Source organism: Pleurodeles waltl, chromosome 1_2 (assembly GCF_031143425.1).
Source record: "Pleurodeles waltl isolate 20211129_DDA chromosome 1_2, aPleWal1.hap1.20221129, whole genome shotgun sequence".
Taxonomy (NCBI): Eukaryota; Metazoa; Chordata; class Amphibia; order Caudata; family Salamandridae; genus Pleurodeles; species Pleurodeles waltl.
This window is the reverse complement of record NC_090437.1, coordinates 839,797,116-840,950,548: the sequence shown is the minus strand read 5'-3', so window position 1 is coordinate 840,950,548 and position 1,153,433 is coordinate 839,797,116. Positions and strand designations below refer to the sequence as shown.

The 1,153,433-nt window shown below is 45.0% G+C and overlaps 1 protein-coding gene across 2 annotated transcripts; it reads left to right on the top strand.

Annotated features, from left to right (window-relative positions):
• The first annotated feature begins 399,539 nt into the window (after positions 1-399,539).
• Positions 399,540-904,397, top strand: GPM6A (glycoprotein M6A). Of its 2 annotated transcripts, none has more exons than XM_069244597.1 (8): positions 399,540-399,709; positions 400,238-400,963; positions 651,921-652,113; positions 708,669-708,825; positions 822,400-822,553; positions 874,487-874,563; positions 894,549-894,614; positions 902,097-904,397. In XM_069244597.1, the coding sequence occupies exons 2-8, from the start codon at positions 400,927-400,929 to the stop codon at positions 902,247-902,249; spliced, it is 837 nt and encodes a 278-aa protein (XP_069100698.1). In that variant the 5' UTR covers positions 399,540-399,709; positions 400,238-400,926; the 3' UTR covers positions 902,250-904,397. The 2 variants fall into 2 exon arrangements, with proteins under 2 accessions (XP_069100698.1, XP_069100708.1); XM_069244607.1 differs by having other exon boundaries at positions 399,540-400,022.
• The last annotated feature ends 249,036 nt before the right edge of the window (positions 904,398-1,153,433 follow it).

Here is a 1,153,433-nt window from a genome sequence, read left to right as displayed (position 1 = left end):
GATGGCAACAGCTATATTTCCAGCTACCATGAGTCGTAATCGGTATTTGCTTCTTCTTAGGATGCTGCATTTTGTTGACAATGCATTAGCCTTGCCACGAGATCACCCAGATTCTGACCGTCTTTTTAAGATTAGGCCTGTCCTTGATCATTTTGTAGATCGGTTTTCGGAGGTCTATGTTCCAGGCAAAGAGATAAGTGTGGACGAGTCTTTGGTCCTCTTCAAGGGTCGTTTGGTTTTTAGGCAGTACATTCCTAGCAAAAGGGCACGATATGGAATTAAATTGTATATGCTGTCTGAAAGTAGGACTGGATATGTGTATAGTTTCCGTGTGTACACTGGTAGGGATTCCAATATTGACCCCCCTGGTTGTCCTCCCACTTTTGGAGTTACTGAGAAAATAGTGTGGGATCTTGGTAGACGACTGTTCAACAAAGGTCACCATTTGTATGTAGATAACTTCTACACTGGTGTGCAGTTGTTCAAGGAATTGTTTAGAGTGGACACAGTTGCTTGTGGCACAATCCGTTCTAACCGGAAAGGCTATCCAAGGGAGCTTGTCTGTAAAAAACTTGAGAGGGGACAGTGCTGTGCCTTGCGGAACGAGGAGCTGCTAGCTTTGAAATTTTCAGACAAGAGGGATGTCTACATGCTAAGTACCATCCATGATGAGAGTACTTCCCCTGTGACTGTTTGGGGCCAAGTTGCTGAAGTGCGCAAACCTGTGTGCATTTTAGATTATAATAAGCACATGGGAGGTGTAGATAGAGTTGACCAGAGGTTGGAACCTTATACTGCTATTCGTAAGTCTTATGTTTGGTATAAGAAGTTAGCACTTCACCTCTTCCACTTAGCAACCTTCAATGCTTTTATTGTGTTTAGGGATAGGTCTCCAGACTCAAAGATGACATTTGTGAAATTTCAGGCGTCAGTGATAGAGAGCCTTATTGTGGTGGAACAGGCCAGAGTTCCTAGAGAAGCAGTGGTGGAGGATGTGGCTAGATTGAAAGATCGCCACTTTGCTGAGCACATTCCTCCCACACCCAAAAAAGACTTTCCAGCTAAGAAATGTAGAGTGTGTTTTCGAAGAGGTATCCGGAGGGAGACTCGAATGTACTGCCCAGATTGTCCTTCAAAGCCTGGGCTGTGTGTCGGTGCTTGTTTTAAGAATTACCACACCCAGAAGAATTTCTGGGAACAACCATGAGTGTAAACTCATGTCTGTTTTGTATTTTCATGTGTTTAGTTTCATGGTTAGCATTTCTGTCATGTTGTTAGTTAGAGCTTTTGTGTTTGTTGTTTTGTAATTCTTTCTACTTAGTTAGGGGTTCCTCTGTTAAAAAAAAAAAAAATATGATGCCATTGTGTGTGGAGTGGGGCTTGGCTGAGACTGTACATATTGACTTGATGTTGGCTACTGCAACACACTGCAAGCCAAACACCAGTCCACACACTCCCATCAGCTGGTGTGATTGTTGTATCAGGCATGTGGGCGTATGTAAGTGATGGGCCCTTGAGTGGCGCTGTCTGTCGATGTGAGTGTTGTAATGTGCTGGGCCCGTGGCTGGCGGTGTGAATGGCCTTGTGTGTGTCATGTATGAAAGTTGTGTGAATGGACTGTAAAGCGGTTGGTGCCTTGTCGCGGCTTTACAGCTCACGAGCTGTGAGTCATTGGTTCAGTTTTTTGCCTTTCAGTTACTAACAGTGCTTTTCATTTTTGTGAAAGCTCTTGTTAGTAAAATTTGATCCACTGAACCATCACTCACCCTCGTGCCAAATCCAACCAGTATGTGTGGTAAAAATGACCAAACCTGCTCCGCTGTAATCAGGCGTCGCAGCACACCTATGACACGCTAGGTGCCTCAGGTGGGACCCCGATGATGAAGCATGCCACCAACTTGGTTGGTGGGTGAGGGGTCTTTTTCACATAACCTAAGTGTGTTTCTTTTCAAAATTTTAGTGTTTGGCACATCACGGACGTATGTGGGCACATCAAAACGATATATTACAAAACTACCTGTGTTTGGGGGGGGAGAGGGCACCTATGTTTTTGGTCCTGTGTGCGGCCTTCATCTAGGGAAACCTACCAAACCCAGACATTGTTTAAAACTAGACACCCCAAGGAGTCTAGGGAGGAGTGGCTTGCGTGGATCCCCCAACATTTTCTTACCCAGACTCCTCTGTAAACCTCAAAATGTGCTTAAAAAAAGCATATTTTCCTGACTTTTCTTCGTACGATCACCACTCCAGCACAAAATTCCTACTCCCCAGTGTTCCCCTCAGTCTCCCAAATAAAATGACACCTCACGTATGTGGGTCCCCAAAGCAGAGTCAGTCTAAAGATGTATAAAAGAATATGTCCTTATAAACTCGCAGTACTATCCCCTGTATCTCTACAAGTTTTGGGCCTTATTCTGTTGGAGGCACCTGGCCCACCCACACAACTGAGGTATCATTTTTATCGGGAGACTTGGGGGAACGCTGGGTGGAAGGAAATTTGTGGCTCCACTCAGATTCCAGAACTTTCTGTCACCGAAATGTGTGAAAAATGCGTTTTTTTAGCCAATATTTAAGGTTTGGAAAGGATTCTGGGTAACAGAACCTGGTCAGAGCCCCTCAAGTCACCCCATCTTGGATTCCCCTAGGTCTCTAGTTTTCAGAAAGGCACAGGTTTGGTAGGTTTCCCTAGGTGCTGGCTGAGCTACAGGCCAAAAACTACAGGTAGGCACTGTTTTCAATGAAAAAATGTGATGTGTCCACGCTGCGCTTTGGGGCGTTTCCTGTCGCGGGCGCTAGGCCTACCCACACAAGTGAGGTATCATTTTTATCGGGAGACGTGGGGGAACGCTGGGTGGAAGGAAATTTGTGGCCCCTCTCAGATTCCAGAACTTTCTGCCACAGAAATGTGAGGAACATGTGTTTTTTTAGCCAAATTTTGAGCTTTGCAAAGGATTCTGGGTAACAGAACCTGGTCCGAGCCCCGCCAGTCACCCCTCCTTGGATTCCCCTAGGTCTCTAGTTTTCAGAAATGCACAGGTTTGGTAGGTTTCCCTAGGTGGCGGCTGAGCTACAGGCCAAAATCTACAGGTAGGCACTTCGCTAAAAACAGGTCTGTTTTCTTCCAAAATTTTGGTGGTGTCCACGTTGCGCTTTGGGGCGTTTCCTGTCGCGGGCGCTAGGCCTACCCACGCAAGTGAGGTATCATTTTTATCGGGAGACTTGGGGGAACGCTGGGTGGAAGGAAATTTGTGGCTCCTCCCAGATTCCAGAACTTTCTGCCACAGAAATGTGAGGAACATGTGTTTTTTTAGCCAATTTTTGAGCTTTGCAAAGGATTCTGGGTAACAGAACCTGGTCCGAGCCCCGCCAGTCACCCCTCCTTGGATTCCCCTAGGTCTCTAGTTTTCAGAAATGCACAGGTTTGGTAGGTTTCCCTAGGTGGCGGCTGAGCTACAGGCCAAAATCTACAGGTAGGCACTTTGCTAAAAACAGGTCTGTTTTCTGTGATGTGTCCACGTTGCGCTTTGGGGCGTTTCCTGTCGCGGGCGCTAGGCCTACCCACACAAGTGAGGTATCATTTTTATCGGGAGACGTGGGGGAACGCTGGGTGGAAGGAAATTTGTGGCTCCTCTCAGATTCCAGAACTTTCTGCCACAGAAATGTGTGGAACATGTGTTTTTTTAGACAATTTTTGAGCTTTGCAAAGGATTCTGGGTAACAGAACCTGGTCCGAGCCCCGCCAGTCACCCCTCCTTGGATTCCCCTAGGTCTCTAGTTTTCAGAAATGCACAGGTTTGGTAGGTTTCCCTAGGTGGCGGCTGAGCTACAGGCCAAAATCTACAGGTAGGCACTTCGCTAAAAACAGGTCTGTTTTCTTCCAAAATTTTGGTGGTGTCCACGTTGCGCTTTGGGGCGTTTCCTGTCGCGGGCGCTAGGCCTACCCACGCAAGTGAGGTATCATTTTTATCGGGAGACTTGGGGGAACGCTGGGTGGAAGGAAATTTGTGGCTCCTCCCAGATTCCAGAACTTTCTGCCACAGAAATGTGAGGAACATGTGTTTTTTTAGCCAATTTTTGAGCTTTGCAAAGGATTCTGGGTAACAGAACCTGGTCCGAGCCCCGCCAGTCACCCCTCCTTGGATTCCCCTAGGTCTCTAGTTTTCAGAAATGCACAGGTTTGGTAGGTTTCCCTAGGTGGCGGCTGAGCTACAGGCCAAAATCTACAGGTAGGCACTTTGCTAAAAACAGGTCTGTTTTCTGTGATGTGTCCACGTTGCGCTTTGGGGCGTTTCCTGTCGCGGGCGCTAGGCCTACCCACACAAGTGAGGTATCATTTTTATCGGGAGACGTGGGGGAACGCTGGGTGGAAGGAAATTTGTGGCTCCTCTCAGATTCCAGAACTTTCTGCCACAGAAATGTGAGGAACATGTGTTTTTTTAGACAATTTTTGAGCTTTGCAAAGGATTCTGGGTAACAGAACCTGGTCCGAGCCCCGCCAGTCACCCCTCCTTGGATTCCCCTAGGTCTCTAGTTTTCAGAAATGCACAGGTTTGGTAGGTTTCCCTAGGTGGCGGCTGAGCTACAGGCCAAAATCTACAGGTAGGCACTTCGCTAAAAACAGGTCTGTTTTCTTCCAAAATTTTGGTGGTGTCCACGTTGCGCTTTGGGGCGTTTCCTGTCGCGGGCGCTAGGCCTACCCACGCAAGTGAGGTATCATTTTTATCGGGAGACTTGGGGGAACGCTGGGTGGAAGGAAATTTGTGGCTCCTCCCAGATTCCAGAACTTTCTGCCACAGAAATGTGAGGAACATGTGTTTTTTTAGCCAATTTTTGAGCTTTGCAAAGGATTCTGGGTAACAGAACCTGGTCCGAGCCCCGCCAGTCACCCCTCCTTGGATTCCCCTAGGTCTCTAGTTTTCAGAAATGCACAGGTTTGGTAGGTTTCCCTAGGTGGCGGCTGAGCTACAGGCCAAAATCTACAGGTAGGCACTTTGCTAAAAACAGGTCTGTTTTCTGTGATGTGTCCACGTTGCGCTTTGGGGCGTTTCCTGTCGCGGGCGCTAGGCCTACCCACACAAGTGAGGTATCATTTTTATCGGGAGACGTGGGGGAACGCTGGGTGGAAGGAAATTTGTGGCTCCTCTCAGATTCCAGAACTTTCTGCCACAGAAATGTGAGGAACATGTGTTTTTTTAGCCAATTTTTGAGCTTTGCAAAGGATTCTGGGTAACAGAACCTGGTCCGAGCCCCGCCAGTCACCCCTCCTTGGATTCCCCTAGGTCTCTAGTTTTCAGAAATGCACAGGTTTGGTAGGTTTCCCTAGGTGGCGGCTGAGCTACAGGCCAAAATCTACAGGTAGGCACTTCGCTAAAAACAGGTCTGTTTTCTTCCAAAATTTTGGTGGTGTCCACGTTGCGCTTTGGGGCGTTTCCTGTCGCGGGCGCTAGGCCTACCCACGCAAGTGAGGTATCATTTTTATCGGGAGACTTGGGGGAACGCTGGGTGGAAGGAAATTTGTGGCTCCTCCCAGATTCCAGAACTTTCTGCCACAGAAATGTGAGGAACATGTGTTTTTTTAGCCAATTTTTGAGCTTTGCAAAGGATTCTGGGTAACAGAACCTGGTCCGAGCCCCGCCAGTCACCCCTCCTTGGATTCCCCTAGGTCTCTAGTTTTCAGAAATGCACAGGTTTGGTAGGTTTCCCTAGGTGGCGGCTGAGCTAGAGGCCAAAATCTACAGGTAGGCACTTTGCTAAAAACAGGTCTGTTTTCTGTGATGTGTCCACGTTGCGCTTTGGGGCGTTTCCTGTCGCGGGCGCTAGGCCTACCCACACAAGTGAGGTATCATTTTTATCGGGAGACGTGGGGGAACGCTGGGTGGAAGGAAATTTGTGGCTCCTCTCAGATTCCAGAACTTTCTGCCACAGAAATGTGAGGAACATGTGTTTTTTTAGCCAATTTTTGAACTTTGCTAAGGATTCTGGGTAACAGAACCTGGTCCGAGCCCCGCCAGTCACCCCTCCTTGGATTCCCCTAGGTCTCTAGTTTTCAGAAATGTACAGGTTTGGTAGGTTTCCCTAGGTGCCGGCTGAGCTAGAGGCCAAAATCTACAGGTAGTCACTTCGCAAAAAACACCTCTGTTTTCTTCCAAAATTTTGGTGGTGTCCACGTTGCGCTTTGGGGCGTTTCCTGTCGCGGGCGCTAGGCCTACCCACGCAAGTGAGGTATCATTTTTATCGGGAGACTTGGGGGAACGCTGGGTGGAAGGAAATTTGTGGCTCCTCTCAGATTCCAGAACTTTCTGTCACTCAAATGTGAGGAAAATGTGTTTTTTTAGCCAAAATATGAGGTTTGCAAAGGATTCTGGGTAACAGAACCTGGTCCGAGCCCCGCCAGTCACCCCTCCTTGGATTCCCCTAGGTCTCTAGTTTTCAGAAATGCACAGGTTTGGTAGGTTTCCCTAGGTGGCGGCTGAGCTAGAGGCCAAAATCTACAGGTAGGCACTTTGCTAAAAACAGGTCTGTTTTCTGTGATGTGTCCACGTTGCGCTTTGGGGCGTTTCCTGTTGCGGGCGCTAGGCCTACCCACACAAGTGAGGTATCATTTTTATCGGGAGACGTGGGGGAACGCTGGGTGGAAGGAAATTTGTGGCTCCTCTCAGATTCCAGAACTTTCTGCCACAGAAATGTGAGGAACATGTGTTTTTTTAGCCAATTTTTGAGCTTTGCAAAGGATTCTGGGTAACAGAACCTGGTCCGAGCCACACAAATCACCCCATCTTGGATTCCCCTAGGTCTCTAGTTTTCAGAAATGCACAGGTTTGGTAGGTTTCCCTAGGTGGCGGCTGAGCTAGAGGCCACAATCTACAGGTAGGCACTTTGCTAAAAACAGGTCTGTTTTCTGTGATGTGTCCACGTTGCGCTTTGGGGCGTTTCCTGTCGCGGGCGCTAGGCCTACCCACACAAGTGAGGTATCATTTTTATCGGGAGACGTGGGGGAACGCTGGGTGGAAGGACATTTGTGGCTCCTCTCAGATTCCAGCACTTTCTGCCACAGAAATGTGAGGAACATGTGTTTTTTTAGCCAATTTTTGAGCTTTGCAAAGGATTCTGGGTAACAGAACCTGGTCCGAGCCACACAAATCACCCCATCTTGGATTCCCCTAGGTCTCTAGTTTTCAGAAATGCACAGGTTTGGTAGGTTTCCCTAGGTGGCGGCTGAGCTAGAGGCCAAAATCTACAGGTAGGCACTTTGCTAAAAACAGGTCTGTTTTCTGTGATGTGTCCACATTGCGCTTTGGGGTGTTTCCTGTCGCGGGCGCTAGGCCTACCCACACAAGTGAGGTATCATTTTTATCGGGAGACGTGGGGGAACGCTGGGTGGAAGGAAATTTGTGGCTCCTCTCAGATTCCAGAACTTTCTGCCACAGAAATGTGAGGAACATGTGTTTTTTTAGCCAAATTTTGAGGTTTGCAAAGGATTCTGGGTAACAGAACCTGGTCCGAGCCACACAAATCACCCCATCTTGGATTCCCCTAGGTCTCTAGTTTTCAGAAATGCACAGGTTTGGTAGGTTTCCCTAGGTGGCGGCTGAGCTAGAGGCCAAAATCTACAGGTAGGCACTTTGCTAAAAACAGGTCTGTTTTCTGTGATGTGTCCACGTTGCGCTTTGGTGCGTTTCCTGTCGCGGGCGCTAGGCCTACCCACACAAGTGAGGTATCATTTTTATCGGGAGACTTGGGGGAACATAGAATAGCAAAACAAGTGTTATTGCCCCTTGTCTTTCTCTACATTTTTCCCTTCCAAATGTAAGACAGTGTGTAAAAAAGACGTCTATTTGAGAAATGCCCTGTAATTCACATGCTAGTATGGGCAGCCCGGAATTCAGAGATGTGCAAATAACCACTGCTTCTCAACACCTTATCTTGTGCCCATTTTGGAAATACAAAGGTTTTCTTGATAGCTATTTTTTACTCTTTATATTTCAGCAAATGAATTGCTGTATACCCGGCATAGAATGAAAACCCACTGCAGGGTGCAGGTCATTTATTGGCTCTGGGTACCTAGAGTTCTTGATGAACCTACAAGCCCTATATATCCCCGCAACCAGAAGAGTCCAGCAGACGTAACGGTATATTGCTTTCGAAAATATGACATTGCAGGAAAAAGTTACAGAGTAAAACTTAGAGAAAAATTGATGTTTTTTTCACCTCAATTTCAATATTTTTCTTTTTCAGTTGCTATTTTCTGTAGGAAACCCTTGTAGGATCTACACAAATTACCCCTTGCTGAATTCAGAATTTTGTCTACTTTTCAGAAATGTTGCGGTTTATGGGATCCAGCGTTGGTTTCATGCCCATTTCTGTCACTGACTGGAAGGAGGCTGAAAGCACAAAAAATCGTAAAAATGGGGTATGTCCCAGTAAAATGCCAAAATTGGGTTGAAAAATTGGGTTTTCTGATTCAAGTCTGCCTGTTCCTGAAAGCTGGGAAGCTGGTGATTTTATCACCGCAAACCCTTTGTTGATGCCCTTTTCAGGGAAAAAACCACAAGCCTTCTTCTGCAGCCCATTTTTCCAAATTTTTTTAAAAAAATGAAATTTTCACTGTTTTTTGGCTAATTTCTTGGCCTCCTTCTGGGGAACCCACAAAGTCTGGGTACCTCTAGAATCCCTAGGATGTTGGAAAAAAAGGACGCAAATTTGGCATGGGTAGCTTATGTGAACAAAAAGTTATGAGGGCCTAAGCGCGAACTGCTCCAAATAGCCAAAAAGGCTCGGCACAGGAGGGGGAAAAGGCCTGGCAGCGAAGGGGTTAAGATAGTAATAATGATTAGGATGGGGGTAGGTACGAACATCTGGGGAAAAGAATAGCTAATAGTTTATAATTTACATTGTGATGTTATAATGTGGTGTGGAGTGGCAGTGTAGAATGTCCTAATATTTCGCTTTGTTATGCGGTAGTATGTTGTATTATGTCCTCGTGTTCTATTTTTTTTTTTTTTCCCCAGTTTCTTATTGTAGAATAAGGTAAAGTCAAGTAGTGGGAGCTTTGATATGTTTCAGGTTATATCGTATTGTGTGTCCCTGTATTGGAATTAATTTATCTTTACGTTGTCTAGTCCCATCCCTTGGGGTGATAATGGGGGCTAAACGGGTCTAATGTCGGCGCTGGTCGAGTGTGGTGTGTATTAGGAAAGTTTCACATACTTTGTTGTTTACTACCATGAGATACTTTGTAGTGTGTGGAATGTAAGGTAAGTTCCATGATAGTTAATTAGTGTTTATTTTTTGTTATCTGTTTAATGCCCCTGTTACCTTGTTACCTTGTTATAGGGTTATAGGGTCGGGACCGGGCCCTTATTCAACATACAGTGAGTTGGTGGGGTCTGATCCCTGTTCTAGTAATGGTCATCTGTTGTGTACTGAGGGCAAATAACGATTTACTGGTAGTTTCCATTACAGGGCCTCGGCTCTAGTCATAAAGAGCATATATTTTTCATGTATCTGGTTTTAACATTGATACTAGCAGTCTTAGACAATTACAATAGTAATACACATATGATCTGGAAAGGTACTCATCCTTCCGCGGAGTCTATAGTTGTTATTTTCGACTCTCTGGCGATAGTCCCATAAGTCGTCTTGTCGCGTTACCTTCTCAAGAAGACCCAGTTGTAGGCTTTAAACGGGAGCGGGATTTGTCTCTTTCCGATAATTGGGTGTGGGTTACTACTGCGTGTAAAATCTGACCCCTGTCATCATATGATCTAGTTAGTCTCTCCATGTCTCTACCTCTATGACTGGCTCCGGTGTCGTGTAGAGCCGTCTTCACCTGTTCTATTCCCAAGTGGGGGGTTTCGGCCCTATCACTGCCTCCTGCAATGTCATGCTCACTGTCTGTGTTGTAAGAGTCCATAGGCTGGGATTGGAAAGAGTCAAGGAAGAGTCTCAATTCGTCGGGGTTATAAAAGTCCTTGGATACTCCATTTTTTGTAACCCACATTCTTGCAGGGTCAAAGAGACCGTATTTCATCTCTAGTTTGCGAAGCCGGGGTCGTAGGGCTAGGAAAGCCTTTCTACGTTCGTTGGTTTCCTTGGAGTAATCGGCGGTTATTCGGATCTCGTGCTGGTCTATTCGGAAAGGGCCGTGGTTGAGTGCTACTTGGAGTATTTGTCGGGTTTGATTATGCCGCAGCAAGCATGCGATGATTGGGCGGGGCCTTGAGGAGTTGTCAGAGCGTTTTGGGCCTATCCTGTGTGCCCGTTGGAATTCTAGCGGCGGGTCAAAGTCCAATGGAATCATTTTTGGAAGAGTGGAGGTCAGAAAAGTCTGCATATCCGAGCCTTCTTCGTTTTCCGGGATCCCAAGTATGCGGATATTGTCTCTCCGGCTCCTGTCCTCCATGTCCGTTAGTTTGCTCCTGAGGTAGATGAAGTCTTGTTCTCGCACCTGAGACGTGTTAATCTGCGTCTCTAGTGATCCCATGCGTTGTTCTAGCCCTGTCACTCTAGATTGAAAGCCGGCAATGTCAGATCGCATGGATTTGGTTTCTAGTGTCAATGAAGTTATAGAGGCGTCCATCCCCTCTATGCGGCGGCTGACGGTGGTGATCTCTTGTAGTATCCTGTCCATAGTCGTGGATTGATCTTTATCAGGCATCGTGGTGAACTCGTTTAAAGGTGGCGATGTTTGAGGGTTTATCTTCGTGGGGGTTAGGCGTTTGTGTTGTAGCGCTTCTGAGAATAATAGTTGTCGTGCAGGCTTGCTGACAGGTTTATGGTTCGGTTTGTTGCCGGGCATCGCCTCAATTGTCTACAGAGTCTGACCACGTGGGGCCCGAGATTCCCTCCGTAGATTCCGATAAGGATATAGATGTTCGGTGGCTTACACTGGTGTCAGTCCACTCCCTTCTCCTGTATCTCTATTCTCTTGGCTCTCCTCAACCCCGGTGCCCCCCCAGTCGCTCACCCCTCTCGTCCCCTCGCCTCCACGTGCCTCCCGTCGTGCCCCTCTGCCCTCCTCAGTATTAGTTGTCTGGAGGGGGGGGGAGAAAGTTTATTATCTCAGCGGGAGGGTTTTTGTTGTCCCTCTGTGATGGAAAAGAGGAGAGAAGTCGTGCCTCTGCCTCCGGCGATGCCGTTCTTATTTTGAAGAGATTCGATCCTACCTCTCTTTGGGTTTCTCTCCCGGCTGTCGAAGGGGCCGCACCCCTTTGCTGTGTCTTCCCGTCTCCCTGTGGGGGGGGGGGGAAGGTCCACGGGTGTTTGTTGGCGTTGTAGGGAGATGGATGCGGGTCGTCACGACTCCCGCAGTCCCTGCGGCCTGTTCAGCTTGCTCCTTGCTGCTACGGGCATGCCGTCCGCGGTCTTCCGAAGACGCGACTCCGCCCCCTTTTTCCAGGCCTTATCGGCCTGGGGCGAGTCGCGAGTTTCCTGCCTTGCGTCCCGCTCCTACGGGGTCCCCGGACATGGTTCCGTGTCGCCGCTGTTGTAGGGGTGGAGGGGCACCGAACCCGGTGTGTTGTCCGGCTGTCTTCTCGCCCCCGTCGCCCCTCCGGGACCGCCTCGGCGCGGAGCTCTCGCTCTAAGCGGCCATCTTGTTTCGTGGCCCGGCCACGCCCCCCATTCTCAATGAATTTCGAAAACCTACATGCATGGAAGGAAGTCTTCCCCTACTCAAGATTTCACAAACAAATTGGCAACTCACTACACAACCAAGGCAGACACATTGGACTCCTATTTAAAACAAAAGAAAAACATCAGCACCAACCCCTTTCCTAAAATACCCTCTAAGAATAAACCAACCCAACCTCTACAGTCCTTCAAACAAATATCCCAGGGTGAATTTATGGATTTGGTTAAAGTAAGAAGACCTTCTGACCCCTGCCCACCACAAATCTTCAAGAACATTCTTCTATCTACTTCTGCTGCCACACCTGTAAGAAGAATCATAAACAACTCTTTAACTTCAGGAACTTTTCCTGTAGACCTGAAAAAAGCGTCCATATGACTGTTATTAAAGAAAACAAACCTAGACCCGCAAGACCCCAACAACTACAGACCAATCACAAATGGACCTTTCCTGGGCAAATTGATAGAAAGAGCAGCATTCGCCCAGATGTCACATTTCATTGAAGACAATTCTATACTTTCAGACTTCCAAACTGGATTCCGCCCAGGAAGAAGCACTGAATCGGCACTCATAGCAATCTGGGATGATCTTAAAAACACAGTCGACCGAAATGGAGTTGCTGCACTACTTCTCTTGGACCTCTCAGCTATCTTTGATACGGTTGACCATGACACCCTAATTCAAAGACTCCACGAAGCCGGCATACAAGGGATTGCTCTCGACTGGATTACTTCCTATCTCCAAAAAAGATCTAATATCATCCACTTGCCCCCCTTCTCGTCCGAACCCTACCTCACAAAAGCAGGGGTCCCCCAAGGATCAATCATATCACCTTTGCTTTTCGACATCTACATGATATCTTTACCAGAACTGATCAATGATTTCCATCTCACATGCTACAACTATGCAGATGACACACAAATACTACTTAAATTAGAATGCCCCAAAAACATTGAAAACTCACAAATCTTCAGTTGCCTCAGAGCCGTTGATCAGTGGATGACCTGGAGTCATCTCAAACTAAATACCTCCAAAACAGAAATACTCATATGTGTTGACTGGAAAAATTATGACCCTCTCGCCATCTGGTCTGACGATCTCGGACCACCTCCTCAATTATCCAAGAAAGTTAAAAACCTAGGAATCACCATGGATTCCAAGATAACTATGAATGCCCAAGTGGACAAATTAGCATGAACAAGCTTCATCGCCTTGAAAACTTTACAACGCATCTTCCCCCACCTCAGATTTCCACACAAGGTACAAGCTACTATCTCGCTTGTACTATCCAAACTGGATTATGCTAATGGCCTCTACCATGGATCATCTCTATCTATTATGAAAAAACTACAACGTATCCAGAATTCCGCAGCCAGGCTCTTATTACATGTAAAGCCGCAAGCCCACATCTCCCCTGCCTTGAGAGCACTACACTGGTTACCCATTGCCAGAAGATGCACTTTCAAGCTGCTTTGTATCACCCACAAAGCTATGCATGGAACAGGACCGCTTTTTATCAGAAACAAAATAACCAAATACATCCAACAAAGAAACCTCCGCTCAAGATTGGCACCCCGCCTTAGAACACCACCATACAAGAAAAAGACTATAGGTGGTACATCCTTCTCCGTTCAAGCAGCCAAACTATGGAATTCATTACCCGCAACTATAAGAGCCACAGATAACTTTCTTGTCTTCAGAAAACTACTCAAGAGTTGGCTCTTTGCTTCATAACCACCATATTCAAACAACTATGGACTGCATATGCCAATGTTGATAAAACATTTTTTCAGATTATGTGTATATTTCTAGTTATATAAAGTTCTTTAGAAAATATGTATCGCTACTATGTCATAACAATAAAATACACACACACTCTTTAAACCTGTTTGACTAAGTATATTTTACCCATGGTTCTAATTATGTATTGTATGTGCATATGTGTGTGTATTCATGAGTGTTTGTATGTGTATGTGTGTATGTATATATATATGTATGTATGTGTGTATATATGTTGTTTCTGTGCTTGGTATGTTCGTAGGTCATTGCATGGCTCCTGGGTGGGTTGTTATACTAGATATCTCTGAATTCCTGCTCTCATCTTTTCACACTTATCTACCCATCATCATATGTCATGTCTCTATCAAACTATCCTCCTTTCTCACTCTGACTCTTCCCAAATCCTTTCTACTACTTTCATCTCCTAAATAACTCTGCCTAAGCTCTTCCCTCCGCTTCCACATCTAACTCACCAAACCTTACTCTACTACCGTGACCTCCCACATAACCCTACTAAATTCTCCTGCATTTATCTCACCCTGCTACTATGCTCTCCCTAACCCTTCCACATACTCTTCCCTTCTCCATCCCCCTTTACTCATCCCAAGCCTTTCGGTTGAGTAAATTAAGGATATACTACCAATTAGCACTTCTGGATTTCTTTCCTCCTCCACACCTCCATTACTCCAGTCAATCTAACTAACAAACTCTCCTATCCGCGGCTCAAATTAACTCATAATAATACTAAAACTGTACTCATTATTTCCCGATACTAATCCATCACTAATTCTTGTTGGGTTCCAGAGTAGCGTGCTACTCACCGTAAAGCGCTTCAACGCCTCGTCAAGGGTAGTAAGCGCTATATAAATACTATTACAATTACAATTATTAGTCTTCTTTAATGACACAGAAATTAACTGAACAGAAATGTAAAGCTTGTATGCTGCGTTTATACATCCGGAAACAGCTTTCGATAACATACTGTAGACATAGGAAGACTACTACAAAGACCTCTATAATAGGAAATCCCAATGCTCCTAATACATGCCACTATGTCATTGTATATGAACACAAGGGTAAGGGTACATTTAACCCCAGCGGGAATAGTATCAGAGTAGCAGCACAGAATTTTTTTAATGACAAGGGTCCTAGACAGAACTGAATGTTTTCACCTATATGTACCAAACATGAGAGACGTGTCAAAAACAGTAATCAGATACATACCAAAAATTAAATCAGCAAGGCGAAGATCTATTACAGTATGCAGATTATACCTTCCTTTTAGATGAGATCCTTAAAAGCTTACAAAATGCTTTGACTTTGCCGAACAAATACTGCCTTGAAAATAGCCTTAGAATCAGTAATGATAAAGCAAAAATAGTAATCTTTGTTAATAAGTTCAAGTGGAAGGGTCACTGGTCGTTAGAGAACATACCCCTAGGATGAGTAAAACGTTACATATATCTAGGAATATGGTTTGAAGAATGAGGAGGTTTACCAACGCAGCTAAATATGCTAAAATCTAAGACCTTTGCTTCAAGAAGTATACTCTCACAGTTGTTTCATCAACTTCATGGTCCTTCAGTTCTACCAATGCTTCGAGTAACAGAGAGCAAGTTCCTCCCAACAATCATACATAGTATAATAGTATTTCATGGAAAACTATCAGGGTGATTCAATGTCTATCAAAGCCAGGTTTCTTTTCCATCTCCCAGACTGTGCATCACGAGCACAAGTACATTTGGAATTCAATCTTTGCAGTCAGGTCTGTACTCCCTAGGCGGTTTAACTGGCTTACTGTAGAAAACTGAGTAGCCTTGACTGAGGTGGATTTTGTAGAAAGACCATTTAAAAGGGAAAAATCAGAGAAGCAAATATATTCGTTTAGCTCTACACAATTTATAATTTCAAGAAAAGTGGGAGAAAATCTGGTCAGTTCCATAAATTGAACAACCATCTATGAAATATGAAAGAATCCTTTTCTTTCATAAGGACTGTAGGAAAGTGCACAGTTACCCCCACTTTTTGTCTGATGTCAGTATGCTTGGACTGTAGTTCAGTGGGACCCCAGTGACAATGCTCTCTTCCCTATATTTAGTTGGATGGCCTTCACTCCCATAATAGGCATGCTCATGCACCCATGTAAGTCCCTAATATACAGTATGGTACCTAGGTACCCACGGCATTGGTACACCAGGGGTCTTCTAAGGGCTACAGCTTGAATTATGCCACCTATAGGAGCCCATGCAAACTGTGACTGCAGGCCGTCCATTGGAGCCTGCATGAAGGGTGCATGCACCCTTTCATTGCCAAACCAAACAACTGCACTTAGACCCTATAAGTCACCCCTCTGGTGGGCCCTTAAGCCCAAGGGCCGGGTGCATGTCTCTAAATGTGAGGGTACCCATGCAAGAGCAGGGTACCCATAGATACCCCTGGCCAACATGAGTGGTCCAACTACATAATGGCTACTCTGAACCTAGGCATGTTTGGTATCAAACACATTGGAATCATGGAACTACACTGATTCCAGTGTTAGTTGCATGATACCATGTACTCCCTAGGGGATCCCCCAGTTCTGCCTGTTCAGCCTTACAGGGTCCAGCTGCAGCCTGTGCTGCTGCTGACTACAGACACTGTTCTGCCCTCCTGCTGATGAGCCAGGCTCAGGCCAGAGGAGCAGAGAAAGGATTTCCTACAAGGGAGAGGTGCGACCAACTCTGTCTGTGAATTCGGTGTCTAGGAGGTGGGTTGGCCTCTGAGCACCACCAGACTGCTTTGAAGGGCCTATTCGGTGCCCTCCTTGCATAATCTGGTTTGCACCAGTTCAGGGACCCCTGGTTCTCGCTCGGGCATGAAACTACACAAAGGAAAGAGGAGTGACCTCCCCCCTGTCCTGCTCCTTCCTTAGGGAGGTGCCTACAGCTCTCCCAGGTGGCCACTTGATTCTGCCATCTTGAAAATAAGATGGGCAGAGGCCCCTGGGAGCATCTGGTTAGTTAGGCCAGGCAGGTGATGCCTCTGACCCTCTCTGATAGTTAGGTCACTGCAGAGAGTGGCCAACCCACTTTTAGAGTGATTTAAGGGCTCCCTCGCCATTGGGTCCTCAGATTCGTCAAGTACAAGTACCTCTCTGCAAGACATCGTCTGCCCCTGGCCTCTGGAACTGTTGCTGGTCTTCACCTGGAACCGAACACATCTGCTTCTGGTGGGAAGGCTCCCACTGCAACATTGTTTCCCTGGATCCTGCAAGAATTCTGCAACATCCAAGGCTGTGCATCCCCCAGGCTCACAAGGACTCCTGCTTGCACCAGAAAGCAAGAAGACATCTCCCTTGGAGTGAAGGAGGCACCCTAAGGCATTGTCTTTTGGTTGGTGGGGTCTGCTGTCTCTGGGCACCCAAAGATTCTGCTTCACAGGTGGTGAGTCTGTGGCCTCCTCTGGGTCCTTCTTGTTTTCTATCCAAGTTGGGAGACTAGGTCCCTGCTCCTGCCACTGGATTGGCACCCCTGTGCATCACAACTGTTGCATTTGCCAAAGCTTGTTGGCTTTTTCTCCAGGAGATCTTCTTCCTCCATGAAGCCGCTGCCCTCAGCACCCTGCAAACTGAAGATCAGCTCCTGTCCTGCAACTCCTGCAACGTAGAACTTCTGATTTGCTGGGCAGGTAAGGCCTCCTTGTGACTACCTTTATCTGGCACCTATGGGTCACTCGTGGGGGCTCCATTGACTTCTGCTGGCCTTTCTGTGTGCTGAGGACCAGCTCTGACTCCACCTCTTCGGAAGAGTCCCATGGATCTTGCTGGTCCCCACAACTTTGAAAACTTCTCCTCTGCTCCTATTTGCACTTACTAATACTTGTTGGTGGCTTGGCTGGTCATCGACCCTTCTGCAATCCGGCGACCATTGAGGGGCAGCTCGTAGGTGACTCCTGGGATCTTCATTTACTCTTGGACCCCACCGCTAGACTTCTTCCATTGACTTGCAGGAACTTCATTTACAGGAGGCTGGGCACGATCACCTCCAAAACCTGGGCACCTCCTTGTATGCTGGACTCTATCCCCTTCTTTTGCAGGTCCTCCACATCTGCAATCCATCACTGAGTTCCACCGGCCTGGTCCACGGGTCGTGACAGCAGCTGGATAATCCGAGCATCCACAGTCTTCAGAGAGAGTCCCTTCTCCCCTCTGCATCCAGGTCCCTGGTGTAGGTACTCCTGTCTTCTGAGTATACTGGGGTAGGGGCACTCTCCATCCATCCTCTTCCCTGCTGGTTTCCTCAGGGACCACTGGGAAGGGTCTTGAATTCCACAAACTCCAACCACTGCTTTTGTGTTAGACTATAGGGGAAATGGGTGAGTAACTTACTTACTCCTGGTTCCTGGGGTCACCTACTGTACTTACCGCTAGTGTTTCTAACTGGCCCCAGCCACTAGCTAACCCCCACACTTACCTTGTTTAGAGTTCCACCTTCACATTCCATTTTTTAGTATATGGTTTGGCCCTCCCCTTATATATTTCCATGCTTATATATTTCCATGCTATTTTTGCTGGTTATTTTATGTGTATAATTGAATATATTATCTCCAAAGGAGATATACCAAGTTCAGTTTAGTAATAGTGCTGTAATTAAGTATCCTTTATTTTTGCAACATTTGTGTGGTTCTTTCTGGTGACTAAGTTATTGTCTGAATTCTGTGGTACTGCAAGGGTTTTACATTGTTCCAGGATAAGCTTTAACTGCTCGTCTCAGCTACCCTAGAGAGCTTCTCGTAACTGGACACCTATTCACTATCACTAAGGCTTGCCTGGACTCAGTGTAGGGTACCACACCACAGGTGTACACCATAAACTGAACAAGCCTCCTGCAAGGCCACAGAAAAAATGACTGAAAAAAATTACATTCTCTTGGATGGTGAGCAATACATGTAAGTTCATTATAAGTCAACCATACGTTAATCATCCTTTGTCCTCTAAGCCAATAATGTATGGTAGTTAGATACAGATTTTTCCTGATTCCTTTGAAAAGGCCATCAACATGGCAGTTTAAATGGTTACATGAACACTAGCTATGTAACCAACAAGAATCATTGGTTCATATCGTTTGTTTATGTAAAGCACTGAAAGCCGAAAGACGACTCATTAAAAACTGCTATGAACCGCTTATCTGACATGCGTCTTTCATTGACAGGTACATTTTAAAATTTTAAGTTGATATGTGAAATTGACTCTGCTATATGTAGTGAGCCACCCCGACCGCCAGAAAAAGTTACAATGTTAATTCTTTTTATGTACTGTTTTAAGCACTTTAGTCTTTGATTTTCCTACCGATTTTTTTTTTTTTTTACTAATTTACTATAAAAGTTAACTAACCTATGAATTCTAATGTGGCGGCAGTGATCAGCGCTGTGCCTAATACTCTGTAAGAACCATTGCACTTGCTGGTTTCAGTAAGTGGCAGAAGCCATTTGTGGCAATAAAACACTTCACAATTGTCAATCAAAACCCAGATCTGAAAGAGTCTTTTGATCTTCAGATGTTTGTGCTTCGAAAGAGCAATGCACTTCCTCTCCTCTGCATCCGTCGACATTTGCATTATTAAATTGTTTACAAAGGTTGACATTTTCTATGGTTACATTCAGGCAGATTTGTGTGAAAAAAGGAAATACACACAGGCAACAAGTACACAACCTACTCCAGCATAGCATAGATAGCAAAGATAGAAGCACCACAGAAGCAGGGCATACTTGTGTTTTTGCCAGTGTATCTGCACAGCTTGCTCATAGTTATGTTCTCTGTGCATACATCCCTGCCTGTACTATAAGCAACCGTGCCTCCTTCGTTAAAGCAAAGGGGTGTCAGCCCACTGCTCTCGCAGCAGTGAAAACATGAAAAATAAAATGATAATAAAACAACTTATTATCATTTTATTTTTCCTGCTGAGTCGCGTCAAGGGTAGGGCTGGGACGGGCCATCCTGATGACAGCAGCTGCAGCAGGGGTAGAAGTGGTGGGCACTGCTGCAAGTGCGCATGACTGTTTGGGCAGCCAACTTAGCCAAATGACGGCCAAATCGACATGCACACTTGGATCTCTCCACCGAGCTGTGGTGCAATACTGGATGGAGACAAAGCACAAGCTCCCAGGGCCTGCCTGATATCAAATCAGACTGCTCAGGCCAATCACAGTGCTGCTCTCATGCTGGGTAATACCATTACCAGCATAACAGCAGCATGTGGTTTGGTGGTGGGGACTGGGAGCCTTGCTCTGGACTACTGGGATTCTAGAGAAGAGGTTCAGAAGAGCACCGAGGTGGCAGCCGACAGGCAAGTGGTTATTTATTCTTGTAATTTGTATAACTAGCTCACTGTTGTCAAATGTTAGATTTTATTAACGTTTAATAAAGTCTTCCAATGTTAGTCTATGGAGCCAGCATCACTACTCTGCACCCTACCATTGAAGCACCTAGGGCAGACCTATGGAATAAAAAGGTAGGTTTACACTCTGGTAGTACTTTGGATTCCAAAGTCAAATTCATTTTAAAACCAGCCTGCAGAGCAGGGCTGCATTTAAAATGACAGCAGGCACCAAAGCAGTGCACACTTAAGTTCATTAAATCCACTGGGACCATTAAACCTACGTGCCCTACCATATACTTGGGATTTGCAGATGGGCTGTCTGAACCAATTGTAATTGTACCAATTACAGTATACCTTTTAATGGGCGCACTGGCCCTGGGCCTGCTTAGAGGGGCCAAGGGCCGTTAAGAGTCAGTAACCACCAGTATCGGTCAGAAAATGGAGGTGGCCAGGGTTAAAAGGATACATTTCCCACAGTATTTAATACAAAAACCTAAAACTGGACTTAGGACCCAAACCTACACTTAGACAATTACCAGAACCTATGGTTTCTAAAGTGAAGCATCAACACCAATGGCAATTAAGGAATCATTTTTAAATGTCATCAAATATTCCTTTGCAAATATAGGTTGTCACCTTAATACCATATGCACCTGATATAGTGTTCAGCTTCTTTGTTATATGAGTACCACTCTTGTATATGAAGGCATTCCTCAATTTTCATGCTTAAGCAAGTGTGCACACACAAAAATAAATTAGCTTACTATAGCACACCAAGCGGCTTATATACACTCATAATTTAGCTTGTGTTTGACCCCTTTGTCACTAAAAGGCCCTTGCTGGCATGTTAGACATTAGTTTGAGTTTACTGTTGCTCACAGTCATAGATTGCCTTTGTTAGAAATTGTTTTTTTGGTTGGCAGTCAGGTTACCCCCTGTTCAACCTAGGACCCTCAGACTAGTCAGGGTGAGTCACACACATTCCAAATTATCCTGTGCCCACCCTCTGGTAGCTTGGCACTGAGCAGCCAGGCTTAACTTAGAAGGCAATGTGTAAAGTATTTGTGCAATAAATCATGCAATAACACAGTAGAACACTACAAAAATACACCACACAGTGTTAAGAAAAATATATAATATTTATCTAATAAGCTGCAGGTCAAAACGATCAAGATGCAATAAGTATACTTTGAAATATCACTGTAAAAATTATATAGTGGATCTTTAGTCTCTTAAAAAGCAACAAGTGTCTCTTGCAAGCACAAAGTGTCTGGTTTGCCTCAAATTCTCTGCAAGGGACCGCAGAGGAGAAGATGTGTGGAAAACGGGGAGGTGTGTGTCGATTTCTCTGGCCGCACACAGACGATGCGTTGTTTATTTTCCACGCAGGGAAGACTTTGCAGTGATTTCCGGTGCGCAGACCTAAATCCTCTTCGGGTTGCGTGGTTTTGGACACCCCGGGGACGATGCGTTGAAATCCAGCACTTGCAGGATGAAGTCACAGGGGCTGCGTTGATCCGGTGGGTGATGCGTGGAAATTTCTACCGCACGGCAGCTGCTGCGTCGATTCCTCTCAGGAAGTCGGGCTGTGTCATTCCGGCTCGGCTTTGCGTCAATCCAGTTGGCTGTGCGTTGAATTTCTGGCCACAACGTTGGTGCTGCGTCGATCTTCTCCTTGCGGAGTCGGGCTGCGTCGTTCCGGTTCGGCATGCAGTGATTTTCTCACTGTGATGCAGGCTATGTGTCGTTTCTTGCAGGCTGCGTTTCAATTTTTTCCACACTAGGAGTTCTTTTGCAGAAAAGAAGTCTTTTTGGTCCTGAGACTTCAGGGAACAGGAGGCAAGCTCTATCCAAGCACTTGGAGAGCACTTCTCAGCACAGCCAGAGAACAGCAAGGCAGGGCAATAGCAAAGCACCAGTCCCTCTCAGAAAGCAGTCCAGGTGAGTCCTTTGGGAAGCCAGGCAGTTCTTTTTGGCAGGTTCTGGTTCAGGGTTTCTTCTCCAGGGAGTGTCTGAGTTGGTAGGGCCAGAGACCCTGCTTGAATACCCAAATGTGCCTTTGAAGAGGGGGAGACTTCAAAGAGTGGCTTAGAAGTGCACAAGGTCTCCTTTCAGTTCCATCCTGTCTGCCAGGGTCCCAGTAGGGGGTGTGGCAGTCCTTTGTGTGAGGGCAGGCTACTGTCCTTTGACATGTAAGTGTCAGGCCCTCCACCCTCCCAGCCCAGGAAGACCATTCAAAATGCAAATGGATGCAAGTGTGACTGAGCATCCTGTGTTTGGGGTTTGTCTGACTGAATGCACAAGGGAGCTATCAACTGAACCTAGCCAGAAGTGGATTGTAAGGCACAGAAGGATTTAAGTGCAGAGAAATGCTCACTTTCTAAAAGTAGCATTTCTAAAATAGTAATATTAAATCCAGCTTCACCAGTCAGCAGGATTTTGTATCACCATTCTGGCCATACTAAATATGACATTGTTACTCCTTTCAGGTCAGACACTACCTCTCAAACAGTATATGAGGGTAACCCTAATGTTAGCCTATGAAAGGAGCAGGCCTCACAGCAGTGCAAAATGAATTTAGGAGTTTTACACTACCAGGACATGTAAACTACACAGGTACATGTCCTCCCTTTTGTCTACACAGCACCCTGCCCTATCGGTTACCTAGGGCCTACCTTAGGGGTGACTTTTATGTAAAAAAAGGGGACTTTTAGGCCTGGCAAGTACTTTTAAATGCCAAGTCGAATTGGCAGTGAAACTGCATACCCAGGCCTTGCAAGGGCAGGCCTGAGACATGGTTAAGGGGCTACTTAAGTGGGTGGCACAAGCAGTGCTGCAGGCTCTCTAGTAGCATTCAAACTACAGGCCCTGGGCACATATGGTGCACTTTACTAGAGACTTATAAGTAATTTAATTAGCCTCTTGGGTATGATCCAATGTCCTCATGTTTTAAGGGAGAGAGCATATGCACTTTAGCACTGGTTAGCAGTGGTAAAGTGCGCAGAGTCCTAAATCCAGCAAAAACTGTGTAAAAAAGCAGAGGGAGGCAGGCAAAAAGATAGGGGTGACCTCCTTAAGACTGTCAGGTCTAACAGGCTCCATCACCCAAACTTTGTCACCAGGTGAGAATTCAACCAGAGTGGCCTTCCGGTCATACCACTCCTTCATCACCTCTTGACTGGCCTCAAGGGTGCTCTTGGCCTGCTTCCAGAAGTGCTCTGTTTGGTTGCGGAGGGCCAGCATGTAACTGACCACATCCTGTGGAGGTTTCTTGGGAGCTTTCTCCCATCCCTCCTTCACTATGCTTAGTGGTCCCCTGACAGGGTGACCCTAGAGAAGTTCAAAGGGGCTGAACCCCACCCCTTTCTGGGGCACCTCCCTATAAGCAAAGAGAAGGCATGGCAAGCGGACGTTCCACTTACACCGCATGGCCTCAGGTAGGCCTGTGGTCATGCCTTTTAGGGTCTTGTTGAATCTCTCAACAAGCCCATTGGATTGAGGATGGTAAGTGGTGGTAAACCGGTGGGTTACCCCACACTCATCCCACATGGACTTCATGTACGCTGACATGAAGTTTGTGCCTCTATCAGACACAACCTTCTTTGGGAACCCCACACGGGTAAATATTCCCATCAGAGCTCTTGTCACCACCGGTGCAGTCACTGTCCTTAGAGGGATTGCCTCTGGATAGCGGGTGGCATGGTCCACCAAAATCAGGATAAACCTGTTGCCTAAAACAGTTTTGGGGTCCAAGGGACCAAAGACGTCGATGCCCACCCTTCCAAAGGGGGTGCCAACGACGGGGAGTGGGATCGGGGGGGCCTTAAGCCTTTTCCTTGTCTTCCCACTAGCCTGGCAGGTGGGGCAGGTCCTACAGAAGCTATCTGAGGCTACCCACATCCTAGATCAATGGAAGTGAGTGAAAAGCCTGGCAAACGACTTGTCTTGACCCAAATGTACTGCCATGGGGATGTCGCGAGCCAGGCCATTTAGGAAGGTCCGGTAACACTGGGGGACCACCAGCACACGTGCTGTCCGAGCGGCCGGTACCTTAGGCTCACTGTATAGGAGATCATTCTCTCAATATATGTGGTGATCGCCAGAGGCGTCACCTGCTGCTTGGGCTGAGGCCTGTTGCCTCAGACCCTCAAGAGAGGGGCACTGCTTCTGCGCTCTGCAGAATTCCTGTGTGGTTGGCCCACCCTCTACTTGCCAGCCAGCAAGCTCAGGCAGGTTACCCAGGTTGGTAATATCCTCCCCAGTTGGCTCAGGGGCCTCCTCCTCTGGGACCCCGTCCACCACTGTGGAAATATCTGGGTCTGGTTTCCTACGCCCCTTGCCCTTCCTCTGTGCAGCTGTCTGGGCCTTTGTTACAGGCTCCAGATGCCCTTGAATTCCTTCCCAGGCAGCCATGGACCTTGTGGTCATGCAGACCCACTCAGGTAAACCTAACATCTCCAGGTGGGATTTGAGCTCTACCTCCTTCTAGGCAGTATGCTCAAGATCATTGCCTAACAGACAATCTACAGGCATGGCAGGACTCACAGCTACCTTTAGAGTACCAGAGACCCCCCCACTCAAACAGAAGCAGAGCCACCAATGGGTGACTCCCGTGATTGTCAGCGACTATGACCTGGTGAAATGTATTAAGGATGATCTGCTCTGCTGACACCAGCTGACTCTTGACAGTAGTCATACTGGCTCCTGTGTCACGCAGAACCTTCACCCTTTGCCCATCAGTGGTGACCCACTGCCTATATTTGGAAGCATTAGCAGGCATGTGGGCTTTTGGCACCATTTCTTTATCTCCCAGGGAGACTAGTGACACCTCTATCTGCTCCCCAAAGCTAACTGGGACTGTCTTCTCCCCAAGTGCTACACTAGCCAACCTGGGTGTCTGCCCTCCAGTGGGGGGGCTGTGCCCTCTTGGGACACTGGGAGTCGCCCTTAGAGTGTCCATGCTTGAAGCACTCTAAGCATTTGGGGATACATTTTCCTTGCTTTTTATCAAAGTATCCTGGATTTTTCTCAAATGCAGGTTGGGACTGGGTACCAACACCACCCTGGGAATTGTTTTAGGGACCTTTGGAGAGCTCCTTATGTTTAAGCCCCCCCCCCCTTTCTTCTGTTGGGAACCCTGACCACCTTTGTGGGTGCCCCCCCAAGTACCTTTTTAGAAACTCTGGTGCTAACCCAGAGGTCCGCCTCCTCAGCAAGCTTCCTAGGATCAGTCAGCTTAATGTCTACTAAGTGCTGGCGCAACTCTGTAAAACAAATACTGAGGATATGCTCTCTCAGAATCAAATCATATAATCCTGTGTAATCATTTACATTGCTGCCCCGCACCTATCCATTCAATGCCTTATTGGAGAAATCAAAACAGTCTACCCAGATTTGTGTGGAGAGTTTGGTGCTGTCCCTGAACCTCTGACGGTATTTCTCAGGAGTCAGCCCACACTTGGCCAGTAAAGCAGCTTTCAAGGGTGCATATACATTTTTATCTGTTGGATCTAGTGTAAGAAGTGTGTTCCTCCCCACTACTGGTACATAAAACCACAAGGCCACCTCCCATTGCTCCTCAGAGACCCCAGGAGCCCTTAGTGAAACTTCATAGGCAGCCAACCAATTATCAATGTCATCTCCCAGCACATAACTTAACACTACACTTTTGGGTATACAAACCTTCTTTTGCCCAACAGGTCCTGCATGTATGCTGCCACCATCACTGCTGGACTCAGACTCAGACTGCCTCACCTTGATTTCCAGCTCTTTGAGACTCAGTTCATGAGCCAACAAAGGTTTCTTTTCAGCCAAGGCTGTCTCAGCAGCAGCCTCAGCTCTTCTTTCCTCTGCCACTCTTTGAGCTTTCCTTTCCTCTGCCTCCATGTTTAACTTTGCCATTTGCAATTGAAATTCTCTCTCCTCCCTCCTTTCCTCTGGGGTCAAGCCATGGCTAGAGACACTGCTCCCTGGTTTCACATGGTGCACAATCACAGTGGTAACATCCCCACTACTGGCAAAAAGTCCTCTGAGGGGCCATCCTCTGGACCCTCCTCTTCAACATTCTCATCGGAATGGGCTTCTGCCCAGGCCCTCAGCGCCATTTGGAATTCCTCCTTTTTGGGGCACCCTGGGTAGGTACTCCCATATCCTTGCAGAACCCATTCAGCTGTTTAACAGTATATGTCTCCAGAATGGATAGGTCAAAATCTTCATCTCCTGCTTGAGACCCAGCCAGAGACATGTTGAGTGAGGATTTAGTTGAAAATGTTAGGTAGAAAACGAAATTGCAGAAAAAAGATACAAAATCAAGTTGACCTTCAACTGTGGGTAGGCAATGAACACTTAGCTTTTGTATGTCACTGCACAAATCCAAGTCCTATCCTCACTGCTAATCACCAATGTTGGAAATGGGGTATTTGGTTGGCAGTCAGGTTACCCCCTGTCCAAGCAAGGACCCTCACTCCAGTTAGGGTAAGTCACACACAATCCAAATTATCCTGTACCCACCCTCTGTTAGCTTGGCATTGAGCAGAGCAGTCAGGCTTAACTTAGAAGGCAATGTGTAAAGTAAAAATACACCACACAGTGTTTAGAAAAATATAATATTAATCTGAAAAGATGCAGGTCAAAACGATCATGATGCAATAAGTATACCTTGTAATATCACTGTAAAAATTATATAAAGGGGGTCATTAAAACACTGGTGGTAAAAGCCGCTTACTGCTGTGCAGAAGACCGCCAACACACCGCCGCGGCCGCGGAATACCACCACTGCCATTATTACCCACAGCTCGGAATCCGCCAAAATCTAGACACCCACACAAGTCCGCTACACCAAAGGTCAGTGATAAACTGGCGATAACAAAACCGACACTGTCACGCCGACAGGAATACCCCCACACTATCACGACCCACGAATCCACGCGGCGGTCTTTCAACCGCGGTATTCCATTGGCGGTACACACCGCCGCGCTCAAAATACACATTCACTTACAAAACACAACCACATTGGACAATTCGAAATACACACACCTGATACACATACACACACCACTCCCACACACTCAATACAATATAAAACACACACCCACATCACCCACAAACCCTTACGACAACAATTGCGACAGAAGGCCATAGAGAGACACCACCAGAAAGAACAATAGCATCCACAGGCACTCAACACCATCACTCACACAACATCCACGCACCGCACACAACACACCTCTAAATATCACCCCACACATCACAACACACACCACCCCACAAATCACCCACACCACCCCATGGCACCGCAAAGACACCCCAGGTTTTCTGAGGAGGAGCTCAGGGTCATGGTGGAGGAAATCATCCAGGTAGAGCCACAGCTATTCGGATCACAGGTGCAGCACACCACTATAGCTAGGAAGATGGAGCTATGGCGAAGAATCATGTACAGGGTCAACGCAGTGGGACAGCACCCAAGAACTAGGGATGACATCCGGAAGAGGTGGAGCGACCTACGGGGGAAGGTGCATTCCATGGTCTCAAGACACCAGATTGCAGTTCAGAGGACTGGCGGCGGACCCCCACCTCCTCCCCCAGAACTCACTACCTGGGAGGAGCAGGTCTTGGCTATACTGCATCCTGAGGGCCTCGCAGGAGCAGCTGGAGGAATGGACTCTGGTAAGTCAAACCTTTAACTACTTCATCCCCCCCCTATCTGCATGCTATCACATACCCCCACCCTGGCCCTCACCCCCATCACTCCAACTCCTCACATATGTCCCAATATCACAAACCACACATCCCAAACCCAAGCCCTGCATGTAACACCAAAGCATGGACACCCACCACCAAAGCATGTCACTGCACATACCCATACACCCCCTAAACCCTTATCACACAAGGTCCCACACAAGAAGGCAAGCACTGGGCTAAAGGGTCACCCACCCATTGCACACCATGGCACACACAGATGCAATAATCATGCTTTTACACCCCTGCAGGACTCCTACCTAACGTCACTGGACAGGAGGGGCCAGACATGTCCACTCCACCCACAGAAGAGGCCCACAGTGATGACAGCAGCTCTGTCCAACTAGATCTAGATGACCAGCTCGGCCCATCTGGGACCTCGGGACAGTCGGTTCCCCTCACACTGGCACAAGCTACAACAGAGCCTCCCCCCTCTGGAAACACCAGCACAGCACCCACCCAGCGGGCCCATACCTCTGTCTCCAGGACACGTCAAGCAGCAGTGAGTCCACCACTACAGGGAACCCAGGCTAACCCACCACCCCAACAACACCAGGGACCTGGGGGCAGTGGCACTGGGCACACGGTTCAGGGGACAGAGGCCCAGGGAAACAGGGGAACTGAGAGGGCTGCTGTGCGACAGGGGGAGGACAGGCCCAGGGAACCCACTCTCCACGAGGCCCTCTCCAACGTCATGGGAGCCTACCACCATTCCCAGGAGACGATGGCAACGGTACTGGCCAAGTTTCAGGAGACCCAGCGGCTGCAGGAGGAACAGTATTTGGGGTTCAGGGAGGAACTCAAATCCATCAATTCCACCCTGGGCAGCATTGTAGGGGTGCTGAAGGAACTCGTCAACACCAGGAGGGACACTGTGGCACAACAAGGGGCCCCTGACACTAGCCTGGACGATGAACTGCCCACCACGTCCGCCGGCGCTAGTGGACAGGAGGCACAGCCACAGGACCACGACACCAGCACCCCACCCCCTGCAGATGGAGAACCACCCCGCAAGCGGTCCCTGAGATCTAGGACAAAGACAGAGAACAATGCCAAGACCCCCGCCAAGAAATTAGACCACCCTGATTGTCATCCTTTTGTCCCACTTTGTCACCCTGTCCACCCATCAACTGCCCCAGCTCCACTTCCGATGCCCCTTTGGACAATGCACCTGTGAGACTAATAGACTGGACTCTGCCATGGACATTCCTCAACCATCACCCCTGGCCATTTTACAACCCCCTCCACTATTTTGCACTTAAATAAACACCCTTAAATCACAAAACAATCTGGAGTCAGTTTGTGCTTTCGAAAATGTGTATTAGCAATAACTGTGGCAAAATGCTATATCCAATGTAATGTCAACATACCTATGTCACACAGCTCTAGTCCATGCGGAAACGAAGCAGAGGTCACACAGTGGGACCCACATCTGTGAAATCGAAAGGTAAAGTGACAACTCAGTGTCCATGCACTGGGTAAAAATGACAGACAGATGAGAGGTAGAAGAATTAAATCAGATGTAGCAGGCAGTGTTGTCTTCTTACCTGTGTCTCACTGGAAGTATTGCTGGATCACCGTGTTCCTGTTGTCTATGTCCTCTTCTTCTGCTTCCTCGTCTTCACTGTCCACAGGCTCCACAGCTGCCACAACACCCCCATCTGGACCATCCTCCTGCAGAAAAGGCATCTGTCGTTGCAAAGCCAAGTTGTGAAGCACACAGCAGGCCACGATGATCTGGAACACCTTCTTTGGTGAGTAGAATAGGGAACCACCTGTCGTAGGGAGGCACCGGAACCTGGCCTTCAGGAGGCCGAAGGTCCTCTCTATAATCCTCCTAGTCCACCCATGGGCCTCATTGTAGCATTCCTCTGCCCTTGTCCAGGGATTCCTCACTGGGGTCAGTAGCCATGACAGGTTGGGGTAACCAGAGTCACCTGCAAATGTCGAGGGACAACTGTTAGACACACACTAACTCTTAGGGACATCCGCAGACCCAGACACCTAGTCACACTGTATTGGGTCCATGTCCTCACCTAATAGCCACACACAGTGCCTCTGGAGTTGCCCCATCACATGAGGGATGCTGCTATTCCGCAGAATGTAAGCGTCCTGCACTGAGCCAGGAAATTTGGCATTCACATGGGAGATGTACTGGTCTGCCAAACACACCATCTGCACATTCATAGAATGGTAACTCTTTCGGTTTCGGTACACCTGTTCACTCCTGCGGGGGGGGTACCAAGGCCACATGTGTCCCATCATTGGCACCTATGATGTTGGGGATATGTCCCAGGGCATAGAAGTCACCTTTCACTGTAGGCAAATCCTCCACCTGAGGGAAAATGATGTAGCTGCGCATGTGTTTCAGCAGGGCAGACAACACTCTGGACAACACGTTGGAGAACATAGGCTGGGACATCCCTGATGCTATGGCCACTGTCGTCTGAAAAGACCCACTTGCCAGGAAATGGAGTACTGACAGCACATGCACTAGAGGGGGGATTCCTGTGGGATGGTGGATAGCTGACATCAGGTCTGGCTCCAACTGGACACACAGTTCCAGGACTGTGGTACAATCAAGTCTGTAGGTGATAATTACATTTCGCTCCTCCATCGCCGACAGGTCCACCAGCGGTCTGTACACCGGAGGATGCCGCCATCTCCTCACCTGCCCCAGCGGACGTGCTCTATGGAGGAGAACAGCAAGCATAGAGTCAACCAACACTGAGGTACGTAAACAGAACTTAATCGGAAAATGTTTTAAAATCGACATATGGCTGTATTAGTGTTTAAGCATGGCCTAGATATGTGTGACGCAGTCAAAAAATATGCCATGTGGGCCCCTGAAATGGCGGCTGCCTGACCTGTAATGTGGGACAAGGGGATGTGAGGTAATTGCACTGGCGTTGTACACCGTCGCGGTAGGCGGTCGAAGACCGCGGCGCAATTCTGCATTGGTTAACATTGGACCCTATGGGTCCCAGGAGCCAATGACGATGTACGTCAGCGGTGACGGTACCCACCGCTGCGGACCTGACCGCCATTTTCTGTCTGTTCAATCACTTGATACCTGATCTTCGACAGGAGAGGACCTACACTGCAAGTGCTGCTGTGACCTCAGTCTGGAAGAGACAATGGCTCGTGTGTCTGGGGAAAGGGCCCCTGCCTTCAGCACGGAGGAGTTGGAGAAACTAGTGGATGGGGTCCTCCCTCAGTACACGCTACTCTACTGTCCTCCAGACAAACAGGTGAGTACACTGTGAGCATGCTGTATGGGCAATTCCTGTTTGGAGTGGTGTGGATGAAAGATGGGGGGGGAGAATGAGGCGTGCATGAAACGACGGTGAATGCATGTGTGTCATGGCAAGGGTAGGGATGCGGGCCAATGACTGTGACGGTGCGGACGGTTATATCTTCTCCTTTTCCCCTGTACTATTCCTGTAGGTCAGCGCACACCAGAATAAGGATATTTGGCGTGCCATCGCCAAGGAAGTCCGGACCCTGGGGGTCTACCACAGACGGAGCACCGACTCACGGAAAAGATGGGAGGACATTCGCAGCTGGAGCAAGAAGACGGCAGAGGCCCAGCTGGGGATGGCCTCCCAACGTGAGAGGGGTGCCCGTCGCACCATGACCCCCCTGATGTTCCGGATCCTGGCGGTGGCGTACCCGGAGTTGGATGGGAGCTTGAGGGCATCACAGCAGCCACAAAGGGGTGAGTACACTCTCATTCAGCTGATTCAGCGCGCATTGTAGGTGTCTGGGTGGGGGAGGTGGGCTGTGGGTTCCCCTAGGCCAGGGCGAGTTTAGTAGGCAAAGTCCCTTTTTAAGGCAGGCCCTGTGGCACCCCACCCCACCTGTGTACAGAGCCAACTACACCTAGTCAGGCTCCTGTGACTTCCATGTGTGCAGCAATCGGGCATAGCCTTGTAACCCATGTCCCTGTGATTGATTACGGAACTCCAAGTGCACAGCGTAGTGCAGGGGGCTTCTGTGTCTGTAGTGTCTGCCAACGGTAGTGGTATTGCATGCACTCAACATGTCTTTCTTCTGTCTCCCCCCCCTTTTTGTGGTCTCCCTGTGCTTGTGTGCAAAAGCATCCTCAGGCGGAGGAGCAGTGGCACCGGAGCAGGAGGGAGCTGCATCCCACATGGCCCTGGAGGGCGACACAACGGAGTCAGAATTCATCATTGGGACGTAGGGCGAGGGGAGCTCCACGGCGGGGACAGGAGCTGAGACCAGCGAGACGGACTTCTCCTCTGATGGGAGCTCGCTTGCGGTGGCGGGCCCCTCTGTGCCCCCCGCATCTACAGGTACAGCCGCCACCCCCCCTACCAGCACCGCCCTCCCAGCAGACCCTCAGTGTTTGCCCTGTGGCCTCTCACACAGGAGGGTAGGCATCTCCTTCGCCCTAGGCACCTCAGCCCTTGCCCCAGTCAGCCCTGCTGCCCTCAGTGAAGAGGCCATTGACCTCCTCAGGTCCCTCACTGTTGGGCAGTCTACCATTTTGAATGCCCATCAGCAAGCTTTTCAGACTCTGGCCTCAGCACTGATGGCAGCCATTGTCCCTGTCTCTAGCCTCCCCCCTCCAACTTCCTCCACCCATACCCAAACCCCTGTACCTCAGCCTATCCCAAACACACCATCAGACCAGCATGCACACACGTCAACACACAAGGGAAGCTCAGGCAAACATAAGCACCACACATCCCACAGGCACTCATGCAAGCATCATACACATGCAGACATACCAACAGCCACTGCCTCCACTGTGTCCCCCTCCTCCTCGTCTCCCTCCTCCTTCCCAGTCTCGTCTCCACTCACACCTGCATGCACTACATTGTCATCCACTACCTTCATCACCAGCACACCCACCTCTACACCCCGCTCACGTGCAGTCACCACCCCCACTGCCATTCACACATCCCCTGTGTCCTCTCCCAGTGTGTCTGTGAGCCCACCTCCCAAGGTACACAAGCGCAGCCACACACCCACCCAACTGCCATCCACCTCACGACAGCCTCCAGCGCATGCACCTTCACCCAAAGTCACCAAACGTACACCTCCTACAACCACTACCTCTTCCTCCACTCCCAAACCCCCTCCATCTACCCGTCCCATTGTGTCCAAAAAACATTTCCTGTCCAACCTTGACCTCTTCCCCTCACCTCCCCCACCCCTTCAGTCTCCTAGGGCCCACTTCTCCAGGTCCCAACCCAGCGCCTCAGCCACAACATCAGCGGGGACAGTGGTGCCAGTAGTAACCGGCTTCTGGAGTGCGCCAGGCAGCAGGACAGCCAGTGTGCCAAGGAGCCAGAGCATGGACAGTCCCCCACCTCAAAAGCACAAAAGATTGGCCAGTGCCCAGCGGGAGAGAGGAAAAAAATCTACCACCAAAGCCTCTCCCAGAGGTACAGTTGGGAGTGTGGAGACAGCTGTGCCACCATCCAAGGTGGGAAAGGGGCACAGTAAAACAGGCAAGTCTGGGAAAACCTGTACTGCGGACAAGATCGCCACAAGCACCGCTGCCAAGGACACCGCCGCCACAAGCACCGCTGCCAAGGACACCGCAGCCAAGGACACCGCTGCCGCAAGCTCTGCTGAACAGGACACCGCTGCCACCAGCACCACTGAACAGAACACAGCCGCCACAAGCACCACTGCCAAGGACACCGCCGCCACAAGCACTGCTGAGCAGGACACCAACACCGCTGAACAGGACACCGCCACAACAAGCACCACAGGCCAGTGAGCGCCAAAGATTCTGACGCTACTGAGGCTGCCACGAGCAGGATGAAGCACTCTGGGCACAAAGCCCCCTCCAGAATCAGTAGAGAAAGGCATCCACTACCTCAGTCCTTGGCAGGATGAAGCACTCTGGGCACAAAGCCCCCTCCAGAACCAGTGGAGATAGGCATCCACTACCTCAGTCCTTGGCAGGATGAGCACTCTGGGCACAAAGCCCCCTCCAGGACCAGTGGGGAAAGGCATCCACTACCTCAGTCCTTGGCAGAGATGAAGCACTCTGGGCACCAAGCCCCCTCCAGAACCAGTGGAGAAAAGCATCCACTTGAGAGACTGTGGCTTTGCACTCCCCAGGATGCAGCAATGGACAAACCACCCACTTGAGAGACTTGAGAGACTGTGGCTTTGCACTCCTCAGGATGCAGCAGTGGGAAAACCACCCACTTGAGAGACTTGAGAGACTGTGGCTTTGCACTCCCCAGGATGCAGCAGTGGGCAAACCACCCACTTGAGAGACTTGAGAGACTGTGGCTTTGCACTCCCCAGGATACATCAATGGGCATGGAGCCCCCTCGTGGATCTGGCGTCGTGCACTCATTCGGCTGAGGTGCCCCCCCTTCCCTTCCCCCTGAGGTATCTGTTGTATTTCTATCTGATGCCCCAGCAGTGTTCTCTCCGTTTGGATCGGGTATTGAGTGTGGGCCTCGCCCATGCATTTTGGGCCCAGTGGTCCACGGACTATGATAGTGGAATACCTTGGACTTGTATTCTTGGTGTATATGTTTGTTTCTTGTGTAAATATATGTATATGAATGTATGTATTTTTGATTACTGTTTTTGAATAGATTACAAATGTTCAACTCATTTCCTTTTGTCCTTGCATTCTTCCAGGGGTAGTTTGGGGTTTGTTAATGTAATGTATCTACATGTACTTGTGTGTGTGTTGTAGTGGGTGAGGGTGGGAGTGTTGCGTGTTGCATGTGTGTGTCACTCTTTTTTTCCTCCCCCCTCCCCTGTGTCGTAGGTGCAGTACTCACCGTGGTCTTCGCCGCCGTGTTTGTTATTCCTGGTAGAGAAGCAGGAAGCTAAAGGCTGGCAGTATCTGGAGTTCTGGTTCCATGGCGTCCTGGTTCCTCGTGGGGTGTGTAGAGGTGAGCGTTTTCCCTTCCAAGTCCTGTTTCCGCTGTGTTTTTGTTCGCGGTGAATCCGCCCCGGAAAAGGTGGCGGATTGGACTGTTGTAATACAGTGGGTGGAACCTTGTCTTCTGCCTGTCTGTTGGCGGTTACCGCTGCAGTGTTTGTTTGTACCGCCGTGGCGGTCGGAGTGTTAAAGTGGCTGTCTATGTTGGCGGTTTCCGCCACAGTCGTGATTCAATTTTTTTTACCGCCAGCCTGTTGGCGGTTTTACCACCGCCTTAACACCGACCGCCAGGGTTGTAATGACCACCAAAGTGTCTTTAGTCTCTTAAAAAGCAACAAGTGTCTCTTGCAAGCACAAACTACCTGGTTTGCGTTCAAATTCTCCACAAGGGACCGCAGAGGAGGAGATGTGTGGAAAACGGGGAGGTGTGCGTCAATTTCTCCGGTTGCACACAGAAGATGCGTTGTTTATTTTCCACACAGGGAAGACTTTGCGTCGATTTCCCATGCGCATACTTGGTTCCTCTTCGGGTTGTGTGGTTTTCAGACGCCTCGGGGACGATACCTTGAAATCCGGGGCTTGCAGGACGAAGTCGATCCGGTGGGTAATGCGTGGAAATTTCTACCGCACAGCAAGCATTGTGTTGATTCTTCTCAGGAAGTCGGGCTGCGTCGTTCCGGCTCATCTTTGCATCGATCCAGTGGGCCATGCAGTGAATTTCTGACCGCAATGCTGGCGCTGCGTCGATCTTCTCCTTGCGAAGTCGGGCTACGTCGTTCCGGTTCGGCGTGCAGTGATTTTCTCATCTCAATGCAGGCTGTGTGTCATTTCTTGCAGGCTGTCCGTCGATTTTCGCCGCACTAGGTGTTCTTTTGCAGGAATTAAGTATTTTTGGTCCTGAGACTTCAGGGAACAGGAGGCAAGCTCTATCCAAGCCCTTGGAGAGCACTTCTCAGCACAGCCAGAGAGCAGCAAAGCAGCAGGGAAACAGCAATGCAGCAGTCCTTCTCAGGAAGCAGTCCAGGTGAGTCCTTTGGACAGCCAGGCAGTTCTTCTTGGCAGGTTGCAGGTTCTGGTTCAGGGTTTCTTCTCCACGAAGTGTATGAGTTGGTAGGGTCAGAGACCCTGCTTAAATGCCCAAATGTGCCTTTGAAGTGGGGGAGACTTCAAAGAGTGGCTTAGAAGTGCACAAGGTCTCCTTTCAGTTCCATCCTGACTTCCAAGGTCCCAGTAGGGTGTGTGGCAGTCCTTTGTGTGAGGGCAGGCTACTGTCCTTTGGCATGTAAGTGTCAGGCCCTCCACCCTTCCAGCCCAGGAAGACCTATTCAATATGCAGATGTATGCAAGTGTGGCTGAGCATCCTGTGTTTGGGGTTTGTCTGAGTGAATGCACAAGGGAGCTGTCAACTAAACCTAGCCAGACATGGACTGTAAGGCACAGAAGGATTTAAGTGCAGAGAAATGCTCACCTTCTAAAACTGGCATTTCTAAAATAGTAACATTAAATCCAACTTCACCAGTCAGCACGATTTTGTATTACCATTCTGGCCATACTAAATATGACCTTGTTACTCCTTTCATATCAGAAGCTACCACTAAAACGATATATGAGGGTAGCAAGGAGCAGGCCTCACAGCAGTGTAAAACAAATTTAGGAGTTTTACACTACCAGCACATGTAAACTACACCGGTAAGTGTCCTGCCTTTTGTCTACACAGCACCCTGCCCCATGGTTTACCTAGGGCCTACCTTAGGGGTGACTTATATGTAGAAAAAGGACGGGGTTAGGCTTGGCAAGACCTTTAAATGCCAAGTCGAATTGACAGTGAAACTGCACACAAAGGCCTTGCAATGGCAGGCCTGAGACATGGTTAAGGGGCTACTTCAGTGGGTGGCACAATCAGTGCTGTAGGCCCACGAGTAGCATTTAATCTACAGGCCCTGGGCACATATAGTGCACTTTGCTAGGGACTTATAAGTAAATTAAATAAGCCAATTGGATATGATCCAATGTCACCATGTTTAAGGGAGAGAGCAAATGCACTTTAGCACTGGTTAGCAGTGGTAAAGTGCGCAGAGTCCTAAAACCAGCAAAAACAATGTCCAAAAAGTGGAGGGAAGCAGTTAAAAAGTTAGGGGTGATCACCCTAAGGCTGTCAGGTCTAACAGCCTTCCATTAATGTTTTGATAACAACTGCCCCTGACATTATTTGAAAATGGCTACAATTCTTCTTTTCCACTTAAGGCTATAAGGGCCTTACAGATCTCTTGATGTATGGTATAGACCTAAGACTTAGGGGAAGGCCATTAATGTGGAAAAATATGTTTTTATTTTTGGTATAGCCCAAAGAAAAGGTCTATACTTCTATTGGAATATTCCATGCACTAAGGGTGGAATGTTCTAAATTAAACAGGAAGAAACAAATTTACAAACATTGGTATGTAGGAGCAGAAGATAAATTCCAGACTTTATTGCCCTCTTGCCACTCACTGGAGCTTTCAACATGTTCATGTTGTAATATAACATTATGGTCCATTGTTGTGAGCAATACCAATGTGTTAAAGGCCCTCTTCCCAAGTTAGAGAATGTGGCCTCAATAATAAGGTGTAGGAGGGGTTCATAATGACTGGTGTGATCCGAGGCAGAATGACTATCATGCAATTAATGCAGCCCATGCAGTAGAATGATGTAAATTAAATGGAGAAACAGGACTGACAAGCACTAAAATGCTGAAGCAGACTGAATAATTGGTGAGAGTTTTAGATGAGGTTCCATATTGAAGGCATGGATGGTGAATGCAAGCTGTTATTGCTCTGTGTTAGACCAGGCTTCTTTGGTGTAGTTTTCTCTCTAACATCTTGCCTTCAGACCTCCTGTTTTGGTAACTTCCATTTTGCTGGCCTTAGGACTCTGTGCACTTTACCACTGTTAACCAGTGCTAACGTGTTTGTGCTCTCTCGTAAAAAAAAGGTAAAATTGGCTTATACTCATCTGGCTCATTTATTTTCCTTCTAAGTCCCTTGTAAAGTGGCACTACCTGTGCCCCGGGCCTTTAAATTGAATGCTACTGGTTTGCCTGCAGCACTGATTGTGTCACCCACTTAAGTAGCACTTTAAACATGCATGAACTTCAATTCACTAAAAGGTGAGGGGTAGCCGAAGTGACATCACACAGCATTTCACTTTTACTTTTACTTATACACACATGCTTACACATACACATTCACATACACTGTCTCACATAAACACACTCTCACCTGCAAGCATGCACACAACATATATTTAAAAGTATTTTTTACTTACCTCAGCTGCCAGGGAGGGTCATTTTTCAACTAACTGTACTCCATTCTTTGTTACACTAATCATGAATAATATCATAGTATTCACGATTTGTGTAATATAAAAAATTTACGAAAACACAAGGAATCCCCAACTCATGTCTCCTGTGGTCCTGGCACTGATGTTGCCACATCTAAGCCCAGGGGTCACAAAGGCAGTGCCAGGGTCTGCAAAGGGTGAGCTAGAGGGTGAAGCTGCAACCTCTGGTGATCCCTAAATGACTTCCATGTATACATGTGTTAGGCCTGCCATTGCCGCGTGTGCGTGCAGTTTTAAATGACCATATTGACCTAAAAAAATAAACCTTTTTGTCAGGCCCAAACCTTCCATTTTTATCCATATAAGTCACCCCTAGGTCAAACCCTGGACAGGCCAGAGGGCAGGGTGCAGTGTATTTAAAAAATTGGACATGTACTTTTAATTTTTACATATCCTGGTAATGAAAAACTATTACATTTGTTTTCCACTACTTCAAGGCCTACCTCTCCCATAGGGTAACACTAGACTATCCTTATTACAGTTTATAAGTGTAATTTCCAAATGGGAGAAGGTCAGTAGTTCATGTTTGGTGTCTTTGGAACTGTAATGCTAAATCCTAACTAATGGTGAAGTTGGATTTCAAATTACAATTTTAAAATGCCACTTTTGTTTGTTCCAACTTGGCTGTTTGGTGTCTGCATCCTGTCTCTGGGTCACATGACTAGGTGTAGTTGATGTTTGGGCTTTGTGTATTCCTCCTAGACACCCACATACAATAGGGTACTAAGGTGTGTGTCGATGGGCCATCACTGGCAGGATGGCAGGGAGAGATGGTAAACCCCACTCACACTTGAATGGGCTTTGTCCTGCTTCCACAAAAAGGGCTGCATACCCCCTGTAGTTAGGATAGAGCCAGGGCCAGGAAGGCAGGGCACCTGAGAACGTCAAAGGAATGCCTCTAGATTCTTCCCCCCACTTCAAAGAATCAACAGGTTATAACTACTGAACATCAGACACCAACACTTCAGTACACTTCTGTACCTATTGATACTCTGCCAGGAAGAAGGACTGTTGCGCTGCTGAAAGGACTGCCACTCTGCTGGACTGCTGCTCTGAAGGACTCCTCCCCTGCTGTGCTGATGTGCTGCCTGCTACCCTCTCGCCTGGGTGAGAAGGGCTGGACCTGCATCCCTTGAACCCAGAACCCAGAGTGACTCCAAGGGCTAGTTCAGTGGCCTCTTGATCTGAAGCTTCAGGGACAAAACCGGCTTCCAACAACCTTGCAGCTGGACTCTCCCATCAGTGAGTCTACCATGCAAAGAGGTGGCACCTCAGTCCTGTACCCTCGTAAGTGAGCTCTGCCAGCCTCTGTAGATTCAGTGGAACTGATGCATCTCCCATGTGGCGCAGCACAATGGAGCAGAACCAACACATCTCCACTGCTTTATGGATTGAACCTTTTGCTCTAGCACAGTCAGCCTCAATTTGTGACTTTGCCAGAGTCTGGTGCTTTGTGCTTTTTGGCGCTATTTTCACTAAAATTGCATACCTCGAGTTCTACTAATTGGATTTTTGTTATTTTTATCTTGTTTTATTTATTCTAGGAAGTTCTATTTTTCTAACTTTGTGTGGGATCCTTTTAATGTGGTGTTTTCACTTTATTACTATGTGTAGCATTTCATGAATACATCACACATTGCCTCTATGTTAAACCTGACTACTCTGTGCCAAGCTACTAGAGGGTCAAGCACAGGTTAATCTGGGGTTGGCTTGTGCCTCACCCTGACATGGTTATGGTTGCTTCTTGACCAGGGCTCACACCCCAGTCATCCAACTATCCTATTCATTAAACTTTGCACGTAAGGGCAATATGATGATGAATACCCCACTATTTTGTAGCAGTGAATTCAGCTTGCCATAAGTGATGGACAAACTATTCCTTTCTATCAGCACAGCAGAAGCACTGTGTTCGAAATACGCTCTCGCTGCTATTTTGTGCCAGAGCCTATCCTTCTTTGTTAAAATCGAAATGTAAGCCCCAATGCAACAGAACATTAGAAAAAATAAACAAACAAGTCAGTGTTTTTCTTCTGTTCAGCAAAATGTGGGTTCCCAACATCTCGAACATGGTGCTAATTATTTTTAACAGAACAATCCGCAAAATGCTTCTACGAGTTGTAGACATTTTGGACCAGCCCGAGTCATTCAAGCTGAGCTTTGCTCAGCTATGAAATGAGAGAAGCAGTCTTGACAATGTTTTAGTGAGGAAAATGTAAAAAAAAATGAGATTGTTTTGACGACAACATATTTCTGTTAAAAACTTGACCACACGTTTCATATAGAAACTGTTTTTTCCGATATAAGTTGGAAAAATAGCATGCCTCTACAGGTGATTTCGGAGGGACGTTGATGACATTATCTAAATTCGTCATGGTCTGGCAGAGTTTTAGAAGCATTACTTCTCTGGAGCAGCAAATTTGTGTTGAGGCATCATGGGGGCTTTCAGGACAGGATGACTGAATCTTGCACTTTCACTCTAGTCCACTCGGGACATCAGTGTTTGCTCTAGAGTCGTTTTAGCCTTGAATCTGCCTTTTGCAATCTCTTTTTGATAGGTTTCTTTTTAGCCTTAATGAAATTTATGGTGTTCAGCACAACCATTCACATAATCACTTTACAGTAAAGCTTAACCCCTGTAGTCTATAACATGTTGCCTCAGAAATAGAAACAACAAAAGCATGTCATTAAATGAAAATGAGGTCACTTGCTGTTCGAAACAACCCGTCTTTCTCACACCAGTACGCTCACGATCACCGTGACACTGAAACCCGTGTTTTAGCGGCCGTGATGCGTGCCTTCCTAAATTTTAATCTGCTCAAACCCGCCTGTTTTATTGCTATAATTAAATTATTCAGCTGCAACATCAAATGCAACCCAGCGAAAGAACAGACCAAAAATAATGGCACTTCAATGGATGATAATTTTATATACTGAGTCGACCTGCCCATCTTGAAACATAAAGGGTAATTTAGGGGAAATGGGCATAAACCATAAAACACCTTGTGCAGCTGCACTTGTAGTGTCTGCATGTCTGACTTACAGTACGTGCTGTCGGTGGTGGCATTTTGTTAACACTGATCGTAACTCTTGGGAGGGGGGGGGCACAGATTGACTCGGGCGGAAAGTTTGACAGACTGTTCCCGGCATTGATGTAGAACACGGAGCTTCCAGTCGGTCACGTCACTGACTGCATTATATATTTCTACAGAAAAGCACTGTCACTACGTTGACTGTAGTCTGTGGTAGATTGTCCTGCTAGGCAGCAGAGATGAGAATCTTGGTTTGACCTAGTGATCATACAGTGCTTGTTTCACAAAGGGTGCTCTGTACCTAAAGCAAACATATGTGCAAAAAATTATTCAGCAAGGCAGAAATTTCCAGATCCTCATTCACAGAAGCAGATCAGTGGATATTTATGCCCAAGGATCTGAAATACTCCTACTAACTATCTGACAGTTTAGTAAAGTTCTAATGAACTTATTGTGGATAAATGTGTTCCCTGGAGAAAAAGGAAGCGTCTATGTAGATTTCTAGATGCAGGCTTATGCCTGCGATGCATAGTGTTACAGGTCCGTGTGGTCTACAGTACCATGGAATATATCGGATAGTTATCACTATGTTACATGGAGAATGTTTTAAAAAGCAAACGAATAAACTGTAGATCTTTCTGCAAGCAATGACTACTGTGAAGCAAACACCAAATTATGCAAGAACAATTGGAAAGAGCAATCATCCCCAATAAGCCGAACTCCCAAAAAGCAACAATAACAATGTATTATTGTTTCATCATATAGCCATAACATATTAAAAATTTAGAAGCTAAAAGCATAACCAAATTTCGCTATATGCTAATAATATCAGAATATGTAGTTAACAGTAAGACACTCATGTAAGAAATTGGGGTTATAGGTTGTGGGTGGGGTGGTGGGGGTAGAAACCACACTCATGCAACAATCTCAATCCTTCTCAGGGTAAACCACAAAAGTTTCCATATTAGCCTGTGGTTACCCCATTGGTGCCTTGGCAAAAAATAGTCAAGCTTAACATAGAGGGAATGTGTAAATTATTTATGCTGCACACAACAAGTAATAAAGTGAAAACACAATACAAGAAAAATCCCAAACTAATTTAGAAAAATAGAGTACATTTTAGAAATAAAATGATAAAAGAGCACAAAAATCCAATCAGTTCAACTGGAGCTATGCAATTTTAAGGCTTTTAGGTGCCAGGTTTTTAGTGAAAATGGCACCTAGAAGCACAAAGCACCACTTGCAGTCACCTGGTCGCGGAGACCGGGTGAAAGTCACAAGTTCAGGCTCACTGCAAAGGAGCACAGGTTGGATACAGGGACCAGGTTAGTCCTGCTAAAAAGTTACCTTCTGAGTGTGGTGCGAAAAGTTCCATTTGCTTGGGAGGAGGCTATGAGGAGGAGGCTGAGGGTGGTGGATGGTAGCGGATGGTTATCGCTCTGGAGTGAAGAGCCGATCAGGCATTGTAGATTGACATCACTGTAGCATGAAAGCCTATCACACATCTCAGACAGTCATTGCTGTAGCTTCGAGTTGGTGGTTTTTGTTGCTGCAGTACAAAATGCAGGTCTCGTTTTGCTGGTCATCGCTGGTGGTCGCTGTCAACATGAAGAGCAGGTCTCATCAGAGCTTCATATTGGAGGTTGTCGTGGGTGGTATAGTCTAGGCACAAACAGGTCAGTTTGCTATTGCAAGGAGACCAAACTTCAGGATTTTCTCCCTTTTGTCTGGTGAAGTACACTCTAATGCCAGTCAACGGTCCAGGACCTATGGAGTCACTTCTTGGGGATTAAGGACTCTCTCCAGCAGTGGACAGCAGAGCTCAGGCAGGCTCAGTTGCAGCAGGTCAGCAGGGCAGTTGCAGAGAGGTCTCTGCAGTTTGTTTTGTCTCTGTAGCCTGTAGAAGAGGTCAGCCAACTGACCCTTGAAATCACTCTGTGTAGGCCGGGCTGAAGGTAAACAGGTACAGTCTCCCTTCTCAGACAGCAAGGCAGTCCTCAAGCAGCATAGCAGCCCTTCTTCTGTAACTTACACAAGAGTGTTCTGATGAATGCCTTTTGAGGATCCATATTTATACATCTTACAATCCTTTGTGTGGGGGGCTTTCTGTCCTACCTCCACATCTGGTTCCGAAAAGTTTTCCCCCTTCCCCAGTCATACTCCAAACTTTTTAGGGGTGTCAAAAAGCAGTTAGGCCGGGTGTCAGGTTACCTTTGTGTGCAGGAGGCAAATACCTTTGAAATGTAAGTAAAGCTGTATACAGCTCTCCCCAGTCCACACATAGGTCCTCTTTGTGTTACTGTCAGAAAGCAATACTCAAACCCCAACAGTAGAGCCATTCACAGTCATGTGACCCAGGAAACTTACACTTATGGTTAGGACAAGAATACGCCAACGCTTTAAAAGTGGCACTTACACAATTCTAACTTAAAATTTGACTTTATCATTAAAGAGGGCTTTACAATTCATTTAAGTGTAAACAGTATATTTCTACCTACCCCAAATCCAAACTTAGAGCTTATTAAATGTAATAATGTAACTCAGTTTTTAAATGACTTCTGGTGTTTTTTCCTGCTAAGACATGTAAAACTTAGATATACAGATACTTACTTTTTAAATACATTGCACCCTGCCCTATGAGCCTTTAGGGCCTACCTTAAAGGTGACATGTGAGTATTAAAAAGGAAGATTTAGACATGACAAAAAGTTTTCATTTTGCCAGAATGGAATGTCAGCTTAAAATTGCACAACAGGCTGCAGTAGCAGGCTTGAGACATGTTTTAAAAGGCTACTTTAGTGGATGGCACATTGAGGGCTGATGACCCACTAATAGCATTTAATTTACAAGCCCTTGGTACATAGAATACAATTTACTAGGGAATTAGAAGTAAAGTAAATGTACCCATTAGGTGTTGGCCAATTTCACAATGTGTGAAGGGGAGAGAACAAGTATGTTAACACTGGTTAGCAGCAGTAAGGTGCACAGAGTCCTAAAGCCAACAAAACAAATTCAGCAAAACTGGTGAGGTGAAGGCAAAAGGTTAGGGAGAATGCCCTACCAAGAATGTCAAGTCCAACAATCTATAATACTATAATTCCAATATCCAATTCCTAATCCCGTAAAAAGTACCTAAATGGATTAAGGATGTATGCAAATAAAAGACTACAATTCTAGAAGGAGAATTTATCAAATTCCATAAGCTAAGCAGCATGGAACAGCCTGGCAAGGAGGTACTAATGTTTTACAAAAACACAATATGCTTACTCACCCTTGCTCTTCCCTTAGTTAAACCACATATAAAGGTGCATCTAATGCCAATAAGTAATACAGGAACTGAGAAAAAACTTCAACTGTTTTATAGCACAACTATTAACTGTCCTATAGCACAAAAATTACTAAGGCTTCATGATACGATCATATTCCTTTATTGTTAAAAATGGGGCAAAGCAAATTCCATCTTCGGCCAGATGATTTTGTGCCAAAAAACAAAAAGTACAGTATTGTATCTTTGCCCCCTAGTGTGCACATACAGTGATGGGATACATGAACTACCCATTTCGAGGGATAAACTCTAGTGGGACAAATTGCTAATCTAAACTTAATATATCTGGTAAGCTTCATTTCTTGTTGGAGTAAACCAAAAATGGGGTTTGGCTATAAGAGTAGTGCTAAAAGTAATTGACAGCCAGAGGGGTCATATTATGACTGGCAATGGTGAATTTCAAATACAAGTAAGCCTCCTTGACAGCTGCAATGCTCTCTGCATTGATTTGACTGGGATCCTTCCACAACTGGTTCAGGGCTAAAGCATGAAGCACTTTACTTACATGCTCCCACCAGCTCTCACCTTTCTACCGATCACTGCTAACACTTCCATGGCAGATTGTAGATACACAGTTGCCAAGCTACTTCTGTGGTGGTGTACCCAATATAAAATGGGTCTGAGGGGTGCATTATCTGACATGGGCTATATACCCAGCCTTGCATACAGAGGAGCTAATGGTGTACCAGGCCATAGTTTTAGCAAGGTCTGCAAGAAGTTATTTTCGACTATTTGGAGATCACTAATTCTGTGGTAATGATGGTGCAGGGAAACCCTGTAATCTTGATACCCCAAAGCCTACCTCAATCAGAATGCCAACAATTGTATGGATTGGAGACAGTGTTAATCCTTAACTTCATGAGACAATGGTCCTCACTATGACTTTGGCAGTCTTTTCAGAAGACCACCGTGGTGGCGGCTGCCACAAGACCGCCATGTTGGTGGTTAACTATCCATCGTTTTAAGCGTCACACAGTGAAGACTGCAAAAATACAGCCAAAAATCTGAGATTGCCAGGACACTGGAGGGTGGGAAAGAGGCGGTTCCACCACCAGCACTTCCACCCTGACAACTTTCTACCCGCCACTTTACGAGCCACAAATCACCAAATTGGTCCTTCTATGGCGAAAAACCTTTGGCAGAGGGAATCGCCACGTTCAAACACTCACCTCAGACAGAACACCACACCACATTGGACAGTTTGAATACCCGACACCTGACATACATTCACACACCAGACACACCTACTCACTGCACTATATAACACACCCCCACAAAACCCACAAGCCTTTGCAGCAAAAACGACATTCACTGACACCGAGGAGCCAAAACCGGATTAGCACTTGTACACCATAGGCACATATACACTACACACTCAGCACACACCACACAACTACACAAACAACACAATACACACATCACAACTACACACAAACACCACAACCAGCCATCACACACAAGCAAACACCTCCACCACACCAAGCACACTACAGTGCACCCTTACACACACAACACCCACCCCCATCTACAACACAACCACCACCATATCCCGTCAAAAGCACCCACACTTCACAGACGATGAGTTGAGGGTCATGGTCGATGAAATTGTCAAGGTAGAACCACAACTGTTTGGAGCACAAGTCCAGCAAACCTACATTGCCAGGAAGATGGAGTTATGGCAGAGAATTGCCAACAGGGTCAACTCAGTAGACAACAATCCATGCACAAGGGAGGACATTAGGCAGAGGTGGAACTACCTATGGGGGAAGGTGCGTTTCATGACATCGAGACACCAAACTGCCATGCAGAAGACTCCTCCCCCAGAGTTCACATCGTGGGAGGAGAAGGTCTTGGACATACTGCATCCAGAGGGCCTGACTGAAATACCTGGAGGACTGGACTCTGGTAAATAACTTCCACTTCCATGGCGCAATTTACTCCTGTCCAGCATGCTTCCTCACCTCCCAAACACTCCTCAATTCACTCTGTCTCCCACTACACCTCCCACCTAATCACCTACTTTCCCTCTCCTGCATGCCACACCACCACCCAACCCCAATGCCCTCATACTCCCAGGCAAGTGCACGGATAGCAGTGCCAATAACAATCACTATGACTCCCACAATGCAGTAGCCCATCTACAGCAAAACCTGCTATGTCCATTTCACAACACAACTCTTGCATGTATGACAATTGCACTAGCTACACTAACTGGATGCTTAGACTGAGGACCACTACATGGCAATGACAGCAATGCAATTGCACAACACAATGGCAAACAAGGCCAAACACTGCACCAAACCAAATGGCTACTTATCCAGATCTACAACCCTGAAAAGGGCTGAGCATGGGCTAAAAATTAAGAAGGCAAACCCCATGCACCAAATGTACACATAGGGCAAGTTACCATGCATACACACATAGCCTCCTCCCACTTGGATCCCATGCTACAATGTGCAGCCATTCCCACTCACATCTGGCAAACCTGATTTTCCACGAGCAAACAGGGAACACCTGCCATGTGAACCATCACACAGGACCTGATCCCTCCCAGCCACCAAAAGTTACCTACCCAGATTGTCACCAATCCTCAATGAAGCATTGTACACATGTCACAATCCACTATCCACAAACAATGTATGCAGTGCTGCATCTGTCATTACCATTGCTGGGAATCATGTCAAGACACTGTATGCATCAAACAAAGAGACTACCAATCACACCTCCACCATGTAACTCTCTCTCACTCCATCAACAGGTGCCCCTGTCACTGCCACCATGGAGAGGATACCAAAGACAGTTAGCCCTCCTCAGGATGAAGGCCCCAGTGAGGACAATGCCTTTGGATGTCTGGACATTAATGACGTAACTGGTCCATCTGGGACACCTGGTCAGTCCACCACTCCCTGCCTCACCCTGCCCACATCAACCCCCCCGAGGCATCAACAGCACAGCCAACCGTTCATCCCCAAGCCTGTGTCCCAAGGACAGTTCAATCAATAGTGTGCCCGACAGTACAGGGACCTGAGACAACCTCTCACACCCAAGACAATGAAGGTCCTGGTGACTCTGGGAGTGGGCACACTGTGGCAGGGGCACAGGCACAGGGGAAGGGAGCATGGGAGGGAACCTGTGGGCCAGAGGATGGGGCCTCCAAGGGAGTCATCTGACCAGGAAACCATCTCCCAAGTCCTGGGAGCATACCAACAATCCCAGGACAGGATGGGCCACATTATCACCATGTTGGGGGAAAACCAAAAGGCTGCAGAGGGAACACCACCAGGAGGTCATACAGCAGTGGCAGGCCCACGATGCCACCATGGCTTGCATTGCAGGGGTGCTCAGGGATCTCAACACCACCCTGCATGCTTCCTCCACCCACCAGCAGGCCCCTTACACTAGCCACAGAACAACTGAGCAATCCACATCTGCCGCAGATAGTGGAATGGAGGCCCTGCCAGGGGAACCACAGTCCTCTGGCACCCCTCTCTCTGATGAACTGGTGATGAACCCCCTGCAAACAGGGACGTCAATCAAGACATCCGGCTGGAGCAGATGCCAAGACAAAACCCACTGCCAGGAAGTGAAACTCTTCTGATTACTCTCCCTTGTGTGCCGCTGAGACACACTGTTGACCGTTCAATGACATTACTCCATTTTCCCATGGCCCTTGGACACTTGACCTGTGCTACCTACAGCTGTGCCACCTACTCTGATGATTACAAATACCATGACTCCACTCATCATCTGTTTGTCACTGTATGTACCATATATTTTATTTTCACATTTCTCCTGTATGCCCAGTAAACACTATTGATCACAGCAACTGCATATTTGTCTTTAATTGAACATGTACAATTGTTTTGACAGCAAAATGTGATATGGGTATGCCCCCCTAAACCAACAGGCAGTGTAATGGGCAGCAAAAGGAGACATCCTCTGCAGGAGACACAATACAACAGATATGTCCCAGGGCAGATGTAAGGAAGTCACTAGTCCAGGCACACACTACAGTGAAATCACTCATCCAACCTTTAAAAGAGACCATGACACGGAGTTACATCAGAATAGAAGGCATGGTGCCACACAAAGCACATAATCAGTACACAGTTGGCCAGTTCATTGTAGATAGCTACCAAAGCAGGGCAGAACAGATGATCTTTCTACATCCCCAGTCACAGGAAAAACATGACAATACACTGTAACTGCCATCTGTCATGTGCAAAACTCCATTCTGTATACAGTTACCAACGGCTAATGAGCATGAATGCCTCAAGCCTAGGTAGCAGGGGCATTGATTTACAGAACACAGTCAGTGGGTGGAAAAACATGAGGAATGGAGAATGCAGGACACATAGCTCAACACAGGTTTGTCCAAAGGAGATGCAAAACTATCAACCTGCAGTGAGTACACATGTTAGATAAGATATATGCCAACTCAGCACCTTACATATGAGCACTAACCTCCAACAACACACACACAGGGATAGGAACACATTACAACACCAATGATAAAACTAATCTGGAGGATCATTGTCAGCAATCAATGTGGATACATATCACTTGCAAATACACAGTCAACATACATGTATGTCACTGGAAGTACTGATTGATGAGCTCAGTCCCAGAGTCAGCTGCACCATCTTCATCTGCCTCCTCATCGCTATCCATGTCTGCATCACCAGCCACTGGCCCAGTTGCCTCCTCATCATCTGCTAGCAATGGTATCTGACATCTCAGGGCAAGATTGTGGAGCATGCATCAGGCAACTAAGACCTGGCACACCGTTTGGGGAGTGTAGAGGAGGGCACCGCCAGAGACTTCCAGGCACCTGAACCTGGCTTTCAATTGGCCAAATGTCCTTTCAATGACATGCTTCGTTCTTCTGTGGGCCTCATTGAAACGGAGTTCCCTTTCCGTGACAGGGTAACTTACTGGTGTCAACAGCCAGGGAAGGTTAGGATAGACAGAGTCACCTGTGCGCATAAAGGTAGGACCTGTTACAAGACAGGTACAGTCACAGGGAAGAATGTGATGACAGGTGCCATAACAGAGACACATCCTAATGCATTCATACCAATGAGCCAAGCCCTTTCTCTGGGTAGCCATGCTGTCATGTGTGGGGCAATGCTGTTCCTCGGATTGTAGGATTCATGCACAGATCCCGGAAACTTGGCTGTCACCTGTGCGATGTACTGGTCTGCCAAACATACCACCTTGGCATTGATCAAGTGGTATTTTTTCCTCTTCCTGTACACCTGTTCATTGGCACTGGGAGGGACCAAGGCTGTATGGGTGCCATCTATCACATGAGGGATGTGTCCCACATCATAGAAGTCTGCCTTTACATAGGCCAAAACTCCACCTTGGGGGAACCTGATGTAGCTGTCCAGATGTTTCAATAAAGCACACAGTATATCCTTCGACTCAAGACTGAATATGAGCTGTGACATCCCTGCTGTATTCTAAAAGGATCCAATGGGAAAAAGGTGTAGCACTGACAGGACTTGTACCATGGGAGGGATGGCATAGGGATTGCATATGGCAGGTAAGAGATCAGGCTCCAACTGGTCACATAGATCCATGATGGTCTGACGACTCAGACGATAGGTCTGTATGATGTGCCTGTCCTCTAGGGTTGCAAGGTCAACTAGTGGTCGGTAAACAGGTGCATGTCTCAATCTCCTCATTGCAGGGTTTCTAGGATAGAGAGGAGAAAATGTACTGAGTGATGAGTACTTCACACATGTAAGCAGTACATGTCATCATTGCACACACTGAACACTGTAGACATGCGTTGTACTACTGACACATACCATTACGGATAAGCTGAAGTGTCACAGTGACATGCATGTCACATGTATTGGCTAAACTATGATGGCACAACACAGGCTTGCTTCGCACTTTGCACATAAATGTGTATGACACACTTATTTAGGGACTGCAAGGCTTGTTATGTGCACAAAATGGCATCCACCTGGCAGGACAGTTGGAAGTGACCTAAGTCTGTTGGCGTATGTCGTCATGGTGGTAGGCGGTCGCAACCGTTGTGAAACTTCCCTTTTGTTAACATTGCTGCCTATGGGGGATTGGGCCCAATGGCGATCACTGATGACAGTGACGGTCCTGTACGCAGCAGCCGTGACCGACATTTTCTGCAGCCTTGCTCACTTGACTCCTGACACTCTTGCAAGCAAGACCTCCACGAGCTGAGCTGCTGTGTCCTGTCTCTGGGAGCCATAATGCCACATCCTGCAGGTGATAGGGCCCCAGCCTTCACCCCAGAAGAGCTGGTGAAGCTCGAGGACGGGGTCCTACCCTTGTATTTACAGCTGTGTGGGACCAGAGGAACAGGTGAGCCCAATGCCATTGTCATGTCTGATAGGGTTGTGTGATGGTGTAAGCGGTAGGTGTACTGGGGAAGGAGTATATGCATGCAGGAGGCATGGAGTAGAGGTGTGTGAGCCGAGAGGGAGAGTATGTGTGTGTACTTGGTGAATCAGATGTGTATTGTCCACTGCTGTTGGTATGTTGTGTACCTGACTTTCTCCTTCAGAAAAAAAGAATCTGGCGTGCCATCACCAAGCAAGTGCGGACCCTGGGGGTCCATAGCTGGTTGAGTACTTACTTCAGAAAGCAGTGGGAGGACCTGAGAATCTGGGCCCAGAAGACCACGGAGGTCCCAACTAGAGATGTCTTCCCGATGAAGGAGGGGTGCCCATCGGTCCCTGATCCCCCTATTGGCCCGTATGTTGACCCTATCCCAACATGGATGGGCATTTGAGGGCAGCACAGCAGCCACAAGGGGCTGGGTACAGACTGGATCCTGGCACTTGGTTGGGCTTAAAAGAGATATTGTGCCTCACTGCAGGCAAAGTGACATTGTTGTAATGAAATCCTGTGTATCTTATCTATTGGAAATGGGTATTATGCACCCTGGCTGAGTGTAGATAGTAGATGTGTTGGCATGCTTTACTGTAAGTGGCTGGACATCTCTCATTAAAATACCTCATCCTTGTCTGGAATGTGGAGATGCTCATATGACACTGACAATTGTCTGAAACCATCCTGCCTCTGCAAGGGATGTCTGTATTAGTATCACCCTAAGCGCTGAGTATCACCAGCTCCATCCATCTGCATTAGTGGCTCTGAGGTGTCAGACCACTCCCATCTGTGGTTGCAGACATTATGCATTCCTAGGTGCAATCCTTGTGGGGAAGTCACCATCATACCAATGGAATGGCACTAGAGGTGGTAGGTGCCTTGACAGGTTTCGTATATGTCAGCATGGTATGTATATGCGATGGATGACAATGACCTAACAATGTATGCGCTACATTGCAGAGTTACTTCCTACATCATGCCCTAATGGTAAGTTGGGGGCACATCTGATGGGCTGGGACTTTTCTGCTTGCCTTGGTTAGTTGCAGTGGCAGATTAGGAGAGGCTGGCCTATTGCATGTCACATGGCATGTAGATGTGATTCAAATATTGCAGTTAGTCTTCCCTGGCTGGCTCATGTAGTAGACGAGACGTGTAAGTGGTGTACAGGCAGTGGTGTTGGTCCATTTGTGCGTAATGCATCCTGACATTTACCCTCTGAGATGTGTGTTATCTGACCTCTGTGACAGGTATTGTCATTTCTGGAATGGTGTTTGAGTGTGGAGTTGTCATGTTGCGCAGTCTGACAGGTGTGACTGCATGTGTGGTTGCATTGTAAGAGGACCATGATGTAATATGTGTGTTCCTGAAGTAGATCTGGTGTGACACTGCACTCAGTGATTGAGTATGGATGTGTCAGATGTGCTATATGGGACTTATTAGATGCACTTAGAAGCATGATCGTCTGTGATATATATGTGTGTGGTGTCTGCAGATCTGGCTGTATGATAGGGTGAAACTATTCTAATGACTATACCACAGACTCTCATTTTACACATCAGATGTCAACTGTTTGGGTGTCTGACTTGTAATGGTTAAATCAGTGTTGATTTCCATATTGGCATCACTGTACAGAGTGTTTGGTCTGGTATGTAATGTGACAGGCAGGTGCAGTGTGGTCTGTGAGTGGAGTTGTATTCAATGTTAATGCTATGTTACAGAAGGCATGGTCTGACCATTTGTTGTTACAGTAGTGGCTAAAAGTGTTTTTTTCAGTTAGCTGGACATCCAATGGCTGATAGGGACATGGAGAGGTATGATGTGTATTCAGGCAGACTGTTGATAGTGCATCCAGGGCATGCTGTGCAAGCAGAAATGGCTTTAGTAGTCATCATGTGGATGACTCCAGTTGTGCTGTCCTCCTTAGGTATTGCTGTAGGAGTGAGGGTTGCAAAAAAAGTTGTGGGTAGTAGGGACATGTGACATGATGTGAATAATGTGTAGCGGCACGGGCGATGGCCTAGCCAGGATAAGTATTGTCACGGAAGTGCTTGTTAATCAGTGTGTATGAGAGCTATATGTTAACCCATTTTCCACCTATCTCTCTCCCTGTCTCATCCTCCCTCTCTCTCTATTTGTGTGCATCAGCATCGTCAGGTAAAGGAGAAAGGGCACAGATGAGTGGGGAAGCAGCAGCCCACGTGACCCAGGAAGCTGGAACCAGTGAGGCCAAGGAACCCAGTGGGATGGAGGGTGAGAGGAGTGCCACGGGGGAGAACAGATCTACCACCTCTTCTTCAGAATCCTCCTCCAGTGGACACTCCCTGGTGGCGGACCGATTTGGGACCACCCAGGCACCAACACTGTCCGCCAGCCCCTTGCTAGCATCGCCCTCCCTGTAGTTCCCCACCCAGTTGTCTCTGCCCGCTCACCCAGGAGAATGGGCATCTCCTTCAGTGCAGGTACCTCTGCCCCTGCCCCAGTCAGCCCTGCTGCCCTCAGTAAGGAGGCTATTGACCTCCTGGGGTCCATCTCTGTGGGTCAGTCTACCATTGTGAATGCCATCCAGGGACTGGCAGCTCAAGTCCAACAGAGCAATGTGTTCCTGGAAGGCATTCACAGTGCCCTGGCTGGCCTCCAGAGATCCTTTCAAACTCTGGCTTCCTCACTGACAGCAGCCAGTGTCTCTTTGTCTACTGTCCCCCCTCTACCGATCTCTCCCCAATCCCAAACCCCTCTTCCCAAACACATTCATAGCACACATTCACACAGACATGCATCCACCTCAACAGACAGGGTTACCAATGACAAGCACAAGCAACACAAGACCCACCACCGGCATGCACACAACACCCACCTGCAGACACAACATCCACTACCTACATTGGCTCCCCCACCACCCCCTCATTCACAGACACTACACCTGACACACTTGCAGCCACCACACCATCATTCGCGGATCCAGCCACAACACCGGTCTTACTCATAGTCACCACAATATCAGACCCTCAGACAACTACCCCAGTCACCACATCTGCACTCACCACAACCACCGACACCCCCACATGTAGCACATGTACCATACCTGTCACCTCAACAGACAGTCACCCGTCCAGCATGGTATCTCCCTGCACTCCCTCCCCCCTTTCTCCTAAAACACCTAAACGCCCTCACTCACCTACCCAACAGACACCCACCAACCACAAGCATTTCACACATGCACTTGCACCCAAAACATCAAAAACAACACATCTTACTACCACTCCCTCTCCCTCCACTCCCTTACCCTTTTGCCATGACCACCCCATGTGTCAAAAAAAGTTTCCTCTCTGAGTTTTCCTTGTTCCCTACTCCTCTCCCACCCTGTGATACCCCAAGCATTCTTCCTCCCTCCCCAAGTCCTGCCCTTCCACCTCAAAGTCCTCTCCTACCCTCTTGCTAGTGCCCATGCCCCTCCCCCTGACTAGAAGTCTACCACTCCCAAGCCCAGCCCCAAGGTCCCCCCTCCCAAACCCAGGCCCAATAACCCCCCTCACACCCCAAGCCCTAACCCCCTCTCCACTCCCCAATCCCTGAGTAGCTTGCCTGCCCCCTTGATGCCCCTAACATGCGGAGGTCACTTTGCAGTCAGGAGTTAAGTTGGGGCTGTATTAGGTGCCATTTGTGCCTTTGGCACTTCGGAATGGCCATTGGCCATTTATTTGTACATAATTCTATATGATATTTTATTATTTATTAGTACATCTGTACCAACATGTTGTTGGATTTGTTGTTTACATACTAGTCCTGCCTTTCTTTCTACATGGCAGTTTGGTGTTTATGTACTTGGTTTGTGTGTGTGTGACGTGTGTGTTGGTTGTGCCAGCTGTTGTGCCTGGGCTACATGTGTGGGTGTGGCCCTGCCATTTGTCCCGCTGTCATTGCTGTGTAATGTGTGTAGGCTATGATTGTGTTGTTACATTCATGTATGTAGCTGAATTGTTTGTGCAGAAATGTGTAATGGTGGTGTTGTGTACCCTTATGTGGTTGTTTTGTGTGTGTCCATGTGTGTGGTGATGGCTATGTCATATGCGTTGTGTGTGGTGTTAGCGTGTTGTGACGTCTGCTTCACTGTATGCCAGTGTGAATGTGTTACTTGGTTGTCTGGTGTTGTTACGTGTTGTTGTCAGTATGTGTAGTCATGTGGAGGTGTGCAATGACATTGCTTGGCTTAGCGTGTGTGTAGTTGTGGTTGTGTTTTCGTTGTGTGTATCAATGCTGTTGTGGATGGTTGTGTGAGACAGTGGCAGTGCTGTGTGTGCAGGTTGGTGTGTTTATGGCACGTGTGTGTTGGCATTGGTGTGTGCAGTATGGGTATGAGTATGTGTGGTATGGGTGTGCGTGTGTGTAGTATGGGTGTGCATGTGCATATGGTTGTGTGGTTATGTGTGTGTGTCACCATCACCTGCCGTCCCGGATGTGTATGTTGTGTGTGTGTAGTTTGGGTTTACCCTCCAGTGTGAGGTAGGTGTGTGTACTCACGGTTGTTGTCTTTATCGCCGTCGCTGGTTCCGGAGTCGTTGTACGAGCAGGAGCAGTAGGAGGACTTCCAGTTCAGGTTCCATGGCTGCTCCAGTCAGGTATGTGTTCCTGAAGGTGAATTTCTCCTTTTATAGAGTTGGTTTCCTCTAGGGTTTTGTGGTAGTGCGACCACAGTGGAAACTTTGGCCGTGTGCAGCCTCCTGATATGTCCAGTAGAAACAGGTTCCCCTCCGGCCTGAAGGTGCCTACTGCCGTCCATGGTGGCGTGTCCACACTGGTGGTACTGGCGGTTGTTTGGCTGTGTTCTGTTGGGATGACCGCCATGCTCTTAATTTGGCAGTCTTCACCGCCGGGCCATTGGCGATATGACTGCTGCCACCAACATGGCGGTCCTGGGACCGCCAAACTCGTAATGACCCCCAATATGTTCCTGCATCAAGGCGCCTCCAAAATATCAGTAAAAAAAGTCAGTTAAGCAAAGGGGCCCACTCACTAACTGAGTTCCAGATCATCAGAATAGTTGAAAAGTTTTATTACAAAATTAATACAATACAGAGTCAATGCCCTGAAGGCTCTCAATGAATAGGGCTATACAAAGAAATGCAAAATTAAAAAATAGTCGAAGTCCCAAGTGGACAGTAAAATTGGGGGAGAAACAGACAGCATCCTGAGTAGAACAGGAAAGTATCAGGCTCAACCCCATAATTGAGGGATTTTCTACATTATTTTTACATATGAAGTGAACAGAACTGCAGAATCACCATGGTGTGAGCAAACATATTATTTCATCAGCAGATTGGAGCACAGTCTTATAAAATGTCGTAATGCCTTAGCTCTTAAGCACTATCCCACTACATAAATAATTACTCTACCCACTCTAAGCTAATATCATTCAGAGATGCTTGAATAAATTAGTTAAATAAAAACAGTGTTATATGAATTAATCGAGCAGAGTGATCTAGCAGAAAGACCGCAAAGAAATAGTTTCAGTTTTGGGACTCTGCCAGGGAAAGTTCATAGAATACAGCATGAACAAGTACAATGAAAGTAAACAAATAATATTTGACTTGCCTACATGCTGCAGAAACATCAGGCAGTGAGGTGTGCAGGGAGAAAACATGAGTTATGTTACTATATCAATGGTAATGTGTAAATCAATGGTGTAAAAATACATTTTGTGCATTGTTATGATGCACAAAAATATTTACTCACAAAAATACTGAACAGGAGCCCTACATCTCAGCATCAGAGAGTGCTGTTGAAACTGCATTCTGCCTGTAAACGTTCAGAATGGGAGTTAGGTGTTGACTGCCGACTCTTTTAGGAAATCCAAGTACAACATTGCAGAATGCTCTAAACTTAACTGCAGTTTTTTCTAAATGGGACGGCCTGCTAACTCAACAATGGAAATATATTCCAAGATAGTTATACTGGTTCACCTTTTCTAGCAGATCCCCATTTATTTTAAAACATCTTTACCGGTAGGCCTGTTTTAAGGACCATTACCTTAGATTTCTTCAATTTGATGGACAAGCATTTTTCTCTTCAAGGCCTGAGACATTTATTCATCTTGCATGCATGGAATTTTCAATCAAAGACAACAGCACTGTATTGTCCACTTATTGCACATAGGAACCTTCATACTGAGCAAATTTAGGGTATTAAGGCTGGGTTCTTCCATACAGGAGGTAACATAATTTATAAATAAGCTAAATACGAGTGGGGGACCCTGCGTTACTCCTGTAGCAATAAATAAATGGGGAGCTACATTCTCCTTCGGGGCCAAATTGGGATCTCATCATATAACAAGAGTGAAGACTTTCAATTGCTGATTGTAGGGGCAGGTCAACGCACTGCCACCGGAGACTGTCCCTGAGCTTGGATCTACATAGAGATCAAAATCTGCATGTCTGCAACATATTTGATGTATATTTGATGCAAGCGAAATACTTTCCCTATAGTGCCAATCCACTTTCTGAAACCTGCAGGCAATTAGAAACTTCTGCACGTTGACCCAACAATGAAGGTGATTTAGGACTACCTGCCCAAATATTTTCCAAGTACTTGTATACTCAAGTATTTTGCCTAACCCCTCTAAGAGGGAGATGGGCCTGTAAAGTACATTTGTTGTGCAGAGGGATCTATATATGATATTGCCAAGACTATGAGAAACATTTTGTCTGGAGTGCCGCATTATAAACCTTTTATAAACCTTGCCTAGAATACTCTTCCAAATTCTGCATCTGCAAAAAAAAAGGTTGATGTGGACCATGAACTCACAAAGAAAATAAATGGTAATATATGGAAGCCATGCTTAACTGGTAAAAGAATATGTGCTGGAACCAAAGATTTTCTCAGAAGCCCACCAGCAGCCCTGCCCACCTCCTCCCCCACAACTAACAACATGGGAGGAGCAAGTCTTGGTGATCATGCATCCTGAGGGCCTCGCAGGAGTAGCAGGAGGACTGGACTCTGGTAAGTCAAAGCTTTACTACTATATCCCCCACCCTACCTGCCTGCCATCACAAACCCCTACCCTCTCACTCATCACCCCAGCACCGCACAGATACCCCACTATCACAACCCACACATCCCAATACCAAGTCCTGCATGTGACAACAATGCATGGATACCCATCACAGACCTGCATGGACACCCATCACCACAGCATGCCCAGTAGAGAGACTCACCCACCCCACGCAATCACCACTCATACAGAGCCAAGGCGATAATGCTAGCACAGTAATAGAGGGAAACACACCTATTGCACAAGATGGCACACACAGATACAATAACAATGCATTTACACCCCAACAGGACGCCTACACAACTTCTCCGGACAGGAAGTGCTAGCCATATCCAGTCCACCCACAGAAGAGGCCCACAGTGATGACAGCAGCTCTGCACACCTGGATCAAGATGACTAGCCCAGCCCATCAGGGACCTCTGGACAGTGGGTTCCCCTGCCACAGTCCCAACCCACCACTGAACCTTCCCCCTCAGGAAACACCAGCACAGCACCCACCCAGCAGGCCCATGCCACTGTCCCCAGGACACGTCAATCAGCAGTGTGTCCACCACTACAGGGACCCCAGGCAAACCCACTAACACAGGACAATCAGGGACCTGGGGTCAGTGACAGTGGGCACACGGTTCAGGGGACAGAGGCACAGGACAACAGGGAAGCTGGGAGGACTGCTGTGCGACAGGGGGAGGACAGGCCCAGGGAACCCACTCACCACGAGGCACTCTCCAACATCATGGGAGCATACCACCATTCCCAGGAGACCATGGGCATGGTACTGGCCAAGTTTCAGGAGACCCCCCGGCTGCAGGAGGAACAGTACCTGGGGATCATGGAGGACTTGAAGTCCATTAACACCACCCTGGTCACCATTGCAGGAGTGCTGGCAGACATGGCCAACACCATGAGGGAGAAAGTGGCATACCCCTGGGACCCTGACACCAGCCCGAACGATGAACAGCTTTCCACGTCCGCGGCGCTAGTGGACAGGAGGTCCCAGTCCACAGGAACAACAGGCCACCAGCACCCCACCCCCTGCAGAAGGAGAACCACCCCGCAAGCAGTCCCTGCGATTCAGGCACAAGACAGAGAACATTGCCAAGACCCCTGCCAGGAAATAGGACTCTCCTGATTGTCACCCTTGTGTCCCACTGTGTCACCCTGTCCACCTTGAACTGACATTGCTTCACTTCCTATGCCCCATTGGACAATGCACCTGTGATACAAACAGACTGGACTCTACCATGCATATTCCTCCACCATCACCCCAGCCCATTGCACATCCCCCTCTACTTATTAGCACTTAAATAAACACCCTTGAATCACAAAACAATCTGGAGTCAGTCTGTACTTTCACAAATGTATTATTACAACCTCTTAGACAAATATCAATGTAAATATTCATTTGCACATCCCAAAGTATGGCAGTTGTTGGGCAGCAGTAAACATAGCAGAAGGCAGAATGTGGTACCCATATCTGTGAAAAGGAAAGCCAAAGTGAACTGTCAGTGTCCATACACAGAGGTAAAAAGGCAGACTTATACAATGTCCTACAGTAGTCAGATATGAGATGTGCAGTGCCAGTCTCTTACCTGTGTCTCACTGGAAGTACTGCATGATGATGTTGCTTTAGTTGTCAATATCTTCTTCCTCTGCCTCCTCTTCCTCACTGTCCACAGGCTCAACAGCTACCACAAGACCAACATCTGGCCCATCCTCCTGCAGAAAAGGCACCTGGCGTTGCAAAGCCAGGTTGTGCAACATACAGCAAGCCACGATTATCTGGCTCACCTTCTTGGGTGAGTAGTATAGGGAGCCACCTGTTAGATGGAGGCACCGGAATCTGGCCTTCAGGAAGCCGAAAGTGCGCTCAATAATCCTCCTAGTTGGCCCATGTGCGTCATTGTAGCGTTCCTCTGCCCTTGTCCTGGCATTCCTCACTGGGGTCAGTAGCCATGAGAGGTTGGGGTAACTAGAGTCACCTGTAAATGTCAAGGGATATCTGTTAGACATACACCAACCCTTAGGGACTAAACCATACCCAGACACCTATTCATACTGTGTGGGGACCTTGGGCTCACCTATTAGCCACACACGATGCCGCTGGAGTTGGCCCATCACATAAGGGATGCTGCTATTCCTCAAAATGTAAGCGTCATGAACAGAGCCAGGATACTTGGCATTCACATGGGAAATGTACTGGTCTGCCAAACACAACATCTGCAAATTCATTGAATGGTAGCTTTTACGATTTCTGTACACCTGTTCATTCCTGCGGGGAGGGACAAATGCCACATGTGTACCACCAGTGGCACCAATGATGTTAGGGATATGTCCCAGGGCATAGAAGTCACCTTTCACTGTGGGCAAATCCTCCACCTGGGGGAAAACGATGTAGCTGCGCATGTGTTTCAGCAGGGCAGATAACACTCCAGACAACACGTTAGAGAACATTGGCTGAGACATCCCTGATGCCATGGCCACTGTTGTTTGAAAGGAACCAATGGCCAGGAAATGGAGCACTGACAGGACCTGCACTAGAGGGGGGATACCTGTGGGATGGCGGATAGCTGACATCAGGTCTGGCTCCAATTGGGCACACAGTTCTTGGATTGTGGCACGATCAAGTCTGTAGGACATAATGATGTGTCTGTCTTCCATTGTTGACAGGTCCACCACAGGTCTGTATACCGGAGGATGACACCATCTCATCATCTGCCCCAGTGGATGTGCCCTATGGAGGAGAATGGTGAGCAGAGGGTCATGCACCACATAGTTTGCATGAGGGTTTTGCACTAATGCGATTAAATCGGTGTGTGGCGTTGTCTGTCTGTATTTGTGCCCAAATGTGCTGTGACGCAGTTAGGTGCCCTGCCATGTGCCACCCTGAAATGGCGGCTGCCTGACCTGCAAGGAGGGACAAGGGGAAATGAGGTAACTGCGCTGGCATTGTGCTGCGTCGTGATAGGTGGTCAAAGACCGCCGCGCAATTCAGCATTGGTTATCATTGGACCTTATGGGTTCCAGGAGCCAATGACGATGTACGCCAGCGGTGACGGTAGGCACTGCCGCGGACATGACCGCCATTTTCTAGCTGTTCACACACTTGATACCTGACCTTCAACAGGAGAGGACCAATACTGCAAGTGCTGCTGTGACCTTAGTCTGGAAGCGACACTGGCTCGAGTGTCTGGGGAAAGGGCCCCTGCCTTCAGTGTGGAGGAGTTGGAGAGACTAGTGGATGGGGTCCTCTACCAGTACACACTACTCTACGGTCCTCCAGACAAACAGGTGAGTAAACTCTGAGCATGATGTGTGGGACATGAATGTATGGAATGGAGTGGCTGGTAGATACATGTTGGGGGGGGCCTGAGGACTGCATGTGAGGATGGTGAGTGTATGTGTGTCAGGGCACGGGTGGGAACTGGTAGGCAATGAGTATGATGAACCGGACTGGGGAGTAAGTTCCTTTCTTACTTTACCCTTCCTCTAGGTCAGCGCCCACCAGAAGAAGGGTATTTGGCGTGCCATCGCCAAGGAAGTACGGACCCTGGGGGTCTATCATAGATGGAGCACCCACTGCCGCAAGAGATGGGAGGACCTGCGCCGCTGGAGAAAGAAGACGGCGGAAGCCCAGCTGGGGATGGCCTCCCAACGTGGAAGGGGTGCATGTCGCACCATGACCCCCGATGTTCCGGATCCTGGCGGTGCCCTATCTGGAGTTGGATGGGCACTTGAGGGTTTCACAGCAGCCACGAGGGGGTGGGTACAGTCTCATCCAGCTGACTGTGTGCTTTATGAGGTGTCTGGTGGGGGATGTGGGCTGTGGGTTCCCCTAGGCCAGGGCGAACTTGGTAGGGTAGGTCCCTTGATAGGCAGGTTCTGTGGCACTCCAACCCCAATAGTGGTAGTGGCCATCTACAACCAGTCAGGCTCATGTGGGTTCCAGGTGTGCAGCAAATGGGTTCAGGCATAGTCCCCCATGGGCAGGTGATTTCCGTACGAACAGTTAGTGCATAGCCTAGTGCATAGGGCTGCTCCCTGTGTGTTGTGTCCGCCAACGGTAGTGGTGTTGCTGGAACTGACAATGTGTCTCCTCTGTCTTTCCCCCCCCTTTTTGTTTTGTCACCCTGTCCTTGTGTGCATTAGCATCATCTGGTGGAGGAGCAGTGGCACAGGAGCAGGAGGGAGCTGCAACCCACATGGCCCAGGAGGGTGAACGTACGGAGTCTGAAGGCACCAGTGGGACAGAGGGCGAGGAGAGCTCCACAACGGGGACAGGAGGGGACACCAGCGACAGCGACTCCTCCTCTGATGGGAGCTCCCTTGCAGTGGCAGGCACCTCTGTGCCCACCGCAACAACAGGTACAGCCGCCACCCCCTACCAGCACCGCCCTCCCAGCAGCCCCTCAGCGTGTTTCCTGTGCCCACTCACCCAGGAGGGTGGGCATCTCCTTCGCCTCAGGCCCTGCCCCAGTCAGTCCTGCTGCCCTCAGTGAGGAGGCTATTGACCTCCTGAGATCCCTCACTGTTGGGCAGTCAACCATTTTGAATGCCACCCAGGGTGTCGAGAGGGCATTCATTCTGGCGTGGCGGCCCAACAGAGAGCATTTCAGGCTCTGGCCTCTGCACTGATAGCAGCCATTGTCCCTGTGTCTAGCCTCCCCCCTCCAACTTCCTCTACCCAGTCCCAATCCCCTCAACTCCAGCCTATCCCAAACACACAGACCAGCATTTACCCAAATCAACACACAAAAGTGGCTCAGGCAAACAGAAGCACCACACATCTCACAGCCACTCACACATGCACCATACCCATGCAGACACACCAACATCCATTGCCTCCACTGTGTCCCCCTCCTCCACGTCCTACACCACCCTCCCAGTCATGTCTCCACTCACACCTGCATGCACTACATCCTCAGCCACTACCTCCATCACCAGCATGCCCATCACTACACACTGCTCACGTGCAATCACCACCACCACTACCATTCACATATCCCCTGTGTCCTCTCCCAGTGTGTCAGTGAGCCCTCCTGCCAAAGTACACAAACGCCGGCACAAACCCACTCAACAGCCATCCACCTCACAACAGCCTCCAACCCATGCACCTTCACCCAAACTCAGCAGACGTACACCTCCTACAACCACTACCTCTTCCTCCACTCCCAAACCCCCTCCATATTCCCGTCCCAGTGTGTCTAAAAAACTTTTCCTGGCTTTCATTGACCTCTTCCCTAAACCTCCCACCCCGTGCTTCCCCTAGGGCCAGGTTGTCTAGACCCCAGACCAGCACCTCAGCCACCAAATCGTCGTCCACTGTGGTCCCTATAAGTCCGGGAGGATCGAAGGGGGCACCCATCAGGGCTGTCAGTGTGCCACCACTGAATCCAAGGACCACCCAATTCTGCCACCTGCCAAGGTAAAGAAGGGGCCAGCATGCAGAAGAGAAGAGCCGCACCACCCACCCAGCAGGGCCTCATCCAGAAACAAAGAGGACAGTGCCAAGGTCCCAGCAGTGATTTCCAAGGTGGGGAAGGGACACAAGAGCAAAGCAAAGTCTCCTCAGGGCATGGAGCCTCCGGGTGAGGGACTGGTGACCCCCCATTTCTCAAGACAGCCCAGCAACCTATACCGCGGTGAGCACCGCCGCAACGACCGCCACCTGCAACGCCACCTGCACTGCCATCTGCACCGCCACCTGCACGGCAGCTGCCACTACTACAGTCAACAGCATCATCCCCAGTGGGCAGCCTTCCGAGGCTGCAGGAGACGGCCTGGTGTCTGCCTCAACTACTACAGACACCTGCACCACGGGCCGCACTGGCAACATCTCCGCCACAGCCACCGCCGCAGCCACTGCCACCTGTCCCGTGACGTGCCCAGGCAGTGCCACTACAGCGGACATCAGCACCATCCCCTGTGGCCAGCAGTCCGAGGCTGCAGGAGACGTCCTGGACCCTGCACACACAACATGAGGCACCACCACCAGCACTGGCACTACCAGCAGTTTGCAGCCTAAGTTGTCGCAAGGTGGAGTGTGTCTCTTCCTCCATGGAGTATCATGCTACCTGTTACCGTAAAATCTCATGGCTCCGACACCCAGGTGAGGGAATGGGAACTGCCACACCCCAGGTGCAGCATCACTGCCCACCAAGCCCCCTCCAGAACCAGTGGAGAAAGGCATCCACTAACCCAGTCCTTTGCAGGATGAAGCACTCTGGGCACCAAGCCCCCTCCAGAACCAGTGGAGAAAGGAATCCACTAACCCAGTCCATAGCAGGATGAAGCACTCTGGGCATCAAGCCCCCTCCAGAACCAGTGGAGAAAAGCATCCACTTGAGAGACTGTGGCTTTGCACTCCCCAGGACCAAGCAGTGGGCAAAGCACCCACTTGAGAGACTTGAGAGACTGTGGCTTTGCACTCCACAGGAGCAAGCAGTAGGCAACCCACCCACTTGAGAGACTTGAGAGACTGTGGCTTTGCACTCCCCAGGAGCAAGCAGTGGGCAACCCACCCAGTTGAGAGACTTGAGAGACTGTGGCTTTGCACTCCCCTCGAGGAGCAGTGGCGTCGTCCCATCATCCAGCTGAGGTGCCCCCCGTCCCCTTCCCCCTGAGGTGCCTGTGTGTTTTCGACCTGATGCCCCTGCAGTGTTCTCTCCGTTTTGAGGCAGGTGTCAGGTGTGGGCTTCGCCCATGCTTTTTGGGACCAATGGTCCACGGACATTTAATGGGACAGTGTACGGACTTCTGTACTTGCTGTTAATATTTGTATATACTGATGATTATAAGTTATCTTGGCCTATCTGATTGTTCGATTATTACACTCGTTGAACTCATTTCATTTTGGTCCTTGTGTTCTTCCAGGGGGTGACGGGGTGTATTTGTGATGTGATTGGATATCTGTGTGTGTGTTGTTGTGGGTGGGGGTGCAGGTGTTGCGTGTGTGTGTCACTCTCCTTTCCCTCTTCCCCTCCCCGGTGTGCTAGGTGCAGTACTCACCATGGTCGTCACCGCCGTCTTTGATGTTCCTGGTAGATGAGGAGGTAGACGGGCATCGGCAGGACCTGTAACTCGGGCTCCATGGCGTCCTGGTTGTTCGTAAAGTGTTGAAAGGTGAGTGGTTTCCCTTCTGTGTTCTGTTTCCGCCGTGCTGTTGAAGGCGTTGGTACCGCCCCGGAAAAGCTGGCGTATTGGTGCCTTGTAATAGTGTGGGTGGTACATTGTTTTCCGCCTGTCTGTTGGCGGTTACCGCCGCAGTGTTTGTTTCTACCCCCGTGGTGGTCGGAGTGTTAAATTGGCTGTCTGTGTTGGCGGTTTCCGCCATGGTCGTAATTAAATTTTTCTTTCCGCCGGCCTGTTGGCGGTATTACCGTCGCTTTATCACTGACCGCCAGGGTTGTAATGAGGGCTAAAGTGTCTTAAGTCTTTTAAAAGCAAAACAAAGTCTCTTTCAAGCACAAAGTACCTGGTTCACATGACTGTAAGGCACAGAAAGATTTAAGTGCAGAGAAACGCTCACTTTCTAAAAGTGGCATTTCTAAAATAGTAATATTAAATCCAACTTCACCAGTCAGCAGGATTTTGTATTACCATTCTGGCCATACTAAATATGACCTTCCTACTCCTTTCAGATCACCAGCTACCACTCAAACAATGTATGAGGGCAGCCTCAATGTTAGCCTATGAAGGGAGCAGGCCTCACAGCAGTGTAAAAACTAATTTAGGAGTTTTACACTACCAGGACATGTACACTACATAGGTACATGTCCTGCCTTTTGCCTACACATCACCCTGCCCTAGGGGTTAACCTGGGCACACCTTATGGGTGACTTATATGTAGAAAAAGGGGAGTTTTAGGGTTGGCAAGTACTTTTAAATACCAAGTCGAACGGGCAGTGAAACTGCACACACAGGCCTGACAATGGCAAGCCTGAGATAAGGACACGGTTAAGGGGCTACTGAGGTGGGTGGCACAATCAGTGCTGCAGGCCCACCAGTAGCATTTAGCATTTACAGGCCCTGGGCACGTATGGTGCACTTTACTAGAGACTTATAAGTAATTTAATTAAGCCTATTGGGTATGATCCAATGGCCTCATGTTTTAAGGGAGAGAGCATATGCACTTTAGCACTGGTTAGCAGTTGTAAAGTGCACAGAGTCCTAAAACCAGCAAAAACAGTATCTCAAAAGTGGAGGGAGGCAGGCTAAAAGTTAGGGGTGACCACCCTAAGGCTGTCAGGTCTAACAGCTATGATCAGATTTGGTAGATCTTTGTTTACAAGAAGGAGCTGGGCAATACCGCACTGGAAAAGGTTTTACAAAACTGCATTATGTTCCTTAACCTGGACTGAAAAGCTCCACCATTTTCTTGCAGTTAACTCCTAAACAGTGCCAAATACGTAATCCAGAGCTGGACTGCATACACACTGCAATTTTTTATTCACCATAGCATTTGTACAAACAAATATTGGCAAAGCCTTGCTTTAAAAAAAAAAAACAATGGCATAAATATCTTTATGACCTTCAAAAGCTGAAATCAGCAGTTAAGGTGGCTTACTAGAGGTTCCTCAAGTGAGATGCAGGTGCTTTATGTAATAGGCTGTAGTACTTCATTCAGGCTGTTACTAGAGATAACATAGGCATAACTTGCCTTTGTTGCAAAACCACAATCTCAGGGAAGGCATAAGATAAGACTATCCCAGAGGGTGCAGGATGTTTAGCTATGGCTAGATAGGTATGTTAGGCTATATATGGTAGGCAGGTTAAGCATGGTAAGTAAGGTATGGTATTATAGGTGTAAATCCATGGTAACCATGGCAGGAAGGTCAAGTATATTAGGTATAATAGCTAGGTGTATTGTAGCTATGTAAGTATGGTAGGTATGTTGCGTATTTTGGGTAAGTATGGTAGGAAGGTATTTAGGTTAGATATGGTAGCTAGGGTAGGTACAACAGGTTAGATATGGTAGATAGGTATGTTTGGACGGTGTGGTAGGTTACTTATGGTAAGTAAAATAGGTTAAGTGGGGTAGATAGGTATGGTAAGTAACTACAGTAGGAAGGGTATGTATGGTAGTTATGGTAGATAGGGATAATAGATGAGTAGATATGATCAGCAAAAAGGTATGTAAGTGTAAGTATGGTAGGTATGTATGATAGGTTGTGTGTGTTAGGTATAGTATGTAAGTTAGGAATGATAGGTTAAGTATGGTATAGTTTGTATGTAGGCACTTTATGGTAAGTAATACAAACTCCTATCAATGCACATGCTACACACATGCCCAAACTCATGACCCTTCCTGCACAGAAACAATCCTGCTCAAAATGCAGCCACCTTTGCGCCATAGTTCAAGGGGTCCTGCGTTGGAGGCAGGCAGCACATTGTGGGCCAGCACAGGGAAAAGAAAGGAATGCGCTGCTATGTCAAGTTCACCGGCACGCTCTCTTTTGTTTCTCCCATTCTCACACACCCCTTTTGTGTCAGCTCGCTCACAGGGACGCTGGTATGATGATTTGCTTCATTATGTTCATGGTCTTATTTTGCACTACCACATTGTCTGGTGAGTTAGGAAAATGTTTGTTTTTATTCTTGCACAGCTCCATTTTATGTGCTGTGGGCCCGTGGCATTGGGCTGGAGGGTCACTGTCTCTCTCTCCCTCTTATAGCATAGCATCAGTTTTGGCAGTGCAAGTGTGGGCTTGCATTATCAAGAAGTCGCCCTGAACACATATGTAATATATGGAGGACAACGCAGTGGCGGTCTGAACAAAACTAGGACCTTCACTTCGTGGGTTTATTTTATTTCATGATTGCAGTGTTATTGGCCTTTTTACTGCTTGCTGCTGCCGTTGTCGTTTGAATCTGTCAATATGTGCAAGTCCCGTCTGACGGGGTAGCTGCATTTGTTCATCTGTAATCTAACAGGGACAGTAAACTGAGGTAGACACCGAGAGCAAACATGTCTCAGCTCAGGACACCAAAGTTAACATTTGAAATAGGTAAATAAAATAAAAACGGAACTGCACTCTCCCACGTCACATAGAGGTACATAGCGCAGAAGCTGCAAGTGTTAATGTAGGCCTTATTTACAAAGGTAAATATACACATGTATATTTATTTAAATGCTTATTATGTGCATATTTACTGAATCGCCACTGTATAACTTCAGTGTTTGACAGTCACCATTCCCAGTAGGTGTATTACTAGGTGTAGGTTTTCTACTCCTTTAAATCTGGGGGAGAACCTCCTAATGCAAGATTTATGGCAGTAAAACTGCTATTATTAACTTTGCACAGGTAAGCTGATGTCTCCACCACCATGGTGGAGATCTCCCCTTGAGAGCGTCAAGGAAAAATGATTACACTTTATTACTCTTTTAAACAAAATCTAAAACCATTTTAATGTATAATAATATAAATGTAATAAAAATTAAGACATTTATTAGAATCCTAATACCAATAAAATAAATTGATATATATACAATCTCTCACCATGTAGGATCCTGTCTTCACCGATCACATCAACCTCGTGGATCGGTGCCGGGCTAGCGGCACAGGACCCACTCATGTAAACACTACCCTTCAACAGCAAGAATCAATGTTGATATCAGCACTGCAGGGCATTGCTTTCACCTTCATTTAGTGAAAATAATTGCGAAGGTGAAAGCAATGTCTGGAATGTGGCGTTTTCCTAAGACAATGTCAATTCTTGCTGTCAAAGGGAGGGGGGAGGATGTGTGTGTGCGTGTGTGTGTGTGTGTATGGATGTGTGTGTGTGTGTGTATGCTCCAAACAGTCTTCTGCCACAAAACCAAGCCACCACCACGGGAGTGGCACAAGTAGCCAATTACAGCCCCCAGTATATATGAATTGTATAATACGTCTTTGTCAGAAAAAGACGATACACATGCACTCAAGGAATATCCAGTGTCAATTTATTGAACAAATTCCAACCCCTGCAATGTGTTTTGACACTAAGGCCCTCATTATGACATTGACGGTCTTTTCCGAAGAATGCCGTGGTGACGACCTCCAACAGACTGCCACAGATATCCACCCATCAGATTATGACACACAAACACAAAACTGACAGAAACCAGCCACAACAACAATTCTGCCAGACCCAACAGATGCGAAAAACTGTCGGAACCACCACCCTCCCCGCTACACCAGCAATACACCACCCTCCAAATTATGGACCACGAATCACCACAGCGGACATTCAACGGTGGTCATCCATTAGCGGTGCACACCGCCGCGGTAGAATTGGGCACCCAACACTAGCAGAAGCCAATATTGGACAGATTGAAAAACCCACAACTGACAGATATACACACACCATACACACCCACCAACAGCACTATAAAACACACACCCCCACAATCCTTTGCAAACATGAAAAACTAACTACACCTTGCCAGCAAAAAGACAATACAAGAACTGCACACACAAACCACAGCCACTTATTCACCTTTTTCATCACACACCACACACCATACCTCAACACCTATCACACTCTGCACAACACACACACTACACCCACCACACAATAGGCATGTCCCCACAGAAGAATCTCCGTTTCACAGATGAGGAGTTGCAGGTGATGGTGGAGGAAATCGTCAGGGTAGAGCCACAGCTGTTTGGTGCACAAGTCCAGCAGATATCCTTTGCCAGGAAAATGGAGCTATGGCGGAGGATCGTAGACAGGGTGAACTCCATGGATATGTATCCACGCACAAGGGACAACAATCGAAAGAGGTGGAACGACGTATGGGGGAAGATATGTGAAGTGGCCTCCAGGTACCAAGTTGCCATAATGAAGACTGACGGTGGACCCCACCTCCCCCCCACAGTTGACAGAATGGGAGGAGAAAATCCTGGGAATCCTGCATCCTGAGGGCCTCACTGGAGTCACTGGAGGGCTGGATACTGGTAAGTCACCATTACTACCCTACCACCACCAATACCTGCGTGGCATGTTCCCCCCCACCCTGCATCCCTTCACCCCACTCTATCCCATACAGTGAAACACCCACTAACCACCCTCAATTGTGTACCCCTGCATGCCCTGTTCACTGTAAGCACACCCCTCCCAGTACTGCATGCACACACAACAGTAATGCATGGGCAGCATGTAGTACTACCAATCTCACAATCCACCAGCATACACTAACCAAACCTGGGAGAACAACACCCAACCCATAGGGAAAGCCAGAAATACTGCATATGTGACAGACAATGACAGTAACAAATCTTTCACATGTCCACAGATACCCCAGCCAATGTCAGCGGCGAGTATGTGCCACGGCAACCCAGTCCTAAACCAGAAGATGCCCTCAGTGATGACAGCAACTCTGGATGTCCTAATCTGGATGATCTCCCTGGCCCATCTGGGGCCACTGGTCAGTCGGCTTCTGGATCCCACACCCAGTCCACCACAGGGCCCCCATCCAACTCCAACGTCCCCAAACCTCTATCCCCAGGACACGTCAATCACTTGTGTGCCCACCTCTACAGGGACCCGAGTCGACACCACGCAGGCAAGAGGGAGTGGGCACACCATTCAGGAGTCACAGACACAGGGGGCCAGGCCCAGTGGGAGGTTAGCTGTACACCAGGGGGAGGCCCAACCCAGGGAACTGACTGCCCAGGAGGCACTCACACATGTCCAGGGGGCCTACCAACAATCCCAGGACAGTATGGGCCAGGTGATTACCTTCTTGCAGGAGAACCAGGAGGTCATGCAGCAGTTGCAGGGCTTAAATGCCAACATGGCCACCCTTGCAGGGGTGCTGTGTGAAATGGCAAACACGATGCGTGAGTACACAGCACACCATTGGGCCCCTTCCACTAGCCAGTCTACTCACCAGCCAACATCTGCTGCAGCTAGTTGACAGGAGGACATGCCACATCACTCACAGCCCACCAGCATCTCTCCTCCTGCAGAAGGTGAACCACCCTGCAAACGTTCCCTGTGACCCACACAGACACCAATCAATCAATCAGGGGATTTGTAAAGCACACTACTCACCCATGAGGGTCTCAAGGTGCTGAGGAGGGGAGGGGAGGGAGAAGGAGGGGGTAGAGGTGCTGCTACTGCTCGAACAGCCAGGTCTTGAGAAGAGACTTTTGCCAAGACCCAAACCACTGCCAAGAAATGACTCCCTCCTGAATGTCTCCCTTGTGTGCCACTGAGACACGTTTTTCACTTTGGACTGCCATTGCTCCTTTTCCTGTGGCCCCATGGATACTGGACCTGTCCCATCACCTGTGGGATGCTGCTATTCCTCAATACATAGGCATCATGCACAGAGCCAGGAAACTTGGCAGTGACGTGGGAGATGTATTGATCAGCAAGGCACACAATCTGTACATTTATAGAGTGGTAACACTTCCTATTCCTGTAGTCCTGCTCATTTGTCCTGGGAGGGACCAAAGCAATGTGGGTCCTATTAATGTCCCTAATCACAAGTGGTATGTGTCCCATGGCATAGAATCTAGCCTTCACAATGGGCAAAATCGTCGCTCCCGGAGAATGAGATGTAGCTGCTCATGTGTTTTACCAAGGCAGACAAAACTCTTCCAAGCACATTCATAAACATTGGCTGTGACATTCCTGCAGCCAAGCCCACAGTCACCTGGAAGGAACCACTTGCCAGGAAGTGGAGCACTGGCAGTACCTAACTGCAGGGGATATTGCTGTAGTGCTACGGATAGCAGGAATCAGATCTGTCTCCAATTGTTGACACAGCTCAGTAATTGTTGCCCTGTCCAGACGATAGGTCATAATGATGTGGCGTTCCTTCAGTGTAGCCAAGTCCACTAGGGGTCTGTACACGGGTGCTTACCTCCTCCTCCACAGTGGTAGGTATCTAAGTAAACCAAACATGAGATGTGTATGACTACAGGAAGAATGGACACACAATATCACAGTACACAGAGCATGTGTGTATGTAGCAGACTGGAATTGTCTTGGTGTGTACCATCGGTACCTATAACGCCATTAAATCGTGCGCCATGAGTACCAGCATTAGGAATTGACAACCGCCAGTCCTGTATGCAGGGACAGGTGGAAGTGATCTCACGCCGCCGGCATTTGGTGTCATGGCAGAAGGCGGTCTGCACCGCCGTGCAACTCATCGTTGGTTAACATGGAGGTCAATGGAGCACACAAACCAATGCTGATCAACGCTGGCGGTGACAGTGTTCATCGCCACGGACGTGACCGTCCTTTTCTCTGTCCCTCTTAACTTGATTCCTGACGCTCTATGAATCAACGAATTGCATGTACTGCTGAGTCCTGTGTCTGGAACCCACGATAGCCCGTGCTACAGGGGAAAGGGCCCCAGCCTTCACATCGGAGGAGCTGGAGAAGCTTGTGGATGGGGTCCTTCCCTTGTATGGGCAGTTGTATGGACCTCCAGACCAACAGGTGAGTTCCTAAGAGGTATGTTGGATGCGTCATGGCTGTATGAAGATGTATGTGTGTGCTGGCAGTGTGTCATTTGGAGAGTGTATTTTTGCTGTATGCAATGTGTACGCAGAGGTACGGGTCATCTGTGGGCGTGATGTTGGATGTTTGCAGTATGTAAGCCATTTCTGCTACAGAATGGAGTGTTAAGTTCAAGTTGTCCATTCGTCTGTGTTCCCTATGCAGGTCAGCGCCCATCAGAAGAAAAGGTTGTGGTGTGCCATCGCCATGCAGACCCTGGCCCTAGCCGGCGGAGCACCCACTGCAGGAAATGGTGGGAGGACCTGAGACGCTGGGCCCAGAAGACCGTGGAGGCCCAGCTGGGGTCGGCATCCCAATGACAGAGGGGTGCCTGTCAGACCCTGACCCCCCTAATGGCCAACATATTGGCAGTGGCCGATCCTGAGTTGGATGGGTGCTTGAGGGCAGCACAGCAGCCACAAGGGGGTGAGAACACACTGTGTGGTATTTTTTCTTGTTGCCTGCCATGGTGTTTGGGTGCAAGGTTCTAGTCAGTGGATGCCCCAATATGCCGGATTAGCTAATTGTGTGGAGTCCTGTTTAGAAATGTAGTGTGGTATGTATATTTGGTAATGGCAAGTAGCTGGCATACCATGGTAGACATGGCTTAGTGAGTCCCAGTAGGTGTGCAGATGGTAGTGTTTGGGTTCATTTCTGCTTTTTTTCCCAGGTAATGGTTTGGCATTGTGGTTCATACTGCACAGTGTTGGTCCCGGTGAGTGATTGTTATGTGTATGCCATATGTGCTGTTGTTGCTGTAAATGACCTTGTGCCCCCTTTCTTTCTCCCCCACCCTCTTTCCTTTTCTCACCCTGCCCTTGTGTGCATTACCATCATCTGCGAAGGAGCAGGGGCACTGGTGAGTGGGGGAGCTGCAGCCCACGGGACCCAGGAGGCATAGTCCACCGATGCCGAGGGGAACAGTGGGTTGGAGGGCGCGGGGAGCACTATGAGGGAGACAGGCGCTACTACATCTGACTCAGATTCCTCATTCGATGGAAGCTCCCTGGTGGTGGCGGACCCCTCTGGGACCACCCCAGCTACAACATCTTCTGCCACCCCCGTACCATTAACGTCCTACCAGTAGCCCCCCAGTTGCCTGTGCCCGCTCACCTGGGAGGGTGGGCGTCTACTTCACCCCAGGCACTTCAGGCTCTGCCCCAGTTAGCCCTGCTGCCCTCACGGAGGATGCTATTGACCTCCTGAGATCCATCTGTGTAGCGCAGTCAACCATAATAAATGCCATCCACTGGCTGTCATCCCAGATGCAGCAATGCAATGCCTACCTGGAGGGCATTCAAGATGGCTTGACTGCCCTACAGAGATTGTTTCAGGCCCTGGCCTCCTCTTTGATGGCAGCCAGTGTCCCAGGTTCTTCTGTTCCCCATCCAACTACCTGTTCCCAGTCCCAAAGCCCTCTCCCCCACCCATCCATGCACACATTCAGACCAGCATGCACCCATGACAACAGACAGGACTCGCACAGCCAAGCACAGGCACCACACTCCACAAGCACACACACAGCCAACACAGAGAAGCACATACAACAACAGCCGCTGCCTTCACTGTCTCCCCCTCCTCCTCCTCCCTCACAGTCACATCAATACTCATACCTGCAAGCACTGCATCTTTAGTCCCAGATCCTGCCACCTGTACAGCCTTGCCCACATTTAACACAACATTAGACATGCAGACTTGCACCCCATACACCTCATGCGCAGTCACCACCACCACCATCACAACCTCATGCAGCACACCCGCCTCACTTGCAGACACCACCACATCATACATACACACGTCCTGTTTGTCCTCTTCCACCTTGTCTGCCCCCCTCCAAAGACACATAAATGTTCCCACTCTGACATTCAACAACCATCACCTCACACATGCACACTGTACATGCACCTGCAACCCAATCCAGCACATCTACTCCTCATACAACCACTCCCTCTACCTCCACTCCCAAACCTCCTCCCACAACCCACCCCATTAGACCTAAGAAATGTTTCCTTTCCAGCCTTGGCCTCTTCCCTCCATCTATATATATATATATATATATATATATATATATATATATATATATATATATATATATATATTTTGAGGTCGCTGTTCCCACCGAATTACAGTGCTTGAACCAAAGGCATGTGTCATGGCTTTCTTTGCTCCTGGGTTATGTTGTTGATAAATTGCTCTGCAGATAGTTCCCGGGGTGTGGTCTATGTGTTTGGTGTGTGTTGTGCGTGTGGTTGTGTCACTCTCCCCTCCCTGCCTTGTGTGCTAGGCAGATGTACTCACCGTCGTCGTTGATGTTGCTGCTCCTGGACTGCCATCATGTGGTACAGCATCGGGAAGACTTCCAGTTCTGGTTCCATGGCGGCCTCAGACTCCTCTGTGCCCCAGGAGGTGGGTGTCTGCTCTATATGATACGTTTCCACAAGGCTTTTGGTGGCGGTGGTCCCGCCCCAGAAATCCTGGCGGTCTGCTACGTCATAATATGGTGGGCGGGGTGTGGTGTTCTGCCAGCCTGAAGATATTAATCACCATGGTCAGTCGACGGACCGCACTGTATGTGGCCTGCATGTGCTCTTTGTCATCCAAGCCTCCCTGCTTGTTGTTTGATCGTGTGGCTCGAGGGCATTTAGGGCCTGATTAAGACCTTGGCGGATGGGATACTCTGTCGCAAACGTGACGGATATCCCATCCACCATTTTACAAGTTCCATAAAATAAAATGGAACTTGTAATACAGTGGGCAGGGTATCCGTCACATTTGTGACGGAACATCCCATTCGCCAAGGTCATAATCAGGCCCTCAGTGTGCTTTTGTCATAGGCCTGCATGTGTTGTTTGTTCTCCAATAGTGCCTTGTTTGCAGGGGTGGCTTTAGCACTGGTGGTGCCCTGTGCGACAGACATTTTTGGCACTCTCCTCCACCTCATGACCACCTCCTCGGATTCACTCACTATCACCTGGCAAATGTGCCCCTCATCTCTCCATAGCCCCCCCCTTTCACATGTATTCATTTGTTTTGAAGCACTGGTAATTGCTTGCTTTACTAATTCCCTCAGGAACCACATAAAATATAGGGCCAGATGTAGGAAAATGCCAATTTGCGACTTGCAAATTGCAAGTCCCTGCGACTCGCAATTTGCAACTCGCAAATTGGTATGCAGAACGGTGTCTCAGACACCGTCTGCGAGTCGCTATGGGGTCGCAATGACCCACCTCATTAATATTAATGAGGTGGGTCGCAAATTGCGGCCCCATAGCGAGTCTAGGCACTCGCAAACATGGAGGCCTGCTGTCGTCAGCAGACCTCCATGTTCGTGATTGCTTTATCAATAAAGCATTTTTTTTTTTAAGTGTAGCCCATTTTCCTTAAAGGAAAACGAGCTGCACTTAAAAAAAAAAACGAAACCTTTAGTTTCAGTATTTTTTCAGCGCAGGTAGTGGTCCTTTGGACCACTACCTGCCCTGAAAAAATGGTTTTGGGTCCATTCGCAAAGGGGAAGGGGTCCCATGGGGACCCCTTACAATTTGCGAGTGGGTTATCATCCACTTGAAGTGGATGGTAACTGCGATACCATTTGTGACCGCATATGCGGTCGCAAATGGTATTGCATGCCACTCCGAATCGCAAATAGGAAGGGAACACCCCTTCCTATTTGCGATTCTGAAATGCATATTGCGAGTCGGTCCCGACTCGCAATATGCATTTCTGCATCGGGAAATGCGATTAGCGAGTCGCAAACTGCCAGGCCCGATGGTGTTCCAACTGACCTATATAAAGCCAACACCGACTTATGGGGCCCTCTATTGACGCAGGTACTGAGGGCCATTTGCACACAAGGTCCACAATCAACATGACGCCATTCTATCATCATACCCATATACAAAAAGGGGGATCGCCTTAACCCAGCCTGTTATAGGCCAATTTCTCTCCTCGATACATCAGCCAAACTAGCGGGAGAATAATCCTAAATAGACTCCAAATATGGTCGGAAGAAAATAACATTCTATCCCCAGTGCAGTATGGCTTCCGCACAGGACTAGGTACAGTGGAACAGGCTCTAAACTTATCCTAGTGGGGAAGTATACGAAGACCAGAGAGGGTAATTTGCACCTGGCCTTTATAGATTTGTCCTTAGCATTTGACTGTGTTTTGCATGAAAAGTTATGGGCTATTCTAATAAGCATGGGGGTCGAACAAACGATAGTCCATTTCATAAGAGATCTGTATACTGGGTGCAGAGCAAGTGTAAGGTACGGGATGAGAGGGGAATGCACCAAGTCTTTTGGCATATACAGAGGGGTGCGTCAAGGCTGCGTTCTCGCACCATTTCTATTTTCATTATACATAAACAATGTAGAAAGTGAATTGACAAGCAATTGTAAAGACCTTCCACAAATAGGCAATCGCCCCGTCCCTGCACTCCTTTACGCAGATGATGCAGTACTCATGGCCAGGACACCGCTAGCCCTCCAGAAACTCCTAACCACTTGTATAAATTACATGACAGCCCTGGGCCTCACAGTCAACCGTTCGAAAACGTTCATAATGAACTGTGGCAGGAAACTGAGCAAGTCCTATAAAATCACTATTCACAAGGACAAGGTGAAGATAGCTCCCACCTTCTCATATTTGGGCATAATGTTCGATAAACAGGCCACCTGGGCACACTGCGTGAAAACAAAAAAAGACCAGATTATTAAAACAACGGCGGCCTTGAGGATTTTTTCCAAAAAACTAGGGGGGATCTCCCCGTCAAACATGGTAAAAATCTACAAGGCCAAATGTATCCCGGCGGCTACTTATGGTGCATGTATCTGGGGGTATACGAACTGCCATGCGATTCAGTTGGTGGAAAATGACTTCCTGAGATACCTGCTAATGGCACCAAATAGCACGTCATCATATGTTAGCCATTCGGAACTAGGGGTCCACTTTGTAACTGATCTAATTAAGATACAGCCTCTATTATTATGGCATAAAGTGTGGACCTCTGAGCATACCGGATTAAACCAGGCCATACTATCCGACTGCATGAATCTAACACACTCGCTTAGAGTTTCCTGGCTAAGATATATTATGACCTTTTTTAAAAATATGGGCTGCGAAGCATATTACCAAAACCCACAATCACTGGAAAAAATAACCAGGAGAGATTTGAGGGCTCTGACTTTGAAGCACTTGGATGAACAGAGATGGGAAGTGGAATCAAAAAAATCTACAGTAATGTCTAACCAACTAATTCTGTCGACGGATGCAGTCCAGCCTTACTTAGTAAGCGTGGCAAATCCCCGACATCGATTTGTCCTTACAAGATTCCGCTTAAATATCTTCCATCGGCTAGTAACCTTTCCGATTATGTGCGACTGGAGTACAGTTTTAAGAGTATGTCCATGTGATGCAAAAGCTCCCCAATCTACAATGCATGTGGTCCTCTTTTGTAAATTTTATGATATTCCAAGAAAACTTATTTTATTGCCTTTTTTAAGATCGACTAATTTGCGTCAGTGCTGCGACGCGTATTTTACGTTACAGATTTTATCCTCTATTGAAATGTGTGGAATTTTAGCAAACTTTTTATGTATAGTACTCTCTGTAAGGAAGTCTATGGGCGTACTGAACTAATTTTATTTGAAAAATTTGGAATTTCCGGTAAACTCCTCACTCTCCAGAAAATACTGTAATTGAACTCGATTTTGCACTGATGTAAATTTATCAAGTTTTATATACCTGTCCTTGAATGAATTAACGATGTGTTTTATTATCTTCCCTATTTATTTATAATTTTTCTTATACATATTTATCAATGTATTATTACTTGATACTTCTATGGCCTGTTGAAAGCCGAATAAAGTCTGTTTGATGACGATGAGTCGCAAACTGCAATTTTTGCCGTTTGCGACTCGCTAATCGTTTTCTGCATCTGGCCCATAGTTCTGTTCTTTGCAGCAGGCATATTAACCCTCTATGCTACTATATGGTGAGGCAAGGATATTGCTAGACTCCCTTCTCTCCCCCTAACAGGAACATTAATCACAAGAGTTATCTTGACATTTTAATTGTTTCCCGAAGGCTGGATGCACAAGGAACTTTTCTGCAGGTGATTTTAATTTGCAAGTTTTGTAAGACATTGCTAAACACAGCGCCCTCAGCATCTGAGACCCACTATGAAAGACAGGGAAAAAGAAAAGTTCTTGAAAGTCTTACAATTATGGAAGTGGATGAGCAGGTCAAGCAAGTTTTTGTCAAGAAGAAGAAAGTGTCAGTTTTGTAAGACATTGCTAATCTTAGCGCTCCCCTAAGGTCAATGCCCCACAATCCAGGTCAGCACCCGGTGTGGTCACACCGCTCGCACCACCCTAAAGCTGGCCCTGCTTGCTTACTTGCTATTGTTGTTGTTTGACCGTGTAGCCAGCAGCCATTCTGTGCAGGCAGTCAGCGTGCTTTTGCCATGTGGTTGCATGTGTTGTTTGATGTCCAATGCCTCCTTGCTTGGTGTTGTTTTTGTTTGACCATGTGGCTGGTGGCCATTTTGTGTAAGCAGTCAGTATGTTTTTGCCATAGGCCTGCATGTGTTGTTTTATGTCAGTTTAATTATTATGCTTGAGGATCATTGTAGTATTTGTGTGAACAATGTTTCCTGTCATAGGTGCACACCACCAATCATTTTTCCCCTGGGCCCGCTTGCCTACCCCACATGTCTCCCCTTAGATGCACCTAAAGCAAACAGTTGTATCTGTATGCTGTAATCCTGATTAAAAATGAAATATCATGTTTAGGGCTCCCTGTTTTCCTTTAATTCTGATTTTTACCAATAAATACAGATATAAAGCATTGCCTGTCCTGTCTGTACTCATTTTCAAAAGGGGAAAAATAAAGATAATTTGGCTTCTTTTGAGTGACTCACCACGCTGAGATTAATGGCTTTGAGGCCAATAGCTATACATATTGGCAACATGGGGAGTTACAAAGGTCAGTGAGATTTGCTTGAATTACTGCGTATCTCAACATATATTTGTGCTATTACACAATTTTTTTATGTGGGTTTATTATGTTATTATTTTTGTCTGCTAAAACCTGATAGGCATCAAAGCATAAGTGCACATTTATCCATTAAATAAATGCAGATATATACAAGTTATCACCTCAACTGTTAAAAATCACAAAATAAATATGGATAAATACCAATAAGGTGGCCAAAACGTGAACATGGATAAATACAGAAGAAAACGTTCAAAAAACGAAATACCTTAAAACCGTGAGCCCTAATTATGTTATCGAGTTGTGGTTTGACTTTGAAATGCATACACTAATCACACCAAATTATATTGTCTGTACTATGAATAATTAAAGCTGCAAAAATGCCAAATTCCTTCGTTGTTTGTTTTTAGGTGCACAAGAGAGCTCACCTACACTGTTCTGCCAGGCAGAAGTCAGGCACAAAGTGGTGTGACCACATCATGTGAGTCTTTCTGTCTCTTCCGCTTGTGCAGCTGAGTGCCACTGCCAACTGACAGAGCTTGAAGATGGTCCCAAAGAAAGCTGCTGCCAAGAAAGTGGGCAGCGACAAGGAGAAGAAGAAGCAGATTTCCACTACGACATGCTGCCCAAAACCTTTCTCAAGAAATGAGTGCCTGCCACAGTCACCTCCAGCCAGTAAGCTGGGAGCACCATTCCTGCACCAATGACACTACCCCAACCTAAGCCAAAAGCCATGTCTCTCAGTGAGGCAGCTACTGCAACCATGGCGAAGAGCAGTGATTCTGAATTGGAGTTCTCAGCTGCAAACTAGTTCCCAATTATCACAGGGAAGTGAACAAAGTAGATAACAGAAGCCAGCAATAGTAGAACTTCCTGAAATAGGAGCAGGACAGGAGTTTGAGCTTCCTGCAGAGCAAGAAGTAACTCTCCTTGAACTATTCTTGATTTCTAGCAAGTAAAAGGAAGGGTACTCCAACATCTTCTCCAAGCCCCCCTTCTGATGATGTGGACATGGATTTGACCCTGGCTGAGTCTGAGACCCACCACGAAAGACAAGGGAAAAGAAAAATTCCTGAAAGTCTTCCAATTAAGGAAGTGGATGAGCAGGTCAAGCAAGTTGTTGTCAAGAAAGATGGTTCAGAGGGCACCGACATTACCATGCCTATTCAACCTGCTATGAGGGACATGGCACTGGTACCACCATCACCACCACTGCTAGCCTCCATATTTGTATGGGCCCCGCTAGGACCAGCATCCACCACTACCTCAGTCGAAGTATGCATTGCAGAGAGGCAAACGTCAACACACCCACCTACCTTCAGTTCTTCGGGCATTGGCAGTGGCACCAGTGGTCCACTAAAAGTTCTCCTCCCCAGTTTGGGACTTATTTAAGATTAGCTAGCAGGAGGATAACATTGCAATGTGCTCCATTTGCTATACGAATGTTTGGGGAGTTAAGCCTGGTTCACACTATGGTACTGGAGGCCAAATGAGTCATATCAAAAAACATCATGAATGTGGTGGCAAGAGCACCTCAAAAAAGCTAGTGGTGGTGATGAGAGATGGTAATCCGCTCTTCTCATGGTGGGGGTAGAAGTTGATGAGCAAGAAGAGGATGAAGCTTTATGCAAAGCAGCCCTGTCCCCAGCAGTGTGCCATTATCACCCTCCTCAGGCACCTTGAAATGGAACAAAAGTTATATGGTGACACAAAACCATACAGTGACTGTCCTAAGACGCACATTGAATCTACCACCTCCTAGTTCTTACGTCAGTGGCACCAGAAAAGAAGAAAATCCAAGCTATTATTATGGCCATTTTTATGCAGCAGGGGCCCTCTGAACACAGCCACCCAGTGGCACATTTATACAATGGGAAGCTGGCTAAATTGTTAGTGCTGGACCTTCTTCATTTTACTTTTGTGGAAGGAGTGTGAGTTTTTAGAATTTGTGGAGACCATCTGCCAAAAATGGAAGGTTTCCCAGTCGGACCTATTTTGCCAGAGTTGCTGTTCCAGCACTCCATCATAATGTGCTACAATTCTTTGGAAAATCTTTGTGCAAAGCGCAGTTCACACTATCCACCTGACGACAGACATGTGGGCCCATTGCCAAGTAACTGATTACATGTGTATCAATGCACACTGGATCTCCTTTTCTGGGGTAAGGCAACAGCTATCTACAGGTCTCAGTGTTGAAGACACTTTTAAGGGCATTCAGGGGCATGTAACAGTACCTATGTTTACCATGGAGAAATTCCATACAGCTGCAAACATCTTGGAAGACTTTAACAGCAAGGTGTTTGAATAGCTGTGACCAAGAAGTCTTACATTTAGATTTGTTGCAGTAGACAATTGCTGTAATATAGTTAAGGCCAGGGCAGGTGGTATTTTTTTCAGTGTCATGTGTTTCGCACATTGCATCAACCAGATTGTGCAGGACTTTCTAAAAAAAGAAGACATATTTAGCAAAATACTGACCCTCTGCTGAAGAACCTGCCCTCATTTCAGCCACTATTTTAAAGCCTGGAAGCAGTTGAGGATCATTCAGTGTGCTAGTAGAGTATCAATTAAAGCCCTCATGCCAACATGTTGGAAATCAATGTATTACATGTTTCAATGTCTGTTTGAGCAGAACAGACTGATCAATGACTATGTAATGCAAATAGGAGAGGATGCAATTGAGGAAAGCATGACCATGGATGTAGACAAACGGGGCCTAGTCAAATGCCTGACATAGATGCTACTTCATTTTAAGCTTTTGCCATGGGACCTCAGCAAGGATAACTGTATGATGAGCTAAGTTATCCCGTTGTTGCATCTGCTACAGGACCAGTTGAAAAAGTTGTCGCAAAGATTCTCTGGTGTGAACTGCAACAGAGATGCGCATTAGATTTCCTTGCATGGTACACTCCTTGCTGTACTTTTTTGTAGTTCTTCAGAGACTAGTCAGTTTAGCTACCCGATACAAATCTGCACAAAATGCTCAAATTATTTTAACCTTCATGTTTATGAAGAGCAGTGCAATACAGGTCTTTCTCTCAAACTCATTTGGGTGTCGAGTCAGACTGATTCATTAGTTGGAGTCAGGAATTAGAGTAGAACCACCCCAATAGCCAGAAGAAGGAAGTTATCTAATTCAAAGGGATACCTAACAAACTCTAGAAGGCCAACTCAACCCTGTGGATTGGAGAGAGGTGCGTTTATTTGGGAAATGCTAGGTAGTGTGCTGGCGCAAATAAATGCCGAACGCCTCTGTTGTGTGGTTGTGGTTGGGGACTGTAAATATATACAGACATGTGATGATGTCACATCATCAGCATCACATGATGGATGCACTTGGGTAAATATTATGACAGTTGTGAGATTGGTCAGTTAGGTACATGCATCTACTTGTCTGTGTTTGATTGTAAACTTGCTCTTACTTCTCGCTCTTAATCATGATGACAGATTGATTGCAGCAGCCTATATCCTTGCTCTGCTTTTTGGTCCACTCTTCTTGAAGCTTACCTTCTGCTCTTCTCCTTGTCTTTACAATATTGTTACTGTTTTAAAATTCACAGGCCTTCTAACATTTGAAAGCTCCACAACATTCCTGCTTACCTTAGCGACTGATTTAGCCAGGCAACCAAGATTGACATACCCAGAACAATGCAGATGCACCGCCCAATTAGGCATTTATAGTATCATTTTACTTTTGAAAATCATAAATTAACTTTGGGAATTGGGGTTGAATCGCTCCTCCATGATTTGTATTTTTTTAAACTTAGATGATAGAACATTCACATGTATAATACTGGAGCTGAAGGACTGTTTGCAATACATTTAAAAGAACTGTAATTTCTTCATTTACTTCCACAACAGATTTGATGAAGATGTGCTGCTCATCGCTCTGATGAACATTGTTGCTGATGTGTTGTGTTTGTTTTTGTCACACCTTTCCCCAACTCCCCTTTCCCATTCATTCATCAAACCCCTAACCCTCTTTCCGCAGGCTGTGTGATTTATTGAGGTGTGACTTAATTTACAACAAAAATGAATAACATACATGGTGGGCCAGATGAGGTGAAAGTGACACTAACACACTGCAGAATCTTTTAGTACCTGTGCAATAGCCCACAATAGCCCCAGTTACCCACACATGCATAAAAGAGATCCATAATTTAGATATATTTACCATCATTCATCTATATCATCCTTCTGGTCTTGTGTTATGTAAACTGTTAAAACTGTGGTCTCTAGTTGGCAGTCAGTTTACACCCCGTCCAAGTACGAACCCACACTCTAATCAGGCTAAGGGAGTCACACACCTACGATAACCCCTGCTCACCCCCTTGGTAGCTTGGCACAAGCAGTCAGGCTTATCTCAGAGGCAATGTGTAAAGTATTTGCACAGACACATACATTAACATAGTGAAAACACCACAAAGGGACTCCACACCAGTTTAGAAACATAGCCAAAATGTATCTAACTTAAATAAGACTAAAACAACAAAACTCCAACATACACAAGTAAAGATATCACGTTTTAAAGTTAAAAAAACAGTCTTAATCTATAAGAAACAATGGATGCATTGTTTTAGCACAAAGTGCCTGGTATGCGTCAAGATCAAATCGCAGGGGCGAGGGTGCATCAGAAAAGCAAGCGATTCGTCAATTCCTTACTTGCAAGTGAGGCCGTGCGTCGATTCTTTCCCTGCTGGGTAAGCAATGTGTTGATTCTTTCCTCGCAAGGAAGGGGTGCATTGATTTCCAGACAGGCAACCTCGGGACTGTGGGGTGATGTTGAAGTTTTGGTGCCTAGGGACGATATGTGGAAAATTCGGATGCTTGGTTATGATGAAGCCACTATGAGCTGGCGATCTGTCTTCTTCTGCTGCCAGGAGGCACGTGCTGGGTGAATTTTACAGCCATGAGGTGGGTGCTGCACTGATTTTACAGCCTCGGTGTGGGTGCTGCGTTGTTTTTTTTTTGCTGCTCGGCTCCGGTGCATGGATTTTCATTCAGGCTTTACCAGCTTCTCCTTCCAAGGGCCCAGGCACTGGAGTGGCACCACTTGGCAAATCAGGAGGCTCTCAGCAACAGAGCCCAGGTGCTGGCAGATGAAGCCTTTGATGTCTTAACAGGACGCAAGCTCATTCCAACCCCTTGGAGAAGCCTCACAAGCAGGGTACACAGCAAAGTCCAGTCTTTGTCCTCTCCAAGGCAGAAGCAGCAACTACAGGCCAAACCAGCAAAGCACACACAGCAAAGGGGCATTACTCCTCCTGACATTTCCTCATCTCTTCTTCTTGGTAGAGGTTCCTCTGGATCCAGAAGTGTTCTAAAATTGTGGGGTCAGCAGTCCAATACTTTAACTCATTTCTGCCTTTGAGGTTGGCAAACTTCAAAGAAAAGTATTTTTAGTGCACAAGATCCTGCCTCTTCCTTGCCCTGCCCCAGCCACACTGTAGGGGGTTGGAGACTGCATTCTGTGAGGTCAGGCATAGTCCTTTGAAGTGCAGGTGTCAGCTCCTCCCTCCCACTCTAGCCAAGGAAGACCCATCAGGATATGCAGGATACACCTCAGCTCCCTTTGTGTTATTGTCTAGAGTAAATTCACAAACAGCCCAACTGTCAGTCTGACCCAGATGTGGATTCAGTAGCCAAGCAGATGCACAGAATGATTAAGCAAGAAAATGCCCTCTTTCTAAAGGTGGCATTTTCAAACTCACAATCTAAAAACCAGCTTTACCAAAATATGTATTTTTAAATTGTGAGTTCAGAGAACCCAAAACATCATATCTCGATCTGCTCCTCCTGGAAAATTACACTTAAAAGGTATTTAAAGGCAATCCCCACGCTAACCTATGGGAGAGATAGTCCTTGCAATAGTGAAACATGAATTTGGTGTATTTCACTACCATGACATGTAACTCACACTAGTACATGTCCTACCTTTTAAATGCACTGCAGCCTGCCATGGGATTACCTAGGGCCTACCTCTGGAGTGCCTCACATGTACTAAAAGGAGAGGTTTGGGCCTGGCAGGTGGGTGCACTTGCCAGGTTGACATAGCAGTTTAAACTGCACACATAGACACTTCAATGGCACATCTGAGACATGTTTACAGGGCTACTTATGTAGGTGGCACGATCAGTGCTTCAGACCCACTGGTAGCATTTGATTTACAGGCCCTGGGCACCTCTAATGCACTTTACTAAGGACTTACTAGTAAATCAAATATGCCAATCAGGGATAACTAATAATAATCACAATTTAGATAGAAAGTACTTGCACTTTGGCACGGGTCAGTAGTGGTAAAGTGCCCCGAGTACCAAAACCAGCAAAAACAAAATCCAGCACACAGTCAAAATATAGGAAGCAGAGGCACAAAGACAAAGGAATCCATGCCGAGGATGGCAGGTCTAACATAATTGCTTAACATTGTTTGCTCTAGTCCTGAGTCTACTTCTCCTGGCTTGAGGATTTTTTAATTTAAATTAAATGCTTGCTCTCCATTGCTCAAACAAGGTACTGTTGCTAGTTTTTGTTATAATATCAGGTCTTTGGGGGTCATTCTGACTCCCGCCGGCGGCGGTAACCGCACGCCTGGCAGGAGCCGCCGAATGACCGCACCGCGGTCAAATGACCGCGGCGGTCATTCTGAGTTTCCCGCTGGGCTGGCGGGAGACCGCCAGAAGGCCGCCCGCCCAGCGGGAAACCCCCTTCCACGAGGATGCCGGCTCCGAATGGAGCCGGCGGAGTGGAAAGTGTGCGACGGGTGCAGTTGCACCCATCACGATTTTCAGTGTCTGCTATGCAGACACTGAAAATCTTTGTGGGGCCCTGTTAGGGGGCCCCTGCAGTGCCCATGCCATTGGCATGGGCACTGCAGGGGCCCCCAGGGGCCCCACGACACCCGTTCCTGCCAGCAAGGTTCTGGCGGTCAAAACCGCCAGAACCAGGCTGGCGGGAAGGGGGTCGGAATCCCCATGGCGGTGCTGCCTGCAGCGCCGCCATGGAGGATTCCTCAGGCCAGGGGAAAACCGGCGGGAAACCGCCGGTTTCCCTTTTCTGACCGCGGCTTTACCGCCGCGGTCAGAATTGGCTTGGATGCACCGCCAGCCTGTTGGCGGTGCATCCGCGGTCCCCGGCCCTGGCGGTCTATGACCGCCAGGGTCGGAATGACCCCCTTTGTGTCAAGGTGGTAGTCTAGTCTCCGTCTTTGTAAAGTTATGATATAAAAAAATAACCCACTAACTCTGTGTTTTCTTTCATTCTAATGGCCGGTGATGGATAATCCTTCTGATTAATCATACAGTTGGAATTCACCTAGGTGGGAGTAGGATCTCACTTCTGATGTCTTCCCTGTTAGCGTGCTAACCTGCTACTACTACAACCATCATGAAGAAGACACACTGGGAAACCCTCCAGTGAGGTTTTGGAAGATTGAGAGGGGTATCAGCTGTTGCTTCATATATTCAGGTAGGAGAATTATGGTGTGATGTGAATTAGATTAACTAGTAACTAATTTCTACTGAAGATTAAGGTGTTGTATATCAAGGTGGTGGTAGGCAACACCCCCTCTAGTGGTCAATATAGTTACAGAGGGTACTAGGACAGGGGCATAATTAACTGGCATAAACTTTGAAAAGTGAATTAAAAAAATAGGCTGCTCTGAAAGAATAGTTTCCCTTTTATTTTTGTTAAAGATACTAACCCATACTTTCCACCCAAAACAGGCCCACCCATCTCCCCAAATAATCCCGTCCTCAACCAATGCTCATGTCTTAATAATATAAATAAAACACACCTTCTCCACCCACAACAGTCCTATACCTCTCCCCAAACAAATGACCCTACTCCCAAGCAATATCCAAAATGTCCAAAAATCCAATGATCTGTTCCCTTTCCAGTTCCCATCCTCTCCACCCACAACAAATCTCACCCACCAAAAAAAAAAAAAAAAAAAAGGCCTCAGAGGTCTTCGTGTAGGTGGGCTTAAAGGCTTGCCACCCCCTAGTGAAGCAGCAACAGCTGTCACAGCATGCAGCGTTGGAAGCGGTCTGGGTAGGAGGAGTGCTGCAGTGGAGTAATGGGAGGATCCCAGCTACCAGTAGCATTGGGAATGTTGTGGCTGGGCTGGGGGTACTGACGACTGGCTGGAGGTACTGGGGCCCAGGGCAGTGGCACAGGCCTTTCCCTCCTCCCTCATAGCCAGCAGCCTGAGATATCTGCCCCTGATTGCCTCCATCTGTTTCCACCACAGCTGGGCTATTATCTCCTGCTAAGATGGTGGTGGTGATAGACCAGCAGAAGTAGCTTTATCAAGAAAGAATAAAAAAGAAAAAGCACAAATTGTAAATAATGCTCAGCACAAACACTTGGTTATATTGTGACACAGTAGCAGTACATTGCTGGTTCCATTGAAATTCTTGATGTGATTGGTTGCAGGGCCAATATTTACCCCACAGATGCCTCACATAAAAGCACTGACTAATTGCAAGGAATTGAGCCAAAATACCACCAGAAGCAAACAAAGGGGGTCATTCCAAGCTTGGCGGTCATAGACCGCCAGGGCCAGGGACCGCGGATGCACCGCCAACAAGCTGGCGGTGCATCCAGGCCAATTCTGACCGCGGCGGTAAAGCCGCGGTCAGAAAAGGGAAACCGGCGGTTTCCCGCCGGTTTTCCCCTGGCCTGAAGAATCCTCCATGGCGGCGCTGCCTGTGACCGCCAGAACCTGGCTGGCGGGAACGGGTGTCGTGGGGCCCCTGGGGGCCCCTGCAGTGCCCATGCCAATGGCATGGGCACTGCAGGGGCCCCCTAACAGGGCCCCATAAGGATTTTCAGTGTCTGCATAGCAGACACTGAAAATCGCGACGGGTGCAACTGCACCCGTCGCACCCTTTCCACTCCGCCAGCTCCATTCGGAGCCGGCATCCCCGTGGAAGGGGGTTTCCCGCTGGGCGGGCGGGCGGCCTTCTGGCTGTCGCCCGCCAGCCCAGCGGGAAACTCAGAATGACCGCCGCGGTCTTTTGACTGCGGTACGGTCTTCTGGCGGTTCCCGCTTGCCAGGCGGCTCCCGCCGCCCGCCAAGATTAGAATGACCCCCAAAGTGTTTTTTTTTTTAAAGAATTTCCTAGAAAAAAAACGACATAGTAAAAAAACAGCACAGACACTTTGGCCCTCATTCCAACCCTGGCGGTCGGTGTTAAAGCGGCGGTCAAACCACCAACAGGCTGGCGGTAAAAAAAATGCAATTCTGACCCTGGCGGAAACCGCCAACAGAGACCGCCACTTTAACACACCGACCGCCACGGCGGGACAAACAAACAGCGCGGCGGTCACCGCCAACAGACAGGCGGGAGACAATGTACCGCCCACCCTATCACAACCCACAAATCCGCAACCTTTTCCGGAGCGGTAGCCCCGCCGATAAAAACACGGCAGAAACAGACATTTCAAACGGAAAACGCTCACCTCCATACACCCCACGAGGAATCTGGACAGCATGGAACCCGAACTACACATCCTACCAGCCATTGTCTTCCTGCTCCTCTACCAGGAGCACGAACGCCGGCGCAGAAGACAACGTTGAGTACTGCACCTACGACACAGGGGAGGGGGGAGGCAAAAAATTACGGGGACACACATATGCGACACACCCACCCTCACCCTCAACCACTACAACACACACATCAATGCATAGCTACACATCACAGTTACACCCCCAAACCCCCCGGAAGAATGCAAAGGCAAAAGGAAATGATTATAAATATAGAATTATATTGTAAGACTGAGTATAAAATATATCACACATCTGTAACTTTATATACATAAATTGTCCTGTCCGATATGTCCATCAGCCATTGTTCGTGGGACACTGGGCCAAAACACATGGGCAAAGCCCACACAGGATACCTGCCTCCAACGGAGAGAACACTGCAGGGGCATCAGATAGGAAAACTACTGGCACCTCAGGGGGAAGGGTAGGGAGGGCACCTCAGCCAGATGAGTCCACAACGCCAGATCCACGAGGGGCCTCCATGGCCACTGTGCCATCCTGGGGAATGCAAAGCCACAGTCTCACAAGTCTCTACAGTGGGTGGTTTGCCCACTGTTCAATCCTGGGGAGTGCAAAGCCACAGTCTCTCAAGTCTCTACAGTGGGTGGTTTGCCCACTGTTCCATCCTGGGGAGTGCAAAGCCACAGTCTCTCAAGTGGATAACAGTCTCCACTGGTACTGGAGGGGGACTAGTGCCCAGAGTGCTTCGTGCAGCCCTGCCCGACACAGATGCGGGCCTGCCCCTTCCGCCAATGGGCCAGCGGTGCTTGAGATGAAGGGCCCAGTTCAGCAGTGCTTGAGACGGCGGTGCCCAGCGGAGCGGTGCTTGAGATGAAGGGCCCAGTTCAGCGGTGCTTGTGATGAAGGGCCCAGTTCAGCGGTGCTTGAGACGGCGGTGCCCAGCGGAGCGGTGCTTGAGATGAAGGGCCCAGCGGAGCGGTGCTTGAGATGAAGGGCCCAGTTCAGCGGTGCTTGAGACGGCGGTGCCCAGCGGAGCGGTGCTTGAGATGAAGGGCCCAGCGGAGCGGTGCTTGAGATGAAGGGCCCAGTTCAGCGGTGCTTGAGACGGCGGTGCCCAGCGGAGCGGTGCTTGAGATAAAGGGCCCAGCGGAGCGGTGCTTGAGATGAAGGGCCCAGTTCAGCGGTGTTTGTCCTGTTCAGCGGTGCTTGCCCTGGCGGTCCTTGCCCTGTTCAGCGGTGCTTGCCTTGGCGGTCCTTGCCCTGTTCAGCGGTGCTTGCCCTGTTCAGCGGTGCTTGCCTTGGCAGTCCTTGCCATGTTCAGCGGTCCTTGCCCTGTTCAGCGGTGCTTGCCCTGTTCAGCGGTGCTTGCCTTGGCGGTCCTTGCCATGTTCAGCGGTGCTTGAGTTGGCGCTCCTTCATTGCCCAGCTGGGCTGTGGCTGGCGGTCCTTCATTGCCCAGCTGGGCTGTGGCTGGCGGGGCCCTCCTGGGCAGCTGGGCTGTGGCTGGCGGGGTCCTCCTGGGCAGCTGGGCTGTGGCTGGCGGGGCCCTCCTGGGCAGCTGTGCTGTGGCTGGCGGGGCCCTCCTGGGCAGCTGTGCTGTGGCTGGCGGGGCCCTCCTGGGCTGCAGTACCGGGCCTGTGTGTGTCCTCCTGCACACCTGGGATGGGGCTGGTGGGGCCCTCCTGGCCAGCTTACCTGCTGCCGGACTTGTCGGGCGTGCTGCCCTTCCCACCCTTCCCTGCACGCTTGTGGCCCTTTCCCACCTTTGGTGGTGTGCCTGGTGGCACCTGACTTCCTGACGGAGCCAATGTAGGGAGTTTTGTACCTGGGGTCTTTGGTCGCTCGCGCCGGGCACTGGCAATCTTTGGATGCTTTTCCGGTGGTGGGCTGGCCGTGCCTTGGCTCCTAGCTGAACTGGATGCCCTTGAGGGTGGGGGACTTCACAGTCCATGGACAACAGTCTTCAATGGTCCCGGTTTTGTGGTGGCTGAGGTGCTGATTGGAGTCTTATGAGATGGACGGGGTGGGGGAGTTGTAGGAAAGAGGTTAAGTTTGGAAAGGAAAATCAATTTGGAAAGAGAGGGACGGGTAGGTGTAGTGGGTATGGGAGTGGAGGAAGAGGATGTGGTTGTAGGAGTGTGAAGTCTGGTGTCTTTGGGTGCAGGAGCTTGGGCTGGAGGCTGTCGTGAGGTGGATGATTGTTGGGTGGGTGGCTGCCTGCGTTTGTGTAGTTTGGAGGAGGGGGTGACAGACACACTTGGAGAGGACACAGGGGACGTGTAAATGGTAGTGGGGGTGGTGACTGCACGAGTGCGGAGTGTTCTGGTGGGTGTGCTGGTGATGGACGTAGTGGCTGAAGATGTTGTGCATGCAAGTGTGAGTGGAGACGTCACAGGGAGGGAGGAGGGAGACGAGGAGGGGGACACAGTGGAGGCAGTGGCTGTTGGTATGTCTGCATGTGGATGTTGCTTGTGTGAATGCTTGTGTGATGTGTGGTGCTTATGACTGGATGAGCTTCCCTTGGGTGTTGAGGTGTGTGCAGGCTGGTCTGTAGGTGTGTCTGGGATAGGCAGAGGTACAGGGGATTGGGTCTGGGTGGAGGAAGTTGGAGGGGGGAGGCTAGAGACAGGGACAATTGCTGCCGTCAGTGCTGAGGCCAGAGCGTTGAACGATCGCTGATGGGCAGCCTGACCAGAATGAATGCCCTACAGGTATGCATTACTCTGGTGCACCTCTCTTTGTACACCCTGGATGGCATTCAAAAGGGTAGACTGCCCAACAATGATGGTCCTTAGGAGGTCAATGACCTCCTCACTGAGGGCAGCAGGGGCGACAGGGGCAGGGCCTGAGGTGCCTGTGGCGAAGGAGATGCCCACCTTCCTGGGTGAGCGGGCACGGGGCAAACGCTGAGGGGCTGCTGGGAGGGCGGTGCTGGTGCGCTGGGTGGCGGCTGTACCTGTTGTTGCGGGGGGCACGGATGTTGCCGCCACCACAAGGGAGCTCCCTTCAGAGGACGAGTCGCTGTCACTGACATCAGCACGAGTCCCCGCTGTGGAACTCCCCTCCCTCTCCGTCTCACTGGTGAAATCCGATTCTGTTGCATGGCCCGCCATGTGAGATGCAGCTCCCTCGTGCTCCGATGCCACTTCTCCTCCGCCTGATGATGCTAATGCACACATGAACAGGAAGACCACAAAAAAGGGGGGGAGGAGAAATAAAGACATGTTGAGTGCATGGATTACCGCTACCGTTGGCGGACAAGACAGACACAGTAGCCCCCTGCACTATGCCGCGCACTTGGGGTCCACTACGCAATCCGTGGGACATGGCCTACAAGCCTATGGACGACAACTGCACACATAGATGACACAGGGCCATGGATACCTGTACTTGGCACCCTACAGAGGTGGGGGGCGGGGGCACAGGGCCATGCCTTACGGAGGGGCCTAGCCTACAGAAATCGCCCTGGCCTTGGGATACCCACAGCCCTCTTCCCCCACCCAGACACCTCCACTGCGCGCAAAGTCAGCAGAATGTATTTGTACTCACCCCCTTGTGTCTGCTGTGATGTCCTCATGCGCCCATCCAAATCGGGGTAGGCCACCGACATCAGGGGGGTCAATTGATGACTGGCACCCCTCCTACGTTGGGAGGCCATCCCCAGCAGAGCCTCCGCCGTCTTCCTGCTCCCGCGTCGGATGTCCTCCCACCTCTTCCGGCAGTGGGTGCCCCGTCTGTTGTGGACCCCCAGGGTCCGGACGTCCTTGGCAATGGCACCCCAAATCGCGACTTTCTGGTGGGCGCTGACCTATGTGACATGTACAGGGAGAGAAAAATTGTCATCACCTTCTGCATGCTCGATGTGAGTGGCCCCCCATCCCCACCCTTGCCATGTGGCACATGCTCTCATCTGTCGTTTGATGCATGCCTCAATCGCTCCCCTCCCCACCATCTTTCATCCACCCCACTCAACCCAGGCATTGCCCACTAAGCATGGTCCCAGTGTACTTACCTGTTGGTCTGGAGGACCGTAGAGTAGCGCATACTGGGGGAGGACCCCATCCACAAGTTTCTCCAACTCCTCCGCAGTGAAGGCAGGGGCCCTTTCCCCAGTTGCATGAGCCATTGTCTCTTCCAGACCGAGGTCACAGCAGCACTTGCAGTGTAGGTCCTCTCCTGTCGAAGATCAGGTATCGAGTGATTAAGCAGATAGAAAATGGCGGTCACGCCCGCGGCGGTGCGTACCGCGGCGGTGCGTACCGCGACCGCCGGCGCACATCGTCATTGGCTCCTGAAACCCATAGTGATCAATGTTAACCAATGCGGCTTAGCGCCGCGGTCTTCGACCGCCTACCGCCGCGGTGTGCCACGCCAGCGCATTGACCTCACATCCCACTGTCGCACTTCACAGGTCAGGCAGCCGCCATTTCAAGGGCCCACATGGCCTAATTACCAACTGCGTCACACATACCTAGGCCATGCACCAACACTCATACAAGCCATTCAATGCATTGGGAATCGTGCTATGTGCAAGCTGTTGTTACGTACCTGTGGGTTGCTTGACTCTGTGCTCGCTGTTGTCCTTCATAGGCACCGTCCGCTGGGACATGCGAGGAGATGGAGGAATCTTCCCGTGTACAGACCGCTGGTGGACCTGTCGACAATGGAGGAACGACATGTCATACTGACATACAGGCTTGACCGAGCCACTATACAGGAACTGTGTGCCCAGCTGGAGCCAGACCTGATGTCACCCATCCGCCAACCCACAGGGATCCCCCCTCTAGTGCAGGTGCTGTCAGTACTCCATTTCTTAGCAAGTGGGTCATTTCAAACAACAGTGGCCATATCATCAGGGATGTCCCAGCCTAGGTTTTCCAAGGTGTTGTCCAGAGTGTTGTCTGCCCTGCTGAAACACATGCGGAGCTACATTGTTTTCCCTGAGGTGGGGGATTTGCCTACAGTGAAGGGTGATTTCTATGCCCTTGGACATATCCCCAACATCATAGGTGCCATTGATGGGACCCATGTGGCTTTAGTACCCCCCAGCAGGAGTGAACAAGTGTACAGAAACAGAAAGAGTTATCATTCGATGAATGTACAGATGGTGTGTTTGGCTGACCAGTACATCTCCCATGTTAATGCCAAGTTCCCTGGGTCAGTGCATGACGCCTACATCATGCAGAATAGCAGCATCTCTTACGTGATGGGTCAACTCCAGAGGCACCGTGTGTGGCTAATAGGTGACTCTGGTTACCCTAACCTGTCCTGGCTACTGACCCCAGTGAGGAATCCCAGGACAAGGGCAGAGGAACGGTACAATGAGGCCCATGGGCGGACTAGGAGGGTGATCGAGCGAACCTTTGGCCTCCTGAAGGCCAGGTTCAGGTGCCTCCATATGACAGGTGGATCCCTAATATACTCACCAAAGAAGGTGTGCCAGATCATCGTGGCCTGCTGTATGCTTCACAACCTGGCTTTGCGCCGCCAGGTGCCTTTTCTTCAGGAGGATGGTCCAGATGGTGGTGTAGTAGCAGCTGTGGAGCCTGTGGAGAGTGAAGAGGAGGAAGCCGAAGAGGACGACATAGAGAACAGGAACACAGTAATACAGCAGTATTTTCAGTGACACACAGGTAAGAGTACACACCGGCATATTACATTTACTTAAAGACTCCTACCTCTCTACTGTCTGACTTTTTCCCCCAGTGTATGGTAACTGTGTTGTGACTTTCCCTTCCGTTTTCAGAGCTGTGGGCCTCACTGCGTGACATATGCTTTGTTTCCCCATGGACTACAGCTGTTTGACAGCGGTTTGTTAGCATCACAATGTGAAGGAACATTTTGGCACGGTCATGTCTAATACATTTGTTCTAAATCACAGCCAGACTCCAGATTGTTTTGTGCAATAAGTGTTTTTATTCAAGTGCTCTAAATTGGATGGGTGGTTGCAAATCGGTGAGGGGTGATGGTGGAGGATTGTCCATGGCAGAGACCAGACTATCAGTTTCACAGGTGCATTGTCCAAATGCCTGTGGAAAGTGGAGCAGGGGCAGTTTAAGGTTGGACAGGGTGACAATGTGGGACAGTGGGTTGACAATCAGGGCGGTATCCTTTGCTGGCGGGGGTCTTTACATCTTACTCTGTCTTCTTCCTGGATCTCAGGGCCCGCTTGCGGGGTGGTTCTCCTTCTGCAGGGGGTGGGGTTCTGGTAGCCTGTTGGTCTTGTGTTGGGGCCTCCTGTCCTCTAGCGCCGGCGGAGGTGGTAGGCAGTTCTTGGTGCATGCTAGTGGCAGGGGCCCTTTGAGGTGCCACAGTGTTCCGCAATGTCGTGACTACCTCATTCAGGTCCACTACGATGGTACCCATGGCGGAACTGATGTTATTAGTTCCTCCCTGAACCCCATATACTGTTGCTCCTGCAGAAGCTGGATCTCCTGAAACCTAGCCAGGACCGTCGCCATCGTCTCCTGGGAGCGGTGGTATGCTCCCATGATGGAGGAGAGGGCCTCGTGGAGAGTGGGTTCCCTGGGCCTGTCCCCCCCCTGTGGCACAGCAGCCCTCCCAGTTCCCCTGTTTCCCTGGGGCTCTGTCCCCTGGACCGTGTGCCCACTACCACTGCCCCCAGGTCCCTGTTGTTGTTGGGGTGTTGGGTTAGCCTGGGTTCCCTGTAGTGGTGGACACACCGCTGATTGACGTGTCCTGGGGACAGAGGTATGGGCCCGCTGGGTGGGTGCTGTGCTGGTGTTCCCAGAGAGGGGAAGGTCTACTGTGGCCTGTGGCTGTGTGAGGGGAACCGACTGTCCCGAGGTCCCCGATTGACCGGGCTGGTCATCTAGATCCAGGGAGACAGAGCTGCTGTCCTCACTGTGGGCCTCTTCTGGGGGTGGAGGGGACATTTGTGGACCCTCCTGCGCGGTGATGTGGCGTTCGGGTCCTGCAGGGGTATAAAAGCATGGTTATTGCGTCTGTGTGTGTCATAGCTTGCAATGGGTGGGTGCCCGTGTACCCCAGTGCTGGCATTCCTTTGTGGGGGCTGTTGTGACGGTGGTTGGGGGGGGGTTTGTATGTGTATGTGCAGTGGGCATGCTTAGGTGATGGGTGTCCATGCTTTGTGGACGCATGCAGGGCTAAGTGTTGGGATGGGTGGGTTGTGATGGTGAGACAGTTGTAAGGAGTAGGATGTGATGGGGGTGAGGGTGAGGGTGGGGGTATGAGTTGGCATGCAGGTGGGGTGGGGGGAAGAAGTAGTTAAGATTTGCCTTACCAGAGTCCATTCCTCCGCCTACTCCTGCGAGGCCCTCAGGATGCAGGATGTTCAAGACTTGCTCCTCCCATGTTGTAAATTCTGGGGGAGGAGGTGGGGGTCCGCCGCCAGTCTTCTGCACCGCGATGTTGTGCCTGGATACCATGGACGCACCTTCCCCCGTAGGTCGTTCCACCTCTTCCTGATGTCGTCCCGATTTCTTGGGTGCTGTCCCACAGCGTTGACCCTGTCGACTATTCTTTGCCATAGCTCCATCTTCCTGGCAATGTTGGTGTGCTGCACCTGTGCCCCGAACAACTGTGGCTCTACTCGTACAATTTCCTCCACCATGACCCTGAGTTAATCATCAGAGACACCTGGGGTGTCTTTGCGGTGCCATGGGGTGGTGTGGGTGATGTGTGGGGTGGATTGTGTGGTGCTAAGTGTGGTGATGTGTATTGTTGTGTTGTGTCAAGTGTGTGCAAATATTGCTGGGTGACAGTGAATTGGGCGTCTGGGTGCCTGGATGTCTTTTCTCGGTGCGCGTTCACGAATCTCTAGGAGCGGAGGTTTGTTGGTGATGTGGGTGTTTGTTTTATATTGTAATGGGTGTGTGGGAGTGGTGTGTGTATGTGTCTCAGGTGTGTGTATTTTGAATTGTCCAATGTGGTTGTGTTTTGTAAATGTGTGTGTATTTTGAGCGCGGCGGTGTGTACCGCCAATGGAATACCGCGGTTGAAAGACCGCCGCGTGGATTCGTGTGTCGTGATAGTGTGGGCGTATTTCTGTTGGCGTGACGGTGGAGGTTTGGTCATCGCCAGTTTCCCGCTGCCCTTTGGTGTGGCGGACTTTTGTGGATGTCTGTATTTTGGCGGTTTGCCTGTTGTGGGTCACAATGACCGTGGCGGTTTACCGCGGCCGCGGCGGTGTTATGGCGGTCTTCTGAATGGCGGTAAGCGCCTTTTACCGTCGAGGTTGGAATGACCCCCTTTGTGCTTTGTGTATAAAAAGAAAAATGAATTACCTCTCATTAATGAGTAAGGCAATATGCACTTTTCAGGACAAGTATTCTTGTTGTGCTAAAATAATGGAGGCATGCTAGCATGTCAGGTACTTTGCTACTCTCTGCAGTCTGCAGCTGGGGCAGCTTTAATAGACAATTTATTATCTTACTCTAATTTTAATGGCCCTGCTCTTCTACAACTGCCTTTCAATTCTACCAAAGTCCAAAGAGGCAGATTAATAATAATAATAGTTCATCACATATAAAACACGGATATCCTGTCTGCTTTAAGCAGACTGTGCTAAAATTGATGCAATGCAGTACAGGGAAAAGAATGTGATATAGATTGTATTTGACACATATGTCACAGAGTATCCCTTCTGCCAAACTCGAAAGCAGGCACTTAGTCCCACTTTACTCCCTGACCTCACCCTCTACCAAAAATTATTTTCAATAAATACCTTTGCTTGGCAGTAAGGAAACTTGCTCTACTAACAGGGTAAGTTAGTGGTATTAGGGTAGGTAGAACAGTGGTAGGGTGTCACTGATCATCATGTGCTATTGCTAAGCTTTCACAGTCACTGTAGTTCATGAATGATGAAAGGGAAGATTTGAACAGAGGTAAATCTGTTATGGAAGCCATGAAAAAAAAAAAAAAAAAAAAATATATATATATATATATATATATATATATATATATATATATATATATATATGTATATATATATATATATATATATATGTATATATATACATTAAAATGTATATTAAAATTGCTTGACCACAAAAATGTGGCACATGCCAAGAATAGATTATTTACGTTTTTTTGGTAGGCGGTTACAGAACTTAGGAAAGAATAAAGGAGTGTATTAGGAAGTGACTGAGTGGGCATTGGGGCATGCACCTTGTTTTCGGTTTGTAATGCAGTGAATGCTACAATTTCTGAAGAAGACACACTTTGCAGAGCCAACATTGTAGTGCTGAATTGAACCATGCTACAGTTAGGTCACAGGTGGTGAAATGCCATGGGCAGGGAGGTAGGGAATGATGATGGGTGGGAAAAGTGCCTTGCTTACCAAATACAGTGAGTATACTTAATTTGTCAATAGGTAAGCAATATGACTTACTACCAACCATCCCTGCCACTGCCTCCTATCAAAACTATCACTCTGGGTGGTTTGTTGGTTGACAACATTGGAAAAGTCAGATAGCCAAGCCAACCAAAAATGGTTTGTTATGGAGGAGTTGAACTATGATGACTCAATGGTTGAAATGCAATGAAGGGGTGGAATAATGGCAATGAAGGGCATATAGGGCCTGATTACAACTTTGGAGGAGGTGTTAATCCGTCCCAAAAGTGACGGTAAAGTGACGGATATACCACCAGCCGTATTACGAGTCCATTATATCCTATGGAACTCGTAATACGGCTGGTGGTATATCCGTCACATTTGGGATGGATTAACACCTCCTCTAAAGTTGTAATCAGGCCCATAGTCTTGTTTAGCAAATGCAATGGGACCTCATACTTTCCTGCCACACTGCACTGTCATGGAAACTGTTGGTACTGTATAAATTAATGATAACAGAATATTGAGGGGCACTATGATCATGGTGACTCTCTCATTTTACCTGCTAGAGCATGGGCAAGAAAAGGAAAGCCTTCCCAACTTCTCAACAAACATGCATGATGAATATTAGCTCACTTATGCCTGCAATCCTCTCAGTAAAGTACAGAAAATCAGTTTTCCTAGTCTTACAGTTCCAGTACACAAAATATGTAAGGAGAGTGGGGAAGTTTACTAACAAATGAGAAGAAAGCTACAGACTAGTCAAGAGAGGAGGAAGTCAGCTACAGGAACATGAAATATATAAAAAGGATAATGCAGGGATAACAAGAATTTAACAAACATTAGGTAGAAGAGGAGTTTTAAAAAAAGGAGACGATATAAAAAAATAAACAAGGCAAAATCATTCTAATAGTGGGGAGAGGGAAACATTAGGAAACTATTAATAACAGGGCTTACTGAGGCCAGCAGAGCCATTGGCCACAGAAATGGTGGTGGTGGTGGTAGTTTCATCTGCCATGGCACTGGTGGTGGCAGCCCCTTCACCTCCTTCACTGTCTTAGAAGCCCTCTTGCCAATAGGTGCTGATCTAAGAAATAAAGAAGATAAAAAAACAGAGATTAGTTACAGAGTTAATCTTCCAAAAATATTTTAGCAGAAAATGCACTAGCATTGTACTTTTCTAAATAAGATCGCTCATAGTTGTTGCATTGGGTTGATTTATTCCTAATTTCCTAGGGCTAACCTGCATTTGCAACTGCTAATGCATTCCAACAAATGATCATTGCTTCTCTGAACCCCCATTGATGGGCTAACTTAGTCTCCCTTTTTAATGCCTAGATGCATACTGCACATCACTGGTAGATGTGGACTGTATGAGCTACATAAATAAAGGCACAGTGAACGCTAACTCACTGATATTACTACTACTACTATCTGAGTGACAGAACAGAGGAGTCTGCTGATAATCAGCCCAAGCGAGTGCCGATGCGTATGGTTAGGTAGTGCTGAGCACGTGGCTAGGTCAAACTGGATCACATAATATTCATATTCATAACATAAACTTAACTTACCCCTGAGTGTGAGCAGCATGCTATGTGAAAATTTTTTGCATTGTAGAACACAAAAAATAAAAAATTACTCACTGAGCCCGGCAACCTCGACATCAAGGAGGTCGAGCTGGTCTGGTTCTGGATTGAGTATGTTGGACCAGGAGTGCATCAGCTGCTGTAGGGTGCGCTGGAACCAGTGCTAAATTGCATGCATTTATGCTTTCCCCCAACGCACCCGACGCTCCTGCAAGGCGTACCCGCTCCTAGGCTTGGCCACCTGCTGCCAGCATGGAGGGAGGTGGTTCGTTACATAAAAAGTAAGTATGCCTACCTCCACCTCAGACAAAATGGGGTGGGCTATACCCCTTTACAGAGCCAGCAACTGCAAAGTGTGCTGTTAACAGCCACACTTGTTCCACTGCTTCCTGTCTGGTGCTGCATCTCAGACATGGTGCTGGTTAGGAAAGGAAAAGAAAAGGTAGGAAGGAAGTAAGAGAAGAGAGAGAAGCAGAAAGGAAGAACTAAGGAAGCGGAAAGGGAAAATGAAAAAAGTACAAAAAGTCATGGAAAATAAAAAAAGACAAAAATGTAAAATACACAAACACAAAGACACGCTGATTAAAAAAAAGGTAAATGAGAGGTGGATGAGTGAGTTAGGGGAAGGATGATTAAGTTATTAGAGAGGTACAAAAAATAAGGCCCAGCATCATGCAGAGAAAAGAAAGCAGGTAAAACAAAATTACCTCACCTATGCGAACGGCTTTGTGCTGTTTGCGCTGACTTTTCAGTGTAGCAAGCACTAGTGTCCTGAAGAAGTAACAAAAATGGGTGGATGAGCATTCTTCCATCCGTTTGTGGAGCTTTGCAGAGAATTGCAGAGTTTTTTTTTAATTCTGTGGAATTCCAAAGAGCAAAACTCTGATTTTCACTCAGGCCTACTTTAGGCACACGTATAACCTAAACTGCTGAATGGATTTACACCACATTTGGCAGTAAGCTAGATCTAGGTTCAGAAAGAGTGTTTTTGTGTAAATCCATTCAGTGATATTTGAGCAATTAATGCTCAGAAACCTTGTATATTCAGGGACATGAAGGCTCCGCAGACCCCGACAGATCTCAAACTGAGAACTGATTGTGTGCTACCTCCTTGACCAGGAAGTGGTGGCAGCCATCTTATGACTCTGAACTGAGTCCTCAGTCCAAGAATAAAAACATAAAAATAGACACCAGGGGGGAAGCGCAGGAATACCCATTCCACCTAAGCCTGGTGGTGGCATCCCAAAGCGATCCTCCCTGGGACCAAAACCTTTTTTCAAAATGGTGCCTCAAATTTGCAAAGGATCCGCGAATCCACAACAAAATTTAAAAAACAACCAAGAGTGGTCTTGCATGGTTGTTTTGTTTAAGCACACAGGGTGTATAGCTTAGTCTATTTGAAAATATGTTTTTGATTGGATGTACTGTACCAATGAAACATTGAAGTTATTTTTTTAATGTGAAAAGCCTTTTTTTTACCTTTTTTTCAGCAGGAAGGGAGTTCCCCAGAGACTGCAACTTCCTATTGCTGTCCAGCAGGTTCTTCCAGTGCTTTTTACTTGGATTACAAGGAGGAAGGATCACTCTCTTTGTCTGCTGCATATGTACCATTGGATTTAAGGACTTTGGCCCATATTTATACTTGTTGACGCAAAACTGCCCAAATGCAGTTTTGCGTCAAAAAGTATAGCGCCAGCTTGTGTCATTCCAAAGTGCCAGCCGGATGCCAAATTTATGGGCCAGGGGCTTTTGCACCACAAAATGACACAAGGCTGGTTAGAGGCAAAAACAAAATGCCTTTAACTAGCCTAGCGTCATTTCCAGATGCAAAATCGTCCATACTACATGACTCCTGCCTTATAAAACACAGGAGTCATGCCCACCACCCCAATGGGCAACACAGGGGACAAGGGTGCCCTGGCCATGGCCATTGCACCTAGTGCCATGTAGGGGGACCCATTTCAGGGCCCCCAATAGCACTTTAAACATTTTTTTACAATATTTACCTATACTTACCCTACTTACCTGGGTTGGGGTCCCCCCATCCTCTGGTGTGGGTGGGGTGTTCCTGGGGCTTGGGGTGGGCATCTGAGGGCTCTTTCCATAGTGTTTGACCATGGAAATGGCGCCACAGGTCCCCTAACACCTGCCCTGACCCAGGCATTAAATAATGGCGCTAAGCAGGCTTAGCGCTATTATTTAGGCCTGTCTCCCTCCCGTGTACCAATTTGGCCTGAAAGGAGAAATAAGGCGCTATGGGCTTTGAGTCATTTTTGGGAAGGGAACACCTACCTTGCATCTCATTGACGCAAGGTGGTGTCACGCATCCCAAAAATTACTTTAACTCCAATATTTTGACACTAGATGGGTCTAGCGTCAAAATATAAATATGGAGTTAAGTTTGTGCTGAATTAGCGTAAAATATATGATGCTAATTAAGAGCAAAGAAAGTATAAATATGCCTCTCTGTTTTGTGACAAGTAAGTTCAGAAGCTGTTATATAAGGGTGTTGTTTATTTGATAGGGCATGCACCAGTATGTCTTTGTACCTTTACTTGATTTTTAAATTTCATTGTGGTGGGTTGCCTGGAGTTTCAGTAGGAGCCTAGTTATTTTTTGCATTTCATTTTTCACCTTTTCTAAAGGAAAATGTTGCATAGTTCAATACATTTTTTCCATGTTTGTTACATTTGAAATATTCATTTATTTTACTGTGTACCCTAATCTGCCAATTGGGCATCCAGCCAGTAGGCCCAGTACTAGTCATCAGTGCATAAAAGAACTGTATCTGTGGTGTATGTTGTTTTCATTAAAATATTGTTTAGTGTGGGAATGCCTTTGGATTAACCCCTTGCGGGCCACGGATGTAATGGTTACGCCAGTGGCTGCACCTCTCAGGCGCCACGGACGTAACCATTACGTCTGATTATTGGCCATCGGGAGAAGCACTAGCGCTCCCCCCGAGGGTCGCCCCCCCAACTCCCCAGGTCAGGGCTTGAAGGGGAATCGCTTCCCCTTCCACTCCTGATCCCCCCAGTGACATCTGATGACATCAGCATGTGAGGTCACCTCCCATCGATGCAGAAGAGAAATGTAAAAGCATTTCTCTTCCGCTCGGGAGGAAGGGGCCGGAAGAGGCATGAAAGGAAAGGCCTTTCCTTTCCTTCATGTCTCTGCAAGCATTTCTTCTGCCCGATCGCAATGCGATCGGGCAGCAGAAATGCCCACTAGACACCAGGGATTTTTATTTGGGTGAAATAGACATGAGGGGAGCGGCCTCCTGGGCAAGGGCTGCTCCCCAGGGGGGAAAATAATTTTTAGGCCATTTCTGCCCCCCTGGAGGCAGATCGGCCTAACATAATATAATTAGGCCGATCTGCCTCCGGGGGGGGGGGGTCAGAAACCTCTAGGCCCCAGGGATACATATATGTTTTTATTTACTTTGTTTTTATGTATGGCGAGCGACCCCTTAGGCAAGGGTCACCCCCAGGGGGGCATAAAACCCCTAGACACTAGGGATCATTTTTTTCTTTTTTTGTTTTCATTTATGTGTGGGGAGCGACCCCTTAGGCGAGGGTCAAGGGGGGGGGCAATCTGGTTTTTAGGCCATTTCTGCCCCCCCGGGGGGCTGAAACCAATAGACACCAGGGATTTATTTTCTTTATTACACTTACGCATAAGGGGACCAGCCTCTTGGGCAAGGGCGGTCCCCAGAGGGGTGTCAACACCAGGACAGTGCGCGCTCTACGGGCATCTAGAATGCAAAAACCCAAAACTCGCAAGATAATGTAATTTATGCATTGTGATGATATGTTATTGTTTAACCTTTTGCATTGCAGAATTCCATCCAAAAGATTCATTTTTAAGGTGCTTATAAATACTGTACATTTGCAATGTATTGCTGCAGACATTCAGAGTGTGTTAGGGTGTGGTCCCTTTCCAGGGCCTTCTAGAGACTTTCCCTGCAACATGCCTGGGCGTGGTTCTAGGCTGGGCCAAGACTCTATAAAAGAGAGTCAGTCCAACTTCCAGTGCTCACTATTCAGAGGTCCCGGTGCAGAGCAGCAGCTTCTTCCTGAGCTCCTGTCCCGGCGGCCTATTTTCGATTTTCCAGTCTTCTGCACTCATCTCTCATTGGTGATCACTGTTTCCAGGCGGTAAAATGGTGTTTGGACATTTCCCAACACCGTAATTGAGAATTTTCATATTCTTGATTTTAATTCTTAAAAGAATAGCAGATTACTTGTGCGCTGCCATTTTTTGACATTTGTATGGTGGTTTGCAAATAGGGAGGACGCGCAATTTATTCCATAAAGATTTGACTTTGTTATTACATTGTTGTTCATTGCGCGCTGATATTTCTGGACATTTACATGATGTTTTACGAGTTGGCAAGACGTGCAACTCGTTTCATGAGCATTTAACTGTGTTGTTCATTGCGCGCTACCTTTTCTTGACATTTACATGGTGGCATTCGAATCGGCGAAACGCGCGATTCACTTCTCGTGTGTAATTCATGCTGTTCATTGTGCGCTACCATTTTCTGGCATTTACATGGTAGCATTCGAATCGGCAACATGCGCGATTCTTTCCTTGAGTGTTTTTTCATGTAATTCATTGTGCGCTACCATTTCTTAGCATTTGCATGGTGGCATTTGAATCGACAAGACGCGCAATTATTTCCCTGAGTGCTTTTCATGTTGTTCATTGTGCGCTACCATTTCTTGGCATTTGTATGGTGGCATTTGAATCGGCAAGACGCACAATTCTTTCCTCGTGTATAAATAATGTAAATTACTGTGCGCTACTATTCTAAGACATTTTCTTGGTAGCATTTCAAGTTGACACGTTGCGTGATTTATTCCTTGAATCTACGTTGTGTGATTTCATGGTGCACAATCCTTTATGGTGTTTAATACTCATATAAAAATCTGCAATGTGCGCAATTCACTTCCCAATGTTTTTTCTGAGATGAACACAACAATACCAGAGTTCTAGATGTAATGCTGTGTGTTCCTGATATGTATTCTTAAAAGGAGATTCATATGGTTGTTTAGAAATTGCTCACAGTGTTTCCTGATTCTCATGCTAAAGAAAGTACTCGAATCTGAAAGTCCTATTTAACTTTTCCTGTTTCCTCCTCAGGTATTCGGTCAACTAAATCCTAGTCAGTTTTAGGACTATTCTAGGGTTGTTCATGTTTTTCGGAAAAGCTTAGAGTTGTAGCATGGTACTGAATTCATGAGATGTAATTTTGATGTTGTGTTTTAACCTTTTGCTTCCTACAGGTCTCCTTCCCAGCTGTTCCCGTCCTAATCCCCTTTTCCCCACTTGGACTCTCTTAGACTCTGTGATAAATCTAATCAGAGGATTGGAGCTGTCTTGTGGTGGAAGTGTTGGGAACGTGCACAGACCCCGAGGATCTGACAAGGGGGCAATATATTTTTAGGCCTTTTCTGCCATTAGACACCAGGGATTGGTGTGTTTGTATGTGTGTGTTTTGTTTGGGGAGGCTGCCCCTTGGACAAGGGTCGCTCCCCATGGGGGCACATTACTGTTGGCCATATCTGCCCCACTGGGGGGCAGATCGGCCTATTTTTGGAAGACCCGTCTGCCCGCAAGGAGGGCAGAAAGCCCACCAGAGACCAGGGAAGAATTTTTGTCAAAAAAGGAGCGTGGGGGTATGGACATACCCCCACCCCAAATAAATGGAGCCAAAGTTGTTCTACCCACCAGTGGGAAGATGGGGAAATTACCCTCTATCCACAATAGAAAGTCTACTAGATGGCATGGAATTTAAAAAAAACACAAAATAGTGGGGTGGTGGCAACCAACCAGTATGGCCTGGTTATGCCCCCCCCCCAACTGAAGAAGGTAACAGTCTTTCAGCTCTCCCCCCGCACATAAAACATCTTATCCCATGGCAAGCAAGAGGACATTTGATTATTTTGGGTTTTGGTTTTACATTTGGGCCACAAGAGCTTGGTAACTCTCAAAATCGTCCCACTTGGAATAGTGAGGGCTGCACTTCTTTTACTTTGGGACGCTGCCATATAGGAAATTCCACAAGACCCAGACACATCTGAAAACTAAACATCTGGTTGATTCCAGGGTGGTGTGCTTCAGATGCACCCCGCACCATTTTCTTACCCACAATGCCCTGCAAACCTCCAACCTTGCTGAAAATCACACAGTTTTCCCACATTTTTGTGATGGAACCTTCTGGAATCTGCAGGAATCCATAAAATTCCTACCACCCAACATTGTCTCATCTATACCGATAAAAATTATGCTGCACTTGTCAACCTAAATTTTTTTTTTTTCAAACTGCCCTTTTGGACAGGCTTTGGTTCCCCCTCAATTTAGACATGTTTTTGGTGCTTCCCTGTCAAAGGCACTTGGCCCACCTACACAATTGAGGTATCATTTTTACCGGGAGACCGAGGGGTACATTGGGTGGTACGAACTTTGTCCCGGTGCGGTGATCCCACACAGAAATGTGGGAAAAAAGTGATTTTTTTAGCTAAATTTGAGGTTTTGAGGATTCTGGGTAAGAAAACATTGGGGGATCCATGCAAGTCACACCTCCCTGGACTCCTTCGGGTGTCTAGTTTTCAGAAATGTCTGGGTTTGGTAGGTTTCCGTAGATGGCTGCTGAGCCCAGGACCAAAAACGCAGGTGGCCCCCCCCCCCAAAAAAACAGGTAGTTTTGTATTTGATAATATTGATGTGTCCAGATAGTGTTTTGGGGCATTTCCTTTCGCGAGCACTAGGCCTAACCACACAAGTGAGGTACCATTTTTATTGGGAGACTTGGGGGAATGCTGGGTGGAAGGAAATTTGTGGCTCCTTTCAGATTCCAGAACTTTCTATCACCCAAATGAGAAGAAAAAGTGTTTCTTTGGCCAAATTTTGAGGTTTGCAAAGGATTCTGGGTAACAGAACCTGGTCAGAGCCCCACAAGTCACCCTATTTTGGATTCCCCTAGGTGTCTAGTTTTCAGAAATGCACAGGTTTGCTAAGTTTCCCCAGGTGCCGGCTGAGCTAGAGGCCACAATCCACAGCTAGGTACTTTGCAAAAAACAGCTCTGTTTTCTTTTGGAAAATGTGATGTGTCCACGTTGTGTTTTGGGGCATTTCCTGTCGCGGGTGCTAGGCACCCCCACACAAGTGAGGTACCATTTTTATCAGGAGACTTGGGGGATCGCTGGGTGGAAGGAAATTTGTGGCTCCTCTCAGATTCCAGAACTTTCTGTCACCGAAATGAGAGGAAAAAGTGTTTTTTTGGCCATATTATTAGGTTTCCAAAGGATTCTGGATAACAGAACCTAGTCAGAGCCCCACAAGTCACCCCATCTTGGATTCCCCTAGGTGTCTTGTTTCCAAAAATGTGCATGTTTGGTAGGTTTCTCTAGGTGCTGGCTCAGCTAGAGGCCAAAATCTACAGCTAGGCACTTTGCAATTAACATGTCAGATTTCAATGTAAAAATGTGATGTGTCCATGTTGTGTTTCCTGTCGCGAGCTTTAGGCCTACCCACGCAAGTGAGGTACCATTGTTATGGGGAGACTTGGGGGAACACAGAATAGCAAAACAAGTGTTATTGCCCCTTGTCTTTCTCTTCATTTTTTCCTTCCAAAAGTAAGACAGTGTGTAAAAAAGACGTCTATTTGAGAAATGCCCTGTAATTCACATGCTAGTATGGGCACCCTGAAATTCAGAGATGTGCAAATAACCACTGCTTCTCAACACCTTATCTTGTGCCCATTTTGGAAATCCAAAGGTTTTCTTGATACTTATTTTTCACTTTTTATATTTTAGCAAATTAATTGCTGTATACCCGGTATAGAATGAAAACCCATTGCAAGGTGCAGCTCATTTATTGACTCTGGGGCCCATGTTTATACTTTTTGGTGCAAAACTGCGCTAAAGCAGTTTTGTGCCAAAAAAATTAGCGCCGGCTAACGCCATTGTGAAGCACCATGCGGGCGCCGTATTTATTGAATGGCGTTAGCTGGCGTTAGCCGACCGGCGCTGCCAGGTGTGCGTGAAAAAAAAAGACGTACACCAGCCAGCGCCGGCGTAGGAAAAAATGGCGTTTGGGCGTCCCAAAATGGGGCAAGTCAGGCTGAGGCAAAAAAATCGTCTTAACCCGATTTGCGCCATTTTTTTTGGGCGCCCAGACGCCATTAACATGACTCCTGCCTTAGCAAAGACAGGAGTCATGCCCCCTTGCCCAATGGCCATGCCCAGTTGACTTCTGTCCCCTGGGCATGGTCATAGGGCATAGTGGCATGTAGGGGGGCACAAATCAGGCCCCCCTATGCCACAAAAAAAAAAAAATACTTACCACAACTTACCTTTTCTTCCCTGGGATGGGTCCCTCCATCCTTGGGTGTCCTCCTGGGGTGGGCAAGGGCGGCAGGGGGTGTCCCTGGGGGCAGGGGAGGGCACCTCTGGGCTCATTCTGAGCCCACAGGTCCCTTAACGCCTGCCCTGACCCAGGCGTTAAAAAGAGGCGCAAATGCGGGGTTTTTTGCCCCGCCCACTCCTGGGCGTGATTTTTGCCCAGGAGTATAAATACCACGCACATGCCTGGGAGTCATTTTTTAAGACGGGAACGCCTACCTTGCATCTCATTAACGCAAGGAAGGTGTTCACGCAAAAAAATGACGCTAACTCCATGAACTTTGGCGCTAGACGCGTCTAACGCCAAAGTATAAATATGGAGTTAGTTTTGCGTCGAATTTGCGTCGAAAAAAACGACGCAAATTCGGCGCAAACGGAGTATAAATATGCCCCTGGGTACCTAGGGTTCTTGATGACCCTACAAACCCTATTATCCCCACAACCAGAAGAGTCTAGCAGACGTAACGGTGGATTGCTTTCAAAAGTCTGACATCGCAGGAAAAAGTTACAGAGTAAAATGTGGAGAAAAATGGCTGGATTTTTCACCTCAATGTCAATATTTTCTTTTATTTCAGCTGTTATTTACTGTAGGAAACACTTGTAGGATTTACACAAATTACCCCTTTCTGAATTCAAAATGTTGTCTACTTTTCAGAAATGTTTAGCTTTCTGGGATCCAGCATTGGTTTCATACCCATTTCTGTCACTAAGTGGAAGGAGGCTGAAAGCACAATATATAGTAAAAATGGGGTATGTCCCAGTAAAAGGCCAAAATTGTGTTGAAAAATGGGTTTTTCTGATTCAAGTCTGCCTGTTCCTGAAAGCTAGGACGATGGAGATTTTAGCCCTGCAAACCCTTTGTTGATGCCATTTTCAGGGAAAAACCCACAAGCCTTCTTCTGCAGCCCTTCTTTCCCATTGTATTTTGGCCCATTTCCTGGTCTCCTTCAGGGGACCCCACAAAGTCTGGGTACCTCTAAAATCCACAGGATGTTAGGAAAAAAGGACGCAAATTTGGCGTGGGTAGCTTATGTGGACAAAAAGTTATGAGGGCCTAAGCGTGGACTGCCCCAAATAGCCAAAAAAAGGCTTGGCACCTGAGGGGGGGAAAGGCCTGGCAGTGAAGGGGTTCAATTAAAAATGTGGTCTATTGTTTGTATTTCATGTTTTTTGTGCACAAAAAGTGTACGTGGGGAAATATTTGATGCCACAGTAGGATGTTTTGTAAAATGTTTATAGCTCAGTTTATTTTCGTGTTTGGCATTGCTGAATTAATGGTATTGTTTTCGTAAGTGTTTCCATGTCTCCTTTGCTTGACCTGTGTGTGTGTGTTTGCCATGGGCCACCATTTGTCTTTGTTCTCCATGCCATGTGGCCAGAGGCCAATTTTTGTAGTCGCTGCCCATAGTCCTGAATGTGTTCTTTGTTTTCTATCCCTCCTTGCTTCTTGCTTGATCATGTGGCTGGTGGCCATTTTGAGTAGCCAGCCAGTGTACGTTTGCCAAAGGCTTGCATGTGTTCTTTGTTCTCCATGTCTCCTTGCTCACGCTTGTTGGTTTGACCATGTGGCCAGAGGCCATTTTGTGCATCCAGTCAGTGTCCTTTTGCCATAGGGTGGCATGTGTTCTTTGTTCTTCAGCAACACAAAAGGATGATGGACGGTGTGCTGAAAAATGCAAACACTCACCCCCAGTCACAGATCAGTGTTTAATCCATCATTCTTTTGCTCACCTGGCCACCCACATTTGGACCCAGCCATATGCAAATCAGTCTTGACCCTGTTCCTCATGGGAACAGTCCAACCCGAACTGCCAGGTCCTCCCTAGGTGGAAACAAGCATCCTGGGACCGGTTTCAAGGTATCACCCTTCATCACTGGCACAGTGAGCAAGGGACCCATGTCTTTGCATACCCTTCCCACTTAGGGCAACTTTAGCAACACAAAAGGATGAAGGACGGAGTGCTGAACAATACAAAAACTCACCCCCAGTCACAGATCTGGGTTTAATCCATCGTTCTTTTGCTCACCATGCCACCCAAGTTTGGACCCATATGCAAATCATTCTTGACCCTGTTCATCATGGGAACAGTCCAGCCCAAACTGCCAGGCAAGGACCTCCCTGGTTGGAAACAAGCATCCTGGGACCAGTTTCAAGGTATCACCCTTCATCACTGGCACAGTGAGCACGGGACTCACGTCTGGGCAAACTCTTCCCACTTAGGGCAACTTTAGCAACACAAAAGGATGATGGACGGAGTGCTAAACAATGGAAACAGTAACACCCAGTCACAGATCTGGGTTTAATCCATTGTTCTTTTGATCACCATGCCTCCCCAGTTTGGACCCAGCCATATGCAAATCAGTCTTGACCCTGTTCCTCATGGGAACAGTAATACAAAAATTGGTACACTGTTCCAAGCACACAGAAGATTCACACAGGCGAACCAAATCATTCAGGAGCAAGAACCCTCATGCATCACAATGGATGCCTGGCATCATCATTGGGAAAGCTCCTCGTCAGGCTGGTACTGCAATGCCTGGCGGGCTCCCCTGAAGGGGTGCTCTTAACCACTTTGCTCAAATAGTAGCTTTGAAAAATCGAATAATTGTCAATGGGATAGCCAATTTTAGGTACCCGAGCAAATGTTGGAGAGAATGGAACGTTAAAATTGGTTTACCGTCAACAGAGATAATTCATGGTTTTAATCAGTAATAAATGTGATGGCAACCAAGATTAAAAACAAAAATAAGGAGTAACGTGATTAATTATGCTCACCTACTCTCACTTAAAAAAGAGAGGATAACACCACTTGTGGTACCTCACTAATACAAGTCTACATGTTTCGCGTCTAGATGGTCCAGCCGGATCCAGCGACGCTTCATCAGGACAAAAACCTTCTCCAAAATTTCTAATCAAACAATATGTAGAAAGAACAAAGTCACTTACTTAGTCCTATTTACTAAGAAACTAAAATTTTCAGTTTCTTCAAAAGTAGGCTAATACACCTACCCACGCGCGCCAGTGGGTAGGTGTATTAGCCTACTTTTGAAGAAACGGAAAATTTTAGTTTCTTGTTCTGGCGAGTGATCCTTTTGAGCTCTATCCTGACCTTGGGGGTGGGTGACCTTTTTGAGTTACTAAATAGGACTAAGTAAGTGAATTTGTTCTTTCACATATTGTTTGATTAGAAATTTTGGAGAAGGTTTTTGTCCTGATGAAGCGTTGCTGGATCCGGCTGGACCATCTAGACGCGAAACATGTAGACTTGTATTAGTGAGGTACCACAAGTGGTGTTATCCTCTCTTTTTTAAGTGAGAGTAGGTGAGCATAATTAATCACGTTACTCCTTATTTTTGTTTTTAATCTTGGTTGCCATCACCTTTATTACTGATTAAAACCATGAATTATCTCTGTTGACGGTAAACCAATTTTAACGTTCCATTCTCTCCAACATTTGCTCGGGTACCTAAAATTGGGTATCCCATTGACAATTATTCGATTTTTCAAAGCTACTATTTGAGCAAAGTGGTTAAGAGCACCCCTTCAGGGGAGCCCGCCAGGCATTGCAGTACCAGCCTGACGAGGAGCTTTCCCAATGATGATGCCAGGCATCCATTGTGATGCATGAGGGTTCTTGCTCCTGAATGATTTGGTTCGCCTGTGTGAATCTTCCGTGTGCTTGGAACAGTGTACCAATTTTTGTATTATGGTTCTATTGGGAGGCTGTACACTGGACCAGTAATCTCCCGGTCCCTCTTCCCTTATTTTTCTTTCTCATGGGAACAGTCCAGCCGGAACTGCCAGGCCAGGTCCGCCCTGGACCAGGAATAAGCATCCTGGGACCGGTTTTAGGGTATCACCCTTCATCGATGGGTTTAATCCATCGCTCTTTGTTCCCCATGCCTCCTTTCTTGCTGTTGTTGGATGGACCATGTGGGAGGATATCATTTTGTGTAGCGAGCCATGTGCTTTGCCATGGTTTTGCATGTGTTCTGTGCTCTCCATACCTCCTTGCTTGCTGTTTTAGTTTGACCATGTGGCCGGTGGCCATTTTGTGTAGCCAGCCAGTGTGTTTTGCCATAGACTTGCATGTGTTGTTTGTTCTCATTACCTTCTTGCTCACTATTGTTGTTTGACCATACGGCAAGTGGCCATTTTGTGCAGCCAGTTAGTGTGCTTTTGCCATAGGCTTACATGTGTTTTTTGTCCTCCATGTCCCATTTCTTGCTGTTGTTGGTTGACCATGTGACCGGCGGCCATTTTTGTGCAGTCACCCTTTATTTATTCTAGTTTTCAAAGCCATTTTCAGGGGACATTTATAGGAGAGGGCCATTGCTTTTTGCTTTTTGCTTTTGTTCATTTTTTTTTTACTTTTTCCTGATATCATTTTAATATGCCCGAAGATCATTGTTATGTTATGTTAGGATTTTATAAAGCACTTGGTTACTCCATTTGGAGAATCCCCGTGCTAGAGATTCTCATACCCTGAAAGCTTGAGACTGCCACACTAGTCTATGCTTCCCTGAAAAAGCCATGTCTTTAACTTTTTGCAGAAGGCAAGTTCAGAGCCTTCCTGTCTTAAATCAAGTGGCAGCGTATTCCACAGTTTACAGGCCATGATCCTCAAAGAGCAACCTCCCAAGCATGCCTTTTTAACTCTAGGGACTATCGTTTTCCGCATCAGAGCGTCTGAGACTTATGCTAGGGCGATAGGCCTTAACCAGAGAGTTTAAGTAGCAACAACTCTTTCCCTTCAAGGTTTTGGGGCAAAAGTATAAGGTTTTGAAAGCAACACTCTTCCTCATCTGTAGCCGATGAAGCTTAGTAAGAGCTTGGCCCATAGAAAAAAGTCTGGGGATATTCACTAATAGATGTGCAGAGGCATTCAGCACCCTTTGAAGTTTCCTTAGTCAGCCTTTAGTGGTGCCTAAATAGAGTCCAAAAGTCCAGCCTTAAAGTAATCAAGCCCTGGACTACAGTGTTTCTGGCACCTTCTGAGAAGAGACCTAAGATCCTCTGTAGCATTTTTAGGATGCCAAAGCAAATACCGGTAAGGCAGGTAATTTGATTGTCAAAGGTAAAATTCATGTCAAACCATATGTTGAGATTCTTGACTGTCTGTTTAGGAATCTGAACCAGTCCCAATACATCAAGCCACCATGCTTTCGACCAGACAGAGGGCTGTTTCCCTGACACCAGCACCTTGTTTTCTCAGCATTTCGTTTGAGGCAGTTACGATCCATCCACCCAGTCCGACAGAGTGGCTGAAAAACCCTCGTCCTGAGTGAGGGTAATAATCAGTTGAGTGTCATTGTGTATGACACGATTTCAAAGCCAAACCACTCAACCACCTCAGCTAGGGGGTGCATATAGAGATTGAAGAGCACAGGACTCAAAGGTGAGCCCTGTGGTAGTCCTTGCTGCAGCTGAAAGACCTTGGAGAAAAAGGGTTGTTGTACTAACTGCAAGGTACAGTTCTGAAGGAAGGAGGTCAGCCATCTCAAAGACCGACACTGTAAGACCGAAACTATAAGACCAAGCCGTTTCAGCAGAAGGCTGTGGGATAAGGTGTCGAACGCTGCACTTAGGTCCAGCATTATCAACGCTGCAGTGTTGCCTTTGTCAGCAGGCTAAAGGTAGCACCCATTCCACACTATACAGAGGACAGAATCCAGATTGGGTCTCATGCTAAAGGTCACTGCCCTCAATATAGTTAATCAGCTGCTGATTTATATATTTTTCTGCTACTTTAGCAAAGAGTGGAAGCAGAGAGATAGGTCTAAAATTTTCTGGATTAGCAGGATCAAGTGTGGGTTTGTTCAAAAGAAGAATGTCAGTGGCATGTTTCCATTTCAGGGGAATCTCGCTTTTTGTAAAGGACAGGTTAGACAAGTCACTGAGTCTGTGAAGAACAGCCTCTCTGCCCCGCTCCAGAATCCTGGGTGAGGCAGGATGAGTCCATGCACCAGATTTGACTTTGGGTACCACAGTCCTCTAAAATCTGTCAGAGACAGCACCTTAATCCTGGTGAAGCCCTTTCCTGAATCAGAGGGGGTGAACCAAGATTCAAAACAGCTAACTTCTCTGAAATCCTGGGGGAAGGAAGCATAGATCTTAGCCACTTTATCAGGGAAGAACTGGGCAATCCAGTTATAGTTACCAACGGAAGGGACACTGTGAGTTGAGGTGCGCTCCAACGACAATAGAGATTTTACAATATGGTTGTGGGCCTTCTCAATTGTCTGTGCATAGAACTGACTCCGTGAGATTCTGATCCATTTGTGATAATCCTTCAGAGCCTTAAGGCACATAACTCTATCTATGGCACTATAATTCCTGCACCACTGATGCCAGCAGCTCTCCATTAAACCATTCCACTGAGGGTTTGGAGTGGACGGCCGAGTGAGTAGTCAATGGTAAGAGACAGTCCAATGCCAGTTTTTAAGTTGAACATTCTCTGTATTAAAATAGTCATTGAGAATGGATCAGGAGACCCTTCGTGTTTTATACTGTTGACCTCTAGGTAGAGTAGGTGGAGGAGGGGACATCCTAATTGAAAAAAGAAGGACAAAATGGTCTGACCATACCACAGGTAGAGGGAAGCAGCTTTCCTACAGGGGGATCAGATCCAGATCCAGAGTGTGTCCAAGCCCATGTGTCAGGACATGTACCAGCTGGGCAAAATAGAGAGCTTCTAGGTCATCCATGAGTGAGGCAGCCATGTGGCATGTGGTATCCTCCAAATGCAGATTGAGGTCACCCAAGATTATAAATTTAGAATAGCGAAGAGCAATGGAGGATACAATTAGGCATGGGTGGAGTTCATAGAGTCCAACTCTGCGGAATTCCATGGAGTTGAAAAAACACTCTTTGGAATTCCACAGAGGTGGAGTTCCATGACCTGCAAAGTCCTGAATGCACTCGATCTTGGAAGCGCTAAGCAGGGTTGGGCCTGGTCAGTCAGGAGAGGGCCTTGGCAGTGAAAGCTGCTGTTTCAGACCTCTTGTGCACCGGCCTGTACCAGGGCAGGCTGGTGCACAAAGGGCCTGAAACAGCAGATTCCTTTTGCTGCCTATGGGCCTTGCATGATTCAGGCCAGGGCCCCAGGCAGCAATAGCTTCCGTTAAGTCCTTGTTTGTCCACATCTGGCTAATAGTTTGTGAGGAACTGAAATATTTTAGTCTTATGCTCAGGAGGGAGCGGCAATTTAGAGCAAAATATTTAGCCACATGGGAGGCATGAAGATCCTCAGCTCCCTTAGGTGGGCCAGTAATGGGTTTTGTCAGACTGAAACCGCACTTACCACAAACTGTCTCTCCCTTGGAGATGTCCATCAAGTGTAGACAGTCTCTCCTCTTAGTAGGGGCAAGAGACATGATCTCCTTTGCTGGAAGGAGTTTAGGTCTGATTTAGAACAAACAAGGGTCCTGGCCCCTGGCGGCATCCAGACATAGACAGGAGCTGACAGGCTTCCCTTAGGTGTACCCAATGACCTACCATTGGTGCACCCGCTGCCTGAGCCCACTGCATGCACCTGTTGCACGCATCCACTATGTTTCTCCGCAGCTATCATGTTTAACTAGCCTGCCTGTAAGGGGGCATGGCTAAGGTGAAGTAGACGCTGAGATCAAGGAGGGCCATCAGATAACCAACTGGAGCCCAGCTGATCCTCTCCTACCTGGCATGCTACCCTCCCAGATGAAGCTGTTGGATAGGAACGGTGATAGTTAAAATAAAAAAAGACAAAGTAATCATGAGAAAGCAAACCCATAAACCAAACAAATTATAAAACCGGTGGTGCTTGACCTAAAATGAGCACCAACGGGGACAGTAGCCAGGCAATCCAGCACTAAGGGCCAGATGTAGAAAGCTGTTTGCATGGTGCAAACTGCGTAAATCGCAGTTTGCGCCATGCAAAAAGCCTTTTGCGATGCACATTCACAATTTGCAAGTCGGTACCGACTCGCAAATTGTGAATGCAACTCGCAAATAGGAAGGGGTGTTCCCTTCCTATTTGCGACTCGCATCGCAATGCAGAATTGCTTTGTGACCGTGAATGCGGTCGCAAAGCAATTCGCAGTTACCACCAGTGTCAAACTGGTGGTAACCCATTCGCAAAAGGAAAGGGGTCCCCAGGGGACCCCTTCCCTTTTGTGAATGTTGCCAAAAAGGGGTTTTCAGAGCAGGCAGTGGTCCAGTGGACCACTGCCTACTCTGAAAAACCGAAACCAAACGGTTTCGTGATTTTTTTTTATTTTGCAACTCGTTTTCCTTTAAGGAAAACAGGCTGCAAAAAAAAATAAAAAACTGCTTTATTTAAAAAGCAGTCACAGACATGGAGGTCTGCTGACTTCAGCAGGCCACCATCCCTGTGAGTGCAGGGACTCGCTATGGGGTCGCAAAATGCGACCCACCTCATTAATATTAATGAGGTGGGTCTTTGCGACCCCATAGCGAGTCGCAGACGGTGTCTGAGACACCGTTCTGCATCAGGATTTGCGATTCTGAAATTGCGAGCCGCACCGATTCGCAATTTCAGAAACGCAAATTCTGACATTGCTACATCTGGCCCTTAGTGCGCTACAAGGAAATTAAAAATTAAAAATTACAAATATAATTGTAGAATATTTATATTATGAATATGTTTGTGATAAACAGTGGTTTTATATCACATGCATTTTTTTTATTTTTTACCTACACCTCCTTGCCTTACAATGGGTTTCTCATGCTTCCATAGTACAAACATCAACAATTGATTTTTTTTTATTGTGATGTTTTATTTTAATTTTAATTTACATTTTTTATTGTATTTTTATTGTATTTTTTTATTTATTTCATTTCTTTTTAAAATTGTTTGTTTTAGCATTTTGCCTCTATCCATTCATTCCCTAACTGTCATAGGTGCCCTCCTGCACAACAGCATTATTTTTTTTAGGTATTATTCCATTTCCCCCTGGCCTGCCCTTGGCGCGCACCAGCCTTCATTTTGTAAGGATTATTCCATTTCCCCATGCATCTCCCTGATGGCAACTGGTGTCTCCATTGAAATAGATGCACAAAAAGCAAAGAGTTACATCTGTAAATTGGTATCCTTATTGAAAGTGAAATGTTCTGTTCTGGTGGTGCTGTTTTAATTTAAAATGGTTGGATATATTGTTGTTAATTATTTAGGATAATACCATAGGAATCAACCATACTTAAATATATTGTCTGTATCTGTACTAATTCAAATTGCAACAATGCCATGTTTCACTAAATGTTTTTCTTGCTTATTTGCTTTTAGGTGCACAAGAGAAGTGGCATCACCCATACTACTGCTTGACATAAGACCTTTATAAAGACGTGTGACTACACAACAAATGACGTCCGTGCTCCAATCACTTCTGCTTGTGCAGCTCAGTGCTACTGCCAACTGACAGCTTTAACAAGGCTTCAAAGAGAGCTGCTCCCACTAAAGTGGCCAGTGAGAAGAAACAGCTTTCCACCACTGGCGTGCCGACCACAACCTTTTTCCGTATAGTTATGCCTGCTGCATCAGCATCCAAGGAAGAAGCTGGGAGCAGTGCTCCTGCATCAATGGCACCACCCCAGCCTAAGCCCAAGCCCATGTCTGTCAGCGAGACAGCCACTGTAATCATGATGACTCCGATGAGCAGTGACGCTGATTTTGATTTTTTCCTTTTGCAAAGTAGTACCCGATAATTTCTGGAAATAGAGCACAGTGGACAGCAGCCTCAGAGAGCAATAGCAGATCTTCGAGAAGTTGTAGCATATCAGGAGATTGAGCTTACCTCTGAGCAAGAACCTCCTTTTTTAGAATTATTGGCTCCCAGGATACTCAACCATCTTCTCCAAGCACAAGATGATCTGACCATGAATTGGACCACAGCACAGTCCGAGACATGCCAGGAGAGGCAATGGAAAAGAAAAGTTCCTGAAAGCCTTATAAGAATTATAGAAGAGGATGAGGAGGATGATGGGCCAATTATTGCTATAGAAACTGGCGCAGAGGAGACTGACATTTCCCCTCCTGTTCAACCTGCTCTGAGGGATGTAGCACAGGTAGCACTGCCAGCTACCATATTTGTAAGGCCCCTGCTGAGACCTGCATCAACTCCTAACTCAGAAGTATGCACTGCAATTGACAATACAGAGGCAATCAATGACACCCACCTACCTCCAGTTCTTCTTCAGGCATTGGCACTGGCACAAAAAGAAAGTTCTCCTCCCCAGATAAGTAGACAGACTTCCATGTAGGTAAACAGGTAGATAGACAAGTACATTGACTGGTAGATTAATAGACAAACAGCTAGATAGACAGGAAGACAGGTAGTTAGGTTGACAAAGAAACAGATAGGGTTGCAAAGGTGGGTAGATAGATAGGACAGTAAATTGGAATATACAACAAAGCTTCATTTTGTCTTATAATAGTTAAATGTCTATATACGTATGCCATACAAGAACACTGAATCAAACTAATAAGCCCTAAAAGCAGGATATACACACTACGTTGTTTTACAAGTAAGTATAATTGTAATCCCTAATTAAAAGACGTACTAGCATGACACACAGGAGAGCAGTTATAAATGCACTTCTTTGTGTGCATACTAAATAGAGAATAACTATAAAGAAGAGCATTACGTTGACACAATCTGGTATGCTGTGAAATAGGAGCAGTCAGATAAGCAAGGAACAATCTAAAAGGAATTTACAACAGCAGGAGATGGGATCTGATAACACAGGCATGTGCTCCATGCTCACATCAAAAGCCTCCTGCTGTCACATCAAGCTCTAAACACAAAGGCAACACTAGCAGAATAAGAAAGTACAAACAAGAACACTAGGGCTTAAGGGAACTGCCTTGTGTGCAGATGTGCTCCCTATGAAAGAGCAAACTGAAGCGATCAAAGTGGAGTTACCTAGTGAGTAAAGAGGACTGACCCACTGCCCAGTTCTGTGTGGTGCAGTGGGTGTAAGCAAAATGTAAGTGATGCAACAAGGGCCTAAGGAATGAAGAGAGCTACTTGAGAGATTATCTAAATAGGTATAAAATATATGTAATTGTAGTAAAATCAAAAGGTCTTGGCTAACACCATACCTAAAATTGTGATCATGCAAAAAAGAGGCATTTTTACAACAATATATTCTCCAAGCCTGGTCTGACAAACATTAAATAAAAGGCAGAGATTTTGTGTGTACTGTATGTCTGTGTGAGATTAAGATCACATTTCCAAACTCCAAAACCAAAAACCTTTGAAATAGGTTAAACAATTTAAATGTTTGAAGGCTAGATTCCTTTTCTAATTTCATCCCCAGGCAGAAGAGTTAGATGGGTAAAGAACATAAACCCTAAGGGTACTAAGTTACTCTTTTACTGTATTGCAACAACATTTAGGGAAAGGTCATAGATTGTGGGGGATAATGTAGTATTTAGTGTTACTGTAAACATTAAGGAAAAGGCAAAACTTATGGGATGGCTCTTGGAAATATGCCCTCCCTGCAGGTTCACCCACAATTTTTCGTCTTTATGTTGAGCCCTTTTTGACTGCAGGACTCTTTACACTTTAACAGGAAGAACACTTACCATTAGTTAGCAGACATAAACATGTTTGAATATGCATACCTCTAATTGTCACATTTAGTTTACTTGTAAGTTCCTAGTAAATGGTACCATATGTATCGAGGGTCTGTATACTAAATGCTACTATTGGGCTGCAGCACTTATTGTGCCATCCACTAAATTAGCACTGTAAAATAAGTCTCAGACCTGCCACTGCAATCTGGCTGTGCAATTTTATACTGCCATTTTGACCTGGCAAATATAATCCTTTTACCACCCCTAAACCTCCCATTTTAATACTAATAGGTCACCTCTAAAGTAGGCCTTGAAACTCCAGGGGGAGGGGGTATGGTATTTAAATGGTAGTACATGCATGTTCAATGTTTTAAATGTTCTGGCAGTGAAAAACTTCCAAAGTCATTTTTCACTGTAGCAACGCTGGCTCTCCCATTGGTTAAAACTGGTTTACACTATAGACTTTAATAAATACTAGATAGTCTTTAGACACGCTAGAAAAATGGTTCAAGGACTCATTGTAATAAAAATTTAAAATCCAACTTAATGGTCCAGTCATATTTTATAGTACAGTTTTGGAAAGAATACTTTTAGAAAATGGTCACTTTCCTACCTCAAACCAAAAGGCATTCCTGCCAGTGTCCTGCTGCACCTAACCCCTGATGGCTCAGATGTGGTAAGAAGTATATTGCTGTTAGAAAGTAGGCAAAGGAGTCTTTGTGTGGGGAAGGGGAATCTGCCCTTGACGGACGGCAGTCCCTGCTTCTTGCTGAGCTTCAAAAGATGCCTAGCTTGTCAGTGTCAGATCAAGCCCACACCTAGGCCTGCCTCCCATGTATCTCTCTAGTTAGGATGGCGGCAAACACATTAGAGTAGAAGAATTGACCAGAATGGTTCAGGGAATGGACAAATGCTCGACCTCTACCCACAGACTGGCATTGGGCATAAAAGTGGACCGCATACAACTCTCCTCTGACCACTATTACAACTGTTAAAAACTGTTAAACAAATCAGAAGAAAGACTGCCCTGCTTTCTGAAACCTGTAGGAAGACAGGACATGATTGCCTTGAACCCAAGACCCCAGAAGTGACTCCAAGACAACAAGGATCAGTCACCTGACCTCTTGCTGAGCTACAGGGACACAACAAGATTCAGGAGGCCTGTGTCTCTACAGCTGCCCTGCTGACCAGTTCCAACTGGACCTGCCTTGGACCCTGCCACTGGCCTCTGATAGAATGAGTCTTAATCTCTAAGTTTTGCCCCCCAGGTACTGTACCCAAGGTTGGTGTTAGAGTGTACTCCTCTTGCCCCCCCAACCTGCAAGATGTGGGACTTTGAAACTTTTGCCAACTCTTTGCATGGAGACCCGTTGGAGACAAGGATCACCATCAAAGCCACAGATGTTGATATTGAATTACCAGTCTGCCTCAGCTTTTAAAAGCATTCTAAGTCCAAACATAGAGGGCTTCATCGGGACCAAAGCCAACCAGCATCTAATCAAATCAAAGACTTCCAGGGCATGGACTTCACCCGCTTGGAGCTTTCTCACCTTTCGCAATGACTGCACCGGAGCCCCGCTCTTCAGCAACCCATTATCTTTGAGCCCTGCTTCAGATAGAGCTCATAGCGTGTCCCTCTGACGACTTATTGACAACAACCTTTCCTCTCTAAATGTTTCTAAGTCAGAAGTTAAATTTTTTGCCTGGATTATTCTGGCCCATGTACCTGACCTGTGCTCCATCATCATTGGCATTAACTTTTAAATTTGACTCGGTCTACTGCAACCAGATAAACGCAATTGATGCTTTGAACTTTTTGACTCTATTGTTAGTTATAACTAAAAAAAAATCATATATCCTGTTCTAATTATTAGATTTTCTTCATATTACTTGTTAAAATTTGCTCCTATTTTTAAACTGGTTTGGGACTTTTCTTGTATTGTGTTTTCACTTTATTACTGTTTGTTTGTTGCATAAATGCTTTAGTCAATGCCTCTAAATTAATCCTGACTACTTTGCACCAAGCTACCAGCGGGTTAAGCACTAGTTTATTTAGTGACTTTAGTGGTTGACCCTGAAAGGATTTTGATTATTATTTGAGGTGGGTTTCGACCACATCAACTAATCCTCCAATCCCTTACACTTTGGTTTTCTTCATCTCATTTTCTTCCTCTGTGTGATAATTTCATTATTAGGTTCTAGCTTCTTATCCAACCACATTGGTTTGACCTTAAGTTTCTTTTTGTTAAATGTATTGCAATTGTGTATAGTTTTTGGTTAGTTGTTGCACATATACCCTATCCAATTTTCTTGAGAAAAGCTATCAATAGTGAGCCTGGGATTCCTTATTTCCTTATTGAAACCACCTTCCCTTCTTTGCCTCACACTGTTTGGGCCCTGTGGGACCTCAGTCAAAGTTTGTGTTATTATGATGGTCTTTCCCCAGAAAGTAACAATTTTATTCTCATACATATCCCTCGTCAATGGGACATTCAATGCAACCCAACCAAAATAATTGAAACAGGCAATACAGATATCATTCAGAGACCTAAGGCTGATTCCCAAATCCAATCAAACTACACACTCATCTGAAATCTATCAAGTGAAATCCATAAGACAAAACTAGCAAGACAGATCTAGTACTAGGGTGTATCGAGGAAAGCTCAAAACAAATAACCACACCTACGACGGGGCTTTGAGGAGTGTCTTCATGAGGAACCCTCTATAAAAGAAAGTTCCTGGCTGAACTATTTAAGACAGAATATTTTATTTGTGCCATATGAGGGCAAAAGGGGATATCATTTGTGGAATCTCCGAAGGAATGCTCTGAGTATACCATTTTATTTAACATGTATATTTGTCACATTTGTCATCTATCTGCGATGTTGATGGTCCCCACCTTTAGGGTTAATATTATACAGATTGCCACCTGTAAGATCAATGGCAGAAGAACAGATTGCATAGATCACAAATATCAATGCATATCTAAGATTGTTCTTCATCTCAATGGCACTAAAACAAAATGCTCATGGGAATGATTGTCAGTGATGTAAGTCAGCTGCAATCACATGGTCCCATTCCTTGGATCCAATACTGTGAATCAAAGTGAGAAATCAGGGTATTATCTACAATGATTATCTCTCCTTCCTGCCATACAACATTTGCATGGTCAGGGAGCCAACAATCATCTATCATCCTGAACAAATGTACCCTGGGTGTTTAATGTAATTATTGGACCGCAGCATCTTTTGTGACATCCACTATAGTGGCAGTGCAAACATGGCTTCAGGCCTACCACCATAGCCTGACTTTAACAGTGCAAAACAGGCACTGCATCCTGTGAAAATAAACCGATTTGACAGGCAAACCCCCCCTTTTACATATTAGTAAGTCACAACTATATGAGCCTGTAGCCTGACTGTAACAGTGCAAAACAGGCACTGCGCACTGTCAAAATAAACTGTTTTGACAGGTAAAAACCTCCCTTTTAAATATTAGTAAGTCACACCTATATGAGCCTTAAAGTCCACAGCGTAGGGTGCATGATATTTTAAATTGGGACAAGTAGAAAAAGAGAAAGTAAATATTATCATGTCTCTACAGTGGCAAGAGCCTAAAAGCTATTTTCACTGTGGCAGGCCTAGCTGTCATTTGTAGAAAACCTGAGTACAGATTAACGCACTAATACTGAATTGCGGTATGGGACCAGCTGATAAAATACTTAAACTATTTTAATATTTATTAAAAGTCCAATTCAATAGTGAAGTCAGATTTTTAACAAATAATTAAAAAGGTACCTTTTAGAAACTAACCCTTTACTTTCATGAATTGTCAGCATGTTGATTAAAAGATGCATCTGGTCAGCCTAGAACAAGTGAGAAAAGGATTGAATTGCCTCCCAGAAGCAAACATTAAGCTGCCCTGAATGGGTGGAGATGACTCCTGAACTCCACAGAATAAGAAGGGTAGGGGCTGTGGGCTACCTCTTGATTGCACAGTGTTGAGTCCTGCTTGACATATCTGTTAAGTAACTGCTAAGACTGGTGGTGCACTTCAAAGGGAGAGGAAAAGGCGGCAAGACAATTCTTGTGTATGCATTGTCTGGTTGCTAAAGTGCCCTTCATTTGTCTTACCAGATTTCTATCTGTGGGTTTGTTGTGGTTACAGTGCCTATCTCAAACTGAATTTAATTATAGATGTGGGACACTAGGATAATCATAGGTCTCTCCCCACCACACACCCCCAGCTCTCCAAGACCAAGTTTAGTTTGGAGGAAGACATTTGCCATCTTCATTATGCCCTGACACACAGCCTTTTGGGAAAACAGGAACTAGTGAAAAAGTGAGTAGGGATGGCCCTGGGAACTTTTGCTCCATTAGTTAGGGATGAGCCATGAGTCGCCCTCACTAGCTCATGTCAGGCATGCATGTGGTACCTCAGGCACCAACTTGAGAATACTTACTTGACTTTCTGAAGAGTAGAAGAGGACAGGAATTGCTGTCTGTGACCTGAGAGGACCCCTGAAGTACTGAGCCTGCTCCCTCTTGCACCCAAGTGAAAGAAGTAGACTCCAAGTATCAATTGGCTAAGCTTCTGTGTGACTACACTGAGACAACAATCTGAACAGTATTACTCCTGGAAGTACCCAACTCACCTGTGGCAACTGGACCTGGACTAAACCTGGCTGTTGGACTCTGCTTGGCACTCTGTGAGTCTCTAAGTGCCTACCCTGGTGTTCTGAGGGGCTCTAGAAGACCAGGATGTACTTGTTAGGTGTAACTCACCCTTGTGCTGTTATGGTCAGCCTCAGATTGCGGGTATGTCCCGGTCTACTGCAACCATTGACTGTCACCGGCTCTTTGTGATTTTCGGTGCTATTTCTACCTAAAATGTAAAATCCATGCCCCTGGTTCCCTAATTGGAATTTTGATATTTTGGTGTAATTGTGTTTAATGCATTTTACTTCATGTTTCTAATTAGTTTGTGAGGTTTATATTTTGCATTTTGACCTTATCACCAAATGCATTACACATTACTCTAAGTTAAGCCTGTCAGCTCAAAGCTCAGGTTAATTTAGTGGTTTTAAAGCTTTATCCTGACAAGTGTTGTCATTTTACTTTGAAGTGGGTAGTCACCATCCTCAAATAGTTATCCAATTTCTTACAATTCAAATGACATGCCAGCTGAGTTTGATGATCTTCAGCAAGATTCACAAAACTCAGGGCATTGTCCATTTACTTCTGCAGCTTTTTCTATCTACCTACAACCAATGTGAGGGGAAGATAGTAATTACAAAAATAGGTACAGAAAGGAAAGTTAATCTAGCATTCAAAGATGATGACTACTCAAAATGGATATTGAATATGATTAATCCAAAGATACTTCCTGAACAGCCCTAGAGATCCTAGCAAAAACCCTTGGAGGAGTGTGTCATGGAACATTACACAAGTTATAAAGGTCCTAGTTTTGTTGGTGAAATCTAATGACACAATGATATTTGCTGTACAAGAAATGTGGTTAACCATGTACAGCAAAATATTGGAGCAAAAAAACATAAGCAATGGCTGGTCAAGTGGAGGGATGATGACTTAACCTATGGCACCCCAATTACATAAAGAACAAGATACATTTGTGATCTTAGAGATATCTTTTGCAAAGGATAATAAACCTAAAAAAGAAAATGGTAGTTCCACACTTTAGTCATAATATACATTTACATTCTCCTGGCCAAACAGTACAATAATTACTTAAATGAACTAAACTGAATTTTCGAAGCCATTGAAGAAACATACACAATGATCCACATACTGATAACAGGGGATTTTAATGCTAAAATTACCATACCGTGAGAGGATGACAACAATTATGTGAATGAAGAAGAGCTGATGAGGATACCACAGCAAATAATAGAAAACAGGAAGGAAAACAGAAGAATTGCCCTGAGAAATTTTTAACATTATTTTATAATTCCCATGGCCTTAAATGGAAAATATCTAAAATATCAGCCCTCCTCTTATATGTATATCAATGGAAGCACCAGGTCCATAATAGATTGCTCAATTGTATTGCCTGAACTGATACAAAAGATTAAGGATTTTAGGATACATGATGACCTGGAACCCCAGTTGGTATCTTTAGAATTAACACTGCAAATGCATGAAACATGGGGTATAGGTGAAAAAAGTAAAGTCTGGATCAAGAATAAGATAATATGGACTAACTGTGATAAAATCATCTGTGAAGACAACATACAACAGCTTATTAATAGTCTGTGGGAAACAAATTCAACAAATTTCAATCATATGTCATCTTTATAGGAAATTTGGAAGAATTATCGCTGAAAATAAATAACTATTTTAATTCAAAGCCAATTAAGTATAACTCAATTGATCTGTGAGGAATACTGAAGAAAACTTTCAGTAAACAAATCTGTAGTGCATTCAGACTAAATAATAGAAATAGGAAAAATGTAACATGTGTATGCCAAAAACAACTGGTAAGAAATAAGGAAATTAGAGTATGAACAAAAAGAAAATGTATGGTTAAAACTCATTGTATCCATAAAAGACAGAGATAATAAAAAAAAGTCAAAACTAGTTGGGGGAAATGTAGGAAACAGAATATTCAATTAAGCAAACATATATGTTGAACAAATATCAATATGAGTTGTAATGTGGATTTAAGACTACCAACCCATGTATAATAGAGGGCAGTAAAGGATGTGATTATCGGACTCCAGGACCAGTTAATGGAATCCAAGCCCTAATGGGGGTTAAAATAGAACAATATATGATTAAGGATATTCTGCGGTCATAGGCCCAAAGCAATGGCTTCAGACATCCCAAAATTAGTTCTAGAATTATGGTCAGAATAACTTAATTCCCTTTATCCCCTTCATCCCCTTCATCAATCATACTGCAAGGTAAAATTCCAGATACCTGAAAAGACAATGGCCCTAATTCTGAGTCTGACGGGCGGCGGAGGCCGCCCGCCAGACTTCCCCCCTCCGAAATACCGCTCCGCGGTCGAAAGACCGCGGAGGGTATTCCGAGTTTTCCCCTGGGCTGGCGGGCGGTCTTCGCAAGACCGCCCGCCAGCCCAGGGGAAAACTCCCTTCCCACGATGACGCCGGCTCGTAATAGAGCCGGCGGAGTGGGAAGGTGCGACGGGTGCAGTTGCACCCGTCGCGTATTTCAGTGTCTGCTTTGCAGACACTGAAATACTTTTAGGGGCCCTCTTACGGGGGCCCCTGCCGTGCCCATGCCATAGGCATGGGCACGGCAGGGGCCCCCAGGGGCCCCGCGACTCCCCCTCCCGCCATCCGGTTCCCGGCGGGAGAACCGGCAGGAACTGGATGGCGGGAGGGGGAGTCGGAATCCTCCATGGCTGCGGAGCGCGCTCCGCAGCCATGGAGGATTCCTACGAGCGGCGGAAAGTCAGCGGGAGACCGCTGGCTTTCCGCGTCTGACCGCGGCTAAACCGCCGCGGTCAGAATGCTCGTAGGAGCACCGCCAGCCTGTTGGCGGTGCTCCCGTGGTCGGTGGCCCTGGCGGCCACCGACCGCCAGGGTCGGAATGACCCGCAATATCTGAATCCTACTGTACTGGAAAGGGGACAGCGAAAATTTAGGTAATTATGGAATGGCTGCCTTAATGGACATTGCTGGGACAATATTTAGAAAACATTTAATGAATTATTTGGAGGAATGGGTTGAAATGAAGGGCATTTTACTGTTCAATCAACTAGAATTTAGACTCCATCATTCCACATTGGATGGATTTGCAGCACTTCAACTACTTGCAAAGAAATATAAAAGGCCCAAAAGAGGTTGACTATATGTAGCAATCATAGTTTCAACTACTGCATTCAATTAAATGTACAGAAATCGATTATGGAAGAAAATCGGTGTGTGGGGAATCCACGAGGTAGGTTTTTAAATTCATATTACAATTGCATTTGGGAGCATGTAAACAGATACAATTTGGCTCACATGGCACATGTATATCTTGAATGAATACCCCAAATGATCTGCAGCAAGGCTGTTTACTGGCACCGTTATTGTTTTCTATTTATATAGCCAGTGCTCTTCAAACAAATCTTCAATCAAACAAATTCAAACAAAAAGAGTCTTCCCCCCTAAAATGGGAATGACTCACATCCAAGGCATCTTTTACATGGATAATACTGTACTCCTAGATAGGATTTCAAAAGGTTTACAAAGATCACTGGATGCTCTTTCTGTACATTGTCAAGAGGATTTTAAAACACATTTATCAAAATCAAGCATCCTAATGTTTGAAAGAAATAGAACTATGTGTAAGTTTAAATAGAGACTGGACCAGCATACTTTGAAGAAGGTAGATACCTTCATATATGTGGGCACCATCTTCTCATTTGACTTTAATTTTAAACAACACTTAGAGACTTTGGCATTCCCATGCCATTACAATTGCTGTTGCATTAGGCAAATTAGATGCCAAATTAACCCACAAATCTATTTTATGTGTGCAAGAAAACTTATGTAACAAACATTTATTGTAGTGAACTCATCAGTGAAAAAGATGTTAAACTCTAATCTGTTTAAGCAACAATCTAGAAGAAGCGGGTGGCCCTTCCACTCTGACCTCAAACCCATGCACTAAGATGAGACCTGGATCTGGTGAACATAATTTTTAAAAGATATAAAATTTATTAAACTAATTGCAGTGTAGTTGAAAGGCTGTTGTTGGTCCTTTTAGATATCTGACGTGTAATCATCAGGAAACAACACTAGATTTAAACTGTAACAAACAGAAATAAAAAATACAGCTAAAATTAAATGTCTTAGATTGAAACAGATAAAACTTGAATAATCTGTGTCAAGAAAATTATGGACTGAATCTTTGAATGAATCTTTAAAGCAGATTACCAAGTCTGTGTTGTACAACTATGATTTAACACAATATACAAACTACTTTAGATATCACCATGTGGCAAGCCTGAAAGGAAATTGTGCCCTTCATAGAGATCTGTGAAATTAGCATTCAAAGGAAACAAAAATGGGGATGCTAAACATGAGAATGGGCCAAATAACACAACACGTAAAATGGAGTCTTAAACAAAGTGCTATTCCTCCACTGACGCTGTGGACATTTTGTAAACAAAACATGTTATCTTTCAGCATCTTATATTTTTTGCTCTACTTTGTACAGCAAAAGACAGAAACATCTGATACTGGTCATGAGAAAACTGAACGTTCACCATCTATTACCCATGGTAGACTACATACTCAATTATGATACATTACTTTATGTACCAACTTGGAGTATTATGGTAATATTTTTAGGAAATTAAATAAAACCTTTATAATATTAAAAATGAAGTTTCAGTATAGATCAATTTGAACTATTTATCTTGTATATAAAGCTTATTGTTGACAGTTGTCTTATGATGGTAACAGAAGACTTTGTATATAAATAATTATAATTATAGTAGTACTGTATATTGTATGTTTGTTTACAATTAATGGCATGAATCAAATATCTATTACATTTGAAAACCTAAACCTACAACCAACTTATAATGGATTCCCAAACAACCCTCAGAGTACTTCTTGACATTTTCACCAGTCTTACATAATCACCATTATGGCATATATTAATGCATAATTTCACCAATGTAGATTAGGACATTTACCTTACTTTTTGTTATTACCCTATGAAATACCTTTTACCCCATGAAGAAAGCTCTTTTCCCCAGTCTTACATAATCACCATTATGGCATATATTAATGCATAATTTCACCAATGTAGATTAGGACATTTACCTTACTTTTTGTTATTACCCTATGAAATACCTTTTACCCCATGAAGAAAGCTCTTTGTGTACTCTCCTATTATTCCCGAACAAACTAAAGACACATATCATCAAGAAGTACTACTTCTGACCCACTAGTCTACCGTTGATCCCCCCCCCATGAATGTGTCTCCCCTAGGGCCATGCTCTCTGTTCAGTTCTCTCAGTCTGGGTTCATATTCTATAAATACCAACAGACACATACATTCATACATACATACATGCATGCATACATCCTGAGGTGCAAATTTTCAAGCCCCTTGCACTGCCATTGCATCACTTAATGTAACACACCAGCAGCGTGGAGTGCAGACCCATGTGTACGAGGCCATGCAAAGTCACTTTGTACGGCTTTTCATGGTCTCATAGATATGGCGTAAGGCATCACAGTGCAATTCTCTGCATTTCCTTACACTGCGCCTGGAAGGCATTCCATGGGCATTGAGGTGGGTGTTCCCACTGTCAGAAGGCTACCCTGCTGCTTCAGGAGGATTTGACTGTGAAGTTGAGTTTTTAAAACTGTGCTTCAAGGCAGTAGTCGAATGGATGAATGAAAGCTGCCTGAAGCCTAATTCTGATAAAAACCAAAATTCTCTTATTTGGAATGAAGACTTCTCTGGATCCTATCAATTAGTGGTTGATAGAACTGGGTGCCACTGGTAAGACAATTGTTCATGCATTTGTGACAGGAAAACCTAACTATGCTAACAGTTTGTATTTAGACCTCCCTGCCTACCTAATACTGCATCTTCAAACCGTGCAGAACTCTGCCGCACTCTTAATTCTAAAGATGCTCCAGCGAGCTTCTGTGTCCAAACATCTTCACCTGATCCACTGGCTCCCAGTCACCAAAAGAATCCTGTTTTTGCTTTCAGTGCCTCCATGCAAAAGGGCCCTATCTACCTTTGGAAGAGGTTCACGCCACATTGTCAAGTCAGATCCTTGAGATTTAATAATCTCAAGCTTTTTCAGCTACCTTGAAAACACAAAACTAGAAGAAGCGGTAGATCAACTCGTTCTACAAGATAAGCGATACAGCAGCATAAAGTCCGAGGTGACAAAAGTGGATAATAGATACAAGGAATTGTGCCATCATTAACCTGCCATTATCATCTAAGAAGGAAGGGAAAGATCCACTGAAAACATATATATGGTTAAGTAACAAATTAGGCCACAATACTGTAAAGATGAATGATCTGCAGATTGTAAAACACCATCAAGCCAGTTTGGACAGCGATACCAGTTGCATCCTAGTTGCCACAGGAACCGCAAGTTTAATTGACAATATGTGTAGGACTGTGCTGCTAGCAAATTCTGTCTCAGTTACCAGAATTGTCCTTGAACTGAATCCAAGGCAGGGAAAACTTCAACTTATACTTGCAAGATGTTGCCTATAACAAAATTGTCCTCTCTGAGAGGCAAGACAGGATATACCTAAACACTAGCATGAAAGATTACACACTCAAGAAGAATGAGACAAACAATATATTGAAACTATGTACAAACACCACGTTCAGTAAGTTAGGGGTGATGGGGAAGTAGCCACGTAGGCAGCCATAAAATGGCAGATGGCACAGCTCAGGAGAAAATTCCTCTGGCACCATTCTTCGGGCTCAATAAAACTTACCAAGTCAACCTGACTCATCTCAAGCCACATTATTCGGGACCCTAAACTTAGTGGATGGGCACCAGACAACTCAATCATCTCTCGGAATGTGACAGGAATTTCCAACAAATGGTGATAGTGAATTTACAAACATGGGCCTCATCACCATGGATCCTCCCAGCTATATTATTCACACAAAATGCACAAAAGTGTTGAAGAAAAAAAGAAATAGTGGTGAACTGCAGTTATCATGTTATCAGTTGTTGACATCCAGCTCTCAGATAATTCAACCCTAAGAATAATAAACATCTTTGTGCAACAGAAAAATATGGCCGGCTTCCCACAACATTTCAATTGTATTAAGAAGCTCTAAATCTGCTCTGCTAGTCTAAAATGTATGCTGCTGTCATTTCAATTGCAAAATGGAAGAATGAGATTATGGGGGAATGATGATGAATCATCATTAGAAGTTAAAGCAGCATGCTGTATTCGGTCAGTTAGACCTGCATTGCCGAAGAAAGATGCCAAAGGCAAACACCTGGCCCATCTCTGTTCAAGCAAAGGCCTCATTTCGACCCATAATTCCTACAACAAAAAAAAGACTGTAACATGCCCACGTATCATGCCCGCAGAGCACAATATGTAATTTACTACATCTTGATTAAGATCACTGATTGAAACAGGCTTGAAAACCTGAAGGTTCAGTGGAAACTAGAATGTGTTCATAATCTACTTTTGGATCTAAATAAACAACCTAACTTTAGAATCCAGACAAATCCAAAAGTCTCAACATCTATGATCTTGGGTGCCAAATCAGAAAAAATGGAATCAAAATCTAGAGTCCAACAGAGAAAAGTGGAAAACAGATCTATGAACAGCCAATCTGCAAGAACCAATGCTGAAGGGCTGAGTTGACATAGCCACACTACCACTCTAGGATCCACTAGTGAAATCACTAACCTCAATTGTCTCGAGAACGTGTACATTTAAGGAATCAGGGGCAAATAAATATCTGCAAAGAAGGGTGGATTGATGAAGAATGTAAAGAAATAAAATCAGAACCACAAATTACTCTGGTGAATCCTCCAAAGAGGTAATAAGAGCTACAAGATCAAGTTAAAAATCCCTGATAGGAAGAATGTCAACTCATCAAATAGAAGGTGGCAGCAGTTAGAAAAAGCCACCTTGTAAAGGATACATATGATCACAGAGGAAGACTGGGTGTCCAAAGATGTCCCCACACCAGATATATTGCCCTTTATCAATAACGAGGGAATCTTGACCCGAGTATTAAACAGCACTCTGATAGCGATTTTTTTTAAAGATAAAGTGAAGGAAGCCATACAAGAACTCCTTAAAGTAAAGGTCCTGGAACCCAACATGATACTTCCAGATGTAGACTGGTAGACTGAAATACTTGCAACAGTTCTTATAGTGATCGCAGTGACAAATAGCTGCCCAGATTCCTGGCTAAATAGTATTATCGTGCCACTATACAAGAAGAGACACAACAACAACCCCAATTACATACAGACCAATAAATCTAATTAATAGAGATTGTAAAATCTTTTCAAAACTGATTCTGAAGGTCCTGGATGAGTGGGTCACTAATGAAAACATAATTTCATCTACTCTATGGAGTTTTATATGCCCATGTATGTGTCATTTTTTGATATTTCGTCAGCATTTGATATGATTTCCAGAAATCGTCTTTGGATAGATTGAGCATTATGATCCTCGATCCCGGACTTTTTTAATTAATTCAAGTATTGTACACTAGAACATCTTTCCATGTTAGACACAATCAAAAAGGGCACATCAGTAAAAACCTATAGCAGCAAAGGTGTTAAACAAGTTTCCTCTTGGTCCCACTCTTGTTTACTTTCTACACAAATGATCTGTATCAAGAAGTCCAAAAAGCCACTGATGACATCCTAACAATAAATGGTTTCAAGATCCTGGCTCTCCTCTATGCTGATTATTCCATCCTGATAGCAAACAAATCCCGGAGCTTTACAAGTACAACTTACAGCTATGGAAAACTATTTTAAATGAACCAACCTCACGATTGATACAGGAAAAGGCAATATTATGACTTTCAGGACCAAGGGCATCAAGATTCCTCATAAATCAAGCAAGATTGGAAGAAGTTGCATCATGTAAGTGCTTAGGGGTAGCAATAGATAGAACCTTAAAATGGAAAACCCACATACAAACCACTATAGGAAAATCCAAATGTGCTGCAAATGCCATCTTGAGAATGGTACAAAAGCACAGTTGCTGGTTTTCCAATTTTATTGATAAAGGCTTCAAGGAAATCTTTGGAAGTCAAATCTTGAATGGAGCAGAGCTGTGGTGTATGGGCAAGTTCACACATTGTGTAGGCACCTATGATAGTTTTGAAACCATTGCTCAAATAGCCATCAAGCTTTCCTAAGTTGGCCCTGGAATCGGACATTGGTTAGTACTCTATTGAGACCTGGTGCCAGAAGACCCCTATTAGGTATAGGCTAAAAAGATTGAGTGCTCAAAGTACATATCTAGGCAATCAAGCATAGAAAAGAACACTTTTCTTTGTAAACGTCAATCTGTTAGTGGTGTTGTCGAAAGATAAAGTGAAGGAAGCCACACAAGAAATCCATAAAGGAGTGGTGAGGGACCCAATATGATACCTCCAGAGTTGTCTCTCGTCGATGTGGACTGGTCAGCTGATATACTTGCAATAGCTTTTAAGGTGTTCATGGTGACAAATAGCTGCCCAGATTTCTAAATAAACAGCATTATTTTGCCACCATGCAAGAAAGGACAGAAAGACGACCCAAAGTCCTACAGACCAATAACTCGAGTTGATATAGATTGACAAATCTTTTTCAATCAGAACCCTAAGGCACTCAATGAGTGGGTCACTAATGAAAACATCTTCTGACTGATATAAGGAGGTTTCAGAGAATGTCTATCGACGATGGATCAGATTTTGACTTTTTTGTACCTAACTCATAAGTTCAGCATAGCAATAAAAATGCTCAGGAATGTGGCCTTTCTAGATTTGTAATCAGCATTTTTCTGTTTTCAAGAAATCCCCCATAGGAAACACTGAGCAGTATGGACATTTAACTGGGCTTCTTTCATTAGTTCAGCTGCTTTACACTGGAACTTCTTCTTAGGTGAGACTCAATCAAAAAGGGAACACTAGAAAAAAATATATATACCAGCGGAGTGGTTAAGCAAAGTTGCCCCTTGGCCCCAGTCTTGTTCTCTCTCTACAGTAACAAACTGTATCAAGAAGTCCCAATAGCCACTAATGACATCCCAGCAATAATTGGCTTCAGGTTTAAGATCCCATTCATCCTCAATGTTGATGATTCCATCCTGATAGCAAAGTCCAAACAAAGTTTTACAAGCCCAACTTATAGCTATGAAAATCCATTGTAAATCAAACAACTTAATAATTAATACAAGGAAAACACGATAATGACTTCCAAGACCAAGTGCAACATGAAGTACCCATTCTTCATAAATCAATCAAGACTGGAAGACATTGAATCATTTAAGCATTTAAGGGTGAAAATGGATAAAACATTAAAATGGAAAACCATGTACAAGCAACTATAGGAAAATCCAAAGTTTCTGCAAATGCCATCTTGAGAATGATTCTCAAACACAGCCCTTCTTTTTCCAATTTTATTGATAAAGACTTAAAGGCAAACGTTGGAAGTCACATCTTGAATGGAGCAGAGCTGTGGGGGATTGACAAGTTCACACATTGCACAGGCTCCTATGGGAGGACACTTTGGAAATCATTCCTAAAATTATCATCAAACTTTCCTAATTTGGCCACAGAATTAGACATTGGCTATTCCTCTTTTGGGAACAGTTGACAGATGCCACCTTTTAAGTGCAGGCTAAAAACACTGGGATCGCAAGGTACGAATCTAGTTGATCAAGCATGGAAGAAACAGTTTTCTATATACTAAACCATACAATCACAGCACTCAATATTTTTCAACGATGAAAATTAACGTCTCCAGAGTTATTTTGCGAGGGCCATGATAAGCCCACTGATCATGTCTCACGCCATTTACAGATCTACTGCATATTTTCGGAGACGTTAATCGTTTATTTTTGTTGATGAAAGATACAGAATAATCTGTTGGACTCACCTTTGGAATACCCTGATCTCACACATAAATTGGCATGTAGTGGAGCTAAATTATGGACATGACCATATGACTAATTGGTCTTTTGAAGATTTGCTGCCTTAATAAAGTCACTTTGTGACGAAACACGTGTTGGTTGTCGAGTGTGAACAACTGAAATGAAGAATTGTATTGAAATATGAATTAGACTATTTTGCAATAAAAGAAGATTTTGAAACACAAGACGGATTGGTCTGAGACTCACATGACCTCATGATTCTCTACTGTTCAATTAAACTGAGTGCTATGGTTGTGTGGTTTAGACTTATCATGCATTAGCGAACACATATTTCTGCCTGAGGGTAGCAGGGTAGTCAAACACATAGCACCATTGGTAGACGTACTGAAACAAGTCTGATCTACCAGACACTGTTGGACACTTATAGAAGGTGCATTCATTTTAGCATTGCTACCCTCTATTGAAAGGAGTTTTCTATATACTTAAAATCTTTCTATACAACTCAACAGGAAAGGGAAGCCATGCGATTGAGCTTCTCTGTCTTCGAATATGAATTTGCTGACCCAAAAGAGGACAATTACCATGTTAATAAGCAATTCCTATGCGTAAAGCTCAATCAGAAAGTAGTCACCTTAGGACACTTACACCCTAAGTGCCAAGCGAGCTTGCTTGATCCATTGCAGAAACACCAACAATATCTTATTTTGATAGCAAACAAAAGAGAAGGAAGACTCTTTGCATTGGCAAAAGGTGGCTGTTTGCTACTAAATGTCACTAAAAACAGAAGAAACCCTGTGGTTTCACACAAATATCCATGCAGTGAAAGGGAAGACATGGAACATATTATGCTATTTTGCAACTTTTTCAACAAGATCAAGTATAATTCAATAGCCCGGATCTTACGCAAAGAACAGCTTGAAAATCCAGCAGAGCAAATATTCATCCTGTTGTGATCTTTCAGGCCATACAACAAAAGCTACTGGTATATATTTGAGGAAAATCTGGGACATCACACGTTTTTAAATCAGATGCAATCTTTTAATATACCATTTTTAATGCATCTTATTCGAAAGTTGTGATTTTTGGGTAATTGTAAAATGTTAACTTGTTATTTCTTTTTATTAATGTTCGTGTGAAAGGCAGCTATGTTTTTACATTGTGAGACAAGAACACTTTAATAAGCACAAATTCAAATTCTTCGCACAACAGTGACAAACATCTGAGACGCCTGGCTTTGTCTTCATGCAACAGTGACCATCATCTGTGAAGCTCAGCCTGCTCCTCGCGATATTCTCCAATGTGAACTCAACTCTTTGTGTCAGACTTTGAATGTAACTCTTCCACTGGACTAGTCTGGTACCCTTTACCCGGTACATGCGCCATCTCAGTAGGCCTGAACCTGTGGCGTTTGCATGGTCTAGTGAGCCCAGATGACTGTGAGTGCCACTTTGTGCTTTCAGGCACTATTTTCAATTAAACCTTTAAAATTGAAAAGCTCTGGTTCTGCAGATTAGATTTTTCTAGTTTTGGTATCATTTTATTTATTAAAATGTACTCTACTTTTCTAATTTGCCACATTTCTCACACCATTTCTTACACCCTTTGCAAGGGCACAATTTCATCATTCCTGGTTCAACTCATGAACTTTTGGAACAGGGACAGTTCCTTTTCATTACTCCAGAATGCATGAGCAAACTAAACAGGTATTCATTCATTGGTGCTTATGGGGTAATTGTTGGTTATTATCTTTAGTATTTTTGAGTATAGCCGGTAAACTTAATACTATATATGACATTTTGGGGCATATTTGCATGACCCTTGTGCCTCCTTGCGCTACATTAATGCTAATGTGGTGTTAAGGAGGCATTTTTGTTGTGCCATATTTACAAAGTGGTGCAATGCAAGCATTGCACAAATTTGGAACCCCTTTGCGCACAGAGGTGGCTGCTGCAAATATCAATGGGGTGGAGGGGGAATGACGGGGGCAGGGAAAACAATAAAAAAAAAAAAAACATGTACCTTTCCCGCCGTTCCCACTGCTGCAGACTCCTGCTGCCTCGCTCTTCGCTCCTCTTCTTGTGGTGTCCCAGCATTCACTGTTACACCAGCACAGGCTCCCCAGCAATCCTGGTACTGCTTTCATGCTAAACCTAGCATGAAAGCCGCACCATGATTGGTCTGGGTGGCTCGGACTGCCTCTCAGGCACAGCCTGGGCCCGTGTAATATCTCCAGCCTGGCTGTTCAACACAGCTGAGCTGGAGAAACCTAAGTTTGCATGTGTGTTTGGCCAGCCTGAGACGGCCGGCCAAACACACATGCTCCCTTAGGTGCCCTTTCTCCTCCTCGCCCCTCCCACCTCCCATGACCCGGCCCCAACCCTCCCTGCACTGCTGGCTGAGCCAGCAAATGAAAAATAAAACAATAGTAAGTTATTGGTTCATTTTTTCATCTCCTGGCTCTTGGCCAGTGGGGCGCTGCTCCTCCACCATTGCGGAGGAGCTGCCCCTGCTTGCGCCACATTATACCTGTGCCAGGGCGTTGCCCCACTAGGAGGCCTAGAAAAATGACAAAGTGAAATTTACAGTCAAACTTTAGGCTTTTTTTAAGTACATTAATGTATTTTGTGAGTGTATCTATGGTACAATAATTGTACATTGTATCCTGTGTGCACAGGTTATTTTAAAAAGGAATGTTTTTTATTGTAACATCACAGGAAACAGTTCACAATTTGCAAACTGTTTCTAAAAAATGTGTGAGCATTGTACAGTATCATACAGCAATATTTCAGTTGAGGTTGTGTATTTCCTCAAGTCTTGTAATTCTCGTATTGAGACACGTTGCCAGCAATATATTTCTGAGGTGTAATTATTTCTGTGGTAAAATGAACCCCCATTTTGTTACTTTCTAAATTAAATATGGTAAATTATACCAGTTTGATTCAATCATGAAATCTACACGATCTCACGCCGCCATTTTTAGTGTTATTTTTAAAGCCTGCCTCAGGCAGACGTTAAAGTGACGCTCCCATTGTATTCAATGGGCCTCCCTTGACTTTGGTGGATTAGCGCCATAATTTTGGCGCTAATTCACCAAAGCACCCCAATAGCATCAAAATGTTTGACACTATTAGCCTAATGTGCGCCATGGTGCACCGTATTGTAAATGGTATCGTTGGGGGGGGTGCAATGGGGCGCCACTTTCTTCTAAATATGCACCTCTGTGTTGTTTTGATATCAGAGCCAATCTTTTACATTTATCTCAAAATCAATGTTACCTCGGATTTCTGTGGAAAGCACATATGTTATCCTATGTTGCAATCTCACCAATATTCTTTTAAAGCACTAAAATGTTACACGATTTTTAACTGTACTCCTCTTAAACCATATAGCCGGCGAGTTAGTTTTCTCTCTTAAAAGAGAAATTAATGCAGAATTCACAGCGCAGTCTCTGTTCTGTGAAAGGTGTTTGCAAATATTAAGGGTGTTTTTTTCCAGAACCGGCAGAGGTGTACCGTCCTTTAAATGCTCTGTCTCGGTTGCCATGGAAACTGAGATTCACACTTATCGTAGTGGATGTGCTGCGCGTTGCTGTTTTTAGGCGTCCTTTCTCTGTAAATTGGCTTTGAACAGATGCTTGTGTGGCTCACGTCGTGCATCAAACCTGCCTCGCCGAGACCTTCATTTTAGACATATTTCTGTAATCATCTCACACAAACTGCCGACAGTACTAAAGCAGAAGAAAGCAAGTCAACATCTCACAATTTGATATGAACAAATCCTTTGTAGTTTTATCTGATATGTGAAAAGAAAGGATTGAACATTAGCAGTGGTAAACAAAACCATCAGGCTTATGCTACGTGTCAGCTCTTTGCTAATGATGCTCGTTCACAGCCAATGCACTAAATGAGGCTTGCTTTGTACTGTGAAAAGAAATTGAAGCAAACTACTGGTCTGAACGCGCAGCAGAACGGTGCACACCACTGACCGATGCGTGACTGCCAACATGCTGCTGCATTTAAGGCTATAATGGTTCTGTGCACTATGAACCCCTATGGTGGCACTGTGAGGTGCACGTTGCCATGTGGTCAAGTTTCGCTCAGCGTAGTGAGCATGGGAGGTACAGAGAAATATGGGGTGCTCATATCTGACCATTCAATATTCAGGGACTGATTTATAAATTTTGCCGCAAAACTGCGGAAACGCAGTTTTGCAGCATACAGTATAGCTCCAGCTTGTGCCATTCCACAGCACCAGCCAGGCGCATTATAAAGGAATGGCGCAAGCCGGCGCTAAACTTGGGCTAGCGTCTTAAAAGAAGATGCTAGCCGGGTGGGGGTGGCGGTAGGGAAGGAGGGAGTTGTGCATCAAAAAATGTCTCTAGCCTCGTTAGAGGCAACAAAAAAAAATGCCTCAAACCAGACTAGCACCATTTCCTGGCACAAAACCATCAAAAACATGATTAAGGAGAACAGTTTCTAAGGAAAGACAGGAGTCATGCCCACCACCCCAGTAGCCAACACAGGGGACAAATATCCCCTGCCCATGGCCATTACACCCTGTGCCATGCAGGGGGGCCCAAGTTAGGGCCCCTGATGGCAAAAAAGAAAAAAAACATACCCAGAGTTACCTGGGATGGGGACCCCCATCCTCTGGTGTCCCTCTGGTGGGGGTGGGGGTGTTCCTGGGGTTTGGGGAGGGCACCTGTAGACTCATTCCATGGTGTTTAACCATGGAAATGGGTCCACAGGTCCCCTAACGCCTGGTCTGACCCAAGTGTTAAATAATGGTTCTAAGCAAGCTTTGCACCATTATTTGGCCCCTCCTCCCACCCGTGCATCATTTTAGCACAGGGGCTAAATATGGGGCTAAGGGGAATGACCCATTTTTTAGATGGGAACGCCTACCTTGCATCTCATTGGCGCAAGGTAGGGGAACGCAAAAATGGTGCAAACTCCTGTATTTTGACGTTAGATGTGTCTAACGTCAAAATATAATTATAGACTTAGGTGTGCGTTGAATTTGTGTAAAAAAAAATTACGCAAATGCGACGCAAACAGAGTATAAATTTGCCCCTCAGTTTCTTAAATGCAGAAAATCAGATTATTTCCTCTATGGTCTGCTTGTAGCAATTCTCAATCAGAGTCACGTAACTGGAATTAAGTCGTCACGGTAACTTTAGAGCTCATCCTAAACCTTAGCTGATAGTTATAAATATAATTCAGGAACGAAAATGTGTTTTATTTTCTATTTATGCACATTTATTGATGGGGAAATGTAGACATTCGAAGTGTATATTTGCTTTAGATTTACAACCAGACAAACACAGTGAGGAAATGGTATTTAAAATCACTTGGCATGGAAAAAGAGTACTCAATATTTGTAATCAGGCTTGGGCAAACTTTTAAATACGTTGCCAGAATTTGTTTATTTAACACAATGCAATATTCACATTTCACAAGTTTGTTTAATTTTCAGCCCTGGGGGATGTATGTATACATATACTGCATTTCTATTGCGCAAACCCATCCCAAAGGCAGCAGAGTGAAGGAGGTAGGTTCCTACAGAAAATGTCTCAAAGGAAAGACATTGCCTTGTCAAACCAGTGTACTGTGGGCATTTTGCCTGACTGATGATCCAAAAGCTAAGACAAGAAAAATAGCAAAGGCGGTGGATAATTCCGGAAGTAGTCTTCGAGCTCCTGATCAGTAGAGCACTAGCATGTATAAATGGCAAATTTGCTTAACTCCAAAGGACACATTGTTTAAGCACAGCCTTATTTCAGCTCCAGAAACCTGAATTTTATATATGATCATCATGCCTTCGTGCTAAAAACTAAACTAAACAGATTTGTGGTAAAAAATAAACTAAACAGAAGCCTTCTCTTTCATTGCCTGGCACCATTCGAAGTGGTGTTCACAATATTATGTATTCGAAACCATAATCGCTTTTATTTTGAGTCCTCTTGCTATGAATACATTTTTTTTAAGTGAATGAATGTGTATTCTTGATTCCCACTGGCACAAGCAGCCGAACGTGTTCATCCACAGCACTTCAAAGTCATTTCTTCATTCAGACAGTTACGATGGGCTCTGAAGCAAATCGAGATTGGGCATGGAATCTGTGTACTACAGCACCAGCAAGTGATCATCAGCTTGTGCATAGAACAGACAATGTAGTTCCTTGTCGAATGGTAACACTCCATGCACTGTCGCTGTAGCTTTGCACTAGAAAATTGTGTCAATGGTCCCATGACACTTATTTCAATCTAGCTAACATCATTACATTTGTGCTAGTATGAGTTAACCATTGTCTCTCTGTATGTCATCTGCTTAACATTCAAATGTAATCTGGTTCGTGTCAATAAGTAGGTAGACAAATATCTACAAAACCTCCCTTTTTGTAAAAGTACTTCTATGTCTCCATTACAGTGTTACAAACATGAGGTATCATAGTGCAGACTGCATTGTACACATAGTGATGCGACTATTTACTTATCAAGTTTAAAAAAAACTGGTGTATCTAAATTTGTTTCCTAGTTACATAATAACCCCTTTGCTGCCAGGCTTTTTCCCCCTCAGGTACCATGCCTTTTTTGGCTATTTATGGTAGTTCGCACTTAGGCTCTCAAAACTTTTTGTCCACATAAACTACCCACACCAAATTTGCATCCTTTTTTTCCAACATCCCAGGGATTCCCGAGGTACCCAAAGGTAGTGGGTTCCTCTAGAGAAGACCAAGAAATTAGCCAAAATACAGCAAAAGGGTTTTCCCTGAAAATGTCATCAACAAACGGTTTGCAGTGCTAAAATCACCATCTTCCCAGCTTTCAGGAACAAGCAGACTTGAATCAGAAAACCACATTTTTCACACAATTTTGACAATTTCCTGGCACATACCCCATTTTTACTATATTTTATGCTTTTAGCCTCCTTCCAGTTAGTGACAGAAATGGGTATGAAACCAGCATTGGATCCTGGACAGCAAACATTTCTGAAAAGTAGACAAAATTGTGAATTTAGAAAGGGGTCATTTATGTAAATGTGACAGAGTTTTCCTACAGAAAATAACAGCTGAAATACAAAAATATTGAAATTGAGGTGAAAAAAAAAACAGTCATTTTTCTCTATGTTTTACTCTGTAACTTTTTCCTGCCATGTCAGATTTTTAACCGATTGGGTGCCCCGGACGAGCTGGTCTCGCCCTCGGCACCGGGGGACGAGACCAGCTCGTCCTGCTATGGGCCCCCGGTGGCGAACACCCCCCTCCCCTGGGCAGAAATGTAAGGGGAATCGCTTCCCCTTCCACCCCCACCCCCACCCCCACTGACCCCCCCTGTGGCGTCTGATGATGTCAGGGTGCGTATGTGCACTGACCTCATCAGAGGCCTTCCCACCGGCAAAAGCATTTCTCCTCCGATCACATGGAGGGGCAGAGAGGCATGAAAGGAGAGGAAAGGCCTTTCCTCTCCTTTCATGTCTCTCAGAGCATTTCTACTGCCCAATCGCGATGCGTCTTAACATTGCTGTTGTGTCTTTGTCCCCCCACCTCTAAGCAATCACACAGGGACTGGAAATCCTTTAGCATTGCTTGTGTTTGAAAAACTGCATATGCACAGGTCCTAATTGACATATTGTCTGCTGCCTACACTCACATCTAGGTGCTTACCACCTTCTTAGGTTGAGCACGCAAGTGCTTTGACCTGTTGTAAGTACTGAGGGCTTTTAACCACGTCCATGTCACGCCCATCACTTTCATTCGTTCCTGGGCTTGCCTTTCAAAAATCACTTGATGTCATTTGTAAATGCATTACATTTGTCCTGCCTTGAGGCTGTTTTTGTCATGCCTTGCAAACTGCCCCTGTTACATGGATTATTGCACGATTTCTGATATATTTCAGCATGGCAAACTATTTATGTTTCTTTTGTCTTTCCCTTTCCTGCTGTATGGCAGCCATGACACTCATATCGCTCACAGGCACAGCAGCATGAACTCGATTCGGCGGTATTGGAGCTCTGGTCACATTGTTCACAGTCACCTAATTAGAGTCTTGTGGCTCTCTCCTTAAAATATTTGAAATTGTTAAATGCTTTAGGTAAAACAGAAATCTTCACAGTGAAAGCGGCACTCCCAGCACAGTGGGAGAACCGGTACTACAATGTTCACTGCACTCGCGAAACTCGCCCCATATTGCGTTGCAGGGCATTACTTTTACAAAACATTTTTGCTCATAACTCAGCCGGTGGTAGTCCTAGGACAATGGGGCCACCACCTAAATGTTCAGCATGACACACTTTTTCTGTGTACGTCGTCTCTGGGTCCCCACACTCGGTTAGTGGAGACCCCAAAATAATAACCCCTGTCACTATACAGAGTATTTTTAAGCACTGTCATGGCTGGAACCTTTGTTTTATATCTGGAAATAGCTTGTGTTTTAAGGGCCTTGTTTGTAATATTATTGATGTAGGCCTCCTACTCCTGAAAACGTGTAATGCAATATACTGTCTACGGGCTAAATATATGGTTATGCTGCACTATTTATTGCCATTTTTTTTTTGTGGGGCTATGCTTTCTAGGGGCTAATTATATAGTTATATGACCATGTTTCTTACAAATGCTATTTTCATTGTGGTGTCCTCCAGGGGCTGCTCTAAGCATTACAGTAGGTTCTATCCCTTTCTCTCAGTTACAAAAAGTCTCATACAGGTAAAGACAACAGAGGCAAAATATAGTTCAATAAAGATTTTTTGAAGTAACTGCATCTTAGATAAAAAGGCATGTATTGCAATAATTAAGATGATAAAACACAATAAAAGCAAGCAGGTGACTAACAGAGTAAAAGACGAGAACAATCCTACCATACTGTAGGGTACATCATCTCTCATACCTGGAGGAAAAAGCAAGAAGCCTGTAGTCGAGAGAGACACAGTCCCTCTGTGGATCAGGAGTACAGCCATCTAAGCAAGTAGCTGCAGTGAAGCAACGAAGCAATGAGCATACTGTTGTGGTCATCTAGCTGGAATCTCCATCTAACGTGTCTAGGACAAAGGGGTGTTTTTACAATAAAACACCTGACAATCAATGAACTATTCCCCACGTATGCATATGTGTTTTCTGTGAATGGAGACACAGCATACCATGTTTGTCGGCAACCCTATCAGACTGTAGCCTTGGAGAAAGCACAAAGTGAAATAAATGTCCTACCAAGAACGTAATGCTTTCCTAGGTGAAAGTACAATGAGATAAAGAATATAAAACAGCACCGCAAATGTTGCTCTTGCTAAAAAAATAAAGCAATGGTGAATAAAATGTAACTGGATTAAAGTGCATGGCGGCAGACCTAGCTAGCTAAAACAACGTGTCTAAAACATGGCTTAAATAGCTATACAACACCCTCCTCTTGCTGGTCAAAGGAGGTTTAAAAGCTCAAGGTAAAAGAAACCTAATACACTCTTAAGCTAACAAAAAAACATATATGTCAATAGTGGCAAGTGAAGAGACACAAAGGCAAGAAAAGTACAATTTGAACAAGTGATAAAAAAAAATCCAAATTCAATAGTCAGTGTCACTTTGGAAATCGCCAATCACATCCAGGACAATTGAAGCCAAGAGACCTTCTACTTTGGCAGGTGGTAAAAGATCCAGTTGGAGTTAAGAGTAGTGGAATCCACAAAGGACAACTCATAAACGGCTTCGCGTAGCAAACGCATCCTTCACACACATGTCTGATAATGAGCCCTCACGGAGAACATCAACAGGTCAGCGTCCAATTAAAGTAATCGCTGCATAGAAAGACAGACGTTCAGTGCACATTCAAAGAGGCATTGAAATACTGGCTGCACAAAATACAAAACCGGTCGGAATGACAAAGACCAGTCACACTCCAGTTGTTCCAGGAGTGGTGCTCCAAAATACTGCATCATGCATTCATGACACAGTAGTGCTGGCGACAGCACTTTCAGTACTCCTTGCTGTGACAGGACAACCATCGCACAGAAAAAGTAGCAATAGCAAATGCCACCTATTATTATAGCCAAAGTAATTGGAAAATCCCCTGAAAACACTTGAAAATATTGAATGTATGGCTGATGGTATTAAACCGAATATAAAGGAGAAGATGTGAACAAAACCAGAACCAACAGCCTTAAAAAAGTGGGCGATTCCAGTAGTACTGGATGTATTAAATATTCGTCCCACGAGTTCACCAAAGTGTCTTGGAAAGTTTGTAGTTGAAAGGGACTGAATCTCTGCTGATGACATTGCAACCTGAGGCACACAGGCCACGCATGCAGATGTAAGCACCACATGTTTTTGATACAATAAAGCCCTTAGTCTGCTCAACTTGTCAAAATTCACATCAGAAGTAGCAATATGAGGCCAAATGTCTCCCTGAAACTGCATAGGGGGAAAAGGACATTCCCGCAGCATGTAACAATTTGGGAGACCGAAACGACATAAGCTATTCTGGCTCACATTCCACAAAAGCTCTCACTGTTAAGGAGCACATAGCTGCCATTCGAGAGCACCTGGAACGCAGGTCTAATCAAGGGGACTGGGACTCCCTTCAGAGAACAAGCCAAATTTGCCACGGAGGCATCACATACTCTTTACAAACCATCGGCTCACAGAAATCTCACATTCACTACTGCTAAGAAACTCCTCTTTCATGCCATTGAAACATATGTAGGAGAAAGGAAGCTCCCACACCTCGTGTATGTACTATCTCCCAGCCTTTTATATCTACCCACTGGAATGTGTTTCAAATAGGATGTAATTTGAAGTGTTGAAATAGGCAGATATATAACCCCCTGTATTAGCCATTCAGCAGATGGTATTTCAGCCACAGTAAAAGACAACTTTTCAAACTTTTCAATATTCACCATGACATATGTTGCTTCTTTCTTAGCCATTATCTGTTGTTGTCATGTTAAATTAAATGTGGAAAAAATCTCCCTTGTGCTGACGTGTTGCCAAGGAATGTGACCTGCTTTCAATGTTTGTAGTGTCCAACCTAACTGCATAATGGATCTTAGCTGACTTTGTCCATGTTGCAAAAATGATACATCACTCTGTACTAAATCTATTGCACAGGTTACAATGTTATTCAAGGTGTATATTCGGTGGGACAAGGTGTTAGTCCCATTATCTACAATGGCTAATGCTTTCTGTAAGTTTTCCTGATCTATTTACCTTAACCAGGCAGCCGCTTCTCTTTGGGAAAGCTTCCATATTTCAATATATACAGCATACAAGAAGTGTTTTCTGTGTTGTCTTCTGGGGCCTAATAAGAAAACCTGTAAATCTGTGTTATTGGACAGGAGACTTAGATGTTCTTTGACAGTTTGACAGCATCCAGGGAGGAACCCTTCAACCATTGCTGGCATAGTTTACCTACACTATATGTTGTCACCATATCTGAGTGTTCTGAGGACACATACTGAGGGTCCGGCCTATTCATTTTAAAACATCGAGGAGTTAACAAAATGTGTATGTCACCCATTGGTGACAATAACCACCCACCAGGATGTGAAAATTATGTGTTAAATGTACCATTCTGGACCCATTCATTGAGCTGATCTTCAGACACATTTATGTACTTTTGCCATTTATAAAAGTTTGCAGGGGTGGGAATACTGGGCGCATTCAGTTCCCTAATGTTCGCTAAGCCTAAGCAGCTTGTTTGTTTTACCTTAGAAATATAATTTGAACAAGAATCATACATGCTCTAAATAAAACTTCTGTTCCTCTTATTTGCCAATTTTTTGTTCCCCACACACCTTTTAAGTCAATTGACTTCAACTAGTACTCATAGCCTTCTATAGACAATCGGGAAACAAAGGAATCAGAATAAATAAATTTTGTATCTGTCAATAAGACATGTTGACTTTGCATTTCTCAGCATTGTTAACATTATGCCCAGAAAAATTTGCACATTTTTCAGTATACGTCTTGGAACTGCCTTCTGGTGGAATCGGACAGTGTTCCCATTGTATATATTTGAAAACAGTCTTTGGGGTACTTGCTCTGTGAATTAAATAATGTCCATAGTAATTATAACAGAACATATCACAATCATTTCCTTTTAACTGGTACGTGTCTTCATTTTCAAATACTGTATAATACTATAGATCAGACAACATAGCATCAACAGTTTTCACATCCCAATCATCAGAAACCACTCCGGGTGTGATTACATCGGTCATCAAGAATTTGAATACATATGATACTTGAATGACCTCAGTAGGCCCATATATGTCAATTAATACTTTATCCCAAACAATCCCATCAGGAATTGGTATGGCTATAATGTTCACTAGGGACAAGTCCCTGCAAATTTTGTGTGATGAGAAATGTTGTTTTAGGACCTCATTCACCAGTTCAACTGCAGAGCGTTCAGGAAGAAAATGACCATTCATCTGGAGAAAGAAAACAGAAAACAATAACAAACCCAATCTGTAGGAAGTTGGCTCTGTATGTGCTATTTCAAAGTAAGGAATAGCATGCACAGAGTCCAAGGGTTCCCCTTAGAGGTAAAATAGTGGTAAAAATAGATAATACTAATGTTCTATTTTGTGGTAGTGTGGTCGAGCAGTAGGCTTATCCAAGGAGTAGTGTTAAGCATTTGTTGTACATACACTTAGACAATAAATGAGGTACACACACTCAGAGACAAATCCAGCCAATAGGTTTTTATATAGAAAAATATCTTTTCTTAGTTTATTTTAAGAACCACAGGTTCAAATTCTACATGTAATATCTCATTCGAAAGGTATTGCAGGTAAGTACTTTAGGAACTTCAAATCATCAAAATTGCATGTATACTTTTCAAGTTATTCACAAATAGCTGTTTTAAAAGTGGACACAGTGCAATTTTCACAGTTCCTAGGGGAGGTAAGTATTTGTTAGGTTAACCAGGTAAGTAAGACACTTACAGGGCTTAGTTCTTGGTCCAAGGTAGCCCACCGTTGGGGGTTCAGAGCAACCCCAAAGTCACCACACCAGCAGCTCAGGGCCGGTCAGGTGCAGAGTTCAAAGTGGTGCCCAAAACACATAGGCTAGAATGGAGAGAAGGGGGTGCCCCGGTTCCGGTCTGCTTGCAGGTAAGTACCCGCGTCTTCGGAGGGCAGACCAGGGGGGTTTTGTAGGGCACCGGGGGGGACACAAGCCCACACAGAAATTTCACCCTCAGCGGCGCGGGGGCGGCCGGGTGCAGTGTAGAAACAAGCGTCGGGTTCGCAATGTTAGTCTATGAGAGATCTCGGGATCTCTTCAGCGCTGCAGGCAAGCAAGGGGGGGGTTCCTCGGGGAAACCTCCACTTGGGCAAGGGAGAGGGACTCCTGGGGGTCACTCCTCCAGTGAAAGTCCGGTCCTTCAGGTCCTGGGGGCTGCGGGTGCAGGGTCTCTCCCAGGTGTCGGGACTTTGGATTCAAAGAGTCGCGGTCAGGGGAAGCCTCGGGATTCCCTCTGCAGGCGGCGCTGTGGGGGCTCAGGGGGGACAGGTTTTTGTACTCACAGTCTTAGAGTAGTCCTGGGGTCCCTCCTGAGGTGTTGGATCGCCACCAGCCGAGTCGGGGTCGCCGGGTGCAGTGTTGCAAGTCTCACGCTTCTTGCGGGGAGCTTGCAGGGTTCTTTAAAGCTGCTGGAAACAAAGTTGCAGCTTTTCTTGGAGCAGGTCCGCTGTCCTCGGGAGTTTCTTGTCTTTTCGAAGCAGGGGCAGTCCTCAGAGGATGTCGAGGTCGCTGGTCCCTTTGGAAGGCGTCGCTGGAGCAGGATCTTTGGAAGGCAGGAGACAGGCCGGTGAGTTTCTGGAGCCAAGGCAGTTGTCGTCTTCTGGTCTTCCTCTGCAGGGGTTTTTCAGCTAGGCAGTCCTTCTTCTTGTAGTTGCAGGAATCTAATTTTCTAGGGTTCAGGGTAGCCCTTAAATACTAAATTTAAGGGCGTGTTTAGGTCTGGGGGGTTAGTAGCCAAAGGCTACTAGCCCTGAGGGTGGGTACACCCTCTTTGTGCCTCCTCCCAAGGGGAGGGGGTCACAATCCTAACCCTATTGGGGGAATCCTCCATCTGCAAGATGGAGGATTTCTAAAAGTCAGAGTCACCTCAGCTCAGGACACCTTAGGGGCTGTCCTGACTGGCCAGTGACTCCTCCTTGTTTTTCTCATTATCTTCTCCGGCCTTGCCGCCAAAAGTGGGGCCTGGCCGGAGGGGGCGGGCAACTCCACTAGCTGGAGTGTCCTGCTGGGTTGGCACAAAGGAGGTGAGCCTTTGAGGCTCACCGCCAGGTGTGACAATTCCTGCCTGGGGGAGGTGTTAGCATCTCCACCCAGTGCAGGCTTTGTTACTGGCCTCAGAGTGACAAAGGCACTCTCCCCATGGGGCCAGCAACATGTCTCGGTTTGTGGCAGGCTGCTAAAACTAGTCAGCCTACACAGATAGTCGGTTAAGTTTCAGGGGGCACCTCTAAGGTGCCCTCTGGGGTGTATTTTATAATAAAATGTACACTGGCATCAGTGTGCATTTATTGTGCTGAGAAGTTTGATACCAAACTTCCCAGTTTTCAGTGTAGCCATTATGGTGCTGTGGAGTTCGTGTTTGACAGACTCCCAGACCATATACTCTTATGGCTACCCTGCACTTACAATGTCTAAGGTTTTGTTTAGACACTGTAGGGGTACCATGCTCATGCACTGGTACCCTCACCTATGGTATAGTGCACCCTGCCTTAGGGCTGTAAGGCCTGCTAGAGGGGTGGCTTACCTATACTGCATAGGCAGTGAGAGGCTGGCATGGCACCCTGAGGGGAGTGCCATGTCGACTTACTCGTTTTGTCCTCACTAGCACACACAAGCTGGCAAGCAGTGTGTCTGTGCTGAGTGAGAGGTCTCCAGGGTGGCATAAGACATGCTGCAGCCCTCAGAGACCTTCCTTGGCATCAGGGCCCTTGGTACTAGAAGTACCAGTTACAAGGGACTTATCTGGATGCCAGGGTCTGCCAATTGTGGATACAAAAGTACAGGTTAGGGAAAGAACACTGGTGCTGGGGCCTGGTTAGCAGGCCTCAGCACACTTTCAATTGTAAACATAGCATCAGCAAAGGCAAAAAGTCAGGGGGCAACCATGCCAAGGAGGCATTTCCTTACACAACCCCCCCCCAAACGAAAGAGGATGAGACTAACCTTTCCCAAGAGAGTCTTCATTTTCTAAGTGGAAGAACCTGGAAAGGCCATCTGCATTGGCATGGGCAGTCCCAGGTCTGTGTTCCACTATAAAGTCCATTCCCTGTAGGGAGATGGACCACCTCAACAGTTTAGGATTTTCACCTTTCATTTGCATCAGCCATTTGAGAGGTCTGTGGTCAGTTTGAACTAGGAAGTGAGTCCCAAAGAGGTATGGTCTCAGCTTCTTCAGGGACCAAACCACAGCAAAGGCCTCCCTCTCAATGGCACTCCAACGCTGCTCCCTGGAGAGTAACCTCCTGCTAATGAAAGCAACAGGCTGGTCAAGGCCATCATCATTTGTTTGGGACAAAACTGCCCCTATCCCATGTTCAGAGGCATCAGTCTGCACAATGAACTGCTTAGAATAATCTGGAGCTTTTAGAACTGGTGCTGAGCACATTGCTTGTTTCAGGGTGTCAAAGGCCTGTTGGCATTCCACAGTCCAGTTCACTTTCTTGGGCATTTTCTTGGAGGTGAGTTCAGTGAGGGCTGTCACAATGGATCCATATCCCTTCACAAACCTCCTGTAATACCCAGTCAAGCCAAGGAATGCCCTGACTTGAGTCTGGGTTTTTGGAGCTACCCAGTCCAGAATAGTCTGGATCTTGGGTTGGAGTGGCTGAACTTGGCCTCCACCTACAAGGTGGCCCAAGTAAACCACAGTTCCCTGCCCTATCTGGCATTTGGATGCCTTGATAGAGAGGCCTGCAGATTGCAGAGCCTTCAAAACCTTCTTCAGGTGGACCAGGTGATCCTGCCAGGTGGAGCTAAAGACAGCAATATCATCAAGATAAGCTGTGCTAAAGGACTCCAAGCCAGCAAGGACTTGATTCACCAACCTTTGGAAGGTGGCAGGGGCATTCTTTAAACCAAAGGGCATAACAGTAAACTGATAATGCCCATCAGGTGTGGAGAATGCTGTTTTCTCTTTTGCTCCAGGTGCCATTTTTATTTGCCAGTACCCTGCTGTCAAGTCAAAGGTACTTAAGAATTTGGCAGCACCTAATTTATCTATGAGCTCATCAGCTCTTGGAATTGGATGAGCATCTGTCTTGGTGACAGAATTGAGCCCTCTGTAGTCCACACAAAACCTCATCTCTTTCTTTCCATCTTTGGTGTGAGGTTTGGTGACTAAGACCACTGGGCTAGCCCAGGGGCTGTCAGAGCGCTCAATTACTCCCAATTCCAGCATCTTGTGGACTTCCACCTTGATGCTTTCCTTAACATGGTCAGACTGTCTAAAGATTTTGTTTTTGACAGGCATGCTGTCTCCTGTGTCCACATCATGGGTACACAGGTGTGTCTGACCAGGGGTTAAGGAGAAGAGTTCAGGAAACTGTTGTAGGACTCTCCTACAATCAGCTTGCTGTTGGCCAGAGAGGGTGTCTGAGTAGATCACTCCATCTACTGTGCCATCTTTTGGGTCTGATGACAGAAGATCAGGGAGAGGTTCACTCTCTGCCTCCTGATCTTCATATGTTACCATCAACAGATTCACATCAGCCCTGTCATGGAAGAGCTTAAGGCGGTTCACATGGATCACCCTCTTGGGGCTCCTGCTTGTGCCCAGGTCCACCAGGTAGGTGACCTGACTCTTCCTTTCTAGCACTGGGTAAGGGCCACTCCATTTGTCCTGGAGTGCCCTGGGAGCCACAGGCTCCAGAACCCAGACTTTCTGCCCTGGTTGGAACTCCACCAGTGCAGCCTTTTGGTCATACCAAAACTTCTGGAGCTGTTGGCTGGCCTCAAGGTTTTTGGTTGCCTTTTCCATGTACTCTGCCATTCTAGAGCGAAGGCCAAGTACATAGTCCACTATGTCCTGTTTAGGCTCATGGAGAGGTCTCTCCCAGCCTTCTTTAACAAGGGCAAGTGGTCCCCTTACAGGATGACCAAACAGAAGTTCAAAGGGTGAGAATCCTACTCCCTTCTGTGGCACCTCTCTGTAAGCGAAAAGCAGACATGGCAAGAGGACATCCCATCTCCTTTTGAGTTTTTCTGGGAGCCCCATGATCATGCCTTTTAATGTCTTGTTGAATCTCTCAACCAAGCCATTAGTTTGTGGATGGTATGGTGTAGTGAATTTATAAGTCACTCCACACTCATTCCACATGTGCTTTAGGTATGCTGACATGAAGTTGGTACCTCTGTCAGACACCACCTCCTTAGGGAAACCCACTCTGGTAAAGATACCAATGAGGGCCTTGGCTACTGCAGGGGCAGTAGTCGACCTAAGGGGAATAGCTTCAGGATACCTGGTAGCATGATCCACTACTACCAGGATATACATATTTCCTGAGGCTGTGGGAGGTTCTAGTGGACCAACTATGTCCACACCCACTCTTTCAAAGGGAACCCCCACCACTGGAAGTGGAATGAGGGGGGCCTTTGGATGCCCACCTGTCTTACCACTGGCTTGACAGGTGGGGCAGGAGAGGCAAAACTCCTTAACCATGTTGGACATATTGGGCCAGTAGAAGTGGTTGACTAACCTCTCCCACGTCTTGGTTTGTCCCAAATGTCCAGCAAGGGGAATGTCATGGGCCAGTGTTAGGATGAACTTCCTGAACAGCTGAGGCACTACCACTCTCCTAGTGGCACCAGGTTTGGGGTCTCTGGCCTCAGTGTACAGGAGTCCATCTTCCCAATAGACCCTATGTGTTCCATTTTTCTTGCCTTTGGACTCTTCAGCAGCTTGCTGCCTAAGGCCTTCAAGAGAGGGACAGGTTTCTTGTCCCTTACACAGCTCCTCCCTTGAGGGTCCCCCTGGGCCCAAGAGCTCAACCTGATAAGGTTCAAGCTCCAAAGGCTCAGTTCCCTCAGAGGGCAGAACTTCTTCCTGAGAAGAGAGGTTCCCTTTCTTTTGCTGTGTTGCAGTTGGTTTCCCAACTGACTTTCCTGTTCTCTTGGTAGGCTGGGCCATTTTTCCAGACTCCAGCTCTACTTTTTCACCCTGTGCCTTGCATTGTGCTCTTGTTTTCACACACACCAGTTCAGGGATACCCAGCATTGCTGCATGGGTTTTTAGTTCTACCTCAGCCCATGCTGAGGACTCCAGGTCATTTCCAAGCAGACAGTCCACTGGGATATTTGAGGAGACCACCACCTGTTTCAGGCCATTGACCCCTCCCCATTCTAAAGTAACCATTGCCATGGGATGTACTTTTCTCTGATTGTCAGCGTTGGTGACTGTGTAAGTTTTTCCAGTCAGGTATTGGCCAGGGGAAACCAGTTTCTCTGTCACCATGGTGACACTGGCACCTGTATCCCTCAGGCCCTCTATTCTAGTCCCATTAATTAAGAGTTGCTGTCTGTATTTTTGCATGTTAGGCGGCCAGACAGCTAGTGTGGCTAAATCCACCCCACCCTCAGAAACTAGAGTAGCTTCAGTATGGACCCTGATTTGCTCTGGGCACACTGTTGATCCCACTTGGAGACTAGCCATACCAGTGTTACATGGATGGGAGTTTGGAGTGGAACCTTTCTTGGGACAGGCCTTGTCTCCAATTTGGTGTCCATGCTGTTTACAGCTATGACACCAGGCCTTTTTGGGATCAAAGTTTTTACCCTTGTACCCATTGTTTTGTGAAGAGGCTCTGGGCCCACCCTCCTGAGCAGGTTTTTGGGGGCCTGTAGAAGACTCTTTACTAGTTTTAGTTTTGGTTGTCTCATCACCCTTCCCCTGGGGAGTCTTTGTGACCCCTTTCTTTTGGTCACCCCCTGTTGAAGTCTTGGACACCCTTGTCTTGACCCAATGGTCCGCCTTCTTTCCCAATTCTTGGGGAGAAATTGGTCCTAGGTCTACCAGATGCTGATGCAGTTTATCATTGAAACAATTACTCAATAGGTGTTCCTTCACAAATAAATTGTACAGCCCATCATAATTACTTACACCACTGCCTTGAATCCAACCATCTAGTGTTTTCACTGAGTAGTCAACAAAGTCAACCCAGGTCTGGCTCGAGGATTTTTGAGCCCCCCTGAACCTAATCCTGTACTCCTCAGTGGAGAATCCAAAGCCCTCAATCAGGGTACCCTTCATGAGGTCATAAGATTCTGCATCTTTTCCAGAGAGTGTGAGGAGTCTATCCCTACACTTTCCAGTGAACATTTCCCAAAGGAGAGCACCCCAGTGAGATCTGTTCACTTTTCTGGTTACACAAGCCCTCTCAAAAGCTGTGAACCATTTGGTGATGTCATCACCATCTTCATATTTAGTTACAATCCCTTTAGGGATTTTCAACATGTCAGGAGAATCTCTGACCCTATTTATGTTGCTGCCACCATTGATGGGTCCTAGGCCCATCTCTTGTCTTTCCCTTTCTATGGCTAGGAGCTGTCTCTCTAAAGCCAATCTTTTGGCCATCCTGGCTAACAGGAGGTCATCTTCACTGAGAGCATCCTCAGTGATTTCAGAAATGTGGGACCCTCCTGTGAGGGACTCACTATTTCTGACTAACACAGTTGGAGACAGGACTTGAGGGGTCCTGTTCTCCCTATTTAGGACTGGAGGAGGGACATTGGCCTCCAAGTCACTAATTTCTTCCTCTGTGAGGTCATCATCAGAGGGGTTGGCTTTTTCAAACTCTGCCAACAGCTCCTGGAGCTGAATTTTGGTAGGTCTGGAGCCAATGGTTATTTTTTTGATATTACAGAGAGACCTTAGCTCCCTCATCTTACGCTGGAGGTAAGGTGTGGTGTCGAGTTCCACCACCTGCATCTCTGTATCAGACATTATTCTGCTAAGAGTTGGAATACTTTTTTAAGAATCTAAAACTGTTTCTAGAATCTAATTCAAAACTTTTAACAAACTTTTAAACTCTAAAAAGACAATGCTAAACAGGGACTTAACACACAAGGCCCTAGCAGGACTTTTAAGAATTTAGAAAACTTTCAAATTGCAAAAATGAATTTCTAATGACAATTTTAGAATTTGTCGTGTGATCAGGTATTGGCTGAGTAGTCCAGCAAATGCAAAGTCTTGTACCCCACCGCTGATCCACCAATGTAGGAAGTTGGCTCTGTATGTGCTATTTCAAAGTAAGGAATAGCATGCACAGAGTCCAAGGGTTCCCCTTAGAGGTAAAATAGTGGTAAAAATAGATAATACTAATGCTCTATTTTGTGGTAGTGTGGTCGAGCAGTAGGCTTATCCAAGGAGTAGTGTTAAGCATTTGTTGTACATACACTTAGACAATAAATGAGGTACACACACTCAGAGACAAATCCAGCCAATAGGTTTTTATATAGAAAAATATCTTTTCTTAGTTTATTTTAAGAACCACAGGTTCAAATTCTACATGTAATATCTCATTCGAAAGGTATTGCAGGTAAGTACTTTAGGAACTTCAAATCATCAAAATTGCATGTATACTTTTCAAGTTATTCACAAATAGCTGTTTTAAAAGTGGACACAGTGCAATTTTCACAGTTCCTAGGGGAGGTAAGTATTTGTTAGGTTAACCAGGTAAGTAAGACACTTACAGGGCTTAGTTCTTGGTCCAAGGTAGCCCACCGTTGGGGGTTCAGAGCAACCCCAAAGTCACCACACCAGCAGCTCAGGGCCGATCAGGTGCAGAGTTCAAAGTGGTGCCCAAAACACATAGGCTAGAATGGAGAGAAGGGGGTGCCCCGGTTCCGGTCTGCTTGCAGGTAAGTACCCGCGTCTTCGGAGGGCAGACCAGGGGGGTTTTGTAGGGCACCGGGGGGGACACAAGCCCACACAGAAATTTCACCCTCAGCGGCGCGGGGGCGGCCGGGTGCAGTGTAGAAACAAGCGTCGGGTTCGCAATGTTAGTCTATGAGAGATCTCGGGATCTCTTCAGCGCTGCAGGCAAGCAAGGGGGGGGTTCCTCGGGGAAACCTCCACTTGGGCAAGGGAGAGGGACTCCTGGGGGTCACTCCTCCAGTGAAAGTCCGGTCCTTCAGGTCCTGGGGGCTGCGGGTGCAGGGTCTCTCCCAGGTGTCGGGACTTTGGATTCAAAGAGTCGCGGTCAGGGGAAGCCTCGGGATTCCCTCTGCAGGCGGCGCTGTGGGGGCTCAGGGGGGACAGGTTTTTGTACTCACAGTCTTAGAGTAGTCCTGGGGTCCCTCCTGAGGTGTTGGATCGCCACCAGCCGAGTCGGGGTCGCCGGGTGCAGTGTTGCAAGTCTCACGCTTCTTGCGGGGAGCTTGCAGGGTTCTTTAAAGCTGCTGGAAACAAAGTTGCAGCTTTTCTTGGAGCAGGTCCGCTGTCCTCGGGAGTTTCTTGTCTTTTCGAAGCAGGGGCAGTCCTCAGAGGATGTCGAGGTCGCTGGTCCCTTTGGAAGGCGTCGCTGGAGCAGGATCTTTGGAAGGCAGGAGACAGGCCGGTGAGTTTCTGGAGCCAAGGCAGTTGTCGTCTTCTGGTCTTCCTCTGCAGGGGTTTTTCAGCTAGGCAGTCCTTCTTCTTGTAGTTGCAGGAATCTAATTTTCTAGGGTTCAGGGTAGCCCTTAAATACTAAATTTAAGGGCGTGTTTAGGTCTGGGGGGTTAGTAGCCAATGGCTACTAGCCCTGAGGGTGGGTACACCCTCTTTGTGCCTCCTCCCAAGGGGAGGGGGTCACAATCCTAACCCTATTGGGGGAATCCTCCATCTGCAAGATGGAGGATTTCTAAAAGTCAGAGTCACCTCAGCTCAGGACACCTTAGGGGCTGTCCTGACTGGCCAGTGACTCCTCCTTGTTTTTCTCATTATCTTCTCCGGCCTTGCCGCCAAAAGTGGGGCCTGGCCGGAGGGGGCGGGCAACTCCACTAGCTGGAGTGTCCTGCTGGGTTGGCACAAAGGAGGTGAGCCTTTGAGGCTCACCGCCAGGTGTGACAATTCCTGCCTGGGGGAGGTGTTAGCATCTCCACCCAGTGCAGGCTTTGTTACTGGCCTCAGAGTGACAAAGGCACTCTCCCCATGGGGCCAGCAACATGTCTCGGTTTGTGGCAGGCTGCTAAAACTAGTCAGCCTACACAGATAGTCGGTTAAGTTTCAGGGGGCACCTCTAAGGTGCCCTCTGGGGTGTATTTTATAATAAAATGTACACTGGCATCAGTGTGCATTTATTGTGCTGAGAAGTTTGATACCAAACTTCCCAGTTTTCAGTGTAGCCATTATGGTGCTGTGGAGTTCGTGTTTGACAGACTCCCAGACCATATACTCTTATGGCTACCCTGCACTTACAATGTCTAAGGTTTTGTTTAGACACTGTAGGGGTCCCATGCTCATGCACTGGTACCCTCACCTATGGTATAGTGCACCCTGCCTTAGGGCTGTAAGGCCTGCTAGAGGGGTGGCTTACCTATACTGCATAGGCAGTGAGAGGCTGGCATGGCACCCTGAGGGGAGTGCCATGTCGACTTACTCGTTTTGTCCTCACTAGCACACACAAGCTGGCAAGCAGTGTGTCTGTGCTGAGTGAGAGGTCTCCAGGGTGGCATAAGACATGCTGCAGCCCTCAGAGACCTTCCTTGGCATCAGGGCCCTTGGTACTAGAAGTACCAGTTACAAGGGACTTATCTGGATGCCAGGGTCTGCCAATTGTGGATACAAAAGTACAGGTTAGGGAAAGAACACTGGTGCTGGGGCCTGGTTAGCAGGCCTCAGCACACTTTCAATTGTAAACATAGCATCAGCAAAGGCAAAAAGTCAGGGGGCAACCATGCCAAGGAGGCATTTCCTTACACAATCCATAGGAGGAAGGCAAGGATAGTCAATAAGAGCCATAGATAAGTCGATGGACGAATAAAATAGTTAATTTTAAGCCAATTTATCAGCTTACATGCTCTTGACAGTACTGTTGCAGTAGAGGCAGATGAGTCACTAGAAGTGTTGTTAACGTTGACAAAATAACCAGAATATGTTAGTGCAAAAACTAGGCTGTGTTTTTGTGTTTTGAAGAGTAGAACTTGCTGAAGACTCCCTTGGTGGGTCATATTAAATTATGACATCCATTTATGTAGAACCTGTAAGACATTGTTCATTATTATCATTGCTGATTATAGAAGTGGTGGTAAGTGGAACCAATGAAAGCTCATTTCCCTCCCCGAGCTCGAAGAGGTGTCAACGCTGCTGTTGAAGACTTGTAGGGGAACATCCTGGTCTGTAGTGGGAGGGATTCAGGCACTACCCAGGAGTCATCTAGGTCTGCTGTGCAGGATCGGCCAGATGGTGTAACTTGACATTGTCAATGGAGACAAAGCTATTTTCTTTAGAGCCAGGCAGCGGTGGTAGAATCACAGTTCTGGTACCGTGTATTCCCAGGACTGGTACCGGTGCACAATAAGAATGACCAAACTCCTTTTTCACAGCAATCTTTTCGCGCACTAGATCCCCAAGTTTAGAATCCAGCCAGTAGATGTTACTGGTGCATCCCTAATTCCAGAGGAGGCAGCATTGGAAGATGCATTGTCATCATGGAACTGTTGTAAGTCCTGCAAGACAGTGACACGTTATTAATGTCAAAGGGTGCATCCACCGCCTCCAAGCCAGGACCATCAAGATCTGGAACATACATTTGAGTTCCAAAGAAGCATTTGTATGATGTACGCCCCTACATGGACCTTCTAGGCAAATTGTTAAGTGCTCTCTGGACTCCATATAGTTGTGTGAGCCAACTACGACCCGTGCCTCATACTCTAGCTGTTAATGATTGCTTTAAATCTCAGTTTTGTCTCTCCACAACACTTTTTCCCGCGGGATGAAATGGAGACAAGTAATGCAATTGGACCCCTAATGAAGCCCTGGTGTCCCTGTAAGCCCTTGAGGCAAAAGCAGGGCCCCGGTCCGAGTGGAAAGCCACAACAGCATATGTACCAAAAAAGACTAGCAAATCTTTAATAATAGTTTGAGAGTCAGCTAAGTGCTGTGGCCAAACCCATAGAAATCTCGAGCATGAGTCAACAGCCACTAGGATGTATTTGTATGCACTATCTGGTGTCAAGAGACCACAATGGTCCAGGTAACCACATTATAAAGGTTTGTTGGAAGCTAGTAGGGTTGTCTGCAGTAGACATTTCAAAGTGGACCCTTTTATTTGCTGGCAGTCGTCACAACAAAGGACATACTGCTTGGTCTGTTTGTAGAAACCTGGCCACCAATAACGTGATGGTAATAAAAAAAAATTAGCCACTACACCAGCATGGGCAGAAGCAACTCCCTCATGCACTGCTTTGATCAACTCTGGTCTTAGGTCTTTATTGGGAATTACGTGGAGTCCCACACCTGGTATTTTTACTTCTGTGTCAAGGAAGCCTCCTATCCAGTAGGAATACTTAATGGGATATCCTTTAGGTAAAGGTATGTCGTCAGCCGAGGCTTGCATGGCAGCCAGTATATCATCGTCCGGTTTCGTTCTAGAACAAGTTACTGCAGCAACAGAAGCCATAGCTACTGCTGATGTGGCTGCTTCATCAGCCAATGTATTTCCAGCAACGTGGATTCCAATGCACTGGTGTCCAAGTATGTGTACAACATGGGGACATTTGGTAGCATTTCCTTCAGATTCGCTACTTTCCCCCACAGCAGGCTGTGTTTAATGGTGTTACCTTTGGAATCTCTGAACCCATTCTGGTGCCAGTAATGCAGATATTCATTGAAGGACTGGACACAATAGTACGAATCACAGACAATCAGTGTTAGCTGGTCAGGATCCGTATGTTCCAGTGCCATCACCAAAACTTTTAACTCTGCTAGCTGTGCCGTGCAGTCCCTGGGGTTTGCATATAGGTATGTTGTGGATAGAATTTACTACCCATGTAGCTGCTTACTACTGCACAAGCAGCGGAGTACTGATGCTTTGTGCCTACAGCAGGTTGTACTGAGCCATCAGTGTACATGACTCTTTGATATTGATCAATAGGAAATGTATTTGCCCGAACTGGGTATTCTAGTTCATATTGCAAAATTTCTTGAGTTTGTAACTTTGGGTCAAAAATATAGTCAACATCAGTGGCTGTGAGAGATTTTTGCCCATTGGATCCAACGTGGATGTAATGCTTTATCGATTGGAACACTGGCTTAGGGAACAGCCTTCAGGGCTGGAATTGGAGCTACAACAAAAATGCGTTTCCCCTGGGCCAGTGGTCTTTATTTAATGACAGCCATCTGAACAGCAGTGAGAATTTTTTCAGTGGGAGCAAAACGTTGTTCTGCTGTTGAGTACACATGTGACTTGTATGCAATAGGGACTGTCTCACCCTCATTGAATGTTACATAGGTGAAACCAATGGCACTAGCAATTAGTCTGATGACCAGATGTTTTTTATTGTCCCTTGTGTGTAGGTGTTGTGCTGCAAGCATGTCTTGTTGCAATGCTTTGAGGATGCATGTGTGTTAGACATTCAATAATTTACTGGAAAAGTCAGGACGTATTAAGTCATATAAGGGTTTTATACATGATGCATAATCTGGAATGTATGTTCTGCCAAAATTTAGAAAACCCAATAGGGATTGGAGTTTTTTAATGGTATTTGGAGGTTGTAACTGTGCGCATTTTTCTAAGAATTGTGGCGCTAGGCTGTTTCCTTCACTTGATAATTTGTATCCCAGAAAAAGGACGCTAAGGAAGGCTATTTTTGTTTTCTTAAAGTTGAATTTATAGCCAAATTCGGCAAATCCTACAGCAATGTGGGCTACCCGTCTTAGATGTTGCAGTAATTCATCGTCTGTAAGGTATATATCATCTACATAGGACAATGCTTCAGGGTCAATGTCGTGCAATGTTGAAGTCAAATGAGGCACAAACAGTCCTGGACTGTTCTTGTACCCCTGTGGTAATGACAGATTTTTTTCTGAGAGCCTAGTGCGCTGAAACTTGTTAGGTCTCTACTGCCAGGTGTTATATTTTGGCAGAAAAAAACATTGGAAATATCCAATGTTGTTTTGTATTTTTTGCACACTATGTTGTTCATAAGTGCCGTGCTATGAGAGTTTTGTATAGCATTTGTGCGTGTATAACTATTTAAGTGTCTGTAATCTAAGACTATTCTGTATGAATGGTCCGGTTTAGCTACAGGAAATAGAAGATTAATCATTGCTGAGACACAGGGTTCGATTACACCCTGGTACTCTAGTTGTTTGAGGATTTCCCTCATAGGTGCTTTAGCATCATGTTTTATTCGGTACTGGGGTTGAGGTTGGGGTTGATTTTTTATCAACCCCGAATCTTTATCTCACCCTATGTGGTTGCGATATACCGCAGGTCCCTGCGCCAATGCCCAATCAATGGCGTAGGACTCTGTGAGCTCATCGGGAACAAGGGGCGAGAAAGAACGCTTGATAACCTCTTCCCCATATGGGCAAGTACGTACAAATTCAGGTGGCCAATCATCTTTGGCCAGTAAAATATCATAAATGTTAACGACGCAGTTCCAAAAGATTTCTTTATTTGTGTATTCAATGTCTCCTTCTAACTGTATTGTTACTTTGTACACCCTGTCAGGCGTGAGACACGCAAGTCTGCAGTTTCAACTTGTAAGAAGTAATCAGTTGCTTTCACCTCCAGATGCTCTTGCATATTCCGGCCAACTATTATGACCTCTGCTGCACTGTCTAGCAGAGCTAGTGTCCACGTCTTGTTCTTCAATAGAGCCCTCTTCTTGAGTGGCATAACGAACTGCAACTGCTGCCACTTTTTTCTTTTTAAATTGGGGTTTTTGCTTGGAAAGTTTCTCTTCTTTTTTAACAGAAACCTCTGTTGAGCGCTGTGATTCCTGTCTCATTTTCACATTCTCAGTTCTTTGCTCTGACCGCCCACCTCTCTTGCTGCATTTTTCCAGTGAGCCCGGAAAGGAACGAGATTGGAAAGTATCAGTATACTGATATCTGTCAAGTGTTTTTATATTATCCCAATTTCTGAGATTGTATCTATTTTGTGGGGTCTCCGTATGTGGAGATTCTCCCCTTTCATTTTTAGGTGTTTGTTGTTTTTTATCCCAGCCTTTTTAGGAACCTTCAGGTGCTTACTTGGTAGTATCTTTATTAGATCTGCCTTGAAATTGTGGATTAATTGGTCTGGCCCCCAGAGCATCTCGACCAATACTAGAATAGGTCTCTGTGATAATCTTTGGTAGCTCACTTTCCTGATCCTGTACAGGATCGTTCTAGAGCCGCATGCGCATTGCTAGTGCAGCTGCTTCCCCTTTAAGGTTACTTAATATTATTGAAGACACTGTGGAAAAATTGCCCATTAATTGCATCCCCAAATTCAGGGCTGGGTCAGCCCCGTATTCATCTTGAATTTATTTTAACACATCTGGAAGATTGGCAAGGGTTGGTGTACCGTGTGCGGTAGTATAGAGCGTGGCAAATACCATGGCCCAGGTATTTCAGTTACCAACTGTGGGAACCACCCCGAATGGCAAGCACATGGTGAGAATTCTATGTTTATCTTGAGGTCCTGTATGGGGAAAAAATATTTTTGGAGCTAACCAAAACAGAATTTTATCCCGCTTGGTGAGTACCTCACCCATGAACGAATGTACAATTGCAGGCTTAGTGCCTGGTGTGACTGCATGTTGTTGCACTGGGGCAGCACGTGCTGGGTTAGTATTTAATGTTTATATAACAAACTGTACTAATAGTCTGTATATTGTCGTGAGCTCTATATATATGCAGCAAACCTCAGCTACCCCTAAGGGTGCTGCATCAGGTTGTGGTGTATATGTGGCCAATAAAGGCCTGGTTGGGCCATCATTGCTCAGAGGACCTAACCTATCATGTAATATTGCATGTGGTATGGTGCCATCAAGCCGGTTATTACGGTCTTGTTATGATAAAGGTATTTCTAAATATGCATAAGCTCTGTATTGTGCAGCTATGTTTGCAGGTGTGTAGTGGTGAAATGTATTTGTGTTCCCATCTACTGCTGGAATACTGACCCAAGAGCAAAAAAATTCTGTTCTATAGGCTGGATGAGCCTCAACAACAAATGTGACTGGACCCCCTGGGCCATTAGGCAATTTGCCAATAAACGTGCAGTGAGAGGTGGTCACATATTTACTGCAATTGCTACCCATTGTGGGTTTGCCATTTTAATGGTAGATGTATGTTCCGAGATAAGGACACCAAGTTGGGATTTGGTATTTTTAAGGTTCAAGCCTGAACAACCTACAGCTCAAGATAGGTACTACCTCTTTAGCTGAGGAGAAAATCCTCAAAACCACGGACGTCTCTGTATATAGTATCAAGGTGTCTTTATCGTTAAATGAGACAGGGATACTCAGGAGGATCCGAATATTAGTGCCTGACCAAACATTGGGTAGCATGTTGCGTAGGTTCTCAATATGCTAATGAGGCTTTTGGATTTGGGAGACAGGAGCGCATGGATTATGGGTACTAAGTATGATTCCACACCACATGACACCTGTCGGCCTAATCCGGGTTCTCCAGCTAACTAGCAACGCCTCTGGCTGAGATGATTGTGGCACATGACAAAGAAGACTCCCCAGGAGAATTGTGGTCGATCAGCTACCATCCCTTTCTCTCAGTTACAAAAAGTCGCATACAGGAAAAGACAACAGAGGCAGAATATAGTTCGTAAAGATTTATTGAAGTAACTGCATCTTAGATAAAAAGGCATGTATTGCAACAACTAGGATGATAAAACACAATAAAAGCAAGCAGGTGACTAAGAGTAAAACACAAGAACAGTACTACCATAATGTCACAAGGAGTAAGATATATATATATATATATATATATATATATATATATCTACACTATAGGGGTCATTCTGACCCTGGCTGTCGGTGTTAAAGCGGCGGCCAACCCGCCAACAGGCAGGCGGTCAAAAAAATGGAATTCTGACCCTGGCGGAAACCGCCAACACAGACCGCCACTTTAACACTCCGACCGCCACGGAAGGGACAAACAAACAGCGCGGCGGTGACCGCCAACAGACAGGCGGGAGACAATGTACCGCCCACCCTATCACAACTCACCAATCCGCCACCTTTTCCGGGGCGGGAGCCCCGCCGATAAAAACACGGCGGAAACAGACTACGAACGGGAAAACGCTCACCTCTACACACCCCACGAGGAATCTGGACAGCATGGAACCAGAACTACACATCCTACCAGCTATTGTCTACCTGCTCCTCTACCAGGAGCACGAACGCCGGCGCAGAAGACAACGGTGAGTACTGCACCTACGACACAGGAGAGGGGGGAGGAGAAAAGATTACGGGCACACACATACGCGACACACCCACCCTCACCCACAACTACCTACACATCAATGCAGGGTAACAACTCAGAGTGACACCCCACAACCCGCCCGGAAGAATGCCAAGACAAAATAAAATGATCATGAAATTCAAATATATTCTAAGGCTAAGTAAAAAATTATTTCCAACATCTATAACTATATACACATATGTAAATTGTCCTGTCCAACTTGGGTTTCAGTCATTGTGCGTGGGCCAATGGGCCTCAACACATGGGCAAAGCCCACACAGGAGACCCAAATCCATTGGAGAGAACACTGCAGGGGCATCAGATAGAAAAACTACAGGCACCTCAGGGGGAAGGGAAGGGGAGGCACCTCAGCCACATGAGTCCACGACGCCAGATCCACGAGGGGCCTCCATGGCCACTGTCCCATCCTGGGGAGTGCAAAGCCACAGTCTCACAAGTCTCTACAGTGGGTGGCTTGCCCACTGTGCCATCCTGGGGAGTGCAAAGCCACAGTCTCACAACTGGATTACAGACTCCACTGGTACTGGAGGAGGCATGGTGCCCAGAGTGCATCGTGCAGCCCTGCCCGACACAGATCCGGGCCTGCCCTTCTGCCAATGGGCCAGCAGTGCTTGAGATGAAGGGCCCAGCGGAGCGGTGCTTGATACGGCGGTGCCCAGCAGAGCGGTGCAGAGATGAAGGGCCCAGCGGAGCGGAGCAGAGATGAAGGGCCCAGCGGAGCGGTGCTTGAGACGGCGGTGCCCAGCGGAGCGGTGCTTGTCTTGAAGGGCCCTGTTCAGCGGTGCTTGTCTTGAAGGGCCCTGTTCAGCGGTGCTTGTCTTGAAGGGCCCTGTTCAGCAGTGCTTGTCATGTGTCTCCAGGGCACCATATCCGGCCAATATATGTTCACTCGCCATCCGACTTCTCGCTTGCGGGGCCCTCCTGTGCTGGAGTCCCGGGCCCGTGGGTGTCCTCCTTCACACCCGGAATGGGGCTGGTGGGGCCCTCCTGGGCAGCTCGCCTGCTGCCGGACTTGTCGGCTGTGCTGCCCTTGCCATCCTTCCGTGATTCTCTGTGGCCCTTGCCTCCCTTTGTAGATGTGCCAGGTGGCACCCCACTTCCTGACGGTGCCGGGGTAGTGCCTTTGGAGGCTGCGGTCTCTGGCATCTCGCGCCGGCCCTTGCCTTTCTTGGATTTTTTCCCAGGGGGTGGGCTGGCTGTCCCTTTACTGCTGGCCGATGTAGCTGCCCTTGAAGGTGGTGGACTCCAATATCCCTGTACTATGGTCCTTGTAGGTCCAGAGGTTGTGGTGGCTGAGGTGCTGATTGGACTCTTACGAGATGGAGGGGGTGGGTCAGGTGATGGAAAGAGGTTCATTTTGGACAGGAAAAACTTTTTAGGAGCAGTGGGAAGGGTGGGTGCAGTGGGTATGGGAGTGGAGGAAGAGGATGTGGTTGTAGGAGAGTCAAGTCTGGTGTCTTTGGGTGCAGGTGCTTGTGACGGAGGCTGTCGTGAGGTGGATGGCTGTTGGGTGGGTGGCTGCCTGCGTTTGTGTGGTTTGGAAGAGGGGGTGACAGGCACACTGGGAGAGGACACAGGGGACGTGTAAATGGCAGTGGGGGTGGTGACTGCACGTGTGCGGAGTGTTCTGGTGGGTGTGCTGGTGATGGACGTAGTGGCTGATGATGTTGTGCATGCAAGTGTGAGTGGAGACGTCACAGGGAGGGAGGAGGGAGACGAGGAGGAGGGGGACACAGAGGAGGCAGTGGCTGTTGGTATGTCTGCATGTGGCTGTTGCTTGTGTGAATGCTTCTGTGATGTGTGGTGCTTATGTCTGGATGAGCTGCCCTTGGGTGTTGAGGTGTGTGCAGGCTGGTCTGTAGGTGTGTCTGGGATAGGCAGAGGAACAGGGGAGTGGGACTGGGTGGAGGAAGTTGGAGGAGGGAGGCAGGAGACAGGGACAATGGCTGCCGTCAGTGCTGAGGCCAGAGCGTTGAACGATCGCTGATGGGCAGCCTGACCTGAATGAATGCCCTCCAGGTATGCATTGCTCCGGTGCACCTCCCTTTCTACCCCCTGGATGGCATTCAAAAGGGTAGACTGCCCAACAATGAGCGTCCTGAGGAGGTCAATGACCACCTCACTGAGGGCAGCAGGGGTAACTGGGGCAGGGCCTGAGGTGCCTGGGGCGAAGGAGATGCCCGCTTTCGTGTGCGAGCGGGCACGGGGCGAACGCTGAGGGGCTGCTTGGAGGGCGGAGCTGGTGCGCTGGGTGGCTGCTGTACCTGTTGTTGCGGTGGGCACGGATGTTGCCACCACCACAAGGGAGCTCCCTTCCGAGGACGTGTCTGTGTCGCTGATGTCTCCACGTGTCCCCGCTGTGGAGCTCCCCTCGCCCTCCGTCTCACTGGTGAACTCCGAGTCGGTTGCATGGCCCTCCAGGGCAATGTGAGATGCAGCTCCCTCGTGCTCCGATGCCACTTCTCCTCTGCCTGATGATGCTAATGCACACATGAACAGGAAGAGCAGCAAAAAAGGGGGGGGGGGAATAAAGACATGTTGAGTGCATGCATTGGCAACACAGTTGGCGGACAGGACAGACACAGAAGCCCCCTGCACTACGCCGCGCACTTAGGGTACACTACTCAATCATTGGGACTTGGCCTACAAGCCTATGGACGACAACTGCACACATAGGTGACACAGGGCCATGGATAGCTGTACTTGGCACCCTACAGAGGTGGGGGGCGGGGGCACAGGGCCATGCCTTATGGAGGGGCCTAGCCTACAGAAATCGCCCGGGCGCGCTAAGATAGCAGAATGTGCTGGTACTCACCCCCTTGTGTCTGCTGTGATGTCCTCACGCGCCCATCCAAATCTGGATAGGCCACCGCCAGGATCCGAGACATCAGGGGGGTCAATTGACGAGTGGCACCCCTCCTACGTTGGGAGGCCATCCCCAGCAGAGCCTCTGCGGTCTTCCTGCTCCCGCGGCGGATGTCCTCCCACCTCTTGCGGCAGTGGGTGTCCCGTCTGTTGTGGACCCCCAGGGCCCGGACGTCCTTGGCGATGGCACGCCAAATGTCGATTTTCTGATGGGCGCTGACCTATGTGACATGTGCAGGGGGAGAAAATAAAATAACATCACCTTCTGCATGCTCGACGTGAGTGGCCCCCCATCCCCACCCTTGCCATGTGGCACATGCTCTCATCCGTCGTTTGATGCATGCCTCAATCGCTCCCCTCCCCACCATCTTTCATCCACCCGACTCAACACAGGCATTGCCCCCAAAGCATGCTCCCAGTGTACTTACCTGTTGGTCTGGAGGACCGTAGAGTAGCGCATACTGGGAGAGGACCCCATCCACGAGTTTCTCCAATTCTTCAGAAGTGAAGGCAGGGGCCCTTTCCCCAGTCGCAGCAGCCATTGTATCTTCCAGACCGAGGTCACAGCAGCACTTGCAGTATAGGTCCTCTCCTGTGGATGATCAGGTCTCGAGTGATTAAGCTGATAGAAAATGGCGGTCACGTCAGCGGCGGTGCGTACCGCGACCGCCGGCGCACTTCGTCATTCGCTCCTGAAACCCATAGGGTTCAATGTTAACCAATGCGGCTTTGCGCCGCGGTCTTCGACCGCCTACCGCCACGGTGTGCCACGCCAGCGCATTGACCTCACATCCCATTGTCGCACTTCACAGGTCAGGCAGCCGCCATTTCAAGGGCCCACATGGCTTAATTTCTACTGCGTCACACATGCCTAGGCCTTGCATCGACACTCATACAAGCCATTTAATGCATAGAGAATCGTGTACTGTGCAAGCTGTGGGAACGTACCTGTGGGTTGATTGACTCTGTGCTCCATGTTGTCCTTCCTAGGCACCGTCCGCTGGGACTTGCGAGGAGATGGAGGGATGTTCCCGTGTACAGACCGCTGGTGGACCTGTCGACAATGGAGGAACGACATGTCATTCTGACATACATGCTTGACTGAGCCACTATACAGGAACTGTGTGCCCAGCTGGAGCCAGACCTGATGTCACCCATCCGCCAACCCACAGGGATCCCCCCTCTAGTGCAGGTGCTGTCAGTATTCCATTTTTTGGCAAGTGGGTCATTTCAGACAACAGTGGCCATTTCATCAGGGATGTCTCAGCCTATGTTTTCAAAGGTGTTGTCCAGAGTGTTGTCTGCCCTGCTCAAACACATGCGGAGATACCTCGTTTTCCCTGAGGTGGGGGATTTGGCTACAGTGAAGGGTGATTTCTATGCCCTTGGACATATTCCCAACATCATTGGTGCCATTGATGGGACACATGTGGCTTTGGTACCCCCCAGAGAAAGTGAACAGGTGTTCAGGAACAGAAAAAGTTATAATTCGATGAATGTCCAGGTGGTCTGTTTGGCTGACCAGTACATCTCCCATGTAAATGCCAAGTTCCCTGGGTCAGTGCATGACGCATACATCATGCGAAATAGCAGCATCCCTTATGTGATGGAACAACTACAGAGACACCGTGTGAGGCTAATTGGTGACTCAGGTTACCCCAACCTGTCGTGGTTACTGACCCCAGTGAGGAATCCCAGGACAAGGGCAGAGGAATGGTACAATGAGGCACATGGGCGTACTAGGAGGGTGATCGAGCGGACCTTCGGCCTCCTGAAGGCCAGGTTTAGGTGCCTGCATATGACAGGTGGATCCCTAATGTACTCACCAAAGAAGGTGTACCAGATCATCGTGGCCTGCTCTATGCTTCACATCCTGGCTTTGCGACACTAGGTGCCTTTTCTGCAGGAGGATGGTCCAGATGGTGGTGTTGTAGCAGCTGTGGAGCCTGCGGAGAGTGAAGAGGAGGTAGACGAAGAGGACGACACAGACAACAGGGACACAGTGATACAGCAGTATTTTCAATAACACACAGGTAAGAATCAACACCAGCATTTTACATTTACTTACAGTCTCCTGCCTCTCTACTGTCTGTCCTTTTCACCAAGTGTATGCTAACAGAGTTGTGACTTTCCCTTCCAATTTCAGAGATGTGGGCCCCACTGCGTGACCTCTGCTTTGTTTGCCCATGGACTACAGCTGTGTGACAGTGGTATGTTGTCATCACAATGTAACTTGTAATTTTGGCACGTTTATGTCTAATACATATTTTCAAAAATACAGGCAGACTCCAGATTATTTGTGTGCAATAAGTGTGTTTATTAAAGTGCTCAATTTTGGGACATGGTTGAAAATCGGTGATGGGTGATGGTGGAGGAATGTCCATGGCAGAGTCCAGATTTTCAGTCTCACAGGTGCATTGTCCATATGCCTGTGGAAGGTGGAGCAGGGGCAGTTTAAGGTTGGACAGGGTGACAATGTGGGACAGTGGGATGACATCAGGGGGTATCCTTTCCTGGCGGGGTTCTTGGCATCCTACTCTGTCTTCTTCCTAGATCTCAGGCCACGCTTGCGTTGTGGTTCTTCTTCTGCAGGAGGTGGGGTTCTGGTGGCCTGTTCTTGTGTCGGGGCCTCCTGTCCACTAGCGCCGGCGGAGGTGGTAGCCTGTTCCTGGTCCATGCTAGTGACAGGGGCCCTTTGTGGTGCCACATGGTCCCGCAATGTGGTGACAATCTGGTTGAGAGCCACTACGATGGTGCCCATTGCGGAACTAATGTTTCTCAGTTCTTCCCTGAACCCCATAAACTGTTCCTCCTGCAGTACCTGGATCTCCTGGAACCTGGCCAGGACCGTCGCCATCATCTCCTGGGAGTGGTGGTATGCTCCCATGATGGAGGTGAGGGCCTCGTGGAGAGTGGGTTCCCTGGGCCTGTCCCCCCCCTGTCGCACAGCAGCCCTCCCAGTTCCCCTGTTTCCCTGGGCCTCTGTCCCCTGGACCGTGTGCCCACTACCACTGCCCCCCAGGTCCCTGTTGTTGTTGGGGTGGTGGGTTAACCTGGGTGCCCTGTAGTGGTGGACACACTGCTGATTGACGTGTCCTGGAGACAGAGGCATGGGCCCACTGGGTGGGTGCTGTGCTGGTGTTCCCAGAGGGGGGTAGGTCTGCTGTGGCCTGTGGCTGTCTGAGGGGAACCGACTGTCCCGAGGTCCCCGATGGGCCGGGCTGGTCATCTGGGTCCAGGGAGACAGAGCTGCTGTCATCACTGGGGGCCTCTTCTGGGGGTGGGATGGACATTTCTGGACCCTCCTGGGCGGTGTGGTGGCGTTCGGGTCCTGCAGGGGTATAAGAGTATGGTTATTGCTTCTGTGTGTGCCATAGCGTGCAATGGGTGGGTGCCCGTGTACCCCAGTGCTGGCATTCCTTTGTGGGGGCTGTTGTGACGGCGGTTTGTGGGGGAGATGGGTATGTGCAGTGGGCATGCTTAGGGGATGGGTGTCGATGGTTTGTGGTGGCATGCAGGGTTTGGTGTTGGGATGGGTGGGTTGTGATGGTGAGACATTAGCAGGAAGGATGTGTGATGGGGGTGGGGGGAGGGTGGAGGTATGAGTTGGCATGCTGGTGGGTGGGGGGGTGAAGTAGTTGAGATGAGACTTACCAGAGTCCATTCCTCCGCCTACTCCAGCGAGGCCCTCAGGATGCAGGATGTTCAAGACTTGCTCCTCCCATGCTGTAAATTCTGGGGGAGTAGGTGGGGGTCCGCCGCCAGTCTTCTGCACCGCGATGTTGTGCCTTGATACCATGGAACGCACCTTCCCCCGTAGGTCGTTCCACCGCTTCCTGATGTCATCCCGATTTCGTGGATGCTGTCCCACAGCGTTGACCCTGTCCACTATTCTTTGCCATAGCTCCATCTTCCTGGCAATGGTGGTGTGCTGCACCTGTGTCCCGAAGAGCTGGGGCTCTACCCGAACTATTTCCTCCAACATGACCCTGAGTTCTGCGTCTGAGAACCTGGGGTGTCTTGTGGGTGCCATGGGGTGGTGTGGATGAGGTGTGGGGTGGTGTTTGCGGTGATGAGTGTGGTGAGTGTAGTGGTGTGTGGTGTTTTGTGCGTGGTTGTTGTGTGGGTGATGGTGTAGTGTGTCTCTGTGTGATGGTGTTCTCTATTCTATGCTGTCTCTCTCTGGGCTTCGTCTCTGATTTGTGGTCGTAGGGGTTTGTGGGTGATGTGGGTGTGTGTTTTATAGTTAATTGGGTGTGTGGGAGTGTTGTGTGTATGTGTCTCAGGTGTGTGTATTTCAAATTGTCCAATGTGGCTGTGTTTTGTAAGTGTGTGTGTATTTTGACCGCGGCGGTGTGTACCGCCAATGGAATACCGCGGTTGAAAGACCGCCGCGTGGATTCGTGGGTCGTAATGGAATGGGCGTATTTCTGTTGGCGTGACGGTGGAGGTTTGGTCTTCGCCAGTTTAACGCTGGCCGTTGGTGTGGCGGACTTTTGTGGATGTCAGGTTTTTGGCGGTTTGCCTCTTGAGGGTCAGAATGACCGTGGCGGTTTACCGCGACCGCGGCGGTGTTGTGGCGGCCTTCTGACCGGCGGTAAGCGCCTTTTACCGTCGAGGTCAGAATGACCCCCTATGTTTGAGCACAGTGTGATAAGCTTAATCTGCCCTTCGGGTTTCCCCCCTAGAGGTACATCATCCCTCATACCTGGAGGAAGAAGCCTGTAGTCTAGAGAGAGGGGTCCGGCAGTCTAACCAAGCAGCTGCAGTGAAGCAATCAGCATACAGTCGTGGTCATCCAGCTGTAATCTCCCTCTAACGTGTCTAGGACAAAGGGGTGTTTTTATAATAAAACAGCCGACATTCTAGGAACTAGTCCCCACAAATGAGCATGTGTTTTCTGTGAATTTTGGAGATACAGCATACAACGTTTGTCGGCAACCCTATATGATTGTAGCCTTGGAGAAAGCACAAAGTGAAATAAATGTCCTACAAAGAATGTAATGCTCTCATAGGTGAAAGTTCAATGAGATAAAGAAAATAAAACAGCACCACAAATGTCACTATTGCTAAGAAAATAAAGCAATGCTGAATAAAATGTTACTGGATTCAAGTGCAAGACAGCAGGCCTAGCTAGCTAAAACAACATGTCTAAAACATAGCTAAAATAGTTATACAACAGGACCACACTCAAAACATTCACCTCAACATGCTCTTTCTGTTTACATCATCTCTGGGTCCTCACACTATGTTAGTGGGGACTCCAAAATATTAAACCCTACCACCATTCATTATCTTTTTAAGTTTTCTTATGGCTGGAGCTTTTGTTTTACAGCTGGGAGAAGTTATGTTTTATGGTCCTTGTTTACAATATCTTTACACTGGGCCTGCTAGTCTTGAAAATGTGTAATACACTATGGGCCTGATTACAACTTTGGAGGAGGTGTAAATCCGGCCCAAAAGTGACGGATATCCCACCAGCCGTATTACGAGTTCCATAGGATATAATGGATTCGTAATACGGCTGGTGGTATATCCGTCACTTTTGGGACGGATTAACACCTTCCTCCAAAGTTGTAATCAGGCCCTATGTCCTTTAGGGCATAAATATATGGTTACACTGGATTACTTTCTCCCATTCTTTTTTCATGTGGTTATGCTCTCTAAGGGCTGGCGGTATGGTTACAATACCATTCTTCGTCTAAATGCTATTTTTATTGTGGTGTTCTCTAGCGGCTGTTCTGAGCATTGCAGTCAAATACTGTAGTATTTGTGGCACAAATATTTGTCCCATCATTCTTTGCAGGGCATTACTTTTACAAAACATTTTTGCTCATAACTCAGCCTGTGATGGTCCTAGGACAATGGGACTACCTTCAAAACACTCTGTCTACATCATCTCTGGGTGCCCACACTAGGTTAGCGGGGTCACCAAAATAATAACCCGTCCCGCCATTTAGTGTTCTTCAACTTTTGTTTTGCAGCTGGGAGAAGTTTTGTTTTAAAGGCCTTGTTTGTAATATCATTGCAGTTCACTTGCTAGCTCTAAAAACACCCTCTAGGGGCTAAGTATATGGTTAAACTGCATTACCTTCTCCTGTTTTTTCATGGGGTTATGCTCTCCAGGGGCTAACAACATGGTTACATGACATTGTTTCTTACAAATAATATTTTTGTTATGGTGTTGTCTAGGGGCTGTTTTGAGCATTACAGTCTAATGCCAAACGTTTATTTCTGATAAAGGTTGATATGATAATTTTATATGTTTTAATGATCTCTCCTTATTACAATTGTGACCATGATTCAAGCCAACTTAACATCCTTATTACACTATGAGTGTTTGAACACTCTTGATATGCTTGGGTGACCCTTCAAGTTTGTTTTCCTCTGTGGTTGTCTTATGTCTTTTGGGGGAATTGTGTTAGCCAGCAACTCTGATGGTGGGGTAGTGAAAGTGGTATTCTATTGGAATTGGCATGGCAAATTTAAATTAGAATGCTAAATGGCAACATTTAAATTTTTTGCTGCAGATAGAGGAAGAAGGTAAATGGAAGTGCTTTAGTTATATGCAGAGCCAGTGGAATTATATTTCAGGAAAAGATTAAATTATGAGACACTGTTGACACAATTTATGTGGCAAGAAAAGTCCAGTTTTGAATTTCCAATGCCAATAGCTCTAACTCAAGAATATGCGAGACCTATTGTATTGCAAATGCTTGTTCTGACATGTTGCTGCTTTTATACATCACTGTTGTCCGTTAGCATTGATTGTATGTGCCATTGTGTTACTTCTTAAATATAGTACTTTGAGAGAAAGAATAGACCCAGTCTTCTACTTTATGTAATGCATAATTTACCAAATATTTTAAAATAATACCAAAAATATTATGTGGTGTTACTGTACTTTTCTTACCTCAGACAGATAGAAGAACCTATGGTACTGCAGGCCTGTCCTATTCACTCTTGAGATTCCTACCATTGCCGACTGTGGCAATGGTAGGCCTGGCTTTAATTACCATTGCCGACTGTGGTTATGGTAGGCCTGGCTTTAATGTGCTAATGCAAATAGCATTTGTGCATGTCTTTGTCTGCACGCATTAGCACAATAACCTCAGATCTATTGAATCTGCCACTGCTTGTACTAGTTTGCTGCTGCTCAGCAAAATCATTTGCCGGACCACTTTAAATTCCTGGCTTTTTAAAAATGTATAATCTAAGTTCCACAACAGGAGTCATTACCGTACTGAAAACAGTGCCATGCTCCTAATTTCTCTAGTAGTGTTAATCAAGTGGTTGTGTATAATCTGGAAAGCATAAATGGAACAAAAATGAAAAGACTACGGCCCTCATTATGACCTTGACGGTCGGTGATAAAGTGGCAGTAATACCGCCCACAGGTTGGTGGTAATTACCACCAAATTATGACCATGGCGGTGTTATCTCCGATAGACAGCCATGTACCACACTGACCGCCAGGGCAGAAACAACAGTCACTCTGGCGGTAGCCGCCTACAGCCAGGCGGAAGACAAAGGTGGTCATTCTAACCCTGGCGGTAAAAACCGCCAGGGCGAATGACCGCGGTAGCACCGCCAACAGGCTGGCGGTGCACCGCTGGGCACTCTGACCGCGGCGGTTCAGCCGCGGCCAGAAACGGAAAGTCGGCGGTGTACCGCCGACTTTCCGCTGCCCTTGAGAATCCTCGCGCTCCGGCGCCATGGAGATTCTGACACCCCCTACCGCCATCCTGTTCCTGGCGGGTCTCCCGCCAGGAACAGGATGGCGGTAGGGGGTGCCGCGGGGCCCCCGTAAAAGGGCCCCAAAAAGAATTTCAGTGTCTGCCTAGCAGACACTGAAATTCGCAACGGGTGCTACTGCACCTGTCGCACTCCAGCAACTCCGCCGGCTCCATTCGGAGCCGGCTTCATCGTTGCTGGGTCTTTCCCGCTGTGCTGGCAGGCGGCCTTTTGGCGGTCGCCCGCCAGCACAGCGTCAAAGCCAGAATGGCCGCCACGGTCTTGTGACCGCGGTGCGGTCATTTGGCGGTAACCGCATGGCGGGCGGCGACCGCCGCCCGCCGCGGTTACAATCACCGCCAAAGTTCCACCCACCATATTATGACACCACATTCTGCCACCTTTTCCGGTGCGGTACCAACGACATCAAAAGCCTGGCAGAAACAGAGCTGAAAAAGTCAAAGGACTCACCATTGGAGACACAGGGAAGAACCACGCCGCCATGGAACCAGAACTGCAAGTTTTCCCGATGATATTCTACGTTATGCTCCACCTGGAGCACCAACGCCGGCGAAGACGATGACAGTGAGTACAGCCGCCTAGCACACAAGGGAGGGGGTAAGAGAGTGACACACACACGCACGCCATACACACAACCAGATGCATTACAAAAACAATCATTTCACAAAAATCTGAATAATGCAAGGACAACAGGAATTGAAGAAAATGATTGTAATCAGTCCAAAAATAAAATGATAATTCTGATTTGGCCATGATACAGATCTGTACATATATATAACAAAGGGACACTGCCCAGTCCTTAGCGCAAAGGGCCCACGTAGACACAGGGCACAGTCCAAGGCCCCACTCGAAACCTGCACCAATCCAGAGGGAATACTGCAGGGGCATCAGTTGTCAAATAGGCAGGCACCTCAAGGGGAGGAAGGGGTGGCACCTCAGCCGGATGAGGGAATAAGCCCACTGGTTCTGGAGGGGGCAACATGCACATTGCTTTGTCCTGGGGAGTGCAAGGCCACAGTCTCTGGAGTGGGTGTCTTCCCCATTGGTTCTAGAGGGGGCAACATGCCCTGTGCTTTGTCCTGGGAAGTGCAAGGCCACAGTCTCTCAAGTGGGTGTCTTGCCTACTAATTCTGGGGGGAGGGCAACATGCCCTGTGCTTTGTCCTGGGGAGTGCAAGGCCACAGTCTCTGGAGTGGGTGTCTTTCCCACTGGTTCTGGAGGGGGCAACATGACCTGTGCTTTGTCCTGGGAAGTGCAAGGCCACAGTCTCTCGAGTGGGTGTCTTTCCAACTGGTTTTAGAGGGGGCAGCCTGCACAGTAGCCCATGGAGCCTGGACTATATGGCATCCGCCGGCGGTGATCGCTGCACTGCGGTGGTGGTTGTGGGAGGCTCCTGCTCAGCCCCTGCGCCCTCAGATGGCTGCACTGCGGTGGTGGTTGTGGGAGGCTCCTACTCAGCCCCTGCACCCTCAGATGACTGCACTGCAGAAGTGGTTGTGGGAGGCTCCTGGTCATCCCCTGCACCCTCAGATGGCTGCACAACCACGGCTGGTGGGGGGGGCACTGGGACAGCTGCTGGTGGTGGCGGTGTTTTGCTGGCAGGTTCCGCTGGCATAGAGTGCCTCCTCTCCTCCTGTTCATGGTTTGGGGATCCCTTACCCTTCCTGGCACTGGTGGATAGGCTCTTCCCCCCTCTGCCCGCTGGTGCTGGCTCCTTCCCCTTCTTAGCAGCTGCTGCAGGCTCCTTCCCTTTCTTAGCAGCTGCTGCAGGCTCCTGCTCCTTTTTAGCAGCTGCTGTAGACTCCTTCCCCTTCTTAGCAGCTGGTGAAGGCTCCTTCCACTTCTTACCTGCTGGTGCAGGCTCCTTCTCCTTCTTACCAGCTGCTGCAGGCTTCCTTCCCTTCTTAGCAGCTGCTGCAGGCTCCTTCCCCTTTTTAGCAGCTGGTGCAGGCTCCTTCCGCTTCAGTACTGTTGTCCTGGTATCCTTTCCACCATGAGTAGATGGTGCAACCACTAGGCCTGTGGACTGTTTGGCTGAGGTGCTTGGCTGGGTCCTTTGTACCCTGCCCATACATGCAAGACGGGGGGAGGAGTAGGGAAGAGGTCAATCTAGAAAAGGAAAAGCTTTTTAGGGATGTTTGGGGTGGGAAGAGGGAGGGGTAATGGGAGTGGAGGATGAGGGAGTGGTTGTTGTAGGTGTTTGCTGGATTTGGGTGCAGGTGCTTGGGCTGTATGCTGTTGTAAGGTGGATGGCTGTTGGGTGTCTGAGTGCTTGCGTTTGTGTACTTTAGGAAGTGGGGGACAGACACAGAGGGAGAGGACACAGGGGACACTTGCATGGATGTTGTGGAGGTGTCTGCCAGTGAGGTGTGTGTTCTGCTTGGTGTGGTGATGATGCTGGTAGTGGATATTGATGTAGTGCATGCAGGTGTGAGTGTAGACGCAACTGGATGGGAGGTGAAGAAGGAGGAAGAGGGGGACAGTGGAGATAGTAGATGTTGTCTTGTCTGCAACTTAATGGTGTTTGTGTGAGTGCCTGTGGGATAAAGTGTGGTGCTTGTGTTTGCCTGGGACACTCTTGGGTGTTGTCTTGTGTGCATGCTCGTCTGCCTGTGTTCTTGGGGTGGGTTGGGGTTGAGGAGAATGGGACTGGGAAGTGGAGGTTGGAGGGGGGACGGTTGAAACAGGGACAATGGCTGCCATCAGAGAAGAGGCCAGAGACTGAATCGATTTCTGTTGGGCCAGCAATCCACTGTGAATGCCCTCCAGGAATGCATTAGATTGCTGCATCTGGGCTGCCAGCCCCTGAATTGCATTCACACTGGTTGTTTGCCCTACAGAGATGGATCTCAGGAGGTCAATAGCTTCCTCACTCAGGGCAGCAGGGCTCACTGGGGCAGGTCCTGAGGTGCCTGGGGCGAAGGAGATGTCCACCCTCCTCGGTGAGCGGGCACAGGCAACTTGCTGAGGGGCTACTAGGAGGGCAGTGCTGGTACGGGCGTGGCAGCTGTACCTGTAGCTGGGGTGGTCACAGAAGTGTCCGCCACCACCAGGGAACTCCCATCGGAGGAGGTATCTGAGTCTGATTTTCCCCTCCAGTCTCCGCCTTGGTGCTCCCCTTACCCTCCTTCTCACTGGTGCCCTTAGCGTTGGTGGACTCTGCCTCCAGGGTCCTGTGGGATGCAGCTCCCTCTGTCGCCGGTGCCTCTGCTCCTCCACCAGATGTTGCTAATGCACATAAGGATAGGATGACAAAACAAGAAAGGGGGGAGAGGGACAAAGGATACACAGGGTCAATGGCTGCACCAGCACCACTGTTGGTGCACATAGCACCCTCACACACAGAGAACAGGCCTACACACTATGCATTGCACTACCAGTGAAATGGCTAGTCCCTAAGGAATGTGGAGGGGCACACACCGCCAACTGCAGCACACCTGGGACCCATGCATCCCTGCCCAGGAGTGAGTTCTAACAAGCTAGATAAGTAGTATTTCCCATTCAGACCCTTAGCCGCCAGAGGACCCATGCTGCTATGACTGGCCTGGTCTAGGGGCACCCAAAGACACACAACCACCACCAGGATACCATCCCACCAGCCAACATATCTATTGATACCCACTGTACTCACCCCCTTGTGGCTGCTGTGATGCCCTCAAGCGCCCAACCAGCTCAGGGTAGGCCACTGCCAGTATGCCAGCCAACAGGGGGGTCAGGGTCCAACGGGCACCCCTTTCTCGTCGGGAGGCCATCCCCAGTTGGGCCTCCGCGGTCTTCCGTGCCCAGCGTCTCTGGTCCTCCCACCATTTCCGGTAGGGGGTGCTCCGCCTGCCATAGACCCCCAGGGTCTGCACCTCCTTGGCGATGGCACACCATATCCACTTCTTTTGATGGGCTCTGACCTGCAGAGGCAATACAGACGAGAGAACACCATTAAACTAATAGTCCAGCCTGTCTCACACATCGTCCACCATACACGTTTAAATCACCATTGGCACACACATTGCCCAGCCCACAACAGGTACACCACCAAGAGGACATCCACCCACCCCGTTTACACGAGGGCTTCACACATAACTCCAAGCATTCAGGCCACATGCATCGTGCCCATAGTGTACTCACCTGTTGGTCTGGAGCCCATACAGCAGTCCATACTGGGGTAGGACCCCATCCACCAGTTGCTCCAATTCCTCAGGAGTGAAGGCTGAGGCCAGTCACTCAGGCCACGGTAGGTTCCAGACACAGGTCACAGCAGCACATGCAATGTAGGTCCTCTCCTGAAGAAGGTCAGGAAACAAGTGAGGAATCAGATAGAAATTGGAGGTCACGTCCGCGACGGTGCATACCGTCACCGCCAGCGTAGATCACTATTGGCCACTGTACCCCATAGGGCCCAATATTAACCAGTGAGAAATTGCACGACAGTTCCCGACCACCTACTGCCATGGCGCACAACGTCAGCAGCATTACCTCACTTCCACCGGTCCCTCCACACAGGACAGGCGGTTGCCATTTCTGGGGAGGTGGACAGGCCTATTGATTATTGCACGTCACAGGATCAATTGGCAGATATTTAATTAATTACAATGTCCCATTACATGTTTGCACATTGTGGAGTGCTGTTGTGGCTCCAATGTTTCTGACAGCCTACTCACTCTTGTGTCCCTTAGATACCTACCGCTGCAGATGAATAGGAGATGGAGACATACCCCCGTGTACAGACCCCTTGTGGACTTGGCTACACTGGAGGACAGGCACATAATACTCACCTATAGACTGGACAGGGCCACAATCACAGAGCTCTGTGCCCAATTGGAGCCTGACCTGATATCTGCTATCCATCTCTTGTGCAATTGCTATCAGTTCTCCATTTCCTGGCAACTGGGTATTACCAAGTGACAGTGGGCTTGGCAGCAGGAATGTCACAGCCAATGTTCTCAAACGTGCTAACCAGGGTGTTGTCTACCCTGATAAAACACATGTCCAGCTACATTGCATTCCCCCAGTTTGAGGATTTGGCCACTGTGAAGGCTGGATTCTATGCAATGGGACATATCCCCAGCATAATTGGTGCGATTGACAGTACACATATTGCATTTGTATCCTCCCGCCAGAATGAACAGGTGTACAGGAATTGGAAGAGTTTCCACTCCATGAATGTGCAGATAGTGTGCTTGGCGGGTTCAGTACATCTCCTAGGTCAATGCTAAGTATCCTGGGTTGGTGCATGATGCCTTTGTCCTGAGGAATAGCAGCATCCCAAATGTGATGGCCCAACTACAGAGGCACACAGTGTGGCTGCTAGGTGAGCCTTGGTTCCCAACCAGTATACGTTGGTGTATGCCTATGCAGTTGGCCATGTAGGATGGTGTGGCTAAATGTTGTTCCCCAATATTTGCAGGTGACTCTGGTTACTTAAACCTGCTGACCCCTGTGAGGAATGCTAGGACAAGGTCAGAAGAACGTTATAATGAGGCACATGGGTGAACCAGAAGGATCATAGAAAGGACCTTTGGCTTCCTGAAGTCCAGGTTCAGGTGCCTCCATCTGACAGGTGGATCCCTGTGCTACTCACCAAAGAAGGTCTGCCAGATAGTAGTGGCATTCCTCATGTTGCACAACCTGCCGCTCAGACACCATGTACCTTTTCCGCAGGAGGAGGAGACTGGAGATGCCCCTGTAGCAGCAGTAGACCCTGAGGACAGTGAGGATGAGGAGGCAGAGGATACTTCCAATTACACATAGTTGAGACAGTGCAACTTTACATTTCTATGACCATTGTTGTATTCTGTGGGGCATGGCCATACTGGCATTACCCACTTCTTTCCCCTACCTACTGTTACCTCTGGGTATTGATTTTGCAGATGTTGGTGATATGACACATTCTCCTGGTGTGATCACAGCAGCCAGCTATAGGTCATTATTTATATGCTTATTGTATGTACAGTTTATTTGTAATGGTTGTTGCTCTTTTAATCAATATTAATTTTCAAAACATGAATTACTCGTAGTCAATTTTTATCCAAGGGTGTTTATTCTAGTGTTATATCTAGAGGGTAAAGTGCAATGGGATGGGGTGATGATGGACGAAAGTCCAGGGTATTGTTCCAGTCTGTTTGTAGCACAGATGCATTGTCACTGGGGACATAGGAAGGGGAGCTATGGCAGTTCAAGGTGGACAAGGTGACTGAGTGGGACTCAAGGGGGATAATCAGGAGAATCTAATTTCATGGCAGTGGTCTTAGCAAGTGTCTCTGGCTTCTGTCTGGTTCGCAGGGAACGTTTGCGGGGTGGTTCACCTTCTGCAGGGAGAGGGGTGCTGGTGGCCTGTTGGTCCTGTGGCGGGGCCTCCTGGCCACTAGCGGCAGCAGAAGTGGAGGGCTGTTCAGTTGACTGGCTAGTGGTATGTTGGGCATGTCTGCCAGCATCCCTGCTATGGAGATCAGAGTGTTGTTGATGGCCTGCAAGTCCTCCCTGATCCCCTGGTACTGTCCCTCCTGCAGCCGCCTGTTCTCCTGCACGGTGTCAAGGATCTGGCCCATCGTGTCCTGGGAATGTTGGTAGGCTCCCAGGATTTCAGAGAGTGCCTCTTGGAGAGTCAGTTCCCTGATCCTGTCCTCCCCCTGGCACACAGCAGTTCTTGCAGTGTCCCTGTTGGCCTGTGCCTCTGTCCCCTGAACGGTGTGCCCACCAGGTCCCTGATTGTCTTGGGTATGAAGTGTGGCCTGGGGTCCCTGTACAGGTGGACACACTGCTGATTGACGTGTCCTAGGGACAGAAGTGTGGGTACGCTGGGTGCGTGCTGTGGTGTTGGCTCCTGATTGGGGAGGCTGTGTGGTGGTCTGTGACTGTGCTCAAAATGAGCCTATCCAATGCAGTACAGGTAGCAACGAGGGCTATGATAAGCCTTATAGAAGATGAAAATCAAACTGTGCCCATCGCGTCGGTGTGTTGTATAAGTTACTTTGGATTGGCTCATTTTGAGCTATATTTCTGCTTCACATCTTCTATATGAACCTTTGGGACTCCCATTTATTTCTCTTCATCCTCATATGTCCACATAGCTAAAGTCTTGACAAACTCTTGAAGACGAAACACGTGTCAGCAGTTTTGCTGTTTTGGACTTGTATCATTTGGTCATCTAACTGGAAGCATGACCTTTTGCTTCCACCTACAATAAATATCCTGTGTTACCTGCTTACCTGGGTACATACATCTAACACTCCATCAGTGTGGGTTTATTATTCTGAGTTGTTTGATACCAAACAACCCAGTATTCAGAGAGGCCACCATGTAGCTGTGGAACTCATAATGACCAGTGTCCAGCACATATATTTTAAGTGGCTTCCCTGTACACTTACAATGTCTTAGGGTTTTGCAAAGACACTGTAGGGGCATATTTTCTCTGGACACATATACCCTCATATGCACTATAGTGCACCCTGCTTTAGGACTGTAAGGCCTGCCAGAGCAGTGACTTACCTATATTGCATGCAGCATTAGTGGACATGGCACTCTGAATTGGTGCCATTTTGAGTTTGCAACTTTTAAATACACCTTATCATGCGTTTGTAATGGCAGTCTGCATGAGGCTGGTGTGGGGCCACTCAGAGTGGCACAATTGGTGCTGCAGCTCAGGGGGGCCCTCTTCCGCTCCCATGTCCTAGGTACCAGGGGTACAATTTAAAAGAGACTTACAAGGGTGGTTGAAGTGCCAAACATAGTAAATTTTTGGGAAAAGAGATTTGGGCCTGGGAACCTGTTTAGCAGAGCACCAGGGTACTAACAGTTCGAAACCACATCATTTTCAAGGCAAAAAGCAGGGGGCTACCATGTCAGAAGAGGCCCTTTCTCACAACACTCACTCAGACACTCAAACACCACTCATGCACTCACTCGCTCACATATACATTCACTCATACAGTAAGTCAATTTCCCATAAATGCCCTAGTGCACTCACTCACCCATGCACACACTCATAGTCTTTCCATCACCCATGCACCCCTCACAAACACACTCACTCACCCATACATGTACTCATGTACACACTCACTCACCCATTAAGCAATTCATACAGTCAGTCACTCACCCATACATGAACTCATTCATTTACTTAGTCACCTATGCATGCACTTATACATTCACTAAATCACCCATACACCACTCTTGCACTCAGTCACTCACCCATACATACACTCATGCACTCACTCAATCACCCATACAGAACTTATACACTCATTCACACATAGATGCACTATTGCACTCACTCACCCACACTTGTACTCATGCACTCACTCATCCATACACACACTCAAACAATCTTTCAGTCACCCATGCACACACTCACCCATACGGCCACTTATGTACCCACCCACCCACTCACTCATACAGTCATTCATGCACCCACTCACTGACCATACATGCACTCACTTACTCACCTATAGATGCACTCATACAATCAATCAACCATTCACCACTCATGCACCTAGTCACTCACCCACACATGCACTCATGCACTCAATCACCCATACACCACTCACACACTCACTCACTGACCCATACACCGCTCATGTTCTCAGTCAAATCCCCATACATGCACTCATGCAGTGTCACTCACCCATAAAGCACTTATGCACTCACTCACTCATACATTCAGTCAGTCACACATACACCACTCATGCACTCATACACTCAGTCAGTTACCCGTACAAGAACACATGCACTCACTCAATCACCCATACACCACTAACACACTCATTAACTGACCCATACACCGCTCATGTACTCAGGCAATTATCCATTCATGCACTCATGCAGACAGTCACTCACCCATATAGTGTTCATGCACTCACTCACTCATCCATATTTTCACTCATACACTCACTCAGCCACCCATACACTATTCATGCACTCACCTACTCATGCATACATGCACTCATACACTTAGTAAATTACCCATACATGCCCTCATGCACTCACGTACCCATACACACACTCATAGTCTTTCAGTCACCAATGCACCACTTATGAACTCACTCAATCACCCATACAGCAATTAATGTACCGATGAACTCACCCATACAGCCATTCATGCACCCACTCACCCATACATGCACTCACTTACTCACCAATACATGCACTCCTAAACTCAGTCAATCACCCATACACCACTCATGCCCTCACTTACTTACCCATACATGCACTCATGCACTCAATCACCAATGCACCACTCACACTAATTTTACTGACTCATATACCTCTCAGGTAGTCAATTACCCCTATGTGCATTAATGCACTCAGTCAGTCACCCATACAACACTCGGGCACTCACTCACCCATACAGGCACTCATACAATCAATCAATTACCCATGCACTACTCATGCATTAACTCACTCACACATACATGCACTCTTACACTCAGTCAATCACTCATACATGCATTCATGCACTCATTCACTCAATCACCCATACACCACTCATACACTCACTCACACATATACGCTCTGTTGCACTCGCTCACCCATACATGCACTCATGCACTCACTCACCCATATGCTCACTCACACTCTTTCTCTCACCCATTCACCACTCAGGCACTCACTCATACATGCACTTATGTACCCACTCACCAATACAGCCATTTATGCACCCAATCACTCATCCATACATGCACTCATGCACTCACCCACACATACAATCGTTTTAGGAGGCTGGCTCCCTATATAGTGTACGAAAAAAACGTGCACTGTGCAGAAAGTCCAAGCAACCCGACATTGGTTATCAGAAGTAAAAAGCAGACCACCTAATGCTCTGTTTTTGTGGTAGCGTGGGCGAGCAGTTATGCTTACCTTAGAGCTGTGCTAAGTATTTGTTGTCTCAGAAGAATAACTCAAGACCAATTTACAAAAATACTTCAGATTTATATCAAATGTTTAAGACCAAAATCATCAATATATGGTAAGTACTTCTTTTGTTCAGATTTTTCAAAGTTCAGCAATTATAGCCTTTTTGTGAGTAATTATACAACACAGGAATGAATGGGAAAAAAAACTTAAATCACCACAGGAATGAATGGGAAAAATCTTTAAATGCATACAAAATGAGACAATGCTCTCACAATTGTCACCTTCTATTTATTTTTAGGTTGAGGTCATTGAGATGCTCTATGGGCCAGCTGGAGAAGTTTGGGTGGTTCCCAGTTCAAACGGGAGCAGGGGTTGAAAGTTTTGGAGCTGGTGCAGAACGGAGAAGGGGTCCACTTTGAAACACACTGCACTGATGGACTTAAAGGTAAGTCCAGGTGCTCCCCTTAGAGTGTATAGGTCATAAGTGACTAGGAACCCCTGTAGCACAGCTGGTTTTCGAATTCAGGGGTCAGAGGGGCCGGGAGCACTGCAGATAGGTCAGCCAAGAGTCGTGCATCAGAGAGAATTGGAGCCAGGTGCAGGTCACTTGGCAAGTGGATTGCAGGTCAGCAGGACCACTCTGGGGGGTGGTTCTTGGGTGTCCTTGAGTCCCTCAACTGGTGCTTGCTTCTTGTCGTTGGTGAGTCCGGAGTGGACTTTGCTTCTGGGTGTCGGACATTGGGGATCCAGTACCCAGGGCAATAGTGTGCCTCAGGTCCTGAAAGTCGCAGTGCCACCAAACTTGGCACACTGGTAAGTTTTTGCCTTTGGGGTTCTCTTGTGGATTTTAGTCATGCTGCTGAATCCGGTTCATTGATCAGCAGCCAGTCAGTGAACTAGACTCCACTGATTTCTTGCTTGCAGAGTGCATGAGAGTGATACCTTCACTCTAAGGGAGGTTCTTAGCAATTTGCAGAAGGCTGGAGGTGCTCTGGGGGGTTTTAGAGTCCTTCAGGTTTCCAGGTGACACCTCAGCTGCGATTGTCAAGCCCTATGAGCAGCAGGCAGGATTTGGCACCTTTTTTCTTGTTGCACATATAAACATAAGAGGGCGCCCTATAACCCTACACTGCCCAGGGTCATACAATATCATGAACATAAAAAATGAGCAGGAAGGGATAAATACAATTATTAATTTAAAGAAATCAGTGATGAATCCTGATCTCTGGGGACAATTTCTTTCCCTTATTTATTTAAATCATTTTGTTAGTAAAGGTAAGCAATGGTTATTCGATAAACATTCAATAAATATTAACACGAAAAAAGACAAAAAAGTTTGTTATTTTTATAAAAATCTTCTCTCAAGTATGGGTATGTAGTCAAAATATCGAAAATGTTTATGTCTTGTGCTAGTTTTGTTGTTTTTGGGTTTATTGTGTTAGCTTTGAACTCTGCTATGGTTTTATTTACAGAATCCAGAAGTTGTTGTGCATTTAGTATGGTGTTGTCTACAGCTATCTCTTGTTCTAGTTCGGCAATTTCTTTAAGTTCACTCTCACTAATCCTTAATGCTGTTTCGACTGAAAGGGCTAGCCAGTCTCTAGAACATTTAGGGGGTCATTCTGACCTCCGCGGGCGGCAGAAGCCGCCCGCCTGGCGGGAACCGCCAGAAGACTGTACCGCGGTCGAAAGACCGGGCGGTCATTCTGAGTTTCCCGCTGGGCTGGCGGGCGACCGCCAGAAGGCCGCCCGCCAGCCCAGCGGGAAACCCCCTTCCACGAGGATGCCGGCTCCGAATGGAGCCGGCGGAGTGGATGGGGTGCGACGGGTGCAGTTGCACCCGTCGCGATTTTCAGTGTCTGCCACGCAGACACTGAAAATCTGAATGGGGCCCTGTTAGGGGGCCCCTCGACACCCGTTCCTGCCCGCCGGTTTCCCGTTTCTGACCGCGGCTGTACCGCCGCGGTCAGAATGCCCATGGGAGCACCGCCAGCCTGTTGGCGGTGCTCCCGCGGTCGTTGGCCCTGGCGGTCCATGACCGCCAGGGTCAGAATGACCCCCTTAGTGCCTACCCCACTGAACTGTGTCAAGTATTTTGGGTCTCCTGTGAAAATAACTGGAATATTTCTCACTTGTAACCCCTGTGGGATTGTATTATTTTTAAGATGCTCCAATAACACCTGAGCGTCCCTTTTGTAAAGTAAGTCAGAGCTTATACTCTTTAATGTTTAGCCAGACGCTTAGTTCTTTGTTCCATTTTTTATTTTAACTCTTGACAGCATTTGTTTATATTATAGGCTAGGGAATTGATTTCCCCAAATTACGGCAATAAGATAGAATCATCGTAAGTGCAGACGATTCGTCTTTCCTCTTGAGACTAAAACATAACAAAGTAAGAAACAACACCAGTGACTTGTGAACGCCACATAGAGGCACGTGGTTAATAGTTGGCTTGATTTTTATGCATTATTATACACTAACACGTAATTCTTGGTTGCCCAGGTGTGCTTTAGCTAATAGACATGGCTCTTTGTACGTATCTCGACTGCCAACAGAATAAGAGGTAAATATAACTTCCTCCTTGTTAGGTTTGGCAGCATTTGTCAGTAATGCACGTTCTATGGCTACAGAAAGCATGTTGCTCACGTTAGGTTTTGCGCACAGGCTCATTTTACCTATTGGTTTTAATAGAATTGTCGATAATCCTCTTTTCCACACAGTGGTGTCAGCGACGTGTGTGACTGCATGATGGTACCCACATGCCTTTGGTGATACTGACTGACATTATGTGGAGATTCTAACTCCCTTGTTACCGCTCTTAATGATACTAGTCCATGTTTGTTGTTGATTTTTGTAGAGGCGGTGCTGCCCTTCTCGAGTCCTAATGAGGCCAATATTGGATAGGCCGAAACGCGTTGACCCAATGTATGCGAGACTGAGGGCTTACAAGTCAATGTATTAAGAAATGAGATATGCACCATACAATACCGTTTGCAATAAATAGATAGGTATTTGACAGCTGGGTGCAGCTTAGGTCCTCAGCCATTGTGTTTCAGTGGATCGCAACTTGATTTTCTTGATAGGGATCACAAGATAAAGAATGAACGAGTGGCCCAACCCTCTTTTGTGTTACCGCCATAACTCAATGAGTTGGTTTCTTGTTAATATTGTTTGTAATGTTATGTAAAAATTTTTTTATTTTTTCGTGTTTATATTTATTGAATGTTTATCAAATAACCATTGCTTACCTTTACTAACAAAATGATTTAAATAAATAAGGGAAAGAAATTGTCCCCAGAGATCAGGATTCATCACTGATTTCTTTAAATTAATAATTGTATTTATCCCTTCCTGCTAATTTTTTATGTTCATGACCTTTTTCTTGTTGCAGCAGGACTTCTGTTCTTGTGCCTCACGTCTTCTTTGTTCTGGTCTTCTTGTGCCTGTCAAGTCTGATCTGCAGGTCTTGAGATGCCCACTAAATATTGCATTTAGTGGGTGTTAGGGGGAGTAACTAGTAGTGGCCCATCGGCCACCTACCTCAGGGTGGCTACACCCAATATGTGACCACTTCCTGTGGGAAGGGGTCACATCCCTAATCCTGAATGGCTATTTTCCTACCATCCAAGATGGAGGAAAATGTAATGGAGTGGTCACCTCTCCTGCTGCACCTGAGGGGTGGTGCAGGCTTGGGGTGGCCACTCCTCCTTCTCTGGCTACGTTTTCCTACTGTTTTTCCCACTTAAAGTGGGGAAAAACTGTTGGGTGGCCATCTGCTGCTAGCAGCAGAGCCAGAGGTCAGATTTCAAAGGCAGTAAAGCCTTTTAAGCCGACCGCTGGTGCAGGGTGCCTGCCTGTGGGAGGAAGAGGTGTAACACCTCCACCCAGGAAAGTCTTTGTCTTCTGTCTGGAGGTGGCAGGCTAGTAAAAACCAGTCAACAACCATGCCAGGGCTGTTAGGTTTTGCAGGGGGCACTTCTAAGGTGCCCTCTGGGTACATTGTATAATAAATCCAACACTGGCATCACTGTGGGTTTATTATTTTGAGTTGTTTGATACCAAACAACCCAGTACTTAGAGAGTCCCTCTAGTAGCTGGGAAACTCGTAATGATCAGCGTCCAGCATATGTATTTGCTGTGGCTTTCCACTTTACTTACTATGTCTTAAGGTTTTACAAAGACACAGTAGGGGCATATTTGCTCATGAACACATATATCCTTACATGCATTATAGTGCACCTTGTCTTAGAGCTGCAAGGCCTGCCAGAGGGGAGACTTACCTAAACTGCATGCAGTGTTAGTGGACAAGGCACTCTTGGTGAGTGCCATGTTGAGTTTGTAACTTTTAGATACACCTTGTCATGCACTTGCAGTGGCAGTTGGCATGAAGCTGGTGTGGGCCCCTCAGAGTGGCACAATTGGTGCTGCAGCTCTGGGGGGCCCTCTTCAGTACCCATGCCCTAGGTACCAGGGGCACAATGTACTAGGGACTTACAAAGATGGATGAATTGCCAAACATAGTACAGTTTCAGGGAAAGAGATCTGGCCATGGGAACCTAGGGCACTTAAAGTTTTAAACCACATCATGTTCCAGGCAAAACGTGGGGGGCTAGTATGTCAAAACAGGCCCTTTCTCACTCATACACTCAGTCAATCACCCATCCATCACTCATCCACTTACTCATTAACCAGTCACACTCACTGATCATACGCCTCTCACTTACTCAGTCAATTACCCATACATGCACTAATTTTCTCAGTCACTCACCCATATAGCACTCATGCACTCAGTCACTTGCCCATATATGCCCTCATACACTCACTCAATGTGTTTTTATTTACTTTTTGTTAACTTTATGTATTTTTTGCGTTTTTGTGAAATAAAATGGAAACAAAGGAAACCAAAATTGTAATGTGAAAAAGAAGTACAGACCAAAAACTGGATGAAATTATTGAAAAAATTAACAGGTGTGTAGCCTTGCTGTATCCAAATAATATCTACACACTCACCAGCTGTGAAGGTGGTGTTACAGTCAAGGCAATAAGTATTAATTCTCCTTAGCTTCAGTGGCATTACTGGCCTATGCTTTTCCACTTCCCCTATCCCTCTCTCTCCGGCTACAGGTGGTGCAGCCCTGGAGGTGGACGACTGGTCTCCATCTCTCTATTTCTGTACCCTTCTAAAATGACCTTTATGACACATTTTCAAGTGGTAGAGCATAGAAGTTGTTCCACATGAGTATTTCTTGGCACTGCTCCTCAATAGAGTTTTATTGCACATTGTGCACTTCACCAATTTTGCCACTGTTTTTAATTCATCTGGCAGTATGATGAAAAAAGTCAATGCTATGCTTTATTTTTTAGCCAGTGGTTCGTCATCAGGAAAAGCTTCTGCTCCAGCTGGTAACTCCTGGTCCACAGCCTCAAGATGGACTTCTGCCTCTTTAATTCTCCAGGATGCCATTTTTTTTTTCAATGACAAAAAATAATCTAACACACTTTAAAGTACAGGAGAGCTCCCAGAATGATCCCATCAGCAAGTGGAATCTCCAAGAAGGAATAAACACATGGGATCTTCCTTTGAAGGTGAATGAAAAGTGCCTTCTCCAATCACCAATCACATCTCTTTGTTTCCAGGTCACATGATTATCACGAACACCAACATCATCCGGAATACCAGTGTAACGCAAAAGCGGAAATATACTTTGAATGTTTTATGATAAAATTAGTTACAGAAATATGAGATTACACATTATACTACTGATGTCAAGTACTAATTAAAAATATATTTACATATGTGTATCACACTTTTAAAAAGTAGGCTATAGTCACGATTAACTGCATCACCGCAAACTACGTTTCGTAGTGCCCGTTGTCGTGAACAACAGCGTTGCTGCGAAAATTGCCATTATATTTAAAAAATTGTTTTGCTAATATGTAATTGGAACTCTGTGCAGGCAATACCTACTTACCCCACCTGGCTGCCCCCATACTTATTAACATAACCCCATAGAGGAGAATGTCACAACAAAAACTTACATAAGGGTGTTATATGGAACATTCGTTATAACTTCAACAAAGTCAAAAAGTCCATGTCTCATTTATGGTAGTAGAGCAATGCTGCAACATCCTCTCACACACACATACACCCAATTACAAACTCACTCAGCCATTAAAACACCCACACACTCTTTCACACACCCACTAAGAGAAAGAGACTCATGCACCCACTCATAGAGCCACTCAGACACACATGCACACACCTGTACACTCATTCAGACACTCATGCACCCACTCTCAGACCTAGTCAGACACTGATGCCCCCCACAGACCCACTCAGCCCCTCACACGCCCACTCACAAAACCACTCAGACACTGACACACCCACTCACAGACCTACTTGCACACTGACACACCCACCCACAGATTGACTCATACCCTCCTGCACCCACTTACAGACCCACTCAGATTCTCACACACCTACCCACAGACCAAATCATATACTGACACACCCACTCACATAGTCACTAAGACACTGACACATCCCCTCACAGACCCACTCAGAGACTCATGCATCCCCATACACAGCAAGTCAGACTCATGCACCCACTCACAACCCACTGACAGACTCATACACTCATTCACAGACCTATTCAGAGACATATGCACCAATTCACGGACCCACAAAACATCTCACACACCTAGTAAAAGGCCCATGCACCTACTCATACAACCCATTTACCAAGCTATACAAGCACTCACACACCTATTTTGAAACCATACAAATTATAGTTACAAAATACAATTAAAATTCACTCAAAAAATCAAAAGTTACAGGGGCGTTATAGTTAGGAAAAATAATTTTTCAAAAACCTAGAAATTCACTGAAAAAAACAAAGTTTACTGGGACGTTTTAGTTAGGAAATATAATTTAAGAAACCGTTGAATTTCACTAAAAAATCCAAAGGTTACAGGGATGTTATAGTTAGGAAATAGAATTTAAAAAACTAAAAATTCACTCAAAAAAAACAAAGGTTACAGGGAAGTTATAGTTAGGTTACATTTCACTCATACAAAACCAGTGAAATTCAGCAGTTATAGTTACCTGGGCTAACTATAACTTGTGTCCCTGTAATGCACTGCTTATGACCTCACATATTACATCAGTCATGACATGGTCAGTGACATCACTGATGACATCACTCATGACATCACTGTTGGAATCATTCACACACCCACTCACACCCACACACAAGCTGAAGTACATACACTCACACACAAATACTCACATACCCATTCACACACATCCACTGACACAACCACTTACCCATACGGTACTCACTCATCTATTCAGAGACCCATACAGCTGCTCACAAACCCACTCACGGACCCATACAGCCACTCACTCACCCACTCATACACCTATGCAACCACTCACTTACAGACCCACACAGCCACTCACACACCCACACACTCAGAAATACAGTCATTGACAAAGCTACTCACTCACACATACAGCAACTGACACACCCACTCATTCACCCATGCAACCACTCTCACAGCACCTCGCCCAGCCATACAACCACTCACACACACTGACTCACACATAAAGTCACTGACACAGATACTAACTCACACATAAGGCCACTCACCTACCTACACACTCACCTATGGAGCCACTAACATACTCACTCACTCACCGATACAACTACGCACACATTCACTCGCTCTCCCTAGAAGCCACTGGTACAGCCATTCACTTATGCATACAGTCACTCAGACACCCACTCACTCACCCATACGGTCACTGACTCAGCCAGTCACTCATCAGTATAGTCACTCACACAGCCACTCACTCACCCACACAGCTACTCACATCCCTGCATATGCACCCATAGAGGCACTCACATACCCACTCACACACCCATACAGTCACTCAGACACTCACTCATAGATACAAACAGTCACACAGCCACTCACATAATATATGTTAGAAATAGTATCAATCAGCAATACCGAAAGTATAGTATTTTAACTTTTGTAGTACCTAGGTCCATATGTTTAACACCCATAAACTTTTAGAAAACACACTCGCTGGATGATGTCATCAGTGATGTCATTTGAGATGTTACTGATCATGTCATGAGTGATATAATATGTGAGATGATAAGAAGTGTATTACGGGGATGCAAGTTATAGTTAGCACAGGTAACATGATATCATCCATTGAAATGCATCTCAGTGAATAGCAGGTTTTGAGGGTCACAAAAAGTAGAACATATAAAGGGTGATAATAGATTTTAGTTACAAGATAATCATTTGTTGCTAAGGTGATTTTACCATTTGAAAAAGCCTTCTTCTGGGATTTTATGAATCATGTTTCAGAGAAAACTGTTTTCTCATGCTTTTCCCACAGAAGGTATGGAAGGTGCTCCAATAGCTAAAATGAGAGCATATTTTTTTGTAAATTCACACTATCTTTCTCAACCATTTGAGAATTAAGTCTCACATTCTCAGTAAAACATTTACTTCCAGCAGTTGATTCCCTTGTGTTCTACTGCAGTCTCCCAGAGTGTTCTAAAGAACAACTAGAGCGATAGCAGTCTTACTTCTGACAAAAGTATGACACACCTGAAACCATCTAGATTGAATCAAACTAGTACAATTCATGACATTTACTTTAGAAAGGAACAAAACTAGGTGTTTCATTTTGTCATAGAAATTATGGATAGTGTTGTATAAAGAAAAAATAGAATATGTTTTAAGTGAGTTCTCAAATATCTTTCTCTTCTATTTCATTAAAACTTTCAGAATTTATACCAAAAGTGTGGCACATCTTACCACCATTATCTTAATGGAATCAGCAAGGAGAACTGAAAGCATATTCTACTAAGGATACTACAGTAGATGAGATTAAGGCACTTCACAACATAGGAGTCTCCCAAGTTGGCCACCAGAGAAAAAAGAGCTCAAATGTAGCACAAATATCACCCAAATATAACCCAGTGAAAGAAGTGTGCAAAACACTTAGGGGGTCATTACAACATTGGCGGTAAAAGGCGCTTACCGCCGTGCAGAAGACCGCTAAAACACCGCCGTGTCCGCGGAATACCGCCACAGCTATCATGACACACATCTCGGAATCCGCTGAAATTCAGACACCCACACAAGTCCGCCACACCAAAGGTCAGTGTTAAACTGGCGAAAACAAATCCTCCACCGTCACGCCAACAGAAACACGCCCATGCTATCACGACCCACGAATCCACGCGGCGGTCTTTCAACCGCGGTATTCCATTGGCGGTACACACCGCTGCGCTCAAAATACACACACATCTCCAAAACACAGCCACATTGGACAATTCCAAATACACACACCTGATACACATACAAACACCACTCCCACACACCCAATTCAATATAAAACACACACCCACATCACCCACAAACCCCTACGACCACAAATCACGGACGAAAGCTAGAGAGACAGAGAGCACAGCAACTGAGAACCCCACCACACGGAGGAACACAACACCATCACCCATACAACATCACACGCACAAAACACCACACACCACTACACATCACCACACACATCAACACTTACACCACCCCACACATCACCCACACCACCCCATGTCACGCCAAAGACACCCCCAGTTTTCCGAGGAGGAGCTCCGGGTCATGGTGGAGGAAATCCTACGGGTAGAGCCACAGCTATTTGGCTCACAGGTGCAGCACACATCCATAGCCAGGAAGATGGAGCTATGGCGCAGAATAGTGGACAGGGTCAACGCTGTGGGACAGCATCCAAGAAATCGGGAGGACATCAGGAACAGGTGGAACGACTTACAGGGGAAGGTGCGTTCTGTGGTCTCCAGGCACAACATCGCGATACAGCGGACTGGCGGCGGACCCCCACCTCCTCCCCCACAACTAACAACATGGGAGGAGCAAGTCTTGACCATCATGCATCCAGAGGGCCTCGGAGGAGTCGGTGGAGGAATGGACACTGGTAAGTCAAATCTTAACTATCATATCCCCCACCCTACCTGCATGCTATCACACACCCCCATCCTCACTCCCTCCCCTATCACTCCAACTCCTCACTAATGTACTAATAACACAAACCACCCATCCCAACAGCAAGCCCTGCATGACAAAACTAAGCATGGTCACCCCTCACTAAAGCATGCTCACTGCACATACCCATAACAACCCCCTAACCATCATCACACAAACCCCCACACAGGAATGCTTGCACTGGGGTCCACGCACACCCACCCATTGCACACCATGACACACACTCATGCAATAATCATGCTCTTATGTCCCTGCAGGACCAAGAAGGAACATCACCACACCAGAGGGTCCAGACACCTCCACTCCACCCATAGAAGAGGCCCACAGTAACGATAGCAGCTCTGCCCTACTGGATCCTGATGACCAGCCCGGACCATCGTGGGCCTCGGGACAGTCGGTTCCCCTTGCACAGGCACAGCCCAACACTGACCTTCCACCCTCTGGTAACACCAGCACAGCACCCACCCAGCGGGCCAATACCTCCGTACCCAGGATACGTCAATCAGCGGTGTGTCCACCACTACAGGGAACCCAGGATAATCCACCACCCCAACAACAACAGGGACCTGGGGGCAGTGGTAGTGGGCACACGGTCCAGGGGACGGAGACACAGGAACACAGGGGAACTGGGGGGGGCTGCTGTGCGACAGGGGGCGGACAGGCCAAGGGAACCCACTCTCCACGAGGCCCTCTCCCCCATCATGGGAGCATACCACCACTCCCAGGAGACGATGACGACGGTCCTTGATAAGTTTCAGGATACCCAGCGCCTGCAGGAGGAACAGGACCATCAGCTCCGCCCTGGGCACCATCGTAGGGGTGCTGAAGGACATACAAAAAACCATGATGGACACCGTGGCACTCCAAGGGGCCCCTGACACTAGCCTGGACGATGAACTGCCCACCACCTCCGCCGGCGCTAGTGGACAGGACGCCCTGCCACAGGACCACCACACTAGCACCCCACCCCCTGCAGACGGGCAACCACCACGCAAGCGGTCCCTGAGATCCAGGAACAGGACAGAGCAAGATGGCAAGACCCCCGCCAGGAAATGAGACCACCCTGATTGTCCTCCCACTGTCCCACTTCGTTACCCTGTCCATACTTAAACTGCCCCAGCTCCACTTCCTATGCCCATATGGGCAGGGCACCCGTGTGACCAATGGACTGGACTCTGCCATGGACATTCCTCCACCGTCCCCCATCACCATATTACAACCCCCCTCCATTTTTGAGCACTTAAATAAACACCCTTGAACCACAAAACAATCTGGAGTCAGTCTGTGATTTGGTAAATATGTATTATCAATGACAGTGTCAAAATGCGTTTCCAATTGTAAAGCCAACATACCTATGTCACACATCACAAGTCCTTGAAGGATGCAAGCAGCAAGCAGATGACACACGTTGGTAACCACACCTGTGAAACCGTAATGGAAAGGTAGAACTCAGTGACCAAATACTGCTATTAAATGACAGACAGGATAGAGGTAGACGTGTGAAAGTGAATGTAATGGTAAAAAAGAAAATGTTCTCACCTGTGTGTCACTGGAAATATTGCTGTATGACTGACTCCCTGTTGTCGATGTCTTCTTCCTCAGCTTCCTCCTCATCACTGTCGACAGGCTCCACAGGCTCCACAGCTGCCACAACACCGTCATCTGGACCATCCTCCTGCAGAAAAGGCACCTGGCGTCGCAAAGCAAGATTGTGAAGCATTGAGCAGGCGATGATGATCTGGCACACCTTCTTCGGTGAGTAGAATAGGGAACCACCTGTCATATGGAGGCACCTGAACCTGGCCTTCAGGAGGCCGAAGGTGCGTTCGATCACCCTCCTAGTCCGCCCATGGGCCTCAATGTACCGTTCCTCTGCCCTGGTCTTGGGATTCCTCACTGGGGTCAATAGCCAGGACAGGTTGGGGTAACAAGAGTCCCCTAATAGCCACACACGGTGCCTCTGGAGTTGACCCATCATATAAGGGATGCTGCTATTCCACAGGATGTAGGCGTCATGCACTGAGCCAGGGAACATAGCATTTACCTGCAAGATGTACTGGTCTGCCAAACATACCATCTGTACATTCATGGAATGATAACTCTTCCTGTTCCTGTACACCTGTTCACTCCTGTGGGGGGGGAACCAGAGCTACATGGGTCCCATCAATAGCACCTATGATGTTGGGGATATGTCCAAGGGCATAGAAGTCACCTTTCACTGTAGACAAATCCTCCACCTCAGGGAAAACGATGTAGCTCCTTACGTGTTTCAGCAGGGCAGACAACACTCTGGACAACACGTTGGAAAACATAGGCTGGGATATCCCTGATGCCATGGCCACTGTTGTCTGAAAAGACCCACTTGCAAGGAAATGGAGCACTGACAGCACCTGCACGTCAGGGGGGATTCCAGTGGGATGGCGGATTGGTGGCATCAGGTCTGGCTCCAACTGGGTACATAGTTCCTGGATAGTGGCACGGTCAAACCTGAAGGTAATGATTAAATGTCACTCCTCCATTGTCAACAGGTCCACCAGCGGTCGGTACATCAGAGGATTCTGCCATTCTCTCAAATGTCCCAGCTGACGGTGCCTAGGAAGGACAACAGCGACCACAGAGTCAACAAAATCCCAGGGATGTACCCACAGATACACAGAACACGACACCAAACTCAAAACTCTTCCTGTATGTGTGTTGAGTGTAGGCCTAGCTATGTGTGGTGCAGTAGTAAATGAAGCCATGTGGGCCCCTGAAATGGTGGCTGCCTGACCTCTAAACTGGGACAATGGGAATGTGAGGAATCTGCGCTGGCGTTGTACACCGTCGCGGTAGGCGGTCGTAGACCGCAGCACAATGCTGCATTGGTTAACATTGGACCCTATGGGTCCCAGGAGCCAATGACGAAGTGTGCTGGCAGTGATAATACGCACCGCCACGGACGTCACCGCCGCGGACGTGACCGCCATTTTCTATCTGTTCAATCACTCGATACCTGATCTTCGACAGGAAAGGACCTACACTGAAAGTGCTGCTGTGACCTCGGGCTGGAAGAGACAATGGGTGCTGCATCTGGGGAAAGGGATGGTTGTAAGAGGGAAGGGGCAGAGTGCAGGGAACATGAAGGACTGTGAATGCATGTGCCACATGGCAAGGGTAGGGATGGGGGCCACTCACATCGACGGTGCAGTTGGTAATGACTTCTCTTCTTCCCCTGTGCATGTCATGTAGGTCAGCGCCCACCAGAAGAAGGACATTTGGCGTGCCATCGCCAAGGAAGTCCGGACCCTGGGGGTCCACCAGAGATGGGGCACCCACTGCCGGAAAAGATGGGAGGACATTCGCCGCTGGAGCAAGAAGACGGCGGAGGCTCAGCTGGGGATGGCCTCCCAACGGGGAGGGGTGCCCGTCGCACCATGACCCCCCTGATGTTCCGGATCCTGGCGGTGGCGTACCCGGAGTTGGATGGGCGCTTGAGGCCATCACAGCACACACAAAGGGGTGAGTACACTCTCCTTCTGGGGACTTGGCGCGCAGTTGAGGGGTCTGGGTGTGGGAGGAGGGCTGTGGGTGTCCCTAGGCCAGGCAGGGCATGTGCCACTCCACCCCATCTCTGTAGAGGGCCAAGTACAGGTATAGATGCCCCTGTGGCATCCATGTGTGCAGATGTCCACCATAGCCATGTAGGCCATATCCCAGGAATTGCATCTGTAGAGGCCAAGAGCACGGCGTAGTGCAGGGGGCTGCTGTGTCTGTATTGTCCGCCAACGGTAGCGGTAAGCCATGCAATCAACCTGTCTTTCTTCTGTCATCCCCCTCCCTTTTTCTGCTCTCCCTGTTCTTTTGTGCATCAGCATCATCAGGCGGAGGTACAGTGGCAACGGAGCACGAGGGAGCTGCATCCCACATGGCCATGGAGTGCCACATCACGGACTCAGAATGCACCAGTCGGACGGAGGGCGAGGGGAGCTACACGTCGGTCACCGGATCACCAACCCAACCAGCGACACAGATTCGTTCGCCGATGGGAGCTCCCTTGCGGTGGCGGCACCATCTGTGCCCCCCACTTCTACAGGTACAGCCGCCACCTCCCCTACCAGCACCGCCCTCCCAGCAGTGCCTCAGCGTTCGCCCCGTGCCCGCTTACCCAGGAGGGTGGGCATCACCTTCGCCCCAGGCACCTCAGCCCCTGCCCCTGTCACCCCTGCTGCCCTCAGTGAGGAGGCCATTGACCTCCTCAGGTCACTCACTGTTGGGCAGTCTACCATTGTGAATGCCATCCAGGGTGTAGAAAGGAAGTTGCAACACACTAATGCATTCCTGGAAGGCATTCATTCTGGTCAGGCTGCCCATCATCGAACCCTGCAATCTCTGGCCTCAGCACTGATGGCAGCCATTGTCCCTGTGTCTAGCCTCCCCCTTCCAACTTCCTCCACCCAGACCCAATCCTCTGTAGCCCAGCCTATCCCAAGCACCCCATCAGACAAGCATGCATACACCTCTACACACAAAAGTAGCTCAGGCAAACATAGGCACCACACAACCCACAGGCACTCACACAAGCATCACACACATACAGACACACCAACATCCACTGCCTCCACTGTGTCCCCCTCCTTGTCGTCTCCCTCCTCCCTCCCAGTGTCGTCTAAATCTATAATTTGGTTACCAGAAAAACCTATGGGCTTTTTTAATTGCAGCAAATGTAATATATGCCAATTGGCGTTACATAAGACCTTCTCTTTTCAGTTCAATGGCAGCAAAGTATATAAGATCCAAGATTTCATTAACTGCAATACTAAATATGTGGTTTATGTGTTGATATGTGAATGTACCAAGATCTATGTAGGAAGCACTATCCGGCCACTAAAGGAAAGAATCCAGGAACATGTACGGGCCCTGAGAAATAATGATTCATTTTCTCCAGTAGTGCGTCACATGATAAAGGAACATTCGACAACGGAGGTCCCGATGCTAAAATATATGGGCATCAGCCAGACAAAAGTACATCCGAGAGGGGGTAATCGTGAGCTAGAGCTCAGAAGAAATTAGTCAAAATGGATACTGAGATTGAAAAGTATACAACTGGGCATGAATTTAGATCATGAAATGCATTATTTTTTATGACTCCATTTGCTGCCGTAATAGGTTATAAGAACTGTTAATATTATGCACTGGTACTTAATGCCATCATCATTTCAGCTGAGTAGGAATCTGAGTCAATTAATCATATAACAAAGCATGACACACAATTGATTTGCATGCTATATGCTCGTATCCACCAACTAACATATTTGTTATTGAAAAATTCCAGGCACTAATATCACTTCACATGAAGATCATGGGTGATAAGGTGAACTTTTGTTATCCCAAGACTAAGCCTGTAAGATTATGAAATAATAACAGTCAAGTATACTTAGTTTTCCACTACAGTAAAACAGGCAGACAACCTTCTCCAAATGGTGCTCGTAATATATATGGCACAACAGTCGGTCATTCATTAAAACTCAAATTTGTCACATCAGATGCTTGGGTAACTAGACAAGGGCGCTCTTTTTTTTAAATTCTGAATGCTCAGTGTATTTCTAAATACACATCGGGTTCCAGCAACTAAATGTCGGGAACCACATATAACTTGCATTTAAAACGTGGATATGATCTCCAACTTCAAATCATATCTTGATCTCAAAGTAAATATAAAATAATGCCATCAAACAAAAGATTAAGTCCTTTCTAAGGATACAACAGAATGTGAATTGGACCATGTGGCTGTGGGTCTTCTTTTTATTGGTATTTCGAAATGAGACACATGGAATTTAAAGATGACGCACGCCGTCAATGCCATGGTGAACCACATTCCGAAATAGTTACGAGATACAAAATCACTATCGAGGGATAAGTTTAACTTTTTCTTTACCTTGGCTCATAGATTGAATTAATGAGTACATCGGAGACATTTGTCTCATAATTATGAAATACGTACTAATCAAGGTTAGGATTGTAAGGATTGAGTCTTTCTGGGGACGCTACATAGCGTCAATTCTTTCATGCAGTTTTAAGTTTTCCCAGAATCGGCATGTCTGAACGGAACAACATACAATTTAAAGATGGCGGACAGCTTTCACTCTACGGTGCACCAACATTTCGGAAGAGTCATGAGACAGGAAGTGAGTCTCGAGGGAGAAGTCCTACCTTTCTTTTCCCTCGGCTTACAGTTTTTATCTGTGTGAGCATTGGAGGCAATTGATTTTGCGGTTTCGGCACGAGAAGACGCTTTTCCCTAATGGGATTGACCACAGTAAGGTAGGATTCGACCGCATAACGGTCAAAAAGAATGCGAAACTTTTCTGCATAGATGAGTCCATGATACACTGAACGTATTGGTTAATTGGGACTTTTAGGGATATTTGGTAATAATTGGCGCTTTTTCTAGAGGTTATCTCCTTTATGTATGGGAACGCATTAATTTAATGCCACCAACATTATCAAACCCCTCTTTATTTTTTTTTTTATTTTTTTTAAATATGTTACAGAATAAACAGTGTTTGGATTTCAGAGCGACCTCTGTAAAACATATGTCATCTCTTGTCAGGTTAGAATATGACGTTTCTTTGGGGATTTCTTCACTGGAAATGAAATAAGTACAGGTTGGTCCAATTTGGAAGTGTATATTTATAATCAGACATTGCGGGTGCTTTGATAATATTATGAGACACTGCTTTGGTTACTTTGCAGATGTGTAGCACCACAGTACCCTACTGGATAAACAGATTTTGAAAAGTTCATATCAAATGCGAAGGGACGAGGTACAAAATCTTGAAATATGTTCCTAACAAAGGGGAAATAAATAAAATATGATCACAGATGGTACTAACAAATATTTTGACTATTCCAATCAAGTAGGGGTTCAAACATTCTTACACCACTTTGGTGACATATATAGCACTAACCTGCATGAAAATAATTGATATATGTCCATCATTTGCATGATAACTAAAATTAAATTCATTTCCCTCTAAGGTGAACATTAGAGATATCATTGGGTTAGATTTAATAGGCTGGTTTCCACATTTTATTTAGGCTACACAGATTGTTTTTGATGTTTGGGATGTTTTGGTGTAATGGCTCGACGTACACACGATCCATAGTTTTTAGAGTTTTGACACGCTTGTGGTGATTTTTATGAAACTTGGTTTGATAGCATGCTTTTTAGGCAATGATTGGTATTTTAATAGGACACTAAGTTGCAATAAGTACCTTTACAATTTATTTTGTCAGCCTTGAGAAAGTCCCTTTCAGGGACGAAACACGTGTCGGCTGAACTTGGTTCGGATTCTGCAGCGAATTATTTTGCATTGGACATTAAGAAACTTGATTGCTTCCAGTCAACATATGGGACAACATACACCCTTGTCACGGACTATTTGGACTTGGGTGTTCTTTGATTCTTAAATCTCTGGAGTTCAATGTTATGGACTTTACAGACGAGTTGTGTCAAATTGGTGTTATTTATCTCTTCAATTTTCTGTTGTTATTTTGATTATTAGTCTTATTTGTATAGGTGTGTTTCTGTTTGTATTAAATGTGAATTTCAAATAGTGTAGCCTATAATTTAGAATTTATTATGTATTCAAATTGTGCCATGGTTGTCTATTGAAATTTAAATAGAATCAAAGGACTCAGGGTGTTAATCATTACTGTAAGTAAATCAACGATAGTGTGCTCCATTCTTCCTTTTGATTGTCGTCTACACTCTCACCTGCATGCACTACATCTACAGGCACTAGGACTCGTAACACAACACCCAGCACCACACCTCGCTCACCTGCACTCACCACCCCCACTACCATTTACACGTCCCCTGTGTCCTCTCCCAGTGTGTCTGTGACGCCCCCTCCCAAAGTACACAAACGCGGGCACCCACACACCCAACATACATCCACCTCACGACAGCCTCCAGTACCTGCACCTGCACCCAAAAACACCTAAAGTGACACCTCCTACAACCACCTCCTCTTCCTCCACTCCCAGACCCCCTCCAGCTACCCATCCCAGTGTTCATCAGAAACTCTCCCTCTGCAACGTTGACCTCTTTGCCCCCACCCCAACCCCTCCAATTCATCAGTCCCGTAGTAGCGCCTCAGCCAAAAAGACTACAGTACCAGTGGTGCATGTTACAGGTGTGTGGAGTGTACCGGCCACCAGGGCAGGCAGTGTGACACGGAACCAAAGCACTGTCAGTCCACCCCCTGCAAAGCATCTCAAGTTGGAAAGTTGCCGACGGGACAGGGTGAAGACTCCTGGAGGCAAAACTACTCACAAGGGTCCCAGGGGGAGTGCAGAGTCAGCTGTGACTCCTCCAAAGGTGGTGAAGTGCCAGAAGAAGTCTGCACAGCCTGGTAAGAGCAGCACGGCGGAGAAGGGCGGCATCCTCCCCGGCGGCCGGGACGCCACCGCCAGCACCGTCGTCACTGGTCAGGAGACCACCGCCGGAGTCAGTGCCCCAGGAGGGCAGGAGTATCGTCACTGGTCCGGAGACCACCACCAGAGTCAGTGCCCAGGAGGGCAGCAGTATTGTCACTGGTCACGGGACCACCGCCGGAGTCAGTGCCCAGGAGGGCAAGAGTATCGTCACTGGTCAGGGGACCACCGCCGGAGTCAGTGCCCAGGAGGGCAGCAGTATCGTCACTGGTCAGGGGACCACCGCCGGAGTCAGTGCCCAGGAGGGCAGCAGTATCGTCACTGGTCAGGGGACCACCACCGGAGTCAGTGCCCAGGAGGGCAGGAGTATCGTCACTGGTCAGGGGACCACCGCCGGAGTCTGTGCCCAGGAGGGCAGCAGTATCGTCACTGGTCAGGGTACCCCGCGTGCCCAGGAGGGCAGGAGTATCGTCACTGGTCAGGGGACCACCGTCGGAGTCAGTGCCCAGGAGGGCAGGAGTATCGTCACTGGTCAGGGGACCACCGCCGGAGTCAGTGCCCAGGAGGGCAGCAGTATCGTCACTGGTCAGGGGACCACCGCGTGCCCAGGAGGGCAGGAGTATCGTCACTGGTCAGGGGACCACCGCCGGAGTCAGTGCCCAGGAGGGCCCCGGCTGCCACAGCCCCACTGGGCAATGAGGGACCGTCATGCCACACACCAATGCACAGGTCAGAGACCGCCATGGCAAAGCACCGCTGAACAAGGAAATCACCGCTGAACAGGGCAAGCACCGCTGACAAGGTCAGAGACGGCCATGGCAAAGCACCGCTGAACAGGGCAAGCACCGCTGAACAGGGCAAGCACCACTGACAAGGTCAGAGACCGCCATGGCAAAGTACCGCTGAACAGGGCAAGCATCGCTGACAAGGTCAGAGACCGCCATGGCAAAGCACCGCTGAACAGGGCAGAGCACCGCTGAAGAAGGAAAACACCGCCACATCAAGCATCGTTATCCCATGTACAGCTGGGACAGTGACGGGACAGGAACTGTCACGGGGAGCCTAGTCCAGTCTAGGCACCATTCCCCCTCCAGAACCAGTGGAGACATGCATCCACTACGTCTGTCCTTAACAGAATGCAGCACTCTGGGCACCAGTCCCCCTCCAGAACCAGTGGAGATTGTTATCCACTTTAGAGACTGTGGCTTTGCACTCCCCAGGATGGTACAGTGGCCAACCCACCCACTGTAGAGACTTGAGAGACTGTGGCTTTGCACTCCCCAGGATGGTACAGTGGACAAACCAACCACTGTAGCGACTTGAGAGACTGTGGCTTTGCACTCCCCAGGATGGTACAGTGGACAAACCAACCACTTGTGAGACTTGACAGACTGTGGCTTTGCACTCCCCAGGATGGTACAGTGGACAAATCAACCACTTGTGAGACTTGAGAGACTGTGGCTTTGCACTCCCCAGGATGGTACAGTGGACACACCAACCACTTGTGAGACTTGAGAGACTGTGGCTTTGCACTCCCCAGGATGGTACAGTGGACAAACCAACCACTGTAGAGACTTGAGAGACTGTGGCTTTGCACTCCCCAGGATGGTACAGTGACCAACCCACCCACTTGTGAGACTTGAGAGACTGTGGCTTTGCACTCCCCAGGATGGTACAGTGGACAAACCAACCACTGTAGAGACTTGAGAGACTGTGGCTTTGCACTCCCCAGGATGGTACAGTGGACAAACCAACCACTGTAGAGACTTGAGAGACTGTGGCTTTGCACTCCCCAGGATACATCAATGGGCATGGAGCCCCGTCGTGGATCTTGCGTGGTGCTGTAATTCGGCTGAGGTGCCCCCCCTTCCCTTCCCCCTGAGGTGCCTGTTGTATTTCTATCTGATGCCCCTGCAGTGTTCTCTCCGTTTGTGGACAGGTATCTAGTGTGGGTCTCACCCATGCATTTTTGGCCCAGTGTCGCCCGGACATTGATATGTGCAAATCTGCACTACTTTTCGTAATGTATATACTTTTGAATGTGTATATATATCTGAATATATTTGGTAACTGTATTTTGATACATTACAATTTTTGCACTCATTTCCTTTTGTGTTTGCATTCTTCCGGGGGGGTTGTGGGTTGTTACTGTGATGTTTGGAAATGCCTTGGTGTGTGTGTTGTAATGTGCGAGGGTGGGGGTGGGGGTGTTGCGTGTGTCCCCCTGACTTTTGCCTCCCCCTCCCCTATGTCGTAGGTGCAGTACTCACTGTTGTCTTCGCCGCCGCCGGTGCTGGTGTTCGTAGATGAGCAGGAAGACAAGGGTAGGGAGGATTTGTAATTCCGGCTCCATGGTGTCCTCCTTCCTCGTGGGATGTGTAGAGGTGAGCGTTTTCCCATTGCAAAAGCTGTTTTTGCTGTATTTTTATCCATGGTGAATCCGCCCCGGAAAAGGTGGCGGATTGGCGGGTTGTGATACTGTGGGCGGTACATTGTCTTCCGCCTGTCTGTTGGCGGTGACCGCCGCGCTGCTTGTCTGTACCGCCGTGGCGGTCGGAGTGTTAAAGCGGCTGTCTATGTTGGCGGATTCCGCCTTGGTCATAATTCCCTTTTTTTTCCGCTGGCCTGTTTGCAGTATTACCGCAGCTTTAACACCGTCCGCCAGGGTTGTAATGACCACCTTAATTTCTTAGCAGTGTTTGCAGTTTTATGTAATGCAGACTTGATCTGAAGGTATTGGAGTGCTTCACCTGTGCATCAGTTACATTACACAAGAATGCATTCCTTTTGGGCCTTATGCATGGAGAGATTAAGGGGGTGATTCCAACTCTGGCGGGCGGCCCCCATTCTGACATTCCCGCTGGGCCGGCGGGCGCTAACCAAGTTAGCGCCCGCCGGCCCAGCGGGAATGAGGACACAACACAGGAGCCGGCTCCGAATGGAGCCGGCGGTGTTGCGGCGGTGCGACGGGTGCAGTTGCCATGCAGACAGTGAAAAGCAGGCCGGGGCCCTGTTAGGGGGCCCCTGCACTGCCCATGCCAGTGTCATGGGCAGTGCAGGGGCCCCCAGGGGCCCCAGGATACCCGTTACCGCCAGCCTCTTCCTGGCGGTGAAAACCACCAGAAACAGGCTGGCAGTACAGGGGTCAGAATCCCCAGGGCAGCGCTGCCCTGGCGGATTCTCCCAGCAGAGGGGCAAAAACAGCGGATGACCGCCGGCCCGGTAATCCGACCGCGGCTTTACCGCCACGGTCGGAATGGGGATTGAAGCACCGCCAGCCTGTTGGCGGTGCTTCCGTCATTCGCGGCCCTGGCGGTCCAAGACCGCCAGGGTCAGAATGACCCCCTAAGTGATTTGCCCGGGAACACAGGATGTCGAGCTGGCACTGAAATTTGATGCAAAGTCTGTAGCTCTGGCTATTACACCACAGTCTCTGTGGTGAACAGAGATTGTGAAGTGCAACATATAATCAAGTGATCAATTGGATAAAAAAATCAGCAAGATAGCAAATAATTTAAAAGTACTTTGTCGCTGTTTGAGAACTCCGAAAATATGTTCTCATTTTAGTTTTTTAGAGTACTATCCATAATTTCTATGGGAATTAGACCCTCTCATTTTTATACTTTCTAAAGGAAATACTTTTTTAAATACATCAAGACGATATTAGGTTTGCCACACTTTTGTAATAAATATAGAATGTTAGCAATCTAGTTGTTCATTAGAATACTGTAGTGAGGCAGATGTCAGGGGCACAAACTCAGATAATTGAGGTCAAGAAGAGGGTGCAGAGGGAACAAGTTGACCACACTGGGCAAGCAGGAGGGGCAGTAGCAGCACAAGGTACCATGGAGGGCGTGGGAAGGGAGACAGGGGCAACAAACCACCCATGCAGGACAGGTAAGAGAGGCTGTGGCAATATAGCAGACCATTGAAGGAAGAGGCAGTGGCAGCACAACCATACATGTCAACAGACGTGATTCAGGCAAGAAACTCCCAATGTTTTTAAGTGCCTAAGGGGTTCCTTTTATCTGCCTCCTCTTGGAAGAGTGGCAGCAAAAGTGCATGGAGAGGGCGTGAGTTATAGTTACTTAAGGGCATGAGTTATAATTACTTGAAATAAATCCTAACTATAACAGCTGAACTTTTATGGTTTTGTGCGTGTAAAATCTGAACCTAACTATACATCTCTGCAACCTTTGTGTTTTTTTGTGAATATCTATCTATCTATCTATCTGTATATATATATATATATATATATATGTATATACTGTATATGTAAATATATCTATATATGCATACACATTTATATATATATATATATATATATATATATATATATATATATATATGACAAACTTCAAATGCTCGAAATAAACTCATGTGGCCCAAGAGGGGTGGTGCAAGGACCGGCACGAGCAAGCCGGTAATTATAAATCCAACAAAAACAAAAAATAGTAAAAATAGCATGCTCAGGATTCAGGGAAAGTGAAAAACATATTTAATCAAAGCACAACGCGTTTCAGCAGACACTGCAGCCTTGGTCACGTGATATTCACCACCAGTCCACCATTGCTAAATACTATTCATTCATAGACATAAAAATAAGACAAGCAGCAGATACCAGATAAAAGATAGAAAACCTTAAAATCACAACCTCATAAAAAATTACATCTGGGTTATAATAGTTAATAAGATCTGTACCAGTACACACAATTGTCAAATATATAAATAAATAAGTATATATAAATATATAAATATACAAATACATAATTATACAACCATGTAACCGTATAAATAGACATATAATGGGGTAAACTATCATGCAGAGGCGGAAGGTAAAGTTATACCATATAGTGGTAGTCCACCAGACTATTGTATCATAATAAAATATTATCACTCATAAGCCCAACGGTGAACTAAAACCATGCGATGTAAAGGATAATTCAAATAATAAAACCTTAACCACACTAACTGCAATAGTAGTACCCCTATATCACTTCTTATACAGTTGATATTAATGGGACATACCAACTCTATCATACGAATTCTTTTAACATTTTCTTATCTCATAATCTGCACTGACAACACCCAATAACGTACAATGTAGAGAGAGCGGTGGCAAGTGGAAATCAGCATTAATTCCATCCGACCCATTCAATCTGAAAAGACATATAAATGAATACATTTAATAAATCACCATATATCCCCCAATCTAATCAACTACTAAAAAAACATTATCATAAAAATTATACTAAGTACACAAATTGAAAAAACATCTCCTATTTTCACAATCTATTGGCATTCAAAAAAGTTATTAAGTTCTTTTATATTCTTTTGAATTCATTAATGGTAGTCACCACAAACAATCCTATCTAAGGTATTATACCCTGTTATGATTGTTTTTCAATTGTCATATAAATGGGTATTTAGTTCTTCCCCAATGTTCAATCCTTTGGGTATCTTAGTCTCCAAGTCTAAAATGTATTTTGACTCTTTTTTCCTCAATGTTAGTTCCCTATCACCCCCTCTATGGAATGGAGGGACATGTTCAGTGCCAAAGTAAGACAACTGGGTCCAATCAGAGTTATGTTTTTCTTTAAAGTGCCTTGCTACTGGATAATGATCATCAACTGAAGTTTTGGCACGCATGTGTTCCAAAATCCGTTTCTTAACACTATGTTTAGTACTCTCACCGTACCATCTTTGACAAGGGCACTCCAATATATAGATCACAAATGGAGTACTACATGTTATAAATTGATTAATTAACCTGTTTTTACCGGGTTTACATAGTGCATATTGTTTGCGCATAACACTATTACGGCATGCTTTGCAATGCCCACAGGGAAAGAAACCTTGTAAGCCATGTTGTCTAAGTTGTGACATAGTGGTAATGTCATAAGATCTTAACATATCCTGTAAGCTCCGTCCTCTTCTGTACGTAATCTGAGGTCTATTTAGTATTGAATCCCCAATAACGGGGTCACTCTTTAGAATCTTCCAATTCTTTGCAATGATATTCTTAATTTGTTTTGTATCATCACTATAAGTCATGATAAGTCTGGTGTCATCATTATCATCCATCTTTTGTTTGGGAGTATTGTCAAATAAAATATCAGTTCTTTTTATTCCCTTGATTTTATCAGTTGCTTTTTTGATAACCCAATCAGGGTATCCCCGCTGTTTAAATCTCATGATCATCTCTTTTTGCTCAATTTCAAAGGCTTCATTGGTGCTGCTAACTCTTTTAGCCCTTAGCAACTCTCCATAGGGGATGCTCCACTTTAAATTTTGTGGGTGTCCACTAGAAGCATGTAATAAACTATTACCTGCTGTGCACTTGCGGAAGAGTTCAGTATTAACCTTGTGTTCATCAATCTTTATGAGAGTATCCAAAAACTCAATTGAAGACCTACTCATTTTATATGTCAAACCTATATTCAAATCATTATTGTTTAATTTACAAACAAAATGAGAAGCTTCTTCCTCAGAGCCTTTCCAAATAATGAAAAGATCATCAATATATCTTAGCCATAAGATTGCCTGACTGGTTTCTGGATATTTTTCTTCATCTTTAAAGATATTCTCTTCCCTCCAGCCTAACAAGAGGCAGGCAAAACTCGCAGCAAAGCAAGTGGCCATCGCAGTCCCAAGGATCTGCTGGTAAAGGACCCCATTGAACAAGAAGAAATTATTCATCAAGCAATATCTTATCATATCTATTATCATTCCAGTATGTGCCAGATATTTAAGTGATCTAGCATCTAAAAAGTGTGTACAGGCTGCAATACCTTTTTCATGGTCGATAATAGTATACAGGAAATTGACATCCAAAGTTAATAACAGGAAATCATCTTCCCATACAATTCCTTCAAGCTTACCCAGAAAATCCTTAGTGTCACGGACATAAGATGGAAGATTGACAACAAATTCCGTCAGAAAGTAATCAACATATTTGGAGACATTTTTCAATACACTACCACATGAGGATACTATAGGTCTTCCTGGTGGGTTCGTCCTATTTTTGTGAATCTTGGGAAGAATATACAGCACTGGTAGTTTGGGAAAGTCTCTTTTTAGAAAACAATATTCTTCCCATAATAATAAACCCTTGTCTTTCCATTCCATGAGTAACTGCCAAATCCCCACAATACTGTTGGTATATATTTCTTTGGTGGTAACCGTATAGAAATGTGTGTTGTTAAGTTGACACATAACTTCCTCAATGTACTTTTGTTTCTCCATAAGTACTATATTGCCGCCCTTATCAGCAGGGCAGACAATTGTGTCTGTATCACTTGCCAAAGTTGTAATATTTTTTTTTTTAGCTTGTGTTAAGTTGTAATTACATTTGGATTTAAACCATGTTTTATGGACGAAATTGTGTTGAATCTTTTACCACCAAATCATAGAATGTATCGATATTATTGTGGTTCATGATAGGAAAGAATGTAGATCTCGGCTTAAAGCCAGTGGTAACAAACAAATCATAAGTAATATTTAAATCATCAAGGATTTGGTAGACATTCCTAGTTGTGGTAGAGTCTGCAACATTGTTCTCCAATTCATACAATGCAATCAAAGAGTCCACATCACTGATATTAAGCACATCATGGGAAACATCCCTATGGGAACCCCCAACCCCCACGTCGGGGGAATTCTTTTGTTTAAACCATTTTCTCAACTTAAATTTTCTAATAAATTTAAAAAAGTCAATCCTTGTCTCAGCATAGTTAAAACGTTCTGTGGGGCAGAAAGAGAGGCCTAAGCATAATGTAGATTTATCACTATCAGACAACACAAAGTTAGATAAATTCACAATAGTTTTATTCACCATATTTTCATCCATTATTTTTGTAGGTTGGAGCTTCTTGTTGTTTTTCCCACTTGCCCCATGTCGAAATTTGTTCTTGTTACAATTTCTGACTCTCTCTCGCCTCTTCTGATTCCGCCCCGTCTTCCTCTTCGGCCTGATGGCCTGCCTTTGTAATTTGAACTTTGTCCTTGTTGATTCTTGGATACTTGCCTGCCGCGTCGCAGCAGGCGATATTCGTCTAAAAAAGTTGCTGGTTTGTTAGTGACTTCTTCAATAGGTTTCTCTCTCTCAGTAGAACTGGGGATATTGGATTCCCTTGCACTTTCCACATCAGTTTCCAAAGAAGATTGTCTCTCCTCCATAGGAAGACAGACAGGGGATGATTTATATAAATGATCATATTTCCTGTTGAAAGTCAAAATTCTTCCGCTTTCATAGTCCCCTATGTCTCTATGTAATTTTTGTTGTTTTTTAGTTTTGATTTCCTCCTCATATTTCTTCAATCTAGTATTCATTGTCTCCATAAATTTTAATATCACTTCCTTTTCAGAACGTGAGTCCAAATCATCTTTTATTCTCTTGATATCCCCTAATAGGATTTTCCGGTCCTGCCACGCATATTTAATAGGTATCTGAAGCATATATCTGGAGCTCAAAGCTGAATTTTCTGCCCATTCCTTTAGCATCTCTGGATTGGGTGTCACATATGATGGTGCAATAAAAATACGTAGGCCCCTTGGAACCATTTGTTGATCAACATAATTTTGCAAAGATGTAGCGTCCCACCATTTGGATATTTCAGCTTTGCTCAATTTCTCCAATTTATGTAGCGTAACATTTAAATCATTATTACTTTCCTGACAATGTATATAAGGACTCTTCCTAATTATGTCTTTGGAAAATAATGTTTGTGCTGCCAAACGCCTCTCATTCTCTATGTCGTCATCCATTGTACAGAGTTACTGCAATGAATAAGATCAAAAATGAAAATCACAAATGCCGTGAATCCCCTAGGAAGGTTCCTAGTTCCCCTTGTCTAATTGAGCCAGAAATTACTAGTATAGCTGTATCAGAAGTCAATATAAGCTGTGAATGTATTATGTGATGCAAAAAAGGGGAAAAAAACACCGTATATTGATTCCAAAAAATAATAGGAAAACAACGAGGAGGGTCACATACCTCGAAAGTACATATGAGTCCTTCCAAGTCCGTCCGACATTAGTAGAAAGTGAAGTCACATGTGTTTGCAATCTACATTACCGATGTTGAGTAGGCGGTCAAAACAAGAAAACTGCTCCGAAAAGAAAAACGAGTCTTTGTACTGTATTACCGTTTCACACTCTTCCACATAAAGCCGTGGCTAGAGTGCAGCTCCGGAGGACATTCACCACGGGGATACCAAGTTGTCACGCCGCGGATGTCAACCGCGGCAGTAAATCGCACTGGAGCTCAGCGTCAAAGACGCAACTGCATAAGCAAAGGACCGAAGGAATCCGAACAGTAAAACACGGTGTTATCAACAATATCAGCGTTTCACTACGAAGCGCTACCCAGCCACAGGGTAAAAGGAAGGTGCAGTGGTTCAAACAAACGTGGATACAGATGCCGCGTCTGTTTACCTCGAACATACAACCAAACACCGAAGTCAGAAAAAGTGCTGGCGCTTCAAACGGAAGTCGGTGCAAATACAGCATCTATTTCTGGCGGCCGGCCACGGAGTTCTTCGTAATAAGACAAACTTCAAATGCTCGAAATAAACTCATGTGGCCCAAGAGGGGTGGTGCAAGGACCGGCACGAGCAAGCCGGTAATTATAAATCCAACAAAAACAAAAAATAGTAAAAATAGCACGCTCAGGATTCAGGGAAAGTGAAAAACAATATTCTTCCCATAATAATAAACCCTTGTCTTTCCATTCCATTAGTAACTGCCAAATCCCCACAATACTGTTGGCATATATTTCTTTGGTGGTAACCTTATAGAAATGTGTGTTGTTAAGTTGACACATAACTTCCCCAATGTACTTTTGTTTCTCCATAAGTACTTTTTATGTCTATGAATGAATAGTATTTAGCAATGGTGGATTGGTGATGAATATCACGTGACCAAGGCTGCAGTGTCAGCCGAAACGCATTGTGCTTTGATTAAATATGTTTTTCACTTTCCCTGAATCCTGAGCCTGAGCGTGCTATTTTTTGTTTTTGTTGGATATATATATATATATATATATATATATATATATATATATATATATATGTATATATATATATATAAAGTTGAGTATAATTAATGCATATGAACCTAATTATGCTCAATTCCACATTATTTTGGATGTTCATATTCCGGCCAACATTTCTTTAAATATTTTTGTCGTTAGTTTCCTGACATGCAGCCTAAAAAGAACTCTGCTGTAAAAAACTTCTCTCTGTATCAGACACGCTCTCGCACAAAAAGCTGACAAACCAAGGCCCATATTTATACTTTTTTTGCACCGCATTTGTGTCACTTTTTGATGCCAAAGTGGTGCAAACATACAAAATACAATTATATTTTGTAAGTTTGCGCCGCTTTTGCGTAAACAAATTACACAAGTGAGACGCAAAAAAAGTATAAATATGGGCCCAAGATTTTAGAGACACTGTGATGAAGTATCGTTTGTTTGATAGAAGAAGGGACGCTCATTACCTGTCCAAGTAGAATATACCATCTCCCTCCAATATTCCTAAAAGATCAACCCTCTTCCACTGTTTGTTGCTGTTCTCCTAATATTCGTGGATAAACAGATCGAGACACAAGCTACTAACATCATAGCTGAGAGAGTGATTAACAGACAACGAGGACAGGTGCTGCAAAAGAGCTAAGGAGACACCCTATTATCAGGTGAAAGAGAGTTTGAGTAAAAGAGAAAGGGGACATCCGGCTCCAAATGCCATGAGAGGTGCATGTTTATTGCTAAAAGAATAGCATGTTTGCCATGGGCATTGTGTGTCTACTACTGTAATGTAGCATAATCATGTTTTTTATAAATTACCAAACAACATATGACGTAGGAGTCTGCATGGAAAGCCAGCCTATGAGCATTTCATTAATGCGTAATTTCACATACCACTTTGGCAAGATTTGTCTGATTTGCTAATAAACTATTTTTCATTATACCATGTTATCACGTTTGGGAGTGTCAACACTCCCATTGGTGTAATATTTAGATCCTGCAAATGTGTCTACCTCCCATTGCTTAGATGCTTACAAAGTTTCAGAGAGGCCTCAAATTACAGGGAATGCCTACATACAATGAATTGGGTTAGGCTCATCTTGACATAATCAGTGCACCAGCCACTGATTTAAAGGAAGTTAACAGGGTACAAATTGTAATTTATGATGATGCAGGTAACATTGACAATATACCTATAGCAAAAGAATGTTCTAAAGAAAGAATGAGGAGGGAATAGATTGGAAGTAGCTGCTTGAACTCAGCCTTTCACTTCAAATTCTTATTTCCACCCGTGTAGGCATTGAGTTGCTTAAAAGGTGGTGAACAGAGATTGTGAAGGTATCTGGGATGTTGGGAATCACTGGTGACTGAACCTCAGTGATTCCCAGGTAGCGGATACTGGTGTTAGTTTAGGCTGAGACTTTTGGCTACAGAATGAGTCATGGGAATGCCTTGGTCATAGAAAATCCCCATATGCAAAGGGTGGCAATGATTATGCCTACTTGGGTGGAGGTGCAGGTTAGAGATGCCAAAGATGGCACTTGGAATATTGCTTGGTGCAGTAGGACTAGTGCAGCAGCTGCGTAGGTGCTCAGGACAAAAGGCACAAGGGTTTGGGGTAATACTGTATGAATCAGTGATCCATTCTGGGGTCTCCCCTACTGAATATTCCTGAATTTCATAGGCCTCATGTCTTAGTCAGTGCCCACCCTTTCTTGACCCATGCCATGCATGAAGCCATGGTCCCTGCTGTTGAATGTTACTACTTCAAGCCTATTCTCTCTTCCAATAATAATCCTATCTTTTGAGAGTTCCACTAGTCCAAAGCAATTAGGGGGGGCAGTCATCCCCACTTGTTGGCGAGTATGCACTGTACCTTTAATCCACAGTAACCGTGACACCACAGTAACTGTGATGCAAACATGCTCTGGTTCATGATCAATTTCATCACCTCCCCTCTTTCTGTCTAAAATAGTAAGCAGTGTTGCTGGGGTCAATGAATTTCACCTACTAATGGAAATGTTTTCAGCTGCAAGAATGACTTTCTCATGAGTCAGTTTGCTATTTGTCAAATGCTGTGTCCTTGTTCTTGTTAACAAGATGTCAGTTGAATGAGGTACGTTTACAATTAATTAATGCTCCATGTTAGTCCAGTCAACCTTAGGGTGGTCTACCCATCAAATTTCTGCCTACTCCACTCCTGTTTTCTTAAATTTGTTTTTGCTGTCTTTAAGACATTGTGCACTTTACCACTGCTAACCAGTGCTATGGTGCTTCAGCTGACCTATTAAAACTTGGGACAATTGCCCTACAACTGATTGGAACATTTAATGTACACATAGGTCCCTAGTAAAGTGGTTCCACCTGTACCCTGGGCCGGTAAATTAGAAATGCTACTAGAGGGTCTTCAACGCTTATTGTGCCAAAGGGTCTGCAGCACTTATTGTGTGACATACTTAAGTAGCTCTTCAAAAAAAATGCAGGCCTGCCACTGCAGCCTGGGTGCAGTTTTAAACCGCCAATTCAGCCTGGCAAAATAAACCTTTTGCCAGACCTAGACCTCCCTTGTTAATGCACGTGTCACCCTTAAGGTAGGACGTAAACAGTCCATAGGGCAGGGTGCGGTGTATTTAAAAGGTTGGAATTATTCTTTTAAGTTTTATATGTCCTGGTTGTAAAGAAAACTTCCAAATATATTGTTCTCTACTGTGAGGCCTACCTCCCCCATAGGATAACATTGAGATACCTCCTTATATTTAATAAATGATAGATTTTGCTTGGAAAGAGGTAGAAATGTCACATTACGTCTCAAAATATTTGTAAATTTAAATTCTCCTTACTAGTAAAGTCACATTTTAAGTCACAGTTCTGAAAAGGCCACTTTAGAAAGTTGGCATTTTTTTGTCCTAACCATTTGGTGCCTGTGTCCTTGGTGACATGACTATAAACAGCTCGGAGTTGGCCTTTGTGTATTCCTCCTAGACAGTGAGACAAAGACGGACTAGGTGTTGGCAGGATGTACCATCCTGCCAACACGGCATGGGGGAAGGTGTTCCCTGCCCTACTTACACTTCAAAGGAGCTGCCTCAAGACACTCACGGAGAAATTCACACCAGTCTTTTGTCACCCTAGTCATCCTGAAGCCTGGGCAGGGAGAAAGGAAATGTCAGAATCAACAGTGGGGGAAAAAACTCTAGAAGCTTCTTTCATTTCAAAGCTGGCACCAGGTACAAGAATAGGATCCAAACACCCACTCTTCCATTTACTCCTGGACCTGCAGAGGACACTCAGAAGGCCTGCCTTGTACTTTCAGAAGGACTGCCGTGCTGCTTGAGGCCTGCTTTCTGTTTCAGGGGACTGCCCTGCTGATAGAGGCCTGCCTTTAACTCTCAGAAGACAGTCCTGCTGCTTGAGGACTTCCTTGCTGTTTGAACTCAGGACTTACAGAAAGACACCAAGTGCTAATTTGCTGGCCTCATGTTCTGAGCTACAGTGACACAAAAAGCTCCAACGGATTGAACCCTGCACCTGGACCCTGCCTGATGCCTCCGACCCACCAAGTAGTACTCACCCGGTCATGAACCCTTGGAAATGGTGCTCATAATGCCCAAACAGCCAGAACCCAAAACTTAGGACTTCGAAACTTTTCAGCCAAAACGTGCCCTAAAAAACTGACAAGAGACCTCAACCCACCCATTTGGTGATCTGCCCATTTTCCGTTGCCAGTTGGCATGACTTCCCAGTAGCTCCCCCTACATTCTGCAACAACAAATCCTGTTCAGTAGCTTCACGCAAAAGGGGCATCCGGCCTTGTGGAGCCCTCATTGGCACCAGCCCAAAGCTTCATCCTGTCTGAACGTAAAATCTTCACTACAACTTCCTTCAGTGGCTCCTCGACAATGACGCCTTCAACTCCTCATACCCCGTTGACTGTGTTGCCCTGCTGAACTTTACTTCTCAGACATTTTTCATAAACATTTTCTCTAAGTCTGAAAGCAAGCTGATACAAGGCCCAATCCACCTCATGTATCCTAACTGCACTCCATTGAGGTGGGCCATAACTTTCAACTTTATGCCAGTCTCGTGTGAGTAGATGCCCATGGTTGGTGCTTTGATCTTTTAGATGATAGTTTTTAATAAAAAATAAAAAAAATCATAGCTTTGATTCTACTGATTGAATTTTTGTCATTTTGGTTCCAAATAATTTATAAAAAAATTCAATATTTTCCTGGTGTTATACTTTCACTTTATTTGTGTTTGTGTGCTGCATAAATACTTAACACAGTGCCTCTAAGTTAATCTTGACTGCTTTTGTGTCAAGCTACCAGAGGGTTAAGCACATGTTAACTTAGTGACTTTTATGGTTCACCCTGTCAAGGGTTTGCTGCTGCCTGAGAAGGGTTTTCATCCCCCTCAATCAAAAACCCAATTTCTAAAACCCCATCACTATTTCTTCACATTTTTCAAAGGTAACACAAACAGCTGCAACAGAGTTCGAACATTCAGACCTACCGCTACTGGATACAATATGGCTGACATTTTGCAATTGGACACATTAACACACCATGGGGGTCATTACAACATTGGTGGTAAAAGCCGCTTACCGCCGTGCAGAAGACCACTAACACACCGCCGCGGCTGCGGAATTCCGCCACAGCTATTATGACCCACATCTCGGAACCTGCTGAAATTCAGACACCCACACAAGTCCGCCACTCCAAAGGTCAGTGTAAAACTGGCAAAAACAAAACCTCCACCGTCACGCCAACAGAAACACGCCCATGCTATTACGACCCACGAATCCACGCGGCGGTCTTTCAACAGCGGTATTCCATTGGCGGTACACACCGCTGCGCTCAAAATACACACAAATCTCCAAAACACTGCCACATTGGACAATTCAAAATACACACACCTGATACACATACAAACAACACTCCCACACACCCAATTCAATATAAAACACACAGCCACAACACCCACAAACCCCTACGACCACAAGTCACGACCGAAGGCCAGAGAGCACAGCAACAGAGAACCCCACCACACAGAGGTACACAACACTATCACCCATATAACATTACACGCACAATACACCACACACCACTACACATTACCACACACATCAACACTGACACCACCCCACACATCACCCAAACCATCCCATGTCACGCCAAAGACACCCCCGGTTTTCCGAGGAGGAGCTCCGGGTCATGGTGGAGGAAATTCTACGTGTAGAGCCAGAGCTATTTGGCTCACAGGTGCAGCACACATCCATAGCCAGGAAGATGGAGCTATGGCGCAGAATAGTCTACAGGGTCAACGCAGTGGGACAGCACCGAAGAAATCGGGAGGACATCAGGAAGAGGTGGAACGACCTACTGGGGAAGGTGCGTTCAGTGGTCTCCAGGCACAATATTGCGGTTCAGCGGACTGGCGGCAGACCCCCACCTCCTCCCCCACAACTAACAACATGGGAGGAGCAAGTCTTGACCATCATGCATCCAGATGACCTCGGAGGAGTCGGTGGAGGAATGGACACTGGAAAGTCATATCTTAACTATCATATCCCCCACCCTACCTGCATGCCATCACACACCCCCACCCTCACCCCCTCCCCTATCACTCCAACTCCTCACAAATGTACTCAGAACACAAACCACGCATCCCAACACCAAGCCCTGCATGACAAAACTAAGCATGGTCACCCCTCACCAAAGCATGCTCACTGCACATACCCATAACAAACCCCTAACCATCATCACACAAACCCACACACAGGAATGTTTGCACTAGGGTACACAAACACCCACCCATTGCACACCATTACACACACACACATACAATAATCATGCTCTTACATCCCTGCAGGACCACTAAGGAACGTCACCACACAGGAGGGTCCAGACATCTCCACTCCACCCACAGAAGAGGCCCACAGTGACGACAGCAGCTCTGCCCTACTGGATCCTGATGACCAGCCCAGACCATCGTGGGCCTCGGGACATTCGGTTCCCCTTGCACAGGCACAGCCCAACACTGACCTTCCACCCTCTGGTAACACCAGCACAGCACCCACCCAGCGGGCCCATACCTTCGTACCCAGGACACGTCAATCAGCGGTGTGTCCACCACTACAGGGCACCCAGGATAACCCACCACCCCAACAACAACAGGGACCTAGGGGCAGTGGTAGTGGGCACACGGTCTAGGGGACGGAGACACAAGAACACAGGGGAACTGGGGGGGCTGCTGTGCGACAGGGGGCGGACAGGCCAAGGGAACCCACTCTCCACGAGGCCCTCCCCTCCATCATGGGAGCATACCACCACTCCCAGGAGACGATGGCGACGGTCCTGGCCAAGTTTCAGGAGACCCAGCGCCTGCAGGACGAACTGTATTTGGGGTTCAGGGAGGAGCTCAGGACCATCAGCTCCGCCCTGGGCACCATCGTAGGGGTGCTGAAGGACATTCAAAAAACCATGATGGACACCGTGGCACTCCAAGGGGCCCCTGACACTAGCATGGACGATGAACTGCCCACCACCTCCGCCGACGCTAGTGGACAGGACGCCCGCCACAGGACCACCACACCAGCACCCCACCTCCTGCAGACGGACAACCACCACGCAAGCGGTCCCTGAGATCCAGGAACAGGACAGAGCAAGATGGCAAGACCCCCGCCAGGAAATGAGACCACCCTGATTGTCCTCCCACTGTCCCACTTTGTTACCCTGTCCATACTTAAACTGCCCCAGCTCCACTTCCTATGCCCATATGGGCAGTGCACCTGTGTGACCAATAGACTGGACTCTGCCATGGACATTCCTCCACCTTCCCCCATCACCATTTTACAACCCCCCTCCATTTTTGAGCACTTAAATAAACACCCTTGAACCACAAAACAATCTGGAGTCAGTCTGTGAGTTGGTAAATTTGTATAATCAATGACAGTGTCAAAATGCGTTCCCAATTGTAAAGCCAACATACCTATGTCACACATCACAAGTCCTTGAAGGATGCAAGCAGATGACATACGTTGGTAACCACACCTGTGAAACCGTAATGGAAAGGTCCAACTCAGTGACCAAATACTGCTATTAAGTAACAGACAGGATAGAGGTAGAAGTGTGAAAGTGAATGTTATGTGAAAAAAAGTTTTTCTCACCTGTGTGTCACTGGAAATATTGCTGTATGACTGACTCCCTGTTGTCTATGTCTTCTTCCTCAGCTTCCTCCTCATCACTGTCCACAGGCTCCACAGCTGCCACAACACCACCATCTGGACCATCCTCCTGCAGAAAAGGCACCTTGCATCGCAAAGCAAGATTGTGAAGCATTGAGCAGGCGATGATGATCTGGCACACCTTCTTTGGTGAGTAGAATAGGGAGCCACCTGTCATATGGAGGCACCTGAACCTGGCCTTCAGGAGGCCGAAGGTGCGTTTGATCACCCTCCTAGTTCGCCCATGGGCCTCATTGTACCGCTCCTCTGCCCTGGTCCTGGGATTCCTCACTGTGGTCAATAGTCAGGAAAGGTTGGGGTAACCAGAGTCCCCTAATAGCCACACACAGTGCCTCTGGAGTTGACCCATCATATAAGGGATGCTGCTATTCCGCAGGATGTAGGCGTCATGCACAGAGCCAGGGAACATGGCATTTACCTGGGAGATGTACTGGTCTGCCAAACATACCATCTGTACATTCATCGAATGAGAAATCTTCCGGTTCCTGTACACCTGTTCACTCCTGTGGGTGGGGACCAGAGCTACATGTGTCCCATCAATAGCACCTATGATGTTGGGGATATGTCCAAGGGCATAGAAGTCATCTTTCACTGTAGCCAAATCCTCCACCTAAGGGAAAACGATGTAGCTGTGCATGTGTTTCAGCAGGGCAGACAACACTGTGGACAACACGTTGGAAAACATAGGCTGGGACATCCCTGATGCCATGGCCTCTGTTGTCTGAAAAGATCCACTTGCAAGGAAATGGAGCACTGATAGCACCTGCACGTCAGGGGGGATTCCTGTGGGATGGCGGATTGGTGACATCAGGTCTGGCTCCAACTGGGCACATAGTTCCTGGATAGTGGCACGGTCAAACCTGTAGGTGATGATTAAATGTCGCTCCTCCATTGTCAACAGGTCCACCAGCGGTCGGTACACCGGAGGATTCCGCCATCTTCTCAAATGTCCAAGCTGATGGTGCCTAGGAAGAACAGCAGCGACCACAGAGTCAACAAATTTCCAGGTATGTACCCACAGATACACAGAACACGACACCAAACACAAAACTCTTCCTGTATGTGTGTTGAGTGTAGGCCTAGCTATGTGTGACGCAGTAGTAAAAGAAGCCATGTGGGCCCCTGAAATGGCGGCTGCCTGACCTCTAAACTGGGACAATGGGAATGTGAGGTAACTGCGCTGGCGTTGTACCCCGTCGCGGTAAGCGGTCGTAGACCGCAGTGCAATGCTGCATTGGTTAACATTGGACCCTATGGGTCCCAGGAGCCAATGACGAACTGCGCCGGCGGTGATGATACGCACCGCCGCGGACGTCACCGCCGCGGACGTGACCGCCATTTTCTATCTGTTCAATCACTCAATACCTGATCTTCGACAGGAGAGGACCTATACTGCAACTGCTGCTGTGACCTCGGTCTGGAAGAGACAATGGCTGCTGAGTCTGGGGAAAGGGCCCCTGCCTTCACTGCTCAGGAGTTGGAGAAGCTAGTAGACGGGGTCCTCCCCCAGTACAGGCTACTCTGCGGTCCTCCAGACCAACAGGTAAGTACACAGGGAGCACGTTGTATGGGCTATGCCTGGGTGGAGAGGGCTGGTTGTAAGAGGGAAGTGGCAGAGTTCAGGGAACATGAAAGACTGTGAATGCATGTGCCACATGGCAAGGGTAGGGATGGGGGCCACTCACAGCGACGCTGCAGTTGGTAATGACTTCTCTTCTTCCCCTGTGCATGTCATGTAGGTCAGCGCCCACCAGAAGAAGGACATTTGGCGTGCCATCGCCAAGGAAGTCCGGACCCTGGGGGTCCACCAGAGACGGGGCACCCACTGCCGGAAAAGATGGGAGGACATTCGCCGCTGGAGCAAGAAGACGGCGGAGGCTCAGCTGGGGATGGCCTCCCAACGTGGGAGTGGTGCCCATCGCACATTGACCCCCCTGATGTTCCAGATCCTGGCGGTGGCCTACCCGGAGTTGGATGGGCGGTTGAGGGCATCACAGCAGACACAAGGGGGTGAGTACACTCTCATTCTGGGGACTTGGCGCGCCGTTGAGGGGTCTGGGTGGGGGAGGAGGGCTGTGGGTGTACCTAGGCCAGGCAGAAATACGTAGGCTAGGCCCCTCCGTAATGCAGGGCATGTGCCACTCCACCCCAGCTCAGTAGTGGGCCAAGTACAGGTGTAGATGCCCCTGTGGCATCCATGTGTGCAGATGTCCACCATAGCCATGTAGTCCATATCCCAGCAATTGCATCTGTACAGGCCAAAAGCACGGCGTAGTGCAGGGGGCTGCTGTGTCTGTATTGTCCGCCAACAGTAGCGGTAAGCCATGCACTCAACCTGTCTTTCTTCTGTCGCCCCCCACCCTTTTTCTGCTCTCCCTTTTCTTTTGTGCATCAGTATCATCAGGCGGAGGTACAGTGGCACCGGGACACGAGGGAGCTGCATCCCACATGGCCATGGAGGGCCACACCACAGACTCAGAATGCACCAGTGGGACGGAGGGCGAGGGGAGCTACATGTCGGTCACCATATCACCAACCAGCGACACGGACTCGTCCGTCGGTGGGAGCTCCCTTGTGGTGGTGGCATCATCTGTGTCCCCCACTTCTACAGGTACAGGCGCCACCTCCCCTACCAGCACTGCCCTCCCAGCAGCCCCTCAGCGTTCGCCCCGTGCCCGCTCACCCAGGAGGGTGGGCATCACCTTCGCCCCAGGCACCTCAGCCCCTGCCCCTGTCACCCCTGCTGCCCTCAGTGAGGAGGCCATTGACCTCCTTAGGTCACTCACTGTTGGGCAGTCTACCATTGTGAATGCTATCCAGGGTGTAGAAAGGGAGTTGCAACACACTAATGTATTCCTGGAAGGCATTCATTCTGGTCAGGCTGCCCATCATCGAACCCTGCAATCTCTGGCCTCAGCACTGATGGCAGCCATTGTCCCTGTCTCTAGCTTCCCCCTTCCAACTTCCTCCACCCAGACCCAATCCCCTGTACCCCAGCCTGTCCCAAGCACACCATCCTACAAGCATGAATACACCTCAACACCCAAAAGTAGCTCAGGCAAACATAGGCACCACACAACCCACAGGCACTCACACAAGCATCACCCACATGCAGACATACCAACATCCACTGCCTCCACTGTGTCCCCCTCGTCGTCATCTCCCTCCTCCCTCCCAGTATTGTCTACACTCTCACCTGCATGCACTACATCTACAGGCACTAGGACTCGCACCAGAACACCCAGCACCACACCCCGCTCACCTGCACTCACCACCCCCACTTACATGTCCCCTGTGTCCTCTCCCAGTGTGTCTGTGACGCCCCCTCCCACAGTACACAAACGAGGGCACCCACACACCCAAAATCCAACCACCTCACGACAGCCTCCAGTACCTGCACCCAAAACACCTAAAGTGACACCTCCTACAACCACCTTCTCTTCCTCCACTCCCAGACCCCCTCCAGCTACCCATCCCAGTGTTAGTCAGAAACTCTCCCTCACCAACGTTGACCTCTTTGCCCCCACCCCCACACCTCCAATTCATCAGTCCCGTAGTAGCGCCTCAGCCAAAAAGACTCCAGTACCAGTGGTGCGTGTTACAGGTGTGTAGAGTGCACCGGCCACCAGGGCAGGCAGTGTGACACGGAGCCAAGGCACTGCCAGTCCACCCCCTGTAAAGCATCTCAAGTTGGCAAGTGGCTGACGGGACCGGGTGAAGACTCCTGGAGGCAAAACTAGTCACAAGGGTCCCAGGGGGATTGCAGAGTCAGCTGTGACTCCTCCAAGTTCGGTGAAGTGCCAGAAGAAGTCTGCACAGCGTTGTGAGAGCAGCACGGCGGAGAAGGGCAGCATCCTCCCCGGCGGCCGGGACGCCACTGCCAGTACCGTCGTCACTGGTCAGGAGACCACCGCCGGAGTCAGTGCCCTGAAGGGCCCAAGTATCGTCACTGGTCCAGAGACCACCGCCAGAGTCAGTGCCCAGGAGGGCCCCGGCTGCCACAGCCCCGCTGGGCAATGAGGGACCATCTTGCCACACACCAATGCATAGGGCAGAGACCACCATGCAATGCACCGCTGAACAGGGCTGGCACTGCTGAACAGGGCAAGCACCGCTGAACAGCCCAGAGACCGCCATGGCAAAGCACCGCTGAACAGGGCAAGCACCGCTGAACAGGGCAGAGCACCGCTGCAGAAGGAAAAGATCGTCACATCAAGCATCGTTATCCCATGTACAGCTGGGGCAGTGACGGGACAGGAACTGTCACGGGGAGCCTAATCCAGTCTAGGCACCATTCCCCTCCAGAACCAGTGGAGAGATCCATCCACTACCTCTGTCCTTCACAGGATGCAGCACTCTGGGCACCAGTCCCCCTCCAGAACCAGTGGAGAGATCCATCCACTACCTCTGTCCTTCACAGGATGCAGCACTCTGGGCACCAGTCCCCCTCCAGAACCAGTGGAGGCTGTTATCCACTTGAGAGACTGTGGCTTTGTACTCCTCAGGATGGTACAGTGGGCAACCCACCCACTGTAGAGACTTGAGAGACTGTGGCTTTGCACTCCCCAGGATGGTACAGTGGGCAACCCATCCACTGTAGAGACTTGAGAGACTGTGGCTTTGCACTCCCCAGGATGGTACAGTGGGCAAGCCACCCACTGTAGAGACTTGAGAGACTGTGGCTTTGCACTCCCCAGGATGGTACAGTGGGCAACCCACCCACTGTAGAGACTTGAGAGACTGTGGCTTTGCATTCCCCAGGATGGTACAGTGGGCAACCCACCCACTGTAGAGACTTGAGAGACTGTGGCTTTGCACTCCCCAGGATACATCAATGGGCATGGAGCCCCGTCGTGGATCTGGCGTGGTGCTGTAATCCGGCTGAGGTGCCGCCCCCGTCCCTTCCCCCTGAGGTGCCTGTTGTATTTGTCTCTGATGCCCCAGCAGTGTTCTCTCCGTTTGTGGACAGGTATCTTGTGTGGGCCTCGCCCATGCATTTTTGGCCCAGTGGTGCACGGACATTGAGATGTGCATATCTGCACTACTTCTCGTAATGTATATACTTTTGAATGAGTTTATATATATCTGTATATATTTGAAACATGTATTTTGATATATTATGATGTTTGAACTGTTTTTATTTTGTCTTTGCGTTCTTCCGGGGGGGTTGTAGGTTTTTACAGTGATGTTTGGAAATGCATTGGTGTGTGTGTTGTAATGTGCGAGGGTGGGGGTGTGGGTGGGGGTGGGGGTGTTGCGTGTGTGTCCCCCTGACTTTTGCCTCCCCCCCCCCTATGTCGTAGGTGCAGTACTCACCGTTGACTTCGCCGCTGCCGGCCCTGGTGTTCGTAGATGAGTAGGAAGAGAAGGCAGGTAGGATTTGTAATTCCGGCTCCATGGTGTCCTCCTTCCTCGTGGGATTTGTTAAGGTGAGCGTTTTCCCATTGCAGAAGCTGTTTCCGCCGTGTTTTTATCCACGGTGAATCCGCCCCGGAAAAGGTGGCGGATTGGCGGGTTGTGATACTGTGGGCGGTACATTGTCTTCCGCCTGTCTGTTGGCGGTGACCGCCGCGCTGCTTGTCTGTACCGCCGTGGCGGGCGGAGTGTTGAAGTGGCTGTCTTTGTTGGCGGTTTCCGCCACGGTCATAATTCCCTTTTTTTGTCCGCCGGCCTGTTTGCGGTATTACCGCACCTTTAACACCGTCCGCCAGGGTTGTAATGACCCCCCATGTCTCTCTTTCAGGACTGATAATAAACATTCCACTCATGACAGTGCATATAAATGTTAAATTGTAGTCCGGTGTTGGACCTGGCCCATTTTGCAGGGTCATCCCCAAACTTTTTGCCTCCTATTTTTTCTGACCTCTTGTTGTTGGTTCTAGGACTCTGAGCGCTTTATTACTGATGATCAGTGCTAAAGTGCAGGTGCTCTCCCTTCTAAAGTTGGTATGATTGGTTTACATCTAATTGGCACATTTAATGTACATGGAAGTCCCTTGTACAGTGGAATCTCTATACCCAGGGCCTGTAAATTAAATGCTACTAATGGGCCTGCAGCGCTGCTTGCGCCACCCACAGAAGTAGCCCTTCAAACCTGTCTCAGGCCTACTAGCACAGGGCCTGCATGCTCAGTTTACTGCTCAGGGACCTGGCATATAAAATTACTTGCCAGGCCTGGAACTCCCCTTTTACTCCATGTACGTCACCCCCAAGGTAGGTCCTAGCTAGCCCTATGGGTAGGGTGCTATGTATGTAGAAGGCTGGATATGTGACTGGTTGTGTGGCCTGTCCTGGTAGTGACAAACAGCCTATTGATTTCGCACTGCTGTGAGTGCTACAATGCTCATAGAATTGCATTGGAATTTTTTTAAAGTCTGTTCTATGAGAGGTAGTGTGGGCATGTTTGGTATGGTTGTAATGGTAGTGAGAAATGCTGCTTTCTGGTGTAGATGGATTTTTTATTACCATTATAGAAATCCCACTTCTAGAACGTGAGCATTTCTCTATGCTTATGACTCTGGTTTTGCAGCTTGACTCCAATCCATGTCTGGGGTAGAGTGACAGCTGGTCTTTGTGCATACTTTTCAGACAGCCTGTACACAGGGAGGGTGGAGATATCACAGAGGTGTATCTATATATTGAAGTATCTTCCTGGTCGGAGAGAAGGGGAATCGTGACAAAACTGCATTTGTAAAGGCTGTGCACTGGCCTCACACAAAAGGATTGTTTACTCCCAACTGATGTCTGGAGCCTGTGCTGGGGAGAGAGGGGACACTCCTAAAACCAGTAGGAACTGGTTGGAACCAGTTCTCCCCCTCTTTGTAAAAGTTGTGCCAAGCTGAGTATAAGTACAGGAGGTTTTTTTCCCATGAAAGAGAGACATTCTAGAACTACTGAAATGGACACATAGGGGGTCATTCAAACTTCGGCGGGCGGCGGAGGCCGCCCGCCAAAGTTCCCCCGCCAGAATACCGCAGCGCGGTCAAATGACCACCGCGGTAATTCTGACTTTCCCGCTGGGCGGGCGGGCGACCGCCAAAAGGCCGCCCGCCCGCCCAGCGGGAAAGCACCAGCAACGAGGATGCCGGCAGTTGCACCCGTCGCGATTTTCAGTGTCTGCCAAGCAGACACTGAAAATCAATGTGGGGCCCTGTTAGGGGGCCCCTGCAGTGCCCAGTGGCATGGGCACTGCAAGGGCCCCCAGGGGCCCCACGACACCCGTTCCCGCCAGCCAGGTTCTGGCGGTGAAAACCGCCAGAACCAGGCTGGCGGGAAGGGGGTCGGAATCCCCATGGCAGCGCTGCTTGCAGCACCGCCGTGGAGGATTCCCTGGGGCAGCGGGAAGCCGGCGGTTTCCCGCCTGCTTCCCCTTTCTGACTGTGGCTTTACCGCCGCGGTCAGAATAGCCCCTGAAGCACCGCCAGCCTGTTGGCGGTGCTTCCTCCGTCCCCTACCCTGGCGGTCTCGGACCGCCAGGGTAGGAATGACCCCCATAATGCTGCTGGAGGGACTCAACTTGGAATGCTGCTGTTATGCTGACCTGCAGGGTCACGAGGAGGAACTACCACAGACTGCAACAGTTTGTGCTGGCCTGCTTGGGCCCTACCACTCTGTGTTACCTTTGATTGTCCCCAGGGGCTGGGTGCTAAGGCCCCTGTTCCCTGCTACACTGCACTAGACGAGTGCTGCATTCTCTGTTTCCCCAGCGTGAGGGAAGCGTTGAGGACCCCCTGCTTAAAGCGCTAGGACAGCCCATATTTCGATGAACCTGTGTTGGACCGTGGTGTGTGAGGAGCGCCTTCCTTTATTTGCTTTCAGCACGTTGGAAGCACTGGATCGGGTGTGAGATTCCCTGAGTGTAGGGAGGAAGGAGTCTGGATGTCAGTGCGTGAAGAGAGCTTGATTTAAGGTCGTAACAGTGCATGAGAAGCTCTGGATCGGGTGTGAGATTCCCCAAGCAGATGGAGGAAGGAGTCCAAAGCTCGCTTGCTCCTTGTGGTGCCCCAGGGTGAGGAGCAATGAGGAAAGTGCCCCCAGGGCACAGTCAGGCACCTGCTTTGGTGCATCACCGCGATGGCCCCAGCAGAAGATGGGCAAGAGCCAGTAGCTGCACGGCAACTTCAGTGATTCCACGATGAGGGCCCTGTTAGCCGTAGGATTGTGGTGGGCTCTCCCAGTCCCAGGAGAACCCGAGGGCCCCAGAAAGATAACGGCAGGGTTCCGAGCCAGGAGGTTCACCCCACTGGGCCCCCTTCCTACTGCTGTGGCTTGCAATCGGGAGGGAGACGTCAACAGAGGTCTCCCCTGTTACTGCTGGGCTCTCTAATATTTTGCTGAGGCTCACGAGCAGGAAGACCTATTTATAGCTCAACCCTATTACTGCTGGGCCCCCTCCTCATCGCATTTCTGTGGCATACAACCAGGCCGAGGTGGTGACCCTCGACAGAGGTCCCCGGCCCTGCAAGTACCGCACAATAACCGGAGTGCGGGAGCTCCGAGATTGGGACCCGGACGTCCCCGTTTTGACTGCATCATTGTTTGTTGTGGCGCCTATTGTCAGTGGCATATCGCACTCACCGGTCTTAGTGAGAATAGGGTAAAATTATATTTGCCTTTCTTGGTAATGCCTGACATATACCAGTGGAGAATAGTTCATGGGATGTACCTTTAAAATACTGTCTTGGCCTCTGATGATGTGTTGACTGTGCCATGTGCATTTCTAATGATATGTCTACTGCGTAATGTGCATTCCTAATGATGTGCCATGTTATGTGCATTCATGATAATGCTTTGGCAGTGATGATCATGTGTTTTACCATGATATGATTGTTTTAGCAATGTTTACCTGACTACTGCTTATGTTGCAGGATAAGCAGTAACCTATGTGTGGTCTGTGACTAATGCTGGCTTTCGCAGAGTAATAGTACTGTGTAATGTTCTGACATCTGCTTGAGTAGCAGGATATTACTGACGTGTTTTGTCTAATAATATTGTGTACAAAACAGTTTATTTTTATATAACTTGATGTTGTGTTTGCTTTGTGGTATAGTGCGTCACGTGTGTTGTATGTGTTATGTAATCGCTTTACACATTGCTTCTGGGATAGGCCTGACTGCTAATGCCAAGATATCAAGGGGGTGAGCAGGGGTTATCTTGGGTATGTAACTTCCTCATCCTGATTGGAGTGGGTGGGTTCTGCCTGGCTTAGGTGCATACCCTAGCCAACCAGAAACCCCATTTCTAACATCCAGTATTTCCATCTCTCTCAATGCTTCAATGCATTCTTTGTCAAATGGTACCGGATCTTGTATATCACCATGGATAAGTGTTACTAAAGGCTTTGAAATTACAGAAAAGTTTAGAATCCACTGACAGCTGTAGCCAACAATTTCAAGACACAGCTAAATTTATCTCTGGGTGGTTGGATGGCTCATTTTCAGAACTGCAGAAACGTGTCATTTTGAGACTTTTTTCACACCTTTGTCAATATGGTGTTGAAGATAGATTACCTCTTTCTCACATTACTGCATCTTTATTGGACAGACCTCATGTTCACTGTCAGCTACATGGCTTAACAAGGCCTTTATTAAGTTTACAGTCCTCCTTCGCTTTAGATGCCACTAACAGGTCCATGTATTGAGCTAAAACTGAATTTTAGGGCAACCTCACATTTTCTAGATCTTTCTGTAGCATTTGAGAAAACATTTAAGGTCTTTCTGAAAAACTTGTGAGATTCTACACCACATGACAACTCCATTCTGAAATTGAAATGCCAAGAGATAATGGCTCTCTTTATGCAATGAGATTGAGATGAACGCTTGGCATAAGTCAATGACTGTATACCATTCTGCATCCTATGGAATTTAGAACATAATCACTGCTGGATTTGGTACCACAAAACAACATGGGATGACAATTTTGTTTATCTTGCACAAATCTGCCATTAGGTTTATTCATTCCCATCACAGGAGAGTGTTGGAAAACAGGGCTGATTGCAGAGACCCCCTGACTTTTTGCCCCCATTTTTCACTTTTTGCTCGTGTTTTCCTGACTCTAATGGTACCCTGGGTGCAGGGCCTGTGCTCTGTATAAAATCAGTATGCAAATTAGGCTAATTATAATTGGCTAAGTCAACCTACCTATAAGTCCCTAATATATGGTAGGGCATGTAGGTTTAGGGACCCTAGCATAGGTACTGCACACATAGGTGCACTGCTGAGGTGCCCAGTGTCATTGTAAAGGCAGGCCTGCCTTGCTGGCTGCTTTTAAATTAAAGTTACATGCAAATTCGACTTTGGAATTAAAAGTAGTTCCAACGTCTTAAGCTACTTTGTTTTTAAATATGTCACCCCTAAGGTGTGCCCTATGTGCCCTTAGGGCTGGGTGCCATGTAACTATAAGCAGGCCCTGGTAGGGTAAAAGAGCCAAATTTGTTATTCCCTCATTGTAGTGAATGGCCTCTATAGGCTAGAATGGGGAGATTTTGTTTTAATTTATAAAGTCCCCTTAAGTGACAGATTCCATAAGTTTGGTATCAAATTAATGTTTATAATAAATCCCACAACTTACAATTGCTTGATTTAATATAACTTGTTCAGGTAAAGAGTTTAAATATGAAAAACAGGGGGAAGGAGACCCCTGGGGGCTGAAGCAGCTCCTGGACCTTACTTTGGCCGGGGCCCCAGCCAAGGGTCAAAAAGGGAGTAAGGGGCAAGGGCTGGAGGCCCAAAGGGAAAGAGGGTCAGTGCTGGGGTAGGGGCCCCTGGGGTAGCAGGGCTAGGCAGAGCTGAGGCATCTGGCATATGGGAGGGGGTTCAGACGGAAGAGGGCAGTGAGTGCACGGCACCCCCTTGCCACGGATTGGACATCCGTTGATATAGAGGCCAAGATACAGAAACAGTGCAAATTGGTGGCGGAGCTGTGCAGGGAGAGGGGGAGGCTGAGGTGAAGTCCAGAAAGGCTAAGAGAAAGTCAGCTGGGGTTGGTGGGGTCCAAGACGAAGGGCGTGGGGCAGAGAGGTGTCGTTGGGTGTGGATTCCACGTGAGCAGGAGGCAGAACAGGAAGCTAATGCAGCTGGTGGGCCTGGCAGTGTGACAGCGGCAACTGGCGCATACGGCCAGTTGTGGCACAGAGAATCAATGCCAGTGGCAGAGGGTCGCAGAAAGGTGGCGAAGCCAACGGGGCGCACCACGGCCTCAGGACGTTGGTCAGAAGCGATACAGGGGTCTTCGACAGCCTTCTCTATACCACTGGATCGCACGAAGCACATGTCTGGTTTGCGCCAAGGGAGTTTCAGGTTGGATGATGAATATGGTATGGCGGATGCAACTGGCGCTGATGACGGTATGGCTGTGGATAAGGACGAGGACGAAATGATTGAGCTGGATTATGAGGAGGACCTTGACAAGTGGGAAGAAGGTGAACTGCTGGAAAAAGAGGTGAGCACGGGACCAGGGAAGGGGCAGGGGCGCAGGAGCGGCGCAACACCATCTTCCGTTAATGTTTTGCAGGCTTCAACGTCTACCGCCAAAGACAAGAGGTCTCCCGCAAGGATGGAGGCCGGCATTGACCAAGGCTGGACGCCGCAAGGGCTAGTCGTGTCATTCAAGGTAAGGAAGAATGGTGGGCGCCATGGGGTGAACGGAAGGGTAAGGCTGGTGTGGCACAATACAAATCTATTGGTGTGGGGGAAGATTCCATACACATGCAGCCTGCTACAGGTGCGGTAGAGGCAGGCGGGAAGGAAAAAAAGGGGAGATGAGGCAGCGGCGCAAAACAACGATGGAGATGCAGGGGGTATTGGGGAGAAGGCAAAGGAGGGTAAGGGGGGTGGGTCATAAGAAGAGTCTCCCATGGGTCTCGCTTTGCCTTTGGGTTCACATATTTCTGACAAGACCAAGGCAAAAATATGGAAACATGAATACGTGGATGTTTTTAAACTATTGCATAGGGACATCCAGGCAAAAGAAGAGTCCAAGGAAGAAGAGTGGGAATTGGCGAGGAGGCCATGTGTTCCAATTACTATGGACAACTCGACCTTTGCCTTTTTGATCTACACCAGTATATACTGTGAGAAATATATTGACAGGGCCAGTGCCATGTTTAAATATATGGACATTATCTGGGAAAACCCCATTACACTTTGGGGGGTTTGCATGGTTAAATTACGATGAGGAGTTTCAGGCCTGAGTTAGCATAAACCCTGAGAAACCTTGGGGGGTTGTGGATTCAGAGCTGTGGATGCAATGGATGGCATCCTCACATTCTGAGGCCTCCTCCCACACAGCTAGTGGTCTCCCGGTACTCTATAAGCCGTTTCAGCAGCATCCTGCTCCAGGGGGGGCGGGTATGTCTCAGAAGATGCAGGTATCCACCTCGGGAGCATGTTGGAATTTCAACAAGGGATTTTGCTCCAGGCACCCATGTAAGTTCAAACATGAGTGTTCTAAATGTGGAGCTAAACACCCAGTTATGCAATGTTTTTCCCTCTCCAGACCGGCTGAGCAATGGAGGTCTACCAGGGGCAGGGGGGACAAGGACCTACTGGGCCAAAGGGCACCTACTTCAATTAGGTTGGAGAGGTTACTTTATTGGTTGCGGGTGTACCCGGAAACGGACACAGCGCTGAAGTTGGAATGGGGTTTCAGAGATGGTTTCCGAGTGGGATTTCAGGGGCCAAGACAAAGGAGATGGGCTGAAAATTTACAGTCCGCTAAAGCCATGCTGGAGGTGGTGGCAGTGAAACTGAGCAAGGAAGTGGCTGAAGGTAGAATCTTGGGCCCCTTTCACGAGTGGCCAATGGAGAATTTAACAATCTCACCTTTGGGGGTAGTACTGAAAAAGAACAAGGGAGATTATAGGCTGATACATCATTTGTCGTGGCCGGAAGAGGCATCGGTGAATGACTTCATCACGTAGCAGGATACCAAAGTGGTATACGCCACAGTGGATATTGCTATTTGGCTCATCCAAAGTTGTGGAAAAGGGGCAAAACTAGCCAAGTGTGACATTAAGGCAGCTTTTCGGCTGCTCCCCATTCACCTGGATGATTTTTCTATGCTGGGGATGCAGTTGGTGGGGCTATTTATGTGGAAAGGGTACTTCCCATGGGGTGTACGATTTCTTGTGCACTGTTTGAGGCTTTTAGCACCTTCTTGCAACGGGTTTTTGTTCCGGTCAGTGGGCACCGGACGGTGTCGCACTATTTAGATGATTTCCTGTTTGTAGGTTGGTAGTCGAGCTCGTGTGGCAAGGTTCTGCAGCAGTTTGAGCGTCTGGCGATGGATTTTGGGGTACCTTTGGGCCCGGAAACAATGGAGGGCCCGAGTTGCATTTTGACCTTTTTGGGCATTGAACTGGACACAGAGGAACTCATAGCATGGCTGCCGGCAGCAAAGGTGGAGGAGATTCTGCTATTTTTGAGGGGGTTCAGGGTGAAGCATAAAATCGCAATTGCGAGTGGCACAGCAGCTGCTTGGTTTTCTGAATTTTGCATGCAGAGTGGTCAGGGGCGACAGGACTTTTTGTAGGTGTATGGGTTTGACGATCTCAGGTGCATCTCTACCACATCACAGGATCAGGCTGACCATTGGTCTGCGGGAAGACATTAATGTATGGGACCTGTTTTTGACGCAGTTCAACGGTGTCTCCATGTCTTTTCGGGAAGAGGACACTGTTTGGCAGGTGCAGATTTTTCTGGACGCTGCAGGTGCACCTAGTTTTGGACTATTTTGGGATGGTCGCTGGTGCGCAGAGACATGGCCGGCACAGTGGTTGAGGCAAGGAAGGAGCATTGCATTTTTGGAAATCTTTCCTCTGCTAGTGGCATTGGCAGTGTGGGGGGATGAGCTGGTGAACAGGTCAGTGATGTTTCACGTTGACAATTTGACGGTGGTTGAATTGGTGAACAGACAGAGAGCTAAGGATCTGAGGGTGCTGTGGTTGCTCAGGAGGTTTATGTTGCGTTGCTTAACTTTAAATATTATACTTAAGGCTGTGCATATTCCTGGGGTAAACAATTCTATTGCAGATTCCCTGTCTCGTTCACAGTGGCAGCGTTTCCGGCAGTTGGCGCCCGGCACAGAGGAACACAAGACAGCGGTCCCTGCAGACATTTGGGAGTGGGGCACGTGACGGTTATGCGACTGGTGGAGAGATCACTAGCAGATTCAACCCTCAGGAGTTACCGACTGGCATGGCTGGAACTTCAGGATTTTGAAGTTTACGAGGGGAAGTTTTATAATCAGGGACAAGGAATCCTAGAGGCCAGGGTGATGTATTTTGTGGTGTTTCTGATTCGGAAAGGGCTATCGCCCGCTACGATCGGGGGAAAGTTGGCAGGAGTGTCTTTTTATTGAAAATTGTTTTTTGGATGGGATCCGGCTCGGAATGATATATTGGGCAAGATGTTGAAGGGGTGGGGGAGAATTTGTGCAGGAGTAGTTCATGTTCGTGAACCTATTACATTCGAGTTACTCTTGGAGATCCTACACGTGTTGCCACTTTGCTGTTTTAATGCAAATGAAGTGCCATTGTTTTGTTTATGTATGATATGGATGTTTTTGGTGTGTTTCATGTGTCTGAACTGTTGGGGGTGGGAAAAGTGGTTGGTTTGGAAATGAGTGAGGTTCATCGTCACAGTGAAAGGTTAGGTATCTGGTTGCTGCGCTCGAAGATAGGTCAATTGCGTAAGAGTAAGTGGATATGGTTGGAACAAGGGGGAGTGTCAGAAGCATGCCCAGTACAGGAATGGGGCAAGTTCAGGGAAGTCAGGTTGGACACAAGGGATGGTGTTTTTATTCATGAGAATGGTACGAAGGTTACATCTTTTCAGCTTTTATCTGTGATGAGGATGGGTTTGAGACGACTGGGTAGACAGGTGGGAAATTTTGGTACGCATTCTTTTAGGATTTGCACAGTGACAGAAGCTGCCAGGTTGGGGTGGGATTGGGGTAGGATCAGGCGCATTGGTCATTGGCAATCAAAGTACTGTGAGGGATATGTAAGGGCTTGGACGGTTGAGAGGACGGGTATGGAAATTTGGGGTAGAGAGTGGTTATTAAGGGGTGATGTTGTCGGAAGGGTGGGGGAAGGGGGATTTGTTTTTTTCCTGACATTTGTTTCTTTTCCAGGTTGCGTGCGTGGCCCAGAGAAACATAAGGTGATCACATGGTTGGTCGGACATTCTTTTGTTCATTGGGCAGCGAAGTTCACGGAGAGACAGGTCTATGGACAATCTTTGGGACTCCCGAGCAGCAGGCGTGAAGTGCTGGGGTGGGCAAAGAGCGGCATGAGGTGGGGAAATTTGCTTCCTTTTATCACATCGATTTTACCAACATGGGGATGTCCTGACGTGTTGGTTTTACATCTGGGAGAGAATGACCAGGTGCGTCTCTCTGGGCTGACCCTTCTGCAGCACATGCAACGAGATTTGGTACTGATGAAGCGCAACATGCATGGGACTTGCTTAGTATGGACGGAATTTGTGCCAAGAAGGAAATGGCAGGGGGTACAGAAACATGGGTCCGTTGAGAGGGCCCGGAGGAAGGTCAATAGGGCTATAAGGGTGTTCTGCTGGGCGCAGGCCATTAAGGTATTGACACATGAAGGGTTAAAAGAAGAGGAGAAGGTGCATTTCAGGGACGACGGTGTGCATCTCTCGGACATGGGGAATGCACATTACTTAATGGAATAGCGCTTCATGCTGACTAACTTGTGGGTGGAAAGATTTTGGTGTTGTGCAAGCAATGAAGAGACATGATGAGTTGCAGTGGGTTTGCTGGTGGGGCAGCAAAACGCCAACTGGGTTTGTGCTGGGTGGCAGTAGATGGGGGAGGGTGGAGAGTCAGATGCGGGCTTGTCCACCCTTCCAGGGGGGAAAAGAAGCAGGTGAAGGATGACAGACTGGAGGGAGGCCCGAGTCAGGCAGGGGGTACGAAAAAAAGGGGATGTGTGGGAATGAAAGGGGAAATTGGGTGTGCAAGGATACGTGGTGGATTGAAGTGAGGATGTACAAAGGGGAGTTACAAGTTTTAAGATAAAGTTATCATTCAAGTTATGGTTATACTGTTGTGTATCATGATAAGCAAGCCTGTCCTAATAAATGGCCTTTTACACTACAACTAAAGGTGTCAGAGTCTATGTCCCGATGTGCCTCACTTTACAGACTACTTTAAGCCGTCAAGTAAAACCACAATATCTCAAGATCTTGAATTTCAAAGAATCTGATAACCAAACTAATGAATAATCGAACAAACAAATTCACAAATATGAATAACATATGCACCCTACAGTGAATATTCCACCAGCTGAACCAAAAATGTGTATTACATATTGTTAGAAATGGGGTCTTTGGTTGACAGTCAGGTTACCCCCTGTTCAAGCAAGGACCCTCACTCTAGTTAGGATAAAAGAGAATCACCCTCAGCTAACCCCTGCTTACCCCCTTGGTAGCTTGGCAGAGCAGTAGGCTTAACCTCAGAGTGCTAGGCATAAAGTATTTGTACCAACACACACAGTAACTCAATGAAAACACTACAAAATGACACAACACCAGTTTAGAAAAATAGGAAATATTTATCTAGACAAAACAAGACCAAAACGACAAAAATCCAACATACACAAGTCAAGTTATGATTTTTTAAAGGTTTAAAATAAAAAGAGTCTTTAGGTAGTTGTAACACCACACTAGCGCTGCTAGCGTGAAAATGTACCTGGTTTGCGGCAAAAATAACCCCGCACGGGCGGTGTGCGTCGAAAGTAACCTTGCACGGCTGTGTGCGTCGAAAACAACTCGGCACGGCGGTGCGCGTTGAAAAAGCCAGCCACACGACGATCCGAAAGTCCCGCGGCGCAGGGTGCGATCTCTCAGCCTCCGTCAGCGATGCTGCGCGTCGTTTCTCCTGTTCCCGGCGTCGGTTTTTCGGTCGCGTTTCCTGCGGCGTCGTTTCTCAGCTGCGGAACCGGCGTCGCGTCGTTTTCTCAGCCGCGATCGGATTCGCGTCGATCTTTTCTCCGCACGGTGCTCGGTGCGTGTATTTTTGTCCTTAGGCTGCCAGCCTCTCCTTTCAGGGTCCCAGGAACTGGAAGGGCACCACAGAGCAGAGTAGGGGTCTCTCCAGAGACTCCAGGTGCTGGCAGGAAGAAGTCTTTGCTATCCCTGAGACTTCAACAACAGGAGGCAAGCTCTACATCAAGCCCTTGGAGATTTCTTCTTCAAGATGGAAGGCACACAAAGTCCAGTCTTTGCCCTCTTACTCTGGCAGAAGCAGCACTGCAGGAAAGCTCCACAAAGCACAGTCACAGGCAGGGCAGCACTTGTTCCTCAGCGATCAGCTCTTCTCCAGGCAGAGGTTCCCCTTGATTCCAGAAGTGTTTCTAAAGTTTGTAAGTTTGGGTGCCCTTCTTATACCCATTTTAGTCTTTGAAGTCACCTTTCTTCAAAGGGGACTCACACCTTCTTGTGAAATCCTGCCTTGCCCAGGCAAGGCCTCAGACACACACCAGGGGGCTGGAGACAGCATTGTCAGAGGCAGGCACAGTCCTTTCAGATGAGAGTGACCACTCCACCCCTCCCTCCTAGCAGAGATGGCTAATCAGGAAATGCAGATCACACCCCAGCTCCCTTTGTGTCACTGTCTGGTGTGAGGTGAAAAACAACCCAACTGTCAAACTGACCCAGACAGGGAATCCACAAACAAGGCAGAGTCACAGAATGGTTTAAGCAAGAAAATGCTCACTTTCTAAAAGTGGCATTTTCAAACGCACAATCTCAAAATCAACTTTACTAAAAGATGCATTTTTAAATTGTGAGTTCAGGGATCCCAAACTCCACATGTCCATCTACTCTCTAGGGGAATCTACACTTTAATCATATTTAAAGGTAGCTCCCATTTTATCCTATGAGAGAGAGACAGACCTTGCAACAGTGAAAACGAAATTGGCAGTATTTCACTGTCAGGACATATAAACCACATTACTATATGTCCTACCTTATCCATACACTGCACCCTGCCCTTGGGGCTACCTAGGGCCTACCTTAGGGGTGCCTTACATGTAAGAAAAGGGAAGGTTTAGGCCTGGCAAGTGGGTACACTTGCCAAGTCGAATTTACAGTGTAAGAATACACACACAGACACTGCAGTGGCAGGTCTGAGACATGATTACAGAGCTACTTATGTGGGTGGCACAACCAGTGCTGCAGGCCCACTAGTAGCATTTGATTTACAGGCCCTGGCACCTCTAGTGCACCTTACTAGGGACTTACTAGTAAATCAAATATGCCAATCATGGATAAACCACTTACATACAATTTAAACAGGAGAGCATATGCACTTTAGCACTGGTTAGCAGTGGTAAAGTGCTCAGAGTTGAAAAGCCAACAGCAACATGTCAGAAAAAAATAGGAGGCAGGAGGCGAAAAAGACTGGGGATGACCCTGCATAAGCAAAAGTCCAACACGACCCCCTACCAGCCTAAAGCCAGGGGAGAACAATCAATACCTTGATGTACTTCCCTGATTGGGGCGATAGAACAGGGACCCAGGCCCACAACAGCAGGGGCATGTTCCAGTTCTACGCCTTCCTGACTCCAGTTGGATCCCTCTGTCCATACTCTCAGGGCCCACTAAGCTAACCCATGGGGAACCCTTCTCCACATCTACAGACACCATCTGTGCAACACCTAACTTTACTTTGCTCACAGATGTATTGCAATGGGCAGATAGTACCACCAGGGCCAACACAGTGGTGTTGCCCACTCCACCCCCGGGGTGTGACTCTCGTCCTCCCCCCCCCCCAGGGGCAACTCTGTCCACCAGGACAGCAAGCCACAGTGGCCCCAGACAACTGTCAGGGATGAGAGCCCGACCTCAGGCCTCTCTAACCACTGTGACTGTGGAGAGTGGGGGGTGGTAGCCCCAGGTGCCTGGCACCCTTTGACCACTCTCTCTTCCACCAGGTCAGGGATGACAACCTGACCCTGGTCCTCCCCTCTGGGGCTCTGTACCCTCCCTGCAGAAGCGGCACCCCCAGAGTCAAAAACTGTCAGGGTGCTTGTAGAAGCAGTCCTGCACAATTCTTCCATCAGTGCAGGGATGTTAACCTGCAACTGATCCTCCAACCTGGGGTCTGTACCTTCAGGTTGGACCAGGGCCAGGGGTGAGGCTTCCCTCCCCCTGCCCTCCCTTCTGGGGCCCTGAACCACCCAACTAGGAGTGGCCCCCCCAGAAGACAACATGGTAGGGGCACTGTTAGCAGTAGCCCCTTCCTCCAGGTCAGGGGGGACACCCTTAACCTGGCCTCCCAATCCAGGGCCTGTACCCACAGACTGGATCACTGCCTGGCAAACCAGGACTTCTTGGGGGGCATACCTACCCCCTACCAGGTCAGAGGTTACCCTCTGAACCTGGTCATCCAACCCAGGGTCACCACCCTGCGGTTGAACCACTGCCTGGCACACCAGGACTTCCTTGGGAGCACACTTACCCCCCATCAGGTCAGAGTTTACCCCCTGAACCGGATCATTCAACCCAGAGTCACCACCCTGCGGTTGAACCATTGCCTGGCACACCAGGACTTCCAGGGGGGCACACTTACCCCCCTCAAGGGACATACTGTCCCGAAGGGCCACACAAGAGTCTGGCTGGCGCAGGTCTCCTGACCTCTGCCCATCTGACAGAGTCTGGATTCCCCCCAACCCAGAAATGGTCTCACCAAGGTCATTCATGGGGGGCTCTGCTCTCAGAGCTGACCCCTGACCCTCCAGGTTCTCCACTGGGGTCCGCAACCCCCTCTCAACCCTCTGTCCGGACTTCTGCACCCCCTCACTAGGAGTGGTACTGCCAGACACCAGAACTGGTGGGACGCTGGCTACAGCCGCCACCCCAAGTTCTCCTGACACTGTGGGGTCTCCCTCAACAGATGGCCCTATGGTACAGGCTAGGCTCCCTTCCTGGTGTTCCCGCAGGGAACCCTCCAGGACCTGGGACCGGATCTCGGGCACCTTGGGCCTCAACCCATCCCCATTCCCTCTCCTCTGAGACTGGACATGGGGTCCCTCACCCATCCCACTACACTGGGACCTACCTGGGACACTACAATCCTTCCCTACCTCACCTGGTTGGGAACTACCTAGACCACTCCTCTCAGGAGCACCCCCAAATGCCTCTTCAGACTCTCTGGTACTCACCCAGAAGTCTGCCTCCATTGTAAGCTCCCTGGGGTCAGAGAACTCACACTCCACCTGGTGTTGGCATAGCTCTGGAAAATAAGGACTAGACATATGCTCTCCAGCAATTACATCACTCAGCCCCTCACATGATTTAACCAAAGTACCCTTCACCCAACCATCCAGTGACTCTGCCTTGAAAAAGCACCCCACATCACCCTCCTGAGACTGGTGAGACAGTACCTGACTGTCCCCGACACTCAACCCACACTCTTCTGGGATGTCTTCACACTCCATAACCAGGACTTCTACCTGGGGGGAACCCCTCTCCCTGTCACTCTCAACTAGAGTCAGTAGAGTGTCCCTCCCACCAGTAGGAATATGACTCCCCATGCCAGTTCCCCAATCTACCTCAGAGACCCTGTGCATCACTGGAGCTACCTCATACCCCTGAACCTCCTGGCGTGTGTTAACTCCCTCCTTCAAGTAGGGCACCACCTCTCTGGGCATGTGCACTTCTTCAGCAGTACTGGATACAAGATTTTTGCTGCCACCATCTGAACTGGATTCAGCCCTCATGGCCTCCAGCTTCAGCTCTTCACAGCTCAGCTCTTGAGCTGCAATCCTTTCTTTTTCCAGGACTAAGGCTCTCTGCTCCTCAGCCCTCTCAAGCTCTGCATCTAGCTCTTCCAGACTCCGGATTCGAGCTAGGAGCCAATCATCTCTTTCTGTTCCCTCCTCAGAGCCGCTGCCCTCCTCTTCGGAGTAGTCCTCCTCCTCAGAGTCATTTGGTGGTGTTGCCTGACAACGTTTCAATTCATACTGAAACAGGGCTGACTCAAGATCCTCCCTTCTGGATTTCTTGTTCACAGCCAGTCCCCTTTCCATGCAGAATGCTTTAAGCTGCCACTTTTTATACATAAATAGGTGCCAGAAATTGACTTCCATTCTGCAAAGGCTTCACAACCAAAAACCAAAGTCCAAAAATATTAGCAATACTTCCAGGAGGACATCAGAGAACAAAAAGCAGAATCACAAGACAAGTAGTATGTGGTCACGTAGTGGTCTGAGATCAAAACAGTAGTGTACACTTAATTACTGTATGTCAAGTACAAATACAAGTCCAAATCCCGACCGCTGGTCACCAATGTTAGAAATGGGGTCTTTGGTTGACAGTCAGGTTACCCCCTGTTCAAGCAAGGACCCTCACTCTAGTTAGGATAAAAGAGAATCACCCTCAGCTAACCCCTGCTTACCCCCTTGGTAGCTTGGCAGAGCAGTAGGCTTAACCTCAGAGTGCTAGGCATAAAGTATTTGTACCAACACACACAGTAACTCAATGAAAACACTACAAAATGACACAACACCAGTTTAGAAAAATAGGAAATATTTATCTAGACAAAACAAGACCAAAACGACAAAAATCCAACATACACAAGTCAAGTTATGATTTTTTAAAGGTTTAAAATAAAAAGAGTCTTTAGGTAGTTGTAACACCACACTAGCGCTGCTAGCGTGAAAATGTACCTGGTTTGCGGCAAAAATAACCCCGCACGGGCGGTGTGCGTCGAAAGTAACCTTGCACGGCTGTGTGCGTCGAAAACAACTCGGCACGGCGGTGCGCGTTGAAAAAGCCAGCCACACGACGATCCGAAAGTCCCGCGGCGCAGGGTGCGATCTCTCAGCCTCCGTCAGCGATGCTGCGCGTCGTTTCTCCTGTTCCCGGCGTCGGTTTTTCTGTGGCGTTTCCTGCGGCGTCGTTTCTCAGCTGCGGAACCGGCGTCGCGTCGTTTTCTCAGCCGCGATCGGATTCGCGTCGATCTTTTCTCCGCACGGTGCTCGGTGCGTGTATTTTTGTCCTTAGGCTGCCAGCCTCTCCTTTCAGGGTCCCAGGAACTGGAAGGGCACCACAGAGCAGAGTAGGGGTCTCTCCAGAGACTCCAGGTGCTGGCAGGAAGAAGTCTTTGCTATCCCTGAGACTTCAACAACAGGAGGCAAGCTCTACATCAAGCCCTTGGAGATTTCTTCTTCAAGATGGAAGGCACACAAAGTCCAGTCTTTGCCCTCTTACTCTGGCAGAAGCAGCACTGCAGGAAAGCTCCACAAAGCACAGTCACAGGCAGGGCAGCACTTGTTCCTCAGCGATCAGCTCTTCTCCAGGCAGAGGTTCCCCTTGATTCCAGAAGTGTTTCTAAAGTTTGTAAGTTTGGGTGCCCTTCTTATACCCATTTTAGTCTTTGAAGTCACCTTTCTTCAAAGGGGACTCACACCTTCTTGTGAAATCCTGCCTTGCCCAGGCAAGGCCTCAGACACACACCAGGGGGCTGGAGACAGCATTGTCAGAGGCAGGCACAGTCCTTTCAGATGAGAGTGACCACTCCACCCCTCCCTCCTAGCAGAGATGGCTAATCAGGAAATGCAGATCACACCCCAGCTCCCTTTGTGTCACTGTCTGGTGTGAGGTGAAAAACAACCCAACTGTCAAACTGACCCAGACAGGGAATCCACAAACAAGGCAGAGTCACAGAATGGTTTAAGCAAGAAAATGCTCACTTTCTAAAAGTGGCATTTTCAAACGCACAATCTCAAAATCAACTTTACTAAAAGATGCATTTTTAAATTGTGAGTTCAGGGATCCCAAACTCCACATGTCCATCTACTCTCTAGGGGAATCTACACTTTAATCATATTTAAAGGTAGCTCCCATTTTATCCTATGAGAGAGAGACAGACCTTGCAACAGTGAAAACGAAATTGGCAGTATTTCACTGTCAGGACATATAAACCACATTACTATATGTCCTACCTTATCCATACACTGCACCCTGCCCTTGGGGCTACCTAGGGCCTACCTTAGGGGTGCCTTACATGTAAGAAAAGGGAAGGTTTAGGCCTGGCAAGTGGGTACACTTGCCAAGTCGAATTTACAGTGTAAGAATACACACACAGACACTGCAGTGGCAGGTCTGAGACATGATTACAGAGCTACTTATGTGGGTGGCACAACCAGTGCTGCAGGCCCACTAGTAGCATTTGATTTACAGGCCCTGGCACCTCTAGTGCACCTTACTAGGGACTTACTAGTAAATCAAATATGCCAATCATGGATAAACCACTTACATACAATTTAAACAGGAGAGCATATGCACTTTAGCACTGGTTAGCAGTGGTAAAGTGCTCAGAGTTGAAAAGCCAACAGCAACATGTCAGAAAAAAATAGGAGGCAGGAGGCGAAAAAGACTGGGGATGACCCTGCATAAGCAAAAGTCCAACACATATCCAGATATCTCACAAAGTGAACATCAGTCCATCTCACAATCTCAAATATATAAATACCTCAAAAATACGCACCATACATCAATCAGATTACACTATTAATACTTATATTCCCACCCGCTTAGGAATGCCCTGAAAGTCAGATTGTGGTGCTCTTTATACAAACCATCCTCTACTTCCAAACTTTGAGTAAGGAAAGCTGCTTTCAAATATTTTAAGACATCTCAAGATTTAAAAGCCCCAAAATGTCACCTTCTATGGTTCTGTCACTGGAAATGACTGATTAAGAAAGCACTCAAAACAACATCAGTTTAGCACAGAGTGTTGAAGTACATAACTGAGACCACTCAATAACTCAGTTTTACAACAGAAAAAAAGGTAAAAGGCCTTAGGAAAGTAATTTAAAAACCACGCGGTACAGAATAAATGCCAGGAAGGCTCAGATGCAGAGTTAGCACAGAGTAGTCAAAAATCAGAAATCGTTCTAAGCCCCAGCAAAGTTAAGAAAAAATCAGACAGCATCCCTATTAACGTCTAAGAATGCTCAAAATTCTTCTGGCTCACCCCTAAAATCAAGCAGTTATTATACACAATTCTTGCATAAAATATTGTAAAAGCACAGCTTTTTGCCAAATCAGAACAATTCGAATAATGCACATCAACAACATTAATCTTTAACACTATCCCCTTTCTAAGAATGCATCTTACTTTTCCATGTCACTGTCATCTGGAGATGTTTTGTACAAAATATTTAACATTTAACAAAATTATTCAAACGTGAGCAAAACTGAGCTGATCTACGGAAACACAGTGGAAGGGACATTTAAACATTGAAACCTATCTAGTGCACTTAGGCCCATATTTATACTTTTTGACTCAAATCAGCACCAGGGCAGATTTGCATCAAAAAGTTTACCGCCGGCTAACGCCATTCCAACGCGCCTGCCGGGCGCCTTATTTATGGAATTACTCTAATCGGGCAGCAGAGATGAAGTGAAGCCTGAGCGTTGTGCGCCAAAGAATGGTGCAAGTCAGATTAGAGTAAAAAATATTGTCTCTAACCTGACTTGCGTCATTTTTTGACACACAACCCCCATGGAAATGACTCCTGTCTTAGCAAAGACAGGAGTCATACCTCCCTGCCCAATGGCCATGCCCAGGGGACTTCTGTCCCCTGGGCATGGCCTTTGGGCACAGTGCATGTAGGGGGCCCAAGTTAGGCCCCCCTATGCCATTCAAAAAATAGATATATATGCTTACCTGCACTCACCTGCAATCACCATGGATGGGTCCCCCCATCCATGGGTGGCCTTCAGGGGTGGGCTAGGGTGGCAGGGGGTGTCCCTGGGTGCAGGGAAGGGCACCTGTGGACTGCTTCCATGGTCTCCCACCATGGAAAAAAGCCCAAAGGTCCCTTTACTCCTACCCTAACCCAGGCATTAATTTTTGACGCAAATCGGGATTTACGTCATATTCCGGCTCCGCCTCGCCATTTTTGCCCGGTTGGATAAATATGGCACACAGGTGTTTAAGTCATTTTTTGGATGGGAATGCCTACCTTGCATGTCATTAACGCAAGATGGTTTCACGCATCCAGAAAATGACGCGCATTGAGATATTTTGACGTTATCTGGGTCTAGCGTCAAAGTATAAATATGGTCTTAGTTTTGCATCGAATTTGCGTAAAAAAAATGACGCAAATCCGGCACAAACAGAGTATAAATATGGGCCTAAAAGCTTTATTGATATCACTCTGTATTCATAACTGTTAAGAAATCATTGCATCAGCTATCTTTGTTCTTGCAGAGTCTGTGGTTGAGAGAAAATGCACAGGTGAACCTTATTGCAGGGGGTGGATGCAGGAGTGGAAAACAGAGACAGTAGCAGCCTCTATTTTATTCAACATGGAGTTTTCATCAAAATGTAGCATGATGTAACTAAATTCAAAATTCAAAAACTCATTAATGCTTTTCAACTGCATGTATATTTACACATAATATGCTTATTGGAGCTAACATAAAAAGTAATATTATTTATTATTCAAAAATATAAACGTTCAAATCCTGTTACCACTTTTTGATCCTTGCAGTTAGATAAATTGTTTTTTTCTTGTTTTAATGCAGTACTTGCTTTGCATCATCTTGTTTGTCTCTCATGTGCTTGTTTATTGTTTCTATATTCTATCCTGTATTGCTGTATGCTTTATTTTACACTTGTAATTAGATATACTGTATTTGGAACTGCATCTTTTTATACTGAATGTACCTAGCACCTTGTTGTTTGATTTTATGTAGCTTTTATGGCTGATCAGAATAAAGAATAGGATGATGATGAAATGAGACCCGACCCCTAAGGAATGAATAAAAACTGATCATGGCTCTCGAGGCCTGAGTGTCAACTGTCAAACTGGTGCACAAATCAATTTCTCTAGGCAGCAACCAATCCGTAGTAAAGGTCCACAACATAATGCAAACAGAACTATGCTGTCATGGAACTATGCTGGACTTTAGATGGTTTGAGTGAAGACCAAGGCCCTAGTCTAGATGAGGACGTTCGATGTGATATGTTTGAAAGAGTCATGGGCATCGGATCCAGGTGTATAATCTCAAACTCAGGATCACACAAAAGGGGTATGGCACTGGATAAAGAAATGGGGTAAAAAGAGGGGTATTGGAAGACTGCCAAAACTAATTACTTGTCATCCAACAAGCGTAAGGAAAGAGAACTAATTACAAGTCTTTAAGACCCAAATTTACAATCAGTGAATGACTGATTCAAGTCAGGGCAATCATAACACCACACACACATTTTTGCCTGCCTCTCTAGTTCAGAGGTGTACAGATGTAAAAATTGAGGGGAGAAATTATAACGATATATGCCCATGGAAATTATAAAAAGATGCCCATTTACCAAGCTACATTATATAGGGCAAACGAGCGAACCGGGACTGGTAGTGGTGACAGCGTTAAAGTGGATTAAAAGGAAACTCAGGGATACAAATTAAGTTACCTTAATCGAAAAGGACAAATAGCACAATATATTGTATGCAATATATGTGAGGATTATTTACTGGCCAATCAATCAATCAAACATTTATAGAGTGTTGCAAATCACTTGTGAGGGTCGTAAGGTACTGAAGCTGTATGCTGCTGCATGGAGGTGTGATCATTCCAATATCTAGGTCTTTAGTTCTATTCTGAATTGCTGGAGTGATGGTGCGGTCCTGAGGTGCAGGGGGAGGTTGTTCCAAGCCTTGGTTGCCAAATGTGAGAAAGAGCATCCTCCACTGTTGGAGCAACGGCTCAGTGGAGTGCTGTGAGGGAGAGGGAAGCTGTTTGAAAGTGTCTGGTCAGTTGGTGAAAGGTCAGGCATTTGTTGATGTATGCTGGTCTTTTGCTGTGTAGGGCCTTGTAGGCATTTTTCAGCTTCTTGAATTTTGCATCTCCTCTGAATCGGGAGCCAGTGTAGTTTCTTGAGATAGAGTGTAATGTGGGTCCTTCTGGGGAGGTTGAGTATGAGTCTTGCCACTGCATTCTATATTGTCTGGAATCTCTTCGAGAGCTGGGCATGGACTTCTATGTAGAGTGTGTTTCCATAGTCCAGTCTGCTGGTGATGAGGACCTGTATGGCGGTCCTTCTGGTGTTTGCTGGGAGACACCTGAAGATTTTGCAGAGCATGCAAAGGGTGGCGGCATGCTGGTACTGGTCATGAGATGACTATTCTAGGAGGGTGCCTTTATGCCCTTAGACTCTGTTGTTCTAAGTCTTAAAACGCAAAATTGTTGAACCAGTAATAGTAGAACATTGTTGGGTTGTTCTATTGCAACTCTTGGTTTTATAGAAAATGAGATTATTTAGCAAGTTATGAAGTTATGGTCATTTTGCAATCCCCAGCAGCGAATGGTGCTTTAAGTACTATGAAAGATTGAAAAGGGACTCTATGCAACTCAATCTAGGAGGCTGAAAAAGTACATTAACATGTATAGTGGCTGAAAATGTATAAATGTCACCTGAACGCCATTTAAATTTGCCTGAGACAGCATATATATCTATCAAACTTTTGAGAAATGTGTGCTTTTGGTGTTGATAATGTGTGTTCTTGCTGTTGATAAAGTGTTTTTTCTACAATGTCTTTTATTGTAAATCAAATTTTAAATGCAAGGCACATTGAGGAGAAATTGTGAAAATTGCATTCCTAAATGTGCTTCTTTTTTGTAGTACATTGATACTATAGAGTAAGTTTAAAAAGACACCAATATGAAGAACAACAGGGTTGTGTGTTTATGTTTATTTTCATACACTAGGGAGGATTAATTAGTAGCTGTTTCCATCAAGGATGGGCCTGCAAGGGTGAGCTGGTGAGGTTGCTGATTAATGGTCTAAGAGAAGCATTGCCACTGTGAAAGCTTTTCTTTTTTCCAGAACCAAAAAAAACTATTTTTTTAGGAAAGCTAGATACCCTGCAAATGAATTCGGTGCTGTGAATTAGGTGGTAATAATTCATAGTTAGAGAAAGAAGCCTTGCCCATGTCATATATAGGCATGTGTGTGTGTGTGTGTGTGTGCACACAAATACACATGTGCATATTTATATTCATGTATCTTTTTTTGCCTTTTTGCTCAGGAGAGGTAAGCTAGAGATTATGGGCCTCATTACGACCTTGGTGGCCGGCCGTATGCTGGCGGTAACACCGCCAACAGGCTGGCAGTGTTCCTAACAGTTATTATGACCGTGGCACAATAGCCACGGCCATACCACTGACCCCTCCACTATACCGCCAGACGGATAATCCCCAGGGCAGTGGTGCAAGCACCGCTGCCCTGGGGATTATGAGTCCCCGACCGCCAGCCTGGCCATGGCAGTAAACACCACCATGGAAAGGCTGGTGGTAAGGGGAACTTGGGGTGCCCCTGGGGCCCTTGCACTGCCCATGCACTTGGCACGGGCAGTGCAGGGGCCCCGAGGCATAGCCCCATCGTGCATTTCACTGTCCGCACCCGCTGCACATCAGCATTGCCGCCAGCTCTATTACGAGCCAGCAGCAATGTTGATGTGACTTTTCCACTGGGCCAGCGGACGGTAACACTGTTACCATCTGCTAGCCCAGTGGAAAAGTCGAAATAGGGAGCCAGAAATACCGCACTGGCGGTATTCTGGCGCCCGCTGCCTCTGCGGTCTTCTGAGAAGACTGACGAGATTGTAATGAGGGCCTATGTATATTATTTTCTGGGTGAATGGTTACAATTTATATACCTATCTTATGTGTATCAAAGAATGAAGGTGAATTGAATACACAGCTAACAACTATGGCACAAGAACCCACAGAAGTGTGGGATTTTGATTTCAATACTGGGGTGGTTTTTCTGGATCAAGCAGGTTTCTTTTAAGCTTTTGCAAAGCTGGCCATTGGGATCAAAGTTCACACATAGGCCCAGATTTACAAGCAGACTGTTCCGTCAATGCGTCTCTTGGCTGCTATCCCATATCTACATGGCCACGCAAAGCCACTTTGCATGGCTTTACATGGCCTTGTAGTTATGGAGTAAGGCAATGCAGGTTGCTGCATTGCCTTACTTTGTGTCAGGAAGGCATTTCTATGGTTGTTGTCTGAGTGTTCCCTTGCAATACCCATGGATTTAGACACATTTTCCGATTTACAAGGTCTTGTAAACCTAGGAATGCATAAAAACCCTAGTTTTGGAGTGGAGTAGAAGTAACGCAATGAGGAGAAATATCTTTATTTCTCCCCATTTTTCCTCCTTCTATGTGTGCTGCATTTTGCAGCACACATAGAAAGACGAAAATTCCTCTTGAGATTGTTTTTGTGCAGGAAGTTGCCCCTTCCTGTACAAAAACAGTCATCCCTGCAATGCAGGCACCCTTGCACCATGATGCAAGGGAGTCTGCATTGGCGCAAGGCAGAACTTTGTGCTCTATCTCATAGATGTGGCACATTCCTGCCCTTTTGTTTTGACACAGTGCAGTGCAGCAAGAAGGCCTGTGTCGCTGCCCTGCGCCAAAACATTATAAATCTGGCTGATATTAAATAGAGGAGGCTGGATGCATTTTACTAACTCTTCATTTTGGAAATTCTCTGTTTTGCATGCCACTTACAAACAAGGTTGGACGTGGGTGCAAAGAGGCATGCCCACTTTTTATAGAATAAACATGAAAGGTGGGCTTTAATTCACAAACTGAAACATATTTACCAAAGGTTTTGCATGAATAGTTTTACCATCAAAAATAATAACTTGTTATGAAATTTCTTACATGAGCACATGGAATTGCAGTCATTATGCCTGCTTCACTGACTTCTGGAGAGTGTATGATGCTATGATGGAAAGGAATCATCTGTTGCATAAACGCGAGCAGTGGAACATTCCAAATTCTTTGCTCTGCGATATTAAAGAGTTAATATACAAACATGCAGGTATAAATGAAAATCTAGGAGACAGGACCTCAATATGAAACAAAATTTATCAACAGAGACCTAAAAGAAGAGTGCCTTATACATGTCTAAATCCCCAAAGGCTGCAGTGGTTGCTTCAATATGACTTATCTCACGTGAGGGACCATTTCTGGCTTCAGCTTCCTGTCTTGTCACACTGGAGGACTTTCAGCTCCAAAAAAATCAAATAAATCCGAAGGATGTGTCCCATTTGGCATACCTGAACTCCGCTCCATCACTGCAAACTGTGACTTCTGATGGTCAATTTGCATTTTATTGGTGATATTTCACTCTATAACATTACAACTTCCTGGTTCGTACTTTGGTAACAGGACTGCGTGTCTAGGGCGGCAATACTGCTGAGTATGGTAGACTGAGTGCAATCCACACCTTAGTAGCTGTTGGCCTAACTCCTGGCTAGCTCACAGTGCTTCACCCAAACCTCTGAACCCACAGGGATAAGTGGTGATTATGGCAACACGAACATGACACTCCAACTCCCCAGGCAAGCTGTGGAAACAGATCCTACAACTTTCCCTCAGTTACTCATGTCAAGGCGAGACACAAGATGCAAGCTAGGTCTTCAATACATTTATTGAAACAGTCGCAATTTGGTATAAAAAGCATGAGCTGGGATAATTTGGCAGTTGAAACTAAGCAAGGTAATCAACATTATAACCAGGGTAAAGAACATAAACAACCCCACCATGATGTATGTGGTTCTAGATGTTCTATAGATTATTGAGATCCTTACCTAACCCTGTGCAGAGAGTACAGTGGTTGAAACTCTCTGTCTGGCCTGATCTAAGGGATTACCTCCAGCCACACACCTGGATAGAATATTAGTGATTTCCCTGTTGTGTAGATGGCAATCCTCTCAAGGAGCTGGAAGATTCAGATTTGTTTATTAATAGCTCAAGTATTTGAAATTACAAAATAATAAAAACCTTTTTTAATGTTATAATTAAAAACCACTGTAGCGGAAGTGGCGTGATCAACATAAATTCTTTCAATAAAAACAGGCATAGAGATCCTTTCCAATTAAAACCTGATATTACATGAATAAAATCATTAGTTAGTGGGCAGTCAATGTGAGAGTTCTGTCCCGAGCCCTTCCCTGGTAAAATTCGGTGGCTCATCAATGCAACTGCTGCTTTCATAAACCTTGCGAAGTGGGCTGATCCTTACTTGTTCCCCCTCTCAGACAGCACGCTAAGGCTTCTTGGCAAGTCTGGACGGTTAAAATTTGCCAGAGCAGCCAAAGCTAAAACCTTCTTAATGGTGTTGATTCCTCGCAGATGCATAGTTCAAAGTTTCTTCACTCTTGACACAAAGGTGGCATTGCTTGTTCTCCTCTTCCAAGTTCCTCCCCCAATACCAGTATGCTTTCAAGGGGATTAACCCAAACTGCCAACCCATTAATTGTTGCATTATGGTTGGATTAATGTGCAGAAATACGAAAAGTGTCAGAGACCCTGGTTCATACAACATCAAAGCCTATCAGCAGTGTCCCAGCTTTTTTCTTGCTGGTGGTCTTGCTCTGCGGAGATTAACCTGGCTTGTTTAATCAACAATTTGGCTACCTCGGATGCTGGAAGCCCACTTGTCGATATTGTGTGTGCCTATAGATCCTCCAAAGCCTGGGTGAAAAACTTAATTCAGTTTGTTTCCAGGTTACTTATAAATTTCCAAATGGATCTTTTGAACATGCACTCCTTCACTTGCTTGACTTTCAAACAATAGGTTAAAAACTTGGCTCTTGTCAGGTACTGTTGTGAGGTTAGTCCAAACTCCAGCTGGATTTGAGCGTGTGAAGTGCAGTTTGGGAGGAAGAGCAAATCTTCAATAGCATTACGACTGTACTCTGTGTAGCCAATTGGCCATTTTGTTTCTGAAAGATAGCACCCTGTAAGCCACCGTGGGGAGGAATTTGCATCCTATTCCTCTCAGCAGTGGTGACAGATCGGGGTGCTTATTGATTTTTTTTGCTTTACAGAAGGCCCTTTCTAATGAGGTGGCAATACCCTGCTGGGAGGTAATGTGAGTTGCCATGTGACCCATATGGTCCAGCCAGACTCCCAAATATTTACAGAAAGTCACCACCTGAACTGCCTTTCCATCAATGAACCATGCACCATTTTTTACTAGTTTTTGTGATATTATCGTCACCTTTGTTTTGGTTATATTCACTGACAAACAGTTGACCTCACAGTAGCCTGTTAGTGCTAGTGTCTGGAGGTCGATCAGAGTTTGGTCTAACAGGACTGTGTTGTTCATATACTGAAGTGACTGCATTTTGAGGCCGGCCAGTTTAGGTGGAAATGCTATCACTGATGCCAGGTGGACAGGAGGTGTGCCAAATATAGGTTGAATAACAGAGGGGCCAATATGTAACCTTGCTTCAGGCCTTTGTTTGTTCTGATTTTGCATTGTGGTGGCCCATCCAGTACTAACCCTTATCTTTACCCAGGTATCTGAGTAGAGGGTAATAATTGCTTTTAGCAGGTTCTGAGAGATGCCCTAGCAGCTAAGTTTTGCCCAACGTTTTCCCCCTAGACACACTGTCAAATACTGTCTGAAATTGATAAACCCCACGTGGGCGGCCCTCCCTTTGGCTGACATTGCATTCTCTATCAAATCGTAATACAAACTATATTATCTTAAATCTGGCAGCCTTTTGGAAACCCTGTTTGGGATGGGGGTATCAATTTATTTCTTCTGCCCAGGCCTGAAGCTCTCGCCTTAATATACTGGCATAACATTTCCCTTCAACATCCAGTAGCACAATTAGTTGGCAGTTGCCCGGACATGCTGGAGACCCTCTTTTATGAATTGGTGCCAGGAGTGCACCCCCCATGTCTCTGGGATGCTGCCCCGAGTCAACACTCTTGAAATAGTGGCCCAATCACTGCAGCCCATCGAACAGGGGGCCACTTATACACTGAGGCAGAGATGCTGCTTGGACCCAGCGTATCTCCCGTTCGCAGTGATTTAATGACGAGCTCTACTTGGGTGGTGTTATCGGAGGAGTCAGCTTGTGAGCCGTTTGTCCGAAGTCTAGATCAGATTTCCTTTTGTAACCAACTAGTTTGTTTTTTTAATAATTCTGGCATGCTGAAGGGCTTTTTGGGGTCCACATAAAGAAGCATTATGTAGGTTTCTCATTCACCAGGAGCAATGTTGCCGTTGGTCACCTGGTAACTCGACGTGGAGCATTTGTTGACCCAAAACCTAAATTTCCTCGGGCCCCTAGATTTTGTAGATTCGTGTGCAGTGACCCACCTCTTGGCTTCTTCCTCCCTCCTTTGAATGTAGAGGGCGTTTCTCTAATCTGAGCAGATAGTGACAGTCCGAGTTTGCAGATCTTTGTTTTTCTCTTTGTCTTTGCACATCTCCCGCAATGTTTTGGTTAAATTGCGCTTCAGGGCCATTATTTGATACTTTATACCTACTGCATGACTAAAGGCAGCAAATGGCTTGCCTTTGGCTCTCCCTGCTGAGCGGCTTAAGTTGTCCCTCATGCGATCAGCCATTCAGTTCGAGGTGACTGCTGTTATAGTTGCAGTGGTAGTGTGCTGTACTATATCTAAAAAAAGGTTCACAATTTCTCCTTGCATCTCTTGGTTCACCATTAACCACTTTATTTTCTTAACCAGCTCAAGTGATTCCTGGCTGCCAATATGCCATATCTTTTTTCTACCAGCTTGTGAGGCATGGACTTCGCAGTTTAGAATGGCATGATCATGCTGAACTTTGCAAATTCCCAGAAATGCGCCACCGACACAAGGATAGAGTCCAGGGTGGCCATTCAAAAACTGGAGATGTGCGTGTATGCCGCAGGTAACACATTCATACCATATCTCGTTCATAACTGAGGCCTTAATTTGTCAGAGCATGCCTCAAGCTTGCCAACTAGGCCTTGCTTATAACTCACGACAGGGGAATGATTCCCAGTCCAGTACACAAATACATAGAGTTCTCTTTCAGCATACCTCAACCTACTTACCATCTACAGTCTTTCAGAAAAGAAATGAATTTCTTTTACAGAAGGACATCAGGTTCGTCTTAGCCTTTATATCACTGGGAAACAATGTGAGTGGCTCGTACGTTTTCGTTCTCTCACTCACTTCTACTTTCCTTGGCAATAAACTAATAAAGTGTCACAAATTAGCCTTAGAGTTCGTATAGTAGTTAATCTCCTTGTGATGCTGGTGATGGTTATGACAGTAATGAGGCCTACCAGTAAAGATGATGTGCAACTCGGACAACTTGTCTTATGTAACATCCTGCACATTGACTGCCATTAAACACTTGCATGATTTAAAGCCAATGTATGGTGTTTGCATGTGATGTACGGTGATCTACAGTGGGATGAATAGCGGTGTAAAACTATTAAATATATTAAAAAAATAGCAAGTGCTATTTTCATTGTTCTTTGTGTAAATACTGATTCGTATGACAATCTTACAATAAAGACATATCTCTTACATATAGGGGTTGTACAAAGACAAAAACCTGCCTCCAAATCATAGTTTCTCTTAAGTACTTGTGGACTGATAACATGTTATGTGCCTTTGTTTCTTCATTGCATTGGCATTCGGTGTTAAAGCGAAGGTAGCTTCCAGGCGGACGGGATTACGGTCAAACAAAACGAGGACCGACGGCCCTTCTAATTCACCTTGTGTTTATGCCCAGCTGGAAATGAAAATAAACAACCCCCCTTCCCCAACAGACACCCCGCCTACACTTACTGCTTTGAAAAGAAAGCACACAGCATGTGGGCGCAGCTGAATTATGTCCAAGGATTGGCAAATTACACTGAGACCAGTTCAGCATAATTCAGGGGGCCAGCCGGATCCCGATCCGTCAGAGTAATAGCTGCGGGATCAGGGATACCACTGGTTCTCGTCAATCCAGCACTGATTTCGTTTTCTTTGATGCCTTACTTTCATGTCTTTTTATTTCAGACATGACAAGGAGCCGCTTGACAGTCACGCCTACTCATTTTGTTAATGTATCAGAGTTTAAAACTTGCACAGTTAACACTTATAGTGGTACTTAACAGCTCACTGAAACTGCACAGGTAGTGTGAATTCCTAAGTGAATGATCAGGGTTTCGATTTCTTGACATATCCAGTTCCTCAAAAGGGCCATCCATTAAATGCCAGATACACAACTCCCGTTATGAAACAAGCTAACATTTTAGAATGGCTCTGGTTGGTGATTGTGAGACATGCACGACTGGGCAAAGAAAACTATGGGGCATATTTATGAGCCCCTAGCACCACTGGAGCGTCACTTTATGTGACACCCTGGAGGCGCTATGCCCTGCACCGTATTTACAAGGTGGCATTAAGCCACTTTTTGTGGCTTAGCGCCACCTTAAAAATAAGGCCCCTTTCACACGCAGCACTATGCCTGGAAGGGGCATACAATGGGTGTTGCTGTGGGTATGCCACAGCAAAACCTACTGCATTTTGACGCTGCCCCAGATTTACATGTTTTCGTAAACCTGAGGCAGTGACAAAATCTAACGCCACCCCATGGGTGGCATTAGAGTGGCACAATGAGGTGGAATACTTTTATTCCTCCTCGTTTTCTGCTTTTTCTATGTGTGCTGCATACTGCAGAATGCATAGAAAGAGCAAAATGCCAGAAATGATTTGTTTATGTGCAGGAAGGAACACCTTCCTGCACATAAAGAATCATTCAAAATGCATTCTGCAGCACACACGGAAGTGCCAAAGCGTCATTAGTGATTGTTTATGTGCAGGAAGGGACACCTTCCCACACATAAACGATCCAACCCCTCAATGCAGACATCCTTGCACGATTGTGCAAGGATGCCTGCTTTGGCGCTAGGCAGCTCAATTTAGCGCCAGCGCAGGGGGAAAAGCAGGGGTGCACAGTATTCTAATAAATACAGCACATCCCTGCATTTCTAAAGTGAGGCAGCGTGGCACTGCCAATTTTGGCACAGCACTGCGCTGCACCACTTTCTGTTAAATATGGGCTACATTTTTTCCTCTACACTGGATGTCTCATTGAACTGGAACCAAATGCACTGCATGGTCAAGCACTTATGTGGTGCGGTGGAATCGAAAGTAAGAAATCACAATGGTGCCCACCTCTCCATGTCTTGATTTACGATCAAGCTAAGAAAAAAATGTGTCAAATAACATGTCAGATATCCTCCCAAATTTCTAAACTATATGAGGTACAAGGACCTTCCCATAACGTATACAAACAGCTGCTAAATTATATCAGAAAGCACACAGCATGTTACAAAGCAGCTGTTTAATCTGCACTTTAAAATGCAAGCTTCCCACATTGTCAAGAAATGGCTGGTGAGATGGCACGGTTTATTGGCAGCTGCCCGTGTCGATTTGACAGTACCTGAGTCCTTGTGTGCGTTTTCAAAAGTACTAGCTAGGCAAACACTTAATTTAAAGTCTGAAACAATCAAAATGCTCTGCTTGGTGCCAGTCAAGGCAGGGCTAACACCATGACCTCCTCTGTAATACTAAAAGGATTAAGGACAGGATTCGCAATCTGGCTCATGAATATTTAGACTAGCCCACAGGCAGACTCTCCAGATGGACGCCTTACATCTTGACTCGGTCTCCAAACCACACTCCAGCCCACTCATCGTGTCCCCTCTGGTTGCACACAGCATCATTCTGTCTAGTAGCTTCCGATCCGCTTGTATTGCCACTGACAATTCATGCAGCCGCGTCAGCACTAATATATCCTACCATACGGTATAACTTGACATCAAAGATGTGGAAATGTATAGCTACATGGGTCCCAGCCCTGGGAGTAATCCTTCTTTAGGTCCTTTAGTGCTTGCAAGTCTCAGTGGAAAACCAATGGTCCTGTGTTTTTCGCCTGGAAATTCTGCTTAGTGAAGGGGGACATGTATCCGAATGAAACACCTTGCAAAACATGCATGAGTAGTACAGAAACACCAAATCCCGACTTATGCCATGATATTTGTAATACGAAGTTATTCTGCTTAACATCCCCCCCCCCCACGACCCCAGCGGTGGTAAACAGTATATGTCATTCTGGCCATCTGCTTGTATTGTTAATGCCATGGCAGTTTTTTCATGTTTATCTTTTTTCTTCCAAAAATTATATTTAAGCTAAACCAGGATGTAAGGGTTTATAATTGTGCAGTAAGGTAAAATCATATTGAATAGTCCTTGTGATCATTAGGAGACTAGTTTTCATGTGTTATGTAATTGTAATATGTAAACCGCGAGGCAGTAAAAAGTGTTTTTTATTGTCAACTTTGCTCTACGCCTGCATATATACCATTCATGTCCTGGCTGTGAACTTCAGTGAGGTCCAATTACACACATGCTATTTAGTGCAAGTGAACTAATTAATTCACATTCACATATTTATTACTACAGTGCACAGTAGACTACTGGTGACCGGGGCAGCAGGGAATCGCACTGAGGGCTTCATTACTAGTTTGGCGGTCTTCAGTTGGGCAAACTTGCGATGGAGGTCAGACTGCCCCACTCCTAGCGGTCAGACTGCCAGATTATGACCCTGACGGACCACCAGGGGACAACCGCCATCACACGGATCACGGATCCCAGTGGGGTGGCGGCAGTCAAAATTGTGGTCAGCCACAGCGGTGCCCATGGCTGTACCACCTTGCTGATCACGACTTCACTTTCTGCCAGCCTTTCCATGGTGGTTTTACCACCATGGAAAGGCTGGTAGAAAACCAGTGCTGGGGACCACAGAGGGGCCCCTGCATTGCCCCATGCTCTTATGGGAGCCGAGGCCAATAATGACAAAAAACAAATGATGGCTGGAATACAGAACCAATCAAATATTCACCCCCAGTCACAGATCTGGGTTTAACCAATCAATTATTTTGCTCACCATGCCACCCCAGTTTAAACCCATCCATATGCAAATGAGGCTTGACCCTGTTCCCTATTGGAACAGTCCAGCCCGAACTGCCGGACCAGGTCCTCCCTGGACCAGAAACAAGCATCCTGAGACCAGTTTCAGGGTATCACTCTTCATCACTCAGTTTAGCTTGAATCCAGTGGCATAGTGAGCCCCGGACCAAAGTCTGGGCATACCTGGCGCACTTATTGTGACAAAAACAAACAAAACGCAAATGATGGATGGAATGCAGAACCATTCAAACATTCACCCCCATTCACAGATCTGGGTTTAATCCATCTATTCTTCTGCTCACCATGCCACCCCAGTTTGTACCCAGCCATATGCAAATCAGTCTTGAACCTGCCCCCATGGGAACAGTCCAGCCCGAACTTCCAGACCAGATGACCAGATCCTCCCTGGACCATAAACAAGCACCCTGGGACCGGTTTCAGAGTTCCACCCTTCATCAAACAGGTTAGCTTGAATCAAGTGGCACTTACCAGGCCCAAACCTTCCCTTTTCTTACATGTAAGACACCCCTGAGGTAGGCCCTACGTAGCCCCATGGACAGGGTGCAGTGTATGTTTAAGGTAGGACATAATACTAATGTGTTTTATATGTCCTAACAGTGAAATATTGCCAAATTCGTTTTTCACTACTGCAAGGCCCATCCCTCTCATAGGTTAACATGGGGGCTGCTTTTAAATATGATTAAAGTGTAGATTCCCTTTGGGAGCGGATAGACATGTGGAGTTTGGGGTCTCTTTTAGTATAGTTGGTTTTGAGATTGTGTGTTTGAAAATGCCACTTTTAGAAAGTGGGCATTTTCTTGCTTAAACCATTCTGTGACTCTGCCTGTTTGTGGATTTCCTGTCTGGGTCAGTTTGACAGTTGGGCTGTTTGCACGTCTCGCTAGACAGTGACACAAAGGGAGCTGGGGTGTAGCCTGCATAGCCTGATGAGCCTTCTGTGCTAGGAGGGAGGGGAGGAGTGGTCACTCACACCTGAAAGGGCTGTGCCTGCCTTCACACAATGCAGTCTCTAACCCCCTGGTGTGTGTCTGAGGCCTGGCCTGGGAAAGGCATGATTTCACAAACAAGAGAGACTTTCCTTTGAAGTAAGCCTACTTCAAATGCCAAAATGGGTATAAGAAGGGCTCCCAAAACCACAGACTTTAGATCACTTCAGGACACCAAGGAACGTCTGCCTGGAGAAGATTGAGGATCTGAGGAGAAGTGCTGCTCTGTCTGTGACTGTGCTTTGTGGAACTATCCTGCAGTTGCTGCTTCTGCCTGTGCAAGGGGACAAAGACTGGACTTTGTTGTGCATTCCTTCTTTCTGAAGAAATCTCCAAGGGCTTGTCCTGAGCTGCCTCCTGTTGTTGAAGTCTCAGGGCCATCAAAGACTTCTCCTGCCAGCACCTGGACTCTCACCAGAGACTCCTGCCCTGCAAAGTGGTGCCCTATGCTGTTCCTGGGGCCTTGGAAGGTGAAGCTGGCAGACCAAGACAGAAAATCCATGCAAAGACCTACATGCAGGGAAAATATCGATGCACCTTCCGAGACGCAGCTGAAAAACAATGCGCCACTGGCTTTGCAGCAGAAATCAACGCTCCACCGGCATCGCGACTGGCAGATCGATGCACACAGCTGGAGACATGACATGCAACACCCGCTAACGGAGGCTGAAAACATCACAACCCACATTACGTGGTTTTGCTGATACCGTGCAGCAGGATTTTTGACGCAAACCTTGCTGGACATGGAAAAACGACCAAAGGCTGCCCAGACACGAGTGCTTGCCCGGATTGACGAATCGCTCTCCTGCGGAGAGGAAAAACGACACACGCTGACCCGACCGGAGGAAGAGAAATGACACACGGTCTCGCTTGCAGGTGAGAAATCGATGCATCGCTAACCTCTTTCGATGCACACTCACAAGTGCGTGTTATTTTGATGTTACCCAGGTACCTTTCAATGCTAATAGTGTTTTTACTGTTTACTAAAGGATTTAAGACTCTTTTGCTTTTAAATTTAATAACTTGACTTGTGTATGTTGGATTTTTGTCATTTTGGTCTTGTTTTGTTTAGATAAATATTTCCTATATTTCTAAACCTGTGTTGTCATTTTGTAGTGTTTTCACTGAGTTACGGTGTGGGTTGGTACAAATACTTTACACTAAGACTCTGTTCAGCCTGCCTGTTTGTGCCAAGCTACCAATGGGGTGAGCGGGGGTTAACTGAGGGTGATTCTCCTTTACCCTGAATAGAGTGAGGGTCCTTGCTTGGACAGGGGGTAACCTGGCTGCCAACCAAATAACCCATTTCTAACAGCTGGGTCCAAACTGCAGTGGCAAGGTGAGCAAAAGGATTGATGGATTAACCCTAGATCTGTGACTGGGATGAATGTTTGATTGGTTCTGCATTCCGTCCATAATTTTTGTTTGTTTGCCGAGGCCAATACTGTCACACTGTTTCCATCGGGCTGATCAGCGGTAACATTGTAATACGACGTTTTCACTGGTCAGCTCAGTGGAAACATTGTAATATGACAGGTGATGAGTCTGCGGGGTTGACAATGGCCTCATCCAGCAGCTTTGCTGGTCCAATGGTCTGACAACTAAAGTTGCAATGAGGCCCTAAGTCTTGATCCTCTGCTTGCTGCTATAAAGGCAATGTTTTTTTAAATGACAAACATCAATGCAATCCCGAAGTGACGTTACTTCAATACACAAATCTGCACTTCAGTGAACATCAATTACACACAAGTAAATGAGATGCCTGCCTTCTGCATCATTTTAGTTAATGGACTCTGATTATTTGCCTTATTATTGGCCTCTTATTTCTCTCCTTTTGACAAACAGAAAATTCAGATCTTTAGAAGCACATCATTCTAGTTATTTGTTTGTGATGATTTCCTGTTCCAAAAATGATATGAACACTGTAATTTAAGATATGACATGGCAACTGCTGCACCCTTTCCATTCAAAACTCTTCTTGTCTTTATGCAGTCAACCATAGACTGGCAATGACTGAGCTTTCAGGGGTAAAAAATGAAAATATTGCTTTGTTCAGATTATCTCGAGATTGGTTATGTTGCCTAGACCGGTTCCTTTGCAATTATGAGGCACTTAGCCATCTACTGTCAGCTTTCCTTATTCATTTGAAATTATGGCTCAGTCTTGTAAACAAATCACACAATGCAGTGCAGCAAGTAAAGTTGTTGTATGGCGTTGCATGACTGGGGAAAGAAACTGATCTGTGCCATTTTTAATAAAATGTGAAATTGTCTTCTCTCTCCCTGTGCTGGCACACGTTAAGCTGCCATGTACCAACTCAGAAACCCTTACATCATAGTGCAAGGATGTCTGCATTGTGGTAAGCATAGTTTTTGTGCCAGATGGGGGTTCCTTCCTGTTAGACCTGGCTTCCTTGATGTGGTCTCTCCTAACTTTTTACCTCTACATCCCAGGTTGTTGCTGTGTGCTGGACTCTGTTTTTGCTGTTTTTGTTACTCTGGGCACTTTACCTCTGCTGACCAGTGCTAAAGTTCAAGTGCTCCCTAAGTAAAATTGTATGTGTAATTGTCTTTTCCCTGATTTGCATATTTGATTTACTAGTAAGCCCCTAGTAAAGAACACTAGAGGTGTCTAGGGCCTGTAAATCAAATGCTACTAATGGGCCTGCAGCACTGGTTGTGCCACCCACGAGGAGCCCTGTAAACATGGCTCAGACCTGCCACTGCAGTGTCTGCATGTACAGTTTTAAACTGCCAGTTTGACTTGGCAAGTGTACCCACTTGCCAAGCCCAAACCTTCTCTTTATATACATGTAAGGCACCCCTCAGGTAGGCCTCAGGTAGCCCCCTGGGTAGGATGCAGTGTATGTTAAAGGTGTGTCATGTACTGATGTGTTTTACATGTCCTAACAGTGAAATACTGCCAAGTTCGTTTTTCACTGTTGCAAGGCCTATCTCTCTCATAGCTTAACAGGGGGGCTGCCTTTCAATATCTTTAAAGTGCAGTTTCCCTTTGAGAGCAAATATAAATCTGGAGTTGGGGGTCTCTGAACTCTCAATTTAAAATACATCTTTAAGTGAAGTTGTTTTTTAGATTAATAGTTTGACAATGCCACTTTTGGAAAGTAGGCACTTTCTTGCTTTAACCATTCTGTGACTTGGCCTGTTTGTGGATTCCCTGTCTGGGTCAGACTGACAGTTGGGCTGTTTGTAAAACTCGTCTAGACAGTGACACAAAGGGAGCTGGGGTGTAGCCTGCATCTCCTGATGAGCCATCTGGTTTAGAGTGGAAGGAGGAGTGGTCACTTACACCTGAATGGGCTGTGCCTGCCCTCACACAATGAAGCCTCCAACCCCCTGGTGTGTGTCTGAGGCATAGCCTGTGCAAGGCAGGATCCTGTAAACAACAGGGACTTTTCTTTGAAGTTGGGCTGGGTATACGTATTGGACCCAAAACCCCAGACTTTAGCTCACCTCAAGACTGCTTGAAGGATTCAAGAGGAACTTCTTCCAGGAGAAGAGCTGACGAGCTAAGGAGAAGTGCTGTCCCTGCTTGTACTGTGCTTTCTTGGCTATCCTTCAGTTGCTGCTTCTGCCTGTGAAAGGGGCAAAAGGCTTGACTTTGTTGTGCATTCCTGCTTGAGAGGTATCTCCAAGGGCTTGGACTGAGCTTGCCTCCTGTTTCTGAAACCTCAGGGACATCAAAGGCTTCAGCAACCAGTCTCTGAGTCTGTATGCTGTACACTCTAGCTTGGCAGAGGGTGCCATTCCATTTCCTGTGCCCCTGAGAGTGAATTTCTGGTGAAATCCTGTGAAACAATGTTGGACAATGCCGAGTGACTTCGTGAGGACGTTGCTGCATGGAACCCGTGACACCACCTGCACCTCAAGCCGTGGACCTCACAGAAGTGTGACAATCTCACCGACATCGCAGGCCCCGCACCTCCGATGCAGCTGATGTTCCGAGAACTGGCAAGTGCCATAGTACTGATGTTCATGACACCTGACTCTGTCGCAGTGCCTGTGACCCTGTGATGTGACCCCAACCCTGTGAGGTCACCCCGCAGCATCATGACTTCGCCAGACTTCGACTTTGCTATAGGTGCCCAGGGACTGACTCCTCGCAACCGACACCACCTCACCTCCACCGCTCCGCAGCAAGGATCTGACGCCTCTTTGTTATGCCTCCGGTCCTTTACCTTGCAGCACTGGAACCGACACCGCATCGCTCCCCGACTCTGTGCACCGTCCTGTTTTTCACACTATTGCTAAGGTACTGTACCTGGGGTCCATGTGACCATGTGAACTGCGCCAGTGGCTTTGCATTGTGGAAAACGACCGTCACAACACTGGTTAGCATCATATTGCAGCATTGGTGCTTATCTGCACTATTTTTGTATTTTTAATTGCTAAAATCATATTTTTAATTGTGTATTGTGGATGTTTATTGTCTTTGGTCTTGTTTACTTAGATACATATTTACTATTTTTCTAAACATGTGTGTTGTCCATTTTGTAATGTTTCACAAATGTTTGCTTCCGGGTTAAGCCTTTCTGCTCATGCCAACCTACCAAGGTTTTGAGCAGGGGTCAAGCAGGTGAGTTTCTCCTTTGCCCTGACTGGAGTGAGGGTCCTTGCGTGGACAGGGGACAACCTGACTGCCAACCAAAGACCCCATTTCGACACTTCCTCTACCAAAACTACCATTTAACATATTCTCCTCTTTGAATGTGTGCATTGTAGAATGCAGAACACATGCAAAGTGGGGAAAAATTAGGCATAATTAAAATATTTTTCCTTCTTACGCCTGCCTCACAGAGACAAGGATTTTAGAACAAATCCATGTCTACAATTTGTTGTAGGTAGGTATATGTGTCAAAACTCATGGAACTCACCCTTGACACAAAGTTACACAAAGCAGTTAATTGTGCAGCTTTGCATTACTTTTGATTACAATCCGATGCAAATCACAATTTGCGTTGGATTGTAAATCCCAATCTAATACTTTGCATCAGGTCTTTTTTTAAAACAGGAAACAAAAAACCAAGCAAAGTCTTTGTAAATCTCGGCCTAGGTCTTTACTCATACTTTGTTGCTACTGAGGTGTGTCCTACTCTTACAGCTATCCTCTGTGACATCATGCTTCTCCAAATCCTATGAAGAGTACTGCCAGACTTGATTCCAAGGAGGGTCAGACAGGGTGCCAATAGCAGCCCTGGCATTTTTTGTTATACCACTCTCTATACTGCAAGGTTTGAACCAGCTCAGTGAGTGGGTGATTCAACCACTGCAAGGAGTACATGGGGCTACACCAACGATTTGTCTGAAAAAAGAGAAAATTGTGTAGTTTACACCACAATAGACATATACAGAATTTCAAAAACTTGTAAAACATACTAAATGATATTACAGTGTCAACTTATAGCTAAATGCTGCTCAACTGAGAGTATGAGTGACATGTGAGAACAACACTGCTCCTAAGCCTGGAGGCACATTTTTTGTATCAGTTCTTCTGGCAGGCATAGGGTGCAGCTTTCTAATATTTCATTATTGTGATTATTTTGTGAAAGTGTTTGAAATTAATATTATTAGTATTTTATTTACATTGGCAATTATTACTGATTTTGCACCTCTAGTATACTTTGTAGTTACATTTCGCCATTTTCAACCATTATGAGGCTAAGATAGTAAATTAAACTAGGCTAATAAAACACAACGTATCCATAGCTGCCATGTGGTCCGATGCCTTGGATGACACATTCAGCCATGCTTTTTCTTTTTTTTTAGCAATGGCGCTTTGTAAGCTGGACGTTTATGCTATAAAGTGTACTGGTAACTGTAAAACACAACTACAAGTCCCAGAATGCAAAGTAAATGTGGCTACTAAGCCAGGATTGGACCAATTTGTCAGACCTAACATGGTGTGGAGTGCACTTGGCAGAGGTACCTGTGCTTGACAGCTCTTACAGTGCAGACATTGATCTTAACAGTTTTAAAATCCCCCTTCCCCATACCCACCTGTTGGATGTATCTGAAATTCAAGGTAGGAGATATAAGAGTATATAATGCACACACACACACACTCCCCTACTTGAAATATCAGTCTAATTATATTTCATGACCCATGGCATATTAATGTGTAGATTTCAATGATATGACTCCTAAGCCCAACCCACTTGGAGATGGCTGTAACTTAGGCTTCAGGCCTGAAGCATGAGCACAAACAGAGACACAAGGTCAGATTATTGAAATCAGATTCTAATATTATGCTGTAGATTAGGTCGAGCACAATATTATATTTATGTTTGTGTTCATGAGACTGATTTAAAGCTCTAGCCCATGGCCCAAGCCAATATTTCTTTACTTTCACTTTTTATAACTCCTCAAAGATTCAGCTTCTGAATGAATCTTACCCAGAACGACCTGAATGATTTGAAGTCATGCCACTGACTCATGTCTAGAGTATCAAGTGTCAAGGGTGAATAGCATGGGAAGGTCATAGAGATATACGTTCCCTCCTCAGAGTGTTCCACAACTTAAAGGCCACTCTCAGGCCTGGATTGTCTTTTCAAAGTCACCAACATGAGGGAAACACCTTGATCCAGGGCATCCCCTCAATATGCCATGAACATCTAACCAAAGAATATCTCTTCCAGCAGTGAAAGTCCGCCCAGGAAACACAAAAATCAAGCCTTTCCCATGTGTTCATGCATGTCACATTCTAGTGCAATATATTTGCTGAGTGTTGGACTTTTTGCCTTACGCAGGGTCATCCCCAGTCTTTTTGCCTCCTTCCTCCTGTTTTTTCTGACCTCTCGCTGTTGGCTCTAGGCCTCTGAGCACTTTATCACTGCTGACCAGTGCTAAAGTGCAGGTGCTCTCCCATCTAAAGTTGGTATGATTGGCTTATACCTAATTGGCATATTTAATGTACCTATAAGTCCCTTGTACAGTGGTATCTCTATACCCAGGGCCTGTAAATTAAATACTACTAGTGGGCCTGCAGCGCTGCTTGCGCCACTCACTGAAGTAGACTTTCAAACCTGTCTCAGGCCTACTAGCGCAGGGCCTGTGTGCGCGGTTTTCTGCCACAGGGACCTGGCATCTAAACTTACTTGCCAGGCCCAGAACCCCCCTTTTACTACAGGTAAGTCACCCCTAAGGTACGCCGTAGCGAGCGCTATGGGCAGGATGCCATGTATGTAGAAAGGCAGGACATGTGCCACATTGCATGGCCTGTCCTAGTAGTGACAAACAGCCTAACTTGGTTTCTCACTGCTGTGAGTGCTGCCTTCTCATAGGATTGCATTAGAAATGCCCTGCCTTATGTGTAAGGGGTATTGTCTGATTTATGAGGGGTAGCGTAGGCATGTTTGGTATGGTTGTGATGGTGAGAATAAATGCTGCTTACTGGTGTGGGTGTATTTTTTATTACTATCACAGAAATGCCACTTCTAGAAAGTGCGCATTTATCTGTACTTATGACTCTCGTGTTTTGCAGCTTGACTTCAATTCACGTCTGGGCAGAGTGAAAGTTGGGGGGCTTTGTGCATACTTTTCAGACAGCCTGTACACAGGGAGGGTGGAGGTGTCACAGAGGTGCAACTGCATACTGAATAGTCTTCCTGGGCTGAGAGAAGGGAGAGGCGGGGCACACCTACATTTGTAAAGGCTGTGTCCTGGCCTCACACAATAGGGTCGTTAACCCCCCACTGATGTTTGGAGCCTATGCTGAAAGGAGAGAGGGGGCACTCCTAGAACCAGTTGTAACTGGCTGGAACCTCCTCTCCCTACCATAGTAAAACACTGTAAGAACTGACTATAAGTACAGGGGAATTTTCCCCACAATTTGGAGACTCTTGGAATCATCTTGGAACTGGACCCAAAAGGCTGAAGGGACTCACCAGGAACCACCATGAACTGCTGCCACTTGCTGCCTTTCCCTTGTGTTGGCCTGTTGCTGGGCCCTCCACCTGAGGACCTTTCCTTAAATATTCTGCTCCCCAGAGGCAGGATGCTGTGGCCCCTGACCCCTGCGTCCATTGACTGTGTGAGGATTGCTCCTTATTTTAATTTATAGTGCCTGGAGGGCGCTTTGCTAAAATAGCGCTGTGCACCAGAGGAGCACTTCTTCTTTAATCTGTAAACACGCTCCTTCATGCCCAAAAAACACCACCACAACCCAGGGCTCCTCCAAAGGAATAAAGTGCTTTGTGAAGCGCTTTTGCTGCTGTGGGAATCACCGCTGCGACCCGGGCGCTAATCATTTTCCTCGCGTTGAGGACGTGCTGCTTCTAGTGCCCCCGGGGCACCAACAAGACCGAAGATGTGAAAACTGGAACAGGTGTGCTCCTAGCGGTGCCCCCGGGGCAGGGATTGCTCCGAGGAGCGCCCCCAGGGGACCAGAAGGCCCTTATCTGGGCCCAGAGTGAAGCCGGATATGGGCAGGAGAGGAGGAAGGCTCTCCCTGCCCTGCTGAGCCCAGAAGGGCTCTCTGTGGGATCGCGGGTGGGGCCGGAGCCTCGCCGGAGGTTCGCCCTGCACCGCTGGTCCTTGGCTTGGCCCTTGTGTGGGCCAGTGTGGGTCTTTGCCCCCCCCTTTTCGTGGAGGGCCAGTTAAGGCCGGGGGGGCCCTACAACAATCGCGGGTCCCAGAAGGGGCACGCGCCTTAAATCGGAGGGGGCGCGTGGTGCCATCTTCCCATCGCATTTCTTCTGGGTTTCGGCCCCCCTTTGGGAGGCTGGCGGAGGCCTGGGGAGACCCCAGGAGGTTGCGGGTCGCTGGAGGAGCCTGTTTTTAAACCGGAGGGGGTGTGTGGCACCCCCCTCCTTCCTCGGAGGATTTCCCTGACTCGGGGTCCCCCCTTGTGAGGGCCAGTGGAGGCCTAGGGAGGCCCCCAGTAATCTCAGTCCCCAGAGGGGCCCGTTAGGAATACAGAGGGGGTGTGTGCCACCCCCCTCTCACCCAGAATTGTCAGGAGGCCCCCGTTTTGCGCAGAGGAGCACCGGGGGCCCCATTTCTTTTCATTCAAAAGGCACTGGAGGTGCCTTCATCAAGTCAGGTACTTTTAAAAGGACCAATATAGTTATAATTGAAGTTCTTTCTAAAGACTTTGCTGATTGTTATATGTTGCCTACCTGTTTTTGATGGTGTTTCATAGGCATATGCAAATGTTCCTTTTATGGGCATGACTTGCTAATATGTTTCCCTAACTTGCCATATGTTTTCTAATGTTCCTACTATGGGCGTTTTATGATACTCTTATGACAAGCGTTCTAATGTGATAACGTGTTTCCTGACTACTGCTTATGTTGCAGAATACTGAGTAACCTGTGCGTTATGTGTGACTACTGCTAATTTGCAGAGTAACTAATGTGTAACGTTCTGACAACTGCTAAGGTAGCAGGATAGTACTGTTATGTGATGCTTGGTCTAATAATTGCCTTGTGTACAATACAGTATGTTTTCATATAATCTGGGATTGTGTTTTCTTTGTGGTGGGGATATTGCGTCACATGTGTTGTGTGTGTTGTGCAAACGCTTTACACATTACCTCTGGGTTAAGCCTGACTGCTCGTGCCAAGCTACCAAGGGGGTGAGCAGGGGTTATCTTGGACGTGTAACTCCCTTGCCCTGACTAGAGTGGGTAAGTTCTGCCTGGCTGAGGTGCATACCCTAGCCAACCAGAAACCCCATTTCTAACACTGAGGTCCTTTCTTCAGTGTACAAAGTTTGTTCTGTGTGCCATCACATAGTAACTGCATCAGGGGTTGCTCATAAGGCAACAGGCAATCAAGACGCAAGCTGCAGTCAGGTCAGATTGGCCACTCCTCGCCCCTGTTGCACTGCTTATCCCAGTACCACAAGGCCTCAAGGCTCGGCTACATGTAGCTGGGCTGCTTAATGAGTATAGGGTGATCCATCGCTCATGAGTGACCACTGCTTACCAGAGCCAATTGAGTTCCCGTATGACTGTTGAGTAATGCCAACCCACCTGCCCCACATTAAAACTATGTGAAACTATGATTACATATTATTTTCAAATGATGCAGACAAGAGATATTAAACAGGAGCATGTGCCTTTCCATCACTATCACCAGATGCACTTTACGTCTCGTTATGCAATGATGTTTTAATACACCCACACCCCGGCCTCTTCTGCAGTTTGCCTGCCTGCATGACGGCTCGGTGTGAGCAGCCCAGGCATTTCAAAAGCAGCTTCCCTTCTCTCCACCCACCCAGGATTTAAGACCGTGTGAAAGTGTAAAGTTGAGAAACATCAAATGTGTTTTTTTTTTTTTTTTTTCAGGGCACAAGTTGGGGGGTACACGTGGGTGAATGGCGTCCATCCACTATTTTCACCGGGTGAAAGCCGTCCACCTTGCCACAAAGCTGAGCCACAGTAAAATATGGTGAATTCTTCCTGGTGTAGCGGGACACTTTCAGCAGCTCCTGCACACACTTTCAACAGCACCAGCAGTTGTTTAATTGTGCTAGTTCTGAGAAGCAGGACGGCAGATGGCTTATTTTAAATTCCTGCTGGACCAGGACAAAGGACAAAATTAAGGGGTCATCAGGCTGCCTTATGTTTAGTTATCCTGGCTGGAATCTGTCTGCAGTTGAGGAATAAAACTCACACAGCTTGTGATCATTTCACAGGTACTCAAGAGAGGCATAATTTTTACTTTGTTCATGCCCCTTATATAAGAGATATGCATGCACTGTAAGAATGTCTGCCATATTGGTCTGCCCCAGTATTTACACAAATAACAATTTAAATACCACTATTTTGCTTTATTTCTTTTATAGCACTACTATTCCTAATGCAGGATGTCCAAGTGCTTTACATCATACGTAAACATTATATATTGACAATAAATGATGTGTGTAAATCAATGCACAGAATATGTTACATAATACAGTAAGGGTCACAAGGTGTGTGAGAGCTGGGATTTTCTTGATAAATGTTTATCTTTACCTAATTATACTTACAGACTAATGTGTGAATCAAACTAATAATAATATTGTGTTTATGAAAATTGTGACTAACTGAATGGCCACCATCATATGTAAGGCCTATATTTTGTCCATGCTAACTTAAGCTGATGAAATTATTTTGTCTTTACAGGAGAGTGTGTTTATTAACTAAATTAAATCTTAGAAATAAATGTGCATTTAGTGGCCTCTGCTGGACTAAAGTAGAAGCAGATGCAAGGTCACTGTGCAATGCAAGCTGTATACAATGTTTCTAGTTTGTTCTGTAGTTTGACTGACTTCATTGTTTGTAGATATGTTTCTAACTTGTATGTCTTTCCTCGAGGGAAAAGAAATGGTGTGGTAACATATTTTGTAATCATTTTTCCTGTGACTTCGTATTTCGGTGGACTGAAAACAATGGATCCACACATGAAGCTGAAGAAGAGAAAGTAAATGATACAAATGTATTAGTTTAGATTTCGTCAATGAAATAACAGCAAATAGAAGAGCTTAGAGTAAACTAATTGTATAATATTGATATCTATTAATGTTCTGATTGGTCATAACTTTCTCACCTCATAGTTTATCCAACCATTTTCATTAAACAAGATTAATTTAATGTTCAATCACCATTGTTTTGTGGGTCATTTTTCTTTGGGATTTTTGTGTATCCTGAGTCCTAGAGATTCTATGAATTTATGATTTGTTACTTTGACATTTCATGTTTTCCAGATAGTCTATTGATATTTCTGGTATTTTATTAGTTTATATCTGTTCAATACTGAACTTGTGCTTACATGGTTTCGTGTATCTTATAGTCCAAAATTCTAAACCATTACCCCTATCTTTATTCCTGTTCTTGTTCTGATGTTGGTGCCTGATGTTGCTGTCCCACTGGTGAAGTAGACGTTGCTGCTGATTACTATAGTGATTTGGCAATGTATGGGTTGTGAATTGTTATTTGTCTTTTGTTTTTCAGGTACCAGCTGCAAATGCTTATTTACTGCTGCTTATTCTTATTTTTGACAGCGCCATAGTTAGATATTTTCTAAATTGTTACTAAACTTTTACATGAAGCCCAACATGTTGCTGCTAATTAGTGGTTAGTGAGGCGTTACTTACATGCTCATGAATTGTCTTTGATATTTTTGTCTTATTAATTATCAGATGTATTCAATTTCTCTTGCTCAGATTTTGTTGCTATGGTTTTGTGTAATAACCATTGAAATATTTTGTCTTTTTGCCTTGATTAAAGTAAGATCTATTCAGCGTTCAAATCAGCCTTTGCTGTTTCTCTATATTTATCATTTGTGTTTGAGAATTATTGTTGATATAGGGAAATAAATTCTTAACTTCTTAATAAACTAGCGTGGTTATTGAGATTGAATTGATCATCATTTGTTATATGTGATGTTTATGATGCATTTCAAATGACATTTATTCAAAACAGATTTGGTTTGGTTCATCAACTTAGAGGGTTTCTCCGCGTCAACAGTTTTGATAGCAGTTTGGTTACGTGTCTTTTTGGTGGTGTCATTGCTTGCGTCATCAAATTGTGAAAATAATTGGTGTGTTTTCATTATTATTTTTTGAAAATGTTGTTCAAATCTGATAAAATGAGTTACTAAATGCCTAAAGTGACTTTCCCTGGTCCTTGGAGGTTCCCTAGGTAGATAGAACATATCTTATCCACATATTATTTAGTATGGTTCTCAGTGTTCTGTTGTTAGATTGAGTTAGTAGTATATGTGCTTGCACAGCTTTAGCTAATTTTCAGTTGACTGAGTTGTTTGTGAGTTTTCAGGGAGTTGGCGTACTCCAGAAGAAGAAAATAATGTTAAAAAAGAGATTTGGCATTCTCTGAAGTATGTGAGTAGGGAAGTCGGTGAACTTCACATGTGTGTGGTGCTTGGTGCTCGGAAAAATTGCCCACGTGGTTGTTGATAAGAAGGACCTCACAAGGTAGGTCTAAGACTCAGGAGTATATTGAAAAATGTAATGAGACACTTGGTTTGTGTTGCAATTTGTCTATTTAGTAGGCCAATCAGGTGTGGTTGGTAAGTCGAGTTTGTGAGTTAAAATTGAGTGTTTGAAACTTTTTTGACTGAGATTTGGCGAGTTCTATGTACACCAGGACTGTATCCATTGATCAGTTGAGGGTGAAATTGGCAGGTCGAATTCTGCTTGCAAATCTGGGGAACTGAGAAAAAAGAATAACTGCAAGAGTGAAAGCTGACAGTGAAATTTAGAAGGTTCCTGAAGCGATTGTGTTGCTCTGCCTGTAGTAAATAGACACATTTGTTTTTTCCTTGGTTTTGAAGAAGTGCTTGCTGTTAGAAGTTGGATCTTTGGTTGCCAGTCAGGTTACCCCCTGTCCAAGCAAGGACCCTCTCTCTAGTCAGGGTAAGTCACACACAATCCAAATTATCCTATGGCCACCCTCTCGTAGCTTGGCACTAAGCAGTCAGACTTAATTTAGAAGGAAATGTGTAAAGTATTTGTGCAATAAATCATGCAATGAGGACACAGTATGAACACCACAAAAATACACCACAAAGGTTTATAAAAATATAGAATATTTATCTGGATAAAATAAGGTCAAAACGATTTGATAAGTACACATTGAAATATCACTTTAGAAAATTATAAAAATAGTCCTAAGTTCTTAAAAACAATAAGTGTCTCTTGCAAGCACAAAGTACCTGTTTTGCATCTAAATTATCCACAAGGGGCCGCAGAGGAGGAGATGCGTAGACAGCTGGGAGGTATGCATTTGTTTCTCCGGGTGCACATAGATGATGCGTTGATATTTTCCATACAGCAAGGGCCTTGCGTCAATTTCTGGTGCGCGGACTTAGATCCTCTTCGGGTTGCTGGGTTTTCGGACACCCCGGGGATGATGTTGAGAAATCTTGGGCATGCGGAGCAAAGTCACAGGTGCAGCGTTGATCCGGTGGGCGATGGAGGGAAATTTCTGTGGTATGGCAGGCGCTGCGCCGATTCTTTTCACCGGAATTTGGGCTGCGTCGTTCTGGCTCAGCTATGCATCGGTCCAGTGGGCCGTGCGTCGAAGTTCCGGTCGCAACGCTGGCGTGACATCGATCTCCAGCCGGGCTGTGTCGTTCCGGTTTGGCGTGCAGTGGTTTTCTCACCGCGATGCAGGCTGTGCGGCGATTTTTCACTGCACAAGGAGTTCTTTGCAGAGATAAAGTCTTTTTGGCCCTGAGACTTCAGAAAACAGGAGGCAAGCTCAATCCAAGCCCTAGGAGAACACTTCTCAGCAGAGCCAGAGAGAAGCAAGGCAGCAGGGCAACAGCAAAGCAGCAGTCCTGTTCAGCAAAGCAGTCAGGTGAGTCATTTGGGCAGCCAGGCAGCTTCTCTTGGCAGGTTGCAGGTTCTGGTTCAGAGTTTCTTCCCCAGTGGTATCTTGTCTAGAAGTGTCTGAGTTGGTAGGGTCAGAGGCCCTGTTTAAATACCCAAATGTGCCTTTGAAGTTGGGGAGACTTCAAAGAGTGGCTTAGAAGTGCACAAGGTCCCCTTTCAGTTCCATCCCATCTGCCAGGGTCCCAGTATGGAGGGCAAGGCACTGTGTGAGGGCAGGGCACTATCCTTTGACATGTAAGTGTCAAACCCTCCACTCTCCCCGCCCAAGAAGACCCATTCAGTATTCAGTATGCAGATGTGTGCAGGTGTGTCAGAGGGATTTTGTATTACCCTTCTGGCCATACTAAATATGACACTGTTAGCCCTTTCAGATCATAATCTACCACTCAAACAGTTTATGAGGGTAGCCCTAATGTTAGCCTATGAAAGGAGCAGGCCCCACAGCAGTGTAAAATGAATTTAGAAGTTTTACACTACCAGGACATGTAAACTACACAGGTACATGCCCTGACTTTTGTCCACATAGCACCCTGCCCTATGGGTTACCTTGGGCCTTCCTTAGGGGTGACTTATAGGTAGAAAAAGGGGAGTTTTAGGCTTGGCAAGTACTTTTAAATGCCAAGTCGAAGTGACAGTGAAACCGCACACACAGGCCTTGCAATGGCAGGCCTGAGACATGGTTAGGGGGCTACTTATGTGGGTGGCACAATCGGTGCTGCAGGCCCACTAGTAGCATTTAATCTACAGGTCCTGGACACATGTAGTGCACTTTTATTAAGTAGGTATAAGTAAATTAAATAAGCCAATTGGGTATGAGCCAATGTTACCATGTTTTAAGGGAGAGAGCACATGCCCTTTTGCACTGGTTAGCAGTGGTAAAGTGCTCAGAGTCCTAAAACCAGCAAAAACAGTGTCAAAAGGTGGAGGGTGGCAGGCAAAACGTTGAGGGTGACCACCCTAATGCTGTCAGGTCTAACACTTGCGATTAATTTTTGCATTAAGTTTGAGTGTTTGGACTGGAGGAGGACAAGCCGTAAGACTTTGTCAGCTGCAGTATGTAAGTGTGATGTCAGTTTTGTGCCGAGATGGGATAGGTTGGTTAGTGAGAAGGGTTGTGCATGGATTGGTGGACAATTGTGAAGGGCGATTGGATAAGAAAGGTGTCGAAGAGGAGTGTAGGATTGTAGTTACTTCCTGATTATTGATTTTTGAATAGATATTGTGGAAAATGAAGTTTTTCAAAGCTTTAAAAAGTGCTCTTGGAGGAGATTAGTATTTTCCGGCAAGAGAATGAGAAATTTGTCCACAAGAAGGTACTCTGGCATATATCGTAATTGAGGAGAAAGGTACTGGAGCATGTCTTTGCTTAAAACACTGGATTTAGATCACAATAAAGGAAGGTTGTTTAGCTTTTCCTGAAAATGGTACATTTAATTTGAGAATTTTGGAAAATTTGAGGCAGAAGATGTATGGGCTGAGACCTCCACCGAGACCAGCTCAGTTTGAGGCTTTAGCGTTCTGGGAGCTTGTAGCTAGACAGCAAAAGTCTTTGAAATTTGAGAGAAAAATGAGAAGGGCAGCGGAGGCTAGATGGGACAGTGAGCAGAGACAGTGGAGACATGATACCTCACAAGGTGTTTGATTGTTTCCAGCAATGTCAAAAGACAATGAGAAATAAACAAATAAGCTTTCAAAGAAGTCTAAAAAGAGTTCTTCAACAGTTGAAGAGCAGATAACAAAATAGTCTAAAATGGTTTTGTTTAATGATGATGAATCAGATGATGATGAGTTTATTACACAGATTTTGGGAAATTGTCCACCACCATATGTGGCTCAAGAAGGTTCTATTACTAGCGATATAAATCCTACTGCACCAATACCAGCTGTAGTGTCACAAAGTTGAGTTCAGAGTGATTATAACACAACTGAGAGTTCTGTATAGGTTAATCCTAACTTGAACCAGAGTTCAGGACAGAGTTCACAGAACGCAGGACAGACTAGTCCTTTAGGGCACATATTGATGCAGAGTAGCTTTAATCAATCAAGACTATAGGCAGCTAACAGATGTTAATGTTCCTGACATTTATTCAGATGTTCCGATTGTGAAAACAACTACTAATTTAGTGTTATCTTGAGGTCAGAATCCACAGGTGCTGAGACTGATTCAGAAAGAGCCTACTCTGATATTATTACTGCAGATGCAAAATATTGGAATAATACAGTCTCAAAATGTAGAAACCAGAAGCCCAGAAGCCAGTTCAGTACCAATTACATTTGTTCCACCTATGCTTTTATATGTCCAGGGCAACAGGGGTGTAGCGAATCAAAGAGTTCAAAGTCAGAATGGAAACATGGGGTTAATGTCATCTATAGGACAGACTATAAACAAGTCAAGATCTTTAATAGATCTGACTTCTGTTAGAAATTCTGAAATAACTGGATCATGCAGTGGCCAGGAGAGGAGATTATTGACTCCCCAATGTGTGAGTCCAATGCAGCAGCAATTACTGAGTGTTCGGCCTGATAATGTTTTATCAAAGTGTCTGACTGCACAGGAAAAAACAAAACAGTTAGAATATTTGAGTGTTTCAAAAATCGCAGAGCATCAAAGTAAGGGAAATGAAGTTTTAATCAAAACAAGGTTATCAATGGAAGCAGGTGAACTTCTTGAAGGGACACTGGGAGTAAATAGACTTGAATCATATACTGAAGCCCAGTTGCGATACTTGGGTCGATTAATTGCAGAGGGAGCAGCTGAAGTACATCAGCAATTACAGGAATTAGCAGACAAAGATGAAATAGATCTTATAAAAACAAAGAACCTGCAGAGAAGTTATAGATTACATTTTGAGAGTGAAGATTTTGAACACATGAGGTCTGCAGGGATGAAAACACATGTTAGAGAGTTACTTGAAAGAGTGTAAATTTAGAGAGCATTAGTAAAATGGGAAGGCAGATGGGTCAAGAAAAGAGAAAGGCTGAGGAAAGATTTAGATACTCCTCTTGTAGATATAACGCAGACAAGAGAACCAGTGAAAAGTTTGCCAATGACAGAGAATCCAGGAGGACATGTACCTTGGAGCAGGAGTGATATTTTGTCTTTTACAAATGATTAACCCAGGCTGAGACAAAAAACAGTGGAATAGTATCAGCGGGCAGATAGGTTTGTGAAACTTGTGAAATGCCTGTGGTAGGACTTGAATACTCTTTTTGAGATTGTTGTTCCAGCAGATTTGTGAACTGAGTATAAAAGGAGTGTAGATTGGCCTACAAGTGAACCGCAAAGACATAAAAAAACAGGTGCAGCATCTGTAATGAAATATTACTATTAGTTCATTGAGTTCCTAAAGACAAGAATTTTGCAGAAAAACATTGATTGGCAACGCATAGATAGAACAGCTCAGAAAGGGAAAGAATCGATTAATGCGTACTATGAAAGGTTGTTAAAAGTGTTTGAACATTACAGTGGTACAGAAACAATTGAGCCAAAAGACATGATTCATTTTGTGTTTGGGTTTATTGAAGGATTGAGACCAGAGATTAGCCAGATGATTAAGAGTCATTTGATTTGTTGGCAAGCAAAACCGATTGATGAGGTGTTACAGTATGCAAGCTGCACAGACAGGGATTCAAGGAAATTTTCAGCAGCATATGCAGGGAAATTGTATGTTTCAGAATCAATGAAGAGGTAGAGGACGTGGTGGAATGACACTTCCGGTTGTTAATCAAAGTTAGATTTGAATTCTGTGATGATGCAAGGAGAGCAGTAGGGAAAAATAATGTAACCTTATCATGTTTGCGGGGCAATTGGACATTGGAAACAGCAGTGTCGAATGCTAAATCATGGCTGTGTTGTTCAACAGACAAATGGTATCAATACTTTTCAGAGCATGAGAGGGCCAAGAATGAGAGGTCAAATTTAAAAATTCCAGAATTATGTAAATCCGATGCAGGGTTTCCAACCCTTACAACCAATGTAGCATGTTCAAAATGAACAACCTCAGGTACAACAGGTGCAAATGCCCGAAGTACAGGAAATACAGCCACAAGTTCAGATGGTGCCTACACAACAACTTCAAATGCCTAGACAATTACAACTATGAATCAGCAACAAGTGATGCTTTCTCAGGTGGTCACAAGTCAGAAATTGAACCAGAGTGACAATACAGTGCATCAATTTCCTTTACATAATGAGAATGAAATAAACACTATATGGCTGTCAGATAGCTCAGATGAGGAGGAGTATGTTATGGCTGCATCACAAGAAGTGGATCAGAAAGATCCTTATGTTAAGGGAAAGGTGCATGGTCACAATGTTTTTTTTCTGGTTCATACTGGAGCTACACGCGTGTTGGACTTTTTTGCTTATGCAGAGTCATCCTCCATCTTTTTGCCTCCTACTTTTTCTGACCTGTTGCTGTTAGCTTTTGAACTCTGAGCACTTTACCACTGCTAACCAGTGCTAAAGTGCATATGCTCTCTTTGTAAATTGTATGGTTGATTGGTTTATCCATGATTGGCATATTTGGTTTACTAGTAAGTCCCTAGTATAGTGCACTAGAGGTGCCCAAGGCCTGTAAATCAAATTCTACTAGTGGACTGGTTGTGCCACCCACATAAGTAGATCTGTAATCATGTCTCAGACCTGCCATTGCAGTGTCTGTGTGTGCAGTTTTAACTGTAATTTCGACTTGGCAAGTGAATCCACTTGCCAGGCCTAAACCTTCCGTTTTCTTATATGTAAGACACCCCTAAGGTAGGCCCTATGTAGCCCCAAGGGCAGGGTGCAGTGTTTGGTTAAGATAGGACATACAGTAATGTGTTGTTTATGTCCTGACAGTGAAATATTGCTAAATTCCTTTTTCACTTTTGCAAGGCCTGTTCCTCTCATAGGTTAACATGGGGGCTACTGTTAAATTTAAAAGTGTAGATTCCCTTTGGGAACGGATGGACATTCGGAGTTTGGGTTCTCTGAACTCACAATTTAAAAATACATATTTTATTAAAGTTGATTTTAAGATTGTGTTTTTGAAAATGCCACTTTTAGAAAGTGAGCATGTTCTTGCTTATACCATTTCTGTGACTCTGCCTGTTTATGGATTCCCTGTCTGGGTCAGTTTGACAGTTGGGCTGGTTGCACCTCACACTAGAAAGTGACACAAAGGGAGCTGGGGTGTAGTCTGCAGTACCTGATGACCCATCTGTGCTAGGAGGGAGAGGAAGAGTGGTCACTCACAACTGAAAGGGCTGTGCCTGCCCTCACACAATGCAGTCTCCACCCCCCTGGTGAGTGTCTGGGGCCTGGCCTGGGCAAGGCAGGATTTCACATTCAAAAGAGACTTTACTTTGAAGTAGGGGTACTTCAAACGAGAAACTGGGTATAAAAAGGGCACCCAAAAACCACAGACTTTAGAACACTTCTGGAAAGAAGAGAAACCTCTGCCTGGAGAAGAGCTGAAGAGCTGAGGAAGAAGAGCTGCCCTGCCTGTACTTTGTGGAGCTATCCTGCAGTTGCTGAGTAAGAGGGCAAAGACTGGACTTTGTGTGCCTTCCATCTTGAGAAGAACTCTCCAAGGGCTTGATTTAGAGCTTGCCTCCTGTTGTTTGAAATCTCAGGGACAGCAAAGACTTCTCTCTGCCAGCAGCGGGAGTCTCTGGAGAGACTCCTACTTTGCCCTGTGGTGCCCATCCAGTTCCTGGGGCCCTGAAAAAAGAAGCTGGCAGCCTAAGTGGAGGAAATCCATGCACAGAGTGCCGTGCGGGGAAAAGATCGACGCGACTCTGATCTGCGGCTGAAGAAACAATGCACTGCCGGCTCTGTGGCTGAAAATCGATGCTCGCCAGAAACGCGACCGAAGAATTGACGCACAGAGCTGGAAAAACAACGTGCTACATCGCTGACGGAGACTTGGAGATCGAAACCCACGCTGCGTGTTTTTTTAATCATCGTGCAGCTGGATTTCTGAAACAAGTACTACTGGGCGTGTAAAAACAACGCAAGGCCTGCCCGGACCCGAGAGTGCTGACCGGATCGATGCATTGTACTCCTGCGGAGAGAAGACCCGACCTGACGAAAGGAGAAATCATGCAAGATCTCGCTCGTGAGTGAAATTGACGCACCGCAAGCCCTTTTTGACTAACACTCGCCCGTGCAGGGTATTTGTGACACACTCAAGGTATATTTTTGACCCTAACAGTGTTAGTGTGTGTTTAGAACTACTTAAAGACTCTTTTTGCTTTTTGAATTGACAACTTGACTTGTGTATTGTGGATTTTTGTCGTTTTGGTCTTGTTTGGTAAAGATTTCCTATTTTTCTAAACCTGTGTTGTGTCATTTTGTAGTGTTTTCATTAAGCTGCTCTGTGTGTTGGTACAAATAAATTACACCTAGCACTCTCAAGTTAAGCCTACTGCTCTGCCAAGCAGGGGTTAGCTGAGGGTGATTCTCTTTTACCCTGACTGGAGTTAGGGTCCTTGCTTGAACAGGGGATAACCTGACTGTCAACCAAAGACCCCATTTCTAACAACGCTCAACAGTGAGATCTGTAGAGGTTCCAGATTTACTCTTGCCAGAGAGGACAGGTCAGATTGTGGGAGTTGCTAACAAACAGTTGACAAATCCTATTACAGAAACAGTGATTGTTAAAATTTGTAATTTTAATGGTTTGCACAAGTTTGTGACTCAAGTCCAGTGTCACTCCTGTGTAGACATCTGTTGTGCAAAACAAGATGTTTAATTACTTACACAGATAAGGGAATTGAGATCCAGACAAACAGAGATGATGAAGATCTGACACTTACTGTCAACAATGAGTCTGGGGGATTTCCTTTCATTAGTTTCAATGAGCCAGAGGCTTAAGAAGTACCTTTGATTAGTTTCTTTCCAGTTTTCGAAATAAAAAATCTTCAGGTTGATTTGCAGAAGACTGTTAAGTCTAAAGTTTGGGATCTATCAGGAAAGGATATTGCGTTGATCAAAGGAGTAGAACCAGTCATGGTTGCAGTGAAGCCGAATGTGATTTTTCCTCAAACTCCATAATATCCTATGACAATTGATGCAATTGAGGGTGTAAGTCCTTTGATAGAGCATTTTGTGGAGAAAGGACATTTGAGAGAGGTGTTGAGTAGTCCATGTAATTCATCAATCATGGGTTTGAGAAAACCATGTGGGAAATTCATCTCATACGGGATCTGAGAAAAATAAATTTACATTGTGATTAAGTGTTGTCCAGTTGTGCCAAATCCAGCTGTGATTATGTTTCAGATCACATGTGATGCTGAATGTTTTACTGTGTTACACCTGTGTCAAGCATTTCTCTCCATGACTCTTCATGAGGACAGTAGATATCTCTTTTGTTTTAAATTATTGAGCAAAGTCTACTGTTGGTGTAGAATTCCAAAGGGGTTTTCAGAGTCACCATCTATTTTCAACCAGATCTTGAAAAAGAACTTAGAGTCATTGGTGATGCCTTACCAATCGACATTGGTGCAATACATTAATGATCTATTGATTGCATCAAAGACAAAAGAAGGGTATAAATATGATACAATTGCATTGTTGAATTTCCTGGGAGACAATGGTTATAAAGTGTCCCCTACTAAATTACAGTATTCTCAGAGGTGGAGTATTTGGGTCATCCGATTGGGAAAGGAACTAGGAGAATTTTGAGAGAGAGCGTTGCGACAATTTTTGCAGATGAAAGTACCAAGTACACAAAAAGATGTGAGGATGTTTTTGGGAATGGTTGGTTACTGTTGCCGAATTTCTCAGTTATTCCAAAGCCTTTACAGAGATTGATTTATAAAGATGTTTCCGATCCTATAAAAATGGATGAAACTTGTATGAAAGCGTTCACTGATCTGACGGAAAGTTTGTGTCATGCCCCAGCTTTAGGTATGCCTGATTATACTAAGAGTTTTCTGTTGTTTTGTCAAGAACGTGATGCATGTTCTTTGTCTGTCTTGACTCAGACACATGTTGGTGTCAATTGTCCAGTAGCATATTTTTCAGCTACGTTGGATCCAGTTGCAATAGCTTTACCAGGATGTTTGCGGTCCGTTGCAGCAGTAGAGCAGAACATTGCTGAAAGTGAGAATATTGTGATGGGCTACCCTCTTACTGTGATACTTCCCCATTCAATAGAAATCCTGTTGACTCATTCAAAGACACAGTATCTGACCAGTTCTAGATTGACCAGATATGAGACCGCAATCTTGGGATCTCCAAACATGACAATTAAGAGATGTACAGTGCTTAACCCAGCAACTTTACTTCCAGTTGAAAATGTTGATTCAGATAAATTGGATGATACTGAACATGATTGTTTGGAAATTTGGAATTACAAAACCCAAAGCAGATATTAGAGACGCCTGCCTGGACGACAATGATCAAATTATCTTTGTTGATGGTTCCTCCTTGAGAGATAACGTGGCCACTGAGAGAGCAGGATTTTCAGTGTGTACTATCAGTGGCATACTGGAAGCATTGGGCTTTGGGGAGTGTTTTCTGCAAAAGTAGCAGAATTGGTGGCTCTTCCTAAAGCATGCCATATTTCAAGTCAGATGAAAGAGACAATCTATATAGATAGTCAATATGGATTCAGCATTCTACATGACTTTGGTCAGATATTGTCACAGAGAGGTTTCTTAACTTCCTCCGGTTCACCAGTAAGAAATGGTGAAAACATTCATGAGTTGTTACAAGCTGTTCAAAAGCCAGAGACAATTGCTGTGGTGAAATGCAGTGCACACCAGAGATCACAAGATTACGTGTAATTGGGAAATGCATATGCAGATCAGGTTGCGAAGTTTTGGCATATCTTTCAAAGAAAATTGGGAATCGTTACTATTAAAATGATGAAGTTTATATACATTTCATTATTCAGATTATTGATACTTTGGAGGAGCTGAAGGCTCTACAAGACAATGGCCCTCATTATGACATTGGCGATAAATCCCTCTTACCACCACGCTGACTGCCGCCAACATACCGCCTCCGCAGCAGATATCCGTTCACCAAATTATGACACACACACCAATCCATCACTATTCAGCCACATACACAATTCAGCCACACCAAATGTCAGTGATAAACTGACGGTATCAAAACCCACACTGTTACGCCAACAGAACAACGCCCATCACATAATGACCCATGAATCAATACAGCAGACATTCAATGGTGGTAAACCATTGGTGGTACATACCGCTGCGCTCAAAATACACACGCACAAACAAAACAACACCACATTGGACAATTCAAACAACCAACACCTGACACCTATACACACACCACACAAACCTACCCACACCACTATAAAACACATACCCACATTACACACAACCCTTTACCCCTACAACAATTGCCACCAGAGAGAGACAGCAAAAGCACAGACATAACCAGAGCCACACATTACTCTCCCCTATACGCCACTCACGTACCCCACATCACACACCCCAACACATTACTCAACGCACACTCACCTACACGCCTCACACAACACCCATGGCACCACAAAGACACCCCCGATTCACAGAGGAGGAGCTAAGGGTCGTGGTGGACGAAATCATTTGAAGCACAGGTGCAGCATATATATCGATAGCTAGGAAGATGAAGCTATGGCCGAGAATCGTGGACAGGGTCAACATCGTGGGACAGCACCCAAGAACAAGGGATGACATCAGGAAGAGTTGGAACGACCTACAGGGGAAGGTACGTCGCATTGCAGCAAGACACCAGCTGGCTGTGCAGAGGACTGACGGTGGACCCTCACCTCCTCCCCCACAACTAACTGCATGGAAGGGGCAAGTCTTGGCAATCCTGCATCCTGAGGGCCTGGCCGGAGTAGAAGGAGGACTGGACTCTGGTAAGTCAACTCTCTACTACTACTACCCCCCTACCTGCATGCCATCCATGCCCCCACTCTCACTCCCATCACTCCACTCCATCCCACACACCCCAACATCACATCTCACTCATCCCAATGCCAAGCCCTGCATGCCATACCAATGCATGGACATCACTCACAGCCCTGCATGGACACCTATCACTAAAGCATGAACACTAGAGAGAATCAGCTAGCCTACCAACTTACACAAGTGAAAGCTGCTAGGGCAAATACAACCAAAGAGGGTAAGCCACGGATGCACAATATGTCAGACACAGAAACAATACCACATCATTTACATCCCCACAGGTACCCCAGCCAATATCACCGGAGAGGAGGTGCCAGCATTATCCAGTCCCCCAACTGAAGAAGCCCACAGTGATGACAGCAACTCTGGTCTCCTTGATCTTGATGACCAACCTGGCCCATCAGGGACCTCTAGACAGTCAGTTATCCAGGCCCAGTCACACACCACCACAGAGCCTCCCACATCTGGAAACACCACCACAGCACCCACCTAGCGTACCCACACCTTTGTCCCCAGGACACGTCAATCAGCAGTGCGTCCACCTCTACAGGGACCCCAGGGCACACCTCATACCCAAGACAATCAGGGTCAGTGGGCACAAGGTTTAGGGGACAGAGACACAGGACAAAAGGGAAACTAGGGGGACTGCTGTGCACCAGGGGAGGACAGGCCCAGGGAACCAACTCTCCAGGAGGCACTTGCAGAGATCCTGGGAGCATATTAACATTTCCAAGAAACAATGGGCCAGATCCTGGATAGTGTGCAGGAGAACAGGCAGCTGCAGGAGGGACAGCACCAGGGGATCAGGGAGGACTTGCAGGCCATCAACACCACCCTGGTCTCCAAACCAGGGGTGCTGGCAGACATGTCCAATATTATGAGGGAGGAAGTCATACAACAGCGGACCCCTGCCACTAGCGAGACATCTGAACTGCCTTCCACCTCCACTGCTGCTAGTGGACAGGAGGCCCCGCCACAGGACCAACAGGCCAAGAGCACCCCTCCCCTTGCAGAAGGAGGACCCCCCGCAAACATTCCCTGTGATCCAGATAGAAGCCAGAGACTATTGCCAAGACCCCCACCAGGAAATGAGACCGCCCCCCTTCCCCATGGTGAACACGCGGCCCCTGTTTGGAGCCAGGAGCACTGGGGACCCCTTCTGCCTGTCCACATCGCAACACTAGAGGTGCCTTGGCAGGATAAACCAGGTACTTTTTAAACAACTCATAAGGTTTCTAATGTTCCTAGGGTGGACCTTTTGATTGGCTTAGGATTACCTGTGTCTTTCTGTGCCATATACTGGCTGATGTGCCTTTTAGTGGGCAGACATGTTGTTTCGGGTTGATTACTTGCCATATGGTTTTGATAATGTTCCTGATATAGGCACTTACTATACTTTTATGACAAGTGCATTTCTTTTATTTCTGCTGTGATTCCTGACTACTGCTTATGTTGCAGAATCCTGAGTACTTACGTGTTCTAATATGACAACTGTTTATTCTTGCAGAGTATTAGTAACTTGTGTAACGTTTAGACAATTGCTAAGGTAGCAGGGTATTACTGAGATGTAATGTTGGGTCTAATTCTGTTTTGTGCAATACAGTTTATTTTTACATAGCTCCATATTGTGTTTACTTTGTGGTGCACATATTGTGTCACATGTGTTGTGTGTGTTTTGCAAACGCTTTACACATTGCCTCCGGGTTAGTCCTGACTGCTCGTGCCAAGCTACCAAGGGGGGGGGGTAAGCAGGGGTTATCTTGGATGTGTATCTCTCTTGCCCTGACCAGAGTGGGTGGGTTCTGCCTGGCTTAAGCCGCATACCCTAGCCAACCAGAAACCCCATTTCTAACAATATATATATATTCAGCTTCAAGAATCCATGTCTGGTTTAAAAAGAACAGGCAGCACAATTAGACTACAAACCAATTACATTTTATTTCATAGCATTCTCCAATGCAGGAACAACACAAGTGGCAACGCTTTTTGGTATATATATATATATATATATATATATATATATATATATATATATACACACTTAAAAACTCAAAGCTTACAGGGATGTTATAGTTAGGCTCACATTTTACGTACAAAAACCATAGAACGTACAAAGCCATAGAAATTCAATTTCACCTGTTATAGTTAGATTTATCTCAAGTACCCAACACTCGTACCCTAAATTAACTATAAATCGCGCCCCCGCCATGCACAGTTTTTTCATCAAACATTTTACTGCAAATATTATCAATAAGGTTATCAAAGATGTCATGAGTGCCATATTTTGTAGGTAATTAGCAGTGCATGGTGAGGGTGTGAGTTATAGTTACCTTAGGGCATGAGTTACGTTTACTTGCAATAACTCTACCAGGTGGATTTCTATGGTTATGTACATTTAAAATGTGAGCCTAACTATAAAGTCCCTGTAACCTTTGTTTTTTTTTATGAATTTCTATTTTTTTTAACATAAAGTAATTTTCATTACTATAAGTAAATCCAACCACTGTAACACAAGGCCTTTGGTCGTGTGCTGCAGCAGTTGGCCTCAGAGCCTGACCCACAGTCAGGCCCTGCGGCCAACCCCTATTACAACCCAAACCCATGCTGTGCACGGCCTTTGGTGGTGTGCAGGGGGGAGCCAACCCCTGTAGCCACCCAAACCCATGCTGCACAAAGCATTCAGCTCTGCACAGTAGGGATTGGCTGCAGACCCTGGCCTGCAGCCAGACACTGTGACCAAGCCTCCTAACCACCCAACCCATGCTGCGCATGGCCTTTGGCTGTGAACAGCGGAAGTTGCCCACGGCTTGTCTCTCTGGGTGTGAGAATAGGTGTGACAGAGTGTATTTGGGTGTGAGGGTGACTGTGAGAGTTCTTTCTGGGTGTGAGAGTGGTTTCGTCAGTTTCTTAGTTGGTCTTTGAGTGTGTGCGCCATTGTGTCAGACTGGGTGTGTGAGGGTTTCAATGTGTCTGTAACCGGGTGTGTGAGTCTGAGAGAGTCTGTGAGTGGGTGCATGAGGGTCTGAGTGGGTCACCTTTCAGTATGAACCTTAAACTTGAATTTTAAAAAAAATTAAAGAAGGAAAACAACCAGGTTCACACCTGGAATAGAACCCTCAACTTTCAGTTGGTTCCAGACATAACTATGACCATCAACCCACACGTGATTTGAAAGAAACATGAACGTTTCATCACTATGTAGGTTTAAAAGTCAAAACACTAGTAAATAAACAAACACACTTGCAAGCAATATTAGGATGTGAACCTTCAGCCCACCAAGTGACAGCACAAGACCTTAGTCATAAGGCCGGAAGTGACTATGTTCTGCTCTGCATCCAAACGTAAGTACATATATAACATTCATACCAAATATTTTGTTAGTTTACTCTGTGAAGTCATTGCATGGGGAGACCTTATCAATGACAATTAATCTCTTTTTCTCTTCCATCCCATTAGGTGATGGAAGAGAGACAGAGAGAGACAGGACTGCAGGGGTAGCCTCAAGGCCCTAGCGGTTTTAGCCATCTCCCCATGTCCGGAGGGAGCTGGTATTGCGACTCCAAGCAGGGAGCTGTTTCAAATAGCAGCTCCCTGCTTGCTGGAGTTATGTTTACATCTGTCTCCCCCCGCACGCATATTTGCATGCAGGGAAGACAGATGAAAACCCTGTTTTCTGGCAGCAGGAGCTTTTGACAGCTCTCACTGTCAGAAAGCGGACTTTGTTTGCTTTTGCTTGGTGAGACCTGTCAGCTCCTACCAAAGAAAAGAAAAACAGCAAAAGCAAACAGTTGTGTCCTGGGGGTGGACACCCCAGAACATAGCACAAGCTGGCCCTGGGAGGTGGCGACCCCAAGGACATTATTGGCTCCATGAGGGTGGCCGTGCGGACACCCCAATGTAATATAGCCCTGGGGAGGTGATGGTCCCTGCGGTTTGGGGTCCACAATGTACCCCATTCATTCTTTTAGTATAGCCCTTTGGAGGTGGTGTTCATTCAGTTTAAAGCCCCAGGAGGAGGCGGCCCTTTGGGCTGTGGGGGAGCGCACAGCCCCCTGCACAGATTTAAAATTAAGCCCTAGGGAGGTGGTGGTCCCTGGGGCTGCGAGGGAGAGGGGGCAACACAGCACCCCCAGGCTGCGTATGGTTAAAGCCCCAGGAAGGTGGCAGTCCTCAGGGCTGGGTGGGAACCGTGCACCCCCACATTCAGTATGATAAAAGCCCCAGAGAGGGGGTTTTCCCCGGGCTGGGGGGGGCAGGCAGCCCCCCGCACTCATTACGTTTAAAGCTCTGGGAAGGAGGCAGTCCCCGGGTCTGTGGGGGGCCCGGCAGCCCAGTCTATTAAAAATGCAATGCCCCTGGGATTTGGCCTACCCGGGGGCTTCAGGATTAACAAACGCAGCCCCCGCACAGCTTCAAAGTTAAGCTCTAGGGAGGTGGCAGTGCTAGGAGCTACGGGGTGCGCAAACCCCCACACTCATTAAGTTTAAAGCCCCGGGGAGGTGGTGGTCCCCAGGGCTGTGTGGAGGGCTGTGTGGCCGTCACACTCAAAATGTTAAAAGCCCCAGGAGTTGGCAGTCCCTGGGACTGTGGGGGAGCTGCACAGCCCTCCTGCACTCAATATGTTAAAACCCCAAGGAGTTGGAAATCCACAGGGCTGTACGGGGCCAAGTAGCCCCATGCACTCATTAACTTTAATGAGTGCATGGGGCCACTTTCATGAATATTCGTCAACCAGTGCCAAAGATATAGGCTAGTCAAAAAACACTTTTTCTGTGAAAACATGGTCCTAACTATAACTACCTAGTAGCAGCCGTGCACTGCAGAGGGTAGAATGATGTATAGTAATTAAAAGTACTTTAATTTATGTTACAAAACCATAGAAAGTCACTCAATAAAAAAAATGTTACAGGGCACTTATAGTTAGGTTCAGAATTTACTCGTACAAAACCATGGCAATTCAGCAGTTATAATTATAGTTCTTTCAAGTAATGATAACTCGCCCCTAAACGAACTGTAACGCATGCCTTTGCCATGCACAGCTAATTACTTCACATATTACATAATTGATGGCTACAACTTTCTGCTTAGTTTGTGAGCTGCCAATTGTGGCATTCCTGTTGGCACAGCAGTTGCGATTTGTTGCAAATTTGTGGCAAATTTTTTGCAACTTCAGAGATACAAATTTGCATTCCCTTTGATTTCTCTAAAACTATTGAATGAATTTACACCAAATAACAAAAAGTGTGCTTTCTGGACAAGATTCCACCTTTCTGACAGATTTGCAGCAGTTCAGGCTGTCAGCATGTTTAAAATCCTTATAGGAATTAACATGGGAAATGCACTTTTTTCACCCCCCTTTTTTAGCCCCCTTTTTTCAGCCCCCGCTTGACGGATCACCTCAAAACTTTACATGCGTAACAAGAAATTGGGGCATACTTTTTTTTTAGAATATTTCAGGAAGATTCATCAAACGTCGCCAAAGATATAGCCAAGTCAATAAATGCTTTTTCAATGGAAATTAGGCTCTAACTATAAACAAATAAAGTACCCAGTGCAGAACACATAGTCGAAACAAATTTCAAGACATTAAGTAAGTTCAGTTAACACACAAGAAAATTTTAGTCCATTGGTATAGCTGAAGTATTTATTCCACAAAAAGCAGGCATCCCCCACGTGTTTTGTCTATGAAGACTTTTTCAAGACTATGAGCAAAAGTATTAATGATGGCTGAATGCTGACAAAAGACAATGTAAGTGCCGAGTCTGCAACTATTGATGAAGCCTCTATATCTGCTTGTAAGTAAACACCAAGGCCCTCATTATAACCCTGGTGGTAAATCCTGCTTACCGCCCGTGCCGCCGGCGGAAATCCACCACGGGTATTATGACCCCCACAGAGAATACCGCCACAAAACAGACACCCACACAAGTTCACCACACCAAAGGTCAGTGATAAACTGGCGATAGCAAAACCCACACCATCATGCCAACAGGAATACACCCACAGTATCACGACCCATGAATCAATGTGGTGGTCTTTCAACCGCAGTAAACCATTGGCTGTACACACCGCTGCACTCAAAATACACACACATATACAAAACACCAGCACATTGGACAATTCAAAATACACACACCTGACACACATGCATACACCACACCCACACACCCAATCCAATATAAAACACACCCACACTACCCACAACCCCTTAAAATGAAAAAAACAAGACCAAGCACAGAGAGACAAGCAAAGAGCACAAACTCAATCAGAGGCACAGGACACCATTACTCATACACCATCCACGCACACCACAGTATACACCCCAACACACCACCCCACACATCACCTCACTCATATCACTCACACCACATCCATGGCACCCCAAAGACACCCCAGGTTTTCTGAGGAGGAGCTAAGGGTCAAGGTGGAGGAAATTATCCGGGTAGAGCCACAGCTATTCGGATCACAGGTGCAGCACAGGTCCATTGCAAGGAAGATGGAGCTATGGGGGAGAATCGTCGACAGGGTCAACGCCGTGGGACAGCATCCAAGAACAAGGGATGACATCAGGAAGAGGTGGAATGACCTACGGGGAGGTACGTTCCATGGTTCCGTGGTTTCAAGACACTAGATTGCTGTACAGAGGACTGGTGGTGGACCCCCACCTCCTCCCCCACAACTAACAACATGGGAGGAGCAAGTCTTGGCGATCATGCATCCTGAGGGCCTCGCAGGAGTGGCAGGAGGACTGGACTCTGGTAAGTCAAATCCTTACTACTTTATCCCCCCGACCTGCATGCCATCACATACCCCCACCCGTACCCTCACTCCCATCACTCCATCACCTCACATATACCCCACCATCACAACCCACACATCCCAAAACCAAGCCCTGCATGCAACAACAATGCATGGACACCCATCACAGCCCTGCATGGACACCCATCACCACAGCATGCCCAGTAGAGAGACTCACCCAGCTCACACAATCAGCAATCACACAAGCCCAAGGCGACAGGGAAAGCTCAATTATACAGGGAAACACAACCATTGCAAGAGACAGCACACACAGATACAATAACAATGCCTTTGCATCCCAACAGGACCCCTACCTAACGTCACCGGAGAGGAGGTGCCACCAACATCCAGTCCCCCCCAGAAGAGGCCCACAGTGATGACAGCAGCTCTGCACGCCTGGATCACGATGACCAACCTGACCCATCAGGAACCTCTGGACAGTCGGTTCCCCTGCCACAGTCCCAACCCACCACAGAGCCTCTCCCCTCAGAAAACACTACCACAGCACCCACCCAGCGGGCCCATACCTCTGTCCCCCGGACACGTCAATCAGCAGTGGGACCACTACTACAGAGACCCCAGGCAACTCCACTAACACAGGACGATCAGGGACCTGGGGTCAGTGGCATTGGGCACACGGTTCAGGGGACAGAGGCACAATACAACAGGGAAGCTGGAAGGACTGCTGTGCGACAGGGGCAGGACAGGCCCAGGGAACCGACCCTTCACGAAGCACTCTCCAACATCATGGGAGCATACCACCATTCCCAGGAGACCATGGGCACGGTACTGGCCAAGTTACAGGAGACCCAGCAGCTGCAGGAAGGACAATACCTGGGGATCAGGGAGGACCTCACAAAAATCTACACCATCCTGGTCACCATAGCAGGGGTGCTGGCTGACATGAGCAAGACCATGAGGGAGGCAGTGGCACAACAAAGGGCCCCTGACACTAGCCAAACTGAGGAATAGCCTTCCACCTCCACTGGTGCTAGTGGACAGGAGGCCCCGCCACAGGACCAACAGGCCACCCCACCCCCTGCAGAAGGAGAACCACCCCGCAAACAGTCCCTGCAATCCAGGCAGAAGCCAGAGAACAATGCCAAGACCCCGCCAGGAAATAGAACTCTCCTGATTGTCACCCTTGTGTCCCACTCTGTCACCCTGTCCACCTTGAACTGCCATTGCTCCCCTTCCTATGTCCCCCTGGACAATGCACAAGTGCTACAGACTGGAACAGTACCCTGGAATTCCCTCCATCATCACCCCATCCCATTGCAATTGCCCCTCAATAGCTTAGCACTTCATTAAACACCCTTGGAAAAAATAGAAGTATGGAGTATGTCAATATTTTTAAAGTATGCATTTGTTTAACCAGGTTTAAACATTGCAATTCAACTGCACAGAAAATGAGCATATATTAATGACCTGTAGCTGGCTGCAGTGATCATACCAGGAGTTATTGTGAGGCACCAACATGTGTAAAATGAATTGCCAAAGGGTACAGTAAGTTGGCATAGAAGTGGGAAATAACAGCATGCCAGTGCCACAGAAATTCTAAATAATTACAATGAAATGTGAAGTGACACTGTCTTACCTGTGAGTCATTGGAAGTATTGTCCGATGATTGCTGTTCTGTTGTCTTCATCCTTATCCTCTGCCTCCTCATCCTCAATGTCCACATGGGCCACTGCTGCTACACGGGCATCTCCAGCCTCCTCCTCCTCCAGCAAAGGCATCTGGCATTTCAGGGCAAGGTTGTGCAACATGCAGCATGCCACTATTATCTGGCAGACCTTTTTGGGTGAGTAGCACAGGGATCCACCTGTTAGATGGAGGCACCTGAATCTGGCCTTCAGGAGGCCAAAGGTCCTTTCTATAATCCTTCTGGTTCACCCATGTGACTCACTGTAACGTTCTTCTGCCCTTGTCCTGGCATTCTTCACAGGGGTCAGCAGCCAAGATAGGTTGGGGTAACCAGAGTCACCTGCAATATTGAGGGACAACATTTAGCCACACACTATCCCATATGGCCCAAACCATACCCATACACCAACATATACTGGGTGGGGACCAGGGCTCACCTATTAGCCACACCCTGTGCCTCTGTAGTTGGGCCATCACATTTGGAATGCTGCTATTCCTCAGGACAAAGGAATCAAACTCCGACCCAGGATACATAGCACTTAAGGGGGAGATGTACTGGCCCGCCAAGCACACCATCTGTACATTCATAGAGTGGAAACTCTTGCAATTTCTGAACAGCTGTTCCTTTTGATGGGGGCAGGAACAAATGCAATATGTGTTCCATCAGTCACCCCAATTATGTTGGGGATATGTCCCATTGCATAGAACTCAGCCTTCACTGTGGCCAAATCTTCCACCTGGGGAAATACAATGTAGCTGCACATGTGTTTAATCAGGGCAGACAACACTCTGGTCAGCGCGTTTGAGAACATTGGCTGTGACATTCCTGCTGCCAAGCCCACTGTCACTTGGAAAGAACCAGTTGCCAGGAAATGGAGTACAGATAGAACTTGCACAAGAAGGGGGATCCCAGTGGGGTGACGGATAGCAGATGTCAGGCCAGGCTCAAATTGGGCACACAGCTCTGTGATTGTGGCCCTGTCAAGTCTATAGGTGAGGATGATGTGCCTGTCCTCCATCGTTGCCAAGTCCAACAGGGGTCTGTACACAGGGGTATGTCTCCATCTCCTATTCATCTGCAGCGGTAGCAATCTACGGGCAAAAGAGTGAGGAGGCGGACACAAACAATAGGGCTACAACAGTACATTGCATGCTGTTAACTTGTAATGGGTAAGTGTGAATTGTCCAGTATGTCCAAATCTAAACAGTGATGCAGCAATTATCCAGGGCCTGCCCCCCCCCCCCAAAATGGCGTCTGCCTGTCCTGTGTAGAGGGACAGGTGGGACGTGAGGTAATTCCACTGACGTTTTGCGACGTTGCGGGAGGCGGTCGGGAACCGCAGTGCAACTTCTCATTGGTTATAATTGGGCATTAAGGGTTACGGTGGCCAATGGTGATGTACGCCGGTGGTGAAGGTATGCACCGCCACGGACGTGACCGCCATTTTCTATCTGCTTCCTCACTTGCTACCTGACCTTCAACAGGAGAGGACCTACACTGCATGTGCTGCTGTGACGTGTGTCTGGAACCTACCATGGCCCGTGTCACTGGGGAAAGGGCCCCTGCCTTCACTTCGGCAGAGTTGGAGAGACTGGTGGATGGGGTCCTACCCCAGTACGGACTGCTGTATGGGCCTCCAGACCAACAGGTAAGTACACTGTGGGCACGATGCATGTGGCATGAATGCATGGAGTGGTGTGTGAAGGCCTCATGTAAGGGGGTGGGTGGATGTCCTCTGGGTGGCGTATTGCTTGTGTGCAGGGCCATGTGTGCAGAAATGGTGATGTGAAGGGGTATGGTGGGCCATAAGTGTAACAGGCAGGACTGTCTGACTAATACTATTTTTCTGTGTGTATTTCCTCTGCAGGTCAGCGCCAATCAAATGAAGGGTACATGGCATGCCATCGCCAAGGATGTGTAGACCCTGGGGGTCTACGGCAGGCAGAGCACCCACTGTCACAAACGGTGGGAGGACAAGAGATGCTGGGCACGGAAGATGGTGGAGGCCCAGCTGGGGATGGCCTCCCAATGAGGAAGGGGTGCCCGTTAAACCCTGAACCCCCTGGTGGCCCACATACTGGCCGTGGCCTAGCCAGAGCTGGATGGGTCCTTGAGAGCATCACAGCAGCCACAAGAGGGTGAGTACAGTGCCCATCATTACTACTAATGCCTGGTGGGGTGGTATCCGGGTGATAAATGTGTGTCAGTGGGTGTCCCTAGGCCAGGCCTGACATTGCAGCATAGGTCCCCTGGTGGCAAGGGTTATGAAGGGATAATCCTGCTACCTAGCTCATAGGAATCCACTACTGGTCAGGGCTTCGTGGGTCCCAGGTGTGCTGGTTTTGCCGGTGTATGCCCCTCCCCATGCCTTGGTGGCTAGCAATATCACTGGTAGTGCAATGCATGGTGCATAGGCCTGTTCTCTGTGTGTGAGGGTGCTGTGTTCACCAACGGTGGTGTTGGTGCAGCCATTGACCAAGTGTATCCTTTGTCTCTTCCCCCCTTCTTGTTTAGTCACCCTGTCCTTATGTGCATTAGCATAATCTGGTGAAGGAGCAGAGGCACCAGCGACGGAGGGAGCTGCATCCTACAGGACCCAGGCAGGAGTCCACCAATGGTGAGTCCACCAGTGGGACGTAGGGTGAGGGGAGCACCATGGCGGAGACTGGAGGGGACAATTCAGACTCAGATACCTCCTCCAATGGAAGCTCCCTGGTGGTGACCACCTCAGCTACAGGTACATTCGCCACCCTCAGCACCAACCTTCCAGCAGCCCCTCATCAAGTTCCTGTGCCCGCTCACCCAGGAGGGTGGGCATCTCCTTCACACCAGGCATCTCAGGCCCTGGCCCAGTGAGCCCTGCTGCCCTGAGTGAGAAGGCTATTGACCTCCAGAGATCCATCTCTGTCAACCATTGTGAATGCCTGTCACACTGGCTTGGCGGGCCAACAGTGACCGATCCAGGCTCTGGCCTCCTCTCTGATGGCAGCCATTGTCCCTGTTTCCACCCTCCAACTTCCTCTTCCCAATCACATTCCCCTCATCCCCAACCTATCCCAAGCACACAGGCAGACGGACATGCACACAACACAACACACAAGAGTGGCACAGGCAAACACAAGCACCACACTTCATCCCACAGGCACTCACACAAACACCATTCAGATACAGACATACCAACATCCACAATTTCCACTGTATCCCCCTCATGCAACTCCCTCCCAGGTCCGTCTACACTCACATCTCCATGCACGACACCATCATCCACTACCAGCGTCAGCACCACACCTAGCAGAACACACACCTCACTGGTAGACACCTCCACAACAGCCATGCACACGTCCCCTGTGTCCTCTCCCACTGTGTCGGTCCCCCCCTCCCAAGGTACACAAACATAAGCACACAGACACCCAACAACTATCCACCTCATAGCAGCATCGAGCCCATTCACCTGCACCCAAAATCAGCAGACAGACACCTCCTACAACCACTCCCTCTTCCTCCACTCCCAAACCTTCTCCCTCTTCCCGCCCCAATGTCCCTAAAAAACTTTTCATATCCACCATTGACCTCTTCCCTACTCCTCCCCCCTGTCCTGCATGTCTGGCCAGGGTGGCAAAAACCTAGCCAAGCACCTCAGCCACCCAGTCCACGGGCCCAGTCGTCACCACACCCACTTGTGGTGGAAAAGGATCCAGGGCACATGTCCTGAGGGTGAAAGAGCCTGCACCAGACAGCCTCAAGGGAAAGGAGCCTGCCCCAGCTGCTCCCAGGAAGACAAACAAGCCTTCCCCAGCTGCTGCCAGGAAGACAAAGGAGCCTGCCCCAGCTGCTGCCAGAAAGACTGAGGAGCCAGCCCCAGCTGCTTCCAGGAAGACTAAGGAGCCTGCCCCAGCTGCCAGGAAGAGCAAGGAGCCAGCACCAGCAGGCAGGAAGGGCAAAGGGCCTGGGACAGGAACTGTGGCGGATCCACCACCAACAACCATGGTTGTGCAACCGTCCGAGGTTGCAGGGAATGGTCAGGTGCCTCGCCCCACCAGCAGCAGCAGTACCACCACCTCCAGTGGGCAGCCATCCGAGGCTGCAGGGGATGGTCAGGAGCCTCCCCCCACCAGCAGCAGCAGCACCACCACCTCCAGTGGGCAGCCGTCGAAGGCTGCAGAGGATGGCAGGAGCCTCCCCCCACCAGCAGCACCACCACCTCCAGTGGGCAGCTGTCCGAGGCTGCAGGAGATAGGCAGGAGCCTCCCCCCACCAGCAGCAGCAGCACCACCAACACCATTGAGCAGCCGTCACCGCTGGTGGACGGCATGTGATCCTGCCTCCATGGGCTGCTGTGCGGCCTGTCCCCTGCAAATCCAGTGGGTATGACACCCACCTGAGAGACTGTGACCTTGCACTCCTCGAGATCAAGAGCACAGGGCATGATGCCCCCTCCAAAACCAGTGGGTAAGACACCCACCTACCCCAGCCTCCCCATGATCAAGAGCACAGGGCAGGATGCCCCCTCCAGAACCAATGGGTAAGACACCCACCTACCCCAGCCTCCCAGGATCAAGAGCACAGGGCACGATGCCCTCTCCAGAAACAGTGGGTAAGACTCCCACCTACCCACGCCTCCCCAGGATCAAAAGCACGGGGCACGATGCCCCCTCCAGAACAAGTGGGTAAGACACCCACCTACCCCAGCCTCCCCAGGATCAAGAGCACAGGGCACGATGCCCCCTCCAGAACCAGTGGGTAAGACACCCACCTACCCCAGCCTCCCCAGGATCAAAAGCACAGGGCACGATGCCCCCTCCAGAACCAGTGGGTAAGACACCCAACTACCCCAGACTCCCCAGGACCAAGCACAGGGCATGTTGCCCCCTCCAGAGCATGTGGGCAGGTCACCAGCTTGAGAGACTGTGGCCTTGCACTCCAAAGGACCAAGCACAGGGCATGTTGCCTCCTCCAGAGCATGTGGGCATGTCACCCACTCGAGAAACAGTGGCCTTGCACTCCCCAGGACCAAGCACAGGGCATGTTGCTCCCTACAGAGCTTGTGGGCAAGTCATCCACTCGAGAGACTGTGGCCTTGCACTCCCCAGGACCAAGCACAGGACATGTTGCCTCCTCCAGAACCAGTGGTCTTGTTCCATCTGCCGGCTGAGGTGTCCCCCTGTCTCCCATCCCCCTGAGGTGCCTGCCTATTTCCCAACTGATGCCCCTGCAGTGTTCTCTCTGTGTTGAGGCTGGTGCCATGTGTGGCCTTGGAATTTGGCCTGTGGCCATGTGGACAATGTACATTGTGTACTGGGCTGTGTCCCTTTTTATGTACTTATGTATATATCTATTATCTTGCCTCACCTATTTATCCTGATGTGTGCTCTCATTACATTCACTTTTTCTAAAATGTTTTGTCCTTGCATTATTCATCCAAGGAACGGGGTAAATATGTTTTAGTACTGCAGCTGATTGTGTGTATGGTGTTGGGGGGGTATTGCGTGTGTGTGTCACTCTCGTTTTCCTACCCCCCCTCCCCTGTGTGCTAGGCGGCTGTACTCACTGTCGTCATATTCGCCGGCGTTGGTAATCAGTGTGGAGCAGCACGTAGAAGACCATGGGGAAAACATGCAGCTCAGGCTCCATGGCGGCGTGGTTGTTCCATGTGTCTCCAATGGTGAGTCCTTTCCCTTCTGAGGTCTGTTTCCGCCAGGCTTTTGATGTCATTGGTATTGCCCCAGAAAAGGTGGCAGTTTGCAGGGTCACAATATGGTTGGCGTAACATTGACTTCCGCCTGGCTTTAGGCGGCTACCGCCGTGGTGCTTGTTGTTTCTGCCCTTGCGGTCGGTGTGGCTGTCTTTCAGAGAACTATCTGCCATAGTCATAATTTGGCCACCACTTTTACACCAACCGCCAGGGTTGTAATGAGGGCCAATGTTTCTAAAGAAGAGCGCAAGTACTGGATCAAGCTTAACTGTGTCCAGAGTGAGGATGATGTCTGGGTGACAGGAGAAGGGAAGGTAGTTCTACCAAATAGTCTACTGACTCAAGTGGCTAGATACTATCATGGCCAGGCACATATAGGGAGAGATGCAATGGTTCGAAGTTTTAAGCAACACTGGTTTAATCCAAAATTTAGACAAGTTGCTGAAGAAGTTTGCCATAGATGCATCATTTGTCAACAAATGCACGTTGGCAAAGGGGCAGTGGTCAATATGGGGCATATTGGCATGGCAGGAGGACCATTTAGCAGAATGCAAATGGATTTCATTGAGATGCCTGTATGTGCTAGTTTGAAGTATGTGTTGGTGGTTGTGTTCATTTTCAGTCACTGGTTTGAGGTCTACCCTACTAGGAGAAAGTAGCTAAATTATTGCTTAGAGAGTTAATTCCACATTTCAGTTTCCCGGTCTCTTTGGAATCAGATAGAGGAAGCTACTTCAACAATGAAGTAATAAAGTTGCTATGTTCAGCTCTAAACATTGATCAGAAACTCCATTGTAGTTACCGCCCAGAAGAGTCATGACTCGTAGAACAGATGAATGGAACTCTAAATTCCAGACTGGCAAAGATGTGTGCATCTACAAACTTGAAATGGCCAGATGCTTTGCTGTTGTTTCTAATGTCAATGAGAAGTACTCCTGACAAGAAAACAGGATTGTCGCCCCATGAAATCCTCATGGATAGAGCTATGAGACTACCAGCAGTACCTGCAAATGCTCTTATACATATTACAGATTACATGGTGTTAGACTACTGCAAAGGCCTAGCTGATGTGGTTTGATTTGTTTCTCATAAGGTGGAAGCAACCACACTTCAACAGTCTCAAGGCCAAGGACACAACCTGAGGGCTGGTGATTGGGTCGTCATTCGTAAGCATGTGAGGAAGTCGTGTTTGCAGCCAAGGTGGAAAGCATCCTACCAGGTGATATTAATCACAACCACAGCTGTGAAGTGTGCAGGACTTGCAAACTGGGTGCATGCAAGCCATACTAGGAAAGTGAACAATCCAACAGAGCAAGAAGGAGAGCTGTTGAGATTACCTGCAGCTAAACGTATTCCAGGGCAACAGAGAGAAAGAGACTGGACACCGTACCTGAAAACTTTCAATTGATTTACCTTCTCCTGTATCAGATGAAGTAGAGAGTATCCTGAAAGAGGAGGAAGAATCATCCACAAATTAAGTGGTGAAAGTGCCAGTGCAAGGAGATCAAGTGAGAATACCTGTCGAGAGAATCACTGCTCAGAGGGAGGTGTCCTCTGAAGCTGTTGGTCTGACGAACCATACTGAACAGGTGACTGACCCCAATGGAAAGGGAGTTGAGACCGGTCCAAGCCAATAGGGTTTGACTCCTCCTGAGCCTGTTGTGGCAACGTCGAAGAAGAAGAGTTCAATTCTGAAAAGAGTATTAACAACAAGAGCTTTAAAAGGAGACAACTGGCCAGAGAAAAGTTCAGAAACAGGAAAGATAAATGTGGTTCCACCAATTCAGGATGAAAACAAGTTGAATGAAGGAGAAGATTTCAGTGAAGAAGAAGCTGGTAGTAGACAAAGAGTGAAAAGAAAGACAGTTGCAAATAGAAAATATTCTGGTCCTGAATGGGAGTATGTAACTACTAATGAATGGCAAGAAGAGTTTTTGAATTTTTGTTTTGACAGAGACATTCCGAGTTTATATTTTCGTACATGAAGAGAAAAAGAAAAAACTGATGCTGAATTTTTTTTAAGGTTAAATGAAAAGACTTTGATGAAGTCGTACCTAAAGAGACTTAGATAACCTGACTTGACAAGCTGCTGAACTGATTTGACAATTTGTTTTGATCTTTGCTGCATGGCCATAAATGTGTTTACTTCCACTTTATGATTCTTTACAGACCATGGGAAACTTTAGTAATCAACCCACTAGAAATAGACATTGTAAATGTTTAGGTATTGGTTTGACAATCGTTTGTGTAATAGTATGTTTGTTATTGATTGAGAGTGTGTTTGTTTTTTAGATGAATGAAGCCAACGATACAATAAAAACACTCACAACTGTTAGTCCTTCAGAGTCAACCACTACTCTTTCAGCAATAGATAGGTTTAAAATAGATGATAAATACTTACATGAAGAGAAAGAACATTCTTCTAATGTCTTCTATCGCTTATTTTGTGAATATGTTGATGTAATGTATGTGAAAGATTGTTATGTCTGTACACAGATTCCAGCCTCTGTGGAGGAGGGAATTGCTTATCATAGTTTAGCGCTTACTTACGCTATACGTTGTAGTCTTCTATTAACACGATTCTATAACCAAGAATATATTCCATATTTTTATTCAAATATGGATGTTGTGGTTTTTTTTGTACCTACTATTAAGGTTCTTAGTAAGATAGCGATAGTAAAGGATTTATTTGAACCTACATTAACATTTGGAACTGCTTTTGCACATAGTAACACCCTTACCTGTTTACTTTCACCTGTAGAGAAGAAGTTTCTAGATAACACAGAAGACAGGAGAAGAGCAATCGAAGCTAAGAAAGATAAGGGAATAGTTCACCGTAGACCTGAGATTGATCATGCTTACACTGACATCACTGAACAAGGGAAGTTAGTATTAGATGTGCAACATGTAGGAAAGCATTGTATCTATAGGCTGCAAAGTTATTTGGATAGAATATATGTGGGTACGAGTGAATGTAGACATGTGTTTTTGTTTCAGAGTAAATGGAATTTTATGCTAAATGGACAGGATACTCCAGTGCCTGGAGTATATTATATTTGTGGGAAGAATGCTTATTATCGTCTTCCTAGAGAATGGCATGGCACATGTTATTTGAGAATAGTCTTTCCGAAAATGTACCAGCTAGAAGACTTAAGTAAATTTCCTAAATTTACTGAAATTCAAATGAGACACAAGCGAGAGTCAGTTTCTGGTATTGTGGGAGACATATTAAGAGCAATAATTCCTTCAGTGGGAGTTGTTCTGAATTCAATAAAAATACAGAGGTTGTCTACAATTGTGGATAACATGATAATGGATTATTCAGAAGCTATTCTCCTCTTAGATACTGAAATGGCTGCTACAAGAGCTATGGCTCTTCAGAACAGGTTTTCATTAGACATTCTTTTAGCAAAAGAGGGTGGAGTTTGCAAATTACTTGGTCTGTGTCACTGTTGTTCATACATACCGGACAATAGTAAATTAGTTAGAAGTTTGATTAACAATTTAACAAAAGATAAAACAGAACTAAAAAAATTAACTGAAACTACTGTTTGGGAAAAGGGTAGCAAAGGAATTGCTTCAGTGGGAAATTGGATTGGCAACTTGGGAGAAGGTATTATATTAAAATTAGTCAAATGGATTTCAATTATTGTGTTTTGTCCAATTGGAATTTGGGGAATATATCAAATATTTCAAATGATTTAAAGAAGATTTGAAAAGAATCAGAGGAGGGTAGATGTTCAAATGGAAAGATTTTAATGGAGAAATTCAAACAGAAAGAAAATGTATAAAAAAAAGTGAATGAAACAAGATTCTGAATTATGAAATCGAATAAATAAATGGGTTTTGGGTTTTTGTGTGATGACATATATAGTCATCAGAGGTGGGATTGTGAGAACTGAGATTTTCTTGATAAAAGTTTAGTCTTTACGTAATCATTCTTGCAGATTAATGTGTGAATCAAACTAATAACAATATTGTGTTTGTGAGAATTGTGACTAACTGAATGGCCACCATCATATGTAAGGCCTATATTTCGTCCATGCTTACTTAAGCTGATGAAATTATTTTGTCTTTACAAGAGAGTGTGTTTCTTAACTAAAATAAATCTTAGAAATAAATGTGTATTTAGTGTCCTCTGCTGGACTAAAGTAGAAGCAGATGCAAGATCATTGAGAAATTCAAGCTGTATAAAATGTTTCTAGTGTGTTCCGTAGTTTGACTGACTTCATTGTTTGTAGATATGTTTCTAACTTGTACGTCTTTCCTCGAGGGAAAAGAAATGGTATGGTAACATATTTTGTAATCATTTTTCCTGCGACTTCATGTTCCAGTGGAGTGGAAACAATGGATCCACGGATGAAGCTGAAGAAGAGGAAGTATAGGATACAAACGTATTACTTTAGATTCTATTACTTTATTTGTCACTTTGACATTTCAGGTTTTCCAGATAGTCTGTTGACATTTCTGGTATTTTATTAGTTTATGTCTGTTCAGTACTGTACTTGTGCATAGATGGTTTAATGTATCTTACAGTCCACAATTCTAAACCATTATCCTATCCTTATTCCTGTTCTTGTTCTGATGTTGGTGCCTGATGTTGTTGTCCCACTGATGAAGTAGATGCTGTTGCTGATCACTATATTGATTTGGTAATGTATGGGTTGTGCATTATTATTTGTCTTTAGTTTTTCAGGTACCAGCTGCAAATGCTTATTTATTGCTGCTTATTCTTATTCTTGATAGCACCATAGTTAGATGTTTTCTAAATCTGTGTTACTAAAACCTTTACATGAAGCCCAACATGTTGATGCTAATTAGTGGTTAGTGAAGCGTTACTCACACGCCCATGAATTTGTCTTTGATATTTTTGTCTTATTAATTATTAGATGTATTCAATTTCTCTTGCTCAGATTTTGTTGCTATGGTTTTGTGTAATAACCATTGAGATAATTTGTCTTTTTGCATTGATTAAACTAAGATATATTCTGCGTTCAAATCAGCCTTTGTTGTTTCTCTATATGTATCATTTGTGTTTGAAAATGATTTTCATGACCTAAGTGTTGTTAATATAGGGAAATACATTCTTAACTTCTTAATAAACTGGTGTGGTTATTGAGGTTGAATTGATCATCATTTGTTATATGTGATGTTTATGATGTATTTCGAATGACATTTATTCAAAACAGATTTGGTTTGGTTCATCGACCTAGTGTGTAAAATCGACTATTCAGTCGTTAGTGACTAAACATGCAGCTAGGGTTTCCCTGCATCAACAGTTTTAGGAGTCACATGTCCTTCATAGCTCGCCGTGCTCTAATAGAAGGAATACAAGTTGTGGTTGTGAACTGCAGGTTACAAAAGCATCCCACTTACTTATCTACATAAAATAAAAACTATTATCTGCATATTACAGGATGTGCTTTGCAGGAGACACATTAACCCTCAATGTTTCTTTGGATCAAAACTGGGACTAGGCAAACTACAGATCTTTCCAGCAAATGCATTAACCTCCACAGTTATCTTACCTTTATTGTTATCCACTAAGGTTTACTGGGCACACAAAGAACTATGTAACAAGTGCATTAACCCCAGAAGATATTTTTAAAAATGCAGGCTTTGCAAACAATTAAGCAGAACTGATTTACTGCCTCATTTCTACTTTCTGCCAGTTTCTTTGTGGCAGACCTTTTAAAAAATAAATGTAAACATTGAGGCCCAGATTATGTGTCAGGGTTGGGTAACATTTTTTGTACAATCACAACGCTAAATCTCACTAGATAAATCTCTTAATACACTCAAATATAGTGTGATAGAACTACTAAACATATGTCTGATGTGTTAAAATCTGATGCCACTTCCTGTGAAGTCATGGTCTGTGAGGCCAAGTACAATTTCACGAGCTGTGATGTCATACACCATGATGTCACTTGCATACTGCCTAACTTGGTTAGTCTCCCCACTTCTTTTTTTAGGACTTGTGCCCTGGCTTTGTTTAAGAGAGAAGAGTAGGCTGGCACTGAGGTCAGAGTATTGTTGAAGAGCGATCTATGTTTTTCTTTCAGGGACCAAACTGTTCAGGAATTATCAAGAGATAGAAATCACAAAATGCGGTATTTTTGCATGAACTATGCAACTTGGTATACCTTTTAGTCATGACTTTCGACATTCAGTCAGTTGTATGTGAGTGCTCCCAGATTAAGATAAGAAGATTTTCATTTCTTCTGTATATGTTTGTATGCAATACTAGGACCGGCGCTACACACACCCTTCATGCACTCAGAATACCTCCAGCCCAGAGTGTAGTTCAACAAGAGGAAACGTTTGCCACATGGCAAGAAGAATCCCGGAAGGTTCAGAATTCCTACTCCACGCAAGAGTTAAAGCCAGGGGTATGCCTTATCCACGTGGGGAACTAAACTCATGCAGGACTCAGGCAGGATGGTAGTGTAGCTGGGATCATGCACCCGGGTTCTGCACGAGGAGAGGTCTACAGCTGCTCTTAGAGGTGGGTAGGGAAAGCACACGCCGAGATTGTAGAGGGTGAGACCACCAATCTGTTGAGTGTCTATAGTGTTTTTAAACTGTATGCGCAGCCTGAGGAAATGTGCGAATAAACCAGGCACCACGATGCGCTTTATGCAATGCCCTTCCCTACAATAATATATACTAGGCCCACGAGAAATGCTGATGCGTCTGCCCAACATTCCTGCAGAACACATGTGTGAGTTGAGAGGTTGTTGTGACTCATTCTATATCAGAAGAATAAAGATTCTGCAAAATAATTTAATGACAAGGATTTCAAAGTGCAATTTGATTATCCTGCTATTTCCGTATCTGTATTATGTTAGTGTTGACGTCTAATGTCAATGTATTGAAAGCCAAAACGGAGAATTTTCATCCTAAGCACCACTGGAAAAGAAAGGCATCCATGCACGATTCCCTATCCTGTGCAGTAAAACGGGGTCATATGAATGCTTTTTAATCCGGTATTGTCATTGTATTTTTACAGTTTATTTTAACATTTACTACATCGTCAACATCAGATAATTCTCTTCTTTACTGTTCTTGTTCATTGTTACTTGTAGAGCACACAATCTGCCATTAGTAATTGATTTATTTATCAGTCAATGTAGAGGTGATCCGGATAACTGGGAGCACATAGTTGCCCCCTTTCAAACATGATAATGAGAAAACATGGGATGGGGGCAGGAGGCTAAATATATGGGATGCAGATGATGACTTTCTTATTTACACAGGTTTGCTGGTTTTATTTCCCAGTGGTCCAGCAAATCCCTCTTTGGATGCAAATTCCCGTGTTTGCATAGGATGGCTATGGGTGAACGGAGCAGAGGAACCTCTGGACTACTATTAATTTTCAGCAAAAACAAGATGGCAGTTCTGAGTGTGAATTTCATTAACTTCCTGTGTTGAACTCTTTTGGACTGAGGTGCTATTTAGATTAGTGTCACTAATGGCTCTGGCATGCTATTTTGTTCCCTTTATCCTTGCAGCTCCCCCAGGAGTTTCTACGAGCAATATATCTACCAAATGCTAGGTGGACATAGCTACTACCTCGCATCACTAAAGGCTGCAACCAGAGGAAGCTATCTCTGGTGCTTTTCATATAGCAATGCTGTTTGAAGTGTCTTTACGATTATTTTGCCCTAATACGGAAGATATAGGTACATAATCATTATTTGGTGGAGGTCCAATTATAACGCCATGTCTCAACTCTAATATTATTTACCTATTACTTTATCTACATTTTCTGTTTAATAATAAAATACATTTTAAAAAATGTACCATACAAAAGGTACACAAGGCTAGTTGGGGGATACTTGTAAGTTATTGTAGGGAAATTCCTCTTTTTGGCATAATCGCACCCATATTTGGACTGACACTGTTATTTTTTTGACTCTCCGCTCAAGGTCCGACCCCTAAAGCATGAGGTCTGACCCCTAAAGCATGTTGAAATTAACTATACTCCTAATTAGTCCCTAGTTGAGGGTACAAAGTATACTTAGGGCCCGTAAGTTAAATGTCACTAGTAGACTGCAGCGCATATTGTGCCATCGCTGAAGTGACAATTCAAAACGTGACTACTGGCCTGCCACCAGTTACCTGGCTGTGTAGGCTTAAACTGCAAATGCAACCTCTCATAAAAACCCTTTTGACATGTCGAAATCTTCTTTTTAAATATTAATGTCACCCCTAAGTTAGACTTATGTGCCCGTAAGGCAGGATGTATGGTATTAAAGAGTAGGGCATGTTACAGTTTAAATTACATGTCAGCATAGTGAACAGGCCTCAAAAGCTATTTTCACTGCAGCAGGGTTGGCTATTCAATAGTAAAGCATTGAGAGATAATGTTAAAATTAAACCATATTATCTCTGTCTAGGACCCAGATAAAAATATACTTCTTGGACTTTCAAACTATTTATCCCAATTTCATCGTATAGATAAAGGTGGACAACTATTGCACAAAATGTACTATTAAAAAGGTACCATTATCTTACTGAAAGCCTCTAGGGGTCAATTTGCTGAAATCTGCAGCCAGCACTCAGGAGCTGAATAGCTCCTTGATTTGATATGAAGTGGCTTCCAGAGCTGTGACAAAGGGAGAGGGTTTGAATTCCCCTAACAGGACAGCCTTGTGGGCTGTGCCAAAGAACTTAGGCCCTTATTTATACTTTTTTAGCACCGCATTTGTATCATTTTTTGACGCAAAATCAGCGCAAACCTACAAAATACAATTGTATTTTCTAAGTTTGCGCCGATTTTACGCCACAAAATGACGCAAATGCGGTGCTAAAAAAGTATAAATATGGGCCTTAACTTAAAAGTATGCCTACCCTGTCACTGGCAACTGTAACTCACACCTGGTCTGGCCCCCCTCTATTGTCCTTCTAGCCAGCCAGGCACCACCCTCACTGGGAGAGGAGTTACCGCAGAACTGGGTTTGAGTGACCACACGGGAGGGCTTGCTCATTTCCCTGGCCATGCCTTTAGTTGGTAAAAGGGCACAAGGGTTCTGCACAGAGGAAGAACGGTTCTGCCATCTAGGATTTAGGTAAAGAGGGGGTCTGCGGGATTGTTTGCAGTAGGACACACAGGAACTGCTGCAAACGTGGGTGGAGTTACCCATGAGAATATTTTCCCTATTGGTCAGGAAAGAGTCAGAAGTCACCCTGATCCACAGGCTAGTGCCAGGCATAAAAGTGACACCCCTGGGCACCCTCTTCCAAACTCCTCTGGACCTGTGGAAGACAGAAGAAAGACTGGATCTGCTGTTGAGACCCGTGAGAAGAGTCCTAATGGCTGGTCCCACCTGTACCCAGGACTAAGAAGTAGACTCCAAGGGTCAGTTAGCAGACGTCCAGTTAGGCTCCAGGGGCACAAAAGCTACAAAAAGCCCACTTTCAAGAGGAAGCCTATACGACCAGTTTCAAGTGAACAGTCCCTGGATCCTGCTGGTAGCTTCTGTAGAGTGAGTCCTGACCCTTAAGAGCTGTTTCTGAGGACTTGGAACCCTTGGCTTGTGTCAGAGTGTACTCTAACCATAAAACCAGGGCCTTAAAAACGTTTTCAAATATTTTTGTCTGGAGGACTGACAGAAGACCAGGGTCAACCTGCCAAGCTGATTCACCAAGGGTGTATCGCTGGTAGGCCAGATTTTGCTGCAGCTCCGACTACATTCTGCTGTGGAACAGCAAATCCGATTGAGTGGCCCGACACAGACTGGCATCTGACAAAGTCAAACCCTCTCTGGCTCCAGCCTGCAGTCTAGCCTACTGAAGGAATCTGATTTCCACAAAAGAGATTGGGGCCAAAATGTACATAGGTTTTACATCTGTTTTGCATTACATTTGTTTAAGGGAAACCCAGAGCAAACCCTTTTTTGGGATTTGCAAATCAACGTAAATTGGTATTTGGGTGAACTGGTAAGGAAAACTAACACAAACCAGTGTAAAGCGCTGGTTTGCATTATTTTGCATCATGTGGGTGTTAGATGGGCGGTACATGGGAGTTCCCATGCAACACCCTTTGTTTGCTGATGGAAAACTCCATCCACTATCAACAATAGACAGGGCCATGAGCCAAAAAACTAATGCTGATCGAAAGCAGACTTTAAAGGAGAAATTATATCATTCCTCCTTTTTTTCCGATTTTGCATGTGTGTGCTCTGTACAGCATGCACATAAAGTAGGAAAAGTTTTAAAACTGGTCTAGTCATACTATTTTGTACTGGAAGGATACCCTTCTAGTACTAAACCTATGTTAGACTCATGACACACCACTGCACCATGACACTTGGCAGCAAAATTCTGTGTCATCACTAGGAAGATGGGAGGAGAGCGCCACATCTCTGTAGATATAGCGTTCTCCTGCTCTCTCCCTGTCAAGCAATGCAGCTTCATGTTTTGAAGTAAGCAAACTTCAAAGGGGAGTCTCTGTTGTTTACAGGATCCTGCCTTGCCCAGGCCAGACCCCAGACATACACCAGGGGGTTGGAAACTGCATTGTGTGAGGGCAGGCACAGCCCATTCAGGTGTAAGTGACCACTCCTCCCTCCACTCCAGCTCAGACGGCTCATCAGGATATGCAGGCTACACCCAGCTCCCTTTGTGTCACTGTCTAGAAGAGATTCACAAACAACACAACTGTCATTCTGACCCAGACAGGGAATTCACAAACAGGCAGAGTCACAGGATGGTTTAGACAAGAAAATGCCTACTTTCTAAAAGTGGCATTTTCAAATTAATAATCAAAAACCAAATTCACTAACTGATGTATTTTTAAATTGTGAGTTCATAGACCTAAACTCCATATTTCTATGTGCTCTCAAAGAGAAACTGCAAAGGCAGCCCCTGTGTTAACCTATGCGAGAGATAAGCCTTGCAACAGTGAAAACTGAATTTAGCAGAATTTCACTGTTAGGACATGTAACACACATCAGTACATGTCCCACCTTTAACATACACTGCACCTTGCCCATGGGCTACCTAGTGCCTACCTTAGGGGTGCCTTACATGTACAAAAAAGGGAAGGTTTAGGCCTGTCAAGTAGGTACCCTTGCCAAGTTGAATTGGCAGTTTAAAACTGCACACACAGACACTGCAGTGGCATAACTGAGCCCTGTTTACAGGGCTACTAATGTTGGTGGCACAACCAGTGCTGCAGGCCCGCTAGTAGCATTTGATTTACAGGCCCTGGGCACCTCTAGTGCACTTTAATAGGGACTTACTAATTGACCAAATATGCCAATCATGGAAGTGCCAATTACAGATATAATTTACACAGGAGCACTTGCACTTTAGCACTGGTCAGAAGTGGTAAAGTGCCCAGAGTACCGAAAACAGAGTTCAGCACACAGTCAAAACATGGGAAGCAGAGGCAAAAAAGACAGGGGAGACCACGCCAAGGATGCCAAGTCTAACAACGCCTTTGTAAATCTGGGCCTAAGTGCGAAGATAGAAATCTTCATCAAACCTAACACTGAGCAGTATCCAATCAACATCAACAGGTTCCTGGGCACAAACTCTGGATGTTTCCCACTCTGAGCTTTTCCCGCGTTTGTTGACTTCTTCACTTAGACCGCATCCTTCAGCATCCCATCATCAATGGCCCCCCTCTTTGGATGCAACCTGTTGCCTAACCCCACTGAGGACTCTACTTTCTCCCAAAATTATTAAGTCAGAAGCTAACCCTTTGACCGGGAGCAACCTAGTCTTAGTATCCAACCCACACCATATTGTGGTCAGCCTTAAAACTTGCTTTTATCCTAGTCCATTACAACCAGTTGCTTGCAGCGTGCGCTTTGCGTGTTTTGGTGCTATTTTAATGAAAAACTATGTCTAGTTCCCCTACTTGATTTTTTGACATTTTGGTATCATTTTGTTGTTCAAAATGTACTTGATTCATTTAAACTGGAGTGGGATTTTTATTGTGTTTTTTTTTTACCTATTAACTGTTGTAGTGCTTCTAAATGCTTTAAGCATTTACTTAAGTTGCTCCTGTCTGCTTCTTGCCAAAGCTGCCAGGGGTTAAACTCAATTTTACAGTTTTTTAAACCTTTACTGGACGCAACAAGAATAGTGACATTATTACCTGTAGTGGACTACCATCCACTCCTACTTATAGTGGACTACCATCCACCCCATTTAATAATCCACTTTCTCACAGTTACCTTTATGCATAATAGTATGGTCTTGTCACAGTCCTACTGTTCCTAGCCTCCTTCTACATCGGAGACTTTTGAAAATATTCATTCTTCTTAGAACAGCTTGGGTATCTAACAAGAGGTTGGAGGAAAGTGTATACATGTAACAAGTGGACGGGGCTTATGTTTCATGAATTAATGTTTAATTGATTCCAAAAATGCTCCTCAAACATATCAAAGTACATTTAAAAATACAGCAACATGGACAGGTAGGCAACCTATTTGAGCTCTTTAACCAACCCCATTTGGCTATCCTCCCATTTGAGGGTGAACCACGTTGTTCAAAGTGCTGTGGAGTGTATTGAGCAAGTGCAAAAACTGATCTGCAGATGATGCAACACATTTCGCTGTGGCCTCCTACAAGCCCTGGTGACTGCCTCCTGAGCAGTGATTCATTGAAAATTTGCAGAAGTGGCAGTGGTATCACATGTTTAACTGCCTCCAAACTGAAAAGCAGAAAGCAACCTTGAGAGCGCTGGTCACTGCTGAATACTGGAGGTTCGTCATAGGTGGGCAGAGCGAAAGGAGGTGCCACAGCCTAACCTGGATTGCAACCTGTTAGCAGTAACTGGTTAAGGCAGGGCCAGGAGCAAGCCAGGAAGACATGGTTCTCATGTGGCTGTTAAAACCGAGCTCCTAGAAACTTCTACTTCCATACCAAAAGGAGTGTATGATATGATAGTGCAGGCATAGAGGCGGTCATTCTGATCTTGGCGGTCATAGACCGCCAGGGCCGGGGACCGCGGATGCACCGCCAACAGGCTGGCGGTGCATCCAGGCCAATTCTGGCAGTAAAGCCGCGGTCAGAAAAGGGAAACCGGCGGTTTCCCGCCGGTTTTCCCCTGGCCTGAGGAATCCTCCATGGCGGCGCTGCAGGCAGTGCCGCCATGGGGATTCCGACCCCCTTCCCGCCAGCCTGGTTCTGGCGGTTTTGACCGCCAGAACCTGGCTGGCGGGAACGGGTGTCGTGGGGCCCCCCAACAGGGCCCCACAAAGATTTTCAGTGTCTGCATAGCAGACACTGAAAATCGCGACGGGTGCAACTGCACCCATCGCACCCTTTCCACTCCGCCGGCTCCATTCGGAGCCGGCATCCTCGTGGAAGGGGGTTTCCCGCTGGGCTGGCGGGCGGCCTTCTGGCGGTCGCCCGCCAGCCCAGCGGGAAACTCAGAATGACCGCCGCTGTCTTTTGACCGCGGTACGGTCTTCTGGCGGTTCCAGCTTGGCGGGCGGCTCCTGCCGCCCGCCAAGATTAGAATGACCCCCATAGTCTGTCCTCTAAATCAATGAAAGTTCAGCAGAGCATGAGCGACACCATGATGGTAGTAGACTGTATAATAGAGCAAAAGGATACAATACTTCTACAGCAAAGCATAAACCACACCATGCTGATGAGGGAGAAACACCTGCTAGTTTCTCAAGGCTTGAACTATTGTACCAGAAAGATGGTTCTGATGGGTGTTAACTAGAAATTTTGACAAAATATCAGAAGTTGTGGTCTCTTCAATGAGATTAAAAGTAGAGCACAGAAGGAAAAATCCAGGGACGAATTTAAGAAAAGTGGTGCTGCATCCATTACAGTGCCACTTTTCTTGCGCCCCCCCTGCGCGCCCCTAATGCCACCATGTGTGTGCCATATTTAAGATACGATGCACATAGCATCAACATTTTTGATGCTATTGTGGTGCTTTGTTACAATTGCTACAATTTTGACGGTAGTGTAGCAAAGTGCAAAGGAGTCCCATTGATTCACATGGGTGTGTCATTTTAACGCATGCTCTGAGCAGTGTTAAAAATGACCGAAAAAATGGCACAGTGAAATCTTTTAAATTTCACTGCCCCATTTTCTCAGGCCCCCTAATGGGGGTTACCCCTCTTGCATACCTTATGCCAGGCAAAAGCATAATGTGGCGCAAGGGGTTACAAAGTGGCGCAAGGCATGCATTGCAACACATTGTAAATATGTCAAGGGGAAAAGGCCACCTTCGCCCTGCCTTAGCATCATAAAAATGGCACTAAGGCGGCGCTAAAGTGGTGCAAGTGGCTCCTAAATCTGACCCCAGTTTTTTATAGGTCGACTCTTTTAAATTTCACTGCCCCATTTTCTTCGGGCCTTCTAGTGGGGGTTACCCCTCTTGCATACCTTATGCCTGGCAAAGGCATAATGTGGCACAAGGGGTTCAAAGTGGCACAAGGCATGCATTGTGCCACTTTGTAAATATGGCGAGGGGAAAAGGCCACCTTAGCCCTGCCTTAGCATCATAGAAATGACTCTAAGGTGGCGCTAAAGTGGTGCAAGTGGCTCCTAAATCTGCCCCCAGTTTTTTATAGGTCGACTCTGTAAGTGCAATATTGGAGGGCCTGGGTAATTGTCCAGGATGATGGATTGTGTTCTTGAACAGTGGTTCTCCCTGTTAATGCTCTGCTTCCTTTTTGTCCCTCAGTTTTTGCCAACTCAAGTTTCATCTTCCTTGAAGATGGAGTGAGAGGGTTGTCTTTTGTATTTGTAGCTATTGTTAGACCTGTCATCCTTGGAGTGGTCATCCTCCAAACTTTTTGCCTTACTTGTCCATATTTTTCTGATTTTGTTTTTGTGGGCCTTAGGACTTTGTGCACTACCACTGCTACTACTACTACTACTAACCACTGCTAAAGTGTGTGTGCTCAATCCCTAAAACATGGTAACACTGGTTTCTCCCAAATTGGCCTATTTAATTTACTTGTAAGTCTCTGGTAAAGCTGTACTACCTGTGCCCAGTGCCAGTACATTTAATGCTACTGATGGGCCTTCATTACAGATTTTGCCACGCATGCAAGAAGCTCTTTTCAAACATGTCTTAGGTCTGCCTGTGTTTGCAGTTTTTACTGCCATTTCGACCTGCCAAAAAAACATTTTGCAGGCCCAAACCTTCCTCTTTAATACATATAAGTCACCCCTAGGGTAAACCGTGGACAGACCGGAGGGCAGGGTGTAGTGTATTTTCACTATTGCAAGGCCTACCTCCCCATACGATAACACTGGAATTACCTTATTACATTTAATAAGCTGTGTGTTTCTCTGGCAAAATAAACCTTTTTCCAGGTACAAACCTGGACACAGCACTCTGGACTCACACTGTGGTGGGACTTCAGAGGTGCTGCGGCGGTGTTGGACCTGTGTGCTAGGTCATGGTTGTTGCACTCAGCGGGGACCAAGACTCCGGTGCCGGTAGCAGTGTGGGTTCAGACAGCGGCACCGGTTCCAAACTCTCTGGAAGTCAATGCACTAGTTTCTTCCTAGTTTACCAGACCTCACTCCCAAGGGCCCAGGAACTGGATTTGGCACCACTTAGCAAGTCATAACTCTCAGCAAGAGAGCCCATGTGCTGGCAGGTGAAGTATTTGATGTCCCTGAGACTTCTTAACAGGAGGCAAGCTCAGTCTAAGCCTTTGGAGAACCTTAGGCAGCAGGCTGTAGAAAGCCAAGCCTGTCCTTTCACTTCCAGGACAGAAGCAGCAAGCAGCACAACAAGGCAACAGGCAGAGTGACAGTCCCTCCAACAGCATCCAGCTCTTCTTCCTGGGAGAATTTCCTCAGTCCAGAAGGACTCTAACTATGTGGCATCAGAGGTCCAGTACTTATACCCAATTCTGTCTTTGAAGTAGGCAAACTTCAAAGAGAAGTCTGCGTAGTGCGCAAAACCCTGTCTTTCCCTGTCCTGGCCTGAGTCGCACTCCATGGGGTTGGAGACTGCTTTGGTGAGGGCAGACACAGTACTATTCAGGTGCAAGTGTCAGCTCCTCCCACCACTCTCACTAAGGAAGACCCATCAGCCGGGTGATGGGCCCTAAGGATATGCAAGGCACATCCAAGATCCCTTTGTGTGACTGTCTAGAGTGAATGCACAAACAGCCCAACTGTCACCCTGACCCAGACGTCTATTCGGCAGACAGACAGAGGCACAGAATGATTAAGCAAGAAAATGCCCACATTCTAAAAGTAACATTTACAAATGCACAGTTCAAAAAACAACTTCACCAAAAGATGTATTTTTAAATTGTAAGTTCAAAGACCCCAAACGCCAAATCTCTATCTGCTCCCAATAGGAAATTACACTTAAAAGATATTTCAAGGCACTCCTCATGTTACTCTCTGGGAGAGATAGGCCTTGCAATAGTGAAAACCTAGTTTAACAGTATTTTACTATCAGGACACATAAAGCACACCAGTACATGTCCTACCTTTTAAATACACTGCACCCTGCCCATGGGGCTCCCTTCGGCCTACTTTAGGGGTAACTTACATGTACTAAAAGTGAAGGTTTGGGCTAGCCAAGTGGGTCCACTTGTCAGTTCTAAATGGCAGTTTAAAACTGCACACACAGACACTGCAGTGGTAGGTCTGAGACATGTTTATAGGACTATTCATGTGGGTGGCACAATGAGTGCTGCAGGCCACTAGTATCATTTAATTTACAGGCCCCTGGCATACACAGTGCACTTTACTTGGGACATACTACTAAATCAAATATGCCAATCATGGATAAACCAATCACCAATACAGTTTAGACATGGAGGTCTTGCACTTTAGCGCTGGTCAGCAGTGGTGAAGTGCCAGAGTCCTAAAGCCATAAAAAATAACATTTAGCACAGGATCTAAAGGGGAGGTCAGAAACAAAAAAACAGGGGAAACCATTCCAAGAGCTGACAGGTTTAACACATGTCCCCTTCAGGTGACGTTGGGGAAAACTACCCAACCGCTTGGGAGTTCTCATCACTATGGTAGAAGAACCTGGAAAGACCATCAGCATTGGAGTATTTTGTTCCAGGGTAATGTTCAACCATACAGTCCGTTCCCTGTAGGGAGATGGACCACCTCAGCTGTTTAGAATTCTCACTCCTCATCTGCATTAACCATCTGAGGGACCTGAGATCTGTCTGAACCCGGAAGTGAGTCCCAAGCAAGTAAGGTATTGGCTTCTTCAGTGCCCAGACCACAGCAAAAGCTTCCCTTTCTCAGCAGAGGCTGCCACAAATCTCGAGGGGAGGAGCAGGCGTGACAGGGAAAATAAAATAATATATATATTTTTTTAAACGTACCTGTTACTGCCACCGCCACTAGCCACTTCGTTCCCCTTCCGATGGTGTTGGTGTCCCAGCAGTCCCTGGAAAACCACCACAGGCTCCCCATGCTTATCCTTGTGCTTCGATTATGCTACACCTAGAATGAAAGCAGAGTCAGGATTGGTCTGAACGGCTTGGTCTGCCCCTCCTATGGCCCAGCCCCACCCCTCGCTGCACATGCTTGCTGAGCAAGCAGCTGAAAAATAAAACAATAGTAAAATATAATTTTATTTTTCAGCTGCTGGCTCAGCGAATGGGGTGCTGCTCCTTCGCCATTGTGAGAGAGCCACCCCTGCCCTTTCTATTGTGCTCCACCTCTGTTCCCTGTGAAGTAACCTCATAATAATGAAGGCTTTAGGTTGGTTTCGGCCCTCTTCATTTAGCTGTGAAAGCATGGTTCCCACACCATGCTCTGAGGCATTTTTCTGCACACAAGTACCTTGGAAAAGTCAGGTGCCTTGAGCAATAGCGCGGTGCACATGGCCTCCTTCAGGGCATCAAAAGCAGTCTAGCATGCCTCTCTCCAGATCACCTGATGTGGCTGCTTCCTGGATGTTAGCTCTACCAAGGGGGCAAAAATGGTACCATAACCCTTGATGAATCTTCTGTAGTACCTGGTAAGGCCTAAAAAGGCCCTCACCTTTGTTTTGGGTGGTGCCCAAGCTAGAATGGTGTCAATCTTGGCTTGTTCCGGGTGCCACCTGGCTGCTCCCTACCTTGTGTCCCAAGTGCACCACAGACCCCTGCCCTATCTGGAACTTACTGGCCTTGATAGTGAGGCCTGCACTCTGCAGGATCCTCACCACTTCCTGGAGGTGGTGCAAGTGGTCCTCCCAGCTACAGCTGAAGACAGCAATGTTGTCTAGGTAGGCGGCACTAAAGTTCTCCAATCCAGCCTGGATCTGGTTGTCCTACCTCTGGAATGTGGCAAGGATGTTCTTCAACCCAAAGGGCATAACATGGAACTGATAATGGATCTCTGGCATTGGGACTGCAGACATCTCTGTCAAGGCAATCTGCCAGTACCCAGACATTAGATCAAACGTGCTGAGGAACTTGGCAGCTCCCAATGGTCAATGAGCTCATCAGCTTGGAGTTAGGGTGCATGTCAGTCTTGGTGATGGCATTGAGCCCATGGTAGTCAACATAGAACCTCAGATCAGGTGTGACACCGGGTGGAGCACCCTTGGTAACTAGAACCACTGGGTTGGACTGTTGTTGTGCTCAATAAGCCCTAACTCCAGCATGTTAGAGATTTCCTCTTTGATGCTGTTCCTCACTCTATCAGTCAGCCTGTAAGACTTGTGCTTAACAGGCACGCTGTTCCCAGCGTCAATGTTGTGGGTACACTATTGGGTGACTCCAGGGATGTGGGAGAACATAGAGGTGAACTTTCCCAGTAACTGGTGACTGTCCCTTTGCGTTCACATCCTCCACTAACCCATCCTGCTCTTTGGAAGACAGAAGGTCAGGAAGAGGTTCACTCTTCTTTTCCACCCCATCATCCGAGACCAAGAGCATGGTCAATTCAGACCTCTGAAATTGTGGCTTGAGGTGGTTCACCTGTATGACCCTCAATGGGTTCTGAGGGGTCTGCCTGTCCACCTCATTACTCTTGCACTCTTTCAACTCAAATGGCCCAGACCAACTGTCTTAGAGAGCACGGGGCTCTACCTGGGCCATCGCCCACACTTTCTGGCCAGATGGAAACTCAACTAGAGTGGTATTCTGGTCATACCAGTGTTTCATGTCCTCCTGGCTAGGTTCCAGATTCTCCTGGGCGAGTTCCAGGAAGCAGGCTGTCTGGTTCCTGAAGGCCAGCATGTAACTGAATACATCCTGGGGTGGCTTCTTAGGAGCTTGCTCCCAGCCCTCCTTCACCAAACTAAGAGGCCCTCTCACAGAGTACACATATAGAAGCTCAAAAGGGCTGAAGCCAATACCCTTCTGCAGTACCCCCCTGTGGGCAAACAACAGGCATGGCAATAGAACACTCCACTTAAGCCTCATGGGTTCTGCGAGACATATAGGGGGTCATTACGACCCTGGCGGCCGGCGGTAAGTTGGCGGTAACACCGCCAACAGGCTGGCGGTGTTCCGCCAGCTATTATGACCGTGGCGCAATAGCCACGGCCATACGACCGGCCGCTCCACTATACCACCAGGCTTCCGCCTGGCGGTCATAATCCTGTCCGTGGCGGTAAACACCGCCATTGAAAGGCTGGCGGAAAGGGGACTTGGGGTGCCCCTCCACTGCCCATGCACTTGGCATGGGGAGTGCAGGGGCCCCCAGGCATAGCCCCGTCGCGCATTTCACTGCCCGAATTTCGGGCAGTGAAATGCGCGACGGGTGCTACTGCACCCGCTGCACATCAGCATTGCCGCCGGCTCTATTACGAGCCGGCAACAATGTTGATGTGACTTTTCCGCTGGGCCAGCGGACTGTAACACTGTTACTGTCCGCTGGCCCAGCGGAAAAGTCATAATAGGGAGCCAGGAATACCTCCGTCAATGGCGGTATTCTGACTCCTGCAGCCTCGGCGGTCTTTTTAAAAGACCGCTGAGGTTGTAATGACCCCCATAGTCATGCCCTTCAGGGTATGGTTGAACCTTTAAACCAACCCATTACTTTGGGGTGTTAAGATGTGGTGAACTTGTAGGTAACACCACACGCCTTCCACATGGCTTTCATTTGCAACAACATGAAATTGGTACCTTGGTCAGATACCAACTCTTTGGGGAAACTCACATGGGTGAAGATCCCCATTGGCCACAGTGGGAACAGTCATTGTCCTCAGAGGGCTTGCTCACAGGTACCAGATGGCATGGTCCACCAAGGGCAGGATAAACCTATTGCCCATGGCTGTCTTGGGATCTAGAATCCCCACAATGTCAATGCCCACCTGCTCAAAAGGGCTGCTCACGACAGGAAACAGTTGAAGAAGAGCCTTTCACCTCTTCCCAGATTTTCCACTCGCCTGGCAGGTTTGACAGATCCTGCAGAACACACCTGAGGTCTTCCTCACAGGGGCCACTAAAAGTGTGTGAAAAGCCTGTCAAGAGTCTTGCCCAAAATTACCTGCCATTGGCACATCATGAGCCAGATCCAGTAGGAACGCTCTGGAACACTGGGGTACCACCAGCAGACAGGCTGTCCCAGGCTCAACAACCTGAGGCTCACTATACAGGAGATCATTCTCCCAGTAAATGATGGTAGACAGTTGTCATGCTGGTTCCTGTGTCTCTCAGAGCCTCCACCCGCCTCCCATTGATGGTCACCTACTGCCTGTTCTTCTTAGTGTTGTCAGGCATGAGGGTTCTCTGGACCACTTCACCCTCACCCAGGGAGACTAGGGTTAACTCAGCTGCATCCCCACCATTAATTGGTGCCAACTCCTCCCCAAGTGCTACACTCGCCACCCCTAGTCACTGCCCACTTGGGACACTTGGGACTCCCCCTGAAATGCCCTTCCTGATTACAGGTGAAACACTTTAGGGGTCCCTTCCCTGCAGGCTTTCGTGAAAGGAACCAACTCTTCGTTTCAACAGGGTGTTGGAAATCTTTACCCTGAGAGTTATTTTGTGGCACTTTTGAGAACTCCTTACTTTTATCCTTGTCACTCCCCTCCTTCTTCTGTTTGGGACCTTGCCCACCCTTGGCTGAGTCTCCGACATACTACTTCTTTTGGACCCTGGTGCAGAGACTGTGGTCAGTAAGTGTGCTGTCAATCAAGGTGCTGGTGCAGCTCTGGAAAACAACAACTATACAAGTGTTCCCATGCAATCAAATTGTACAGCCCCTGAAATTCTGTTACCTCGCTACCCTTCAACCAACCATCCAGTGCTCTACAAAAGGAATCAACATACTCCACCCAAGTTGGAGAATCAAACTTAGTACTCTCCCTAAACTTTACCTTGTAACTTTCTGGCATGAAACCATATCTCCTTGCTCTAAAGCCAACAAGATGTCCCTCCTCTATACTGAGAAGTTCTTCCACAGTCCTACCCCTCAATCTCGCTCAGGGACACTGTTCATTCTCAAAGCCACTTCATAACCACTAAACTACTGCTCTATATCATCCCCCACAACAAAATTCTTCACCACATCCTTGGGTACATGTACCTTTCCCTCAGAATGCACTGTACAACTGCTGCAACCATCTGAACTGGAGCTGCTCTTAAGCACAGCGCCTTCAAGCTCAGCTTGTGAGTTAAAATCATTTTCTTCTCTTCCGTTGCATTTTATTCTTTCTCTGCCTCTCTCTGAAGTCTGACTAGTTCCAACTGGAGCTCCCTAGCCTCCTGCGGTCCTCCAGTTCTTCTGGGGACAGACCTCTAGAAAGAAACACTGCTGTTTGCCGTGGAAGATGTCTTCCTCCAAGGCAGATTCTCATTCACAAAATCCACATGCAGGCTCTCCTCTCTATCCACAATAACATTCCGCTCCTCCATGTGCTCACCATTCTCCCTTGCTGCCAATCAGGTCCTCAGCACCTTTTGCAGATCCTCCATCCTAGTGAGGCCTTTAATGGGACATTTAAGCTCCTTGCAAAACGTTTTGAGGCTCAACAGACTGAGACATGATTGTAAATAAAACTCAAAAATTGCAAAGAGAGAAAAATCAAATCAGGATGTTGGGGTGTAATGGTCTGCGATATGGAAGTAGTGTACACCAATCACTGTATGCAAAGTACTCATACAAGTCCTATCCTCACTGCTGATCACCAATTTTAGAAATGGGGTCTGTAATTGACAGTGGTTTGCACCCTGTCCAAATAGGGACCCTCACTCTAGCCAGGGTAAGGGATTCACACAGGTAAGATAACCCCTGACCACCCCCTTAGTAGTTTGGCTCAAGCAGTTAGGCTTATCCCCGAGGCAATGTGTAAAGTATTTGTACACACACAGTGAAAACCCAACAAAAATACTCCGTGCCAGTTTATAAAATAGCCAATATGTATCCAAGTAAAACAAGTCCAAAATGGCAAAATACAACATACAGAAGTAAAGATACAAATTTTCAAAGATTAAATGTAGTATAGCACTTAGAAACACAATAGCTCCAACTGGGGCTATCAAAACAGCTTGTTGGAGTCGCTTCCAACAGTCCTGTACCACATGCTAGGGAGCATGGACAGCCATGGAGTTGTGTAGACCCCGGTTACAGTACCTTAGAAAACGATAAGGAAACAAAGATGTTGTACAGAGTCTGGGAGGTGAGGTGTCGCTGAAGCCGGTGCAGCATCGGTTCCTTACTGCTAAAGGGAATGTGAGGCATTGGTTCCTTACTGCTAAGCACAGGAGGAGAGGCATCGGTTCCTTAGAGTTCTGGCTCCAGCGATGCCTCACTTTCCCAACTCTGTGCAATGTCTTTGTTTCCTCATAGTTTTCCAAGATACTCTAACCGGAGCCTACATGACTCCGTGACCAGCCGCGCTCCCTCTCAGGTGCTGCCGGACTGTTGGAAGTGACTCCGGCAAGCCGTTTTGATAGCCCCAGTTGGAGCTCTTGTGTTTTCTAAGCACTATACTACATTTAATTTTTGAACATTTGGATCTTTACTTGTGTATGTTGGATTTGTGTCATTGTGGTAATTTTACTCAGACAAATGTTGGCTATTTCTCTAAACTGGTGTTAAGTACTTTTGTGGTGTTTTCACTGTGTGTGTGTGTACAAATACACATTGCCTCTAAGATGTGCCTAACTGCTTGAGCCAAGGTACCAAGGGGGTGCAGGGGTTTTCTGACCTCAGCCAATGAGGGAAGGCAGCAGTCCCAACCCTTCTGGGATCTCCGAGCCGAAGGTAAGTGTGTGTGCATGTTTTTTAGATGTATATTTTTACTGCGTGCGTGTATGTTTGAATGTTGATGAGTGTTGTGAATGGATGTGTGTGCGTGTATGAATGAATGAGTGTGAGTGTGCTGCCTGCCCCCCTCCCTCCTAAAATTACCGGCCGCCACTGAATGATATTGCTATGTCACCTCATCTCTATGAATTTTGAGGTGCCTGTGTGGATTTACTATTTACCATGCTGAATAGGTCCAAGTGGGGAGGGAGAGCAGCACAGGGAGCGACAAGAAGTTTCTCCTTTTGGGTATTTGAATGGCGACTTCTTGTGCCTCCCTGACTACATTCATATCCCACGAGAAGCTGCAGGGTGGATATACTTGAACATCAGCTGTTGAGTTGACTGGCACCCTGTAAGCTCGTCATTTGAACTCTTGTAAAGTTTTCTCTATCTTGGCTCTTCTAGCTTCGAAAGTAAGATGAGCAACTAGCAAAGCATTGTTAAACAAGGTCTGCTAATTCTTTGAAAGTCTACATAGAATAACAGGCATTGCTATTCACTAAACGACAAGCTAAAATCACTCCATATGATGTTAACAGAAACTGCACAAAGCTGTTCTTTTAACGCCTGTGGTTGCATTTGTGCTTTTAATTGTGGTATGGGAATGTTCGAATAGAAGCCTAATTTTGAGCAAGAAGGTTACATGCTACCTCCGTTTTCACGCAGTAGTGGCCTTTTGCATCCATGATTCATTACTTAATAATGCCTTCTCTCCTCCCAGCAGCAGTGTTTTGTGGTAAGCGAGATTGTTATTGACTGCAATGTTTGGGAGGCCGTTGTTAAGGAGGGCAACTGGGATGTACAGTTACTGTAAATGGTTCTTCAGATGGAGCTTTTCACGTTCTGCATGATTTTTTGGTTCCAAAGTTAATTCAATTCATAATTAAGTGGATAGTGAATTAAAACTAGAGCAAAATACATATTTTCCGGCACCTGTCAGACAAAAATAAACAACGCTAGTTCTATATGAACTGACTTCAGGTTCAAAAGATGATTTGCAAAAGGTGGTTTTAAAGGAAGGTTGATAGACTAAACCCTTAATGGTTAGGAGAGCACTCCTACGGGATGAGAGGGTACACAAAGGCCCTTAGCATCCTAACCCCCTAAAAATGTTAAAATAATAGGAGCATGCTTATCCATTACATTCTTACTATTCATCACACGTCCTGTTGACTTTTAGAGACTGTTCCCCCCCAAACAGGACATATCACTTTTGAGGCCTGTGGCTGAGATGCACTCACGCACAGGCTTTCCAGCTCACACTGTGCCACACTGTGTCACGTCAGATCAGATCAGTTTACCTTCACAGGGTATAGGTGGGAGCGTCACTGAAATCTCGTGCCAGGCTCGAGTCTGATGACAGGCTCTGGCTCAACTCTAAGTCCTCGTGCACCCTCCAGCTTAAGTTTTAGGGCGGAGCGACTGGTGCAACCGCACCTGGCGCTGACCTTTGCAGAGGCGCTGTGTTCAGAAATAACTTTTGGTTTTAAATTTAAAAACACCTCCGGTTTCCTTGCCAGCAGTTTTTCTAGTAAACAATAAAGACGTCAGCGCAGGTGATTAGGGATTCTGATGGCAGAGATGGAAATTTTTGTCAGTGGCAGCTTGGACTTATAAAGTAGCGCGGAGGGTTAATGTGCTTGATGCAAATATGTGTACCATGCAGATCAGAGAACAGTAATCCTCATTGTGGAACATTTCCTACGGAATGATTGACACACAGAAGATTTATTCCCTCTTTATAACGTGTGTGATGTGAAGTGCTCCAATACCCTAGGGTTGATAAGAGTAGAGCTATAAAACAAAATAAATGCATGTGACAGAGGGGTTGTGGAAAAATGAGTGGCACTGTTGGAAGATGGTGGTGAGGGGATCTGTCGAGCAGGAGGTCATGTGAGTGGCAGCAAAAAACGGTTGTTGAATTGGGCGTCCCTAACTCTGAAGCTGGCCCTGGAGCTCAGCTTTAATGTGAGTCTGTCTGCCATCTATAGTCTACCCTCATGCTCCAAGAACTAAAAGCAAAGCAGTAACCTTGAATGTATAACGGGCAAGAAAAATAGGTACTCTTAGTGGCTGAACTGTACAATGTTGAATGAACTAGAAAACCTGAGTTAAATCGTGTCTTCCCTGCTTCATAAAATTGTGTGACTCTTAACAAATATTTTATTTTACACAACCTTCTTTTTTAATTTTTTTGTTATTACATATGAGAACACCTTGCAATACACAAGCTTAGGATATGTTCTGTACGAAAACTTCTTGTGTTTGATTTAATATATTATAATATATTCGAAGACTGTAGGTTACTGTTGGACCTGGCTTTTTGACAGGGTCATCCCCTAACTTTTTTGCCTCCTTCCTCCTATTTTTTCTGACCTGTTGTTGTTGGCTTTTGACCACTGGGCACTTTACCACTGCTAACCAGTGCTAAAGTGCATATGCTCTCTGTATAAATTGTACTATTGATTGGTTTATCCATGACTGGCTATTTAATTTACTTGTAAGTCCCTAGTAGAGTGCACTATATGTGCCTAGGGCCTGTAGATTAAATGCTACTAGTGGGCCTGCAGCACTGGTTGTGCCACCCACTTCAGTAGCCCCTTAACCTTGTCTCAGGCCTGCCATTGCAAGGCCTGAGTGTGCGGTTTCACTGCCACTTCGACTTGGCATTTAAAAGTACTTGCCAAGCCTAGAACTCCCCTTTTTCTACATATAAGTCACCCCTAATGTGTGCCCTAGGTAACCCCTAGAGCAGGGTGCTGTGTGGGTAAAAGGCAGGACATGTACCTGTGTAGTTTATATGTCCTGATAGTGTAATACTCCTAAATTCGTTTTTACACTACTGTGAGGCCTGCTCCCTTCATAGGCTAACATTGGGGCTGCCCTCTTACATTGTTGAAGTGGCAGCTGCTGATCTGAAAGGAGCAGGAAGGTCATATTTAGTATGGCCAGAATGGTAATACAAAATCCTGCTGACTGGTGAAGTCGGATTTAATATTACTATTCTAGAAATGCCACTTTTAGAAAGTGAGCATTTCTTTGCACTTAAATCTTTCTGTGCCTTTCAATCCACGTCTGGCTAGGTTTAGTTGACAGCTCCTTGTGCATTCACTCAGACACACCCCAAACACAGGGTACTCAGCCTCACTTGCATACATCTGCATTTTGAATGGGTCTTCCTGGGCTGGGAGGGTGGAGGGCCTGCCCTCACACAAAGGACTGCCACACCCCCTACTGGGACCATGGCAGACAGGATTGAACTGAAAGGGGACCTGGTGCATTTCTTAGCCACTCTTTGAAGTCACCCCCACTTCAAAGGCACAATTTAGTATAAAACAGGGCCTCTGCCCTACCTCATCAGACACTTGCTGGAGAAGAAACCTGAACCAGAACCTGCATCCTGCCAAGAAGAACTGCCTGGCTGCCTAAAGGACTCACCTGACTGCTTTCTACAAAGGACTGCTGTCTTGCTGTTGCCCTGCTGCCTTGCTGAACTCTTGCCTTGCTGCTGAAGTGCTCTCCAAGGGCTTGGATAGAGCTTGCCTCCTGTTCCCTGAAGTCTCAGGGCCAAAAAGACTTCCCTTTTTCATTTGGACTCTTCGTGCAGCGAAAATTTTGACGCACAGCTTGCTCCGCGGCGAGAAAATCGCCGCACACCGACGCTGATCGACCGGAACTTCGACGCACGGGCTCGCAAGGACAACGCCGCCCGACTTCCAGAGGGGAAATCGACGCAACGCCTGCCATGAGACCGAAAATTCCACGCACAGCCTCCCGGAACGACGCGCAGCCGGAAAACAAGCTGAAGAATCCACGCACAGTCCCGGGACATCTGGTAATCCCGCGAACCACAGAAAGAGACTGTCCGTGCACCGGAAAACGACGCAGGACTTCCCTACGTGAAAACAAAACGACGCAAGTCCGTGTGTGCTGGGGAGAAATCGACGCACACTCCATTTTTCCACTTATCTCTTTGCGGAGATTTTCCACTGTGAACCAGGTACTTTGTGCTTGAAAGAGACTTTGTTTGCTTTTTAAAGACTTAAGACACTTTATATCACTTTTCAGTGATATCTCTACAATTTCACATTGCATCTTTATTCGTTTTTGACCTGCAATTATCCAGATAAATATTATATATTTTTCTAAACACTGTGTGGTGTATTTTTGTGGTGCTATATTGTGTTATTGTATGATTTATTGCACAAATACTTTACACATTGCCTTCTAAGTTAAGCCTGACTGCTCGTGCCAAGCTACCAGAGGGTGGGCACAGGATAATTTGGATTGTGTGTGACTTACCCTGACTAGAGTGAGGGTTCTTGCTTGGACAGAGGGTAACCTGACTGCCAACCAAAAACCCCATTTCTAACAGTCACATATTTTTGCATAAAAATTGCAAGTGACTTGCCCTTAGTTCACAGATGACATTGCTGTTGGCGCAAGGGGACTGTTTTATTCTGGACAGTGCAGTGATATATTCAGATATACTAAGGAAAAACGCTTTCGCATGTTAAAGAAATACACTTTTTTGAATTTTGAAGAAACCTTATCATATTCTTCCATGATATTTATTGTATGATCTACACACCAAATATGTTCAGAGCTCCTCTTGCATTGGCTCTTAGAGCCCAGCCAGATCCTTAGTAACCAAAACCTACTGGGCTATCACACCTGAAAACAATGATTCATAAAAGTAAAATAACTGTAGTGTGATGTGGGTAGGGGAGTTTTAGGATATGAAAAACGTATACAATACAAGCTCTGTTTGCATAAATTTAGCAAATGCATTGAATGGAGCAAGACTTTTTGTTTTGGCTATCATATTTTCATTTAGTTGTATGCAAAATGATAATGGTTAAATTGAGTGCTTTTTCATATCACGTCCACTGCTATCCCATTGCTGTTTTGCTACTGTAGGCCCACCCTCGCAGAGCAAAGTTGTGAAAGATTCATTCCAAGATACATTATTCACACCTTTTCACCCTGTCAGTCAGATTGTATGATGAGCCGAAAATCAAAATGATATCTTAATTGTATGTTCTGCCTACAGCATTCAAACCTATGCACAGATTTGAGTTATCTATTTTAGCTATATGTCGTGGAATATGGCATATTGTGTGTCTACTCAATCTGAAGTAGACAAATGAGATGCATACTCTAGCTGAGTGCCTTAGGCACTTTCTTTGCATTTCTGCCTTGTGAGCTCTGTTTCATTTAACACTCTCTGATGTTAGTCTTGTAAGACATTCTTGACCCATGTTAAACCCTTTAAATGCCCATCTCACAGTTTTATTTGCTTTCTGGGTCACTTTTCGCTTACGTCTTCATGACATTAATTCCTCAAAAAGTATCCAAGGTAAATTTGTGTCCCTTTTCCACACATTGGGGATTTTATTGATATCCTGGGTTTATTGATTCTCTAGGAGAAGACTGAGAAACAAGCCAGAATATTGGACATTTTCAGTTTTTGGGAATGTAGGAAAACTGCTATGCAATGAAGCAAATGCTTTTTTTCTAAAAATGGCATTGTAAGAAAATGTCTCTTCTTGCATGATCACCCTATTTTTTCTGCACTCATGCTGTTGTTATTTTGACTCTGTGCAAGGGAACGCTGCTAATTAGGTCGTTGCTAAATAGGTCACTGCTAAATAGGTCCCAGTGCTTGCGCTTTGGCACCTAACTGAGCCTTCCTATATTCCTAGTTGGCACATTTAACTTACTTATAAGTCCTGAGTAATGGTATACAATGTACCTGTCAGTTAAATGTCACTAGTAAACTGCAGCACATGTTGGGCCACCACTAAAATGACACTGCAAAGCATGATTGCAGACCTGCCACCATAGCTAACAACTCAGCTGTAGCCTACAAAAATATTATATTGTGTACCCCCAGGCATCATTTCATAAGGTAAAATGTAATGAATGAAAAATGGGTAGGATGGAAACCTAGGCATTTGTTCCCTAGATATTGAATTTTGGAATGGTGGTGATTTGTACAACTCTGAATTTGGGGTTAGCCATACTGTCATGAGATTCAGAGAACATTTGACAACATTTGTTCTTTCTTGTGCACTGGATTAAATTTGGAAGCCAAAGATAGGGAGAAATTCAATTGATAATAACATATATTCTATGTTGTAAATTGACCCCTTTTTGGGAGGTCACTCTTAGTTTTTTTTTTTTTATACATATGCTGGTAAGTTTGAACTCTAACGCTGGAACACTGTTGTGAGAAATTCACTCTCAGGGGCCCAGGAACCTGAATGGCACCTTCTGACAAGCTAGAGTCCACAGCACGCAGACTCAGAGACTGGTTGTTGAAGCCTTTGAGTTCCCAGAGGCTTCAAAAACAGGAAGCAAGCTCAGTCCAAGCCCTTGGAGATAATTCACAAGCAGGAATATAAAAACAAAGTACAGTCTTTGTCCCCTTTATCCAGAAGCAGCAACTGCAGGATAGGCCAACAAAGCACAGTCACAGCTAGGGGCAGGCAGGGGAAGCACTTCTCTTCAGCTCTTCAGCTCTTCTACTTGGCAGAGGTTCCTCTTGGTTCCAGAAGCAAATCTTGGAGAAATCTAAAGTCTGGGGTTGTGGGCCCACTACTTATACCCCTTTATGCCTTGTTGCCCAACTTCAAAGAAAAGTCTCCATTGTTTACAGGATCCTGCCTTGCCCAGGTCAGGCTCCAGACACACACCAGACTGCATTGTGTGAGATCAGGCACAGCCCATTCAGGTGTAAGTTAACACTACTCCCTCCACTCTAGCCCAGATGGTTAAAGCAAGAAAATGCCTACTTTCTAAAAGTGGCATTTTCAAACTAACACTCGAAAAACCAATATTACTAAAAGATGTATTTTTAAATTGTGAGTTCAGAGACCCCAAACTCCACATCTCCATCAGCTCTCAAAGAGAAACTGCACTTTAAGAATATTTCAAGACACCCCCATGTTAACCTATGAGTGAGATAGGCCTTGCAACAGTGGAAACTGAATTTAGCAGCATTTCACTGTTAGGACATGTACAACCTATCAGTACATGTCCCAACTTTAAAACACACTGCACCCTCCCCAATGGGCTACCTTAGGGGTGCCTTACTTGTATAAAAAAGGAAGGTTTGGGCTTGGCAAGTGGGTACATTTGCCAGGTCGAATTGGCAGTTTAAAACCTGCACACACAGACACTCTAGTGGCAGGTCTGAGCCATGTTTACAGGGCAACTTGTGGGTGGCACAATCAGTGCTGCAGGCCTACTAGTAGCAATTGATTTACAGGCCCTAGGCACCGCTAGTGCACTTTACTAGGGACTTACTAGTAACTCAAATATGCCAATAATGGAAAAGCCAATTACACATTTAATTTCATATAGGGTGCACTTGCACTTTAGCACTGGTCAGCAGTGGTAAAGTACCCAGTGTAACAAAAACAGCAAAAAGAGTGTCTATCACACAGCAACAACCTGGGAAGCAGAGGGAAAAAAAAGTTAGGGGAGACCATGCCAAGAATGCCAGCTCTAACAACTGTTACCCCAGTTTATGTGCACTCTCCTCTGAAAATTAGTTTAAAACCCAATATGGTATATTTAATTGTACTAATTAACCCATTATATATGGTGTAATAGCTACCTATGGCATGTAAAATGTCACAGTTAGGTTGAAGCACTATATTATGCCATTCAATTTGTGACCCCGAAACGATGACACAGACAGCCAGTGAGGCCTGGTGAGTGTCCTGCAGCTTGTAGACTCTCATGTTTGCATAAAGACCTGTAAAACAAACTCTTTTATAGACATAAAAACACTTCAAAATGCTTAATAGTAAATACCTAAGATTAACTTATTGTTGATAAGGAAGGGTGCTCAGAGTCTAAAAATGGTACATGTTTACATTATTGTCAGCATGTATCTACAGTGAATAAATCATCAAACGCTTTTTTCACTGTATTCGAATTAGCTGTCCCCATAGGAAACATAGATAAAGGAAATCACTATTTCTGCATTATCCAGTAGGAAGCAGCTATAGAAAAAACCAACTTTTTCTGGCTATTTTTGAATATTTATATATATATATATATTTATATATATATATATATATACATATATATGCAACTGCAGTTTTCTTGCAGTTGCAGCTTGCGTCGTCACAGCAAACAAACATACTTCAAATGATGCCTTTCAACTTAGCTTCTACGTAGCAATAAAAAAATCAAGTAAGTCTTGTGATTGTGTTTATGCTACAAAAGGGTCTGACTTTTGTCTAGTGGCAGTTTTGATGCCATAAAGTAGTGCAGAAGGTTTATATGCCTACTGCAAAGATCAAAGTTGTATTGTATTTAAATAGCTGAGTAGATTAATAAATAAAATACAAATGAAATGTATGTGCGGGGGGGCTATGGGTGATGAAGGGCACTTTGATGGGTGGTAGTGAGGGAATCTGAGGAGGAGGTCATGGGAGTGGGAGCACCAATAATGATTGTTGGACTGGGCGCTATAGGCTCTGAAGACTGTGACGATTGGTATGTGACAAGGTGAAGTAATAGTGCGTCTTTTTTAGAGTGTCTTGAAAGAACGTGCTGATTGAGGGAAGGAGCAAAGGTAAGGTGACCTCTACTGTTGCATGTATCACACACACACATCAGCAAATTTGAGACTGTCTACGTAGGCTAGTGTTTTAAAGCGACAGTTTAGCCAGTAGCAGAGATGGCATCTTGTTGGATAACTGCTGCTCAAGCCCTCACTTGTGTATAGAGGACAGCTCTGAGGTAGGATCAGAGACTGAGACAGCAGTTACAGAGACAGCATCTGAGGGATAGGACAATGGGGCAGACTCTGAGAGTGATTTTTCAGTCGGAGGAGTCCCATTCGATAACTCCTTTTCCATTGATTATGAGGGAGGTAATGAGGACAGTCCTGCTGTACCTTCGCAAGCACAGTCTGTGCAGCGGGACAATAGCGGGTTAGTCCAACCCAGAGAACAGGTGCATGCGACAGCAAGCACAGAGAGAGTGTTCTCTTGGGAGCTCTCCAATCTATTTCAGCCCCAAATTCCACCGCTCAAATCGTAGTGTGGAGACATCAAAATTATCTATCACAAAACAACCTGGTTTTGTAAGACAGGCAGGCACCAGCATTTTTGGTCCGGGGCTTGGCAGCCAAATAGGGAAACCTACCAAAACCAGACATTTCTGGAACCTAGACATCTGGGGGAGTCCACACAGGTTTGACTTGTGTGGATTCCTGTTAGAAATGGGGTCTTTGGTTGGCAGTCAGGTTACCCCCTGCCCAAGTAAGGACCCTCACTCTAGTCAGGGTAAGCCACACACAATCCAAATTATCCTGTGCCCACCCTCTGGTAGCTTGGCAGTGAGCAGTCAGGCTTAACTGAGAAGGCAATGTGTAAAGTATTTGTGCAATAGTTCTTACAATACCACCATATAGCACCACAAAAATACACCACACAGTATTTAGAAAAATATATAATATTTATCTGGATAAATGCAGGTCAGAACGATCAAAGATGCCATAAGTAAATGTAGAGATATCACTGAAAAGTGATATAAAGGGGGTCATTCTAATCTTGGTGGGCGGTGGGAGCCGCCCGCCAAGCGGGAACCGCCAGAAGACCGTACCGCGGTCAAAAGACAGCGGTGGTCATTCTGAGTTTCCCGCTGGGCTGGCGGGCGACCGCCAGAAGGCCGCCCGCCAGCCCAGCGGGAAACCTCCTTCCACGAGGATGCCGGCTCCGAATGGAGCCGGCGGAGTGGAAAGGGTGCGACGGGTGCAGTTGCACCCGTCGTGATTTTCAGTGTCTGCTATGCAGACACTGAAAATCTTTGTGGGGCCCTGTTAGGGGGCCCCTGCAGTGCCCATGCCATTGGCATGGGCACTGCAGGGGCCCCCAGGGGCCCCACGACACCCGTTCCCGCCAGCCAGGTTCTGGCGGTCAAAACCGCCAGAACCAGGCTGGCGGGAAGGGGGTCGGAATCCCCATTCCGCCATGGAGGATTCCTCAGGCCAGGGGAAAACTGGCGGGAAACCGCCGGTTTCCCTTTTCTGACCGCGGCTTTACCGCGGCGGTCAGAATTGGCCTGGATGCACCGCCAGCCTGTTGGCGGTGCATCCGCGGTCCCCGGCCCTGGCGGTCTCTGACCGCCAGGGTCAGAATGACCGCCAAAGTGTCTTAAGTATTTTAAAAGCAAACAAACTCTCTTTCAAACACAAAGTACCTGGTTCACGGGAAAAATCTCCGCAAAGGGCTGCAGAGGAGAAGGGTGGAAACAAAGGGGTGTGCGTCTATTTCTCGAGGCACACGCCAATGTGTCATTTAGTTTCCATGCAGGGACAGCTGTGCATCAATTTGCGGCGCTCGGTCGTGGATCCTCTTCGGGTTGCAGGGTTTTCAGGTGCCCTGGGGACGGTGCGCAGATTTCCTGTGCTGGCAGGATGAAGTCACAGGATCTGCGCTGATCTGGTGGGCTTTGGGTCGAATTTTCTACCGCACGGTAGAAGCTGCATCTATTCCTTTCAGGAAGAAGTGCTGCGTAGTTCCGGCTCGGCTATGCGTCGATCCAGTGGGCCGTGCATCGAATTTCCGGTCGCTACGCTGGTGCTGCATCGAACTTATCATTGCGAAGTTGGGCTGCGTTGTTCCAGTTTAGCATGCGGTGAAAGTTTCACCGCGGTGCAGGCTGTGCATTGAATTTCGCTGCACAAGGCGTCCTTCTTGAAGAGATGAGGTATTTTTGGTCCTGAGACTTCAGGGAACAGAAGGCAAGTTCTATCCAAGCCCTTGGAGAGCACTTCTTCACCTCAGCCAGAGAGCAGCAAGACAGCAGGGCAACAGCAAGGCAGCAGTCCTTCACAGAAAGCAGTCAGGTGAGTCCTATGGGCAGCCAGGCAGTTCTTCTTGCCAGGATGCAGGTTCTGGTTACAGGTTTCTTCCCCAGGAAGTGTGTGTGAGATAGAGTGTCTACCCCAAGAAGTGTCTTTGAAGTGGGGGAGACTTCAAATAGTGGTTTAGAAGTGCACCAGGTCCCCTTTCAGTTCAATCCTGCCTGCCAGGGTCCCAGTAGGGGGTGTGGCAGTCCTTTGTGTGAGAGCAGGCCCTCCACCCTCCCAGCCCAGGAAGACCCATTCAAAATTCAGATGTATGCAACTGAGGCTGAGCATCCTGTGTTTGGGGTGTGTCTGAGTGAATGCACATCGAGCTGTCAACTAAATCTAGCCAGACGTGGATTATAAGGCACAGAAAGATCCAAGTACAAAAAAATGCTCACTTTCTAAAAGGGACATTTCTAAAATAGTAATATTAAATTCATCTTCACCAGACAGCAGGATTTAATGTCACCATTCTGGCCATACTAAATATGACCTTCCTACTCCTTCCAGATCAGCAGCTACCACTCAAACAATGTATGAGGGCAGCCCCAATGTTAGCCTTTGAAGGGAGCAGGCCTCACAGCAGTGTAAAAAGGAATTTAGAAGTTTTATACTACCAGGACATGTAAACCACACAGGTACATGTCCTGCCTTTTGTCTACACAGCACCCTGCCCTATGGGTTACCTAGAGCATACCTTAGGGGTGTCTTATATGTAGAAAAAGGGGAGTTTTATGCTTGGCAAGTACTTTTAAATGCCAAGTCGAATTGGAAGTGAAACTGCACACACAGGCCTTGCAATGGCAGGCCTGAGACAAGGTTAAGGGGCTACTTAAGTGGGTGGCACAATCAGTGCTGCAGGCCCACGAGTAGCATTTAATCTACAGGCCCTGGGAACACATAGTGCACTCTACTAGGGACTTATAAGTAAATTAAATAGTCCAATGGGGTATGATCCAATGTTACCATGTTTAAAGGGAGAGAGCATATGCACTTTAGCACTGGTTAGCAGTGGTAAAGTGTGCAGAGTTTTACAATCAGCAAAAACAGTATCTAAAAAGTGGAAGGAGGCAGGCAAAAAGTTAGGGGTGACCACCCTAAGGCTGTCAGGTCAAACAATTCACCAAAGTTTTCTTACCCAGAATACCCTCCAAAGGTGGAATGTTGAATACAAACTCTTTTTTTCCTTGCATTTCTGTCACACTAACTACAGGAATATGCTGGAATCCACAAAATTCCTACCTCCCAATGTTTCCCCACCTATCCTGATAAAAACGCTATGCCACTTGAGTGCCTGTACCTAGTGCTTGCATCAGGAATGGATCACCCCAGGGTCACCAATTGCCCTCTTGTAAGGACCAACATTGACCGTTGTGTGATCTATTCCTTTTGCGGGCACTAGGCCTACCCAGACAAGTGAGATACCATTTTTATCGGGAGACTTGTGGGAATGCTGGTTGGAAGGAAATTTGTGGCTCCTCTCAGATTCCAGAACTTTCCATCACTAAAATGTGCCAATTTTGAGGTTTGCAAAGGATTCTGGGTAACAGAACCTGGTGAGAGCCCCACAAGTCACCCCATTCTGAATTCCCCTAGATGTCTAGTTTTCAGAAATGTATAGGTTTGCTAGGTTTCCCTAGGTGCCGGCTGAGCTAGAGGCCAAAGACCACAGCTAGGCACTTTGCAAAAAACACATCCGTTTCCATTGGAAAAATGTGATGTGTCCACATTGTGATTTCGGGTATTTTCCTTTTGCGGGCACTGGGCTTACCCGCACAAGTGAGGTACCATTTTTATCAGGAGACTTGGGGGAACCCGGTATACAATGAAAACCCATTGCAAGGTGCAGCTCCTTCATTGGCTCTGGGTACCTAGGGTTCTTGATGAACCTACAAGCCCTATATATCCCCGAAACCAGAAGAGTCCAGCAGACATAACGGTATAATACTTTTGAAAATATGACAACGCAGTAAAACGTGGAGAAAAATGGCTGTTTTTTTTCACCTCAATTTCAATATTATATTTTTTCGTCTGGTGTTTTCTGTGGGAAAACCTTGTAGGATCTGCACAAATGACCCCTTGCTGAATTCAGAATTGTGTCTACTTTTCAGAAATGTTTAGCTTACAGGGATCCAGCATTGGTTTCACACCCATTTCTGTCACTAACTGGAAAGAGACTAAAAACACAAAAAATATTATAAGTGGGATATGTCCCATTAAAATGCCAACATTGTGTTGAAAAAATTGTTTTTCTGATTCAAGTCTGCCTGTTCCTGAAAGCTGGGAAGATGGCAGTTTTAGCACTGCAAACCCTTTGTTGATGTCATTTTCAGGGGAAAAACAAATGCTTTCTTCTGCCCTTACCAATAATCCACTTTCCAACACATGTCATCCTGGTAAAGTAAACCTTTTGCGAGGCCCAAAGCTCCCTTTTTAATACATATAGGTCTCCCCTACTGTAGGTCCTATGCAGCCCCAAGGGCAGGGTGAGGTTTTTTTTAAAAGTTGGAAATGTACATTACTATATATATATATATATATATATATTTATCCACAAACGGTGAGATACTGCTCACCGAACGGCTGCACCAAGTAGATCATGGATCCAAAAAAGGCAGATGAAAGCAGTTTTCTTGAAATAAAGTTCATCCGCTTTTATTTGTCAAAAATAATTGAAATAACGCTGTCTCCACCAAATGTCTACGCGTTTCAGCTACCGCCTTCTACTGGACATTAACTGCCACATTGAACACACCTACAAATACACAATTAACCCCTCATTTATTTCAGTGACACACTGGTACAAAATCACATGGCGGCCATCTTTGAGCATATAAGATATTGCATACACGCCATCAGATAAATTGTAATAGTGCTATTAATTCACATAGCCATGGCACCAGAATTTGTATTCAAGAAATAACGTGCAATGTGTCCAAATATTTTACATATATGAATAGATATAGAAGATCATACCAATTGATATTTAATTCGAGCCACAGCAAACTGTTCCAAACTCACTTATTATTATTGAGAAAACATTTCTTATACTAACTTAAACGCCTTGGTGATGTCAAAGAATGATCTTTTCATTAACAGCTAATGTGCCTAATATTTAACATTTCAAAAGATATTGCAAAAGATCAATCAGACTGGCAATAGCAGTATATCCATGACTATTCATAAAAATACAGATTAGTCCTTAAAGACATCACTATATAGTCCCATGATTACACAGATGTATTCAATAGCATGTACGAGTAAACTGTTGTATTGTCAAAGATGTGCAAAATCAGCCAAATTCTATAAAGTGCCTGGTGCAAAAGTGCTAACCCGTCTGGACATATTAAAATCACAAAACAGTGTATAAAAGAAAGAAGAATTATATATGTACACCTAACAATCACATTTCCAGGTTCTATATATACAAGAATCCACTATTATTAGTCAATGAGATATTTGTCTCCATATGGCACACATAAATACATCATGTAAAGTCATGATTTGGAAAATACATAAATGATAAGACTCTAAGGGCCAGATGTAGCAAAAGAAAATTTTGCGAGTTGCAAATTGCGAGTCAGACCGACTCGCAATTTGCAACTCGCAAAATTGTATGCAGAAAGGTGTCTCAGACACCTTCTGCGACTCGCTATGGGGTCGCAAAGACCCACCTCATGAATATTAATGAGGTGGGTCGCATTTTGCGACCCCATAGCGAGTCCATGCATTCACAGGGATGGTGGCCTGCTGAAGACAGCAGACCTCCACGTCTGTGACTGCTTTTTTAATAAAGCAGTTTTTTTTTTTTTTTATTGCAGCCCGTTTTCCTGAAAGGAAAACGAGTTGCAATACAAAAAAATAATGAAACCATTTGGTTTAATTTTTTCAGAGTAGGCAGTGGTCCATTGGACCACTGCCTGCTCTGAAAAATTATTTTTAGCGACATTCACACAGGGGAAGGGGTCCCATGGGGACCCCTTCCCGTTTGCGAATTAGTTACCACCCACTTCAAGTGGGTGTTAACTGCGAATTGCTTTGCGACCGCTTTCTATTTGCGAGTCGGATTCACATTTTGCGAGTCGGTACCGACTCGCAAAATGTGAATCAGCATCGCGATGGCCGTTTTGCATGGCGCAAACTGCGTTTTTCGCAGTTTGCGACATGCAAACTGGTTCCTACATCTGGCCCTAAATGAGCAAAGGCTGAATTCACATCTGTGATCAATTGCATCCTAGAGAAATTAATAGATGAACATACAATTCTGCATCCAAATTATGTCCCCATGGGTTCTCTGATCCTAGCAATACTATCATCTTGGATTCCATCTGTCTCAACTCTAATGTTCTTTCACCTCCCCTCGGACTCAATTTGATAGATTTAATTCCATTTAAATATCAAAGAACTGTAATCTCCTACATGTATATCCCAAAAATGTTTGGCTAAAGGATAAGATCTATCATGATTTTTAATTGCTCTGAAATGTTGTAAGAATCTAATCTTAAGTTTGTGAATGGTGCTGCCTATGTTTTTCTTCTGGCAGCCACAATGAATAATATATACAACATACTCAGTTTCAAAGGTTATCCGATCAGTGATCTCACAGTTTTTACCATCCAACGTACTGTTATTCTGTGTATTCAATGCATATTTACATGCTTTGCATCGACCACATTTCCGAAAACCTAAGCTTTTTTGGTTAACCATGACGTACTTTCTTTTGTGGAGAAAAGGCTCCTAATTAAATGGTTTCCTAGTGAGTACGCCTTCCAATAGGTGATTTGAGGATGTTGCCCAATAGTATCTTTAATATGGGGATCTTTTTGCAAAGCATGCCAGTTTCGTTGTATAATATTTTTAAGTTCCATATGTTGATGATTAAATTAAAAAAATTATTGTGGTGGAGATCTATTTTTATTGGACTTACCCTCACTGAGTGAGTTATTAAAAAGCAGTTCTTCTCTAGTTTTGCTCATCACTCTATTCTGTGCATCAATCAATTTTTTTTTAGGGTAACCTCTATTAAAAAATCTTTGAGTCATTATATTCATTTCAGTTTTAAACCTCTTGTCATCTGAACATATCCTACGAGCCCGCAGGTATTGACTGTACGGTATACTCCATTTTAATGCATTAGGATGTCCACTGTTACCATGCAATATAGAATTGCATGCAGTTGGATGGCGGTATACAGTTGTCTCCAATTTGTCATTTTTGACTTCCAACATAACATCTAAGAATTCAATAGTGTGTCTGCTATGTACTAGTTCAAGATGAATATTTAACTTATTATTATTGAACATACTAATGTATTCCAACAGGGACTGTTCATGACCCCCCATATAAGGAAAAGGTCATCAATATATCGCACCCATAATACTACTTTGTCCATGTAAATCTTATGTGTCTCAGACCAGGCTATTTCTTTGTCCCACCATCCCATATAGAGATTGGCATATGTGGGAGCAAATTAAGCTCCCATACCTGTACCCTGTTTCTGAAGGTAATATCTGTTATCAAGGAGAAAAACATTGTGTGTGAGCCAAAACTGTAACATAGACATGAGCATATTGCTATGTTGTAGAAACTCAATAGGTCGTGTCCATAAAAAATATCTACATGCTTCTATCCCATATTCATACTTAATTGAAGTATATAGGGAAGCTACATCCATTGTTACTGTTAGACTTTTCATCCTTGGCGTGGTCTCCCTTAACTTTTCGCCTCTGTTCCCCAGGTTGTTGATTTGTGCTGGACTCTGATTTTGCTGTTTTTGTTACTCTGGGCACTTTACCACTGCTAACCAGTGCTAAAGTGCAAGTGCTCCTTTACAAAATGTGTATGTAATTGTTTTATCCATGATTGGCATATTTGATTTACTAGTAAGTCCGTAGTAAAGTGCACTAGAGGTGCCAGGGCCTGTAAATCAAATGCTACTAGTGGGCCTGCAGCACGGATTATACCACCCACATAAGTAGCTCTGTAATCATATCTCAGACCTGCCACTGCAATGTCTGTGTGTGCAGTTTTAACTGTAAATTCGACTTGGCAAGTGTACCCACGTGCCAGGCCTAAACCTTCCCTTTTCTTACATGTAAGACACCCCTAAGGTAGGCCCTAGGTAGCCCCAAGGGCAGGGTGCAGTGTATGGTTGAGGTAGGACACATAGTTATGTGATTTATATGTCCTGACAGTGAAATATTGCTAAATTTGTTTTTCACTGTTGCAAGGCCTGTCCCTCTCATAGGTTAACATGGGGGCTACCTTTAAATCTGATTAAAGTGTAGATTCCCTTTGCGAGTGGATGGACATGTGGAGTTTGGGGTCCTGAGCTCACAATTTAGAAGTACATCTTTTAGTAAAGTTGATTTTAAGTTTGTGTGTTTGAAAATGCCACTTTTAGAAAGTGAGCATTTTCTTGCTTATACCATTTCTGTGACTGTGCCTGTTTGTGGATTCCCTGTCTGGGTCAGTTTGACAGTTGGGATAGTTGCACCTCACGCTAGACAGTGACACAAAGGGAGCTGGGGAGTAGCCTGAAAATCCTGATGAGCCATCTGTGCTAGGAGGGAGGGGAGGAGTGGTCACTTACACCTCAAATGGCTGTGCCTGCCCTCACACAATGCAGTCTCTAACCCCCTGGAGAGTGTCTGGGGCCTGACCTGGGCTAGGCAGAATTTCACATTCACAAGAGACTTTGCTTTGAAGTAGGCCTACTTCAAAGGAGAAAATGGGTATATGAAGGGCACCCAAAACTACAGTCTTTAGAACACTCCTGGAAACAAGAGGAACCTCTGCCTGGAGAAAAGCTGAAGAGCTGAGGAAGAGGAGCTGCCCTGCCTGTGACTGTGCTTTGTCGAGCTATCCTGCAGTTGCTGCTTCTGCCAGAGCAAGAGGGCAAAGACTGGACTTTGTGTGCCTTCCATCTTGTAAAGAAATCTCCAAGGGCTTGATTTAGAGCTTGCCTCCTGTTGTTTGAAGTCTCAGGGACAGCAAAGACTTCTCTTTGCCAGCACCTGGAGTCTTTGGAGAGATTCCTACTCTGAAACTGGTGAAAATTCAAGGAAATCGACTTCGAACAACTTCGGACCGACGCCGCTGTGGAATCCGGTGACGCCGCCTGCAACCGACTCCGTGATCTTCGCTGGAACGCGACGACCTTCGCAGGCCCGTCATCGCTGCAGCCCCACCGAAGTCTGGGACTGCATGGAAGTCACCGCATCACGTCGTGACCGACACGCTCAAAGTGCACGGATTCAACGTTTCACACAGACGCCCTGACTTCGCGCATCGGCTCGTTTACATTTCTTTACCAAGGTACTGTACCTGGGGATCTATGCGACTCCCTGTCCGGCGCCACTGGTGTCGGATTGTTGGGAACGACTCAGTCACAACACTGTGTTAACACCTCATTGAAGCATTTTGTGTTTCTAAGCGCTATTTTTTTTAGTTAATCTTTAAAAATTCATAACTGGACTTGTGTATGTCAGATTTTTGTAGTTTTGTTCTTGTTTTGTTTAGATAAATATTTCCTATTTTTCCAAACTGATGATGTTGTATTTTGTAGTGTTTTTCATTAAGTTACTGTGTGTGTTGGCACAAATACTTTACACCTAGCACTCTGAAGTTAAGCCTACTGCTCTGCCAAGCTACCAAGAGGGTAAGCAGGGGTTAGCTAAGGGTGATTCTTTTTTACCCTGACTAGAGTGAGGGTCCTTGCTTGAACAGGGGGTAACCTGCCTGTCAACCAAAGACCCCATTTCTAACAGTTACCAATAAATAATTATCATGCTACGGAATGTTATGTATTTTAGATAGAGAATCATTAGTGTCACGTAGGTAAGAAGATAGTTCAGTGACATAGGGGCATAAGAAAAGATCTAAATACCTTGAAGTGTTTTCCAATAACGATTGGTTCATATTGACAATAAGCCTACCAGGAGGATTATGTCTATTTTTGTGTACTTTAGGGAGAAAATAAATACGCAGAATTTGTGGAGAGTCAATTTTTAAATATGAATACTCCTCATGGTCAATAAGATGTTCTGTAAGCCAACCATCTAACATCTCCCAATAGCTCTGTTGATATTGGGTTGTCGGATTAGTACATAATTCGTCATAATGATCATTGTTGGTTAATTGCCGATTGACTTCTTTAATATAGTTTTGTACATCCATAATAACGATGTTACCACCTTTGTCAGAGGGCTTGATCACAACTGTAGTGTTGGATTTAAGGGAATTTAGGTCTTTCCAATTGTTGGCAGTAAAATTTGTTGATCTGGACTTCTTAAATTGCCAGTTCATATGAAATTTATCAATATCCCCAACTACCAACTCGTGGAATATATCAATCAAATTGACGCTTGGTAGCTGGGGATTGAACTTGCTGGAGGGTTTCAAGGAGCTAATAACACCACAATTAGTTGTAAAGCCCATCTTTGTTAAAGTAACAATGTCCGTACATGTATTCTCATCCCATCTGGGATTCAGCTGTGGCTCCTTCATTGGTTAAGTCACTAATCACAACCAATTCTGATGTATCATCACTGTTAAACCCTGAAACATTAACTACATTTATTACACTGGAATGATGTTTAACCAGTGGTTTACTAGAAAAATGTTTAATCAAACTCAATTTATGAACAAATTTATATAGTTCAATGCGTGTCTTCACATAATCCCAGTGAATTGTTGGACAAAAACTTGGTCCTAAATTGAGAATACGTTCTTGATTGTGGGTCAGATTGATTTTAGAAATATTTACAATGATATTTGCCTTGTCCAAAACAGACTCAACATCTATTCCTTGTGTTTGTTGTCTCTTCCCCCACCTCGTCTGGTGCCTCCCCGACCTCGTCCTCTGCTTCTGCCTGATTGCGGCGTGACCATTTGCATGAGTTGCATTTCCCCTTGAAAATCCAATTTATTCAATGGCGCCTCATCTGCCGATGAGCTCAAATCTGAGCTCTCATCTGTGTGATTCGGCTGTATATTCAAATCTTCTCCATTGTTCATCTTCTCTTTCAATCTTAGTGTGTCATATTTCTGTGCAAAAGTATAGATCCTCCCATGTTCATATATATATATGTGCCGCTGTTTTGCTTCATGGTGACCGTAATGCTGTGGAGCTAATTACAGGACAGCGTGTATGGTTGTTGGCATTCCGTGGACTGTTCTTCTATTTATATTGGGAACTCTTGGTACTTACCATCTCCATGTGTCAGATAAAATGCGGAAGTTTGCACATTAGATTGATGGATGAGTTGCTTTCCTATGCTAATGCCACGTGATTTTCGAACTACATTATATAAAGGGGTGTGGAGGACATTGCAGTTTCCCCTATTATGAGTGTTAATAAGATATTTAACCACACTTGGATATTAACGGAACCAATATAGCAGTTATCATATTAATTCTAACACCAGTTACTTGCAGTGTGGATTGGGCTATAAGAGTTGCAAAGTATAGGAGCTTGGACTTGCCCATTTCCAGTGTTTTGTTGATTGAAGAATTAAAATCACACAGATATGGATTCCTCGTCAGAAGCCCGTAGGAAAGAAAAATCAAGTAAATTGTTTTTTACCCAGAATGATCCAGGAGATCGTCAAGGGACTTACACACCAGGATCTGCATTGAAATTACAACTCCTTTATGATAAATTAGAAAAGCTGATGAGAAGAGAACTCTCCAAATGGTGGGGGATAGTATCACTCCAGCAGTACATTGATGCTGAACGGGTCCCTAGGGGTCTATGTATTTATACGATTCCATCTTATGAGGATACGGATCCAGATTTATTAGAAGAATGGGCAGAGAATGCAAAAGTGAGCTCTCTCAATATGATGAGGATTTTGATAAAATATGCTTCTAAAGAGAGGGTCAAGATTCTTGAGGAAATTGAACAGACAACTAAGGAAATCCTGACGACGGTAACACAAGCTTATTTTGATGAGTTGAAAGCAAACCTCGATAAGAAACTTATTAAATATAAAGAGGACATCACGGCTAAAAAACAGAGAACATTTTTGAGGGATTTCAAGGATTATCAATCTGGTAGAATTTTGACCTTCTATCGAAAGTACGATTACATGTATTCTGAAGATTATAAGGATCCAGTACCTGAGGCTGCGAGTGGCGCTTCTGGAGCTAATGTACATGAGTCAGAGGAGAGTGATGTCTCAGATAGTAACCTATCGGATACCACAGATTCCTCCCATTTAAGAAGCAATATGGGGTCTGATAAAAGTACCAACAGAGCCAATTTTTTAAAACAATTTCGGCTACTCAATCAGGGGAGAACAGACCAAAAGAAAGAATCTTTTCAACCAAGAGGCAGAGGACGTGGCTCGAGAGGCAGAGGAAGAGGAACCACGCAGCAAAAACACAAAGAAGAAAAAGAAGGTTCCATGCCAAGCAGAATGACTACAAGGGCGCGAACAACCACATAAGAACTGTAGTTAATTTACCAAGTAGACCCTTGTCGGCTGATGAGAATAGTCTATTGGATTTAGGCCTATCTTTCTGTCCCATTAGGAGTCTTGATTATGTACAGACCAGAATTGATCTCTTTCAGTTTATGAGAAAGTTAAAACTAAAAAAGTGGTTTCAAACAAAAGTGACTACACAACCAGTTAGTGTTGAAACAGCTGAAACAAGTAGATTATTAATCTCTGATATTGACATGTTACATACATTAGCTATTTTGGATGACAGCACACAGGTGCATGATGATCCCATTATGAATTTGGAGGTCTTGGGCATAGAGACAGATGCCACATGCCCTAGCCCGTTTAAACCTAAGTCTATCTTCCTACCAACTATTCAGAATGATGCCATTGATGTGTTTGAGAGGGATGTGATTAGTCAACTAAAGAAGATTAGATTTGGTCCAACAGGAAGTAAATATGATAACCTGTCACCCTCACAAAGAGCAGCATTGGCCACATTAGCAAAGGATAGGAACATCGTGATACGTGAATCAGACAAAGGTGGTAATGTAGTGGTGTTAGATAAGAATCACTACCTACACGAAGGAGTTAGACACTTAAATGTGCCAGATTGCTATGTTAAAGCTAAGCAATCAGATTGGAAGAAGTCCATTGCAAAATATCATGATATGTTGACAGAATAGAGAGAGACTGGTTTAATTGAATGGGAGGAATATTATTTCATCAAGTGTAACCATCCTAGGACACCAGTTTTGTACCTATTACCAAAGCTTCATAAGGATAATCTCAATCCCCCAGGTAGACCAATTGTGTCAGCTATGGGTTCGTTACTAGAGAACACCTCTAGATACTGTATATTGAATATTTCCTACGACCATTTGTAGAGAGTTTGCCTTCCTATGTTAAGGATACCACACAGTTTCTCAAATTGATGGATGGTTTGCACTGGGAAGATGATTTCCTGTTATTAACTATGGATGTTACCAGCTTGTATACGTGTATTCAACATGAGTTGGGTCTTAAGGCTGTTAGACATTACATGAGATCCAGATCTATTTCACATTTGAGGCATACGGAGATGATTTGTGATATGATCTGGTACTGTCTTACGAACAACTTCTTTCTTTTCGATAATGAAATATATAAACAACTACAAGGGACAGCAATGGGTACTTGCTTCGCTCCTAGCTATGCAAATTTGTTCATGGGCTGGTGGGAGGAGCAAGTATCCCTTGATATTACGGATTTTGAAGACAAGGTGGTACTGTGGTGTCGGTGTTATTGACGACATCTTTGTAATCTGGAAAGGAGATGAAAAGTCAGCTATGGAATTTGTAGCGGTATTGAATACAAATGAGTATAATTTACAATTAAGTGAACAACACAGTAAAACAGTAATCCAGTTTTTGGATGTTGAAGTGAGCATTGATAATGATCGGGTATGAACTAAACTATATAGAAAGGCAACAGCGGGCAATAGCCTGCTAAATGCTAATAGCGCCCATCCTCCCAATCTTATTAGGAGTATTCCGTATGGCGAGCTGTTACGTGCCAAGAGAATTTGTAGTACTAATGAGAGTTACCAACAGGAATGTAGTGCAATTTGCAAACGTCTTGCAGAAAGAGGTTACAGTGATAAAATGATCAGGACAGCAGTGGAGAGGGTAGAGTGTAAAACTAGATTGGATCTCCTCTATCCTTCATATGAAATAAATGATAAAGAACAACAAAAAATAAGGTTTATCACTACTTTTTTCAAATCAAGCATCTAAGATGAGATATATTCTGAGAAGAAGTTGACATATCTTACACACTGATCTTCATTTGATGAATTGTGTTCAGGATCAGCCATCTATTACTTTCCGCAGAGGGAGATCCATACGTGATGATTTGAGTCACAATGTGGTGATCAGCTCAAACAGTGATATGCAGACTGGCGTGCCAATTACAGGATTCTATTGTTGTCAACACCGTAAGGCTTGTAGATACAGTGCCAATTGCTCGGATGTTATCTGGGGCAACGGACAGAATAAGTATAGGATTCTGGGCCATTACAACTGCAATACCGAATTTTGTGTGTATTGTTTGAAATGCCCATGCAATAAATTATATGTGGGAAGCACTATCCATAAGGCCAAGAAAAGAATCCTTGAGCATATAAGAGCCATCCGGAACAATGACCGTAATTATCCGGTAGCAAGGCATTTCCAAGAGGAACACCAAGGAGATGAGAAATTACTAAGGGGGTCATTACAACATTGGCAGTAAAAGCCGCTTACCGCCGTGCAGAAGACCGCTAACACACCGCTGCGGCCGCGGAATTCCACCACAGCTATTCTGACCCACAGCACGGAATCCGCCAAAATTCAGACACCCACACAAGTCCGCCACACCAAAGGTCAGTGATAAACTGGCGAAAACAAAACCTCCACCGTCACGCCAACAGAAATACGCCCACACTATCACGACACACGAATCCAAGTGGAGGTCTTTCAACCGCGGTATTCCATTGGCGGTACACACCGCTGCGCTCAAAATACACACACATTTACAAAACACAGCCACATTGGACAATTCGAAACACACACACCTGATACACATACACACACCACACCCACACACCCAATACAATATAAAACACACACCCACATCACCCACAAACCCCTACAACCAAAATCCCGAACGAAGGCCAGAGAGAGACACCACAAAATACTACCAAGCATCCACAGGCACACAATACCATCACCCACAGAACTTCCACGCACCTCACACAACACACCACTAAATATCACCCCACTCATTACCACACACACCACCCCACACATCGCCCACACCACCCCATGGCACGGCAAAGACACCCTAGGTTCTCTGAGGAGGAGCTCAGGGTCATGGTGGAGGAAATCGTCCGGGTAGAGCCACAGCTATTCGGATCACAGGTGCAGCACACCTCCATAGCTAGGAAGATGGAGCTATGGTGCAGAATAGTGGACAGGGTCAACGCAGTGGGACAGCACCCAAGAAATCGGGATGACATCAGGAAGAGGTGGAACGACCTACAGGGGAAGGTGCGTTCCATGGTCTCAAGACACCACCTTGCGGTTCAGCGGACTGGCGGCGGACCCCCACCTCCTCCCCCACAACTAACTACATGGGAGGAGCAGGCCTTGGCGATTCTGCATCCTGAGCGCCTCGCAGGAGTAGATGGAGGAATGGACTCTGGTAAGTCAAATCTTAACTATTACATCCCCCACCCTACCTGCATGCCATCACATATCCCCACCCTCACCCCATCACTCCTACTCCTCACAAATGTCCCACTATCACAACTCACCCATCCCAACACCAAGCCCTGCATGCAACAACAAAGCATGGACACCCATCACCAATGCATGCCCACTGCACATACCCATACACCCCCCTAAACCATCATCACACAAGGTCCTACACAGGAATGCAAGCACTGGGGTACACAGACACCCACCCATTGCACACCATGGCACACACAGATGTAATAAACATCCTTTTATACCCCTGCAGGACCCCTACCCAACGTCACCGGAGAGGAGGGCCCACACATGTCCACACCACCAACAGAAGAGGCCCACAGTGATGACAGCAGCTCTGTCCAACTGGATCTAGATGACCAGCCCGGCCCATCGGGGACCTCGGGACAGTCGGTTCCCCTCACACAGTCACAGGCCACTACAGACCTTCCCCCCTCTGGAAACACCAGCACAGCACCCACACAGCGTGCCCATACCTCTGTCCCCAGGACGCGTTTATCAGCAGTGTGTCCACCACTACAAGGAACCCAGGCTAACTCACCACCCCAACAATAACAGGGACCTAGGGGGAGTGGTAGTGGGCACACGGTCCAGGGGGCGGAGGCCCAGGAAAACAGGGGAACTGGGAGGGCTGCTGTGCGACAGGGGGAGGACAGGCCAAGGGAACCCACTCTCCACGATGCCCTCTCCTCCATCATGGGAGCCTACCACCACTCCCAGGAGACGATGGCAACGGTACTGGCCAAGTTTCAGGAGACCCAGCGCCTGCAGGAGGAACAGTATTTGGGCTTCAGGGAGGAACTCAGAGCCATCAATTCCACCCTGGGCACCATCGTAGGGGTGCTGAAGGAAGTACTCAACACCAGGAGGGACACTGTGGCACAACAAGGGGCCCCTGACACTAGCATGGACGATGAACTGCCCACCACCTCCGCCGGCGTTAGTGGACAGGAGGCACGGCCACAGGACCACCATACCAGCACCCCACCCCCTGCTCCGGATGAGAACCACCCCGCAAACGGTCCCTGAGATCCAGGACAAAGACAGAGAACGATGCCAAGACCCCCGCCAAGAAATGAGACCACCCTGAATGTCATCCTTCTGTCCCACTTTGTCACCCTGTCCATCCTCAAACTGCCCCAGCTCCTATTCCTAAGCACATTTGGGCAATGCACCTGTGAGACTAATAGACTGGAATCTGCCATGGACATTCCTCCACCATCACCCCTCACCATTTTACAACCCCCTCCAATATTGAGCACTTAAATAAACACCCTTGAAGCACAAAACAATCTGGAGTCAGTCTGTGATTTCGGAATAGTGTATTAGCAATTACTGTGGCAAAATCCTCTTTCAATTGTAATGTCAACATACCTATGTCACACAGCTCTAGTCCATGAGGAAACAAAGCAGATGTCACATTGTGGGACCCACATCTGTTAAATCGTAAGGGAAAGTGACAACTCAGTGACCAATACACTGGGTGAAAACGACAGACAGTAGAGAGGTAGTAATGTTAAAGTACATGTAGTAGGCAGGTTTGTATTCTTACCTGTGTCTCACTGGAAATATTGCAGGATCACCGAGTTCCTGTTGTCCATGTGCTCTTCTTCTGCTTCCTTGCCTTCACTGTCCACAGGCTCCACAGCTGCAACAACACCGCCATCTGGACCATCCTCCTTCAGAAAAGGCACCTGTTGTCGCAAAGCTAAGTTGTGAAGCATACAGCAGGCCACAATGATCTGGCACACCTTCTTTGGTGTGTAGAATAGGGATCCACCTGTCATATGGAAGCACCTGAACCTGGCCTTCAGGAGGCCGAAGGTCCCCTCTATCATCCGCCGAGTTCGCCCATGGGTCTCATTGTAGCATTCCTCTGCCCTTGTCCTGGGATTCCTCACTGGGGTCAGTAGCCATGACAGGTTGGGGTAACCAGAGTCACCTGCAAATGGCGAGGGACAACTGTTAGACACACACTAACCTGGAGGGATATCCCCAGACCCAGACAACCATTCTCACTGACTTGCTTCCAGGTGCTCACCTATTAGCCACACACGGTGCCTCTGGAGTTGACCCATCACATAAGGGATGCTGCTATTCCGCAGGATGTAGGCGTCATGCACTGAGCCAGGGAAATTGGCATTCGCATGGGAGATGTACTGGTCTGCCAAACACACCATCTGCACATTCATGGAATGATAACTCTTCCGGTTTCTGTACACCTGTTCACTCCTGCAGGGGGGGGAGTACCAAAGCCACATGGGTCCCATCAATGGCACCTATGATGTTGGGGATATTTCCCAGGGCATAGAAGTCTCCTTTCACTGTAGGCAAATCCTCCACCTGAGGGAAAACGATGTAGCTCTGCATGTGTTTCAGCAGGGCAGACAACAATCTGGACAACACGTTGAAAAAAATAGGCTGGGACATCCCTGATGCTATGGCCACTGTTGTTTGAAATGACCCACTTGCAAGGAAATGGAGTACTGACAGCATCTGCACTTGAGGGGGGATTCCAGTGGGATGGCGGATAGCTGACATCCGGTCTGGTTCCAGCTGGGCACACAGTTCCTGGATTGTGGCACGGTCAAGCCTGTAGGTGATGATCACATGTCTTTCCTCCATTGTCGACAGGTCCACCAGCGGTCTGTACACCGGAGGATGCCGCCATCTCCTCACATGTCCCAGCGGTGCCTATGAAGGACAACAGAGAGCACAGAGTCAAACAACTCAGAGGTACGTACCCACAGCTTACACAGAACACAAATCATAATCCGAAATTTGGCCTGTATGTGTGTTGAGGCTAGGCCTAGGTATGTGTGACGCAGTGAAAAATTAAGCCATGTGGGCCCCTGAAATGGCGGCTGCCTGACCTGTAAAGTGGGACAATGGGATGTGAGGTAACTGCGCTGGCGTTGTACACTGTCGCGGTAGGCTGTCGAAGACCGCAGCGCAATGCTGCATTGGTTAACATTGGACCCTATGGGTCCCAGGAGCCAATGACGATGCACGCCGGTGGTGACGGTACCCACCGCTGCGGATGTGACTGCCATTTTCTATCTGTTCAATCACTCGATACCTGATCTTCGACAGGAGAGGACCTACACTGCAAGTGCTGCTGTGACCTCGGTCTGGAAGAGACAAACGAGTTACTTACCTTCGGTAACGACTTTTCTGGTGGATACATTAGCTACCTGTGGATTCCTCACCTCATGAATACTCCCATGGCGCCAGCATTCGACGGAAATCTTCTTACTAGTCTCTGCACGTCGACGAGGACGTCACTGTCGCCCACGCGACGCCGTCTGACGTCATACAGGCAATAAGAGGTCCTCGACGACGTGCGGACGTCAGTACCAATCATTTTTTACGTGCATGAGAACAACCAGGCAATGCAATGAAAGAGCAAGGCAACATCCATTATATTGTAAAAATACACCACATTGTATGAATAACTGTAAATCTTTTTATGTACATATATATATATATAAAACTCTCTCTTTTAAAATATATACACACACCAAGTATATACATAAAGATATATACATATATACATATATACATATATATATATAAATATATTATATATACATCTATTGCACCCTCAAATACCAAGAGGAGCGCACTCAAGGATTACTTGGTAAGACCAGAAAGGCAACGGGGAGGCGGGTGGGACCGTGAGGAATCCACAGGTAGCTAATGTATCCACCAGAAAAGTCGTTACCGAAGGTAAGTAACTCGTTCTTCTGATGGATACAACTACCTGTGGATTCCTCACCTCATGAATAGAGTCCCAAAGCAGTACCACGCCCGGCGGTGGGTGCCTAAATGGTCAAACCAAGAAATCCTGCAGCACTGACCGTGCAAAATGGCCGTCCCTTCTAACCTCAGAATCCAAACAGTAATGTTTTGCAAAAGTGTGAAGGGACGACCAAGTTGCGGCCTTGCAGATGTCGACCACAGGAACACCTCTGGCCAAGGCCGAAGTGGCCGACTTAGCTCTGGTGGAATGAGCTCTAATGCCCTCAGGAGGATCCTTCTTTGCCAAAGAGTAACATATTTTAATGCAAAGAACAACCCACCTGGATAGTGTTCTCTTGTGGACTGCCTTTCCTCACCTCTTGCCCACGTATCCAATAAACAGCTGATCCTCCAGCCTGAAATCCTTTGTTCTATCGATAAAGAAGCTCAACGCTCTCTTTGGGTCCAGACGGTGCAGTCTTTCTTCCTCTTTGGAAGGATGAGGCGGAGGATAGAACGTGGACAAAGTAATTGCCTGAGCCAAATGGAAGGGTGAAACAACCTTCGGGAGGAAAGCAGCCTTGGTTCTCAACACCACCTTATCCCCATAAAAAGTTGTATAAGGGGGTTTTACTGATAAGGCCTGCAACTCACTCACTCTCCTTGCTGATGTTATAGCTATCAGGAAGACTGTTTTTAAAACCAAATACCTCAAGGGGCAAGAATGCATAGGTTCAAAAGGGGACCCCATAAGGAAAGTCAGGACTAAGGACAAATCCCATTGCGGCATAACGAATGGCTTTGGAGGATATTGATTTAGAAGACCTTTCAAGAATCTGATAACAATAGGGGATTTAAATAAAGATGGTTGGTCTGGAAGACATAAGAAGGCTGACAAGGCCGATAAATAACCTTTAATGGTAGCCACTGCACAACCTTTCTGCGCCAGAGATAGAGCAAAAGACAAAACGTCCGATAGATGAGCATGCAAAGGATCAATCTGCCTCTCTCCACACCACGCAACAAATTTAGACCACCTATTAGCGTAGATAGATTTAGTGGAGTGTCGCCTGCCCGCTAATATAACATCCACTACCTCAGGCGGGAGAGAGAAGGAACTCAGGTTGCCCCGTTCAATCTCCAGGCATGTAGGTGCAGACTCTGGAGGTTGGGGTGTAGAACCTGCCCCTGCGACTGCGAGAGGAGGTCTGCCCTGAAAGGGAGACGGAGCGGCGGGCACATTGAGAGTTGGAGAAGGTCGGAGTACCACACCCTCCTTGGCCAATCCGGAGCTATTAAGATTACTAGAGCCCGGTCTTGGCGAATCTTCCTCAATACTCGAGGAATCAAGGGTATGGGAGGAAACGCGTAAAGCAACTGGCCGCACCAGGTCATTTGAAACGCGTCCCCCAACGCTTCCTGCATCGGATACTGAAGGCTGCAGAACAACGGACAATGCGCGTTCTCTCGAGTGGCGAACAGATCTACCCGAGGAAACCCCCACCTCTGGAAGATTAAACGGACTTGATCTGGATGGAGACGCCACTCGTGGTCTGCCGAGAAGTGGCGACTGAGACTGTCCGCATGCACGTTCAAAACTCCGGCCAGATGGTTTGCTATCAAGCAAATCCGATGGTCCTTTGCCCAGGACCATAGTCGAAGAGCTTCTCTGCAGAGAAGGTACGACCCCACTCCTCCCTGCTTGTTTATGTACCACATCGTGGTAGTATTGTCCGTTAGGACCTGTACCGACTGACCACGAAGGGAAGGGAGGAAGGCCTTGAGAGCCAGACGTACAGCCCGTAATTCTAACAGATTGATGTGAAAAATCTGTTCCTCTGGAGACCAAAGACCTTTGATCTCCAGATCCCCCAGATGAGCTCCCCACCCTAGAGTGGAAGCATCCGTTATGACTGTGGCCACTGGTGGCGACTGCTGGAACGGCTTTCCTTGCGAAAGATTGTTGCTTACAATCCACCACTTCAAATCCACAGCAGCATCTCTGGAGATCTTGACAGTACCCTCTAGATCCCCTCTGTGTTGAGACCACTGCCTTTGGAGGCACCACTGAAGAGCCCTCATGTGCCAGCGAGCATGCGTGACCAACAGAATGCAGGAGGCAAAAAGACCGAGCAGACGAAGGACCTTGAGGACTGGAACTACCGCTCCATTTCGAAACATTGGAACCAAATCCTGAATATCTTGAATCCGCTGAGGCGGAGGAAAGGCCCGACCCAATGTTGTATCCAGTACTGCCCCTATGAACAGGAGGCGCTGAGAGGGCTCTAGGTGAGATTTGGGCTCGTTCACCGAAAAACCCAGGTCGAACAACAACTGGGTTGTTGACTACAGATGACGCAACACAAGCTCCGGGGACTTGGCTTTGATCAACCAGTCGTCCAAGTAAGGGAATACTGCTATCCCCTTCCTTCTGAGCTCTAACGCAACCACCGACATCACCTTCGTGAAGACTCGAGGTGCTGAAGTAAGACCAAACGGAAGGACCGCAAACTGATAGTGTTGCGATCCCACCACAAACCGGAGATACTTCCTGTGTGACTTGAGTATCGGGATATGAAAGTAAGCATCCTGCAAGTCGACAGACACCATCCAGTCTTCCATGTTCAACGCCAAAAGCACCTGTGCTAGGGTCAGCATCTTGAACTTTTCCTGCTTGAGGAACCAATTCAAGATCCTCAGGTCCAGAATTGGTCTCAAACGACCATCCTTCTTGGGAATCAGGAAATACCTTGAGTAAACTCCTTGACCCCTTTCCTGCTCCGGGACCAACTCCACCGCGCCCTTTAAAAGGAGGACTTCTACCTCCTGTTCTAGCAACAGGAGGTGTTCTTGTGAACAATACGAAGGGCGGGGCGGGATGAGGGGCGGAAACTCCCGAAAAGGAAGGGTGTAGCCTTTTCCCACAACACTGAGAACCCAATTGTCCGACGTAACAGTCTCCCATTTGGTGAGAAAATGCTGTAATCTTCCCCCTACAGGAGAGGCGTGAGTTGGAAATGGTGGAAGCCTAAGGCTGCTTCCCCTGCTGCACCCCGCCAGAGGATGAGGAAGAGGCAGAGTGCTGCTGAGAGGCTCCTCTGGTGCGGACCCTACCTCTCCCCCTAAAAGATCTATAGGGATGGGAAGAGGCAGGTTGCTGATATCTTCCCCGAAAGGAAGAGGAGGAAGAGCCACGCCCAAATCCACGAAACCTCCTGAAAAATCTGGAAGAGGCCGTGGAAGAAGGAGCTTGAAGCCCTAACGACTTAGCCGTGGCCCTGCTTTCCTTAAAACGTTCCAAGGCCGAATCAGCCTTAGCCCCAAACAGTTTGTCCCCATCAAACGGGAGATCCAACAATGTGGACTGTACATCAGCCGAAAAGCCCGAGTTACGGAGCCAGGCCTGTCTCCTTGCCACCACAGTTGTGCCCATTGCTCTGGCTACCGAGTCGGTGGTATCCAGTCCCGTCTGGATAATTTGGGTCGCAGCAGCCTGGGCATTTGAGACAAGATCCAAAAGACCCTGGGGAAGCTCTGTAAACGAAGAGGAGATGTCATCCATCAGAGCATGAATATACCTCCCCAGGATACAGGTTGCATTGGTGGCTTTTAACGCCAGACTGCAGGACGAAAAAATCTTCTTCGACTGCGCCTCTAGCTTCTTTGAATCTCTGTCCCCAGGCACCGTCGGAAAAGAACCAGGCGCTGACTTGGACGAACAGGAGGCCTGCACCACCAAGCTCTCCGGCGTAGGGTGCCTGGACAGAAAACCAGGGTCAGTTGGAGCCGCCCGATACCTCCTGGCCGCGGCTCTGTGAACTGCTGGGGAAGATGCTGGCCTCTTCCACACCTCTAAAACCGGATCCAGCAGAGCGTCATTAAAAGGTAACAGAGGCTCCGCCGCGGCTGAGGCCGGATGTAACACCTCTGTCAAAAGGTTTTGTTTCGCCTCCACCACCTGCAAAGGCAGGTCCAAAAAACTAGCTGCCTTCCGTACCACTGCATGAAAGGAAGCAGCCTCCTCAGTATATTCCCCCGGGGACGAAAGGTCCCACTCAGGGGAAGTGTCCAGCCCACTGGCCGACTCCAGTCCACGCAGCCCATCACCCGAGTCCTCTAGCTCTCCTTCCTCTAGGGCTCGTTGGTACTCCTGCTCTTCTAGTACCCGGAGAGCACGTCTCCTTGAATGCAGTCGTTGCTCAATCCGCGGAGTCGACAATGCCTCCGCCGAAGTCGGAGATCGGCGCCGATCTTCCGAAGCCACCGACGCCGCATCCGGCGCCACAGGTAACTTCGGCGCCGACTGAAGAGCAGTTGAAACGGATGGACCCACCGGAGTCACAGGCCGAAATCTCGACGTCGACGGGATGGAAATCCCTGGGGCCAATCCTTCCGAAGCCACCGGAGCGGCCACCGGCGCCGACACTGGCGCCGAGCCCACGTTCCCAAACGGGAGAAAGGGCATAAAGGGTGCCGGCCGAAGAGGCGCAGGATCACCCAAAGAAAAGGCCAAAGGCCCAGCCGGAGCACCCCCTGGAGCCATCTGTTGGAAGATGGCATACATCGCATTCAAGAATGCGGAACTATCGGCTCCAGGGGTGGGAAAAGCCGGATACTGGGGTGCCTGTCTCGGAGGCGACCCCGACGCCGGCCTCGGCGTCTGCGCCGGAGAAAACACTTGAGGCTCCAATACCTCAATCACCGACGCCTGTCCAGGTGAAGTTGGAGACGCCGGAGAAGGCAATGGCGTCGAAGGATGCGGCGTAACCGTGGGGCTGACCTCCCATGTTCTTCGGCGCCGATCCGGAGACCTGGAACGAGCCTCCCTTGAATGACGCCGAGATTCTCTACGGCGCCGGGAGTCTCGATGACGCCGATGTCTTGGAGAAGACTTCTTGTGATGCTTCTCCTTTGACTTGGCCATAAACAGCTTCGCCTCACGTTCTTCAAGAGTCTTTGGATTCAGGTGCTGACATGAATCACAAGTCGAGACGTCGTGGTCGGAGCTCAAACACCAAAGGCAATCGGAATGAGGATCCGTCACCGACATCTTGCCTCCACACTCACGACAAGGCTTAAATCCAGACTTTCTCTGCGACATTATTTCCACAGCGAAAGACTACGCAGCAAGATATACACTGTAACCACAAGAGTAACAGTTGCTCCCTCGAAGATAACCGTTTCGAATGCACGGAAAAAAGGGAACTGACGTCCGCACGTCGTCGAGGACCTCTTATTGCCTGTGTGACGTCAGACGGCGTCGCGTGGGCGACAGTGACGTCCTCGTCGACGTGCAGAGACTAGTAAGAAGATTTCCGTCGAATGCTGGCGCCATGGGAGTATTCATGAGGTGAGGAATCCACAGGTAGTTGTATCCATCAGAAAATGGCTCGTGCGTCTGGGGAAAGGGCCCCTGCCTTCACATCGGAGGAGTTGGAGAAACTCGTGGATGGGGTCCTCCCCCAGTACATGCTACTCTACGGTCCTCCAGACAAACAGGTAAATACTCTGGAAGCATGCTGTATGGGCTATGCCTGTGTGGAGTGGGGTGGATGAAAGATGGGGGGGGAGATTGAGGCGTGCATGAAACGACGGTGAGTGCATGTGCATTATGGCAAGGCTAGGGATGGGGTCCAATGACTGTGACGGTGCATTTGGTAATAACTTTTCTTCCCCCCCCTGTACAATTCATGTAGGTCAGCGCCCACCAGAAAAAAGATATTTGGCGTGCCATTGCCAAGGATGTCCGGACCCTGGGGGTCTACCACAGACGGAGCACCCACTGCCAGAAAAGATGGGAGGACATTCTCCGCTGGAGCTAGAAGACGGCGGAGGCCCAGCTGGGGATGGCCTCCCAACGTGGGAGGGGTGCCTGTCGCACCATGACCACCCTGATGTTCAGGATCCTGGCGGTGGCATGCCAGGAGTTGGATGGGGGCTTGGGGGCATCACAGCAGCCACAAGGGGGTGAGTACACTCTAATTTTGCTGATTTTGCGTGCAGTGGAGGTGTCTGGGTGGGGGAGGTGGGCTGTGGGTTTCCCTAGGCCAGGGCGAGTTTAGGAGGCAAGGTCCCCTTGTTCTGGCAGAGCCTGTGGCACCCCACCCCACCTGTGTACAGTGCCAAGTACACCTAGTCAGGCTCCTGTGTCATCCATGTGCGCAGATGTCATCCATAGCCTTGTAGGCCATGTCCCAGGGATTGAACAGTGGAGGCCAAGTGCGCGGCGTAGTGCAGGGGGCTTCTGTGTCTGTCGTGTCCGCCAACGGTAGCGGTAATGCATGCACTTAACATGTCTTTTTTCTGTCATCCCCCCCCTTTTTGTGGTCTCCCTGTTCTTGTGTGCATTAGCATCATCAGGCGGAGGAGCAGTGGCAACGGAGCAGGAGGGAGCTGCATCCCACATGGCCCTGGAGGGCGAGACAATGGACTCGGAGTCCACCAGTGGGACGGAGGGCGAGGGGAGCTCCATGGCGGGAACAGGAGCTGACACCAGTGACACTGGCTCGTCCTCTGATGGGAGCTCCCTTGTGGTGGTGGCAACATCTGTGCCCCCCGCATGAACAGTTACAGCCGCCACCCCCCTCCCAGCACCGCCCTCCCAGCAGCCCTTCAGCCTTTGCCCCGTGCCCGCTCACCCAGGAGGGTGGGCATCTCCTTCGCCCCAGGCACCTCAGCCCCTGCCCCAGTCACCCCTGCTTCCCTCAGTGAGGAGGCCATTGATCTCCTCAGGTCCCTCACTGTTGGACAGTCTACCATTTTGAATGCCATCCAGGGTGTAGAAAGGCAGTTGCAACAAACAAATACATTCCTGGAGGGCATTCATTCTGGTCAGGCGGCCCTTCAGCGAGCTTTTCAGACTCTGGCCTCAGCACTGATGGCAACCATTGTCCCTGTGTCTAGCCTTCCCCCTCCAACTTCCTCCACCCAGACCCAATACCCTCTACCTCAGCCTATCCCAAGTACACCTTCAGACCAGCATGCACACACGTCAACACACAAGGGAAGCTCAGGCAAACAGAAGCACCACACATCCCACAGGCACTCATGCAAGTATCACACACATGCAGACACACCAACATCCACTGCCTCCACTGTGTCCCCCTCCTCCTCGTCTCCCTCCTCCCTCCCAGTCTCGTCTACACTCACACCTGCATGCACTTCATCTACAGCCACTACGGCCATCACCAGCACACACACCACCACACCCCGCTCACGTGCAGGCACCACCCACACTGCCATTCACACATCCCCTGTGTCCTCTCCCAGTGTGTCTGTGACGCCACCGCCCAAGATACAGAAACGCAGTCACACACCCACCCAACAGCCATCCACCTCACGACAGCATCCAGCGCATGCACCTTCACCCAAAGTCACCAAACGAACACCTCCTACAACCACAACCTCTTCCTCCTCTCCCAAACCCCCTCCAGCTACCCGTCCCAGTGTTTCCCCCAAAAATTTCCTGTCCAACCTTGACCTCTTTCCCACGCCTCCCCCACCCCGTCCGTCTCCTAGGGCCCGACTATTCAGGTCCCAACCTAGCACCTCAGCCGCAACATCTCCGGGACCAGTGGTGCCTGTAGTCACCAGAATCTGGAGTGCACCGGCCACCAGGGCAGCCAGTGTGACACGGAGCCACAGCACGGACAGTCCCCCACCTGTGAAGCATCAAAAGTTGGCCAGTGCCCGGCGGGAGAGGGGGAAGACTCCAGCCACCAAAGCCGCTCCCAGGGGTACAGGTGGGAGTGTGGAGTCAGCTGTGACACCTTCCAAGGTGGGGAAGGGCCACAAGAAAGTCAGCAGGTCTGGGAAGAGCAGCACGGCGGAGAAGACCGCCATCATCCCCACTGCCCAGGAGCCCACCGCCATCATCCCCGATGCCCAGGAGGCCACCACCAGCACCTGCCCTGCTGCCCAAGAGGCCACCTCCAGCACCTGTCCTGCTGCCCAAGAGGCCACCGCCAGCACCTGCCCTGCTGCCCAAGAGGCCAGCACCTGCCCTGCTGCCCAAGAGGCCACCACCAGCACCAGCCCCGCTGGGTCAGAGAGGACCGCCAGCACCAGCCCCGCTGGGCCAGAGAGGACCGCCAGCACCAGCCCCGCTGGGCCAGAGAGGACCACCAGCCCCGCTGGGCCAGACAGGACCGCCAGCACCAGCCCCAGCCCCGCTGAGGCAGAGAGGACCGCCAGCACCAGCCCCACTGGGCCAGAAAGGACCACCAGCACCAGCCCCGCTGGTCCATGAAGGACCGCCAGCAGCTGAGTCACTGCAAAGGACACCGCCGCCACAAGCACCGCTGAACAGGGCACAGCCGCCACATGCACTGCTCAACAGGGCACCGCCGCCACATGCACCGCTGAACAGGGCACCGCCGCCACATGCACCGCTGAACAGGGCACCGCCACCACAAGCACCGCTGAACAGGGCACCGCCGCCCCAAGTGGCTTTGCACTCCCCAGGATTGAACAGTGGGCATGTGGCCCCCTCGTGGATTTGGCGTCGTGCATTCAACCGGCTGAGGTGCCCCCCCTTTCCCTCCCCCTGAGGTGCCTGTTTTATTGCTATCTGATGCCCCTGCAGTGTTCTCTCCGTCATGGTTGGGGATCTTGTGTGGGCCTCGCCCATACCGTGTGGGCCCAGTGTTCCATGTACTTCAATGGAGCACTACCTGGACTACTATTCTTGGTGTATATATTTGTTTATGCTGTATATATATTTTTTGCGTACTGGATTTTAATATATTACAATGGTTACACTCATTTTCTTTGGTCTTTGCATTCTTCCAGGGGGGTTGGGGGTGTAACTATAATGTATCATGATATATTAGTGTGTGTTGTAGTGGGTGAGGGTGGGGGTGGGGGTGTTGCGTGTTACATGTGTGTGTGTCTGTTTTTTCCCTCCCCTGTGTCGTAGGTGCAGTACTCACCGTGGTCTTCGCCGCCAGCGTTCGTGCTCCTGGTAGAGGAGCAAGAAGATAAGGGCTGGCAGGATCTGCAGCTCGGGTTCCATGGCGTCCTGGTTCCTCGTGGGGTGTGTAGAGGTAAGCATTTTCCCTTCGAGGTCCTGTTTCCGCCGTGTTTTTGTCTGCTGTGAATTCGCCCCGGAAAAGGTGGCGGATTGGTAGGTTGTGATACTGTGGGCGGTACTTTGTCCTCCGCCTGTCTGTTGGTGGTGACCGCCATGCTGTTTGTTTGTACCGCTGTGGCGGTCAGAGTGTTAAAGTGGCTGTCTTTGTTGGTGGTTGCCGCCACGGTCGTAATTCCAATTTTTTTACCGCCGGCCTGTTGGCGGTCTTACCGCCACTTTAACACCGTCCGCCAGGGTTGTAATGACCACCTAAGTTACTTGGTGTGTGATCAGGTTAACTCTAATATTCGGGATGGCGACAGGCAGAAAACCTTACGAATTCTGGAATCGAAGTATATTATTAGATTTATGACTCTCTCTCCTGGGGGGTTAAATTCCAGTGAGGAAATGAGTAATCATCTTGAATTGACTTTGCTGGGTAATAGCTTTTGAAGTAATATTGATGTGTTTTTGATTTATAGGATTTTGCATTGAATGATATGAATATTATTGTATTTTTGCACAGGGTTTTTGACTACATGGTGTGGGTTTTAATGGGCACATAGGATGACAGATTGTATTGTAGTGAAAACAGGCTTGGATAGATTTAGGGTATGTGGTAGGAATAAAAGGTTAGATTGTTTTAATGATATGTGACAAGTGTTTTGAACTAATACACATGAAACGAAAACATACCCACTATATCTAGCAAATATGGCGTATATGCAGATGTATAGGCATAATATTGGATTATATTTGTTTGGGTCTATCAATGATAAAGATTTGAATAGAATTACTAAGTATAAAATATGAATGTATGATGTAACGTTTCTTGATGGATTTATCAATGGTGTAGATATCTTTTATAGTTATTCTATACAGTATACACCAGTCCAATATGGCCGCTATGATTGCTCAGCAACTTGTTGTATTTGCCTTCTTTGTCTGTCATTAGTTTTGTTAGATTTGGGTATTTGTATGATAGTGTGCTCACTTCCCCCATCTGTGAACAAGGCTACGGCTGAAACGCGTTGGGAGGAAGAAACTGTGTGCTAGTAAAACTTTTTACATTCATCTGGAAGGGTCCTGACCTTTTCTTGTGGTTACAAGAATTTGTGGTGATTTATTTTATGGGTATTCCCGAATCCATGGTTGGACCGCCACTCGTTTTAGAGCCTCAGTATTTCGGGATTTGTTTTTGGATTTAATATATATATATATATATATATATATATATATATATATATATATATATATATATATATACACTATATATGTACATTACTATATTTCCTAGTAGGGAAAAAGTCCTGAAATTATTTTTCAATACTGGAAGGCCTATCTCCCTTATAGGATATAGGAGCTCTTTTATTACACCTTTCCGAATTTCCAAATGGGAAGTGATAACCAACTTAAGTTGGATTTTCTTTTTTTAAATTCTTTATTATTGAACCACAGCAATACATACGTAAACAGATTGGAATATAGGACAGCTTAAGGGACATTTTGAAATCTATCAAAGCGGCTATAACACAGTTCTCATGCATGGAAGATCGGCGCGCATGAATAACAAATGTCCACTGCTCTGAAAGGAGAATATCGTGCAGGACAGGGGGATATATGTAGGGGGGAATAGAGAGAGAGAGAGGGAAGAAAAGGGGAGGGGTGCAAGGCCAGGGAAGTATGGTAGGGTAAACAGTGTACTGTCGCGAGCTGGGGAAGATTGTGAGTTGTCGCTTAAGACATGTTATCCTGTGTTCCGTTATGGCTGGGTGAGCCAACCAGACCCAACCCGGTCGCGTTTTGTATGTCCAATAAAGCATGGAAGATGTAGTTTTCGATAGCATGTGCCAAGGGGCTATGTCTTCCTGCTGACAAGGATGGAGGAGGGGGGAGGTGGGTGTGGACTATCCATAAGGAGACTAGAAGAAGGCCTGTGGGAGGTGGGGGGGATAGATAGTGGAGAGAAAGGTGGGGGGGAAGATGAGAGGTAAAAAGAAGGAAACACCGCTGGGCGTGTAAAAACAATGCAAGGCCTGCCCGGACCCGAGAGTGCTGACTAGATCGAGGCATCGCTCTCCTGCGGAGAGAAGAAACGACGCGCCCGACAAAAGGAGAAACGAAGCATGGTCTCGCTCATGAGTGAAATCGACACATCGCAAGCCCTTTTTGACGCACATTCGCCCATGCAGGGTTATTTTTGATGCACTCAAGGTGCATTTTCAGGCTAACAGTGTTAGTGTGTGTTTAAAACTACATGAAGACTCTTTTTGCTTTTTAATTGATAACTTGACTTGTGCATTGTGGATTTTTGTCGTTTTGGTCTTGTTTTGTTTAGATAAATATTTTCTATTTTTCTAAATCTGTGTTGTGTCATTTTGTAGTGTTTTCATTAAGTTACTCTGTATGTTACTTTACACCTAGCACTCTGAAGTTAAGCCTACTGCTCGTGCCAAGCTACCAAGGGGGTAAGCAGAAGTTAGCTGAGGGTGATTCTATTTTACCCTGACTAGAGTGAGGGTCCTTGCTTGGATGGGGTAACCTGACTGCCAACCAAAGACCCCATTTCAAACACTGGTGATCAGCGGTTGGGATTGGACTTGTATTTGTACTTGACATACAGTAATTAAGTCTATACTACTGTTTTGAGTGCAGACCACTACGTGACCACATACTGCTTGTCTTGTGAGCTTTGATTTTTTTCTCTTTTGCTTGGATTTTTACCTACATCCATTTTTGTGGTAATCTTTGATTGACTTCTGAAACTTCATTTGGGAACTTGTTTTCTGCTTTTTGGAACTTTGGGCTTTTGCTGACTTTTCATCATGTCCCAATCTGGAGATGCATCAGTTGGAGCTGCTTTTGACCTGGAGAAATTGGAAAGCTATAACAAGGATCAGTTAAAGCAGTTCTGTAAAGGTTTTGACTGTCCCATTAAGAGCGTATCCAAGAAGGAGGAGCTGCAAAAGGCGCTGAAGGCCTGGGTGACAGCCAAGAGCACTGAAGGGCACACAGAAGATGAGGAGGATGAGGAGGAGGAAGGGCAGTCCATACACAATGGTATAGTGGGTTGGCCTGTAATGTCCAGGGAGAGAAGAAACAACGCCCCCCAACCCAACGAAAGGAGAAATGATGCAAGGTCTCGATTGTGAGTGAAATCGACGCATCACAAGCCCTTTTTGAAGCACACTCGCCTGTGCTGGGTTATTTTTGACGCACTCAAGGTAAATTTTTTACTCTAACAGTGTTAGTTTGTGTTTAAAACTACATGAAGACTCTTTTTGCTTTTTAATTAATAACTCGACTTGTGTATTATGGATTTTTTTCGTTTTGGTCTTGTTTTGTTTAGATAAATATTTTCTATTTTTCTAAACCTGTGTTGTTGTCAGAGTCACCAGATCCTCGGGGTCTGCGCACGTTCCCAACACGTCCACAACTGAACAGCTCCAAGACTCTGATAGATAAATCACAGAGACTAAGAGAGTTCAAGAGGGGAAGAGGGGATTAGCTGGGAAGGAGACCTGTAGAAAGAAAAAAGGTTAGAACACACAATATGAAAATTATATCTCCTGAAATCAATACTAGACTTTGATTCTAAGCATAGTCATTATGAACAATCTAAGAATTAAGTTTAAAATGACTAAGTTTCAAGATGGCCGGATACCTGTAAGGGAATCAAGATGGATTAAATGAAAACTTTCTTATTCAAGTACTTTCCTTTACATGAGAATCAGAAAAACATTCTGACTAAATTTTAAACCAGTCATATTAATCCTTTTTTGAGAATGCATACTAGGACCATACAATATTGCATCTAGAAACTCTAATCTGTGTACTCTTAAAATGTTTCAACACAAATTACGCATATTGTGTATATATATATATATATATATATATATATATATATATATATATATATATATATATATATATATATATAGTAAACACCATAAAAGGATTGTGCACCATGAATAACACAATATGGATTCAGGAAAAACAAATCACATAACTTGTCAACTCGAATATTACATGATAAATATCTTAGAATAGTGGCATACAATAAACAACATGAATTAAATTCAAGGAGAGAATCGTGCGTTTTTTCCGATTCGAGTGTCACCATGTAAAAAGCCAAGAAATGGTAGTACGCAATGAATATCAAAGTCAAATCATCATTAAACGAATTGCGCGTCTTGCCAATTCGTAAACCGCGATGTAAATGCCAAGAAATAACAGCTCACAATGAATAACAAGATCAAAGTACAATGAAACGAATCGCGCGTTTTTTGCCGATTCTTAAGCCACCATGTAAATGTCAAGAAATGGTAGCGCGCAATGAACAACAAGGTTAAAGCACCATGAAACGAATCGTGCATCTTGCCGACTCTTAAGCCACCATGCAAATGTCAAGAAATGGTAGCGCGCAATGAACAACAAGGTTAAAGCACCATGAAACGAATTGTGCGTCTTGCTGATTCTTAAGCCACCATGCAAATGTCAAGAAATGGTAGCGCGCAATGAACAACAAGGTTAAAGCACCATGAAACGAATCGTGCGTCTTGCCGATTCGCAAGCCACCATACAAATGTCAAGGAATGGTAGCGCGCAATGAATAACAAGATTAAATCAGCATGAAACGAATCGCGCGTCTTGCCGATTCGTAAGCCACCATACAAATGTCAAGAAATGGTAGCGCGCAAAGTAATCTGTTAATCATTAAAGAATGAAGCCAAGAACATGAAAGTTCTTAATAACGGCGTCGGGAGGCCAGCCCAACCACCGTCGTACCGCCCAGAACAAGGATCACCAATGAAGAATGAAGGGCAGAGGCCTGGAAGATCAAATAGGCCACCGGGACAGGAGCTCAGGAAGTAGCTGCTGCTCTGCACCGGGACCTCTGAATAGTGAGCAGTTGGAGCTGGGCTGGCTCCCTTTTATAGAGTCTTGGCACAGCCCACACCCAGGCATGCTGCAGGGAAAGTCTCTGGAAGGCCCTGGAAAGGGACCACACCCTAACACACTCTGAAAGCCTGCAGCAATACATTGCAAATTAACAGTATTTGTAAACACATTAAAAATAAGTCTTCAGGATTAAACTCTGCAATGCAAAAGGTTAAACAACAACATATCAGCACAATGAAAAAATTAAGTTGTTTTGAGAGTGCTGGGTTTTTGCATTCTAGTCGCCAATAGAGCGCGCACTGCCCTGGTGTTGATAGTTGTGTCATTTTGTAGAGTTTTCATTAAGTTACTCTGTGTGTTGGTACAAATACTTTACACCTAGCACTCTGAAGTTAAGCCTACTGCTCGTGCCAAGCTACCAAGGGGGTAAGCAGGGGTGAGCTGAGGGTGATTCTTTTTTACCCTGACTAGAGTGAGGGTCCTTGCTTGGACGGGGGTAACCTGACTGCCAACCAAAGACCCCATTTCAAACACTGGTGATCAGCGGTTGGGATTGGACTTGTATTTGTACTTGACATACAGTAATTAAGTCTATACTACTGTTTTGAGTGCAGACCACTACGTGACCACATACTGCTTTTCTTGTGATCTTTGATTTTTTTCTCTTTTGCTTGGATTTTTACCTACATCCACTTTTGTGGTAATCTTTGATTGACTTCTGAAACGTCATTTGGGAACTTGTTTTCTGCTTTTTGGAACTTTGCGCTTTTGCTGACTTTTCATCATGTCCTAATCTCGAGATGCATCAGTTGGGGCTGCTTTTGACCTGGAGAAATTGGAAAGCTATAACAAGGATCAGTTAAAGCAGTTCTGTAAAGGTTTTGACTGTCCCATTAAGAGCGTATCCAAGAAGGAGGAGCTGCAAAAGGCGCTGAGGGCCTGGGTGACAGCCAAGAGCACTGAAGGGCACACAGAAGATGAGGAGGATTAGGAGGAGGAAGGGCAGTCCATACACAGTGGTATTGTGGGTTGGCCTATTATGTCCAGGGAGAGGGCCTCCAGGGCAGGTAGCAGTGTCTCATCTAGCAGTGTCTCATCTAACCCCTGAAGAATTGCAGGACAGACAGGCAGAGAGGGAGCACCAGAGGGAGTTGGAGAAAATGCGGATGGCCATTGAAGAAAAAAAGTTGTTGTTGTCTCATGAGCTCAGCTTGAGGGAGCTGGATCAGAGGAGCCAGTCTAGTAGGGATGGTGGCAGCCACATCACAGTGCAGCCTGAGAGGAGGGTGCACATTCCTAAAGATCTTGTGAAGGATTATAAAAGGGAGGATGACATATACTTGTGGTTTAAGGGGTATGAGTCTGCTCTCCATATGAAGCTGGTCCCTGAAGCTCATTGGGGCGGGTCTTTGGAAGCACTTTGAGGTAGAGGGGAGGGATACACTGACAGCCTAGGAGATGCTCAGAATCTCACCTACTCTAGCATGAAGGATGCCCTACTCACAAGGTATGCTCTCACCCCTGAGCAATACAAGGATAAGTTTAGATCCTGCAAGAAGAAGGAATCTCAAACATGGTTGGAATGTGTTGATTCTTATTGCAGGTCACTGGATGGTTGGGCGAAGGGCAGTAAGGTAACTACGTATGAGGGGCTTTACAATCTGATTGCTTGGGAGCACTTGTATTGTTTATGTTTTCCAGAGCTGCGCCAGCACCTGATTGACAGCAAGCTGACTCATCCCAGGAAGCTTGAGCAGGAAGCGGACCGCTGGGAGAGCGCCAGGGTCCAGAAGAGTTATGCGGGAGACCACGCCAAGGGTGGGCAGGGTAAAAGGGGGGGTAAGGGTAAACAGGGGGAGTTCTCTAAAGGGCCCCAAATTGATTCCCAGGGTAAGGAGTCCCAACCCTCCACTGAAAAGAAGCCATGGTTCTTCAAAGGGAAGCCAGTGGCGGGTGGCCCCCCACGTAAGTGCTATGCATGTGACCAGGTGGGTCATGTGAGGGGGGACCCCAAGTGCCCCAAAATTACACTGACACCCACTGGTGCACCGTCTTAGGGTTTGGCCAGTGTAGCGCTTGGGGAGGAGTTGGTTCCAGAAGGAGTCAGCTGAGATGACCCTTGTCTCACTAGTGGACACAGAGATGGTCCAAAGGACCCTCATGCCTGAGAGCATTTGGAAGTACAGGCAGTGGGTGACCATGAATGGACAAAGGGCGGAGGCTCTGAGAGACACAGGAGCCAGTGTGACTACAGTGAGGAGTCAGCTGGTGTCTGAAGAGCAGATTTATCCCCGGGTACTTCAAGTAGTTGCAGTGGACAACTCAGAGCACCTGTGCAGAGTGGCACAGGTTCCCTTTGAATAGGGGGGTCTCGGGTTCCTAGAAGGTAGCTGTGAGTCCAACCATGCCTGTTGATTGTTTGCTAGCCAATGACCTGGAGGATTCCCCTTGGAAGGAGGTGGAACACAGGTCTCACTTGGAGATGTTGGGTCTGCCTGGGTGGGTATGCATATCCACCTGGTCAATGGCAGCCTGTCAGGGTAATCAAGAGCCCCTGGAGCCTGAAACAGTGGCCCAGGGGACTGAAAAGAAGAGGAAAGTCAGGGGGTGTGGGAAACCAGCCCCAGAAGTTCCCACAGTCCGGGAGGAGGTGGAGCCTGAGGGTGATGCCCCGGAGCGTACAGAGGAACAGGTGGCTGAACTGGGGGGGACCCTGAGCTGTCGCAGTGGCAGCAAGAAAGGGGGACCACCAGGGAAGCATTCTGTGCAGCACAAAAGACATGCCCTACTCTGGAGGGTTTGTGGCAGCAGGCTGCAGACCAGGCGGCCTGCAAGGAGCCAGGATCACACCTGATTTATTGGGAGGATGACCTCCTGTATAGTGAGCCTAAGGTTCCTGAGCCTGGGTCAGCCCGTGTGCTGGTGGTACCCCAGTGCTTCAGGGCCTTCCTACTGGGGTTGGCTCATGATGTGCCTTTAGCTGGACATTTGGGGCAGGACAAGACCTTTGAGAGGCTTGTCACCCACTTTTACTGGCCCCTAATGCGCAGGCACTCAGATGCACATTGCAGGTCTTGTCAGACTTGCCAAGCAAGTGGAAAGAGTGGGGGGAAATGTAAGGCTCCCCTCCAACCTTTACCTGCGGTTAGTACTCCCTTTGAGAGGGTAGGTATTAACATTGTTGGTCCTCTGGACCCAAAGAAAGTCTTGGGCAACAGGTTCATCCTGATCTTGGTGGACCATGCCACCCGGTACCCAGAAGCCATTCCTCTGAGGTCAGTCACTTCCCCTGTGGTGGGTCGTGCACTGATGGGGGTTTTTACCTGCGTGGGGTTTCCCAAGGAAGTGGTATCTGATAGGGGTACCAACTTCACATCCACGTATATGAAGTCTCTGTGGAAAGTGTGTGGGATGACCTACAAGTTCAATCAAAAATAAAGGGATGGGGAGGAATAATGGTCCAGTGTGTACCCTCCCTCTAAACTATACTATGCTGCAACAATAAGATACACTGTTCCAAAAAAGAAAGTGACAAGAGAAAGAACAGATGGAAGTCCTAATTCTAGGAGCAAGAGTCCTCACACACCCAAATGGGTGTCATGCTTCATCATCGGAGTTGCTCCTCGTCAGACCGGCGCTGCAATGTCTGATGGGCACCCCTCATAGGGGGGCTCTTTGCCGGAGATCTTTTCTCAATGACGCCAAGAAATGGAATCCATCACCGTGTTTTTCACAGAATGACACCAGTCTGTTTTAAGACTTCAATGTGATTATTTTGAGACTATGGTACCATTAAGTAACCTGTGTATATTTGATTACAGGGTGACTTTTAGGATCAGTACGTTCGAAAGACACCGAACGAATATAAGAGACTGGAGATAGTATGACTGACAGTTGCAGGTCATAGGAGTCTTTACAGTTTAAGCGATAGGAGAAGTACTATTCATAGATCCTGAAGAAGCGGCACAGGATCCGGCTGGACCATAACAGACGCAAAACATGTTGACCCTTATCCAGGGAGGTCTAGGTAGTTCCTCACCCCCCTTGTTCTAACAAGTTTTGGTTGAGAGTGATTGATCATTATATCTGCTTCACTATCCTTATCGGTTTTTAATCTTGGCCTGTACCCACTAGCGACTGATTAAAGGAGTATCCCTAGGTTGGGTCTTGAGCCAATTTGAACTCTTAGTGTGTCTCTCCTTCTCTCATTTCTCTTCCAAACTCACTCTTGGGGTCTTGGCGTCATCGAGAAAAGATCTCCGGCAAAGAGCCCCCTTACGGGGGGTGCCCATCAGACATTGCAGCGCCGGTCTGATGAGGAGCAACTCCGATGATGAAGCATGACACCCATTTGGGTGTGTGAGGACTCTTGCTCATAGAATTAGGAATTCCTTCTGTTCTTTCTCTTGTCACTTTCTTTTTTGCAACAGTGTATCTTATTGTTGCAGCTGACCTACAAGTTCACCACACCTTACCACCCCCAAAGTAATGGTCTGGTTGAGAGGTTCAACCGCACCTTGAAAGGCATGATTCAGGGCCTGTTAGAGCCCTTGAGGTGGAAGTGGGACGTCCTCTTGCCATGCCTTCTGTTCGCCTACAGGGAGGTGCCCCAAAAGGGACTTGGGTTTAGTACCTTTGAGATTTTATCTGGCCACCCTGTGAGAGGACCCTTGAGTCTGGTGAATGAGGATTTGGAGAAAGCTCCTAGTAAGCCCAGGATGTATTTAGCTACATGCTGGGTTTAAGAAACCAGACTGCACGCTTCAGGAGTCTCAGACAGGAGAACCTAGAAGCAAGCCAGGAGGATATGAAATGGTGGTACTACCAGAATGCCACTCTGGTCGAGTTTCAACCTGGACAAAAAGTGTGGGTGATGGCACCAGCAGAGCCTAGGGCGCTCCAAGATAAGTGGACTTGGCCATTTGAGGTGTTGGAGCGCAAGAGCGAAGTCACCTACCTGGTGGACTTGCAGTCTCCCAGGAACCCTTTAAGGGTCCTGGAAGTCAACCGCCTCAAACCTCACTTTGAGCGGACTGAACTGTCCATGCTCCTTGCGACAGATCATGGGGTGGAGGAAGCGAGTGAGCCTCTTCCTGACCTCCTGAATGCAGGAGAAAAAGATGGGTCAATGGAGGGATTGATCCTCTCCCCCTCACTGACTGAGAAGCAGCAGGGTGACTGTTGTCACTTGTTGGGATAGTTTGCCTCACTGTTTTCCCTGATCCCAGGAGTCACACACTTGTGCACACATGATATGGACACTGGGGACAGTACCCCATTAAACAAAAAGTTTACAGGGTGACTGAGAGGGTCAGGGCATGCATTAAGGATGAAGTATCCAAAATGCTTACCCTAGGGGTTATTGAGCACTCCAGCAGTCCTTGGGCCAGCCCAGTGTTTTTGGTCCCAAAGGCTGCTGCACCTGGTGCCACTCCAGTACTCAGGTTCTGTGTGGACTACCGGCGACTCAATGCAGTTAGCAAGACTGATGCACACCCCACCCCCCAAGCTGATGAGCTCATTGACCAGTTAGGAGCTGCCAAGAACCTCAGTACGTTTGACTTAACATCTGAGTACTGGCAGATTGCCTTAACTGAGGGGGCCAAGTAGAGGTCAGCATTCTCTACCCCAGATGGACACTTTCAATTTAAAGACATGCCATTTGGGATGAAGAATGCCCCTGCCACCTTTCAGAGGTTAGTCAACCAGGTGTTGGCTGGGCTGGATGAGTTCAGTGCCGCCTACCTGGATGATATTGCTGTGTTTAGTTCCACATGGGAGGAACACCTGCAACACCTCTGGAGAGTGTTAGAGGCCCTACAGAAGGCAAACCTCACTATTAAGGCGAGCAAGTGCCAAATAGAGCAGGGTTCTGTGGTGTACTTGGGACACCAGGTGGGGAGTGGCCAGGTGGCACCCCTGCAGCCAAAAATTGATACAATTCTGGCTTGGGAGCATCCCAAGACCCAGACTGAAGTGAGAGCCTTCCTAGCTCTCACAGGATACCACAGGAGGTTTGTCAAGGGTTATGGTACCATTGTTACCCCCTTGATTGAGTTGACTTCGAAGAAGCAACCTAGGAAAATGATCTGGACAGAGGCTTGCCAGACGCTTTGATGCCCTGAAGACTGCCATGTGCACAGCACCTGTGATGAAGGCACCTGACTACTCCAGGGAGTTTGTTGTGCAAACAGACGCCTCAGAGCATGGTATTGGAGCAGTACTCTCACAGCCTAATAAAGAGGGCCTAGATCAACCCATAGCCTTCATTACCAGGACATTACTACCCAGGGAACATAGGTGGAGTGCCATAGAACATGAAGCGTTTGCTGTGGTCTGGGCACTGAAGAAGCTAAGACCCTACTTGTTTGGGACTCACTTCCAAGTTCAGACCTACCACAGGCCCTTCAGATGGTTAATGTAGATGAGGGGTGAGAATCCAAAACTGTTGAGGTGGTCCATTTTCCTACAGGGGATAGACTTTACGGTGGAACACCATCCTAGTACAGAGCACGCCAATGCTGATGGTCTGTCCAGGTTCTTCCGCCTTAGTGATGAGAACTCCCATTAGGTTGGGTAGTTGCTCCCTACTTTCCACTGGGGGGGACACCTGTTACACTTTTCATCCTTGGTATGGTCTCTCTTAACTTTTTGCCTCTGTTTCCCAGGTTGTTGATGTGTGCTGGGCTCTGATTTTGCTGTTTTTGTTACTCTGGGCACTTTACTACTGCTAACCAGTGCTAAAGTGCAAGTGCTCTTTTACAAAATATGTATGTAAATGGTTTATCCATGATTGGCATATTCGATTTATTAGTAAGTCCCTAGTACAGTGCACTAGAGGTGCCCAGGGCCTATAGATCAAATACTACTAGTGGGCCTGCAACACTGGCCACATAAGTAGCTCTGTAATCATGTCTCAGACCTGCCACTGCAGTGTATTTGTGTACAGTTTTAACTGTAAATTCGACTTGGCAAATGTACCCACTTGCCAGGCCTAAACCTTCCCTTTTCTTACATGTAAGGCACCCCTGAGGTAGGCCCTAGGTAGCCCCAAGGGCAGGGTGCAGTGTATGGTTAAGGTAGGACATAGTAATACACAGTAATACATGTTTTATACATCCTGACAGTGAAATACTGCTAAATTAGTTTTTCACTGTTGCAAGGCCTGTCCCTCTCATAGGTTAACATGGGGGGCTACCTTTAAATCTGATTAAAGTGTAGATTCCCTTTGGGAGTGGCTGGACATGTGGAGTTTGAGGTCTCTGAGCTCACAATATAAAAATACATCTTTTAGTAAAGTTGATTTTAAGATTGTGTGTTTGAAAATGCCACTTTTAGAAAGTGAGCATTTTCTTGCTTATACCATTTCTGTGACTCTGCATGTTTGTGGATTCCCTGTCTGAGGCAGTTTGACAGTTGGGATGGTTGCACCTCACACTAGATAGTGACACAAAGGAAGCTGTGGTGTAGTCTGCATTTCCTGATGAGCCATCTGTGCTAGGAGGGAGGGGAGGAGTGGTCACTCACCCCTGAAAGGGATGTGCCTACCCTCACACAATGCAGTCTCCAACCCCCTGGTGAGTGTCTGGGGCCTGGCCTGGGCCAGGCAGGATTTCACATTCAAGAGAGACTTTGCTCTGAAGTAGGCCTACTTCAAAGGAGAAATTGGGTATAAGAGGGGCACCCAAAACCACAGACTTTAGAACGCTTCTGGAAACCAAGAGGAACCTCTGCCTGGAGAAGAGCTGAAGAGCTGAAGAAGAAGAGCTGCCCTGCCTGTGACTGTGCTTTGTGGAGCTATCCTGCAGTTGCTGCTTCTGTCAGAGTAAGAGGGCAAAGACTGGACTTTGTGTGCCTTCCATCTTGTCTCTGGAGAGACTCCTACTCTGCCAAGTGGTCCCCATCCAGTTCCTGGGACCCTGAAAGCAGAAGCTGGCAGCCTAAGAGGAGGAAATCCACGCACAGAACGCCATGTGGGGAAAAGAATGACGCAACTCCGATCTGCGGCTTAACCGCTTCTGCGCCCAGGACCAGGTGGTCTGTCCTCGTCACCGGGCGGACAAGACCACCTCTTCCGGCTTTGGGCCCCTAGGAGGCTCCCTCCGATGGCCAAGAACCCCCCTCCCCTGGGCAGAGATGGAAGGGGAATCGCTTCCCCTTCCACCCCTGCACCCCCATCACCCCCGTGGCGTCTGTAGATGCCAGCGCGCTTTCGAGCGCTGACCTCATCAGAGGCCATCCCCCCGGTGGTGGAAGCTCACCTGCAGCGCCCGATCGAAGGAGAAATGCAAAAGCATTTCTCCTCCAATCACGTGGAGGGGGCAGAGAGGCATGAAAGGAGAGGAAAGGCCTTTCCTCTCCTTTCATGTCTCTCTGAGCATTTCTGCTGCTCGGTCACGATGCAGCAGAAATGCCACTAGACACCAGGGAATTTCTTTTTTTTTCTTATTTCCAACAAGGGGAGCGGCCCCTTGGGCAAGGGCCGCTCCTCAGGGGGCAATTTATTTCTTGGCTATTTCTGCTCCCCCTGGGGGCAGAAATCCACTAGACACCAGGGAAAATTGTATTTATTGTTTTTTGGTTTTTTTATGTTTGGGGAGTGACCCCTTGGACAAGGGTCGCTCCGGGGTGGCAAATTATTATTAGGCCATTTCTGCCCCCCCTTGGGGGCAGATCCGCCTAATTTTATTAGGCCGATCTGCCCCTAGGGGGGGCAGACATCCACTAGACACCATGGATAATTTTATTTATTTACTTATTTATTTTTTTATGTTTGGGGAGCGACACCTTGGGCAAGGGTCACTCGGGGGGACAAATTATTATTAGGCCATTTCTGCCCCCTCTGTGATCTGCCCCCGGGGGGGGGGGGCAGAAACCACTAGACACCAGCAATGTTTTTTTTTTGTAATTGTGCATAAGGGGAGCGGCCCCTTGGGCAAAGGTCGCTCCCCAGGGGGGCAAATGATTTTTAGGCCATTTCTGCCTCCCATGGTGGCAGATCAGCCTAAAATTATTAGGCCGATCAGCCCCCGGGGGGGCAGAAAACCACTAGACACCAGGGATAATTCTTTTTTTGTTTATTTTTTTATGTTTGGGGAGCAACCCCTTGGGCAAGGGTCGCTCCGGGGGGAGGCAAATTATTATTAGGCCATTTCTGCCCCCTCTGGGGGCTGATTGGCCTATTTTTGTTACTTCTAGACACCATGGATTGGTGTGTGTGTATGTGTGTGTTTTGTTTTGGGGGGCAGCCCCTTGGGCAAGGGTCTCTCCCCATGGGCCTATTTTTGAAAGGGCCATCTGCCCCAAGGGGGGCAGAAAGCCCACCAGAGACCAGGGAAGATTTTCTTTTCAAAATAAGAGGTATGGCCATACCCCCACCAAAAATAAATGGGGCCAAAGTTGTTCTGCCCACCAGTGGGCAGATTGGGCAATTACCCCCAACCCACGCCCCGGGGGGACAGAAAGTCTACTAGATGCCAGGGAATAAAAACAATAAAAGAAAATAGTGGGGTGGTAGCTACCAACCAGTATGGGCCTGGTTATGCCCCCACCCAAAATGAGGGGGCTAACAGTCATTCAGCTTTCCCCCGCACACTAAAACATCTTATCCAATGGCAAGCAAGAGGACATTTGATTATTTTTGTTTTTTGTTTTACATTTGGGTCATGAGAGCTTGGTAACTCTCAAAATCGTCCCACTTGGAATGGTGAGTGCTGCCCTTTTTTTTACTTAGGGAAGATGCCATGTAGAAAAATCCACAAGACCTAGACACATCTGAAAACTAAACATCTAGTTGATTCAAGGGTGGTGTGCGTCACATGCACCCCACACCATTTCCTTACCCAAAATGCCCTGTAAACCTTCATCTTTGGTGGAAAGCACACATTTTTCCTACATTTTTGTGATGGAACCTTCCGGAATCTGCAAGAATCCACAAAATTCCTACCACCCAGCATTGTCTCATCTATACCGATAAAATTTCTGCTGCACTTGTCAGCCTAAAAATGTTGTTTTTCAAACTGTCCTTTTGGACCCACTTTGGTTCCCCCTCAATTTCGATGTGTTTTTGGCTCTTCCCTGTCACAAACACTTGGCCCACCCACACAAGTGAGGTACCATTTTTATCGGGAGACTTGGGGGAACGCTGGGTGGAAGGAAATTTGTGGCTCCTTTCAGATTCCAGAACTTTCTGTCACTGAAATATAAGGAAAAAATATTTTTTTAGCCACATTTTGAGGTTTGCAAAGGATTCTGGGTAACAAAACCTGGTGAGAGCCCAACAAGTCACCCCGTCTTGGATTCCCCTAGGTCTCTAGTTTTCAAAAATGCACAGGTTTGGTAGGTTTCCCTAGGTGGCGGCTGAGCTAGAGGCCAAAATCCACAGGTAGGCACTTTGCAAAAAACACCTCTGTTTTCATTGAGAAAATGTGATGTGTCCACTTTGTGTTTTGGGGCATTTCCTGTCGCGGGCACTAGGCCTACCCACACAAGTGAGGTGCCATTTTTATTGAGAGACTTGGGGAATGATGGGTGGAAGGAAATTTGTGCACCTCTCAGATTCCAGAACTTTTTGTCACCAAAATGTGAGGAAAAAGTGTTTTTTTAGCCACATTTTGAGGTTTGCAAAGGATTCTGGGTAACAGAACCTGGTGAGAGCCCGACAAGTCACCCCGTCTTGAATTCCCCTAGGTCTCTAGTTTTCAAAAATGCACAGGTTTAGTAGGTTTCCCTAGGTGGCGGCTGAGCTAGAGGCCAAAATCCAGAGGTAGGCACTTTGCAAAAAACACCTCTGTTTTCTTTGAGAAAATGTGATGTGTCCACTTAGTGTTTTGGGGCATTTCCTGTCGCGGGCACTAGGCCTACTCACACAAGTGAGGTACCATTTTTATCAGGAGACTTAGGGAATGCTGGGTGGAACGAAATTGGTGGCTCCTCTCAGATTCCAGAACTTTCTGTCACCAAAATGTGAGGAAAAAGTGTTTTTTTAGCCACATTTTGAGGTTTGCAAAGGATTCTGGGTAACAGAACCTGGTGAGAGCTCCACAAGTCACCCCGTCTTGGATTCCCCTAGGTCTCTAGTTTTCAAAAATGCACAGGTTTGGTAGGCTTCCCTAGGTGGTGGCTGAGCTAGAGGCCAAAATCCATGGGTGGGCACTTTGCAAAAAACACCTCTGTTTTCTTTGAGAAAATGTGATGTGTCCACTTTGTGTTTTGGGGCATTTCCTGTCGCGGGCACTAGGCCTACCCACACAAGTGAGGTACCATTTTTATCGGGAGACTTGGGTGAACGCTGGGTGGAAGGAAATTTGTGGCTCCTCTCAGATTCCAGAACTTTCTATCACCAAAATGTGAGGAAATAGTGTTTTTTTAGCCACATTTTGATGTTTGCAAAGGATTTTGGGTAACAGAACGTGGTGAGAGCCCCACAAGTCACCCCGTCTTGGATTCCCCTAGGTCTCTAGTTTTCAGAAATGCACAGGTTTGGTAGGTTTCCCTAGGTGGCGGCTGAGCTAGAGGCCAAAATCCACAGGTAGGCACTTTGCAAAAAACACCTCTGTTTTCTTTGAGAAAATGTGATGTGTCCACTTTATGTTTTAGAGCATTTCCTGTCACCGGCAGTAGGCCTACCCACACAAGTGAGGTACCATTGTTATCGGGAGACTTGGGGGAACATAGAATAACAAAACAAGTGTTATTGCCCCTTGTCTTTCTCTCCATTTTTTGTTCCTTCTAAATATAAGACAGTGTGTAAAAAAAACGTCTATTTGAGAAATGCCCTGTAATTCACATGCTAGTTTGGGCACCCCAGAATTCAGAGATGTGCAAATAACCACTGCTCCTCAACACCTTATCTTGTGCCCATTTTGGAAATACAAAGGTTTTCTTGATACCTATTTTTGACTCTTTATATTCCAGCAAATGAATTGCTGCATACCCGTTATAGAATGAAAACCCACTGCAAGGTGCAGCTCATTTAATGGCTCTGGGTATCTAGGGTTCTTGATGAACTTACAAGCCCAATATATCCCCGCAACCAGAAGAGTCCAGCAGACGTAATTGTATATTGCTTTTAAACATCTGACAATGCAGAGAAAAGTTACAGAGTAAAACGTAGAGAAAAATGGCTGTTTTTTTTTCACCTTAATTTCAATATTTTTTTATTGCAGTTGTTATTTTCTGTAGGAAACCCTTGTAGGATCTACACGAATTACCCATTGCTAAATTCAGAATTTTGTCTACTTTCCAGAAATGTTTAGGTTTCTGGGATCCAGCATTGGTTTCACACCCATTTCTGTCACTGACTGGAAGTAGGCTGAAAGCACAAAAAATCAGCAAAATGGGGTATGTCCCAGTAAAATGCCAAAATTGTGTTGAAAAATTGGGTTTTCTGATTCAAGTCTGCCTGTTCCTGAAAGGTGGGAAGGTGGTGATTTTAGCACTGCAAAGCTTTTGGTGATGCCAATTTCAGGGAAAAAAACACAAGCCTTCTTCTGCAGCCCTTTTTTCAATGAAAAAAAAAAAAGTCACTGTATTTTGGCTAATTTCTTGGTCTCCCTCAGGGGAACCCTCAAAGTCTGGGTACCTCTAGAATCCCTAGGATGTTGAAAAAAAAGGACACAAATTTGGCGTGGGTAGCTTATGTGGCCAAAAAGTTATGAGGGCCCAAGAGCGCCCTGCCCCAAATAACCAAAAAAAGGCCTGGCACCTGAGGGGGAAAAGGCCTGGCAGCAAAGGGGTTAAATATGGACGCACTGCCGGCTTCGTGGCAGAAAATAGACACTCGCCTGCAACGCGACTGAAGAATCGACGCACAAAGCTGGAGAAGCGATGCGCAGCATCGCTGTTGGAGGCTGGGGAGATCGCGGCCCGCGCTGCGTGGTTTTCGGATCATCGTGCGGATGGATTTTTGCCGCAAACACCGCTGGGCATGTAAAATCAACGCAAGGCCTGCCCGGACCCGAGAGTGCTGACCGGATCAACGCATCACTGTCCTGCGGAGAGAAGAAACAACGCCCCCCAACCCAACGAAAGGAGAAACAACGCAAGGTCTCGCTTGTGAGTGAAATCGACGCATCACAAGCCCTTTTTGAAGCACACTCGCCAGTGCTGGGTTATTTTTGACGCACTCAAGGTACATTTTCACTCTAACAGTGTTAGTTTGTGTTTAAAACTACATGAAGACTCTTTTTGCTTTTTAATTGATAACTTGACTTGTGTACTGTGGATTTTTGTCGTTTCGGTCTTGTTTTGTTTAGATAAATATTTTCTATTTTTCTAAACCTGTGTTGTGTCACTTTGTAGAGTTTTCATTAAGTTACACTGTGTGTTAGTACAAATACTTTAAACCTAGCACTCTGAAGTTAAGCCTACTGCTTGTGCCAAGCTACCAAGGGAGTAAGCAGGGGTTAGCTGAGGGTGATTCTCTTTTACCCTGACTAGAGTGAGGGTCCTTGCTTTGACAGGGGGTAACCTGACTGCCAACCAAAGACTCCATTTCTAACAGAAATCGTGCCAAGAGAGCCTTTGCTACAGGCCTCATTGAGTGCATCATGGATAGCGCTTATTGCCTGTTCACCAGCCCATTTGTAAAATTCAGCTGGGAATCCGTCTTCCCCGGGTGCTTTGTGGTAAGGGAGGTTGGAAATGGCTTGCTCCACTTCCATCCTGCTGAACTCACCGTCTAGGAGAGAGCGGCCTGCATCAGAAAGGCACGGTAGGGCCATAGTGTTAAGAAATGCTTACATATGGGTAGGGTCTGACAGTGGTTCTGGAGTATACAGGTGTTGGTAGAATGTTGCAAACTCATTTACAATGTCCTGGGTGAGTATCTCGCCGGTCGTGGATGCAATAGCTGGTATAGCTAAAGCGGCCTCCCTTTGACTGAGCTGTGCGGCCAGCAGTTGGCCGGCATTTTCCCCTTGCTCATAGTGTCGTCCCTGTAGCCGTTGTAGTGCGTAGTCGGCTTGGGGCATGAAGAGCTCATTGTGCACCATTCGGGCACGCTCCAAGGAACGGCACGTACCCGAATAAGGTTGGCTGGTATATTGCCTCGTGAGACGTCGTATTTCATCCTCTAGGGACGCCTGGCGGGCCTTCTTGGCTCTACTATACAGTGCTGCGTCTCGCAGAATTTGCCCTCTTATCGTCGCCTTTGCGTCTGCCCATATCACTCTCTTGGAAGCACAGAGCCGGTAGTGTCTTCCATGTAGGTGGACACATGATTCTGCAGAAGTATCTTACCTTGGGGAGTTCTGTATCGTGAAACTATAAAACGCCAGGGTTTGCGGCCAGGGCATAACAAGCCTAATTGTACTGACAGTTGGATCGGGGAATGGTCCAAAAGTCCACAGTCTATAATACTAATGTCATGTATTTGGGCCACAACAGTGTGTGACACCAAAAAAAGTCCAGCCGAGACTGAGTGCCATGTACAGGAGACAAGAAAGTGTATTCCTTGTCGGTTGGGTGAGTAAGTCTCCAGCAATCTACCAGACCCACGTCTACCATCATGTCAGTTAGAAGAGCTCTGTCGTGTTTGTTGCAGGCATCGAGAGGGCCCATCCTGTTAAATACTGCATCCTGTGTCAAGTTCCAGCCCCCCCCATGACATAGCGGGTTGCTCCTATTTCGGCCAGAAGACGATTGATTTGTAGAAGGAACTGTCTTTTGGAGCTGGTTGATGCGTATATAACGCCCGCGCAGACCGATTAATCTCTTTAGCTTTAATTTAGTGAACACAGCTCTCCCCTCGGGATCCTCCCACGTCTTGATTATCGATATGGGCAGCGTCTTGCGGAGCAAGATTGCGACCCCGCACTTCCGCGATGCTCCACTTCCCTCCTCTAGAGAACGAAGGTAACAGCTATAGAGTACCTTTCCCACCCGATCCATCCGCAGTTTACTGGATTCAATGCTGTTCAGATGCGTCTCCTGGATGAGAGCGATATCGACCCTTTGGGATTGAAGGTAGGACAGTATTTATTTCCGTATTACAAAGTGCGTCAGGCCGTGGACATTCCAGGAGACAATCCGAAGGGGGCAGGCCATAGGAGGTATAGGTCTGTCCATGATGATAGAGCCAAAAGAAGATACTGGGGTAAAGGTGGTGGGGGAGGTGGGTGTTGTATAGAACAGCAGGGAGGTCAAATTGGGTTGCAGAAAAGAGGGAGGGGAGTAACTTGCGTAAGATGTCGTTCTGTGGTGGAAAGAAGGTGTGGAGATAGACGGGTAGGGAGGGAGGGAGAGGGAAAGAGACTGGGAGTGGAGGAGAAGGGGTGTGGTTAGAAAAGGAAAGAAGAGAGAGATGGATAGAAGAAGCAGAGAGGGGGTGAGGAGGAGGATAGACAGGAGATGGGGCAGAACGAAAAGGGGGGGAGGGGAGGTAAAGGGATCTAGGAAGAGGAGTATGGAACCAAAACTCCAGGGGACCGGGTCTGTAGGATGCAAGTCCAGACCTATGGAGCTCCCACGCTGAGCCGGATGGGCCCCAACCATTGTCCATTGCCATGAGGGGACAGAGCAGGGCAGGCCTCTGGAGTGGGCATAATTACCAGGGGCCGTAGGAGTGTGTATCGTCTCTAAAAGGGGGTGATGGGGGGAAAGGGAGTAGGAGAGAGGAGCAAAGAGGAGAAGCGATTGCCCTATGGGTTTGAGGGTATTTTCCGGTCCTATGGAGCGGGAATATCTTGGATTCGCGGGAATGCCAAAGGCGTAGAAGGGGCAAGGGTCATAGGGAAACGGGATCGCCGAGGAACTGTCCTGGAGAGTGAAGGATGTAACAGCTGCATATTAGCAACCTTTAACATAGATATTAACATTGAGAGACAATGCATTTGGCTATCCATAAATTGTCAGCTTGTACTACTCGGTCGAGACCAGAAACAATAAACAAGACTCAGACCAAACGTGTAGTTATTCAATTACAGTATGATGCGAGAAGTCAGAAACAGTGCAAACAATTAAAAAATATAACTGCAGCATGCAGGCAGATACTCATCTGTCTGCCGGTCGGCTGGCTGGCAGGCCTCCCAGTCTCTCACAAGTCTCTGGGCCCCCAACGTATTCACATCGCGATCACAAATTAGGACAATTGCAGGTGAGGCAAGTGAGTTCAAGTTCAGGTGGGGTCCGGCATAGGCTTCAAGGAAGAACAGGAGTTATCTCTGTCTGAGCACTGTGTGTGGAGCGCCTCTTCTTGCAGGAGCTGTCCTCATGCGTCATCAGATTTTTGCAAGTCTGTCCAGGTCCCTGCCTCTGGGTCGGTGGTCAGGTGCAGAGCGGCCTGTGCCCTCCTGATCAGGTGATGGGAGCGACATATCTCGATTGTCACAGGATGTGCTCAGAGGTTGGTCTGGGTCCGCTGTGTCCATGGACAGGGATTGTAGGCTATGTACATTCGCAAGCCTTCTGGGTCATAAAAGTTCTTGGAGACTCCATTCTTGGTGGTCCACAGTCTCGCAGGTTCAAACAGGCCGTATTTTACTTCCAGTTTTCTTATTCTGGGGCGGAGTGTCAAGAACTCCTTCCGGGGTTCATTAGTTTCTCTCGAGAAGTCAGCCGTTTTGCGGATTTCGTAGCCGTTCGTTTTGAAGGGTCCGTGTGCTCGGGCTGCTGACAGGAGCTGGCGGACCTGCTTGCATCTCAAGAGACATGCAATGATCGGGCGAGGTTTGGAGGTTCCATCTTTTCTCTTAGGGCCCAGGTGATGTGCTCTCTGGAACTCCAACGGTGGTTCAAAGACTGCTTCAGTCAGTTGTGGAAGGACAGAGCGGAGGAAGGAGGGGATTTCTGTACCCTCTGCTTGTTCTGGAAAACTGAAAAGAAGGATGTTGTCCCTCCGACTTCTGTCCTCCAAGTCGATGAGTTTGCTACAGAGAAGCTCAAGTTCCTGATCTTTGTCTAATACTGTGTGTCAGTGATCCTCCACGGTCGCCATTCAATGTTCTAGTCCTGTAACACATTATGTCCAAGCGCATTGATTTGGTCCCTGATGTCAGTGAGGTTATTGCTATATCCATTCCTTCGAGTCTGCGGCTGACCGCTGTGATCTCCTGGAGTATGCAGTTCACTGTTGTTGCCTGCTCCGTGCCAACCATATCTGGAGACTGTGCAGGTGAGGGCGTCAGTTTGTTCAGTTGGAGGGCCTCCGAGAAGAGTAGCTGCTGTGCAGGTTTGCCAGAGGGTTTACCCGTCGACCTCCCGCCAGGCATCGCAGGGTTCGATGATAGGTTGGTCTCCGGGGCTATAAGTTGGAAGCCTAGCCCATGCATCCAGGTCAGATAGAGTGGGGTTGAATAGAGTAGTGTAGGAAAGTAGCCTCTTTCTAGCCTTGTTACCCCCACTTTTGGCCTGTTTGTGAGTATATGTCAGGATGTTTTCACTGTCTCACTGGGATCCTGCTAGCCAGGGCCCAGTGCTCATAGTGAAAACTCTATGTTGTAAGTATGTTTGTTATGTGTCACTGGGATCCTGCTAGCCAGGACCCCAGTGCTCATACGTTTGTGGCCTATATCTGTTCCCTGTGTGGTGCCTAACTGTCTCACTGAGGCTCTGCTAACCAGAACCTCAGTGGTTATGCTCTCTCTGCTTTCCAAATTTGTCACTAACAGGCTAGTGACTAAATTTACCAATTCACATTGGCATACTGGTACACCCATATAATTCCCTTGTATGTGGTACTGAGGTACCCAGGATATTGGGGTTCCAGGAGATCCCTATGGGCTGCAGCATTTCTTTTGCCACCCATAGGGAGCTCTGACAATTCTTACACAGGCCTGCCAGTGCAGCCTGCGTGAAATAACGTCCACGTTATTTCACAGCCATTTACCACTGCACTTAAGTAACTTATAAGTCACCTATATGTCTAACCTTCACCTGGTGAAGGTTGGGTGCAAAGTTACTTAGTGTGTGGGCACCCTGGCAATAGCCAAGGTGCCCCCACATCGTTCAGGGCAAATTCCCCGGACTTTGTGAGTGCGGGGATACCATTACACGTGTGCACTATACATAGGTCACTACCTATGTATAGCGTCAGAATGGTAACTCCAAACATGGCCATGTAACATGTCTAAGATCATGGAATTGTCACCCCAATACCATTCTGGTATTGGGGGGACAATTCCATGATCCCCCGGGTCTCTAGCACAGAACCTGGGTACTGCCAAACTGCCTTTCCGGGGTCTCCACTGCAGCTGCTGCCAGCCCCTCAGACAGGTTTCTGCCCTCCTGGGGTCCAGGCAGCCCTGGCCCAGGAAGGCAGGACAAAGGATTTCCTCTGAGAGAGGGTATTACACCCCCTCCCTTTGGAAATAGGTGTGAAGGGCTGGGGAGGAGTAGCCTCCCCCAGCCTCTGGAAATGATTTGATGGGCACAGATGGTGCCCATCTCTGCATAAGCCAGTCTACACCGGTTCAGGGATCCCCCAGCCCTGCTCTGGTGCGGAACTGGACAAAGGAAAGGGGAGTGACCACTCCCCTGACCAGAACCTCCCAGGGGAGGTGCCCAGAGCTCCTTCAGTGTGTCCCAGACCTCTGGCATCTTGGAAACAGTGGTGTTGGGGGCACACTGGACTGCTCTGAGTGGCCAGTACCAGCAGGTGACGTCAGAGGCTCCTTCTGATAGGCTCTTACCTCTCTTGGTAGCCAATCCTCCTTTCTTAGTAGCCAAACCTCCTTTTCTGGCTATTTAGGGTCTCTCCTTTGGGGAATTCTTTAGATAAGGAATGCAAGAGTTCATCAGAGTTCCTCTGCATCTCCCTTTTCACCTTCTACCAAAGGATCGACCGCTGACTGCTCAGGACGCCTGCAAAACCGCAACAAAGTAGCAAGACGACTACCAGCAACATTGTAGCACCTAATCCTGCCGGCTTTCTTGACTGTTTCCTGGTGGTGCATGCTCTGGGGATAGCCTGCCTTCACCCTGCACCAGAATCTCAGAAGAAATCTCCAGTGGATCGATGGAATCTTCCCCCTGCTAACGCAGGCACCAAAAGACTGCAACACTGGTCCTCTGGGTCCCCTCTCATCCTGACGAGCGTGGTCCCTGGAACACAGCAACTCTGTCCAAGTTGTACCGCGTGATTTGCAGCTGCTCCGGCTCCTGTGCACTCTTCCAGGATTTCCTTCATGCACAGCCAAGCCTGGGTCCCCGGCACTCCTTCCTGCAGTGCACAACCGTCCGGCGTCGTTGGGCTCCCTTTTGTGACTTCGCGTGGACTCCGGTTCACTCTTCTTCTAAGTCCCTGTTAGGGTACTTCTGCGGGTGCTGCCTGCTTCTGTGAGGGCTCCCTGAGTTGCTGGGCGCACCCTCTGTCTCTTCCTCCAAGTGGCGACATCCTGGTCCCTCCTGGGCCACAGCAGCACCCAAAAACCTCTACTGCAACCCTTGCAGCTAGCAAGGCTTGTTTGCGGTATTTCTGTGTGGGAACACCTCTGCAAGCTTCATCGCGACATGAGACATCCGTCTTCCAAAGGAGAAGTTCCTAGTCCTCTTCTTTCTTGCAGAACTCCAAGCTTCTTCCAACTGGTGGCAGCTTCCTTGCACCCTCAGCTGGCATTTCCTGGGCTCCTGCCCACTCTCGACACTGTCGCGACTATTGGACTTGGTACCCTTGTCTTACAGGTACTCAGGTCCAGAAATCCACTGTTGTTGCATTGCTGGTGTTTGTTCTTCCTGCAGAATCCCCCTATCACGACTTCTGTGCTCTCTGGGGGTAGTAGGTGCACTTTACACCTACTTTTCAGGGTCTTGGGGTGGGGTATTTTTCCAACCCTCACTGTTTTCTTACAGTCCCAGCGACCCTCTACAAGCTCACACAGGTTTGGGGTCCATTCGTGGTTCGCATTCCACTTTTGGAGTATATGGTTTGTGTTGCCCCTATACCTATGTGCTCCTATTGCAATCTATTGTAATTCCACACTGTTTGCATTACTTTTCTTGCTATTACTTACCTAATTTTGGTTTGTGTACATATATCTTGTGTATATAACTTATCCTCATACTGAGGGTACTCACTGAGATACTTTTGGCATATTGTCATAAAAATAAAGTACCTTTATTTTTAGTAACTCTGTGTATTGTGTTTTCTTATGATATTGTGCATATGATACAAGTGGTATAGTAGGAGATTTACATGTCTACTAGTTCAGCCTAAGCTGCTTTGCCATAGCTACCTTCTATCAGTCTAAGCTGCTAGAAACACGTCTTCTACACTAATAAGGGATAACTGGACCTGGCACAAGGTGTAAGTACCTCTGGTACCCACTACAAGCCAGACCAGCCTTCTACAAGCAGTAAGAGAGGAAAAGGCAGGGTCTCAACGTAAGGCCTCCTCTCCAAGAATCAGAGTATTGTCCGTACCGTCTGGCCAGCCTCCTACAAGTAGTAAGAGAGGAAGAGGCGGGGTCTCAACATAAGGCCTCCTCTCCAAGAATCAGAGTATCGTCCGTACCATCTGGCTGCTTTGGTAAAGGGCAGGGGGCCTCAGATCTCAGATTGGCGGGGCGGCACTCCCAGATGTGGTCCCGTGCAGTTAAAGACCCCTCCGGAGGTGGCAGTGGGGGGGGTGTTCCTGTGGACCTTTGTATCAAAGTCCCCCTGTTACTTCCTTTCTCCCCCGTAGTGAAGCGACAGCTTCATGGTAAGCATCTGGCGCTCCCTTTCTGGGTGTCTTCAGGCTAGTTAGTGCTCCCCCTGTTTCACAAAAGCCACCGTTGGGCTTCCAGGCATTGTCCAGGTGATCGAAGGATACTGAACAAAAGGCCCACCTCCCGGCGTCACCAACTCAGAAAGCTATTATAGCACAGAGTTCTAATGAAGCCAGGCGGGGGAAGGGAATTAGGGCAGGAAACTGCAGGGAGAAAGATCTGAAAAGAAAAGGTTAGAACAAATATACATATACTCATTCATAGCAGTATAACTCATCAATAGACTGTTGAAATAAAGGCGTCTCCGTGATATCAGATTGAGACCCTTTTATGAAGTGAGGGCGAAGCCCCTTCTTTGAATCATGGAACAAGAACAAACTACAACATCTGAACCAAGAGATGGCAAGAGCTCTGGACAATGGTCATACTCTGAATATCAATCCTGTAACAACTATGCATTCAAAACATAAACATTTGATCACAGCCTAGAAATTCTCAAAGACTGAAATATGTATCTCACATATTATGCTTTCCATAAAACAATGAAACTATAATTTGCTTATCTACGAAATGCTTTCACATTTACAATTATAGACCTGAAAGTTTAACTCATTGAACTTGAAGCGCTTTATTCGTTGGGCAGAAGCGCCTTGTTTATTGTTCATGAACCGCTTTGATTATTATACATGAAGCGCTTTGTTCATTATGCCAGAAAGCACTTTTACTTGTCTTGTCTGAAGCGCTACGCTCGTTATGCTAAAGGGCGCTTTACTTATGTGGTCTGAATCACTTTGATTGTTGTGCCAAGGGCGTTTTATTCATGTGGACTGAAGTGCTTTGATTGCCATACCAAGGGCGCTTTACTCATGTGGACTGAAGCGCTTAGATTGCCGTGCCAAGGGTGCTTTACTCATGTGGACTGAAGCGCTTTGGTTGCCGTGATAAAGGCGCATTATTCATGTGGACTGAAGCGCTTTGATTGCTGTGCCAAGGGCGCTTTACTCATGTGGACTGAAGTGCTTAGATTGCAGTGCCAAGGGCGCTTTACTCATGTGGACTGAAGCGTTTTGATTGCCGTGCCAAAGGCGCATTACTCATGTGGACTGAAGCGCTTTGATTGCTGTGCCAAGGGCGCTTTACTCATGTGGACTGAAGCGCTTAGATTGCCATGCCAAGGGCGCTTTACTCAGGTGGACTGAAGCGCTTTGATTACCGTGCCAAGGGTGCTTTACTCATGTGGACTGAAGCGCTTTGATTGCCGTGCCAAGGGCGCCTTACTCATGTGGATTGAAGCGCTTTGATTGCTGTGCCAAGGACGCTTTACGTGTGTGGCCTGAAGCGCTTTGCTCGTTGTGCTAAGGGGTGCTTTACTTCTGTACTCCGAAGTGCTTTGATCGTCGCGCCAAGGTCGATTTACTCTTAAAACTGAAAACGCTTTGCTCGTTGTGCTAAGGGGGCCCTCTACATTTAGAAGTAACAACCCCCTTCAAGATTGGACTTATCAAGACCTTACCGCTAAGAGTATGACCTACTTGTATCTGAATTCACCATGGAAACAAGGATACTCCAATTTGCTGTCAATCTGCCATGCAGGAAATCTACTCTTCTTCAGAGGAACCCCAACGAGGTCTGAATGCATCGAAGTCTTCAAAATAGTGAGCAATGTGCTTGGGTGTGGCTGGGCTTTATAGGCCTGCCACACCCCAAGATGGCTGCTGCCTCTAAAAACATGGGAATTGTAGTCCCTTCATAGAATAGCACTGATAAGTGCATCTTGTCCACCAATGTCCTGACCCTGCAGCTACATGAGCTTTAGCACATGGCAGACGACGCTGATGACCACTTTTAGAACAAGAGGGGATGAGAAGTGGTGCACATGAAGCGCCAAAAATCTACGCAGCAGAGTTTCGGGTGGGACCTGGACCGCGCACAGCCTTATTCCTGACAGGAGGTCTTGCCGCAACAATGTAGGATTCCTGGGATTTCTGGAGAGAGTAGAGGATCCCAGCACAAAATTATTCCTGGAGCAGTGGCTCGTCAGTGAGGTGCTGAATGGTAAAATACCGAAATTCTTTTCTGTGGAAAAGGTGCACAGAATACCGGGTAGACAGCCATCTCTGGGCATGCCACGCTGTCCGATAATAGCGCCTTTTCTTAATTACAGGGACCGCAACATGATGCTGCAGCACTTTCGGAACAGTGGCCTGGTAAGCCACGAAGGAGCTTCCATAGCGGCCTACCCAGACTTTACTGTGGAAATACAGCGCCAGCGCTATTCCTATCTGAAAATCAAACAACGTCTTTGTGAGCACAATTTCAATTATGCCTTGATGTTCCCTGCTAAACTCCGGGTGATTGCAGAGGACCGCACTCATATCTTTGCTACACCGGCTGACGCCTGAACGTGGATGCACGCTAAGGGCAGTGCTCAACCGTCGGAGGAAGAAAGGGACAGAGAAGAATGGTTGATCTTACTGGCTCGCAAAAGGTCCAGGAGGAAGTCGAAAGCGCAACCCACGAAAATACAAGCAGCTGCGGAGAGAGCAAGGAAGTCAGGGACACGACCATACACACTCAAAGCTCTTTTGCGCCGCTCCAGGCCGCTTTGCAAGCGCACACAGACTCAGACTCAAGCGGCTCTGATTCAGCTATTGTGGGTGTGACGAAGGGTCCGGTGGTCACACCCAGCATTGCAGATGAGTTATACTGATTGAACTGTCATTTCCTGGTCTTGTGCTGGCCTGGTAGGGGGCTTTGGCTGCTTTTGTACCATCAGGCTGGGTGTTCTTAGCTGTGGGAACACGAAGTGTGCATGTAGTAATGATATTCAACGTACCTAATGTTCGGGACCTAAAGGACTGAAGTGTTCCATAACTCTCTACGATGGTGAGATTCCTGCTCCACACAGTTTGAGGAGCCTTGTGATATTGTGATTGTTGCTGGTGGGGCACTGTTATGACTATCATTTATCCGGTAGTGGGGGCCCTAGAGCGGGCTCCATACGATAATCACCATGTCCTCTCAGATGATATCCACAAGGAAAAGGTTTTTTGCAATCATTACATGTTTTTTTCTTTTGTTATTGTTAGGGGTAACCAGAGGCGTGCCTAAACGCCATCATATTTTGGATTTGGAGTTGTTGTTGGGGGGTGGGGGGTTATATTCAATATGTTTTGCTGGGTCACAACATATGTTAGTACAATTATCAAGTAAGCACATTTTCCAAGGTTGCAGGCACGTACTCTCCATGGGGGTCGGGCATACGATAAGACAAGTGCGAATGTACTGATTGTTGCGTCATAGATACACACAAATCGCACACTATGCAGGAATATAATATTATAACATGGAATGTATGCGGAATGGCAATGCCGGGTAGGAGGCATCTAATATATAAAAATGTCTCAAGCGCTGGGGAGTGACTTGCAGGCTCTGAGGAAGCGCTGGTGTGGTCAGGTATATTATACGTCCTCTTCGGCCTATGCGAAGGGAGTGTTGGTGTGGATAGCGCACGGGGTGCCATATGTACAGCATAAACAAAGGGTAGATGTGGGAGGAAGATATATAGGGGGTCATTACGACCCTGGCGGAACAAGTCCGCCAGGGCCGTGGGACGCGGTGGCACCGCCGACAGGCCGGCGGTGCCCCGCGGGGCATTCTGACCGCGGCGGCTCAGCCGCGGTCAGAGAAGGGAAACCGGCGGTCTCCCGCCGGTTTCCCGCCGGTTTCCCGCTGCCCCAAAGGAATCCTCCAAGCCGGCGCAGCATGCTGCGCCGGCATGGGGATTCCGACTCCCCCTCCCGCCATCCAGTTCCTGGCGGTTCTCCCGCCGGGAACCGGATGGCGGGAGGGGGAGTCGCGGGGCCCCTGGGGGCCCCTGCCGTGCCCATGCCTATGGCATGGGCATGGCAGGGGCCCCCGTAAGAGGGCCCCTAAAAGTATTTCAGTGTCTGCAAAGCAGACACTGAAATACGCGACGGGTGCAACTGCACCCGTCGCACCTTCCCACTCCGCCGGCTCTATTACGAGCCGGCGTCATCGTGGGAAGGGAGTTTTCCCCTGGGCTGGCGGGCGGTCTTGTGAAGACCGCCCGCCAGCCCAGGGGAAAACTCGGAATACCCTCCGCGGTCTTACGACCGCGGAGCGGTATTTCGGAGGGGGGAAGCCTGGCGGGCGGCCTCCGCCGCCCGCCAGGCTCGGAATGAGGGCCATAGTGTTGGAGGGGCAGCTGGATGGCAAACCACTAACCATAATGGGGGTTTATGCACCCAATAGTGCGCTAGGTGAATTCTTACAGGAGCTGAATCCTGCTTTGTTGACTGACCCTGCTGTGCCTGCCATTTGGGGTGAGGACTTTAATTGTGTCCCGGACGTGTTGATAGATCGTTCATCCCTGCCGCTGAAGGGAGCAGCGAGCAGACGAAGTTCCACTCTGCTAACGACTTGGGCTAGAGATACCGAAGTACACGACATGTGGCGCATGGGACACCCAACACATAGGGAATATTCTTTTTATTCCTCGTTACATGATATACACACCAGAATAGACTTGTTCTACTTTGTGCTCTTTGATTAAAGACTCAGGTTATTTAGCTAGGACAGTGTCCGACCACTCCCCGCTGCTGTTGACTATAAAGTGGGGAAGAATGCATTCCGCAATACCCACCTGGCGTCTGAGAGATGAGGCATTGCTAGGCAATCCATTTAGAGAGGAATTAAAGGCCTGTATTAAGCATTACTAGGAGTTAAACACCGGGTCCACCGAACTGAGAGCCACAGAATGAAATACACATAAAGTCGTGGTGAGGGGACATTGCCTTTCAGCCTCATAGGGGGTGCGCCGTTCACTACGTGACAAAGTCGTCACACTAGAGAAAGATATGCGCAAATTGGAAATAGCAGTCGCGCAGCATAAAGTGACATTTGAACCCCTTCGTGCGAAACTCAAGATGTATGAGGAGGCGGCTCAACGCCTCCGTCGACATGACTATAACTACCATCTAACACGACTACATACGGAGGGTGATCGCTCGGGGAAGCTCTTGGCGTGGCTGTTGTGGGAAGAGTGGCAGCACACCCAAATTGGGGCTATACGCTTGACTGATGGGACAGTGGTTTCTTTGCAGGAAGCAATTAGTGATGCTTTTAAAGATTACCATATGGGGCTATATCAAAAACAACCAGCATGCGACCCTCAGCATCTGGAGTCCTTCCTCTGTGAGGCACCGCTCACGAAGTTATTGGTGCTACATTTGGCGGCGCTTGATGAACCCCCAAATTAGAGGAAATCGGTGTGGCCATAGCACAAATAGCTTGTAATAAAACCCCTGGCTTGGATGACCTACCGATAGAGTATTATGCCACTTATGCTCAGCACTTATCACGTCCTTTGTTGTCCACGTTTGAGGAAGCATGGACCCGAGGGTCACTCCCGACATCTCAGAGAGAGGCGTTAATTGTAGTGCTCCCTAAGCCTGGCTGCGATCCCATGGATGTGAAATCATATAGGCCGCTGTCTCTTCTTTATCTAGACTGCAAACTTTTTGGTAAAGTGTTAGCAAACAGACTCGCCCCGGTACACTCTGATCCATGAAGATCAGAATGGCTTCATACCTCAGCGGAACACGTTCTTGAAAATCAGTAGATTATTAAGCATTATCGGCAACACCCCAAAAGAAGCATATGAAAATGCCCTGGGCTGAGACTTCCTGTTTGCCACATTGCGACGCATGGGATTCGGACTGGGTTTTGTGCGGTGGGTGCAAACTCTGTATGCTGGCCCCACAGCTAGAGCAAAAATGGGAGGAATAATATCAGAAAGTTTCACTATAGGCAGAGGAACTAGGCAAGGATGCCCACTGTCCCCTTTATTGTTTGCTATTGCGATGGAACTACTGGCTGCTCGGTTGCGTGCCAGGGCTGCACAGTGGGGGATGTAACGAATGGGGAAATATCATATTATATCGTTATATGCAGATGACGCATTTGATTTATTTGGAGAAGGGATGGACCACACTGCCTGAAGTGATGTCCTTGTTGGATACATATGGTGAAATTTCAGGACTGAGGGTTAACTGGTCCAAATCCTGCTTGTTTCCCATGGTGGAACTGCCTGTGGGGGTGAAGGAGGTGCTTCCCCCAAGTAGGCCGAAGTGGTGCTTGGATACTTTTAAATACCTGGGAGTGCAAATATATCATAAGATTGATGATATGAGGGATGGTCACCTGGGACGCACACTTTGCTCTATGAAAGCCTCACTTCAATTCTGGTGTTCACTTCCTCTATCTCCCTTGGGCTGGGTGGCGGTGGCAGTGGCAAACATGCTTGTTCTACCGAGGCTCCTCTATTACTTTTCAGCGCTGCCTGTAGTTCTTCCCAAGAGTTTCTTTAGCAAACTTAATAGATTGTTGCTGGAATTCACCTGGGGTCAAGATAGGCCCCGAGCTGCATTCACTATTCTGCAGCATCCATTACGAAAAGGGGGACTAGGTGCGCCAAATTTTGAACAGTATTACGCGGCAGTACAATTGCAGTGGCCGCTATATTGGATGAACAGGCCAGAGTCAACCGAGAGGTGTTCCCATCTTCACGTGGCTCACTGACCGCACAGTGAAGCATGCAAACGACAATTATTTATTGTTGGTGGCACACACCTGCTGGCGGAGATACGTACAGGGGAGCAGACACTTACCCCCATTCTCACCCTCATCCCGCTGGGTCAAATACCTGGAGGTACACAGCTATTCAAGTGTCGCTGCATAACATCGTGGATGGAGACAGGTGTAGAGACCGTGGGTGATTGTTTTAACAAAGGCATAATGATGTCTTTCGATACTATTAGGGACCTTGCCTCAGTGGGACCAGGACAATTTAAAACGTATTACACTATGGGGGTCATTCTAACCCTGGCGGTAAAAACCGCCAGGGCGAATGACCGCGGTAGCACCGCCAACAGGCTGGCGGTGCACCGCTGGGCATTCTGACCGCGGCGGTTCAGCCACGGCCAGAAACGGAAAGTCGGCGGTCTCACGCCGACTTTCCGCTGCCCTTGAGAATCCTCCATGGCGGCGGAGCGCGCTCCGCCGCCATGGGGATTCTGACACCCCCTACCGCCATCCTGTTCCTGGCGGGTCTCCCGCCAGGAACAGGATGGCGGTAGGGGGTGCCGCGGGGCCCCTGGGGGCCCCTGCAGTGCCCCTGCCAATGGCATGGGCACTGCAGGGGCCCCCGTAAGAGGGCCCCACTATGTATTTCAGTGTCTGCTATGCTATCCATTCGGAGCCGGCGTCCTCGTGGGAAGGCTGTTTCCCACTGGGCTGGCGGGCAGCCTTTTGGCGGTCGCCCGCCAGCCCAGTGGGAAACCCAGAATGACCGCTGCGGTCTTTCGACCGCGATACGGTCTTCTGGCGGTTCCCGCTTGGCGGGCGGCTCCAGCCGCCCGCCAACATTAGAATCAGGGCCTATATGTCACCTGATTAAAAAGGCGTGGGCACAGGTGGAACAAGAACCTAAGAATTCTTCTGCCTTGCACTTGTTGCTCTCAGAGAGTGGCCTGAAAAAAGTAATTACTAATCTATATAAAGCTCTGACCAATGCGACTGAGGATGGCTTGGGGGCGGCGGGACGGAGGTGGAATTCAGTCCTTCCCAAACTCTTGACCACTGAGGAGTCGTCTGTGGCCCTTCAACAGATGCAGAGAGTGTTGCGGTCCTTGCGGTATAAGGGGCAGGTACATACAGGTTATGACACATGGGAAGTGCTGGTGACCAAACTGGAAACTAAAAATGACGAGCACCCGCCGTGATTCATTACATCGCGAGAGTAACGCTAATAAGGCTTTACTCTGCTGAGTTCCCCAGTGATAAGGAACTCGATGTCAGGGGGGGCTCAGTACTGTCACTGTGTGTACTTTATTGAAGCCGAAAATGCTATGTTGATACACTTAATCGATTGCTCGTGAGTGAGAGAGAAGTTAGGTTAGCTATGATGAACTAAATGCTTGTAACATGATGTGGTGGCGATTACAGCGTGGGGAGGCGCAATGGACTCGGTATGCCCAGGGCACTTAGTGGTGACACGTGATACGGTACTTAACCATGTAGTCAATTATTGCATGTATTGCTTATTGTTCAAGGATGAACTTGACATATTATTAAGTGTACTGCTGCTCTGTTAACCTTTGGAGTGTGTTTCGCATTGACCCAGTTTCTATATTCGCAATTAACGATATGTGTGAAAAATAATAAAACAGATTTTTTTTTTTAAATCATGTAAGATTTGATTGGCACAAATATATGCATTTTACATTTTCCAATATTACTGAGCCAACCTTAATGAGTTTTGGATGTTGAACTACCTTGCTGGGCAATGTTAGATACTCTGCTGTGCAGCTTGTAGTTCCAAGGATCACTCTGAAATCGTGGAAGGAAGGAACTAGTTCAGACTAGCAGAAGCCAAGCTCACAGGAGACGTCTTTTTCAACCTTGTTTGAAATTGGCATCTCATTAATTCACAGAAACCTTCTTATTTGTTTTCTCCGTCAGGTACCTTAACTCTCTGATAGACCAACAAACACAGTTACGAGACGTTTTCTGATTTGTCAAGCGCTTCCAATGGTGGGGCTTTCGCTCAGAGGCTCAGGAGTGTGCTACTGTTTGTTTCTTGTCCTTGCGAGGCAACCTGGCTAATAGAAGAAAAGAGGTCAAATGAAGCGCTCTCAGTTTTATGTTGTTTGTTATGAAAGAGTGCCAAACACATAGGAGTGGCAAATTCACAGTAAACATCGAAAACAGTACATATTTTTAATAACATATTGGTGAAATGCTTATTGCAATTGAATGATTTACATTTTGTTGTTTGGTGTCAACCCCTGACAAGACCAGTAAGCATGACTTGTTGGTACTGCATAAGACATTTGCTTAGGCATATATCGGGGTGTGATTTAAGTGTTCAATCCTGTGGATGCCCATACCAATAAGGGTGCCTCTGGCATGGGAACTCCCTAATCTTCATGTAAGGGATTATTATGTGACAGTGATCTTTACATGTTGCGTCCTTCTTCAATTTGCGAAGCCCTTGATATTGTCTATATATTGATATTTCCACCTGCCAGCCTGTTTATATTTGCCATTTTCTGGGTAGTATTTAGTCTAGTTTGCATTAAAGTATGTTTCCTTTTTAATAGAAAAAACACTGTGTGGACATTGATTTATTAAGTGCTGTTTTTGTGTTTCTGACTTTAGAGTATCTACCCCTCAGCATCATTCTGAGTAAGCCTCAGACTTCTCTGCCTCACTATTCTGAAAGTCAAATGCTCAAAGGGGTACTTAGTTCCTAGCTTGAGGGCCTGCAATACAGGGCCACAGGGGCCCAGATATAAAGCACCCTGGTAAATTTTGATTGGCCTTTGACCCTTTGATCCAAATTTCTCCCACTCAAGCAGAATAAGAATCTCCACTTACCAGCATGCTAAAGACTCTTTTGGTGTAACTGGTTGGTAGTCCTTCAGGTGTGAAGTTAGTGTAAGCTCTCTAACTCTACAAGTTTGCCCTGCAGGTTTGTATTTGAGAAAATAAAGCACTGTGGGAAGATTTAGATGGTGCTAAGCAAAGAAATCTGAGCACCTTGGGGTAAAAGGTATCATCTTAAGTAGGTGTTAAGATATTACACAGTCAACTTATGTCACACATTTTCTATGTTGATTGCCTGTTTGGTCTATCCTATAATGTAGGGATTGGACTACAGGATGAATGTAGATGGATGGCGCATACCTTAAACCTGAGGAGAAGTAATTGACCTAGCACACGTAATGTAGTAGATATAGACCAAAGGCTGGCAGTCACCATTATGTCTTGGAACATCGCTGGAGCAAAAGCAATTGTTACAGATGGATTTAAAGTAATGACCAGTTGTAATTATTCAATAATAGTACTCCAAGAAACATGGCTGGTAGATCCAATAGAACTAGGAGGCTACTCTCTACATCACATCAAAGCTGTAAAATCAAATAAATTGGGCAGACCAAGCGGTGGCTTAGCCACATATATCTCTATGGCACTTCATGCCACAACAGAGCAGCTAGCCTTCTCTACGACAAACCTACAGGTTATAAAAATCTATTTTAGTAATAGCCATCACGTTCTGTTGATCATCTTCAATGTCTATGCTCATCCGCAGAAGTATCGGAAAACACTTCTCTTTGAACAACTACTCCAGAAGGTAGAAGAGATAAGATGTGTCAATCCAACATGGGACATTTTAGTGTCAGGCGACTTTAACACCAACCTGATATTTACTCCAGAACCAGACGACCAACTGGCAGCTGAAAACGCTATATGGTCAGTGTTGCCGCAGTTTCCATCGGCACAGACGAGACAAGATATAAGGGGCAAACAACTGGTCGAGGCCCTAGAGCATCTGAGCATGAGAGTATTAAATGGCAGGGTGACAGAAGATCTTCCGCCAAAGCCCACCTTTACAGTGCAAAATCAGCGACCACAATAGATTACACGGTCGTCTCTCTTCCCCTGCTAGCACATGTCAGTAAATTCGAAATCAAACCGACTCTGTACAGTGAGCATTCATTTTAACACATAGAATTGGTTTGGAATGCGCCATGCTTCCTTTCAGCTATGAATGAATTGGGAACAGTAACCTCCATCAACCTAAATCGCCTGATCTGGACGGAGTCCTCACTACCACGGCTGTGCAAAAATATAAAAACTCTGCTTCAATCAATAGCATGTCAAGATCAGTCAACCGTGGACGTATGGGCTAGCTTTCTACGGTCAATACCTTCACTTGGTGCAGCCAGGCGTCATGCTCCAAATAATAATCGGAAGTCACTGAGCATGCCATCAGAAATCCTAGAATTAAGAAAAGAACTAAGGCGCAACCTTAGATCTACAAAAGATAGACATCTTACGGAAGCTTTATGCGCACAAATAAAAACCTTACGAAAAAACTAGAAGAAACAGGTATGGCAAATAAAATAAAATAAAAAAGGAGGATGAATTCTGGCTCAAATTACTTTTCAATTAAAGAAAGGCCAACTCTAGAGCATTTTGGGCGTCAGTGAACGAGATTGGCCGAAAGGTAAAGATAATAAATTGTACATTAATTCCAGAAGACAAATGGGTAGATCACTTGACTGACATCTTCTTCAAGCCACTCTCTCCAGAGGAAAACCAGCAACTAAAGGTTGCAGTAAAACCCACAGACTTTAGGCTTACAGAGGCAGAATTCAGTGCCGAGGAAATTGCCCAAGTCATCAGAAGGGGCCGTAGGGACGGGGCACCCGGCCCTAATGGCCTCCCACAAGCCATATTCAAGGCGGATCCGGATTATTGGTCAGCAACACTGTCAATATTATATACAGAAGTTGAGCGCAATGGAATCATTCCAGACAGTTGGAAAGGATCCATCATTAATCCGATATATAAAGAGGGTAGTCGAGCCAACCCAGCCAGTTACAGACTGATAGCGCTAATTGACAGTGAGGCCAAATACTTCGCCTCCTTAATTTTACCAGACCTGCATAACTGGTCCAATCTAAACAACCTAGTCCCCATGAACCAAACTGGGTTCCGGAAGGGCTGCGGCACAGTCATCAACATTCTCACGCTAGGTGATATTGCCAATCGCGCAAAGTGCTTAAAGAAAAATCTATATCTATGCTTTGTGGACTTCAAAAGTGCGTTTGATCGAGTGGACGGAGCAATGCTCTGGAGTAAACTGCGAAGCTGGGGCTTGCATGAACGTATTCTGAGGTGTATTGAATTATTGTATGACAAAACCTGGGTGCAGGTCAAGGTAGCAGACGGCTCAAAAATTTCTTGGAGATTATCAACAAATGTAGGACTGAAGCAAGGCTGCGTCCTAGCCCCCCATCTTTTTAATCTCTTTATGGCTGATCTTTCAGCTATGCTGGATGCAACCAACTCGCATTCTCCCAGGATGGGAAGTCTGTCCATATCACATCTATCATATGCGGATGATATTGTTCTGCTAAGCCACACAAAAATAGGGCTGCAACGGCTTAGTTAGTACCTTGGGCGATTTCGCAAAGACAAACAAACTAGAAGTTAATATTTCAAAAACTAAAATTATGTCCATAGGATGCCCTTTGAATTCTGCAAACAAAATAAAGTTGAGCGGTATTGCACTTGACACGACTTGCAGTTACAAATACCTTGGTTTTACTATAGACAATAAGACCAGTCTTGTACCACAAATGCAGTATATTTCACAGAAGTGCAAATCCTTGGCGGTTGCTTTCTGCACCTTAGCTAAGAGACTAAAGGTCCATCATACAAACCATTACTGTCTGTTATGTCGGCCAAGTTCCTCCCAGCCACTACATATGGAAGTGCGGCTCTACATGGGAAAGATGCTTTTCTATTGGATCGGAAAGAAATAAAAATCTATAAGCAAGTTTTCAATCTTCCTCGTTCTGCTTCTCCAGCACAGGTTAGGCTGGAATTTGGACTAACACAACAGCAGTTTGACAGGAAAGCCCATACAATAAAAACTTGGTACAAAATAAGCAAAAATACTGTCAGCCCTCTAGTCATGGCGCTATGGAACTCAGTGAATAACAATGTAACTATGGGATTCCAACATTTCATATCCTCTTCTGTGTCGAGTGTTAAAAAAGGAAAAAGGCATCCAATCATTTTTAGATGATAAAGTTACATTTGCGCAGCGCTCACACGCTTGGTCAGTAATGCATACCTATACCATTTTGGAGCCATCACATTATCTGTCCTCAACTTTCGCATCTCATATCAAGCATTGTTTCCTGGCGATTCGCTTAGGAGCTTTACCAGCCAGAGCGAACCAACCATTGTGGAAGAACGGAGGAGAAATTTCCTGCAGGCTATGTAATGACCCTAAGGAAGATATGGTCCATCTGATTTGTATTTGTCCAGTCTTAAAAGAAGCGCGCCAACAACTATTAAAACCGTTCTTTGTGAGAAATGGGACTCGCTCCTGTCGGACAGCAGTGATGTCAATGTTTGATCCTTGTGATGTACAGTCAATATGCAGATTTATCAAATTTCTGACTGTACATACCAAAGATGTGAATCAGCTCCCCGGAACACAGTCTTGATTAATGAATCTTAATTCTTTTAGAACTTAAAGTTGGTACTCTGCACTTTAGCCTATAAAAATTGATTTTACGATAGTTTTTTTATGGTAAAGGAGCTTATGGAATTTTAAGAGAATTTTATATGGCATATTATGAGCTGATTGTTATGGTTTTTATTAACTAAACAATAAAGATATTACTTGCTATCCTATAATGTAAATGGTGAGCTAAGGTACCATAAGAAAAATCTGTTTACATCTATGGACTGGACTGGACTATGCACCATAGTCAACCAGGCACTTTTTCATTCAAGGGGCAAATTTACTTCAAAGCAGCACATAAACCTATGTTGCTGTGGTGAAAGAAAGGGAACATGCAGAACAGCACCATGTCTACAAAATATGGTGTTCTTGCTCTTACCTAAGCACTAGCATAGTACAAAAACCTAAGCTTAGACAGGTTTAAAACGTTTTGAACTTTGTATTTGTGTTGTACAGTATTGCACATGTGCAAAGTTTGCAGAATCAGAGTTCCCTGGAATCAAGATACAAAAGAATAATAATTTGTACAGAATGATAACATCCCTATTTATAAGGACTTGTAGCTAAATAACTCTCCCTCGTGTGCAGGAGGTGAGAAGAAATAAGAAGAAGTGAACCACATAATTTATCTCAGCTTTGGTCATTTCTTAGCTTCACATCTTAATGTTTGTGGTCTGGCTTGACAGTGCAGCTGTCGTCTGACAATTATATGAGAATCACCAGGAGAGGGGTTTTAGCTGCGCCTACATGTTTTGATTTGGCAAAGTAGTGTGCTTCCACAAAAAAAGTGCTTGCCTTCCAAGTAGCTGTGTTTGCAAAGTATAAACAGTGCAAGTTTTGTTCATTTTTTAGCTATCTCTTACACATTGCCTTTGTCCTGATGATGACCCTTTCCCAAATTGTTATATGGGTCGACAATTTGACTCATTTTGACTGGTTTTCAAAAGAATTTAATTAAAGGAGAGCAACTCTTTCATGCTGGAGTGTGATCCATTACATTTGTATTTCTATACCAGTCATGTGTATATAATTGCACTGTACATAGAACCTACGCACAATTATCTCACTTTATCACTTTCACTGAGCCGTCTCACTTTTTGGTGCACCTTTGATTGCATGTCATTTCGATTCAAATTGGATGTTTGAGTTAAAAAGGATTATCTTTGATACAAATAAATTCATTTCAGAATGTATATTCTGCAAGTTGATTGTTAAAATTGCCATGGCAGTCTAGGCTCATACTTCCCCCAGAAGGACCATTTATGTGTTATTTGTTTCACATAGCTGTGATCATTTTGTTTATATATCCAACTGTCTGAACATGAACGTTCAGTGGTACACAAATACATTGTAATGCTATTCAAGTGTTTTAGATAACTAGAACATTTATGGAGTTTTCTATGTCAGCAGCACAGATGGGAGGAGGACAGTCTTTTAACATACATGGATTTGTAGCTCTAGTTTGCATTCCCAAGCCGGACCTATGGTCATTGCCAATTCTTGTCTTGGATATGGAAGTACCTCCGGGATCCTCAGTGTGGCTTGGACTTATTTATGAACGAAAGCGTGCTTGGTGAATGTGGTTGAGGGGGGGTGCGTTTCAGCTTTCCGAACAGTCACACTGGCATATAATGGTGAAATACATTATATGAGAAGCAAGACTTAAAGGGGGCTTAAGGGGAAGTGGAAGGAAAGAGGAATGCAGATTTTTAGGAGTACTTAAAACACAATATTTTTCTAACTAATCTGCATTTGTTGTCTTTGACACAAAGAACAGAGAGAGTTTGTATGTTTTTGTTAGTGTGGACATGTAAACATTTCAGGTGAAATCCAACAGACACTTCACATTACCCGACTAAAAGTACCTGTACCCAATTATTTACTACACAACACATTTTTAGGGGGGTATAACACCCCAAAACTTGAGCTACGCCCCTGGGGTGCAGGGATTTTGGTACTACAGGCAAAATACCAAAATACCACCTTGCATTTGAGGAATGGTGACCTGTTTACCCTTGCACAACATCATCCCTGTGGAAGTAACCATTTGGAGGGACATTCATCTTGCAACTCGCCTAATGAATGTTATTTAGGCAGGTCATTCTGCACCCTCCTCCAAATCGGTATATTGCAAACTCACCTATTAGTACTTAGGTCAGTTTGCCTAATAATATGCTGGTCGCAAAAAAGGAGTCACAATTTGCAAACACTTTTTGTGACCAGTATCCTAGTATACCTTACACATGGTGCTTAATCTCAATCGACCCTCCATGCCATGCTCTTATGCAGAATCCCAAACAAGAAGAAAATTGGAGTCTGGTAATTCCCGCAGGAGCATTGCTTAGTCACTTTACTCTGGCTTTCCAATAGGTTAGACGTATGCCTGTGGAGAGTGCAGACGGAAACTATTTTACACCTCCAGATTCTCTTCAGTCTTAATGGATCTTCTAATAGTAAAGCTGAAGACCACCTACACTGAAGTGGATACATTCAAGATAAATAAAGAGGCGACAATATGTGAGTATAGCCTCTCACTATACATGCACCAGCTTAATCTTCTATAACACTGACATATTTTTACCCTTTTGGCAGCATTCTAATAATATGCTTAAGTATGAAAAGTATGTCATGCTTCTCACATTTACAAAGAAGTCAATTACTTGCCAGGCTGCAGCGTTCCATTTGCATTCTAAGGCACTCTGATGTGCTCCCAAAAATGCGTATTATCCCGACCCATCCTTGTAACACTTCTGTCTACGGCTCTTTTCTACAAGTAACCACCAAGGGAACAATTATCACGACGGTGCTACAATATAGTAGTTTAAAAAAGGTAATGTTTTATCAAAAGAGTGGATTATTCTGCGACTGTAGTGAGATATTGTAGCCATAACTTACATATATTTCTGAGCAGTAACATATTCTTTCAGTCCATGATACAGGAAAATTATATTGCTGCTGCTGAGCACATATTATCTAATCATAAGCCCTAAGGGGGTAGCTGTGACCTCCTTTTTAATTTTCCTTCTCGTGTTTGTTCTGTTGTAGATTGGCATTTGAAAGAGGAGGATATGGAAAGACGTGGTCGATGTTGGCAAAGCTCCCTTTTGTTTATTTTTTCACTGCTTTGACATTCAAATTAAGGATGCCGAACGGCTGGAAATAAAAGCTTTCTGCAAAAAAATATCACCGATCGAGAAACAACTACCGCAGCATAAAGAACTCAGAGGCGTTTGGATTTTCCCACTGTGAGAGCAAAAGGGGGGGGGAATTGTGGGGTGGTGGGCTGCACCGCGCTAAAAGGACACCCCTCCATCTGCTCACGGTGCAGCAATATTCCAATTTAAATCCTATGGTTCAGCACAAACCTCAATTTATGATTCTGGTATTATATGCACACTAAAGCCCACAATACGAGGTGGACCTGAGAAAGGATTCTCCTCACACAAAAAAAAAAAAAAACACGGACCGTTGTATTGAATACCTTGCAGTGGGATACAGTGAGCAGCCCTGAAAGAAAAAATTGATAATGTTCATGGAGGAATAATTTGAATTAAATTGCACTTGACAGGCTGTCTCCCAGTAAACAACGGAAGTGAGGGAGTCTTAGCTGAGCTCCGAGGACTTGCCTAAGCCACTGCTGTTGGAGACTCACAGAAAAAAAACACCGTTTTACAGCGTCTAATTGAAGCTTTCCATCGGGTTTGTGCAACCGTTTCCACCGAAGGACGGTGAACATGGAGGAAAATCTGGAAGAGGGGCAGACACAAAAAGGTAAGTCATATTATGATGTTATTTTTACAAGCGCGCATCATTTTTCATTGTTAAATCACACAATGCTGCATTACCAGACGCAGTATTTATATCTGCGATAGTGCATGTTTCAATCACCTCTTCCCTTCTGCGCAGAAGTCTTGTTTTGGTAGTATCTGGCATCCTTAATGAGACTGTTTTAATATCGAAATGGTGCAGTCATTTACTATGAGCTTCTTAATCTATTAGTCTTTTGTGAACCTGCGATTATTGTATCTGTGCTCATGATTCCCAGTCTTGGACGAAAGGAGACTAGTGAGGCAAGCGAACCATTTGATGTTAAACTTGAACGTTGTTTTAAAAAGGCAGCCTTACCTGTAAGAATTCATTGGACGGGGCTTGTTGTTGTCGGGTTATAATTCACAGTTTCTTCTCTGCGCGTCAATTATTTTTATGGCTCATCTCAGCTGTCATTTTGTACAGCCCTCGATTCTCCTGTTGCGTATTGAGCGAACAGCACGCAAATTTTACTTCTGTCTTTAAAAATCAGAATAAACGTTTAACGGACACTGCTTGCAAGTAGCCGTCTGTCGGTTGCTTGTGTGGGGCTGCAGCACGTGCAGCCAGCCACCTGACCCCGACTTCGGCTGTTTATTCTAAAGTTCCAGCGCCGTCGTGATGCCATTGCCCGCCATGTAGCACGCCTGGACATTGCCATGGTGTCATGCCAATCTGCACCTTCGCCCATCAGTAACTGCGCGTATTATGGGTATCGCTGTTTTTATTGAAAAATGAACATTGTTGACACTTACACTTAACGTAGGTCTGGTATCTAGCCATATCTGTTACTATCACAGTACCTTAACTTAGGTGACGAAAAAGATAGGATTTCAAATGCAAATGCCTCACTTCTATTGATCTCTTGTCGTGCCTGTGCACAGGGCAGCCAGCCTTCGATCCGTCATTCATTTGCTGTCATTGAAAGCCGGGCTGTCTCTTCGGGGCTGACCCAGTTTCACGAGGTGCAGCCATATGATGCTGTTTATTAAGTAGACGCATGTTTCTGTTTCAGCAAACACTAGCTTTTACGAAGAATATTGACGTACTGCAGATAGTTCTTCCACACACAGCATTGGCGTTGCTACTTCTCTGTTTACAGTGTGACGGCTTAATTTAAAAGCAACATTTAATGAAGAATTGCCAAACTCATTCTTGGAGAAGTTCCCTTTGACTATTCATAAATCCGTCAAGCTGCAGCGTGTAGATTTTCGGGATGTATGAATATGAAGTTTGAGATAAATCAACACCGGAAGTTAACTAGAATGCCAACTGAAACAAGTAAACATCATCCTGCACAAACAACCAGATTCAACATGAACCTGGAATTAACTGAAATGTCTACCCTAGCCCGAAACCCTTATGTCAGCAACTGATTGCCCTTTGTAATTGGTCAACTGAAATTTCAACTTGAGACTTTTTAAGTCTCGATTACAGACGGCTTTAGCTGTCCATTGGCACACCTATTCTTTCAAATACAGAATACACCTATAGTGCGATTTGGGTCAGCCCCTTGCTCATGATTGGATAGCTTTGTTGTACATATCATATATTCACTATTTAGTGAATGGCTTTCCTTTGTATTCTTCTGTTTTTTTGCACCAAGAAGCATTCAGTCTCACAATATTCTAATTGGATGAGTAGTAACCTTCCACTGCTGACTTGAGAGGGACTCTTTCTTTTTTCTGTATTCAGCACTTCATGGTAATGCATGTGCTTCTTTGCTTTTCCTCCCTGCTTTTTACCTCTATCTCTTCTGCACATTCTTTTTAATGCTCTCCCTGATGAGCTGATCCAGCTCTCCATGTTAATTGTATTTATGACTGTTTGTTATATTTGTTACAGACGACCGAGTATGTGCAATGTATTGCTAGACTCCTTGCTTCTATTTTTGTACTAGTGCTCCTGATGCTCCCATATTCTTCCCATTCTACTCCGCTGCATGTTCTCATTGGTACATTTTTCTTTTTCTTTAAAGTGGGGGACTTGTCAGCTGCAAAGTGTAGCAAGACTGCTAGCGTCCATTTTTAATGCTGGCATGCACTTTCTTTTTTCATTTTTTAAATGTTTAACTTACAGTTCGAATCTGCCATGCTAGAGTGGTAAACAAAAGTAACAAAATGCCTGTAGTGTATCACAATGATTGCACACACATTGTTCATGCGGGCACACACATATTGTCACATTCACATCCATAGTGACACCTGTGTCACATCCCAGCCATCTTGGAATTAATTTAATTAACAAAAAACAACATGCAAGACTCTGGCCATGCATGTGCATGTATCATAATGCATGTATTCACATTTAAAAAGCAAGGAAAAAACAATGGCAGAACCTCTAGTTCAGTCTTTTAGAGCACAGACCTATTAAAAGAGAATCTAGTTTACTTAATTGCCTGTCAAAATGTTTTGATCCTTGAATGCTTGTAAAACTTTTTCACTTGCACATATGCAGGTAAAGTGGAATGTTGCGCCTTAGCAGCAGCGGCTCCTCCACTCTGAAGGAGGAGCATCGCCCCCCTGCTAGCAGGAACCGCTGCAAATCCTTTATCAATGAAAGAATAATAAACTAAGTTTATTTTCCTTTCATTGTTATAGGGGTGGGGCATTCCGGATGACAGGGAAGAGGGGAGTGCACTGTGCACTCCCTTCAGTATACATGTGTATTTGGCCAGCCATCTGGGGCCGGCCAAACACACGTGCACTGTGCTCTCCCCAGCCAGGCACTGTGTTATGTGGGCTGGAGAGAGCAGGGACAGGCTTCCAGTCTGTCTGTGAGCACCCTAGCTAGGTGGTCCCAGCCAATCCTAACGCTGCTCTCTGCAATGTAAGGATTGGCCACAGGGCAGGCTGTGAGCTTGTGCCTGCCTGCTGAGGAGACGGAGGAGCAGCAGTGCGGCGCGGTGCGGCGCAGAGATAAGTTGTTTGACATTTAGTTTTTAATGTTATTAATATTCCCCCCTACAAATTATTGCTGCATGTATGTAGCCTTAGGGCACTAGGTGGTGCTAAAATACAAGAAAAATGCAACAAAACAGAGTTGCTTTTGCAGATTTTTCCATTCCCAAGCACTATGAATAACCAAAGTTCCTGTAAGTCAGTTTCATTTAATGGAAATTAGTTTATCAATCTCACAAAGATGAAAAGCTTAGTTGACTGCACCTGGATTCATACTTGTGCCAGACGTCTCACCCCAAATTTCAGCATACAGAGCCTAACTCACTGAGCCACTTTGCTGGTTTAGAGTGAATAATGTGTTCCCAAAGGAAAATATAAATAACATTAAACATTAATAAGGGTGCTAGTGACAACCACAATTATTTAAATTGGTATAAAATATCAGACATTCTCCAAACAGATCATAGTTTATTATGTGGTTTTGTAATGTCTTTGGTGGTGCATTTTATGATGGCAATTTTGATGTAACAAGTAAGCTCACATACCATGTTAACTATTTCATAGGGCCTGCTTATGATGACGCAGAAAAAGAAGGTCCGACATATATTCATGCATACTGTGTAATCAATACATATAATATAGAGCGATGTTAGTAAAAGAAATAATGTACGGCGGAAAATGTGCCCTTGGGGTAGTTCGCCATCATTGTAAACGAGCTTTATTAATTATGGAGTATTGAAAATGTAGTAATCCGTCATAATCGCAAATATATGTCATGATTTCTTGTTTGAAAACTGTTTTGCTTAGCTTAAATTTAGTACAGGCTTTGGCCTAGTTGCTTGGTTTCAAATTCTAACTGCGTGTTTTTTTTTTCTTGAACTAATGAAACATATATTCTTGCTTGAAGTTGTATTTTTCCAGTAGAAACTGGCTGGTACACTTATCTCCAAGGTTTCGTGCTAGGCCGGTTTCATCCCCTTTGATACAAGGTCAGTCTCTGCAGGTGCGGACAATGAAGGTACAGATAGTAAAATAATTGGCAAACCATGTTACAATTTGTGTTCCAAGGCTCCAAGGACAATGTATGCATAAAAGAGCGCTAGTAGAAGACAATTTTTGATTGGGCAATTTGAAGCCAACCTATGAACCCTCCAATGGAAGACCCTGCAAAATTTGGAATGTTTCTTACTTAAACCCACCGGACAAAGAGAAGTCAGCCATTTTCCTCTATGCCAGTTTGAAGCCTGATGCCAGACTCCATTTTGGACAACTCCCTGATGCCCTTTTCTCTATCTGAGAGAAAGAGACTTTAAGAATTCTCACCCTAGAGACTTTAACTTTGATTTGCCCCCGTCTTGCCCATGCAGTAACTTTGCCCCATTCTCCTTGCCGCTGCAAGGAAGCTTGCCCTTAATTTTGCCCCTTTGAAATTTGCCCCATGCTGATCAACCGGTACCTGAAGGACGAAGACTTTTCTTGAATGCTGATTGTATTTGGTAAATATGAAAGGATAAATGTATTATGCATTGTGTTTTTCCTTTTAGGTACCAACTGCTAATTTTGATAGGGTCCTAGCTAGAAGTTTTCCAAATTTGTGTTGACTAAATTCGTTTTGCATGAAGCCCCACATGCCGATGCTAATTAGAGGTTAGTCGAGGTATTCATTCAATGTACCATGCCAAATTGGAATCTTGTTATGCTGACCGAATGTATGCAATTAGTCAAATACAGTTAGTCACATTGGTGATTTGCATTGCTATAACAGAGTGTATCATCATTCAGATTTTGCGTAGATTGCGTTTCTTCCGCCATTATGGACAGCTAGTAATGTTCATATACATATATCAATTGGTTTTGAGACATATATATATCGTGCTAGCTTTGTTAATATAGGGAAATAAATTCATTGACTTTTAATAAACTGGTGTGGTTATTCATGATTGAAAGGTCATGGTGCGCCAAAATACCAACTGTTATTGATTTCTGATGTGCTATATTGATCTATCAATTGAGTACTGATTATTGATTACAACAGTTATTGATTATTGATCTGAGTGACGCGACTATTGAGGATGAGGAGAGCCCGACTCGGTTAAAAGATTCACCGACCTCCAACGTGTCCAGGTACAGGTAATTTTATAAGGGCTGGACGCGTTATCACTTACGAGTGAGTCTGTTAATTCCGACTCATGCGTAAAGCTCTACACTAGTTGGACTTACTACTTCTTAGGTATTTAACACAACCGATAATTATCGGAAGTGTTAAATAACTCAAGCATCGTTGAATTTTGACAGGTTAAACCTTTACTGCATCAAGTGGATTTTGGTGTGTCAAACACCAAAGTCTGCATGTCATTCCCAACGAACACATATTAGGTGTTATTTATCGCAGCCAACAGATAACACACCTCGTGGTATTGTTATTTATAAGGTGCATTAAATAACGCCTAAACTCGTAATTGGGCCCTTAGATGGAACTACTTAAATGGGAGTAGGGATGAAGTAAAAGTGTCTGGAACTGGGCTTTTGATTTGGGAGGTGATGGACCCTACCTACTTCATAAATACAATATGGTATGCCAAAACGCAATTCTGAGAGAATCTGTGCTCAAAGCCTGGTAGCTAAAGCACAGGCAGCAGGCAATGCCCAGAGAAGGGCATGCTAAGTTCAATCAGTCAAATTAAATTTGAAATAAAGTACATAACATAATATAATCACCACTCCAATATAGGAAAAAAGAGAACAATTTATTTGGGGATGGTAAACTCGAACAATTTAATGAGCTAAAAACACTGGGATCCTCAGAATTGGATAAGTGGAACCATAGATGTGAATTACATTTTTTTGAAAGCAAAAAGCCCCTAAAAAATAAGGAGCAATTAAAAAAGGAATAGTTTGAGATTGACTGGGACCTAGCATGAGTTCAGGCTTACAGTGATGGAGCAAAGGTTGGCCAAACCAAGTGGGTCATCCTAGTTAACTTTTTCACCTTTTGACTAAGAGCCTGATTTAGAACTTGGCGGTCAAGTTACTCCGTTCCAGTGGCGATGGATTTCCAGGTTGCCAAAATGTAAATCCCATAGGATATAATGAGATTTATATTTTGGCGGACAGGAAATCCGTCACTGTTGTGACGGAGTAATTCACCTGCCCAAAATGTTTTAGTAGGGCAAAGTGCAAGACCTTGAAGTCAGATACATTTTTCTCTGACTGAAAAGATCGGTGCCAAAATGTCCAAGTAGGACTAAGATGGATTTTGTGTCTGTTGAGGTTGCTTTGCAGGCAGATGTATCTGCTGCCACACCTCAGTCCCAGGTTTCATCTTCAAACTTGGTCACTTTAGTAGAAGTCAAAATCAGCCCGCGTGGCAAGACTAGAAGGGGTAGCTGAACAGGGTTCCACAACGCCTAAAAGCTTTATAGTGAGGGTCCTCAGAACCTGTTTTCAGCACAACAAAAAGTTGCAAGTGAGATAGACTACATTTTCTTGCTGATTGAGGATGCAACCTCCTCTAGCAAGCCTCAGCACCATGTTCCAGTTCTTTGGACTTTGAAAAAATGATTTAATAAAATAAAATCCAGGCCTGATGCTTTTGCATGTTTAAAGTTATCAATGGTGGTGAATACCTCTACTATCACTGAAGGGGTCCCCTGCGTTCTCTGAATTCCTAAGGCAGTTTTGGTAAATTAATTAAATTCGGGTAAGCTACATAACATGATATTTTGCCTGATCTACTAAGTAGAATTTCTGACAGGACTCACTGAACTGATCTGACCTTTCATCCTGTTTATGATACAATATAATTTTTATATATGATTTAACCAAATGTCTATTGAACTTTCCTATTTCTTTTTCTACAGTTAACCAGCTAGTTTAATATTAGCAATATATAAATGGTAATTAGGAAAAATATTTTTGTTTAATGTTCCCTGCTTGTAGCCTTTCTAAACCTTCATTTGAAACTAGTGTAAGATGTTTCCACAGCTACTATTATGTGCAGTGCTATTGATATGTAGCATATCAGAAGAAGGGAGCTTCACATTGTACGTTATACTGAGTTAATTGCAGTTGCCACCTCATGACCTACACATTGGGAAAAAAAGTTTTATTTTTGAAGGTGTGTTAGAGAGGCCATTTTATGCTCTGCAGCTTTTTCCTATGGAACAATGGTGAATTATAGCCATGAACATCAACAAGTGTGTTCCTAGACCATTGCACCTCCCACATACTTGCTTCACATGAAGGATGTAGAGTGTGCACTAACAATCATATAGAGAAAACGTGTTTTATTCGATTTTAGCAGGGGAATCTATCTATCTATCTATCTATCTATCTATCTATCTATCTATCTATCTATCTATCTATCTATCAATACAGAGATATGAAGATGTAGATATAGATATTGATATACATATAGTGCAGTCCTGGCCCAGAGAAATGTAGAATTAGGTATATACCAAATATGTGGCATACATGCATGTTTACAGAGTAGCTTTGAGGAGGTTCACATAGGTAATGGAGTAAATAAAAACAGTACATATAATGGGAACAGGTGACGTTTGCCTTGGGGGTTGGTAAGCTGGAAAAATGTTTAATGACAGGCAATAGTGGATTGAAATAGCAGACTGCAGGAGCACTGGTAAAGGGTGTTCTGGATGATGCAGACTTTTCACAACATGACACTCTGCTGCAATCTGTGGAAGAATAACTGTGTTAGCTGCACAATGCACATGCAGTTAAATACCATTTTAGGAGCAAGTGCAAGTTAAAGTGCTGTGTTTTGTACAGTGGATATACTACTCTGCAGACCCCTTATTCCTCTCTAATCAGCAGTGCCAAGGTAATGGTTAAGAGCTTTCAGATCAAGTTCTGGACAACTGCTAAGGGGCCCACTGGCAAAACAGACCTGCTTCTGAACTTTTATAGTTGTTGGTTCTTAAATCTGGGATGTTTTTTTTTCTAGATATTCATTGGTTATAGTTTCCTTCTCGAAAGCTTTAAATAAGTAGATTTTAGTTGGAAGACATCTGCTCATTATCGTCTTCACTAACTCCTCTTTAACTCTGTTTTATGCTCTCTGGATCTATGTATTTCTTGTCCTAATGCCATGATGCCATACCCGCTGGCAATTATGCTTTACAAATATGTATACAAAAATAAGAGCGTTAACAAATTGGATGTTTGAACCTGTAGCCCTGAGTACAAATGAGTGATGCCTGAAAATATAAAGAGTTAGGTTTAGGAATAAAAATTAGGGAAATTGCTAAAATTGGATCAAAATATTTATTCTCAGGTTGTACAATTTGGATATTTTAAAATAAAGTGGTTGGTGTTTGTACACAGTGGTAGCCATTACTTTTGATCACTGAGAGATGTGATAAGCAGCAATGAATGAGGCAAAGATGATATGAAAATGTGTAGAGAGGAAACATCTCAGTGAATGATATAAGACCTATTTAAAACCATAGATGGTTTGCTGGATAACGTTTTACATGGGTGGAGGATTTTCGTGTATTTTAATAATGACTGTCAAATAAAATGAGAGGCACAAGGGCGACTGAATATGCATTTTCTGGATCAACATCTACATTAATCACACATGTTGCTTTTTTATTAAACACATTGATTGGCCCTGTATGTAGTGCAAATATCTATCCATCACTTTGATTCAAATCCTCATCCAAAGAAGATCTGCACTTAGATTGAAAACAGCAGTGTCAATGCTCTATGCTCTATTATCCCTGACCCAAACATATTTGAAATCATGTATTTCATGTAGATTATGTGTGCCACCATCAAGTGATTGCATCAGTGAAACTTTATTTTCCATTAAAAAAAAACCTGCTGTGGTAAAACTATTCCCATTATAACTCTTTTACATTGTCACTAATATTTATTCCCAATTGTTAAGTCAACCCTTTACTACAATACATGAGAGATATTAATGACCCTGTGATCATTACAGTTTTTAACCGACTGTAATGGCTACCTATTTTGTTAAGTGTCACTTTATCATTCTTGTTTTAAGACCTTCACCAGCAATGGTATGCTACAGAAACACAATGGAACCTATATCACCCTAATCCCTATGCTAAAAAGTGTTCACTTCACAGCTCTATCTGGATAGGAATCAAAGCAACTGTGTTTTATCCACCCACCCACACTTCCCCGAAACTTAAGGCAATTTGACTTCCCATTAACTTTCTGGACTCAAACCATTCTAGATGTGATAAAGGCTAATTAAGTTGTTAGTCATGTAGAAGTTATTTATGATGTCTTGTATCCATTGGCAATTGAGTGACTTGCTGATAATCTAAATTACCACATTTGTTTATTTCTAATGATTGCCCAACTGTCTTTAACTGTTCTGTCACAGCTTCATATCTTTTGTGAAGTGGGCTATTTCATTTTACAATAATTTACTTGACATTTTTTAATCTCTCTACTTTTTACACAAAGCGGTCTGTGTGCTAACCTTAGATTATGTGGTGCATTGTTATCTTAGGCGGATCCTGAACTGCTGCGCTGTCTCAACACCTTGTTGTATGAGCTTGTATTGTCTAACCTGCATTTGTTTAACCTAACATTTCTCTGAGTTAGAGCTTGACTTTCATAGAGAGGGAAACAACAGATTATATTTTGCCTTTTTTCTGTTTCCGAGGTGTGCTGTCTAAAATTCTGCATTAATTCTGAGAAGTATTGGGTTAAATTGATGCCCTTTAGACAGTGCAAGCCCGTAAAATCAGTTGGTCAGCTCTGCTCGAAACAAGACCAACTGTTCATGATGTGGCCCCAGGTTCTTTAAGCACACATTTTCAGATGTAAGGGAAACTATGGTTTATCTTGAGACTTGTCATTCTTTGGAGATGGAAAAATGCATGGAGTTCAAGTGTGGAGTAAAACTACATACACAATGTAATGATGGATTCTCAAACTCCACTTGCGGAAGTTATTCATTATCAATTTTCTTCAAGTGCAAAGAAATACCTGTAGCAGAGTCACAGTGAACTACACAATTTGCCCCATACTCTTTTATTACAGGAGAACTCTTTTTGTGGCTCACCAGACCTGTAAAAATTACCTGGGCATGTTTCTCCAACACTCCTCTCCAAACATTCCATGGTCCCATAATCTCGCATAAGGACAAAATTAACATGTGATAGAACAAATTAATTATTCTGGCCAGTACAGAATACTGCTTAGAGAACCACAGATTTTCCTTTTTTGCATTCATGGGAAAGTTTGCATGGATACGCATACCCATGTGTTGCAAGTTATTGCTCCAGTTTTATGCTAATCTGTATACTTGATATAAGATAATGTCTTATTGACAAATATAACAAATAAACACAACAATGGGAGTCCTAGATAGGGCATATGGGCATTTCCGAGGCTTTAATGTTTGTTATGAGAAGCACAAATTCACTTTTGGTATTATTACTTTTTCTGTGATTCTTTGTTCACAGGGGACACTTTGCTCATGATTTCACTGAAATTAGTGGATTCAAAATGTCTTTGCGTTTTACTTATGAATGAACGTGATAAATGTCGTCTGAAATCATTATGGTTGTTGAAAACATGATTACATGGTGACAGCATTCACTGCAGTAGGGTATTTGGCCATTTAAATAAAGTATTTATTATGTGTGTGATAGCTACGAGTGCCATTGTTTTGCTTTAGGATCTGTCTGGTTGAGGACTCATTCTGAGGTCCACAGAATTTATAGGAGGTAAAACTACTTGAGAAATTCTCGTACCTTATCGTTTTTACTTCGGGTAATTTTACTTCCCCACTCTGTTCATAGTTTCCTGGGTGAAATTTAAAAAAACCATACCATTTATAAAATTTATAATATTGAATTTAATGTTCAATATCAAGATAATTTATGATTAGTACCTGCTTATTCTCCAGCATTTTGATTGTATATGTTTTTAACAATGGTTTACAGACAAGCGTTGGCTAAGCCAGTAGATTATCACTCACACTTTTAAAGGCAACATCCATTGAGTTTCCAGTGCTTGTTTACAAGTTTGATATTGACATCTAATGGAATTGGCAGGCTGGTGACCTAGGTGTTTACTATTACATGGGATGGAGGTTGAGAAGGGTGCTATGTGCAATCAGACAGGCAACAAATATAGTGTGGTTGAGTTGGATTCTCTACTGGAGAAAAATAGGTAAGACATTTAAGAATTCTTGTGAGTGCTTGATAGCTGAAGAGAATATTTGGTTTCATGAGGTCTTTGCAGATTTTAACAATATATTCTTTTTTGTTTAGGTACACCTTAATTCCTATTTAGTAGGGAGCTTCTATGAGCATAAACATTTGGTTGGCAGTAGTATTTGTTTTGTGTCTTGTATGCTAAATTGCCTGCATATGTTGCAACCAATAAGATTCTATTTTGTATAACTCGTAGCTTTGTTTGTATGTTTTCAGGGTTATAAATCAATTAACCTGCTTATTTTAGATCTGCATGCATTGACTTTTACAGTTAGACAAAGGGGGAATAGGTTTTTGTAGGATGGGCCATTTCTGACTTTATAGGTACGCGGAGTTGTCACCTTTGCAAATCACAAACACTCTGCCTCAGCACACTCACACTGACAAAGGACTAGTCTAGAGTTAAATTCTTTGTGAGTGTGCTGAGGTTGAGTGTTTGTGAAATAAGCTGGGGCCAGAGCAGGGAGGAAAGAAATTCCAAACACCTCTTGGGTGGAGCCCTCAAGAATCCTTTCCTACCTAAAAGCTGGCACCAGGAATAAATATTGAACCGTCCGATCAAACTCTTCAGGACACCTCTGGACCTGTGGAAGACTCACAAAGAATGCTGTGCTGCTATGCTGTAAGAAGGACTGCTACTCCGTTGTCCTGCTGCCCGAGTAAGAAGGACTTGACCTGCATCTTGAACCCTGGACCACCAGAGTGACTCAGAGGTCTAGTTGGCTGGCCTCCTGAGCAGAGCCCCAGGGACAGAAAAGGCTTCAACCTCCTTGAAGCCAGCACCTGGGGTCTTACTCCCTAAGTGGTTCCACCCAGTCCTGTATCCTTGGAAGTGGGCGTGAAGATGTCTTTCCAGCCAGCTGCAGTTCAAGCAAAAGCAACGCAGCACCTTGCAGCCTTACATCGAAATCACGGCTGTGCGATGCATCCCTGATGCAAGACTCCCCCTAACCCCCAGATCCCCAGAACCACCGCAGTGCAATGCATCCTCATTGCAGAACCTCGCATCGGAGCCCTGACTCACCATACCAACACATCATTGACGCAGGACTGCACAATGCTCTGCAACCAGGATTTAAGGTACTTTGTTCATTGGGCTTAACTTTGTCCCCATATCTGGCCAACACTCCATCAAGGTCAGCTTGAACTTGTGACTTTGCCCCAGTCTGGTGCGACCAGGTAAACACAGTTGGCACATTGCACTTTTAAACACTATTTTTACTTACATCTTTGAAATTGCATAGCTCCTGTTCTAATAATTTGATTTTTGTCATTTTGCTGTCAAATAATGTATTAAATTTGACTCTATCTTTTCAAAATTGGCATGGGATTTTTTCACATTACTACTGTTTGAAGTGCTGAATAGATACTTTGCACATTATCTGTAAGCTAATTTGATTTTTGTCATTTTGGTGTCAATTAATGTATTAAATTTGACTCTATCTTTTCAAAATTGGCATGGGATTTATTCACATTACTACTGTTTGAAGTGCTGCATAGATACTTTGCACATTATCTCTAAGCTAAGCCTGACTGTCTTTGTACCAAGCTACCATAGGGTTCAGCACTGGTAAATTAGGGGTTATCTTGTGTTTCACCCTAACAAGAAAAGTTGCTGCTTGAGAAGTGTTCTCCCCCACCAACCAGTAACCCAATTTCCTACAACAATCATGTTAAATATATAGTTTCATTTACAAAAAATACCATTAGAAATAAAAGGTGTGTAGAAATGTACACCTAGATGTAATGGTTATTGTTAAATAAAAATTGCAAAACAATTCACAAAGAAAATGTATAAACTATAACCTGCAAAAAGCATGCAGTCACTAACTAACCTGCAATTATATATTCTGTCAAATCATGTTTTTGGCACCCGATACTTGATCAGTAAAGTTCGAAGGCTACATGGTGGCCTGTATATCCTAAAGTCACTACATGCATTCTACTGGCGGGATCATTGTAATATACGTATTGTGATCTTAGGGACTTTTAAAATTCTCTTTAGGTGTGTATTTCTCAGGAGAAATGTACACCCAAATGTAAGGATCAGTGTCTGGGAGGAATACACAAAGACCAACTGCTAGCTGCACCTAGTCATGTGACCCAGCATACAGGCTCCGGACACCAAGTGGTTAGGACAAGAAAATTCCAACTTTCTAAAGTTGGCATTTTCAGAATTGTGATGTAAAATCCTACTTTACCATATAAGAGGGTTTTAAATTACAATTCTTTAGGGACCAAACTCGATATTCCTAACTGCTTCTATTGAACGTTATCACTTATTAATTTGGTTTTGGCTTCTATTCATATTCTTAAGAATGGTAGAGCTGATGGGTTTAAACTATGGACTTTAAACTATGGACTGTCCCTGGTACATCAGGGGGCCTAGTGCCAAGACCCTCACTCTGAATGATACCAGGACTTTTTGCAGAAGGCGTTGTGATACTTGGCTGAGGCACAATTGTTGCCAGTATTCTCTTAGTGTTCCTTCTCCTCCTTAATGTCACTTATCACTTGTTAAATAAAATGAGGTAACCCAGTGTTATCCTATTGGAGAGGTAGGCCTCACTGTAGTGAAAAAGGAATTTAGGAGTTTTTCACTATCAGGACATTTAAAACTTAAAAGTACAGATCCAATTTTTTAATACACTGCACCCTGCTGTATGGGTTGTGTAGGGCCGACCCTAAGGGTGACTAATATGTATTAAAAAGACACGTTTCCATCTGGCAATAGGTTTCGTTTGCCAGGTCTAAATGCAGTTCATAACTGTACACATAGGCTGCAATGGTGGGCTTGAGATTTGTTTAAATGGCTACGTAAGTGGGTGGCACAATGAGTGCCACAGGCCTGCTAGTAGCATTTACTTTGCAGGACCTGTGTAAATTTATTAACACTTTACAAGGGTCTTACAAGTAAATTAAATGTGCAACTCGGTGTAAGCCAATTTCACCATGTTTAAAGGAGAGAGCAAAAGCATTTTAGCGCTGGTTAACAGTGGTAAATTGCGCAGAGTCCTAAAGCCAACAAAAAAACAGGTGGAATACAGCTAAATGTTTGGGGAAGACCACCCTAAGGCTGACAGTTCTTACAAATGTGTTTTCAGTTTTGAACTAACAGTTAATGCATGTGCCCTTGAAAAGCAACCGTATTTGGGAAACATCTAGTCAATAACATGGATTAATCGTGGCACCCAATTGTTCAGAATGTGCAAGTCATGGATAATCATTGCCCATAAACATAAGTTAAGGGCAATCTTAATGCCGTCCTGTTTGGTGTTTGAATTTGTTCTCCAGTTTTAGTTGCTCTGCCTAACACTAAACATAGAAAAGTAATGTGTCTATTGGTCGCTCCTAGTAAAACAATGTTCCTCAGCAGTATGTAATCCTGAGAAACATTAAAGATAGAGTCAAATCATTTATGTCAATGAAAATATTTTCCTCAAAGATCGAGTTAGACAGTAGAGGGCAGATTTAGAGCACCTAGGGCCATATGTACGAACACTTTTTCCCATAGACACAGAATGAGTAAAAAACCTTTGTTACATCTGGCCCCTAGTGTCTCCATGAGCCACATTAGCATTACTTTTTTTAAAGTTAAAAGTGGCCCTACGAGGCCAAAATTGCAGCGCCAAATTTCTTTGTAACCCTTTGTGCTACATTATGCCTGCACCAGGCATAATGTATGCAAAAGGAGCATTCACCCATTAAGGGGGCCAATAAAATGGCGCATTAGATTTATTTGCTTTATTTTTTTGGCACTTTTAATGCCTGATCAGAGCAGGCATTAAAATAAGGCTCCCATTGGTTTCAATGGGCCTCTGGGTGTTTTAAAGGATTAGCGTTAACATTTTTTACGCTAATCCTGCAAAGCGCCAAACTAGTGTCAACAATTCTGATGCTAGGTCCCTTACTACTGACATGGTGCACCATATATATAATATGGCACACGTATGATGGCATTAGGGGGTCTAAGGGACGCAAGAGATGTGGCCCGGCACTAGGTGCAGCACCACTTTTCAGAAATCTGTCTCTCGGTCTCGTACATTTTCCCAAAACACCTCAGACCATAATTCTCCAAATCATGTATAGTTATTGTCAAATGATTCTTAAATGGTGTTTTCTAATGAATTGTATATTCCTGGACAACCCAGCATTGAGAAAATATTCAGGCGATGGGACGAAACAAGAGAAAGGACTTGTTGCTGATGCTCGAATCTGACAACCAGATAGGTGAAGGCGAGAGGGGGAGAGATCACCAGAAAATCTTTCGATAATTTGAGATTATGAAGCCAGAATGATTGTTAGTGAGAGAGAGGAACAGTAATATTAGAGCTAAATTACTCCCATGTATTATATTTTCAGCACTTAGCTATTGCCTGACTCCTGAATTTATTTCCAGACTAGCAGAACTAAAGTTGTCCCAGATTTCAAAGTTTGGTATGAAAATACTTACCATAACCAAAAAATAGGAACACATCTCCTCCTTCCATGTCGAATTGGACTTGAAATAAACCAGGTCTTCAGTGCTCCTCTCTGTCCTTTTTTTGTGAAATGTGCTCTTTAGCAGCTGCCTGCAATTATCTTCAACTGACTACTCCTGATGCGTGGCAAATCAGAAAAGGTGACAGTTGCAGAGAAACGTCATTTCCTGACTGCAGGTTAAAGGCAGCGCTATTTTACATATGACTGAACGCTAGCCATTGGAATAGAGAATTACAAAAGCATTCATCTGAGCAACACGTGAAAGATGATCAGCAGGCGGCTGAATGCTTGCGATAGACAAAGTGTTTAACTTTTATGATAATGAAGTATATCAATAGGAAAAAACAGAATATGGTAATGTGAAATGAATTCAGCAGATAACAATTTAAATCAACATGTAATTTCCATACTTTAAAATGTACGTTTCATACCTGAAATACAATTTGATTTTTAAAATAAAAATGAACACCGATATTTGTTTGCCAGTTCTCTGTTGTTGGCACATCCTTGTAAAGCTGGTCTTTGCGAATACCACTGCACAATAGGTTTTGCTGTGTGTCTGCCTTGCAACCATCTCTGTAGATAGTGACACGATAGTACCCATATTTCGCAGAGATCTATGTATTATCACATATGAGTGTAAACTTGAATTGGTAGAATTTCTGTGACTCATATGTATTTTAGTTACATTACAGCCCTTTACATTTCAGAGCAAAATCAGCAGATTGAGTCAGTAGATCCCCACATGGGAGTAAGTGGTATGTTAGGAGGAGTCCAGACAGGAGAGGCATGTGACTTATAGACCCTCAAAGAATGACAATCATAGGCCCAACAATCACAGTCCCAAAAATTAGGATTACGATTACAGGGTCAGCACAATATGACATTGATTGTATTAAGGAGCTTAATCACATGTCAAAGGATGTGAGAAGAATGGTCAGAGAAAGGAAAGTGTGAGAATGAAACGGTGAGTAAATAAGCTGCTTTGGCCGGTGCGGGTGGTGGGGGGGCTAAAAAAAGTAACAGAAATTGGGGAGAGAGGATTTGGTTGGATGAAATCAATGTGTACTAAGTGACCAAAGGGCTACACTGGAGAAGATCAATCAATGCAAAGTAAATTATAGTTAGAAATAACTATTTACCAAGGTTTTATGACCCCCTTCAGAGGTAGGTAGGAGATAAATCTTCTCAAGTCCTCATTGTGGCTAATCTGTGCATAATCCTCCATTATTCTCCAAAATGCCCTGAGCTAGTTAGCACCGATCATTCTGCAGAAGTGCCATGGGCATCCATTGTGCCAACAGATGTTTGCTCAAGGTGAAGTCCAACTGCAGAACAAGGGCTTTGGCATTTTGCTGGCACAGTCTAACCTGCTGCAGCTGGATACAGCTAGTTGAATTTGATGAGGTTGGATACATAAAGTGGTTGTCCAAGTCAACGGTCTCACCTTGTAACTTAGTCTCCAACTGCTGAGGAAGCTTCTGGTCATTCCTGCAACCCCTAACGCCACAGGGCAGGCATCTGGGCACTAGGTCTCTCTTCAGTCAGGTCTACTGCATTATTAGTTCTCTTTAGTTAGCAGGGCCCTCTTGGGGTCACAAGTTGTTCTGCCTTTTGTGTCCTTGAAACAGGTAAACAGGAGGCCAACATAGCTCTTTTAAGAGCAGTTTCAGTCTCTAGGTGCCAGCAGGATCTATGTAGCCTTAATTCTTTGTGTGAGATCTTTTTCCTGCAGGAGGTAAGAGTTAGAAGTCTGGATTCTCCTTCAGTATTGCCTTCTTCTTCTTTCAGCTGGAGTTTTCCCATGTCCTGGATTGTTCTGAGGAGGTGGTAGTGGGGGTGCCAGATTTATCTTGTGTATTAGCTAATGACTGGAGAAATTATATCACCCAATCCTAATTATTTTCTCACATTTGTCCACTCCCTTTTCCAGGTCTTCTTTTTGCCTTACTGTAAAATTACCCAGTATCCCTTGTTTCAACATGGCAGGATTTATCTGCCACCAAACAGGCTGTATCTTCAGCTTCTTGGTCACTCTACAGGGTGAAAACTGATTTTATATTCTACTGGCAAGCTATTGTCCTCTGGACCACTGTTGGTAACTCTTCCAGCCAAGGTGTGTATCGCAGCTCAAGAGTTGTGGTAGGTGGCAGAACTGGCTTCCATGTTTGGAGACTGACTGTCTAGGTGGGTCCTGGGAATGAATAGGAGAATCCCTCCGTGGCATCTACCAGTCAAAAGAGGTAGTGTTAATAGCTATTCTTTGTTCTTCCAACTGTTCCTGTCCATTGACAGAGAAGTAACCCCTTCGAAAGGGTTAGAAGTTAACAGCCATTAACCTTTCCTGGCCTCAGAGGCAAGTCATTTTCTTCTGACCAGTTGATAAATCTCCATCTCAAGGATGTGTATTCCTGCTTTGGCGGTTTGATGAGTGGCAGGACTGCTTGGCTCAGGCAGCCTAATGCACATTTACACAAAGTTCCTTTTCTTCTTAAGTTATCAAAAATCTGTTTTCACCATTGTGTCAGATTTAGATACTGATGGAGCAGATATGCTAATTAAGAAATCATTAATGACATATGTGTGATTACTAATGAAGAAAATGCATAGAGAAATCAATGATAGAAAATAATGTGTGCGTTAAGAAATGTGCCCACGGGGTATGATCACCATGTGTATTAAAATAATGTAAAAGATGCAAAATAATGAAAAACATATGAGATAAATGTACTAATATGTCATAATGAACTGTATAACTTATATTTGATATTAATTCCTATTCTTAAATTAGCCGGACTAATGGTCTGGTTTCACTGGGCCTTGCTCGCTCTGGACATGGAGAATTCAAATGCTTGCAAAGGACTGGTAACCTGGGACGGAGACCTTGAACCGCTCAGAGTTCAAGCTGCTTAGCTAGAACATTCTGCAATGTACCGACAGACAGGAGATGGTGAAGACAATTTGAAACAATTATGTGTAGTGTAGGCTAAATGTACTTTCCCAGGATGTGAGCAATGGAAGCACTGACTAGAGAGCCATGTGCAACAATTTTGATACCTGAAGAGCCGGATGATGTCCTTATCGCAAGAAGAACCTATCAGCGTTTTGTGAAATGTAATAATATGATTTGGTAAATAAAAACTATAGGTTAGAGTCATATCTTCCGACCGATTGACCAATTAGCAATTAGTGGGATGGACTGGGAGACCCTAATAAAAAGTCATGACAAGGGGATAAGACTTCAGAATTTAGGCGAATATGGTAAGAGATTGATGACGTCAGGAGACGCTGTCCGAGGTGCTGATATTCGTCTCATACTCTGTGAGCCTGATCTGTAGCTGACTATTTGATGACCTGGAGACTGACTTGTTGCTGATCCATCCTGGATAGTTAGCTATGAAAATGTGACTGACAATATTTGTGCCTTTTCTTCTAGGTACCAACTGCGCTGTTTTATAGAGATTTCTCTAGGTAGAATTTTTCTAAATTAATGTTTTCTCTAAATTGTTTTCGCATGAAGACCCACATGCTAATGCTAATCTTGGTTAGGTAGGCTTTCAGGGGTGACGTTGACGGTGACAAATGACTGACAAATTAAATTGCTGAATTACATTGCTAGTGCTGATATTCATAGCTTATAGTTTTTGCATTGTCGCACATGTTTCCTTGGAGAAAATGTTTTTCTATTGATGGATTAATAAAGATTGATTAATAAAGATTGAATTATCAGATGATTAGAATTGTAATTGATAGGGAATACATCTTGTTAAACATTCTTTGTGTAGTGGTTATTCTTGATTAGTATGGTTACATTTGTGTCTTAGAGAGTGTTTTCCTTGGTTATTGCTGTTAGTTATTGATGCAATGGTCACTGCATGACTAGGACACTCCATGCGATTCAAAAGATTCATTGACCTATACGCATCCCCTTGTAAGTTTACTTACTAAGGACCCGGCGCGCTAACACTTTTTGGTAGCAGCTTGATGGTTAGTTTCCTTGGAGGACTGGTTATGTGGTGATTATTGGTTATGGTGGTAGTTTAAGTTAGGATTAGTTGTTCGTATTTTAATGAGGTTTGAATTTTGTTTTCCTGAAATGGCAATTGTAGCAAAGATGATGTCCCCTTAAGCTCAGAAATGACTTTCTCAGATCCTGCTAGTAAAGTTGGAAATGTTCTTGGCGTGTTTTGTGATAGTGCGAAAGTGGTACGTTGCGCTTGACAGGTTTAAGCAAATTGCAGGTGATTTGTGATGTATGTGAGGTAAAGTAGGGAGTCTGCGTACTCCAGTTGAGGTTAGTAGGGGTGTGCATACTCTGAAGTATGAGAGTAGGGTAGTCGTCGAACTTCACAAGTAAGCGCCACTTTGTACTAAAAAATTGGCCACTTGGTTGTTGGTGATGTACGGACCCTGCGTGGTCTAAGACTCCGGAGTATATTGACAAGTGTAGGAGACACTTGGTTATATGTTGTAATCTGACTGGTTTAGTAGGTTGATCGGGCATGATCAACAAGTCGGTGTGTGTGATAATCGAGTAAAAGAAATTTCGACTAAGATTTGGTGAGTTCTATGTGCACCAGGACAGACACATTGATCAGTTGAGAGTAACATTTGCGGGTCAAATTTTGCTTGCGAATGTGGGAGAGTGAGAAAGAGGAATAGCTACATGAGCGAAAGAGCCAATAGTGAAAATCCATAAGGTCTCTGAAACAATTGTGTACCTTCCTGTAGTAAACCAGCAGGTTTGTTTTAGTTACTATTTGATTAAGGTGCTTGCAATAATTTGCATTAGTTGTGAGAATCGAAGTAGGAGTACGAGCCGCAAGACATTGTCAGCCGCTGTGTGTGAGTGTAACGTCAGCTTGTGCCGAGCTGGGATAGGTCGGTTAGTGAAGAAAGGTTGCTAGCGGGTTGGCAGCCATCCGTAAGAGGCAATTGGTTGAGTAAGTGGGTGAAGGGAATCTTGTGAGTTAAAGTCATTTCATTATTGAATCAAAGTAAACAAAACAGGTAAAATGAAGTGTTTCAAAGCGTTTAAAAGTGCAATGAAGGGTGATACTTACATTAAAGCAACAGTAGGGGAGCCTACACCACCAGAAAATTCACCGGCTTACATTGTGATGGAGGAGCAAGGTGTAGCACTGTGTTTGTGGTTGAAGCAATGGTGCAAGCTAACAGAAAACCAAAGGTCTTTAGCGTTTCCGGAGCATGGAATGTTTAATTTGAGAATTTTGGATCAATTGCGAATGTCGTTATATGATATGAAGTCATTACCAAGACCAGCATAGTTCGAGCCTTTAGCGGTTTGGGAGCTAGTGGCCAGACAGCAACAAGAGATGAGGTTCAAAAGGAGGATGAAGCGAGTAGAGAAATCTTTAGCTGAAGCTAGATGGGATTGGGAACAAAAGAAATGGAGAGCAGTGACATTACAGGATGTCAAGTTTTTTCCTGCTATCACGGAGGAAGATGAGGCAGAGCAAGAAGATAATGCTAAAGAAGATGGAAGTGCAGGAAAGAAGAAAAATAGAAAATCTTATGTTGATGATGAGGATTCTGATGTTGAGGATCTCATTACGCAGTTGTTAAGAGATCGACCTCCACCTTTAATGACATATTCGGGGGGTCCAAGTACTAGTGCCGCTACAACAGCTCCGTCACAAGTGCAGGGAACTGAGGGAGCAGTTCAGACAGAGGGTGGACATATACCAGGGATAGTACAGAGTACACCTAATGCAGGGACAACTACTGTGGTCCAAGAACAGATGCATCCGCCTTCGGTGCAGAGAATTTATCCAGACATACCAGTTCTTGAGACAGTCTCGAATATAATGGTGCCAAGGGAGCAAGTGCTTCCGAAGCCACTGCTAATTCAGACAGATCCGACACCAATGTTATTGCCTTTAGCACAAGTTCAGGGTTTGCCAAGTTTACACCAATGACAGGAACACAGTCAGATGTCACACCAGTCATGAATCAGACAATGGGGGGTAACACTTTCACAAGGTGTGAGTGTTAGGGCAGCTCCAGATGCAATATCGCTACCCATTACTGTTGGTCCAGCGGTACCCTTATTTGCGCAAAAGAAACCAAACGCAGGAGAGCAGAACGAAATGTCACAGAGCCTTGTGAGAAGGGGAGTGAGCGATCCTGTGCAGATGATGTCATCTGCGGGACAGATTTTTAATGAATCTTGTAGCGCTTCCAGATGCAGTGAATGGCCCGAATGCGAATCAGAGTTTGAAACGTTTGACGCTGCAAGCTTTAGGCGCAGTGGTGCAACAGATACCTATGCCAAATGCGAGTAACATTTCATTACAGGGATTGTCAGCTCAGCAGTTGAGTGAATGGTTAGATTAAACACTCCTCAAAATGCATCCAAGAGCGAAGACCAGATCAATTGTGTAAGGCTGAATATAGAAGCAACAGAGTTAGTTGAGGGGACAATGGGCGTGAACAGATTAGAATCTTACCTAGAAGAAGAGCTGAGGTATTTGTGTCCAAAGATTACAAGAGAAGTGAGTAAAATACATCAGAAATTGGCAGAGCTAGCAGAAAACATGATATTGACAATGAGAAAACAAAACATTTGAAACGCAGCTACAGATTAGATTTTGAGGCAAAGGATTTTCAACATATGAGATCAGCCGGAATGAAGGCACATTTGAGAGAATTGCTGCAGAGTGCTCAGATTTGGGGAGCATTAGAGAAATGGGAAGGTAGATGGACGAAGAAAAAAGATAAATGAAACCGAGATTCAAAAGAAGGGTCTGAAGATGTGTAGAAAGATGTGTAGAAAGAAAGGGAATCAGAATGCTTCCGATGAGAGAGATACCAGGAGCGCAATTTGTTCATGTTCCATGGCGCAGGAGTGAAATATTGTCATTTACAAATGTTACCCAAAACTGAGAGAGAAACCAGTTGAGTGGTATCAACAAACAGAGAGATTTGTGAAACCTTCCAAATGTTTGTGGGAAGATTTGAACACGCTATTGGAGATAGTGGTACTAGCTGGCTTTTGGGTTGAGTTTAAGAGAGCAGTGGATTGGCTGACGAGTGAACCAGAACCACTTGTCGAGTAACAGTCGAGCAACAGGTGCACCTTCACCTGAGGTAATGAAAAATTATTATAAGGTGATTGAGTTCCTGAAGAAAAGAATTTCTCCCAAAAATAATGATTGGCAACGAATTGACAGGACAGTCCAGGAGTCTAAAGAGTCAATACATACCTACTATGAAAGATTGTTAAAGGCATTCAAGGAGTACAGTGGCAAGGAAGCAATTGAGCCGAAAGACATGTTGCATTTTGTGCTCAGGTTTGTCAAAGGTTTGAGACCAGAGGTAGGGCAGATGATTAAGAGTCATTTGATTTGTTGGCATGCAAAGCCGATTGATGAGGTGTTGCAATATGCAAAATATTGTAGTGACGAAATTGAATTAAAGCAGAAAAAGTTGAAGGAGAAAGCGATGGTGATGCAAATAAAGGCAGCTAAAACAGGAGTGCAGGGAGCTATAGTACTGCCTATGCCGCCGCAGCAGAGAGCTGTTATGTTTCAGCCTCAAGCGAGAGGTAGAGGACGTGGAGTTGACGTGATGCATGGTCCGGACCGTGGTTGTTCAGAATGACATGAAGGGGAAGAAAAAGATGTTCCTGTGTCATTTGTGCAGAATCGTGGGACACTGGAAGCGGGAGTGACTGTTGATGGCGCATGATGGTGTTGTTCAGCAAAGTGACGTCAGTACATTTCAAACTGTGAAAGTCCCAAGAATGAAAGGATTCATTCCTAATGTTCAGAATCGAGGACAGAATTTCTTACCAGTGCAGCAAATGCAGGTGCCATGTGCACAATTTACCCAATTGCAACCAGTACAGCAGCAGGTCCCCATGGTACCTGGATAGCAAATGCTGATACCTCAAGCCCTAATGGAGCAGCAACAGGTGATGCTTACTCAGCAGGTCACAGGTCAGAGACAAGATAGTAGTAATAACACAGTGCATCAGTTTCCATTTTACAGTGAGGATGAAATAAACGAAGAATGGATGAGTGACAGTTCGGATGAAGGAGCTTGTATGCTTGCCGCTTCTCTAGAAGTAGATCAGAGAGGGCCTTTTGTGAAGGGGAAAATGATGGGCTACAAGGTCTCATTCTTGGTTGATACAGGAGCTACGTGCTCTACAGTAAGGAGCATAGAGGTCCCGAATTGACCTCTTTCAGGCAGGACAGTTCAAGTTGTGGGTGTGTAGAATAGACAATTGACCAACCCAATCACAGAGACAGTGCAGGTTGAAATTGAAAATTATCAAGGATTGCATAGATTTGTGGTGTGCGATCCAAGTCCCGTATCCCTACTGGGAAGAGACTTACTGTGCGAGACAAAATGCTCCATTAATTGTTCAGACACTGGAATAGAAGTCCAAACAAATAGTGATGATGAGGAAGAACAGGTGACTGAGATGATGGTTAACAACGCCCATGGAGAATACCAGTTGATTGAGTTTTTCCCAATGTTTACTGTGAACGAATTGCATGCAGATCTGCAGGGAACTGTGAAGGAAGAGGTCTGGGATTTGACAGGGAAGGAAGTAGGTCTGATTAAGGGAGTAGCACTTTTTAAAATCACTCTGAAGCCCAATGCTGTTTTCCCGCAGCTTCCACAGTATAACATGCCACAAGATGTTTTGATGAAGGTAGCACAAATAATTGGAGACTTTTTAAAACAAGGAGTTTTGAAAGAAGTGTTGAACAGCCCATGTAATTCACCGATAATGGGTTTGAAAAAGCCAGGTGGGAAAGTGCGTGTTTTGCAGGACTTGCGAAAAGTGAATGACATGGTGGTTAAATGTTGTCCAGTAGTACCCAATCCAGAAGTGATACTGTTTCCGATTCCTTGCGATACAGAGTGGTTCACATTGGTAGATCTGTCACAAGCTTTCTTTTCTGTGCCTCTTCATGAGGATAGTCAGTTTATTTTTGGTTTCAAATTCTTAGACAGAGTCTACAGCTGATGCAGGCTTCCACAAGGGTTTACGCAGTCACCATCTCTGTTTAATCAGGTTTTGAAAAAGAACCTGGAGTCATTGGAATTGCCATACCAATCGACTCTAGTGCAATACATTGATGATTTGTTGATTGCATCCAGAACAAGGGACGAATGTAAACATGACTCGATTGCCCTGTTGAATCATTTGGGAGAATTTGGACATAAGATTTCACCTGAGAAATTGCAGTATTGCCAAAGATCAGTAAAATACCTGGGGCACCAGATTGAGAAAGGACTGAGGAGAATTTCCAGGGAGAGAATTACTATGATTCTGCAGAGAAGTCCCCCAACTTCACAGAGAGATGTCAGGATGTTTCTGGGAATGGTGGGGTACTGTAGACAGTGGATTCCAAATTTTGCTGAGATTGCTAAACCTTTGCAGCAGTTGACACATAAGGAAGTTACAGATCCCATTACCCTAGATGAAGATCAGATGAAAGCATTCACTGAATTGAGATAGAGTTTGTGCAGAGATCCAGCATTGGGTATGCCTGATTACACAAAGCCTTTCACATTGTTTTGTCATGAACGTGATGCTTGTTCTTTTTCTGTTTTGACACAGGTCCATGGAGGTGCTTATCACCCAGTAGCTTATCTTTCAGCTACCTTGGACCTGGTCGCAGCAGCTTTACCAGGTTGTCTGCACGCAGTAGCTGCAGTTGGTCAAAGTCTTTCCCAATGCGAGGGGGTGGCCATGGGATGCCCTTTGATAGTAATGGTACCACATTCTGTTGAAATGTTACTGACAAGGACAAAAACGCAATATTTGACGGGTGCAAGATAGACAAGGTATGAGACGAGCATCTTGAGTGCTCCAAACGTAACATTGAAAAGATGTACAGTGTTAAATCCAGCGACTTTGCTTCCAAGTGACACTGCTGAAATTGAAAAGGAAGAAGATATTGAACATGATTGTCTTGAGGTGACTGAGTTGTGTACAAAACCAAGGCCTGATGTTAGAGACACGTGTTTAGAAGAAAATGACCAAATTGTCTTTGTTTATGGTTTTTGTCTCAGAGATGGAACAGGCACCATGAGAGCAGGATATGTCATGTGCACAATTACAGGCACATTAGAAGCTTCATGGCTTCCAGGTGTATACTCTGCACAAGTGGCAGAACTAGTAGCTCTATGTTTCTGCAAGACTTAGAGTTACAATATATACTGATAGTCAATACGGATTTGGAATTGTTCATGATTTTGGTCAGTTGTGGTTGCAGCGAGGTTTTATGACCTCTACTGAAACTCAAGTGAGAAATGGCGACCGAATCAAAGAGTTGTTGTACGCAATACAATTACCTGAAGAAATTGCTGTTGTGAAATGTAGTGCACACCAAAAGACACAGGATTACGTTTCATTGGGAAATGGATATGCGGATCAAGTCGCAAGGTTTTGCGCATTGAACTGTAAATCTTTTAAAGACAAGTGGGAACTAATGCCTGAAGATGAAAACAATTGTGCAAGTTTTGCTTTGAAAGTAATTGATGCACTAGAAGAATTTAAAACATTGCAGGAAAATGCAGACAAGGAAGAGAAAAAGCTGTGTGTGAAGTTTAAGTGCGTTCGAAGACCAGACGAGATTTGGGTTTCTGAGGAGGGTCAGATGGTGCTGCCAAGCAGTTTGTTGACTCAGATGGCCCGTTACTATCATGGCCAAGCACATATTGGAAGAGATGCCATGGTTAGGCTGTTTAAAGTTGATTGGTTTAATCCAAAGTTCAGACAAGCAACAAAGGCAGTATGTCATCGATGTGTAATCTGTCAGCAACTAAATGTGGGGAAAGGGACAGTGGTGAATTTGAGCCACATTGGAAGAGCAGGAGGACCATTCAGCAGATTCAGATGCCTGCATGGGGTGGATTGAAGTATGTGTTGGTGATTGTGTGTGTCTTTAGTCATTGGATTGAAGCATATCCTACACAAAGGAATGACAGTCTCACAGTAGCAAAGCTGTTGCTTAGAGAGTTAATACCACAGTTCAGATTTCCAATCTCTTTAGAATCAGATAGGGGAACACACTTCAATAACGAAGTGATTAAACTCTTATGTGCAGCTTTAAATATTGAGCATTGCAGTTACCGTCCAGAAGCATCAGGACTAGTGAAGCAAATGAATGGTACATTGAAATCTAGAATTGCCTAGATGTGTGCTGCAACAAATCTGAAATGGCCATATGCATTACCTTTGGTACTGCGGTCAATTCGAAATATACCTGACAGAAAGACAAGACTGTCGCCCCATGAGATTCTCATGGGCAGAGCTATGAGGTTGCCAGCAAATCCAGCTAATGCTCTTGTCAATATTACAAATGATATGGTGTTGGACTACTGCAAAGGTCTGGCTGATATGGTTCGATCTTTCTCTCAGCAGGTGCAGGCTGTCACCCTGCCACCCATCCATGACCCAGGTCACAATCTGAGAGCTGGAGATTGGGTCATCATCAAAAAGCATGTTCGAAAGACTTGTTTAGAGCCGAGATGGAAGGGTCCATACCAGGTGGTGCTGACAACTACGACAGCTGTGAAATGTGCAGGTTTGCCAAATTGGATACATGCAAGCCATACAAAGAGAGAAGTGAGTCCGCAAGAGCATGAAGAAGTGTTGTTGAGAGCACCAACAGCAGCAAAACAGGTAGTCATACCTGAGCCAGAACCGGAACAAGTCAAACCTGAAATTGACCCAAAGCTGGTGGAAGACTGGTCAATCACCCTAGTGAGAGACGAAAGTGCAGAAATACAGGAGGGTGAGCGAGAGCCTAACTCAATATATACAACAGGAGAACTGAAGCACAAGCAGAGCAAGTGCCAGATCAAGAGGGGGAAAGAGTTCAGACGTATCAAAGCCAAAGTGGTCCGACTCCTCCTGAACCTGTTGCAGGTCCATCAAGAGAAAACACCATAGAAAAAGGAAAAGAGAAGAGTCCAATCTTGAAGAGAATACTGACAGAGGGATCAAGAAACGGAGATAATTGGCCTGAATCACAAATTGGAAAGAAGAAAGAATTGGTCATAAATGAACCAATAGAGGAAGAAAAGGATGCTACAAGAAAAGACGAATTAAGTGAAGCACACTTAGGTGGAGAACGAAGGTTGAAAAGAAAGGGAGTAGCAAGTTGAAGATACGCAGGTCCTGAGTGGACACATGGAGCAACAAGTGAATGGCAAAACGAGTTTATGTCTTTTTGTTTTCACAGAGAAGTTCCGAATCAGTACTTTGTGCAACCTTAAGGAGTCGATAGACTGAGTTGTTGAGCTAATCTGAAGATTTTTTTTTAAATAAGACACTGTTGAAATAAAACCGGCAAAGACATTGTTAACCTGATATGACATTTGAAAACCTGGATGTAACAGGCTGCTAACCTATTTTAGGCAAAGGAGAAAAGGGTTCCTATGTGAGAAACTGAACTGCGAAAAATAATTATTATTCTTTATTTTTGATTTTTCTGTTGCACTTTATCTAAGAGTTGATTCTACTTTCTGATTCTCTATAGATCATGGCTGAGGTAAATAACCACATTAGAAATATTAGATATTATAGGTATTTGAGTGTGGGAGTGGCAATTATGTGTGGAATAATGTTTATAATAATGATTGTGGGTATGTCTGTTCATGAAATGAAGGAGGCTACTATTGCTTCTGTTCCTGAAACTACTACACTAACAGCTTTAGAGAGGTTTAAGCTAGATGAAAACTATTTTCATGACTATACTAATGCACAAGGAGAGCTTTCTTCTAATGTGTTCTATTGGTTGTTGAGTGAGTATGTGGAGACAATGGATTCAAGGAATTCTCTTGTGTGTACGCAAATTCCTTCCTCTGTGGAAGAAGGGGTTACGTACCATAGCTTGCCTTTAACTTATGGTATAACATGTAGTCTGCTACTGACCAGATTCCATAATCAAGAGTATATTCAATATTTCTATTCTAACAATGACTTAGGCCCTCATTCTGACCCTGGCGGTTTCAAACCGCCAGGGTGGAGGGCAGAGGAAGCACCGCCAACAGGCTGGCGGTGCTTCCCGGGCCATTCTGACGCCGCGGTCAGAAAAGGGGAACCGGCGGTTTCCCACCGGTTTTCCCCTGGCCCAGGGAATCCTTCATGGCGGCGCTGCCTGCAGCGCCCCCATGGGGATTCCGACCCCCTTCCCGCCAGCCTGTTCCTGGCGGTTTACACCGCCAGGAAGAGGCTGGCCGGAACAGGTGTTGTGGGGCCCCTGGGGGCCCCTGCACTGCCCATGCCACTGGCATGGGCAGTGCAGGGGCCCCCTAACAGGGCCCCACAAAGATTTTCAGTGTCTGCTTTGCAGACACTGAAAATCGCGACAGGTGCCACTGCACCCGTCGCACCCCTGCAAATCCTCTTTGCAGGGGTTTCCCGCTGGGCCGGCGGGCGATCTTTTGGAGATCGCCCGCCGGCCCAGTGGGAAAGTTGTAATGACCCCCGCGGTCATTTGACCGCAGTGCGGTCTTTTGGAGGTGCCCGCCGCCCGCCGGGGGCGGAATGACCCCCTTAGTGTTTTCCTTTGTACCTATTATTAGATATTTGAGTAAAGTAGCTAAGGAGCATGATATAGTATTCTTTGAGCCAACACTAACATTTGGAACTGCTTATGCACACCACAACAACCTAACTTGCTTATTAACCCCATTAGTAACGAGCTTTATAGGGCATACTGATGACAGAAGGAAGGCACTGAAGGAGAGGTTGGAGAAAGGATTGGAGAAAAGAACTTATAAAAATGATTATGCTTACACTGCTATTAAAACACAAGGGAAATTAGCTTTAGATGCATTACATGTAGGGAAGCTTTGTATATATAAGCCAAAATCATGCACTGACGCCTTATTTGTGGGAACGAGTGAATGTAGGCATGGGTTCTTGTTTCAGAGTAAATGGACTTTTATGTTGAATGGTCAGGACCCTGTGACGCCTGGGATCTACTATATTTGTTTACTTAATGCTTATTACCGTCTTCCTAGAGGAATAGTTTAGTATCCTTTAGGGATAGTTTTCCCTAAGATTTATCAGATAGATGATCTAAAGAAAATACCTAAAGTGACTGAATTACATTATGAGCGACAGAGGAGGGAAACCTCTTCTGCAATTGTGGGGGAAATTTTTGGTGCAGTAATTCCTTCTGAATGCAATCAAGATACGAAAGTTGTCTACTATTGTGGATAACATGCTGACAAACTTTACAGGGGCAATACTCCTGTTAAATACTGAATTGGCTGCGGATAGAGCTATGACGCTTCAAAATAGGCTTGCTTTAGACATAATTTTAGCGAAAGACGGCGGAGCCTGTAAAATGATTAATGCTAGGCATTGTTCTTCCAACATTCCAGAGAATGATAAGGAGATAAGAGACTTACTTACTAACTTAACTAATTTAACAAGGATTTGAAAGAGTTGAAAGAACCAGGGGTTTGGGAGAAGGTTTGAAATTGATTTGCATCTGTGGGAAATTGTTTTAGTCAAATCTGGAATGGGGTATTGTGGAAAATTGTCCAGGGAATGTTAATTGTGATTGTTTGCATATTAGCATTATGGGGTATATGCAAATTATGGCAAAAGATAAAATTAAGAAAATCTAAGAATGATCAGAGGAGGGAAGAACCACCTAGGAGATACATTTATAGGGAAAATTCAAAGAGAAAACAAAATACATCTGAGACAGAATTGTAAAGTGTTGTTCAGAAAGGTGTGATGACATATTTAGTCATCAGAGGAGGGACTGATGGAGCAGATATGCTAATTAAGAAATCATTAATGACTTATTTGTGTGATTACTAATGAAGAAAATGCGTAGAGAAATCAATGATAGAAAATAATGTGTGTGTCAAGAAATGATCACCATGTGTATTGAAATAATGTAAAAGATGCAAGATAATGAAAAACAAATGTACTAATATGTCATAATGAAATGCATAACCTATGTTTTATATTGATTCATATTCTTAAATTAGCTGGACTAAGGGCCTGGTTTCACTGGGTCTTGCTCGCTCTGGACATGGAGAATTCGAATGCTTGCAAAGGACTGGTAACCGGGGACGGACACCTTGAACCGCTCAGAGTTCAAGCTGCTTAGCTAGAACATTCTGCAATGTACTGACGGACAGGAGATGGTGAAGACAATTTGAAACAATTATGTGTAGTGTAGGCGAAATGTACTTTCCCAGGACTTGAACAATGGAAGCACTGACTAGAGAGCCATGTGCAACAATTTTGATACCTGAAGAGCCAGATGATGTCCTCATCTCAAGAAGAACCAATCAGCATTTTGTGAAATATAATAATATGATTTGGTAAATAGAAACCTTAGGTTAGAGTCATATCTTTCGACTCAATAGGGAATAAATCTTGTTAAACATTCTTTGTGTAGTGGTTGTTCTTGATTAGTATGGTTAAATTTGTATCTTAGAGAGTGTTTTCCTTCGTTATTGATGTTAGTTATTGATGCAGTGGTCACTGCATGACAAGGACACTCCATGCCATTCAAAAGATTCATCGACCTACACGCGTCCCCTTGTAAGTTTACTTACTAAGGACCAGGCATGCTAACAATGCTATGTAGGTAATGCCTTTGAAGCCTTGTTCTCATCTTTTCTGATTCATAAGCACAAAATAAAGATTCTAGTACATGTAGGAGGGATTAAAGAGACGTCTGGCCAGGCCTACAGAACGAAATAGCTAATGGTTTTAATTTCACTGCCAAGGCACCAACCCCAATACTCAATGTGCTCTATTTTTATATGTTAGCACCCTGCCCTGTGGGCTTACAAGGCACACATTTGTGGTGACATCCCTGCCATGTGTCACTGCAGTGCATTTAAACTGCAGGTCAGCCAGAGCAGAGTGGTGCTCCAGGCGGCTATTCATTTTTGTCATGCATGTAGCTTATGTAAATACACACTCTAGTCCATACATGATATTACATTTTTCTATGCCATAAGTGCACTTGAGGGATCTTGTTGAAGAAGAAGCATTTAAATTAATTCAACCAAATAGAACGATGTCATCTAATGAGATCCTTGTTCTGTTGAATGTAATTTGAAATAAACACAATTACTTTTGAGTCTACAGAATTAAATCACATAAAAAGTCGAAAGAATAATTCTCAACAGGTAGCTGTATTTTGGGAAATTGTATCTTTTGTATAAATTATTGGATTAAACATGAAGCACAATTTCACAAATCCAGGGGTTATATAACTGTTGTTTCTAGTACATCTAGTGGGCAACTCAGGAGGGCACAGTGCATTGACTGATGCAGAAGCCTCCATGCAGCAACCAGATATGATAATAAATATAAATCACATTCCATCCCGGTCTCATTAAATGCTAGATGTGACCTACCAAAGTAATTGTTATGACCTGATAATTAAAATTTCTCTTATTTTGAATAGACTTCTAACCTGTCAAGATCACCAATAGTGATATTTTTGATCTTCAAATAAAGTATCCATTTTCTCATTTCTCTGAACAAGAAGATATACTTTTTCATCCTACTCGTAGATGGGGCATTCATGTTTTCATGCAAACATCTTCATCCTGAGGCTGACCTTGTGGATGAGCTCAATTTGAAACTGAAACGTTGATGCTTGACACAACTTTCTTTGGAAATTGTTTTCACTCATGTATTGATGTTATGTCATTAAGATGTATGTTATTATGATATGTTGAGAGTGGGCATTCAGTACATTGTCATTTGTCTCAAATATTATATTGAAATTGTATATCCCTGTATCAGAATAAACAATTTCAGTGTACTAGTAACAACAGTTATATAATCCCTTAATTTGTGAATTTGTGCTTCATATTGAATCCAATAATTTATTCTAAATACAAAATTTCCTAAGATACACCTTCCTGTTGAGATTTATTCTTGGCATTTAATTTTGTTGACTCTAAAGTAATTGTATGTATTTCAAATTACATTAAACTGAAGAATGATGTCATTAGATGACAACATTCTACTTGGTTGAATTCATTTAAATGTTTTTCTTCAACAAGATCCTTGTAGCTACCTTTACCTGTTACACTGTTAACACCCAAGCTCACAAGGGTATATCGGGTTGCCCTTTTCTATTATCAATAGCTGCACTTGAGGCACCATGACAATGGACCAATAGGGAAGCTAAAAAGTCCACACATGGAGTTCCCATGTGCACCACATATTTTATGGGGGACTCATAGGGAGTTTACTATTGTTAGGAGTGGTAAGGTGCCCAGAATCCTAAAGTCAGCAAAATTAAGATAAAGAAAAAGTTGAAACATCTGGGGGGACCATGTAGAAAAGTGGATTTGCTACAATAAGTCCTAAGTTATATTTGCCCAGAGGAACAAATGTTGGCTACTACCTATCTAAATCAGACCTGGGGCCATGCCTCACTATAATATCCATAATAGCATTGATCTGATTGCTCTCACTTGCCATTAAATTATATATTTATTTTTAAGCTATGAATGAAGGCTGAGTTGGCAATCCTGCTCATACTCCCAGGTATCAGAATGTATACCAACAACAGCACACCTTTTTGCCTTAGGTTTCCTCATACTATGATCTACAGTGTCATTATAAGTGCATTCAGATGGTTTACATTGCAAACAATGATCATTTTGATATTGATGATTGTAACAAATGAGGCTTTAGCAAATTTGGCTGCAAATGAGCAGGGTGAACTCAGTATAGAGGCATTCTACCACTAACTTTGTAAAGCGGTTGAAAACAGCAGAAGTCAAACGCCACTAGCATAAAGTTTTTGGTTGAAGGAAGATGTTCTTTCTTCATCTAGAACAGTTGCACCGTCTTCTAGGAGAATAACCTTATTAAAATACATTAGTAAATGCAATGCTCTTTACATTAATTGGAGGGTAATTGGTTTATTATTTGGAAACACTTTTTCTGCACAGATTAGTTAATGAATTGTTTCTTATGATTTCTTATAGCCTGACCTGCATGTACTATTGGAAAAATGATTGCTCCAATTCTAACCTACTCTGTAAAGCTCAGCCAGCAGTGTTTGTTTGTGGCAGATATTCAGTAGTGTTGGTAAAGATCATGTTGTATTGTAAAGTTTACATTGTATATTGTATTTATATAGCACTTTCTGCCCCTGACGAGTCATTGAACCTGTTTGTGTCAAGTAGCACACTACTGCAGAAGTTTAGAGAAGAATAGTTAATAGTTTAGAAATATGAGAGACACAAAAGGGTTGGAGCATACTCCAAAAAAAGGATGCCAAAGTAGATGGCAGACAATTGGTAAGAACTAGTCCTAGGTGTGAAGTGAATGTCCACCTAAAATATACATTATTCTTCAAGAAATGTTGCAAATATACATTTGGTAATAAGAACAGGGGCATCCAACAATTGTTCGTACTTTTGGACTCTATGAAGGCTGATAAACTCTATAGGTTACAGGCCAGGCATTTCAAAAGTCCATGAATTAGCTTCTTGTTCACGAACATGTAACTTGCATGCAATATAATATCCAATATTGTTGGAAAATAACTGTACATGAAACCAAAAAAGCTGTAGTTGTAGTCAAGGTAGTGAGCCTGCGTCTGAGGAGTTTCAAGGCAGGAGGCAGGAGTGTAGACTGTATAGGAATAAGGCCATGATAACCCTTCAAAACTGAGGAGCAACCTTGACTCTGTAACACACCATTTTGTGTATGTGCCCATTCACATGAAATAGCATCGGTACCATTATCCATAATGCTAACAAAAAAGTAATCTTCCCTACCTCCACCTCTGCATTGTGTATTGTATTGTATGGAAACATTTATATTGTGCTTATAGTGCTTATTTCCCCCTTGTGGGGTGCTAAAGTGCTTGCCTACATGGATATCATGCCGCACTGTGTAAGCCATATGGTTGGAAGTGGTTTCTTTGTCTTGAACCTATGTGGGAAGTATTTTCATATCCTGTGTGAGGGCCACTGCGGTGCAGTTATCGTCTTATGGGACGCAGCGCTTAGCAGTATGATGGGTGAACAAGTAATTTTACTTGTAATTCTTAATTGTATTTATATAGCACTTACTACCCTTGACAAGGCATTGAGGCTCTTTAGTGTGAGAGGTGCACAGTTTCTGGTTTTCAGTAAGTTGTCAGCTTTGACTGCCTCTGCAGAACCGTTTATGGTATTTTGTACCACCACGTAGCTGATTACTGCACTGTGTTGTCCATTTTGACATATTTTGTTTAAAGTGTATGGTCCTGAGCAGGCATATTTTGGAGGAAGAAATGGTAGTGAGATCTGCTGGAATGGACTTTCTTAATTTCATCCCATATTTTATTGTCATTCTGAGATGTAAATAAGAGGGTGTAGTATGGAGCTTGTTGGGATCTGCAGTGGTGGTCGAAAGTCCTAATTCTCCAATAGCGTATGGGAGATACCATCAGTTATTCCATGTTTATTCAGTTGGTAATGGGTGGTTTATTGTTGTGGACTGGGAAAGTACTGGGTGATGGACATGACCTGTAGCAATTTTACCTTATGTGACTGTAAGAATGACAGGCAGTATAAGGGAATTATTATGCATCCTTTATGAACTACAATTGACTGCTCAACTGCTAAGTGTTATGGCCAGGGACAACTTTAGAGCTGGTGGCATTCAGTGTGACAATCATCTTTGGGCATCCTTCCACCAACGACATCCTTCAAAGATTCCTCCACTACTACCCTCCAACAGTGCCTCTCATCTCTCCATAGCCCCTTTCTCACATACATTACATTTGTTTTAAATTACAGGTTGGGGTTAGCTTTACTAATATTTATATATCTCCTAATTAATGCTTTTTAGCAGCATTAGGAATAGATCATGAAAGACTGAGGGAAAACATAACATCCCAAATTATATTATGCAGTTTGCAAGAAGCTCTTTAATGCCAGTTAATGTCATTGTGCTACAATAGGATTGTAACTCATGAACTACAGGTAACAAAATGATCTCTGTGACACAAGCAGTAATCCACTGAGCTATCCACATAAAATACAATTCTGTAGTTTTTATGGTCTGAATTTTTTGCAGCAAGCATATTAACTCTCTGTGCTACTTCCTGATGTGTCAAACTGCCACTAGAGAATCCTCCATCTCTCTCCAGCAGGAACATTAATCACCAGAGTTATCTTGACATTTTAATTGATGCCTGAAAACTTCTGGACACAGAGGAACCCCACAGCAAGTGCATTAAAACCATAAGTCAGTTCTGAGCACAGCACCCCTAAAGTCAGTGCCAGGTGCAGCTTCACCTGTTTGTACCATCCTAAAGCTGGCCCTGGTTATGGCAATGATATTAGTGTGGGCCAATAAGATTAAATAGTGTATTTTTTGTGATTGCACATGTATTGATTGCAGTCGCTGCTCGCTAGGGTAGCAGGGGGCGGGGTGGCGCACGGGGAGGGTAAGGAAAGATTAATAAAATGTAAAAAATACAATTTAAAGAACTTACCACCGCCCTGGCGATCCTCATCTTCCAGCAGTAGGAAGGCACAGGCTCCCAGCCTGACCTACGGACAATACTGATGCTACTCAAAGCAGCGTTGGGATTGGCTGTGCTCCCAGGCAGACTGGGAGCTTGTGCCTGCTCTCTCCATCCTGGCAACACAGTGCCGACAGGAGAGATCCTACTCTGCTTGTGTGTTTGGCCGGCTTGAGATGGTCGGCTAAACATACATACGCAGTGAGGGGAGTGCACAGTACACTTCCCTCACTGCTCGTTTCCCCTAATGCCCCTCGCCTTTAACAATGAAAAGATAATAAACGGAATTTATTATTCTTTCATTGTTAAAGGATTTGCAGCAGTTGCTGCTGGCAGGATGGGGGGGTACGGGCGACGAGCTGCCACTCATTGATTGCACTTACTATCGCTGACAACAGCTGCACGCGCAACTTACACTGAAGGACCTTATAAATATTTTCTAGTCTGCCAGGTTTTACATTAAGACAATGTTTTGAATATTTCAAATGATGTATTATGTTCCTATATCTGACTTCTATTGTATAGGGCCGTTTTGTATTGTCCATTAAAACAAGCACTCCATGAACTGCACGTGTGGTATTCAATCAATGCAAGTGTTCTGAAATTAACGTTTTGTGTTCGACATGCAATCTCTAGCATAAATGTTTGGTCCTCCATCTTAATTGGTACCCCAATGCGTAATTTTGCTAAGAAATAGTGGGGTCTGGCCCTGCACCTGCAGCTTAAACATATAGTCGAAATTCATCGACACTAAACCAGGAGCAACCATCAGGTTGCAGACGAGAGGATGCACGTGCTAGTTCATGGAGATAATCTATACAGTGTGGGAGCGGGGGTGCAGCACTTGTCTCCATGGAAACCCGGAGTACTGCTTTTCTTGTCGAAATGAGATCACCGAAGGCTGCTTTTCGCATGCTGATGTTCGAGTAGTTTCCTAGGCTAGAATACTGCGCCACCCCAAGGCCTTGCTTTATTGCACATTGGAATACGGAGAGGGGAGCTCGAGCTCACCATCAGCTGCTCGTAACCAGAGGGCAGTGAAGCGTTACGTGTCATGTGCATTGGCAAGTGTTACCTTGACAGCGCTAGGCTCTGGACTATCTCTGGTAGGCGCCCGTTGTCTTTTTCTAACAGATAGCATTGTATGAAGCTGCTCTTCTTCGATGTACTCCCGTGGGAAGAGTGACGATCAATTAGCTGCTCCCTGACAACCTTTCAATAAAATGTCAGTGGCTGGTGAGCTTTCTATGGTTTCTTTCAGCTCGTCATTTAATTTTAGGTGGGATAAAATGTGATAATAAACACAACAACACAGGCAACTAGTTTTCAACTGGGTATGTTATGTTCTTACCACGTAGTTCGTCTGTATGATTCCCTAAATGACAGTGCTTTAAATGAAAATGCAGACGTGCAGGGCCTTACTATTTAAAGTACCTGTTTGCTCTTGTGAATAGCCGATACTTTCCCATTAGATGGAATGCAGCAGTGCTGAGGAGTGCAGGTACTCTACCCTTCAAATTAAAGAAGTGCAGGCGGTCAGTAGCAGACACGGCCTCCCCATTTAAAGCGCTTAACAGTGCACGTCAGACAGCAGCTATGAGATGGTTAACTAGCCGAGTAGATTACTCTGCAAAACCTGCACATCCTAGGTTTGAATATGAGCAATCTTGACTCAGCCTTTCACTCTTCCGATAAAGGTTGGATAAGTGTAACATCTGTGATTTGACTGCCAAGAAATAATTTTGTAGATGCCACGCTCTACATACACCTTAATATGTTTAATTCAGAATACATCTGTGTTGATAGCTACTCCTTAGGTTCACAGTGGTATACGATATTGTACACTGGAAGAGGTTATTCCATTATTCGCCGAGTTTACTGCAAAGGGGGCCTGTGGGAAATCCTACTACGGCGAGCTCGGTAACTGATCTGGAATGGACAGAGGGAGCTAATGCTCCGCCAGGGCATAGCATGGCCTATCATATTCTCTCTGAGCTTGCCTACCCCCTTCTTATGGACTGTAAATTAAAAGAGCGAGCCACTCTCTTGTCCGTTCAAACGAGATCCAAATAGAAGGTGCATTTCATTCTAAGACAGAGCCGGCTGCACGTAGAAAACAAGTAACCTAATGACTCATATTTGTATGTGAACTAAAAGCCTATCACTGAGTACAGTAAGCAAAACATAACTGCATTCCTTCCATTTTGGATTTACAGTGAATCTGTACAAACCCGGGGAAAATGAATCATGCACGGTGTTCGAATTGTAGAATTGCTGTTATGTCTTTGTTGCGAATGATTGATGGGAGAATTGGTCTGGGGCCTGCTTTTCAAGTACCTGCTCTGCTCTCATAAAGTATTAGATACATTGATCATGTTATTCGTTGGTGCTGATTTCCTATAATCTAGCTGCAGCCCCTCAAATTTCTTCTGTCTCTTTGAGTGTGAAGAGGGCAGTGTTTGAGTAGCTACTGATTGAAGTAATTGTCCTCTCTGAATGAAGTTGATTGTACCTGCTATGGCACCACTGCAGTAAATAACTCAGGGCCTGATTCACAAAGGCATTCTTGCACGTTTGTGTAACTTTACGTTTGTTTTGGATCTCCCCAAAATGCATTTTAATAGTAAGATTACAGGAGTGGAGACTCCACCGTCGGGGCTGAGCACTCAACACATAAAAAGATAGTTTCCTTGGTCACTGTCTTTAAGAAGTGCAATGAGCACCACGAGGCAGACAACTTGCTGAATTGCGAGGCAGGGAGAGCAGGAATGTGCCGAGTCTACTAAGATATGACACATTCCTGCTCTCTTATCCTTCCTGGTACCAACACAGACTCCCTTGCGTTATAGTGCAAGGGCAGCGTTCCGGCAGGATTGTTCTTGTGCAGGATGTATCACCTTCCTGCACAAAAACAATTCCCAGAGGCATTTGTCTCTTTCTAGGTGTGCTGCAAAATACATCTCACATAGAAAGAGGAAATAAAGAGGAGAAATAAACACATTTCCCCTCGTAACGCCTCTGCTGGGATGATGTAGCATTTTGGCACAATCCTCAGTTTACTGTCCTTTTTAGGGTAGAGCTTGCGTCGCATGCTGGGTATGCGTATCGCTAGCGAGACGCTTTAGGTATTAGAAAAGGGCTGGGAACCCCGTTGACGTCACGTCAGTGTCTTTCATTGGCACGTTGGCTTTCCTGTTAGAATCTGCTTACTTTGATTAGAGGAAGGCACGCATACGTCATGCCTTTTCCGGTGGTTAGCCCTCCTCGAGCGCAGCGACCAAGTACAGAAAACATGCGAGGCTCGCTGTTTCCCATCAGGTTTGTGGACTACTTTTTCTCTATTTTCGCAGCGCGATCTTGCTGGGCAGAAGTAGAGCGCTTTGCATACTATCGACCTTGTTACACAGTTAATTGCACTTTTGCCGGTTACAATAGGTCTTATTACGAGTGAACTGTAGCAGCGCGATTGCGCTGTTTTTTCCTTTTAACGCAAGAAAAATCAGTTTGGGAGTTTACAACTGGGAACAGCTGTAACTCTGACAAATGCGAGACTCTAGTGCATTGCAAATGCTTGTCAAATCTGGGATTGTACCAAAATACATGGATGGATGTGTGGGAACGCCCACACTTCGCCCATGGAACGGCTTCCCAATGCAGAGTAATGCAAAGCAGTGATTTGCGCTGCCTTGAGTTACTCTGGATTTACTAAGCCATGCGGAGCTAAGCAAGGCGGCTGTGTGTGGCTTAGTAAATCTCACTGAAGCCCTTGCATTGCCTTGCGCAACTCTGCATGATGCAAGGGCAATGCAAGAGCTTTGTAAATCTGGTTCCTCGTATTCTGAAGTGACATTTGAAAAATGAGTAATTATGTTTTAAAACAGATGCTCAGTGAACCCATATCCATTTTTGTAAAATGTATTAACTGGTGAATTAATGGGAGGGCGTGCATTATTTATTGCATTACTCCAAATTGCGATCAGTCCTAATTTATCCTTGTATTCACAATAAGCGCCTAAGGTTCAGATTATTTCATGTGAGATGGTTGCTGTGTTCCCAAGCCCCCAGCTGCTGTTTGAAACATTGTGTAAAAGAAAAATCAAAGCCTCTACAGGGCCAGCCCGTTTTGTGATTAACATCACTTAAGTAACAGCCGGAATCTCTCAACAGGAATTCAGGCTGAGAGCCAGGCAAAAACATGGCTAACTGACTCTAATTTATGATTTGATCAGACGCCTTAACTGGGGCACTCCTTGCAAGATTCTCTTAAATGTTGTGCTATAAAAAAACAGAATACAAATTAATTTCTGTTGTGGTGCAACTATGTTGCTGAAAGTCACAGAAACGGGGACGAATACATAATAATCCACGCTCTTGAACAGCAGAGCTTGGCAGAATTGTCAGAACAGTCCACTCAAGTGAAGGCTTCAATAGAATGGCCAATACATTCCAGAGATTTGACTCTGTTTCAAGATGCACTTAAGGTTTATTCATGTTGTTTGAAACCATCGAATGAATGCAGTAAGGATAAAAAGATACATAACTTATTTAATTTTCCCTTACAGTACTGAAAATACCAATACCAAGACATATAGGCGGTCATTCCGACCGTGGCGGTCGGCGGTGAAGCGGCGGTAAGACCGCCAACAGGCTGGCGGTGTTTTTTCATGAATTCTGACCATGGCGGTTACCGCCATGGCCAGCCGCTGCTTCACCGTTCCGACCGCCACGGCGGTAACGACCGCCGGGCTGGAGACCTGGGTCTCCAGCCCGGCGGTCGTCACATACCGCCGGCGGTATTCCAACCCACCTGACCTCGGCTTACCGTCATGGATTTCATGCGGTTTGGGACCGCCATGAAATCCATGGCGGTAAGCACTATCAGTGCCAGGGAATCCCTTCCCTGGCACTGATAGGGGTCTCCCCCACCCCCAACCCCCACCCCGACTCCCTCCCCTACCCCCCCACCACCCCTGCCACCCCCAAAAGGTTGCAGGACCCCCGTCCCCACCCCAATCCCTAACATATACACACACACACACACATACACGCACACATTCATGCACGCACTCATGCACATACACACACCCTCCCGCATTCATGCACGCACTCATGCACATACACACCCCCCCGCATTCATGCACGCACTCATGCACATACACACACACCCCCGCATTCATGCACGCACTCACATGCCCCCTCTACATACACACACGCACACCCCCATGCACGCACACAACTCACAACACCCCCTCACCCCCCTTCCCTAGCGGACGATCACCTTACCTGTTCCGGTGATCCTCCGGGAGGGAACGGGACCCATGGGGGCAGCTCCGCCGACACCGCCACGCCACGCCAACAGAACACCGTCACAGCGAATCACAGGTCGTGATTCGCTGGGCGGTGTTCTGTTGTCGTGGAGTGGAGTTACCTCCACTTCCCCGCCTGCTGCCAGTATGGCTGTTGGCGGCTCTTCGTCCGGAAACGGGCGGAGCGCTGCCAACGGTCATAATGGCCCGTGCGGAAGACCGCCAGCACTGGCGGTCTTCCGTATGGCAGTCCCTCGGCGGTTTATTGAAAAGACCGCCGAGGTCGGAATGACCACCATAGTACCGACATATGCATCAACATACAGCACCAAGAAGCTTTAAGGTCATTGTGATCTAAAAAAAATCAATACATAAATATCTAAAAAAAGGCTTATATACTCTTCTGACTCTTGAAAGGGGGAGTACATGGTAGTACAGCTTCATACTGCATTGACCTTGGAGCCTGTTCAACAGTAGCTTTCAACCCATGCATTGTGACTCATTATAGACAGTGTGCTGTGACCAAACAGCACACTGTTATTAATCCCATCAGCTTTCCAAGGGCAGCAGAGTTTCCGCACACCCGGGGCCTGATTCATGAAGGGCCTATACACTTGTTGCAGAAGCCCCACAGTTGTGGGGGAGCATCTGCACTTGGGCTGAAGTTTTCGCAATTCTTGTGGAGACTCCCCCCTGATTTACCACTGCTAGTCAGTACTAAAGTGCATGTGCTCTCTGCTTAAAACATGGCAACATTGGCTTATCCACACTAGCCATATTTGATATAGTTATAGGTCCCTAGTAAAGTGCACTACATGTGCAAGGGTCCTGTAAATTGAATGTGCTGCAAGCTAGTGCGCTTGCCGAACTGAATGTGCCACCCATTTAACAAGCCCTTCAAACATGTCTCAGGCCTGCCATTGTAGAGTCTGTGAGTGAAGTTTTAAACTGTCATGTCGACCGGTCAAGTTAACCCTCTTGCCAGGTGCAAACCTCCTTTTTTAAAACATATAAGTCCCCCTAAGTTAGCCCCTAGACAGTCCAAGGGCAGGGTGCAGTGTATTTAAAAAATAGGATATGTACTTTTAAGTTTTACATGTCGTAGTAGTGAAAAACTCATAAATTTGTTTTTCACTACTGCAAGGCCTACTTTTCCCATAGGAAAACATTGGAATTACCTTATTATGTTTTATAAGTGTAAATTCCAATTGGGAAGAGATGAGACACCCATGTGTGGTGTCTCTGGAATCACAATCAGTAATCACAATTTAGGGTGAAGTCGGATTTTAAACTATAATTTTGAAAATGCCACTTTTAGAAAGTTGGCATTTTCTTACTTAAGCCATTTGGTGCTTTCTGCTTGTCTTTGAATACATATTTGGAACGGGCAACAACTCTACACAGTCACACAACAAGGGAGCTTAGTTGTGACCGATGGGCCATCCACATCCTAATGGGCCATCCCGGGCAGGGTGGGAGGGAGAAGCTGACACTTACACCTGAATAGACTGTGCCCAGTCCTCACACAAAGGGCTGCATACCCCCCTGGAGTGTGCCTGGAGCCAGGCCAGGAAGGGCAGGGACTCTGTGCACCTCAAAAACTTCTCTTTGAAGTCTCTCTCACTTCAAAGGCACAACTGGGTATAAGTACTGGACCTCAGATACCACCAACCCAGTACACTTCTGGACCTATTTATACTCTGCCAGGAAGAAGGACTGCTGTGCTGCTACAAGGACTGCCACTCAGTTGGACAGCTACTCTGCTGGACACCTGCTGTGCTGACCTGCTGACCTCATTGCCTGGTAAAGAGAAGGACTGGACCTGCATCTCTCCAACCCACAACCAAAGTAACTTCAAGGGCTTGCTGGTTTGCCTCCTGTTTTCTGAGGTCAGAGGGACACAAAAGACTTTCAGCTCACTGGCAAGAGAACCTGGACTTCGCCAACTGTGAGTCTTGCCCTACCAAGTGGTGCCAATCCAGTCCAGAGCCTTTGGAAGAGGGTATAAAGTGCAGCTCCAGTCAGAATGGATGCAATGTCTCAGCGGCATGGATCCAAACCGGTGCATAGCCCCTGCTGCATGGATCTGAACCAATGAGTCGGCCCCATTTGGTGGATCAGAGTTGACACATTGCCTCTCCAGCGTGGATCGAGGTTGGTGCATCACCTTCAGAACTGCTGCATCCTGGACCAGACTCATTGCAGCTGCTATGTGGGGAAAATTGACTCATCTTCCCTACTGCATGAAAAGGATTGATGTATCACCTCCCCTGCGGGGCTCTACACTGACTCATAGCTTCAGTCTACTCTCCACAGGCTCCACGTTGACAAAGTCATGATTAAACTACTTTTGTTCAGCAGGCCTCACTGGGTCCCTGTAGCAAACCCATGCTCCATCACGGTTGGCCTGAACTTTTGACTTTGTCTAGCACGGTGCTACCAGATATCCCCGGTTAGCACTTCTTGTTTCTAAGCACCAATTCACAGTTTATTCTTTAAAAATTAATATCTTAAGTTCTTGCCATTTTGGTCTTGTTTTATTTATTGAATTCATTAAGCTATACTTTTATACCATGTATGGTATCTTTTTGTGTGGTGTTTCCACTGTTTTACTGTTTGAAGTGTTGCACAAATACTTAACACATTGCCTCTTAAGTTAAGATTGACTGCTCTGTGCCAGGCTACCATGGAGTGAGCACAGGTTAATTTAGGGTATGTTGGTGACTTACACTGACTAGGTCTGTTGTTCCTGCTTGGACAGAGTGCCTATCTCAGCCAACTAGAAAACCAGTTACTAACAATGGCAAAAGCGAATAGTTGGGCCTTGCCTTCTGGCTCCATCCCACTGGTTTACTTTGTCCCACCCTGGAGGTAAAGAGCAAAAGATCACTTCATATAAAGTTGTACTTGTGGTGTGGTCTGCTACTCCTATTGTAGGCACATATTAGCTTTAGGCAAATGTTGTTAAATATGCCTCTATTTCTTTTCGTGCAGTAGTACCAACTGCACTTTTGTTGCCGTTCAGCTACTTAAAATAAATTCCTTAAGGCATGTCAGAAAGCAGCTTAAGTGCCACACTATACCATAATTGCCATTTTGCTGAAGCCTAAATTCTTTTCAAAGTTGCCAATTGGTCAATGGGAATAAATAGTTATGTAGTTGTAAAACATACAGTTTTTGAATTATTTTTATGTGTTTTAGTTAATGTATTAACTATAAACCTGTTCAGTGTATTGTTGGTAATTAGTTGTTATTATTTTTTAAATATTGTTTGTAGTTTTAAGTGATTTAGTATTTTTTTTAATTGGTATGAGTAATAGTGTTGTAGAAGGTTGTTTGGATTGGAGCAGAATAGTGTGGAATATTAATTAAATTCACAATATTTATATTTTCATCTTATTTGTTTTCTGTTGTTTATTAATTTTATAGTTGATAATTTGCAACTCACTCACTTCAAACTCCTTACACACATATTCAAGCAACTACACAAAGTAGCCTCTACCTACCTGAACAGTCATATTTCCTTCCACCAAACACCTACATACCTGTGCTCCATAGGACTTCAACTTGCACACATCCCACACATATAGAACCAAATCAGAAGGATTGGGCTTTCTTACATCGCTCCTAAAGAATGGAACAACCTCCAACTCCACATCAGAGCCACCTCTTCTTGAATTCCTTAAGAAGCTGAAGACCTGACTTTCCAATGAACCAACCAACCATAGGCAGGGCTAGGCACACACTCCTGCTCAATGCCAGGATACCCCTTGAGGTGATAGCATGCTTTACAGATACACATAATATAACACACATACATTGAATTTCAGGTTTGGATAGAAGTTTTTCCTCAAAAAGACAACAAAGTTCCTTTTCAGATAGAGAGATTGAAACTTTTTCAAACTTCCTTATTTCTAAGCCTTGGCGGGGCCAATCTACTTGGTGTAGTCAACCTATGCTCCATTGTGTTCAACCTTAAATTGTGCCTAGGTGCCAGTCTGCTGTGACCTTTGACTACCATCACCACTTTACGAAAAGTCATATCTCTGTTTTCCCATATTATTTTTTGTTGTTATGGTGTCATTTTACTTAGTAAATGTTTTATTTTATTTTTTAAATAGAGTGAGCTATTTCTACTGTATTGTGCTTTTGACTTCGTAACTGTTTTGGTACTTCTAAATGCTTTACACATTTTCTCTAAGTTAAGCCTGTTTGCTCTATGCCAAAGCTACCACAGGTGGGCTCAGTTTTAAAATACTGAAACCTTTGATTGGACCTAACAGATAGCGATTTTATTACTCGTGGTGGACACTAATCCACCCCAACTAATAAAGCTCTTTCTCACAGCTAGTAAATAAATTTAAGGGTTGGCAGTGAACTCCACACTGCTCGCTGAGTTTGCAGAGTTTTTCCCACTCTCCACTTTGCTTAGTGCACAGAGTTCCAAAAAACTCTGCGTAGTGGAGCAGAGATTTTTTCCTCGTTTGCACTCCCCAATGTTAAGTTGGCGAGTGCGAGCGAGGAAAATCACCACCTCTAGCTAGATTTCTCAGCGCAGGCGATTGCAATTGGGTGCTACCACCTGCGTTGAGAAATCTTCTGTTCGCATTGAGGAAGTTGTCGCTCAAGTAGAAAATCTACTTGAGTGGCATAAATGAAGCAACACCCTCTTGCGCTGCGTGTGGTGCCATTCACACTGATTTATCAGCATGGGACAAACACCCACACTAAAAATCAGCACGAATGCTGTGACCTAACACACAGTGCTTCTTACGGAACTTCACGTAGTGTGGCAGAGTTTTTAGGTCACTTCACGGAATTCTGCAAAGCAGAACTCCACGAACTCTGCCCAGGCCTAAACAAATTCTTAAATTTCCCAATTTGATTGACAGGCTGTCATAATGAGGAGTCTTTTTTTACAGTCGCAAATAATATGTTGAATTGATCTTCTTGCAGTGAGGCATTTCAAATAAACATCACTGTTTATCAGACCAGGCCATGCTTTTGTGTTCACAGTACATAACATACAGTATATGATTTTAAATTGCATTAATATTAGTTTTATAGCCACCAATGTTGATCAAAAAACTTACATAAATTTCCAATAGACGTTTAACACAGACCATGCTAAATATAATGGCAACAGCTACTCGCTCATTTAATCAAAGCAGCAGTCTTGTCAAAGAGTAAGTTTCACAAGTCTATGACATGTATACTTTTAATATGTATTAATGTGTAAATGTAATGTTATGTCACAAGACAGAATGAGTTAGATCGACAATTATTTCAAATGTGTTTTATCAAGTAGTTAGACTTTTCAATTTTTCCAGTGCTGTCACACAGCCAAAATACCATGTGCCATTCAAAAGTGGCGGAGGGGTACAAAAATCTTGGATGTCAATTTTTAGCTTCCCCAAGGTACTTTGGTTTTACTGAAGGGGCCACAGGCACTTGTGCAGTCCCTTCTGTAATACAGATTGCTACTTGCTACATGATTTCAAGGGGGGATTGCTACATTTATATAGCGGCATGGTAACATTTTGACTCTGTACTCATGCCATATTATACATATGGGCTCAGAGGCAAAGGAGGAATCAGGAAGTGCACTGACTGTGCCACGTGTAGATGAAGCACAACCAGTGCACTTCCTGAGGGCACCCCTTGTCCTAAGGCCTCCCAGACATCGTTCTGCATGTGCGGCAGTCACATAATGAACCCACCTGAAGGGGTTCTCTGCTTCCTTTCAGCACAGTCCGGGATGCTGCAAGCATGGTAAAAGGTGGACTGATAGGTTCAAACATGATTGCTCCCTTTCACTAATGCACTGCCCCAAGTATGTTGTACGTTCATTGTGATAGGTCACACTGACCCAGTCTGTGTCCGGTACATCCACTTATACAAGCACTTTGGCACAGACCAGGGCAGAGCGCCCTACCAGTAATATGAACCCAGCTGGCTACTGTGGCAATAGAGCTGTAGCTGGAAGATTCAGCTCAAATATGCCCTTAACGAGCCTCTCAGTGGCGGCTGGAACATGCCAAAAGAGCTGGCCATAGACTACAATCCAGAAATTGCCACCCTTAACCAAACACCAGTTGTTTTCATTGCAATATTTTTGCATTTGATTATTTTCCCCTTGGATTTGACACCCTGCTTAAGTTGGTGCTCTGGGTGACTCTCGGGTTCAGCCTTTATGTACTGGCTGCTCCTGTACATCATGTAATGTACAGGATATTTTGCTCTGTTCAATTATGTCGTGGAAACCACTTGCTGGAAAAAACATACTTGCAGTCTCTTGTGTGCCTGACGTTTCTGCAGTAGTCACTGAAGGTACTACACATTGAAATCAGGCTCAATAAAATATCCAGGCACACGCAAATTCAAATAACAAGCACATGTGTAATGTTAGAGGTGGAAAAATGTGTGAATGTGTACTATTTTCTGTGGAAGCACCAAATGAAGTGATTGTGTAATTTAAGGTGAATATGCAAATACTTGTTCTCAAGCACAAACCAGGCCACCCACCTCTCCTATGTATACAGCGAGGGCCACTTGCCCAATATTTCAACAATCTCTCTGGCCAAAGAAAACATAAAGCCAAAAGCTATGTTTGAGCAAATGTGAACCCCGTTGGCTGACATTTGAGCTGGACCCAAACATAGCAGCATAAAATCCAGCAATTACTGTGTACAATGTCTTGGAGTAAAATTGCACTACATCTCTACTAAGGCCCTTCTATGTTTATTTAACAAAACTGGAAAGCTATGTTATGCTAAAGAGAACTTATTAAGCTCACACTCACCATAGGTCCCTTGGCACTAGATAACAGAGGGTCATGAATGAAAACAATTAGATCCTGCATGCTTGTTTAAAAAGCCATGTCTTCAGACTTTTTCTGAAGGAAAGAGTAGCAGTTGCATGTTGGGTTGTCCTTGGTAGGAGAACATAACAAGTAAGGGCTATAATGGAAAAACTCTGTCTTCCTGATATGCTCTTCCTGTATTTTGAAACAGTTAAAGAATACGGCCCATATTTAAGGGTTTTTTACGTAGGGAAGCGCAGCAAGTCATCTTGCTGCTCTGCCCTGCGTCAAAGGGAAAGAGCAGGAATGACGTGTATTTAGGCAATCCAAGGTATTCTTGTCCTTTCCCACTCTGCTGGCACTGCTTAGGCAGTCTAGTGCCAACGCAACACCATTGCACGGTGGTGTGAGGGTGTCTGCATTGTAGGCAGGATTGGTTTTGTGCAGAAGGGGCACCTTCCTACACAAAAACAATCTTTGGAGAGTTTTGATTTTTCCATGTGTTCTGCAAAATGCAGCACACACAAAGAGGAAAAAACTAAGAGAAAAAAATGTATTTGTCCTCGTTGTACCTCACCTGGGAGGCATAAGGTTTTGACACATCCCCAGGTTAACAAGCCCTTGTAAATCTGGGGATGTGTCAAAATCCTTTGGTGTTGCATGGGAACTCCCTTGTGCAGAGTAAGGCAACACAGCGATTTGCGCTGCCTTACTCCATATATATAAGGCCATTCAAAGCGGCTTTGCGTAGCCTCACAGATAGGAGTTCAAGGTTTGTGGCACCATTACATCACAAAAAGTCATACAACAGCGGATCAAGAGGCTCATAAACATGCCCTCTTCTGTATTTTGACATCAGGGTGCAGAGAGAAACATATTTGTTAATTGTGTCCGAAACAAAATTTAAGAGCTGAGCTCTTTAAACTCCTAAAAACAATGTAACAGAGTATAGATTGTATTCATTGTTTGTCTGGGAGCCAGTGCAGTTTATTTAACAAAGGGATAACTTGTATATGCCTAGGAACCCAAAAGACCAGCCTGGCTGCTTCTTTCTGTAATACATGAAGTCTTTGCAGCACAGTATTTGATAAATCGGCATATATTGTATTTGCATAATCCAGTCTAGACAGGATGGGTGCAATTACAATCAATTTACGTGCTTTAATGATCAAAAAAGGAGCAACTTTCCTCAACAATTTCAGCAGAAAAGAACGTGTGGATACCACCGAATTAACTTGGGTCTGCATTGGGAGGTTCCCTGACGAATGACGGAATGATGAATAAATATATAGCAAGCCTTTTTCTCGCTAGTGTGATCCTGTTACTAAAGAGGATTACAAAGCAGATTAACCAAACTCCCAACAACCGAAGGCTATTAAGTGTCCTCTAGCTTTTATTTATACTTTGGCAATTTGCTCCTGTTGGTATTTGCGCACTGTAGGGAGGCCAATAAGTTGGAAGGGGCAGTTAGTCAAGCATCCAGTCTTTGTCCTGGAGAACAATTTTATTTTTCCCCACTGACAGTTAATATTCTTCCCAGGCCCATAATAATGATTCTTTCCTGCGGAAAAGACCCTGCTCGTGTTAAGAGGTGCCTAAAAACATGTAAACGTGGTTATTCAGTCAAATTGATAAATTGTTTATGTGTATAATCAATTTACTATTGGTTTCTGAGAGGTATAACTAGCTATCAAAATAGCCTACAAATGTATGGAGACGGCAGTTAGAAAATAAGTAAATCAATTTTCATTAATTTCCTAAACTCTCAGTATCTTCTGATAACTTACCGCTGAGGCGACAGCAGAAAGGGTCCTTTATAAAATATGAAAATACAAAATGTGTGCACAATGTACAATAAAGAACACTGAATAGAGATTGACTAACGCTCGTCCTGTTTTTTTTTTTTAGGGAGGACGGGCATGTTTTGAACTATATTTATATCTAAAACTCGCTCAGTCTAAGTGGTGCAGATTCAAAAGGTTCAAGCGGGGCACATAGCATTTTGTATGAGTATACAAAGACAAAATGTAATCTTTCATTTCCAGATATCAGTTGATTACATTGGAAAATGTAAATCATTTGACATGTCCTTTTGTTGGTAAATTGCATTCACGTGAAACATTGTTAGGGACACGCATTTCAGGGCAAAGTATCTGTAATATTAATAACAGTTTCTCACTTTTGGAAGATTTTTGGATTAAAACTTGAATTAAATCACATGTGTGGCATCTACGTTATGTAAAGTAGAACCTGCATCATATCAAGAAATAATAAATATGGAAACTAACTTAATATGAATACAGAATAGAGCACAGTATCCCGGAACCTGGATGGATTAAAACACTAAGGGCCTGATTTACAAGAGGCCTGCGCAGCCGGTGCGTAACTTTTTTGATACATCGGTGGCACAGGCTTCAAGTCCATATCTACAAGGCGGCACAAAGCCACTTTGCGTTTCTGCAGCACACACAGAAGAAGGAAAACGCCTCCGGTGATTGTTTTTGTGCAGAACGCTGACCCTTCATGCACAAATACAATTATCCCCACAACACAGGCATCCTTGCACTATGGTGTAAGGGTGCCTGGGTTGGTGCATGGCAGCAATTTGTGCACCAGTGTAGGGGACAAGGAGAGGAAATGTACCGTATTTTGTAGATGTGGTGTATTCCTGCCCTTTTGTTTTGACGCAAGGCAGCACAGAAAAAGACTTGTGATGCTGCCCTGCACCAACACTTTCTAAATGAGACCCTAAATGTGTTGCCCAAACACTTTAGGCTAATAGAGGTAATTGATTTGACAAGTATGTACATATAAGAAATATATTAGTGTGATTCAAAAAAGTATATACTTTGCTTATGCAGGCTTCCCTTTATGAGGCAGCTAATGACAGTAATGTTCCATCGTTGAATAACCAAGCCATGTCATTGAAACTTGTTCTTAAAGTTGTTTTTAGGTCTCACCTGAGTGAGCATGCACTAGCACATACACTCTTTCTTGCAATAGATACTGTGTTCTCCAAGGGCCTCCGAGCCCACCCATTGCTTACCTTTTGTGGGCTTTATTGTCACTCTCATTTCTACCTTCTAATTTGGCTTCACTTCCTCTTCTTTCAGTTGGAGCACTGACCAAGCACTGATTGCTTAATCCCGACTAGGGTCCTTCCGCTATTGGCGCTGTGATTGAGATACTATTTTTTTTAAATGTTCTTTCTTCTTTACCTCCTCACCCCATGACTTTGTTGCTTCTTCCCCTCCCACACCCCATCTGAATTGCTTCTTCCTCTCCCACTATCGGTATTGCTTATTCCACCCCTCCACAGATATAAGGGGAAAAATGCTGTGACAGAGTCACAGCTGGTTGATTTATATCTTTTGTATTTTTTCTTTCTCAGTGACTATTCCACCCTTCCAACTGTGTGCACCACTACCCAATTGGTGAAGTCAATAGTTCCCACTCATAGGTGTGCACTTGTGCTAATTTAAATCTTGCAAACACCAGCATTGTTCTCCTTAGAAGATTAATTATCTTATTTCTTAGGAGATGTTTTGCTCAACTGTGCATGCATTGTGTTTGCCACGGGTTATACACAGTACCTTTTTTCCCAAAATATTTTTTATCATTTTGTACTTGGTTCATCATCTGCATGTACAACCATATCAAGAGTTCAGGAACATGCATTAGATTATTACTCTTGTTTATGCAATTCAACTTGTCTTCACACCTATTAGGATGAAGCAGAACAAAATATAAAGCTTGTCAAAAAAGTCAGCTAGTCTATAGCAATCACATAGCAACACAGAGGGTTAAATTGTAATCATCGATCATTACTAGCTCCTACCAGAAAAATATTACCTAAAGAGGACATTGGTAAGAAAATCATTTTTTTATATTTTATTATTAAGTTTCTGATCAATTATAAGTGTGTTACAATACGTTATGATGTATACACGATTCAGAAAACTGCTTCTACCCCAGTTTCAAAGTTCATAAATCACTTGCACATTGGATTATTCTTGTACTCCGATTATCCCAACTCCTTATCACATGATTGGAATTTAATGAAAAACGTGAGAATACTTTTACATAAAGCTGAACAGCTCAACCCAGTTCAATTTACTTCTTATAACCATACCCAAATCCGTATTAAAAGCATCCATGTGTTTAGCCAATATTATTTTCCTATTATAAAATTTATTTAAATTATTGATCCAAGAGTTCAAGAATGGTGGAACATTTAATTGCCAATGTGTAGTAGTTACTGATCTTGCTACTATCATTTCAGTAAACCATTAGTGCTTCGCTGATTTCGATCGAATTCTCACATGTCCAGAAATGCCTAACAATTTTGAGGTTGAGGATGCCTAACATTATTGAGGTTTCATCTGAGTTTATTTGAATTTCCAAATGGTTCATTATAATTAATTAATTAATTCAATTGATTTATTATTCCATGATTTGGAACTTTGAAGAGTTCCCCATGCAAAAAACGTACACACACTAATAAATTAAATGTAAATACAGTTCAATATAAAATTACACATATACAGTTAGTTTCTCTAAAATCATAAAAGAAAAGTCCTCCCCTTCCACTCTTTACTATGTATCTCATCTATGACAACGCGAGTGCTATGTTTAGAAAAACAGACTCTGAAAGAGATAATTCTTATTGATTTCCCCAAAGACCTTGTGCCAATATCCAAATTAAGATCACAGTTGAACAGTCACATTATGTCCCTAATACCAAAAGCCAGAGATCAAAAATAGGCATGCTACCCTCTAACCAATATGCATGTTTATAAAAAAAAAAAAAAAAATCAACAAATCCTTATGAAATCCCTCCTCCCAGGTAAGTCGAAGGAGTCGTCCAGCACCAACCTTACTATATTGAGTCAGCGCTGGCAAACCCAAGACTTATTTCCCAGAACTCTTTCAAACATGGACATACATAGATCATATGTATTCAATTCATTGTGTCTGGAGCACCTTGAACACTCTTCTGCAATGTTAGCATTATGTTTGTGCAAAAAAGGGGGTGTAATACACTAGACATTGAGCTGAAAGTTGTATTCTCCTAAAATTTGCTCCTCACAAGGCCACTGATTTATCCTCACATGTCTCTTTCCAAACTGCGCTATTCATTGTCAGCGATGTTTCATTCTGACATTTTTTTAATATTTGTTCCTGAAGTGAGGTTGCATTACTCTTCTAGGAACATGTAAAGTGGGCCCATAAACCAATCCCAAACTGAGGAATGTTACTGACTATAGTTCTGGGATTTTTAATATTAAGAATGGAGATATGTGAGATTGTGCTACATATTTGGGTATATGATAAATGAAACCACTTCATATTTGCATTTCTTTTATCCTTTGAAATGTTCCCAGGGTATAATTCTGCCATAAATCAGTCATTCCCAAACTTTGCCTAAGCCAATTGCTTTACTACAATTTATCTAATTTGATGAGATTTCTGTGCCCATAGTGGATAGGGATAATTCATTGTGTATATGGGTTATATTAATTAGCAAATCAATATTTTTGTAAACGTTCGAGTTTCTGATTACAAACTGCATTTCAGTTGAAGGATACAAGAAGATTTCTGCACAATTGAATAGAAGAAACACGTATCAAGTACTCCGCTTTTCGCCAGCTGGTGTGTTAATGAGGAAATCCATTATATATGTGGCCTGATAATAACCTGATAATAGTCCCCCTTTTTCCTTTTGGAGGAGCAGTTTCTTCAAACTAATTCAACATACTCAGTTTTTTTCAAACAAATTACTAACCATACCTTTAGTCTTTTAAAACTAACCTTCATACAGCATGCAGAGAAGTGCAGAAAAATAAAAGACTAGAAAAGGGAGAATACTCACTTTAATAACTGCATGCCTATTATTGATATTTGAAGATCACGCCATGTTTCTAGTAATTGTTTTTTATCTTCTGAATTAACAGGTGATAACTTATGTAGATGTTCAAAATGTTCCCAAATTCATATACGAAGATATTTGTTTCATAATTAATCACCACAAAATTAGAAACTGAGTGAGATGAGGTGTTAAACAGAAGTCTCTGTTTTTGAACTATTTACTTAATATGACCCAATTTTTGAAAGTTTGACAATGTCCTGAAACAGAGAACCTGTGGAGTGTTGCTAAGCGTCTATGTATAAAAACATATTTACCATATAAAGTTTGAACTTCCGTACCCTGTGTACTGCTGGTTTAATCATTGTGTAGCTCTTATCACAATTGCCAGAGGCTCAATATAGATTGCTGATAATAATGAAAACAAAGAGAATCCCTATCAGGTTCCTCTTGTGATGTTAAATGTCATTAACACACACCTGGACCCAGCCTGAGTGATCCTTGAGCCCTGGTGTATCATCGGTCCCGGACCTTTGGTTGTGGTGCTAAAGGTGCCAGATGGTGAAATCCTAAAACTGAGTACTTAGAACATTTTTGGCCAAAACCTGGTCTGAGAACTAGGAGCAGACTGGACCAACCTGCTTGCCTATCCACCCGGGATGCATTGCCTATTGGATTGACTTCATCCACTACATTCTTCTCCGTAGCACCAAATCCTGTTCAGCAGTCATTTGTCAAAGGGATATCCGGTCTCATGGAACTGTCTTCAACTATAGCCACCTGCCTCATCCAGCTGGAGGCAAAAGGCTATAGACTAAGTCAGAATGCAGAAATTGTTGCTGAAGCTTCAACCCAAGGCTCCCTGATGCTGATGCTCCCTCCTGAGACACTGCCTGCAGCCTTGCCCTACTGAACTTTAGCTTCTCAGAACATGTTTCTCAAAACTTCTTCTAAGTCTGAATGTAAGCACTGCCACATTCCAATCCACACTTCATCATGGTCAGACGTTCTTTTTTTACTTTTACCTGGTCTCTCATGACTAGATGTCTGCAGTTGGCTCTTTGATCTTTTAGGTGCTAGTTTTCTTGAAAAAAATTAAATATTCATAACTCCAGTTCTACTTATTGGATTCTTGTAGTTGTGGTGTCAAATAATTTCTCAACATTTACTCTAGTTTTCTAAATTAGTGCAGGATTTTTAATGTGCTGCACTTCCACTTTAATACTGTTTGTGTGCTGCATAAATACATTACACATTCCCTCTAAGTTAAGCGTGGCTGTTTCTTTGTGCCAAACTTCCTGGGGTTAAGCACAGGTTGATTTAGTGACTGTTTGTGGTTCACCCTGCAACAGATTGTGACTGTTGTGTGGCCACACTCACACCTTAGTCATCCAACAACTGAATTTCTCACAATTATCAACATAGCTGCATAAACTATAGAGATTTAGGGAGGTGTGTGGTCTATGGCAGTACGTCATTAGACACTCTTTTAAATTCTAACAAAAACATTTTTCAAGCTTCAGCTGGCTCCCATCCCATTCACCACCCAGAGTGTTCCCTCATTATGGTACATTTTGCTCCTGGACACCAAATCTGATATTCGTGTCAGGTATAGGAGAAAGGCCTTCGAATTTCAGGTTATCACAATACACCTCCTAAAAACAATCCTGCCAGGTCCATAAACCTCCCAGAAAATATAGTCTTCTTAAGCAGTGTTGTCTCTCAGATCAAGCAATCCTCTGGCTTGTGTGCATAATGCGGACCAGAAATTGGCCAAAGCGTCTGCGTCACCATATAGTATTATGATGAGGGAAGTTTGGTAAAAATCACTACACTCTACTTACATTTAAAAGAATCAATGAAATGCCTACCTTTGTGCCAATACACTTTCTCTGTTGAATATATTGTATATCAGATGTAATAGCTAGAGGTTTTAGCACACAATATTCTGATATTGGAAAATGATTTAGAAGGTTACAAAAGATTGACGGTCTGCTATGTAATTCATCCATGATATTGCAGATAGAGAATCACAGGACCTTCTGGTTTGTTCCACCTGTATGGAGGCACCGTATGTGATTTGGTTTGTGTTGCTCAGCTACATCATTAGGCTGCTGATCATCATTTAATACCTAGCACATCCTACAAGCATGCTTATGTACTGCCGCTCTTTAACCACAACTGTGTGGCTAGTGATAGCTGCAAATAAAACGAACTATGCACACCACTCCTGTCTGTATTTCTTTTACTAAAATATTGATTATTGAGAAAGTAACCAAGTTATCAAAATTAGTTAGACCCCTCTTTCAAATTGGGATTTCAACTTGTGCAGTAATCCTGCACGTTTCCCTTGCTCAATTGTGCCTGGGAAAATCTGGCAGAATTTGAGCCAATAAAACTGCAGTATTGTAAACGTTGTTGCTTAGGACATGGAGGCATGAGTTACTGGCACATTATTAACTCCATTAAACACAGCGGGGGATATAAAAAACTTCACATGCTCAAGAAGACATCTTCGAAATACGTAAGTCGAGCGAACAAAGTCTTGCCTGTGCTGGGAGAAAATGGAGAAATGGGTTTAATGGCACTCGCAGACATTTCGGTTTTACATCAGAAGCAGTGCTATTCATTCAGCTTTCATTGCCATCTAATACAATTTGCAGACGTCTGATTTACGGATAAGGCATACTGATTGGTTTGTTCCCATAAGGCAAATATACAACTTGGTTGTGACCTCCATTGGGCCTAACAGATGATTGGGTGGGCATAAACGGGCATGTGACAAACCATTGTATGGACCACATGAGGAATGAAAAGCCCTGTATTTCCTGGCCTGCTGTGCTGTTTTTTAAGTCGAGCATAATAGAGAGCAAGCCCTGCTTTTCTGACGTGTTGTTATGTATTTGGGCGTTTAGCCACGCCCACCTCACGCCCATCACTATTACTCCTTCATGGGCTCCCCCTTCAAAAATCCTTTGTTATTATTGGTAAATGCTTTATGTTTCTCCTTCCTTGTGGGTTTGGTTACCGCCTTGGCCATCGACTGTGTTACATGGATAATTGCACTTTTGCCGATAGGTTTGACTGCAAGCGAACTTCTTATTCCTTTTGTGTGTCTCCTTCACACTCATGGCATGGTGCTTTGAATTGGCTCGCTTATATGAAACTGTATTTCTCTTCATTTTTAATTTATGTGGCAAGAAAAGTCCGGTAAGATGTTTAAAACGCCAATAGCTCTAACCCGAGCAAATGCGAGAGACAGTACATTGAAAAGGCGTGTTAAACATTCAAACAGCTGGTAACAGCCCTCTAAGGAGAAATACAATTATGTTGCATTGTACATGCCCAATTACTCATAAGATACACTTTGTTCTGGTTGTTTCTAAATGGTGGTGTCAGTCCCAGTCCAACAAAAGTAGATGGGCATGTTCAACGTTTCATGCTTTGCATCCAACGGTTGTCAGGTATGGGCGGCAAATATCATCATATTTCCAAAGGAGTATCTGCACTGCACCTAGAAAGCGCCACACAACTTTCTGGATTTACTGACGTCGCTTTATTTCGCTTTCGGTTCGGGGGAAAAAAGTGAGCACAAACACCTAGTATAATTGAAACTCTAAACTGTTTTAGACAGCAAACAAGAAGAAATGCCACACTGTTGCTAGGAACCGTTTTCAATTTTGTTTTCATTTCCTTTGCTGCCGCCTGCAGAGCATCTTAGCACCAAATCGTCTTTGGAATTAAAAAAGGCGTTAATGACCAAAATGGAGTCCGATCCTAGGAAAAGAGATACATGACATAATTGTATATAACTAAGTTTCTCACTAAGATGAAAAAGGGAGTTGTTTATGAGTTCGTGGCGGACTTCATGGATAGACGAATGGAACTGCAGCTCGCAGGCGAGATGTAAAATGTACATTTACTATGGAAAGGTTTTTGCATATCTGCCTATCGGCACTGGATGATGCGAACCACTCAGAGCTCGAACCCTCCCTCACAAATAATCCTTAATACATTGCCTCGCTTACACCTCTGCCTCCACATTAAAAAGATGGCACTCACACTTCTAAAGAGCACACAAAAATAAGCATTGGTCTGAGAACTGGACTGAGAATTAACTACATGAGAACTACCAAATCTAGGCCATGCCGATGTCATAGCTGAGACAATGGAAGCAGGGTAAACTTCCTTTCATCACGTTACCTCTTTTTTACCGTGTGGCAAAGTGAATTACTATGGAAGGGTCTGTGTCACAGGACCAAGTTGTGCCTCAGACCTTATAGACACCCCTCAGGATGTTCAGTAATTACTGTAGAGTTCATGTAGAGCTGATTGTAGCTGCAAAAGCCATAGAGTTTCCTTAACATCATCCCATTGCTGAGGGGCTACATAGCTGCCACGTTTTCAGATTGCTTATGTGGGACATTTCTCTGGTTTCAATGTACTTATGAGTGACATTCAATTGACAAATACGTGACACTTAGAGACACTCTCTCACGAATAAAGCCAAGCAATGAAATCCATGGAAAGTGATAAGAGAAATTACACCCTTTTGCGAAATGAGGACTAAAAAGAACTTGAAACTGCAGGAACATCCTAACATACAGTTTGTCTTCACAAGCTTAAAACTGCCTCAATTTGCAGACATGTACCATTTTTTTAGGTGTCTAATTCGGTAATGGGGGCCACTTTTATTTTGGTGGCTGGGCCTATTTTCTGCCTCAGTCCTGGCCATTGTTTGAATCATGTATCCTGTTGGACTTTTTCCCTTTCGCAGGGTCATCCCCAGTCTTTTTGCCTCCTTCCTCCTGGTTTTTCTGACCTCTCGCTGTTGGCTCTAGGACTCTGAGCACTTTATCACTGCTGACCAGTGCTAAAGGGCAGGTGCTCTCCCATCTGAAGTTGGTATGATTGGCTTATACCTAATTGGCATATTTAATTTACCTATAAGTCCCTTGTGCAGTGGTATCTCTATACCCAGGGCCTGTAAATTAAATACTACTAGTGGGCCTGCAGCGCTGCTTGCGCCACCCACTGAAGTAGACTTTCAAACCTGTCTCAGGACTGCTAGCGCAGGGCCTGTGTGCGCAGTTTTCTGCCACAGGGACCTGGCATCTAAATTTACTTGCCAGGCCCAGAACTCCCCTTTTACTACATGTAAGTCACCCCTAAGGTACGCCCTAGCTAGCCCTATGGGCAGGGTGCCATGTATGTAGAAAGGCAGGACATGTGCCAGGTTGCGTGGCCTGTCATGGTAGTGACAAACAGCCTAACTTGGTGTCTCACTGCTGTGAGTGCTGCCTTCTCATAGGATTGCATTAGAAATGCCCTGCCTTATGTGTAAGGGGCATTGTCTGATTTATGAGGGGTAGCGTAGGCGTGTTTGGTATGGTTGTGATGGTGAGAATAAATGCTGCTTACTTTTGTGGGTGTATTTTTTATTACTATCACAGAAATGCCACTTCTAGAAAGTGCACATTTATCTGTGCTTATGACTCTGGTGTTTTGCAGCTTGACTCCAATCCACGTCTGGGCAGAGTGACAGTTGGGGCTTTGTGCATACTTTTCAGACAGCCTGAACACAGGGAGGGTGGAGGTGTCACAGAGGAGCATCTGCATACTGAATAGTCTTCCTGGGCTGAGACAAGGGAGAGGCGGGGCACACCTACATTTGTAAAGGCTGTGCCCTGGCCTCACACAATAGGGTCGTTAACCCCCCACTGATGTTTGGAGCCTGTGCTGAAAGGAGAGAGGGGGCACTCCCAGAACCAGTTGTAACTGGCTGGAACCTCCTATCCCTACCATTGCAAAACATTGTAAGGAATGAGTATAAGTATAGGGGAATTTTCCCCACAATTTGGAGACTCTTAATCATCTTTGAAGTGGACACAGAAATGCTGGAAGAACTCACCAGGAACCGCCATGGACTGCTGCTGCTGTGCTGACCTGTGACCTGCTTGGTCACTGAAGGGGACTTTTCTCTTGCTGCATGCCCCTTGTGCTGGCCTGTTGTTGAGCCCTCCACCTGTGGACCTTTTCTTTGGACTTAGTCCCCCAGGGGCAGGGTGCTGTGGCCCCTGACCCCTGCAACCACCTGTTTTCAGCGCTTTCCCTTGAATTGTGTAGCACATGAAGAGTGCTGTGCTTTGTGCCCCTGGCGCCTCATGAGGGCTATGGAGTTATTTACATAGCGCTTTGGGAGCGCTTTCCCCAAGACTAAAAATCACCACCGCAGCCGGGTCCCGTGTAATTCTGAAGCGCGTTGGATCGCGCTGCATTTTAGACTTGGGGAACTGTTGCCGAGCAGGGAGGAACCGGGGCGCCCCTCTCCGTGCCCCCTGGGCACCCACAGCATCATCTAAAACAAACATGGAACACGAGTGCTCCTGTCGTGCCACCGGGGAGAAGCGTGCTCCATGGAGCACCCCCGGGGCACTGGCAGGCACCGACTTTGGTGCCTGCCTTCCTCTCAAACAGCCAGGCGGGCCGCCGCGTGCAATTAAAGGCTGGGCAGAGGGAAGGAACCCTCATCGGAGGTTCCCTCCGGCCCCAACGAGGCCGTCCTGCTTTTTGGTGTCCGCAGGCAGGGCGGAAGCCTCGCCGGACGCCCCCTGCGCCGCTGGTCCCTGGCTTGGCCCTTGTGTGGGCCAGTACTGATCTTTTTGCCCCCCCCCCCCATTGTGGAGGGCCAGTTAAGGCCCAAGGGGGGCCCTACAATGGTCGCGGATCCCAGGAGGGGCCCGTTAGGAGTATAGAGGGGGTGCGTGCCACCCCTCCCCTCTCCCCCACAATTTCCAGGGATGCCCCCACGTTGCGCAGAGGAGCGCCAGGGGCCCCTTCTTGGTCTCTTAGGCACTGGAGGTTCCTGTTTCATTGTAACCAGGTACTGATTAAGGATCCATATATATAATCCAAAGTTCTTGCTAAAGACTTTGCGAATTAATATATATTGCCTACCTGTTTTATGATGATTTTGTGTGCACATGCAAATGTTCCCTTTATGGACATGCTTGCTAATATGTTTTTCTAACATGCCATATGTTTTCTAGTGTTCCTACTATGGGCATTTTATGATATTCTTATGACAAGTGCTTTGGTGTAATAATGTGTTTCCTGACTACTGCTTATGTTGCAGAAAACTGAGTAACCTGTGTGTTAGGGGTGACTACTGCTAGTTTGCAGACTAACTAATGTGTAACGTTCTGACAACTGCTAAGGTAGCAGGATAGTACTGATATGTGATGTTTGGTCTAATAATTGCGTTGTGTGCAATACACTACAGTATATTTTCATATAATCTGGTGTTGTGTTTCCTTTGTGTTGGGGATATTGCGTCACATGTGTTGTTTGTGTTGTGCAAACGCTTTACACATTGCCTCTGGGATAAGCCTGAATGCTCCTGCCAAGCTACCAAGGGGGTGAGCAGGGGTTATCTTGGACGTGTAACTCCCTTGCCCTGACTAGAGTGGGTAAGGTCTGCCTGGCTGAGGTGCATACCCTAGCCAACCAGAAACCCTATTTCTAACATATCCCTACAAAGCTTTCCAAGTTATGTAATAACATTCCACATGTCAAATGAAATAGAGAATGGACAATAATATACATTTTCTTCTAATTATTTCCTGTATCACAGCAGATGTGATTAAAACAATAGTTTGTGCTTCAAAATGTCTGTTGAAAAGAGTGCATTTCTCACTGATTACTTAACTTGCATTTGCCTTTCACTTTAAAACATGTGCACCTTTGTTATATGCAACAGTTACCTTTATAGTCATGTCTTTATATTGACCCTTCCCCCATCTCACACTCTAACCCTGCCTACACTGTGTTTAATGCTCTGCTCCTTGACTCACCTATTTAATCAGAGATGATTTGCAGCTGTGCTGGGGGTCACCAGGATGCAGACTGACTTGTCCTAATCTGACTGCAGGCTTAGCCACCTGCCAGGAGGCCTTCTCTTGGCAAAGAGTGATCATGTCTGGCTATTGGCAAAAACAACACATCCTGAGCCTATTGTCAAGCCTGTGATCTTGACCACCTGCAGGCTATTGCCATACAGAGCACATGGTTGCACAGCACCACCTTGCCTTGGTGCAGCACACACAAATGAGCAGGAAAAAACACAGACTTCCTGCCTTGGCCAGTTATTAGGTGTCAGGACATAGTGGAGAACAAGAAGGCACCTTAACATTATATTACAACGCACTGCGATGCTGGATCCACGTGGCCCAGGGAGGCCAGGCCAGTTTGTTTTTCACTCAGTATGAATCAGTAGCCTAGCAACTGTCACCCTGTCCTGCTCACATTGATTTTGTGGTTAGGCACTTCAGCACGCACCACAGAGCAATCTGAACGGCACTGCAGCAACTCAGTACACATATGTCAGCACGAGGCTCTCTAATATACGTAGCTGACGCATTTTAGTGCAGTGATGGGGACACCAGCACTAAAATGCGCTAATCTCACCCGATGCATGGTACTTGGCAGGGCTGGAGGCACGAAGCCCTTTAAAATTGATGAGAGCAGTCTCATTTCACACCACTGTTGAAGCAGAAGTGTGTGCAATGAACAATAAGGTTAATGTGGGGATTCATATATTGATCAATGTCTCCCACACAGACTGTGTATTTTGACACAAAATGTAATTGTGCCAGATTTATTAACTAAGTACTGCACAACTGCATTCGCATTAATTCATCTAGCTGTGATGTAATAACATTTTGTGACATGAATCCCTCTAGTTCTAATGCAGTAACATGTTGTAGCCTGAATGTGAGTAGAGCAGTGCTTCCCAAACCTTTAAGAATAACAACACAATTTTTAGAATAACAAACTTTTGTAACTTACTTAGCTTTAAAGGACATGAGGTGAGCAATATTTTTAAATGAATGTAAAGCATTGTTTGGTAGGCCACTGTCATTTACAGATAGCACATTTTCCATTGAGATGGGCATGAAATGTGCACAAACAGTTGTACTAATACAATTATATTGCCTACAAATGATAATGTGTGGAAATTGGATTTCAGAGAATATCGAACATTTGTGCATCACCAAGTAAAGTGTTTTGGTTTGCTTTGATCATAATAAAGTGAATGAAGCAAGTAATCCCGACCCTTACCAGAATGGTTCCCTGTGACTTTACATCCACTCATCTATCCATCCATGCTGCTACCTTTCTGTCCATCCATCCACCCTTTCATTATTCTCAAAATTTAAATTCCATTTATTAGTACACACTTTGATCAACAAGGTGTAGGGGCATTCATCAGGACCTATATAAATCACTCTGCTATAAAGTGCAACTGTGCAGTAGTGTTAAAAGAAATAAAATATGTGGTACAAAGGGCGGTCACCAAAGATTAAAGGAAATCCACCTCTCAGGTACCTGTAGGAAAAATAATAATCAGTCAGAACATATATGCAGTCAGCCAGATGTGTTGGCATGCCAGAAATGTACCTGAAAAATGTACAACTATTATAGTTAAATGCCCCCTACACCTTGTTGAAGGGTTTCCTTAGGGCAGGAAGATGTAGATCCGGAACACATAGCCAGGAATATAAGTATTTTTCCTGCCCACTTTACTTGTTTTTAATCCTGTCCCCATCAGATAGGAATAAAAGGTTAAAGTCTGATTAGGCATCAGTTTTAGTGTCACTTTATTCTACGTTTTCACACTCTGCTCATCTCACTCACACATTTTACTAATTTAAGGTAGGACATAAAGCATCCAAGAGCTCATCCTATTTTTGGAGTTGTGCCCACACCACAACTACTGTTGTGGTGTGAGGAGGAACCCTAAGATGAAGCATACCACCTTATGATGGGTGAGGGTTCTCATCCTTAAAAATGAACTTTACCTGTTGTGGATTTTTCAGAAGCACTGACTGTCAGCTAAACTCCTATAGTATAACATACATTTTTAGTCCCAGGTGTACTGTTGTGTGTTTATTAGAGATATATCTCAACATATGGAAAGAACATATAATATTATTACTTAGAAGGCTTAACCTGTGCTATGTAAAACCTTGCTGAAACAGCATAACCCTTCTCCCAAAATCTTTTTGAAGCAATGGAAATACCTGACTTTCTCAAGTACCCTGGAAAATCTCTTGTTTATAAAATCATTCAAGTACTTCTTATATGGACATGCACTGTATATAACTATATCCCCACATAACCTCGGGCAGGGCCTCCTGGGTACACGAAGGGTTATGAATTATTTTTTTTACTCATTACTCATAAACCAAAAAGAGGCTTAATTTTTATTGCTGGAAGGTTTACTGTGTGTTGATTGGTGAAATGGCAAAGGCATGTAATTGTTAGATGGACTGCAGGCAAATGTACTAAACACATGATATTCTAAACAGTACTTTACGCTGGACAGTTTTGACATGTTTCGCTTTTGATCTTTGTTCAAATCGTATTTACAAGTGTCCTTATTGTTTAAAGTATTTTAGTGCCACTAGAGCGTTCACCATTGTGGCTTTGCTGTTCACAAAATGGTAGACCCCTCGTCTCTCTGAATTTTTAATCAACTGTACAAAATACTAAGCCCACAAAATTGTCACTTCACAAAGTAGTCACGTTGTGGACATTCCAGTTCACCCAATAGACATATGAACCTAGGTGTCAGCGTAGAGGGTTTTGAGCTTAGCTCGTCTTTCTTTGAAGAACATTGATTTTCAGTAAATGTAAGTATGGTCCGATTTTATCATCAAAACATAGGGACAGGACACAGATACAGAAGGAGTAGTTCAGACTGGCGGTTGTAATTTAAAATAGAAGGGCTACGATGATAGCAGTCACAAACACAGAAGGAGTCCAGTTGTACAATCTGCATTCAGAGCGTTCTGGCTAGTTATAAGAAAAGCATGTTTGCACCGGTGCAAGAAAAACAAAAACTCTTTAGGTTAATTGATTTAGAGGACACAGCCAAAGGAAGCTCACTCTTTAGGGAAGTAGACACTGATGGGGTTGTGTAGTGCTGTTTTTGTTTCTCCCCTATGTACCTCAAATTGCAGTGTTGTTACAAATGAACGTGGATTAGAATGATCTTAAAGGAGCACAGCTAAGGTACCATTTTCAGGGTATTTAATTCAGACAGAGAGATGAATGCCACTCCGTAGCAAAGAGAAAGATGTACTGAACATTTATATTGGGCGGGAAGTATTATATGCATCGACTGACCACATAGCTACAGGGTATTCTTTTTCAGATGCCAGGGGCCATGATATACATTGTGTTGTTTTTTTCATTGAGTCTTTTTCCTTCCATCCCCTTCTCTTGTACAGACTCGAGCTATAATTTGTTTAACACCTTTCTGGGTGTCTAGAACCCTTTTCATTTCAATCTTCAAAATGGCCTATCTTCGGCCAAGGATTTGTTGCACAATCAAGAGAGGCACTTGCATAACCTCTGGTACATGTATGGCATCTTGAGGTGCATACAGAAAGTGCTGCAGTGCAATAGACCTCATTGGTACTAAGTGTCGAAACTGCAAAACCTTACGCTGAAATGACTCTCTCTTCAAATCCAGAATGTAGGAAATCTGTCATTTTCTGCAAGGTCACACCAGATTTGTTGTCTTTTTCAGGACCCTACTTTTTGCTAACTTTAGAACTCTCTGCACTTTACTTCTGCTAGCAAGGAGCAGAGTGCCTGTGCTCTGCCTTTAATATGTTGAAATTGGCTTAAACCGGATTGGTGCAACTGACTTTCCTGTAAGGAGATAATATATGGGCCAGAATTAGACCCATGGCACTGAAAATATAATTCCACCTCTGGACTACAGCACTTATTGTTCTATCCACAGCAGTGTCAATGAAAACGTGACTTCAGACCTACCACTGTAGCTTGACTGCTGCACGGAATGCCAAAATCACTCTGTTGATAGGTAGGAAAATCTGATTTTAAATATTACATGGTACCCCCAAGCATACCTTGTTTCTCACAAGGTAGGGGGGCATACCATTTAATATTGGAACATGTGAAATTAGAAGTGGCATGTTTCACTGGTGACAAGGCCAAAACAACTGTATCACTGGTCAGACTGTAACTAGCACATGGGAAAGTCAACATATGGATTATATACTTTACTTTATACCTTTTGGCCTGTATTAGCTAGAGACTCCAATCAAAGACATACATTTATATTTCATACAAATCCAATGTAATGGTGAAGTCGAGAGGAGAATGGTTTTCCCCATCCTGGAATTTGAGAGTGAGGGGCACTGTGGGACTGTTTGCAGTAGGGTAAACAGGACCTGCTGAAAAAGTGTGAAGAGTTGCCTCAAGGAATGTTTACCCCATTGGTTAGAAATAGCTCAGGAATCACCGCTAGCCACTACCTAATACCAGGCATAAATGTGGCATCCCAACCTTCTTTCGAACAGGTATTGAACCTGTAGAAGCTCAGATGAAGACTGGGCCTTCTATCTGCGACCTGAGAGGAACCCAGAAGGACTGAATGCTCCCTCATGTACCTGGGACAAAGATGTGGACTCCAGTGATCACTCTGCTGTCCTCCTGTGTGTGTACAGGGACACAACAAACTGCAGGAGGCCATTTCCCTGAAATGTCCAGCTGACAAATGGGAAACAGGTCCTGGGAGCCTTAGAAGCATACTTCTGTGGTTGTTTGGGCACCAGAGGAAAGTTTGGAAACTTTTTGAAAACATTTCCTGTACAGCTTCTGAGCTTCAGCAGGACCCGCTGAGAAAAGTCTCCAACTGGTAGTTCCACTGTTTTGGATGAATTTCAGCTTTGTACCACCCAAACTCTCTACACCTCCAATTAACAAATGACTAAATCCTATTTTGGTTTGGGTCCTACCACATTTTCAGCGAGAAACCTCCAAAGCTCTAGAGCTCCAGTGGCACCAACCTGTTTCAGGCATCTGGCTTTTGGTTTCACACCAGTGGGTACAATTTCAGGGGTGACCCTCACAAGGAGGATTGTGTTTTCCCATAAAGTGACAAAGTTCCATTCTGAAGCGGGGCTTTGAAACAACTTCAAACTTTTTTGGCTTCAAACTAGCACTGGGACAGATCAGGTTGGCGAATCTGACAAGGTCCTGGTCTTCTGCTTCCACCGACTATTATAGGCGCTTACTGCATTTTGGTGCCATTTTTACTAATTCTTTGTTCATTAGATTTTACTCTGTCTTTCTAATTACTTGGTTTTGTGTTTATTACTGTTTTGATACTGCATAAATACTTTACATGTTGTCCTTAGTTAAGCCTGTCTGCTATGTGCCATAGCTACCATGGGGTTGAGCTTAGGTTAATTTAGTGACTTTAAAGTTTCATCCTGACAAGGAGTGTTACTATTCCATGGAGTGTACATTTGTTCACCCCATACAGGAATTTACTTTGTTACATGGACAATTTATTAAATTTAGTAGAACATGCCAGGATCCTAACTGTGACTATCATGGCATATGTAGGGCTTCTGGCCATTTTATTTCAGCTACATTTTCAAACTAACAACATTGGCAGTCAGTAAGTCTCCCAGGAAGGCAAGAGGCGTGTGTCCCTGCTTTCGGTAGTCCCAGAGGACTTTGGTAATAAAGATTGTGGAGGTGCTACATGTAGCAGGGATGCAATCTCAAGGCAGCATCCCCTAATTTTCATGGGGGTGTGGCCCAGTACAAATACAGACACATTTAACTCTGTGCCTATTGTGCTATGCCTTATTACAGATGTGGAAATAGAGACAAAGGAGCTGCCTAGAGGTGCACTGACTGAGGTGAGCTACACTGAGATGACCCACAGTCTGTGTGACCCCCAAGGGTGCCCATGAAAACAGAGCTATGGTGATCCCATATACTCACCATAAATCCACATTCAGCTGAGTATACTCACTCTCTGCACTCTCACGTAGGGGTTATCTATCCCCCTGTCAAGTAAGGGCCGTGTTGCTGCCATCACAGTGAAAGGTAGACCATTGAGCTCAGCCAGGTTTCCGTCCGCATCGGGAACACAGCACCACTGACAAATGGCGTGCTTTCCCACTCTGCTCGAGGCACACTGATTTAAGTGTGTGCCAAGGTGCATTGTGGGATAGTGTACTGTTTTCATAATATGCCCCCAGATTTGTATTTGTGCTAGTTGTTTTTTTAAACTTTTGTCTGTTGAATGCATCCAGTGCTATACCCAAAAATTCCTGTGCTACAATTGGATTTAGTAGAAGCCATTGGCAAATGGTTCACTGGAATTTGAAAGTGACCGAGTACATTGGAACATTCAGAAAATGAACGCATTTATCACAATGTTACTGTCCTTAGTTTTGAGTGGAAGCGTGGAAATACTGCAGTAGCCATGACTCATGAGCCACTCACTGCTCTTACAGCCTTTTTGAAAAAGCACATCCTTAGGGATGACATTCCGGGGATCACAACACCTTTGTATGCTGTTGCTGTGCTGAATGTACAGGAGCACCATTTCCCACTCCTGGCTGCTATTCTGGACGTCAGAATGATATGTAAGTTGCTCCAAGGCATCACTTCCCATTAACTCCCCGCAACACTCCAGCAAGTGGCATGAAACCCCATTTCAGCTCATCTCTCCACATTCTCATTACTTTCTGGATGCTGCTCGCTGACATCTGTAGCTGCTCGTCAAGCCTAATATAAATTAATAAGATATGTTCACAGAATTTATTTTGAGCATAACATAAAGAACCTAAAAACACATTTTCCTGTCGGAGTGCGATAACAGTCGTGCAGCAATGCTTTGGAAGCTATCTGATAATGGTCCATCTTTCTCAAGTGCCTACCAAGCTGGATTTTTCATTTTTCTGCGAATTCCAGTGGATTTATGTTTGTAATTATTTTTTATGTGGGCTAAAGGTGAGCAATACGTTGCTGGAAGTCCAGGATAAAGCTCTCTTTTATCTTTTCCTTTGCAGTTAAAGGTACTTGCTGGCATGGAAGATGATGGGCCATCTACATCCATGTGACTGCTCAGAGAACAGAAGCAGTTTCAGGAGAGCCTCTGCAAAGGTTTCACTCTACCTCCGAACTGATATTCTAATAGCTATCAACAGAAAGCTTAGTCATAGAGGCTCCTTTTCAAATCACCCAGTAAACTGGAGACTCCCTTCTAATCTCCAAGGATTTCAGAAGCATCTTTAGGTTTAGACTTATACCGTATTTAAACACATTTCGAATTCGACCTGGACCTTAGCATTAAGAATGTGGCTGAACCTGTTTATCACTAATTGTACCTTCCTAAGAACATACAGCCCTAGTGCAATCAAGGTGTAACTGTGGTAGTTCTCCACTTACAGGACTTCACAAGTCCAACTGACACCTAGGAAAGCTTTATTCCACGCAACAGCATGTTACTGTAAGCACATGCTTTCCCAAACCTGTCTTCTCTGTTTCCCTTTCATCTTTTTAACCTTCCACCGTCTATCAGCTTTCTAACCCACCCCATTTAATCTATCCTAACCTATCGCCTGTCCTTCCTTTCGTACCTCATTCGCTCCCTCTAAACGTCCTTCTTTCTTACTTCTTTTCTATGTTTCTTCTCTTTTCCTTCTATTTTTTCTCTTTCTCCTCCCATAACTTGTCTCACCTTCTCCCTACTTCATTTGTTCCCACCTTCTCTCCTGCTTTGCCCCGCTCTCTCCATATTCCCTGTATTCTGTCTTTTCCCTCTGACTCCTCTAGTTTTTTTTTATCTCTGTCACTTGTTTACCCACTCTCTTCAATTTTTTACTTTCTCTCTCCCCACGAAGTCTACTTTTCCTCTTTCACATTGTTAGACCTGACAGCCTTAGGGTAGTCACCCCTAACTTTTTGCCTGCCTCCCTCCACTTTGTGGATACTGTTTTGCTGGTTTTTAGACTCTGTGCACTTTACCACTGCTAACCAGTGCTAAAGTGCATATGCTCTCTCTCTGTAAACATGGTAACTTTGGATCATACCTGATTGAACTATTTAATCTACTTATAAGTCCCCAGTAATGTGCACTCAAGGTGCCTAGGGCCTATAGATTAAATGCTACTAGTGGACCTGCAGCACGGATTGTGCCACCCACTTAAGTAGCCCCTTTTCCTTGTCTCAGGCCTACCATTGCTAGGCCTGTGTGGGCAGTTTCACTGCCACCTCGACTTGGCATTTAAAAGTACCTGCCAAGCATAGAGCTCCCCTTTTTCTACATATAAGTCACCCTTAATGTGTGCCCTGGGTATCCCCTAGAGCAGGGTGCTGTGTAGGTAAAAGGCAGGACATGTACCTGTGTAGTTATATGTCCTGGTAGTGTAAAAAACCCTCAATTCGTTTTTGCACTGCTGTGAGACCTGCTCCCTTCCTAGGCTAACATTGGGGCTGCCCTCATACACTGTTGAAGTGGCAGCTGCTGATCTGAAAGGAGCAGGGAGGTCATATTTAGTATGGCCAGAATGGTAATACAAAATCCTACTGACTGGTGAAGTCGGATTTAATATTACTATCCTAGAAATGCCACTTTTAGAAAGTGAGCATTTCTTTGCACTTAAATCCTTCTGTGCCTTACAATCCACGTCTGGCTAGGTTTAGTTGACAGCTCCCTGTGCATTCACTCAGACACACCCCAAACACAGGGTACTCAACCTCACTTGCATACATCTGCATTTTGAATGGGTCTTCCTGGGCTGGGAGGGTGGAGGGCCTACCCTCACACAAAGGACTGCCACACCCCCTACTGGGACCCTGGCAGACAGGATTGAACTGAAAGGGGACCTGGTGCACTTCTTAGCCACTCTTTGAAGTCTCCCCCACTTCAAAGGCACATTTGGGTATAAAACAGGGCCTCTGCCCTACCTCATCAGACACTTGCTGGAGAAGAAACCTGAACCAGAAACTACATCCTGCCAAGAAGAACTGCCTGGCTGCTCAAAGGACTCACCTGCCTGCTTTCTACCAAGGACTGCTGTCTTGCTGTTGCCCTGCTGCCTTGCTGAACTCTTGTCTGGCTGTGAAAGTGCTCTCCAAGGGCTTGGATAGAGCTTGCCTCCTGTTCCTTGAAGTCTCAGGACCAAAAAGACTTCTTCCTTTCACTTGGACGCTCCGTGCGCCGAAAATTTCGACGCACAGCTTGTTTCGCGGCGAGAAAAACGCCGCACACCGACGCTGATCGACGCGACGCCCTCGGGACGATCGAGACTTCGACGCACAACCTCGCAAGGACAAAGCCGCCCGACTTTCCAGGAGAAATCAACGCGACGCCTACCGTGAGTGCGAAACTTTGACGCACGGCCTCGCAAGGACAACGCCGCCCGACTTCCAAGGAGAAATCGACGCGACGCCTGCCGTGAGACCAAAATTTCGACGCACGGCCTCGCAAGGACAACGCCGCCCGACTTCCAAGGAGAAATCGACGCGACGCCTACCGTGACATCGAAACTTCGACGCGCAGCCCCGCAGAACGACGCGCAGCCGGAAAATAAGCAGGAGAATCCACGCACAGACCCGGGACATCTGGTAATCCCCGCGATCCACAAAAAGAGACTGTCTGCGCGCCGGAAAACGACGCCCGACTTCCCCGCGTGGAAAAGAACGACGCAAGTCTTGGTGTGCTGAGGAGAAATCGACGCACACCCCCTTTTTCCACGCATCTCTTCTCCTGTGGCCCTCTGAGGAGATTTTCCACCAGAAACCAGGTACCTTGTGCTTGAAAGACACTTTATTGCATTCTAAAGACTTAAGACACTTTACATCACTTCCCTGTGATATTTCTACAATTTTCCATTGCAACTTTATTCTTTTGACCTACAATTATCCTGATAAATATTATATTTTTCTTAACACTGTGTGGTGTATTTTTGTGGTGCTATACGGTGGTATTGTATGATTTATTGCACAAATACTTTACACATTGCCTTCTAAGTTAAGCCTGACTGCTCGTGCCAAGCTACCAGAGGGTGGGCACAGGATAATCTTGGATAGTGTGTGACTTACTCTGACTAGAGTGAGGGCTTTTGCTTGGACAGAGGGTAACCTGACTGTCAACCAAAAACCCCATTTCTAACATTGGTGGCAGCGGTGGGATAGGACTTGTATTTGTGCAGTGACATACAGTAGCTAAGTATCTCACTACCTACCCACAGTTGAAGGTCAACTTGGTTTTTATCTCTTTTTGAAAATCCGTTTTTCCTGACAATTTTCAAAAACTAAATCCTCACTCAACATGTCTCTGACTGGGTCTCAGACAGGGGACTTTGACCTAGTCCAGTTGGATACATACACGGTCAAACAACTAAGAGGATTCTGCAGGGCATTAAGGGTACCCACCCAAGGGGCCTCCAGAAAGGAGGACTTTCAAGTGGCGCTGAGGGCCTGGGCAGAAGCCCATTTAGAGGATGATGAGGAAGGGGAGCCAGAAAATGGCCCCTCAGAAGGATTTTCACTATCTATGGATGGTGTTACCACTGCAATTGTGCACCCTTCCAGACCAGGGAGCAGTGTCTCCATGCAAAGCCTGACCGCAGAGGAAAGGAGAGAGGAAAGGGAGTTCCAATTGCAAATGACAAAACTGAAAATTGAGGCGCAACAGGAGGAGAGGAAGGCAGAAAGAGAAGCCAAACAAGCTGAGGCTGAAAGAGCAGCCAAACAGATTGAAGCTGAAAGGACAGCCAAACAGATTCAAGTGGAAGCTGAAAGAGCGTTGGCTGAAAAGAAACTATTGTTGGCTCATGAACTGAGTCTCAAGGAGCTGGAGATCAAGGCAAGACAGTCTGAATCCAGCAATAATGGTGGCAGCATACAGACAGGACCGGCTGGAGAAAAGAAGGTTCGTATACCCAAAAATGTGGTGCCCAGTTTTGTGGTGGGAGATGACATAGATAAATGGTTAGCTGCTTATGAAGTTGCACTAAGGGCTCATGAGGTACCTGAAGGGCAATGGGGTTTAGCTATGTGGGGTTATGTGCCGCCATTGGGGAGGGACACACTTCTCACATTGGATCCACCGGATCAAAACACATACCCACTCCAGAAAGCCACTTTACTTGCCAAGTTTGGGCTGACCCCTGAGGGATACCGTCAGAGGTTCAGGGACAGCACCAAACAAACCACACAAACATGGGTAGACTTCTTTGATTTCTCTAGTAAGGCACTGAATGGATGGGTGCGGGGCAACAAAGTAGCAGATTATAAAGGTTTATATGACTTGATCCTGAGAGAGCATATGCTTAATGTTACTTATACAGATTTGCGCCAGCACCTAGTGGATAGTAAGCTGACTGATCCCAGGAAGCTTGCTGAGGAGGCGGACCTCTGGGTTAGCACCAGAGTGTCCAAAAAGGTACCTGGGGGAGACTCCCACAAAGGTGGTCAGGGTTCCCAACAGAAGAAAGAGGGGGGAGATAAACTTACAGATAAGGAACTCTCTAAAGGCCCCCAAAAGAATTCCCAGGGAGGGGGTGGCAACCCTTCCTTTTCCAAATTTGGGAAAAAGCCAGGGACATTTGACAAGTCAGGAAAATCTAGCCCCAAATGCATGGAGTGTTACCAATATGGTCACTACAAAGGCGATCCACAGTGCCCCAAGAGGGCACCGTCCACTACCGGACAGGCACCTGGGTTGACTAGTGTAGCACTCGGGGGGGAGATGGACCCAACTAGCTTTGGGGAGCAGGTAGAGATTTCCCTAGTGTCCCTGGGAGAAGGAGAAATGATGTCCAAGGTCCACATGCCTAAAAATACTTCCAAGTACCGGCAGTGGGTCCTCATTGATGGGCAGAAGGTGGAGGCTCTGCGTGACACAGGAGCCAGTATGACTACTATCAAGAGTCAGCTGGTGTCCACAGAGCAGATAATCCCTAATACATTCCACCAGGTCATAGTCGCTGACAATCGCGAGAGTCACCTACCGGTGGCTCGGGTTCCCTTTGAGTGGGGGGGGGTCTCTGGTACTCTGAAAGTAGCTGTGAGTCCTGCCATGCCTGTAGATTGTCTGTTAGGCAATGATCTAGAGCATACTGCTTGGAAAGAAGTAGAGCTCAGATCTCACCTGGAGATGTTAGGGTTACCTGAGTGGGTCTGCATGACCACCCGGTCCATGGCTGACCGAGAGGGAAGTCAAGGGCATCTGGAGCCTGGAACGATGGCCCAGAGAGCTGCCAAGAGGAGGGACGAGGGGCGCGGGAAACCGGCCCCAGAAGTTCCCACAGTGGCTGACGGGGCTCCTGAGGAGGAGACTCCCGAGCCAACTGGGGAAGACATTGCCACCCTAGGTGACTTACCTGAGCTTGCTGGCTGGCAAGTTGAGGGTGGACCCACCAGGGAGGAATTCTGCAAGGCGCAGAAAGAGTGTCCCACTCTAGAAGGGTTGAGGAAACAAGCCTTAAACCAGGCAGCAGGTGACGCCTCTGGCAATCACCACCTATATTGGGAGAATGATCTCCTCTACAGTGAGCCTAGGGTTCCGGTCTTTGGGGCAGCACGTGTGCTGGTGGTCCCCCAATGTTACCGAGCCTTCCTACTGGGTCTGGCTCACGACATTCCCCTGGCAGGACATTTGGGACAAGACAAGACCTTCAACAGGCTTGTCACCCACTTTCACTGGCCCAAAATGAGGACACACTCAGACAAATTCTGCAGGGCTTGTCCTACCTGCCAGGCTAGTGGTAAAGCAGGAAAGAGGGTTAAAACCCCCCTGATTCCACTTCCTGTCGTTGGCACCCCCTTTGAAAGGGTGGGCGTCGACATTGTTGGCCCCTTGGACCCCAAAACTGCCTTAGGCAACAGGTTTATCCTGGTTTTGGTGGACCATGCCACCCGGTACCCAGAGGCAATCCCTCTGAGGACCGTAACTGCATCGGTGGTAGCCAGAACCCTGATGGGGATATTTACCCGTGTGGGATTCCCCAAGGAGATGGTGTCTGACAGAGGCACTAACTTCATGTCCGCGTACATGAAGCATCTGTGGGATGCGTGTGGTGTAACCTACAAGTTCACCACACCCTATCACCCCCAGTCTAATGGGCTTGTGGAGAGATTCAACAAGACCCTGAAAGGCATGATTGGTGGCCTCCCTGAGGCCATGAGGCGTAAATGGGACGTCCTCTTACCATGCCTTCTCTTTGCTTACAGAGAGGTCCCCCAGAGGGGGGTAGGGTTCAGTCCCTTTGAGCTTCTCTATGGGTACCCCGTCAGGGGACCCTTAAGCATTGTCAAGGAGGGATTGGAGAACGCTCCAAAGACACCCCCTCAGGACGTGGTCAGCTACATGTTGGCCCTCCGCAATCAGATGACCCGCTTCTGGAAAGAGGCCCAAAGTAACCTGGAGGCCAGTCAAGAGGTGATGAAACAATGGTATGACCAGAAGGCCACTCTGGTAGAGTTTGAACCTGGAGACAAAGTGTGGGTAATGGAGCCAGTAGAGCCCAGAGCTCTCCAGGACCGCTGGTCTGGCCCATTTGAAATAAAGGAGCGGAAAGGGGAGGCCACTTACCTAGTGGACCTCCAAACCCCTAGGAACCCCCTAAGGGTGCTCCACGTGAACCGACTAAAAGCTCATTTTGAGAGGTCGGAGATCAACATGCTTCTGGTCACAGATGAAGGAATGGAAGAGGAGAGTGAACCTCTCCCTGACCTCCTCTCTGCCCAAGAAGGTGAAGGGTCCGTAAGCGGGGTCATTCTGTCTGACTCCCTAACTCTAAACCAGAAAGGAGACTGCTATGAGCTGTTGGAGCAGTTCTCCCCCCTCTTCTCCCTTACTCCTGGACTGACCCACCTCTGTGTTCATGATATTGACACCGGTGACAGTCTCCCTGTGAAGAACAAAATTTACAGGTTGTCAGATAAGGTGAAGGCCAGCATCAAGGAGGAGGTCTCCAAGATGTTGACGCTAGGGGTTATTGAGAAGTCCAGTAGTCCCTGGGCCAGCCCAGTGGTGTTGGTCCCTAAGGCTACTGCCCCAGGCGCGAAGCCAGAACTCCGGTTCTGCGTGGACTACCGGGGTCTCAACTCAGTCACACGGACTGATGCTCACCCCATCCCCCGAGCTGATGAGCTCGTGGACAGGCTAGGCGCTGCCAAGTTCCTGAGTACGTTTGATCTTACTTCAGGGTACTGGCAGATCGCCCTGACTGAGGGGGCTAAGGAAAGGTCCACCTTTTCCACCCCTGACGGCCATTACCAGTTCCGGGTGATGCCGTTTGGATTGAAAAATGCCCCCGCTACCTTCCAACGGTTGGTTAACGGGGTCCTGGCTGGCAAGGATGCCTTCTGTGCAGCCTACCTGGATGACATAGCTGTCTACAGTTCCAGCTGGGAGGAACACCTGCTCCACCTCAAGGAGGTGCTTCAGGCCCTGCAACAGGCAGGCCTGACCATCAAGGCTAGTAAGTGCCAGATTGGGCAGGGTTCCGTGGTGTACTTGGGACACCTAGTAGGTGGTGGCAAGGTGCAGCCACTCCAGGCCAAGATCGAAACTATCAAGGCCTGGCAACCACCTCGAACCCAGACTGAGGTGAGAGCCTTATTAGGCCTCACCGGATACTACCGCAGGTTTGTCAAGGGCTATGGTACCATTGTGTCCCCCTTGACAGAACTCACGTCCAAGAAGCAACCTAGGTTGGTGAATTGGACAGAGGCTTGTCAGAAAGCCTTTGACGCCCTGAAGGAAGTCATGTGCACGGCCCCCGTGCTCAAGGCCCCTGACTACTCCCAGGAATTTATCGTGCAGACAGACGCTTCAGAGCATGGCATAGGGGCAGTTCTAGCACAGCTAAATGAGGAGGGCAGAGATCAACCGGTAGTCTTTATTAGCAGAAGACTATTACCACGGGAACAGAGGTGGAGTGCTATTGAAAGAGAAGCTTTTGCTGTGGTCTGGGCACTGAAGAAGCTGAGACCCTACCTGTTTGGGACTCACTTCCTAGTTCAGACAGACCACAGGCCCCTCAGATGGCTCATGCAGATGAGGGGGGAGAATCCAAAACTCTTGAGGTGGTCCATTTCCCTACAGGGGATGGACTTTACGGTGGAACATCGCCCAGGGGTTGACCACGCCAATGCTGATGGTCTCTCCAGGTACTTCCGCCTTAGCGATGAGAGCTCCCAAGAGGTCGGGTAGCTCTCCCCACTTTCAGCTGGGGGGGACACATGTTAGACCTGACAGCCTTAGGGTAGTCACCCCTAACTTTTTGCCTGCCTCCCTCCACTTTGTGGATACTGTTTTGCTGGTTTTTAGACTCTGCACACTTTACCACTGCTAACCAGTGCTAAAGTGCATATGCTCTCTCTCTGTAAACATGGTAACTTTGGATCATACCTGATTGAACTATTTAATCTACTTATAAGTCCCCAGTAATGTGCACTCCAGGTGCCTAGGGCCTATAGATTAAATGCTACTAGTGGACCTGCAGCACGGATTGTGCCACCCACTTAAGTAGCCCCTTTTCCTTGTCTCAGGCCTACCATTGCTAGGCCTGTGTGGGCAGTTTCACTGCCACCTCGACTTGGCATTTAAAAGTACCTGCCAAGCATAGAGCTCCCCTTTTTCTACATATAAGTCACCCTTAATGTGTGCCCTGGGTATCCCCTAGAGCAGGGTGCTGTGTAGGTAAAAGGCAGGACATGTACCTGTGTAGTTATTTGTCCTGGTAGTGTAAAAAACCCTCAATTCGTTTTTGCACTGCTGTGAGACCTGCTCCCTTCCTAGGCTAACATTGGGGCTGCCCTCATACACTGTTGAAGTGGCAGCTGCTGATCTGAAAGGAGCAGGGAGGTCATATTTAGTATGGCCAGAATGGTAATACAAAATCCTACTGACTGGTGAAGTCGGATTTAATATTACTATCCTAGAAATGCCACTTTTAGAAAGTGAGCATTTCTTTGCACTTAAATCCTTCTGTGCCTTACAATCCACGTCTGGCTAGGTTTAGTTGACAGCTCCCTGTGCATTCACTCAGACACACCCCAAACACAGGGTACTCAACCTCACTTGCATACATCTGCATTTTGAATGGGTCTTCCTGGGCTGGGAGGGTGGAGGGCCTACCCTCACACAAAGGACTGCCACACCCCCTACTGGGACCCTGGCAGACAGGATTGAACTGAAAGGGGACCTGGTGCACTTCTTAGCCACTCTTTGAAGTCTCCCCCACTTCAAAGGCACATTTGGGTATAAAACAGGGCCTCTGCCCTACCTCATCAGACACTTGCTGGAGAAGAAACCTGAACCAGAAACTACATCCTGCCAAGAAGAACTGCCTGGCTGCTCAAAGGACTCACCTGCCTGCTTTCTACCAAGGACTGCTGTCTTGCTGTTGCCCTGCTGCCTTGCTGAACTCTTGTCTGGCTGTGAAAGTGCTCTCCAAGGGCTTGGATAGAGCTTGCCTCCTGTTCCTTGAAGTCTCAGGACCAAAAAGACTTCTTCCTTTCACTTGGACGCTCCGTGCGCCGAAAATTTCGACGCACAGCTTGTTTCGCGGCGAGAAAAACGCCGCACACCGACGCTGATCGACGCGACGCCCTCGGGACGATCGAGACTTCGACGCACAACCTCGCAAGGACAAAGCCGCCCGACTTTCCAGGAGAAATCAACGCGACGCCTACCGTGAGTGCGAAACTTTGACGCACGGCCTCGCAAGGACAACGCCGCCCGACTTCCAAGGAGAAATCGACGCGACGCCTGCCGTGAGACCAAAATTTCGACGCACGGCCTCGCAAGGACAACGCCGCCCGACTTCCAAGGAGAAATCGACGCGACGCCTACCGTGACATCGAAACTTCGACGCGCAGCCCCGCAGAACGACGCGCAGCCGGAAAATAAGCAGGAGAATCCACGCACAGACCCGGGACATCTGGTAATCCCCGCGATCCACAAAAAGAGACTGTCTGCGCGCCGGAAAACGACGCCCGACTTCCCCGCGTGGAAAAGAACGACGCAAGTCTTGGTGTGCTGAGGAGAAATCGACGCACACCCCCTTTTTCCACGCATCTCTTCTCCTGTGGCCCTCTGAGGAGATTTTCCACCAGAAACCAGGTACCTTGTGCTTGAAAGACACTTTATTGCATTCTAAAGACTTAAGACACTTTACATCACTTCCCTGTGATATTTCTACAATTTTCCATTGCAACTTTATTCTTTTGACCTACAATTATCCTGATAAATATTATATATTTTTCTAAACACTGTGTGGTGTATTTTTGTGGTGCTATACGGTGGTATTGTATGATTTATTGCACAAATACTTTACACATTGCCTTCTAAGTTAAGCCTGACTGCTCGTGCCAAGCTACCAGAGGGTGGGCACAGGATAATCTTGGATAGTGTGTGACTTACCCTGACTAGAGTGAGGGCTTTTGCTTGGACAGAGGGTAACCTGACTGCCAACCAAAAACCCCATTTCTAACACACATTTTTTACATTCCTCCTCTTCCCTCTTTCATGTTCTTCATGCTTTCTGCCATCACCTGCTACTCCCTTATCCTTTCCATGATTTTCCTCTGTCCTTTGCCTCTTCCAACATTCTTCTTCACCCTTTGTCCATCATTTCACTCTCTCTTCTTTTTCCCACTTTAACTTAACTTAGCATGGGCTGCAGTTTAGATGCTCGGCTCTCATATTAAATGCATTTTCCTGTTTTTCAGTGTGCTGACTCACAAGGGGCCATGACCCTGCAAATGTTATTTTTCTTCAAACTTGGAAGACGAATGTATCCACATTAAATCCGTTCCCAGGCACATCTTCGGCGCACTGAAGTGAATGTTATAAAATATTGAAATAAGTGTAGATTAATGTCATGTACAAGGTCACTTAGACCGGTGAACAACGAAACTGCTGACCCAAAGGACGTGCCAAAAGATGCCAAAAAATGAAGTAACGCCGGATGTGCCACCTCTGAAGACGTCAATAATGAAGACCAATCAACGATCTGTGAAATAATTTGGGGTGACAATTGGGATTACTTAATGCATTCTCTGATAGGTTAAGGATAGTGGGGTATAGCAAATGTCCAATAGAATTTTGGGGGAATGTACTTCGAAAAAGGGATAAAAACCCATGTCACAGAGAGGTCATTTAGGTGGGTTAGGGAATGCTATTGATTTTATCCAGAAACTCAGTCACTCTGGTGACTTGAGACTTTATTAAATCATCCTCATCCTTACTTTGCCCATTTACACTTTCCTCCTTATGAGGGAAGTGCCCCCTTTTGTCCTTTAGTTGAGTCCTGACCAAAGGCGATTTGACCGATGTCCTGAAGACGAAGACTGAACCTGGGCGCTGACCTAATCCTCGGACGGTAATTATGACAATGCAATTTGTAATTTGTCTGTTTGCTTTTCCTTTCCAGGTACCAACTGCTTGCTTTTGACAGAGACCTTAGCTAGATGTTTTCCAAATTAATGTACTAAATTGTTTTGCATGAAGCCCAACATGCTAATGCTAATCAGTGGTTAGGACAGGTGTTCACCTAAACTGACGCAAATAGACAAACGACCGAGACTATGCTTTGTTGAACTGACGCAATATTGACACTCTGCTATACTTGATCTATGTTCACGCCATGCTATGTTCTAATGTTTGTGATTCTTGCATTAATGAAATCTTATCAAAGTTACCATATCGTGACTATGCTGCTATGTTTCTTGGTTTTGAGACTAACACACTTAATTTTAGATTGTAATTAATAGGGAATAAAATTCATAAAATTCTACTAAACCGATGTGGTTATTCATGACTGAAAGGTCATGGTAGCATCTTGAATTGATTAATGACTTTGACTAAGGTGAGATGTATTGTTGTGATAAATATTGATGACATTATTGATATATTGATTGACATATTGATTACCTATTTCGTCCTACGGTGTCTCTCAACTGGGTCAAAAGATTAATTGGCCTAAAACGAGTCCTAATGTGTAATGAATTAACATAGAGGGACGCGTTAACAACAGTGTATAGCAGAAGGTGGCGTTGCAGCCTATGGGTGGTAGAAGAGGAGGAGGATTTAGGTGCTAGTCCTGATAGAGGGAAGACAAAATTAGTTATCCCTTGAAGAGTTGGGCAAGGGTGAAGTGATAGTGCAATGAAGTACTACTTGAATAGGTGACTCTCGAGCTCCTTATGGAAATGGAGCAAGGGCTGTGGACTGCTGGATTTGAATTAGTGTTAGACTTTTCATCCTTGGCATGGTCTCCTTTAACTTTTTGCCTCTGTTCCCCAGGTTATTGATGTGTGCTGGACTCTGATTTTACTGTTTTTGTTACTCTGGGCACTTTACCACTGCTAACCAGTGCTAAAGTGCAAGTGCTCCTTTACAAAGTGTGTATGCAATTGGCTTATCCATGATGATTTAATAGTAAGCCCCTAGTAAAGTGCACTAGAGGTGCCAGGGCCTGTAAATCAAATGCTGCTAGTGGGCCTGCAGCACTGGTTGTGCCACCGACAGAAGTAGCTCTGTAATCATGTCTCAGACCTGCCACTGCACTGCACTGCAGTGTCTGTATGTGAGGTTTTAACGGTGCACCCACTTGCCAGGCCTAAACCTTCCCTTTTCTTACATGTAGGACACCCCTAAGGCAGGCCCTAGGTAGCCCCAAGGGCAGGGTGCAGTGCATGGTTAAGGTAGGACCAAAAGTAATGTGTTTTATATGTCCTGACAGTGAAATATTGATAAATTTGTTTTTCACTGTTGCAAGGCCTGTCCCTCTCATAGGTTTATATGGGGGCTACCTTTAAATCTGATTAAAGTGTAGATTCCCTTTGGGGGCGGATGGACATGTGAAGTTTGGGGTCTCTGAGCTCACAATTTAAAAATACATCTTTTAGTAAAGTTGATTTTAAGATTGTGTGTTTGAAAATGCCACTTTTAGAAAGTGGGCATTTTCTTGCTTATACCATTTCTGTGACTCTGCCTGTTTGTGAATTCCCTGTCTGGGTCAGTTTGACAGTTGGGCTGGTTGCACCTCACAATTGACAGTGACACAAAGGAAGCTGGGGTGTAGCCTGCATATCCTGATGAGCCATCTGTGCTAGGAGGGAGGGGAGGAGTGATCACTCATACCTGAAAGGGCTGTGCATGCCCTCACACAATGCAGTCTCCAACCCCCTGGCAAGTGTCTGGGGCCTGGCCTGGGCAAAGCCGGATTTCACATTCAAAAGAGACTTTACTTTGAAGTAGGCCTACTTCAAAGGAGAAATTGGGTATAAGAAGGGCACCCAAAACCACAGACTTTAGAAACACTTCTGGAAACAAGAGGAACCTCTGTTTGGAGAAGAGCTGAAGAGCTGAGGAAGAAGAGCTGCCCTGCCTGTGACTGTGCTTTGTAGAGCTATCCTGCAGTTGCTGCTTCTGCCAAAGTAAGAGGGCCAAGACTGGACTTTGTGTGCCTTCCATCTTGAGAGGAAATCTCCAAGGGCTTGATTTAGAGCTTGCCTTCTGTTGTTTGAAGTTTCAGGGACATCAAAGACTTCTCTCTGCCAGCACCTGGAGTCTCTGGAAAGACTCCTACTCTGCCCTGTGGTGCCCATCCAGTTCCTGGGACCCTGAAAGGAGAAGCTGGCAGACTAAGAGGAGGAAATCCACGCACAGAGCGATGTGCGGGGAAAAGATCGACGCAACTCCAATCTGCGGCTGGAGAAACAATGCACTGCAGCTGAAAATCAGCACTCGCTGGAAACAAGACTGAAGAATTGACGCACTGAGCTGGAGAAACGACACGCAGCATTGCTGATGGAGGCTGGGAGATCGCAACCTGCGCTATGTGGTTTTTGGATCATCGTGCAGCTGGATTTCCGATGCAAAAACCGCTGGGCGTGTAAAAACAACGCAAGGCCTGCTGGACCTGGGAGTGCTGACCGGATCGACGCATCGCTCTCCTGCAGAGAGAAGAAACGACGCGCCCGACCCGACAAAAGGAGAAATGACGCAAGGTCTCGCTCGTGAGTGAAATCGATGCATCGCAAGCCTTTTTTTCACGCACACTCACCCGAGCTGGTTTATTTTTGACGCACCCAAAGTACAGTTTCATGTTAAAAGTGTTAGTGTGTGTTTTAAACTACATTAAGACTCTTTTTGCTTTTTAATTGATAACTTGACTTGCATATTGTGGATTTGTGTCATTTTGGTCTTGTTTTGTTTAGACAAATATTTTCTATTTTTCTAAACTGGAGTACTTTACACTTAGTACTCTGAAGTCAAGCCTACTGCTCTGCCAAGCTACCAAGGGTGTAAGCAGGGGGTAGCTGAGGGTGATTCTCTTTTACCCTTACTATAGTGATGGTCCTTGCTTCAACAGAGGGTAACCTGACTGTCAAACAAAGACCCAATTTCTAACACTGGTGAATTTAGGGTTACGTTTGTTATATAACATTCTCAAAACCGTTACACCACTTGAGGCAATTATGCACCTTTCTCAGTAAAAATGTACTGGAAACACACAGGAACAGCAGAACGTGAGCAGCTGCTGTTCATGTTGCTTTTATTTTTACACTAATTTTGTAGCCAGTAGTGTGTCCATGCATCAAAAACTGACAGTGCATTTCACACTAAAATATAGGGCAAAGTGATTTGCATTCCATGTAATTATGTGCCAATTTGCATACTTTTACCACAATTTAACTGTGAATAAGAATATTGGAAAATCAGATTAAAAATTGAATGATTGCAATAACTGTAACTTTAGAAAAGTTATGAATAGACACACAAATCATATGTTTTATTGCACAGATAAAACCTATGACCATGACCTATGATCAGGCTGCACATCCAGCACAGCACATAGAACATCAAGTTGGAAACATGAGGTGGGAAGGGTGATGACCACTCTGGATCAATAAATTGTGGACCCTTGAACTCAAGAATCTCATTGAAGACAGCGGTGTTAATGTGTTTTCTTGGCCACCGACCATTAAACTACAGCAATTCTAGTTATGATTGAACCCTTTAAGCAAGATTAACCTTTGGTTTCTTTCTCTTTAATTTCCTTGTTTTACCCTGAGTATTCTAGAATAGACTTTGTGCCATCAAGTTTCCTTAGTATGTATTTAAAGCTAAATGTATCTGAAGAATTTTCCTGTCATGGACAGCCTCCACAAATGACACAGACTTGGATGACTGAAATGTTAATGGGATAGTGTTTGGAACAGGTTATTTATCAATATAAACACTGACAAAATGGTGCATCATTTGGATTTTCTGAAAACGGAAGGATACACATTGTGAAATACACATGAAAACTTTAATTTGGAAAAACATTCATTTTCCAGATATAATAAAGTATTTATTTGTCCTTTAATTACAAAGGAATAAGAAAAATGAAATATTTACTAGGATGGGCACACGGAAGGGAAGAGGAATGAGAAATAGTGGAAGCGCACTTCTTAAACAGCCAAGTAGCTTTTTCCCACATTGTTGAAGACTTTGGGCCTGATTACAACTTTGGAGGAAGGCGTTAATCCGTCCCAAATGTGACGGATATACCACCAGCCGTATTACGAGTCCATTATATCCTATGGAACTCATAATACGGCTGGTGGTATATCCGTCACATTTGGGACGGATTAACACCTCCTCCAAAGTTGTAATCAGGCCCTCTGTCATAATACTGACATTTTGCACTGGGACCTGGAATAAACGCAGAGACATGCTTTTACTGCCCTTCTCTTAAGTATTATGTAGATGTAGAGATTTATTGACTTTTTTGCCTCCTTGTCTAGAAAAGCAAATTCAGCAAATCCATGTCACTCCCCTGTGTGTTAACTATTTTGATTACCTCGCTGGCTTACTGTTTTTTTTAAATCTTGCAAATACATACTAATTTTCTTCTTACAATCTCTCCTAATATTCTTTAAAATACACAATATTTAAGCTTCCCCCACTTTTTTATGTTAATTTTACCATTTAGACTTGTTTAACATTTTTGTGTGGAGATGGAACATACCGGATAAAGTACTTATTCATCCTCTTTCCCTAGTTATTTCAGTCACTCACTGCTCCTATAAAGACAAGAAGTATCTAGTTCAAAAGAAATTCACAGTTGTACACTTGTAGGTTTATAATATGCCCAGGAAGCTGAAAGCTACTGTATTGAAATGTTTTTGCAAGTATGCCTGGAAAATTACTTCACAAAATTCCTCTTACTGCTTATACAATGGCTTTTCAGCCTATGTTACTGTTTATAGTTTACAATCTTTAATGCAAAAAGACTTTAATCCATACAAATCCAATTTTTTTTGTCCAAAGTCAAAATAAGCATTCTTAATGAGACACTCTTATAATCGTGTAGCAAATTCACCTTTTCTGCCTTGTCACCCCAAAGTTTTCTCCTTTTCCTGGACCTTATTTTGTCTGCTATTAGGACTATGTCATAAATCCTATGACTGCTAATCTGATGCAGTGCAGTGCAGTCTGGTCCTAAAATGATAGTGGAAAACTTGTTTCCAGCAAATTGGTCTATTTAACTGTCCTGTAAGACCTATGGAAGTGCTGTAGAAAATGCACATTTGCCATGGAAATTAAATGTCATATGTAGTTTACGTGGGTATTTACTTGCGTGGCAAAAAATTAACTCTTCCATAGATACCACTGTGCTCTGGCTGGATTGAAGTTTAAATGCACTTTTGTGGCACATAGCAGTGATAAGTACCTTTGCCATATAGAAAACATCTGGGTGCTAAAAGGGAAGCTTTAGCGCTACCCTTTTGACTAGACATGAAGGCAGTTTTATTCTGTGATCTTTTACAATTGTGTGGAGTAGTATTTCTTTATTTAAAACGATATGTAAAATTGCACATAGCACTTGCATATTCAAAGTTTCTGCACCTGAAAACTACTTTGCAAGAAATACATTGTTTAGCAGTGACTGGGCCTTGTGTACTGTGCCTTTTTTGTCATTTCATATCTTGTGTATATTATAAGTAACAATACTGTGCATGCTTTTATTCTGGAACATCCCAGTACTAGCCAGAGCAGAAATGGGACTATGAAGTTATCATGGATTTAATGATGATCTTTTAGGTAGCATATGTGACTCCCGCATTACTGTTTTTTGATGAATTTGTTTGAAGCTTTTACACCTTTCATTATTGAAAAGTTACCTGTTGTGCTAAAATTCCATTCATTCTTTGATAACCTCTATGATGTTGACAGGTGAAGCCGATCATGATAGTATTCTGAATCTTAAAATATTTGCCAAGAAGGTTCTTATGTTTATGACTCCCAGAAACATAACATCATGCATTGGTTTTGGGTAAGACAAATTCCTCCCCGAGTAACACATTCATTGCTGATAATACGTTCATTGCTGACATCAGTGTGTGTCCTGTAGGTCATGTATTTGAAAAATCGATGTGCAAACTAAACCTTTCATTTTTACAACATCTGCAATTTGAGCACCATTACGTCTGCTAATTGAACCATTATTCTCAGGTTTGTGAAGGTGTTAAACATGATTTACACCTGCAAAGATGAAAATGTATGTTTCTATACATGTTTTTTTAACACACACATAATATTTGTTCTGTATTGTACCATGAATCACAGATGTGCAGTTTGTTGCGACTGTAGTTGTAATTGTTCTTCTGAGTTTACAGGACTTACCGTACTTTATTGGCGCCTTTGTGGTACATCATTCCAGGTGTCCTCATTCAAGTCCATTCTTGTGCATGCACGTTTGTATTAAATACGTGGCATGCAATGCAGTAGCCATTTGGAAAACAAACTCCACATTTTGAATGCTACAGAAGGATAAACTCTTGCTGTTTTTGTTTATACATTACTGAAGTAAAAAGTAGCAAATAATTATTTCTCCATCCATGAATGAGCACATTCTCACAAAGAGCAGCCTTATTCACAAAGCAGTACTCACCATCCTCCTTGAATTCAACCACTTATATGTTGTGCGTCCCTTCTCACCAGGCGGATCACACATTTGGATTCAAAAGGAGGTTACAACCTGCTCTCTACTTATGGCAGGTGAACCACTCCATTTTATTATAGCGCTCAGTGGCCGACAGTTAAGAACTGGGTTCTATGGAAGGACCTCTGCATAATGCATGACACATTTTATCAGAAAGAATCCTCTTATCTCACTAGGAAATTCCAAAGCTAAATTTTGACACAGGTTTTTTCTGTGGTATCATTCAATCTATCAATCACTCATTTTTTGGTAGCTGGAAGAAAAGGCTAGTGCTTTTTATATTTCAGGCTCCCCTCAGGAACCCTACATTCACTTGATTTCACAAGATTGAGGGCAAGCTCCAGCTTGAAAATGCTGGAGCAGGGATATCAGTTAAGTTATCAATTTACTAGAAGAATTTACCATTCAACAGAGAGAAAGCCCCGCATTTACTCATTGGATCTTTGAATTTGGCTAAGATTAACCTAGAGCTGCACATCACATTACATTGTCATCACATCCTCAATTCTATTTTCATGCAATAATGAGAATTTGGTATGTGCTTAAAGGGTTTTATTAATCAAATCAGTTTAGTATTTCAGCATATAAATTCATCAATATCAATCATTAGTTTTGTCAATAATCAAAATAAGACATTAATAAATCATAATAAATACATTAAGCATGAGTGGGAACAGAAAGGGTGTCAGTTAACAGCCACAAAGTGTTCCAATTAGAGAGAAAGATCAATAAGCATTAAGCTTCCGCAACTAATCAGCTTAATAACTCAATAATCAATTAAAGCATAACTTCTCATGAAGAGAGGGTTCAAGAAACTCCATAAAGTCTCTAGCATAGACCCATGGTCTAACTGGCAAAGTTGAAAGGGGTCTGAATGCACTACTGTAGTATCACACACTATTATAGCCATCAAATATTTTAATATTGCAGTTCAGTAGTTTCTTCTTCGTCAGCCAGCTAACCATCTTTCGATGCTCTCATGGGAACAGGATCAGTGCTCTTCTTCTCAACAGGAACACAATAGTCCATAGATGGCAATGTTAAGTGAAATATTTCTTATCAACTACAATGTTATTTCTCTCACGTGTTCACATAAGTCATTCCCTTTAGAAATGTTGCATCTTTGTGTGTGAACGTCTTCATTAGCTCACTAAATAACAAATCTCTATTAATTAGTTAACAGTGATCCTTGTGTAAGTAGAAACATTTGCAGAGTTAAATGAAAACATTTATGTAACTATTATCCATTAGGAAAATCATGTCCATGTAAAGGTCAGGAAATAAACATTTTGGGTTAATTGATGATTCTTTACTCAAATAAACATGTCAGGCTGTGTAACTTCACCTATAAAGGCCCAGTACAAGTAAATATGGCTGCTACTACAATTTGCATTTTAAGACATTTATTTTCATTTAAGCTTACATGTTAATTCTGCACATTATTGCATTATTGTTCTTGTTATGTAAAAACGCTTTAGTAAAAAATTATCATTAATGTTTCTCATACAGCATTAAAGGTCCCACTGAAATTAAAGCCTGCAGTACATGTATCTACTCTAATAATGCACCAACATAAGATCCTGACTATACGACTAATTGCTGGCCAGTCTCCCAGAGTAAGAAAGAATGGTGTTCAATGAATTACAAGATCATGCTAAGAAAAATAATGTTCTTCACCATATGTAAGTGAGCTTTCATCCTGGGTGTAGTATTGAGACAGTTGTGGTTGCTGCTCTAGATGAACTACAACTTCTATCAGATGAAGGTCTGCACACAGTTTCAGTACTAGTAGCTCGGTCAGTGGCGTGTAACAGGGTAGACCATTCTTGTATGGGTTCAAGATTTTCTAGCTTTCATACTCTGCAAGTAATCTTACCTTTTTTTACTTTTACATCACAGTATCTTCCATGGGGCTCCTAAGGGCTCTATTTTGCCCCCTGTACTTTTGAATATTTTTGTAGTTACACTTGTTTATCGAAGTTAATATTTCATCTATCCATTTTTTGCATGACATTGAAAGAAAGCAAATGCTGAAAATCATGAAAGATTTGAATTTGTATTCCACCAAACTCCAAAACTACCTACAAGCCATAGGAATCTTGATGAGTTATGCCCAACTGATGTTAAATGGTGTCAAAACTCAACTACTTCTACCATACATTATTATTTCACTAATGGACCACACTTACAGCCACAATCACTGGGCAACCAGCCACCTCCAGTGCATAGTGTGAAAATTCTTGGCATAGAATAAACATTAAGGATGACATCTCAATTCAGTGTTAACGTTAGCTCATGTTTCTATTATTGGCATTTATAAAAAATAATGCTGCGTCTCATTTCTTGTTTCCACCAACAGCCTGATCATAATTAATTACAAATAATTTATTGTCTTTTCAAGTTAAATGCACTGTACTATCAACCATTACCTAATGCATCTTGTCAGAGACTTCAGCTGATAAAAGACGCCACAGATGGCTTGATGCTAGGCTTATCCAGGTGAGATTATGCCTGTTTTGGCAAGCTGTGTCTGCTCCCCATAACACAATAGAATTTTGTTTAAATCAAAGTGCCTTGTGCACAAAGTCATTAACAATAAAAGACAGTCTCCCCTGCCGATTATTATGTAGCCTCGCCCCACAACCCCAAGCACACTAGGAGATGCAAAATAGATATTGCTACATGCTCCTAAAGCAAACTGAGTTTGAGTGATAATTAGGAGTTCTTTGGTCACCCCAGTAGTGCACTGGGACTACCTGTGCTCCTTCGCTAGGAATCAGATTTGTTGAACGTGAGAAAAGCTTAGCAAAGCTGGCTTTTTCCAGCTAACAGTTAATAATAGCAACGTAGACTTTTTATCAATCTTCCCCCCATGCTTTATTCAAACAAATATGTGCCAGGACCCTTGCCAGGAGATCTCTGCAGCATATACTAGCCATTGCTCCTGCCAGAACTGCCAGTGGTAACCACTCACAATCACACTGTTACAAGTGTGACGATTCAGACTATTCCAGGACTCCAAAGCTATACGAATGGCTTGGGTGGCAAGTATAAACAATGTGTAATATATAAAGAATTAATAATTGGTGCTGTTGAGCTCATCTCTAAATTTGACAGACAGACCCATCAAGTGGCAGACTGTTTTAAGTACTGGTGTTGACTTTAATGTACAGGTGGTGAGGACCAGAAACCACTAACTCAAATTAAGCACTGCTTTCGTTTCAGTAACACAAAGTTCAATGCAGCATATGCTAGTGTGTTTAAAAACAATGCAAGATACATATATACAATTCAAAAGCAGTTCAGACATTTTTTCATAATGACATAATGAATTTAGATGTTGTTTGTTTTCATTTATAGCAATCCGTAGATCCTCTGCTCCTCTGTGGCAGTCTTCTCAGATCCCACTTTTGCTTTGGATGATAATGAGACACATAATTCATAGTGAGAGGGAGCAAACCTTGCATGGTAAGGGCTTAAAGCACACGTTGAAGGGTATGTCCCAATGTATTTCTGTACCTAAATATTTACTTGCAGCATTTTTCTGGAGGACTATGAAGTTTTGGCTCTATAAAATCTTTATATTACATTAACAGTATATTTACAGTTCTATGCAGATGTTAAAGCATGAGCCTAATTTCTTCAGTAATGGTTCCAACAGTCTTCCTTCTGTGTACTCTTTAGTAGTGCTCTTGTCACTTTTCCTCTGATTAGCTAATGATATATTTTGATTTTTTTTTTCAGTTTGGTTAAGGGTTACTTTACTGATATTAACTTGAGACTTTATCCTGAGTCCTACTCCTGCATTTATAGTTCTTGAAGAAAGCTAACTGGGTCCCCTCTTTACCTGAGAATGCAAAGGTCGTACTAAGTGGACCACAAAGCTTTTTTTCTCCTCCTAGTAGTTTCCTACTATCTGGGGGTGGCACACATTACATTGAGGGTCATTCTGACCCTGGCGGCCGGTGGCCGCCAGGGCCACCGACCACGGGAGCACCGCCAACAGGCTGGCGGTGCTCCAACGAGCATTCTGACCGCGGCGGTTCAGCCGCGGTCAGAAGCGGAAAGTCAGCGGTCTCCCGCCGACTTTCCGCTGCTCGTGTGAATCCTCCATGGCTGCGGAGCGCGCTCCGCAGCCATGAGGATTCCGACCCCCCCTACCGCCATCCTGTTCATGGCGGGAAAGCCGCCATGAACAGGATGGCGGTAGGGGGGGTCGCGGGGCCCCTGGGGGCCCCGCAAAGTATTTCAGTGTCTGCCTTGCAGACACTGAAATACGCGACGGGTGCCACTGCACCCGTCGCACCTTCCCACTCCGCCGGCTCGATTACGAGCCGGCATCCTCGTGGGAAGGTCGTTTTCCCCTGGGCTGGCGGGCGGTTTTTCAGCAACCGCCCGCCAGCCCAGGGGAAAACTTGTAATACCCGCCGCGGTCTTTTGACCGCGGCGCGGTATTTCGGAGGGGGGAATTCTGGCGGGCGGCCTCCGCCGCCCGCCAACATTGGAATGACCCCCATAGTCTTGTCCCCTGTGAGTGTATTGACCAGGGTGCGCTCCAGCACCTCCAAATATCTCACCGTGTGGGCGATCAGTTTTTGGTTGGTGGAAGTAAGACAGATTACTGTTGCGTGTCTGCATGTACGGACCCCCAGTTGAACCCACAGCGGTCTCAGAAGCTTGACGCGCTCCTGTAGGGTCCTGGAGCACAGGCATAGCATGTGGGGCACCGTTTTGGGCGTTAATCCGCAGAGCCGGCAAACTATGTCTTTTGGTGTCTGCCACCATGGACTCTCATGTGTTTCTACTGGGAGCACCCACAAGCGATAGAGCAGGTACTTCCTTTTGATGCTGTAGGTTAAAGTTTCACCCAGATATGGCTGAGGAGCTAGGATCTTATAGCTGTTTAAAACTAGCCAGGCGTGGTGCCTTTTCTCAAGGTCTGTCTTGTCGTCAGTGAGGGACAGAAACGTTATTGTTTTTTTGATTAAAGCTTTGAAAAGTTTATAGTTAAGCTCCTTGACCAGCTGAACTCTAACTCATCTGACCAAAACATGAGGCTTGCAACTTTAGACCGCCCCATACCTACCAGAATAGCTCCAAGTATCTCTTGTTTGTTCAACACTCACACATAGCCCATCTCCTGTGATCTCTCTTAGTACTAAGTGAATACATATCTCTAAATATCACTCGAACCTGGTGCAATGTAAGATTGTTTGGCATATTATAACACCCTTAACAATTCTCCATTAACAATAAAAACTGACGGGGACCTTGTTTAATGATATATATCAATACATTTTAGAACTTTATATTCTTACTGTATGAATGGATTTAAGTGAAAAGTGGCATAACACTTAACACTCCCAGTGTTTCAGTGTATTTGAAAGAATACTGCTTGTCTTGCAGTCCAAAATGTGTATTTGACTCCCTTTTCAAATAATATCTGCCACTTGAACAGTTGCAATGTTTCTGCAAGTACATATTCCTCAATAAAACCAGGAGGACACTAATTGGGAGGTTTTTTTTAACGTAGAATTAACACTAAACACGGAAACATAAACTCTTTGGGTTGTTCACAACCAGAGCTGAGTGCAAATGTAAGTTTGTGCCCATTGTGTGCTTATACTTTGTGTGACAATTAATGGACTACATAATGTTTCCACCCAAATATTCTTGCACATAATCTGTTTTTGCACGAAAAGAGTCCACTTCCCCATTGTAGATGGGGGTTTGTGTGTACTTGTTACCTACCACACCTTGAGTTATCACAAATTACAGCTGCAAAAATAATGCACCTCTTTTTGTTTGACACTCGTAATAAGGGCCATAGACTGCTGTGTTTGTATGAATGATCCTCTTGTCGAGTATACCATAACTGTTTACCGTCTACGGATAGATCAGAAGGCAATCTGTAGAAATGCTTCCCGAAAGCTAACAGAGAAGCAAGCGTTACTCGCAGCATTTGGTAGAGCCACTTGACATGGTAATGGATCCCATCCAGTCTTCTGTTAATTCATTTGTAAATTTTGTCTTCTGGAGTTTAGGTGCTGAAGGCAGTTCTAGATGTCTTCAAGTAATAATGTCTTTCAATATATTTCTCAAGTGTGAAATGCTTGTGCCTTTACTGAGCTAGAAGTGAGGGAAAGTACTTACCTGCACTCTTGGAGCCAAGGACAATTTCCAGCCATTTAGGCAGCAGTGCCTGTATATTAGATAGTTGAGTTATTCTAAGACTGTACTATTGAATTGTGAAAATCATCTGTTTTATTATGTAATAAATGGGTGTAGATAAGGATCGCACAGTCGATAAATGAATGGAGATACGTCTAGACTACTGTCTTGCTCATTGTTCTTTTCTCCAGAAGCTCTCAACTGTGTGTCAAATAAACCATTTTCTACGATTGACAGGTTTGTCACTGCGTCTTTTTAACTGCTTAAGAAACCAAAACCGTAAGGAATTTGTTGGGTCTGAACTAACGTGCAAATCCCTGTTTAAATCTACCATCGATCCGAGAGGGATTTGAACGTATTACCAGATCACCACGTACAGTGCATCTGGTTTAAACCTGACCAAGAATTATGAGACTCCCCTCTCCAGTCGTGCCCGTAGGATTTCATCTCGGTAATGTGTTGCTGTTACCATTGTCCCAACGAATTTGTTGTCAGACAGATAATTGGGTCACTGCATCCAATTGCCCGGTCTAAGCTCCAAGCTCTCTTTTCTTGTTGGCATGGCAACCATTGTGGTCGATTAAACATGCGCAGACAGAGCCTGGATGTCAGTAGTTCTCAAGCACAGCCCGATAGAATATGTAGAAGTGGACTCTTCACTGCATGCCAGTCTACGCAGGAAAAATCAACAGATGCTTTCTGTGGCGATGAGATTTTTTCACATATTATTCAAGCCAAAGAGTGCAGCAGTAGCATCCTAAATCATGCTGTTTTCATGCACATTTTCTTCTACAGTATCGCCGTATAAATTTATTCGTCGTGGTTAAAGACACTCGGTTGTATTTTGCACGTGCTCGCCGCTTGTTTGCTGTATGCAGATTACAAAATACAACGGCATTGATATTTATTGAAAATTTGAAGTGATTTTGTTATATACTTTAGTGGATAGTGAATAATTTCATTAAATATGCAGACCTTCACATGCAAATTATTTTTGCATTGACGCAGCTCTAATTAGAGTGCTTTGTTATGCAGCGGTGCTGGTCCTTATGCCACAGTAAGTGGCCGCCTTTTCCTCTCAGACGGTATAATCGTTAGATAATTAGGCCCTCTGGCCTCCTAGGGATTATTGCCCTGTGGTGATTTGCAGTAGTGGAGCAGATGTCCGCTGGTCGGTACAGAGGTCAGTACTAAGGAATATTCCAGGCCACGCTACCTCTTATCAACAAGGCTCCTCGTGTATTAGGGAATATTTATTAGGGCACACGCTCGCACGCTTTTTTCATATTTCTCTAATAGCGATCTATTCTTTTTACATTATCACACAAAAACCTGAATTAGAATTCGTTCCGAATTCATAAATGTGTGAAGATTTGACTGCTTGGAATGGTAAAACATAATTTAAAAAATCTCTCTCTCACTCTCTTTCTCGATGTATATATAGGTATTTGTAATTTGTATTCCACAAACCCATGAGGGATGATTCACAAAAGGAATGACTGTATGAACAGCTGCATAAGGGTATTTTTTGGAAATGGCGCCATCTCTATTGGGTCGGTGTAAAATGTACTTTTCAGTGATACAATTTTTTTTCATTTTTATTTATACATTTTAGAAAACATAAACAGTACTAGTAGCATGGCAACATGGTAAAGCATGACATGACGCCTGGGCAAAAGGAACAGGAAATCACATTTTACAATATATCAATTATGAAAACACCAGTGCTGAGATAGAATGATTCAACATTGGTCACAAACATATAAAGAAAGTGCAACGTCTAGCAGAACAGTAACATGACACATCATAGTATATGAAAATTCAGCATTACATTTAAAACAGTAGGTTATAGCATGTAACGTTGCTGGAAGCGTGGACGAGTCTGAGCACATTTGTAACAAATAAGTTCAAAAGGGATCCCAGAAGAAGTTCTCAAGGGATCTAAGAAGTCTCGTGGACGGGCTGTTTGTGGCAACAGTTCTGCATATGTCCCCGACCATTCCTCACATAGGGACATATCCTTCAGCCACTCCTTAAATTTTAGGGCAAGTCTACTACTCCATCTCATGGCCACTCTACACTTCCTCAAAAGTAACCCAGTGGAGGTGAACTTTCGAAATGGTTTTGGAATCTCTTTGACATAATCCAACATACTACGGTGGGAGTGAGGGAGCAGGCCAGTTCCGTCATCTCAAGTAGCGCATTTGCAAGGTGAAACCAAAAAATGGGCACTGCTGGGCATGACTATGCTAGATGAAAGAAATCTGCCCCTCAATACCACACCGCTTGCAACTAGTATTAACTTCAGGATAAAATTGTGCAAAATCTCAATATGAGTCTGCATGGGAGTGGGTTGGTACGGAGGATATTCAACACCGGCCACTCTGTGGGTTCCTCTGGAACTTATCAAAAAGGCACTGAATGTCTGTTGAGAGTTTGCTGTAAATAAGCCCATTCAGCATAGTAGTGGCTACGTCACTCACATAGTCCAGATAAGTTTCAAACCTATGTGCAAGAAATACATCTCCTTGTGTTCTAATGTGTTTTTCACTTAGGGATTGTATAAACCGCAGAAGGTTGTCCAGGTTTAGGCTATGGTAATGTCTTATGGGTATGTGCGTGGGGTAGTGATGCCATTTTTAAGTCAGAAAGAAAGGCACACATGATGTATAATACACTTGCCACTTGTGTGCTACAAATGTAATTCTATGCACATATAGGTGTCAAATACAAGTGTGTGTACTAGGAGTATTATTACGCCTGGCTTAGAGACAGCTTTATGAGCCTCACCAACCTGTCGCTTTCCCAAAAATATCTTAACAAAATAATATATTTATATATGTTACACAGAGCAGCTTTTAGTCAGACTGCTTCATCCATCACAGCTGTTTCAATATCATCCACATTTTGCTTTCTCCCTCGACAGATTACTGCATAGGGCAGTGGGTGAACCGACTTCATCCACTGGTTGTCATGCTCCTGAACTGTTTTGCACTTCAGTGCCATTGGTGCTGAACAAGTGTTTTATTTTTATATGTTTTATATTTTGCCTTTTATCCCAATTACGATTATTTGTTTTGCATAATGCATTTGCTTCCAAAAATAAATCCATAAACGTGTACACTTGCCACGGCCGGGCCCATAGAATTTGTGAATTCTTATTTTCAATTGTGTGTACATTCTGAGAATGGACAACTTCTAGCCTGCCCTCAAGAACAAGTGAAGGTAGAGTGCAGACACCGAGGTCTGTTGTGTCTTGCATAATCCTATCAGTCCGGTTTACCAACAAAATTCAAGGAATGAGACAGAAGACTCTTTTATACAGACCACCCCCTCACAGATGGATAGCTGTGTACATACGTGTGACTGAATATTTGGTTTAAGGTTACAATTCACAATCAAGACAATACAATGAGTAATGTTCTCATGTTGTCCCTCTTCCAGCAACTCATCTCCTATGTTGCATCAAACTGTATTTAGGCTGAAAATGTTTTATTTGGTATAAACTATAGAGTCCGATATTTTACACAATAGAATACAGAACAGTATCACTGGTGTCAATTCATTAAACCTTCAGAATTTATATCATGTGACCTTTGACCAGATGCTCACAGGTCTGACTTCTTCGAAAGTAGTGTCACAGGAAGGGAATACATCCTCATTCAGTGAACACTGAAATAGTGTCAAAATCACACATAAGCAATTGCAATGTTCCACAATTACAGCACCCAAGAACCCTCTTGAATTGTTCCTACTTGTAGCGTCAACATTAGTTTCAATGAGTAGTATTGTAGTAAAGTCATTTAACGTGCCATGGGTGACGTAAGTACGTAAGGTTTTAAACAGTGAAAGGCAGGGGCTCAAGTTATAGATATCTACAAATGTTGAATTTCATTGGCTTTTTAGTTTAAACATTAGTGTATTAGTTTTTATCCTATTGAGACACCCAACTGTAACGTCACTCTACCATTGTGTTTTTTTTTATTGACAGAATTATGGTTTGATTTGCATATACCAAATTGGCATATTTAATTTATTTACTTGTAAGTAAGTCTCTGGTAAAGTGCACTACCTGTACCCAGGGCCTGTAAATTAAATGCGACTAGTCGTTTGGCAAAAAGAACAGATGATGGACAGAATGCTGAACAATGTCAAGTATTCACCACCCCCAGTCACAGATCTGGGCCTAAATCCATTGCATTTTTCCTGCCGTGCCATTCCAGTTTAAACCCAGCCCTATACAGATCAGTCTTGACCCTGCTACCCATGGGACTGATTTGCACATGGTTGGGTCCAAACTAGGATGGCATGGTGGGTAAAAAAAATAATCGATTGGGTTGCAGCCCAAGCAATTGCCAGAGGCTAAGATTAATTCAAGCATTTAATCCGTCACTTTGTTGTTTTTGCATTTGCCTCCCTAAGTGAGCCGGATATGCTCAGATGTGGCTCCCAGTCTCACTGTGCCGGTGATTTCAAGCTAACCTGGCTGGTGCAGGTTGATACTCTGAAACCAGTCCAAGGATGTTTTTTCCGCTCTAGTAAGGACCTAGCCTGGCAGTTTGGGCTGGGCTGTTCCCATGAGGAAAAGGGTCAAGACTGATTTGCATATGACTGGGTCTTAACTGGGTTGGCATGGCAAGCAAAAAAAGATAGATTGGAATGCAGCCCAAATTGATTCCATCCATCACCTTGTTGTTTTTGCATCTGCCACCCTAAGTGTGCCGGATATGCCTAGACGTGGGTTCTGGGCTCACTGGCCACTGGATACAAGCTAGCCTGGATGATGAGGGGTAATACCCCAAAAGCGGTCCCAGGAAGCTTGTTTCTGGTCCAACGAGGAACTTGCCTGGCAGTTTGGATCGGACTGCTCATATGGGGAGCATGGTCAAGACTGATTTGCAAATGCCTTGGTCCAAACTGGGGTGGATGGTGGACAAAAAATAGATGGATTGGGATGAGGCCAGAGCGATTCTGAGTAATTAGTTGCCCCCGGTGGCAGCAATGCTGAGTGGGGCACCCCCAAGGATGCCCACACAGTTTGGTTTTCTGGGGGTACCACTCCCCAACGGAGGGTACAGGAACCCAGATGTAGGGGCAAGATGACACCATTGTCCCATGATCAGCCTCAGGGTACAGACGCTGAGCTGAAGGGCCAGTTTCAGGATACTACCCCTGAACTGCTGGGCGTAAGGTGGAAAAAGGGTGCAAAGGGCCTGGAGCTACTGCCCCTCACTCGGAGAAACCACAGAGGTCAGAGACCTCTTTATAGCCTGGGTCCTGGCTCTTGACACTGACAGCTGTCAGTGGCCTCTGTTGGTTGCTGTCCTTGTGGGCAGAGTTTTTCCTGCACTGGGGACAGATGCCTGATCCCTAGTAAAGAGCACCATCTGCGCCCAGGGCCTGTAAATTGAATGCTACTATTGGCTTGCAGCACTGATTGTGCCACCCACTTAAGTAGTCCTTGAAACATGTTTCAGGCATGCCATTGCAGAGCCTGTATGTGCAGCATAAACTGCCATATCAACTTCACAAAATAACCTTTTTGCAAGGCCCAACCTTCCTTTTCAAAACATGTAAGTCACCCCTAAGGTAGGCCCTAGACAGCCCCAAAAACAGGGTGCAGTGTATTTAAAATGTTCAACATGTACTTTTAAGTTTTACATATTGTGGTAGTGAAAAACTCTTAAATGCATTTTTCATTACTGCAAGGCTTATCTCTCTCATAGGATAACATTAGTGATTCCTTATTACATGTAATAAGCTGTAATTCATGACTGAGAGTAGGTAGATCTGTCATGTTTAGTACCTATGGAATTGTAATGATAAATCCCTTTTTATAGTGAAGGCCGACTTATTGTTACAATTTCAAAAATTCCAATTTTAGAAAGTTGGAATTCCTACTCTTAGCCCTGTGTGCCTGCATCCTGTCTCTGATCATTTGTCTGGGGTGAGTGATAGCTGGGCTTTGTGTACTCGCTCTAGACAGGCACACACAATGAGAACTTTGGTGTGAGTTGATGGTCCCTGATGGGCCATCAAGACAGGATGGGAGGGAGGAGCGAGCCACAGCTTCACACTTACACTTGAATAGGTTTTTTCCTCTCCCCACACAAAGGGCTGCATGTCCCCCTGGAATGAATCCCAAGCCAGAGCAGGAAGGGAGGACTCTGTGCACTTCAAAAACGTCTCTGAAGTCTCCCTCACTTCAAACCTCCAGTTACTGTGGATACCAGGCAAAATGACTGCTGTACTGCTGCAAGGGCTGCCCTCTTCTGAACTTTTGCTTTGGAAGAACTGCTGCCTGGCTGTGCTGACCTGCTGCCCTCCTTGTCTCAGTGAAAAGGTCTGGACATGAATATCTCAGGCGCAGAACCCAGAGTGACTCTGAGGCCAGCTGACTGGTCTCCTTATTTGAAGTCTCAGGGACATAAAAAACTTCAAACCAACCCAAGTGGACTCTTCCAGCTGTGAGCCTGACCTGCCAAGTGGTATCACCACAGTCTTGGACCCTTGGAGGTGGATCTTCAGGTGTTGCTCCAGCAGAACCATCGCAACTCCACGTTGCTTGGACAAAACCGGTGCATTTCCACCATTGATTGGCTGTGCCCAGCGCATTGCTTTCAGAGCCAGCACTGCGACGTTTCCTTCAGCGCAAGAGTCAAGCTTTCCTGTCCATGACAGCCTCGATGATAACACTGAATTCTGCATTGCAGTCACTTCATTCGTTGGAATCAGCTCATCACCTTGACGTCGACGTGGCCAGCTCCTCCAACCAAACTCTGTCTCATCTCTGCTTCAACACATCACTACTGCTATATGGGGAGCTTTGAAGCATCTCATCCACTCTGTGGGTAAATTTGAAGCATCTCCTCATTGGTGTGGTTTGGAATGACCGCAATACTCCCATGCTAGGATTTTAAGGTACTTTGGTTCAGCGGACCCAGCTGGGTCTCTGTAGCCGTCCAGCGCTTCATCACATTTGGCCTGAAAGTTTTACTTTGTCCTGGTTCGGCATGACCAGATAGCACTAGTTGATGCTTTTTGCTTCTAAGCGCTTTTCTACAGTTTATTCTTTAAAAACTCATGACTCATTTTCTACTTGTTTTTGTTGGTTTAGTCTTGTTTTATTTGTGGTATCGTTTTGTGTGGTGTTTTCACTGTTTTACTGTTTAAAGTTTTGCACAAATACTTTATACATTGCCTCTTAAGTTAATCCTGTCTGTTCTGTGGCAAGCCGCTAGAGGGTGAACACATGCTAATTTAGGGTGTTTGCGACTTACCCAGACCAGGTTTGTGGTTCCTGCTTGATCCATGGGTATACCTCTGTCAAGCCCAATTTCTAATGAAACTATATATATATGTATATATATATATATATATATATATATATATATATATGTACCGCACAGTTCCTGTTTCCCCTGCCTTCATCCACCAAACAGGGCTGGTGCTGGCAAAACGGGTGTGGATCCCATTTATGAATCACAAAAAAATCCTTCAGCATTGTCCCACCAAAAGGGAAAGCCGCACTCAGCGTGTCTTCATCCTTGCATGAAAGATTTATTCAGCTACGGGTTTCAACCCAAAATAGATATATATATATATATATATATATATATATTCACTTAAAGAACCAAAGTCCAATAACAACTGTAGCAGTGCTGAAAGAAGCATAGCGATAGTGAAGAGTGCCCCTAGCGCCTCCTTGCGCCACATTTGGTCATTTGTTTATGCAGATGTGGCCTAATAAGTCCAGAAACGCTGCACCATATTTACAAAGTGGCACAATGCATGCATTGCACCACTTTGTAACCTTCTGCTCTACATTATGCCTGCGGCAGGGATAATGTATGCAAAGGGGTTCTTCCCCGTTTGGGGAGGCAAAAAAAAAGCACCAGGAAATCTTAGAGATTTACTTGTGCCATGTTTTCGACACTTTTAATGCCTGCACAAAGCATGCGTTAAAAGGAGGCTTCCATTGTTTTCAATCGGCCTCTTGGTGCTTTGCTGGATTAGCGTCAACATTTTTTACACTAATCCTGCAAAGCGCTGGACTAGCGTAAACAATTATAATGCTAGTACCCCTGACTACCGCCATGGTGTGCGTATTTTAAATACGGCGCACACATGGTGGCGTTAGGGGAGCTCTAAAGGACGCAAGAAAAGTGGCGCTGCATTTTGTGCAGTGCCACGTTTCATAAATCTGCCACTTGGTGTTTACTTACAAGCATATATAGAGGCTTCATCAATAGTTGCAGACTCAGCACCTACATTGTCATTTGTCAGCATTCAGCCATCATCAATGCTTTGCTCATAGTCTTGACAAAGTCTTCATAGACGAAACACGTGGGGCATGCCTGCTTTTTGTGGAATGAATACTTCAGCTATACCAATGGACTAAAATGTTCTTGTGTGTTAACTGAACGTACTTCATGTCTTGAAATTTGTTTAGACTATGTGTTCAGCACTGGGTACTTTATTAGTTTATAGTAGAGCCTAATTTCCATTGAAAAAGCGTTTATTGACTTGGCTATATCTTTAGCGTCTTTTGATGAATCTTCCTGAAATTTTCTAAAAAAAAAGTATGCCCAAATTTCTTGTTATGCATATAAAGTTTTGAGGTGATCCATCAAGCGGGGGCTGATAAAAGGGGCTAAAAAAGGGGGGTGAAAAAAGTGCATTTCCCATGTTAATTCTTATAGGGATTTTGAACATGCTGACAGCCTGAGCTGCTGGACAGAATTGCACCAAATCTCTCATAAAGGTAGAATTTGGTCCAGAAAGCACACTTTTTGTTATTTGGTGCAAATCCATTCAATAGTTTTAGAGAAATTAAAGGGAATGCAAATTTGTATCTCTAGAGTTGCAACAAATTCACCACAAATTTGCAACAAATCGCAAATGCTGTGCCAACAGGAATGCCATGATTGGCAGCTCGCAAACTAACCAGAAAGTTGTGGCCATCAATGTTGTAATATGTGAAGTAATTAGCTGTGCATGGCGAAGGCATGCGTTATAGTTCGTGTAGGGGCGAGGTTATCATTGCTTGAAAGAACTATAACTATAACTGCTGAATTGCCATGGTTTTGTACCAGTAAATTCTGAACCTAACTATAACCTCCCTTTAACCTTTGTTTTATTCAGTGAATTTCTATGTTTTTTTAAACATAAATTAAAGGAATTTTAATTACTATACATCATTCTAACCTCCACAGTGCACGGCTGCCACTAGGTAGTTATAGTTAGGACCATGTTTCCATAGAAAAAGTGTTTTTGGACTTGCCTATATCTTTGGTACTGGTTGACGAATCTTCCTGAAAGTTTCCCAAAAAACATGTGCCAAGCAATTCTTGCTGAGAACAGAAAGTTTCAGGGTTATCCGTCAAGAGGGGGCGAGAAAAATGGAGGGTAAAAAAAGTTGCATTTCCCATGTTAAATTCCATAGGACCTTTGCACACGACTACAGCCCGACCCACTGGACGGAATTACACCAGATTTGACAGAAGGCTGGTTTCGGTACACAGATTATGATTTTGGTTATTTGGGGTAAATCCATTCAGTAGTTTTTGAGATATTAAAGGGTAAATACATTTAGATATCTGAGGTAGCAAACTCTTCGCTATGACTTCGCGAATAATAAGAGCTCATGCTTGGAGCTGCAGAGCTCTGACTGGCTACAGACATTTCAAACCAGGAAGTGTAGGCAGCCATTTAGGGACTCGGCTTCCGCAAAGTCCCAGAAAAAAATGTAAAAAAAAAATAACAAAAGGGAGCCAGGGCAGGGACCCCCCAGACCTAAAAAGCATTACAAAAAAAACTTTCACCATGATTTGTGGCGGATCCGGTGATAATTAAAAAAAATAGAAAAACAAGCGCAGATTCCGGTGCTTGTTAATTCTGAAGCCTCTGGGTGGGACAAGTCCTTGAGTCCTGGAGGTATTGCAATTTTAATGCGGGGGGCCTCGTGCATCCCCAAGAACTGCCCCCTCTGGGGCTTTAAAGTTTAAAGCCCCCCTGCAGCCCTGTGGATTTCCAGCTCCTTGGGGTTTTAACATATTGAGAGCAGGAGGGCTGTGCAGCTCCCCCACAGTCCCAGGGACTGCCAACTCCTGTTTTTTTTTTTTTGAGTGTGGGGGGCACGCAGCCCTCCACACAGACCTCGGGACCACCACCTCCCCTGTGCTTTTAACTTAATGCGCACCCCCCGTAGCCCCTGGGACTGCCACCTCCCCAGGGCTTAACTTTGAAGCTGTGCGGGGGGCTGCGTTTGTTCATCCTGAAGCCCCTGGGTAGGCCAAATCCCAGGGGCATTGCCATTTTAATATAAGGGACTGCCTGGCCCCCCACAGCCCAGGGGACTGCCACCTTTCCAGGACTTTAAACGTAATGAGTGCGGGGGGCTGGCTGGCCCCCCACAGCCCCGGGGACCACCACCTCCTGGGGCTTTTATCATATTGAATGCGGGGAGTGCACGGTTCCCACCCAGCCCTGGGGACTGCCACCTCCCTAGGGCTTTAACCATACGGAGCCTGGGGGTGATGTGTTGACCACCCCCACACAGCCCCGGGGACCACCACCTCCCTAGGGCTTAATTTTAAATCTGTGCAGGGGGCCTTGCGCTCCCCCACAGCCCTGAGGGCTGCCTCCTCGTGGGGCTGTAAATTTAATGACCAGCACCTCCCAGGGCTATAATAAAAGAATGAAGGGGGTACACTGTGCACCCCGAACCCCAGGGACCACCACCTCCCCAGGGCTATATTACATTGGGGGATCCGGAAAAGCTGTTTGCTTTTGCTGTTTGCTTTTCTTTGGTAGGAGCTGACAGGTCCCACCAAGCAAAAGCAAACAAAGTCCGCTTTCTGACAGCAAGAGCTGTCAAAAGCTCCCGCTGCCAGAAAGCGGAGTTTTGATCTGTCTTCCCTGCATGAAAATATGCTTGCATGGGAAGACAGATGTACACATTGCTCCAGCAAGCAGGGAGATGCTATTTGAAACAGCTCCCTGCTTGGGGTCGCAATACTGGCTCCCTCCGGACATGGGGAGATGGCTAGGACCACTGCGGCCTTGAGGCTACTCCTGCAGTAGTCACTCTCTCTCTCTCTTCCATCCCCTAATGGGATGGAAGAGAAAAAGAGAGAGATTGTCATTGATATGGTCTCCCCATGCAATGACTTCACAGAGTAATCTAGCAAAATATTTAGTATGAATGTTATATATATAATTACGTTTGGATGCAGAGCAGAACATAGTCACTTCTGGCCTTATGATTAAGGTCTTGTGCTGTCACTTGGTGGGCTGAAGGTTCATATCCTAGTATTGCTTGCAAGTGTGTTTGTTAATTTACTAGTGTTTTGACTTTTAAACCTTCCTTGTGATGAAACGTTCATGTTTCTTTCAAATCACATGCGTGGGTTGACAGTCATAGTTATGTCTGGAACCAACTGAAAGTTGACGGTTCTATTCCAGGTGTGCCTTGGTTGTTTTCCTTCTTTAATTTCTTTTAAAATTCAAGTTTGAGGTTCATACTGAAAGGTGATTTCTCTCTTTTTAATTGACAATAACATTTTCTTTTTCAATTTTCCCAGAAATATCTCATTCTAACTATATCAATCATCAAAGTCTAAAAAAACTCCCTATCATTCTCTCTCTCTCTCTCTCTCTCTCTCTCTCTCTCTCTCTCTCTCTCTCAGTCTCTTTCTCCCATTCTTACACTCACTAAGACCCTTATACACCAACTCACAGACCTACTCAGACACTCACGCCCCCACTCACAGACCCATTCAGACCGTCTTGCACCCACTCACAGACTCTCTCAGACTCTCACACTCCCACTTACAGAACCATTGAAACCCTCACACACCAACTCTGACACACTGGCGCACCCACTCAAAGACCAACTAAGACACTGACAACCCACTCTCACACCCAGAAAGAACTCTCACAGTCACTCTCACACCCAAATACACTCTGTCACACCTATTCTCACACCCAGAGAGACAGGCCGTGGGCAACTTCCGCTGTTCACGGCCAAAGGCCACGCGCAGCATGGGGTTGGGTGGTTAGGAGGCTTGGTCACAGTGTCTGGCTCTGCAGCCAACCCCCACTGCACACCACCAAAGGCAATGCGCAGTGTGGGGTTGGGTTGTAATAGGGGTTGGCCGCAGGGCCTGACTGTGGGCCAGGCTCTGAGGCCAACTGCTGCAGCACGCGACCAAAGGCCTTGTATTACAGTGGTTGGATTAATTTATAGTAATGAAAATTACTTTATGTTTAAAAAAATAGAAATTCATTAAAAAAAACAAAGGTTACAGGGACTTTATAGTTAGGCTCACATTTTAAATGTACAAAACCATAGAAATCCACCTTTTAGAGTTATCACAAGTAAACGTAAGTCATGCCCTAAGGTAATTATAACTCACACCCTCAACATGTACTGCTAATTACCTCACAAAATATGGCACTCATGACATCTTTGATAACATTATTGATAATATTTGCAGTAAAATGTTTGATGAAAAAACTGTGCATGGCGAGGGCACAATTTATAGTTAATTTAGGGTACAAGTTATGGGTACTTGAGATAAATCTAACTATAACAGGTGAAATTGAATTTCTGTGGCTTTGTACGTTCTATGGTTTTTGTACGTAAAATGTGAGCATAACTATAACATCCCTGTAACCGTTGAGTTTTTAAGTGTGTATATATATATATATATATATATATATATGTATATATATATATATATATATATATATATATATATATATATATACCAAAACGCGTTGCCACTTGTGTTGTTCCTGCACTGGAAAATGGTATGAAATAAAATATAATCGGTTTGTAGTCTGGTTGTGCTGCCTGTTCTTTTTAAACCAGACCTGGATTCCTGAAGCTGAACCGGTGTGGTTTCAAGATGTCATTGGATGAGTATATATATATATATATATATATATATATATATATATATATATATATATATATATATATATATATATATATTGTTAGAAATTGGGTTTCTGGTTGGCTAGGGTATGCACCTTAAGCCAGGCAGAACCCACCCACTCTAGTCAGGGCAAGGGAGATACAGGTCCAAGATAACCCCTGCTCACCCCCTTGGTAGCTTGGCACGATCAGTCAGGACTAACCCGGAGGCAATGTGTAAAGCATTTGCACAACACACACAACACACGTGACACAATATGTACACCACAAAGTAAACACAACATAGAGCTATGTAAAAATAAACTGTATTGCACAAAACATAATTAGACCAAACATTACATGTCAGTAATACCCTGCTACCTTAGCAGTTGTCAGAACGTTACACAAGTTACTAATACTCTGCAAGAATAAGCAGTTGTCACATTAGGACACGTAAGTACTCAGAATTCTGCAACATAATCAGCAGTCAGGAATCACAGTAGAAATAAATAAATGCACTTGTCATAAAAGTATAGTAAATGCCTATATCAGGAACATTATCAAAACCACATGGCAAGTAATCAACCCAAAACAACATGTCAGCCCCCTAAAAGGCACATCAGCCAGTATATGGCGCAAAAAGACACAGGTAACTCTAAGCCACTCAAAAGGTCAACCCTTGGAACATTAGAAACCTTGCGAGTTGTTTAAATAGTACCTGGTTTATCCTGCCAAGGCACCTCTAGTGCCGCGATGTAGACAGGCAGAGGGGGTCCCTGGCGCTCATTGCTCCAAACAGGGGCTGTGTGTTCATCATGTGGCAGGGGGGCGGTCTGCACCCCCTCCTGTAGTTATCTCAGGGCCCCTGCAGGGGACCCACAATCTCAAGGGGTGTTGGGGGCACCTACACGGGCACCAACAACTTTGGGAGCCCCTCCCACGGGTCGCGACTGAACCTCCTGCGAGGAGGGGGCCCGAAATGCAGCGAATGGTGTTGAGGGTGTCTGCGCCCCTAGGGCAGTGGCCGGGGGAAAAAGAACTCTCTTTCCGTCCCCGTGCCCTGCAAGGCCAAAGGCAGCAACCCTTGTCCGTGATATGGCTGGAAGAAAAAGGGGGGAGAGGCTGGCATCTCTCCCAAGAAGCAGCGCTCCTCCTGGAGACAGCAGAGAACCTCTGGTGGGCCACGGCGGTTACGCTTCTTTCCAGTAGGAGCAGCGTGTACCCCGGGGGTGCCTCCTATGGTGAGCAGAGCCCCAGGGGCACAACTAGGAGCTCACCGCATCCAATCTCTGTTGTTGTGGTGCCCTAGGGGCACACAAGAGCGCTCAGCCAACGCGCTCATTGACAACCAAGCACCCAGGGCGCGGCAATAAATTGTGAGCCCGGGTTGCGGTGGTGAAGTCTCAGCAAAGCTCCTACAGAGTGCTCAGGGGCCTCACAGGCAGCGCTCTTCAGTGCGCTATGCCCGGGCTGGGGCGGTGATCCTTCCTCACCACAACACGCTCCTCTAAAGCGTCTACGCCCCCCTACAAGCGCTATAATGTGCTTTAGGGGAAAAATGCAGCACTCCTCGAGAGGGAAAGTTTACAGGGGTCAGGGTCGCAGCACCCTGCTCCTGGAGACAAGAAAGGGGGGGGAAGCACAGGGCTGGCAAGCCAAACAACAGGTCAGCACAAGGGGTGCAGGTGATGGCAGTTCCTCCTAGTGTCATAACACAAATAGAGAGTCAGGGAGATTGGAACTATACAAATTTAAAGGAATCGACCAATACTATCTCCCTACATGTAAAGCCAAAAAACACAAAAAGGTATGGGGTTCACTTATAATGAGGAGCTATACCCAAAGGAGATTTTTCTGGAGCTCCTTAACCTCACTGGGTGTATGAATGGTGAGTAAGTGCTGTGAAGTGGTGGTGGGGGGGTGTTTCCTTTACGGACTAGGTGGTCTCACACACTATATAGTGTCATGCTTCATCATTTGACCACCTAGCCCCATGCAGGTAGGACAATGTCACCTGGGCGGACTCAACCTCACCGTTAAAAGAACGGGAGGGAGTGCGTACATTTTTTATTTTCTGGAAATTGTGGGATCCAGCTAAGGTAGGGAAAGATATAAAAACACCTAGGCAGTTACCAGTGTGCAATCTACACTTTTAATAATGGTGTCTGCTGGTGTGTTAAAAGCAAGGATGGGACACCTTTGTGAGAACTAAGACTCACTGGGTCACCTATCTAAAAATGGCCGATATGTTTCTGCCCTCTACAATGAGCCAAGGAAGGTCTGGGGGCATTCTTCAGGGCCTAGGATCCCTTAAAGTCATACATTGCAGAGACAGACATCCAACACTCAGTAAGAGAGTGGGTAAAATAAAATGAGAATTGATGCGGCCTAACTGAAGCGAGAAACTACCTAGCGTAGGCCTAAGGGAACAGAAACGTAGTTAACGTTTTGTGATACACAGCACAGCACAGCAAAACACACAGGGGTGACACAGCAAGCCAAAGTCATGCAATGTATAAGAGTGTAACATGTATCTACAATGAATGTAACATCTTACCCCAAGTCTAAAGGCTACTTGCCCCAAGACTCCAGGAGGGGGAGTGTCCCCTTATAGTCACACACTAAGGGAAAGAAGTAGGCAAGGACGGCAATCAGTATATACAAAAAGATCACAATTCTATAGAGAAGTGAAGAGTGTAAGGTCAGTTGCCACACTCAATGAGAGCCATTTCAGAAAAATACCTCTGTAAGATAGCGTGATAGAAAGACCTAAATACTATAGAGCTCGTGTCAAAATTGGTGCAGTTTAATGAGTACCTACGAAAAGAGTAATGTCGGCAATATGCCAAATACGAGGTCAAAATCGGATGCAAACAGTCTAATCCAATTAACATTAAATACTTAAATGCCCAACCATATGTCCCCCGCGGCAGGGAGACGGCCGTTGGGTAAGGGAATGTAAAAAACACTCAAACAAACAAACAGCCAGTCAATATAGTGCTTATCTGTAGCGTGGAAGATGATCTCCGAGGAAGGAGAGGAGGAGATGCTCCGGCACTCACTGCATCAAAGGAGGTGCTCGCTGTGCGCTTAATCCGTCCCCTCACTGGACCGCTTGTGGTAGGTGGTCCAGTGTGGTGGCGGTTTAAGTAGTAAGAGCAATTAAGTGATAATGAGGTATGCGGAGTGCATCCTCATTCAAGCCAGCCCCGGCCGGTTTACTGTTCGGCGCTCAGCGTTCGTGTGTGGAGTACACGCGACGCGCTGGGGCGCTCGGGAGGCTGGGAAATGCAGTTCCCAGTCTCGGAAAGAATGAAAAGCCTCCTCTCGCGATCGCGAGACAGGAGGGGTGTCACAGAGGAGGAAAGCAGGGAAGGGATGGGAAACGGGGGGGGGGAGGGAAGCAGAAAAGAAGACAAGAGAGAAAGAAGGAAAGAAAAGAAAAGGAGAAGAAACAAAGAAAAGAACAGGAAGAAGAAGAAAAAGAAAAGGGAAGAAACCTGGGTAAACAGGGGGAGTGAGAGAGAAGAAAGAAGAAAAAAAGAAAAAAAATAGAAAGAAAATGGAATGAAAAGGGGGAAAAAAGGGGGAAAAAAAGGGGAAAAAAGAGGGATTCTTCGAGGGAGGGGAAGGAGTGGGGTAGAGATGAAAGAAAAGGAGGGGAAGCAGAAAGGAGCAGGGGAGAATGAGGGCAGGGGATAAGAGGGCCAAAACAGAGGGAGGGGAGGGGACACGGCTAGAGAAGGGGAGGGGATGCGGAAAAGGTGCAAAAAAGAGCAAGGGGGGAAAGGGGAAGGGGTGGCAGGAGGACAAAATGGGGTGGGTGGGGAAAGAGGGGAGGGGAAAGAAGACCAGAGTGTACCCGGACAGTGGTTGTTGGTACTTTTTTCACGGATACCCAGATCAAGATGCTACATTGCTAGTATGTGTAACAAGGGTATGGTCATTTGTTAAGTGAAGACCACGGAATGTCGTCATTTAGTCCGTTGGTGTCTGTGCGTAGTCTCCAGACCCAGCGTTGTTCGTAGTAGAGGATCTTCTGTGACATGTTGTTGTTTGTGGGTGGCAGTTGCTCTAAAATAGTCCATATCAAATCGTCTGGGGAATGATTTTTTGTGACAAAATGGCTTGTGAGTTTTGTGGCGTCACGTTTGCACCTTATAGTGCTCTTGTGTTCACAGATATGGGTGCTGACCTTCCTTGTTGTCATTCCGATATATTTGAGCTGGCAGGGGCACTTGATCATGTAGATTACATTCTTGCTGTTGCAGTTCTTAAGTGCCTTCAGCACCCATGGTGCTTTTAGACCGAGCTCCACCATGGTGGATTTCTGTGTGAACCTACACACACTACAGTTGCCACACGGATGGTGGCCGACTGGGGGAGGTAGGTGCCAGAGGGTCAGCTGTTTGTTAGGAGGTTTCATGGTAGGTCTTGTATGGACCACCATATCGCGTATATTGGTGGCTCTTTTAAAGGCGTGCAGCGGTTGCTGGAACGGGAGACCACCAGATGTTAAAATCTCCCAATCGTCTCTGATAATCCTCTGGATCTTATTAGATAGTGGGTTGAATGTGGTTACACACACTATCTGTTCCGTCTTGGGTTTGTTGGCACGGGGTTGTAACAACTGGTCTCTATTGTTGTTCCGTGCTCTTTTATATGCTCTCCTAACAAGATATGCAGGATAATCTCTTTCTTGTAGTTTGGTGGACCGATTATTAGCATGTTTATTGTAGTCCAAGAGATTTGAACAGTTCCGTCGTAGATGTAGGAACTGACCCACGGGAGGTTCTCCCTCAGGGACCTCGGGTGGTAGCTCTTGAATTGTAACAAATTGTTCCGGTCCACAGGTTTGTGGTAGACCTCTGTTGCCAGAGACCCATTGCTTTCGTGAATTAGAAGATCCAAAAACGGCAGTTGGTTCTCGCCGATCGTCATAGTGAATTTAAGAAACGGGTTTGCCTTGTTGAGCTAGGCTGAAAAGGCATGGGCCTCATCCCTGGAGCCTGTCCAGATGAGTAGAATGTCATCAATATACCGCTTCCAAAGTTTAATCCGTTCCAGGTAGGGGTTATCCTCATTGAGTACCACCTGTCTTTCAAAGTTGTCTACGTACAGACAGGCCAGACTAGGGGCGAAGGTGCTGCCCATGGATGTCCCCTGTATCTGTAGATAGAATTTGTTCTCGAATTCGAAGTGGTTCCTTGTCAATGCAAGGTGTGCTAGATCTAGTACGAATTCTGGGGGTGTCTGTGAATCACTCCTGTTTGCTTCCAGGAGATCGCATATGACCCCCAGGGTTGCTTCCTGGGGGATGTTGGTGTAAAGTGATTCAACGTCCAATGTAATCAGGAGTTCTGCATTTTTATCAAAGGGCATTGAGTCTAGGAGAACCAAGACATCAGTTGTGTCTTGCAGGTAGGTGGGGATCTGCTTCACTAGTGGTTGAAGGAAGAAGTCGCAGAACTGGGAGAATGGTTCAAGAACAGAGCCAATTCCAGACACTATGGGCCTTCCAGGAGGGGGGATCTTCCCTTTGTGTATTTTAGGAAGGATGTAAAAGTAGGGAATTTTGGGATTAGTTTGTGTCAGGAAGACTGCTTCTTGTTTGGTCAACCAGTCGTTCTCGACTCCTCTATTCACTAGTAAGGCAATTTCTTCCTGGATGTCTGGGGTAGGATCTCGGGACAGACGTTTATAATGTTGTGCATTTTCTAGTAGGCGCTGGCACTCTTCTCTGTACATTGTCAGTGGTAAAATTACCGTTGCCCCACCTTTGTCAGCTGGTTTAATAATGATAGAGGGGTCAGAAGTTAGACACTTAAATGCTGCCAGTTCGTCTGAACTCATGTTGTGGAATATGTTGCTCGTGCTCTCTGCAAGACCGCTGATTTTGAGGGACACTGATTTTTCAAAGTAAAGTACTTCGGGAGGCATTTGTGCATTTGTTGGACAGAAGGTAGATTTGAGACATAGACCTGTATTTCGCTCTGGTTCAACAAAATTTCTTTCTAAGAAAAAAGTTTTGAGGCGGATTTTGCGAAACAACTCTGCATTTCTGTTCTAGTCTTGAAAAGGTCTATTTTGGGAGTGGGGACAAAATTAAGGCCTTTGTTTAGTGCCTTAGACTCAAGATTGTCAATAGTTCTATTGCTTAAATTTATAATATTATCGCTCCCACCTATCATCTCAGAGGTTGCTACGTTTTGCTTGTCCCTGGGGTGTTCTCTCATTGTGTCTTGAGAGACTCGTCTCTTGGTCTCCAATGTACCCCTTTCCTTTTCCCTTTTCCCCTCCCTTGGCCTCTGTCTAGAAAAGGTGGAGGCTGATCAGGGAAATGCCATTGTGCTGGGTTTTGGAAAAAGGGGGGCTGATAGTTAGTTGGGGGTCCATAATGAGCAGGCCAGCCCCATTGTTGGTTGTTAAGAGGGGGATAAGGGGGCATCATAGGTGGATAATTCCATCTCCCCGATATTGGCCATGGCGTCCACGGTGCTGTCGTGTATGTACTGACGAGTCACTGTCAGTGTCTGAACTGGTATTCCTACTGGAGGAATTGTCGGACATGTTGTTGCTTTTAGCCACATATTCTGGGTTAGTGTACGGGTACACTTTCTCTTGTGAGAACCGTTTAAGGTCCTTTTGAAATTTAGAGATTTTTTGTTGGGTGAGATATTCCCTATATTCATTCATACTCTTGTTAGTTTCCTCCAGTTTTTTCTTAAAGGAGAGTATGCTTAAGCCTGTTTTGAGGTTGTTCTCACTTGTTTTTATCTGTATCAGGAGAGCCTCAGAGAGTCTGGTTGCTGTTTTAATTATCAGTATAAGCCAGTCCTGTGTGCATTTCCATGCAATCAAAGCCCAGTCTTTTCTGAATCCTAGGTTCTCTAGGAGGATACGCGGTTCGTTGGAGACGATAAGCCCATTGGGTGCCGTGTTACTACGTAAATACTCGGTTAGAACGGCCCCATGCAGAATGGTCTTCACCTGTGTCCGTTTAAGTTCTACCAGTGTATCCCAGTCCCCTAGCTGAGACAGGCTTTTAGAGAGGGCTATATCACCAAGAAGTGATGGTGCTGACAGAATTGCTGTTACTTCTTCATCATCAAAAGTGAGTGCCTCTGTCATGTTGGTGAGCATGGTCAGAGGGAACCCAGTACTGCTATGTCCTGATAAATCCCTGAAGGGGGAATACAATCCTGTCTTTCTCTATAGATTCCTAAGGTAGTGATTATGGCTCAGGGCTTTCCTGAGCAATTGGATTCGCAAGAGGACTCTCGCAGCTCAGAGCTGCTCTAACTATCATAACACAAATAGAGAGTCAGGGAGATTGGAACTAAACAAATTTAAAGGATTCGACCAATACTATCTCCCTACATGTAAAGCCAAAAAACTCATAAAGGTATGGGGTTCACTTATAATGAGGAGCTATACCCAAAGGAGATTTTACTGGAGCTCCTTAAGCTCACTGGGTGTATGAATGGTGAGTAAGTGCTGTGAAGTGGTGGTGGGGGGGTGTTTCCTTTACAGACTAGGTGGTCTCACACACTATATAGTGTCATGCTTCATCATTTGACCACCTAGCCCCACCCAGGTAGGACAATGCCACCTGGGCGGACTCAACCTCACCGTTAAAAGAACGGGAGGGAGTGCTTCCTTTTTTTTCTTCTAGAAATTGTAGGATCCAGCTAAGTTAGGGAAAGATATAAAAACACCTAGGCAGTTACCAGTGTGCAATTTACACTTTTAATAATGGTGTCTGCTGGTGTGTTAAAAGCAAGGATGGGAAACCTTTATGAGAACTACGACTCACTGGGTCACCTACCTAAAAATGGCCGACATGTTTCTGCCCTCTACAATGAGCCAAGGAAGGTCTGGGAGCATTCTTCAGGGCCTAGGATCCCTTAAAGTCATGCATTGCAGAGACAGACATCCAACACTCAGTAAGAGAGTGGGTAAAATAAAGTGAGAATTGATGCGGCCTACCTGAAGCGAGGAACTACCTAGTATAGGCCTAAGGGAACAGAAACGTAGTTAACGTTTTGTGACACACAGCACAGCACAGCAAAACACACACAGGGGTGACACAGCAAGCCAAAGTCATGCAATGTATAAGAGTGTAACATGTATCTACAATGAACGTGACATCTTACCCCAAGTCTGAAGGCTACTTGCCCCAAGACTTCATGAGGGGGAGTGTCCCCTTATAGTCACACACTAAGGGAAAGGGAAAGAAGTAGGCAAGGACAGCAATCAGTATACACAAAAAGATCACAATTCTATGGAGAAGTGAACAGCGTAAGGTCAGTTGCTACACTCAATGAGAGCCATTTCAGAAATATACCTCTGTAAGATAGCGTGATAGAAAGAGCTAAATACTATAGAGCTCCTGTCAAAATTGGTACAGTTTAATGAGTACCTACGAAAAGAGTATGGTCAGCAATATGCCAAATACGAGGTCAAAATCGGATGCAAACAGTCTAATCCAATTAACATTAAATACTTAAATGCCCAATCATACGTCCCCCGCGGCGAGGAGACGGCCGTTGAGTAAGGGAATGTTAAAAACACTCAAACAAACAAACAGCCAGTCAATATAGTGCTTATCTGTAGCGTGGAAGATGATCTCCGAGGAAGGAGAGGAGGAGATGCTCCGGCACTCACTGCATCAAAGGAGGCGCTCGCTGTGCGCCTAATCCATCCCCTCACTGGACCGCTTGTGGTAAGTGGTCCAGTGTGGTGGCGGTTTAAGTAGTAAGAGCAATTAAGTGATAATTAGGTACGCAGAGCGTGTCCTCATTCAAGCCAGCCCCGGACGGTTTACTGTTCGGCGCTCAGCGTTCGCGTGTGGAGTACTCGCGACGCGCTGGAGCGCTCGGGAGTCTCGGAAATGTAGTTCCCAGCTTCGGAAAGAATGAAAAGTCTCCTCTTGCGGTCGCGAGACAGGAGGGGTGTCACAGAGGAGGAAAGCAGGGAAGGGAGGGGGGATGGGGGGGAAGAAGGGAAGAATAAAAGAAGACAAGAGAGAAAGGAGGAAAGAAAAGAAAAGGAGAAGAAACAAAGAAAAGAACAGGAAGAAGAAGAAAAAGAAAAAGGGGAGAAACCTGGGTAAACAGGGGGAGTGAGAGAGAAGATAGAAGAAAAATAGAAAAAAGTGAAAGAAAATGGAAAGAAAAGGGGGAAAAAAGAGGGATTCTTCGAGGGAGGGGAGGGAGTGGGGAAGAGAGAAAAGATAGAGGTAAAAGAGGGGAAGCAGAAAGGAGAAGGGGAGAAGGAGGGCAGGGGATAAGAGGGCCAAAGCAGAGGGATGAGAGGGGACACGGCTAGGGAAGGGGAGGGGGGACGTGGAAAAGGTGCAAGAAAGAGCAAGGGGAGTGGGGGGGAAGGGGTGGCAGGAGGACAAAATGGGGTGGGTGGGGAAAGAGGGGAAGGGAAAGAAGACCAGAATATACCCGGACAGTGGTTGTTGGTACTTTTTTCACGGATACCCAGATCAATATGCTACATTGCTAGTATGTGTTACAAGGGCATGGCCATTTGTTAAGTGAAGACCACGGAATGTCGTCATTTAGTCCGTTGGTGTCTGTGCGTAGTCTCCAGACCCAGCGTTGTTCATAGTAGAGTAACTTCTGTGACATGTTGTTGGTTGTGGGTGACAGTTGCTCTAAAATAGTCCATATCAAATCATCTGGGGAATGATTTTTTGTGACAAAATGGCTCGTGAATTTTGTGGCGTCACGTTTGCACCTTATAGTGCTCCTGTGTTCACAGATACGGGTGCTGACCTTCCTTGTTGTCATTCCGATATATTTGAGCTGGCAGGGGCACTTGATCATGTAGATTACATTCTTGCTGTTGCAGTTCGTAAGTGCCTTTAGCACCCATGGTGTTTTTAGACCGAGCTCCACCGTGGTGGATTTCTGTGTGAACCTACACACACTACAGTTGCCAAACGGATGGTGGCCGACTGGGGGAGGTAGGTGCCAGAGGGTTAGCTGTTTGTTAGTAGGTTTCATGGTAGGTCTTGTATGGACCACCATATTGTGTATATTGGTGGCTCTTTTAAAGGCGTGCAGCGGTTGCTGGAACGGGAGACCACCAGATGTTAAAATCTCCCAATCGTCTTTGATAATCCTCTGGATCTTATTAGATAGTGGGTTGAATGTAGTTACACACACTATCTGTTCCGTCTTGGGTTTGTTTGCACGAGGTTGTAACAACTGGTCTCTATTGTTGTTCCGTGCTCTTTTATATGCTCTCCTAACAAGATATGCAGAATAATCTCTTTCTTGTAGTTTGGTGGACCGATTATTAGCATGTTTATTGTAGTCCGAGAGATTTGAACAGTTCCGTCGTAGACGTAGGAACTGAGCCACGGGGAGGTTCTCCCTCAGGGACCTCGGGTGGTAGCTCTTGAATTGTAACAAATTGTTCCGGTCCGTAGGTTTGTGGTAGACCTCTGTTGCCAGAGACCCATTGCTTTCGTGAATTAGAAGATCCATAAATGGCAGTTGGTTCTTGCCGATAGTCATAGTGAATTTAAGAAACAGGTTTGCCGTGTTGAGCCAGGCTAAAAAGGCGTGGGCCTCATCTCTGGAGCCTGTCCAGATGAGTAGAATGTCATCAATATACCGCTTCCAAAGTTTAATCCGCTCCAGGTAGGGGTTATCCTCATTGAGTACCACCTGTCTTTCAAAGTTGTCTACGTAAAGACAGGCCAGACTAGGGGCGAAGGTGCTGCCCATGGATGTCCCCTCTATCTGTAGATAGAATTTGTTCACGAATTCGAAGTAGTTCCTTGTCAATGCAAGGTGTGCTAGATCTAGTACGAATTCTGGGGGTGTCCGTGAATCACTCCTGTTTGCTTCCAGGAGATCGCATATGACCCCCAGGGTTGCTTCCTGGGGGATGTTGGTGTAAAGTGATTCAACGTCCAATGTAATCAGGAGTTCTGCATTTTTATCAAAGGGCATTGAGTCTAGGAGAACCAAGACATCAGTTGTGTCTTGCAGGTAGGTGGGGATCTGCTTCACTAGTGGTTGAAGGAAGAAGTCGGTGAACTGGGAGAGTGGATCAAGAACGGAGCCAATTCCGGACACTATGGGCCTTCCAGGAGGGGGGATCTTCCCTTTTTGTATTTTAGGAAGGATGTAAAAGTAGGGAATTTTGGGATTAGGTTGTGTCAGGAAGGCTGCTTCTTGTTTGGTGAACCAGTCGTTCTCGACTCCTCTATTCACTAGGAAGGCAATTTCTTCCTGGATGTCTGGGGTAGGATCTCGGGACAGACGTTTATAATGTTGTGCATTTTCTAGTAGGCGCTGGCACTCTTCTCTATACATTGTCAGTGGTAAAATTACTGTTGCCCCACCTTTGTCAGTTGGTTTAATAATGATAGAAGGGTCAGAAGTTAGACACTTTAATGCTGCCAGTTCGTCTGAACTCATGTTGTGGAATATGTTGCTCGTGCTCTCTGCGAGACCGCTGATTTTGACTGACACCGACTTTTCAAAGGCAAGTACTTCGGGAGGCATTTGTGCAGTTGTTGGACAGAAGGTAGATTTGGGACGTAGACCTGTGTTTCGCTCTGGTTCAACAAAATGTATTTCTAAGAAAAAAGTTTTGAGGCGGATTTTGCGAAACAACTCTGCAATTTCTGTTCTAGTCTTGAAAAGGTCTATTTTGGGAGTGGGGACAAAATTAAGGCCTTTGTTTATTGCCTTAGACTCAAGATTGTCAATAGTTCTATTGCTTACATTTATAATATTGTCGCTCCCACCTATCATCTTAGATGTTGCTATGTTTTGCTTGTCCCTGGGGTGTTCTCTTGTTGTGTCTTGAGAGACTCGTCTCTTGGTCTCCAATGTACCCCTTTTCTTTTCCCTTTTCCCCTCCCTTTGCCTCTGTCTAGAAAAGGTGGAGGCTGATCAGGGAAATGCCATTGTGCTGGGTTTTGGAAAAATGGGGGCTGATAGTTAGTTGGGGGTCCATAATGAGCAGGCCAGCACCATTGTTGTTTGTTAAGAGGGGGATAAGGGGGCATCATAGGTGGATAATTCCATCTCCCCCGATATTGGCCATGGCGTTCACGGCGCTGTTGTGTATGTACTGACGAGTCACTTTCAGTGTCTGAAGTGGTATTCCTACTGGAGGAATTGTCGGACATGTTGTTGCTTTTAGCCACATATTCTGGGTTAGTGTACGGGTACACTTTCTCTTGTGAGAACCGTTTAAGGTCCTTTTGAAATTTAGAGATTTTTTGTTGGCTGAGATAGTTCCTATTTTAATTCATACTCTTGTTAGTTTCCTCCAGTTTTTTCTTAAAGGAGAGGATGCTTAAGCCTGTTTTGAGGTTGTTCTCACTTGTTTTTATCTGTATCAGGAGAGCCTCAGAGAGTCTGGTTGCTGTTTTAATTATCAGTATAAGCCAGTCCCGTGTGCATTTCCATGCAATCAAAGCCCAGTCTTTTCTGAATCCTAGGTTCTCTAGGGGATACGCGGTTCGTTGGAGACGATAAGCCCATTGGGTGCCGTGTTACTACGTAAATACTCGGTTAGAATGGCCCCATGCAGAATGGTCTTCACCTGTGTCCGTTTAAGTTCTACCAGTGTATCCCAGTCACCTAGGTGAGACAGGCTTTTAGAGAGGGCTGTATCACCAAGAAGTGATGGTGCTGACAGAATTGCTGTTACTTCTTCATCATCAAAAGTGAGTCCCTCTGTCATGTTGGTAAGCATGGTGAGAGGGAACCCAGTACTGCTATGTCCTGATAAATCCCTGAAGGGGGGAATACAATCCTGTCTTTCCCTATAGATTCCTAAGGTAGTGACTATGGCTCAGGGCTTTCCTGAGCAATTGGATTCGCAAGAGGACTCTCGCAGCTCAGAGCTGCTCTAACTATCATAACACAAATAGAGAGTCAGGGAGATTGGAACTAAAGAAATTTAAAGTAATCGACCCATACTATCTCCCTACATGTAAAGCCAAAAAACACAAAAAGGTATGGGGTTCACTTATAATGAGGAGCTATACCCAAAGGAGATTTACCTGGAGCTCCTTAACTTCACTGGGTGTATGAATGGTGAGTAAGTGCTGTGAAGTGGTGGTGGGGGGGTGTTTCCTTTACAGACTAGGTGGTCTCACACACTATATAGTGTCATGCTTCATCATTTGACCACCTAGCCCCACCCAGGTAGGACAATGCCACCTGGGCGGACTCAACCTCACCGTTAAAAGAACGGGAGGGAGTGTGTACATTTCTTTTTCTTCTGGAAATTGTAGGATCCAGCTAAGGAAGGGAAAGATATAAAAACACCTAGGCAGTTACCAGTGTGCAATCTACACTTTTAATAATGGTGTCAGCTGGTGTGTTAAAAGCAAGGATGGGACACCTTTATGAGAACTAAGACTCACTGGGTCACCTACCTAAAAATGGCCGACATGTTTCTGCCCTCTACAATGAGCCAAGGAAGGTCTGGGAGCATTCTTCAGGGCCTACGATCCCTTAAAGTCATGCATTGCAGAGACAGACATCCAACACTCAGTAAGAGAGTGGGTAAAATAAAGTGAGAATTGATGCGGCCTACCTGAAGCGAGGAACTACCTAGTGCAGGCCTAAGGGAACAGAAACGTAGTTAACGTTTTGTGACACACAGCACAGCACAGCAAAACACACACAGGGGTGACACAGCAAGCCAAAGTCATGCAATGTATAAGAGTGTAACATGTATCTACAATGAACGTGACATCTTACCCCAAGTCTGAAGGCTACTTGCCCCAAGACTTCAGGAAGGGGAGTGTCCCCTTATAGTCACACACTAAGGGAAAGGGAAAGAAGTAGGCAAGGACAGCAATCAGTATACACAAAAAGATCACAATTCTATGGAGAAGTGAACAGCGTAAGGTCAGTTGCTACACTCAATGAGAGCCATTTCAGAAAAATACCTCTGTAAGATAGCGTGATAGGAAGAGCTAAATACTATAGAGCTCCTGTCAAAATTGGTACAGTTTAATGAGTACCTACGAAAAGAGTATGGTCGGCAATATGCCAAATACGAGGTCAAAATCGGATGCAAACAGTCTAATCCAATTAACATTAAATACTTAAATGCCCAACCATATGTCCCCCGCAGCGAGGAGACGGCCGTTGGGTAAGGGAATGTTAAAAACACTCAAACAAACAAACAGCCAGTCAATATAGTGCTTATCTGTAGCGTGGAAGATGATCTCCGAGGAAGGAGAGGAGGAGATGCTCCGGCACTCACTGCATCAAAGGAGGCGCTCTCTGTGCGCCTAATCCGTCCCCTCACTGGACCGCTTGTGGTAGGTGGTCCAGTATGGTGGCGGTTTAAGTAGTAAGAGCAATTAAGTGATAATGAGGTACGCAGAGCGTGTCCTCCTTCAAGCCAGCCCCGGACGGTTTACTGTTCGGCGCTCAGTGTTCGCGTGTGGAGTACTCGTGACGCGCTGGAGCGCTCGGGTGGCTCGGAAATGTAGTTCCCAGCCTCAGAAAGAATGAAAAGCCTCCTCTCGCGGTTGCAAGACAGGAGGGGTGTCACAGAGGAGGAAAGCAGGGAAGGGAGGGGAAACGGGGGGAAGAAGGGAAGAATAAAAGAAGACAAGAGAGAAAAAAAAGAAAAGGAGAAGAAACAAAGAAAAGAACAGGAAGAAGAAAAAGAAAAAGGGGAGAAACCTGGGGAAACAGGGGGGGTGAGAGAGAAGAAAGAAGAAGAAAATATTTTTTTTTAAAGAAAATGGAAAGAAAAGGGGGAAAAAGGGGGAAAAAAGAGGGATTCTTGGAGGGAGGGGAGGGAGTGGGGTAGAGAGAAAAGATAGAGGTAAAAGAGGGGAAGCAGAAAGGAGCAGGGGAGAAGGAGGGCAGGGGATAAGAGGGCCAAAACAGAGGGAGGGGAGGGGACACGGCTAGGGAAGGGGAGGGGGGGGACAAGGAAAAGGTGCAAGAAAGAGCAAGGGGAATGGGGGGAAGGGGAAGGGGAAGGGGTGGCAGGAGGACAAAATGGGGTGAGTGGGGAAAGAGGGGAAGGGAAAGAAGACCAGAATGTACCCGGACAGTGGTTGTTGGTACTTTTTTCCCGGATACCCAGATCAAGATGCTACATTGCTAGTATGTGTTGCAAGGGCATGGCCATTTGTTAAGTGAAGACCACGGAATGTCGTCTTTTAGTCCGTTGGTTTCTGTGCGTAGTCTCCAGACCCAGCGTTGTTCGTAGTAGAGTAACTTCTGTGACATGTTGTTGGTTGTGGGTGGCAGTTGCTCTAAAATAGTCCATATCAAATCATCTGGGGAATGATTTTTTGTGACAAAATGGCTCGTGAGTTTTGTGGCGTCACGTTTGCACCTTATAGTGCTCCTGTGTTCACAGATAAGGGTGCTGACCTTCCTTGTTGTCATTCCGATATATTTGAGCTGGCAGGGGCACTTGATCATGTAGATTACATTCTTGCTGTTGAAGTTCGTAAGTGCCTTTAGCACCCATGGTGTTTTTAGACCGAGCTCCACCGTGGTGGATTTCTGTGTGAAACTACACACACAACAGTTGCCACACGGATGGTGGCCGACTGGGGGAGGTAGGTGCCGGAGGGTTAGCTGTTTGTTAGTAGGTTTCATGGTAGGTCTTGTATGGACGACCATATTGCGTATATTGGTGGCTCTTTTAAAGGCGTGCAGCGGTTGCTGGAACGGGAGACCACCAGATGTTAAAATCTCCCAATCGTCTCTGATAATCCTCTGGATCTTATTAGATAGTGGGTTGAATGTGGTTAAACACACTATCTGTTCCGTCGTGGGTTTGTTGGCATGGGGTTGTAACAACTGGTTTCTATTGTTGTTCCGTGCTCTTTTATATGCTCTCCTATCAAGATATGCAGGATAATCTCTTTCTTGTAGTTTGGTGGACCGATTATTAGCATGTTTATTGTAGTCCGAGAGATTTGAACAGTTCCATCGTAGACGTAGGAACTGAGCCACGGGGTAGGTTCTCCCTCAGGGACCTCGGGTGGTAGCTCTTGAATTGTAACAAATTGTTCCGGTCCGTAGGTTTGTGGTAGACCTCTGTTGCCAGAGACCCATTGCTTTCATGAATTAGAAGATCCAAAAACGGCAATTGGTTCTTGCCGATAGTCATAGTGAATTTAAGAAACGGGTTTGCCATGTTGAGCCAGGCTGAAAAGGTGTGGGCCTCATCTCTGGAGCCTGTCCAGATGAGTAGAATGTCATCAATATACAGCTTCCAAAGTTTAATCCGCTCCAGGTAGGGGTTATCCTCATTGAGTACCACCTGTCTTTCAAAGTTGTCTACGTACAGACAGGCCAGACTAGGGGCGAAGGTGCTGCCCATGTATGTCCCCTGTATCTGTAGATAGAATTTGTTCTCGAATTCAAAGTAGTTCCTTGTCAATGCAAGGTGTGCTAGATCTAGTACGAATTCTGGGGGTGTCCGTGAATCACTCCTGTTTGCTTTCAGGAGATCGCATATGACCCCCAGGGTTGCTTCTTGGGGGATGTTGGTGTAAAGTGATTCAACGTCCAATGTAATCAGGAGTTCTGCATTTTTATCAAAGGGCATTGAGTATAGGAGAGCCAAGACATCAGTTGTGTCTTGCAGGTAGGTGGGGATCTGCTTCACTAGTGGTTGAAGGAAGAAGTCGCAGAACTGGGAGAGTGGTTCAAGATCAGAGCCAATTCCGGACACTATGGGCTTTCCAGGAGGGGGGATCTTCCCTTTGTGTATTTTAGGAAGGATGTAAAAGTAGGGTATTTTGGGATTAGGTTGTGTCAGGAAGGCTGCTTCTTGTTTGGTCAACTAGTCGTTCTCTACTCCTCTATTTACTAGGAAGGCGATTTCTTCCTGGATGTCTGGGGTAGGATCTCGGGACAGACGTTTATAATGTTGTGCATTTTCTAGTAGGCGCTGGCACTCTTCTCTATACATTGTCAATGGTATTATTGCCATTGCCCCACCTTTGTCAGCTGGTTTAATAATGATAGAGGGGTCAGAAGTTAGACGTTTTAATGCTGCCAGTTCGTCTGAACTCATGTTGTGGAATATGTTGCTCGTGCTCTCTGCGAGACCGCTGATTTTGCGGGACACCGATTTTTCAAAGGCAAGTACTTCGGGAGGCATTTGTCCAGTTTTTGGACAGAAGGTAGATATGGGACGTAGACCTGTGTTTCGCTCTGGTTCAACAAACTTTCTTTCTAAGAAAAAAGTTTTGAGGCGGATTTTGTGAAACAACTCTACAATTTCTGTTCTAGTCTTGAAAAGGTCTATTTTGGGAGTGGGGACAAAATTAAGGCCTTTGTTTAGTGCCTTAGACTCAAGATTGTCAATAGTTCTATTGCTTAAATTTATAATATTGTCGCTCTCACCTATCATCTCATAGGTTGCTATGTTTTGCTTGTCCCGGGGTATTCTCTTGTTTCTCAAGAGACTCGTCTCTTGGTCTCCAATGTACTCCTTTCCTTTTCCCTTTTCCCCTCCCTTGGCCTCTGTCTAAAAAAGGTGGAGGCTGATCAGGGAAAGGCCATTGTGCCGGTTTTTGGAAAAAGGGGGGCTGATAGTTGGGGGTCCATAATGAGCAGGCCAGCCCCATTGTTGGTTGTTGAGAGGGGGATAAGGAGTCATCATAGGTGGATAATTCCATCTCCCCCGATATTGGCCTCCGCGTCCACGGCGCTGTTGTGTATTTACTGACGAGTCACTGTTAGTGTCTGAATTGGTATTCCAACTGGAGGAATTGTCGGACATGTTGTTGCTTTTAGCCACATATTCTGGGTTAGTGTATGGGTACACTTTCTCTTGTGAGAACCGTTTAAGGTCCTTTTGAAATTTAGAGATTTTTTGTTGGGTGAGAAATTCCCTATATTCATTCATACTTTTGTTAGTTTCCTCCAGTTTTTTCTTAAAGGAGAGGATACTTAAGCCTGTTTTGAGGTTGTTCTCACTTGTTTTTATCTGTATCAGGAGAGCCTCAGAGAGTCTGGTTGCTGTTTTAATTATCAGTATAAGCCAGTCCCTTGTGAATTTCCATGCAATCAAAGCCCAGTCTTTTCTGAATTCTAGGTCCTCTAGGAGGATACGCGGTTCGTTGGAGACGATGAGCCCATTGGGTGCCGTGTTACTACGTAAATACTCGGTTAGAACGGCCCCATGCAGAATGGTCTTCACCTGTGTTCGTTTAAGTTCTACCAGTGTATCCCAGTCCCCTAGCTGAGACACGCTTTTAGAGAGGGCTGTATCACCAAGAAGTGATGGTGCTGACAGAATTGCTGTTACTTCTTCATCATCAAAAGTGAGTCCCTCTGTCATGTTGGTAAGCATGGTCAGAGGGAACCCAGTACTGCTATGTCCTGATAAATCCCTGAAGGGGAGAATACAATCCTGTCTTTCTCTATAGATTCCTAAGGTAGTGATTATGGCTCAGGGCTTTCCTGAGCAATTGGATTCGCAAGAGGACTCTCGCAGCTCAGAGCTGCTCTAACTATCATAACACAAATAGAGAGTCAGGGAGATTGGAACTAAAGAAATTTAAAGTAATCAACCCATACTATCTCCCTACATGTAAAGCCAAAAAACACAAAAAGGTATGGGGTTCACTTATAATGAGGAGCTATACCCAAAGGAGACTTTCCTGGAGCTCCTTAACCTCACTGGGTGTATGAATGGTGAGTAAGTGCTGTGAAGTGGTGGTGGGGGGGTGTTTCCTTTACGGACTAGGTGGTCTCACACACTATATAGTGTCATGCTTCATCATTTGACCACCTAGCCCCACCCAGGTAGGACAATGCCACCTGGGCGGACTCAACCTCACCGATAAACGAACGGGAGGGAGTGCGTAAATTTTTTATTTTCTGGAAATTGTGGGACCCTGCTAAGCTGGGGAAAGATATAAAAACACCTAGGCAATTACCAGTGTGCAATCTACACTTTTAATAATGGTGCCTGCTGGTGTGTTAAAAGCAAGGATGGGTCACCTTTGTGAGAACTAAGATTCACTGGGTCACCTATCTAAAAATGGCCGACATGTTTCTGCCCTCTACAATGAGCCAAGGAAGGTCTGGGGGCATTCTTCAGGGCCTAGGATCCCTTAAAGTCATGCATTGCAGAGATAGACATCCAACACTCAGTAAGAGAGTGGGTAAAATAAAGTGAGAATTGATGCAGCCTACCTGAAGCGAGGATCTACCTAGCGTAGTCCTAAGGTAACTGAAACGTAGTTTTGTGACACACAGCACAGCACAGTGAAACACACACAGGGGTGACACAGTAAGCCAAAGTCATGCAATGTATAAGAGTGTAACATGTATCTACAAAGAACGTAACATCTTACCCCAAGTCTAAAAGCTACTTGCCCCAAGACTCCAGGAGGAGGAGTGTCACATTATAGTCACACACTAAGGGAAAGGGAAAGAAGTAGGCAAGGACGGCAATCAGTATATACGAAAAGATCACAATTCTATAGAGAAGTGAAGAGCGTAAGGTCAGTTGCTACACTCAATGAGAGCCATTTTAGAAAAATACCTCTGTAAGATAGCGTGATAGAAAGAGCTAAATACTATAGAGCTTGTGTCAAAATTGGTGCAGTTTATTGAGTACCTATGAAAAGAGTATGGTCGGAAATATGCCAAATACCAGGTCAAAATCGGATGCTAACAGTCTAATCCAATTAACATTAAATACTTAAATGCCCAACCATGTGTCCCCCGTGGCAGGGAGACGGCCGTTGGGTAAGGGAATGTAAAAAACACTCAAACAAGCAAACAGCCAGTCAATATAGTGCCAAAGTCATGCAATGTATAAAAGTGTAACATGTATCACAGACACCAACGGACTAAATGACAACATTCCGTGGTCTTCACTTAACAAATGACCATACCCTTGTAACACATAATAGCAATGTAGCATCTTGATCTGGGTATCCGTGAAAAAAGTACCAACAACCACTGTCCAGGTACATTCTGGTCTTCTTTCCCTTCCCCTCTTTCCCCACCCACCCCATTTTGTCCTCCTCCCACCCCTTCCCCTTTTTTTCCCCCATCCCTCCTCTCCTTGCTCTTTCTTGCACCTTTTCCGCGTCCCCCCCAGTAAACCGGCCGGGGCTGGCTTGAATGAGGACGCGCTCCGTGTACCTCGTTATCACTTAATTGTTCTTACTACTTAAACCGCCACCACACTGGACCACCTACCACAAGCGGTCCAGTGAGGGGACGGATTAGACGCACAGCGAGCGCCTCCTTTGATGCAGTGAGTGCTGGAGCATCTCCTCCTCTCCTTCCTTGGAGATCATCTTCCACGCTACAGATAAGCACTATATTGACTTGCTGTTTGTTTGTTTGAGTGTTTTTTACATTCCCTTACCTAACGGCCGTCTCGCCGCCGCGGGGGACATATGGTTGGACATTTAAGTATTTAATGTTAATTGGATTAGACTGTTTGCATCCGATTTTGACCTCGTATTTGGCATATTGCGACCATACTCTTTTCGTAGGTACTCATTAAACTGCACCAATTTTGACACGAGCTCTATAGTATTTAGCTCTTCCTATCACGCTATCTTACAGAGGTATTTTTCTGAAATGGCTCTCATTGAGTGCAGCAACTGACCTTACGCTCTTCACTTCTCCACAGAATTGTGATCTTTTTGTATATACTGATTGCCGTCCTTGCCTACTTCTTTCCCTTTCCCTTAGTGTGTGACTATAAGGGGACACTCCCCCTCCTGGAGTCTTGGGGCAAGTAGCCTTTAGACTTGGGGTAAGATGTCACGTTCATTGTAGATACATGTTACACTCTTATATATTGCATGACTTTGGCTTGCTGTGTCACCCCTGTGTGTGTTTTGCTGTGCCGTGCTGTGTGTCACAAAACGTTAACGACGTTTCTGTTCCCTTAGGCCTACGCTAGGTAGTTCCTCGCTTCAGGTAGGCCTCATCAGTTCTCACTTTATTTTACCCACTCTCTTACTTAGTGTTGGATGTCTGTCTCATGACTTTAAGGGATCCTAGGCCCTGAAGAATGACCCCAGACCTTCCTTGGCTCATTGTATAGGGCAGAAACATGTCGGCCATTTTTAGATAGGTGACCCAGTGAGTCTTAGTTCTCACAAAGGTGTCCCATCCTTGCTTTTAACACACCAGCAGACACCATTTTTAAAAGTGTAGATTGCACACTGGCAACTGCCTAGGTGTTTTTATATCTTTCCCTAGCTTAGCTGGATCCCACAATTTCCAGAAAATGAAAAATTTACGCACTCCCTCCCGTTCTTTTAACGGCGAGGTTGAGTCCATCCAGGTGGCATTGTCCTACCTGGGTGGGGCTAGGTGGTCAAATGATGATGCATGACACTATATAGTGTGTGAGACCACCTAGTCCGTAAAGGAAACACCCTCCCACCACCACTTCACTGCACTTACTCACCATTCATACACCCAGTGAGGTTAAGGAGCTCCAGGAAAATCTCCTTTGGGTATAGCTCCTCATTATAAGTGAACCCCATACCTTTTTGTGTTTTTTAGTTCCTCCTAGTGACCAGGCAGGTCACAGGTCAGCACAGCAGCAGCAGTCCAAGGTGGTCCTGATGAGTCCATTCAGCAGCAGTGTCCAGTCTCAAGTAAATTTTCTGAAGTCCCAAGAATGTCTCTTCATGTCTAAATTGTCGGGAAAATTCCCCTGTACTTATTCTCAGTTTACAGTGTGTTTTACAATGAGGAGGAGAGGGGGTGGTTTCAACCAGTTACAACTGGTTCTGGGAGTGTCCCTTTCTCTCCTCCAGCACAGGCTCCAAACTTTAGTGGGGGGTAAACTACCCTATTGTGCGAAGCCAGGGCACAGCCTTTACAAATGCAGGAGTGCCCTGCCTCTCCCTTCTCTAAGCCCAGGAAGACCATCCAATAATCAGATGCACCTTTGTGACACCTCCACCCTCCCTGTGTAGAGGCTGTCTGAAAAGTATGCACAAAGCCCAACTGTCAGTCTGCCCAGATGTGGATTGAAGTCAAGCTGCAAAACACCAGAGTCATAAGCACAGAGAAATGCTCACTTTCTAGAAGTGGCATTTCTGTAATAGTAATAAAAAATACACCTACATCAGTAAGCGGCATTTCTTACCACCATTACAACCATACCAAACATGCCTACGCTACCCCTCATAAATCAGGAAATAACCCTTACACATAAGGTAGGGCATTTCTAATGCAATCCTATACAGCGGTGAGACACCAGGTTAGACTGTTATCACTACCAGGACAGGCCACACAACCTGGCACATTGCCTGCCTTCTACATACATGGCACTCTGCCCATAGGGCTAGCTAGGGCGTACCTTAGGGGTGACTTACATGTATTAAAAGGGGGGTTCTGGGTCTGGCAAGTAAATAAAAATGCCAGGTCCCTGTGGCAGAAAACTGCACACACAGGCCCTGCGCTAGCAGGCCTGAGATAGGTTTGAAAGGCTACTTCAGTGGGTGGCGCAAGGAGCGCTGCAGGCCACTAGTAGCATTTAATTTACAGGCCCTGGACATAGGGATACCACTTCACAAGGGACTTATAGGTAAATGAAAAATGCCAATTAGGTATAAGCCAAACGTACCAATTTCACAAGGGAGAGCACATGCACTTTAGCACTGATTAGCAGTGAAAAAGTGCTCAGAGGCATAATGTCAGCCAACGAGGGTCAGAAAAACAAGGAGGAAAAAGGCAAAAAGTCTGGGGAATGACCCTGTAAAAGGGCCAGGTCCAACATATACATATATATATATATATATATATATATATATATATATATATATATATATACCGAAACGCGTTGCCACTTGTGTTGTTCCTGCACTGGAGAATGCTATGAAATAAAATATAATTGGGTTGTAGTCTGGTTGTCCTGCCAGTTCTTTTTAAACCTGACCTGGATTCTTGAAGCTGAAACAGTGTGGTTTGAAGATGTTATTGGATATATATATATATATATATATATATATGGCCTGTTACAGAGGTAAATAGAGAGAGAAGAGAGAGACATCTGCATACATACATCTCCTTTCTACATATGGTTAGCAGGCCCCTGATTCTAAAATAGTGACATTTTGTTACTGTTTTAGATGCCTCAATGTCTCACTCTTCAGCTATTTGTAGCCCCTTTAAGAATGCATTATGCCTATTATGCCTCAAATTATTAAAAACCCACATCTCTGCTTACATTGTAACCCCCTGGCTCCATGCCTACATTAACATCTCAATTCTTATTTACTTCAGCCTGTTCTTCAGAAAATAAATTAAATGCAACAGCTTGCATTTCAAACAAAATAGCTCTCATGTGTGCCTCACTTTAAACTTGAATCCAAACTGTTAGTGCTCTATTTGCTCTTTAGAACTCTGTGTTAAAACTGCAGTTCATCACTGGGGAGTTAACTGACAGACTGCTTCTGGTTTTGAAAGTACATTTCAGTCTGCATGTCAGAATAATACTGAAATGAATGAGGAAGATATTTCAGAACCCATAATAAATGCATCTTTATTTTAGTTTTCTGGAGCCCTAACTACAATTTCTATGACAAAAAGAACCCCCTAATTCTGTTAATTTCCAAAGGAAATGCTTTTGTTTTTAAAACTTGGATTCCATAAAGATAGTTTCAGATGTACCTCTCTTCTGTCATAAATACTAATGGGTGTGTGGGGGGGGGGGTTATCACACCACTTTGCTTGTTTTGTGTACAAAAGGATGCTTTATTTACAACTGTAAAGCTGAGTGCCTAGCGCCTTCAGGTGAGCTGCACAATCTACCATGTCAATTGGGCTAACACCAGGTTCTAACCTTTGCAACATCTTTGAAGTTCCATGAGTCTTTCTGGTCCTTGCAGCGGAACCCACATTAATCACCTTGTGGTCCTCGCACTGAAACCGGTCCTGGCACTGGAAGCCACATTAGCCATCCTGTTGAGCCTGCCCACTTATTTGACCAGGCCTTGTCCTTGCCTCAAATTGTAGCTCCATTGTACTTTGCTTGTTCTTACTCCCCATCTTCCCCCATTCAGCTCAACAGTTTTCTGCCACCAGAAAGACCCTTCCCCGAGGTTTCATGTCTGTTCCCCCAACTCCGAATTTCTTTCAGTAGTACCCCCATCTTTCCAAAAAACCCATCAACCCTTCCTAATGTAGGTTATTGCCATGCTCAGACAATTGCACACCAACATGACTGAACAGGTGCAGTGATTCAAAGAGAAAACTCTGATGTACTATCACCTGCACCCTTCTCTACTTGCAGAAACCAGTCATCTAGGTTTTCAACACCTTCCTGGATCTGTCCATCACAGCCAGCCACTGCATCCTCATCCACACCCTTGTAGGCAACAGTGTAGTCCAACACACAACCATGGAACCCCAGCTGACTTTTAGCATTGCCAAGTGCTGCTTCTGGGACTCCAGCAATTCCAACACAGTGGATTGCACCAAGTCATTCTCCCCCAAGGGAACAACTAACACATCAGGCTAGCCCCACTTTTCTTTGTACTCCCACAAGGCTGGCACCAGTTTTCCCCAGCACATACCATCAAGGCCAAACCAATGGACCTTAGCACTATTGTCTTCTAGGCCCAGCTGGTTTTCTTTCTTCTACAATGCTTCTTTGTCTGCCTTCCAGGCCCACTTTACCAAGGAGTGCTTGTAAATCTATATATCCCATGTGTGAGACTCCGCACAAGGCAGTCCTACCAATAAAGCAAACGGCTCATTAGTTCAGGTCTTGATGAACATACTTCCAAACACAATTACTCCTCCATCTCCCCAAACCCATCAGTCCGTCCTCCCCGTGCCCAAACTGAAGCCCTCTGTTGCTGCCACTATCAGAAACAAATGAGTGCCAAAGTCCTCTACCAGCAAGTCAGAAGCCTGTAAGCATCCTCTCAACACTCTCACTAATGTGCAGGAAAATGCAGCCTTCAACCGAGGCCCTTAAGTCCAAAAGGCCTGTAACTGCAACCAAGGGCATATCCGTGCCTCACCCGAACATTGTAGGCATTCCACTGCCCACTTTCCCTTCTGGTCAGTCTCAGACCTCCTCCAATGCACTTCCAAATCCCTTGCCTGCCACACCAGGTTGGCCAGCACCATCCCCACATTGCTTTTTCCATCGACCAACACTGAAACCCTGAAGGTTCTGAAGAACATCAGACAGAATATTGCTCTGAAGAGCTGTGCATCCCAGGTGGATGTGCAAATGACTCTCACCTGTTCTACTGTAGAAATTGGGCACTTTACCCTTGGCACCTTGCATGCAGTCAGGAGCAGCCATCTAGTATTCTCTGGCCCAGCTTTCCACCACATGGGTGATACCCTTATTTGCATCTTCCCATAGAATACGATACCTGCAAGCTTGCGCTCTATGGTAATTGCAGATAACCCCTTCTCTGTTTGCCCCAAGGTGAATTCTAGCATGTCCTCATATTCGCTGTTGTTGGTGCGCTGTCTGGTGTCCAAAGCTATGAACTCCCTCAACACTGACGGTACATCCTTCTCATTGACCCTGCCAACAAATATTTCACCAGCATGTACTCTTTCACAGCCTGCGTCCCACACATTTTCCAGAATCCAAAGCCCTTCATTCACTGCATATGGGGCAAAACCACAGAAGCTCTCCCATTGTGAACTGGAAAGCACATCTGCCACTCCATTGTCCAGACCCACGATGGGCCTAGCTCGAAACAAGATGTTCATGTACAAGCATAGGAGGACCAAATCTGTCAAAATCTTCAACATTTAGGCAGTGGAATCAATTATCATGTTACCCCCTGTACCACTGCTACATTATCAGACACAAACAGCAACCTCCTGCAAAAACAATGCCAACAGAAACAAATGCAGAAAGGCAACACTATGCCCCACGTCTCTCCAAGCTTGGGGCTAGCTTTCAGCACACCAGTGCCCCAACTTCAGAGGTGTCTGAAAAAATCTCCAATTTGCACAACATTGAGTCATTTTGTAGCGACGTCGTCACTCTGTTAAACCTCCCCACCTCAAGAACTGCTTTCAGATCAACATATCTTCCAAAACTTGACTAGATAAGTAAATCTTATGATGCCTCATCAAAGGCTCCTGCTTCACAAATTCAATGCTTTTGCAAAAAGCACACCCTGGGGCCACTACTCTACATGCAAAATTCAAATAACTATAAACCTTTTGCACCAGGCACAGCTCGCAGTTCCTTCTCTGCATCGAGTCATCAATCGGCCCATTCAACACATTCAATGGGCAACCTCCACACCATCGCCAACAAGTCCAACCCAATCCTCAAAAATGTCAGCGTGGTTGCCACCCTGCCTTTTTGGCTATCTTTTGTATGCCACACCTGTCTACTACCACCACCAATGTCTTCATTAATCTGTAACACTCACAGGTACCCCTGCTCTACCCACTAACAAGAAATAATCCCAGTAATGGAGAACTGCTCTGATGCTGCCACTATGTGAACCCTCCATCTCAGACACTGCACATGCAACCAAAAATCCCATACACTTGCACTTATCCACAAAGTAGCTACCCTGAAAATATTCAGAAAAAAATTGAAATTGTCCGTGTATACTGGCAGAAGACAAAAGACAAATTTAGTATGCTCTTTGCCCATTTCCACACCAGCCCTAACTGAATTGCTGTATCTGTGCTGGCATATTGCAATGAGCACTCCACCTGGTCAATGAAGTCATTTATAGATCCCCTCTCCAGGCCATGACAGATGGTATAACAGCCAGAACTCTCTTGGAGCCTTCTTTGGCACCACCTCCAGCAGAGACACCATCAAATTCCCCAACAGCCAGAATCGACCTGCCATCATCCCCTGACTCACTTCCTTTCCCAAATTCTCCCTCACCAGGTCCTCCATTACTTTGCAGGACATCAGGTTTTCCATTTGTTGACCCGCCCAGAGACCTTCATAAAAGAACAAAATGAAAGCCCTCATGCAAAAAAGCTGCCAAATGGTCAGGATATTTCCTCAATCAGGTAGCATTGTCTTCAGTCTAACTGGATTATCCATCCTTCACTGCCACTCCTTTGCCATCCCTTTGCCCAATCCTGTGTAGGGTGGGTTGTCACATACTGTGCCCTGCAGCAGAAAGTGCCTGCCATTGGACTTACAAAGTGTCTGCTACTGCACTTAAAGCAGTCATGATGAAATTTGCAAGAGTATCTTAAACAGGTTCCTTTATTAAAATTCCAGCAGGCCCCTATGGATGGCTAGTTGGATGTCCCCCCCACCCTGCTCTGGGTGGGCCGACTCAGAAAGGGGTGGTGAGGAATTGGCAACCCTCTCACACTATGTGACATTTCCACCGGTCTCTTAGGTGTCATACACCCTAGCCAAAACTCCTGGTCAAAATCCTACCAAGATATTGCCGGTGTGTTACCCTTCATGCCCTGACCTGCTTGTCAAAACGTAACCACACAAAAACCCCAAAGCTAATGCTCACCCTCTCTGAATGACATCCATATACTTCCGTAAGGTGACATTCTGCTCTGGAGGCTTTTCACAGATGATGCTGGCGAATATAGTGATTGCCGCCATACGGGTATAAATGTTAGTGAGCACATTATGGCTATTAGCCAGCTCCCTTTCTTGCACTTTACAGCCTTCTTTGCTTTGCTTACTGTCTCTCTGTGCAGCAAGTTAAACAAATCAATATACTCACAGGCCCAAAGCTTGTCCTTGGTTGCCTGCATTAAATGACCCCCGGATGGGTCCTTAATACCCATATATGGCAGCACTATATCACTCCCAGTTGCCATTGATTTAGCCTCCACAGTGCCCTCCACCAGGTTGTGCTCTACCATGCTACTCCTCTCTGTCCCGTCTGTATCACAGATGCACCTTTTCCCCTCTACCACACCAACCGCCACAGTATGAGCTACATTTGCCTGCTCTTTTGAGCCCTGCAGCACATCACCAATGATCCCCGCACTTGTGCCCTGGTACCCAGTTTCCCCTTTTTGCTGTGCCACTAGAAACCACTCTCACAATTTCCACCATGCCATCCTATTGAACTCCCCCATTCCACAAAGACCCATGGAGTCCAGCTTTCCTGGACCTCTCTGTTCTACCTGCCTCAGCCCAGTCCTCCTGGTACTCATCTCTTAGTCCTACTCCCCAGGGAAGACCACCATCTTCTTATAGAGAGTGAGCCCACAGCAGAACCCCAGCCACACAGTGCAGAGCTTCTTCCTGTGGTGACGTCTCTATGGGGTGCATCCTCTAGTCAACTGCCCTCCCTAATGTCATTCTGAGTAGACTGCTGTAGGCCATCTGCATTGTCCCTGGGCCTTGCTGCTCCCAAATGCTGATGACTGTCTTAAGGAAATGGAACTGTAAATTCCACAACTTCCCGCTGCCCACTCTGCTTCAGCCCTGGCCATGAGGATTCTCTACTTTTGAGGGGGTTGGTTCCATCAGGACCCTCTCACTGGTGCACCCATCTAGCTAGGCTCCCCAGGCTCCTCTCCCCTAATGGGGTACCCACTGGAGCCTCACACCAGACCTACTGGTTGATGTCAATGAAGTCTTGCCCCATTCATCACCCGCACAGAAACTTGCTTGGTCCTCTCTTTCCCTTTCTTCTGACTGAGCCCTGGTTCCTCCGAGACTCATTTTCCGCTACCTGCCCACCTCAGGACTGATGTCACTGTCCCTCCGCAGAGCACCAGAGGGGGGAGATGTTGCAGTCCTCCTCACTTCTGATTCTGGGTCAACTGCCCTTCTCTTGTGCCTGGATGTCACACCACAATCCATAGTCGCTACCGAAACACCTGCTGAGGCAGCACGACAGGGACGGCAATGGCCACTTGACCGCCCCAATCAATACAAGAAGGAACCTGCCTCACTGATTCCAAAAGAGAAAATGTCTGCTAAATTGTGAGTTATTTGGGGTCAACAGTAGCCATCTAATCGTCTGAAGCGTCAAAAATTAACACCAACCTTGTGGAATAATCAGTATTGCACCCAAAAGAGTAGAAATTCTGCTACCTGTGTCCACAATTTGGCCTTTCAATAACTGTATCACAAAATTGGGAGGTCAAGGGATTTTCTTCAGAGGTAGGCACGACAGAAACTGTGCTCACTGCCATACCCTATGACACTATGTATTGTCCTATACCTACCACATGACTGCATCATTCTGCCCCTTCCTCCCAAGTCCCCGAGCATGGGCTGCACAGTGTGGTCCTGAATGTTAGGATTCTAGTTGTCCAGTAGAACACTGTTAGAACTTGCAGTACACCACTGGGGAATTAAAAGACATACTGCTGCTGTTGCAAGCTCATATTTTACCCAGAATATCAGATTTTATTTTCAGGTAGCTGAGGAAGATAGTGTGAACATCCAGAAAATATATTCTCATTTTACCTTCAGGAGCACCTTCAATAACCTTTATGAGAAAATCATGGGAGAAAACAGCTTTCTCTCAAACATGATTCATCTAATCCAAGGCAGTGGATCATCATTTTCCACAGGGTAAAACCACCTTAGAACACACAAGTCCTAAAATGTGTATGTTACCACTAACAAATGATTTATATTGTGACTTAACTATATTATCACCCTTAATATGTACTCCTTTTGTGATCCTCAAAACAGGAATTCACTACAATGCATTTCAATAGGGATCATGTCCCATAGTCCGGTAATGGCTGCCACAACATGCTGTCAATGTTGTGGCTAGCCAGTCAAGGGAGACCCTCCATGTTGCTCACTGTGCCCCCCTACATTTTTTTTAATTCACTATCTGGACACAGGAACTTTGTCTCTGAGTCCTGTAATGGCTGGCACAACACATTGTTCAGGATGTGACCAACCAATCAGAAATTGACTAGTCCTCTGCAAAGTGGTCAATCACATAATACCTGGACACCAACTGCCAGTATATCTAAAAACATTAAGCCTTCATTTCTAAAAGAAAACTACTGATTTATACTAGATCAGAAAAAGTACACTTTCAGGGTAAAGATCTAGCTTTGTGTGAAATTTTGGTATAACTCTGTATGGTATTTCTGCAGTATCACTGTTCAATTTTCCAATTGCAAATCGCATGGGAAAAAGGCATTTTGAGAACCCCTTTTACTGATCCCTGGTTGACAGATCACCCTGAAACTTTCCAGGGAGAAGCTGAACTGGAAAATTTGTAAAGATTTGTCAAACGGCGCCAGAGTTACTAGCAAACCAAAAAATCATTTTCCTACGGAAATGTGGTGAAAGAGTGAAAGAGAGAGAGAGAGCGGGAGAGAGAGAATACATCTAAAATCATCTTGCAAGAAAACAAACAGCAAACATTTGCTTTCTAAAGGAGTTTTCTACTCACCCTTTTGCTTCTGTCTTCTCCAAAACTGATCTTCACAGGCTTGGGGATACCATCAATAAGAATAGCAACATCAGAGAAAGTTCATGATTACTGACAAATAATTTAGTCTTTAGTGCTCTTTTGATGGCAATTCAAGTAATAGCAGACATCACAGTATGTGGATTGACATTTCATAGAGGCTACACACTCCCCAACTGAGAACGGTTGTATTTTTCCACAGCTTAGCCCAAGTGAGTCCAGGACTTGTGTCAAATTAAAATTAATTTCAGAGCACTCAAGCTTAGTTGAACACATTCTTCTGTCAAATAAAATTTTCAACCCTAAATGAAGCTGTAAATTAGTGGGAATGTGAAGACAATTAAATGAGAAACAATAAACAGGATTTGTACTAATATACAGTCAAGGAATACATCACAAAAGAATAGTTCTCAATAAGATTAATGGTAAAGGAGATTTTAGTACTGAATGATGTAATTAAGCTACAAAATAGAATAAAGTCTGCAAGACAATTGATACTATAAAACACCAAATGATCTAAATAAAATTCCAGAGCATGAATTAAAATAGGATGGAAATTATCATAAGCCACAGGAAAGTGAAACATGTGTGCGAGACTAGTAATTTTTAATAAATTGGTTCTGCTTCAAAAAGTCGAGACATAAAGCCGAAATGAACAAACATATGAAACATGGAGACAAGGATTTATTTATAATAAAGATCAAAAATAAGATTTGTTTTAATTCTAAATAACTTCAAATTGTATTCAGGCGATCATTGATCCAAATAGTCAGTAAACAATTTGAATGCACAGTCTGTGCATCATCTGTTTCATGACAGGATTATATCCTCAAGGCTTTATAGAATGAATCTTCAGATCACATGACTGACTCAAAGTCTTCAACCGTCACACATCACCATACACTCCATTTAATCATTCATTATATGTAGCCCATGTGACGTTGCTATCTCTAAATTGATGACCTCTCAGTAGTGCCCAGCCACCTGTCTCAGTTGTCCAATTACATGAGCAGTAAATGCTTCCTTAATTCATGTACAGAACCCAAAATAGAATATGCAAGGTGCATGTCAGTGGTATGGTATTGTAGTGGTAGGAAAACTGAATTTGATGCGGAAATGCCATGATTTAATTTTATTGTAATCCTATGCAGTTTATCTACTTATTTTGGCACTAGGATGTCTTTTTGCGGTGTGAGTGACAAGGCACAACAATGGAGAGAGTCAAGAGTTTTTGTGAATGTGTGACATATCACAACTTTTTTCAAGTTTTTCAAGAAGGTTGTTGCTTTTATGTACAAATTATTCATCAAAGTTGATTTAGGTTTGGCCAAAGCAGATGTGTTGTCAGTTTTCTTCTTAACAGGCATATCAGGTGAATTGAAAGTGTTGCATTGTTTACTCATCTTAACACCCAATAAAGTCATCTTCATAAATCATTTAACATTTAACCAATTCGTTTCATCATAAGATTGTGTTTTTTATCCGGTGCCTGTGGATCTCGTAAGGGATCCACAAGTCAAAACTCCACAAAGACTGTGGATGACCACTTACACTGAGTCCTCATTGAATCAACATAATAGTGTTCACCAAGTGGTCATCTGGACGTCCTGCTCAAGGTAGGTAAAAAGGCTAACACTATTTTTCAAGATATCGAAACACAGAGTCCTTTTTTAAAAAAAAACTGTGCTTGTAGCCTTCGGAAACTAAACAAACGAATAGTCAAAGTACCATCACATACCGAATCACAGAAGAAAGAGATCACCATTTACAATCAAATCAGTGCAAGCAAACAGAAAAAAAAAAAATTATAAGGGACAGAGGATGACAAAATTTATTAGGCTATCCCAATGCCATAGGAAAACATCATGAAACACAAAAAGAAAATAAGGTGTCTCCTACCCTGCCCAGCTAGCTGTCCTGTTAAAGAATTGTTAAGAACCACCAACCCCTTATTCAAGAAAATGAAACTCTGAGAGCAGTTTTCCAAGAATCCCTAGTTCTGGCCTACAGACAACCTAAAGAATTTGAAACAAATGATAGGTAAAACAGACTCACAAACCGATCCACAGAAGAAAGAACACAACCCTTCCCTACAGAAACAGTGCAAAGAAACACACAAAGTCAATATTCCAGAAAGATACAGGGCCGGACTGGCTATTATGACAATTTGGCATTTCCCCAATAGCGTGCAGATCAGTAAGCTGCTTTCAGAGCAGAATGGCTAACTTAACCCAGCCATACCCCAGTGGTCTTTTGTAGTCAAAGCCTCCTGGATTATGGGGCTGGTGTGAACATTTTTGCCAGGACTGATTATGGTTTACAGTCCAGCCACTGATGCCAACACCTCAAAGAATAGGTTTCTTTTAAGTGTTGATGCACCACTGTAGTTTAACGGACTGTGCCCAAATGAGTCAGATCAAACAAAGGCTAAATTATCAGAAAAAGTGAAGTTGGGCTCACCATATTCTACATAAACGTAGACCTCCAATATTTGACTCCGTAAAGTAGTTAGCACAGTGAGCAAACATGAAGAGAATCTAACATTGGCACCAGCCAAGAACACTATCATTGACTCGAACCCAAAACACTACACATTACAGCAAATGAACAGTACATAATCACCAAAACTCAGAGGAGATCTACTTCTGAGGGATGGAAATAAAGACGGGTAGAGAGAAATATGCAGCAAGTGGCCCTACTCAGTTGGCTTGCAAGTGAGCATGCATGAAGCCACAAGTTGGCACTATTGCCTTGCTGCTGCACACCAAAATCCATTTAGTGAAGGACTCGGAGTCCACTTTTCTAACTCTCAGCTCACAGCAAATCTCCCATGCAAGGCCTCTTTTTTTGAGTCCCTGACAATTCAATAACAGTTGCATCTGCCAGCTACAGGTCCTGAATATAAAACAACGCATGCACATGACATCATAGACAGTAATGCAGACAAACACAGCAAGGACAAGCTTCACATTAGCGATGACAGGACCGGTCAGAAGTCGCAATTGAATGAGGGAAGGTTTATTATCTGAAGATCTGTGGTAACCACAGCACAACAAAGAGAAATTGCAAGCATGAATGCCTGTAGGGGATCAGCAGATTTTGAATTCTACTTTTAAAGGGAACCAGTCTAAATTGATCAGGCAGTGAGATCCCCCAAAATATTAACTTGGCATCCAAGGTGTGGGAAATCGTTCTGCTGAATTCCTAAACTGCTACAAAGTGGATGTCGAAGTGCAACATTACACCTTTAGAAATCCACCGAAGAACACACATAGTAGGTGACACATGATCAGATTGTGCGTTTCTACAATCTGTCAGGCTAAAGAATAAGTAATTGCTGATATGATGAGTTCGAATATCAAAATCTATGTCAGTGAACAGCGTGTGTGGAATTGAAACCTGATACACCGCACAGAAGTCTATTGCAGAAATATACAATTTTATCTGCAAAATATTTGAATGTCATTACGAGTCTGTTCGCTGAACAGGAAGCTCAGCGATTTTGTTTGGGGCATAGTCTGTGTTGCGGTGCCATCAGTAGACAGCTCATGGAAAGATATAAACTTGAGGAAGTATTGCTAACACATGAAATCCTAAAGCTGAATTTTACATAAAGCTCTACTTTCTGCAATTTTTGTAATCAGTTTTACATATTTGGATAAAAGAGCCCTCTTTACTGTTGCTGGCCTAAGCACAAGCTGCAGGAGTAAAACACATATATTTAGCCCTTGAGTTGGAGTTTGGCAGACAAGATCCTGCATTAGGAACACGGGAGATTGTCAAATGTGCACTGTTCACACTCTATTAGTCGGGGAAACCGCCAGGTTTCCACAAGGCACCCTACGCTGACTCCTCTTGTGGAAATCTTTGACCGACAGGCCCATTAGGTCTTGTGTCGTTGGTCAAAGTACTGCAGACCATCTGTCCTAGCTAGGGCGAACATTACAATGTACCTTTTTCTGCTCAAAAGTGCCAGGGAAAGTCTTGAAGTTGCAAACAGGAATGCAAAGGAAAGACAACCCCAGACACACACTGGGAGAAAACGACATTTATTTTTTGCTTTTTCAAGAAAAAATACCTTTGCTCAGTGCTGCATAAAACATGGCGTCCACTGATCAAACCCCTGACAGTGGTTCTGCTGGAGGCATAGAGATTTCAGCCTGCCTGGTGGAGTTCTCAAAAACTGTGCATTATGCTTTGCCAGGGCAGCCAAATACATTTTTCCATTATCCTGGGGAAAGAGAATACAGCTCATAATACTCTAAATAAAGGTCTTACTCCAGAGATTAAGGAAACTGGATCCTCAAGGTGTAGCTAGCTGGGATGAATGCCAGATGCAGAGATTTATGTTTACATTTTAATTATTAGCTTGCAATTGGTTGAGGTAGGGCGCAAAAAATATAAACAGATTATTTACACAGTAAAAAAAAACAATCTAAGCTTAATCTTCACTCATAATGTTGAGTTCTACCAAGGTGAAGTCAATTTTTTAGAGAAATGGAAAAAATGTATTGAAGTCTCATTTGGGTGCTTAATACCAATCACGACCCTAATGGATGAGGCAATCTTTAAAATGTTTAGTGTGATCACATAAGAAGCATTGAACTTGGTAACAAAGATCAAAAATCACAACTTTATGGCACCCCTGCATTTAGCATAGGTATCCAACAAATGTCAGCTGCAACAGTAACCACCACATTCTGACTTTATTGACTCAAGATCTGCCAACAGCTGCAGTGTGAGATGAACCTTGTTGCCACATAAAATTAACACATATTAAATATTTTCTACATATATATTTTCTACATTATTCAGTTTGAGGATACTGATAGACACAATGGCACAACACATTGAAATAGGAAATTCCTTGGCTCTGTGTTTTGTGAAGGTTATTTGCCACAGCAGATTAGCTTTAATGAAAATCAAGAAATACTCCTCAAACTAAGGAAGTGAGTCATATGTTATGCATCCTCACACTTTCTCAATAATTCGTGCTTCCTAATATATTTTTTAACATTCAGTCTTGTTACCATCTCCCTCTTCTGTGATCCTTTGTGCTGTCACCATCATCCACTGCTGACTGTCCCCTTTTATACTGTGAAAAATCACTGTCCCCTTTTACCAACTTCATTACTTCTGATCCCTTTAACATTATCCATCGTCCCTTCTTGTTTTCTCCTGTATTGTCATGCAGCTCTCTTTTGCATGATCCACCTTTTCTTCTGCATGTCACCTTTTCTATTGTCCCTGCTTGGTTACCGTTCTCAATCAGTCCTTCACTCTATGTTCTTGTTCAGTCATGCACTTCCTTCGCAATGTCTCCTTCCTCTGCATTGGTCATTAAGAACTACGATTCTACTTTGAACTTTTCTATCTCATGATGGGAGACACTGTGGGTAAAAGGAAATTTTTTGATCAGAAGATCTCGTCGGGGGAACGTCGTCCCCCTTAGTGAAACACAGATTGGATTTTACACAGGTAAAGCTGTTAAGTTATATCCTAATAAACATTTACATAAAGATACAAAAATGCTTTCCCATGGCACTTTCCTCCCATTTATTTGTGCTATGATGTGACATGCCTGGTCTTGCATAGTCATCTTACAGTAGGCCCATGTTGTACAGAAGTCTGTTTATTTGTATGTCACCCAGGACAGCATGCCATCACAGCTCACACACCGGTAACATTAGTGAAGCTTACAGTGTTCAACAGAGGACGCTGTCTGGACAGTACCTCCAAAGGGCCATAACAGCAACATATAATCAAAATGAATGTCCCCCTGATGTGGGACAATTCCTATTTGACAAGACTGCGGTGTAAGTGCGGACCTCATACATGTAGTATGTATTTCTCTAAGTCTCAGGTAGATGTAGAAATAAATATTTCACAGGTTTGTGGTTTTATTTGGATTTGTTTACTTGTTACGATTCTATACACCCACCTTCCATTTTGCAGTACATGCAAATAATATACAATTAAAAAATGAAAAACTTTATTTCTAGAACAATAAAAGGAGAAATGTGAAACCTGTGATAAAAGGAGTACCAAAAAAGAGTGTGGAGTTGTTGGTGCTGCCTTAATCTTTAGGCACTGCAGGAGATTGTACTTTGGGCAACAATCTTTATTCACTACTCCTGCAAAGGGTCTTAACAAGACTATATTTGTTTGTGTAGAATACACAGACAAGTGGGCTGTCTCCAGTTATATCTCCTAGTTCATCTTCCATCAGCTTTTGTTGATTTTGTTGCCCAAGAGAAGTTTGGTTGAACCCTGCCCCAGTTTCATCTTCAGACACTTGATCATCTGAAATATTGCTGATTCACCCCGACCTCCATATCCTGGCCTGGGTGAAGTGTTTTAAACATCTTCAGCACTCTGGTTCTGTAGAATCATTTTTGCTCATTGATTAATTCACTGTACTCTATCTATTTACACAGGAACAGACTGCAGGCACCAAATAGCTAGGGCAGGAAAATGCCAACATTCAAAAAGTGGTATTTTCAAAATTGTAACATGAAATCTAATCTTACCATTACAGATTTTTTTAATTACAATTTCTCAGACACCAAACATGAAACCTTATCGGTTCCCAATCAAAATTTAGCATTTATTAACTGTAATAAGGCGCCCCAATGTTATCCAATGGAAGAGGTAGGTAGTGAAAAATGAATGTAGTAGTTTTTCATTACGAGGACATGAAAAACTTAAATGTATGTGTCCAGCCATTTAATTACCATGCACACTGCCCTGTGGGCTACCCAGGGCCTGATATGCAATAACAGTAGAGGGTGTTTAGTGCATGGCAAATGTGTTATATTGCCAAGTCAAGCTGACAGTTCAAAACTGTGGTCAGGGTGCACTGGCAGGCCTTGAACATGTTTAAGGGACTAATTAAAATGATGGCACTATAAGTGCTGCATGCTCACTAGTAGCATGTAATTTACCAGCGTTGGGTATATAGTATAACATATAAAGCATTGCACTTTACTAGAGACTTATAAGTTAATTAAATATACAAATCATGAGTAAGCTAATTTTACCGTTTTGTATGGCGTGAGCACAAGCAATTTCGCACTGCTGAGCAATAGCAAAGCGTACATGTTCCTAAAGCCAGCAAAAATTGATTCAGCAAACTAAGAGGGTGAAAGCAAAAGGTTTGGGGGAAGACCATACTTAGGCTGACAGGTTTAAGAAGTACTGGGTATGATCTGTCTATTTTCAGCAATATCCAGACCTAAATGCTTACTGAGGATTACTGAGGATCATTAAGCAATTTAACCCACCTTCAAACATGGTGTGTGGTTCATTTTGTAAGAAACCGTGATGACTATTCATCACAAGGATCTACCTTCGATCTAATTTGAAACCACTGAGCTCTCCACTGGCTCCCTGAAAGGCTAGAGAAATTTTTGAATTCACCTGCTTCATTTGTAAAGTCTTACATGACTGAGCTCTTAAGTACCTGCCAATGTGGGTTGTCTCTCATCTTTCTACCAGATGTCTAATGCGCTCCTCCTCTGCAAATGGAATATGCCTTTCTTAAATTCAGGGGCTCGCTAAAGCCCCTTTCTGAAAAGCAGAAATCTGACTTGCCGTCATCGCAGCTTCCGCTGGTCTCTTTCATTCCTCTGTCCCATCAGGCATATCCCTAAAACTGATTTTTATCCATTCATACATTACAATTAGCATACATGGCTGATTGTTTCCTTCAGTTGATCATACAACTACAATAGATTTTCAGTTTCTATTCCGAACTTAATCAATTTTCAGTTTTCTGTGTATCTCATCATAGGCACACTAAGGTTACCACAAGTTATTTGCAAGGCTTTAAAAAACCACATAGCAAAAAGGAAGGAGATAAACTAGTATATAACTCTGATGACAACGAAAAGAGACGGGCTGTTGAAAAGCAGCTTGTGGGTGATGGTGTCAAAACAGGGTGTCAGGATACTTCAATTCGATTTCCTCAGAAGCAGAAGATAACTCCTCAGTCCCGACCCGAGCTACTCATAACGAATTTTAATCATTCGTGCTGAGTACCCCGGAGGGGGAAATGGGAATGGGATTGTAGAGAGACTGCCACAGAGATGATGAACGTCAGTACTCAGTCTGCCTCTTCACGTCTAAGATTGGATGCAGCACCTGCAAGAGTCACAGTCGCAATTACTAGGGACATACAACATCAGTTTTACACTTTCTACTCTTAACACTTAATTCTCTTTAATTCTATTATTTCTTCACTCACCCTGAGTTCTCTGTAGCCTTGCTTCTCTCTATGAATGATAATCTCTTCTTAAAAATGCTTATTACTGATTCTGGAAGAACTTCTCAACCTTTGTTAGAGATTGGTTTTATGTTGCTATATATATATATATATATATATATATATATATATATATATATATATATATATATATATATATATACTTGGTGATAATGCGTTCTCCAAATCAGCTGATGCTAGTTGGTTTCTACTTTACATTAGAGAGTTCAATTACGTTTATTGCATTGGTAATTCTTGCTTGTGAAAGTTTATTTCTCCTGTTTTATTTTGACTTCTGTCAATACTTGTATTTGTAAATGCTTGTTTATTAAAGTTTGTTTCTTCTTTCTTACTTCAACATCTGTTGATAACTTGTATTTGTAAATGCTTGTTTATTAAAGTTAGTTTCTCCTTTCTTTCTTCGACATATGTCGATAACTTGTATTTGTAAATGCTTGTTTATTAAAGTTTGTTTCTCTTTTAAACTCTACTTTGGTTTATTACCGTTGCATTTGTAAATGCTTTCTTGTTAACATTCATTTCTCCGTTAAACTCGGCCTTCCTTTATAACCTTGGTATTTGTAAATACATGCTTGTTAAAGTTCATTTTTCTTTTGACTTTGGTATCTTAACCCCTTCGCTGCCAGGCCTTTTCCCCCTCAGGTGCCAAGCCTTTTTTTGGCTATTTGGGGCAGTTCGCGCTTAGGCCCTCATAGCTTTTTGTCCACATAAGCTACCCACGCCAAATTTGCGTCCTTTTTTTCCAACATCCTAGGGATTCTAGAGGAAACCAGACTTTGTGGTTTCCCCAGAAGGAGGCCAAGAAATTAGCCAAAATACAGTGAAAACTTCGTTTTTTAAAAAAAAATGGGAAAAAGGGGCTGCAGAAGAAGGCTTGTGGTTTTTTCCCTGAAAAGGGCATCAACTAAGAGTTTGCAGTGCTAAAATCACCAGCTTCCCAGCTTTCAGGAACAGGCAGACTTGAATCAGAAAACCCAATTTTTCAACACAATTTTTGGCATTTTACTGGGACATACCCAATTTTTACGATTTTTTGTGCTTTCGGCCTCCTTCCAGTCAGTGACAGAAATGGGCATGAAACCAACACTGGATCCCAGAAACCGCAACATGTCTGAAAAGTAGACAAAATTCTGAATTCAGCATGGGGTAATTTTTGTAGATCCTACAAGAGTTTCCCACAGAAAACAACAACTGAAAAAGAAAAATATTGAAATTGAGGTGAAAAAACAATTTTTCTCTACGTTTTACTCTGTAACCTTTTCCTGCAATGTCAGATTTTCGAAAGCAATATACTGTTACGTCTGCTGGACTCTTCTGGTTGCGGGTATATATAGGGCTTGTAGGTTCATCAAGAACTCTAGGTACCCAGAGCCAATAAATGACCTGCACCCTGCAGTGGGTTTTCATTCTATACCGGGTATACAGCAATTCATTTGCTGAAATATAAAGAGTAAAAAATAGCTATCAAGAAAACCTTTGCATTTCCAAAATGGGCACAAGATAAGGTGTTGAGAAGCAGTGGTTATTTGCACATCTCTGAATTCCGGGGTGCCCATACTGGCATGTGAATTACAGGGTATTTCTCAAATAGATGTCTTTTTTACACACTGTCTTACATTTGGAAGGGAAAAATGTAGAGAAAGACAAGGGGCAATAACACTTGTTTTGCTATTCTATGATCCCCCAAGCCTCCCGATAAAAATGATACCTCACTTGTGTGTGTAGACCTAGAGCCCGCGCCAGGATATGCCCCAAAACACAAAGTGGACACATCACAGAAAACAGAGGTGTTTTTTGCAAAGTGCCTACCTGTAGATTTTGGCCTCTAGCTCAGCCGGCACCTAGGGAAACCTACCAAACCTGTGCATTTCTGAAAACTAGAGACCTAGGGGAATCCAAGATGGGGTGACTTGTGGGGCTCGGACCAGGTTCTGTTACCCAGAATCCTTTGCAAACCTCAAAATTTGGCTAAAAAAACACATTATCCTCACATTTCTGTGGCAGAAAGGTCTGGAATCTGAGAGGAGCCACAAATTTCATTCTACCCAGCGTTTCCCCAAGTCTCCCGATAAAAATGATACCTCACTTGTGTGGGTAGGCCTAGCACCCGCGTCAGGAAACGCCCCAAAGCGCAACGTGGACACATCCAATTTTTTGAAAGAAAACAGAGGTGTTTTTTGCGAAGTGCCTACCTGTAGATTTTGGCCTCTAGCTCAGCCGGCACCTAGGGAAACCTACCAAACCTGTGCATTTCTGAAAACTAGAGACCTAGGGGAATCCAAGATGGGGTGACTTGTGGGGCTCGTACCAGGTTCTGTTACCCAGAATCCTTTGCAAACCTCAAAATTTGGCTAAAAAAATACATTATCCTCACATTTCTGTGGCAGAAAGGTCTGGAATCTGAGAGGAGCCACAAATTTCATTCTACCCAGCGTTTCCCCAAGTCTCCCGATAAAAATGATACCTCACTTGTGTGGGTAGGCCTAGCACCCGCGTCAGGAAACGCCCCAAAGCGCAACGTGGACACATCCAATTTTTTTTAAGAAAACAGAGGTGTTTTTTGCGAAGTGCCTACCTGTAGATTTTGGCCTCTAGCTCAGCCGGCACCTAGGGAAACCTACCAAACCTGTGCATTTCTGAAAACTAGAGACCTAGGGGAATCCAAGAAGGGGTGACTTGTGGGGCTCGGACCAGGTTCTGGTACCCAGAATCCTTTGCAAACCTCAAAATGTGGCTAAAGAAACACAAGTTCCTCACATTTCTGTGGCAGAAAGGTCTGGAATCTGAGAGGAGCCATGAATTTCCTTCCACCCAGCGTTCCCCCAAGTCTCCCGATAAAAATGATACCTCACTTGTGTGGGTAGGCCTAGCGCTCGCGACAGGAAACGCCCCAAAGCGCAACGTGGACACATCCAATTTTTTTAAAGAAAACAGAGGTGTTTTTTGCGAAGTGTCTACCTGTAGATTTTGGCCTCTAGCTCAGCCGGCACCTAGGGAAACCTACCAAACCTGTGCATTTCTGAAAACTAGAGACCTAGGGGAATCCAAGATGGGGTGACTTGTGGGGCTCGGACCAGGTTCTGGTACCCAGAATCCTTTGCAAACCTCAAAATGTGGCTAAAGAAACACAAGTTCCTCACATTTCTTTGGCAGAAAGGTCTGGAATCTGAGAGGAGCCATGAATTTCCTTCCACCCAGCGTTCCCCCAAGTCTCCCGATAAAAATGATACCTCACTTGTGTGGGTAGGCCTAGCGCTTGCGACAGGAAACGCCCCAAAGCGTAACGTGGACACATCCAATTTTTTGAAAGAAAACAGAGGTGTTTTTTGCGAAGTGTCTACCTGTAGATTTTGGCCTCTAGCTCAGCCGGCACCTAGGGAAACCTACCAAACCTGTGCATTTCTGAAAACTAGAGACCTAGGGGAATCCAAGATGGGGTGACTTGTGGGGCTCGGACCAGGTTCTGTTACCCAGAATCCTTTGCGAATCTCAAAATTTGGCTAAAAAAACACATGTTCCTCACATTTCTGTGGCAGAAAGTTCTGGAATCTGAGAGGAGCCACAAATTTCCTTCCACCCAGCGTTCCCCCAAGTCTCCCGATAAAAATGATACCTCATTTGTGTGGGTAGGCCTAGCGCCCGCGACAGGAAACGCCCCAAAGCGCAACGTGGACACTTCCAATTTTTTGAAAGAAAACAGAGGTGTTTTTTGCGAAGTGCCTACCTGTAGATTTTGGCCTCTAGCTCAGCCGGAACCTAGGGAAACCTACCAAACCTGTGCATTTCTGAAAACTAGAGACCTAGGGGAATCCAAGATGGGGTGACTTGTGGGGCTCGGACCAGGTTCTGTTACCCAGAATCCTTTGCAAACCTCAAAATTTGGCTAAAAAAACACATTATCCTCACATTTCTGTGGCAGAAAGGTCTGGAATCTGAGAGGAGCCACAAATTTCATTCTACCCAGCGTTTCCCCAAGTCTCCCGATAAAAATGATACCTCACTTGTGTGGGTAGGCCTAGCACCCGCGTCAGGAAACGCCCCAAAGCGCAACGTGGACACATCCAATTTTTTGAAAGAAAACAGAGGTGTTTTTTGCGAAGTGCCTACCTGTAGATTTTGGCCTCTAGCTCAGCCGGCACCTAGGGAAACCTACCAAACCTGTGCATTTCTGAAAACTAGAGACCTAGGGGAATCCAAGATGGGGTGACTTGTGGGGCTCGGACCAGGTTCTGGTACCCAGAATCCTTTGCAAACCTCAAAATGTGGCTAAAGAAACACAAGTTCCTCACATTTCTGTGGCAGAAAGGTCTGGAATCTGAGAGGAGCCATGAATTTCCTTCCACCCAGCGTTCCCCCAAGTCTCCCGATAAAAATGATACCTCACTTGTGTGGGTAGGCCTAGCGCTCGCAACAGGAAACGCCCCAAAGCGCAACGTGGACACATCCAATTTTTTGAAAGAAAACAGAGGTGTTTTTTGCAAAGTGCCTACCTGTAGATTTTGGCCTCTAGCTCAGCCGGCACCTAGGGAAACCTACCAAACCTGTGCATTTCTGAAAACTAGAGACCTAGGGGAATCCAAGATGGGGTAACTTGTGGGGCTCCGACCAGGTTCTGTTACCCAGAATCCTTTGCAAACCCCAAAATTTGGCAAAAAAAACACATTATCCTCACATTTCTGTGGCAGAAAGGTCTGGAATCTGAGAGGAGCCACAAATTTCATTCTACCCAGCGTTTCCCCAAGTCTCCCGATAAAAATGATACCTCACTTGTGTGGGTAGGCCTAGCACCCGCGTCAGGAAACGCCCCAAAGCGCAACGTGGACACATCCAATTTTTTTAAAGAAAACAGAGGTGTTTTTTGCGAAGTGCCTACCTGTAGATTTTGGCCTCTAGCTCAGCCGGCACCTAGGGAAACCTACCAAACCTGTGCATTTCTGAAAACTAGAGACCTAGGGGAATCCAAGATGGGGTGACTTGTGGGGCTCGGACCAGGTTCTGTTACCCAGAATCCTTTGCAAACCTCAAAATTTGGCTAAAAAAACACATTATCCTCACATTTCTGTGGCAGAAAGGTCTGGAATCTGAGAGGAGCCACAAATTTCATTCTACCCAGCGTTTCCCCAAGTCTCCCGATAAAAATGATACCTCACTTGTGTGGGTAGGCCTAGCACCCGCGTCAGGAAACGCCCCAAAGCGCAACGTGGACACATCCAATTTTTTTTAAGAAAACAGAGGTGTTTTTTGCGAAGTGCCTACCTGTAGATTTTGGCCTCTAGCTCAGCCGGCACCTAGGGAAACCTACCAAACCTGTGCATTTCTGAAAACTAGAGACCTAGGGGAATCCAAGATGGGGTGACTTGTGGGGCTCGGACCAGGTTCTGGTACCCAGAATCCTTTGCAAACCTCAAAATGTGGCTAAAGAAACACAAGTTCCTCACATTTCTGTGGCAGAAAGGTCTGGAATCTGAGAGGAGCCATGAATTTCCTTCCACCCAGCGTTCCCCCAAGTCTCCCGATAAAAATGATACCTCACTTGTGTGGGTAGGCCTAGCGCTCGCGACAGGAAACGCCCCAAAGCGCAACGTGGACACATCCAATTTTTTGAAAGAAAACAGAGGTGTTTTTTGCAAAGTGCCTACCTGTAGATTTTGGCCTCTAGCTCAGCCGGCACCTAGGGAAACCTACCAAACCTGTGCATTTCTGAAAACTAGAGACCTAGGGGAATCCAAGATGGGGTAACTTGTGGGGCTCCGACCAGGTTCTGTTACCCAGAATCCTTTGCAAACCCCAAAATTTGGCTAAAAAAACACATGTTCCTCACATTTCTGTGGCAGAAAGTTCTGGAATCTGAGAGGAGCCACAAATTTCCTTCCACCCAGCGTTCCCCCAAGTCTCCCGATAAAAATGATACCTCACTTGTGTGGGTAGGCCTAGCGCCCGCGACAGGAAACGCCCCAAAGCGCAACGTGGACACATCCAATTTTTTTAAAGAAAACAGAGGTGTTTTTTGCAGAGTGCCTACCTGTAGATTTTGGCCTCTAGCTCAGCCGGCACCTAGGGAAACCTACCAAACCTGTGCATTTCTGAAAACTAGAGACATAGGGGAATCCAAGATGGGGTGACTTGTGGGGCTCGGACCAGGTTCTGTTACCCAGAATCCTTTGCAAACCTCAAAATTTGGCTAAAAAAACACATGTTCCTCACTTTTTTGTGGCAGAAAGTTCTGGAATCTGAGAGGAGCCACAAATTTCCTTCCACCCAGCGTTCCCCCAAGTCTCCCGATAAAAATGATACCTCACTTGTGTGGGTAGGCCTAGCGCCCGCGACAGGAAACGGCCCCAAAACACAACGTGGACACATCACATTTTTCATAGAAAACAGTGCCTACCTGTGGATTTTGGCCTCTAGCTCAGCTGGCACCTAGGGAAACCTACCAATCCTGTGCATTTTTTAAAACTAGAGACCTAGGGGAATCCAAGATGGGGTGACTTGTGGGGCTCTGATCAGGTTCTGTTACCCAGAATCCTTTGCAAACCTCAAAATGTGGCTAAAGAAACACATTTTCCTCAACATTTCGGTGACAGAAAGTTCTGGAATCTGAGAGGAGCCACACATTTCCTTCCACCCAGCATTCCCCCAAGTCTCCCGGTAAAAATGATACCTTACTTGTGTGGGTGGGCCAGGTGCCTGCAACAGAATAAGGCCCAGAACTTGTAGAGATAGAGGGGATAGCACAGCGAGTTTATAAGGACATATTCTTTTATACATCTTTAGACTGACTCTGCTTTGGGGGCCCACATAAGTGAGGTGTCATTTTACTTGGGAGACTGAGGGGAACACTGGGGAGTAGGAATTGTGTGCTGGAGCGGTGATCGTACAATCAAAACTTTTTTAAGCAAATTTTGCGGTTTGCAGAGGCGTCTGGGTAAGAAAATGTTGGGGGATCCACGCAAGCCACATCTCCCTGCACTCCTTGGGGTGTCTAGTTTTAAAAAATGTCTGGGTTTGGTAGGTTTCCCTAGATGAAGGCCGCACCCAGGACCAAAAATACAGGTGGCCCCTCCCCCCCAAACACAGGTAGTTTTGTTATATATCATTTTGATGTGTCCACATACGTCTGTGATGTGCCAAACACTAAAATTGTGAAAAGAAACGCACTTAGGTTATGTGAAAAAGACCCCTCACCCACCAACCAAGTTGGTGGCATGCTTCATCATCGGGGTCCCACCTGAGACACCTAGCGTGTCTCAAGTGTGCTGTGACGCCTGATTACAGTGGAGCAGGTTTTGTCATTTGTACAACACATACTGGTTGGATTTGGCACGAGGGTGAGTGATGGTTCAGTAGATCAAATTTTATTAACAAGAGATTTCACAAAAGTGAAATGCACTGGTAATAACTGAAAGGCCAAAAAACTGAACCAATGACTCACAGCTCGTGAGCTGTAAAGCCACGACAAGGCACCAACCGCTTTACAGTCCATTCACGCACCTTTCATACATGACATGCACAAGACCATTCACGTCGCCAGCCACGGGCCCAGCACATTACAAGACTCGCATCCACAGACAGCGCCAGTCAAGGGCCCATCACTTTCATACGCCCACATGCCTGATACAGCAATCACACCAGCTGATGAGTGTGTGGACTGGCGTTTGGCTGGCACTGCCAGCCAAGCGCCACCCCACCCACACCACCAGCCAAGCGCCACCCCACACACACCGCCAGCCAAGCGCCATCCCACCCACCCACACCGCCAGCCAAGCGCCACTCCACCCACCCACCCACACCGCCAGCCAAGCGCCACCCCACCCCACGCACACCGCCAGCCAAGCGCCACCCCAAGCACACCGCCAGCCAAAAGCCACCCTACACATACCATCCCTTTTTTTTTGTTTTTAAACAACAAAGAAACCACTAATCATAAATTAGTACAAAACTACAAACACAAAAGCTGTAACTGAATACATGACTAATGCCAACCGTGAAACCGAACATATAAAAATATAAAACAGCAGTTTACGCTCACGGAATTTCCCAATAATTCTTCTGTGTGGGGTAGCTCCTGAAACAGCCACCCACACACAGCCCAGGCTTTGAAGGACAATCAGGGCAGTGCATCCTAGTCTCCTTCCTGATACCTCTTCGAGCACAGACTCTACATCTCTTAGCAGGAAAGTTTTTTTTGACCGTGGGAGGAATGTGCTCAGCAAAGTGACGATCTTTCAATCTAGCCACATCCACCACCACTGCTTCTCTAGGAACTCTTGCCTGTTCCAGCACAACAAGGCTAGCTATAATAGACTCCTGAAATTTCACAAATGTCATCCTTGATTCTGGAGAACTATCCTTGAACACAACAAAAGCATTAAAAGTTGCCAAGTGGAACAAGTGAACCGCTAATTTCTTATACCACACATAAGACTTACGAGCAGCAGTGTAAGGTTCTAACCTCTGATCTACTCTATCAACACCACCCATGTGCTTATTATAGTCTAAGATGCACACAGGTTTGCGCACTTCCGCAACCTGACTTCAAACAGCCACAGGTGAAGTACTCTCATCATGGATGGTGCTTAGCATGTATACATCCCTCTTGTCTACAAATTTCAGAGCTAGCAGCTCATCATTCCGCAAGGCACTGCACTGTCCCTTCTCAAGTTTTTTACAGACAAGCTCTTTTGGATAGCCTTTCCGATTAGAGCGGATTGTGCCACAAGCAACAGTGTCCACTCTGAACAACTCCTTGAACAACCGAACTCCAGTGTAGAAGTTATCTACATATAAATGGTGACCTTTGTTAAAAAGTTGTCTACCAAGTTCCCACACAATTTTCTCAGTAACTCCAAAAGTGGGTGGACAACCAGGGGGGTCAATATTGGAATCCCTACCAGTGTAGACCCGGAAATTATAAACATATCCTGTACTACTTTCTGACAGCATATACAGTTTAATTCCCTACCGTGCCCTCTTGCTAGGAATGTACTGCCTAAAAACCAAACGACCCTTGAACAGGACCAAAGACTCATCTACAGATATTTCTTTCCCTGGAACATAGATCTCTGAAAAACGATCTACCAAATGATCAAGGACAGGTCTAATCTTAAAAAGACGGTCAGAATCAGGATGATCTCGTGGCAAGGCTAAAGCATTATCTACAAAATGCAACATCCGAAGAAGAAGCTCATACCGGTTACGGCTCATGATGGCAGGAAATATAGCAGTTGCCATCAAGGGACTAGTAGACCAATATGAAGACAGCGATGGCTTCCTTATCAGCCCCATCAAAAAAGTTAAACCCAAGAACTTTTTCAACTCTTCCAGATTTGTGGGAATCCACCGGCTAGCTCTAGAGTGTGACCTAAGTCTGGCAGCGTTGTCCCTCAAAAACTGCTCTGCATACAAATTAGTCTGCTCAACAATCTCTTCCAAAAATATATCGTCCATAAACAACTCAAAAAAGTTGATGGGCAAAAAGTTTTCTGTATTAACTCGACACCCTGGAAAACCAGTAAACGCAGGCAACTGTGGCTGCTCCATGTTTGGTGCAACCCATGTGTCAGGTCTTCCAATGGGAAGCCTTTCAGCCGCTGGCTCCTGCACCATTGGCACATCACTGTCCTCTAAAACAGGCCCTTCATCAGCACTGAGAGTGGCTTCATCATCAGATGATTCATCTCTGACAGAAAATTCACTTCCAGAATCCTGCACTTACTCCTCTGCTTCAGATGCAGAGTCAGTCTCATATTCATGGTCAGAAGATGACTCAAAAAGCACACTAACAACCTGCTGAGCGGTCATCCTACGGCTAGCCATGATCCTTCCTACAAAAATTAACTGGACAAATACACCACCAACAACCAGCACTGTGTAAGATAAGTAACAAAGTATAGCTTTATCACTAAGAGTTATAAACTCAAAAACTATGCTGCTCGCTTGCCTGAAAAAGCTTGACTCACCAGCAACTACTCTGCACAGCCACAGCAATCACCAACGATATCCCACTAAAAAGAGAAAACAAAAAGCAAATTAGACATAAGACAACACAATAATTATTGTGCATAAATCTAAGGACAATTTCACACACAATCCTGCATTCAGTACACCACCTACAAACATGTCATTCATGCATGGCAACAATACTCACTTGGAGTAAATTTATTTACTTACCTAAAACATGCAACTACGCAAACCGCAGGACAACTACTGCCAAAACTGCAACAAGCCACAGCAAAGTCAGCAAAAGCTTTGAACTAGAACAAAAAGGAGAAAAACTGTTATTATCATAAAAGCAAATACTTCGCCAGTTGACAAACACTCCGCCACTAACCATTTTTTAATTTTCCCTTGTGTCTAGTTTTCTCTGCTTGGGGGAAGATGGGCCTAAAAAGAAATAGGCCAATCTACCCCCAAGGGGGGGGGGCAGAAATCGCCCAGATTACATTGCACCCTTTGGGGGGGGGGCGACCATTGCCCAAGGGGCCACACCCCCACACAAAGCACACACACACACACACATATAGTATCCCTGGCGCTATGGGGATTCTGCCCCCCCTTGGAGACAGAAAGGCCTAAAAAATAGGCATATCTGCCCCCAAGGGGGGCAGAACTGCCCAATAAGACATATGGGCCCCTGGGGGCGACCCTTGCCCAAGGGGCCGCCCCCCAACACAAATAAAAAAAAATAACAATAAAATCCCTGGTGTCTAGTGGCTATCTGCCGATTGGCCTAAAAATAAGGCCAATAATAAATACATTGGCCCCCCCAGGGGGAGCGACCGTTGTCCAAGGGGCCACCACCTCACACAAAGCACACATACACACATATAATATCCCTGGCGCTCTTGGGATTCTGCCCCCCTTGGGGGCAGAAAGGCCTAAAAAAATAGGCATATCTGCCCCCAAGGGGGGCAGAACTGCCCAATAATACATTGCCCAAGGGGCCGCCCCCCAACACAAATAAAAAAAAACAACAATAAAATCCCTGGTGTCTAGTGGCTTTCTGCCCCCCTTGGGGGCAGATTGGCCTAAAAATAAGGCCAATCGGGGCAGAAACGACGATAAATACATTGCCCCCCCAGGGGGAGCAACCCTTGCCCAAGGGGCCAACCCCCAACACAAAGCACACATACAAAACATAATATTTCTGGCGCTAGTGGGATTCTGCCCCCCTTGGAGGCAGAAAGGCCTAAAAAAAATAGGCCTATCTGCCCCCAAGGGGGGCAGAACTGCCCAAAAATACATGTGGGCCCCTGGGTGCGACCCTTGCTCAAGGGGCCGCCCCCAACACAAAAAATAAAAACCAACAATAAAATCCCTGGTGTCTAGTGGCTTTCTGCCCCTCTTGGGGGCAGATCGGCCTAAAAATAGGGCCAATCTACCCCCAAGGGGGGCAGAAACGACGATAAATACATTGCGCCCCCAGGGGGAGCGACCCTTGCCCAAGGGGCCACCCCCCAGCCCAAAGCACCATACATACATACATACTATTTCTGGCGCTATTGGGATTCTGCCCCCCTTGGGGGCAGAAAGGCCTAAAAAAAATAGGCCTCTCTGCCCCCGAGGGGGCAGAACTGCCCAAAAATACAAGTGGGCCCCTGGGGGCGACCCTTGCCCAAGGGGCCGCCCCCCAACCCAAAAAATAAAAATCAACAATAAAATCCCTAAAAATAGGGCCAATCTGCCCCCAGGGGGGGCAGAAACGACGAAAAATACATTGGCCCCCAAAGGGGAGCGACCCTTGCCCAAGGGGTCGCTCCCCCACACAACAAAAAAGCACACACACACACACATACACAAATCCCTGGTGTCTAGTGGGCATTCCTGCTGCCCGATCGCATTTCAGAGCATCCCCCCCCGCACGAAGGTGAAAAACTCACCTTCTCCCTTAGACGCGCTGGAAGCAAATGGCTTCCAGCGCGTCTTTCCCCCTTTCCATGAAATCGATCGCAGGCTGACGTCATGGGGTTGGGGTGGGGGTGAAAGGAGAAGGGATTCCCCTTTCAGCCCTGGCCTGGGGGGGTGGGGGGTGGCCCTCGGGGGAAGCACAAGCGCTTCCCCCGACTGCCAGTCCCAGGACGTAATGGTTACGTCCATGGCGCCACACGGGCACTGCCATGGACGTAACCATTACGTCCCTGGCGGGGAAGGGGTTAAACAGGAACCTTGTAAACATAAGGTTAATTCATACATTAAACTCTGTAGCCTTGCCAAACCTCCACTGGAACGGTCTACTATCAAACTCCTCGAATAAACCTTAACAATATTTATCACGTTTTCTGTAAAATAGTCTTCAAGGGTAATTTTACCTCACAGGAGTTTCTGCTCTGAAGCGCGCTCTCTCTCCACACAGCTGATTCCTGTCAGACGTCAGTTGAAGTGCGAAGCTTCCAGCTGGTGAGCTCGTAACCTAGCAACCAACCGATTGCAAGACTAGAACTGTAACTAACCTTCAGGACTCACGACGGTCATCTTGAATCTTCTCTTCTTGATTCTTCCTTTGAAATAAGCGCAAGATTACTCTGCAAACTTTCTTCCAGTTTGGGCTTTGCTGTCTCCACTGAGGATATCTCTTTGCTTTTCTCAGGCATTTCTTTGATTTGATTTGGCAAGTTTGTGTGGTCATGACACAGGGGCAAAAGTTCTAATTCAATCAATGTACAGAATATGCCTTGGTCCCATTGATTCAGCAGCTTTGCCCTCATTTTAGCGGTGCTGGCTCTATGACCCTGAAGGAGTGTGAAATCCCATTAAAATTCACTGAGGAAGCCATTTGATTACATGTTTGAGGAATTACTACTGCTACTAGTTCTTTTGCACCACAAGATAAGCCTCCTACAAATAGGTAGTTTTAAAGATTGTCTGGGACCGCCAAAGTATTCTTTACACCATGGATGACAGTGGCCTTTTGAAGTCTTACAGAGAGGGAGGTATTGATTATTCTGGTGATGAAAGGTAACACTGCAGTCAGAGACTGATTGTCCACTTTTGCATTGCAAAGATCCAGTAATGTGGAGGATGTTTTGAAGGATGTCAAGATGTTTTTGATATAATCAGTGACTGACATAACTCATGAAAAAAGGTAGAGCAGTCACATAATACAGTTCAAGGTTCATCAGACCAGCTGGTGGTCTTTTAGAGCATCACTTTTGCTGTTTGAGAAGGCAAGGAGGTTATCACACAGCTCATTCTTGGATACAGGAGGCTTGTTTTTGCACCATGGCTTGCTATTTTCTTACAGGTTTGAATAGGCTCACTGACTGATTTATCTGCCTTAGTATTCTGGTCTAGGATGTATTCTTTTTTGGCTCTGGTGCAAAGTGATGTGCAGCTCCTAGAGTGTACTCTGCAAGTGGTACAAGGAGATTACAGTGTTTATTTATTCCAGATTATTTCACGGGCTCTGCTTTAATGTTTCAATCGGTGTTGTTAATCTCTACACCACTTAGTGGTCTTCATGAGGTTAGACTTGCAGGTGGGCAATAGGGCAGGTGTTCCTAATGCACAAGAGCATCTTTTCAAGATGTACTATGATTTCATAAACTGCCTCTAATGGGGTCTGGTTATTCCAGAAGCAGTCATGCAAAATTGGAAGGCCAGAGTTTACGTTTCTGTGGAATAACGTGCTACAGCTCACTTTCATTGGCGAATGTAATGAAACTATGGTCCGACCAGGATAATTGCTGAGGGCAGAAAAGGAATTTAGTAAATTTGAAAAATAGACTGCGGCAATGTCCCAATGAGTTAGTCGGGACATTGACAATTTAGGGAGAAGAAATCTTCAGTGATATTTTGACTACACAGGTTGCATCATTAAGCTGCCCTGATATTCAGTTATTGGCAGATGTTGCCGGCCTCTGGCTTTAATGACACTCTTAGTAAAATGCACAAGGGTGCCATGGCCTATTCTTACAGTAAGTAATTCAGTTCCACAAGTCAATGATTGAACACCAAATAAGATCACTTAAGTCTCTAATGGCCCTCTACTTTACTCCACCCTCAATATTTAGTGCTTCCTTTACCCTTGATGTTGGGTTCTCACCCTTTCTTCCTGTTTCTCACTCTGCCTTTGTATCTCTGGTCTCATTTTTCTCCTCCTCTCTGCTGTGCATACGTTTAGGATGGCGAAAGTGCAGATCAGTGACAGAAAAGGAAGTTGGAGACAAGTAAAAAGCTCCACTACCCAATCCCACTTTCTGAGTAGCAAGGGTAGGGTGTTTATGTCTTTGATAAATCATGCCCCACACATGTGGGAGACAGACTGGAGAAACTAGAGTGGGATTCCTCCCAAATGTTCCTGCTAAAGGAGGACTCAAGGAAAGACAACTATATAAAATAATAATCATTTCACAGCCTGCAGTGCTATACTTGCTGTAATGTTGTCCCATGTGAGATAGTCCTAGGATTGCACTAAACCACTGATGTTACACGCCATGTTCTGGGCTCCAGTGGCTAAAGAATATGGAGCCATTCCCAAGGCTGGAATTTTTTTTTGTGGATCAAACGTCCCCAGGCTATGCTATTTAGGGCCTGATTTATGTTATGTTAGAATGTTATGTTAGAATTGCTTCTATAGCGCCTAAACTGCTCAGAGGCCTCGTAGCGCTTATACTGCAACTCAGACTTGTCACTGTTCATAGTCGCCTAGGAAATCAAGCTCTAAATAGCCAGGTTTTTAAGGCCTTCCTAATGGGAATCTCTTGAGAGTTTAGTCTAATATTAAGAGGAAGGCTATTCCAGAGTATAGCACCTTGATATGACAACGACCGACCTCCCCATCTTGCTTTCTTCACTGTTGGAAACTGTGACCAGCATAGCTGTGGAGGATCTGAGAGGTCTGCCCGGAGTGTAAAAAGATGCCAGTGTTTTGAGCATTTCAGGACCTTGATTGAATAAAGCTCTATGAATATGGCATAAATGCCTTAAATTGAATCCTTTTGTCTACTGGGAGCCAATGTAAGGAAGAGATTCCGGTCCGTATGGATTGTTGCTTAGGTGTATTTAAAAGCAGTCGTGCAGCTGCATTTTGCACCCTCTGTAATCTTTGTATCACATATCTCGGTGATCCTACAAACAGGGCATTGCCATAATCAAGACGAGATCCTATCAGTGCCTGAGGAACCAATCTTCTGGCTAGAAAAGGCAAGATTGCTAAAACCTTCCTCAAAGTCCTAGCAGGGCAAAGGAAGTTCCAGCTACTCTATTGGCATGTTGCGACATTGAGTTTTGGGGGTCCAGCCATACCCCAAGACTTTTTATAAGATGTTTAGGGGGCGGGAGAGTGGCCACTCCTGTTGTTATACTAGGATTAGCTAATGAATTTTTTGTTTGCTCAAAGAACATAACCTCAGTTTTTCCATCATTGAACTTCAATTTACTTCTCGACATCCATATAGCAACTGCTTTTAGGCAAGGACCTAATGCTGTCCCCAGATCTGGTTGAGTATTGGAGAGGGAAACAATAAGTTGAGTATCATCTGCATAGGATACTAAGTTCAGACCAAATGGCTCAACAATCTCTGCTAGTGGCAGCATATAGATATTAAAAAACAGCGGGCTCAGGGCAGAACCCTGTGGGACCCCACAGCTGCTAATGATACGCCTAGAAGTACACAATCTGCCCAGCACCTGGAAGGATCTTCCATGAATAAATGATAGGATCCAATCTAAGGCTACTCCAGCGATTCCAATCCCTCGCATTCTATCTTTAAGAATATTAAGGTCAACCGTATCGAATGCCGCACTCAGATCTAGGAGGATGATAGCTGTGTCAAATCCTTTGTCCATCCTCTTTTTTGCTTCTTTCGTGATCGCAATCAGTGCAGTTTCTGTCGCATGCAGTGGCCTAAAACCCATCTGAGTGGGGTGTAAAATCTTTTTCTCTTCCAGGAGAGTAGAGAGCTGAGTATGTACATGCTTCTCTGCAAGCTTAGCCAGGTAACAGTGAAATCGGTCGGTAGTTATTCAATAGCTTTGAATCCAGATTAGTTTTTTTAGGAGAGGCTTAAAAATGGCCTGCTTCCAAAGGTCTGGTACTACTCCAGATGATAGTGAAGCATTAATAAGCTTTGTAATTACCGGACCTATCACAGGTATTCCCTTGAAGAGAATCTGAGGAGGAGCCGGATCCAACGGAGTGCCTGATTTAGTGGATCCCAGTAATTTAATCACTCTATCCATACTAATGGGAGTAAAGTTAGTTATAATAATATAAAATCTAGGACATATAAAGTAAGAAGGTTTGGCCTGTACCATCTCCTGCGTGTTCTGCCTCTGCTATTTGTCTTCTAAAACACAGACTTCTCAAATTTGGAAATATTTCCTGATTTTTGACAAATTTGCCTAGGGTTGGATTACTGATCTTCTGCAAGACAAATAGAGAGCTATGCCCCCCTTAAATTAAAGTGGCACAGTTCTTTTTTATTAGAAACGTGGGTGCATAGGTAGGCACACAGAGATGCATATATACATTTATCTCTGTTTCTTCGTAGCACTTGTTACCACAGCTGTGCATTTTAGTAGCAATTTTAATGGGTAATACCAGCAACCCAGTCATTTCTGCTTGTTTCATTCGCTGTAAAAGAATTAAAGTCTGACCTTGCAGCATCAGGATTTGACACTATCAGTTCCTGGTTGCCCACAGTTAACCACAATAGGGACATTGATCACCAAAGTATCTAACTAGCTAGAGTCACGGATAAACTGACATATAAGGCTGAGGCACTACCTGCAGGGATGATCTGTGTGCATCCAGCAATCCCTGTTGTAGTGCTTCCAATATATTCTTTGGGTTGCTAATGCACTTTGTGAGCAGCAAACATCTGTGAAGGTTACTGTTGCAGCTGACAGAGTACTGTGTGTAACTTGCTGAACATATTTTGAAATCCAGACTAAAATAACACTGTTGTCTGAAACACTGACGGGAACAGTAAAGATAGAAACGTGGGAGAAGAAAGAAGATGGACAAGATTGATCCACGGGCTCCTATAAGGGAGTACACTGTAGAGTCCTATTGTCCGATTTTTGTATTGTAAAGGTTGCAACCTCGTACATCCCTATTTAATACTCCCAATAAAAGCAAATAGAAATGCATAGGACTGGTATAAACTTCAATCCATTGGGTGGTTGATAATTGGTCAAAGAAATTACTGTATTTAAGCAAAGGTGGTGAATTATAAAAAGTAAGTTTTGTGAATGTTATGAGATTTTAAAATATGACATTGTTTTATATATAATGAATTAATTATATGGGATGCGTCATGAATACTCCAAACTTTCGGGTTTTAGTTATTCCTTTATAAATTATTGAAATTAAATCTGCCTGCATCCTCCTGCTGAGCAAAAAATGCTCTATACTGCAGCAGATGCAATTCTTTATATCAGTCACAGCATTAAAACGTATTATATTTCCAAAACTATAATAGACAACAAAATATATTATTTTCCAAAGCAGCTTCCTTGAAAATAATTGAAAGGAGGTCCGATGACGCTATACGTGCATTCATATTTGCCTCAGACATGAACTTACAAGGTTCAGCATATTTACAACCTCAAGACCAATTATAACCCCGTGTGACATGCAGATCAATGTGAAAGGTCAGCTAGTTACAGTCTATTACGATTACAGACGCTTTGCGCAATTAAAAGAAATGTTTATTTTGAAAAATGTTACACTATAGGCATACATTTCATAAACCGATGTACATTATGCTTAGCATATTACAAGATTATTATAAGGTTATTGCCTCTGAAAAATTTTAATGTTATAAACGTCAAATGCCTGGTTGTTTTTGCACCGTGCTATGTTCTATTTTGGATGAAATGGAAATTCAGCATTACTTTGACACACAGGACGGACAGATAGACAAACAAGAAAGTTGCCAGAGAGGCAGCCTCGCAGCAGACAGACAATCAAGCAACTATACAGAAATACAAACTGTAAATGCAGAGCAATTCATGATGACCCTGGAAAGCCGTAGTAGCAGTTCTAAGTTATTGCTGCAAAAAATCAACATTTAGCTTCACCCAGTGCTTTCTTTGTGCTAGTATCTGAGTTAACAACACACAATTCCTCTGCTGGTGTTTTGTTCTGTTCTGGTGATTGGAAAGAAATGGGACTTACACTGTAGGAAAAGATGTGCTGTAATTGCCTAATTCTCACATTTGTCATCAGTTTGTGCACCACATTACTTAAAGTCAGGATCAGGTGAAATATTAATTTATGTTGACCTGCATTCTGTGGAACGAGCATGGGGAGTTGGGCTGCGTTGAGAGGGGACACAGTATAGGTCTGCACTTGACAGTATAAGGAGAGGTCCAGTTTGTTGCATCGGTCTGCGTTTGGTGGAGACTGTCTACACCGCAGAGGGCCTCTTAGAGAGGAAGAGAGGAAGGTGACAATTGCAACTCTCCACATGTCTCATGGGAACAGAAAGAGAACGAAGTGCATAGGAACACTGATGGCACCCACCAATGGGATCCCAACATTATTCTTGGCAGTTTCCTTGAAAAATAGGAAAGGCACAGTCTATGTGTCTCACTGACTTCCTGTCTTCCAAGTGATGCCTGAACCTGATCTTGATGCGTGACTGTTAGAAATGGGGTCTTTAGCTGGCAGTCAGTTTGTACCCTGTCCAAGTAGGGACCCTCACTCTAGGCAGGATAAGGGAGATACCCAGCTCAGATAACTCCTGCTCGCCCCCTTAGTAGCTTGCACAAGCAGTCAAGCTTATCTCAAAAGCAATGTGTAAAGCATTTGGACATAACACACAGTAATACAGTGAAAACACTACAAAAGGACACCACACCAGTTTTAGAAAAATAGCCAAAATGTATCTATGTAAAACAAGACCAAAACGAGAACAATCCAACATACAGTAAACAAGATATGAACTTTGCAAGAATTAACTTTAAAAAAACACTTCCTTGAAGTCGATAGCTCCGTCTGGGGCTATCACAGTGCCGGGAACAACACATCTAACAGTTCAGGACGGCCGCAACATTGAGAGCCAGTTATGGTGTTGGGAAGAACCGCAAACAGTACCTTGGAAATGCAGGGCATTGTGATCCTCATGATAAGATCCAGAGGGTGGCGTCGCAGGCGTCGGTTGCGGAAGTCGGTGCAGGGGTCATCGGGCACGAAGTCACACATGTTGCAGGTCTTAATAGGGGTGTCTGTTGATAACACTGGAGTCAATGGTGCAGGCGGAGAGGGGTTGCAGTGCGGGACGGTGCTTCGTGTACTTCACGAATGGTGTCTACAGGCCACGGTGCAGGCAGCGGCACTAGTGTCAGCGTGGACCATCGTTGTTGGGGATGCCGAGGCTGACGTGTGAGCAAGGCGATGCGGAGTGCGGGGTCCACAGGTCATGGTGCAAGCAGTGGCTCAGTGACGGCACATAAGGTGGTGGCGTCAGTGGGACCAGGATTGCAGTGTGAAGTGGGGCACGGCTCCGTGTGTCATTGTCAGGTCATGGTGCAAGCAACGGCGTTGGTGACAGTGTTGCAGTGGTTTTTCTTCTGTTGCAGCATAAAACACACAGTTCCTAGTGGTGTAGACAGATGAAGCTGAAGATTTTGATATCCCTGAGACTTCCAACAGGAGGCAAGCTCTACTCCTAGCCCTTGGAAAAAACTTCACAAGCAGGATACACAGCAAAGTCCAGTCTTTGCCTTCTTTAAGGCAGAAGCAGCAACTGCAGGCCAGTCCAGCAAAGCACACTCAGAAAAGTGGCAGTACTCCTCCTCCAGCTCTGCAGCTCTTCTCCTTGGCACAGGTTCCTTTTGATCCAAAAGCGTTCTAAGAGTCTGGGGTTTTGGGTCCACTACTTATGGCCCTTTCAGCCTTCGAAGTAGGTAAACTTCAAAGGAAAGTCTCTGTTGTTGACAAGATACTGCCTTGCCTAGGCCAGGCCCCAGAGACACACCAGGGTGACGTAGACTGCATTGTGTGAGGGCAGACACAGCCCTTTCAGGTGTAAGTGACAATTCCTCCCTCCCTCTAGCCCAGATGGCCCATCAGGACATGCAGGTTATACCTTAGCTCCCTTTGTATCTAGAGGGAATTCACAAATGACCAAATGTCAGTCTGACCCAGACGTGGAATACACAAGCAGGCAGAGGCACAGAATGGTTTAAGCAAGAAAATGCCCACTTTGTAAAAGTGTCATTTTCCAACACACAATTAAAAAAAAAAAACTTTACAAAAATATGTGTTTTCAAATTTTGCGTTCAGAGACCCCAAACTCCATATCTAAATCTGCTCCCAAAGGGAAACTACACTTACAAGTTATTTAAAGGCAGCCCCCATGTTAATCTGCGAGAGTTATAGGCCTTGCAACAGTGAAAAATGAATTTGGCAGTATTTCACTTTTAGGACATGTAAAACACATCAGTACATGTCCCACCTTAAACATACACTGCCCATGGGGCTACCTAGGGCCTACCCTAGGGGTGCCTTACATGTATAAAAAGGGAAGGTTTGGGCCTGGCAAGTGGGTACACTTCCCAGGTCGAATTGGGAGTTTAAAAATAAATGCACACACGGACACTGCTGTGACGGGTCTGAGCCATGTTTACAGGGCTACTCATGTGGGTGGGACAATCAGTGCTGCAGGCCTACTAGTAGCATTTGATTTATGGGCCCTGGGCACCTCTGCTAGGGACTTACTAGTAAATCAGATATGCCAATCATGGAAAAGCCAATCACCAATACAATTTACACAGAGAGTAGATGCACTTTAGCACTGGTTAGCTGTGGTAAAGGGCCCAGAGTCCTAAAGTGAACAAAAACTAGTCAGAAAAAATAGGAGGAAGGAGGCAAAAAGTATGGGGATGACCCTGCAAAAAGTACCAGGTCCAACAGTGGACTTCCCGATGGGGTGAAGAAATTTAGGCCTGATTTATTCCAAAGTGGCACAGCATGGTGCTGCACCAAAAATAGCAGCGCCGCGCCACTTTTGAAATGCAGGGTTGCACCAAATTTACAGGAATACAGAGCAGCCCTGCATTTACCCCTGTGCCGGTGCTAAGTTAAGCTGCCCATGCCAATGCAGGCATCCTTGCATCACAGTGCAAGGGCATCTGTGCTAAGGGGATAGACTGTTTATGTGTAGGAAGATGTCCCTTCCTGCACATAAACAATCTATAATGGCAATTTGGCACTTCTATGTGTACTGCAAAATGCAGCACACATAGAAGTACCAAGGCGTCATTTTGGAATGATTGTTTATGTGCAGTAATGGACACCTTCCTGCCCATAAACAATCATCCATGACATTCTGCTCTTTCTATGTGTGCTGCAGAATGCAGCATACATGGAAAAAGGAAAAAATGAGGCAGAATAAAAGCATTCCTCATTGTTTTGCAGTGCTAACGCCACCCCTGGGGTGGGGTTAGTTTTCGACGCTGCCACAGATTTACAGTTTCTCTTAAATCTGGGGCAGCGTTAAAAGCAAATGGGTGTTGCGGTGGAACGCCCACTGCAATACTCTTTGCACACCCTTCTGATGCAGAAAAATGCATTGGAGGGGACCATATTGACAAGGAGGCGTAATACCACAAAAAGTGGTGTTACACTTCTTTGTAAATATATAGCAGTGGTTAGTGCCACAGGAGAGACATGAAAAGTGATGCTCCAATTGTGCTAGGAGCTCTTAAATCCGCCCCTTACTCTTTTCTATCTCCTCTGTAGAAGGCCTTTATGGAATGTGTCAGACTTTCCTTCAAAATGTTGGTAATTTAAGTTGTGCACTATGGCACTCACTTATGAAAAGCAATTGCCCTGTTGCTTCTTTAAGGACCTATTTGCTTTAGCGTATGTATCCTGGTACAAACAGGCACATGGGCAATGGATACTCCCTCATTTACGTCGTGGCCTCTTTCATCCAAATGAGGGACACCCCTTGGCAATGTGTGAATGCCCGAATTGTGCCTTCTGATTCCTTACAACAAAAGTGATCTTTTGAACTGCAGATCTCAAAACATTTCAGATTTCAGTACTTTTCACAAAAATGTAAATGGTTCTACTGTCATAATTGAATCAATATGGTACCTAATGGATGAAATGCCTGATTATGCACATGCTTAAAAGCTTTTGAAGGGAATTTCAAAATAATATTCAGTTTTGTGTTGTCACATTTTGATTTTCACAAACTTAACATCAACTGAAAAGTCTACCCATTTAACAGAGTGAAACTAAATTATTTCTGCTACACCAGGCATGCAAATTTTTGGCTACTGAAAAACCATACCATGCCTCACAATGCTTGGATAAATGCACCCTTGGTTTTGAAGGAATTTCTCCAAAGCACAACACATTACAGTTAATACACAACATGTGAAGAAGCATGGGTTGTGCAACTGGCTCCTTCAAATGTGTTTCAGTCATCCAAAAACAATGTTACCCTTTGGAATCGCTTTAATATGTGTCCCTGGACTCAGTGTGGTGCAAAATAAATCCAATACATACAAATCCATAAATAATGTAATTACTTTCTCTATCAAGATTCCTCGGCTTCTTTCTGAGTGACAGTCTGATACAGCAGAGTGAACCTGGAAAAACGATGTTTTAAAGTTAGCATGGCAGAACGATGCATCTGTCCTGGAAGTCTTGTCAGACAGGAAACAGTCTGTACTGAAAGTCATTGTTGGTCATGCAGGGACTCTTGCCACACTGACAGTGAGCAATGCTTTTTGTGTATGCCAGATTGCTTTGTGAAGTTTTTGCTTTAAGGTCATGATTGACAAGAATCTAAAATAGAACTAAACTATGATACAAGTTGTATTTCATCAAGGTGCTACCACTTAGCCCTGAGGAAGACTAAGGCCTAGATTTAAGAGGGCCTAGCATCTCCTTGCACCACATTAGTGTTATTTTTTATGACACTAATGTGGTCCAACGAAGCCAAATTCACCATGCTGTATTTACAAAGTGGCACAATGCACACATTGCTCCACTTTGTAATCCCTTATGCCACATTATGCCGGTACCAGGCATAACGTATGCAAGGAGGACCGCAAAAATGGTGCAGTGGAATCTAAGAAATTCCACTGCACATTTTTAGCGGCTATTTTTAACACCTGCACAGAGCAGTCATTAAAAGGGGGCATACTATTGTTTTCAATGGGCCCCTATTTACTCTGCAGGATTAGCGCCAAAATGTTGGCGCCAATCCTGCACAGTACATTAATTGCGTTAAAAAATGTTACGCTATTGCCACTACCCTGTGCCATGGTGCGGCGTATATTAAATATGGCGTACACATGGTGGCAGTAGGGGGCGCAAAGGGGCGCATGAAAAGTAGCGCTGCATTGGATGCAGCACCACTTTTTTAAATTCAGGCCTAAGTGTAATTTTGTTTGAGGGTTCGAATCGTTGACATAAGTGCAGTTTACCTATGTCATTGTTTGACCACACAAATCTGAATACTTTTATTATCAGATTTATATAAATTATCTTATGTTTGATGATCTCTTCCATTGTAAATATTGCCTACATTTATTGCTACATATTGTTTGGCTCACTTTTTTGCACTTCTACTGCACAGTCAATTGGAGCACCTATGTAATTTTGATTACTGTATTGAAATTTTGAGGTGGAAAAATCTTAATCAATAAAGTATACAAATAATCTATGGATCTGTATGTATTAGATTGACTTTGAACCACACTATGGTCAGATACATTAATGTTAAAATTATTCATAGGGGAGCATTGTTTTTCGATGCTTGTATTACCCGACTTCCATGGAAAATTGGGTGCCTCTACCTGCGATTGATTCCAAACGTGTTCAGGACTAACTTTCAGAAATAGTGAGTCACGGATTGCTGCCGTTGTTTCATGATGAATTGGTGTATCCCCTCCTCACTTTCAGAGGGTCTGTGGGGACAGGGCGTAGGTATTTAGGGCCCCATTTAGATTATGGTCTGTGCGCCCCAGGTCAACAGAAGGATGCCTTCTGCTGACTCTGGAAGACTGCCTGCCACATTTTAGAGATTTGCACAACACAGGTGGGGATCTGGGTGCCTTCAAATAAGCTGCAGCAGCTCTGCCACAGTTACAAAACCTTTGCTCAATGGGCACTTTTTCTAATGCGCCCTCTCAGCTAAGTTTTTTGTGTTTCAGAATCAAGCTCCTAAACAAGGAGTTTGTTATTGAAAAACAAAAACGAAATGTTCCTGGAATGCTCGTCCTTTTCTCTCTCTGCATGAGAGGGACAGGGGATTACTAATATAGTTTCCCCTTTGAGACTGCCAGCTTTACCTGGATGTCCCAAACAGAAAAACATACAATTTAATGACTATCATAAAGAGGGTGGACGTTCTGTTGTAGGATAACTGACAGCCCAGAGGCAGACTGGCCATTAGTCAAAGGCTTCCACCAGCAAAGCATGCTGAGGCTCTACCGTCAGAGACATGGTGCTTCCCCCGCCTCCAGCGAGCAAGGGAATGCAAGATTGGTAGGTGGGACATCCACCGCTTTTAGGCATATGTGATTGATTTGCCAACCTGTAATGAGGCCCTCGGATTCGTGTTGCAATCAGCAAGGTAGAACGATGTATCTGTCCTGGAAGTCTTGCCAGGCAGGAAACAGTCTGTACTGAAAGTCATTGTTGGTCGTGCAGGGACTCTTGCCAAACTGACAGTGAGCAATGCTTTTTGTGTATGCCAGATTGCTTCGTGAAGCAGTGTAAAGGCTGGCATCATATAAAAGAAATCCTTAAACCTAATCACCCCTAAAGAAATGTTTGGGAATCTCTCTGAAATGGGCCTTACTGCCAATTGCATGAAAGAAAGATGAGAAAAATACTACAGTGCCAACCTTCTCACCGAATAAAACCTTAACTTCCATTTCCTCTTTCAAGTCATGGTCACTGGAAAGGCTTGCTGGTAAAACATAGAACCAATATATTTCGTTTTTGTCCTGAGAACACAAGGGGTTTTGACACACGTTTGTCAAAGCTATGAAAAAGTCCTGCAAGGCTTTGGCTTTTATATTGAATGTGTCGGATGAGGGAAAATTCCATCTCAAAGGAATTCCCAACAAAAAAGGGGATCACTCCCCATACTATGTAGAAAGCGTGTTCATCTTAACGAATTTGAATGGAGGTGGGGACAGCCTCTGTTATAGAGTAGCTCTGCAAAGCCAAGTTCAAGCACGTTGTTGTTCAGAGGGAGAAAGTAAAGCTTGCAAACACGGTGGCTTTCTTTTTAGGTTTGTCATGAAAATGCAAATTACAATATGAGCTTATTATCATTTTTGTGCCTCCGAATATCTACAAAGCTTTCTTAGCTACCTCCGCATTTTTAATAAATATTTTTTGTGTGAGTGGCTTATAAAATCCAGTATTTGCACGATACGTTTTTCTGTTGCTTTATGTAAATCAGCGTGACGTCCTATTTCTTACTTTAAATACCAACTCTACTTTGTATTTCGGCGGGGCCATCAGAATTTTGAAATGTGAAACAGATGTATTTAAAAACAGGACGTCGAATTACATATTGGTTATCTGGAATAGGCATGAACAATGTTAATTGTATATGGATTTCTGTTCGTAACTTGTCTGCTGTCGATTGAAAGCTTGGTTGTCCGCTTCTTATGGATATTGCTCTAAACTTTTGTCAATCAAGTGATACATTACAATGTCTCTACAACTGGGTAAGGACACGCACTTAGATACTACAAGCGTAATTGGCCTCAGAGGTCACATTGGTTGTGTTGGTGCAGTATACACTTCAGCTATAGTAGCAGTGCAGGACGTTCAGCATGCAGCCAGCGTGACGTAGGCTCCTCTTCCACACTGACCTGGATAGTCACCCAATGGCAGATACTCATCTCCACAAATTCCGGATGTGGGACAAGAGTCTGTGTCTTGGAGGGAAACGTCTATAATGCTGTCACATTTCCGTTCAGAATTTTTTGCTGATATGTTTGTGGTGTATGTAGTGGTAGAGCACGTAAGTTGTCTTGCTCAAGTTCTTGGCTGATACTCGGCATTCACTAACACTTTTCAGCTTTTCTAAACTAGCTTTAATAAGCTGAAAACACAGATTAATCGATGTAAATATCCATAAAACCGCTTTCCTTTTATTGTATTTATGATGTAGCCTATTGCTGTAATTTTCCTGCCGCTGTCAACCAACGAAGACGACATTTGCAATCTCTGGCTGCAATTCTGTTACTATGGAAACTAGGCTTCTATATATAGTGTTTTTGGAAGAGCTTTGAAGCCTCAATGGAAAACAACTTTTATTTATAACGATGATTCTCTTAAAAACCGCATTTATGAACACCATGCATATGAAGCTTTTGCTTTGAAAATAGGTAACTAATTGATAGTCATACCTACACAGAGCTATCGGTGCCACTCTTGTAGAGTATGAGGACATTGCCTCGTACAATTTACCTCCTTTTGTTAAGAGTGGAGGTAAGAAGTAACCCTGCAACGCTTTTCACTCAATAGGTCCTATTAGTTTGAAATTAGGTCTAATTTAACCTACATTTTGGCAGCAGTAGCTATTCGTGAAAGATGAAAGGGGAGTTATCAGAGGGTGAAAGGATGAATAGATCAATGCTGAAGCTCTGGTTGCACCAAGCAAGTCATGTGAGCTTGAACCTCCTTAGAAGAGCTCCCTCGCCTCTTCCATTCAAGCACTGATCTAATCATCCTTTCACTCTCTGATAACCACCCTTTCGTCTTTACATGCTGTGAGAAAGTAGCCTCTTTCTAGCATGGTTACCCCCACTTTTGGCCTGTTTGTGAATGTGTGTCAGTGTGTTTTGCCTGTCTCACTGGGATCCTGCTAGCCAAGACCCCAGTGCTCATAGTTTGTAGCCTAATGTGTATGCCTGTGTAGTGCCTAACTGTGTCATTGAGGCTCTGCTAATTAGAACCTCAGTGCTTATGCTCTCTCTGCTTTTAAATTTGTCACTGTAGGCCAGTGACTACATTTACCAATTTCAATTGGCATACTGAACCCCCCTTATAAGTCCCTAGTATACGGTACCTAGGTACCCAGGGCATTGGGGTTCCAGGAGATCCATATGGGCTGCATCATTTCTTTTGCCACCGATAGGGAGCTCAGAGCAACCCTTACACAGGACTGCCACTGCAGCCTGCGTGAAATAGTGTAAACACTATTTCACAGCCGTTTTCACTGCACTTAAGTAAGTTATAAGTCACCTAAATGTCCAACCTTCACCTACTGAAGGTTAGGTGCAAAGTTACTATGTGTGAGGACATCCTTGCACTAGCAATGGGGCCCCCACATAGTTCAGGGCCATTTCCCCGGACTTTGTGAGTGCGGGGACGCCATTACACGCATGCACTACATATAAGTCAATATCTATATGTAGCTTCACAATGGTAACTCTGAATATGGCCATGTAACATGTCTAAGATCATGGAATTGTCCCCCCATTCCAAATCTGGTACGGGGGAGCCAATTCCATGCATCCTGGGGGCTCCACCGTGGCCCCCAGTACTGCCAAACGAGCTCTCAGAGGCTTGCACTGCAGCTGCTGCGACCTCACAGACAGGGTTCTGCCCTCCTGGGGTCTGGGCAGCCCAGTCCCAGGAAGGCAGAACAAAGCATTCCCTCTAAGAGCAGGGTGTTACACCCTCTCCCTTTGGAAATAGGTGTAGCCTCCCCCAGCATCTGGAAAATGCTTTGAAGGGCACAGATGGTGCCCTCTTTGCATAAACCAGTCTACACTGGTTCAGGGACCCCTTCTCCCCTGCTCTGGCAGGAAACAGGGCAAAGGGGTGGTGCCCAGAGCTCCTCCAATGTGTCCCAGACTTCAGCTATTTTGCTTTGCAAAGTGTGGGGGCACTCAGGAGGCCTCTGAGTGGCCAGTGCTAGCAGGTGACGTCAGAGACCTCCATCCAGATAGGTCCTTAGCTGATAAGGTAGCCAATCCCCCTCTGAGGGCTATTTAGGGTCTCTCCTGTGGGTGCTCTTCAGATTCTGCTTGAAAGTACTCCACAGGTCCCAGGGCCTCCTGGTGACTGCAGGCATCTGTGCCTCTTGAAACCCTGTATGTACTATTTCAAAGTAAGGAATAATATGCACAGAGTCCAAGGGTTCCCCTTAGAGGTAAGATAGTGGCAAAAAGAGATAATACTAATGCTCTATTTTGTGGTAGTGTGGTCGAGCAGTAGGCTTATCCAAGGAGTAGTGTTAAGCATTTGTTGTACATACACATAGACAATAAATGAGGTACACACACTCAGAGACAAATCCAGCCAATAGGTTTTTGTATAGAAAAATATATTTTCTTAGTTTATTTTAAGAACCACAGGTTCAAATTCTACATGTAATATCTCATTCGAAAGGTATTGCAGGTAAGTACTTTAGGAACTTCAAATCATCAAAATTGCATGTATACTTTTCAAGTTATTCACAAATAGCTGTTTTAAAAGTGGACACAGTGCAATTTTCACAGTTCCTAGGGGAGGTAAGTATTTGTTAGGTTAACCAGGTAAGTAAGACACTTACAGGGCTTAGTTCTTGGTCCAAGGTAGCCCACCGTTGGGGGTTCAGAGCAACCCCGAAGTCACCACACCAGCAGCTCAGGGCCGGTCAGGTGCAGAGTTCAAAGTGGTGCCCAAAACACATAGGCTAGAATGGAGAGAAGGGGGTGCCCCGGTTCCGGTCTGCTTGCAGGTAAGTACCCGCGTCTTCGGAGGGCAGACCAGGGGGGTTTTGTAGGGCACCGGGGGGGACACAAGTCCACACAGAAATTTCACCCTCAGCAGCGCGGGGGCGGCCGGGTGCAGTGTCGAAACAAGCGTCGGGTTCGCAATGTTAGTCTATGAGAGATCTCGGGATCTCTTCAGCGCTGCAGGCAGGCAAGGGGGGGGTTCCTCGGGGAAACCTCCACTTGGGCAAGGGAGAGGGACTCCTGGGGGTCACTTCTCCAGTGAAAGTCCGGTCCTTCAGGTCCTGGGGGCTGCGGGTGCAGGGTCTCTCCCAGGCGTCGGGACTTTGGATTCAAAGAGTCGCGGTCAGGAGAAGCCTCGGGATTCCCTCTGCAGGCGGCGCTGTGGGGGCTCAGGGGGGACAGGTTTTGGTACTCACAGTATCAGAGTAGTCCTGGGGTCCCTCCTGAGGTGTCGGGTCTCCACCAGCCGAGTCGGGGTCGCCGGGTGCAGTGTTGCAAGTCTCACGCTTCTTGCGGGGAGCTTGCAGGGTTCTTTAAAGCTGCTGGAAACAAAGTTGCAGCCTTTCTTGGAGCAGGTCCGCTGTCCTCGGGAGTTTCTTGTCTTTTCGAAGCAGGGGCAGTCCTCAGAGGATGTCGAGGTCGCTGGTCCCTTCGGAAGGCGTCGCTGGAGCAGGATCTTTGGAAGGCAGGAGACAGGCCGGTGAGTTTCTGGAGCCAAGGCAGTTGTCGTCTTCTGGTCTTCCGCTGCAGGGGTTTTCAGCTGGGCAGTCCTTCTTCTTGTAGTTGCAGGAATCTAATTTTCTAGGGTTCAGGGTAGCCCTTAAATACTAAATTTAAGGGCGTGTTTAGGTCTGGGGGGTTAGTAGCCAATGGCTACTAGCCCTGAGGGTGGGTACACCCTCTTTGTGCCTCCTCCCAAGGGGAGGGGGTCACAATCCTAACCCTATTGGGGGAATCCTCCATCTGCAAGATGGAGGATTTCTAAAAGTTAGAGTCACTTCAGCTCAGGACACCTTAGGGGCTGTCCTGACTGGCCAGTGACTCCTCCTTGTTTTTCTCATTATTTTCTCCGGCCTTGCCGCCAAAAGTGGGGCCTGGCCGGAGGGGGCGGGCAACTCCACTAGCTGGAGTGTCCTGCTGGGTTGGCACAAAGGAGGTGAGCCTTTGAGGCTCACCGCCAGGTGTGACAATTCCTGCCTGGGGGAGGTGTTAGCATCTCCACCCAGTGCAGGCTTTGTTACTGGCCTCAGAGTGACAAAGGCACTCTCCCCATGGGGCCAGCAACATGTCTCGGTTTGTGGCAGGCTGCTAAAACTAGTCAGCCTACACAGATAGTCGGTTAAGTTTCAGGGGGCACCTCTAAGGTGCCCTCTGGGGTGTATTTTATAATAAAATGTACACTGGCATCAGTGTGCATTTATTGTGCTGAGAAGTTTGATACCAAACTTCCCAGTTTTCAGTGTAGCCATTATGGTGCTGTGGAGTTCGTGTTTGACAAACTCCCAGACCATATACTCTTATGGCTACCCTGCACTTACAATGTCTAAGGTTTTGTTTAGACACTGTAGGGGTACCATGCTCATGCACTGGTACCCTCACCTATGGTATAGTGCACCCTGCCTTAGGGCTGTAAGGCCTGCTAGAGGGGTGTCTTACCTATACTGCATAGGCAGTGAGAGGCTGGCATGGCACCCTGAGGGGAGTGCCATGTCGACTTACTCGTTTTGTCCTCACTAGCACACACAAGCTGGCAAGCAGGGTGTCTGTGCTGAGTGAGAGGTCTCCAGGGTGGCATAAGACATGCTGCAGCCCTTAGAGACCTTCCTTGGCATCAGGGCCCTTGGTACTAGAAGTACCAGTTACAAGGGACTTATCTGGATGCCAGGGTCTGCCAATTGTGGATACAAAAGTACAGGTTAGGGAAAGAACACTGGTGCTGGGGCCTGGTTAGCAGGCCTCAGCACACTTTCAATTGTAAACATAGCATCAGCAAAGGCAAAAAGTCAGGGGGCAACCATGCCAAGGAGGCATTTCCTTACAGGTAGCCAATCCCCCTCTGAGGGCTATTTAGGGTCTCTCCTGTGGGTGCTCTTCAGATTCTGCTTGAAAGTACTCCACAGGTCCCAGGGCCTCCTGGTGACTGCAGGCATCTGTGCCTCTTGAAACCCCATGTCTGGGGTAATCTCTCAAAATAGACCTATTATTGAGGAGTGCCTTTTATTTCCCTGCTGGACAGCAGAGTAATTAACTTGGCATATGTAGTTTAAAGCCAGAGTCTCATAATGGGCTGACAGAGGGAAATATTGTGAAAACCAAAGTGCATGAAGAAGTGCAAATATGACCAAATCAGTATTATATTTGCCCTCAGGTTCTTTTGGAATATACAAAGCACAATGTTAATCATTTCTCCTTATATAGCCATTCCAAAAATTTGTAGTTGAGAGTACTTTGATGGAAGGTGGATTATTAGTAGGTGCAGGTGGGTACCTACATCTAGTAATAAGGCCACAATCTCACATAAGGTCCAGTCAAGGTTTCAATAAATTAATCCTTGTTCAATCCTGAGTAGTGTGGCTACAAGCAGACAGGTTTAATTTAGGAGACATGTGTGTAAAGCATTTAAAAACATCAATACATCAAATAAGACACAAAACACAATAAAAATCCCACACAAAGTTATACAAAATAGCTTGTATTTGTGCGAACAAAATGACACAAAAATAACAAAAATCCAATGTAGGGAACAGGAGATTAAATTTTTTAAAGATTAAAAGTAAAACTAGTGCTTAGAAGCAAATAGCACTCAAAGCGTTACAAAAGGTCACGCTAGACAGGTACAAGTTCAAGAGTTCCGGCTGTCAGTGATGTAACACTTTTGCGCTGACTTCCAGTAGTGTTTCATGATGTAGGATTGTGGTCCACAACACCAGCCAAGGGTTCGTAAGCTCTGGTTTGCCTCTTGGGGTCTGTGACTAAAATTCCCACAATGCACCTGGTCAATCCAAATAAAATCCAGGTGAAGTTTGCCAGCTTGTAGTGAGTCCTATCTTGTTTTAATGGGAAGCAGAAGTTAGCCTAGCCATCTGGCTTGTAGGCTCGTGCCCCCGTCACTCAGTGACTTTTACCCTACTTAGTTTGCTCTGTTTTAGCGCAATTATTTAATTATATCTTTGAAGATGGCTGCATTGTTTTTAGTTAGTCCAATGTTTTAGTTTCATGTTATCAGTGCCACTGAGCTAAGGCGTCACTATCAAGCGACAAAGATAAACAAACTGTAGGTATTCACATTAGGTACTTTCCATCTTTGCGCTTTCAAGAGAATTGTTTATATAAATTGCCGCCCTAAGCATGTCTTGTTATCTATTGTTTGGGAACAGACCTATGGCAGGGGTCCGAGCATATCTGTATAAATACATCTCACACAGACAGATAGTCAGAGGGATTCCGACCAGATGCCATCACTGCTATCGATGCTGCATGTCACCTTGACGCTGACCCAGTCTTTGTGTCCCCACGGAGTCTGATCTAGAGACCTCATTCCAAGGTAACGAGGGTTGGGGGTGGCTCTCTTCATGGGCACCGCATTTGCAGATTAGGTTTATCACACCTAGCTCTCTTTAATTTAGGGGTTAGGTTAATCGTGTTAGGGTATTAGGACATATATTATATCTAATGTCATTTTATGTTATTGCAAGATGGTGGGGGTTTTGTACTCATGATTCTCTTTTTCACAATTCTGTTTCTTGCACTGTTCATTATCCTAATCATTGCAGCCCATGCAATTTATCGTAGATTGCAGTATTGTTAGGAAAAACCTATTCAACTTTTACTGCATCTCCTTCATTGCCTGTGTGTTTGAATGCAACACGTTGTTCACGTGAGAAAGGGGTAATCTCCGTTTAACACATGAATATCACTGAGATGTCACACTCTTGAGTCCATCCATAAAGGCTGCCACAAATCACCTTTTACTGTTTGGGTTTTTGGTGAGGTGCTGCTTGTGAGCCGGGAGGGTTGGGACGACAGTTGCGACTTGTAGGATTGGCATAGTCACCTACAAACATAAGTACTGTCATCCTTAAACCAGCAGTCTTGCTTACAGCAACTATGACAAGCTGGAGTTGTCCTTATTGTTAATTTTGCAGGTAGCCATTCCTGCACCTTTCTACCTGTTGCTGATTAGGTAGTCCACTCCTTATCCTTTAAGACAGTCAAAGCCCTTTTTTTGTGAAGCCTTGTGAGTGCAGGAGGTGCAGTCCTTATGAGTGCCCTCCTCTCTGTGCAGCCCAAGAGTCGAGCAGGGCAGTCCTTCATCTCCAGTTGTTTCCAGGTAGAGATCTGAGTTGCTTGGTAACTCTTCTTCATTTGTCCATGCTTCTGGGGTGACAAGCAGAGGGGCACCCCTGACCAATGGGGTACAGGTTGCCACTCTCAGGTATGGCAACTTCCTCCAAGGTGTGGCATATTTATGTCTAACAAAACACTCGTTTGTTAAAGTCCAAAATGGAGAAAATCACTCCTGGAGGTTAAGTTCTGGCTAACCCAACCTACTGGTGTGGCTAACCTTCCCTAACACTCACCTTCCAGGCCCTCTCTTAATCTAATTACTGTGTCTTCTATCTAGTTGGATGTACAGGAACTGGGAGATGTCTTGTTTCTGTCCTGTCTTTCTTTACTTTGAACACCGGTTTGGTAACCCTGCCCACTTCCTGCTCTGGCATCTGTTGCTGCAGTTCCCTGCCCACCAGATGGTTCCTTTATCTCAGCCCAGGCCACTTCACACCTCATTAAGGCAGCCTGGCCAGTCTGTCAAAGGCTGACCAATCAGGAAATGCTACTACTGGGCTGACTTTCAGTAACTTTAGAAAAGAGTTCTAAAACTCCTTCCCTTTAATTATTATAATAAAGCTAACATTGGCAAGGTGTTGGATTTATTCCATCAATTTGATACCCTGAATGCTATTTTAGCTCAATCCTATCAAAAGTAAGACTTTATTAATTTTAAATGAAGCCTTCCAATGTTAGCATATGGAGCTAATGCACTACAATGGGGAAACACGAAAATGACAGTGTTTCCCTCATCAGGGCTTATAAAACATCTTTTATAATGCCACTGCTAATAGTTACAAGGCATCTACCCCGGGGCATCCAGGGGAGCGCTTAGGGGTCATGTATAAACAGCCCAAAGCCTCTTTACCCAGCTCTGCTATGCTAGAACCTCTTTTAAAAGGCAGACATTGTTATAGCTCAATTCAATTCTGCCTGCTTGCAGTTAGAAAGATTCAATTAGGGAAACTCATGCTGAGTTTCAAATATCCAAAGTCTATTCTCAATCAATATAGGAGGCTTTAAATTGAGCAGAACCAAGTTCTTAACACGTGCTGTCTGTGCCTGAGCAGTGTCAATCAGTGCTTTTCTGAACCCTTGCCTGTCACTCTGTCTACCTTTCTGGTTGCCTGTCTGTCATTTCTACTTCCTTGTCGTTCTTCCTCGTGTTCACCCATCTTTCTTGTCATCAATGGATAGTTGATGTACTTTTTACATTCTGTATTATCAAATAGAGGTAAAATAGACCATACGATGAGCTGCATAAAATAATTCCCAAAAGGTTTTTCTGATGACAATATCTGTGGCATCAAACATGCCATTATTTATGATGCTCAGAAACCTTGACATTATCAATGGAGTCTTAACGCTCATCAATTAACATTAATATATGATAGGATAAGGGGGTTTTAGTGAAAATTAGGACTGTCGACAAGAGTATATGAGTGTTCTGTTCCCCAATTATTCTGCTCAGTGAGGATGAAGTGTAGTATATTCCCCTTTCACAAGACTAATACAGGTTATATCACTGGATTGGTCAGATACGTGGCATTTCCTTGGTAGGAAAAGCTGTGAATTGCTGCTTTGTCCCGAAGTATAGTGCCGAAAAGAAGACAAAATGCACAGTCCCACGTGTGCCCTTTCCATGTGTGGCTGCATATAATGGTTAAATTCCTTTTCTTTTTTTGTTTCAAACATGTTACTAGTTTACCCAACACAGAAGCCTGTTTCTGAACACAACACGCATTTTGCAATATTTTAACATAAAGATGGCACATAACAAAAGATAAAAATCGAATTAAATAAAATATAAATTACTGAAATCAAAACATGCCATGAGGGTCCTCTCTATTCCATGGGTAAAGAACCAATTTTAGGTTTATTGATAAAGCAGGTAATGCTTTTTCAGAGCGCTAGAAGTCACAATTAAAGGTGACAAAAGATCTGCGTCTAATTTTCACCTGAATGCAGGAAGGGTCCTGCATTGCTGCTCAACTTTGAAAGAATCCTCTCTATGCACAGAGTAATGAGTCAGTTAAAGTGAAATAGGCTAAGAGTGGTTGGGAAAGTAGTGAGGCTGTGTCTCCAAGTCATTTGGGGCCAGATGTAGTAACATTAGGAATACCGATTTTCTCTCTGAATGACAACTAGAAAATCGCAATTCCTAATGTATGAAACTGTTATGAATTTCATTAGTAATTCCTAGTGGGTCGCAAATATACCTATCTCATGTATATTAATAAGGTAGGGTGCAATTTGCCTCCCATTAGGAATCACAGCCATTACAGGGATGGTGGCCTGCTGAGGCCAGGAGACCACCATGTCTGTAATTGCTTTTTAATAAAGCAATCTTTTTTTTCAATGCATCCCATTTTCAGGATCTGTTCCTGTTTGTGAATACATTTCCACTACATTTATGTACTGGGTAAACTATTAATGTTTTGCGACCAGAATTGAGTTGCAAAACATTAATAGTTAGCAGTCTGATTTGTTTTTTGGAAGGGAAACCCCTTTCAAAAACCAAATCAGCATTATGGGCTAGATGAAAAATGCATTTTCCCGGTTGCAAATGGCCCAATTCGCAGAATTGGACCATTAGCAACCAGTAAAATGTATATTCATAATGCTATTCAGTAACATGTTACCAAATCACAATATGGAATTGCGAATATATACGTTTTGGTATTAGAAAGGGGCATGTTCAGGGCGTCCCTTCCTAATACCGAATCACAGTGGTTTGCCAGAATGTTTTGTGACTGAAATGTGGTCGCAAAATATTTGCATTTTACCACCTATTCAGGAAGGTGGCCCCCATTCACAAATAGAAGGGTCCCCAAAGGACACCTTTCCCTTTGTGAATGTTCGTGAAATTATTTCTTAAGAACAGTCAGTGGTCTCATGGACCACTGCCTACTCTGAAAACATCAAAAGAAAACTTTTCATTTTTCTTTTTTAAACACATCCCATTTTTCGTAAAAGAAAACTGGCTGCATCTAAAAATAGATTGTTGTATTTAAAAGCAATCCCAGACATAGTGGTCTGCTGATCCCAGCAGGTCACCATCCCTGCGATTTTTGCATTTCCCAACGGGTCACAAATTGTGACCTACCTCATTAATGAGGTAGGTTGATTCGCGACCCATTAGGAAACCCTTAATGAAACTCATATATTAGGAATGGTGATTACCTAATTATGATTTGCAGACAATTGTAATTAGGTAATAGAAAAGATGCATCTGGCCCTTGGTTGCAAACTAAAATTGCGATTCGGTTTGCTTGCTACAGAATGCCAAAATGTTTTTTTCGGTTGCTAAGCAGTTGATACTCATTTTGAAAAACTTCACATAATGGTTTATTGATTTTTAGCAGACTGAGCAACCCTTACAGACTATTCTTGTATATCATACAATACCATCACCAATAATGCACGAACAATGGCTCCTCGCCGATAATGATAGCATGAGATTCCTGCAGAGTAGTACATTCGCAAGCAAGTTTTATTGTTAGGCGGACACCTACTTATTCCATTTTTGGATGTTTGGGTGGTATGATTGAAAGGTGTGTGCCAAAGAAATTACTCATGCAGTGAAATTCTACATTATTGTTAGCACTGATTCCTTCAGTACTCTTGTGTAAAGAAACATGCAGGATAGTTTCACATTCTCAATAAATCATGTTTTGGCTTCAAGTCATTTATATAATTCACAGGTGAGGATACAATGAAATGATGGCATTATGAGAACTGATTAAGGACCACACTTTTGAATTTGATTACTTCCTTAAATCAGATGATCAAAGACTGGAAAATATTTGTTGCATTATTTGTTCATTCCCTTATTGACTGTTAACAACACTGATTTCATTTAGCACTATGTGGTACTGATTTTGTTTTGGGGCTTACAAATTTCAGGGACAGAAGGAAAGAGGTCATAATTCAGGGTGAACCAGAAAAGATTACAATGGCAAACAGAGAGTATAACGCATTTAACTGCCAAACAAATATGTGCTTTGAAATCTCGTCACTCTGGTTCATATCCCACTGAGAAAACATTACTTACTATATAATTTTTAAATGTAAATCTTGGAAACTATTTGGCAATAACGCTGTAAATGGAGAGTTTATGTTGCATATTTGGCAACTTTTCTAACCTAGTTTATTTCATTTAAGTGTTTTTTCCTTGCTTGCCATATTTACATTTTCTATCACAATTCCTGTTCTTTTTTATAGAATACCTTTGTATCAGCTCCAATATGACATACACATACATGGGAAATGTCAAAGAAAAATGGGCGTCCTATTGAAATGAGTTTCAAAAAGTCACCTTTTAGAAAGCATTGAGGTTCAAAACCTCATTTAAAGACTTAATACAACAAACCACTTTCATAATAGCAGTACACAATTAAGAGAACACTACTTTCATAATTATTTGAAATTCCGACTTGAATGTCATAGTTTTTGCAAATCTTTTCAGTGAAATGAAGAAACATCTTTTTACGATTCAATGATATTCCACCAGTTTAAATTATTTATTGGCACTTTCTTGTGCACATACCTTAACACAGTGAGCTGTGATAGATGGTCTTCTTTGTATACTGATTGAAAACAACTATTTTTCTTTCAGCATTAAAATAGGCAATTCGAGAATGCAACCATTTCCATTAGCATAAGGCAGACAACACGGGGCTTTATTCTGCCCCACGTGTTAGGTCATCTAACTAGTTGTACTATAATAGCCTCTGTACCTGATTTTGAGAAAAGTGGCACTTAATATAACAAACCTCGTACACAATTTCACACATTTAATTGCAAATGATTGAGCCTACCATTGTAACAAGTACAATGCAAGCCCCAAGCAGCATATTGGTTTCATATATTATTACAGTATAGGTTCCATATTTGTCAAACACTATGTGAGTTGTCCCTTTGCAACAATAAGAGTAAAGGATGAGCGCTGGTGTTAGAAACTGTAGACTTATATAAATGTTCACTACAAAACTGCTGCAAAGAAAAGTTGTATTTTTCTGAGTCCTGTATCTGCCAGCATCAAAAAAGCCTTTAAAACTTTAGTGGAGGAGATCTTATACTTGTAATCCAAAACCCAAGACACACTGAAATTTCCCAGTTATGTTTATGGATGCAACTATAACACCCTTTCCCAATTCATTGCTTATAACCTCATTACTATAAATCAGAGATTAAGCTTGAACCAATGTTTTTTTTGGAAGAGTAGGTATTTTCCATTACTCTGGTCTATGCATCATAGTATTCACGTTGCCTCCAATGGATCTAGTTTGGCAAAATAAGCATGTTGGATTCAGGGGCCAGAGGAATGCTGTCACAATGTAAATTGGCTCAATAGCTTTGCCCCTTTAACATTTATAGTGCCTCTTAGTAGTTGTCAGTTATTATAAAAGTAGGATGAATTTGAAAGATTATGACAACATTGTTTTATATTCTATGTAATTCCTGGTACCCTGACGTACATAATATTGTTCTTTCAGTCGTTTAATGCATTCTTGAATTAAACAAACCATTTAGAAATATATATGGAAATAGAGAACACATTTGTGAAATGTGAAGGGGCACACAGAAGCAAAATATATAAATCATCTATCTTAGAGTTTAGTTTTACCTTTCATGTCTTGCACTCAAAGGGCAAAATGTCCTTAAATTGTATTTTTCAATTTCTCGAAACTACTGCATTAAGTTGCACCGAAACCAAGCAAAGGCCTTAAATGGTACACATTTCAATATTCGTTTTGCATTTGTGTAATTCTGAGCAGCAACTTTTAACTGTAGTGAAGTGTAAACGATTCATACATGATTGTACATGTGAAATGCATCTTTTGGGTCCTCCCCTTTAAATTACCATCCTCTTGACCTAATAGCAAGTTACTAGCTTTCCAGGAATATTCACCAGTGCATGCATATTCTTTTGTAACATTGTATGAAGAAAAACGGCATATTTTACAGTGATCTAAAGCATGTGACCTATGAAGTAATGAATTTAACCATGTCTAACTATCATCAAAAGTTTTCAGGACCTATTGGGTCCAGTTAGCAAAACAAAATATGAGTGTGTGTATGTTTTTATATATGCTCACTCTTAGGGATACTTCTGACTTTTTACCTCATTTGCAGAAGCTATAGGAAGGGAAGTTCAAAATAAATCTAACTTCACTAGAGGTCACTGTCTCTCCCAACAGTGTTTATTTTGACCATTATGAAACACTTACAGTTGTAACTTTTAGATATTTGCAAAAAATCACAAAGATCATATGCATTTTCTCTTACTTCACCTGGAAACAATTTTCCACGTGAAGATAGCTCTCTTGTATCCTGGAACAAATGAGGATTGTATGAACTTTCACACTGTTACTGCACCATATACAATTGACTGTTACTGCCCCATCTATATTTAGTTTGTTTAAATATATGATTTGGTGTAGGGAAGGATGATGAAACAGCATTATCAATGTACATGAATACCAACAAAGTGATGACTGTGGATGTTCACCTCATTTACTTAGCTTACTCCTGAACTCTTTCTTATGGAACACTGTTAGAAATTGTGTCTCTAATTGGCAGATATATGCACCTTGTCCAAGTAGGGACCACAATCCTAATCAGGGTAAGTAACAACACAACCTAAATTATCCTGTGCTCACTCTCCGGTAGCTTGGCACAGAGCCGACAGGCTTAACTTAGAAGGCAACTTGTAAAGTATTTTTGCAATCACCCATACAGTAACACAGTGAAAGCACCAAAAAAAGTACTCCACGCTAGTTTAGGAGAATAGATAATATGTATCTCAATAAAATAAGACCAAAACTACAAGAATCTAATATGCACAAGTCAATCCAGCAGGTGTTGTGTCAAAGTTTGTAGGCTTTGCATTGATTTTCTGATGCGCTGGATTTTGTTTTCTTTGGAGAAATATTTGACAGCCCTGAGAACTCAGAACAAGGGGCAAGCTCAAGCCAAACCCTTGAAGAGCACTTGTGGAGGAAGGCAGAGTCCTTCCAGCAGAGCCAGGGGTCAGCAGGCAGCAGGGCAACAAGCAGGCTAGCAGGCCTTCCAGCAAAGCAGCCCAAATGAGCCCCTTGGGCAGCCAGGCAGTCCCTCTGACAGAGTCCAGTTGTAGGTCCAGAAGTGTCTGATTTGGTGGGGACACAGACCTACTATATATGCCCAAAAGTGCCTCTGAAGTGGAGGAAACTTCAAAGAGTGATTTTTAACAGCACATGTTCCCTTTTCAAATCAGCCCTGTCTGCCAGGAGGCCTGTGGAGGGTTATCGGCCCTTTGTGTGAGGGCAGCTCACTGGCCTTTGAAGTGTAAGTGATAGGCCCTCCACCCTTCCTGCCCAGGAAGACCAATCAGTATGCAGATGAATGCAGCTGCAGCTGAGTGTCCTGTGTTTATGACTGTCTGGGTGGAATCCACAAGGGGAGCTGTCAACCAGTACAGACAAGACATGGATTTGAGACAGGCTGTAAAGCACACAGAGAGGTGTGTGCAGAGAAATGCCTACTTTCTCAAAGTAGCATTTCTAAAAAAGTAATGTAGAATCCAACTTCACCAGTAAGTAGGATTTCTCACTATGATGACACCCATACCAAACATGACAAGTCTATTCCTCTCAGATCAGAAATTACCATTTAAAAGCATATAAGGGACATTCTAATGCTGGCCTATGGGAGAAACAGGCTTCACACTAGTGGGAAACAACTTTGGGGGGTTTTCACTACCAGGATATGTAAAATGTCTATGTGTATGTCTTGCCTTTTACTTACATAGCACCCTGCCCTAAGGGTTACATAGAGCCAACCTTAGGGGTGACATATGTGCAAGAAAAAGGGAATTTAAGGCTTGGATGGTAGTTTTAAATGCCAAGTCGAAGTGGTAGTGAAACTGCACACACAGGCCTGCAAAGGCAAACCTGAGATATGGTTAAGGGGCTACTTACATGGGTGGGATAATCAGTGCTGCAGGCCTACATTTAGCATTTAATTTACAGGCCCTGTCCACATCTAGTGCACTTTACTAGGGAGTTATAGGTAAATGAAATATGCCAAAGTGATATGAGCCAATGTAACCATGTGTAGAGGAGAAAGCACAAGCACTTTAGCACTGGTCTGCAGTGGTAAGGTGTGCAGATTCCTAAAAGCAGCAAAAATTAGATCACATAAATTAAGGGAAGCAAGCCAAAAGTTGGGGGAAGACCACCCGACGGTTATCATGTCCAGCAAACACACTTTTCCTACAGGGGTGGCAAAACTGCAAAATTATCAGAACTTTTTCACTCATAAGTGACTTCCCTGTGTGCAAACCTATGCTGATTCCGCCTTTGTTAATCAGAATCAAATTTTAGGTACAGAGTGTTTTTTTTTCTTTGCATAGGGCTATAGGATACACCTTAATCAGCCCCATTGTGTGCACTCTTTCAATTAATTTATGTCCATCATTAGTGTAAGGAAGGTTTTGAATTGATCCTGATATACTTCATAACTACTTAACAAAATGTTCAGTTATAGAAGAGGTATTTCCTGGGTCTTGTGGCTCAGTGGACTAATACATCCGCTGGAAATGCCTGTGTTTGACCTCATGGTTACAGGTTTAAATCCTTGCATGTTCACTCAGCTTTTCATCCTTCTCTGGTTGAGAAAATGAGAATTCTTAAGTTAGTATCAACAAGCATCCTGTTATTGAGTGCCAAGATACACTTGGTGAAAACAGACTTTACAAAGGCACATGACATTTAGTAGCCAACATTTATTTTATCCATTAGGATTTCATATTGTTATTTGTCAAAATGTTTTGTTGATTCCTACATTTAGGTAGCTGATTACATTGCATTTGACTAAGCACAATATACAATGTTCTCTTTAGTAAAGTTTGTGTAAAAAAGCAAGATGGAAACGAATGCAGAAACAGACAATTGTTGTTTGCTTCTTAAAGCGTCTACCACTTGAATGGGTTTAACCTGAAATGAAACAGACTGAGAAATCCAGACTAAGGGCCTGATTTAGAGTTTTGTGTGTTACACTGTAACAATGTTGACAGACATCCTGTCTGCCGAAATATAAAACCCATAGCATATAACGGGATTTATATTTCGGCAGACACGATATCCGTCACAGTTGTCACAGAGTAACCCTTTGGCCAAACTCTAAATCAGGCCCTAAATTCCTAAACTGTAATTTGTATATGATGTAGTGAATTGGGGATAATTATGTTGTTAAGATCACTGTCTGCTGGAACAAAAGGGCACTTTATGCTTTGGGTAGGGTCTGCCATATGGAAATTATGGTAATTGCCCATGGAGAAAATTCTTATGTATTGAAATTATTTGCGTCTATTTGTTTGTGCTGTTTCAGTTCAGCAGTGTGACAGTTTGTTGCCAGTGAACAGCACGTTTTTCTGTAAAAGTAAACTTCATTTCTCTACCGAAGTGTGAGCAAAGGCAAGATACTCTCAGCATAGAAGACCAATGGTGTTACATTTCTGCCACTACATCTAGGGTGACTTACTGTATTCTAATGCAACTGAGGGGCAGCTTTGACTCTGCTGGCTAGTATTATGAGACCTCAGATTAATACAGTATTGGCACAGTCTGATGACAATTTGTCCTGAATAACACCTGGTTTTATTTTTGCTGATTTTTGAAGAGACACAAGCTGGCCTTCATGATTTACCCTCTCCCAGCCTGGTTTTATTTTGGATGATTCTTGAAGGGACACAGGCTGGTCTTCATAACCTACCCTCTTCCGAGGTGTAAAGAGATGAAGCATCTCATGACCCCCTAGGATAGAACGTGGATGGCTTCTTTGTAATGGGACACTACAGTGTGTCTCTTCCTCTGGCTTGATGTTTACAAACATTCAACATGAACATCAGTGGAAATCATGCCATGCATTAGTAAAACAGAGTTGAAAGCACATTTGGGCAGAAGGAGATGAATTTCAATTGCAAGACCTCCATAACCACCAATATGTCCCTTTGGGGTGAAATGTTGGTTTGGTCACCTGGACAGTATTTGTCCTCTAGTCATTATCAACTAGTTCAATATCAAAACAATTGTATGCACTGAATGGATCAACTTAAAACAGTTTGTAGCTTATCAATCATGATTTCAATCAGTGTAACTCTTCATCTTTCTAGAATCTTCGGATGATTATAGAAGTTGGCCTCAACATTTTGATTTGTTAGTGGGTAACACAATTTGTTAAAAAATGGACATTGAATTTAAAATGTGTATTATCAACCATTTAATATGATAGAATACTCTGAAAGGAAATGAGATCCACCTGCTGCAATTTTGAGATGGTGTGAACACTTCAATTTCCACAACAGGTGATACTGTTTCCCAGCTTACGCACTGATTATGAGTTACGCGAATATCATGCAGAGATTCCCAGCAGCTGGAATTACGGTTAAAGCCTGGTATCTATACATGGAATTTGAACTATTAGTTATTCAGTTTGGGGAATCCGTGTGCAGACAAGGAATTATCATTCATAATTCTGCATGAGATTCCCTATTCTGAGGAGTTCAATGCTTCCATTTACCAGCTGCTCTACATAGCTAGTAAATAGGAACAGTACCTTCTCTTTGGAGTGGAGGTGGACGGAGGAGGTCTGGGAGGCTATGAGGGGGAAAGCTAAGAATAGATTTGGCAAGATACAGCTAATTAGTCAACATATCATGGATAGTGGAATTGACATCACACGCCATTTGACCTTTATGATATCACAAGAAGTAAGAGACATCATATGAACCTTGACCCAATTTTCTTCTAGGAAGCATGTCACATGACCATAACATCACACTCACACTCTCTTACCCTTGAGTGTGATGTTAGGGGCATGTGACATGCTTCCTAGAAGAAATTTGGGCCAAGGTTCATATGATGTCTCTTACTTCTTGTGATATCATAAAGGTCAAATGGCATGTGATGACAATTCCGCTATCCTTGGTATGTTGATATTCATTATCATTCATTCAATTGTGTTCACTCTTAATCTCACTCTTACTCACTCATACTTATTGACACTCAGGCCCAGGTTTACTAACACTTGACACCATGTTTACGTCACTTTTTACGTCACAACATTTTGAGTAAAGAGGGCGTTCAGTCAGTGGTGCAAGGGTTTCTCCATGCAACCACCCATGGGTTGTGACGCTAATCCCTATCTACAAACATTGGTGGACAAGAATTTCCACCACAATCTTACAACTCCTTTAGGCAGGTGTTCATGTTTAAATTTTTCCTCGTTTTTCCAACTTTGCCGGTGTGCTCCATTGTCCAGTACATGTATAAAATGGGAAAAACCTTAAAGCATTGTTTTTCTACTGGAAGTACAAAACCTATGCTTCAGAGATTGCACCATTGCAACATTGTGCAATGGTGTGTGTTTTGGTGTGTGGCTGCCAAAAATGTACCAGTGCACAGGTTGAAAAATATGTGCCATATCTTTGTAGAAATGGTGCATTATTTCTGTCTCTCTTTGACGCAAGACACTGCAGCAACTTTGATGCAGCGTTGCCTTCAGTCAAAGAATAGTAATTTTGACCCTCAGTCCCAAACAATCTCACTCATTACTTGTAATTGACTTTCACTCACTTTCACTCAAACACATGCTTACACATGTGCATGCTCTCTTTCTCACATGAACACGCTGTCGCCCACAGGCATGCAGGCAACATACATTAAAAACGTTTTTACTTGACACAGCTGTCACCAAAGGTCCTGTTGCAGCAAAATGTGCTCCATTTTTTTATTACACTGATAGTGAACAATATTAGTATAATGAAAAACGAGCAGAACATGAGGAATATTAAGCCACACCTGTGTTCTTGGCAATGATTTTGCAACCTCTGTGGCCAGGGGTCACAAAGGCAGTGCCAGGGGTCACATGACACAAACTAGGGTTTACAGCGGGGACCCATGGCAAACCCCAGTTGACATCCATAGGTACAGTATTGCATATGCCATCCTTGCCTAAGAAAAAGACTTTAGTTGCTGCAAAGCTTCACTTGATTTTACAAGCCATCTGGTAAAATCGGGTTCAGTGTTCCTGCACCTAAGAAACCTGGGTGCAGGAACTACTGGCCAGTCATGATCAAGTCGGGTGAAATTACATAAACTAATTCTGCTCCACTTGCCCCGTAATCAGGCCCTTAGTTGTACTATGTAACCTAGTATGTAACATAAGACTCTCCTCATAACTGCTTTCTGGCCTTTGAGTCTTATATTTTCTGGCGAAATCAGATTTGTCTAGATGCCAGGAGAAGATTGCAGTGCATTGACAATACATCACGTGGCAATTTCAACTGTTTGTGGACTTAACACGAATTAAATGATGTGGGGAAAACTTTAGCAATTGCATTTATGAGCCAATTTAAAAACGCTTTACATTCTTTCGCCCTGTGCGCTCAACCCTCTCATCTTCCAGACACGTTGTGAACGCAGTGATGAGTCACACCCACTGTTATCTTTTCTACTGTTTCCAGAGAATGGAGGCGATCCAATCCTGCACAGCTTTTTGCTATGAAGTAATATGACAATATGCTTCAGCTGCCTTTGCGGGCATGCATTGAATAATAACACTTACTTATGCAGAGGAGACATATTACAAAGTAAATCTAAAATACATCGTTTTCTAAGATGGAAAATCAAGATGACATATAGATATATACACTAGTGTATTCAGTCTAGGCGAAAGCTGAAATGTCATGCATGCTCAGTATACTGTACAATGTTGTTGCGTTATACCAGAATGAGAATGACAGAATGATTCTCAGAGGTCCTTATCAGATAATGGAGTCCACTAATGCATTCACTTTAGATATATATATTTTTATAAGGTGATGCCATAGCTTGAAAATTACGTGGTCCAGCGAACTAGATATTTGTTTGATGTTGCTAAAATAAGTATTTAATTTAGTATTTATTCATTATACTGTGTGCTAGGCACCATAGGCTGCACTGCCCTGGTCTGTACTGATTAAACCCACATCTGTGACTAGGGGTGAATGTTTGATTTGTTCTGCACTGTGTCCATTATCTGGTGCTTTTGTTTCTGTTTTTTTGGGCTATTTGGTTTTTGCTTTTATCACCCTAAGTGGGAAGGTTGTGCCCAGACGTGGGTCCTGTGCTCACTGTACCACTGGATTCAATCTAGTCTGGCTGATAAGGGGTGATACCATGAAACCAGTCCTAGGATGCTTGTTTTCGGTCCAGGTTGTAACTGGCCTGGCAGTTCAGGCTTGACTGTTCCCATTGGGAGCAGGGTCAAGACTGATCGTTGTATGGCTGGGACCAAACTTGGGTGGCATGGTGAACGAAAACAAACAAACAATGGATTAAACCCAGATCTGTGACTGGGGGTGAGTGTTTGATTTGTTCCGCATTCCATCCATTATCTGTTTTTTTTGCCTCTGATTTGTACTGTGGCACACCTTTAAGTAGGGTCGCTGGGAGCAGACCTGGGTAGAGTGTGCTATTAAAGGTAATGTGGTGTCCCCAGGACAGATGGAAATTCATGCCTGACCTGAGGGCAGCTCTTTATTTAAAGGCAGGCCGATTGTTCGAAGCACCCAATTCTATTTTAGCTTTGTAGGAAGCCAACATCGCCTGCCTTTCACAGTAAGACAGGGATTCTCCAGCCAGCGGGTGTAGTGAGTGTATGACTTTTAGTTTCTATAAAACTATAACAATCATGATTTGGTAAGGTATATAAACATTTTGGACTGTGCTTTGGAGTACTACTTTTTAGATGGCGAGATGTGCCCTTTCAATAGGAGGCAAATCGAACACACAAAAGCATTTTCTATGTTGTTAGACAGGGATGTTTGCGGTACACTTACATTCTTCCTTTTTGAGTTACTGAAGCTTGGGCTACTTGAAAGAAGGCATGATTAAACTCAACAAGATGCACAGTTTAAAGCTCTGAAGTAAGGTGCCAGAGTCTTCTTTAGAAGAAAGAAGAAGTAATTGATAAAAGTGCTACTTCTTAACAAAGTTAGAAACAAATGATAGAAATCCAGACTTATTAAAATTAAATATATAACACAAAATATTTTAACTGTCATAGAGATTTTAGAGAGAAGGTGCTTACTGTTTTCAGGTCTGAACTTTCCAAATAATCAATACAAAGCAACTGATTTATCAAAAGTAGTATGTGTTTTTATTAAAACAGCATTCTAAAAACACAAACCTGAAATGACATGACAATACTACTTTCTATTAAAGACCCTGGAACATCCAGTGCAATTTTGATTAAAACCACCATGCTAGTATCAACAATGTCAACATGTGTGAGACAAAATAGGACACATTTGCAGTTGAGGCCCTTGTCAGGACATATACAAGACTTAAATAAAACAGTAATAAATAATAGTTGTATAACCTTAAAACAGTAGTTTGACACAGCTGATTACAGAAACACCCTTGCAATCCAGGTTTTCTTTGAATTTTCAGAAAGGGTTAGCTTTAGGGTACTGATGTTACTCAGTCGAGCCCAGCCATCTTCTCCAAATTTCTGCTGCGGAATATAATTACTGGCAGATCTTTGAAGAATGGAGCTGTTTATTCGAAAATCCAGCATAATCTAAAAGGGTGAATTGCATGAGGATATTCTGGTATGTTGGCCAACCGAGCAAATGTGGTAGCCTCCAGGATGTATCAATTCCCTTTATCAATTCTAACAAAAATAAGACCTCTTATACATTGTTCTGGATACATTTTGCTTGTTACTGTTTTCTATATTTTTCTAAATTCGTTTGGGGATTATATGGGGGGTTATTCCAACTTTGGAGGAAGTGGTAATCCGTCCCAAAAGTGACGGTAAAGTGACGGATATACCACCAGCCGTATTATGAGTCCATTATATCCTATGGAACTCGTAAAACGGCTGGTGGTAAATCCGTCACATTTGGGACGGATTACCACCTCCTCCAAAGTTGGAATAACCCCCATGGTGTTTTATTTTACTTTAAATCTGTTTGTACTGCTTGAACTTAACACAAGCTTTTCTGAGGATTGCCTGCAGCCGTGCCTTAGTTTCTACGGGCTAAGCAAAGATTCTCTGGTTCTCTGACAATTGTGTTTTTCTAGCTAACAGATTCTATTTATTACGTGTGTAAGGTCATTCCCTACCAGCTTAATAACCAGAATTCTGACAAGGAAGAATAACATTTTAGGTGCAAAGTCACATTTGGGTGCAAATTCATAACTGGCACAACAAAAAACACAATGGGGCATCACTTTTAGAAACTTAAATCACATTTAGGAGCAAAAACACATTTATGTTCAGGATCACACGTGGCACACAAATTGGCAGATGCGACAAAACACAAATGAAATAAAAATCACATTTGGGTGCACAATAACAGTTGAAAAATTACATTTCAGTGTAAATCAGCTGTAGGTGCAAAAATAATGTTTAGCTGCAAAATCACATTTAGGTGCAAAATAGTGTTTGGCTCAACATCAGTAGTTAGAAACACGTGTATCTCCATTGCAGTGCATGGGCACTTTCTTTCACCATCCATGCACTGTATTTGAATGCACTCTTTAACCCCTTAGCTGCTGGGCCTCCCCCCCAGTGCTGAGACCTTTTTTGGCTATTTGGGGTCATTCGCACTTATTCGCCTTCATAATGTTTTGTCCACATAAGCTATCCAAGCCAAATTTGCGTCCTTATTTTCCAACATCCCACGGATTCTTAAGATACCCAGAGTTTGTGGGTTCCCCTGGAGGAGACCATGAAATTAGACAAAAAACAGCAAAAACTTTGTTTTTAAAAAAAAATGCGAAAAAAGGGCTGCAGAAGAAGGCTTGTGTTTTTTTTTCTCCTTAAAACAGCATCAGAAAAGGGTTTGCAGTGCTAAAATCACCATCTTCCCAGCTTTCAGGAGCAGGCAGACTTGAATCAGAAAAACACATTTTTTAACACAATTTTGGCATTTTACTGGGGTACACCCCACTTTTACTATTTTTTGTGCTTTTAGGCTCCTTCCAGTTAGTGACAGAAATGGGTATGAAACCAATGCTGTAACCTGGAAAGCTAAACATTTCTGAAAAGTAGACACAATTCTGAATTCACCAAGGAGTCATTTGTGTAGATCCTACAAGGTTTTGCTACAGAAAATAACAGCTGAAATAAAAATATATTGAAATTGAAGTGAAAAACACAGCCATTTTTCTCCATGTTTTACTCTGTAACTTTTTCCTGCAATGTCAGATTTTTGAAAGCTACATACCATTATGTCTGCTGGACTCTTCTGGTTGCGGGGATATATAGTGTTTGTAGGTTCATCAAGAACCCTAGGTACCCAGAGCCAATAAATTAGCTGCACCTTTCAATGGGTTTTCATTCTATACTGGGTAAACAGTAATTCATTTGCTGAATTATAAAGACTGAAAAATAGTTATCAAGAAAACCTTTGTATTTCCAAAATGGGCACATGATAAGGTGTTGAGAAGCAGTGGTTATTTGCACATCTCTGAATTCCGGGGTGCCCATACTAGCATGTGAATTACAGGACATTTCTCAAATAGACATGTTTTTTACACACGGTCTTACACTTGGAATGAAAAATGTAGAGAAAGACAAGGGGCAAAACACTTGTTCTGCTATTCAGTGTTCCCCCAAGTCCCCCGATAGAAATGGTACCTCACTTGTGTGGGTAGGCCTAGTGCCCACGACAGGAAATACCCCAAAACACAACGTGGACACATCACATTTTTCCAAAGAAAACAGCTGTTTTTTGCAAAGTGCCTAGCTGTGGATTTTGGCCTCTAGTTTAGCCGGCACCTAGGGAAACCTACCAATCCTGTGCATTTTTTAAAACTAGATACCTCGTGGAATCCAAGATGGGGTGACTTGTGGGGCTCTCACCAGGTTTTGTTACCCAGAATCCTTTGCAAATCTCAATATTTGCCCCCAAAAAACAACTTTTTTCTCACATTTCGGTGATAGAAAGTTCTGGAATCTGAGAGGAGCCACAAATTTCCTTCCACCCAGCACTCCCCCAAGTCTACCAATGAAAATAGTACCTCGCTTGTGTGGGTAGGCCTAGTGCGACAGGAATAGATCACACAACGGTCAATGCTGGTCCTTTCATGAGTGCAACTGTTGACCTGGGGTGATCCATTCCTGGCGCAGGCACTAGGTACAGGCACTCAAGTGGGGTCGTGTTTTTTTAGGACAGGTGGGGAAACACTGGGTGGTAGGAATTTTGTGGATCCCAGAATATTCCTGTAGTTTACGGAAATGCAAGAAAAAATAGAGGTTTAGCTTTGCAGGGTATTCTGGGTAAGAAACTTTGGGAAATCCACACAAGTCACACCTCTATGGACTCTCCCCGATGTCTATTTTCCAGAAATGTCTAGGTTTGGTATGTTTCCCTATATGGCCGCCGAGCCCAGGAACAAAAACGCAGGTGCCTGCCTTATAAAACCAGTTTGTTTTGTGATAGATAATTTTGATGTCTCCACAATACAATTTGGGCTGTGGAATTTGGGGTTGAACTAAAGTGGAGAGCTCCCCAAGAGAGCACACTCTCGGTGCTTGCTGCTGCATGCACCTGCTCTCTAGGTTGGGCTAACCCGCTATTGTCCCGCTGGGATGCCATCTCTGCTACTGGCTAAACTGTCGCTCTTAAACACTAGCCTATGTAGAACGTCACAAAATTGCTGGTGGGTGTGTGTGATACCTGCAACTGTAGAGGTCACCTTACCTTCGCTTCTTCCCTCAATCAGCATATTCTCTCAAGACACTTAAAAAAACAAAAAAGTCACACTATTACTTCACCTTGTCACATACAAATCGTCACAGTCTTTAGCCCCTCTAGCACACAGTCCAACAATCATTACTGGTGCTCCCACTCCCATGACCACCTCCTTGGAGTCCCTCACTACCACCTAGCAAAAGTGCCCTTCATCTCTTCATAGCCCTCGCACATACATTTCATTTGTATTATAGTGCAGGTAATGGCTGGCTTTACTAATCCACTCCGTTGTTCACATATAAAACAGTTTTGATCCTTTCAGTAGGCATATAAACCTTCTGTGCTACTTTATGGCATCAAAACTGCCACTAGACAAAAGTCAGATCCTTTTCTAACAGAAACATAATCACAAGAGTTTTTTTATTCTTTTTTTATTGCTGCCTAAAAGCTTCAGTTGAAGTAAGTAAGACGCAAACTGCAACTGCAAGAGAACTGGTGGCAAATATATATATATATATATATATATATATATATATATATATATATATATATATATATATATATATATATATATATATATTTGGGTGTGGTATTCCTGGGGGCCGGCCCCCAGGGAAACCACACATGTTGACAAAAGTGATCGCTATATAGATATATATATATATATATACATAGCTATATATAGATATATCTATCTACATATAGATAGATATATATTTTTTTTCTTAACTGCTATGTTCTCCTTGGGGGCCATAGTGGCCCACAGGGAAACCATACAGCTGTTAAAAAAAATTATTGATCCTCCCAACCCACCCCCCCCCCGGGGGTCGCCCTGGTCACAGGTGACCTCCAGGCCATTTAATTTTGTTTGTTTTTTAAAACAACTTTTAAAAAAAAACAAATTACACCCCGGGGGGACGTGATCAGGTGCGAGGGGTAAACCTACCTTTTGGAAAAAAAAGTGCCGGGGGGGTTGCCCGTTTGCCGAGGGTGCTGACCCCCCCAAGTGAATTCCTTGGTGTCTAGTGGGGGTTTCCTGGCCCTCGATCACAGCACAGAAACCCGCTCAGGAAAGTCTTCCCTTTCAAACGAGGCCTTCCCAAATGTTGGGAAGGCCGTTTGGGGCTGTTTTTCCCACTGGAGCAGGAAGCGGCCACCAGGCCACTTGCTGCTCCGGTAGAGAAAACAGAAAGTGACGTCAGCGCACCTCGCGGAGCGCTGACGTCACAAAGGGGCAGTTGATGGGGCGGGGGGAGACACAGAAGATCTTCCGTGTCTCCCAGGGTATTTTTGAATAAAAAAAAATCCTCAGGTGCGATGCTCCTGAGGATTTTTAACCCCCCTCCCTGGTGTTGCCCACTGGCAAAAGATGGTGTGTCTGCCAATGGCTGATGCTCACACTAACGTGGTTAATCAGGCTAACTGCCACGTCATAGCCAGTAGCAGACAGTGAGACTTACATATGCTTTTGGAATGACCCAAATGCGAACAATGTTTTCTTCAAGCAATACAGGAGAATGCAGTCTCCGACCCCTGGTGAGTGTCTGGGGCCTGGCCTGGGCAAGGAAGTATCCGCAGCTGAAAATGGACGGTCGCAGGAAACGCGATTAAGGAATCGACGCACGCAGCAGGAGAAACGACGCACAGCATCACAGACGAAGGCTGGGATATCACAACCCCGCTGCAGGTTTTTCGGATCGTCGTGCGGCTTGATTTCCGTCTCAAGTACTGCTGGCCATGGAAAAACAACACAAGACCTGCCCGGACCCGATAGTGCTGACCGGATCGACGTATCACTCTCCTGCGGAGAGAAGAAAAGACGCAAGGTCCCGCTCGTGAGTGGAATCAACGCATCGCAAGCCCTTTTTGATGTGCACTCACCCGTGCGGGGTTATTTTTGACGCACCCAAGGTACTTTTTCACACTAACAGTGTTAGTGTGTGTTTATAACTACTTAAAGACTCTTTTTGCATTTTTATTAATAACTTGACTTGTGTATTGTGGATTTTTGTTGTTTTGGTCTGGCTTTGTTTAGATAAATATTCCCTATTTTTCTAAACTGTGTTGTGTCATTTTGTAGTGTTTTCATTAGGTTACTGTGTGTGTTGGTACAAATAATTTACACCTAGCACTCTGGAGTTCAGCCTACTGCTCTGCCAAGCTACCAAGGGGGTAGGCTGAGGGTGATTCTCTTTTACCTTGACTAGAGTGAGGGTCTTTGCTTGAAAAGGGGGTGACCTGACTGTCAACCAAAGACCCCATTTCAGCGAGCAAAACTACAAAGTAACAGAACAATGAATAGGGGTTGAAGAGAAAGAGAACAGTCAGTAGAGGGGGGTCAGGTAAAAGATGCACCCAGAGGTAATTGGATGTTTAGCTGGAACCCATCATCTCTACGGTCACACATGGATGAGCTGCTGATTGAAGATGAGGGTCTTGAATTCCTCCTTGGGGTGCAAGAGTATTCCCACTGTGCAAGGATCTTCAGATCATTGGAATGCAGACAGGGGGTTTCTGCCGCCTTATTCTCGCCTTTCTGCATTCTTACCAGGCTTATGAAATTGCTTAGCATGTTTTGTGGGAGCTCAATAAAAAAGAATTAACAATTACAGATCAAGCATATTTACAAATATCTGATTTCGTACAATAAGCTTTACATTTTCAATTTCTGTATCCTTTATGATTATAAATGATATTTATTGCTTATATTGTTTTCTTTTACACAAAAGCCTAACCTATTAAGCAATAAAATACTTGTTTATTTCTTAGTGAAACAATCTATGACACACTACAGACCATATGTACAACATGATTTTGTGGTTGCAAACTGCGAAAATTGCCTTTTGTGTCCGCAAAATGGCCTTGCTTGATGTACAATGACTTGCGAGTCAGTATCCGTTACCCATTCGCAAAACAGGTATTGCAACTCGCTATTAGGAATGAGCCTTCCAAGGCCATCCCTTCCTAATTGCGGCTCGCAGGCCCACGTGTGATTGTTTTGTGAGGGTGAATGCGGTCGCAAAACAATTGCAGTTACCCCCAATTCGAATTGGTGGTAACCCATTGACAAATGGGAAGTGGTCCCCAAGGCACCCCTTCCCCTTCCCCTTTGTGATTGTGGGCGCCAACACTTTTTCGGGGCAGGCACTGGTCCCACAGATCACTGCCTACTCTGAAAAAATGAATAGGCAACTTTTCATTTTTGTTTTTTAAAAGCATCCCATTTTCCTTTAAGGAAAACCTGCTGCATTAAAAAAGTGCTTTATTCACAAAGCAGTCAAAGACATGGTGGTCACCATCCCTGTGAATGTTGCCATTCACAAATGGATCAGAATTTGTGACCTACCTCATGAATATTGATGAGGCAGGTCCCTTGCAACCCATTTGCGAATCACAAATAGCGTGGTTGACACTGTTGTATATTTTGTTTGGTGATTAGCAATTTGTAAATCACAAAAAATCACAATTTGCGAGTCGCAAAACAAAACAGTCACACATTTGGCCCTACATGTCATTTCTGATAATTCAGGGTGCTTCTGTATGAAAATATTTATGCCCTCATCACAAATGTCCTGGGAAATGGGTTGGATTTTCCCCACTGCTGATGTTACCAATACAGGGGGTACCATTAGCTCCAGGGGTAGGCAAAAACCCAGCCCATTACGAGTTGAACCCTCAAGGTCAACTAAGAAATGAGGATTTCCTGGGAAATCTATAATTCCAGGTGCAGGTCCCACAATAATCTCTAATTTCGTGGCAGGAAGTTGACCTGGAGTCCTTATCTGCTTTCAGCTTCACAAAATAAAACTTTTGTAATTCGGAGGGGTCTAGTAACTGCTGTCACCAGTCTCATCGAAATGAAGAGGTCACTCATACTGAATGCGTACATAAAATATTTATTGAATTTGGGAGAGCAGTATGCTGAATTTTCTATAACATGGACTTTACTTTGACTGCGGAGCAACTGAAGTGGTAATTGCTTTCTCTGGAGCAGTTTCATCCCTGTATAGACATCAATGTTAACCTCTCTGTTAGACCTGGCAGTCTTAGGGTGTTCTTCACCCAACGTTGTGCCTGCCTTCCTCGATTTTTCTGATCTTGTTTTTGCTGTTTCAGGACTTTGCACACTTTACCGTTGCTGACCAGTGCTAAAGTGTTTGTGCTCTCTCACCTAAACATGGTAACATTGACTCCTGCCCAATTGGCATATTTAATTTACTTGTAAGTCCTCTGCTTAGACTAGATGTGTCTAGGACCTGTACATTAAATGCTACCAGTGGGTCTACATCACTGATTGTGCCACCCACATAAGGATCCCCTTAACCATATGTCAGGCCTGCCTGGGATTTAAAACTACTCGCCAAACATTAAACTGCCCTCTTATTACAAAAGTCACCCCAAGGTAAGCCCTTGGTAGTCCATAGTGCAGGGTGCTATGTATGTAAAAGCAGGACCTGTACTTGTAAGTTTTACATATCCTGGTAGTGAAAAACACCCAAAGTCATTTTTCATTATTGTGAAGCCTGCTCCTCTCATAGGCCTGCATTGGAAATTCGCTTCTATACTTTAAAATGGTAATTTCTGATCCCAAAGAAGTGGCCTTGTCATGTTTGGTATGGTTGGAATGGCAGTGAGAAATCCTGCTTACTGGTGAAGTTGTATTTAACATTACTATTTTAGGAATGCTAGTTTTAGAAAGTAGGCATGTCTCTGCACTTACTGCTCTCTGTACCTTACAGTCTGTCTCCAATCCGTGTCTAGACTGTGCTGGTTGACAGCTCGCTTTGTGCATTCACCCAGACAGCCATAAACACAAGACACTCAGTTGCATCTACATTCATCTGTATACTGATGGGTCTTCCTGGACAGGAAGGGTGGAGGGGCTCTCACTAACACTTCAAAGGTTAGTGGCCTAACCCCACTCAAAGGACTGATAACCCCGCACAGATCTCCTGGCAATCAGGGCAGGGTTAAAAGGGGAACTGGTACACTTCAAAACCACTGTTTGAAGTCTTCTTTACTTCAAAGGCACATTTGAGTATATAAACTGGGTCGGTGACCCCCTGAAATCAGATACTTCTGGACCTACAACTGGACTCTGTCAAAGGGACTGCAATTCTGCCCAAAAGACTCATCTGAACTGCTTTTCTGGAAGGACTGCTCTTCTGCTTGTTGCCCTGCTGCCTGCTGCTCCCTGACTCTGCTGGGAGGATGTTGCCTTCCCACCACAAGTGATCTCCAAAAGCTTTTCAGCTTGCCTCCTTTTAAGAAGTCTCAGGGCCATCAAAGATTTCACTTAAGGGTTAAAATCCACTGCGCCAGAAAAATCAATGCAACACCTGCAGAATTGACGCAGCAGCTGTCTTACAGCTGACAAATTGCCATATCACCTATAGAATTGATGCAGCACCTGTTTCACCTTATTTCCATCATCCCATTGTGTCTGGATTTCCACACATCATCCCTGTGTATCAATTTCTCATCAACCCTGCACCACAGTAATGATGCGAGACTGCATGACCGGAAATCAACACATCCCCCTTTCTGTAAGGAAAGAATCAATGCATCACCTCCGCCGAGCCGGAAAAATCAACACATCGATTTACTTTCCAACACCTCACCCTCTCTGGAGCCCCGCTGCATCAGGTACTTTGTGCTAAAGAGATACTTCCATTGATTCATATGGATTAAGGCTACTTAAACCTCTAAAAAGTGATATCTTGACTTGTGCATATTGGATTTTTGTTGTTTTGGTCATGTTTCATTCAGATAAATATTATCTATTTGTCTAAACTGGTGTGGAGTACTTTTTATGGTGTTTTCACTGCGTTACTGTATGAAGTATTGCACAAATCCTTAACATATTGCCTTTTAAGTTAAGCCGGTCTGCTCTGTGCCAAGCTACCAAAGGGTGAGCACCAGATAATTAAGGTTGTGTTGTGACATACCCTGACTAGTATTGTGGTCCCTTCTTGGGAAGGGTGCATATGTGTGCCAACTAGAAAGCCAATTTCTAACAGTCTCAAAAAATCAAATCATTCTGCCATGCTTTTTATCTCAAAAGAAGGTAAAGGACTCCAATGTTACAGTTACAATCTACTGAAACATAACCCAGAGTCAGACCATGCTCATCTCCTTGTATATTTCCTATATTAGGAAAGAGTGTTAGTTCTTTTAGGTAGATTGTGATGCAACAAACAAAACATAGCACCTATGTCATTCCTAATGTTTATATGGCATGAGTGATAACCATACATAATTCAGCTTTTTATGGCCTCAAGGTAAAAAAATCATACTCATTATGAACAGTGTCATGTGAACATGGTCTTATGTTGATTTAGAGTATGAGGGAAATAGCTGACATAATAAATGCTCCTATGACTGTGTTAAGAAACACTAGAAATACATCTCATTTAGAGGCAAGTCTCCTTGGAAGTAGGTAACAAATGTGCAGGTTCCTGGCTTGCAAACTTCACTCACTATTTTAAAACGGTGGGCTCTATGTAAAATGTCCAGGTCCTGTAGATGAAACATATAAATACATAATTGTTTGTTGCAAAAGGCAGAAGAGCGTGTGCGGGGAGCTGTGCCATTTGACTGCCTCCAACTCCATTCAGTGTTGGAAGCACTCAGTCAGCAGGCACAATCTATGGTCCCAGCGGCCAATCAAAAACATGCCTAATCTTACCGCAAAGGAATTCTGGCGAGCACCATATGCCCATCTTCACCCTCACCCACCCACAGCATGTGACTGCCCACCTAGACACATACCGTAATTGCCTTCTGGGCAGTGTTTAATAGATATGTGTTAGAAATGGGGTCTTTGGTTGACAGCCAGGTTACCCCCTGTTCAAGCAAGGACCCTCACTCTAGTCAGGGTAAAAGAGAATCACCCTCAGCTAACCCCTGCTACCCCCTTGGTTGCTTGGCAGAGCAGTAGGCTTCACTTCAGAGCGCTAGGTGTAAAGTATTTGTACCAAAACACACAGTAACTTAATGAAAACACTACAAAATGACACAACACCGGTTTAGAAAAATAGGAAATATTTATCTAAACAAAACAAGACCAAAACGACAAAAATCCAACATACACAAGTCAAGTTATGAATTTTTAGAGATTAAACTAAAAAATAGCGCTTAGAAACAAAAATGCTTCGATGAGATGTTAACACGGCATCGTGACGGAGTTGTTCCCAACAAGCCGACACCAGCGGCGCCGGACACGGAGTCGTGTAGACCCCCAAGTACAGTGCCTTTGGTGAAGAGTGAAAACAAGCCGATGCGCGAAGTCGGGAATCGCGGCGTCTGTGCGAAACGTTGAATCCGTGCACTTCGAGCGGCGTCGGTCACGACGTGGTGCGGCGACTTCCACGGAGTCGCGGACTTCAGCGGGGCTGCTGCGGCGTCGGGGCTGCGAAGAGCGTCGCGTTCCAGTGAAGGTCACGGCGTCGGGTGCAGGCGGCGTTATCGGATTCAGCAGCGGCGTCGGTCCGGAGTTGTCCGAAGTCGATTTCTTTAGATTTCCACCAGCTTTCCTTTCAAGGGCCCAGGGACTGGATAGGGCACCACTTGTCAGAGCAGGAGTCTCTCCAGAGAGAAGTCTTTGCTATCCCTGAGACTTCAAACAACAGGAGGCAAGTTCTAAATCAAGCCCTTGGAGATTTCTTCACAAGATGGAAGGCACACAAAGTCCAGTCTTTTCCCTCTTACTCTGGCAGAAGCAGCACTGCAGGAAAGCTCCACAAAGCACAGTCACAGGCAGGGCAGCACTTCTTCCTCAGCTATCAGCTCTTCTCCAGGCAGAGGTTCCTCTTGGTTCCAGAAGTGTTTCTAAAGTCTGTAGATTTGGGTGCCCTTCTTATACCCATTTTAGTATTTGAAGTCACCTTTCTTCAAAGGGGACTCACACCTACTTGTGAAATCCTGTCTTTCCCAGGCAAGGCATCAGACACACAGCAGGGGGTTGGAGGCGGCATTGTCAGAGGCAGGCACAGTCCTTTCAGGTGAGAGTGACCACTCCACCCCTCCCTCCTAGCAGAGATGGCTAATCAGGAAATGCAGGTTACACCCCAGCCCCCATTGTGTCACTGTCTAGTGCGAGGTGAAAAACAACCCAACTGTCAAACTGACCCAGACAGGGAATCCACAAACAAGACAGAGTCACAGAATGGTTTAAGCAAGAAAATGCTCACTTTCTAAAAGTGGCATTTTCAAACGCACAATCTTAAAATCAACTTTACTAAAAGATGTATTTTTAAATTGTGAGTTCAGGGACCCCAAACTCCACATGTCCATCTACTCTCTAGGGGAATCTACACTTTAATCATAATTAAAGGTAGCCCCCATGTTATCCTATGAGAGAGACAGGCCTTGCAACAGTGAAAAACAAAGTTGGCAGTATTTCACTGTCAGGACATATAAACCACATTACTATATGTCCTACCTTATCCATACACTGCACCCTGCCCTTGGGGCTACCTAGGGCCTACCTTAGGGGTGCCTTACATGTAAGAAAAGGGAAGGTTTAGGCCTGGCAAGTGGGTACACTTGCCAAGTCGAATTTACAGTGTAAAAATACACACACAGACACTGCAGTGGCAGGTCTGAAACATGATTACAGAGCTACTTATGTGGGTGGCACAACCAGTTCTGCAGGCCCACTAGTAGCATTTGATTTACAGGCCCTGGCACCTCTAGTGCATCTTACTAGGGACTTACTAGTAAATCAAATAGGCCAATCATGGATAAACCAATTACATACAATTTACACGGAGAGCATATGCACTTTAGCACTGGTTAGCAGTGGTAAAGTGCTCAGAGTTGAAAAGCCAACAGCAACAGGTCAGAAAAAAATAGGAGGCAGGAGGCAAAAAGACTGGGGATGACCCTGCATAAGCAAAAGTCCAACAATATGTACTTATGCAGTACCTCCAGCCTAACTTACTCACTCCTCCTCAACAGTACCTTTAGTGAAAAGTCTCTGTGAGACTTGCTGGATGCAGATCAGTAGTATGACAAAGAATACCATAGATGCCATGCCATCACAAATGTGACGGATATCAACTCCACTGCATTACAAGTGCAATATCTCCTATGACATTTATAATTAGGCAGATGGGACATCCGTCATGCTTGTGATGGGGTAAACTGCCTGTGCAATTATAAATCAGGCCCAATTTCTAGAATAGAGGTTTTTTGGGATGTAGTAAGGCTAAAGTTCACTTCACTTAATTAGCACACTTTCTTTTTTCTCTGAATTACATATTAGTTATTTCAGGAACTGTAATCACAAAATTGTTCTTCAATAATTGTAGAGTATATTCTTCGATTCTGTATATAATTTCCAGTATAATAAGCCCCTTAAAATAGCTCCATGAACCAGTCTCGATTGACATCACTCTGCCTGGTGTTGTGAGAGATGTGAGGGGTTTTATCTGTATTCCTCTATAAATTACTAGAGTGGTTCCACCATCCAGCATGGAAAAGAGAACGACTTGATAAGTACACTTCCTGTGAACTCCTCAGCATGCTGTAGACTGACCCGAAAATGCCCTTAGTTATTTCTAGGGCTCTGGATAGATCCACCCATTTCAAATGCTTTTTCTCATGAGTGGATTCTTCTGGGCACTACCCACTCAAGATCTTCTTCCACAAGCTTCTTTTTTTAAATCATTTTATTTCTTGAATTTTCAAAGGTCGCAGGTACAAGGAAATTCCTTTTGCAAATATTGTATCAATAAGCACAGTACAGTCATTGGTAGTAACCAGTGCTTAATTTGTAAATAAAAAGCTGCCGGTGCCCAAAGCCCTCCTCTTAAACACGCAGCTGCTGCATTTAAATGTATGAACACGGAATACCGAGGCAGTGTAGCCCTGAAGCCATCTCAGGCCTATTCAAACCATGTAAAGTCACTCCCTGCCCCTTCAGCTCACTCTTGCATCTTTTTTTTAGCTTTCTCTCTGCTTTATCCCATTGTGGCGCTTTTTCGTTTTAATTTCCCTCTGTCTTTCTCATATGTTTCTTTTGCTCACATAAGTAAGCGCTGGCCCTAAAAAATAAGTGTTGGTGCTCTGCACCAGAAAAAACAAGCACAAATTAAGCACTGGCAGTAACACACAATATATCACATTGTGTTAGTTCTAGGTCAGGGACATGGTTTCCTTCAGAATGCAGTACAAACCATCAATAATCAGGAGCAGTGTTCTCGCTCGTAATGTCCTGGCCCTGAGTCCATGCTGCAGCTTGCTTCAGGAGGCAAGGCGTCTAAGGTCCCCCTATATCCTATGGCCTGGATGTAATAGGCAATTCTTCTGCATATATTTCTAATTGCCTATTACAATATATTAGCTCTTTCACACAGTGCCTTTTAGTGGGACTCCTTCCCCTTCTCAGTATATTGCCATACGCCTTTTCGCTGTCAGTAGTGTAACTGCCATTTTAATTACTGCACTTTAATAATGCTATTGTGGCTTTCATGAAAGTTAAAGAGCAATATTTATTTTATCAACTAAAGAGCAATACCGCATTCTAAATGGTCAAAGGGGCTGTAGAATTGTGTTGAAAAAAACAAACTCTTCAAAGCATGACAGGTTGAATAGATGGGGACACATATGAAGATTCTAAATACAGTGAGCCCTTTCTGGGTGCTTTCCAAGAGAATGAAGCTGTCAGACTGAGTGAGCTGCTGATCTAGAAGTGGTACTCAAAATTCTAGACTTGTGCCACAGAAATAGTGGTAAAATGCTTTTGGGACTCATTCATTCAGCAAATTGAAAATGCCCTGGGAGTACAAAATAAAATGAGTGAACCCTGAAAATTGTGTTATTTTTGGCACACAATCTCATATCAGCTACCACCAGGAGTACTACAATTATCTTGCATTAAAGGACTAATTCATGTGTCACAGAAAAATAAATTGAGCGGAAGGAAAGTCAAATTATGGGCAGTGGTGTAACAAAGGACCCCACAGCCCCGTGTTGCGGGGGGGAGGTGGAGGGGTGGGAGGGCCAGCAGGTGGGGGTCTCCCCAGCACAGCACCCTGACTTATGAGTTCCTTGGTGGGTTCAAAGGGGTGACCCCTCAAGTTTCGTTATGCCACTGATTATGTGACTTTATGCAGCACATTCTGAGGCAATATTATCTAACCATTCTGTCATTTTAACACACATGGATGAAAAAGAGAATTAAGTCGTAGCAAAATGCAAATGTTTTTTAAGTATACCCTCTGCAGATATGAACGGAAGTTTAACTACAAACACTGACTCCTTTTCTTGAAAGGAGAGGAACACCAATTTATTAACATGTTAACATCACCTCTTCTACCAGCTTGAGTGAAATACTTTGTGTAAAACGTATAATGTTGCACTTGATCGAAGATAAGCCTGCACGCATGCAAATAATCTGTGCAGCGCTATTAGGCTTTAGAACTGATCTTCAGTGTTAGGTTTACTCTGTGCCTACACTTAGCATATTTAGAAGTATCTCTTTCCAGCTACTACCTTTCCAGGTCAAAGCAGACAGTGAAAAGCAGGACAGAGCTCGCCATTGGCACCCCTGCACTGCCCATATCAAGTACATGGGCAGTGCAGGGGCCCCCATGAGGCACCCTGCATCCCTTCTCCGCCATATGGCGGTGCTACCACCAAGTAATGGCCGGCGGAGAAGGGACTCGTAATCCCCGGGGGAATGCTGCTTGCAGAGCTACCCTTGCTGATTAGGAGAGCCAGCACCACCAGCCCCTCCAGTGGAGGAGAAGTGGTGGTGCTGGCGGTCCAACCGTGGTGCAACCACCACAGTCATAATGAGGTTGTCGGACCACAGCAATGGAGGTGGTCCAACTGCCACTGCTGCCCTGGCAATCTTAAAACCTCCAGGGTTGTAATGAGGGGCTATGTGTTGAGGAATAAAGTAGTTCCTGAAGGCATTCTGGAATTTGCTGTTTTTTTTATTTGAGACAGTTGGATGTCGCTACTGTGAAACGGCCGGAGTTGCCCACACCCAAGTCTCTGGGCTGCTGTGTGTCTACTAGTAAATAATGCTTTTCTTCACTTGCTGGTACCCATGTACTCAGTATGTATGATTTATGTAAGATTCAGAGCATCAGACCTTAAAAGGAGAAGGTAAATGCTTTGTATTTGTCTGTACTCTCCAGTGCCCTCCTGGAATAACTTCTTCTCCGATGACAGTGTCTGTGGTGGAACATGTATTTGAATAAATAACGAAACAAGTAATTTCATTACATGATATTGTCATTACTTCTATGGTTGACACAAAAGCTCGTCGCCAGTCTATAAACCGAGGAGATCGAGTCTGAAAGGTCTAAATTCTCACCTTATTACTACCTATTTATTATATGAATGTGGTTGTCAGCAAGGGTAACATGACATGTTCACAAGGATGAGTGGCATGAAGCTATTTTTTAAGTAGCTTCTGATCTGTTTGAACCAGTGCTTAATTTGTAATTTAAAAGGTGCCGGTGCTCAAAGCCATCCTCTGAAACACGTGGCTGCTGCAATTAAATGTGGGAACATGGAATGCTGAGGCAGCGTAATCCTGAAGATATCTCGGGCCTATTTAATCCATTTACATCCAACTCCCTGTCCCTTCAGCTCACTCTAGCAGCTTTCTACTTACTCCCTTTGTGACGCTTTTTTGTTTTTCCCTTCATCCGTCTTTCCCATATGTGTCTTTTGCTCGCAGCAAATGCTTGAGGCAGAAAAATAAGCCTCAGCCCTCAAAAAGAAGTGCCGGTTCTCAGCACCGGAAACAACAAGCACAAATTAAGCACTGGTTTAAACAAGAAACTAATATTTTGTTGAAATATGCAAGATACGCAACATATGATAAAATAGGTGGCAATTGCATCAAGTCCACATTTATGCTGCAAATGCTGCAGACACAGAATTCCATACTTGAGATTCTCACATCAATTGAGCACAATTAGCAAGAGAAAGTACAATATATAGTATTGATAAAGTAATATGTATACAATGCATAAATAAAGTATATGCATGTGTGTGTGAATGCGCACATGTAAGAACGGATATATTGTGCGTTATTCAGGTTTTTGCCTTTAGAGCAGTAATTTTACCCAGAATCAGAAGATCATCCAGAGACGGCGGGCGATCGTTTGCATATTAGCCCCAAACTATGGAATTCGCTGCCTGTTAATCTGAGAAGTGATAATAATCTGCTGTGTTTTCGTAAGCAGTTAAAAACATTTATTTTCCCAAGTAGAATCTGATGATGGTTACTGATTATCCTCTAGCACTGCAAAGCCCAGATTCGGGAAGCCATGTGCTTAACAAATCCGGTAATAATAATAATAATAATGTTAGCATATTTTTACACTAATAATGTGAAGAACCACTGCATAGTTACAATTCCTTCAACTGGAATATTAAAAGACATACGTTGAGCTATTATTTTGACCTATGAAAAAGGCTGATATAGAGTTCAATTTATTTGCTTGGTAGGTGTGCCTGATAACTGCTGCTTTACGGAAGGTTTTTTTTTTATCACAAAATCCTATCATTTCTATAAAGTACAAGTTCAAAAACCTATTCCTATTGTATTTTTCTTTTACTTTGTCTATAACAAACGATAGTCTATTGGGTTTCAAAACGGAAGTGGAGTATCTACCTCATTCAATATTTATTGAATGTCCTCAATATTTCTAATTTCAAACGTTCAATCATTGAATGCACTACACGCTTGAGCTGCAAATTTCGACTAGCAACCCAAAGGTGTCCATGTATAACTCACACAACGTTGTGACAGTACAGTCTGTATTTCCAAATCTAACCCCTAAACAATAGTACAATGCTTTTTTCCCAGGATGTACTATGGTAAGTCTCTTCTATCTGGGATTCTTAATATGGTGAAAGGATGGTGGCCCTCCAAGCATGTGTCGGTAATCAAACACTCTGAGCACATCTGTTCTCTTGACACTCCTGTGGCTGTATTATGAAGCAGACATGATTTCTATATGGCCTGCATTATGCAAGGGCTCCCATTCATAAACAGCTTTGCATGAGAACCCCAAACTACAAAACAGCCAAAATGACTACCTCTGGCGGCCCTGACTCTCAACACTGATACCATTCTCCTGGAATGGCCGATATCCATGAAGAACATTTACGCGACTATGTTTTTGGGTAGCACGTAAAAGACCAAAAACTCTATTCCTTCTAAGATTTGTTCTAACCTTAATGGACTGTTACAAAAAAGAATTGAAAAATCGCTTATTGCAACAGGTTGCAGTCTGCAACATTGAGTAAGGGATATCATTGTACCTTAACATTGTTGCCAAAATATTGAGAACATAAATACTGAAAGCTATGTACATGTAGGTAGGTATAGATTTACTATTTTTAACTCCAAATCGACGTACCTAGAAAATATATGTATATCGTCACTGTGCATATATAAGGAGTTTTGTATAGAAAATCTATACATATTTACTTCTTGATATTTTATCCTCGATATTATGGCTATTATATTAATGTATAACCATATTCCCTACTCAGTATTTATGACCCACACCTTGCAACACTACTTCTAGTCATAATGCACACTTCCTACTGTCTTTTATGCGTTGACTTTACACAATAATCTGTGAAATGATCTTTAATAGTGTATGTCCTGTAATTTGCATATATGAATACATCTGGCAGTTGTAATGGCTTTTTAATTTCCATCTAATAAATTGTGAGCCCTTTTGTAGCTCTTGTACCTTACTATAAATCTCTCCGACATCACCTGGACATGGTATATGCTAAATTAGCTTCATAGTGAATGCATAAAATAATGGTGGAATGCAAAAAAAGCATTAGATAAAAAGAATACATTTTAAAGGAGAAACAAGTTAACACACATGGCCAGCATCCCCTCCTTTGAGACAGAATTGCATACATTTATGGAAAATGGATACATATTTATGACGCAGAGAAAAATTACTGTGCTTCACCGCAATCTTTCTGTAATACATGAAATGACGTGGACACCAGATGCATGTGAGGGATGTGATGTAAAAAGTATTTAATTGAATGAATTTTGGGCATATAAGAACCATCACATGCACAGCAATAATTCAGATGACCTCACTAGCATTCTAACCATATGATCCGCCCAAGCTAGGCATGCCATGCAGATAAACGTATTAACAAAATATATATATATATATAGTGCTCGCAAACACTTCCTTGCATAAGGAAGCATACAGAGACAGCCATAGAGCAGGCAGTTAACCTACCATTCATATAGAAGGGCAAATTATGTCAGATCTTTTTGTTTGTGTCATGATTGCATTCATAGGCACTTCTAAATTAGATATTTCAGTCATGAACTGGCTCCGTTGAGTGTCTTAGTACTAAAAATATGCAAGGGCACATGAGTGCTTAATCGAATAATTAACAAAAAATAATATTCCCAAAACTGCTGTTTAATGGCTCTCTGCTTGGAGATTTCTTTAAATCAAAGAGGGTCCACAAAACTGCCCTTAGGGAACAAGCTCAACGAGCACCACCATACTACAACTGCACCACTGACTGCTGTTAGGGACCACCCTCATGGACAAGGCGCACAATGGCCATGCTCAACAAATAACACCACCACCCTTGCAGTATTGACTCCCAGTTGTAAGTAGGCATTGCTAGGTCACTCATTTCCTCCTTATAGGGGGTGTATAGAGGTTCCATACAGCACTTCAAGCCTGCTTTCAAAAAGTAGTGGGTGTGGGGGGTTAGGAGTTCAAATGTCCATTTCCATTTCCCTTAGCTCAATGAAATTGAGCAGGTTGGAAGGGTCGCCCCTACCTTGGCCAGAGCAGGACTTACAAGAACCAAGGCCGCAGGTCATCTCCACCTGATTAGGGCGGTAAGCGAAAGGTAAATCGTGACACATGCTCACATTAAGGTTGAGCCAATTTGTAACTCCAATTATAATTGTAAGGTATAAGAAAAGAGCTGGCGCCATGCTTCCTGTGATAGCAAAGTACAACACCGTCAGACAAAGGCAAAAAATGCCATTTACACAGTAGACATGGCTTTTGCAATGAGACACACTGTGTGATGTGTGAATATACAAATACAAATTTGCATCCCGTCCCTGACTTGTATCATAGTCAATTAATGTTTGCAATTTTCCCTCGGCATTTCTATGATGACTTTAACGTTGTTACTCTCTACTAAATACTACATCATTTCACAGTAATCATATTTTAATAGACAGGTATGTGATCAGCATGGCATGCTTAAATTGTATTTTTATGCCCTGGGCAGTATGCAATAAAAAGCAGAATATTTTGCAGCAGACTGAAAGATTAAACCACTTTCTGTAAATCAGTGCATTGATCTTGGAAGTTATCTTGCCCATCACTTAAATGAACTTGATTTTATTTCAATGATGGTTAATTGTTTTTGAATGAGGTGTTGGTTATGTTTGGGTTCTTTTTTGTGACATGAACTTTTGGGTATTGTTGGATTACAGGAAAATGGAATTAAAGAGGGGGAAAATAAAATGTCTTTATTGTATTAGAATGTTTTAAACCAAGTGTTATTCTCTAAACTTAGCTTTTGTACTTGAAGGTATAGAGGAACTAGATTTAAATGAAGCAGAAATAAAAATTTTGCTCAAGTTTCCTAACTGTGGGTGAAATTCTACTACTACAAGAGGCAGGTTATTTAGGAGGAACTTTAAACTTTTTCTATTTGTCAGTTAGTAAAGAACGTGCTCACCTATTCCAGAAATCAATATCTTGCTTATCGTGAAGTGCATTTCCACAATTGAAGCAGGTCCCAACAACCGATGAGAGTTACCAGCCGAATCAGGAAGTTGTCCGGGAACATTTTTTCTTCACTCATTTCATTTCAAAGCAAGTGGTGAAATGTGTGCTCTAATGTGGTGATGAGCAGGAGCAGCTCGCGGCAAGCAGTAGGGTTGGGCGGCGTGTGGGGGGGGAGGCGGTAGGGGGAATTAAAATAAAATTTAAAAAAACAATTACCTTAACATCGCGCGCCGCTCCTCTCCTTCTTTTCCTTGTTGCAGGCACAGGCTCCCAGCCGGCCCTGCGGCCAATCCTGAGGCTGCTCAAAGCAGTGTCAGGATCGGCTGGGAGTGACCAGCCAGGGCGCTCCCAGGTAGACAGGGAGCCTGTGCAGGCTCTTTCCAGCTCAGCAACTGTGTTGCTGGACTGGAGAGAGCCTACTGCACATGTGTGTTCGGCCAGCCTGAGACGGATGGCCAAACACACTTGCGCTCTGAAGGGGAGTACTAACCTCCCCCCCTCACTGCTCGTCACCCCGTGGCCCCACCCTTTTACAAAACAACAATAATAACACAGTTTATTATCGTTGTTTGGTAAAAGTTTTGCAGCTGTCGCTGCAGGCAGGGAGGCAACGCTCCTCTGCTCTAATGGAGCCGCACCTGGTGATGAGGTTTTGTCCTCTGAAGTTATTCCATCAAGTAACACTCAGGCAATGGAATTACTTGTGGTGGACTCTACTGGAGGTTACTGACTTGCCCACTGGGAGGCGAGCGCTGCCTTTGCATTGCCGAAATTCACCATCTCATTTCATCATTTAATCTGACTTTTCCATCATTTCCAAACGACAAGTGTACAGCTATTTCCTGGACCCCCGTTTGATGTTCCTGGAGTGCTACTCGGAGGTGAATGTGAGATGCCATTTGAAGGTGAGATCTAGTTACACCCTGGCCACTTTGCGGATTTACCCACGCCTAAAGGACTTTCAACCTTACTTAGACTTTATTTAGATTGAGCTTCTTTCATTCCTCATTTATCGTCTGTGGTTATTACGTGATAGCAACAACTTAAAACCCTGAGGCTTTGGTATTCACTCTCATCTCAGCACACTGGCCCTCGTTCTTCCTCAATCAATCGTGCTGTGTTTTGTGAATGAGTTTGCTTCCTCACACTTGCCCTGCATGTGCTCTCCCAGTTGCGCTGAGGCATGCCAGGTAGATGCGGGTTCCCTCAAATGAGTCTCAGATCTAGTTACCTTTGCATTGGAGCCAGGTTGCATTTGATTTCAGCAGCAAGTAGCTCACATCCTTCATCACCTCCCATTTCTTCTTGGTGCAAAACATTTATTTTCGGTTGCCTGCACTGATGGGAAAAACGTAGACGGATCACATGAGCATGGTTGTTTTGACATATTGCAGTTACTTCATAGACAGCAGTGTCTTACTCCTTACTTCTTCAACAATGCCATATGCTGGATTATTGGAATATCACCAACTTCACAAGCCGTCAAAGGTTTATTAGATGTCAGGTTCACATAGTATTCGATGCTATGCAGGTTCTTCTGTGATCTGCACACTTTGGCGTACATGTAAAATGACTACTACCCGTCATACAGAGATGTGCACAATCAGGAACCAGCAATTTGTACAATGTGACTTTTTTACTACATCATTGTGTTAGACTTATTTCTTTGTGTTTTCCTTGCTGTTTTATTCCTTGCTGTCCCATGCAGAATGTAAAAGCCTCTTTACAATTCTTCCAGGGTCCTGGCGATCCACTATTAACATGGGCCAACTCCTTAAGCTAATTCAGTGACTTTTTAGGTGTCATTTGATGGCCGCAGATATAGAGCAGATGGGCTAATGGGAAAAAGGGTTGCACTACTATCAGAGTAATTAATGCCAACGTGTTATGACTATTTCACATGAGTGGGACAAGGTGAGGGCAATTTGGAAGATTTTCAAGTTGCCATAACACAAGTATAAAAAAGTATTTTGAACAACAGAAAAAATGTGTTGGGTATCCTCGAGGTACAGGGAGTTTTAGTTTCTAATTATGAGTTTGAAGCTTTTACTTCCTAACTCATTTCTGATCAATTAGTGGCTAGATGCTATTCAGTCCAGGAGAAATATCTACCTTGCAAAAATCCCTCACTAGACAAGGCTCATACTATGGCAAGAAGCGGTAAGTCATCACATGTGGGTGTTAGACAACAGAATTCATGACCTATTGTTCAAGGTTCTCAATGTAGTGTAACTGTTGTGGCATAAAACATATTCCAAAATCAACAAACTCCTTGCTACAAATTCCGTTACCAGGTAATAAGGCCTGAATAAAACATCTAACTGAACTTAAAAAAAATCACATTCTGCTGCAAACGTGGCTCTATTTTTCATTTATTCAATTCTAACACTTATCCTGCAATTGAACAAGTTTTCTGTAAATGTGGTTAGTAGTAGTAAAACAACTTTATTGTTTAGACAATGTGGTAAGATTGGTCATTGTAGCAAGTTTTATAGAGGTGGGGCCATTGTTGTTCGGCTCAGATATAAAATGGTTGAAAATGCTAAAGTTAGCAAAAATAACATTGGTGATAATATGAATGAACTTGTGTTAGTGATTGATATTATTTCAACCAATGTAAACAGCCTGTCACAAGAGATTAGAAGATCCTAAAATTTGAGTCATTAGTGATGAAAAAGTCATTAATTTACTGGTTGATTCAAGTGCCAGAATTACGATTATATTAATGAACGATTGTGAAAAAATGTACAGGTTTTGTTGTTTAGAAAAAATCATCTACTGGTTAGGTAAAGCTTATTTTCAAGGACAGACTAGGAGAAAGTCTGATTTTATGCACATTATTAACATTAAAAACATCACATTCCAGCGAAGCACAAGCTTTGCAATATATATTCTTTGCAATGCTCCAGAAAAAAAATTCAAGACATGCTTAGTCAGAGTTGACTTCATTGTGAGTGTTTGAAATGTGAGGGCTGATTATTTGCCTAGTTTGTGATAATTGCTGAGACTGGACTAAATGCAGTTGTTTATAATGATGAGCAACATTGACTTCAAGTGAGATCATCATGGAGGTTTTAAATTATCTGGTTAAACTTTGTCCTAGAGAAAAAAATCTTGAAAAAGAAACTTTAAACGTTCTTGAAAATCTCCAATGAGCAGTCTGACATGTGTGGAATTTTAACGCCAGGAGACAAGTTGGTTCCTCTGCAGAGTTTGATGGAGAGTATTTTCGATTTGATGCATGAGAGGTACTTGGGTGCTACTTTCACTAGGAAGCAATTGAGAGAGATCTATTGGTGGTCTTCAAAGAATGTGCATGTTGTGCCACTGGCAACAGGCACCTTGTTTTCAAACCTTCTCCTTATTTTCCAGTATCGTGACCTGCAGGGTGTGGAAGCTTTTAGTTGGATTTCTTGGGTCCCTCCCAAGTGTTACCCCCAAAGAATGTGTCACATGTTAATATTAATTGACCATTTGTCTCATTGGAGATGTGTGCAGAAATAACATACATAAATCTTGAAGTTAGAATCAGTACACACACCAAGAGATTAGCTGGCAGAAATCATAAATAAAGAAAACAATTGCTTTCATTTCTCTGTTATTTCCCCCCAATAAAGTGAGTAGTTTGTGAAACCCTTGATTGGATACATGCGCCTTGTATATGTCTGTAAGGGCTACATTAAATTGTTAGATTTTATAATCGGTGAGTGTTTTTCAGGTGTTGCTTCGTGCTAGTGCATGACTCCTAATATTGACTTGACAAGTTTAGCCTTAAATGTTCTCCCAGAATAAATATTCATGCATTGTTTTTATACCTCTATTCATGTCGTTGGTACCAGTATAATGGTGTAAGCATGCGGCTCTATCCGGACATATGATTACAATGAGAATGACACGGAGCAGTGCAGGAACTCATTCCATGAAAAATGCATGACCCTCAGCGAAGTCTGTGTGATTGAAGATCAAAGCCCTGTTGATTGCTACCTACGCGGTTATTGCTTTCTAATCATAGGCTCCCTTTAACAGATACCATAAGGGAGGGTATTTTGAACACCAGTTCTCTAAATGACATTTGTTAGGTTTTCCTCAGAATGATGCCTCTTGAAGAAGGATTTCATCAAGGAAAAGCAATATGGTGTGATTTAGCTAAAAGTTGACTGTGCTACCAAGGGCCTCTAATTTTCTTTCCTATTAGGGTGGTTCGAAATTGCTGTAAAGCAAGTCCACTGTGAATAATGGCCTTCCAGCGCTGGTGTCTGCTATAATATATGTGAATGCACTCCTCAGCCTCTGAATGAACAGAACATTTGTCAGAGATTGAAATGCGGCATTTGTTTATTAACCTTGTACATGCCTAAGGCAATTGGACATTGGTGCTGAGTGACAACTTCACTGAGCTTTTCTGATGGCGGCAACAGAAGTGTGATTCCTGCTTTACAAACTTGAGCACATCAAATGCTCCGGTGAAAAAAGGAAGCACAAAATTCGTCCCACGCTGTGAAGCCTTATATAACCTTTTGTGACGTTGTCATTGACCGTCAGATCATATTAATGTACTAGGATGTCTCTTACATCTATTTTGCGGATAAAATATGTTAATTATTGAAATACCAAATTTATGAGTTACTAACATTTATCTGTAAAACTATGCTCTCTAATGTATGTTTATCTTCAGCACTAACAGCTGTCTTTAAAACACATTGCAAAAGTTATTAGTCGAACTAATTAAGAAAAATAAAGAGAGGGGACAAACATTGAACTTTGCTTCTGTGGAGCTAGTGTGATCACCAAGTTTTTACTATTAGCTATATGTAAATATGAATCAATAAATATGATGTAAGTCGGTTTTTTTCCCAAAAACAACACAATGTACTTTACAGCTACCAGAGAGATCGATTTCTCTATTAGCACCTGTTTTGCTATTTTGGACAACAAGATTTGTTTCCTCTGCCAGGAACTTGGGTCTGTTAAATAGTCCTCATCTAGTTGTAGTGTTCGTAGTCTTCTTGTATTTCCTATTTCACCAGAGGCAGCAGGGAACTCATATATAAGTTAATATTGTGTCTGATTTTTTGATCTGTTTTTATTCAGATGCATCAATGCACATCGGTAGCAGGTATATAAAATGACATTTATAATCATTTATTCCCAAATGTGGACCCAAGGGATATTTGTTCTTCAACAGTACATTTTCGTCACAAAGGTGATGAAAACAAGGAGTAGGGTGGTAGTGTCTGTGGTGTGTTTTATATCACCTTCTCAATACGATTTTACGCTGGTATCCATTGACAGTGGTGTAACAAATCTTGAGAACACCCATTGCAAAGTACATCGAGGCCAACCCTCCCCCCGCACCCAGTCAGGAGGTTCTCAGTGTAGGGGCCACTATGCTGAAGGGATCCCCTGGAACTCGAGCCCCCCTCCCACTCCGACACCACTGGGGCTGCTAGGACTGATGTTTTGACACTCCCTATTGACCGCCGAGGAATCCATAAAATATATATATGTTAGTGTTTTGCATGCCTGTTTCACCTATAAAAGACCTACACGTTGGTTATACAGCTAAGACAAGTCTGCAAAATGTTGTTTGCCATTATAAATTACTAAACTGCAAGCGGAGTGATTACCACAGCCAAACTAATCTGACGTAACCTATAATGTTCTTAAAATGTACTTGTATATATTAGTGGCACACTTTTGTAGAAAGTGCCAACATTTCATTGTTGATCGCTCTTTAAAGTGTTCTACCAATTCCTTTAATGCAGTGTAAATTTGAAAGGCTGTACTGTTTTTGGAAGATGCACCTGTTTAAGTGTTAATGTACACTGCACGTTCGTTTTCTCACAGTGGTTAATACTTTGTTTTTCATTGTTGTTTTAACATTACAGCCCATTAGGTCGATACGTCGAGCTGTACACCACAGTCTTAAATAGGGCTCGAATAATTCACACTGATTAGAGAATCAAAAAGTTCTGACTCAGCTGTGGTGCTGATGAGTCTATTAAGAAGACATCTCCAGATTTGTGTGGACACCCAGACTCACTCCTCCAACTGTTCTCGTAACTTTTCTAATGTTTCTGAAGTACTAAATAACATCCTCTGCCAGTGGCGGCCGGCAGCTTTAGGAGGGAGGGGGGCGGGCGGGGCACACACACACACACACACACTCATTCTTTCACACACAGACATGCATGCACGCACATACATTAACAACATTCATACCATTCAAACATGCACACACGCACCAAACATTCATTTTAAAACATCACACACACTCATTCTTTCACACACGCATGCACGCACGCACATCCATTAACAACATTCATACCATTCAAACATGCACGCACCAAACATTCAATTTGAAACATCACACACACACACACTTACCTTCGGCCTCCAGGTCCCAGGAGGGTTGGGACTGCTGCCTTCCCTCATTGGCTGACATTTGGTCAGCCAATGAAGGAATGGCAGCAGTCCCATCCTCGTCACAGAGTGGGATGGGGTCAGTGAGACTGCTGACCCTACCCCACTCTGTGACGAAGTGTCACTGATTGACACTCACCCTGGTCACTTCAGGACTTAAACTAAAGCGCCCAGGGAGAGTGTCAATTGGTAATGCTTTCCTCGTCACCCAGGGGAGGGCCTTGAGGCACCTTTGCTGGGCTGAGGAGGTCATGCCCATAGGAGCTTTGATCTCCTCAGCCCAGGAAAGTTCAGCTCAGGCAGCCAGGAGTCTGCGCAAATCGCACATGTCTGCTCCTGGATGCCTGACCTGAACATGAAGAGTGTCTGTCAGGCTGACCTTTGTTCCGCCTGACAGACACTCTTCATGGGGGGCAAAAGGTGGGGGGTGTGGCCCCTCTGCCCTAAAGGACGGGCCACCACTGTCTTCTGCAATCCACAAGCGCCCTTTAGGTGGACGTTCCTGTAATTCAGACGCAGAGCTTTTGATTATAGAATAATACTCCTCTACTTAGCCAGTCATAAAATTGAGGACATACAGGTTCTTGGGGTTCCAGGTTGCCACTGCAGTCACTGGCTCCTCTTTTACCTTGAGCTTCCAGGCTAACAGGCAACACATGCTTGAAGGTGCAAGGGACTTCGCACCAGGTGGTCAGGCAAATTAACATGCAGAGCATCCCATTGATACAAGTAACCTGATAGGGAAGCCCACATACTAGTAGTTCAATTTCAAAGTGATTTTTTTCTGAAATATATATTGCTTTATATTGATTCTTAGCCCTGACTGGTATCAGGTCACACTAATTTTACTAGTGTAAGCTGTAGAACCATGGGAATCAGCAAAACAGTTTGGTTGAGACAGGTTTCCTGGCATTAGTCCTTTCCAGTTCACATCAAGGTGCACAAAAAGCAAACTAATTGACAATTCAGTCTTGGAGAGATAGGAACTAAAATATCATACTGCAATCACTAACAGACCTCAACCAGAATCAGTACGTCAAGGAACTCCTTTGTCTTCATTTAGGTAAAGACAGCTAAAAGAAGTAGAATTCAGAAGACATAGCCTAGCTAATTGAAATTGAAATATTTACTAAAACCTTTGATTTATCACTGTACATAAATCCCTTGATCAACCCTTCACAAAAACCTTCTCGAATGGTACACTTATAAAATCAGTTATTGTTTAGTGCCTCTATATTATCTTGTATAGTCCCTGAGAAAATCGCGCAAGACATTTCTCATTCAATGAATGTGAACAGAACAAGCGTTTGGTGGTACCCTGATGGCATGTCTCTTTTAGTACACGATGCACACATAATATAAATGAGCTGCCTCAGTATAAGTGAGCAAATCACACCTTTGAGAAAGTGGATTATTAGGTGGGTAGATGGCAGTCTACCATGAGTAATAATTGCACTGTTCTTGCAAGGTCCAGTAAAGGTTGCAGTAATTTAAATCTGAGCTAGGTAGCTATGGTACAGAGCACACAGGTTTAAAATAAGAAAATGTACAAAGCATTAGAATTACCAAAAACAGTTAAGAAGTTGAAAACACAACACAATATATATACCACTCCAATTTATAGAAGTACAGAGTATTGACACCAAAACAGCAAAAAACTATTAGAGGGAACCAGAGATATTGCTTTTTTGCGTTTTGAATAACAAATAGCACCAGAAAGCACAAAGCATTAACTGTGGGTAACTTGTCACCCTAGACTAGGAAAAGGGTCATACTTGAAGCTGACCTCAATAGAGTGCAGGTCAGATACAAGAATCAGGTTTGTCAAAGAGTTACCTTTGGACATAGGGACCTTTATGGAGAAAAAGTAGTCATCAGCAAGGCAAGCTTAATCCAAAGCAGGGCTCCACTCGGGTGATTTGCTGAAGAGCAGGTCCCAGATGCAGTCTTGAAAAAGTTGTTAAAGCTCAGAGTGGGTGAAGTCCAAAGTTTGGGCCCTGGAAGAACTTGAAATTGATTGGATGCTGCTTATTGTCGGTCCTGTGAAGTTCTGTACCTTTGGTCATAGAAACGTTTCTGGAAGTCAGATTTCCTTCAGGGGGCAAACCAGTAAATTGAGGGTGACTAGCAATTTGATGTCTGTGGCTGCAGTTTTGATGGCAACCACATCAGTCCCCCAGACAGAAGGCTGGAAAAAAGTTGCTAAGTCACAGCATTTGCAATTTTGGCAGGGAAAGTACACTCCAACACCAGCCAAGAGTTCCAGGACCTCAGGAACAGGAATAGAAATCCCAGGTCAGGACTCACTCCACCAGAAACTATCAGCATGGTCCGGGAAGGTCAAAAAAGTGGCCTTCATGTAGCTTTTGAGAGAGTGTAGCTTATATAATGTATATTAACTTGAAATGTTTATGAATTAATGTGTGATAATGCTGCATAGAAACTGTAGTAATGAATTTTTGCTTAAACGTGCACTTGAAATGTGACTACGGGGAGTGGTCGCCAATGTATACGTGGACTAACAAAATGACAAATATTATGAATTACTATAGAAGAATACGTTTTATACTAATTATTAATGATTGCGTTATTGAATTTGTGCTGAAATCCTTGTAGGCCTTAAGTTAGCATGAGCCGAAGCTTAGCTGCTTGGCTCTCATATTAAATATATTTTTCCTATCTTGCAGTGTGCTGACTCGCAAAAGGACATGACCCCTTGTTTTCTCCAAACTAGAAGCTGAATATAACCATAGTAGATCCGTTCTCATGAAATCCACATTGCTTGTAGAAAATATTAAACAAAATGAAACAGTGTAGATTAATGTAATGTACAAGGTCGTTTAAACCGGTGAAGACAATGGAGCTACTGACCAAAAGATGTTCAAAGAATTACAGAAGGATGAAATCATACCGGACGTGCTACCTCTGAAGACGTCAAATCATGTGGACCAATAAAATGTCTGTAAAATAATATGGGGTGAAAGATTAATGACATAGGTGGTCATTCTGACCCTGGCGGTCTTTGACCGCCAGGGCGGAGGACCGCGGGAGCACCGCCGACAGGCCGGCGGTGCTCCAATGGGGATTCCGACCGCGGCGGTAAAGCCGCGGTCGGACCGGCACCACTGGCGGGCTCCCGCCAGTGTACCGCCGCCCCATAGAATCCTCCACGGCGGCGCAGCTTGCTGCACCGCCGCGGGGATTCTGACACCCCCTACCGCCATCCAGATCCCGGCGGTCCGACCGCCGGGATCCGGATGGCGGTAGGGGGGGTCGCGGGGCCCCTGGGGGCCCCTGCAGTGCCCATGCCACTGGCATGGGCATTGCAGGGGCCCCCGTAAGAGGGCCCCTACATGTATTTCACTGTCTGCCGCGCAGACAGTGAAATACGCGACGGGTGCAACTGCACCCGTCGCACAGCTTCCACTCCGCCGGCTCGATTCCGAGCCGGCTTCATAGTGGAAGCCTCTTTCCCGCTGGGCTGGCGGGCGGTCTGAAGGCGACCGCCCGCCAGCCCAGCGGGAAAGTCAGAATTACCGCCGCGGTCTTTCGACCGCGGAACGGTAATCTGACGGCGGGACTTTGGCGGGCGGCCTCCGCCGCCCGCCAAGGTCAGAATGAGGGCCATAATCTGTTTTCTAACTGGGTGAAGATAGTGGGGTATAACCAATGACCAATAAAATTTTAGTGGAATGTACCACGAAAAAGGGATAAAAACCCATGACACGGGGAACCATTTAGAATTAGGTAGGGAATGCCATTGATTTTATCCAGAAACTTTGTCACTCTGTTTGGTGACTTACTTTGGTTTTATTTAAAAATCCTTTTCTTAGATTGCCCATATTACGCTTTACCTCCTTATGAGAGAAGTGCCCCCTTTTTGCCCCGGAGCTGAATTCTGACTGATGGCGATTTGACTGATGTCCTGAAGATGAAGACTGAACCTGAGCGCTGACTTAAACCTTGGAGGGTAACTATGACGATTAAATTGTGATTTGTCTGTTTGCTTTTCCTTTCTAGGTACCAACTGCTTACTTTTGACAGAGACCATAGCTAGATGTTTTCCAAATTGGTGTTTAAATTGTTTTGCATGAAGCCCAACATGCGAATGCTAATTAGTGGTTAGGACAGGGGTTCACTACGCCGATGCAAATAGACAAATGACTGAATCTATATTTTGTTGAACTGACGCGTTGATGACACTCTGCTAAAATTGACCTATGTTGACATTGTGTTATGTGTTAATAATTGCATTCCTCGCGTTGTTTAAGTCTTATTCGAGTTGCCAAATTATGACAATGTTATTGAGTGTTTTGGTTTTGAGTTTAACACAAATGCTTTTAGAATTGTAATCAAATAGGGAATAAACATCATAAAATTCTACTAAACTGGTGTGGTTATTCATGCTGCAAGGTCACGGTAGTGTCTTGAATTGATTAATGACTTTGACTAAAGTGAAATGTATTGTTGTGATAAATATTGATGACATTATTGACGTATTGATTGACATATTGATTAGTTATCTCGTCCTAAGGTGTCTCTCAACTGGGTCAAAAGATTAATTGGCCTAAAACGAGTCCTGATGTGTAATAAATTATCATAAAGGGACGCGTTAACACTTTCGTGTGGCTGTAAGTTAAACAGGACATCAGTCAACTGATCTTCGGAGTCCCTTATTTGTCCTAGGTACAAGGGGGAGGAAGTCCAGGCTCTAAGGTCTCTACACAGGTCAAAACTGCAGGTGCAGTCCTTCCTCTGTCAAAGACAGGCCCAGTAGTGCTCTAAAGATGGTAACACATTTATGCTTGGCACTAGCTTGTGAATGGGGTGATTCCTGGCCCTCCTTAACCAATATGGAACGTTCCAGAGGTATCATACCCACCTTTGCATCAGTTCCTGTGTGCCCTCTCTGTCTAAATCCAACATGGCAGGACCTTTCCTCCCTTGTGCAGAGCTCCCGTGCCCACCCTAGGGCTGCGTGGAAATGAGCAAATCCTCACCTTGATCACTCAGAATCAGTTCTTGAGACAGCTGCTCTCCTACTGGGATTGATGCCTGGCTGGCTAGTTAGAAAAACAAGAGGCAGAGCCAGGTGTGAGCTAGATCTGCCAGTTACAGGGTAGGCATCCTTTGAAGGGATGCAAGGAGCTCGACACAACCCGCAGGCCATCCTGCCAGGAGATGGTCAACTTCCCCCCACACCCAGCCTTTGTTTCAGCTCTCGGAGTTAATTCACACCTTATCACCGAACTATTCAGCTGCTGCGTGACAGCTGGAACCTGAGGCAAATGGGTTTCTACAGGCTACAGGTAACTTTTGTAAAATATTTGATACAAATCTTACTTCACCAACAAGTTGGATTTGTAACAAATATTTTAAAACGTTTGAGAATGATCTTTTTATCTAGCTCTATGTGGAGATAACATTTTTTACTTTAATGCTAATCCCAGTGCTTTCCTAAGGAACATCTATCCCTGGTACACTGAAAATAGTTTTAGGGCATTTTTGCTGTAAGGATCTGTTTAACATCAAACATTTACATGTTCTACTTTTAAGTATTATGGACCGGGTCATATGGGTATTTCAAGGTCTATTTACGGATGATTAATGGAAAGAACAGGAATGTGACATATTATGTTAAATATGGCACATTCCTGCCCTTTCCTTTTCATACAGCGCAGCCCAGCAAGGTGGCTTACTGTGCTGCACTCCGTGAAAGTTTGATATATTTGCCCATAAGGACTTATTGGTAAGTTAAATTAGGAGTATAGCCAATGTCAACATATTTAGGGGTCAGAGCACCTGAACTGGGGCCTGGTTAGCAGAGTTCCAGTACACAGAAGGAAAAAATAGCCGCAATACTCCAAAAATGGGGGTGCTACTTGAAAATGAGGCATTTCCAACAAAACCAAGCACATTGCGAATATCTTGCAGATATCTTGTCATCAAGCAATGTAAGCACTGGCAGTGTCTTGAAATACTTTCCCAGCACTTTCATATCTGATGGGTGAAAAAAATAAGCAAACTGTGCTACCAAAAACTGTAAAAATAGATGCTTCCCATCACAATTTAGGATTAAGTTTAGAGTCTTCTCATAATCATATTCGTATATGCCATTACAAATAACTGGGGAATATTCATCACATTTCTATAGCTCTTGAAAGAACAGTGATATTTATTAGGAGGAGTTTGCTCAGCTTCTCCTCAGTGTCAAAATTTCCTTAATTCACTCCTTGTAAATGAAAAGTAAATCAATTAGCTTCAGTGATTGCACTGGGTAATCTGTATCCGTGCACGGATTAATTAGATTTGAAAAACAATTATTTCAAAATGAAATCCTATTTGATACTATGTTGGCAAAATGTATGTGTCCAGTTACACAGATAATAGCAGTGTATATATAATAAGGATGGTTTAAAAATGAGGCATATGTGTTTTCTGTTTATTTCATGTTTAAATTAATCTCGTGTCACCAAATGTAAGTGAATTTGGGAATAGTCAACAGATGCTATTTCCAGCTTGGTTCTGACATACAATATGCATCATGGCAGGTTTGAAGCTGGTGTAGTTAATCATGTCTGCCTATCCACATCTGTGATATAGATTTGCATTTAATACCATTTTAGATTTATCATTCACCATCTGCTTACCTTTGCTTATTCTGAAGTGCCACACACTTTCTATTTTACACATTTTTCAATTACAATGATGTTAAGAGCTGTTAGAAGGCTCACTCATCTTCCGATCATCCTTATATTTTTTTATAGACCTATATACATATTTTTCATTAAAATAGTTTACATGTACGTATACAAGGAAATATATGTCTACTGATATGACATTTCTATGAGTGTGTGGATTTATAATGGCATGAATTGTTGCTCCCGTCGCAAAAACATTTTTGAGTATGGGCAGCAGTACTCCTTTAGTACTACTTTGCATACTCGCAAATGCTATTAACACATTTCCCTCTGATGATCTCCATCTACACTTATCATGTCTCTTATTTGTGGAGATCTCCTTCATGACCGTCAAGCCTCTTCACAAGGAGGTATACGTTTCTGTAGTATTTATGGGAAAGGAAAGGGAAATTGGTAATATCTACTTATAAACATGTGGTGTTAAGGCAAATTTGAGGTGGGATTTAAGGAAGCCCCTGCAAATAATAACACACACCAAAAAAGAGTAAGCAATGTGCTATTACACCTACATCTACTAGAGCTATGCTACTGCTTAAATAGACTCAAATTTACTCAAGCCAAGCCATGCAGTAAGTCAAGCAGGACACACGGCCAGTCACTGGTATTGCCATGTAGTCCCACAAAGTCAGCAAAGGCAGTGAATCACAATGACACCACACAGAGAAAAAGAAGAAAATAAATGGGAAAATATTTTGAGGTTTATTACAGTATACAATTTTTATGTATTATACAATACTGTAAACATTAACATGATATTATTTTAGATTCAAGTTAAATAAAACATACTTATTCAAAGCCAAGAAACACACTTGCTACTGCAAGAGGGGCGACAGAGTTAACAGTCAAGACTCCGACCCTCCCTCCGACCCTCCCATCAACAGGTGAAAAAACTGTTGATGGGAGTTATGCACAGTCTTCCCACATAAGAAAGCAAACATCTGTGTCACCTTGCTAGTGAATATTTTTGTTGCATTGTCTCTTATTTTGAGTCCCGATTATTTGCAATGGGGAGAAAGGTTTTGCAGGCAGAGGATCAATATTTCTGATATGTCCGGGGAGGAACTCATTGTTATGTACCACTTTTAACCTAATTTGATTTTGCCATGCTCTATCCCTATTTTGCAACTCGCTATTAGGAAGGGACCTACCAAGGGTGTCCCTTCCTAATAGCGAGTTATTTGTCAGAGGGATGTAAGAATGTTTTGTGACCAGGGATGCAGTCACACAACACTTGCAGTTACTACCAACTTCAAGTTGGTGGTAAGCCGTTCGCAAACAGGACGGGTGTCCCCAAGGGACCCCTTCCCCTTTGCGAATGGGGGTGCAAATATCTTTTTACGAGCAGGCAGTGGTCACACGAACCCCAGTCTACACTTAAAAAATTAAAGAAAACTTCTCAGTTTTCTTTTTGTAATGCATCCTGTTTTCCCTTAAGGATAATGGGCTGCATTACAAACAACAACAAAAATTGCTTTATTTGAAAGCAGTCACAGACATGGTGGTCTGCTGACCCAAGCATACCACCATTCCTAGGATTGTAGCCATTCACAATGGGTTGCAAAGTGTGACCTGCCTCATGGATGCTGATGAGGCAGGTCCATTTGTTACCCACTGCAAATCACTTAGAGTGTCAAACACTCTGTCATGCATTGCAGTTTGAAATTTCCTAATAGCGAATCTATACGATTCGCTATAAGGAAATTGTAAACATTAAACTACATACATCTGGCCCATAGTGTGCTGAGAACAATTTCAACAGTTTACTCTCTGAAAATGGGGGTATCAGAGGCTGTGTAAGAGAGGCAGTTGTGTGATATCTGCATATCTGTGTAGTGTGAGTGAGGACATAGTGATGTTCCATAGGTTCTCATTATCCTAATGAGACTACTGGATTTGGGTAGCAGGATCACCTGTACTGCGGCAGACTAAGTCTAATCCCACACCATGTGACGCCTGTTAGCCTAATCTAGATTTTTTGTGGCTAACTAGAAGTGCCTCATCTCCACGCAAGAGCAGGGATGATTAGGGCAAATGTGCGTATGACATACATGACTCCTCAGGGGAATAGTGGTCACTGAGATCTCATCCGTTTCCCTCAGTTACATTAGTCTCACATATGCAAGGACAATCAGAGGCAGAGTATAGTTCAATAAGGTTTTACTGAAGTAACTGCATCTTAGAAAAAATAAAGCATGTGTTGCAAAAACTATGTGATGAAGCACAATAAGATTCAAATTGTGACAAGGAGAGTAAAACACAAGATCAACCCTACCTTACTATCACTAAGATTCATAAAGATAGTTCCTACCTAATCTATGTTAGAGTACGGCATGTTAAGATCTAATTCTGCCTTTCGGTTTCCCCCTGAGAAGACATCATCCATCATACCTGAGCAGGAGGCGTGTAGTCTAGATAGATACCGTTCCCATATGGGCCAGGAAGCAGGTAGTCTACACAAGCAGCTGCAGTGAAGCAATGAGCATACAGTCATGGTCATCTGGCTGTAATCTCCCTATAACGTACATGGGTCAAAGTAGTGTTTTAATAATAACACATCTGATGTTCCAAGAAAGGATCCCCACGTAAGAGTGTGTATGTTTCGGTGAACATTGGAGACAAAGCTTACCACTTCTGCCGGCAACCTATCTTACTTCAGCCTTAAGAAAAGCACAGAGTGAGAGAAAATGTCTTGTTTAAGAATGCAGTGCTGACAAAGGCGAAGAACAGCTAGATAGAGAAAATAAAACAAGACCGCGATTGTGGCTAATGTTAAATTAATAAAATTAACCTGAATAAAATATATCTAAGTTAAAGTGCACAGCAGCAGGCCTAGTTTGCTAAAATAACGTGTATAAAACTATAGCTAAAATAGCTACACAACTATCTGCATATCTTTGTGGTGTGAGTGGGGACATAGCGGTATGCATGAGGAAACTATATCTAGTCATGAGGAAGGGGTGTTTATTTTATACCTAGCGTTTTGCTGGGGTTTTTTGGAACAAAAAAGGCATAGCAGGCCAGGATGCATTGTGATGATGACACACTCTTTGACAGGGACAACAAGGTGCCAGAGCCTAGGTCCACCTCCAGGAAAAGTATTTGCCACTTGTATCCAGGATAGGATCTCCTTCATCCACCTCCTAATGTCCTGCCACCTTTTTGTGAAGTCTCCCATGGTGCATGTCTTCCCCACCAATGCATTAACATAGAATGTCAGCTCCTGCAACGTGGCTGCCTTCTCTGCTCTATTAAAGTTGTATAGTAGCAGATCATGTAGCGCCTTGTAATGATCAGCTTTAAATTTTATCATAAGGTCTGAGTCCTCCTCAATTAACATTGTTTTCTTCTGGGGTGGAGGTGGATGCATCTTCGATGAAAAGAAGACAGTGATTTGGGTGACGGGGCTGGCCACAGGGCCCCCGCACTGCCCAAGTGCATGGACAGTGCAGGGCACCCTGTCTCCACCAGCATTTAAATGGTGGTCAAACTGCCATGTAAAGGCCGGCAGAAAAGGGGTTATAATCCACCCTGGCAGATTGGGACCGCCAGCACTGCCAGGTTGTCTGGCGGCCGAAAAATGCCTGGGCCCAGTTGTCCAACCATGGCGCTTTCTGCATGGTCGTAATGTCGAGGGCAGACTGCCACTTTGCCGGCGGTCCGACCACGACCATGACCCTGGCGGTCTGTTGACCATCAGTGTCATAATGAGGCCCTGAGTCTGCTCCCAGCGGGTAGGAGATTTGAAATTGCAGAGCAAGAGATTGCTCCCACATGGAAGGAGCATGAGAAGTAGCTACTCTCTGCAGGTGGGAGCACTACCAGCTCCTGCAGCATGTGGGAAGCAAGCTGGGGCCATGTGGTATGTTAATGTGGGTCTCGGGGATGCAGTATCCGTGGACTGCAAATGGATCATGCTCCCAAATGGCTCCCTTTAATATAAGTAATGGCCCTGGAGAATGGGCCCCTCTACTTTAGAAAAAACAGCCCTGGGGGATGGGGTCCCCAGGGTCTAATAAGGCTTGGGGATGGGGGCCACATTGCCCCCTCCCCTTTAATAAAAAAGAGGCCTGAGGATGGGGTCCCCAGGGCATTTTAAAGTCTTTAGGATGGGGTCACACAGCTGCCCTCCCATTTAAAAACCAAAAAGGCCCTTTTAGAGACGTGGGGAGGGGGTCATGTTAAAATATATCTATATGGCTCTGGGAGATGAGGCTCCCGGGGCCATAAAAGGGAGGGGCCCCTATATATATAGCCAGTAGATAGTTCATTTAGGATCTAGTTTCCACTGAAAAGGTGCTTATTGACTTGACAATATCTTTCGACAAATCTTCACCCAATTTTCCCAAAAAAAGTCTGCCCGAAAATCGTGTTGTGCATTGAAAGTTTTTGGGATGATCTGTATGAGCCCTCAAGCAGGGGCTGGGGAAAATGGGGGGGGTGGTCAAAATGTGCATTTCCCATTTTAATTCCCATACATATTTTAGACACTACTACAGCCCGGGCTGCAGGGCATAATTACACCAAATTTGGCAGAAATGTAGCTCTTGGCCCAGAAAGAGTGTTTTATGTTATTTTGTGTAAATCCATTAAGTAGTTTTTAAACTATTAAAATAAAAATGAAGTTGTATATCTGAAGGCACAAAAGCTTTGCAAATTCTCCTGATCTTGTGCAGAGATCTGATTGGCAGACATTTTGAGACACGGCTTCAGAAAAAGATAAGTGGGCAGGGTACTGTTGCCCTACCCCACAAGCCTTGGTGCAGGGGGACCCCAGGCAACCCCCCGGCTTAAAAATATTTTTTTTAAATCACCACAAAATTCACAGCAAAACTGCACATTTTGCACTGTTTTTAAAAAAAAGCAAGCAAGGTCTCTGTGCTTGAATGTGTCATTGCGCCAGGGTGGGCCAGGTCTCATGGGCATTGTAAAAACAAAAGAGGGGGGCACAGGGCCCCCCCTCCTAGTGCTTATGAAAGCCCAAAGAACCATCACCTTCTCTGGGCAAAAATTGGTAAATTAATGTGGGGAGGCTGTATGGCCCCACCTGCAGCAGTGGCAACTGCCACCTCCTTGAGACAAATCTACCTAAGGTAATGTGGGGGGGGGCATGTGGCCCCAGTATCTCTGGGGACCACCAGCAAATGTGTTTACATGAATGCGGAACAGCCTGCGTGACCCCCCACATCTCCAGGCACTGTCACCTCCCCTGGGAAAATGTTGTTTAAGTGAATCTGGGGGGGGCTAATCAGCTCCCCAACAGCCCGGGGGACTGCCACCTTCCTGGGACAAATCTACTTAAGTTAATGCAGGGGAGCAGCACTTTCCCCTGCAGCCCATCCACAGGACACATGTGTTTAAATGAATGCAGGGGGACCATGTAACCCCCAGCAGCCCTGGGGACTGCCACCTCCTCAGGGAAAATATGTTTAGGTGAATGCAGGGGGGTACTGCGAGCCCGCAGTCCTGGGGACCACTAACTCCCTGGGGCAAATGTGTTTAAGTGAAGGCAGGGTGCCCAACAAGCCTCCCACATCCCTGGGACCTCCACCTCCCTGGTGCAAATTTACTTAAGTTAATGCTGGGGGGACTGCGTGCCCCCCCCACAGCCCCAGGGACTGCCACCACTTTGGGGGAAAAAATGTATTTAAGTTAATGTGGGGGGCCCATGTGGCCCCCTGCAGCCCTGGGGACTTCCACCTCCTCGGGGTAAATCAACTTAAGTGAATGCAGGGGGGGCTGCTCGGGTTCTCCCCTTTCCCCAGGGACTACTACCTCCCTGGGGCTAAATTAAAACCATGAAGGGGGTCCTAGCGGCCCTCCTCATGGAGCCATAGAAAAGCCTGGGTACTACCACTCCACAGGGCCAGCTCCTGTTACCTCTTGAGGTGCCCTCTGTCAGAAGATTATCCATTAAATCAAACTTCCACAGAAGCAGATGCCTTTTACCCAGCTCCCTCCAACAGATGTGTGTTCAGACTTTAACTGATTATCTGAACCCTGCATCTGCTAGGGGAAAGGGGAATGGGAATAGAAAAAGAGAGACCGCCTCCAGATCCAGTTCCAACCTGTGTTTCCCACTTGAGGATAGGCTATTCAGTGTGTGTTTCTGTAAACCTGCACGTTTCTTCTTATTGGGATTTCTTTAAAGGAAGGACCTGGATCTTTTAAAAGAATAGCCTCTCTCTAGATAGTACAATGTTAACTTATTATCTGCATTTCTCCAGGAGTCAGAGGTTTCCAAGGTTCCCTGGAGAACAGATCAAAAGTTCACAAATATACAAACTACTAATGTATTTTCTCATTTACAGTCTCTAGGAGTTAGTCTGAGCACCAAGATTTGTCTCTAAGACTGACAAGTCTGCAAAGCAAAGAGCTCTTGAAAATATATGTAATATATATATTGGAAAGTCAGGAAATCATATGCAGTTGCCTGAAGTTCTATTAAGCCAAAACGAATTGTCCTCAAAAAGCCGATAGCCAGTTGTTGAAAGAAGGAAAAAAATAACCTTCTTCAAAAGTAAAAAAGTAGCTGGAGTGCACACCGTAACAAGAAAAAGAATTCATTACTCAAAACTGGAAGAATTCTCTATGAAACAAAGCGCCTCAGGAACAATGTTCATTCTCCTCAGGATAACAGTTGAAGAGAGAAACACCTGGAGAGAAGCTTCAGCACAAGATTAAGGTGGAAACACTAGAGCACTGACCTCACAAGGATTTACGGCCACCATCTTCAGTGGCAGTTAAACCTGAAGAAGCTAGTTCTAAGAACAGCCTCCGCAAGAGCCACCGGGAGTGAGGACGCAGCTGCAAACTACGTGGGTACAAGGAAAAGGGGAATTGTTTTTGCTGAGGGAAGAACCTAACAATGCTAGCAATAGTTTTCCTAACACCCACCCTCAGGAGGTAGCTGTTTGTGTTTGCTCGGTGGGAGCTGACATCTTCCACCAATCAAAAACAAACCTAGCTCTGCTCTCAGTAAGTGGAAGTGGTCCAACAGTACGTGCTTCCTGAAAGTGGAGTTTTCATCTTTTTCTCTCCATACAAATATGAGTGCAGAGAAACAGATGAAAACATTGCTCCCGCAATTAGTGAGCTGCTGTTTAAAGCAGCTCCCTGCTTGCAGGAGTAATGCTGGCTCCCACTGAAGTTGGGAGCCAAGTGGGACCACAGGAGCCTTTAGGCTCCCCTCCTCAGTTCCTATAAGTTAATGAAGGGTGCCCTGATTGGGCCCGGGCACCCTTAGATACATGGCCTGACCCTAGGGGGATGGAGTCCGTGGGGCTGAAAACAGCCAAGGGAGGGGGGCCACATGTGTCAGCGTGGCCCCCCTCATAGTTTTTAAAATGTAGCCCCACGGAGGTGGTCGTCCCCGGGACCCAAGGTGGTCTGCATGGCACCACCTAAAATTATTATGTAATCCCAGGGGGCCCATGCGACCCCCCTAAATATACATATTTCATGTTGCCCCCTTTAAGCTTCAATGCCCTTCGGCCGTGCATGGCGTGGGGTTTGAAGATTGAAGCTGGGTTGGACCAACTTCCCTGAAGGCCGTGCATGGCGCATGGGTGGGTGGTTATAGGGAATTAGCCACAGGGCCTGGCCTATGGCCTGGCACTGATGCCAACTCCTGCTGTGCACAGTCCGAAGGCTGTGCATGGCGGTGGTAGGATTAACGTAGAGTAATTAAAATTATTTTAACGTAAAAAGACATACAAATTCAAAGAAAAAAACAAAGGCTACAGGGATGTTATAGTAGGGCTCACATTTTAAGCGTAGTACAAACCAGCGAAATTCAGATGTAGATAGAGTTATTTCAAGTAACTAGAGCTCGCGCCTTTGCCATGCACTACTAATTATCCCAGATATTAAAGCACTCTTGAAATCTGTTATAACATTGATAGTATCACTGTAACATTTGCCGTAAAAATATTCCTAAAAATCGGTGCATGGTGGGGGCACGAGTTATAGTTACCTTAGGGCTGGAGTTATAGTTACTAAAAAAAACTCCAACTGTAACAGGTGAATTTCTATGTTTTTTTACGTTTAAAATGTGAACCTAACTATAACGTCTCTGTAACCTTTGTTTTTTTAAGTTAAATGTATGTCACTCATGATGCTCATGGCCTCTAGGAGGGGGCCCTTCTCCTTTAAAAAAATATGGCACTTCGGGATGGGGCCCCCAGGGCTTAATCCCCTAGCTGCTGCCCCCCTCCCAGTGCTGAGCCGTTTTTTGGCTATTTGGGGTAGTTTGTGCTTAGGCCTTCATAACTTTTTGTCCACATAAGCTATCCATGCCACATTTGTGTCCTTATTTTCCAGCATCCTAGGGATTCTAAAGATACCCAGAGTATGTGCGTTCCCATGGAGGAGACCAAGAAATTAGCCAAAATAAAGAAAAAGTAAAAAATAAGAAAAATGGGAAAAAAGGGAAAAAAGGGCTGCAGAAAAAAGCATGTGATTTTTTTCCCCTGAAAATGGCATCAACAAAGGGTTTGTGGTGCTAAACTCACCATCTATCCAGCTTTCAGGAACAGGCAGACTTGAATCAGAAAACCACATTTTTCAACACAATTTAGGCTTTGTACTGAGACATACCCCATTTTTACTACTTTTTGTGCTTTTAGCCTCCTTCCAATTAGTGACAGAAATGGGTGTGAAACCAATGCTGGATCTAGGACAGCTAAACATTTCTTTAAATTAGCCAGAATTCTGAATTCAGCAAGGGGTCATTTGTATAGATCCTATAAGGTTTTCCTACAGAAAATAACAGCAGAATTAAAAGAAATATTGAAATCGAGGTGAAAAAAAAACAAAAATATGTGTCCATGTTTAACTCTGTAACTCTTTTCTGCAATGCAATATTTTCAAAAGTAATATACCGTTACATCTGCTGGACTCTTCTGGTTGTGGGGATAAATAGGGCTTGTAGGTTCATCAAGAACCCTAGGTACCCTGAACCAATAAAGGAGCTGGACCTTGTAATGGGGTTTCATTGTATACCAGGTGTGCAGGAATTAATTTGGTGAAATATAAAGAGTGAAAAATAGGTATCAAGGAAACCTTTGTATTTCCAAAATGGGCACTAGATAAGGTGTTGAGAAGCAGTGGTTCTTTGCACATCTCTGAGTTCCGGGGTGCCCATACCTGCATGTGAATTACAGGGCATTTCTCAAATAGACGTCTTTTTTACAAACTGTCTTACATTTGGAAGGAAAAAATGTGGAGAAAGACAAGGGACAAAAACACCTATTCTGTATTTCCCCAAGTCCCCTGTTAAAAATGGTACCTCACTTGCGTGGGTAGGCCTAATGCCCGCGACAGGAAACACAACATGGACACATCACATTTTTACATTGAAATCTGACTTTTTTTGGAAAGTGCCCAGCTGTGGATTTTGGCCTCTAGCTCAGCCAGCTAGAAACCTATCAAACCTGTGCATGTTTGCAAACTAGACACCTAGAGGAATCCAGGATGGGGTGACTTGTGGGGCTCTCATCAGGTTCTGTTACCCAGGATCCTTTGCAAATCTCAAAATTTGGCACAAAAAAACACTTTTCCCTCAGATTTCGGTGCTGCAAAGTTCTGGAATCTGAGAAGTGCCACAAACTTCCTTCCACCCAGCATTTCCCTGAGTCTCCCGATAAAAATGGTACCTCTCTTGTGTGGGTAGGGCTAGTGCTTGTGACAGGAAATGCCCCAAAACACAACATGGAAACATCACATCTTTACATTGAAATCTGATTTTTTTGGGAATGTGCCTAGCTGTGGAGTTTGGCCTCTAGCTCAGCCAGCTAGAAGCCTAACAAACCTGTGCATGTTTGCAAACTAGATACCTAAAGGAATCCGGGATGGGGTGACTTGTGGGGCTCTCATCAGGTTCTGTTACCCAGGATCCTTTGCAAACCTCAGAATTTAGCAAAGAAAAAACACTTTTCCCTCAGATTTCGGTGCTGCAAAGTTCTGGAATCTGAGATGAGCCACAAACTTCCTTCCACCCAGTATTTCCCTGAGTCTCCCGATAAAAATGGTACCTCACTTGCGTGGGTAGGCCTAGTGCCTGTGACAGGAAATGCCACAAAACACAACATGGACACATCAGATTTTCCCAAGAAAACTAACCTGTTTTTTGCAAAGTGCCTAGCTGTGGTCTTTGGCCTCTAGCTTAGCCGGCATGTAGGGAAACCTAGCCAACCTATAAATTTTTGAAAACTAGACATTTAGCGGAATTAAGAATAGGGTGACCTGTGGGGCTCTTACCAGGTTATGTTACCCAGAATACTTTGCAAACCTCAAAATTTGGCAAAAAACACTTTTTTCCTCACATTTCGGTGATGTAAAGTTCTGGAATCTGAGAGGAACCACAAATGTCCTTCCACCCAGCATTCCCGCCAAGTCTCCCGATAAAAATTGTACCTCACTTGTGTTGGTAGGCCTAGTGCTTGTGACAGGAAACACCCCAAAACGCAACATGGACACATCAAATTTTTACATTGAAAACTGACTTGTTTTTTGGAAAGTGCCTAGCTCTAGCTCAGCCGGTACCTAGGAAAACCTACCAAACCTGTGCATTTCTGAATACTAGACACATAGGGGAACCCAGCATAGGATAATATTTGGCGCTCTCACCAGGTTCTGTTACCCAGAATCCTTTACAAATCTCACTATTTGGCAAAGAAAACTCTTTTTTGCTCATTTCGGTGATAAAAAGTTCTGGAATCTGAGAAGAGCCACAAATTTCCTTCCACCTATCATTCCCCTAAGTCTTCCAATAAAATGGTACTTCACTTGTGCTGGTAGGCCTGTGTCAGGGATTGATCACACAACAGTCAATGTTGGTCCTTACATGAGGGCAACTGTTGACCCTGGGGTGATCCATTCCTGATACAGGCATTAGGTACAGGCACTCAAGTGGGGTAGTGTTTTTATCAGGACATAGGAATTTTGTGGATCCCAGCATATTCCTGTAGTTTGTGTAACAGAAATGCAAGAAAAAAGTTTTTATTCAACATTTCACTTTTGCAGGGTATTCTGGGTAATAAAACTTTGGGGAATCCACACAAGTCACACCTCTGTGGACTCCTCCGGATGTCTAGTTTCCAGAAATATCTGGGTTCGGTAGGTTTCCTTATATGGCCGTCGAGCCCAGGACCAAAAATGCAGATGCCTGCCTTACAAAACCAGGTTGTTTTGTGATAAATAATTTTTATGTCTCCATAATACGACTTGGGCGGTGGAATTTGGGCTGAACTAAATTGGGGAGCTACTAAGAGAGCACTCTCTCATTGCTTTCCACCGCAGGCACCTGCTCTCTGGGTTGGGCTACCCTGCTATTGTCCTGCTGCACAGACTGTGCTTGCGAAGGGACAGCAGGACTGTCCTCATCACCTCTCTCATAATCACTGGAAGAGTAGTTATCGAATGGGACTGAAAAATCACTCCCAGAGCCTGTGCCATTGACCTACCCCTCTCTCACTCTCTCTGTATATATATATATATATATATATATATATATATATATATATATATATATATATATAGATACATCTATTGAGGTAGATAGATAGATAGATAGATAGATAGATACATATATCTACATAGATATTATTATTATATATATATATATATATATATATATATATATATATATATATATATATATATATATATATATGTAGATAGAGAGAGATCTATATATATAGATCTATTTTTTTAATAGGTGTATAGTTTCCTTGGGCCATAGTAGCCCCAAGGGAAAACAATCAACTAATAAAAAAAGTATTGCCCCCACAGGGGGTCGTCCCTGCCCACGGGCGACGCCCTGTCAATTATTTTTTTTTAAGAATCATTTTTAATTTGTTTTATATTTTTTTACTTCCTACCTTTTTTTAAAAAAATGACCCGGGAGAGGTGCGGCCCATTTTCGGAGGGGGACGCCCCCCCAAATGAAATCCCTAGTTTCTAGTGGGGTTTTCTGGCCCTCGATCGCAGCTCAAGGGTCAGGAAACTGGTTCAGGAAGGCCTCGTTTGAAATGGGAGAATCTCCCCTTTTAAACAAGACCTTCCCGAACATTGAGGAGACCCATTTGGGCCCATTTTCCCCACCGGAGCAGGAAGCGGCCTTACGGGTGCTTCCTGACCAGTGGGGAAAACAAACAGTGACGTCACAAAGGGACTGGTGGAGCTGGGCAGAGGGAGATACAGAGGGGTGCGACGCATCCGAGGATTTTTTAACTCCCTCCATGGTGTCGGCCACTGGTTGTGACCCGCACCAGGAATGTAGTATGGGCGTCAGCCACTGCAGAGGCAACATAGGCTCCATCCTTTTTTATTTGTATTGCCCCAGGGGATGGGATCCCTGGGTCCTAATAAGGGTGCTGTGTTCCCCCTCCCATTTTTTCTTGTATTTCACACTGGATGAGGTCCCGGGGCACAATGGCCAACCTTATGCTGAAGAGGACAAAAGATGTTGGTTTTCACATATGGTAATGAAATATTACTTTATGTTAAAAAACAAAAACTGAAATTCAATGAAAAAATAAAGGTTTAAAGTAGTGTTATAATTAGGTGTGATAAAAAGATCTGTTTTTGGTTAAAAACAAATCCTAGAAATTCACTGGAAAAAACTAAGGTTACAATAACATTATAGTTAAGTGAATATGTAAGTGACAACATTAACTTTTTGAACTAAAAAAACCCACAGAAATTCACCAGTCATTTTTAGCAGAGCCACCGCCATGCACTGCTTATGGCCTCACATATTACATCACTCATGACATGTTCTATGACATTACTGATGGCATCATCCAAGTTTCTTTTGCACACATTGCTTTATAAACTATTGTGGCATTAGAGGCCTGAAAATAAGTACAGAGTATCTCTGAATAATATGAAGCAGCTGTAATGCCGTGACAGATAAAACTCCCTTGGGTGTAGCAAGCAATGGTTATGTGAAAAATGTACACTATACCATGCTGCTTCACTATACCCAATACTGTGCTACTTCACGGGTACCCTATACATGCTACTTCACTATACCCTATACTAGGCTACTTAATGTGTAGACTAGTTCAAATTAACAATCAACCACAGATTTTAGGAAAACCCTTATTGCACACGGTGTTCAGTCTGTATACAAGTGTCCAGAGAAATCCATGTCCCTCAAGATACTCAACGTTTCTTCCAAAATTGATAACCTACTACGGACAGGCTTTATCTACATTTAACATGTCACTGTCACCGGACCCACATTGAGAAATGAAGTTGCTATGTGTATAAGAATGTCCACTTTAAACAGTGTTTACTCTATGGAGAAAGTTTACTGTATACCACATTGTTTGCAGACAGTGAAACTCTTATGGGAAATACACCAAAGAGTATTGCAAAGTATCCAGTAAGAACAGTGTACACTATGTAAAACCTGTCCAAAGAGACATCATTTGCTTATAAGAACCATGGTCTGTATGTGCTACGTGCAGCGTTCATATTGTACTGAAAACTGTACAGATGCACCAACCTCTAAAGCTAACAAGTACATAGGTTGGTACCTGGTGCACACAGTCTTAAATGTTATGTAGAAATTTTCATGCTGAGACGCTTCTGTCTAATAACTCCAGGCCCCCTTTGGAACTTTTTCTGCAGTCAAAAACATTGTGTGGAACATACTTGGCAGAACTTATCAGCTGTTATCTCTTCAATACAAAGATTGATAACATGTTCAATACCTCTCACGTCTATGATGCATTAGAAGCACTTCCATTTTTTAATCACTTACACTTAGCAACTGGACACAGGCTGTACAAAATTAGATAGAAAAGTAATACGGTAGCTACCTGCCACTATGTCAACTATGAAACAAAAATGCACAGTCAGTGGAAGATGTCATCAGTGATGTCATCGAACACCATGAGTGATGTAATATGTGAGGTCATAAGCAGTGCTTGGTGGGGGCACAAAATTATAGTTAGCTCTGCTATAAATTGTGAATATCGGTGGTTGTTTTAGTTCAAAACGTTAATGCTGTCACTAACACATTCACCTAACTATAACGTTACTTTAATCTTTGTTTTTTCAGGGAGTATATATATATTGTCTCTTTGCTAACATTAGTAAATATTCTGAGCCTCAAAAATGCTACTTTATGGTTAAATGTAAGAGGATCAATATATTAAACTCACAAACCCCATTGTAGGATGTGTACGTGTCCATAGCAAACATCCAATTACAAAATGGACTGTAATATAAATATTTTCAAAATATGAATTAGAACACTGTTTTAGATTGCACTACCTCTGATCCACATGAAGATGTAGCAGAGATAAGCTGAAAGTGCATGAGAGAAATAAGCACATATACACATACGTTTTATTGTGCACTAAGTCTGCATGTTTTGGAATACTTAATCAGCCTATTAGAATAACTAGCCCAAGGTGCTGAAAACTGGTTTTCTTTTAAGATGTTTCTAATTTATTGTTGCAATGTGATATTTTCAGAAGACTCTGTTGACAGACAAAAAATGATAGTACTTAAGGGAAAATGTTCCAATTATGCCAAAATTGGTGATTGGGTTAACAAACATTTTATACTACCTACATTAAAAAGGAGAAGTATCTCTAATAGAGCAGCAAGAGATTTATTTGATATAGCATAGGAAGGATGTTTGAATCATTATGAATGAAGGGATCTTTCACTCATTTGGCAACAAGGGGTTGTGTAGAACCGTAGGAATTGTTTCTGAAGGTGTTTTTGAAAATGTTGTGGGCTGCTGAGGTAATATAAGTTGGGCAGCCTATTCTACTACAAGTCAGTGAAGCATTGCCACCCATCTTTCGCGCGCTATATTTTCCACATGACTGATAGAGACCTCTTTGCCTAAAGTGCATCTGAAGCAGTGACAGATGCACTTTAGGCAAAGAGGTCTCTATCAGTCATGTGGAAAATATAGCGGGTGAAAGATGTGTGGCAATGCTTCACCGACTTGGTAGGTGGGTGGACTTCATGTTTTCTGAGCCTCCTCTACAGTTTATGGTGTTTTTTCTATATAAAAAACTCCTAAAGCAGATCTTTTTTTGAAAAACGAAGCCAATGGTGCTGCCATGCATGGAGTTTCCTTCCTGCATTTAGGGGCCATCATTTCTTTTCCTGGTAGGGACTTTGTTGTATAGCTTGGTGGACCTGGGTAGGGTAACTATCCAGCGGGAGGATCACTCTAATTAGTGCAGACATGTTGACGCATAAAGAGCGGGGACATTGTGGTGGATGAGTCACTAACTTCAATTAGTTAGTTGCTGGACCTGGCATTTACTCCACTGGCAGACTGCTCTAAGTGTGGCAGAGGAACTGGTTGGGCAGGAGAACCACTCATTTATGGTAGTTCTTCCATCCGAAACTTTAACTACCCTCAAAGTATTGAAAGGATGAGTTGATAGATGACTAAGGGCCTCATTATGAGGCTGGCAGTACAATGAAGGTTGGACTGCTGCAGCTGTGGTGGTGTGACCACCACAATATAACCCTGGTGATTGGACCACCAGGTAACCACCGTCCCCATCAGGAACATGGTGCCTGACAACCTGACAGGCTAATGGCGGTCGGAGTTGTACTCATCCAGGGCGCCTGGCTGATTCCACCTCAGCTTTCTGCCAGCCTCTCCATGCTGGGGACCCCACCATGGAAAGGCTGGCAGAAAGGCAGTGTCAGGGGGCATAAGAGAGCTCCTGCTCTGCCCATTGCCATGACATGGGCAGTGCACGGGGCATCCTGCCCAGTACTATTGGAATGTGCACTGTCCGCAAAGTAGACAGTGGCATTCTGATGGTGCTGGTGTGCTATGAAAGTGGCCTCGGCTCCCTTAAAGGAGCCAAGACCAGTCTCATAGCACTGTTCCTGCAGGTCAGCCTGGTGGGAGCGCACAATACAATGGGAACATTGTAATATGCTTGGGTGGGATGCCACCGGTATGACAGTGGCGTCCTCCATAGGGCTTTGGTGGTCCGCTTTAAGGACCACCAAAGCCATAAATGAGGCCCAAACTCCTTATAATAATGTCGTGGTGTGGCACAAATTGTATTGTTAGTATCAATAAATATATGTTGAAATATCTTCCATAAATGTAATTTTGAAAAATTAACACAAGCTACACATATGCTTAATATAAAATCTCAAATATTTTTTTTGTATGAAATGAAACACCATATCTCACATTCCCACTCCCATTAACTCAACAGATGGAGATTTGTTTAAAAATGAAATTTGCTTTCTCCTCACTTCAAGGCCACATGTGAGCTAGTTTGTTGTGGAAACTGAAAAGGAGAATTCTAACTAATAGCCCTTTCGCTTATGTTGCACACTTCTCCACTATACTACAAGGGCTTTTGCAGCCTCAGATAAAATATTTGCCTATTTGTTCAAATATGGTGCTTTTTGTTGCACATTTTACATATATATTGCAATTTTATTACTTTCCTTAATTTAGTACATGTTTTGATGTGTTGACTTATGCTTTAATTTCGTCTGAGGAAAGTGTGCTCATCTCACTTGTCTAGTGCTGGCAGGAAGGCAGTGGGAAAACTAGCTTTCGCCACGGTTGCTTTAATGAGCCTCATTTTTTGCTGTAATTTTGGGTAACATTGAGAGTCATTCAGTCAGTCAGGAGGGGACAGGACTACACAATGATGTCCACATACATCACTAATAGTCCCACTGGTTGACTGTTTCATGAGCTGCATTTTAGGTACTAGTAACTGTTGCACACTGTCCGACCAGTTTACAGGAATATTTTGTTAGCATCAATGATAGTTGGTGGGATTTTACATCCACAAGGCCTAGAAGAGAATATGGACTAATGTGCTGGCTTTTCATTATCTGATTAGGCTTTGCAACAGGGAAAGAGCCATCATCATTATTCCTCCATTTGATACAGTAAAACATCTATAGCCCATGCGGATGGTGCATACTAGTCAAATAGTGATGATTAGCATTCAGTTGATATTTCTGGTATTTGATCATGGCATATGTGCTTGCTCTTTGTAAGTTCTTCCCTCAACCTACTTCCTTTTCACTACATCTTTTGTGCAGATTCTCTTTGCATTCTTTGATAGATTAATCAGCAGATGGTGGCTGCTTTCTTGTGGTTGCCCCATCTCTTCAACTAATTTCAGTAATACCATTAAATACATTAGTACAAGACATTCATGATGTGGTAGCAAAGGTCTTTTACTTAAAGGGGCTTGCTCCTGGATATTTTTGTAAGAGCCAACAAGATGGATTAAAATACCTGAACTATAATCTGCTGGAGTGTTTATTCCTTTCACTGTTCTCAGACTGTTCAAAGAACACAAACGGATTTTAGCATCCGGTGCTATCCAGAGGAGGGCGACTTGCTTCTTTAAGAGTGCATTTAACAATGGAGTGCTGCGTTGAGGCCAGAAGGAGATCAGATATATCCCAGTAGGGTCCCTTTCGATAGATCAAGCAACTGTCAGCTAGTCATCCTTATTCACTAAAAGAACAATTGCAATCTAATGATTGGCAGCCAATGGTAAGCTTGAATTTGAAGGCATAAACCTGAAATGGGAGCAGTGGGAAGTTGTTTCAAAGGCCTAGAAGAGTATTTTAGTATTTGATAATGGGTTGAAGTGTAAAAGCTAGTCCGCATCTTGTTTTAAGTAATATTTGCACAAAAGGTATGTGTAAATGTTACTTGACACCTTTTTGAAGTGTCAGATGATGTACAACAGAAACAATCTAGAGATAGTTTAGCAAGGTTGATGATGTCCCACTCACCCCTGAGGCACTGCCTAATATATGTCAATGTTACTTAAAAAATGTGCTTGTATGTTGTTGTGTTGTGTTATGCTGTGCTATGCTATGCTATGCTATGTCATCTTATGGTATGTGACAGGGTCGTTGACTGGAGCAGTATTTGCCATTTCCTTGTCTTGTGTTGTTTTGGGTCCTTGGACAGATTGTTGTGTGTGATTGTTGATTTACTCAAAGGGGGTACTTACAGAGCTTTCCTACCTCCTTGGATGTCTTGGTGAAGTGGTTTCAAGATTGAGCGATTTCCATAAGGTGCTGTTCTACAAGAAGAGGATGAACTTGTGACGTTCAAACTAAGCTGTGTGAGTGTTCACTGTCTTGTAAGTTATTCCTTGGGGGTTGTCTGAGAAGGGAAGATTTTGAGACCCTACAATTGATCCATGACTCATTATACACGAGATACTCATTTCTAGTCTAAACTGATTAAATGAAGGATATTTTGTTTTTCCATGGGTGGAAAGAGGATCGTGTTTAGAGTAAGGTCACCCTGTTTTTATACTTATCTGAGTGTATTGTGACAGAACAAGGATTGTTCTACTTTCTTGACGGTCTCCTTAAACTTTAAACACATCTGCTGTGTGTGTGCTATTTTAGTTTGCTTTCTACTCACTTGTCTTAGTTTGTTCTGATTGGCAGTGCACCTTCTAATCTCACGCTGCTCCAGAATTTCCCTGGTCCATGTTCTTTGTTCCAGAGTTGTACCGACCACTTTATGAAGAGCATTCTCAGCTTTCTCCTTGACAAGGCTGCAAGAAGAGAACTCCCAACCGCTTTTCTTTTTTTTTAATAAATCCTTCAGAGCTTGCTTTTTGACAAATAGTGAGGAGACTCAAAGTGAATGCTGGTTGAACACTTTGCCATTTCCATATGAGACTGTGGCTCAAGAGAAAATCCCTTACCAAGGCGCCGAGGCACAGGATCTTGCTCTCGGTAAACACGTGGTCTGACCAGTGCTGTCAGTACTCCACACTTGAACCTCTCCCACGTGCGTGTGCTATTATTCTGCCCTAGTGACCTGAGCCTGACCAGTGTTGTGGGCCAAGTTGGTAGTGCATGAGCGAAACGGTGGTTGGGGACAAGAGCAAGAAAACCACCTGTTTCACTCCAAGACTTTATAGTAGGATTTGCTGTTACCTGATTGCATCATGTATGGGAACATTGTTAGGAATAGAATGCAGTTTGTTTTCCTTATCCATTCTCATTCTCAGTTGCCTGTAGTTTTGTCATTAAATAACAATATGCCAAAGTTGTAGACAGATTGCGCGCTAATTGGTTTAGAGCTTTGTTTTTTTTATAAGACGATCGATGACCTTTGGAACCAGACTTTGTTACTTCCAAACTATGCAAAATGCGGTCTTCCACCACAGAGGCAACTGTGCCTGCTGTAGGGCTTTTGTTTTGCTGGGCCATGGCTGAGAGTGCCAGAAACAACCTCACTGTCCATTTACACAAGCTGCACTCTTCCTCAGATTTTTCTATTTTTTATTGAACAGAGGTCAGCTATTCGGGCTAAAAAAAATATCATCTTTAACTGTAAGCCCCCATAGCATTCTGTAGTTTGTGAATAGTTCTGCACCACAACAAACATCCTTCTCAGCCATGTCAGCCCCTCTTTGAGCACTTTAATGACTCATTGTGTTGTCTGTCCTGTCCTACTGTCAGCAACTCTGCATTACCCAGGTGAACAGTCTGCTCTTTTCTATTGCCAGATCATGCTCTGTGAGGATCATTCAATTTCTCCTTCCTGGTATCCTCTTTGCAACAACTGGCCCCCCCTTCTCAATTTTTGATTCTACGTGCTGTGTTTTGTTCACTTCAATTCCTCTGTTGCTCTGCTCTTTATGCTTAATGGAAAGGGTGAGTGGTATCAATGCAGGGAGGGTATCAGCTAATATTGATTCAACATCTATCATTCTTGTGTTGGTGCCCGTGTCATTTCTGATGCTCTACCAAGTCACACTTTTCACTTCCACTGCAGTAATACCACGACCAGCTGAGAATCCATGAACAAGAATCATTGTCTAACACACACAATGCCTACAATGTTTCTCCAAAGCATCCTTTACATATCAGTTTTTATAGCACCTGCCTGAGTACCAGTCACATTCTAATCTTCAACATTCAAAGATTTTCCTGGAGTGGAATTTTCGCACCAATGATGGTCCAAGGATGAATTCAAGCACCTAGTTTTACTATACGTTTTGATCTTACTCCATTTTCTACTGTGTTCATATACCACCACTGTTCCTGGCACCACAGCTTGTTGGGGTGCTCCACCAGAGGTCTCTTATATCTTGCCACGACTCTCACTAGATCTAGAGCAGTTCATGAATTGTTGCTCCTCTGACTGAAATGTCTCACTTATCTTCATATATCACTGAAGGCTATCTGGTCGGCAGTTTCTCAGTAAATATTCTACTAGGTACAAGGATCAGGTAAGTAGCCCATGTCTACAGTATGTTGCAACCAGCAGCGAGTGAGGGGATGTGAATGACCAAGAAGGCTCCAAGCTGCCCCTTAAAAAACATATTTTCTGTAAGAGTATTTTGCATCCATCCATTGGCATCAGCTGACTAACTGCACAACTTGCCTCATCTTCGTCTTTCTCTGATCTTATTGCTGGTCATGCTCTTAGGGACTCCTTTCTATCTCCTGGTGAGGTGGTCACTATCCAATGTCCTTCCAATCATCCTTCAGCAGACGCTGGAAAGAGTTGCTCTAATTACGCTTTAGCTTTCTCAAAAAGATGAAAGTCGAGATTTGAAGACCACTCTTCCTGATGCATGATGGTCAGTGGTAGATTCTTCAACTGCAGTGTGTTGAAAATGTATCGTTAAGTGGAGTGGAGCACCAGTAATTGCCTGATTCTCATGTCACTGCATGGGCATGCCTCTCATTCATTTGTTATGGGGACCATAGCAGAATTATCACTGATGGATAGACATTATAGAATTGTATAACGTTTGAGGTGTTCTGGTAGCATGAATTGTCATTTCTGGTGTCAAATTATTCGTTAACTACAACCTTAAAATGTATCCGTTAATGTTTCAATTTATTTGCAGTTTTATATAGCTCGAACAAGACCCGAAAGGGTATTTGAGCACATTACGTATAAGCAGTTACCTACTGCATGCGGGCGTTTGCAAAATAACAATTTCATAGGTTCATTATCTAAACAAAATTACTCCTTTATTTAAGTTTATTTTGTATATTTCTGGCTAAACTACTTACAGCTAATGGCAGTTTACATCCTGAGGCACAAGAGCGAATCACAAGTCTCAAACAATACAAAAAGGTACTGCATGGTTTGTTTGTTACTTCTGTGACAGAAAAGTGTTCCAGATCGGAAAACGACTTCCAAATGGGGAGTTAAGCAGTCCTGGAGGACCACATAGCAAAGAGGATGATCTCCTCATGCTTGGGGCAGAAGGCCCACATGGAAGTAATTTAAGGGTCGCAGTTACGATCTCTGGCGTGCCCTTTGCAACCCCTGGCCTCGGAGGTGGCAGAATCAGATCCAGGCACAGAAAGGAAGCCCCACCTTCCTTGTTTTTGTCAATTCTTTATTACACTGATAGTGAATAATAGGCTATTATTCACAGTTAATGTAATAAAGAATTAATTACAGTTTGCTGGAATACGACCCTCCCTGGCAGCTGAGGTAAGTTAAAAAATGATTTTAAATGTATGTTGTGCGCGCGCTTGTGGGTGAGAGTGTGCTTATATGAGAACAACGTGTGTTTATGTGTAAATGTGTGTATGCATAAGCATGATTGTGTGAGTGAAAGTAAAGGTTAAATGGCGTGTGATGTCACCTCCACTACCCCTGGCATTTTGGTGAATTGATGCTAATGCATGCCCGCTCCTGGCAGGGGCCCTGCTCCAGCAGCCACTTGTCCTTACACTGCTCCCAGCACAGCCCCACAAACTGCTCCTCATTCTCAAACCTCACTTACTCGCCAGTTGGTCACACTGCACTCCACTAACACCTCATAGCAGCATTGGCCATGCAGCAGCAACTTGTGCTGCCGTATCAGTAGCACCCCGCTGTGCTCAGTCCTGGTGGTCTTGCCGCCCCCTTGGAAATGTGGAAGATGTGGGGATCATGAGAGCTGGTCGTCATGCCGTGGTGCCAGCCTCGTGTTTTATGAGTCTGTTGTTTATGTCTGCGCTGTTTCATCAGAGTGTGTTTAGAGAGCTTGGGCTCCGTGGCATTCGATGGGCAGTGGTGATTTGACTTTTCTAATGGCCTCCACAATGATTGAGGGGCCATCCATTGAATGATGTCACAAAACATCTTGAAACCACCGTTGACATCATCAAACAAAGCAACATTCTAGTGACTGTTAGAGATGCAGGAATTGTTTGTTCTGCCCTGGTCGACCCCTTCAAACGGTGTATTTTCTTAAAACAGACTATATCATCGTGATCTTTTTCATTCCTTCCCTGCAACACCTAACCACTTTACAGAGTATAATTAGAAAAGCAATAGTTGCCTAGTGTTTACAGTCAATTAGATAATGCTGGAGTGCTGCTCTTCCGTTAATTATCACTGACTGTTCACGAGCATCTGTAATTGTCCCCTTTCATCAGTTGAGGCATGTGTATGTGATTGCTTAGATTCGTTTAGCCCAGTATCAAGTTAATTCTACTTAGGAAAGGAAATGTGCAGCTATGTAGGGAATGCATTCACTTGGTAGACCGACCGCATGCCTATATGATCTGCCAACTATTTCTGCTTAGCACCACAATTATTTGTGTCACAAGGCAGAAGGTTAGTTGGGAGAAAAATAAAATAGGTTAAAGTGGCATATTTGTTAAACTTTTGCATTTTCACTTTAAATCTTGTTTTCTTATTTTAGATCAACACTATTTTCCGTATATAGGAACCCCTTCACTTAAATCCCAGTGAATTTTGCAAGTGAACCCCCCCAGTCTTGTTTTTGGTAGGGATTTGCTCTCATCCTTAATAAGAGGAGGCCCCCAACGCTATCCAGAATATATCTGTGCCTTAGAAAATAATAAACGCGAACTCACAAGTGAGGACGTTCACCTACTTTTAAAGGCAACCTCACTCTGTTTGCTCCCATGAGGAAATTTACGCCTGCATAAAACAACACCTTACTGGTAATACTTTGTGTGTCTGTACACCTATTAGTATGTGTATTTTCCCTTTTGTCAATAACATATATGCTGAAATAGCTTTGTCAAAAGAACAAATGAAGTGAAATGTAAACCTGTTTTAAAACTGTTTTTGAGGATGTAGGATTTAATCATCACACCCATGATAATAATTATCAAGAACTAATTTGACAGTGCAACACAGTTAAATAATAACATATGCCATGAGTTGATGGACCTGGTTGACAAATAAGAAAGTACAGCCAACCAAAAAAATTATTTCCCAAAGACACATTGTGAGAAAGTGCCTCTTTTTCATTGTCAAACCCATTTTTTCTGTTTTTTTTACTGCAAGTTTTTAAACTCTTCACACTGTGGCACTGCTGTCGGGGCCACAGTGTATGTGCTCTGCCCCTGAAAAATATGATAACATTTGCTAACTCTTAATTGGCCAGTAACTCTATAGTATATGGTTTAGGAAAATGCATCAATTGCATGAAAAAGTTAAATGTCACTTGTGGACTACAGTACAGGTTGTGCCATCCACTCTGCTGGCAAAGAAAACATGGCTTCAGGTAAATTTATGTAACCTGACTCCTGAAGCTTTTAAACCTGCAAGTGAGCCTGGCAAAATAACTAATTTTAACAGGAAAGAACTCAGCTTTTAAATATTAAATACGTCATTCCTAAATATGCCTTGTAGCCCATGAGGAAGGGTGCCTAGTATTTAAAAGTGTGATATGTAATCATTTATTGTTGGAATGTATCCACAGTGATCAGCCTGAGAGATATGTCTACTTTCTACCTCCTTCTTCTACTTCTACTAGATGTGAAAGGCTGTCACTGTCCTATGAGAAAAGTTAAAGTTCTGAGTATAATTGTACTTCTGGTAACTTTGGTTTGGGACAAGGTACAGGAATAATTTAGAGTATCATTAATGTTTACTTTAAATCCAATTCAGCAGTCAAGTTATATTTCTAACAAACAATTAGGAAAGTGACTTTTAAAACTTTAGACTTAGTCTTCCTAAAACTCCAGTGCAATAATTAGCATTATCCTTCCAACTGGCTTCTCAGTGTGTCCCTTTAATCAGGTGTGAAAACTGCTCCCAGAGAAGAAATATTGGGTTAGGCCTTTTGGCAGGAACACCTGGGTTTGAGATATGTGGCATGTATCATCTCAAGAAAGGCAGTTGGGGAGGGTTTCAGAACTTCACTTACTTGAAAGGCATCAGGGTGATGCCTGCAAATTCTCCGTTAAGTGTAAATGGAGAATGGGGAAGGAAACCTTTTGTCCCTGGGCTGTCTGTAGCCAACATGTCCCAGCCCAGTGGGAGGGTTCACAGAACTACTTTGATGTAGCCGAGGAGGAAGGGATTGCTCATTTCTGTAAAGATTCCCCTGGCTGGCATGCACAAGCCATCTCTAAGTGCAGAAAGATTGTGTCACCTTGGATTTTAGTAGTACATTTTAGGATAGTTTGAAGTAAGGCAAATTGGATGTGCTCCAAAAGTGGGAAATTTTGCCTTTGGGAACTTTTTCCACATTGGTCCGGGAGGTTCTACCCACTGGACATGAAATAAAAGTGTCACATCACCCACAACTCATCAGCACATTGTCTGGACCTGTAGAATGATGGAAGACAGGACTCGCTGTTTGAGGCCTATGTGGAGACCTGGAAGGCTACTGATTTATTGTAATCTGGGACACAACACAGTGCAAGAGGTTTTTTAATGACGTGCTGAGCTGAGCAGTAGCAACTGGACATGAACTGGACCATTCTGGAGTACTCCTCTAGAATTAGTGTTGGCCCTACTCTTTTGAGAGCCATAGAAATGTCTAAGAAGATCTATTGCTGAAACACTGAAATGTTTACACTTTTTTGGATTTCCAGATCTACAAAGCGTCAACAGAAGCTTGCAGCAAAGGTTACTTCATGCTTGCCCAGCTAGAGTCCAAAGGCAGAAGTCTTTACCTGGAAAAGTTGCAAAATATTGCCTGACAGCAAACACAAAAAAAAAAAAAATTCTTTTGCTCTGCACTTCTTCTGCCAAAACCAATGGTTTCATCTGGAGCTAGCCCAATGACTATCTGACTTTCAACTTCCATTTCACAGACTAAGGGCCCGATTTAGAGTTTGGTGCAGGGGCTACTCCGTCACAACAGTGATGATTATCCCGTCTCCTGAAATATAATCCCACTCTTAATCAGGCCCTAAGTTAGAAGGTCAGCCTGAAACAAAGCCTAGGTCTGGGTCAACAATAGCAACCAATTGGCTCTTTACTTTTTCTTTGTGCCTTTCACCTTAAATATTTAAAAATCCATATCCCAAAATTGATTGTGGAATTTTTATTGTCTTATGTTTAGAGTTTTAAAACTATTTTGATACTGCTAAATACTTTACACATTTTTCAAAGTTAAGTCTGTCTGCTCTGTGTCACAGCTACCAGAGGTGTCCTTGCACACACATATACCCAGATGATGCCAAAGCATTATAATTCTTGCTCTGTGTGTTATATAAATGCTTCGGAAATATCTTTCAGTCTTTATTAGTGTAAAATAACTTTTGAAGTGATTGTCTCTGTTTTTAGATTGCAACTCAAACAACAGCTTCTTAATTCTATTCTATTCCCTCTTCAGGGTGTTTTGAATGTTGCATCAAATGCTTAGGGGGCATTCCCTATGCTTCGTTGATTGCTACCATACTGCTGTATGCTGGTGTTGCACTATTTTGTGGATGTGGTCACGAAGCGCTCTCTGGAACAGTTGTCATGCTGCAGACCTACTTTGATATGGATAACTCTGATGGGGACTCTATTGATGTCTTCGCCATGTAAGTAATTACTTAACAGTTTGTCTGGCCTGTGATTGAAATCTGTGTAATAAGGCACTATTGAAATGTAATTGGAAATAACTGTTTTCCCAGCAACAATTGTTTGGTTTTCTTAAACATATTCGCTGAAGAAGTCACCAGAACTAGAATTTTTCCAAAACAAAGATGTGCCTATGTAGAATCAGTTGTTACATAGCGACTGTCAGTCAGGGTGTCTCTCCTCTCCCTCCGCTTGCTTCTTATATTTATATTTGAAACACGTGATGGAACACAGAATCCCGCAGAGATGCACAGAGGGAGTTGCCAAATTTCCATTCGATGATCAGGACTATTTAACATTGTTATACACAGTGTCTATTTGATATTTCATAGATCATTTTATAGCACATACTTTACGTAAATATATGTTTCTGTATTTAGGTGGTTGGCATAGTTATTCGTTCTGCTATAGGAGTCTGAAATTCCATAATGTCTAATATTAAAAATGCTGCTGCCCATAGAGCCTCTGTATTTTGTCATATGAAGCTATATATGGGGCTCTTCCATACGATATGTTACTATCAGCAACAACTGTAGCTCAACAACATATATTTTTGGTATCTTTATTTCCAAAAAAAGGAATTGATCTTTCAATACCAAAAATATAAATAGATATACGGTGAGAATAAGTAAAAGGTGAGTAATCATTCACTGTGATGCTATGTGGTCAAGACCAGGGTCGATTCGTCTATGAGGATGGAGGAGCGTCGCCCCACATCAGCAGCGACAGCTGCAAAACGTTTACAAGGAAACGATAACAAACGGTGTTTGTTATCGTTTCCTTGTAAAGGGGCGGACCATTGGGGTGACATGCTCTGAGAGAGAGTGCTGGGGGAGTGCTGAGCACTCCCCCAGCACTCTCCCTCAGAGCGCATGTGTGTTTGTCCGGCTGTCTCCTACTAGTGAAGTTTAGACAAAACGTGTGCAGTAATATGGGTGAAATTTCTTAGGATTACTGAATTGGAAAGCATATGATTTTCCTACTGAATTTATCTGAAAACTAAGAAGGACTTTGTTACCAAATTGTAATTAAAAAACTTCTTTAGTAGTAAAGTCAGATTGTGAGTCACAACTCTAATAATGGCACTTTTAGAAAGTTGGCATTTTCGTCCTATTTGTGCCTTCTGCCAGTGTCCTCTGTGATGTGACTGTGAATGGCTTTGCTTTTGGGGTTTGTGTATTCCTTCAAAACAGTGAGATGAAAAGGGACTTAGGGCCAGATGTAGCAAGCATTTTGCATGGTGCAAACTGCGAAAATCGCAGTTTGCGCCATGCAAAATGCCGATTGCGATGCTCATTCACAATTTGCGAGTCGGTACCGACTCGCAAATTGTGAATGCGACTCGCAAATAGGAAGGGGTGTCCCCTTCCTATTTGCGACTCGCATCGCAATGCTAAAATGCTTTGTGACCGCGAATGCGGTCGCAAAGCAATTCGCAGTTACCGCCAGTGTCACACTGGTGGTAACCCATTCGCAAAAGGGCCCCTTCCCCTTTGTGAATGTTGCCAAAAAGGGTTTTTCAGAGCAGGCAGTGGTCCAATGGACCACTGCCTACTCTGAAAAACCGAAACCAAATGGTTTCGTTATTTTTTTTATTTTGCAACTCGTTTTCCTTTAAGGAAAACGGGCTGCAAAATAAAATTAAAAACTGCTTTATTTAAGAAGCAGTCACAGACATGGAGGGCTGCTGTCTTCAGCAGGCCACCATCCCTGTGAGTGCAGGGACTCGCTATGGGATCGCAAAATGCGACCCACCTCATTAATATTAATGAGGTGGGTCTTTGCGACCCCATAGCGACTCGTAGACGGTGTCTGAGACACCGTTCTGCATCCGATTTTGCGAATCTGACCTACCTACATCTGGGCCTAGGTGTGGCTAGGATGACTTGCAGTGAAGCTGTACCTTGCCCCAATTACACATTAAAGGGCTTGCCTCCAGCACACATAAAGGAACCTGACAACAGTCTTTTGTCACCCCAGATGTCTTGGAGCCTTGATAGGGAAGGGGAAGAATTTTCTAGAACCAGATGTGGGTATACTACAGGGAATGCCCACACCTCAATATTGGATCGACATAAACCAGTCATCAATACATTCCTGGATCTAAGTACATTACAGTAGAAGGACTGCCTTTTTTCCTAGATGGCTTCGCTGCTGAGTGTTGCCTGCCTCGCTCATGAGATGACTGCCATGGTTTTTGAGGACTGCCTTAACCCCCAGAGGACTGCCCTTCTGCTTGAGGATTGCCTTGATCTCTGAGAAGGAAGAATGGAACCACTCTTTTCATCCAAGGCTACATGAGTAACTCCAAGGATTAGTTGGCTGAACCTCTGTCTGAGCTACTGAGACACAACAAGCTTCAGAGGCCCCCCTGCAACTGCTCAGCTGATCTGCTACACTGAACCTCGAACTGGACCTTACTCAGCCCTCGAGGCCTCTGCTAGGATGAGTTCTGATTCCTAAGAGCCTCCCCAAGTCCTCGACCCCTGACTGGCATTAGTTCAGTTCATCCTGCAAAGAAAGGTGAAATCAGGAAGTTTTTGGCTCTTTACAACAGTGAATGGCCCATTTGTGCCAAAGCTCTGCTGCCCAGGACAATCACCAATATGAAGCTCCAATGAACCAGAGTCTTCATGAGAGAGCGTCTATCAATGCTCTATCTGCACATTGTGCTACAGCAACAACAACTTGCAGTGACCATTAATGAAAAGTCCAGCAGGGACCATCTTTGATGCTTGACCGAATCTTCACCTACAGCGAAGACTGTTGACAACATCAGGCATGCTCTTCACGCTACATAAACGACTATCCACAACTGTCTCCCTGCTCTTTGCAGCCTCTTCCACAGTGAATGGATGCCTTTTCACCAGACTATGAGAAGGTAACTTCTCTACAGTTACCTGGTCCCAGTATCTGGCCTGTGCTCCATCGTGGTTGACCCAAACTTGTGACTTTCCCCTGGTGTAGCAGGGCCAGATGACTGCAAGTGGCACTTTGTGCTTTCAAAAGCTAATCTACCTAAAACTTCAAAATTTTATATCTTCGGTTCTAATTATTGTATTTTTGTCATTCTTGTATTATTTTATTAACCCCTTCGCTGCCAGGTCTTTTTCCCCTCAGGTGCCAGGCCTTTTTTTTGGCAATTTTGGACAGGGCGCTGAGGCCCTCATAACTTTTTGTCCACATAAGCTACCCACGCCAAATTTGCGTCCTTTTTTTCCAACATCCTAGGGATTCTAGCGGTACCCAGACTTTGTGGGTTAGCCAGAAGGAGACCAAGAAATTAGCCAAAATATAGTGAAAATGTTGTTTTTCTAAAGAAAATGGGAAAAAAAGGCTGCAGAAGAAGGCTTGTGTTTTTTTCCCTGAAATTGGAATCAACAAAGTGTTTACAGTGCTACAATCACCAGCTTCCCAGCTTTCAGGAACAGGCAGACTTGAATCAGAAAACCCAATTTTTCAACACAATTTTGGCATTTAACTGGGACATACCCCATTTTTATGATTTTTTGTGCTTTCAGCCTCCTTCCAGTCAGTGACAGAAATGGGTATGAAACCATTGCTGGATCCCAGAAACCTAAACATTTCGGAAAAGTAGACAAAATTCTGAATTCAGCAATGGGTATTTTGTGTATTGTAGATCCTACAAGGGTTTCCTACAGAAACAATTACAACTGAAATAAAAACATTTACTCTGTAACTTTTTCCTGCAATGTCAGATTCTTTAAAGCAATATACCGTTACGTTTGCTGGACTCTTCTGAGTGCAGGGATATATAAGGCTTGTAGGTTAATTAAGAACCCTAGGTACCCAGAGCCAAAAAATGAGCTGCACCTTGCAGTGGGTTTTCATTCTATACTGGGTATACAGCAATTCATTTGCTGAAATATAAAGAGTGAAAAATAGGTATCAAGTAGACCTTTGTATTTCCAAAATGGCCACAAGAGAAGGTGTTGAGGAGCAGTGGTTATTTGCACATCTCTGAATTCTGTGGTCCCCATACTAGCATGTGAATTACAGGGCATTTCTCAACTAGACGTCTTTTTCACACACTGTCTTATATTTGGAAGGAAAAAATGTAGAAAAAGACAAGGGGCAATAACACTTGTTTTACTATTCTATGTTCCCCCAAGTCTCCTGATAAAAATGGTACCTCACTTGTGTGGGTAGGCCTAGCGCCCGCAACAGGAAATGCCCCAAAACACAACGTGGACACATTACATTTTCCCAAAGAAAAAAGAGGTGTTTTTAGCAAAGTGCCTACCTGTGGATTTTGGCCTCTAGCTCAGCCGGCACCTAGGGAAACCTACCAAACCTGTGCATTTTTTAAAACTAGAGACCTAGGAAAATCCAAGACCGGGTGACTTGTGGGGCTCTCACCAGGTTCTGTTACCCAGAATCCTTTGTAAACCTCAAAATTTGGCTAAAAAACACTTTTTCCTCACACTTCGGTAACAGAAAGTTCTGGAGTCTGAGAGGAGCCACGAATTTCCTTCCACCCAGCATTCCCCCAAGTTTCCCAATAAAAATGGTACCTCACTTGTGTGGGTAGGCCTAGTGCCCGAGACAGGAATTGCCCCAAAACACAAAGTGGACACATCACATTTTCTCAAAGAAAACAGAGGTGTTTTTTGCAAAGTACCTACCTGTGGATTTTGGCCTCTAGCTCAGCCGGCATCTGGGGAAACCTACCAAACCTGTGCATTTTTTAAAACTAGAGACCGAGGGGAATCCAAGATGGGGTGACTTCTGGGGCTCTCACCAGGTTCTGTTACCCAGAATCCTTTGCAAACCTCAAAATGTGGCTAAAAAAAGACTGACTTTTCCCTCACATTTCGGTGACAGAAAGTTCTGGAATCTGAGAGGAGCCACAAATTTCCTTATACCCAGCGTTTCCCCAAGTCTCCCAATAAAAATGATACCTCACTTGTGTAGGTAGGCCTAGTGTCCACAACAGGAAATGCCCCAAAACACAAAGTGTACACATCACATTTTCTCAAAGAAAACAGAGGTGTTTTTTGCAAAGTGCCTACCTGTGGATTTTGGCGTCTAGCTCAGCCGGCACCTAGGGAAACCTACCAAACCTGTGCATTTTCAAAAACTAGAGACCTATAGGAATCCAAGACGGGGTGACTTGTGGGGCTCTCACCAGTTTCTGTTACCCAGAATCCTCTGCAAACCTCAAAATGTGGCTAAAAAGACACTTTTTCCTCACATTTCGGTGACAGAAAGTTCTGGAATCTGAGAGGAGCAACAAATTTCCTTCCATCCAGTGTTCCCCCAAGTCTCCCGATAAAAATGGTACCTCACTTGTGTAGGTAGGCCTAGTGCCCGCAACAGGAAATGCCCAAAACACAAAGTGGACACATCACATTTTCTCAAAGAAAACATAGATGTTTTTTGCAAAGTGCCTACCTGTGGATTTTGGCAGACGGGCCTTCCAAAAATAGACCAATCTGCCCCCAAGGAGGGGCAGTTATGGCCAACAGTAATGTGCCCCCATGGGGAGTGACCCTTGCCCACGGGGCTGCCCCCCCAAACAAAACACACACATACTGTACACACACACCAATCCATGGTGTCTAGAGGTTTCTGCCTCCTTTGGGTCAGATTGGCTTAACAAAAATAGGCCGATCTGCCCCCAAGGGGGACAGAAATGGCCTAATAATAATCTCCCCCCCACCCCAGGAGCGACCCTTGCCCAAGGGGTCGCTCCCAAACATTAAAAAATGAAGAAAAAAATCAAGAAATATAAATAACCCTGGTGTCTAGTGGATTTCTGTCACCGGGGGGGCAGAAATGGCCTAGAAATAATTCCCCCCCCGAGAAGTGGCCCTTGCCCAAGGGGCCGCTCCTCTTATTTCAGGGCAGCAGAAATGCTCAGAGAGACATAAAATCTCTGCCTCTCTGCCTCCTCCACGTGATCGGAGGAGAAGAGCTAAGCATTTCTCCTTCAATCGGGTGCTGGAATCTGAGCTTCCAGCGCCGGATGGAAGGCCGCTGACGTCATCAGACGGCAAAGGGGGGTGACGGGGGGCAGGGGTGGAAGGAGAAGTGATTCCCCTTCCATCTCTGCCCTGGGGGGGGGGTACTCGGCCATCTGGGGGAGCACTAGCGCTCCCCCTGGGGACACATAGCAGGACGAGCTGGTCTTGTCATGCCGAGGGCGAGACCAGCTCGTCCTGGGCACCCAACAGGTTAATAAACATTTACTCCATGTTTCTAAATTGGTTTTGAATGTTTCTTCTGTTGTGTTTTCACTTTATAACTCTTTGTTTGCATAGATACTTTACACTTTGACACTAATCTATGCCTGACTGCTTGCTTTGTGCCAAGCTACCAGAGTGTTGAGCATAAGTTGATTTATTGACTTTTCTGGTTCACCCTTGACAAGCATGGTGGTTGTTGCCTCAGTAGGGCTTCCATCCCCCTAAACCAATAACCTGATTTCTTGCAATTATAAACTGCCACGTTTGAAAAGCTGGAAAAGTAGCAATTGCTTGTCTACTACACAAACCAAAAATGGTAAATTGTCATCATCTTCAATCGTTGAAAAATTTCCACATCAAAAGTCCTTCATGCAGTGCCTCAAAATAACTGATACAACTCATGAACTGAAGAACAACACATGGAATTGCTTTCCTGGTACTCAATTCCAGTAAAAGAGGCTGGACTGTGTCCCATTACAAGATCCTAATTAGTAGCTTGTACACAAGTACTAAGGTCTGGAGTAAGCAAACATAGGCAGAGTCCTGGTTATTAATGGAGGTAAGGGAGCAAGACAGTTTGATCAGGTTGCCTGTGATCATTGTGTCTAGATCAGGGCTTCCATTTTAGGTGTTCAGACTCTGTAATTCCCATGTTCTGATCCTTAGGAGCATTTCAAGTCTTTCCCTTTCTTGTGTGTCTGTGCGTACTTTGGATCTGACACCCTTTGTGTGGTTTGTTACCCCCATCTTTTCGCCTTCCATTCTCCTGATTTTGCTGCCTTTATTTCTGCTGGCAATAGGACTCTGCACACCTTACCATTGCTAATTGGTGTTAAAGTGTGTGTACTCTTTCGCTATAACATGGTAACCTTAGCTTGCACTCAATTGGCACAAATTTAATTTACTCATAATTTCCCAATAAAGTGGCACTACATGTACTCAGGGCCTGTAAATTAGATGCTGTTAGTGGGCCTACAGCAACAATTGTGCCACCCACTTAAATAGCCCTTTAAATATGTCTCAAGCCTGCCATTGCAGCCTGTGTGTGCAGTTTTACACTTCCATTTTGACCTGGCAAAATAAACCTTTGGCCTGGCCTAAACCTTCAGTTTTAATACATGCAAGTCACCTCTAGGGTACACTGTAACCAACCTAGAGGGCAGGGTGCAATGCCTATATATAACGGACATGTACACACATTAACAGACTACTTGACCATATAGTAAAAATCTTTTTATAAGTTGGATTGTTCAGGGACATTGTTCAGGTAACTACACTTGTATCATTCTTCAGGGTTAGTAAGAGTTCACAAATTTCCCCAATGTGTAGGCTCAGAGGAGGGGAACAAATAAAAAAGAGTCCCAATTCCGTGGCATTTAAATACTTGGCTTCCCTGAGCTAATGTCACCTTCCTTTGGATGAAGTGAAAAGGTCTCCCTCCCCTCTCGGGCTTGAAATCGCTGACACTTTTCAACCACTAGTTAGACGGGGATGTCTTTTTAAGATATCATCCTCAGGGCTGGGTTCATCAATCATCTGGATTAACACAGGTCTCCCTTTTCATTGCTTTGGGGAAAAGGATCTTTTAATGTTTTGTGTTGCTGGGCTAATCCCAAGCACCGAACAGACTCCCTGATGTCTTTGGGGTGCAGTGTTATAGCGGGTAGCCGCACCTGACTTCTGGTGCTAGCAGTAATGCAGGTTGCTTTCTTTGTGTGCGTGTACCAGGTGGAATACAACGTCATTATGTGATGTGGTGCTTTTTAGCAGCTAGCCATACCAGGTTTCAGGTATTTGCAGTGTTGAAGTTACCAGGAATAGCTCCTGGCATCTTGTCATTCAAGGCAAGGCAGTTGCTTCATTATAGGGTTTTACTGTTCCATGGCAGGTGAACAGAACGACTGTACGACGAAACAACGACTGCAAAAAAAACTACTGCCTTAACAACGAGGTCGGAACACCGACCTCGTTGCTACTACTAATGATTTTACCACGAATGCCTTAACAACGATATTTCGTTGTAAAGGCATTCCTGATAAAATCATTAGCAATAGGCACCATTCACCCTACATCCCTCACCCCACCCCCCCAACCCCACCCCAAAACCTAAAACCCCCTGACCCCCCACCCACTCCCCAAAATCAAAAACGCCCCACCCCCCCAAACCCACCCCAAAACCTAAAACCCCTGACCCCCCACCCACTCCCCAAAACCAAAAACGCCCCACCCCCCCAACCCCACCCTAAAACCTAAAACCCCCTGACCCCCCACCCACTCCCCAAAACCAAGAACGTCCCACCCCCCCAACCCCACCCCAAAACCTAAAACACCCTGACCCCCCACCCACTCCCCAAAACCAAAAACGCCCCAACCCCCCCACCCCACCCCCTCCCCAAAACCTAAACCAACACTTACTTTCGCCAAGTCCCTTCTTTGTACCTTAACCACACATGTTCGTTGTTCAGAACATACGTAGTTAAGGCACAAAAAACCGAAGTCGTGGTTAAAAAAAGCGTTGTTGCGCTTTCGTTAACCACGACCTTCGGAAAAAAAAAAGTCTTAAAAAAGGATGTTTCCCGAACAGAACGTGTTCTTCTTCCCTGCTAAGTGTGTGAAATGGCTCAAACCAGCACTGAACTACCTGCTCAGCTGGAAAGAGTGGCAGAGCCTGCCCCATTGCCTTTCCCAACTTTTAATATTTGTGAGAAGAAGAGTCAATCAGAAGCTGGGACTTGGGATGGTCGTACCATTTTCTTATCTTACACCTGTTGGTATATTTAACTTTAGAACTTTGGTACTGTGTTCTGAGTGTCCCATAGCAGGATCATTTAGCAGGCAGGTGTGTAGCATGCACAGTAGGTCTTTTATAGATTGTGGCTTACCTGGACTGGTTGTGTACCTGGAGACACTGTAAGCATCTTTTTGGTGGTATTGGTGGTGGGCAGAGTGACACAACAAATCACTAGCTGCAGGCATCACTGATCCGTTCTTTTGAGAGAATATTTGAACAACAGGATCCATAATAGGCCGTGCTGATCCTGAATCTTGCAAAACGCAAAAAAACACACAGGGCCAGATTTATCTATAGATTAAATATAGCAAGAGAGTTTGATGCACTGCGTCAAATGAAGAGGTTAGGAATGTGCTATATTTACCTAGATATGGCACATTCTAACTGCGCTGGTATACTATGTGCTGCCTAGCTTCAATGAAGGCATCCCTATGCCGTGGTGCAAGGGTGCTTGTGTTGGAAGTTGAATTGGTTTGTGCAGAAAGGTACACCTTTCTCCACAAGAACAATTCCTTAGAGAGGCTTCCTCTTGCTAAGTGTGTTGTAGAAGGCAGCACACTTAAAAAGAGGAAACTACAAGGCAAAATAAATATTTTCCTCCTTGTTGCATCTCTATGGGGAAGGTTTTAAATTTTGATGCACTCTAAGGTTTAATAGTTTAGGATAAATCTGCGAGTGCACAAAAGAACATGGGTGGATGTGTGGGAACACCCATGCTCCACCCACATAACACCTTTCTGGCACAGGGTAACACAAGGCCACAACTTGCGTTGAATTGTGTTACTCCAGATTTACCAAGCAACCCAGGGCCATGCAAGGTGGCCTTGTGTGGCTTGATAAATTTGATTTAAGGATTGTACTGCTCTTGCTTCTCCTTGTGTGACGCAAGGGCAACACAATCCTTTGATAAATCTGGGCCATAATATTCATATAATTGAAAGGTAACCTGCAAATGGTGACCTTCCAATTGTAACTGGTGGCATTGCTGGGAGCATGGCTAGGCCCCTAATTCCCATTTTCCATGCATTTTAGGTATATTATAGCATTGACAATCCAGTATCAGAAGCATTTGGAATGGAATGCAGAATTGCTAAGGTGCAAAAAAGACATAAAGGTGTATATATTATGGAATAGCTTTGTTTTCAGATGTCCTATAATTTTCAGGACACTTTTTAGCTATTTTTTAATGTTTGATATTTTACTACATGACTAAGTAGCAAAAGTAACTCAATGCAACGCAATGTAATATATCTATGTATATTTGTAAGTATGTGTATCAGTCGATAATAAAACTATGTATTTTATGTATGTATTTATGTATGTATTATATATGTATGTATATTTATATATGATATATATATATGCAGAAGTGCAGATTGTAAAATGTTATGTATTACTATTGTTAAGTGTGAGGAAGGCCATAGTTTATGAGACGGGAAATATTGAGCGTGTCATGATGTTTCTCCCCTCTCTGAACAACATTAATAAAAATAAAATTGTACACTGGGCATCAGCATATAAGGTGTATTCCATGGCATTCTTTAATCTGTGTTTCTTTTAACAAATGTTTTTTTATCAAAATCAGGACTGGAGGGGTTAGGTTTGTGTAGCAGGTAAATCACATTGAAGGAAAAAGTGTTGTTTCCCTGTGAAAAGTAGTGTGAGAATTATTCTTTGAGGCAGTAAAGAATTATTTTCTCATCATAATTTTTTAGTATCATACATATATATATATTATATATATATGGTTTAAGCATTGCTGACCAGATTCAAATCTTCATTTATGTTTTGCACTTGAGCACTGTATGTATATGATTGCCCCATAATGTTTTATTTTTCTTAGTGAATGCCAGTTCAGTCAAATCAGGCATGTCTCTAGAAACAAAAAAGGTGGTACTGGTAAGGATTGACCCAAAGCAAGGGAACTTTGCCAGATCTGATAGGTAAATGGAGGGTTCAGGGTGCTTCTTGTTTGGTGATGCTTTTCTAAGAGATCAGTGACTGCATCCAATATTTTTCTTGACTGGTCAAAGATCATTCTTTCCTGGCACATTCCTCTGGTAGATGTGTTTTTTCAGGGTCAGAAGATAACTGGGATCAATTTGTTAGACACATTGGACCAAGTAACATACCCTGAAATGGTCAGTCCTTCCGGTACTATTGCCACTGTTCCTCCCCAAAGGAGAGGAGACCACATGCCCTCAGCTAGAGGACAATAGAAAGTAGTTGCCTTGCAAGGTAAATCTACCTTCTAGTTCCTTTGTGAAGGTTTAGGGCAGGATAGATAATTTTGTATGTAGCTGGATAAGACTGTCAAGCGATGCTTTGTTTCTTCAGACTGTAAGAGGTTTTCGGATAGAGTTATTTTCCCATTTGATTCAAACTCATCTCCCGGGTATTATTATTTTTTTCCTGGAAAGAAATGGGGCTCATTGCATCAGATGGGAGATTTGCTGCTGAAATGAGCAATAGAGGTATGTGCTTAAGATCTATAGAGTTGTGTGTGCAAGATATTCATTGTAAAGAAAAAGAACAACAAGTTTCATCCTATCATAAACTTGAAGAGCCTCAATAATTTAATGATGTACCACAGTTCAAGATAGAGACTACAATTCATCTTGGGAATATATTGCTCTGATGGTACTGGATAGTTTGGCTAGGGCTCCAAGATGCTTATCTAACATTTCTCATCTATCAGCACCACAGAAAGTTTCTTATGTTCATTTTGCAGGATCAGATCAACATGTTTGCTTTCCTGCTCTTTGGGCTGTCTTCCTAGTCGTGATGTTTCACCAAATTTCTGAAACCTGATGCATGAACTCAGGGCGTAAAGTCTCTGAATAGTGAGAGATCTAGATGCCATGATCTTCCTGGATCAGGAGAAGAACATATTAGTGATGCAGGTCCAGCTGATTGATAGTCTAGGTTTTGTAGTGAATTGGGAGAAGTCGGATCTTCCAGCAGACAGAGCTTCTCAGGTCGTGCAGATTTGCAGACTTATTTAAGCTTCCAGAAATAAAGTTTGCACAAATTAAAAAGGCACTGAAGCTAGTGTTGGAACTTCAGACTGTGTTCCCATGCCAGTTAGCAAGGGTGATGTGGGTTTGGTTTTCTTCAAGCATTTTTTCCTGTTCCCCTCTACTAGTGACCACTTGCTTGTGATAAGGGTGTGTTTGAGGGTTTTCTGGGTTCTTATTGGGAGACATTTGAAAATCTTTCTCAGCATCTTCAAGGTATGGAAGCATGAGACGGTGACAGCATTGACTTGGAAGGTCATTTTAAGTTTGCTGTTGATGACATGACGATCCTGAGGTTATCAGCTTGGGTGGTGGACGTGGGTGTTGATCCTAGCTCTGTTGGCCACCAGGTGGAGTCCTATGTTGAAGTGATCTTCCCAAAGATAATGATTTCAGTCCTGTCAGTGTCAGATTCAAAGAGCTGATCTTCATCCAGTTGTAGAATTCAGTCATGCAGGCCATTAACTTGATCCGGGTACTGGATGACTTGTCCGTGAGGGAGAGACTTATGTGTCGTCAGCTTAGGAGAGGACGTTGATGTTGTGAGTGAATGATGCTGGCTAGAGGGATCACATAAGCATTGAAGAAGGTCTGACTCAGGGAGAATCCTTATGGAACTCTCAGGTGAGGTTGTGGGAGTCTGAGGTGTACTGTACAAGGCTGACTGACTGGGTCCTTCCACTGAGGAAGGAATAAATCCACCGGAGTGCCTGTCTTTAGATTCTAATATTGTGTAGTTGTTCGATGAAGATGGGATGAAATGGGAGACCGTGGAAAATGTTTCAGAAAGTTCCAGGAGGATGAGGTTTGCCATGTCTCCTCCATCCAGGGTCAATCGGATGGCATCCATCATGGCGGCAAGGGCAGTTTCCATGCTGTGGTTTGATCTGAAACCAGACTGAATGTTGTTGATAAATTGGTGGTTGTTGAGGTATTTAGTGATTATTTTCGTTAAGACCTTGGCCAGGAATGATAGCAGGGAGATCAGTGTGTAGATATAGAGTGCTTAAGGGTCTGTGGAGGGCTTCTTCAGCAATAGAGGACAGTTGGCAGTTTCCAAAAATCTGGAAAGATCGTAGAGCAAGTGGTGGCATTTAGAATGGGTGTGAGCATAATGCTGATTGGTTGCAGTCCTCTGGAATAGGCTTGGTAGAGCAGGGGTCTAATAGGGTCCTGAGTGGGTGGACTTCTTGGTGGCAGCAGTTTCTTCTGGGGTGATGATGGACCATGTGGTTAGCAGGTTAGCATTGATTCTTTGATTATCATCTGGAGGCATTTGGTGAGATATGTCAAGTCAGGTTGCTTGTTTAAGTTGGTATAATTGGCAGAGAACATTCTACAAGTGCACAAGGTGACATCACAACAGAGATCCATTAATAACATTTCAAACATTGTGAGCCAAGTGTTTAATTTGTGCTGGTGGTTCAGAGTGGTGGGCTGTTATACTCAGTTCTGGGGACCCAGAGCAAGAACCGAGAAAGGTAAGAAATGGAAAAGGAAAGAGCAGGAAATACATTGGAAAACATTAACAGAGGTATAAAGCAGTGATGACAAAACACTGCAAGAGTGAAATAAAGAGACAAAAGTGAAGGGCTGTGGATGAAAGTGGCATTAGATGCAATTGAGATTAAGCAGCATTTGTATTCTTCATTTCCAGCATTCATTAATGGAAGCAGTGGGCGCTTAAAACAAGTTTTTACAAATTAAGTTCTGTATGGGCCTCTGATATTTTGAGAACATACCAGTCACAGAGTGAGATGAATACCTCAAAAGATGTAAAATAAATTCCCCAGTGATATAATCTAAACTGAATCTGATGCATCCAGCTCACTGTATTAGTAGAATGAGGGTTCCTAAAAGGATATTCTAGATACTGCACATGTTTATTTGTCAAGAATTCAAAGGAACCCTTTCTTCAATACAACCATCTTTTTTTTTAGCCTTTCCACTCAGAATGTTTAAATGTACAACCTCATTATAAGAGACTTTTAAATCCCTCCGTTCTTAGTAGACTCTCAGGGTCTGACTCATAACGGGCTGCACAGCCCCACCCTCTGGATCAGTAACCTCCTTGTGGGGGGGGGGCTACCAGCCCATTACATCACGTTTGGTTACGGCAAAGTGGTCATGTTGAATTGCATCTTTTGTATGGGGTTATGGGGCCCTATGGTCAAATTGCATTTTAACTAGAATTAAGAGTGACATATACTCATGACATATACCTCTTTATTGAAAGTATTTTAGAGAGAGAGAATGGTCTACTAAAAAACACAAAACATCTGACCTACTGAGTATGACTGTTTGACCTGACATGCCTTAGGGTGGTCACCCCTAACTTTTTGCCTGCCTCCCTCCACTTTTTGGACCCTGTTTTGCTGGCTTTTAGACTCTGCGCACTTTACCACTGCTAACCAGTGCTAAAGTGCATATGCTCTCTCCCTTTTTAAAACATGGTAACTTTGGATCATACCTGATTGGACTATTTAATTTACTTATAAGTCCCTAGTAATGTGCACTATATGTGCCTAGGGCCTGTAGATTAAATGCTACTAGTGGACCTGCAGCACTGGTTGTGCCACCCACTTAAGTAGCCCCCCTTAACCTTGTCTCAGGCTTGCCATTGCAAGGCCTGTGTGTGCAGTTTCACTGCCACTTCGACTTGGCATTTAAAAGTACTTGCCAAGCCTAGAACTCCCCTTTTTCTACATATAAGTCACCCCTAATGTGTGCCCTAGGTAACCCCTAGAGCAGGGGGCTGTGTAGGTAAAAGGCAGGACATGTACCTGTGTAGTTATATGTCCTGGTAGTGTAAAACTCCTAAATTCATTTTTACACTACTGTGTGGCCTGCTCCCTTCATAGGCTAACATTGGGGCTGCCCTCATACATTGTTGAAGTGGCAGCTGCTGATCTGAAAGGAGCAGGAAAGTCATATTTAGTATGGCCAGAATGGTAATACAAAATCCTGCTGACTGGTGAAGTCGGATTTAATATTACTATTCTAGAAATGCCACTTTTAGAAAGTGAGCATTTCTTTGCACTTAAATCTTTCTGTGCCTTACAAGCCACGTCTGGCTGGGCTTGGTTGACAGCTCCTGTGCATTCACTCAGACACACCCCAAATATAGGGGACTCAGCCTCACTTGCATACATCTGCATGTTGAATGGGTCTTCCTGGGCTGGGAGGGTGGAGGGCCTGCTCTCACACAAAGGACTGCCACACCCCCTACTAGGACCCTGGCAGACAGGATTGAACTGAAAGGGGACCTGGTGCACTTCTTAGCCACTCTTTGAAGTCTCCCCCACTTCAAAGGCACATTTGGGTATAAAACAGGGCCTCTGCCCTACCTCATCAGACACTTGCTGGAGAAGAAACCTGAACCAGAAACTACACCCTGCCAAGAAGAACTGCCTGGCTGCTCAAAGGACTCACCTGACTGCTTTCTACAAAGGACTGCTGCCTTGCTGTTGGCCTGCTGCCTTGCTGAACTCTTGCCTGGCTGTGAAAGTGCTCTCCAAGGACTTGGATAGAGCTTGCCTCCTGTTCCCTGAAGTCTCAGGACCAAAAAGACTTCTCTTTTTCACTTGGACGCTCCGGGCGCCAACATTTTCGACGCACAGCTTGTTCCACGGCGAGAAAAACGCCGTACACCGACGCTGATCGACGCGACGCCTTCGCGACGACCGGAACTTCGACGCACGGCTTCGCAAGGACAACGCCGCCCGACCTCCAGAGGAGAAATCGACGCGACGCCTGCCGTGAGATCAAAATTTCAACGCGCAGCACCGCAGAACAAGGAGCAGCCGGAAAACAAGCAGGAAAATCCACTCACAGACCCGGGACATCTGGTAATCCCCGCGATTCACAGAAAGAGACTGTCCGCGCTCAGCAAAACAACGCACGACTTCCCCACGTGGAAAATAACGACGCAAGTCCGTGTGTGCTGGGGAGAAATCGACGCACACACCATTTTTTCACGTATCTCTTCTTCTGTGGCCCTCTGAGGAGATTTTCCACTCCAAAACCAGGTACTTTGTGCTTGAAAGGGACTTTGTTTGCTTTTTAAAGACTTAAGACATTTCATATCACTTTTCAGTGATATCTCTACAAATTCACATTAACAACTTTATTCGTTTTGACCTACAATTATCCTGATAAATATTATATATTTTTCTAAACACTGTGTGGTGTATTTTTGTGGTGCTATATGGTGGTATTGTATGATTTATTGCACAAATACTTTACACATTGCCTTCTAAGTTAAGCCTGACTGCTTGTGCCAAGCTGCCAGAGGGTGGGCACAAGCTAATTTTGGATTGTGTGTGACTTACCCTGACTAGAGTGAGGGTTCTTGCTTGGACAGAGGGTAACCTGACTGCCAACCAAAAACCCCATTTCTAACAATGACTGTTTAAAGTTTCTGGGAGGAAATTGAAAAGCCAGTTAAACTTTTCAGTGAAAAATGAATATGTACCCATATAAAGTAAATGAACTACTACTACTTGAAATGTATATACTGAATTTTCACGTTGATAAATGTATCTCCCATTGCAACAGCGCACATTTAAAAAAAGATAAATTGTCTTTACCAAACATCGTCATCAAATTAAAATGACTGGTTCATGAAGATATGAAACTTGATCGGTTTGCCACATGTATACATTTTTTTGCCTTCCTAGAATCCTTTTTAAAAGCACAAGCAGTATATGTTTAGAAACTCAAAATGGAGATTTCATATGATGAATTGAAATGAAATGTAGGGATAATTGATGACAAAATATTATAATGCAATAACAATTCCATTTTTAATAATTGATAGATGTTAAGACTGATGCCTGTAACTTATGAACTTGCTTGGAATAATAATAGTGAAATAGAAGCTGTTCAAGGCAATATTACATTTGCTCTCAATGCACAGAAAGGAGTTCCTGCTGCCCTCTTCGGATGCAATTATAACAGGCATTTGCAATACAATGGGTCTCGAATTTGCTTGAGTTAGAGCTATTAGCATTGTAAGCTCCTAACCAGACTTTTCTTGCCACATAAACTGAAAATGAAAAGTAAAACATTTCACATAAGTGAGCCGATGGCCACCATGAGTGTGAAGGAGACACACAAAAGGAAACAGAGGTTCGCTTGCAGTCAAATGTATCAGCAAAAGTGCAATTATCCATGTAACAGAGTCGATGTCATGCAAAGGGCTTGACTACTGCCCAGCAAGATCGTGCTGTATAGGAAATCAAAAGAAAAATTAGTCCAGAAGCCATGTGGAAAACACAGAGCCTCGTATATTTTCAGTAGTTTACTGGTGCTCTTGAGGATGGCTAAACACCAGAAAAGGCATTTCACTAATGAAATCAATTGGTTTTAAAATGCAAGCCCACAAATCAACCAAACTGATGGGCATGACAAGGGCGTGGGTAAAAACCCACAGAGAGCTTATAACAGGGGCCAGAGCGCTCTACCCTAAAAATGTGGCACTGAGAGGTACATTTTATAAGGATATCATGGGCAGATAAGAGTGGTTCCGAAAGTGTAAGGACCACATAAAAAAAAGCACGTACGAATTAAATCAGGGAAATCTTTTCCAATAAAATGCCAGATTCAAATGATAATGCCTCTCCCTTCATAATGTCCATCACAATTCTTTGATCATGAATTAATTTGACTGAACCATGGAGGGAGGTTATCCATCTTTTAAATTTCACTACACACCTTGGTACAAAGGAACAAAGCACTCTAAAAAAGTGTGCTTTTTATATTTGATGTGAAACTAATTTTACATAATTGTTTTCATGGGCCAAGTAGTTATCAAATGACTTTGTTTGGGTAAAGGCATTATAAAGGAAATACAGCAGAAGTGACACAAATCTGATCTGGAGATATCCTTAACGGCTGTAGGATTTCATAGGTGGTGACAAGATTGTTCTTTGACCATACTGGGGTGACTTATCTATCTATCTATCTATCTATCTATCTATCTATCTATCTATCTATCTATCTATCTATCTATCTATCTATCTATCTATCTATCTGCCGCTATGTGTATAGTTTGCATTGCGGTAGTGCAAGATATGGATTGCTGAGCTAACCATTTTGGGGCATTTCCATGGGTTTAAAGTATGTTTGAAATATTAATTACAACTGTGAAGCCTTAAAGAAAATTATTTTAGAGATGCTAGATAAAGAAATACCCATTAGAAATATTAAAACTTGGTGTAGATCTTCAGCCCCCTAATATACTGTAGTACACTTTTATGAACATCAAAATAAGCTTGTGAAAAGCTGGAAAGAAAATGGTACAGTTCATACAGATCATATCTAGAAGAGGACAAATAACAATTAAAGAGCACCTTAAACAAATACAAGAAAGAGGTATGTAAAGCAAAAGCTAATTATTATGCTAACAAAATGCTAGAGTGCCAAATAGTGCAAACACAGTATTTGACATTACGACAAATTATCAGATCCGAAGTGCATGAAGCAGGTAGTTAAAACCTCTCAAGCACTCTGTGATAATCTTGCTGAATTTTTTGAGAACAAGATTAAATGATTCTAGAGGATTTTGGAAATACTTAGCAAATGACAGACCATGGCCCTACAGCTACCCTATCAGATTTGAGAAAAGAAACATCAACTGTTCAATCAGGGATGAATGCCTACAATATAGCTGATATCCCAGTTAGCCATGTTAATAGGCTAGAATCTTTCCAACCAATGTCTGAGGACTGTTTTCGAGTAATAACAACATCTACAACCCAGAGGTCAGAGTGTGAAAAGACATGGCTGATGAATTAATCCCTCCACTACTACAGTTTGGTAACCAATCATTGGAACTAGGATATGTCCTATGAGTCTGGAAAAAGCTTATAGTCACCCCGCTTTTGAAAAAGCCCTCTGTGGACCCTCTGGTTCTTAATAATTACAGAACAATATTGTTACTACCTTTTTCTGTAAAAGTCCTAGAATGTTATGTGAGCAAAAGACTGGCCATGCATTTGGAAGACTAAAAACTCCTGAATGAGGAGCAGTTTGGATTTAGGCCTGGACAAGGAACTGAATCAGCACTTCTAGTGGCACTGGATGAACTGCAGATGAGGGTGGATAGTGGTCAGTCAGCAGTCCTGATACTACTCGACCTGTCAGCTGCATTTGACATGGTCAACCACAAAATGTTACTGGCAAGATTGGCTATGTATGGCGTCAGTGATACAGCACTACATTGGATGTGTTCATATCTGTGAGCTCGCTGTGAGGCAGTTTCCCTACCCCCTTACTGTTCTGATTATAAAATGGTTGAGTCCTGCAAGGCTCGGCATTGAACCCCATTCTTTTTAACATTTATATGCGGCCTCTAATAACCCTTAATAAATCCCATAGCATCAGGCTTTTTAACTATGCTGATGACACACAATTGATTCTGTCCATAGAAAGCAATAAGTCTGATGACCCAGACTACTTTCACAATTGTATGAGCTATATTGTCAACAGGCTTTACGAAAATTCCTTCAAATTCAATGGAGACAAAACTGAGTTTCTGTGTTTTTCAGGTAATAGACCTTCAATGAAATGTCTTTCAAACTTCTGACCACTGACAAAAGATGATGAACTAAGGGACTCAGAGAAAGTTCACAATCTGGGGGTCATCTTTGACAATAGGCTATTCATGCAGAATCATGTTAACAAAGTTGCTGCTGCCTGATTTGCACTTCTTCGGATTCTAAGGAAACTCCTGATGATGCGGCCCTGCTGCGGTAGCTTCATCAATCTACTTGTCCTGTAAACAAATCAACTTATATCTCTGGTGCAATGTAGTGTGGTGACAAACTATGACAACAATCTCATATAAGAACCCAGACAATAGCCCCTCTAATTATGCCAGGGCTCGTACTATAGTATGGTTTGAAGATCTAGGAATTTCTTTATTTTGCCAATGTTAGAAATTGGGTCTCTGGTTGGCAGTCAGTTTGCACTCTGTCCAAGCAGGGATCCTCACTCTAGTCAGAGTAGGGGAATTACACTCTTAAGACTACCCTTGCTCACCCCCTTGGTTGCTTGGCACAAGCAGTCAGGCTCATCTCAGAGGCAATGTGTAAAGTATTTGTACCAACACACACGGTAATACCATGAAAACACTACAAAAGGGACACAACACCAGTTTATAAAAATAGCCAATATTTATCTAAATCAAACAAGACCAAAACAACAAAAAAACAACATACACAAGCAAGGATATGAATTTCTGAAGAGTCTTAATCCATAGAAATCCATGAATTAATTCTTTTTACACAAAGTACCTGGTATACGTGAAAGGTAAAGCTGCACGGGTGAGCATGCATTGGAAAAGTAAGCAAGGCATTGATTCCTAACTCGCAAGTGAGGCCATGTGTGGTTTCTTCTCTGGTTTCCCGCAAAAGAGCGATGCGTTGATTTCCGGACGGACAAGCTTTGGTCCCCGCAGATCCACTGTGATTTTGATGTCCAGTGACAATGCATGCAAAATTCTGGCACACAGGAGTGAAGAGCAGCACTGCATGGGTGATGCGTCAATTTTGGTAGCCGCCAGTGGGTGTTGAGTTGATTTTCCAGCCATGATTTTCTCCCGCTCTGCTCCTGTGGCTGGATTTCAGTCTTGGTTCCACTAGCTTCTCCTTTCAAGGGCCTAAGGACTGGATTGCGCACCACTTGGCAGGGTAGGAGTCTCAGCAAGAGAATCCAGGTGCTGACAGAGGAAGTCGTTGATGGCTCTGAGACTTAGAACAGGGGGCAAGCTCAGTCCAAGCCCTTGGAGACACTTCACAAGCAGGAAAACACCACAAAGTTCAGTCTTTGTTCTCTCCCAGGTAGAATCTGTAGCTGCTAGTCAACCTAGCAAAGTACACTCACAGGGAAAGGGGCAGTACTCCTCCTCCAGCTCTTCATTTCTTCCACTTGGCAGAGGTTCCTCTTGATCCTGAAGTAATTTAAAAGTATGGGGTTTTGGGTCCACTACTTATACTCATTTCTGTCTTTGAACTTGGCGAACTTCAAAGGAAATGCTCTGTTGTTCACAAGATCCTGCCTTGCTCAGGCCTGGTCTCAGACGCACACCAGGGGGTTGGAGACTGCATTGTGTAAGGACAGGCACAACCCTTTCAGGTGTAAGTGTCAGCTCCTCCCTTCCCACTCTAGCCCGGGAGACCCATCAGGATATGTAGGACACTCCTCAGCTCCCTTTATGTTACTGTCTAGAGGGAATTCCCAAACAACTCAACTGTAATTCTGACCCAGACGTGGATTCCACAAGCAGGCACAGGCACAGAATAGTTAAGCCTGAAAATGCCCACTGTCTAAAATTACATTTTCAAACTGGGAGCCTAAAAACAAACTTTACCAAAGGATGTATTTTTAAATTTTGAGTTCAGAGACCCTAAACTCCATGTCTCTATTGGCTCCCAATGGGAAACTGCACTTAAAAGATAGTTAAAGGCAGTCCCTATGTCAACCTATGAGAGAGATAGGCCTTGCAACAGTAAGAAACGAATTTGGCAGGGTTCCACTGTCAGGACATGCAAAACACATCAGTACATGTCCTAACTTTTAAATGCATTGCACCCTCCCCATGGGGCTAACTAGGGCCTACCTTAGAGGTGACTTACATGTAGTAAAAGGAGGGATTTGGGCCTGGCAAGTGGGTACACTTGCCAGGTCGAATTGGGAGTGCAAGACTGCACACACAGGCACTGCAGTGGCAGGTCTCAGCCATTTTTACAGGGCTACTCATGTGGGTGGCACAATCAGTGCTGCAGGCCCACTAGTAACTTTTGATTTATAGGCCCTGGGCACCACTAATGCACTTTACTAGGTACTCACTAATAAATCAAATATGCCAATCATGGAAAAGTGAAATACACATACAGTTTACACAGACAGCACTTGCAATTTAGCATTGGTCATCAGTAGTAACGTGCCCGAGTACCAAAACCAGCAAAAACCAAGTCCAGCACACAGTCAAAATACAGGAAGTAGAAGCAAAAAGACAGGGGGAGCCATGCCAAGGATGCCAGGTCTAACATCCACCTTTCTGCATACTGGGGTAGGAGGTAGCGTTAAGCAGCAGTTCCAAGGTTTGAATGCCTTTTTTAGTCTGTTAAAAGCTATTAACTTGCATGTTTTAAGGGTTTTCACTAGCTCTTTTTTAATAATTTCCAGTATTGAGAAACATTGGAAATTTACTCCTGACAAGATTCAGAAGTAAAATGTCCTCCAAGGCTGGGAAAAAGTGGTTAAAGAGAAAGTGAACTTGTAAACACTCAACAGATTTTCGCATGAGTAAATCTACACCTGCTTATTTGCTCGTGCTAAAATGCAGTTCACAAATATTTTCTAGGACCACAGTTTCCAGGACTACTTCTGTAACTTCTTGTGAATCATTAAATATGCAAATCTGCACTAATGCAAAGACATATACCCTGGGTGCAATTTTGTGACTTTTTAAAGAATTAGACCCCTAATTAGGTCTGGTGTTAACCAAGACCTTTTGTTTTTATTAAAAATGTATCTCTATCAATCTATTAGCTGGCTCCATTGTGGCTCATCCTACTAACAGAACTTGCGCCTACTTAGTGCCTGGATACATTTATATGTGACAGGTTCCATGCTCTGTAAGTTCATGTTACATTACATTACAGTGATCGCAATTTGCTCTTTCACAAGGAGCATATCGGCACACAAAGTAGTTCTGTTCAGTGCCAGGAACTACTGTGACAATGTGTACTTACTGCAACCAAAAAAATATTTTTGCTTTTTGCTAATATTTGTTACAATGGTGAGGGCCCAGCAGGTCCAACAACAATAAAGTTTTACAAAAGCCATGTCAAAACAGACACACACTGACAAAACCAAAAGACTGACCACCAATGTTGGACCTATTGGTTTTGCCAATGCTTGGCTGTATTCATGTTTCCCATAATCTTGTTGAAACTGGTTCACTGACTTTCCATTGTGAATATTTTTTGCATGCATAAACACATTTTACTAACTGATGCTTCAAAGAACTGGCACCTAAGTTTCACAGTAATTTAGCAAAACTGTTTTTCCTAGTTTAATTTTTTATGAACATTTTAGTTTGAAAGCAAAAAATTATCAATCTTGCATTCAAGCTTCTGCCAAATATTGCATTTAGCCATAGAGCATTCTAGAACATTATATGTAGTCTTGTATTTTAAACTTTGCAAACATGTATATACGTTTTTTACTGGAACTACTGTCAGCAGTGCAGTCTGAGCTTACAACATTTAATTAAAAGGCTCACCCTAATAATAAGGGCATTGCATTAATGAACCTTAAGTACAATTTCAAACAGCATTAGCATATGGACACATATCTCAACTGCAGACAGGTCCTTTCCCCGGGTCTTTAATTTGGTACTATAAACTGGCAGCCAAAGGGTTTGTGCTACAGGGGGTTGGACCTAGGTGTCCCAAGGACAAAATAAACTTGAAAACTTGTTGTCCCTGTCCCCTAACAATATGTCCTGGGTTTCGGACTATAAGAATGTCACACCACTGGATTCTACAGGTACCCAGGGTTTATGGATTTTCCCAGAGGGGACCGAGAAATTTGCCAAAATCTAGCTAAATTTTGTCTTTGGGGGGAAAATGCAAAAAAAATTGCTGCAGAAGAAAGTGGCTGTTTGTTCCTGCAAAAAGCATCAATGAAAGGTTTGCAGTGCTTCCCAGCTTTCAGGAACAAACAGACTTGCTTCAGAAAACCAAATTTTCTAACACAGTTTTGGAATTTTACTGGGAGATAATCTTCTTCCAGTTTGTGATGAAAACAGGTAAGATACCCATGGTGGATCCCAAAATGCTATAGATTTCTGTAAACTAGACAAATCTCCGAATTCAGCAAGGGGTCATTTGTGTAGATCCTTCAAGATTGTCCCAAAGAAACCAAATGTTGAAATGAAACAATATTAAAAATGAGTAGGACAAAACAGGCATTTGTGACCACATTTTCATTTTTAACTTCTCATCACTATGGGTATTCACAAAAGCTTTACACCATTACATGTGCTAGATTGGGATATATAGGGTTTGTGGGTTTTCCAAAAACTCAGAGTACCCAGAACCAATAACTATTCTGCACCTTGCAATGTTTTTTCTTTGTGTACTAGGTATAGATCAATTTATATTGTGAAATATAAATCGTGAAAAATAGGTAACAAAGCAACCTATGTATTTGAAAAATGGGTACAAGATTCCGAGTTTAGAAGTAGGGGTTATATGCACATCTCTTAATTGGTGGGTACCCATACTAACAAGAATTAGAGAGTATTTCTCAAAATTACTTCTTTCTTACACATTGTCTGACATTCGGAAGGTGCAAATGCAGAAAGATACAAATAGTAATATCACTTGTTCTACTATTCTGTATTTCTCTAAGTCTCCCAATAAAAATTGTACCTAACGTGCGTGGGTAGGCCTAGTGCCTGCAACAGGAAACAATGGCCCACAATGCAAAATGAATACATCAAAAATTTCCACGCAAAACTTACAGTTTTTTGGGAATATGGGTAGCTGTGGTTTTTGGGCCCTAGCTCAGCTGGCACCTGGGGAAACCTAGTAAACCTCTGCATTTTTTAAAACTAAGAACGTAGGGAAATCCAGAATGGGGTGCCTTTCATGGCTTTCACCAGGGTTTGCTACCCAGAATCCCTTACAAACCTCAAACTGTGACTAAAAGCACATGTTCCTCATATTTCTGTGATGGAAAGTTCTGGAATATCCACATAGCGACACACTTCCTTCCACCCAGCATTCTCCTAAGTCTTCTGATTAAAATGATACTTTTGTGGCTGGGCCTAGTGTCAGTGACAGGAACTTATCAAATCAAGGGCAATGGGAGCCCATACGTGGCGACTCCTAATGACACCAGTTGGATACGTTCTTGTTACTAGCATTAGGCCCAACCACACAAATGGTATAGCATTTCTATCAGCAGAAGTGTGGCAATGCTGGGTGGTAGGAATTTTGTGGATTCCAGAATTTCATATCACAGAAGTGTGAGGAAACGTGTGTTTTTAGTCAACATTTGAGGTTTGCAGGGCATTGTGGATAAGAAAATGGTGTGGGATGGATGCAAAACACACAACCCTGCATTCTTCCAGATATCTAGTTTGAAGAACTGTCTGGGTCTGGTAGGATTTTCCAGGTGGCAAGCCTACCCAAACACAAAAGTGCAGTTAGTCAAAGTCTCCTGGCCCATTTGTAAAAACAACACCCAAAAGACTCCAGTATCCGCTTGCTTGTCATTGAGGTGAGATGCTTTAGCATGCATGGGAGCGAGAAAACTGCTTTCCCTTTTTTGAGGGGGTGGGGGCATGGACATGCCCATACTGGGCAGCCCCCACCACCACAAAAAAGTTATCCCTGGTGTCTAGTGGGCTTTCTGCCCCCCTAAAGGGGCACATGGGGGTTATTGCCTCGATCTGCCACCCAGACTGTTTCCTTATTGGAGGCAGTGGACGGCAATGCCCATGCTGGGCAGCCCCCACTGATACAAAAAAAGTAATCCCTGGGGTCTGGTGGGCTTTCTGCCCCTCTGGGGGGTGGGGCAGAAAGACTGTTTCTCTATTTAAGGGGATGCAGGCATGGCCTTGCTGGGCAGCCCACACCCCACCCAAAACAATTCCTGATGTATAATAGTTTTATTCTCCCCTTGGGGGGAGATTGGCCTAAAAATATGGTCAATCTGCCCCCAAGGGGGCAGAAAATGATCATAATATTGCCCCATATAATGGGTAGCGACCCTTGTCCAAGGACCGCTCCCCAACATATAATATAACAATCCCTGGAGTCTAGTAGTTTTCTGCCCCCAGGGGCAGAAAATGGCCAAAATAATCCCTCATATTGGGGAGCAACCCTTGCCCATGAGGCTTCTCCCCAGCATATATTATTTATAATCCCTGGTGTCTAGTTGCTCCCCTTGAGGGGCAGAGTGGTCTAAAAATAAAGCCAATTTTCCTCCGGTGGGGCAGAAAATTGGCAAAATGCTTTTCATTTCATGGGGAGGAGTCCTTGTCTAAGGGTCGACACTCTGCTCCAAAAAACTATCCCTGGGATCCACTTGGGAAAAGTACCATTGGAAAGGGGAGATTCGCCCCTTTCAAATAATACATTGCATATGTGCTTTGGTGCTCGGGGGCCTGAGATATCCCCACAAACACTGAAGCAGTAAAAGTGAAATGAGGTGTTCGCCTCATTTTACTTTCACTTTTAATGTAATGTCATGCGCAAAATCGTCATTACATGAAATAGAGAGTAACATTTATTACAATATTTGACATCAAATGACAAAAATCTAATCATTAAAGCCGGAGATATGCAATTTCAAAAGTTTAATTAAGTATAGCACCTAAAAGCACAAAGTCGCACTCTGGGTCATCTGGCTGTGCCAAAGCGAGGGAGTGCCACAAGTTCAGGCCGACTGTGAGGAAGCATGGACCAGATTCAGGGGCAGGCTTGCCCTCCTGAGAAAGTTACTTTCTCAAAGCCTGGCCTGGCAAGAGGACAGGACATAGCTGACAGGACATAGCTGTGCTCGGCTCCCAACCTGGTCAACCAAATCCTGCAGAATCCTGATACACTATTGATTATTACTGGAAGGCGCAATTGACATCCAGGGATCTAACTTCCTGGAAGCTAAGGGGGGGTGAGATTGTGTCTGTTGAGGGGCTGTGTTAGCTCTTTTTACTGCGACCTAGCAGAGCCCAGAGGCAGCCTTGCAGCCCTCGAGATGCAGAGAAGTGTCCGGTTGGCACTGCAGGCCTGATGACTTCTGTGGAGGCTCAGGGAGGGAGGTCATCCCCAATGGAATGTGGAAAGTTCCTGAGGCTGGTGCCAGCTGAGACAGGCCCATCACACAGTGCTCCTGGAGAGGCAGGGACCCATGGAGCATCCATCCCAGCAGTGATTGAGATACGGCAGTGACCACAACAGCCAGGACTGGGATGAGGCACTTCCCGAAGCTGAGCAGCATAGTTGGGAGCTGCTGGAGGTGTGCCACAGCTCCTCATATGAACCTGAGGACATTTGGGCTCCCACTGCCGAGTGCGGCCAACATGAGGAGCTTGCATGCAGAGGAAAGCTACTGCTGGGCCTTGTAAAGGAAACTGCTTATTAGGGGCGATGGGGGCAACTGCATGGCCCAGAGGGAGCAGTACCTAACAGCCTCGCCTTGTCTATTGCTGGCTGGCATGCGCCTTGAATGTAGCCCTGTACTCCTTGGCGGTGCTACTTAGCCCATGTGGGCCTTGAGAAGTGACTGCCTGAGTGGATACCCGCCCTCCCCTGGCGAAAGAGGGTAGCAACTAGCACTACAGAGGGTTCTTGAGCTGGTGCCCCATGGTGGGACAAGCAGGCCTCAATTGGCTGGACTGTTCCGATGGGGATCAGGGTCAAGACTGATTTGCATATGGCTGGGTCCAAACTAGAAAGGCATGCAAGCAAAAAAACTGATGGATTAAACCCAGATCTGTGACTGGGGGTGAATGTTTGATTTGTTCTGCATTCCGTCCACCATCTGTTGTTTTTGCGTTTGTTGCCCCAAGTGGGATGGGTATGCCCAGACGTGGGTCCTGTGCTTGCTATGCCACCAGATTTAAGCTAACTTGGCTGATGAGGGGCGATACCCTGAAACCGGTCCCAGGGTGCTTGTTTCTGGTTAAGAGAGGATTTGGCCTGGCAGTCCGGGCTGGACTGTTCCCATGGGGATCAGGGTCAAGACTGACCTACATATGGCTGGGTCCAAACTGGAATGGCATGGCAAGTAAAAAAAACTGATGGATTACACCCAGGTTTGTTACTGGGGGTGAATGTTTGATTTGTTCTGCATTCCGTCCATCATCTGTTGTTTTTGCGTTTGTTGCCCCATGTGGTATGGGCATGCCCAGGCGTGGGTCCAGTGCTTGCTATACCACCAGATTCAAGCTAACCTGGCTGATGAAGGGTGATACCCTGAAACCGGTCCCAAGATGCTTGTTTCTGGTTCAGGGAGGACCTGGCCTGGCAGTTTGGGCTGGACTGTTCCAATGGGGATCAGGGTCAAGACTGATTTGCATATGGCTGGGTCCAAACTAGAATGGCATGGCAAGCAAAAAAACTGATGGATTAAACCCAGATCTGTGACTGGGGGTAAATGTTTGATTTGTTCTGCATTCCGTCCATCATCTGTTGTTTTTGTGTTTATTTTGTGAAATAACCAAACATTTTTAACTCTTTCCAATCAGAGAGAGGGAGAGAGTGTGTGTGTGTTTTTGTCTGTCTTTGTAAAATTCCTGGTGAAATCTGACAGACACCTCATCATACCTGACTGAGAGCACCTGCACCCAACTATCTATCACAAAATACATTTATTAGGTGGGGTGTTACGCCCCCCCCACCCCCCACCGAAGCTACACCCCTGATGACAATATGTTGTATTGAAAACCATAAAGTGCTAACAGTCTCTTGCAATATTTGATGTACACATCAGGTTCAGATTTTTTGAGTAGTGTTTTCCTCAGATTTAATTAGAGATTGTCTATTCACAAGGCCTTAATTGTCTAATATACGCAGCACTGGAGATAGGGCGAATTGCTTCTCTCCAGACAGCACATACAAAACCATGTTTCAGCATGTCTTGGTTTCTTCTTTACTGGAAACCCTGGGTAGGTATTTGCTTTTTCTGCCAATGGTCGCAAGAATCAGAAATATTTTCTTCCTAGACAATTATATTGATCTTCCTTTTGTGAGGTTCATATTTTTAAATTTGACTTGAACATTCAGAGTGGCTCCATAGTAAATAAGACACTGTCTATTCCTTAAGCATAAGCGGTGGGAAGTAAACATGGTACAGACTATGAACAACTACTGAGTGATTTTGTTTCTACTCCATTAAAAGGTCAGCAGTGGAGATTGATCAATTTATCATGAAACCCCTAAACAACTGTGATTGATCTGGCAAATACTGTTTTTTTGTGCGCAGGTTTGGTTGCAAATCACAGCTCTGCTTCACATACAAGAGTATTTTATTGAGATGATGCATGTTTCTTACTGAAGCACTGCAAACTGACAGAGTAAAAGTGTGTTCAGATGCACTTTATTGTAGGTTTCAAATGAATCTCAAAATGAGAAATGATTTCAAATCCACAAACTTTGAACAACAGCACTATACTCTTGGACGCAAAACAGAAAAAAAAACTAATGAGGAGATAACTGTATAAAGGTGTTTGTTTGACATTTTGATAAAATATTTCAGTTCATTTAGCGTGTCTTGATCGAGAATTTGTACATTTTAGGTGAAGTCGCTGGGACTGTGTAATCAACATAGTTTGTAATTAAGGACTAGGGGCAGTCTACAATTATTAATTCTTCTCTTAACCTTTCTAAGGACGTCTGTTCTGATATTCTAAAAACTGCTCGTGTAGATTACATATTCTGTAACATGGAATTATTGTAAAATGGACAATGTAAAAACAATAGAATGTTCACCGAAAACCCAACTCTTGAATTATATAATAGGTGTCCTTGATCTGAACTGAACTTGAATCAAATTCATTTTTTTGTTAAGCATCGCCCTCGGGTCTTTGTTCAGCAAGATCGACCATAATTACAAGAGTTCAAATTATGTTTGCTGCATGTGGGAGCAAAGGAAGGAGTGTGAGGGAAAGTCCGAAATTAAAAAAGAGGTGAATCACAGTATATATACATAGAACTATAATCAACTTGAAAAGTGCAAATTAGTAGAATAGAATATATAGGGGCTCATTCTGAGCCCGGCGGGCGGCGGGAGCCGCCCGCCTGGAGGGAGCTGCCAAATGGCCGCTCCGCGGTCGAAAGACCGCGGAGGCCATTCTGGCTTTCCCGCTGGGCTGGCGGGCGACCGGCAGAGGGCCGCCCGCCAGCCCAGCGGGAAACCCCTCCCCACGAGGAAGCCGGCTCCGAATGGAGCCGGCGGAGTGGGTATGTGCGACGGGTGCAGTGGCACCCGTCGCGTATTTCAGTGTCTGCAAAGCAGACACTGAAATACAAAGTGGGGCCCTCTTACGGGGGCCCCTGCAGTGCCCATGCCATTGGCATGGGCACTGCAGGGGCCCCCAGGGGCCCCACGACACCCCTCACCGCCATCCTGTTCCTGGCGGTCGGAGCCGCCAGGAACAGGATGGCGGTGAGGGGGTCGGAATCCCCCATGGCGGCGCAGCAAGCTGCGCCGCCATGGGGGATTCCCAGGGCAGCGGAAAACCGGCGGGAGACCGCCGGTTTTCCTTGTCTGACCGCGGCCAAACCTCTGCGGTCAGAATGCCCTGCGGGGCACCGCCAGCCTGTTGGCGGTGCTCCTGCATCCCCGGCCCCGGCGGTCCTTGACCGCCGGGGTCGGAATGACCCCCATAGTGTAAACGTAGCGTCAACCCGGCAAAAAGTGTTAGTAAATCAGGGCCACAAAGTACAGTTTCACAGTATGAAATGTCTGCACCTTACTCAATGGTACTTTTTTGCATCCTTTTTTTCTTTATTTTTTTCTTTATTTTTTTTCTTTCTCTCCACTCTGGTAAGGAATTTACACCTGTCCTTTAAAGGAGTATATCCCTGATACTTTTACTGAGTGGGATATTTAGGGAAGGTTGTGGGTGACTCCATGTGTTTGTGGGTGTTTATAAACATTCTAGGCAAAGCATGACCTGAAAGGCCCACTCCTACCCCTTCTCTGTGAATTTTTCTTATGAAATATTAAGCTGTAGTGGCATACGAATGCACAAGAGTACCAGAATTTACTGCTGCAAGGTCACCCTTAGTGAATGTTTTGCAGTTGACAGTATCACAATTTTTGCTTGTAAAATGATGCAATTAGTACAAATGTCTTTTTAGAACAGAAGCTATGCATTTAAACTTGCAGTCTTTCCCATTTGTTAAATTTAATAAAGTGCAACAAAGTTATTCACACAACATTCACAGAATGGGGAGAGAGGAAAATGGGCCAAATGCATTAAATCTGAATTTATTGATTTTTCACAAAGGTTTTCTGGGATAGTTTCAAATGTATGTAGTGCCTCTTTGTATGGATAATTGTTTTCCTTTGCTTCTTGCGTAAATACCGACGGATTTTTATTTTTACTAAGTTTGCTCATACAATATGGCAACTTTCTTTATCTCCTATTTGGTGGCAGTGAAGGATTTTCCTTTAAGTCCAGTAATTGCATTTACCACTCCTATGAAAAGTCCAGTTTCCTTTGGTTTACAATATTGTATGAATTAGACTTGGATGTGCATTTTTTCTCTCAGGTTGCCTAATTTACTATTGTTATACTGAAGATTGACCACAGATAGGCTGTAGAGAAACTGATCATCACATGCCTTCATTGACAATTGTAGCTGTCTTCTTAAATACTCTCAGCAACCAGACTGATGGCACACAAACTAACCTAAGTACATGAAGCGGCAACATTAATCTCCAACGCCTAACAATATGAACTCAAGTACCAATTCTTAGATTGCTCAAATAGCTACCTATTGGGCCATTATTTGCCTTTAAATCTGCCAACATGATATTCAAAGCTCTAAGACTAAAAGCTTACTTAGCTATCTAATTGAGAAACTTGCGCCCGAGGGAAGGAAGGAAACACTCTGAACCACAAATCCTTCACATATAAATCTCTTGCTTCAGAACAAAAGTAATCTTGTCACCTTACTTCTCAGACAACGTCTCAAAGATCGGCAACATTATTCTAACAAATATCAGACAAGCTACACTGTCTCAAAGAAAGTCTGAAAAACCTGCTAATGACCTTTACCCGAAATACATCTTCCACATTTATCTTTCAACTTTGGACCGCCGCCTTGTTTTTAGAAATTATTTAAGTGCTCAATCACTGCTGTCAGATTTCACCGAAGAACAAGCTTAAATAAATAATAGTTTCTATTGCTCGTTTCAGCCTGCCCTCTTCTATTCTTTAGCACATAAGAGCATCCATTTTTAATACCATATCTATTATTGTATCTTCACAATTAAGTATGCTGCCACCATGTAACTTTGTCTTGGTGCTGTGCTTTCACGTTCACGTTCACATGCACATTTCTATTTCGCCTACTAACTGCTGCATACCTTACATTAGAATTTTTCCTGTATGTGTCTGTAAAGAGCTCAGACGAACTGTAGCATTGCTGAACAAGCATTGGCAAGGCCACTAGATCTGCCTTTGGCCGCTAGCATTTTGACATTTCTTGTTTATTATGGTTTTTGCAGTACTTTATTGTTTGCGAAGCAGTCGAGCCCTCATTAAATATATTTTTTTAAAACAGTGGGTTAAGGCAAACGTGTTTCTCCGTTCTCAATAAAGTACACGTTACCATGGTGCACTCGACACTGAAGAGAACTACTTTGTGTGTGGATGTGCTCCTAGAGATGAGGCGATATATGCAGATGGTTCCATGGTACCCGTTCAAATTGCTAATACTTGATCAGCTACAAAATCATAAATTTATTGTAACAAATAGAAGGTGACAGACAATGTATCAATTAGGTGCAGATGGCACAGTGATCATATGTGCATTAGTGCAGCAGTAACAATACGATACATATATATACAGCATGGGTATTCCTGGTTTCAGTTTGAGTTTGTTAATCCAGCGTAAATATTGTTCCGGAATAAACATTTACTGTGTATGATTCTCACATAAGTGCTGACTTTTCGACCCACAGAACAATTATAGCGTATTTGCTCAGGACCAAAGATCATCTGACCAAGCACCTATGAGAATGAATTTTTGGAAACATCCATTAACCTTATGAGCCTAGTTTTTCTTGAATTAAAAACATATCACTTAACTGTATGCACGTCTTTATGGAGGGTTTTATTTAGAGGTAACAATTTTCTTTTGTAATAATTGAAACACATGCGTCTCACATTATGTCACTTCAGCAAATGGTCATCAACAGTCCATGGCACACATATAGTGTTCAATTTCATACTACCCATGTGTGGTGAAAGACAGTCCTCCTAATGAGCCCATTATTCATGTGGTCATCTCCCCTCAATCTAGTGGCTAGAATTGCTCATCAAACATGTTACAAACTGCATGTGTCAATGGCCCTCATTCTGACATTGGCGGTCGGCGGAGAGGCGGCGGTCGGACCGCGAACAGACCGGCGGTATTAAAAATGGCATTCTGACCGCGGCGGTCACCGCCGCGACCGACCGCCACTTCCCCACTCCGACAGCCACGGCGGTCATGACCGACGGGCTGGAGTCTGCGCACTCCGGTCCGGCGGTCGACCCAAGACCGCCAACGGTATCATGACCCTGCTTACCGCCGCGGTTTCTGGTGTTCGGGAACCGCTATGCGAACCATGGCGGTAGGCACTATCGGGGCCAGGGAATTCCTTCCCTGGCACTGATAGGGGTCTCCCCCACCCCCCACTGCCCCCCGAGTCCTCCCCCCACACCCTCCACCCCCCTGCCACCCCCCAGAGGTGGTACGAACCCCCTCCCCACCCCCACCCCGACATGCACATACACGCACCCCGACATGCACACACCCCCAACATGCACATATACACACCCCCTACACACACATACACAACGGGGACACATACCCGCACACATACATGCCGACATGCGCACCCGCCGAACTACACACATTGCCCATAGGCACAGCAGCACTCCCCGCCCGCATGCACGCACTCACACACCCCCTCTACACACTCCCACGCACACCCCCATGCACGCACACATCACACAACACCCCCTCACCCCCTCCCCTCACGGACGATCAACTTACCTTGTGCGTTGGTCCTCCGGGAGGTGACAGGAGCCATGGGGAGGTGACCGCCAACAGAAGACCGCCAACAGAAGACCGCCACACAGAAATGTGGGTCGTAATTCTGTGGGCGGTGTTCTGCTGGCGTGGCGGTGGAGGTTGACCAGTCTCCACTTTCCCGCCGACCGCCAGTGTGGCTGCTGGCGGTTTTCCGGCGGAACGCTCCCAGCGGTCAGAATGCGCACAGCGGCGGTAACTCGGCGGTCTTGCGAAAAGACCGCCAAGGTCAGAATGAGGGCCAATGTCTCCAATTATGCCATCAAGGACACATCAACGCTACCTTGCCTGAAAACCAGTGTCCACTTCTCTCTAATCCCATGTGTAGCTGGGAGCATACCTATTTCACTAGTTGTAAATGTAGGAATCCTACTCCTTTGTGGTGGGTATGTAAGACCTCATCACTTCTGCCACAACAGTTGGAAACAGAGCACAAACTGATGCATCCACTCGCTCCTTACGAGAAAAGGCAGCATGCTGTGACTCACACTGAAGTCGACCAGCGGCTGAAGTGGGCTAACATTGCCCTTAGTGTGTGCTCGAGTGGGTGGAAGGAACATGTGAATGGCACAATCACAGACTAATGGATGAAGTCTGGCTACACATACTTTTACAAAAATCCAAAGGTCTTAGCTAACACAGACATGAAAAAGCCACTGGTCTGGCTTTATCTGCTAGCCAAGTCTTTGAGAAAGAATGCAAGAAATAAATGAAGGAAGAAAGAAAAAAAGGAATCAAATCAGACATAAAGGAAGGAAAGAAGAACAATGAAGGAAGGAAGGAAGGAAGGAAAAAAGGAAGAAAGGAGGGAAGGAAGAAGGCAAAAAGAAGGAAGAACAAAATGAGAAAGAAGGGAAAAAGAAAAGGGAGGGAGGAAGGAAAGAAAAGAAGAATGCAAAAAGAAAGAAGAGAAGAAGGAAGGAAGGCAAAAAGAAAGAAGGATAGACATAAGCAAACGACAAATAAAAAGAAGGAAATAAAAAGCAAAGAAAGCAAAAAAGAAAGAAATATAAATAATGGAAAAAATGGAAGAAAGAAGGCAAACCAGAAAGTAAAAATGAAAGAAGGGAAGAAAATAGGAAAGAATATAAAAGAAAGAATAAAGGAAAGAAAGAAGAAAAGAATGCAAAAAAGAAAGCAATCATGAAAGAAGAAATGAGAACAAAAAATAAAGAAGGAAGGCAAAAAGCACAAAAGAAGGCACAAAGGAAAGGAAAAATGAAAGAAAAGGGTAATGGAAAAAGTAAAAAAGACAATAAATAAAATTGCAAAAAGGGAAAGAAAGAGGAATGAAGGCAAACAAAAGAAAGAAAGGAATGAAATAAGGAAAAAAGCAAAAGAGAAGGAAAAAAGAAAATAAGAACAAAAAATGAAGGAAAGAAAACAGAAAAAAAGGATAGAAGGAAAAAACAAGGAAAGAAGACAAAACGAAAGAAAGACAATGAAAGAATAGAAGATTAAAAATAAAGGAAAAAAGAGAGGGAACAAACTAGGAAAAAAGAAAGAAAAAGGGAAGAAGGCAAAAACAAATAAGGAAAGAAAAAAGTAAAGTAAAAAAAGAAGGAAGAAAGTAAGACGATGCAAAGAAGGAAGAAAAAAGGGGGTTCACAAAATATTGGATACTAATACCCAAATTACACCAATCCTATGTTTAATTTAATCTGTTACAAGTGTGCTGCCAACTAAACACAATAAAGCTTGGTTTTCTTTCTGGGCTAAATTTGTCATAGACCCATTGGTGAATCCAAGTCCAGGAACATAGGGCCTCATTATGATTTTGGCGGACGGTTTAAGCCATCCACTGAAATTCCATCTGGGAGGTTACTGCCAATGTGGCTACCTCTTTGCCTGGCCCATTGCGAGTTTCCTGTTATGTCGGTGGGCGGAAACCTAAGTTTCTACACACGGACCTAGCAGAGAAACACCCTATAGCATTGTCTCTGGCTTGTAATTGAGCCGGCAACAATACTGTAGAGGGCCAGCACCCTCACAATGTTCACTATCTGCAAAGTAGAAAGTGAAAATTGGGATGTGCTGGCCATGGGGCCCCTGCACTCATACTCTGCCAGCCTTTTCATGGCGGTGCAACCACGATGAAATCACTGGCGGAAAACAAAGTCGTAACCCTATGTGGCCGATTAGGATCGCCACGACCACTGGGATAACTAATCCTGGCGGTACTGGCGGTCGAACCGTGACACAACCAGCGCGATCATAATGTGGCACTTGAACCACCGCATTGGCAGCGGTCCAACCGCCGTACGCAAACCTGGTGGTCATGTGCCAAGTTTGTAATGAGCCCCACAGTATGCTATGCTATGAAATAGCAATAATCAACTTCAAAAGGCATTATCAACAGTACTGGAAGGAGACAGGGACTTGTAAAACTGGAAAACGCTCTGTGCTCACTCATACACGTCCTTCTATCACATCAGGCAACACTGGCACTAAAGGTAACTCTTTCTGTGCAAATGTGCACCTTGTCGAAGGGCAAACTGCAATCACTCTAAGTGACGTTAACCAGAGGCTTAAGCAGGCTGAACCATTGCCCCATGCTGTAGTGGGTGACAGCAAAAAGGGAATAACACAATAATAAACCAGTGGGTTAAGAGAGGTGACTGAAAGCCCCTTTAAGTAAGTATGTTACACATATTATTTTATTAAAATCAAAATGTCATAGCTAACACCAAACCTAAAATCCAGATCAATATTTCATAGTATGAAACAGCCACTTTAAAACTATAAAGTTCAACATACATGAAGATGAGTTTGTTTATTAAAAGTGATTTTGTTCTTTGGAGATGGATCTCTCTAGCACACAGCTCTGTGTTTGTAATACTGCTCGCTCAGAGCTAGCCCAGCTAAAAGCAATTTTCACATGAGTGTGCTTTGTCAGCAGATTATCTGAATTTTATCATTTTAATACTAAAATGATTCCACTGTGGAAACCTTGCTTCTTTGCTCTTACAAGTAAAGATCAACATTCCTTGTTGTAGGCACTGTAATTTTCATGTCTAATCAGTTGTAAGGTGATGCCCTTGAGTAGGCAGGTACTCTGATTCCTGGTCCATGTAATAAGAATACATTCTTCCATAACACAGCCGGTGAAGGATGTGAGAAGGCATTTCTACGAGCACTATATCAGCACACTTGGCCCCTGCAGCATGGAACACATGTGGGATGTGCATGTGGGCATGACCAGGCAAAGACCTGTTCTGTCCTTACCTGTCCACAGCCAGACAAGGTCCGCTCTCTTAGACCTGAAATAAACCATCACCTGCCATTGCCTTTTTTTCCTTCCATGAAATGGGCAGGAGGAAGTCAAGGGTTCACCCTGAAAGTGGACCAATTAAAATGCTTAGGTCCATAACCTCTTTTTTAGCTCAAGCAATGGGTCCTATCACAAGAGAGAGATCTAATGTTGCTTCAATAGAATTCACTGAGATATCTATCTCTGCTCCTTGGGTTGACTCAGGTGAAAGGGGCAGGAGGGGTGCACACAATATAACTACTTTAAGTGCTAGCGTATCCAGTGAGCCTCACAGAAAATAACTCTCATGTTTCAGAGGCTACACCCTGACCAAAAAAGGAATGGAAAATGGCTGCTAAATCTCTAGATAAAGGACACAAATCATCTGAGACGAGGGAGGTGACCACAAAAGGGTGTAAATCAGATAGTCACCTAGTCAAAGAAAATCCTCCAAAAGATCAGACTACTGATTGAGGTGATAGTAAAAAGTTCAATGGACCAGATGATGTCTAGACTACATGCAGTTGAAGACATTGCAAGTAATTGTTTGGATTTAATCCAACATATAAAAGTATTGCTAAGTAATCTAGAAAAACAAAAGGAACTAAACCCAATGAAAGCATTTTTATCAACTCTGAAAGATGGGTATGGCATTCTTGGTAAGGTAGGAAGTGGTAATCTGGAGGCTGACACAGTGTGGAGAAGCTAAAGGTCATAGCCCCAATCCTAATCCACCACACAGTCATATACCAGCCACAATGCAAGATTATAGTAATTGAAAAGCTCTAAACCTCCTGCCACAGCTGTAACTGTGTTGGAAAAGGTGCCTCCAATGAGAGATGGCCAGAGGGGATCATGGGACAGTATAAGAAATAGATGAATCCTTTTGATTGGACAGGGAACAGGCCTTGCAAACATTATTTCTGAAGACATCATTATGGTCTGTTCAGTCAACTGGTGGGGATGAAGAACCAAGGTTAATCAGGGGAACAATATAGTAATACATTTCATATCACCCAACCCGGTTAAGTTGATTTTATGTAGACTGGGTTCTTTATTGCTCTCCAGTTAAAAGGTATGTTGGTTTCATTAGGTTATTTCTATAAACCTGCAAATTGAATGGGACCTGATCGTGACTGAAATCATGAGAGTGTTTCCTCCAATATTGAATCTTGGCTAAACAAGCCATTACTAAAAGTGGGTAAAGAGGGGACCCATGACGATGACATTCCCCCCCCCACAGGCATGGCCTACAATTTCGGGCCTACAATTGGAGGAAAACCTACACTCACAAAATTGTCAGTTGTTTTCCAAGAGTGCCCTAGTCACAGAAAAAAAGGACAATACGTCTGTGGAAACATATAAGTACAGTTTAATTTCTGAGAATATTGCGGGTCTAATAGGGAACATTTAAAACCCAGACTGGCTTATTTTTGTCAACAAGTTCTAGATTATCTCTTTAAAGGAAACATGGGCCACTAATTGCCCCAGACAAATAGGCTCATGACCTACTGTACAACAGTGGTAGGTTCAGTTGCCGGGAGAGAAAAGAGGAGGTTAGTAACCCATGTCTAAACACTTTTTCAATGTAAGTAGATATATAAGAATTTAGATTCCTCATGTTTTCAAGTTATTAGTTAGAGAATGTCAAGGAGTAGTTGTTTTTAGCTAAATAATTACTATAATAATGTTTTTAATGCAGAGAGGGCAAATGTGATTGATTCTATGAAATGAGAACTGGAAGTGATCCAACTCTCAGGTTTCTCCCTTAAGCTTATGGTGCGAAGATAAACAATCTCAATTTTAAATATGACTTGGTTTTTGCTAATTAGGTGGGTGTCCCATATGCCCCTTTTAAATACACCTTTAGGGGCAGAGAATGAAAAACAATAACTGATTTCCTTTTAGTCACAAACAATCTGGGGCACAATCTGGGCCACTTGATGGGTACCTTTTAGACACATTCAAATTAGGCAAGTGACCATAGTGCCTGAAGTGTGAACATTATTAGTCCAAGTAGTCATGTGAAGCTAACTGAAGAAGACTGTGTCACACACATAGAAATAGCATCCACCAATAGAATCACCCTGAAATGGAACAGGGTTAATCCTGATGATTTTTTAATAAAACTTTTTAGAGGTAATAATAAGCATTTTGATGTATGTCTAGAGGAGGATGCTGAGGATGAAGACATCAAAAATGCATTTAATGTAATTACTGTGAGAATGAAAGAGCAGTTGGAGATTACCTTATAAACTACCAATAAACCTAGGGGTTGGTTTGATTCAAGATGTACTAAAGCCCTGAGATCCTTGAAGGTGGCATTAAACAGATCAAAAACAATCCAAAATGAGGTGCATGCTGTAGATGACAATATGAGGCTGCCTTCAGTTGGAGTACACAAGCAATAAGGGCTTAGGCGTGGCTAGCATTAATTGCTGCCAGCATGTTAAAACATGAACTTTTTTGGAAAATAGTTAATAGTCCTTTTTTTCAAAATTGTGTCTAATCCACTGATTTAGGTTGCCATTCCACTGAAAGAATTGGTTGCACATTTTGTGAAAATTTGCACAATCAACTCAATTGAGGTAAGTGAGCAAGAAGAATCCATTGGTGGAAAGGAGAATGTCCCTCTTGTTTTCACCTTTGAGGAAGTGATAGCAGCTACTGATTCAAGTCATAGTAGGAAGTCCAGACGGGGTCCCAGTTGACCTTTTTAAAATCAATTGGGCACTATGGGCCCCACTCTTGGCAAATGTCAAGAGAGCTGTATGTAGGTCAGGAGTCTAAAAGACTTGGAGAGCATCCATGATGTTTTCAATATAAAAGAAGGGCGATCAAGTTGATCCTAGCTCCAAGTGTGTTACTAGCTGTTCTCTTGATTCCTCATTGAAGGAGGCAGGAAGAATACTATTACCCAGACTACAAAGTTGGGCAGAAGAAAAGGAAGTATTTGCTGATATATAATATAGCATTGTCCATACTTAAGTGCCTCTTTTATACGCCTGCAGAGCAAGGCACAAGTCGGGGATACCCACTATTTTCACAGATTTGATGCCGTCCACTCTGCAAGAAGTGGGCCCCAGTGAAATATGCTGAACCTGTCTTGTAAATTTCAGTCACCGGGGCACATTCACATTCAGCAGCGCCTGCACCTTGTCTGCTCTCATTTCGCACAGCAACGTGCAGGCGGGTGGGGGGGCTTTCATGTTTCAGACTCCAGCTGAGCCCACAACAAAAGCTGCATTTAAGGGGGCATCAGACCTTCTTTTATTCCTCTATCCTGACCGGGATCTATCTGATCATCACAAATAGATGCAAATGCAAGGGAGGGGAACAAAGGCACACAGCTTGTTCTTATTACTTCACAGATATTTAATAGTGGCATGCTTTTTACGGTGTTCAATTCTTGTGTATATACACAAGATATGCATGTACTGTATGAATGTTAGAAGGGTTCGTCTGTTCCAGTATTTACACAAATAACAATTTAAATACAACTATTTTGTTTTATTTCCTTTATAGCACTACTTATCCCAATGCAGGTTGTTAGAGCGCTTTACATCAGACGTACACATTACACATTGACAATAAAAACTATAAATGTGTAAATCAGTGTACAAGATGTGTAAGTCAGTGAGGGTTACAAGGTGTAGGAGTCACATTTCCTTCATAGCTTGCTGTGCTATATTAGAAGGATTACATTTAAAGAACGAGTAACAAAAGGATGTCTGTGTTAAAAGAAGTAACTCACATACCTAACGACATAAAATAAAAGTCTGTCATCTGCAGATGCTTTGCAGGAGACACATTAACCCTCTACGTTACTTTGATTCAAAACTGGGAATAGTGAAAATGCAGGTTTCTCCACCAAATGTGTTACCCTCCAAAGTTATCTGCTGATTATTATTGTGCTCACCCCGTTTATCCCCAATAATGCAGACTTGGCAACCAATTAAGCAGAATAGGTTTACTGCTACATTTCTCCTTCTTGCCAACTTCTTTGTGGTGGAGTTTTAAAATAATAAATGTATAAATGGAGGCCCACATATTGCTTTGGAGTTGCGTCACATTTTTAGCACAACCCAGACACATAGGGCCTCATTACGGGTTTGGCAGAGGGGATTACTCCGTCACAAATGTAATGGATATAATGGAGCTTGTAATAGGGCAGGCGGGATATCCATCATGTTTGTGATGAGGCCCAAAATCTCATTTGTTAAATCTCATAATGTGCTTAGATGTACTCATGATAGACCTGGGAATCAAGTGTGACGAGCTAAGATCTGATGTCACTTCTTGCAATGTCACTTCCTGTGAAGTGATGGGTTGTGATGTCACTTCCTCTGATGGCGTGCTGTGATGTCACGCACCATGCTGTCACTTGCACACTGCCTAACTTGATTAGTCCCCCACTTTTTTTGTTTTAGAACTGCAGAGTGTAAAGTATATTCATTTAACCCGACAGAACTCGGAAACAGTGGGCAAGTTTAATTAATAATGATGCACTATGTTGGAGAGATATTGGAGTAAAATTAATTTACTTTACACACTGAAGGCGCATAAAAAGTACGGGCGTTCGGCTCTGCCATGAACCAGCGGAGGGCGCTTGAAACACAGTGCTAATTTGTGCGCAGCCACAACGGTTCCTTAATGCTCTTTAAATAACACATGCATTTGCCTTCATGATATTAAATTTTGTACTATGAGATGTTCTAAAACCAATCAAAAATAAGCTGGTATTTGTGATGCCTAATTGCAAATATGCGCGTTCACATTGAATGCGAGGAGTAGTTCGATAGATCCTTAATTTTTCCACGGAAATTCCAAGCACAAGGTTTTTCTGCTGACAACCTTGTCAAAAGATGTGCTGATGTCAGCCATCTGTCTCTTCCAATCTCGGTCATTTACACCTTTTCTTAGTTGATGAACCAACTCAGTGTTTCCATCCGTCCTACACGGGAGTGATTGATATCATTCTTAACAGTGTAGGAGCTCTTCCAAACCACCGCACATTTTGATTATACATTAATGAAAATATTTTACTCCAAAAATAAAGTGCATTCCATTAAGAAGTATTCTCATTCCATGCTCCTTGGACCACGTCCAAGCACCCATCAAGGACTGAGAGATGTTTCCTAATGAAGAATCACTTAAAATATCAGCATTCATTTAAAGAATTAAACCTGTTTAATCTAAATCACATGGCAAATTAAACTTGAATAAAAATATTTCTGGAAGTTGATGGCTATGACAGTATCAATTGACAATGGATGTGATATTTCAGGCTTAGCACTCCTCGGGCCCACTTTAGTATCAGATGCAACGGCATTAGACAGAAACTCGAGTTTTCTATTTGGGGGCGACGGGGGGGGGAAGCCTTATTGCTTTTTCAATGTGGTCATAACCCTTCACTCGAAACTCGTGCCTGTTAGCATGAGAAAGAAAACAGGGCGTTCCAACTGTACATTTGTAACGGGGAAAACAGTGTGCACATCTTACGTTCAATGTAAATTACCTTTACAATAATATATGGGATGAAATACCCATATCATACATTATAAGGACATTGCAAGTCACAGATGACTTTCGCGATCATTTATAACTTTTTTAAGCTCAAGAAACTCTGAGGTGATGTGCAATATGCTTACAATTTATGTCAGGGCCTATTTTATTCCTTACACTACAGGGTCACACCATAACCCTTCTACAAACCTCTTAATTCCTTAGTATTATGATATTTCATATGAAAGAAATAGGATGTTTTCCAATATGAAGAATTAAATTAGAATCTCTTTTGGAAAATAAAAAACACTGACAAACAGTTAGATGTTAGTTGCTTGCAAAAAGATATTCAAATCAATTTAATAAATGATTTGACAAAAAATTAGGTGGATCAGAATGTGATAAAACATGCAGTCAAAGTCTCTTTCTTACAATTACTTAAAGTGTGTAACACATAAACATACTGCCATACATATCTCCTTCTTGCTTACCACTGTTCATCTAGGTAAATAGACCAGAAGGAAAAGCCACATTTCAATGTTGTTTTTAGGGTCGAGCCTGCGTTGCATGTGCTCGCGCATGCGTATCGCAGCAAGACGCTTTAGTTATTAGAAAAGGGCTCGGAGCCCTGTCGCCGTCACGTCAGTGTGCTTGATTGGTTCGTGGGCTTGCCTAGTAAAATCTGCTTGCTTTCATTAGTGGAAGGCATGCCCACGTCATGCCTTTTCTGGTGGTTAGCCCTCCTCGAGCGCAGCGACCAAGTACCGAAAACTTGCGAGGCTCGCTGTTTTCGGTCGGATCGTGGACTACTTTTTCTCTATTTTGCTAGCGCGATTTCGCTTGGCAGAAGTTGAGCCCTTACACAGATAATTTCATTTTTTTACGTACATAAAAGCACTTTTGCCGATAGATGAAAAGTCGGGTTAGGAGTTTACAACGCGATCAGCTCTAACATGAGCAAACGCAAGACCCGTTGCATTGCAAATGATTGTTTGAAGTGCAGCTTTAACTATACTCGTTGTCTTGCCTTTCTACTGGGCTGCTGGATCTGGCAATACACAGTATGATGTCAGAACTCAACTGTGAAAAGTTATAACCATTGAGCAGCTACATATTTTCTTTATTACAGGTGACTAGGTGCCTCACAAGTGGATTGTAATAAAGACATTTGAGACAAGACTTTACACATGGATTGCAACTCCCAAGTATAATATCACAATTGTAGATATCTGATGCTGTAATGCACCTACCCACAATTGTAGTATTGGCAAAAATAGCATGGCCCTCACTAAATTAGGTACTTACTATAATGAAGTAATATTAAAATAAACGTATGGGAAGAGCTTAGCACACAGTTTTGTTCATTTGTCAAGATATATAAATTAAATTTTTTATACTTTATTTTCCCAGCAACTGGAAAAAAGTTGGGAATTTTGCTCTTTTTCCATCTCTTTTACTTTGGGAAGAAGTGCTGATGTTTGCCAGGGAAGCTTGCACCAATGGTGGGCAGGAAAACCAGGCTGTTAGAAATGGGGTCTTTGGTTGACAGTCAGGTTACCCCCTGTTCAAGCAAGGACCCTCACTCTAGTCAGGGTAAAAGAGAATCACCCTCAGCTAACCCCTGCTTACCCCCTTGGTAGCTTGGCAGAGCAGTAGGCTTAACTTCAGAGTGCTAGGTGTAAAGTATTTGTACCAACACACACAGTAACTTAATGAAAAGACTACAAAATGACACAACACCAGTTTAGAAAAATAGGAAACATTTATCTAAACAAAACAAGACCAAAACGACAAAAATCCAATATACACGTCAAGTTATGAATTTTTAAAGATTAAACTCAAAAATAGCACTTAGAAACAAAAAATGCTTAGATGAGATGTTAACACTGCGTCGTGACGGAGTAGTTCCCAACAAGCCGACACCAGCGGCGCCAGACACAGAGTCGTGTAGACCCCCAAGTACAGTACCTTTGGTGAAGAGTGAAAACAAGCCGATGCGCGAAGTCGGGGATCGCGGCGTCTGTGCGAAACGTTGAATCCGCGCACTTCGAGCGGCGTCGGTCACGACGTGGTGTGGCGACTTCCACAGAGTCGCAGACTTCAGCGGGGCTGCAGCGGCGTCGGGCCTGCGAAGAACGTCGTGTTCCAGCGAAGGTCACTGCGTCGGGTGCATGCTGCGTCACCGGATTCAGCAGCGGCGTCGGTCCGAAGTCATCCGAAGTCGATTTCCTTGGATTTCCACCAGCTTTCCTTTCAAGGGCCCAAGGACTGGATAGGGCACCACTTGTCAGAGCGGGAGTCTCTCCAGAGACTACAGGTGCTGGCAGAGAGAAGTCTTTGCTGTCCCTGAGACTTCAAACAACAGGAGGCAAGCTCTAAATCAAGCCCTTGGAGATTTCTTCACAAGATGGAAGGCACACAAAGTCCAGTCTTTGCCCTCTTACTCTGGCAGAAGCAGCACTGCAGGAAAGCTCCACAAAGCACAGTCACAGGCAGGGCAGCACCTCTTCCTCAGCTATTCAGCTCTTCTCCAGGCATAGGTACCTCTTGGTTCCAGAAGTATTTCTAAAGTCTGTGGTTTTGGGTGCCCTTCTTATACTCAATTTCTCCTTTGAAGTAGGCCTACTTCAAAGTAAAGTCTCTTTGGAATGTGAAATCCTGCCTTGCCCAGGCCAGGCCCCAGACACTCACCATGGGGGGTTGGAGACTGCATTGTGTGAGGGCAGGCACAGCCCTTTCAGGTGTGAATGACCACTCCTCCCCTCCCTCCTAGCACAGATGGCTCATCAGGATATGCAGGCTACACCCCAGCTCCCTTTGTGTCACTGTTTAGTGTGAGGTGCAACCAGCCCAACTGTCAAACTGACCCAGACAGGGAATCCACAAACAGGCAGAGTCACAGAAATAGTATTAGCAAGAAAATGCTCACTTTCTAAAAGTGGCATTTTCAAACACACAATCTTAAAATCAACTTTAGATGTATTTTTAAATTGTGAGCTCAGAGACCCCAAACTCCACATGTCCATCCGCTCCCAAAGGGAATCTACACTTTAATCAGATTTAAAGGTAGCCCCCATGTTAACCTATGAGAGGGACAGGCCTTGCAACAGTGAAAAACGAATTTAGCAATATTTCACTGTCAGGACATAAAAAAACACACTACTATATGTCCTACCTTAACCATACACTGCACCCTGCCCTTGGGGCTACCTAGGGCCTACCTTAGGGGTGTCTTACATGTAAGAAAAGGGAAGGTTTAGGCCTCGCAAGTGGGTACACTTGCCAAGTCGAATTTACAGATAAAACTGCACACACAGACACTGCAGTGGCAGGTCTGCGACATGATTACAGAGCTACTTATGTGGGTGGCACAACCAGTGCTGCAGGCCCACTAGTAGCATTTGATTTACAGGCCCTGGGCACCTTTAGTGCACTGTACTAGGGACTTACTAATAAATCAAATATGTCAATCATGGATAAACCAAACAGATACACATTTTGTAAAGGAGCACTTGCACTTTAGCACTGGTTAGCAGTGGTAAAGTGCCCAGAGTAACAAAAACAGCAAAATCAGAGTCCAGCACACATCAACAACCTGGGGAACAGAGGCAAAAAATTAAGGGAGACCACGCCAAGGATGAAAAGTCTAACACAGGACATTCAAAGCTTTTGCTGCATAGAAAAGTAGTACAGTGGGAGATCAAGTCTTGTGTATCCCTGGCCAGCTACAGCTTCAAAGCTTGCCACAGTAGAACCTTTTGACTTCCAGAAAAGACATGAAGTCCAATGGAAGAAAAAGTAAAACCTTGCACTGGGACAGATGGCAATTCTATCCAACTTACAAAGTGAATTCTGTGGTAATAAAGTCATTGTTTATTGCACTCAAAGCTTTTGGGCCCAAAACCAATTGCTTCAGTGGCAGCACAACAGTGATTATTTGACTTTGAGGGACCCTCGCAGGCCACAATCCTGGACTTTGCCAGCTAGACGATTTTGACTTACATTTCAGAAAGTAAAAATTAGATTGAGGCAAATCCACTGGGTACATTACACCTCTGTTTCATCACAACATATCTGAAGTCACACCTAGGTCCCGGTTAATTGCTAACATTGAATTTCAATTGACACTTTAGTGTTTCTTTGTACTTTTTGCCTAAAAATGCTAAAGATTCTAATTTATGAAGTAATGTAATTAGTTGCAATAGTAATACATAACAAGGAAATGTGTATTTGAAAATTATGTATAGGAATGACTGGCGGTGGGTCTTAGTTGGGATATGATGGTACTATTTTGCTAGTGTTTATGCAAATGAATTGAGGTACAGAATAGTTGTTTAGTAGGTTTAAAAAAGGTTGCTGTTCAGATAAATTGCATGGAGTTTGTCCAGAGAAAATTGATTAAGGTAGGGCGATTGATTGTAAATAAAATTTAGTAGGTTGTTTACCAAGATAATTGGCTGGGTTGCTTAATAACAATGTATCAATAGTAGCAAAATATACACAGTGACACTGTGACAGGCTAAGGTACAGAAACAGCACAACTGTGCCAAACAAAATGTCAGTAAATCAGCAAATATGCTGTTGTTATACTAGGAAAGTAGATCTATCAAAGAACATAAACTTGCTTTCAATTGTCATGTTGCATTTGCAGAGTAACAAAAGAAATACTTAACCCCTTGCATGCGAGGGATGGCAGGGAGCCATTGCCGACCACTGTGCTCGTGTGTGTTGGATGGGTCTCAGCCATCCCCACACACGGCACAGGAAATCCATCTTGTGTGGGCACCAGAGGGATTTCCTTCTGGCAATAAGAGCCTCAGGGGCTTGGGAATAGCTTTACCAGCTCCTGAGGCTGTTTTTGGTTTTCAGTGAAATGATGATCAGCATGCACATAACACTAGTGTCACTTCACTGGAAACAAAAGTGAAGTGAGCCGATCAGCTCATTTCACTTTCACTGTCTCTGTGCTTGCAGAGCAATCTCAGCCCCTGAGCACTGAGGCAGATGGGAGAGTTATCATTGGAAAGGGAAGAATCTCCCTTTTCCAATGGTACCCTTCCATAGTGGATTCCTACTTGGGATTCACCACAGGAGGGCAATTCCCCAGCAGGGTTCTACTCCACTAGACAACAGGGATGAGGGAGAGGCCCTTTGGGTAAGGGCTTTTGCTTCCCCCAAATATTTAGCCAAATTAAGTCTTTCTGTCCCCCCCCCGAGAGACAGAGGAGGCATTAGCCCCTAATGTGGCCCCTCTGGGGGAAGGGGTGAGGCAGAAAACCCTTTAGGCACCAGGGATTTTTTGTTTTTAATACATAGGGGTGGGGGCTGACCAAAATGGACATGCCAATGCCCCAACCCACCCCCATAGATAAATGGGAACAGTCTTTGTGCTCCCGGGGGTAGATAGTGTTATCACCCCGAGGGGGGGGGAGGAAGCCCACTAGACACCAAGGATATTTTAAATTTTTATGAAAGAGAGGTGGGAGCTTTGCACAATGGGTAAGGCCATGCCCCCACCCCAAATAAATGGAGACTAAAGTCTTTCTGCCCTTCACCCCGGTGGAGGGAGATGGAGCAATAGCCTCCGATCTGCCCTTTGGTGGGGCAGAAAGCCCACTAGGCCCCACCAGAGGAAGAGGGGTTATTACCCCTATTCTTCCCCCATGGGGGTAGAAAGCCCACTAGACACCAGGGACTATTTTTTGTTAGTGTATGGATGGAGCTGCCCAGAATGGGTATGTCAATGCCTCCACTCGCCCCAAAAAGTAGGCACAGTCTTTCTGCCCCCCCCCCGGGGGGCAGATTGAGATTATTACCCACGATCTGCCCCTAGACACCAGGCAAGATTTTTTTTTTTTTAAAGAGAGGTGAAGGCATGAGCATGCCCCACCCCAAATAAATTGGGACAAAGTCTTTCTTTCCCCATTAGGCAGATGGGGGAATTACCCCGATCCACTCCTGTGGTGGCAGACAGCCCACTAGACACCAGGAAATAAAAAATAAATAGAGGGGTTTGTTTCCCACCACCATGGACATGTTTATGCCCCCTCCCCAACTGAAGGGGCCAAGAGTCTTTCTGCTCCCCTTGCGTACCAAATCATCTCATCCCAATGGCAAACAAGAGGCCATTTGACTCTTTTGGGTGTTGATTTTACATGTGGGTCAGGAGAGTTTTGCTGCCTCCCGGTATCGTCCCACTTAGAATGGTGAACGGCTGCACCTTTTCGGCTTGGGTAGGTTCCACCTGAAAAAACCTACCAGATCCAGCCATTCTGAAAACTAGACATCTGAGGGAGTCCAGGGTATTGTGCTTCACATGCACCCTACACCATTTTCTTACCCACAATGGTCAGCAAACCTCCAACTTTGCCTGAAGTCACGCATTTTCCCTACATGTCAGCAATGGAAACTCCCGGAATCCACAGGATAACACAACATTATCAGTGATAGGAACGGATTGAACTGAGGTCAATAGGAGTCTCCACACAAGGGCTCCCATTGTCCTTGGTTTGATCTGTTCCTGTTGCAGAAAAAAGCTGATCTGTAAAAAAAAGTTGTGTGTTGAAAAAGACCCCCAAATCCATTACTTTAGACACAGTTATGGGAAGCAAACCCAGTGCTAGAGGCCACCATTCCGTATTCCAGAAAGAGCAGTCCTTCCCAGAAATGAGCAACTATTTTCTCAGAACTCAGTTTCAAATAGTGATTGCTCATCCAGCTTAATATTGAGCTTATACAATTGTTGAAGCGTTTTACCACCATTTCTACATTACTTGAGATGGATACTCCAATCTGTGTGTCATCGATGTAAGAAATGGTTGAAAAGCCATATGACCTGATCTGCTTTTCTATGGGAGACACATATTTGTTAATAAGTGTGGGGCTCAGCGATGGCCTTTGTGGGACACCACAGGGCAGAGAGAAAGAACAGGAGGTTAATTCCCTATACCTGACCGCTTGCTCCCTGTCAGTGAGGAATGAACAAAGGAGATTGAGTGCTGAACCACTGATCCATATTTCGCCGTGTCAAAGTCTGTAGATAGGTCCAAAAGGATCAATGCAGCCTTTCATCTTTTATCTTTAATTGTGATTTACTTCCTCCATAGCTACTACCAAAGATGACTCCTTGCTGTGGCACTTCCTAAAACCAAACTGGGTTCTGTCCAGAATTCCATTTAGATCTAAAATCTCTGAGAGAGCAATATTCAGATGCCTCTCAACTAGTTTTGCTGGCAAAGGGAGACGTAAGATGGGACACTAATTTTGTTCTTCACCTGGATTCAGGGAGGGGTTTATAAGCAGAGGGGGAATGCAGGCTTTTTTCCAATCAGTCAGAAAGATCCCTGCCTCCGTAATGAAGTTCCGTAAAGGTGTGAGTGGGATGGCTGCTAATTTTATACATCATCTTTTATAATTATTAATGTACACTTTTTTACTTTAGCTGGAAAGTTTTCTAAATCAGAACTTCACTGTTAATGGATTTATATCATTTAAAGATTTAATTCAAAATTAAGTGTATAGTGCTGTAGCATTTTTCTTAATTTTTACAATTAAAAACATATAAAATATACTTTTAATTATTATTTGAGATGAAGTACTTTACTGAGTATTTTCAGATAAATACACATTTGCATATTTCCCTGTACCTTAACAATGGAAGACTCTACAGGAGACTTGCCGGTAGAAAAGAAAAGGGAAAAGTAAAAACATTTATCAAAATATATAAGTTACTAAAAATATATTTTCTGTTAAAAATTATTGTCACATCTATTTTATATTTTTATAAATATGTTTATGTAAAATCCTAATGTAAACTAATTATAAATTCCTTCTTTTTAATTATTTTAAATGGATTTACTACATTCAATTTAAAATATTGAAACAACGAAAACATATTTTTCTGAAATGTATATATAAAAAAACCTTCTTGACTTATTATTTTTTATTATTATGGACTAATAATTATATAAAATAAAGTTGTTAGTTTAACTGCATTTTAATAAAAAAGGATGTTACATTAATTTATAAATTCAAAAGAAAGTTGTCAAAAAAAGCTTGTGCAATAACAAATGCTTTAGACCTGGGATTAATTTCCATTTACCAGTAATCATTTTGGTAATTCTGTGGTACACTTTGATCCTGAATTACCAATAATTACCCAATTTACGCCCGCACGTGTAATTAGGAGTAATTTGGAGGTGAATTAGCACAGAACATTCCGTGCTTCTGTTCATGTTGTTTTGCATTAAGAGCTGTTTATTACTGCAAAATGCATCCTGCCCTCCGTTATAGACGCAAGTGTGCATTTTTTGCTAAGTGGATAGAGCTAAATGCCAGGATTAGGTTGGGGGCAAATCCTTGCCCAGAAGCACATTGAGCAAGCACAGAGTGACTGCTCCCACTACAATTTGTGTTCTGTTGCATTGAGAACTATTTCTTAGGGCAGAATGCATTCTCACGTCCATTATTGGCACAAAGGGGCATTTGTGCACTAAGAAAATACCACGTATGATTAATCCATATAGAATTACACAAATTACACCCACCTCTAAAATATGTTCCACTTCTAATTCATCATAGTCTATCAAGAAAATGTTCTGCTTACATAGTGTATGCTGTTTTTGTCTTTGTGAATAGCTTGCATTATGTAATTGCTGATTTTACCGAACAAATTGTTGAATGATTAGATAGTATTTTATGGAAAGTTAAATTTACTTCAAAGTTCGTGTGTCTTGTGGTTATCTCCTGTTTGGTTCACCATTTCCTTACATGAAAGTGAATGCAGATAAGCATTGAATGCAGATAAACATTACATGAATATTAAACTAGTCTTTCTGGAAATGCCATTACAGTAATGTGGATGTTTTACGTTTTTAAAATTGGACTATTTCAGGTTATTTGTTTGATTTGCTGGTCATTCTGGTTTTCTCTTTTATAATTCAGTGCCTGGGTCTTTCGTTACCAAGGGCTCTAAGCCCACTGAGCTACATTAAAACATTAAAACATCTAGCATGCCCATTGTGTTCCTTGCAACATTGTATTCCTTGCACATTGAGAGTGGAATTACCTCATTAGTCCCACTTCTAAAGGAAGCATTCTTCCAGGAAGGTGGGGGAGAGGGAGGCAGATGAAAGAAATATGTAGATATATAGTTGTCACTGCGTAGTCATAGGTCAGTGTTTACATAGGGAGAGTGTTTTTTTGTTTCGCTAATAACTTTGGAACTATTTGATGTTTCTTCATTAAACTTTCAAAAAAATTTAGCCCACCTCAGGTCCCTTGTTGAAAATTTCAGGGTGATTTGTCAAGCAGGGCCAAGAAAAAGGGACACTTTTATCCCATGCAGTTTCCACAGAGAAGTTTGAAGAATGTGGGACTACGTTCAGTAGATTTCGAGAAATTAGGGCTACAGTTTATAGAAATATTGACAGTTGCAAAAGTTTAGTCTGTCTACCTGGCTGAAGAATCACTCTGATTTGCTGGCTGCAACATGTAAAGAAATGTTTTTGCACATCTTACAGAACTCAGGGACTTGGTCTCCTGCCCTGAAAATGTTTTTATAAGTGAACATGAGGGTGCAGGATAGAGATACTCTGACCCCTAGCCCTTGTGCGCGCATCCTGGAAGAACCACCCTATTCCCAAAATTATTTTTCACTTGTTTTTGTGTCCTGTGGTAATCAAGTAGTACTGACAAATAAACAGTAGGGGTTCTCCATTTTTTGTTAAAACACCCTTCCCTGCGTGGGCCAGGATCAAATGTGTCATATATTCTTTTTTGGGGGGTATTAAAGTGATGGGGCATGTGTGTGGTTCTCTCTTCTCAAGCCATGTAGTGGCCCCAAGGACCACATTCTCATCACCCAAAATATATACCCAGTCCCAGGGACCCCGTACCTTGTAACATAAAAGAGGTATGTGCTTTTCCCCCCGCCTGTGAAAGCATGGTTAGGGGATACTGGATTGCAGAAAGAAAGGTTGCTCCCGACAGGTGGGAGTTCAAAGAACTGTGGCCAGCTGCCACTGGCAACAGAGGGTGGGTACTGGTAGAGGAGCTGGTGGGGCTGCAGGGGCTTTAGACTCCACCCGTGCTCGCCAATAAGTGGCTTAAATGTGGATGCTTCAGGTGGGGTCAGGGCAGCCACAGAAAAAAACAAACTAGAAAAAAGTGTGAACAACTCCCACCACACCCCAGGATGACGGGGCTTGACAGGGCTCTGAGGGCTTCGGGCCTCGACCTTTGTGCCTTCAACAACAAGACAAGTTATGGGTGTCCCAGATGGCACTAGGGCATTAAAAAAATAATAAATAATGCTAAAATTAATAATAAATGAGCGGCCAGAGCCACTCTTTAACTACTGATTGCTCCTGTCAAGGAACACCCCATAATTACCTTCTTAGACTAGTTTGCCTTTTAACATGGTATTGGATTAAATTGCTTTAACTGTTTAATCATAACATGATTACTGTTTTATTACAGTGGTGACCCCTTGACAAACCAATAGATGGGTCTTCATATATTGAAGTAGTGCCCGCTAGAAAAAGCCAATAGGCTTGCTTTGTATATTGATGTGGCTACCCCTTCACAAAGCCTATAAGCATGCCTTGACTTTATGATGTGTTGAGGCTCCAGAACAGTAAGATGGTGAGCGGAAGTGAGATTTGGCATCCCCTAGCATGCTTTCCATTTGCTAGGAGGACATCCGGTGAAATCATTCTAATGCATGCGGTCATGGACGGTCACAAACATTTGCAGTCAGGTGACTGCCTCTTGATCAGAAAATCTACTTGAGCAGCAGCAAAATCAACTTGAGCAGCTGTGCCCTCTGGCACACCACATGTTGCAGTTTGTGCTGATTTTTCAGTGCAGAATGTGCTACCAGTGCTAAATAACAGCGTGCACAGGGAAATTGCCTATTTCCACTCGTTGGTGGAGTTTTAATTTTTTTTTTTTATTTGTGAGTTACGCCCACCCATACTTATGAATATTTGTGTAGCGGGCTAATAACTTGTGTGTGTATCCAGGCGATTTGAAGGATGTTGAGGCAACTGTATCCTTGGGGAGGTTATTCAAAGAGCCAGGTCTTCAGCTTACTGTGGAATTCCAGAAGCAATGAGGAAGCTCTGATGTGGTGTGGGAGGTCGTTCCAAGTCCTGGGGGAGATGTAGGTGAAGGTGTGCTCTCTTGTTCTGACTTTCCATATGTGTGGTACATGTGCCAGTGATAGCCCGGCTGAGCAGAGGTGCCTAAGGGTGAGGTGAAATTGTATGCAGCTGTTGAGATTGACTGGGCTGGTGTTGTGTAGTGCATTGAATGTGTGTGTGAGCAGTTTGAAGTAGGTGCATTTGTGTAAAGAGTTCTCTGGGATGTTAGATGATATGGGAGTGGCAAGGTGGGTTGAAGATGAGCCTTGTTTCATCGTTGTAACAGAGACGTAATCCAGGAAGTACAGTAAAAGTGAGTCCTTTATTGAGAGTATTTCATCCATTGCATACAGCTGGGTGTCAAACAGCAACTGAGATCAGAACATTCAGAGCTTACGTCATGTTTAGAACACTACACAAATGTGCATTCTCACTTTCATAAGTAAACCCAAACTTAAATGCAGAAACAAGCACTGTACACTTTAAGCTCAAGAAAGCAACATCTTTATGAGATACCACAAGCGTTTTAGATTACTTGAAGTCTGTTCGGGAGCTTTTGCATAATTCCATCATAGAGCGCTATGCCATAGTCAGCTTGCTGGTAATCAGAGCCTGAGTGACTGTTTTTCTGGTGTTGTTTGGTAGCCATTTGTAGACATTCGCAGCATCCTCAGGGTATGGAAGCAGGGAGAAGGCACTGCATTCACTTATGCTGTCATGTCCAGCTTGTTATCCAGGATGATTCCCAGGTTTATGGCATGGGTGGTATGGGTAGGTGTGGGGCCAAGGTCAGCTGGCCACCAGGTGGAGTCCCAGGCACAGGATTTCCTTCCAAAGACTACCACTTCTGTTTTGTCTGTGTTGAATTTGAGGCAGTTGGATTTCATCTAGGTGACTACTACAGTCACACAAGTCACTAAATTTGCCATTGTATATTGGAGTGGTCACTCCTTGACAAATCCAATAGGTCTGCCTTTTATATCATGATGTGGTAACACCTTTGCAAAGTGCTCTCATTGGTTGGCCGCCCCTGGTGGGGTTGGGTGCAGGGCATGTACATCACAGGACAGTGAGATTATAGACAGGCTAAAAAGATCATACTATGCATTTAAAAAACCCTAGGAATTCTCTGTAGCATTACATCATTAAGCTTCTACCACACATAGCTATTACCCTGTGCACAACTTTTCTCTGAGAGACTACCTACAGAGTCTCACAACCTGTTAGATGGTGAAGTCCCTACTACATACAGCCCTTGTCCTGTGGACAGCTCTTCATGAAGAACCAACACCCACAACACCTATTAGGAGGCAAAGTATGATGTAACAGTTTACACTCATGTTACAAACGTTGACATAGACTCTATAGATGTATCTCACTAAATACCATTCAGTGACACAATCATTTAACAAACTATCACACTCAATCGATGATGTCATTAGTGATCGCATCAATATTGTGTTTTGAGATGATATCTGTGATGTCATCATTTGTGTCATTGTACCTGTCATGATTGATGTGATATGTGAGGTCATAAACACTGTATGGTGGGGGCGCACGTTATAGTTAACTCAGTGAACTAAAGCTGGTAAAAGTCAGTATCTTTTTGTTAAATTTGCATGTTGGAACTTACATTTTGACCTATCTATAACATCACCTTAACCTTTGTTTTAATATATAGAGTCACAAAGAGGGATCTGATTTTGCATTCTAGAATCTCCTTTTAAATGCAATTTTTCAATGCTTCATGGCACTTTTTCATGGAGGTAGCTAGGAACGAATGCAAGTGTGTGTGTAAGTTGCTGTCGACTTTACAGTCAAAGAAAGTAAGCACACATAAAGACATTGCTGGCCATAACGAATTATAACACAGAACATGCCTTGACAAAGCCAAAAAGTCTGGCGTTTGCCAACTGGAACAATTAAAAAAAATTGCAAGCATATGTCACAAAAATAAAAAGAAGGAAACAATTAAAACATGGCAGCACTTAATTAGGAAGGCCATATGCTCGCAGTAAAAAAAAAAAAAATGTTTAAAACAAAAATATAACCACTGCGTCTCATTTCTAATAGAACAGCAGAAACTCTTTCTATTAGACAGGTGCCTTAAAACGGGTATAGACGGTCTTTTTAGTTTTAATGAACATCAGAGGAAAGTTTAATTGTTACTGAGGCAAGGAAAAGGTACTATTGGCTTCTCTTTACAGTAACATGAAAACATAGTTTAAATATACTAGGATGATGACAAAGTATAAAATAGAATACAAATGAAGGAAAAAATATATTAGCCCGCCATTCCTGGCACTAAAGAGCACGTGTGATTACAAAAAACAACCTCACTCACCGTGCAAGAGCGTCAAAGGCTTCAGTGGCCTGACTCATTGCCCACGCTGTATGCTGTTGTGGATGGAAACGAACCATAAAAGACAGAACAAACCCATGGCTGACGAAGGCTAACCAACGTTCCTCTATGTTTGTATATATTTTCACCCATTTATTAATCATTAATTATTTTTGATGCCATGGGGCTGGCAAAATAGCTAAAGCTTTTACTCAGCTAGAAATAAAAATAGAGGTGTAGATGGAGCTCAAATAACCATTTAGACCAGGTTGAGATTAAAAATTCACTCCTAACGCCCGTCTCTTCTCTTAGTTTGAAAATCTCAGGTTGTAATAATAGGGCATCCAGGTCAAGAGCAATATTTCAAAACATTCCATTTAAAGAAATCACTGACTAATCGTTGACTTTTCATTTATCTTTTCTAGGATCGACATCTTCAAGTATGTGATCTATGGGCTGGCGGCAGCATTCTTTGTTTATGGTATCCTCCTGATGGTGGAGGGCTTCTTTACCACTGGAGCTATCAAGGATCTCTATGGGGACTTTAAGATCACCACCTGTGGCAGATGTGTGAGCGCCTGGGTATGTGAGCTTTGTGCCTTTCTTGACCATTTTCAATAGCATGATCTTACGTTTTATAGGTAAAATAATTGCATTGTATTTGATGTGTTGTATTTTCTGACACCAGTATGCGTATATGAAACATGGTAATTATATGAATTAGTTAATGACTGGAGATGTGAAGAGTAATTTAAATAACTGTTCAAAGGCAAATAAAGTTACCCTGGAATAATTCAATCAGATGATAGACAGACAAGAGCCCTACAGTAATTAGAGTGAGTACACAGCCTGAGGCCATTGTTTTTCCTGTGGAGGCTTTCTCATATTTGGAAAGAAACATGGGTGGTATTTCGAATTTTGCATATGCATGACTTCCATCAAAAAGTGGCGGATGTCATGACCATGGATTATGTCTGCAATGATGACAAAGACACTTTAAATACAGCAGAAAGGGCACCTTCCCCTTTTTTGCTGATGTCTCGTCCTGTGAAACTCCAACTAATCTATAGTGTTTGAACACCAAACATTGCAGCAAAAATACTGAATCAATCATGGAGTCATTTTCTTTGCTCAAGGGAAGTTTTTGAGTCAATTAAGTGGGTATCATATCATAGTATTAATTACAACTGATTTGAATACTAGTAGACACAAGAAAAAGACATAGGGGGTCATTCTGACCCTGGCGGTCTTGGACCGCCAGGGCAAGAATGACGGAAGCACCGCCAACAGGCTGGTGGTGCTTCATTCCCCATTCCGACCGCAGCAGTAAAGCCGCGGTCGCACCGCCGGGGCCGGCAGTTTCCCGCCGATTTTCCCCCGGCGGTGATAATCCACCAGGGCAGCGCTGCAAGCAGCGCTGCCCTGGGGATTATGACCCCTTTACCGCCAGCCTGTTTCTGGCGGTTTACATCGCCAGGAAGAGGCTGGCGGTAAGGGGTGTCCAGGGGCCCCCTAACAGGGCCCCCGGCCTGCTTTTCACTGTCTGCATGGCAGACAGTGAAAAGCGCGACGGGTGCAACTGCACCTGTCGCACGGCCGCAACACCGCCGGCTCCATTAGGAGCCGGCTCCTGTGTTGCGGCCTCATTCCCGCTGGGCTGGCGGGCGCAAACATGGTTAGCGCCCGCCGGCCCAGCGGGAATGTTGGAATGGGGGCCGCGTTATTGCGGCCGCCTGGCGGGCGGCAGTAGCCGCCCGCCAAGTTTGGAATCACCCCCATAGAGCCTGATTACAAGTACGGTGGTCCATGGGAGGTCCAACTGCTGCATCCTTGATGGTCTGACCACCAGATTAGGATCTTGGCAGTTGGACCACCACAAGACCGCCGCCACCGCCAGGATCATGGATCCCAATGGGTTGGCGGTGGTGCAAGTCGTGGTCAAGCACTGCGGTGCCGATGTTTGCACGCTGTGCTTATCGTGATTTGCCTTTCTACTGGCTTTTCCATTGTGGGGACCCCCTTCATGAAAATGCTGTCCAAAAGGCAGAGATGGGGCCCCAGGGGGCCCCTGCACTCCCATGCCCATGTCGTGGGCAATGCAGAGTCCCCCTGTAAGCACACGGCAGACAGTGCGCATTCCGAGTGTGCTGGCAGCACCGACAGTGCTGTGGTATTGGCCCCAGCTCTCCCTGAGAGGCAATGCCACCGCACTGTTTCTACAAGCCAGCCTGGCAGGGAGTTCATAATACAGCAGTGTCACCATATTGGTGATCCGACTGTCAGACTACCAAACTCCTAATCGGGCCCAAAGTTTTTACCTGATATTTATATCTGCACTTCAGTAATCAATAATGTGGAATGCAGGTGAACCATAACCATGGAAGTATTTCTCGGGGGAATTTAAAAAAAAGGGGGGGGATTATTGTGGGAATGAACATTACCATATTCAATTCCTGTGTTAATTCCTTTTTTCAGTTTATTTTTTCCTAATTGGTTGGTCACTCCCAGTTTTTCATTTTTTGGGACTCACCTGCTGGAAAATGTGAGATCTGGCACTGGGACACTGTTATCCAGTGCCCAGTGTATGTCGCCCTACCCCCTAAGTCGAAATTGGCTGAAAACCCATTTGGCATAGTTAATTTTGCTATAGGGTCATATAGATGCTGAAAAACTACACCTATGGTATGTAAAATAAAATTAGATGTCACATGTGGAATGAAGCACTACATTGTGCCAGCCTCTTTGTGGCCCTGAAAACATGACACAGGCCCCCTCTGGGGCTTGGTCATCTGTAGCCTGCAAGCTCTTATGGCTGCAGATACATCTGTAAAAATAAACCCTTTTATCAGTTCAAAAACCTGATAAAAGTCACACCTCAAATTACCCTATTGGCCATAAAGTAGGGTGCATAGTGCCTAGAAGTGGTACATGCCTAAACTAATGTTAGAATATACCTACAGTGACTAAATCACCAAAAGCTTTTTTCACTGCACTTGAATTAAATATTTAATAGGAAATACAAGCAAAGCAGGTTAAATCAAGCTTTTTGCATTATCCAGTGGGAGGAGCTACAGAAAAAGCTTAAGAAGTTTTCCTTTTAAAACATTTTTTTTCTGTTTTTTTGCGGGGGGAATTTAGTGTGATTACATCAGCAGAAAGAGGGTGACAGGATTGGTGACTTGACATACACATATTACAGCTTCTCATTATATGAGCATACAACATCACAGAACATAAAAGGTCAATGTATAGTATGTGCATATTGTCTGTACAGTTCATGAGGTATCTCCGGCATCTACTTCTGACATGCTCTCTGAGGATGAGAGTCCTCCCAGACGAACTTCTTGGAGTATGTCGGGCATGGTGGTGACTAGAACTGGTCAGGTCCTGTCCCTTTTGGAATAGGTTTTAAAGGGTTGCCAAATTCTCTCAAACTTGAACATTGTATTATTGATTATAGTAGTCAAATGTTCCATAGAAAACATAGCGTGAGGCTTGAAGTGAGAGGATTATTTCTGTGTGTGGGCTATCGTCTAATAGGCTGCCAAGAAGAAGAAGGTAAGTAGCCGTGTCCGCGGTGGTTTAGGGATAGTTTGAGATCTCCCTATATCCACCTAGCAAGAGCACAAGTGGATCCAGTGGAGGAGTCACTAAGCAGAGTTGACGGATCTGTTAGAGCACCTCACTCCAAAACTCCTTGAGCTGCATACATTGCCACTACATTTGAAAATATGTGCCACACTCCCCTCAACTCCGCCAGCAGAGCTCAGATGCCCCATAATGGCATGGGGCCACATTGGGGTAAAGGAAAAATACCATCTCTGAGGATTTTATAGGCATGAGCTTTTTCTTGTGGGCAAAGAGATATCCTAACTGCACGCAGGTGTTGTCAGGCCTTGACTATTATTTATATACCGTGGCTATGTTCACAATATGACTGGTAGGAATGTTGTTGTGGTTGTGCCCGGCCACTATGGGCTGTATGTAGATGTGATACATTTCTTTAGGTAAACTGAGTAAACAGTTTTTTAAGGGTTGTTTTAGCCCTTTTACCTTTAATCATTACTGTTTGTGTGTTCACCCAGTGGAGGAGCTGATTGAGGCCAAATTTTTCTTTCACGGACAACTGTAAAAGTTGTTTGTATGATTGCCTATACTTTGTGAACACGTCTTGATATAAGTCTCGCCGAAGTAGGGGTGCTCCTCCCCTCCAGTCCTCAAAATGTGTATCCAACATCTGCAGTGGGAACTCCAGGTTCTTCACAATGGGGGAAAGTGGGGATGGGAATGTAGTGGCTGTATGGTGGTGGTTAATGGTTTCCCAACATCTCAAGAGGGTGTCAGTTGCAAATAGGGATTTTTGTGCGATTGGGAAACGGTTTTGGGGTCTCAGCTACATAATATGGTTTAAAGGAGTAATGGAGCAACCCTATTCAAGGAGCACCCAAAGTTTAGTGTAGGCAAGATGGTGCCAATCTAACATTGATTGAAGTTGGGAACCATGAATGTAATGTTCTATGGCAGGAAACCCCAGTTCCCCATCTGCATTCGCCAAAACAAAGCTGGTCTGGGCACTCAGGGAGTGGAGTTGTGCCATTAAAATTTTAGCAACTGTTTTTGAGTGTGGAAAAGAGTCTCTTTTTGGTCTCCATAAAGGCAAAATGTGGGTTACAAAGGTTAGTGGGGGAGGAATTAATTTTGATGCTATTGATGCGGCTGAGCCACGAAATCTCAACCTTGCCCCATCGATAAAGATCTTTGTGTAGTGCCTTTAGTAAGGGTGGAATGTTGCTGGTTTATAATGTGTGGATAGAATCTTTTAGAGCAATCCTCAGGTAGGGGAGAGAGGAGGCATCCATGACAAGCCCACAGCGGTAAGCAAATGTCGAGACATATTTGTGAGGTCTGCTACTCCTATGCCTGTAGAATTATTGTAGCTAATGCGGAACCAGAGGCAGCTTCAAACTGTTTCAGCTCATCTAACAGAAGTCGGAGGGTTGTGATGGGTCATGTTAGGAAGCACAAGATGTTAAACGCAAAGAGAGCCAGTTCATAATGCTCACCATCTACTTCTCTTCCCTTGATGTCACGGTTAGATTTTAGATGGTGGCCTATGGGGTTCCATCGTACATGTGGATATAAGGAAGGGATTTGGAGCACCATTGCTGGGTGTCCCTACATAGAGATAGCGGGAGAGAGCTGTCGCCATTGACGTTAAGACAAGAATTTGGGGCTGTATAGCTGGCCAATAGGGAGGTAATCATATGTGGGCACAACCGGAGGACAGTCTGAAGAAGCTGTCAGACCACCTAATTAAGGCCTTCTCCGTGTCTAGCAAGAGAAGGATGGTTGTGGATTTAGTGCATTCCACTATGTCAATGACATTTACTGGCCTTCGTACATTATACCTAGCTTGTATGTTTAATATGAACCTCAACTGTTAGCTGGACAGCAGTCATGGTCAGATCGAGTGTAGGCAGCAAACAAAGATAGAAGTGAATATCTTAACATCAAAGTTATGCAACGCAGTGGGCTTCTTTGAGGAGCGGGTTGAGAAATGTTTGGTATGTTTTAATAGAAAATTAACAATTGATTCTGTCATAGTTGTTGTCACTGTTTTGGTTTGTAGGGTTGAATAGTAGACCTTAAGACAGTGGTTCTATTAGTAATTTGCAGTAAGCTTTATAAAATGACACAGAGATTTCCTCTGGGCCTGGGATTTTGTTAGCTTTTATTTGTCATGTGGCTGCTTGCACTTCATCAGGTGTGATGGGATCCTCTAATTCTTGAGAAAAGGTGGGGTCTATATGGGAGAAATCAAAGTCCCATAAGTAGCAATCACAGAATTCTACAGTTGGAGGTTGAGCCTGATACAGTGCGGAGTAGTACTTGGTAAAGAGCATGAGAATGTCAGATGTCAGTAGAGTATTGCCTCTGTTGTCTTTGAGTCCCTCAGCACTAGATCCTGGAATGCTATTTAATTCATGTATCATCTGAGGGCTGGGCACTGTGAGAGGGTGCCCTTGTTAATCAAAAGAAACACTGTGATCCAACAAGGTCTGATTGCCTATAGCAGATGAAAGGATGCATGGTTGGAGGGGGCAAAAGATCAAGAAAAGATTAATCCATATGTAATTCCTGTGTACATTGAAGAAAAAGTATAATGTTTCTATGACCCATTAGTCTCTCTCCAGATGTCCTGTAGATTTAGGTTTTATATGCCTTATATCAATGATGAAGGGACTGGATAAGTATTGTACTGCACCACCAAACTGTCAACACCAGAGTTCAAGACAGTGTTAAAATCCGACCACCAATTATTAGGTCAACATTAGCAAAGTTTGCTATTAGTGGGAGCAGGGAGTCATAGAATTCTTTCTTGCAATTATTTGGACCATAGATAGAGAAGAAAGTGATTGTGTACAAACCTAGTCGCAACCTTGCACCCTCCACTCTACTCCCCTTGTCTGCATATGTATTGTCTATGGGTATGATTAGGCCGCACTTGAACAGGAGTGCTACACCTTTAGACTTAGTAGAGCTAGATGCATGTAATTGGAGCGGATACCAATAGACATAAAGCCATTTGGTGTCGGACTGCAGAAGATGTGTTTCTTGTAACATGGCTATGTCTATATCTTTAGTGTCAAGCCATTTTCATCGGTGGATTTAACCCCTGCATGTTTAGTGAAACAATATTGAGCAGCTTCATTGTTTAAGGGAGTGGGGCCATTATCCTATTGCTGCAAAATATATAATTGTGAAACATATATTATCTCTAGGTAGGTAGTAAATAACCCCATGTATGTCTAGTGACCCTGTCATGTTTGACAAAGAAAGGTGTGTTCATCCTGAAGAAATGCAGGAGGTGTGGAACAACGCCAAAAGTGAAAAAAAACATAAAATCATATTAAGAGACTAGTGTTACAAATGGAACAAAATACAATATGTGTTAGCTGAGTGATATCTATCATCCAGGTGGGGACCGCCCTCAAGGTGATCTCCGGATCTTAGTCCTTTGGACTACGTAAAAGTACAAATGATATAAGTGGGAGTCCAGAGGTGCCAGGCAGCAGCTGCCACTAGACAATTAGTATGTGCTGCCCTTCAGTGCCATCAAAAGAGAGAGGCCAGTGCGAATCTTGAGACTGTGAGTCCAAAGCCAGTCCCAAGAAGAGGGAAGCATCTGTAATTTTTTCCCTCACTGTCCATCGAGGGCAAGTCTGATCATTGATCCCAACAGCATAAGGGCATCTTGGATGATTTTCAAGGTTCCTTTCATGGGGTCTTCTGGCATTTGGTCAACTTGGAAGAGCTTGGTGTGGCTGACGTGTCCTCATTGTCATCAATTGGAAAGTCCTTGTGCAGAAAACCTCAGGTCTCATCTGGTTTCCATGAAAAATCAGCTTTTTGTCAATAGTGATTGGTGTGTCAGCACATCTTTAAACTTGCATTGTTTGGCATGGGTTTGGGCCGATATGTCTTGGAAGAGTGTGATAGTATCACCCCCGAAAAGTTATGGAGCCTCGCCTCCTGGCTGCTTTCAACATTTTTCATTTGACCTTATAGAAACCCTGGTCAGTACATTGGGAGACAGATGGTTCCGCTCTTGATTAGTGGAGAAAATGTGGTGTGTGCAATTTAATGTAAGGTCTTTGTCTGGGGTTTCCTGAAGGATATGGTGGAGGAGGGCTTGCACACAGTTTTCAAGTTTGGCATTTGGGATGGCAGTGCACACCCCTCTAATCCCAATATTATTATGGCAAGATCGATTTTCATAATCATCCAATGCATCAGACAGGGTTTACTGATGGCTTTCCCTTGCTGTGACTCTCTCGGCTTGATCATCTTCACATGGCTCTGCTGTTCTACAGCCACTTTCACCAAGACCAAGGGGGTCTCCGCACCTTTCACTGCTTGACCAAGCTTGCATTCATTGCTGCTAAGTCTTTCTTCATTTCCAGTAAAAGGAACTGTATTTGCCCCTTAATGCTGGGGAAGAGAAGTTCACCATGGAAATACTATCCCCAAATAGTGCTTCTCCTGTTGATTCAGCCAAACCGCTGGGTTTGGTAGCTTTGGTGGTGCTCAGCATATCTTTGATTGAGGAGGTCCTTTGGGACTTATGCTGGGAGGAAGCCAGGCAACAGCCGAAGGAGACCACGATTGTAAATGGTGGGGATGTCCATCCAGGTTGCAATGAAGCAGGAGGCTATGTGCATTCTCATTGAGCAGAGCACTCTTGAATAATGCTCACTGGAGCACTATGAGTTGGATGCACCAGTAGCTCCTAGCCACCAGTGCGTCAGATCCAGCAAGCCCACATCTGCTGCCAAAATTTTGGAGAGGGGCCGGGAAAGCACATTTAAGCTTGGCCTTCAGCTATGGGCACTGCCTCTGTCATGCGGCTGCTATTTTCGAGCTTTGCAAGCAGTAATTCACCAACATGAGCTTGATAGCCTCTACATCAGTGTCAGTTCACTGCTCCATCTCAGCCCTAATCACTCCCACTGCTGCCGTGGCGACTGCCAGGCCTATGGGTGATTAAGTGGAGGGTAGCAGGCATCGTCGGAGGTCACTTCTCCAGAGCTCAGGTGAGATCTTATCTTTTTTTTAAAAAATCCAAATCATTATAAAGTTGATTTTTTGTAATTAGTTAGAAAATAGAACTTTAAGAAAAAGTATATTAACTTACATGAGCCACTGTGGCTAATTAGCTTTAGTGTGCAGCTACTGATCTGCCTGTAATGCGATGTGAAGTTCCTGTTTAGAGCCTCACAGTAGACAACTTGATTGGCATGTCGACCTGAATGGGCATGGTTGACCCATCTGAGCTCAGAAGAATATTCAGAGGAGGGGCTGCTTTCCCTCCTATTGACACAACAGTGTCAAAATCTGCATGACAGATGTGTCTTAGGATATTATGGATTTGCCTTGACACATTGCATTATGGGCTTGTTTGCAGTAAGGAAAATGGGAAGTACTGAAAAGACAGGTAGGCCAAGGACTAGGAACATTTACTCCATTAGTCAGAGCAACGAAGAGTACCCTAGGAAATCCCCCACCCACCTACAAAGCTGGACCCTTATCCAGCCCTCACCTGAACTCTGCTGGACTTGTGAAAGGATACCATGTAGACTGAACCTGCTGCACTTGGAATCTGTGAATTATGAGAAGGACCTAAAGAGGTTAGACCCCTTATACTTGAATCCAAGGAGAGAAATCTCTCCAAGGATTACAAGGCTGACCCCTGGGTGGCTCTAGGACCACAAAAATCTGAAGCATAAATTCCTGTGAAGGATCCTAGTGGAACAGGACTGGGATTGCATTTTAGTGTTGGACTCTGCCTGACACCCTTAAAGTCTCTAAGTGTCCTCCTCTGTGGTCCTAGAAGCCTTAAAAGTGTACTGCTTTGGTTGTTTGGGTACCAGAAGAAAGTTTTGAAACTTTTGAAAACTTTTCCTCCTGAGCTTCAGCAGTACCCAGGAGAAAAAATATTCAACCAGCAGTTCCACAGTGTTGGATTGGGTTACAGCTTTTAATCCACAGAAAAAATGACTAAGGGCCTAATTATGAGTTTGCCGGTCCCATGGCGGTCCCATGGTGGTGCTATCCCGACCGAGTGTATTACAGTGTTCCCGATGTGCTGACCACTGGGAACACTGTAATATACGTTGGCAGGAACAGTGCTACAGTATTGGCCTTGGCTCTTTTAAGAGAGTCAAGGCCAATACTGTAGCACGCAGCATCCTTGCACTGTCTGCAAAGTGGACAGTGCGCATTCTGAGGGTGCTGGGCAGGAGGCCCCCTTCACTGCCTATGCCAGGGGCACATGGCCCCCAGCACACCCTTACCACCAGCTTTTCGATGGCCTTTCCATGGCAGGGTACCTTCACCCTGACCCCTTATACCACTTTCAATTAGGATTTTCACCCCTGAGGACCATGTTCCATGAAATAAAATGGTGTCTGCAACTTCCTAATCAGGTTGCACACAGCCAATTACAGGGCTTCATTTCAGTGTGCAGTCGTGAAAATTCCCAAATTTCTGCAAACTATTTGAGAAATAATTGCAAAGTTGCAGTGGCCAGAGATATACAAATTTGGATTTCCAAAGTTTCTCAAAAACTACTGAATGGATTTACACAAAATAAGCAAAAGCACAATATGCGTACAGTAAGATAACTTTCTGCCAAATTTGGTGTAATTCCACCCAGTGGTTTGGCTGTAGTCGTGTTCATAGGTCCTATGGGAATTCACATGGGAAACACAACTTTTTTGCCCCCCCCCCCTTTATTCTCAGTCCCCGCTTGACGGATCAACCCAAAACTTTCCGTGCGCAACAAGAATCACTGGCCCACTTTTAAAAAAAAGTTCATGAACATTCATCAAGCAGTGCCAAAGGCAAGTCAAAAAACACTTTTTTTCTATGGAAACATGGTCCTAACTAAAACTACCTAGTGGCGACTGCTGAAAAATGTAGGAACCACAAAAACAGGAGTAAGCTAGGAGTAAGCCAATAGCACCCCTGATTTACTGTGGGCTTACTTCTGGACTTCAGGAGTACTACAAGAGTGCACCATACTCACTCATACACTAATATTTATTAATAAGGACTTATGAACATGACATTTGTCAGATTTTATGAATTTCTTCTATAACATAGTGGTTCCCTCCAGTTTTTCCCAAGCAGGAATATATGGCCTGAAATGGTTTGACCCACAACGGAGTTCCTCTGGTTTTCTTGAGAGTAGTGTACCAGACATGTAGGGGTTTTGTACAGGCTCGTGGTGCCCACAGGCTGGAACCAGAAATATGCCTTGGTACCAAAAAAGAAGTGCCCCCACCTTAGAGAATTAGATAGCTAAAAAAGTGGTCCACATTTGCAAATCAGGGCAGTTTTAAACTTTTAAAGACAAGCTGTATATGTTTTTCAAATGATGTGAGTGGCTGCATGCATTTGTGCTTTCTGTGGGCAATGTTTGTGGTAATACTAGAGAAAACATTGGCCCACCATACAATAAACAGGCCCTCAAACATCTAAAGAAAACAGCACACACACTAACCTGTCAAAACAGCCCTTTGCCTGCCTGATTGCCCTATAGGCTAATCTGACCCTGCACATAGGTGATAAAATGGGTGCAGTGCTTTCAGGAAATTAAGAAACTAAAACCGAAATGCCAGATTAGGGTGCCTGTTTAAAGAAAAGGGGGCAGACCAATAACCCTGGGACCAGGGCAAGACAATATCTAGAAGGAAAACAATCATCCCTATTGGGGAAGTATAAGCCTCAACTCCCGTGGCAACCATACAAAACCACCACAAGATTGGTTTGAACAAGAATCAAATCAAGATTTATTCAGTTTAAAAAAATATCCCAATGCTTCTAAATATACCATATTATTGTATCATTACATGGTGTTCCAAAAATAATTACAGCACATAGAAGTGCACAATTGCTTTACAGAAAGCATATATATATGCAACTGAAAGGGATACATTCGTTGTTATACACCATTCCATGTCAGAGTGTCATATTCCCAATCCAATTAACCCCTTCGCTGCTACTACTCCTCGCCCCCCACAATATTTTAAACTCAATATTTCATCCAAACACCCTATGCCCCATCCGCAGAAAATATTGCATGTATACAAAACACTGGTCATACATACCCCACTCATATTTTATGCTCTGAGAACACAATGGGAAAAGATCTTGTACCATTGGACAATGCTGATTACCAAGCAGCACTGAATGCACCAAAAGAAATGGTAATTTTAGCTAGATATAAGTGATGCAATTTACATATTGGCATTGTGTATATTACACTTTGAATAAGCTATGGCTCATGGGCAGGGACAACCCCCACATTTTTAAAATGTCAGGATGAAACTACACCTCAATATGGAATTATCAGGTTTTTAGAAGTATTAGTCTCACATTGTTAAGCTTATATCTATCACACTCATTCACAGAGTGAACATCATGGACCAAACTAAACTGAGCAGATATATGAAAATGTTGGTGGAGTTAGGTCTGGTCTGCTGATCGCGAAGTGAGACATGGCACAAATTTGAGGGCTACAGTGATTGGATGAATCATCATATAAGCAGGCTGTGAGTGAATGTAACCATGCCACAGAGTGCCTCAAAGGATAATTAGTGACTATTAGAATATTGGCTTCTATGTGCATGAAAGGACACAAGTGGGACAAACAAAGCATGTGATAAAAAGCAAATGATTTATGATTAAAACATGAGCATTAAACGCAGATGGGTGAGAGTGTGATTCTGTTTGAATTCCCGCCTTTTCAGAAAGGGTTCAATCAATCAATCAGAGATTTGTAGAGCACAGCTAATCACCCATAGGGTCTCAAGACGCTGTTTGTGGGCATGCTGCTCAGTCGAAGAGCCAGGTCTTGAGTTCCTTCCTGAACTGCTTCAGTGATGCGGTTTGCCTGAGCTTGAGCGGTTTTGTGTTCCATGTCCATGCTGCTAGGTAGAAGAAGGATCTTCCTCCTGCTGTGCTTTTCCGGATCTTGGGGACAGCTGCTAGGGCGAGCTGGGAAGAACGAAGTTGCCTGTTGGGTATGTAGAAGGGGAGGCGGTGGTTGAGGTATGCTATGTTGTGCAGTGCTTTGTAGGAGTGGATCAAGAGCTTGTACGTGTTACACTTGTTGAGTGGGAGACAGAGTAGGTCTCTCAGGTGGGATGAGATGTGGCTTTGTTGGTGGATGTCCAGGATCAGTCTGGCTGCTGCATTCTGGATTCTTTGTAGTCTTGCTTGAGGTTTCTTGGTAATGCTAGCATAGAGTGCATTGCCGTAGTCCAGTTTGCTAGTGATGAGTGTGTGGGTGACTGTCTTCCTTGTGTCAGAGTTAATCCACTTGAAAATCTTCTGGAGGAGTCAGAGGGTGTGGAAGCATGACGAAGAGACAGCATTGTATTGGCGGGTCGTAGATAGAGAGGAGTCCATTATGATGGCCAGGTTGCGTGCTTGGTTCTTGGGGGCGAGGGCGTTTCCCAGAGCAATTTGCCACCAGGAATTGTTCAGGCAGAAGGGATTGAGCCGATTACAAGGATCTCTGTCTTGTCCGAGTTGAGTTTGAGGCACCTGGCTTCCATCCAGGTGGCAACGACTCTCATCCCATTGTGGAAATTTCTCTTGGCCATTGCAGAGTCGTCAGACAGGAAGAGGATCAGTTGGTTGTTATTGGCGTAGGATAGGATGGTTAGTCCATGTTGTTTGATGATCTTGGCAAGTGGGGTCATGTAGATGGTGAAAAGCGTCGGACTGAGTGAAGATCCTTGGGGCAGTCCACAGAATGTTTCTTGAAAGAAAGCCTGCTTAAAGAAAAAGAGGCAGCCCAATAACCCTGGGACCAGAGCAAGATAATATCTAGAAGGAAAACAATTGTCCCTGTGGGGGAAGTATAACCCTCAACCCCCTTGGCAACCATACAAAACCATCACTATATTGGTTTGAACAAGAATCAAATCAAGATTTGTTCTGTTAAAAAATAGACTTATGCTTCTAAATATACCATATTATTGTATCATGACATGGTGGTCCAATAATGATTATGGCACATAGAAGTGGGCAGTTGCTATACAGAAACATATTTATAAGTGACTGACAGGGATACATTCATTGTTATACACCACTCTATGTCAGAGTGTCATATACCTACTCCAACTAACCCCTTCGCTGCTACTGCCCCCATCCCCAGTGTTGAACCCTTTTTTGGCTATTTGGGGTAGTTCATGCTTAGGCCTCCATAACGTTTGGTGCACATAAGCTAGTCGCACCAAATTTGTGCTATTTTTTCAACATCCCAGGGATTCTAAAGGTTCCCAGGGTTTGTGGAATCCCCTGGAGGGGACTGAGAAAATAGGCAAAATATAGCAAAAGTTTGAGTTTTTCGAGAAAAGTAGGGAAAAAGTGCTCCACATAAAAGTGTCTGTTTTTGTCCCTAAATATGGTGTACACAAACGGTTTGCTGTACCAAAGACACCATCTTGCCAGCTTTCAGGAACATACAGTTTTAGCATTTTTCTAAAAGGTAGCCTATTTTCCCTTTTTTTTTGCTCTCAACCTACTTCCAGTTTGTGGTGGAAACCAGTGTGAAACAAATGGGTGATCCAGTAAAGGTATAGATTTCAGAAAAGTAGACAGAATTCTGAATGCAGCAAGGGGTCATATCTGTAGATCCCCCAAGGTTTTCTCAAGGAAAATACCTATTCAAAAAAAGAAATGCTTAAAATGAGAAGGAAAAAACAGGCATTTGTGACAACATTTTCATCTGTAACATTTTGTCATAATGGCAGATTGATAACAACAATATACCATTACATCTGCTAGACCCTTCTGGTTGTGGCGACAAATAGGGTGTGTAGGTTCTCCAAGAACTAAAGGTACCCAAAGCAAACAACTGAACTGCATCCCACAATGGTTTTTCGTTGAGTACCATTGTAAACCAATTCTTATAGTAAAATAGGCAGAGTGAAAAATGGCTGTCAAGGAAATTTGTGTATTTTCAAAATGAGCACAACATGTAGCGCTTGGGAGCAGTGGTTATTTCTACATCACTGAATTTGTGGGTTGCCATACGAGCGTATGATTTGGAGGGTATTTTTCAAAATGTCATCTTTCTTATACACTGGCTTACATTTGAAAGGCACAAGAACATTGAAACCCAATTTGGTAATAACAAACGTGCTACTAGTCTATGCTGCCACAAGATTCCCAATAAAAATGGTGCCTCACTTGTGTGGGTAGACCTGTGATGATTGTATGATGGAACAACTAATGCGCGAACCACGTATGCCTGAACAATGCGGTCGGAACAACTACCACGTTGTTACCACGGATGCCTTTACCACTCAAGCCTTTACAATGATTTTGTGTTGTAAAAGCATGCCTAGTAAAGGCATGTGTGGGAACGGCATGTGTGGTTCTAGCATGACACCGCCCCCATTTGCCCTAAAAACATAACTAATCCGATCCCCCCACCCCCCTCAAAACAGTATTACCCTGACTCCCCAACACCAGCCCCTAAAAATAAAAGTACCCCAACACCCCAACACCCCCACCCACCCTGAGCCCTAGAACCTTTCCCAACACCCTCCTGCCCTAAACACAACCAACCTCCCACCTGTACTAAAATAAAAACTACCCAACCCCCCACCCCTAGAAAAAAAAACTACCCGACACCCCATCCCTAAAAACAAAACTACCTCAACCCCCCACGCCTAAAAACAAAACTACCCCACCCACCCTGAGCCCTAAAACCTACCCTGACCACCCCACTCCTAAAACAAAACTACCCTGCCCCCACCACACCAGTACAAACAAAATTACCCCGACCCCACCCCTAAAAACTAAGGTACCTCGACCCCCACCCCGTCCCTAAAAACAGAAATACTGACCCCCACCCCTAAAAACAAAACTATCCCCACCCTGCCCCTAAAAACTAAACTATCCTGCCTCCACCCCACCCTAAAAACCAAACTACCCCAGCCCTCCACCCCTAAAAACAAAACTATCCCCACCCTGCCCCTTAAAACCAAACTATCCTGCCTCCACCCTGCCCTAAAAACCAAACTACCCTGACCACCCCACCCTAAAAACCAAACTACCCCAGCCCTCCACCCTTAAAAACAAAACTATCCTGACTCCCCTCTCCTAAAAACAACTACCCCAATACCCCAACCCACCCTGAGCCCTAAAGCCTTCCCGGATCCTCCACCCACCCTAAAAACAACCGACCCATGGCCAACAATAAAGCTTCCCTGCCCCCCACCCTGCCTCTAGAAATAATATTACCCAAACACCACCCCTAAAAACCAAAAATGGCCAAAAATGAAACTTCCCTGCCCCTCACCCTGCCTCTAAAAACAAAATTACTACGACCCCCAACCCTAAAAACCAAACTACCCCACCCCAACCATAAAAACAAAATTACTCCAACCCACACCCCTGCCCCTTAAAAAATTGGGTAGCTATAGATTTTGGACTCTAGTTAACCTGGTACCCTGGGAAACCTAGCCAACCTGTACATTAAAAAATACTAATCCCCTAGGGGAATTCAAGGTGGGCTGACTTGTATGGCTCTCACTGCATTTCTTTACCCATAATCCCTTGCAAATCTCAAACTTTGACAAAAAGAACACATTTCCTCACATTTCAGTGATGGAAAGTTCTGGAATCTGTGAGGAGCCACAACCTTCTTTCCACGCAGCATTCCCAAAGTCTCCTGATCAAAATGGTACCTCATTTGTGTGAATGAACCTAGTGCCCATGACAGGAAACATCCCAAAACACAATATAGATGCAGCGCATTTTTCCAAATATTTTTCCGATGTGAGTGATTCTAGACTTTGGACCCTAGCTCAATTAAAAACTAAACATTGAGGGGAATTCAGGGTGAGTTGACTTGCATGAATCTCACCACATTTTTTTTTAACCAGAATCCCTTTTAAACCTCAAACTTTGACTTAAAAAATAAATTTTCCTCACTTTCTGTGATGAAATGTTCTGCAATCTGCTGAAAGCCAAAAACCTCCTTACACCTAACATTCCCCCAAGTCTCTTGATAAAAACAGTACCTCACTTGTGTGGGTAGACATAGTGTCTGTGACAAGAAACTGTCCAAAACACAACTTGGACACAACACATTTTTCCAACAAAAGTGACCCTCTTTTTCCAAGGTGGGTAGATCTATATTTTGGACTCTACGTCAGCTGGCACCTTGAGAAACCTAGCCAACCTGTACATTTTGAAAAAATTACCTAAGAGGGGAATGCAGAGTGGGCTGGCTTGCATGACTCTCACCACATTTTTTTAACCAGAATCCCTTGCAAAACCTCAAACTTTGACTTAAAATATATTTTCCTCACTTTCTGTGATGGAAGGTTCTGAAATCTGCTTGGAGCCATAAACTTCTTTACACCCAGCATTTCCCCAAAGTGTCCTGATAAAAACAGTACCTCACTTGTGTGGGTAGACCTAGTGCTCACGACAGGAAAGGGTCAAAAACGCAACATGGATTCACCACATTTTTCCAACAAAAACTGACCCTCTTTTTCTGATGTGGATAGCTCTAGGTTCAGGACCCGAGCTCAGCTGGCACCTTGGGAAACCTAGCCAACCTGTACATTTTTGAAAACTGGACACCATGGAGAAACTAGGGTGGGCTGACTTATGTGGCTCCCTCCATTTTCTTTTACCCAGAATCCCTGGCAAAACTCAAACCTTGACTAAAAAAAAAACTTTTTCCTCAAATTTCTGTGCTGGAAAGTTCTGGAATGTGCGTGGAGCCACAAACTTCCTTCCATCTGGCATTCTCCCAAGTGTTCTGATAAAAATGGTACCTCATTTATGTGGGTAGAACTAGTGCCTGAGACAGGAAATAGCCCAAAATGCGACAAGGATGCAGAGCATTTTTCCAGCGAAAACACTCTCTTTTTCTAATGTGGGTATCTCTATATTTCGACATGAGCTCAGCTGATACCTAGGTAAACTTAGCCATCCTGTACATTTTTTAAAACTAGACACGTGGGGGAATCCAGGATGGCCCGACTTACATGGATTACATTGTTTTGTTTTTTATCCACAGTGCCCTGCAAACCTCCAACTTTGCCTGAAATCATGCATTTCCTTACATTTCTGTGATGGAAATTTCCAGAATACACAAAATTCACTTCACCCAGCATTGCCCACCTGTGCCAATGAAAATACTGCCCCACTTGTGTGGCTGTGCTCAGTGCCACGACAGAAACAGATCCAACAACCCAGAGATCCGCGACAGAGCCCTGGACTGGATCACCTCCTTCCTCACCGGCAGAACCCAGAGAGTCCGCCTCCCTCCATTCCGCTCTGAATCCACCAAAATCATCTGCAACGTACCCTCAGCCCAGCCCTCTTTAATGTCTACATGGCTCTGCTCGGAAACATCATCCGATCTCACAACCTCAACATCGTCTCATATGCAGATGACACCCAGCTCATCCTCTCCCTCACCAACGACCCCACCACCGCCAAACCAACCTCAACAAAGGAATGAAGGCCTTTGCTGAATGGATGAAAAACAGCTGCCTGAAACTGAATTCTGACAAAACTGAGGTCCTCATCCTCGGCTCCACCCCCTCTGCCTGGGACGACTCCTGGTGGCCTGTCACAGTGGGAACCACACTGATACCCACCAACCACGCACGAAACCTGGGATTCATCCTGGGCTCATCTCTATCAATGACAGCAAGTCAACTCCGTCTCTTCCTCCTGCTTCAAAACCCTCTGCATACTTCGAAAGATCTACAAATGAATCCCAACTGGAACAAGAAGGACAGTCACCCAACCTCTCATAAGCAGAAGACTGTACTACGGCAACATCCTCTACGCAGGAACCACGGCCAAGCTCCAGAAAAGACTGCAACGCATACAGAACGCCTCTGCACACCTCATCCTGGACATCTCCCTGTCACAGCCACATCACAGCCCACCTGAGAGACCTGCACTTGTTCCCCGTCAACAAGAGAATCATGTTCAAACTCCTCACCCACGCTTACAAGTCACTGCACAATACTGGACTAGAATACCTCAACAGATGGCATATCGTTCTCCCACCTCGCATGGAACACTCTTCCCACCCACAGACACAGGACCTACTTACCTTCAGGAGACACCGAACAGTAGCAGCACCCCCACCCTCAGTGCCTTGAGACCCTCACTGGTGATTAGTGTGCTTTACAAATGCCTTGATTGCATGATTGATTGATTGAACCAAGGACAATAAGAGCCGTTGCGTGAAGACTAATATTGACTACGGTTGGATCGGTTTCTGTCTCTGGTACGAGGCTCACCCACACAAGTGTGGCAGAATTTTTATCAGTACAAATGGGGCAATACTCGGTGGTAGGAATTTTGTGGATTCCATAAGTTTCCATCTCTGAAATGCAGGGAAAATGTGTACCTTCAGGCAGAGTAGGAGGTTAGCAAGGCATTGTGGGTAAGAAAATGGAGTAGGGTGCATGTGAAGAACACCACCCTGGACTACCCCAGATATCTAGTTTTTAGAAGTGTCTGGGTCTGCTCGGTTTTTCCAGACAGCAGCCTACCCAAGGCCAAAAAGTTGAGCTGTTTACTAGTGCAAGTGGGACAATATTGAGAGTTAGTCAAGCTCTCCTGGCCCATATGTAAAATCAACACCCAAATAAGTCAGATTTTATCTTGCTTGCCATTGGTATGAGATTCTTTAGTCCACATGGGGAGCAGAAAGACTATAGCCCCCTTCAGTTGGGGTGAGGGCATAACGATTGCCCATGTTGGTGGGCAGCCTTCACCCCTATTTTTAGAAGAAATTATTCCATGGTTTCTAGTGTCCTTTCTGCCCCCCAAAGGGTCATACCTGGGGTAATTACCCCATCTGCCCCCAAAGGGCCAGAAAAACTGTACCCATTTTTTGGCGCAGGTTGGGGCATTGCCATGCCCATTCTGGGCAGCCCACACCCCTAGACTTTTCTAAACAAAATACTCTGTGGTGTCCAATGGGTTTTCTGCCACCTCAGGGGGGCAGAAAGACTTTAGTCACCATTTATTTTGGCTGGGGATATGGTCTTGCACATTGTGTGGTGACCCTTACTCCTCTTCAAAAAAAAAAAAAAAATCCTGGTGTCTAGTGGCCTTTCTGTCCCATTGGGGGACTCATTGGAGGTAATAAACTTCATCTGCCCCCCCTGGGGGCAAATAGACTGTTCCAACGTGTGTCTGGGGAGTTTCGGAGCATTGACATTCACACTGTTGGCACCCCCACCTTGTTTTATAAAAAATAAAATCGCAGGGGACAGGTTGGAGATAATAACCATCATCTGCTCCCAGGGCGGGGGCAGAAAGACTATTTTCATTTGCATCTGGGGGGTGGGGGACATTGGCATGTCCATTTTGGCCAGCCCCATCCCTCTTTTTATTAAATGAAAACCCTGGGTGTCTAGTGGGCTTTTTGCCCCCCTGGGGTGCAGTTTGGGGGTTATAACCTCCATCTGCCCCCAACAGGGCACAATGGCTGTTTTTATTTCTGTATTGGGGGCATTGACATGCCCATTTTGGACAGTTCCCACCCAGCTTTAAAAAAAAAAAGAAAAACAGGTTTCTAGTGGGCTTTCTGCCTCCGATAATAATCCCCATCTGCAACCTGGGGCCAGAAAGACTGTTTATTTGTGCCTGCCTGGGGAGGGGTGGGGCATTGGCATGCTCATTCTAGACACTCCCCACCCTTATGAGTAAAAAAAAAAAAATCACTGGTGCATAGTGAGCCCATGTGGGGGGGGGGGGTCCCGTGCCCAAGGGGCCGCTCCTCCCTCCATGGTGCCTAGTGGAGTCGATCCCTGCTTGGGGATCACCCTCCTGGGATGATCCCCAAGCAGGGATCCAGTAGGAAGGGTACCATTGGAAAGGGGGAGTCTCCCCTTTCCAGTGATACCTCTCCCATCTGCCTAGGTGCTCAGGAGGCCGAGATAGCCAAGCGGGCACCTAAGCAGTGAAAGTAAAATGAGCCGATTGGCTCATTTCACTTTTGTTTTCAGTGAAAAGATGTCAGCATGCCATGAACGCTGATCGTCATTTCTCTGAAAACTAAAAACAGCCCCGGGAGCTGGGAAAGGTCTTTCCTAGCTCCTGAGGCTGCTTTGGCACAAAATAAATCACTCTGCTGTTAACAGCAGAGGGAGTTTGTGGACATGTGCAGAGCACAGAATGGTCCTCCACATATGAGCACCATGGCTGAGGACAGACCTGTTCCATTTCTCAGCACGGAAGGGGTTAAAAAAAAAATCACTAATATTTTTGTTGATGTTTTTACCCCATGCAGATTATTTATATTAGGGCAGAAAAGATCTCTGGGGGTACCCATGCAAGTGTTTGTCTAGGGATATGATGTGCCCACAATCATTAAACTAGGTGAAGAGTTTTTGTGAAATTTCAAAAGCAAATGAAAGTAAATTGCCTTTGTTAGACTACCTGTTTTTTGTTGCAAGTATCACCGCTACGCTGTATGGAAACCTAACAAAACCATATTTTTTCAACATCTACGCAGCCTAAAGTTTCTATGGTTGATGCCAGATGTCCCTTTATCATTGGAGACCCAACATCCCTACCTCTGATTGGCTGGCCAGGAGAATGCACGAAATGCGGCACTTGTCCAATTTTAGCATTTTTTCCAAAACATTCTAATTCCCTCCAGTCTTCTTGATACAATAACATAACTTTATGTCTGTGCCCAAGAAAGGAACCAGAGACTGTAGAGACTGCTTGTACTTTTACTTAGGTGAATAAAAACTCCAAACTTCATCTGGCTCCTTGTTGAGGCCCAAAACTCTGTGTCTATACCCCAACAAGGAGCCAGATGCTGTTTGTAGTATTTCGTCAGGTAACCCACACCTACGGACTTCACTGTCAGATATGCCACCACTGTAACCAACTGGAGCCACACACTGACCTCCTGGAACATCCTCTCTACCAGGACATCACCTCCACCATAAAACCCATCCATTCTGGACCTCCCACAGACCCATGCCTCCACAACATCTTCAGCATTCGAAACCAAAGGATCAGCCAGGAACTCGCCACTCTGTTCTCCACCTCTATCACCACCGCGACATTTCCTGATGCCTGGAAATATACCAAAGTCAGACCACTACTCAAAAAACCCTCCACCAACAAGCAACTCATGACATGGAGCAGAACCATCAACTCAACGCCTTCCAATCCGGCATCCCCAGCAATCACTGCACCAAAACTGCCTTGATAGCAGCCACTGATGACATCCGAACCCTCCTTGACCGAAGTTAAACAGCAGCTTTGATCCTCCTTGACCTCTTTGCAACCCTGGACAACGTATCCCACCAAATGCTGGTCAAAAGACTCCACCACATCAGCATCCAAGGGGAAACGCTCAGATGGATCACCACCTTCCTCACAGAAAGAGCCCAGAGGATCCACCTCCGACCTTTCACCTCTGAACATAAGGAGATTACCTGCAGTGTCCCAAGGGCAGAACCCTCAGCCCCATTCTCTTTAATGCATATATGACCCAGCTGGCCAACACCATCAGATCCCGCAGTCTCAACATAATTTATGATGCAGATGACACCTAACTCATCCTCTCACTCACCAATGACCCCTCCACCACCAGAACCAAATTCCGCAGATGCATGACAAGCATTGTTGACCAGATGAAGAACAACTGCCTGCAGCTGAACACAGACAAGATAGAAGTATTGATCTTTGGCAATAGCTACAACACATGGAATAACTCCTGGTGGCATTCAGAGTTCCGACCCGCACCCACTCCCTCCAACCATGCCAGAAACCACAGAATCATCATAGACAACAAGCTCACCGTGAAATCACAGATCAACACTGTCTCCTCCACCTGCTTCCTCACTATTCGCATGCTACATAAGATCTTCAAGTAGCCACCCTTACACAAGATGCACCATGACACAGGCCCTCATCACCAGCTGAGTGGACTACAGCAACACCCTCTCTGTAGGAATTGCCACTCACCTCCTACAGAGACTTCAAACCATACAGAACACCGCAAGCAAACTCATCCTCGGCTTTCCCTGGCGAACCCACATCACACCCCACCTCAGGCAACTCCGCTGGCTCCCCGTATAGAAAAGATGCCAATTCAAGCTGCATACTCACACGCATAAGACTCTACACAACCAAGGGCCCACATACATTAACCACCAACCACTGAGAAAACTTAGTTCTGCCTTCCTTTCACTTTCCCATACTCCGCATGTCAACTGAGGCAGAAATGTAGGACACCTCTTCTCGCACATTGCAGAAAAAACCTTGAACAGCCTCTCCATTCACCTCCGGACTATCACCTCACTTCCTGAATTCCGGATGGCCCTCAAGACTAGGCATAGGCAGAGTTCACAGAGTCCCACTCCGCAGAATTACGCAGAGTTAAAAAAAAATCTTTTCTGTGACCTGCAGAGTTCTGAATGTGCCTGATCTCTGAAACTCTAAGCATGGTTGGGCCTGGTCAGCCAGCTCTCTTTCTTTCCTGAAGAGCCAGGCCAGGGCCGTAAACAGTGAAAGCTGCCAGGCCTCTTTTGCACCGGCCTGCCCCATGTGCACATGGGACAGGCCAGTGAAAAAGAGGCCTGAAACGGCCCTGGCCTGAGTGGCCCTGGCCTGAGTTCAGGCCAGGGCCATAGTCAGCAAAAGCTTCTGTTTCAATATTTTAAACTCAATATTTCATCCAAACACCCTATGCCCCATCCGCAGAAAATATTGCATGTATACAAAACACTGGTCATACATACCCCACTCATATTTTATGCTCTGAGAACACAATGGGAAAAGATCTTGTACCATTGGACAATGCTGATTACCAAGCAGCACTGAATGCACCAAAAGAAATGGTAATTTTAGCTAGATATAAGTGATGCAATTTACATATTTGCATTGTGTATATTACACTTTGAATAAGCTATGGCTCATGGGCAGGGACAACCCCCACATTTTTAAAATGTCAGGATGAAACTACACCTCAATATGGAATTATCAGGTTTTTAGAAGTATTAGTCTCACATTGTTAAGCTTATATCTATCACACTCATTCACAGAGTGAACATCATGGACCAAACTAAACTGAGCAGATATATGAAAATGTTGGTGGAGTTAGGTCTGGTCTGCTGATCGCGAAGTGAGACATGGCACAAATTTGAGGGCTACAGTGATTGGATGAATCATCATATAAGCAGGCTGTGAGTGAATGTAACCATGCCACAGAGTGCCTCAAAGGATAATTAGTGACTATTAGAATATTGGCTTCTATGTGCATGAAAGGACACAAGTGGGACAAACAAAGCATGTGATAAAAAGCAAATGATTTATGATTAAAACATGAGCATTAAACGCAGATGGGTGAGAGTGTGATTCTGTTTGAATTCCCGCCTTTTCAGAAAGGGTTCAATCAATCAATCAGAGATTTGTAGAGCACAGCTAATCACCCATAGGGTCTCAAGGCGCTGTTTGTGGGCATGCTGCTCAGTCGAAGAGCCAGGTCTTGAGTTCCTTCCTGAACTGCTTCAGTGATGCGGTTTGCCTGAGCTTGAGCGGTTTTGTGTTCCATGTCCATGCTGCTAGGTAGAAGAAGGATCTTCCTCCTGCTGTGCTTTTCCGGATCTTGGGGACAGCTGCTAGGGCGAGCTGGGAAGAACGAAGTTGCCTGTTGGGTATGTAGAAGGGGAGGCGGTGGTTGAGGTATGCTATGTTGTGCAGTGCTTTGTAGGAGTGGATCAAGAGCTTGTACGTGTTACACTTGTTGAGTGGGAGACAGAGTAGGTCTCTCAGGTGGGATGAGATGTGGCTTTGTTGGTGGATGTCCAGGATCAGTCTGGCTGCTGCATTCTGGATTCTTTGTAGTCTTGCTTGAGGTTTCTTGGTAATGCTAGCATAGAGTGCATTGCCGTAGTCCAGTTTGCTAGTGATGAGTGTGTGGGTGACTGTCTTCCTTGTGTCAGAGTTAATCCACTTGAAAATCTTCTGGAGGAGTCAGAGGGTGTGGAAGCATGACGAAGAGACAGCATTGTATTGGCGGGTCGTAGATAGAGAGGAGTCCATTATGATGGCCAGGTTGCGTGCTTGGTTCTTGGGGGCGAGGGCGTTTCCCAGAGCAATTTGCCACCAGGAATTGTTCAGGCAGAAGGGATTGAGCCGATTACAAGGATCTCTGTCTTGTCCGAGTTGAGTTTGAGGCACCTGGCTTCCATCCAGGTGGCAACGACTCTCATCCCATTGTGGAAATTTCTCTTGGCCATTGCAGAGTCGTCAGACAGGAAGAGGATCAGTTGGTTGTTATTGGCGTAGGATAGGATGGTTAGTCCATGTTGTTTGATGATCTTGGCAAGTGGGGTCATGTAGATGGTGAAAAGCGTCGGACTGAGTGAAGATCCTTGGGGCAGTCCACAGAATGTTTCTTGAAAGAAAGCCTGCTTAAAGAAAAAGAGGCAGCCCAATAACCCTGGGACCAGAGCAAGATAATATCTAGAAGGAAAACAATTGTCCCTGTGGGGGAAGTATAACCCTCAACCCCCTTGGCAACCATACAAAACCATCACTATATTGGTTTGAACAAGAATCAAATCAAGATTTGTTCTGTTAAAAAATAGACTTATGCTTCTAAATATACCATATTATTGTATCATGACATGGTGGTCCAATAATGATTATGGCACATAGAAGTGTGCAGTTGCTATACAGAAACATATTTATAAGTGACTGACAGGGATACATTCATTGTTATACACCACTCTATGTCAGAGTGTCATATACCTACTCCAACTAACCCCTTCGCTGCTACTGCCCCCATCCCCAGTGTTGAACCCTTTTTTGGCTATTTGGGGTAGTTCATGCTTAGGCCTCCATAACGTTTGGTGCACATAAGCTAGTCGCACCAAATTTGTGCTATTTTTTCAACATCCCAGGGATTCTAAAGGTTCCCAGGGTTTGTGGAATCCCCTGGAGGGGACTGAGAAAATAGGCAAAATATAGCAAAAGTTTGAGTTTTTCGAGAAAAGTAGGGAAAAAGTGCTCCACATAAAAGTGTCTGTTTTTGTCCCTAAATATGGTGTACACAAACGGTTTGCTTTACCAAAGACACCATCTTGCCAGCTTTCAGGAACATACAGTTTTAGCATTTTTCTAAAAGGTAGCCTATTTTCCCTTTTTTTTTGCTCTCAACCTACTTCCAGTTTGTGGTGGAAACCAGTGTGAAACAAATGGGTGATCCAGTAAAGGTATAGATTTCAGAAAAGTAGACAGAATTCTGAATGCAGCAAGGGGTCATATCTGTAGATCCCCCAAGGTTTTCTCAAGGAAAATACCTATTCAAAAAAAGAAATGCTTAAAATGAGAAGGAAAAAACAGGCATTTGTGACAACATTTTCATCTGTAACATTTTGTCATAATGGCAGATTGATAACAACAATATACCATTACATCCGCTAGACCCTTCTGGTTGTGGCGACAAATAGGGTGTGTAGGTTCTCCAAGAACTAAAGGTACCCAAAGCAAACAACTGAACTGCATCCCACAATGGTTTTTCGTTGAGTACCATTGTAAACCAATTCTTATAGTAAAATAGGCAGAGTGAAAAATGGCTGTCAAGGAAATTTGTGTATTTTCAAAATGAGCACAACATGTAGCGCTTGGGAGCAGTGGTTATTTCTACATCACTGAATTTGTGGGTTGCCATACGAGCGTATGATTTGGAGGGTATTTTTCAAAATGTCATCTTTCTTATACACTGGCTTACATTTGAAAGGCACAAGAACATTGAAACCCAATTTGGTAATAACAAACGTGCTACTAGTCTATGCTGCCACAAGATTCCCAATAAAAATGGTGCCTCACTTGTGTGGGTAGACCTGTGATGATTGTATGATGGAACAACTAATGCGCGAACCACGTATGCCTGAACAATGCGGTCGGAACAACTACCACGTTGTTACCACGGATGCCTTTACCACTCAAGCCTTTACAATGATTTTGTGTTGTAAAAGCATGCCTAGTAAAGGCATGTGTGGGAACGGCATGTGTGGTTCTAGCATGACACCGCCCCCATTTGCCCTAAAAACATAACTAATCCGATCCCCCCACCCCCCTCAAAACAGTATTACCCTGACTCCCCAACACCAGCCCCTAAAAATAAAAGTACCCCAACACCCCAACACCCCCACCCACCCTGAGCCCTAGAACCTTTCCCAACACCCTCCTGCCCTAAACACAACCAACCTCCCACCTGTACTAAAATAAAAACTACCCAACCCCCCACCCCTAGAAAAAAAAACTACCCGACACCCCACCCCTAAAAACAAAACTACCTCAACCCCCCACGCCTAAAAACAAAACTACCCCACCCACCCTGAGCCCTAAAACCTACCCTGACCACCCCACTCCTAAAACAAAACTACCCTGCCCCCACCACACCAGTACAAACAAAATTACCCCGACCCCACCCCTAAAAACTAAGGTACCTCGACCCCCACCCCGTCCCTAAAAACAGAAATACTGACCCCCACCCCTAAAAACAAAACTATCCCCACCCTGCCCCTAAAAACTAAACTATCCTGCCTCCACCCCACCCTAAAAACCAAACTACCCCAGCCCTCCACCCCTAAAAACAAAACTATCCCCACCCTGCCCCTTAAAACCAAACTATCCTGCCTCCACCCTGCCCTAAAAACCAAACTACCCTGACCACCCCACCCTAAAAACCAAACTACCCCAGCCCTCCACCCTTAAAAACAAAACTATCCTGACTCCCCTCTCCTAAAAACAACTACCCCAATACCCCAACCCACCCTGAGCCCTAAAGCCTTCCCGGATCCTCCACCCACCCTAAAAACAACCGACCCATGGCCAACAATAAAGCTTCCCTGCCCCCCACCCTGCCTCTAGAAATAATATTACCCAAACACCACCCCTAAAAACCAAAAATGGCCAAAAATGAAACTTCCCTGCCCCTCACCCTGCCTCTAAAAACAAAATTACTACGACCCCCAACCCTAAAAACCAAACTACCCCACCCCAACCATAAAAACAAAATTACTCCAACCCACACCCCTGCCCCTTAAAAAATTGGGTAGCTATAGATTTTGGACTCTAGTTAACCTGGTACCCTGGGAAACCTAGCCAACCTGTACATTAAAAAATACTAATCCCCTAGGGGAATTCAAGGTGGGCTGACTTGTATGGCTCTCACTGCATTTCTTTACCCATAATCCCTTGCAAATCTCAAACTTTGACAAAAAGAACACATTTCCTCACATTTCAGTGATGGAAAGTTCTGGAATCTGTGAGGAGCCACAACCTTCTTTCCACGCAGCATTCCCAAAGTCTCCTGATCAAAATGGTACCTCATTTGTGTGAATGAACCTAGTGCCCATGACAGGAAACATCCCAAAACACAATATAGATGCAGCGCATTTTTCCAAATATTTTTCCGATGTGAGTGATTCTAGACTTTGGACCCTAGCTCAATTAAAAACTAAACATTGAGGGGAATTCAGGGTGAGTTGACTTGCATGAATCTCACCACATTTTTTTTTAACCAGAATCCCTTTTAAACCTCAAACTTTGACTTAAAAAATAAATTTTCCTCACTTTCTGTGATGAAATGTTCTGCAATCTGCTGAAAGCCAAAAACCTCCTTACACCTAACATTCCCCCAAGTCTCTTGATAAAAACAGTACCTCACTTGTGTGGGTAGACATAGTGTCTGTGACAAGAAACTGTCCAAAACACAACTTGGACACAACACATTTTTCCAACAAAAGTGACCCTCTTTTTCCAAGGTGGGTAGATCTATATTTTGGACTCTACGTCAGCTGGCACCTTGAGAAACCTAGCCAACCTGTACATTTTGAAAAAATTACCTAAGAGGGGAATGCAGAGTGGGCTGGCTTGCATGACTCTCACCACATTTTTTTAACCAGAATCCCTTGCAAAACCTCAAACTTTGACTTAAAATATATTTTCCTCACTTTCTGTGATGGAAGGTTCTGAAATCTGCTTGGAGCCATAAACTTCTTTACACCCAGCATTTCCCCAAAGTGTCCTGATAAAAACAGTACCTCACTTGTGTGGGTAGACCTAGTGCTCACGACAGGAAAGGGTCAAAAACGCAACATGGATTCACCACATTTTTCCAACAAAAACTGACCCTCTTTTTCTGATGTGGATAGCTCTAGGTTCAGGACCCGAGCTCAGCTGGCACCTTGGGAAACCTAGCCAACCTGTACATTTTTGAAAACTGGACACCATGGAGAAACTAGGGTGGGCTGACTTATGTGGCTCCCTCCATTTTCTTTTACCCAGAATCCCTGGCAAAACTCAAACCTTGACTAAAAAAAAAACTTTTTCCTCAAATTTCTGTGCTGGAAAGTTCTGGAATGTGCGTGGAGCCACAAACTTCCTTCCATCTGGCATTCTCCCAAGTGTTCTGATAAAAATGGTACCTCATTTATGTGGGTAGAACTAGTGCCTGAGACAGGAAATAGCCCAAAATGCGACAAGGATGCAGAGCATTTTTCCAGCGAAAACACTCTCTTTTTCTAATGTGGGTATCTCTATATTTCGACATGAGCTCAGCTGATACCTAGGTAAACTTAGCCATCCTGTACATTTTTTAAAACTAGACACGTGGGGGAATCCAGGATGGCCCGACTTACATGGATTACATTGTTTTGTTTTTTATCCACAGTGCCCTGCAAACCTCCAACTTTGCCTGAAATCATGCATTTCCTTACATTTCTGTGATGGAAATTTCCAGAATACACAAAATTCACTTCACCCAGCATTGCCCACCTGTGCCAATGAAAATACTGCCCCACTTGTGTGGCTGTGCTCAGTGCCACGACAGAAACAGATCCAACAACCCAGAGATCCGCGACAGAGCCCTGGACTGGATCACCTCCTTCCTCACCGGCAGAACCCAGAGAGTCCGCCTCCCTCCATTCCGCTCTGAATCCACCAAAATCATCTGCAACGTACCCTCAGCCCAGCCCTCTTTAATGTCTACATGGCTCTGCTCGGAAACATCATCCGATCTCACAACCTCAACATCGTCTCATATGCAGATGACACCCAGCTCATCCTCTCCCTCACCAACGACCCCACCACCGCCAAACCAACCTCAACAAAGGAATGAAGGCCTTTGCTGAATGGATGAAAAACAGCTGCCTGAAACTGAATTCTGACAAAACTGAGGTCCTCATCCTCGGCTCCACCCCCTCTGCCTGGGACGACTCCTGGTGGCCTGTCACAGTGGGAACCACACTGATACCCACCAACCACGCACGAAACCTGGGATTCATCCTGGGCTCATCTCTATCAATGACAGCAAGTCAACTCCGTCTCTTCCTCCTGCTTCAAAACCCTCTGCATACTTCGAAAGATCTACAAATGAATCCCAACTGGAACAAGAAGGACAGTCACCCAACCTCTCATAAGCAGAAGACTGTACTACGGCAACATCCTCTACGCAGGAACCACGGCCAAGCTCCAGAAAAGACTGCAACGCATACAGAACGCCTCTGCACACCTCATCCTGGACATCTCCCTGTCACAGCCACATCACAGCCCACCTGAGAGACCTGCACTTGTTCCCCGTCAACAAGAGAATCATGTTCAAACTCCTCACCCACGCTTACAAGTCACTGCACAATACTGGACTAGAATACCTCAACAGATGGCATATCGTTCTCCCACCTCGCATGGAACACTCTTCCCACCCACAGACACAGGACCTACTTACCTTCAGGAGACACCGAACAGTAGCAGCACCCCCACCCTCAGTGCCTTGAGACCCTCACTGGTGATTAGTGTGCTTTACAAATGCCTTGATTGCATGATTGATTGATTGAACCAAGGACAATAAGAGCCGTTGCGTGAAGACTAATATTGACTACGGTTGGATCGGTTTCTGTCTCTGGTACGAGGCTCACCCACACAAGTGTGGCAGAATTTTTATCAGTACAAATGGGGCAATACTCGGTGGTAGGAATTTTGTGGATTCCATAAGTTTCCATCTCTGAAATGCAGGGAAAATGTGTACCTTCAGGCAGAGTAGGAGGTTAGCAAGGCATTGTGGGTAAGAAAATGGAGTAGGGTGCATGTGAAGAACACCACCCTGGACTACCCCAGATATCTAGTTTTTAGAAGTGTCTGGGTCTGCTCGGTTTTTCCAGACAGCAGCCTACCCAAGGCGAAAAAGTTGAGCTGTTTACTAGTGCAAGTGGGACAATATTGAGAGTTAGTCAAGCTCTCCTGGCCCATATGTAAAATCAACACCCAAATAAGTCAGATTTTATCTTGCTTGCCATTGGTATGAGATTCTTTAGTCCACATGGGGAGCAGAAAGACTATAGCCCCCTTCAGTTGGGGTGAGGGCATAACGATTGCCCATGTTGGTGGGCAGCCTTCACCCCTATTTTTAGAAGAAATTATTCCATGGTTTCTAGTGTCCTTTCTGCCCCCCAAAGGGTCATACCTGGGGTAATTACCCCATCTGCCCCCAAAGGGCCAGAAAAACTGTACCCATTTTTTGGCGCAGGTTGGGGCATTGCCATGCCCATTCTGGGCAGCCCACACCCCTAGACTTTTCTAAACAAAATACTCTGTGGTGTCCAATGGGTTTTCTGCCACCTCAGGGGGGCAGAAAGACTTTAGTCACCATTTATTTTGGCTGGGGATATGGTCTTGCACATTGTGTGGTGACCCTTACTCCTCTTCAAAAAAAAAAAAAAAATCCTGGTGTCTAGTGGCCTTTCTGTCCCATTGGGGGACTCATTGGAGGTAATAAACTTCATCTGCCCCCCCTGGGGGCAAATAGACTGTTCCAACGTGTGTCTGGGGAGTTTCGGAGCATTGACATTCACACTGTTGGCACCCCCACCTTGTTTTATAAAAAATAAAATCGCAGGGGACAGGTTGGAGATAATAACCATCATCTGCTCCCAGGGAGGGGGCAGAAAGACTATTTTCATTTGCATCTGGGGGGTGGGGGACATTGGCATGTCCATTTTGGCCAGCCCCATCCCTCTTTTTATTAAATGAAAACCCTGGGTGTCTAGTGGGCTTTTTGCCCCCCTGGGGTGCAGTTTGGGGGTTATAACCTCCATCTGCCCCCAACAGGGCACAATGGCTGTTTTTATTTCTGTATTGGGGGCATTGACATGCCCATTTTGGACAGTTCCCACCCAGCTTTAAAAAAAAAAAGAAAAACAGGTTTCTAGTGGGCTTTCTGCCTCCGATAATAATCCCCATCTGCAACCTGGGGCCAGAAAGACTGTTTTTTTGTGCCTGCCTGGGGAGGGGTGGGGCATTGGCATGCTCATTCTAGACACTCCCCACCCTTATGAGTAAAAAAAAAAAAATCACTGGTGCATAGTGAGCCCATGTGGGGGGGGGGTCCCATGCCCAAGGGGCCGCTCCTCCCTCCATGGTGCCTAGTGGAGTCGATCCCTGCTTGGGGTTCACCCTCCTGGGATGATCCCCAAGCAGGGATCCAGTAGGAAGGGTACCATTGGAAAGGGGGAGTCTCCCCTTTCCAGTGATACCTCTCCCATCTGCCTAGGTGCTCAGGAGGCCGAGATAGCCAAGCGGGCACCTAAGCAGTGAAAGTAAAATGAGCCGATTGGCTCATTTCACTTTTGTTTTCAGTGAAAAGATGTCAGCATGCCATGAACGCTGATCGTCATTTCTCTGAAAACTAAAAACAGCCCCGGGAGCTGGGAAAGGTCTTTCCTAGCTCCTGAGGCTGCTTTGGCACAAAATAAATCACTCTGCTGTTAACAGCAGAGGGAGTTTGTGGACATGTGCAGAGCACAGAATGGTCCTCCACATATGAGCACCATGGCTGAGGACAGACCTGTTCCATTTCTCAGCACGGAAGGGGTTAAAAAAAAAATCACTAATATTTTTGTTGATGTTTTTACCCCATGCAGATTATTTATATTAGGGCAGAAAAGATCTCTGGGGGTACCAGACATGCAAGTGTTTGTCTAGGGATATGATGTGCCCACAATCATTAAACTAGGTGAAGAGTTTTTGTGAAATTTCAAAAGCAAATGAAAGTAAATTGCCTTTGTTAGACTACCTGTTTTTTGTTGCAAGTATCACCGCTACGCTGTATGGAAACCTAACAAAACCATATTTTTTCAACATCTACGCAGCCTAAAGTTTCTATTGTTGATGCCAGATGTCCCTTTATCATTGGAGACCCAACATCCCTACCTCTGATTGGCTGGCCAGGAGAATGCACGAAATGCGGCACTTGTCCAATTTTAGCATTTTTTCCAAAACATTCTAATTCCCTCCAGTCTTCTTGATACAATAACATAACTTTATGTCTGTGCCCAAGAAAGGAACCAGAGACTGTAGAGACTGCTTGTACTTTTACTTAGGTGAATAAAAACTCCAAACTTCATCTGGCTCCTTGTTGAGGCCCAAAACTCTGTGTCTATACCCCAACAAGGAGCCAGATGCTGTTTGTAGTATTTCGTCAGGTAACCCACACCTACGGACTTCACTGTCAGATATGCCACCACTGTAACCAACTGGAGCCACACACTGACCTCCTGGAACATCCTCTCTACCAGGACATCACCTCCACCATAAAACCCATCCATTCTGGACCTCCCACAGACCCATGCCTCCACAACATCTTCAGCATTCGAAACCAAAGGATCAGCCAGGAACTCGCCACTCTGTTCTCCACCTCTATCACCACCGCGACATTTCCTGATGCCTGGAAATATACCAAAGTCAGACCACTACTCAAAAAACCCTCCACCAACAAGCAACTCATGACATGGAGCAGAACCATCAACTCAATGCCTTCCAATCCGGCATCCCCAGCAATCACTGCACCAAAACTGCCTTGATAGCAGCCACTGATGACATCCGAACCCTCCTTGACCGAAGTTAAACAGCAGCTTTGATCCTCCTTGACCTCTTTGCAACCCTGGACAACGTATCCCACCAAATGCTGGTCAAAAGACTCCACCACATCAGCATCCAAGGGGAAACGCTCAGATGGATCACCACCTTCCTCACAGAAAGAGCCCAGAGGATCCACCTCCGACCTTTCACCTCTGAACATAAGGAGATTACCTGCAGTGTCCCAAGGGCAGAACCCTCAGCCCCATTCTCTTTAATGCATATATGACCCAGCTGGCCAACACCATCAGATCCCGCAGTCTCAACATAATTTCTGATGCAGATGACACCTAACTCATCCTCTCACTCACCAATGACCCCTCCACCACCAGAACCAAATTCCGCAGATGCATGACAAGCATTGTTGACCAGATGAAGAACAACTGCCTGCAGCTGAACACAGACAAGATAGAAGTATTGATCTTTGGCAATAGCTACAACACATGGAATAACTCCTGGTGGCATTCAGAGTTCCGACCCGCACCCACTCCCTCCAACCATGCCAGAAACCACAGAATCATCATAGACAACAAGCTCACCGTGAAATCACAGATCAACACTGTCTCCTCCACCTGCTTCCTCACTATTCGCATGCTACATAAGATCTTCAAGTAGCCACCCTTACACAAGATGCACCATGACACAGGCCCTCATCACCAGCTGAGTGGACTACAGCAACACCCTCTCTGTAGGAATTGCCACTCACCTCCTACAGAGACTTCAAACCATACAGAACACCGCAAGCAAACTCATCCTCGGCTTTCCCTGGCGAACCCACATCACACCCCACCTCAGGCAACTCCGCTGGCTCCCCGTATAGAAAAGATGCCAATTCAAGCTGCATACTCACACGCATAAGACTCTACACAACCAAGAGCCCACATACATTAACCACCAACCACTGAGAAAACTTAGTTCTGCCTTCCTTTCACTTTCCCATACTCCGCATGTCAACTGAGGCAGAAATGTAGGACACCTCTTCTCGCACATTGCAGAAAAAACCTTGAACAGCCTCTCCATTCACCTCCGGACTATCACCTCACTTCCTGAATTCCGGATGGCCCTCAAGACTAGGCATAGGCAGAGTTCACAGAGTCCCACTCCGCAGAATTACGCAGAGTTAAAAAAAAATCTTTTCTGTGACCTGCAGAGTTCTGAATGTGCCTGATCTCTGAAACTCTAAGCATGGTTGGGCCTGGTCAGCCAGCTCTCTTTCTTTCCTGAAGAGCCAGGCCAGGGCCGTAAACAGTGAAAGCTGCCAGGCCTCTTTTGCACCGGCCTGCCCCATGTGCACATGGGACAGGCCAGTGAAAAAGAGGCCTGAAACGGCCCTGGCCTGAGTTCAGGCCAGGGCCATAGTCAGCAAAAGCTTCTGTTTCAGTCCTTGTTTGTGCACCAGTGTGCACAAACAATGACAAAAAACAGAGAAGAGGACTTACCTAGGCCTGCCCGGGGGGCCCTCCACGCTGACAATTCCTCCTCAGCGAGGCTGCCTGCCTCCTCTGCCGTGGTGCGCGCGGCAGCCCAGTTATAGACTGCACAGCGCAAATGCAGACTGTCTGTGCCCGAGCTGTGCAGCCCTTACTGGACTGCAGTGCGCCGCGGGTAAGCTCGCTGGTGGGGCTAGTGAAGTTACAAAAACTCTGTTAGCACTACCAGCGGAGTGGAGCACCCGGCACACCCTTACTCAAGACCTAGCTGTTTAAATAAGCTTCTGGGACCTGCAAGTGCCTCAATTCCCTATCAGGTGGTTAGTTGTGGTTTATGAATCATGATTGATTGATAATAAAAGTCCTAAAAGTGTCCTGTTCCTTGAAGAAGGAAGAAGCTACAGTGTGGATTTATTCTTGTACTAAGAAAGAAAATAAGCAGTCTCTTGCCCATTGCTGGGCTGAAGACACGCAGCACCTTCCTCTCACAATTCTTCTCATAGAGAAGCATTGTGAGACAAGAAGCTGTGTAAAAGCCAGGATATCAAGGGTATGGATTAGAAACAATCTTAGTACTTCCTATACTAATTCCCACGTCCTGGCTCATTTCTTCTGTTGGTGGGTTGGGGTATCATAGAATGCTTCTCCCTCCCTCCTTTCCACATCCTTCCCAACCCATCTCAAGTAAAAGTGTAGTGGGTTGGTGGAGACAGGGAATGGTTTAAAGGGCCTTCATATGTGTGTATTGTATCACATGTGACATCAGATATGTACCACTTTCTGCCTAAAATGTTTCAGCCAATTCACTGAAATGGTATTAATCTAGCAAGCTCTTATAACAAGTGCCACTGAACATATTATATTGACCATTATTACTGTGGTGTGATAAGCAGTTTATTTTCTATTAAATAATTGCTTACATATTCCCATTGCTAATGTGACCAAACAATTGGCACTGGATTATACGTCCCCAATATGTCCACATAGAGTATGAGTAAAACACACAGATAGCATAAGATATTTTATCTGATTATACATTCAAGCAATATGTTCAGATGAGGTCGTTTCATTACAAATGAAAAGTAAGAAGAACTATACTTACACGTTCCTAAAGTTGACCAGGTATAAAGGAATTCATAATGCTAATTTTGTGTACATCAACTTGAAAAGTGTCAGGACCTATCAAAGTCTTTTGAAACATTTGAAAAAAGGCCACATGATAAAAGCTTGTCTTATTCCTGAGGCAGGTTAAAAAAAAAAACATTTTCCACACCGTCATCTAACATAATAACACAAATTACTGCACATTTAACACATAATTATATGTATTAATTCAGCCTATCAACAAATCAACCCATCTTGCTTGGCTGTCAAACTAAGGGTGAAAACTTATATTAGTGTAGCAGTGCACCTTACCCCTGTGTCAATCATTCTCATCTTACCAAACTGAATCACTCTAACGTGAGTTGCCTACCCCTGTAAGGAAACCCTAATTTGAAAACCTACAGGCTTGCTTTAACCAAGACAAATCTAAGTACTCTTCACTTCTACACTATATGGCTGGAACACACCTGTGGACTGGTAGCTCCCTTGTTTTGAGTTGCCATCTATGGTCGACACTGGTCAATGTATAGCTGTTTCCAGATAGGAGAGGAATTTATCATTGTAACTGAGCTAAGCAATCTTTCTACGTTTGATTTGGACATTCCTGTTCACATTTAAATATTCAAACAGTGCCATACTCATGTCTCAAATTACCACATTCAGTACATGTCAGAAAAGATTTGCAGTTCCAAATGTTCACAAAGGTGCTCAGCTCGTTAGCTGATTTCCTAATTCCCTTTCTTGTTCTCATGAACCTCCTCGAAACTAATTTCTCACTGCAGTGATTTAAACTTTTGCACAATGTATCTCACTAAGATATGTTCTTAACATGCAGTGAGGCCCAAATACCTTTATGGTGAAAATAGTACTCTGTCTCTGGTTTACCCTCAGATGATTATGTTTATGTTCCTTGTTAGCACACTTTTTCCCTTCTCTTCAGCCAAAATGTTGTGTGCTGTAGTCAGCCCTTTAAGGTCATATTTTCAGTCACTAGATCTTGACATATGATCCTGTTCTTTCCTACTACCATCTTCTAACCTTTAATTTCTCAGTTTTTCTTTGTTCTCTCTGTAGTTGTTTCACTGAACCCTTTAGTAGCCTGTGCTACTACAGGATGACTTACCATTGATATTCTGCAATGAAACGTCTTACAGTCATTGCCTATCTCCTTAGCATTAGATAAGATCCTGCTTCTCATGTCCCTTGTGTACTATACAGTATGAGCAGCATTACTGGGCCGTCAGCAATTAAACAGATTTATCCATTTTGCACACCTGTTGTTTTCTCCTTCACCCTGTATGAGGTTCGAAAGCTCTAGCTTCTCATTAACTAGAGTTCTAATACGTTACCTTCTTGTAGACATCTGTCTCCACTTTTGTCCCTTCTTTATGTTATTACATGTCCTGTGCCCATTTATGAATTCTTCTGATGTGTCCTGTGGCCCTCACATAACTTTGTCAGCACTTGTTTCTAGTTTAAATTACCAAGTATTGACTTGGAACTTAGCAACTCCTGCATATTCTACTTGCCCAGTCCCAAAATGTCTTGCCTCTCTTCTCATGATAACATCCTCACAATATCAATTTTCATGAAGATCTCTTTAAACTCAGTGTTAGACCTGACAGCCTCAGGGTGGTTACCCCTAACTTTTTGCCTTCCTCCCTCCACTTTTGAGATACTGTTGTTGCTGGTTTTTAGACTCTGCACACTTTACCACTGCTAACCAGTGCTAAAGTGCATATGCTCTCTCCCTTTAAACATGGTAACATTGGATCACACCCAATTGGGCTATTTAATTTACTTATAAGTCCCTAGTAGAGGGCACTATATGTGCCCAGGGACTGTAGATTACAAGCTACTAGTGGGCCTGCAGCACTGATTGTGCCATCCACGTTAGTAGCCCCTTAATCTTGTCTCAGGCCTGCCATTGCAAGGCCTGTGTGTGCAGTTTCACTTCCAATTCGACTTGTCATTTAAAAGTACTTGCCAAGCCTAAAACTCCCCTTTTTCTACATATAAGTCACCCCTGAGGTGTGCCCTATGTAATCCCTAGGGCAGGGTGCTGTGTAGGTAAAAGGCAGGACATGTACCTGTGTAGTTTACATATCCTGGTAGTGTAAAACTCCTACATTTGTTTTTACACTACTGTGAGGCCTGCTCCCTTCATAGGCTAACATTGGGGCTGCCCTCATACATTGTTTGAGTGGTAGCTGCTGATCTGAAAGGAGTAGGAAGGTCATATTTAGTATGGCCAGAATAGTAATACAACATCCTGCTGACTGGTGAAGTTGGATTTAATGTTACTATTTTAGAAATGCCACTTTTAGAAGGTGTGCATTACTCTGCACTTAAATATTTCTGTGCCTTACATTCCACGTCTGTCTGGGTTTAGTTGACAGCTCCTTGTGCATTCACTCAGACACACCCCAAACACAGGATACTGAGCCTCACTTGCATACATCTGCATTTTGAATGGGTCTTCCTGGGCTGGGAGGGTGGAGGGCCTGCTCTCACACAAAGGACTGCCACACCCTCTATTGGGACCCTGGCAGACAGGATTGAACTGAAAGGGGACCTGGTGCACGTCTAAGCCACTCTTTGAAGTCTCCCCCACTTCACAGGCACATTTGGGTATAAAAACAGGGCCTGTGCCCTACCACCTCAGACACTTCCTGGAGAAGAAACCTGAACTAGAACCTGCACGCAGACAAGAAGAACTGCCTGGCTGCCTAAAAGACTCACTTGCTTTCTGAAGAGGACTGCCGCCTTGCAGTTGACCTGCTGTCTTGCTGCTCTCTTGCTTTGCTGCAGAAGTGCTCTCCAAGGGCTTGGATAAAGCTTGCCTCCTGCTCCCTGAAGTCTCAGGACCAAAAAGACTTCTCTCCTGCAGCTGAAATACCCGTGTGGTGACAATTAGATGCACCCCCTGCTAAGAACAATGCACAGCCTTCTTGCTGTGAAAAATTCACTGCACGCTGAGTCTGGGACAACGCAGCCCAACTTCGCGACAGAAGATCGACGAAGCGCCAGCAACACGACCGGAACTTCAACGCAAAGCCCTACTGGATCGACGCAAGCCGACTCAGAACAAAGACACCTGACTTCCTGAGAGAAATCTACGCAGCGCCTGCCGTGCGGGTAGAAAATTGTACGCATCACCTACTGGAATCGACGCAGCCTCTGTGACTTCGCTCCGCAAGCCTAGGATTCCACGTCCCCGGGGCGTCTGAAAAGCCCGCAACCCAAAGAGGATCCAAGTCCGTGTGCCGGAAATCGACGCAACATCTTTCCCGTGTGGAAAATAATGACGCAAGCCTGTGTGCAAAAAGACGAAACCAACGCACACTCACGTTTTCCTTGCATCTCCTCCTCTGCGGTCCCTTGCGAGGATTTATCAACGCAAACCTGGTACTTTGCCCTGCAAGAGACACTTGTTGTTTCTAGGAGAACGTAAGACACTTTTTATTGCTTTTACAGTAATATTTTAACCCTAAGACATTTGATATCACTTTCAGTGAAATTCCTACATTTGCTTATTTCACCTTTAATAGTTTTGAACTGCATTTATTCAGATAAATATTATATATTTTTTTCTAAACACTGTGTAGTGTATTTGTGTGGTGTTATATTGTGGTATTGTATGGTTTATTGCACAAATACTCTACACATTGAGTTCTAAGTTAAGCCGGACTGCTCAGTGCCAAGCTACCAGAGGGTGGGCATAGGATAATTTGGATTGTGTGTGACTTACCCTGACTAGAGTGAGGGTCCTTGCTTGGACAGGGAGTAACCTGACTGCCAACCAAAGACCCGATTTCTAACACTCAGTTAGCTGTGGGCATGCAAAATCCTGCCACCATCCCGCCAGTGTTGGTGGTACAGTTTCCGCCGTATTACAAGTCACAAACACCAAGACGATGAAACACAGCCAGAAATCCAACACCACCAGTGCCACTGATGGCAAAAGAGCATCTGTTAGTCCGCCGGGCCCGCCACACCATTACCATTCCAGCCGCCATATTATGAGTTACAATTCAGCACAGCAGAACATGCATGGCGGGAAACAATTGGCAGTGCGCACCACAGTGGGCCAGAAAATCACCGCCAATAGAAGGCAACACCAGATTGGACAGCCTGAATTCCCCACACCTGAAATATATACACACACCCCTGTTCACAGGACTATAATACACACCCCTCACAATCCCACAAACCCTTACGAATATCACCACGAGCCAGAGATCTACGACCCATGAACCCCTGCACATTGAGCAATAATTCACATGTTGCACACCCCCCCACAACAATCATCCAGCCGCACCTCACATGCATAGCACGCACCTCCACAACATGTCACGCCACAAGCATCCACGCTTCACTGACAATGGGTTGCGGCTCATGGTGGATGAGATCGTCAGAGTCAAGCCATAACTGATGGAAGCACAAGTCCAGCAAACATAAATGGCCAGGAACACTGAGCTATGGCAGAGGATCGTCGACAGGGTGAACGCAGTCGACAGCTACCCATGCATAAGGGAGGACATCAGAAAGAGGTGGAACAACATCAGGGGGACGGTCCATTCCATGGCATTCAGGCACAACATCGCCCTCAACAACACTGGTGGTGGATCCCCACCTCCTCCCCTTGACCTGACAACCTGGGAGGAGAAGGTATTGGACATCATATATCCTAAGGGCCTGACAGGAATCATTGGAGAGATTGATACTGGTAAGGAACCTACACCCCCCTGAGCACTAACCACTCCAGTCCTGCATGCCTCCCAAGCACCTACCACTCCCCATTCTATCACAAACCACAATCACCCACCTTCCTATCGGGATTCAATACCACCCCTCACCCACCATCCACACACACCCCACACACCCCACACAATGCAGGCTAAACCTTCACTATCTCCTCAACTACCACTCCCATAATCCATCACTAGACATGCCGGATCCGACTCACATTCACACCTCACAATGGTGCACCTGCATGGACATTCATCCCACAGCCCACCCAGACGGCTAGCCAACACCACCTTTCTACCAATGCCAATTACAGCAATGTAAAACAGCAAACCCACAACTACAATTTATATGACAAGCATGGCCCAAAGCCCATTCACCATGCAGTATCAGCATTACTGCAAATGTCATTGCCATCCCTGGGTAACAATTCCACCCACTGCAAGCGGCACACCATGACACTACAATTCCATTTCCACGTAATAACTCTCACCCATCCATCCACAGCTAACCCTGCTACTGCCATGCAGCAGAGAATGCCAGGGTCAGACAGCCCACCCAGGATAAAGGCCCCAGTGGATGTCTGGAGGACGACAAAATACCTGTGCCATCTGAGGCCACTGGCCAGTCCACCTCTGGCAGCCCCAACCAAGACACCCAGGACTCATCCTCCCGTGTGGCTACAACACCACTGTTAGTCCCTCCTCCCCAAACCTGTGCCTCAGGGACCATTTAATTAGAGGTGTGCCCCACAGTACAGGGGCCTGAGTCAAGGGCAACCACCCCACACAATCAAGGCCTTGGTGCTGTGGGCCCACAGGGGGCCAGGGCTAGTAGGAGGAAGTCTGTGGTCCAAGGGAGGTGGCAGCAACAACATCAGATGGGACAGAGGGCCCTCAACCAGGTCCTGGTGCATACAACCAAACCCAGGATACCATGGCCCAGATCGTCACAGACCCAGAGGATACAGAGGGAGAACCATTAGGAGGCCATGCAGCAGTGGCAGACCCACAATGCCACCATGCCCACTATAGCTGGGGTGCTGACGGAACTTACCACCATCCAATGTCAGTCCACCTCCCACTAGCAGGCCCCTACCATAAGCAAGATCACATCTGAGCATGTCAGCCGCAACCAGTGGAATGGAGGTCTTACCACAGGACACACAGGACATCAGCACCTCTTCCCCTGTTGGTGAGGAGCCCCCACGCAAGTGAGGACGTCCAACCAGACATTCAGCCTCCACTGATGCCAAGTCAAAGACCACCGCCAGGAAGCGAGCCACTTCAGAACATACCCCCTTGTGTGTAATAGCGGCACCCTGTTGACTGTCCACTGTCATAACACCTTTTTCACATGGCCATCGTACTGGACAATGACTCCACACAGGTGGGCTAAGTACTCTGTTGATCCCACTCGCCATGACCCCACTCATCAGCCCTTGCACTTATATTTTCAAAAATAAACACCTTTGAGCACAGTTCCTGTCTACGTTTTTATCTACCATGAGCACAAAATATACAGCCATCACATATGTAACAGAAAGACCATTGACCTACCAATTTATGTGACAGTGCCAGAAGGGGGAGCAATCATTTACAAGTTCTGTAATTCAGTTAACAGCACCACATCTAATGCAATGGGTGTACCCACATTGAACACACAAGCCTGATAGCAGCCCTGCACAAGCCAGACATTGCTACTGGCTACATAGCATAGTTCTGACACATATCTGTATGTTAGTGGAAGTATTGTTGTATCAGCTCTGCTTTGAAATCAGCTGCATCCTTGTAATCATTCTCCTTATCACTGGCCATGTCCCCTTCATCAGCCATTGATACAGCTGCACCCTCCTCAGCATCCAGTAATGAGATGTGACGTCTGATAGCCAAATTGTGCCACATGCAGCACGCTACAATGATATGGCACACTTTTGCTGGTCTGTACAGTAGGGCCCCTCCAGTAAGGTGCACGAACTTGAATCTGGCAATCAGCACTCCAAAGGTGCGTTTGATTACCCATTGGGTCCTACCATGGGCCTCATTGAAACAAGACATACCACCTGAACATTGGTTGAGTAGAAGTTTTTACGGTTCCTAAACACCTGTTCACTCCTCCTGGGTGGCACCAGGGCAATATAGGTCCGATCAATAGCCCCGGTCATATGTGGCACATGTTCTACAGCGTAGAAGGCTGCTTTCACAGTTGGCAGATTGTCACGTTGGGGGAACCTGATATAGCTGCCAATATGTTTCAGTAGGGCACATAGGACGTTCTTCAAGATGTTACTGAACATGGGCTGGGACATTCCGGCAGCCCAGCCCACTGTTATTTGGAAGGACCCTGAGGAAAGGAAGTGAAGGACTGCCAACACTTGTGGGTATGATTACATTGGGATGAAGAACACCAGGCCGCAGATCAGGCTCCAACAGCCGCACAAGAACCATGATGGTCTGACGGTTGAGCTGATAGCACTGGATTACGTGCCTCTCTTCAAGGGTGGCAAGATCGACCAAGGGCCTGTAAACAGGAGCATTCCTCACCATCATTCTTCCACCGTACCTGGGAATAGGAAGGAGTGGCAATCATTATGTGCATAAAGGACTGTGTGGACGCAGCGGAGCTGTGCACAGGTCGCTATTAAAAATCCATGACGCACATCATAATCCCCCTCTGTACAAATTGTAGAAGGTAAATGGCAGCCTCCTGTCCTGCATGCGCAGGACAGATGAAAGTGAGCGAATTACACCGGAATTAGACGTCATGGCGGTAGGCAGTTTCAACCGCCTTACAACTCCTCATTGGTTAACATGGTTGCCTATAGGAGACATGAGCCAATGGTGATCACCGGTGGCGGTGACGGTGATGTCCGCGGCGGCCGTGACTGCCATTTCACGTGGTCATGTTCACTTGACTCCTGGCACTTGTGCTGAGAAGACCTCCACTGCATGTGCTGCTGTGTTCTGCCACTGGTAGCCAAGATGCCACGTGCTGCAGGGGATACGGCCCCAGCCTTCTCACAGGAGGAACTTGAGAAGCTTGTGGAGGGTGTCCTACCCCTGTATGCCCAGTTGTATGGTGCACCAGGGCAGCAGGTGAGTGCACTATGATTATACTGTCTGTGAGTGGTACAAATGTGGATGCGGGCCTTGGGATGAGGATGAGTGACTTTTGGAAGGAGCTGGCTGAGGGCTGTGAGGACAACTGGAAGGTTGAAATGTGCGTATGTTCAGGGGATGTGTTGTGTCCAATGCAGTTCCTAAGATGCCACACTAGATGACTGTCTCCTTTTCTCCTTGTTACCCATGCAGGTGATCTGGCGTACCTTTGCCAAACAAGTGCAGACCCTGGGGGGTCCATGCCCGATGGAGCACCCACTGCAGGAAGCTGTGGGAGGACCTGAGACGCTGGGGGAGGAAGACCAGTGAGGCCCAGCGGGGGACCTCCTTCCAACAATGGAGGAGTGCCCATCGGACCCTGATCCCCCTTTTGTCCCGCATTTTGGCAGTGGTGTACCCTGAGGTGGATGTGCGCTTGAGGGCAGCACAGCAGCCACAAGGGGGTGAGTCCACATTCATACTTAGACTATGTGGTGAGTTATAGGTGCAGCCTGTGCAGTGTGTGAAGGCTGTGAGATGTGGGCTAGGTAGCTACTGTATGACTAGGCTTGGGACACATTGAGGCCGGATGTGCTACATACATGTGTTCATATGCCGTGCAGGATGTGAGTTGGGGTTGACTTTAGTGCTAAGTGGCATCGATGACAGGGCAATTGTGTAGTACATGAGCAGGGTCCTAGATGTGGACAGGGTTCCTGTTTCTGCTGTTCACACACATTGTACTCCCAACTATCCAATTAGTGTTGCTAGGGCCATATCCCTATTTGCTGTCTGCTGGCATGTGGTGTATCTGTAGTCTGCGAAGTCTGAGGTTACACATCATACAGCTATATGTGCTTGGGTTATGTGAAAGTATGCCTCCAAACGCCCGTAAGGTATAAAGTTTGGGTCTAGTGATCATATGGAGCCATGAGCCAATGGGGTGGGTCAGACATGTGTTGAGGGTATGGCTTTCATCCTGTACAGGATTGAATCTGTGTCAGCAATCAGGTTAAAACACACACAGTTGTATGCATACAACACATGCTGCTGAGGAGCAACAATAAAAGTAATCCCAGGAAAAAAGTGTGTCCCAAGAAACACCAAATGACTTAGATCAAAGGCCATTGGCCAGTCCATATTAATCCATGGACTGTGCTCAAGCTCGACTCCAATTACTGCCAGGGAACCTCCACAGGAAGGAGCATCAAGTGGTCATGCAGGCACCTCAGGGATCATGCTTAGATGGGATGGGGTCGAATTTGGGATGGGTGAGAGAGGCTGTTTCTTCAGAGGGCTGGGCTTCTTTTTTAGGGGAGGGGTATGGGTGCTTGCAGGGGGGCAGGTGTGACAGGAGAGGACTTTGATGTGGAAGGGATAAGTTGGGATATGGGTGGAGGCCTCTAGTGTTTGGGAGGGGGAATGGAGGTAGCAGGGAAAAGAACAAGGTCAAAAAGGCAACTTTTGGGGGGAAAATGGGTAGGGCCATTAGAAGGGACTTGGGATTTTGAGGTTGAGGGAGTGGTGGTCTTGTCTGTGGGTGTTGATGCTGCAGTTGACCTCTGTAGGCCAGCCATGTCACTATGAATGCCTTTCAGGTACGCATTTGTCTGCTGAAGTTGGATGGCTAAACCCTGGATGGCATTCACAATAGCAGTCTGCCCCACAGAGATACTCTTCAGGAAGTCAATAGACTTCTCACTCAGGGAGTAGGGGTATCAGGGGCTGGGGGTGAGGTGCCAGGGCAAAGGAGATGTCCACCCTCCTGGGTGAGTGGGCACAGCCAAGTGGGTGGGGAACAACAGGGAGGGTGGCGATAGAACTAGGGGTGGTGGACAAGGATGGTAGAGGAGCAAGCCCTGATGGTTTCTGCCACCACTGGGGAGTGGCCACAGGAAGTAACATGACAAGCTCAATCCTGTGTCCTACAATGAAAGCATTGGTCTTCTGAAGTTGCCTTGGCAACCCTTGGATGGCATTCACAATGACAGTCTGACCCACAGAAATGTTTCTCAGGAGGTCAATAGCCTCCTCACTCAGGGCAGCAGGGGTAACGGGTTGGGGGGGAGGTGCCTGCAGCAAAGGATGTGCCCACCATCTTGGGTGAGTAGGCACTGACAACTGGGTCGGGAGCAACAGGGAGGGTAGCAATAAAACTAGGGATGACGAACAAAGATGGTATAGGAGATGGGCCCATTACCACTAGGGAGTGGCCACGGGAGGTTGAATTCGATGATGAGAATGTACATCCGGGCTCCTCCATGGCACTCCCCTCACCTTCAGGGTCACTCGTTCCTCCACGTCAGTGGTGTCATGACTGGAGGTACTGTGGCCAGATATTTTCCACTTGGTTCCGCGCTGTCTCCTTTGCCTGCCCGGGATGATCTGCAAATGCAAACAGGCATAGGGTCATTACATGTTCCTGATCACACTTGTACAACAGCTGTGATTAGCAAACATTATCATGAGGGCAATTAGGCAAAGGCAACAAACTCATTCAAAGTGGCTCCTACATTTACCACACCATACGCATGCATGCCATATAAACTGTCAATAGTTGTCCACAGGAAAATCAGAATCTCAGGCAACTCTAATTGGATGGGGGAAGTTGTACAGCACAGTAGCCATTGAACAAGTAGGAGACCTCATCACGTTCAATGTTTTGTCTCATATAGCATACCTCAGTTACCTGTTGTCATACAGTAGTAGGCCAATGCCAAGTTCATTCCTACAAATCCCACACAATGTTATAAATACATATATTTGTTACATAAACAATACCACAATAATAATAAATGATGATCCAAAATCCTATCATGTTGCTGACAGAAGTACAATAGCCTGAAGAAGGGTACATGGAAACACCCATGTCACACTGGAAACAAATCAACAATGCTCACTTCACCATGTGTAAATTGTCATAATGGGGTCATGGAGGGTGTACTAATGTTGCTCCGATTTACTACACACCTAGCATGGAAATGTACAGCATGAAAAGTAGACAAATTGTGCAAGATGTCAGGGAGATATGTCTCCAAAATCCACAACACAATGAATCAGCTAGCTCCAGGGAAATCACCTCTCTTGTGTGGCACCCCTTCCAATGACATACTCTGATTGCATCAGTAGTAGCCAATAGTCCTTTGAATGTTACAGAAGCCCAGGTATTCTAAGTACTTGTAGAAGGCCCTCAACATTTTGCCCAATGGAAAGTTAATAACTGTCTCCATTTTGGTCCTGCAAACCCAGATTTCCGTGGATGAATGGTTGTACACAACCAAATATGATCCCCACAAAACTACAAGTCATTTTATGATACAATGCAACAGTCAAGTAACAAACCTTCCACATTTCACATGTGCAGAATATTTTGCACCATGATGCCACATCAATGGCATGGAAATGCACATTGTGGGTAAAAGCTGTAATACTACCTATCTTGTCTATCATTGCTACTGCAGTTGTACATGCCAAATGACATGCAATGATGGATGAGGGCATGTGTGATCAATGGTGACACACTCCTGTCTGTGGCATCAAATTAAATGTAGCCCATGAAATGTGTCCAATTCCAAACACATATTGGCATGCACACATATATGAGGGAATACAGAAATCATCCCATGAACACAGGTAGACCATGCATGAGACAGCAGTGAAAATAATTCGTCAAAAGTGAAAGGAGCACATGCTAACATGTAGGCACAAGGACTGTTGGCAACACTGATGTCACACAAATCATGTCAGTGGACATTTCCTACTTACCAAGGGACAGTATTCATCTGTAGCTGCACCCAAAGAATAATGTATGCTCAGTCACATGTATGATGACCACCTTCACATGACAGACAGTAACGAGGCACCGGCACTCATGACACACTGAAGACAAATGGCCTTTGATGGGCAAATTCCATTTTACTCACTTAAGCAGACACATGGCTGAGGACAGTGATCCATCACTTTGTTTTGTTTGGGCTGTCACACTGAAGAGTAGTTGACTGTTGCGTACAAAGTACACCCAGAGCAACAACCAACATTACTTGATTGATCACTGTACACAGCCATGTGCTCACCCTGGAGAGCAAATTGTTTGTGGAATGTACTTGGTTGTGTCCTAGCTCCCTGGGCTAATAGGCAAGGCACATCAGTATGCATTAATGTTCATACCTACACAAACAGTTACTCGTCTTGTGTGTCATACATGGCCCGTCCCCAGTCATCAGGGAGGATGTCTGAACCTAACAAATCAACTTGGCAATGTGACAGGCAGGAAAATGCCCTGTACTTATCCCCTTGTGACTGCTGTGCCCCCCTCAAATGCCCATCAAGCTCCGGGTAGGCCATCGCCAGAATGCGGCCATTAGGGGGGTCAGACTGCAATATACGCCCACCCACAATGGAAGGCCATCCCCAGCTCGACCTCTGTGATCTTCTGGGCTCAGCATCTCAGATCTTCCCACCTCTTCTGACTGTGGATGCTCCACTGGCTATGGACCCTAGGGTCCTCACCTTCCGGGTGATGGCTCTCCAAATCCCCTTCTTCTGATGAGCATTGGCCTGTACAGATGCAAGAGACAAATCAAGATCACAAACACAAGTTTTTGTACAAATGGTTGTTTCACACACGTCAGAAACACCAAGCACACCATTTTGAATTTATCAACACACCACAAGTGTAAAGCACTCATGCTGATAAGTACAGGGACATGACTACACACTTTTGGAGTTATCTGCAGACTGACACACTACCCTGCTCATGGCCTACAATGACTAAGCAGGTCTACTGACATCAGGTAGCCCGGGATCCAGCAACATGGACTGTGATGAGACCCACAGTGAAAAATTACACACCAGTGTGGCTTCTGAAGGGTAAAATCCTTGGGCCTGACTGTACAATTACATTTGCACTCAGGAACATTAACTCAATTCATAAAGTCTATACAGGCAACTCCTATAGTACAGACCTCACCATAAGACTTGAGTGGCATTTTGGCATGGTGGGCACGGAAAGTCTCTACCCTGTGCATGTGTGGATATGTGGCCTACCAAATGTAGACTCATGCCACTTCAGGGTGGGTTTCTGTGGTATGTACTTGTGCCACATAACACACATTTGAACATATGTGGCAAACCTACAGAGATGGCATCCAACATACCAAGGAATGTTTGGTTCAATTTCTGCTATGTAACCAAGCTACTAACTCACATGTCATGGCCTCCCTAGAATCTAGACACTATCTGCACGGTGACTTTTTCAATTGTACAATACGCCTGTATTGGACAAATATGACTTATGTGAAGGTGACAACAGAGCTGTGGGAGGGTACCTGTCATGAGTCAAAAACACACATTGACGATGCAAAATGTACACGTGGATTAGTTCAGGAATTTAACTCAGTACCCATTCCTAATGTAGTCAATAGATTGAGGCATTCAGGGAACATTTTGCCACTAGAGCCTCACATTGGCCACATGACAGGATCTGCAAGTCGACAGGGAGTAGGCACAGTTCCACAGTTGCATAGCCACAGTCTGGAGAATGTCCCATTCTGTGAGATACATTTGATGGGCCCTGGTCTCTGCAGGCTGAACATACAGAAACTACATGACACTCACATTTCTCTCACTTCCATGCATGATAGTACATCAAGTGGCTATCATCAATGTGGCTTGTGTGGCAACCTGAAGGGCAGAGTGAGTCATGATATGCCTTCCAGACAACAATTTGGCAACACCAGATGTGGGGTGTAAGATCTGTGGCACAATACACATTACTTATAAGATCCTCAAATGACTCAGACAAGATGCATACACAGCACATTCTGTCATGCATATACATATTGTCTGGCATTTACAACCATCACAAATATATAATGAACAAATAAATGTCATTGTATGGCAGTAAAGTATCCTTGCCTAATTATATGCATCCAACACAAGGAGGAGCTAGGACCTCAGAAAACACCACACACCACAATGTGAATGTCCGCAACATATGGTACTGGTATCCAATACTTGCACCATGTACACCCAAACTGCCACCCAGACTGCAACAACAGCCACACAAGAAGTCTAACTGGCACACAGGGGCTCATTTTAGTCTGTCAGGAGGGCAAAAATGGTGTTGAACAGTCAGATGTGTCTATGAGGTACCCACCTGCTTGTGTGGTGAGTCATAGAGCTGATCATAAAGGGGAAGGATCTCGTACACCAGCCTCTCCAGCTCCTCTGGAGAGAAGGCAGGGGCCCTTTCACCCGCTGGTTGTGGCATGATTGCTCCCAGAGGCAACACACAGCAGCTATAGTGGTGGAAGTGTTGCTGGCAGTAGTGTCAGGAGTCAAGTGACTGATTTAGCAAAACACAGCGTACAAGTTAGCCACGTATGCGTTCATCACTGTCGATGGCCACAGCCATTGGGTTCCGACGGCCACAGGCAACAATGTCAGTCAATGGCTGTGTCCGTCGTGGTTGTCAGTTCCTAATTTCCAGGGCAGAAGGTCAGGCATCTACCATTTTGGAGGCTGAAAATACAGTAAATAGCCCTGTTATATGCATCACAACAACAATATATGTGTGTGTAATCATCACAAACATCTCAAATCAGTCTTGTTGTGTAGGTCCTACCACACAATCACCAATGTAGTGTGTTGCTGGGCACAGATAGCATATGATGGCAGTGCACAGTCCACCGCCGGTGATGTTTTTTTTGGCTGTCCGAAAATACTGTTAAATTTAGAGGGGCAGTTGAGCAGCACATGGTTCGGTGTTGCACGAATCCATGTTGTGGACACATGTCTTGTCAACTATGGGGGTCACATTTGACCCTTGTGTAGTTGACAGTTGTGATGTGTACTGGTTGCAATGTATTTCAAGTCTGAAATGCTTTGTCACATGATTTTGTTGGGATTCATCATGTATATTGGTATAGACACAGTGCCTAATGGTCCCACTCATGTATTTTCACATATAGGTACCAATGGAGAAGGAATTATGCGACAAGCTCCAGTGTACTATCCATTGCTAGACCTTCAAATCATGGAAGAATGCAACATAATTCAAGTATACCATCTGAATAGACTAACAATAGTGGACTTATGTCATCAGTTGGAGCCAGATTTGACGCCTGAAAACACCAATCCAACACGCATTCCACCCATTGTGAAACTCATGGCAGTATTGCAATTCCTGGCCACAGAGCCCTTCAACAAATAGGCCCTAATTACAACCCTGGCGGTCGGTGACAAAGTGGCAGTAATACCGCTAAGAAGCCGGCGGTAACTAAAATGGAATCATGACCACAGCAGAAACTGCTCAGACAGCCACTTTAGCACACCGCCCGCCAGGGCGGAATCAACAAGCACCACGATGGTAACCGCCAACAGCCAGGCGGAAGACAATGTACCGCCCACTCTATTATGATCGGCCTATCCGCCACCTTTTCCGGGGCGGTACCAGTGACATTAAAAGCCTGGCGGAAACAGAACTCAGAAGTCAAAGGACTCAGCTGTGGAGACTCAGAAAACAACCACGACGCCATGGAGCCCGAGTTGCAAATTTTTCCCATGCTCGTCTACCTTCTGCTACATTATAAACACCAATGCCGGCACACAAGGGAGGGGGGAGGAAAAAGAGAGCGACACACACACGCAACACACACACACCCACCCCCAACACCATACACACAACCAGAAGCAGCAACATAACATATCTATCCCATTACCCTCACGGATAATGCAAGGACAAAATGATTTGAAGAAAGTGAGCGTAATACGATAAAATACTATGAATAAGTGCATCAAAATCCAAAAGTATATACATATTTACAAATGTAGGGACACTGCCCAGTCCTCAATGTCTGTGGATCACAGGGCCACAACACATAGGCCAAGGCCCCACCTCAGTCCTGCAACAACTCTGAGAGAACACTGCAGGGGTATCAGGTCAAAAATACACAGGCACCTCAGGGGGATGGGGAATGTGGGGGCACCTCAGCCGGAAGATGGTACAACACCACTGGTCCTGGAGCGGGCAACATGCCCTGTGCGCTGTCCTGGGGAGTGCAAGTCCACAGTCTCTCAAGTGGGTGGTTTGCCCACTGCTTGGCCCTGGGGAGTGCAAGGCCACAGACTTTCTAGTGGATGGCTACTTCCACTGGTTCCGGAGGGGGCATTGTGCTCAGTGAGCCTCCTCCTGGGAAGGATGGGGTGAGTGGATGGCTTCTCCACTGCTTCTGGAGGGGGCATTGTGCCCAGTAAACTTCATCGTGTGGAGGATGAGGTAAGTGGATGGCTTCTTCCACTGGTTCTGGAGGAGGCAGAGTGCCCAATGAGCTTCATCCTGTGGAGGATGGAGTGAGTGGATGGCTTCTTCCACTGGTTCTGGAGGGGGCATAGTGCACAGTGAGCTTCATCCTGTGGAGGATGGGGTGAGTGGATGACTTCTTCCACTGCTTCTGGAGGGGGCATTGTGCCCAGTACACTTCATCCTGTGGAGGATGGGGTAAGTGGATGGCTTCTTCCACTGGTTCTGGAGGAGGCAGAGTGCCCAATGAGCTTCATCCTGTGGAGGATGGGGTGAGTGGATGGCTTCTTCCACTGGTTCTGGAGGGGGCATAGTGCACAGTGAGCTTCATCCTGTGGAGGATGGGGTGAGTGGATGACTTCTTCCACTGGTTCTGGAGGGGGCATTGTGCCCTGTGTGCTTCTTCCTATGGAGGATGGGGTGAGTGGATGGCTTCTTCCACTGGTTCTGGAGGGAGAATTGTGCCCAGTGAGCTTCATCCTGGGGAGGATGGGGTTAGTAGATGGCTTCTTCCACTGGTTCTAGAGGGGGCATTGTGCCCTGTGATGCAGATCTTAGGGAGTGCAAGGTCACAGTCTCTCACCTGGGTGTCAGACCCACAGGATTTGCAGGGGCCAGGCCACAGGACTACACACTGTCCACCGGTGGTGACAGCTGCTCAGTGGTTGTAGTGGTGCTGGTGGCGGTGCTGGAGTTGGGGGGGTTCCAGCCCTTACCCTGCAGCCTCGGATGGCTGCCCACTCAGGCTGCTGCTGCTGGCAGTGGTGCTGGTGGCGGTGCTGGCAGTGGTGGGGGGAGGCTCAAGCCCATCCCATGCAGCCTCGGACGTCTGCCCAGTCGGACTGCTGGTGTTGGCAGTGGTGCTAATGGCAGTGCTGGCAGTGGTGGGGGAGGCTCCAGCCCTTCCCCTGCAGCCTCGAACGGCTGCCCAATGGGGCTGCTGCTGCTGGCAGTGGTGCTGGTGGCAGTGCTGCCAGTGGTTCTGATGGCTTTGCTGGCAGTGGTGGGGGGAGGCTCCAGTCTTTCCCCTGCAGCCTCAGATGGCTGCCCACTGAGGCTGCTGCTGCTGGCAGTGGTGCTGGTGGCAGTGCCGGTGCTGGTGGTGGTGCTGTCAGTGGTGGGGGGAGGCTCCAGCCCTTCCCGAGCAGCCTTGGGTGGCTGAACCACCATGGTTGGTGTTGGGGGCTGCGAATGAGTCCCAGCACCAGGCCTCCTGTCCTTCCTACCTGCTGGTGGAGGACCCTTGCCCGGGGATTGCTCCTTGCCCTTCCCTGTAGCAGCTGAGGGTGCCTCCTTGCCCTTCCCTGTAGCAGCCAGGGGTACCTCCTTGCCCTTCCTTGAAGCAGCCAGGGGTACCTCCTTGCCCTTCCTTGAAGCAGCTGGGGGTGCCACCTTGCCCTTCCTTGAAGCAGCTGGGGCTGCCTCCTTGCCCTTCTTTGACGCTGCTGGTGGTGCTTCCTTAGCCTTCCTTGCAGCACCTGGTGCAGGCACCGTTTCAGTGTGGCTGCCTGGTGCCCGGTTTCCTCTCCCACCTGGAGTAGCTGTCGACACTACTGTGGCAGTGGACTGGGAGGCTGAGGTGCTTCCCTGGGTTCTGATCTCCCTGGCCCAAAGAGAATGACAGGGGAGTGGTAGGGAAGAGGTCAATGGTGCAGAGGAAAAGCTTCTTAGGGGCATTGGGGCGGGAAGAGGGTGAAGGTTTGTGAGTGGAGGAAGAGGAAGTGTTTGTAGGAGGTGTCAGTCTGCTGTGTTTGGGTGCAGGTGCATGGGCTGGATGCTGTTGTTAGGTGGATGGCTGTTGGGTGTCTGAGTGCTTACATTTGTGTACTTTGGGAGGAGGGGCACAGACACAGTGGGAGAGGATACAGGGGACGTGTGCATGAATGTGGGGGTGGTGACTGCCAGTGAGAGGCGTATAGTGATAGGCATGATGGTGATGGTGGGAGTGGATGGGGATGGAGTGCATGCAGGTGTGAGTGGAGATGCAACTAGGAGGGAGGTGGACGACGAGGAGGACGGGGACACAGTGAGGGCAGTGGATGATGGTATGTGTGCATCTAGATGGTGTTTGTTTGAGTGCCTGTGGGATAATGTGTGATGCTTGTGTTTGCCTGAACCACTCCTGTGTGTTGTCCTGTGTGCATGCTGATCTGCCTGTGTGCATGGGATAGGTTGGGGTTGAGGGGAATGGGATTGGGTAGAGGAAGTTGGAGGGGGAGGCTAGAAACAGGGACAATGGCTGCCATCAGAGAGGAGGCAAGAGCCTGGATTGATCTCTGTTGGGCCGCCATGCCAGTGTGAATGCCCTCCAGGAATGCATTGGTCTGTTGCATTTGGGCTACCAGCCCCTGGATGTCATTCACAATGGTTGACTGCCCAACAGAGATGGATTGCAGGAGGTCAATAGCCTCCTCACTCAGGGAAGCAGGGCTAACTGGGGCAGTGCCTGAGGTGCCTGGGGCAAAGGAGATGCCCACCCTCCTGGGTGAGCGTGCACTGGAAACCCGCTGAGGGGCTGCTGGGAGGGCGATGCTGGTACAGGGTGGCGGCTGTACCTGTAGTTGGGATGGGCACAGAGGTTTCCGCCACCACCCGGGAGCTTCCATCAGAGGAGGTATCACTGTCCAAACTGTCCACTCCAGTCTCCGCTGTCGGTGGATTCGGCCTCCTGGGCCCTGTGGGATGCAGCTGCCTCCGTCTCCTGTGCCTTCGCTCCTCTGCCAGATGATGCTAATGCACATGAGTACAGGGTGACAAAACAAAAAGGGGGGGAAGAGACAAAGGGTACACTTAGTCAATGGCGCCAATAACACCACCATTGGCGTACACGACACAGACACACAGGGAACAGTCCTACGCACTAGGCAATGCACTACCAGTCACAATGCTAGTCACCAGCCTATGGACGTGGACACATAGGGGGTCATTCTGACCTCGGTGGTAAAAGGCGCTTACCGCCGGTCAGAAGACCGCCATAACACCGCCGCGGACGCGGTAAACCGCCGCGTCATTCTGACCCGCAACTGGCAAACCGCCAAAAACCCGACATCAACAAAAGTCCGCCACACCAACGGCCAACGCAAAACTGGCGATGACCAAACCTCCACCATCACGCCAACAGAAATACGCCCAGACCATTCCGACCCACAAATCCCCGCAGCGGTCTTTCAACCGCGGTATTCCATTGGCGGTACACACCGGCGAGTTCAAAATACACACACCTTTACAAAACACTACCACATTGGACAAATCAAAATACACACACCTGAGACACATACACACACCACTCCCACACACCCAATCAAATATAAAACACACACCCACATCACCCACAAACCCTTACGACCACAATTGCGACTGAAGGACAGAGAGAGACAGCACAGCATAGAGTAGACCATCACACAGAGGCAAATCACAACATCACCCACACAATTTCCACGCACAAAACACCATACACCACCACACTCACCACACTCTACAACACATCCACCACCCCTCACCTCATCCACACCACCCCATGGCACCCCAAAGACACCCCAGGTTCTCTGACGCAGAACTCAGGGACATGGTGGAGGAAATAGATTGTGTAGAGCCCCAGCTCTTCGGGGCACAGGTGCAGCACACCACCATTGCCAGGAAGATGGAGCTATGGAGCAGAATAGTGGACAGGGTCAACGCTGTGGGACAGCATCCACGCAATCGGGACGACATCAGGAAGCGGTGGAACGACCTACAGGGGAAGGTGTGTTCCATGGCATCAAGGCACAACATCGCGGTACAGCGGACTGGCGGCGGACCCCCGCCTACTCCCCCAGAATTCACAGCATGGGAGGAGGAAGTCTTGCACATCCTGCATCCTGAGGGCCTCGCAGGAGTAGGCGGAGGAATGGACTCTGGTAAGGCAAATCTTCACTACTTCATTCCCCCCACCCCACCTGCATGCCAAATCATACCCCCACCCTCACCCCCACCCCCATCACACCAACTCCTTGCAAATGCCTCACCATCACATCCCACCCATCCCAATACCTAGCCCTGCATGCGTCCCCAAAGCATGGACACCCATCCCCAAAGCATGCCCACTGCACACACGCATCACCCCCACAAGCCACTGTCACAAAAGCCCCCACAAGGGAATGCCAGCACTGGGGTACACGGCCACCCACCCATTACACGAAATGCCACACACAGAAGCTATAACCATACTCTTATACCCCTGCAGGACCCGAACGCCACCACACCGCCACGGAGGGTCCAGAGATGTCCATCCCACCCCCCGAAAAGAGGCCCCCAGTGACGACAGCAGCTCTGTCTCCCTGGACCCAGATGACCAACCCGGCCCATCGGGGACCTCGGGACAGTCGGTTCCCCACAGACAGCCACAGGCTACACCTGACCTAACCCCCTCTGGGAACACCAGCACAGCTCCCACCCAGCGGGCCCATGCCTCTGTCTCCAGGACACGTCAATCAGCGGTGTGTCCACCACTACAGGGCACCCAGGTTGACCCACCACCCCAACAACAACAGGGACCTGGGGGCAGTGGTAGTGGGCACACCGTCCAGGGGACAGAGGCCCAGGGAAACAGGGGAACTGGGAGGGCTGCTGTGCGACAGGGGGGGGACAGGCCCAGGGAACCGACTCTCCAAGAGGCCCTCTCCTCCATCATGGTAGCATACCACCACTCCCAGGAGACGATGGCTACGGTACTGGCCAGGTTCCAGGAGATCCAGGTATTGCAGGAGGAACAGTTCATGGGGTTCAGAGAGGAACTGAGGAACATTAGTTCCGCAATGGGGACCATCGTCGTGGCCCTTAACCAGATAGTCACCACATTGCGGGACCATGTGGCACCACAAAGGGCCCCTGTCACTAGCCTGGACCAGGAACAGCCTACCACCTCCGCCGGCGCTAGTGGACAGGAGGCCCCCACACAACGACAGGCCACCAGAACCCCACCTCCTGCAGAAGAAGAACCACCCCGCAAGCGGAACCTGAGATCTCACAAGAAGACAGAGTAGGATGCCAAGACCCCCGCCAGCAAACAATACCCCCTGATGTCATCCCACTGTCCCACATTGTCACCCTGTCCAACCTTGAACTGCCCCTGCTCCATCCTTCCACAGGCATATGGACAATGCACCTGTGAGACTGAGAACTGGACTCTGCCATGGACATTACTCCACCATCACCCATCACCGTTTTACAATCATGTTCCCAAATGTAGCACTTTAATTAAATCACTTATTGCACTTAAAAAATCTGGAGTCTGCTTGTATTTTGAACAAATGTATTAGACATAACGGTGCAAAAATGTTCAGTTACATTGTGATGACAACATACCACTGTCACACAGCTGTAGTCCATGGGCAAACAAAGCAGAGATCACGCAGTGGGGCCCACAGCTCTGAAAACGGAAGGGAAAGTCACAACTCAGTTAACAGGAACTGGAGGGGAACTCAGACAGTAGAGAGGCAAGAGAATTTAAGTAAATGTAAAATGGCGTGGTTGATTCGTACCTGTGTGCTACTGAAAATACTGTTGTATCACTGTGTCCCTGTTGTCTGTGTCGTCCCCGTCGTCTTCCTCCTCTTCACTCTCCACAGGCTCCACAGCTGCTACAACACCACCATCTGGACCATCCTCCTGCAGGAAAGGCACCTGGCATCGCAAAGCCAGGTTGTGAAGCATACAGCAGGCCACGATGATATGGCACACCTTCTTTGGTGAGTACATTAGGGATCCACCTGTCATATGCAGGCACCTAAACCTGGCCTTCAGGAGGCCGAAGGTTCTTTCTATAATCCTCCTAGTTCGCCCATGGGCCTCATTGTAGCGTTCCTCTGCCCTTGTCCTGGGATTCCTCACTGGGGTAAGTAGCCACGACAGGTTGGGGTAACCAGAGTCACCTAATAGCCACACACAGTGTCTCTGTAGCTGTTCCATCACATAAGGGATGCTGCTATTTCGCATGATGTACGCGTCATGCAGTGACCCAGGGAACTTGGCATTTACATGGGAGATGTACTGGTCAGCCAAACAGACCACCTGGACATTCATAGAATGATAACTTTTTCTGTTCCTGTACACCTGCTCACTTCCACTGGGGGGAACCAAAGCCACATGGGTCCCATCAATGGCACCAATGATGTTGGGGATGTGTCCAAGGGCATATAAATCACCCTTCACTGTAGCCAAATCGCCCACCTCAGGGAAAACAATGTAGCTCCGCATGTATTTCATCAGGGCAGATAACACTCTGGACAAAACCTTAGAAAACATAGGCTGAGACATCCCAGATGATATGGCCACTGTTGTGGTGAATGATCCACTTGCCAAAAAATGGAGTACTGACAGAACCTGCACCAGAGGGGGAATCCCTGTGGGTTGGCGAATGGGGGACATCAGGTCTGGCTCCAGCTGGGCACACAGTTCCTGTATAGTGGCTCGGTCAAGTCTGTATGTCAGTATGACATGTCTTTCTTCCATTGTCGACAGGTCCACCAGCGGTCTGTACACAGGAGGATTCCTCCATCTCCTCGCAAGTCCCAGCGGACGGTGCCTAGGAAGGACAACGTGGAGCACAGAGTCAAGCAACCCACAGGTACGTAACCACAGCTTGCACAGTACACGATTCGCTATGCATTGAATGGCTTGCATGAGTGGCAATGCAAGGCCTAGGCCTGTGTGACGCTGTAGAAATTAAGCCATGTGGGCCCTTGAAATGGCGGCTGCCTGACCTGTGAAGTGTGACAATGGGATGTGAGGTCAATGCGCTGGCGTGGCACACCGTGGCGGTAGGCGGTTGAAGACCGCGGCGCAAAGCAGCATTGGTTAACATTGAACCCTATGGGTCTCAGGAGCCAATGACGATGTGCGCCGGCGGTCGCGGTACGCACCGCCGCGGTACACACCGCCGCGGGCGTGACCGCCATTTTCTATCTGCTTAATCACTCGAGACCTGATCATCCACAGGAGAGGACCTATACTGCAAGTGCTGCTGTGACCTCGGTCTGGAAGAGACAATGGCTGCTGTTGCGACTGGGGAAAGGGCCCCTGCCTTCACATCTGAGGAATTGGAGAAACTTGTTGATGGGGTCCTCCCCCAGTATGCGCTACTCTACGGTCCTCCAGACCAACAGGTAAGTACACAGGAAGCACGTTGTATGGGCTATGCCTGTATTGAGTGGGGTGGATGTAAGATGGTGGGGAGGGGAGCGAATGAGGAATGCAACGCACGACAGATGAGAGCATGTGCCACATGGCAAGGTTGGGGAGGGGGGGCCACTCACATCGACCATGCAAAAAAGTTGTGATATTTCTTTTCCCACCCTGTACATGTCACATAGGTCAGCGCCCATCAGAAGATCGACATTTGGCATGCCATCGCCAAGGACGTCCGGGCCCTGGGGGTCCACAACAGACGGGGCACCCACTGCCGCAAGAGGTGGGAGGACATCCGCCGCGGGAGCAGAAAGACTGCCGAGGCTCTGCTGGGGATGGCCTCCCAACCTAGGAGGGGTGCCACACGGCAATTGACCCCCCTGATGTCCCGGATCCTGGCGGTGGCCTACCCCGATTTGGATGGGCGCGTGAGGACATCACAGCAGACACAAGGGGGTGAGTCTCAGCACATTCTGCTATATTAGCGCACAGTGGAGGTGTCTGGGTGGGGGAGGAGGGCTGTGGCTATCTCTAGGCCAGGGCGGTTTCTGTAGGCTAGGCCCCTCCGTTAGGCATGGCCTTGTGCCCCCGCCCCCCACCTCTGTAGGGTGCTTAGTACAGCTATCCAAGGCCCGGGCACACCTATGTGTGCAGTTGTCGTCCATAGACTTGTAGGCCAAGTCACAAAAATTGAGTAGTGTACCCCGAGTGCGCGGCGTAGTGCAGGGGGCTTCTGTGTCTGTCCTCTCCGCCAACGGTGCCGCCAATGCATGCACTCAACATGTCTTTCTTTCTTCTCCCCCCCCTTTTTTTTGGTTTTCCTGTTCATGTGTGCATTAGCATCATCAGGCGGAGGAGAAGTGGCATCGGCGCACGAGGGAGCTGCATCTCACATGGCCCCGGAGGGCCCTGCAACCGACTCCGAGTTCACCAGTGAGACAGAGGGCGAGGGGAGCTCCACAACGGGGACCCGTGGAGACATCAGCGACACCGACACGTCCTCGGAAGGGAGCTCCCTTGTGGTGGCGGCAACATCCATGCCAGGTACAGCCGCCACCCAGCGCACCAGCTCCACTCTCCCAGCAGCCCCTCAGCGTTCGCCCCGTGCCCGCTCGGCCAGGAAGCCGGGCATCTCCTTCGCCCCAGGCACCTCAGGCCCTGCCCCAGTTACCCCTGCTGCCCTCAGTGCAGAGATCATTGACCTCCTCCAGACGCTCATTGTTGGGCAGTCTACCCTTTTGAATGCCATCCAGGGGGTTGAAAGGGAGGTGCATCGGAGCAATGCATACCTGGAGGGCATTCATTCGGGACAGGCTGCCCATCAGCGATCGTTCAACGCTCTGGCCTCAGCACTGACGGCAGCCATTGTCCCTGTCTCCAGCCTCCCTCCACCCAGTCCCACTCCCCTGTTCCTCTGCCTACCCCAGACACACCTACAGACCAGCCTGCACACACATCAACACCCAAGGGCAGCTCATCCAGACATAAGCACCACAGATCACACAAGCATTCACACAAGCAACATCCACATGCAGACATGCCAACAGCCACTGACTCCTCTGTGTCCCCCTCCTCCTCGTCTCCCTCCTCCCTCCCTGTGACGTCTCCACTCACACCTGCATGCACACCACCATCAGCCAGTACGTCCATCACCAGCACACCCACCAGAACACTCCGCACACGTGCAGTCACCACCCCCACTGCCATTTACACGTCCCCTGTGTCCTCTCCCAGTGTGTCTGTCACCCCCTCTTCCAAACCACACAAACGCAGCTACCCACCCAACAGCCATCCACCTCACGACAGCCTCTGTCACAAGCACCTGCACCCAAAGACAGCACACTTGACTCTCCTACAACCACATCCTCTTCCTCCACTCCCATACCCACTGCACCTACCCTTCCCATTGCTCCTAAAAAGTTTTTCCTCTCCAAACTGAACCTCTTTGCATCACCTGACCCACCCCCTCCATCTCGTAAGAGTCCAAACAGCACCTCAGCCACCACAAGCCCTGCACCTACTAGGACCATAGTTCAGGGCTATTGGAGTCCACCAGCTCCTAGGGCCGGAACATTGGCCAGCAGCAAGGGGACAGCCAGCCCACCCCCTGGGAAAAAAAACAAAAAAGGGAAGGGCCGGCTCAACAGGCCTGAGATGGCTGCCCCCAAGGACACTACCCTTGCACCGTCACCTGGCACATCCACAAAGGGAGGCAAGGGCCCCAAAGATTCGGCGGAGGAGGGCAAGGGCAGCAGGGCGGACAAGTCCGGCAGCAGGCGAGCTGCCCAGGAGGGCCCCACCAGCCCCATTTCGGGTGTGACGGAGGACACCCAGGGGCCCAGGACTCCAGCACAGGAGGGCCCCGCTAGCGAAAGGTCGGATGGCGACTGAGCGGTAATTATTGGCCAGATCTGGTTCCCTGGGAATATAAGACATGCACCGCTGAACAGGGCCCGCCGTGACAAGCACCGCTGAACAGGGCCCCGCCAAGTCATGCACCGCTGAACAGGGCCCCGCCGTGACAAGCACCGCTGAACAGGGCCCCGCCAAGACAAGCACCGCTGAACAGGGCCCCGTCAAGACAAGCACCGCTGAACAGGGCCCCGCCAAGGCATGCACCGCTGAACAGGGCCCGCCAAGACAAGCACCGGTGAACAGGGCCCCGCCGTGACAAGCACCGCTGAACAGGGCCCCGCCGTGACAAGCACTGCTGAACAGGACCCCGCCGTGACAGGCACCGCTGAACAGGGCCCTGCCAAGACATGCACCGCTGAACAGGGCCCCGCCAAGACATGCACCGCTGAACAGGGCCCGCCGTGACAAGCACCGCTCCGCTGGGCCCTTCCTGTCAAGCACCGCTCCGCTGGGCCCCGCCGTCTCTGAACTGCTCCGCTGGGCCCTTCCTGTCAAGCACCGCTCCGCTGGGCCCTTCCTGTCAAGCACCGCTCCGCTGGGCCCTTCCTGTCAAGCACCGCTCCGCTGGGCCCTTCATCTCAAGCACCGCTCCGCTGGGCACCGCCGTCTCTGAACTGCTCCGCTGGGCCCTTCATCTCAAGCACCGCTCCACTGGGCCCTTCATCTCAAGCACCGCTCCGCTGGGCCCTTCCTGTCAAGCACCGCTCCGCTGGGCCCTTCATCTCAAGCACCGCTCCGCTGGGCCCTTCCTGTCAAGCACCGCTCCGCTGGGCCCTTCCTGTCAAGCACCGCTCCTCTGGGCTCTTCCTGTCAAGCACCGCTCCGCTGGGCACCGCCGTCTCTGAACCTCTCCGCTGGGCTCTTCATCTCAAGCACCGCTCCGCTGGGCCCTTCATCTCAAGCACCCCTCCGCTGGGCCCTTCATCTCAAGCACCGCCCCGCTGGGCCCTTCCTGTCAAGCACCGCTCCGCTGGGCCCTTCATCTCAAGCACCACTCCGCTGGGCCCTTCATCTCAAGCACTGCTCCGCTGGGCCCTTCATCTCAAGCACCGCTCCGCTGGGCCCTTCATCTCAAGCACTGCTCCGCTGGGCTCTTCCTGTCAAGCACCGCTCCGCTGGGCCCTTCATCTCAAGCACCGCTCTGCTGGGGCCTTCCTGTCAAGCACCGCTCCGCTGGGCCCTTCATCTCAAGCACCGCTCCGCTGGGCCCTTCCTGTCAAGCACCGCTCCGCTGGGCCCTTCCTGTCAAGCACCGCTCCGCTGGGCCCCGCCGTCTCTGAACTGCTCCGCTGGGCCCTTCATCTCAAGCACCGCTCTGCTGGGCCCTTCATCTCAAGCACCGCTCCGCTGGGCCCTTCCTGTCAAGCACCGCTCCGCTGGGCCCCGCCGTCTCTGAACTGCTCCGCTGGGCCCTTCATCTCAAGCACCGCTCCGCTGGGCCCTTCATCTCAAGCACCGCTCCACTGGGCCCTTCCTGTCAAGCACCGCTCCGCTGGGCCCTTCATCTCAAGCACCGCTCCGCTGGGCCCTTCCTGTCAAGCACCGCTCCGCTGGGCCCTTCATCTCAAGCACCGCTGGCCCATTGGCAGGGCCGGATCTGTGTCGGGCAGGGCTTCACGAAGCACTCTGGCCAACATGCCTCCTCCATAACCAGTGGAGTCTGTAATCCACCTGATGGACTGTGGCTTTGCACTTCCCAGGATGTGACAGTGGTCAACCCACCCACTGTAGAGACTTGAGAGACTGTGGCTTTGCACTCCCCAGGATGGTACAGTGGGCATGGTGGCCCCTCGTGGATCTGGCGTCGTGGACTCATGTGGATGAGGTGCCCACCCTTCCCTTCCCCCTGAGGTGCCTGTAGTTTTATTATCTGATGCCCCAGCAGTGTTCTCTCCAATGGAATCGGGTCTCGTGTGTGGGCTTTGCCCATGTGTTTATGCACATTGGCCCACGAACAATGGAAGGTAGCCAATATGTGCTGGACTTTTGGCCTATGTATATATTGTTCATGTTGTGATATATTTTATTTAGATATTTCATTTTTCACTTAACTTCAAATATGGTATAATATACTTCAATTTTAATGATCAATTTATTTTGTCTTTGCATTATTCCGGGGGGTTTGGGGGGTGTCACTCTGACTTGTTGCTCTGCATTGGTATGTAGGGATTTGGGGGGGGGTGGGTGTGTCGCGTATGTGTGTGCCCGTAACCTTTTATCCTCCCCCCTCCCCTGTGTCGTAGGTGCTGTACTCACCGTTGTCGTCTGCGCCGGCGTTCGTGCTCCTGGTAGAGGAGCAGGTAGACAATAGCTGGTAGGATGTTTAATTTGGGTTCCATGCTGTCCAGATTCCTCGTGGAGTGTATAGAGGTGAGCATTTTTCCGTTCATTGTCTGTTTCCGCCATGTTTTTATCGGCGGGGCTCCCGCCCCGGAAAAGGTGGCGGATTGGTGAGTTGTGATAGGGTGGGCGGTACATTGTCTGCCGCCTGTCTGTTTGCGGTAACCGCCGCGCTGTTTGTTTGTCCCGCCGTGGTGGTCGGAGTGTTAAAGTGGCGGGCTGTGTTGGCGGTTCCCGCCAGGGTCAGAATTCCATTTTTTTGACCGCCTGCCTGTTGGCGGGTTGACCGCCGCTTTAACACCGACCGCCAGGGTCGGAATGACCCCCATAATGCCAATTGCAGCATACCTGAGACCCACAGACCTCTGCCCAGTAGTGGATGCCTACTAGGTTGGTTGGAGGAAGTTTACATCAGACCCTGGCCAACATGGGACCTCCCTGCAATGTCTGGACTGGCCTAGGGGCACCCACAAGCCCACATCCCACAACGGGATACCACCACACCAGGTGCAAGTAGTATATTGGGACACTCTACTCACCCCCTTGTGGCTGCTGTGATGCCCCCTAGTGCCCATCCAGCTCCGGATAGGCCACCGCCAGTATGCGGGCCATTAGGAGCGTCAGGGTTCGACGGGCACTCCTTCCTCATTGGGAGGCCATCCCTAGCTGGCCCTCCACTGTCTTCCATGCCCAGCGTCTCAGGTCCTCCCACCGTTTCCGACACTGGGTGCTCCGCCTGCCGTAGACCCCCAGGGTCCGCATGTCCTTGGCAATGGCACTCCATATACCCTTTTTCTGATAGGCGCTGACCTGCAGGGAAATGGACACAGGGAAAGATATTAGTCCGACCATTCTGCCTGTTACACGCATGGCCCACCATAGCCCTTCACATCCTCTTACACACAGACATGGCCACACATACATGCAGCACGCAGCCTAGGGCCCTTCCACCAACCCCCACTACACGAGGCCTTCACATACAGCACTCCATGCATTCATGCCCCATGCATCGTGCTCACAGTGTACTCACCTGTTGGTCTGGAGGCCCATACAGCATTCAGTATTGGGGTAGGACCCCATCCACCAGTCTCTCCAGCTCCGCTGCGGTAAAGGCAGGGGTCCTTTCCCCAGTGACATGAGCCATGGTCGATTCCAGACACAGGTCACAGCAGCATATGCAGTGTAGGTCCTCTCCTGTTGAAGGTCAGGTAGCAAGTGAGTGAAGAGATGGAAAATGGCGGTCACATCCGCGATGGTGCGTACCGTCACCGCCGGCGTACATCACCATTGGCCCAATGATAACCAATCAGGAGTTTGCACGGCGGTTCTCGACCGCCTCCCACAACGGCGCACAACATCAGCGGAATTACCTAATTTCCACATGTCCCTCCATACAGGACAGGCAGATGCCATTTTAGGGGGGGGGCAGGCCATGGTACCTAACTGCGCACAGTACACATAAGCACCATTTGGACCTCTCCAACAATATACTGTTACAATCACAACATGCAATGAAGTGTAGTGTTTAGAAATATGAGATACTGACCAGCTGCTCACCGTTTTGCCCCATAGATTGCAACCGCTGTGGATGAATAGGAGATGGAGGTATTCCCCCGTGTACAGACCCCTGGTGGGCTTGACAGCAATGCAAGACAGGCACATTATCCTCACCTATAGACTGAACAAGGCCACAATCCCAGAGCTGTGTGCCCAATTGGAGCCTGACCTGATATCTGCTATCCGTCACCCCACCGGGATCCCCCCTCTTGTGCAAGTGCTATAAGTGCTCCATTTCCTGGCAACTGGCTCCTTCCAAGTGACAGTGGCTTGGCAGCAAGGAATGTCACAGCCAATGTTCTCAATAGTGCTGACCAGAGTGTTGTCTACCCTGATTAAACACATGCGCAGCTATATAATTTTCCTCCAGGTGGAAGATTTGGCCACAGTGAAAGCTGATTTCTATGCAATGGGACATATCCCCAACATTATTGGGGCAATTGATGGTACACATATTGCATGTGCTCCCCCCCCCCCCGGAGAACAGAACAGGTGTTCAGAAATCGAAAGAGCTTTCACTCAATGAATGTGCAGATAGTGTGCCAGTATATCTCCCATGTCAATGCAAAGTATCCTGGGTCTGTGCATGATGCCTTTATCCTGAGGAATAGCAGCATCCCATATGTGATGGCTCAACTCCAGAGGCACCGGGTGTGGCTAATAGGTGAGCCCTGGTTCCCAGCCAGTGGATGTTGGTGTATGGGTAGGGTGTGGGCCCTAAGGGTTGGTGTGTGCCTAACAGTTGTCCCTCGATATTTGCAGGTGACTCTGGTTACCCCAACCTCTCATGGCTACTGACCCCTGTGAGGAATCCCAGGACAAGGGCAGAGGAATGTTACAATGAGGCAAATGGGTGAACAAGAAGAATTATAGCGAGGACATTCGGCCTCCTGAAGGCTAGGTTTCATTGCCTCCATCTCACAGGTGGTACCCTGTGCTGCTCACCCAAGAATGTCTGCCAGATCATCGTTGCATGCTGTATGTTGCACAACCTTGCCTTACATCTGCAGGAGGATGAGGCTGGAGATGGCCGCGTGGCAACAGTGGACCATGTGGACAGTAAAGATGAGGAGACAGAGGATGGCAGAGGATGCGGATGAGGACAACAGAAGTGCAATAATTAGTCAATACTTCCAATGACACACAGGTAAGACAGTGTAACTTCACTTATAATTGACAGTTTTGTGTTTGACATTGTCACTGGCAGGCTGATATTCCCACTTCTATGGCCACTCACTGTACCCTTTGGCATCTCTATTTGCAGATATTTGTGCCCCACTATCACTCCTGCTGTGTTGACTGCAGCCAACTATAGGCCATTCCTATGTATACATTACTGTACAGTTGTATTGCAGTGTTTATATCTTGTTAAACAAATGCATAGTTAAATCATTTGACATACTCCATACTTCTTTTTTTTTCAAAGGGTGTTTATTTAAGTACTAATAAGTAGAGGGGGATGTGCAATGGGCTGGGTTGATGGTGGAGGAAAGTCCAGGACAGAGTCCAGTCTATGTGGATCACAGGTGCATTGTCCAAGGGGACATTGGAAGGGGAGCAATGGCAGTTCAAGGTGGACAGGGTGACAGGGTGGGACACATGGGTGACATTCAGGATTGTCTTATTTGCTGGCTGGGGTCTTGGCAATAGTCTCCGGCTTCTGCCATCATTACAGGGAACATTTGCGGGGTGGTTCTCCTTCTGCAGAGGGAGGGGTGCTGGTGGCCTGTTGGTCCTGTGGCGGGGCCTCCTGTCCACTAGCGTCAGCAGAGGTGGAGGGCTGTTCATCGGTTTGGCTAGTGGTAGGGGCCCGGTGGTGTGCCACTGACTCCCTCATAGTGTTGGCCATGTCTGCCAGCACCCCTGCAATGGTGACCAGGGTGGTGTTAATGTCCTTCACGTCCACACTGATCCCCAGGTACTGTCCCTCCTGCAGCTGCTGCTCCTCCTGCATTTTGTCTAGTATCTGGCCCATCGTCTCGTGGGAATGGTGGTATGCTCCCAGGATCTTGGTGAGTGCCTCCTGGAGAGTCGGTTCCCTGAGCCTGTCCTCCCCCTGTCGCACAGCATTCCTCCCAGCTTCCCTGTTGTCCTGTGCCTCTGTCCCCAGAACCGTGTGCCCACTGACTACAGGTCCTTGATCGTTCTGTGTTTGTGGGGTTGCCTGGGGTCCCTGTAGTGGTGGACACACTGCTGATTGACGTGTCCTGGGGACAGAGGTATGGGCCTGCTGGGTGGGTACTGTGCTGGTGTTTCCTGAGGGGGGAGGCTCTGTGATGGTACGGGACTGTGCCTGGGTAACCAATTGTCCGGAGATCCCTGATGGGCCAGGTTGGTCATCCAGATCCAGGCGTCCAGAGCTGCTGTCATCACTGTGGGCCTCTTCTGGGGGGGGGGGACTGGATGTTGCTGGCACCTCCTCTCCGGTGACTTTGGGTGGGGGACCTTTGCGGTTGTAAATGCAGTGTTATTGTTTCTGCGTGTGACATCTTGTGCATGGATGTGTTGCCCTCTGAGGTTGTTTTTGCCCTGCCAGCTTTGCCTTGTGTGAGTTGTTATTTGATGAGCTAGCTGTTTCCCTCTAGTGTACATGCTTTAGTGATAGGTGTCCATGCAGGTTTGTGATGGGTGTCCATACATTGGTGTTGCATGAAGGGCTTGGTATTGGGATGGGTGGGTTGTGATGGTGGGGTATGTGGGAGGTGGTGGAGTGATGGGAGTGAGGGTAATGGTAGAAGTATGTGATGGCATGCAGGTAGGGGGGATGATAGTAATAGAGATTTGACTTACCAGAGTCCAGTCCTCCTCCTACTCCTGCCAGGCACTCAGGATGCATGATTGCCAAGACTTGCTCCTCCCATGTTGCTAGTTATGAGGGAGGGGGTGGGGGTCCACCGCCAGTCCTCTGTACAGCTAGTTGGTGTCTTGCTGCTGTGGAACACACCTTCCCCTGTAGGTCGTTCCACCTCTTCTTGATGTCATCCCTTGTTCTGGGGTGCTGTCCCATGGCGTTGACCCTGTCCACGATTCTCCGCCATAGCTCCATCTTCCTTGCAATGGATGTCTGCTGCACCTGTGATCCGAATAGCTGTGGCTCTACCTTGATGATTTCCTCCACCATGACCCCTAGCTCCTCCTCTGAGAATCTGGGGTGTCATTGTGGTGCTATGGGTGTAGTGTGAGTGGTGTGGGTGAGTGTGTGTAGGGTGATGTGTTAGGGTGTGTGATGTAAGGTGCATGGATGGTGTTTAGTTTATGGTGGTGTGTGGCTGTGGTCTTATCTGTGGTCTTGCTATCTCTCTTGTGGCACTTGTTTGTAATAGTAAAGGGTTGTGGGTAATTTCAGTGTGTGTTTTATAGTGGTGTGGGTGTGGTGTGTGAATGGGTGTCAGGTGTGTGTAGTTTGAATTGTCCAATGTGGTGTTGTTTTGTATGTATGTGTATATTTTGAGCGCAGTGGTATGTACCGCCAATGGTTTAACGCCATTAAATGTCAGCCCTGGTGATTCGTGGGTCGTAATGTTGTGGGCGTAGTTCTGTTGGCGTAACAGTGTGGGTTTTGCTACCGCCAGTTTATCACCGACCTTTGGGCTGGCGGACTTGTGTGTGTGGCTGTATAGTGACGGATTGCTATGTGTGTGTCACAATGTGGATAGCGATGATCCGCGCGGCGGTGGTATGTTGTCAGCAGTCAGCATGGCGGTAAGCGGTACTTACCGCCAATGTCATAATGAGGGCTATAGTGGCCATATTTGGTGGTATTTCCCAAACTATGTTCAGTCTTATGTTGAGAGAATTCCCATCAGCAGTGTTGAAACACATTGACAGCTATGTCATGTTCCCCCAACATGAGGATTTGGCCAATGTGAAGGCTGGCTTCTATTGTTTTGCTCACCTCCCACATGTGATAAGGGCCATTATTTTCACACATATTGCCTTCAGTCCACCGCAGGCCACTGAACAAGTCTATTGCAACAGGAAGTACTTCCATTTATTGTGCTTGTATCTCTGGATCAGCCCATGATTGCTTCATAATGCAGAACAGCACCATATCTTAGCTAATGTCACAACTAATATCACAACAGCAACCAGAGAAGGCCTTGCTGGTTGGTAAGTCACATCTGTCCTGATTGTGTGTGTGCAATGTCAGGTGCTGCAATCATGAAGTTAGTGACTCATTATTGCACTTATGCCCCATTCCTAAAAAGGAGACTCAACGTATCCAAACCGCCCTTGGTAATTGATACAACTGAGGAATACAACTACACCAGGGTAAGTCCACTTTAGTGAGGTCCATGGAAGAAGACGATGGGCACTGGAGCGGGCTTCTGGGCTCCTGAAAGCCAGATTTCACTGTCTGGTCAAGACTGGTGGAGGAGTGCCTCTACTCACCTGGGAAAGTATGTCAGATCACTGTGGCATGCTGCATACTCCACATCCTCTCACTGCAGAGGACATATCCCCTACATCCCAGAAGAGGGGGAGCCTGCAGTGCCACCAGGTGGAAATCCTGAAATGCCAAATGAAGATGACAGTGGTAAAGAGGAAGGAGCTGACTTGCGACACAATCTAATTCACAGCTTCTTCTCATGGGTGTAAGTATGTTATGTGATGTCATGAGTTTTGCTGTACAATGTACTGAAGTTGTGAGAATGTGTGGAGTTGATTATTTGAATTAGTTAGGGAGCTGATACTCAGACAAGAATCAGCCAAAGGCTGTTTGATGAGATAGCTTACACATCCCCACCTTGATGACATTGATTTGTTTGTGTCGGATTTATTGCAATGTACTTTGATTTCCAGATGCCTGCTATGTGACTTCTGTCATATGTATTGTTTCATACCTGTACTCCTTGTTTGGTTCTTAGTTCAGGTACTTTCACCATGACATCTTCATGTGGGCATTTCAGTGTTGTGATGGCAGGTATGTGATGTTGTTCGGACATATGAAGTGGACATGGATTGTTCTAGGAAATGTAGGTGACAGACTTTGGTTGTAGGCGACCTGTGCCAAGAAAGCTTGAACAGTGATAGGATGGAAGTTCATAAGACTATATTGGACTTGGCACTTGTCCATCCTATGTTGACCCTCATGCATCATGTTAGTCATCATATGGCCAGAAAATATATAGTGTGGGAAATAAAAGTATATTAACAATACATTATTATTTAATAGTACACACTTTCAAAATGAAAATACTTTAAATATCTTTTTTTCTAAATTTCAATGCCACCTTAAAGCCAGAAATCCCTGGGGTCAGTCAGTTACTCTTTTCATTGGATAAACATTCTTTAGAAATCCCTGGGGTCAGTCAGTTACTCTTTTCATTGGATAAACATTCTTTCTGTATGACCTATATGTAGTTGCTGATGTGTTTGATCATTTCAGGACAAAGGGCCTGTGCCACATCACTGATATATGTTTGGTCCATACCACCAGATGCATGAGCACTGGATTGTTATGGCCCTGTCATCAGAAACTGTTGTTTTACTTTGGTGTGGCTCTAGCAGATGACATTACCTACTTCAGTGTTTGACTGTTCTACAGGACAATGCCTGACAAATCCCTTCCTTCCATGTGTTTTGCTTCACTACGGACCAAGATGAAAGACACACAGACACTGAAAGGAATTTCTGGTATGCAGCTCTAAGTCTAAGAATTACATTTATTAAACCACTCTGTGAGTCTCCCAAAGAAAGGTCAAAAGTGTACAACTGAAAGTACACGTTTAAAAATGGTCACAGCAATGAAATAAAAACATGTGCAAAGAATACTCTGCTTCAATCTATAAACAGCACTTATATATACAATACAAAGCAAATAACAAGAATTAGAAATGCATCACCATGGGGCACAGCTGAAATAGCTTCATCCCTTCTACCGGCAACAGGCCATTGAACCCGGTCAACCATGAAGAAAGAGAGAAAAAACTACCCTCACAGGAATTTGTGACGGACACATGCTTCCCTGTTCCGCCAGAGCTCAATCCACTTCACGGTCAATTTGGTCTCGGTTTCCTATATACCTTAAACAAGCCAGAGAGGAGAATTCTAGAACCCCCCCCCACCACTCCATAAGTTGTTCAAAAATGCTGTCTACTTCAGATCAGCTTTGAAAGGAACACGTTGGAACTGGCCAAGATCCCAAGGTGCCTCTCAAAAAACCAAACTGTTCCCTGCCATACCATAAACATAATCCTAGTACATCCTTTTCTCTTTGACTCCCCCATGTTATTTCCTAGCCCTTGATGAGAAAGAACACGCAGACATGTAGAGTGAAAACATGAGCGAAAAACACATTGCATAACATGGGCACGGAAAAATACCTGCAGCTTCTGCATTTCTAATATGGCAGTGGCTAAAGCTAAGTTAAGCATAAAATGAAGTCAATAATCAAAATTAAGCTGGTGGTCACCAATGTGAAGGTGTGCTGCTAGGCTAAGTGCAAAGTGGAGTCAGTGGTCAAACACAAATATCATTACACAATGTTCTGGAGGTCTGTACCTGTCAATATGTTCATGTACTCAGTATGGCTCAAACATTTATGATTTGCAGTGTTTCCGACATGTTGACAGCCTATGTGCTGAACAATGTAGAAAAAGTCTTCTTTGCCCAGACACTTCTATGTATGTGTTTGTGTGGAATTGTCATAAACCTGAGCTGGACTCTGTGTACATGCAACATATCCCATCTTGAACAAGTACCCTGGATCAACATTGTACTGTTCACACGGTCTGACATATTACATGGAAAAATGTGAAATTAAAGACAGCAGACAATGAGTTTGTGATAGGTGTATTTATTTCAGTGCACACACATCAAATAACTTTGAGATAGAAATGTGAATAAAAGTGAAGTGAAGGGGTCAGTCATGGATGATACAATTATTGGAGTAGATGCCACACTATTGGAAGTCCAGAGTACTTCTCCTATTGGAACTGGAAGGTGGTTCAACATCAGTCCACAAAGTGAATGTTTGATACACAAAGGAGGACCTTAACAAAGAGGATGTTTCCTGGTAGTAGTAGGTGTCTTGCCATCCTCTCCTCCTGGATTCTTTGCTGGATGTCCCCGCTTGCAAGGGAGGGGGGATCAGCTGCTACAGAGGCAGGGGTGTCTGTTGCTGGTCATTCCTCTGGCAGGGCCTCCCTTCCTGTGGCTAGTGCCGATGTACATTGGCCTGATGCTGTTGACCCAAAGGAAGGGGAAGACTGGTTTGAAAAAGCCCTGCTCACGGTTGTGAGAATGTCCCCATGCAGTGCCTATTAGGCTTTGCAGTCATGTCACTCCCTCTACTTTCCAACACTTGACAATTGGTATCCTCCCAGGTGAGTAAACTTCATTTCAGAGTTCAGTAATAGAAGCATCAGGGCAAGTGAACACTAGACTGGTGGTTGGAGTTAGAGAAACAGAGCCTATTTGGGCTTTGCAGTCACATCACTCCCTCTACTTCTCAACACTTGCCGGTTGGTATTCTTCCAGGTGAGTATACTTCATTTGGGAGTTCACTAACAGATGCATTGGTGCAATTGAAAACTGGGCTGATGGTTAGAGTTAGAGAAACAGGGCCTACTGGGCATTGCAGTAATGTCACCTCTCTACTTCCCAACACTTGATAATTGGTATCCTCCTAGGTGAGTAAACTTTATTTGAGAGTTCCCAAACAGGAGTATTTGGGCAAGTGAAGACTGGGCTGGTGTTCGGAGTTACAGAGACAAGGCCTCCTGGGAGTTGTAGTCCTATCTACTACACACAATATCCAAATGATAGACTCCCAGGTGAATACACTTCAATTGAGAGTTCCCGAACATGAAAATTTGGGCAAGTGAACACTGGGCTGGTGTTTGGAGTCACAGACACAAGGTCTCCTATGAGTTGCAAACAAGTGACTCTCTCTACTATGCACTGTATACAAATGGTATCCTCCCAGGTGAGTACATTTTAAGTGAGAGTTCTCAAACATGAGTACTTGCGCACATGTGTCTGTAACTTCAAACACCAGCCCAGTGTTCACTTGCCCAAATACTCCTGTTTGGGAACTCTGAATTGAAATGCACTCACCTGGGAGGATACCTTTTGTATAGTGTGTGTAGTAGATTGGGTGACATGACTGAAATTCCCAGGAGGCCTTGTTTCTGTCACTCCAAACACCAGCACAGCATTCACTTGTCCAAGTACTCCTGTTTGGGAAATCTCAATTGAAATGTACTCACCTGGGAGGATAGCATTGGTAGAGTGTGTGTTGTAGAGATATTGTCCTGACTTCAACTACAAGGAGGCCTTGTGTCTGTAACTCCAAACACCAGCCTAGTGTTAATTTACCAAAACACTTCTGTTTCTCAACTCTCATTTGAAATGTACTCACCTGGGAGGATGCCATCCATAGAGTGTGTGTAGTAGAGATATTGACCTGACTGCAACTCCCAGGAGGCCTTGTGTCAGCAACTCCAAACACCAGCCTAGTGTTCACTTGCCCAGATACTCCTGTATGGGAATACACAATTGAAGTGTACTCACATGGGAGGATACTATTTGTATAGTGTGTGTAGTTGAGAGAGTGACCTAACTGCAAATCCTAGGAGGCCTTGTGTCAGCAACTCTAAACACCAGCTCAGTGTTCACTTGCCCACATACTCCTGTTTGGGAACACTCAATTGAAGTGTACTCACTTGGAAGGATACCATTTGTAAAGAGTGTGTAGAAGGCAGATTCACCTGTTTGCAACTCCCAGGAGACCTTTTGTCTGTAACTCCAAACACCAGCCCAAATACTCATGTTTGGGAACTCTCAATTGAAGTGTACTCACCTGGGAGTGTATTATTTGAATAGTGTGTGCTGACACAATGCCTCCTGTAAGTTGCAGTCAGGTCACTCTCTCTACTACTCACTCTTTACAAATGGTATCCTCCCAAGTGAGTACACTTCAGTTGAGTGTTCCCAAACAGGAGTATGTGGGCAAGAGAATACTGGGCTGGTGTTTGGAGCTGCTGACACAAGGCCTCCTAGGATTTGCAGTTAGGTCACTCTCTCAACTACACACACTCTACAAATAGTATCCTCCCAGGTGAGTACACTTCAATTGGGGGTTCCCAAACAGGAATATTTGGGCAAGTGAATACTGGGCTGGTGTTTGGAGTTGCTGAGACAAGGCTTCCTGTGAGTTGCAGTCAGGCCACTCTCTCTACTACACACACTATGCAAATTATATTCTCCTAGGTGTGCACACTTCAATTAAAATTTGAGAAACAGGAGTATTTGGACAAGTGAACACTACTTGTGTTTGGAGATGAGACACAAGACCTCCTGGGAGTTGCAGTGAGGGCACTCTCGCTATTGCACACACTATGTGAATGGTATCTTCCCAGGTGAGTAAACTTCAATTGAGAGTTGAGAAAAATGATTTTTTGGCAAGTGAACACTGGGCTGGTGTTTGGAATTACAGACACAAGGCCTCCTGGGAGTTGGAGTCAGGCCAATCTCTCTAAAACATACACTATACAAATATTGGGAAATATATATATATGTATACAGACTGCATTTAGGTTTGGAAATACATTTACACATTGAGACATACCATGAGTCCTGGGATGATTTTCTTGATATTGAAAGACTTACGGGGACTATTTGGACATAGGGCTTGTGATGAGCCTTGGTAGCTGTGATTTTGGGTCCAACAATACAGATTCACAGTGTTAACACTCAGATACTCTGGGTACTGAATGTTGGTGAAGTACATGAACAAGACAGTGGCAAAAGCTCAGCTCTGAGCATGTAGGACATTGTATTTTTTGTGACAGTTTTTGTGTTGTGACCTACCAGACTCCACTCCCCAGGTATTCCTGCCAAGCCCTCAGGATACAGGATAGCCAAGACCTTCTCCTCCCATGGAAAGAGTCTTAATGGGGCACTGGGAGGGCCACCACCAGTCTTGTTGGCCTCCAACTACTGCCTGAGTACCATGGAAGGCACCTTTGCTCTGAGGTCATTACACCTCTTCCTAATGTCCTCCTTTGTGCGCAGGGTGGTGCCTACAGCATTCACACTGTCAATGATCCTTAAGTCTTAAGACCGCCAGACTCGTAAGTGAACTATATTCTTCTTTCCAATGCTTTCCCTACTGTTGCTTAGAATGGATTGGGAATAGGACATTTTACCCAACTGTAACCCAGCACTTTCCCTACTGTTTCACAGACTGGAGTGGGAATAGTAAATGTTACCCCTTTTAAGTCCAACGCTTTGCCTACTGTTGTACAGACTGTAGTGGGAATAGTATATTTTACCTGTCTGGAGTCCGACAGTTTCACTACTGTCGCACAGACTAGAGTGGGAATAGTAAATTTGACCTGTCTGGAGTCCAAAGCTTTCCCTACTGTTCCACAAATTGGAGTGGGAATAGTAAAATCTATATCTATGAAGTATAATGCTATTATTTCCAGAGTTTAATATATTTATTAATATTTTTAAGTTCTGTAACATTATTATTTACTTACTTTCTAAAGTTTATGATAGAAATGTACACATACACATTTTATTTTTAGTAATTTCTCTTCAATGTTAATTATTTTGGTAAGTTATTTAATGTTTTCTATTTTGTTTTGTTATTTTTTCTACTTTATATATTTATATTTACATCAATACATACATATGTTTTTACATTAATAAACTGTAAAAAATGAAAATACAATAATATGATGTAATATATATTTCTAATAGTAGTATATTATATATATGTATATATAAACATACACAAATATATCTATATATGTGTATGTATGTTTATAGTGCTACATTTGTATTGTTAAGAATAATTGTTACTTATATTTATTGAATATACATTATATTAATGTTCTGCATTAAAATATTCAACATTTACTAATTTATACTGTCTATTTAATGGAAAATGATATTTTTGTCTTTTTTGTACCATATTAGTGTAAATTGATTTTTTTTTTTAACGGTTTTATTTCATTTTATATGTAAAGGGAAATGATATTTGTTTCAATATTATGGAAACGATATTTGTGCACCCCAGTATTTTTGTACTCAATATTATGTAACTGATCCCTGCATATCAGTCATCCCCTGTTGATTTTCAAACAGAGCATTATAACTAGAGTACACCTCATACCAAAGCAGATGGCTCATAATGTTATCATGTAAAATTGCAAGACTACTTTTAAATGGTAAATCTCAAAACTGTAGGGTGGGCTACTTATAGATTTAGGTAAAGGGGAGACTATTGTTGCAATCCTTAATCATGTTGTGATCACATTGCATTTTATTTCTTTGTCAACAATAGGTTCATAAGCAAGTTTTAATATCCTTTCAAAGTACACAACACTCAAACCTGCTTCCAACACTGCAGATGTAGTGCAGTGTTAATGTGTTCACAATATTTTTATCATATCCTGGACTGTTCTTTAATTTGAAAATAATTTCCAACATCCTTAGTAAAAGAATGACCCAGCTCTACTCTACCCCCAAGAGCATGCTTCCATTCAGGGGAGCACAGGCCTACTAATGTACAAATGTATACAACCCTCCATATGGTCCATTGTCAGGAAAAAGTAGTGAAAATACGATGGAGTTTGAGAAGCTGGAACTGATTTGACCATGGGGGTCCTTGATGTACATTCCTATAGTTTTATATTACGCAGTGAAAGGCAACCCTGTCAGGTTCATCAGCTTGACATGATGCAAAATTTCAATAATGTATTTCTAAGGGCCTCATTACAAGACTGGCGGGTCAATTGTCAGCCCACCAGCTCCGTGGAGAGGAGACCACCGTGGAGCTGGCAGTCTCCCCGTGGCCTAATTACAATGTTTCCACTGGGCTGACCGGCAGAAACCTCCATTCTGAGGGTGCTGGACAGAGGAGCTCCCACACTGCCTTTCTGGCCAGACTTTTCATGGCCCTGCCATGAAAAAGCTGGCAGAAACGGGACTCATGGCTGACCATGACTCTGACCGCCACCATATTACCGGGATCCAGATCCATGATCCTGGCGGTGGCGGCAGTCCCGTGGCGGTCCGACCGTCAGGTTTGTAATCTGGCGGTCCAATCATCAGGAGTGCAGTGGTCTGATCGCCACCGCAGGGTTGGTAGTCCTCGGACTTCCAAACTCATATTAGGGCCTTAAGTCATCATAAGTCTTGGCATACACTCTAGGGATATCCTTACCAGGGGAGGACCCAAAACTCAACTAAGCTCCGTAGCCGAGGGACTCATAGCAGGCCTGTGATTGTGAAAAAGCCTTAGTAGATGTTTCTGCACTAGCTAGCACATCTCTCTGTCTGAGGATATTTATTATGCATGTTCTGTGAAAATGTGGATGCATGAGATTCACTGTAATGCCTGGGGACGATGTCCACTTTTGTAAGGATGCGGAAGTCCTGTCATGGTTCAAAGTAATATAGCTCCACCCAAGACTGGTAGATCTTATTGCAGGTTAAGTGTTTTTTGTAATTTATGCATGACAGTTATCATTATGTATTTTTCTGGGAAAATGGTGTGCCCCAATATCTGCAAAAGTAACTTAAACAGTGTGAAATTAATTTAACTTTACCTAAGCCTACCTTTTGTTGTTTCATTCATATGCTCTGTTCCAACTGTCTAATTTGTCCAAAAGCTCATATCTTCAGAAGCAGTGATGCCAAAATTCTTAAGGGAGATTAATTCTTCTGCAAATTCCTTTGGAGGGAAGCTTTTTAAATTCAGATTGACAAATAGCGAATGAGGTTACAAACAACATATCTTGAGGATTTTCCTCCATATTACTATCTCCAGGGAAGAATTTAGATGAGTTGATGCCATTCTGCGTTTAGCAATTCCTCCAACTGCAAAGTTTTATACTATCACTATGTTTTATTAACCTGAAAGGAGATAAAAATGCATCATTATTGCCTGGAACACAGAGAACTAAAGAGAACAAAATAATCCACAGTACGTTATCGACATTTAGAGTAACTCATTTAATTTCTTTACAGTAAGCGTGTGAGTGATTGGTGAGACTTGCAGAGTGCAGGTAAAACAAATAGTGCACCTGCAATATTTCGAGCAGCGTTTTATTCTCTGATCAATAGCTTTTGGAGGACATGATCACCGCATGAATCTTTTAATAAAATTAAAATCAGTGTTCAGTCTGCGGTTTCAAACAGCTTCTGTACTTAATTGAAGTATGGTGTTGTAGTGCTGTAATTTTGTCAAGCAGAAGAGCTGACTTCACAAATCTCCAGTTGTACCACATTGGTGCAACATGGACCTTTTCATTGTTAAACTCTTGAAGAACAAGGTTCCTTTCTCTGTCAAAAACATATTTCTGACTTCAAACATGTTTTAGTACAACTGTAGTTTCAACATCATGTATTACTGTTTTCTCGTCTGTGTCGGTTTTATTTCACTTAAGATTTCTGACAAACTGTGTCTGATCACATAAAATGATTGTTGGAATTACTAATTCACGGCATATTATTGGCCATGGTTTAGGACTTGTGTGCTAAAAGGCGAAAAAACCGGTGGTGCATTAATACCTTCGGATATTTCAAATGTTTTTTTTTATTGGAACTTTAATTACAGAAGCTATACTTTGGTGGAAATGTAGCAGGATTTACTGAAAAGAAACCATGTACGGGTAGAATGCAATAATAACACAATGGTGTGACACGATAACACCATCAGCAAAACAATAACACAAAAAAACATAGCACACGTTTTAACACAAATCAACATACTGGTGAATGTAGAAGGTTTCAGTTTATTGTTTAAGTTATTTGAAACCATAACAAATATTCAACCATTTGCATTTCAAAAGCACATTTCACTAAAATTCATAACATGCATATTATTAGTCCCCAGATAGACATTCGTAAAGTAAAAAGAAGGTGAGTTACAAGGTTCCATTCGACCAACTATTTAGCTCTTGGGGGGCGTAATTAATTTGCTTAGTTAAACATATACAATTAAGTTGCCTTATTGGACACATCTGGACAACCAACAGCTAGACTGCTTAAAATTTGCAAAACAAAAGTTTCAAAACCATTTGGAGACTTGATTAATCTTCCAGTTAGTGGCATGTGAGTAGAGTAACTGTGCTACCAACAGCAACTAGTGTCAGATATCCTAAACACAGTTAGAGATCAATCAGTATAAGATTTCACGATGGTCCCTTGCACTGATCTTGCAATTTTACCATTAGATCAATTACTTAAAGACCTCGTCATGTTTTACCTGCTAAACACAGCTAGGCTAAAACACTTGTACGACAAGCAGCAATATTACCTCCTGAGCACATCTGGCCTAAAGTACTTCTGTGACCAGCAGCAGTGATTTCAAACTTGTTAAAAGTGGTTTTGAAACTTAAGCCGAACCGTAAACATGGTAAGATTGGTGTATACACAAGTGGCATATTTAATATACTTGTAAGTCCCTTGTAAAGGTGTACACCATATACCCAAGGCCTGTAAATTAAATGATCTAAAGTATTGACTGTGCCATTTACTGAAGTAACCCTTTAAACATGTCTCAGGCATGCTACTACAGAGCCAGTGTGTGCAGTTTGACTGCCACCTTGACTTGGAATATAAAGCCCCTTGCCAAGCATTAAATTCCCCTTTTATTATATATAGGCCATTCCTAGGTTAGGCCCTAGGTAGTCCACAGGGCAGGGTGCTATGTAACTAAAAGGGAGGGCATGTACTTTTAAGGTTTACATGTTCTAGTAGTGAAAAACTCCTACTTTTGTTTCTCATCACTGTGAGGCCCTACTCCTCTCATAGGTTATCACTGGGAATTCCTTAACACACTTTAAGCTGGAATTCTTGATTAGAAAGGAGTAGCTGTATCATGTTTTTTATCATTGGAATGGCAAAGATAAATCCTCTTTACTGGTAACGTCAGATTTAACATTACCATTTAAGAAATGCAACTTTTAGAAAGTCACACAGGAAGGTTAGATGCGTCTGAATATTCATCTGCATTCTGATGGCTCTTCCTGGGCTGAGAGGGTGGGAGGGGATGACACCTGCACCTGAATGGGAAGTGCCTGTCCCCATACAAAGGCCTGATTACCCCCTACTGAAGCCAGGGCTAAGGAAGAAAGGATACTTGTGCACTTCAAAGACCCTTCTTATGAAGTCATCCTGGGTATAAGTACTGGGTCCCTGACCCAACCAAATCACAAATGTCTGAGTCTACAACTGGACTCTGTCAGAAGAACTGCTGTTCTGCATCAAGGATTGCAACTGGACTGCTCACCTGGAAGGTCTGCTTTTTCTGCAGTGCTGCTCTGCTGCCTGCAGCTATTTAACTTTGTTGAGTGAGTACTGGACTCTGCCTTGCTCCCCAAAGTGATCTCTAGGGGCGTGTTGGCTTGACTCCTGTTGCTAGAGTCTCAAGGATATCAAAGTCTTTACTCCTGTACCTGATTCACTATAAGTGGACCCAGGTACTTGTACATGTGAAATCAATACATCTCCTGCCTGCTGAAAGCAGCAACCGACGCATCGACCCTTTTGCAGGAGTAAAATCGGGGCATCACACTTGGGGCCCAAGCAGCATCTTCAGAACCACCACATCAATCAACGTATCACCTTCCTGCTGGAAGTGGCACTGAAACCACAGCATCACCGCCATCACTGAAGGAAGATTGATGCATCCCTTCAATAGCATGGAGAAACCCGGTGCATCTGCTTCGGAATCAACACATAGGGGGTTATTACAACTTTGGAGGAGGTGTTAATCCGTCCCAAATGTGACGGATAGACCATCAGCCGTATTACGAGTTCCATAGGATATAATGGACTTGTAATACGGCTGGTGGTATATCCGTCACTTTACTGTCACTTTTGGGACGGATTAACACCTCCTCCAAAGTTGTAATAACCCCCATAATGCCTTTGATGCTCGTCTTCAAAAAACAACATATCACAATCGATGCATGTGAAAAATCAACACAACCCACGACTGTGGGAGTGACAATGATGTATCCACTCACGCATCAACCCTGCATCTCATGCTTGGAAACAGGATCAAGGTATTCTGTTCCGCAGACCTTCATGGCTCCTGTACCCAGCTAGCGCTCCGTCACAGTGGACTTGAAATGTTGGCTTTGTTCCGGGCCAGCGTGACCTCAAGTCACCCCTAAAGCAGTATTTGTTTCTAAGTGCTAGAACACTTTTATTCTTCTAAAATTCATATCTCAACTTCAACTCATTTGATTTTGTAATGTTGGTCTTGATTTATTTATAAAGTTATTGTCTGTATTTCTAACCTGGTGTGGAGTTTTCTTCTGGTGTTTTTATTGTGTTACTCTGAGTGTGTGTGTTGCACAAATACTTTACACATTGCCTCTCGAGATAAGTCTGATTGCTCTGTGTTAAGCTACCACAGGTGAGGACAGGTTCATTTTTAGTGTGCATCTGACTTACCCAGACTGGAGTGGTGGCTCCTACTTGGACTGGTTGCATACCCCTACCAACTATGGACCCCATTTCTAACAATGATAATCAGTGGTGAGGATAGGGCTTGTGTTTGTACAATACCATATAGTAACTCAGTGTTCACTACAACTCTATAGTTTGCTTTTTAATTTCTTGCTAAACCATGTCTAGCTCTCTGGAAAAGCAACATTTGCACCTGCAGCTGTGGCCCAGCTTAAGGATTTTTGCAAGTGGTTCCAAGATTCCATCAAAGGCCTCACCTAGAAGGTGAAGCTGTAGAAGGCCTTGAGAACCTGGGCAGAGGTCCAGAAAGCAGGAGCAAAGGGCCCAGAAGAGGTGGGGCAATACATATTGGATGAGGAGCTGATCCTGGATTATGTGGATCTGGGACTGTTGGGGGAGGCAACAACTTGCTAGAAGCAGTGGTGGTTCCCAGAGCAGGGAACAGCATATTATCAAGGATCCTTCCCCCAGAGGCACTGGCAGACAGGAGGGAGGAGAGAAAACTTAGGCTAGAGCTTGCCAAATTGGAGAAAGAGCAAGCTCAAGAGTAGAGGAGGTTGACGCTTGATGAGATGAAAATGTCCCATGAGCTGAACCTCAGACAGCTGAAAATAAGAATACTTCAGGTGGAGTCCAGCAGTAATGGAGGCAGCTTATCTGTATTGTTTGCTATAGAAGCAAGAGTCCGGATACCCAATAACTTTATACCCAGTTGTTTAGGGGGGATGACATTTACAAATGGTTTGCAGGCGATGAAGTGGCTCTAAGATTGCACAAGGTCCAAGAGGAGTTCTGGGGTGGTAGTTTGTGGCTTAAAGCCCCCCTTAGTCACATGCCTGCCCTTAACACACCCTTTGAGAAGGTAGGCATCAACATTGTTGGCCCTATGGATCCTCAGACTGCTTCAGGCTAAAGGTTTATCCTGGTCCTTTAGGGTCATGCCACAGGGTACTCTGAGGAAATCCCTCTGAGGACCACAACTGCACCTGCAGTGACAAAGGCCCTGATGCAGATTTTTATCTGAGTGGGTTTCCCAAAGGAAATAGGGGGTTATTCTAACTTTGGAGGAGTGTTAATCCGTCCCAAAAGTGACGGTAAAGTGACGGATATACCACCAGCCGTATTACGAGTTCCATAGGATATAATGGACTCGTAATACGGCTGATGGTAAATCTGTCACTTTTCCGTCACTTTTGGGACGGATTAACACCTCCTCCAAAGTTAGAATAACCCCCATAGTGTCTGACAGAGGCAGCGACCTCATGTCTGCTTATTTGCGGAAGGAGTGTGGGGTAACCTGCAAGTTCACCATCCTTCATCATCCACAAACAAATGGGCTCGGTGAGAGATTCAGTAAGACTATAAAGGGCATAATTAGAGGCGACCTTAGGCCTTGAGGAAAACATGGGTTATCCTCCTCCCATGCTGTCTGTTTGCATACAGAGAGTTGCCACAGAAGGTAGTGGGCTTCAGCCCCTTAAAACTTCTGCATGGGCACCTCATAAAAGGACCTTTGAGTTTAGTCAATGAAGGATAGAAGCTGTGGAACCAGGCTGTGAAGAAAGAGTGGTACAACCCAAATTGCACCACTGTGGAATTGCAGCTTGGGCAGATAGTGTGGGTTATGGAACCTGTGAAACCCATGCCCCTCCAGGACTGTTGGACTGGGCCTTAAGAGATTACTGAGAGAAAGGATGAGGCTACCTACCTGGTGGACCTCAAGACCCTGGGCAATCCCACAGGGTGTTGCATGTCACTCACCTCAAACCACACTTTGAGAGGTCTGTGCTCACTCTGCTGTTGTTGACAGATGGGGAAGAGGAAGTCGAAAGTGCACCTCTCCCTGACCTCTTGGACTCTAAGGAAAAAATGGGTCTGTGGAGGGAGTAATCATTTTCCCAGTCTGACACTTGAACAGCAGAGGGACTGCAACCAGGTGCTGCGGCTGTACGCATCTCTGTTTTCCCGCATACCTGGGACTACCCACCTGTGTACCCATGCTGTGACACAGGAGACAACCTTCCTGTCAAGAATAAATCTTACAGGTTGTCTGATAAGGTGAGGGTGAGCATTAGGAAAGGGGTTTCCAAAATGCTGGAGATGGGGGTGATACAATCCTCCTATAACCCCTGGTACCTTCCTCTCATTTTGGTACTAAAAGCTGCCCCACTGGACACTACGCCTGAACACTGGTACTGTGTAGGGGTGGGCGGAACACACAGAGGTTTACTCCATGGAATTCGATGGAGTTACATAAAAACTCTGCAAGATTACACAGAGTTCTTCCCGTCCCTAGTTCAGAGACTTGTAGGGTCATCCAATTGCTTCACTGGAGATAATGAATGTTGCAAGGTTTTTCTAGCTGTTTGAAATAGTTGTGTTGCATGTAGGACAATAGAAAACCACCAATAAGAATACATACACTTTATATAACATTGTGCACCTCCATGCTCAAGGAACTTGCATCCAGCAGGAGGTGCAATGTTTGAAATTCAGTTAATCGCCCCTGCTGCCACCAACCCTTGTGGAAGCCACCTTGGGGCCACTGGTACCTCGTGACACCACCTCACATGTTCACCTGCACCCTTCCGTGATGGAGTACCACCTCTTTGAATGAGGACTGTGGTTCATGCCTGGGTGTTTGTTGTGCTTACTGTGTGCACATCCTTACTCCAAGGACAACTTCTCCTACCACACAAGCACATAGCTCTTGATAGAGAATGTTGGTTTTAGCAACCACAAGGTCCCCAATCACCAGTATCTTGTAGAGGTGCTCTTTATCGTGGCCCTGCATATCAGCTCCTTATCGTCCTGTAGACTGATTGTGGTGGAATCCTGTCAGTGTCAGGAGGAAATGATTGGCATCTGCCACAAATTCTGGCACGGCGATCTACTCTGGATCTGCCCTAGCTGTAGCTGGCTTCTAGACACAGAAAGGAGACTCATGCTCAACTTAACCTGGAAGCAGGAGGGGAACCTCCAGTTCCTGCTTGCAGGGGCCCAGACCTGGCACAGTGCAGCAGCCTCTGACAGCCATGCAATAAGGGGCCTGCGGTGGTCACTCACTCCACCTCCTGCCTGTGGTTCCCTGGGGTCTCTTTCTCTCTATGTCTGCCTGGGCCACTCCTTCCCTCTACATTCCTCCTCCTTCATTTTGCCAAGTTTCTTTATCTTTCCTTAATGAAGGGGAAATCAAGACATGAGCGAGGAATGCGCTCAAGTCTGTTTGAAAAGCAAAGTGTTAAACTTTAGTGGAGATTGATTTAATAACTGAACTGGGTTGGGTGAAGGAAAGCCTAGGGTCTTTATTAATTGACTGGTGTAAACTGAGGTTGGTTATGTGGGCATATTTGCTATATGTCACTGACTGCATGACAGGCACCTTGCTTGGTGATCACAATAGGTGTGATCCAAAGGAATTCTGTCACCCCAATCTGCCCGCCTCTCAGAGGCCACATAGGAGGTGATGGCTGGACGTGAAGGTGACAAAGATGACGTAAAACACGAGCAGTCATTCGCGATTGGTATTGCCAGACTGAAAAGGGGCGCAAGTGTGCAACTGGTATCTCTTTCGCCTAAGAAGCTGGTTCTTCCAGAAGTGAAAGCACGTGCAAGATATCCTTACTGTGTGACGATGAAAAGGGTTGGGTATTTTCTAGTGCTGGTTAATTCCGTAGGCTGAAAGGGGTGGTGTAATTTATTAGTAAATACATATTACAAGAGTAATACAGAATTACTAAGTACCTCCAATTCTGCCAGCAGATTAAGATGGTTCTTCCAGAAGTGAAAGCACGTGCAAGATATCCTTACTGTGTGACGATGAAAAGGGTTGGGTATTTTTTAGTGCTGGTTAATTCCGTAGGCTGAAAGGGGTGGTGTAATTTATTAGTAAGTACATATTACAAGAGTAATACAGAATTACTAACTACCTCCAATTCTGCCAGTAGATTAAGAAATATTCTGTGTGGATTATAGAGGGCTAAACACAGTCGCAAAGACCAATGCATCCCATTCCCCAGGCTGATGAGGTAATTGACAAATTATGGTCTGCCTAGTACTTAAGTACTTGGGCAGCACTTAAGTACATTTGATGTTACATCGGTTTACAGGCAGATCACCCTAAGGGAAGGTGCAAGGGAGACGTCAGCATTCTCCATTCCAGGAGGCCTTTGGACTCAAGAATGCCCCTGACACCTCCCAGTAGTTGGTGAAGCAGGTCCTTGCAGGTATGGAGGCCTTCTCAGCAGCTTATCTATATGACATAGCTGTCTTCAGTAGCAGCTAGAAGGACCACCTTTTTCACCTCAATTAATTACTTCAGGCTCTGAAACAGGCAGGCCTGACTATGAAGACCAGTAAGTGCCAGACAGAACAGAGGTCAGTGGTGTACTTGGGACACCTGGTGGGCAGAGGGAAGCTGCCGACACACCAGACAAAGATAGAAACTGCCATGGCCTGGGAACCCCCCAAAACCCATGTTGTCAGAGCATTTGTAGGCCTCACTGGGTACTACATGAGCTTTGTCAAGGGATATAGCACCATTGTTGCCCCCTTGACAGAGCTGACTTCTAAAAAGCAGTCCAATAATGTGATTTGGGCAGAGGCATGCCAATTTGATTCTCCTAAGCAGGCCATGTGCACAGCCCCTGTGCTCAGTGCCCCTGACTTCTCCAATGAGTTTATTGTTCAGACAGATGCCTCAGGGCATTGCATAGGGGAGGTTCTTTCAGAACATAATGAAGAGGGCCTAGACTAACCTGTAGCCATCTTCTCCAGAAGGTTACTCCCCAGAGAAAGAAGATGGAGTGCTATAGAAAGAGAAACTTTTGCTGTGGTCTGGTATTGCAAAGTCATATTTTTGCCCTGTTCAACCCCATTTTTTGTTGCTGACTGGTGCTTATGGTAACTCACTCTGACTGTGCACAGGGCTCTGTTAGCCAGACACAGGCCAGTGCTATGTTAAAACACACACATGTAGTAGTGTACACTAGTTATTAGGGTACCCTTCCAATTGGCCTGACAGACCCTTTAAGTACTTAGTATGTAATAGGGCAAGGGATACAATCTGCCTATAAGTCCATGGTGTATAATAGGTCATGAAGATTAGATGTCCAGAACAATTTTTGCACTTGCATGTGTGCACTGCTGGAGGTTTTCTGTCATTTTAAATGCAGCTTGACTCTGCAGACAGCATTTAAATGGAAATGGTGTCCCAATTCAACGTTGGTGCTATGGGCACTTGAAATGTGATAATCTACCTTATTTTTGCATATTAGGTACTCCCAGCGTCTCCCATATGTGTCCACGGGATGGGGGGTCATATAACTATAAACAGGGGCCTTTTGAAAGATACTTCATAAACCCTGGTCAGAGAAAAACTGATCATGTCATTTCCCCCCTATTGTAGATACTGGGCTCCATAGGCAATTATTGCAGTATTGTATTTTATTGTAAATGTAGTAAGGAAAATCATAGCAAAGTCATTCAAGGACTTACAAGATTTGTTTTGATAAATCTAGCAATTTGACATTGGTGAATGTATCTCAACTTGTACAGAACAAAGTTATAAGGCTTTTTTTCTGTAAGCCAAAATCTGGCCTTCTCAAGGTCCCCTCTGATTGGTCAGTGCTAAAAGAATTAGCAGGGCTGCTTTGATTAGGTGATAAGTGGTGTCCAGGTTAGATGCTATCTGGTGAAAGACAGCTCTGTGGCTACACAGGAATGCCAGAGCAGGGGTGGCTAATAACACATCAAGCCTCAAAGGAGAGCAGGACAGGCAAAGAATGCTATATAACCTTCTGGACCCCTCAGACAGATACCAGACTTAAGGGAGGAATTTACAGATGTTAGGAGGAGGAGAGCTATGGAAATGAGCTACACTGGGGGTTGGTTTAGTCAGCTCTAACTGCTCTGCTGAAATTTCAGCCATCATAGATTTTGGAAGAGTGATGCTTTCTGGGACAGGAACACTGTGGAGGAAGTGGTCATGCATCTTGGTGTCACCCTGCATTCTATTAGTTAGGGTTGCCCCCCTTCCAGATGACCAGGAGCTGGGTATAAATAATTGAGAGTTACATAGCCTCTCAGATCTGCTGCCTGAAACTACAAGAGGAAGAAGGACTGACCTGCTGGAATCTGGATCTGCACCATTGGCCTGCACTTGTGCGTGAACTGGGCCTGCTGCACAATGCAGTACTAGAGCCCTGGGGACAGTGCCTTGCTCCAAGAAGGAATCAGGAGTGGCCTACCTGCAGCTACAGGGTAACAGAGCTTCACCTGCATCATCTCCAGGAAGAAGCCCCAGCCTGGAGTGCATCCAGTGGGCTTTTAAGGATTTGGCCAGGTCCATTGTGGGAATTGTGGTCCAACTATCAAAGGACCATCCAGGAGATTCCAGACCCTTGGATTTGTGTTTTGGACCCTTTGTACCTGCAAGGAGGACTTCAGGAAACACCTCCTGGAGTTTGGAGAATTTTGGTAAAGTTGTCGCTTTGTGTTTCTAAGCACTAGGAAGTGCTTATTCTTAAAAAATGCATAACTCTGGTTGCAAGGACCACCCAGGAGATTCCAGATCCTTGGATTTGTGTTTTGTATCTGAAAGGAGGACTTAAGAAAACACCTCCTGGAGTTTCAAAAAGTCTTGAGAATTTTGGTATTTTGGTAAAGTTGGAGCTTTGTGTTTCTAAGCACTAGAAAGTGTTTATCTCTGGTTCCCTTCTTAGATTTTTGTTGTGTTCTTGCCTATTTACTCATACAAATATAACCTAGTTTTATATATTGGTGTGGGATTTTTATTGTGTGTTTTGTCTCACTTATTTACAGTATTGGTGTTTTTGAATGCTTTTCACTCTTATCTCCTAGCAAGGCCTGCCTGTTTGGTTACAGCTACCAAGGGTTGAGCAAGGGGCTAATTTACTGAGACCTTTACTGAAGCTATATTTGGTTTATGGCCTTATTGTCAGTGGTAGGTTCATACTTACCACTATCAATAACCCACTTTCCAACATCAGGGCACTGAAGTAGTTGAGACCATACTTGTTTGCTACTCACTTCCTGATTCAGCTTAACCGCAGGCCCTTCAAATGGTACATGCAAACGAAGGGTGAGAATCCAAAACTGTTGAGGTGTTCCATTTTCCTATGGGGTATGGACTTCAGTGTGTAACACAGACCAGGGGTAGAGCACGCCAATGCTGATAGTTTATCCAGGTTTTTCTGACCTGCTGATGAGAACTACCTAGAGATTAGGTAGCTCTCTCCATTTTCAGGTGAGGGGACATGTATCAGACCTGTCAGCCTTAGGGTCAGCACAGGTTCTCTTTAAGTGTATGTCTGACTTACCCTGACTAGTGTGATGGGCCATCCTTGGACTGGGTGCATACCCCTACCAAATAGGGACCACATTTCTAACAACAACACAACAATAAAACACAACACAATGAAAACACAATTGAACACATAACAATAGTTGTGGTCGCCCAACTCAGTACCACAAAAACAACTCAACATCACAACAGTACAAAACCCATGAGTAGAGCATGAATGTACCATTACAAAGCAATAGCTAAGCAATACAACACCACAGCACAATTATACCATATTGTAACATAGCAAAAATAACAAAAATACAACTACCACACATCAGAATAGCAGTACAAAATCACAAACTACAAGAAGATATCAACAATGCATAAAGATACAACATATATGACCCATTGTGTGTGTTGTTATTTGCACAATTTTATGATTATTGCAATTGGGTTCCACCCATTTAGCGCACTCAGATTTTTTGCTTTGTTGACCTCCTGGTTTTGGACTTTTTAATGGGGGTAAGTATGACAACTTGTGTCTCACCCATGGTAATAATGTATTAAATGGACTGCGTGTGTTTACCACCAGTGTCCACCTTTTAGGATAAGCCTGCTCGAATGCCACTCGGGTAAACACCATTTGGGCTGTTATCCGTGAACACATGTGCGCTCTTGTGTACGGGCTGCACGTGGGAGACTACCATCATGCACAGACTGATAAATGTGCATAAATAGACTAGTGCAGAGGGTATCCTACAAAGTCAGATATTGACCTGGGATAGGCTTATAATATTAGTGGGCACTCAAATAAAGTCAGTATGCTTTACTGTGTTGTCTTCAGGTACACTGTAGTATACATATGGATGAAAACTATCTTAGAGTGCCGTTTTGCTTTCGTTAGGCCTACAAAGGTATATTAAATTGGGGTGAAAAATGTGCACCCAGTTTTACTATGCAGGTCCTAAAAATCATACCTTCATACATGTACACCTTATATGTCATCCATGATTTTCATGTTTGTCTGGCTCAGCTCAGGATCAAAGTCCAGACCTTTTATCACCTTGCTGGGCCTAGTTAATTACTCTGCTCCCCAGCAGAGAGAACAAAGGCCTCCCCACTCAATCTGAGTAATTTACAGTGCTTCCCTCAGCACATGAGGAGGAAGGCGTACGGGGGGGAAATCTGCATCTGTTAATTAGCTGTCACACTGTACCAGGGTTTGGAAAGCCCCGGCCCACTGAACAAAGGAGGAACCCCAGACCACTGGAACCATCACAGGAGGGAGAGCCCCTTTAAAGGTTTGGTGGGAAAGTCTCTTAAACTGATGTGAACTAGGGGAGGAATTGAGGCCCCCAGAGGAGATATAAGTAGTGACATTTTGATGACACCATATTGTGTTGTCCCAGCGTGCTGTGCAGGAGGTTTGGAATAGGGGTGGAGGGATGATATGGCATCCTACAATTTGCAAAGAGTGCCGGGAATTTAGACCTTTTTATCCCCATTTAAAAACTCTTGCACAAGAGAGAGTGTGTTGTTGTTGAACTCTGGAGCTGGACTGTGACAGAGGTAACAACATAGAGAACAGGAAGGACAAGACCCCTGAAGCCCTAATGGACTAAGGACTCTACCTGCAGTTGACCCCAGGACCAGTGGGTCTCTCCTGTCATATGACTCTCGTAGGAATGAGACTTCTGGATATTAGGGGGTAGCACCACCGAGCATGGGGGACTGAGTCTGATCCCACACCTTGTGACAGCGATCAGCCTAACCCCTTCAGCTATCTAGCAGCACCTCACCACTACCCAAGAGCAAAGGTGATTTGTGGCAGCCTATCGTATGACAGTTTAAGACTCAGGGAAGTCGTGGTGAAACAGATCTTACCGCTTTCTGTTAGTTATACATGTCTCATACATGCAAAGACAAGCAGAAGCAGGATTTGTTTCAACACATTTATTGAAGCAACTGCATTCTATGTAACAAGGCATGATTTGAGATTAATAAAATAATAAAACACAAAACCATTAGAGCAGTGCCTAGAAAAGTGAAACAGAGGAAAAATCCCACCATACTGTCACAGTAGTGCTTCTAAAAAACCTACCTCCATTACTAAGATTCTACATGAGAGCAATAGCAGTGTTAGCCCCAATCTGCCCATCTAATATTTTTCTGTGTAGGGTACACATCGTACTCTTTGTGCCGCATTACCCGGTGAACTATTGTGTGCAGCCCTGGTTGAGCACAGGATGAAAATGTTGTGCAAAGAAATCAATAACAAATTGTGCGTGGAAGAGCAACTGATAAAAATAATAAAACATCTCCACTAAAATTAAGCTTTGCTAAAATATTAAGAGGAATACAAATGAAGTGTAATTAGGTGAAAGGGCACAGGCCAGAGGCCCAGAGCTAAAATAAGGTGCCCTTATAAATGCTAAAATAACTTCATAACACTCCGGTACCAGATAAGCTGGTTCACTTACACTCCCTAAGAACCAGTCGAGGGAAGATCTGGACTTTTGTGTTTCAGTAGAAGGAGAGACTACAGAAAGGAAGAGAGCTGGCACAAGGAGTCTGTAAAAATGCTCCCTGCAGAATGTGGCCCGAGACATTTACATTTGAAGATTCTTGCCCTTTGACCCCAGGTGGGCCAGTGCCCAGAGTTCAATAATGAGCTACAGTAATAATGATTAGCTCAGGACGGGGTGTGCCAAGGGGGCCCGCCCCCTCCCTAGATCTCGTGAAGGCTAGGGACCCCAACCCCTGAAGGATTTATGATAAATGGTGGCCTGGGACACCTCATCCAGGCCCCCGTCAAGCAATGAGAGTGTCACGCCACACCAAGAGAGATGAAAGGGGGTGGGATCCCATCTCCAAACCCCCAATGCCAGAGGAGAGAGAGGGAGAGTGCTGTTGTGCCACCCCCCTGGAAAGAAGAATGAGGTGTGGGACGTCATCTCCATGCCACTGAGGAAGGGGCATTTTTTTTGTGCTCCCCTCAACTGTGGTGGGATCATCCCAGCTTCCCATGTCCATGTCTGTGGGGAGTGAGGTGGCAAAGAACACCCTGCCTGCATGTAGCTGGCTGGGGAGAAGTAGGATGCTGGAGCACCCGCAGAGGACTTCTTCTCACCTTGGGTTTAGAAACCGCAAGCACTCGGGTGAGACACCATCACAAATTCTCACCTTCAGAGTTCGACCGAACATGCGGGCAAAAACAAAAATAAAAGAAGGCAAGAGTAATTTGGAAAGCATCTGACTAGCATAACTAACTATAAAAATATGCTGGTGTAAGTTACTAACTGAAAGGGAAACAGCGTTCACCGTCTTCCAGCGTCAGTTGACAACAGCATCAGGATGGTGCAGAACATGGGCTGCACATAGGACAAATCAGCAGTTCAGAATTAGTTGGCCTTATTAGTACTGAACCACATAACAGAATAAGGCAGTTGTGACTATGATGAGAAAACTCATCAAGTAGAGGTGTTTGAGAGCAGACTTAAGACAGAGATCTGGACAGCTTCAAGATAAAAGTGGACTGACTTCAAGCAGGTTCTGAGAAGGACTGACTTCTGTTCCAAAGTTCTTCACTAATTAAAATAGCCAAAATCCATTTAATTGGTCCATCCGGTGGGCACACACTGGACATTGATTTAAGCATCCAATCAGTATAGATGACACCACCAAGTTTTGATACATACAGAAATATTCACAGCAAGTGTCCATTTCTTACTATGAGTTCATATGGTTCGGCTAAAATATTACATTTTCTAATAATCTGTTAATAACAGTTCCTTTCCCATGGCGGCACACAGTAAACTATGCTGATATTCTTTCACATAAACTTCATGAATCTTCCTGTGCAACTCAGCAACTAGAACACATATTGTTGCATGACCTAAACGTGAAACATGCTCTTCTCCTAGAATAGGATAGAACATTCAACATTGCATTTGCTGCCTAAGAAAAATAATTCAGGTTAAAGGGGAGAATGAAACCAATAATTTTTTCATTGCTGCTTGCAAAATGATCTTTCAGGCCTAGTCGGGTTTAAGAAAGCGTAGATGCACATTAATACATTTAATACATTAATAAAACTCACTGCACACCTTTAAATTCAGATAAAATATGCAAAGCTAATTATTTTATTGAACATCATTAATGTTATGTCAGAGAAATTTTAAATGTGTACTTCTTTTTCTAAACACATAATTCATAATGAAATCAATTTATGTATTCAAAATACATTTTGTTTCTACTGTTTCTACCTAAACATAATACTCTCATGTTAATTTTCATTGTTAATTCACACATTTGTAAATGCAAAATATTTTTATGTTAAACATGGTGTCAGAAATCCGAAAGGTAGGCATAAATGTCTAGCACAATTTAAACTATGAACATTTTAATTTCTACGTTATTTTTCTCTTAAGCTTTTTTTAAAACTATGGATTTATTAGTTGCCATATACTATGTCTATTCCACTAATTAATCAATAAAATGTCAGCTCTCTCACCGGTTCCCGTTCTGGTAGAGATTGGCACTGGGTGGAGACCTGGCGGGGGCAACCAAGGGTGGACTCCCTGTACTGTTCCAAACATAGAGGCCAGGCGGGGGGCCCATGTGCAACTGGGCAACCCCATTAAAAATAGATAAAACACCAAATCAAAGCAGTAACACAGCGCAAATTTACATTCTTGGAGAGAGTGCCCCATGATGCCCTTTTGGGCTCCAGATTTTCATAAACTTTTGCTGCATGTGGTGGCCCAGAATGTCAGGGACACCACCAGTGTTAAAAAAAAGTGTGGGGATCGGCAGAAGTGCAGCAGTTCCCTTAAAAAGTTTTTACAAGTGACCCTTTATTATCAAGTATTCCTGATGCCAGAGCTTTTGCTCTTCAGTTAGCAGTGCCCACTAGATGTTGGTTCTAAGGTTGCATGACAAAGACACATGTGATGTTCATTTCATATGTTTTATTGGTAATATAATCCTGGCAGTGATTCTTGATCAATGTTCAAATGTGTTATTGACATTAATGATTGCATATTAAACAGTTGATTACTGTAAAATGATGGTGCTTTTTAACATGTGGATTATTTGTCTTTTAATGTGGTACACCTTTGACAAAGCCAATAGGCCTGGCTTGTATGTTTGTGTGATGGCCCTTGACAAAGCCAATAGGCCTGTTTTATTTAAAATGATACCATCTATATTGAGACATGCTATTTGGTATAGGGAGAAAGAGTACTGTGATTTTGGGGGTCATGACCCAGTAGGGGGTCGAATGTGATTGCAAGGTATTTCTATCTGCCTTATGTATATATTTATAAATGAATGTGTAGTGTTTAGTAGTGTGTTTAATAAATATACTTTTTCTTTTTCAAAGAAAAAGCACTGACTGGACAATCATTTATTAAGTATGGTCTTAAATTGGTGGTACATCAACATGCCTCACTTCCCATACTGCAGCCTCATTGCCTAGGCAACCCATCCTTTTTCTTTTGTTACACTTTGCTGCGGTGTACTTTCATTCAGTTAGAGTCTATACTAGACTAAGCATCTGCTTGTTGGTTGTGTCTGTTTAGGGTATATATTTTATCTCATTGTTATTGAGATTTAGGCTGGAGTCTAGTGTCACTCCCAGTTGGGTGCCCTTATATTCTATCTGGAGCAGTAATACATGGCACATTATCTCTAGCAGGACGATCTCAGATGCTTAGCTTAAAATGCTCAAATTTTTCATCTATTAATTTCCTGCCCACTCCTATAGTATCTCTTATTTTAATGAAGTTCTTCTCTTTTATGTCTGACGATAACTACCTTGGTTGTTCCAGTATGTTCAATGTATGGGTGTCCTACAATGCAGGCCTTTATGAAATGAGCCCAAGTAAGTGTAAATTGAGTCAATGTATTCAAACATTTTCAGTAGCTCGCCTTTATATGAGCAAATCAAAATGTAACATTTTCTGTACTTAAATTGAGAGTTAATGTCACTGCCATAACATCAATGTTATTGGTGGGTACAAAATATACAAACAGTGATTGGAGACAAATACTAATAGAGGGGAGAAAAGCTTAGGAGGAAGTTGGTTTGTTGTATTGTTCATATCAGCAATTGAATACAGAATTACTTGTAAAGGGTTTTGATTAGTTAAAGGCAAGTAAGTAAAAGTTTTTTGGTTAGTTATTTAAGAACATAGCAGTGTGAAAAATATTTTAAAATACATTCACAGCCTTAATAAGTCAGCATTTGCGGCCTTATTGATTCACACATATTCCTATTACTTATTTATTTATTCTTTCTTGATACATATAAAAACACAATGTGATGACTCAATCAAACTGTCCAATAACCCACAATAATTTGTTTGCTTCTTAAAACATTGCTTATCCTAATTACACATATAAAACATCTGTTAGTACCATTGGAAACCTAATATCAAGCACTTAAGCTAAATGATTTCATTTTATATTTTTCACCCAATCTTCCCAGTGCCCCACCGCTTTCTTAATATGCTGTAATAAGTATTGTCACTTCATTTCGTACTATGAACAGCACAGACAAAATTGACAGTCCCGCTTGTTGAGTCAGGTGTTCCTGCACTCTTCAAATACCCTGAGATGTTCTTAAAATACAAATGTCTAAATAGTGCTAAGTGCATAAGATTGAAATACTTAGACAAGGTCCTATTCAGTGCTTTAACTTCTTCCTTCAAAAGTTACCAAAATGTTGCAAATAACTAATGATTTGGCCTACTTAAACATACAACAGTTGTACTCTAACATTTCCTAATCCCTAGTGTGCAAACACAGGAGACAGCCAGTAGCCTCCCAGTCACAATCAACTGATGCCTAGAGATGTTAGTAAGACACAAACACCCGAAAAGTGTGGAGTGCATAAAAATAAAATACTTAGACAAGGTATAGCAGTCCTATTCAAATCTTTACCTGTTTCCTTCAAAAATTTCAGAAATCTTTTGGATAACTGGGGATAACCTGCACTTAAACACAGAACAACTGCACTCTGCGACTTTGTAATCCCTGGCTTTCGGAACAAGGAAGCCAACTAAAAGGCTCTCAATCGCCTCAATTCCTTACAGATGCACACTATATGCAGTAATGATTCAAATTTATACTTGCATAATCTACAGTGCAAATCTTCTGAGCCCTTCAAGCAGCCATAATTGTAGACTTTTAAGGGCATAATTCCACACCTCAGTCTGATTATATCTTTTTTCCAACCCAGTTTTACAGGGCTACATAGATAAGATACCCTCCCAGGAGACTGATAAAAAGTGCTACATAAATTGGTGTGAGCCTTTGTGGCCAGCTCCAGTCTACCTTATTCTGTGGATCTCCAACTTGCATTTTTTAATCGCAACTTTGCTTGTTGCCTTAGAGGAAGATTTAAGCTAATAATTTCATTGACTCCTGCTGCAGAAATAGATTTGCTGACATATTCCATCCATGCCGGCTTGCTATTCTGCATGTTTGACCAGATCACACTTGCCAACAAGCCAGGGGGAGCTGCCTTAAGCTTTGTGTAATAATTTAAAATTCTAGTTTCCTCCATGATTGTTTGCTTACTTAAATTGAATTCTAATCAAATTTGAGAGGACAGTGATGCATCCGGTAGCTGCAATAATTCTCTGTAGCATCAGCACTGTGCCTTATCTAGCCAGGAGAACAAACAAGCTTACCTTTAAAGATCAACGATCCATATGACAATGTCGGAAAAAGCTTTGCTTTTATTACTCTGCAAATTACAGACAAATCTGGGCCTAGCATTTGTTTCAAGATTTTACGAAAACTGATGGGCATAGCTGCCACCGTTCCTTTAATGGACTCAAGTTGAGCATGGTGTGAACCTCGCAAATTAAAATAGACACCCAAATATTTAAAGCTGGAAACTGGCTCGATTTTGGGGTGGTCCAATACAAGCAACTTTTCCTGACTTCCTTTCTCTCAAAGCCATCATTTTAGTCTTGGAGGCATTGCTGGATATAATATTTTTATAGCAATAATGTGACAGGGCTTGCAGCAGTCTTCGTATGACAACTGCAGTGTGATCAAAGAGAATAGTGTTGTTTGCATATGGAAAACATTGCAAATGTACCCAACTAACTTGGGTGGGAAAGCATTGACTCCTGCCAGAGCACTGTTAAGGTCTGCCAAATATAGATTAAATAGCAAGGGGGCAAATATTCAACTCTGTTTCAGCCCTTGAGTGGTTCAGATCTTTTGTGTCACTCTGTTTTCCTAGACCCTAACTCTTACCCAGGTTTTAACATTCAAACTCATGATTGCTCACAACAGTGTGGATGGAATACCCCAGTTATGAAGCTTTTGCCAAAATCTTGCCCTGTCCACTTTATCAAAGGTGGCTGTATAATCGATAAAGGCAGAATACAAAGCTGGAACTTGCTTTGGATTCGCTGCCTTGATCAATCTGGAGAGCATCACTAAATTATCCTCTGTACTGCTCCCCTGTCTAAACCCTGTCTGTGTATGCGGGATAAGTGCGTTGGTAGTAGCCCATTTTTCAAGTTCAGTGTTAAGCATTTTTGCGGGCTATTAGTTGAAAATTAGCTGGCTGATCTGGAGAGCCGTTTTTAATGAATTAGAGATAATATTGAACCTCTCCAACTATCTGGGACATCATTTGTAATGAGACATTGATTGTATAGTGGGCATAAAAGATGTATCAACGCTTCCTGAGTAACTTTTAATAGGTTTGCTAGCAGCCCGTTAATACCAGGAGCACCCGCAGGACATAAGGGGGATATCGCTAATCGCGAAACATTTTTTTTAAATAAAAAAATCCTCCTTCCTCCATACATCAAGGTGTGACCCCGATCCTGGGTTCCAAGGCCCTTTCCTCTGACTACCCAGGTGTGAGCCATAGAGATTTGAAACTCATTGCATCAAGTTGCCTGCTGAAATAGAAGGCTGAACTTTCGGACTGGCTCCACTAGATCTTTGCTGCACCAGTATCCAAAATTAACTAGAGTTCTTTTGCTTTAGTCCTCATGTAAATACACCCAATATGTTTCCTTTCTCTGTGGTGTCAAGTCACATAATTTTGCTTTATAGGTCTTTCTTATTTGACATATCTCCTTCATGAAAGCACTTGAATTACTAATAATCTGAGTCTTTCTCAAGTGGTTGCTCATCTTTTGCTTGAGCAGTCTGAGGTCAGGACATAAGTGCTTATGAGAGTGGGCCTGCATGGGCCTGATTAGATTGTGGGTGAAGCAAATTGATTTAACAGAGCAGAACGCAGAGAGGTCAGTTGTGAAGGGGATGCTACCAGGTCAACCTGGTGCGCTCACCCCCTCTTGAGATCCCACTGCTTTAATCAAAGGCCATCTTGGCATGCTCCATGAAATAGAACAAACCAGCATGGCATAATCGCTGAACAATTCTGGAATCACCTCATAATCACTCACTTGGTTAAAATGCTGGACTGACACCCACATATAATCTATTAAAGATTAAGGGCCAGATGTAGCAAAATTCTGACTTGCGACCCGCAAATTGCAAGTCAGACCAACTCGCAATTTGCGAGTCGCAATTCAGAATGTTGTATGGTGTCCCTGACACCATCTGCGATTTGCAGGGGTGTCGCAAAGGCCCACGTCATGAATATTCATAAGGTGGGTCTCAATTTGCGACCCCCTTGCGAATGGCGGCCCTCACAGGGATGGTGGCCTGCTGCGGACAGCAGACCACCATGTCTATGCCTGCTTTTTACTAAAGCAGGTTTTTTTGTTGTTGTAATGCAGCCCGTTTTCCTTAAAGGAAAACAAGATACATTACAAAAATGAAAAATGAAACATTTTCGTTTCATTTTTTCAGTGCAGGCAGTGGTCCATAGGTCCATAGGACCACTGCCTGGTCTGAAAAAATGTTTTCAGTACCATTCTCAATAGGGAAGGGGTCCCATGGGAACCCCTTCCCTTTTGCGAATGGGTTACCACCCATTACAAAAGGGTGCAAACTGCGATTGGTTTACAACCGCGTTCGCGGTCACAAAGCAATCCTGCATTGCACTGTGACTCGCAATTTGGAAGGGAACACCCCTTCCTAATTTTGACCCGCAAACCTGTTTTGCGATTCGGTAACCAGGTTACTAAATCGCAAAACGAGGTTTGTGCATTGCAAAGTGCATTTTGCACGCTGCAAACACCAAAATTGCTGTTTTCGACATGCAAACTGCCTAGTACATCTGGCCCTAAGTTTTTTGCGACCTTAGGGTGCAAATGGGAGGTATATCCAGAATACTTCTGCTGTTCAGCACCCTCATACCAAGTTGGTTAAGCAGTGTGGCAAATCTCTTATCAGCAGCATCCTTTTCGATTTTCGATTATCTGTGATTAGTCTCAGGAATTGACCAAATAATACTGTCCTCTTGGGCCCAAACCTTTGGCGGGCTGTGTCAAAAAGAAACATATTAAAATTGCTAGCCAGTAACCAAATATAACTGTATTAGATATCTTATAGTATTTGCCCCTGCAGTTAAAGCAGTTTTTTTCTTTGGTTGTTTTTGGGTTAATGTAGATTAATGCTACTATAAGCTGCAACCAGCCCCTCAAATAATGGTTGAAAGTAGGTACTAATTTGACTATAATGTAAGCACCCAGGCCGCTGGCCAGAACAACCCCTCTTGCAGCTAAAGATTTGTGAATTAAGACAGAGTCCCCACCGGAGGGATGGCTACCTTTCATAGATGACTCAGCAGGAGCAAGAAATTCAAGATGGTCTTGCCATATAATTGGGCAAGTCTGCCAGGTTTCCTGTAGGCAGATGATTTTGTTTTTACTTATGGTATGAAGTACGTCATCATTGGCCAGTAGAGAACTTAATCCCTGTATATTCCTGGAACAAAACTGCAACAATGGTAGTCGAGTAGTAAACGGCAAGGATAAAAGGATTTCAGTTTAATTGGTGCATTGTGACCTAGCCCTAAGTTAATTTGGTGAACTAGTTCGAGGATTCACATTCAGTGTTCGCAAAGCATGGGACAACATCCATTATTAGTCCCTCAGCCTCCTTGTAGCATGGTATGTTCAGCAACTGGACAGGTTCTAGTCAGAGATTTCCTCATCAAGAAGCAACACATTTTTTACCTGAAGTTATCCAGTGACCATTACAATTGAGTGATTATTGACTTCCCACTGGTATGAATGTTTTTAATCAGGGTCTAACTTCTACATCTTCCAGTGTCAGATCCTGAACAGTTCTGGATCATAGATGTTTTCAGCAATTTCAGATCATGGATGGAGACACTTTGTTCTCCAGTGTTTGAATTAAATCAAATTACAAATGATACCATCAGCAGGATTTTAATTTATTACCATCAGCGGCCAGTCAACTCTACCTATTATATATTGTGGTTTATTACATAATAAGATTTACTTCTATATACGCAAGAGACTTGCTCAGCAGTGCATTTGCATCAATCAATCAATCAATCGATTAGGAATTTGTAAAGCGCACTACTCACCCGTGAGGGTCTCAAGGTGCTGAGGAGGGGAGGGGGGAGAAGGGTGGCGGAGGTACTGCTACTGCTTGAACAGCCAGGTCTTGAGAAGTTTCCTGAAGGTAAGGAGGTCTTTGGTCTAGCGCAGATGGGTGGGACGAGTGTTCCACGTTTTGTCGGCGAGGTGCGAGAATGATCTACCGCTGGTTGTAGTTCTGCGGACGTGTGGGACAGTTGCGAGGATTAGGTCGGCGGAGCGGAGATGCCGGGTCAGGGTGTAGAAGGAGAGTTGTCTGTTGAGATTTTCTGGTCCGGTGTTGTGCAGTGCTTTATGAGCGTGGGTGAGGAGTTTGAAGGTGATTCTCATGGTGACTGGGAGCCAGTGCAGGTTTTTCAGGTGGTCTGTGATGTGACAATGGCGGGGGATGTCGAGGATGAGGCATGTGGAGGCGTTCTGGATGGGTTGCAGCCTCTTCTGGAGTTTGGCCTTGGTTCCTGCTTAGAGGGCATTGCCATAGTCCAACTTGCTGCTTATGAGGGTTTGGGTGAAGGTTCTTCTGGTTTCAGTGGATATCCATTTGTAGATCTTTCGGAGCATGCAGATGGTGTTGAAGCAGGAGGAGGAGATGGAGTTGACTTGCTGGGTCATGGATAGTGAGGGGTCCAAGATGAATACTAGGTTGCGTGCGTGGTCAGTGGGAGTCAGAGTGGTTCCGAGAGTGGCAGGCCACCAGGAGTCATCCCATGCAGAAGGGGTGGAACCGAAGATGAGGACTTCTGTCTTGTCGGAATTGAGTTTGAGGCAGCTGCTCTTCATCCATTCGGCAATGGCCTTCATTCCTTTGTGGAGGTAGGTCATGGCGGAGTCCTTGGTGAGGGAGAGGATCAGCTTGGTGCCATTGGCGTATGAGATGATGTTGAAGGTGTGGGATCGGGCAATGTTAGAGAGTGGGGATATGTAGACGTTCAAGAGGGTCAGGCTGAGGGACGCCACAGATGATTTCGGTGGTCTCCGAGTGGAATGGGGGGAGGCCGACTCTCTGGGTTCTGCTGGTGAGAAAGGAGGTGACCCAGTCCAGGGGTCTGTCGCGGATTCCAGCATTGCTGAGGTGTGAGCATAGTGCGTGGTGGCAGACGGTGTTGAACGTGGCCAAGAGATCCAGGAGGATGAGGGCCAGGGTTTCGTCATTGTCCAGTATGGTTCTGATGTCGTCAGTGGCGGCGATGAGGGCAGTTTCGGTGCTATGGTTGCTGTGGAATCCGGATTGGGAAGGGTCTAGGGTGCGGTTCTCCTCGAGGAAGCGGGTTAGTTGTCTGTTGACAGCCTTCTCAATGACTTTTGCCAGGAAGGGGAGCAGGGAGATAGGCCGGAAGTTCTTGAGGGCCTTTGGGTACGCCTTGGGTTTTTTGAGGAGGGTGTTGATCTCGGTGTGTTTCCAGCTCTCCGGAAAGGTGGCGGACTCGAAGGAGTTGTTGATGATCTTCCGTAGTTGTGGTGTAATGACGGAGCTTGCTTTGTTGAGGATGTGGTGAGGGCAGGGGTCAGATAGATAGCCGGAGTGGAAGGTGTTCATGATCTCGATGGTGTTGTTGTCATTGACGGGGGTCCAGGAGAGCAAGAGGTTGGTCGGAGGTGAATCTGTGGTGTTGGTGGTTGCCGGGAGGGGGCTTGGGTGCTAAAGCTGTTGTGGATGTCTACAATCTTGTGGTGGAAGTAGGAGGCTAGGGAGTCGCAGAGGCCTTGGGATGTCGGGATGTCATTGGCTTCGGAGCTGGGGTTGGAGAGTTCCTTCACGACTTTGAAGAGCTCTTTGTGGCTGTGTGTGTTGTTGTTGATTCGGTCTTTGAAGTCAGTTCTCTTGGTGGCTCGGATGAGTTGGTGGTGTCTGTGGATGGCGTTTTTGAAGGCTGTGAGGTTGTCCAGAGTATGATCTTGGCACCACTTTCTTTCGAGTCCTCGGCAGCTTTGCTTACATTTGTGGAGGTCGGCGATAAACCAGAAGGCCTTTCTGTCAGTGCATCTGTTGAAGGGATTCTTGATTGGGGCGAGAGTATTGGTACAGGTGTTGACCCATTGGCTGAAGTTGCGGGCAGCTGCATCAGATTCGGTTGTGTCGATGGATGGGTTCTGGGAGAGGGTCGCAATAAGTTGGTCTTTGGTGACCTTGTTCCAGCTGCGGTGGGGGATCCATTGTGGGTGGTGGTGTGTTGTGGGTTTCAGGAAGGAGAAGTGGCTGCAGCGGTGGTCTTTCCAGTGGAGTTCGCTGGTGTGGCTGAAAGAGACGTGATTTCCAGTGGAGAAAATAGGGTCGAGTGTGTGTCCTGCGGAGTGGGTTGGTGTTGTGACGAGCTGTTTGAGGCCGAGGTTGGAGAGGTTGTCGAGCAGAGTGGTGGTGTTTTTGTTGTTGGTGGTGGAAGTTTAAGTCTCCGAGGAGTATGTAGTCAGTGGATGCAAGAGCGTACATGCTGATGTTGTCAGTAATAGAGTCACTGAACTGCTGTCATGGGCTGGGGGGCCTGTAGACGAGGGTCCCTTGCAGGGTGGTGTTTGGGTCAGTTTGGATTTGGAAGTGCAGGTGTTAGGCGGTGCTGAGGGTGTCTTCGGTGTTGGTCGTGATCCTGAGGGTGCTCTTGAGGATGATCGAGGTGTGAGCATAGGGCGTGGTGGCAGACAGTGTTGAACGTGGCCAAGAGATCCAGGAGGATGAGGGCCAGGGTTTCGTCATTGTCCAGTATGGTTCTGATGTCGTCAGTGGCGGCGATGAGGGCAGTTTCGGTGCTATGGTTGCTGTGGAATCCAGATTGGGAAGGGTCTAGGGTGCGGTTCTCCTCGAGGAAGCGGGTTAGTTGTCTGTTGACAGCCTTCTCAATGACTTTTGCCGGGAAGGGGAGCAGGGAGATAGGCCGGAAGTTCTTGAGGGCCTTTGGGTACGCCTTGGGTTTTTTGAGGAGGGTGTTGATCTCGGTGTGTTTCCAGCTCTCCGGAAAGGTGGCGGACTCGAAGGAGTTGTTGATGATCTTCCGTAGTTGTGGTGTAATGACGGAGCTTGCTTTGTTGAGGATGTGGTGAGGGCAGGGGTCAGATAGATAGCCGGAGTGGAAGGTGTTCATGATCTCGATGGTGTTGTTGTCATAGACGGGGGTCCAGGAGAGCAAGAGGTTGGTCGGAGGTGAATCTGTGGTGTTGGTGGTTGCCGGGAGGGGGCTTGGGTGCTAAAGCTGTTGTGGATGTCTACAATCTTGTGGTGGAAGTAGGAGGCTAGGGAGTCACAGAGGCCTTGGGATGTCGGGATGTCATTGTCTTTGGAGCTGGGGTTGGAGAGTTCCTTCACGACTTTGAAGAGCTCTTTGTGGCTGTGTGTGTTGTTGTTGATTCGGTCTTTGAAGTCAGTTCTCTTGGTGGCTCGGATGAGTTGGTGGTGTCTGTGGATGGCGTTTTTGAAGGCTGTGAGGTTGTCCAGAGTATGATCTTGGCACCACTTTCTTTCGAGTCCTCGGCAGCTTTGCTTACATTTGTGGAGGTCGGCGATAAACCAGAAGGCCTTTCTGTCAGTGCATCTGTTGAAGGGATTCTTGATTGGGGCGAGAGTATTGGTACAGGTGTTGACCCATTGGCTGAAGTTGCGGGCAGCTGCATCAGCGTCGGTTGTGTCGATGGATGGGTTCTGGGAGAGGGTCGCAATAAGTTGGTCTTTGGTGACCTTGTTCCAGTTGCGGTGGGGGATCCATTGTGGGTGGTGGTGTGTTGTGGGTTTCAGGAAGGAGAAGTGGCTGCAGCGGTGGTCTTTCCAGTGGAGTTCGCTGGTGTGGCTGAAAGAGACGTGATTTCCAGTGGAGAAAATAGGGTCGAGTGTGTGTCCTGCGGAGTGAGTTGGTGTTGTGACGAGCTGTTTGAGGCCGAGGTTGGAGAGGTTGTCGAGCAGAGTGGTGGTGTTTTTGTTGTTGGTGGTGGAAGTTTAAGTCTCCGAGGAGTATGTAGTCAGTGGATGCAAGAGCGTACATGCTGATGTTGTCAGTAATAGAGTCACTGAACTGCTGTCATGGGCTGGGGGGCCTGTAGACGAGGGTCCCTTGCAGGGTGGTGTTTGGGTCAGTTTGGATTTGGAAGTGCAGGTGTTAGGCGGTGCTGAGGGTGTCTTCGGTGTTGGTCGTGATCCTGAGGGTGCTCTTGAGGATGATAGAGATACCTCCTCCTGGTTTGTTGGAGCAGACCCTGCGGGTGATTTTGTAGCCATCCGGGATGGCTATGGCGATGTCGGGCACTGAGGAGGGTTCATCCAGGACTCGGTCAGGAAGGCGACGTCTGGGGAGGCTGAGTCAAGTAGATTCCATAGCTCTACTGTGTGCTTGTGGAATGATATATCTGAGATGGTTGCGTCCTGCCTTGGTGGGTGGGTCACTTGAGTGGAGGCTGGAGAAGAGTCCACGGGTGGTCTGCGGGGAGGCTTGAAGGCAGGCGGGAGAGGGGCTGGTGTTGAGGGCACGGAGGGTGGTGCCGTCCTAGTGAAGACATGCTAGGCGGTGGAAGGGGGGACAGGAGCCAGGTGTTCTGGTGCTGGGCGCGGTCCAGGCGCAGATGTGCTTACCTTCGGTGCGCCCGCTGCGCGGCCACCATTAAGAAGGGAGGTGGGATGGAGGAGAGGACAGCTGGGAGGCAGTAGGGGGACGAAAAACAGCACGAAAAAGGGTGCAGAGCCGGAAAAAGGGACAGAGCCAAAAAAGGGAGCGGGGCAGCAGCGGCGGGGGAGAGGGAGAGAGCAAAAGAGAGAGAGAGAGAACAGAATGAGAGAGAAACGAGTAAAAGGAGCACTAAGGAACAGTAGTGAAGAAGAGAGCAAAGCAAAGTAAAAGGAGGAGAGAGGCAGAAGGTAGCTTAGTAGGAAAGCAGAGCTCTCCCTCTAGACACCAGGGATGAGGCGCAGGCAGAAGCCTGCAGGTGGAGGAGGGCCTCGAACTCCTGACAGGGGTCAGGAGTTCAGGGGAGCCTGGGAAAAGGCTCTTCTTACAGGATGGAGCCACAGGAGGTAGATCAATGCACTGACCAGGCCAGAGGCTTACTCTTCTTGTGTTCATGACCTTTATTGCCAAGATGCACAACTTCTACTCTGGCTTACACCTTACTATTTATCATTGCACAAACAAAGTTACCCACCAAGAGTTTATTCCTCTCCTGCAGTTTTACATGAAATGGATTTATGGTAGAACAACACAACAATACGAAAATATTGAACAATATTGATGCCCATCTTTAGCGGTGCTCATTTGATGCATGCTGGGTCTTGATTGCAGAACTTGGTGTAAATGTTAAGTCATAATCAACTTTCAGATGCAAAGAGGACAGTGAAATCAGTCATTGTTTTGATGCAAAGTCAGATTAACTACAATAGCATGAACGTGCTTCATATAATCTTACTGCCAAAGGAAATGAGGGGCACGCAAGGCAAGCAAACTGTTGTGTGAAATTCCTTTACTTAAGGTGTGTCATTACTGCAAATGTAAAAATCGCACATGCTTATTCTTCGGTGATTATTTTATGTACAAAATAGTATTGGAGGGGTAATCTAAGGCCAAGTCTCACAAAAGGCACCTTTAATCGGCTTTGAGTGTTAGAGCAACTCATAGTGTGACACAAATAGGGCTATCTAGCGTCAGTGTGGCCGATTTACACAAATGGCAGTCACATCTTCCTAAATAAGGTGTATCACAATTTTTCCTTTTCACAATGTTGTGCTGCAATTTTTCATGCAGGCCTGCATTGCATAAGCAAATGTACATCTAGAGCTGAAGGGAGAACTTCTGATTCAGTGGTGCTGAAGCAGATGTTTTAATTAGAAATTATTAATGAATGCTTACGTATTGTGAATAATTACTTATGCAGAAAATTGAATAACGTACTAAATATAATGAGCACGTTTGAAAATGTGACCTCGAAGAATGGCCACCATTTCTCACGAAATGTACTAAATTAATTATTAATTCACATAAAATATTGAAAATGTATTAGATTAATGTAGTAATGTTGGACTTTCTTGCCTATGCAGGGTCATCCCCAATCTTTTTTGCCTCCTGCCTCCTATTTTTTCTGACCTGTTACTGTTGCTTTTTGAACTCTCAGCACTTTAACACTGCTAACCAGTGCTAAAGCGTATATGCCCTCTGTGTAAATTGTATTGTTGATGGCTTTATCCATGATTGGCATATTGATTTAGTAGTAAGTCCCTAGTAAAGTGCACTGGAGGTGCCAGGGCCTGTATATCAAATGCTACTAGTAGGCCTGCAGCACTGGTTGTGCCACCCACATAAGTAGCTGTGTAATCATGTCTCAGACCTGCCATTGCAGTGTCTGTGTGTGCAGTTTTAACTGTAAACTCAACTTGGCAAGTGTACTCCCTTGCCAGGCCTAAACCTTCCCTTTTCTTCCATGTCAGACACCCCTAAGGTAGGCCCTAGGTAGCCCCAAGGGCGGGTGCAGTAGGACATATATTAATGTGTTTTATATGTCCTGAGAGTGAAATAATGCTAAATTAGTTTTTCACTGTTGCAAGGCATGTCCCTCTCATAGGTTAACATGGGGGCTACCTTTAAATCTGATTAAAGTGTAGATTCCCTTTGGGAGTGGATGGACATGTGGAGTTTGGCGTCTCTGAGCTCACAATTTAAAAAATACATCTTTTAGTAAAGTTGATTTTAAGATTGTGTGTTTGAAAATGCCACTTTCAAAAAGTGAGCATTTTCTTGATTATACCATTTCTGTGCCTGTTTGTGGATTCCCTGCCTGCATCAGTTTGACAGTTGGGCTGGTTGCCCCTCACACTAGACAGGGAGCTGGGGTGTAGTCTGCATTTCCTGCTGAGCCATCTGTGCTAGGGGGGTGGGGAGGAGTGGTCACTTACACCTGAAAGGGCTGTGCCTGTCCTCACACAATGCAGTCTCCGACCCCCTGGTGAGTGTTTGGGGCCTGGCCTGGGCAAGGCAGGATTTCACATTCAAAAGAGACTTTACTTTGAAGTAGGTCTACTTCAAAGGAGAAATTGGGTATAAGAAGGGCACCCAAAACCAGAGACTTTAGAAACACTTCTGGAAGCAAAAGGAACCTCTGCCTGGAGGAGAGCTGAAGAGCTGAGGAAGGAGAGCTGCCATGCCTGTGACTGTGCTTTGTGGAGCTATCCTGCAGTTGCTGCTTCTGCCAGAGTAAGAGGGCAAAGACTGGACTTTGTGTGCCTTCCATCTTGTGAATAAATCTCCAAGGGCTTGTTGTAGAACTTGCCTACTGTTGTTTGAAGACTCAGGGACAGCAAAGACTTTTCTCTACCAGCACCTGGAGTCTCTGGAGAGACTTCTGCTCTGACAAGTGGTGCCCTATCCAGTCCCTGGGCCCTTGAAAGGAAAGCTGGTGAAAATCCAAGGAATTCGGCTTTGGATGACTTCGGACCGACGCCGCTGATGAATCCGGTGACGCCGCCTGCACCCGACTCCGTGATCTTTGCTGGAATGCGACAGCCTTCACAGGCCCGACATTGCTGCAGCCCTGCCGAAGTCCGTGACTCCATGGAAGTCGCCGCACTATGTCGTGACTGACGCCGCTCAAAGTGCGTGGATTCAACATTTCGCACAGACGCCGCGATCCCCGACTTCGTGCATCCGCTTGTTTTCACTCTTCACCAAAGGCACTGTACCTGGGCGGTCTACGTGACTCCGTGCCTGGCACCACTGGTGTCAGATTGTTGGGAACAACGCCATCATGACGTCGTGTTAACACCTCATCAAAGCATTCTGTCTTTCTAAGTGCTATTTTTGAGTTTAATCTTTAAAAATTCATAACGTGACTTGTGTATGTCAGATTTTTGTTGTTTTGGTCTTGTTTTGTTTGGATAAATATGTCCTATTCTTCTAAACTGGTGTTGTGTCATTTTGTAGTGTTTTTATTAAGTTACTGTGTGTGTTGGTACAAATACTTTACACCTAGCACTCTGAAGTTAAGCCTACTGCTCTGCCAAGCTACCAAGGGGGTAAGCAGGGGTTAGCTGAGGGTGATTCTCTTTTACCATGACTAGAGTGAGGGTCCTTGCTTGAACAGTCGGTAACCTGACTGTCAACCAAAGACCCCATTTCTAACACGTAATATGTCATATTAAGTGTTATGAATTATGTTCTTGCCTTTTAATTGTAGGCCTTAACAGCAAGTGTCTTGGTCTAGTTTGCCAGGCCTCATGCAGAAGCTGTATTTCTTAGCGTTTAATGAAAAGTGCTGACAGAGTGAACTAACTGTGAAATGCACATTGTTTTAATAAAATGCTTAGCAGAAGCTTTCTATGGGAACCGACGGACAGGAGATTAGGTCTCTCGCAAAGTAACAAATCATGTGTAAAATGTGCAAAGAGTTCTTTCCCAGGACGCAAACAATGAAGACACTGACTTGAGACAAAGAAGCAACAAATTCAATACCTGACGAGCCGGATGATGAGAACATTGTAAAGTCGACCAATCAACAACATGTGATGTGTGAAATATTAGAATTCATAGATTTGGTATATGAGCACTATTGGACAGAGTAATAACATATGATTAATTGACCAATCAGAAATTAGGGGATAGTTTGGGTGACTTTGATATAACAACGTGAGAGAGGGAACTTAGACAGATTGCGAGAACAGAGATCTAGAGTGACAGTGGGAGAAGAAGAGATTTGAGATTCTGACATTGGGCTCATACTCTCTGACTGAGAGCCTGATGTTTTGCTGATCGATTGATGACCTGAGGAAGAAGGCTGATTTTGCTTGCTGATCCATACCTTGGATAGGTAGATATGACAATGACTGAATTGCATTTTTGTGCCTTTTCTTTCTAGGTACCAACTGCGCTGTCTTAATACTTTCTTTGGGTAGATGTTTTGCAAATTTGTGTTCTAAATTGTTTTGCATGAAGCCCCACATGCTGATGCTCATCTGGGTTAGTTGAGGTTATTCACATGACGACTGACAAATTGCAGGGTCAAATGGCTGATGGACTATTTTTCTCAACTTTATGGATATTATGACCTTGCTGAAATCGGTTCTACTAATGATTTGTGCTGATGCTTTGGAATGCCTTTTGATTCAAGGTTTGATTAGATCATGTTTCTTGAGACTTGTTGATTAACAAGCATTATTAATTTTCTTTGATTTGAGTTCGTGACTAAGTTACATGACTTTAGTATTGCTTATGTGAGGGAAATAAACTTACTAAACTTTTACTAAAGGTGTGGTTATTCATGGCTGTAAAGTCATGGTGTGTGAAAATTACTGACTCCATTGATTATTGATTTGACTGATGATTATTGATTATTGTGTGTTGATTATTGTTTCTGTACTGGAACTATGGTAAGAACACCTTAAACTAACCAAAATGTTCACTGACCTATTCGCGTCCCCTTGTAAGTTTACTTATTAAGGACCGACACGCTAACAGTGGCATCCCTAGAAGTGAATTTTAAGGGGCACACACTGGGCCACAAATAAAGCTGGTGGGACCACCCACAAAGTTTAAGATATATGTCTCTACCCTTGTATTACAGCACCCATGACATATTCAATGACTTCATTGATAACATCCCTAACCACATCTGAAATTACATCATTGATAACAACCCTGTGCATGACAGGGGTGCAAGTTAAAGTTACTTTAGGGTACTAGTTATAGTTACATTTCAGATAACTATAACTAGTGAATTTCAGTGGATTTGTTATTTTAAAACTTTATGTTTTAAATTAAATTTTCACCTGACTGTAAGACCCTTTAACCTTTGTTTTTTACAATATGTATATGTATATATATATATAATAACAAGAAAAACCACGGCACTCAGTTTGTCCTGAAAATTAACAGTGTTTAATCCACGCCAACGTGGGTTAAACACTGTTACTTTTCAGGAGAAATGGAGTGCAGTGTTTTTTCTTGTTTTGGAATCATATATATATATCTATATATATATATATATATATATGCACTCATATAGATTACTTGTTGGCAACGATAGATGTGGTTTCACTATACACCTCTATTTCACATCAAGTGGGAATGAATGCAGTGAAATATTTTTTGTGGCAAAAAAGCATTCACTTTTTGAAACACTCTGAGATGTTATTGGAGATGATAGAACTGTGTCTCAATAATAATATTTTCTTGTTCAACCACCAGATTTACAAACAAATCTGAGGGACAACGATGGGAGTGTCCTTTTCTCCAAGCTATGCGAATCTCACGATGGGGTGGTGCGAGAGATGCATCGCTTGGGGTCAAGAGAATGACAGACACATGGGCAAAGTGATCATGTGGTTACAATACATAGATGACTTGTTCTTGATTTGGCATGGAACTGTGGAAGAATTTGAGGAATTTTTTAGCATATTAAACAAAAATGATATTGGATTACAGTTTACCTATAAGACAAGTAAAAGTTTGATTGAATTTCTACATGTACTAGTGTATATTGCAGCAGGAGAATTACAAACTACACTACATAGGAAACCCACAGCAACCAATAGTATCCTACATGGCACTAGTTTTCACCCTAGATCTTTGATTAGAAGTATCCCTTATGGCGAGTTCATTCGTATCAAAAGAAATTGTTCAAAAGAACAAGATATGAATGAGAAATTTAATGAGACTAGACAGAGGTTCATGAATAGGGGATACACATTAAAATCAATAAAACATGGAGAGATGAAGGCAAGGGAAAAGACACGTGAACAGGTGTTGGTAAAGAATAGAGATGCATTGGAGAAGTCAGAGTTGGAAAAGAATGAGATTAGATTAATCTTGGATTATAGTAAAGAAAACCAACAAATTGTGAAAATATTGAACAAATATTGGCACCTGATTCAAAAAGATAGTGACATTGGACAAAGAGTGGGCATTCGCCCCTCAATTACATATCGTAAAGTACATTCTTTGAAAGATATGTTAGTAAAAAGTAATTTTGAGATGCCTAAAATTCCTAATTGGTTATCAGAGGGCAATAAGGGTTTCTTTTGCTGTAGAAAATGCAAAGCATGCAAAATTGGATGTAACAAAAAGGCCATAACAGACTTTAGAGGTAGAGAAATTGTGATCAGAGAAAGAATCACATGTGAAACATCTTTTGTTGTATATGTTTTGGAATGTCGATGTGGTCTTAGATACGTGAGTAGTACGATATGCCCCCTGAAAAAGCGTATTTTAGAACACAAAAGGGCGGTGCAAAATGAGGGCACTACGTATGCTATGACCAAACATTTGAAAACTCATTCAGAATTGGATTGGCTGTCCATGAAATATTATGGTATTGCAACAGTACAAAAACATGAATGGGGAGGTGATAGGGTCCATAGATTGAGAAGCTTGGAGTCCAGATAAATCATTAGGTTGAAGACCAAGATGCCATTTGGGATTAACTAAAATAAATAATTGTATTGTTTGAGTGTACAATATGAACTAGATTTCACTGTCGCTGCAAAAACCAATGTAGTATAGTAATTAAAATAAATGAAACAGCTATAGTTTAGAATAGTGGGGAGAAGTATCCCTACAGTTAAAGGATGAAACATAAGTTGAAATATTGTTGTCTAAAAATTGAAAAATGGTTATGGAAATTTCTGAGGTGGAAATGTAAATAGTAAGGAAAGAGTAATATTATAATAAATGGTAATGAAGAGTAGAGTAGCTGTTGTTGTGTTCATGACATTTTGCCTTATTATTGTCTGTTTGTACTAAGGTTTTGTATTTTTATTTTTTTAGTCTTTCTTTTGTGTCAGTAGTATACACTTGGGTTAAGAAGGTTATTGGTGTAATGTGAAGAATAGTATATACTATAAAGACTACAAATCCCAGAATGCCACATAAGGGCATGGCTTAGAGGATTAGTATAAATAGTGCACGTAATGGATTGAATAATTACTGTGATCAAGACCGGGAAGGTCGAAACGCGTTGGTGTTAGTTTGTTGGGGATCTTTTCATGTAATAAAAGAAGTTTGATGGAATCCTGTGAGTGCCGCATCCTTGACATAATTGTCAAACTGGTGTGAGGATTATGGATGGGAGTTGGTCCTTCCCTGATGCAGGCACCGACATGAAATGAGCGCGCCTTTCCTGAACCTGTTGAAGCTGATATGCATATATATATATATATATATATATATCTTTTTTTTAAATTTATGTATGCATGTTTGAGTTTGCACACAATATTTAGATCTTACTTTATATGTCAGATTGAGACATTTTCTGCGTCGTCACCTTCCACATTCAGGGGCAGATTTAATAACAGATCATGCAACTCAATGCAGCAAGACAACTTGCTGTGCTATACTGCTTGCCAGGGAGAGGCCAGGAATGTGCCATATCTAGTAAGAGTGCAGGCTGGAGCCAATACAGGCACCCTTGCACTGTTATGCAAGGGGGCCTACGTTACAGCCAGGTTTTTTCCTTGCAAAATGCAGCACATGTAGAAAGAGGAAAAAACAAGGAGAAATAAACATATTTCTCCTTGTTACGCCTTACCTGGGAAAGCACAGCATTTTGATGCATTCCCAGGTTTACTAGTTTTAGTAATTCTGGGAATGTGTCAAAATCCATGGGATGCATAGGAACACCCAGGCTCCACCCATGGAAAGCCTCCCACGGCACAGTAATGTAAGAGAGTGACTTGCGCTGCCTTGGTTTACTCCAGATTAACTAAGCCACACAAAGCCAAACAAAATGGCTTTGCAAGGCTTAGTAAATCTCACTGAAGTCCTTGCCTTGCGCCACCTAAAGTGACGCAATGGGAATGCAAGGGCTTCGTTAATCTAGACCATAGTAGCAGGGTCACAAAGGGGAGGTCAGGACAAATAAAGCTGGGGCATGTACCCCATGTTACTTCCCTCTAGTAGAGACACCTGATGTTGGACAAGTACTCCTAATTTGTTGGTGCAATTAAGGCTATTCTAGCACTACTAACAGAAGCATTACATGAAAAATGACAAACGTTAAAGAGAGAACTGTAACTCACAAGAGTTATTGTCTTAGTTAGCATGATACAGAAATAAAGGAGCATGACAGAAAAAGTACACCCTCTCACTATTAACACTGTGCGCACGTAAATACAAATAAATGTACCGTTCACATTGATGCCTGAGGTTGTTTTCCTGCTCCAAATAAATTCATACTCTACATTCCTTCGATATCCACTCCTAATGTCATCTTAATAGCATTTCTGTCATTGATTTCTGATGTTTTTCCTTCTCTTCCTGCGTTGCAGTTCATTATGCTGACGTACATCTTCATGCTAGCTTGGCTCGGGGTTACTGCGTTCACCTCACTGCCTGTCTACATGTATTTCAATCTGTGGACTATTTGCCGAAATACTACCATGGTCGAAGGAGCTAATTTCTGTTTGGACCTTCGTCAATTTGGTAAGTGTAAAATTGATTGTGAAGGTTAAAGTAGAGATGCACAACTTATAAGTAAGAATTTAAAATTTCGTGTTTTTCTGAAGGGCACACTTTTTATGTTAAAGATTTATTAATGTGTAAAATATTTGTCCCCGCAGTTGTTGGCCTTACAGATGTACTGTCCTCAGAAAGGATGCTTGAGCTTTTTCGACATGCTTCTTGTGGACAACAAAAATATAAACTCAATTTATATTCACGAGTCATGAACCAACATCATGCGTTTCAGCCAGAATGATGAAGTCTGAACCTTTACATATTTAAAAAGATAAAGTCAGTCTGTGCGTTAGTACAAACTGAATTATGAGACCTCGTGTGGCCACATGCACTGATACACTTCAGTTTCTTCTTTCTCCCAGCTCAAATTACGTTGGAGTCCTGTGAATCTTATTTGTAGTAAGCTTGTGTGTAGTGCTTCATTTGTAGAATTGGCAGTTCACAAAATTAAGGAGGCAGACCTTACTTCCACCTCTGAGCGATCAGTCCTACAGCACTACTCTAAGCTGGAGCACTCGACCACCACTGATAGGTGGCAGCATGTCGACTCAATATGCACAATGTCCAAAAGTGTAAAATAAAGTTATTTTATTTCCACTAAGCTGCATAGAAATAGAACAAGTGTTGTTGGATTACTGAATGGTGAATGGACACTGTGGCGGTGATTCTAACCGCGGCGGGCGGCGGTCGCCGCCCGCCATGCGGTTACCGGCAAATGACCGCACCGCGGTCACAAGACCGCGGCGGCCATTCTGGCTTTCCCGCTGTGCTGGCGGGCGACCGCCAAAAGGCTGCCCGCCAGCACAGCGGGAAAGACCCAGCATCGATGAAGCCGGCTCCGAATGGCAGTAGCACCCGTCGCGAATTTCAGTGTCTGCTAGGCAGACACTGAAATTCTTTTTGGGGCCCTCTTACGGGGGCCCCGCGGCACCCCCTACCGCCATCCTGTTCCTGGCGGGAGACCCGCCAGGAACAGGATGGCGGTAGGGGGTGTCAGAATCCCCATGGCGGCGGAGCGCGCTCCGCCGCCATGGAGGATTCTCAAGGGCAGTGGAAAGTCGGCGGTACACCGCCGACTTTCCGTTTCTGGCCGCGGCTGAACCGCCGCGGTCAGAATGCCCTGCGGAGCACCGCCAGCCTGTTGGCGGTGCTACCGCCAACCTCCGCCATGGCGGTAATTACCGCCAGGGTCAGAATGACCCCCTGTGTCTGGTCCATCTACTGCTTCCATGCCCTTAGTGAAGATTAAGGAGGAGCTGATGATGTGCTTTCATTTGCTGCTCTGCACACAAGGAATGTGCCAAAGTGACCAGTCACCTGAAAAAAATAAATGCCGCATGTGCCTATCAGCAACCAATGGCACAAATTAACTACACTTTGCATGAAAATACTTTTTCTTGTATTGCGTGGTGCTTTCAGCATTTTTGAGTAGGATGTCACCTGTATTCCAAGGCTTGCGGTGGGTGCCATGCAGTTTCAAAAGGTAAGTCCAGTCTCTGCTCCTCATATTGCTATACTTGGATGATCAGGCACATAAAAATGTCATTGTTACGATTGTGGATCAATGCATTAGTTCCAGAGTCAGAGGTATGTTAAATATATTTCGTCCTATTTAAATGTTCCTGCTTAAACCTATGAGTGTTTGGAAGATAGGGCTAAAATAGTTGTTCTATTCCTCTTGATCCATTTGGTCTTTCTTCTTGCTAATAAAAGATAAAATTAAGGGCCTCTTTAAGGTGCCAATTTGGAGAGAGAACCCTCATAGGAAATGTCTTTTATTCAGGGACCAAAGCTTTACATGGTTATGTTGTTGTTCAGTCTCATTCAATCTTCTAACAGTGTTCATTGTTGCTTTATCTACATGTTATATTTTTATGTCCTTTTGTTCCCCACATAACCCCTTTTTTTCTCTCGCTATTTCTAGCAATGAGTCCCATTTTCTCACTAAACTGCTGCATTATGCTCACCTATGTTGTGTATCATTACATGTTATCCTTCAAAGTTTATTACTGCAATACTGCCCCGTATATTCGGAGGTAAAGGGGAATGAGAGAAAAGAGTGGCCCAGCTACGTCTGCATCCTCCCAAAATGACTATTACCACACAAAACAAATGCATTGTTATGGAGCCTAAATATCGGAGCCTCTAGGACCCTGATTTCTGGACTAAACTTTATTTCTGCTACAACACAGACGCCCCGTGTGTTGACCAATGCAGGACCCATTGAATGTTCTTGATCAATCACAGGATGATGTCACACACCCCTTGGGTGTCATGGTTCTTCATCGGTCATTCTGCTTTCATCAGATAATCCTCTTTTGGCTGACGGGTCCTCTGTTGTATTGAAGGTACTTGCAGTGATAAGGAGTAAATGATCCAGACAAGGAAACAAATATAAAAATCCTGATCGCCTACCCCAAGAAAATATCCTCTTTAATGGTGGGGTAGTGAAGAGATGATTAAAACATAACTTGGGATGCAATAGACGAGTCCTGTTGCCCCTGCATCCAGCAGGTGAACATGTTTCACCCCTATCTTTGGCCTGTGTAGGTCCAGGGCTTTCGTCAGGGGTGAGATCACTATATTTCCTTGTAAATCCCTGAATTCAAACACACATGACCAGGACTTATAATTCAATACCCTTGTAATGTTTTAGCTGGTGAGCAAAGTAATCACTTGTCAATCAGTGTTTATGAGGTCTTGTACATATAGGTACAAAAATAAAAATAAATCATTAATTAAAAATTTGTGGGAGACGTGATAAATTGTGAACAAGTGGAGGGAGCCACCAGTGATGCTGATTGCCCATTAAGGCTGAGGCGTAGTCTGCCGTGTCTTGGCTTGACACTGCAACAGTGGCCTATTGGACTAAAGTGGAGGGGCATGCTGAGTGGTGGACGAGACATCACCCTGGTGGGCTACCAAGCCAGCCTTACAGATTGTCACCCTGAGTAGGTGGAGAGACAGGCTACTGACAAGGAGTGGAGGCAGTAGCCTACCGGGGAAAGACAAATGGTTAAACTCAGAGTAGGCTTGACAGTTGGCAGAGGTCCCCTGGGCTTCCTAGGAATCGTGCTGTAGCTGCAGAGGTGCCCTGATCATGATTGACTCGGCTGAGGTTGATGGAAGAATGCTTGAGGGGCCTTCAATATACTTTGATATTTAAAGATAATAGACTTGTTGACGGAGTATCATCACATGTTGGGTTGACTGATACGAGAAACTCTGCAAATCAGTTGAAGACTTTTTGGAAGCAAGTCTCCTCCATAAAGATTCATTGCAGTAGCCCTGATTGCCCATGGACACACACATTCCTATCTGATCATCAGGGTGTGTGCCCACTGCTCATGCCACCTCACCACATTGATTGTTCTAGAGGGCGGGTGGACAGCAGAAGAACCAGTCAGAGGAGCTGTTGAATCAATACTCTGTTATCCTCAGATCATTGCACTGTGCAGAAAGATAAGCAGCAGGGGTCTGGGAAACAAAGCACCCTGTATAAATTCACTCAAAATGGGACTTCGGCTCTACCCTCCATCCAGTCACCAACTGGTGGAGAATTGATGAATAAAGTGGTAGCCAGAGAGATGAAGACAGACAAGACCATGACTTTAGCTGCGATTAACCAATCCAGAGAGATGATAGAGGTCAAAATTGGAGCAGTTGGAATAGACATTATGCTGCTGAGGCAAAACCTAAGAAAGGTAGTTGACAGTGTTACGGATGCTGAAGCCCGAGTGTCAGACTTGAGGACATAGCGGAGACACTGCAGCAGATGGTATACCAACTAACAAAGGCCTCCAGAGAGCTGACAGCAAGGGAGGAGGACGATCAGGGGAGGGCCTCAAGAAACAGCCTCTGTTTTGTTGGCTTTCCGTAGCGCTGAAAGGAGTCATCCTCTAAGCAGTTTCTTGAAAGATTGCTGCACCACATCCTTTCATCAGAGGCATTGTTGTCATGCTTTATAAATGATTGGGTGCACATGGCACTTATGAGGCAGTCTACTGCAGGTGCTCCAGCATGCACCATGTTTGCCTGGCTGCTTAACTATCATGATAGGGACGTTATCCTTTGCTTTGCACGCACCCAAGTATCCCTAATGAATTAATCCCATAGAATGATGATTTTTCCAGACTATCCACTATATGTTCCTCAACTCAGCCAAGCTCAAAGTCATCTTTCCGTCCTGCACATTTTTCTTTGAGAACTCAGAGGAGGTGTGGGTGTGGGTGAAGGAGAGGAAGGAGAACACTTCGACCGCACACTGTTGTCAGTGACTCCTTACCATTCGCAGATTCTTGGAAATCACCTAAACCACTGTATATTAACAATCAGAATAAAAACTGTTGGTTCTCAGCTGGTCATGGAGGGTTGCCGGCTCCTCAATCAGAGGTGTGACTTACGAAGCGAGACAGAGGACAGCGCAACAGTAGAGATGGAGGCGTCAGAGGGCACCATGTGGTCGAACTTACTCATAACATGAACACCACACCCATCACCTCTTTTAAAGTCCTGGAGTCAGTTCTTCCCTTGCTACGTTACTGGCTTTGCTAACAGGCTTTGACATGCTGTATGGTAACAAAATGCACAATTGGAAGCCAGTGCTGTCAGGGTGGGGTTATACATAACAGGGGAAAGGCTTTATTACTGAAGGTCAAGAATAAATCCGCCCTGGACACTCTCTTTTCCCCTTATTGTTTTTTTCTTTAATACAGTAAAGGAAATAATTTCTGTATTCATATTTTTCCTATGTTGGGTAACAGTTGGGATATGAGCCACCGAAAAAGGGTAGTTTGGTTATCCGTTTGGCACCACCCCTTGCTCACAACAGAGGCTCCAAGTTCAAGTATAGGGGAGGAATATGGGGGTTAAGTTTCTTGGTTTATGGTTTGTGGTTTACGGGCTCTGTCTTGCAGTCGATCATCCTAGGGTGATAAACCCATCATGGTGCCTGAGATCGGGGAACATGGTGGCCAGTTAGAGAGCTGGACCGCGAGCTCTCCGTCCAACAGGAAGGAAGGCGTCAGGACGTCAGGATGCAACGTTGTGCTTGGAGCGCGGAATCAGGGCGTTGATGCTCCCAAGCTGTGCGCGTCCGCAGCGGCGTTTTTTGGGAGCCGCTCAGCTGCTGTTCTTCGTGGGTTGTAAGGCGTTACCTGGAGCCCCGAGACGCCCATCAAAACTGCAGGTTTTTTAGCGCTGGGCAGAGCGCTGCTGTCCTCGGGGTTCTTTCCACTTTTCTCTTTTGCGCTGCAGGCTCGTTGGATCAGTTTCTTGTTCGGGGCAGCGATTCGGCGTGGGCTGACTCGAGGGAAGGGCCTGGCTGACATTTGTCGGTTGGCCGGTTGGGGGTCGTTGGCTCCTGTAATCTGTGCAATCTATGTTTTTTAAAAAGGGGAAAAAAAAAAGGGTTTTGCGCTAAGAAAGAAGTTTAACATGTGGCTTTTGAAAATGTCTACAACAGAATCCTGGAAATGTACAACATGGAGTGAGTTCTCCTCAGCATGCCTATGGCGCGGACATTCGGATTAGATTGTGAAACCTAGGTATAAATTACACAGGGTTGCTACTGAATACATTGGTGAAATATAGATTTGTCGAGACAAAAAAGAGATTTTCTACCATTTAGTAAGAATAGAATAGTAACGAAACTTTTAGAAAGTACAGGGGTATGCGCTTCTTTTGCTGGTACGGTACATTATATTAGATCAAGGAAGCTGTTTTTGTGTTTTGTTCTTTTTTCTCTTCTTCTTCTCCTTTTGTGCGCTCAGTCACAGCCCTGAAGGAGCTCCAAAATCGCATACTGCTTTGTGGCCCTTTTATTTTTTCGACACATTGTTTTCCTGGCCCGTGACGGGCCACCAGGAAAAACGGCAGATAGGAGAGGGGAGACACGTGCTCCGGCGAAAGGTGGCGAAGTGGCGCGTTGGAAACACGCTTCGGACTCCAGTATCTGGGCAGAGGCGGTGAGGGGTGTACGCCGTGGGAGATGCTACACCTCTCACTGCTCTCTTCGTGGAGGGTTGCCAGAGACTCCCGGGTCTTTAATTAGGAGAAACCTAAGTGGAACTTTGAGAAGAGGAGCACGGAACGGCGTTGGAGCCTCACATTGCATGTCGCCAGTCAAGCGTCGCCCCAGGGGTGTCCGGGCAGAGGCCAGTGAGTTGGAGGGTGCGAAGAAAGGTAAGCCTGGCCCCCTGGGGGCGAGTACTAATCCCCACTTACCAGTGACCATAGCAACGGCTAGTGTAAGTGCAGGTTTAGAGGCCTGTAGTGAAGGTTTAGTGAGGAGGGGAATTGACTACACAGGATCACATTTGGAAGTGCCACAACTTTCCCTAGAGGAAGGCCGAGTTGAACCTGTTGGAAAAAGTGAATTTTTGATTACAAGGTATTTCCGGAGCACAATCCTCCCCCCGCAGAGTATGGCGAATGGTCAATCTCCTTCAGGTGACGCGGGGTCATTTAAACAATCTGTGAGCTCTGATAATAATATGTCAGATCAAGTACCAAAGGAGTTAGTAGGGCAGAAGGAGGCCACTTTCGTTACATTAACCTTGCCGGAAGTAGAGGGCACCCCCTAGCCGTTCTAGCGACTCATAGTACAGACGTGCAGGATTTGTTAATTTCTCTTACTAAGGAGATTAGGTAGAAATTTGAGATTTCAGAGAATAATCAAGCTAGAATCCCAGAGGCTTGTGAAGTTTTGGAGAGCAAAATCAATTTGTTATCGGATCGGTTGGGTAAGCTGGAGGCTGTGGTGGAGACTCAGGAAGAGCGGTTGATGGTTCAGTCTAAGGATATTTCACAGTTAAAACGTGGCGAAAAGATGCTGCAGGATAAGCTGGAGTCATTGGAAAACAATGTGAGGAAAAACAATATTAGGCTCTTGGGAGTTCCAGAAGGAATGGAAGGGGAGGATATAAAAGGTTATGTGATTTCTTTAATCAAGGAGGCTATACCGAGTTTAGCATCTTTGAATTTAGAGGAGGATATTCAAAGAGTACATCGGGATCCGTACAGGAAGAACCCCGGAAGGAAAAACCCCAGGAGGATTTTGATAAACTTCAGTACATATACAATTAAGGAGAGAATTCTATCTGAAGCCCTTAAAGCTCGAGCCTTTTCTAAAGGAGACTGGTCTTTTCGTGTAAGATCGGATGTGTCTAAAGCAACGTTAGATAGGCAGTGGGAATTGGGGAATTTTATGCAGGAGCTCCGTTCTCTTGGAGCCACAGTTCAGCTAAGGTTTCCGGCTGCCTTACGTGTTATGTGGAAAAACAAAATGTACAAAATGAGAGATCCGGGAGAGGTTAGCGCTTTCATAGAGCAGATTAAGGCGTCTTAATAGCATGGGGAAAATCCCGTCAGACGGAAAGCTCGAATAAAGGATAGCAGGATGGTTATCCTAGAAGAAATAGGGAGGGTTCCCATGGGGGGGGGGGGGGTTTGGGTGTGTGTTGGTGTTGGTTTGGTGGGTGGAGGGCTGGTGTGGCACTGGGTGTAGGGGTATCTGGGTAGGAAAAGATAAAAACAGGAGAGTCCTCATAACTTGATAGGTGGGGGGGAAGATTGTGCCCAAGTCTTTTTTTTCTCCTTCTTGAAAATGACCAAATATGGTAATTTACGATTAAAATTTCTTTCATGGAATGTTAATGGTCTAAGGGTAAGCCATAGGAGGAGGAAGATTTTCGAGTATTTAAGATTGGTCGAGGAGGAGATCATTATACTACAGGAGACTCATCTACAACGAGAAGAGTGGGAAAATTGGCTTAAACGAATGAAAAGGGGATCATTTAGTGCATGCTCTACTCAATCGGGTGCGATCAAAGGTGTAGCAATATTGATTAAAAATTCTATAACGCATAAGATAGGAGAGGTGCAAGTAGACTCTAGGGGTAGATGGGTAGTGGTAGAAGTCTGTGTATATGGCTACTGGGTTACAGTGGCAGGATATTATGGTCCAAATGTAGATGATCCTAAGCCATTTCAAGAATTATTTAATATCCTACTTCTAGCTAGGTACCCAGTGGTGTTAGCTTGGGACTTTAATATATTGTTGGATCCTGTTATTGATAAATCGACACCTCGAGGTACGGTTAATTCACCTAAAACTAGGGCACAGGTGAAGCAAGCCATGCGGGATTTAGGTTGGATAGATATTTGGCACTGGAAAGGGGGTGAAGGAGATAGATATACATTCCACAATAAAAAATATGGACATAAATCTAGGATAGATTTTTTTTTAATACATAAAAGCCTATGTTCGGACGTGATAAAGGCAGCCCACAGCCCAGCACACCTCTCGGATCATTCAGCTGTAAAATTACATTTGGGTATTAAGGTCGTAAGCCAGGGTATTAGGAATACAATCAATCGCTCTTTAGTTCTAGATGACTCAATAGTAGAAATATTAAAGAAAGATACGAGAGATTATTTTGATTTAAATCGAGGAACAGCAAGCCTATGGTGCGTTTGGGACGCTTATAAGGCCTATATTAGAGGAAGGCTTGTGAGCTTGGCAATATGTAAGCGTTGTGAAGAAAAGGAGAAGCTGGGGGGGATGGAATCATCTTTAAATACCTTTTGGGCATTACTTCAAAATGCACAAAGAGAAGGGAAGGAAGAGCTACTAGAGGAGCTGGTACGTCAGGAGAAAAAGGTTCGGATGGACTTAGAATTCTTTTTAGAGAATCGCAATAGGTTAAAGTGGGAAAGTAGTCGATATGCGTATTATGAATACGGAGAAGGTTGCAGTAAACTGTTAGCTTGGAGGGTTAAATCCGATTGTGCCAAAAGTCATATTTTATCGGTTAAATTAGACCCTACAAACCAGATTTGTGTTGAGCAATCTGAGATTGAGGGAGCATTTGTATCCTTTTTTCAAGAAATATATTCAGAAAGCTTGGTAAATTCAGAGGAGTCGATTAGAGCATTTTTGAAAAAAAAGCATCTCCCAGTTTTGGATGAGTCAGCAAAGCAGTCATTGGGTTGTGAGATAAGTGAGGGAGAGCTTGTTGAAGTTATAAAAGCCTTGAAGAAAGGGAAGGCAGTTGGGCCAGATAGTCTACCTAATGAGCTATATAAGGTTCTGGGGGAGGAACTTACCCCGTTTTTATTGGAATTATTTAATTCTATGCTTTTAGAAGGGGCACAGGCACCTAAATCATGGAATGAAGCTATAATCTGTTATTGTTAAAACCAGGTAAGGATGCAACGTCTTGTTCATCGTATAGACCTATTTCTTTGCTGAATTTGGACTATAAATTGTATACAGGGATTTTATCTAGGAGATTGGGGAGAGTTATAGGCAATTTGGTTCATTCAGATCAGAAAGGCTTTATGAAGGGTAGACAACTTTACGAGTTAACTCACGAGTTATTTGCTGCGATAGACTTGGCGGAGCAAGAAAAGGCTCCATTGGCGGTTTTGACTTTCGATGCAGCGAAAGCTTTTGATCGTGTTAATTGGTCCTTTTTGGGGGTAGTGATGGAAAGAGGTGGTTTGGGAATACCTTTTATTAGGGCTGTTAGGGAACTGTATAGATGCCCTTCTGCGAGAATCTTGATTAACGGTCAGCTATCTAAGAAATTTAGGATTAGTCGGGGTACTCAACAGGGTTGTCCTTTGTCTCCCTTGCTATTTAATTTATATATTGAGCCTCTGGCAACCTCATTGCGAGCTTATAGGGAAATTCCCCCATTTCGGATTGGGGGGTGGGAAAAGAAAGTAGCATTATATGCGGATGATCTTATGCTATATACTAGTAATGTGTCGACTACTTTACCCATTATCAATACATTGATGGAGCAATTTGGTAGATTTTCGGGTTACAGTGTAAACACAGAAAAGACGGAAATTATGAGTTGGAATATGGCTCATGCCATTCCCTTAGTTAAACAGAAGATTAAATACTTGGGAATTTGGTTTACAAGTGACCTTAATGATGTAGCTAAATTAAATTTTGATAGAGCTTATAGGGAAACTAAAAAATTGTTAAAGGAGTGGGCTGCTCTTCCACTTTCTATAATTGGAAGATCCAATATTTTGAAGATGTGTATTCTTCCAAAGTTCACTTTCTTATTTAACACTATCCCATTAGAGTTTAAGGTGAGCTGGTTTAAAAAACTACAGGGTGATCTATCCTCGTTTGTTTGGGCCTCCAAGGGAGTAAGGATTTCTTGGAAAAAGATGAGTAGAAAGAAAGAGTGGGGGGTATTGCATCTCCAGATTTTTTTAGGTATTATCTGGCTTTTCAACTATAAAATATTAGAATGTTATTAAATAAGAAGTCAGAGTACTCATTGGTCTGGAGAGCTTTGACGGCACATCTTGAGGAAGGAGCGGATCATTTCTTATATAAATTTGGACATCCAAAGTACTTCAAGAAGGTGCGTTTGAAGCTCCCCTGACATGCCTATAAGGTTTGGATACATTTTCGGAAGGTGCTAGGGCTACCTTATTATTGCAGTTCTGCTCCCATCTGGGATTCACCCGGTACTCCTGACTGTCTTATGGACAAATTATCAATTCCTTTGAGAATAAGTCGGATGGTAACATGGGGTCAGATTATAGAAGGTTCTGAATTGTTAACCTGGTTTGCATTGCAGGAGTGTACTAGAGGGACAATCTCTAAGTTTAAGTATCTTCAGTTATCTAGTTGGGTTAAGTCTCGAAGAGTAGGAGAAATAGGGAGGAGCTCATGGGAAGGGCAACTAAATCAGACATGTATTAAAAAAGAAATTGCTTTTTGGTATCATGCCCAGTTGGAAACAGTAGAAGATGCTTCTTCCCTCCCTTTGTTGAAATGGGGGAGGATTTTTCCAACCCTAGAAGTTACATCTTTGTGGCAGAAGTCATGTTCAGAATTGTGGTTTACTATTAAACCTGCGGGGTTGAAGAAAAACCATTTGTTTACACTACACAGGGTATATTGGTCACCAGCTAGATTAACAGCTATCGGGAAATTCAATAAAAACTGTCCACGGTGTGGGGAAACCAATGCAGATGATGTTCATATGTTTTGGCAATGCTCAATTTTGACTAAGTATTGGAAAGATATAGGAAGTATTCTTAGGGTAATCTTTGATGTAAATTTAAGAATAAATCTTTTTATGGTGGTGTTTGGGGTTTGTGAACCGGGCATAAATTATCAGAAAATGTCAGTACAACAGGAGCACTTGTTGTTTGTACTAATGCTTTTGGCTAGACGGGAAATATGTCGTAAATGGGTGGATCCATCTCCCCCCCTTGTTCAGGACTGGCAATTATCAGTAAATCGATTGTGTAAAATGGAACAATGTGGTCCTCATACTAGAAGAGATAATTTTTGGATGGATTGGGAAAATGCTTACCAGTAGCTTATAAGTTTGGAGTAATTTCAGTTGTATAATTTTTGTTTTGTGGTTCGTTTTTCTGGTCTCCTCCTCCTGGAAGTTAAGTCCAATGATTAGAACTCCCCTCACATAATTGGGTGCCGCTTTGGTTATGATCATGTCTTGAAGAAAACAGTTAGACGTGGTCGATGGCAGTAGATGGGGAAAAGTGCAGTATGTAGAACAGGTGGGATGGCCCAGCAGTGCTGTGGACCGCACACTTGGAATCATACTTTAAGGGCCTCGGCCTTTGCCTTTTTCCTCTTAGCCAAAGCGAGGGTGGCGAAATGAGGACAAAAAAAAAAAATGGTGCCTGAGATCGGCCAAGATTCTATGTCCCTCTCTCCCAGACTTAATCACTACCATTCCACAGAAGACTTTTAGGGGGTGATTCTGACCCCGGCGGTCAAGGACCGCCGGGGCCAGGGTCGGCGGGAGCACCGCCAACAGGCTGGCGGTGCCCCGCAGGGCATTCTGACCGCAGCAGTTTGGCCGCGGTCAGAAGAGGAAAACCGGCGGTCTCCCCCCGGTTTTCCGCTGCCCTCATGAATCCTCCATGGCGGCGCAGCTTGCTGCGCCGCCATGGGGATTCAGACATCCCATACCGCCATCCTGTTCCTGGCGGTTCGCCCGCCAGGAACAGGATGGCGGTATGGGGTGTCGTGGGGCCCCTGGGGGCCCCTGCAGTGCCCATGCCAATGGCATGGGCACTGCAGGGGCCCCCGTAAGAGGGCCCCACAAAGAATTTCAGTGTCTGCTTTGCAGACACTGAAATTCGCGACGGGTGCAACTGCACCCGTCGCACCTTCCCACTCCGCCGGCTCCATTCGGAGCCGGCTTCCTCGTGGGAAGGGGGTTTCCCGCTGGGCTGGCGGGCGGCCTTCTGGCGGTCGCCCGCCAGCCCAGCGGGAAACACAGAATAACCGCAGCGGTCTTCTGACCGCGGTGCGGTATTCTGGAGGGGGGAACTCCGGCGGGCGGCCTCTGCCGCCCGCCAGAGTTAAAATGACCGCCTTAGTTGGCTCAATTGTAAATCATCATGTGGAACTTAATGGTCAAACAGATAAGGTTAGGAGAGGAGTGGTTTTAAAGGCCGCTTAGAGGCACCAAGTTGATATACTGCTTGTATAAGAGATGCGCCTTGCAGGAAATAGGATCCTTTCCAGGCTAGAATGGGATTTACTCAGGTGTATCACTTCTTTTGAAAGGGACACTAAAGGGGCAGCAATATTTATTAGAGACAATGTCAGGGATCCTTGTACTGGAGACACAGTATCTAACGACTCACATTTATTTAGGAACAATCTATATGTATCATTACTATTACATTTTAATATTTAGTGAAACCCTAAATTTGCAGTGAGCTTACATTTTATAAACCTGTTAATAAAATGAATGTACATTTTCTGAAAAAAAATACAAATCAGGTTGACCAGGCAGAGCCTTGTGCAATTACTTTTAACGAGTTTCTCTCTATTACAGAGCACCTGTGTGAAGTCCTTGGAAATTTTGTTTTCTTACTGGAGAGAATGCAGTTCATGTCTCCTGTTGTAACCACACCATAGCTGCTACTGACAGAAACACCCAGAACCTTAGCAAAAAGTTACAAATAGAAGAGAGTGAGATTGCCAAGAATGACTATCCTTGCTCCCCACACATTAGTTAAATAAAGGGTCTGACAGGAAAAGGTGTTGAGGACAATAGGCTCATAGACAGGTAGGCATCTCATTTCAGTGAGTGACTTTAGATAGGTAACCAGTTTGAGCGGGAATTCTCTTTGGTGGGGATGTCCTTGGTTTGCATGTGCAGATGTAAACGAGGGCTTACGGAGTCCAAGCAATTGAGCTTATTTCGAAAAAAAACTTCCACGTTGATGGAAAACCTCATTAATGTGCTAACTAGTGTAGCTTCTCCCAGAAATCAATGTAAAATATGGGCTGGGATAGTGTGAGAGTTGTGCAAGGAAAGGTTTTATGCCATAATCAATAATGTTTGGATTACCCTTTCTTGGGATAGAGGAAGGTTCCCTGCGTGACTCTGGAAAGCATTCATTCCTGTCTAGGCCCAGGCAAAATGTAATCATACACATGCAATTCGCATAATATTGGCAATTTTGTATTCTGCATGTTTCGTGAAATTCCCCAAATGGCGCCATGACGCCACATTGAATATGCACCATTATGTTCCATTTGTGGCAAAATTTTAGTGCATGCACCCAGGAGTAACGTGACCGACCAGAATGTGAGTAGTAGTTTTACTATGAAATATGTCCCCACATCAAAAATTGCTGCGAGGGCTTTCATTTCATGTAATTATAGGCAATTTCCCATACTTTTCCACAAATCTTGCATAATTGCACAAAACAAATTATGCACAATTCAAACACCCCAACTCCTGAATTGAAGCCCCTATAAACTGCAGTGTTTTTAGCCTGTACCTTACATACTTGGCGCCAGATGTAGCAAAGGTTTAGCGAGTCACAAACTGCGAAAATCGCCGTTTGCGAGTCGCTAAAGCCACTTTGCTATGTAGAAATGCATTTTGCGAGTCGGAACCGACTCGCAAAATGCATTTCCGACTCGCAAATAGGAAGGGGTGTTCCCTTCCTATTTGTGACTTGCAATGCGATGTAATTCCATTTGCGACCGCGAATGCGGTCGCAAATGGACTCGCAGTTACCATCCACTTGAAGTGGATGGTAACCCAGTCGCAAACGGGAAGGGGTCCCCATGAGGTCCCCATGGGACCCCTTCCCCTTTGTGTCTGGCATTAAAAATAATATTTCCAATGGACCACTACCTGCCCTGAAAAATACCGAAACTAAAGGTTTTTTCCTTTAAGGAAAACGGGCTGCACTTTGAAAAAAAAAAAATGCTTTATTTAAAAGCAGTCACGGCCATGGTGGTCTGCTGTTCCCAGCAGGCCACCATCCCCGTGAGTGCCCTGAATCGCTATGGGGTCGCAAATTGCGACCCACCTCATTAATATTAATGAGGTGGGTCTTTGTGACCCCCATAGCGACTCGCAGAAGGTGTCTGAGACACCTTTCTGCATTCCAAATTGCGAGTTGCAATTTGCGAGTCGCTGGGACTCGCAAATTGCAACTCGCAATTTGGAACAATGCTACATCTGGCCCTTAATGATCTTGTATGAGTGCTGAACTAGACTGAGACCAAGAGCCGGGCTCTGTAAGTGGAAAGGCACAGCAAATGCACCTCCCTTTCTTTGGAGAGTGACTACTATGATCTCCGTTGGCTGCATAGGACTGACAATGGTGGCAGCAAAATGATTATATTGCAAGCCAGGCCATTTGCCTGGCTGTAACCTGGCTGGAAAAGTAGGTTGCCGATTACTTCTGTAATTTGAATTGTTCTACCAATTATCTGTGGCTGGGTGTTTCTCCCATGATCCATGCACATATGTGCTTTAGTTTGTGTATGTATTGCATGACCACACATTGCATGTGAATAACGTTTTACAGAGCAAACAATGCCGTGTAGCAGATGTACTTTGGCCATGCATAAACGTAAGCTTGAAGGGAAAGGCAACACAGAAGATGTATGCTGCATCCTTCCCCACCTGCCCCAAATAACATTCCAGGGATGTCTTTCAGTAGATCAGACAGAGAAGCGCTGCTGACATTAAGAAAGAAGGCAGAGACTTTTCTCTGAAAAGCTACCTCACACAGGTAAGCAGGTAGTCAAGTGGAGCATTTTAGCATCCCTTTTTGCTTTGTTTTGGAACTCTTCTGAGAACTTTTCTGCTCACTCTTGTAACAAAGACTAGGACTGGACCTGCCTTTGTCAGAATCATAAAAGTTCAGAACTGACCAGAACTAGTCACAGAGTTGAACTGCTAGAATACACGAGGACTTCCAACAATTTAAGTATAAAGATCAGGCAGAAACTTTTCTAAGATTGGTCCATGTAAGACCCACGTAGAAAGATTCCCATTGCAGCAGTCTCCTTGACCCCCAGCACATCTTCGACTAACTGGTGCTGGTTCTGCTGTGTCTTTTCTGAGAATGTTGGTGGCATTGCTCATCATGTACAAGCACATTATCGGCAGGGCAAACGTTAGTGCTGCACTGTCTGCGGTATGCAGGCTGGGCATCACACACCACCATGAGTAGGCCCTCTTCCACTGACAGTTGCAGGAGCTGACGGCACAAGAAGACCTCATGGACAATTTCACAACTAACAGGTGTGGTACCTTAATTGCACCCACAACAAGTGAAAACAATGGACTTATCTGTAGGTGGTGGGGACAATCTACTTATTTGGGTGGGGTGCGAGATTGTGACTAAGAGAAATAGTAAACCCCCAAAAATGAACTCCAGTAAACCTAGTACACCTCACAGTGATTTCTCCCCACTGGGCCAAAGGCAAGTTAGTACTTTGCAATTAAAACTCTCTGTGTCTTTTGTACAATGATTTCAGAGTGTGTAATATTAAATTACTTCTTGTTTTCTTATTCTTCAATAACGTATGGACAGCAGTTTATTGCTTGTTTCTTGTTTGTTGATGTTGCTTCCTCAGTCAATTTTGAACTGCTAAAGTGCTAAGGGGTGTACCTACGGATTAATTGTGGATCAATAGTATAGATAAGCTCCTTACAACAATGGGGAACAACTCTGGTTGATACAGTCTGAACCCAATAAACCCCAACTCCCCAGGAACTCCTGAAGGTATTATTACACCCTTATGAAGGCCTGCTGACCCCACCTCAAAATATGAATGCTACTGTTGCCAGAGGAGCCTGATTACAGAGACTGCATATTCTTGTATTATGGGGAATTCCAGGGCAAACATGCTTCCTCTTCAATCTCAGGAGCTAAGACTCATTCTGAAGATTATAGAACCTGACTTTCTGGAAGTGAGGCTAGTGAAACTTGACTTCTGCCGAAGTCTTTAATAGTGGAAAGAAGTGGTAGAGAAACCTGTCACCCACTGAAGACGGCGGCTTAGTACTTATAAACTTGAACTGAAGATTCAGAAAGTTGGAAATTGACAAAAAATAACAGATGTTCAGATTTTTGTATGACTTTTACATTGTTTAATTCTCGGAGGGCTAGAGCAAGATGCAGAGGTTACTCGAAAAATGTTAATCCGTGGGAAGCAAGAATTCCTGGCTCATTCCTTGGAGATTTTTGTAATGACGTTTGTGATCCAGTGAGCCCTCAGAAACTTGGTAGACGACCTTGTTGAGCTGTGCTTGACTGTGGCTCTCAACCCTGCCCTACAGATGAATTTTGACTCCCTTGCCCTGACTAGAGTGGGTAGGTTCTGCCTGGCTGAGGTGCATACCCTAGCCAACCAGAAACCCGATTTCTAACACACAGATTTACAGATTCTTGTATATTTGGGGCAGAGTCAAAAGCAATGGGTGTTGCTGTGGAACGCCCACAGCAACATCCATTACACACCCCTCTGCTCCAGAACACTGCGTCAGGGGGAAAATTTACAAGGCAGCATTAAGCCACAAAAAGTGGCTTACTGCCGCCGTGTAAACATGCGTAATGCACAGCGCCACCTGAGCATCACAAAAAGTGCTCAGGCGCTACAGGACTTGTAAATATACTCCTGATTGCTTAAAGTGCAGGTCAGTCAGTGGCAAAAACACCTGTTCCTGCACTAACTTGTTATTTTCATCTTTTTATCAGCTGCACCCTTGATCTGTCAAGTCTTATTGTTCAACGCCTAGTTAGCTAGAGAGACACCACAATCTTGAAGCTCTTTGTTGTTTATTCCAGCCTTGGACATGTTCCTTTTCATGTAGCCGTCATAACTGTAGTGCTGTTGTGTGCTGTGTACAGGTTTGATTTAAAAAAACTTTCATCAGTACCAAATATATAGCAAGTAAGCTATTGTGGCATGAAGACTGTGACCCTGGATTTAGGTACAGTGCCACCTTCAAAGCTCTGTGAACATTGGCGTTGGCTCTGTGTCTTTCCAATGGAAGTGTGTTTCAAGTTCCACAAACCCTAAAGCTTCATGAAAATTTGAGCTTGAGGAACATTAGAGCTTCACGAAAACTATATGAAGTGTACATATACAGGCATTAACTGGTCTTATTTCTGTATAATGTGATTACATCTGCTTTAATTGATTCCACATAAGGATACCATTCACTTGTGTAATCGACGGTTCATTGTATCATCCGTGCATTACATTTGTGTACTCTGTTTCCTGTGCTATTTTCTCATTACTGCCTATACTCTCAGCACACTTCATATGTATGAAATGTAAATATAATTGTTGGGTAACAAACTTTCCCAGACAGGAGTACTATATCTAGCCCTGCACCACACGCACACACCTTCCATCAGGTAAGCCGCTTGTCCAAATCTATAGAGTCAAGGAGGCCTAGCCAAAGCCCCCTTTCTTTTGCAAACGTTCTATCGGGAGCCATGTTACCAGGATACCTCAGCTTCCTCGGTATAGGGAGCAGAAAGTCCTCTGTGATGGTGTGCCCCAGAAGATGCATTCCCTTAATGCACATCTCAGTCAGATGTTAGACATGTGTGAGTTGTTAATGGTGACATTGCCAGTTCGTCTCCTTGTCTTTGTGATCAGTAACAAAGACGCAAAGGCTTCGTTGCATGTGCTGAGCACTTCATGTTTCACAAGAGAATTGGGCATTTCTTCACCCCAGCTCTTATGTTTCACTGCACAATGGCTCTACGATCTTTCAAATACTTGTGCTTTTGAGGACATGTCCTTACAGAGATATTAGCTTTTTAACGTTTCCCTAATATTGAGAAATGAAGAAGGAAACTTTAAGGGCTGGTTATTCTCTGTATGGCCCCAGAACGCCCACTTTCTGCTCCTCTGAATATTGTTCTCAGGGAGAGCGCAGCCCTTCCTTTAGAGCACAAGCTTACATTGAGCTTCCACTGAATTCTTATAGAACTCTGCTCAGTGATTAAGTAGAGTGCCATCAGATGAAATGAACAAAACAGTAACTTCTAGTTTCACTTTCTGGTACAGCAGCAGTTCTCATTATCAGAATGTGATGAAGCACGCAACTGGGTCATTTACTTCTGCTGCTCATCATGCGGCGCTCGAGTCATCCGAGGACACGTGGAAGCTGACCCATTTATTAGCACGAGGCACGGGTTGTTATGATCAATGCTGCAGAAAGCTCAGCTGACCCATGTACTAGGTTCAAAGCTGAAGCACTGGAGCAGGTCCTGCCATGCATTAATTTAGTGGGACATCTTGTGCTGGCACGTGAGCAGGAAAGCAGGTTGTTCCTTAAACCCTTGAAGAAATATTTCTACACTTTAAAGTTGGCTGTCTTTATCATTCTAGAACTGGTAACCGCTTCCCAATTTTCCCTGTTTCCAGTTTCTGCCTACATTCGTATGTGCCATTATTTGTACTGAAGAAAAAGTAAAGGAGATGTTAGACCTAGCATCATTGGCGTGATTTGCCCTAACTTGTTGCCTTCTGACCTCTTCTTTTTCTAACTTCATTTTTGCTAGCTTTTGGATTACTTGCACTTTACCACTGCTACCCAGTGCTAAAGTGCAGGTGCTCTGCACTCTAAACATGATGAAATTGGTTTGTCCACAATTGGCATTATTAATGTACTTGTAAGTCCCTAGTAAAGTGCACCATATGTGTCCAGGGCCTGTAAATTAAATGCTACTGGTGGGACTGCAGCAATGATTGTGTCACCCACTACAGTAGCTGTTTAAACATGTCCCAGGCTTCCCACTGCAGAGCCTGTGTGTGCAGTTTAAAACTTCCAGTTTGAACTGGAAAGTGTACCCATTTGCCAGGCCCAAACCTTCCTTTTTATTACACATAAGTCACCCCTGAGGCAGGCACTAGCTAGCCCCAAGGGCAGGGTGCAGTGCTTTTAAAAAGATGGGCATGCACATTTAAGTTCAATATGTTCTGGTAGTGAAAAACTATTAAATTCATTTGTCATTACTGCAAAGCCTATCTCTCCCATAGGTTAACATTAGGATTACCTTGATAGAATCTTTAAGTGTAATTTACAAATGAGAAAAGATAGAAATTAGGAGTTTGGTGTCTCTGGGCTCACAATTTAAAACCACTACTTATGGTGAAGTCAGATTTTAAACCGTAAGTCTGAAAATGCCAAAGTTGGCATTTTCTCACTTTAACCATTTTGTTACTCTGCGTGTCTTACTGGACCCCAACTCCCACCAAATTAGTACACTTCTGGATCTGAGGACAATCTGCCGGGAAGAAGTACTACTATGCTGCCGGGAGGGCCTGCCACTCTGCTGAACTGCTTTAAAGTGTTGGCCTGCTGCCTGATGCTTCTTGCCTGCGAGTGAGAAGGACTGGACTTGCCTCCCTACAACCTCTAGAGAGCTTAAGTGGCTCCAAGGGCTGGTTGGCTTGCCTCCTTTTTTGAAGTCTCAAGGCCATCAAAATCTTCCTACAAACCTGCTAAGCTGCTAGACTCTACCAACTGTGAGTCCTGTCCTGCCAAGAGGCGATAATCCAGTCCTGAGCCTTGAAAGGTGACTCTGCAGCTGTGTTTCTACAAAAATTAAAGCATCAATGCCATTGCACCGATCTGAAGTGCTGCATGCCCCTCGATGCTGATGCATCTCTGCTGCAGCTGAGGTCAGGACTTTGCATCACTGACTGTGCAGCTCTGGATCGATGCATCACCGCAGCCCAGGCGCATCACTTTGGCATGGCCAGCTGCGCTGTTGGATGATGATCACCTTCATTGCAAGGAAGCATGACATTGCATCACTGGCTGCGTGGCTCAAGACAACACATCCCCTGGACTGATCAGGTCGGAATCGGTGCATCTTCTTAGCAATGCCTACTCAATGTCGACGCAACCCAAGATACTTTTCAAGGGGCCTTGCGTGGGTCCTGTAGCCAGCCTACCTTCCATCACAATCGGCCTGAACTTTGGATTTACCTGATCTAGCATGATCTCAAGTAACTTTTTAGCACTATTGATTTCTAAGCAGTCTATTGCAGTTTATTCTTTAAGAATTAATGACTTGAGTTCTACTTATTGGATATTTCTTATTTTTGTCTTGTTTTACTCATAAAATATTATTTATTTTTCTAAACCAATGTGGAGTGTTTTTGTGGCGCTTTCACTGTTACTGTAATTTAAGTGTTGCACAAATACTTTACACATTGCCTCTTTAGTTAAGCCTGACTGTTGTGTGCCAAGCTACCAGAGGGTGAGCACAGGTTAATTTAGGTTGTTGTATCTGAATTATCATGACTAGGATTGTGGTCCCTATTTGGACAGGGTGCATACCTCTGACAACTAGAGACCCAATTTCTAACAGGCAAACAATGCATATATGACTTCTCTAGTGGTTATCACTTTATTTTAAAATACTTTAATTCAATCAAGCACTGTGCATAATAATATGACAGGGTTATGTAGCTAAAATTTTGGGCCGGACTAGGCTGCACTCATCTGCAGTTAACCTTTGATTTTTGGAACATTACATGAAGCTTTTGACGTTTAAATATCAAACTGCAATTTCTTACCTGCTGGAAGTTTTCAGGAGATCGACTATGTTTTAACAGCTAGATTTTTTAGCTTCCTATTTCCAAATTCATGTTTGCATTGTTTGCCTCATTACACAACTTCAGCAATTCAAGATTTTGTTGGTGACCTATGAGACCATGAATGATGGTCCATAATTTTTCATGTACTATCAGCAGAACTCTGCTGGCCAGGTGGCACACACAGGTGTCATGCGTAATAGAAGGTGAACTACAGCCCTCTCAGCAGGTGGTGGGGATAGTGATGCTTAGTGGTAAGTTGAGATTGTAGTTGTGGATGCATGCCATGTTAGCTGTACCCACTGGGAATAAGTCTCTTGATTTTGTCTGTGTTAAGTCATCTGTAACTGAGTCCCTCACTGTCCCTTAGGTGATTGTGGTGGATTGTGGCACATGGCATGCCGTATTTGCATGTTGTATTCATGTTGTGTGGGTGACATTCATGAGGGCATTACATGCAACAAAAGATTGAGGTTAACATCCAAGTTGCCTTGTGAATATGGTATTCTGTGTGTAGTTTTAGTGTGCATAGTCTTGTAGCCAATGTGGGAGATTCGATCAGATTACTATATTAGGATGCACGTGGTTACCCTTTAACTTCGACCTCTGGTGAGATAAAACATTGATCATTATTTGAAAACATCAACTGACCGGAGAAGTTTTTTTCTGTGTCTTTTGACCCTTAAAGCAACAAACTACCCCTCATTAATGTGAATGGTTTGTGTCCCGTGGCTATCTGTCACCTCCCTATAGTGTCCTCCTTTGGGAAATGTCTGGAAATCACAGCACACAGACTCAGAAAGCTGAAACTACCCTAGTGCCTAATTTATAAAACAACAGGTGCTGACACTGTCCAGCACCGCTGCCGAATGTCAGGGTTGTCCAACACCAAGACTGTAAATCAGGATTTCATCTCACATCTATTTATTCTACCAAAATACCCTCATAGCCCATTTATCTTACTCCTGCAGGTTCTTTTTTATCTGCTTTCTCAATTTTTCACTGTTTTTCTGTCTTTCTCTTCCAACTTTCACTCTCTTGTTATGGGTAAAAGTCTGCTGTTTAAAAATAAGTCCTGGGGCCAGATGTAGCACGCCGTTTGCATGGCGCAAACTGTGAAAAACGCAGTTTGTGCCATGCAAACGGCTTCACGCGATGCACATTCCCAAATTGCGAGTCGGTACCGACTCGCAATTTGGGAATGCGACTCGCAAATAGGAAGGGCTGTTCCCTTCCTATTTGCGACTCGCATCGCAATTCAGAGTTGCTTTGTGACCGCAAATGCGGTCGCAAACCAACTCGCAGTTACCACCAGTGTCACACTGGTGGTAACACATTCGCAAAAGGGAAGGGTTCCCCATGGGACCCCTTCCCCTTTGTGAATGTCGACATAAATATTTTTTCAGAGAAGGCAGTGGTCCTATGGACCACTGCCTACTCTGAAAAAAACGAAACCAAATGGTTTCGGATATTTTTTCATTTTGCAACTCGTTTTCCTTTAAGGAAAACGGGCTGCAAAATGAAGAAAAAAAACTGCTTTATTTAAAAAGCAGTCACAGACATGAAGGTCTGCTGACTACAGCAGGCCACCATCCCTGTGAGTGCAGGGACTAGCTATGGGGTCCCAAATTTCGACCCACCTCATGAATATTGATGAGGTGGGTCTTTGCGACCCCATAGCGAGTCGCAGAAGGTGTCTGAGACACCATTCTGCATCCGTTTTTGCGACTTGCAAATTGCGAGTCGCTCAGACTCGCAATTTGCAAGTCGCAAAAACGGATTTTGCTACAGCTGGCCCCTGGTCCCCAAAAAAGAGTGTGGTGTAGCCAACCTGCAACTCGTAGTTCCAGTTAAACACCAAACAATCCCACTAAAAGATGAATTGCTGAGCAAAGATGACACTCCTTCCACCTCTCCTTTCTACATGGGCGTAGAAAGATGTGTCTGCACTCGAGAGGCAGTGTAATGGATTTTGAATATGACAAATCTAATGGGGTGTCTGCCTACTAATCACTGACACAAGTTTCAGATGAATATTGGCTCGCCTGAGTTGGAAGGCTGTATTTGTCCTGACCTATGGCAGTCAATATATTGAGTCTGGATCCCACTCTTTGATGTGAAAGAAATTAAACTCTATAAACAGTCTTTAAACCTTGTTAATTTTTTTTTAACATATAAAGATTACAATTATTTTAAGCCGTCAAAATGCAAAATCTGGTGCACTATAAGGCTGATGGAAAATAAACTTTAAATGCAAATGAGGTTTGAGATTAAAACAGTAACAAGTATTTTAACATTGGTAGAGTAGCAGCTGGCTATATACATGGTCCCACTGGTATCAAAAATTCAAAGCCCTAATACATAATCTCTATGGGGGTTATTACAACTTTGGAGGAGGTGTTAATCCATCCCAAAAGTGACTGTAAAGTGACGGATATACCACCAGCCGTATTACGAGTCCATTATATCCTATGGAACTCGTAATACGGCTGGTGGTATATCCGTCACTTTACCGTCACTTTTGGGACGGATTAACACCTCCTCCAAAGTTGTAATAACCCCCTATCTCTTTTTGCTTGCCTTTCCTCGGGGTTATGGAGAGATTGTGGTTGAAGGAAAGTAGCAGATGATCCCACACCCTCTTCCTGTGCCTCCAATTGCCACTGACACACCTGCCCCTTGCAAGGATAACCTATTGGCTGATAGTGTCATTTACAAATACATATAATATGACATGACATAACATAACATGCCGATAGCATTACAGGGAGTGCAGAATTATTAGGCAAATTAGTATTTTGACCACATCATCCTCTTTATGCATGTTGTCTTACTCCAAGCTGTATAGGCTCGAAAGCCTACTACCAATTAAGCATATTAGGTGATGTGCATCTCTGTAATGAGAAGGGGTGTGGTCTAATGACATCAACACCCTATATCAGGTGTGCATAATTATTAGGCAACTTCCTTTCCTTTGGCAAAATGGGTCAAAAGAAGGACTTGACAGGCTCAGAAAAGACAAAAATAGTGAGATATCTTGCAGAGGGATGCAGCACTCTTAAAATTGCAAAGCTTCTGAAGCGTGATCATCGAACAATCAAGCGTTTCATTCAAAATAGTCAACAGGGTCGCAAGAAGCGTGTGGAAAAACCAAGGCGCAAAATAACTGCCCATGAACTGAGAAAAGTCAAGCGTGCAGCTGCCACGATGCCACTTGCCACCAGTTTGGCCATATTTCAGAGCTGCAACATCACTGGAGTGCCCAAAAGCACAAGGTGTGCAATACTCAGAGACATGGCCAAGGTAAGAAAGGCTGAAAGACGACCACCACTGAACAAGACACACAAGCTGAAACGTCAAGACTGGGCCAAGAAATATCTCAAGACTGATTTTTCTAAGGTTTTATGGACTGATGAAATGAGAGTGAGTCTTGATGGGCCAGATGGATGGGCCCGTGGCTGGATTGGTAAAGGGCAGAGAGCTCCAGTCCGACTCAGACGCCAGCAAGGTGGAGGTGGAGTACTGGTTTGGGCTGGTATCATCAAAGATGAGCTTGTGGGGCCTTTTCGGGTTGAGGATGGAGTCAAGCTCAACTCCCAGTCCTACTGCCAGTTCCTGGAAGACACCTTCTTCAAGCAGTGGTACAGGAAGAAGTCTGCATCCTTCAAGAAAAACATGATTTTCATGCAGGACAATGCTCCATCACACGCGTCCAAGTACTCCACAGCGTGGCTGGCAAGAAAGGGTATAAAAGAAGGAAATCTAATGACATGGCCTCCTTTTTCACCTGATCTGAACCCCATTGAGAACCTGTGGTCCATCATCAAATGTGAGATTTACAAGGAGGGAAAACAGTACACCTCTCTGAACAGTGTCTGGGAGGCTGTGGTTGCTGCTGCACTCAATGTTGATGGTGAACAGATCAAAACACTGACAGAATCCATGGATGGCAGGCTTTTGAGTGTCCTTGCAAAGAAAGGTGGCTATATTGGTCACTGATTTGTTTTTGTTTTGTTTTTGAATGTCAGAAATATATATTTGTGAATGTTGAGATGTTATATTGGTTTCACTGGTAATAATAAATAATTGAAATGGGTATATATTTTTTTTTGTTAAGTTGCCTAATAATTATGCACAGTAATAGTCACCTGCACACACAGATATCCCCCTAACATAGCTAAAACTAAAAACAAACTAAAAACTACTTCCAAAAATATTCAGCTTTGATATTAATGAGTTTTTTGGGTTCATTGAGAACATGGTTGTTGTTAAATAATAAAATGAATCCTCAAAAATACAACTTGCCTAATAATTCTGCACTCCCTGTATAGTCAGAGCCACGGAAGGATGTACAGACAGATTCCACAGATGCTGTCTCTACCTCTGCTCTGCAATGTGAAGCAAAGCTATCTGTGAATGCCAAGTGACAGACTTTTTTCATTGTTTCTGCTGTCCATTCATGTCATTTAAGATTCCAGGCCTGTGCGATCTAGCGTGTACAGCTCCAACACAATCCAATATAAGTGCATAATAGAAAATGTACCAATTAATAAGATTTGTATTAAATATTTTAAATAGTCAAGGAATTAACTTTTTCATTTGGTCCTGAGGCGAAAATAACTTTATTAATAATAAAGTATCCCAATGCTTTCCTATGGTACAGTCAACCCGGCTACAGTGAAAATAGATTTGACACGCTATCCACTGTAAGGATATCATTAGCATTAAACATTCACTTGTTCTTCTTTCAAATCCAATGCACCCTGCCTTGTGGGCACTTAAGGCCTTCTTAAGGCGGAATTATTGATATTTAAAAGGAGGGTTTAGGCCTGGCAACAGGATTTATTTAGACAAGTCGAATTTACAGTTTAAACCTACACAGCTAGCAAACTGGTGGCAGGCCTGCAGTCATGTCTTGCATTGTCACTTTTGTGCTGGCACTATATGTACCACAGTGCACAGAGGAAAAAAAAAACAGCAGTCTCAGTCCAAACAATTCAGAGTGATCTTTCAAAAGGAGGCATTTTCCTCCTGTTAGCAAGCTTGGTCCCTCCAGCCTACTTCTTTACAATTTCTTAAAACATTTCTAACTACTTTTTGTAGAAATCGTCCAGAATTCTTCATGGTAGGGAACTTCCTTGCTGGGATTTTTTAATATTTAATAGCTGTGTATTTGAGAATGAGTTCCTAGATGGCCATGGCCATAGAAGTGTGTGCTTCAGAAACCCACAAAGTTGACAGTTTTCTGTAGGTCCTTACCTGATGGTTCCAGCTGCAGCATGCTATCAGTAGATACTCTCTATCAGAGCAGACAAATCAACATTCATGACTCCTTTCCTAGGAGCATATCCACAGAAACTTAATAGGCCATTTAAATAATTTACTGGATGTTCTAAAAAATTCCTGCAAACTCTCATTGAGGTGACTCCCATGACACGGACCAAAGAAGCGTACAGCAGCTCCTATGTCTGATTACTAGCTGCTCCTTTGCTAAGATTGCCTGCAGCTGTAATTAACTGATGTCAGTGTTCAGCTTTTACTTTGAAGAAGCCCAAATCAGGTTGCACAACTGTGAGTAGCATATGTTTAACAGGTACAGTGAGTGATGTCTCTCTGTCAGCATCAAAGAGGATATGTTTAAAAGCTAACCATAATTTTCTCATCAATGTGCTTTTGCTGAGCTTGTTGAATGTTCTTAAATTCTTCTTATAGTTAAAAATCATGTTTAAAATCATGAAGAGAATTGAAACCACCATTGAAGACATCGGTCAGGAGTTTCTCATCATTCTTGCGGATGATTAGGAGACCACTTGGTACTTCTATACACCACCGTCACATAAGCAATTGGGGTGTGTGAAACAAAATGTGGAAGCTTAGATGGTGAACAATACTAAATCTCAGCTACAACCTTCCCTGTCTACGCAGGCACCACTTCCAATTACAGTTTAGGCACTACAGATAGCTGAGCACTTCCGAGAATACTAGTAGATGCCACAGAGTTGGTTTGTTGTTTATTTGGGCAGGCCATGCAACTGGCCCGAACCTCTATGCCATGAAGTAGGAGAGCTCAGAAGACAGGATGTGGTGGATGACTGTCAAGCGCTTCCAGCCCCCCATTTCCCCATAATGGCCAATTCGTAATCTTTTTTCAACTTTGGGTATAGTGTAATTACCATTAGTAGATAAAAAATGGACAGTTGTCAAACCTGTGAAATTAAATACATTACAAATAACAATGATCAACTTTTTATCTCATTAGAGGTCAAACATTATGGGTATTCACACTTATTCTAAATTAGTTATCTGATAAGATTAGGATACAGGTTGACTTGTAGCACTCCATTACAGCGTGCATGGCGGTGATTGATGAGAAATTGGGCACGTTGGAGGAATGCTCTTCCCAACTAGAAAAGAGGCAAAGGTAACAGGGGTGTCCTCTATTGTTCCCATTTTAGAAATATGCCTCCTTTATGCATAATGATGGAAAAATTAGTGAATTTAATTTAACACAGATGGACCCAACAGGTCTATTTGATTCTAAGAAGAATTATTGACACTCAATCCATAAACCGTGATGAGAAGCAGTTCTTTACCCCTGTTAAACCTACTTAAACTGAGCTTTTAGCAGCTAAGGCCACTGTATCAGGGGCCTTATCAAGAAGCTTAAAAAAAAATAGCTGGAGTGGAAATAGGCCTGTTGATAATTATCCCATCATTAGCCTACAACTGGAGTACTGACCAAGGTGGATAGTGATGTAGTTAAAGGGTTATTAGTTGAGAGGGATGAGACCAGGGTAAACCACAAACAGTTCTAAATAAACTTGTGTTTAACTCTCTGGTAGGCTGGTGCAAAAGCAGTCAGAGTTAACTTAGGCGCATTGTATAAAGTATTTATGTAGAGCACTCCAACAGTAATAAAGAGAAATCACAACACAAGAAAGTTCTAAACCAATTGAGAAAAACAGAGGGGCGAAAACGAGTTTGGCGTCACAACTCCACTTTCTGCTGGCCTTTCCATGGCGGTTGTACCACCATGGAAAGGCCGGCAGAAAGCCAGTACTGGGGGCCACAGGGGGGCCCTTGCGCTGCCCACGACCATGTTGTGGGTACTGCAGGGACCCCCCTGCCAGCACCCTTGGAATGCGCACTTTCTGCTCAGCAGACAATGCTCATTCTGAGGGTGCTGGTGTGCAACAGCATTGTCCTCAGCTCCCTAAGGAAGCCAAGGCCAATGCTGCCACACTGTTTCCATCCGACTGACCAACAGAAATGTTGTAATTCGACATTTCTGCTGGTCAACCCAGTGGAACCATCATAACATGATGAGGGTGAGGCCTCATCCCTGCGGCTTTGGTAGTCCGATGGTGAGACCCCCGAAGTTGTATTAGGCCCCAGAGTAAATTTCACTAAATAAAATTACACCAAAATGACAACCATTAAAACTGGAGTTATGAATTTTCAAAGTTTTCGGTAAAAATAGCACCAAGAAACCCAAAGTTCCAGTTGCAGTTTTCTGTTTGTGCTGGCACAGGAAAAAGTCAAAGTTCAGGCTGACTGCGATGAAGTGTGCATTGGATAAAGGGACCAGGTTTGTCCTGGTGAACATTTACATTCTAATTCAGTTCACTTCCACACAAGGAGCCTCTGTTGGAGCTTCATGTTGGTGTATCTGGTTGTCAGTCAGAGCTTTGTGTTGGAAGGAAACACAGGGTGGTGGTTGTTGATATGAAGAGCATTGTGTGGATGAAATCTAGAGTCTGTAGCTGGGAAGGTCTCATTGGCTGTCAGATGCAGATCCCCTGTCATTCTCAGTGAAGTCTGCTTTTGTTTGCAAGCTGTTCTTTTTCATTGCAAAGAGTCCAGAACCTCTAGATTTTTACTAGGTGGCCAATTCTTGCAGTTCATTGTTGGAAGAGTACACTCTGACAGCAGCCAAGGCACCTGGCGAGGCGCTTATTGGGAAACAGGACTCAAAACAGCAGAGGCCAACAGCAGTGTTCTAGCAGGTCCAGTTGGTGCTGGTCAGCTGGGCAGCCACGAGAAGAGCTCTGTAAAATCATTGTGTCTCTGTATCTCAAAGAGGAGGTCAGTCAACTGACCATTGAAATCTTTTCTCCCAATCCAGCTTCCACAGAAATCACAGCATCAAAACTGCCATGATTGCAGCCACCGATGACATCCAAACCGTCCTCGAGTGAGGAGAAAGAGCAGTGTGATCCTCTTTGATCTCTCAGCAGCCTTTGATACAGTATCCCACCACATGCTGATCAAAAGACTCCACCACATCGGCATCCAAGGGGATGTGCTCAGATGGATCACCTCCTTCCTCACTGGAAGAACCAAGAGGATCCACTTCCCACCTTTCACCTCTGAACCCTATGGTGCCCCCCGGGTGTCCCTCATCCCCTCGCTCTCAATGCATATATGACCCCACAAGACAACTTAATCAGATCCCACTGTCTCAACATAATTTCCTATGCAGGTGACACCCAACTCAACCTCTCACTCACCAATGAGTCCTCCACCACCACAACCAACTTCCACAGATGCATGACAAGCGTCACTGAGTGGATGAAGAACAACAGCCTGCAGCTGAACACAGACAAGATGAAAGTACAGATCTTTGGCAACAGCAGCGACACATAGAATGATTCCTAGTGGCTATCCGACTTAAGACCGGCACCCACTCCCTTCACCACATCAGAAACCTCATAATCATCATTGATAGCAAGCTCACCATATAATCATAGATAAATGTTATCTTCTTTGCCTGCTTCCTCACCATGTGCATGCTACGAAAGATCTTTGAGTGGCTATCTCTACACATAAAACACACACGAGACACAGGCCCTCATCACCAACTGTTTGGACTACAACAACTCCCTATACATAGGAATTGCTGCATACCTCCTGTGGAGACTTCAGACCATACAATATGCCGCAGCCAGACTCATGCTCTGCCTCCCATGATGAACCCACATCACACCCCACTTTAGACAACTCCACTGGCTCCCGGTACAGAAAAGATTAAAGTTCAAGCTTCTGACTGACACACACAACGCTCTACACAACCAAGGACTCGCGTACATTAATAACTGTCTGAACTTCTACCAACCATCAAGAAGACTACGCTCTGCCTTCTTTTCACTTGCCCATACAACCTAGCAGAAGTGGAGGACGCCTCTTCTCTCATAACGCAGCGAAAACCTGGAACAGCCTCCCCATCACATCTGAACCATCACCTCAGTTCCGGAATTCCGAATGTCCCTCAAAACCTGGCTGTTCACACAAGCCTCTGGGACCTACAAGCACCTGGATACCCTATCGGGTGATTGGCTGCGCTTTATAAATCCTGATTGATTGATTTTCTGGGTTTATTGGGTCAAGGCAAGCAGGTTGAGTTTTCCTTCTTTAGACAACAAGGCAGTTGTTCTTCTAAATCTTCTCAATCTTTTCAAGACTAGGTTCTGAGGGTGCCACTCCTATTCCCAGTACCAGCCTTTTGTGTGGTGGTCACTGTCTATGTCTGTTCTTAAACTGGTTCCTGTCAGTTCTTCCCCTGGATCTGGTTACAAGCTACCTAGGGTCTTAAAGGGGAGGCAGGCCCACATGTGGGCTGCATTATCTAGTGACATGGCAGGCAGTTTCAGAAGTCAAGAAGGGGGTGGTCATAGCCCTCAGGCTACCCTTTGTAGCTCAGGAAGAGCTGAGTACAACCCCCCCCACAGGCCATCCTGCTCAGGAGAGGAAAACATTTCCTCTCACCCAACGTTCTTTGTCCCCTGTCTAGGAGGAGTACACATGACACCATAGGAGAGCCAATAGCAGACATGTGACCCAGGACACTGACAGAAGGGCACAGTTGGTTTAGGAAGGAAAATTACAACTTTCTAAAATAAAAGTGGCATTTTCAGAATAGTAACATAAAATCCAACATTATAATTAAAGAGGATTTTACATTAGAATTCAAATAAGTGGAAGAAGTATGTCTTTATCTGCTCTAAAACTGAATTTTTCACTTTTTAAGTATACTACTCAAACCCAGTTTTACTATGGTAAAAACAACACATTAGACTTTTTTCGTTGCCAGTACATGTAAAACTTAAACTCAAATGTACTACTTTTTAAATACCATGAACACTGTCCTCTGAACCTTTAGGGCCTACTTTACGGAAAACGCCTAAGTAATAAAAAGGAAGGTTTGGATTTTGCTGATTTTTTTTTTTTTTTTGCCAGGTTATGCATATGAAACTGCACTACAGGCTGCTGTTGAAAGACTGAGACATGTCTTACAGGGCTACTTTAACTGGTGGCAAAATGAGTACTTCAGCCCATTTGTAGAGTTTAATTTACAGGGCCTGGAGACATTTAGTACCATATACTGGGGACTTAAAAGTAAAATTATGTGTTTACCAATTTTACCATGTTTAAGAGAGCGAGCTGAAGCACAGTACCCTTGGTTAGGAGGGGTAAAGTGCACAGAAAGTCCGAATGAGGTAAAACTGATCCAGAAAAAGTAGGGTAGTGAGTGCAAAAAGTCTGGGAGAATACCTTACCTAAGGTTACAGGTCTAACAGTGGCCTTCTACACTTTAAGTAGGAGAATAACATTCTCTCCAGCTAAGCTAGCCAAACCACTCCCTGCAACATGTTGAAAGTATAAAATAATCCTGTAAGATGGGCTTTATCAGGCCATGAAGGCAGTATGGAAATCTATGTAAAAAATCTGAGAGCCCAATCATTTTCCCCTTATAGAAGAACGGGTCAGCTTTGCAACCCACAGTGTGGGATGTGACAGTCAAAACTGATTCTGCAGAGGATGAAGAAAAATGCACATTCTGCTTAATCTAATGACCCTGATGAAGGAAATGTGTGTGAGCACCAGCCAACACAGTAGCTCTGCCTAATGAGCTAGCTGCAACTGAATCCAGTAAACTAATGAGACAGATTTAGCATTGCACTCCTCGCTTGAATGCTACTCATGTGTGTTGGAAATGGCCTTTCTGCGGGGTCACTTCCTCCATCTCTTTTTCTGACCTCATTTTTGCTGGCTTTAGGACTCTGCACACTTTACCACTGCTAATCAGTGCCAAGGTGTATATGCTCTCTCCTTAAAACATGGTGACATTGGCTCATACCCAATTGGCTTAGTTAATTTACTTGTAAGCCCCTAGTCAAGTGCACTACATGTGCTCAGGGCCTGTAAATTAAATTCTACTATTGGGCTGCAGCACTGGTTGTGCCACCCACATAAGTAGCCCCGAACCATGTCTCAGGCCTGCCTCTGCAGTGCCTGTGTGTGTAGTTTCACTGCCACTTCTACTTGGCATTTAAAAGTACTTGCCAAGCCTTAAACCCCCCTTTTCTACATATAAGTCACCCCTAAGGTAGGCCCTACGTAGCCCATAGGGCAGGGTGCTATGTAGGTAAAAGTCAGGACATAAACATGTGTGTTCTATATGTCCTGGTAGTGTAAAACTCCTAAATTAGTTTTTACACTGCTGTGAGGCCTGCTCCTTTCATATGATAGCATTAGGGCTACCGCCATATACTGTTTAAGTGGTAGATCCTGATCTGAAAGGAGTTGCCAGATCATATTTACTATAGACAGAATGGTGATACAAAATCCTGCTTAAAGGTGAAGTTGGATTTTATATTACTATTTTAGAAATGCTACTTTTAAAAAGTGAGCATTTCTCTACACTTAAATCCGTCTGTACCTTCCAATCCATGTCTGTCTAGGTTTAGTTGACAGCTCCCTTGTGCATTCACTCAGACAAACCCCAAACACAGGATGCTTAGCGTCACTTGCATACATCTGCATATTGAATGGGTCTTTCTGGGCTGGGAGGGTGGAGGGCCTGACACTTACATGTCAATGGACAGTAGCCTGCCCTCACACAAAGGACTACCACACCCCCTATTGTGACCCTGGCAGACAGGATTGAACTGAAAGGGGACCTTGTGCACTTCTAAGCCAGTCTTTGAAGTCTCCCCCACTTCAAAGGCACATTTGGGTTTTTAAGCAGGGCCTCTGCCTCTACCAACTCAGACACTTCCTGTAGAAGAGAACCTGAACCGGAACCTGCAACCTGCCAAGAAGAACTGCCTGGCTGCCCAAAGGACTCACCTGACTGCTTTCCGAGAAGGACTTTTGCCTTGCTGTTGCCCTGCTGCCTTGCTGCTCTCTGGCTGTGCTGAGAAGTGCTCTCCAAGGGCTTGGATAGAGCTTGCCTCCCGTTCCCTGAAGTCTCAGGACCAAAAAGGCTTCATCCCTTCAAAAAGAACTCCTTATGCAGTGAAAATCAACGCACAGCCTGCCAGAAACGATGCATAGCCTGCATCGCAGTGAAAAATTCACAGCACGCCAAACCGGAATGACTTCACAATGAGAAGATTGACGCAGCACCAGCGTAGCAACCGGAAATTCGACGCACGCCCCACTGGCTCGACGGACAGCCGAGCCGGAATGACACAGCCCGACTTCCAGAGAGGAATCGACGCAGCGTCTGTAATTATTTTGAGATGTTTAATGCTATACTGAATGTTACTTGGTGAAGAATCGTTTTCTTTTAATGTTGATTTCTTTGGATATGCTGACAATGTTAAAGCTGCATTCAATGTTTAACTATTTGTGATATGCTTTGCTAAGGTCTGTTGTTAGTATTGTGCAAAGTGTGGACTAAATAAGATGATGCTCCTGTTAGTAGGTGCATGCTGTATAGGGTACAAGAATCCCTGGTCCTGCCATGCATTTGTAAGTGTGAGGTGGTGTGTCCTTCTGATCCTGAGGTGAGGCTGTGTTTTGGGTGTCCCTGGTTCTGCTGTGAGACTGTGTATTGAGAATTCCTGGCCCTTATGTGAGACCGTGTTTTGAGTACTGAACAATATGTGTGTTCTGTGAAAGAATGTGGCTGTGGGGAATGTGTAATGGGTTTCCTCAATATATGTGCAGTTTAGGGCGTGATTAAGTACCTGGTTCTGCTGTGTGTTTTATATGGATGCAATAGAGGGTATCAGAGGTCCTTGGTCCTGTCATGTGTTTTATACAGATGCAGTAGAGGGTATGAGAGGTCCCTGGTCCTGCCATGCATGATGTTGAGGGTATGAGAGTCCCTTTTCCTGCCATGCATTTCTGAGTATAATGAGGTGTGTCCTTCCTAACGGGTTAAGGATGTAGGAGCATTTGTATTACGCCCAAACATGTAGGGGTTACATGTGTTATGCCCACTGTTGTGTCCTTCTTAAAAAGTTAGGGGTGTACAGAGTGCAGTAGGGGTAAGCTGGATTTACCTTTTGATGTTTTCTGAATCTCATGTTCACAGGACTGATTGATCATTTTCTTCTATTTTTTCTCCTTTGATGTTTAATGTGAATGATTATTTATGGGAGCGGTTGACTGTTTATTAATATTTTCAGTTGTTTCTTTAACCCCTTCGCAGCCAAGAACATAACGGTTATGTCCTTGGCTGTGGCGCTCAGGCGCCAAGGACGTAACCGTTACATCCTTGGATTGGCTCATGGGGGGAGTGCTAGCGCCCCCCAATGAGCCTCACCTCAGCGCCCCCACTGCAGGGATGGAAGGGGAATCGCAATTGCCCCTCTGCGCTGAAAGCTCAGCTACCAGCGCCGATCGGTGCAGAAATCTCGATCAGCTGGAGGGGCTGAGAGAGGCATCAAAGGAATGGAAAGGAAAGGTCTTTCCTTTCCTTTGATGTCTTTCTCAGCATTTCTGCTGCCCGATTGCATCAAGAAATGCCCACTAAACACCAAGGAGTTGTTTTTTTTAGGTTATTGACACGAGGGGAGCGGCCCTTGCCCAAGGGGGTCAAATTATTATTAGGCCAACCCCCTAGACACGAGGAATCATTTTTTTTGTTTATTTTTTTTATATGTGGGGAGCAACTCCTTAGGCAAGGGTCGCTCCATCGGGCCCAATTACTTTTAGGCCATTTCTGCCCCGCTTAGTGGCAGATCGGCCTATTTTTACTAGGCCAATCGGTCCCCAAGGGGAGCAGAAACCACTAGACACCAGGGAATAATTTTTCTATATTATTGAATGAGGGGAGCGTCCCCTTGTGCAAGGACCGCTCCCCAGGGGGGGGCAAACATATTTTAGGCCTTTTCTGCCCCCCCCCGGCCTATTACAATTAGGCAATCTGCCCCCATGGCGGGCCGAAACCCCTACACACCAGGGATACTGTTTTTGTTTTTTTGTACCTTATTTTATATATATGGAGAGTGACCCTTTAGGCAAGGGCCTCTCCCTTAGGGGGGCAAATTCTATTTAGGCCATTTCTGCCCCCTTTGGGGGCAGAACGGCTTATTTTTTAGGCCAGAAACCACTAGGCACCAGGGATTTCTTTTTGCGTCAATTTCACGCAAGGGGAGCGACCCCTTAGGCAAGGGTCGCACCCCTAGGGGGGCAAATTTATTTTGAAGCCAATTATGCTCCCTTTGGGGGCATAAACCACTTAGGCACCAGGGACTGGTTTGTGTGTATGTGTGTATTTTGTTTGGGGGGGCAGCCCCTTGGGCAAGTGTCGCTCCCATGGGGGCACATTACTGTTGGCCATATCTGCCCCCTATATTTGGAAGGCCCATCTGACCCCAAGGGGAGCAGAAAGCCCACCAGAGACCAGGAAAGATTTTTTTTCCAAAATAGGAGGGTAGGGGTATGGCCATACCCCACCCCAAATAAATGGGGCCAAAGTTGTTCTGCCCACCAGTGGGCCGATAGGGCAATTACCCAAGATCCACAACCTGAGGGGAGGGGGACAGAACTCCTTCTAGATGCTAGGGAATTAAAAAGAAACAAAAAATAGTGAGGTGGTGCCTACCAACCAGTATGGGCCTGGTTATACCCCCACCCCAACTGAAGGAGGTAACAGTCTTTCAGCTCTCCCCTCGCACACTAAAACATCTTATCCTACGGCAAGCAAGAGGACATTTGATTATTTGGGCCATGAGAGCTTGGGTAACTCTCAAAATCGTCCCACTTGGCATGGTGAGAGCTGCACTTTTTGGACTTTGGGACGCTGCCATGTCGAAAAATCTACAAGACCTATACACATCTGAAAACTAAACATCTGGGTGAGTCCAAGGTGGTGTGATTCACATGCACCCCGCACCATTTTCCTACCCACAATGCCCTGCAAATCTCCAACTTTGCTGGAAATCACACATTTTTCCACATTTTTATGATGGAACCTTCCGAAATCTGCAGAGATCCACAAAATTCCTACCACCCAGCATTGTCTCATCTATACCGATAAAAATTCTGCCTCACTTGTCAGCCTAAAAATGTTTTTTTTTCCAACTGCCCTTTAGGACCCGCTTTGGTTCCCCCTCAGTTTCGATATGTTTTTGGCTCTTCCTTGTCACAGGCACTTGGCCCACCTACACAAGTGAGGTATCATTTTTACTGGGAGACTGAGGTGAACGTTGGGTGGTAGGAAATTTGTCCCGGTGCAGTGATCCCACACATTTTGATGTGTCCAGTTAGTGTTTTGGGGCATTTCCTTTCGCTGGCACTAGGCCTACCCACAGATGTGAGGTACCATTTGTATCAGGAGACTTGGGGGAACACTGGGTAGAAGGAAATGTGTGGCTCCTCTCGGATTCCAGGACATTCTGTCACCAAAATGTGAGGAAAAAGTGTTTTTTTGGCCACAATATTAGGTTTGTAAAGGATTCTGGGCAACAGAACCTGGTCACCCCTTCCTGGATTCCCCTAGATGTCTAGTATTAAAAAATGCACAGGTGTGGTTGGTTTCCCTAGATGCCGGCTGAGCTAGAGGCCTAAATCTACAGCTAGGGATTTTGCAAAAAACACGTCAGATTTCAATGTAAAAATGTGTTGTGTCCATGTTGCGTTTCCTGTCGCAACCATTAGGCCTACCCACGCACGTGAGGTACCATTTTTATCAGGAGACCTGTGGGAACACAGAATAGCAAAACAAGTGTTATTGTCCCTTGTCTTTCTCCACATAGTTTCCTACAAGCCCTATATATCTCTGCAACCAGAAGAGTCCAGTAGACGTAACCGTATATTGCTTTCAAAACTCTGACATCAGAGGAAAAAGTTATAGAGTAAAACATAAAGAAAAATGGCTGCTTTTTTACCTCAATTTCAATATTGTTATTATTTCAGCTGTTAATTTCTGTAGGAAAACCTTGTAGGATCTACACAAATGACCCCTTGGTAAATTCAGAATTTTGTATACTTTTAAGAAATGTTTAGCTTTCCGGGATCCAGCATTGGTTTCACACCCATTTCTGTCACAACCTAGAAGGAGCCTGAAAGCTCAAAAAAGGAAAAATGGGAAATATCCCAGTAAAATGCCAAAATTGTGTTGAAAAATGTGGTTTTCTGATTCAAGTCTGCCTGTTCCTGAAAGCTGGAAATATGGTGATTTTAGCACTGCAAACTCGTTTTTGATGCCATTTTCAGGGGAACCCACAAAGTCCAGGTACCTCTAGAATCCCTAGGATGTTTGAAAAAAAGGACACAAATTTGGCTTGGGTAGCTTAGGTGGACAAAAAGTAATGAGGCCCTAAGCGCAAACTGCCCCAAACAGCCAAAAAAAGGCTTGCCACCTGATGGGGAAAAGGCCTGGCAGCGAAGGGATTAAAAGGAGAAGATGTGTTGTGACTTGTCATTGATTGTTATGCATTCTCTCCGTGGTTCCCAGTGCTTAGTTGGTGAATGCCAGTTGGTAAGAGTGGGCTGAGCAGCAAGGATGCTGCTGCTGGTGAGGCGTTATTTGTAACCTGTAACAAAGCTGAATAAACTTATATTTTATACCCTACAAAAGATCAACATTTTTTACAACAGAAAGCTAAACTTTATGACATTTGAGAGCTGTAAGAACTTGAATTCTTATCTGGGCTCAGTTGTGTAAACAGATGTTGACTCTAGCTTTGTGTGATTCGTCCACCTGTTGTGATATTCTGTCTTGTAATCCATAGAAACATTTGTGGCAGAGTTATCATCATTGTTTCATGGAATTCCCCCACAGAGATGGGTGGTGGGTAGTATTCAGTTCCATAACAAATTATCAATGGATTAAGTGATGACTAGATGTGTCAATTCGGACATTGCCCTTCAGTCCTACCTAAGTAGAATGGCATAACGATCTTACAATGTTCAGTAAGAAGAAAGGATGGTCGGTCAAATGTCACTGCCACATCCAGCCACCCCCTCAAGACTGTCTCAATGTCTTACCTTAATATTGTAGCCAAAATATCAAGCACCAAAATATCAAAAAAAATGTAAGTACATATATGTAAGTTTAGATTTACTATTCTTAACTCCACATCAAAGGCACAATTAGCCTGTAACCGTAACACACTTATTCTAGAAAGACAAACCTAATTTGACAGCGATGACATATTTTGCTGTAATCAAAGCATTAATATATCATTCTAAATTACACTTAGCTGGTTTGGTTTAGATATATTGTCTTCTACTCAAACATAGCACTGTACCATTGATGCATGCTATGTGAATCAAGAATGCTGCACTGTTCAAATGGAAAACGTTCTTTTTAATTGCAAAGCTGAGCTATTGGAACTGAAATTGATGTATTGAAGAGATACTTATGCAAGTAAAGAAACAATTGGTTTTTCGTCAGCGCACGATCAAAACATCAAAAAATGTTACAATTCACAGAAGAAGTAATATATTTAAAAATCCAGTGGAGTGAGACTTGCAAAATGCTTACTTACGGAAATACCACACATAAATCACCGCAAAGTCTATTTATTTAGCTACACATTTTCTCGACATTGACCTTGATCAGATAAAAAATGTACCTGTTTGTAAGGCCAAGAGAGAGCCTGCAAGAATAAATCATTTGACACCCGAAGCAGTAACGCCACACTCTACTTGGACACGAAAACAAAATTCTGATTTGTATGTATATTTCTGAATCTGATGATATAAGAATTGAGCACTAAAATGTTTGTCAATTCCCTACATTCATTACACTATTACAGAGATAACCAGTATAGGGCCAGGAAGGTCAGAGTTACACATATTTAAGGGTAGCCACAGAAGATAAATATTCATGTGATTTATAAAAATGAAAATAATATACAGTACATATTGTTACCTTACATAACCCTGATCTGGTACATCTCTTTCTCTGTACGCTGCATGATTCTGAAGTTCGTAAAATTATCAAACTTGTTAAGTATAAGATGTAACTCTAGTTTTTATATTCAAATCTGATTAAGTGTGCCAATTCACTGGCTTCTTTTCCATACACAATCGACCAGCTTGCCACTTAGGGGCGGATTTAGAGTTTGGCAGAGGAATTACTCCGTCAGAAATGTGACGGATATCACGTCTGCCGTATTACCATTTCCAAATACGCTATATTTGAATTGTTATACTGCGAATGGGATATCTGTCATGTTTGTGGTGGAGTAGCCCCTTCCTGCCAAACCCTAAATCAGGCCTTTTGTCACTCAACTCTTTTTCCACTTTCCTCCACATTACCCTGTTCCTAAGATCGCCTTTCTGGCTTTCCTTTGACTAGGGTACAATGTATAGTGACCTACATCACTTGCAAAACACTTCGCATATCTACTCCCTCATATTTATTGGAGTACCTAAATACCTCAGGTGGTCAGTGGGGGGGTCAAGAAATGCCCAAACCCTTTTCTTTGAGTCACCTACATTTAAACAAGTTCTACCTGGATATGGAATTCAGTTCCAAAAATATTCCCTACAACCTCTTGTTTTACAACTTTCAAAAAGAAACTGAAAATCCTCCTTTTCCACAGTCATCTTGACTGTGGTATATTTCAATCTTGTTAAGATTTGTTTTTGTAGTTCTGGGTTGAAACAGCCTCAGTTGTCCCACAGAGTTAACACACAATACTGAATTATGAACAACAGATAATCCACCTCACTCATTGGTTACTATAACTGATTTTCACATATTGACCTGCCAGCATTAATCAACCATTGGTTGATTGCAATTGTTGTTCATGACAAATGTGTTTAGCTATGCACACATTAACTGTATTTCCACTATTCCAAATGGTGCAAACTCAACGCAGTTCTGTATCCTTAATCTTTTGGCAAACACTATTGCTATTAGTTAGCACCTGAATGCCCCTCCTTTCCGCATTACAGGGAGCAACACACCTGTACAGAAATAAAGTAACAGCACTGCTCGTCGCTCCACTGGATCAGATGTTCAGCTCAATTCGGTTCAAAAGACTTGGTTTGGTTTAATGAAAAAACATAAAAGTACATAAAACTACAGATCAGTTGAAAACATTGAAATAGTCCAAAGAGGATATCGCTCTTTCCCACTTGATACATTAAATATCATCAGTTGTAAAACAATTCTTGCATAAAATAGATACATTTACAATTAAGATTAAAACAAACAGTATAATTCGTTGAGCAGGAAACAGGCTAGGAAAATGATCCACATTCTACACTATTTATCAGCTGTTCTCCTGTACTTAACCACAGAGGAAATACATCTATAAACAGTATTGCAAATCACATCAGTTTGAAGTAACTGCAAATACTTCAATGCCTCCTTACATTTCCTGACATTTAAGTTCCACAAGAGAGTTCTCAGAACACAAATTCTCTCCTTTTTATACAAATCACAAAAAAGAACATGTGAAATTGTGATGGGAGGCTAAAGAAGTACATGGATAAAAAATCAACTCTTTCTCAGTGTATACGTTAGCAGGATAAGAAACTAAGAAATGTGCCAGGCCAAGCCTAAATCGAGTCAGGTAGTATCTCTGCTTGCTTGGTGCCTTAAGCAAATAAAGCTTAATGCCTATCATTGTACATAATAGGAGATATATCAATACCATATTTTCCTTGATTGAACCTCAGATCTCTTCCTGAAAATTCAGTTTTAATCAGAGATTTCAGTGATAAATCTATTAATGTCGGATTCTTAAACATATCCAATCTAGTGATGTGCTTGAGGGCCCTCTTTCAAATACATGATCCAGTTGATTTCATGGGCGTATGAGAATATAAAGCAATCTGTGATCTGTGAGTCAGTACTGCTTTTGGCCTACTCCAGATTGATAACTATAGCAAAATGGGTGTCATTCTTACTGCATCTCCGATGCCAGATAATCCCTCTTCCTCATCCACTATTGATGATGGGATACTGCAAAGTAGTGACAAAAGTCTCATCAAACAACATTTTTCACAGCTTTGTAGTTGTGTGTACCCTGTAACGTCTCAGAACCCTGCACCATAAGTAGCAATTGATCTTGGCCTGGCTTTATATGTCGAAATGGCAGTATCTAGGTGCATACACCCTAGCTTTGCAGCAAATTTAAAAAGGGAAGTTGTCTCTTGTTCAAATTGTGTTAACCTCACATTCTTCAAATACTTCCAAGTACTAGAACAGTCCAAAATAACCCTTAGATAAGTGACTGTGGCTACACACTTGAGGACAGTGTCACCAATTTGAAATAGAGTTAACCTACCATAAGGCAACTACACACCATGGCAAGAGATTTTGCTGCTTTCGTAGAAAGACCCATTTTAGACATAAATGTTACAAAACTATTAAGGAGCCTTTATAGATCCCTCCCTGTGCTAGCTAAAGGGATACAGTCATCTGCATCCATAAGTACGGGTAGCTGTTGCTAGTTCAGAGCTTTGCAGGATTAGCATAAAATCTGTTGAAGGTAATCCTGCAAAGCCCATTGAGGCCCATTGAAAGCAATGTTGTGCCTCCTTTTGACGCCTGCTCTAAGCAGGCATTAAAAGTGCTTAAAAACATGATGCAAAGAAATCTCTTAGATTTTGTTGCGCCATTTTTTTCGGCCACCCTAAATGACGAGCGCAAATCTTTACAAAGTGCTGCGAAGCATACATAGCACCACTTTGTAAATTTGGCGTGGTGATTTTGGCCTCATTGGGTCACATTAGCTTGAAAAAAATGATGCTAATGTGGAGTAAAGAGGCACTAGGGGTTCTTAAATCTGCCCTTAAGAGACTTGGGGTGAACATGTGTTAGCAGTTACTTCAGGGTTCTGTCTATGCTCTGCAAAGTCAGTGTCATGAATGTCAATGAGTTGCTCAACGTTCCTTCAATTTTAGACAGACTTTCCTGCAAAGCGAGCATAATACCATTATCAATCTGTATACTTGAGGTGACCTTTTATGTTCATGATTGCCACCCCTATTTGCAACCTGTTCTGTTTCAGAGTGTTTTTTCCCGCTACTCTTAGGGGCACGCATCAGGCACACAGAACCTTTCTTCTTTTTAGTTGGTGCGGAGACTATAGCATCTGTGCCTACATTTTTACCCAGAGGAGACTGTTGCTTCTGTGCTGCAGGTACAATATATTCGTTCCCCCACATAGACACAGCATTTAGTAAGGTCTGGGGTGACTTCACCCACTAATTGTCTGGCTTTACTCTGAATACCAACAGCATCAGCATTGGAGAGAGTATTAGCCCACTTGTTACTTGCTACTAAAGACAGAGATCTCCTAGTGGCCCCCAGCTTTTCCTCCACAGATTCTATTGCAGAGTTAGTAGCCGACATGGCAGTGGTCAAATAGTTGGTAATTGAAGCAGTGCCCCTGGTGACATTGGTATTACCTGCAGTTGCACTCCCCCTTTCGCCTAACCGTGATTTGTTGCTAATAAGAATGGATATATGTTAGATGTTCAAAGTGACACACCAAGAGGGCTGGCCCAGCCCAGCCTCCTCCAGGCAGGCGCTGATGGGCGCAGACGGGCTCGCCTTTGCCCGTGCATGTCTCATGTACATCCCGTGCAGTGGGGAAAGTGGCCCAGATTTGTTCACCAGGTAGCGCAAAGTCAATTCGGCATATGGCTCCTGCAGCAATGTTGTGTGGGACCTGTAGTCCTTGGGCCTGTCAGTAGCATCCCGTGCAGTGGAGGAAGTGGGCCCGATTAATGTGCCAGGTGGCGTGAAGTCAAAGTGGCATGCGGCTCCTGACACAATGTTATGTGGGGCCTGTAGTCCTTTGGCCTGGCAATTACGTCAGCTATAATGAGTGAACTGCACTTATATGTGCGCAAGCAATCATGGTTTCTTTCATCCTGCATGGATCTTCCGGAATGTTGGAAGGAAGAGGGATCCAATCGCAATCAAAGCTGTCCCTACCAACTGCACTTTCTTGTAGGGTTTCCAGACTCTGAGGTACAGACACATTCAGTATAAGAAAAAATATGAACAAAGACACTGTCCAATAAACAGCCGAGCTTTCAGGCCATATCTAAATTTCACATGAAAAGTAAATGTAGCCCATCGCAGTGTTTCAGCATGGTGGTAGGCATATTGCTCGGAGCATTGTTTGTAAGTGATCGTTCAAATCCTATGGTTCATTAAAGATTACTGAGTGATTATGCACATCTGGGTGTGACAGTGATTTCAATGTATGCACAATGGTGTAAATCTAGCAAGCATCCAACACTATTGGGACATTGTGCAATTGTCAGCATGTAATATGACTGAAAAATGGGGTAAATGTGAACAGGTACTCTGGATAATTTAGTGATAGTCAAAATTTGAACACATATTTAGGATTAATATTTAATGATAAAATCCTGAATATGCATTCAAAGTTAAAGAGTGGTGATGGAAATCAGACAGGCACTAAGGACTACTGAGTGATGGAGTGAATATGATCATACACAAATGATTATAGAAAGTGGTGTTAATCTGAGACTGGATTACTAATTACAGAATGAGGTGCACAACTGGGCTAGTGGTCAATGTAGGAGGCTGGCCTGGTTTGTAGTGGTACCAAGGGGTACTTACACTCTGCACCAGGTCCAGTTATCCCTTATTAGTGTAGAAGAGGTGTCTAGCAGCTTAGGCTGATAGAAAAGGGTAGTTTAGCAGAGCAGCTTAGGCTGAACTAGGAGACATGCAAAGCTCCTACCATACCACTGGTGTCATATGTACAATATCATAAGAAAACACAATACACAGATATACTAAAAATAAAGGTACTTTATTTTTATGACAATATGCCAAAAGTATCTCAGTGAGTACCCTCAGTATGAGGGCACATCGGTATAGGGGCAACACAAACCATATACTCCAAAAGTGGAATGCGAATAACGTATAGACCCCAAACCTATGTGAGCTTGTAGAGGGTCGCTGGGACTGTAAGAAAACAGTGAGGGTTAGAAAAATAGCCCACCCCAAGACCCTGAAAAGTAGGTGTAAAGTGCACCTAAGTTCCCCAGAGAGCACAGAAGTCGTGATAGGGAATTCTGCAAGGAAGACCAACACCAGCAAAGCAACAATGATGGATTTCCAGACAAGAGTACCTGTGGAGCAAGGGGACCAAGTCCAAGAGTCACACTCAAGTCGGGAGTGGGCAGATGCCCAGGAAATGCCAGCTGTGGGTGCAAAGAAGCTGTCACCGGATGGTAGAAGCTGTGGATTCTAAAAGAACGAAGAGGACTAGGAACTTCCCCTTTGGAGGATGGATGTACCACGTCGTGAAGAAGCTTGCAGAGGTGTTCCCACGCAGAAAGACCGCAAACAAGCCTTGCTAGCTGCAAGGGTCGCGGTTAAGGTTTTTGGATGCTGCTGTGGCCCAGGAGGGACCAGGATGTCGCCAATTTTGTGAGGAGACAGAGGGGGCGTTCAGCAAGACAAAGAGCCCACTCAGAAGCAACCAGCACCTGCAGAAGTGCCGGAACAGTCACTATGAAGAAGAGTGAACCGGAGCTCACCCGAAGTCACAAAAGAAGGTCCCACGACACCGGAGGACAACTCAGGAGGTCGTGCACTGCAGGTTAGAGTGTCGGGGACCCAGGCTTGGCTGTGCACAAAGGAAATCCTGGAAGAGTGCACAGGAGACGGAGCAGCTGCAAATCACGCGGTACCCAGCAATGCAGTCTAGCGTGGGGAGGCAAGGACTTACCTCCACCAAACTTGGACTGAAGAGTCACTGGATTGTGGGAGTCACTTAGACAGAATTGCTGAGTTCCAGGGACCACGCTCGTCGTGCTGAGAGGGGGCACAGAGGACCGGTGATGTAGTCTTTTGGTGCCTGCGGTTGCAGGGGGAAGATTCCGTCGACCCACGGGAGATTTCTTCAGAGCTTCTAGTGCAGAGAGGAGGCAGACTACCCCCACAGCATGCACCACCAGGAAAGCAGTCGAGAAGGTGGCTGGATCAGCGATACTTGGTTGCAGTAGTCATCTTTGCTACTTTGTTGCGGTTTTGCAGGCGTCCAGAGCAGTCAGCGGTCGATTCCTTGGCTGAAGGTGAAGAGAGAGATGCAGAGGAACTCTGATGATCTCTTGCATTCGTTATCTAAAGAATTCCCCAAAGCAGAGACCCTAAATAGCCAGAAAAGGAGGTTTGGCTACTTAGGAAGGAGGATAGGCTAGCAACACAGGTAAGAGCCTATCAGAAGGAGTCTCTGATGTCACCTGCTGGCACTGGCCACTCAGAGCAGTCCAGTGTGCCAGCAGCACCTCTGTTTCCAAGATGGCAGAGGTCTGGAGCACACTGGAGGAGCTCTGGGCACCTCCCAGGGGAGGTGCAGGTCAGGGGAGTGGTCACTCCCCTTTCCTTTGTCCAGTTTCGCGCCAGAGCAGGGCTGGGGGATCTCTGAACCGGTGTAGACTGGCTTATGCAGAGATGTACACCATCTGTGCCCATCAAAGCATTTCCAGAGGCTGGATGAGGCTACTCCTCCCCAGCCCTGACACCTTTTTCCAAAGGGAGAGGGTGTAACACCCTCTCTCTGAGGAAGTCCTTTGTTCTGCCTTCCTGGGCCAAGCCTGGCTGGAACCCAGGAGGGCAGAAACCTGTCTGAGGGGTTGGCAGCAGCTGCAGTGAAACCCCGGGAAAGGTAGTTTGGCAGTACCCAGGTCTGTGCTAGAGACTTGGAGGATCATGGAATTGTCTCCCCAATGCCAGAATGGCATTGGGGTGACAATTCCATGATCTTAGACATGTTACATGGCCATGTTCGGAGTTACCATTGTGACGCTGTACATATGTAGTGACATATGTATAGTGCACGCGTGTAATGGTGTCCCCGCACTCACAAAGTCTGGGGAATTTGCCCTGAACAATGTGGGGGCACCTTGGCTAGTGCCAGGTTGCCCACACACTAAGTAACTTAGCACCCAACCTTTACCAGGTAAAGGTTAGACATATAGGTGACTTATAAGTTACTTAAGTGCAGTGGTAAATGGCTGTGAAATGACGTGGACGTTATTTCACTCAGGCTGCAGTGGCAGGCCTGTGTAAGAATTGTCAGAGCTCCCTATGGGTGGCAAAAGAAATGCTGCAGCCCATAGGGATCTCCTGGAACCCCAATACCCTGGGTACCTCAGTACCATATACTAGGGAATTATAAGGGTGTTCCAGTATGCCAATGTGAATTGGTGAAATTGGTCACTAGCCTGTTAGTGAAAATGTGTACAGAGAGAGCATAACCACTGAGGTTCTGGTTAGCAGAGCCTCAGTGAGACAGTTATGCATCACACAGGGAACACATACATATAGGTCACAAACTTATGAGCACTGGGGTCCTGGCTAGCAGGGTCCCAGCGACACATAACAAACATACTGAAAACATAGGCTTTTCACTATGAGCACTGGGCTCTGGCTAGCAGTATCCCAGTGAGACAGAGAAAACACCCTGACATACACTCACAAACAGGCCAAAAGTGGGGGTAACAAGGCTAGAAAGAGGCCACTTTCTCACAGTCAAGATTTCTGAGTTATAGATTAAACCAGTACAGTCACCTAAGATTTCTGTGTGTTGTTGTAAATCTGAATATGCATTTAGAATTATTAAGTGATGTGACACATCAAAACGCATACTAAAGGGTACTGGGAATGGTGAAAAGCTTACTCTGGACTGCGTTGAAGGAGGAAACCACAAGAGCACTAATTAATCCACCTGATTTTCGATTTGTGCACTCACCATACATTCACTCATCCACCCATCAACTCATCTGTGCACTCGTTTATTAAAGGTTTCAGTTATTTATCCTTTCATAGCCTCGTTCCTCCACACAATCACTCATTTTCAGTTTCACATAAACCAAAAGTGCAGGGTGTCGCCCAAAACAAGCAGTCACTATGACCTGTTCCTTAGTGCTCACCAGCCAAACTACATGTGTTCTTATAGAACTCTCACCCACATACTAATCATGTGGTATGCTTCATCATTAGGTCCTCACTTGGTGAGGTACTCAGTACAATGGTGGGTTCAACCTTGCTGTGAGAAGAAACAATTTGATATAAAGTGCTTAGAGGATTGTCACTCTGCTGGACTCCTGCAGTGCTGTGCTGGCCTGAATCCTGCTGCCTGCTGCCCTCCTTGCCTGGTAATGGGAAGGACTGGACCTGAATCTCTCCAACCCATAACCAAAGTGACTCCAAGGGCTTGCTGGATTGGCTTCTGTTCTTTTGAAGTCTCAGGGACATCAAAGACTTTTCTTTATCCTGCAACAGTACCTGCACTTTGCTTGCTCCACGTCCTGCCCTGCCAAGTGGTGCCAATCCAGTCCTCAGAACCTGGAAGTGGATATAAGGGGCAGCAACTGCCAGAACCTGCGCCATGACACCATGTCACATCTCCATTGATGCCAATGCATCTCCGCTGCTGTGAGACTCAAGGACACTGCATCACCGCTGCTGAGAGGATCGGGAGCATCACATTGTCGACTACACAATAAATCACCTCCATTCCCAATGCATCTCCAACTTTGCATTGCTTGGTGCCAATGCACTGCCTACTCTTGACAGGAATACATCACCTCCTTTGCACCTTGCATCTTGTTCTCGTCATAGACGCAACTCCGAACCAAGGTACTGTTTTCAGTGAGCCAAGGCTGGTCCCTGTATCCAACCTACATTCTGTTGCGGTCGGCCTGACTTTTTAAATTTGGCCCCGTCTAGTGCGACCAGATAGTCCCCATTAGAACTTCATGCTTTTAAGTACTACTACTAAGTTAATTCTTTAAAAATTCATATCACATCTACTTATAGGATTTTTGTTGTTTTGGTCTTGTTTTGTTCATGTTATTAAGCTCTCTTTTCATAATCAGGTATGGTATCTTTTTGTTTTACTGTTTGAAGTGCTGCATAAATATTTTCTACATTAAGCCTGCCTGCTCTGTGACAAGCTACCAGAGGGTTAGCACAGGTCATTTTGGGGTGTGCATCTGACTTACCCTGACTAGGACTGTGGTTCCTGCTTCCTGTTTGGACAGGGTTCATACCTCTGCCAATCAGAAATCCAATTTCTAATCTTGGTAATCAGCAGTGAGGTTAGGGTTTGTTTGTACAGTGCCTTTCATTCCACATTTAAGGCCAATTTGAATTTTAAATTCTCCCTAATTGGCCTTTTTTTAAAATTAATCCATACCCTACCTCTCCAACTGTGGATGTGGCCTCAGCTTCAGTACTGGTGTTTGCCAATTTGGAATCCTACACTGTGGCCCAGACGAGGGAGTTTTGTAAAAAGGACTACTAGCAAATCCTCCACCAAGAAGGCGGAGCTACAAAAGACACTAAGAGCCTGGACAGAAGTCCATCAGTCATTGACTACAGCAACAGAGGATGAAATGGACAGTGGAGAGAATTTGGATTTCCAACTCTGTGGTCCCCCCTACAGTTGCTGGGATTGATGTGGCACTTGAATTGGTAATAGCTCTCCTGAGCAGTGAGCAGTCTGTCTTCGAGGGGCGTGAGCCAAGAGGAACTGGAGGACAGGAAGGAAGAAAAAAGCTTCAAGCTAGAGAAGTAAGTAATGTTGGCTCATGCACTGAGCCTGAAGGAGCTGGACATGAAATCCAGACATGCAGAGTCCAGCAGTGATGGTGGCAACATTAATGTAGTTTCCTCGGGAGATAAGAGGGTCCACATACCCAAAGAGCTGGTGCCTGACTTTGTGGTAGGAAATGACATAGATAGATGGTTTGAGGTTTGTGAGATTGCTCCACATATGCACAAGATCCCTGAGGGGGACTGAGGGACCATTCTGTGGAGGCACATCCCTAGTGTGGAGAGGGGTGGCCCTAGAAGCGGGTGACAGGAGGAGGTTTCTCCCTATGAAAGAATCTTGACCAGGAAATTTGGTTTGACCCCAGAGAAGTACAGGCAGAAGTTCAGTGACAGTCAGAAGCTATCCTAATAGACTTGGGTAGATTGTGTTGATTCCTTTTGCAATGCATTGGATGGTTGAGTGAAGGGCAGTGAAGTAAAAGATTATCAAGGCCTGTATATTCTGATTTCACAGGATCACATGTCCAGTCTTTGTTTTCCAGATATGCACTAACATCTTGTTGGCAGTAAGCTCACTGACCCCAGTGAGCTAGCTTAGAAGGCAGATGGCTGGGTCAGCAACAGGGTTTACAAGAAGGTATCTGGGAGGGATCACCACAATGGTGGGCAGGGTCCTCCCAGAGGAAGGAGGGGAAGATAGAAACAAAAGCAAGTTCTCTAAAAGCCCCCTAAATAGTTCTTCAGGTCAGGACTCCCAAACCCCTACTGATAAGAAATAGAGAAAATTCTATGATAGGTCTGCAGGGAAGGCACACCACACCCTAAGTGCTATGAGTGCCAGCAGTAAGGGCACTTCAAGGGAGATCCCAAGTATCCCAAGTGGGCACCCCACCGGTTGGCAGTCATGGGTGTTGGCTAGTGTAGCACTTGGGGAGGAAGCTGTCTCTGAAAGTGTGGGGACAGCATAGAGGTTACCCTAATGTCCCTGGGTGATGGAGTAATAGTGCAAAGAAGTCTTTTGCCTAGTAATTCTATAACGTACAGGCAGGGCAGAGGGTGGGGACTCTGAGAGAAAATGGAGCTAGTATGAGAACCATCCTTTGTCATTTGGCATCCTCAGAGCACATAGTCCCTAATGTGTTCCAACAATTGTTTGCTACTGACAAACATGAGAAGCACTACCCAGTGGCTCTGGTTCCAATTGAATGAGGGCCCGGGGTCTCAGGTTCCTTGAGAGTAGCTGTTAGTCTGTCCATTCCTGTGGATTGTCTGCTTGGCAATGATTTGGAGCATACTGCCTGGAAGGAGGTGGCGCTCAGGTTCCACTTGGAGATGTTAAGGTTGCCTGAGTAGGCGTGTCTGACCACATGGTCCCTGGCAGCCTGAGAGGGTGGTGAAAAGGACCTGGAGCCTGGAAGAATGGCCCATGGCCCTGCCAGAAAGGAGAAGAACAAGGGGTGTAGAAAACCCACTCCTGAAACTCCCACAGTCTGGGAGGAGGCTGAACAGAGGCGGCCCTGGAACCTATTGGGGAGGATATAGCCAAACTGGGGAACTGGCCTGAGCTGTCTAACTGGCAGCAAGAAAAGGGTCCCACCATGGAGGAGTTCTGCAAGGCGCAGAGGGGATGGCCTACTCTTGTGGGTCTGTGACACCAAGCTGAGATCCAGGGTACTGGTGACATATCTGGCAAGCACCTGATTTACTGGGAGAATTGTATCCTGTGTAGTGAGCCTAAGGTCTATGAGCCTGGTACAATCTGTGTGTTGGTGGTCCGCCAGTGCTAAAGGGACTTGATGTTCCTTTGGCATGTCATTTGGGGCAGGACAAGACCTTTGACAGGCTTGTCTCCCACATTTACTGGCCTCAAATGAGGAAGGAGTCAGATGCAAACTGCAAGTCCTGTCCTTCCTTCCAGGTGAGTGGCAAGACTGGGAGGAAGTGCAAGGCCTCCCTGCAAACCTTTCCTGTCATTGGCACCCCCTTTCCCTCTGTGGCCAAAGCACTGATGGGGATCTTTACCCCCTGGGTTTCCTGAAGGAGGTGATATCTAACCGGGGTACCAACTTCATGTCAGGGTAACTGAAGGCCATGTGGAAGGATTGTGTGGTAACATACAAGTTCTCCAATACCTACCACCCACAAACCAATATGCTTGTTGGAAGGTTTAACAGGACCCTAAAAGGCATGATTATTGACCTACCAGAGCCGATGAGGCAGAAGCAGGACATCCTCCTGCTATGTCTTTTGTTTGCATATGGGGAGGTACCACAGAAGGGGGTTGTCTTCAGACCCATTCAACTTCAATATGGGCAGCCTGTGAGAAGAGCTCTTAGTCTGGTGAAGGAGGGCTAGGAAAAAGCTCATACAGAAGGCACCCCAGGACTTGGTCAGGTCCATGTTTGCACTGCTCAACCACACAGCATGTTTCCAGAAACTCACCCAGGAGAATCTGGAAGCCAGCCAGTAGGGTATGAAGTACTGGTATGACCAGAAGATCACTCTAATTTAGTTTCAGTCTTGCCAAAAACTGTGGGTGATGGAGCTCATGATGCCTAGGGCCCTGCTAGATCATAGGTCTGGTCCTTACAAGGTAAATGAGTGCAGGAGTGATGTCACCTAACTGGTGGACATCAAGACCTCCAGGAACCCTTTGAGAGTCTGACTTGCATGTCAATCAACTCAAGCCCCCCTTTGAGGGGTCTGAGCTTATCATGCTCCTGCTTACTGATAATGGGGTGGAAAAGGAGAGTGAACCTCTCCCCGACCTCCTATCTTCCAAGGAGTAGTATGGGTCAGCGGAGGGTGTCAGCCTTTCCCCTGCACTGACCGTAGACTAACAGAGAGACTGCAGTCAGTTGCTGGGGAAGTTTGACTCTTTATTCTCACTTACCTCGCGTAAACCTGACGCAAAGTGTTTGCAAATCCGAGCTATAATCTGATACCATATTTGATTGCAAAGTTTCATGCAGACTCGAAAAATGACATCAAAGATACAATCAAAGCAATGTAACTATTATCTTAAATTTAGCAATATGATGAGGCTTTTTGATGAGTTTTCATATACATGGAATTGTTGCCACTTTATTTTTCATCTGCTTCATAGTTATATGTCTGAATTTCTATGTAAAAAACAAGCATAGAGTGACAAAAACTAAATGCAATGTGTTCTGTATATGGTGACTTTATTTTGTTCATAGCCTAAAAGTGAAAAAAAACGGATTATGTCATTCTGTTTTAGGAATTGTAACACTTGGAGAGGAAAAGAAAATATGTACTATGTCTGACAAATTCCTGGGAATGTGTAGGTCAACTGAGGTAAGAATATACCCAATTTTCGAAGTTCATTTTTCTATCAAATGTATTCATATTTGTATGGAGTGTATGTTTAAGAGGATATTGTGTCTCAGCATGTGTGTTTTGTGTGTGTGAGGGTGCATGTCATTATTGCCAAGGACACCCAATTAACATGGGAATGTAGTAATTAAATACTATCTCTGGGCTGAAGGGCCCTGCAAGAACAACTAAATCAAGGACTGATTTAGAGTTTGGCGAAGGGGTTTATGCCATCACAAACATGACGGATATCCTGTCCGCCATATTACAATTCCATTATAGATTATGGAACTTTTCATATGGCGGACAGGATATCCATCACATTTTGATGAAGTAACCCGTCTGCCAAACTCCAAATCAAACTAGGCTCTCTTGCTCTGTATATGTATGAGTGAGTGTGTGTGTGTGTGTGTGTATGTGTGAGTGCAAGCATATGTCTCATGGCTGCTTGTATATCCTGTGGCCTCCTTTCCATTCAGGACAGGTTGCATTGTACCCCATTTTATTCTGTCTGTATCTATTGGTTTTTATAACATTGGGAGATGCTCATAATCACCTCCCAGGGCATTTGCTTTGTCCCTTTAACATGCTAATGTTACAGAATTTGAATTGCACCATTTGACTTTTTAGTGTCTCTCACTGACATCCTTTATGGTGCTCAGAATGTCTTTGCCAACACACTAAGGCCCTCATTGTAACCCTGGCAGTCTTTTGACTGCCAGGATTAATGTGGCGGTATCACCGCCACATTATGAGTGAGGTGGGTTGGCCACAGCCAACTCCCCAAATCACCACTCATATCGCCATGGCAGCATGAACTGCCGGGCCGGAGATGTGCATCTCCAACCCAGCGGTCCACACATGACTGCCAGGGGTATAATGAGCCGGCCTACCACCATGGTTTTTGCAATGATACCACCTCCAAGAAAACCATGGCAGTAGGGCTGCCGGTGGCAGGGAATTCCTTCCCTGTCACCAGTAGAAGGCTCCTCCACCCCCCAGCAATCACCTAGCCCCCTCCCCCCTCAGAATCACACCGCCCGTCCAACCCCCACCCTATCCCCTGTAGAATCACAATGCCCACCCACCCCTACCCCCGCTCCCCTAGAATCACCCCACCCCACCAATCCCCCTTTCCCACAATCATGCACACACACACCCACACGCACAACGCAAGGGTAGGTCGCTCCCCCTGCCGCTGCAGCTCCTCCAGGTTCCTGAGTTCCTGAGACCCACCCCACAGTAAGTACCCCCCACCTCCCAGCCCCTCGTTCTGCCCCGCGCTACTCACCCTCTCTCCTGCTCCTGCTTCTTTTCCTCTTTCCTTCTTCTCTGTTCTTCCTCCTCGCTCCTCGTCTGTATTCTTCTTCTGTACTCCTCTTCTCCCCGTCTTCTCTCCTCTTCTCTTCTTCCTCATCTTCTACTGTGGTATTCTGCACTCTGTTTCTTCGTTTTTTGTATCTCCCTCCGTGTTCTTCTGTGTTCTTCTGTGTTCCTCTGTCTTCTTCTGTCTTCCTCTGTCTTCTTCTGTCTTCCTCTGTGTTTTTCTGTCTTCCTCGGTGTTCTTCTGTCTCCCTCTGTGTTCTTCTGTATTCTTCTCTGTTCTTCTGTCTTCCTCTGTCTTCTTCTGTCTTCCTCTGTGTTCTTCTGTATTCTTCTCTGTTCTTCTGTACTCCTCTCTGTTCTTCTGTGTTCTTCTGTGTTCTTCTGTGTGTCTTCTGCTCTTCCGGTCTTCTGCTCTTCCGGTCTTCAGTCCTTCCGGTCTTCTGCTCTTCTGTTCTTCTTTTCTTCTGTTCTTCTTTTCTTCTTGTCTTCTTGTCTTCTGCCTTCGGCTCTTCTGCCTCCTCCGTCCTCTTCTCCCCGCGCCTGCCCTCCTGCTCCTGCCTCATCCCCCTCCCCCACTCGCATCCCCCCCTCTATCTCCCCTATCTAACCCGTTCACTTTCTACCTCCCTCACTCCTCCTATCTACCTTTCTCTCCATCTCTCTATCCCACTATCCAACTCCCTCACTCTCCACCTCCTCCTATCTTCCTATCTCTCTATCTTTTTCCCTATCTATCAATTTCTCTATCTACCTTTTCTCTCTACCTATTTCTCTGTCTCTCCCCCCTCCCGCCACCCCCTCTATTACCTATCTTCCTATCCCCTCACTCTACCTCTCACCCTCACCCACCTCTACAACCCCCCCTCCCCTATCTTCACAACCCTACACCTATCTTTCTCCCTAATCTCCTAAACCTCCTAACACTCTCCCCCCTCCACCCTTAAACCCCTCTCCCCCAGCTCTTCTCACTCTACCTGTCCCCCCCTCCCTCGCGCCTTCCCGCCGCGACCTCCTGCACGCCCCCGCCCCCCAGCTCCCATTCGCCCCCAGCTGACCCCTCCTACCTCATATTGCGCCCGTCCGCGCCTGGCCCGCGCCCAGCACCATGACCCCTGGTCCCCAGCGCTCCCAAGCCCCGATGATCCGCTATGACCCCACCACCCTCCATGCCCTCAACCCAGGACGCTCCAACACCTGCTTCCAAGCTCACCCCAAACGCACCCATGGACCCTTCGCCTGCAACTCCTGCAAACGCATCTTCCACCACGCAACAACTACGACCACAAGCCCACGCACCATCAACCACCTCAAGTGCATCATAGTCAACGCTCGCTCCGTTCACAAACACGCCGTTGAACTCTGGGACCTTCTAGACTCCACAGCACCGGATGTCGCCTTCATCACGGAGACCTGGATGAACGCCTCCTCTGCTCCAGACATCGCCACCGCCATCCCCGAAGGCTACAAGATCTCCAGGAAAGACCGCACCAACCAAGTAGGAGGAGGTATCGCCATCGTCTTCAAAGACTCCATCAGCGTCACCACCTCCACTGAAGACTCCCCTCCTGCCGCTGAACACCTGCATTTTCAGATTCGCACCGACCCGAGGACCACCCTCAGAGGATCCCTCGTCTACCGTCCTACCGGACCTCGCGCCCCTTTCAGCGACACCATCGCCGACTTCATCTCCCCGCACGCCCTCGCCTCACCGGACTACATCCTCCTAGGCGACCTCAACTTCCATCTGGAACAAAACAACGACCCCAACACCACCACCCTGCTCGACAACCTCGCCAACCTCGGCCTCAAACAACTGGTGAACACTGCCACCCACATCGCCGGACACACACTCGACCCTATCTTCTCCGCCAGCAAACACGTCTTCTTCAGCCACGCCTCCACCCTTCATTGGACCGACCACAGCTGCGTCCACTTCACATTCCGACGCGAGACCCGCCACCTCCGCACTCAACCCATCCCTCGCCGACAGTGGAACAAGATCCCTGAAGAGCAACTCTTCGCCGCACTCGCCGCCAACCAACCCACCCTCACCACCGACCCCAACGTCGCAGCCCTCAACCTCACAAACTGGATCTCCAACTGCGCAGACAACCTTGCTCCCCTCAAACGCTTGCAGCGACAGAACAACACCAAGAAACCCCTCTGGTTCTCTGACACCCTCAAAGAATCAAAGAAAACTTGTCACGCACTTGAGAAAGCCTGGCGCAAGGACCGCACCGCTGACAACATGACCGCCCTCAAGAACGCTACCCGCAAACACCACCACCTGATCCGCACTGCCAAAAGGAATTTTTTCACCGACAGACTGGACAAAAACAGCCACAACAGCAGAGAACTCTTCAGCATCGTCAAGGAGTTCTCCAACCCCAGCGCCAACGCCAACGCCGTCACGCCCTCACAGGATCTGTGCGAATCCCTCGCCACTTTCTTCCATCGCAAGATCAGCGACCTCCACGACAGCTTTGGACACCAGACCCAACCTAACACCACCGAACCCACATCCCCGACCATCACCCTCAACAACTGGACCCACATCAGCACGGAAGAAACCAAATCCATCATGAACTCTATCCACTCCGGCGCCCCTTCGGACCCCTGCCCGCACTTCATCTTTAACAAAGCCGACAACATCATCGCCCCGCACCTCCAGACCGTCATCAACTCTTCTTTTTCTTCTGCTACCTTCCCCGAATGCTGGAAACATGCCGAAGTCAACGCCCTACTAAAGAAACCTACGGCTGACCCGAGCGACCTGAAAAACTTCCGCCCCATCTCCCTTCTGCCTTTCCCAGCCAAAGTAATAGAGAAGACCGTCAACAAACAGCTGACCACCTTCCTGGAAGACAACAACCTGCTCAACCCCTCACAGACCGGATTCCGAACCAACCACAGCACTGAAACCGCCCTCATCTCAGTCACAGACGACATCAGAACCCTGATGGACAACGGTGAAACAGTCGCCCTCATTCTTCTCAACCTCTCGGCTGCCTTTGACACCGTCTGTCACCGCACCCTAACCACCCGCCTCCGCTCCACCGGGATCCAAGACCAGGCCCTGGACTGGATCGCCTCCTTCCTCGTAAACCGCTCCCAAAGAGTCTACCTCCCTCCGTTTCACTCAGAACCCACTGAGATCATCTGCGGCGTACCTCAAGGCTCATCACTCAGCCCGACACTCTTCAATGTCTACATGAGCCCCCTCGCTAACATCGTACGCAAGCATGACATCATCATCACCTCCTACGCCGACGACACCCAACTTATACTCTCCCTCACCAAGGACCCCGCCAGCGCCAAGACCAACCTACAAGAGGGTATGAAGGATGTCGCAGATTGGATGAGGCTCAGCCGCCTAAAGCTGAACTCTGAAAAAACTGAAGTCCTCATCCTCGGCAACACCCCGTCCGCCTGGGACGACTCCTGGTGGCCCACGGCCCTCGGCACCGCACCGACCCCCGCAGACCACGCCCGCAACCTCGGCTTCATCTTGGACCCCCTTCTCACCATGACCAAGCAAGTCAACGCCGTGTCCTCCGCCTGCTTCCTCACCCTCCGCATGCTCGCAAGATCTTCCGCTGGATCCCCGCCGACACCAGAAAAACCGTGACCCACGCCCTCGTCACGAGCCGCCTGGACTACGGCAACACCCTCTACGCTGGGACCACCGCCAAACTCCAAAATCGCCTGCAACGCATTCAAAATGCCTCAGCCCGCCTCATCCTCGACGTACCCCGCAACAGCCACATCTCCGCACACCTGAGACACCTGCATTGGCTCCCAGTCAGCAAAAGGATCACCTTCCGACTTCTCACCCACGCACACAAAGCCCTCCACGACAAGGGACCGGAATACCTCAACAGACGCCTCAACTTCTACGTCCCCACCCGCCCCCTCTGCTCCTCTGGCCTCGCACTCGCCGCCGTCCCTCGCATCCGACGCTCCACGGCGGGTGGGAGATCTTTCTCCTTCCTGGCGGCCAAGACCTGGAACTCCCTCCCCACCAGCCTCAGGACCACCCAGGACCACTCCGCTTTCCGGAGACTCCTAAAGACCTGGCTGTTCGAGCAGCGATAACCACCCCCTTTTTCCCTAGCGCCTTGAGACCCGCATGGGTGAGTAGCGCGCTTTATAAATGCTAATGATTTGATTTGATTTGATGCACCCATGCACCACCACATCCAAACACACACTCACTTACACTCATCCATACATGCATTCACTCACACATACTCACACACATACACAATGGCATGCAGACACACACCCACCGTAACATTCATACATGCATTCACTCACATGCATGCAACCACACATACACCACAACACTCACAGATGCATACACACACACACACACACATTCATACACACACGCAGACACCACACACTCCCAAACAACACCTCCCATCCTCCACAGCCCTCCCCTGATGGACGACTAACTTACCTTGTTCAGAGCGGTGGTCGTCCGGCAGGGAAGGGGCACTGCTACCACCAGCAGCACCCTGCCAGCAGGACACCGCCCAGGCGCCTTGACTGCCAGCATGGCTACTGCCAGATTTCCACCCTTATTGTGGTGGAAATCCTGCAGTAGGCATATTACGGTGGCCGGAAGACCACCAGCACTGGCTGCCTTCTGGCGCCCTTGGCATTGGCGGTTTCCTGAGGAAACTGCAGATGTCATAATGAGGGCCTAAGTGAGTCTTTTGAATAACTTTGGAAAGTGGGATAAGGACATTTCTCATCCTGGGTCTCTGGATTGTTGGGATTTCCCCAAGGTCCTTTGGTCAGGTTTCTACCATTTTGGTTTTCACTGATGACCTTTTCTCATGTGATGCAGGACAATAGCAAGTCCTGAATTTTCATTTAATGTGATTCCAAATAATTATTAGCCTGATGATTTTGACATATGTATATATGTTATGTGCACAGTGTATTGACAAACTTTGTTGATTCACTTCCTTTACTTACACTGCACAGTCACCAGGAGAACCTAAAGTTTTTGGAACATTTCATACACTGACTTTTTAGTAAGTCCACAGTAACATTGCATACAAGGTCAAAGTAGAAAAAAGGCCAGATGTCATTTGATTTGTGTACGTATAACACCAAGGTGCGCGAGTCTTTAAATCTATGGCTTCTGCACTGCCATTGCAGGCCTAAATGTCTGAGCTAAAGTTGCAACCAGCACATTCTAAACAAAGTAATTTTTGTCATGTGAGAAAACCTACATTTTACATTACCTTATCACTCTTTAGTAGTACCTTTCAATCAATCAATCCGTTTCTGTAACATTCATACATGCATTCACTCACATGCATGCAACCACACATACACCACAACACTCACAGATGCATACACACACACACACACACATTCATACACACACGCAGACACCACACACTCCCAAACAACACCTCCCATCCTCCACAGCCCTCCCCTGATGGACGACTAACTTACCTTGGTCAGAGCGGTGGTCGTCCGGCAGGGAAGGGGCACTGCCACCACCAGCAGCACCCTGCTAGCAGGACACCGCCCAGGCGCCTTGACTGCCAGCATGGCTACTGCCAGATTTCCACCCTTATTGTGGTGGAAATCCTGCAGTAGGCATATTACGGTGGGCGGAAGACCACCAGCACTGGCGGTCTTCTGGCGCCCTTGGCATTGGCGGTTTCCTGAGGAAACTGCAGATGTCATAATGAGGGCCTAAGTGAGTCTTTTGAATAACTTTGGAAAGTGGGATCAGGACATTTCTCATCCTGGGTCTCTGGATTGTTGGGATTTCCCCAAGGTCCTTTGGTCAGGTTTCTACCATTTTGGTTTTCACTGATGACCTTTTCTCATGTGATGCAGGACAATAGCAAGTCCTGAATTTTCATTTAATGTGATTCCAAATAATTATTAGCCTGATGATTTTGACATATGTATATATGTTATGTGCACAGTGTATTGACAAACTTTGTTGATTCACTTCCTTTACTTACACTGCACAGTCACCAGGAGAACCTAAAGTTTTTGGAACAGTTCATACACTGACTTTTTAGTAAGGCCACAGTAACATTGCATACAAGGTCAAAGTAGAAAAAAGGCCAGATGTCATTTGATTTGTGTACGTATAACACCAAGGTGCACGAGTCTTTAAATCTATGGCTTCTGCACTGCCATTGCAGGCCTAAATGTCTGAGCTAAAGTTGCAACCAGCACATTCTAAACAAAGTAATTTTTGTCATGTGAGAAAACCTACATTTTACATTACCTTATCACTCTTTAGTAGTACCTTTCAATCAATCAATCCGTTTCTGTAAAGTGCAACTACTCACCCTTGAGGGTCTCAAGGCACTGGTGGTAGGTCTACGCCTCATTCGAAGAGCCATGTTTTGAATTTCTTCCTGAAGATGGTGAGAGATGGGCTTTGTCTGAGGTGCGTGAGCAGGTTGTTCCAGCTCTTGGCTGTGAGGTATGCAAAAGATTTTCGTCTGGCGGTGGTTTTCCAGATGCGTGCGATGGTAGCAAGCACTTGCTGGGCAGAGCTGAGGGGTCTGGTGGGGTTATGGAAGGAGATTCGATGGTTCAAGTAGGCCGGTCCGATGTTGTGCAGGGCCCTGTAGGTGTAGGTGAGTAGTTTGAAGTTGATTTGCTACTCTACTGGGAGCCAATGTAGGGTCCTCAGGTTCTGGGAGATATGTTCTTGGCAGGGGAAGTTCAGGACGAGACTTGCAGCGGTGTTTTGGATGAGTTGTAGTTTCCTGATGTTATTTGTTGTGGTGCTGGCATAGAGTGCGTTGCTGTAGTCGAGCTTGCTAGTAACTAGGGTGTGAGTGATTGTTTTGCGGCAGTCGACCGGGATCCATTTGAAGATTTTGCCTAGTTGGCGGAGGGTGTGCCAGTAGGAAGAGGTGACTGCGTTTACTTGTTGGGTGATTGATAGGGAGGGGTCGAGGATGATTCCTAGGTTTGCGCGTGTGGTCAGTCAGAGTAGGTGGTGCGCTGAGCGATGTGGGCCACCAGGAGTCGTCCCAGGCTGAAGTGGAGTTTCCGAAGATGATGAGTTTGATCTTGTCTGAATTGAGTTTGAGGCAGCTCTCCCTCATCCAGGCGGTGATGGTTTTCATCCCGATGTGAGCTTTGTCCAGGTCTTCAGTGAGGAATATGATGACTTGTGTGTCATCGGCATATGACATGTTCATTTTGCGGTCTCTGACGATGGCTGCCGGCGGGGCCATGTATATGTTGAAGAGTATTGGACTCTGGGAGGGTGGGAGCCTGAATCTCTGTGTTCTTCCGGTGAGGAAGGAGTGGATCCATTGCAAGGCTTTTCTGCAGATTCCTGTGTCGTGGAGTCTGGTGCATAAGGTGCTGTGGGAGGCTGTGTCGAAGGCTGTTGAGAGGTCAAGGAGTATGAGTGTTTCTGTGTGTCCACGGTCGAGGAGTCATGGATGTCATCAGTGGCTGCAAGAAGAGCTGTCTCAGTGCTGTGGTTGTTGTGGAATCCAGACTGAGAGGTGTCCAGAGAGTTGTTGTCCTCGCGGAACTGTTTCAGTTGCAAGTTTATGGCTTTTTCCAGGACTTGGCTGGGTAGGGTAGCAGCGAGATGGTTTGGAAATTCTTGAGCTCTGATAGGTCAGCTATGGGTTTCTTCAGGAGGGGGCAGATTTTGGCATGTTTCGAGTCTTCGGAGAAGGTGGCTGTTGTGATGGAGGACTTCAGTGTCTTGCAGAGTTGGGGGCGATGGATGCACTGGCTCTGTGGTTTGTTACAGGGTGGTACATCTTTACAGAAAAGCAGACGCAACACTGTTGCCAATCACTGCATATGTTCTTGGGGTTGTAGTGACAAAGGCTAGGGAACTAACCACTATGCTCAGAAGCAGCTAGGGTCCAGCTAGGAATTTTATTTTGCCCACGTGTTTTCACAGTATGATGCACTTTCAGTGCACTCTCTAGTCTTTCAGTACATAGCCACACCTTTCATAAATGGTCGGCTATTTCAGAGACACTGTTACGCTTCTACTTCAGACTTATGCTGACAGTAAGTCTTAGTACAAATTTAGTCACATTTTTCCTGGGTGATATTTTTATTTATTTTTGCTATCTGATGTGTATGACTTTGCACTGCCACCATCCACCAAGCTGAAACAGCAGCTAAGCATCAAACCACTGGGATCAGGAGTGGTCAGGCTTCAGTTAAGAATTTTCTTTTGTCCACTTGTTTTCACAGCACAACACACCAATGAGCACCTTAGTCCTCCTCTAAAGTCATGGCCTTCTTCCATGATGGGCACAAATGCTGCTGTCTAATGTCACATGGGCGGCATGCAATGAGCATGCTGGAAGTACAATGAAGGCATACCTGCCTCTGTCAGCCCACACTTAAATGATGCCTAGCACCAGACCCTCTGATCCAGCTTCAAAGGTAGCTTACTCCAAATCTGATCTCCTAGCTCTCCAACTTTCAGGAAAGCATCCTGCTTGCCCCTCTGCTAGGGGGCTGGTTTCTTGTCACAGCTGCAGCTTTGCCTCCACCTCCCATATCCATACTAAATTCTCCAACTAACTGTAATGTCAAATTATACTTCTATGTTCTTACCAGTGATAACATTGGGAGCCTAGAAAACTTACATTGCTGAGGTCACTTCCAAAGCACCAACTGGATGTTTTTCAATATATTCTTGATTATCTACTGATATTCTTTTATTAATTACAACTGGGTTAAAAGACTCCTATTGATTCCTATAGTCTGACTGCTATACAACAGGGATATTCTGCCTGTGGCCATGACTGTTTTCACAAAAGGGGAGGAGGCACAGCGTTTGCTTACCACTCTAATCTCAATTGCTCTATCTGAGAGGTAAAATCTCACTTGGCAGGGGAAAGCTGCATTTCTTCCATCAAACTGCAGCCTTCCTTTTCTGTCTGGAGCACTGATATGTTGCTTTCTAGTCCCAAGATCCAGCATATTTAAAAACCTGCTGGCTCAATTATTACCCTACATTTGTACATTTTCAAGCTTCATCATTTCCAATAACTTAAATTTCCATCTTGAAAATAGGGAAAATGTTCACTCGGTTCACCTAATAGATAGATTAAACGGCCTTTGACTATCTTTTCTTGTGTCTTCCACCACACATCAACCAGGTCACTTACTTGACTCCATCTTATCTCATTGTAAAGTGCAACTATAATATTAATTTGGCCATGTGTACATACCTTCATGTACTTTGTGTGTTACTGTACTTTTTTAAGTTAGCCCCTAATGAGTTGCAGACTATACTGCTCGGCCAAGTTAATTATTATATTGGCAAACAGGTAGATGAAGCAGGCTCATTTGGAAAAGATTAAACCTGTTCCTGGCAAAGCGAGACAGTGGAGAAGGAAATCTACATGGGCTCATTCAAACCTACTCACTGACAAGCTTGGGTATGACTTGGCCCAGAGAAACAAACTACGGCAGCCAGAACCTTGCCCCCCTCCCCACAGGAGGTATTCTCCTTTGAAGTTATGAGGGGAAGGGATAGGTTGCTGTGTACATTAATGAGCTAGAGGTTTTAGAAGAGGTGTGGCTGACCAAGAATAAATTCTGCCATGTTGAAAAATCCCATCATGCAGAGCTGGGGATGGCTCGGGCGGAAGGATGATGTGAAATCTTTATATGTGGCAAGGATGCCAATGTTATAGAACTTTACAACTCAAATCTTATACCCTTGCACAAGGGAAGAACTCTGAGAAGCAGTGGAACCTATTGAATACAAGTACTTACAGGCAATCATGGGTGAAACCGTGTTGGGAGTGGTGGGACACTCTAGCCTTGTAATCACTTGTACCTTGTTGACCTGTGCTCCAGGGACCAGTGGCACTGGACTGGATATTCACTCTTGTGAACAATGCAGAATTAACTTACTGGAGCCCCTAGAGGAGAGGGTTCCATTGGAAGCCTGTGGACCAGATATGACTGAAAGTGCCCTAAGAGGGGTGCCTCAGAATTCAACAGGACACATCGGTGCCCTGCAAATATTTCTGTAATTCGTAAGCGTCCTCATTGGCAGGTTGTCCAGCAGGCCTAAAAACTATACTCTTGATAAGCAGTTTCATCATCATCTCCCCTTGGGAGTGCATAGCAAAGTGAGTCCTCCTAGACATCGAATGGGCTGAGGATGTTCCTGTTCATGAATACTAAAACACTCCTAGGAAAGACCTGTGCAACAGAACCAACATCCTGTTAAGGGTGGATGAGCCCAAGGGCCTGCCTGAAGTTACCTGTTAGGCGAGGGATTCCCCTGGGCTGACCAAGAAAATTTTCATTATAGCAAGCAGGAGAGTGCGAAACCTTTAATTCATATGCCTGTGCTTCAAAGGCGCTGAGTGGGAGAGTAGGAACAAAGTTGCCTACTGCGCTTCCACACAGAGCTGTGTCGGACAATCTTGAGCCAGCATGGACTGCGGAGGCTGTAAGGGCTTCTCTGGTGTCCCCAAAGAACAGAGAAATGGAGCACACAGGAGCACATTGAAAAAAGAAATGATAAACAAAAAGGAAAACCCAAATCCACATCAAAGAGCATGGCACAGGCAGAAGAAACAGCAGTGAAAAAGATCTTCCTATAAAAAGTGACATGAGAAATGATAATTTGCGTTTGAGAGGTTTCCAGAAGAGCAGAAAGCCCCTAACAGAGTGCCCCATACAGTTCCTAGATTTAGTTTGAGCAATACAGAACATTGAAACTTTATTGATATGCCCTTGTTAGTGAAATATGAACAGATGTTATTGAAAGGTGGTACTATCCTTGAATCTTTTAATATTGATTGTACTTTATCTTGTCTTCCCAAGTAAACCACTAACCCTGTCTTTTGGATAGTTATTGTCTGGTAAGGGTTCATGGTTTGGTAGTGTGCAGAGCTTTTGAGGAGTATTTAGCAGGTAAGGTACAGGGTACATCCCAGAGGCTACCTGCTTTGTAAGACCTTTTTTATTGTGTGCCCCTGTTAGTTGTGAGGTCTTTTAGAAGGTGTCCTCACAGCATATAAATGCCAATCTGTATATATTTGTATATCTGTGTGTAGTATTTAGTGGTGTGTGTGTGTTATAAAGATAATGTTCTTTTTTATACGAAAAAGCAGTGATTGGACAGCAAGTGTATATTGGCGCATTGAGGAATGTGTAGTTCTACCCCAAGCCTCTCCCAGAGTAAGCCTTGGACTGCTCTGCTTTGCTACTCTGTGAGTCAGATGTGACACTAGGGGCTCTGCAGGATGAGAGCCGTAGGACTAAATTGGTAAAGGAGCTCAGTTGTTACAAGTTGAGCCCAATACCTCCGTCTTCCATGGGACACCTGACCATGATTTCTGTCACTAGCATTGGACTTTAATGTTTATTTTTGCTTTTAAAGTTTCAGAGCCTGCTTCACAAAGGTAGCTTACACTTTTGAGTAAGCTAACTATTCTGAATAGGTTTACTACTTCCGGTATTCACGAACTTTGAGTAACAGACAACTTACATATCACTACTCCCAGAATAAACTGTCTTACTTCTGGGTGGGTGGGTGATGTCCCTCTTTAAATCCCTCCCTGACCATCCCTAAACCCTTCTTACATCTCCCTAATCCCAACCTCTTTAGGAGTAAACCTGCTCCCCTTCCTGCCCACTCCCATGTATATGCTCACATTTGCTACTAAAACCTATACTTATGTGTGCAGAGACTCCACAGTTCGGCAGAGAACTCTGAAGATATAAAGACAGGAAAAATTTACATTGTGTAATATGTTTTGTACTACAAAGTGCAGTTTGTGTATCAAGCCCTCAGTATTCATATATCTGGTTTACCTGATATTTGACATTTGTCTTCTTTTGCTAAATTTGTTTGGGAATTTTACAGAATAATTTGTTAACATCACAAAAAGGAGAAATACATTTATTTTTCATATTTTTTCCATTCTGCAGCACACACAAAAAGAGAAAAATGCCTCGTGATTGTTTTTGTGCAGAAAGGCATCCCTTCCTCTACATAAACACCGAAACATTTGCACCATGATGTAAGGGTGTCTGCATTGGAGCATGGAAGTCCATTGTGTGCCAGCCCAGGGGAAAAGGATAGGAATGAGCTGAATCGTGTAGATATGGTGCATTCCTGCCCTTTTCTTCTGATGCAGGGCAGTGCAGGAAGAAGGTTTGCAGCGCTGACCTGTGCCTGTATTCTTCTCACTGTCTAAATACAAACCTCTTCACAGGTCTTTTGTGATACCACTTGTTCCTGTCTCCTTCCAAATGACACATTTCAGATCAGTGGGCCTTGAATGTGGGTGAGGAGCTTGAACTGGCATCTCTTCTAAACCAGGAGCCAGTGGATATTTTTGAGGTGTGAGTGATGTGGGAGCAATGAAAGAGATCCAGGATGAGTCTTGCTGCGGTGTTCTGAATGATCTATAGTCTTTGAACTAGACGGGCCTCGATTCTCACGTCGACTGATGCCACAAGCTTGGGTGCATGATGTGTCTTGTGTTTTGGTGAAGCCACCTGAAAATCTTACTAACATGTGCAGGATGAAGAGGCAGAAGAATCATGCTGCATTGACTTGGGACCTCATGTTTCGCTGCCCAGGATGATACAGAGATTTCTGGCACGCTCAGGTGGGGGTAGAGTGGGTTGCAGTTTTGTGGGCCACCAGGAGGCATGCAGAGGGGAGTTTTCATTGTCAAAGATCAAGACTTCCGTATTGTCTGTGTTGAACTTCAGGCAGTTATTCTTCATCCAACTGGTGATGCTGGTCATGCACTGGTGGAAGTTGGTTCTGGCGGCGGCGGAATTTTCATAGAGGGAGGGGATGAGTTGCGAGTCGTCAGCATAGAATATAATGTTGAGTCCATGGGATCTGACTATGTTGGCAAGGGGGGCATGTAGATTTTGAAGAGGGTGGGCCTGGGAGATGAGTGATGAGCTTTGATGGACTACACAGAGTATTGGTTTGGGTTCAGAGGAGAAGGGTGGAAGGTGGATTTGTTGTGTTCTGTCAGTGAGGAAGGATGAGATTCATCTGAGAGCAGCTACTTGGATGCCTTTATCCAAGGGCGTAGCTTGGTCAGTAAGATTGGCGGGGTGAGCTTTAGATTTTCCGACAATCAGACTGGCTATGATGTTTTAATACATATACAACAAGCAGGGTGCATTAGAAGGGCCTGCTGGACAGTGGAAAGGAACAGGAATGTAGATTGGTAGCCGAATTTAGGATCAGATTTATGACCCTTAGCGCTCCACTAAGTCTCCACTTCACTATGTGTGCGCTGTATTTAAAATATGGCGCACCATGGCAGTAGTCAGGAGGACTAACATCATAATTTTTTACGCTAGTCCGGTGCTTTGCAAGATTAGCATAACAAATTATGACGCTAATCCGGCAAAGCACCCAGAGGCCCATGGTAACCAATGGGAGCCTCTTTTTAACGCCTGCACTTAGGAGGCATTAAAAAATGCAGTTAAAAATGGCGCAAAGGAATCTCACAGATTCTTTTCCTGCACTTTAACGGCCCCCCTAGTGCTGGAACATCCCGCTTCCATACATTATGCCTGGTGCAGGCATAATGTGGCACAGGGAGTTACATAGTGGTACAATGCTAGCATTGTGCCACTTTGTAAATATGGCCCTGCGTTTTTGCCCTTCCAATGCCAGATTAGCATTAAAGAATGACACTAATGTGTCATTGGAATGGCGCAAGGACACCATAAATCTGGGCCTAAGTGTGAGAAAAAATAAAAATAACCAATATATTTGAGGACTTTCAAAGCAGAGAGTAAGAGACTGTGGGCCTGATTATGACCCTGGCGGGCGGCGGAGGCCAGGATGCCGCCCTCCAAAATACCGCGCCGCGGTCAAAAGACCGCGGCGGGTATTACAAGTTTTCCCCTGGGCTGGCGGGCGGTTGCTGAAAAACCGCCCGCCAGCCCAGGGGAAAACGACCTTCCCACGAGGATGCCGGCTCGTAATCGAGCCGGCGGAGTGGGAAGGTGCGACGGGTGCAGTGGCACCCGTCGTGTATTTCAGTGTCTGCAAGGCAGACACTGAAATACTTTGCGGGGCCCTCTTACGGGGGCCCCTGCCGTGCCCATGCCATTGGCATGGGCACGGCAGGGCCCCCCATGGGCCCCGCGACCCCCCCTATCGCCATCCTGTTCATGGCGGCTTTCCCGCCATGAACAGGATGGCGGTAGGGGGGGTCAGAATCCTCATGGCTGCGGAGCCATGGAGGATTCACACGAGCAGCGGAAAGTCAGCGGGAGACCGCTGACTTTCAGCTTCTGACCGCGGCTGAACCGCCGCGGTCAGAATGCTCGTTGGAGCACCGCCAGCCTGTTGGCGGTGCTCCCGTGGTCGGTGGCCCTGGCGGCCACCGGCCGCCAGGGTCAGAATGACCCTCTGTGTGTGTTTTTGTCTGTGTCAATTTAAAAATTCCTGCTCAAATCCAACTGACATCTCACAATACCCGACTGAAAGCACCTGCACAAAACAATTTATCAGAAAACACATTTATTAGGGGGTGTAACACCCCCAGGGCCCCCTCAAAATCTACACTCATTATTATCTATATGATGAAGTCTGGTGATGAGAGTAAGATGGGAGATGGTGTCAAAGGCATCTTGATCGAGAAGGATAAGGGTGACTTCCCCTCCTTTGTCGAGGAGGGCGAGGATTTTGTTTGAGGCCGCGATCAAGGATGTCTCTATGCTGTGGTTGCTGCAACATTCAGATTGCAATTACATTCCAGGTAGATGTAAAGTTGTTGGTTGATGACTTTTTCAATGGCTTTTTTTTTATGAATTTGGACGAAAAAGGAAGCAGGAAGATGGGTCTGTAGTTTCTCACTTTGTTGGGATCCTCTGAAGATTTCTTCAGCAGAGGTTTGATTTCTGCGCGCTTCCGGTTGGGAAGATGGCAGAATCCAGTGAGTGTGTTGAGTAAGATGAAAAGCTGGATGCTCCGAGGTTGAAGATGTGGTGGGGGCATAGGTCGTATGGGGCCTGTGAGTGGACAGATTTTATGATGGTGTCCTTAGTTGTGAGGTGATTCCAGGTGGTTGACCTTCGTATGGTCATGTGTGTGAAGGTATGGCTGTTGAAAAAGTCTTCAGGCTTGAGTTGGCGGTTGAAGTTTCTGTAGATTTTGGCAATTCTGTCATGGAAAAGATCTGCAAGGCTGTTGCATAGCTCCTGAGGAAAGATGTTGCTTGTCGCTGGTGCAGAGTTGGTGAGTTCCTTGACTATGCAGAAGAGCTCCGTACTGTCATGGGGGTTAGCTTTGATGTGTGATGCCAGGGCTTTTTTTTCATCTCACATAGTTGGCGATGGTATCGGTTGAGTTCTGGTTTCTAGGCGGTTCAGTCCGCTGGCCATTTGTTGATACTCCACCTTCTCTTGATGTGCGTGCAGTGGCTCTTGGCTGTACTAAGGTTCTGGTTGTACCAGCTGGCTTGCTTTGTGGATCTTATTTGTTTCTTGTTTTTGATCGGAATGACAATGTCACTGCAGTCAGTCATCCACGTGTTGAAGCTACTGACATCCTGATTCACATTGTTGGGGTGCTTAGGCATCATTGAACTACCATGTTGCTATCTTTTTCTTGGTCTAAATTGGAAAAAGAGACTTTTATTCACAGTCAGGACTCTCTGTGGGAAAATGCCACTTTTCCTAAATGGTGAAAACTAACCTTCGATAGCTGTTCCCTACAGGGGAATACATTCTTTAATTTTTAGCATTTCCTATTTTTAAACAATATGGTCCTAATTCACAAAGCTAACTTACACTTTTGAGTAATTTTATATTTCTGAGTAAGTTTACTACTTTTGGAAATTCACAAAATATGAATGTAAGTTACTAATAAAAAAACACAGTAATAAGTCTAGCAGACCACGTGGTTAACCACTGGTACTGCAACACCCTTCCATCGCTAATAATTTGGGCTTTAAAATTAAACCCGTGGGAAATATTGTTGAATTAAATTATTTAAAACAGTAAAAAATCTAAATGAATATTATGTCATGTTAAAAATATAAAACATATTTATTATGTATTTATAAAATATTTGAATACCCCATTTTGAATTTCCATTTAATGTAACTATATGTATTACTAAAACTATAGCTAAAAGTAGTTTACTTAATCCTATACACCAACCTGAATAATTATTAATGCATAATATAAATATTTTTTCTTTAGGTGGGAATTTGTATTTAATTTGAACTTCAGAAAGAAAATATACGTTTCTGTTATAAAGTTCTCTGCATCATAAGTTAGAGGGAAAATATACAAACTTTATTTAATACTAAAATAAATGTAAAATATGTTTGGATTACTATAAATGTAAATTCATTTTATAAAATAAAATTTGATTTTTGAACTGTATATTAAAATGAACATATTTAATGTTTTAATATGCATTACTAATTACTATAAACTATATGTACAGAAACAATTACAAAATCAATTAATTTATATTTTAACAAAACATATTTTTACATTTTTTAAATTCAAAATTGGGTATTAACATTATTTTATAATGAAATAATGATGTGTCCTATTTTTCTATATTTGCTTAACATTGTTATATTTATTTATATTATTAGCTTTTTAAAATAAATTAATATAATGTTATTTACAATTGGGTTTCATTTCAATTTCCTGCCTCTATTATTTTTTTATAGGAGGGTGTTGCAGTACAAGTGGATGGGCATGTGTCATGCTAGATTCCTTACTCTTTTTGTGCATAGCCAAAAGTAGTAAACTTACTTGAAGTGCAAATTACTCAGAGGTATATTACCTTTGCGAATCAAACCTTAATTGTTTAACCCTGTTGGTTTGCAGGTCACACTGTTATGCATAAAAATATGTTTTTCTACAAAACAGAGCACTTTACTCTGATCAGTTGCTGTGGCTTTTTAAACTGCAGCTCTTCAGGACACATTGGTAAATCTGGAGCCACATTTTTCCACTTCCATGTGGATGCTGTAAAGTATAAACTGCAGCCAACATATCACATTGAAACGTTCACATTTCAGGTTTTTGTCCTCTGCCTACTTTCTGTGGCCTTACATTCAGGGTACCCAGGCCTGTTGAGTGCAACCAATTTCACCTTATGTTTATATGGAGCTAACACACACTGAGGCCCTAATTACAACCCTGACGGTCTTGAGACCACCAGGGTTGCAGTGGCGTCCACATTATGAGCGTGGTGAATGCTTCAAGGTCAGACAGCTGGCACTGCCACATTTCTTTCAGCCGACGACCTGATGGTACTGGTGGTCTCAATCCACCAAGGTAGTGCTGCAAGCAGTGCTGCCCTGGGGATTACAGCCCCTCTCTATGCCGGTGTTTACATGGCGGTTCCATCGCCATGTAAGTGCTGGCGGAGACAGGATGCATGGGGCCCCATGGAGGCCCCTTCAATGCCCATTCACTTGGCATTGGCAGTGCAGGGGCCCCTATGGCCAGCCCCCTCATGCATTTCACTGTCTGCTTAGGTCCTGGTGCACCCTACACACCGCAATATTGCCACTGGCTAAATTTATGAGCCGGCATCAATATTGTGGGCTGTTTCTGACTGGGCCAGCGATTGGAAACCCTGTTTCCGCTTGCTGACCCAGTGGGAAACTCGTAATAGGGGCTGTGGGAAGGTCACCACTCTGGCAGTGACCTGACCATGGGAGTTTCGCAGGCGGCCTTTTCCACCTCCCAAACTCGTAATGAGGCCAAATTTCAGTGGCAAAATTCACTGAGTTGTAATACCAGCAAAAATAAGTCCATAGAAAGCACAAAGCATCGACTGAACACATGGGAAAGACATCACTGTTATTAAGTTGATGGGAGCTCATTCCTTGTTCTCCTCCAGTTAATATTCAAGGATCTTATAAGCATTTAGTTGCAGTAATTTTCTGTGGCTTCTGATATATTTTACCAATTATTTTTCTTGGTTACTAATGAAAGGATATATAATTATTACACATTATTTTGTACTTTAGTGCAGTGCTGAATCTGTGCTGTATCTTGCAGCTGCCAAGCAATGTATAACCTGTACATGCTGCTCGAAGAAATATATGTGAGTGTGCATGTACAATGCATAGATGTTTGACATTTGGCAAATTTAGTGTAAAGTAGTACATTTCAGCCTTGATGTACACCAATGCCCTTATATGTTAATGGGTTGTTTAGGCATGGTGATGGATAATGCATTCAAAAGGATGTGTTTCTGGATGCGTTTTAAACTCTATACCTGAACTTTGTTGTATTTTAGATGTCCACTTGTACAACACATACATTTTCTATCTCTCTCTCGCTCTCCTTTGAAATTTCACAACTCAGAATCTACTGAACTTTATCATATCTCATTGTGGATTTAATCTGTTCCACTAAACACTGCTATCTTTTTTTAAGTCAAGCCCCATCCTTTGAAAACATGTGTGATAGTGAAATAATTGTTCAGCTCAAAATTAAAAGGTGCTTTTATGAATATGTAATAATTGTGAATTGTTCCTGAATAGATAAAGCTCGACCTATTTTCAGCTAACCTGATTTCACGTTATCTATGGTGTAGAGATATTTTCCTTTTGATTTTGATGGGAATCTTTAAATATTCAATGTTATCTCTTCTTCAGCTGAACATGACGTTTCATTTGTTTATTGTGGCCCTTGCCGGAGCTGGTGCAGCTGTGATTGCCATGGTAAGTTGTTTAATCTTATACAAACATCATGCATCATAAGACACATTCAACACATGGTAGTGTATGTAGCTTTCATTAGGTGGTGAAAATATTGATGATAATATTGATCGTCCCATCCTTTGTTCAGGTTCCAGAAGGATACGTTGTTTTGATGTATGTAAAAGTGACATTAACTTATGCCATTACAAATAATTTCACAATCATAAAATCCAACCTCAAAAAGTATAGTTCAATTATGCATAGTTAGCATTGAAGTAGAACGATATGGTGGTATAAAGGGGCATATTTATACTCCGTTTGCGCCGAATTTGCGTAGTTTTTTTCTACGCAAATTCGACGCAAAACTAACTCCATATTTATACTTTGGCGTTAGACGCGTCTAGCGCCAAAGTTCATGGAGTTAGCGTCATTTTTTGGCGTGAACACCTTCCTTGCGTTAATGATATGCAAGGTAGGCGTTCCCGTCTTAAAAAATGACTGCGATGCATATGCGTCGTATTTATACTCCCGGGCAAAAATGACGCCTGGGAGTGGGCGGGACTAAAAAACCTGCATTTGCGCCGGATTTTAGCGCCTGGGTCAGGGCAGGCGTTAAGGGACCTGTGGGCTCAGAATGAGCCCAGAGGTGCCCTCCCAAGCCCCCAGGGACACCCCCTGCCACCCTTGCCCACCCCAGGAGGACACCCAAGGATGGAGGGACCCATCCCAGGGAAGAAAAGGTAAGTTGTGGTAAGTATTTTTTTAAAAAAAAAATTGTGGCATAGGGGGGCCTGTTTTGTGCCCCCCTACATGCCACTATGCCCAATGACCATGCCCAGGGGACAGAAGTCCCCTGGGCATGGCCATTGGGCAAGGGGGCATGACTCCTGTCTTTGCTAAGACAGGAGTCATGTTAATGGCGTCTGGGCGCCAAAAAACAATGGCGCAAATCGGGTTAAGACGATTTTTTTGCCTCAGCCTGACTTGCCCCATTTTTGGACGCCCAAACGCCATTTTTCCCTACGCCGGCGCTTACTGGTGTACGTGGCTTTTTTTCACGCACACCAGGCAGCGCCGGTCGGCTAACGCCGGCTAACGCCATTCAATAAATACGGCGCCTGCATGGTGCTTCAGAATGGCGTTAGCCGGCGCTAATTTTTTGGGCGCAAAACTGCATTAGCGCAGTTTTGCGTCAATAAGTATAAATATGGCCCAAAGTACTTCCTGCTGTACAATATAGGAATGTTGTAATTCACCCAGGAGTTCCATAACAATTATAGAGGAATGAAACCCATGGCAGAGTGCCTTTATAAAGTAATTCAAAATCTGAGATGATTTACATTATGGCTCGGTAGTGGGTACTTTATTCCTTTTTAATTAATGCTGAAACTACCACCCTGCCCACAAACCGCATACACCCTTGGTGTTATGCTCTTACCTATGTAAAAGATAAAAAGTATGTTTGCATACATGAAGAATACAAGTTGAATATGTAATGCTACCTAAACACACCAAAACTCAATTTATTAAAAACAGATATTAGGATCAGTATCATGCCAGCCACATTAAAAAATACTGTAGCTCAGAATGTGTCAAAATTGTTCTAAAGTAACTCAATCTTTTGCCTTTTTCCTCTATGGCCAGGGAAATCCAATGTGACGTTCTATATACTTATAATGAAAAGCAGGATGACTTTTCCCTCCTGTATAAGTACAGCGAGCTTTCCTGTTTTGTTTCATGCCATATAAATATTTCTGTATATTTTAAAAGGAAGCAATAGATTGCTATATTTTGAGAATGTGATGTGTCCTTCATCCCTGTGGACCTTTTCCAAGACATGGAAGTTGAACATGGAAATATGCTTTTCAGCAGCACTTATTCCTTATTCTTTGCCTGTTGCTGTGGGGTGCATTTCCCCATGGGAACTGCTTCTCAATAATGTGCCTCTGATTTCCAGAACAAAGAAGCCTGATGGCAGGTTACGATTAAAACAATTAATCATAAAGCTAATGTGCTCTCAAGATTCTGGCTGGCCAGTGGAACTGCTTAAGATGATACACAATGACAATATAAACAGAAATATGCCTATGACAAAAAACAAAAGTAAAAAACTCATAATCCTAGCTGCACCCACTTCCGCTTGCCTTACCAAAATGAAGTGGGGCGCAAGGAGATAATGTGATAGTAAGCTGTCACTGCTCACTCTAACCATGTAGAAGAAGTAACCTTCTCTGCCCCACAGGGAAGTTGGTGACCCAGTCGGACATCCCACCTCCACAGTTGTACTACAGTGCCCCATACTGCAGAGCACTGCTGGAGGCATGTGGGGTCACACACATAGCTATGCCCCTACACACTGGCCCATGTGACTGATAGCATCATCAATGGCGGGTCCTACTTTTGAGAGACAATCATAAAATGGTGCAAGAGCAAAGCCAAAGGATATTTGTCTGCCTGTGTTCCAAATTAGAAGACTGAGCTCCGTTTAACTCCTAGATAACAGTTTTAATTTCTTGTCTCTATCAGCAACTAATTATTTCTGAGGAGACTGGTAGAATATTCTATGTTTACTGATTGGTCAAGATTTTACAGTTCCTCATTTGTTACATAGTTTCCATAAAAGACCCTCGTTGCGAGACAGGTGAGTGAAATTACAAAGTGGAATTTTGCTCTACCGATTCTGTTTTGGTAGGTTTTTCTACACCTATTTTGCTCTCATGTGGTAGATCAAGCGTGAATATATTGACCAGTAATTCCATCCAGAAAAGTCACAAGAGGCTTTGGGTGTATTCAAGTGGCATTCCTCTGTTGTTTAATTGGGGAAGCATATAATGCTTTCCCTGCCAGATATTATCTTTCCATTGACTTGTTTCACTACACCTTGGCTACCAACCCCACCAAGAGGCTCCTCAGTAGATTTACACCTGGTCTGAGTTGGTGGTAAATATATGTGTTAAACCCCACAGAACTGTGAATTCTGTGTGGTTTTAAAACTGGGAAAAATGCCCTGTGCAATTATTCCCATTCTATGGGGTTTAACTTGTCATTGAATGGTACTGGGCAGATTTACTTCACAGTTGGAGTAAAGTTGCATGTGAATTTACCATTCCTCTGTACTAACCGCATCATAATTGGGTCCAAATTTCCCACCTAAACCAATTGCCAAAAGGCATTTTGCACTCATGACAGTTATTGAACTTTGTCTGGACCATGGTACTAGATGCTGCAATTAAGTTCAGAGCATCCATCATTTAATTGGACTAACAGCTGCATTATGGTATAACCTTAAATCGTCCCTAGTATTCTCTAAGCTAAATCTTATGTGACAGTCAGCAAGGCACTCACAATCTTTGAGCTATGACTTAAGTAACTGAGGGCTGGATTTAAAGTTTGGTGGAGTGGTTACATCTGCTCAAATATAAATCCCATTATATCATATGGGATTTATATTTTGGCCAAACTCTAAATCAGGCCCTGAGTCATTTTTCTCTTTTGAAGCCATAATCAAAAAAAGGAGATCTAGGCTGCATTAGAAAAACTGAACAGAAGTCAATCAATCAATTATATTTATAGAGCACAACTACTCACCTGTAAGGGTCTCAAGGTATGAAGGGGTTGGTCCTCTGTCCTGCAGCCAAAGAGCCAGATCTTAAGGTCCTTCCTGAATTGAGGCAACAATGGTGACTGGCTGAGGTGAAGAGGCAAGGTGTTCAGCTCTCTGCTGTGAGGTAGTTGAAGGATCTCACTCCGACGAAGGTCTTCCGTATGCAGAGGTTGGTAGCTAGTGCCTGTTGAGCTGAGCAGAGAGGTCTGATAGGGGAGTAGAAGGTGATACGACAGTTGAGGGAGGTGGTTCTTAGGTCATGGAGCGCCTTGTATGCATGGATGAATACTTTGAAGTTGATCCTCCACACATTGATGGTTGGTCAAAATTGGATGTACTTCAAAACAGTCTTGCCCAGGGGATGGGGATTCTCCCCCAAATGTGGGCAAGTACCTTTGACTAAAGCCCTTAATGATAGATACTGCGGGAGCTTTGAAAGGCAGTTCTAAAAATGTTGTCAATAGACATGGGCATATAGTCACAGTTTAGAATAAGCCATGCATGCACATGCATGGACATATGGGGAAATATACTGTCAAGACACCTTTTTATTCCTTTATACACATTGAATTCTGGCATTGATTTCATGACAGAAATCTCACAGAAAATACAGGCAGTTGCCTAGTTGAGTTATGATAACTTGAAGATTGCTTTCACAAGAAACAAAAATGTACAGAGCATTTACCTGTGGAAGCTACTTCACAGCTTCACGTCTCGAGTGCCAAAATGCAGTGAGCATCCACATAACAAAGAGGCATTTCCTGGGAGTAATGAAACATGGCTGAAGGAGGTTGTGGTTATACTATGACAGGTCAAATCTGCCACAAATATTCACAAAACAAATGCATGTGACCCTTATAGGTAGGGCGTGGGGGGTTGTGCATGGCCCATACAGGAAAATGCATAAAACAAGAGTTATGTAAGAAAATGGTAAGTCCATCATGAGGAATGAGTCAACAAACTTGTCAGAGTACTTGTACTAGTAGCTGTGCCACAGAGCAGACAGGCTAACATTTGAAAAATACGTGACTTATTAACCTATTACCAAACAATTAAAATGTAAAAAGAGAGCAAACTAAAGCATCCAGCAACCAATCTTGAAAAATAAAGAAAAATATAATCAGTACAATGACACCAAAATGACAAAAAAAAATCAAATAAGGGGAACTGGAAATATGAATGAAAGATTTAAGGCAAGTGCTGGCAGGAAAAAGTAAAGAGACAATTAGAAGTCACTGTTGACCATTGACCAGGACCAGAATCCGATTTCAGACTACTACCAAGAAATACGGGTTGGATACACCAAGAAGGTTCATCCTGGTCAAAAATTGTACCTTCTTGCTTAGTCTCTGTAGTGGAGGTCTAAATCCTCCAGCAGGGCGGGCTACAGAGTGTACTGGGCAAAGTCCATTTGAAGCCATATAGCCACTGGAAGATTTCCTGCTGAAGCCGTAGTTTATGGCAGGAGAAGTTCAGAGTGAGAGAAATTAAAGTTTTGCAGTTGCTGAAGTCCTTTGTCAGGGTTCCTTTTTGTACCGTAACCCAGTCAAGATGTCGACCTTCAGACTATAATACTGTGCCTGGAATGGTAAAAGGCTTTTCTTATTTTTCATGTTGAGAACATTTTGACCGGCTGAAGGCTGTGCGTAAGCAAAATAATTCAATACCTCTGTAAGGTATAGGTCAACTATGCAAAGTGTTACACATAAGATTACATGTGTGTTATCAAAACTACACAAAGCCCTAGAATTTAGACGTTCCTGTCATTAAAAGAGATACAATATTGTGCTTTATTGGCTTTCCAATAATGTTTTACTACCAATTCATGGGTGACTTACTCTTGACTTTGGACACAGCTACACAAAAAAAGGATTGTGAAAAGGGCTATACAGGGGCATTCTCATTTACAAACCCTTGACTCCCAATGCAATATAGCCTGGCAATGACTTAGAAACACAATAGAACATATTCCGTGTAGCCATAACATCTGTGATATACGAACAACTATTGTACATCCTCATGTACAGATGTCATGAACACTGTGCCAGTTCCTCTACAGATTTTTCTATTTCCATGGTTTGGCCCTATCAGGCTTTCCTGTTTTTATTCTGTGTCTATCCTCAGACTCTCTTATCCCTTTACTACAAGTGTCAAACTGTTAAGATGTGTAGAAAATGTTAGTATCATGTCCACTGTCTAAACTGACATACCATCATTCCCACTTGCTGTCTAAGGTAACATACTGTTGTGTCCCTTACTGAGTAAACTGACATGCTTTTATTGTTTCTAGTTACAGATGCATACAATCAATATGTGAATCAGAATGACACATTTATTGCCATGATTGTTCAGTCTTGTTGATGCTTCAGTGTCTGCAAATTCTGCATTTGTTTTCATAATATAAGATAAGCATTGATCGGATACAATAAAAATTCAGGTATTGAATCATATTTTCGGAGATGGACTTTATGCTAGGACTATCATGGTAAAGGTCACAGTGGTTCCCAGTACCAACCAGCCACAGTCAGAGGCGACATCACGGACAGCGAGAAGAAGTGGATTTCAACCTGTCAGTGTTAATTTTTTAGCCCTGAACAAGCTTTGACAGGGAATAGTTGACTTGATATTTCATAACAAAAGCACAGGTATATTGTGTGATCCATTTTGAGAAACATATATACATACTCGTGATGTACTGCTGTAGCTAAAATTATCATAGTGCTTAGAAATAGCTCCAGGGTCTTAGGATGCCAAGAACTCAATTTCCATGTTAGAAATACTCCAGCTATTTTTACTGACCACAGTTTGTTTAGCTGCAATCTGTTTTGCACTCGTTGTCGTTTAACATACATATTTTATGCACTAGGTTAGGATTTGAAAATATCCATCTTTAAATACACGTCCTATTTCTTACAGCCATTTTGAGTATGTTATTCGTTTATGAAAGGGGGTTTAGAGTTACCCTGTGTCCATGAACTCATCTTGTGAGACTGACCATTATCAGAAAATACTTCTTGCGTAGTATTGATAGGTGGGTGTGTATGGGTTACAGTCAAATTGGATTCCTAATTCGTGTTAGTGAATTGACTAAGTCCTTGCACCAGGGTGATAGAAATCTAACACCTGTGGCTCTGTGTGAGCCACCCATATCTCATCATAGAATATTAGCAGAATGATTTTGTTTCTGTTCTTTTATTTTCAATGTTTTAATAGCTCTCACCTCCTCTTAGTTCAGACTATTCAATATATAGAGCAAATTGGCCTATTTTAGATTTGGACTAAAGACTTTAAAAAAAAACATAATCTTATTCCCTGGTACTAAATGAAGTTTACTTGCTTGCTTTTGTCATAGCGTCACATTAGTAATGCTGCATCAGACATCTGTCATGGTGTAGGATAATCTTTTGTGGTGCCACTGGACCAGGGACATACATTTGGGCCGTTGAATAGTTGTCTATTCTTGTGTTTGGCTACTTGGTCTTGTAGGTGTTGCCCAGATTACTTCTGGAAATACCATTTAATTTCACCTTAAAAAAGGATATCATATATTGAATTCTTGGGTTTTTTCAAAATATTGGCATCCATTTATGGTACATGAAAGGTCTTGCTCTATAGATTATGCTGCAAAAACACCATTCCTAACTTCTAGTTAACCATACCCTCATAGAATTATAAAACACAAATATGTGTTTCAATTTGCACATTACCTATTCAATGCAATGATTAGAGTTTCTATTAAAAAGAATAAAATGTTATTTATTTGGTTTGCTCTAATATTTGATTGGTCGGGTCCACATTTTTGTAACTGTGATGAAAGCTTTTTTCCATAAAAAAAGCATTATTGTTTTACAAAGAAGGTAAATATTTAAATTTGTAATTCATTATTATCTTCTTTGCAGGTCCACTACCTTATGGTCCTCTCTGCCAACTGGGCTTATGTGAAAGATGCTTGCCGGATGCAAAAGTATGAAGACATTAAATCGAAGGAGGAGCAAGAACTTCATGACATTCATTCTACTCGCTCTAAAGAGCGGCTTAATGCATACACATAAAAGACACCTCTTCTTTCTAACCTTTCAGTACTTTGTTGTTTAATAAAGATCATAAAATCATAACAAATACTGTGTTTTTCACATAAAAATGTTAAGGGTGACACTTTGTGTCTCCACAAATTATAATCTTAGTGGGGGACCACTAGACTTCTTAATTGGTTCTCAATTAAGTCTGTGACCAAATTATTTACAATGAAGCTTCCTCATTGACTAATTTGGCTTTATTCTACTGCAATTATTAATTAATGGTATATACAGAAATGTGTTTGATTTTTTATTCACTTTATATATGTTATGTATAACACATTTTGCATCATTTCCTATGTGTTTTTCAACAAAAATAACTTTTTTACATGTTTTAGTTTTGCTTTTTTGAAGCTAATTTAAATACCGGTGTGTGTTTTGAAGTGATGGTTTTTAGCAGATCACTGTGTAACTTATTGATGAATTTGATTGAAAAAAACTGTGGATTGGCTAGGTATGGACTGTGATGAACCTTTGGATTTGCAGTCATAAAAGCTAACGGTGCAATGCCACAAATTAAAATAGGTAAATAGTACTTCAGAACAGTCTAGGCGATGTAGTTATTTAGGGGAACTTAATCAAAATAATCTTCATCTATGAGGTCCTAACTGTTGAGCCATTCTATATTGTGAGCTACTTTCTCACCGTGATGCATATGCATGTTCAGCTATTGTCTTTTCAGTAAAGATGTAACAGAGCAATCATTTCATGTAAATGTTTGCCCACTATTTCCACCTGAGTAATACTCCTTTATTTTAGCTTTAAGAAAGACTCGTAGACTACTTGCTCAATTGCCTTCTCTATGCTGAGTTGAATCTGCCTATGTGTTCGTGTATATGCCTATCTTTATTCTAGGATATGTAAATGATGCAACCTAAAGGGCAGATCTACTGGGATTTCCACTGGAGCACCATTTGGAAAATCTGAAATTATTTCTGAAATAGTAAAGAACATTTTGACTTTGCTACTGATGTGTTTATTAAGATATTTGTCTGTAAGCTTAGAGATATAGTTGAGCGAACCGTATCAAATGTGAGTACAGTTGTCAGACATGCGTCCGAATTATAGTTAACAAAGTTTGACCTTAGTCTGAGAACCACTGGACAACTTTAAACATTCACCACACATATTCAATCTCAAGTCTTTCTAGGTGCTTTAAGAAATGGAGAGCAATTGCATTCTGTTATATATATAAGCATACTTTAAGTGCATAGAGTATTGGCAATAGTTTTTTCAGTGTATAAGTGTAATTAATAACTTTCTTGCCAATAAGTTAAACACTTACAACAGGTACATACAGGAAGAATTGTCTCAAAGTTTACTGTCTAAAAGTGTAGTGATATGTTCGGCTGTGTTTTTCAAGAAAGGTAAATTCTATGAGTTTAATGATGTAAGTACCTGTATAAAAAGAATGTTGAAAAGTAATAGAAAAAAACAAAAACAATCAGTATTATTGGACAAAATGTCATGTTTCTTTTAATCTACTTTGCCTAATTGCTAGTGTTGCAAGGATGATGTAAAGTGTATTTACATTTATGTAGCCTGACAAGACATTAATGCCAGTGTTAAACATCATCTACAGTTTTGTGCACTTATTGGACCATCGTGAATTATCTCTGTGTAAGTGCATTCCTAACACAATTTAGCAGTGAATTTCTTCTTTGCATCCTTGGTAATCTCAAGCAGCCCTTGCAGTGCACAGTGATATTACTATAGTTCTTTGTTGCATGATGATGCATTCAGTAGGTTTAGATACTTTGATTTTTCCACACGTTGGCTGTCTTACTGGTTCAAATTTTTTTTTAAAGATGTGTAGTATTACAGTTCTTTTGCAAAAAAGTAATATGAATCTCAAAATTATGTAATGTAGTGTTTCAGTTCTGTGTCAAAGCAGTGTGTGATGAATTTTAAGATGATGTCCTTTTAACTCATGTAATGATAATGTTAATGCTTCTGGCTTTTTTCTGGTATTAGAGTTTGTATTTTCACAAAGAATGCTTTGTAGCAGGCATTACAATTGATCTGTTTTGTACATACTTGTGCCAACAGCTTGATGGTGGCGTTTTTGAAATGTAGAACAAAGTGCTTGCAAAATGTAATAAATACACTTGTGTACTTTGTGTACATACTAGTAGTTGGAGAAGTTTTTTTGGTATGCATGACTGATAATGTTCTATTTAAATTATGAATTGCATATTATATATTTCATTGGAACATTATTCACATTGATGGTTATTCTTTTATTTTCATGATTACCAACTGGTTATATATACCTATCTGCAATTTGTTCAAAGCTGTTCTTGTGGAATCAGTCTTTTCAAGAATATGTTGTCTTTTTCTACCACTTGTGTGGCTTGTGGCCATATGGTCTTAGTTTGTTCTTGAGTAAAGTACACTACATCTGTTGGTCATGGTACTTATGCTGTTTCTATTTCAGCTGCCTTTAGGAGGTCATCTGCCAGAGACATACATTTGCCTAGGTGTTGCCTCATGTTTAGGACACAAAGAACACACTGTGTCTGCTTGCCAATATGTTTTCTTTCCTAAATAGCTCAAATAGTTTTGAAATACCTATACATGCACCATGGATTAAGACCCTTGAATAGTATCTTTCCCAGATCTATTTATGTTCCTGGTAAAAGACTGTAAACATGCTGTTCCATGTGTCATTGAAATACTAAAGGATATTATTAGTGTTGGTGCAGTAACTCTGTTAGTGTGCTAATATTTATTGCACATCAACAGAGTATCTGCATAAAGGTTTACCTCTGTTTATGGAAAAACATATTAATATATAATGTACATCACAGATTTACACACTTCCTTGGTTCTAATGAACTTTAGTGGAATGATGTCTGTTCACTAATATATACTATTTGCCATGATTTCCAGCAATAACAGAGCGCTACAAATGGATATGCCAAACTATTGCTATGGACAAAACTGTATCATTACAATACACTTGGATGTTGAGAATGGACCTGTGGTCTTTGTGGTCACCTTCCACGTTAGGTTAGCTAGTAAATGTAGAACCAAACCTTGCATTGTCATGCAAATATGTTTTGGACATATCAAAGCGACAAATGAGATTTGCTTTATGCTTTACCCATAGGATCACAAATATGTAAGTTGAGAGAAACAGCTACCCAGGAACATCAATGTTAAAAAAGTCCTGTTTGTGACTGCTTTACCAGTTCCCTCTACAGCACACCCCTTTTCCAGTATGCTTTGAACATAGAAATTAATCTTCCCTCAGGTAAGGTACAAACAAACAATATTTTACTGCGTCTTTTATTACCTCACCTTATGTTGTCCTATTGTCATCATGCTTTTGAAAGCATAACTGAATAAATAAAAAAGGAGAAACTATCCAAGTTAAATAACAAAAGCTAAATAGCCAGATGATTGACTGTTCAGCAAATGGGAAACATTAGATATAATCTCAATAACAAGTAAATAAGGAACTTCAATTATTAAATAAAAGTATTAGCTATTAATTAAGTACCTTATGTAAGAACATAGCATGTAGGAGCCTCTCTACACCATTTATCTTTTCCATCTTCTGAGGCCCATTGCTCCAAACAGTTACACTGAGATAAAACTAGGAAAAATAGACTGTTTAGGCACACATGCTGCATATCTAATGTAGGGATGTGCCAAAGGCAAGCCTTTGTAGGCCAGTATAGGACAATAAAAAGACAGAGGGAAGCTGCTAATGCATTATGATTTATGATCATTCACAATGCACTGCACTTGTGTGAACCATAATTGAAGGTTTTATTCACAGAAGAATTTATTTATTTTTTATAAAAGTTAATGTCCTGAATAGAGTGGAAAGTGTAAAAAGTAAACTGTGCTCATCAAGAGACTGTGTACCTTCTGTTCTTGAAGTGGCAGCAGGTGATCTCTGAAAGCGGTGGGACATAATACTTGGCATAAATTGTAACCTGTAAACAAGTGAGTGATCAGTCTAGGAAGGAAGTTCTTGTCCCAAGAATACTTTGAGAAACTTGGGGCCAAATAGTGGATTTTAACACTCAATTTTTAAATAAATTTGATACAAAACCATAAGCTGTGACAGGGCTCTCATTAAATATTCAAGTCCTTTCATGGTATGCCAAGCCACTAAAACCTAATGTAGCCCATGAGTTGATCCCACTTTTTCACAAATGTTCTATGGGTGCATTTATGTGTAAAAAAATAACCTCCTTTGAAAAGAAAGAAAGACAGATCCAAGGTAGGGAAACACTGAGTATCACTCCTTTAAGACCTCACCTCTTGTGAATACAACTATAAGAGTGTCCATCCTGGCCTAAATAGAAGGGGGAAAGGAAATATTCATTGGATCCCTAATTACTGTGGGCCGGACTTCTCAGTTATCAAAACACTAGTAACAGAGGTATAAATGAAGAACAGGACCCAGCCTAACCCTTCCTAGAGCTGTCTTAAAACAGAGCATTCACACCTGAGACTGGAGCCGGTTAACCAGAATTTTGTCAAAGATGGATAGGCAGTGTACCAGAATGTAAAGAGCATGTATGTGGGATGCCTTTCCTTGAGCCATAATCTCACTGTGGGGAATGTGTCCGTTTTCCAAAACTGACTGCCAAAGCTGTGGCAAACCACCGGCTAACCTGGGGCGTAATCTCTGGGTAAGGAGAGGTGTCATGAAGCAGTGTACATAGTCTTCTAACTTCCTGGTGTACCCCACTATGGTATGCATTACTGTCAGGACACTATCCCAGTAGGGGCTCAACTTCTGGCATGCCTACACAATATGGACTATATCCCTCGGACCATAACATCTCCAGCGCTAAAAGGCACCTGATATCTGAGCCTGTATTAGTCTGTGCAGAGACCAATGCCACCTATGTAGTATCTTATAATACCATACCTTTAACCTGGTCTCATTGTCATGGTGCCTTAAGAGGTCAACCTAGTCCTCGGCTGTAAGGTCTAAGTGAAGTCTAACGAACCACTCGTCTTTTAGCTCAGTCCTTGTCTGGAATTAGAAGGTTGCCTTAACTAGTATAAAACCCAGAGACCATACCTTTCAAGGTTCCCCCACACTGAAGATAAGATTGTAATGGAGACTTTGACAGAGTAATGGGAAATGACCAAATGGAAGCTGTGAGACAATGTGTCAATTGGAGAAACCTCCATGACAAGTGGGGGCAGGAGCTTCTTTCTCTTGTAGACTTCTGCAATGGATATCATCCTGCCATCTAACAATAAGTGGCCTCGTTTCATGACCCCTTTTTGCATGAAGTCCGTCCAGACAGGCTCTCTACCCACAATCTTAGTTTTGCCATTGACCCACAACTGGCATCCAGATGCAGCTGTGTAGCTGCGTGCAATAAACAATGTGCCTTGACCATTATTTGTGGCATGCAAAATATGGTGAGAGTGAACACGTTCCCATTCCTTAGTTGAATTCAAAGTACCCATACCCCCCAGTTTACTTAACAGTCCATCTCCAATTGAGACCCACCTCAGGTCTTCCAGTGTGGAGTGCGAGAAATAGTGAAGATGTGCCATTTGGGTCTCTAACCAGTAATATTTAGGATTTGGTAGTTGGAGACCTTCAGATTCTATGCTGGGGTGTAATTTGCTCAGTTTCAGTCTTGATTTATTTCCTCCCCAGATAAACAGTTTAATCATAGGGGAGGGGTCCAACAGAAATGGTTTTGGTATCTCCACAGGGATCATTGCAAATAAATAGTTAATTTGTGGCATCACATCCTTTTATCCACTGTCCCATAACAACAGGTTAAGGCCAACTATCGATCAATACCTAGCTTGATTTTGGACAGTAAGGGATGCAGGTCATCTTCCATTATGTTAGAGAGTCATGGATTCAGTAAGATTCACAGACATGTCAGGCTGTTTGTTTGCCATCAGAAAGGGTGAAGTCCCTGTGAAACAGGGTTAGTAACCATGGTTAAGGGCATAGCTTAACATTTACCCCAGTTGATTCAGTACCTGTAGATGGCAGAGAAATCAGATATCAGATTTGGGAGATATGATAAGAAGATGCTGGAGTAGACATGGTCAAGCGGATGTCGTTGGCATATAGTAATGATTTCATCTCAATTTCTGGGGTAGTGATTCCATGGATCTGAGGGTATGGTTGAATGGCTATCACCAGGTGTTCCAGTGTGATCACAAAAAGCAGAGGCAAGAGAGGGCACCCTTGCCTTTTGCCCTATTAATGGGGTAGGGCCAGCAGACATGATCATTGCATAAAACTACTACAGTGGATCCATTGAATAACCATTTAACCATTCAAAGGAATCTCTGGTCAAAAACCTATGTAATCCAATAACCTGAATAATTAGCCCCACTTCACCTGGTCAAAATCTCTCTCAGCATTGAGCGAAACCATCATCTTATCCATCACATCTTGGGTTTGCCATAGCATAAGTGCCAGTGTTCGAAAGTGAGAGGTCAATGACCAGTATGTGATGAAACCACCCTGATCAGAGGGCATCAGTGATGGTAACAGGGCCTTAAAGCTATTGGCTATCACCTTCGCTAAGATCTGCACATCAACCTTAATTAGCACATCAGTGATGGTAACAGGGCCTTAAAGCTATTGGCTATCACCTTCGCTAAGATCTGCACATCAACCTTAATTAGCACAACAGAACAGTACCTTGTGCAATCTAGTGGGACTTTGTGGGCTTGGGTTTGCCTGATATTCTGGCTTTATTATCTTTGCTCATTTGGGGGGTAACCATCCCAAATTTCATTGAACATTTTACACAGGAGAGAAACCATTGTTTTTTGTCGACTTTTTAGTATTCAGCTGAGAAGCCGTCTATCTCTGGTGCTCTGGAGGCAGGTAGGTCATCAATGAGCTGGCCTATCTCTTCTTCAGTCTAGTCCTCTGCAAATAGGGCTGTCATCTCCGGGGAGTGTTTTGGTATGGGGAAAGCAAGGGTGACAGCCCTCTGCCTGGGTGGAGATGGGACCTTTGAAAATGTACTTTATTATGGAGAAAATGGAAAACTGATACAATGTCTGTAGTTTGTATTAGCAATTCTCCTGAGTCATTTCTAATTGTTGTGATTGTGCAAGATGTTTCTTGCTGATGCAACTGGTAAGCAAGTAGGCACTCTACATTCTCACTTCTTTCATAATGCCTCTGATTTAGACTAAGGAGCAATTTTTCTGCTTGTGAGGAGTAGATAATGTTAGCAATTCCTGTGGTGAGTCCTGAGAATGCACTTTAGTGTAGCTCTTGTCCCAACCTGTGTTTCTAACACAAGATATACCATAAGCACCTGTCTTTTCTTAAGAGACAAGTCTCTCATTAATTGCACTTTAAGCGTTTCCTTTCCTGCTTCCCATAGCAAATGAGAAAAGGATACTGAGTGGGTGTTGTCTTCCAGGTATTTTTGTAGTAATGCTAGCATGTTATTTTTTGCTCCCTTGGTCACATACCTAGTGGTATTAAAGGTCCATTGTCTTAACAAGAATGTTGGGAGTCTTGTGGCAAGGTGAATTGGCAAAACAACATGATCTTATTGTCATACTGAGTAATAGCTATGTCCTCCATGTATGGAAGTAGGGTAGTTGTTTTGAGATAATAGTAAATCCATGTGAACAGGATGTGAATATGTTAGTCACAGGTGGTGGGGTGAGACAGTCACTAGGGGTTAGTCAGTGAGTGATTGGATATTGAATCAGTAAGGCTATGGCAGTCTTTTTTTTATTGTGGAGCACATGACAGTGTGATATATCCGCAAATGGGTCCAAAACTATGTTCGAGTCACCTCCAAAATGAACTATAGGTAGGCAAGGAAGATGTGATCTATTGCTCTGCAAATTTGTCCTTTGTCCCCAGTCAAGGCATATACAAAGCCAAGAATAAGTGACAAATCCTGAATGCTTGCTTTAGGAAGTGAGTAGTGACCCTTTGAGTCAATCCACATTTTCTGAACGTGCAACAATTGCCTTTTCTGGACCAGGATTACCACCCCACCTTTATGGTAGGACTTAGAGAACGAGGTGTCCTTTCCTTGTCTGTAACACTTTCACGCATGGCACTGCCTGCCTAACCAGTCACAACAAAGTTTCTCACTTTCTGAGATGGAGAGGTGTGTTTTTTGGATGAACACTACATCTGGGCATTGCATATGTAAGATGGACAATAATTTATTAAATTTTATCTAGTGGGTGAGACCATTTACATTATGATAGAGTTAAGTAAGATGTTTGGAGGTGTGCATGTTGAAAAGATAGCCATGGTGAGCTGCGTGGAAACGCCTTCAGGTCTTGCCTAGTGGTAATGCAAAAAGGTGCAGAAATGGCAGAGAAGATGTAAACAGTGCAAATGTAATAAACCTTCTAAAAGACAAAATGGTAAGTGTTTTTTCACACAAGCAATTGGATATGTAATGCAGTTGAAATGCAAGTATGAATGAGCCCATAAATGTGAAAACATTTATTAAACTGCTCTACAAAGAATGGATTTTATCTATACAGCAAGCATACATGAGGAAAAAGGCAGAACCCTGAATTGGCTTTAAATTTATTTTTTTAAACTGACCAAAGTGGATCATTTATATAAAAAAAGAAAAATATCTTAAATGATAACACAGACAATCCCTGAACTGCTCAATTTCAACTGCTGACTTTTAGATGAGATAAAGGACAAAGGGCAGGGGGACTAACTATCTTTATCTGGGTAAAGTTGTAGTCATCAAGTCTGTGGACCTACTCGAGTATGCAAAAGAAAATAGCACTAGATGCAACAGAACACAAATAGCAGCAGCCAGCAGCTGCTCACACTTGCTCAGTTCCTTCTTCCTGTGCTCCTGCAGTAGGAGTTTTGTGCATAATTACACAAATGATTGTAATTGTGTAACGGTCAAATAATTTTGCATCAAAAGGGTAATCCAAAACTTTTCAAATTACAAATTTTCCCCAGGCTAAGCCCCTGGGGCATGGTAATCTCCATATACAATTCAATTGTGTTCAGTGCTACCAATGTTGTTGCATCCAATTCAGGTATAATTTTGGTAAAATTCAAGTTATGACTAAAAACCAACCAAAGAATGCAACGCTGATAATTGGCCAGATCAAAAGACATCCGAACATTTTAAAATGTTATCAACTCGACTGTCACAATAAGAGAAGTTAGACGCACTAACAACCTCCTAGCTTGTCACTTCAGATAAAGAAACTATGGCCCTCATTATGACTTTGACGGTCTTCCATGAAGCCATGGGTACCAGGAGACCACCAGTGCTGGCTGTCTCCTGCCATCTATATCACGGGTACTGGCGGATTTCCGCCACACTTTGGACACCGCCTACCATATTATGGGCATAATATGGCCTGGCAGTGTCCTGCTGGCGAGGCACTGCCGGCCTTGAAAGCATCCCATCCTGTTACCTACCAGACAACCTTCTCCCCTTAACAGGTAAGGTGATCATCTGACAAGGGAAGAGGGTGGGAGGGTGGGGGGTGTTGTGTGTGCGTGTATGAGTGTGTGGTGTCTGCGTGTGCGCATGAATGTGTTTATGCATGGTTGTATGCGTGACTGAATGTTGGAGTGAATGTGTGTCTGCATGTGTGTATGCATGTGAGAATGCGTGTTTGGATGGATGTGAGTATGCATGCATAAATGCGTGTATGGATGTAGTTGTGAATATATGTATGAATGTAGTTGTGAATGCATGTATGGATGTTTTTGTGAATGCGTGCATAGATATGTACATGTAAGTGTAGGTGAATGGGTGTATGCATAGTGTGTGTGGGTTTCTGTGTGCATGTATGCAGGGAGGGAGGGTGAGGGGTGCTGTGGCTAGAGGGGTGGTCTAGTGCTTGCTGGGGGGGGGGGTGGGGGAGCCATCTACTGGTGACAGGGAAGGAATTCCCTGTCACCGGTAGCCCTTCCACCATGGTTTTCATGGCGGTGCTACCACTGCGGAAACCATGTCAGAAGGCTGGCTCCTAATACCACCAGCAGTGTTCTGTGGACTGCCGGATCAGAGATGATCATCTCCAGCTCAGCGCTTCAGACCGCCATAGTGTTATGAGTGGAGATGTGAGAGGTTGGCATAGGCCAACCCGCCACACTCATAATGTGGCAGTCTGCACCGCCAGCCTGTTGGCGGTAGGACTGCCACACTTACCCTGGCAGTCAGAAGACCACCAGGGTCAAAAGATCCCCTATGTGTGAATAAAAAAAAATTATGGAGTAACCTTGAATATGAGTCCTATACACCTGTTAGTTTGTCCATAGCAATGCTGCCATTGGACTTAATGGCATTTCAGAAACCATCTTTATATTAGGGGTGGGCATAACTTGCATAATTTGCTGTTCCTTAATTACATGTGGTTCAAGCTAAATTATGCAATATTACATAGAATTACACAAGAGGCATAACTCAGTATTTAGACCTATTTTGTTAGCACAAAATGCATCATCACTTCCAAAATGGAATCAAGGATACTTGTGATTGCTGCATTACTTGTTCCTGTGCTCCTGCAATAGGATATTTGTAGAAAATTACTCATAGTTATGTGAACGGGTGTCATCATTAAATTTTTAGTGATTTCAAGTCAAAAGAGTAATGCAAAATTACCAAAATTACACCGATTACTCCAGCGCAATTAACTTTTTGTCAATTCAACACAAAACAAACCCCTATTTTATGCACCTTTCTTTAAAAAACTACTATGGCCATGACAGCCAATAACTTCAGTTTATGTACAAGAAATTCACTAATCGATACTTGGTTAAACAAATGACAATATATGGCATCATACCTTCAACCAAAATTGAAAAGACAACAGGGCAATGCGAGGACTAGGCGATACCTTACGGTAGCAGCAACCACCAAATGTCTGTTGGGTAGAAAATCCAACTGATAGGCTTCCTATTCTTGGCATACTCTTAAGCTCGCAGGGACTTGCAGCTAGGAGTTAATATATATATGTTTCAATACCTGTTGCTACTGATAATCATACTAGGTGCCTTGAGATACAGCATTCTCCACCCATGCAGACTGATGACCGATTGAGCCAAAAATCTATCCAAAGGACTATTTGAAGTATTTCAATAGCACAGCACTCAGCACATGATTATAACAAAGTACATGATCTGACCAATATATTATGAATGGCCTCAATTTTTAATAGCTCAGCTCAGTGATTTCATGGCAATTTCTTCACGGATGAAGGACCAGCAATTCATCTATTTATTCACTGCAACTAGGCAAAAATAAATAGAAAAAGGGGAGACAAAGTAATCAGTGATAATAGTAAAGGCCAGTGATTAGGAGCACAAAATGTGATTGGAAACAAAAAATGAGGCATTCTTAACGTGCATCAGCTTGTAACGTTTAAAAAAATGGGCATCTTTGGAACCAGAGCTTTATCCAAGTGGTTTTGGATAAAGTCTCATTCTGGACCATCTGGATTGAGGGCTTTTCTTAACCCTACCAAAGATTGTAGACGTGCAATAAAAGTAAGTACAGGATAATGATGCAATAGTAACTAAGCCTGCTGACACAGGTGGAACTATAGTTGTCATGAACACCAGTGATTACAAGTCTGTTGAGTGTGAGAAAGAACTATGGGCCATACGTACTAAAGTTTAGTTTGTGATTTCCAAATAGTGAATCACAAAATGAGATGTGTGAAACTGTGTATTCCACCAATAGCGATTTCCACAGATTGCATTCACAATTAGGAAATTACAATTTAGGAAATTACTAAATTGCAATTTCTGAATAGGAAATCACAAATTAGGGAAAGTCATTTTTCCTCACGTTTGGATTGCAAATGCAGACATGCAGACATGCCCTCATCCCTGTCACCCATCGGAACCCTCCCATGGCACAGAGGAGCACAGAATATTCCCTTGTGGGAGCACACAACCTCTGTTTTGCATTACACCCTCACTGCCGTACCCCCACTCCAATTTACCACAAGGTGGGAAATCAAAGCAGATTTTTCCTCAAACTAGGGACACCCCATGTGGATTTGGATCTGGTAATGCTGGGACCATATGTTACTCCCCATTCTGAGGGGAAATAATCATAAGAGATGAATTTATGTGCAAGGATACTGGCCAGGAATTGTTATTGCTGATGCCATGGTATCTCTACACATATATCCACCTACCTCATACGTGGGGTCTACGTGGCACAGCACTTGTTCTTTTCAGAAGTAAAGATGTATTGCTCATTAGCTTTCATTGGGTAGTGTAATGATGCAACATCACAAAACAAAACAAAATGATGGACGGAGTGTTGAAACTTTTCAAACACTCACCCCCAGTCACAGATCTGGGTTTAATCCATCGTTATTTTGCTTGCCACGTCACCCCAGTTTAGACCCAGCCGTATGCAAATCAGCCTTTACCCTGTTCCCTATGAGAACAGTCCAGCCCGAACTGCTGGCCAGGGCCTCCCTGGACAGCAAACAAGCATCCTGGGGCTGATTTCAGGGTATCACCCTTCATCAGCCAGGCTAGCTTGAATCCAGTGTAATAATGGTCTTCTCCATAGCCCAGGTTTGACTACTGTTATAGCACATGGCATAACGGAAACAGGTGGCTAAGCATGTGTAATGCTGAAAATAGGTGATAATATTTGACAGCTTTAGATTTTGGTTTGGTAAATCATAGTGGCACTGTAATATGGGTAAAGCATTTCTAGAACCATGAAAAAGATATCTTGGCAGGCATGCAGTGGCTGGCAAACTGTTTCACTATGATATGGAGAACCCAGCACAGCATGGGGCATGCATTGTCTTACCAAGCATTGGAGGCATTGCCAGTCACCCCAATTCCAAGATGTAGTTGTTGGAATTTACCTACTGTAGCATGACCTACTCCACTTCCTCTCATTTCTTATTGGTTAATCCCCATTAGTATTTGCTTCCATCCCAAGTATATATACAATAGCTTGTTCATGTATAGCTTGCGCTTGACCAAGCCACAATGCATGACTAGTCCAACTGCCTGATTTAAATGTTGGTGGATGGAGTAATATTTGTTGACCTAGAGGAGGACTTAACGTCCACCAGATTAAAACTATTTCACCCACCAAATTTGGAAATGACTGCCAAACCTCTGCCCCAGCGAGTGAAGAATTTAGCAGTTTTCATTTGCCCTTACAGCCAGGGTTGTGCTGGCAGTGAGTGGCAGTGAAAACTGATCTCTTATCCCACCCATCAAAATTAGATGGCCTCAGGTCTGTAACATAGTGCTGCACAAGTTTTGTGGAGGCAGCAGAACTAGTGCTTCAGTATGCTCCTTTCAATGATGAACTGTGTTGTCTTTTGTGATCTGTTGTACTGCTTTTCAGTTCTGCTTCTTGGAGTCAAGTATGGAGTCAGTATCCAAGGAAACAAGGCATATGCACTGTTTCCACCAGACCCAGATCTATGGTAATTATATTTCCTAAATGCCCATTTTGTAACTAGTCACAATTTGGAAATCCTTTGTACATGCGGTTAGCGACTCGCAATAAGGAAATCCCTATTTGGGATTTCCTGTTTTGCAATTTCCAAACTGCGATTTCTACCACCTACAAATCACATTTTTGCACCACCTCAAATGCCTTTTGTACATACCAAAATGGCATTTTGCATTTCCTAATTGTATTTCGCACAGTTAGGAAATGCAAAATGGCTTCATACATATGGCCCTATAATCCTCTACAAAGGGAGCCTACCCCAGAACATTTGAACATCATCTAAATTGTGGTGCAGGCAGCTGAAGAAAAGCAATGGATTACTAAAACGGGAGGGAGTTTTTGATTAACCTCGAACTGCAGGTCTCCGTTTTTCACATCTTTGCAAAAATATTGAGGCACCGATGACCACCCCCTGGCAGACACATTGTCTCTGGGATAAAATCCATCTTGGAACCATTATCTCAATTATTTGATTTATTTTTACAGGAGAGTGTGTTAACTTAGCCGGCCTATCTGAAGGACACCACTGATGTGTTACATATACTTTAAGACTTGGAATTTTATCCCACCAAAGAACTGCCTGTGACTTTGAGTCGTTATATACAAGTATCCCTCAATATGAGACTTTCAACACAGTTGCAAGGATTCTTGCCAGATGGTTTTATGACACCCCTCTGACTGTTTCTGCAGTGCCTACAGCTGGAATTAACAATTAATTTCTTCAGTTTCAAGGACCAGATGAATCTCTTGGTACCAAGAACATTGATGGGTATGAGCTTTGCTCTAAGCTTGACCTGCATTTATGTTACAGTATTTGAATACATTTACATCTATCATGACTCCAACATGTACCCTTCCAATAAGCAAGTGGAAGAGGATCATTGACGATGTACTTTGCATTTGGACAGGAACAAAAAGTGAATTAACTTATTTCCTTGATTGGCTGAACTAACCAAATCCATATCTACATTTCACATGGAATGCCAGTTGCCTCTCTATGACTTACCTGGATCTGGATATTTCTTTTGCAGAGTACAGGCTGATGACCTCTGTACATCAAAAAAACCCTGATAGTGCCTTTGGATGATAAGAACTGTAATGTAGTAACACATTTCTAAGAGACAACCTATCTATGGGACAGTTCTTTCAATACCAAAGAAACTGTTCCCAGTCAGAGATATTTGTGCAACAGTCCAGATTTGGAACATCATGTGAATCAAAGGGCTTATCATACATGTGTAATTAATCATGCATGACAAAGGCCCTCATTATGATCTCTGCGGTAAAAAACGCCAAGATCAGCGCTGGCGGTCAACAGAAGACCGCCAGTGCGACTACCCCATTGCCGGCCGTATAATGTTTTCCCTGCTGGGTCGGTGGGTGGAAACAGTGTTTCCGCCCACCGGCACAGCAGGGAAAAGGGCAGTAACATTGACAGTGGCTCCAAATGGAGCCGCTGCCAATGTAGGTGTGCGGCGGGTGCAGCAGCACCCGTCGTTCAGATCACTGCTCGTAAATTGGGCACTGCATGGGGGCCCCTGCACTGCTCATGTCAAGCGCATGGGAAGTGCAAGGGCCCCCAGGGGGACCCCAGAGCATCCCTTCTGCCAGCCTTCCCTCACCAGGGAAAGACTGGCGGAAAAAGAGATCATTATCCAAAGGGCAGCGCTGCTTGCAGCGCTGGCCTGTTGGAAAATGATTTCCTCCCCCATCAGGCTGCCTGTCGGCGGCAGCCTGGCGGTGGAGGAGGCCCACCACAGGCGGCCCTCACTGTGACCATTATAAGGAGGTTCAGACTGCCATGCCGGTGGCGGTCTTTGCTGCCACCACCGGCATGGTGGTCTGAACCGCCGGGGTTCATAATGACCCCCAAAGTCTTGAATAATCTGAAACCTAACTGCATCACAATGACCTTCAATTCAGTGGCCACACAGGTGCTTAACATCATAAAAAGTTAGCACATAATTAATGTTGTGGAAAACGGGGTGCCTTGACCACGTTTTGCATTGCAACAAGCACCATATTTAAAGAGTTACCTCATCCACACATGGTGAAGACACACACCTGTGAGGCCAAGTTCTTCTACTTTTTTGAGTACTACAAATGGTCACTTCCATTGTGGAGGTTGCAGTGTGTGCAAGTTGGTGAACACATCAAAGAGTGTGACATTACACGAGGGGCTGGAGTGGCATCAAAACAAAATGACCAATTGCAATTTGAGTTTTGTGATTTATAGACTGAAACTTGTTCGGTGTTAAATTAAACACCAGGAAAGTAAATATACACAAGCAAAAGCATATTCAAATAATCAAAGCAGGGACATTGACTATGAAGCTGGTAAAGCAGTTCAGGGAAAGACATGATGATCCAACAGATTTTGAACGGACAATATTGAAGAGCTCATCCAAAGACCGGAGGGAGGAGAAAATGCCATTATCAGAAAAAAGGCCCAATTGATCTCTTCTGAGAGGAATGATCAGTAGGGAGTAAACAATTTGGTGGAATTGCTCAAAATCTCGATTAGTATCAATAGGTGCTGTTTGCTTTGTTAAAGTTCAAAAGAAGGATGTCCATGGGTAAAGGGGTGCAAATATATCTTTAAAGGTTCTTCCTCTCTCATGCACCATTCCTGAATTTACTTGCTTTTCTCTAAGACAATAACAGGTCTCCCTTTCAAACCTTAATCAGGTCCCTGGCTAGTGAAGTTCATAAGGAACCTTTGTAGGCACCCAAGAGGGTGCCTGACAGTTGTGAGCTTGTTGTTGCATGTCCTGTCTGTTACACAAACAGGACGTGCCCAGAATCTAACCATTTTGTTTTTAAGGTTCGCACTATGGATGCTCTCATTGCCACTGTTTGACAACTGACAATGCAGGTTGCTCTGCTATACTTATTAAAACCCATTTCTGTTTTACATCTTTTGCATACTGCTTACTTATCAGGGTTGAGGACGGGTGTCTTTCCACATTGAAAATTAATTAAAAAAACTGAAAAAAACGTGTTTGTGTGAAACTAAAAAAAAGAATTAAAGGGACATTATAGTTAGGTTGATGTTTAACCTACACAAACCCATAGAAATTCGGCAGTTATAGTTATACTTGTAGTCATACTTATGTTAAGAAAGTATAACTCATGGCCTAAAGTTACTCAACAGTACAAGTAATAGTTTCTTCAGGTCATGTACAGGGTGGGGTTGACTGCTGTTTGTGACACCCGCATATGAGCTTGGACTCACCAGGCAGGGCATTCCAGAGTCAGCCAGCTGCAAACCTCGAGACTTTCAAAATCTCAAAAAGAGCAGTTTATATGAGGTAAGACCAATGTCGGAGGATAGCATAGTGCCAGTATCTTGCTCCGTTTACGGCATGATGGAGTTGAAGCAGCAGGGGTTCATAGCAACAGGTGTCCTCTCATACAGTTCTCAGGCAGTGATACTGTTGTTATGGTGGAGGATTTTGCAAAGGGGTGAGAAGCCTCAGCAGAATTAATCTTCAAACCAAGGCGGCAGTACCAGACGTAATGCCCTGCAAAAATAGCAAGATACCAGTTTGAATACCAAGCAAAAAAAGTGATTCCTATGGAGAAACTTAAGTGCAAGGAAGTTAGTCGCTGGTGGGAAGTGACCTCTCTTCAAAAGTATTGGGAAGTGGAATGTATTCCCAGAGGACTGCATGTTTTCATCATCCCTACATTGCCCAACCCCAATCCACAACTACCAGATGAATGGTCAGAGAATTATTACCTATGTTTCCAAGGGATGCTTAAAATATTGATTAAACATGCCTGGGAGGAGCATAAAGAATTGGTAGAAAAAATTAACAAAATACTATAGGAGATTAAAGTTGAACCAGATCAGGAATGGGTGACTAATACACTGAAAGTAATTTAAGGATGTACTGGAACATATGAAAAAGAGATTATACAGTGGAAACAAAGGACGTTTCAACATCATGCGAATTATTATGAATTAAGACGCATCCTGACCTTTGCAAGAAAATGGAAGAGGCAAAAGAAAAAAAGTGAAAAGTGATGACAAAGAAGTTAAAGACTACCTGAACCCTATGGGAACACATGAGCGAGGAACGAGGAGACAGTAATACATTATACGAATATAGAAGAACATCAACTGACAGTAAAACATCTCTCACCAAACGAATTAACTGACACTGAAAGGGAGGTTTTAAAGCTGGGACTGTCATATTGCCCTAATGTTTCTAGCAAATAGGCCCAAATGAGGGTGGATTCATTTAAATTTGCATTTAAACTAAAGTTACACAAGGTACACACACTAAAGAAAACATATGCTCATGAGAGAGTCTTACCAAGTATTGAGAAATCTAATCTGTTGATTGATGCCTTTGAAATGTTGAATATGTTATATGACCTAAGCGATCAAACTGATGTGAATGTGATAAGTGAACATGTGATCCCTTAGATCCCGCCCTTTTAGTTGAGCTAAGTACAGAGTTTGGGATAAGGACACATTTAACTGTACCAACCAGTTTCAGGCAACCATCAATATTTGTACCACAAATACCCAGGAACAATACTGATCTCTTTTCTGACCTAGTTTCTAATGATATATTACAATTGTGTGGTGAAACAGTCAAAACACAAACAAATTCAGGAGTCACTGAAAGGCTGTGTTGGCAATACAAATATATGACATTATAGTCATTAAACCTTTGGATAAAGGGTGAAACATGGTTGTGCTGTCAAGGGAGAAGTATGTTAAAGAAGCTTGTAGACAGCTCAATGATGTAGCATATAATGAAATAAAGAAAAAAAACACATTAAATGGATTTACAGAATATATACTTTGAACATCTTAAGTAATGATACTACAATCAACTAATTAAGTGGAATGAAATGCAATTTTTGAAAAAGCATACAGCAATTTTAATCCCACTGTATCTGTCACCTAAAATTCATAAGAACAGAGTAGATTGCCCTAGACGAGTAATAGTGTATCCAAAAACAACCTATTAGAGAACACTTCTATTTATGTTGATCACTTTCTCTTTGCTTTTGTTTGTAGTTTGACAGCATATTTAAGAGACACAAAAGATTTCATTAAAAAAATACAAAACCTTCAAGGGGAGGAGTCATACATCATGGTTTACCTTGATGTAAAAAGGTTCTATACCAGTATACGACACAAGGAAGGGTTAAATGCCTACAAGTATTTCTTGCGTACCCGAGGGATCAATCTTTTATAACAAACCTACATGCTACTTAAAATGTTATATATTTGTTTAAGTGAAAATATCTTTATGTTTGAGAATCCATACTGTAAGCAAATACAAGGGATGGTTATGGGTACCTGCTTCACCCCGACTACACCAACATAGTGATGGGCTGGTGGGAGGAGCAAGTGCTGTGGGCCACCGATTTTGCACACAGGACTGACAAATTAGTGATGCAGGTTAGATAAATCAACAATGTTTTTTTTCATCTGGGGTGGTCAAAAAGAAGAAAAAAGAAGAACTTTTGTTCATTTTGTTGTAGCTTTGAATCAAAACAACTTGAATAGAATTGAACTTGAGTTGAACCGCGGTAAGAAAATAATAGATTTCCTAGATCTTAAACTATCATCGTGGAACCAAACCTTGGAAACAGAATTGTTCAGGAAAAATTTAGCAGGGAATTCCATACTGCATGCACAATGCAACCATCCACCTGTAGATCAGTAATACTCAAAGTAAAGCCGGGGGTCACATGCAGCCCTTCTGACCATTGCATGTGGTCCGCAGCTTAACAGCAGCACAGGGCTGCTCTTTACTTAACTCAGCACTAACATTAAGAAGATGTTAAATAAACAGGTAAGCCTTTATGTTAATGTTAATTGAAGTTAAATAAAGGAAGACAGTAGTTTGCCCTGAAAGCTTAACTTTTGGAAAACCTTCATTTTTACAGTCATCTTGCAGCAAAAGTGTATAACTATGACAGGCACTGCAACACTGAACTCAAAAAGTGTATTTCATTAACATGCAGAACTGTTTCACCTTAGGGCATCAAATTATATCATTAAAGTGAGAAGTATTTTTTTTTAAAGTGATAATTTTCAAACATGAATTTGAAAGCATTTCTTCTTCCCACTCCCCTACCCTGTCAACAAAGCCAATAGTGAACTAAGAGGCAAGTGGGTTGTTATGGGCACTGTTTGGGTGGCCTGTGTTTCTATTATACATGAACAACAGTATAGTTTATTAAATCAAAAGCAGGAGAAGGTTTTATATCGAACATCCTGAAGTCAGGTATTTCAATGTCCTCTTAGATGATACTGAACAAAAAGGCAGGAAAGTGAAATAAGGCAATTGTCTAGGATCACACAATTTGGTAAACTGGGCAAGCCGGGATATATCCTAGATTTTCTATTTCACATTAGGCAGTTCAGCCACTAGATATGAATGCTTCATTTCCCCTACACCCACTATAGTGTAACCCCTCCATCCGGAATCCAAAACAGAATTCCAGGTCAGAGGATAGTTATATTAAGGCTGAGGAGGATATGATCCAAGGATTTAAGTGAAGGGAATAATGCAATAAGGCATTGTAGCAAGTCAGTTTAAAAGTGGATAAGGTTAATAAAGAAGAAGCTGTGTTTAGCCCCACCAAACATACAACTCATACTGGAAAGGAACCTATTCACTTCTAAAGAAGTTTACACTGCAAGCACATAATTTAAAAAATATTTGCAGAAGGGATGGAACATCTTTGACCTTCCAGAGAAATGCATCCTTGAAAGATATTTAAATGCACAGTTTCCTTTCACTCAAACAAACAAACTGGTAAAAATGAGGGAGGGGCTTCACACAATGTAGACAGTGTAAAGCATGCAAATATAGCACTAACGCAGGAAGTTGTATTGGCACGTACTCAAAAGAAGTGGCATATTGTGAAACACTTTATGTGCAAAACAGAGTTTTTGGTGTATGTGACTGTCTGCCCTTGTGGTAAATGGTACATTGGATCAACTACTTTTCCTGTAAAAAAATGCATCTTAGAACATATGAGGGCAATTACTAAATGATGATAAAAGCTACAGCACAGCAAGATATTTCAATGAAATTCATCAAGTAGCTTGGAAAAAATTTAAATACTTTGGCATTGATTCTATACCCAAACACCCTAGAGGAGGTAATAGGTTACTATCTCTCCAAAGATTAGAATCCAGATTCATTCTGGAAGCCGGATGCATCGCACATGTATGGATGAATTTGGAAAAAGAATGACCTGTGCATCTGTAAGTAGTAACAACGCTTGAGATACGAGTTAGCACTCTGGCCCCTTTTATGGAATATTAGATTGATTTGCGAATCTTTAATTGAGTTTTAATTTGCTGAATGGGAGTTTTACTTCTTAGGAAGTGGATTACTGTTTTTCTTTTGATTAAACTATTTTTGTGTTTAGTGTTTTTGCAGATTTTTTTTTATACAACTTAAGAAGTGGATTTCTTGATGCAATACATTGTGTTAGCTACTTAGCTGCAAAACCTGATGGTACAAATGAGTTGAAAGGCTACTTTAGCTATGAAATAATACAACAAAGTATTTTGGGATAAAATGAATTCTAACTATGTTTACAGTTTGAATATTTATGGTGATGTTTTTTAATTTGATAGTGTTGCTGATTGCTGTTGTAAAAAAATGAACAAAAGGTTGTCACTATAATATTGTTTTTGTCAATGAACTACTAGTATGTGAAACATTTGCTAAGGTGGTTATAAATAAGTCCAACTGGCTACTTGAAGCCTGTAAGAAATGTGCCGATCAAAATATGCTGCAAATTAATGTGTGTTTTATAAACGTAGTTCTATCCACATTATTATGTTCTTATTTGAGTACCATATAAACTTGAATGAAGTCTTTCTTTGAAATTAATGACATTATTACATTAATGAATTGAACTACATCACAGGTCATGTGATCAAGACCCGAGTGTGGTTGAAACTTATTAATTTGTTTATCCACCAGCATAAAATAGCTGCTTTAATATCCCAGCTGGAGCAGCCTGTTTTTCCACAATTTGAACACTATTGTGTGGTTCCATCGACACACGAGAGCGTTGTGTGATTGTGTGATGCCTGTGTATGAGCCTCACCAGTCAGGGCATTCCATATATATATATATATATATATATATATATATATATATATATATATATATATATAGGTTACAGTAATATTATAGTTAGGTTCACATTTTACTTGCACCTTAAGGTAGCTTAAACTTGCACCCCTGCCATGCACAGTTTTCTTCTCAATACGTTTACTGGAGTGCATGGCGTTGCTTGGACACAGGGCTGCAGCTCACCCCCTACAAACACCCAACCACGCGCCACACTTGGCCTTAAGTTGTGTGTGGCTGGGTAGGCCACATGGCTTAGCCTGTGGCAGGGTCTTGTGGCTAGCACTCCATAAAGCAGTCAGTGCCACACTACGCATGACCTTGCCAAAGAAAAGAAATGGAGTCAGGGTAGAAATACCCTGACCCCCTAGCCTTCGTGCTGGGGTCCCCCTGGGAAGCTGCCAAAACAAAAAAACATTTCTTAAAACATTTTTGCCATGAATATGTGGCTTATTCCAGCATTCATAGCAAGCAATTGAAAAAAACACAAGTGTGGGCATCCAAGATTGCTTTAAAAACAGCCTCCAGGTGGGCCACGTCCAGGGGGCATGCACATATATTTTAAAACATTAGCCCAGGGAACCACTACTTCCCCATGGCATTACTGATATTAAGGAGAGGGGGCCAATGGGACCCCCTTCATTGAGCTTCATGAGCCTCGGGGACCACCATCTCACTGGGGCTTTATGTGAAACAAAGGAGGGGGCCACTTGGACTTCCAACCTGGGGCTTTTAAACGCCCCAGAGACCACCACCTTCTTGGGACGAACTAAGAAAATTATAAAATTATACAGGGTGCCTTGTGGACCACCACCTCTAGAGGGCCAAATACATTCTTTAAAGTAGGAAGGGGCTGTGCGGCCCCCCTCACTGGTCTCATACGGCCCTGGGGACCCCATCCACCAAGGCCCATCCACTAGTGCATGCGTGCTGTGGCCCAATCCAGGGCACCCAGTGTGCCTCATTGGGGACCGCAGAGGGAGCCTCAAGACCCCACTGTCCTAACTAGCTGCCTGCCTCCTGCATAAATGCAGCTCCCTGCATGGGGGGCAATCACTTAAAGAGCCCTAGGAGGGGGCCCTTTGTGTCCCCTCCTTTTTATATACATATATGGCCATGCCACTGGGACCTGGCCCACCTTGGGGCTTGTGTTTTTTTTACATTTTTGCCACAAATGTGTGAATTCACCATGAATATGTGGCAGAAATTGTTAAAAAAAAGCTTATTTGCCTTTACAGGGAGCCAGGAGAAACTGAGGACCCAGGCTAGGTGGTCGAGGTATTCATACCCTGCCCCCATTTCTTTATTTACTATCTTTTTTTTGGGGACTCAGCTGAGTCCGAGCCCCCAAATGACTGTCAACCCTTCCTGGTTGAAGTGTTGGCAGCCAATCAGATCTCTGCACGAGATTGGGAGAATTCATGCACCTAGATACACAAATTTGGAATTCCTTTAGGCCCGTATTTATACTTTTTTTGCGCCGCATTTGCGTCGTTTTTTGACGCAAAAACGGCGCAAACTTGCAAAATGCCATTGTATTTTGTAGGTTTGCGCCGTTTTGCATCAAAAAGCGGCGCAAATGCAGCGCTAAAAAAAGTATAAATACGGGCCTTAGTATCTCAAAAACTACTGAACGGATTTACACCTAATAACAGAAAGCATGCTTTCTGGACCAAGAGCTAACCTTTCTGCGAAATTTGGTGTAATTCTGTCCAGGGATTCAGGATGTAGTTGTGTCTAAAAACCCTTTGGGAAATTAACAACAGTTCTTTGGATACATTTTTAGCTCAATTGATCGGGGGACGTATGGGTGGAGATTAGTGCTCTATCTCTGTGGAACTACCATGATAAGGGGGAGCAACAGATATTGAAAACATAAATTATAACTAGTAGACATATTTCCCTGCATGCATAATAGCACTCTTAGGATAACAAGCCCTGCCTGTTGGATTTGCTAGCCAATAGGCATTTGGTGGTTGCTGGTGTGAGGCATCTCGTAGTCCCTCTCACTGCACATGTTGTCTTTTACATTTTGATTAAAGATATGGCACCGTTTTTGATCACATATTGATTGGTCAACCTCTGTAGTAAGCTAAAGTTGTGTGGTGCTATAGCCATAGTATCTAATTAAAGTAAGGTGAGTAAAATACGGGGTTGTTTTGTGTTGAATTGATTGAGTAGAGGGCACCCTTATTTCCTTTACTTCCTCAGCTCCTCTTTTTGAATGGAACTAGTTTAAATTAGACCAATTTGTATCGGTCAAAATGATGTTACTTCTGTAGAAAAGTTGTATTGCCAAGAACACAAATCCAGTAAGCTCCTAGTACCTAGCCACAAAAAAGGAGCATCCAGCACTCCTAAAAGTGCTGCCTTTACTGAATTATTACATTACTGCACTATTGGACATTGAAGGAAAATGCTTTGAAAAATTACTAATTGAAGAGCTGAAATTGTGACCATTGGAGAAAAAAAAAATCCTATGTTTAAACAGGCTTTCAAAAAGGCTATTGTATAATGGACAATCTGCTAAATATTTAATATTAATAGATAAAGAAATGACAGAGAAGGGTCACTTGATATATGCTGACTTCATTGATTTTGGCACAGCCTTTGATAACAGACAGATAGGAAGGTTATAGGGTAAATTCTCAAGAACGGATATCATGCCATCTGTGCTCAAAGCCACAATAAGCCACTGTCTTCAAAGTTGTCACTTTCTTCAAAGTTAATGTTGCCATTGGTTTTCTATCAAAACAATTGAATTAATCAGGATTTGTAAAGCGCGGCTGATCACCTGTGAGGGTATCCAGGCATTGTGAGCTATTCTGCTTCCAGGGGTTCCATTTAGCAGCCAGGTCTTGAGCCTTTTACTGAAATGCTGAAGAGAGATTGAGGTCCTGAGATTGTCGCGTAGGCTCTCATTATTCTAATGAGACTACTGGATTTTGAGCAGCAAGATCGTCCACGGTGTGGGAGACTGAGTCTGACCCACTGTGGGTGACACCTGCCGCCCTAAATCTGGGTTTTGCTCTGGCTAACTAGTAGTGCCTCATCTCTACCAGAAGATAGCGATGATTGGGCAGCCAAGCGCATGGCATATATTGATCTTCTCAGGGAAGTCATGGTCACTCAGGTCACATCCGGTTCTGTCATTCACAATTCAGTCTCATATATAAATGACAGACAGAAGCAGTATATGTTTCAATGATTGGTTTAATAAAATTACTGTATCTTAGATAGCAAAGTGTGAGCTGCAATAACCAGGACGACACAACATTACAGTATTTAAATGGTGACAAGAAGAGTGAAGCATAAGAATAACGCTTTCATATTGTCACTATAACCGATGGACTATTTCCTATGTAAGTCATAATCTGAGCACAGCATGTTAAGCTTTAATTCTGCCTTTCAGGTTCCCCCGGGAGGACATCAACCCTCATACCTGAGCAAAGGCCTGTGGTCTGCATTAGCATCTGTAGTGAAGCATTCAGCAATCAGCATACAGTCGTGGTTCCTTGGCTGGAATCTCCCTCTTAACTTGTAATGGGACTAGGAAGTGTTTTTAAAATAACACAGCTGATGTTCTAAGAAAATGTCCCTACGTAAGGATGTGTATTTTCTACGAATTTTGGAGACTAAACTTCTACCACGTTCACCGGCAATGTAGCCTTGAATGAAGCACAGAGTGATCAAGAATGTCTTGTTTGAGAACACAGTGCCGAACTAAGCAAAAACAGCTAGATAGATGAAAATATAACAAGACTGTAAAACTGATCATTGTAAAAATAACAATGCGAAGCCGAATAAAATATATCTAGGTTAAAGTGCACAGCGGCCTAGTGTGTTAAACTAACAGGCATGGAGCTATTTCTAAAATGGCTACACAACAAGATGGATGGGGAGATAGTTCCAGGACTTTGAGTCGAGGTGGGAGCAGGAGTTTCCTCTGCTGTTGCTACAGTGGGTGTAGGGTTGTGTGTGTGAGGGAGAGGGCTGGTGGAAGTTAATGCAGATGTTGATGTAAGCTGATTCCTGCTTGTGGAGGGCTTTGTATGTGTGGATGAACATCAAATCAAATAAAAAAAAATCACCTTCAGGAAACAAATTCACCCATTAGGACACCTAAATTGTAAATCAATTACAAACACAATCAAGTGTAATAAATTATAGTTAAAGAACAAATGCCCACTCTCACTATCTGCCACCACATCAATCATCTCAACACTGAAACAAGAATCACTCATATCACTCACTGGTGCACAGCATTACTTACCTGTTCAGATTAAGCATGGTTGTACATTGCTGATCCTCTTTAATTCACGAAATGAAACACACATTGGCCCAGTAATTGTAAATCAAATATCTGGGCCAGCCCTGCTAGGGGGTAAATAAAACAATAGGCATGGAGATGCGATGGAGGCTGGCATTTTCTCTTCAATGTCCTTGAAGGGATTTTGGGAGCAAAGGGGGGGCATCTTTACAGCACACTGGTCCAACTCAATTCTGGCTATATATGTGCCTAAAACAGTGGTGGTTCGTTAGTCAGTGAGACACAAGCAAACAAAATAATAATGTTGACCCAGCTAACTTTATCCCTTTTTTTTCTTAATTTACTTCATCAATAGAAAGAAGAATGTTCTATGGTGGCTCAGGTCTACTCAGTAATAGAAGTAGAAATCGTCCTCACAGTCAGGTGGTTCACCCAAAAGTTGGTCAGCTAGCACACTACCATGATCTGAGTCTGAAGAATAACCCTCATCTACCTCCTGTTGTATTTCAAGTATGCTATAATTCAGAGGGTATGAAGTGCTGATTCATTTTGATCATGGTCAATCTCTTAATGTTTTGTGGTAAGAGACTGGTCCTTCTCATTGTGACAACTGCACCAGCTGCACTGAACACACACTCAGCAGATACCCTGGCTACAGGGCAAGTCAGATACTTTATATCCAGCCTTCAGAGAACTGGCCTTTCACACCTCTTACCATACCAATACAGTAATGTGTTTTAATCCATATAGACCTTCTTTGGGTCATCCAGATAGGCCTGGACCATCCTCTCAATAGTCATTGGTGCTCCACCTATTTCAAACTCTTTTGCCTTTGCCTCTGCAGTGGACTTAAGCCCTGCCTTTAGAAACCAATCGAATGCAGATTTTGGGGCTGCTGCCTCTGTTCTTGTTGTTGTTGCTGGTGTTGGTTCTGGCTGCTGTGATCCAACAGCACTGTTCGCAGGCTCTATAGCAATTTTAGGCTCCATCCCAGAACTTCTGCCTGTGAGAGGGCCTCTAATTCTCAGCCGTTCTCTTTCTAGGTCACTGGCTGTTCAGCAATCCAAGTGTTGTAGGTTGAAACATCCCCATCTGAAAAAGGAATAAAAGTGGCCAGTAATTGTTTGTACCGTGGGTCAAGAATTGTGGCACAGATATAATATTTGGATGACACAATGTCTCTTTGCAGCCTTGTATTAACAGATAAGTGAAGGAATAAGCTCTCCGCCAATTCTTGAGCATCTGTTTTTTCATCCACACCCTCATACATTTCAGACACCTCCTATAGCTGTTTCTGCGGCACGTGCAACAATGGTATAACTTGAACCATGGTTCAGACCTCCTTGCTGACTTCCCGTGTGAAAATTTCAAAAGGAAGCAGCATCTCGGTCAGGCAGTTGACCAGGCCCCATTGGTCCATCTCAATGATCATGCATTTCACAGTTGCATCCCCTCTTTGCATGACATATTCATTGATCGGTCTGTACTGCTCAAATAGACATTGCAACATGTAATAAGTTGAATTCCAACACATTGGCACCTTCTGTATGAGTGATTTAACTGGCACTCTATTATCATCTTGGATAATCCTCAACAGCTTCTGGGCTTTAAAAGAATGGCTGAAATGAGTGCAGATTCTTCTGCATGTGGACAGTAAGTTGCTGACTCAGGGTTCTTTTTTTGAGAAAGTCCTGTACAATGATGTTGATGCAGTGCGCTAAACTCAGGACCCTGAAATAGCCGCCATCTGACAAGGCCTTAACTATGTTACTGCCATTGTCTGTGGCAACAAATGCAATGTTAAGCCCTCTAGGGTGTAGCCGTTCAAACACCTCATTGTTAAAGTCATCCAAGATGTATGCAGCTGTAAAGGATTTCTCCATGGAGAACATAGCTATCGGTGCATGCTTCTGAGCACCATTACAATTTCAGCAGTGTCAACACCTGCAGATATCATTTCTCTAACCCCCACAAAAGAGATCTAGTGTGCAGTGATGCACATGCAATCCCGGGCTTAGTAACTGTTCCACATCTCTGTCGTCAGGTGGAGTGTGTAGACAGCACTCTGCTGCAAAGCTTGTCCAACCAACTCTAGCACATCTTGATGTGACGCTGGAACAGTAACTCTGGCAAAATAGGTCCGGCTGGGAACCTTCCATTTCAGGCAGATGGCTGCCACAAATTCTAGAAAACCTACTCCTTGCACAAAAGAAAAAGTGGGAGGTCCAGTGCTAACATTTTAGCCAGCTTCCCATTGTATAAACGTGCTGTTGGGTGGCTGCATTCGTACTGCCCCTCCTGCCCAAACATGCCAGTAATAGTAGCCTGGATTTTTTTCTTTACTGGTGCCACTGATGCAGGCGACTTCTTAAGAGCAGAAGGTGGTGGTAGGCTCAATGTCCGTCTCAGTGGAGCAGCCACTGTATGTTCTTTCCTTGGTGTCTCAACCTCACTGTGAGTCTTCCTGTTCCATTGTGATGTTGCTGATGTGGGCGAAAATACTACTGCACTGCTGGGGACAGGGCTCATTTGTGTAATGAAAATGTCAACCTCTCCTTCACCTTCACCTTCCAGCATGATCGGATCAGATTCCCTGCTCTCACCACCTTCATCAACACCACTTGCAGGTTTATTGCCTCTAAGGTGCTCCTCCCTGTAGATTTTATGGTGTTTTCTCAACTGGGTTGTTTGGCTTCTGGTAGCATAGTTTGTATCACGCTTACCCCGACTAACACTTAATAGGCAAATGGAGCATATTACAATGTTCAGCTCCCTTTCACTAACTTTAAAGAAGTCCCAAACTGGTGAGGTCAACTTTCTAACACTGGTGCCACTGCCAATATTAGAAGAGTTGGTGGTAGGCTGGTATTTTGATGATGTTTGCCTCTCTGCAGTGCCTACTTCTACTGAGGGGGCTGTGGATATAGGTCACTGCTGGGGCCTTGTTGTAAATATAAAATCTGGCAGTGGTTGTGGTGGTGGTGGTAGTATCCGTGTCACATCCCAAGACCAGGTTGAGAAGATAGGGTAATGTCGGGTCCACTGGAGCTGGGGGTAACCATGATGACTGGCTTGTCAGACTTGTCATCTTCCTCTTCTTCATCCATAACTCTAAGGCTTTCAGGAACCTTACTTTTCACTCACTGCCTCTCCTGGCATGTCTGAGACTGAGGTGGCATCCAAGTGGAATCTTGATTATCAGAAGGGGGACTTGAAGAAGAAGATGGCGGGGATCTGGAAGACAGTGAAAGAGGGGCTTCTTCAACTTCCTCAGTATGAAGCTCGATATCCTCCTGATGTGCTCCTACTTCGGGAGGAACTACTATTGCTGGCTGCGGCTGTTGTTGTCCACTGATCTGAGTTTCCAGCAATGATTGGGTACTACTTTGAGAAAGAGAAAAGTCCAATTCAACGTCACTGCTCATCGGCGTTGTCGTGATAAGGAAGAGGCTGCCTCTGTGCCAGACATGGACTTTGGCCTAGTTTGGAGAGGGTCTGCTGATGTGGGAGTGCTGCTCCCAGCTTGATCCCCTGAGACCAGTGCAGTAGGCACACTTTTTTGCCTGAAAAAGGTTTGGGGCGGCATACCAATGGTCGGAAGCTCCTTCTTATCACTGGTCGCTTCTTGGTAGCACCTTTCTTTGGGCCATCTTGAAGCTGGCCGTTAGCAGTATCAGTTAGCTTCACAAGCTGAAGAGATGTCCGTGTCATGAGTGTGGTCACGCCTCACGTCGTGCACAGGCCTTCTGTCAAGCAGTACTGTGGGTGATGCTTCTTTCTCTTCGTGCACCTAAAAGCAAACATGCAAGAAGAACATCAGTAAAACGTTGCATTTGAATTAGTAGTAGAAACAATATAATTTAGTGGTTACTTAAATTATAAATAATTATAAATACAGTGTATCTACTGTATTCGTAAAACCACACCAACATGAACTTTCATCATCATGTACACTTAGGAAGGATAATAAAGAGCAACAACTACAACATACAAAATGTAACTGTTAGCTTTATGTGCATCAAGTTGGCATATGTTACTCAGTGAAGTGCTGGTGAGAAATGGAATAATCCTTGAATAATGTTGTGCAGCTCTTCGCCTATGGCAGACATGAAACTAATGGGGAAGATGGAAAAATACAATTAAAAAAATCACAAAATTAAAAAATGAGATAAATAGTCATTTATTTTTCTAAAAAAAAAATAACTTAGGAAAAATAAAAAAATGAAATTAATTATAATGATTATTATTATTAAATTAATTAAGATAAAGTTTGCAAAACAAATTATTAAACAAAATAATAAAAAATAAAAAAATACAATTACTGATGTACTAGGGGAATTTGACTACCAAGGAGTGGTGCAGGTGAAAAATGCTAATCAAAGTATAAAAATATAACCTAAACCAATGTTCATGCAGTATATTTAGTAATGAAAATTGAGCTACTAGGCCTCAAGCATAACACACAAAATGGCCACTAGCTACATAGTCAAACAACAATCAGCAAGGAGGCATGGCCCCAACAATGATGAACACATGCAGGCCCACTGGCTGCCTATACAAAATGGCCACCAGCCACATGGTCAAACAGGAGGAACCGGAAAGGAGGCATGGTTACAACAAAGTAGAACACATGCAAGGCCTAAAGAAACACACTGGCTGCCTACATAAAATGTCCGTCAGCCACATGGTCAGACAGCAGCAACCAGCAACGAGGCTCGGCTAAAACAAAGAACACATACAAGGCCTAAAATAAAACCACACTGGCTGCCTACATAAAATGGCCCCAGCCACATGGTCAAACAGCAACAATCAGCAAGGAGGCATGGCTTAAACAAAGAACACATGCAAGGCCTAAAAAAAAAACACACTGGCTGCCTACATTAAATGGTCGCCAGTCACATGGTCAAACAGCAACAACCAGCAAGGAGGCATGACCACAACAAAGAACACATGCAGGCCTAAAAGCACACTGTCTGCCTACACAAAATGGTCACCAGCCACATGGTCAAACAACAACAAGCAAGAAGGCAGGACCACAACAACAAAGAATGTGCAGGCCCATGGCAAAAGCATACTGGCTGCCTACATAAAATTCCCGCCAGCCACATGGTCAAACAACAAGCAGGATGAATTGAAAAAATAAAAAACATGTTTAGGACTATAATTGACTATACAAAAAAGGGCCGTTGGCCATATGGCATGGGAAACAAAGATAAATGGTGGCCTATGGCAAACACTGGCCAGACAAAGGGGGCATTAGAATGGCAGAAAAAAACGCATCAAGTAAGCAGTTCCAAAAACGAAAAGTGAATGGGCTAAAAAGAACATTTTACAACAACAACAAACATCATACAAAGGCATCTAATATATTACCCCACCATAAACTGTTTGCAGAAAAAACGTGAAGTACCACCTAACAACATTTTGTAATGATTGCATCCAATGCCATCTATGGTCTAAATGATGTTCAATTCAACAGACACCACAAAAAGTTGCTTCATCATGTACCCATTACTAGTACTGGGCCTACAGCTAGAAGGCCTATTCTATTAGCAGACTAGGCCACATAACATTTGAATTGAATGAATATTGCAAATTTACAAAACATGAAGAAAGTGTATTGAACTGTGAAACGTTTTTCCTTTGAAGAAGAAAAATTACAAGTAAAACAATAACTAGGCCTCTACTGAAACAGCAGGCCACCCATCATAATAAAATTTAAAAATCAAATAAAAGTATAGATAAATCTTGGTGCATGCCTTCCATCAAACAAGCAAGTTGCACAACACCCTTATACAAGTGTATTTGAACTTACTTGTGAAATCTCAAATACAAACAAGTCCTTAAATCCAATGATACATCCAGGAGAAAAAAAGAGCAATCCTTCCAGCTTGAAATCCAAGTGAAAAGAGACCAGGAGATGGACAAGGCACTGGACGGCGACTGCTGGACAGGAACAGGAAATTGGAGTCTCTGGGATACTTCCTTGTGTTGAAAAAAAAGTAAATGAATAAGGTACTCCTCACACAAAAAAAACAATGCGAAAGGTCCATTAGAAAGGGTTTTTAACTCAAAATTGTCTTTTTGAGGAGATTTAGCTGGTTGATCTTCTCCAGGTTAAAGCTTTAGGTGATCTCGCTTACTCGTGCTCACCCATCTCACAAAAAGCAGCACCAGCAGTCGCTTGCGCAGCTTCAAAAATCTTGCTGGCGAGAAGAAAATCTTGTTTGCGCTCATGAGTACCCGGCATGTCACTTGTTGCGCTTCCCACACAAGCCAAAAAACATCAAGCAAGCGCCAATGGGAAAAAAACTCCCCTCTGTTGTGGAGTCTATCTGTAACTTCGTGTTTACCGCAGAACGCAGAGTTGCTAAAATCCTCAAACTCCGTGAGTGGAGTTTTTCGCCCTGGCCTAGTGTTGAAGGGGATCCATCTAAAGAACTTACAAAGCATACAAAGAGTGAGGAAGCAGATGGAGGAGACCCAAGTGATCTGGTTGTTCTTGCTAAGCTTATTGTCCAGGATTGCCAAGGTTGCTGGCATGATCTGTAGGCATCTGAGAGCGTCCTAGTTCAGGAGGCCACCATAAGTTGCCCCACACAGAGGTGTTGTTCCTGAAGTTCAGTACTTTCATTTTGTCATTGTTAAGCTTGAGGCAATTGTGCTTTATACAGTTGGTGACACTTGTCATGCACATGTGGAAGTTGGCCCTTGAGGTAGAGGGGCCTACTGATAGTGAGAGGGTTCACACTAACAAGGGACTAAAATAAGACTGCATAAAATAAGACTGCAGCTTAGCCCCCTCCATGTGGATCTGTACTTAGCTGACAATGATAAGGCACTGCCAACTGCAACCAGATCTCCACTGAAATAATACACCAATTACACAGTGATACTGGATCAAACAGTGGTAGGCCTTTAACCAGCTCTAATCATGCTAAATGTGTACTGTATCCCCAATAGCACCTGGGTAAATAAAGAGAAAACCAAGATTGGTGAGCTGCAAAATTCTTGAAAAAGGCTGCTGGTAATTAGATGGCATCATAATTGATTGTTTCAAAAGTTACAGGTATCTTGGAGTCTGGCTTGAGGAACAAGTGCATCAGGCTGCTGTGAAAAACACAGACCATGCTTTAAACTACCTTAAAATGCCTATGAGATAACCTGACTGGCCTATACATTAACTCCCTACTCAAGATAATTCCATGCAGTTTAATGCCAACTCTAACCTATTGGATGTAAATAACCCCTTAATAAACAATCTAAATGGCTAGACACAACATAGTGGGGCTACCTTTCAATCTCCCGGAATTCACAGTAAAATCTTTGCTTCATCTAAAGTTCAATTTAGCGACACAAAAACGAGTGCTTAGTGCAAGGTATCTGGCTTTCTCTATAAAATTCCTCAATAACCTTCTAGGGCAAGCGATACTACTGTAGTTCCCTGCTGGACACACATGCAGTCCTGCACTCAGTATTTTCACCAGCCACTCCCTGAGGACTGGACTTCACACCCACCCCACATCCATCCAATACAGGTGTCAAAGGTCAGGTGACCCTGCCAATAAAGGTGCCCGAGGCTAGTTCCAGGAACCATCACTGTGGTGTCCGTGTCCTTTATTTAAGTAGCATGAAGTCCTAGGGTCCAGAACGCTACATTGGTGACAAGGGGTCTGATCCTATGCTGTGCTGCCTAAGAGGTGACCTCCATGATTGAGGAGGAGATCGGGGTCTGTACTGACACTGCAGTCTACCCTTTTGATGTGGGATAGTGCCCCGAGAAGAGGGTGAAGTTTGGCTTTGCCCAGAATGTGGAGAGGACTCCTGCATCTTACCATCAGTTGGCAGAGTGACGGTGTGAGGCAGGCAGCTCTATCAGTAGGATGCTGATGGAGAAGACCTGCAATGTCCGCGAGGGCAAATAGACCGCACTTATTTTTACAGTAAGCAGAGCAGACCGGGAGTGCTGCTCGCAGATCTCCATGCACCAGCAACCACCAAGGTCCATAGTCTGGGGAAAGTCTGTCAGCCTGAAAGGAGAGACATTAGCAACACCATGGGTGGCTGTTTGCTGCAACACACTCAGCTCCTGTGAAAGATTTGTAAGGAAGCAGGCCTAGTGCAAATACCGCTACTGCCCCACACCAGTCACTTACTGCCGAGCAGTGCCACACAACCTCACTCCAGGCAACCTGGTGATAAGTGTGCTGCTGTGTGATTGGCTGTCAGCAAACATCTACAGCACCCCATCTGCTCTGAACGTCCAAATGATGCACAGCAGCCCAGTGCCACCAGCACCTGGGTGCACAGCGCTCATATGGGAGTTGCATGGCCCGCATTTTAAATAAAGCTGCTGTGGTATGGGGAGAGCTGCGGCAGCACCACCTGGAGGTCCCCCATGGGCATCGCATCAGAGCGGGGTTTGCATGAGACAGCCCTGGCAGAGTATCACATATTGAGAAACATGACACGCTGTCTGCTGCCACTGCAGCACTAGAGAAAGAAAGGGCATCCCCCGGCACTGTGCCTGAGTGCCCAACACCACAATAGGAATGCCCCACCCCGCATGCCTCCACCTGAGCAGTGCAGCAACATGTGAGAAAAGCACAGTCAGGTACACCTGTTTCCATATCAGGTGGGCAGATGTGCATTCCTTGGTAGTGAGCTGCCACCAGCCAGGCAGAAAGGATAGCGGTTGGTGCAGCATCAGTCAATGGAAAGCTAGTCAATGGAAAGCTGCCTGTTAGTGCTGAAGGGGAGTGACTGTGACCCCAAAGCTGCCCCAGACAAGGTAGCTGCCAAGAGTCCAACTTAAGCCAAATCCCAAGCAGGCAGGGAGAAGTGACCTGCCTATTACAGCACTGAGAGGCACCAGCTCTCCCAAGGCACCACCTGTCAAGGGATGAAGGAAGTAAACTAGTTGATCCAAGTACACTGCCAGAGCAGAGGAAATGCCAAGAAGGCTGCTTCCCCTGGCCGCCCAGCACAGAATGGCTAACTGATTGGCCCATCAACGAGAATGTCACAAGGAGTGGCCAACTCTTCCAATGACCAACCCTGCTAAGCCTGCATGACCCCTAGGCAGGACCAAGCATCACAATGGCGCTTATTTGAGGCACAAGCACCGTGGCGCCAAGGGATGAAACGGTGGAAAACAGTGACCCACCATCACTGACCCGCAGTAGGCCAGAGAATGATCCAGGAGTGTCCTCCCCCACCTAACTCAAGATGAGTCGGCAGTGACTCCCAAAAGGCAAGAGGAGTCGCACACCCCCGAGTGGCAAGCTGCCACCACCGAAACACGGGAGAAGATGCCTAGTTCTTGCACAGGACAGGACCTTTGGAAGGTCGGCACAAAGGGGAGACACGTGGCGGAACTCCACACTACAGCAAACAAGATGTGACCATGGCATGATGCCATGTCACAAAGAAAGAAGAAAATAGAGTAGAGAGAAGATTATGTGACAACACCTGTCACACCGAAGAACCTGGCGACCACAGATGCACATGACCAAAAGATCGCAAGAGTGAAGAAATGGAGGACTCATGCCACTAGAGAAGAGTGCACCTATAGACAAACCAGCCACCAGGGTGCAGCAATGGCACTGGAGACAGCTCAGCTGGAGTACCAAATGTATGCACGTGCATGCGCGAACAGTGTACTTGCCCCACGCTTCACAGTGTGACCGTTCAGCCACATATCACCGGATGCATGAAGCAGACGTCATCACTGCTATCATCTGCACATGAGGAAAAGAAAGACTGCATTAGCTATGCTGAAGTCCCTCCAGTCACCCTTACTCAAGCAACATCAACACCTGTCGTCCAGGTCACCTACCACCAAACTCCATCATTGCCATGTACATCGCTTGAACCAACGGAGAAGCACCTTAACATCAGTGTGGAATCGTACCTCAGCAAAACATCAAGAGACCAAAGAGGCACTCATGGCAACGTGTGTAACCAATTGCCCAGAGACTATCTGAGAGCCCACCTGCACCTGGTCCATGTTGGCAAGCGAGTTGACTAATTACCATAAACCCTTGCAGTTGCATGAATGTCTTAGCTGTACTCCTGTCAGAGAGCCTGCAGTGGCCGCAAGATGGCCCACATGTAACCCAGCACAGTCTACGCTGGTCCCGTGGCAGCCCATTGAAAGGGCCTCAAGGAAATTCCTGAATGACGAATCCATAATGAGATGTGGTCTGGAAGCTGCTCCAAAGACAAGATATCAGGACACACCAGGGCTTCAGAGGAAGATATCACATCACTCCAGATGCTTTCACAGACTTTGAGGGATTGGTCTTCATGAAGTCAGCATGTCTCACGAAGTTTCGTTCCACTGGACTCCACCAATGCTCCTGATGCACCAAACTTCAACAAGTTGAACTGTTTACACCAACCGCATCACCACGAGAGCACAAAGGACTGATCCCCAGTGCATGAGTGGACACCAAACCTACCAACCGACTGTCAACGAGTCTGGACTTCATCCATGCAGTGTTCGTGCCCAGCAGTAGCTGGTTAAACCATGGACATGTGCAGAGATGGCCGGGTGCTCCCAGTTGCACCTGTCCACTGCCATCCTGCGGTCTGCCTCTCGAGGCCCAGAGACTGATGGTGATGTCTATTTACTTTGGGGTTTTTTACAGGTTGGACTTTGTTTTGTTTGTCAATAAAGTTTGGGAGGAATCTAGGGTCCTGCTGGACACACGTGCAGTCCGCACGTAGTATTTTCACCAGCCACTCCGTGAGGGCTGGACTTCACACCCCACCCCACAGCCATCCAATACAGGCGTCACTGGTGAAGTGACCCTGACAATAAATGGGCCCGAGTGCACGTGCTCGAGGCCAGTTCCATTAACCATCACTGTGGTGTCTGTGTCCTTTATTTAAGTAACATGTGGACCTAGGACCCCGAACACTACAACTAAAAGGCAGCGCGCTATGGAGGTCCTATTTTGATTCGACGCTAAACAACCAGAGCAAAGCAGGTCTGGGATTAAGACCCAGTATGCAGACTATGTAAAGCTACGCACGAGTCCAATCTTCAGTTTTTTTTGTATACGGGAAAAATACAGAAATGATGTCTATGTCCAATATTTACAGAATTGAAAATGTGCTCTTATAAAAAAAAAAAATGTGGAATGGTGCCTAAAGGGCGAAGTCCCTCAATTAACAGCCGTTTCCTGAAATACATGACTTTTGTAAAAAAATAAAATAAAAAGAAAAGGATGACCAATTCTAACAACGAAGATGCAGCCCCACAGCTTGATTTAATACAGGGCACGAGATGATGCGAAGAAAACAGTTTGACTGCGACTGGCAGATCTCGAAGAAAATGGTTGCCCATGTATGTCTGTCTACCTTTAATAATTGACTGTAGAGAAGATTAACTTGATAAAGACCCTAATTCTAAAGATGCCCTAACTGCGAAGATCTATTTATTAAACGTTTGCCTGTCACTCTTTTTATCCTGCGATTCTTTTATTGGAACCAAAACAGGATGATCACTTGGCTCGCAGTACATGTTTTTGCCGTAAGTGGTCCAGCGCGTCAGCAGAAGTACTTTCAACAAACTGATCCTTATCTAACCTGCTAGTATGTCTGAATGTGGTGTTCTTCACCGGCCATGTGGAGATGGTGCCCCCTCTACACCAGGGCTAGCCCACTGAACTCTAAATAACTCTGTCAAAGCTGTCATTGACAAGAGTGAAGGGAAGGCGTACAAAAACATAAAAGTGTTCATCATTGTGTTTTCATATGGGGATGTATTTTAGGGGCTCTGACTGAAAAGAAACTCACGAGCATGATTAGTTCTATGTCACGAGGAACTAACACCTGCTATGTTATATCTTTAGAATCACTGCTTGAGTAGTTGCCTTCGTCCACAGCTTTGAATAGGTTTATAATCATTAACTAAATATGCCACGACAATAACGAGATAGCATTAACTTTAATGTATAGTTGGTACATGAATCCATGCGATCAGAATTTTGCACCGAAAATTGTAGACGGATGGAATGTAAAAAAAAGAAATCTTTCAATTTAAACCATGCACAATACTGACATCTGGTGGATACTACATATAAAGTCCATTTTAGCTCCTCTAATTGATTTGCTACGCCTCTCCTGTACAGTACTCCACACTAATTCTAACTGTTAAAAAATCAAGGAGTATTTGTAAAGTTTTTCTGCAAACTCGTAAATCCAAATGTTTACAATTGGATATTGATCAACAAGGCTATTTTCCTTCTTCAACCCATTCGCTGTCAGGCCTTTTCCCCCCTCAGGTGCCAGGCCTTTTTTCTGGCTATTTGGAACAGTTCGCGCTTAGGCCCTCATAACTTTTTGTTTACATAAGCTACCCACGCCAAATTTGCGTCCTTTTTTTCCCAACATCCTAGGGATTCTAGAGGTACCCAGACTTTGTGGGTTCCGCAGAAGGAGGCCAAGCAATTAGACAAAATACAGTGAAAATTACGTTTTTTTTCAAAAAAATGGGAAAAAGGGTCTGCAGAAGAAGGCTTGTGTTTTTTTCCCTGAAAATGGAATCAACAAAGGGTTTGCGGTACTAAAATCACCAGCTTCCCAGCTTTCAGGAACAGGCAGACTTAAATCAGAAAACCCAATTTTTCAACACAATTTTAGCATTTTACTGGGACATACCCCATTTTTACAATTTTCTGTGCTTTCAGCCTCCTTCCAGTCAGTGACAGAAATGGGCATGAAACCAATGCTGGATTCCAGAAACCGAAACATTTCTGAAAAATAGACAAAATTCTGAATTCAGCAAGGGGTAATTTGTGTAGATCCTACAAGAGTTTCCAACAGAAAATAACAACTGAATAAATAAATATTGAAATTGAGGTGAAAAAAAAAGCAATTTTTCTCTACGTTTTACTCTGTAACTTTGTCCTACAATGTCAGATTTTTTAAAGCAATATACCGTTACGTCTGCTGGACTCTTCTGGTTGCGGGGATATATAGGACCTGTAGGTTTATCAAGAACTCTAGGTACCCAGAGCCAATAAATGAGCTGCATCCTGCAGTGGGTTTTCATTCTATACCAGGTATACAGCAATTCATTTGCTGAAATATAAAGAGTTAAAAATAGCTATCAAGAAAACCTTTGTATTTCCAAAATGGGCACAAGATAAGGTGTTGAGGAGCAGTGGTTATTTGCACATCTCTGAATTCCAGGGTGCTCATACTAGCATGTGAATTACAGGGCATTTCTCAAATAGATGTCTTTTTTACACACTCTCTTATATTTGGAAGGAAAAAATGTAGAGAAAGACAAGGGGCAATAACACTTGTTTTGCTATTCTATGTTCCCCCAAGTCTCCCGATAAAAATGGTTCCTCACTTGTGTGGGTAGGCCTAGCGCCCGCGACAAGTAATGCCCCAAAACACAAAGTGGACACATCCCATTTTTTGACAGAAAACAGAGGTGTTTTTTGCAAAGTGCCTACCTGTAGAATTTGGCCTCTAGCTCAGCCGGCACCTAGGGAAACCTACCAAACCTGTGCATTTTTTAAAACTAGAGGCCTAGGGGAATACAAGATGGGGTGACTTGCGGGGCCCTGACCAGGTTCTGTTACCCAGAATCCTTTGCAAATCTCAAAATTTGGATAAAAAAACACATTTTCCTCACATTTCGGTGACAGAAAAATCTTTAATCTGAGAGGAGCCACAAACTTCCTTCCACCCAGCATTCCCCCAAGTCTTCCGATAAAAATGATACCTCACTTGTGTGGGTAGGCCTAGCGCCCGCAACAGGAAATGCCCCAAAACACAACGTGGACACATCCGATTTTTTGACAGAAAAATTAGGTGTTTTTGTCGGAGTCACCAGATCCTCGGGGTCTGCGCACGTTCCCAACACGTCCACCACTGAACAGCTCCAAGACTCTGATAGATAAAGCACAGAGGCTAAGAGAGTTCAAGAGGGGAAGAGGGGATTGGGAAGGGAAACAGCTCGGAAGGAGACCTGTAGTAAGAAAAAGGTTAGAACACACAATATGAAAATTATATCTCCTGAAATCAATACTAGACTATGATTCTAAGCATAGTCATTCTGAAAACACAAACAATCTAAGAATTAAGTTTAAAATGACTAAGTTTCAAGATGACCGGATACCTGTAAGGGAATCAAGATGGATCAAATGAAAACTTTCTTATTCAAGTACTTTCTTTTACATGAGAATCAGAAAAACATTCTGACTAAATTTTAAACCAGTCATATAAATCCTTTTTTTGAGAATGCATACTAGGACCATACAATATTGCATCTAGAAACTCTGATCTTCTGTGTACTCTTAAAATGTTTCAATACAAATTGCGCATATTGTAGATTTATATATATATATATATTTATAGTAAACACCATAAAAGGATTGTGCACCATGAATAACACAAAATGGATTCAGGAAAACAAATCACATAACTTGTCAACTCGAATATTACATGATAAATATCTTAGAATAGTGGCATACAATAAACAACATGAATTAAACTCGAGGAGAGAATCGTGCGTCTTGCCGATTTGTAAACCACGATGTAAATGCCAAGAAATAACAGCTCACAATGAATAACAAGATCAAAGTACAATGAAACGAATCGCGCATCTTTTGCCGATTCTTAAGCCACCCTGTATATCTCAAGAAATGGTAGCGCGCAATGAACAACGAAGTTAAAACACCATAAAACGAATCGCGCGTCTTGCTGATTCTTAAGCCACCATGTAAATGTCAAGAAATGGTAGCGTGCAGTGAACATCAAAGTTAAAACACCATAAAACGAATCGTGCGTATTGCCGATTCTTAACCCACCATGCAAATGTCAAGAAATGGTAGCGTGCAATGAATAACAAGATTAAATTATCATGAAACGAATCACGCGTCTTGCCGATTCGCAAGTCACCCTGCAAATGTCACAAACACTCAAGCGCATATTTCACACGCGCAAAGTACTTTGTCAAATCATAAAAGAATTAGGCCCAAGAACATGAGAGTTCTCGATAACGGCGTCGGGAGGCCAGTCCAACCACCGTCTTACCGCTCAGAACAAGGATCTCCAAATGAAGAATGAAAGTCAGATGTCTGGAAGATCAAATAGGCCACCGGGACAGGAGCTCAGGAATTAGCTGCTGCTCTGCACCGGGACCTCTGAATAGTGAGCACTTGGAGCTGGGCTGGCTCCATTTTATAGAGTCTTGGCCCAGCCCACAACCACACCCAGGCATGTTGCTGGGAAAGTCTCTAGAAGGCCCTGGAAAGGGACCACACCCTAACACACTCTGAAAGCCTGCAGCAATACATTGCAAATGAACAGCATTTGTAAGCACATTAAAATTAAGTCTTCAGGATTGAACTCTGCAATGCAAAAGGTTAAACAACAACATATCAGCACAATGCATAAATTACATTGTTTTGAGAGTGCTGGGTTATTGCATTCTAGTCGCCAATAGAGCTCGCACTGCCCTAGTGTTGACAGTTTTTTGCAAAGTGCCTACCTGTAGACTTTGGCCTCTAGCTTAGGCCGCGCCTAGGGAAACCTACCAAACCTGTGCATTTTCTAAAACTAGAGACCTAGGGGAATCCAAGATGGGGTGAATTGTGGGGCTCTGACCAGGTTCTGTTACCCAGAATCATTTGCAAACCTCAAAATGTGGCTAAAAAAACAAATTTTCCTCACATTTCGGTGACAGAAAGTTCTGGAATCTGAGAGGAGCCACAAATGTCCTTCCACCCAGCATTCCCCTAAGTCTCCCGATAAAAATAATACCTCACTTGTGTGGGTAGGTCTAGCGCCCACGACAGGAAATGCCCCAAAACACAACGTGGACACATCCCATTTTTTGACAGAAAACAGAGGTGTTTTTTGAAAAGTGCCTACCTGTAGATTTTGGCCTCTAGCTCAGCCGGCACCTAGGGAAACCTACCAAACCTGTGCATTTTTAAAAACTAGAGACCTAGGGGAACCCAAGATGGGGTGACTTGTGGGGCGCTGACCAGGTTATGTTACCCAGAATCCTTTGCAAACCTCAAAATGTGTCTAAAAACTAATTTTCCTCACATTTCAGTGACAGAAAATTCTGGAATCTGAGAGGAGCCACAAATTTCCTTCCACTCAGCGTTCCGCCAAGTCTCCCGATAAAAATAATACCTCACTTGTGTGGGTAGGCCTAGAGCCCGCGACAGGAAATGCCCCAAAACACAATGTGGACACATCCCATTTTTTTTACAGAAAACAGAGGTGTTTTTTGCAAAGTGCCTACCTGTAGATTTTGGCCTCTAGCTCAGCCGGCACCAAGGGAAACCTACCAAACCTGTGCATTTTTGAAAACTAGAGACCTAGGGGAATCCAAGATGGGGTGATTTGTGGGACTCTGACCAGGTTCTGTTACCCAGAATCCTTTGCAAACCTCAAAATTTGGCTAAAAAACACATTTTCCTCACATTTTGGTGACAGAAAGTTCTGGAATCTAAGAGGACCCACAAATTTCCTTCCACCCTGCGTTCCCCCAAGTCTCCCGATAAAAATGATACCTCACTTGTGCGGGTGGGCCAGGTGCCTGAAACAGAATAAGGCCAAAAACTTGTAGAGATAGGGGAGATAGCACAGCGAGTTGATAAGGACTTATTCTTCTTTTCTACATCTTCAGGCTGACTCTGCTTTGGGGACCCACACAAGTGAGGTGTCATTTTACTTGGGAGACTGAGGGGAACGCTGGGGAGTAGGAATTTTGTGCTGGAGCTGTGATCGTACAAACGAAAGTCAGGAAAATATGCTTTTTTAAGCAAATTTTGAGGTTTGCAGAGGAGTCCGGGTAAGAAAATGTTGGGGGATCCACGCGAGCCACACCTCCCTGGACTCCTTGGGGTGTCTAGTTTAAAAAAATGTCTGGGTTTGGTAGGTTTCCCTAGATGAAGGCCGCACCAAGGACCAAAAACATAGGTGCCCCCTCCCCCCCAAACACAGGTAGTTTTGTAATATCTCATTTTGATGTGTCCACATTCATCTGTGATGAGCCAAACACTAAAATTGTGAAAAGAAACGCACTTAGGTTATGTGAAAAAGACCCCTCACCCACCAACCAAGCTGGTGGCATGCTTCATCATCGGGGTCCCACCCGAGGCACCTAGCGTGTCACAGGTGTGGTGCGACTCCTGATTACAGCGGAGCAGGTTTTGAAATTTTTACCACACATACTGGTTGGATTTGGCACAAGGGTGAGTGATGGTTCAGTGGATCAAATTTTATCAACAAGAGATTTAAAAAAAATGAACTGCACTGTTAATAACTGAAAGGCCAAAAAACGGAACCAATGACTCACAGCTCGTGAGCTGTAAAGCCACGGCAAGGCACCAACCGCTTTACAGTCCATTCACACACCTTTCATACATGACACGCACAAGACCATTCACGCCTCCAGCCACGGGCCCAGCACTTTACAACCCTCGCATCGACAGACAGCGCCACTCAAGGGCTCATCACCTACAGACGCCCATATGCCTGATACAACAATCACACCAGCTGATGGGAGTGTGTGGACTGGTGTTTGGCTGGCAGTGTGTTGCAGTAGCCAACAGCAAGTCAATATGTACACTATGTACACCCTCAGCCAAGCCCCACTCCACACACAATGGCATCACTTATTATTTTTTTTAAACAAAGAAACCCCTCACAAATTAGAAATAATTTCAAAACTACAAACACAAAAGCTCTAACTAAGTACATGACAGAAATGCTAACCATGAAACTGAACACATGAAAACACAAAACAGACATGAGTTTACACTCATGGTTGTTCCCAGTAATTCTTCTGGGTGTGGTAATTCTTAAAACAACCACCCACACACAGCCCAGGCTTTGAAGGACAATCTGGGCAGTACATAGAGTCTCCCTCCGGATACCTCTTCGAAAACACACTCTACATTTCTTAGCTGGAAAGTCTTTTTTGGGTGTGGGAGGAATGTGCTCAGCAAAGTGGCGATCTTTCAATCTAGCCACATCCTCTACCACTGCTTCTCTAGGAACTCTGGCCTGTTCCACCACAATAAGGCTCTCTACCACTGACTCCTGAAATTTCACAAATGTCATCTTTGACTCTGGAGACCTATCCTTAAACACAATAAAAGCATAAAAAGTTGCTAAGTGGAAGAGGTGAATTGCTAACTTCTAATCAAACGTAAGACTTACGAATAGCAGTATAAGGTTCCAACCTCTGATCAACTCTTTCTACACCTCCCATGTGCTTATTATAATCTAAAATGCACACAGGTTTGCGCACTTCAGCAACCTGGCCCCAAACAGTCACAGGGGAAGTACTCTCATCATGGATGGTACTTAGCATGTAGACATCCCTCCTGTCTGAAAACTTCAAAGCTAGCAGCTCATCATTCCGCAAGGCACTGCACTGTCCCCTCTTAAGTTTTTTACAGACAAGCTCCCTTGGATAGCCTTTCCAGTTTCAACGAATTGTGCCACGAGCAACAGTGTCCACTCTAAACAATTCCTTGAACAACTGCACTCCAGTGTAAAAGTTATCTAAATACAAATGGTGACCTTTGCTGAACAGTCGTCTACCAAGTTCCCACACAATTTTCTCAGTAACTCCAAAAGTGGGAGGACAACCAGGGGGGTCAATATTGGAATCCCTACTAGTGTAGACATGGAAATTATACACATATCCTGTACTACTTTCAGACAGCATATACAATTTAATTCCACATCGTGCCCTCTTGCTAGGAATGTACTGCCTAAAAACCAAACGACCCTTGAAGAGGACCAAAGACTCGTCCACAGCTATTTCTTTGCCTGGAACATAGACCTCTGAAAACCGATCTACAAAATGATCAAGGACAGGCCTAATCTTAAAAAGACCGTCAGAATCAGTGTGATCTCGTGGCAAGGCTAATGCATTGTCAATAAAATGCAGCATCCTAAGAAGAAGCAAATACCGATTACAACTCATTGTTGCAGGAAATATAGCTGTTTCCATCAAGGGACTAGTAGACCAATAAGAAGCCAGTGACAGCTTCCTTATCAACCCCATCAAAAGAGTCAAACCTAAAAACCTTTTCATCTCCTCCAAATTTGTGGGAATCCACTGGGAAGCTCTAGAGTGCGGCCTAAGTCTAGCAGCGTTGTCCCACAAATACTGCTCCGCATAAAAATTAGTCTGTTCAACAATCTCTTCCAAAAACACATCATCAACAAATAACTCAAAGAAATTGACAGGCAAAAAGTTCTCAGTATTGACTCTTACACCCCGGGAGACCAGTAAAGGCAGGCAGCTCTGGCTGCTCCATGTTTGGAGCAACCCAGAGTTCAAGTCTTCTAACGGGAAACCTTTCAGCTTCAGGTTGCTGCAGTAATGGCACATCAGTGTCCTCCTCTGAAACAGGCCCTTCATCTGCACTGAGTGTGGCTTCCTACTCAGAAGATTCCTCTCCGGCAGAAACTTCACTGCCAGAATCCCTCACTTCCTCCTCTGCCTCAGATGCAGAGTCCATCTCATAATCCTGATCAGACAATGACTCAAAAAGCATACCAACCACTTGCTGAGCGGTCATCCTGCGGCTAGCAATGATCTTTCCTACGAAAATTAACTGGACAAGTGCACCACCAACAACCAGCACTGTGTAAGATTAGTAATAAAGTGTAGCTTTATTAGTAAGAGTTATAAACTCAAAAACTATACGTCTCACTTGCCTGAAAAAGCTTGAATCACCAGCAACTACTCTGCACAGACACAGCAATCACCAATGATATCCCACTAAAAAGAAAGAAATAAAAGCAAATTAGAAATAAGACAACACAAATATCATTGTGCACAAATCTAAGGACAATTTCACACAAACCTGCATTTAGTACACCACCTACAAACATGTCATTCATGCATGGCAACAATACTCCTTTGGAGTAAATTGTTTTTACTTACCTAAAACATGCAACTATGCAAACCGCAGGTCAACCACCGCCAAAACCGCAAGGAGCCACAGCAAAGAAAGCAAAAGCTTTGAACTAGAACAAAAAGGAGGAAAAAATGATCACAAATCTCATCAGTTGACAAATATCCCACCATCAAGCATTTAGAAATTGGTGCCTAAGTGGATAGTGCCATAGGGGCAGATGGGCCTACTAAAAAATAGGCCTATCTGCCCAAAGGAGGGCAGAAAATACCTTTAGTAGTGTGTCCCCAGGGGGAGCGACCCTTGCCCAAGGGCCCACCCCCAAACAAAAAAAAAAAAACACACAGACACACTATCCCTGGTGCCTACGTGGCTTCTTCCCCCCTTGGGGGCAGATGGGCCTGAAAAAAATAGGCTGATGTGTCCCCAAGGGGGGCAGAAATGGCCTTGGTACACGTGCCCCCAAAGGGGGGCGACCCTTGCCCAAGGGGTTGCCCCCCCCTCGACCAACACACACACACACTATCCCTGGTGTCTAAGTGGCTTCTGCCCCCCTTGGGGGCATATCAGCCTAAAAATAATAGGCCGATCTGCCCCCAAGGGGGGCAGAAATGGCCACAATAAACATGCCCCCAAAAGAGAGCGGCCCTTGCCCAGGAGGCCGCTCCCCAACGCTAAAAATGAAAAACGTAAAAAAAAAAAATAAATCCCTGGCGTCTAGTGGCTTCTGCTCCCCAGATTGGCCTAAAAATATTATGCCGATCTGTCCCTGAAGGGGGCAGAAATGGCCATTCAAACATGCCCCCCAAATGGGAGCAACCCTTGCCCAAGGGGCCGCACCCGACACACAAACAGCACACTAAAACAAAAAAAGGAAAATCCCTGGCATTTAGTGGGCATTCCTGCTGCCCAATCGCAAAGCGATCGGGCAGCAGGAATGCTCAAAGAGACACCGGGGGAAAGGAAAAGCCTTTCCTTTCCCCCGGTGCCTCTTTGGCCCAAACCCCCCACCCGCCGGAGGAGAAACTTACCTGTTTCTCCTTTCCTCACACTGGAAGCAAATGGCTTCCAGTGCGACCGGCAGTGGGTAATGAGGTCAGCGCGCGATTGCACGCTGACGTCATTACGGGGGGGCGGAACCCCACGGAGGGAGCGCTAGCGCTCCCTCCGGGCTCCGGGCTCCGGGCTCCGTGCCAAGGACGTAATACGTCTGCGGCACAGAAGGGGTTAAAAGTGTATGTGATAGAATGTGAATGTATATTTATGATAGAATGACACTATAATATATTTTTGTTTTCATGGGAGTTGCATCGTCATGCAAAGGCTTGCAGAAAAGCAGTGCTGGGGGCCACAGGGGGCCCCTGCACTTCCCATGACTATGTCGTGGGTAGTGCAGGGGGCCCCCTGCCAACACCCTTGGAATGCGCACTGTCTGCTATGCAGACAGTGCACCTTCCAACAATGCTTGTGTGCAACGGCATTGGCCTCCGCTCCCAGTGCTGCCACAGTAGTTCTACCGGGTGGCAGAGGATAGGTTTTCAGTCACAAAGTCAACAACAGGACCGTTACTGCCAAGATGGAAATCAGGCCCTAAATGCAACAATGTGTTTTCTAGTGCCTAAAAGCAAAAAGCACCAACTGCAGACATCAGGTCACACTTGACCGGGGCAGAGTCAATGTTTGAGGCTGACTGCGATGGAGCCAGAGTTGGATACACTGAGTGGTCAAAATGTTATCTACGGTCTCTTTTACAGAGCTTTATCTTTCGTTGTTGAGTGGAGCCTCTCCTCAGGACAGCTTTCGATGAGACATTGGTGGCTTGGCTCAGCATGAGGTCCTAGTCAACTCCTGGAAGTCTCCTCAACAGGGAAAAGCTCAGGAGCTTCATCGGGAAGAACCTAAAATTCAGGCTGGATCGTGGTTCGATGTCACCAGCTTCTCTGTTGTTGACGAGTCAGTCACCTTAAGGAGTTTTTTTCCAAAGTTGCTCCAAACTTCTGGATCCGTTCATCCACAAACTTGAACTAAGGTTCCAGAAGCTCTGAGTTGCTTCTTGGGAGTTGGGACTACATTTCTCAGAATTCACATGGTCAAATCCTTAAAAGTCCACTAGACACTGGTCAGCTTGGCTCTTCCTGCAGGACTTGATGCAGGGGATTCTTGTTGGGTCATTTTACCTGTTGCTTACAGGGAGACCACTCCTAGATCTTTAGAAGCAAGGCAAAGTCCTTTTTACAGGCCCACAGTGTGTTGCTGGTGCAGTCCTTATGAGTGCAGCCCTTCAGGAGCAGACCAGGGGTTCAGCAATGCATTACTTCTTCTTCTGATTTTCTTCAGAAGGTATCTGAATTGCTGGGTATATCTTCCATATCTATGCAGGTTTCTGGATTGGCAAGCAGGGGGCTACCCCTGTTCAATGGGGTGCAGGGCGCCACCTTCTGTAATGACCACTTCCTGCCAAGTGTGCCATATTTCAATCCAGGCTGCACTGGTTCTTAAAAATTGAAGGTGGAGAAAATCTATTCTGGAGGTGCAGGTTCGGCTAAGCCCACCCACTGATGTGGCTAACTTTCTCTAACATTTCCCTTCAGTCCCTCTCTTAATCTAATTACTGGAGCTCCAATTTGGCTGGGAGTGCAGGAAATGAGGGAGGTCTGGTTTCTATCCCAAGTGTCTTTCCCTCCTTTGAAGACCAGTTTGGTCACCCAGCCCTCTACCTGCTCTGCCATCTTCTGCTGCAGATCACCACTCACCAGATGCTTCCTTTGTCTCAGGCCAGGCCACTTCACATCTCATTAAGTTAATTTGGCTCAGCCTGCCAGAGGCCAACCCATCAGTGAAGGCAACTACAACTCATTCCCTGTAATAGTATAATAAATACAACATTAGTAAGTGGTTGAATTTAACTTAACATTGTTAGCCTATAGAGCTAATGCACTCTAATAGGAACACAAAATTGGCAGTTTTTCCCTGACCAGGGGTTATAAAAACAACTTTTATAATGTCCTTGCTTATATTGTCACTACACTCTACCACTGGGGCACCCAGGGCAGACTTTAGGAGTGACATATGCAAAAATGAGGTAGTTTAAGACTTTGAAAGTACTTTTAATTTCAAAGTCAAATTATGGCTTTTTTTAGTTTCAAAGATGCCAGCAAGGCAAGCCTGACTTTACAATGACATCAGACACCACAGCAGGGTGCCAATGGGTGCGCTATCTCCACTGCGGTCCTTAAACCTACATGCCCTACCATATACTAGTGACTTACAGGTAGGGTGTCAGAGCCAATTATAATTATGCCTAATTAGCATATACCTTTTCAACAGAACCCTGGCCCCTTGTTAGCAGGGCCTAGGGCACAGTAAGAGTCAGTAACCACCAGTATCAGTCAAAAAACCTCCATTGTGTGTATATATATATATATATATATATATATACATTTATATATATACATATCGCAGAAGATAGTCACCTAGTTTCCATAGGAAAAGTGTTTTTTGACTTGCATATATCTTTGCCACCATTTCACGGATCTTCACATTTTCGAAAAAAAAAAGTGTCCTATATGGTCTTGTTGCATATGGAAAGTGTCGGGACAATCCCAAAAGGGGGGGGGGGTAAAAAAAGTGTGTTTCCCATGTTACTGCCCATTGGGTCTTTAGACACGACAACAGCCTGAAGTGTTGCATGGAATTACATGAAATTTGGCAGGTGGCTAGATCTTGTTGTGCAAATTGTGCTTTTTGTGATTTGGTGTAAATCTGTTTAGTCGTTCCTGAGATATTAAAGGTTAAAAATATTGATACCAAGGGACATGGAGGATCTACTGATCCAACTGTCCTCGTTCAGAGGGCCCCCTGGGATCCTGACAGGGCCAATGGATCTGCTGATTTTTCTGTGAATTAAAAAGAAAAGCACTGTCTCCTGAAACACTCCCTTTCGGATTTGTCTGTTCTCATGGCAATCTTCGGGGTTGGTTTACTCAGGATCATGTAAGCACTATTTTCATGGATGCTTTTAGTTCCAAATAAATTACTCTTAGTACGATATAAACATATGAGCTACCAACCTAAACACCACACAAGCTGAATTTCTAAAAGCAAATACTCGAAAAGTGATTGAAACTAAATTAAGGTACTGAGTCGCAAATTATTGATAGGTATCTCTGAATTTGTATAATGTGAGTATGTGTTATGCATGTCACATATTTCTTTTCATTATGCAAACTGTTTAACTTGAATCTTGCAGGAGATGGAGATTGGGTGCCACATGCACCTCAGCCCCGGTAGGTGCGAGCAGGCTGTCCTGGCACTGGCAGTACACCCCGAGCACATTCACACTCGGACCTCATACACTTAGCTCTACCGGAAGCTCATCATTTGGTCAGTGTTGTCAAAAGCAGAACCTGTGCCTTCTAAACCACTGCAGGGCATGGGATACTTATGGACATGGATGCAGCACTCAAATTAGTTTGTAAAATGCATATCCCTTCCTCCTTTTCTTCCGCCTACTTTCTTTCTTCTCCCACTTTCTATCTCCCCCCTCTTCTCTGCTCCTGCCCTTGTCCCCTCTCTCTATGCCTGTCATACGCACCTTGTATTTTTTTTTGTCTCTGTGGATATTATACATCTATGGAACACCTCAAATACAAAAAACAAGAACACCGTACTCTTGGAGGAAAGTCATATGTTCTTTGGACCTCTGTCCATTGCAAGAAGACCCCCCTCCCCTTTCCAGCAATCCTGTAGCTCATGGTGCCTCGGACAAGACTGAATCCCTATTTTACAGGACTCAAAAGCACTTCAACACCTCATTAGGGGTAGTAAGCACTATATAAATACGACTAAATGTGCAGGGTTGGGCAGGGGTCATGGTGGCACATTTATCGGCAATGAGGCTCTCATATGAGTGATATCCCTCATGACCACCCTCTGCCCCTTTCCCCTCATTCTCTCTTTATCTATGTCCCTGAGACTTAAAACAACAGGAGCCAGGCTCTAAATCAAGCCCTTGGAGATCTTCACAAGAAGGAAGGCAACACAAAGTCCAGGCTTTGTCCTATAACATAGGCAGAAGCAGCAACTGCAGGATAGCTCCGCAAAGCACAGTCACAGGCAGGGCAGCTCTTCTTCCTAAACTCTTCAGCTCTTCTCCAGGCAGAAATTCCTCTTGGTTTCCAGAAGTGTTCTAAAGTCTGTGATTTGGGGTGCCCTTCTTATACCCATTTTCCCATTTGCAGTAAGCTTACTTCGAAGGAAAGTCTCTCTTGATTGTGAAATCCTGCCTTACCCAGGCCAGGCCCCAGACACACACCAGGAGGTTGGAGACTGCATTGTATTTTGTATAGGAGCACTTGCACTTCAGCAGTGGTTAGCAGTTGTAAAGGGCCATATGTACGAACACATTTTCCCATTGACACAGAATGGGAAAAACCCTTTGCTACATCTGGCCCAAAGTGCCCAGAGTAACTAAAACAGCAAAAACAGAGTCCAGCACACATCAACAACCTGTGAAACAGAGGCAAAAAAGTTAAGGGAGACCACGTCAAGGATGAAAAGTCTAACAACCACACAGTGTTTAGAAAAATATGTAATATTTATCTGATAAGATGCAGGTCAAAACGACTAAAATGCAATAAGTATATGTTGAGATATCACTGTAAAGGTGATATAAAGAGTCTTTAGTCTTTTAAAGATAATAAATGTCTCTTTCAAGCACAAAGTACCTGGTTCGTGTTCAAAATCTCTGCAAAGAACCGCACAGGAGGATATGCATGGAAAACAAGGAGGTGTGCGTCGATTTCTAGGGCCGCACATGGCGATGCATCGGTTAGTTTTCAAAGAGACAGCCGTGCGTTGATTTCCAGAACTTGGTTGTAGATTCTCTTCTGGTTTTCGGACACCCCGGGGACGATGCATGGATTTCTGGCGCTGACAGGACAAAGTCACAGGGCCTGCGGCGATCCCATGGGCATTGTGTGGAAATTTCTACCGCATAAGCAGGCGCTGTGTCAATTCCTCTCTGGAAGTCAGGCTGGGTCGTTCCGACTTGGCTCTACGTCGATCCAGTGGGCTGTGCGTCAAATTTCTGATCGATCTTCTGGTTGCAAAATCAGGCTGCGTCATTCCGATTCAGCATGCAGTGAATTTTTCACCGCAGTGCAGGCTGTGTGTCGTTTCTGGCAGGCTGTGTGTCGATTTTTGCTCACAAGGAGTTCTTTTTGTAGAGGTGAAGTCTTTTTGGTCCTGAGACTTCAGGGAACAGGAGGCACGCTCTATCCAAGCCCTTGGAGAGCACTTCTCAGCACACCCAGAGAGCAGCAAGGCAGCAGGGCGACAGCAAATCTGCAGTCCTTCACAGAAAGCAGTCAGGTGAGTACTTTGGGAAGCCAGGCAGTTCTTCTGGGCAGGTTTCAGATTCTGGTTCAGGTTCTCTTCTCCAGGAAGTGTCTGAGTTGGTAGGGGCAGAGGCCCTGTTTAAATACCCAAATGTGCCTTTCAAGTGGGGGAGACTTCAAAGAGTGGCTGAAAAGTGCACAAGTTCCCCTTTCAGTTCAATCCTGTCTGCCAGGGTCCCAGTAGGGGGTGTGGCAGTCCTTTGTGTGAGGGTAGGCTACTGTCCTTTGATATGCAGGTGTCAGGCCATCCACCCTCCTGGCCCAGGAAGACCAATTCAAAATGCAGATGTATGCAAGTGAGGCTGAGAATCCTGTGTTTGGGGTTTGTCTGAGTGAATGCACAAGGAAGCTGTCAACTGAACCTAGCCAGTCGTGGATTGTAAGGCACAGAAAGATTTAAGTGCAGAGAAATTCTCACTTTCTAAAAGTGGCATTTCTAAAATAGTAATATTAAATCCAACTTCACCAGTCAGCAGGATTTTGTATCTCCATTCTGGCCATACTAAATAGGACCTTCCTACTCCTTTCAGATCAGGAGCTACCACTCAAACAGTATATGAGGGTAGCTCCAATGTTAGCCTATGAAGGGAGCAGGCCTCACAGCAGTGTAAAAACGAAATTAGAAGTTTTACACTACCAGGACATGTAAACTACACAGGTGCATGTCCTGACTTTTGGCTACACAGCACCCTGCCTTGTGTGTTACTTAGGGCATACCTTAGGGGTGTCTTCTATGTAGAAAAAGGGAAGTTTTAGGCTTGGCAAGTACTTTTAAATGCCAAGTCAAATTGGCAGAGAAACTGCACACACAGGCCTGGCAATGGCAGGCCTGAGACAAGGTTAAGGAGCTACGAAAGTGGGTGGCACAATCAGTGCTGCAGGCCCACTAGTAGCATTTAGGAGCATACTTATACTCTGTTTGCGCCGGATTTGCGTCGTTTTTTTTTACGCAATTCCGACGCAAAACGAACTCCATATTAATACTTTGGCGTTAGACCCGTCTAGCACCAAAGATCTTGGAGTTTGCGTCATTTTTTAGCGTGGACACCTTTCTTGCGTTAATGATATGCAAGGTAGGCGTTCCCGTCTAAAAAATGACTCTGAGGCATGTGCGCCGTATTTATACTCCCGGGCAAAAATGACGCCCGGGAGTGGGCTGGTCAAAAAAAATGACGTCCAGCCGCTTTAGCGTCATTGTTTAGCGCCTGGTCAGGGCAGGCGTTAAGGGACCTGTGGGCTCGGAAGGAGCCCAGAGATGCCCTCCCATGGCCCCAGGGACACCCCCTGCCACCCTTGCCCACCCCAGGAGGACGCCCAAGGATGGAGGGACCCATCCCAGGGAACTTAAGGTAAGTTCAGGTAAGTATTATTATTATTATTATTTATGGCATAGGGGGGCCTGATTTGTGCCCCCCTACATGCCACTATGCCCAATGGCCATGCCCAGGGGACAGAAGTCCCCTGGGCATGGCCATTGGGCAAGGGGGCATGACTCCTGTCTTTGCTAAAGGAGGGTGGGAGTAAAAAAAAATGGCGCAAATCGGGTTGAGGCAGATTTTTTGCCTCAGACCGACTTGCCCCATTCTTTGACGCCCAAGCTCCATTTTCCCCCACGCCGGCGCTGCCTGGTGTGGGTCATTTTGTTTGACGCACACCAGTCAGCTCCGCCGGCTAATGTCATTCCATAAATAAGGCGCCCTCATGGCACTTTGGAATGGCGTTAGCCGGCGTTAAATTTTTTGACGCACAACTGCGTTGGCGCAGTTGCGCGCCAAAAAGTATAAATACGGCCCTTAATCTACAGGCCCTGGGCACATATAGTGCACTTTACTAGAGACTTATAAGTAAATTAAATAATCCAATTGGGTATGATCCAATGTTACCATGTTTAAAGGGAGAGAGCATATGTACTTTAGCACTGGTTAGCAGTGGTAAAGTGCGCAGAGTCTTAAAACGGGCAAAAACAGTATCTAAAAAGTGGAGGGAGTCAGGCAAAAAGTTAGGGGTTACCTCCCTAAGGCTGTCAGGTCTAACACACATTATTATCATAATATTTTAAAAAATCACGCACACTGCCTGATTCAGTGTTGCAATCACTTTAGAGAACAGGGAAGTCAATATTCACCAGGGCTACTTAAATACCAGATCTCACTGCAAGGATTTAACACCTCTCCTCTGAACCATCTACACATAAAAGACATCATTAATAATATCTGCAAATCTGTTGAAAATAATTACACAGGGAAACATCTCTTGTAGTTGTCATAAAGTCTTTTCAGCATAATTTAATATTCTTTAGATATTTAACCCCTTGAATCCTGCTTTTTGGTTAATAGCCTTGAGGCCAACACCCACTGCACACACAGCTGAAGGTTGTGCGTGGCACGGGGCTGGTGTGGTTCTAGGGGGTGTTACGCTCGGCAGAAGTCTGTGCGCAGTAGTGGTTGGATTAACATATGGTAATTAAGATTACTTCATGTTGAAAAACATAGAAATTCATTGAAAAACAAAGGTTAGAGTGATGGTCTAGTTAGGAAACAGAATTAAAAAGAAAATAGGAATTCTCTTAAAAAAACAAAGGTTACCAGGACGTTATAGTTAGGCTCACATTTTAAAGGTACAAAACCATAGAACTTCAGCTGTTATAGTAAGAGATATTTCAAGTAACTATAAATCGGATCCTAAGGTAACTATATTGCGTGCCCTCCCCCTGCACTGGTAATCACATCTTTATGATAACATCATTGCCAATATCAATGTAAAATACACTTGTGTTAAAAATGTACAAGTAAAAATCTGTGAATGGTTACTCCCTGTACTCTTTGCTTTTTTCAGTACATATATATATATATATATATATATATATACATATATATATATATATATATATATATTACCTGGGGTGGTGGCCATGAGGTGGTTATAGTTAGGCCCTAGTTAGGATTTGTGCCGCTTTTTGATGCAAAAGTGGCGCAAACTTACAAAATACAATTGTAAGTTTGCACCGCTTTTGCGTCAAAACGTGGCACAAATGCGGCGCGAAAAAGTATAAATATGGGCCTTAGTTTCTACAGAAAAAGCATTTTTTGATTTGTCTATTTCTTTGGTGCTGGTTGACGAATCTTCACAAAATTTTTAAAAAAACGTTTACGCTAACTGTCTGGAAAGTTGCCGGGTGATCCATCTAAATGGGGCTGAGAAAAAATGGGGGTCCCAAAACTCATTTTTTCCCATTCGTTTTTCGAAAGGGATTTTGAACGATAGTACCAAACCACTAGACAGAATTACACCAAATGTGGCAGAAAGTTAGCGCTTGGTCTAGAAACCTGTTGTTAGATTAATTAACAGAAACCCAAATTTGTATATCTAGGGACTTGAAGGATTTGCAGCTCCTTCAGATGTCATGCTGAGATCTGATTGGCTGCCAACACTTCAACAAGGAAGTGTTTGCAGCCATATTGGAACTCGGCTTTGGCTGAGTCCCGGAAAACAACACTAAAAAAAACAAAAATGGCCATGGTAGGGACACCCTGACCCCTTAGTTCTGGTGCTGGGGTCCCAGAGGGAACCCCCAGAGCAAAAAAGCACCATTTGAAAAACATTTGCTGGGGTCATAAATTCACAGCAACAATTTTCAAAAAAAGAAGCTTGGGCTCCTGCGCTTCTAAATACCTCGGCCCCCGGGTGGGGCAAGTCCTGGGGGCATTGATATTAGTAATTTAGGGGGGCTGTCCGGCTCCCTGCAGTTCGGGGGACTGCCACCTCCCCATGGCATTGTTTATTGCGGTGGGGCCCACCCCTCCCCCAGTGTTAGAAACTGCCACCTCTCCGGGGCTTTAATGTTATTATATGGTGGGGACAACACAGGGCCCCCGCACCCCAAGGGACCACCACCTCCCTAGGTCATTTAGCATTGAGTGGTGCCCCAGGGACCACCATCTCCCTAGGGCATTTAGTAAATTTGGTGTGGGAGACTGCATGCCACCCCAGCCCTGGGGACTACCACCTTCCCGGGGCAAAATGTAGAAAAACAGAAAAGGGGTTTATTTTGGACCCCCTTAGCCCCGGGGTCCACCACCTCCTTGAGGCTATGCTAGTTGGAAGGGGGTTACCTGGCCCCCTTTGAGGAGCCATTGATCACCCTGGGGGCCACCACAGCCTAGGGCCAGATCCTGCTATGTCCTGAGGTGCCCACCATCAGGACATAGCTGTTTTGCTGTGGCTTTGCTGCAGCTTTACAGCTGTGACCAAGCCAAAGCAAACATTCTGCTCAAATGAAGGGAGAGCTGTCAAACAGCTCTCCCTTCATCAGAGCAGAGGTTTCCTCCTGTGGAGATGTGGGCAAGCACACAGAGGAAACTGCTCTCACAGAAAAAAAGGAGGTGCTAAGCAGCTCCCTCTCTGTGACAGCAATGCTGGCTCCTGCAGGAGGTGGTGAGCCAGCTGGGATTATGCGGGCCTTCAGGCTCCCCTGCGGTCCCAACATTGAAACTGGGTCCCCTGATGGGCATCCAGGTCTCAAGGCCGGACCCAGGGGATGGGTTATTCAAAGCCAAGACTGGCCCCTTGGGAGGGGGGCCACGTGGACCCCCTTCCCACAAAAGAAATAAATAATTATGCAGCACCCTAGGGGATGGGGTCCATGGGGCCAAGATCAACACTGCTAATTACCCACAAATTTCAGCACACATGACATCTTCCTTAACATCATTGATAATATCAATGTAATATTTGCAGTAACATTTTTGACCAAAACACTGCATGGTGGAGGGCGCGAATTATAGTTACCTTATTGCACAAGTTATAGTAACTTGAGATAACTATAACTATAACTGGTGATCTCCATCTTTTGGTACGTTTGAAATGTGAGCCTAACTATAACACCCCATAACCTTCGATTTTTTACAGTATATCTATATATATAACAACATTTGTATCAGACATTCCCTTGATAAAGGAATTGGCACATCTATAAAGGATCAAGGAGGGAGAGGAGCCTATCTCAAATGAACTTTCATTTCAACAACATTTCATTTAAAAAACAGGGTCTGATATCTTTGAAAGCCAAAATACTCAATTTAAGCCAAGATCTACTTTTACTCCGCTACTGCCTAAACACTCCATTGATGTGTTCTCGAGGTGGTGTCACGGGAACTCGAACGTTTGCAAAGTCAAGTGGACAAGAGGTATAGTGGAATGGGATCACGGGATGTGTTTAAGTATAAGCAATTGACGACTAAATTGAAAGACAGGCAGATTGGGTAATTCGGCAGGCAGACAACAAGAGGGGAATGTGGTACTCTGGCTGCTTAAGATGTATGTTGAAGAAGCATTTAGACAGTTTAACAATGAAAATTGTTGCTGAACAATAGATCATGATGTGGTAAGGAGTGTCTACTCAGCTTATTTGTTGGAATTTGGGAATTAGAGGGGGGTCAGGTTTGATCAACAAAGAAGAGTATACATTTTTGAGAATTGATCACCCTATTTTGTCAATCTTCTATCTTATCCCGAAAGTCCATAAAAATGAAACTAATCTCCCAGGGCATCCCATTTTCTCTACACAGGGTGGGATCTTTGAACATTGCATCTTTTTTTTAGCACAAGGCACATTTCTTTGTATAAACATACCCAAATGTTGCTCGAGATGGCATGTTGGTGTCTGGAAAATGACTTCTTTCTATCTGGGAAGAAGATCTATAAGCAGTTGAGAGACACTGCAATGGGTACCTGTTTCGCCCCAACTATGCTATATTTGCATCTGGCCTGGGTGGAGGAGCAGGTGCTCACAGTATGAACAGGAGAGTGTGGACAACATTGTCTTATGGACGTGCTTCATTGACAAAAATGTTGCCATATGGAAGGGAATTGAACAGTCAGCCCTCTGCTTCAGAGAGTGGAACAATCATAATAACCTGAACCTCTGCTTTACTGCCCATATAAGCAAGGAAGTGGTATGTTTCTAAAACATACCGCAAAGCCACAGTGGGTAATACTATACTGCACACAAGCAGTTTTCATCCAAATAAATTGAAACATAGTATTCCATATGCTGAGAACATGCAAATACACAGGAATTGTAGTAACTTGGAGCAACTTAAAATTGCCCAGGATGAGCTAGCTACTAGATGTGTTGAGAGAGGCTTTAGTGGAGCAGTGATTAAAGGAGCAAGAGTTAAGGCCAACCAGAAATCTAGGGAGGAACTTCTTTTTGGAAGAAGGCATGCTGAGCAGACAGAGAGGCAACCACTTCAGATGATTATGGGTTACAGTTTGCAACATGTTCAGTTGAGAGCACTCCTGAACAGGAACTGGCATTTGATTAGGAATGACCGTGTGATTGGTGACATGATACCAGATAAGCCATTAGTTACTTTTCGTCAAGCCAGGTCCATGAGGCAGGACCTTATAGTTAGAAGCCTATAGTGCATCAGAGATGGAAATTGTTTGTTTCACAACCCTGGATTTAAGAAATGTCTCAAGTGTAAGACTTGTACTTTAGTGGTGAATACATCTTATGTGCCATCACCATTATCGGAGTACCCCATACAAATCACCAAATGTCTGCACTGTAAAACTACATTTGTAATTTATGCACTCAGATGATCCTGTCCAAAGCCATATGTAGAGAGTACAACATTGAAGTCCATCTTCACATCCTACAGCATATTAGAGCCATCAGAAATAGGGATAAAAATTACCCAGTAGCTAGCATTTTGAGGAATTCCATAATGGATGAGAGAATAAACTCAGGTACTTTGTGCTCGATGCAGTGCCCAAAAGAGTGCGAGGAGGCAGTAGAGAACAGCAGTTGAGGATATTAAAATCTAGGTACATCCTCATGCTGTATACTAAGACCTGAGGGGCCTTAACATAGATGAAGATTTAAATGTTCAGTTGTAGGTAGTGAATATGCTTTGAACATTCTCTGATAATGAATTATGGTCAGGCACTTTGGTATTGTTTGTGTCTCACATTAGAAATGCATGTATGGTTCACAGACAGACAAAATATTCATCCCCTGGGTTTTTTGTATATTTAGCGCCTCATTATGAGTTTGCGGTCTGACAGTAAGAGCCCCACAATGAAGGCCGCCAAAAGACCGCCATGTTGGCGGTCGTACAGACCACCATATTACAAGTTACACAGCCAGGCCTTCCAAAAGACAGCCAGAACCCCGACACCACCAGGGCGCTGGAGGGCAGGAAAGAGGCAGTCCCACCACTAGCACTGCTAGCCCACCAAAAAATCACCAAACCAATTCAACCTACAAATCACAATAGTGGTTCTTCCATGGTGAGACAGCAATGGGGGGCGAACTGCGGCAGTCGGAGGTCATCACAGTAAAACACCACTTCACATTAGATAACTTGAAAACCCCACACCTGACACACATTCACACATCAAACACATGCACACTGCATTATAAAACACACCCTTTCACACCCCACAATCCTAGCAACCAGAGCGCCAATCACAGCTCAAAAAACAGTGCACTAAAGTATCCGAATCGATAGATTAGGCACCCCAATACACTTCACATTACACACATCACACACCTGCGCATCATACACAACAATAAGTACCACACACAGTAGACACCACTGGTCATCCCCTCACCTCACATCATAACACCCACACTTCATCACCAATTTGATTTCCATATTTTTTCACATCCTTACCATCTCACCTGCCACTACCATGTCCCCACAAAAACCTGGAGGAGTGAAGTCAGGTAAGCCACAACACCTATGATGTCACCTAAAACATGTGTCTTGCATGATCACTGATCACCTTTTGACATCTTAACTGCCAAACCACTTACCAACCCTGAGTCCAGCTGTCCAAATTCCCCTCCCAGCCATCCCACATGTCAACTAAACTCATCTGGGGCCGCAGTGTCTATGTATGGCATGGGCAGTACAGGTACTGATAGCACTACAACTCCCAGCAGGCACTGTTCCATCATTAAGCAAACCAGAACAGTGTACTAAAAATACAAATGACCTGCATATTAATCCTAACAAACACTTCAACACACATGAATGCTCAACAATTGTGCAGTCTTTGACAATGACAGCAATGTTATGGGCATCTGCCAGTACAATCCCATCCAACACACAGCTACAGCTCTGTTCTCTGCTAAACAGGTATTTCAATCTCCATTCAAACAATGTATTGTACTCACCTGGGGGCACACACACACATATAGGAAGCTGGATATACCTGGAGTACACCCATACAGGAGCCCAGGTATAATGCTTACTTCCATACTGTTGGTCAGCTCTGTTTCCATTGTACAGTGAGCAGCTGTTAGTTGACTCAATGATGCCATACACCTAGCGTGGAGATAACAATACAATGTAAAGTAATTTAGCAGACAGGATATGAGTCTATGAACAGACATCTAGCCACCAAGAAATTCTAACAACTTGTGGCAAAGTGTATGATATAGGAAACCCCTGTGTTAAATATATCTCTGACCCACATTTGGAAGCATGTATCAATGTCATATCAGGGAATCAAGTAAAGACTTTGTGTGCATGTCACATAGCATATCTAACAGTCACAGTCTGATGTCACTTGTTGCATATCTTTCAGTAACTGTGTGTTCCACTTCTCCTATAGGCAACCTACCCATTGTGACAATGGAAGGGACACCAGAGAGAGTCGCTTCCCCTCTGGATGAAGCCCTCAGTGAGGAAATCACCCATGGATGTGTGGACAATGAGGACACCTCTGGCCCATCTGGGACAACTGGTCAGACTTCAACTGTTAGCCTCACCCTGCCTACATTGACTCCTTCCAGCCCTGTTGCTACAACATGTCAGGCAACCATTCGCCCCCAAAGGACTATGTCAACCATCAGATGCCCCACAGTACAGGTACCTGAGTCACCAGTCGTAAACTTAGACAATGAGGGACCTGGCATCAGTGAGAGTGGGCAAACATTACCAGGAGCAAAGGCACGTGTGAGTAGGGTGCATGGGAGGGATGGCGTGGGCCCGAGGATGGAGGCTGCAAGGGATGCAACTGACCAGGACACCATCTCCCAAGTCTTGGGAGCTTACCAACAATCCTAAGGTGTGATGGGCCAGATACTTACCATGATGGGGGAGATCGAGCAGCTGCAGTGGGACAGCCACTAGGAAGTGATGCAGTAGTGGGATGTCCAAAATGCCCTTTTGGCTGCCATTGCAGGGGTGCTGAGAGACATGAATTCTATCCTGAGTCGGTTAAATCCACAATAGCTGGCCCCTTCTACTAGCAATGTTACATCTGCCCCTTCAACATCTGTGGCAGCCAGTGGAGTGGAGGCCCTGCCAGGAGAAAAATATGCCTCAGTCACTCCTGCCTCTGTAGCTGATGAACTCCCCTGCAAATGTGGACATCCACCTAAACATCCAGAAGATGCAGGTGCCAAGACTTCAACTACTGCCAGGAAGTGAACCTCTACTGAATGCTTCTTCTTATGCATCACTGATAGACCCCGTTTACTGTCCTACAACCAATCTCCATTTTCCTATGGTACAATAACACTGGACTTGAGACTCCAGATTTTCTTGCAGCTAACCTGATGATTTCATCCACCGTGACTGAACACTTCAGTTTGATAGCATTTGATTTGATCCAATTCACACATATGAATGTGGGCTCCTAAAACCACAGATCATGTGTGAAAGTAATTTTTCAGCTATATGTATATGTTAACTGTAATAGCTCTTGCACATGAAAGATAAACAAATGTACCCACTTTTTAAGGTCCCATTTCACATGTATTGTTTATTCAGGGTACAATTTGCATTTGATGATATTGATGGACAAACTTAGCATCACTTTGCACTTTCTTGCTTCTAGGTTGGAAAAATACAAATGTTCACAAAGTAAATTCTGCTGCTCACCTTAAGGACTCAGCTTAGATGTGAATAACTAGCACCCCACAGACCACAGATGTTACAGACATAACAGTCTTTCGCTATCCGAATAGAAAACAGATTGGGTCTCTATATCATCAGCTAGAGCATTATCAAGTACCCATACCATACCTCCCCAATTACTATACCCTATGATACAGACAGAGGTTTGTACAAATACCCTCAGCCAGGGAACCTTCTACGTACGATGGACAGGTTTCAGTAGGCATGCTATTCACCTATGTCAGTCTTGATACGCATGCTTAGTGGCCTGAAATAAGGAAACACAGTGACAGCTACATACAAATATGGTATTGCCAGAATCAAGCCATTAAGAAGGTTGAGGAAATGGATTTCACAGAATGACATGTGCCAGAGACCCAAGACCACACATATGACACCATTGGGCCCACCTACTGTGCCAAACAGGTCTATAATGTGGAATAGGACACTACCACCCCACTGTCCTGAAAGCCTCAGTCTAGAACTCACATACTACAAATCTCATGCCTGACAGATATTGCCAAATGAGGATGACCTTCTGAAGTAACTGCAAAATAAATATTTAATACATAAGGTATAGGTAGGAATTGATTGTAAAACATCATACAGCTATGTCCTATATACAATGGTGAATCTGATTGTGCATTGTGACCAACGTAGACTATGGCGATCAAAAAGCTGCACACCACTCAATGAAGTATTCTGCATGCACATCTGAGGATTGTGCTTAAAGCTACCCATGACCTATCTGATGGTCATACTAAAACCCTTATCAAGCATCCCTAACCCCAATACCCTCACTGAGTTAGTAAAATTAGGGGCATGGCATATCTACAGTCAGGTGAAGTACTGATTGATGAGATCTGCCCGGATGTCTCCAGCTTCACTCTCCTCATAGTCATGCTCACTTGGCACATCTGCATTCTCACCCACTGGAACTGCTGGCTCCTCCTCAACTGGTCTAAATGGAATTTGAGTCTCAGGCCGAGGTTTTGGAGCATGCAGCAGGCAAGAATAATTTGACATATTTTGGTAGGTGAGTAAAGGAGGGCTCCACCAGACTTGTCAATGTTACTGAATCTTGCTATCAGGAGCCCAAAGGTCTGCTCCACAACACACCTTGTCCTTCCATGGGCCTCATTGAAGAGGGCTTCCCCTGGCGTGGTTGGGTACATCACAGGTATCAACAAACAAGGGTAGTTTGGGTAGCCTGAGCACCCTGTGATGAATAGTTACAAAGGGGCTAACTTAGATCTTGGGAATCCACACATTTGATAGCAGATAAAAGTTGCAGACACACATGACATATATGACTTACCAACCAGCCAGGCCCTCTCTGTGCACTGTTGTGTAATCCACAGTTGGATATTGCTGTTCCGCATGATGAAGCCATCATGGACCGACCCGGGCTACCTTGCACAAACTTGTGAAATGTAGAGGCCAACCAAACAGACTTCATGGATATTAATAAAGTGGAACTTTTTCCTGTTCCTATACCCCTGCTCGTTGCCTTGTGGGACCGAAAGCTTCATGGGTGCCATCAATGGTACCCAAAACATGTGGGATGTGTGCCAAAGCATAAAAATCAGGCTTCACCTGGGCCAAATCTACACATTGTGGAAATCTGATGTATCTGTCCAGGTGCAGTTAGGGCCACGGTATTTTTAAAGGAGCCTGCGGCCAGGAAGTGCAGCACTGAAATGACTTGTACAATGGGTGGTGTGCTATAGAGATTACAAATGGTAGGCATCAGATCTGCCTCCAACTGACAACAGAGATCCATGATTGTCTGCCTATCCAAATGGTATATTTGGATGAGATGTTGATTCTCCATGGTCTGCAGGCCTGGTAGTGTACTGTACACTCGAGGTTCTATCACTCTTCTCATGCCACGTTAACTGCGTGTGATAAAACCAAGATGTATGTGTTTCACTCATTTTGTTCACTGTAAGTGTTAACATAACATATGTCACACATAATGCTCAGACATACCACATGCAAATTGCAGAAACATTGTACACAGTACAAAGCTAGGCAGATAATGGCTTTTTACTGCAACCACATTTCCTTTCCTCAATCATGATTTAAGAATGGAGAAGGATGTGACTAAAAGTCACAGTGATACGGACAATCATACCATGTTTCACATCAATACAACACAAATGCCATATGTCAGTTTGCCATTGGTGTGCTGACTATGTCACAAATGTTATGTTAGTCATAACTCATTAGTTTACAAGATATACATAAATCCTGCATTTTCCTACATGCTTGCTCAACACAAGGTCGTAAACACGTCTCACACCTTGTGACGCACCTTTGATCCAACTTTACTGATTAGCTATGAACCTTAAAATGGCAACTGCCTGACCTACTGTATTGGACATTAGGAAATGACCTAACTCCACTGGCGGAAGTTGTCATGATGGTAGGCAGATATAACAGCAGTAGACATTGCCATTGGAACACTTTGCTGCCTTCTGTGATCTTGCATCAATGAGGAAGTCAGCCGCCAGTGACTGTGTCTTACGTGGCGGATGTGACTGCCATTTCATGCTTTATCTCTCACTTGATGCCTGACACTATTGCTAGCAAGACCTCCACGACCTGTGCTGTTGTGTACTGTCCCTGGGAGCAATTGTGCCACGTCCTGCAGGTGATAGGGCCCCTGCCCTCTCCCTGAAGGAGCTTGGCTACCCCTGAATGTACAGCTCTATGGTTCACCAGAGGAAGAGGTAAGTGCATCATGTGCATATATGTATATTTCCCCATCTATCTTTTGTTATGACAAGCAAGGGATGATGTGTTAAGTTTGTGGTGATGTCCAGAAAATGTGGAAGAAGGAAAGGTTGTGTTGATATGTGTCGGTAGATGGGCATGTGTATTTGAGTTAAAATAGGTATTGAGTACTTAGACATAGTAGATAGGGTGTGATGTATGTTCCCCGAACCACCTACCGTAATACATGATCACTAAAGGTGGTATGACAAACTTTGCAGGAATGCCATGTTTACAGACATGCATGTGGTCTGAGCATATGTAGCAAGGTGACACCTGTTGCTGGATATGCATGTTGTATGCCTGTTCCAATATCACATATGGCCTGACTGCATATGTTAATCTATCATTGAAGGGGATGTTGAACACAGTCTGTGTATGGCTATGTACACTAACTTGTTTTTCCGCCTGCTCGTTTGTGGCATGTGCATGTGACATTCTATTATTGTCTGTGTCATCCATGCTGGTCAACACCCATCAGAAGAAGGGGATATGATGTGCCATCGCCAATAAGGTGCGGGCCATGGGGGTCCACAGCCAGCGGAGCACCCACTGTAAGAAGAGGTGGGAAGACCTGAGAGACACTGCATCTGGAAGACCTCAAAGGCCCAGCTTGGGGTGTCCGCCCAACAAGGACGGGGTGCCGGTCGGACCTTGACCCCGCTATTGGCCTGCATATTTGTGGTGGCCTACCTGGAGATGGATGGGCATTTGAGGGCAGCACAGCAGCCACAGGGGGTTAAGTACAGACCTAACATATTTTCACCTCTTTAACAGGTTAGTGCCTGATGTGACAGATTGTTTGATCCGACAATGTGGTAAGTGCAAAAGGTCAAAGATCTCCAGTCAACACATTGATGTACAGTCCCCAACAATGGTACACAGGTGTACAAATTCCAATGTGTAAAGGGACATATTACTCACCTCTGTTGTCCACCCTGTACAAAAGCATATGATGATGCACATGTGACAGTGTCATATGTATACCAGGATACAGCTTTTTATGCCCTGGTCAGTGTTCATTCCCAAAGACAGATCAATACTCCCAATATCATGATGGTAAGTTGTACAGGTACTTGCTCTCTGTCCATTGCAACATCCCTTGATCTGTGTTTAAGTGCAATATTGAGTCAGACAATTTAAATTCATTCATACTTTTCAAAAGGTTAATGATGTGTGACAGCATCATGTGGGACTGTGATGTATATCTGACATTTCACATGGCATACTAGCTTCACTTATTCAGGCCTGTTACAAGGTCAACCCCCTTGGTAAGAGAGGAATGTACATAGACCTTTGTAATGTCTCTTCTGACTGTACAACCTACAAGTTTGGAACCATGGAGATATAGCTAGACTCCTTTTGGATCACATACGTTGGTGTCAGGACAATGAATGTTAGTACCTTGTTCATGTTTAAAGGTGGTAAGTGGCTAACCAGCATTTTTCTGATCCATAATGTTGTAGGCATGATAAATTGTCAAAGATATCTTATTCACAATTACCATCTTATTAGTGTTTTGCCAACATCATGTGTAAATTGAGAGGTCCTGTCATGATTCCACATAATGAAGAGTTACATACCTGTGTTCTGCTGCTGAAAAGGTTATGTTTACTGAGTCCTGGCTGTATGGAAACCTTTTGTTATCACTGACACCTATGCAATGCAGGTGTGGTGGTTCACATACACACGTGAGTGGCATGGTATGTGTCTTCAGAGATTTGTCTTGGATCATAATGGGTGTACCTGGCATGGTAGCATCAGATGTGGTTTGTTTCTTAGAAACCTTTTCTCAGACAGATGGAAGAGTCATGTCTGATGTGTGTAGAGTGATGTTCCCACCCAGTCAAGCATTGGGCTAATCATGGAATGATTAGGTAAGTCTGAATGTCACCTTAATGCACATGACAGTGGTCCATTGATTAGAAACAGAAGATATACTAGCTGTTGCTGTGTGTGGGTAAATGTGCTGAGCTTATTAGGCCCTTATATGACTGTTATACTTTGTTTTCAGGAGGACAATGACTTAGATGCCTTGTTCCACAATGTATTCACAATCCTTTCATACATCACTATTGGTACATGTGTAGGTTGCATGTCTTATGACTTTTTCATCTTAAAAGATTTTGAGTATAGCAATAATAGAAGTTGCAAGATTGCATATATCAATTGTGCATGTTGTAACTATGTGAATATGTGACATGAAGTGGTTATGGCTTATGTACAACAGTCTGTCTTGAGTATACTAGACAATATGGTTAATTGCCTGGAACATGATATTAGGCTTATTTGTTAGTATATGTAGAGTCTGTTTCCTTGAATTCTAGAAATCAATGTCACGTTTCTGGACCATAGCTATATTGTTGCTTGACTATGTTGCTGTGGATATGGACCCTGTATCGTGTCAAACACACCTTGTCATGGAATGGTCAGTGTGTTAGCTCTACTGACATCATGGTATTGCAGGTGTGAGATAGGTGATAGCTGATGTGTAAAAATGTTTTTATTGAGGTACATATATTGTATCTAGTTGTGACATGATGTTGGTACTTACCTGGTACAACCTGGAGGTGTTGGTCAACTGGATGTCATGTTACTGATGTATAAAGTATGATCGAAGTGGAATGTAGAGAATGTAAAGACCATACCTCACTTTCTGTTTTGCAGCATCAGCATCGGCAGGCGAAGGAGACAGGCCACAACCAAGTGAGGAAGCTACTGGCCACGGGACCTCCAGTCACAAAAACACTGACACTGAGGCAACCAGAGGCCCGGAGGACGAGGGGAGTGGCATGGGGGAGACCAGATCCTGTAGATCATGCTCAGAATCCTCTTCCAGTGGCCACTCTCTTGTGGTGGCGGACCCATCTGGGACTACCCCAGCACCACCTCTGTCCACCCCCCCTTTCTGTCACAGCCCTCCCTCTAACTCCCCACCAAGTTGGCTGTGCCCGCCCATCCAAGAGGGTAGGCATCTCCTTCCCTGCCGGTACCTCTGCCCCAGCACCTCTTAGCCCTGCTGCCCTCAGTGAGGAGACTTTTGACCTCCTGAGGTCGGACTCTGTGGGTTAGTTGACCATAGTGAATGCCATCCAGGGACTGGCAACTCAGATACAACAGAGTAATGCATTCATGAAGGGCATTCCTACAGAAATCTTTTCAGGCTCTCCTCTTCTTAATCCAATTCTCTCCTTACCCGACCCAGCCAAAGCACACAAACAGACAAGCATGCACCCACCTCATCATCCAAGGGTAGCGCAGACAAACATAAGCACCACAAGACACACCACCGACATACACACAAGCAGAATCCACCTGCATACACACCAACCCCAAAAGTCCCTAAGGTGCCTGCCTGCCCTCTTGATGCCCCTACCTGTGGAAGTTACATGGAAGCCAGTAGTTAAGTTGGGGCACCACTTTATGCCTTTGGTGCATTGACTATTGATTTCTGTGGAATGGGCAATGGCCATGGACTCCTACTTTTTTGCTAATAATATTTTAATATGTTATAACCAACCAGTTGTTGGTCTTCCGGTTACATCTTTGTCCTGCATTTCCTTTCCTCAGATTGAGTTGTTTCTGGATCACATTGGTTGTGTCCCAGTGTTTGTGTAGTGCTTGTGCTTGCTGTGTTGTTTGAGCAGTATGTGAGGGTGTGTATAGCGCTTTTGTACCCCTGGGATAGGGTGTGTGTATGTTGCTGACATGTTGTTGTCATGGTGTTGTGTCATGTTTGTGTTGACATGTGCTTGTTCTTAAAGTTTGTGGCTTTGTGTGCTTTGACTGTGTGAGTGTGTGTGATGTGTGCATGTAATGATAGTGTGTATCGGTTGCTAAGTTGGATGATGGTATAATTGTGTGTGTTTGTTCCCAGTTGGTTGTACATTGTGTTTTATGTGTGATGAGTCCATGGCCAGTATTGGTTGTGATTGCTTGGCAATGTGCATTTGTCGTGTGGCTGTGATGTGTTGGTGTGTTGTATGAGACAGTGTGAGACTAGGCCTGTGCTTTGTTGCCGTGCGCATGATTTTGTTCCTGACGGGTGGTGTGTGCGTGGGCTGGCTGTAGTGTGTGTGTTGTGGATGTGTGAGTGTATTTATTGCTGTGTGTGAGTGTGCATGTCACTGTACTGTTATGTGTGAGTATGGCCTCACCCCCCCATCCCTATGGTATGTTATGTGTCTATACAAAATGTGCCAATATACAAATGTAACAGGTGAGTGTGTGCACTTACTGTTGCTGTTGTCCTCGTTGGCGCTGATTGTGTTGTCTTTCGGCAAGCAGGAGCAGCGGGATGACGTTGTGGTTCAATGGCGGCTCTGGACGAGCATGGCTTCCTGGAGGTGAGTGTCTCCTTTTATCCAGTTAGTTTCCGCCTGAGTTTCCTTAGTGGTCCGACTGTACAGGAAAGGTCGGCAGTGTGCAGCATCGTAATAAGTCAGCCAGAAACATGGTCTCCCCAGGCCTGTTGGTGGCTCGAATCATGTGCAACGGTCTGACCACATTGGCGGTGCCTGTGGCACATTGGCTGTATTCCATTAGCATCACCGCCATACTCATAATTTGGTGGCACTCTCTGCCAGCCTGTTGGCGGTCTGACCACGAACGCAACATGGTGGTCCTCTGACCACCAAAGTCGCAATGAGCCCCTCAATCTTATTTCATTATTTGTTTAATTTTGGTTTTATTTTATTTGTATAGGTATACACACCCTTGTATAGGAAGAGTATACATATTGTACTTTATCATTCTAGTAGTCTATTGACTTAATAGTAATGGGTACCCCAATAGGCCGACCCTTTTATGGTCATCTGTGTCTCAGACATGGAATAAGATTGTAATTTCGGTTTACCCTCAGGGGTTGCCAGACACAGGGGAGTGCCATGGGTAAGAATATTTTGTTTTCTTTAATTTTGGAATTTTTTTATTTATTTTTGCATTGAAAGGTGGGGTTAAATATTATGTTTATTTTAATGTTATAGAATCTCTTTTCTTTTCATTTGTAAATTGGAATTACCAGGTTATACCTGTCTATTGGTCAGGCTTGGGTCAGGCAAGTCGTCATCATGGTGAGACACAGCCGCCCAATAAAATTTAATTGAGATTGTGATTATGGCATTTTTCAGAAAGGCTTCTTAATCACCTGAAATGTCTCAAGCCTTAATTATAATATCTCTATGAACTGGAAATAAAGCCATGCTTTGATCCCAAGCGTGCTGGTGCTCATTTGTTTTTTAGAATTGTAAGAGTTTTGAAGAATATATATATATATATATATATATATATATATATACAAAGTCAAATGTCCCTGATTGGCGTGTGTTAGCGCATTTCCTTTGGCGTTGGTGCAAGTTTACAGTAGGACACTCCGTAATAAATCAACAACACATTCCTTCGATTTCTACAGGAACCACCGCACTCCAAGGTCTCGCATTTCAAAAATCCTTTATTTGGGCTCCATTCAATTTCAATTCGTATTCACCATAAAACCGCCCGCCCTACGCGTTTCGGCCGCAACAACCTTGATCACTGGCATTTATATATATAAAATGCATTTCACAAATGATTGTTTATGTTTTTTACATATTTATTTGGTAATTCATTCTGTCAATTATTTATTTATTTGCATTTTCCTTTATTATTTGTAGTAATTTAGGGCCAGATGTATCAAAGACCCATTTTGCATTTGTTATATAGCGAATTTTAAGAAATTGCTATTTGAGAAATGCAAAATGGGATGTAAGAAAATAGCGAATCCCTAATAGCGATTTCTTAAAATTTGCAATCGCTATTAGTGAATTGCTACTAGGGGAATGGGACTCCTTTCATCCCTATGGGCCTGAAGGTGCGAATGGTTTTGCATTTCCTAATTTGCGAGTTCCTTTTAGGTGTAATGCAAATCCAAGGGTGCTGGGGGCCTAAGGCCCCCTTTGATTCACCCCCCCACCAAAACAATTGTGCACAAGCAAAGCACACATATGCCCTAGCAGCACGTGTGCACTACATGGCACTTTTAAAAATGCATGTTAAATGAATTTTTTAAATTGCACATGGTTACCACCAAATTGGATTTGGTGGTAATTGCAATTCCTAAATGCCCAGTTTGCATTTAGGGAATGCATGATACATGTGCATTGGAAATTGCAAATAGGAATTCACTATTTGCGATTTCCTATTTTGAGAACCACATTTGGAGTTGCAATTTTAGGGAAATGCTAAAAATTGTTCTTACCCAAAATTGCACTGCAATGCCTTTCATACATTGTGAAAGGCAATTTTGCATTTGGAAAAGGTGGAATCTTGCGATTTGCACTGTTTGCAAAAGCAACATATCTTGACACATCTGGCCTTTAGTTTGTTTTCTTTAATTACTTTTTTAATGTTATCAATTTATTTATAATATATAATAAACATATTTGAAGTTGGTGTTTTTTTTTAAATAGTAGGGAGCGAAGTGCATTTATTTTTAATTTATTTATTCTGTTTCCTATTTGTTAACTTATACTTGTACATTTTGTAATTATGTTACATTAATTTATATAGCATATATTTTTATTTTTAATATGCTTTATTAATTCTAGGTTGTTAGATGTTTAACTGTTTTTAAAAATGAAGAGGAATTTGATATGTACATCTAACCCTTCCTATGTCCAACACTTTCTCTGTTTTTCCCTCAGTTTGAGTGGGAATAATAAATCTCACCCCTCCAAACTCTAGCACTTTCCCTACTGTTGCTTAGATTAGAGTGAGAATAGTAAACTTTACCTCTCCAAAGCCCAATATACTAACTGATTTTGCTTATATAGAACGGTAATAGAAAGTGTAACCCCTCCAAAGTACAACACTTTTCCTACTGTTTCTGAGATGGGAATAGTATATTGAAACTCTCCAAAGTCTAGCACTTTCTCTTATTTGAGTAGGACTAGTAAATGTAACCCCTGATTTTGCTTGTGTTTGATTGGGAATAAGAAATCATTTCCCTCCAAAGTCCCTACTATTGTTGATTAGATTGGAGTGGGAATACTAAATGTAGCCCCTCCAATGTCCAACACTTTTCCTACTATTGTTTAAATTGGAGATAGCATAGTAAATCTGATTTATTTGGAGTCCAGCACGTTTTCTAATGGTATTTAATTAAATTAATAAAAAATATTGTTTTATATTAGATGTGTTTTGTTAATATATGTTTGTCAATTTTAATTTTAATTTTATTAGTTGTATTAATAACGTATTGTTTAACTGTTTAAATATAGTTTTTTTATTCTTAAAGTATATATTGTATATATAATTATATATGTATGCATATATTTAGTTTACAATATTACTTACAACTGTTTTTCTAGGTTAATTTTAGTATTTGAATTAGATCATGTATATGTTTTGCTTATATATGTGTATTCATTTTTACCTTAAAGTGATAGCTAATATTTTGAATCTATTTTTAAAAACGTTTAATTATTGTTAATATTTGTTATATATCTATCTATCTACCTATCTATCTATCTATCTATCTATCTATCTATCTATCTATCTATCTATCTATCTATCTATTTATATTTAAATTACATTACTTCTTAAAACACTTCTTTTTTTTAAATGTATAATTTTTATATATTTTATAATAATATATTTAATATACTAATATTTCAATTAAATTATACATAATGTAATAAATAAGAATTGTTTGATGTACTCCCTTTGCTGTTTTCCATATCTTGTTCCATGATATATTTCATTTGATATTTTGGTAGTTTACATACTCAACATTTTTGGTGACAATGTTTTCGACACAATATTTTGATATGTCAATATTGTTGCTCTTGATAGTCTGTTATATAGGCATTGCCTGCAAGAGGATTCCAGCAGCGGAGGCAACTGAATCTCTGCAGTCAAAAACCTCAAAACTCCTTCTGGTCTCAATAAGGGAGAGCCATGCATTTAGGTAGGAGCAAGTTTAATGTTGATTTAAAGCAGATTAACCTTGTTGCCAAATGTTGACTGATCCCATTACTGGGCACAACTAGTGCAGCTTACTTTCCATTTCAGTGATATCATATCCAATAAAAACTCATGAGAATTGAATAACAATTCCCTTCAGTTTATTTTGTTGAAATGCTTTTGGATCGGCAATTTGTGTCACAGTCAATAATTTAAAACCTGCCACTATAAATTATTAATAACCACACAATAAACAGATAATAAACACCTCCAGTAACATTTGGATTTTGAACTGAATATCAGCAAGCATGCATGAATAGCCTATTTACCTAATATGTGTACCTTTCTGTCACAAAAGAAATGGCTATTTAATAACATGGACAAGATATTATATAAGTGAAAGACTCTATGTTTCTCTACATTATTGGGTGTCTAATATTCACTATTTACCAAGGGAATTTTACTTTTGCCGAATCACAAGACACGAAAAGTCTTGGAATATTATGTGAAAGCAACAAACTGTCCAGGTGTAAGGCTTCCCTGTACACCATTGTGCCTGCAGGTTCGCCTCTCTTTTTGGGTTTGAATCACTCCTGATCCCGAAAACCTAAAATGAGTTGTTCCTTAGAGACTCCCTTTGGTGTGTCCTGAGATGGGGAGAACCTCCACAGTGCGAATTCTGATGGTGCAGGACAGGAAAGCCACTTCACTGCAGGGGCCCCTCTGTGGCCCCGACACTAGCTTCCTGCCAGCTTTTTCATTGTGGGGTCCTCTTCATGAAAATACTGGTGGAAAAAGGGTTTCTAATCAGCTGGGCAGCACTGAATTCAGCACCACCATGGCTGGTTACAAGGGGGACCGTGGTCACCTCATCGGGATCGTTGATCCTGGCGGGGACAGTGGTCTTTAGGTGGGTCCGCCCGCCAATTTTGTAATGTGGTAGACAGACCGCATAATGAGGCCATAAGTCCAGAGACTTATGATACAAGGGAGGGGGATCCAATGTTTTTTCATGTGTTTGAAATGTTTGCAAACATTATAGCTAAAAGCGTTGCAGCATTGACTCTGATGGAAAACAATGGTATGCACCAATTTTTGACCACTACGGCACAGCTGAAGTGAGCGTTACCATTAGCTGATCACAAACATCTGTAAGGTTGTAAGCAGAGTTGTTCCACGATGGAATCAAACTGTAACACTGCCTATTTCTGCACATGGCGCCTGCTCAGACAACAGTTTTCACTTGCAAATTAAACCTTCTCCAAAGAAAAGTGAGAAATTATAATGATGGTGTGTGCAGCAGCATGATGCTACAGTTTGTAGGAACTAACTTAGCTAACAAGCTCTTTTTTAGAACTATTGAGACACTTAGGTGGTCATTATGAGTTTGGCGGTCCTGCCCCACCATGTTGGTGGTCAGAACGCTGACAGCCTGACGGGGCAGGACCGGCAAATTTGGATTGTGGAGTTCACTGCCTGTACGGCCACGGCGGTGGGACCTCCTGGCTGAAGGTTGACCCCCTTCGACCGGTGGTCTGCCTAACACCTTCCACAGTATTATGAGTATCCTTTCCACCAGGAATTCCGTGGCGGCAGCCCCACCATGAAATCCCTGGTGGAAAGGATACTGGTGATAGGAATTCAAATTCCTGTTGCCGCAACTGGACTCCCCAACTCCCACCGGTAGAAGGCCCTCCCACCCTCAATCCTATTAGAAGCACCACACCCCTCTAAACAGCAAAGCCCACCCTCCCCAGTCCCCGTACTGACCCTCCACCCCGATCTACACACGCACACACCATGCTTACATACATGCACGCACACATCCACGCTCACTCATTCATACACACATACACACCCGGCCACGACAGCCCCCCAATCCCCACATACATGCATTCACACAAGAATACAGACACTTGCAAACACATGTACACAAACATACACAACACCCCCACCCTCTCTCCATTCACACACACACACACACCCATTCACGAACACAACAGTCAACATCCCACCACCCCCCTTCCCCTGTCGGACTATCACCTTACCTAGGGGTTGTGGTGGTTGTCCGCGGGGAACAGGGTCCATGGTGCTTGCTCCGCTGCCAGCGCCCCGCCAACACAACACCGCCATGCATTTACAGTGTTGTAATATGGTGGGCGGTGTTGTGGTGACTTGGCAGTGGTGGTGGAGCAACCTCCACTAGACCGCTGACCTCCAGTTTGGCTGCTGGTGGCTTTCTCCCCAAATTGTGGCAGAGAGCAGCCAGAAGTCTACGGAATAGACTGACAAAATCATAATGAGGGCCTTAGCCTTTAAAGGGGGCACAGAGGATAGAGGATGAATAAGTTTCAAACATATGTCAAACTAATTTGTAAATTTTCAATGATTCACTAGTTCAGCTTTTATTAACACTATCCATTATTTCCTATGAGTCTCTTAAACTGTGACTTGGGGAATTATTTGTAGTTTGGTGGACAGGTTACTCTGTTGCAAACACAATGAAATACCCTGTCTGCTAAATGATGTTCTGTCTACTCTATTAATGGTCAGGTGGACTGTCAGTTTTCCAGCTCTGCCAACAGAAAGCTTCTGATGGCCCAAAATACTACAGGTCATCAGTTGAATGGCATTACATCTCTCACCCTATTTAGGGTAGACAGTGGGTATACAGTGTAAAATCCTTTTTTCTATCTGTTTTCTTTTCCCATTGAGGGACATAAAAAAAATCATGCTCAGTGAAAAGCTTCCCTGGGTGTGAGAGTCATTAGGTTTTGGTGAAGTGTTTTTTTGGGAAACAGAAACGTTTATTAATGTTTGGTTGATGGTGGTCTAAAGTCACCTGCGGTTCCAGTCAAGGGATAGAGATTACAACTGGCCCAGCAGTGATCTCTTCATTTGTCGGATTGTATCACATTAGTGTACAGAACGTAATGTCATCTGCCACCCTGATGCCCAGAATACAGTCTGTCAAATTGTAGATCTGGCCCTCAAATTCATCATCACTTTTTTAAACACGCATTATTAGGAGTACGCCAGTCATACTTATGGCAACTTTTATCACTGTTTAAGTTTTTTTTTTGCACTTTCTGGAAGGCAGAAGGTTGTTACATGTGGTAAAATGTGTTACTGAACATCACCTGCTTCAGCAGCAGTTTGGCAAGCAATACACTTGTTATACTTCTGCAAATTTCACTTTTACATCTAGGGCAGTTTTGCACTTTGGCCAGAGTTACACCTAATATTGTAATCCTGTAAGAAAGCAACTTTTTTTTAACTGTCACCTCCATTTTTTGTCGAATCTTTCAGAGAAAACAGGGAGAGGGTGTAAAAAAAACAGAGTTCCTTTTACTGCCTGAGGGCCTGATGTTTATTACTGTCGGGAAACACTGATATTCATTACTGCCTTGAGCTATTAATGTTCAATAATTCTCGGGACCATCGCTGAATGTGGAGGAACTCTGTATTTGGGCTCACTACATTGACGGCTGTTGGGTCTGCTTCTCACTGGGGGGCATCACATACAGAGCCACTGTGTGAGGGCAGCCACACCCTGAAAAGCACTACATAAGCCCAGCTTACATCCTGCTGTGCAAGGAAGTCTGCACTTGGGCTCACTACCTTGGCGGCTGTCGGAACTGCTTCTCCCAGGGTGCAGCAGGCACACAGGTGCAGTGTGTGGAGGTGGCCACTCCCCTGAAAAGCACAACAGAAGTCTGGCTTGCTTTCCCTACACAGACCTGCCAAGTGCCACGCATTTCAGTGCTGGTGTCCGCACCACTACATTAAATAAAATGCATTAGTCATGCAGCATAGCACCCCTCTGCTACCCAGAGGCATGCTAGGAGGAGCTCCAGCAAGTGCACCGCTGGCAGAGAGGTTATAGAGACAGCATGTGTGTGCTCAAGCTAACAAAGATACACAATAACTAAACTCTGGGCACTGCAGGGAAATTATTAAATCTCCTGCATCAGGTGAGTCCTGCTACTAACTACATGCTGTCAGTGGGATGCACGTGTGGTGGTCATAAATAATATAAGAGAGACCGTTTGATGCCACACGAGTATATGTGTGGGGGTGCAGCCTTGCTTATTGATCCAATAAGCTCTGGCTCCGTGCAGGCAAACCAATTCCCACCATCAGGTGACAGTGCCCCATGAGGATCTGGGGAAGGTATCTTGCCTGTTGTTATTTTCTGACAAGGCGCCTGCCCAACTGCTCTGACCATGCAGGGCGATTGACCCCAGAGGCTGACACTGTGGTGGTGGCAGTTTTGCTTTTTCTTTCTAGTGTCCCATGCCACTCGAGTGATGTGCTTTTGTCCATGCACTAAGAGGAGGGGGTTGCATTCACTGACTGGCATGCTCAGTCCTCGTGTAACCAGTGAGTACACCCCTTACTTGTGATGGCAGATGGTCAGACCGCGCAGCACCAGAGGGCATAGGGTGCAGTTTACCAGCTCCAGGGAGAGCCATGTTATTGCTCTCAACAGTCCCTGCTGGCCCACATTGAAACTGGATTTCATCTGCCACATAATCTATTATTTTAATATGTACATTCAGTGAAACTGACTTGAGTGATGAGAGCTAATACCAGTGACTACCCATCTGGTGGTAGGATAAAAACTGCCACCTGCTGTTGCTGCCCGTAGCCCCTTGGCATTCCAACTTAAGATCTTCAGCACTGAGGCGCGTCTCCCCTGAAGATAAAGCAAGTGAATGAAGCGGTCAGCCTCGAAAAAACACCCAAGACACTTGGCAGCAGTCAGGTGGGTCACATACTGGCAGTATAATGACTGCACTGCCTACATCTGACCACTGCAGCACATACTTAAACATACTAGGCTGCAATTCCTGTTGTTTACCTCAGACGCATGTTAACATTTCTTTATTTTTCAAGCTGGGAGTGCAGAAATTCTGAGGCATTTTGGGAGGGGGTAGGGGTGCTAACTTTTTGTTTCACACAGAGAATGCTTGGTGTTTATGTATTAATTGCCAGAGTGATGTGTGCTCCATGCAGCTGTAAAAGCCAAGCTATTAGCATTCTATGAAATATGCTGCTTGAATGGCACGCTCCGAAGCCAGGTTTAAATATTTGCTGAAACTTGAAACTGCAAAGGTAATAAGGCATAAATGGGCTTGTCCTATTACTGCCCCCAGCTAATGTGGCCCAGATCTCACAAAAAAACAAAATCTTGGAAAAAATACTCTATGGGGCATTTGTACAAGAAAGTTGCACATCAGCAATTACGCCCTAAAGGATGGTTCTGCCTGGGTGAAAGATCTTTGGTCCAGTGAGCCGCTCCGTACAAATGTCCTGGCCACTCAGCCTATACTGAGGCAGCACACACAGAACAAAAGTTGGAGAGCCACCAGTTGTGAGGGGCAAGGCGTTGAAGCAAGGAACACAGCTAATGTTTCTTTGATAAATGTGCCCAAGCTAAGTTCTGGGTCAAGAGAGTCTCATGAGTAAGCAGAAAACAAATTAGCTCTGTTTTTAATTGCTACTCATTGCTACTTTTTGATATTATGTGTGCTGATAGACTCCACAACTTAATAGTAACAAATGACAATTATGTTGAGCTAATATTGAGGCATAGGCATCTGGCAGAGGGATTGGTGGCATTGGACCTATGGAAAAATTCCCATTCCCCAAAGCTCTCGGATTCAGGTTAAGTTTAACCCACCATGTCTGAATCCTTTTGTTCTACACTTCTGCCCTGCAAATTCAAGCCCTGGGGATGATCGGGGCACCTTTACTTTTGATTGACATGGTTCCAGTCCCTCCCATGTTTTAGCTAGCAGGGCTGGGGCTTCAAAGTCTGGTGCAAAAGCCTGCTTTAACGACCTGGAGGGTGGTGTTTTGACATACGGGTCAACAATAGTAGTGCCCTCCCTAGACCAATACCAGGCTCAAATGAAAACTCATACATCTAGCAACATCGTATCCTGGAATATTGCAGGCTTGAAAGAACAGCCTGGTGACCCAGAGTGAGTCACGTTTACAGACCACTTTGATTTTTGTCTATTCCGGGAGACATGATACCTGGAACCTGTACATAGTGCAGGTTACTTAAATTACTGTATACCTGCTCATTATTCTAGGACTGTCCATCCCTCTTGTGAACTGTAGTAATATTTGTGTTTTGACCACTGACTTCGTGTTGCACCACTTTGCACTTGGCTTAGCTGTCCACCGTCACAATAGTGGTCAACAGTTACAGACTCCATCTTGTATTCAGCTCACCAGTTACAGACTCCATTTTGAATTCAGCTTAGCCTTAGCTTCACTGCCACGTTAAAGGTGCGAATAGTTTTCTGTACAAAACATGTTATGCAACGTGTTTTCTATTCTGCTTGTTCTTTTCTCATCGAAGGGTTAGGACATAATGTGGTGGGGTCAGTTAGCAAGATAAGGATGTACTAGACTGATGTTTATGGTACAGAAGGGAACAGTTTAGTTTTGGGAAAGACACCTTGGGATTTTGGCCAAGTTCTGATGTGTTTCTTCCAAAGCTTATCTAAAATAGCCAGCATTTTTTAATACTTCTTGCGCAGTGGGAGGGGTTTTTCCAGAAAGCTCCTTCCTCGTTTGTTTAAACGACCCAGGTCGACAGTGGGAGATTCAGAGACCTCAATCAGGATTTAGACGTCGAAAGCCTGATATATTTCCCTTCAGGGTAGAGATCTCTCTTTCTCGTTGCGGTCGAACCGGGGTCAATGACTTGCTGGCAGGAGAAAGATGAAGCACCAGACAGGCCCTTCGGTGATGCACTTTTATTAATCATTTGCTTTGCATTGTGTATGAATATATATACATATATCAATGTAAGTGTTTGTATCCTTGCATGTATATATTTGTTGTTTATAGATTGAATATTCTTAGTACATGGTCTTACTTCATTGTTGCACATTTTAAAAGTACACCTTTGGCTATACAGGCCTTCCTTCATGAGCCTTGCAAAAAGATATAATAAATGTATTTTTCAGATTAAGAGGTGCATTCCAGAGAATATTTTCGACTCCTTTCAGTGTGTGTATTTTGGCTCAGTCAGCAGTAAAGCAAAACAGGAATTTATCATATGGGTAAGAATATCAATGCTTACTCGCATAAGTTTACCCAACACAAACTTCCTTGGCATTTTGGGCATCTTCCTCATGAGTAAGGATAGTCGACTAACATATATGTACTACATCTATAACAGAAGGTTTGGGGCACTAGGGAAAACCCACCTAGAAAACGTTTATGCTCCATAGGGAGGATTCCAATACACATGACTCCCTGATCATTGCAGTGGACTTTAACACAACATTTGAGCCACTAGATAGTGATGGTGAATTCCCCGCTAATGTTGAGGATGAGAAAAGGGGGCAACCTTGCTTTTACGGCTCACCAGATGAAGAGACGCACAGAATTTGCTTACCAACTAAAGTCCCTGGAATTGCTTTTTGGCCTTTGGGCAGGTAATGGTCACACAAGATCTGACCCTCAAGTCCTGCACACATACAACCAGGACACTCCAGTAGAATAGACTACATCTTTGTTTCTTTGCCCCAGTGGAGGTTTGTTGAAGACATGAGGATAGTTACTAGGGATGATAGTGATCACAACGCCCTTCCACTGCACATTGGGGGATTTCATTGCCCATTTGGGAGATGCCTCAAAGTTATTATCTAGCGATATGAGGTCAGTTAAAAGTAGGTGCTCCTTGAATTACACTAGAGTCCCAACTAAGAATGAAACTGGATCTCATAACAGTGGTGCTAAACACAGTCCTAGAGTGCATACATAAATTAGAGACTACTGAAGGTAGATATCTCACTATCCCAGATAACTATAGGATTTCATATCTAAAGTGGGTGAAAGTTTTCACCAAGATAACAGGAAGGCCATTGCTCACCCTCACACAGCAACTCTTGGGGCCAGATTTACAAGGCCTTTTTGCCCCTCAGCGCCAAGTTTTCAGCAAATTTTATGCCACAAGTGCAGTGCAGTGTACCCTTTGTGGTTGGCAGTATGAGTCACACATTGGGATGGCGAGTGGAAACCTGTCTGCTCATGGTAGCTCTGTGGGGCACTTAGCATAACCTTGTTGAAGGATCAAATAGAGTCAGTGCCAGTCTTGGGTTGCATTGGGTGTGACAGGACACGCTGCTCTTAGCCCGGCAAATACAGCAGTGGAAAGGGCAAAGTGGAAGGGTATGGGTACCCCTGCACTGCTCATACCAGTTGCATGGGGCACCCAGGGGCACACCACACCACATCACCAGCAACCTTTGCATGGGAGTTTCACTACCAATGCGAAGGCTGGTGGAAAAGTGGGAACATACCTGGAGGGTAGCGGTGATTGTAATACTGGTCTGGTGTCACAAGACAGGTGGAATTGCCAGTCGGGAAACCAGTGCCAGGCCATTGGCCCGTGGTGCATTCACCATTGACAACATGTGTCACTAAAACCTGTGCCGTTGTGGGTGGTCATGCAGACAATGGTAGTCAGGTGGTGATAGGACTGCCAGACTTGTAATGAGGGTCCATGTATGCACTAGTATGACTACCGGAAAAATCACCATCAAACTAGTTTGAGGCCCTGACCTAAATTCAACTCCAGTTAACTGGCTATGTCCATAAACTAATTTACCATCAGGCACTGTAATATACAAAATGATGTACACAGCAACAAATGATGCCCATGCTGGCCATCCCTGGGTCCACCCCTGTGTCTGTGTCAATTTAGCTGCACTGCCACTATGCTGCATCTCTTGTATCATTGTGCAAGGATGCCTGCATTAAGGGGGAGGTCATAGTTGTGTAGGAAGACGCACCTTCCAGCACAGACAGATGATGAATTAGAAATCTGCTAGGTCCATGTGTGCTGTGCAATGTAGCACATATACACATACATCAACTTGAGGTGCTATCAAAGGAAACAACAGCATAATGTCTTGGCAATGCCATCCCTGGGGTGTTGCAAGGTTTCACTACCGCCCGGGTTTATGTGAAACATGTAAGACTGGGTTAGGGGCATATTGCCATGTGTGTTGCTGTGGCTTGACACTCTGGTAAGGAAAAGGGCTGATTGACTGCGAACATGATATACAGGAACAATGTTTGGGAAGTAAGATGACAATGAGCCTCCAATAGCAAGTCAGTGATGTGAAATGTCAACTGCCACAACACAGAAAGATTGATTTTACACCATTTCATTTCACAGGATGATGGCTCTCCTGCTGCTCTGCCTGTCCTGGAATTCCTCGATAACCTGGAGGACCAGATGACAACCATCAGCCAAGAGACCCTCCAAGAAGTCCTGGTATCCCTCTAGACACCACCTCCAGTCGCAAGGAGGACAAATAATGTAGCAGTCATCCATGAAGCCCCACCCAACACCCCAATAGTACGACCTGCCAGCACCAACCCAACTGAGGACTCCGAGGACGCAGGGACCAGCTTTGAGAGGACAGTGGTAGAAGTGCAGGGGGCAGCTGCTGGGAACTGGGATTCCACATCTCCAAACACTGAAGTGTTTGTGGCCCCTGGTATGTCCCCACCACCACCATCAAGGGCAGAGGAGACACCACACACATCGGAGGATGAAGATGTGGAACAGATCATCTTCACTCGTAAGAGTTCCCGGTACCACCAGCCCATGCCACATGGGCAGTGTTCTCCTATGTCCTGTGCTTGAGATCATGCCAGTGTTAGCACAGTTGGATATGTGCACTCTTCACATACACACTATTGACCTGTCTGCTATAGACTGTCATTATCTCTCATTTACCAATTGGCAATTATTGTTCCTCTGCACCTAACGACAGGTCACCTAAGCATGTCCAATGACATGTCCTCCAACCCGGGACTTGTTTTGTGTCACGATTGTATGGATTTCACAAATGGGGTCAAAATTTTAACGCCGGCTAACGCCATTCCAAAGCGCCATGCGGGCGCCTTATTTATTGGGTGACGTTAGCCGGTGCTGCGGACTGGTGTGCGTCAAAAAAAATGGCTCACACCAGGCAGCGCCGGCGTAGGGGAAAATTGAGCTTGGGCGACAAAAAATGGGGCAAGTCAGGTCGGAGGCAAAATTTTCACCTCAACCCGATTTGCGCCATTTGTTTCGACGCCCAACCCCCATTGAAATGACTCCTGTCTTAGCAAAGACAGGAGTCATGCCCCCTTGCCCAATGGCCATGCCCAGGGGACAAATGTCCCCTGGGCATGGTCATTGAGCATAGTGGCATGTAGGGGGGCACAAATCAGGCCCCCCATGCCACAAAAAAAAAAAAAAAACATATACTTACCTGAACTTACCTTAACTTCCCTGGGATGGGTCCCTCCATCCTTTGGTGTCCTCCTGGGGTGGGCAAGGGTGGCAGGGGGTGTCCCTGGGGGCATGGGAGGGCACTTCTGGGCTCCTTCTGAGCCCACAGGTCCCTTAACGCCTGCCCTGACCCAGGCGTTAAAAAACGGCGCCCATCAGGCTGGGCGCAGTTTTTTAAGGCCTGCCCCCTCCTGTGCGTCAAAATGACGTCACAGTATAAATATGGGGCACAGGCCTTAAAGTCATTTTTTAGAAGGGAACGCCTACCTTGCATATAATTAACGCAAGGCTGGTTCACCCTTCTAAAAAATGGCGCACATGGTGGAACTTGTGACGCCCGCTGCGTCGGACGTCAAAGTATAAATATGGGGCAGTGTTTGCGCCGAATGTGCGTCAAAAAGTTTGACGCACATTCGGCGCAAACAGAGTATAAATATGCCCCTGCGTGTCTTACTGTGTCCCTCATTGTATGCACGCTCTGCTGCTGTGCCTGGGTTTGCAAATGGGGTGAATGTTTGATATGCTCTGCATTCCTTCCAAGATCTGTTGTTTCTGCATTTGTCACCCCAAGTGGGAAGGGTATGCCCAGACGTGGGTCCTCTGCTTGCTATGCCACCAGATTCAAGCTAGCCAAGCTGATGAAGGATGATACCCTGAAACTGGTCCCAGGATGCTTGTTTCTGGTCCAGGGAAGACCTGGCCTGGCAGTTCAGGCTGGACTGTTCCCATGGGAAACAGGGTCAAGACTGATTTGCTTATGGCTAGGTCCAAACTCGAATGGCATGCCAAGCAAAAACACTGATGGATTAAACCCAGATCTGTGACTTGGGGTGGATGTTTGGTTTGCTCTGCATTTCGTCCCTCATCTGTTGTTTTTGCATGGGTTTGCAAAAGGGGTCATCATCCACGGCTGTATGCCATAACCCTGATCCCCTGCAAAAGATAAAAGGTGTTAGTTGTTGTTTAGGCTTGCAACAGGTTTGTTATGTAGCATGTCAGTTGTTATTTTGAGTTGGTTGCGACTCATACGTGTTTGTGGTATGGTGTGAGTTCCTGGGCTTGTGCAAATTTTTCTTAGCACTGTGTTGTTGAACATGACAATATTGAGTATTTGCTCAAGGACCTGGGACATACATTTTGGAATCCTAACTGATGCTCAATATGTATGTACAATGTGTTGTGTAGTGTACCTCTGTATCAGTGTGCTATCACTAGAGGGGACATGACATATCCTCACAACACAATGGGGTCAGATGTGGTGACAACATGGTAGCCCTACAGAGCCTGGACATCCCAGACATTTTGACATGTGTCATTACAGACGAAGTGCAATACTTAGGCCCATTTTAATGTGTAAGTGGCAATGCACAACACCTTTCCAACATTGGCAGCACTGTGCTGCAACATTTTCACTATGCAGGAAGGCACCATGTGTGATATGTTACTAGGAAACCCTTTGTTGTCACCTGCACTGGCGCCTAATATGCAGCAGTGCACCAAAACTACCAACCTTGTACCAGGGTGCTTGGCTTGCTGCCCTGTGGAGGTGGATGTATCTATGCAGGAAGGGACACCTTCCTATACATATACATCTTTGATGGACAATATGCTCTTTCTGTGTGTGCAGCAGTATGCAGCATGCATAGCTGGCACATTCATATGAGGTCAAATCACAGTCTATTAACTTTTTGAAACCTGCAAACGGCACCCCTGGAGTGGTGTTTGATGATGGCACTGCCTCAGGTTTTAGTTGCCACCTCCATCTGTGTCAGCATCATAATGCTATGTATCTTATGTTGAAAGACCTGCAGCTACACACTTTGCAAGCCCCTTCCACGCTGAGTGCTGCTTGGGAGGTTGGCCGATTTCCAATGTGGCTTCAAGTCACAAAAGAGTGGTCACCTGCAAACGTGTGCATATAGTGCAGGCCATTGTTTCAGGATGATCAACATCACTACCAGTGTCTCTCCTATCTTCCAAGACATGAATCAGCATTTATATTGTCCACACATGTGCAGTGCAGGCTATGAGATGGAGCTCAGCCGCTTAGCAAATATGTCCCTTAGCACAGTACATGTAAGGTCTGTGATGTCCTAAATACTCCTACAGGGTCCCACTATAGCATCCATGATCTTCACTGTCTAACAGTGACTCTGCCCCATGGTGGGCCATTTCTTGTTTACGGTACAGGCATGATGTTGTTGTGGGTCAGTAAGTGATGCATGTGAGGTGGCACTACAGTAGGTGTGGTGCCACTTCTCACAAATCTGGCAAATGGTATATGATGGCCATTAATGTTGTAATCCTATGTGTGTGACCCAATGCATCAGGCAGATGTATCTGCACACTACTGGTAAGTCAGATATGTGTTGATGAGATGTAGTTGGTATTGGCACCAGTTGTCTGGCATTTGATGTTTGTTCTGGAAGAGACTTGCACGGCATGATTTGAGGGATCTGTGCCTATATGTGACTTATGTTACATGAGCATGCCATTGATATTGCAGTGCTTTTCTTTGTTTGGTGTACTGTGTGTGTGAAATGTATGTAGTAGGCAACCTGTGGGCACCTATAGTATTTTGTGTACACCTTCTGTTTACAAAGGGTACATATCTGCACCTGTCCTTCATGTGGTGTGCCTGTCAAGTTGTGGGTGTGTTATGTACATGTGGGTGTATGTGTTTATTGTGTGCACTAATAGTGCAGTACTGCAGCATGGTGCATATGTGTTGTTACCTGCATATCTGTGTTACCCAGGCCATGCGTTTTTGGAGTGGTGTATGTCTTGTGTGTCCCACAGGGTTGGGGTGTTGTGTGTAAATTGCTAGGTTTGTTAACTTACCCACAAGTAGGCCATTTCCATATTGTCTATTCCTGGAAGTGTTTGTTGATCCTGCTGTGCCTTAATATGTAGGAGTCATGGACAGTCCCAGGATACTTGGTCAAATGTTTGTGAATAGTCCCTGGGGGTCCACTAAGGCCGGCAAATTTATGGAATGCATCTGTTTTCGATTCCGGTATAAATGCTCTGTTGCTGCAGGTGGAACATGTCGGAAATGGGTGCAGTCAATTGCACCAAGCACATGTGGTAAGCCATAAAATTGGTAGAACCCCTGTTTTATCTCCTGCTGTATTTGCTGGGTGTTAGGGAAGCTGATGTGGCGGGGAGTTAGAGAGATAATTGCATCTAACACCTTTGGCAGGAACACCGAGAATGACGGCTGTGACACACCAGCAACCAGGGGACTCATTGTTTGAAATGAGCCACTTGCCAGCATGTGCAGGACAGCTAGCAGCTTTGTCACAGGTGGTATATTATGTGGGGTCTGCAGGCTGGCTGTGATCTGTGGCTGAATGTGGTGCAGCAGGTGTAGTAGGGCTTGCCGGTTGAGTGTGTATGCCCCTATGATGTTGTGTTACCTGAGGTCAAGGAGGGTTGTCCTGTTTCTGAATATCCTCTCCTGCCTTCTGCGTTGCCTTTGTGGGCCCCGTTGTGGTGGTGGTTGCTGTTGTTGTTGCTGTCCTCTGCGTCGTCTCCCGAGCAGTAACACTTCCACATTGTGTTGTGGGTTGGTAATGTTGCTTCTGTGTGTTTTCCTAAAGTAGTGATGTGTGGGCCTCATTTTTACACCTGGTCTGACCCAAGCATTAAAATTTGACGCAAATTGGAGTTAATGTCATTGTTTGGGTCCGCCTCCCACACGTGCATCATTTTTGCCTGGGTGGATAAATGTGGCAATAGGGGCTTAGAGTCATTTTCTTGGGAGGGGAACACCTCCCTTGCATCTCATTGACGCAAGGTGGTTTCAAGGTGGTTTCAAGCATCAAAAAAATAATATTAACTACATTATTTTGATGCTAGACAGGTCTAGCGTGAAAATATCAATATGGAGTTAAGTTTGCGCTGAATTAGTGGCAAAATAAATGACACTAATTCAGTGCAAAGCAAGTATAAATCTGGGCCAAAGTTCTTGTGTATAAATCCTCACAGAATGTTTAAAGACTCAATTAAACTTGGTGTCCATAATCTGAAGAGGGTCTATAATTTTGACTATTTGACTATTTGGACATTACGCTCTCCTATAACATGCTTTGTCCACTCAAGGTTAGGAGCAGGGTCCTAAATCTATGTCATTATGCATCAGGTGTGTCAAGGCAATCCGATTCATCAAAAATGACACAGATATCTCCAGCCATTAATATCTACCAGATAAAGGCACTAGGAAGTACCCTATATGGAGCTGAGCTATGGGGTTATGCTGGGCTTACTTCATTGGCATCTGCAGAAATACCTTTTTAAGACCTTTAGTGAAGGTACCCCAGAGTTCTCCTATCCAACCTCTGTTATGGAACATTGGCATTCATTCAATTGTGAGTAAGGCCATGCCACGTCCCACTCTATTTTGGTGGAGTTGAGGAACACCACTGCTCTAAAAAACTATTTGTGTGCATTTAAGGAAGTTGTAGACTAGGATAAGAGTAGAAAAATCAGTTAGATGGTAAACTTAAAGGCTTTCCTTACATTTTTGGGACTCTAGGAGTTCTTGGTCTCTGAGACGCAATTGAACTCCTTACCCAGATTCCATCTGAAAGAAATCTACTGGGAGGTACTACCTCAGATTTCATGGATATTAGGAACTTCAGTGAGTTAGATTTTTTTTTAGATTACATATCCGTCCCTCTAGCTAGGTAGCTGTACATTAGGTATTGCACTCTCCCTCTTAGGTGCTATCATAAATGGTGGAAAAATTGCTTTGACCTAAACCATGCATCTCCAGTATGTCTTCAAGCTGATGAAACACCTTTATATTTTTTCTTTTTATTTCCTGACTATGATTCTCCTAAGATACGTTGGTTAGTCCCTAGAACTCAAAATTGGATAGTGCTGCCAGATTGCTGCATGCAGACTAAGGTGTTACATGTTTGTGCAGTAGCTAGATTTTTACACCGAAGTTGGTGCATAAGATCAAATATCATGTGCCAACTCTGACAGGCCCCATTTTTTAGGTTGAGCATGCAAGCGCTCTGATGTGCTGTAATCTATGTGGGCTTTTAACCGCACCCACTGCACGCCCATCACTATCACTCTTTCATGGGATTGCCTTTCAAAAATCCTTTGTTATCATTGCTAAATGCTTTCTGTTTGTCCCTCCTTGGGGCAGTTTTGTTACCGCCTTGGCCATTGAACCTGTTACATCGATAATTGCACGTTTGCCAATACATCTGACTGCAAGTGCATTTCTTTTTCCTTTTGTGTCACTCCTTCACGCTCATGGCGGCTGTGGCACTTTGAATCGGCTCGCTTATGTCAACTGTTTTACTTTTCATTTTCAATTTGTGTGGCAAAAAAAGTCCGGTTAGGAATTTACAATACTAAGAGCTCTAACTTGAGCAAATGCGAGAAGCATTGCATTGCAAATGCTTGTTTATCTGTTTTGTGATCCAGCTTGTGTTTTCATGGTATGCTGTTGGGCATATTTTACTTGCCTATTGCACTAATTCTATTTTATGAGCATTTTTTAAATGCGTTTGGGCTGGTGGCAAGACATCTAGTTGGGGTAACTTATAATTTATCCAAAGCAATATACGATATTGGCACTCCTTTTGTCATTATGGTCTCTTTTATGTGTGTGTATTAAGGAAATACAACATGTTTAATTACCTGTTAAAAGGAATACTATGTTTAAATGAACTATTTTAAGTAATGTGCACTCGATCCTTAAATTTTATTATTTTCACCTGTACTTATAGAGTTTTTTTTTTACAGAAATAAAGTTTATTATGATTCATTGCTGTATGAGCTGCCTGAAACCATTTCTGTATGTGCCACCTGAGATCAGTGATATTCACACCTATTGGTGCAAATGAAAGTGTATTTGTATGTGTGTGTCTGTCTGCCTGTCTGTGTCTAAACTGCTCGGTCTTCAATTAACTAATGATCATTTTCAATGCGTTTCTGGAAATTTGGTGCTTACGTCTCTGCAAGCACCATGTAAATGTCAAACATGTTGGACTTACCAGTGTTGAATTGGTCTTGTAATCTCAGTACATCAGAGGTCGCTTTAGTCGGTCTCTATTGATATCAGTCATATATCTGCCTCATGAATCCATTCCTATGATGTGAATCCCAGAGCCAACGTACATTTCTCACTAACACTACAGGTGTTCATTCCCTCTTGATACTTTAATTGGTTGCATGAAATGGAGACATCAAACATTTCTCAGGTGCAAGGTTGACATTGTCCAAGTGAGCTGAGAAGTGATCTCCTGAGCTTCCATGTGAAAGTTTTCTGTATTTCTTTCTGAACTTGCAAACCTTCTTTGATGTGTCATATCTTCACATTTAAAGTCTTCCCTTCTTTCTCATCTTCAGTTTGACCATACATATTTTCACAGTACCAACATTGTGATCCTTAACATGCGTTACCATGGTCTACGTTGTTCCAATATTAGTTGTCATTGTAGTTGGTGTAATACGGATAGTGGTGGTGGCAGAACAGTCACCTAGTAGTACTAGTTGTAAAATGTCCAGTAATACCTGGCATATTTGGAGCCATTACCTCCACAGCATTGTAGTAGTTGTAATCATGTCTGTTTCATTTGATGAAGTAGTAGTGGTATGTTTGGTAGGGGTTTGAGACTAACATCTATCATTATTGTTTGTAAATATCCCCAGGAAAACCACATATCTTGATGTGTTGCGAGAAATTGGGTTGTTATTTGAGTGGGGGATTAACCATGCTCAAGCAACAGCCACAATCCCCATCCAAATGAACCACTAAAGTCACTAAATTAACTTGTGCTTAATTTTCTAGTAGCATGACACAGAAGCAGTCAGGCTTAACTTAGAGATAATGTCTTGATTATTTATGCAACACACAAACAGTAATAAAGTGAATACACAACAAAAACCCACACCAATTTAGAAAGATAGAGTACATTTTATTACATTATTTAACACCAAAATTACAAAAATCCAATCAGTAGAACCAGAGTTATAGATTTCTTAAGTTTAGGGTGAAAACCAGCAACTAAAAGATCAAAGTTCGAACCAAGGACATCAAGCAAGACCGGTTCAAAATTGAAAAATATGGCCCACCATGATGGAGAATGAGTTGGATACAAACTGTGGATTGGGCCAGGTCAACAATTACATTCATACTTTAAAGAAATTCCAGGAAAACATCTCTGAGAAGGTAGAAGTTTAGTGGAGCAAGGCTACAGGTGGTGTCAGAAGAGGAAGCGTCATTGTTGTGGAGCTGATGAACGAAGTCACGTTGAAGATTTGCACTTTCAAACATAGGGCCTCATTATGAATTCGGCGGATGGGATAACCCGTCTGCCAAAGTTTAGACATGGAGGTTGATGCCATACTGGCTGCCTCCCCGCTGGGCCCATTACGACTTTCCCGCTGGGCTGACGGGTGGAAACCCAGGTTGTGCCAATCAGGCCAGAAGGAAAGTGGCTGCAGCCTTTTCGTTGGCTCGTAATCTCGATGTTCACTGTCTGCACAGCAGGCAGTGAGCATTGCGAGGGTGCTGGGAAGGGGAACCCTGCTCTGGCCATGCCAGGTGCAGGAGCCCCGCTGCCTCTTCCTGCACCTGTTCTCCACCAGTCTTTTAATGGCGGTGATACCTCAATGAATAGGCTGGTGGAGAACCGTCAGCCCATCGGCATCACTGATCCCGGTGGAGACGGAAGTACCCTGGTGGTCTGACTGCAAGGGTCGTAATGTGGCGCTCGGACCGCGACAGCAGCAGCAGTTCTGACCGCCACCACAAGGCTGGCAGTCACAAGGCTGCCAGCCTCTTAATCAGGCCCATGTTTTTTTTTGTTTGGAAGTCGAAACTCTCCAGTGAGACTAAGCTGGAGGGGGTAGCCAATTAGGTTTTCACAAGGCTGGGTACCCCTCTTGCGAAGAACCTCTGGTTTGCTGCTGTGGAGAAGAACGTAGTGGCAACTTTCTCAAAGTCAAGCCAACTAGTGATGAACTTTGGGAATGACAAGCAAGCAGGTTGGTTCCTGTCTAAGTGACCATATTTTAGTGAGAGAGCAGTGATGAAGTGCAGAGTCCTAAGGCCAACAAAAACAAATTCAACAAAATAGGAGGGTGAAGACAAAATGTTTGAGGTAAGACCACCGTAAGACTGACAGGTCTAGCAGTTTTGCTTCCAATTTCTCAGTTTTTCATCCAGTAGAGTGTTTTTTACTGTCAGCTTTTGCCATTTTTTCTGTCACAGAACTGTGGAATATTGCTTAATTATTCAATATATTGTGGAGACTAACCAGGATTATCTAATGTTGTGTGCATATATTGCATCTTAAAGCAAGCTGTGGTATTTTGAGTTGCTCATTTTTAGTAGACACCTCCTGTTTAAACATGGCAGAATTTCACTCAAAATCAGCTTGTAATTATTATTTAAGCTTCGTGATCTGCAAAGTTTCCTAACCATAATACTCATTCCTATTCATAATTACTATCAGACAAACAACCATAAACGTTTTTGCTCAATTGCACGAATTTACAGTTCTTTATAAAATTTACCACATGTTATAAACTCTGACATCCAATGGGCCAGATTTACAAGGCCCTTATGCCACCTTGCGCCACATTAGCATAACTTTCTTTATGCTAATGTGGCATTAGGTAGGCATTTCTAACACGCAATATTACAAAGTAGTGCAATGCAGGCATTGTATCACTTTGTAACCTCATTATGCCTGTGCCAGGCCTAATGTATGCAAGGGGAGTGTTCTCTCTCAGGGAGGCTGCAAAAAATGGCACAGTGAAATCTTGTCATTTTTTGTCATCATTTTTAACATCTGCACATTGCAGGAGTTAAAGTGACGGACCCATAATTACCGATGTGCCTCCCTAGTGCTTTTCTGGACTAGTGAGGTAATTAATGGCGCTAATCCAACAAAGCACCACCATAGTGTCATAAATTCTAACGCACTTGTGCTAACATGTGCCAAGGTGTGCTTTATAGTAAATACAGTGCTAACATGGTGACGTATGGGGGACTAAGGGGAGTGCAAGAAAAGTGGTGCATCAGGACAGATGCGCCACCTTCTTGGAGATCTGGCTCAATGTGTCATAAAAATGGAACTTAGCAAAAACAATGTTGACCCACCATGAAATACTAAAGAACTGTGGGATAACACTCACCTTAGGAATAGAAGAGATTTACTAAAAGATTCAAGAAAACCGTGAAGGGGGATCTACGAAATGTTGAACATACAACACTCAAGGTTCTTATAGAGCAGAATGTGGCACTACTTCCAACTATTTAGATGATCTGTATAACATGAAGTTCAAAACTCACCAGAGCAACAGAGGTGAAATGCCCTAATATAAAAAGCATCATACTTCAAGGCCTGCTACCAGGTACCTGTGACATTGAGAAATCAGCCATTGAAAACATTCTTAAATGAGACTGATCTAGTATTCTGTTCAGTACTTATTTGGAAAATAGTTGGGATCATCTGAAAAAAAGAAGATAAAAACTGGGTTATCTTTATAAAATCCTAAATATATGCTGTTTTCGAGAAACCTGTGTAACAGAAGAAATCAAATTGAGTGGCTGAACTTTCCACTGAGTCCCAGAAATCAAACTCAAAAAGGGTAGACCCAAGAGTGGACCAACTATCTGGGTCTGTTCAACTCTTATAGTAAAAATGCAAATATGGACTGAAATGATTAGCAATTATTAACAACATCTAATGTTGAAAAGAAATGAGTGATCATTCGTCATCTTCAACGTATGCCTCCCTCCAGGCAATATGAGTAACAGACATTGGCCCTCATTCCAACCCTGGCGGTCGGTGTTAAAGCGGCGGCCAACCCGCCAACAGGCAGGCGGTGCAAAAAATGGAATTCTGACCCTGGCGGGAACCGCCAACACAGACCGCCACTTTAACACTCCGACCGCCACGGCGGGACAAACAAACAGCGCGGCGGTCACCGCCAACAGACAGGCGGCAGACAATGTACCGCCCACCCTATCACAACTCACCAATCCGCCACCTTTTCCGGGGCGGGAGCCCCGCCGATAAAAACACGGCGGAAACAGACTACGAACGGGAAAACGCTCACCCTGCACACTCCACGAGGAATCTGGACAGCATGGAACCAGAACTACACATCCTACCAGCAATTGTCTACCTGCTCCTCTACCAGGAGCACGAACGCCGGCGCAGAAGACAACGGTGAGTACTGCACCTACGACACAGGGGAGAGGGAGGAGAAATGAATACGGGCACACACAGACGCGACACACTCCCCCCCCAACTACCTACACACCAAGGCAGAGCAACAACTCAGAGTGACACCCCCCAAACCCCCCGGAAGAATGCAAAGACAAAATAATATGTTATTGGAATTCAAATATATTGTAAGGCTAAGTAAATAAGTAAGTCGAACATCCCATAACTATATACACATATGTACATTGTCCCGTCAAAATTGGCTTTCTGTCATTGTATGTGGGCCAATGGTCCTCAACACATGGGCAAAGCCCACACATGAGACCCGAATCCATTGGAGAGAGCACTGCAGGGGCATCAGATAGGAAAACTACAGGCACCTCAGGGGGAAGGGAAGGGGGGGGCACCTCAGCCACATGAGTCCACGACGCCAGATCCACGAGGGGCCTCCATGGCCACTGTTCAATCCTGGGGAGTGCAAAGCCACAGTCTCTCAAGTCCCTACAGTGGGTGGCTTGCCCACTGTGCCATCCTGGGGAGTGCAAAGCCACAGTCTCTCAAGTCCCTACAGTGGGTGGCTTGCCCACTGTGCCATCCTGGGGAGTGCAAAGCCACAGTCTCACATGTGGATGACAGACTCCAGCGGTACTGGAGGAGACTTGGTGCCCAGAGTGTATCGTGCAGCCCTGTCGGACACGGATCCGGGCCTGCCCCTTCTGCCAATGTGTCAGCGGTGCTTGAGTTGAAGGGCCCAGCGGAGCGGTGCTTGAGAGGAAGGGCCCAGCGGAGCCGTGCTTGAGAGGAAGGGCCCAGCGGAGCGGTGCTTGAGTTGAAGGGCCCAGCGGAGCGGTGCAGAGACGGCGGGGCCCAGCGGAGCGGTGCCTGAGAGGAAGGGCCCAGCGGAGCGGTGCTTGAGAGGAAGGGCCCAGCGGAGCGGTGCAGAGATGGCGGGTCCCAGCAGAGCGGTGCTTGAGAGGAAGGGCCCAGCGGAGCGGTGCTTGAGAGGAAGGGCCCAGCGGAGTGGTGCTTGAGAGGAAGGGCCCAGCGGAGCGGTGCTTGAGTTGAAGGGCCCAGCGGAGCGGTGCACAGACGGCGGGCCCAGTATGCACGCTCTGCTGCTGTGCCTGGGTTTGCAAATGGGGTGAATGTTTGATATGCTCTGCATTCCTTCCAAGATCTGTTGTTTCTGCATTTGTCACCCCAAGTGGGAAGGGTATGCCCAGACGTGGGTCCTCTGCTTGCTATGCCACCAGATTCAAGCTAGCCAAGCTGATGAAGGATGATACCCTGAAACTGGTCCCAGGATGCTTGTTTCTGGTCCAGGGAAGACCTGGCCTGGCAGTTCAGGCTGGACTGTTCCCATGGGAAACAGGGTCAAGACTGATTTGCTTATGGCTAGGTCCAAACTCGAATGGCATGCCAAGCAAAAACACTGATGGATTAAACCCAGATCTGTGACTTGGGGTGGATGTTTGGTTTGCTCTGCATTTCGTCCCTCATCTGTTGTTTTTGCATGGGTTTGCAAAAGGGGTCATCATCCACGGCTGTATGCCATAACCCTGATCCCCTGCAAAAGATAAAAGGTGTTAGTTGTTGTTTAGGCTTGCAACAGGTTTGTTATGTAGCATGTCAGTTGTTATTTTGAGTTGGTTGCGACTCATACGTGTTTGTGGTATGGTGTGAGTTCCTGGGCTTGTACAAATTTTTCTTAGCACTGTGTTGTTGAACATGACAATATTGAGTATTTGCTCAAGGACCTGGGACATACATTTTGGAATCCTAACTGATGCTCAATATGTATGTACAATGTGTTGTGTAGTGTACCTCTGTATCAGTGTGCTATCACTAGAGGGGACATGACATATCCTCACAACACAATGGGGTCAGATGTGGTGACAACATGGTAGCCCTACAGAGCCTGGACATCCCAGACATTTTGACATGTGTCATTACAGACGAAGTGCAATACTTAGGCCCATTTTAATGTGTAAGTGGCAATGCACAACACCTTTCCAACATTGGCAGCACTGTGCTGCAACATTTTCACTATGCAGGAAGGCACCATGTGTGATATGTTACTAGGAAACCCTTTGTTGTCACCTGCACTGGCGCCTAATATGCAGCAGTGCACCAAAACTACCAACCTTGTACCAGGGTGCTTGGCTTGCTGCCCTGTGGAGGTGGATGTATCTATGCAGGAAGGGACACCTTCCTATACATATACATCTTTGATGGACAATATGCTCTTTCTGTGTGTGCAGCAGTATGCAGCATGCATAGCTGGCACATTCATATGAGGTCAAATCACAGTCTATTAACTTTTTGAAACCTGCAAACGGCACCCCTGGAGTGGTGTTTGATGATGGCACTGCCTCAGGTTTTAGTTGCCACCTCCATCTGTGTCAGCATCATAATGCTATGTATCTTATGTTGAAAGACCTGCAGCTACACACTTTGCAAGCCCCTTCCACGCTGAGTGCTGCTTGGGAGGTTGGCCGATTTCCAATGTGGCTTCAAGTCACAAAAGAGTGGTCACCTGCAAACGTGTGCATATAGTGCAGGCCATTGTTTCAGGATGATCAACATCACTACCAGTGTCTCTCCTATCTTCCAAGACATGAATCAGCATTTATATTGTCCACACATGTGCAGTGCAGGCTATGAGATGGAGCTCAGCCGCTTAGCAAATATGTCCCTTAGCACAGTACATGTAAGGTCTGTGATGTCCTAAATACTCCTACAGGGTCCCACTATAGCATCCATGATCTTCACTGTCTAACAGTGACTCTGCCCCATGGTGGGCCATTTCTTGTTTACGGTACAGGCATGATGTTGTTGTGGGTCAGTAATTGATGCATGTGAGGTGGCACTACAGTAGGTGTGGTGCCACTTCTCACAAATCTGGCAAATGGTATATGATGGCCATTAATGTTGTAATCCTATGTGTGTGACCCAATGCATCAGGCAGATGTATCTGCACACTACTGGTAAGTCAGATATGTGTTGATGAGATGTAGTTGGTATTGGCACCAGTTGTCTGGCATTTGATGTTTGTTCTGGAAGAGACTTGCACGGCATGATTTGAGGGATCTGTGCCTATGTGTGACTTATGTTACATGAGCATGCCATTGATATTGCAGTGCTTTTCTTTGTTTGGTGTACTGTGTGTGTGAAATGTATGTAGTAGGCAACCTGTGGGCACCTATAGTATTTTGTGTACACCTTCTGTTTACAAAGGGTACATATCTGCACCTGTCCTTCATGTGGTGTGCCTGTCAAGTTGTGGGTGTGTTATGTACATGTGGGTGTATGTGTTTATTGTGTGCACTAATAGTGCAGTACTGCAGCATGGTGCATATGTGTTGTTACCTGCATATCTGTGTTACCCAGGCCATGCGTTTTTGGAGTGGTGTATGTCTTGTGTGTCCCACAGGGTTGGGGTGTTGTGTGTAAATTGCTAGGTTTGTTAACTTACCCACAAATAGGCCATTTCCATATTGTCTATTCCTGGAAGTGTTTGTTGATCCTGCTGTGCCTTAATATGTAGGAGTCATGGACAGTCCTAGGATACTTGGTCAAATGTTTGTGAATAGTCCCTGGGGGTCCACTAAGGCCGGCAAATTTATGGAATGCATCTGTTTTCGATTCCGGTATAAATGCTCTGTTGCTGCAGGTGGAACATGTCGGAAATGGGTGCAGTCAATTGCACCAAGCACATGTGGTAAGCCATAAAATTGGTAGAACCCCTGTTTTATCTCCTGCTGTATTTGCTGGGTGTTAGGGAAGCTGATGTGGCGGGGAGTTAGAGAGATAATTGCATCTAACACCTTTGGCAGGAACAACGAGAATGACGGCTGTGACACACCAGCAACCAGGGGACTCATTGTTTGAAATGAGCCACTTGCCAGCATGTGCAGGACAGCTAGCAGCTTTGTCACAGGTGGTATATTATGTGGGGTCTGCAGGCTGGCTGTGATCTGTGGCTGAATGTGGTGCAGCAGGTGTAGTAGGGCTTGCCGGTTGAGTCTGTATGCCCCTATGATGTTGTGTTACCTGAGGTCAAGGAGGGTTGTCCTGTTTCTGAATATCCTCTCCTGCCTTCTGCGTTGCCTTTGTGGGCCCCGTTGTGGTGGTGGTTGCTGTTGTTGTTGCTGTCCTCTGCGTCGTCTCCCGAGCAGTAACACTTCCACATTGTGTTGTGGGTTGGTAATGTTGCTTCTGTGTGTTTTCCTAAAGTAGTGATGTGTGGGCCTCATTTTTACACCTGGTCTGACCCAGGCATTAAAATTTGACGCAAATTGGAGTTAATGTCATTGTTTGGGTCCGCCTCCCACACGTGCATCATTTTTGCCTGGGTGGATAAATGTGGCAATAGGGGCTTAGAGTCATTTTTTTGGGAGGGGAACACCTCCCTTGCATCTCATTGACGCAAGGTGGTTTCAAGGTGGTTTCAAGCATCAAAAAAATAATGTTAACTACATTATTTTGATGCTAGACAGGTCTAGCGTGAAAATATCAATATGGAGTTAAGTTTGCGCTGAATTAGTGGCAAAATAAATGACACTAATTCAGTGCAAAGCAAGTATAAATCTGGGCCAAAGTTCTTGTGTATAAATCCTCACAGAATGTTTAAAGACTCAATTAAACTTGGTGTCCATAATCTGAAGAGGGTCTATAATTTTGACTATTTGACTATTTGGACATTACGCTCTCCTATAACATGCTTTGTCCACTCAAGGTTAGGAGCAGGGTCCTAAATCTATGTCATTATGCATCAGGTGTGTCAAGGCAATCCGATTCATCAAAAATGACACAGATATCTCCAGCCATTAATATCTACCAGATAAAGGCACTAGGAAGTACCCTATATGGAGCTGAGCTATGGGGTTATGCTGGGCTTACTTCATTGGCATCTGCAGAAATACCTTTTTAAGACCTTTAGTGAAGGTACCCCAGAGTTCTCCTATCCAACCTCTGTTATGGAACATTGGCATTCATTCAATTGTGAGTAAGGCCATGCCACGTCCCATTCTATTTTGGTGGAGTTGAGGAACACCACTGCTCTAAAAAACTATTTGTGTGCATTCAAGGAAGTTGTAGACTAGGATAAGAGTAGAAAAATCAGTTAGATGGTAAACTTAAAGGCTTTCCTTACATTTTTGGGACTCTAGGAGTTCTTGGTCTCTGAGACGCAATTGAACTCCTTACCCAGATTCCATCTGAAAGAAATCTACTGGGAGGTCCTACCTCAGATTTCATGGATATTAGGAACTTCAGTGAGTTAGATTTTTTTTTAGATTACATATCCGTCCCTCTAGCTAGGTAGCTGTACATTAGGTATTGCACTCTCCCTCTTAGGAGCTATCATAAATGGTGGAAAAATTGCTTTGACCTAAACCATGCATCTCCAGTATGTCTTCAAGCTGATGAAACACTTTTATATTTTTTCTTTTTATTTCCTGACTATGATTCTCCTAAGATACGTTGGTTAGTCCCTAGAACTCAAAATTGGATAGTGCTGCCAGATTGCTGCATGCAGACTAAGATGTTACATGTTTGTGCAGTAGCTAGATTTTTACACCGAAGTTGGTGCATAAGATCAAATATCATGTGCCAACTCTGACAGGCCCCATTTTTTAGGTTGAGCATGCAAGCGCTCTGTTGTGCTGTAATCTATGTGGGCTTTTAACCGCACCCACTGCACGCCCATCACTATCACTCTTTCATGGGATTGCCTTTCAAAAATCCTTTGTTATCATTGCTAAATGCTTTCTGTTTGTCCCTCCTTGGGGCAGTTTTGTTACCGCCTTGGCCATTGAACCTGTTACATCGATAATTGCACGTTTGCCAATACATCTGACTGCAAGTGCATTTCTTTTTCCTTTTGTGTCACTCCTTCACGCTCATGGCGGCTGTGGCACTTTGAATCGGCTCGCTTATGTCAACTGTTTTACTTTTCATTTTCAATTTGTGTGGCAAAAAAAGTCCGGTTAGGAATTTACAATACTAAGAGCTCTAACTTGAGCAAATGCGAGAAGCATTGCATTGCAAATGCTTGTTTATCTGTTTTGTGATCCAGCTTGTGTTTTCATGGTATGCTGTTGGGCATATTTTACTTGCCTATTGCACTAATTCTATTTTATGAGCATTTTTTAAATGCGTTTGGGCTGGTGGCAAGACATCTAGTTGGGGTAACTTATAATTTATCCAAAGCAATATACGATATTGGCACTCCTTTTGTCATTATGGTCTCTTTTATGTGTGTGTATTAAGGAAATACAACATGTTTAATTACCTGTTAAAAGGAATACTATGTTTAAATGAACTATTTTAAGTAATGTGCACTCGATCCTTAAATTTTATTATTTTCACCTGTACTTATAGAGTTTTTTTTTTACAGAAATAAAGTTTATTATGATTCATTGCTGTATGAGCTGCCTGAAACCATTTCTGTATGTGCCACCTGAGATCAGTGATATTCACACCTATTGGTGCAAATGAAAGTGTATTTGTATGTGTGTGTCTGTCTGCCTGTCTGTGTCTAAACTGCTCGGTCTTCAATTAACTAATGATCATTTTCAATGCGTTTCTGGAAATTTGGTGCTTACGTCTCTGCAAGCACCATGTAAATGTCAAACATGTTGGACTTACCAGTGTTGAATTGGTCTTGTAATCTCAGTACATCAGAGGTCGCTTTAGTCGGTCTCTATTGATATCAGTCATATATCTGCCTCATGAATCCATTCCTATGATGTGAATCCCAGAGCCAACGTACATTTCTCACTAACACTACAGGTGTTCATTCCCTCTTGATACTTTAATTGGTTGCATGAAATGGAGACATCAAACATTTCTCAGGTGCAAGGTTGACATTGTCCAAGTGAGCTGAGAAGTGATCTCCTGAGCTTCCATGTGAAAGTTTTCTGTATTTCTTTCTGAACTTGCAAACCTTCTTTGATGTGTCATATCTTCACATTTAAAGTCTTCCCTTCTTTCTCATCTTCAGTTTGACCATACATATTTTCACAGTACCAACATTGTGATCCTTAACATGCGTTACCATGGTCTACGTTGTTCCAATATTAGTTGTCATTGTAGTTGGTGTAATACGGATAGTGGTGGTGGCAGAACAGTCACCTAGTAGTACTAGTTGTAAAATGTCCAGTAATACCTGGCATATTTGGAGCCATTACCTCCACAGCATTGTAGTAGTTGTAATCATGTCTGTTTCATTTGATGAAGTAGTAGTGGTATGTTTGGTAGGGGTTTGAGACTAACATCTATCATTATTGTTTGTAAATATCCCCAGGAAAACCACATATCTTGATGTGTTGCGAGAAATTGGGTTGTTATTTGAGTGGGGGATTAACCATGCTCAAGCAACAGCCACAATCCCCATCCAAATGAACCACTAAAGTCACTAAATTAACTTGTGCTTAATTTTCTAGTAGCATGACACAGAAGCAGTCAGGCTTAACTTAGAGATAATGTCTTGATTATTTATGCAACACACAAACAGTAATAAAGTGAATACACAACAAAAACCCACACCAATTTAGAAAGATAGAGTACATTTTATTACATTATTTAACACCAAAATTACAAAAATCCAATCAGTAGAACCAGAGTTATAGATTTCTTAAGTTTAGGGTGAAAACCAGCAACTAAAAGATCAAAGTTCGAACCAAGGACATCAAGCAAGACCGGTTCAAAATTGAAAAATATGGCCCACCATGATGGAGAATGAGTTGGATACAAACTGTGGATTGGGCCAGGTCAACAATTACATTCATACTTTAAAGAAATTCCAGGAAAACATCTCTGAGAAGGTAGAAGTTTAGTGGAGCAAGGCTACAGGTGGTGTCAGAAGAGGAAGCGTCATTGTTGTGGAGCTGATGAACGAAGTCACGTTGAAGATTTGCACTTTCAAACATAGGGCCTCATTATGAATTCGGCGGATGGGATAACCCGTCTGCCAAAGTTTAGACATGGAGGTTGATGCCATACTGGCTGCCTCCCCGCTGGGCCCATTACGACTTTCCCGCTGGGCTGACGGGTGGAAACCCAGGTTGTGCCAATCAGGCCAGAAGGAAAGTGGCTGCAGCCTTTTCGTTGGCTCGTAATCTCGATGTTCACTGTCTGCACAGCAGGCAGTGAGCATTGCGAGGGTGCTGGGAAGGGGAACCCTGCTCTGGCCATGCCAGGTGCAGGAGCCCCGCTGCCTCTTCCTGCACCTGTTCTCCACCAGTCTTTTAATGGCGGTGATACCTCAATGAATAGGCTGGTGGAGAACCGTCAGCCCATCGGCATCACTGATCCCGGTGGAGACGGAAGTACCCTGGTGGTCTGACTGCAAGGGTCGTAATGTGGCGCTCGGACCGCGACAGCAGCAGCAGTTCTGACCGCCACCACAAGGCTGGCACTCACAAGGCTGCCAGCCTCTTAATCAGGCCCATGTTTTTTTTTGTTTGGAAGTCGAAACTCTCCAGTGAGACTAAGCTGGAGGGGGTAGCCAATTAGGTTTTCACAAGGCTGGGTACCCCTCTTGTGAAGAACCTCTGGTTTGCTGCTGTGGAGAAGAACGTAGTGGCAACTTTCTCAAAGTCAAGCCAACTAGTGATGAACTTTGGGAATGACAAGCAAGCAGGTTGGTTCCTGTCTAAGTGACCATATTTTAGTGAGAGAGCAGTGATGAAGTGCAGAGTCCTAAGGCCAACAAAAACAAATTCAACAAAATAGGAGGGTGAAGACAAAATGTTTGAGGTAAGACCACCGTAAGACTGACAGGTCTAGCAGTTGTGCTTCCAATTTCTCAGTTTTTCATCCAGTAGAGTGTTTTTTACTGTCAGCTTTTGCCATTTTTTCTGTCACAGAACTGTGGAATATTGCTTAATTATTCAATATATTGTGGAGACTAACCAGGATTATCTAATGTTGTGTGCATATATTGCATCTTAAAGCAAGCTGTGGTATTTTGAGTTGCTCATTTTTAGTAGACACCTCCTGTTTAAACATGGCAGAATTTCACTCAAAATCAGCTTGTAATTATTATTTAAGCTTCGTGATCTGCAAAGTTTCCTAACCATAATACTCATTCCTATTCATAATTACTATCAGACAAACAACCATAAACGTTTTTGCTCAATTGCACGAATTTACAGTTCTTTATAAAATTTACCACATGTTATAAACTCTGACATCCAATGGGCCAGATTTACAAGGCCCTTATGCCACCTTGCGCCACATTAGCATAACTTTCTTTATGCTAGTGTGGCATTAGGTAGGCATTTCTAACACGCAATATTACAAAGTAGTGCAATGCAGGCATTGTATCACTTTGTAACCTCATTATGCCTGTGCCAGGCCTAATGTATGCAAGGGGAGTGTTCTCTCTCAGGGAGGCTGCAAAAAATGGCACAGTGAAATCTTGTCATTTTTTGTCATCATTTTTAACATCTGCACATTGCAGGAGTTAAAGTGACAGACCCATAATTACCGATGTGCCTCCCTAGTGCTTTTCTGGACTAGTGAGGTAATTAATGGCGCTAATCCAACAAAGCACCACCATAGTGTCATAAATTCTAACGCACTTGTGCTAACATGTGCCAAGGTGTGCTTTATAGTAAATACAGTGCTAACATGGTGACGTATGGGGGACTAAGGGGAGTGCAAGAAAAGTGGTGCATCAGGACAGATGCGCCACCTTCTTGGAGATCTGGCTCAATGTGTCATAAAAATGGAACTTAGCAAAAACAATGTTGACCCACCATGAAATACTAAAGAACTGTGGGATAACACTCACCTTAGGAATAGAAGAGATTTACTAAAAGATTCAAGAAAACCGTGAAGGGGGATCTACGAAATGTTGAACATTCAACACTCAAGGTTCTTATAGAGCAGAATGTGGCACTACTTCCAACTATTTAGATGATCTGTATAACATGAAGTTCAAAACTCACCAGAGCAACAGAGGTGAAATGCCCTAATATAAAAAGCATCATACCTCAAGGCCTGCTACCAGGTACCTGTGACATTGAGAAATCAGCCATTGAAAACATTCTTAAATGAGACTGATCTAGTATTCTGTTCAGTACTTATTTGGAAAATAGTTGGGATCATCTGAAAAAAAGAAGATAAAAACTGGGTTATCTTTATAAAATCCTAAATATATGCTGTTTTCGAGAAACCTGTGTAACAGAAGAAATCAAATTGAGTGGCTGAACTTTCCACTGAGTCCCAGAAATCAAACTCAAAAAGGGTAGACCCAAGAGTGGACCAACTATCTGGGTCTGTTCAACTCTTATAGTAAAAATGCAAATATGGACTGAAATGATTAGCAATTATTAACAACATCTAATGTTGAAAAGAAATGAGTGATCATTCGTCATCTTCAACGTATGCCTCCCTCCAGGCAATATGAGTAACAGACATTGGCCCTCATTCCAACCCTGGCGGTCGGTGTTAAAGCGGCGGCCAACCCGCCAACAGGCAGGCGGTGCAAAAAATGGAATTCTGACCCTGGCGGGAACCGCCAACACAGACCGCCACTTTAACACTCCGACCGCCACGGCGGGACAAACAAACAGCGCGGCGGTCACCGCCAACAGACAGGCGGCAGACAATGTACCGCCCACCCTATCACAACTCACCAATCCGCCACCTTTTCCGGGGCGGGAGCCCCGCCGATAAAAACACGGCGGAAACAGACTACGAACGGGAAAACGCTCACCCTGCACACTCCACGAGGAATCTGGACAGCATGGAACCAGAACTACACATCCTACCAGCAATTGTCTACCTGCTCCTCTACCAGGAGCACGAACGCCGGCGCAGAAGACAACGGTGAGTACTGCACCTACGACACAGGGGAGAGGGAGGAGAAATGAATACGGGCACACACAGACGCGACACACTCCCCCCCCAACTACCTACACACCAAGGCAGAGCAACAACTCAGAGTGACACCCCCCAAACCCCCCGGAAGAATGCAAAGACAAAATAATATGTTATTGGAATTCAAATATATTGTAAGGCTAAGTAAATAAGTAAGTCGAACATCCCATAACTATATACACATATGTACATTGTCCCGTCAAAATTGGCTTTCTGTCATTGTATGTGGGCCAATGGTCCTCAACACATGGGCAAAGCCCACACATGAGACCCGAATCCATTGGAGAGAGCACTGCAGGGGCATCAGATAGGAAAACTACAGGCACCTCAGGGGGAAGGGAAGGGGGGGCACCTCAGCCACATGAGTCCACGACGCCAGATCCACGAGGGGCCTCCATGGCCACTGTTCAATCCTGGGGAGTGCAAAGCCACAGTCTCTCAAGTCCCTACAGTGGGTGGCTTGCCCACTGTGCCATCCTGGGGAGTGCAAAGCCACAGTCTCTCAAGTCCCTACAGTGGGTGGCTTGCCCACTGTGCCATCCTGGGGAGTGCAAAGCCACAGTCTCACAAGTGGATGACAGACTCCAGCGGTACTAGAGGAGACTTGGTGCCCAGAGTGTATCGTGCAGCCCTGTCGGACACGGATCCGGGCCTGCCCCTTCTGCCAATGTGTCAGCGGTGCTTGAGTTGAAGGGCCCAGCGGAGCGGTGCTTGAGAGGAAGGGCCCAGCGGAGCCGTGCTTGAGAGGAAGGGCCCAGCGGAGCGGTGCTTGAGTTGAAGGGCCCAGCGGAGCGGTGCAGAGACGGCGGGGCCCAGCGGAGCGGTGCCTGAGAGGAAGGGCCCAGCGGAGCGGTGCTTGAGAGGAAGGGCCCAGCGGAGCGGTGCAGAGATGGCGGGTCCCAGCAGAGCGGTGCTTGAGAGGAAGGGCCCAGCGGAGTGGTGCTTGAGAGGAAGGGCCCAGCGGAGTGGTGCTTGAGAGGAAGGGCCCAGCGGAGCGGTGCTTGAGTTGAAGGGCCCAGCGGAGCGGTGCACAGACGGCGGGCCCAGTATGCACGCTCTGCTGCTGTGCCTGGGTTTGCAAATGGGGTGAATGTTTGATATGCTCTGCATTCCTTCCAAGATCTGTTGTTTCTGCATTTGTCACCCCAAGTGGGAAGGGTATGCCCAGACGTGGGTCCTCTGCTTGCTATGCCACCAGATTCAAGCTAGCCAAGCTGATGAAGGATGATACCCTGAAACTGGTCCCAGGATGCTTGTTTCTGGTCCAGGGAAGACCTGGCCTGGCAGTTCAGGCTGGACTGTTCCCATGGGAAACAGGGTCAAGACTGATTTGCTTATGGCTAGGTCCAAACTCGAATGGCATGCCAAGCAAAAACACTGATGGATTAAACCCAGATCTGTGACTTGGGGTGGATGTTTGGTTTGCTCTGCATTTCGTCCCTCATCTGTTGTTTTTGCATGGGTTTGCAAAAGGGGTCATCATCCACGGCTGTATGCCATAACCCTGATCCCCTGCAAAAGATAAAAGGTGTTAGTTGTTGTTTAGGCTTGCAACAGGTTTGTTATGTAGCATGTCAGTTGTTATTTTGAGTTGGTTGCGACTCATACGTGTTTGTGGTATGGTGTGAGTTCCTGGGCTTGTGCAAATTTTTCTTAGCACTGTGTTGTTGAACATGACAATATTGAGTATTTGCTCAAGGACCTGGGACATACATTTTGGAATCCTAACTGATGCTCAATATGTATGTACAATGTGTTGTGTAGTGTACCTCTGTATCAGTGTGCTATCACTAGAGGGGACATGACATATCCTCACAACACAATGGGGTCAGATGTGGTGACAACATGGTAGCCCTACAGAGCCTGGACATCCCAGACATTTTGACATGTGTCATTACAGACGAAGTGCAATACTTAGGCCCATTTTAATGTGTAAGTGGCAATGCACAACACCTTTCCAACATTGGCAGCACTGTGCTGCAACATTTTCACTATGCAGGAAGGCACCATGTGTGATATGTTACTAGGAAACCCTTTGTTGTCACCTGCACTGGCGCCTAATATGCAGCAGTGCACCAAAACTACCAACCTTGTACCAGGGTGCTTGGCTTGCTGCCCTGTGGAGGTGGATGTATCTATGCAGGAAGGGACACCTTCCTATACATATACATCTTTGATGGACAATATGCTCTTTCTGTGTGTGCAGCAGTATGCAGCATGCATAGCTGGCACATTCATATGAGGTCAAATCACAGTCTATTAACTTTTTGAAACCTGCAAACGGCACCCCTGGAGTGGTGTTTGATGATGGCACTGCCTCAGGTTTTAGTTGCCACCTCCATCTGTGTCAGCATCATAATGCTATGTATCTTATGTTGAAAGACCTGCAGCTACACACTTTGCAAGCCCCTTCCACGCTGAGTGCTGCTTGGGAGGTTGGCCGATTTCCAATGTGGCTTCAAGTCACAAAAGAGTGGTCACCTGCAAACGTGTGCATATAGTGCAGGCCATTGTTTCAGGATGATCAACATCACTACCAGTGTCTCTCCTATCTTCCAAGACATGAATCAGCATTTATATTGTCCACACATGTGCAGTGCAGGCTATGAGATGGAGCTCAGCCGCTTAGCAAATATGTCCCTTAGCACAGTACATGTAAGGTCTGTGATGTCCTAAATACTCCTACAGGGTCCCACTATAGCATCCATGATCTTCACTGTCTAACAGTGACTCTGCCCCATGGTGGGCCATTTCTTGTTTACGGTACAGGCATGATGTTGTGGGTCAGTAAGTGATGCATGTGAGGTGGCACTACAGTAGGTGTGGTGCCACTTCTCACAAATCTGGCAAATGGTATATGATGGCCATTAATGTTGTAATCCTATGTGTGTGACCCAATGCATCAGGCAGATGTATCTGCACACTACTGGTAAGTCAGATATGTGTTGATGAGATGTAGTTGGTATTGGCACCAGTTGTCTGGCATTTGATGTTTGTTCTGGAAGAGACTTGCACGGCATGATTTGAGGGATCTGTGCCTATGTGTGACTTATGTTACATGAGCATGCCATTGATATTGCAGTGCTTTTCTTTGTTTGGTGTACTGTGTGTGTGAAATGTATGTAGTAGGCAACCTGTGGGCACCTACAGTATTTTGTGTACACCTTCTGTTTACAAAGGGTACATATCTGCACCTGTCCTTCATGTGATGTGCCTGTCAAGTTGTGGGTGTGTTATGTACATGTGGGTGTATGTGTTTATTGTGTGCACTAATAGTGCAGTACTGCAGCATGGTGCATATGTGTTGTTACCTGCATATCTGTGTTACCCAGGCCATGCGTTTTTGGAGTGGTGTATGTCTTGTGTGTCCCACAGGGTTGGGGTGTTGTGTGTAAATTGCTAGGTTTGTTAACTTACCCACAAGTAGGCCATTTCCATATTGTCTATTCCTGGAAGTGTTTGTTGATCCTGCTGTGCCTTAATATGTAGGAGTCATGGACAGTCCTAGGATACTTGGTCAAATGTTTGTGAATAGTCCCTGGGGGTCCACTAAGGCCGGCAAATTTATGGAATGCATCTGTTTTCGATTCCGGTATAAATGCTCTGTTGCTGCAGGTGGAACATGTCGGAAATGGGTGCAGTCAATTGCACCAAGCACATGTGGTAAGCCATAAAATTGGTAGAACCCCTGTTTTATCTCCTGCTGTATTTGCTGGGTGTTAGGGAAGCTGATGTGGCGGGGAGTTAGAGAGATAATTGCATCTAACACCTTTGGCAGGAACACCGAGAATGACGGCTGTGACACACCAGCAACCAGGGGACTCATTGTTTGAAATGAGCCACTTGCCAGCATGTGCAGGACAGCTAGCAGCTTTGTCACAGGTGGTATATTATGTGGGGTCTGCAGGCTGGCTGTGATCTGTGGCTAAATGTGGTGCAGCAGGTGTAGTAGGGCTTGCCGGTTGAGTGTGTATGCCCCTATGATGTTGTGTTACCTGAGGTCAAGGAGGGTTGTCCTGTTTCTGAATATCCTCTCCTGCCTTCTGCGTTGCCTTTGTGGGCCCCGTTGTGGTGGTGGTTGCTGTTGTTGTTGCTGTCCTCTGCGTCGTCTCCCGAGCAGTAACACTTCCACATTGTGTTGTGGGTTGGTAATGTTGCTTCTGTGTGTTTTCCTAAAGTAGTGATGTGTGGGCCTCATTTTTACACCTGGTCTGACCCAGGCATTAAAATTTGACGCAAATTGGAGTTAATGTCATTGTTTGGGTCCGCCTCCCACACGTGCATCATTTTTGCCTGGGTGGATAAATGTGGCAATAGGGGCTTAGAGTCATTTTTTTGGGAGGGGAACACCTCCCTTGCATCTCATTGACGCAAGGTGGTTTCAAGGTGGTTTCAAGCATCAAAAAAATAATGTTAACTACATTATTTTGATGCTAGACAGGTCTAGCGTGAAAATATCAATATGGAGTTAAGTTTGCGCTGAATTAGTGGCAAAATAAATGACACTAATTCAGTGCAAAGCAAGTATAAATCTGGGCCAAAGTTCTTGTGTATAAATCCTCACAGAATGTTTAAAGACTCAATTAAACTTGGTGTCCATAATCTGAAGAGGGTCTATAATTTTGACTATTTGACTATTTGGACATTACGCTCTCCTATAACATGCTTTGTCCACTCAAGGTTAGGAGCAGGGTCCTAAATCTATGTCATTATGCATCAGGTGTGTCAAGACAATCCGATTCATCAAAAATGACACAGATATCTCCAGCCATTAATATCTACCAGATAAAGGCACTAGGAAGTACCCTATATGGAGCTGAGCTATGGGGTTATGCTGGGCTTACTTCATTGGCATCTGCAGAAATACCTTTTTAAGACCTTTAGTGAAGGTACCCCAGAGTTCTCCTATCCAACCTCTGTTATGGAACATTGGCATTCATTCAATTGTGAGTAAGGCCATGCCACGTCCCACTCTATTTTGGTGGAGTTGAGGAACACCACTGCTCTAAAAAACTATTTGTGTGCATTCAAGGAAGTTGTAGACTAGGATAAGAGTAGAAAAATCAGTTAGATGGTAAACTTAAAGGCTTTCCTTACATTTTTGGGACTCTAGGAGTTCTTGGTCTCTGAGACGCAATTGAACTCCTTACCCAGATTCCATCTGAAAGAAATCTACTGGGAGGTACTACCTCAGATTTCATGGATATTAGGAACTTCAGTGAGTTAGATTTTTTTTTAGATTACATATCCGTCCCTCTAGCTAGGTAGCTGTACATTAGGTATTGCACTCTCCCTCTTAGGAGCTATCATAAATGGTGGAAAAATTGCTTTGACCTAAACCATGCATCTCCAGTATGTCTTCAAGCTGATGAAACACCTTTATATTTTTTCTTTTTATTTCCTGACTATGATTCTCCTAAGATACGTTGGTTAGTCCCTAGAACTCAAAATTGGATAGTGCTGCCAGATTGCTGCATGCAGACTAAGGTGTTACATGTTTGTGCAGTAGCTAGATTTTTACACCGAAGTTGGTGCATAAGATCAAATATCATGTGCCAACTCTGACAGGCCCCATTTTTTAGGTTGAGCATGCAAGCGCTCTGATGTGCTGTAATCTATGTGGGCTTTTAACCGCACCCACTGCACGCCCATCACTATCACTCTTTCATGGGATTGCCTTTCAAAAATCCTTTGTTATCATTGCTAAATGCTTTCTGTTTGTCCCTCCTTGGGGCAGTTTTGTTACCGCCTTGGCCATTGAACCTGTTACATCGATAATTGCACGTTTGCCAATACATCTGACTGCAAGTGCATTTCTTTTTCCTTTTGTGTCACTCCTTCACGCTCATGGCGGCTGTGGCACTTTGAATCGGCTCGCTTATGTCAACTGTTTTACTTTTCATTTTCAATTTGTGTGGCAAAAAAAGTCCGGTTAGGAATTTACAATACTAAGAGCTCTAACTTGAGCAAATGCGAGAAGCATTGCATTGCAAATGCTTGTTTATCTGTTTTGTGATCCAGCTTGTGTTTTCATGGTATGCTGTTGGGCATATTTTACTTGCCTATTGCACTAATTCTATTTTATGAGCATTTTTTAAATGCGTTTGGGCTGGTGGCAAGACATCTAGTTGGGGTAACTTATAATTTATCCAAAGCAATATACGATATTGGCACTCCTTTTGTCATTATGGTCTCTTTTATGTGTGTGTATTAAGGAAATACAACATGTTTAATTACCTGTTAAAAGGAATACTATGTTTAAATGAACTATTTTAAGTAATGTGCACTCGATCCTTAAATTTTATTATTTTCACCTGTACTTATAGAGTTTTTTTTTTACAGAAATAAAGTTTATTATGATTCATTGCTGTATGAGCTGCCTGAAACCATTTCTGTATGTGCCACCTGAGATCAGTGATATTCACACCTATTGGTGCAAATGAAAGTGTATTTGTATGTGTGTGTCTGTCTGCCTGTCTGTGTCTAAACTGCTCGGTCTTCAATTAACTAATGATCATTTTCAATGCGTTTCTGGAAATTTGGTGCTTACGTCTCTGCAAGCACCATGTAAATGTCAAACATGTTGGACTTACCAGTGTTGAATTGGTCTTGTAATCTCAGTACATCAGAGGTCGCTTTAGTCGGTCTCTATTGATATCAGTCATATATCTGCCTCATGAATCCATTCCTATGATGTGAATCCCAGAGCCAACGTACATTTCTCACTAACACTACAGGTGTTCATTCCCTCTTGATACTTTAATTGGTTGCATGAAATGGAGACATCAAACATTTCTCAGGTGCAAGGTTGACATTGTCCAAGTGAGCTGAGAAGTGATCTCCTGAGCTTCCATGTGAAAGTTTTCTGTATTTCTTTCTGAACTTGCAAACCTTCTTTGATGTGTCATATCTTCACATTTAAAGTCTTCCCTTCTTTCTCATCTTCAGTTTGACCATACATATTTTCACAGTACCAACATTGTGATCCTTAACATGCGTTACCATGGTCTACGTTGTTCCAATATTAGTTGTCATTGTAGTTGGTGTAATACGGATAGTGGTGGTGGCAGAACAGTCACCTAGTAGTACTAGTTGTAAAATGTCCAGTAATACCTGGCATATTTGGAGCCATTACCTCCACAGCATTGTAGTAGTTGTAATCATGTCTGTTTCATTTGATGAAGTAGTAGTGGTATGTTTGGTAGGGGTTTGAGACTAACATCTATCATTATTGTTTGTAAATATCCCCAGGAAAACCACATATCTTGATGTGTTGCGAGAAATTGGGTTGTTATTTGAGTGGGGGATTAACCATGCTCAAGCAACAGCCACAATCCCCATCCAAATGAACCACTAAAGTCACTAAATTAACTTGTGCTTAATTTTCTAGTAGCATGACACAGAAGCAGTCAGGCTTAACTTAGAGATAATGTCTTGATTATTTATGCAACACACAAACAGTAATAAAGTGAATACACAACAAAAACCCACACCAATTTAGAAAGATAGAGTACATTTTATTACATTATTTAACACCAAAATTACAAAAATCCAATCAGTAGAACCAGAGTTATAGATTTCTTAAGTTTAGGGTGAAAACCAGCAACTAAAAGATCAAAGTTCGAACCAAGGACATCAAGCAAGACCGGTTCAAAATTGAAAAATATGGCCCACCATGATGGAGAATGAGTTGGATACAAACTGTGGATTGGGCCAGGTCAACAATTACATTCATACTTTAAAGAAATTCCAGGAAAACATCTCTGAGAAGGTAGAAGTTTAGTGGAGCAAGGCTACAGGTGGTGTCAGAAGAGGAAGCGTCATTGTTGTGGAGCTGATGAACGAAGTCACGTTGAAGATTTGCACTTTCAAACATAGGGCCTCATTATGAATTCGGCGGATGGGATAACCCGTCTGCCAAAGTTTAGACATGGAGGTTGATGCCATACTGGCTGCCTCCCCGCTGGGCCCATTACGACTTTCCCGCTGGGCTGACGGGTGGAAACCCAGGTTGTGCCAATCAGGCCAGAAGGAAAGTGGCTGCAGCCTTTTCGTTGGCTCGTAATCTCGATGTTCACTGTCTGCACAGCAGGCAGTGAGCATTGCGAGGGTGCTGGGAAGGGGAACCCTGCTCTGGCCATGCCAGGTGCAGGAGCCCCGCTGCCTCTTCCTGCACCTGTTCTCCACCAGTCTTTTAATGGCGGTGATACCTCAATGAATAGGCTGGTGGAGAACCGTCAGCCCATCGGCATCACTGATCCCGGTGGAGACGGAAGTACCCTGGTGGTCTGACTGCAAGGGTCGTAATGTGGCGCTCGGACCGCGACAGCAGCAGCAGTTCTGACCGCCACCACAAGGCTGGCACTCACAAGGCTGCCAGCCTCTTAATCAGGCCCATGTTTTTTTTTGTTTGGAAGTCGAAACTCTCCAGTGAGACTAAGCTGGAGGGGGTAGCCAATTAGGTTTTCACAAGGCTGGGTACCCCTCTTGTGAAGAACCTCTGGTTTGCTGCTGTGGAGAAGAACGTAGTGGCAACTTTCTCAAAGTCAAGCCAACTAGTGATGAACTTTGGGAATGACAAGCAAGCAGGTTGGTTCCTGTCTAAGTGACCATATTTTAGTGAGAGAGCAGTGATGAAGTGCAGAGTCCTAAGGCCAACAAAAACAAATTCAACAAAATAGGAGGGTGAAGACAAAATGTTTGAGGTAAGACCACCGTAAGACTGACAGGTCTAGCAGTTGTGCTTCCAATTTCTCAGTTTTTCATCCAGTAGAGTGTTTTTTACTGTCAGCTTTTGCCATTTTTTCTGTCACAGAACTGTGGAATATTGCTTAATTATTCAATATATTGTGGAGACTAACCAGGATTATCTAATGTTGTGTGCATATATTGCATCTTAAAGCAAGCTGTGGTATTTTGAGTTGCTCATTTTTAGTAGACACCTCCTGTTTAAACATGGCAGAATTTCACTCAAAATCAGCTTGTAATTATTATTTAAGCTTCGTGATCTGCAAAGTTTCCTAACCATAATACTCATTCCTATTCATAATTACTATCAGACAAACAACCATAAACGTTTTTGCTCAATTGCACGAATTTACAGTTCTTTATAAAATTTACCACATGTTATAAACTCTGACATCCAATGGGCCAGATTTACAAGGCCCTTATGCCACCTTGCGCCACATTAGCATAACTTTCTTTATGCTAATGTGGCATTAGGTAGGCATTTCTAACACGCAATATTACAAAGTAGTGCAATGCAGGCATTGTATCACTTTGTAACCTCATTATGCCTGTGCCAGGCCTAATGTATGCAAGGGGAGTGTTCTCTCTCAGGGAGGCTGCAAAAAATGGCACAGTGAAATCTTGTCATTTTTTGTCATCATTTTTAACATCTGCACATTGCAGGAGTTAAAGTGACAGACCCATAATTACCGATGTGCCTCCCTAGTGCTTTTCTGGACTAGTGAGGTAATTAATGGCGCTAATCCAACAAAGCACCACCATAGTGTCATAAATTCTAACGCACTTGTGCTAACATGTGCCAAGGTGTGCTTTATAGTAAATACAGTGCTAACATGGTGACGTATGGGGGACTAAGGGGAGTGCAAGAAAAGTGGTGCATCAGGACAGATGCGCCACCTTCTTGGAGATCTGGCTCAATGTGTCATAAAAATGGAACTTAGCAAAAACAATGTTGACCCACCATGAAATACTAAAGAACTGTGGGATAACACTCACCTTAGGAATAGAAGAGATTTACTAAAAGATTCAAGAAAACCGTGAAGGGGGATCTACGAAATGTTGAACATACAACACTCAAGGTTCTTATAGAGCAGAATGTGGCACTACTTCCAACTATTTAGATGATCTGTATAACATGAAGTTCAAAACTCACCAGAGCAACAGAGGTGAAATGCCCTAATATAAAAAGCATCATACCTCAAGGCCTGCTACCAGGTACCTGTGACATTGAGAAATCAGCCATTGAAAACATTCTTAAATGAGACTGATCTAGTATTCTGTTCAGTACTTATTTGGAAAATAGTTGGGATCATCTGAAAAAAAGAAGATAAAAACTGGGTTATCTTTATAAAATCCTAAATATATGCTGTTTTCGAGAAACCTGTGTAACAGAAGAAATCAAATTGAGTGGCTGAACTTTCCACTGAGTCCCAGAAATCAAACTCAAAAAGGGTAGACCCAAGAGTGGACCAACTATCTGGGTCTGTTCAACTCTTATAGTAAAAATGCAAATATGGACTGAAATGATTAGCAATTATTAACAACATCTAATGTTGAAAAGAAATGAGTGATCATTCGTCATCTTCAACGTATGCCTCCCTCCAGGCAATATGAGTAACAGACATTGGCCCTCATTCCAACCCTGGCGGTCGGTGTTAAAGCGGCGGCCAACCCGCCAACAGGCAGGCGGTGCAAAAAATGGAATTCTGACCCTGGCGGGAACCGCCAACACAGACCGCCACTTTAACACTCCGACCGCCACGGCGGGACAAACAAACAGCGCGGCGGTCACCGCCAACAGACAGGCGGCAGACAATGTACCGCCCACCCTATCACAACTCACCAATCCGCCACCTTTTCCGGGGCGGGAGCCCCGCCGATAAAAACACGGCGGAAACAGACTACGAACGGGAAAACGCTCACCCTGCACACTCCACGAGGAATCTGGACAGCATGGAACCAGAACTACACATCCTACCAGCAATTGTCTACCTGCTCCTCTACCAGGAGCACGAACGCCGGCGCAGAAGACAACGGTGAGTACTGCACCTACGACACAGGGGAGAGGGAGGAGAAATGAATACGGGCACACACAGACGCGACACACTCCCCCCCCAACTACCTACACACCAAGGCAGAGCAACAACTCAGAGTGACACCCCCAAACCCCCCGGAAGAATGCAAAGACAAAATAATATGTTATTGGAATTCAAATATATTGTAAGGCTAAGTAAATAAGTAAGTCGAACATCCCATAACTATATACACATATGTACATTGTCCCGTCAAAATTGGCTTTCTGTCATTGTATGTGGGCCAATGGTCCTCAACACATGGGCAAAGCCCACACATGAGACCCGAATCCATTGGAGAGAGCACTGCAGGGGCATCAGATAGGAAAACTACAGGCACCTCAGGGGGAAGGGAAGGGGGGGGCACCTCAGCCACATGAGTCCACGACGCCAGATCCACGAGGGGCCTCCATGGCCACTGTTCAATCCTGGGGAGTGCAAAGCCACAGTCTCTCAAGTCCCTACAGTGGGTGGCTTGCCCACTGTGCCATCCTGGGGAGTGCAAAGCCACAGTCTCTCAAGTCCCTACAGTGGGTGGCTTGCCCACTGTGCCATCCTGGGGAGTGCAAAGCCACAGTCTCACAAGTGGATGACAGACTCCAGCGGTACTAGAGGAGACTTGGTGCCCAGAGTGTATCGTGCAGCCCTGTCGGACACGGATCCGGGCCTGCCCCTTCTGCCAATGTGTCAGCGGTGCTTGAGTTGAAGGGCCCAGCGGAGCGGTGCTTGAGAGGAAGGGCCCAGCGGAGCCGTGCTTGAGAGGAAGGGCCCAGCGGAGCGGTGCTTGAGTTGAAGGGCCCAGCGGAGCGGTGCAGAGACGGCGGGGCCCAGCGGAGCGGTGCCTGAGAGGAAGGGCCCAGCGGAGCGGTGCTTGAGAGGAAGGGCCCAGCGGAGCGGTGCAGAGATGGCGGGTCCCAGCAGAGCGGTGCTTGAGAGGAAGGGCCCAGCGGAGTGGTGCTTGAGAGGAAGGGCCCAGCGGAGTGGTGCTTGAGAGGAAGGGCCCAGCGGAGCGGTGCTTGAGTTGAAGGGCCCAGCGGAGCGGTGCACAGACGGCGGGCCCAGTATGCACGCTCTGCTGCTGTGCCTGGGTTTGCAAATGGGGTGAATGTTTGATATGCTCTGCATTCCTTCCAAGATCTGTTGTTTCTGCATTTGTCACCCCAAGTGGGAAGGGTATGCCCAGACGTGGGTCCTCTGCTTGCTATGCCACCAGATTCAAGCTAGCCAAGCTGATGAAGGATGATACCCTGAAACTGGTCCCAGGATGCTTGTTTCTGGTCCAGGGAAGACCTGGCCTGGCAGTTCAGGCTGGACTGTTCCCATGGGAAACAGGGTCAAGACTGATTTGCTTATGGCTAGGTCCAAACTCGAATGGCATGCCAAGCAAAAACACTGATGGATTAAACCCAGATCTGTGACTTGGGGTGGATGTTTGGTTTGCTCTGCATTTCGTCCCTCATCTGTTGTTTTTGCATGGGTTTGCAAAAGGGGTCATCATCCACGGCTGTATGCCATAACCCTGATCCCCTGCAAAAGATAAAAGGTGTTAGTTGTTGTTTAGGCTTGCAACAGGTTTGTTATGTAGCATGTCAGTTGTTATTTTGAGTTGGTTGCGACTCATACGTGTTTGTGGTATGGTGTGAGTTCCTGGGCTTGTGCAAATTTTTCTTAGCACTGTGTTGTTGAACATGACAATATTGAGTATTTGCTCAAGGACCTGGGACATACATTTTGGAATCCTAACTGATGCTCAATATGTATGTACAATGTGTTGTGTAGTGTACCTCTGTATCAGTGTGCTATCACTAGAGGGGACATGACATATCCTCACAACACAATGGGGTCAGATGTGGTGACAACATGGTAGCCCTACAGAGCCTGGACATCCCAGACATTTTGACATGTGTCATTACAGACGAAGTGCAATACTTAGGCCCATTTTAATGTGTAAGTGGCAATGCACAACACCTTTCCAACATTGGCAGCACTGTGCTGCAACATTTTCACTATGCAGGAAGGCACCATGTGTGATATGTTACTAGGAAACCCTTTGTTGTCACCTGCACTGGCGCCTAATATGCAGCAGTGCACCAAAACTACCAACCTTGTACCAGGGTGCTTGGCTTGCTGCCCTGTGGAGGTGGATGTATCTATGCAGGAAGGGACACCTTCCTATACATATACATCTTTGATGGACAATATGCTCTTTCTGTGTGTGCAGCAGTATGCAGCATGCATAGCTGGCACATTCATATGAGGTCAAATCACAGTCTATTAACTTTTTGAAACCTGCAAACGGCACCCCTGGAGTGGTGTTTGATGATGGCACTGCCTCAGGTTTTAGTTGCCACCTCCATCTGTGTCAGCATCATAATGCTATGTATCTTATGTTGAAAGACCTGCAGCTACACACTTTGCAAGCCCCTTCCACGCTGAGTGCTGCTTGGGAGGTTGGCCGATTTCCAATGTGGCTTCAAGTCACAAAAGAGTGGTCACCTGCAAACGTGTGCATATAGTGCAGGCCATTGTTTCAGGATGATCAACATCACTACCAGTGTCTCTCCTATCTTCCAAGACATGAATCAGCATTTATATTGTCCACACATGTGCAGTGCAGGCTATGAGATGGAGCTCAGCCGCTTAGCAAATATGTCCCTTAGCACAGTACATGTAAGGTCTGTGATGTCCTAAATACTCCTACAGGGTCCCACTATAGCATCCATGATCTTCACTGTCTAACAGTGACTCTGCCCCATGGTGGGCCATTTCTTGTTTACGGTACAGGCATGATGTTGTGGGTCAGTAAGTGATGCATGTGAGGTGGCACTACAGTAGGTGTGGTGCCACTTCTCACAAATCTGGCAAATGGTATATGATGGCCATTAATGTTGTAATCCTATGTGTGTGACCCAATGCATCAGGCAGATGTATCTGCACACTACTGGTAAGTCAGATATGTGTTGATGAGATGTAGTTGGTATTGGCACCAGTTGTCTGGCATTTGATGTTTGTTCTGGAAGAGACTTGCACGGCATGATTTGAGGGATCTGTGCCTATGTGTGACTTATGTTACATGAGCATGCCATTGATATTGCAGTGCTTTTCTTTGTTTGGTGTACTGTGTGTGTGAAATGTATGTAGTAGGCAACCTGTGGGCACCTACAGTATTTTGTGTACACCTTCTGTTTACAAAGGGTACATATCTGCACCTGTCCTTCATGTGATGTGCCTGTCAAGTTGTGGGTGTGTTATGTACATGTGGGTGTATGTGTTTATTGTGTGCACTAATAGTGCAGTACTGCAGCATGGTGCATATGTGTTGTTACCTGCATATCTGTGTTACCCAGGCCATGCGTTTTTGGAGTGGTGTATGTCTTGTGTGTCCCACAGGGTTGGGGTGTTGTGTGTAAATTGCTAGGTTTGTTAACTTACCCACAAGTAGGCCATTTCCATATTGTCTATTCCTGGAAGTGTTTGTTGATCCTGCTGTGCCTTAATATGTAGGAGTCATGGACAGTCCTAGGATACTTGGTCAAATGTTTGTGAATAGTCCCTGGGGGTCCACTAAGGCCGGCAAATTTATGGAATGCATCTGTTTTCGATTCCGGTATAAATGCTCTGTTGCTGCAGGTGGAACATGTCGGAAATGGGTGCAGTCAATTGCACCAAGCACATGTGGTAAGCCATAAAATTGGTAGAACCCCTGTTTTATCTCCTGCTGTATTTGCTGGGTGTTAGGGAAGCTGATGTGGCGGGGAGTTAGAGAGATAATTGCATCTAACACCTTTGGCAGGAACACCGAGAATGACGGCTGTGACACACCAGCAACCAGGGGACTCATTGTTTGAAATGAGCCACTTGCCAGCATGTGCAGGACAGCTAGCAGCTTTGTCACAGGTGGTATATTATGTGGGGTCTGCAGGCTGGCTGTGATCTGTGGCTAAATGTGGTGCAGCAGGTGTAGTAGGGCTTGCCGGTTGAGTGTGTATGCCCCTATGATGTTGTGTTACCTGAGGTCAAGGAGGGTTGTCCTGTTTCTGAATATCCTCTCCTGCCTTCTGCGTTGCCTTTGTGGGCCCCGTTGTGGTGGTGGTTGCTGTTGTTGTTGCTGTCCTCTGCGTCGTCTCCCGAGCAGTAACACTTCCACATTGTGTTGTGGGTTGGTAATGTTGCTTCTGTGTGTTTTCCTAAAGTAGTGATGTGTGGGCCTCATTTTTACACCTGGTCTGACCCAGGCATTAAAATTTGACGCAAATTGGAGTTAATGTCATTGTTTGGGTCCGCCTCCCACACGTGCATCATTTTTGCCTGGGTGGATAAATGTGGCAATAGGGGCTTAGAGTCATTTTTTTGGGAGGGGAACACCTCCCTTGCATCTCATTGACGCAAGGTGGTTTCAAGGTGGTTTCAAGCATCAAAAAAATAATGTTAACTACATTATTTTGATGCTAGACAGGTCTAGCGTGAAAATATCAATATGGAGTTAAGTTTGCGCTGAATTAGTGGCAAAATAAATGACACTAATTCAGTGCAAAGCAAGTATAAATCTGGGCCAAAGTTCTTGTGTATAAATCCTCACAGAATGTTTAAAGACTCAATTAAACTTGGTGTCCATAATCTGAAGAGGGTCTATAATTTTGACTATTTGACTATTTGGACATTACGCTCTCCTATAACATGCTTTGTCCACTCAAGGTTAGGAGCAGGGTCCTAAATCTATGTCATTATGCATCAGGTGTGTCAAGACAATCCGATTCATCAAAAATGACACAGATATCTCCAGCCATTAATATCTACCAGATAAAGGCACTAGGAAGTACCCTATATGGAGCTGAGCTATGGGGTTATGCTGGGCTTACTTCATTGGCATCTGCAGAAATACCTTTTTAAGACCTTTAGTGAAGGTACCCCAGAGTTCTCCTATCCAACCTCTGTTATGGAACATTGGCATTCATTCAATTGTGAGTAAGGCCATGCCACGTCCCACTCTATTTTGGTGGAGTTGAGGAACACCACTGCTCTAAAAAACTATTTGTGTGCATTCAAGGAAGTTGTAGACTAGGATAAGAGTAGAAAAATCAGTTAGATGGTAAACTTAAAGGCTTTCCTTACATTTTTGGGACTCTAGGAGTTCTTGGTCTCTGAGACGCAATTGAACTCCTTACCCAGATTCCATCTGAAAGAAATCTACTGGGAGGTACTACCTCAGATTTCATGGATATTAGGAACTTCAGTGAGTTAGATTTTTTTTTAGATTACATATCCGTCCCTCTAGCTAGGTAGCTGTACATTAGGTATTGCACTCTCCCTCTTAGGAGCTATCATAAATGGTGGAAAAATTGCTTTGACCTAAACCATGCATCTCCAGTATGTCTTCAAGCTGATGAAACACCTTTATATTTTTTCTTTTTATTTCCTGACTATGATTCTCCTAAGATACGTTGGTTAGTCCCTAGAACTCAAAATTGGATAGTGCTGCCAGATTGCTGCATGCAGACTAAGGTGTTACATGTTTGTGCAGTAGCTAGATTTTTACACCGAAGTTGGTGCATAAGATCAAATATCATGTGCCAACTCTGACAGGCCCCATTTTTTAGGTTGAGCATGCAAGCGCTCTGATGTGCTGTAATCTATGTGGGCTTTTAACCGCACCCACTGCACGCCCATCACTATCACTCTTTCATGGGATTGCCTTTCAAAAATCCTTTGTTATCATTGCTAAATGCTTTCTGTTTGTCCCTCCTTGGGGCAGTTTTGTTACCGCCTTGGCCATTGAACCTGTTACATCGATAATTGCACGTTTGCCAATACATCTGACTGCAAGTGCATTTCTTTTTCCTTTTGTGTCACTCCTTCACGCTCATGGCGGCTGTGGCACTTTGAATCGGCTCGCTTATGTCAACTGTTTTACTTTTCATTTTCAATTTGTGTGGCAAAAAAAGTCCGGTTAGGAATTTACAATACTAAGAGCTCTAACTTGAGCAAATGCGAGAAGCATTGCATTGCAAATGCTTGTTTATCTGTTTTGTGATCCAGCTTGTGTTTTCATGGTATGCTGTTGGGCATATTTTACTTGCCTATTGCACTAATTCTATTTTATGAGCATTTTTTAAATGCGTTTGGGCTGGTGGCAAGACATCTAGTTGGGGTAACTTATAATTTATCCAAAGCAATATACGATATTGGCACTCCTTTTGTCATTATGGTCTCTTTTATGTGTGTGTATTAAGGAAATACAACATGTTTAATTACCTGTTAAAAGGAATACTATGTTTAAATGAACTATTTTAAGTAATGTGCACTCGATCCTTAAATTTTATTATTTTCACCTGTACTTATAGAGTTTTTTTTTTACAGAAATAAAGTTTATTATGATTCATTGCTGTATGAGCTGCCTGAAACCATTTCTGTATGTGCCACCTGAGATCAGTGATATTCACACCTATTGGTGCAAATGAAAGTGTATTTGTATGTGTGTGTCTGTCTGCCTGTCTGTGTCTAAACTGCTCGGTCTTCAATTAACTAATGATCATTTTCAATGCGTTTCTGGAAATTTGGTGCTTACGTCTCTGCAAGCACCATGTAAATGTCAAACATGTTGGACTTACCAGTGTTGAATTGGTCTTGTAATCTCAGTACATCAGAGGTCGCTTTAGTCGGTCTCTATTGATATCAGTCATATATCTGCCTCATGAATCCATTCCTATGATGTGAATCCCAGAGCCAACGTACATTTCTCACTAACACTACAGGTGTTCATTCCCTCTTGATACTTTAATTGGTTGCATGAAATGGAGACATCAAACATTTCTCAGGTGCAAGGTTGACATTGTCCAAGTGAGCTGAGAAGTGATCTCCTGAGCTTCCATGTGAAAGTTTTCTGTATTTCTTTCTGAACTTGCAAACCTTCTTTGATGTGTCATATCTTCACATTTAAAGTCTTCCCTTCTTTCTCATCTTCAGTTTGACCATACATATTTTCACAGTACCAACATTGTGATCCTTAACATGCGTTACCATGGTCTACGTTGTTCCAATATTAGTTGTCATTGTAGTTGGTGTAATACGGATAGTGGTGGTGGCAGAACAGTCACCTAGTAGTACTAGTTGTAAAATGTCCAGTAATACCTGGCATATTTGGAGCCATTACCTCCACAGCATTGTAGTAGTTGTAATCATGTCTGTTTCATTTGATGAAGTAGTAGTGGTATGTTTGGTAGGGGTTTGAGACTAACATCTATCATTATTGTTTGTAAATATCCCCAGGAAAACCACATATCTTGATGTGTTGCGAGAAATTGGGTTGTTATTTGAGTGGGGGATTAACCATGCTCAAGCAACAGCCACAATCCCCATCCAAATGAACCACTAAAGTCACTAAATTAACTTGTGCTTAATTTTCTAGTAGCATGACACAGAAGCAGTCAGGCTTAACTTAGAGATAATGTCTTGATTATTTATGCAACACACAAACAGTAATAAAGTGAATACACAACAAAAACCCACACCAATTTAGAAAGATAGAGTACATTTTATTACATTATTTAACACCAAAATTACAAAAATCCAATCAGTAGAACCAGAGTTATAGATTTCTTAAGTTTAGGGTGAAAACCAGCAACTAAAAGATCAAAGTTCGAACCAAGGACATCAAGCAAGACCGGTTCAAAATTGAAAAATATGGCCCACCATGATGGAGAATGAGTTGGATACAAACTGTGGATTGGGCCAGGTCAACAATTACATTCATACTTTAAAGAAATTCCAGGAAAACATCTCTGAGAAGGTAGAAGTTTAGTGGAGCAAGGCTACAGGTGGTGTCAGAAGAGGAAGCGTCATTGTTGTGGAGCTGATGAACGAAGTCACGTTGAAGATTTGCACTTTCAAACATAGGGCCTCATTATGAATTCGGCGGATGGGATAACCCGTCTGCCAAAGTTTAGACATGGAGGTTGATGCCATACTGGCTGCCTCCCCGCTGGGCCCATTACGACTTTCCCGCTGGGCTGACGGGTGGAAACCCAGGTTGTGCCAATCAGGCCAGAAGGAAAGTGGCTGCAGCCTTTTCGTTGGCTCGTAATCTCGATGTTCACTGTCTGCACAGCAGGCAGTGAGCATTGCGAGGGTGCTGGGAAGGGGAACCCTGCTCTGGCCATGCCAGGTGCAGGAGCCCCGCTGCCTCTTCCTGCACCTGTTCTCCACCAGTCTTTTAATGGCGGTGATACCTCAATGAATAGGCTGGTGGAGAACCGTCAGCCCATCGGCATCACTGATCCCGGTGGAGACGGAAGTACCCTGGTGGTCTGATTGCAAGGGTCGTAATGTGGCGCTCGGACCGCGACAGCAGCAGCAGTTCTGACTGCCACCACAAGGCTGGTAGTCACAAGGCTGCCAGCCTCTTAATCAGGCCCATGTTTTTTTTTGTTTGGAAGTCGAAACTCTCCAGTGAGACTAAGCTGGAGGGGGTAGCCAATTAGGTTTTCACAAGGCTGGGTACCCCTCTTGCGAAGAACCTCTGGTTTGCTGCTGTGGAGAAGAACGTAGTGGCAACTTTCTCAAAGTCAAGCCAACTAGTGATGAACTTTGGGAATGACAAGCAAGCAGGTTGGTTCCTGTCTAAGTGACCATATTTTAGTGAGAGAGCAGTGATGAAGTGCAGAGTCCTAAGGCCAACAAAAACAAATTCAACAAAATAGGAGGGTGAAGACAAAATGTTTGAGGTAAGACCACCGTAAGACTGACAGGTCTAGCAGTTGTGCTTCCAATTTCTCAGTTTTTCATCCAGTAGAGTGTTTTTTACTGTCAGCTTTTGCCATTTTTTCTGTCACAGAACTGTGGAATATTGCTTAATTATTCAATTTATTGTGGAGACTAACCAGGATTATCTAATGTTGAGTGCATATATTGCATCTTAAAGCAAGCTGTGGTATTTTGAGTTGCTCATTTTTAGTAGACACCTCCTGTTTAAACATGGCAGAATTTCACTCAAAATCAGCTTGTAATTATAATTTAAGCTTCCTATTCATAATTACTATCAGACAAACAACCATAAACGTTTTTGCTCAATTGCACGAATTTACAGTTCTTTATAAAATTTACCACATGTTATAAACTCTGACATCCAATGGGCCAGATTTACAAGGCCCTTATGCCACCTTGCGCCACATTAGCATAACTTTCTTTATGCTAATGTGGCATTAGGTAGGCATTTCTAACACGCAATATTACAAAGTAGTGCAATGCAGGCATTGTATCACTTTGTAACCTCATTATGCCTGTGCCAGGCCTAATGTATGCAAGGGGAGTGTTCTCTCTCAGGGAGGCTGCAAAAAATGGCACAGTGAAATCTTGTCATTTTTTGTCATCATTTTTAACATCTGCACATTGCAGGAGTTAAAGTGACGGACCCATAATTACCGATGTGCCTCCCTAGTGCTTTTCTGGACTAGTGAGGTAATTAATGGCGCTAATCCAACAAAGCACCACCATAGTGTCATAAATTCTAACGCACTTGTGCTAACATGTGCCAAGGTGTGCTTTATAGTAAATACAGTGCTAACATGGTGACGTATGGGGGACTAAGGGGAGTGCAAGAAAAGTGGTGCATCAGGACAGATGCGCCACCTTCTTGGAGATCTGGCTCAATGTGTCATAAAAATGGAACTTAGCAAAAACAATGTTGACCCACCATGAAATACTAAAGAACTGTGGGATAACACTCACCTTAGGAATAGAAGAGATTTACTAAAAGATTCAAGAAAACCGTGAAGGGGGATCTACGAAATGTTGAACATACAACACTCAAGGTTCTTATAGAGCAGAATGTGGCACTACTTCCAACTATTTAGATGATCTGTATAACATGAAGTTCAAAACTCACCAGAGCAATAGAGGTGAAATGCCCTAATATAAAAAGCATCATACCTCAAGGCCTGCTACCAGGTACCTGTGACATTGAGAAATCAGCCATTGAAAACATTCTTAAATGAGACTGATCTAGTATTCTGTTCAGTACTTATTTGGAAAATAGTTGGGATCATCTGAAAAAAGAAGATAAAAACTGGGTTATCTTTATAAAATCCTAAATATATGCTGTTTTCGAGAAACCTGTGTAACAGAAGAAATCAAATTGAGTGGCTGAACTTTCCACTGAGTCCCAGAAATCAAACTCAAAAAGGGTAGACCCAAGAGTGGACCAACTATCTGGGTCTGTTCAACTCTTATAGTAAAAATGCAAATATGGACTGAAATGATTAGCAATTATTAACAACATCTAATGTTGAAAAGAAATGAGTGATCATTCGTCATCTTCAACGTATGCCTCCCTCCAGGCAATATGAGTAACAGACATTGGCCCTCATTCCAACCCTGGCGGTCGGTGTTAAAGCGGCGGCCAACCCGCCAACAGGCAGGCGGTGCAAAAAATGGAATTCTGACCCTGGCGGGAACCGCCAACACAGACCGCCACTTTAACACTCCGACCGCCACGGCGGGACAAACAAACAGCGCGGCGGTCACCGCCAACAGACAGGCGGCAGACAATGTACCGCCCACCCTATCACAACTCACCAATCCGCCACCTTTTCCGGGGCGGGAGCCCCGCCGATAAAAACACGGCGGAAACAGACTACGAACGGGAAAACGCTCACCCTGCACACTCCACGAGGAATCTGGACAGCATAGAACCAGAACTACACATCCTACCAGCAATTGTCTACCTGCTCCTCTACCAGGAGCACGAACGCCGGCGCAGAAGACAACGGTGAGTACTGCACCTACGACACAGGGGAGAGGGAGGAGAAATGAATACGGGCACACACAGACGCGACACACTCCCCCCCCAACTACCTACACACCAAGGCAGATCAACAACTCAGAGTGACACCCCCCAAACCCCCCGGAAGAATGCAAAGACAAAATAATATGTTATTTGAATTCAAATATATTGTAAGGCTAAGTAAATAAGTAAGTCGAACATCCCATAACTATATACACATATGTACATTGTCCCGTCAAAATTGGCTTTCTGTCATTGTATGTGGGCCAATGGTCCTCAACACATGGGCAAAGCCCACACATGAGACCCGAATCCATTGGAGAGAGCACTGCAGGGGCATCAGATAGGAAAACTACAGGCACCTCAGGGGGAAGGGAAGGGGGGCGCACCTCAGCCACATGAGTCCACGACGCCAGATCCACGAGGGGCCTCCATGGCCACTGTTCAATCCTGGGGAGTGCAAAGCCACAGTCTCTCAAGTCCCTACAGTGGGTGGCTTGCCCACTGTGCCATCCTGGGGAGTGCAAAGCCACAGTCTCTCAAGTCCCTACAGTGGGTGGCTTGCCCACTGTGCCATCCTGGGGGGTGCAAAGCCACAGTCTCACAAGTGGATGACAGACTCCAGCGGTACTGGAGGAGACTTGGTGCCCAGAGTGTATCGTGCAGCCCTGTCGGACACGGATCCGGGCCTGCCCCTTCTGCCAATGTGTCAGCGGTGCTTGAGTTGAAGGGCCCAGCGGAGCGGTGCTTGAGAGGAAGGGCCCAGCGCAGCCGTGCTTGAGAGGAAGGGCCCAGCGGAGCGGTGCTTGAGTTGAAGGGCCCAGCGGAGCGGTGCAGACGGCGGGGCCCAGCGGAGCGGTGCCTGAGAGGAAGGGCCCAGTGGAGCGGTGCTTGAGAGGAAGGGCCCAGCGGAGCGGTGCAGAGATGGCGGGTCCCAGCAGAGCGGTGCTTGAGAGGAAGGGCCCAGCGGAGCGGTGCTTGAGAGGAAGGGCCCAGCGGAGTGGTGCTTGAGAGGAAGGGCCCAGCGGAGCGGTGCTTGAGTTGAAGGGCCCAGCGGAGCGGTGCACAGACGGCGGGCCCAGCAGAGCGGTGCCTGAGAGGAAGGGCCCAGCGGAGCGGTGCTTGAGAGGAAGGGCCCAGCGGAGCGGTGCAGAGACGGCGGGGCCCAGCGGAGCGGTGCTTGAGAGGAAGGGCCCAGCAGAGCGGTGCTTGAGAGGAAGGGCCCAGCGGAGCGGTGCTTGAGTTGAAGGGCCCAGCAGAGCGGTGCAGAGACGGCGGGGCCCAGCGGAGTGGTGCCTGAGAGGAAGGGCCCAGCGGAGCGGTGCTTGAGAGGAAGGGCCCAGCGGAGCCGTGCTTGAGTTGAAGGGCCCAGCGGAGCGGTGCAGAGACGGCGGGGCCCAGCGGAGCGGTGCCTGAGAGGAAGGGCCCAGCGGAGCGGTGCTTGAGTTGAAGGGACCAGCGGAGCAGTGCAGAGACGGCGGGGCCCAGCGGAGCGGTGCTTGTCTTAAAGGGCCCTGTTCAGCGGTGCTTGTCTTGAAGGGCCCTGTTCAGCGGTGCTTGAGACAGCGGTGCCCTGTTCAGCGGTGCTTGTCTTGAAGGGCCCTGTTCAGCGGTGCTTGAGACGGCGGTGCCCTGTTCAGCGGTGCTTGTCTTGAAGGGCCATGTTCAGCGGTGCTTGTCTTGAAGGGCCCTGTTCAGCGGTGCTTGAGACGGCGGTGCCCTGTTCAGCGGTGCTTGTCTTGAAGGGCCCTGTTCAGCGGTTCTTGAGACGGCGGTGCCCTATTCAGCGGTGCTTGAGACGGCGGGGCCCTGTTCAGCGGTTCTTCACATGTGTCTCCAGGGCACCAGATCTGGCCAATATATGGTGTTCACTCGCCATCCGACTTCTCGCTTGCGGGGCCCTCCTGTGCTGGTGTTCCGTGCCCGTGGGTGTCCTCCTTCACCCACGGAATGGGTCTGGTGGGGCCCTCCTGGGCAGCTCGCCTGCTGCCGGACTTGTCAGCCGTGCTGCCCTTGCCATCCTTGCCTGATCCTCTGTGTCCCTTGCCTCCCTTTGGAGATGTGCCAGGTGGCACCCCACTTCCTGACGGTGCCAGGGTGGTGCCTGTGGAGGCTGCCGTCTCTGTCCTCTCGCGCCGGCCCTTGCCTTTTTTGGATCTCTTCCCAGGGAGTGGGCTGGCTGTCCCTTTGCTGCTGGTCGATGTAGCTGCCCTCGAAGGTGGTGGACTCCAATATCCCTGGACTATGGTCCTTGTAGGTCCAGGGCTTGTGCTGGCTGAGGTGCTGATTGGACTTTTACGAGATGGAGGGGGTGGGTCAGGTGATGGAAAGAGGTTAAGTTTGGAGAGGAAAAACCTTTTAGGAGCAATGGGAAGGGTAGGTGCAGTGGGTATGGGAGTGGAGGAAGAGGATGTGGTTGTAGGAGAGTCAAGTGTGCTGTCGTTGGGTGCAGGTGCTTGTGACGGAGGCTGTCGTGAGGTGGATGGCTGTTGGGTGGGTGGCTGCCTGCATTTGTGTGGTTTGGAAGAGGGGGTGACAGACACACTGGGAGAGGACACAGGGGACGTGTAAATGGCAGTGGGGGTGTTGACTGCACGTGTGCAGAGTGTTCTGGTGGGTGTGCTGGTGATGGATGTAGTGGCTGATGAAGAGGTGCATGCAAGTGTGAGTGGAGACGTCACAGGGAGGGAGGAGGGAGACGAGGAGGAGGGGGACACAGAGGAGGCAGTGGCTGTTGGTATGTCTGCATGTGGATGTTGCTTGTGTGAATGCTTGTGGGATGTGTGGTGCTTATGTTCGGATGAGCTGACCTTGGGTGTTGAGGTGTGTGCAGGCTGGTCTGTAGGTGTGTCTGGGATAGGCAGAGGGACAGGGGAGTGGGACTGGGTGGAGGGAGTTGGAGGAGGGAGGCAGGAGACAGGGACAATGGCTGCCGTCAGTGCTGAGGCCAGAGCGTTGAACGATCGCTGATGGCAGCCTGACCCGAATGAATGCCCTCCAGGTATGCATTGCTCCGATGCACCTCCCTTTCCACCCCCTGGATGGCATTCAAAAGGGTAGACTGCCCAACAATGAGCGTCCGGAGGAGGTCAATGACCTCCTCACTGAGGGCAGCAGGGGTAACTGGGGCAGGGCCTGAGGTGCCTGGGGCGAAGGAGATGCCCGCCTTGGTGTGCGAGCGGGCACGGGGCGAATGCTGAGGGGCTGCTTGGAGGGCGGAGCTGGTGCGCTGGGTGGCGGCTGTACCTGTAGTTGCAGTGGGCACGGATGTTGCCGCCACCACAAGGGAGCTCCCTTCCGAGGACGTGTCGGTGTCGCTGATGTCTCCACGTGTCACCGTTGTGGAGCCCCCCTCGCCCTCCGTCTCACTGGTGAAATCAGAGTCCGTTGCATGGCCCTCCGGGCCATGTGAGATGCAGCTCCCTCGTGCTCCAATGCCACTTCTCCTCCGCCAGATGATGCTAATGCACACATGAACAGGAAGAGCAGACAAAAAAAGGGGGGGGGGAGAAATAAAGACATGATGAGTGCATGCATTGGCAACACAGTTGGCGGAGAGGACAGACACAGAAGCCCCCTGCACTGCGCCGCGCACTTGGGGTACACTACTCAATCAGTGAGACTTGGCCTACAAGCCAATGGACGACATCTGCACACATAGGTGACACAAGGCCATGGATAGCTGTACTTGGCACCCTACAGAGCTGGAGGGCGGGGGCACAGGGCCATGCCTTGCGGAGGGGACTAGCCTACAGAAATCGCCCTGGCCTAGGGATACCCACATCCCTCCTCCCCCACCCAGACACCTCCACTGAACGCTAGGATAGCAGAATGTGCTTGAACTCACCCCCTTGTGTCTGCTGTGATGTCCTCACGCGCCCATCCAAATCTGGGTAGGCCACCACCAGGATCCGAGACATCAGGGGGGTCAATAGACGAGTGGCACCCCTCCTACGTTGGGAGGCCATCCCCAGCAGAGCCTCCGCGGTCTTTCTGCTCCCGCGGCGGATGTCCTCCCACCTCTTGCGGCAGTGGGTGCCCCGTCTGTTGTGGACCCCCAGGGTCCGGACGTCCTTGGCGATGGCACGCCAAATGTCGACTTTCTGATGGGCACTGACCTATGTGACACGTACAGGGAGAGAAAACAAAATATCAACATTGTCTGCATGCTCGATGTGAGTGTCCCCCCATCCCCACCCTTGTCATGTGGCACATGCTCTCATCTGTCGTTTGATGCATGCCTCATACGCTCCCCTCCGCACCTTCGTTGATTCACCCCACTCAACCCAGGCATTGCCCACCAAGCATGGTCCCAGTGCACTAACCTGTTGGTCTGGAGGACCGTAGAGTAGCGCATACTGGGGGAGGACCCCATCCACGAGTTTCTCCAATTCTTCAGAAGTGAAGGCAGGGGCCCTTTCCCCAGTCGCAGCAGCCATTGTCTCTTCCAGACCGAGGTCACAGCAGCACTTGCAGTATAGGTCCTCTCCTGTGGATGATCAGGTCTCGAGTGATTAAGCTGAGAGAAAATGGCGGTCACGCCCGCGGCGGTGCGTACCGCGGCGGTGCGTCCCGCGACCGCCGGCGCACTTCGTCACTGGCTCCTGAAACCCATAGGGTTCTATGTCAACCAATGCGGCTTTGCGCCGCGGTCTTCGACCGCCATGGTGTGCCACGCCAGCGCATTGACCTCACATCCCATTGTCAAACTTCACAGGTCAGGCAGCCGCCATTTCAAGGGCACACATGGCTTAATTTCTACTGCGTCACACAGGCCTAGGCCTTGCATTGCCACTCATACAAGCCATTCAATGCATAGCGATTTGTGTACTGTGCAAGCTGTGGGAACGTACCTGTGGTTTGCTTGACTCTGTGCTCCATGTTGTCCTTCCTAAGCACCGTCCGCTGGGACTTGCGAGGAGATGGAGGAATGTTCCCGTGTACAGACCGCTGGTGGACCTGTCGACAATGGAAGAAAGACATGTCATACTGACATACAGACTTGACCGAGCCACTATACAGGAACTGTGTGCCCAGCTGGAGCCAGACCTGATGTCACCCATTCGCCAACCCACAGGGATTCCCCCTCTGGTGCAGGTTCTGTCAGTACTCCATTTTTTGGCAAGTGGATCATTCCAAACAACAGTGGCCATTTCCTCAGGGATGTCTCAGGCTATGTTTTCCAAGGTTTTGTCCAGAGTGTTGTCTGCCCTGATGAAATACATGCGGAGCTACATCATTTTCCCTGAGGTGGGCGATTTGGCTACAGTGAAGGGTGATTTCTATGCCCTTGGACATATTCCCAACATCATTGGTGCCATTGATGGGACCCATGTGGCTTTGGTTCCCCCCAGTGAAAGTGAACAGGTGTACAGGAACAGAAAAAGTTATCATTCTATGAATGTCCAGGTGGTCTGTTTGGCTGACCAGTACATCTCCCATGTAAATGCCAAGTTCCCTGGGTCAGTGCATGACGCGTACATCATGCGAAAAAACAGCATCCCTTATGTGATGGAACAGCTACAGAGACACCGTGTGTGGCTAACTGGTGACTCTGGTTACCCCAACCTGTCGTGGCTACTGACCCCAGTGAGGAATCCCCGGACCAGGGCAGAGGAACGGTACAATGAGGCCCATGGGCGGACTAGGAGGGTGATCGAGCGAACCTTCGGCCTCCTGAAGGCCAGGTTTAGGTGCATGCATATGACAGGTGGATCCCTAATGTACTCACCGAAGAAGGTGAGCCAGATCATCGTGGCCTGCTGTATGCTTCACAACCTGGCTTTGCGACGCCAGGTGCCTTTCCTGCAGGAGGTTGGTCCAGAGGGTGGTGTTGTGGCAGCTGTGGAGCCTGTGGAGAGTGAAGAGGAGGAAGACGACGGGGACGACACAGACAACAGGGACACAGTGATACAACAGTATTTTCAATAACACACAGGTACGAATCAACACCGCCATTTTACATGTACTTACAGTCTCCTGCCTCTCTACTGTCTGTGTTTCCCCCCAGTTTATGTTAACTGAGTTGTGACTTTCCTTTCCGTTTTCAGAGATGTGGCCCCCACTGCGTGACCTCTGCTTTGTTTGCCCATGGACTACAGCTGTGTGACAGTGGTATGTTGTCATCACAATGTAACTGATCATTTTGGCACCGTTATGTCTAATACATTTGTTCAAAATACAAGCAGACTCCAGATAATTTTAGTGCAATAAGTGATTTTATTTAAGTGCTAAATTTAGGGACATGGTTGAAAATCGGTGATGGGTGATGGTGGAGTAATGTCCATGGCAGAGTCCAGCTTTTCAGTCTCACAGGTGCATTGTCCATATGCCTGTGGAAGGATGGAGCAGGGGCAGTTCAAGGTTGGACAGGGTGACAATGTGGGACAGTGGGATGACATCAGGGGGTATCCTTTGCTGGTGGGGGTCTTGGCATCCTACTCTGTCTTCTTCCTAGATCTCAGGTACCGCTTGCGGGGTGGTTCTTCTTCTGCAGGAGGTGGGGTTCTGGTGGCCTGTTGTTGTGTGGGGGCCTCCTGTCCACTAGCGCCGGCGGAGGTGGTAGGCTGCTCCTGGTCCATGCTAGTGACAGGGGCCCTTTGTGGTGCCACATGGTCCCGCAATGTGGTGACAATCTGGGTAAGAGCCACGACGATGGTCCCCATTGCGGAACTAATGGCTCGGAGTTCTTCCCTGAACCCCATGTACTGTTCCTCCTGCAGTACCTGGATCTCCTGGAACCTGGCCAGTACCGTAGCCATCGTCTCCTGGGAGCGGTGGTATGCTCCCATGATGGAGGAGAGGGTGTAAGAGGGGCGGCAGAGAGGTAGTCACGAACAACACCAAAGAGTTAAATGAAGTGGTGATGATTTATTTAGGTTATACGCCAAACGATTAGCCCTACACCAACCAGCGTCCTCTTCTCTCCCCTTCAACTGTCGCTCTCACATTCCACAAGCCGCATCTCGAGCAAACACAACATTCTCACCTTCATCTCGTGCCGGACACGCACGCACCCAGATTCCTAGGATACCACACCACCTTCCCCATATCAGAATAACAAAACTAAAACACAAACTACCCATGGCCCTTGAACAATTAATATTGCTTACAAACTAAGACAAAATTGAACGAACATTGCATCACAAAGTCCATAAAGATGTCACAGAACACAGTTCATTTCACAGTTCATTTTACATAGTCCCTGAACCATGATGGTTTAGAAACATTCCTTTTCGGTCGAGTTTCAGCTGGGCATCGTATTCTAGTAACACCTGGAGCGATACAAATATCTTGAGCAGGAACATCCAGTGAGATACCTTGAGAGTCATGAACTTCTACATCTGGTCCCGAACACTTAGCCACCCTATTCAGATTCCATATCCTATGATCTTCTGTTTTCACTGCATTCCTAAACAGTCTTATGACTTTAAATGGACCCTTGAACTTAGATGGGTTTCCCTCCTTCCTTGGAGATCTTATCTTAACAAAATCCCCTTCATGTAATACAGTTCTTTTAACAGCTTTTCGCTCATCATACCTCAACTTTCTTCTCTCTTTCACCTCTCTCTCTCTCTCTCTCCAACCTTCAATGCTATCAACCTGATCACTGACCTCTTTTCTTTTCTCATTAACCCATCTGGGTTCAATCTCACTGTAAGGAACTCTACCTTTGAATAACTGAAAAGGAGTCACCCCTGTAGTGGAATGTGGTGTCAAACGATACTCCCTAACCTTTTTTTTTACTTCACCCTCCCACTCAATATTATTAATAAGTGCTAATTGCATGCATTGTTTCAGCACTTTTATAAAGCGCTCAACAACACCATTAGACTCTGGGTGATAAAGAGCGGTTCTTTTGTGAACCCCATTCCTTTCTCTTAAAAAGGACTCTGTTGCATCAGAAACAAACTGCACTCCATTGTCGGTCAGTAAAGTAGATGGAAAGCCCTCTCTTTCGAACAGGTCATCAAGAAAATTAATTATGTCTCTTGATTCAACCGAATTCACAAATCTGACTTCTGGCCAACGGGAGAACATGTCAATTCAGACTAAAATATACCGGTCAACAGACTTCAGTTTAATTGGGCCTAAAATGTCCAAGGCTATGTCAACCCAGGGACCGGAAGATTCCTCACGTATGACTATGGGCTGAACCCTACACTTTAATACCTTATCTGAACAAGCGCACTCACAGCAGTTCCTCACTTCCCTTTCCACCATGATGTCCATGGCAGGCCACCAGTAGGCGTTCCTTAATCTCTCCTTTGTTTTGGAGATGCCCAAGTGGCTTGAGTGAGCAAAATTAATCAGATTCTTTCTCAAGCTAGTTGGTGGAACCAACTTGCTGCCTCTCATCAATAACCCACCAACTACGGACAATTCATTCCTGACCTGCCAGTAACCTGTTAATTCTTCACACAGTTTCTCTTTGACACCCCAACCATTTGTAATTTTACTCACTACATCCTGCAAGATGACGTCTTTCGACAATTCATCCAACCACCTTGGTTCTGAGATTGTTCCCTCAGTGACAACGCAGACCTTTATCTCCTCGTCAGCTACAATGTCCGCAAAACACCCTCTTTCAATGATCTCATCATCTTTTCCCGTGTCTGGACACAACCTCTACAGACAATCAGCCTGAACATTTAATGTCCCCGGCATATAAGAGATTACAAATACAAATTCTTGCAATGCCACTACCCACTTCCTGATTCTATATGAGATCAGCTCTATTCCTTTTTTTGTAAATACCTCTACCAGAGGTTTGTGGTCAGTCACAATCTGAAATCTATGTCCCCACAAAAATTTCCTCAGTTTTCTTACTGCCCAAAAGACACTAAGCGCCTCTTTTTCAACAACCGAATAATTGAATTCAGCTCCCTTCAAACATCTGGATGCAAAAAGAATAGTCCTCATTTGACCATGTTTTTTCTGTAACAAAACCGCCCCAAGACCCTTAGAACTGGCATCGGTCATCACAATAATCTCATCGTGTGCATCAAAGCTCCCTAAATCTGCTGCCTTATCCAAGCTCACCTTGATGTCCCGATACTCCTTTTCACATACCTGATCCCACTTAAATTCTGCTTTTTTCTTTAACAATTGTCTCATGTAATAAGTTCTTTCAGCAAAGCGTGGGACAAACTTATTATAAAACTCCGCCATGCCTAGGAATTTGACAAGTTCTTCTTTAGTTTGTGGACTGGGTAATTTTTTTATAGTATTGACTAAACTTTCCTTGGGGCGAATTCCTTTCACCGAAATCTCATGACCTAAGTACTCAATGTTGGGAATATTTATCTTACACTTCTCAGCTTTGAGAATCAGGCCATTGTCTCGTAGCTTCTCTAAAACCATCCTCAGTCTCTTGTTGTGTTCTGCTAGATTAGTCCCTGTGATTAAAAGGTCATCTTGATATACTTTCACCCCTTCCATGCCTCTCAAAATCCTTTCCATGGCCCTCTGAAAAACAGATGCTGCAGAAATCAACCCAAACGGCATTCTTAAGAACTTGAATGTGCCAAAAGGTGTTATAAAAGTGGTAAGTTCCTGGGAAGAATTATGCAAATTAATTTGATGGTAAGCAGAGGTCAAATCTAGGGTTGAGAAGTGACTTGCCCCACACAGCGAACACAACAACTCTGTAATATTTGGAAGAGGATAGTGGTCTATGATGACTGACTTGTTTAGATCTCTCAAATCAACACAGAGCCTAGCTTCGCCGTTGGACTTCCTTGCCATAACAACTGGTGCCACCCATTCTGAAGCCTCAACCTCTTGAATAATCCCATTCATGATGAGCTTATCGATCTCAGCTTTCATCTTATCCCTCACCAACAGAGGTACATTTCTCACTTTCGCTGCCTTCGGCTGTGCACCAGGCTTTAGCCTAATTTTGTGTACATAGTTTTTCAGACAGCGTAATTTCTTGCTAAACACATCTGGAAACTCCTTCACCCAAACCCCCACATCTTCCGAAACAGACTGAACTGTGTGGTTATCCTTCAGCCTAACAGGTGGGTCTTCATTTGGATCAAGCAAAACTCTGAGATCACGTTGATGAAACCAACTAATTAAAGAGTCCCCTTTTACAGAGACGTACACTTTTGCTGGAATGACACGCTCCCTAAACTCTACCGTTCCCCAAAAGTAACCCAACAACTTGATTGGCTCGCCACCATAACCCTTAGGTAACACATCAGGTTTTAACAAGTCGACTGTCCCCTTTAAATACTGATCATAAAATATTTTAGGTATCAAAGTAAGTTTTGCCCCAGAATCAAATAAAAGTTTGAGGGATTTACCATTAACCAAGATTGACTCTACGGGACCATCACAAGACCCAACACTAGTTTGTAGAACCTGAACGACATTCACTGCTTCAGCACCATCTGTGTCACTATCACACCACACCTCTCTTATTTTCTTTGTGTTATTCTTCACCCTGCAACATCTAGCAAGATGACCAACTCTACCACAGTTCCTACAGAGTATTTTCCAGGCAGGACATTCCTTGTTATTGGCCATGTGACCAACATTCCCACACCTAAAACACTTCCCAGCAAATGTTTTCTTTGACTTTACTGATTCTCCACCAACTTTACTGTCAGTGTTATTCCAATGTATTACTTTCACCGACGCTCCTTCATCTCTTGTTGTGTCAAATACAGTAGAGTCTTTTCGAAGTACCTCAACACATTTCTTGGAGTGTTCACAGGTTCTAGCCAACACTAGAACCTCATCTAGAGATGGGTTGTCCTTTTGCCACATGCTCTCCTTTGCTTTTTCCAAGGAGCAGCCAAGCATGAATTGATCCCTCAAACGTTCTTCATAAGAATTTCCAAAAGCACAGGTAGAAGCAAGCTTTCTCAGCTCAGTAATATATTGTTCCATTGTTTCACCTTGGCGTTGCATCCTTTTTCCAAATTGGTACCTTTCAAGAACTGTACTTACTTTTGGTAAGTAATGCAGGTCCAGTTTCTTTAGACAAATATCAAATTCGTTGAGGCCAGTAGAGTCTGTATCTGAAAGATCAGGAAGGTTCTCAAAGACTTCTTGGCCCTCAGTTCCTAAACAGTGCATTAAAAGTGAAGTCTTCCTTTCAGCACTTAATGAAGTTCCACACACCCTAGCATAGTTGTTAAAAACCTTTTTCCACTTTTGCCATGATATGGGTGGGTCATCAGGAGAGGTTAAAAAAAACGGTGCAGCAGGAACATTCTGCATGATGACCAGTGAAAGACAACTCCACAATCCTGAATTAAGAAGTGGCACCGAAATCAATGATGAACCCTCTATTGCGGAAATGTGACTACCTATATTGCAGAGAAATAAACAGGAACAGGAACAGATGAAGGTTATCAGAGCAGACTGGCCTCAGTAGATGACACAAAATGTCAATGAGCGTCAAAAGTTGCTGTTGTCGGGGTGCGCGTGAGTTCCTGGCGAGGTATAAACCTCTAGCACGAGACGCGTTATTTCTATGGCTGCTGTTGCTAGGGTTGCGCGTATAAACCTCTAGCACGAGACGCGTTATTTCTATGGCTGCTGTTGCTAGGGTTGCGCGTTTGGCTCTCGCGTGCCGAAACTCGAAGGGTAACTGAAGCCGATTAAAATGAAATAAACACGCCAGCACGAAATGAAATACCTGGGCGTGAACAAGTTGACAGAGAAGATCGACGAAGATCCACAGACGTGTTGTCAGGGCTCTTGGCGCTAGTACAATAGAGATTAACCCAGAGCTGCCAACCGTTCCCCCTCCGCACACTCGACTTTCAGAATCAGTTCCACTTTCACCTCGTCGCCAATGTAAGAGGGGCGGCAGAGAGGTTGTCACGAACAACACCAAAGAGTTAAATGAAGTGGTGATGATTTATTTAGGTTATACGCCAAACGATTAGCCCTACACCAACCAGCGTCCTCTTCTCTCCCCTTCAACTGTCGCTCTCACATTCCACAAGCCGCATCTCGAGCAAACACAACATTCTCACCTTCATCTCGTGCCAGACACGCACGCACCCAGATTCCTAGGATACCACAGAGGGCCTCGTGGAGAGTGGGTTCCCTGGGCCTGTCCCCCCCCTGTCGCACAGCAGCCCTCCCAGTGCCCCTGTTTCCCTGGGCCTCTGTCCCCTGGACCGTGTGCCCACTACCACTGCCCCCAGGTCCCTGCTGTTGTTCGGGTGGTGGGTCAACCTGGGTGCCCTGTAGTGGTGGACACACCGCTGATTGACGTGTCCTGGAGACAGAGGCATGGGCCCGCTGGGTGGGATCTGTGCTGGGGTTCCCAGAGGGGGGTAGGTCTGCTGCGGCCTGTGGCTGTGTGAGGGGAACCGACTGTCCCGAGGTCCCCGATGGGCTGGGCTGGTCATCTGGGTCCAGGGAGACTGAGCTGCTGTCATCACTGGGGGCCTCTTCTGGGGGTGGGATGGACATTTCTGGACCCTCCTGGGTGGTGTGGTTGCGTTCGGGTCCTGCAGGGGTATAAGAGTATGGTTATTGCTTCTGTGTGTGCCATAGTGTACAATGGGTGGGTGGCCGTGGACCCCAGTGCTGGCATTCCCTTGTGGGGGCTGTTGTGACGGTGGCTTGTGGGGGAGATGGGTATGTGCAGTGGGCATGCTTTGGTGATGGGTGTCCATGCTTTGTGGACGCATGCAGAGCTGGGTGTTGGGATGGGTAGGTTGTGATGGTGAGCCATTTGCAAGGAGTTGGTGTGATGGGGGTGGGGGCGAGGGTGGGGGTATGATTTGGCATGCAGGTGGGGTGGGGGGAATGAAGTAGTGAAGATTTGACTTACCAGACTCCATTCCTCCAGCTACTCCTGCGAGGCCCTCAGGATGCAGGATGTGCAAGACTTGCTCCTCCCATGCTGTAAATTCTGGGGGAGTAGGTGGGGGTCCACCGCCAGTCTTCTGCACCGCAATGTTGTGCCTTGATACCATGGAACGCACCTTCCCCCGTAGGTCGTTCCACCGCTTCCTGATGTCGTCCCGATTTCATGGATGCTGTCCCACAGCGTTGACCCTGTCCACTATTCTTTGCCATACCTCCATCTTCCTGGCAATGGTGGTGTGCTGCACCTGTGTCCCGAAGAGCTGGGGCTCTACCCGAACTATTTCCTCCACCATGACCCTGAGTTCTGCGTCCGAAAACCTGGGGTGTCGTTGGGGTGCCATGGGGTGGTGTGGATGAGGTGAGGGGTGGTGTATGTGTTGTAGAGTGTGGTGAGTGTGGTGGTGTATGGTGTTTTGTGCGTGGATATTGTGTGGGTGATGTTGTGATTTGCTTCTGTGTGATGGTGTACTCTATTCTGTGCTCTCTCTCTCGGGCCTTCAGTCGCAATTGTGGTCGTAAGGGTTTGTGGGTGATGTGGGTGTGTGTTTTATATTGTAATGGGTGTGTGGGAGTGGTGTGTGTATGTGTCTCAGGTGTGTGTATTTTGAATTGTCCAATGTGGCTGTGTTTTGTAAGAGTGTGTGTATTTTGAGCGCGGCGGTGTGTACCGCCAATGGAATACCGCGGTTGAAAGACCGCTGCGGGGATTTGTGGGTCGGAATAGCATGGGCGTATTTCTGTTGGCGTGACGGTGGAGGTTTGGTCATCGCCAGTTTTTTGCTGGCCGTTGGTGTGGCGGACTTTTGTTGTTGTCGGGTTTTTGGCGGTTTGCCAGTTGGGGGTCAGAATGACCGTGGCGGTTTACCGCGACCGCGGCGGTGTTATGGCGGTCTTCTGACCGGCGGTAAGCGCCTTTTACCGCCGAGGTCAGAATGACCACCATCATCTGCTAAATTAACTAGAACAAATCATAATCAAGAGGGGGGAAGTGAGAAGCCCAGGAGGATGGCAGCTCCGTTGTAAATGTCTGCCGATCCTCGCATCTTGTGCGGCCTTTGCATGTCCGATGGTGCAGGAAAGTTTCTATGTCACAGATGACGTTGAGCCGGATGGAAGCTGGATGATGCTGTTGCATGAGGATGTGTGGCATTGAGTGGCAGTGAGCCTGGCCTGCTGGGGCTAATGCACTCCCTTTTACATGACTGTGAGCATGAGGCTTGGAAGTGGCCCTCAACCCCAACCCCCCAATCTCAGTGTTATCAGTCTGGACACTTGCCTGTACGCCATCTCCAACAGTGCTAGCGCGCCTGGTCCTTAGTAAATAAACTTACAAGGGGACGCGTAAAGGTTGACGAACCTTTTGATTTGCATGGAGTATTGTAGCTTCGGTGTAACCAATGTTCATCAATAGTCAAATACACAAGAATCAATAACCACTAAGCAATTCATTAATCAACAGTTAACAAATCACACCATGACCTTTAGTCATGAATAACCACAACGGGAACATTTTTATTCCCTTTTAGTTACAATACTATGTCATGAGGTTAATTCAAACTTTATTCAAATCAACTCAAGATTAATTAATTAGTGACCACCAGTAATATTATCTAATCAGAACTTTAGAAAACATGCATTCGAATGCCTCAATATAAGCCAGATAAGATGAATATGTTAACATAAGTAGCAGAGTTCAGAAAATCAGTCCGTCAATCCTTTGTCACCGTAAATGTCAGCGTCTTAGAATAGGAACCCTACCTAACCCTGATTAGCATTAGCATGTGGGACTTCATGCGAAAACTGTTTGGAACATGAATTTGGAAAAAACATCTAGCTAGGAGAAAACTATAAAACAGTGCAGTTGGTACCTAGAAAGAAAAGGCACAAAGTCAATCAGTCACATTGTCATAGCTACCTATCCATGATATTGATCAGCAACAAAGTCAGTCTTCGTCTTCAGGTCATCAATTGATCAGCATTGCATCAAGCTCTCTTGAGCAAGAGCCCACTGACAGACTCTCGAATCTCTTCTCTCCCAATATCACATAAATTTTTTAAAAGGTCTCTCTTCCAATGTCTGCCCCTAACATCTGAACTCTCTCCTTCTGTCACGTCATTATATCAAAGTCACTCAGACTATCCTCCAATTCCTAATTGGTCAATTAGTCACCAGTTATGAGGCTGCCCAATAATTTCAGTTCTTCTAATCTGTGAATTCTAGCATTACACAGTTCTCAAGGTGTTGATTGGTTCACTGTACGATGTTCTCATCATCCGGCTCGTCAGGTATCAAAAATGTTGCATCTTCTTCTCCAGTCAGTGTCTCCATTGTTCGAGTCCTGGGAAAGTACATCTTGTCTGCTTTACACAGTCCTTGTTACATTTATGATTGCATCATCTCATGTTCTTCGGTTCACACACAGGATTTTTGCTGAGATTTTATTAAACAATAAGCAGTTCAGGGTCAGGTCAGCACATTAGTTTCTCTACATCACACTAAAAATTCAGCTTCTGCATGAGGCCTGGCAAAACTAGGCCACAGCTTCGGCTAAGTTAACTCTACAATATGATGCAAAACATATATTATATATCTCAATATGACATACTATTACATTATTTTAATACATTTTCTGCATTTCATACATGTTATTCATTTTATTAGTACATTTGTGAATCTTGGTGACCACTCTCCGGGGGCACATTTTCAAATGTGCACATTATTTTTCTACATTATTTATTCTACATTTTTATATTATCCAAAATACATAAACACTTATTAATATCTCTAATTAACATATTGGCTTCAACAACAGCCCCTGGGGGAAGGGAACTAGCCATTTGCGGTCGCCCCGGGAAGCTCTCCCCAAGGCAGATAATAGCATTAGAAAGAGGGCAGAGAGCCTCTTCGGCCGCAGACTCCCGTGGCTTCTTTGGCTCACAGGAGAAACTGCAGATCCATTCCAGGAATTAGGCCCTGACAGGGATTCGCTAGGCAGCACCAGTTCACTAACCTTGCTGGTGGTAGATCTTTGAGCAGTAGGTAAATCCACATGCCCTTGTGATGCACCCCAGATATTGTCTACTCTGCTCTGCACCTGCAATGTGGCCTCCTCCCCACACCACCTTTGTGATTCCTGAATGGAATCTTACTACAGTCCTATTTCGATGGAGGCAATCACAGCCCCTTTGTCTTGTGATGGCATGTGCATTCTGATCCCACCACCTTACGGAGGCACCTAACAACCACCACAGAGAGCAGTGGCCCAATGTACTGAACTGTATTGAAATACTCAAGATTATGAATCAGATAGTTCACTCATCACTCATTCTAATCGCTGTTGGATCAGTACGATGCCCCCTTACTGAACCACCACTGGGCACACCCCAACCCCAGGTAGCAATGTTGCTGTATTGGAAGAAGCAGTTCCAGATTGCTGGACGGTGTTACGAGATGAACACACATAGCTTTACTGAACATCAAGTTCAATCACAGGTATTGAATAGGCCAGCATATAGTGTATATTGGACATTAGATCTAACAGTAAGCTGATATCCTATTTATTGTGCTTTCATAGGACACCCATACTTAGTGGTTACGAAAGTCAGTAATCCCATTAGGCACATGTGAAGAGTGGGAAGTGACAGGTTTGCTATCTAGAGGCATGATGGTGTGGGCAGTGTAACACGCATGAGTGAGCACGCACATTCTTATGTAGTTAATGCATGGTCATCATGCCTTTCTTTCGTTTTAGGTTATACTCATCATAGTTTCTGCTTCCCGTTTCTACTTATGTTACAGTCTACCACGTGGTCTGATGATTTGTTGCAAAACGGAATATAAGGCATTCATTCATAGAACTGCACTTTTAACAATGTCATACCCCCGGGACTAGCTGTTTCTGTGTGGGGTTGGCTTGTAATAGTCTTTAAAAAATAGAGAGAGGGCTCCTCACACAAAGTTGACAGAGCATCTTATGCCAATCGAGAAATAACACAATTCCCATTGGGAACACACCACACACATTCTATGGAACAATCTTACATCAGTTACACCAACCTCTCATCCACTTAATGACCAGTGATAAACAGGGAATACAAAATTACTATATTTTTAATGTAGATAAATAAATCACACAATTATTCATCCATAATACATTCCACGATAATAAAACACAGAATACTTCAAAATACACACAGAACCCCAACCCTAAAATGCCATGTACCCCAATCTACAGTTTCATAAAATTCAGAGACCCACGTAAGACATTAAAAATTGTCTATATCTTTACTACTGATCCCTCAATGTCCTAAACATGCACCTTGACCATATACTTGTTAGTCCAATACAAGCATGTCACACGTGAATTCAGTATCACAATTGCATTGACAGGCTTTGGTGGCTTTCACAGCTTTATAACCACCTTCTTCAGGACAGACATAATATGGTCTCTAAACACATTAAAAGTATAAATTGGGGCAAAGTCACCTCAGTTTATTCCCTGCTTATCACTGGTCATTACGTGGTTGAGAGGTTGGTATTACTGATGAAAGATTGTTCTATAAAACGTGTGTGGTGTGTTCACAGGGGATTTGTTTATTTCACGATTTGTAATAGTCTCAGACAATGGAACTGTCCTGATCTCGAGCAATGCCTCCAACAGTAGAAAAATATTTTAGTAAATATGTATTGTTTGTAAGTATTATTTTGCAGGTCACCCCTTATTGACCCACCTCATTCATATCATTTTAATTGTGTGGTCCTGAAGAAGGTGGATTGCTATTCCGTTTTACTCACTGAAACATACGTTTCTCAAGAGATCCCAGTAAACAGCACCACAATGGCAGAAATTTGAGACCTTTTTCCCCATTGTAATTTTGCGGGGTATGTTATGTATGCCTGGGAAGGGAATGAGTGGTAGATGTGAGAGGATGTGTGAGTTGTATGTTTGAATGAGAGAGTGGAGAGTGGTATATATGAGGGTGAAAATAAAAGAAGATCTATGTTAATACAATTGATATGTACATGTTATTATCTGATATGTATATGTAATGTTCCTTTGTTTTTGTAACAATGCAATTTTGATAAACTAAGAAATTGAATACATATGTAGAAACAAGTGTAAACAATGTTTTGATTACAATATTGAAAATCAATGTAGGGTTTACCTAATATGTTGAAGTAATAAACAGTTAAAAAATAAAAATAAATAAGCATTTGCAATTTTCGAATATTGATTCTTGTTCAGGCCTAGAGGATTTACAGCCATTATAGAAGACACACAGGTCATGTGGGATTTTGTATATTGTCACAATATAGGGGTCAACTTCTTTATGTTTGACACCCCGCCTTTCCACCATATCCATCTGCGGACGATGAAAGTACGTGCTTAGTACCAGCTCACAGCCCCTTGTGTGAAAGAGACCTATATCTACCAGACGCACATTGGGTCATGTCTAAGCCAGCAAGGCAATTACTCTTTACGGAAGCTGTGGCTGGGAAACTATCCATAATGCCAATGGACCAGTTCAAACCTCCCACAGAATCCACCCTGGAGGCCATGCTGCACAAACTTACCTCTCTGAGATTCTTGATGGCCAGAGTGGAAGAGAACACCAAAACAACTGATGTGGCTATCCTCTCTGTCTGCTTAGATATTGCTTCCTCCAACACTCATCTATAACAAATCAAAGATAGGCTCCAAAATGGTGGACCAAAAGATACCACATTTTATAGACTGGGAGTAACACCATAAGTTCCTACAATGCAAATCACCAAACTGGAGGACAGAAGATGCATTTCTGGCATTTAAGAAAAAAATTGAAGTTCAGATGTTGTGGCATTCCTGGCCTCCTTTTCCGAAAAGCTTACTGCCAGACATTTACTCCACTGTTATCAGTTCCAGAGGTGCACAGACTGTAAGGCAGAAAAACAACTAACTTGAATGTCCCTCATAAAATCATTGCATGCTTCTTTCTTCATCAACAGGCCCAGCATATAATCCTAGCGGCACCACATACTTATACCATTGAATGTGCACTGTAATTTCACATGACATCTTGCAGAATACTGTACAGTGCTAAAAAAAATGTCTTGCCCTCCATCCGAGGCTTAAAAAGCTAGATATATACGTTATGGACTGCTGGACCCCACCAGGATGGTGATCACACATAATAACAGAACCTCGGAATATAAGGACCTGGGGAAGTTGGCGGGTTTTCTGGACTCCCTAGAGGACTAAAATATGGACTCTACCATCTCCTTAACACAACACTCTCAGCCATCTCTGTCACAAAACTTGCTTGAACAAGAAACAAATGCTCCCTCCAAATGGAAGGAGACAGACTGGAAGAAGTCACCCGGCAATTGTCGGCGAGAATCTAAATACCAGGGATGGCAACACCCATTAAAGGACAAATCTAGGTCTCCGCTGAAACTGTCACTGTGAAGGACTCATGGCTGGGGACATTTCCATGCCAGCCACGTGCTCCTATGGATACTTTGTTTTGAATGTATATGTTCCTGGTGGTTTAGGGCCCGTTGACCTGTTACTGATTCATAGTTCATCACTAGTCTACTGTTCGGTGTGTTTTTCTGTCTCATGACACTGCTTGGTCGCAATTCAATTGGCGGAGTCCTGCCTTGTTCACAAATACATACATGACCCATGGCCCCCCTTAGATAGCACAATTTCTTTTAGCTTGAATTGGTTTCTCACTTCAAGACAGACTCGGGGGACCCTGCACCACCACTCAGCTGCACAGTTACATAACACCACAACGTAACAACATCTCAACACAAGGCGGCCCTTGTGCACCTCTGACCGCTCATATCCCTGGCTTGCTGCTGGCTGTAGAGAGCTGGCCTCGTCCCACAAGGTCCAGTCTCCACCTGAAGGAAGTACAGAGAGGACACGGACGCCTGACGCCGGGAGATCCGCTCACACAGTACCCAACTCAAGTGACCCCTTGCTTACAAACTCACATTCCAGGTCACTCTTCCTTTGGCCCTGAGTGCAAGGGACTACACTCAATGTTGTATCGCTCAATGCTAATGCCCTATATCACTTTAGGAAAAGAAAGAAAATACAGTCTTAACTTGCAACCTCACATAGAGCTATTACAGGAAACGCACCTATCTGACGTAGACATTTTGAAGCTACAATGCGACTGGGTCAGGAGGTAATTTCGTGAACATAAATGCTGTGCTCCCAATCAAACATACCACATATCAAGGCATACCATAAAGGAGGAGTAGCTATCCTGGTGAGAAGGGGCCTATCATTAAAAGCTCATAATATCCCACAAGACTCTCCAGGATACTATATACTTATAAGAATAACCATTCAACACCAAACCCTTTCCATAGTGCGGTCACAGACAAGGGGGGCACCTTCCAGACTATCTCCAGGATTCTGCTCCAGTACCTCCATACTAAGACCCTCCTTGATGGCCACTGGAAGATACGCTCTGATACATACATAGGCAAGTCCCAGCATTTGTACGTGGGCAACGTGCACAACCTCTTGTCTGACTTTGCAGTACATGACTTTTTGTGTCTCTTCCACTCTGATGAACGGGACTTTACCTTTATCTCTTGTTTACATAGCACATGATCATGCATCGGCTACTTTCTGACATTCATCCATCTGCTGAACAAGATCATGAATACATATGGTGTCCAGGCATCCCAGATTTGCCGGTTGTTCATTAGTTGTCCCAGCAGATTTTGTGAAATGTTAACTCGTCTCGGTTTTTAGAGAGGGTCGCCTGTAAAGGGTGGTAGGTTAATTTCTTTTGTTTTCCAAAGCAGAGATAGTTAGCAGGTGTTGTCAAAAAGTAATTTAATCAACAGACATTACACTGGCTTAAAAAAAAATCACTTTTTATTTATGCTTTTAGTGCCTCTTTTGTAATTCTATGTTGAAGTAAAATTGTAGTCCCTTTTCTATTTTTGTAAAATGTCACAGTTTTGGGCTTTAAAATTCTGGTCACCCTGTGTATACAGCCATTCCGAGTGGAGGGTCAGACCATGCCACAATACAAATTTCGTTGGACCTGGGGTTGGTGACGCGGCCAGGGGAACAGTGGCTGATTAATTTGCATTTCTGCCAAAAAGGCAAATATAGATTGATCTCAATGTTGACTACTTTCCTTGATGAGAATGAACATTGTGTTCCCTCTGCCCAAGTACTGTAGGCCGTACCAAATGCAGAAGTTAAGGGAAAACTTATAAGGACTCAGCTATATTTTAAAAGGGTGCACAACAACAACAGAAGGCACTAGAAGAGCCGGTAAGGACACTTAAGAATACAAACAGAACTACACAGACATTGTCGGACCTGTTAGTGAGTCTGACCTTAATAAGTATACTTTCTAACGGGACGCGAATAAGCTGATGAACCTTTTGACTCGCAATTAAGAAGTTCTTACCATAGCTCCAGTACACAATCGATAGTCAATACATAATGATCAATAATCATTAGTAATCAATAAAATCAATAATTAATGGAGTCAGTAAATGTCACGCACCATGACCTTTCAGCCATGAATAACCACACCTTTAGTAAAAGTTTAGTAAGTATACTTCCCTATAGTAACAATGCTAAGGTCATGTAGATTAATCTCAAAATCAAATGAAACACATACAAAAACAACAATGGTTGTCCGAAGCGGCGGAAGAAACGCAATTTAATCAAGGCTTGGACTACAACACATTCTAAGGTTATGGTGCAAATCAATAGCACAGTCAGCTGCATTAACAAGATGTAATACATGCAGTTCAGCAAAGGAATCCATCAGAAATTAGTCTCTTTCGTCATAAATCAGAATCCTCAACTAACACCAGATTAGCATCAGCATGTTGGGCTTCTTGCAAAACAATTTAGTAAAAAAAATTGGGAAAACATCTAACTATGATTCTATCAAAACAGTGCAGTTGGTACTTGGAAAGAAAAAGCAAAATATGCATAACAGTCACAATTTATCATATTATACCTATTCTCGGTATGTATGGGTCAGCAAAGCAGAATCAGTCTTCGTCCTCAGGTCATCAGTTGATCAGCAAGGCATCAGGCTCTCCGTCAGGGAATATGAGCCCAATGTCAGAATGAATGTCTCTCTCCTAAAATCTGTAAGTCTCTCCCTCTCCTAAAGTGTGTCTCTCAATCTGGTAAGGTCTGAAGTCTTTTCCCTCTCGGGCGTTGTTATATCAAAGTCACCTATACTATCTCCTAATTCCCTATTGGTTAGTTAATCGTATGTTCATACTTTATCCAATAATATTTCTATGTCGAAACTATGAATTCTAATATTTCACCATTAACATACAGTTGATTGGTCTGCCTTACGATGTTATCATCATCCGGCTTGTCAGGTAACAATATTGTTGCAGCTTCCACTCCAGTCAGTATCTTCATTGCTCTTGTCCTGGGAAAGTCCATCTCACACATATTACAAATAAAATATTACACTAGCAGGAACATCATCTCCTAGCAGTCGGTTCTCACGAAAAGCTTCTATTAAGCACATTTAACAAGACAATGGACATTTCACAGTTTAATTCACTTGGTCAGCATTTTTATTAAACGCTGAGAAATACAGATTCTGCATGAGGCCTGGCAAAATAGGCCAAGACACTCACTAAGTTAAGGCCTACAATTAATAAAGCTAAAGCATACTTCATAACCCTTATTACTGCATTAATCTATTACTTTTCAACATTTCATATGTATTAATCATTAATTAGTACATTTCGTGAATATTGATGGCCATTCTTCAAGGTCACATTTTTAAATGCGTGCATTATTCAATTACATAAACACTCATTAATAAATTTTATTAAAGGCACCTGCGCTAGCAGACCTGCATACTTTATTGCAGGACAATGGCAAACTAAACACACTTCCACACAGAAAAAACACTCTTCTGCCTGAAACAAAGGTACTATGAGACAGGGGAAAAGGCAGACAGGCTATTAGCCCTGCAACTTAAACAATAGAAGTCCCAATAAATGATCACAATAATCAGGGACGAAAACAGCATGGTAATCACCCACTCAAATAATATCACTGCCACTTTCCAGGACTATTATGAGGAGTTATATAGTTGTGAAAGCCCTCACCTAAGCCATATAGCGGAAGACTTTCTGTCACGAGTTACCTGGCCCACACTAACAACCACCCAATTAGACACACAACCAAGCTGAGATGGAAATCACACAAGTCATTGATGAAGTGCCATGCAGTAAAGCATCGGGCCTGGATGGATATCCAGCAGAATATTACCAGCTTAACAAACACAAACTGGTCCCCCTTCTGTGGAAAGTATTTAACAGAATCTTTAAGGGCACTCCACCACACCTGGAAAAGAACAACGGAAAAATCACCTTGCTCTTGAAGCCTGGCACAGATCTGTTGGATCGCGCCAGTTACCAATCAATCTCCCTACTCAAAACAGGCATGAAAATATCAGCAAAAATGTTATCAAAACACCTAAAACTAGTCTTTCCGCTCATAATTCATTGAGAACAAGTGGGATTTATCCCACCCGGTCCTCTATGTCTCACTTAGGGGCTCTGGCACATATATTGTGGCAGATGAACAATGAAGGGGATGAGAAATTGATCCTCTCTCTGGATGTAGAGAAAGTGTTTAATAAGGTATAGTGGCCATACCTCTTCCACCTCCTCATTCTGACCGGCCTGGGATGCATGTTCATTAGCACTGTTAAAAGGCTCTGTGCCAAACCTACAATGGTCATTAGGTGCAATGGGCACTTGTCAACACCCTTTGAAATATTGCAGGGAACATGGCAAGGGTGTCCACTCTTGCTGTTTCTTTTAGCTCTGGAGCTTCTGGCACAAACTATATGGAAGCACATGGATATAACAGGGATACAGTCATCAGCTGAGGAACAAAAACCATTCCTTTACATTGACAATATCTTCCTTACACTCTCAAGCCCATGACTGCTCATCCCTCTCGTGATTAAGATAATGTCTCACTTTGTCTGGTTCTCTGGGTATGGCATCAACTGGGACAAATGCAAGGCTCTCCCCCTCACCCACCAAACCACAATGGCAGTGATCTTCAACCACCCTTCAGATGGCAGACATCCTGCCTTAAATATCGGGGTAGTCATGTCAGCACAGGGCTTGTTGATGTGATGGAAGTCAACATACAACCTTTGATAAATAACATACAATTGATCTCCCAGGATGAATGATACTTACCATTTATATGTGCGTTCAAGTGCAGGCTCTCAAAATGAACATTAGTTCAATTGAACTACATCTTCTTTATGGTTCCCCTTCGCCTACAGAAACGTACACTGTATGACCTCAATTGGTTGCTCAAAACATACATCTGGACAGAAAACCTTGACTGAAGCTAAACAAACCTTTATGAACATTACTGGCTAGCATCCCAACTAGCGCAAATACGGTATATGATACATGATTGTCTGGATACCCTGCAATGGGAAGTCCTGACGAGATTGCTTTGGCAAGAGATGGGACCTCTCTATCCAACCTACACAGACAATAGGACATTTCGGAAAGCTTCTATTCTAACAACAGATGTGATGCTATACTTGTGGAGAAAGGGGCACATGCTTATAAGAGAATGCTACAGAATCAGACACTATATAGTTGTTGACTTTCTCTTTCAATCCTGGAACAGTAGTGAAAAATATACGATGCTCCAAGACAATATTTATACAACATAGTTGGACCTGGACCTTTCTGCAGGGCCATTCCCAGACTTTGGCCCTCATTACGACCCTGGCGGGCGGCGGAGGCCGCCTGCCAGGATTCCGCCCTCCATAATACCGCTCCGCGGTCAGAAGACCGCGGATGGTATTATGAGTTTTTCCCTGGGCTGGCGGGTGGTCTCCAAAAGACCGCCCGCCAGCCCAGGGAAAAACTCCCTTCCCACGAGGATGCCGGCTCGTAATCGAGCCAGCGGAGTGGGAAGGTGCGACGGGTGCTACTGCACCCGTCGCGTATTTCACTGTCTGCAAGGCAGACAGTGAAATACATTTTGGGGCCCTCTTACGGGGGCCCCTGCAGTGCCCATGCCGTTGGCATGGGCACTGCAGGGGCCCCCAGGGGCCCCGCGACTCCCCCTCCCGCCATCCGGTTCCCGGCGGGAGAACCGCCAGGAACTGGATGGCGGGAGGGGGAGTCGGAATCCCCAAGCCGGCGCAGCAAGCTGCGCCGGCTTGGAGGATTCCTTGGGGGCAGCGGGAAACCGGCGGGAGACCGCCGGTTTCCCTTCTCTGACCGCGGCTAAGCCGCCGCGGTCAGAATGCCCCGCGGGGCACCGCCGGCCTGTCGGCGGTGCTCCCGCGTGCCGCGGCCCTGGCGGTTACAAACCGCCAGGGTCGTAATGAGGGCCTTTTTGTCTTTACCCTTCACTTTTTGCCAATTCATTTTTGTTGGTTTTAAAATTCTGTGCACGTCACCAGTGCTAAAGTGCAGGAGCTATGTACTCTAAACACAGTGACATGGTCTTATCCACAATTTAATTTACTTGTGAGTCCCTATTAAACTGCACCATATTTGTCCAGGGTCTATAAATTAAACACTACTAGTGGGCCTGCAGCACTGAGACTGCCACCCACTGCAGTGGCATTTTAAACATGTCTTAGGCCTCTTGTTGCAGAGCCTGTGTGTACAGTTTTAAACTGCTGTTTCAACCTCACAAGAGTACCCACTTGCCAGGCGCACACCTTCCTTTTTATTACATATAAGTCACCCCTAAGGTAGGCGCTGGTGAGCCCTGAGGGTAGGGTGCGGTGTTTTTAAAAAGTTGGACATGTGCTTTTAAGTTTAATATGTCCTGGTAGTAAAAAACAATTACATTTGTTTTTCACTATTGCAAGGTCTACCTCTCCTAAAGGGTTACCATTGGGGTTACCTGGAAGCAAACCTTTAAGTGTAACTTTCAATTGGGAAAAGATAGAAATTTGGTTTTTGGTGTTTCTGGGCTCACAATTTAAAATCACAACTTATGGTGACGTCAGATCTGAAATTGTATGTTTGAAAATGACACTTTTTAGAAAGTTGGGATTTTCTTACTTTAATCATTCTGTTCCTCTGCTGTCTCTGAATACGCATCTTGAGTGGGTGACAGCTGGACTTTGTGCATTCCTTCTAAGCAGTCACACACAAAGGGAGCTGGGGTGTGACATCTGCATCACCAGGCTGATGGTTCTTCCTGGGCTAGATGGAAGGGTGCAACTGACACTAACACCTGAATAGGGCTGTGCCTCTCTCCACACAAATGGCTACAAAACTCCCTTTAGAGTGTATGGAGCCAGGGAAGGAAGGGCAGAGAGCATGTGCACTTCAACTGCCTCTCTTTGAAGTCTGCCCCACTTCAAAGGCTCCACTGAGTATAAATATTGGACCCCAATGTCAACCAAATCCGTACACTTCTGCATCTGAAGGACATTCTGCCAGGAAGAAGGACTGCAGTGCTGCCAAGATGGACTGCCACTCTGCTCAACTGCATTTATGCAATACGGTGCATTCCTGTCCTTTCCCTCTGCACTGGTGCCATTTTGCCACCTAGTGCCACTGCAGAGATCCTTACACCATGGTGCAAGGGTGCCTTCATTGCATGCAGGTTTGTTTGTGTGCAGGAAGGGATACCTTCCTGCACAAAAACAATCCTGAGAGGTGTCTTCCTCTGCAGAATGCAGCACACATGGAAATGAGGAAAATAATTAGGAGAAATAAAAATATTTCTCCTTGTTACGCCTCACCTCGGGAAGCATAAGGTTTTGCTGCTTCCCCAGGTTTACATGCTTTTGTAAATATAAGGCAGTGTCAAAATCCATGGTTGTTACCAGGGAAAACCCACTACAGTGCCCATGGATGCCACCATGGAGCAGAGAAATAGGAAAACGAGATGCATTACAAAAATGAAAAATTAAACGTTTTAGTTTCATATTTTCAGACCTACCGCATGAATAATAATGAGGTAGGTCACAATTTGCATCCCATTGGAAATTGCAAAAATCACAGGGATGGTGGCTTGCTGGAGTCAGCAGCCCTGAAAAAATGTTTGCAGTGCCATTCACAATGGGGAAGGGGTCCCATGGGGACCCCTTCCTATTTGGGAATGAGTTACCACCCATTTCAAAAGGGTGCAAACTGCAATTGGTTTGCGACCGTGTTCGCGGTCACATAGCAATCCTGCATTGCGACTCGCAATTAGGAAGGGAACACCCCCTCCTAATTGTGACTCGCAAACCCGTTTTGCGATTCGGTAACTAGGTTACCGAATCGCAAAACGGGGTTTGTGCGTTGCAAAGAGCTTTTTTCATGTCGCAAACAGCGAAATTTGCTGTTTGCGATGTGCTAAAAGCTTTGTACATCTGGCCCCTAATTTCTAACAAATGTCCAAAATACTGCTCAAGCATCTTTACTGACATTCCATAGACCTCCACTGGCTCTCTATCTGCATTACCAATAGGTACTTCATTGATTTTCTCATATGTGTTGCAACCCACAAATCCGGAACTATGTAGTAGTCTGTTTTGTGGTCTCTGAAAACTTTACACCCCTTATGGCCACAGGAAATCTAATTGTTTCTTCCAGCATTTTCAAGGAAGCCCAGAGTCACCCTTTGTAGACAAAAATGCAGATGGTTGAGACATATCATTGTATGACATGTTGCGTTTCTGCTAAAAATTAATATGGTACTTGCTTTATAGTACTTCTGTTATAATCTTCCTAGCAAGAAATATCAAGTGCAATGCATCACTGTATGCAAGTACGGTGACAGAAATTCTGAAAAACAATTATCTACAATTACAATTATCTACCCAAATGGCGGCCATAAGGTGGTGACACTTTCTTGCCCATCCCAAACTAGGTACAAGCCATTATTAAGGTATACTCTAAACAAAACATAAAATGTGAGATGGAGATTTATAAAAGTAACATCCAGCACCACCAACAACTACTTGCTAGTTCCAAGCTCCAGCACCAACTGCCAGGGCGTTGACAAAATGTAACATATTTCCCAAACCATAAACAGTTTGCTAATGCAGCACTTAAGCATTCGGGCCACATGAACAAAGTTTTTTTCCAGTCGCAAATGGGCCGATTCACATAATAGGCCCATTTACAACTGGAAAACAATTTGCAATGTACAAAGCCCAAAATGTGATTTGGTAACTTGTTCCCAAATTGCAATTTAGGTTTGCAATTCGGTATTAGGAAATGGCTTGTTGAGGGCGTCCTTCCTAATATTGAATCTGAAAGGTATGTACGAATGTTTTGTGACTAAAATGCGGTCAAAAGACATTCACAATTTACCACCCATGAAAAGCTGGTGGTATCCCATTTGCAAACGGGAAGGGGTCCCCTGGGTGCCCCTTCTCTTTTGTGAAGGGTTGGGAAAATATTTTTTAAGAGCAGGCAGTGGTCCCATGGACCAATGCCTATTCTTAAAAAATTAAACTTAAATGTTTAATTTGTTTCTTTTTAAACGCTTCCAGTTTTCCTTTAAGGAAAATGGGCTGCATTTAAAAAAAGAAGATTGCTTTATTGAAAATCAATCACAGACATGGTGGACTGCTGACTCAAGCAAGCCACCATCCCTGTGATTTTTGCAATTTCCAATGGGATGCAAATTGTGACCTACCTCATCATTATTCATGAGGTAGGTCTGTTTGCGACTCACTGGGTATCACAAAAGAAACTCAATAGAGTTTTGTACATTTGGAATTGCGATTTCCTAAATGTGATTTGCATGGAATCACAATTAAGAAATCAAAATTTCTAACGTATGTACATGTGGACCCTAATACCTAAGTATTTATGAAGCATCAATGGGCTGCATATACTCAGTAAAAAAGAGAGCAGCCTTACATTAAAAAAATTCAGACTAGGAGTGCATCTAGCCCTGGCTTATACAAAAGAGTGGCCAAGCAATAAGAACTGCACAGGCCATTGTGACTGCATGATAGGGGGCACGATAATTTGGTACATATTGACAAGGAACTGGTGCATCGGCTCTGATTCACCAGTTTCCTCGCATCGCCCTGTGCCCCTAACAACACCATGGTAGCACTGTATTGTAAATAAACCATGGTGCATGTTAGCACAATAGAGTCAGAATTTATGCCGCTATTGTGGCACTTTGCTGGACTACCACCAAAAATGTTGGCGCTAGTCCAGCAACACACAGGAAGACCAATAGGCTAATGCAGTAGCATCACTTTAACGCCTACCCTGAGCAGGTGTTAAAAAATGGCACTAGAATGGCGCAGTGAAATCTTATAAACTTCACTGTGCTACTTTTTTGGGCCTCCCTGCAACGGCACGCTCCCCTTGCATACAATATACCTGGCACAGGTATTGTGTGGTTTGCAAGTGGTTACAAAGTGGCGCAATGCTTGCATTGCGTCACTTTGTAAATATGGCGCAGGGTGGGGGACTGGTGAGTGCGGACTTACGGTTAAAAAATTAATGACGCTAAGGTGGCGCTAGGTGCTTGTAAATATGCCCCTTTGTTGCATTTTATTCTTCTGTGTATCAGAACCTGCAGTCAAGGAGGCGGCATTTCCATTCATTTATTAAGAAGCATTACATATAGCTTTGGAAGGAATCCATGGTACTATGCTACCAGAAGGATTCAGATGTCATTTTGATGGCAGTTGCCTTCTACCTTGGAACACACCCAGACCTGGCCTTTCCTAGCTTCTTGGTTTTCTTTACTTTCTTAGCATTATTTAATTTTGTTTTTTTAAATATGCTTAATTAATTCGTTTATGTGTATTACTTTTTCTATATGACTTTTTAGCTTTATTCAAATGTAGAATAAAAAGTGTGCGTTATGCTAAGTTATCAAAAGCAATGCCCTGTTTAAAAATTAGCGGCCTAAATAGCAACTATTTACTGAAGGTAGGTCGTTTTGCATGCTGAAGGACAAACAAAAAAAAACTCAAATTAAAACTTGCACAATGCTGCCATCTACTGGAAACAGAGTGGTAACATATTTGAGCATTCATTTCCAAAGCGGTTCTCTGAAAACAGGCAATAAATAATGTCTTACATGAGTAACCTGTGGTGGAGCATAATTATTTACTGTGATTTCAAGCATGCTCAATGTACATCTTCAAAAGATAATAAAGAATCTTGTTACGTGTGGGTTTCTTTAGTTATACTAACAAACGTGTATCCCGCTGCATTTCTATTGATATAGCCTCGCAGAGTTGTGAGATTTGATCGGTGTCTATTTTCTGTTTGAGTACGATCATTCGTAGAGTAGCCCTACCAAAGCAGATTTTGCGGGGAATATAACAAACAACATGACAGTTTTGATGCAGTCTCTCACAGATGATGCATGGGGACCTCGATTTTACAATCTTGGCATTGGCGTTACATACAATGATGAGGTTCCCTTGCAGAATGTGAGGAGGGACCCTGAGACTTCCATCACTCACTGATATCTATAGGCGTTAGCACGGCCAGACTGGCCGTAGCGGGCATCGGGCATTTCCCCGGGAGGCTGTAAGGGTGAGGGCCCGTTTTGGAGCTGTTGGGGCCGGTTGGAGCTGCGACGGCCAGTTTTGCCACAATGCTGCAATATCGGCCTTCCGGAACATAAGACTCCTCCAACTCCCCCATGCCTGCCCCCCACCCCAGGGCTGGGCCGACAAAATTGTCAGGGCTGCTTTGGATCCCCAGTCCGACCCTGGTCATTCGACTGAGGCCCAAGCTGATCAAGCATTTGTGTTATCCTTGCCTTGCCAAAGCAAATGCTTCAGTAGTATATTTGTGCTGAAATGCATGGCTTTGTAAAGAAATGTTCTATTACTTACATATTTGGTTTACTAGTAAGTTCCTAGTAAAGTGCACTAGAGGTGCCAGGGCCTGTAAATCAAATGCTACTAGTGGGCCTGCAGCACTGGTTGTGGCACCCACGTGAGTAGCTCTGCAATCATGTCTCAGACCTGCCACTGCAGTGTCTGTGTGTGCAGTTTTAACTGTAAATTCGACTTGGCAAGTGTACCCACTTGCCAGTCCTAAATCTTCCCTTTTCTTACATGTCAGGCACCCCTAAGGTAGGCCCCAGGTAGCCCCAAGGGCAGGGTGCTGTGTATGGTTAAGGTAGGGCATATAGTAAGGTGTTTTATATGTCCTGACAGTGAAATATTGCTCAATTCGTTTGTCACTGTTGCAAGGCCTGTCCCTCTCATAGGTTAACATGGGGGCTACTCTTAAATCTGATTAAAGTGTAGATTCCCTTTGGGAGCGGATAGACATGAGGCGTTTGGGGTCTCTGAGATTACAATTTAAAAATACATCTTTTAGTAAAGTTGATTTTAAGATTGTGCATTTGAAAATGCCACTTTTAGAAAGTGAGCATTTTCTTGCTTATACCATTTCTGTGACTCTGCCTGTTTGTGGATTCCCTGTCTGGGTCAGTTTGACAGTTGGGCTGGTTGCAACTCACACTAGACAGTGACACAAAAGGAGCTGGGGTGTAGTCTGCATTTCCTGATGAGCCATCTGTGCTAGGAGGGAGGGGAGGAGTGGTCACTTACACCTGAAAGGGCTGTGCCTGTCCTCACACAATGCAGTCTCCGACCCCCTGGTGAGTGTCTGGGGCCTGGCTTGGGCAAGGCAGGATTTCACATTCAAAAGAGACTTTGCTTGAAGTAGGCCTACTTCAAAGGAGAAAATGGGTGTAAGAAGGGCACCCAAAACCACAGACTTTAGAACACTTCTGGAAACAAGAGGAACCTCTGCCTGGAGAAGAGCTGAAGAGCTGAGGAGAAGTGCTGCCCTGCCTGTGACTGCGCTTTGTGGAGCTATCCTGCAGTTGCTGCTTCTGCCAGAGTAAGAGGGCAAAGACAGGACTTTGTGTGCCTTCCATCTTGTGAAGAAATTTCGAAGGGTTTGATTTAGAGCTTGCCTCCTGTTGTTTGAAGTCTTAGGGACAGCAAAGACTTCTCTCTGCCAGCACCTGGAGTCTCTGGAAAGACTCCTGCTCTGCCAAGTGGTGCCCTATCCAGTTCCTGGGCACTTGAAAGGAAAGCCGGAGGAAATCGACTTCGGACGACTTTGGACCGATGCCGCTGCTGAATCCGGTGACGCCACCTGCAACCGACTCCGTGATCTTCGCTGGAACGCGAAGAACTTTGCAGGCCCAAAGCCGTTGCAGCCCCGCTGAAGTCCGTGACTCCGTGGAAGTCGCTGCACCACGTCGTGTCCGGCGCCGCTGGTGTCGGCTTGTTGGGAACGGCTCTGTCACAACGCTGTGTTAACACCTCATCGAATCATTTTGTGTTTCTAAGCGCTATTATTGAGTTTAATCTTAAAAAATTCATAACTTGACTTGTGTATGTCAGATTTTTATTGTTTTGGTCTTGTTTTGTTTAGATAAATATTTCCTATTTTTCGAAACTGGTGTTGTGTCATTTTGTAGTGTTTTCATTGAGTTACTGTGTGTGTTGGTACAAATATTTTACACCTAGCACTCTGAAGTTAAGCCTACTGCTGTGACAAGCTACCAAGGGGGTAACCAGGGGTTAGCTGAGAGTGATTCTCTTTTACCCTGACTAGAGTGAGGGTACTTGCTTGAACAGGGGGTAACCTGACTGTCAACCAAAGACCCCATTTCTAACATTGGTGATTAGCGGTTGGGATTTGGACTTGTATTTGTACTTGACATACAATGATTAAGTGTACACTACTATTTTGACCACATATTACTTGTTTGTTGATCTTTAGATTTTTTCTCTTTGGGACTATGGCCCTCATTCTGACCTTGGCGGGCGGCGGAGGCCGCCCGCCAAAGTCCCGCCGTCAGGTTACCGTTCCGCGGTCGAAAGACCGCGGCGGTAATTCTGACTTTCCCGCTGGGCTGGCGGGCGGTCGCCTTCAGACCGCCAGCCAGCCCAGCGGGAAAGAGGCTTCCACGATGAAGCCGGCTCGGAATCGAGCCGGCGGAGTGGAAGCTGTGCGACGGGTGCAGTTGCACCCGTCGCGTATTTCACTGTCTGCGCAGCAGACAGTGAAATACATGTAGGGGCCCTCTTACGGGGGCCCCTGCAATGCCCATGCCAGTGGCATGGGCACTGCAGGGGCCCCCAGGGGCCCCGCGCCCCCCCCCTACCGCCATCCGGATCTCGGCGGTCCGACCGCCGGGATCTGGATGGCGGTAGGGGGGGTCGGAATCCCCGCGGTGGTGCAGCAAGCTGCGCCGCCGCGGAGGATTCAATGGGGCCGCGGTACACTGGCGGGACCCCGCCAGTGGTGCCGGTCCGACCGCGGCTTTACCGCTGCGGTCGGAATCCCCATTGGAGCACCGCCGGCCTGTCGGCGGTGCTCCCGCGGTCCTCCGCCCTGGCGGTCAAAGACCGCCAGGGTCAGAATGACCACCTATGTTTGTTCTATTTCCATTTTTTCGCTGATTCCTTGATTGACTTTCTTTGGAACTTCATTTGCGAACTTGTTTTTCTGCCTTTGGAACTTTGCACTTGCTTTTGAATCTTCATCATGTCCCAAGCTGGAGATGCATCAGTTGGAGCTGACTTTGACCTTGAGAAATTGGAAAGTTATACCAAGGCTCAGTTGAAGCAGTTCTGTAAAAGTTTTGACTGTCCCATTAAGGACTCATCCAGGAAGGAGGAGCTGCAAAAGGCGCTGAGGGCCTGAGTGACAGCCAAGAGCACTGAAGGGTACACAGAGGATGAGGGAGATGAGGAGGAGGAGGAAGAGTGTTCTGTACACAATGGTATTGTGGGTGGGCCTATTATATCCAGGGAGAAGGTCTCCAAGGCAGGTAGCAGTGTATCATCTAAGGGTCTGACACCTGAAGAGTTACAGGACAGACAGGCAGGAAGGGAGTACCAATTGGAGCAGAGAAGGCTAGCCCTTGAGGAGAGGAAGTTAGTGATGGCTCATGAGCTTAGCTTGAGAGAGATGGATCATAGAAGCCTGTCCAGTAGAGATGGTGGCAGCAACCCTACCGTGCAGCCTGAGAGGAGGGTGCACATTCCTAAAGACCTTGTGAAAGATTAAAAGAGGGAGGATGACATATACTTGTGGTTCAAGGGGTATGAGTCTGCTCTCCACATGAATCTGGTCCCTGAAGTTCATTGGGGGGCAGGTCTGTGGAAGCATATTGAGGTAGAGAGGATGGCTAAACTGACAGCCTTAGGGGATACTCAGAATCTCACCTACTCTAACATGAAGGATGCCTTGCTTACAAGGTATGGTCTTACCCCGGAGCAGTACAAGGATAAGTTTAAGAATCCCAAACATGGTTGGAATGTGTTGATTCTTATTGCAGGTCTCTGGATGGTTGGGTGACGGGCAGTAAGGTAACTACGTATGAGGGGCTTTACAATCTGATTGCTTGGGAGCACTGTACAGTTTATGTTTTACAGAGCTGCACCAGCACCTGATTGACAGCAAGCTGACTGACCCCAGGAAGCTTGTGCAGGAAGCGGACTGTTGGGAGAGCACTAGGGTCCAAAAGAGGTATGGGGGAGACCACGCTAAGGTGGGCGGGGTCCCTCTCAGAAGAAAGGGGGGGTAAGGGTAAGCAGGGGGAGCTCTCTAAAGGGCCCCAAACTGATTCCCAGGGTAAGGATTCCCAACCCACAACTGAAAAGAAGCCATGGTTCTCCAGAGGGAAGCCAGTGGCAGGTGGTCTTCCACGTAAGTGCTATGCATGTGACCAGGTGAGCCATGTGAGGGGGGACCCCAAATGCCCCAAAAGTAAACCGGTACCCACTGGTGCGACGTCCCAGGGTTTGGCCAGTGTATCGCTTGGGGAGGAGTTGGTTTCAGGTGGATGGGAATCAGTTGAGATGACCCTTTTCTCACTAGGGGACAGTGAGATGTTCCAGAGAACCCTAGTACCTGAAAACACAAAGAAGTACAGGCAGTGGGTGACCATTGATGGACAGAGGGTAGAGGCTCTAAGAGACACAGATTCCAGTGTGACTACAGTGAGGAGTCAGCTGGTGTCTGAAGAGCAGATAGATCCCCGGGTACTTCACCAAGTAGTTGCAGTGGACAACTCAGAGCATCTGTGCAGAGTGGCGCAGGTTCCCTTTGAATTGGGGTGGGGGTCTCAGGTTCCTTGAAGGTAGCTGTGAGTCCAACCATGCCTGTTGATTGTTTGCTATGCATTGACCTGGAGGATTCCCCCTATAAGGAGGTGGAACACAGGTCTCACTTGGAGATGTTGGGTCTGCCTGGGTGGGTATGCGTATCCACCCGGTCAATGGCAGCCCGTTAGAGTAATCAAGGGCCCCTGGAGCCTGAAACAGTGGCCCAGGGGACCGCCAAGAAGAGGAAGGGCAGGGGGCGTGGGAAACCGGCCCAAGAAGTTCCCACGGTCTGGGGGGAGGCGGAGCCTGAGGTTGACGCCCGGGAACCGACAGGCGAACAGGTGGCTGAACTGGGGGAGGTCCCTGGGCTTTCGCAGTGGCAGCAGGAAGGGGGGTACACCAGGGAAGCATTCTGTGCAGCACAGAAGACATGCCCTATTTGGGAAGGTTTGCGGCAGCAGGCTGCAGACCAGGCGGCTGGCAAGGAGCCAGGATCACACCTGATTTATTGGGAGGATGACCTCCTGTATAGCAAGCCTAAGGTTCCTGAACCTGGGTCAGCACGTGTGCTGGTGGTACCCCAGTACTTCAGGGCCTTCCTACTGGGGTTGGCTCATGATGTGCCTTTAGCTGGATATTTGGGGCAGGACAAGACCTTTGAGAGGCTTGTCACCCACTTTCACTGGCCCCTAATGCGGAGGCACTCAGATGCACATTGCAGGTCTTGTCAGACTTGTCAGGCAAGTGGCAAGAGTGGGAGGAAATGTAAAGCTCCCCTCCAGCCTTTGCCTGTTGTCAGTACTCCCTTTGAGAGGGTAGGCATTGACATTGTGGGGCCTCTGGATCCCAAGACAGTCATGGGCAACAGGTTTATCCTGGTCTTGGTGGACCATGCCACCCGGTACCCAGAAGCCATTCCATTGAGATCAATCACTTCTCCTGTGGTGGGTCGTGCTTTGATGGGGGTTTTTACCCGCATGGGGTTCCTCAAGGAAGTGGTATCTGATAGGGGTATCAACTTCATATCCACGTATATGAAGTCTCTGTGGAAGGAGTGTGGGGTAACCTACAAGTTCACTACCCCTTACCACCCCCAAAGTAATGGTCTGGTTGAGAGATTCAACCGAACCTTAAAAGGCATGATCATGGGCCTGTCAGAGCCCTTGAGGCGGAAGCGGGACGTCCTCTTGCCATGCCTTTTGTTCGCCTACAGGGAGGTGCCTCAAAAGGGACTTGGGTTTAGTCCCTTTGAGCTGATTTATGGCCACCCTGTGAGGGGTACCTTTGAGTCTGGTTAAGGAAGCTTTGGAGAAAGCTCCTAGTAAACCCCCTCAGGATGTATTCAGTTACATGCTGGCTTTGAGAAACCAGACTGCCCGCTTCAGGATTCTCGCTCAGGAGAACCTGGAAGCAAGCCAGGAGGACATGAAACGCTGGTATGACCAGAATACCACTCTGGTCGAGTTTCAACCTGGACAAAAAGTGTGGGTGATGGCACCAGTGGAGCCTAGGGCACTCCAGGATAAGTGGACTGGGCCATTTGAGGTGGGAGCGCAAGAGTGAAGTCACCTCCCTGGTGGACTTGTGGTCTCCAAGGAACCCTTTAAGGGTCCTGCATGTCAACCGCCTCAAACCTCACTTTGAGCGGACTGAACTGTCCATGCTCCTTGCGACAGATGATGGGGTAGAAGTGGAGAGTAAGCCCCTTCCTGACCTCCTGTCGGCAGGAGAAAAAGTTGGGTCAGTGGAGGGAGTGATCCTTTCCCCCTCCCTGACTGAGGAGCAACAAGGTGACTGTCGCCACTTGTTGGGACAGTTTTCCTTACTGTTTTCCCTGATCCCAGGAGTCACACACTTGTGCACAGATGATGTGGACACTGGGGACAGTACACCTATTAAACAGAAGGTTTACAGGGTGACAGACAGGGTCAGGGCATGTGAACACCAGGGCAGTGCGCGCTCTATTGGCGACTAGAATGCAAAAACCCAGCACTCTCAAAACAACGTAATTTATGTATTGTGCTGATATGTTGTTGTTTAACCTTTTGCATTGCAGAGTTCAATCCTAAAGACTTATTTTTAATGTGCTTACAAATGCTGTTCATTTGCACTGTATTGCTGCAGGCTTTCAGAGTGTGTTAGGGTGTGGTCCCTTTCCAGGGCCTCCTAGAGACTTTCCCTGCAACATGCCTGGGTGTGGTTGTGGGCTGGGCCAAGACTCTATAAAAAGGAGCCAGACCAGCTCCAAGTGCTCACTATTCAGAGGTCCCGGAGCAGAGCAGCAGCTACTTCCTGAGCTCCTGTCCCGGTGGCCTATTTGATCTTCCAGACACCTGACTTTCATTCTTCATTTGGAGATCCTTGTTCTGGGCGGTAAGACGGTGGTTGGGCTGGCCTCCCGACGCCGTTATCGAGAACTCTCATGTCTTGGGCCTAATTCTTTTATGATTTAACAGAGTACTTTGCGCGTGTGAAATATGCGCTTGAGTGTTTGTGACATCTGCAGGGTGACTTGTGAATCGGCAAGACGCGTGATTTGTTTCATGATAATTTAATCTTGTTATTCATTGCACGCTACCATTTCTTGACATTTGTATGGTGGCATAAGAATCGGCAAGACGCGCGATTTGTTTTATGGTGTTTTAACTTTGTTGTTCATTGCGCGCTACCATTTCTTGACATTTACATGGTGGCTTAAGAATCGGCAAAAGACGAACGATTCTTTTCATTGTACTTTGATCTTGTTGTTCATTTTGAGCCGTTATTTCTTGGCATTTACATAGTGGTTTACGAATCGGCAAGACGCGCAATTCGTTTAATGATGATTTGACTTTGATATTCATGGTGTACTATCATTTCTTGGCATTTTACATGGTGAAACTCGAATCGGCAAGACGCACGATTCTCTCCTCAAGATTATTTCATGTTGTTTATTGTATGCCACTATTCTAAGATATTTATCATGTAATATTCGAGTTGACAAGTTATGTGATTTGTTTTCCTGAATCCATATTGTGTTATTCATGGTGCACATTCCTTTTATGGTGTTTACTATTTATATATATATATAAATCTACAATATGCGCGATTCGTGTTGAAACATTTTAAGAGTACACAGAAGATCAGAGTTTCTAGATGCAATATTGTATGGTTCTAGTATGCATTCTAAAAAAGGATTTATATGACTGGTTTAAAATTTAGTCTGAATGTTTTTCTGATTCTCATGTAAAGGAACGTACTTGAATAAGAAAGTTTTCATTTAATCCATCTTGATTCCCTTACAGGTATCCGGCCATCTTGAAACTTAGTCATTTGAAACTTAATTCTTAGATTGTTCATGATTTCAGAATGACTATGCTTAGAATCATAGTCTAGTATTGATTTCAGGAGATATCATTTTCATATTGTGTGTTCTAACCTTTTTCTTACTACAGGTCTCCTTCCCAGCTGTTTCCCTTCCTAATCCCCTCTTCCCCTCTTGAACTCTCTTAGCCTCTGTGATTTATCTATCAGAGTCTTGGAGCTGTTCAGCGGTGGACGTGTTGGGAACGTGCCCAGACCCCGAGGATCTAGTGACTCTGACAGGGCATGCATTAAAGATGAGGTATCCAAAATGCTTACCCTCGGGGTTATTGAGCACTCCAGCAGTCCTTGCGCCAGCCCAGTGGTATTGGTCCCAAAGGTTGCTGTACTTGGTGCCACTCCAGAACTCAGGTTCTGTGTGGACTATCGGGGACTCAATGCGGTCAGCAAGATTGACGCACCCCCCATCCCCTGAGCTGATGAACTCATTGACCGGTTGGGAGCTGCCAAGTACCTCAGTACTATTGATTTAACATCTGGGTACTGGCAGATTGCCTTAACTGAGGGGGCCAAGGAGAGGTCAGCGTTCTCTACACCAGATGGACACTTTCAATTTAAAGTGATGCCATTTGGGATGAAGAATGCCCCTGCCAACTTTCAGAGGGTGGTCAACCAGGTGTTGACAGGACTGGATGAGTTCAGTGCCGCCTACCTGGACGACATTGCTGTGTTTAGTTTCACATGGGAGGAACACCTGCAACACCTCTGGAGAGTGTTAGAGGCCCTGCAGAAAGCAGGCCTCACTATTAAGGTGAGCAAGTACCAAATAGGGCAAGGTTCTGTGGTGTACTTAGGACACCAGGTGGGGAGTCGCCAGGTGGCACCCCTACAGCCTAAGATTGACACGATTCTGGCTTGGAAGCCTCCCAAGACCCAGACTGAAGTGAGAGCCTTTTTAGGTCTCACAGGATACTACAGGGGGTTTGTTAAGGGATATGGTACCATTGTTTCCCCTTAACTGAGTTGACTTCTGAGAAGCAACCCAGGAAAGTGATCTGGAATGAGGCTTGCCAGAACGCTTTTGATGCCCTGAAGGCTGCCATGTGCACAGCACCTGTGCTGAAGGCACCTGACTACTCCAAGGAGTTTGTTGTGCAAACAGACGCCTCAGAGCATGGTATTGGAGCAGTACTCTCACAGCTTAATGGAGAGGGCCTAGATCAACCCGTAGCCTTCATTAGCAGGAGGTTACTACCCAGGGAACGTAGGTGGAGTGCCATAGAAAGTGAAGCGTTTGCTGTGGTCTGGGCACTGAAGAAGCTAAGACCCTACTTGTTTGGGACTCACTTCTGAGTTCAGACCGACCACAGGCCCCTCAGATGGTTAATTCAGATGAGGGGTGAGAATCCAAAACTGTTGAGGTGGTCCATTTCCCTACAGGGGATGGACTTTATGGTGGAACACCGTCTTGCTACAGAACATGCCAATGCTGATGGTCTGTCGAGGGTCTTCAGCCTCAGTGATGAGAACTCCCATGAGGTTGGGTAGTTGCTCCCCACTTTCAGCTGGGGGACACACATGTTAGACTTTGCTTTCTTGGCATGGTCTCCCTTAACTTTTTGCCTCTGTTCCCCAGGTTGCTGATGTGTGCTGGACTCTGATTTTACTGTTTTTGTTACTCTGGGCACTTTACCACTGCTAACCAGTGCTAAAGTGCAAGTGCTCCTTTACAAAATTTGTGTGTAATTGGCTTATCCATGATTGGCATATTTTGTTTACTAGTAAGTCCCTAGTAAAGTGCACTAGAGGTGCCAGGGCCTGTAAATCAAATGCTACTAGTGGGCCTGCACCACTGGTTGTTCCACCTACATGAGTAGCTCTGTAATCATGTCTCAGACCTGCCACTGCAGTGTCTGTGTGTGCAGTTTTAACTGTAAATTCGACTTGGCAAGTGTACCCACTTGCCAGGCCTAAACCTTCCCTTTTCTTACATGTCAGACACCCCTAAGGTAGGCCGTAGGTAGCCTCAAGGGTAGGGTGCAGGGCAGGGTGCAGTGTATGGTTAAGGTAGGACATATAGTAAAGTGTTTTATATGTCCTGACAGTGAAATATTGCTAAATTTGTTTTTCACTGTTGCAAGGCCTGTCCCTCTCATAGGTTAACATGGGGGCTACCTTTGAATCTGATTAAAGTGTAGATTCCCTTTGGGAGCGGATGGACATGTGGAGTTTGGGGTCTCTGAGCTCACAATTTAAAAATACATCTTTTAGTAAAGTTGATTTTAAGATTGTGCATTTGAAAATGCCACTTTTAGAAAATGAGCATTTTCTTGCTTATACCATTTCTGTGTCTCTGGCTGTTTGTGGATTCCCTGTCTGGGTCAGTTTGACAGTTGGGCTGGTTGCACCTCACACTAGACAGTGACACAAAAGGAGCTGGTGTGTAGTCTGCATTTCCTGATGAGCCATCTGTGCTAGGAGGGAGGGGAGGAGTGGTCACTTACACCAGAAAGGGCTGTGCCTGTCCTCACACAATGCAGTCTCCGACCCCCTGGTGAGTGTCTGGGGCCTGGCCTGGGCAAGGCAGGATTTCACATTCAAAAGAGACTTTGCTTTGAAGTAGGCCTACTTCAAAGGAGAAAATGGGTATAAGAATGGCACTCAAAACCACAGACTTTAGAACACTTCTGGAAACAAGAGGAACCTCTGCCTGGAGAAGAGCTGAAGAGCTGAGGAGAAGTGCTGCCCTGCCTGTGACTGCGCTTTGTGGAGCTATCCTGCTGTTGCTGCTTCTGCCAGAGTAAGAGGGCAAAGACTGGACCTTGTGTGCCTTCTATCTTGTGAAGAAATCTCCAAGTGCTTGATTTAGAGCTTGCTTCCTGTTGTTTGAAGTCTCAGGGACAGCAAAGACTTCTCTCTGCCAGCACCTGTAGTCTCTGGAGAGACTCCTGCGCTGACAAGTGGTGTCCTATCCAGTTCCTGGGCCCTTGAAAGGAAAGCTGGTGGAAATCCGAGGAAATCGACTTCGGACGACTTCGGACCGACGCCGCTGCTGAATCCGGTGATGTCGCCTGCAACCGACTCCGTGATCTTCGTTGGAACGCAATGACCTTCGCAGGCCTGATGCCGCTGAAGCCCCGCTGAAGTCCGCGACTCCGTGGAAGTCGCCGCACCACATCATGATTGACGCCGCTTGAAGTGCGCAGATTCAACGTTTCGCACTGATGCCGCGATCCCCGACTTCGCGCATCGACTTGTTTTCACTCTTCACCAAAGGTACTGTACTGAGGGGTCTACGCGACTCTGTGTCCGGCGCCGCTGGTGTTGGCTTGTTGGGAACGACTCTGTCACGATGCCGTGTTAACACCTCATCAAAGTATTTTGTGTTTCTAAGCGCTATTATTGAGTTTAATCTCTAAAAATTCATAACTTGACATAAGCTGTACTTACCCAGCATTCCGCCTGCACTACCAAGCACTAACAGAAGGCAGGAGGCACGGAAGGGCGGTGTGATGAATGGGACGAGGACAACAGGACCAGGAGTAATGAAGATTATCGGTAAGTAATAGAATATTACCCCTAGGTCCCTCTAGTCCTCGTCCTATTCATCACTAATTGGAGAATACTCAAGCAGGCAAACGCCGGCCTTCTGAGAACCGTATAGATCCAACAAAAAACACAAGAAGGGATACTAACAAACAACCCAGCACCCTAAACAAAGAAAGAGGGAGAGACAAAAATACAAACAGATCCAACCGCGAAGACCCAGTCGAATCCGAGGTAGATCGCAACCCAGAAAGGAAGCAAACAGCGTCAGATGACAGGAGCAGAGGAAGCCTCGCAAGCCCAAGAAGGGGAACAGACAACACAAATCCCAGAAGAAAAAACAACAAAAGCCAGGATCAGACAACGTGGGATACCGGCCCAAAAATGGAACACCCAAGAAGGAAAATCCCTCCAGGACAACGGCCAACCACAACCGCAAAGGACACAGGAACATCTTGGAAAGAAGAGGCCGACCTGAGACCACCAGAGCAGCAGAACCCAAGGCAAGGAAACAGTGCAGGGTCCACAAAGGAACTCAACAAGAAACCACAGGAAGAAAGAAGAGCAGAATAACGAAAACCATGCCCAGGCCAAAAAGAGAAGAAGGGCACCACAGCCCAACAGCTGTGGAGGACCCCGAGATGTCCAACCAAAATAGAGAGCCAACCAAGGGAGCACCAAAAAGGAGAAAAGTGGCCAAGCAGCCTCTGCCAGAGACACACAGGAGCCGAAACCAAAAACATGCTGACAAAAACACTGCAGAGGCATCGCCAAAACCCGGGGAAGCCCCCCAAGGTGCATCCCATGCCAGATGAAAACCAGACAGAGAGCCGCCACAGAACCAGAGAGGAAAGGGAAGCATCCCGGGCCACACCACAAGAAACCCTTAGGGAACGGGAAACCACAGGAGGGAACGAGGAACAAGCAAGCCCCAACCGAAGCCCTACCAGAAGGCAAAGCAGAAACAGGGCCACAATGCCACTGGTGGCAAGAAGCCCCAAGGACACCATGGCCAGGGGACCAACAGGGCCCCACCGTCCAGGAACCCCATGGACAACAGGCACAAGAGGGGAAGCAGACCCTGGAGACAGAAAACCACAGCAACTCCAGCCCCCTCCCCCACAAAGAAAGGAAAGAACTGGACAGAGACCAGGACCCGGAGGACCAAGAAAAACACCAGCAACCAGGAGGCAGAGCACATCACCAGCGCCTCACCACCCAAGAGAGCCCACCAAAGTTGGACAAAACCAGCCCGAAAGCACGAGCAGGGGCACCAATGTCATCCAAGAGAAGGCTGAACTGACAGGACCAGCGGGGGGACCGAAAAAACCCAGACCAAGGAAGAAGCAATCGCAGGGTGACAAAGGTGGGGCCGGAAGCCAACCCCCTGCAAGAGATCCAAAGAGACACAACAAGAGCTGCAAAGGCTCTGGATCCATAAGGAACAAAAATGTAAAAAGCTCAAGCAGTCTGCACCTGCACCTGGGGGGGGACAGTGTGCCCACCACGGACTGACCCCGCACACCACGGGGGAGGAGGAAGGAAGCCCCGTCAGTGGGCAAGGCAACCGAAGAGCCCACAAGTGGTAAGGAGAAAATGCCCCAACAGCAGAGAAAACACAATGGGAGAAACAGGGCCCGGGCCCAGAGACCCACGAGCCAGAGTCAAAAAGGAGGCACCAACCGCGTGGGGGGAACCACAGGAACGCCGACCCCAACAAAAGGCAGAGCCGGCAACAAATCCCAAGAGGCACTAAGCCAACGAGCCCCACCAATAAAGACACAAAAGATACGACAAAGAAGGAGGAGCAGCACCAGAAGACCCACTACCCCCAGAAACAAAAGTGGCAGAGGCTGGAGCCAACACAGGGATAACCAAGACAAAGCATCCCGCCAATCCGTCTCACCTGGAAGAGCCTCACAGCACCCAGGAAAGAACAAGTGGAAGACACCCATCCCAAAAGGGAGACAGCCGAAAAACAAGCCAAGAGCAGGCAAACTGCACACCAGGCAAAATAAAACAGAACGGCCAACCCGCCAGGAGAACAGAGACGAAACACACCCCAAATCAAAGCTGGCAACATCCAAACAGCAGGAGACCACTGAAGGGAAGGACACCACGTCGAAGGGCTAGCCAATGACCCCTGAAGGACAGGCAAGGAGCAGAAAGCATCCCAGATGCGGCAGAAGGCCACAGGACCCTCTACCAAAAACCAACAAGGCCAGGCTGGGGAACCAGCCAGGACAACCCATACCTCTGCATGCGCCCCAACAGCGGGGCAGGACCCCGTACCGGGGGGGGGCACCTGAGCGATTAAACCCTACCCCAGAGAGCAGGACACAGACCCAGAGCACCTTACCAGCACCACATGAAGAGCAGACAGAGGGGAGAGACACCAAAACCAACGGGTCGCAAACCCCAGAAGAAAGACATACCAGGCTGGCTAATACAGAGCAGACCAGAAAGGGAAGACAGAAGGGAGCAGACCACAACTACCGAGCCCACCACGCCAGGAGAATGGATAGGCAAAAGAAAGGAATAGAGCAAGACTTCAAAAAGACAAATGCCCAAAAGCACACCTGGGAAGAACCCACAACACCCAGCAGAAGAATCTGGGACAGTGACCAACAGGCAACCAGTATGGCCCCAAAAAATTTGTGAGAAAGCAACAACCCAAGGGAAGCAGAGGAGGAGACCCAAGCCCACCAGAACCAAGCAGGACCCAACCAAGCTGCACAGTGGAGACAGCACCCAGAGCCGCCCGCAAGGCCCAGCCAAGGGTGACAGCCAAAAGCAGGAACGGGAACCAGAGCCAACAATGTGACTGACACACCAGGCAGAGAACTAATCCCCATGGCATGAGAGGCAGAGACCAAGATCACAAAGACGATACCCAAAAATAACCAGCACCACAACGGGTGAGGAACAGAGGCCCAGAGCAGGAAGACCCCCCAAAAGACCAAGTAAAAAAAGGAATGGGAAATACAGGCAAAACCAGACATGCCTGAAAGGGAAAGGCAGTGGCCTGCAAAGCCCAAGAGGGGAACGGCCACAGACAAAGATGGAACAGAACGCATATACCGCAGCAGGAGGGCCTGAGAAGGAGACCACCCAAGTGACACTAACTCCATATGCCAGGAAGCAAATCCCTGATACACCAGCAGCCAACCATCGGGCACAGAAAGAAAAGCAGCACCGGAACAACCAGAGCAAAAGGAGGGCAAACACACCAAGACATCTGGACCCTCACCCCATAGAATGCACCACAGCCAAGTGAGAGGAACGGGACTCCGACCACCAAAAAAGGAAGGGAGCAAACCCAGGAACCATCTCAGGAATAGGAAAGGAACGAGATCATGCAGCGTAGACCAGTGTGACCCTTGCCCAGCTTGCAAAATCCAAACACCACACGCAAGGCAAAAACCCTGTGCCGACACGGATTGCGACCCGGAAAAAAGAAAAGGAAAGGCTGGCCACCACCACCGCCCCTCCATGGAAAACCAGGGCCGTCCAGCCCGATGGTATGAGACCGAAACCACCTACCACGGAGAAGTCAGCCTGAAGCACCACCCAGGAAACAAAAACAAAACCAGTGGCATTCCTCAGCCAAATGTAAAAAGGGGCCGCCAAAACTCGGGGACCAAAGACGGGAAACAGCCAGCAGACAGGAGCACGACCCATCCGCGACTGGGATGCTATTGGTGAAACAAGCCAAGCCCCTGACCCGACAACACTTGACAGCAGACCATGACCACCACCCAAGCTGCAGCCTGGCCTCGGGATTAATGGTTTTAATTTTGCTTGCATACCTGCCGTCTGTTTTGTATGTGCTAAGCCTGGTAACTGTGTTGGAGTGGCAAGTGACCAGATAGGCAGAAAAAACAAGAAACCATCAAGTGGCACTTACCCCAAGGAAGGCAGCCCAGAGGTCAGAAGGTGCACTCCCTAAGCATGCGCTGTAACCACAGCGACTGAAAGAGGAAGTCAGGCAAGCCCCTTGCTTCCTGCACTTTCCACATGGCTACCGGCTACCCAGCTTCCCAGCTGGCCAGGAGACGCAACCGTGGAGGCCTGAACCGAACCAGCAGCCCCCATGGAAGGGCCCAGGGACCAGAACATGCCGCCCCGGAGACTGCAGCCCCAAAAAGGTGCCTGGCACAGCAGGAGGATGTCAGACTGCACCAGGAGCCACACAGGACCACCTGACCTGCAAAGAAGGGCCCGCCCAGGGGCCCCTGAGTGTCCAACCACAGTGCTGCCTCAGAAAGTCCAGCAGACTGGAGGCAGCGCACCAGGAACAACAGTCTCCCAAGCCTAGCAGGGACGACATCCTCAAGTCCACACACCGTCGGAAGACAGAAAAAAAGAACAGGCGGAAGGCTGGGTAAGTACAGCTTATGTACTACCAAAGGGAGGTGGTGGGGAGGTGATATCCCAGCATCCCTCATGGTCTTTTTGTTCTGTTGTGGAGATAGTTATCTACAATTAATGATGAATGGAACGAGAGCTAGAGGGACCTAGGGGTAATATAACGCAACAGTGCAGCTTGTGCTACCTTAGGTTATATTCCAAGCTGGGAGGCGCTCCATGGGTGGATTATAGGTGTTCCCATGCATCACCCATGGATTTTGGGGCAATCACAGATTTACTATAGCTTGTAAACCTGGGAATGTGTTAAAATGCTACAACTTACAGAGTGAGGCATAATGAGGAGACATGTCTTTATTTCACCTTGTTACTTCCACATTTCTCATCACACATAGGAAGAGGAAAATGCCTCTGAGGATTGTTTTTATACAAGAAACAATCCTGTTTGTAACAAAGGTACCTTTCTGGCACTTTGGTGCAAGGGTGCCTGCATTGGCGCTAGGAAGCACAAAGTGTGCCAGTGCAAGGAGCGACAGAAATGCTCCACATCTTTGACTTATGGAGCATTTCTGTTCTCTACTTTTCATGCAGCAGTGCAGTATAGCAACTTTGCTTGCTGCACTGTATTGCATCAAAGATTAGTAAATACGTCCCTGAATGAGACTCCCATGAGAGATGGAGGTAACCCCTGTGCCACAGGGGCTGCATGGGTTTGTGTTACACTGCTTCATCTTGGTGCATATTCAGTGACAGAGGAGAGATCACGTGGAAGGACATTGCCACTGCGGGAGACCTGCCTGAGCTTGCTGAATGGCAAGCTGAGGGTGGGCCCACTAGTGAAAGATTCTACAAGGTGTAAAGGGCTTGCGGCAACAAGCTGAGGCCCAGGCAGCAGGTGATACCTCTGGTGATCACCTTATCTGTTGGGAGAATGACTCCCTGTGTAGTGAGCCTAAGGTTCCTGGACCTGGGGCAGCCCTTGTGCTGGTGGTCCCCCAGTGCTAAATGGGCTTCTTACTGGGGTTGGCTCATGACATACCCCTGGTGGGACATCTGGGGCAGGACAAGACCTTTGTCAGACTCATTGCGAAAGTCTTGTTCCAACTGCCAGACCAGTAGGAAAACAGGACAAAAGCTCAATGCTCCCCTGGCTTCCTTGGTAGTGGTTGCTATTTCCTTTGTGAGGTTAGGCATCAACATTGTTGGATCCTTGAACCCCAAAACAACCTTAGGCAACAGATTCATCCTGGTTTTGGGGGAACACGCCACAAGGTACTCAGAGGCACCCCTCTGAGTTTGGTTACTGCACCTGCAGTGGCCAGGGCCCTGATGGGGATTTTTAACATGTTACATGAGTGTGGGGTAGCTTATAAGTTCTCCATACTCTATCACCTCCAACCAAATGGGTTTGTTGAGAGATTCAACAAGACCCTCAAAGGCATGATTATGGGCCTGCCTGAGCTCATAAGGCAGACAGAAGTGGGACTTCTCTAACCATACCTGCTCTGTTCCTACAAGGAGGTATACTGCAGAAGAGTGATGGGTTTAGTCTATTCTACCTCCTTTATGTCCACCCTGTTAGTGGATCCCTCGGTTTAATGATAGAGAGGTGGCACAAAGCTCACAGGAAGCCCCTTCAGGATGCTCTCTGCAACCAGATGCAGAGCTTCTGGAAGAAGTCTAAGAAGAATCCTGAGATCAGCAATAGGTAATGACACTCTGGTACAACAAGTAGACCACTCTGGTAGAGTTTCAGTCTGGCAAGAAGGTGTAGGTCATGGAACTGGTGGAGTTCAGAGCTCTCCAAGATCTTTGGAGCAGCCACTATGAGGTGAAGGAGTGGAAGGGGGAGGCCACATAACTAATGGATATCAAAAGCCCTAGAACCCCCCAAAGAATGCTCCACATCATTCGTCTCAAGCTACATCTTAAGAGGTGTGAAGTCACTGTGCTCCTGGTGACAGATGATGTGGTGGAAAAGGAGAGTGATCCTCTCCCTGACCTACTCCTATCCTACAAGGAGCATAATGGGTAAGTAAATGGTGTCAACATCTCCCCTTTTCTGACTCAGAGGGAATGTCACCAACTGTTGGGACAGTTTGTTTCACTGTTCTCCCTCACCGCAGGGCTTACATACCTGCGTACCCACAACATAGATACTTCATGTTAAAAACAATATGTACAGGTTGTCGGAAAAGGTGAAAGCTAGTATCAAGGAAGAAGTTTCCAAGATGCTAGCTCTAGGGGGTGGTGAGTCCTCCAACAGACCCTGGTCCAGCCCAGTTGTGCTGGTGTCCAAGGCTGCCCTACTGGGTGCCACTCCAGAAATGTGTTGACTACACAGGACTCAATCCACTCATCAAGACTAATGTTTACCCCATCCCTGAGCTGATGAGTTCATTGACAGGCTGTGCACTGCCAAGTTCCTTAGTACCTTTGACATACATCAGGGTACTGTCAGATTGCACTGACTGAGGGGGGCAATGAAAAGTCAGCATTCTCCAACCCAGAGGGCCACTTTCAGTTTCAGGTGATGCCCTTTGGTTTAAATAAGCCCCTGTCAGCTTCCAGAGGTTGGTGAACACAATCCTGGCTGAGAAGTAGGCATTTTGCAGCGGTCACCAAGATGACATAGGTATCTTCAGTTCCAGCTGGGAGGCACACCTGTACCACCTCTAGGAGGTGCTTCAAGCCCAGCAGCAGGCCGGCCCGATATAGAACAGGAAGTGCCAGATAGTTTAGAGTACTATGGTATATCTATGCCACATGGTGGATGGGGGAAAGGTGCAGCACCACTAGGTCAATATTGAGACTATCTTGGCCTGGCAACCCACCCAAACACAGACTACTGTGAGTGCCTTCTTGGGTCTCACCAGATATTGCAGGAGGTTTGTTAAGGGATATGGAATCATTGTTGTTACCTTAATTGAGCTGACTTCTAAGAAGTAGCCCAAAAACAAGATCTGGACAGAGGTCTGTCAGAAAGGCTTCAGTACCCTCAAGGCGGGCATGTGTACAACACCTGTACTCAAGGCTCCTAACTTCTCCAAGGAATTCATTGTGCAAGTTCATTGTGCAGACAGATGATTCAGACCAAGGAAAGGAGCAGTCCTAGTATAGTTAAATGAAGAGGGCCTAGCGTAACCTGTAGCCTTCATTAGCAGTAGGTTACTTCCCTGGGAACAGAGGTGTAGTGCTATTAAGATGGTGTCCTTTGCTATGATTTTGGCACTGAAGAAGCTGACACCAGACCTGTTTGGGATTCACTTCCAAATTCAGACAGACCACAGGCCCCTCCAATCGCTCATGCAAATGAGAGGTAAGAATCCCAAGCTGTCCAGGTGGTCCATCTCCCTACAGGGAACAGACTTTACAGTGGAACACCGATCTGGGACAGACCACACCAATGCTGATGGTCTCTCCAGGTTCCATCGCTTGGGGATGACATGTATTAGATTAGATCAGCCTTAGGGTGGTCTTCACCCTAGCTTTTATGCCTTAGTACTCCTGATTTTACTGAATTTGGTTTTGTTGGCTTCTGGGTTCTATGCACTTTACAACTGCTGACTAGTGGTAGGTAGAACTTGTGGAATTTCGCGAACTGGTTAAAAAACACTGTGAGCTCTGTGCTTGCCAGTGGGCGAAGTTGCTCGGCGTGCCCGTTCATGCTAAGTTTTTCACGCTCTGGAGCACGATTTGCATTCTATCATTGTGAATATCGCACGAATGGCACTACTCAGTCCGCTTGGGCATAGCCATTTAGTTTTTTTCTGTTTCTGTCCATGGTTCTGGGCCTGATCTTTTAATCCACTCTTAATCTGAACCATCCCACCATTTTTTTAATTATCCACCCCTCATTTTCCTTTATTTCATCGGTGTGTGTCTTTGTGTTTGTGTAGTTTACATTTCTGTCATTTTTTGCTGTGTTTTTGTGACTTTTGAGTACTTTATTTTATTTTCGTTTTTCATTTTCCTTTTTATATTTTTTTCTTTCTTCCTCCCTTTAAATTCTTCCCCTTTCTTTTTCCCATTCAGCGCCGCGGCAGAGGGAATGGCGCGCCGATGAGGCTACTAGCCAGTTAAGTTGTGGGCGTGGGCGTCACTAAGGGGTGCAGCCCACCCCATTTTCACTGAGGCAGAGGTGGCAGCACTTGTCTTTTTTGTGCAGTGCCACCTCCCCTCCATGCTGGCAGTAGGCAGAAGGCCTGGTAGTGGTTACACTCTTCGGGAACATTGACTGCTGTGGGGGATGGTGTACTGGTTGGTTCGTTAGCACAATGGGGTACAGCATGCTCAGAAGTAGTTGATGCACCATTGGGCAGACATAATCGACTGTGACCAGGACCAGCTCAAGGCTAATAGCATTTTCCAATTGGAAAATGCTTTTGGAACTATGAACTTGGTATTATAAACAATTACCGAAGGAGTATATTATTTGGACTGCTGGTTTAAAGTTTTCAGTTTTATTAAATGTATATTGGAATTAGATACAAATTCTAAATTTGGATTTATACGCTAGTACTGTGTTGGGAAAATACATTTTTGGTAAACCTTTGTCTGATACGAATTTGTTGAGTGTTGTTTATAAATTGGTATACGAGTGCCTTCACAATCTGTAAAATATTGAGTCACTTTGTTACCATTTAGGGTTGTTTAGAGGGTGAAACCCCAGTGGAGAGCACCGTAAGGCAGCTATTTAAAGGCTATTAGATCAGAAAGTAAGGGCGCCATTTACTCATAATCTCTCACCCTCCTTCAGAGTTTACAAGGCTAATAGCAGTGTTGACTCTCAGGGGGAAGTTAAGGTTATGTTTATTTATTATGTGATTCAGTTTGAGCTAGCAAGGTGAGTAAGTCCTTCCTAATTGTACTCGTGGGTGCGCCATTTGGTCTGATCATTTAAAAAAGCCAGACAGAGAGAGACCCTGATAGTGGTAGTAGTAATAAGTAATATCAGTGAGTTAACATTGCCTTCCCTGTGACAATCTTTATGTAGCTCATGCAGTCCCTCCCAATCACAATCTCCCGGTGATGTGTAGTATGACATCATCATAATATGTGTGCATCTATGCACTGAAATAAATGGAGGCTGAGTCACCCCATTAAAGGAGGTTGAGAAGCAAAGATCATTTGATGCGACATGAATGCATTCTTAGTGGTACATAGTTGTCAACATGGACCATATTTATTTACAAGGCCCTTTGTGCTGCCAGAAGTCATGTTTAGTGACGGTCCGGTGGTGCACACTGCAGGGCCATATTTACAAGGCTACTTAAAGTCACCCTGTTTGGCTCTTCATGGCTTTGTAAATGTAGACTGAGTGGACAAGTTGATATATTGACTCACCGTGTGACATGGAGGTGTGCCAAGAGTGTTACGGTGGGTGTTTCCACGTAACACCCAAGGCATTTGACACATTTCCAGATTTACAATGTTTTGTAAACCTAGAAATGTGTCAAAAGCCCATGCCTCCCCAGAGGAGGCGTAGGGGAGATGCAACAAGGAGAAATACCTTTATTTCTCCCTGTTTTGTCCTTTTTCTATGTGTGCTGCAATCCAACTTACCTACTGGACAGGCTAACCCAGCCACCCAACAGTGACTAACATTCCAAGAAGAATGGAGATGCACCACCTAATTTGGCAACACACTGTCATTCTCCTTTTATTTAACAATCAGAATTTTTAGAAGTGGGTGGGTTAACTTCAGTCCTCCATAATTTGTATTTTTCAAACCTAGCGAGCATACCATTTAGAGATATACTATCTTGGGACTCTGTGGGACAGAAAAAGGCTGGTTTGCAATGCATTTAACTGAACTGTGTCATACTTATTATTTCATCATTACCTTCCAAAACAGATTGATGATGATGCGCTGCTTGGTGTCCCCACCATTGCTCAGAAGAAGTTGGTATTGCTAGTTTTTATTATCATATCAGGTCTTCTGTGTGGTGTGTCAAATACTGTTATTGTGGTAGTCTGATCTCAGTCTTCGTAAAATTATAATGCAGTATGACCCACTAACTGTACACACAATGTCCTATGCCATCAAATATTACCAGACAACATATACACTTTTTGAAAAAAAAAATGAAATGCAAAAAATACCCAACATTTTTCATTTAATCCAATGCCATCCCTGCCCTAAACAAAGTTTTAAAAACATACATCACTATTTTTATTTCATGCACTGGTGACTGTTAGTACTGGGCCTTCTGGCTAGATAGCCCTTTGGACATCTAGGCCACATAGTAAAATAATATTGGAAATGTTATAAACTTGTAGAAAAGGTACTGAGCTGTGCAACAATTTTCTTTTACAAAAGACAAAAAATCAATGAAATGCAAAACAAAAAACTAAGCCCATACTTAAACTCCAGGCCACCCACCACTATAAAAATTGTAAATTCAAATTAAAGTCAAAGAAGTACTGGTGCAGGCTCAAGCAAACAAACAACACCCTTATTCAAGAGTTTTTTTAACTTACTTTAGTGATTTCCTTAAATCCAAAGGTATAACCAGGAGACAAAGAGAGTGATCCTCCCACCTTGACATCTAAGTAAAAAGTGACCAGGAGACAGACAGAGCACTGGGAGGAGCCTGTTGGATAGGAACAGGAAGTTGGAGTCTCTGGGGCACTTCCTTCCTGATTGAAAAAAGGCTTCTCAATCACAAAAATATCTTGAAGGGTCCATTGGAGAAGAAAATCCACTCAGAAAATGATTTTTAACTACATTTAGTTGTATCTGGAGTGGCAAATCTACTCCAGGTACCTTAGCCCTCATGAGTGGGACAGTTTTGGCTGCTGTGGTGGTAGGTAGCAGTGGAAGTGAATCCAATGTTTCACTCCTGCAACCAGAAACAGTGCAATTGAACATAAAGTCTTGCGTGTGCTCGCTAGCAGCCTGGGAGTATTTTGGTGCTCATGAGAGAGAGACAAAATCCAATCTCCATGCCAGAATGTGGAAGTCAAAGACTCTGTACTACTACATGTAGCGGGAAGTGCCCAAGTTCTGCAAACTCTGCCAGGGGAGTTCTACACCCAGACCTACTGCTGACCACTGCTAAATTGCTTGTGCTCTCTCCTTTAAACATGGTAAAATTGGATTATACCCAATTAGTATATTTAATTTACTGGTAAGTCCCTAGAAAAGTGGTACTACCTGGAACCAGTGGTAGTAAATTGAGTTCTAATAGTAGGTCTGCAGCATTGATTGTGCCACCCACTTAGCCCATTATACATGTGTCAGACCTGACATTACAGACGGTATGTGTAGTTTTTTAAGGTAAAGTAGCTTTATTGGGAAATACTAAAATTAAAAGAGTAACAACAACTAGAAATATAGGTCAAAAATAAACTTAAGCATACAAACTTGTGAGTTAAAAGAGAATATTTTTAACATTTTGTGGGATTATTGGGAAATAAAAGAGTGGAGGGAAGGGGCAAGGGAAGGATATCGAAGAGAAGACAAATGCGTAACAATATCATGCAAAAAAGAATGAGAATTTAAAATTGCAATATAATAGTCAAGAAACTGAAATCAATATAAAGAAACAATTAAGAGAAATATACATCTTATGGTGGTTGAAGGATTTTCAGAAGAAATACAATTAATATATTTATGAACAGCAGTATCTAAAAATGAAGATAATGGTACCAATATAATTCTCAATTAACAGAAGGGCAAAACTTAAAATTATGAAAGTCAGAGTTGATGTCCTCAGATAGAATACCTAGAAAAAGTGTCAGGGGAGATAATGGAGACTGGAAATGAAAATTTGAGGTGAGTTGGAACCAAAACCTTTACCAAGAAGAAGCAGTAGGAGGGCAATGGAATAATAGATGTTTGAGATCCCCAGGAGGATAATCGCATGACCACCACTTCGTAGTTGAATTTGTGGAAAATGTAGCAATGGTAGAGGGGGTAAAATAAAGCCTGTGATATAAAAAGAGCAATGATTTTGAAGTGGAGGCTGTTCTGGAAATCTTGTGTATCCTATTCCATATCTTATTCCAGAAAGGGATAATCCAGGTACATCCCAAATCCGATTCCCACTGAGTTTCTACCTTAGCTTTAGGTCTTCTCATAGTTGAGGAATTAAGAAGTCTGTAGAAAGGTGGCACATTAGGAACAAATGTAAGAATAGAACAAAGAGAGGGATGTTGAAGAAGGCAAAAGAGTTGCTAACTAGTAAAGAACATCTAGACGGATATTTACAATGAGAAGATATTTAAGCAAACAGGAACAAGGGCAATTAAAAATTGTTGGAATTCTGAGAAAGAAAGATGAGCATTGTTAGAAAATAAATCCTTGAACCATACAATTCCCTTTTGTCTCCAGGATTTCCAAAATAATCACTTACTATTAATAGTGATGAGATTTCTATACCAAATTGTAGGAAAGAGTTGTGATTTTTGACTGATAGTAGGGTTTTAACATGATACAAGATGTTTAAGAACCGAGGAAGCTGTGATAGAGGTGTTAGAAGAGAAGGATAAAACCTCTCTAGGAGAAAATGGAAGAAGAAAATAGCATTTGATGTGCAACCATAAGGGAGTAAACGAAGATCGTAATAAAGAAACCCACCTAGAATCTTGTCTTAAGCAGAAGGCTTTATGCTATAGCCATAAATCTGGAAAATTAACCCCACCCTCCTGTTTAGATTTCGGAAAATGAGTATAAGAAATTCAATTTTTTTTATTTCTTCAAAGAAATTTAGTTCTGAATTCAATTTTTTTAATAATGTAGCAGATATGTACACTCGATACATGGAAAATAATGGGTGAAATCATCATTTTGATGGAGTCACGACAACCCCACCAGGAAAGAAACAGAGGATTCAATGAAGAAAGGAGTTTATCACCACTATCTAAGCAATATTTTGTATTCACATTAATAGAGTCCTTAATGGAAAGAGTAAACTAGATACTCAGATATTTAAATGTGGTCGTATTCCAAAAACAACTGTTGTTACAAGCAGTTTGTTAAAACAAATTTAGTAAGGGGAAGGATTTCAGTTTATCTGAGTTTTTCCTATAGCCTGAGACAGAGGAAAATTCAGTTATTAAAAAAGATTTTGGCTAAGTTTCTGAAGTATTACCAAACTCTTTACACCCTTGAATCTCCAGCCCATCCATCTCAGATTGAAGCCTATTTAAAAGATGTTAACAACCCTAATTGTGGGCACATTGATTTTTGTCCTCCTTTGGAAACTGATATATCACTGTCTGAAATTCTCCGAGCTCTTCAATCTTTTAAGAAGGGCAAGACCCCAGAGCCAGATGGTTTCATGGTGCAGTTTTTCCTGCACTTTTCCAACATTTTGCTTCCCAAATTATTGCATCTTTTTCAGTTCTTCTCAAGCGCTGGCTCTGCTGGTGATACTTTCAAGAGGTTCCTATATGCCTCATCCCTAAAGAAGGCAAGGATCAGGCTATCAGTAAGAACTGCAAACAAATTTCTCTGGTTGATGTAGAGTATAAAATCTTTGCCAAATAGTTAGCCCTACGCCTTGATCCCTTTTTGCCTTTGTTAATAGGTAAGGAATAATCTGAGTCTGTCAATGGTAGACTTGCATCTGATAACTCTAGATTATTCTTTTATGTATTGAACAAAGCCTCCTCTCTACTGTATTCTCTAGCAACAATTTCTATAGACAAAGAGAAAGCGTTTGATTGCATAGATTGGTCCTTTTTACTTAAATCCTGTTCTTGGCAGGGGCTGGGTCCCTAATTCATCTTGCTTATCTCTTTACTCTATTAATCCCCCATGGCATCTTTTCTTGTCAATGACAACTTTCCAGCTACTTTCTATTGGAACGTGGTGTTCAGCAAGTTTGTCCTTTATCTCCCCTTTTATTTATACCGTCTCTTGAACCCTTTCTGTCCTGTATTAGGAGTAATACTGTCATTGATTGATTCCATTGTGGAGATCAGCATTTAAAACTTTCTGCCTACACTGATGATATACTTCTCTTCCTTTCTAATGCTGAACATTCAGTACCTGCTTTGCTCCACAAAATACCTGTGTGTGCAGTTTTAAATTGCCATTTCAACCTGGCAAATCAAACCTCTTTCCAGGTTTAAACCTTTCTTTTTTATACATATACCTCATGACTAGGGTAGGCCCTAAACAGCCCACAGGGCAGGGTGTAGTATAAAATTTTGGACATGTACATTTAAGCTTCAACATGTCCTGGTAGTGAAAAACTCCTAAATTCATTTTTTACTACTGCAAGGCCTACCGCTCCCACTGAATAACATTTGGTTCCCTTAAAGGAGAAATAGGTGTTGGCAGGTGTAGGTGTTGGCAGGATGGGCCATCTCTGACTTATTAGAGGGGAGGAGCTGTCACCTACTACACTTGCACATCAGATTGGCTCTGCCTCAGCATACTCACAACGGGTTTCACACTAGTCTTTTGTGCCCCAAATATCCTGGGGCCACGGCAGAGATTCAAGAAATTCTAAACACCTTTGGGGGTAGAAACCTCCAAAACCTTCGGTACTACAAAGCTGCACTAAGTATAAATATTGGACTCTCAGACCCTACTTATCAGTATACTTTTGAACCTGTGAAAGACTCAGAAGGACTGCTGTGCTGCTGCAAGAAGAACCATGTGTTCTACAGTCCTTTCTTCCCCTCTATGACACTGGGAAAAACATTTTACAGTTCTTCCAAAGAGATCAGGCTACAGACTCCTGTACAATAACAGGACAGATACAGTGATATTTAGGAAGTGTCTGTAGCTTATGACATTAGTAACATTTCCCAACTCCCTGTCCCCAGGACCACAGTAAATGGCCACCTGCCCAATGAAACAAAACTTAAAAGTCATAGGCCCATATTAATACTTTTTTAGTGCCGCATTTGTGTTATTTTTTTACACAAAAGCGGCGCAAACTTACAAAATACAATTGTGTTTTGTAAGTTTGCTCCGCTTTTGCGTCAAAAACGGCGCAAATGCGGCTCTAAAAAGGTATAAATATGGGCCATAGTATCTTGCTTCTCTTTGTCATTCAGGAAGAAGAATCATGACGAAGAGACTAGAACAGTCTATCTCCTGAATTCTATCTCCCCCCATCCAGTCCATGTCACAGTACTCCTTTATTCTGACAGTGGCCCATTTCCACTCCACCCATTTGCTGAGGCATATTAGTAATAACCATCTCTCACCTCTGTTGGAGCAGATATTTTAATTAAGAAATTATTAATGACTTATATGTGTGTTTACTAAATGAGAAAAATGCATTCAGAAATTAATAACAGAAAATAACGAGTATGTTTGAAAATGTGCCCTCGGGGTATGATCACCATGTGTACTAAAATAACATAAAATATGCAAAATAATGAAAACATATGAGAAAAATGTACTAATATGTCATAATGAGATGCATAACCTATGTTTTCTATTAATTCAATAGTCTTAAGTTAGCTGAACCAGAGGCCTAGTTCCACTGGGCCTTGCTCGCGCTGAACATAGAGAATTTGAACGCCTCGCAAAGGACTGGTAACTGGGGACAGAGACCTTGAACCGCTCAGAGTTCAAGTCGCTTAGCTAGAACATTCTGCAATGTACAGACGGACAGGAGATGGTGAAGACAATTTGAAACAATTATGTGTAGTGTAGACTAAATGTACTTTCCCAGGACTTCAAAAATGGAAGCACTGACTAGAGAGCCATGTGCAACAATTTTGCTACCTGAAGAGCCGGATGATTTCCTCATCGCAAGAAGAACCAATCAGCGTTTTGTGAAATATAATAATACAGTTTGGTAAATATAAACTATAGGTTAGAGTCATATCTTCCGACCGATTGACCAATTAGCAATTAGTGGGATGGACTGGGAGACACTAATAAAAAGTAATGACAAGGGGCTAAGACTTCAGAATTTAGGCAAATCTGGGAAGAAATTGATGACGTCAGGAGAAGCTATCGGAGGTGCTGATATTAGGTTCATACTCTGTGAGCCTGATCTGAAGCTGACTAATTGATGACCTGAAGACGAAGACTGACCTGTTGCTGATCCATCCTGGATAGGTAGCTATGAAAATGTGACTGACAATTTTGTGCCTTTTCTTCTAGGTAACAACTGTGCTGTTTTATAGAGATTCTCACTTAGGTAGAATTTTTCTAAATTGTTCTCCCATGAAGTCCCCCATGCTAATCTTAATCTTGGTTAGGTAGGCTGTCAGGGTGAAGTTGACGGTGACAAATGACTGACAAACTAAATTGCTGAATTACATTTTTAGTGCTGATATTCATAGCTTTTGGTATTGCATTGTCGCACATGTTTCCTTTGAGAATGAATTAACAGATGATTAGAATTGCAATCATAGGGTAGAGTAGTGGTTATTCTTGAGTATTATCGTTTAAAGTTGTTTTTCATAGAATGTTCCTTGATTATTGATGTTAGCTACCATTTCAGTGGTCACTGCATGACTAGGATACTCCATGCATTTCAAAAGGTTCATCGACCTATACGTGTCCCCTTGTAAGTTTACTTACTAAGTTGGTAGCAGAGGATGGTTAGTTTCCTTGGAAGACTGGCTATGTGGTAATCATCGGTTATGGTGGTAATTTAAGCTAAGGTTAGTTGTTCGTATTTTTATGAGGTTTGAATTTTGTTTTTCTGAAATGGCAATTGTAGCAAGGATGATGTCCCCTTAAGCCCAGAAATGACTTTCCTAGATCCTGGATCCTGCTAGTGAAAGTTGGGTATGTTCTCATCGTGTTTTATGACAGTGCGAAAGTGGTAGGTTGTGCTTGCACAGGCTTAAGCAAATTGCAGATGAAGTGTGATGTATGTGAGGTAAAGTAGGGAGTCTACGTACTCCAGTTAAGGTTAGTAGGGGTGTGCATACTCTGAAGTATGGGAGTAGGGAAGTCGTGGAACTTCACATGTGTGTGGCGCTTTGTGCTCAAAAAAATTATCCACTTGGTGGTTGGTGGTGTACGGACCCTATGTGGTCTAAGACTCCGGAATACATTGACAAGTGTAGGAGACACTTGGTTATATGCTGTAATCTGTCTGGTTTATTAGGTTGATCGGGCGTGGTCAACAAATCGTTGTGTGTGAGACTCGAGTAAAAGAAATTTCAGCTGAGATTTGTCAAGTTCTATGTGCACCAGGACAGACCCCTTGATCAGTTGAGAGTAAAATTTGCAGATTTAATTTTGCTTGCGAATGTGGGAGACTGAGAAAGAGGAATAACTACATGAGCGAAAGGGCCATTGGTGAAAATCGGTAAGGTCTATGAAGCGATTATGTCCCTTCCTGTAGTAAACCAGCAGGTTTGTTGTAGTCGTTGGAATTTGGATAAGTGCTCGCAATAATTTGCATTTGCTGCATGAATCGAAGTAGGAGGACGAGCCACAAGACTTTGTCAGCCCTTGTGTGTGAGTGTGACATCAGAGTGTGCCGCGCTGGGATAGGTTGGTTAGTGAGAAAGGTCATGAGAGGATTGGCAGCCGTCCGTAAGAGCCAATTGGTTGAGTAAGCGGGTGAAGGGAATCTTGGGAGTAAAAGTCATTTCATTATTGAATCAAAGTAAACAAAGCAGGCAAAATGAAGTTTTTCAAGGCATTTAAGAGTGCGCTGAAGGGTGATACTTACATGAAAGCATCAGTGGGGAAGCCGACCCCACCGGAAAATACTCTGACTTACATTGTGATGAAGGAGCGAGGTGTAGCACCGTGTTTGTGGTTTAAGCAATGGCGTAAGTTAACTAAAAACCAAGGGTATTTAGCGTTTCTAGAGCATGGAACGTTTAATTTGAGAATTTTGGACCAATTGCAAATGGCATTATATGACATGAAGCCGTTACCAAGACCAGCACAGTTTGAGGCTTTAGCGGTTAGGGAGCTAGTGGCCAGACAGCAACAAGAGATGAAGTTCAAAAGGAGGATGAAGCGAGTAGAGAAATCTTTAGCTGAAGCTAGATGGGATTGGGTACAAAAGAAATGGAGAGTAGTGACATTACAGGATGTCAAGTTGTTTCCTACCATCATGGAGGGAGATGAGGCAGAAAAGGAAGATAGTGCTAAAGAGGATGAAAGTACAGGAAGAAAGAAAAAGAGAAAATCTTATGTTGATAATGAAGATTCTGATGTTGAGGACCTCATTACGCAGTAGTTAAGAGATCGACCTCCACCTTTAATGACATATGCAGGGGGTCCAAGTACTAGTGCCACTACTGTTGCTCCAGCACAAGCACAAGGAGCTGAGGGAGCAGTTCAGACAGATGATGGACAGATACCAGGGGTAGTACAGAGTACACCTAATGCAGGGACAACTACTGTAGTCCAAGCGCAGATACATGCACCTTCAGTGCAGAGAATTTATCCAGACCTACCAGCCGAAGGAGCAAGTGCTTCCGAAGCCAATTCTGGTTCAGATAGATCCAACACCAATGTTATTGCCTGCAGCACAAGCGCAGGGTTTGCCAACGTTTACAACAATGACAGGAACACAGTCAGATATTACACCAGTCATGAATCAGGCAATGGGGTAACATTCCCACAAGGTGCAAGTGTTAGGGCAGCTCCAGATGCAATATCGCTACCAATTACTGTTGGTCCAGCGGTACCCTTATTTGCGCAAAAGATGTCAGACGTAGAACAGAATGAACAGAATGAAATATCACAGAGTCTTGTGAGGAGAGGAGTAAGTGATCCTGTGCAGATGATGTCGTCTGCAGGACAGACTTTTACTGGATCGAGACCTTTAATGTATCTTAGTCCACTTGTAGCGCTTCCAGATGCAGTGAATGGCCCGAATGCGAGTCAGAGTTTGAAACTTCTGACCCCGCAAGCATCATGTGCAGTGGTGCAACAGCTACCAGTGCCAAATACGAGTAATATTTCATTACAGGGATTGTCAGCTCAGCATTGAGTGAGTGGCTAGACAGTTTAAATACTCCTCAAAATGCATCCAAAGGCGAAGAGCAGATAAATCGTGTGAGGTTGAATATAGAAGCAACCGAATTAGTTGAGGGAACAATGGGTGTGAACAGATTGGAATCCTACATTGAAGAAGAGCTGAGGTATTTGTGCCCAAAGATTACAAGAGAAGTGAGTAAAATACATCAGAAATTGACAGAGCTAGCAGAGAAACATGACATTGAGATTGAGAAAACAAAGCATTTGAAACGCAGTTACAGATTAGATTTTGAGGCAAAGGATTTTGAACACATGAGATCAGCAGGAATGAAGGCACACTTGAGAGAATTGCTGCAGAGTGATCAGTATTGGGGAGCATTACAGAAGTGGGAAGGTAGATGGACAAAGAAAAAACATAAACAAAAACAGGATTCACAAGAAGGGTCTGAAGGTGTCGACAAGGGAGAATCAGTTAAGATGCTCCAATGAGAGAAATTCCAGGACGGCAGTTTGTTCATATTCCATGGCACAGGAGTGATATATTGTCATTTACAAATGATTATCCAAAATTGAGAGAGAAGCCGGTTGAGTGGTATCAACAGACAGAGAGATTTGTGAAGCTTTCTAAATGTCTGTGGGAAGACTTGAACACGCTATTGGAGATAGTGGTACCAGCTTACCTGTGGGTAGAGTCTAAGAGAGCAGTAGACTGGCCCACAATTGAACCAGAAAGGGATAAAGTAACAGGTGCACCTTCACCTGGGGTAATGAAAAATTATTATAAGGTGATTGAGTTCCTGAAGACAAGGATTCCTCCCAAAAACATTGATTGGAAGCAGATTGATAGAACGGTCCAAGAGTCTAAAGAGTCAATACATACTTACTATGAAAGATTGTTGAAAGCATTTAAGGAGTACAGTGGTAAGGAAGCAATTGAACCAAAGTACATGTTGCATTTTGTTTTCAGATTTGTCGAAGGGTTGCGACCAGAAGTAGGACAGATGATCAAGAGTCATTTAATTTGCTGGCAGGCGAAACCGATTGATGAGGTGTTGCACTAAGCAAAATACTGTAGTAATGAGATTGAATTGAAACAGAAAAAGTTGAAAGAAAAAGCAATGGTAATGCAAATAAAAGCAGCTCAGACAGGAGTGCAAGGAACTATAGTACCACCTATGCCGCCACAGCAGAGAGCTGTTATGTTTCAGCCTCCAGTGAGAGGACGTGGAGTTGACATGATGCGTGGTTCGGACTTAGGGACTGTGGTTGTCCAGAATGACATGTAGGGAATGAAAAAGATGTTACTGTGTCATTTGTGTGGAAACGTGGGACACCGGAAGCAGAAGTGTCCGTTGATAGCGCAGGATGTTGTCATTCAGCAAGGTGACATCAGTACATTTCAAACTGTGAACGTCCCAAGAATGAAAGGATTAATTGCTAATGTTCAGAATTAAGGACAGAATTTCTTACCAGTGCAGCAAATGCAGGTGCCATGCGCACAATTTACCCAATTACAACCAGTACAGCAGCAGGTCCCCATTGTACCTAGACAGCAAATGCAGATACCTAAAGCCCCGATGAAACAGCAACAGGTGATGCTTACTCAGCAGGTCAAAGGTCAAAGGCAAGACAGTAATAATAACACAGTGCATCAGTGTCCATCTTACAGTGAAGACGAAAGAAACGAAGAATGGATGAGTGACAGTTCGGATGAAGGAGCTTGTATGCTTGCCTCTTCCCTAGAAATAGATCAGAGATGAACTTTTGTGCAGGGTAAAGTGATGGGCTACAAGGTCTCATTCTTAGTGGACACATGAACTACGCTCTGTACAGTAAGGAGCATAGAGGTCCTGAATTTACCTCTTTCAGGCAGGACAGTTCAAATTGTCGGTGTGGAGAATAGACAGTTGACCAACCCAATCACAGAGCCAGTGCAGGTTGAAATCGTAAATGATCAAGGATTGCATAGATTTATGGTATGCGATTCAAGTCCCGTACCCATACTGGGAAGAAACTTACTGTGCAAGACAAGATGCTCCATTAATTGTTCGGACACTGGGATAGAAGTCCAAACAAATAGTGATGATGAGGAAGAAAAGGTGACTGAAATGATGGTTAACAATGCTTATGGAGAACACCCATTGATTGAGTTTTTCCCAATGTTTACTGTGAAAGAATTGCCTGCAGACTTGCAGGGAACAGTGAAGAAAGAGGTCTGGGATTTGACAGGGAAAGAAGTAGGTCTGATTAAGGGAGTTATGCCGATTAAAATCACTCTGAAGCCCAATGCAGTGTTCCCGCAGCTACCACAGTATAACATGCCACAAGATGTTTTGATGAAGGTGGCACAAATAATTGGAGACTTTTTAAAACATGGAGTTTTGAAATAAGTGCTGAGCAGCCCATGTAATTCACCCATAATGGGTTTGAAAAAGTCATGTGGAAAGTGCGTGTTGTGCAAGACTTGCGAAAAGTGAATGACATGGTAGTGCCCAATCCAGCAGTGATACTGTTTCAAATTCCTTACGATGCAGAGTGGTTCACAGTGGTAGATCTGTCACAAGCTTTCTTTTCTGTGCCTCTTCATGAGGATAGTCAGTTTCTTTTTAGTTTCACATTCCTAGACAGAGTCTACAGCTGGTGCAGGCTTCCACAAGGGTATACAGAGTAACCATCTCTGTTTAATCAGATTTTGAAAAAGAACGTAGAAACATTGGAATTGCCATACCAATCGACCCTCGTGCAATACATTGATGATTTTTTTATCGCATCCAGAACAAGGGATGAGTGCAAACATGACTTGATTGCCCTGTTGGGTCATTTGGGAAAATTTGGACATAAAGTTTCACCTGTGAAACTGCAGTTTCGCCAGAAATCAGTAAAGTATTTGGGACACCAGATTGAGAAAGGATTGAGGAGAATCTCCAGGGAGAGGATTACTATGATTCTGCAGAGAAGTCCCACAACTTCACAGAGAGATGTCAGAATGTTTCTGGGAATGGTGGGGTACTGTAGACAGTGGATTCCAAATTTTGCTGAGATTGCTAAACCTTTGCAGCAATTGACACATAAGGAAGTTACAGATCCCATTACCCTAGATGAAGATCAGATGAAAGCATTCGCTGAATTGAGAGAGAGTGTGTGCAGAGCTCCTGCATTGGGAATGCCTGATTACAAAAAGCCTTTCACATTGTTTTGTCATGAACGTGATGCGTTTTCTTTGTCTGTTTTGACACAGGCCCATAGAGGTGCTTATCGCTCAGTAGCCTATATTTCAGCTACCTTTGACCCAGTCGCAGCAGCTTTACCAGGTTGTCTGCGCGCAGTAGCCGCAGTTGGTCAAAGTCTTTCCCAATGTGAGGAGGTAGTCATGGGATACCCTTTGACGGTAATGGTACCACACTCTGTTGAGATTTTACTGACAAGGATGAAAACGCAATATTTGATGGGTGCAAGACTGACAAGGTATGAGACGAGCATATTGGGTGCTCCAAATGTAACATTGAAAAGATGTACAGTGTTGATTCCAGCGACTTTGCTTCCAAGTGACACTGTTGAAATTGAAAAAGAGGAAGATATTGAGCCTGATTGTCTTGAGGTAACTGAGCTGTGTACAAAACCGAGGCCTGATATTAGAGACACGCGTTTAGAAGAAAATGACCAAATTGTCTTTGTTGATGGTTCGTGTCTCAGAGATGAAACGGGCACACTGAGAGCAGGATATGCAGTGTGCACAATTACAGGCACATTAGAAGCTTCATGGCTTCCAGGTGTATACTCTGTGCAAGTAGCAGAATTAGTAGCTCTTACTAGAGCCTGCTATGTCTCTGCAAGACTAAGAGTTTCAATCTATACTGATAGTCAATATGTATTTGGAATTGTTCATGATTTGGGTCAGTTGTGGTCGCAGCAAGGTTCTATGACCTCTACTGGAACTCCAGTGAGAAACAGCGACCAAATCAAAGAGTTGTTGTACGCAATATAGTTACCTGAAGAAATTGCTGTGCTAAAATGCAGTGCACATCAAAAGACACAGGATTATTACTACTATTTGTTCTGACCTGTTGCTGTTGGCTTTTGAACTCTGAGCACTATACCACTGCTAACCAGTGCTAAAGTGCATATGCTCTCTGTGTAAATTGTATGTAATTGGTTTATCCATGATTGGAATATTTGATTTACTAGTAAGTCCCTAGTAAAGTGCACTAGAGGTGCCAGGACCTGTAAATCAAATGCTACTAGTGAGCCTGCAGCACTGATTGTGCCACCCACATAAGTAGCTCTGTAATCATGTCTCAGACCTGTCACTGCAGTGTCTGCGTGTACAGTTTTGACTGTAAATTCGACTTGGCAAGTGTACCCACTTGCCAGGCCTAAACCTTCCCTTTTCGTACATGTAAGGCACCCCTAAGGTAGGCCCTAGGTAGCCCCAAGAGCAGGGTGCAGTGTATGGTTGTGGTAGGACATATAGTAATGTGTTTTATGTGTCCTGACAGTGAAATTTTGCTAAATTCATTTTTCACTGTTGCAAGACCTGTCCCTCTCATAGGTTAACATGGGGGCTACCTTTAAATCTGATTAAAGTGCAGATTCCCTTTGGGGGCAGATGGACATGTGGAGTTTGGGGTCTCTGAGCTCACAATTTAAAAATTAATATTTTAGTAAATTTGATTTTAAGACTGTGCGTTTGAAAATGCCACTTTTAGAAAGTGAGCATTTTCTTGCTTATACCATTTCTATGACTCTGTCTGTTTGTGGATTCCCTGTCTGGGTCAGTTTGACAGTTGGGCTGGTTGCATCTCACACTAGACAGTGACACAAAAGGAGCTGGGGTGTAGTCTGCATTTCCTGATGAGCCATCTGTGCTAGGAGGGAGGAGAGGAGTGGTCACTTACACCTGAAAGGGCTGTGCCTGTCCTCACACAATTCAGTCTCCGACCCCCTGGTTTTTGTCTGGGGCCTGGCCTGGGCAAGGCAGGATTTCACATTCAAAAGAGACTTTACTTTGAAGGAGGCCTACTTCAAAGGAGAAATTGGGTATAGGAAGGGCACCCAAAACCACAGACTTTAGATCACTTCTGTACATCAAGAGGAACCTCTGCCTAGAGAAGAGCTGAAGAGTTGAGGAGAAGTGCTGCCCTGCCTGTGACTGTGCTTTGTGGAGCTATCCTGCAGTTGCTGCTTCTGCCAGAGTAAGAGGGCAAAGACAGGACTTTGTGTGCCTTCCATCTTGTGAAGAAATCTCCAAGGGCTTGATTTAGAGCTGGCCTCCTATTGTTTGAAGTCTCAGGGACAGCAAAGACTTCTCTCTGCCAGCACCTGGAGTCTCTGGAGAGACTCCTGCTCTGACAAGTGGTGCCCTATCCAGTCCCTGGGCCCTTGAAAGGAAAGCTGGTGGAAATCCAAGGAAATCGACTTCGGACGACTTCGGACCGACGCCGCTGCTGAATCCGGTGACGCCGCCTGCACCGACTCTGTGATCTTCGATGGAACGCGACAACCTTCACAGGCCCTACGCCGCTGCAGCCCCATGGAAGTCTGCGACTCCGTGGAAGTCGCCACACCACGTCATGACCGACACCGCTCAAAGTGTGCGGATTCAATGTTTCGCACAGATGCCGCACTCCCCAACTTCGCGCATCGACTTGTTTTCACTCTTCACCAAAGGTACTGTACTTGGGGGGTCTACGCGACTCTGTGTCCGGTGCCGCTGGTGTCAGCTTGTTGGGAACGACTCCGTCACGATGCCGTGTTAACACCTCATCGAAGCATTTTGTGTTTCTAAGCGCTATTTTTGAGTTTAATCTTAAAAAATTCATAACTTGACTTGTGTATGTCGCATTTTTGTCATTTTGGTCTTGTTTTGTTTAGATAAATATTTCCTTTTTTTCTAAACTGGTGTTGTGTCATTTTGTTGTGTTTTCATTAAGTTACTGTGTGTGTTGGTACAAATACTTTACACCTAGAACTCTGAAGGTAAGCCTACTGCTCTGCCAAGCTACCAAGGGGGTAAGCAGGGGTTAGCTGAGGGTGATTCTCTTTTACCCTGACTAGAGTGAGGGTCCTTGCTTGAACAGGGTGTAACCTATCTGTCAACCAAAGACCCCTTTTTTAACAGTTACTGAATTACATCATGAGCGACAGAGGAGGGAAACCTCTTCTGCAATTGTGGGGGATATTTTTGGTGCAGTAATTCCTTCTGCAGGTGTTATTCTGAATGCAATCAAGATATGAAAGTTGTCTACTATGGTGGATAACATGCTGACAAACTTTACAGGGGCAATACTCCTGTTAAATACTGAATCGTCTGGGATAGAGCTATGACACTTCAAAATAGGCTTGCTGTAGACATCACTTTGGCGAAAGACGGCAGGGTCTGTAAAATGATTAATGCTAGGCATTGTTGTTCCTATATTCCAGAGAATGATAAGGAGATGAGAGACTTACTAACTTAACTAATTCAAGCAAGGCTTTGAAGGATTTGAAGGCACCAGGGGTTTGGGAAAAGTTGGAAATGGATTTGCCTCTGTGGGAGATTGGTTTAGTCAAATTTGGAATGGGGTATTATGGAAAATTGTCCAGGGAATATTATTTGTGATTGTTTCCATATTAGGATTATGGGGTACATGCAAATGATGGCAAAAGATAACATTAAGGAAATCTAAGAATGATCAGAGGAGGGAAGAACCACCTAGGAGACAAATTTGTAGGGAAAATTCAAGGAAAAGGCAAAATACATCTGAGACAGAATTTTAAAGTGTTGACAAGAAAGGTGTGATGACATATTTAGTCATCAGAGGAGGGACTTTTGGAGCAGATATTTTAATTAAGAAATTATTAGTTACTAAAATGTGTGTTTACTTAATGAGAAAAATGCATAGAGAAATTAATACAAAAAATAACGTGTACGTTTGAAAATGTGCCCTCGGGGTATGATCACCATGTGTACTAAAATAACATAAAATATGCGAAATAATGAAAACATATGAGAAAAATGTACTAATATGTCATAATCATATGTATAACTCATGTTTTGTATTAATTCAATAGTCTTAAGTTAGCTGAACCAGAGGCCTAGTTCCACCGGGCCTTGCTCCCGCTGAACATGGAGAATTTGAACGCCTCGCAAAGGACTGGTAACTGGGGACAGAGAGCTTGAACCGCTCAGAGTTCAGGTCTCTTAGCTAGAATATTCTGCAATGTACCAATGGATAGGAGATGTTGAAGACAATTTGAAACAATTATGCGTAGTGTAGGCTAAATGTACTTTCCCAGGACTTGAACAATATAAGCACTGACAAGAGAGCCATGTGCAACAATTTTGCTACCTGAAGAGCCGGATGATGTCCTCCTCGCAAGAAGAACCAATCAGCGTTTTGTGAAATATAATAATACGATTTGGTAAATAAAAACTATAGGTTAGAGTCATATCTTCCGACCGATTGACCAATTAGCAATTAGTGGGATGGACTGGGAGACACTAATAAAAAGTCATGACAAGGGGCTAAGACTTCAGAATTTAGGCAAATCTGGGAAGAAATTGTTGACGTCAGGAGAAGCTATCGGAGGTGCTGATATTAGGTTCATACTCTGTGAGCCTGATCTGAAGCTGACTAATTGATGACCTGAAGACGAAGACTGACCTGTTGCTGATCCATCCTGGATAGGTAGCTATGAAAATGTGACTGACAAGGGATCCTACCTTCCTCGTCCTGGCTCTAGACCCCCTACAGGGGTGATGCAGCCCTTTGTGTGGAGGCTGGACACAGCCTATTCAAGTATAAATGGGCCTGTGCCCATCTCCACCCTCCCATTCAGCCAGTGATGGCCCATCAAGGCACAGCTAAGCTCCCTAATGTGTGTGCTTGTCTAGGAGGACTACACAAATTTCAACTGCCAGCTCCATCCAGTCATGTGACCCAGAGACAGGCAACAGCCACTAAAAGGCTAAGGTAGGAAAATGAAAACTTTTTAAAAGTGGCATTTTCAGAATTTCAATTTTAAATCCGAATTCATCATAAGTTAATATTTTAAATTGTGATTCCAGAGACACCACACTAGTTACCTAGTTCCATTTGGAAAAGGCAATAAGGTAACCCTAATATTATCCTATGGGAGAGGTAGGTCTTGCAGTAGTGAAAAATGAATTTAAGTGTTTTTCACTACCAGGACTTGTAAAATTACACTTTCTAAATTGCACCCTGCTCTCTGTCCAGGGCCTAACCTAGGGGTGACATATGTATTAGAAAAGGAGATTTGGGCCTGGCAAAAGTCCTATTTTGCCAGGTCAAAATGGCAGTGTAAAACTGCCCACACATGCTGCAATGGCAGACCTGGGGCATGATTAAAAGTGCTGCTACCTGCCATTAGTACAGTAATTTCAGAGTGTGATGGAATCTCAGGCCCAGGTTGCACTACAATCATGCCCTTCTGAAGCCCAGGAGAGCATGCAGCATTGAATGCCACTTTCTTTCGGCCTTGGCGCTTCTCAGCTATGTTCCGGTTGCAGCAGGTCTCACCAGAAATGTTGGTCTGTGCTACTGACGACTTCATCTGGCTGAGCTACTGTTTTGGGGTGCTGAATAAATGCTCTGTCACTGTTAATTCTTTATAGTACAGCCACCTAGCCTAGAGCTATTGGAGCATTATCCTACTCCATATGTGCTTGGCTATCCCACTACTGAGGAGACAACTTATATGAAGGATTTTGCCTTTGATCTTACTATCACATGCATACAGTGCTAAATTTGTGAAATAAAGAGTGTTGGTGCACGAACATCTGCTAAGAACCCTGTTTCTGGCGCTATTAGAACATTAGTGCACTGATTGGCAACAGGGTGACCACCCGTCCGTAAATTTCACGGACTGTCCGTAATTTCACCCTGCTGTCCGTTGTCCGTGATGAAAGCTTTAACGGACGGCATTTGTCCGTAATTTTAGGCTTTCACCTAAAGGGCAATGGAGGCAGGGCGAAATTACGGGCAGAAGAGTTTCCCCAGCTGGGCTGGAAGGCAGGGGGTCTCCTGTGCTCTGAGGGAGGGAGGGGCAGACAGATAAGAAAAGGCCTTCTTGCCAGGGGGTCTCCTTCCCTAAAGACATGCAAATGTGTGTAACTGGTAAATCTGCAAATACAAAGGGGCTTGAAAACCTGCATTGACTTTACTAAAAGGAGCCACTTGAAGTTTTCTGGTGGCAAAGATATTTCTTTCAGAGAGGTATTGTAATGGTGTTCCAAGGTGAGCTGTGGAGTGTGTGGTTTTAATGGAGTGTTATAATTTTTTTTTAGCACTAGGTATAAACTGTATATTATTCAAATCTGTATTTGAGAAGCGTTTTTTTTTTTATTTAACCGAAATGTATTTGCGCATTTTGTAGCAGCCTTTATTATGATGTCATTGTATTTTTTACAGTTCTTTCAGGTACTTCGGTACCTCATACTACTAACAAACATTGGCAAAGTAATAGGTCTCATCTACGAAAGAGTTATTGGCTTTGCTAGTGTGTTTTAGCCATTAGCCATGTTATGCACCAGAGTAGCTGCTGTTCAGTATGGCTTAAAGCTAGTGGCATAGTGGTGTGGAGTGGAGTAGAGTAGCATAGGAGCAGTGGCGTAGAGCCCAGTGGTGCAAAGTACAGTGCAGTGGGGTACAGTGCAGTTGTTTAGAGTGAAGTGGCGTGGGACAGAGTAGAGTGGCATAGAGTGCAGTGAAGTAGAGTGGCATACAATAGAGTGGCAGAGAGAGCAGTAGTGTAGAGTGGTGCAGTGGCATAGATTGCAGAGTAGACTCACGTTGCAGGGAGTGCAGTGGTGTAGTGTAGAGTGGTGCAGAGTAGGGCAAAGTGCTGTAGAGTGTAGTGATGCAGAGTAGAGTGGCATAGAGTGCAGTGGCATAGAATGCAGTAGTACATAGTACATTGGTGTATAGTACGGTGGTGGAGAGTGCAACACTGCAGAGTAGAGTGTCAGTGCAGTGATGTTTTGTGGAGTAGAGTGGCACAAAGCAGTGGCGTAGAGTACAGTGGTACAGAGTAGAGGGCAGTGGCGTGAAGTTGTTTAGAGTGCATTGGTGCAGAGTGCAGTGGAGTAGAGTGGCATACAATAGAGTAGCAGAGAGTGCAGTAATGCAGAGTGGTTCATTGTCATAGAGTGCAGAGTAGACTCATGTGGCATAGAGTGTAGTGGTGTAGAGTGGTGCAGAGTGAAGTATTGTAGAGTGGTGTAGAGTATAGTGCCTAGAGTGCAGTTGCATAGAGTAGAGTGGTGTAGAGTGCAGAGTTGCAGAGTAGAGTGTCAGTGCAGTGGTGTAGAGTGTTACAGAGAACAGTGGCATAGAGTACAGTGGTGCAGAGTAAAGGGCAGTGCAGTTGCATAGAGTGGCATTGGGCAGAGTAGAGTGGCATAGAATGCAGTGGAATAGAGTATATTGGTGCAAAATGCAGTAGTACAGAGCAGAGTGGTGTAGAGTATAGTGGCGGCCAGAGCAGTGATGCAGAGTGTCAGCTTGCAGTGGTGTAGAGTGCATTGAACTAGAGTGCAGTGGTCAGAGTGGTATAGAGTACAGTGGCGTAGAATAGATTGTTTCAGAGTAGAGTGCAGTTGCATAGAGTGGAGAGGTGCAGGGTAGGGTGCAGTGGCATACAATGCAGTGGCACAGAGTGCAGTGGCATAAAGTAGATTATTTCACAGTAGAGTGAGGTGGCTTAGAGTGGAGAAGTGCAGGTTAGAGTGGAGTTGCATAAAGTGGCATAGAGTGTGATGGCATAGAGTAAAGTAGTGTAGAGTGCCGTGGCATAGAGTGCAGAGGTGCAGAGTAGATTAGAATGATGTACAGTGTATTGATGTAGAGTGCAGGGGCATAGAGATGAGTGTTAAAGAGTAAAGTGCATTAGCATAGAGTGTATTAGCTTAGAGTGCAGTGGCGTACAGTGCAGCGTTGCAGAGTGGCAGAGAGTGGAGTTGTGTGGATTAGATTTGTGTTGCCTAGACTGGAGTGGTATAGCGTGCAGAAGAGCAGAGCGCATTGGTGTAGAGAGGCGTAAAGTGCAGTGGCTTAGAGTAGAGTAGTACAGAGTAGAGTAGAGAGGCATTGTGTGAAGTAGCATAGAGAGCAGTGGCATAATGTGGAGTGGTTCCGAATGGAGAAGAGTGCAGTGGCATGGAGTGGCGTAAAGTGGAGTGATACAGAGTAGGCTGCAGTGGTGTGGAGTGGTGCAGAGCAGAGCAGAGTGTAGTGGAGCATGCATGGTGAGGTAACACACTGCCATTACAGACAAAACATTTTTGATTGAAATTACCATTACATTTGCACAGATATACAGTTTTTCAAATCAAACTGTATTGTGCAGAGACAATGATGTGTGGAAATTGCATCACCTAATTCAATGATTTGTTTTAAGCATGTAAAGGTATTTGTTTCCAGCACAGTTCAGAATTAACAAAAATGTGCTTGATTTGTACTTCGAATTCTGATATATTCTGGTCTATTTAAATGTTGTCATGTGATAGAAAAAACTCTTTCCTAACCCCAGTATCCAGCAAGATTGTTGCATAAATCCTCTCACTTTGAAGTCAGAGAAAGGAAAGGAAACACTAAGTTCCCACCGAAGACAGAGCCTGACATTTGACTTTGTTCTTTGAATGCACAGCAAATATGACAAGATAAGAACAAGATTTACAGGCCTGTTTACAGAAAGGGAGCACTCGGCAGGATACTGTAAATAAGGTTTTGGAATTCAAGCTGCATAGCCTAAAACAAATAAAGCCAGCAAATTGAAAGCAACAAATTGTGAGTTACAAACCACAAGGCCAATGGCAAGCAACAGGCAGAATGCATTCACAAGGAAGCACTATGAATTTACTTAAAGTGACAGCTGTGGGATACTTTGTGGGGAAAGTCCAGTATTTTAGTCCATATCCTGCAGAGGTTTGGTACATCAATCACCCAGGTAGTATGACAAGAAGACCTGGAGTGGTTTCCATGTTGCAGGATAGGTCTGTACACCCATTCAATCAGTTTGCCACCATTTCCTATGGTGCAGAGCTTCTGGCACACCTCTTGTAGGGTTAGTGCTAGGTAGCAGACATGAAATAGGGCATTTCATGATTATTTAAGGTGGTTGTAAGTAAGGAGTTGACCGGGGTGAAGATGGTAGTCTGCCACAAGGGTTTAGAAATTTAGTAGCTCACTGTTCAGAAACAAAGTCCCCAATTTTAAGACACCTGCAACATGCCACTGATGGAGTTGCTCTGAGCACAGCCATCCTGTGCGAGTGGGAAGGCTTAGCAAAGGTAGTGCAGGAGCATAGGGTTTCTTTGTGTCAGTGAGTTTACAGGTTCTGACAAGGCAAGAGAAAGCCATGCATAATAACCCCAGATTGTGAACAATAGAATGGTCAGTAGGAAACAATGAGCAGTGCATTAAGCCTTCCTTAAAAGTCTTTACTGGTAAACCCCATCTCATGCAGGGAGGTGGGCAGAAAGCCAGTGAGCCACCCATTGGACATCTGCAGCTGAATAAAAGCATTCTAAGTCCAGAAGATCTAATCCACCCGCAGTCACAGTTAGCTTTAGAGTGGAAAGAGCTCCAGATGGCGCCGCAGCGACCAAATCAGATGTGTGGCCTGTCTGAAGAAGCAATGAAGCACGAGCAGGGGAAGGTTTGCAAAATAATACTATCATTGGGGTAGCACACCATCTTCGCTAGTGCCACATGGCCTCTACAGAAAGCAGAAGAGAAGACCAAAAAGCAAACTGGGCTTGGAGGGAACGTTCGCTCTGCCGAGATTTTCATCCTGGAAATCAGTGTAAGAATGGTAGATATTAATCATTAGGTATTGAAAGGTAACTGGTTCCCAGTTCAATCTGAGATCTAATTGTGTATGAAGGCGAAAACAGTGCCATATGTTAAAGAAACACTAATGAAATTTTAAAATTTGTAAATTTTGTTTGTGCAATTTACATCCCAAATATTTTGAAGGTTCTATGTGTACTTGACACTTAGGGATAACCAAGATCTCTAGTTTGGCTTTTGCTCATTTTCAAAACCATATAAAGACATGGACTAAGCAGGCAATTGCCTTGCACAACCTTGCAAGGGGTCTGGCCCCTGCTCACCCTTCACAAGCACTAACAGCGAACCATTGCACCAAAAGAGTTTGCCAAGGTGGATGGGTGTTGATTGTTCAACCACTTGACAGTGCCCCTTCTGTTTCGCTCCTGTGTGCAGACAACTCCCCAGGTACCCAATACCTTCAAATAGTCTTGGTGGACCCATCTTGTCTGATTTTAGGAATTGTACCACCTTGTTCTTCTCTTCTTTATTTGTCCAGTTGTTAGTAACAACCCTTTGAATTACTTGCTGTGGATCTCCCATTTGATCTCGATTTCATCCTACTCTTTTATTATCTTTAATTGGTAGTCCGGGCTCCCATTTCTGAGATAAATGTAGAGTCCCAAACATACACTCTAGTGCAGTGAGACTACAGACAAGTTATGGCTACATCACATCCTGTCATTAGGTGTGAGACTGTCACCCACACCATCTGCCCTGCCTCTTTAAAAAAAATTAGGTTGAAAGTCCATGGGCGGTTGGGGTAAGCCAGATGTTTTTGTTCAATTTGTTTAAACTAGCATAAGGTTAATTACCTTAATGTTTCCCAAACTGTTTGCCAGGGGTTTTGAAATGTTCAGAAACATAATCAAAATGTTGCTGTTACTTTCTCTTCAGGAAAGATCGGGTAGATTTGGGTAGGGGTGATGGCCTTGCCGTGAAGGGCATTATTTACTACTGAACAAGGAGGTAATGTGACACCTGAATGTAGCACACCAGGAGGCAATCACAAAAGGTCCACAGTGAATAAATAGTGCTATGTTAAAAAAGAGTAAATAAATGCACTGACAACATAGTGAGGCATGGCCTCTCTTGTGTGTGTCTGTAAAACTGATGTTTGTTCTTGAATTTTTGTCCTGAATTTTGACACTTTGTCCTGAATTTTTGTCCTGAATTTTGACCCTTTGTCCTGAATTTTTTACAATCCTGTCCAGAATTTGCCTCAGTGCCAGGTGGTCACCCTAATTGGCAAAGCTGTGTAGTCTAAGGGTAGGCTACAAACTCCCCTCCACCGGTGGAATTTGCAAAGTTTTGCCCACTCCACGCTCAAGTGGAGCGCGGAGTTTTGCAAAAGCCTTCACCTATGTAGCGGAGTTTATCGCCGACCCCTATTTTAAAATGCTCCCTTAACATCTTGAGGGACCGTGCAGCTGTGTGCAAGCGAGACGTGCCCTAAGCCTCTCCAGCCCCGTTGCGGCACACGGTGAACAGCCCCAGGCTGTAGTCCGCCGGGATCTGAGCCTGAACTCCCCTCCCTGCTCAGAAGAGTCTGCACCTGCTTTGTTTGCAAGGGAAATTGTTTGCCAGGCAAGTGGTGGCTGTGGGTGTGTGCAGGCGCACTCCGGCTCGGATTTCACTTTGCACCTTGCTGCTCTCCTAGAATATTTTCTTGCCGCTCGTAGGAATGTTGCGCCCCCCACAAGCCAGGAATGTGGCCAGCTTGAGAGCAAGGGTATATCGGGATCTCATTTCCCATCTTGATGGCCATGGTCTGCAGCGTGCAGAGGTGAGGGAGGTCAACGAGGCCAGCAAAATGCCCTATGTGAAGGAGACAGTGGACGGGCTGCTCAAGGGATATCACAGCCATCTGAGGCCAGACTGTGCAGGTAAGCAGATCTGTCAGTCTGTTGGCCTACTTAGGACACCGATAATCACCCGTTGCCCTGTGGGGCGGCAACAGGGCGACATATGTGTATTGCATGTAATACTGTGTGCGCTTGCTGTGGTGAGGAGTACAGCCCACTATCAGCAGCTCTGGTACGGGCAGGTTGTAGCTGCCCGTAGTAATTGTTATAGGCCCGAAGAGGGCTGAGGCTGCGTGGGAAGAGTTTCCACACACATATGATTGCTTGATTTTACTGTCTCAGTGTTCAGCTCCCTACAAATGTTTGTGTTGCTTTTCGCAGCATTTTACAGCTCAGGTGTCCATGTCCCCCTTACTATGCTCTAGTCTTCACGTGTAGATGCTAAGCATTGCTCTCCCCCAGGGAGTCTTGAAGTGCTGCTGTTATAAACCTTCACTGGTTTCGTAAACTGATTTACACGGCACTCAAAAGGCAACTGTCTTTATTAGTAGAAATTAATCACGATTAACAGACATTAAAAACAGTAGATAGTCACGTTGCAGAAACCTGTGTTTTTCAAGGTATGTCATTGACAGCACTAGCGCATTTATGGGTTGGGGTGCCAGGCGCAGATAACGCTAGAAAAAATATTTATTAGTTGGTCAAATGTCTGTTTGTGTTAACATGTTAATTAGCAGAGAGTATCTTTTAAGTAGGGCAGATTGCAAACAGTATAACAATAAATATGTATGCACCTATGGAGCCATAGGCACACTAAGATGACTGTCCTGAAAAACATGACAGAACAGAAATTGAAACATCACCCGACTGAGCCCAGCTCTGCCTTTAAACCCCAGGGCAGTGCTACACCGATGCGTGCTTTTCTGTTGTTAACATACAAGGGAGAGCACTCCGATGTGAAAACACACAGAGCTCTTTGTTCTCCAGAGCTCTGTGTTCTTGAGAACAAAGCGCTCAGTGCCCTCGCACTGTGGGCCAGTACACAACTGAACTGAAAACAGAGGTGGTGCAGAGTACCTCTGGCAACCTACCCTCTCCAGTACAATAAAAGGCACCTCAGCATTCAATTCCTGGAAGAACAGTGAGCTATACACACAAAAGGTCTGCCTGTGGGTGGCATTACCGGCATAAATTTTGTACTGTGGACTAATGATGCCACTCACCTGACCGTAGTCTATGGAAATACCCATCCAGTATGTCGGGTCGCGCGTGACCGGCGAATGATGACTCGGAGCCACTGCAGTTTGTGATCGACACCTTTATTTCGCACTCTTGTTCACACCATACCTTCGCGCCTTTTCTACCCACTATTTATAGCCTGCCCCTCCTAGTCACGGTGCGATCCATCTCGCACCGATAGCAGGGTTAACTTTATGCCCACCACTTCCGCCTCCGCGTAGTGGTGCAGTCCAGTTCCTGTGACGACACTACATCCCTCCACAACAGGGAAGGGGAAGATTACACTTTAACAAAACAAACCATTGGAATAAAATGTTTCCTTAGCCTTTGTGGCCTTTTGATGAGATGGGTTCTCTCCTATTCTGGAGGGTGCTCTGAGGTTACATCAGTCACGTGCATAGTCTGCGTATCGTCGGGAGGGGCCTGGGTTGTGCCTGAACATGTATCTCCCACTCCCCGACCGGTCCGACACCTGGACTTCCTCTGCACTCTGGTTGGGTGTTGTCGCTCCTGTGGGCTGGCTCCACCTTTGCCCCGCTGTTGGGTGGGCTATATGGTGTTCTGAGGCACCCCCGCTTCTCTGCTTGTGGACTCTGGGCTTTCGGTGTCCACGTCCAAACCTGCCCATTCGTCTGTGCTATCCTTGTCATTCTCAATGGATACTGCTTGGGGCAAATGTTTGAAGAATACTGCATTGCGTGTTACTGTCTCCGGTCCTCGCCGGGCTGTTATCATGGTGCCTTTCACTGCGGTCACGGTCCACGGCCGTGTCTCGAAAGGGAGACGGAATTTCCCTCCTGGGTGGCGATCCTTTACCAGGACGGTATCGCCTATTTGTACCGTTACCTCACGGGCTCTCCGTTTTTTGGAAGCATACACGTTGGTGCTGGCTCTCCTTGCTGTTGACTTGTCTGGCGGCGGTGACCTCGCTGCCCACAATGGGTGATGGGGGATGGCATCTGCCACTGCTCTCCCGAAACAGAGTTGGCTGGGGGTGGCTCCTGTGGTGGCGTGCGGGGTGACTCCGTATTCTCTCAAAAAAGCATATATCGCCCTTCCCGGGTTCTCGCCTTCTGCCACAGCGATGCAAATGACTTTGTTTAGTGTTTTTACAAACCTCTCCACTTCTCCATTTGCTTGTGGCCATCGTGGTGTGATGCGCCGATGTTTGGTGTTCGTTGACGCTAGGAAATCCGCCCATTCGTGGCTGTTGAAAGGGGGCCTGTTATCTGTGCGCACCTCTCCGAAAAGTCCGTGGGTGGCCATCAGTTTTTCAAACTTGGGGATGACTGTGTGGGCAGATGTTGAGTGTACCACCTCGACTTCCGGATAGCGCGAGTAGTCGTCCATCACTATGACCATGTGTGAGCCATTGGGGAGACTCCCAAAGTCTGCACTAACCCGTTGCCACGGTTCTGTGGGCCCTTGCTCTGCGAGAATCGGCGCTGGTGGGTCAGGGTTACCGCTGGCTTGGCATACCAGGCACCTTTTGACTGTGTCTTCCACCAGCTTGTCCAGCCCTGGGAACCACACTTTGTCCCTGATGCGGGCTTTTGACTTAACGATGCCTTGGTGTGCTCCATGCGCAAGGGATACTGTTCTGGCTGTCAGGCTAGATGGAATCACTAAACGGAGACCTCTCAACAGGCAGCCCTCTTCGCTCACCGAGAGCTCCTGACGTATATTGAATAGCGCATGCAACCGGGCTTTGGCTTCTTGTGTTCGGAAAGTGTTGGGGCGTTGTAGGGACCTCCAGTTCCCTGTCCTGGTGGCTGCTATGGCCATCTGTAGACACTCGTCCTGGGCAGTTGCCGTGATGACTTCGCTGAGTGGTATGGGCAAGGGTCGGGCACGCTCTACCACCAGCCTCACGTATTCTTCTGTTTTCCATGCTTCTTCCACTTCGTGGAGTGTGGCTGTGCGGACATGTCAGGACAGGAAGTCTGCCGGGTTCTTTGTGCCCGGTTGGTACTCCAGTGTGAAGTCGTACTCTTGGAGCTGCAGGATCCATTTCTCTATCCTCGGTGGTGGCTTTGAGGATGAGCCTTTGAATAGCAGTAATAGGGGTTTGTGGTCGGTCACTACCGAGAACGGCTTTCCGTACAGGTAGAGGTGGAAGTGACAGCACCCCCAGTGTATGGCAATGGCTTCTCGTTCAATTTGCGAGTACCGCTGCTCCATTGGTGTGTGTGCGGCTGGCAAAAGCGATGGGGGCCCACTCTCCGCAATCTTGTTTCTGTGCCAGCACTGCTCCCAAACCTGTGGGGCTGGCATCGACAACTAATTGTGAGTGGCGTTGCAGGTCAAAAAACGCCAGTGTGGTATCTGCGGAGAGTGCTCTTTTCGTGGCTTGGAATGCATTCTCTTGTTCCTCGCCCCATTCCCATTGGCGATTTGCTTGTGTGAGCTGCCGTAGAGGCCCTGTGATGTCTGCCAGGTTTTGCATGAACCGACTGCAGTATGTGACCATACTCAGGAAGCTCCTTACCCCTGAAACTGAGATGGGTGCTGGTGCTTCCTGGATGTCTCTGACTTTCAGGGGGTCTGACCCGACTCCATTATTTGAGAAGCGATACCCGAAGAAACAGATTTCTTGTTTCAGGAATTCACACTTGTCCCTGTGTAGTGTTAGCCCTCTGTTCTGTAGCCTGGCGAACACTGCTCGCAACCTCTTCAAGTGTGTTTCAATGGTGGGGGCGTGGCCAGGATGTCATCGCTCTCGTTGAGGACTCCCGGGAGCCCTTGCAGGACCTCTTTGATAACATGCTGGAAGACTTCCGCCGCTCTAGGGATGCCAAAATTGAACCTCATGTATCTAAACAGACCATTGTGGGTGGAAAACGTGGTTATGGGCCGTGACTCGGGGTGCAGCATGATTTGTGGTATCCTGACCGGAGGTCCATTTTGGAGAACCAGTATGACCGTGATAGCTCACTGAGGATGTCATCTATCGCTGGTGTTAGGTGTCTCTCCCTTTTGATCGCCAGGTTGGGCATACGCATGTCGACGCAGATTCTGACGGCATCCGGTTGTTTGGGCTTCCGAGCGAATACGATGGGGGAGACCCACGTTGTTGGGCCCGATACTTTTTCGATGATTCCCACCTGTTCCAAAAGTCAAAGTTCTTGCTCAACTTTGGGGCGCAGATGAAATGCTACTCGGCGATGTCTGAGCGCTGTGGGGGTGACCGATTCATCAATATGTAGGCATAGTGGAGGTCATTTAAGGCACCCTATGCCCTCAAATAGCGTCTTGAACTCTTGCGTTAAGTCTTGGAGTGTGTTTACATGGATGACGAAAGCAAAGTGCACTAGGTTTAGATCTTGGGCAGTTCGGCAGCCAAGGAGGAATCCTGTGCCGTCCTTGGAGACGAAGACTTTTGTGGCTGTTTCCGTGTTGTCATGGGTGATGTCAGTTGTGAAAACCCCTGCTATGTCTAGGGGTCTTCTGTTTCCAAAAGCAAATATCTGTATGTTCATGGGTCGGAGCGGCGGTAGCGGTTGTAGTAGCTTGTTATATATGTCCATGGCCATTAGGTTTATGGACGCGCTGGTGTCCACCAGTGCCGTTGTTGGAGAGCCTTTGACTATGACGGTGCATGTAGGTAGGCGTCGGCCTCCGACGGCGTGGATTACGTGGATTGTTTGTTGGTCGTTGTCCATGTCACTGTCTGAGTCTGGGTCCAACGTGGTTTCAACCATTTTGACAGTCTTCCTTGTGGTGTTGGTTGCTTGCTTAGGTGCGGATCTGCAGACTTTGGCAAAATGATTGAGTTTACCACATGCGCTGCACATTTTGCTCCACGCTGGGCAGGTGGTCGGATGTGGTGCTGGGCCGCCGCACAACTTGCATGGTCTGCCTCTTAGCCTTCCTTTATAGTGTTCCCCTTTTTGTCGTGGTGTGTTTGTTGTCACTGCGTTGGCTGCTTCTGCCTTTACCTGGGTTGGCGGTGTTTGTTCCATGTGGGCTGCTCGAGCCCGCGACAGTTCTTGGGAGCATCCTAGTGTGAGGATATCTTTCATCAGCATGTTGGGTTGTTGGAGAATGCGCTCTCGAAGTTTTGATGAGGAGCATCCTTGGATAAATTGTGCTCGGATTTCATCCTCTTCGTCGGGCAGAGTGCAGGTGCTGGCTAGTTCCTTCAGCCTGGCGTAAAAGACGTCGACGGACTCATCTGTTATTTGGTGGGCTTGGCATAATAGGAAACTTTCATAGTCAGGGTTGGTGTATGGCTCGAAATGCGCAGTAATCGCACCTTTTAGTGTTTCGTATGTGCATGGCCGTGCTTCTGTGACTGACTTGAACACTTTGTGGATATCTGCTCCACCAATGTGGAGAAGAAGAGGTCTGCGCCGTTCCGGTTGGACGTCTAGGGCTTCAAAATATGTCTCAAGGCGTTCCACCCAGACTTTCCACCTCACCGCTTGGGTGGGGGATGCACCTGTGATGGTGAAAGGTTCTAGTGGTGGTACGCCGGCCATTGTGAAAAGTGTCTGGTTGGAGTGAGAAGATGAGTGTGGTCCCGAGGATGCAGAACATGTTTATTTAGAGTACTTGTGTCTTGGATTGGAGGGCAGAGGGACTCCTGCACGGATAGGGCTTTAACTTCATGTGCCTCCCTTGTGGGTCAGGTTATTTATGTTTGTGGGAGTGAGGAAAAGTCAAAAGAGAGAAAGAGTTTGCTTACTAGGTGTCTTTTTAGGGTTTCCTTTGTCCGTTTTGCTTGCCTTTCTTTTTTCTTCTCCAGGTTCACGGTACTGGAGCTGGCATGTGTAGGACTTGCCCTGCAGACCGTGTGTTTCTGTGAGCCAGTCCCCCTTTTGTTTTTTTGTTTTTCTCTTTTCACAAACGTTGTATGCGCCCAGGGCAGCCCAGCGGGGTGAATGCCTCTGATTGGGGAAGCTCCGGGAGGGGTGGGGCACTTCCTCGTTGCCCGCCGCACTCGCGCTGTGTAGCGTGTAGTTCTGCAGGGAGGGGGCAGGCTCCTCAAGCGCGTCTGCACGCCGGCTGCTCTGCACTTCGGAGCTGCGACTCCAGATGGGGCTGGCAGCAAGCTCGGTGACGGCGTCTATCCCGCACACCACCTTTCAGCAGCGCCTGTTACCGGTGGAGCCTGCCGCAACCAGGGACAGACGGTCCGGCGTCCACCTTCTGGTTAGGCGAACCTCGCGGAACGTGTATTTTTTTTTTTCACGCCGTGTGTCGGGCCCCGGGCTGGTGAACCACAGTCGCGGGTGGTGTCACTACCGTTTGTGGTAGGCCCACCTCTCGTCGCCAATTGTCGGGTCGCGCGTGACCGGCGAATGATGACTCGGAGCCACTGCAGTTTGTGATCAACACCTTTATTTCGCACTCTCGTTCACACCATACCTTCGCGCCTTTTCTACCCTCTATTTATAGCCTGCCCCTCCTAGTCATGGTGTGATCCATCTCGCACCGATAGCAGGGTTAACTTTATGCCCACCACTTCCGCCTCCGCGTAGTGGTGTAGTCCAGTTCCTGTGACGACACTACACACTACATAACGTAATACGGAATCGCTAAGCTAAGGCATGTCCCCGATCAACAATATATATAAAATTTGGCTTTTCGCAGCAGTCTCCGATTTTCAACTTCTTACTGAGGAACAGGGTGTATCTCCTCACATCACAAGCCTCCCATAGTACTTACGATGTCCCCATCTTTAGGCTAAAAACTAAACCCTATCAGAGTTAAGGCTGAAAATTACTCCTTGAGAAAAGTATTATCGACATTTGGTAAATGTACAAGTGTGCAATTCTCCGCCTAAACCAAACTCCATGTAATTCGGCAGAGCTTTTAGGTGACGCCTAGGAATTTTGTGGAGTGAAACTCCGTGGGCTCCGTCCATGCCTAATGTAGTCCTGAATACACATCAGGCTTCTTTAATCCACTACCAGACGCTGCTGCCCCTTATCTACTTTTGTCAGAACCTGAGTTCTCCCTTATTATCTACTTTTCTGCCTTTCTATTCTTCCTTCTTTCACATTTGTATGTTTTACCTCTCTTGCTTCCAATCTGTATCTAATGTGTAAAAATAACTGCCGCTCCCCGAAAATAAGCGCTGGTGGGCCCCACCAGCAACTGCCAGCTCAAATTAAGCACTGCGTGAATACCTTTTTTGAACCTATTTCTTCTATGTGGCCATATACATGATGTTAAAAAAAGTGTAGATCCATACTGTATTTTGTTGTCATATTCTTTGCCATTCTAGAATAAATCTAAGATGATTTATGTTCTCTGTATATATTTAAATTATTTGGTAAGATAACACATGTATTTACATCCTTCATATTTCCTATTTAAATTCATGCAGGGTGCCAATGGTGCTCAGTAAAAGTGGACTCCGCTTGTACCCGTATGTAGTCCAGAAGTGAAGTGGCATAACAAAACTTGAGGGAGCTCACTGCAAAGTATGGAGTGGGACCCCAGAACCAGTCAGGAGCTCATAGGCCAGGTGCCCGCAACCCTGCCAAGTACCATGCATCAGGGGTTAGACTAATGCATTTCGGTGTGGTGGTCCGCATCACCAGACTGAAAAGCAAAGTAACGCATTTATAGTGCCTTCTGAAGCTGTCAAAGCTAGAGTGCTCTCTACTATTAGTACCACGCAAAGCAGCGCACAGTGCGCACTGCTGTGTGACTGATGACCGACTCTGACTGCTGCATACTTTGGGCTGGCTTGGCTGTGATCATGCTGCCTCCAATCACTGTGGGAGTCACATGAGTAATGTGACATGATCATCACCATGGTGTCACTGAGACTTCCATCCTTTTCAGTGGTGTAGCAAAACTTGAGAAGGCTCCCCTACAAAGTGCAGGGAGGGGCCCTCCCTTTGGACTCACTCAGGAGCTCTCAGACCAGGATACGGTGCTGAGGGGGCTCCCCTGATGCTCAGAGGCCCCCAAACTGTGGGGATGCAGAGGCCTTTGTTACACCACTGATCCTTTTGTACAGTACTGGTTGCCGAGATAGTCAGACTGCTGACTATAGGCAGCCAGCTGCCTGCAGTATGAGCAGGCGTACTCTGCAGTTTAAGTAATTTGGCTGCAGCCAACCCACTGCTGCTCGCACGGCCACTAACGCGTGCCACCATTTTCCCCTGCAGTCCCTCTCCTCAAGAGGGATCAAGACGTGCTGCCAGACCGCCTGCTGCTCGAGTCCAACGTTGAAGGTAACCTATTACACTGCCATCAGAGAGAGTGGTGGTGCCTACTCATCATGTCACCTGAGACCAGACTACGGCCACACTGGCTGTTGGAGAGAGTTTGGTGCCACTGCTTCTACAGAGCCTGATGGCTGGCCATACCACCGGCTTTCTTTCAGATGAGTCTGATGTCTGAGGTTTAGTAATTTAGCCCTCATATTTAATTATTTTAGAGAGTTATGACGCACATCACCACCAGACTCTAAATCCTTCTTGTTACAGCACAAAGCAGTCAGAGCTCTGAACTGACTGCAGGTTACTGCACTGTGGATGGATGGAGTCAAGGTGGGCCGAGTTGCACTCTGCAGAATACTTGTCAGCTCTGAGCTATCATAAACAGATCATCTCATTATTGGAGTGTCATGTACTTGTCAAGCAGCACTGCAAATTGTTTGTTTAATTCGTGAGGACAGGTCAACTTAGGTCCAGCTTAGTTTCACAACCGCAGTATACATTTAAGAAACAGTGTCACTGACTTCCTCTGTGAGCCCGGAAGTAGCTCACTGCTCTCAGGTGGCACTGGTGCCATGGGGGGAGGGCTAGGCAGTGCTCTGACAGCAGTTAGTATTAAAATAATGTTACAGTAGCTGATCCCTGAAACCTCACTGGGACCTCTCTCAAATTGTTTGGAATGGTCAGGTCCCATGGGACAGAGATCCTACAGATTCTGTGTCATTCATTGATCATGTATTGATTGTTTTCCAGGGAGGACCCAGGAGGCCCGGTCAGTGCGCAGCCTGGCTAAGGCAGGAACTCAATAATTGTTTCTGCAGGCCGGCAACAGGTGTATGACTTGGAATGTGGCCGGATGTTGCGTTTCCTGCCTGTACCCCAGCCTGGGCCCCTCTGGAATTGTTGCTTCCACCTGGCAACAGAACTTCTACACGTGTCCGACCCCAACACATGCTCTGTGTCTGGAACAAGGAGAGATAAGCAAGTGTTGTTAGGTATCTTTAGAAGGGATGCCTCTCATAACTGTGGTGCACACAGTTCTGCAGTTGTCCTTCTCTCACCGGTAACCATCCGTGTCTGAGGCAAACAGTGTCTCATTGTTGGACCTGGCTTTTTGACAGGGTCATCCCCAAACTTTTTGCCTCCTTCCTCCTATTTGTTCTGACCTGTTGTTGTTGGCTTTTGACCTCTGGGCACTTTACCACTGCTAACCAGTGCTAAAGTGCATATGCTCTCTGTGTATATTGTACTGTTGATTGGTTTATCCATGATTGGCTATTTAATTTACTTATAAGCCCCTAGTAGAGTGCACTATATGTGCCTAGGGCCTGTAGATTAACTGCTACTAGTAGGCCTGCAGCACTGGTTGTGCCACCCACTTCAGTAGCCCCTTAACCTTGTCTCAGGCCTGCCCTTGCAAGGCCTGTGTGTGCAGTTTCACTGCCACTTTGACTTGGCATTTAAAAGTACTTGCCAAGCCTAGAACTCCCCTTTTTCTACATATAAGTCACCCCTAATGTGTGCCCTAGGTAACCCCTAGAGCAGGGTGCCGTGTGGGTAACAGGCAGGACATGTACCTGTGTAGTTATATGTCCTGGTAGTGTAAAACTCCTAAGTTCGTTTTTACACTACTGTGAGGCCTGCTCCTTTCATAGGCTAACATTGGGGCTGCCCTCTTACATTGTTGAAGTGGCAGCTGCTGATCTGAAAGGAGTAGGAAGGTCATATTTAGTATGGCCAGAATGGTAATACAAAATCCTGCTGACTAGGAAAGTCGGATTTAATATTACTATTCTAGAAATGCCACTTTTAGAGAGTGAGCATTTCTTTGCAATTAAATCTTTCTGTGTCCTTCAATACACGTCTGGCTAGGTTTAGTTGACAGCTCCTTGTGCATTCACTCAGACACACCCCAAATACAGGGTACTCAGCCTCACTTGCATACATCTGCATTTTGAATGGGTCTTCCTGGGCTGGGAGGGTGGAGGGCCTGCCCTCACACAAAGGACTGCCACACCCCCTACTGGGACCCTGGCAGACAGGAGTGAACTGAAAGGGGACCTGGTGCATTTCTTAGACACTCTTTGAAGTAACCCCCCACTTCAAAGGCACCATTTAGTATAAAACAGGGCCTCTGCCCTACCTCATCAGACACTTGCTGGAGAAGAAACCTGAACCAGAAACTACATCCTGCAAAAAAGAACTGCCTGGCTGCTCAAAGGACTCACCTGTCTGCTTTCTCCAAAGGACTGCTGCCTTGCTGTTGGCCTGCTGTCTTGCTGAACTCTTGTCTGGCTGTAAAAGTGCTCTCCAAGGGCTTGGATAGAGCTTGCCTCCTGTTCCCTGAAGTCTAAGGACCAAAAAGACTTATCTTTTTCATTTGGACGCTTCGTGCGGCAAAAATTTTGACGCACAGCTTGTTCCACGGCGAGAAAAACGCCGCACACCGACGCTGATCGACGCGACGCCTTCGGGGCGACCGGAAATTCGACACATGGCCTGGCAAGGACAACTCCGCCCGACTTCCAGAGAGGAAATCGACGCGATGCATGCCGTGAGAGCGAAACTTTGACGCACAGCCCCGCGGAATGACGCGCAGCCGGAAAACAAGCAGGAGAATCCACGCACAGACCCCAGGACATCTGGTAATCCCCGCGACCCACAGAAAGAGACTGTCCGCGTGCTGGAAAACGACGCACGACTTCCCCGCGTGAAAAATAACGACGCAAGTCCGTGTGTGCTTGGGAGAAATCGACGCACACACCATTTTTCCACGTATCTCTTCTTCTGCGGCCCCTTGCGGAGATTTTCTACTCCAAACCAGGTACTTTGTGCTTGAAAGAGACTTTGGGGGTCATTCTGACCTCGGCGGTAAAAGGCCCTTACCGCCGGTCAGAAGTCCGCCATTCTACCGCCGCGGCCGCGGTAAACCGCCACGGTCATTCTGACCACCAACTGTGAAACCGCCAACAATCCGACATCCAAGGAAGGCCGCCTCATCAGCGGGCCGCGGAAAACTGGAGATGACCAAACCTCCACCGTCACGCCAACACAAACACGCCCATGCCATTCTGACCCACGAATCCACGCGGCGGTCTTTCAACCGCGGTATTCCATTGGCGGTACACACCGCCGCGCTCAAAATACACACACAGCTCCAAAACACAGCCACATTGGACAATTTGAAATACACACACCTGACACACATACAAACAACACTCCCACACATCCAATCAACTATAAAACACACACCCACATCACCCACAAACCCCCACTAGTTGGAAATCGGAGAGAAGGCGAGAGAGATAGAGATAGAGAGAGCGAGCACAGCAATAGAAAACCCCAACACACACAGGAACCCAACATCATCACCCACACCACATCTACGCACACATCACCACATATCACCACGCACATCACCACAAACACCACCCCACATCTCATCCACACCCCAAAGACACCCCAGGTTCTCGGACCAAGAACTCAGGGTCATGGTGGAGGAAATTATAAGGGTTGAGCCCCAGCTCTTCGGCACACAGGTGCAGCACACCACTATAGCAAGGAAGGCTGAGCTATGGCAAAGGATCGTAGACAGGGTCAACGCTGTGGGACAGCATCCCAGAAATCGGGAAGATATCAGAAAGCGATGGAACGACCTATGGGGGAAGGTGCGCTCGATGGTGTCGCGACACAACATCGCTGTGCAGAAGACTGGCGGCGGACCCCCACCCACTCCACCCCAATTCACAGCATGGGAGCAAGAGGTGGTAAACATCCTGCATCCTGATGGCCTCGCTGGAGTACACGGAGGAATGGACTCTGGTAAGTCGAATCTCAACTACTTCACCCCCCCAACCACCAGCATGCCAACCCCCCCCTCACCCCCAATCTCAACCCCCCAGCACACAACCTCCCTGCCAATGTCTCACCAGCACAACCCACCCTAAACAACACCAACCCCTGAATGCCAACACAAACCATAGACAGCCACCACCAAAGCATGACCATTGCACATACCCATACACCCCCCCCCCCCCACCACCCCCACAACACCTCCCACAAGGGAATGCCAGCACTGGGGGCCAAGGGCACTCAAAATGCACGCCATGGCACACACCGAAACAATAACCATACTCCTTTATCCCTGCAGGGCCCGAACGCAAACACACCTCCACGGAGGGTCCAGATTTGTCCATCCCACCCCCAGAACAGGCCCCCAGCGAGGACAGCAGCTCTGTCGACCTAGAACCTGATGACCAGCCCGGACCATCGGAGACCTCTGGACAGTCGGTTCCCCACACACAGACACAGGCCACAGCAGACCCAACCCCCTCTGGGAACACAAGCACAGCTCCCATCCAGCGGGCCCATGCCTCTGTCTCGCGGACGCGTCAATCAGCGGTGTGTCCGCCACTACAGGGCACCCAGGCTGACCCAACACCCCAACAACAACAAGGACCTGGGGGCAGTGGTAGTGGGCACACCGTCCAGGGGACAGAGGCCCGGGGAAACAGGGCAACTGGGAGGGCTGCTGTGCGACAGGGGGGGAGGACAGGCCCAGGGAACCGACTCTCCAAGAGGCCCTCACCACCATCATGGGAGCATACCATCACTCCCAGGAGACGATGGCGACGGTACTGGCCAGGTTCACCGAGATCCAGGCACAGCAGGAGGAACGGTACATGGGGTTCAGCAATGAACTCAGGAACATCGCTACCGCTATGGGGACCATAGTCCAGACCCTCAACCGTATAGAAACCACATTGCGGGACCTTGTGGCACCACAAAGGGCCCCTGTCACTAGCCAGGAACAGCCTACCACCTCCGCCGGCGCTAGTGGTCAGGAGGCCCCCACAGAACGACGGGCCACCAGAACCCCACCTCCTGCTGAAGAACAACCACCCCGCAAGAGGAACCTGAGATCTCAAAGGAAGACAGAGTAGGATGCCAAGACCCCGCCAGCCTAATATCCCCCCGGATGTCATTCCACTGTCCCACAGTGTCACCCTGTCCAACCTTGAACTGCCCCTGCTCCATCCTTCCACAGGCATATGGACAATGCACCTGTGCGACCGAGAACTGGACTCTGCCATGGACATAACTCCACCCTCACCCATCACCGTTTTAATATCATGTACCAATATCTAGCACTAAAAATAAATCACTCATTGCACTGAAATCATTCTGGAGTCAGCCTGTATTATTTACAAATGTATAACACATTACTTATCAATAATGTTCTGTTATTTATGTGATGACAACATACCGATGTCAATAAGCATTAGTCCATGGGCTAAACAAGCAGAAGTCACGCAGTGGGTCATACAGCACTGAAAAGGGAAGGGAAAATCAAACATCAGTTTAAAAGAACTGGGTGGAAATACACAAAGTAAAGATGCAGGGGGCTTTCAGTAAATGTTAAATGGCGTGGTTGATTCCTACCTGTGTGCTACTGAAAATACTGTTGGATAACTCTGTCCCTGTTGTCTGGGTCGTCCTCTTCGTCTTCCTCCTCTTCACTCTCCGCAGGCTCCACAGCTGCTTCAACACCACCATCTGGACCATCCTCCTGCAGGAAAGGCACCTGACGTCGCAATGCCAGATTGTGAAGCATACAGCAGGCCAAGATGATCTGGCACACCTTCTTTGGTGAGTACATCAGGGATCCCCCTGTCATATGCAGGCACCTAAACCTGGCCTTCAGGAGGCCAAAGGTTCTTTCAATGATCCTCCTAGTTCGCCCATGGGCCTCATTGTACCGTTCCTCTGCCCTGGTCCGGGGATTCCTCACTGGGGTCAATAGCCAAGGCAGGTTGGGGTAACCAGAGTCACCAATTAGCCACACACGTTGTCTCTGTAGCTGTTCCATCACATAAGGGATGCTGCTATTTCGCATCACATACGCGTCATGCACTGACCCAGGGAACTTGGCATTCACATGGGAGATGTACTGGTCAGCCAAACAGACCACCTGGACGTTCATAGAATGGTAACTTTTCCTGTTTCTGTACACCTGCTCATCGTCTTTTGGGGGTACTAAAGCCACATGGGTCTCATCAATGGCACCAATTATGTTGGGGATATGTCCAAGGGCATAAAAATCACCCTTCACAGTGGCCAAATCAACCTCCTCAGGGAATACAATGTAGCGCCGCATGTGTTTCGTCAGGGCAGACAACACTCTAGACAAGATTTTTGAAAACATAGGCTGAGACATTCCAGATGACATGGCCACTGTTGTCTGGAATGAGCCACTTGCCAAAAAATGGAGGACTGACAGAACCTGCACTAGAGGGGGAATTCCTGTGGGTTGGCGGATGGGGGACATCAGGGCTGGCTCCAGCTGGGCACACAGTTCATGTATAGTGGCTCGGTCAAGTCGGTATCGTAGTATGATATGGCGTTCTTCCATTGTCGACAGGTCCACCAGCGGTCGGTACACGCGAGGATTCATCCTTCTCCTCGCAAGTCCCAGCGGATGGTGCCTAGGAAGGACAACATGGAGCACAGAGTCAAGCAAATCACAGGTACGTTCACCACTGCATGCATAGCACACGATTATCTATGTATTGAAAGGCGTGTATGTGTGGCAATGCAAGGCCTAGGCCTGTGTGACGCAGTACAAATTATGCCATGTGGGCCCTTGAAATGGCGGCTGCCTGACCTGTGAAGTGGGACAATGGGATGTGAGGTCAATGCGCTGGCGTGGCACACCGTGGCGGTCGAAGACCGCTATACGAAGCCGCATTGGCTAACATTGAGGCCTATGGGTTTCAGGAGCCAATGACGAGGTGCGCCGGCGGTCGCGGTGACCGCCATTTTCTATCTGCTTAATCACTCGAGACCTGATCATCCACAGGAGAGGACCTATACTGCAAGTGCTGCTGTGACCTCGGTCTGGAAGTGACAATGGCTGCTGCGACTGGGGAAAGGGCCCCTGCCTTCACGTCTGAGGAGTTGGAGAAACTTGTGGATGGGGTCCTCCCCCAGTATGCGTTACTCTACGGTCCTCCAGACCAACCGGTAAGAACACTGGGTGCACATTGAATGGGCTATGCCTGTGTGGAGTGGGGTGGATGTAAGTTGGTGGGGTGGGGTGCGAATGAGGAGTGCAACGCACGACAGATGAGAGCATGTGCCATATGGCAAGGTTGGGGAGGGGGGACCAATCGCATCTAACATGCAGAAAATTTATGATTTTTCCTTCCCACCCTGTACATGTCAAATAGGTCAGCGCCCATCAGAAAGTGGACATTTGGCGTGCCATCGCCAAGGAAGTCCGGGCCCTGAGGGTCCACGTCAGACGGGGCACCCACTGCCGCAAGAGGTGGGAGGACATCCGCCGCGGGACCAGGAAGACCGCCGAGTCACTGCTGGGGATGGCCTCCTAACCTAGGAGGGGTGCCAGTCGTACCCTGACCCCCCTGATGTCCCGGATCCTGGCGGTGGCCTACCCTGATTTGGATGGGCGCTTGAGGACATCACAGCAGACACAAGGGGGTGAGTATCAGCACATTCTGCTATCTCTCTGTGCAGTGGAGGCGTCTGGGTGGGGGAGGAGGGTTGTGGGTGACATTAGGCCAGGGCGCTTTCTGTAGTGTAGTCCTCTCCTTTAGGCATGGCCCTGTGCTCCCGGCCCCCACCTCTGTAGGGTGACAAGTACAGCTATCGATGGTCCAGCATCACACATGTGCGCCTTTGTCGTCTCTAGACCTGTTGTCCTAGTCAGAAGTACTGAGTAGTGTACCCCGAATGCGCGGCTTAGTGCATGAGGCTCCTGTGTCTGTCCTCTCCGCCAACGGTGTTGACATTGCATGCACTCAACCTGGTCTTCGTTTTTCTCCCCCCACCCTTCTTCTTCATCTTCTTGTGCATGTGTGCATTAGCATCATCAGGCAGAGGAGAATTGGCATCGGAGCACAAGGGAGCTGCAAGTCACAAGGCCCCGGTGGGACCAGGAACAGACACCGAGGGCACCAGTGATCCGGAGGGCGAGGGGAGCACCACAACGGGGACCGGTGGTGACACCAGCGACAGCGACACGTCCTCCGATGGGAGCACCCAGCGCACCAGCCCCGCCCTCCCAGCAGCCCCTCAGCCTACGCTCTGTGCCCGCTCGCCCAGGAAGGCGGGCGTCTCCTTCGCCCCAGGCACCTCAGCCCCTGCCCCTGTTACCCCTGCTGCCCTCAGTGAGGAGGTCATTGACCTCCTGAGGACCATCATTGTTGGGCAGACTACCCTTTTGAATGCCATCCAGGGGGTAGAAAGGGAGGTGCATCGGAGCAATGCCTACCTGGAGGGCATTCATTCGGGTCAGGCTGCCCATCAACGATCGTTCAATGCTCTGGCCTCAGCACTGACGGCAGTCATTGTCCCTGTTTCCAGCCTCCCTCTTCTGACTGCCTCCAGCCTGTCTCTGTCTCCTGTTCCTCAGCCTATCCCATCCACACCATCAGACCAGCCTGCACACACCTCAACACCCAAGGGCAGCTCATCCAGACAGAAGCACCACAGAACCCACAAGCATTCACGCAAGCAACACCCAGATGCAGACATTCCAACAGTCACTACCACCTCTGTGTCCCCCTCCTCCTCGTCTCCCTCCCTGTGACGTCTACACTCACACCTGCATGCACACCACCATCAGCCAGTGCTTCCATCGCCAGCACACCCTCCAGTCCAGTCCGCACACGTGCAGTCACCACCCCCACTACCATTTACACGTCCCCTGTGTCCTCTCCCACTGTGTCTGTCACCCCCTCTTCCAAGACACACAAACGCAGGCAGACACCCACCCAACAGCCATCCACCTCACGACAGCCTCCAGCACAAGCACCTGCACCCAAAGACAGCACACCTGACTCTCCTACAACCACATCCTCTTCCTCCACTCCCATCACCACTTCTCCTACCTTTTACCTTGGTCCTAAGAAAGTTTTCCTCCCTAATCTTGACCTCTATCCCTCCACTGACCCACCCCCTCCATCTGCAAAGAGTCCCAAGAGCACCTCAGCCACCACCAGCCCAGCTTCGAGTGTCACTGTGGTGCATGGGTTCTGGAGTCCACCCTTTGCCAGCAGTGACACTTCAATCAGCAGCAAGGGGACAGCCAGCCCCCCCACAGGCAAGAGGACGCGGAAACTAAAGGGCCGCCGTGAGAGGACTGACACGGCTGCCCCCAAGGAGCCAAGTTCGCCCACTTCACCAGCCACAACAGCTAGGGGAGGCAAGGGCCCGAGAGCCCCATCTAAGGAGCGAAAGGGCAGCAGGGCGGAGAAGTCAGCCAGCAGGAGCGCGGTGCAGGAGGGGCCCACAAGCCCCATCCCGGGTGTTAGGGAGAACACCAAAGGGCCCAGGCCTCCGTCACCGAAGGGTCCAGCAACAGCACGGTCGGAGGGCGACTGAGCAGGGAGTCCAGGCCAGGTCTGGCTCCCTTGACTTACTGGCCGAGCACCGCTGAAGAGGGCCCGCCGTGCAGAAGAGCACCGCTGAACAGGGCCCCGCCGTGCAGAAGAGCACTGCTGAACAGGGCCCGCCGCGCAGAAGAACACCGCTGAAGAGGGTCCCGCCGTGCAGAAGAGCACCGCTGAACAGGGCCCCGCCGTGCAGAAGAGCACCGCTGAAGAGGGCCCCGCCGTGCAGAAGAGCACCGCTGAACAGGGCCCCGCCGTGCAGAAGAGCACCGCTGAAGAGGGCCCCGCCGTGCAGAAGAGCACCGCTGAAGAGGGCCCCGCCGTGCAGAAGAGCACTGCTGAACAGGGCCCCGCCGTGCAGAAGAGCACCGCTGAAGAGGGCCCCGCTGTGCAGAAGAGCACCGCTGAACAGGGCCCCGCCGTGCAGAAGAGCACCGCTGAAGAGGGCCCCGCCGTGCAGAAGAGCACCGCTGAACAGGGCCCCGCCGTGCAGAAGAGCACCGCTGAACAGGGCCCGCCATCTCAAGCACCGCTCCGCTGGGCCCTTCCTGTCAAGCACCGCTCCGCTGGGCCCCGCCGTCTCAAGCACCGCTCCGCTGGGCCCTTCCTGTCAAGCACCGCTCCGCTGGGCCCTTCATGTCAAGCACCGCTGCGCTGGGCCCTTCCTGTCAAGCACCGCTCCGCTGGGCCCCGCCGTCTCAAGCACCGCTCCGCTGGGCCCTTCCTGTCAAGCACCGCTCCGCTGGGCCCTTCCTGTCGAGCACCGCTCTGCTGGGCCCTTCCTGTCAAGCACCGCTCCGCTGGGCCCTTCCTGTCAAGCACCGCTCCGCTGGGCCCCGCCGTCTCAAGCACCGCTCCGCTGGGCCCTTCCTGTCAAGCACCGCTCCGCTGGGCCCTTCCTGTCAAGCACCGCTCCGCTGGGCCCTTCCTGTCAAGCACCGCTCCGCTGGGCCCCGCCGTCTCAAGCACCGCTGGGCCCTTCCTGTCAAGCACCGCTCCGCTGGGCCCTTCCTGTCAAGCACCGCTCCGCTGGGCCCTTCCTGTCAAGCACCGCTCCACTGGGCCCTTCCTGTCAAGCACCGCTCCGCTGGGCCCCGCCGTCTCAAGCACCGCTCCGCTGGGCCCTTCCTGTCAAGCACCGCTCCGCTGGGCCCCGCCGTCTCAAGCACCGCTCCGCTGGGCCCCGCCGTCTCAAGCACCGCTCCGCTGGGCCCTTCCTGTCAAGCACCGCTCCGCTGGGCCCCGCCGTCTCAAGCACCGCTCCGCTGGGCCTTTCCTGTCAAGCACCGCTCCGCTGGGCCCCGCCGTCTCAAGCACCGCTCCGCTGGGCCCTTCCTGTCAAGCACCGCTCCGCTGGGCCCCGCCATCTCAAGCACCGCTCCGCTGGGCCCTGCCGTCTCAAGCACCGCTCCGCTGGGCCCTTCCTGTCAAGCACCGCTCCGCTGGGCCCCGCCGTCTCAAGCACCGCTCCGCTGGGCCCTTCCTGTCAAGCACCGCTCCGCTGGGCCCTTCCTGTCAAGCACCGCTCCGCTGGGCCCCGCCGTCTCAAGCACCGCTCCGCTGGGCCCTTCCTGTCAAGCACCGCTCCGCTGGGCCCTTCCTGCATGCACTGTTAACGGTTCACTGTGCCCACCATGCCTCCTCCTTGACCAGTGGAGACTGTAATCCACTTGAGAGACTGTGGCTTTGCACTCCCCAGGATGGCACAGTGGGCAACCCACCCACTTGTGAGACTTGAGAGACTGTGGCTTTGCACTCCCCAGGATGGCACAGTGGGCAACCCACCCACTTGTGAGACTTGAGAGACTGTGGCTTTGCACTCCCCAGGATGGCACAGTGGGCAACCCACCCACTTGTGAGACTTGAGAGACTGTGGCTTTGCACTCCCCAGGATTGAACAGTGGGCAACCCACCTACTGTAGAGACTTGAGAGACTGTGGCTTTGCACTCCCCAGGATGGCACAGTAGCCATGGTGGCCCCTTCGTGGTTCTGGCGTCGTGGACTCATGTGGCTGTGGTGCCCCCCCCTTCCCTTCCCCCTGAGGTGCCTGTAGTTTTTTCATCAGATGCCCCTGCAGTGTTCTCTCCAGAGGACTCAGGTCTCCTGTGTGGGCTTTGCCCTTGTGTTGTTACACTTTGGCCCACGGACACTTCGATTTTCTTTTGATGTGCAGGACTAATTGCCTCGGTTATCCATTGCACTGTATATAGACTTATTTTGATATTGATTTTTTGGCTAGTTGACCATAACTTTTCAGAGCCTATTTTGTACATAAATTTGTATTCACAATTTAATTATGTCTTTGCATTTATCAGGGGGGTTTGGGTGGTGTCACTGTGACTTGTTGCTCTGCATTGGTGTGTACATAGTTTGGGGGGGTGGGGGTCGCATATGTGTGTGCCCGTAAGCTTTCCTCCTCCCCCCTCCCGTGTGTCGTAGGTGCAGTACTCACCGTTGTCGTCTGCGCCGGCGTTCGTACTCATGGTAGATGAGCAGGTAGACGAGAGCAGGTAGTATGTTTAATTCGGGTTCCATGCTGTCCTCCTTCCTCGTGGAGTGCGTAGAGGTGAGCGTTTTCCCGTTCGTAGTCTGTTTCCGCCGTGTTTTTATCGGCGGGGCTCCCACCCCGGAAAAGGTGGCGGATTGGTGAGTTGTGATAGGGTGGGCGGTACATTGTCTGCCGCCTGCCTGTTGCCGGTGACCGCCGCGCTGTTTGTCTGTACCGCCGCGGCGGGCGGAGTGTTAATGTGGCGGGCTGTGTTGGCAGTTCCCGCCAGGGTCAGAATTCCATTTTTTGGACTGCCAGCCTGTTGGCGGGTTGGCCGCCGCTTTATCACCGACCGCCAGGGTTAGAATCACCCCCTTTGTTTGCTTTTTAAAGACTTAAGACACTTTGGGGGTCATTCCGACCCCGGCGGGCGGCGGGTGCCGCCCGCCGGGCGGAAACCGCCCAAACACCGCCCCGCGGTCAAATGATCTTCAAAAGATTTGCTGGGGTGCGACGGGTGCAGTTGCACCCGTCGCGATTTTCAGTGTCTGCCAAGCAGACACTGAAAATCTTAATGGGGCCCTGTTAGGGGGCCCCTGCAGTGCCCATGCCAATGAAATAGGCACTGCAGGGGCCCCCAGGGGCCCCACGACACCCGTTACCACCAGCCTCTTGCTGGCGGTGTAAACCGCCAGGAACAGGCTGGCGGGAAGGGGGTCGGAATCCCCATGGCGGCGCTGCTTGCAGCGCCGCCGTGGAGGATTCCCTGGGGCAGGGGAAAACCGTTGGTTCCCCTTTTCTGACCGCGGCTTTACCGCCGCGGTCAGAATTGCCCTGGAAGCACCGCCAGCCTGTTGGCGGTGCTTCCTCTGCCCTCTGCCCTGGCGGTTACAAACCGCCAGGGTCAGAATGAGGGCCTTTATATCACTTTTTAGTGATATCTTTTTAAATTCATGTTGCATCTTTGATCGTTTTGACCTGCAAATACCCATATAAATATTATATATTTTTCTAAACACTGTGTGATGTATTTTTGTGGTGCTATATTGTGGTATTGTATGATTTATTGCACAAATGCTTTACACATTGTCTTCTAAGTTAAGCCTGACTGCTCGTGCCAAGCTACCAGAGGGCGGGCACAGGCTAATTTTGGATTGCGTGTGACTTACCCTGACTAGAGTGAGGGTTCTTGCTTGGACAGAGGGTAACCTGGCTGCCAACCAAAAACCCAATTTCTAACATTGGTGATCAGCGGTGAGGATAGGACTTGTGTTTGTGCAGTGACATACAGGAGCTAAGTATTTCACTACCTACCCACAGTTGAAGGTCAACTTGATTTTTCATCTTTTTGCTTTTGGTTCTCTGATGTCCTCCTGGATATACTATTGATATTTTGGACTTTGGATTTTGGTTTTTGCCTGTGATACCTTATCAGATTGAGAATGGGTATCTACAGTGTGTCATTCTTTGTGCCTACTGACCACCTCACTAAGGCTGACCTAAGGAGGCTTTGCAGAAAATTGGGCCTTCCTGTATCAAGGAGATCTACTAAGATGGAACTGTTAGATACCTACATAACCTGGGGGGAAGAAAGATGGGCAGAGGAAGAGGCAGCAAAAAACCAAATGACTAAGTACTCCTCAGATGAGGAGGAGGACTGCTCAGATGAGGAGGAAGACTACTCAGATGAGGAAAGAAAACCAGTGAGAGATGAATGGCACCTAGCTCAAGAGCGGTGGATGGAGGAGCTAGATGACTTTATTGAGAGGTCTGAGACAGAGAGCGCCTTAGCCCTGGAAAAAGAAAGGATTACAGCTCAGGAGTTGAGCTGTGAAGAGCTGAAACTGGAGGCTGGAAGGGCTGAGTCCAGTTCAAATGGTGGCAGCAAAAATCTTGCATCCAGTACTGCTAAAGAAGGGCACAAGCCCAGAGATGTGGTGCCCAACTTGAAGAAGGGAGTTGACACACCCCAGGCGGTTCAAGGGTATGAGGTAGTTCCCGTTATGCACAGGGTCCCTGAGAAGGATTGGGGAACTGGCACAGGGAGTCATATTCCTACTGGGGGGAGGGACACTTTACTGGCTCTAGAAGAGAGTGACAGAGAAAAGGGTTCCCCCCTGGTAGACGTCCTGGATATAGAGTGAAGAGACATCCCAGAAGAGTATGGGTTGAGTGTCAGGGACAGTCAGATACTGTCTCACCAGTCTCAGGAGGGTGATGTAGAGTGCTTTTTCAAGGCTGAGTCACTGGATGGTTGGGTATAGGGTACTGTGGTTAGTACATGTGAAGGGCAGAGTGATGTAATTGCTGGAGAGCATATGTCTGGTCCTTATTTTTCAGAGCTACGCCAACACTAGGTGGAGTGTGAGTTCTCTGACCCCAGGGAGCTTAAAATGGAGGCAGACTTCTGGGTGAGTACCAGAGAGTCTGAAGAGGCATTTGGGGGTGCTCCTGAAGGGAGTGGTCTAGGTGTTTCCCAACCAAGTGAGGTGGGAGAGGATTGTAGTGTCCCAAGTAGGTCCCAGGTCCTAGAGGGTTCCATGAGGGAACGCCATGAGGGAAGCCTAGCCTGTACTGTAGGGCCACCTGTTGAGGGAAGCCCCACAGTGTCAGAAGAACTTGGGGGGGGGGGGTGACTGTAGCCAGCATCCCAACAGTTCTGGTGTCTGGCAGTACACTCCTAGTGAGGGGGTGCAGAACTCCAGACAGAGGGCTGAGAGGGGGTTGCGGACCCCAGTGGAGGACCTGGAGAGTCAGCTCTGAGAGCAGAGCCCCCATGAATGACCCAGGTGAAACCGTTTCTGGTTTGGGGGAGATCCAGACTCTGCCGGATGGGCAGAGGTCAGGAGACCTGCACCAACCAGACTCTTGTGTGGCCCTTGGGGACGGTGTGTCCCTTGTGGGGGGTAGGTGTGCCCCCCAAGAAGTCCTGGTGTGCCAGGCAATTGTCCAATCTCAGGGTGATGACTCTGGGTTGGATAGCCAGGTTCAGAAGTTAAACTCTGACCTGGTGGGGGGTAGGTGTGCCCCCCAGAAAGTCCTGGTGTGCCAGGCAATTGTCCAACCTCAGGGTGGTGACTCTGGGTTGGATAACCAGGTTCAGAGGTTAAACTCTGACCTGGTGGGGCGTAGGTGGGCCCCCCAGAAAGTCCTGGTGTGCCAGGCAACTGTTCAACCTCAGGGTAGTGACTCTGAGTTGGATGGCCAGGTTCAGAGGTTAAACTCCGACCTGGTGGGGGGTAGGCGTGCCCCCCAGAAAGTCCTGGTTTGCCAGGCAGTGATCCAGTCTGAGGGTACAGACCCTGGGCTGGAAGACCAGGTTCAGGGTGTCCCCCCGGACCTGGAGGGAGCGGCTACTGATAACAGTGCCCCTACCATGTTGTCTTCTGACGAGGCCACTCCTAGTTGGAGGGTGCTGGACCCCAGAAGGGAGGGCAGGGGGAGGGAAGCCTCACCCCGGGCCCCAGTCCAACCTGAAGGTACAGACCCCAGGTTGGAAGGCCAGTTGCAAGTTAACCGCCCTGCGCTGGTGGAGGAATGGTACAGGGCGACTTCTATAATCACCCTTACCATGTTGGACTCTGGGGGTACCGCTCCAGGAGGGAGGGTACAGAGCCCCAGAGGGGAGGACCAGGTTCAGGCTGTCATCCCTGACCTGGTGGAAGGGAGAGTGGTTAAAGGGTGCCCAGCACCTGGAGCTACCGCCCCCCACTCTCCACAGCCACATGGGAGAGGATTGAGAGGCCTGGGGCCTGGCTCTCATCCCTGACAGCTGTCAGTAACCACTATGGCTTGCTGTCCGGGTGGACAGAGTTACCCCTGGGGAGGGGACAAGTGTCACCCTCCAGGGGTAGAGTGGGCAACACCACTGTGTTGGTCCTGGTGGTACTATCCTGCTCCTGGCATACATCTGTGAGCAAAGTTAGGTTAGGTGTTGCACAGATGGTATCCGCAGGTAAGAAGAAAGGTTCCCCATGGGTTGGCTTAGTGGGCCCTGAGAGTATAGACAGAGGGATCCAATTGGAGTCAGGAAGGCGAAGAACTGGAGCGTGCCCCTGCTGTTGTGGGCCTGGGTCCTTGTTCTGTCGCCTCAAACAGGGAAGTACATCAGGATAGCGATTGTTCTCCCCTGGCTTTAGGCTGGTAGGGGGTCATGTTGGACCTGGCTTTTTGACAGGGTCATCCCCAAACTTTTTGCCTCCTTCCTCCTATTTCTTATGACCTGTTGTTGTTGGCTTTTGACCTCTGGGCACTTTACCACTGCTAACCAGTGCTAAAGTGCATATGTTCTCTGTGTAAATTGCACCATTGATTGGTTTATCCATGATTGGCTATTTAATTTACTTATAAGTCCCTAGTAGAGTGCACTATATGTGCCTAGGGCCTGTAGATTAACTGCTACTAGTGGGCCTGCATCACTGGTTGTCCCACCCACTTCAGTAGCCCCTTAACCTTGTCTCAGGCCTGCCATTGCAAGGCCTGTGTGTGCAGTTTCACTGCCACTTCGACTTGGCATTTAAAAGTACTTGCCAAGCCTAGAACTCCCCTTTTTCTACATATGTCACTCCTAGAGCAGGGTGCTGTGTGGGTAAAAGGCAGGACATGTACCTGTGTATTTATATGTTCTGGTAGTGTAAAACTCCTAAATTAGTTTTTACACTACTGTGAGGCCTGCTCCTTTCATAGGCTAACATTGGGGCTGCCCTCATACATTGTTGAAGTGGCAGCTGCTGATCTGAAAGGAGCAGGAATGTCATATTTAGTATGGCCAGAATGGTAATACAAAATCCTGCTGACTAGTGAAGTCGGATTTAATATTACCATTCTAGAAATGCCACTTTTAGAGAGTGAGCATTTCTTTGCACTTTAAAAAAAAAAATCTGTTTATTGAACATAACATTCACACAACAGTACATTGGCTGTTAATAATTTTGCGATCTGTTTACTTACATATATAAACTTGCACAGCATTATTACACAATGAGTTGTCAAAAGAGAAGGGGGAAGAAGAGCAAGAACAGCAAGCATAAAGCGAAATGGAAAGGAGAGAAAAGAAACATTCAACTTAAAAACTGTGCAATAACTAATTACTAAATAAAGATACAGCTAAACGCTATTAATGTCATTGCTAGTATTGGCTATACCCGACAGAAGGTGGGGGAAGGGAGAGGAAGGAGTGCAGCTAATGTATATGAATAAAACAGCGGTCATAATTGGAGTGGGGATTATGTTTTGCGGGGAGTGATGGGGTGCAGAGCAGGATTGATATTCAGTAAACTGGGTATGGATTGCATGAAGGCTTACCTGCAGAAAAAGCATCCTTATGTGTTACGTTGTTGCATTAAGTGGAGGGATAAGGATGTTAATAATGAAAATGAATGAAATTGGGGCAGCTCAGGGTAGCGTGCTGACGGTGTCAACCAGGACTGTAAAGGCTATATATGGTGCCCCATTCACGGGGGGTACATGTCATCCCTCGTTTCTATTGCCACCACAAAAGAGTCCCAAACTTTGGGGCCCTCCTGAATAAGACCTTTGTGTTGCAATAAATGAAGTGTCTGGGCTTCAGCCTGCGAACGTCTATGTAAGTCACGAAGCCAAGACAAGTGGGATGGGACGTGTGGAGCTTTCCAATGTGTTGCTATAAGTCGTTTGAAAACAACAAATGCTATATCTATAAATCTGTGTATCTGTTTATCCTCTCTAGTGCGGTAGCGTATGCCAAGTAAACAGGAATCTGATGTGGGCAAGAGGGTGTGGGATGAAATGTCTGCTGTGACGTCCGTAACGCGGTGCCAGGCCGAGTTTATTGAGTGGCAACTCCAGACCATATGATAAAAGTCGGCTGCCGGAGTAGCACATCTTGGACATGTCGGGGTTGTGCTCGGATGTATTCTTTGGATGCGGGCTGGGAATAAATATGAGTGGTGAATATAATTGAATTGGGTATAACGCAGTCGAGGATTACGGGATATTGATTTGATCATTGCGAGAGCTGCGATCCAGGTTTTTTGTGGTAGTGGTGAAGGGAAGACAGAATACCAGCGTGCCTTAGCTTGCGGCAGGGTGGTACAAACTGCTGCTAGTAATGCTTTATATAATTTAGTTATAATGCCTTTTGTGCTACCTATGGTAAGGATGGTAGTAAGTAATGGGGTCTCAGGAGGCTCGGCTTTGCCAGCACCCCAGAGGTTGTTGAGTAGCCGCTTAATGGCGCTGTATGTCTGGAAGGCACCGTTGTGCACCACTCCGGCAGACACCAGTTCCGCAAAGGTGTACATCACGGAGCTGGAGTATAAATAGCCCACCTTCAGTGTGTTTATGTCCCGTGTATCATGATGTGTTGAAAGGGTTTGGGTGCCCGGCAATTGAAACAGCGGTAGCAAGGGTGAGTAAGAGGGAGAGGGGGGTCTTGCTTTGGACGCATCTACGCCAACAGAAGCGTGCTGCTTCCACTAGTATGAGTTTTGGGGATAGGGGGTGAGGGCTAAATAACAATGTAGACAGCAACTTTTGCGGGGCTATATTTGTCTGCAACATTATGCTTTCGTTGGGAGGAGTATCTTGGAGCCATGTGGATAGCCACGACAGTTGAGCAGCTTCGTAGTATCTTTCAAAGTTAGGCATACCCAGCCCACCCACCTCTTGCGGATGTTGTGTTATAGTCAACGCTACTCTACGTCTATCTTTGCCCCAGAGCAGGTCGGTTAATATTGAATGCAGTTTGCTAAAGAACGAGCGTGGCAGGCACAACAGGAGGGCAGTAAAATAATATAAAAACCTTGGGAGGATAAGCATTTTGGCTATTGCTACCAGACCCATAGGGGACGGGGGAGTGAGCTCCAAAATGGTATTGAGCTGCGGGTGGAGCTGAGTGCCCTGTCAATGTTGCCCTCTCTTAGATCTATAATAGAGTGATAAATCTGCACCCCGAGATATTTAAAGGTTGCATGTGACCACAGTAGTTTATAATGCGGTAGTGCCATGTGGAGGTCAATCGGGATAGAGGTAAGGGGGAAGATACTTGACTTGGACCAGTTGACATGCAGACCAGAGGCGAGGGCAAAGGAGTCCAGCAACTGCCACACCTCCACCATAGAGGCAGAGTGATTACGCAGGTATATCAGGGCATCGTCTGCGTATAAGGATATAATATGATGAGTGTTAGATTCCGGGATGCCCCATACATGTGCGTAGCTGCGTAGTTTGATTGCTAATGGTTCCATGGCAATGGCAAATAACAAAGGAGATAAGGGACAGCCTTGTCTGGTGCCTCTACCTATAGGGAATGCTTCAGAGATAGTGCAACCATTTTTGACACGGGCTGTGGGCATGGAGTAGAGCGTTTTGATCCAGCTAATAAAGCCGGAACCGAAACCAAACGCTTTGAGTGTGCAAAGGAGATAATTCCAGCTTAACGTATCAAACGCTTTTTCAATATCTAGGGAGAGGGCCACCGCTTCAGTGTCTGTATTACTGTGCATTATGTGGAGCAGCCTTCTGATATTTAAGAAGGTGCTTCTACCAGGAATAAAGCCGGACTGATCATGGTGTATCAAGCTTGGTAGGTAGGGGAGGAGTATGTTTGCTAATACTTTCCCTAATAGTTTGCAATCTGTATTGAGTAGGGAGAGCGGCCTGTATGATTTAACATCGAGAGGATCCCGGCCCGCTTTTGGAAGGACAACTGTTAAAGCTTTGCGCATAGAGTCTGGCAATTGTAAGTTATGGTGTGCTTCATTGAACACCTCAATGAGTGGGTGTAGAAGATGGATAGCGTGGGAATTAAAATATTCTACCGGTAGACCATCCAAACCGGGGGTTTTGCTGCATGTCATTTGTGTCAGAGCTGAGCGCAGCTCTTCAATATTAATAGGGCCATCCAAAGTGGCGGTATTATCAAGGATAAGTTGGTTTTGGGAGACAAGTTGTAGTATGTCAGTTAGGTGCTGCTCCGGCGGGGGGGGACATGTAAAGGATGCAATAGTATGTGGAAAAGGCTTCGTTGATGCCTGTGTGAGTGTTGACAATGACGTCGGGGTTTAGACGTATCGCACCGATGGGTGTTGGCTGCGAAGGCTGGCGGGTCAGCCAAGCTAATAGCCTGCCGGACCTGTCTCCCTCAGCGTGTTGTCTTGTCATGTAATATCTGTAGTCGTGCTTGCCTAGTCTGGTGTATGCTTCATTATGGGCAGCCCTAAGCGAGTTCAGTGTTGTTAGTGTGAACTCGTCTCTGGCGACCACATTCTCTGCTCTGCGGAGTTTTACCTCCAAATCTTGTAATTCTTTGGTGAGTGTTTTTCTTACCCCCACCGTGGCTGCAAGGCAATGTCCGCGTATCACCGCTTTATGGGCATCCCACTCTATAGCGCGGGATGAAGTTGTATTTTTATTCAGCAGGAAGTAATCAGCTAGTCTCTTGGACATATCTGCTTGAATAAGGAGGGTCTAAAAGGGCTTCTGGCTGCAATCGCCATGTTGGTATACGAGTGTGCATGTGGCCCCAGGCCATTGTTACGCATAAAGGGTTGTGGTCTGATATAGTGCGCGCTAGGTATTCAGACATGCACACTTTCTGAATTGCGGCTGCAGATACAAAAATCATATCTATTCTGGCCCACCCTCCATACATCCCTCAGGCCATTGTTTAAGGCCCAGCTTGCTAGTGCTTGTGAGGCGCGATTGGAAGGGGCCGTAGTAAGTGCGGGAAACAAGCGGTCTATTTGAGTGTCTAGGACGCTGTTGAAGTCGCCCCCCCCCATATGCACTCTAGTGTGGGGTTGCTGAGATTACCGGTGGAGAGCGTGGATAGGAAATCACATTGATTTGCATTTGGGGAGTACAGTGCAACCAGAGCTAAAGGGGACCCGTCAAGGGTGCCTTCGAGTGTCACATGTCTACTGTTTGGGTCGCATTGTGTGAGAGATAAGATAAATGGGACCCCAGGAGCAATCCAAATCGCTACTCCGCGAGCAAAGGACGAGGAAGTGGTGCCATGCAATTGACCTTTCCATTTTGAGCGTGTGTTTTGCAACGTGGATTTAGAGAGATGTGTCTCTTGTAGTAGAGCTATGTGTACCTGATGCCTCTTGAGAAATGCATAAACCCTTTGCCGTTTACGTGGAGTTTCCATGCCTCTAATATTCCATGTGAGTATCTTATATTTCAAGATACCTTGGTGAGTTTGGGTGGCCATGATGCTTTTGTAACTTTCGTGTAGCCGGAGGAGTGGGTATCCACTGTCCCCTTTATGAAAATGTTGTGACGCTTACCCGCTAAGATTAGCCAGTCGATGTCTACGATATTGTGAACTGTAATCCTATTGCTATAATAGATATGACATGTAAGTTTGCTGCTGCATTTGCGATTAACTAGCATGTGACAAAACCAAGAACCAAATAAAAAGGTGCACTATAAAACGAAATATAGCAACAATTGAATTACTAAAAGATAGAAAACAATTCCAGCAATTGCCGGCTTGAAAGAATGGTCCATATGGAACATGGGGGTGCCGAAGGGCATTGGTGCAGAGTCTTGGATTTACCCTGCCCGAATGACTCATGGTGCAAAGTACGCTGCCCGGGGTCACAAGCAAATCGCGCACCGTAGTAAGGAAACAATAGTGGCACCCAGTAGCCACTGAGCAGCCAAAAAGGGGGGAGTCATGCCGCCGTATCCGGAGAGCGGGAGTAGGTGGAACTTAACTGCCTAGCAGATGTCATCCGCTGCGCGCGGTGTGAGGAAAGGACCGTGCGTGGATTCCGCTGAGTCAGAATTTGCATCCTGTTCCAGATCCACGTCCATTTGTGTGGATAAGGTAGTTGGCGACGTGTTAACAAATCTAGATGTGGCCCGCAGGAGCTGGGAGCGTTCGGTTTGCACCTGTTCAGGTGAGGGTTTAGCGCCTTGTTTTTTACGTTGCCTGCGTCCCGGCTTGGAGGAAGGCCTATTATCACCCAGGGTGCTTGTGTCTAACGGGTCGGCTAGACCCTTGGCATGCAGCCAGGTCCAGGCATCTTCCGGAGTAGTGAAGAAAAATGTACGAGTGTCATCCTGCACTCAGAGTCTAGCTGGGAACATCAACGCATATTTGATGCTATGTTTGCGGAGGCATGTCTTAACACGATAGAAAGAGTTCTGCTTCTTCTGTACTTCTGCTGTAAAGTCTGGATAAGCCGTAATCACAGCGTTTTCGAAGCATACCGGACCAGATTTGCGGAATAGCTGTAGGATAAAGTCTCTATCTCGATAGTTAAGGAGTCTTACTATAAGCTGGCATGGTTGTGAGCCAGGTGGAGGGGGTCTGCCAGGGATCCTATGGGCCCTCTCAATGGAAAAGAACTTCGGGATATTATCTTTAAGAATTGTGTCTGTGAGCCATTGTTCTATGAATAATTCAGCGCTGAGGCCCACGGCACGTTCAGGGAATCCCACCATACGAATGTAGTTGCGACGGGACCTACCCTCTGCGTTCTCCGCTCTGTGTTTTAAGGAGTCCACCTCTGTTGATAGATGAGCTAGTTGCGATTGGAGATCTTTCACAGAACGGGGAAGGACTGCAGTGTCTTTTTCAAGTTCGGACACCCTGTCGGCCAGTGAGTGTTGATCAGTGCGAAGTATGTTGAGATCTTCTGTTACCGAGCCTATTTTAGCTTCTAGGGTGGTTTTAGTGTCTAGGATGGCTTTCAGTATCTTTTCAAATTGTGACGTATGTGATTGTAAGGTAAGTTCCAGCTTTTGCAAAGCCACTTGTGTGGTGGCGTGGGCCCCTGAGGGGGGTGCGGTGGTGTGGTCCATTTTGCCCAGAGGTGCTCGTGAAGTCTTTGGCTTGACCATTTGGCAAGTCCAGGACTGCGTGGTCGTTAACGCAACAAGTAAACACAAAGCAATGTGTGCGGGCGAGTCAGGCGTCACACCAGTCCGGCCTGGGTGTTGAGGACGAGTGAAGCAGAGGCAGGACGAGAATATTGGAGAGTAGTGGCCTAATGCGTTGAATATTGCTTGCAAAGCTTAAAAATTATAGTACTGATAGGAATTTATGAGTCTAGTGGGGTGAGGGCAGAACTCTGGGTAGTTTATTGGAGGCTCTATCTGCTCCGGTTACCTTGGGACACAGGGGGGTAGTTAGCACGGCTGCACACTGCGACTCGATAAATGTCACCAAAAGGCTCACCTCTTACAACCGACCAAGTCTGTTGTACGCTTTGCTCCTGTCCATCAGCTGTATTCTTGCTGCCACACCACTCCTGAGGTGAATCACGATCTAGATATAGGCGAGGACCTGGGTAGTAGAGACTGCTGTAAAAGCGTTGTGTGCTTCCAAAACGATTCCAGCCAGGGCGACACGTTTGGATGACCTCGCCAGTTAGTCCAATGCAACCCACGATCCTGGGGCGCCTGAAATTACAAGCCTGCTCCTGCAGGCCACACCATGCAGGGCGCGGGAACGCTACGGATCAGCCCCGCAACACGACGTCGCCACAAAATACCTTCTTAGGGCCGACGCCCTAGTGCGATGCGCCTCGTTGCACCACGCTCCCTCGTACTGGTGGAGCCGGTATAGTGGAGCAGACATTGTTGCTGGCCAAAGTTTCAGAGTTTAATATGTCTGCCACAGCTTGCTAGGCCGCGCTCTAATATTACTTGCACGGCCCGGCCTCCAGGCCAGCCGTGTAGCGTAGCACAGGCCTCAGGTGATCGGGGGGAGCCGGGGCACCGAGACTTCCAGCGGCTGCCTCCCCCGTGGGATGATGGATGGGCAAGCCTGCTCCGGCAGGACTCAACCCGAGAGGGGCGGCGATGCAGCAGGGAAAACACGGCCGGCGCCGCCACCACAGAGTGACCTCCCCGGGCCGGCGCGCGAATCCAGCACCCTCGTCGAGGCCAAATCTCCGGTGGCTCGTCCCATCGGCACAGCGTGAACCTGAGCTCCAGCTACGGGTCACGGGGGATGTTGCGCAGCGCACGCAGCAAGCGTGCAGGCTGCTAGAGCGGGTGCAGGCCGCAACCCGGCCGAGCGCCCGCCACTCTACGAATGGCAGCAATTATCCGGTTTCAGCTGCGGGCGTTGATGTAGCCCCCAGACAGCACCACAAGCGACGTTCGTACCCCACAACAGGGGGACCGGGCGCCGCTAGCAGGATATTTATACGGGCCAGGGAATGGAGCTGCAGTTTATGCTGCCGCTCCGGTCGCCATCTTGGCCACGCCCTCGAGCATTTCTTTGCACTTAAATCTTTCTGTGCCTTTCAATCCACGTCTGGCTAGGTTTAGTTGACAGTTCCATGTGCATTCACTCAGACACACCCCAAACACAGGGTACTCAGCCTCACTTCCATACATCTGCATTTTGAGTGGATCTTCCTGGGCTAGGAGGGTGGAGGGCCTGCCCTCACACAAAGGACTGCCACACCCCCTACTGGGACCCTGGCAGACAGGATTGAACTGAAAGGGGACCTGGTGCATTTCTTAGACACTCTTTGAAGTCACCCCCACTTCAAAGGCACAATTAGTATAAAACAGGGCCTCTGCCCTACCTCATCAGACACTTGCTGGAGAAGAAACCTGAACCAGAAACTACATCCTGCCAAAAAGAAGTGCCTGGCTGCTCAAAGGACTCACCTGTCTGCTTTCTCCAAAGGACTGCTGCCTTGCTGTTGGCCTGCTGCCTTGCTGAACTCTTGTCTGGCTGTAAAAATGCTCTCCAAGGGCTTGGATAGAGCTTGCCTCCTGTTCCCTGAAGTCTCAGGACCAAAAAGACTTCTCTTTTTCATTTGGACACTTCGTGCGCTGAAACTTTCAACGCACAGCTTGTTCCGCGGCGAGAAAAACGCCCCACACCGACGCTGATCGATGGGACGCCTTTGGGGCGACCGGAACTTCGACGCACGGCCTGGCAAGGACAACGCCGCCCGACTTTCAGAGAGGAAATCGAAGCGACGTCTGCCGTGAGAGCAAAACTTCGACGCACAGCCCCGCGGAACGACGTGCAGCCGAAAAACAATCAGGAGAATCCACGCACAGACCCCGGGACATCTGGTAATCCCCGCGACCCACAGAAAGAGACTGTCTGCGCGCCGGAAAATGACGCACGACTTGCCCACTTGAAAAATAACGACGCAAGTCGGTGTGTGCTGGGGAGAAATCGACGCACACACCATTTTTCCACGTATCTCTTCTTCTGCAGCCCCTTGCGGAGATTTTCCACTCCAAACCAGGTATTTTGTGCTTGAAAGAGACTTTGTTTGCTTTTTAAAGACTTAAGACACTTTATATCACTTTCTAGTGATATCTTTACAAATTCATGTTGCATCTTTGAACGTTTTGACCTGCAAATACCCAGATAAATATTATATATTTTTCTAAACACTGTGTGGTGTATTTTTGTGGTGCTATATTGTGGTATTGTATGATGTATTGCACAAATTCTTTACACATTGCCTTCTAAGTTAAGCCTGACTGCTCGTGCCAAGCTACCAGAGGGTGGGCACAGGCTAATTTTGGATTGTGTGTGACTTACCCTGACTAGAGTGAGGGTTCTTGCTTGGACAGAAGGTAACCTGACTGCCAACCAAAAACCCAATTTCTAACACTCATGATCCAGTTCATTACAGCAGCTGAGTGTCTGCAGCCGGTTGAGCCAGTGAATGTATGACACACTGACCAATCAACTCATAGAGGCACTTTACTGATGGACAAATCTGCTGCTGTATTATTTTTCCCCCACCTAGGTGCAGCAGTTTACAGTAGCACTGTGTTGTAACTGACTCTGAGTAAGAGTTAAGGTAAGCCATTAAATGAACACTACCCCAGTGATTTTAATGTTCCTGAAATGTTCCTGCTCAAAGGTAAGAGTTTTGCAAGCTAATGACGTTTCACTCTGCATGATGTGGAGCAGAGAGGGTTAATATCCCTGCGGAAAGAACATCGCTCTACCAATGCTTATCCCCAAAACTGTTAGTGAGAGGATAGCTGACTTTCTGTTTTTCTCATACACCCTGCTTTTGTTTACTTCTGCTGCACAGCAGGCACCTGGTCCACATAACAATAAAATGTCAAGATAACTCACTGAATATAAATGTTCCTTGTGGCGCAAGATTGGTGTTTTGATTAGTAGTGGCAGTTTTCAGCAGAGCAGAGGTTTAATAGTATCCCTGCTACAAACATGAACTGCACATATTCGCATGTGTATTTTATTAGGGTATTTGTGAGCTGCTCCTTTCTCACTCAGATGACATCCTTTTGTTTCCTTGTGGAACTTCTGTCCCACAATGCACCTGGCGGGGTGGTGGAAGGTGCTTTGCTTAAATAACAATGGGTTTCAAACCAACTGCCAGTAGTAAATTCAACCTGCCCTGAATGCAGGCAGAGCAATACAAAAGTATTTAAATAATCAAAGTGTGTTCATAATATCATATATATTTCCTTGTATGTTCTTTTTGCTATACCTATGCTGCCACCTAAGTTTTGTGTTATCAGTTTTGAGTTGACTGATATACTTTAAGAGTCAATGCACAATGCCAACTGTTTTACAGATGTTTGTGTCCTTTTCATTATAGGAAGAGATGTATATTTTCTACTATATACATCATGTATTTAGGAGACAACACATGTAATAAAGGCTCCACACACTGTGTGTTCTTGGACATTTCAGTTTCTCTCTATTCTCTCCTTTCAGTCAATCATGTGGAATTGATTTACTATGATGAATTGGACTTCTATATTTTACGTCAATAGGCTGGAGATCCCAATATGTTCAGTTCATTGTTTGATGTCCTTTCCTAAACAGTGCATAATTCAGCCCTCAAAAAATGTTATAATGCATAGCATAAACTTTTTGTGTTGTACTACAGCAGTCTGCATTAGATGTGGTCAGTAGGTGCTTGTGAACAGCCTAACCACTGTAGCACTACCCCTTTAATTTAAAATCTTCATACACTAAAACTCATAGGGTACAATCATAATTTTGGGAATTCCTTTTACATGTAGGAATCATTATTTCTGTTAAGACTGATCCATATGCCTTCTGCTGCTTGATTTGTGAGAAGAATGTCTCTTGTGTGTATCAAGAAGAGTTAGATCTGAAACGCCATATAGCAGGTAAAGTTCATACATCCCTTCAGGATACAAAGATTAAAATGAAGCCCATGTCAGGTTACATGACAAAGAAAAATTCCAGTAAAAACTCCTTTGCCAGAGAGGCAGGAATAAAATTCCCAGGATATTTGGCAGAGCATAATGTGCCCTTCAGTGTTGCTGATCATTTCGGCAGCCTCATAAGGACATTTTTCCCAGACTAAAACCATGCAGGTTTGTTAGACGTGTGCTAGAAGAAAAGCAACCTGTGTATTAAATGATGCCACTGCACCACAGTTGTTGAATGACTCAGTGGCTGATTTGACAGTTTCAGCCTTTAGTCTGTGTGTTGATGGTAGCAATCATCAAGACATTGAAAAAATTAACCCAATAACTGAAGTATTTGTCATCTGAAGCGTGGTTTGATATGCTGCAAATGTCTTGACATATGTTTAAGCAAGGAAAGTATATTCACTGCAGTCTTTAATGTAATAGGAGAGTCTAGAAAAGTGTATTGACTTTGGTGTAGTTAGTGCCTCAGTGAATGTGGGAAGGGATATCTTGATTAAAACTAGAGTACTGTCTCTGAATCCTAATGTCTATTCCATGGCTCGTCTATGCTGCATGTTTCACAATGCAACATCCCATGCTGCTTCTGCATTCTGTTCCAGCTTGAAAGAATTGTATATAAAAGAATTGCTTGTAGAGTAGATGTCTACTTCTGGTTTGACTAGTCTTCAAAATGTAAGAACGTGTATGCTGAAATCTGCCAGTTTGTTGATTCTGATTATCGCAGTGCGCTGAAATCCATTTCTGGGAGGTTGTTAGGAATGTCCACATGTTTGGATAGACTGATACTTAAGGTTGATATTCTGCGCTTGTACTTCCTGTCAGCACCAGACAGTGAAAAAACTGTCAAGGCCATGTTAAGGAGTCTTGTGCAGAGTTTTGAGAACACTATGACTGAGATCTGCTGTCTATTGTTTCAGACTGTATTACCTGTTTTTGTTAATTTTAAGTTTTTTGCTGCAAAGGGAAAACCCAGTCATTCACCTCCTGTAAGATGCCATAGTTGAGCCTATTGTTATGCTCTTGAGTAGAGTGTTTTTTGTAAATGTCATACAGTAATTCAAGAGGAGCCTGTATGGCAGTTTACCTGGTTTTCCATCAGAAGAAGGCCAGATTCAAGACTGGACATTGGCATAATTTTGCATGGAAAGGCAGGAAACATGCTGGAAAGTAGGCACATTGATACAGGAGCCCAGAAAGCTTTCTGTGAAGCATTCCCAGCATTCACTAAAATGGGGTAAAGAATGCTTTGAAAGTCTTTCCAGTTCATGACAGTGTGCTCAAGCATGTGTGAGTTTTCAACTTTTTTGAGAAACAAAATCTTGGTTTGTATGGTGTGCTGTTATTGGTGGAATGGGTTGCAACCTACCTCGAGTTTACAAGGCATGACCCAGTTTGCTTAGAGCACGAATTTCCAAGTCACCGACTTTGAGGACATATCCAGACATGCAAGAGAAAGGGCTGTTATTCAAATAGACTGTGGTACAGGTGAGGTAGTCACTTACAGGATGGATGTCATTTGGCATTCCCTTGTATGATAAAGTCATTCTTATGGCCCTTATCACCCACAAAAGGTTTGACTGAGGCTGGTGGTTACTGACTCTGATTGTGCCCTGGACACTACTAACCAGTCCCAGGGCCAGGGATCTGTTTAAAATGGTACACGTATATTAGTCATAATTAATAATAGGCTCTGATAACCAAGTCTTGTCCAATAGAGGTATAGCTAGTAACTATTTGGGACTCTGATATAGCAAAGTTTTAGGTGATGAGATTCAGATTAATTTTAATTCCATTCAGAGTCAGTTCCTGTTGTAGTTCTGTGCTGAGTTAGATGTGTTTCTGTTATATAGCTTTTATTACGTTGTAGTTCTGTGATGAGTTAGATGTGTTTCTGTTATATAGCTTTTACTTATGACTTTAACAGTTCAATTACTTTAGGCCCAATATTTTCTGAACTGTTGCCCCATTCATATTCATGTTGCCTGATGCTCTTGGAAGACCTACAGTTCCTGCACTCTGCTGAGTAAAAGAGTGCAAGTTGCTGTCTCATTTAGGAGCTGTATAATCAATGTGCATTTATTTTTCCTTTGCATGTTTTCCCTTTAGAAAATTCAACCACATGTTTTTGGTTAGCACCATAGTTAGATGTTTTCAGAATTAATTTTGTCTTTCTTATATTTTTGCATGAGGCAAACACATGATCTTCAAATTACAGGAATAGTTAGGGTTTCCTGACCTAATATTTTATTTAAAATGTTTATTGATTGATTATGATAAATTCAACTGCACAATCTAAATGTATACTGTTTCCATTTCTCATTTAATTCTGCTGTTAGTTTTTGTTGCTCTCTTGGAGTGTCTAATGATAAAGGCTTTAACTAGATTTCCTGCTCATGGAAGTTTTAATATGAGAATTTTAGAAAAATACTTTATGAATTAATGCCCCCTCCGAGACAAGCACCGTTTGAAGCTTCACCTATTTGAGAGTTACTAGCCAGACAACAAGAGAAATTTAAATTTGAGAGACAACTTTGCTAGAAGCAAAATGGGATAATGAGCAGAAAGTTTGGAGAACAGAATCATTGAAGGGTATTGGAATGTATCCTGCATTTACACAAGAGCAAGAGGACAGTGTCCGACCAAAGACAAAGAAAAGGAATAAGGATCCTGAAGAAACTAAGTTGAAGTCATATGGAGCTAGGAGATCATTGACTTATGAAAGTGACTCAGATGATGATGATGAATTTCTTACACAATTATTGAGAAATCTTCCTCCTCCATATGCAGCAGAAGAGACAAGTCCAAGTGCTAGTTTTAGTCCAAGTGCACTACCTCCAGTTGTGGTAACACAAAATCAGATACAGGTCACAACTAACGTTCCTGCTATTAGAGGTACACAGACTCCTGTGAATCAAACTGTAGCACAGCCTGTAGTTTATTCCACAATTCCTGTTGTAAGTTCTGCACAGAATATTTCAGTACTGGTAGCACCACAGATTGTTCAAAATTCAGTGATAGCTCAGGTGAAATCTACACCTAATTCAGTGACTCGAATACAAGCCCAGACAATGCCAAGGTATACTCCAGTAACAGTATCATAATCAATTTCCCTGGTACAGTTCAGAGTTCTGGAGTAATTTAGTCGAGAAATCAGAATGCTCTATCAAGTCCAAAAGACCAGTTCCTGTCGCTATTGGTCCATTTGTTCCATTGTATGTCCAGGGAAATAATGAGAGCAATGTACAGAATCTTTTTGACACAAATGCAGAAATGGAGAAAGAAACTCAATGCAACTTCAGTAGTTATGTCTCCAATTAATCAGACTTTTGACAAAACAGGTCCACTTATAGGCTTAACTTATTCCAGGACTTCACAAAGTCAAATTCAGATCACAATTCAATTCTGATGACACCTGAGAGAGCAATGAGTTTAATAATGTTTCTTTACAAGGTTCAAAGTTCAACAGTTAACAGACTGGTTGGAGAAAATGAATGGAGTGAAAACAGTTGCTGAAGGGGGAAGAACACTGAATTTGGCAAAATAAATTTAAAACTGAATGAAATGATTGTGGGAACACTGGAACTAACTAGAATTGATTCATTTCATGAAGATGGGTCAGGCTTCATGTGTAAAGATATCACAAACAGAGCAGGATTGGTACACCAGAAATGATCAGAACTTGCAGAGAAATATGAAGTACATATTGAGAAATCCAAACCATTGAAAAGGAGTTATGGATAAGAATTTGATTCAAAAGACATTGAGAACATGAGATCAACTGGAATGAAAATTCATATTAAACAATTAATTCAAAGTATTAAAACATGGGAAGCACTAGATAAATGGGTAGGCAGTTGGGTAAATAAAAGGGATTAAAAAAAAGAGAGTCTGCAAATTTGAACTCTACCGACACACAGTAGACTGATAGTCCAGTAAAGCTATTACCAATGAGAGAAATGCCTGGAGGGAATTATGTTCATATGCCTTGGAGCAGGAGTGATAGTTTGTCATTCACAAATGATTACCCAGGATTGAGAAAAACACTAGTGGAATGATATCAGCAGACTGATAGGTTTGTGAAACTTGCAAAATGCCTGTGGGAGGCTTTAAATACCTTGTTAGAAATAGTGGTCCCAACTGATTTATGGGTTGAATGCAAAAGGAGTGTTGACTGGCCAACAAGAGAGCCTCCACGAGATCCAGTTGCAGGTGCACCATCTCTCGATTTACTTAAAAGCTGTTACAGAGTGATTGGGTTTTTGAAAATGAGAATTTCCCCTAAAAGCATTGGTTGGAAGAGAATAGATAGGACAGCACAGGAAGCAAAATACTCAATACATGCATACTATGAAAGGTTGGTGTAGATATTTAAACATTACAGTGGTACAGAGACAATTGAACCTAAAGACATGATTCGTACTGTGCTCAGATTTGTTGAAGGGTTGAGACCTGAAGTTGTAACATGCTTAAGAGTCGTTTGATTTGCTGGCGAGCAAAACCAGTTGATGAAGTATTGCAGTTTTCTAAATATTGCAGTGATGAGATTGAAATGAAGCAGAAGAGATTGAAAGAAAAGGCAATGGTGATGCAGATTAAAGCAGCGCAATCAAGGATGCAGGGAATTTTTCCACAGAAACAGGGAAACATGCAAGTGATTCAGAATCAGGGACCAGCAAGAGGCAATGGCTGTGGTGGTAGAAATGGAAATCGTGTTGATGGTGTTGATTTGAATACTATTGTTAATTCAGGTGATATGCAGACAATGAGAAAGATGTTACCTTGTCACACTTGTGGGGGTTTCAGGCTCTGGAAACTAGAGTGTCCAATGATGATGCAGGAAGGTGTTGTGCAGATGAATGAAAATAATATGTTTCCAAATTTGTGAGGACCAAGAATTCGGAATCCTATTTTAAATGCCCAAATTTGAATAATCAAATGCAGATTGCACAGCAAATGCAAATTCCCCAAAAGCAGGAACAGGTGCCACGTTTTCAGGTACCACAACAACAGCAAATTAAATCACAAAAGCAAATGATGCCAGAACAGGAACAAATGCAAATAACTCAAGCTCCACTGGCACAGCAGCAGGCAGTGGTTCTCAGCAGAACATGGTCAAAGATTAAGTCAAAACAATCAGTTTTTACAGCAATTCCCACTACACAGTGAGGATGAATTGAGTGATGAAATTGTGATTGAGAGTTCAGATGAAGAAGAATGTGTGCTAGCAGATTCATTAGAGTTAGACCAAAGGGGTCCTTATGTAAATGGAACAGTAATGGGTCACAATGTTTCATTTTTGGTTGACTCAGGAGCTACATGCTCTATTGTCAGAACTGCAGAATTTCCTAATGTTCCACTTTTTTGGAAAACAGTGCAGGTTGTAGAAGTAACAAATTAATTCCTGATAAATCCAATTACTGAACTGATTCCTGTTAAAACGGGTACTTTGAAAGGCTTGCACAAATGTGTAGTCTGTGACTAGTCCAGTATGCCTTGTGGGAAGAGATCTTTTGTACAAAAGTACTTGTACAAATGATGGAATTGCCATTCAGACAAATAGTGATGATGATGATGAAGAATCATCCATACCAATTGACTGTAATCCAGTTAATGAAGAATTTCCACTGATTACTTTTTATCCTGCATTTACAGTACAAGATCTACCAATTGATCTACCGGGTACAGTTACTTTGAACATTTGGGATCTTTCTGGGAAATACATTGGTCTAATTAAAGGAGTTGAACCAGTCAAAGTCCCAGTTAAACGAATACATTTTTTTTCAGAAAACTCCTAAGTATCATTTGTCACCAGATGTAATTGAAGGAGTTACTCCTGTAATTACAGATTTTGCTAAGTAAGGAGTTTTGAAAAAAGTGCCTGTTGTTTCCAAGACGTTACAAAGATTGACCCACAAAGATATTACTGACCCCGTATGTAGGAAAGTACCATCTTCCTTGGCATGTTACCCCCATTTTTACCTGTATGTCAGTATGTTTTTGTCTGTCTCACTGGGATCCTGCTGGTCAGGACCCCAGTGCTCATAGTTTATGGCCTAATGTGTGTGTGTCTGTATAGTGCTTGACTGTGTCACTGAGGCTCTGCTTATAAGAACCTCGGTGCTTATGATCTCTCTGCTTTTAAATTTGTCACTGTAGGCTAGTGACTTCATTTACCAATTTCAATTGGCACACTGGACACCCCCCTTATAAGTCCCTAGTATATGGTGCCTAGTTACCCAGGGCATTGGGGTTCCAGATCCATATGGCTGTAGCATTTCTTTGGCCATCCATAGGGAGCTTAGACAAACCCTTACAGATTCCTGCCATTGCAGGCTGCGTGAAATAACACATACGTTATTTCACAACCATTTTCACTACACTTAAGTAACTTATGAGTTACCTATATGTCTAACCTTCACTTGCTGAAGTTTAGGTGCAAAGTTACTAAGTGTGAGGGCACCCTTGCACTAGCAAAGGTGCCCCCACATAGTTCAGGGCCATTTCCCTGGACTTTGTGAGTGCGGGGACGCCATTACACGCGTCCACTACATATAGGCCAATACGTAGCTTCACAATGGTAACTCCAAATATGGCCATGCAACATGTCTAAGATCATGAAATTGCCCCCCCCATTCCAAATCTGGTAATTGGGGAGCCAATTCCATGCATCCTGGGGGCTCCTCCATGGACATCCTTAGCATCATGCAGGAACCCGCTGGCATCTTCCTAGGGTGCATTCCTGCAGTCTTCGACTAACCGGGGACTCTTCTTTTGCACCCTCTCCTGGGTTGGCAGGGGCTCCTGTCCTTCCTGGAACTTCTTTCGACTTCTGGACTTCTGCAGGTCTTCAGGTCCTGGAATCCAGCAGCTGTTCTTTGCAGACTTGGTTGTTTGCTGCAAAATCCCAATCACTAGGTCTAGTGTGTCCTAAGGAAACTTGCAGTACTTTAATCCTGCTTTTATGGGCTCTTGGGTGGGGTAATTTACTTACCTTTACTATATGCTTACTCTCCCAGTGATTCTGCGCACACTACACTTGTCTAGGGGGAAATTTGTGATTCCCATTCCACTTTCTTTGTATAGGGTTTGTGTTGCCCCTAGACCTATTTTCTTCCATTGCATTCTATAGCATTTCCTATTGTTTGCATTGTTCTATGACTATTTACTTGTCTAATTTTGGTGTCTAGTGTATATATTGTGTATAATACTTACCTCCAGAAGGAGTATTGTCTCTAAGATATTTTTGGTACTGTGTCACCCAAATAAGTACCTTTATTTTTGTTAACACTGAGTATTGTCTTTACTTCTGTATAAGTACTGTCTAACTATAAGTGGTGTTGCATGAGCTTCGCATTTCTCCTAGTTCAGCCTAAGCTGCTGTGCTATAGCTACCTCTAGCAGCCTAAGCTGCTAGAACACTACTACATTTCACTAATAAGGGATAACTGGACCTGGTATAAGGTGTAAGTACCAAAGGTACCCACTACAAACCAGGCCAGCCTTCTACACCATACCATTTGATTAAGCTTGTGTGAAAGCTTTTACTGAGCTGAGAGAGAGTCTGTGCAGAGGTTCCAGCTCTGGGAATGCCTGACTGCAGTGCACTTTCTGTCCTAACACAAGTACATGGTAGCGTAAATCGCCCTGCAGTATATTTTTCTGCAACTTTGGATCCAGTAGCTGCAGCTTTGCCCGGCTGTTTAAAAAATGTGGCTGCAGTTCGTGTTAGTCTCGCTCAAAGCGAGAGCATTGTGATGGGACATCCTTTAATTGTTCTAGTCCTTCATTCAGTTGAGGTCTTGCTTACCAGGACCAAGACTCAGCATTTGAGAAATGCCAGGTTGAGGAAGTATAAATTGTTGATATTACGATCCCTAAATATGACCTTTACGAGGTACACTGTACTTAATCCTGCAACCTTGCTTCCAATAGACAATGTTCAATATGAAAAAGTAAAGGAAGTTGAACACAATTGTCTAGAGGTTACTGAGCTGTGCACCAAATCTAGACCTGATATTCAGGTACTCCGTTAGAGAAAAATTATAAAATAATTTTTGTTGATGGTTCCTGTTTGAGAGATAATGCGGGAACATTGAAATCTGGATATGCTGTGTGCACCATATCTGATGTGCTCGAAGCTTCATGGCTTCTGGGAGTATTTTCTGCACAAGCGACTGAATTAGTGGCTCTTACTAGAGCATGCTGTATTTCTGCGCAGTTTAAAATTACGATTTTTACAGACAGACAATATGCATTTGGTGTTGTTCATGACTTTGGGCAGTTGTGGTCACAGCATGGTTTTATGACCTCTTCTGGCTCACCAATCAGAAATGGTGATAGAATTCATGATTTGTTACAAGACCTACAACTGCCTGAAAGGAATGCTGTGGTTAAGTGCAGTGCTCAGCAGAAGTTAAGCGATTTCATCTCTATGGAAATTCCTATGCAGATCAAATTGCTAAGTTCTGTGCTTGAAACTGTCTTACTTTCAATGAAGAATGGAAAAATGTTCATGTGATGAAAACTAATGAGACAAGTCAAAGTTATCTATTGATGGTAATTGACACTTGGGAGTAGATAAAGACACTCCAGGATTAAGTTCCAGAAGATGAAAAGAAAAGCTGGATAAAATTGGGTTGCATTCAAAGAACAATTGATGGAATTTGGGTTTCAAAGGATGGTCAGATGGTTTTGCCAAACTGTCTACTGATGCAAATGGCAAAATGCTATCATGGTCATACACACATCGGCAGGGATGGAATGATTCTAACATTTAAGCAATCCTGGTCCAATCCAAAGTTTAGACAGGTTGCTAAAGCAATTTGTCACAGATGCATTGCATGTCAACAAATGAACTTAGGAAAGAGAACTGTTGTCAATTTGAGTCACATTGGAAGAGCAGGTGGCCCATTTAACAGAATGCAGATGGATTTCATTTAAATCCTTGTGTGTGGGTTTGAGGTACGTGTCGGTGATTGTATATTTAGTCACTGGATTGAAGCTTACCCTACACATATAAATGATGGTCTCACAGTGGCAAAGTTTTTACTTAGGAAGTTAAGACCTAGGTTTGGTTTTCCAGCTTCTATAGAATCATATAAAGAAAGACACTTCAATAATGAAGTAATTAAATTACTATGTTCAGCCTTGAACATTGAGCAGAAGCTGCATTGTAGATATTGCCCTGAAGCGTCTGAATTAGTAGAGCAAATGAATTGCATTCTGAAAGTTCGATTAGCAAAAATGTGTGCATTTACAAATCTGAGATGGCTTGATGCTTTACCTTTGGTCCTCATGAGCATGCAAACTACACCTGACAGAAAGACTGGACTCTCTCCCCATGAAATCCTAATGGGCAGAACAATGAGATTGCCAGCAGCTCCTGTAAATGCACTTGTAAACATAGCAGATTACTTGGTGCTGGATTACTGCAAAGGACAAGCTGATTTAGTTCTCTATTTTACTCACCAGATTGAAGCTACAGCTGTGCCACCCTCCCAAGATCAGTGTCATAATCTCTGCATTGCAGATTGGGTAGTGATCAAGAAGCATGTTCGGAGAACTTGCTTGGAACCTAGGTGGAAGGGCCTGTACCAAATTGTTCTGATGACAACGACTGCTGTGAAGTGTGCTGGAATCCCGAACTGGATTCACGCCAGCCACAGTCACAAGTGTCATATCCTTTGGAGGATGAAAACTCAGTGTTCCTGAGAGCATCAGCAGAAGTTGTACAGTCTCAGAAAGCAGAGCAAGAGCCTGTAAAAGCAAAGACAGTGCAAACTGGTGAAGATCCCAGAGGGGTACCTCTGAGAAACAAAATAGAGAACAACCCTCATATTCTTCTATCAGCATCAGCAGAATCAGAAGTGGATGTTTCAGGATAGTCAAGTCTGAGCCAAAAAACTCTCTCAGAAGCAGACGTTTTGGAAAATCAGTTGAAATAGATCACATTTCCTGAAGTAGCTGTGAGTGGAGTTGAGTTGAATCAAAGTCATGCAGATTTGACTCCTCCTGAAGTGGCTAATGGTGCATGTGAATCAAGTCAAATTCCTGCTGAACCACAAAGAATTATAAGTCCAGTTTTGCCAGCACTGTCTACAAAAACTGTGAAAGGAGACAAGTGGCCGACACTGCATGTAACAACTGAAAAGGTTTCTGATTTGTTATCAACTATGAATGAGAAAGCAAAAGAAACAGCAGAAGAAGCAGATCTGAGCGAAGGAGAAACAAGTACAAATCAACGATCAAACAGAAAAAGAGTTGCAAATCGAAGATACTCCGATCTTGAATGGGCATACCTTGCGGCAGGTGAGTGGCAACATGAGTTTATGCCCTTTTGTTTTGACTGTGAGAATCCAGTTCTATATTCTGGATCTTGAAATTGCACTTGAACTGAGGTTTGAAATCACATTACCAATTGAACAAGAAAGACATAGACTGGAAGTAATAGTTAGTGATCAGCAGATTTTTGACAAAGCTGGTAAACTGATTTTTGACAGTTCTGGGGAAGTCTGGAAGCTGCTGTAACCAATTTCAAAGAAGACTGAAGATTATATTTAATTTTTGTTTGGCTGCATAGTTAAATCTATTTTTCTTTTTCATTCGCATTTTGATTCTTTACAGGTCATGGATACCAATTGCAATTGCAAAAGAAGCAATGAGTGTTGCAAATGTATGTGTGTTCGATTGGCAGTTGTATTTGTAATAATAGGTTTGTTTTTTGATTGTAAGTAAGAGTGTTCCTGATTTAGCTGAAACTAATTATACACCTTCTCCAGAGACTACTACACTTTCTAAATAAAGAAGTTTAATAGGGATGATAAATACTTACAATTCACAAGGAGCTCTTTCTTCTAATGTTTTCTATCACTTGTATGAATATGTTGAAACAATAAATGTGAGAGAATGTTATGTGTGTACACAAGGTCCTTCATCAGTGCAAGAAGGAATTACTTTTCATAGCTTACCACTAACATATGGAATTAGTTGCAGCCATTTATTAACAAGGTTCTATAATCAAGAATACTTGAATAGTATTGCTAGAACTAGAAATATTGACATTGTATGAGGTATTTTTGATCCCCCGCTAACAGTTGGTTTTGCCTATGCACAGAGAAATAATTTAAAATGTACACTTTCACCAGTGGAGAAAACTTTCCTAGATCAAACTGATTATAGGAGAAAGACAATAAAGGAGAACATAGAGAAAGGATTAGTGAAACGTACATTTTGGAATGATCATGCAAATTGTGTAACTAACACACAAGGGAAGCTTGCTTTGGATTACCAACATGCAGGAAAGCTTTGTATTTACAGGCCACAATCCAAAACTGATACTAAGTTTATGAGAAGGAGCGAATGCAAACATGTATTTCTTTTTAGGAATACATGGTACTTTATGCTGAATGGACAAGATCCTGCGATTCCTGGGATTTATGACATCTGTGGAAAAACTGTTTATTGTCGTCCCCATAGGGGATGGTATGGGAAGTGTTACCAGGGAGCGGTCTTTCCTAAGTTTTATCAAATTGACAACATAGATGACACACATGATACACATGAAATTCAAAGACCAAGATCAAAATGGGCAAGTTATTCGGAAATTGTAGGGAAATTATTTGGAGCAATTATTCCTTCTGTTGTAGTTGTTCTGAATGACATGAAAATTAGAAAGCTGTCTACCATAGTGGATAAAATGTTAACAGATGTTTCTGGGTCAGTCATACTGATGGACATTGAAATGGCTGCGGTACGTGCGATGGTTCTTCAGAATCATCTTGCGTTAGACATCCTTTTAGCAAAAGAAGGCAGAGTCTGTCGGTTGCTTAAGGTGAAACATTGTTGCACTTTTATCCATGATAACAGTAAAGAAATTAGGAGCTTCATTAACCTCCAGGGTGCCTGGTACGAGCTGGTCTCGTCCTTGGCCACAGCTCCCGTGTGCAGAGGACGAGACCAGCTTGTCCTACACCCGGCCCACGGGGTAAGTGCTAGCGCTCCCCCCATGGGCCTCCCACCCACACCCCCATGAGGGATGGAAGGGGAATCGCTTCCCCTTCCACCCGACCCCCTCTGCCCCCCCAAGTGACGTCTGATGATATTGCGCGCTGACCTCATCAGAGGTCGCCTCCCATTGCCCTGAAAAAATGCAAAGCATTTCTCTTCCGACTGGTAGGTGGGGGAGGCAGAGACGTGAAAGGAAAGGATAAGCCTTTCTGTTGGACTTTTGCTTATGCAGGGTCATCCTGAATCTTTTTGCCTCCTGCCTCCTATTTTTATTCTGACCTGTCGCTGTTGGCTTTTGAACTCTGAGCACTTTCCCACTGCTAACCAGTGCTAAAGTGCAAATGCTCTCCGTGTAAATTGTATATAATTGGTTTATCCATGATTGGCATATTTGATTTACTAGTAAGTCCCTAGTAAGGTGCACTAGAGGTGCCAGGGCCTGTAAATCAAATGCTACTAGTGGGCCTGCAGCACTGGTTGTGCCACCCACATAAGTAGCTCTGTAATCATGTCTCAGACCTGCCACTGCAGTGTCTGTGTGTGTATTTTTGCACTGTAAATTCGACTTGGCAAGTGTACCCACTTGCCAGGCCTAAACCTTCCCTTTTCTTACATGTAAGGCACCCCTAAGGTAGGCCCTAGGTAGCCCCAAGTGCAGGGTGCAGTGTATGGATAAGGTAGGACATATAGTAATGTGGTTTATATGTCCTGACAGTGAAATACTGCCAATTTCGTTTTTCACTGTTGCAAGGCCTGTCTCTCTCATAGGATAATATGGGGGCTACCTTTAAATATGATTAAAGTGTAGATTCCCCTAGAGAGTAGATGGACATGTGGAGTTTGGGGTCCCTGAACTCACAATTAAAAAATACATCTTTTAGTAAAGTTGATTTTAAGATTTTGCGTTTGAAAATGCCACTTTTCGAAAGTGAGCATTTTCTTGCTTAAACCATTCTGTGACTCTGCCTTGTTTGTGGATTCCCTGTCTGGGTCAGTTTGACAGTTGAGTTGTTTTTCACCTCGCACTAGACAGTGACACAAAGGGGGCTGGGGTGTAACCTGCATTTCCTGATTAGCCATCTCTGCTAGGAGGGAGGGGTGGAGTGGTCACTCTCATCTGAAAGGACTGTGCCTGCCTCTGACAATGCCGGCTCCAACCCCCTGCTGTGTGTCTGATGCCTTGCCTGGGCAAGGCAGGATTTCACAAGTAGGTGTGAGTCCCCTTTGAAGAAAGGTGACTTCAAAGACTAAAATGGGTATAAGAAGGGCACCCAAATCTACAGACTTTAGAAACACTTCTGGAACCAAGAGGAACCTCTGCCTGGAGAAGAGCTGATAGCTGAGGAAGAAGTGCTGCCCTGCCTGTGACTGTTCTTTGTGAAGCTTTCCTGCAGTGGTGCTTCTGCCAGAGTAAGAGGGCAAAGACTGGACTTTGTGTGCCTTCCATCTTGTGAAGAAATCTCCAAGGGCTTGATGTAGAACTTGCCTCCTGTTGTTTGAAGTCTCAGGGACAGCAAATACTTCTCTCTGCCAGCATCTGGAGTCTCTGGAGAGACTCCTCCTCTGACAAGTGGTGCCCTATCCAGTCCCTGGGCCCTTGAAAAGAAAGCTGGTGGAAACCCAAGGAAATCGACTTCGGACGACTCCAGACCGACGCCGCTGGTGAATCCGGTAACGCCGCCTGCACCTGACGCTGTGACCTTCGCTGGAACGCGACGCTCTTCGCAGCCCCGACGCCGCTGCAGCCCCGCTGAAGTCCGCGACTCCGTGGAAGTCGCCGCACCACGTTGTGACTGACGCCGCTCGAAGTGCGTGGATTCAAAATTTCGCACAGACGCCGCGATCCCCGACTTCGCGCATCGGCTTGTTTTCACTCTTCACCAAAGGTACTGTACTTGGGGGTCTACACGACTCCGTGTCCGGCGCCGCTGGTCTCGGCTTGTTGGGAACGACTCCGTCACGACGCCGTGTTAACATCTCATCGAAGCATTTTTGTTTCTAAGCGCTATTTTTGAGTTTAATCTTTAAAAATTCATAAGTTGACTTGTGCATGTCGGATTTTTGTCGTTTTGGTCTTGTTTTGTTTAGATAAATATTTCCTATTTTTTCTAAACCGGTGTTGTGTCATTTTGTAGTGTTTTCATTATGTTACTGTGTGTGTTGGTACAAATACTTTACACCTAGCGCTCTGAAGTTAAGCCTACTGCTCTGCCAAGCTACCA

What these genes read in the sequence shown, in the direction of transcription:
- GPM6A (XM_069244597.1), top strand. Translation starts at nt 400,927, where the DNA reads ATGGAGGAAAATCTGGAAGAGGGGCAGACACAAAAAG. An exon ending in GCAGATGTGTGAGCGCCTGG is followed by an intron (nt 708,826 to 822,399) that starts GTATGTGAGCTT and finishes CCTGCGTTGCAG; the next exon opens with TTCATTATGCTGACGTACAT. An exon ending in TTTGGACCTTCGTCAATTTG is followed by an intron (nt 822,554 to 874,486) that starts GTAAGTGTAAAA and finishes ATTCTGTTTTAG; the next exon opens with GAATTGTAACACTTGGAGAG.